The sequence below is a fragment of the Diabrotica virgifera genome, chromosome 10 (genome assembly GCF_917563875.1).
Source record: "Diabrotica virgifera virgifera chromosome 10, PGI_DIABVI_V3a".
Classification (NCBI taxonomy): domain Eukaryota; kingdom Metazoa; phylum Arthropoda; class Insecta; order Coleoptera; family Chrysomelidae; genus Diabrotica; species Diabrotica virgifera.
Window position 1 is genome coordinate 154936314 of NC_065452.1, and position 953452 is coordinate 155889765.

At 33.0% G+C, this 953452-nt stretch overlaps 4 protein-coding genes and 1 non-coding gene across 9 annotated transcripts; 4 read left to right on the top strand and 1 right to left on the bottom strand.

Annotated features, from left to right (window-relative positions):
- Positions 1 to 9722: 9722 nt before the first annotated feature.
- On the top strand, positions 9723 to 89700 carry LOC114330688 (uncharacterized). Of its 2 annotated transcripts, XM_028280102.2 has the most exons (9): positions 9723 to 10112; positions 43698 to 43989; positions 59615 to 59938; positions 60066 to 60801; positions 61874 to 62341; positions 64714 to 64850; positions 70680 to 70962; positions 75134 to 75284; positions 76544 to 89700. In XM_028280102.2, the coding sequence occupies exons 1-9, from the start codon at positions 9932 to 9934 to the stop codon at positions 77425 to 77427; spliced, it is 3456 nt and encodes a 1151-aa protein (XP_028135903.1). In that variant the 5' UTR covers positions 9723 to 9931; the 3' UTR covers positions 77428 to 89700. The 2 variants fall into 2 exon arrangements, with proteins under 2 accessions (XP_028135903.1, XP_028135904.1); XM_028280103.2 differs by lacking the exon at positions 59615 to 59938.
- An 18365-nt stretch (positions 89701 to 108065) lies between these two features.
- Positions 108066 to 208022, bottom strand: LOC114330689 (uncharacterized). The gene is made up of 16 exons (XM_050641280.1): positions 207521 to 208022; positions 201169 to 201473; positions 200843 to 201111; positions 195231 to 195539; positions 177127 to 177300; positions 174746 to 174925; positions 163510 to 163637; positions 142998 to 143145; positions 135834 to 136233; positions 130537 to 130714; positions 129196 to 129484; positions 127050 to 127203; positions 123680 to 123882; positions 117182 to 117319; positions 115494 to 115600; positions 108066 to 111616 (listed from the first exon to the last, which is right to left on the bottom strand). The coding sequence occupies exons 1-16, from the start codon at positions 207784 to 207786 to the stop codon at positions 111514 to 111516; spliced, it is 3351 nt and encodes a 1116-aa protein (XP_050497237.1). The 5' UTR covers positions 207787 to 208022; the 3' UTR covers positions 108066 to 111513.
- Positions 208023 to 222624: 14602 nt separating this feature from the next.
- LOC114330690 (plasminogen activator inhibitor 1 RNA-binding protein) lies at positions 222625 to 263109 on the top strand. Of its 4 annotated transcripts, none has more exons than XM_028280105.2 (8): positions 222625 to 223029; positions 233641 to 233779; positions 242327 to 242530; positions 248715 to 248798; positions 248854 to 248934; positions 254519 to 254723; positions 256062 to 256316; positions 260937 to 263109. In XM_028280105.2, the coding sequence occupies exons 1-8, from the start codon at positions 222789 to 222791 to the stop codon at positions 261006 to 261008; spliced, it is 1281 nt and encodes a 426-aa protein (XP_028135906.1). In that variant the 5' UTR covers positions 222625 to 222788; the 3' UTR covers positions 261009 to 263109. The 4 variants fall into 4 exon arrangements, with proteins under 4 accessions (XP_028135906.1, XP_028135907.1, XP_028135908.1 ...); XM_028280106.2 differs by having other exon boundaries at positions 248727 to 248798; XM_028280107.2 differs by lacking the exon at positions 248715 to 248798.
- A 16430-nt stretch (positions 263110 to 279539) lies between these two features.
- Trnaf-gaa (transfer RNA phenylalanine (anticodon GAA)) lies at positions 279540 to 279611 on the top strand. Its single transcript has one exon. It is a non-coding gene; the product is annotated as a tRNA-Phe (tRNA).
- A 41134-nt stretch (positions 279612 to 320745) lies between these two features.
- LOC114330692 (homeobox protein Hox-A4-like) lies at positions 320746 to 903489 on the top strand. The gene is made up of 3 exons (XM_050641443.1): positions 320746 to 321230; positions 410344 to 410609; positions 902772 to 903489. Exons 1-3 carry the CDS (start codon positions 320864 to 320866, stop codon positions 903117 to 903119), a joined length of 981 nt encoding a protein of 326 aa, XP_050497400.1. The 5' UTR covers positions 320746 to 320863; the 3' UTR covers positions 903120 to 903489.
- Positions 903490 to 953452: the final 49963 nt, after the last annotated feature.

Below are 953452 nucleotides of genomic sequence, written 5' to 3' on the forward strand. Positions count from 1 at the left end.
TCTCTTCTCTGTTTTCATAAAGGCTGGTTTCCACACTACCTTTTATTGTAGGTTTTGTCGGGTATACAAAACGTACGACTACAAATATCTCTTCTTCTTTAAGTGCCATCTCCGCGACGGAGGTCCGCAATCATCATAGCTATTCGGACTTTAGAGACGGCTGCTCTGAAAAGTTCATTTGATGTACACCCGTACCATTCTCTCAGGTTGCGCAGCCACGATATTCTGCGTCTCCCTATGCTTCTTTTTCTTTGAATTTTTCCCTGCATAATGAGCTGGAGCAAGTTGTATCTCCCTCCATCTTTAATATGTCCGAGATATTCCAATTTTCTGGTTTTGAATGTATTTAAGACTTCCATTTCTTCCATTTCATCTTTCTCAGAACCTCTTTGTTTGTAACGTGTTCTGTCCATGATATTTTCAGAATTCTTCTATACACCCACAACTCGAATGATTCCAGTTTTTTCATTGATGCCGCATTCAAGGTCTAAGCTTCCATTTCGTAAAACAAAGTCGAAAAAAAAGTAGCACCTAGCCAACCTTACTCTTAGCTCTAACTTCAGATCTCTTCATTTTGTTAAAATTCACTCTAGCCTTTTCTATTCTAATTTTGATTTCCTGGGAGTAATCATTTGTGGAGTTGATCATTGTTCCAAGATATGCACATTGGTCTACTCGTTAAACATTGGTTCCGTTTATGAGGTTATTCTCGTTATTTCTTTGCGTTTTAGATATTCTCATAAATTTTGTCTTCTTGATGTCTTGACCAGTCTCTGAAGATCTGCAATATTATCGGCTAAAGATGATAGTGTCATCCGCATATCTAATGTTGTTAATGGAAACTCAAGAGTTCTCTTCCGAGTAGACATTAAAGAGAACTGATGACAATACGCATCCTTGTCTCACCCCACGTTTAAATACGTCTCACCACGTCTCACCCAATAAAACACACATAGGTATATATTCTTTATTGACGTCTAGGCACCTTTGTATTAGGACAATAAGTGAGAAAAGAGCTTCACGCGTTCCTAGGCCTTTGCGAAACCCAAATTGTGTATCATTAATGTCTATGTCCAGTTACAGTATACACTTGGGTGCAAAATAATCGATCCACTTAAAAATTTGATCATTTTTGATGTCTCGAATTTCCTAAACCTGTTGTCCGATTTAAGTGATTTTTTACCGTGTTATTTCCTTATTCATTAAAAATGTCGCTGTTATAATATTGTTGCTAGACAGGTAAACTGTCATTTTATACCAGGTGTACGAGTCAAACTGTGTTTTTTTCTCAATGTTCGCATCACCCTGTGGACTATTGTAGAGTTTATAAAATACTGGAATTAAAAACCAACTATAGCTTCAGGTTTTCTTAACATTCTGTTTTTAGATTCATTCGCTTATATTGGATAATAAAAAAGTTAGGTACTTAAACAACAGGCCATGTTCGTCATCAGTACAGGGTGTTTCTAAATAAGTGCGACAAACTTTAAGGGGTAATTTTACATGAGAAAATAATAAAAGACAGTTTGCTTTATAATCATATTATGTCCGCAAACGCTTCGTTTCCGAGACACAGGATGTTCAATTTTTTTTTACAAACTGACGATTTATTTGTTGCTTTAAAACCAGTTGAGATATGCAAATCAAATTTGGTGGGTTTTAAGACGTTGTTATTGCACATTTTTTGACATACAATTAAGAATTTAATATTCACCATTAGCGCGCAAACTGGTATTATAACCGATCATATTACCCGTATGCACGCCAATGGTGAATATAGAATTCTTAATTGTATGTCAAAAAATGTGCAATAACTACGTCTTAAAATCCACCAAATTTGATTTGCATATCTCAACTAGTTTTAAAGCAATAAATAAATCGTCAGTTTGTAAAAAAAATTGAACATCCCGTATCTCGGAAACGAAGCGTTTGCGGACATAATATGATTATAAAGCAAACTGTCATTATTTTCTCATGTAAAAATACGGCTTAAAGTTTGTCGCACTTATTTATAAACGGCCTGTACTGATGACGAACATGGCCAGTTGTTAAAGTACCTAACTTTTTTATTATTCAACCTAAGCGGATGAATCTAAAAACAGAATATTAAGAAAACCTTAGGCTATAGTTGGATTTTAATTTCAGTATTCTATACATGCTAGAATGGTCCACAGGGTGATGCGAACTTTGAGAAAAAAACACAGGTTAATTCGTACACCCGGTATACAATGACAGTCTACCTGTCTAGCAACAATATTATTACAGCGATATTGTTATTGAATAAGGCTATAACATGGTAAAAAATCACTTAAATCGGACAACACGTTTAGGAAATTCGAAACATCAAAAATGACCAAATTTTTAAGTCGATCGATTTTTTTGCACTTGAGTGTATATATTCGGTTATGGTCTATGGATGACTTTCAGTAGCAACTTTTGCACATGGGACATCAAGTTAATGGTGCGGTAATCGGCGCGTTTTCTTGCGTTTTTCTTTTTGGGGAGACAAACAAAGATCGACGTTAACCATTCTTCCGTTAGGTAATATAGCCTGAGCTATAAATTTGGTTCAAGCGTATCACTAGAACATCAATGTGCTGCCCATCTATAATTTTTATGAATTCGATAAGAAGCATGTCAGGTCTAGGACTTTTCCCGTTCTATCTATGTTGTAGGTATGAATATTTCTCAGGATGGAACATTAGACAAAGCCATAAGAGAAAGAAATACGTCAGGTAAAAAAGACATCACAATGTTAAACAGTATTTTATGGGATCAATCCATCAACAAAGAAAATAAAAAGAGGATATCTGAGACTATAGTGAAAAGTATTACTCTATACAGCTGTGAGGTTTGGCCACTGAAAGAAAGAACATGGCAACGCTGAGAGCAACGGAAATTGTTTTTTGGAGAAAAGCAGCAGGAAGATCTAGACAAGAAAGAATTACTAACGAACGCATTAGATAAATAATGGGAATCAAACGAACAAGCACGGAAAAAACAAATTATTTGGTTCGGACATACGCAAAGAATGAACAACAAATACCTAAGGAAAGACTAAAATGGCAACCAGAAGGAAAGAGACAGCGAGTTAGACTGAGAAAAAGTTGGAGCGAAGTAATAGACAAAGAGCTGAGAGAAAGACATAAAAGAGGACGTATGGAACATCCGGACGAAGTGGAGATTTGAAGTCGGAAAACGGCGGAAAACGTTATAAACCAACATGTAGTAGTAGTATTACGATAAAATGTACGTTTTGTCCAGTGTATACACACTAACCAGAATAAAGATTGTGTAAGTTTTTGCTCCAACTGAAAAAGCAACTCATGATGAAATAAATACCTACTTTTACGAAGACCTTAAAAAAGCTATATGCAACAACAACAAAAATAATAACGGGAAATTATAACGCCAAAATTGGAAGAAAGATTGAAGACTCTGAAAACATGATTGTAAATTTCGGATTCGGCACAAGAAACACAAGTGGAGAAAAACTTATGGAATCCTGGAACAAGAAAACATAAATACCTATATGCTATGAATATTAGCTTGTATGCTGAGTTAAAGTAGACGCAGACGCAAATTACGGCTCCTGATGATTATAGCTCAATAAATGTTGTATAGACAAGTTCAAAATCTGTAAGTGACGATTCGGAAAATTTTGCAACACATTTATACAGGGTTAAAACTTATTTTAATGTATTACTAGTTAAATTCGATTACGATAAATAATTTAGAAAGTGACTAAGTTTTCAATCCAATGCCATATAAAACAACATAATATTATTCTACATCCTACCAGACTGAAAACAATGGGAACCTTCTCTGGTTACACCTCTGATGCAGTTGCCGCTAGGGCATCTGTGCCATTTCGTTTGTTACAATCCGTGACTGCACGCCGGGGTTTGTTTTGGTTGGATCAGGGAGAGCAGCATATGTGCCTCCTGATGAGAGACTAATAAGTTTCGAAACCGGTAGAGGTGCTTGCTGCACTCTCTGATTGGACTAGAATATGATGCAGCTGTATTTTCGTTTTGCAACGAAATTGAAAATAGTTATTCATTTTTAATTTAGAATTTCCGAAAATCTAGATTTCCGAAACATGCCAAGGTTTATTGAGAACGACGTAAAATGTTTGATTCTCGTTTCGTTTGTTAGTTATCACATTCTTAAAATCGATGTTAAATTTTGTGCATTAACAGACAAAAGGGACGAGATAGAATAGAATAGGGCAAAATGTGACGATAGACCCATATAACTTTGAAAAATTGGAGAGTTTTAAATACCTCGGAGCAACAATCACTGCAGATAACGATATCACGGAAGAGATTAAAGGGAGAATTCAGGCAGCAAACAGATGCATGTATAGCCTCCACAATACTATTTAATCAAAGAGCCTAACACGACCATCAAAGATCAGAATATATAAAACAGTGATTAGTCTGGTGCTCATGTATGGGTGTGAGACGTGGACTCTGACCAAAGCAATTGAAAGAAAACTTAGATGTATTGAAAGAAAAATCCTCAGAAGAATCTTTGGACCTTATCACGACACTAATAGCAACCAATACCGAATGATAATCTTTTTGACAAAAAGATTGCACGAAACAGCGGAGATGAAAACCCTTCGAAAAATCGATGGTAAGACTCTATGGGACAGAGCTAGAAGTACAAATATACGACGGAGATGCAAGGTGGATAACATTAATAACTGGGTAAGAAACAGAAGAATAGAATGGAATGACCACATAAGCCGAATGACAACAAATAGAGTAGTCAGGACAGCGAGAGACGGTTCCCCAATAGGAAGACGATCAGTGGGAACACCACGAAAACGATGGAACGACAACTTACTAGAGGCACATTGAAAAAACAGACAAAGTCATGTCTATACAAAAAGAAGAAGAAGAAGACCGAATGAGAACAAATGCTGAGGTCAAGCAGATGTATAGGGCGAGCAACGTAGTCCAAGAAGTTAAATCACAGCGTCTAAGATGGGCTGGCCATATCCAGAGACTCCCTAATAACTGCCTTGCCAAACTGATCTGGGAGGAAGCCCCCGCGGGAAGAAAGCTCATAGGACGCCCACTAATGTGATGGAGAGACAATATATGGTCAGATTTAAGAACAATGGGGCTACTCACTGACCCAACTATCATGACGACCGTTCGATATGGAAGCGAGTCGTGCAGTCAGCCAACACCCACCCCAAGTTGTAGTGCTACCAGAAGAAGAAGAAGAAGAAGAAGATGTTAAATATTTATGGGAGTAAAACTACGAAAATTGTATTTAAAAGAGTATCCATCCAAGTTTTTATCACAATCGTATATACAATCGAACCCGCTTATTGGAATAGCCTTCGTACCAAGCAAAAGTATTCCTATATCAGGGATATTCTAATAATCGATCATTGCTGGCTATAGAAGAAACGGTTTCGGGACCTCAAATTTATATTCTTTAAACCGGGATATTCCTATAACCGGTATTATAATAAGCATTCGCCGGTTTTCGCATCCCAGCTTCGAAAGCTTGCGATAGTTCCAGTCATCTGCTTATAGACACCTATCTTCAATTGCACCATCTACTGCTTGTCTCGACAATCTTTTTGGTCTTTTTTTAATGAAGTTGGTTGGGATCCACTGTAACATTCTCTTTGGTCATCTTTGATCATTCACCCTGTCGACATTGCCATATCATTTCAGCCTTTTGCATTTTATAGTTTCCAGGATTTCCACAAAATACAATCTGTACAGTTTATGAGCTTCAATTGTAATTTAAATCTCTTAATTTCTTTTAACACGTCATCTAGCCTAGTTCTAATACCTTATACATTCCATGTTTCAAATCTCATTAATATTTTTCGTAAGCTGACTCGTTTTCCGTTAGGACTTACCGGCATTTTCTTACAGCGATTTCTGAAGAAATAAACAATCATATGGTATTCATTGATCTTGAGAAAGCAAATGATTGGGTTCCTCGAGAGATTCTGTGATCGCTACTCAATAAAAAGGGAGTCTCCAGTGAATATGTAAAAATTGCGAGGCCCAGTGCTTAGTTCTGATTGACTCTCAGTAGTACTGGATCAGATAACAGAGAAACTACATGGTAACATTCCTCTCCATATTATATGTCCAAATAATGTTAATATTTTTCAATATATGGGACTGTGAGAGACGTTGTAAATTGTTAATCGTCGCAAGAACAGATGTATTTGTCCTTTTGGTTCTCCAAGGAATTCGAAGCATTCTTCTCGAACACCACATCTCAATAAATGCTTCGATTATTTTCCTATCTACTGTTCGGGTGGTCCATGTTTCAGAGGCATAGCTAAATATTGGGCAAATCAGTGTTCGTACAAGATTGTATCGATTAGTGGTGTTTATTCCATATTTTAGAGAGGTTTTAATAAGTCGAAATACACTACAACAGATTGAAAGAATACAGAAAAAGGACATACATAGATATAAGAAATTTTATAGAATGGAGAGTGAATAAGAGATTCAAAAAGACAATTTTGTTTTTGTATTTTTATCTGTTTTTTGACTTTGATTATGTTACATGTTAACACACTATATTTTAAATTATATGTACCTAATTGTAAGTATTTTTAGTTTTAGCTTATTACTTATTATTATATACTTATTATACATTTTTTTTGACACGTCCAATCTGTATATTTACAGTGTAAAGGGATTAAATAAATTTGATTTGATTTGATTTGATTTGACAAAAGACATAGGTACCTACTAATTTTATAGAAAAGATTACTGATCTAAAATAACAGCAGAATGAAGGTGCTGGATCAAAATTATCCTCAGGAAGTACAAGCATCTCAAAAATGTGAAACTAACAAGCCTACGCCGGCAGTAGAACGACAATTTTAAGCACGTAGAGTAACAGGGAGGACACCGAGACAAACAAAAAGATCCCCAGAAAATATGATATTCGAAAAACAATGAATGCACAAAGCACTTGACAAATCAGTGGAAAAATTTGGGTGCAGGGGCGTCATTTGATAGGGTCGGGGGGGCATTTGCCCCCCCCCTCTGATCCTGAAAATGACTGAAATTTACAAAAAATAGATCAATTTTGTATTATGTTTGCATATATAATGTATTGTATATATAATGCTTGCCCCCCTACCAAAATTTCAAATGACGCTCCTGTTTGGGTGAGATCTACCTACATTCAAAATAGAAGGAAGGAATATGAGTTAAAAAAGAATAAAAAACACTTCTTTATTTATAAAATACTAGGTATACTATTTCATCCTAATACAATAATCCTAATACAACCAATATCGATTGTAATCGTGACAGCCAATGTAATTTAATTAACAAATAAATTTTTGTACTCTTTTTTGTATATTCTACTATTTAACCTACAACGTATTTTGAAGATTCCTATACATCTACAAATTTAAAACATAGACGTAAGATGTCGCCACTACCACTCTTGAAATAAAACTGAAGTGGAGGCACAGCTTATACAATATTATGCACAAAATGGCACAAAATAATGTAGTGCGTAGATACTACTTGTTCCTTATTCTGTGCTATGGGTAGATACACTCATGATACTATAAATAACATACTTTATTTATAGTATCATGGATACACTCACATCAAAACACAGAACAAGAAACAATGTTTTCTTATTCTGTGATATAGGTGGCCCCAGATTCACAAAACCTACGTGACTACAAGCACGGTGTTGGAAATTCATGAAAATCCAGTTCATAGATAAGGGTGATCCAGTTGATGTCTGATTGTTCATAATAATACCTATTTTGTTATTTCACTCCTCCTATTATTAATGTATATCAACAATTTAAAATATGTTTTACCGTTGATTGAGGTATTGAGGGGTTGAGGTATTGATATTTCAATCAACGGTTTTACTGATTTATTTTTTACCAATTTACCATTAATTTATATGCAGAACACAGAAGTGATGATAATAATTACATGAATTTTAAAATGTCTGTTTCCTATAAGACAGGATTATGTATAAATATAATGAATGTCGTGTTTGGCAAAATAAATATACCTACCTATGTCATTTAAATAATGCTAGCTAAATAAAAATACATTTTGAAATTAATACGGTTGCACGCCAATGCTCATCAACAGTGCTCGCTAGGGAACAATCGAAGATTGTTATAATCGACTAACGAGTTCTCGATCTTAATTTAGTTGGCAAATATGTTGTACATTCAGCTTTATATAATAATAATTATTATTAGACAAAACATGATAGCTAAAGACATACAACTCCGATCTGTATAACCAATATTAATAAAACAATAGTAACAAATACTACAAACAAGGATCTTCATGCCTTACGAAATAGACAAAGAAAATTTTAAAAATGTTCAGATTATAAAAATAGTGTTGTTATTGTAAAAATATAATTTAAAATAGTTATTTAAAGTCTTATATTATAAGTCATTTTAAATTGATTTATACAGGGTGGTCCTTAAGTAATTGTACAAAAAGAAACAGTAGATTCTACACTCTAAACTCTAAAATATTACGATTTAACCCAACTTACTTTAATAAAATGTTCATATTAAGGAAGATACAGGGTGGTAAAGTTAAACTTTTTTTTTTATTTATTATTGAATATTTCCTGACAGGTATGAGATAACAACATGAAATTTGGTGTGTGGGGGTTTTTGGGTCGAGAAAACTAAACTCCCTACCAAAAAGTATGTATTGCCCAGAGGGCCCACATACCTACGCCTTTCAGCACTCATTTATTACGTTCAATTTTTTTTCCTCACTCTGTATAATTTTGACATTAAAATGTTTATTCTCCTATTAGTTTTACTTAAAAAAGGTATACTTCTTTCATCTCCCTAAACTCAACCGTTTTCGAGATAAACGCATTTTAAATCTGCGATACACCATCATTTTTCGCATTATGTATATCATTGTAGTTACACCCGAAAAATAACTTAAAACCATAATAATTGTGCCAGTTCTCAAATTTATGCCATTGCATCGCAAATTCTATTTGAAGAAATTTGCGATACATTTTTGGATAATTTTATGGTTTTAAGTTATTTTTCGGGTGTAACTACAATGATATTACATATGCTAAAGATGATGGTGTATCGCAGATTTAAAATGCGTTTATCTTGAAAACGGTTGAGTTTAGGGAGATGAAAGAAGTATACCTTTTTTAAGTAAAACTAATAGGAGAATAAAAATTTTAATGTCACAATTATACAGAGTGAGGGATAAAAAAAATTGAACGTAATAAATGAGTGCTGAAAGGCGTATGTGGCGCCCTCTGGGCAATACATAATTTTTGGTAGGGAATTTAGTTTTCTCGACCCAAAAACCCCCACATACCAAATTTCATGTTGTTATCTCATACCTGTCAGGAAATATTCAATAATAAATAAAAAAAAGTTTAACTTTACCACCCTGTATCTTTCTTAATATCAACATTTTATTAAAGTAAGTTGGGTTAAATCGTAATATTTTAGAGTGTAGTTTACTGTGGTGTAGAATCTACTGTTTCTTTTTGTACAATTACTTAAGGACCACCCTGTATATCTTAATGAATATTAAATATTATTTAAATAAAGATTCCCCCATAAAAAATAATATTATACTGAAATGAGCAACTGGTATCGATTCTTTGAATAATCCAGCAATCGATTGTTTCCGTTCGAGTAGTTCGAGGATTGACTGCTATTGGTACATAGTACATGATTTGCCCGGTTTTAAGCATGGCGGTAAGCGTGGATAATAACTATTTTTGTGGTGTTTATCATCTGTGGTAATCTTTTGTTGAGAATCTCGTGTTATTCGTAATTTTTAACTTTTTGGTGGAAATAGTGTTTGAATAATGTGAAATCCGTAATTTCGCAATTTAAAACATTAAAGAAAACAAGGGACGTCTTTTGATAGTGCAAACTATGGCGTCGAATGAAGAAGGAGGTAATGATGATGAAAATAAAGATTATTTGGAAAAACAATCCTCGTGTGAGTCAGTACTGGAGTCTTCTAAGTGCCCAAAGTGTATATCATCACAAAATAAGTGTTCGTGTAGTGTGACTTCCCAAAACTCTGAAGATGACAATCTAAATAGCCTGAACAGTAAGTAATATTTGTAAACACAAGCTAATATTCATATTTCCCACCCAAACTATTCCCACTTTTTCAATTGAAAATGTAGCATTACTATGCTCGTTACTTTTATAATGAATTATAATTCGATATAGTAAAATAAGGCAATTTAATTTTACACTTAGGGATGGGATTTTTGAGTTTGCCCTTTTGTAACTAATAAACATCAAACTACTTTGTTAAAAATGTTCTGGTAACTTCACTTTTATTAGTTTCTACTTAATTCTGATATCCTGTATCAAAAATCTTAATTTTTTAGACATTGGCTTTGAAGAAAACAAATATTCCATTAAAGAGATGAAGTTCACAGGGTAGTGCAATGTGGATGATTTTATATAATTTAAAAGTCATCTATTAACAAGAGTCTCTACCTTGTTAATGACAACCTATATTTTTCTTTGTTTATATAACTAATTCCATTATTAGTAGTATGGGTCTTCTTATTTCTAGTTTACAATGATATACAGATATCATTTCAGTTGGTTTCTTTTATCACACATTATTTCCCACTATTTGAGATATAATTCTGTTGTTTAAAGACTTGTTATTCTTACAATCTCCCCTTAATCATTATATAGTTGTGTTGATGTGTTCCCAATTCATCACAATTTTCACATTCATTGCCATAGTTTAGTGTTCAATGGGGTTTTATTTTTGTTGTCGTAGGATTACCTCAACGAAATAATTAAGCAACTAACTAACTTTTTGGCAGCTTTTTCTCAGTAATTTAATGTAATGTAAACAAAGGAATCATACAGACATTTACTCTCCACAACCTCTTCTTCTTGGTATGTTCTTCAATGTTGCTTCATTTACAGTTTTCGTCATTTTCAAGACTTTTTGCTGTATCTTGTTCATATTAAGTAGTACCATCTTGTTTGGCATAGTTTTCCTGTATATCCTTTTGGTAACACTGTAATACCTCAGATTTTTGCAGCTCTTCAAAGTTAAATTTATGTTCAACTTTCTTGTCATGAGTTTTTGTTTGCAAAAATAAAAATTTAAAACTTTGAGGTTGAGGTACTTATATGATTTTTTAAAAGATTTATAAACAAAAAATTATGCCCATAAAAACAAATTTTTTTGAAAAAATTAATGTTTGTTCAAACGACCATCGTGACTCAAGGGTAGCGCATGTAAAAAAATCATAAAAAACATATTTATTTTGAATGAAAGGCAACGAAACAATTGCGTTCACGGACAGTATATAAACGAATCTTGCATTTACAACAATTAATGTGTGTCTTTTTCAAACAAGTTCCATTTTTCTCTTCTTCAGCACCTCCAACCAATTGGTCTCGTTTTTGTCTTCGCCTTCAGATTTTTGTTCTTCAGATCTTCCATCCTTATCTAAAATTAATTTATATCGTCTAAATATGGCATTACTTGATCAATATTGCTTATCTTCTAATCTAAATCAGAATTATCAACATCTCTGATGTATTCTGTGGCTTTCTGTAATTCATCATCTTCCTCATAACTTCGATGTCTGACAAATTATTGATAATGTCAAGGAGTTCAGCTTCAGTTAGTAGCTTTCGAGACATATTTTCGAAATAGGAAATCTGAAAATAAAATAACCTTTTAGTCACCATGTTCGTTTAAAAGAACACAATATTTTTGTATGAAACTATATGAAGTATCTAATATTTTTTATGTTTTTGTACATACATGTAAAAACTAACAATAAAGTAACTATAAAATAATTTTAATATCAGATTTTAACTTACCTAATAAGTTTAAACACAAACGAAATATCACAAATTGTAGATAACCTTAAAACATGTGTTACCATGCAGTACTCATCAACTAAACTGAGGTAGTCAGAACAAGTGTGACACTATGTTTAGTACAATGTTAGAGATGATGTTTGTTGAGACGATCACAGTGATTAAACGTAAAAAATGGGAATTAGTTATCGTTGGCACCTATGAAAAGTTGATGTTTGTTTAAACGAACATGGTGACTGAAAGGGTTAAGTCTAACTAGAAGGTGATCACAATCTGCGTCTGCCCCTCTGTAGGTTTTCACATTTGTTATCAAATTGGAGATTGTATTAACTTCCCTTGTATTAAGATGTGGTCTATTTGGTTAGTTTCTTTTGATCTTGGAATTTTCCATGTTCCTTTATATATGTTTCTTTCTCCTGAAATGTGTGTTTATTATTTTCATCCTGTTTTCAATTGCGAATGTAATCAATATTTGTCCATTATACTCTGTATTCATCTGTTAACTCTCGCCCCCCTGTTATGTTTTGATATATGTCTTCTCTTCCAACCTTTGCATTAGTGTCACCTATAATAATTTTAATATTTTATCTCAGTATTTCATCAGTCAATGTTTCTAGTTCTTCATAAAATCCATCTTTCACTTCTTCATTTTCTTCTGTTGGAGTGTGTATATTTATTAGTTTATGTTTTCTTTTCCTTTAATTGTAATTGTGCACATTCTGTCAGATTTTTTACAACTCGTTTTACCTGCTCTATGACTTCATGTACCAGGAAATCCACTCCAAAGGTCCTATTTTCGCTTCCACTAGTATAAAACATGTATGGGTCAATCTTTTCATTGTTATTTCCTGTCAAATGTGTTTCTTGTACAGCTATGATGTGTATTTTATATTTCTTAAGTTCTTCTATCAAGTTAATTATCGTCCCTTCCTCATAAACTCTTAGTACATTTCATGTTGAAATATTTAGGTATGTATTGTTATTTCTTATTTCACTATTTATATTCAAACACATTTTCCTGTCCATCACTAGTGTCCGTCCGCATAATGGGTGTCTTTTTCCTTTTCCTATTCTATATGTCATTTGTTGGTTCATTATTTCTGGAACTCTCTCTTTTGAACATACCATTTCTGACTTATTCCCATTTTATGCCATGCACAATTAACTTTTTGTATCCTATCTTCACATTTTTTCCTTCAGCTCTTACTTCCTTCATTTGAAATTTTCTGTCTCATGTGTCTTTCCTTTGCTGTCATGTCATCATTGATAAAGATCTTTTCCCCAGTAAGAAATCTTAGTTTGCTTTTTTCTTTCATTATTTTGTTTTTTTCGCCATACTCCTTCATTTGCACTGGACATGTTTTGTTTCATAGCTTGATTGCATTTTCTATAACCTGAACAGTAAGTAAAATTTGTAAGCATAAGCTAATAATATGCATATATCGACGCTGCCAAGCCAAAACGGCATAAACGCCAAAATGACCACTTTTTAGTTAGCTGCACTAAAAAATGGGATTTTCATTTCCGCACCAGACAGTCAACGCGGAATAACCGCAGAAAAAGTGAAATAGGTGTAATATAGGTTTAAAATTTTTATAAACGCCAGTCTAGTCACGCACGTGAACACCGATTGACATAATCGCCAGTGGCCGTAAGATTATCATTGTGTACATTTCGGTCCAGTAATAATAGTAAAGGGATTCTCCCCGGGAAGCATACATGTGGCACTGCCAATCCATGGAAGAAATTGTTCTTCAGTATCCATCACTTAATATTTACATGTTTGGCAATTACAACTTACCAAATGCAGTATGGTCCAATGATGAGTTTGGTGTCCTAGTTCATTGTCCAGGAGGTGATCCAGTTGTTGATGTAGCACAAGCTTATGGTTACCCAAAATTTTACCAACTAAACTCTTTACCTAATGACAGAAATGTATTTTTAGACCTGGTTTTCTCTAACGATAGGGACTTGGTTATCACAAGGGTGGGTGATCCTCTCTTGAACTCTAGTTTACACATCATTTCGGCTATGAAGCTAGTTTGATGGCCCTAAACACATCCTTCTCTTCATGTCTGTTCTATGATGAATTCTACTATGATTTCAAGAACGGCAACTACTTTGAGTTTAATAACTTCTTGGCTGCTATAGATTGGCAGGAATGCTTAGGTTATAGCGATATAAATGTATCAACTCAAGTCTTCAATGAAATTTTTGCTACAGGTATCGCTTTTTTTGTACCTTTGAAACGCTATAGATCTTCTACTTTTCCTAAGTGGTTTTCTCATGATCTTAGATGTTTGACGAGAGATAAGAAGTATGCCCACTCTCTGTACATGAAGAATCGGTCTGATGTTAATTATTCCAATTTCTCTCGTCTCCGTTCAGAATGTAAACGGTTGTCTGATGCATGCTTTTCAGAAATATATTAGGGATAAACTGTCTAGTCACAGTCTTCCTGATTTTATGTTTTATAATGAACGGTCAGCTTCTGATGGACAAGGTATTGCTAATTTATTCAAAGATTTCTTTCAGACTGTTTACTTACCCAGCAATAACGATCTCAAGTTACCCAGTGCACATTTAGATAGCAACATCGGTGCTTGCTTCAATGTAACTGACTTTACTGTCACTGATATTTTTGATGGTATATGTTCTCTTCCAAATAAAACTTCCAGCGGCCCAGATGGTGTTCCTAATTTCCTTTTAAAAAAATATGTCTGCTCTGTTGTTGGGCCATTACTGTTATTATTTAATAAATCCTTACAGTCTTCTACATTTCCAGGTGCTTGGAAGGAGAGTTTTGTTGTACCCATATTTAAAAAAGGTAAGAAGAATGACATAGAAAATTATCGTAGTATATGCATTCAATCCGCAATTCCCAAACTCTTTGATAGTTTGGTAGCTAAGCAGCTGTCGTGGGTGTGCAGGGGTCTGATTTCTGAATCTCAGCACTGCTTTTGCAGACAAAATCTACAGTAACGAATCTAGTTTGCTACCAATCTGATCTCTTAAAGCATATGGAAGATCGTAAGCAGATTGATGCTATTTATACGGATTTCAGTAAGGCATTTGATCGTGTTGATCACCAAATTCTCCTTAATAAATTGCCATCCATAGGTTTTCATGTCCATTTTATTGAGTGGGTTAAAATCTTTTTATCTGGTCGTACCCAAAGAGTTAAAGTGGGTGGTCTTTTTTCTGATGTTATTACTGTAAGTTCTGGTGTTCCACAGGGTTGGCATACGTCTCCCCTGTTTTTTGACTTATTTGTTAATGATATCGTTAATTGCTTCTTATATAGTAAATGTTTAATGTTGGCTGATGATGTAAAATTTTGGCGTATTGTGAATGATATTGAGGATCAGAAACTTTTACAGGCTGACATGGATCGCTTATTTGATTGGTGCATTTGCAATAATCTTCAGTTATGTGTTGAGAAGTGTTGTTATATTAGTTTTTCCCGTAAGTTAAACAGAATTGACACTGCTTATCACATAGACAGTAAACCTCTTAGATATGTCTCGTCTATTAGAGATCTAGGTGTTATCATGGATGAAAAGCTCTCATTTGTCGAACATATCAACTCATTGTCCGTAAAAGCTTCTAAATTACTTGGATTTGTTAAAAGAAACTCTAAATACTTCTCTATTGATGCTGTTAGGTTGATCTATTGTTGTCTAGTCAGATCTATATTAGAATATTGTTCGGTAGTTTGGTCTCCGTACCATCAAATTCATATTGACACTATTGAAAAAGTTTTTTATTTATTTATTTATTTTCAACGGGACACTGCCCAATAAGATTACAAGTTTATAAGTCCAATATACATAATACATGTGTCAATAATAATAAAACTACAGTAAAATAGTAATAATAAAACAATAATACAATAAAATATAAATATCACAAACTTAAACACATTATCCAACATAAGTTCCTAAAATACTATGCTTATAAGACTCAGACTTATATTGAGAACCATGATTACACTGGGATTGAGCAACGTTTATCATTAGCTCCCCTTAGTGTTAGGCGTGATATTTCGGGAGGTGTCTTTGTTTTCAAAATCATGAATGGACTTATTGATTGTCCCAGTTTGTTGGATAGTATAAGATTTAATGTTCTATATCCAGGTTTACGCTACAATGTTACCTTTAACACGGCCTTTCACAGAACATCCTAAGGTAGTAACATGCCTTTAGATAGATATATGTGCTTCCTTAACGGTTTTGATATGGATCTGTTTAATATAAGCCTATATCATCCTATCGGCCAATCAGCTTGTTGCCGATAATGTCTAAGATCTTCGAAAGACTACTACTTGGTAGACTGAAGAATGACATTAACCTAGATGTAGAAATACCCACACACCAGTTTGGTTTTAGAGAGAGACACTCCACAACACAACAGACTCATAGAATTATAACAAAAATCCTTACTGCTATTGAGGAAAAAAAATATTGCACAGCGGCATTCTTAGATGTAGAAAAGGCATTTGATAGAGTATGGCATACTGGACTTTTATACAAACTCAAATGTATTCTTCCAACCCCCTACTACCTAATCATGAAATCCTACATTGAAGATCGTTACTTCCAAGTAAAATATAACACAGCAACTTCCACATATTTTCCCATTAAATCAGGTGTACCACAGGGTAGTGTCCTGGGCCCTCTTCTTTACCTATTATTTACCGCAGATATCCCAACCACTGAAACAACCCAAATCTCAACATTCGCTGATGACACCACCATAATCGCTGTCAATGAGGACCCTATTATCGCGTCTGCACAACTGCAAAACCACCTTGACCAATTGGGAACATGGCTCAACAAATGGAAGGTGAAAGTAAATGAAACGAAGTCAACCCAAGTTACATTTACAAACCGAAGAGATGTATGCCCAACAATAACACTAAATGATACACAATTACCAGTCAGCACACAAGTCAAATATTTGGGACTAACCCTTGACAAAAGATTAACATGGAAGCCGCACATCCAAGCCAAGAAAACCCAGATCAACATCAAAATACGACAAATGAGCTGGCTTATTGGTCGAAAATCAAAACTCAATATTGAAAATAAACTGCTCCTGTATAAAACTATGATAAAACCAATTTGGACCTATGGTGTTCAACTCTGGGGATGCTCAAAGCCATCAAATATCAAGATAATACAAAGAGTCCAATCAAAAATATTGAGGATGATATTCAACGCAGCCTGGTATGTAAGCAATAAAACCCTACACGAGGACTCAGCTACACCCTTGGTAGAGGAAGAAATTCAAGGATCACAAAGAGCTACCTTGATGGACTGAGAAGTCATCCAAATGATGAAGCAAGACAGCTGAACTCTCCTCCCGAATTCGCAAGACGACTGAAGAAACTATGGCCAACAGATTTAATAAATTAAATATATACATATTGTGATCAAATGTAAAAAATTATAATAGGAGGGTTGCCACAGGGCAGCTTCTCCCTCATGTATTTAACATTCAAACTATTTGCTTATAGCTTCGATGAAGCAGATTGTAAATGAAAATATGTAATAATAAAAAAAAAAAAAAATAAGCCTGGGCCAACTGAGGAGATCTCTTGCCATGTGATAATTAGGTTTCATCTTGAAATGTTGTTATATTTTATTATTGTATTTGTGTTTTGTATAATTTTATTGATTTGTTTCAGTTACATGTGTACATTTTATATTTTATTTTTCTAACTGTTATGTTTTGAATATCTTGCCTGGTGATTTTTCAAGCCTTTGCCTTTCTTATTTTTACTTTTTATATTTTAATGAATGATTGTACCTCATTTTTTTTTTATTGTGTTTATTGTATTTTTACTGTTAATGGGGTTTTCCCGTGGGTAAATAAAAATAAAAATAAAATAAAGGTATGTATTTTTACAATTTTTATGGATAAGTAACATGATATTACCTACCTTTGCAATATTTTCAATTTGTATTGATTTTTGAAGCGTAAACACACTGAATTTCTTTAAAAACTATGAGGCGTTTATGCCAAAACCACATATTTACATTGTGGTTGATACAAGTGGCATTGCTCAATGGTATTCTTATGCAGGTTTCTTATTTAAAAATTGCGCAAATGAAAAGTTTATTTTAAAATTTTCTATTGTAACTTTGTACTAGTGTGATGAACAATTAATTTTGTATTACAGCATAGAGTTCAAATCAATTTTATATAGCTAAAAATGGCCATCAATTTTTGGCGTTTATGCCATTTTTTTGTTGTAGATCAATAACAGAAGTAAACAAATAATGGCCTTACTAAATGAAAATAAAACATATACCGAATCAGTACAAAATGATATACTGAGTGACAATAACTCCCCTATATTTCCCTTAGAGGTTTTTTTTTTTTTTTTTTTATTTAACGGAAAATCTCCTTTTTACAGTATAAAGATATACAAACATTTTTAACACTAACCTACTAACAAGTAAATATATCATAATAACATATTACCTACATAAAATACTTATAATATATAAAATACAAAAATTACATAAATTACACAAATACTCCCTCAGTTGGTTCCTAACAAATAAATATATCACAACATATTACATTAAATACTTCCTCAGTTGGTTCTTAAACCTGGTTTGACTAACTCCCAGCAGATCTGTAGTTTTATTAATTTCATTACCCAGTCTATGAAATCTAGGTATAGGACTATTATATCCGTAGTTGGTATAATGAAAACTAATTGAGAATAATGGTTTATCTCTAATATTTACAGTGTTTAATTTAAAGTTGATTAGCTCCAACAAATCCGGGCAAGTTATATTACCCTCCAAGATTTTATGAAGAAATAAAAGATCATTAATAATTAAAGTTTTTTCAATAGACAACAACTTTAAATGATTATTTATTCTCTGATAAGAAGAAAATTGAGGCATATGTAATCTCCACCGACAAGTTTTCAAAAACCTATTCTGGACTGCTTCCAAAGATAAAATATGTGATCGATAATGAGGTGACCACACTGGTGAAACATACAATAGGATGCTGCGTACTAAAGATAAATACAAAGTCCTGAATGTAGAAACAGAAAATTCTCTAGAGTTTCTAGTTATAAATCCTAAAGTTTTCAAAGCTCTACTAGTAATAGATCTTAAGTGTGAGACAAATGTCAAAGAACTGTCAAAAATTACTCCTAGATCCTTGATTTCCCTAATTTTCTCTAAAGGAACAGAATTAATATTATAAACAAAATTTACAGGATTTGTTGATCTTGAGAAAGTTATTGTAAAACATTTGCGTGGATTTAAAGACATGGCATTATTGGTAGCCCAATTAATAAAGCAATTTAAATCATCTTGTAACTTGAAACAGTCAGATAATTCAGAAATTTCCATAAATAATTTCAGGTCATCAGCAAATAATAAAAACTTACAATATTTAAAACATGAAGCTACATCGCTAATGAAAATATTAAATAGTAAGGGTCCCAAATGTGATCCCTGTGGGACGCCAGAACTTGCGTTTATAGGAATCGAAGTAAAATTTTTTATTTTCACATACTGAATCCTGCATTGTAGGTAACTTTCCAACCAATTCACTAAATAGTCTGGAAATCCGATTTTAATGAGTTTTTGTAAGAGTAAATCGTGGTTCACTGTATCAAATGCCTTCGAAAAGTCAGTGTAAATCTAATCAACTTGGCACCTCTTTTCAAAGGCAGAAGTGATACAATGTTGATAAAGCAGTAAGTTTGTGTTGGTAGACTTACCACTCGTAAAACCGTGCTGTTGTTCTATCAGAATATTTTTACAATACCATGACAAGGGTTTATATAACAACAGTTCAAATAATTTAGGTATTGCAGAAAGTAATACTATGGGACGATAATTAGCAATATCATTTTTCAGACCATTTTTGAATACAGGGGTAATAAAACTATCCCGCCATTTAACAGGAAATTGTTGTAATTTTAACGAAGAATTAAATAAATAATTTAGTGGTTTGGAAAGACTACATTTACAATTTATCAAAAAATAGGCAGGGATACCATCCGGACCACTAACCAGTTTACCTTTTAAAGAGCTAATTCCTTCATAAACTTCGCTTAGGGAAAATTGTATAAATGGAATGTCAGGCTGCCTAAAAATATCGTATTGCATATTTGACACATCTCTATTATCACTTTTATAAACACTAGAGAAATGAGTAGCAAATAAATTACTAATGTCTGTACCACTTTCAGCAATTGTACCATTATAATGCATTTTATTGGGGATACTGTGATCTTGTTTCAATGAGTTAATGTGATTCCAGAAGTATTTTGTATTTTCACTAACCTTCAGATCAGTACTAGAAATATAATTATCATAACATGTTCTTGTCAAAGTTTTACACTGAGCTCGAAGATTAGAAAAGTTTCAATAATCACCAGCTGAGTTAGTACTTTTAAACTTAGCATGAGCTGCCTTCTTACAAGATATCAACTTTTTAAGTTCAGATGAGAACCAACGAGGATATACAGATGGTTTGTATCTTCTAATAGGTACAAACAAATCTAATGCTAATTTTAGAATCTGATAAAAAATTTCAATGCTAATGTTAATATCATCATTAGCTAAGAAATACTCCTAATTAATTGGAGCAAAATAATCATTTAAAGCTATATAATCAGCATTCTTAAAATCATAATACAGAATATCGCAAGACAAAGGATTAATATCACTAACAGTTAATTCACATGAAAGTGCAACATGGTGGTAATTGTTTGACAATAAAGTGTCCACCGCTGTGTCAACAGTAATTGATTCCAGAGCATCATCATTACAAAAACATAAGTCAAGTAATACTCCATGCTGATTTGCAACTACATTGGCCTGCCTTAAATTCAAATATGAAAAACTTTCACAAACCGTTAATTCAGGATATTCTGCAGAGCAAGAGACAGAAAGACCATCCTCAGTAGAATAATTCCAAGTTGCATGTGGAAGATTATAGTCTCCAAAAAGATATAAGCTACTATTAGGGTTGTTTTCAACAATAAACTGTACTGCAGAGCAATGATCCACATAAATATCCTGATTTGATGATGGTGGAATGTAAACAGCTCCAATAATAACAGTTTCGTTATGGCTTGACAAAGAAACAAACAGATGTTCAACATTAATAAAGTGAGTGGTAAGATGCGTAGATTTAAACTTACTATTAACTAAAATTAAAACTCCACCACCTCTATTCTTTGAACTAGTATTTAAGTTTCTATCAGCTCTGAAAACACTATAATTGTTGAAACAAAGCTCATGATCAGTAAAATTATCTGTCAACCATGTCTCAACCAAAATAATAACATCATATACACAATGTGCAATAGCGTTATGTAGCTCAACTAGCTTTGTACGGATCCCACCAACATTCTGGTAATAAATTAATAAAGGAGAACGTTTCAGTTTTTTGGAGCTTTTTTCACAATTGTTGGCATACCACGGATATATTTAATAGAAATATCAAGTTCACCATTATCTTTTCTTGCCTGAAGTTCAGACCGAACCATTTTTAGCTGGTCTTGCTGAAATTTAGTGTTATCGTAACTAATTTTAACTCCATCGGTAAGTTTATTTTTAGATTTCATTGCATCTTTTATTACATAAGAATTATAACATTTATAATGTCAACATTTATAATGTCAACATTATGACATTTATAATGTCAACATTGCAGAAGCTTTTAGCAATGACATTATCGTCTTTGAGGAACCACCAGACGTTGCAGTAGAAGAAGAAATATTTAGTCACGATCTCACATCATGTTTCAACTTAACAGCAGATAATGGTTTGGATGCCGGTATAAGTAGTGATCAAAATAAGGAAAATACAAGCAATCAAATCAATACGGATGTTGAACCAAATATTGACAGTGATTATGAATTATAATCCACTATTATTAGATATCCGCTTTTATTCTTGAATTATTTACTTTTAAGTATTTCATCCTAGCACCAAAAACCAGTTTAAAGAATTGAAGGTTTTGTTTTTAACTTAGAATGTATTTTTGATTAATAAAAAATAAACCCTATCAAAAATCTTCGTAATTTCATAATTTTTCTTGTTGGCATAAACGACAATTTTTAATTTTCGTTTCTTTTTTCATTAATGGCATATATCCCTTTTAAGCGCCATATTGACTAACCTTACAACTATGTGATCAACACAAACGCCAGAGGTAAGTTTGGCATATTCACCAATGTTATATCTTGATTGGACATAAGCGCCATTTTCTAGTTTTTAATTTATTTCAGACAGTATTTTCAGCCACATTAATATTCACAATATATTAAAATTTGAAAAAAAATCACCATTTTTTTGAGTCACTGTGCAGATAAGCAGAATTGGTAAAAATAAAAATAATCAGTTTTTTGTGTTTCCTGAAAAATTGAGTGAATGTCGTTTATGCCGTTTTGGCTTGACAGCGTCGATATCCCCACAAATTATTCCCACTTTTTCAATTGAAAATGTAGCATTACTAAGTTTGTTACTTTTATAATGAATTATAGTTTAACACTAAAAAGTCTGGCTTAGCATACCTACCTAGAAAGCCCGAAGGGATCATTTTGGCCCCACGTTCTTTAATCAATTTAAACTCAGTTTAAAGAAATTAAATCTACTCTAGACGATAGAATCTGATTTTATTTTTTACTTTTATTGTTTAACACATTCGCTGCCTATCAAAAACATTCGGAATACCATACAGTTTGCAGTTTTTGGTATTTGCCACACATTGTCTTGTTACAGCTGTGGCAATGATTGGAAGTATGATTTCTTTTACAAAATATTTTCAACTGATATTTTTTTCGTTTTTGGATAGTAACAGTGATAATTGTTGGTAGACCTGGTGTTGCTAGGCGTAGTTCCAGATTTCGGGAGGCAAGGTATGGGGCCCATAATTCTTCACACAGCCGAAGAATAAACTTACGAAGACCGAGTCTACTTCCAGTTATTTCTTTATAAATAATCCATGCATTTATTGCTTCCAAGTCAAGAGTATTATAAACCATGTACATAGGCCATCGTCTTGAAGTTACTTTTGTAGTATAAAGATTCAAAGATTCAAAAATGTATTGACTACATTTACAAAAAAAAATTTTTTGGATTGTAGCAAGTCAATTTGATATATATAAAGTATATAAGATATATAAGATAATGTGTATATATACAAATAACATATATAGAAATAGAATAGAATAGAATAGAATACTTTATTGGTATAGCTTTACAGCTGCCATCATAAAGATGGATATACACGTCAGATATACAACACAATATAGTCACAGACACATAATCAAATACCTATACATACACTTAAATTTTAGATTTAACATAATGTACATTGATAAATATGAAAATTATTAATATTAGACAGAACTCATAACAGCAATCTAGTTGCTAAGTATTCTTCTACACTGTAGAATGCATGTTTACATAGTATACTTTTCACAACTCTTTTGAATTTCACCGGATGCAAAGATCTAACTTCATTTGGAAGATGATTATATAGCCTGACCCCCACATAATCTGTGGACTTCTCAAATTTGGATAGTTTGTGACCAACAGTAACAAACTGATTGGCATTCCTAGTTGAGTATGCATGTAAATCAGAATTTCTCTTGAATGAATGTAAATATAAATACATTCACGCACATTCACAAAATGAGACATCGGAAAACATAGTGAGTAATATTCATGTCCATGGTACTGCTTTAAAATGATCAAAATATTCACTAACAGAGTAAAAAGCAAATCTCAGAAGATATTTTTTCGGAATGACTAAATTTATTGATTGTAAGGTTTTTAAAATCCTGAGGTAGGACATTATAAAGTCAATAGAGTTTTTTTGTGATTTACTCAAACGATATTTGACTGTTCTGATATTATTGGCACCTCTTGTGCTGTAATTATGCAAGTCAGACTGTTTAATTAAAGTATCGGCAGTTTTGTGTGTTTTCATGAGAACATTGTATAGCCATAGTGTTGGCAAGGGCATTATTTTATATTTAATAGATAATGGTTTGCAAGATTCCAAGTAACCAACTTTTGCAATTATTCTAATTGCTTTTTTTTGCAATTTAAATATTGTTAGTGCGTTGCAAGAGTTTCCCGACAAAATAACTCCATAGCTTAAAAACGAATGGAAAAGAGAAAAGTAAATTGTTCTTAAGGTATCAACACTTGTAACACGTTTTAGTTGTCGTAAGTAAAAATAAAGTACTTGAAAGTTTACCTTTGAGATGGTCAATATGGTTATACCAAGTCAGTGTGTTGTCAATTGTCATGCCCAGCAATTTTACAGTATTTTTTTCCACACGAGCATCGAATGGATTAGATGAAATGAATTTTGAGTTTTGTTGTCATTTAGTCTAAGTTTATTTGCTGCGAACCATGATTGAGCATTTGAATTTACATTTGTAGAAGTGGTTTCAAAAAGAGAACGATTTCTGTCAGAAAAAATAAAAGTAGCGTCGTCTGCAAATAATACTGTTTTACATGGAGCCATAAAATTGGGCAAGTCATTAACATATATAATAAATAATAGAGGGCCCAAAACAGAACCTTGTGGAACTCCATGCTTAACATGCTTAAATTTAGAGAGACAATTTCCGTATCTGACTGCTTGGTATCTATCACTTAGATACGATTTAATTAGTTCTAGAGGAGTACCTCTGATACCATAAAAGTGCAGTTTTTTTAGTAAGATATCATAAGAAACACAGTCGAAGGCCTTTGAAAGATCACATAACGTTATGGCAGTTTGGCTATACTTTTCCAGGCCATCCACTATGCCACTCATCACATCTAAGAGTGCATGAGTTGTGGAACGAACGATCCTTTCTAAACCCATATTGAGAACTTTTAAGAAAGTTATTGGTTTCAAAGTACGATATTAGGTGTTGCTTCAGAATTTTTTCTATTATTTTACTGAATATGGAAACGATAGAAATTGGTCTATAATTGTCCACAAGATCACGATCGCCCTTTTTAAAAATAGGAACAATTTTGGAGTATTTAAATCCAGTTGGAAATATCCCAATTGAAAAAATGTTATTAATGAGATGTGTTAAAGGTTCAGTAATTATTTCACAAGTATTTTTTATAAAAGAAGCGTTTAGCTCATTTGAATCCAAACAATTTGAATTTTTTAATGAATTAATAACCTCCGATACTTCTTGTTGGGTAGTTCTATCTCCGATAGAAAAAATGAACTCGATGGAGCTGGGAAGTTTTGATAGTTCAAGATTATGTCGTCTGATGTATTAGGAAGGGTTTTTATAATGTTCTCAGCAATTTCAACAAAAAAGTTATTGAAAGTGTCACAAGATATATTAGTTGTTATATTATGTGAACTATTTGTTTTGTTACGCTCATAGTTAATTATCTTCCAACACGTCTTGGATCTATTCTTTGAAGTTAATATTAGTTTATCATAAGCCATCTTTTTCGCGTTTTTCAACTCGGCATTATAATCATTTTTGTATTTTTTATATTCGTTGTAATGTATTGGATTTTTACTAGAATCAGCACATATTTTATAAGAGTGCAGATAATTTCTCATATTTTTTAAGTTGTCATTGAACCAATTTACAAGACATTTTTTATTTTTAATAACCAATGTTTTTAGTGGGAAATATTGTGATACTGCATGATTATAATTATCTATTAAAACGTTGTTAAGTAATCTACATCAAAATCACTATTAAAGGCCCAGTCTAACACTGATAAAAAGTTTCTCATTTTTAAAATACCTTCCTGTGTACAGGCTCTAGTGCAAACACTTAATTTTAATTTATTTGATGTTTTGATTATACTAATATACTGACCACGATGGTCTGAAAAACACGGTTCAAGGACACTAGTCCTCCGAAACTGATTTCCTTCAAAATTTGTCATAATATTATCTATACAAGTGGCAGATGTAGCAGTAACTCGAGTATAGTCATAAATTGTTTGTTTTATATCAAAAGATGATGTTATAGAAGTCAATTCACTAACGTTTACCGTTTTCACTTTAAAATTGATATTAAAATCTCCCAAAACTATTACAGTAGAACGTCGATAATCCGGACCGTCAATAATCCGGATTTGTATCTAGCAAAATATCTGATTATTTTAAAATAAATTTAGAACTTAGCTGCGAAAAACGAACCTCTACCGCAGTTCAAAAATATTTTACACATTTTTTTAAAAGCCCAAAATAGTGTCTGATGTTTTTACTGTACACATGCTGCTATTATAAATTAATTACACAGTGTTTAAACAAAAAGATGTTTTGAATAATTTCACCTCACACTTTACTGTACAAGAGAAAACATAAAATTTTAAAATGTTTGTTGTACTTTAATGTGTACACTTGCCTTTTTTTAAGGTAATTTCGATAATCCGGATAATTTGATAATCCGGATGGGGTCTGGTCCCAATTAATCTGGATTATTGACATTGTACTGTATATTCAAATTTGGCCTCATAATGTGATCCAATAGATTTTCAAAATTTTTGAAAAAAGACTTAAAATCGTTACATTTACTAGATCTATACACTGCCAATACAACAGTGTTAATATCTTGAAGAAAAATTCCACAAAATTCAGATGTTTGTTCAATATTAAAACTGTCGCAGTTAATAGCTTCGAATTTTAAAGTGTTTTTAACATAGATTACAGTACCACCGTTCTTTTTATTCTTCCTACAGAAACTGCTAGCAAGTAAATACCTATCTATATTTATGTATCCGAGATTTGTATAAAGACTCATCAGTTGGTCCTCTACACCAACAATTGTATCTTTGTGTTCACCAACAATTTTATCTTTATTACGTAGATGATCAGTACCAGTACAAGGGTAACCATTTACAATAAACATACATAAATATAATTTTACCCATCAGACAGGAATTTGAAAGAAAGGCTCGTCGAATTTTCCAGAAAACCATAATAACTTACACAGGGCCAATTTGGCCCCTTTAGACTTCTATGGTAGATTTGTTAGAAAAACCATTTAATAAATTTAGTAAACAATATTTTTTTGTGTTAAATTAGGCTTTGTATCAAAATATTAAAAGTCATAAAATATGAAATTATTATTGCCTCAAATAAAAAAACTACAATAACTTCAAATCACAACAGGGGCCAGATTGGCCCCTCCGACTTTCTAGTATTAATGTAATAAAATAAGACAATTTATTTTTGCACTTGGGTTTGGGATTTTTGAGTTTACCCTATTGCAACTAATAAACATCAAAACTACTTTGTTTAAAATATTCTGATAACTTCACTTTATTAGTTTTTACTTAATTCTGATATCCTGTATCAGAAATATTAATTTTTTAGACATAAGCTTTGAAGAAAATAAATATTTTTCCATTGAAGGGATGAAGTTCACAGCGTAGTGTCGTGGGGATGATTCAAGTCATTTAACAGTCATCTATTAACAACACAGTCTCTACCTTATTTAACATATTAACCGCCCAATTGAAAAATTTTTTTGGCCTTCAGGCTCCATGTTTAGAATCTCAATGTTAATGTGAATTATATTTAACTCACATAACGCCTGAGTCAAACAGGGTGTGAGTTAAATACAACTCACATGGCCTTTAATGTGTTAATGACAACATATATTTTTCTTTGTTTATATAACTAATTTCATTATTGGTATTGTGGGTGTTCTTATTTCTAGTTTACAGTGATATAAGTTCAATATCATTTGAATTGTTTTCTTTTATCAGACATATCCCACTATTGGAGATACCATTATGTTATTTTATTCCTGCAATCATCCCTTAATCATTATAGTTGTGTTGATGTGTTCCAAATTCATCACGAATTTCACATTCATTGCTATAGTTTAGTGTTCAATGGGGTTTGATTTTTAGTGTCATATGATTACAAACAACGAAATAACTAAGTAACTAATTTTTGGTAGCTTTTTCATAGATAGTAATTTAATGTAATGTATACAAAGGAATCATACACAGACATGTACTTTGAACAGCCTCAAAAGCTCATATTTATGAACTAAACATTTTGTTGTTTGTTTAATGTTACAAACTAGTCAAAGACCAATCAGTAACTTTTTATAGTATCTGATACTAACATACTATCTAATTTATTTTAAGATTCACCCAGTGGTATCACACCAGTGGTGTATTCTTAGCTTGTTCTAATTTTTAAATCACTTTTTTCTTGTGCCCCAATCACAATAGCTTTTTCACTTAACTTGCACTATGCACTACAACTACACTAACTCATATGTCTTTGTCCTCTTGAGTCTTCTTTTTGACTAGAGTTATCCAGATGCTGAATGGTCTCGACATTTTGGTGCAGTGAAAGCCTTTCTTCGTACCTACAAACGATTTTTTGTATTTCTTCATCAACATACCCTGCCCCTAGGTATCTGTGAATATCTTGGTTGCTGATGTACCCCGGTACTTAAACAATTCACCTCAATACTTTATTTTGATATTAGTTTTTTTGTTACAACCACAGTTGCCATACATCGACTTAGGTTTTAGAATCTGCTTGTAAAGTAAAAGCTTGTTATGAATTAACAAGGCTGAGTGAGCGCCTTTTCAGAAGCCAATACTTACATCTTTTTGAATCTGATACCCAATTCTTCCATTTTTTTCTACATGTTCAGCTTTGCATCTAGGGTTAGACCTAGATATTTGGCTGTATTAACAAAGCGAAACCCAGTCCCAGGACAATACCTTGCGGAACTCCTATTTTAATTTCATTGAGGATTATCTTGTATGTCCCTGAAATGTCTGTCAGGTAGATATAACAGTATTTGAGAATAATTTGATCTATTGTTATTTATGATCTAAAGCTTATGACATAAGTTAAAAGAATAAATTGATATATCAAAAGTGTTGTCAGTGTTTATATCATAGAGTTAGTTACATTGTTTTTGGGTAATTTTTACAGTTTCTTCAATCACATTGTCTTCGTCAACCATTTTCGATTCTGAACTTCTGAATGTTATCTCTCCTAATTGCTTCCATCTTTTCCATCTTGCTTCCATCTTGTACCAATCTAATTCACTGTTTACTTGGCACTGTTCTTATGTCATCTACCTATCTCTTTGAGGTCTTCCCATACCCATCACATTAATAGTGTACAGTTTTTTAGTTTTTTAATTGTGTAAATATTACATTAACATTGTGAGAATAGGTTATAGGTTTGATCTTGGAGCATTTGGCGATTTAGAGAATTTTTACCAATGCTATTAGGAAAATTCCCACTACGATTATTAGGAATATTACATGGAATCTTATAAAGTTATGTACATCTAAGAAAATTATACCTGCAGGCTAGAATTCATTAGTGTGGTCTAGTAGTAGTAGCGTTGATTGAGGTATTGGAGTCAATATTTCAATCAACGGTAGTAGTAATAAAAACATGTATATTGCCACTGTATATTATCTTCATCAGAAATTTTTATTTTTGATTTATAAAATAATGAATCGCTCTACATTTAGGATTGAAGGTGTAAGGGGCAGCCTTTTTTTTATTTATTTTTTTATTCTTTCCCTTTATTGACAATCAGATATAATACAAACTAGTTATGTAACGAATATTCGTATTCGCATTCGCGAATATTCACATATTTTTGCATATTCTCATTCGTATTCGCATTCGCGAAATTTGTGCGAATGTTTTGCGAATATGAATATCAGAAAAAAATAACTTGAAGATAACATTAGATTAATAAAATCAAAATCCATCCACTTCTTATCATCTTTTTTTTTTTATTAGGAAAAGGTAACAACCTCGTAGAATCATATTATCAACCTTCACTTTATTTTATTAATTGGTATTATGTAATAGAGCTTAAGATTCAGTTTGATTTACACTAAATATCAATTAACTTCTCATTATAAATTTAGAAAACCTTACAAAAACAGAATTTTTTTTAAACTGAATATTCGCATTCGCATCCGCATTCGCGAATGTCGGTAGCAGATATTCGCATTCGTATTCGCGAATGTTCAAAAAATGACATTCGTTACATATACAGTGCGTCCATAAAGTAACGCATAAATTCATTATTTCGTAAACCAACGATTTTAAGGAAAAATCCCGAAACAGGTCGATTTTTATTTTTAAATTACGATTTTTTGGCATATATGTCATACTAGTGACGTCATCCATCTGGGCGTGATGACGTAATCGATGATTTTTTTAAAGAGAATAGGGGTCATGTGATACCTCATTTGAAAGGGTATTCAATTCTCTATCCACCAATATAAACATTAACATAATTATTTATACGGGGTGTTCAAAACAATTTTTTTAATGAAATTAATTGAGACAAAAGAAGAATGTAAATAATTTATTTAATTCAAAATACGTTTTACTGTGGTCAGAAAACAGGAAAAAAATGTTTATTTGACAAATAAATATTACTTTCCGCTTAAATTCAATGTTAAAGCTGCCAGCCACCTGCATCTTGGAAGTTTTAACATTGAATTTAAGCGAAGAACAATATTTATTTGTTAAATAAACACTTTTTTCCTATTTTCTGACAACAATTAAGTGTATTTTGAATTAAATCAATTATATACATTCTTCTTTTTGTTTCAATCAATTTAATTAAAAAAAAATTTTTTAACACCATGTATAAATAATTATGTAAATTTTTATATAAGTGAATAGAGAATGTAATGCCCTTTCAAATGAGGTATCACATGACCCCTATTCTCATTTAAAAAAATCATCGATTACGTCATCACGCCCTGATGTATGACGTCACTAGTATGATGTTTGTGCCAAAAAATCGTAATTTAAAAATAAAAATCGACCTGTTTCGGGATTTTTCCTTTAAGTCGCCGGTTTACGAAATAATGAATTTATGCGTTACTTTATGGACGCACTGTATAGGTCAATTTGTTGGTTATACAATAATACAGTAAATTAATTATTGTATGTGGTGACGTGGAGAGGTAAACAGCCAGCGATGTTTCCTCAGTTACCTCTTAGGTCGGATGGCTAGCTTCTTCTATTATGGACACTATGGACAGGATGCAGTAATGGATTAGGGTGGTCTTCTAGTTTGTTGTGGTGTTTTCTGTTGTTTTCTCGAATGACTTTGTTTACATATGGAATTTTTAGGTCAGTGTGTAGAGTTTGGTTTGATACATACCATGGTGCATTAACTATTGCTCGAAGTATCTTGGATTGTGCTCTGTGGATAATCACGGTATTGGATTTGCTAGCACAGCCCGACAGTTCACTGCCATAAGTCCAGATTGGCTTTATATATTAGCAATTTTTTTTCTATTGAAAGGTGGGATTTTCTTCTGATCAGCCAGTAAAGTTCTTTGGTTTTTAGGTCAAGTTGTATTCTTTTCTTTGTTATATGGTGTTTCCAGTTGAGTTTACTGTCAAAGTGTAGCCCTAGATATTTGACTTGATTACTTTGTGGTATTTTTATTTGACCAGTGGTCAGGTTCCAGTGTGGAGAGTGAATGTTATATGGGATGATTTTGTTTCGTTTACCTTAAACTTTCACTTCTTCAGCCATATATCAACTGAGTTTAGATGCTCTTGTAGATTTTGGGTTGCTGCAATGGGATCGTCATGCTTGGCAAAAATAGCTGTGTCGTCTGCGAATGTCCCAATGGTTATTTTATCATTTTTAGGTAAGTCATATGTATAGAGTATGTACAATAATGGCCCTAGTATGATCTCTTGTGGTACGCCAGAGTGAATAGGCTTGTGTTCCGATACTTCTTCTTTAACTTTTTAAACTGCTGTTCGTGTAGGTAGGCTTTCAGTTGGTTGTAGTAACTTGCTGGGAGAATTCTTTTATTTTGCATAACAAGCCTGGATGCCAGACTTTGTCCAACGCCTTACTGATGTCTATAAAGGCAGCTGTGTAGTACTGCTGGTTTTCAAGTGACTGGTTGATGGCGTTTAGTATGAGATGGCATTGTTGTATTGTTGAATGGCTTTGGCGAAATTGGAACTGGTGATCTAGGATCCAATTTTGTGGATTTATTTCTGCATTTATTCAGTTTAGGATAAGTCTTTCAAGCAACTTGGAGATTGTTGGTAATAAGCTGATAGGCCTATATGATGAGACATCTAGAGGGTTTTTGCCAGGCTTTGGTATTATAATTGTTTGTCCAATTTTGAGTGCTTTGGGCCAGTAGTCACATCTGAGTATTGCATTAAATATGTGCAGTAGTTTTACTATGCCCCTTTTGGGTATTTAATCTTTTAACATTATTACAGTTATCAGATCTTCACCTGGTGCCTTCTTTAAGTTTAGGGCGGCAATTACATCTTTAATTTTTTTTTTTGGAGTAAATGGTTTTATTCAGTCCTGTATCTGTAGTGTTTATTCTAATATTTGGTTCGCTTCTGGTATTTGGTCATCATTCAGTGGAGTAAAAACTTCTGCTAAATACTCGGCAAAGAGGTCAGCCTTTTCTTTATTGCTTTTTGCCCATGGTCCTGGTGGTGTCGAATTTTTACGTATTGGAAGTGATACTGTTATTGGCTTTCTCTTACTTTTTATCGGCTTCCATATAGAGTTGTCTTGTCTTGATAGATTGGTAATGTAATTTGTGAATGACTCATTTTTGACTTCTTGCAGCTTTGATTTTAGTTTGTTGCTGATGCGGTTGTATCTTGTTCTGCTGTCTGGTGTGTGTGTTCGTTGCCATTCAGCCTTTCTTTTTTCAGCTACCAGTTTTTTTATTTCTAGAGGTATATTACTTATGTTTCTGTTGGGACTAATTTGTGGGTTAGCTGCATACTGTAGTATGTTTATAAATTTGTTATAGTCCTCTTCTATTTCTTCCGGTTCTTTCAGCCTCGTTGTTATTTCGATAGTATCATGAATTATTTGTCGGTAAGTGTCTCAGTTTGTTTTATTGTTGTGTAGGTGGAGTTTTGGTTTTTTAGTGATAACTTCTGTACTTACTGTTGCTATTATTGGGCTATGGTCAGTAGTTAGGTCATAGCTTGGTGTATCACATCTGTATAAGTTATACTGATAACATTTGTTATGAAGAAGTCCAATAAATCTGGTTTTTTGTTGGGATCGGTCAGCCAGTATGTTGGTGTTCCCATTGAGATAAAGGGGCAGACTTGAAATTAATAAATGTCATTGGTCTGAGCAGTGACAAAAATTGAAACCAAGATTTACTTAATAATTATTTTTTTTGTTGTGGCATAAATTTTTGGGTTGTCTTGTGGTTGGTACTTATTCAATTGAAGAAGCGTAACACTACATTTATTATGTATCTCTATTTTCTTACTTCATCACGTTTCACAACATTTTAAATTTATTCAGCCTCATTAAACTGCTACAGTGAAGCAAGAACTATCTTGATTGCTTGAATATATGTAAACATATATTGAAATTATATGTATCAAGTTGGAATAAATTTTGTAATTGGTAGTACAATACACTTTATTTAAAGTTAATTTTTTTACAACATGATTCACTATCTCACTGAATCTTGTCCGATTGATGTTTTTTATCAAACTTTGTCACTTTTTAGAAAAACAATTGTGTTTAAATTTTAAATATCCAAAAAAATATTATCAAAACTGTTTTGTATTTGTAACAACATTGTTTGATTCTAATCATCTAATGGAATTCTGTAAATGAATTATTTCATACATATCTAAGATATGTTTAAATAGTTTATAAATCTAAATGAGAATTAAGAAATTACTGAAAAGGAGATTATGAATTATAAATAAAATACACATAATAATCAGTACAGTAAAACCTCGATAGAACGGACCTCTATTTAACGGACTTTGGATATATGTAACAGACAAAAAATCCGATCAAATGTAAAAAAAATGAATGCAAAAAAAAATCGTATTCTGGAAGAAAAATCAGCAAAGACAATATCTCGGCAATACTTTGTGCTAACGCCGATGGATTGTATGAATTGGATGCTATAATTATTGGCATATCTCGTAAACCTAGAGTTGTCAAAGATATAATAATGCATCATCTGCCAAAAATTGGTTTTTTAAAGAATTTTTACCTGCAGTGAGAAAATTTCAAGAGAAAAAACTGTAAATACCATCGAAAGAGGTGAAGTGTTTATTGATTTTAGACAACACTCCTGCTAATCTCCTGAAAATATTTGACATTCAGAAGATGGCAACTTTATTTGTATATTTTTACCAAGAAACACATCGCTTATTCAACCCATGGATCAGTGAATCATTTTGGCAACCAAATGAGTATCTATATTGCAGAAAGTTTTTAGATGAAGTAGAAAAGAAAAAAAGTAGCAAACAATACTTGATTCCTTTTTTAACTTACAGATTTGTACAGTGTATCTAAATACAGTATGAATTTTCAAAAAAAATAGATTGTTTTTAAACCTATTTTCATATAACAGACTTTCAGTTAACGGGCATCCCGTCCCCCCAACTAGTCCGTTATATCGAGGTATTACTGTAATTTAATTTAAAAACAAAATCAGGTGATTTGTCTTATTCTATTTGGACTACTTATATTATCAAGGCTATATTTTAAATGAGCACCAAAGAAATTATTGAGCCCTAACATTACCTACCCAGTTACTGTGACTCCAAAATAATATTTGGCAACCAAAAATAATAAATGAGCACCAAATAACCTCAACTAGAGGTAGACTTTATGAACACCTGAAATGTTAATGAAGCTGAAGTAAATATTTAAGCAGCACTGAAAGTAATACATGAACAGAGAAAATATTAAATAATCTTCAAAATTAATTAATCATATCCAGTAAGAGTCAATGAGCTGTAAATTGAATTAAATGATTACTGTGCAAATGGACTGATGCCTACCAGTGACCTAAAATGCCTAAGAAGGTTCCCAAAAAACATGATTACGAAGACAAAACTCATTTTAGTATTCCAAGTGGGGATGCATTAGAATTGCAATTGTTCTATGAGTCAGGGACCAAATTTGATGATTACAAGATACAGTGTTTTAGTGAACGAAAAGTGTTTTTGTTGAAGAATAAATATGACTGGGTCCAAGGTACTTGTAATATATGTGCAAACATGTTCTTGGAATGACCATTCGGCTTAAATATGCTATACCACCTCCTGAAGCAAAAACACCTTCCTATAGGAATGAAAAGGAAACGGACGACCTATGCGAGCCAAAGCAGCTCTTATAGTTCAATAATGTAATTATGATGGTGTTGTCTGTGTTATTCTGTATCAAGAGAGGTTAGAACAGATTTGTAGTTTTAAATTCGTTCAATTATGTTGGTTTATACACGTCCTTTTGGAAGCAGAGTATAACTACTGATGTTTTTAATTTTAATGATCGGATGTATAATTTTGTATGCCTATGTTGTTGGGGTTTAACCTATTAGTTCCCAAGCATAGAAAAAAAAATAAATTGTGTTTTTTTTATTGCATTTTTTTGGTAAGAATATACTTAATACTCATCTATCAAGTTAAAAAAAAAATAAAAGTCCTTAATTTTTTCATCACAAAATGTTGCGTATACTCAACAATGGGATTTCCCAGAACAATTTTTTTTTAATTTTCAATTACTGTGAAGTTGTTTGGAAACCTAGATGGATTTTACACTTCACACACATATATACAGTTGTACTTTTGCTTGTCTGCATCTTCTTCTTTATTTTCTTCTTCTACCATGAAATGACCTACGTTATCAAGTATAATTTCTGACAACAAACTGTTTCTGGATAGTCGTTCACAATTGGGTCTTGTAGAATTCTTGATTTGATCTTTGAAGTGGATAAACCCTCTCCTTGGACTTTATCTTCGATCAGTGGTACTTCCATTTTCATAAGGGTAACTGCTATGTAAGACTTAAAATCTAATTAAGACATTTTGGTTTTATTTATCACGTTATATATCTTCCATGCATTGACAATAACACTACTAATCACATTTATAAAAAGGGCCACTACTATTTCTTTCCTTTTACCTTTATTTTGTAAGTAGATATGCCGTTATCATGTAAATCAACATCACCCATCCACCCATATGTTGATAATACTAGCAGCTATAAATTTTGGCTGAGGTTAGTTGGATTTTCTTTTCTATTCAGTTATGTCTTTTTGCGCCTGCGAGGGGTTCAATGGTACAATTATTTGTTGCAACTGTCCCTACAGAATTGTCATTCCATCTAACTAACAATACACTTTGTTCAGTATGGTAAGAAAAACCGTAAGTACCACGATCTTTTCTTTATATTTTTTACACTTTTCATTGTCCTACTACAAGTACGGTTTTCTCCGATTGTTCCAGTAGCGTAATATCCTTTTTTTTAGCAAGCCAAATACCTTGTAAGATGAGAAAAAGTTATCAAAAGATATGCGATGGTTAGATTTTCGCTGAATAACTGACAACAAATCTAGCACAACGATTTCTCCTTGGCCAATTGTCCATTCATTTCTCCAATTCGTTTTCATAAGTTCCACCATACGGTAAACGTTTGAATAAATAACCATTTGAACTAGATAGAGACCATAGTTTGAACCCAAACCAAATTGGTTTTCCTTTTATGTACATCTATATCATCCAAAATATGACACCATTTCCTCATCTATTGATAGATTATAACAAACTTTACTTTTTTCACTTGAATTATTATACAAAACTGACAAAAATGCAAAATGTAAATTATTATCAAAATTTTTTGGGGCTAAGTTAGTAAGTCAACTCCCTTCTTACGGGAAATCCCAACTTCCCCTAAGCCCATCATTATTGAAATCGATTAGGTATGCAAAAATCAAAAGATATTTTTGAAATTTGATACATGATCTTCTCTACTGATAGATACATCAATATAAATTGATAATTTTAGAAATATAATTTTACGTTTAGTATAGAAATTACATCAACAAATATATGAAAAAAGAGTTTTTGATTTCATTAAATTAAAATGAATATACCGTTTTAATTATTTCAAAGTATTTTATTAGATTTTTACTTTATGTTCTATTCTAAAATAAAATGTAGCAATAAAAATGGTATTCAAAGTAGTGATACATTTAAAAAAAAAATTAAATTAAAAATGTTGCGTATACTCAACATTGGGAACTAATGGGTTAAATTTATTATTTTGATGTCGATTCTTGGTTATTTTGGTGTTCAAGTAAGATTTATTATGGTCTCAACAATAATAAGTTGCAGCTGAAATAGATAAATAAACTTCACAAATCTTTAGTGCTCAAAAATAAAAAATGATTTCATTCAATTCAAATTTTGATGCTCAACTATGATATTTGGTGCCTTAGGTGAAAGTGTACTTATTTATTGATAACAAATAGGACAAACCGACTGAAAATTATACAATAATGCAATAGAAAATTATGTAAAGGCTAAAACTAGAATAAAATTAACTAAGGAAGAACATGAGTTAACAATAGAAGAACACAAGAAGCAATAAAGTGGTTAAAAAGTGGAAGAGCTCCAGGAGAAAAATGGTAAAAAACATGGAGGACAGGCATCAATACTACTACTACGAATACTAAACAGAGTATTAACAGCTAGCTACCACTTAACTATATTAAAAATACTACAAAATGTTAATATAAATAAAAAAATATAAAAGCATTAAATAAAAAACACAGTACATGTGTATTGTGTTTTAAACAAACAAAGATAGTAAATTGCAAATTGATAAAATTACAATACAGTAGAGCGTCGATTATCCGAACGTCGATCAACCGAACGACCGGTTATCCGAACTCCCGACTCCCGCGCCCCGCACTCGAGTACTGAGCAAGCGTTAGTAATTAACGCTTAAAATATCTTCAATTTTCTTCAATTGTGTATCCAAAAATACGTTGTTGCAAAGATTGCACTTTTTTGTTTAATTGCTATTTGTCATTATCAAGGTATAAACAAATATACAGTTATATAAATATGGTTTTTATTCACTTGTGGATAAATATGTATGACAATCTCAATATAGTTCGATTATCCGAACAAATCGGTTTTCCGAACGCCCATGTCACCCAATTAGTTCGGATAATCGACGCTATACTGTAGTTGCTTTACACTTTGTTTACAAACATTCTCCATGACACAGTAATAAATCAAGGTCTATTTTATTGCCATTTAGAATTTCTCTGATAATTTTAGAATGTTTACCAAAATTACACCTATGAAACTTCATTGTAAAATTTTTAAATAATCGAGTAAATCTGGGAGGGACATTAAATTAAATTAAAGACAACTGATTATTGCATAAAATCTTGGAATTGAATAATTTATGCCAAAACATAATATCAGCTTGAGTTTAAATATGTTTCTTATCTGAGAGTATGATCATTCACTTAAAGGTATTTGTAGCCTCAAGATTGGAAATTATGTACCAGATATGAAGGTGACCAAACCACTGAGCAGTATTCAAGAAGAGATCTAACTAAGGAAATATAAATTATTCTAAATAGACTTAACATCAGGCAAACATCTACATATTCTAATAATGAAGCCTAACATTTTAAATTCCTGGTTATTCACATACTCATAATGACATGTCAGTAAAGTTAACATATACATTTTAAAAGACTCAAGTCAGATGAAGACTATAATTTATTACGGAAAGAAAAGCAGCAATAAACAATTTCTTGGTGTAAAAGGCCAGCAATTAATTCCTTGCGGTTCACTTCTCTACACTTGCAAGCAAAAAAATTTGTAAAATAAGTTAACAGGAAACAAACTACACTCATCAGCAAAATTAACATCCTACCTTAAAAATGGTTTATTTTTGATGTGTTGAATTTCCTAAACCTGTTGTCCGATTTAAGTGATTTTTTAATGGGTTATAGCCTTATTCTTTAACAATATCACTAATAATATTGTTGCTAAACAGTTAAATTTTCATTGTATACCGGGTGTATTTACCAATCAAATTGTTTTTTTCTCAAAGTTCACATCACCCTGTGGAATACTCCAGCCTTTATAAAATACTGAAATTAAAACCCAACTATTGTAGTCTCATGTTTTCTCAACATTCTTTTTGTTTATTTATTCGTCTATGTCGGACCATAAAAAAGTTAGGTACTTTAACAACTAGCCATGTTTTTCATCAACACAGGGTGTTTTTAAGTAAGTATAGCAAACTTTAAGGGGTAATTCTGCATGAAAAAATAATGACAGTTTGCTATATAAACGTATATCCGCAAATGCTTTGTTTCCAAGATACAGAGTGTTGAAATTTTCTTACAAATTGATGATTTATTTATTGCTATAAAATCGGTTGAGATATGCAAATGAAATTTGGTGGGTTTTAAGATGAAGTTATTGCGCATTTTTTGACATACAATTAAGAATTTTATATTCTCCAAGTCTTCCCCTAACTATCCACTGAGTGACAGTGACACCTCAAACATTCCTCAAGGATTGTTGAAGCTCAACTCCTATCGCGTGCCGATTCCGCAAGACATTCATTACAATAAATCGATCATCCCTCTCTGTCATTACACGTCGCCAACCCGAACCTGGCATGGACTGTAGCTACCAGTTTCCTGGTAGCGACAGTAAGCCCTTGATAGGACAAATTTTACATGTTGCCAATTTGCATAAAACAATTAAGTAATTTTTGGAAGCTCTATAATAGACAATATTTTTTTGCTTTAGTGTTTTGAATTCAAAGAACACAACATGAAATTACTAAGCATAAACTATAATTCATCGAGTGAGTTGACTTTTTGCTCGCAAGTGTAGTTTCATAACTTTAGCCACTTTCATAACTTTGATACCACGATTATTCCTGGAATGAGTTTAGCGCTAGGGGATGATGGAGTAGTTTTGGGGATTGGTCAATGTACCAAGTAGTCCAGCAACTTAGTCCAAGTAGAGTCCAGCAGCTCTTTTTATTATTGAGATGTAGCTATAATTATGTTAACTTTACTGTAAAGTTGCCATAATAAATGGCCTCCAGCCATCATATCAACCAGCACCCCTTTTTCTTCAACAATCTTCCTCTTTCACAGATAGTCTGAGACCAAATTCATTAAGTAACCCAGACAATTTCTATCTCGTAAAGCCTTCATTACCTCTCCATTTTAAGGTATTGAAGCATTCCAGATGTCAAACAGCAGTAGGTACGCCTACTTCTAGTCAACCCACACCCTGGGTAACTCCCGGAAGACTTCCATTACTCCATTAACTGTTCTCCTGTTCTTTCTGAAACTGTACTGCCTGGGTGACAGCCGTCATGACTCTTCAATGACTGTGTCGATTCGCTCTCTTAGTAACCTCTCGCATAATTTACCTATGCTTTACAGAAAACAAACAGGTTGATACTTGTGTTTCTACTTTGAGAATAGCACAAGCGTTGAGTTAGTTCTTCTACTTTGCTAATCAACTTTTAAAGATATGCAATATTTTGGTATGAATCTTTATAAAAACAATCATTTATTCAGTACCAATTCACAACTTGAAAAAACTAAGAAATTACATGTTTTACAGTCTGTTAATCTCTAAGTACCCGAAAAATTTTGAATCCACTTTGGTCCTATATTTATATTATGTAAAGGGATCTACCTGTTTTATTCATTTCTTGTGTTAAGATTCCATGGTGTCTAGTTATAAATGCATATAGTTATATTGTTATTCATACATATTTGCATACCTATTACTGAGGTACTTTGTTATCAAACATTAAAAGGTTTACATGCAAACAGTATTATATTAATATGTTAAAAGTATTGTCTACTCGAAAATTGAATTTGTTTGAGAAATTTATTTAAAAAAATGAAAATATGTAGATAACGTTTTTTTAAATAATTTATTTAGATAATTAATTTTCAAATAACAAATATATATACTGAATGTTACTATTCTAGTCATAAATAGACCTCTTCTGTATGTTATAAAGATTAATAAATATGCAGTAGAGCACCTCCACCCACTGATGCTAGTAGACACTCCTCTATGCAGGAAGTGTGAACGAGATGACGAAACTGTGGAGCATGTCCTATGTGAATGTCCAGAGTTATCGTCAATACGTTTGGCAAGCCCTGGTCTACACCTGCCGTCATAAGAAAGGTGTTGCCTGGCGATTTGTCAACCTTCTTGGAAATGGCAGGATGTAAGTAAGTAAGGTATGCTTTATTGTCATAAAATTTTACCAATTTGTGGACAAAGCTTATACAAAATAAAAAAAATACAATAAAAAACAAAAAATAATAAAAAACTACAAACAAAACAAAAACAGAAACAGACACCAAGTAAATGGCGTGAGTTATACTACTTAATATAATTTTACAGTTATTAAGTACACATTAAAAAATTTTTTGGATGGACAATGACCTAAGGACAACAGCTCCCTGGGAGGATGCACAATGGGTCAATTGTAGCCTAAGTACTGTGGGACTTGACTCGCCCTCCCTACTCTACAGATACAGATAGTTGAGTAAATAATCCAAAAATGAAAATAACTTTGTGATTTAAATTACAGTAATTTAAAATCATCTTTACCGTACCTAGCATCTTTAACACAAATATAGTACCCAAATTCATTATTAACCGTTTTGTATAACATTTTCCATTATTCCATCCAAATTGCACATATTCTCTTCTATTTTTAATACATGGACAACAGCATTCTTCCAATTTTTGGAATTTATGTTATCCATACTGGTTTGTAATAGGAGCTGAACATCTCCAAATTTAAATGTTTATGATCTTCCAGGCCACATATACTCTCATTCAAGTTATTGAATCAACAGCATAATATGGACAATATCTACCATACCATGATGCTTCTTGATTATTGTAATTGGTTTGTAATTAGTTCTGCTTTGGCCAGATGGAATACATTTTTCTCATACCAAGTTTTGCTTGATGGATTTTCGATCTGTAATCGTTGGAATGCTTACAACAAGGCGGCAGTGATAAGATGCGTTTTTTAACACTGTCACAGAGTTACTATCAACACTCTGGGATTCTCGAAGCATGAGCTCTGTAAAACTCAAGATAAATTAACAAAATTAAACAAATTCGTAGTGGAAATTATTGGTTGAAAAATCCTTTATAATATAAGATTGCTTTGATATTATTTTATTGTAAAATGACTAGAAAAAAAGTAACACCCAAACAAAAATTTGTTTAAAAATGTTTGGGTATTTTTATTTATAACTTTTTATTTTCCACTTTACAGCACGAAAATTATTTGCACCCCTTTTTCAAAGATGGCGGCAGGGGGACGAGGGTAGTACCCTACATATTTGAACTTAATCTTATAATAACTCTCCCCCCCCCTGCACATCAAAAAAATTAAATTCCTAAATGTGACTTTTCTTAAACACTTATAATGTTATAAAATACTGCATTATATTCAGTTATCTTGTATACCTGTTTATTATTAATTAGTTTGCTGTTGTGATTAGTCATGGTTAACAATGAACTTATTTCTTAGAAAACAAGTCATCAAACTAAAATTTGTACCAGTAATCATGTTAAATTTTGTTCTGATTGCATACAGTGATTTAAATATTAAAAACAAATATGTTAATTAGTTAAATAAAAATATCAAATCATCCATAATATTATCATCTACTGTTCATCACTCCTATTTTTTATTAATTAAAAGAAAATTACAATTATTGAATGTACAATTAACAAATTTATAACGGTCAGTTTGTTTCATGCTTTCCATCATCACTGTCCATTTCACTCAGATTTTGCTAAACTTTGACCATAGTTTGACACATTGTTTTTTATTTTAGTAGTTACCTAGGCAACATCCTCTACTTTCGTTATTATTTCTTGATATTCTATTTATTTTTATTTTTTACAGCATAATTGTTGAAAATTGTTGGTGTTTCTGGTAAATTATAGAAAAAAATATTGTATTATACACAGAGCAAAATGAAGAGTTTAGCGCTCTCAATAATTTAGTGCCTAACTTTCATGTATTGCGCTAAGATCTGCTATTTTTGCACCTTATATAATAAATAACTATTAACTCGTTCACTGCCAGAGTGTTTGTATGGTTTTTTACGTACAGGCCAAGCAGCATATTCCAGATGGAAAAAAATGGATGGAATAAGCTGTGCACGGATGAAGTCTTATGACAGAAATTTTAAAATTTACGTCAGCCATATTGAGAAATTCGTAGAAATGTGTCTCTGGCATGAAAATTTAAAAAAAATTCTTGGTCATATTGACCACGCTGGCCTGTGTGAAAGCTACTTTCTCAGTCACATTGACTGAGACGGCAGCGAACAAGTTAACATATCGAAATAATCGAAACAATATACTTTGACAAGATAGTTTTTGTCTAATTTGAATAATATTAAAATATTTGTCCTAAAATGCTTTCTAAATTTTTAGGTATCTAATAAATATAAATCTTATAACAATATAAGTAGTGGGTTAAGCTATCTCAACTTGTCTTTAATTTGCTAAATAATGCAATAGGCAATAATTATTTCTATTTGAATATTTCTTAACTGGTACCCATTTTGTGATAACAATTCTATTTATTTACTAAAACTCACGATTTGACTTCGCTTACCTATTCTTTTTCAAATTTTTCAAACTTGTTGTAATTATTAAAACAAAAATTAAAACAATTATTAGAAAATTCAAATTCAGTCTTATTAAAAATTGAGATTTTACACAAACTTGTCAATGTCTACTTGTCAAAACTATCCACATCTACAGTTAAGCAGTTGTCTGTCAACTGAACGCTCCCATAATTTGAAATTTGCTAGCGAGCAACGTCTATTCCTATTTCGGTTCACCTGTACATGCTTTTTACTCGAACTTATAATCACTCACAAGCATCATTCTATTATTTTATGAAAATTAAGACAAGTTTTGTTTGCAGCTGTGGATAATTTGCAACTAACCAACAGTCTTACAACTAACTTATGTGATAATAACAGTGAAGATAAAGAAACTATTAAGGAAATGGTTCCAAAGAACTTTGTAAGCAGTACAGTTGCTGATCCTGAGAACAATGTTAGTGATAATCAGGAGGTTGTATCAACAGATGAAGCTAAGTTAAATTCGCAAGATGATAGATTATTTGATGCTAGTGAGATAAAGCAAGAAGGTGAGCAGCCTGAAGTTAAACCAGAACCTCCTGAGCCTAGTGATACAGACAACAATAAAAACAGGTTAGTATTCAGTATTGTCTTAAAGTTACACAATTTTGCATTTGCAGTGAATTTTTTCCTAATTATACATAATTACTTAAAAGAAAAAGGTCTAAGGTTCTGTATATTTTTTATTTTACCAATTTTTCATGTAAATTTTAACTTAAATCCTTGCTTATTTTCTCAATTTAAAATTAATGCTTTCCTAATACTCAACTGCTGGCCTAATATGATGAAGCTCACAGAAATAATGTGAGTATGTAATAAATAATACTCATTCTGAAATCTGGCAAAAATCCAAATAATCGTATTAACCAATATTTACTACCTCTCATCTTCAAAATACTTAAAATATACTGCTTCTACAAAGAATAAATTCTGATCCTAATACTCAAGAATGGATACCAACTGACCAGTTTGGCTTGAGAGAAATACTCAACTATGCATAGAATTATTCATAATCTTGTTCTGGGACTATTTTCTTGTGGCGTCTTAATAAAATTCACTATTTTTATTGGGAGTAAGCCACAATTTTACTTTTAAATAAATTTATTTTGATGTTTTGATTTGGACTTTCAAATACCTGAGAATTAATCTATCAGCCAACAACAATATTGAAGAAGAGGTAAAAGACCAAATAATCAAAACCAGTAGAACAGCCGGATGCGTAAAGGACACAATTTGAAAAAACAGACACCTCAGAGTGGAAACAAAGTCCCGAATATACAAGTCAGTTGTTAGGCCAGTTATGACTTACACGACCGAAACAAGACCAGACACAAGCAAAACACAAAGACATCTGGAAACCAACGAAATGAAGATCTTAAGAAGGATTGCTGGAAAAAGACTACAGGACAGGATAAGAAGTGAGCAAATCAGACGCATATGTGGGGTAGACAATATAAATACATGGGTAAAGAATAGAAAAGAAGAGTGGAATCAACACATAATCAAGGATAATAAGAATAGTCAGGGACAAGTGACTGTGAGGCAAAATAAGGATAGGACGCCCAAGGAAAAGATGGAACAACAATTTAGAGGCAGAATAAAAGGCACATTGAAGAAAAATAGGCAGTACTGCCTATACAGGGTGATTGATTAGTAGGGTAAAGCTCAATAGCTCCGCTATAGTAATAGATAGCAATAAAAGTTAATAACAAAAATTTTAGCCACCTTTGAGCTTCACATTACAAAATTAGTTAGAATGTTACAGGGTGTTCGATAACGCAGTGGCAGACCTAACTTATGTTTTTTTAAATGGGACACTCTATATTTTATTTTATATTCGAAATCCTGTTAACTTCTCCATCACAAAAATATAAAGGTTTGTAATGTTATACAGGGTATTTACAAAGTTATAACCAATTTTGTATGAAAATCGTAACAAGTTCAACTCCCTGTATAAATAAAAATAAGCACAACAGCAATGGTTTATTAATGCCATATTTTTTTATTTATTGTCAAAATTTTTAAGAATTATTGATATTGCTAATTTTCTTTAATCAAATACATAGTGAGTCAAAACGCAAGTACATTATTTTCTCAGTAATGTTAAATGGAACACCCTATATTTTATATCATTATTGAAAAGTAACATTAACGTACTTTAATTTTTATATAACATTCCCTATGCCCAAATTTATTAGTTTTCGAGATATTTTCATTTTTCAGAGCAAATTATTTTAGGTGTTTAAATTTATCTAAATTTTAAGTAAGCCATGACTGAATTGACAATTGAAGACAATTTATTTATACAGAGAGTTGAACTTGTTACGATTTTCATATAAAATTGGTTATAACTTTGTAAATACCCTGTATAACATAACAAACCTTTATATTTTTTTGATGGAAAAGTTAACAGGATTTCGAATTTAAAATAAAATATAGGGTGTTCCATTTAAAAAAACATAAGTTTGGTCTGCCACTGTGTTATCGAACACCCTGTAACATTCTAACTAATTTTGTAATGTGAAGCTCAAAGGTGGCTAAAATTTTTGTTATTAACTTTTATTGCTATCTATTACTATAGCGGAGCCATTGAGCTTTACCCTACTAATCAATCACCCTGTATAAAAGAAGAAGATTTTGACTTCAAATTTTCAAAGAACAATTTTCGAAATAGAATTTGAAATATTAAAGTAAAGTTATAAATAAAATTGTTCCCAATAAAAATAGTAAATTGTATTCGTAATATAAACCAACGGTTAGCAGACAAATAGTTTTGCACCACCATATTTCTAGATAAAGTCCCTATCAAATCTGTGTAACACAAGGAAGTGTTATTGGTTCACTTCTATGTTTTCTATACACAATAGAGAACACTCTGTTACTAGAGAATACACAATAGGTACATTTCCTGATGATACTGTTATCCTTGCAAGAGTCGCAAGTTAACTTTACCCTGAGAAAGCACCAACTAAACAACATACAAACTAGACAGAGGAATCTGGAAAAAACGCAAACAAATTGATTTAATAGTCTTCTTCTTTTTTTACATAGGCAGTACTGCCTGTTTTTCTTCAACGGTGCCTTTCATTCTGTCCTTAAATTGTCATTCCATCTTTTTCTTGGGCATCCTATACTTCTTCTGCCTAGCAGTGACTTGTCCCTGGCTATTCTTACTATCCTTGATTCAGACATCCTGCTTATGTGTTGATTCCACTCTTTTCTGTTCTTTACCCAGGTATTTATATTGCGTCACATATGCGTATTACCCCACATATGCGTCTGATTTCCTCACTTCTTACCCTGTCCTGTTGTCCTTTTTTAGCAATCCTTCTTAAGATCTTCATTTCGTTGGTCTCCAGATGTCTTTGTGTGTTGCTTGTATCTGGTCTTGTTTTGGCCGTGTAAGTCGTAATTGGCCTAATGACTGACTTATATATTCGGGCCTTTGTTTCCAATCTTAGGCGTTTGTTTTTCCAAATTGTGCCGTTTAGGCATCAGGCCGTTCTACTGGCTTTAATCATTTGGTCTTTTACCTCTTCTTCGATATTGTTGTCAGCTGATAGATTAATTCCCATTCCCAGGTATTTGAAAGTCATTACTTGTTGTATAATTTGATTGATTGTCTAACTCCAATTTGCATCTTATTGGTTCTTTGGCTATTACTAATTTTTTTATGCTGATATTTTCACATTTATTTCTTTTGCGTTAATGTTATCGTGCAGTAATCTTTGTAGGTCATCTTCGCACTCTGCTACTAACACAGTGTCATCAGCGTAACAGAGTATTTTTATCTCGCTATCGCCCATTTTATACTCTCTTTTTTTCTTCACTTGTTTTATAATTGCATCAAAAATTATGTTAAACAGTGGAGGGCTTAGTGAATCTCCTTGCCTGATTCCTGTGTTTGCTTCTATGGGTTCTGATATTATTCCATTGATTTAATAGCATGAAATATATTTATTGTTTGATGTAGCATGGTATGTCTCTAATCTAACACTACAAGAAGACTAAAAGTAGATTATACGTATTTAAACATAAATAAACATACACAAATTTGCTAGTTCACCCACTACTACAGCCACCTACCAAAAGACTAATAGGAATTGGTCAGCAGGTCTAAAAATGGTTGAAGACAACTTGTTGATGGAGAATGCCATGTAGTAATGTGCTCTAAAGTCAACACATTAGCCACCACATTAGTCAACATAAAAATTATTAACTATTTTTTTTTATCAACATATACATACAGTGAGAATATTTGAGTTGGAATAATTCATTTTCTCGAGAATGAGTGACTGTGGAGATAAATCCCGAAACAGGTCGATTTTTATTTTTAAATTATAATTTTTTGGCATATACATAGATATATCATACCAGTGACAGCATCCATCTGGGCATGATGACGTAATCGATGATTTTTTTAAATGAGCTCTATTCAATGCTCTATTCAGTAATAGAAACATTAACATAATTATTTATACAGGGTGCCCCAAAAAAATTGTTTTGAATTGAGACAAAAAGAAGAATGTATATAATTTATTTAATTCGAAATACATTTTTCTGTTGTCCTAAAATAGGAAAAAATGTTTATTTGATAAATAAATATTGTTTTTCGCTTAAATTCAATATTTAATCTGCCACCCACCTTCCTCTTAGATGGAACATTTTTCTGTTTTCTGACACCGGCAAAATGTGTTTTGCATTAAATACATTACATACATTCTTTCGGGGTCGTGTGATAGCTCATTTTTTTGAATGAGCTATCACACGACCCCTATTCTCTTTTAAAAAAATCATCGATTACGTTATCGCATCCAGATGGATGACGTCACTAGTATGATATATAAGCCAAAGAATTATAATTTAAAAATAAAAATCGACCTGTTTCGGGATTTATCTCCAGAGTCGCCCATTCTCTAGAAAATAAATTTATACCAACTCAAATGTCCTCACTGTATAATCAAAAGAGGTCTGTTTTCTTGGGTCCAGTCGCAACTCTTCTGGTGCATTTATACATAAATACGTTATTCTAGAATCATCTTGATTAGGTAATTATACAGGATAAGTACATTATTATAAAGGATAAGTATGTCTAAGACAAGCTTTTTCGTTACAATAGTTTATAAATGTATAGGGCAGGATTTGGTTTTAGATTTTTTTACATTTTAGAAATTAGTCTAACACATATTACTCTTGCAGGTTTACTCCAAGTGAAGATTTAAAAGAAGTATTAGATCATCATCCCTCAACACACGATCCTAATCCCATACCAACACATGAAAACCTTTCATTTCACTCATTAAAACCTGACTGTGACACTATGACGAGTGAATCTAACCCTACTACTAATTCACAAGATAATATTCATCCTATCACTGAAAGTCTTTCTAGCACAAAAACACCTTTAAAACCAATGCAGTTATGTTCAAGCTTTATTGATACTCTTGACTATGACCTGCTAGGGTTTGACGGTTTAATAGCTGTAGTAAACACAGCTTACAGAAAAATTAAGGTAATGGATAAACATACAACTAGTTCTTCAGATCCCAGTTTAATAGAAACATCACGAGCAACCTTAGACAGTATTGACTGTCATCAGTCTTTTAAATCTAAAGAAGATCAAAGAAGTAGTAGTTTTGAATTCTCAAGGTCTGTTAAGTCCCCTTATATAACTTATTTTTTGAGAAGCATAGCTTTTTTATCGCAGGCTATGGACAGAATGCCACGCAGAGGTATGATAAAAGAAACATGACTGAAACGAGAGATCACGCAACCACAATTTCTTCTTTTTCCTCATAATCCTTAGTGCCATTCAGGGTGTCGGATGTAGGGCTCCTCCTCTTATCTATTTCTTCCATGCGCTTCTATTGGTGGCCATGTTCTTCATAGCTCTTATATTCATGTCTCTCCTTTCAGCTATATCATGGATCTGGTCCATCCATGTCTTCCTCAGCCTTCCATTTTTTCTTTTGTTTCCCATTTTTTCATTATATGCCTTCTTTGTTAGACTCTTTTGTTCCATTCGTTGTATGTGGCCAAACCAGTTCAATTGTTTGTTTTCGATCTCCCTTATCGGTCTTGATCCAGCTCTCTCCTTATATCTTCATTTCTAAACCTTTCAAACTTCATAACTCCAGCTATTTTTCTCATGTATTTCATCTCGTTCGCGTTTATCATTGATTCATGTTAGTTTTGCACAATCCATGTTTCTGCCCCATATGTCTTTATCGGATTAACTGCACTGTTATAATATACTCTGAGTTTAGTTTTGTTGTCTATTCTATTATTTAAAGAGGAATACACGTTAGTAGCCTTCTTCAGTTTATTACTTATTGCCATGTCCGTGTTGCCATCATCTGTTTCCCGAATATTCAAAAGTAGGTACTTATTCTATTAATTGTTCCCTTAATATTTATATTGGTATCTTTTTCTTTTTTCTTATCTGCATTTATTATCACGTTTATTACAAGGCATTTATAAGTTTTGTTTTATTGAGATTCATTCCATTTTAAAATTTAGATTCATTTTAAAATTTTGTATCTCTTTTAGCCCAATGTCTACTAGTTTTTCAAGTTTCTCTACTGTGTCTTTGATTAAAACTATGTCATCAGTGTATAGAAGGGAGTTGATCTTTATTGCATTTAAGTTTTTGTATACGTAAGAAGGTTTCTGGTTTGATATTTTTATATTTTTTAAGGTATCCATGACTATTAAAACCAAGAGAGGACCTAGTCCATCTCCTTGTTTGATTCTCTTATCCCATTTAAATGTGCCTGATCTTTCCCATTTATTTGTACTTGGCCTTCTACTTCCATATAATATATAGGTTTTATGACGTCTATCATCTTTTTTGCTATATTTTCCACATTATTTCTCTGTTTATCGTATCAAATGTCCCCTTCAGATCAATGAACTAACGAAATTATAGATCACCGAAATAAGATAAATTTAAATTGTAAATTACCCCCACCATCTCAGCAGTCTCTAATCTATAAACTCTACAATGTGGATTGTATGTTTTAGTTCGTTCCTTATTCTATTCATTTTGGTAGCACCTTTAACTCTTCTTAAGAACATTATCTCCCTAGCCCGTATTTTGCTCTTTTGTTGTTCCATTAGTACCCATGATTCACTGCTAAAAATCAAAACAGGTCTATAAACTGCTTTGAAAACATTCATTTTTGTATACAGTGATATTTCTTTTTTGCATATAAATTTTTTGTTCATTGTATGTTACAGTTGTGGCATTTTCTCTACTCTGTTGTTGATTTCTGCTTCTAGAGATCCTGTTTCTTCAATTATTACTCTTAAGTATGTAAAACTTTGACTTGTTCTATTTTTGTTCCTCCAATTTCTTCTCCAAGTTCTTCTCTGGTTTCTCCTATCTGCATAAAGTTTGTTTTGTTAATATTTATCTTCATTCCGTTTTCAGTGAGTACTTCTTTCCATACTTCCAATTTATTCTGAAGTTCTTTTTCAGTTTTTGCAATTAGCACCAAATAAAATACTCCTTTCTAGATTTCTACTCTTTGTATACCCTACATTCAGCTTTTTACCTTGTTGTGCATTTCTTAATAATCTTGTCCATAAATAGTGAACATTGTGTTAGGCTAATCCTGGCATGGATCCCGCATACCAAAAAAAAGTTTATTAATAGCAAGCTGAAAATTTGTTAATAGCTTAACGGTGTCTAGTCGAACGAACTTTGATCTACGGAAACACTGGAACAGGGAAAGTTTTAATTGTGGAATAGGTTAAAGGTTTCAAATGTCAGGCTACGAAAACGTCCCATATATTTTGTCGGACAGAATTTCCAATTGATTTATTACCCTTTCATTAAACTCTCATGCAAAAATCAGACTGCTATTTACCACCAATATGATACCTGTCGTTTGACGTTTTCTACTTGTCGGTCTTATTAAAATGCCCAACATATTTGTCGGACAAAACATTTTTTCATATATTATATAAAGTTTGCTATTGAATAAACTTAAAAACAACCTGCTAGTTTTCACAATCATAAACTTGTCAGATTGACACGTTCCACAATTAAAACTTCCCCTGTTCCAGTGTTCCTGTACATCAAAGTTTGTCCGACTAGACACTGTTCAGCTATTAACAAATTTTCAGCTTGCTATTAATCAACTTGTTTTTGGTACGCGGGATCCAGGCCTATAAGCGCTCCTCTCTGTCTTAAACCTCCTTTAAAAGCCTGCGATAAAGTACCAATGGATTTTTTGTGTTTAAAAAATGTATTAGTTATTGTCTTATTATTCAAAGTGCACAAATTAAAATATAATTAAAAACCATTGTTCTTTGTGTAGACGATAAAAAAGCTATGCTTCCCCTCATCAGTCACTCATGGAGTGCCACATCCCATTTTTTGTCCTATGTATACAGGGTGTCCAGAAACTCTACCGACAATTTTAAGACAATTTAACCCAATTCACCTAGTCCGAAAATGCTTCTTAAGGGCCTTCTTAATGCCTTTGAAGATGGCGTCATTAAATTAGTTTTTCTTAAATACCTCCAGAACGCTTCTATTTAGAAAAACGGAAATTGGTATGCATATTTACTTTTCAGAGATGAATCGATTCCATCCATTGCAAATTTTTAGTACCGATCATAGGCGTCCGTTTTGGGTAGGTTAGCGGTTATTTTATCGCATAACTTTTTTGCCTTTAATTTTTAAGCATTTTTGACTCTGAATTATTAAATTGTGGGGTATTCTAGTACTAAAAGGTACTCTTGCTTTAAGTCGGTAGGACACACCGTTTTCTAGAAAAATCAATTTGAAAGTTTTTCGTTTTTGGAATTTGAAAAAAAAAATTGAAAGAACTTTTCAACAAAAAACGAAGTATTTTACCAACATAAAGTAAGAGTAACTTTTAGTACTCGAATACCTAATAATTTAATAATCTAGTGTCAAAAATGCTCAAAAATTTAAGACAAAAAAGATATGCTCTAAAATAACTGTTGACCTACCCAAAACGACGCCTATGACCAGTACTAGAAATTCGCAATTAATGAAATCGATTTATCTCTGGAATATAAATAAATGTACCAGTTTTCGTCTTTCTAAACAGTTTTTTTTTTATTTATTTTTTGTTTAATTCAAAAGGCGAAAAATTTTCAAATCGATTTTTCTAGAAAACAGTGTGTCCTACCGATTTAAAACAAGAGTACCTTTTAGTACTAGGATACTTCACAATTTAATAATCCAGTGTCAGAAATGCATAAAAGTTATGCGATAAAATAACCGTTGCCCTACCCAAAACGGACGCCTATTATCGGTACTAGAAATTTGCAATGGATGTATTAGATTTATATGTTGAAGATAAATATGCGTACCAATTTTTGTTTTTCTAGATAGAAGCGTTCTGGCGGTATTTAAGAAAAACTAATTACAAGACGCCATCTTCAAAGAGCTCTAGCTCCCATAGGAAGCATTTTCGGACTAAGTGAATTGGGTTAAATTATCTTAAAATTATCTGAAGAATCTCCTGTCTTCGTTTGTCGGTAGAGTTTCTGGACACCCTGTATATCCCAGAATATTATTTTGGGGTGGTTTACATCTATGTATTAGATATATGTATGCTTTATTCTTACAGGTTTAATTCAAGGGAAGTAGATATAGAAGCAAAATTAGATGTAAATCCCACAATAAGTCATCCACATCCCATACCTGAAACTCCGCAAAATCTCCAAATCCCATCTTTAAAAATCACCGTTGGTTCTGCAAAAAAAAATAAATTTGGTAGTAAAATTCGAGAATATCAGGATGGTAATGGTAATGTTCACCCTACAACAAAAATTGTTTCTATTGGAAAAAATAAGTTATGTTCAAGTTTTGTTGACACTCTAGACCCTGTCCTCCTTAACGGTAAAATAGAGTGTGATCTTTTGACATCTATTGAAGACATAGCATTCAGTAGAATTAAATTTATGGATAACCATACACCTAGCTCTTCAGTTCCCAGCTTGGTAGAATGGTCATTGAACAGAATCTTCGACAATATTGACTTAACTTCGTCTTTTACATCTGAGGAAAGATTAAAAAGCCCAACAGGTGGCAATTTGGAATTCGTGAGGTCTGTTCTTTCTTATATTATATCATAGGTCCATGTTGGTCGTGAATAGGGGGATCAGTCAATTTTTGATGAAACATATCCCCATATCAACATCCCTGTTTACACTAAACTTTATGTAGGTATGTATTATTATTTTGTAAGTTCCTCTTTTGGGACAATCAACCTAACATACAAATTCAGCTACATTGACTTGTCGCCTTTTACCCACAATTAAATACACATACTTTTTTAACCTGTATTTGAGTTAATCCCGTTTTCAACAAAAATTGACTTGTCCCCTTTTTCACGCACAACAGCGAAATGTAAATCCCAAAATTTTGTGTTGTTATTTAATAAAAGGCAAATATCGAGTACATTTATTTAGTAAATCTTGCCCAAGTACATGTGGACATTTCACTTTGAACATTTCCGTTAAATTCTACAGGAACAGGAACCATTCTATCTCCTGAAATTCCCAGTAATGTAGTTTACGAATTCGGCCTTTATCTAGTATGTTATTTGTTTTATTTTTAAGTAAATGTCTACGACATTCCGGGATGTTCTGGATAGCTTCCTTTTTTGACGAAATGCCCCTGAAGATGCCCTCAGAGTAAAAGTACTTGGTCCAGATTTAATAAATGTTATGTTCGATGTATGCATTTTATTTCCGTAAAATTCATATATTCGAGTATTCAACTTATTGTATTTATTTATTTATTTATTTGAAAGGAAACCCCCATTACAGTATGTTATATACAGTGCGTTGGAATAAGTGTTACCGCCCCCCTTATTAACTTATTTATTTTTAGTACATAAGCAAAACGCTCTGACAAGTCGGTTTTTAAAATAATAGTAGTATATTATAGCATCAATGTTTCGAACTTCACGCGATCCCTCTTCAGGTGACAGGCACAACTTTGATTTTTTAAATGGGAAAGTACATCATGTGACACCTCATTTAAAAGCTTTTTAAATACTGATTACAAAAATGTATAACACTTTAATCCTCTTTAAGAGCGTAGGCGCAAAATTTCCTGAGAATCCTGAGAAAACTAATAAGTATTTTTGTAAAGGTTTAAACGCAGAATGAAAGATTACTATCGAGGCCTGAAAGTCCCTTAGAATAAACAAGAAGTTTCTTTTAAATGATTTTATTTGAAATTAAAAATCAGACTAAATGTTCCCCATTTTTCACCCCTGTGACTTATTAAAATAATCATTATCGTAGTTTCCAGGGACTTTCAACCCGCGATAATAGTGTAATATTTTATTCTGCGTTTAAATTTTTCAAAAATACGTATTAGTTTTCTCAGGATTCGAAAAAAATTAATACACTGAAAAATAATTCGACCGAAATTGTACGCCTATGCTCTCAAAAAGGATTAAAGTATTATACATTTTTGTAATCAGTATTTCAAAGGCTTTTAAATGAGGTGTCACATGATGTACTTTCCTATTTAAAAAATCAAAGTTGTGCCTGTCACATGAAGAGTGATCGCGTAAAGTTCGAAACATTGATGCTATAATATACTATAATTATTTTAAAAATCGACCTGTCCGAGCGTTGTGCTTAAGTGCTAAAAATAAATAAGCTAATAAGGGGAGGGGGGGGGGGTAACACTTATTCCAGCGCACTGTATAAATTAAAAGAGCTCACACAAGTAGATACTTATAAATGCAGTGGAACCTCGATTATCCGTCTCTCCATTATCCGTCACCTTTGTTAACCGTCAGTGTCCGTACATGTGTAAGTTGTATTGAGTACATAAGCAAAAATTGAGTTTTCAATTCATTTTGTTTGAGCATTGCGATAAGCCAAACGGAATTAGCTGAAATGTACGGTGTTGCTACCACAGCATTAAAATTTGTTTATTTAAACAATTTTTGTTTTTATTCACAAATATAATAGTTAGTTTTTATTCACGTTGCAACAGAGGCGGACGAAACAGATTCAGAAGCTGACACAGACTTGGAATATGAAGTGGCGATGTCGATGATGCTATTGTAACTGACAAATATTTGCATAAAGAAGCTAGAGAAGCTGCATCACACGTGCAACAATTCATCTAGTGGTATTCTTGGCAAAAAGAAGCCATTAAAGTAGATTGCACGATCTTGGGCCGATTAAGAAATTCAGCCGTTGCAAAATGCGAAGCAACATTAAAACAGATGAAAGATTTCAGATTATTTTAAACCAAATTGATTCGATTGTACGAATACAAATCCCTCTTATATTGTCAAACAAAACATACACATAACATTTGAGAGTTGTACTATGTATTTATATATTTTTTTAATGTTCTGTTAACCGTCTTTTCGATTATCCGTCATATCCTTGGTCCGGTGCCCTGACGGATAATCGAGGTTCCACTGTAATACCAATTTGATAATTAAAAAACAAAAGATAATAATAAATAACCAAATCACTTTCTGATATCACATACTTTTTGTTTCTGCCATATGATATATTCAAGATATCAATGCATTGATTTGTAGTGAGGTAATGCAAGACTAGATGGAGAAGTAATCAATAATATCAGATGCTCTGATGATACAGCCATTCTTGCAGAAAATTTACAAGACCTCCAGACATTGGTAAATCTAGTCAGTGAAGCAAGTTATCGGAGAGGCCTTAAAATCAATATTTCAAAGACAAAGTGGATGGCAGTTGGAAAGATTGATATAGAGCAAGGTCTGCTTTGTCTTAATAGAGAGGAGATAGAACGCGGAAACCATTTTAAATACCTTGACAGCAGGTTAAATGTAAATGCTGACTCTGACGAAGAAATAATAACCAGGATCTAATATCACGTAAGGCTTTTATGACCCGGAAACCAGTTCTATATAACAGAAATCTGTCGATAATTCTCTAAAGGGTCCTGAAATATTATGTGTAGTCTATCTTATTGTATGGTTGTGAGACATGGACGTTAAAAACAACAATGCTAAACAAAATAGAAGCATTCGAATTGTGGTCCTATCGACGAATCTAAAAGATGTTCTTCCAATGAAGATGTTCTTCAAATGATGAATTCAGAACGTTTGCTTATAAACATCATTAAGAGGAGAAAACCAGAATACTTTGGCCATATAATTAAAGGGTCTAAATACCATCTACTTCGCGTTATAATACAAGGAAAAGTGGAGGGAAAGAGATGGATTGGTTGAAAGAAACTTTCATGGTTGCATAATATTAGACAATGGTGTGGTTCCACAGTAGAAGAATAGAATGTACACAGAGAATATAAAACAAAGTAGACAACTTCAGCTGCCCCAAACAGAGGCTTTAAAAATGAGTAAGCCCACGATGTCAACAAAATATTGGTCATGTTATCAGAACCTAAAATATTTTTTACTGGAAGAGAGGAAAGTTTATCCAATACCTACATCAAAGTTAAATTATACCGGGCACATTATTAAATTACTATTTTATTTTTGAAAATGTTGAAACTGGACTCATCGACTCATCATATTATTTCAATAAAAAAATGTGTTAAAGAGATTCACGGTTTCAATGCCAGTACTACAAGTTCCATTTTCATAATACATATCATATTTTTCATTACCATGATAATAATGTCATATAACATTTGTCCTTATCCCTTAAATCCAACTAACATGATGAACATTATTTGCCATTATAACGCTTTTATAAATACATTTACTACGCCACTGGAACTGGAACTTAAAATGGAATTCAATTACTTTTTTAAACAACAGTCAATCAGTCAACTTGTTCAATGACAAGAATGAAAATCAGCTAGTCTGTAATTATAGCAATAACTTTGGAAAAAAACAACTGAATGTGACGACTTTTTCATGTTTTTATTACGATTCACTGAATAATCACCAAATTTCTGATGTGAATAGGAACACCTGTCACTTGTATAAATCTCTAACAACCTCCAATACTGAATAATTGCAATAATTGTCAAAAAACAATCCAATGTGATAGCTATTTTCTGTTTTCTCTGAAGAGATTTTCGCGAGTAAATAGTAAAACAATGTAAAATGATATTGGCGTAGTTCGCAATAAAATAAATGTAAAGTAGGGACGGAAACCGACTAGAAAATTTAAACCGAATATAACAAATTCAGTTTGGCAACATTGTGTGAATTCCAAGTCTTCTCGGTTATCAACAGAACCATAATTTAGTACAGACAAATTAATATATTATATTTTTTTTACCAAAAAAAATGATATGTTTTAACCAAATAATGTTTAAAATAATTTTTAATTCGCTAATGAACTTGCTTTTTTGTCCTTAAAAGTAGAAAAAAAGTTTAATTTCTCTTGCTTAATATTTATCGTCTAATTATTTTAACTGTACTAATATGCAAGTGTTTACTGTAAGTTCTAAAAGCATTAGGCATTCTAGCATTATTGCTCCAAATTCGTTGCGCTTCTTTTTATTGAACATTTGAAGTTTATTTTACTTTTTCTAACTTGGCTGCACTGTATTGATGATGACCAATAGTCAGAAATACGTATCTACAGTTGCATTTTCATTATTATATACATCTATTTTATTGTATTGTGAGCTATGCCAATATCATTTTACATAATTAGTTCTTGCTATACAGGGTGATAAGAATGTACAATTTCTGAGTTGTAGGTTCTCTAGACCTCAAAATATTAAGATTTAATCCAAATCACTTAAATAAAATGTCGCTCCTTACTGAGTTACAGGTTGTTTTATTTAAACATTTTAAAAACTGTTTGTACCCAGTACCTTAAAAGTGTTTGATATATTCTTGTCATACTTTCCAGAAAGTGTAGGTATTACTGTAAACCCTACTAAATTATGTTAAATAAACGTTTTTAGATTCTCCAATACTTTCTACGTAAATAATATACTCTTCATTCGTAACGATAACACCATTAGTTCTCAAGATATTTGAAGTTAACAATACATTGATCAATATAACTGTGCCGTTTCATTTTTAACTTCAAATATCTCCAAAAATAATCACTTTGTCGTTACGGATAAAGAGTAAGTTATTTACATAGAAAATATTGTAGAATTTAAAAATTACAGTAAAATGGCAATTCCGTCAGTGGCGTGGACTTTGGAAAGGGTCAACCATTCACTTTCCCCTGTCGTATGCCTCTGGTAGTAGCCTGAAAAGATTATTTAACATAATTTAGTAGGGTGTACACAGTACTTACACTTTCTGCCAAGTATGACAAGGATATGTCAAACAGCTTTATTTAATTACTAGTACACTTTAGAAGACCAAAATAATCATTTTTTTCAAGAATTCTTTCTCAGCACTTTATTAAAAATGAACATAACACTTTTTTCATATTAATGTCTAACTATTAGAGAGTACAAAAAATATATCTTTTTTCATTTATGCACGTACACTAATATTATAGAGTGCGCAAAAGTCGATGCCTCGAAAAATGATGGCGGACAGTTAATCTCAGGATAGGGATATCTGAAACAAAAAAAATCGTACTGCATTTGAAAAAGGAAGATTTCTTACGTGACAATTTACCACAATTTGGCCAAAAAATAAATAATAAATATTTTTTAACCATGAAAACCGGGCGATTTTTTCACAAAAATTTTTCAAATTTCCGTAAAATCTTTTTTTGCGGAATTTTTCACTAACGGTGGTAAATTGTCACATAAGAAACCTTCCTTTTTCAAATGCCGTACGATTTTTTTGTTTCAAAGATCCCAATCCTGAGTCCTGAGATTAACTCTCCGCCATCGGAACTACTTTTTTTCGAGACCACGACTTTGGCGCCCTCTACAATATTAGTGTAAGTGCATAAATGAAAGAAGATATATTTTTGTATTCTCTAAGAGTTAGATATTGATATATAAAAAGTTTTATGATCATTTTTAATAAAGGTTCTGAGAAAAAAATCTTGAAAAAATGCTTATTTTTGGTCTTCTAAAGTGTACTAGTACCTTAATATTTTGGAAGTCTAGAATCTACAACTCAGAGATTGAACATTCTTAATGAATCACCCTGTATATATTACAATTTACTGAATCAGATTTTACTAAATAACTTATAAATGTCTAGGAACACCTCATGCATGTATCACGCCCCAATATCTCTATAATTTACTGTGTAGTTGTGTTAGTGTAGTACACGGTTTATTCTTGCAGGTTTAATTCAGATGACATAGATATAGAAGCAGAATTAAGTGAGAATAGTACAATACACGATCCACATCCCATACCTGAAACTCCACAAAACCTCCAAAATACATCTTTAAAAACTGCAAAAAATAAATTATGTTCAAGTTTTGTTAACACTCTAGACCCTGTCCTGCTTACAGGTAAAATAGAAAATGATCTTTTGACATCTATTGAGAACATAGCATACAGTAAAATTAAATTTATGGATAAACATACACCTAGCTCTTCAGATCCCAGCTCGTTAGAAAAATCTAGAAGAACCTTTGACATCATTGACTTTAACCTATCCAGGTCTGTTCATATCCTTATTTTAATCCGATCATTTGTTCCTTAAATCTTAGTATATCTTATGTACCTATCATAAGATATTGTTTTAGCTTATTTTACAGAGTATTTGTCTAATATATGTTTTTTTCAGGTGTAATTCAAGTGAGGAAAATTTAAATACAAAAGATGAATCAAATATCAATCCTGCAATGTACTATCCATATCCCACATCTAAGGATACTGAAAATCTGCAATCTTGGCCTTTAGCACGTGGCTGTGATTCCCCTAATGGGTTTATAAAGAGTAACGTTACTTCTATTACTTCTAATAGCAGCGAAATTAGTAAAGATTCCTCTCATCCAATTGTAAACAATCTAGCTGACCCCAAAAAACCAATAAAGCCAAAGAAGATATGTTCCAGCCTGGTTGAGAATATGGATTATAATTTGCTTAAAGGAAAAGAAGGATATGAGCTTTTAACGGCTGTTGAAAATTTAGCAAATAGTAAAATTAAGGTCATGGACAGACATACGTCTAGCTCTACAGATTCTAGTTGCTCCTTAAGAAAATCAAGAACAAGGTCTGTTGATATTGCTGTGAAACCAACTACAGGAGTTAAAAGGGCTCATTCTGAAGACAACAATTTTTTGAAAGCTAAAGTGCCGAGAATTGACCAAGATTCCAAAAATAAAATAGTTATAACAACTTCTTCATCGACATCTTCGTCATCAAAAAGTGTGAACAATAAGGATGAGAGGAAGCATAGGCATGAGCACAAAAGTTCGAAAAAATCATCGCATAATTCAAAATATAAACACTCGAGTCATAGAAGCGAGCCTAGAGCAAGACTTCTTACCAATGGCAACTATAGTTACCCCCCTGAAGACGTGAGTACTTTTTACATTATTTTTTCAGATAAAAATCGTCTTTTTGTGTAACATGACTCTGTCTGTTTTTCCAATGTGTCTCCAGTAAGTTGTTGTTCCACCGTTTTCGTTGTCGTCCCACTGATTGTCTTCCCATTGAGGAACCATCTCTCGTCATCTTTACTACCCTATTTGTTGTCATTCAGCTTATGTGGTTGTTCCATTCTACTCTTCTGTTTCTTACCCAGTTATTAATGTTTTTCACCTTGCATCTCTGTTGTATATCTGTATACCTCTAGCTCTGTACCAAAGTGTCTTACCATCGATTTTTCGAAAGGTTTTTTTTTATCTCATATTGTTTCTAGGATTTTTTTCCTTTCTGTGACAGGTAGTGTTTGTGCTGCGTATGCCATTATTGTTCTGATGGCTGTTTTGTAAATTCTGCCTTTCATTTCTTTTCCGATATTTTTATTTCTCCGTATTGTTTCATTCAGGCAACCTGCGGCTCTGTTTGCTCTTTTCACTTGATCTTCCACTCCTGTTTCGAGCTTTCGGTAGTGTGATGCGTAGATGTTTAAACTCCATCATGTTCTATTATCTGACCCTCCAGCTCTAATTTATGTCTTAGTAGATTTGCGGCCATAACCATGCCTTTTGTGTTTTTTTTTTGAGGAAATTGACATGTTAAATTTTTGTAGCGATTATATTAAATTGGTGCAGCATACATTGTAAATCATCTTCACTTTGAGAGAAGTATTGCATCATCTGCATAGCAGTTTATTTTAAGTTTTCTCCCATTTGGTCTCCTTTTTTTCCTCTCCTGGTGATTTTCTATTTTTTAATTTCCTTAATGCTTTCTTTACCTCTCCCCCTCAATGTTTATTTCTTCTTTTGTCTTCACTTCAGGTTTTGGTGGCTCATTATTGCCACCTTTAGCAAATAGAGATTTAAAGTAGTCTGCCCATGTTTCCTTCTGAATGTGTTTCATTTTTATTAGTTCGTTCTTCTGAATGTGTTGATTCTTATTGTCTCTTAATTGACCTTTTTTATACATATAATAATGCATTATTTATTTATTTATTTTCTTTTTTAGAAAACACTGAAATACCGAAAATACTACCACATAGAAACGCATACCAATGGAGGTGCTAAGATCCTCAGAATGTATCAAGATGAAATAAAACATCTTAGTCCCTCTGAGTCTAAAGAGTTAGCAAATGAGTTCTTCAAACTAGCATTCCAAGAAGACAAAGATGGCTGGGCAACGTTTGTAGTTGCAGTTGTTCATGGCGGAGCGACTTACCTTCCAGACATTTTGACCTACATGGCAGAGACGTACCCTACCCTTACTGTCAAGAATGGATTGTTAAGTAAGAGTTCCGATATCGAAACAACGACGCTGGCAAATTATCATGAAAATGTTTGTAAACACTATGAAGCTGGCACTGTTCGATATGGACCACTTCATCAGATTAGTATTGTTGGCACTGCACATGAAGAAGTGGGTGGATATTTTCCTGATTTGTTATTAATGTTGGAAGATAACGACTTTCTGAACTTGGTATGTATTCAATTTTTCACATGCAAAAATAATCTTATATATTTTGCTGCGTGATTTCAATAATTTTCATCCTTAATTTTAAATAATTCTTAAGCCAACCCTTACTAATATCCTACTACTGACTAACAGTTAGTACCCAGTTTATCCCTACTTAATTTCATCCCTACCAACACATGAAAAACTTACATATTATATAACTGCCTTAAAACAGATGAAAAATGGAAAAACGGAGACGACGGAATAACAAAGGAGATGATTACAGCTGGAGGTCAAACAACTTTGGAGGCAGTTAAAATGTTAAGGAACAAGTGCTATGGGGGTGCTATTCCAATCTCTTGGAGGTACTTTTACTACACAAGAAAGGAAACAAACACAAACTCGAAAATTACAGACCAAAATAAGCCTGTTACGATATCTGTACAAACTGCTTACCAAAATAATTACTAACAGACTATCAAATAAATTCGATAGTTACCAGCCTGTTGAACAAGCGGGATTCCGCAAAGGTTATAGTACCATAGAACACCTACAGACAATAAGGACACTTATCGAAAAGTGTAACGAATACAATGAACCTCTTCATTTGGCATTTGTGGATTACAATAAGACATTCGATTCCATAGAACTCTGGGCCATATTAGAAGGAATGAATAACGCAAGGATTGATTCTAGATATAGAATACTCCTCAAATACATATACAACAATGCAACTATGCAAATAAATGTATCAGAAGGTCTAACAACAAGCAAAATAAGGACAGAGAGATAAGTTAGAAAGGGAGACACTATCTCTCTTTTGCAGTATCTGAGTAAATTATTTACTCTTGCTTTAGAAGATGGTTCAAGAAGTTTAATTGGGAACAACGTGGAATTAAAATTGATGGCATATTTTTAAGTCATCTAAGATTTGCCAATGATATAGTACTCATAAGCAACAACACAAAAGAACTAATCTGCATGCTAAAGGAGCTTAAACAAGAATCTGAAAAAGTCAGTTTAAAAATGAACTTAAATAAAACAAAAGTGATGACAAATCAAGATACCACAATCGACTTAGATGGAAGTGAGATCGAAAGTGTCGAAGAATATATAATTATACCTAGGTCACACGATCAAACTAGGCAAACAGAATCAGACGGCAGAAATAACTAAAAGAATCCGAATGACTTGGGCAGCAGTAGAAAGACTCTAAGTATGAAGAGTGATGTGTTGAAAAACAAAAAGATACCAATAAATCTACAGAAAAGGGTATTCAACAGTTGTATTCTACCAGTTATTGCCTATGGAATAGAGACGATGACACTTACAGAGGTATCAGCCAATAGATTGAGAATGACACAGGGGGCGATCGAACAAGCTATGTTAGGAGTATCTCTGATGGACCATATACGAAATGAGGACGCGCGAAACAGGACAAAGGTGGAAGATGTAATTGTAAGAATTGCGCAAATGAAATTGGCACGGGGCACGACAGAACACGAACAGTGGACGAGAAACATTGTACATTGGAGACCACGCGAGCACAGTCGTAATAGAGGAAGACCACAATAACGATGGCTAGACGACATCAAAACAAAAATGGGGAGAAACTGACACCAAATAGCACAAAACAGAGAGGAATGGAGAACTCGTGGGTAGGCCTTTGTCCAGGAGTGGATCCAAACAGGCTGAAGAAGAAGGACACAGACAATGCTAGGAGTTCGCAATGCGCGAATCTCTCAGCCTCTTAATTGAATATTTTCTCTATCTTGTGCCGACCACGGAAGTTGGCGACATTTTCTATTTACTGCATTCTTCGCTTGAAGACAAAATACGCGAACTTTTCTCTGGGCTGAATCTCAGTGCGAAAACGAACATTGTGAACAGTAATATATATTGATTGTCTTAGGAATACATCAATCTAAGTGCAAATAGACTATTAATTGTCGACCACGGCCGTTGGCGCCAGTTTTTCATCACTGCCTTCTTTGCTTGAAGGCAAATACGCCAACCTTTCTTTTGGGCTAAGTCTCAGTACGAAAACGAGCAGTGTGACCAATAGTCTCTCGTGTGTTAGCTTTCGTTTGGCAACACATCTCTGCAAAATAAGACGATAGTCCCTCAACCAGTTAATCCGTGTGTGAAACCGGTGTATGTAACGTGATAGAATCGCAGATAGTGAATCAGTGACTTGGTAAGACTTTTATAAACTTATAATATTGTCTGTTTATCATAATCCCTCTTCAAATTTCCACTTGAACCAGCAACCTAAATATATACAGTCCACACCCCTAAAAAAATATTAATAATTTCATATTATGTACATGCCTATATTGTACAGTATGTTATCTTTAAAGAAACTTATACCTGTATAGAACGTTAAATTGTTTTAGACAATGCCTTGGGGAGCTTTATCCATTTGTGATCAGATGAGACCTACAGAGAGTAACGATGGACCTATTATTTGGTGTAGACCAGGAGAACAGCTTGTACCAACAGCAGATTCTAAGTCGCCTAACAAAAGAAAAAGGTTAGTACATTAGATTCACACACACAATTACCCATAAACAAAGAACTTTTTTTTATTTGTAATTAACCTGTCTCGACAGCTTATGGACATTGACACGGGCACAACAATATACATACAGTGCCGACAAAAAAATCTTTACAAAGTGAATAAAATGCATAAATCAGGATAATTATTATTTTAATTTTAAAAATTAATACTTGGTGTCAGACTTGTATGATGTTTTTTAAGAGCTACAGAACCAGGTTTTCTTTCCGGAAGCGCCTCAGAAGACTACGACGCATCCTACCGTTTCAATTGATAAATTGAATCTCTTGAAATACCAATGTCACGTGCTATGGTAATTACAGAGTCCTCTTTCTCAAGTAACGTTGGAGCGCGAACTTTCTGTTCATTTGTGAATTTCTTTCACCCCATAGTTTTTCCTTCAGATTTTCAAGAAGTTTTCATTGACTACTTGTATAAAGCCAACTGAGCATGTTTAGCGTTTGAGGGGAGAGGTGATCACGCACTTGCGTCGGTAGGTACTTGTAGTTTATTAACATCTTATTTTCTTTATTTTAGTCTGTGCTGTGTACTGTACACACAGTTGGCTTTATACAAGTAGTCAACGTGAAATTTCTTGAAAAGCTGAAGTAAAAACTATGAGACGAAAGAAACTCACAAGTGAACAGAAAGTTCGTGCTTCAATGTTATTTGAGAAAAGGGACGCTGTAATTACCATAGTACGTGATATTGGTGTTTCAAGAGATTCAATTTATGAATTGAAACGGTCGGATGCGTCGTAGCCTTCTGAGACTGTTCCGGAAAAAAACCTGGTTCTGGAGCTCTTAAAAAACATCATCTAAGTCTGACACCATCATCAGGCATGTAGTAATGTTGAACCCTTCCATAACTGCTACAGAACCTAAAATTAAATATCCTTATAAAGTATTAATTTGTAAAGATTTTTCTCTGCCGGCACTGTACAATGTACAGTGCCGGCAGAGAAAAATCTTGTACATACAAACATTTGGTATGAACAATTATTAGTGGTGAAGCTGAACAATAAAACTTAACACTATGTATTGGTTTTAGCTGAAATAAACATGTTTCTTTTAGAGATTTTAGAACACTGTCAACAGTTTGGAACACTAAGGTCATCCGCACATGAAGCAACTAAAAATAAACCAGTTGTAAACTTAAGTTACCAATCAGTTGCTTATTATTGCTGTCCATATATTTTAATGAATATCTGCACACAGCGCTACTAGTTAGTAACTGGTGCGACTGGACGTGCAGGTCGCTTTGCGACTAGTTTCTAGTGTTTGATTACTAGCAGCAGGTATTGAACGAAACAAGTAATAAAATCAAAAACAAGCAATAAACACTAATTACAACACCTGCTTATAAAGTTTATCCCTTCTGATAGCCAATATTGAGAGAAAGCGGAATTTATCCATAAGCGCAATACAATAATAATACACAAGTTCAAATTAAATTGGTTGGTAAATATTTCAAAAAAAAAACAATAAAGGATAATAAAGGTAATTAAATTTAGGTTAAGCTTACCCCGGCTGGCTGGAGACACAACGATCGAAAAAACAAACGAACGAATTCGCTAACTATTACACATCTATACACATTCGAGTTTTGAAGGCATGTCGTCCCTTATCTCGTAGGGGAAGAATTTTTGGATTTCAAGTGGTCCGATCGTCTTCTTCGCGACACATGTGAATTTCGATAACATGCTAGCAAGGAACAACACCGGCGTCGACAAGGGAAAAAAAGTGACATGATTTCGAACTATTTAAACAACCAAATCAATTATGGGATTTCCAACATCTAGTTTGTTTTGATATTATTATTTTATTAATTAAAATTACCACGCGAAATGACCAAACTGACTGGACAGTCATTGAATATAGAAATAGTACAAGAAGTGAAAAAACATCCGTGCCTATAATACGTTGAATAAATATTCGCTCAAAGACATCACCGAAAGGGCTAGGAATGCTATTGGAAGAGAAAAGGAAAGAAGAACAAGCAATTGTACTAAACGTATATATGATTTTTCTGACATCCTATAAAATGCAAGAAACTTAGCATCAGTTTCTTTTAATTCTTTTGCAGCCACGAACTCTCTGCATTTTATATTGTTTGCAATGTATGAATGAACCAATGTCTCCGTTTTTTCTGCTTTTTGCGTCTTCTGTTATAATAATAAAGGATATAAGTTGTGCTTGCTTCTAGAAATCTAGAGGAATGAAACTGACATCAGTCCATTATCACGTATTTAATAGAAAGTCGGGTGTTGCAGTAGTGGCATACTGGATGGTTTTCTGACGTTAAGACGTATCCATGTGTGAGACGTGTATGCCCTATTCGAAGTCGGCGTTTTTTTTCCTGTTCATAGATGACCGTATCTTAAAATCCATATGAGTTTAGACCTCATTCTTGGAGCATCAGTGTATAAAATTTCATCAAATTGTTAACGCGTTACTGAGGATTGAGTTTGTGGTTTCTGTTTTATTGAATCTGCATAAATCAGTAGAATATTGGAAAATTGTACATCCATGGAGCTGTCTTGGGGTACAAATAGTAGTAGTATTTGAAAGGTTGATAGAATCCAATAAAGGGTTATTTGCTGGGTTACTTTGATTTGCTGATACTCTTACAAAATTTGAAAGTAGAAGTTGTTGCCTTCTTAGATTGAGTGGTGGCTCTGACGATTCAACACAAATATTTTCACTAGAGGTTTATTTGAAAGCAGCAAGACATAGTCGAGGGATGTATTTTTAGTAGAGGATACGATATAAGGTCGACCTTGGCCTATCTGTTTAATGGATAAAAATTATTGGATATGTAATTTACCATGTTAACTATTACAAAAAACAAGGGTCGCCCGATCTAATTTTGTTCTAACTATAATTAATTAATATTTAAAAAATTACTTTTTTTCATAATTTAAAAAAAATTTGACCCGGGCAGATATTATTTCCGATTTTTTGGATCATTCTAAACAAAAAAGATCTTTTCTAATTCTTCTCTAAAGTTGATCCTTTTTTTAGTTATAAACAATTTAAAACTGAAAAAATAATGAAAGATGATGATTTTCAAGGCTTAAAAACACAAGTAAAAAATATCATTTTTGTAATGATCAAGTACATAAATTCAAGTTCAGACGTTTTTCTATCAGGTCTCGATAAGAATTTTAGCCATGTTTTATTCTAAAATATATTTTTTAATTGTTAATAAGGAAGGTTTCTTATGGGGAGACGGGCATTAACAACTATAAAACAATGTTTCAGAATGAAATAAGTCCAAAAGACTTATTAAGAAACCATACAGAAGTAAAAACTTCTTTTGTATATTGGTATAAAAAGTTAACTTTTTATACCAATATACAAAAGAAGTTTTTACTTCTGTATGGTTTTTTAACTATGGTATACAGCCAGCTACGGGGACTTTCCCATTGATTTTACTTATTAAGAACTGATATAATAAGGTTTGAACTTGAATTTTGGTATTTCGTAATTTCAAACATGATATTTTATACTCATATTTTTGATCCTTTCGTCATCTTTCGTTCTTTTTTCAGTTTTAAATTGTTTATAGCTAGAAAACAATCAATTTTAGAGAAAAATTACAAAAGACCTTTTTTGTTTAGAATGATCTAAAAAAAGAATGTGTGTGTACTTTGTACGCACATAAGAAGTTATACTTCTATTACATATGTGATTTTAACGAAATTGATATAATGTACTTTAAACAGTTTATTTATATTTTATTTAAATATTAAACTAATTTTAATACTTACTACTTTCCAAAAATTTTTATTAAGACAATACCAAAAATTTAAAAAAATAAAAGAATAAAACGCACACAAACACATTGAAAAATGCCACAAAGAAAAAATGATTTCTGAACGATAATAATTGTTGGCAAAAATTTTAAATACGCATTTTCTGAAAAAAAAAAATTATATAATAAATATACTTACAATCATAAAATGCATAAAAAAATAAAAACTTGCATCGGGATTCGAACCCGCGAATTTGGGGACGCTTTGATTCGTAATCGAAGCCTAGACTCACTCATCCAATTACTCATTATTTGTCATGTGGAAAAATAGGTCAACTGAACGTTTTACTGTTTCGACAGTTATTCTGAATTTAAATCAAATTATGTAGTTTGATTTTTGTGGAAGAAAATATTAAAATATAACAAAACAGTAAGAAAACAATATATTAGATGAAGATTGGTAGAACTTTTGTTGGTAATCAAATTAAGCATGTAAGTCAAAGCATTACATACCTACTAGATAAATAAATTTACGCCAAAAAATCATAATTTAAAAATAAAAATCGGACCTAATTTCGGATTTCTCTCTAAAATCCCCATTCTTGAGAAAATAAATTTATTCCAACCTAATTCAAATGTATAATTACAATATGATTATAATAAAAACTACTTACCAAATTAGAATGAGTCCTTGTCCAAAAGTCCAAAAATATATATGAAAACTATTTAAAAAGGCAGTATAACTATTAACTAACTTTTGTTTGTTGTTTCTTTTCACACAAATTTCAAAATGCAACAACCATAAATAATCAAACCACAGCTTTGCCACAGCCGACATTGGATAATTTTTGTCATGTCATTTGAACATCCAATCAGAACAAAGTTATAATGCGCATGCGCCGGGAGCGTAGGTTTTAACATATAAAAATTCACCCTCATATCGCGCGTAAAGGAGTATAACTTCAAAAATCTGAAATAATATCTGCCCGGGTCGAATTTTCTTTTAATTTATTAAAAAAAAGTCATTTTAGAAGTTATAGTCTTTAGGCGCGATTGAGAGTAAATTTCATAATACTGTGAGCATGCGCACACAGACAGTATGGCGTTTAGTTGCTGAATCTTTCAAGTTATGTATAAATATATCAGTGCAAGAAAAGGTGTGAAAAGAATATATTAGTGTTTTTAGTAAATATATTTATTATAATTTTTGTATCTTTGGATTTGTCTTCCTCAGGAGTAAGATGAGTATTATTAAAACATTTTATTGTATATTTATTATACTTCACCTTCCAGTCTGTTTGTTACCGTGAATTGTCATTAGGTACGTCCGAACCAATACAGACACAGTCCTCGTAGCGTATTTGGTATAGCATTCGTTCAGAGATCGAGAGGTCTTGAGTTCGAGTCCGGAGCAATTTTATACTTTTTTTTTAATTTTTTTGAAAGTGGTAAGTACAAAATTAGTTAGGTGTTTAACAAAAATTAAAACAGACTGTTTAAAGTATATTTATTTTTAAGAAATCATATAATAGAAGTATAACTTCTTACGTGCGTACAGAGTACACACACCTTATTTTTTTAATTATGAATTAATTCTAGTTAGAACAACATTAGATCGGGCAACCCTTGTTTTTTTTTTAATTTTTGACCGGTCAAATTACATTCCGATAATTTTTATCCATTAAACAGATAGATGAAGGTCGACCTTATATCGTAACTTAGACTATTTGAATTGTGTTTAGAGACTAAAAAGGACTGAAATATAAAGTTCATGTCTATTACTGTAGATTCCCTTATACTTGTACCAGTTATCAAATGCTTTATTCTAGAAGTTGTTTAATAATAATTCACTGAAGGTGTTGAATTTTAGGTTTTGTTATATTGTACCTGGAAATATGTATATATTTCGCGGACCAAAATTATATACTAAGGCGTGTTTAATCTGGGCTTAATCTTGTTTTTCTAGTATCAAAAGATCTCACATTTTAAATAAATAAAAATAAATTAAAAATTAAATTGAATGTCTATGAGGTAATAACATTCTTACAGAACTGCCATAAACGAGTTGAGAAATCTTCAGTACTTGCCAAGAATGTCAGAAGCCAGGGAACACCTATTTGAAGACAGGACGAAAGCTCATGCCGACCATGTGGGTGCTGGACTGGACAGAAAAACCACTGCTGCTGTTGGAATTCTAAAAGCTATTCATGGTGGAAAACAAGATGGGTCTATTAATAGGGTTACAAAGGATGTAGTAGCTTTCTCAGCTAAATATTTTGACATTTTATCAGAAAAGCTACAACTTGATCTTCATGAACCACCAATATCACAAGTGAGTATGATCATATGACCAAACAATATTTATTTCTCCGAAATAAAGTTTATTTCCTCCCTGAAACTTGGTTTAATCTAAAATATAATCTCTAAATATTCAAATATGTCTACCTGTTTAAATTTATACATTTTTCCTTCATCTATTGTTATTGTACATTCCATGTATGTACTTAGTTTTTGTTTCGTTTATAGAGTCCTTTTTTCTTGAGCTACTTCTTCTAGTTGTTCCACTAGCTTTTTTAATTCTTTCTTGCTTCTGGAGAGAATTACTACATCATCCGCTAATGCAAAACATTGATGTTTTTTGTGATACATGTGACTCTTCTGCTAATATTAGCCTGTTTTATTACAATTTTCAATACTAAATTAAATAACGATTATGACAACGGATCTTCTTATCGTATTGCTCCTACTTAAAAGTTATCTGTTAGTTTTTTATTGACCTTCGCTTTATTTTCTATTTCCTCCGTAAGTGTTGTTTCTTTATCATTCTTATTATATTTTTTAAAACTTCCAGATTTTTTACGCTTTATATTATATTTCTTTTCATTTTATTCTATCAAAAGCTTGCTTAAAATCTATGAAGGGTGCAATTGTTGGTTTATTATATTCATGACTCTCAGCTTGTATTTCCCTTAATTCGTTCAGTGCCCACGCCGACAGTGTGTCTGCACGAGGGTGCCGAGGATGCACGAGGGTGCCGAGGATGCACGAGTGTCGGTGGTAGTATTGCATTACTAAATGAACGATTTAACCTTTAACTACACGCGCTGGCGTATTTTGTACGCCAGTTATAAGAATTCTACTGCAAATATATCTAAAAATTTAATTTTTGACCTTGTTTATCTACCTACTAACCTATCACTGGAATATGCTTTACAATTGGTTTTAGTTTCCTTATAATTGGCGTTCTAGGAAGATCGTAATTTACATTTTAGTATTTGTTGTTTCCGGTAGTGGGCCATATACGCCACGATAATAGTAATATAAGTACATATTTCAATTGTTTTAAGTCATTATGGCACAAAATATATTTTTCTTTATAAACAATACTTTTTCTCATGTAAAAAATCACATTTCAAAAAAATTTTTATTAATAATTTTATTTATCATGGAATCAGATTCCGGTTATAAATCCCAATTGGCTTACTGAGAAGGAACTCCAAGTATTCGCTGATGCCGAAGAAGGTTTATAACAAACAACTAAGTGTATTTTTTCAAAAAAAAATAAACAAATTCGCTGTTTTTAAGTGTATTTTCTTGTGGCGTATAAAGTACGCCACGCGTGTAGTTATTTCATAACTTGACGCGCGGGTAGTTAAAGGTTAAGTACATGGTACCAGCCATGTGGTGTTTATTCAAGTTGGACACCGAACGTGTTAACCCTCCGGTAGCCACGTCTCGTAAAGTTACATGAGTGGACACGGACACACTGTGGTACCTAATGCCGCACATATAAAAAACGGTATTAGATGTTAGAAATATCACAAATTTGTCAGAAAAACAAAAGAAAAGCGTTATTTTTAACATTTTATTGTATGTCTTAACATAATGTAACGACTCGGGCGCAAAATAAAAAAACAAGTACATACCAGTCTTACAATACAATCTGAACAAAGAGAACGTTTACTATAAAAAAAATTCAAAAACATTCCAAAAATAAAATACCAAAATACAAAATAATTGAATTAGTCTTATAAACACACATTGCACTGAATTTTTTTCTCACTTTGATTGTTGCAAAAAAAATTATTGAACAACTCTCACTTCAACGCTCAATATCAAACTGATAAAACACTTCAGAAAATGCAATAGCCGCAGGTAGTATTTTAAAGATAGTCATTCGCACATATCGTAAACAGATATTGGTGTGTACGAAAGAATATTGGTAAAACTTATTAAAACTTTAAAATGCGCCACGGAGTACCGCAGTGTGGCTACCGGAGGGTTAAAGTAAAGATATGGTACTATAAAGTACTTCTCCCTTTTCTAAAGCCACACTGGTATTTTCCTATGGTATTCTTAAGACTTCTTGCTAACTTGTTTTTGATCTGGATTATTATTATCAATATATACATTTAATAGTGCCACACCACTATAATCTATAATATTGACATTTCGCTTTATCTCCTATTTTATGAAGGGCACATAGTACTGCTTGCTTTCATTCCATTGCATTGGTAGTTATTCCTATGTTGTCCTATTGGTAGTTATATGTTTTTTAATAGTTTGTGTGGCCTGTCAGCTGCGCTTCTCCATATTTTAACATTTCCGCTGTTATACAGGTGTCCAGAAACTCTACCAACAAACGAAGACAGGAGATTTATCAGATAAATTTAAGACATTTTAACCCAATTCTTCTAGCTCGAAAATGCTTTCTAAGGGAGCTAGAGCTCTTTGAAGATGGCGTCTTGTAATTAGTTTTTCTTAAATAACTCCAGAACGCTTTTACTTAGAAAAATGAAAATTGGTACGCATATTTATGTTCCAGAGATAAATCGATTACATTTAGTGTGAACTTCTAGTACCGGTCATAAGCGTTCGTTTTGGGTAGGGCAACGGTTATTTTATCGCATAACATTTATGTCTAACTTTTAAGCATTTTTGACACTGGATTATTAAATTATGAGGTATGCTAGTACTAAAAGGTACTCTTGCTTTAAGTCGGTAGAACACACCGTTTTCTAGAAAAATCGATTTAAAAATTTTTCTTTTTTTGAATTTCCAAAAAAAAATTTCAAAAAAAAAACCATTTAGAAAAACGAAAACTGGTACGTTTATTTATATTCCAGAGATGAATCGATTTCATTAATTGCGAATTTCTAGTACCGGTCATATGCGTCCGTTTTGGGTAGGTCAAGGGTTATTTTATCGCATAACTTTTTTGTCTTTAATTTTTAAGAATTTTTAACTTTAGATTATTAAATTATGAGGTATTCTAGTATTAAAAGTTACTCTTGGTATAAGTTGGTAAAATACACCGTTTTTTTTTTGAAAAATTTTTTCAATTTTTTTTTTAAATTCAAAAAATGATAAATTTTCAAATCGATTTTTCTAGAAAACGGTGTGTCCTACCGACTTAAATCAAGAGTATCTTTTGGTACTAGAATACTCACAATATAACAATCTAGTATCAAGACAAAAAAGTTATGCGATAAAATAACCGTTGCCCTATCCAAAACGGACGCCAATGACCGGTACTAGAAATTCACAATGGATGAAATTGATTTATCTCTGGTAGATAAATATGCGTGCCAATTTTTGTTTTTCTAAATAGAAGCGTTCTGGAGGCATTTAAGAAAAACTAATTACAAGACGCCATCTTCAAAGAGCTCCAGCTCCCTTAGGAAGCATTTTCGGATTAGTTGAATGGGTTTAAAATGTCTTGAAATTATATGAGGAATTTCCTGTCTTTGTTTGTCGGTAGAGTTTCTGGACACCCTGTATAATCACTTCCAGGACATTTGTTGTTTTTTAGATTCTTAATAATGATTTCAGCTTCATTTGTTAAGTCTGTATTCTTCATTATCGTGACCTATGTCTTCTTCATTTCCATTATCTGTGCTTCTTCTTCCCATACTCTTGCTGTGATTCTATGGATTTTGTTTGTTAAGTGTTTGTAAACTTATTTGTAGAGTTTTGCTGTTATTTCACTTTTTCTGAGGCTTTGTTGTTTGGTTTCTGGATTATCTCGTTAGTTTCCTGTAAGGTAGATGGGTCGACTTTATTATCATTTAAGTCAAGGTTTAATTGCATATCTATATCTTTCCTTGTACCATTGATCTTTGTATAAAAGTTTTGATTCCTCTTGTGGACATGCTTCTCATCACTTCTCCTTATAAAATTCAACAGTTTCTCATATTTTCCTTTGTTGTACCAACCTATATGTATTACATTCAGCGTTGAACCAACCAATGCTTTTATATCTTCATCTGATATCCAGAGCCTGTTGCATTATATTTCCGACTGGGCCATTAAATTTGTCATGGGCTAAGATTACCAGGTCATCTGCATACTCCAGAACATAATGTATGTCATTTCTGAGTCTAGTCATCAACCCAAATGGAAATATAAATGCAAATATTGGATTTATCTCAAAACTTCGTTTTTGGGGTTAGGCTACTGTTGCTCTGAGCACCTCAATTTATAGTTACGTTTTTATATTTTAGTGTGTTACTTGGATAGAAGACGCAAAGCTGAATCAGTTACGAAGGGATGGTATAGAATATGCAAGAGTTAACTTATATGATAACGATATTTATTTTTTGCCAAGAAACATTATTCATCAATTCCGAACTGTAACAGCTGTAACCAGTATAGGTAAGTGAAATTTTTAACAGACTTTGAACGAAGTATGGAACAATTATAAATATTTATTTCTTATGGAGCTTTAAAATATTTGTTTCAATTATAGAAATAATTGGGTGTTCAATAAGAAAAAAATGTATGGTTTGAAATACACTTTTAGTATAGTAGATATCCTTGAACAACAATACACTTATTTCAACGAGATTCCAATTTATGAATTCCATCCCTGTCGCTAGGAGCCAAATATGGTGAATACAGTGGATGTTACAATAATTCGAACTTTTCATAGACTTTAACCATTGTCATAATGGTCATATGGCATGGTGCATTGTCCTGATGAAAAAGGATTTTTGTTCTTTTGCAAACCGGGTCTTTTTTCACAATTTTTGTCCTTCAGTTGGTCTGAAAGGTTACAATAATATTCAGAATTTATTGTTTTACCAGTTTGCGAGTAATCCACAAACAAAATTCTTTTGCTACCCAAAAAACTGATGCTAACACCTTCTAGGTCTATTTCTGAATATGATTATGAACTCGTTTCGGAGCAGAATAATCAGGTTTACATCGCTTTTTTGATTCTTGTTTTGATTCAGAATCATGGTAATAGACCAAAGTCTCATCCATAGTGATGAGTCGATGCACAAAATCCACTTTATCCTTATTCACCGAACATAAAACATTTGTGTACACCTTCTACTTAATTTTAATGACTATATCATTCCTTCTGTAATTTTGTTCAACCTGTTTTTGTAAATGCTTTAATACATAGTATATATTTTACTCTTTTGTTAGATTTATGATTTGGTCTAAGGCTTAGACTCTAAGCCTGTATTAAAAGTAATTTACTGGCATCACTTAAATTCTCGATTCTACAGTAGTTAGGTTCTTGGTTATAGTTAATTTTACAGATTTTCCAGATGCTTCAAAACATTTAAAAATACCGAGAAAACATAACCTCCGATGAAATTTGAATTGAATTTTATTATATTACTGACAAATAACTCTCCTACATAGCTCGCAAAAGTAACCAAAAGGGCTTAAACATATTTTAGATCATTTTATTATCATTATAATATTTATATACATGGGTTATTTATGAATTCTTTTGGTGAGGTGTGACTAACCACCCAGCAGAAAGGAGGTTTTTTCCAAGAGTTGCTCTTATTACGTTTTTTTTTTCGATGGCTCATATACTTCCATAGTTTTTACCTACTATGGTCTATGATTATCTTATATCATGCTATAGTCTAACATATTTTATTTTGTTTAAGCTTGGCACGTTCGATTGAAGCAATACTACAACCTGGAAGACCTCAAAGGGACAGTCAGGTATATTAGTCAACTACCAAATAAGAGTGTTACGCCGACAAAACCAGAAAAATCACCACTAAAATCGTCAAATCACCCAGATGAAGACAAGCCACCTATCAAAATGAAACTGAAGTTAGATCTTAACAAATACGTCCCTGCGGAAAAAATACGGAGTCATGACGAAAAAGATAAGGAGAGAGACAAAGAGAAGAAACATAAACACAAAGATCATGATAGAGAAAAATCAAAACATAAAGATAAACACAGGGATAAACACAAAGAAAAACATAGAGATAAGGAAAGACATAAACATGATAAAGAGAGAAAACATAATCACAGTTCGCACAGGGACAAAGAGCATAAACACGGTGATAAAGAGAGAAAGCATCAGCATGTCTCCAAGCAAGAACGATTACAAGATCCAACCCACAATAATCATAACCATGTAACTACAGAAAACAGTGGTAACAGTACCAAGCCTAATATAAGCAGTAACCTTAATTACAAAATAAGTCCAAATGATTCGAACATTATTTCATTAAATTCTGATTTACAGGCAACACCACCGAAAAGAGTTATGATGGAATCTACCAAGCTTGTAATGCAGTCACCCACAAAAATTGTTGTTGAGTCCGCATCCAAAATTTTTACTGAGTCCCCGATAAAAATCCTAGAACCCCCTACAAAGAGTGCTGCTGATTCGACAAGTAATTCTCCTGTAAAGCTCGTTGAGTCACCTGTCAAAAAACACAAACCCTTTAAGATTAAGATCAAAAACCGTCAGTCCACTGACGTTCTTGGTGATATTTTACTAGAAATGAATAAGTGTGATCCACCATTTTAATATTAAGCTACAGGTCGATCAAAAAGTGAGTCCAGAACGTCCAAGAACTTCTCGATGGCACTTTTTGTTCGAGCTGTAGAAGCTTTGAATACGTTTTGTCCACATTTAATGTCTCCAAAAATTTCAACCCTTTTTCCATGATGAATCTCTTTTCAAGGATTATCATGTAGATATGTATGTACAATTTTTGAGATAGACCTACCTCAGCATTCTATTCTCATTTATCCCATTGTTGTAACTACGTTCATCTCCACAAAGGCTAACACAGTCACGTTGCATTTTCGAGGTTTAAATACACTTCCGGCTATTTTAGAATCCTAGAGCTTAGAGCACTAGGTTATGCATTGAAGGAGAAAAACTTTTGTAACTTAGTCGGTAATTAATGAAACTTTTGAAGCACCAGTACAGTTATTTGGTTGCCATTTGCTATATTTTATTTTTCTCTGACTTAAGCCTTTTCTAAGAAATAACGTTTTTTTATTCAGTCATCTTTGATAAATGATTTTGGGGATCACAATATTTGGGAATTTTTCTGTAAATTTGGTTCTTTAATTGTTTCCTTTCACTATTTTATTCACGCTCTTACTTTGAGTTTTCCGTAAAACGAGACTCTTGGGTAAAAGTAGTTTTCATCTGAGATTCAAGTATTTGTGTTGAGTATTTGGTTAAAGTATAGATATGTGTAGCCTCACCTCTAGTATTGTTAAATTGTGTTGTCTTCATTCGTGTGGTCTTTATTGAACTATTAATGATTGCATTTCCAATCTTTCAGTTAAAGTCGCCGTTATGGATAAATGGCAGACCAAATAGATTATGGTGTAAGTCAGTGTACCAAACTTGAGATGTGACAACAAAAATAGACCAGTATAAAATGCTGAAGAGAGTCAAAAGCAAATCTTGATTTAAACTGAATATACATATTATATCTTCTTTCGCTAATTACTGTAAAAACAAATTAATAATTTTTTGTATAACTGAACTAAGGCACATATACCTTATTTTTATGTTTTAGTGACATAACTACTTAAAATGGCGGACGGGTGCCATTTTTGTAAAAATATTTTAAATGTGATCATATGGCAAGTAATATTTTACTTGAAAACTCTTGTTTGTGTTACATCTCTAATCATTGGGTAGTTTTCAAAATTTTGTGGTAAACGCTCGAATAAATGAAATTTCTTTTTCCAGTTTGCCACATTCTGGCGGAAGTCATTATTTTTTTATTGACGTCTATCAAAAATAGGACACCATCGACTTTTTTTATTAACCTTTAACTACACGCGCTGGCGTACTTTGTACGCCAGATATAAGAATTCTACTGGAAATATATTTAAAAATTTAATTTTTGACCTTGCTTATTTTTCTAACCTATCACTGGAATGTGCTTTACAATTTGGTTTTAGTTTCGTTATAATCGGCGTTCTGGAAAGATCGTAATTGACATTTTATTATTTGTTGTTTCCGGTGGTGGACAATATACCTCAGGATTATATTACTATAAGTCGTAATATAAGTACATATTTTAATTGTTTTTTTAGTCATTATGGCAAAAAATATATTTTTCTTTGTAAACAATACTTTTTCTCCTGTAAAAAATCATATTTAAAAAAAAATTTTATTAGTAATTTTATATGGAATTCAGTTATTCCATGATTCCAGTTATAAATCCCAATTGCCTTACTGAAAAGGAACTCCAAGTATTCACTGATGCCGAATAAGGTTTATAACAAACAACTAAGTTTATTTTTTCAAAAAAAATTAAACAAATCCGCTGTTTTTAAGTGTATTTTCTTGTGGCGTACAAAGTACGCCACGCGTGTAGTTATGTTATAACTTAATGCGCGGGTAGTTAAAGGTTAAATGACAATATATGGTGTATGATATGTTTTACTCTATAGTAATGTTTCTAGAAACAAGATAAAATTCTTCCTTCACTGGCATTCAGTTTAATTTATAATTCAGTTGTCGCCATTTTAAGACGTGACTGAATATAATCAAAAATATCTAAGTATATGCACTAGGGCAAGAGCTTTCAAATTATTCTTCTTATCATAATCCTTTCGGCCTCTCAGTTCTTCCTTTACCCATTTTTTTCATTTATTTCTATTTTTGACCATCGTCTTTAATTATTCAATACTTTTCCCTTTATTCCTTCCTATTTCTTTGATCTGATCTACTTATCCATTTCCTTATGTGTCTTCCCCTTCTCCTTTTCCTTCGGTTTCTCAGTATTTGCCTTATAATTCTTTCTGGTTTTGTTTTATTAATATGTCCAAACCAGAACATTCGCTTCTGTTTAATGTACTCGCTAATAGATTTCTGCTTTATCATTTGTCTGATATCTTCATTTCTTATCCTGGCCCATTTTGTTTTCCCGGACATTTTTCTCAAATGTTTCATTTTGATTGCGTTGATTTTTATGATTTGTCCAGTTTTTGCTTGTAATATACAGGGTAGCGAGAAAGTATGGAAACACGGTGATTTCTCGGAAACCGCTCGAACGATTTTTATAAATTTTGGTGGGTAGGGGTGTCCTAATGCGGCCAATATTATAGTCGTAACTACATTATTGTCAAATCTTCCGTTTTTCTGGAAATCTAATGAACTTTCTTATTTTAAATGGAACACCCTGTATATTTTTTACGTTTTGAAGTCCTTAAGAATTACTGCTTATTTTTCATGTTATGTTCCCTATACCTAAATGCCATAATATCGGAGTTATTGCTACATTTATTAAAAAGAAAATTTTAACAATTTATAAAAATCAATTTTTTCGGCCCAAGTAGACATTATTTTAGGTTCTTTGGATCATTGGGAACAAAAAAGGTATTCTGTAATTTTCCTCAAAAGTTAATCGTTTCCGAGTTATAAACAATTTAAAACTGAAAAAAATCGAAAAATGACGATTTGCAAGGTTCAAAAGCACAAGTAAAAAATCATTTTTAAAATTACGAAGTACCTAAATTCAAGCTCTAACCTTTTTCTATCAGATCCCTATAAGAATTTTTGGCATATTTTATTCTAAAACAATGTTTTTTTTTTTAATTGTTAATAAAGCTCATATGAGAGGACGGGCTATCGCGCATCATTAACAACTAAAAAATAATGTTTTAGAATGAAATAAGACCAAATCACTTATCGGCATCTGATAAAATAAGGTTTGAACTTGAATATAGGTAATTCATAGTTTCAAAAATAATATTTTTTACTTATGCTTTTAAACCCAGAAAATCGTAATTTTTCGATTTTTTTCAGTTTTAAATTGTTTATAACTCGGAAAGGATTAACTTTTGAGGAAAATTACAAAAAGCCTTTTTGTTCCCAATAACTCAAAGAATCTAAAATAATATCTACCCGGTTCAAAAAAATTAATTTGTATAATTTGTTAAATTTTTTTTTTAAATAAATGTAGCAATAACTCCGAAATTATGGCATTTAGGTATAGGGAACATAACATAAAAAATAATCAGTATTTCTTAAGGACTTCAAAACGCAAAAAATATACAGGATATTCCATTTAAAATAAGAAAGTTCATTAGATTTCCAAAAAAACGAAAGATTTGACAACAATTAATTATTACTATAATATCGGCCGTATTAGAATACCCTTACCCTCCAAAATTTATAACAATCGTTCAAGCGGTTTCCGAGAAATTACCGTGTTTCCACACTTTCTCGCTACCCTGTATTATTGGCACTGTTATCATATTATAAATTTTTCTAATTATTTGGCATTGGTGGCGCCTGTGTCCCAAAAATAATTTAAAAGTGGCTTAATTCAGGTACAAAAATTTATTTAGTTTTTTGGTTCAAAAATAGTTGGGAATGGACTGTAGAGGAGCACTCTATATTGAAAAATGTTGAGATCTAAAAAAAAAATAAGAACATTAACAACTGGACCAAGTTCACTGTAAATGTTCATCAGACTTGAAGAAGTAATGTAATTTTAGTCATATTCGGTTTAAATCAGATTCTCAAATTCTCTTATAGGTAGAGATAAATAGAAATACAAAATGAACAGGGTATCCATAACTGTTTGGTTACAAAAAAAAACAGTTTTTACTTTAGTTTTTTATTATTTAGTTGTGGGAAATTATGATAATATTAATTATTGTTTATATTTTGTGATTTATTTCATTGTAGTGAAAATTATAAAATTTGGATCCTAGAAGCCCAATATTGTTTTTTGCAAAATTGGGACATTTTCCCTATATTTAACAGTTTTTATTTATTAATTATTCTTTTAATTAATTAACTTTCTTGAACAAGAAAGTAGTATACTTACACATTGATTTGTATTATTTAAAAATATGGTATGCTTATATGAACGATGTGGGTAAAGTGGGGACTTACGGTTAAATCGGGGGAAACCCAGGCTTGGAACGCCCATTTTTTGGCAATATATTGTTAGACGGATAACAACTTGTAAATAAGTTTTAGATTTTTGATAAGAATAATATTTCACGATATATTTATTGTTTGTTTTAGTTGTAAATTGAGATATATGCTAAAAATTTGTATATAGTTTAATTGAGACCTATTTTAGTACATTTTACAGGATCGCTTCTTAGATATAACTACTGATTGTTTTCAAAATTTAATTTTTCATATAAACTATGAGTGTTTCAATACCTAATTTAAGAATACATTTGAAGATTTCAGTTGTTGTTCAGACGATCATGACTATTTTTAAGATTTCTTTAAACTGCATAAGTTTCAAAAAAAAGTTAACTTGCTTACTCATAAAAACACTACAGTTGTAGTGTTTTGAAACGTCAGATGTTCAGTCAAAGTTAAAGGATAATAAAACTTTTTTTTAATTGTATTATCTTGTTTCATTGTAGGATCTGTTTAAAAACTAAGAAATTGTACAAGCTTGTTGAATACATTCAATTGTATGTGTAGATCAATAGCAGATACTGCTAACGCGCTTTAAGTCGTCAGTCCATCTGGTTGGTGGCCGTCCTCTGTTCCGTAGTGCTTCTTCTCTTGGCCCTCCACTGGACAATACGTTTTGTCCATCGGTTGTCTGATAATCTAACGACGCGATTTTTTTGATAGAGTCTGTTGTTTTTGTTATAGGACGTATTTCTTCGTTTGGGATTCGGTCTTTCAGTGAGACATCCAACATCTCTGCCGCTCCATAGCCCTCTTAGTCACATGAATCTCGTTCAATACCTTTTCTGTGCGTTTGAATGTTTCCGTTCCATAAATGAGTGCAGGTAACACACACTGGTCAAAGATTTTCCTTTTTAGGCATATGATTTAAATAAGAATTTAATTTGCTAAACGTAGCCCAGGCTAATCATACACGACGTGGGAGCATACATATTTGGTTATCTCTGCCCAGTGCCCAACCAAATTTCATGTCCCAAGTACTTGTATAATGCGGTCTGCTCAATATCCCTCCAATGAACAGCAATATTTCGATTTAGCACCAGATTAGTCATTTGCATCTTGTTCATGTAAATCTTTACTCCTTCCTCCATTCTTTTTCTGAGAAGTTTTAATATTTCTCTTTATTTATAGTCTCTCAGATTGTAGGAACACTTCGCTAGTGCTAGTGTTCTTTTAGTTTTTCCGTGAGGTTTTTGTCATTATTCATTAACGACCATGAATGTATAAAGTTGTCCAAATATTCCAATCCCATATCACGAATTATTAGTTTAGGTATCTGATTATTTGCCTTATGAGGGGCACATGTATTTTCTTCTTTTGGTATTCTAGTCCCATTTCATTGCAGGTGTTATCTTATTAGACTACCCACAATCAGTTTATTGTACCTTGGACTATCGGTTTCGAACACTGAACTTTGCTGTTCATCGTCAGGTCTACGGACAGGTTACTTAAGTCATGCCGATTCAAGGAATGTAGCTATATAGAAGCATACTTAAGCTCAATTATGCTAGTCTGTTGTCTAAGGATTGTCAGCTTAGGAGAGATAGGATAAACAATAACTGTGTACTAGCTTTTTCCTTAAGAAAAATTCCACATTTTTCGATGTGTAATAAAGCTGATGACCCTCAAACAACAGCGTAGCGTAACTGAGCGTTAAGTATGCTTCTATATAACTACATTCCTTGCATCGGCATCATTTAAGTAACTTGTTCGGCGCCCTGGCGATGAAGAGCAAAGTTTATTGTTCGAAACCGGTCATCCAAGGTACCTCAGAACAGAATTTATACGTTAGTGTTACCCCAGTGACAATTCTTGCGTAAAACTAGTCATGTTTCAATCAGTCAGGTCCATGCAGGAATGTCTAATTTACTCTATACTTTTTAAACAGATCTTATCTAAGTGGTTACTATTGATTTTAAATAATGTGGTAATTATTATTTTATGTAATCGTTTAGTGCGTTTTCATAGTTGATTGTAATTTTGTTCCAGTTACATCATTGTAGCTTTCATATTGTTTTCCCTGTGATCAACGGGAAACCATAATTTATTATATTTACTTTGATTTTTGTCCGTTTTGTTAGTACAAAAATATAGTACAAATTAAGGTGTTGAAAACTCCTAGATTTCCCAAAACTTAGGTTTTTATCATTTTGAAAATATAATTGCAATGTAAGACTTGCCATTAATTAACATAAGTATAGAATACAGTTTTATTTATCTTTTTTAGACGAAGATTTCAGTCCTAACTATCAGTGATAGTCTGAACTGTTCTCTATACGAGTCAAATTCTTTTTCGGTTAAGGGATAAAAAATTTTATATCAGATCTCGAAACCTTTAAAGTTAGTTGTCACATAAAATACAGGTGAAACGGGTAATATAGGAACACTAAATTTTCCGTATGACCTTATGTGAAAACGTTAACTCAGTGACATCACTTTCCTGTAGCTTCAATATTTTTTTAAATAGTCGTAAGAGTGTGATTCCTTAAAATGGAATGTAAATATGTACAGGTGGAATATTGTACAGTTTTTATATAGTAAAAGACTTCTATGCAAAATGTTGTAAATAAACTAAGTGAACTATATAACGATGTTAGAATGTTGTAACGATATTTTTTCATATCACAGCTAAATAGTTGTTTTCATGTTATTGAAAATAATAATGTGTATTTTTCTTCATTGTATTGGATGTCTCAACAAAAATTTACATCTAGACAATCGACATATCTTAGTAATCTCTATAAATCGAACCTATTATATGGCAAATTTGAAGTTTCTTCTTGTGATGTATTTATGTTAGTCAAAATTCTTCTAATGCATATCATATTTACATTTTTGCGAGCACATCGCATCTCTTCTGCCATCAGGTGTTCAAAATACGATGCTTTTCTAAATTTTACATAAGCATTTTTACTCTTTTCATATTTATCCAGGATTGTTTTATTCATGTCATACATAGGTCCAAGGTACCCTAAGCATATAATGAGAGCATTATATTTTGAGGGTTTTTAAATGGTTAACTCATTCGCTACTACACCACTTTTTGATTTTCGTCAGACATGTGTCAAGTGAAAGAATTAGTGTGAAAGAGTTTGTGTCACCAATGCGCGCCATGACCTCTTTGCTAAGAGTAAGTCAGTAATTCGTGACATGCGCACTAAAAGGTTTAAAGGCCTAATGTTTTTGGTATAAAACAATATTCCTGTTCTCCTTGTTCTTGTTTACTATAAGAATGTGTGTCTTCTTACAGTTGTCACTCCAGGTAGGCCTTCAGTTGTATCAGCTAATAGCAGGGTGTAATCTTCATATGTAGAGATTGTTGATCTCTGTTTTTTTAAACAGTGGAGGTGCAAGAGTATACAACCCTGTCCGACTCCTCTCTATGCGAATTTTTTTGGAATTTGGTTAATACCAAATTTAATTTCGTATGTTGATCAGCTATTTTACTGTTTGGATACCTAACTAATTATTTTCTCCCTCTCTCCAATGGCGCTGCAGCCCAAATCGAGCTTTGCCCCCCTTCCAGACTATGCCTCCAACCTTGCTGGTCACGCGTCAGTCTTCTCCAGGTTCTCAGGTCTTTCTTTTTGAAAGCTGGAGGAACTATTTTCTTCGTTCTGTTTTCCAATTTCGTACTCATTATCACTCTGGCTCATAACATGGCACTCATACTCATTAACAAAATCGTGCTCTGAGCCTGCTTCTTCTCACTCCATCCGACCTTTTCCTACTGGTCCTAGTGCAGCCCATTGGCTGATTGTAAATCTTCCATTTGTTCATGATACCCATTTCAGAGAGTATTTTTTCCTGTGTAAAAGTACGTCAAAAATATATTTTGGCATGTATTCTTCTTCCTCGTTTTGTTTGTTGTGCTATTTTATCCTTTCATAGTATACAGACTTTTATATCAGATTATCTAACTCTAACTCATTCAAATTGTCTATTAGTGTATCTTTGGTTCCTACTTGTCTGTTTAATAGCAAATTCCATCTGTCTCGCAGATTCACTCGTCTATATTTTCTGATGAACATGATAAGCTTGCATATTGGCCATGATTTTTTTAACAAACAATTTTCATATTTTAACTACTGAAGTTAGTAATCAGATGAGACTAAATCAAAGAGCGTTACAATAATCATAATTTTTGTGGCCATTTTGTTATTAACTGCAGTATTTCAGTTGAAAAGTCTAGATGTAAATTTTATCACTGTGTATGTAATCAAATGAATGTAGTAAACATATAATACAGCCATCGCAACAAGAAGTTTGAGTTATTTCAGTATTATTTTCCTTAAGACCATTTCTTAGTAGTAGTAGTTTAATCAAATTACATTTTGTTTGATTGTTTTGGTTGCAGAATGAGAGCACTAAAATATTTTTGGAACGTAAGCTTTCACGGTCGGATTTTCGTAATGATACCCTATTTTCCGGGCTTAGAGGCCGTGCAATGCAATTTTTTCTTCCTGGAGTTTCTTTTATGATTGTGGCAGAAATCGTAAACTGGCGAAAGCTCCCGCATCGCATCCAATAGTGTCTACGTCTACCACAATCACAGACGAAATTTCAGGAAAAAATAATGTTAAATCATGGCTTCTAAACCCTTTAAACAATGTATAAAAATAATATTCTTTGGCTATCACGATCCACAGTTGTCCAAAAATGTTTTTAACTGATTTTCTGATTAACATCAAAAAAATTCATTTTTTATAACTGAACTAAGGCATCTGATGTGACGTAATCATTCAATTCAATCGTGTACAGACGGCATTTTGTAAAATTATTTTAAATGGAATGATAGGCCATGTAATACTTCATTTGAAAATGTTTGTATCATTCAGTATGTGTAGAAATGCCATACGCTAAATATGTAAATAGTGTTTCTAATGTGGGAATATGTCGGGCTCTTTCAAAATGGAGACCGTTTCGTCTTGAATAGCGATAATATGAACAAATTAATACTATTCATAATATTTTTTCTATTTGTTGTGATTTGGCTTATGTGGTCATTCCATTCTACTCTTCTGTTTTTTACCCGGTTATTAATATTATCCATCTTGCATCTCCGTCGTGTCTTACCATCTATTTTTGGAAGGGTTCATCTCTGTTGTTTCGAGCAATCTTTTTGTCCTTTCTGTGTCAGGTCGTGTTTCTGCCGCGTATGTCATTATTGGTGGGATGACTGTTTTGTAAATTCTGCCTTTCATTTCTTTCTCGATATTTTTATTTCTCTATATTGTTTGATTCAGGCAACCTGCGGCTCTGTTTGCTCTATTCACTTGATCTTCCACTTCTGTTTCAAGCTTTCCGTAACTAGATTGTGTGATGCCTAGATACTTAAACTCAATCATTTGTTCTATCTCATTCGATTTGCTGTTATAACCATGCATTTTGTCTTTTTTGGGGAAATTAACATGTTAAATTTTCTGGCGGTTATATTAAATTGATGCAGCATACGTTGTAAATCATCTTCACTTTGAAAAATTAGTATTTGGTCATCTGCGTAGCAGATTATTTTAAGTTGTTTTTCTCCCATTTGTTAATCCTTTTTAGTTCTAACTCAGTCTAAGATAATTACCATAATTCAATGATCGTAAAACATTTTAGACATTCTAGATGTATACCGAGTCACACAAAATCTTTCAAATGATGGATCACATATTTGAAATATTAGATCACATATTGTGGTTTAAGAAAAATGTTGAGAAAGTCATATTTTGATAGTTGTCAATAAATACAAAAATGAATTACATCAGTGTACAGGAAATTGGAAAAATAGATTGGTCCATTCGAGCCGTATATTAGTAGTAGTTCATACTTTTTTGCACTGTGGCCATTTTGACACTTCGCTACACATTCGTTAAAAAACGTAGGAACACACTGAATGATACAAGAGCTTTCTAATATATTCCATGACAGGTATAATTATTATAATTTGTGGTTTTATTGAAGATTCTTTTGATTTTGTTTGGGAAGGCTAAAGACGAAATATGTTAGTGCTCTCTATGATTTGTTAAAATGTGTGCAAGTACCTGAATAATTATGAATTTGGTTTTTGTGATATTTGAACACATTTTGTATGTATGATTGTACTACTTTAATCAATCAAAATGAGTCATTACGTGTTTTTTTTTTTTGTAATTGTACAGACTAATAATAGTTATCGCTTTCAGTAAAAGTGCACATAATTGTAGACGTATCATATTTTATATAATTTTTGCGTTTTGTAATTAATTTAAATAAAATAAAGTACTATCATGCATACGAAAACTAACAAGAAGTAGTATGAAAATTAGCAAGCAGAAGTATTTTAAATGTAGAATAGTTTCCATTTAAAGTATCTTCGAATGGAAACCAAAGTTGTTACTTTTATAGGCACACTAAAATTCTCTTATAACCCCAAACGATTTTTGTACTAGATTCCTGCAATTGATATTGTTTCTGAATATACCGAGAGTTTGTATTTTGTACCACAACATTGCTCCCTTGAGAACAATAAAAGATACGGGGTCATTCATATAGGTCTAACCCGCAAACCCTTTATATATATATATATATATATATATATATATATATATATATATATATATACGATTTTTGAACTCCTGAGTGGAGCATAAAGCTTCAGTGAAAACGCGCCATTGAGTTATATTTTGCGCTAAGACTGTCACATTCTAAGACTTTCCTTGACCTCTTATCTCGTCCATGATGGATCTTCTCAAAGGTTGTACTGGGCGACCTCTTTTTCTTTTTCCTTGGGGATTCCACTCTAGGACGGTCTTTGCAATATTGGAGCTGTTTTTTGGAAGTGTGTAACCGATCCAATTCCACTTTCTGGACTCTATTTCATTCTTTAACCTCTTTTGTTCGGTCAGGTGTAGCAGGTCTTCGTTTCTGATAATGTAAGGCCAGAAAATACTAAAAAGTCTTCGGCATTCATTATCAAAAACCTGCAGTTTGTCTGTGAGGTTTTTTATCACTTTCCTGGATTCACATTCGTAGACTAGAACATAAATGACATTTTACTAGAATATTTGGATCTTTGTCTTTGTAGTATACTGGTCAGACCTCCAAACAGGGTTGAACATGCTGAATGCTTGTTGAACTTTACATATCCTCATACAATATAGTCTTCTGTACGTTCACTTTCTGTTATGACACTTCCAAGATACGTACAATTTTCCACATTTGCATTTGTTTACATTTTCAATCCCTTTAAGCAAGCTAATAATAAAGAATGTCACCTCTACCACTTCAAGTATATATATATAATTGTATGTTCTGTTGATTATATTATGTTCCTTTTTCTCTTTGCCTGTATTCTTATGCGTAGTAGGTCTTCTCTTTTCTAACCGTCTCCCACGATTTTTCGTTTGACCTTCATTTCCTATATCGTATAGCAGCTTGCTGTTTAATAAACAATCCATATTGGATATAAGTTCCTCTTGCTGTTGTTTTCGTCTCTGTATGTATATTGCGTACTCAACTGCTGATCAGAAGTCTACCTTTCCATAGATCTTAGAAGCTACACTTGGCCAAATTGTGAGTATCGGCTTTAAATATGACTTACTAAAAACTCAATTTGAATATATTTAAACGCGGTGGAAGCAAGTTTTTAATTTTTTTTTTTTCATTAGATATCTGATCTAACGTATATCGTTCTCAATAGAGCAAGTTCTGTACAAAAATACCTGGTATGTTCAGGTGTTTCACGATGCCGATTAAATTCACCGAATAATTTTATCATTGTACACATTAGATCTGCCTGTTCCTATCAGAACACAAGTGAAAATAAGTGTTATTAAGAATGTTAACATTCATCGTACTCTATAGTTTTTCTTATATTTATTTCAATAAATGTTAAATCGTTTTTGTGAATATTGTGTTTTATTTCTTGCGATGAATACAAGTACCTGGGCATGAAGTTAACAAGATGGAACACTCGATGCTGCTATAAAATGTAGAAATATACAGGGTGGAAAAGCCATATCCATGATAAACGGCATTCTGTGGGACCAGACAATATCTAAAGCGAACAAACAGCTCATATAAAATAGCATACTTAAAAGTATAATCACATATATGGCAGTGAAGTTTGGCCACTGAAACAAAGAATGGAGAAAATGTTACTAGTAACAGAAATGGACTTCTGCAGAAGAGCAGCAGGCAAATCAATAAGAGATCGGATACCAAATGAGAGAATACGAGAAATGATGGAAGTCACACATACAATAATTGGTGACATAAAGACAAAACAACTAGTATGGTACGGCCATGTACAGAGATTGACAGGATCCCTAAGCAGATTTTGGCATGGACACCACAAGGGAGAAGGAAAAGAGGAAAGCCGAGAAGAAGCTGGAGGGAGGAAATTGAAAAAGAACTAGAGGAAAGAGAAATCCTCCAGGTCTATGGTTAAACAGAGAAGAATGGCGGTTAGGAGTCTGAGAACGCTGTAAACCGATAGTAGTAGTGTTTTATTATAATAATTCTTAAAAGAAAAAATAAAGCAAAAACATTAAAAATGATGAATTCTCAGTAAATAGCAAAGGAAAAGTGTAGCAGCTGCCATCTTCATGTATGGAAAATAATTAAGGATAGGTATGTACCTACTACAAATGTGTGAAAAGGAGAAAAATAAAAAAAGTAGATACAAAATGAATTTCTAATACCTAGATTGAATTGTCTTAATCAATTCTCAAAAAATCTTTTCGTCAAATATTCAAAGATAGATTTCCTAAATAAATCAAACATTGTCAACCAAGAAGTCTTTATTTTTACAAAGTAAAACAATATTTTTCTCAAAAAAGTTCCTTATTGATTTTTATGAGTCTTACTACTGAAACAAACTTCTAAAGATTCCCTATCTACACATTTTAGTAGGTATCGACCAAGATTTTCGGCATTAAATTTATGCAAACATAGTCGACGGGTTTTTGGGGTTGCTGAAAGCGAATATGTCATCAGAACTGACCCCGGACCACCTGGTGTCCAAAGTGACTGCTAAGCCATGTTATCTTCTGGAGTTTGGAGGGTTTTTACGCATCAGGTGCGCCGAGGGGTCGGTTCTGATTGCCTATTTTTTATTCAGCAACCTCAAAAACCCCTCGAGTAATCTGTTTCCATCAATTTAGCCGAAAACCCTCGAAACTCCAGATGACGTGCATTAGCAGTGAACCTGGGCACCAGGTGCTCCGGTGGTCAGTTCTGATGGCGTATTCGTCTTCAGCGACCCCAAAAACCCCCAGAGTACCAAAATCTGGCCCTTAATACACTTACCTACTTATTTTGATATGTTAATGCACCTTTGGATGCATTTTATGCACTTTAAAATTGAATTATGTATTTCCAGCAATTTTGCTATTGTAAACTGATTTCTTGACAGCATCCTGAACATAATGGAAAAAATTGCAAGTCTGTAGGTACCTAAAAATCGATTTATTTTGTGCAATGTTGGTTCTGGTTGGTTGGTCTCCTTTTAATTTTCATCATATCCGATTTCGAACAAAATATACGATTCTGTATCAGGATAACAAAAACGCAAGGAGGTCGTCCAATTCTGTGGCTCATTACTAGGTCAGTCTTTCTCCTAATACTTTAGACACGCCCACAAAATGGTGGCATCAAAAAATAGCTGCGGTTAAAACTATGGAGTCCATAGTTAAAACCATAGTTTTAACCGCAGCTCAAAAAATTGTATATATTAACATTTTCAAATGGCTTAAACACTGGAAGTCTTTTATATAAAAATATTAGTATTATATAGTAACTATTATATGATTTCAACGTAATAAATATACTTTAAACAATTTATTCCTATCTTATTTAAATATTAGGAGTAAATTAATTAATTAACTACTTGTGCCCTCTGTCATCAAAGGTTCAAAGCTTTACTGGAAGTGTATTCACAGATAACTAACCTTAATCGTTAATAAATTTAAACTATATTTAAATTATTTTTAACAGTCCTATTTAGTTTATACTGTTTATACTACTTAAATTTACAACCAAATAATATTTATAGCAAATCATATTATTATTTTATTATTAATATAATATTTAGTCCGAATTTGCGCCATCTACATTATACATGCGAGAGATGTCAAACTAATAAAGAAGAAAACTGTAACAAGGCCGGTCAACCAAGGAAGACTCTCTGCTCTCTGTTCTTCTTGCAGTATTTTCAGTGATGTGACGACGAAACCCGAGTGAGAATCGGACGATCTCTGCTATCCTAATACAAATTTGACTAGACAGTTTGAGTTGTTCCATAGATAAGGTATAAGGTATTATTAAAGTGATAAGTAGAAAGTTGTTCCGAGATTGCATTGGATGGGACCAGTCGACATTTAAAGTTTTTAGTTAATAATCTAAGAATAATCTAAGAATTATTTATTTCTCTTATTTTTTTATATTATAGAAAGCCAGAAACGATGTTTGTTCTAAATTTATATAAAAAGAATTATTTTAAGTAGGTAGATATCTACCTACTATAAGAGGTGATGAGTATATCTAGATAATTACGGACTTTGATGTTAAAAAAACTAAATAAATAATATAATAGTTCTTCTTCTTCTTCATGTACCGTGCTCGATTATCGAGCGTTGGCTATCAAATTGGCTATAGTAATTCTGTTGGCGGCAGCTCGGAAAAGATATGCTGAGGATTTGTTAAACCATTCTTTCAGGTTTTTAATTTAAGCCATGACGTTTTCTTCTTCGACTTGGCCTTTTTCTTCCGTCTACGCCTACCTTGTCTTGTATTATTAAATGGAGAATGGACTACTTAGGTATATTAAGTATTAGGTAATATCTAATACCTACTTATCTCTCTGGGTGTCGCATAATATGGCCAAAATATTCAAGTTTTCGATTTTTAACTGTTCTGACGACTTGCGTAATTTTTCCCATCCGATGCAAAACAATATCTAACTTCGTTACGAACTCTATCCACCCAACCTATTCTTAGGATTCTCCGATACACCCAGGTTTCAAAGGCTTCCATCCAGTTTATTGAGAAGTGTACCTATATCCGTTAAAGTCCAATCTTCGACACCATTATGATAGTTGGCAAACAAAATTTTATAGGTAGATACCTATCTACAGAATGACGAATGACGGTATAAAAGTCGAAGATAGGTACCACACTGGACAGAGTAGAGAAACTCTTGTATCTCGGCAGTAATATCAATGTGAGCTGGGATCCAACCGCAGTAGGTACCTAATTAAAAGCCGAATAGAACAAGCCTGATGAGTTATCTTTGTAAAAATCTAAAATCTACTTTGCAGTCACGATCTTAGATAGTACCTACTTACAGATCTTCACGTTCGAATGACATATTACTATATCTTTCCTGCCCTACTATATGGAGTAGAAGCGTGGACTCTAAGTGAGGCTATGCTTAAATGCTTGACAGTCTTTGACACGTGGGTATACAGACGACTACTAAAAATAACCTGGGTCGACAGAATTAGAAATGAGGAGGTCCTTATAGGCGGCTGAATCGAACGACACAACTGGTCAATATAATCAAAAGACGCAAGCCAGAATACTTCGTTCACACCATGAGACCGAGACGCTACCTGCAAGAAAATTGAGGCTTTTGAAATGTGGCATTATCGTCGAATCCTAAAGGTATCAGGTATCTTATACCGACCACGGCGACCACGTTACTATCTATAATCAGGGTGTTCTCTGAGAATGCAAAAAAGAAAAAGAGTTGTTAACCACAATAAAAGCAACCAAAATCGAATACACTATGAGGAACAGCGAAAGATATGGACTGCTGCAACTAATCTTGCAAGCATAAGCGTAACCAGGATGATCCTAAGGGGGGGGTTACAACTACCTGAAAGGGGGGGGTTACAACTACTGGAAGGTCTCTGAGGGCTATGGTGTTAAGCGTATAGAGCTCAAAGTACATCCCAATGGGGGGGGTTACAACCCCCAAAACCCCCCCCTGGTTACGCCTATGCTTGCAAGGTTTAGTGGAAGGAAAACGTGGACCAGGAAGGGCGAAGGATTTCCTCGCTGACGAATCTACGTACCTACGTGGTTCAACATAACAACCATGAATCTTTTTAGAGCAGCAGTGTGCAAAGTATAGATTGCCATGATGGTCGCCAACATCCGAAATGGATAGGCACTACCTACATACCTAGGTAGATAATAATTAAGGGGGTTGGGGGTTGAATGCTTTGCAAGATAGGTACCTATCTATCAAGCTTGAACATAAATTCTAGCTCTTCAAAATAGTCGTTATCTAAACATAATTGGTGAAAAGGATCCTTTTCAGAAGATTTTCTTCAGAGATGTTTCTTGAAAAAAAGAATGGTCAATGGGACTAGATCAAATTTTAATTTATAGAGGTATCTAATTAATTAGCTATCTATACAAAAATTATTTTCTAAATAAATATCTTTGTAAATTGTCTAATTAAATCAGAGGTTCCCAAACTATTTTTTCTCGTAGACCACTTTAAAAAATATACTGGTTTCGGTGGACCCCCTGCTGCTACATTTTTACCCTACTTCCAATGAAAAACATGGGGGGGGGGGTAAAAATAAGACATTTAAGGTCTTTTTCGTCTTCTTTTCTTTTCTCAAAATATAATTTTAAGCGATTTTACAGTTACTTGGAATCTATTTAAACAAATTTGCATTTTTTATCGTAAATTATCAATTGAAAAAATAATGGTTTAATAGAAGGGAGTCCAAAATGTGATTATTAGGCATTATAACAAGTTTTTTGTGTTAAAACAAGTTGTTGATCAAACTTTAGCGTAGAAAACGTTAAAATACTGTTTTTTTTTTCATTTTCCTCCATTCCCAAAATACATTCTTCTATTTGGCTGAAAATTTGCCCACATATAGCCAAAACACAGGACTTTATTGGTTAAAAGAATTTGTATAGTTTTACAATACGAGAAAAGTTACGTGCAATAAAGAGTAAAAATTATATAGTACAGTCGGGTTAGCATTTGATCTTGCATGCCGAGCTACCCAAGCAAGATTCTATTTTTCTAATCTTAAGGGGGTCAATAGTAGTGAAAATTCAAAATCGCGAATAAAGGAGAACCGTTTTTGCTCACTATCACCGCTATATTTAACTTTTCGACAACAAGTGTAAGGACTGAAGTTGTGGAAAATATGATTTCGTATAATTTATTCTATTATAAATTTTTTTGTGGCGTCGATATTTTTGGAGTTATGGGGGAAAGAGTGACAGTTACAGCATAATTATTGAATCATCTCGTTTATTATTAGTTTTATAACAAAAATGTACCTATACAAAAATGGAGAGAATTAAATTTTATACAATTTTGATCTCTTTCATGTTTTGCTAAAATCAATATTTCAGGTAGTGCGTATGCGGTTAAGGCGCGAGCATAAGCCCTGATTGATTTGATAGCAGTGGTTTTTGTTCAATATCTCCGCAATTCTCAACTTTTCGACAAAAATGGTAGGAACTGAAATTGATCCAAATAAATTGTGTTTACATTAATTATTATAATTTTCTTAACCATTGTGGGCAAATTTTCAGTCAAATCGAAAGACATGTGTTTTGGGAATGGAGGAAAATGTAAACACGGTATTTTAACGTTTTCTACACTAAAATTTGATCAAAAACTTGTTTTTAATCAAAATAACTTGTTATGATGCATTATAATAACATTTTTGTGTCACTACTATTAAAATAATATTTTTTCCATTGATATTTTACAATAAAAAAATGCAAATTTGTTTAAATAAATACCAAATCGCTATAAAATTTTCGTGGACCCCCACTTGCAACTTGTGAACCCCCATTTTTATTTCACTCCAACGTAGACCCCCGTAGAGTCCCTCATGGACCCCTGGGGGTCCACCTGGACCACTTTGGGAATCACTGAATTAAATTATCTTTTTTATACAACAATAGACAATGAACATCGTTTCTCTTAGAACTTTCAAAATTCAAAAGTATCGAGTATCAATCAATAAATTTTCAATCAAGAATAGAGCACAGTCAGGAAACATTTAGAATTTCAAATTTTGTATCAGGATAGCAGAAACGCAAGAAGGTCATTCAATTCTTGATCATTCGCGCATCGACGACGTCACTCTCTCCTCCCTATACATACTTTGTACACGCCCACAAAATAATGTGTCCTTGTCGCTATACCGACCTTAGACAAGGAAAGAGAGTTTTTTTCTTTTTTCCGATTACAGTTTCCGATCCGTTACAGTTTCCTGTTTGCAGTTTCCGCTAAGAGAAAAACTAGAGAACACCTTTAAGGAGAGCCAGAGTGGTTTCAGAAAAGAAAGAGGGACGAATGATCAGATTTTCATAATCAGACAAATAATAGAAAAAGCTCTTAAAACAGAAAAAGAAATACATGCATGTTTCATAGATATGGAAAAAGCTTTCGACAGAATTAAAAGAGAAGATATTTGGAAAATACTAGAGAAGAGGAAAATTGAACAAGGTCTAATAGGATGCATCCAGAGTTTATATGAAAAAACGAAAAGCTATGTAAGGACAAGAAATGAAAAATTAAAAGTATTCGACAGCGACATTGGATTAACACAGGGTTGTGTCCTAAGTCCACTACTCTTTAACCTAGTACTAGATGACGTAATAAAAAACTGTAAACACAAATGGAGAAAATATAATGTAGGATATATTGGAAGTTGAGAATGATACAAATGACAGAACTATGCTACGCAGACGAAGCAAGCAAGCAAGCAATTTGATTTAACCCGACCTGTGGGAATGTCCACCCTCTCGAAGGAGTACATTCGGGTGTAACAATTCATTGGGGCGAGGTGTTTTGACCCGAGTGTAAACAGGGATCACCCCACCTCGCTCCAATGCCCCAGGCCATCCCTTTCCCCCCCATAGCACGCTGATGCGCGATGAGGGCACAACTATCGTAGCCAAATGCTCTTCACAATGTAATCCTGGGTAATAAGATTCCATGTGGTACCCTAATCGAATGCAAAAATCTTAGGCTCAGCGTGATGCGCTCTATGCCTTTGCTACGCAGACGACCTGGTGATCATATGGAGAGTCAGAAAAACAATTACAAGAAAATATAAACATATTGTATGAAGAGCTAAAAATCAGAAACATGAAAATAAACAAAGAAAAATCAAAAACAATGATAATTGAAAGACAAAACGGAAAACACAAAATAGAAGTACAGTCAAAATCGTTTACAACGACACCGGCTATAAAATGTACAATCGGATATAACAAACAAAATAGTAGGCCCAGTGAAATGATATATAAATAAAGCATTTAAATTGCTTATAACGAACAAATCGGTTATAGCAAACATATTTCTTGGAACACTAGCAGTTGAAATATTGGTTCAGCATACATATCTGCACTTCGAAGAGATACAACATCCATTTTTTTTTAAATTATGACCTTTTTACACACTATATAATAAACAATTATAACAAATGCATAATTTAAATGACAATAGATTAGACAATGTCCTAAAATAATGTTGTTTCCGTATCCCAATAAATAACTTTAGCAATAACACTTTCTGTTGAAAACAGTTGAAAATTGCTTTCCTGTAAAGTTACGAAAATGGGCATTGTATTCTCGGAGGTATCGATATTACCACGAAATGAAAAGGAAGGTATTAATTTATGGTTATTATGGTACATCCGGGCTGGATGTACCATACTGGTACATTGGATATTTACCTTAGGTAAATACCTAAAAATATAAAAACCGAAATAGTAAAAAAGATTGTGAAACCCACTCTAACCTATGCCTGTGAATCTTGGGCATTAACAAAAAGGCAAAAGAATAGACTAATAAGCACAGAAATGAGATTTTTGAGAACAATAGAGCTAGGGAAAAACAATTAAAGATAAAATTAGAAATCAAACCTTTAGACAAAATCTGAAAATACACCCAGTTACAACAACAATCGAACAAGGACAACTTAGATGGCTCGGACATGTACTGAGAAGAGGAGAAGAAAAAAATAGTAAGACAAATATATGAAGCGAGATATATGGGAAGAAAGAAGAGAGGACGACCAAGAAAGACGTGGACAGAAGAAGTGAGGGAAGCGGCCGACAAAAGAGGAATAAAATGGGAGGAAACAAAAGCATTGGCCATGGATAGAAGGAAATGTGGAAGAAAACGACGGTGAACCTAACTCCGTAACAACTCACACCGAAAGACTGGAAGATACGAAACTAAATGAGCGTTTATGTAAGACACCAGTGGTTTTAGAAATAGATGGCGTTAGCAGCTTTCTAGGTGCGAGATTGAATTTACCTGAGACAACGATGAGACGTATTCAGGTAGCTTTGGTTATCGGAATTTGGGGTCGGTCGGGTCGATCGGATTATAATAAAAATTATTTAATTCTTTTGATGCTTTTAAATTTGAGTTCTCATTCAACGATAACAATGGCAATCTTTAAAATAATTATTGGAGTGTACCTATGTATTACTTTCTAAACTCGTTTTTAAATTAGCAAGAATAATTTTGTAGTTGTAATTTGTCTTCTAATTTGAATTCTTGAAACAAATCATTAAATATTATAAAGTTTATTTAATAATTTTATATAATATATATAATAATATAATTTATTTAATAAAAAATTTATTTAACGAGAAAAATACTCACTGGGTGATTTTAGATATTGTACATTTCTTATTTGCCTCATAATCTCGATAAAAAAATAGGTAGTTTTTTTCGTTAATTACAGTCTCTTCTGATAATTGTATATTTTGTTTGGAGATATTGCAAACGTATTTACTTAAATGAAATTGACTTAGTAACCCGCTCGGGCACTTTAAACTCTTCGGGAGAAAAAGGGTAAGGACTCATGAATTGTTGCAATCGCGATTTCCAACAATTTCTTCCAAGTTTTTTCGTGCCGTCGATATTTTCCGAGTTAGGGGGAAAATAGTGACTAAGTATTGAATTATTTATTATTAACTTTACTTCTTAAAGGTGCCGTGTATTTCTGCGTAGGCGTCCACTGTGCATTGTATTGTCAGGTGAGATATTAGATAGTCACGATTACATTATTCTATTACGAGTAATTTCATTAATATCATTTGGCGAATATTACCCAGCCATGACATCTTTTTCTAGACCTCTCTTACCCTCTATATTTCCTTCGAGTTCCAGTTGCCGACAACTATATCGTTCTCCTCGCAATATGTCCCTAAGTATGTCCATGATATTTTAAGCATTCGGTGCAGGCACCTTATTTCAAAGACTTCAAGTTTGTTAGTGGAGCTGGTCTTTATTATCCATGCTTTCATTACATACAAGAGAACAAGCCAAACGTAACACTTTAGCGTATTGTACAGTAGAAAAAATGAAAGAATGAACCCATGAACGAACATATAAAACACGCTGTATTTTCCTGTCACCGTGTCAAAAAATTGGCCAGCACAGGTACATGTAATAATTATTATTACATGTACTTGCGCTGGGCAATTTTCTTTGCGACATGTTGACAGGAAAATACAGCGTGTTTTATATGTTCGTTCATGGGTATTCTTTGATTTTTCCGACTGTATCTTAGGTTGAAACCCAAATTTCAGTGAACAGTCATAAAGTCTGGACGTCGACATCCCATTGTTTATGAGAGATATTTTTCATTAAGTTAAGCCCGTTTGAGCTGACAGTCGGAGTGAGTGTATATTGTCTTACCAAGATAGACGATTATCCAGTTTTATTCCCAAGAAGTTAATCAATTCTGAATAATTTATTGTAAACTCTTTAGGAACTACTTATTAACTTTTGCTCTCAGAACGAATTTCGAATAAACAATACGTTCTTCAGACACAAAGATCAAGAAAAATATACATTCAAAAATACAAGAGCACACATATCCGATATTGATTATATGTATATTGACAAACAGAAACATCCATCATTCTCAAGTACTAGACATAAGATGTTTAAGTGCAGCTAATATCGGAAGTGATCACAACCTAGTACTTGGAAAAATCAGAATACATCTACAAAAAACAGGAAAAAAGACCCTATTGAATGTGAGACAAGAATAAAAGTAGAACAGCTACAAGACTTGTCAACACGAGATCTATACCAGACAAGACTGCAAAAAGTACTGAACGAAAACTACATAACACCAGATGAAGACATAGAAGAAAGTTGAAGGAAGATTAGAGATAATATCAAAATGGCAGCAACGGACGCACTTGGAGAACTTAAGATAAGTAAAAATATACGAAAGAAAAGGAGAACACCCCATGGATCTGTGAAGAAATAAAAATAAAATGCCAAGAAAAAAAGAAAATCTAGCTAGAATAAAAATTCAAAAGAACGAGACGAACATATGTGAAGAATCTAAAAGAGTTTGAAATGAGTTAAACTCAATAGTAAGAAGGAAGAAAACAGAACATTGGTAAGCATTTTCAAAAGAGATGGAGAAAATGAGAAGAGGTCAAACAGCAGAGATGAAGGAATTGATAGAAGTAAAACATATTGATACAAATACATGGACAACTTAACTAGAAAACCTGTATCAAACAGCTAATCATGAAGAACTGGAAAACCAGGATTAGAATCGGATGAGCAAACAGAAATTAAAGAGGAAGATATAACGAACGCCTTAAAACAGATGAAAAATCGAAAAGCACCAGGGAAAGATGGAATAGCTAATGAAATTTTAAAATACGGAGGAGAGAGACGTCACAAAGAACTGAATATCCTGATAAGTAAAATAATAAATACAGGAAGAATTCCAGAAGAATGGAATACCACTCAGATGATAGCGTTATTAAGAAAAGTGATAGGGCAGATCCCAGTAATTTTAGAGGGATAAATTTACGGAGCACTATACTGAAACTCCCAACAAAAATACTGATGAAGAAAATAATGGCGTGCATAAATATATCGGTTCAACAACAAGGATTTAGAAGGGGAAGATCATAACGATGCAGTTTTTTTGATAAGACAAATAGCGGAGAAATCATTAGAGTATAACAAGCGAGGGTTTTTCTGTTTTATATACCTAGAGAAAGCGTTTGATAGAATACAATTAAAAGACGTGATACACCTACTATATGACAAAAATTTACCACTGGATATTATAAAACTGATAGAAAACATTTATGTACGAAATAAAATAGAAATGAAAGTCAATGGAATAATAACAGAACCCATATTATAGAAGCAAACACAGGAATCAAGCAAGGAGATTCACTAATCCCTCTACTTTTTAACATAACGCTGGATGCAATAATAAAACAAGTGAAGAAAAAAAGAGGGTAAAAAATGGGCGATAAAGAGATAAAAATACTGTTACGCTGATGACACCGTGTTAGTAGCAGAGTGCGAAGACGACCTACAAAGATTACTGCACGAATTCAACATTAACGCAAAAGAAATGAATATGAAAATATCAGCTTAAAAAACAAAATGCTTAGTAATATCCAAAGAACCAATAAGATGCAAATTGGACTTAATATCGAAGAAGAGGTTAAAGACTAATAATTAAAGCCAGTAGAACGGCCGGATGCCTAAACGACACAATTTGGAAAAACAAATACCTTAGAGTGGAAACAAAGGACCGAATATATAAGTCATTTGACTGAAGTTATTAGACCAGTTATGACTTACACTGCCTAAACAAGATCAGATGCAAGCAAAATACAAAGACGTCTGGATACCAACAAAATGAAGATCTTAAGAAGGATTGCTGGAAAAGGACTACGGGACAGGGTAAGAAGTGAGGAAATCAGATGCATATGTGGGGTAGACAATATAAATACCTGGGTAAAGAATAGAAAAGAAGAGTGGAATCAACACATAAGCAGGATGTCTGAATCAAGGATAGTAAGAATAGCCAGGGACAAGTCACCGTTAGGCCGAAGAAGTATAGGACACCCAAGGAAAAGATGGAATGACAATTTAGGGACAGAATGAAAGGCACCGTTGAAGAAAAACAGGCAGTACTGCCTATATAAAAGAAAAAGTAGAAGAAGAAATTCTTTAGGTAGATTTTTGGTAGTATAATGTGCTTCTTTGGAGTTTTACTGAAGATTATTGTTTTCGTTTTAGTGGGAGAAAATTCTAGGCCAGTAGTGTTTGACCAATTCTCTAATTTCTAAATGACTAGTGGGTTAAGTGATTTAGCGATGTCATTGATGGCAATAAGGAAAAGTGCAACGAGTAGACCATTGAGGAATGTCGTTTAATTGGATTTTTGAGTCTAAAAGAACGTTATTTATTCGAATAAGTTTCGTCTATATAGGAAATTATTAATAAATTTTATATTTCCTGGAATTGACCAACTTAATAGTATTTTTATATCTAATCCCCAAATGGCACGCGTTATAAAATATAATAAAAGATAGCCATAAGCCAAACATACTTTATCACATCCAAATGACCCATGAATTACCGATTCAATATCCACTAGGTTGTCTAATGTAGATGTGGACTTTCTAAATCCACTTTGTATAAGGCTAGGTAGCTATAATATCAATAAGTCTAATATCTAGTATCTATCAAGTAGATAAACTGATTAATTTTTTTTTGTGAATTTGATGGCCTTGGCCAAGCCAATTAGCCAGACATTTTGTTATTTTAAAAACAAACAAATTTGATTTTTCAATCAGAGGAATTTTTTCTGTACTTACTAACTCTAAATACATAACAAACTAACATTATTATCTACAATTATCTAAATAATACTCTGTTTTGGTTGTTCATTTTTTTTGTAAATTTTTATTTTTTTTTGTATTTTTTGTTGTATTTTTTTTGTATTGTTAATTTGTTTTTTTTTATTATTTTTTTTTATTTTTTTTACTGTTATTTTTTATTAATTGTAGCAAGTTTTGTTCCATTGAGTTTTTTCACTAAGCTAATACTTTTCGAGTTATTTGAGAGTGAATATGTTCGTTTTTTAACAAAAAAAAAAACACGTTTTTAGACGGTTTTACGCAAATAACACAATAAGCAAGTATTTTATCGAAAAGAGTATTCAATAAAAATATACTTTATAAAAAATTTTAAAAAAAATGTCTGTATAAAGTCTTTATACTCAGTAGAAGCAGAGTTGTAGCTAAAAAAGTAAGTTCTTATTCGTCAAATTCCAAATCGAATATTTCAACGTGAAATAACCAAAAAATAAAGTACATTTCTGGGAAAACTCATCGCAACTTTTTTAAAGTGTTTAAAAAAGCTTTGTTTTTGTTTTTCAAAAAGTTTCTAGCATTAAAGTAAGCACGTTACGCTGAAAATAAAGTTGGTCTTTTTTTGTAAAAGATAGTTTTAAAAAAGCGTGAAAATCACCCTCTAAAAAGGAACTTGCATAACATTTTTTTTCGAAAGAGATGCTATAAATTTTCTAACTCATCGCAACTTTTTAAAAGTGTTTAAAAAGCTTTGTTTTTGTTTTTAAAAATGTTTCTAGCATTAAAGTAAGCACGTTACGCTGAAAATAAAGTTGGTCCTTTTTTGTAAAAATAGTTTTAAAAAAGCGTGAAAATCACCCTCTAAAAGGGAACTTGCATAAAATTTTTATTTCGAAAGAGATGCTATAAATTTGCTATAAATCAAAACAGAACACGATTTAAAAAGAAAAAAAGTAGTTTGTGTTTTTCGTTTGGCCCCTCAAGACGAATAAAATCAAATTATTGTTACCGCTTCACAAGTGACTTTACTTATGTATTGTTTATAATACATATGATCTGTAAGTTTAATCGTAAATTTAGTTTTACAGTATTTTTTTTATTTTGAAAAAAAATGCCTTTTTTTTAATTTTTTAATTATCAGTGATACGAAATATCCCAAAGTGTAAAGGTTTTGGTTTTCTGAATATTTTGTTTTACTGTAATACAAAAATTGGTTAAGATATGGCTGTTCCGAATTTGCATATACTAGTGTTTAGTGACTCATTGAAGTCCTTTCAACTACAGCCTTTCAAAAATAAGCACTTTGAACCGATAAAACTTACAGATCGTCTATAATAAGCATACATACGTAAAGTAACTTATGAAGCTCTACTGATTAATTTCATTTGAGATGCTAATTAGGAGGTGATTTTTAGATTTTTTTACAAAAAAAGAGATCAACTTTATTTTGTGCGCAACTTGTTTACTTCTGATACTAGAAATTAAAAAAAAATAAAGCTGTTTTTAAACTTTTTAAAAAAGTTATGATGAGTTTTCCCCGAAAAGTTCTTAATTTTTTGGTTATTTCATGTAGAAATATTCAATTTTGAATTTGACAAATAATAAGAACCTACTTTTCATTAGCTACAACTCTGCTTTTACTGGGTCTACGACTTCATAATATGTCTTATTTATATAAAACATTTTTTTCACTTTTTGATAAGCTGTATTTTTGCTATGAATGTTTTTTTGGTGAAATATTTCCTTTTTTAGTTATTTGCGAAAATCCGTCTAAAAACGTACTATTTTTTGAGAAATGAATATATTCACTCGCAAATAACTCGAAAAGTATTTACTTGTGAGGTCAAGACTAGTGAAAAAAACTCTATAGTCAATTTATATTTCCAACATTTTTGCAGAAACAAAAATAAAAAAAATAATACAGATTAATATAATAGTGACTGCTGCGTTAAAATTTTGAATACGGGCCATGCAAAATAACCGCGTGTTCTTGGCTAGTTCCTTGAGTAGGGGGAATTTTACACTTCCCTCTAAGGCTAGTTCCAACAAATTTAAGCTAGGCGCGCCACTATACAGGCAGGTTTTAAAGACAACAAAATAATGCATAGGCTTTCGTATCTTTCCGTATTTATCAATCAACGCCGAAAGGGCCCTAATCTATTAACCTTGGCCGAAAGGTAGACGAGTTCTGGATTAAGTAAGTAAGTACAGTTTCCTAGTTTCGCATCTTTACCACGTATCACATAGATGGCGCCAAGTCAGACTAAATATTAAATTAATACAATTGATTGAGTATATCTCAATCAACGTTAATACTATGTAATTTATTATATCCTTTAATAGTAAATTTAATATTTTATATAAACTATTGGTTAAAAATAAAATTTGACAAAAGTTTGAAATTCATTTAATATTAATTATTTAATGTTAACTACTATCGATACACTTCCAGCAAGTTTTAACTACTTGATGATAGATGGCGGTGATAGTTAATACAAAAATGAATATTATTTAAATTGAATCTTCAAAATATATTTATTACGTTGAAATAATATTATAGTTGTTCTAAAATACCATTATTTATATTTAAAAGACTTCCAGATATTTACAATCCTTGATATTGTTAATATTTATAATTTTGTCAAGTCACAGGTACATGAAACTGTAACGGGGTGGTAAGGAAACTGTAAGGGATAGTGTTGCCGATTTCTCATCATTTTGTAGGCGTGTCCAAAGTACAGTGACCATCGATTGACGAGTAATACCAGGGAGTAAATTAAATTAAACTACCTCCTTGCGTTTCTGCTATCCTAATACAAAAGCGAGTACAGTCATTGGAGATTCGGAATATAACTTGTGGTTGTTTGTTGTACCATAGGCGTAACCAGGATGATCCTAAGGGGGGGGGTTACAACTACTGGAAAGGGGGGGGTTACAACTACTGGAAGGTCTCTGAGGGGTATGGTGTTAAGCGTATAGAGCTCAAAGTACATCCCAATGGGGGGGGTTATAACCCCCAAAACCCCCCCCTGGTTACGCCTATGTGTTGTACTAACTAAATAATAAATATGCAACAATAAATAAATAAAAATACGGCTTTGTAGAGATGAAATAAACAATAATTACAATACTTTCTGTTATTGTTTTCACCAATTTTGAAAAAATGTGAAAATGTTGAATTATCCAAGTCTGTCCGTTTGAATTTTGGTGTTACAGAAGAATCCTACGAATATCATGGATTGAATGTCGAACGTGGAAGTAACTAGAAGGATAGGAAATCAACCGGAAATAATACTAACTATCAAAAGACGAAAACTTGAGTACTTGGGACATGTGATGAGAGGGCAAAAATACTCATTATTACAACTTATTATGCAAGGCAAAATCCGAGGAAAGCGAAATGTGGGAAGACGAAGAACATCCTGGCTTAAAAATTTACGGGAATGGTTCGAATGCAGTAGTGCAGAGCTATTTAGAGCGGCAGTCAACAGGGTCCGCATTGCCATGATGATTTCCAACCTTCGATAGAAGATGGAACTTAAAGAAGAAAAAGTCTGTCCGTGAACTCAACTCCTGCGTCATTATACCAGGTAGAATGACAAACGAGGTGTCAAATGAAAGCTTATGATCCAAGGATGGTACTAAAGGTGAGAAATTTGACCTAGGCTGTCTGTCTGTCCGACCGCGAATATAACTCCTCCGTCACTATACCAGGTAGAATGACAAATCAGGTGTCGAATGAAAGCTTATAATTCAACTATGGTAGGTGAGAAATTTCACCTAGGCTGTCTTTCCGTCCGACCGCGAATATAACTCCTCGGTCACTACCTATACCAAGTAAAATGACAAATGGGGTGTCAAATAAAAGCGTTTAAACCAAGGATGGTACCTCTGACCTAGGCTATCTGTCCGTATGTCCGGCCGACCGCGAATGTAACTCCACCGTCAGTATATACCAGGTAGAATGACAAATGAGGTGTCATATGAAAGCTTATAATCCAAGGATGGTACTAAATAAGAGAAATTTGGCCTAGGCTATCTGTCTGTCCGACCGCGAATATAACTCTTCCGTCACTCTATCAGGCAGAATGACAAAGAAGATGTCAAATGAGAGCTTATAATCCGATGATGGTACTAAAGGTAAGAAATTTGACCGAGGCTGTCTATCCGTCGGTCTGTCCGACCGCGAATATAACTCCTCCGTCACTATACTAGGCAGAATGACAAATCAGGTGTCGAATGAAATATAATTCAAGGATGGTACTAAAGGTGAGAAATTTCACCTAGGCTGTCTGTCCGTCCGACCACGAATATAACTCCTCCGTCACTACCTATACCAGGTAAAATGACAAATGAGGTGCCAAATAAAAGCCTTTAATCCAAGGATGGTACTAAAGGTGAGAAATTTAACCTAGGCTATCTGTTATTCGTATGTCCGTCCGACCGCGGATGTAACTCCACCGGCAGTATACCAGGCAGAAGGACAAATAAGATGTCAAATGAAAGCTTATAATCCAATGATGGTACTAAAGGTAAGAAATTTGACCTAGGCTGTCTATCCGTCGGTCTGTCTGACCGCGAATATAACTCCTCCGTCACTATACCAGGTAGAATGACAAATCAGGTGTCGAATGAAAGCTTATAATTCAAGAATGGTACTAAAGGTGAGAAATTTGACCTAGGCTATCTCTCCGTATGTCCGGCTGATCGCAAATGTAACTCCACCGTCACTACACCAGGTACAATAACAAATGAGGTGTCTAATGAAAGCTTATAATCCAAGGATGGTACTAAAGGTAAAAAATTTGACCTAGGACTTCCGGTTTTCGAAGTGCGACCGGAAGTACCGTTTTAAAGTCATCGGAATAGTACAAGTGATATATTATTCGCGGCGTCTTCGCAAGACAAGAACAAATATATACTTCCGGTTTCATGACTATCTGTCCGTCCGTCCTCGAATACAACACCTCCATGTTAGACAAGGAAAGAGAGAGGACGAGTAATCCTATGACCAAAAGTGAAGCCAAACCGACACCAGAGATTTTGATCATCGACGTATCTTTGGGGTATTGTTATGCATTGAGTATTTAAAATAAAAACATGAAATGTATTTAAAATGAAGAATTTGTGTACGGTAAATGTTTTATTAAGTTGCTCATATTACGTACATATGTTTCAATACATACATATGTTTTTATTACGAATTTTAGATGATGATTTACTTTATTTTTTATGAAATTTTAACCTTCAACGAACACCCACCACTGGCAACCCATTGTTATTTTTTACGTGACCGCCATGTTTTTGGTGACAAACAAACCAAAAACTGGCTTCACTTTTGGAACATGTGTGTTAAATGATTGTTACCCGTCCTCTCTTTTTTCCTTGTCTAAGACCTCCATCATTGGAGACTAAAAAAACTCTTACTTACGCGGGCTGCACCGTAGTGGCTTATGAGCCGCATGTGGCCCACTGGTTGCCGACCTTTGCCATTGACGATTAAGTGGAAGACTAGTTATACCGGTAATCACTCTAGTTGTACTTTTAAACACAGCATAATTGTCAGTAAAGTAAAGGACTTACATAATTAACAGATAGAAAAACCAATTATATTTTCAAAGTTTCTTTATTAAAATAAGTAAAAAAATAGGAACATTTGTATTAAAATATAGTAGGTAATAAATGATGTAATGCAGGTAACTCATTTATTTTCAATAAAATATTAAGAATTCAAAACTTTTTCCAAAATGTGGCATTAGATTTAAAGTTGCGAGGAAATCCTAAATTAAATCAAACGATAAACAAAACAAAACATAAAAGCAGTACAACAGTTTTACAAAACTCCGACGGCAAACATTAAAACTGGCAACAAATTAACCACAGCTATTAGCAAGGGTCTAAAGCAACGCAAAACAACATAGCACCTACACTCTTCAAGAAATATCTGAATGAGGCGCTCTCAATGTGGAGAAGAAAGTGATACAATATGAGCATCCCAATAGAAGACGAGATATTGTACACGATACACTTCGAAGACAAGCTATTCTAGCGGAAGACGAGACTATATGCGCAGAAAACTGGAAAAGGACACCAAGTGGGGCCTTACAATTAATATACCAAAAAGCGAGTACTTATTTGCAGGAGAAAAATCAGGGACAAACTGGGAACTATAAAATAAACTGAAATCTTTAAATACTTGGTGAGTCAAAATAATATCAAAATCAAGAAGCAATGACAAAATAGTATCCCAGATTGGACAAGCAAGATCAGCTACTAGACAGTTACAAGGACTACTGTGGAGTAACAAAAAAGCAAAAGAAAATAAAATAAGAATTTATAAAACGATAACAGAAAGTGTACGGCGCCAAACTCTGCAAGATAAAAACAAATCAATAATTAAGGCCATGGAAATAACTATTGGAAATGATGTTGCTGGCTCACTAGCCTTGACAGACTGAGAAACAAAGATATTTGTAGAGAAAGGAAATTGATTTACGACATAATAGACACAATTGAAGCCAAAAGACTAACCTGGTTTGGACACCTGCAAAGAATGCCTGAAAATTAATGGCCAAAAAAAAAGAGAAATGGCTCCGATCACTAGAAGAAAACGAGGTGGACCAAGAGAGATGTCGAAGAAGCAGTGACCGCCAGAGATTGAAAAACTGAAGATTGCTTTTATCAAAAACGCTGTATTATATATTATACACATATGAGAGGTCTAACTGCAAAACTCACATTCTCCACTTTTTTAAATACGACTTTTTAATTGATTCCAGTTGTACATGTTGAAAAACATAGTGTGTAACATAGGATTAAAACAAAAACTAACAATATCTCATATAAAATCAAGTACAAAAACAAGAGTCATTTTCAAAATGTCACATTCCTTTCCTTCCGTCTAATCAGAGGCACGCATTTCGGTAACATGACCCATGTGTTTAAAATATGGTGTGGCTGGGTTTTATAAAAGCTGTGCAGTAGTGAGTTGTTTTTGCTATTTCAGTTAGTACAGTAAAATCTCGATATAACGGACTAATTGGGAAGACAAAAGTTAAAGGCAAAAGTCCGTTATATAAAAATAGGTTTAAAATAAAACAAAAAATGTTTTATTTGCACTTTTGAAGATTGCTGTTTTTTTACAATTAGATATGTGTCCGCATTATGCGCATTGTAAAAAGTTTATTGGAACTCTTTGTAAAATACAGATTTTTTAAATTTTTTAATTTAAAGACGTTTTTAATTTTTTTCACATTTGACCGGATTTTCTTGTCCGTTATATCCGAAGTCCGTTAAATAGAGGTCCGTTATATTGAGGTTTTACTGTAATTTGTAAATGAAGTAATACCTTAATGTAATTTTATATTTTCGAATATTTATAAAATGGAATTAAATGTAACTCCAGTTAATACTTCTAACACAGAAAAACCAAGGAAACAAAAATACGAAAAACGATAATAAACAAAATTCACATTATTCAACATTTTATCTGGAATTTCTGCCTTATTAGACCAGTTAATGATTTTATAAACTATTAAAAACGTTGCTTATGTTACACTATTTACAAAAAAGAAATAACAAATAAAAATTGTTAATTTTTTAAATTAAGTTTTTTAGTTCCTGTAAAATTTGAATAAGTGGAAAATGTGAGTTTTGCAGTTACTCCTCATATAACATATAAACGTAACATACAGAAAACTAAAATATACACGTTTATCATAATAAACTTCTCGTCAAAAGTTAGGGATATAGAAAATTCTGCTGAATTTTTATAGTAGATTTTTTCGTGAAGAGATTAACAGATTCCGCTAATTTTTTTTTATTATTTTAGACTTTTCTTTAGTATTTACACAGTTATGCAAAGGTTTACTCAAACTTGTATTTTGTACTTATACCGGGTGGAAGAAAAGAAATGTTAAGTTTGAGACGCCCTGTAGGGAGGACGAGGTACAAATGGGAGTATATATCGAAATCGTATTGTAGTCTTATGTTTTGTGAACATTTTTTTGAATGTCCCTGATATCTTTAGAAATAAAAAAATAGACGGTTTTGTAATTTAACATATGTTTTAACCGATCCGAATATTTTATTTTTTTAATTTCTCTGATATCTTTAATAACAAAGAAACTAGACGATATTACTCTTTAGTGTGTATTTTAACTGAAAACATGTGAAACATGTGAAAAACATATTAAAGAGTAATATCGTCTAGTTTCTCTGTTATTAAAGATATCAGAAAAATTTAAAAAATAAAACATTCAAAAAATATGAGACTACAATATAATATCGGGGTATACTCACCTTTGTGCCTTTTTCTCCCTACAAGGTGTCTCAAACTTTTGTTTCGGTTAAAACACATGTTAAATTACAAAACCGTCTATTTTTTTGTTTCTAAAGATATCAGGGACATTCAAACAACAGCATGTTCACAAAACATAAGACTACAATATTATTCTGATGTATACTACATTTGTACCTCGTTCTCCCTACAGGGTGTCTCAAACTTAACACAAGAAAAACATATTTTTTCTTCCACCCGGTATAAGTACAAAAAATAAGTTTGAGTAAACCTTTGCACAACTGTGTAAATACTAAAGAAAAGGCTAAAATACAAAAGATAGCGGAATCCGTCTGTTCGCGAAAAAATCAACTATGAAAATCAGCATAATTTTCTATATCCCTAACTTTTGACGAGCAGTTTATATCATAAACGTTACAGAAAACTTTCTAACCTAAAAATTTTTTCAGAGGGAATTGACAGTTTGTGTCAAGTAAAACATTGGTGGGAATTTTGAATGTTTTTAATTTTTTTCGTAATATTGAATTTAAGAAAATCTTGTTCAAACTTTGTCAATAACGTTATTGATTTAGTACTAAGAACTGATTAAAAATAGTGCCATTCAATTGAATCTCCCACTAGATCATTATAATGTTTAGTGTTCTCGTAACTCTTACTATCATAACAGTTACATCACTTCTTTAGTTTTGAATTCTTGTTACTGCATTACATCAACATTTATTTAACAAACAAAATACTTTATTAAACAATAATATTTCAGTTCTGCCCAGAACCTGATGGAATAGATGGATCCTGAATCCTGTTCAGTTCTGGTAATAGGGGCGGCAAGCTTTTATCTGTATCTATTTCGAGTGCAAAACTGAAAAAAAAATTCATATTTAATAAAATAAGCTATGGTTGAAAGCTCGAATACAGGGTGATTGATTAGTGGGGTAAAGCTCCGTAGATCCGTTATAGTAATAGATAGCGATAAAAGTTAATAACAATAATTGTAGCCAACTTTGAGCTTCACATTAAAAAATTAGAATGTTACAGGGTGTTCGATAGTGGCAGCCCAAACTTATGTTTTTTTTTAATGGAACACCCTGTATTTTATTTTATATTCGAAATCTTCTTAACTTCTCCATTACAAAAATATAAAGGTTTAGTATGTTATACATACAGTATAGTATGATACATACAGTATAATATTTAGTATGTTACAAAGTTATAACCAATTTTATATAAAAATCTCAACAAGTTCAACTCCCTATATAAATAACAATAAGCACAACGGCAATGGTTTATTGATGCGATATTTTTTTATTTATTGTCAAAATTTTCATAAATGATTGATATTGCTAATTTTTTTTATATTGTTTTACAAAAAAGTTGTATTTTGTGTTGTTTTTTTTTGTAAAATTGTTTACTGATAAATTATTTTTCGTGCTTTATTTGTTACGTAGTTGCATTTACATACAAAAGTAGTTTTTAATTATTTTCACAAAATGTTGTATTTTGTGTTTGTTTTTTTTTTTTGGAAAATTTATAACTAATAAATTATTTTTCTTTCTTTATTTGTTACACTTACATACAAAAGTAGTTTTTAATTGTTTCAAAAACGTTGTAAGGATGTTGTGGTTGTGTTTTTTTTGTAAAATTTATTACTAATAAATTATATTTCTTTCTTTATTTGCTACATTGTTACTCTAAATATGAATAAAATTAAAAATTAAAATCAGCTTATGTTTCATTTCAGTTCAGAGATGATCCACCATCCATATATCTGAGAATTTTCAGATTTATTGTTTAGATCTGGGACTTTCATTTCTCTTTAATAGATGTCGCTACCGCTACAGCGCAGAATAATTTTTGTAATTCTGCTTAAATAAGCAACTTGGTTTCGTTTCGATCCAGGTGTTTATATAGCCCCACTGAAGAGGTTTGGAGAGACCGAAACGGACATATGGAGATGGTGGCGGATCACCTCTGAACTGAAATGAAACATAAGCTGTTTTTAATTTTTCATTTTACTCACATTTTGAGTACACGGAATCAACTTTCGTTGGAATTTTTCCTCGACGAATAGACTGAATGGGACTACATTTTGTAGAGTCCTTTTCGTCTTCTTTATTCGTCGTCTCCTTGCCTTATAAATTGTAGGTAGAGATTAAGGGTGATACCAGAAAGTAGTTCCACGAGAATTTTCAGATATATTGTTTAGATCTGGGACTTTTCAGGAGATCTGGGAGATCTCTTTAAAAGGCAGATGTCATGCATTTTTATTTATTAAATCTTGCTCAAGTACTTTCGTTCTCAAAGCATTATCAGGGGCATCTAAAATAATCAAAAAATGCCACTGTAGAGATAGAAAAAGTGGAAGTTGATGTATGATAAAAAATTATAATAGCGTTGTAGACTTATCTCCTCAAAAATGGAGGAAGGTATTCCAGAATGTCGTAGACATTAAATTAAAATTAATAAAACAATCAACACACTGGACAAAGGACAAACAGATTAAAATATTTTAGCGTAACTACATTAGTCAAAGATTGAAGGTACAGTAGTAATGGATGTTCCAAATTTAACGGAAATGTTCAGGTGATATCTGACAAATAACATCTCATATGACTTACTAGGTCACTACATAGTGAACTGCACATCCAATGAATCTGTAATAGATTGAACATTGACCACAAGTACAACCGACCACTAGTATAGGAGAATATCCTATATTACTTCTCTATACTTCTATACTACTGGTCGGTTGTACTGGTGGTCAATGTTCAGTCTACCACAGAGTCATTGTATGTGCTTTTCACTATGTAGTTAACTATTTTGACTGTATATGGTCAAATTTTGTAAATAAATAATTTAGCAGTAAGAAGTGTTTGGCAGAAGAGTAAAAATTTAGTGGTAGAGTTTCTACAAACATTTTATAAATTTCAAAAGAAAGGTCGTTTAGAAAGTTTTAATGTAAGGTAGATTTAACAATAGGCAATGCTTTCTATATGGTTTCTTAGAAAGAAATGATAGTAAACAAGTTTGTTTAGTTTAAGATATAGGTTTTTTTTTCAGATTGTAAATAAAAATAATTTTAATATCTCCTAGAAATTGAGAAGAAAGAAATTTTGTATATAATACTATTTTTTCTTAAGAAAATAAAGTAGGGATATGATGTTTGGTGAATGCGTGTGATTGGCTATGAGAGCGATGGAAGGAGAATGGAGTGGTGAGTTTAAAATTGATGAGAGAAAAGAGGATCATTGTGTAATTATCATCGAAAGAAATTAGTCCAGTTTGAAAATAGTGTATTTGTGCAAGTGTGTTAATTTGGTGACCGTGGAAGCAGAATCGTGTGAGACGAAAACGAGACCGAGTCGAGAAGTCCAAACTCCTTGTGTCCAAAAAGATTCCAGTTTCTGTAAGCAACGAGTAGCAGTATTATATAAACTTTGCACGAGGTACATAGTTGAGGGAAAATCGTTGGATTCTAAATATTGATATTGTTTTTATTGAGTCGGAGATTTTAAGTTGTGGAGAAAATTCGAACGAGCGCTGTTTTGAAACAATTGAAAGGAGAAGCATATTTGACAGAATCAGAGGAGCACGTCGTGGGAGGACAACACAATCCAGTAGAATAAATAAGGACGTCGGCAAAAGTCAGATTATTTGTGAAAAGAGAGAGTTGTTTTGTATTACATACCATATTTCTTTTTTTTAAGCCACGTCAACTTAATAGTATTACAACATAAATTATTCATTCATAAATTCATAGAAGATATAAGTAATCGATTTAAAAAAGTGGAAATACCGAGTACCGATTCAATTGAATGAATTTGGTTCACGAAGGAGATAATAGAATGAAAGGTTTTTTTATGATTAGATAAGAAATTTTGCAACAGAATAAAGTTTAGCATAAATTTGAAATCTTTTATATTTATGGTATAGTATATAAATAAATGGTAGTTATAAAATTTATGTGAGTTTTTGAATATATTTATTTTCCCTGTTTGTCGTGGATAAAGCAAGCAACGAGAAATACTAGAAGCCACAAAATTAAGGTAATACATACAATCAATTAGCCCTGAGAATGTGTTTTATTGAAAAAGTTTATTAAGTTTTGTTTTATGAGCAGCAATTAAAATTAATTTTCCCATAAAAAATAGTTAATTAATTAATGTAGTTAATAAAAGGCATCTTAATCTTATAACAAGAAGTAAATTCAGATCAATAATAATATTAATATATTATAGATTTATTCGCGCAGCATGCCCGAACGTAACCTGAACTTACCCAGAGGGAGAACGCCTGCTTCGTGGCATGCTGCGCAAATAAATCTGTAATACAGTAATATTACAGTTTAGCTCACCGTGCGTGACAAGCTTTACTGTATCATCGATCTTTAAATAATGTAGCCTCGCCCAAATATTTTAATCTGTTTGTCCTTTGTCCAGTGTGTTGTTTTATTAATTTTAATTAAATGTCTACGACATTATGGAATATCTTCGTCCTTATTTGACGAAGTATGTCTGCAACGCTATTATATTTTTTTATTATACATCAGCTTCCACTTTTTCTTTCCCTACAACTATATTGGCGTTTTTTGGTTTATTTCTCTGATAATGATTATGCTTTGAGAGAGAAAATACTTGTGACAATACTTAATAAATAACAGTACTCGATATCTGCATTTTAGTTCTAAAATTCATATATTTAATAGTTCTTCTAGATAAAATTAAAATATGAATACATACCTTTTTTGCTCTTGAAACCTTGCCCTGTGAAGATTATAATATGCAACTAAGTCTGTAAAATACTTTCCATAGGCCTTTGAATTGTCTTGATAGATATAGCTAACGATCTGAAATATAAAATTGATTATAGTGAGTTAATTAATCGGTAATCATTATTTAACTTTTAGGTATATACACTCCTGGTAAAAAAATCCGGACACTTGCATTTTGTGTTTCTTAATTGTTGTAGTGGTTTTAACGAGGAGCAATTAAAAAATACAAAAAAATAAAATTTTAGCGCCATAGGAGAGAAAGAGAGAGAGAGAGAGAGAGAGAGAGAGAGAGAGAGAGAGAGAAAAGGAAGAGTACAAATAACAGGGGAACGATCGGAAGAATTTAGTTGGAAGAGAGGTATTAAACAAGCCCTTTACTATTACATATATAATACAACAAATAGAGTAATAAACGAATTGATAAGAAATACTAGAGTAAGAACCAAGCAACTACAGACAATAATACGACACCACAACCGGTAACAATAGTAACAATGTATACGGACGACATAGTACTAATGGCAGATTCCGAGAATAAAATTGGAAATAAACGAGGAAAAGGGTAAGATAATGATAATCAACGGCAAAGAAGATAATGAAATAAAGATAAAATGCAAGAACTCAGAACTGGAAATAGGTACAACTTACGAATACCTGGAAAGTATAATTACTAACGACGGAAAAATAGAGTAGGAAATAACAAATAGAGCAAATAAATTAAACAAGTTATACTATGAGTTAGCCTTAATACAGGGAAAAAGATAACTTACACAGGAGACAAGAATAAAAATATATAACACAATAGTGATACCGACTGTGCTCTGCGCAAGTGAAAACTGGACAATTCTGGAAAAAACATAGGAGCAGGATAAATGCAATGGAAATGAGATACCTCATAGAAAAATAGTTGGAAAGACAAAATGGGATATATTAAGCAACGAGACTATTAGGAGAATGGCCAACCAAGAACCAATAATGAATAAAATAGCAAAGAGACTAATGAACTGGGATGGGCATTTGATGAGCATGCAACCTAACAGAATTACAAGAAACGCCCATGAAGTAAAGAACATCGTAAAAAGAAAAAGAGGCAGACCAAGAAAAAAACGGATGCAGCAAGTAGTAGAGGCAGGAAAAGCTAAACAAAAATCACTCGAGGAATTGAAAATAATAACAGGAAATAGAAAAGAATGGAAGATATGGGTGGATGGAAATTAAAATGGCTAGACCAAATCCAACACCCTGATAGGGTAAAAGGAAGGGGAGAAAGGAAGAAATAAAGTTAAGTTAGATTGGGAATTTAATTTAAAATGAAAAAATTAAAAATTGTAGCAACTGTTCATTCTGTAGGAGTCACATTTAAAGACAAAAAGTTTTCTTATCCTAGTATATCGTTCCCACACATTACGTTAAAGTTATATCTCTTATTGTACAGCTGCAGCCATTGAATAGTGTACACCCTTGCATATCTAGTAGCCGATTTTTAAAATTTTTACCTGGTTTAAACGCACTTTTGACGTCAAAGTGACGTTAATTACCAGTGGCAGACTCAGAATAAGTTGGTTTAAATTAAAAAATCAAAATAAATGTATAAATGAGAGTTTAAACTATTCAGTGACCGCAGCTGTACATATCTCATCCAACATTTCAACTTACCTCATCCTTGACAAAATCTATCCAATGCATTACAGCGTCAAATAAAGGAATTTGGATCTTATGGGACACATTTATGTTGTTCCAAAATAGTAGATTCAATATGGACAATGTACATTTTTTAATCGTTGACTCATATTCCTAAAAACACATATACATTATACATATATATATAATGTTGAACTCCCAAGAAATAAGAAGCAAATATCAAAAATGAATAACCATTTTCAATTTCATTGCAACACGAAACTACAGCCGCATTATATTCTATCAATCAGGGAGTGCAGCAAGCATTTCTACCGGTTTCGAAACTTATTAGTCTCTCATCAAGAGGCACATATGCTGCTCTCTCTGACCCAACCAAGACAAACCCCGGCGTGCCGTTACGGATTGCAACGAACGAAATGGCAGGGATGCCCTAGCGGCAACTGCTAGCAAAAGACTAAGTTTTCAATCTAATAGCATACAAAATAATACCAAAAATATTACTCTACATCCCACCAGATTGAAAACAATTGGTACCTTTTCAGGAAAGGGAACCATTCTCGTTGGAACTTTACCGCGCTGAGCAGATGGGACGTGAATTATAAATTGTAAAATTCCTTAGTCTCAGCATCCATTATGGCTTGCAAATTTTAGAAGCCTCGGAAGTGTAACCAGAGAAGGTTACCATTGTTGTCAATCTGGTGGGATGTAGAGTAATATTTTTGGTATTCTTTTAAGTGCTATTATATTGAAAACTTAGTCTTTTGCTAGCAGTTGCCGCTAAGGCATCCCTGCCATTTCGTTCGTTGCAATCCTTGACTGCACGCCGGGGTTTGTCTTGGTTGGGTCAGAGAGAACAGCATATGTGTCTCCTGATGAGAGACTAATAAGTTTCGAAACCGGTAGAGGTGCTTGCTGCGCTCCTTGATTGAATATCATGCGGCTGTAGTTTCGTGTTGCAACGAAATTGAAAATGGATATTCATTTTTGATTTACATGTTTACTCTGATTGGAATACGAAGGGAACCATTCTCGTTGGTACGAAAATTGGTACACATATTTATTTTTCAGAGATAAATTGATTCCATCCATTGCAAATTTCTAGTACCGGTCATAGGCGTCCGTTTTGGGTAGGGCAACAGTTATATTATCGCATAACTTTTTTGCTTTTAATTTTTAAGCATTTTGGAGTCTGGATTATTAAAATGTAAGGTATTATAATACTAAAAGGTACTCTTACTTTAAGTCGATAGGATACACCGTTTTCTAGAAAAATCGATTTGAAAATTTTTCGTTTTTTGCCCCGGAGGGGCCCGTAGGACGCTTCCTTTTATTAATAACAAATTATTAAAGTCCGCTAAATAATCGAGGACCATATTTTTTTAAATAGAGAAAAAGACTACGAAATACCTGCGATTTCGATATGGTCTGATTTTAAGACTGATAAATAGAACTGTGACAACTTTTAAACCAAAGAGCGATTCCATAGAAAATTGTAAAAAAATGTATGAAGCTGGAGACAAAGCTTATTATAGAAGATTAAATGAAAGCAACTCTTATAGAGTAAAACCCAATGGAGGCGAAGAGAAGTGTTAAAGCTGTTTATTGTTACCCGTGCAAATTATTTTCAATTGAAAAAAAATAGTTTAACTGATTTTGGATATTTTACCCACTAGAAATATTTGAATAGTTTCCTCAAATCTCACGAAGAAAGTAAATTTCATCTGAACCCTATGGTTACATTAATAACAAGGTCATCAGTTGGAGTTAGATGGATCATCAGTTAAATTGGAGTTATAGACGCTGGCTTGAAAGAGCAAGTAGAACGCGAAGCTGACTATTGGGTAAAGGTCCTAAGACCTAAGAAGAGTTGTTGTCACCACTAAATTACTTGCTTCTGAAGGACTAGCTTTTCGTTGATCCCATGAGAATTTAACGAGTCATCATAAGGCAAATTACTTAAGTTGTCTTGTATATTTACTTTTGACAACTTCTTAGCTCAGCATTTACAGCGGAATGCGAATAAAAGAAAAAGGTTCAGTTAGCTATCTGTCTGACCAAACTTGTAATGAATTCCTGGAAGCGATGAAAACAAAACATGTAAAAACTTTTGACGCTGTAAATTTTTTACTTAAAAACTACGGATTTATCAAACACATTTTTCCAGTTAAGCAATAATAGAGGCAAAAAATCAGCAGTTAGAAGTGAAGCCAGGGCACTGCATAATAAAATGGATACCTTTGAGACAGGTTAACTTGGATACTCTATTGACACTGATTTGGGCAAGGATTTTAAAACGAGTGAATGCAACAAGCAAAACGTTAGAAACTGTGAACGTGTCAATTGAAGTAGAATTAATGACATTTGAGCTTTGTTGGAGACGTAAGAAATAAATTAAGCGAAATTGAACTAGAAGCCAAAAATATTTTTTGTGAAGGCAATAGAAATGGCCTTCAAAAAGCAAAGAAAAACATTATTCGATGAAGCAGTTGAAAGTGAAACAATTTTAAAGGGGCAAAATATATTCAGAATTAAAGTACCTATTTAATGTTATATGCCACAATATTTCTCAAGATCTTTTAAAGAGAATACAATGCTACAAAGATGTTAGATCAGTGCTGTTAGATGTTTTTTTACGCTAAATAAAGAAGAAGTCAAAAAGTGAATTAATATTTTATGCGAGGAATATAAAAAAGATGTTGATGAAACCAAAGAGAACTTGCATAATGAAATTATTCATTATATAACGTTATGCCAAAATTTCAATAAACATTTCAAAATTTGGTGTCATCCAGGATGTAAAGGCAACTTTTGCCAATTTTTAACTTTACTGAAAGTTTATTTGACGATACAAATTTCTAATGCGTCAGGCGAGGCGGTCTTTTTTGGCTTTAAAAAGAATAAAGATACATATATATTGAAGGTCAAAGGATCAAGAAAACCTAGACGCATTATCATTGACGCATTGTAAAAAAAGTGGAGCAACTGAATTTTGATAGTATTAATATGGCAGTTTGCTAATGCCTAGGCAAGAAAAAGTAAGCTAATTTTTGTCTTAGATATTTTTTAGAATATGTATTTTTTGTTTGTCATATGTTGTTCTGTAGAACTTTGTTTTTTTTTTATATTTTTAAACGTATTTTTTGGAATATTTTTTACGTTTGCTATTTTTCTCGTTGGTTTTAAAAATCTTTTTTAAAATTTTCAAAAATGTATGGGTTTTACAATAAACGTTTATAGTTAATGCAGGCTAATGCATGTGTTTTTTTTGTAAAAAAATTGACAACGAATAGCAATGAAGGGGCCCCCTAAACCTCCAGCGCCCAGGGCCCGAAGTTAGGTTAAACCGGCACTGAAAAAAACTATTTAGAGAAACGAAAACGGGTACGTTGATTTATATTCCAGAGATAAGTCGATTTCCTCAATTGCGAAATTCTATTACCGGTCATATGCGTCAGTTTTGGGTAGGTCAACGGTTATTTTATTGCGTAACTTTTTTGCCTTTAATTTTTAACACTAGATTATTAAATTATGAGGTATTCTAGTACTAAAAGTTACTCTTGGTAAAATACACCGTTTTTTTTTGAAAAATTTTTTCAATTTTTTTTTAAATTCAGGAAACTAAAAATTTTCAAATCGATTTTTCTAGAAAACGCTGTGTCCTACCGACTTAAAGCAAGAGTACCTTTTAGTACAAGAATACCTCACAATTTAATAATTCAGTATCAAGCATACTTAAAAGTTAAAGACAAAAAAGTTATACGATAAAATAACCGTTGCCCCACCCAAAACGGACGCCTATGACTGGTACTAGAAATTCACAATGGATGGAATCGATTTATCTCTGGAAGATAAATATGTGTACCAATTTTCGTTTTTCTAACTTTCTAGTTAACTTCTGCGTTCTGGAGGTATTTAAGGAAAACTAATTATAATGCGCAATCTTCAAAGAGCTCTAGCTACCTTAGGAAGCATTTTCGGACTAGATGAATTTGGTTAAATTGTCTTAAAATTATCTGAGGACTTCGTTTGTCGGTAGAGTTTCTGGACAGCCTGTTTAAGTATTCCATTACTGTATTATATTAATTATGCCACCTATTTGCGGTAGCGACCAGTATCTCCTACGTTCAGATATTTCATTTTCACCGAGAATATAAAAAGAAATTCCGCAAGGTAACCATTCAAATGAACAGCTCCAAGAAGTACGATACAATTTGAATAGAGAGAGGGAGTTGACAGAGAAATCAGGGACAGAGAACTGGAGGACGATCTATGGAATGACAGAACGAGATGGAGATTGGAAATCAGAAGACATCGAAGAACGTTGTGAACCGATATTATATTATATATTATATTAATTGTATCTCTAGCCCTAAGCCTTCAAGGCCTGTTGAGCTCTTGCAACACTGCAAGCTTCATCTACTCATACATAGCAAAGGTCTGGTCTAACCGAAATAAGACAAATCCCCAAGCTATGGGCTGTCTCAATAGACCGCAGCGTGGAAACTGTTGTACCAGGTAAACACCCTGCCAGGCGCGTAAGTCGTTTACAGGTAATTCCAAGTTAAACATCAACAAGATTACAATATCTATAAGTTGCTCCTTTCTGGAAGCCATCTGTTATTCACCGGTCATGCCACAACCAACTGGCTTATTGTAGATTGTTAATTTATTCATATCTATTCCAGGATGCACTGGTGTAATGGGTATCATGAATAATCCTGTACCAGTTCTTATAGTCATTTTATAGCCACCAGAAAGGTTTGCCGCTTATGATTTATTGACCCGCGGTGATGCAAGACATTCTTGATAGTTTCAGGTTCTCTGCTACAGAGACTGCAGCTTAAGTCTCCATTAAACAGACCCATTGTATGCAGGTGTCCCTTGATGCACGCATGTCCGATAAGGAAGCATGTTATGATTCTTACATTTTGACTTGAAGATGTAGCACCCGGCATAATTTTAATTAATTTTGATCTGTTTGTCCTTTGTTCAGTGTGTGTTATATGTTATTTATTAGATGCAAGTTTTAAAAAGTTCTTTCTTGCCAATGTTGCATTTTGCTGGGATATCTTCCTAATTTGACGAAATGCTCCTGATGACGCTAAGTTAGCGAAAGTATACTTGGACCAGGTTTAATAAAACTAGATGCTCGATATCTGCCTTTTATTCCTAAAGATTTTATGATTCGTTTTGCGCAGTAATGTAGCTCTACTAGTTTTATGATAGGTGTGGGAGAGACTGACAAATTTCCAGTGAAAGTAGAATTGCATCAACGCTCGGTGCTCAGTCCTTATTTATTGTCATTAGTTTTGGATCAGATAACAGCTAAACTACAGGGTACCATTCTCTGGTGATGTATGCTTATAATGGAGTGTTAGTAGGAAATGTGAAAGCGATTAGAACAAAAGCTGGAACAGTGATGACGAAAAAGGTTTAAAACTTAGTAGGACAGATAGAGTATTTGGAATTTACATTTAAATATGGAATTACTACAAATAAAATGATCTCTTTGGGTGGTGAAATGATTGTGAAAAGAAATAGTTTTTCGAGCCTAGGATCGGTATTACAGAGCAGTGGGTAAATAGATTGAGATGCACGAGTATAATTAGGGTTGGATGGATGAAATGGAAGGAAGCGAGTGGTGAATTATGACACGATAACCCCGGATATCGGCGATATTGAAGTCCAATAACCCAGCCGATCAGCAGTTTCAACATTACATACCTAATCAATTAATTATGTATAAATACATGTAAAAATTCATTTTTCAGTTCAGTTGTAATTTTATTAAATAAAGTGTTGATAGTTTGTTCGTTGTAACTTTTAAAGGGGCCTTTTTAAAAAGTACCTTCGGGAGTGACAACTCTTAATTGGTGTGTTGTGTACAGAAAAATTTCAATGAAGCTGAAGGGAAAATTCTATAAAACTGCCATAAGACATAAGAACGAGAAACAACGAATGCATGTAGAGGAAATGAGAATTCTTAGATGAAAGAGTAGAGTGACAATGGACAGTGGAGGGATACAATTAAGAATGAGTGTATTAGGGGAAGTCTAGGGGCGGCGCCAATTGATGCCAAAATGAGAGAGAATAGGTTAAGATGGTTTGGTCATGTTCAACGTCAAGATGTCAGTCACCCAATACGAATAATTTACGATCTGTGGGTTCCTGGAAGGAGTAGGAAAGGAAGACCAAAGAAGAAGACCTGGAGGGAGATGCTTAGGCAGGACATATCGGTTTATGATGATGATCAGAAGTGATCATAAATAGGGTATCCCTAATTTTGTTTATGATATTTCTATTACCTGATCTAACGATCGATTTTCAAATAAAAACGCAAAACTCCTGAGTACTTCCTCGTTTAAAAAGTATTAACTTCTGACGATAAAAACTCAATTTTCAATAGATACTAACATTTGTTATTGACGAAAATATCAAAACTATGATGACTCGATAAAAAATGTCTCAATAAAAATGTATATCTAACAAAATAAATCATTTTTGCACACTTACCGTATAAGCTTTTTCAGGTTTGTATGAACGACAATGTTCAACAATTTTCTTTTCTATAAAATTCATCACATTTTCGTAGTAATTTCTGGGAATGTTGCCTGATTCTGCAGATGGATTTTGAATATATCGGAAGGTTAAACACAACGTATTCATTAGGATGAAAAAGTTGTCATCTATTATACATTCGCCTGCTACGATTAAATCTGAAATAGCAAACAATTAAAATACTCGAAATATCTATCATGACAAATATATATATAGGGTGTCCCAAAAGTAGTGGGACGGCCGAATATTTCACGAAATAAATATCAGCACCAAAAACTGAAAAATACGTTTCTAATATTTTTAAAAATCTATCCAATGGCACTAAACACGAACCCTCACTCCACCCCTGGAGGTGGGTGGGCTACAATTTTAAAATCTTAAATAGAGACCCCCATTTTTATTGCACATCTCGATTCTTTTCGTAAAAATAAGCAACTTTTATTCGAAACATTTCTTCGAATTGTGTGGGAAAAACGATTTATCTTGATACCCGAGGTAAATTATAGAAACGGTCCAATATTTCGAGAAATACACTTTTAAATGAAAAACCAGAAACACCCTTTTAATATTTTTCAAAAACCTATCGAATGACACCATACAAGACCCCCCAACTCTACCCCCTGAAGATGAAGTGGGGGAGGGGGAGTAACTTTAAAATCTTATATATCTTATTTTTTATTACACATTAAGATTCCTTATGAAAAAAAATAAGTAACATTTATTTGAGACATGTTTTAGAATTACTGATAGATGGCGCTGATAAATCGTATTTTTCAGATTATAGCGCCATCTGTCAACAATTCTAAAAAATGACTTGAATAATTTTTACTCACTTTTTTTAGGAATACACTCTGCAATAAAAATGGGGGTATCTAATATTTTGAAAAGTACCTCCGCCCCACCCCCAGGGTGTGGACGTGGAGGGTTGTGTTTGATGGTGTCATTCGATAGGTTTTTGAAAAATATTTAACACGTCTTTGTTGGGTTTTTATTCGGAAGTGTATTTCTCGAGATATTGGGCCGTTTCTATAATTTACCTAGGGTATCATGTAAATCGTTTTTTCCGATTATAACGCTATCTATCCACAATTCGAAGAAATGTCTCGAGTGAAAGTTGCTTACTTTTACGTAAGGAATTCAAATCTGCAATAAAAAAAAATGGGGGCTCCTATTTAAGATTTTAAAGTTACCCCCACCCCATCTCCGGGGCTGTGCTCCTTTCTCCATCTCTTGACTCTGCGGCTGGCGTTTTTCTTCATTATCTTAGCTTTTATTACCCATAATAAATATTTTCGTAATGTAAGAAACGGCCTTTTATCAAAGTTAGCGCACCCAAAATTTCCAAAGGCCATAACCAAAATGGTCCTTAGCAGAGGATACTTCGCCTGCGACGGCCGAGAAATTTTTACTGCGTTATTGGTTTCTTATTAATATTTGAGCAGAAAATGCGACTTTGTTCATTTATTTCAATATTTTCCTGCCTCTACAAATTTTTCCCCCTCTACGTGGTGTAACGTCGACATTGAGTGGTCTAGCCATCTTTGTCAGTCACATGCGCGGGATTGTTTGGTTAAAAGAGATAGATAGACCACCGATCGACTGTTTCCATGCTGTTCCCGCGTTTGCGTTTTTTTGGTGACTATGCCGAGTCTAGGCTATATGTCAATGGTTCTGAATCTTTGAACGGCCGAATTCCAGCGTTCAAGCATCGTTCAAGTTTAAACTGCCATCGCATCGGTTGAACGTGAATTGAGAAAGACGATTTTGACTTTAAACTGACGTTCACTAAGTTCAGGTTAAACTGGAGTTGAACTCGATATGAGAAATTGGCCCTAAATGTCTCATCTCCATTGCATTTATCCTGATCTTACGTTTTTCCAGAATTGTCCAGTTTTTATTGCATAGAGTACAGTCGGTATCACTAATGTGTTATATATTTTTATTTTTGTCTCTCTTGTAAGTTCTCTTTTTCCCAGAATTGGGGCTAACGCATAGTATAACTTGTTTGATTTCTTCGCTCCATTTGTTATTTCCCAGTATATTTCTCCGTCCTTAGTAATGATACTTCCCAGGTATTCGTAAGTTGTAACTGTTTCCAGTTCTGAGTTTTTGCATTTTATCTTTATTTCAGTGGGATTTTTTGCACTTTTATCCGTCGATCGGACAGCTCAATGAGACTAGCGACTGACCGCACTTCACTTCGCCCTGATGAATGCGAGTTCAAGCCCCAGCCAGGTCAACGGAAAACAAAAAAAAGGCTAACGCGTCAGTATAAAATTCTAATATGAATCTGACGCTTAGGCTGGAATATGCGGGCGTCTGATCGGCCTACGAGGGAGCAGTACGGCAAGGGATAAGGGCTTGCGGCTCGGTGACACTTCCCCATAGATCCCTACCAGAAGGGCGTTGACGCCTAAATACCTATATCTCTATTTTATTATCTTCCTTATCTGCTTTGCCGTTGATTATCATTATCTTACCTTTTTCCTCGTTTATTTTATATTTTTAGTTCTTCTATTTGCTTTACCCATATATCGATTAGTTTCTGCATTTTTTTCTCGGAATCTGCTATTAGTACTATGTCGTCCGCATACTTAAGGACTAACTTTAGTACTTCTTATTAACTCCTTCGTTACGATTATAAATAGCAAAGGGCTAAGACTATCTTCTTGTTTAATACCTCTCTTCTGATTAAAATCTTTCCCCTGTTATTCGTACTCTCCCTTTTACCTCTTTATATGTACTTTCTATAATTTTTATCAACGTATTTGATACATTTAATTTCCTCAAGTATTTCTCTATAATTTGTCTTTGTATCGTGTTAAGCTGCTCTTAGGTCTATGAATGCTAATACCAGTTTTCCCCCGTGTCTATACTTTTTTCCATTAGGATCCTAATGATATATAATATGTTGTCATTTGTTCGTCTTCCTGGTCTAAATGCAGCTTGTTCTTCTCCCAATTTCATTTCTATGTCTTGTCTTAGCTTTTTCGCTATATTTTCGTATATTGTTTAAAGCATACCGATGACAGACATATAGCTCTATAGTTATCACAGTTTACATGTTCTCCTTTGTTGCATATTGGTAAGACGATGTTGTTCTGCCAGTCTTTAGGGATTGTTTGTTTTTCAAACGCCTCTTTATTTATTTTCCATAGCCAGTTTATTCCTATGTATTTTACCATTTTCAGTTCAAGTTCATCATCTCCACCTGCCTTGCCTAGTTTTCACAATGTGATCAAAAGTGAAAATCAATGCAGCTCATAAATGCTTGATGTCTTTTTAAAACCTAAAGAATGACTATGTAAAAATAAGGAAAACTTACCAAAGACTGATGAAGCTTCTAGTAAAATATGAAACTTGTATTTCATGGATACGTTTGTAAATAAAAACAATGGTATCTCATGCTTACAGTTCATCTTTATTTCGAGTTTTATCAGTACATTATCAAACTCCGAAGTAATCGGATAGCAGGACAACTGAAACAAGAGGGAAACATGTACAAAACTATTTCAATTATAAAAAAACTTATTGTAATTTATTACATTGCTTATTACGCTCTAAATGGTATCATTCTCCACCTTGCTCTATGGTGTTGAAGCCTGGGCAATGACAGAAGCAACACAAAAAAGAATCCAAGCATTCAAACTCTGGTGTTACCGTAAAATGCTCAGAATATCCTACATGAGTCATACGACAAATGCGGAAGTCTTGCGGAGGATGAATAAGGAAAGAGAGCTTATGCTTATAATAAAAGAACGGAAACACAATATTTTGGCCACATCGTAAGAAATCAAAAGTATGAACTGCTCCAACTTATAATGGAAGGCAAAATCAATCGCAAAAGGGGACCAGGAAGAAGACGCAACTCTTGGTTTAAAAACCTACGACAATGGACAAATATGACCTCCATAGAACTATTTAGCGCGGCTGCAACTAATATTAAATAAGCAAATGTAATCGCCAACTTCTTTAAGGATAAGGCACTGTAAGAAGAAGAATGAAGGGAGAATATAGTTACATTTATTAAAGCGCAAAGACTGATTTGGCTGGGTTACACAGATAGAAGCAAAAACGACCTACTGATTAAGAAGGCCTAGCATAAAACCTTAATGTTGTTCTGGAGCTATTTCCTTGTGGCATTTTTATAATCAACTATTTATAATGGGAAATAAGCCACAATTAAATTGAAAAGAATAATTTTATTAATAACAATTTAAATTGAAAAGAATAATAATCTAATAATTTATTTAACCTGACTCATTTATATTGGCAATTCAGACATATATTATACATTTTAAAGTAGAAGACTTTAAAATGATATTGCCAATATTTACGAGTTGCGTTCCTGGGACGACTTTACTGAAAGATAGTTCATTCGATTACATGAAATCAACCCCAACTCAAGAATATCCGTCACAAAAAATCATAGCATGTGACCTGTCTTTAAAAAGGCAACCATATGCAACGATGACGGTAAAATTCTCGCGTTAGAGATTCCATAGTAAATCACGAGGGAAAAAAAAGTTTTTTCTTGGTTTTCCCTCGTGATTTACTATGGAATCTCTAACGCGAGAATTTTACTGTCATCGTTGCATTTGGTTGTCTTTTTAAAGACAGATCACATGCTATGATTTTTTTGTGACGGATATTCCTGAGTAGGGGTTGATTTCATGTAATCAAATGAACTATCTTTCAGTAAAGTCGTCCCAGGAACGCAACTCATAAATATTGGCAATATCATTTTAAAGTCTTTTACTTTAAAATGTATAATATATGTCTGAATTGCCAATATAAATAAGTCAGATTAAATAAATTATTATAAGAATTTTTTACTTAGCAACAACATTTTTGTTTAATTTAGTAGTATTTTGTATTTTGACAACGACACCCGATTTGGGCGTCGAAACGTTAATAAAATTATTCTTTCCAATTTAATTGTGGCTTATTTCCCATATAAATAGTTAATCATATAACCTTAATTCGACTAACAGGTGGTCCTGAAAGAAACATCCAAAAACAAATTCGACACATTCGAAAGGAAAGTACTAAGGAAAATACTAGGACCTGTGAGGGAAAACGGAATCTTCAGAATTCGATACAACGAGCTTTATCAACTTTATAAGGAAGCACCCCTGTCATACTTTATTAGAGTACAAAGATTGCAATGGGCCGGACATGTGATAAGAATGAGAGAGGATAGGCTACCAAAAAGAGCATTGAACGCTAGAATGCAGGGAAAGAGACCTGTTAAAAAGTCAAGAAAGCGATAGGAAGACACAGCGCAAAAGCAATTTTAGGACTCCGTGTATGGAGAAGAGCAGCCACAGACAAACAAGGGTGGAGGCAAAAAATAAAGGCCAAGGCTCAATTTGGGCTGTAGTGTCGTAAAATAATCTCCAATAAGGGATCGTCACATGGAAGAAGAAAACATTTTCTGATTTTTAGTTAAATTTATGTAAAAAACTTACCCCTGTATAGTGATGAAGGTACACCATACTTCTGACGTAATGTATAGCAACATCATTCTGACTAGTTGGCATGAATCTTGTTGACATTAATGTTTTGGAATAAATCGATACATTCTCACAGCCAATCACATGTATGCACTTGAAAAATTGCTCGTGGTCTAATTTTAAAAGATTATTATGAATTAGTAGCTCTATAGCATGTAGACAAGTCTTCGTTATTAAAACGTGGGAATTCATTATCTCCCTGAAGACAAATTCAAAAACAGGTTCATAATCTCTGACAATTTTCCTAAAACACAAATAAAAAGTAATAAAAAATTTTGTTGTAAAACGAAAAGTAGAGAAGTCTTATATTTCAATTCATTCAGAGAGTGCCATAAACACCCTAAGCGGTTTCAAGCTCCTAAGCTATCATCAGAGAGTGTATATTATGGCTTTTTTGAATGAAGCAAAACAAATCCGACTGCTAGTACAGAACTACAACAAAATAGACACGACACGTGTGCCGTGGTGGCATCTGCTTACAACAATCGAAAGTGTTACTTCAATAAATCTAAAATAACACTTTTATTGAGACCAAGTTTCTGGTAACGCCTTCGCGGTCTCTATAATTTGCAAACCATACGAATGCTGAGGCAAAGAAGGCTAGGAGAGATCTATGAATTGCATCTCACTCCCTGCCTGCTCAGCTTGGCAAAAATTCCAACGAAAACTTGGTCTCAAAAATTGGTCGATTGAAAAAAAAGTAATTGAAAAAGACTGATATGTTTTTGTATACACTTATGATAAATGAATGAACAAAGCTTTCTGAAATCCAATACTTCAGCCAAAATATTGCTTACACTGCCCAATGAGATGCCTGCGGCTTCTACTAAATCTCTTACAGTTACTCGACGATTTTCCAATACCATATCCTGTATTTTTTCTACGGTTTCTGTTTTCGGACGTCCTTGACGTGGGTCGTCTTCAAGACCTGTACGACCACGTTTAAATTCAACAATCCATCATTTTACTATACTAATTCAAGGTGAAGAATCCTTATAAACTTCAACTGTATTTGTTCATCAACTTTTGGTTTTAAACCTTCCAAAAATAAAAATTCAATCACTGCACGATACTTGATTGTTTCCATTGTAAAAAACTGTGTCACGTCGCTACTAAATGGCTTGTAAATACAGAACGAATTGACAGATTGAAAATAAACTTGACACACGTTCATATGAAGAGTGTACCAATATACCAAAATAAAATTAGGCGAGTAGCAACGCCCTCTCTTATCGAATCGCAAAACTTATTGAACAATCTAGTAATTTAAATAAACAATAAAATGAACTTTCTTACGTTTTGCAAAGAGAGTAATACATCTTGAATCCTGCCAACTTATAGACGGGGTTTCCATCCTTTAAAACTTGTTTTAGATGCTTAACGGCAACTGATGCTTTTACTTTCCTCAACATGCCATGAATTGTGAAGAGGGAAAGTAGTTGTATGTAAATATCAGGAAACAAATTTTTAATTTCTAAAAAATAACAGGCATAAATAGGTATATATAAAATATAATAAAATTTTCTATGTTTATAAAAATAATGTCGAAATGTATAATAAAAACTTGTCATTGTTTATAATTCTATAAATTTAAATGCAATAAAAATTTAAATACGTGTATAGTGTCACTCCGAGAAGTCAGTACATAAGCCTATCACTCACGTTCAAACGCAGCAGTAACGATTTTGTCGAATGCAATTTTGCAGTACAATAAAATCGAATGAGAACACACACGTATCGATTTTGCAGTACGAGTTTTACTTTAAAATCAGAAACATGTCAGATAACGATTTACTTTTAGCTGCTCTTTACAGCAGTAAAAATACAAACTAGTAGTAGTACAAACAGTAGTAACTCTAATAGAACTCTGAAAAACCTACGACGCAACAAAGAAATAAATCTAAATCAAATAATGACCAAGAACGGAAAAATATTAACCGATGACAGAGATATAATGGAAAGATAGAGAGAACATTTCGAACAACTGTTGAATGGAGAGCAAGCAAAATCAAATGAAAATGAAAACAACGGAATTGGCGGATCAGACGGAAACACTGAGAAAACAGAAGCTACACAAAAAGAAGAATTAGAGGAAGCAATAGGAAAGATAACGACTGGAAAAGATCCTGGGAGCGGTGAAGTTAGTCTAGAGATGTTGAAATATAATATAGGAGAAAGGCAAAGAAAAGACTGTTATACATCCTTAACTCCTTAATGTACGCGCTCGACTCTTGACACGAACGAACATTAAATTTTAATCTTTCAATTTTTGAAGCAACAGCACGGAACTTGGTAAGTGGGGGTTTTTTGGGATGAGAAACCTAAATCCCCACCAAAAATTATATATTACCCAGAGGGCGCCACATACGTCTTCAAGCGCTCATTAAATATGTTCAATTTTTTTATAGCCAACTCTACATAATTTTGAGATCGAAACTTTTATTCCACCATTATTTTTACTTAAAAAAGGTATACTACATTAATTTCGCTAAACTTAACCGTTTTCGAAATAAACGCATTTTAAATCTACCATGCAAAATTCAATTTTTTGCATTTCACTGGAGTTACTAAAAACCATTTGACATATCCTTGTCATACTTGGCAGCAAGTGTGTCATACTGTACACCCTACTAAATTATGTTAAACAAACGCTTCTGGTTTTGGGACGAGGGACGCGCTACCAGTGGCGTACGACGAGGGAAAGTAAATGGTTGACCCTTCCCAAATTCTACGCCACTGGCACAATTGTTATTTTAGTGCAATTTTTTGATTCTCCATTACTTTCTATGTCTATAATATACTCTTAATTCGTAACGATAGTCATTAGTTTTCGAGATATTTGAAATTAAAAACGAAGTGGCATAATACATTAATCAAAGTAACTGTACCATTTTATTTTTAACTTCAAATATCTCGAAAACTAATGACTTTAATCATTACCAATGAAGAGTATATTATTTACATAGAAAGTATTGGAGAATCGAAAAATTAAGCTAAAATAGCAGTTCCGTCAGTGACGTAGAATTTGGGAAGGGTCAAACATTCACTTTCCCTGTCGTACGCCTCTGGTAATAGCCAGAAACGATTATTTAACATAATTTAGTAAGGTGTACAGTACCCACACTTTCTGCTAAGTACTATAAGGATAATATGCCAAATAATTTTAAAGTACAATAATTGTTGTAGACTTAAACCTTATGTACCAATAAAAAGAGCCTATTTTTTTGGTCCAGCAGGCATCAAAACATTATTGTTGTGAATATCTGACTTAAGCCCTTTATCCCAAACATTAAGTTTTTAAAGTTTTAAATAAAGAATAAATTATTAAAAAATATATAATACATTAAAACTATTCGACATATCCGTGTCATACTTGGCAGAAAGTGTAGGTGCTGTGTAGACCCTACTAAATTATGTTAAATAGTTGTTTCTGGCAACTACGAGAGTGTTAGGATAGGGGAAAGTGAATGGTTGACCTTCCCAAATTCTATGCCGCTGACGGAACTGCTATTTTAGCATAATTTTTAGACTCTCCAATATGTAAATAATGTGCTCTTCAGCTCTTCAACTTCAAATATTTCGACAACTAATGACTTTATCGTTACGAATGAGGAGTGTATTATTTATATACAAAATATTGGAGAATCGAAAAATTTGGAAAGGGTCAACTATTTACTTTCCCCTGTCATACGCCACTGGTAGTATGCAGAAACGTGTGTTTAACATAATTTAATAGGGTGTATAATACCTACACTTGCTGCCAAGTATGACAAGGATATGTCAAATGGTTTTTAGTAACTACAATGATGTGCAAAAACTTGAGTTTTGCATCGTAGATTTAAAATGCGTTTATCTCGAAAATGGTTGAGTTTAGTGAGATGAATGTAGCATACCTTTTTTATGTAAAAATCATATGGGAATAAAAGTTTTGATCTCAAAATTATGTGGAGTGGGAGATAAAAAAAATTAAACGTTTAATGTGCGCCGAAGGATGTGTGTGGTGCCCTCAGGGTAATATACAATTTTTGGTGGGGAATTTAGGTTTCTCATCCCCCTCACTTACCAAATTTCGTGTTGTTATACCATACCTGTCAGGAAATATTAAAAAATAAATAAAATGAAAGTTTTGACACCCGGTATTTCGGTTATTATCAACTTTCGTACTAAGGTAAGTAAGCTTAAATGAACCTATTTTAATCTCAGGAATATAAGGTTAAGCTATGGCCCATTCGTTACCAAACACTCTGTATAAATATACACTGGGGTGCAAAATTAACCGGACACCTTAAAAATGGGTCATTTTTGATGTCTCGAATTTCCTAAACCTGTTGTCCGATTTAAGTGATTTTTTAATATGTTATAGCCTTATTCTTTAACAATATTGCTGTAATAATAACGTTGCTGGACAGGTAAATGTCATTATATACCGGGTGTACCAATGAAACTGTGTTTTTTCTCAATCTCCGCATCACCCCGTGGAATATTCTAGCATTTATAGAATACTCAAATTAAAACCCAACTATAGCCTCATGTTTTCTCAACATTCTGTTTTTTGATTCATTCGCTTATGTTGGACCATAAAAAGGTTAGGTACTTATTAACAATTAGCCATGTTTTTTATCAATTCTTCTTCTTTAAGTTCCATCTTCTATCGAAGGTTGGAAATCATCATGGCAATGCGGACCCTGTTGACTGCCGCTCTAAATATCTCTGCACTACTGCATTCGAACCATTCCCGTAAGTTCTTAAACCAGGATGTTCTTCGTCTTCCCACATTTCGCTTTCCTCGGATTTTGCCTTGCATAATAAGTTGTAATAATGAGTATTTTTGCCCTCCCATCACATGTCCCAAGTACTCAAGTTTTCGTCTTTTGATAGTTAGTATTATTTCCGGTTGATTTCCTATCCTTCTAGTTACTTCCAAGTTTAGTTTTTATCAATACAAGGGTGTTTTTAAATAACTATGGCAAACTTCAAGGGCTACATGAAAAAATAATGACAGTTTGCTTTATAAACCTATGTCAGCAAATGCTTCGTTTCTGAGATAGAGGGTGCTGAAATTTTTCTTACAAACTGACGATTTATTTATTGCTTTAAAACCGGTTGAGATATGCAAATGGACTTTGGTGGGTTTTAAGACGTAGTTATGGTACATTTTTTGACATACAAGTAAAAATTTAATATTCACCATTAGCGTACATACGGGTAATAAGACCCGTAAAAACATGACTAGTTGTTAAAGTACCTAACTTTTCTATGGTCTAATGTAAGGGAATGAATCAAAAAACAAAATGTTGAGAAACCATGAGGCTATAGTTGGATTTTAATTTCAGTATTTTATAAATGCTAGAATATTCCACAGGGTGATGCGAACTTTGAGAAAAAAACACAGTTTGATTGGTATAACCGGTATACAATAAAAATTTAAATGTTTAGCAACAATATTATTACAGCGATATTGTTAAAGAATTAGTCTTTCAAATCAGTTTAACGTCAATAGAGGATTAAAACAAGGAGATCCCCTGTCAACAGACTTATTCAACCTAGTACTGGAAAAGATAATTAGAGGAGCCAATATCCAGACAAGCGGTACGATTCTCAACAAAAGATAATGCATAGGTTTTGCAGATGACTTGGTGTTTCTGACACGTTCAAGAATAGAACTTAGAAAAATGTTCAAACAATTTGAAGAAGAAGCTAGAAAATATGGCCTGAATATAAACCAAGAAAAAACCAAGTATATGGAAATGAGAGGGGAAAATGCAGAAGAAAATAAATGGATCACTCTAACGACGAATGACAGAGAGTATAAATTTGAGAAGGTATGTAACTGAATTTTAGTACCTTGGAGTAACCGTTACAAATAGAGGAGATGAAGAGAGATATTGATAAACGGTTGTTGAAAGCTAGCAAAGCAGTAGGATCATTAAACGCACTGTTAAGGCCAAAAACGTGTCCAGGGCAGCCAAGATTCGAACTTATGAGACAATAGTGAGACCAACGGTGATGTATGCATGTGAAACTTGGACCATGAATCAGAAACAAGAAAAAAAGCTAGAGATTTGGGAGAGAAAAATCTTGAGAAAAGTTTTTGGTGGTATCAAGGAAGCTAACGGGGAATGGCGCAGAAGAACAAACCAGGAGCTAATGCAGATATATAAGAGACCCAAAATAACACAGAAAATCAGGGCGCAGAGAGTTAGATAGTTGGGACATGTTTCACGAATGCCACAAGAAAGAAACGTCCTAAGAGTTTTGTTAGCAGAACAAGGGAAGAAAAGAAGAGGGAGACCACGAAGGAAGTGGTTGGATGCTGTCCGGACTGACATAGAAGAAATGGGTACAAGAGACTGGAGAGAACAAGTGAAGGACCGGAAAAAGTGGAAGAATATAGTCAAGACTATCGAAGCCAAGAGCCTCTAAGGCCTGTAGCGCTGTTATATATATATATATATATATATATATATATATTGCTAAAGAATATGGTTATAATATATTAAAAAATCGCTTAAATCGGACAACAGGTTTAGGAAATTCGACCCATTTTGAAAGGTGTCCGGTTAATTTTGCACCCCAGTGTATTTCTGACTTACCTTCCTTTTCGTCGTCATCATCCATCATATGTTCTATGGTATTAATAACGTACGGTAATGGTGGCTTCTGCATCACAAGACATAGTTCATTGAGGTATGTGATTATTCCAAGATCTCCTGCTCTTCTCACATATATCCCTCTCAATGCTCTTTCTGACATAATTTCCATAAGTTGGTTCAGCTCACGATTATTATCAATATCAAGAATAGTTTTTATTCTCATCAAAAGCCGATAAACATTTTTGATATTATCTGGGTGGAAACTTTGAGTAAAAAGGCCATTCATTATTAAACCATATAACCTATCCAAATTGTCTACCTCGTTCTCTAAAATTGCTCTTGATTGAAGTATTTTGTCCAGGGCACTACATAAGGGACCCAGAGCACCTGAGGAACTGAGCTAAAATATAGTTTTTAACTAATTATAAATAATTTTCTGACATAATTATACTTTTTTTACGATAAGAATGAAATGATGTCATTCTAGTAACTTTTAAATGTACAACCATATTTACAGCAAACTCCCTATGCATATATTCTGATATAATTTAGTGTCTTTTAGTGAATTATCAGTTGGCAAAATACACTGAGCGCTAAAATTAACGCATAATTTTAAAAACCCTGGTAAATTAAATAATTTTAATGTTCCGATTTTTGTGATAATATAATATTATTACCTCCGGTATACTGTAACATTTATCGAAAGAACGGTAAAAAACGCTAATGATTTTATTATTTTTTGAAAAAAAAAATTAAAAACATGCTAGTTCTAAACACAAATACGTTGTGCTGAAGGTTTAAACGCGTTTTTCAAGTTTATTAAGTGTTTTTTCCTTTGAAATGAACCACCAGCAGCAAGAAAATCCAAATTTGTCAGAAAGTGACTGTATTAGAATCGTTACTCTTCACGAAGAAGGATAAAGTAAAGTATAACTCGCTGAACGTTTTAACTTCACTCAGTCAACCATATAAGAGTGTTAGTAAAGAGAGTGAAGTAAGAACAAGAGTGAAGTAACTCGAGAAGACCCGGTCAAGGCCGTAGAAGGGTTACAACTCCTAACCAAGATCGTGTCTTGACACTTCGTAGACTGAGACAAAGGTTTGTTATCAGTACTTCTCTAGAAAATGAATGTTTTGATCGTTATAACTTTAGAATCAGCCAAAATATGACAAGAAGACTGGCCGAAAACGACCTATGCCCTGGAAGGGCACCCACTGGTCCATTATTTAGAAGAGACCATAGAAGGCAAATATTGCATTTTACTAGTGAACATGTTTGGAATAATGACGATTGGGGAAGAATATTGTTCACCGATGAATACAGGTACTGTATTTTTTCTGATGACAGGTGGAATAGAGTGTATAGAAGGTCTGGGGAACGCTACACACAGTGTAACACCGTAGTGACTGTACAGTATGGTGGCGGCTCGGTAATGTTATGAGTGGGATTAATTTGGAGGCTCGTACGGAGTTAGAATAGATCGCGGGTGGTTTACATCACACAGGTATATTACAGACATTTTAGAAGAGCATGTCGTGCCATTTGCACCATTTATTGGGGACAATTTCATGCTTATGCAAGATAATGCCAGGCCACATAATGCAAGAGTTGTGCAGAAATATCGTCAGCAGGTTGGAATTCGTGCCACGAATTGGCCTACGAGAAATCCTGACCTCAACCCAATAGAACATGTTTTGGACATCACAGGCAGACACGACAACTACCTAATGCACCAAACACACTACTAGATGAACTGTTCTTGCGGTTAGTTGAAATTTGGGATCACAAGAAGAAATAAGACCGGTAATTCTCAGTATGAGAGATCATTGTCAAGCAGTAATAAATGCCAGAGGAGGCATTACTCGATCCTAGTACTAAAAATTTCAATTCCGTCATTTATTTATACTAGTTTGTTCAGATCAGATGTTTGTTCAGATATTTAGACTTATGATGTTATATTGTTTAGTTCAATACATTTTTTATAAATAAAAGTTTTTATTTCAGATTTTTTAAAAGCACCCTTAAAGCACAAAAGAACAAAGTTTTTTCATTAAAACTGAAATTATAATGTTAATATTATGCGTTAATTTTGGAGCGCAGTGTCTTGCAGTATTGCCAGTACATTTCTCGCGGCTTTTTGTCATTGTGTTTGTGTGAATTGGAGGTTAGGTCGTGTTGGGTATTTACTTTGTCATTTCAATTTTTACTACAAATTAAACTAAAAAAGTTCTTTTAAAAACAAATAAACCTTTATAAATTTTCAAAAATGCCTTCACCTTTAGGAAGTTGTGCCCAGAAAATTATTTTTAAAAGAAGCAAACGAAAAATTAGGTTATGTGTGTTAAGAAGAATATCGTAAATGGAAAAATAGTTTGACAACGACGCACTTTACCACCGTGTGACGCCTTTCATTCTTATCGTAAAAAAACTGTATAAATCTGAGTTGTGGTAAACAAACCCCATTCCAACGGGTTGGAAAAAAAGTAACATTATCAAGCTCCCAAAAAAGAGCAACCTCACATTGTGCAAAAATGGGATAGGAATAGCCTTGGTTACCGCCATAAATAAAATTTTCACCACCATCATAATGAAAAGTGTGACGATAATATAATTTTATCGTCTAGAGTACGCCAATGAATTAAGTAAAACGTGTTTTTGTACCGTCTCGTACGATATAAAAGTCGGAACGAAAATCCTAGTTGATTATTATTCTTGGAGCGTTGATCGAAGAATAATAAACAACAACGAGGTATAAGAGGTGAGTTATCCCGACTATTTTCCATCGTCGTTTTGGTGTGTTGAATGAATCCGACGGTTTTCCTTTTACCTATCCTTTTACGAGCGTTGATCGTATTTCCCTACATGTCTTTTCCACTGACGAGCTGAGCGAGCTTTCCTCTCCTTATATGTCCGTTTCATATTGATAAATGTAATTCCTAAATCCACGCGATCGTCGGTACTATTCATTCATGTACCAGATATCGTCACATCAATCCGAACCTAATGTTCGATACGTAGGTTATAAATATATTTTACTAACGAAATTAACGACTAAGGCATCTTATCATTTGTAATGTTTTGATTCTAAAATAAATGTCTTAAAAAAAGCGAACCTTCTGTCTTCGGCTGAATTTTTGTTACCTGGAGCAACAAACACAACGACCACGTTACATAAGATTAGCAAAGTTTAATTTCGATATGCTAATCAAGCAGGCTTTAAAACAGAATCCTCCTGCGTAGACCACATCAATACTGTGAGGGTAATAATGGAATATTCGGTTGAATGAAAAACACTCTTATACATGGTTTTTGTCGATTTCAAGCTTGCATTTGACAGCGTATCTCATGGTGCTATATGGAAAATTTTAAAGCTAAAAACATCCCGATAAAATAATTTCCAGTATAAAGTCACTGTACCGGGTGTCCCAATAAGAATGGCTCTCGGCCATATCTCAGGAACCGTTTATAGTAGAGCTTTGAAATAAAAAATTTTATAACAAAAGTTGCCTCAGGAAAAGCCTGGAAATTATTTTCATAATTGTGGGACCACCGCTAGAGGGCGTAATTGAATATATATATATATAAATCCCGTTCACAGCGTAATACGCCTTTGGGTTCCCGTTCGCCAAGCCTGTCTATTCTGCCAGTCTTCTTCAGATAGATTTCTTGCTGACATTGCTTTTGAGATTCCTTGGATCCATGTTGTTGGTGGTCGTCCTCGTTTTCTTTTCTCTGGTGGTACCCATTCTAATATCTTTTTGGGTAGTCTTTCTTCCCCCATACGTCTAACATGTCCGTACCATATTAGTTGTTGTTTTTCGATGTCTTCTATAATTGATCTTTGTACTTTCATTTGTCTCCTGATGTCCTCATTTTTCACATGTTCTAATCTAGACTTTCCCGCTGCTCTCCTCCAAAAATCCATTTCAACTGCCAATAGGTTACCTTTAAGTTTTTGTGATAACTGCCACACTTCTGAGCCATAGACGATTACTGGTTTTAATATGGTATTATATATTCGTTTTTTCGTTTCCGGTCTTATATTTTTTTGCCATAATACTGAATTCAACGCACCTATAACTTGTTTTCCTTTGGTTATTCTGTCTTTTATGGCTTCATCACTTCGTCCTGTCTTTGTCAGTTTTACCCCCAAATATGTACATTGGTCACATTTCTTAATAGTTTCACCTTCTAAGTCGAGGTCATCTGGATTATTTTCTCCTCCTACGCAAAGATATTGTGTTTTTTGGACATTTACTTCGAGGCCCCATTTTTTGTACTCTTCCATTAGTTTTCTAGCCATATACTCCAGGTCTTCTTTGTCTTGGGTAATTGAATATCAAAAATTAAAAAATCTAAACTTTACAAAATTTTCCTAATGAAGGGGCACTGGAAATCCGATCGTCGTATTCTTCATAAAATGCTACACATATTTGATTTCACAAGTTTAAGTCTACCTTTGGAAACAAGAGGTGGGGGTGAGTGGGAACCTTGTTATGAAAAACTGGCTGTGAGTCCGGTTCTGCTTAATCAAATTTTGCAAACTTGGTCTTGTTGAAGACAGATCTTTTTCGTCAATGTAAAAGTTATGATTTCGAACCAACTTACTGAGTAATATACCAGCTAGAAGGCGTTATTTAATTTTTTTCAGAAATCTAGTTTTATTTGGAAAATATTAAATACAAACACGCATTTTTAATACCATATTACAGAATTAGCAACAGAATAGCGAAAACCGCATGTTAATACCTTTTTTCTATCTCGAGATATCTTACAAAACGTGTAAATTTAAAAACAACTATTACTGTCACCGGTAAACGAAGTTTAGGAAAAGTAGTGTGCCATGGAAACAACAAAGAAACATTTTCCAGCTGTCAACGTATATTAGGTCTTTTCAACGCTTCTCATTTGTTTCGAGCCTCGTTCATATCTCGTATATTAATATTATACACGGATTATACGGCATATGACAGAGGCTCGAAACAAATGAGAAGCGTTGAAAAGCCCTATTACAAAGAAATAAAAACAACTATTTAGTGATGACATAAATGTTCAAATTTTTGCCCATGATTTTCGTTGCAAACATTTACTCTTTCAAGAGTAGATTGAACAGCAGTCTCAATTTCTGCTCTCGATATGCTTTGAATGGCGTTTAGTATTCTCTGTTTAATGTATTCTAGAGTAATGTATGATGGGCAACAATTTGAATATTTAGATCGTCACTAAGTAGTTCTTTTTGTTCTTTGTTATATTTAATTTTAATAGTATTGTTTCTCTTTATATTGTTGTTTTAATTAATTATATTTTTATACGTTGACATCTGGAAAATGTTATTTTGTTTTTTTTTCCACAGCACACTACTAACTTAGTTTACCGGTGATAGTAACAGTTATGTATAAAATTTACACGTTTCTCGAGATATCTTGAGATATAAAAAAGGTATCGACATGCGGTTTTCGCTATTCTATTGCTAATTTAATCTAATTTTATAAAGTATGATTAAAAATGCATACTTGTATTTAATATTTTCCAAAGAAAACTAGATTTCTGAAAAAAAATTAAATAACGCCTCCCAGCTGGCTTATTACTTATTAGGATGGTTCAAAATTATCACGCTTACATTGAAGAAAAAGATCTGTCTTCAACAAGACCCAGTTTTCAAAATTTGATTTAGCAGAACCGGACTTACAGCCATTTTTTCATAACAAGGTTCCCACTCACCCCCACCTCTTATTTGCAAAAGTAGAGTTAAACTTGTTAAATCAAATATGCGCAGAATTTTATGAAGAATACAATAATCGGATTTCCAGTGCCCCTTCACTAGGAAAATTTTGTAAAATTTAGATTTTTTAATTTTTGATATTCAATTACGCCCTCTAGCGGACCCACAATTATGAAAATAATTTCCAGGCTTTTCCTGAGGCAACTTTTGTTATAAAATTTTTTATTTCAAAGCTCTACTATAAACGGTTCCTGAGATATGGCCGAGAGCCATTCTTATTGGGACAACCGGTACATTGAGGCGAAATACAGCGCGACACATAATGGGATCCACAGCGACGAATTTAACATACTTACTGGAGTCAGACAAGGATGCGTGCTTTCTCCATTTCTTTGTAACATAGCCGTAGACTATGTTCTCCCCAAACTAGACTCCGACACAAGAGGTGTACAATGGACGTTAACTACATGCCTAGCGATCTAGAATACGCCGATGATATCTGCCTCTTAGGACAAAAGTTCCAAGATGTGGTTCACCAATTGGAAACACTTTCCACTGAAGCCAGTGAAATAGGTTTTAAAATCAATATTAATATAACCAAATCGGTGGGAATAAATGCCAGAAACAACATACTATTACTTTTAACAACATGGAGATCATTTTTACGTATCTTGGAAGTGTCATAACAGAAAGCGGATGTACACAAGACGATATTCGTATGAGGATACGAAAAGCTCAACAAGCATTCAGCATGTTCAACCCTGTTTGGGAGGTCTGGCCAGTATACCACAAAGACAAAGATCTGAATATTCCAGTTCAAATGTCATGTCTGTTCTACTATACGGATGTGAAACCTGGAAAGTAACAAAAACTCTTACAGACAAACTGCAAATCTTTGTTAACAAATGCCTACGAATAACTGTTCGTGTTTGCTGGCCATCTTCAGAAACGAAGATCTGCTACACCTGACCGAACAAAAGAGGTTAGAGAATGAAATAAAGTTCAGAAAGTGGGGTTGAATCGGTCACACATTTCGAAAAAATAGCTCCAGTATTGCAAAGACTATCCTAGAACGGAATCCCCCAAGGAAAAAGATGTCTCCCAGCACAAACTTGGAGAAGATCAATCATAGACGAGATAAGAGGTCAAGGAAAGTCTTGGAATGAGGTGAAGACTTAAGCGCAAAATAGAACCCGATGGCTCGTTTTCATTGAAGCTCTATGTTAAAGAACCTAATCCTTTTCCAAAAATTTGTGTTTTAAAGCAAGTAAAAATTGTTAAACAAGTTAGATTATATTTTGAATAGTTTTGTGGAACTAACCCCTCAAAAGAACAGAGGCTTATTCTAGGCACTGCTCTAATTACAATTTATTTTTATAGTTCTGTACTATCGGTCGGTATAGAAGAATATAAGCAAAAGACCATTCTAAATTAAACTTACCTCATCAAAGCTTTCATGAACATATACGAGAAGTATCATGAGGTCAGTGAATTCAACTGAACTATGAATAACTAAGCACTTTAAAAGTATTGCAAATGATTTCTCTCGTAGATTAAAATTGTCGATCACCAAATTGATGACAGGAGGCCTAAAAAATATCCAAATTATAATAATATATAGAAAATATGTATTTTATTTATATATCTGCTTCACCAATTAGGGCGCTGCAATCTAAAAAAAACGCTAATTCTAGAAAATCTAACCTATTTGCAGCATACACGTCAAATTTTATCGCGATGTTGCCATTAGTACATTTTTGGCAGCTGCATAAGTTGAAGTGTTTGGAAAAATGACACACACGGAGAAATAGCTATTTGTATAACAAGGGAGGAAAGTGCTACTTTTCCTCCCGAGAATGAAGTATACTGCCCGACGCGTAGCGGAGGGCAGTAATCATTCAAGGGAGGAAAAGGCACTTTACTCCCATGTTATACATATGGTTTTTCCACCTTCCTCAAATAACAGGTCATTTTTTCATTTTTACTTTATTTATGTTTAACTAACCAACAAAATTTATTAAAACTAAAACTAACAAGTAGGTACAATATAACTGTCAACTGTCAAATATAAGTCAAATTATTAATGTAAACATTGTTAAATCAGAATAACAATTTACTGTTTTTTACCATTCTGCAAAATACAGGGTGATTTTAAATAAACGTTAAAATGTATAGATACTTACGTAATAGAAAATAGATATTGTACAGGGCGTCAATAAGTTATATTTCATGAATGAAATACCATGACGTCACTTTTATATTAAAATATATAAAATATATATAAAATATTTTCCTCCCTAGGGAGGAAAAGTACAACTTTGCTCCCTACAATCAGGTCCGGAAAAGTATACTTTCGGTAGAGGTAGGTGGTTTACTCCCATGTTATACATATGGTTTTTCCACCTTCCTCAAATAACAGGTCATTTTTTCATTTTTACTTTATTTATGTTTAACTAACCAACAAAATTTATTAAAACTAAAACTAACAAGTAGGTACAATATAACTGTCAACTGTCAAATATAAGTCAAATTATTAATGTAAACATTGTTAAATCAGAATAACAATTTACTGTTTTTTACCATTCTGCAAAATACAGGGTGTTTTTAAATAAACGTTAAAATGTATAGATACTTACGTAATAGAAAATAGATATTGTACAGGGCGTCAATAAGTTATATTTCATGAATGAAATACCATGACGTCACTTTTATATTAAAATATATAAAATATATATAAAATATTTTCCTCCCTAGGGAGGAAAAGTACAACTTTGCTCCCTACAATCAGGTCCGGAAAAGTATACTTTCGGTAGAGGTAGGTGGAAAAATAATTTTCGATCTCTCATCAAACATTATTTGTAATTTGAGAAATAAAAAAGCAACAAAAGAAAAGCTGGATAAATATTGTGGGACTAATGCTCCTTCAGTTTACACTGTCAAATTTTGGTACCGTGAATTCCACAGTGGTCGTATATCTACATTGGAACTGGACCTGGAACTGAACCACACACTGGACAGCTCTAGGGCGCAGTTATACCAGAAAATGTGAAGAAAATCCATGAAATGGTTTTAGCTGATCGTAAAGTGAAGATGCGTGAATTGGCAAAGGCAAAGGTAAAAAGCAAACAGAATACGATGGGCGGGTCACGTGCTAAGATCAAGTGACGCAAGACTTCTAAACGCCACATTCTGGGAAAGGCCCGATGGAAAAAGGTCAGTTGGTCGGCCAAGAAAGAGATGGAAAGACGCAGTAGCCAGTGACCTACGCAAAATGGGAGTACAGCAATGGGAAATAGCTGCTCAGGACCGACAACAATGGAGGGAAATAGTAAACGCGGCCAAGACTCACATAGAGTTGTAGAGCCAAATGATGATGATGATGAAAGTGACGGCGCTTGGCAAAGGCAAAACTAAAAGCGCATTAGTCATATTTTAAAGTTTTGAATATGAAAAAATTATTCTGCCCATGGGTGCCGCGTTTGCTGAGCATTAACCAAAAACATGATTATGTGACCACTTCTCAGCGGTATTTGGACCTTATGAAATGCAATTCGTCAGACTTTTGGCTTCGATTTGTAACTGTTGATGAGCCTTGGATCTACTACTACACACTAGAGAACAGATTAACGTGTGGCAGTGGATTGAAGCCGATCGAAGCGGCCAAGAATGGCTGAAATAGTCGGAAAGGTTATGGTGACAATATTCTGCAATTGTAAAGCCATAATCTTAATTAACTATCTTGAAAAAAGTTAGCTTATCCATAGCCAATATTATTGTGCATTATTGGACAAATTAAAGCAGGAACTCAGTGAGAAGCGGTCACATAAGTAGAAGAAAAAAATGTTGGTTGTCCAATACAGCACCTGCTCACAGGAATTGTATGAAAATAGCAAGAATTAATGAGTTCGGCTTAGAACTGCTTTCTCATCCAGCTTATTCTCCTGATTTGGCTCCCTCCGATTATTATATGTCTAAAGGGAGTTTATATCGAATAAAATAAGAAGATTACTACTTACAAAGGAGGTTACTTATCAGACCACTTATTACATATTATCTTTCAGTAAAGAATGAGACATATATGAACTGGAGATTATTTGGGTTAAAAAAGACCTATTTTAACTCCTCCACTGCCGATCCCAAGTCCGGATGAGACAGAAGGAGGTTGAATAGGTTTTGGTGATAGTATCTATGCCAAATGGCTGCTGTTATTAAACTCCACGTATTAACTAGCTATTTAACATATAATATCAGTACCCATTAAAATCTGCTCTTAATAAAATTAACTATTTAGTAAGTTAATTAGTAGAAAAAAGGACACTTTTAGTGTTTGTTATTAAATTAATATAGGTGTTTTAAAAACTGATATTGATTGAGTGCGCTAAATAGGTCTATAAGCGACCCCCAATGGGGGGAAGCTTTTCCCCAGGGACACCATTAGGTGAAAACTTTTCAGGTGCTAGTTAGAATAGTGAAATGGATATTATTGAATCAAGTTTAATCGAAAATTTGGATGATTCTACTGCGAAAATTACAACTAAAACCAGAGATTTTATTAAAGTGCCGACAAAACAAATCCCACCTCCGCAAAAAGTTGTAGAGAAAAAATTGTTCAACGTTGCATCAGATAAGTACAATTTTAATAACGTTTATGTATATATAGAAAAATCAAACAATCAGGATATTGCTCGTTTACATCCACTTACTGTTGCAGACATCTTGCATAAAAAATTGAACATTCCTAATATTATTGAAATTAAAGCCATTGGAAAAAATATAATTAAAGTTTTGTTAAGGTCAATCGTAGATGCAAATAATTTGGTGAAAAATATAAAATTAAAAGACCAAAACTTAGTAGCGTATGTCCCTAACCATTTACTAGAAATTAGAGGTCTAATAAGAGATATTGATACACAATACGATGGAAAGTATTTGTTAGATAATAGTAAATCTCCCCTCCCCCCATAGTAGCCTTTAATTACAGAAAAGTTGACACCGATGGAAAAACTAACTATGTACCCAAAAGGACAATGATAGTCACCTTCGAAGGAAATATTCTTCCTAGCTACATTGCAATAGTGTATTTTTTCCAGTTGAAACCTACATTGGCAAAGTAACACAGTGTTACAATCGCTTAAGATTTGGACATATTTCCAAGCAGTGTCGCAGTTCACAAGCACATTGCATAAAATGTGGAAAACTCAAAAATGAAGATCATACATGTCAAGATAATGATGTTCAATGCATACATTATAATAGTAAAGATCATGCTTCCATATCCAAGAAGTTTCCGTATCCAAAATACGAACTTCAAAAGAAGATAAAGAACGTAATGATTGAGCAAAAAGTTTCCTTTATCGAGGTAAAAAATTACTGTGAATCGTCCTTCTCGGGATTGTTCATTCAGAATAGATATTCCACACTAGACAATATCGGAGACAGTTTTTTTCCTCCCCTCCAAACATCTTCAAAAAAAAATCAACCCCTTCTACTACCACGCATAAAAACCAAAACATATCATCAAATAATACATCCCATCCCTCCTCAAGCTACTATAATATAGCTAAAAAACGAAAAATATCACCAAACCAATCACAAAACAATTCAGCCATGTTCCCTTTTAATTTTGGGCCCTCCAAACCCCCTCCCTGCTAATTTAAACACTCCACTTTGTCAAAACAAACCAGATCAGAAAGTATTGGAAACACTCATTTCCAATTATATTTTTAATTTGATCACAAATATTCAAACTGTCGATGATATAAAAACTATTAGTCAAGATAGTATTTACCATGGTATAAAAACGATTTTAGAGGATATCACTAATAAATAACATGTACCCAGAACTTAAATCATTAAAAATTTTGCAATGGAACGGTAGATCCGTTGTTTCGAGTAAAAATAGTTTAATTCATTTTTTAATAACTGAAAATATTGATATTGTATTATTAAGTGAAACCTGGTTCAAACCAAATCAAAATTATACATTTAAAGGTTATAATGTAATTCGCCAAGATAGATATGACGGGTATGCAGGTGTTGCAATTTTAATTAAACCAACTATACCATTTTGTGAAATAAATATTAGAAAAAATTTTAATGAGGATATTTTAGTTTGCGGTGCTATCGTTAAATATAACACAATAGAATTAAGTTTTTTTATCTATATATAGACCACCAAATATTAGTATGTACATCCAAAAATGATTGGATAAATATCTTCTCACAAATCAAATCACCTTTTTTAATTGGGGGAGACATGAATGCTCATCACTCACTATGGGGTTCACTGCGTAATGATCCAGTTGGTAATCAAATTGTTAGCAGTATCGAAGACCTAGATCTTGTAATTTTGAATAATGGAGAACCTACATATCTTCCTAGATATGGTACGCAAAAATCTATGATTGACATTTCATTCTGCACAGCTAATATAGCCAGTAAATTCACTTGGTCATTTTTATCTGACACTTTAGGCTCGAATCATTTTGCTATAACTATCAATTTTTCAATAACCAACACCTCACAAGAAATAATTTATCCAAAAAGCAAATGGAATATCAAGAAAGCCAATTGGTCCTTGTATTCATCCTTAATTGAAAACATGTTTTCCAACTACAATAACTCTTTCAATACTTATAAAAATTATAGTTTTCTAATAGATTGCATTAATGATGCTGCAGATAGATCTATTCCTCAATACAAAATTTTTAAATCCAAAAACCGATCGCCTCCAACATGGTGGGACCCAGAATGCGATCTGATAATCAATGACAGAAAAGAAGCATTAGCATTGTATAAACGTTCACCAACCCTTGATAATTATTTTAACTGTCAGAAAGTTACTGCTCATACTAAAAAGCAGTTGAAACAAAAAGCAAAAGCTAGTTGGATTAAATGGTGTTCTAATTTAAGCAAAAATACATCCTCTAAGGAGATATGGTCACAAGCCAACAAAATGAATCGAAAAGCACCTATTAGTATAAAACCCTTCAATGATAATCTATTAGACGACTTTTTTAATAAAGTATGTCCTCCATTTGCTCAAAATTCACCTACACGTTCTACACAAAGTCATCATTCAAATAATTACTTCCTGATAAAACCATTTTCTGAAACTGAATTAGATTTTGCCCTTAAAAACCGCATAAATACTTCTCCTGGTATCGATCACGTAAAATAACCCATGTTAACCAACCTACCAGATGTTGCTAAAAAACTTCTTTTAAATGTCTTTAATGATATCATCCAAAAAAATATAGTTATCGATTCTTTCAAAAACATCTTAGTTGTTCCTATTCTTAAACCCGGAAAAGACCCAAACAGCGTAAGTTCATATAGACCAATATCCTTACTCTCTTGTATATTTAAAACTTTAGAAAGGCTTATAAAATTTAGATTAGATTGGTGGTTACAAAAAGAGAATTTACTCCCAGTAAACCAGTTTGGTTACAAAAGAGGTTTTCGAACTCTAGACGCTTTAACAACACATGTTGTAGATGTACATAATAACTTAACTAAAAATAACTACTTAGCAACACCATTCTTAGATATTGAAGGAGCATATGACTCAGTTTGTTTATCAACCTTAAAACATAAAATGGTAAATTTTTTTCATATGCCAATTGCTTTCGTTAACACAATAATCGGTTTCTATACAGATAGGGTAATTTATATCAGAGATCATAAGAACAAACTAATAGGACCTCGACATAATTGTCACGATATACCACAATGCTCAGTATTATCACCAATTTTATTCAATCTGTAGACCTCTGACACACACAAGATGCAAATAAACAATATTCCATTTAAAATCATACAATATGCAGACGACTTTTGTGTCTATACGGAAAGCAAGAAATATGAAAACGGTATGCAAAACCTAAGTACAGTTTGTAGTGCCCTCTTTCCATGGTTCTTAGAGAACGGCTTAAATTTATCAACTAACAAATCAGCAGTATCTGTCTTTACAAGACACAACCTTCCTATAAACCAAGTTGTATTACTTAGTGATCAATCTTTTAAATTTAAAAATAATGTCAAATATCTGGGCCTCATTCTGGACAAAAAACTAACTTGGAAACAACACATACAATATATGCTGGATAGATGTAATAAAGGTAGTAATTTCCTTAGAATGACAACTAGAGTGTGGTGGGGCTGCAATGTTGAAACATCTTTATTGTTTTATAGAACTTATATACGATCCATTATAGATTATGGTGCTACTCTCTACGGTTCTGCTTCCAAAAACCTTTTAAGAAAAATTGACGTTTTCCAAAATTCTGCCTTGAGAATCTGTTTAGGTGCTATGAGATCTACTCCTATACAACCAATACATGTTGAAGCTTCTGAGCCTCCTTTGAAGATTAGAAGAAATTTACTAAGCGAATAATGGGTACTCAAAGCACACTCTACAAATTTCGAATTATTTTCCAGTATATGTCATCTTAACGAATCAGATATTACTCACAAGTATTGGATTAAAAAACCATCTCCGGCTTTATGCACTGCATTACAGAACAATCATATTTCTTCAAAGGAATTAAACACAGTAGACAAAAACTTAGACTACTTCGCTCTCTTCCATAAAACTGATGTAAATAATACCCACATACAACGAAAACAACATAATCAGCAACAATATCCTGAAATCTATTTTGAACTGCTACAGTGATGCCACAATTATATACACAGATGCATCTAAATCAAGAGAAGGGACTGGCTGTGCTTATTTTTTACCCTCAGGAGGTTTCGAATGCAAGTACAAACTTCCCAATGAGTTTTCAATTTTCTCTGCGGAATCATTGGCCATACTCGAAGCGTTGAAATATATTAAAAACCCTTATACTAAAAAAACGTTAATTCTTTCAGACTGCCTATCAGTTTTACAGAATATTAAAAATACTTTTTTGCCCGAAACATTTAGTAATCCTTACATATTTTTAATAAAGGATATGTTAAAGCGTTTAGAAGATTCTGGCTTCAATATAAAATTTATTTGGGTTAAGGCACATATTGGACTCAAAGATAATGAATATGTAGACTACTTAGCTAAATCCAGTATAACATCAGGTACTGTATTGTCATATTCTTTATGTGTATCAGATGTTATTACTATTTTTAAAAGAAACCAACTAATGATATGGAAAGATCAATGGAATCTTTACTGCTTAACAAACCCCACAAGATACACCATTTTACAACTAGTGATTCCACAAAGTACTTGGTTTAAGAGTTTTAAAGCTCCACGTAAATATATAACTATAAATCGACTACGTTTTGGGCATGCTTGCTATCCAAGTCATTTATATAAAATAAATGTGATTGAAGATGATAATTGCAAACATTGCGGAAAACAGGGTGATCTTGATCATATCTTTTTTGAATGTACTAAGTTTCAACAGCATTCAAACTCTCTATAAAAATTTAATTAAACTAATATGCATGCACCATTCAATATCCAGTCTCTGTTGGCTACAGGCTCACAACAAATATACAATATCATTATAGATTTCTTGTCAGATACACGCACGGTCCTATAAGATTTGTACGCGGGAGTGAAATTTTTTATGATTTATGTTCAGATTTGCATCCTTTTTTATCATAAATGTTATATCACTTTATCAGAAATCCATCATTGTTTTTATTGTATTATTATTGTATTGTGTTATTTATTGTATTAGTATATTGATTCTGTTTAATTTTGTTTTAGGGATAGGATTGTATATTATTCTTTATTGCAACTGGCTGAATGACTAATGTCTATGCCATTAAATAAAAAAAAAACATATAATATGTTGATCACACTATCAAATCCTACTCGCGATGGGAGTCTAAAGGGGAATATTCAGCTTTAAAATCTGGAAATACTTGGCTCAGATATGGTAACCCTAACAAAAGAGTTCATAGTCCTCCAGGTTGGGGTTGAGCTTAAAGTTAAGAAAACCAATTGAAAGGTTTTCATCACTCTGTTTACCGAACATACCTCCCATACCAACTTCTACTTGCATCTATCATCTACCTTCATAAATTAATTCAATCATCAATACCCTTATTTTCAAATCAATACGTCTTTGCAATAATGCAAGTGGACCTGCTGAACTCTCTTTTTAAAACAAGCCCTCATCCAAAATGGTTACCGCGAAACTCACGTCAATATGAGAATCCAAAGGCATTAATCCAAGCTCAAAGACTCAGAAACCCATCATACAAAAGCTTTTCTTCCTTACATTAAAGACGTCACCGACAAAATCAACAAATCAAGAGGAATAAAGACAATATTTACACCCCAACAAAAACTCTCTTGTTCGATCAATCAAAGAAAACGTTCCAAATGAACAACACGGAGTTTATGAAATTTCTTGTGCAGACTGCCCCTGATCTTACATAGGCCAAACCAATCGTATAATCCAAAATATGATTTATGAAGTCCATTATGTTCGCAATTCTCATTCAATTTCAGCTCTAGGTCAACACCATCTTCATAGAGGTCACAAAACTGATTTTGAAAACTCCACTTGAAGAATCACATCCTACATCTCGTATAAACCAAGAATTATACGAAAAGCCACAGAGACTGAAAAACGGCCAAATTGTCTCAATAAAAGAAATGAAGGCACCAGGTTGCCTTTAACATCAGGAATCTTCGCGAAAGAGAGAAGAACAGACACCGATGGACTGGCAGAAGGCACAGATAGTGCCGATTTATAAAAAGGGCGATAGAACAGATTGCAACAATTACAGAGGAATAACATTGTTAAGCACTGCCATGAAAATACACGAAAAAATACTGAACAAAAAAATAATCAGAAAAATTGACACTACAGGAATCACAAAGCGGTTTCAGAAAAGGCAGAAGCACCCAGGATCATATATTTACAATCAAGCAAATAATAGAAAAATATCAGCAACAGGAGAAAAAAATGTATATGGCTTATGTAGATCTTGAAAAGGCTTTTGACACGGTCCCAAGGCAAAAATTATGGGAAATATTAGAGAAGAGAGGTATAAGTAGCAAAATGATGAGGGTAATTAAGAACATTTATAACAACAATGTGAATTATATCACCAGTCAGAACAGAACATCAAAACCATTTACTACGAACGAGGGACTGAGACAAGGAGGAGGATTAAGTCCAACACTGTTTATAGATTACATGGATGAGATAATTAAAGAATGTAAAGTAAAAGTGAAAAAAATGCATGTGGGTTATAGAAATTTAAGAAGAGTAGATATTTCAGAAGGAGCATTCGCCGATGACGTCGTCATATTCGCCGAAAATGAGAAACAACTACAAAGAAATAATATAGAAATATGGAATGAAACACTTAAAAAATATGGAATGACAATTAATAAAAATAAAACAAAAGTTATGGTCATGAGGGAAAAGGAAGAAGAAGAAAAGAAGAAAAAACATAAAAATAGAAGAAGTAAATATAGAACAAGCACGAACATTCCAATACTTAGGAGTAGTATTAAAAGAAACGGGAGACAGGAAACAGAAATTAATAATAGAATTCAAAAAACCATGAACCTATACCATGCAATGATCAATAAATTCATAAATAAAAAAGAAATAACACGAAAAACAAAAATTAATGTGTTCAAGTCAATATATAGACCTGTATTAACCTTTGGTTGCGAGTCATGGGTACTAACAGAACGACAAAAGAGTAAAATACAGGCAGTAGAAATGAAATACCTTAGACGAGTTCGAGGAGTTACCAAAAGAGATAGACTACGGAACACTCAAATAACGGAAGATTTGGAAATCGAGTCAACGTTAGAATTTATAGAGAGAAGGCAACTCAGTTAGTGGGGTCATCTTCAGAGAATGGATCAGACAAAACCGGTAAAAGAAATCTGGCAGGGAAAACGCAAAGAAGAACGAAAAAAAGTAGAAACATGGGATAGAACACTAGGCAAATTAATCGAGAAAAGGGGAACAACGTGGATAGAAGCAAGGACGCTGGCTAGAAATAAGAAGGAATGGGTTAAAATTGTACATAATATAAATGTATAACAGTTATTAGTTAAATTTAAGATTAAGTTGTTTTTGTATTGTATTATAATGTATCATAATGTAATGTATTGTCGCCTTACATCACTATGTGGTAAAAAGGTTTTTTTTGAAAATATATATATATATATATATATATATATATATATATATATATATATATATATATATTGTTATATTTCTATTTGATATGAAAATTAAAATTTGATAATTATAAACAGAATTCAATTTAATATAAAATATTTTCAATTTTCTCAACCACGGGCATATAAATTTAGAACAACCTGTATACAACAAATTGTTATATTTAATTTTAAGAAGTGATTAAATAAGACTCAAGTGAAATCGTTAATAGGTCATTATCGTTGTTCGCGGAAGGATCGATCATTAGCCGATGCTAAATAAGACTAAGTGGAAATAGAGAATAGGTCATTAAAAATTTGTATATAGTAGAAAGTAATTTTAGAATGGGAATTAACTATTTTCTTTGAAATCCATTAAGCATATTTAGAAAGTTTAAAAATTGGTTTTGAGGAATACTGCGAATGAGAGTTGGTGGTGGAAGTTTGATTTGTGAATCTGGAAGGGATATTTAGAAAGTAGGGAAATGAATGACAAAGAGAGATCAGAATGTTTTGAGCTGTCGAGAAGTGAAGTCGAGTAGTAGACGGTAGTGTACGGAGAGTGAGAAAGCCGGTGTAGTTCCGTGAGTGTGGATTATCGATCGTAGAACGAGAGGTAGGCCAGGTTGAGAGTAAAAGAACCTCCTTGAGCCAAGAGTTCCCGGTAGCTGATTGCAGTTTCGAAAAAGGTAGAACACAGCATCACGACAGAAGCAGGAAACGAGAGCTATACGAGCTAGTTTCAGAGGAGAACATTACTGGAAGCCAGGACGAGGTTTTGATTGCAGCCAAGGATAGCAGGAAACGGGTCTTGTGTGAAGACATTCTCAGTGCACCAGAAAAAGGTCAGTCTCATTTGTTTGGACATGAATGTATGGGTTTTTCGTATTAAATACCACATTTAAAATTGAAGAAACATAATCAATAATATCAGAAAAGCTTCATCAAACTTAAATAGAATTGTTGCTAATAAATCATAAGAGTTAAATGTTAATAAAAACTTTCAATTGGAAACAAAAAGGAAATAAGATTCCCATGTGTAAATGTTATGTTTAAGAATAATAAGATATAGCAAATATTAAGTAGTGATTACCATTTAAATAAAATAAACAATATTTTGATTACAATTGTAACCCATATGTGTTATTATTTTACTCTTTTCTTTCCTATCCCGATTAGGAACCATTAAGAAATACTTAGAAGCCACGTATGTAAGTACTTAATTTTATAAAAAGCCCTGAGATTGAAAACACATTGATATGTGATCTGGTAAATTAATTAGATTAGTATTAAAGCATTGATTAAATTAAATGACATATAAAAATATTATCTCATATCAATAATCAAGATCACAACAACTGTCGTCCAACGTGGAGGGCATTGTAAAGTATTTCTAGTGGCAAATTTGAAGGATAGAAAGAGTAAAGCCGGTATTTGAAAATTTATATGCCTGTGGTAAAAAGTGAGATACTTACATTTGATAACATAAAATTTTAGATCTCTTTAGGTACAAATTTTACATAACTGATTTAATATTTTATTTTTACGATATTTACATTTGATATATTTATTGACAATTTATAATATTTGGGTGAGAAAAAGTCGTCTTGGTAACATACTAGTAAAATTTCATATTTGGCGGGGACAGTACTTCTTGAAAACAAATGTCAGTGACAAGAAGCCAAAGCAAGGACAACAAAAAACAAAAAGAACATTCAGACCAAGAAGATATTTTAGACACGACAATCATGGCATCAGAACAGCAAGAATTATCAGGAATAGATAAACTATTACAACTTATGCAACTCCAGTCACAAAAAATGGATGAAGCAAAACGAACAATGGATAAAAATCAGGAGGAAACAAAACTAGCAATGAAGGAAACACAGCAAAAAATGGATGAAACACAACAAAAATTGGATCAAAAAATGGATGAAACAAAAAGAATAATGCAAGAAAATCAGAAGGAAACAAAACAAGCCATAGAAGAGAACAACAAGAAAATGGAGGAACGCATAGAAAAGTATGAAATGAAAATTCAAGATAAAATAAAGGAGTTAACGAATGGCCAGAAAAAGGAACTAGAAAATTTGGAAAATAAGTTGGAAAATGCTATTCAAGTAGACAGAGAAGAAATGGAAAAAAGAATCACAGAAATAGAAAAACAAGTCACCGAAAACAGGACGCAACAGAATGTCGGAGAAAGAAGAGAAATGGTTATACATAGCATAGATGACGTGAAGATAAGGTTTGGCGGGGATGTAAGAAGATTACACCCAGTGCCGTTCATAAATAGCCTGAAAAAGAAAATACAGCACATCGGAAATTTCGAAACAGCAAAAGAAACTATCAGAAACCATCTCAAATATGAAGCAAGCCTATGGTTCGATAGCAAAGAAGAAGAATTCGGCAATTGGCAACAATTTGAACAAAAATTTTTGAATTATTTCTGGGGAAAAGTCCAACAATTGGAAATTAACAAGGAATTGCAAAATGGGAAATACAATGATAGGATGGGTGTATCAGAAAGGACATATGCTTTGCAGATTTACAATAATGCAAAACATTTACAATATAATTACTCATCGGAACAATTAGTCGAACTGATTGCAAGACATTTCGAGGAAACGCTGGAAGACCATATCACATTACAAAATTACAAAGACATAGATAGTTTATGCCAATTCCTACAAATAAGAGAATCACGTCTAAGAGAAAGAAAATCAAGAAAGTCGCGAGAAGATTACAGGCCCCGAGAAACACAAGATTACAGAGATAGAAATCAAAATAGGAGGGACTATACAAGACGAGATTTTAATCCCAGAAGGGAAAACGAAAATAGAGACAACGGAAGAGGAAATTATGAACAAAGAAATAGGCAATGGAATGAGGACAGAAATCGAGAATACCAGAATAGAAACACCACACGCTCAAATCAAGAAAACAGAAATAATGGTAGACAAAATGAACAGGGATATCGAGAAAACCGAAACAGATCCGACAGACCAAGAGAAAATAGAAGAGAAGTAAATAATACCCAGACAGATGAATATGACGGAGAGAGACATTATGACGAAAATATAAACAACGATGAGCAACCGGCGTCTTTTCACGACGGCGCTCACTAAAAACCAAAAATCAAACAGGAATCTTTTGTCACCCCAAGGAGTTTATTAAATTGGCAGGAAACAACGAAAAGAAAAATGGAGTTAATTTAAAATTTGTGGATGGATTTATCAACGAGAAACCAATTAAAATTATGATAGACACTGGATCTGAAATAACATTGGTCAACAGAAAACTAATAGAAGAAGTTAACTTAACAAATTTAATTTACAAAATACCTAGGGTAAATTTAGTGGGCGCAAACAAACGGACATTGGCAACTATAAATGAAGGCATACGAGTAATGGTACGACTGGGTAAGAATATGTATGCACTACAATGTGTAATAATGCCAAATATGTCACATGACATGATAGTAGGAGTCGACGAATTGGCAGAAAAACATGTAGTGATAGATTTTAAAAATAATACGATGAAACTAACAGAAGAAAAAGAAAAGGAACAGGACAAGGAACAGGAGAAACAAAATACGGACGAATCAGGTAAAGAACAAACAGTGGAAATGAATTTGGCAACGAAGCAAGGACAAAGAAGAAAAGGGAGAAAAAGTCAGAAAAGGATAAAAGAAAATGAAACCTGTGGCTCCTCAAAAGAAGAGTTGAGCCCAGAAGAAGAAAATTTGAGAGTATCAGAAACAAAGGAAACCTGGGATTCCTCAAAAGAAGAGACGAGCTTAGGAGAAGAAGAAATAAAGCTAAAAAATGAAAGTGAAAAGAATATGATTGAAACAGTGGTATTTGAAGAGGAGGTATATGCAAACGAGGATGCGGAATGCACGGTAAACATGTGTGAAGAATCTGAAAAAAAAGACAGAAAATTGATATGTGGAGAAGGGAAAGAAAAAGAATTGCGGTTGATGTTAAGAAACTACGAAAATTTGATCAATGAGGAAAACAGAGTGGCTAAAAAGTACGAACATTCATTTGAGGTGAAAAACTTGGGAAATTTTCGATCAAAGACTTACCCGATTCCATACAAGTATCGACAAGAGGTGAAAGAAGAAATAAATAAAATGTTGGAAGATCAAATTATCGAAAGATGTGATTCACCGTATGTTAACCCGATTGTGATAGTAAAGAAAAGCAATGGAGAATTGAGATTATGTTTAGATGCCAGGAATATCAACCAGCACACTGTATCACAATATGAATCACCTCTAAACATCGAGGCCATTTTTGGAAGAATCACCGGGTCACACATATTTTCGAAAATTGACTTAAAACACAGTTTTTGGTTGATACCGTTAGCTGAAAAGTGTAGAAACTACACCGCTTTTTCTATTGATGGTATTGTCTACCGGTTTAAGGTAGTGCCATTTGGATTGCAGAGTGCTTGTGCTGCACTCGTCCGAGCTCTACATACCATTTTGAATCGCCATGAAGATTTCATAGTTCATTATATCGATGATTTATTAATTTTTTCACAAGATACTCAGAGTCATCTGGAACACATAGAAATAATTCTGAAAGAATTGGACACAGCGGGATTGAAATTAAACATTGAAAAATGTCAATTTTTTCAAAAAGAAGTCATTTATTTGGGTTTTCAATTGGACACCAAAACAGTAAGATTAGCCGAAGACAGAGTCAAGCTCATAGATGAATACCCAAGACCAACGAATTTGAAAACATTGAGAGGTTTTCTTGGCACGATAAATTATTTTAAAAAGCTGATTCCCGATTTGAGCCAAAAGGAAATCCCTCTGATAAAATTGCTTAAAAAAGGAATAAAATGGAATTGGAAAGAAGAACAGGAGGAAGCTTTCGAAACATTAAAACGAGAATTCTCAAAAGGAACGAAAATATACCACCCCATTTACAATTTACCTTTTATACTCCGAACTGATGCGTCCATACAAAAATTTGCAGGAGTTCTGTCTCAAATACAAAACGACCAAGAAGTACCGATATGTTTTATATCTCGAGTGACTAAAACACATGAAAGAAAATATAGTGTTACAGAATTGGAGTTTGCCAGTGTACTATATTGCGTAAACAAATTGAGGTTTTACTTATTGGGAGCAAAATTCACAATCGAAACAGACCATGCAGCTTTAGTACATATCATGAAGAATAGATTAGTAAATAATAGAATACATAGAGGCATTCTATTATTACAGGAGTATGATTTTGAGTTCCGATATATAAAAGGAAAAGACAACATAATAGCCGACGCTCTAACACGGGATGAGGACACCGGAAAAAAGGAAACAATTACTCTACAGGTGGGACTAAATAGATTAATACAAGAAGAAGGGATATATTCTTTAAATGAGATAAGGACAAACCAGGAAGACCTAGAGGAAAGAGAGAAAAGAAGAGCGGAAGTAGAAAATAACATATATTTTAAGAGAATAGACGGAAAGGAACTATATTTAGTGACACAGACATTGGCCGAAAAGATAATAAAGAAATTACATGAGGACAATGGGCATATCGGTAGCAGAAAAGTTTGGCTCGTTTTTAGGGAAAATTACATAAGCCGACAGGATTACCGCATTGCAAAGGAAATTACCCAGAAGTGCGATGTATGTCAAAAATATAAGAGTCGGAATTTCAAAAACGAAAATGTTGCCAAAAATATTGAAGCCCGAAACAAACTAGACATTGTAGCAATAGATATGTTAAGCGATCTAATTATGACCACAAAAAGGAACAAACATATTCTGGTAATGGTGGATGTGTTTTCAAAATACGTAAAATTATATAGTTGCCGCACCACAAAGGGGGAAGAAATATTAAGAAAAATCGACAATTTTATAGCCATAGTAGGAACACCAAAAAAGATTCTACTGGACAATGCAACGTATTTCCGAAATGATCGTTTCAAGGGACAACTTCGAGAACGAGGAATAGAGACAAATTTTGTCAGCATCAGGCATCCACAGAGTAATCCTTCGGAACGATTCATACAGGAAGTGACGAAATTTCTTCGCATTGCAACAGATGGTCAACATCGCCACTGGGACAGGAAAATGGCGGAAATAGAAAGGTATCTAAATACAATTCCGAGCACAGTAACAAAAGAGACCCCAGAATACATCATGAAGGGTGTACTGCCGATAAGGCCATGGGAAGACCAAGAGCCAAAAGAATATCAACAGGTGATTGAAACCGTACAGAGAAGATTACGGCGAAGCAACGAAAAATATATCCAAAGACAGGAACAAAATAGAAAAAGAAGACCAGTGACTTTCCAAAAGGGTGAAAAAGTACTCGTGAGGGCATTACGAGTATCAAATCTTCCTGGGGGCATTTGCGCAAAGTTGATGCCTGTTTTCGAAGGCCCGTATATCGTGAATAATGAAAATGGGATAAATAGTTATGAGTTGAGGCACAGGAACTCGGAAAAGATCCGAGGAATTTATAATATTCACGATGTATACAAATATCACGAATAAAAGACAGAATTACATGAAGTAGATAGTAAGTAGGATATAAGACGTAGATTAAAGTAAGGAAATATACAGGGAGTTGGTTTTGCCCTCGAGAAAATTTATTTAAAAATGCAGATAAATTTTATCGAATACAAGGCGGGGATTTGTTATATTTCTATTTGATATGAAAATTAAAATTTGATAATTATAAACAGAATTCAATTTAATATAAAATATTTTCAATTTTCTCAACCACGGGCATATAAATTTAGAACAACCTGTATACAACAAATTGTTATATTTAATTTTAAGAAGTGATTAAATAAGACTCAAGTGAAATCGTTAATAGGTCATTATCGTTGTTCGCGGAAGGATCGATCATTAGCCGATGCTAAATAAGACTAAGTGGAAATAGAGAATAGGTCATTAAAAATTTGTATATAGTAGAAAGTAATTTTAGAATGGGAATTAACTATTTTCTTTGAAATCCATTAAGCATATTTAGAAAGTTTAAAAATTGGTTTTGAGGAATACTGCGAATGAGAGTTGGTGGTGGAAGTTTGATTTGTGAATCTGGAAGGGATATTTAGAAAGTAGGGAAATGAATGACAAAGAGAGATCAGAATGTTTTGAGCTGTCGAGAAGTGAAGTCGAGTAGTAGACGGTAGTGTACGGAGAGTGAGAAAGCCGGTGTAGTTCCGTGAGTGTGGATTATCGATCGTAGAACGAGAGGTAGGCCAGGTTGAGAGTAAAAGAACCTCCTTGAGCCAAGAGTTCCCGGTAGCTGATTGCAGTTTCGAAAAAGGTAGAACACAGCATCACGACAGAAGCAGGAAACGAGAGCTATACGAGCTAGTTTCAGAGGAGAACATTACTGGAAGCCAGGACGAGGTTTTGATTGCAGCCAAGGATAGCAGGAAACGGGTCTTGTGTGAAGACATTCTCAGCGCACCAGAAAAAGGTCAGTCTCATTTGTTTGGACATGAATGTATGGGTTTTTCGTATTAAATACCACATTTAAAATTGAAGAAACATAATCAATAATATCAGAAAAGCTTCATCAAACTTAAATAGAATTGTTGCTAATAAATCATAAGAGTTAAATGTTAATAAAAACTTTCAATTGGAAACAAAAAGGAAATAAGATTCCCATGTGTAAATGTTATGTTTAAGAATAATAAGATATAGCAAATATTAAGTAGTGATTACCATTTAAATAAAATAAACAATATTTTGATTACAATTGTAACCCATATGTGTTATTATTTTACTCTTTTCTTTCCTATCCCGATTAGGAACCATTAAGAAATACTTAGAAGCCACGTATGTAAGTACTTAATTTTATAAAAAGCCCTGAGATTGAAAACACATTGATATGTGATCTGGTAAATTAATTAGATTAGTATTAAAGCATTGATTAAATTAAATGACATATAAAAATATTATCTCATATCAATAATCAAGATCACAACAATATATATATATATATATATATATATATATATATATATATCTATATGCTTTCTGTTGTTTTCCGGGTTTGACTCCGCGTTGAATAATTTTGGTTTTGAGAAAAACCATTATTTTGACGACGTTTCGGCAAGATCTCATTTGCCATTGTCAAGTCAAGTAGTTCCTCTTCCTGACTTGACAATGGCAAGTGAGATCTTGCCGAAACGTCGTCAAAATAATGGTTTTTCTCAAAACCAAAATTATTAAACGCGGAGTCAAACCCGGAAAACAACAGAAAGCACATATAGCTCCCGCGGAAACTTCAAGTGTACCATCTTCAAGTGTAAATCTTCGCGAAAACTCCCACCCAGTCAGCATTGAAGGTATAAATGAACCGCCCGTCGTCCACACAGCACTAGTGCAGTGAGTAGTGAACAGTGTAGTGTCTAAGGGCTCGGGAGGCTGAGACCCCGGAATCCCTGAAGAAGGCATCAGAGAAGACGTCGAAAGCGAAAGGCGCAGTGAAAATCAACGCGGTTCAAACCGGAAGCCTGGTGAGTTAAATATTAATTTTTATAATAATATATTGTAATTTTGTAATATTCGATTTTGAGACACTACTCCGTTTGTCAGACAATGAGTCTGAACAAGAGACATATGACAAAGGTAAATCTAATCAAATCGGCCTATTTTAACCCAAATAATTTTCAATTAATATGTCTTATTCTTTACTGAGCACCATGTATAAAAATGTTATTCTATACAGGGTGTTTAATTAATAATTGCAAATATTTTAACTGTAAATTCCTGGGCTCAAAATATTATGGTTTAACCGTTTAACCCAAATCACCTAGTCTGAAAATGCATCCTAAAGTCACGTATACATTACGTTGGTGCTCTGTGTAACTGCTCCAATGGATATGGCATGCGCTCTTCTACATATAAACCGCCACCGATTGGATCGCCGAGGGTGAACGCCGCTCCGGGAGCACCAACGTATCCATTATGTGGAGCAGTTACATGGAGCACCAATGTAATGGATACGTGCCTTAAAGGAGCTAGAGTTCTTTGAAGATGACGACTTGTAATTAGTTTTTCTTAAATACCCCCAGAACGCTTCTACTTAGAAAAACGAAAACTGGTACACCTATTTACCTTCCAGAGATAAAGCGATTGCATAAATTGCGAATTTCTAGTACCGGTCATAGGCGTCCGTTTTGGGTAGGACAGCGGTGATGTTATAGCATTATTTTTTGTCTTTAATTTTTATGTATGTTCAACACTCGATTTTTAAATTATGAGGTATTCTAGTACTACAAGTTACTCTTGCTTTAAATAAAATACACTGTTATTTTTTTTGAAAAATTTTTCAATTCAAAAAAAGGAAAATTTCCAAATCGATTTTTCTAGAAAAAATGTATCCTACCCACTTAAAGCAAGAGTACCTTTTAGTACTAGAATACCTCGCAATTTAATAATCCACTGTCAAAAATGCTTAAAAGTTTAAGACAAAAAAGTTATACGATAAAATAACCCTTTCCCTGCCAAACCTAGAAATTCGCAATTTATGAAAGCAATTTATCTCTGGAAGATGAATAGGAGTACCAGTTTTTGTTTTTACAGGTACAGATTGTACAGGTATTTAAAAAAAAACTAATTACAAGACGCCATCTTCAAAGAGCTCTAGCTCCCTTAGGAAGCATTTTCGGACTAGGTGATTTGGGTTAAACTTCAATATTTTGAGCCCAAGGATCTACAGTTAAATAGTTATTAATGAAAAACCCTGTATACTCGTAAATATTAATGTCTACTAACTACTTATACTTGTTTACTGCTTTTTTGTATATAACTTACCCTATATATTTCTTCATTTTATTAAACAAAGCATCATACTTAAAATTCTTAGTTAACAGAACTTTAGTATAATATAATAGCTTGTGGATCTTCAATGACGATTTTCGTGTCATGGAATGGAAAAGATGCTAAAAAAGAAATCAACAAAAAAAATTTAGTCAAAGACTAGTATAATCTGGATTATTTCGACGCAAACCCACTACAATGACATTTTCTGTGTTTTAAGTATCAGAGTCTTTAAATGACAAAGAATATCATTGTAGTAGGTTTGCTTCGATATAATCCAGATTACACTAGGCTTTGACTGACTGAAAGGTTTTAAATCATCCACCGATATACCAATGGATGTTATTCACTCCGTCTGTACCAGCAAGTTCTATCTGTAGAGTTAATAATAGCGAAATGCGTATAATGGCAGGTGGACAAGGTGCGAATATTTCTGTTCGTATATTATTTATTTTTATATTTACAATAAGTCATTTTACAGGGTCAAATTAAAGGATGTTATCCCTTTGTTATGCTCAAGAGAGGTAGGTCTAATAGAAATAATTAAAACGGTTGAAAACATCTACCAGGACACAATTAAAAATAGATGAACTAACTGACCCAATTTAAGCTGGTACCTAATAGGATAAGATAGGGTAAGACCCTCGAGTCCTTTATTGTTCAACCTGATCATGGTTGAAATAATCAAAAACGTTAGAACTAAAGAAGGATATCAAATGGGGGAAAAACAAGTTAAAATAATCTGCTATGCAGACGGTGCAATACTCATCTCTCAAAGTGAAGATGATTTACAACGTATGCTGCACCAATTTAATGAAACCGCCAGAAAGTTTAACATGTTAATTTCCCAAAAAAAGACAAAATAGATGGTTATAACAGCAAATCTAATAAGATGTGTAAATTAGAGCTGGAGGGTCAGATGATAGAATAAGTGATGGAGTTTAAACATCTAGGTATGACACTATTTGGCCATGTAAGGCTCGAAACAGAAGTGGAAGATCAAGTGAATACAGCACAAAGCCTTAAGTTGCCTGAATGACACAGTATGGAGAAATAAAAATATCGGAAAAGAAAAAAAAGGCAAACTTTAAAAAACAGTCATCAGACCAATAATATCACACGCGGCAGAAACACGGCCTAACACAGAGAAGACAAAAAGATTGCTCGAAACAGCGGAGATGAAAACCCTTCGAAAAATCGATGGTAAAAATATGCTATGTAAAAACATGGCCTTGCCCGCAGAAGGTTGAAATTGGTAGGTATGGCCTCACGCTGATTATATTTGGACGTATTGTTAACAACAAACGCCATTTTGAAGTCACTATACTTAAAATAGTAGTTAAAATACATTTTAAAGTCGTCTACTTTAAAATGTATAATACGTGTCTGAATTGCCGATATAAATGAGTCAGATTAAATAAATTATTAGAAGAATTTTTTACTAAGCAACAACATTTTTGTTTATTTAGTATTATTTTGTATTTTGACAACGACACCCGACTTGGGCGTCGAAACGTTAATAAAATCATTTTTAGGTAAAATTGTGGCTTATTTCCCATTTGAATATACTTGATTATAAAAATGCCACAAGAAAATAGCTTCAGAACAACATTAAAATAGTAGTAGTCCAGAAAGCCATTTAGCATCCACTAGGGAAAATATTCTGATTCGGATTTTTTGCACAATCTCACTCAAAAAAACCCCTTTTAACAAATTTGCAAGTTGCTAGGTCCAAAAATGGATCAAAAATTTTTCAAACGTTTTTTTTTTGTTTTTTCCTAAAAGTATTTTTTTTGCATCGAACAAAGTTGTTTTAGATTTTTTGGATCATTCCAAACAGAAAAGGTTTTTAGTGACTTTTCTCTAAAGTTGATAGTTTTTAACATATAAGCGATTAAAAATTTAAAAAATGCGAAATCGGCCATCATTAACCCTCAAAAACTATGTGAAAAACTGAAAATTGGAAGTTTGGTAGGATTGTGGGTGGTAGATACCTGCCTGGCGACCATTCAGCTACTTATACCACGAATAATACAACGACGGTAGCCGCAGTGGCCTCCCACTACCATCTAACCATCCGGTGGTCCGCCAGGCGTCTATCCACACATATCAGTCGTGTTTGATAATCCATCCGGATAGCCTCGCTATGGAGGAAAGCGTCATAAGTGCTGTGTATAAAATAAGGGCAATTTGGAACCCAGCAGACCCACTATGTGACGAAACATGGCTTAAAATATCTGTTTTATTTATTCTTTGCAGTTGCATTAAAAAAAATCCAATATTCAAGACAGGTGAATTTAAAAAACAATTTTTGCCTTTAAGTCGATTTTTTCCCACTTTGTGAAAAGTTTAGTGAGTGAGTTTTACCTGTAATATGACGATATGCTAAAAAACAAACCAAGTGTAACGTAACAAATGAAACAAACGATTCCTCGGCAGTCAGTTGGATACTGACTTCTGACTTCATTTCACTCTTTCACTGCGTCCAGGATGCAGCGACCCTCCACCATCCACCTTTAAAATCCACCCTCCAAGCCACCATCTAGCATCCTACAGTGCGGCATCGGCTTAAGAGTTTTTTGCAATACAATATCCAAAACCCCTTTGTTTGTTTTTTAAAATGCTGATCAAACGGGCGCGACACTATTATCAACCGTTGCATGTATATGTAATATGCCTAAATATATGGACGGAAAAATATTCTGATTCAATTTTTTTTCACCATCTTGCTTGAAAAGGTCCCCTTTTAAAAATTTGCATGTTGCCAGGACCAAAAAGCAATCAACAATTTTTTTCAACGTTTTTTTTTTGTTTTTTCCTATAACTAGTTTTTTTTTGCATCAGACAAATTCTTTTTAGGTTTTCTGGATTATTCCAAATAGAAAAGATCTTAAGTTACCATTCTCGAAATGTGATAGTTTTCGAGATGTAAGCGATTTAAAATTTAAAAATTGCAAAATCGGCCATTTTTGACCCTCAGAAACTATGTGAAAAACCGAAAATTTCAATGTTACCAAGGTACGTAAATATTCTATGAACATCGATTGATGAAATCCCGAAGAGATTTTTGAAATACAATATCGAAAACCATTTTCTTTTTTAATTACTACACAAGCAGGCGCGACACTATTTTCAACCGTGCGTTGCATGTATATGTAATCGGAAAACATATTTTAAGTTTAAAAAAACAAAATTTTTTTTTGCACATGCAAATTTGTTAATAGGGAACGTTTTCAAGCAAGATGGTGAAAAAAAATTGAACCAGAATATTTTTCCGCACATATAATATGTTGTTACATACAATGTTGTATACATGCAACGATTGAAAATAGTGTAGCGATCGCTTGATCATCAATTAAAAAACAAAGAAGTTTTCGATATTGTATTGCAAAAAATTCTTCGAGATTTCATCAATCGATGTTTAAATAATCTCTACCTACCTTGGCAATATTGAAATTTTCAGTTTTTCACATTGTTTCACAATTTGTTATTATATTACTTATTACAGCGATACTTATTACAGCAATATACCGTTCGCCTGCAACCTCAGAAAGTGCGTTTATTGTAGCCTTAGAAAATTATTTAAATATAATAAAAGCAGAACCAATCACATATAACATTATTGTTGGCGATATTAATATTGACATACTTGCAGACGATGAAATCGCTAATACTTATTTAAATTTACTGTCCGAAAATAATTTTCATTCATTAATAAACAAAATAACGAGACCAAATAAATCGGGAGGTAGCTGTATAGATCATATGTTTGTTAAACCCACTAAAGAGTCTATTGAAGATATTTGTTCTCCTTTCATTATTACATCTTTAACTACCGATCACTTCTGTACAATAGGAGAACTAAACATTAACATGAAATTTATTTGTAAAAAAAATATTAATAAATTTAAAAATAGTTACATTAATTATAACAAATTAAGAGAAATACTAAGAAAGTATGATTGGAGCGAAATTTTCCTTTTAAGTGACGTACAAGATATTGCAACTAAAATTGTAACAACTCTTCAAAGGAAAATAAAATAATCTACTTACGTAAAAAAAAATAAAACGGAACGAAGTTAAACCGAAAAAATGGATAACGTCTGGCATAATAAAATCAATGACACAAAAAATAAATTATATAAAAAAATTATCCAAAATCCACATAATGAAATTCTTAAACAAGAATACAAAAATTACAAAAATTTTTTGACAAATTTAATAAAAAATACTAAGGCAGAATATTTTAAAAACGTAATTACTAATAAACCCGATAGTAGAAATACGTGGAAGGTTATTCGTGAACTGACCCAAACTGAGGTAAATTCTGTTGGCGTTAAACAGTTAGTAGAGGGTGACCGGATTATGAACTCTGATTTGGATACCGCTAATACCTTCAATAATTATTTTTCAACTATTGGTGAAAAACTGGCTAACAATATAAAAAAAAACCGCCATCCAATAATCCGAATAGAATCTCAGTCGCTCAAAGTACTTTTTTTGATCCAATAACTGAAGGTGAAGTTATAGCGATTATTCAATCCCTTAAGTTGAATAAAGCTCCCGGACCTGATTTATTAAAGGCAGAAATATTAAAAGAAGTTTCAGGAGAAATTGTATCCCCTTTAACATATTTATTAAATAAAATTATAGAAAATGGAAAATGTCCAACAGAATTTAAAGACGCAATTATCAAACCTGTATATAAATCAGGAAATAAGGATTTAAGCCAAAATTACCGCCCAATTTCACTAATCTCTAGCCTTGCAAAAATTATGGAATAAGCGATTAAACTCGGATGCTAAAATTTTTAGACCTACATAAAATCATATCTAATAATCAATTTGGCTTTGTTGAAGGCAGAGGTACAGATGATGCAATTGCTTCACTAATGGGTTGCATTTATGATTCAGTTGATAGAGGTAAGCCCACATTATGTGTATTTTTAGACTTGGCTAAAGCTTTCGACACAGTAAGCCATAAGCAACTCTTGGAAACTTTGACTGATGTAGGTTTCAGAGGCAACGTATTAAGATTTTTTGAAAGTTATCTAGACAATAGGGTACAAATGGTAAAAATAAATGAAAGTGTGAGTGAGAGAAACGTGGTGAAGTACGGTGTTCCGTAAGGAACGATTCTTGTTCCATTGTTGTTTATAATTATGTAAATAATTTATTGTCAATGAAATTAAAAGGTAAAATTATTAGTTATGCAGATGACACAGCTGTACTGTATACTGCAGATAATTGGGAGAATCTAAAATTATTGACTGAAGAAGATTTAAAAAATTGTTTTGATTGGTTTGCACACAAACAACTAACTGTTAACTTCACAAAAACTTTCTTTTTGCCTTTTAGATCTTACAAAACAAGTCTGCCTAACTACGATACACTAATAATATCCAATGAAGGGCATAAGGATCAACATATTCTGTCTGCTCATTCTGTAAAGTATTTGGGAATGACAATTGATAGTCATTTAAAATGGAACCTACATATTGCGAATGTGACAAAAAACCTTCGAAGTTTACTCTATAAATTTAAATACTTAAGCAATATTTTAGAACAGCGCCTTTTAAAAACTATGTACTTTGCCTTAGTAGAATCTAGATTATGCTATGGGATTCTTGGGTGGGGCGGGGCGTATGGCAATCATTTGGAACAACTAAATGTCGTCCAAAGAAAAATTTTAAAATCAATTTATCGCAAGTCCAAGCTTTACTCCACTGAATTATTATACAAGGAAACTAATATTTTTGATATTAGGCAGCTTTACTTTAAAGCGGTTACTGTATATCAATATAAAAATAGACCAACACTAGTTTCCCTTGCATGAATACTCCACCAGAAACAGGAATAAAGCGATAACCCCGAAAAGTGAAAAAACAATTGGAAGCGTTGTTTCACTTACCTAGGACCTAGGTCCTTTAACGTTTTGCCCATAAATGTTCAGAATGTCAAGAATATAAAACAATTTAAAAATAAATTAAAGAAATATATTATAGATACCCCTCTTTCAGTTATACATGATTTAATTGAAGTTAGAAAATAAAACAAGTGTTTAAATATTGGACTCATAGTTGTTGTACCAAATTGTGTTTTTTTCTCATTTGTTGCTGTTATTTTTTGATAAATACATCGTAGGGATGCTGTATTTTTTATTTTTTTTCCAGATTTTGAAATAGTTATTTTCTTTAATTATTTAATTATTCAAAAAACAATGTAATGCTCTTTGCTTTTTTTTGTTCTTTTATTATTAAAAGTAATAGATATTATATTATGGTATTGCCTGTGAAAAGATATTGTGTACCTACACAGGATATTTTGTTACATTACAATGAACCAAATTAACCACTGCACAAGCATTCTGCTTCAAGTGGCATTTTTGTGTTTATTTATAGGGAATTATAATGATTTTAATGTATTACCATTGTATGTATTGTATCTTTTCTCTGAATAAACATTTATTATACCGGGTGTCCACTTATATTTTCCCCCATTTGAATTGCCTAGAACTTCTAAACGGCTCAAGATAGAAATATGCGGTTTTCGCCGAAATGTTTTATTTTAGCAAAAGTTTTGTCTGAATGGATTGAATTTTTTATATCGCTTTTAAATACGAAAATAAAAATGGCGGATTTTGAAAAAACGTTGTTGAATTTTTTTAATGGAACACCCAGTATATTTTTTTGTAAATTGAAAGAAAGGTCATTCTCCTATCCAGCGATATAAAGTTTTTCAAAATCGGTTGTCAACTCACTGAGTAATTAATTTTTAAAATGAGAGGTGCAACGTGGATATCACATACCTAAATAACATAACGAAGCAAATTGATATTGTTATGATCGATTGTTATCGATTTTAAAAATTTTTATATCGCTGGATAGGTAAATGACCGTTTTTTTCAAGTTACAAAAAATATACTGGGTGTTTTAATAAAAAAAGTCAACGTTTTTTTTTTAAATCCGCCATTTTTTATTTAAAAGCGATATAAGAATGGTCATTTAGCTAAAAACTTGAAAAAACGGTGATTTACCTATCCAGCAATATAAATCGGTTGTCAAATGACTGAGCAATTAATTTTGAAAATGAGAGATGCAATGTGGAAATCACATAACATAATATCAGTTTGCTTAGTTATGTAATTTATGTATGTGATATCTACGTTGCACCTCTCATTTTAAAAATTAATTACTCAGTGAGTTGACAACCGATTTTGAAAAACTTTATATCGCTGGATACGAGAATGACCTTTCTTTCAATTTACAAAAAAAATATACTGGGTGTTCCATTAAAAAAATTCAACAACGTTTTTTCAAAAATCCGCCATTTTTATTTTTGTATTTGAAAGCGATATAAAAAATTCAATCCATTCAGACAAAACTTTTACTAAAATAAAATATTTCAGCGAAAACCGCATATTTCTATCTTGAGCCGTTTAGAAGTTATAGGCAGTTAAAATGGGGGAAAATATAAGTGGACATCCGGTAATAAAACATGTGTGGCCTGCTAATTTAGAACTATTGCAAATCATTAACAATAATTTGGACAATTGCACATAAAATTTGAGAAGTTAATATAAACTCTTTGTTCTATAATATTTGGTAATAAGATATTTGTAAATAAAGCGTATGGGCCTAACCCAGAAAAATATTGCCACCAAAAAAGTATACATTAATAGTCATTCCTTCGATTCAGTTCAACCGGTCAAGATGTGACTTTACAATTATTATCATTGTTATCATTCATCCTTGCTCATTCAAGAGCAAGTAGATTATTACTTTGTATTGCTCCCGGGTTATAAGTGTCGTTTTAAATAAAGTTGTATCATCTTTAATTTGGTGTTTCACTATCGGCGATAGAAGTTGAGCTGAGCTGATCTTATTGTTTTTGTTTTTGAGGGTTAAAAATGGCTGATTTCGCAATTTTTAAATTTTTAATCGTTTATATGTCAAAAACTATCAACATTAGAGAAAAGTCACTAAAGACCTTTTCTGTTTGGAAAGATCCAAAAAACGTAAAAAACTTTGTTCGATGCAAAAAAATAATTTTAGGAAAAAAAAACGTTTAAAAAATTTTTGATCCACTTTTGGACCTATTAGCAAGATGCAAATTTGTTAAAAGGGGACCTTTTTGAGTAAGATTGTGCAAAAAATCCGAATCAGAATATTTTTCCTAGAGGATGCGCAGTGGCTTTCTGGACTATAGTCAAATACAAATGAGAGAAATGTTCAGTGTGACGTGTACAAACATAACATTTCACAACGTCAGTTGAGTGATTTCAATTGTTTCCAAGGCTATCCTGACCAAAGCTATGTTTCAATTGAACAAGCTCATAATTTGGCCATTTTATGCATAAGAATCACAATACTTTGTCAGTAAATTCGTAAAATACTAGCATGTGGTTTCAAGGTTATTAGCTATCGTCAAAGACCAATAAGGCATATTTCCCCTTTAATAGTTACTTAGAAAGGTAACATCTACTTAGATCTGCTGAGATAGCCTTGCTGATGTCTAATTTTGAGTGTGAAAATACATGCGTATGCCCGATACAGGCAATAACCTTGAAATTTGGATAACATGCTTGTAATGGGTGATTCATTTAGAGGTACCTTTTTTGGTGGGTAATTGATGGGAGACCGTGCATGAACCGTATGACCTGACGTTGCGTTTTTATTCAGTATTGTTTGACATTTGATCCTGGAAAGACAACCGGACACAGCGTCTAGAAATTATTCAGCTCTATTACGAATATAGGCGTTCTATGAGGAATGTGTTTCGTGCGCTCAGAGCAACTTATGGTCCACATAATTCAGCACGTACTGAAGAAAATATAGCGGCGGTAGCGGAATGTGTACGCAAAATAATGAAGAATCGATTCGTTTCCATTCCCAAAAGCTTGACTTGTTGTAATGCAACAATTTGGCGTATTTTACGTGAGGATATCGGTTCATAGCATACGAACATAACAGCATACAAAGTTCAATTAGTGCAAGATCAACGACCTTCCGAGTCGTCACCGTTTCAGTCGATGTGCTCTTGATAAGCTTGCAGAAGATCCACTGTTTTCGGAAAAAAATTGTTTTCCGATGAGGCCCATTTTTGTTTTAATGGAGATGTGAATAAACAAAATTCCCATATTTGGGGTTATGAACAAGCAGAATAGGTTTTAGAGTTGCCATTATATCCAGAAAGAATAACTGTTTGGTGTGGTTTATGGGTCGGTCGAATCTTCAGTCGATATTTCTTTAAAACAGAGGCCGACCAGAATGTTACTGTGAATGAAGACCTGAACAATATCCCTTCGTTGGCTCAGTGTAGATGGTCTTTAACTTGTGATGGAAACACCAAATAATAGTAGCAGAGTTTATTGATGAGACTTACACTATGGATGTTGACCCGGGGTACTTTGAGTAGAGACTTAAATGATGATCGTTGAAGACAATCACTCGCGTTAATGAATTAATAATAATTGAATTTCTAGACAAGAGATCTTAGTTTTATATAAGTTTAAATTGGGTCAATGTAAACACGGGCCCCGCGTGATTTTGTGTATCTAATTACTTAAGGTAAATTGTTTATCTTATGTCAGCAACTTTTGGCTGATGTCCAAATTATATTATTGATAATTGACCAAATGTGTATGTAATTGAATTAATTACGTGTGTGTGTTTAATAACAAATAAATGCATTCGATCTACTGGGTGATAAAATGATACTGTCCAATTTCGGATATGAATACTGAATATTTGATATTGGACAAGACCGTTATCGCGCCATAATAACGAACTATATAATAATAGTCTCCCGTTTTATACCGCTAACGCGGTTTTGGGATTATAGTAGGGTAGTCTGCTATTTCTAGGACCTGCGGTATACAAGGAAGGTAACAGGGCCAGTGTTACGCTTCAACCGCCTATTATTACCCCTGGTTTTACCCAAGGTACTCATTTTATCCAGGCTGAGTCGACCTGGGGCCTATACATTTTTAAAAATTATTCTTGCCGGCGCTGGGATTTGAACCCCGGCCTACCAGCACTCTAGTCAAGCATACTACCGCCCGAGCTACGCCGGCCCAATAACGAACTATTTGGTCCCTGAAATTGAAGCTCGTGGTCTCAACGACATATTTGGCTCCAACAAGATGGCGCCACTTGCCATACGTGAAAGAATGACTTTACTGCGAGAACGATTCGGTGAGCAATTTATTTTACGCTTCGGACCAATGAATTGGCTGCCTATATCCTGTGACATCACATCTTCTTTTGAGGCTACCTAAAGTCCAAAGTCTACATAAATAAACTGACTACGATTAAGGCATTGGAGGCCAATATTACTCGAGTCATTGGTCAAAAACCAATAAAAACGCTTCAACGCGTCATCGAGAATTGGAACTTTAGAATGAACCATCTTAACCGCACTCACAGTCAACATTTGAAAGAAATTATCTTTAAAAGTAGTTGTAAAAGACGGTTCTTTTGTACAATAATAAAAATTTTCAAATAATAGTTATTTATGTACCAAGTCAGTAAAGTAACTCTTTATCGAACGGGTCTGACATTAAGAGCGCTACGAGCGAGCGTAGCGAGTAAGAGACGAGTTCGATAAACAGTTTTTACTGACGTGGTGCATACAAAATTTTATCGCCAACATAAACACTTACTTGCAGTTTACAATTTAAAAACTTTTCAAATTTTAGACGTAATAATAATTTCATGACAGTATGACAGATAACTTTTGTAAGATGGCCGCTATCGATTTTTAATCGATAGTTATCAATATTGAATAATTACTAAATCGAAGTTTAAATTTATTTTATATGAATATAATTATTACAAAATACTACATAATTTCACTTTTTGACATAAATTTAATTGATAATATCGCAAATTTTGTACAATATTTTTAATAATTAAAGTAAATAAATGTTATGTTCATTCAAATAAATAAACGATTACTGCCAGCTACCACTTTACATTCAATCGGTTAAGTTGATTAATAATCGCGGCACGTTAAGTAAAATTCTTCTTTCAGTACAATAAAGTATTACTTTACTGCCAAAAATGAGGGCAAATGAATACAATAATGAATGAGTTGTGACGGTTGGCGATAAAATCTATTTTTTTCCTTTTGAAAAAAATACCTCTAAATGAATCACCCTTTATTTTACGAATTTATAGAAAGTTTTTGTGGAAGATTGATTTTGAAAACTTTTTTATGTTTTTACTTACCAATAAAAATGTTTGAGAAGCAGCGTCACTATGCATAGCACAGTTATACATAATTTCCATTACAAGTCCAGCACAAATTTGTTGTTTCTTCTCCATTAAATTGCAAAATAGTCTATGTAAAATTGGAAGTGATGGTAGCATTACACTAGGTGTATAATCTACGCAGAGTGCTTCCACGGCCTAAAATATACATTTATATGTATAGACAAACACAACACAATCCACATAATTTAGATTTGACCTTGATACAATTGTACAGAAATATCTGAAACCGCAAAGGTCACTCAAGTAGCAAATCAAGGAGAGGGGACTTTAGTTGAAACATCCATTTAAAATACACTGGCGGGCAAAAAATTTGGGTCACATTTAAATTTTGTGTTTTCAGGTAGTAGCTAATTTGTTTACGATTGTATCGGTTTCTTATTCATCATCATCATCTTGGTGCTACAGCCCTTAGAGTGTCTCGACCTTCTCAAGCTTTCTACGCCATTCTGTTCTGTCCCTTCCTTGCATTTTCTAGTTGCTGACTCCGATCTTCTTGGCATCTTGTGTTACCACGTCCATCCACCTCAGATTTGGTCTACCCCGTCTTCTCATTCCCACGGTTGTGCTGTTAGAATCTTTTTTATCATGTTCGCCTCAGGGGCCCGGGCTACATGTCCTGCCCACTGCAGGCGGTTTCGCTTAATTACAGAAACGTATGCTTGTAGATATTCTGCAGTTCAAAGTTATTCCATATTCCGTTCTCACAGACCGCTCCGAATATCTTGCGTAGCACCTTTCTTTCAAAAATCGATAGAGAGGATTCATCTGTTTTAGTTAGCGTCCATGCCTCTGATCCATATGTGAGAACGGGGACTATCAATGTTCTATACAGTCTTATACGAGTTTTTTGAGACAGACATTTGTTAGCTAAGTACTTTGATAGACCATGATAACACCTGTTTGCAATTATTATTCGCCTTTCTATTTCCCCTGATGTGTTATTATTGGGGTTAACCGATGTAACTAGATATATGAACTCTTTGACTGCTTCTAAGTTTTGGTCATTGATGATTAGATCTGCGTCAACATTTCCAGCTCTTGTGTTTGTGTTAGTCGCCATGAATTTGGTTTTATTTTGATTTATATGTAACCCCATTCGTTCTGCTGCTGTTACTAGCTCGGTTAGGATTTCCGCAGTTCTCGCCCTGGTTCTTGTTACTGATGTCCACGTCGTCTGCATATGCTAGAATTTGGACTGATCTATTAAATATACTCCTTTACCGATAAATACAGAATTGAGCGAGGAATTAGACAGGGCGACACCGCCGCCCCCCAACTATTTACTGCAGCTCTGGAATATGCATTTATAAAACTGGATTGGGCTAAAAGCGGAATAAATATTGATGGTGAGTATTTGAGCCATTTGCGCTTTGCAGATGACACTGTCATTGCAGCCGAAAGTTTAAATAAAGTTCACAAAATGATAGAAGAACTAAAACGGGCAATGGAACAAGTAGGTATGAATATAAAATTTCAAAAAACAAAATACAAATACAATTTAGTTCCAAGTGATGTTATGAGAGTAAGTGGGCACGAAGTACATCAGGTTTTTAGCTATATCTATTTAGGGCATGAAATTATAATAGGAAAAGACAATCAAACTTGTGGACATATTTTAAAATGAACGCTACCGATTTGCTTGAATAAAAAAGTTTACAATCAATGCATACTGCCAGTAATAACATATGGTTCCGAAACCATAACTTTTACTAAACATTCTGCAAATAAATTGAGAATAACCCAAAGAAAAATGGAAAGAGCAATGTTGGGAATAACAAGAAGAGATACGGTACCAAATAGGATAGTGAGAGAGAAGACTGAAGTGACAGATGTAGTGTCTTTAAATAATAATAGGTAGACCAAAAGACGCATAGAATGGACACCTAGAGAAGATAAAAGACACCGAGGTAGACCACCAAAAAGATGGATGGATCACTTGAGAAAAACAGTGGGCAATTGGATACAGAAGGCACAAGATAGAGAACACTGGAAGAATATGTAGGAGACCTATATCCAATAGTGGATGCAAGAGGGCCAGATTAAATCGTCGAATAGTTGTTTATTTAGAATACATTTAATGTTTGTTTAATAAACATGAATCACAAGACCCGTTTGAATCATAGTTACAAGAGCCGTGAAAAATAGGACACTAAGTGCACAATCCTGTGAAATTATCCACCATGTTTTAAAATTTACGCAGGAGGAAGCAGAAGGAACTTGTACTGTGAAATAGGTAACATAAAAAGCAGAAGAACCTTTGAAACCCGATTGATCTGACAACGTCGCGTAACCAAAATTTTCAAGCGGTTTCAGATATTTTGTCGACTTATACTTACTTTACACAACTTGTGTCCATTAAGAGGTTTACTTGCTTCTATAACCTTCATCAAAATTACCAACAGATTTTGATTCCTTGGACTGACTCCCCATCTGCTCTCAGCCAATTTCTTTATTGCAGAAATAAAAAAGTTCACGTGTCGTCCGCCGAACACGTCATATTTTTGCAGTGGCTAAAAATAGGAATTACATTATTACTATGGTCATTTTACAATTGAGGGGATTAGATGTTAAGGGGTACAAGTGACAAAATAAAAGTGTACAAGACAAGTAAAACGAGTGCATAAAAAAGTGCATAAAATGATACTAGGTGGTACTAAAAATTTAGTGGCTAAGAGATACAGGTGAATTAAATAACTACTGGCGACAGATCGCAAGTTCCAGTTTGACTACTTACGAAAAATTTAAAAAGTTTGCGACAAACAGGTATAAGTACACTTGTATCTCTTTGCCTATAAGGTGTTGGATATTATTTTTAGTAAATCGTTTAGCATATTTGCAAATCGACCTCTTAAAGAAGTATTCAAAATGAGTGAAATATTAACACAAAATAATTATATATAATATATATAAATATACAAATTGGATGTAATGATTTTAAAAGTATAGCTCCCTTAACCGAGATAATGAACGACAAAGTAAAGGGCTTGCGAAGAATGCAATGGTTTCATTTAAAAAGCAGTCACCTTGCACATATTGTTTTATAAGGATACACTGCCAAAAGATTTTCCCTTTGGCATTGTTGATTTGAGAAAAACTAAAAGGTTGGGACGACCTGCAGAAATTCCAATGGCCATCGAACTTCCATCTCTACGCCAAGGTCCCATCAAAATAAAACTACCAAAATACAAAAATGTGTTGTAACTTCTACCCTTCATACCTCCCATTCACTACTAAGTCGTAATTTAAGACAACGAAGGTTGAAATCGCGAAACCTTTAATAAACCGCAATATGAAAGAAACTGACAAAAATTGGAAGTGGATATTCTGTAGAATTATGAAGAAAGCACTGAAGTGGATCTGCTCTCAGATTATGATGAATAAAAATATGTTTTTTTTGAAGAGTAAAATGTTTAACGTAATTTTTCTTTTATTTTACTTTAAGAAATTCGGACAGTAATTAAGTAGCAAAAAGAAACAAGTGCAAAATTTGAAGCAAAGTGCAAGTACAAGTGCAAACGTTTTTTCAAAATTTCAAATATTTTGAATGAACAACAAATACTAACTTTAAAAAAGCTTTTACAATTAAATGAATAAAATGTATAAAATTAATTCAAAAGAGGTCCATAAGTGATTAATTCGCTGTAGAATTTACTATGCAAAATTAACTTTGACTTCGTTTTTCTCAACTTGTAACGGTTTGACACGTTACGGAATCATTTTTGAACTCTTTAATTATTTTCTCTTGATCTCTTAAATAATTTCTCTAATTTTCGCGTAATTAACTATTTCTAATTATTATTACTTTTTTTTTAATTTAGCTTACTTTTTTGTATAACATTGAAATATTAGTGTAACTGTTGTATCTACGCCCTACGGTAAGTTCTTGTGCACAAGAAATGAGCCCAGAAAATTAGGTTTTTATATTTTATTGTTTATTTAGGTCGATTTCATGTCATTATATAAATTTAGGTTTGATTAGTTGCTTGTTTCCCAGATATTTCATTGTTCATTTGCTTTTCTTCATTTGTTCGGTTAATTCAGGTCGTTGTTTAGGTATTTATCTTAACTTCAATTTATTTCACATTCATTTGGATATGTAACTTTGCTTAACTCATTTTATTGTATTTTCTTTAGTCAGGCTTGTGCCTGCTTATTTATAGTTTTTCATATTCGTTGGTTTTTAATTAAGTTGTACGTAGCAAGCGTAATATAACCATTTGGTAAAAGTCTCATGTGAGTTGTACCCTATATATAAGTAAGAGGTATTTTAATTTTGTAACAGATAACATTATTGTTGTTATCTGGATATAACTTGTTTAACGTCACCTTGTGTCATTTTAGAGTTACTTAGAATATGCATTTGTTTAACTCAGAGATTGTGGAAAAATCTAGTAGTTATTTTTAATAAATATTTACTTATTTTGTATATCATTTATTCTTATTTCCTTATATTTATATTTACTGAGTTAATATAGTTTTGGCAGCAGTGTAAGATACCTCGGGAGTGTTCGAAGATCCTTTCCTGGCGCCCATGATTTGTTAGTTTTATTTAATTTGTTCTTCTTTAGCAATTATTCATCTTTATTCATTTTCAGTACATTATTCTTACCTTAATATTTCCCTTCTTAGTTATCATCACTATCTACTTTGAGCTACCGTCTTTGACAGGCATGCAAATTGGCCGTATCCATCCTTGAGTGTCAAGTTGTCGTTCTCTTGTATCTCTAGCTAGCCTAACTCCCTTTAGTTTGCCTCCGTCTATCCATACTTCTATAATCAGTCCATCTATTTCTACATCTTATCATTTTCTCCCTACATAATACTAATGCAAAAGTAGTATTTTGATTACTTCAGCTTCAACGGAGAAGCCCCTTCATTTTGTTAATTTAGCATTTTACTACCCATTAGTTTCTTTCTTTTCCTTACTTCTGTTGGGAGTTTATCATCCTCTTTACTGTCACTCCAACAGAAGTTTCTCTTTTTTGTTACAAACTAAACCATTTTTTCACTTGTACCCCGTAGCATCTAATCCCCTCAATTATGGTCGTTATAGTATAGGATGGCCGGAAAGTCCCTTTACACTAATAATAATAATGTTTCAACACCTAGCCAGTATTTATTTGCGTTTCAGCGCATGCGCATCTTCAAGGGCACCTGTCTGGTCATACAGACAGACAACAATAGATGCGATTGAAAGATGGCGGCCACAAGTGAGTCTACAATGGCACCTATGTACGCCGTTGCTCCCGCCTGGCGGCGCTAGTGTAGTTGGAGGTCAAAGTTTTGACTATTCGTGAAGTTTGTATATGGTGTTTTTGATTATGATTTAATAAATAATAAATTATGGCCGAAATATACGGATCTTGGAGACTGTTTGTGCGTTGAAAAACGAATTGAGAAGGGATGCGAGAGTTACTGGAAAAAGGAAACACTTATCGAATGATAAACTATATTAATAATCGTCTCAATGTTTTATTTCTATAGCTCAGAGGGTATTTATTTGGTATTTATTAACTCCCCACACGAGTCTGACAACTGTGTATAATGTGATATGTGCGATCTGCCTTACTTTTTTTATCAATTTAAAATTCACAGTTAAGTGAGCTCAACATTAATTTTTGTGTTTATCTTATTTAAAAATGTGATATTTTCAAAATATGGCTGCCATGACAGTTGCGCATTTGGTTTAAGCATGGGGTGAGCGCGGTTAATTCTGCAATGTTGTCTTATTTAAAAAAAATTATAATTCTTTATGGAAATATAGAATGTGTTAATTTAATTAAGTATAATTATTTGGGTGTTTGTCTACGTGAAAGGCGACCTTAAATTTAAGGTGAAATTAGAAAAAATTAGTGTTAGGTTTGATCAGGTTATGTTTTAGTCACTAAAGAATATTTGAATGGTACTAGGTCACTTTAATTTTCAGTTATTAACTTATTTATATTATTTTCGATTAGGTTAGGTTTGCTCAGGTTATGTTTTAGTCATTTTAAAGCATATTTTAAAGATAATATATCACTAAAATGTTCAGTTATTAACTTTTTTTTATATTATTTTCGATGACGCTAGGTTAGGTTTGGTCAGGTTATGTTTTAGTCACTAAAAATATTTGTGAGAAATATTTAAAATTAGTATTTCACATTTTTCTATATTATTACTTCAAATATAATTTTTTTTACATGTTCACTCCATAAAAAGCGGTTGTAGATGTGGCAATAGTGTGAATGTATATAAAATTGCATATCTTAATCCGTGCGTTTATAATAAAATTTTGATCTGAATTTTATAGTGAAGTATTCTATTTTTTACAGTCGAATCTGGGGGCAATACTTATCTGTTTCAACAAAATGTTTATTGCAGATACGTGCATTTATTCTCGGCACATATTTATCCCTTCTTATTGCTACAATCCACTTTTTTCTCATCAGAATATCTGTGTCCTGATGTTCTCGATGAGCACAAATGCACAGCACAACATTGAGGGATTTTATTTTCTCGAGTTTAATTCACACAGAGAAACAAATATGCAATATTTACTTGGAAATAGATTGATTTGAAGTATTGACGTAAGTTGACATGACCTCCAACTACACGAGCGCCACCTACGTTGAGCTTTCCAGATTAGCTGCCATTGAAGCGTGTCAATTACTGCTTCAACACTTTCCCAGAGCATATGACAAACAAAATGTTCTGTTCACCGATTAGTTTGTGATTTCTCGAAATCAAAATATTTATTTCTAGGCAAATGGCAACCTCCATTTCTTTGAGGAAGTGAAAAAACCCGCCTCATGTTATGACATGGCCTGGAATTATTTCAATTTGTCTGTGTGGAATGCTATCGTCATATTTTTTTGAAGGCTTCATAACTTATCACAGTTATTTATCTGCAGAAAATCAAAGAAAGGTTATTATTGCAATCGACAGCTCAGGGCACTGCTGACACTATTTATTTTCAACAAGATGGCGCCTCATCCCATTTCACTCTCGTTGTTCACAAACGCCTGAATGAAATCTTCCCGAACCGATGGATTGGACGTGGTTCTCCAATTTCTCGGTCTCCAAGACGTTCAAATTTGACAGCGCTGGATAATTCACTGTAAAATTTCATTACAAGAGAAGGTTAGAAATGCAGATATGTTTCCAAGGAGGACTTGCGAAACGGAGTGCGCCCATCTTTTACGTCAGTAACTCCGGACATGCTGAGATGGATGAGTATACGAACATGGCGTCGTACCAAGTTGTGTTGCCACAATGCAGATATTCACACCCATGTTTTAGATAAATAAATAATTAATAAATAACTTACAAACAAAATTGTGTTATTATTTTTTCCCTCTGGTGAATAAAAAAAATAATTCATTAGTGTAAAGGGACTTTCCGGCCACCCTATAGATTAGAAATAGTAGATCTGTTTTATTATTTGAAATTGAATAATAACTATCGTACATATTACAAAAAAAAATTGAAAAAATCTAACACATCCGTCAAAGAAAAGCGTGGCGCGTGTTCATCGAATAAACGGTTTTCGCCCCACGCTTTTCCTTAACCAATGTGTTAGATTTTTTCAATTTTTTTATTTTTTTTTTGCTTTTTAGTTGATTTTTTTATAATGTTTTTAATTTTAGTAACTCGTACCTAAAGAGAAGAGTTTCTTAAAAATTTTTTTTTCATATTTTTTTATTTTTTACCTTTTAGTCTTACACTTTTCAAACATTAAAATATATCGTCGTTTATTAAAATATGTATAAAACATATGATGTACTAACATGAAAAGTAGTCGGAGTCGGCAAAAAATTTGAAACTTTATTATTTATTAATGAAGTATAACGTACAAAATTAACGTAAAAAGTGAAATTATGTATTGTTCATATCATTAGCTATACAATCCGTAAAACTTTCAAGTTTTACATTGTAAAAAACAAGAGATTTTAAGCGTTTTCCATTAAAATCGTCTTTTTTTTATTTAAACAATTAATAAACATGAAAAAAAATTTTTATTGACTGTTCGTGTATTGTTCCCGCGAATGCATATGTCTGCCAATTTTCATTCATTTGCATTGAAAAAAAGGCAGTCAAATTAGCGTCTAAAGATTTGACGCAAACTATTGAACTAAATAAAAGCGTTTAAAAATCAATATTAAGAAAGAAGTATACAGAATGAATTATGTATAGCAAACTACCACTAGACATATGAGTCAAAAGCAAAGCCATCACCAGTTAAAGACGAAAAATAGTAAAAAATGGAACAAATGTAACACATGTAATCCAAAATATTGCTATGTTAAAATGGAACTGCACAGGGCACATTCGCAGAATGGAATACAACCGTTGGATAAAGCGAATTGGTAAGAGACGTAGAGGCAGACCTCAAATCAGATAGACTGATGACATCAAGCAAATGGCTGGTCACAAATTGGAGGTCAAATTATGTCATAACAGGGTATTCTTTATACACAAAACAAAAATTTACAACACCATTGTAGAATTAGCCAAAATTTTATGAAACTTTTTATAGATTATAAGGTGACAAATGAAAAAAGAACTGATAAAGGCCAAAAATCGTCGTATATGGACTGTCGGATTTAATCATAATCACGTCATATTTCTTTAATCTGTTTTATGTTAATTAAATTAAATGAATTATTGCATGTACTGCGAAGCTGAACCGAACCTTAACCGAATTAATAAATTCGCAAAACCTATTAAATCATAAAATTATCAAAACTCATTATTTACGAATCAACGAAGTTGTGAACTATTCTAGTGTTCTAAAGAGTTACATTGCTGAAAAATGGAACAAGCCAAAGGGATGTCGCAAGTCAATTGAATGTTAAGGCCCCCATTCACTTTGAGATCAGTATCGATATATGTCGCACGTATCAGCATCGCGATACAAATCTCATAGTGTATTTGACTGTCTCAGTACCACTGCCGTGAAACCTTGATATTGTGCCTTAATACCGATTTTAGAATCTTTAATACAGTGCTCAACAATTGATAAGGATCAAAGTACTTAATATTTTCAAGTTTGTAAAAATTTAATATATATGTAATTAACATAATTTTAATACCACGACTTTGTCAACAATTTTGAACGAAATAAAATAAATTTTGTTATTGCGGTCATCCGTTTTGTCCCTTTATAATATTTGTACTAATTAGTTATGTTATAAACTATGTAAGGAAAACGTTTAGAAATATTGTGAGGTGAATCAAAGGGTTAACTAAACGTGAAGTGACTCAACATTTGGGGTTTTTATAAAGTGTTGTAAATAGACCTTGTAATCGCTATATATCACAAATGGTGTAGGTTCCTATGTACATGGTGGAGAGCGACAACGAAGTACCAACCATGTTGATGACCGAAATATGAGAATTATTACTAGACGGATCCCAATATATACTGCTCCTCGCATCAATAGAACATTGCGCAATGTCATTGGAGGAATAATTGCAAACTAAACCGTTACAAGAAGGTTGAATTTGACCGGTTTAAGAGCAAGAATATGTTCATCTCATCTAGTACTTTCGGAGACGTATTGGTATGGCAAAAAATGCGATAAGTCGCCTAACTAAAGTTTTTTTTTCCGTGGAATTTATGGCTTTGGTGAGAACCAATTAGCCAGACTATGTTAGATTGAATAATTAAGTTGTGTAAATTGTTTCATAGTATCAAACTTGAGCATGATGTATTCATTTTTTTGTTAGTAATATGTAGCATTAGTAAGGTGTTTAATTTCTTTTTTTTTTCTTCTTCACAGCGCTAGGGCGTCAACCCGGTTCAACTCCGCGGAGGTTTCAGTCCTCTTTGTGTGTGTGTTTTATGTTTTATTTTTTTTTTGTTTTATTTTTTTTTTGTTTTATTTTTTTTATTTTTTTTTTATTTTAATTGGTTTATTAAACTTTTTTTTGTTATCACCATTTTTTTTTCCTGTAATAATGCTTTCTTTACATTTAGTTTCTTTCGCAGAATTGCTTACAAAATTGGTTAGTAATTTTACAATTTTAGTTTACAATTTATGATGTGTTGATGAAGTACATAAATTATATCATTATTTCCTGAAAAAATAATACAATTTAGGTCTATTGGAACGTTTACATTGTAGTGAATTAAGTTTTTATATAGTTTGTTAATGTTTACATTATTTATTGGACATTCAAGTAAAACATGTACCAATGTACCCATTTTACCACAACTACAAAGTGGATCGTCTGTAATTTTCATTTTGTGCTTATAATAAGGTGTTAGTGCATGATTAGCACGTATTCGATTTATTGTGGCGACAAAGTTTCTGTTTGGTATTTTGTGAAACCATGGATTTCTGGGGATTCTTTGCTGGTGTTTACAAAAGTTTGTTCCGGTTGTTGATGCACTGTATAGGTTATGCTACATCTCATTTATTTTGTTTCCTTGATTTAAGAATAAATCGGACGAGGGTTGTTTAAGATTTAGTTCTTCTCCTGATGTTGAGGCTGTTTTTGCTAAGGCATCCACCATTTCATTACCTCTTATACCTGCGTGTCCCTTTACCCATAGATATATGACGACTTTATTCTTTATGTGTATCTCATTATGTAAATACAGGATTTTTGCTTCAATATGATTAACTGATCTATTTATTTTAACATTTTTAAGTTTATCTACTGCACTTTTGCTGTCCGTACATATTATGAATTTGTCGTGGTTAGAGCCGAGTATGTATTTCATAGCTTGCACTATTGCTGTTAATTCTGCAGTGTATATGGAAGCTTCCTTTGGTAAAATAAATTTTTTTGTCAGTATTTTCCTCAAAATGGTAAAAGGCACAACTGGTATATTCTTTTGACTTTGATCCATCAGTGAATATAGAATCATAGTTTGACCAGTATTTGTTTTTTGTTTCGTTGAACTTTGTTTGATTGATACATGCTACTTCTTTACTTTCAAATTAGTAGGTTCTAATTTCACGTGAAAAAATTTGTTCAGGTTAGTAAAATAAAACCGGGGGGAGTTGGTTGGAATAGACTATATCTGTAATGTCAGCTATTTCTGAGAAAGTTTCTACTATGAGGGGGGTTTTCTTGAAGTGCCAGTATCTATGGGTCAAAACTTGAACTGTTAGTGACTGTACACTATTGAGGTAAGAAGTTTTTTTGGAAATGGTTTTTATCATGAATTTTCTGCTCAATAGTTGTCTTCTTAGTTTAAGAGGAGGTTCTACGGCTTCAGCTTGTATAATGTTTATGGGCGTTGACTTTAGATATCCCAGGCAAACTCTTAAGCATTTATTTTGTTGTATCTCGATTTTATTTAGATGTGTATCTGCTGCTGTTCCATAGAGTTGACTTCCATAATCCATTATTGATCGTACCATTGTTTTGTAGAATAGTAAAGCCGTATTTGGGTCTGCTCCCCACTTTGCTTTACAAAAAGCTCTTAAAATATTTATAGAATTACTTGTCTTTTTGATAATTTGGTGGATACAGTCCTTCCATAATAGTTTTCTGTCTAGATGCAGACCAAGATATTTTACAGAGTTACTAATACAGAGTTTATATTTTCCTATTGTTAATTGTCTTTGATAGTTGTTTCTGTTTCTAGAGAAAATACATATTGGTTTTGGACTTGGATATGGAAAGTCCCATGTTGTCTAGGCATTTTTGGATTTCTGTAAATTCAGTGTTGATATTTTCTATACATTTGTTCTCTGATTTGCTACTGGTGTAAATAACAACATCATCGGCGTATTGAATAATTTTGGACTTTTGTGATATAACATTTTCTATGTCCATTGTGTACAGGCTGTAGAGGATTGGGCTCAGGATACTACCTTGTGGTAATCCAGATCTGCATATTCTTGATTCCGAAATTTCTTGATTTATCTTTAAGGAAACTGATCGATTAGAGTAAGCTGATTTTATGAAGTTGGCAAAGGAGGTTGGTAGACCAATATTGATGAGCTTCTCTTCTAGTATATTTATTTGAACATTATCATATGCTGAAGTTATATCCAAAAATGTGGCCAAAGTGCTGTATTTGTGTGTGAATCCTAGATAGATGTCATTTACTAGTATCGTTAGGGGCTCTAAGGAAGATCTTCCCTTTCTAAAAGCATATTGTGAGTCAGGTAATATTTTTTCATTTTCTAGCCAATATTCAAGCCTGTTCTTTATCATTCTTTCCATAGTTTTAAATATATACGATGATAAGGCTATGGGTCTATATGAATCTGCATTTCCGTTCTGTTTTCCAGGTTTTTTGATAGGTACTATGATGTATTCTTTCCACATCGGTGGAAAAGGAATCCTATTTATCCAAATCGAATTGAACAACTCCAACAGGGCTTTTTTATGGTCTAAGGGCATTTTATGCAACATATTGTATGAAATGTTATCCGCCCCCGGAGATTTATTATTTGTTGACTTAATGCAATGATCGAGTTCCCATAATTGAAATAGCAATTGTAGAACAGAAGTGTTCCTATTTACGGTAGCTATTTGTTGAGTAATGTTGTTTTCAACCCATGGAGGTGAGATTTTTGTGTGGAATTCGCTTATCCAGTCTTCTTTTGGGTTTATTGGGGGTTTATTTGCTTGTTTTCGGTTTTTATATCGGTTTACCTTGTTCCACACTTCTTTAATTGGTGTATTTTGATTTAGATTTTGGCAATCATTTATCCAGCTTTTTTTCTTGGTTTCTTTAAAAGTCTTTTAAGCTACTGCATCAAGTCTTTTATATTCTGTTAGATTATTAAGATTTGGAGCCTGTGTGTAGGTTAAGAAAGCTTGTTTTCTTGCTTTAGCAGCTATGTTACAGGTTTCGTTCCACCAGTCCTTCGAGCAATGATTTCTATTTTGTGTGTTTGATTTTCGTAAGGGAATTGCTTTGTTGGCGGCTTTGTTAATATTGTCGATAATGCCCATTAGCAGTGGCGGCTGGTGACTCAAAAATTTGGTAGTTCTGCAGTATTTTTTGGTTTTTTTTAATTCAATATCTTTTAATCGTTGTATTTTACAACGAGGCTTTTAGTTTGATATTTTACACCATATATTTATTCATTATGTATCTATTAAAAAATAATAAAGAACTTACCGATTTTCTTCTTTTCAAATTGAAGATAAATCCAATTATATCAAAAATAGCAATGGTACATTATGGCACACTAGTAATTGTTTTATAGTTTATGTTTTTGTTAGAATTTTATCGATAAATACGCGAAACTAAGGAATGCAAACGAAAAAACACTACAAACAAAATCGCCACAACAATAATTGCATTATAGGGTCTTACGAACTAACTACACACAGAGCCAAATATATTATTTTTTTTTATAAATAAGCTCGATTCGTCGATTTTTTTTAAAGCAAACTTGTCTATAACTTTTTCATTAAAGTTTGGTATTTCTTTTATAAGTGTTTTTTCTACTGACAACATGGTTAATGCTACAAGTCGGTCTTCAGTCATGGAATTTCTCAAGAATGTTTTAATCCGTTTTAAACTCGAAAAGCACCTTTCAGCTTCTGCCGTACTCATGGGCACTGTAATTAGAATTTGAAGCAGTTTTACAGTTTCTTGAAAAGGCTCTGTTAAATTATTTTCAATTAAAAATTTTAAAAAAGGTATTGCCCCATTAATGTCTCTACAGTCTCTTCTAAAATAAATAACAGATAATTCAGTCTTCAAGCGCTCCCTATCTAAATTTGGATATGACGCGCAAGTCAGGCTTAAATTATCATCTGGGAAATTAGCACAATAATTATCAAATTGCTCAGGATAAAGCAATGAAGTTGCAAGTAGGTGATTTTTAAAAGCAAATCTATCATTTGCACAATTTATGATTATATCACAAACTTCGATAGATGCTCTCCGATGATCTACTGGACTGTTATCCTTCCGTAACCTTTTAGTTGGTAATGGTTCAACGCATAAACTAGAACCTTGGTCAATGGTATCATCTATTGAATTTCTAACTGAATTCATGTATCTTTCGAAATCTGTCACCTTTTTATTGATTTCCAAAGGATCCGTTTTAGTCTTTTGAAGGGCATTATACAAAACGTCTACTTGTGGCATTATGCGATGGAAAAATGTTAACCAAAAACAAAATTTTGATCCACTAGTATTCTTCGAATGGAAGACGCTGAACTACAGACAGCTGCCTTATCAAACGATTCTTCTATTTTTTCCATACATTCGATAAAAGAAGATCGATGTTCAAACACAACATTAACAGTTCGAATATTGAAGTTCCAGCGAGTTGGAGCGCCATGAGGAATTTTCTTTTGGACGATTTTATCTAAAACTGCCACTCGTTGTGGCGAATTTTTAAAAAAGGTAGGGATTTCATTTAAATTTCCAAAAAAAAGTCTAACTTGAGAGTTTTCGGAACAAGCCTTAGACATTATTAAATTTAATTGATGCGCGTAACAGTGTACAAAATGAGCAAATGGATATTTTTCTTTAATTCTGGCTTGAACTCCTGCGTGCTGTCCACACATGACCGCTGCCCCATCATAACTCTGAGCAATTAGTTTATTATTTGAGTTTTCCAGGATAGGATCCAAAACACTGAAAATGTTTTTGCTTAAAGTATCTGCATTTAATTTTGAAGGTACCAAATATGTCCAAAATCGTTCTACCGGTGCTCCATTTCGACAATATCTAAATACTACAAGCATTTGTGATTTTGCTGAAATGTCTGTAGTCTCGTCGGCCATGACAGCTAGATATGGAGATTCCCGAATTTCCTCCAAAATTTTATCCTGGCATAATTCCAACATGCAGTCCAAAATATCATTTTGAATTTCTTTAGAAATGCCCTTAAAAACCGTCGATTCTTCCAAGTGTTGTGCTAAAGTTCTATCCAATTCAGCAGTAAAATTTATGAGGCCGCGAAAAATTCCAGGATTGTCGGATCTTTGTGTCTGGTCGTGTCCCCGAAGCGCCAATTCGAAAACACTACAAAATTTTATGCAGTCTATAATTTTTGAGAGAACATACCTATTTTTTGTTACAGCTTCATTGAATTTTTGAATATTTATCCAGTATGCAGAATCTAACTGTTCTTTAATATTCACGGAGCCTAATAAAGCATATTCCATTTGATTGTGCAAATGATGCTTAGAAGTTTCGTGCTTTTTTATTTTATCACTTAAATGTACTAAGTCTGTTACACCAACTTGCGTCCATGACTTATCACCTCCAAAGAGTACACAAGGAAAACAGAAAAGAGCGTTTTTTCTGTTGCAGCCACATATCCAACTATTTCTCGTATAAATATCGCAATTAAATTGTCGTTTGTAATTTTTCCCTCGGCTTGATTCTTCTTTTTCGATTTTAATATCCGGCAAAGGACGTCCTTTGCATTTTAATTCTAGTTTTTCGTCATAAGAATATTTAAAAAATCTCTTAACATTAATCAAATTATAAATAACATCCATCCTGAACAGCACTTTTATTCTCATATACTTAATATAAATACCGAATTACGTGCAGGACAACTTATTTTAACAGTCGTCGCGTCGCGATCACCGATTATTTAAAATTACAATAAACGTAGGTTTCTACACACTAGTTCGAACTGCGACAAATGCAGCTCAAATATTGCTTTCAGTCGTCGCCTGAAAAGTGTAGGCGAGGGTTGAGCGGGTGTTATCGGGGATATCTTTAACAGTTCACAGCTCGGAGTAGCACCGGTCCGGTCAAATAAGTGGGACTTGCTATCGCCATGAGATGCGACGGACGACAGATTAAAATAAAGGCGGCCATGCACGAAAACCATCTAAATGAATTTAGATTTTATAAGTAGTGATATTTTTTATTTAATTTTCAAAGTAATTTTGTTTGGATTATTTTGGTGGTTCTGCAGCTCCGCAGCACTTATATACCAACCGCCACTGCCCATTAGTGATGATTTTGGTTCTGTTGCTTCAAGTGTAGCGGTGTATACATCCCAATTAGCAGCCTTGACTCTCCATATATTATGTTTTGTCTGTTTAATTTGCGCAAGCGGGATATTCCTTCCAAATTGTATGTGTATTGGTAAGTGGTTAGAGCCATAAGGTTCTTCTAAAGTAGACCACGTAATTAGTTGTGTCAGATCCTGTGTACAGAGAGGGTCAAGTCAACAGCTGACTTCTTATTGTTTGCTAATGTAGGTGATCCGTCGTTCATAATTACTAGGTTGCATTGTTCGATAGCTTCTAAAAGAATCTTGCCATAAATGTCGTCATATCCATCGTTCCATGCCAAACTATGTGCGTTAAAGTCGCCCCCAATTATGAATGGTTTTGGAATTTTTTCCAAAAAGTTAGTCCACTGTTGTAATGATATTCTAGTTCTCGGTTTAAAGTATACTGAAATGAAGTAATTTTTTTTATGTATATATGGAAAATTAACCGAGATACAAGTATGCTCAAAGTTGATTGTAGTTGGAATTGAGACTTCTTGGTATATTAAGTCTGATTTTAATAAAATGGCAGAGCCACCGTACCCGTCGTCCCGGTCACAGCGAATATTGTTGAAGCCTTTAAAATTATAATATTTTTCTGCTTTAAACCATGTTTCCGATAGAAGTGCAACGGAGTAGTTGCCCCTATCTAGTAGATATTCCAAGTTATTTTTATTAGAAACTGCTGAATGGCAGTTCCATTGAAGAATATGATAGTTGAGGTCTGAGAATGTGATGCCGTGTTTCCATTTATAGTTAATTTGACTAAGTTTTCAAGTTCTTCCTTATTTACATTTTTTTATAATTTTTGTTACTAAAACTTTTGAGACAATTTCTATAACTAATTCTAATATTGAATTTATCATGCTCAAGTCTGAAGGAGATGCAACTGGATTATTATTAATATTTCCCTTATAGTTAATACTTTCTAATATTCCTCCCATAGGTAATTGAGATCTAGGGGAAGATATAATTTCATTATGCAAAATTAATGTTGGATCTGGACTATTTGGTCTTTGTCTTTTAAATGTTCGAGAATTTGTACTATTTGAATTATTATTGTAGAATATATTATTAGTTGACATTTTGTTAATTGAATTTAATGGGAGTTGGGTGGGTGTATAATTATTGGGATTTAATGGAGGGAAAGTTTTGAGGCAGGAGAGGTTTGTAGTTTGTTCAGTATTAATGGATGTTACTTTTGCATAGGAGTTTCTGGGGAACTGTTTGTTAGCGTCTTGATAACTAATATTATTGGAAGACATAGCGTCTTTAATAAGTTTTTGACGCTGAAATTCTTGACACGCGCTAAGTTTGTAGTAAAATGATCTCCCGAACAATTAAAACATTTTGGAGTGAGATAGGTCTTTTTACATTCTTTTGAGTTGTGGGATTCTTGACATTTAACGCACCTAGCCTTGATCTTACACTGCCCACCTGTATGTCCGAATCGAAGACAATTAAAGCATAATAACACCTTTTGTTTATACGGTTCGACTTCCTTTAGTACCTTGTTGATTGTTATATATTTTGGTAGCACTTGTGACTTAAAACTAACTATACATGTTTTTGTTGGAATGTATTGAGTACCGTTTTCATCTACTTGCCTCCGATTTAATCTTGTGACTTGAAGGACTTCAAATTTACAGTGTAAATCGTACATTTTGATTCTGTTCTTAACATACTCTACTGAAAATTCTGTGGAAATATCTTTTATTACGCCCTGTCTAACTAAAAGAAACTTAGGAATGTATATGTCTAAATTATTTTTTGTAAATATTGCTTCATTTTTTTTTAGATATGATATAGTTAGCCGATTTATAATCTTTAAATTTAATACGTATTTTATTTCTCCCTACTGCGTCAATGTTTACAATTTTTTCATCAATTTCTTTAAAATTTGTGATAATAATGTCACCTATCCTTAACGCGTTTAATCTGCCTTGAAAATCGGGTGAATTATTTTCTAAATATGCGTAAAAAGGTCCTACATCGTTTTGTCGGTAAAGAAATTCCTCCCTTTTTGTTCCTACTTCTTTATTTATGGTATTTGTTATTGAAGTTTGTACATTAGCAAAGTCATTATCGATAATGGGTTTATTATTAACAAGTTTTGTGGTACTTATCTGCGTAACCGGAACAAGATTTTGAAATCCTAACAGATCCTCTCTTGAAGATGTTGCATGTTCTGTATCCATTTGCGCCTCTAAAACATTTTTATCGGGGGCGTCGCCCCCGCTTACTGCACTCATAAGTTTTTAATATCTTTATTTCGATTTCGCTTTTTTATTTGGTGTAATTAATTTACTTTTAAAGTTCACAAAATATTTATTTATATACCTAATTTATAAACAACGGTTTTAAAAACAAGCTTCTTTCCTATGCACGTCCGACTACCACGACGAATGAAAGCTGAATCAACTAAAGTTTGGAAAGATAGATTTATCTCTCAAAATAACAAGATGATACTGGTGAATACCCTTGTATTCTCAATATTTCTATACAGAGCAGAGACTTGGACTCTTCGCGCATGCGAGCGCCAAAAAATTGATGCCTTTGAGATGTGGTGCTGGAGAAGAATGCTGCGCATAACTTGGACAGCTCAAACGTTTCCATTCTAAACCAACTCAAGATTTAAAAAAAAGGCTGTCCACAATATGTCTGCAACGAATTCTGCAATTCTTTGGTAACGTGGTTCGCAGAGGTGACGACAGTTTGGAGAGAGTATTTGCGTTTGGAGTGGTATTTGTTTTGATGGCCGCAGCGACTTAGTGATTCTGAGAAATGCTACAATGACGGCACGGAGATAGATATAGAGATATGGTTGTAGAACCAATTATTGTACCATTTGCGGGTGCAATCGAATAAAGTTTTGTCCTTATTGACGACAGTATTGTGAACGAAAAAATACAGCGTCGCGGTATTGACAGAATGGAGTGGCTAGCCAGGTCACCAGATTTGAACTGCATATAACATGTCTTGATCACTATAACACGACAACTAAATGTGTTAGAAAAACCTGTGAATACGCTTCAACAGTTAAGTGTGAAGTTGTGAATGAAATATGGGCAACTTTGGATCAAAATTTTTTGAATGCAATAATTGAAACTATGTATGTCCAATAGACTAAGAAGTTTAATTCGTTCAAGAGGAGGTCGAACAAAATATTAGAATTTTTTTAATTAGAAATACAAAGATGAGAATCAATAAAACCTTAATTCGACCAATAGTACGCTAAGGAAGTGAAGCCTTCGCCCTGAAAGAAACATCCAAAAACAAACTCAACACATTCGAAAAGAAAGTACTGAGGAGAATACTAGAACCTGTGAGGGAAAACGGAATCTTCAGAAGTCGATACAACAGCGAGCTTTATCAACTTTATAAAGAAACACCCCTGTCAGACTTCATTAGAATACAAAGATTGCAATGGATCGGACATGTGATAAGAATGGGAGAGGATAGACTACCAAAAAGAGCAATGAATGCTAGAATGCAGGAAAAGAGACCGGCTGGAAAGCAAAGAAAGCGCTGGGAAGACAGTAAACAGTGACGCACAAGCCCTTTTAGAAGTCCGTGTATGGAGAAGAGCAGCCATAGACAAACAAGGGTGGAGGCAAAAAATAAAGGAGACCAAAGCTCAATTTGGGCTGTAGTGGCGTAGAAAAAGAAGAAGATACAAAACGGAGATCCTACAATATCATGTGACGCCATATGATGGGTTTATTTATACTGGTTTTCTGCTAATGCAACATAATGCGAGATCACAAAGGGCAAAGATTGTAACACAGTATGTTGAAGATGTTGGTATTTCAAAAATGGAGTGTCCTTCTGAACTCTGGGCTCCAAATGTGGAGCTTTCTCAATGGGCGACGAAAGACGTTGTATAGCTGCTCCAACAACATGTGAAGAGCTTCGAATGGTTCTCATTGAAGAATTGGCCACTTTTCCCCGAAATGACATTGAAAACTTGATCAGTTGTATGCCAAATCGAATGATGAGTGGTATGCAGACTAGTATTGGCAACACACATTATTGAAACGAGTGATACTTGTCTTTATAATTGAACTATGATTGACTCTATAATTGAAATATTGTTATAACTGAAACTGTAGGGGTACATTGAAATTTTCAATACATTTATTATGATCTCAAATTTCTCCTTGTTTTAAATTCGTTACTAATAATATTGTCGGATTATGTGCTACAAAAGTAACTGACTGAATACACAAATAGATTTAATTTGATAACAATAAGAAAAAAATAAAAAAAATCAAAAATTTTAATTTTGTGGGCCCGTTTTCTCTGACGTGCAGTGTATGAAGTAAAGTAACCCTTTCACTGACGCTACATATTTTGGAAGACATGCCCAGATGCTCACTTTCTACTGGCAATGGAAGTTTGAATGTGCATGTGTCACGGATTCGTGCCATGCGCATCGAAAGGGTCGACAAGATTGGATAATGGTAGAATAAGAAGGTAGGATTTTTCCTTTGTTTGGATAAAAAGCTTACCTGAAAGACGACTTTAACCAATGGACTGTCATCAAGTAGACAAAACTTGGCGACCATATCAAGAACTTTATTTGACTTTGTTTTATCTTCTTCAGCAATCCAGCTTACAATGTTGTCTACTGCGATGATATAATACTCTGCAAATACACTCGTATCAAATGGCGGTGGATTTCTAGCCATAGCAAGCACCACGTACATAATTCTTTCCCAATAAATCTTATGGTTGTCACACATTGTAAACATACACATGTGATTGATCAGATCACTGTAATGGCTACGATGTAAAATGTTCATGATCTCAACTGCTTCCTAAAATAGTAAAGATATGTTAAAAACAGCTTATGTTTCATTTCGGTTCAGAGATGATCCACCAACCCCATACGTACGTTTCGATTTTTCTCTTCAGTGGGGTATCGGTAGCGACATCTATTAGAGAGAAATGAGAAGTCCCAGATCTAAACAATAAATCTGAAAATACTCGTGGAATCAATTTCTGGTAACATCCTTAATATCTGCCTTTTACAATTTACAGTGGAACCTCGATTATCCGTCAGGGCACCGGACCAAGGGTATGACAGATAATCGAAAAGACGGTTAACAGAACATTAACAAAACTTAATTGATCAAACGACTAAGTGACACAATCAATGTTCGAATTTGAATCAAATTTAATTATGGTGACACACAGATATTGACTAATAATTATTGTGCTGTACATTTTTATTTTCGGCTTGCGATTCTAAAAATAGAACTCTAAAAGCACGGTATCATTTATCACCTATTTAAATTGAAATTTAATCCAGAGCCCTGAATAAGAACAAAAATTATTTACATAAAAAATGCGGTGGTGGTATAACTGCACGCGTGTACATTTCAACAAATTTCTACGAATATTTTAACCTCAGACACCTGAGGTTAAGCTATGGCCCATTCTTTACCAAACACCCTGATATATATATATACAGGGTGAGTCACCTCTAACGGGACGGAAGATTACAGCGAAATGGAAAAGATTTGAAATTTTTTTTTAAATTAGTAGTGTGTAAGTTGATAAAATCTACATTTTAAAATTATTTTGAAATATACAGGGTGTCCCAATAAATGACGGCGTATCAAAGTTATATTCTTTCTTATGGAACACCCTATATTTTATTGCATTTTTTAATTGTCCGCAAAAAATAAGGTATAGTTTCATAAGGCTTCCCTATACCTATGTACAGAGTGTTCTGAGTTATGGTGACTTTTCTTAAAATGTAAAGTTTTAAAAGAAGGCTTATTCTCAAGTTATTTAAGAAATTATGAAAAAAATACTTTTACATCTAAATAGTTGGATATTGGTTGAATGTATTCCATAATTAATTATTACACAATTATTTACAGGGTGTTCAAAATTTACAGTGTGTTCAAAATTTACAGTTTCATTATTGGATTATTCAATGTGTCATATGATGCTTATTTTAAATGGAACACCATGTATATTAATACACCATTATACTAAACGGAGTCACCTCTTTCGAATGGTATATGGATGTCCTATACCTAGGTCTAATAGTTTTTGCGTAATTTACAATTATTTAAATTCTTAATCTGTAAATCGAGTTTAAAACAAAAGATGTATCTCATTGTATGACATCGTCATTTTATGACAGTACGGTCTGGTAATTATCAAAAATATAAACATCCGTGTTTGAAATTCAAATTTAATTGTTCCTAAAAATGAATAATCTACGAAAAAGTAGACATGGTACTTACTTTGCATTGTGGAGTGTTTGCAAAATTGTACCTTACCTTCTTAAGTTTACGCTCAAAAGTATCCTGATAGAAGACACCCAAAAAAGGACGTTTTTGAGAGATTTCAATGGATTCCGAGCTATTGGTAATGTTGCATACGGAAAGTTAAATAAAAATAAACCAGTTATTTGTGATGACGTCAAGGAGCTTGATGTCCTGCTTTCTGTTACGGAAAACCCAAATACTAGTAAAGAAAAAATTCGGGTGAATTGTAAATCAGTCAAACGACTGTTAGAATACTTAAGAGAAATCATTATTATCCGTATAAAACTCAACTACACCAGTATTAGACCAAACAGGATTATGATAAATATTTAACTTATCGTTTATGGACTTTAGACTTTATAGAAGATCCTGATTTTTTTAATGTATTGTATACAGACCAATATACCTACTTTTCATAATAATGGTCTAGTAAATAGACATAATTTTCATTTCATTATGATACAGTAAACAAACATTTATTTCGTACTGTTTAAAAATCGAAAGTGACTATAAATATTATTTTTAAAATCAATTTACCGTTTAAGAAAATTGTAAATTACGCAAAAACTATGACTCCTAGTTATAGAACATCCCTATACCATTCGAAAGAGGAACCTGTGCTTAGTACAATAATTTATTAATATATATGGTGTTTTATTTAAAATAAGCATCATGACACATTAAATAATCCAATAATGAAACTGTAAATTTTGAACACCCTGTAAATATGGTGTCTGTAAATTTGGTGTTTGAATAATATATGTGTATATGTGTATATATGTGTGTATATATGTATATATGTATATATATTATATTTGTGTATTTATCGTACTGAGAAAGTCCATACGCTAAATAAAAAATAAAAAAACCCTGTAAATAAATGTGTAATAATCAATCACGGAATACATTAATTATAAAATAAAAACCAGACCATACTGTCATAAGGTGACAATGTCATACAATGCCATTAATTAACTACATCTTTTGTTTTAAAATCGATTTACAGATTAAGAATTTAAATAATTGTAAATTACGCAAAAACTATGAGACCTAGGTATAGGACATCCACATACCATTCGAAAGAGGTAAAATTGTTTAGTATATTTATTTATTAATATACATGGTGTTCCATTTAAAATAACAATCATATGACACACTGAATAATCTAATAATGAAACTGTAAATTTTGAACACCCTGTAAATAAATGTGTAATAATTAATCATGAAATACATTCAACCAATATCCAAATACTTAAATATAAAAGTAATTTTTTTATAATTTCTTAAAGAACTTGCGAATAAGCCTTCTTTTAAAACTTTACATTTTAAGAAAAGTCAACATAACTCAGAACACTTCGTACATAGGTGGAGCCTTATGAAACTATACCTTATTTTTTGCGGACAATTAAAAAATGCAATAAAATATAGGGTGTTCCATAAGAAAAAATATAACTTTGATACGCCGCCATTTATTGGGACACCCTGTATATTTCAAAATAATTTTAAAATGTAGATTTTATCAAATTGCAAACTACTAATTTAAAATTTTTGAAGTTATACTTATTTAGGCGCGATTGAGAGTAAAATTTCATAATTGTGTGCGCATGCACACACACAGTATGGCATTTACTTGCTAAATCTTTCAAGTTATGTACAGTCCGTCTAATTTACTTACCGTTGCACGTCATTATCTACGCCAGAGATCTAAGTTGACATAGTTGCCAAAGTATAAAAAAATCCTGAATCCATTTTAAATCAAATAGATCACATAATTATTGTAAACGTGGATTATACAAGAAAACAAATTAATATTCAATGTAAATAAATAAAAACTTAAGAAATAGAGAACAAGAATTAAGTTATAATCTTTAAGATTTGCAGTGCAAGCGTTTTTGCACTGCATTGTTTAATTATTAAAAAACGGCTCCGAACTCTTGGGAGAAGCCCATAAGTTTCTTTGTATATGTCTACAATAACAACTAAAAAAGTTGTCAGACACCTCGATTATTCCAAGTCGTGATAAAATTAGGTGAAATTTATATTTTTATAGTAGACGATCTTTTTATAGTAAAGTACATAATAAAAACAGTAAATATAATAGAACAGATACTTATAGTAAAGAATATAAACAAATATGAAGTGTCATCACCGCAACTGTCAAATAAATGTTACCAATTTATTCTAAAATGTCACCTTCATTCGATTACAGTTACAGTGTGTTCCGAACAAATGTGCTTCATAAAAACGCTTTATAATCCATTTATATAAATTAAATGAAACATATTATTGTGTATTTCTTTAGGTTAACATTAATAGAAATCTTCAAATATTATTTCTACGCGTATATAATAAAATATGTCTAGTGGCTGTAATTCCAGTGTACTCGGCAAAATGATTCTAAAAAAGAACACACCTACCGCCAAATATTTCGTGTTGGTATCATGCGACGTCACAGGCTATGACGCGGATGACGTGCAACGGTTATTAAATTAGACGAAGTATATAAATATATCAGTGCAAGAAAAGGCGTGAAAAGAATATATTAGTGTTTTTAGTAAATATATTTATTATAATTTTTGTGTCTTTGGATTTGTCTTCCTCAGGAGTAAGATGAGTATTATTAAAACATTTTATTGTATATTTATTATACTTCACCTTGTCTGTTTGTTACCGTGAATTGTCATTAGGTACGTCCGAACCGATACAGACACAGTCCTCGTAGCGTATTTGGTATAGCATTCGGCCAGAGATCGAGAGGTCTTGAGTTCGAATCCGGAGTAATCCTATACTTTTTTTTTATTTTTTTAAAAGCGGTAAGCACAAAATTAGATTGGTGTTTAAAAAAAATTAAAACAAACTGTTTAAAGTATATTTATTTTTAAGAAATCATATAATAGAAGTATAACTTCTTACGTGCGTACAAAGTACACACACATTCTTTTTTTTTTCAAATCTTTTACCATTTCGCTGTAATCTTCCGTCCCGTTAGTGGTGACTCACCCTGTATATAAACTAAACGAAAAAATATTTCTCTGGTATACAGAAGAAATCTTCTTCGGTAGCGGACGTGAAAATGTAAATTCAAAGTCTTGATAAAAGACGATGAACGGCAAAAGATACCTCTTTGTATCACAGATTTGCCTACAAAGCCACGTTATTTGCTACACATTCGTCAATTACGGAGAAACCGTGAAATGAGGGAATCGGCGATTGCATTTTATTTCACTCTGACCACCACCGATATCCTACACGACGTGTTTCGTGGTTATGTCAACCACTCGTCAGGGACATCTAGGTGGATGGTCAAAGCGTAACAAAATGCATTGGGCCTTCCTGGTATAATAAAATAACCAGACTTCAGTACACTAGGTACGACATCTATATGAACTAAACGAAAATATTTCTCTGGTATACAGAAGAAATCTTCTCCGGTAGCGGACGTGAAAATGTAAATTCAAAATCTTCATAAAAGACGATGAACGGCAAAAGATGCCTCTTTGTATCACAGATTTGCCTACAAATTGTAGGCATGAATTTCCGACGCCTGTAATATATCTGGAACATATCAACCAACCGATAAACAAATTCTACCGAAAATCAAAAAGGTTAGAAAGTTACGAAGTAGCTTCGCCATAATCATCTTCATCAACAGCTATTCCATCCATCGTCGAATGTAAGCCTCCTTAGGTGTGTTCATTCATATATGTTTGCTGTTTTTTGCATCCATTCAAAGGAAGCTTTATGCCATGCCAAGAGAAATGTTAATTACCATGGTTTTTTCAATGACTGTATTATACTAAGAATTCTAAGAATTATACAAAAAATATCGATCTTACCTCAAACTTAGTGAAAGTTTCATTTTTCCAGTACAAGCCAAAAGAATCTAAGAAGTGTTCCATGTTATTGCCAATTTGATTTTGCAAAACGTCTCTTATGAACACTTTAATCATACTTAGAGCTGCAATGGGGCAGTGAATATATTCCTGGGAATCTTCTGATAATAGACTGAAGAAACATATCATAATGCTTCTTAATTTTAGTTCGTCTCTCTCTGCTGCGATTATTTCCATTAGACTAGTCATAGCAAATCTTGCAATTGGCGGAGCTGAAAAAATGTCACGAAGATTAAACAGAAAGGAGACCTAACTACTGAATACTTTACCTGCATCGAAATTGGCAATAGGAGCCCTAGAACTATTTATCATGCTTAACACAAATAGGTTAGATACTCCTATTAATATCTTTGTATCTAAGTGTTCTTTAATGCAACACTCTTTGTATAATTGCATGGTGTTCATGATTGTTTCTGCAGGTAAAGTTGGATTTGTCACTATCGTTTTTACAAAAGTCCTTATTTGTACCAGTAATATGTAAGAATCAAAAAAATATTTTCCGATGTTAGGTAATAATATAAGCTTCATAAAAAGATTGGATGCCAATATCGTTGTTTTAACTAAGGTTTTATTGCTAAAAAAAATACACTATTAATACAGCATTTGGTACCCTTAATTAAATTCCAAGAAATACAAATTCACTACAGTATCTAAAATAACAGATCTTATAACCAAACTCAGAAAACTATGGACAAATCAAGAAGAAAATTTACTGAATAGAGAGTTGAATAACCTCTCAAATGAGCTAGCACACGACCCCTAATCTGATTTAAAAAAATCATCGATTACGTCATCACACCCAGATGGATGACATCACTAGTATCATATAAAGGGTGATTCATTAAGAATGTCGAATCTCTGAGTTGTAGATTCTAGACCTCAAAATAATAAGATTCAACCCAAATTGCTTAAATAAAATATGCCTTGTTACTGAGTTACAGGGTGTTTTATTTAAAAATTTAATAACTATTTTTACCCAATACTTTAAAACTATTTGACATATCCTTGTCATACTTTGCAGAAAGTGTAGTTACCATACACCCTACTAAATTATGATAAAAAAACGTTCCTGTCTACTGTCAAAGGAGTATGACAGGGGACAGTAAATGGTTTACCCTTCCCAAATTTTACGCCACTGGCAGAATTGCTATTTTAGCAGAATATTCCGATTCTATAATACTTTCGAGGTAAATAATAAATATACTCTTTATTCGTAACGATAAAGTCATTAGTTTTCGAGATATTTGAAGTTGAAAATGAAACAGCATGGCTATTTTGATTAAGGTATTGCACTCTGTCATTTTTAACTTCAAATATCTCGAAAACTAATGATTTTAACAGTATGAATGAAAGTATTGGACAATATAAAAATTATGCCAAAATAGTAAATTCCATCAGTGGCATAAAAATTGGGAAAGGTCAACCATTCACTTTCCCCTGCATGCCTCTGGTAGTAGCCAGAAACGTATATTATAGTAGCCATAAACGTTTATTCAACATAAATTAGTATGATTACACTTACCTACACTTTTTGGCAAGTATGATAAGAATATTTCAAATACTTTAAACGTACTGGGTATAAATAATTTTTAAATTTACTTATATTTATTAAATTTTATCTTAAATACATAAATATTAACTATTTGTATCTAGTGTTTTAAAAGTGTTTGACATATCCTTAGCATATTTGGCAGAAAGTATAGGTACTGAACACCTGACTAAAATATGTTAAATAAACCTTTCTGGTTATTACCAGAGGTATACGACACGGGAAAGTGAATGGTTGACCCTTCCCACATTCTACGCCACTTCGATTCTCCCATACTTTCTATGTAAATAATAATATACTCTTTATTCGTACCGATAAAATCATTAGTTTTTGAGATATTTGAAGTTAAAAATGGAGGGGCATAATACATTAATCAAAATAACTGCCGTTTCATTCTCAACTTCAAATATCTCAAAAACTAATAACTGTAGCGTTACAAATCAAGAGTGTATTATTTACATAGAAATTATTGGAGAATAGAAATATTGTGCTAAAATAGCAATTCCACCAACCATTAACTGTCCCCTGTCGTACACCTCTGGTAGTAGCTAGAAACGTTTATTTATCATAATTTAGTAGGATGTACACTAATGTACAGTGCCCACATTTTCTGCCAAGTATGACAAGGATATGTCAAATAGTTTTAAAGCAAAAATAGTTATTAAATTTTTAAATAAAACACCCTGTAACTCAATAAGGAGTCATATTTTATTTATTTATTTATTTATTGACAGGATACCACCCAATTAAATATATACATAAAATATTACAATAATTATTATCTAGTGATACATTAAACATAAATATAGTGAATGACAAACATTGGCGATGCAGCCATATAGAAAAAACAAATATTAAATAAGATTAAAATAAAATAAAGCACATAACAATATAAATCACCTAAATTACAAACATTTTTTTACACAGTCTACAACTGTGTTCGGAAGCGCTCAGCAACAAATCGAAGTCTATTCTATTTCCATGCAGAATGGTTCTACTCAGTGGAGAATGCCTACCAAAGTTGCAGCGATGAAATTTAATTGCTAAATTTTGAGAAGATCTAGTGACTCTAGACTCTAGAGGGAACATTAAAATCAATTAGAGACAGTAGATCATTGCAATTTATTTTAGAATTCAATAGTTTATGTAGAAACAAAATATCATCATAAATCCGTCTAGAGAGTCTAGAAGATAGCTTAGGAAGGTTTGGAAATTTTAATTTAAGATATTTCTAGGTAGGAATGGTCACTTAAAGGTTTGTGTAACTTAAAACTTAAATACCTAATGAATTTATTTTCAACTTTTTCAAGCTTGGCTTTGGCTATATGGACTTCATAAGTGGGTGACCAAACAACTTAGCAATACTCAAGAACAGATCTAACTAGGGAAATATAAATCAGTCTGATGGAATTAATGTTATGCAAACATCTAGAAGTTTTGATAATGAAGCCTAACATTTTAAATGCCTGGTTAGGTTATTCACATAATCAAAATGAGCACAGAAATTTAGTTTGGAATCTAATTGAACACCTAGATCTTTCACAGTTGATACAGCCTTCAGTGGTTCTTCATCTAGTTTGTAATTATAAAAGAGGCTGTTAATTCTTCTACAGAAACTAATAACGTGACATTTTCCAACATTAATGCTCATTTGGTTCAATTTGCACCATGTCATAATTTTATTAATATCAATTTGAAGTATTTCACAATCTGAGATGGATTCGATAATTCTAAAGATTTTTAAATCGTCAGCAAATAGCAGAAATTTACAGTTAATTTGAGATTTAATGTCATTAACAAATATATTAAAAAGGAAAGGCCATAAGTGGCTTCCTTGTGGAACACCAGATGTTATGGAAATTTCACTAGATTGAAAGTGTTTTATCTTAACAAACTGTATTCTGCTAGTTAGGTAACTACACAGCCAGTTATACAGATTGCCTGTAAATCCAATAGCTTTAAGCTTGTTACACAATAATTTATGATTAACAATGTCAAATGCTTTAGAGTTAGAGAAATCTGTATAAATAACATCTACCTGTAGTCTCCTTTCCAAAGCATCAGATATGTATTGTGTGAAAAGTAAGAGATTTGTCGAAGTTGATCTACCTGGAAGAAAACCATGTTGCTCTTCAATTAGTACATTGCATAAAGGTGTTTTAATAGAGTCGCATATTATATTCTCTAGAATTTTAGGAATAGAAGAAAGAATGCTTATTGGTCTGTAGTTAGCTATATTACTCCTGTCACCTGATTTATGAATAGGAACAATAAAACTAGATTTCCACAAACTTGGACAAATACCTGAATCAAGAGAAAGAGAAAACAGAAAATATAAGGGACGGGTTAAAGTACATCTACATTTTTTTAATAGTATGGGTGGAATTCCATCTGGTCCAGAGCCCTTATAAATGTCTAAATAGGCTAATTTTTCAAATATAATTTCAATAGATACCTACATTACAGGAATTTAGACTTACTGTTTTCTCATACTCTAAAATGGGCTGTATTAAATCATCATCATTAGCTCTGTAAACGTTTTGAAAGCATTAAGCAAAATTATTAACGATATCTGCACCATTGTTAAGCACTGTGTTTCCAAGGAACATAGTGTTTGGTATACCATTATTTTTGCTGTTCCAACAAAGTTCCAAAAGTGCTTTACATTTGAACTAATTCTAGATTCAGTTTGACTTATATAAATATCACCACAGGACCTGCTTAATTCTTTGCATTCGGTTCTCAAGGAAGAGAAGAGTAGATAATCGTCCCAAGAATTTGTTTGTTTATATATCTTATGAGCAATTTTTTTCCTAAATATTAATGATATTAGGTCATTAGTCATCCAACGATTAAATTTGGGATTTTTTAATCTTATACGCGGTATTGAACAATTGATACCAAACTGCAATATGGAGTAGAACAGTTCCGTGGCTTCGTTAATATCCCTGCAAGTACCTAAAACGTTCTCCCAGAAGATACTAGCAAGATACATATTAAGAGCAACATAGTCTCCTCTCCTAAAATTGAAGGCAAAACTATCATATTGAAGCTCAGGCATATTATCTTTAGTAACTAAAGAAATAGATAACGCAGGATGATAACGATCACAAGCCAATAATAAATAGTCATTAGCAATTGCAACTGTTATATTTTCATTATCATTTGCAAAAACTAGGTCAAGTAAAAAAAGTAGTTGCAATTCGTGATTTGATTTAGCTGAAATAGGTTATAAAATGCAAAAGTATCAACTAAAGTATCAGTAACAGTGTTACTATTATTACTGAAGACACCTCTTTTATCATGGAACCATTCGCTATTGCGCAGATTGTAGTCTCCTGTTAGAACGAACTTGTGTTCAAGAAAGTTGTTACAGACAGATTCTATGCTAATACAATGATTCTCATAGGATATTAAGGCTGAATTAGGAGGAAGATAAACTCTACCAAATATATAGCGTTCATTCAAAGTGCAAACTTCGACAAACAGTTCCTCCAAGTGAACATGTGGTAATAGAATAGACCTCGATGAGTAACATTTTTTTACTGCAAAAAGAACACCCCCTCCAATAACTTTATCACTAGTTAATGAAGAGCGGTCCTTTCGGTATTAAAATTTAAAAGGAAATTTATTTTTATTTTTTTAAAATTGACAGTGCTACATTCTTATTTTCAAGGATTACTTTAAGTGGACGTGACATATTATTGTTCTTGTTATTACCAAGTCTAATGACTTTTTTAACTTGAATGTTCGGGTTAATCACGCTTAAAGTTTGTTTAACTGTATTCATATCCTCTTCAATTCTTGCTGTTACTGTGCTAGAGTTGGTTTCCTGGAGGTTATAAATAATATTATTTTCACGCAATTTACGTTCTTCAACTTCCTGGATGATGGTATCAAGATCTGTGGCTTTACTACCTCTAGGCAGTTCTAGCGAGCTAAGTTTATCAATAAGTTGTTCCACCTTTTTACTGATCCTGTATTTACCGATTTTGTACCTACTAGACTAGATCTTATTTTGAATTGTTTTTCTAATTTGTGTGACATTTTAATTGTATCATGTACTAATGGACTTCGGTCCGTCAATAAATAATAAAAAATATAAATAAATATTTTTGAACAATTTGAACACAGAATTAAAGATTACATTATTACTGAGGGCTGAAAGTCCGTTAGAATAAACAATTTCCTTTGAATGAAATATTTGAAATTAAAAATTACACTAAGTTTTCTCTTTTTTTTTCACCCCTGTACCTTACTAAAATAAACATTCCACTCCTCTGTGGTTCAGCGAATCAGCTATTTTAAAACCTTTCATTTTATTTATTTATTTGTACTACCCAAAATATGTCCTTAGAAACAGTCTATCCACTTTAAACTAAACAAATTCACCATAAAACTCCACGTTAGCCCTGATAAAACAATAAAAGAACAAAACACCCCACCCTCTTATCTATGGAACAAAATACAAAATAAAATGACCTGAAGTAACGTCAAACAGCTACCCTAAAGAATAACAGTGCCACTGTGGACATGGCATGGCGCGCGCTGGGGTATACGACTAGTGACGTCAGAAGTGTTTTCTTGAAATGCTGCAGAGATGAAATACCTTAGAAGAACAATAGGAGCGAGAATGACCAACAGACTCTGAAATAAGAAACAGACAGTAACAAGTGAAAAGAATAAGGGAAGTTAAACCAATAGGGAAAAACTGAAGAGGGAGACCAATGACCAGAGTGGAACATCAACATAGCAGATATACAAAATAAGGGCAAATCTTGGCAAGGAGATACACAAATAGCGACAAACAGGAGAGAATAGAGAAAACTCATTAAAGGCTAGAAGTATCCTCCCTCGACACCTAACGGTATTAGGCGGTAGTCTCCAATAGACGCTCTAGGCTGCCTACGGCGTCACGACGCAGGAAACTTAAATTACGGGGTGAATTTTAGTGACCACCAACTTAGCCGGTGGTATGCAATAGACGCCGTAGACTGCGTACAGCATGTATTGGAGACCACCGCCTTAGAGGAACGATGATGTATGTATGGAATCAAAGATATAGTACTTACTATTCTGTACAATAATGTATGTAAGTGAGCAGGTAGGCTTTAACTTGTCCATCCATATTTCGCAATTCGTCTTTATCTAATTCGTCAAATTTTCTTATTAGTAATTCTAAGAAACTATCGGAATCCAATGGGACGTGAAAACTGAATTCAATAAAGTCTTGTATGTTAGTTACATTTTTCTTAACAATATTCTTATATAGTTCAAACACCATGTTTTTATTTTCCAATGATTTTAATTGACCAGCTAAGATTTCGATAAAATTCATTTTGGATGTATCTTAACAAAAATACCAAACAAAAAGATTGAAAAGATCTGGCTGGATTTCTATTTACTACCACTACCACTCGAATACTCGAAAAAAAAAACTATACCTAATACCAAAACCACCATACCAAAGAATACATATCTCTCACAAGAACCAAGAACCGACACGGACGGCGATTCTTTTGTTGTTAGCATGTACTTAATTTTAGTATCGAGTTGGCAAGTGTACACGCGAGTACACTGAGAAAAGTCTCGCACATTTCTGGCGTGTATTAGTGATGTAACGAATATTCGTATTCGCATTCGCATTCGCGAATATTCGCATGTTTTTGCATATTCGCATTCGCATCCGCATTCGCGAAATTTGTGCGAATGTTTTGCGAATATGAAAACCAGAAAAAAAAAATTTTTAAGATAATATTAGGTTAATAAAATCAAAATCTATTCACTTCTCATCTTTTTTTATTAAGAAAAGGTAACTTAACCTCAAACATGCAGCTACTCTCAAATGGAAATATTCAGGACACAACAGCAGACAAACAGACGGGAGATGGAATGAAGCGATAACTCACTGGAGACCTTGGGACTACAAAAGAGAAAGGGGCAGACCACAGACGAGATGGTCGAATGACCTAAAAATATACGCAGGGACCAGATCGACAGCATTAGCACTGAATCGAGAAGAGTGGAAAAATAAGGGGGAGGCCTACGTTCAACTTTGGACAAATGACGGGCAATAGATAGATAGAACTTAACCTTGTATAATCACATTATCAGCCTTCACTTTTTTTATTATTTGGTATTATATAATAAAGCTTAAGCAGATTGATTTACACTAAGTATCAATTAACTTTTCATTATAAATTTAGGAAACATTACAAAAATAGAAACAAATTTAAAAAAACTGAATATTCGCATTCGCATCCGCATTCGCGAATGTCGGTAACAGATATTCGCATTCGCATTCGTATTCGCGAATGTTCAAAAAATGACATTCGTTACATCACTAGCGTGTATCAATAAAATTTTAGTTGCACTGAGAGAAAGGTTGCATGCAGGGCCGGCTTTTGTTGACATTCTTAATATGGTGGAATTATTTTTGATTTACAAAAGGTTGCAAATACAACACAAAGTAATGGTGAGAATTATATTGATTAAAACCATGGATAAAATACCTTTTTTTATCCTGATTTTAGCATTGAAAGACCAATAATAAAATATAGTGGCGTGACATTCACTAATTATACTTTTTGGCTTATATTGATACAACGATACAAAATATAATTTGTTGTTTTCACCAATTTTGAAAAAGTGTGAACAAGTTGGTGAGAATTTGAACGACTTGGTGTGACCTAATAGGCTGTCTGTCCGTCCGACCGCGAATATAACTCCTTCAGTCACTATACCAGGTAGAATGACAAATGAGGTGTCAAATGAAAGCTTATAATCCATGGATGGTACTAAAGGTGGGAAATTTGACCTAGGACTTCCGGTTTTAGAAATGCGACCGGAAGTACTCTTTTAAAGTCACCGCAATAGCACAAGTTATATATTATTCGACGCGCATTCGCAAGACGAGAACAAATATATACTTCTGGTTTCATGACTGTCTGTCCGTCCGACCGCGAATACAACTCCTCAGTTACTAATACAGATAGAATGACAAATGAGGTCTCGAATGAAAGCTTATAACCCATGGGTGGTATTAAAGATGAGAAATTTGACATCGGACTTCGGTTTTAGAGTTACAACCGTAGGTACTGCTTTAAAGTCACTCAAAATATGATATGAATGTAAAACAAGATGACAATATTAGTAAAATCGTAGATCAATCGACGCAAAGTTACACGAAGAGTTCCAATATCGACTTCCAGTTCTACTTTCGATTACTTTGGGTGAAAACCTAGGACAAAACTTGTTTGTCGAGGTATTTCCTAATTCATTATATTCGTTATTTCGTAAAATAATCGAAAAATAACAGCCGTTGTAACCGCCACGGAATCCAATTCTTTTTGGATGACAAATGTTCGTGATCAACAACAAGAAACTGTATGTTAAAATCGAATGTCAATATTTTCAATTTTTATTGTCTTGGAAACCAGCCAAAACATTCCGTACATTTCAGCCAAAACCAGTCAGTACATTCTTTAAAGTCGAATATCGGGGTAAATAAATAAAAAACCAATAAGTATTGTACTATTTTATTTCTATAAATATAATGATGTAATAACTGAAAAAATATATATAGTATACAATAAAAACTAATAAGCAATCGAGAAAAGAGAAAAAGTAATTTTTTTAATTAATATATTAATTAATATATATATGGAAACGTTTTGATCATTATGGTCAGAAGCTTATATTCCATATGAAAGCAGCCTTTAGCTTTTTTTGTTGGAACGCAAGTATAATCAAGAGAATGTAAACCTATTATGAAGAGTGTATTGTCAATTATCAAGCATTAATGTTGAAACAATTTCAAGTGATATTGGATCAAACTTTTTGAATTAGCTAAATTATATAATGTTACTCCTGAAAATCCTGAATTTCAAGTAGTCAGTCATAAATTGTTTTATATATTTGACCTAAGTTATTGTTTTATACAAACTACAGAAACAATTTAATGAAACATAATTTATTAAATTTAATTTAGGTTTGCTGATAAAAGTACTTTATAGAATTTTTTGTGAGTATTGGATTCTCAACTTTTTAAACACAGCACGTGGCTTGTGGAATGAACACATATAAAATATGACTTTGTGCTCTTCCTGCAGATGCATTTGGTACAGTAGAGGTCAAAGAAAGGTTAGAGAATTTGTATGATATTTTGGATTCAAATTCTTTGTGAAATCCCAATAAATACAAAATTAATTTTTTATACGATAGTTTATAGTTCATGAAAAAGCTTAAAATAATTAATTCACATAATCAAGATATCTCAAAAAGAATTAAATTGTATAAATGTTGGAAAATAACAATTAATAGTTGTAGGCTATATAAGAAAATAAGTCTATACAAAATATTATGAGCTACAAACTGATACAAAAACAAAATACTAACGCCAAGCCAAGCCAAACAAACAACTGTGACAACAAACGCCGATCCTGTACAAGACAAATGTCACCAAAATTATTTGCTATTCATACAAATTGAGAAATGGCCGATCTGGCACATGCGCATAAAAATTTAGTTCATAGATAATCCGTTTGTGTCGGTTCTTGGGAGATATGTATTCTTTGACCATACACATACACAACCAAAGAATACATATCTCCCAAGAACCGACACAAACGCAAACGGATTATCTATGAACTAAATTTTTATGCGCATGTGCCAGATCGGCCATTTCTCAATTTGTATGAATAGCAAATAATTTTGGTGACATTGGTGACATCGGCGTTTGTTGTCACAGTTGTTTGTTTTGCTTGGCTTGTAGTGATGTTGATTATAGTTACTTTCTAGTATCCGTTACAAATCGTTACTTTTGTATAAAGTAATCATTTACAGTATTCGTTACTTTGATTACTTTGATTACTTTTGTATTTGAGTACCGGTAATCATATCGAGAATCGCATTTCTCAGTACATATTTTGTATTAGTGTTAGAAGGATACTTTGGTTACTATGATTACTTTTGTATTTGAGTACCGGTAATCATATTATCGAGAATCGCATTTCTCAGTATTTCGTATAAGTATAAGATCCGATATAACAACGACCTTCACCGATCTATTTAATGGATAGAAATTAAATGATATGTAATCTATAAAAATTATTAAAAACAAGGGGTGCCCGACATAATTTTGTCCAGACTAATTAATAATTAAAAATGAATTTTTTTATAAATTCTACTAATTTTTTTGGCAAATATTATTTTACATTTTTGGATCATAACAATAAAATACACATAGACCAAGTCATTTAGGAAAAAATAAATGATTTTTAGGGAAATAGTGAAACAAGAAAAAGTTTTCAATAGAAAAATTGGAGAAAAAGCATAATTGCAGTATAAAATGCATCAAAAAGTACATAAACATGTCAAAATCAGTATATTAAGGGTCAGATTTTGTTATTCGGGGGTTTTTGGGATCACTGAACACGACTACGCAATCAGAACCAACCTTCGAAGCACTTGCTGCCCAGGGTTACTGCTAAGGTACGTCATCTACAGTTTCGAGAGTCAAATTCCCCGAAATAAGAAAATCTGTCTGATTATCTGCCTTAATATACTGATTTTAACATGTTTACCCATTTTTCGATGCGTTTTATACACTTTAAAATATAATAATGCATTTCCACCCATTGTCCTATTGTAGACTTTTTTCCAGACGTCATCCTAATCCTAAATACAATGCAAAAAGTTGCAAGTCTCTATGTACCTACTACATTTAACAATAGATTTATTCCTGTGTTTTAGTGAAGAATGTCCTGGGGTAATAAAAACAATGCCATACTTACATGTAAAATTAAAGTTGATGATCATAGTCTAGAAATATTAACATTTCTACAGTTTTTCCGGTCAATCTAAGCTATTTTTTTCTACGCCTGATAAGAATAGTGTGTATTTATAATTAAAATCTAATGTGTTGCATTTTTTTTTTCAAAGGAACGAACATCTGTAAATTCCTGTGAATTATCTACCTCGACAAATCGTATAGACATCTGTTTCTGGATGCAAGCTTGTTAAATGATCTACCTCCCTCTGTTTCAGCTACTTCTCAGCGCCCTGTAAAAATCCTGTAAAACTCTTCATAGCCTTCGCCCTTCATAGATAAAATTTTAGTTACTGTACTGATACCGAACACTCGTGGAATACCGGTCCGATTCAGATATCGAAGTGTAATCAAAGTATGTAATCACAGTAACGATTTGCCTCTGTGTATAGTAATCGTTACTTTCGGTATTCGTAAGTAACGAGTACATTGTAACGAATAGATACTTTTTCAACATCACTATTGGCTTGGCGTTAGTATTTTGTTTTTGTATCAGTTTGTAGCTCATAATATTTTGTATAGACTTATTTTCTATATATATTTTCTTATATAGCCTACAACTATTAATTGTTATTTTCCAACATTTATACAATTTAATTCTTTTTGAGATATCTTGATTATGTGAATTAATTATTTTAAGCTTTTTCATGAACTATAAACTATCGTATAAAAAATTAATTTTGTATTTATTGGGATTTCACAAAGAATTTGAATCTAAAATATCATACAAATTCTCTAACCTTTATTTGACCTCTACTGTACCAAATGCATCTGCAGGAAGAGCACAAAGTCATATTTTATATGTGTTCATTCCACAAGCCACGTGCTGTGTTTAAAAAGTTGAGAATCAATCCAATACTCACAAAAACTTCCATAAAGTACTTTTATTAGCAAACCTAAATTAAATTTAATAAACTATGTTTCATTAAATTGTTTCTGTAGTTTGTATAAAACAATAACTTAGGTCAAATATATAAAACAATTTATGACTGACTACTTGAAATTCAGGATTTTCAGGAGTAACATTATATAATTTAGCTAATTCAAAAAGTTTGATCCAATATCACTTGAAATTGTTTCAACATTAATGCTTGATAATTGACAATACACTCTTCATAATAGGTTTACATTCTCTTGATTATACTTGCGTTCCAACAAAAAAAGCTAAAGGCTGCTTTCATATGGAATATAAGCTTCTGACCATAATGATCAAAACGTTTCCATATACATATTAATTAATATATTAATTAAAAAAATTTATTTACCCCGATATTCGACTTTAAAGAATGTACTGGCTGGTTTTGGCTGGAATGTACGGAATGTTTTGGCTGGTTTCCAAGACAATAAAAATTGAAAATATTGACATTCGATTTTAACATACAGTTTGTTGTTGATCACGAACATTTGTCATCCAAAAAGAATTGGATTCCGTGACGGTTACAACGGCTGTTATTTTTCGATTATTTTACGAAATAACGAATAGAATGAATTAGGAAATACCTCGACAAACAAGTAATTGGTCCTAGGTTTTCACCCAAAGTAATCGAAAGTAGAACTGGAAGTCGACATTGGAACTCTTCGTGTAACTTTGCGTCGATTGATCTACGATTTTACTAATTTTGTCATCTTGTTTTACATTCATATCATATTTTGAGTGACTTTAAAGCACGGTAAAGTACTTTAAAGCACAGTTACGGTTGTAACTCTAAAACCGAAGTCCGATGTCAAATTTCTCATCTTTAATACCATCCATGGGTTATAAGCTTTCATTCGACACCTCATTTGTCATTCTATCTGTATTAGTAACTGAGTAGTTGTATTCGCGGTCGGACGGACAGACAGTCATGAAACCAGAAGTATATATTTGTTCTCGTCTTGCGAATGCGCGTCGAATAATATATCACTTGTGCTATTGCGGTGACTTTAAAAGAGTACTTCCGGTCGAATTTCTAAAACCGGAAGTCCTAGGTCAAATTTCCCACCTTTAGTACCATCCATGTATTATGAGCTTTCATTCGACACCTCATTTGTGATTCTACCTGGTATAGTGACGGAGGAGTTACATTTCCGGTCGGACGGACAGACAGTCTAGGTCAAATGTCTCACCTTGAGTACCATCCATGGATTATAAGCTTTCATTAGACACCTCATTTGTCATTCTACCTGGTATAGTGACTGAAGGAGTTATATTCGCGGTCGGACGGACAGACAGCCTATTAGGTCACACCAAGTCGTTCAAATTCTCACCAACTTGTTCACACTTTTTCAAAATTGGTGAAAACAACAAATTATATTTTGTATCGTTGCATCAATATAAGCCAAAAAGAATAATTAGTGAATGTCACGCCACTATAATATATTTTATTATTGGTCTTTCAATGCTAAAATCAGGATCATCATCATTCTCTTTGCCTTATCCCTATGCGGGGTCGGCTTCCCTAATTGCATTTCTCCACACAATTCTATCTTGGGTCATATCAATGTTAATACCCTTTACCAACATGTCCTGCCTTATCGCCTCCCCCCAGGTCTTCTTTGGTCTTCCTCTCCTACTCCTTCCAGGAACCTGCACTTCAGCTATTCTTCGTGTTGGGTGATTAACGTCTCGACGTTGAACATGACCAAACCATCTTAACCTATGCTCTCTCATTTTGGCATCAATTGGTGCCACACCTAGACTTCCCCTAATATACTCATTTCTAATTTTATCCTTCTTTGTCACTCCACTCATCCATCTAAGCATTCTCATTTCCGCCACATGCATTCGTTGTTCCTCTTTCTTTTTCACTGCCCAACATTCAGTTCCGTACATCATAGCCGGTCTTATGGCTGTTTTATAGAATTTTCCCTTCAGCTTCATTGGAATTTTTCTGTCACACAACACACCACTCGCTTCTTTCCACTTCATCCATCCAGCCCTAATTCTACTGCATGCATCTCCATCTATTTCTCCATTACTCTGTAATACCGATCCTAGGTACTTAAAACTATTGCTTTTCACAATCATTTCACCATCCAAAGATACCATTTTATTTGTAGTAGCTCCATCTTTAAATGAACATTCCAAATACTCTGTTTTTGTCCTACTAAGTTTTAAACCTTTTTCCCCCAGAGCTTGTCTCCACTGTTCCAGTTTTTGTTCTAAGTCTCTTTCACTATTTCCTACTAACACGACATCATCAGCATACATTAAGCACCATGGAATGTTACCCTGTAGTTTCGCTGTTATCTGGTCCAAAACTAATGAGAATAAATACGGACTAAGCACAGAGCCTTGGTGCAATCCTACTTTCACATGAAATTTATCAGTCTCTCCCACACCTGTCCTAACACTAGTTGTTACTCCCTCATACATATCCCTCACAATTTTTACATATTCACCAGGGACTCCTTTCTTATTGAGTGCCCACCACTAAGTGCCCAATGCTAAAATCAGGATAAAAAAGGTATTTTATCCATGGTTTTAATCAATATAATTCTCACCATTACTTTGTGTTGTATTTGCAACCTTTTGTAAATCAAAAATAATTCCACCATATTAAGAATGTCAACAAAAGTCGACCCTGCATGCAACCTTTCTCTCAGTGCAACTAAAATTTTATTGATACACGCCAGAAATGTGCGAGACTTTTCTCAGTGTACTCGCGTGTACACTTGCCAACTCGATACTAAAATTAAGTACATGCTAACAACAAAAGAATCGCCGTCCGTGTCGGTTCTTGTGAGAGATATGTATTCTTTGGTTCAGTGAACCAGAAAAAAAACACAAATTGTATTAAAGTGATGTATATTTTTTAAATGTTATTATAATTATTAGGTAGTAGCTACATTGATTTGTACATATATACATTTTGTAATATTTTTTGAATAATAAACAGGCCCATTTCGCGATTAAGTTTATATAGGCAACACAAATTACACGCCGCTAAGTAATGGGTCAGGATCTAGAATCGAGTTAAATGTTAAACTATTACCACAGAATAAATAACCACACAGAAGCGAAACTCCTGCCGAAAACGGTAACATAATTTTCATGCTCATGTGTCAACGTAACTGGTGCAACCTCACTTTTGCGACTGACGTGACAGTTGTTTATAATATTTTTATAATGTTTTATTTTATATTTTATTTATATTTTACAGTTAGATTGTATATTTCATATTTAATTAATAACTACTTGTCAAAAATATTACCTAATTTGGAATGGTATATTCCTTAGAACATCAAGTTCTATTCTGTAACTGGTGCACAAGGTCAAATATTTCGGTCCCAACAAAATCAATGGAAACGACAGTCAGATTCGCTTCTGTGTGGTTATTTATTAATGCTGTGTGTACTATTACTTATGGGAATGTGATAATGTAATGTGTACAGTCTAAGTACCAGTTTTAAATCGAGTATTTAATATTTAACTCACAATACAATCGGTATTTTTTGGCAAGATATCACATACAGTAGGAAAAATGAAAGAATACCCATGAATGAACATATAAGACACGCTGTATATTTTAGTCACCGTGTCACACAAAAAATTGGCCAGTGCAAGTACATGTAAAAATTATTGTTACATGTACTTGTACTGGACAATATCATTTGTGACACGGTGACAGGAAAATACAGCGTGTTTTATATGTTCGTTCATGGGTATTCTTTCATTTTTCCGACTGTAAACAATAAAAATATTTCTTATAATATATTATTCAACGAGCATGTAATAGCCATTACATACGAGTAGAATACTATACTTTTTCTACGACCTTTTTTTATTTTAATTAGTAAAACAACATAGTAAATCGACTACTCGAGATTAAAATTTATAATTTACAAAAATAAATTTTGTTTACCAATAGTACACGGCTGAATAATTGGTTGCTTACTATTAATTAGCAATGCTGTCTTAATTATGTATTGTAAAAGATACAACAAGAAATAGTCAATTCAAATTATTTTCAGTTCCGAAAAATTATAAGTATTTTGTACCTACTGCGTCATTGTAATAAATAGTAAATGGCTATTACCGGTGCGTGGACGTATTTTTAAAAAGTTATAATGCACATTTATATTTAACCAAATTTAACTATAATATATAATATAATAATAACTATCTATAATATATGTTATAATATATTTAGAATATATAACACAAGATAACTTTATAAAATAGACACAATATAAGTTTTAAATTCCAATAAACACACCAAATACCCTAATGTCACTGTCATTGAAAATGGTAAACGTCAAAATTCATAATAGCAAACAGGGTATAAAAGTAAAAAATATACTAACGCTGTTACAGTTAAAAATCCTTTCAAAAGTTTTCTAAGTTATTTATTGCAGTTTATATACGAGTGACATTCACCAGTTGAACCTATAACTTCAGCCCGTGAGTAATGACCCGTGAGTTACTTCAGCCCGTGACTAATGAACTATTACTCACGGGTAAAGTAATGGGTGTTATTATCTATGCAAAAATAGCGAATAATGAGCATATTATTAAACGGTCGTAGAAAAAAATAATTATTATATAATTATATTTTTTATATTAATGATTTCGAGTGAGGTTCTATATTCTGTACCCCCTTATTAGAATATTTTTTATCAATTTCTCAGTGGCTTTTTAAATCATAATATAAATAATATTATTCTTATTCTTTTTAGGGCGTATAAAATATTTAGCTTTATGTTGGGAAGATATTCCCAGCAGTCTTCTATTATTATATTCTACTACAAATCAGTGGCGACGCGTGACTTTTTCCAAAGTGTTACCAAAACTAGATGTAAAAAAATCTTCATCATCATTCTCTTTGCCGTATCCTTATGCGGGGTCGGCTTCCCTAATTGCGTTTCTCCATACAATTCTATCTTGAGTCATATCAAATATTAATCCCCTTTACCAACATGTCCTGCCTAATCGTCTCCCCCCACGTCTTCTTTGGTCTTCCTTTCCTACTTCTTCCAGGAATCTGCACTTCAGCAATTCTTCGTATTGGGTGATTAGCGTCTCGACGTTGAACATGACCAAACCATCTCAACCTATGCTCTCTCATTCTGGCATCAATTGGTGCCACACCTAGACTTCCGCTAATATACTCATTTTTAATTTTATTCTTTTTTGTCACTCCACTCATCCATCTAAGCATTCTCATTTCCGCCACATGCATTCGTTGTTCCTTTTTCTTTTTCACTGCCCAACATTCAGTTCCGTACATCATCTGTCTTATGGCTGTTTTATAGAATTTTCCCTTCAACTTCATTGGAATTTTCCTGTCACACAGCACACCACTCGCTTCCTTTCACTTCATCCATCCAGCCCTAATTCTACTGCATGCATCTCCATCTATTTCTCCATTACTCTGTGATACCGATCCCAGGTACTTAAAACTATTGCTTTTTACAATCAGTTCACCATCCAAAGATACTATTTTATTTGTAGTAACTCCATCTTTAAATGAACATTCCAAATACTCTGTCTTTGTCCTACTAAGTTTTAAACCTTTTTCCTCCAGAGCTTGTCTCCACTGTTCCAGTTTTTGTTCTAAGTCTCTTTCACTATTTCCTACTAACACGACATCATCAGCATACATTAAGCACCATGGAATGTTACCCTGTACTTTCGCCGTTATCTGGTCCAAAATTAATGAGAATAAATACAGACTAAGCACCGAGCCCTGGTACAATCCTACTTTCACATGAAATTTATCAGTCTCTCCCACACCTGTCCTAACACTAGTCGTTACTCCCTCATACATATTCCTCACAATCTTTACATATTCACCAGGGACTCCTTTCTTATCGAGTGCCCACCACAGAATCTCTCGAGGAACTCGTATCATATATGCTTTCTCAAGATCAATGAATACCATATGAGCGTTTGTTTCTTTACTCCTGTATTTTCCCATCAACTGCCTTATAATGAAAATTGCATCTGTTGTTGATCTGCCCTGTATAAAGCCAAACTGATTCTCGGATATTTCGGTCTCTTCACGTATCCGTCTATCAATCAATCTTTCCCATATTTTCATGGTGTGGCTAAGCAGTTTTATAGCCCTGTAGTTTGTACATTGTTGTATATCTCCCTTGTTTTTGTAGACAGGTACTAGTATACTGCTTCTCCATTCGTCTGGCATTTGTCCAACTTCCATAATTCTATTAAATAAACCTGGAAAAAATCTTATTGAAAAAAATTATTTTGAACCTCACAAATATAAGTTTTTGTTTTCAATCCTGTGAGATAAAATTAAACAAATCACTGTTCCCAAATTATATGCATGTATTTATGTATACATGTATTATATGCATGTAATAGGTATAACAATAAATAATAAACAAACTAAACAGATTATTTTACCATAAAATTAACATAAAAAAATTAACAAGCAGGAAACAGAACATATTTTTAAAACTAGTGTTTATATTTTAAATCTTCTATCTTCAATAATTTCATTTTTTTCTTCAAAACTATATATAAAAAAATATACAAGGAGAATGACTTTTCAAGTAGTTGATCGATTACGCAGCAACACTCTTCCATGTTCAAATGCACGCACACTGTAATCTGTAATAGCTACTAAACTAACGTTACCAAATTAAAAAATGGTTACAATACTGATATACACAGCGTGCCCGCGCCGTCTCTGGAGCCGTTATTCCTTCAAAATTTTCAGTCCCGAACGATAGCGAGAATCATCTTTCGTTACCAGAACTAGAAGGTGGTAACAGAATATAATAACGTGCAACGGATGCACATGTAATCACATGTAATCTCGCCAATATTTTCGTGCGTCTAGTGGGCTATTTACTGAATTAGGGACTATATTAACAAATATTTCTGTTGGTAAAAAATATAAATGGAATTATTTCATAGTAGTCATAAAATATTTATTTGCAAGATTTTTAACTGTTACCAATGGTAACAGTGGTTACATGGACGCTTCGCCAGTGCTACAAATCAATGGCCATTTGATATACGTTACTGGATAATAATTCTGATCCCACTATCGAGTATGGTTATCATTTTACAGTTTTGCGGACAATGTTTGTTTTGGTCTTGGCTACATTTTTATACAGGGTGATTGATTAGTGGGGTAAAGCTCAATAGATAGCAATAAAAGTAATAAACAAAAATTGTAGCCAACTTTGAGCTTCACATTACAAAATTAGTTAGAATGTTACAGGTTGTTCGATAACACAGTGGCAGACCAAACTTATGTTTTTTTAAATGGAACAACCCTATATTTAATTTTACATTCTAAATCCTGTTAACTTCTCCATCACCAAAATATAAAGGTTTGTTATGTTATACAGGGTATTTACAAAGTTATAACCAATTTTGTATGAAAATCGTAACAGTTCAACTCCCCTGTATAAATAAAAATAAGCACAACAGCAATGGTTTATTAATGCCATATTTTTTATTTATTGTCAAAATTTTCAAGATTTATTGACATTGCTATTTTCTTTATATCAAATACAGGATGAGTCAAAACGCAAGTACATTATTTTCTCAGTATAATGTTTGGAACACCCTGTATTTTATATCATTATTGAAAAGTAACATTACCGTACTTTAATTTTTATATAACATTCCCTATGTCCCAATTTATTGGTTTTCCAGATATTTTTTTTTCGGAGCAAATTATTTTAGGTGTCTAAATTTATCTAAATTTTAAGTCAGCTTTGACTGAATTGACAATTGACGATTACTGATTATCACTCCGGTAATCAATGTAACAATGTAACAAATAAGAAAATAAAAATAATTTATTGGTAATACATTTTACAAAAAAAAACACAAGAACAAACATGCAACATTTTTGAAACAATTAAAATAACTACTTTTTTATGTAAATGTAACAATAAATAAAGAAAGAAAATTAGTAGTTAATTCATTTTACAAAAAAAACACACAAACACAAAATACAACATTTTGTGAAGACAATTATTAAACGCTACTTTTGTATGTATGTAACAATGTAACAAATAAAGAACGAAAAATAATTTATCAGTAATACATTTTGCAAAAAAAACATGTTTGAAAAAATTAGAAGCTACCTTCAATAAAATATTTTTAATATTTAATTACATAAGGTGTTCAAAATTACCTCCTAACACATTTTATGCACGCCTAAAAACGATCATTGAAATGATGAGCTACTTACTCTACGGAGCATTTGTAAATTAACACATCGAAATACACTTTGTATTCTATTTTTCATATCATCCCTTGTTGTTGGAGGTATTTTATAAACTTCATTATTAACGTAACCCCAAAAAAATCGGTCCAGTTTATTAAATTCTGGTGATTTGGGTGGCCACGCTATCTGGTCCATTGAAAAATTAAAATATCTTGAAAACTAATAAATTTAAACATAGAGGATGTTATTGTTATCTAAAAACTAAAGTACGGTAATGGTACTTTTCAATAGTGATATAAAATACAGGGTGTTCAATTAAAAATTACTGAGAAAATAATGTATTTGCGTTTTGACTTACCTTGTATTTGATATAAAGAAAATTAGCAATATCAATAATTCTTGAAAATTTTGACAATACGTAAAAAAATATGGCATTAAGACCATATTGCTGTTTTGCTTACTTTTATTTATACAGGGAGTTGAACTTATTGTTACGATTTTTATACAAATTTGGTTATAACTTTGTAAATACCCTGTATAACATAACAAACCTTTATATTTTTGTGATGGAGAAGTTAACAAGATTTCGAATTTAAAATAAAATATAGGGTGTTCTATTTAAAAAAAACATAAGTTTGGTCTGCCACTGTGTTATCGAACACCCTGTAACATTCTAACTAATTTTGTAATGTGAATCTCAAAGGTGGCTACAATTTTTGTTATTAACTTTTATTGCTATCTATTATACTATAGCGGATCTATATATTGAGCTTTACCCCACTAATCAATCACCCTGTATACCTATAGATATTTTTAGGAAAGCTTTCTTAATACAAAATTAATTTCATTTTAGAGAATCTTCTGAATATTTTAAATATGAATAAACACTGTCTTGAATAATTATAATATGTGCAAGTATTATATTACACCTGGATTAGTGATTAACCATTTGAGTGTATTTAAACGAGGTTACCAAGAATACACTAATTATATTTATTAGTATTAATGTTGGTTAAATTCGTTAATCCGAATCTGATAATACAACAACATTGAAAAAACTGCCTCGATTTTTGCAAAATAATCAAGCTGGACAGTTATTTTAAATGTCCCGCCGATATGCAATTGTTTTTCAAAAGGAAGAAAGCATTTGATTGGTTTAGTTTGTATATGACTCTTCGATGGACCAATGCACGAATTTCGCAGTATCTGCGCAGACGTATTACTCCGTTGGTAGAAAAGTCGCCTGCTATTACCTCGTGCGACCGCGACCGGCCATATTGTAGTGAATGATTGACTGAGTGACGTACGGCTAAAGTAGCCATAAATAAATCTTCCAACATCTGAAAGTTGCGAAGAGCTTTCCAATAATTAACCATCATGGAAAATACGTATGGAATTGGCATTGCCAATAGGTACGCTCTTTTTTTGGATGATGAATCCGATCCATTGGAAACGCTTACTTTAAAAGAGCAGGAAAAAGAACTGAAAAAGAAAAGCAAAGTGGCCGAGAAAGAAAACAAAGTGAAAACACCGACCATACCAAAGGGAAAACCGACCCCAGCTCAAAAAAAACCGGTTAAAGATGTAAATCATAAGCCCCAGGAAAATAAACGCGACGGTGAGTATTTTTGTTATAATATAATATCAAGGCAGCCATTCTGTTCACCAAATAGTGTGCACATGTGATAATTCGTTTAATAACAATTGAAGGTGCTTGGGCAAAAATTGTATAAGTCCTACTGTATAAATTTTAATCAAATTGCCTTTGGTTTAGCCAAAATTTTTTGTACTATATTACCGTAATGATTGACTTACGAAACGATGTTTAGACTTTCTACTCTACTACACACATTTTTATAATCAAGGTTGTAATTATACTTAACAGGATTTAGTTATTTAAATTATATCGTTTTTGCACAGACAGCTTCTAATGTAAAAAAATCATTATATTCTTAACAAAGATACAAATTTTGAACCCTAACAAAATACAGATAGTGATAAAACCTACAAAAGAAGTCTACATTATAAAGCTTCTAATACAAACTCCTTGGATATTATTTTTATTATCAACATCTTCCCTTTTAGGTGTTGCAATATTTAGATCTTAATATACAAAAATACAATAATCCCAAAAGGGGAAGTTTATAATTCTTTGTCAAAGATACCTGTACATTTTTTGTGCTAAAAACATTTTACAGGATTTGTGTCTGATGTGCCTATTGTTTTTAGTAAAACTTAGGGGTTTCCCTATTTTTAATCTGAGTCATACTATGCCTTCACACTTTGACCATCAAAAGTTCTATTGTGTATTGAATATACTTTACCATTCCTGTCTCTATAAGAAATAGTCCTCAGTCCTAATATTATACTTTGTCAAGTTAGCTTTGAAACAACAAAGATTTGGCTTTGATGAGGTTTACTCTTTTGCAAAATATTCATAACAAAATATTTGTTTTAACCTAATCCAATGTTAGTTCAGTATACTTGATATGTATATAGGTTCAATTCAGATGGTAAGTAGTAGTGTCTGCTTCAATATCTTTCTCTTGTCTATCTCTATCTCTAGTTTTGTTTTTAATTCCTATTACAAACTGTCTGTTTTCTTTGCATTTTGAATCCATTTGATTTTTTGTTTCTTTGGGTTCATGTTTTTGTGCAAGTGTAGTTAATTTTCTGCAAAAACTTCATCCAGTTACTTCTTGCTTCTACATACTGTAATGAGTGCCTAAGCTATATATTGACGTCTTTTTAGAAATAATAAGCTTGTTCCGTCATTATTTTTGCTTCCCTCAGTATTTTTTCTAAAACAAAGTTTGTTGTCCATCCTTAACTTCACTCGACTCATACTATCATTCTTATTTTTATTGTATTATCTACATTTTTTACTTTATGAATGAATCTGTCATACTCGGCTCACTGATTCCAGTCTCACCTGTTTAGTAACTGTATGGATTAAACCAAAAGTATATTTTTGAAATTTTATAGTCATTTATACATCATCAGTTACAAATGGAAAGGCAGCCATTCCTTTTACGAAATAGTGTGCACCAGTGATGTAACGAATGTCATTTTTTGAACATTTGCGAATGCAGATGCGAATGTGAATATTAAGTTTCTTTAAATTTGGTTCTATTTTTGTAACGTTTTCTAAATTTATAATGCGAAGTTTATAACTTTATTACATAATACCAAATAATAAAATAAAGTGAAGGCTGATAATGTGATTGTACAAGGTTGTTACCTTTTCTTAACAAAAAAAAGATATGAGAAGTGAATAGATTTTGACTTTTTGAACCTAATATCATCTTTAAATATTTTTTTTCTCAAAATCATATTCACAAACTGTTCACACAAATTTTGCGGATGTGAATATGAAAGCGAATATTCGTGAATGTGAATACAAATATTCGCTACATCACTAGTGTGCACATGTGGTAATTCAGTTAATAACAATTGAAGGTGCTTAGTCAAAAAGTGTATAAGTCGTACTATATAGATTTTAATCAAATTGCCTTTGTTGTTCTGAAGCTATTTCCTTGTGGCATTTTTATAATTACGTATTTTTTATGGGAATTAAGTATTTTGTATTTTGACAACGAAACCCGATTTGGGCTTCGAAACGTTAATAAATTCATTTTTTAGTAAAATTGTGACTTATTTCCCATAAAAAATACGTAAATTGCCTTTGGTTTAGCCAAAATTTTTTGTACTATAATTCTGTAATAATTGACTTACGAAACAATGTTTAGACTTTCTACTCTACTACACACATTTTTATAATCATTAATATATGGTTCGAATATAAGGTTGTACTACAGTAAAACCTCTGTTAACTGAAACCTTTTTAACCGAAAAGGCTGACAGTTTCAATAATTCCTTCAATAAAGTAAACTTTTATCGAAAAATGGCAACAATTCAATGTTAATTTGTCAACATTGGTTTCATACAACTAAAGAACACAATATATACAACACATTATGAAATCACCTCATAGTATTTTTTAAAACCAAACAAAAAATCTAATGTGGCTTTTACGAGGTTTATTCTTTTACAAAATATCCATAAAAAATATTTGTTTCAATCTAATGATTCAATTCAGAGGGTATCAGCAGTAATATCTGTTTCAATCTCTCTCTTATCTATCTCTGTATTTTGATTTTTAATTCTTATTATAAACTGTTTGTTTTCTTTGCATTTTGGACTAATTTGGTTTTTTGTTTCTTTGAGTTCATATTTTTGTGCAGGTGTTGTTAATCTTCTGCCAAAACTTCCAGTTACTTCTTGCTTCTAAATACTGTAACAACATCTTCATAAGCTAGATATTGATGTTTTTAGGAGAAATAATAAGCTTGATTGGTTAACATTTTTGCTTGTCTCAGTACTTTTTCTAAAACAAGGTTAAATAATATTGATCCCAGTTTCAAGTCTACCTTAACTTCTCTTGTTTGATACTCTCACTCTTTCATTGTATCATCTGTATTTTTTTTACTTTATGAATGAATCTGTCATACTAGGTTCACCATTCACTGTATTCTATGTTTCTATATGCTTCTTTTTCCTTGAATCTCTCTCTGCATAATAAGTTGCAGCAAGTTATATCTCTCTCCACATGTAATTTATTTTTATTTTATTTATCAACGGGCAATCACCCAATTAAAATACAGTATAAACATTAATCATACGAGATTTATGACCTAACCTAAAGTAAATTTATTTATTTATTTATTTATTTATTTACGGGATTACCCCCATTACAACTCATACAGTATAAAATCAATCTCTGTAATATCTACTAAACTAGAGTAAAATAAATCTTAATTACATACTTATTAAACAAAAACGAAATATTAATAGTTATCCATTACACATATTACATCTATTACACAAATCAGTTAAAATAAACAAAAAGTACCTGTCAAGCTCTTTTAATCCGATTCTTAAAACCAGCCAAGGAGACACCAAACATTTCTAAGTTATTCTCGTTTATAATTTTTAGTGTTCGCTCAATGGGCGAATGCATACCATAGTTTGTCCGATGAAAAGGTATATAAAACAAATCAACATGTCTGAGACTTCTGGAGGGAACATATAAATTAATAGATTGGAGAAGTTCAGAACAACAAATTAAACCATTTATTAATTTAAACACAAATACCAAATCAGAGTTATCTCGTCGAGTTTTTAATAAATTCATGTTGAGTGTTTTTAAAATATAGGTATAATCATGATTAGTAATGCGTATGTTTAATTTGTATGCACAATATCTCAAAAATTTTTTCTGCAATCTCTCCAACGTAGTAGAATGAGCTTGGTATTGTGGAGACCATACAATAGATGCATATTCCACTTTAGATACAACCAAAGCATAATATACCGTTCTTAAAGCCCCTACAGATAGTCTCAGACAGTTGCGAATGATAAAGCCCAAAGATTTTGATGCATTTACTGTTACACTATTTATATGTTGCACAAAACGCAACTGCTCATCAAATGTGACTCCTAAGTCTTTTATTGTTTTAACATAAGACAATTCATTTTCATTAATTGTGTAAGAAGTATCATATTTTTTATTACCTCTATAAAAGCTTATATAACAGCATTTAGCAACATTTAAATGCAAAATATTATTCTCACACCAAATACTCAACCGGTCTAAATCTTCTTGAATTAATGTTACATCAACATTTGAATCTACGGATTTAAATAATTTCAAATCGTCTGCAAACATCAGGAAATCGCAATTTCTAAAACACTCTGATATATCGTTCACAAATATATTAAATAACAAAGGTGAACAGTGAGCTCCTTGGGGTACTCCTGATGTCACATGAATTATATTTGAATTAAAACAACCTACTCTCACCTGCTGTGTGCGATCTCTTAAAAAGCTATTGAACCATTGTAAGGATTGATGACTGAAGCCAAAAGCATTTAATTTTCCCAATAACATGTTATGATCTACTCTGTCAAATGCCTTGGAGAAGTCAGTATAAATAGTATCCATCTGACTTTTATTCTCCAACGCGTTTAATATTTTTTGTTCAAAGAGTACTAAATTTGTTACCGTTGATTTATTCTGAGAAAATCCATGTTGATTGTGTATTAGACGCTCTTTACAATAAAATTTTAATTGATCGTGCAATAGTCTATCAAAAAGTTTTGGTATAGAGGATTGTTTACAAACGCTTCGATAATTTGTTATGTCTTGTTTATTACCTGATTTAAAAATTGGACAGATATAAGAGTGCTTCCATAAATTGGGAAAACTGATGTCTTTAATGATGACTCAAAAAGAAGATATAAAGGATTAGTTAGTGAATATATACAGTTCTTTAGAAAGTAATCGGGAATACCATCTGGACCACTGCTTAACTTATTGGGTAGGGATAAAATGTTGTTGAAAATATCTTTCACTGATATTGAAAAATTAGGTATAAAAAGATTGTTGTTTCCCTTTACTTCCAAGTTATTAATATTTGATTGTGGCGAATAAACTGTTGAAAAAAATTGACGGAAACAGTTTGCAATCTGTTGTCCGTTTGTTGCTATAGCATTACCATAGTACATACTGTTTGGTAAATCATTTGATGCTCTCTTACTGTTTACAAACTGCCAAAAGTACTTAGGATTACTGCATAAATTATGATTTACTTGATTCAGATAAGTGTTATAACATTGATTTGATAGATCCTTACACAATCTCCTAAGTTCTGAAAAAATCACATAATCCTCTTGATTACAGGAAGCTAAATCATTTTTATGAGCAATTTTTTTCTGTACAACTAAATAACGCAAGTTGGCATCAAACCATTTTGGATAACTAGAAGTTTTAAATCTTTTCACCGGTACAAACAATGATAGTGACATATTAAGTATGTTGTAAAATTCTGTTAAAGCATCATCAACATTTGACAAATTCAAATGGTCTTCCCAAGGTATCATTGAAAGATAGTTATTGAGACCTTCATAGTCTGCATTTACAAAATCATGATAAAATTCAGTATATTCTAATGACTTACCTCGATGTTCACACAAACTAATATTGTAAGTGTAACTTATGTGATGATAACTATTTTTAAAAATCGGATCTGAGGCTTTTGCTACTTGTAAATCACAAACATTTGTAAATATTAAGTCTAAAAACACATTTCTTTCATTTGGAATATTAATCATCTGGAAAAAATTCAAGTACCCATAAAACTCAGCTAAGTACAATGCATGTGAACCTTGAGGACAATTCACCAAGACACCTGATTCATTGTTATCCCATGAAGCTTCCGGAAGGTTGAAGTCTCCGAATATATATGTCTTATGATGATTATACCTTTGGGATATATCTTCGACTGATAAACAGTGTTGTTCATATATTTGTTCTACGGATTTTGGTGGAATATATACCCCTCCAATTATAAAATTTTCTTTACCAAATGAGCATAAAAGAAAAAGTTGTTCAATAGATTTGTACAAGGGTTTCAGCACAGTTACCTTAATGTAGTCTTTAACAACAATCAAAATACCTCCTCCTCTTGACTTATAACTATTATCACGATCACATCTAAAAGTTCTATATGAAGGTATTTTAATTTCACTATCTAAAATATCCTCGTGTAACCAACTTTCAACAAATATAAAAATGTCATAATCAGAACATAAAATAGAACTAATCAGATCTTGAATTTTTGTACGAAGTCCTCCGACGTTCTGACAATAAACTTGTAATGGGGATGAGATTAGTTTTTTCCTTCTTTCTTGAATGATTCAATTTTTGGTACACCATTTCTGTATTTTATGGCAATGTCTTTTTCGCCTTTATTTTGTCTGTCTTTTAATTCTTTCCAAGCTTTACTGAACATATCCCTTTGCATATTTGTTTGATCACTATTTATTTTGATTGTTGAGTTCTGTAGTCTTTTCTTACTCCTTAAAATGTCCTTAACAACACCATTATTGGAAAAAATAGCTCTAAGTGGACGAGACTTACCACCCGTGTTCTTTCCTACTCGAACAACCTTCACTAAATCCTCCAACGCTTCATCTTTTCCCATTTGTTTCATAATTTCCTCGACTTTGGCTTTGTCTTGTTTTATCCTATCTTCAATATTCTCAGAATTCAATTCGGGAACATTGAATAACATAATATTGTTAGATTTTACAATTCTATCATTTATTTCTATCAACATTTCCTCAAATGGCAAACCTGGCGCATTGGAGTTGCATTTCAGTTCATCAATAGTCTTCCTTAGATCACAAATCTGATTATCCTTTTCGTGTAAGGATTTTTCATTGGCACACTTAAGTTTCTCTACCTCAATCTTTAGATCTTCAACCATAGACTTCAAAATTGGTACTAACAGTAAACCTTGCTCACAATCCTCACAAAAATATTTTAATTTCCTAGTATCTGCTGCCAATTGAAGACATCTTACTTCTGTAGCTGTTATACTGGCACAATTAATATGTATAGCCCTCTTACATCCATCACACTTGAAAGAAGTCTTATCCTCTGCAGCATCTTTCTTGCATAACAAGCATTTGCCCATATTTGAATATTCAACAAAATGTCAAAAATAAACCCTTTAATAAAGATAGTAAGTCACTTCACTGGTATATGGTAATTACTTATCTATCACTATCAATTTGTCCTAATTGCTTCAAGTTTTTGTTTAAAAAAGAAAAACTAAAGGTACAAACTTTGCATTGCAATTATTGCAATTTACAGACAAACAAATTGTTTTTCCAAAAAAAGAAAGATGATCTTCAAATTCCTTGTACTAATTCAGCATATTTGATATAACTTTAATAATTAATTGTTGATATTTACTTGTAAAACAACAGTTTTTTAGGAGCAATTGCTAATTACATCCATCGAGGTTGATTTCTAATTTTAAACTCCACCATTAAAACTCCACAACTCCACACCATTAAAATTTAAAAATTTTAATCATACAAACTAGGAACACTAAATAAATAACAAACATTAACAAAAAATGTACAAAACACAAGGATATCAAGTTATCACATACAGTTTTTAAGCTGAGCTTTAAATTCATTTGGAAAACTATAACAATCTAAACCTTCCGAATATTGGTTAGCAAACCTAGGTGTTCTGGGCATGAAGGAATTGTGTCCATAGTTAGTGCGATGGGGTCTAATGTAAAAAGGTTGATTTAACCTCGTTTGTCTACTGGGAACATGGAGGCTAATTTTCTCCAATAGTTGAGGATCAAAATTATTGGAGTGTAGTATATTATAAAACATTGTGAGATCCTTATGCATGTGTCGGATTTGAAGAGAGGTTATGTTGAGAGACTTTTCTATATTAGAATAGTTAATTTCATCAACCCTCTGGTTTTGTTAATATGTCAGAGATATTCAAAATTTTCTTGTTTTGATTTTATTTAAGATTTCCATTTTTGTATTCATCTTTCTCAAAACCTCTTTGCTAGAGGTCCTGTCATTTGGGATGGTACTAACTTGCATATTATTGCACTTATATAGAAGTCAAAATTAAAGTTTCTTCCTAAGCCACGTCTTGGTAAATAATTTCAATACTCAGTAGCAAAATTCACTGTCAGTAACCAATCACCAACTTTAAAGACAGTTCTTAGACCATTTTTAGATGTGCCATAATACGCAAATTAGTGCCTTCCCAAATGACGGGACCTCTACATATTCTGTGTATACAATATTTTGTGAGTTTATTGAATTCTGAAAATATTATATACACACACATATTATTATTATGTGGTCATAGTGAATATTTCAACAAAAAAAATGCACAAATGCAGTTTATTGCACAATAAAACTGCATTGATTAAAACATGAGTTAATGTTTGAAATTTCATAGTTGTTTATACATTAGTAATTACAAATGGAAAGTTTTTGATGACGATTCATGAATATTTACACTCTCATTGATTTTTTTTTCTTTTTTCAATGAAAGCTAAGTATGCAATAGTAAGTTTATTTGAGCTATTATTACTGTGAGCTAGGAATCTTTGTATTGTATTTTTCCAATCTGTCAAAATGTTCCAGACCTGAGTGAAAGGACTATACTGCTGCATATAACTTTATATAACCCGTTTTGACTCATGTTTATGCCTGTTTGAAATGAAGAAAAACTATTTGTCCTTTTGTTGCTAATATCTTTCAATGTTTTTGCTTGGAGAAGACATTGATCTGTCACTCCTGTATTCTTTCTGAAGCTGTCAATTCAGTCTTTTTTTATCATGATTGCCAGTTTTGTCAGTTTATGGCATCTCCTTTTTTTTAAGTCTGGGACATAGTGTTGACCATTATTTTGTAATTTTTTCTTGCCTTTAATTTGTTATACCATTTGAACCATTTACCAATAGTTCTGCTGAAATACCATGACTTCCTGGGTTTCATTTAAGGGCAGCCAAAACTTAAGAAAATTGGATTTCTGAAGTTTTTTGGGTTATGATTGAAAATTATTCTCTGAAACCTTCCCTTTCCAACAATATATAACACATAGTAGAAAATATCCATGGTTACAAAATTATTTGTCTTTTGAATGGCTGCACTCAATTTACCATGTACCAGGTAATGGGGGGGGGGGGGGTGTGTATGGAATACTGCCAATTTATGCTCAAAGTGTATCCCGATGGGCGGTTTTATTTTTATTTAGCGTATGGCTTAAGTATATCACAGAATATATTTAGATTTATGCATTATACAATGCATCACAAACAGATGTCATGCATTATACAATGCATCACAAACAGATGTCCAATTTTTTTATATATTCGATTGACCCTTCGGTTGCCATTATTGTCTATAGGGTCGCCTGTGTATGCTCTGCGTGGACAGTCCTGAACAATGTGACTGATCGTCTGTCTTGCAGCGCCGCAGTCACAAGAAGGCGAGGGGAGTTTACCCCATCTGTGGAGGGAGTCGGCGCATCTTCCACAGTTTGTTCGAATTCGATTAAGGGCTGCCCAAATCTTACGGGGACGTTCAAATTCGCCAGGTTTCCCTATGATGTCCGGTAGACTATGGTAATGTGGATCTGTCCTACTTTCCCAATCTTCTATCCATCAATTTGGCGGCAGACGAACGATGGGCGGTTATAACCCCCAAAGCCTCCCGTTTCCACCACTGGTACCGTTAGCTTTCTTTATAGCCTATTAGAGTGTTTTATGTTTTTGCGATTTCCCAAATACTAGGTTGTTAACTTTTGATGTCAAAGGTCTCTGGATCATTAGATGATAAAAGGTTCAAATTTTTACAGTAGTTGTAGATAGATCATATCAAGTTCCTGGTAAAGTTTTATTGAAAAATGTACAAAAACAAGGAAAATAAAAAATAAAATCTAAACTTTTTTGGGTTTTTTTTGTAAAAGTATTTTAAAAATTTTTAAAACGAATGTTTTTTTCACTCTAACACTATGTAATGTAAGTAAGCACATGTCACTCATCAGCAACATCCATACTGGAGAGGGAAACTGAATGTTGCTGATGAGCTGCATGCTCAGCAAACTTGTTAAGTTCAATTCTGAAATCATTTTATATCTACTCTAATTTTATAAATTTTCTTAAATTATGGATTCTAATTATTTCTTCTTTATCTAGAGCTAGTAAATTATTTAATTGAAATAAAGCCCTTCAGGTCCATCCAGTAAAGAAGTTCACCAAGCATTCCAAAAGTGCAATGAGAATTATGGCAGAACAATTTTTCAATATCTAGAAACCTTCTATTTACATAGAACCAATTAGTTAATACATTTAACTTAACTAAGCATCTTGAAATCATCAGCAAACTTTAAACCTGACAAGAATTTGATGCAGTTGTTGCTGAGTATTACTCAAATAATACATTAAAAATTGAAACATGCACTTTTGCCTTTTTGCGTTCCACCTGCTTCAGTTTATTTATAATTACATTGTTAGTCTCATTATTTTTTTTTTCAGAAACTAATACTAATCACTAAAAGCTTTTAAATATTTGGACCTGAAAGTAATTACTAGAAAATTGTGTGAATATCTAAAGCCATACTTATACAATATTTTATATGTACAAGACTTCTGAGCATTTTATATGAAAATTGTTTAGGGAAAATGTGAGAATAGCAACATAATTTGGTCTTTTTTATATATCCCGTAAGGTTCTTGAAGTGACTTAATCTAACTATCACTTTTGCCCAGTGTTGTTCTACCTGCTTAAGTTTATTAATTTATAATTAGATTTTTAATCTCATATTTTGTTTCAGAAACTAAACCTGCCCCAAGAAACAATGTTGACGGAAAACCAGAACGGTCCTTTAATAGATTCAATAATGAAAATCGTGAAGAAAGAAATAATAGGCGAAACCGTGAGGATAGACCATATAATGGACCATCTGAAAATAGGTGAGTTGTACAAAAAGTATTTGTTGTTAATAGAATAATATACCTCCTAATTGATAAACAAGCAATTATGACTCAGGATCATTATTTTTATGTATCTATGAATGGTGTGTAATGTTTACCTTTTAATATCTTTATGTTGTCCAGATAACTATTTTAACATAACATTGATAACAGTATATTGATTAAACTAATTTACAAACATTTTTTCATATGTAATAGGTACCTGTTTTAAATTGTTATTTTAAAATTATTTTATTTTCTTTTTATTTTTCTTCTAAAACCATTTGTGTACCGGCATTATCTCAACTTTGCATTAAAAGCTTGTCAGAAAATAGGAAAATACCAACCATCAAATGATACTTTTCAAAATTTTAGATCAATCAAATACACTTCTCCAAGAAATTAACACACCACCAAAAATGGGTAATTTTTGATGTCTCAAATTTCCTAAACCTCTTGTCCGATTTAAATGATTTTTTGATATGAAATAAGCTTACTCTTTAATATCACTGTAGTAATATTGTTCCTAGACAGGTAAACTGTTATTGTATACCAGGTGTATCAATCAAACTGTGTTTTTTTCTCAAAGTTTGCAACGCCCTGTGGAATATTCTAGCATTTATAAAACAGTGAAATTAAAACCCAACTATAGCCTCAGGTTTTTGTAACATTTTGTTTTTTGATTCATTCGCTTATGTTGGATAAAAAAGTTACATAGGTAGGTACTTTAAGTAGCCATGTTTTTCATCAATATATCCTCATTTTCTGCCTAGTTTAATAAACAAGCCTAAAGTAGGCGATGAGAAATTAACAATTTGATAAATGTCAAATTGTTAACAGTCAAAAAGTGTCTGGTTGGTTGTGAAAATTAGTAGATTTATTATTTAAAGTTTCGATTAAGTCCGTATTTTTTTTTGTTTGGTGGAAATTTGACCTGAAATGAGTGTGTTCAAGCAGTGACCTTATGAAGGACTTAGCTACCATGCTATCGGCTCCTTATATTGGTAACAATTTTTTGCTAATGCACGATAATACAAGACCTCAAGTTGCACGAAATCTAACTGAATATTTACAACAGGTAAATCTTCGGACTTCAAATTGGCTACTATATAGTACAGATCTTAACTCGATCAGACATTTATGGAAAATAATTGGCAGAAGACTATGACAACGTTTGCCACCTCCTAGAATCTTACAAGAGGTAGAAACAGTAGCTCTCGAGATTTGGAATGATGTTAATCAAGACCAACTAGCAAACTTCATTTGTAATATAAAAGTACCTATCTCTTTTATTATCGAACATAGGAGAATGAATCAAAAAACAAAATGTTAAGAAAGATTAAGGCTACAATTAAGTTTTAATTTAACCGCGCGCCTCTACATTTAACCTTGACGTTCACACAAACTAATATTGTAAGTGTAACTTATGTGATGATAACTATTTTTAAAAATCGGATCTGAAGCTTTTGCTACTTGTAAATCACAAACATTTGTAAATATTAAGACTAAAAACACATTTCTTTCATTTGGAATATTAATCATTTGGAAAAAATTCAAGAACCCATAAAACTCAGCTAAGTACAATGCATGCGAACCTTGAGGACAATTCACTAGCTAGGACACCTGAATCATTGTTATCCCGTGAAGCTTCAGGAAGGTTGAAGTCTCCGAATATACAGGGTGATTGATTAGTAGGGTAAAGCTCAATAGCTCCGCTATAGTAATAGATAGCAATAAAAGTTAATAACAAAAATTTTAGCCACCTTTGAGCTTCACATTACAAAATTAGTTAGAATGTTACAGGGTGTTCGATAACAAAGTGGCAGACCTAACTTATGTTTTTTTAAATGGAACACCCTATATTTTATTTTATATTCGAAATCCTGTTAACTTCTCCATCACAAAAATATAAAGGTTTGTAATGTTATACAGGGTATTTACAAAGTTATAACCAATTTTGTATGAAAATTGTAACAAGTTCAACTCCCTGTATAAATAAAAATAAGCACAACAGCAATGGTTTATTAATGCCATATTTTTCTATTTATTGTCAAAATTTTTAAGAATTATTGATATTGCTAATTTTCTTTATATCAAATACAGGGTGAGTCAAAACGCAAGTACATTATTTTCTCAGTAATGTTAAATGGAACACCCTGTATTTTATATCATTATGGAAAAGTAACATTTACATACTTTAATTTTTTTATATAACATTTCCTATGCCCAAATTTATTAGTTATCGAGATATTTTCATTTTTCAGAGCAAATTATTTTAGGTGTTTAAATTTATCTAAATTTTAAGTAAGCCATGACTGACTTGACAATTGAAGATTACCGATTATCAATCCGGTAATCAATGTAACACTGTAGCAAATAAAGAAATAAAAATAATTTATTAGTAATACATTTTACAAACAAAAACACAACCACTACATGCAACATAATATTTAGCCAATTAGATAATTTAGCCAACTGGTGTCTTAATAATGGGATGGATTTGAATGTCAACAAGTGTCACATTATCCGGTTTTGTCGGAATCATCATTTATCAGTATTTAATTATACCATAAATGATCAATTATTGGATACGGTAGACTCAATTAAAGATTTAGGTGTTGTTCTTGATTCCTCTCTGAGCTTTAACCATCACATCAACAATATTACTCAAAGATCCATGAAAATGCTTGGCTTTGTTAAAAGGACAACTCGTGATTTCACGAATGTGTTCACTATTAAAATGCTCTATTGTTCTTTAGTCAGGACGCACCTTGACTACTGTTCTCCAGTTTGGTCCCCACATTATTTACACCTCAAGAACAAACTTGATAGTGTTCAACATAATTTTCTTAGATATATTGGGTTCAAAAAACACATCAATTATAATTATACAGATATGGAACGATTTTTGAATATCTCTTCTCTGGATGTCCGTAGGAAGCGTAAAGATCTCACAGTATTGTTTAATATTATCAATGGCATATATTACTGCCCTGAACTCCTTGCTAAAATATTGTTGTTTGTTCCACCACGATCAACAAGACAAATTCAAACCTTTCATATTTCTTTTCATAGATATAATTACTCATATTTTACTTTTGTTCCTAGAACACTAAGACTTGCTAACTCCCTAGGTGACCTTTTACTTTTTGGTAACTCTGTTGATGTTTTTAAGAACCATTTAACCAAATTAAATATTTAGCAATGTCATAACCTTGTTATTTGTTGGTAATTAATGTTTTGTAATTATTTTACTTTGTCATGTCTTTTTAAATGTTTTGTACTCTCTCATTTTATTCTTATATATTCAACACTGTAATTATCAATATCTTATTAATCTATTACCGAATTGGGCTTGCCCGTATAAATAAATAAATAAATAAATAAACATTTTTGAAACAATTAAAAACTATCTTTTTATGTAAATGCAACAAATAAACAAAGAAAATTAGTAATAAATTTTACAAAAAAACACAATACAATATTTTGTGAAGACAATTAAACACTACTTTTGTATGTAAATGTAATAATGTAATAAATAAAGAACGAAACATAATTTATCAGTAATACATTTTGCAAAAAACATGTTTGAAAAAATTAGAAGCTACTTTTAATAAAATATTTTTAATATTTAATTACATAAGGTGTTCAAAATTATCTCCTAACACATTTATGTATGCCTAAAAATGATCATTGAATGAGCTACTTACTCTACGGAGCATTTGTAAATTAACACATCGAAATACACTTTGTATTCTATTTTTCATCTCATCCCTTGTTGTTGGAGGTATTTTATAAACTTCATTATTAACGTAACCCCAAAAAAATCAGTCCAGTTTATTAAATTCTGGTGATTTGGGTGGCCACGCTACTGGTCCATTGAAAAATGAAAATATCTCGAAAACTAATAAATTTAGACATAGGGAATGTTATCTAAAAATTAAAGTACGGTAATGGTACTTTTCAATAGTGATATAAAATACAGGGTGTTCCATTTAAATTACATAAATACTGCAGTACACAATTTCTATCATATTCTGAGTATGGCATTAAATCTTTTTGTGCCCAAAAAGAAAAGTAAGGTATCAACTTTCCCAAAGTGGTTCAATGCTGAGTTGAGAAATTTAATCATCCAAAAGAAAATAGCTCAAAAAAATTACAAGAATACTGGCATATCGCAATCGCTGTTATTACATAGAATTTTCAAAGTTATATAGTCAATGTATTATTTTATCTAAAGAATGTTTTGTGAATTACAAAAAAGACCTTGAAAATAATTTTAATACCGATCCCAGGTCATTTTGGAGATTTTTTAGCTGAAAAAATATATGATGTTCCTAATAATATGTATCTAGCTGATAAAAAAGCTGTGAAAGGTGATCAGATAAGTGAACTTCTTGCTGTTTACTTCTCTGAAGTTTATGTTTCTTCCCTGGATGTAAGTTATCATGACACATTTAATAATTATTCATCTATAAAGTGTGATTCTTTGACAGTGGAAATTATTTAAGACGGTTTGTCAAAACTTTCTAATAATGTAACAGCTGGACGGGATGGACTTCCCGATTTTTTCTTGAAAAACTGTGCTTACAGTCTAACTCAACCATTGTTTGTTCTATATAACTTATCATTGAAATTAGGCATTCTTCCTGATAAATGGACAACTAGCCATTTAATTCCAATTTTCAAATCTGGTGAAAGAGAAAATATAGACTAAACTACTTGATAAGTTGATTTATAACCATATTTTATTAGTTTTACTTGTCAACAATTAATAAATAATTATCAACATGGCTTTATGCACAAGAAATCCACAACTACAAACTTACTATCTTATGAAACATCTATTATCAGAGATCTGGAAAGAAAATGTCAGGTAGATTCTGTATACACAGACTTTTCAAAAGCCTTTGATAGGATTGACCACTATTTACTGCTACATAAACCTAAGGCATATGGTTTCAGCGATCAGCTTTTAAAGTGGTTTGCTAGCTATTTAATAGGTCGCACACAAAAAGTCAAACTGGGTTCATTTATGTCAGATGCAATACAAATAAAATCTGGAGTTCCACAAGTTGCTCATTGCTCGCCCCTTCTGTTAAATCTATTTATTAACGATATAGGTGAATGTTTTAATTACTCTAAGTACTTGCTATTTGCTGATGATTTGAAGATGTACAGATCTATCAAAGATCATGAATATTGTAGTCTCCTTCAAAACGATCTCAATAATTTAGTTGAGTGGTGTAACAAAAACACTCTTTTTAAACGTTAATAAATGTCATTTCATTAGCTTCCACAAAGTTGCAAAAAAATATCAATCATCATATGTCATCGACAGTAAAGCGCTCTCTTATGTTAAAACAGTAAAGGATTTAGTAATAAACAGTAATATTCGATGAAAACTTAACGTTTGTGGATCACATTAACTATGTGACAGCAAAGGCTTCAAAAGTATTGGGTTATATACTTCGCAGTTGTGCTGATCTTTCCCTTAATACAATAAAGGCTGTTACTCATCATTGGTTATATTTATATTAAAATTCTCCTCTATTGTCTGGTCACCATTTTATAATGTTCATGTTGTTTGTCTCGAGAGAGTTTAAAATAAGTTTTTAAGATTTGCAGCGTACAGATTGGGATATAATGTTATTGAACTAAACCACAACTATACCATCATCTTTGCACTCCTTAAAAGACCGTAGAATTATAAATGATCTAGCTTTTATTTATAAACTATTAATGTATTTATGTTTATGTATTTGTTATGTATTGTATGTTTATGTATTAAATAGTGAAATCAATTGCCCTGATTTATTAAAATTAATAAACTTTAATGTTCCAAACCATGATCTGAGAAATAATAACTTGTTCCATGTACCTCATCATTCAACAAACTGGTCTTAACTCACCAATAGATAGAACTTTCGAGTCGCCTGAATGATTTGGACATCGATTTATTCTCTTCTTCCAGTAGAGTATTTAAAAACCGACTAAAATCAATTTTTCCAGTCAGCACTTATGTTTAATGTTTAATATTATATTTTCAGTAGATTTGTTAATTTTTGCCATGGTCAATGCTTTTGTATTATGTAATTTATTAACTTTTTATTGTCTGTAGTTAGTTGATTAATGTCGGTTTATATTATATTATTATTATGTATTGTCACTGCATAAGGTGGATTGTGTGTATGTTAAATTTAGTTTTATTGTAATGTACTTACTACAGTTTTAGGCTGTCACACTTTCATTTAATTCATTTAATTTTATTTTTTGTTTTTTTTACTGTTTTACTGGACTTTACTACTACTACTACTTTTACTTCTACTTATTGTTTATATATGTATATTTTTTATGAAATTGGGGAAACCCGTAAATAAATAAATAAAATAAATAAAAATTACTGAGAAAATAATGTACTTGCGTTTTGACTCACCCTGTGTTTGATATAAAGAAAATTAGCAATATCGACCATTCTTGAAAATTTTGACAATACGTTAAAAAATATGGCATTAATAAACCATTGTTGTTTTGCTTATTTTTATTTATACAGGGAGTTGAACTTGTTACGATTTTCATATAAAATTGGTTATAACTTTGTAAATACCCTGTATAACATAACAAACTTTTATATTTTTGTGATGGAGAAGTTAACAGGATTTCGAATTTAAAATAAAATATAGGGTGTCCCATTTAAAAAAACATAAGTTTGGTCTGCCACTGTGTTATCGAACACCCTGTAACATTCTAACTAATTTTGTAATGTGAAGCTCAAAGGTGGCTAAAATTTTTGTTATTAACTTTTATTGCTATCTATTACTATAGCGGAGCTATTGAGCTAATCAATCACCCTGTGATTGTTTCACCCTGTGAAACAGTGTTGTTCATATATATTTGTTCTATGGATTTTGGTGGAATATATACCCCTCCAATTATAAAATTTTCTTTGCCAAATGAGCATAAAAGTAAAAGTTGTTCAATAGATTTGTACAAGGGTTTCAGCACAGTTACCTTAATGTCGATGGCTTAAGCACACTTATTGTATGTCCACTTTTTTCAATAGTTGAGTTATGCACTGTACCTTCATGACTACCTAACATTCTATCATCCTGCACAGACGTTGTATGTCCTAACGCGTTTGGTGTGGTATAAATCACATTTCAAACTGTGCGCTGTAATGCTTTGCTATGAGAGCTTAAACATTCAAAGTCGATTTTCTCAAAAAGTACCTGCACGGACATACAATAAGTGTACTTTAAGCCATCGATGTAGTCTTTAACAACAATCAAAATACCTCCTCCTCTTGACTTTTATCACGATCACATCTAAAAGTTCTATATGAAGGTATTTTAATTTCACTATCTAAAATATCCTCGTGTAACCAACTTTCAACAAATATAAAAATGTCATCAGAACATAACATAGAACTAATAAGATCTTGAATTTTTGTACGAAGTCCTCCAACGTTCTGACAATAAACTTGTAATGGGGATGAAATTAGTTTTTTCTTTCTTTCTTTTGGTACACCATTTCTGTATTTTATGGCAATGTCTTGTTCGCCTTTATTTTGTCTGTCTTTACTGAACATATTATCCCTTTGCATATTTGTTTGATCACTATTTATTTTGATTGTTGACTTCTAATTAGTGTTGAGCATTAATCCTACATTAATCCCTTAACATACACACTCAAGTTAACTTGAGTGCGCTAAACTGGCCCAACTGTGCACACTTGAGATCATTCGAGCGGTGTTGATTTACCGTTGCTATAATTTTTCACACTCGAATGCAATCAAGAATTGAAAATAATAACGTGAAAGCAAAAAAAAAACAATTGTTTTATTAATTTTTATCATTTACATGGGATTGTAAGCTATAACACTTACTTATTCAAGTATAAAATATAATCCTTCTTCTACTTATCACTTACGACTTATCTGTTCCTTGTAAGCCGCTTTCTGACAAATTTGCGTATTCATATTCTGATTCGCTCATTTTTCAGAATATATATCACGCTCCTGCGCAGTAAACAAAATACGTTCCAACAAAAAAATAATCATTGATTGCATCGTCCTTCCGATTATTCTAACAAAAATGGTAATCGTTTAGTGACAGTTTCGTGATGAATACTTCAGTAATTGGATAAATGCAAGTACTAGTTGGACTTACCTGCGCACTAGGATCGCTTTTCACATTGAAAATAAATTGATTTTTTTTGACCGGTTTTTTTCAAAAAAATTGTGCGTTAAGGGGTTAAACTAATAAAAACTAATAAACTAATAAAACAACAATTTTTCTTAAAGATAGAACAGAAAAGTAAACATAAACAACATATTTCGAAACTTGCTATGAAGCAAACGCCCTGTAGTGTTATAATCATTGTAATATCATTAAAACTTAATATTAGATTCACTACATAATTCTAATGATCTTGATGCAGTAAAGCTGAATATCGAATAGGAAATAACATCAAAAGTTAATATGACATTTACAACAAAAGTTAGTAAAAACGATCTTTAAAATCTCCTTTTTTCGTATCTGTTTTCAGGGATCGTGAAGAAAGGCCTAGGAGAGAACCTGCGACTGGAGATTTTGAAAACCGCAACAATCGTGATCGAGGAGAACGACGTGAAGGACGTGAGGGACGCGCAATTGGAAACAGACCCGGAGCACCACGTGGCCAACGTAGGAATTTTGATGGAGACAGGCGAGGCAAAAGGGAATTCGATAGGCAAAGCGGATCAGACAAGACGTAAGTTTTAAATCATGGATCGTTAGTGTCATTAACATTTTCCGTGTTATAAAAAGAAAGCCCCAAAAGTCTTCAAATCATTTTTTTTTTGTTGACCATGTAGCAGATGTTAGCCCCCCTCAATATTAATCTAGTAGTATGTATCTTATGAGTTTTTCAGTAACTCCATAAGAATACTTGCACTCAATAGTAATAAAAATGGAATAGAACAGAACTCTTGAAGAGAAATATAAGAGATAGAACAGAACAGATAGGAAAGGGAAATTGTACTGGACAAAGTCAGTGAATCCGGGATGGAGCCGCCATTTCCATGGAGAGTGGAGTATCAAGGATTTAGTTTTGTGCGCCAGCTTCCGAGATCACTTCAACCATGTGAATTTACTGACAAATGACGAACTGACCGAAGATTGCTAAGAGTGCTGACCAAAGATTGCTAATTCTCTCCTATTTAACGGTGTCTTAATTGGCAAGTTTGGAGCGAGGTGTGGCGCTCCACGTGCCATTGGATCCCGTCTTAAGAAGGTTAAATGTGCAATGAGTATAATCAACACTTCATTATTGTAATTTTGTAGGGTTTACAAGATTTGTACTGTTACTCATCATAAAGTATTTTTGTTTGATTTTAATTAGAACTTAACTAAAAGGGCAAGATATATCTATTTAGTTTTTCTATTAGTAGTGAGTACCCTACATCTGGAATGTTTAATCATGAAAAAAAAATTAAACTACAGCGAACAGTAAATTTGACAATAACTGTGAAGTGGATAACGATTACACCAAAAAGGAAGTAGAAGTACTCATAAAAAATATTTCCTTGTTGGATTTCTTGATAATTCCAAAATATTCTGATAAAATTGTTAATTTTGATAAAAGTTCAAATTAATTTCTAAAAAAAATATGTCAGGATTTTGTAAATTATTAAATTTTAAAAATTTCAGATTGGGGTTTACAGCCTATGACATATGAGCAAATTTGTATTAAACTTTTTTGCATTAGTAACTCTACTTAACTACATTTTTCTGAGGTACTTCAGCTCTGCGTGCATTTTCAAAATTTTTTGTATGGTTAAGTTTTATATTATTAAATCGTTTAGACCAGATGGCATGTTAAGTTTAATATAAAGATATTATAACTAATTTTTAACATGGGGTGTTGCATTTTGAGCATATATTTTATTTTATATCAAGAGATTTGCTCTTATAGTAAAACTGAATTTGATAATTTTCAGCTCTCATAAATCAAATACTAAGGCATATGAAGATAATGTAGTGTAAAATACTTTTGGCAGCAGAAAAAATTGAATGAATAATTTGAAAAGAAAAGTACTTAAAAAGTGTGAAGCATTTAATTCCTAAGCGCTTTCAGCTTAAGAAGCCATCTTCAGAGCTATCAGAAGTCGAAATTTAAAAAATACTACTACAAAATAGGGAACCCATCGTTCAAAAAAGGACTTTTTTCAAAACTTTTAAAATTTTAAACTCTTTAAAAAAGAAACTTGTTTTTTTAATTTTGATTATTAACAAAATTTTGTTCTTTTTCCAACAATAGAATCCTTTTTTGTAGTGGTATTTTTTAAAATTTGACCATAGCTCTGAAGATGACTTTGTAAGCTGAAAGCGCCCACCTAGGAATTAAAAGCTTTTTACACTTTTAAAGTATTTTTGTAATTCATTATTTGTTCATAAGTCTATACAAAACATATCAGTCTTTTGCAATTGAGAAAAATAGACCTCATTGGTTCTTTCTAGTTCCTCCTCAAATAATTTCAGCTCACTCAGTCCAGTAAGCTTCCTCTGATTAGTAAAGACTACTTTTAGACACAATTCTTTATGTAATGGAGGGCATATCACATTTGATCTTCAACAGTACTGGAGATTTTCCTTGAGTCACTATTTACAATATAGTCTGCAAAACCCTGGACTCGGATTTCTTGGATACTAAGGCCATGAATCAGGTCATCAACAACTATATTTTGGTGGAAATACACCCACTTCATAGTACTTATTTGTTGTCTTTTGGTTTATGGTACCTTCATGCATATCTGTGGATATTATTCTGGCCTGAAGCTCTGAACATTCCACTTGCATGTTTCCTCCTCATCATGGCCACTATAAGTTCATAGAATTTGAAAGATACTCAAATGTACTTGTCTAAGATGTCTAAGAATATGGAAGAGCGACTGTGTTCTAGTGTAAACTACTTTCGATGTCAGATACAAGACTGTGTAGGGTGGCTTTACCTTATTTCTCTGCTTAATATGCCCATTGCCACTGGTGCAGTGGGTTTTTATTAAGATTTTTGTCTTCTTTTCATTCAAGATTTTTTCCATTATGCTAAGGTGTAATCTGTTTTTCGTAGTTTAGGAATAAATTCCATCCTCGCTCTTCTCTAAGCTTTGGGAATGTACCTTTGAGAATGACTAGCTCCAAATATTTGTATCAGGGAACACATAATTATGTAGCCTAGGAAATATACTATCCAATCCCATAGTTTACGCATTTTTGACAAGGGCTATAAATAGCCCTTGTAAAAAATAATTTTTCAGTAAAATTCCAGACACAAAGTAAACACAATATTAATTTAAAATGTTTTTACACTTCAGAAAATGATTTCCAGAAAATGTATAAGAAAACATATTTTCAGTTAAAAATGTGGGTATTTCTCATTAAAAATAGTACATGACAAAAATTTCAGAAGAGCACAGTTTTATATCTTTTCGTGTCAGATAGAAATACTTACTTTTTCGTGTCTGGATCCGACTACAGTTTTTCTGCCCAATATCGGGCTACGTCTACACCCTTTGTATTTGCGAGCCATAAATCATCGAGGGTGCACTGTGATGGGCAAAGTCTGCATACTCTCAGATGCTCCACGCTCTGTATTTCCCCACATTCACAAAGTGCGTCGTTATCTGTCTTGATGCCCCATTTAATAAGGTTCTGTTTTACAGGGGCAGCACCTGTGCGTATTCGGTTGAGTGTCCGCCAGGTTCTCCAGTCCAGGTTCATTCCATTAGGTCGTTCTGGGTGTAGGGGGAACAGTTCGGGTGGTTCGATTTTCGATTTGGTTCGACATTTCTCATAAACCGTTTCCTTGATTTAAGTCGGCTGATTCCTGGCGGTTCGTCGAACCCGTATAATTGGTGCCTTTCATCGAAAGTTTGCCTGAACTTCTCCACATATTGTGAGGCGCATCTACGGTTGTCTGGTGATGCGAATCCAGCTGCCCAGTACAGTAATGGTAGAGGGGTAGGCTTCATACAACCGGTAATTCTACATGTTTCATTTAACGCCGTGGTGACTTGTTGGGCGTGTCTAGATCTACCCCAGACGGGACAAGCATAGTCCCCTGTTGAGAAACATAATTAAGACCTGGGGGTTTTCACCCCACTTGCTCCCTACAAGTTTCTGGAGAAGGTTGTTTCTCATAGAAACCTTTTGTCTTGTGCTCTGACAGTGGAATTTATACGTTAGTGACCGGTCTAGTATCACTCCAAGATATTTGGGCCTATCAGTATGTTCCAAGCGTTCTCCCTCCCAAGAAACATTCAGTTTTACATGCGCCAGATGGTTGTTGAGGTGGAATGCACATACTTGGGTTTTAGTAGGGTTTGGCTTTAATGTGTTTTGTTTGTAGTAAGTTGACATCATGTTTAAAGGCCTCTTCCATTGTCGACTCTACTTGTGTGTTTTCCCCTTTACGGCCATACCAAGGTCGTCAGCGTACACAAAACTCTCAGTCCGAGGGTGCATTGGTTGGTCATTGGTGTAGATGTTAAATAGGGACGGCGCCAGAACGCTTCCTTGAGGTAGGCCATTTTTTTGGGTTCTCCATCTGCTCTTCTTTCCATTTAGCACAACGTAGAAGCGTCTATTACACAACAGTGATCTAATGATATTTACCAGGTCATAGTCAAGCACAGTGTTATAGATCTTAGTTAGCAAGGTTCTGTGGTTTATCGTATCATATGCAGCTGTGAGGTCTATCAAGGCTACTCCCACTATCTCCCTCTGCTCAAATCGCTCCCCTATGTGCTCTGTTAGGTTCAGCACTTGGCCTGTGCATGATTTACCTCGTCTGAAGCCTGCTTTCCTGGATGCGGTTCAAAATGAGGCGTTCATACAATTTATATAAATGACATAGAAGAGATATCGGACGGTAGCTACTCGGTAGTTCAGGTTCTTTACCAGGTTTCAGAAGGGCTACTACTTTTGATTTACGCCACATTTGTGGAATCTGGTAGGTAGAGCGACAGATGTTAAATAGATCGAGCACCCATTGTCTCGCTTTTTGCCCGAAGTGTTTTATCTGCTCTGTTAGGATTTCGTCCACCCCAGGGGATTTTCCATTTTCATACAGTCAATACCATTTTTAAGTTCTTCGATGGTAAATGGGTTTCGCAAGAGAGTTGTTTCCTGGTCTTGAGTTCTTATAATCTTTGGCGTTTTGCAACGATTGTTTGTTTTGCCATTCAGAAGCAGTTGGTGGGCTATCTGATTTGACGTTATTGCACATGGCTCTTTCACCTCTGTGGGATCACCATTAAGTTTTTTGATCATATTCCAAGCCTGCTTACTACTGTGCGTCATATCCATTTTACCTAAAGTCTCGCTCCACCGTTCTTGTCTGGAGGCGTTTAGTATTTGCTGCAGTCTCTCCCCTATCTCTGCCGTAACTTCGCTAAATGGGTAATTTCTATATTCTTCGGTGTACTGTGTCATAATGTCTTTTGCTTCATCGTTCAGCCCAGATATGTAATGTTGTTGACATCCTCTGGGTATGTGTTTACATGAGGTTCATTTTACAAGTTTGATGAGATAGAAATATTAGACATATACAGTATGTCCCTGTAAGTTGTATCCATATGGAAAACTTTTTTATTATTAATTTTACGAAAAAAAGTTATGTTTCATAAAAAGCTCTGCATGGTCCAAAACCTAAGGTTCAACCATCAAATATCAAATTTTATGAATATTATACGAGGTATGTCAAAAAGTTTGAATTTCACTCAAGAGTAAAGTAGCTTTATTTTTCACAATATTGAAAATTGCTATTATGAAAAGTTGTTTGGAATTAAAAACTATATTATAATATGCAATTACATCCTTCTAATTGAAGAAGAGTTTTTTTTGAAAAATTATGGATAACTAACATTATTTTCAGTTATCTCAATTCTGATAACTTTTATTATTAATTTTACGATAAAAAGTGATTCTTAATAAAAAGTTCTGCATGGTCTAAAACCTAAAATACAACCATGTTATGTCAAATTTTATGAATTTTATACGAGGTATGTCAAAAAATATGAATTTCGCTCAAGAGTAAAATACCTTTATTTTTCACAATATCGAAAATTGTTATTATGAAAAGTTATTTAGAATTAAAAACTATGTTTCAGTATGTAATTACATACAGTTACATTCTTCTAATTGAAATATTCTGAACTATAAAGGTCTTTACTTTTGATCTAAATTTATCTTTTTTGACATACCTTGTATAAAATTAACCAAATGTGATATCTGATGGTTGTATTTTAGGTTTTAGACCATGCAGAACTTTTTATTATGAATCACTTTTTTTCGTAAAATTAATAATAAAAGAGTTATCAGAATTGAAATAACAGAAATTAATGTTGTTATCCATAATTTTTAAAAATTTTTTTTTTCAATTATAAGGATAAAATTGCATATTAGACTATAGTTTTTAATTCCAAACAACTTTTCATAATAGCAATTTTCAATATTGTGAAGAATAAAGCTACTTTACTCTTGAGTGAAATTCAAACTTTTTGACATATCTCATATAATATTCATAAAATTTAATATATGATGATTGAATCTTAGGTTTTGGACCATGCAGAGCTTTTTATGAAGAATAACTTTTTTTCGTAAAATTAATAATAAAAATTTCATGTGGATACAACTTACAGGGACATACTGTATTTTAGTATAAAATTATGAAACATTCATTCTCTATTCATATGGAAATATTTAGTTTGATCTACTTTTTGTTATCATTTATATATTAATAAAGGAAAGTAACCCCTTGTTTTAAATGTAATAAAATGATAGCATTAAATTTTGAAAATTTTGTTATTGAATATATTAAAAGAAATATGCCAACTGGTATCTTATTTTTGTAAAACTATTCAAGTTTGGTAATATTACCTGAATACTGAACGCAGCCATGGTTACAGAGGAGTTAAGCCGATCGACAAGCGTGACGGAGCTGGGGCACACAATTGGGGATCTCACAAGGATGTTATTGAGTGAGTTACAATTGTAAAATTTATTAGAACTATTGTATACGATATTCTTTTAAAGGGAAGCAGACAGGCCTAATACCGATGCTAACGAAAGTTGGGGAGACGAAGTTAAAATTGAACCTATTGAAACGGAAAAGAAGTGAGTTTGTCGTGTTTGCTTTATGCCTTGCACTTAACGTTGTGTTGCATCATTTACTTGTTTTGCGGTTGTTGCATTTTGTTATTATTAGTTTACAATTAGGGGATGGATTTAATAACAATATAGTTGATATTAAAAATAATTGTTTCTCAATTTCGGCCATATCATTAGGACTAATGAACAGGAGCAACCTAGATCTATTCAATGCTCTAGAATTTATTATACGGCATATTTCTAATTCTAAAGCTTGTCATTCTCATAAGAATCCAATTATTTACTATCAAAGTCATCGCATTCATTTGGAAAGGAGCATCACATGAATTTTTGAGCCGAATATTAAAAAAATGATGAGAAAACAATTATTTTTAATTTATACTATACATTACAAGAATATAAATCAAGTCTAAATATAGGCTAAGTATTTATATGTGGATGGTATTATTAACTTTCATGCATTTAATAAAGATTACTATTTTGAAAAATAAATTATGATAAATTTGGTTCAAGCTTATTTCAAACAAAAACATCGAAATATGAAAGTTGATCTGCTTTGCATCGCTTGTACATCGCAATATTAAGGTACTGGGTAATTTTAAGATAATCCTTTATGAAAATCCAATAAAAAACATCAAAAATATGGTACCTGCTACCAATAATCCTATTAATCGCAACTCATCCATGCAACTTTATGGGCATATACACATACATAAATATCCTCTACCATAATCCTCTCATTCTTACAGTTCCTATCGTATAATAATAACAATTGGTGAATGTTTTTTTTGTAGTGAGAAATTAAAAAAAAAATTGGTGCGAAGGGTGCGTATTTTCAGATATTCCTTCATAAAAATCCAATAAAAAACATCTGGTTCCTATAACAAATATGGTTCCTACTACCAATAATCCAATGTTACCATAATACACACAACAAAAGTAATATCCTATCATTCGAATACCATGGGCCCACTTAAAAAATTTATTACCTCATGAGACTTTTTTTATTCAGTTATTCATGTCGAGTCAGACAATAGATTACTTCAGTTGTTGAAGGCACCAAAATTGAAACCTCTATATTTATGAAACACCCCCTAAAATTTTCTGAAATAGAAAAGTCAGACTCGTCATAAATATTGAATAAAAAGTCTCATGAGGGAGTAACTTAATTTTTTTTAAGTGTGGGTCCAAGACCTATTGATCTTACAATTCCTATTATGAAATACATATGGCAATTGGTGAACGGTTTTTTTGTAGTGAGAAATAATCATCCTATATTTTTGCAAGTATTCTAGATTAGGGGCGGCTGTATACTTATATTGGTAACTTAATTATATAAATTGTTATAATCTAATTCTAAAATAATTTAATTACTAATATTTTATCAACGGTTTTCTACAAAAAACAAGTTTTTATACAGAATTATATGAAGATAATTTATTATTTATTTTTCAAAAAAAAAAAACGCCGAATTATACTCAGTTTCTATCAGTTCTCCAATTGGGATGTACAGCCGGTTCCTAAAAAAACTGATACGACTCTTAGTAAGATTTGATCATGTTGAGCAGTGTATTTGATTGATCTGACATTATATTTATTATGACATACAAATAATAAAATAAACAAACAACAAACAACTGATTACATATTATGTTAATTCATAAATTGTACTAATTATTAAGGTCTAAATGTTTATATTATTTTAAATCTATCTAAACTTTTATATTAACTATCTAAATGATAGGTTTTACATCAAATAGATCACATAATTATTGTAAACGTGGATTATACAACAAAACAAATTAATATTCAATTCAGCCCTGTAACTTATTAAAATAAATATTATAGAAGTTTTCTGGGACTTTCAGCCCTCGGTAATAATGTAGTCTTTCATTCTGAGTTTAAATTTTTCAAAAATATTTATTAGTTTTCTCAGGATTCGAAGAAAATGAATACAATTAAAATACATTGAGAATTTTGACATGCGTCACAATTTTGCATTAACTCAATGTAAAATTTTAAACTGTTAAATTCCAGCTTCCCTAATTATTTGACATCAAAAGACATTAGAAACTATTTGTAGAGGATTGAAATCTGTATTGAAAACAACTGTTAAAATTGGTCTACGTAATTAAACATATTCCAAAATTTTGTAAAAATGTAATACATTTCAGTTTTCAGCCCAAACTTAGGCCACACACAATGCAATAAAGTTCACATTTTTGAACTGTCAATATTTTTATTTTATCATCTATTGTTTAAAAACAATACAGTTGATAAGATACTCTCAGTTGCGGAGAAAGTATTAATAATAAACATTAATAATAAAGTCTAATAACCGTGGAACGGAATAAGCTATCTGACAAATTTTAAGATTTGGCAGTGACATTGACAGTATGTAAATATTAAGTATTTATCCTTCAAAATACACTGCTCAATTTTCTACAAAATACGCTTCAAGAGTCGTATCAGTTTTTTTTGGAACCAGGTGTACAGTGGCCCCTAATGTTAGGTAAAATTTTGATTTTACCTAATATTAGTAAGATATTGATTTTTTTAGACTATTATTTATTTTATTTTTTATTTTTTGAAACGTGCATTATATAAGAATTTTGTGATTGCACTGGCAAGGTAGATATGTATTCTTTGGCACTGGTATTTTTAGTTTAACTTCAAGGAATATAAATTTTTGCTCTATGTATACAGGGTGACAAGAAAATTACACTTAACACTTTATTAAGTGGCTAGTTTCAATTGCTAACAATGCAAGTTTTTTTAAACTATGATATACAGTCAACCATTGGGAGTTTTTCCTAGAAAATTTACCTGTTTTTGATTTTTCATATTATTTACGAGAATGAAGATATTTACAGTGGGAAGATTTTAAATTGTCACCTTGTATATAGTTTGCGTCAATGCATTGTTTTCGGACCTTAAAGGCACTTGTTACATGTTTGTGACAGAGCTAACGTCAAAACAAAAACCACATAACCAAGATCTATAAGCCTGAAAACATTGTATCTTTACAACAGTGGCTGTGAAAGCCTACATTTTTTGATATATCGCCGGTCCGGAACAAGAACGACGTGACTGCAAAAAGCCAAATTTCTAAAAAAAGCAAAAAACGATTTTTAAATATTTAAAATAGGAATTAAATGAGTAGTGATAGTCCAGGAGCATCGGTATGGTGTTTATTCTTACAATGAATTGTAATTTTTATTATTGCTTTTATTTTTATCCCTATTGGTTTGAATTTCATTATCTTAATTTAATCCCCCTCATTTTCAACCCTATTTACAGTTGCGTCATTATTCATCTGAAACAAGGTCTAAAATGGTGCGTATTTCAATAACGACGCAACTACCCTGTGGTGGCTCAGCACATAGTTACAGTTCTGTCGCTTTTGCATCATCTGTACACAGTATTTTAGAAGTTAATTGCGCAATAATTAGGAATTGACAAAATTTGCAGTTAGTTATTCTTGTACTGGACCGGCGATATATGAGGGTGTTAAACCCAAAGTGGTGTAAGTCATATTTTTGAAATGATGTAAGTCTTGCTTTATAACCTTGATATATTATATTGTCATCAGGAAAATTGGGAGAAAAGTGGCATAAGTATTTACAGTAACACAGTAAGTAATACAGTAAAGACTTACACCACTTTTCCTTTTAAGAGGTCTATATATCAAGATTATAAAGCAAGAATTGACATCATTTCAAAAATATGGCGTACACCACTTTCCTTTTAATACCCTCATATGGTTTCGCATCGACAAATCAATAAAACCAGTAGAACCTTAGAGCTAGTTCAGACACAGCGGAATCTGCGAAATCCTTCAGCTTTTACTGTTTTCCTGCCTTTGCTTATTAGTTCTGCCATACATTTTGGCGAATGTTCTGTAGTGAACTGTTTCATCTGTCTTTGTACTGGTGAATTCTTCACCATTCCAGAGATTTGTGAGCTATCCACTTTCTTGTAGCCATTCTTTTTACTGCCTTTTCTACGCCGCAGAAGGATTCTGGACAAACTAATGGCATTGAGCGTTATTTGGCCATTTCGTCTGTTTTTGTGACATCCTTAGATAGACTTACTGGGGAAATAAGTACATTGATCGTTTGCACGTTTTTATATGTGTCATGTTCAGTCAACAAATCTACAGTTAATGGCATATCTGTAGTCCCCATGTCATTTTCTCAGTTTATTTGCTTATACCTTCTTTACATCTGTCCTATATACTCATAGGATGTTCCCTGTTAGACATTGGGATGTGCCATGACAGGATTGAGAACTTCCCCACCTAGTTTCTCCCGATTGTCAACCTGTGGGTTGAGTGTAAGCGAATTCAGTTTGACATGCGAGTCTCAGTTTGTTCTATGATCTTCCACAATTCTGATCAGTTGACTGCTTTGTTTTTTCAGATGGTAATCTCGTAAGAGATTTCCGATCTTGTTCCATATAACCAAATTTGTGTCTTCTTTTCCAACTTCTTTCTACTGGTCTCTTATAATTTTCTTTGGTATTTCACGTAGATTATCCAATGTCAACATTCAATCTTCATAATTATTGTTAATCAGGTTCTTTCTTAGCTGTGTCTAATTCAAAAGTATATTGAAAATGACACATTTTTTTTTTATTTTTCTGTATGTACCTGAAGATTTTTTTTTTAAAGATATTTAGTAGTTTTTCATCGTGTTTTGAGAGAATAGCTTCCATACCTGAAAACAAAGCGAGGTTTGTATTCACGCTGTTTTCGCTGTTCTGAACCAGCCGTGTGTTCTGTACCAGATCTACTAAATAATGCACGTTGGATAAAAAGATAACATTTTATTTATAACATCAGACATTCATGTATAAATTTTCATGTACAAATTGCATGTTCTAGCTAACGTATGTATTTTACCCCAAAAAATGAAGTACAGTCGAAACTGCTTATTGGAATAGCCTCCGTGCCAAGCAAAAGTATTTCTATAACCTGGATATCCTAATAACCGATCATTGGTGGCTAGGAGAAACGTTTCGGGACCTCAAACCTATTCCTTAAAGCGGAATATTCCTATAACCGGGATTCTAATAAGCCGATTCGACTATTTAAATATCGAAAAATTACTGGGTGCTATTTTTTAACTTTAATTCTGAGGGAAGTCAATAGAAAAGATGTACGATCTCGTAGGCAGCTAATTTTTTACTCCGACATGGATTTTTGTTAATATTTAAGCAAAAAAGTGACTTTTCAATATGTAATTTCAATATTGTGAAAAAACTAAAAAGCTGTATTATAGATAAATACATTCATTATGCTATGCTACTTGATGCTACTTTCTTGAAAATACTTGCTCTTTAAAATTAGATTTTCTAAATTAGAAAATGTTTATAAACAAAAAGTTATTGCAAATTAAACTCGAAAAAAAAATTTGGATACCCACGAGATGGTACATGACCTTTTCTATCGACTTCCCAGCCTTTTCTATGTTCCAGCTGGAAAATCTGGAAAATAGCACCCAGTAATTTTTCGATTTTTCAAATGTTTTTTGGCTTCTTTTGTGGGGTATTTGTTGATTTTTTCAACTAAAATAAAATGAATGCACAGAGAGGAAGGAAGACCAGAGGAAGGAAGAGGAGGAGAGGAACAGACACCAGTAGAAGAAGAACCAAAAGAATTGACCCTAGATGAATGGAAGGCTCAACGCGCTGGACGTGCTAAACCCCAATTCAATATTAGGAAAGCTGGTGAAGGAGAGGACCCAAGCCAATGGAAAAAAATGTTTGAACTTAGGAAAAAAGAAAAGGATGAGGTAAGAACAGAGATATTTTTTTAAACTAAATACATACATATTTATTATCATCATGTTTCATTTCATTTTTGTGTATATATTTTATGTTTGTTATTATATTTGCTGATATGATCAAATGTAAATCTTCTTCACATGCCATATTAGAATTATACAACGTTGGTGATCACCATTGCTAAGGCTTCTCGATATTCTGCAACATGGAATAATTGCATTTCATTTCCTGCATTTCATATCTGAGTCCATTCACAAATGGTGTTGACCATGAAACTTGTCTTCTTCCTATACTTCTATGTCCCTCTATTTTACCTTTAAGGATCAGTTGTAGTATTCTATATCGATTTCCCCTCACTATATGCCCCAGATAAGACATTTTCCAGTGTTTAACAGTCTTTAGCAGTTTTCTATTTTTGTTGTCCCTCCTTAATACTTCCTCATTAGTTTTTCTTGCTGTCTAAGGTATCATCAGCACCCGTCTATGAATCCACATTTCCAATGCTTCAATTATGTTCATGGTTTGATCCAGTTTTAGTATCCACACTTCTGCACCATACAAAATTACAGACCAAACATAGCACTTAACATTCTTTGTCTTCTAAAGTAAGATGATTCTTACATTTTTATAAAAGTAGTTTTAGTCATTGCTATTCATCATTTTATTTCTATGTCTGGATCTAGTTGGTCCGTTATAGAAGTTCCCAAATATGTCACTTTGTGAACTTTTTTTAACTTGGACTCCATTTAATTGAAGCTCTGCATCAGGATGTGGGTTACGATTAAAAACTAAAACTTTGGTCTTGTTATTGCCCATTTCCTCTCCTACTTCGTGATTATTATCAAGCAGAATTTGGAGACCAATATTTTCTGACAGAATTACTTTATAGTCCATTGATCTTTATTCCACATGGCTATTTCTCAAGTGCCTTTTTAAATAATTGATCCGAGTAACCATTGATCACTGTTGGGGACAAAATGCAATAAGTCCATGAAGCATGCAAATATATCTTTTCTTTGATCACATCATTTTTGTAATAGGATATTTAGAACAAAAAGTGCCTCCCTGATTCCCATAGTATTTCTAAAACCAAATTGAGTATCTTCGAGATCATCTTCACATTTGCATCAATTTTGTTGTGAAGTATTCTTAGGAAAATCTTAAGAGTGTGCTCATTAGGCACATCAATTAATCGATATTCTGAGCATTTTCTAGCATTGTGTTTTTTAGGTATTGTGACAAAGATGGACTTGAGTCAGTCTATGGGAATCACTCGGCTGTTATATATTGCATTAAACAGTTTTGTGAATAGGTTTCTTTAATACATATGCATATTTCTTTTATAGGAAACTGATGAAGAAGAATATGATGTCTCAGAATATCCCCAACGTGTTGGTAGACAAAAGCATCTCTTGGACATCGAGATTCAATTCAATGACAGTGTACGCAGAGGTGGTGGACGCGGAAGAGGACAAAGATCTGGGGGCCCAAGAGGTGGTGGAAATCGCGGTGGTGGTACTGGTGGTAGTGGTGGCGGCGGTGGCAATCGAGCTAGAGAAAGTGATAGAGATAGACCAGAAAGACGTTACCATAATGATGCTGTAAGTAAAACGCTAATACTTCTATATTATAAATACTACTACATATTACAAAGTGGATTTAGTATTCAGTATTTTCCTATTCCTGCTGTATTTCCATCGTTGTTCTTCGAAACCTGTGTCTTTGCTTTTGCTCATCTTTCAACTTGCTCGTCTTGATCCAAAGGAAAACTAACAAATGTATCGCCTTGGAGATGCATTTTATCCATGTAGTTGCTGGTGTACCTTGTTTTCGTTTTTCTGTGGGGGTCCATTCTAACACTTTTTTGGGGATTCACCTTTCCTCCATTCGTCTTATGTGTCCGTACCATACTAGCTGTTGCATTTCGATGTCATCTATGATTGTTCTTTCTATTTCCATTTGATGTCTAATGTCGTCGTTTCTTATGTGTTCTAGTCTAGATCTTCTTGCTTACCTCCAAAAATCCATCTCAGTGGCTAGTAATTTATCTTTGTACTTGTTGGTTAATTACCAGACTTCAGCTCCATAGGTTAACACTGGTTTTAATATTGTGTTGTAAATTCGTTTTTTATTTTCTGTTCTTATATTTTTTTGCCACAGTACTGAATTCAGGGCTCCTATCACCTGTTTTCCCTTTACTATCCTTTCTTTAATATTGTCTTCGTTTCGTCCTGTACTAGTTAGTTTTATTCCCAGATACTATTCATTGCAGCTTGTAATTGTCTCCTGTTCCAGGTTCAGATTCTCCGTTTCTTCCCTTCATACGCATAGATATTTTGTTTTCGGTATTTACCTCCAGACCCCATTTTCTGTATTCCTCTATTAGTTTCCTTGCTATTAAATTCCAGATCTTCCGTGTCCTGTGCAATTACAATTTGGTCATCTGCATAGAGCAGCATGTAGAATATCGTATCTCCTTTCGGTAGTCCCAAAGTCCCATTCCATTGCACTTCTTCCATTATCTAAGGGCTTCATCAATATACACTGCGGTGCAAAAAAATTGATCCACTAAAAATCTGGTCATTTTTGATGTTTCGAATTTCCTAAACGTGTTGTCCGATTTAAGCGATTTTTACCATGTTATAGCCTTATTCATTGACAATATCGCTGTAATAATATTGTTGCTAAACAGTCAAACTGTCATTGTACACCAGGTGTACGAATCAAACTGTGTTTTTTTCTCAAAGTTCGCATCACCCTGTGGATTATTGTATTATTTATAAAATACTGAAATTAAAACCCAACTGTAGCCTCAGGTTTTCTTAACATTTTGTCTTTCGATTCATTCGCTTATGTTGGATAATAAAAAAGTTAGGTACTTTAATAACTGGCCATGTTTGTCATCAGTACAGGGTGTTTCTAAATAAGTACGACAAACTTTAAGGGGTAATCTTACATGAGAAAATAATGACAATTTGCTTTATAATCATATCCGCAAACGCTTCATTTCCGAGATACAGGATGTTCATTTTTTTTACAAACTGACGATTTATTTATTGCTTTAAAACCAGTTAAGATATGCAAATGAAATTTGCTGGGTTTTAAGACGTAGTTATTGCACATTTTTTGACATACAATTGAAAATTGTATATTCACCATTGGCGTGAATTGGCATAATACCTGTTTGCGCGCCAATGGTGAATATTAAATTCTTAATTGTATGTCAAAAAATATGCAATAATTACGTCTTAAAACCCACCAAATTTGATTTGTATATCTCGACTGGTTTTAAAGCAATAAATAAATCATCAATTTGTAAAAAAAATGAACATCCCTTATCTTGGAAACGAAGCGTTTGCGGACATATTATAAAGCAAATTGTCATTATTTTCTCATGTAAAATACCCGTCAGTTTGTCGCACTTATTTAGAAACACCATGTACTGATGACGGAACATGGCCAGTTGTTAAAGTACCTAATTTTTTTATTATCCAACAAGTGAATGAATCGAACGACAAAATGTTAAGAAAACCTGAGGCTATTAGTTGGGTTTTAATTTCAGTATTTTATAAATGCTAGAATAATCCACAGGGTGATGCGAACTTTGAGAAAAGAGCAGTTTGATTCATACAGCCAGTATACAATGACAGTTTGACTGTCTAGCAACAATATTATTACAGCGATATTGTCAATGAATAAGGCTATAACGTGGTAAAAAATCACTTAAATCAGACAACAGGTTTAGGAAATTCGAAACATCAAAAATGACCAAATTTTTAGTGGATCGATTTTTTTGCACCGCAGTGTATAATATTGAATAATACTGGCGATATACAGCATCTTTACCTTAGCCCTTTAGTGGCCAGGAAACCTTTTGATATTTTATTTCCGCTTTTAATTTTGGATGTAGAGTTTCTATATAGTTCTTTCCGTGTCATATGCCTTCGTTAGATCTACCATGAGTAAATGCAACTCTTGGGCTCTTTATTGAATATATATTAAAATTGAAACCTCTAAGAATCGATTGCGATCTGCTAAAACTCATTAATTGCCATAATTTCAAGTAGATATATTATATATCATTATTCAAAAAACAAAGTTATAACACTTATAAATTAGTGCAAAAATATCTAGGGTTTTTTTTGCAGTTGTCTCCGTCAATTGTTTATGTATTTCAGTTAAGAAAGTCACCAATTAAAGAACTTTTTAAAATGTACAACTTATTTGAACCATTTTTCTCCATAAGAAACGTTTTGCAACCAAAAAAAATTTTTCTTATTTTTCAAAAGAAACAAAGCAAAATCAGCTGTGCGTCTTCAAGAATTTGTCATCAGCTGCTCCTCATATACCTTTTAGATTTAGAACCATCCAAAAGCTGGATACGATTTTGACGTGAAATTGGTGATTTTTTCCTGATAGACTGGGGTACAAAGTTCTGTTCATTAACACATTATTAAACTGCCACACTATTAAAAAAATTCAGTCAACTTACAAAAACAGTTAGAGCCGTGATCAATCAGTCACTTATAGCTTATATAGAACTGATACAACAACTGTGGCTCACGTGGCTATAATGCAGAATTATACCGAGACAACTAAGGTGTTCTAGGAATGCGTGATGGAAATAGTCTGCTTATAGATGGAAATAGTTAATCAAATACTACGATGACAAAATAAACGTTTTTATTTTAAGATAAATTCCTGGTTATTTTACAAAGTTCTTGTTGACATTGACACTTGTCACTTGTGTCACTCACAGGTGTTGCCAACACATAAAAGTCTACAATAGAGAATTGTAATACCAACAGGTGTGTCATGTGGCTCTTATCGAGAATAAACCTGATGCACAACATTTACGTCTCACGGCAGCCAATGTGTTAAACTCAAGACAAGCCAGTGTATCTCAATATCACATAGGTTTTATTTTTGGCATTATACCGACTCTACTTAGCTTTGCCACCCTGTATAACTAGTTTCTACACTTGAGAGCAAAATAATCGACTCATTCGCCGAATTGTACACGTTAGATGTCTCGAATTTCCTGAACCTGTTGTCAGATTTGAGTGAGTTTTTTAGTATGTTATAGCCTTATTATTTAAGAAAATCGATGTAATAATAACGTGGCTGGACAGGTAAATGTCATTTTATGCCAGGTGTAACAATCATACTGTGTTTTTTTCTTAAAGTTCGGAACACCCTGTCGAATATTCTAGCATATATAAAATATTTAAATTAAATCTCAATTGTAGCCTTAGGCTTTCTTAACATTTTGTTTTTTGATTCATTCGCTTATGTACTTTTAAATTACAAAAAGAGATATTATGTACTTTTATATTACAAATGAGGTATGCTATTTGGTCTTGATCAATATCATTCCAAATCTCGAGAGCTACTGTTTCTACCTCTTGTAAGGTTCTAGGAAGTGGCAAATGCTGTCGTAGTCTTCCGCCAATTATGTTCCACAAATGTTCGATCCGGTTAAGATATGGACTATGTGATGGCCACTTCAAAGTCAGAAGATTTAGCTGTTTTAAAATATTCGGTTACAGTTCGTGAACGTAAGGTCTTGCATTATCGTGCATTAGCAAAAAATTGTTACCAATAAAGGAGCCGATAGCATGATAGCTAAGTCCTTCTCTATGTAAGATCACTGCTTGAACATACTCATCGCGGGTCAAATTCCTTGTAGTGTGTTCAATTTCCACTAAACAAAAAAAAAATACGGACTTAATTGGAACTTTAAATAATAAATCAGCATTGTTTAATAAACAAGCCTACTATAGGCTTGTTTATTAAACTAAGCAGAAAATGAGGATTTGTTGATGAAAAACATCGCTAGTTGTTAACGTACCAAACCTTTTTTATTATCCAATATAAGCAAATGAATCAAGAAACAAAATGTTGAGAAAGCCTAAGGGTACAATTGAGTTTTAATTTAAATATTTTATACATGCTACAATATTCCACAACGTGTTCCGAACTTTAAGAAGAAAACACAGTATGATTGTTACACCCGGTATAAAATGACATTTACCTGTACTAGCAACGTTATTATTACATCGATTTTCTTAAATAATAAGGCTATAACATACATACTAAAAAAATCACTCAAATCGGACAAGTTTAGGAAATTCGAGACATCTAACATGTACAATTTTGCTCTCAAGTGTAGTTAGTTCTAAAAATAATGGTTTTTCTAAAGTAATTTTATTTTGTTTTAGGTTGATGAGAGAAACGATGCCCGCCAAGCTCCTAAGGTAGATGACGAACGTGATTTCCCCTCTCTTGGCTAATGGTTAGCCCCCAGACAGTCGTTCACTAAGTATTATCAGCTATTTTAGTGGATTACTACAATGGGGCGACTATCATCACAATAAAACTGTATATTATTACAATTTAACTACTTTGTTATGTCGGATTCCGACATAAACAGGTCTTTAGAATTTCTTAGCAAGTTTTTCAAATATTCTATAGGAATTTCTTTCGAAAATATCTCATTTTGAGCTATTGCAACACGTGGACTGCCGCGCCTTTGACGCCATAATATAAACAAAAGTACAGCAGACACCGTTTCTAATGCGGTATTTTTTTGAGGAATAAACTATATTCAGTGTAGACTGGAACACTCTGAAAGGTGGTGACTACTAGTCAGTGTTATGCTGTATTGTTAAACAGTTTCAATTGTCGCTGATGCTCATGTTAACATTTGTTCATGATGCCATTTTTCAATTTGCATTTTTTATTACGAAGTTTTAATTATTTAGTTATAGGTTTAAAAAAATCGACAGGAAAAATTTGGACATGGATGATAGTAACGCCAGTCTCGATATATTCATATTATAATTAATTTATCATATTGTAAATGTATTTTTTGGGTTGCTTTGTCGCTTTTCTGTATCCTTAAATATAGCATCAGCTGTATCATTTTGTCAATGTATTGCTGTCATTAATTCAATGAGAGGAAGAGTACTCATTATATCAGTTCAGAAAGGCTTGGACCATTTTGCTCAAGGGGATATTCATGTACCAATCGAACAAAAACCTAGAGTTATTCATTTTACAGTACGGGTATACAAGAATTAATACAAAATGCAAAAGGTTAAGTGTACAATTTTTTCGGATAGGATATACCGGATATCCTACAAAAGACAGACACCTTCCAAAGCATTTAACGAATCGGGCCTAAGTGGATGTGATATCTGTAGGTTTGAGTCAACGTTTCTGACTTACGAAATGCTTCAGTCGAAACTGCTGTATCTATCTTCCTCTTTACCAACTATTTATAATCCCATCCTATTTGCTCGCATTGATCATGTACATACACAGGGCCGCTGTATCCATTAGGCAATATAGGCAGTTGCCTAGGGCGGCAAATTATGAGAGGGCGGCAAAAGCAAAAATACGCAAAAATGGTACATGTTTGAAGGGCGGCTACTAGAGAATTACCTAGGGCGTCAATTCACCTAAATGCGGCTCTGTACATACATACATACTTACATAATCGATGTTCCTCTTATACCGGAAGGTGTCGAGGATTGATCATGTTTTTGACATAATTTTCAACAAAAAGAACAACACGAATTATGCAAGGAAAGAATAACACAAAAATAAAATATTAATCAGTTGCAAAAGTACGAGAGTATTGAAAAGCGACAACGTTCGTATCGACAATAGTTTATTTTTTGTTAAAAGCTTTTTTAATTATAGACTTGTAATTAATTGTATTTTATAGCTATTGGCTCATGTTGCTGGTATTACGAACCAATTGTATTGCCAGTAACATGTTAATTTTGAAAGATAACACAAAAATGGACTCCGATCTGTGAAATGAACAATTTCTGTCCTTATGGTGACATATGTTCACTTTCGCAGAAACTGGAAAGGTGTGTGTTGCGGGCAGGCGCATCCGTTTAGTTTTACTGAAGTTGTCTGCCAAATTAACACTTTCAGCTCTGGGCCAATATCAGATATTGGTCTCATGTGCCACTTTTATACAGTCATTGGAAAATTGTTGAAACGTGAACACGGTAGTCGTGTCGGCGGTACCTGATTAAAAACAGTGAACACGCGAGTCGTGTCGCCGGACTTGAAAGTGTTAAGACCTGAAATAATTTTGCTTTTCCATTTAACAGTTTTTCTATCAGTGTTAGATGTCAATACATTTACAATTTGGGACATACTCGTATCATATTTTTTTACTACGACTGAATAGTTTTGTATTCATCTAAATGTGTCGAGAACACTAGTAACACTACGGGATTTTCATGTGTGGTAATTTTAAGTTACAATTGATTATATATTGTTGTAAAAACCTTCAATTCAAAACAACATTTTCGAGTAGTTAAACGTGTATGATACACACATTTCTTCAATAAAATGTTTTGTTGTAACAAATTGTGTTTTATTTATTTTTATTTTTAATGAATGATTAGACTGCAATAGATAGTGATATAAAGGAAGAAAAAGGTACTTGAGACTAGAATAAGTATTGTTTATATGGGATTGAGCCACAATTATTGGTGTAATGAAAGTTACATTTTTGTATCAACTAATTTTATATTAAAAAAATAAAATCTACGGTTTCGTTTTGATTAAAATCTGTCTTCCTCCAACCCCCGATAGTACTATTTCTAGGTCTACCTGTTGTCAAGGAGGCTCTAAGGAAGACAGATTTTTACCATTCCGACCGTAGATTGTCGATATAAATTATTTTAATTTATATCGACAGTATCGGCAGTATGAATAGAATGCACTCTAACGGGGAATAAGCGAAATGCATTTCGACTCAATTCAAGCTACAGGTAGACAGAAATAGTACTATCGGGGATGGAGGAAGACAGATTTTAATCAAAACGAAACCGTAGATTTTCATTATTTTGTTAATGCCATACTCTGCATAGAGTACAAAGACTCGTTTCATATGGGCTCTCTGAACCGCAAAGTGAAATGTTTTCCTGGCGGTGCCTTTTGGTATGTTTATACCTGGGTTAAGCAGAAAGCTTGAATTGAGTCGAAATTCATTTCGCTAATTTTATATTTCCTTTCCTGAAATCGTTTCCAAAAAAGATTGTTCTAAAAAATTCTGAGATTTTATAACTTTTTGGTTCGTCATAACCATCAAAACCATGTTCAAAAATCTTCTCGGAGAACGATTTCCGAAGTGAAAATCGAAACATCAAACAGTTAATTAAAAATGTAATTTTCATTCCACCAATAATTATTGTGGCTCAATCCCATATAAACGTAATACTTGACATGCCACAAGAGAATTGCTTCAAAACCTTGAAGAAATTATAAATGTCAGAAATAGTAGGCTAAGAAGGTAAATAAAAATTAATGATACGATGCTAAAGAGAGACGTAAAAATGAGGCTTGATAAAGAACAAACAAGTGTATCATATCTAAACAAAAGTAAAAAATACTAACAGATTCATTAATAATCGAGTGATATGACGTTATAGAGACGTGAGTCAGCACACCAAGACATTAGTTTGTGCGAAAAATAACTTGTCCAATTTTTGACATGTATAAATGCAACTTTTCTCCAATGGATAGGAATCCACAGTCCACAGCTATGAAATGCGTCGCAATGCTGTTAAAAAGTAAAATAATTTAATCCTATCTCACCTGACAAGGACGATGTACGGTGGATACAAACGCAGAAATGCACGATAGTTCAGGAAAAGAAATGAGATTTATATCTAGTAAGTTGGGAGTGATTTGGTATTTAGGTATATGGGAAGGATTGTTGTGATAAGATGATAGATATAGATTCCATGAGATATGAGGTGGATTTTGGCGTAGTCCACTGCGACCTTTTCAAGATCTATTATTGTAGTACTCGAGTGACACTTTTTAAAAGGTCTAATAACTTCGGGACTGAACCTTCCATGTAGCTCTTTGCCAGTGGCTTTTTTTCGCCTAATGCAAAATATCTACACAGATCATCATCATCTGCAATTCCATCACTTTCAAGTGCCTATTCAGCTTACTGTGCTTACTAAAGGCGGGTTGACATTACTAGTGAACAACGAACGTGGCTCACGTTTACGTATTTTGCCCGTGCTATTGTTAGATATTGTATTATCTATTTTCAAACTCGAGTAGTACATTTATATTTATACAATGCATAGATACAAATGTACTGCTCGAGTTTGAAAATAGATAATAAAATATCTAACAATAGCACGGGCAAAATTCGTAAGCGTGAGCCACCTTCGTTATTCACTAGTAATGTCAACCCGCCTTAACAGTGCCTGTTAGCAGACCTACTATGGCTTTGATCGCTTTCCTGTCTGTGCTTATTAGTTCTGCCTTAAATTTTGGCGAATGTTCTGTAAGTAAGTGTTTTGCCTTGTCTGTCTTCGTGAATTTCTCCACCATTCCAGAGATTTGTTTGCTACTCACTTTCTTGTAACCATTCTTCTTACCGCAGAAGGGTTCCAGTCCAAGGAATGGCATTGATTAACATTTTTTGATCATTTCATCTTCTTTTTTATTGCCTTTATGACCCTTGTGCACCTTGTAATCTTGCTACGGTCTCACTAGTTTATTTAGGACATCGCACAATTCCATACTAACTTAGAAATAACCTACATACACAAAATTGAATGTCTTAAGCGCTGCTTGGCTATTTGTGAAGATGTCAATTGAACTGTACATTGTTTTCTGCCTTTGATTTCTTCCACTGAGTGATGGATTGCCGTTATTTCTGCGTGGAAAATTGTGACATCCTAATGGCACGTCCGCATTGGTAAATTTTTCGTGCGTATTGAACTAATGCTTCGTCGCAAATTGTTACCAGTGAGGACGCGGTGCTCAGATCATTTGATCTTAGCTCGAAAATGATAACCAATGGAGCGTGTGCGTCGAAAATTCTTACGTCCGATTTATGCGACGAACAGCTGGTACGCACGAAATGCGGACATGCCATTAGATAGACTTATCGGAAAATGTATCTCTTAATTTGTTCCTACTATACTGACTTCTATTCCATCCGATGTTTTTGAGCCATCAGTGTTTCTTCTGTGCTGTGTAGCTTCTGCTTGTATGGGTACACCTTCCTTCCACAGGGTGTTTCCTGTCTGATATATTTTCAATTTACTGTCAAAGCTACATCTCATAGCTGTTGCATCGATGGGTACATTACAATATCTCGCTTTTAATCTCTAGATTCACCAATTTAATGTTCACCCTTGAAATAACAAGGATATATAAAGATCAACGGATCATTAAATCATTTAAGATTTACCGATGGCATAGTTTTAATAGCAGATAATAGCTCAGAACTAAATGAAATGTTACATAATTAGATGAAGTTTCCGGAGTGGTAGGCTTAAAAATGAATTGCAGTAAAATAAAAATAATGAGAAAAAAAGATAGATTTGTCATAAGCTTAGTTTTCCCAAAGTTTATTTTTAAACAGACTTCTCTCGACAGAGTTTAAAGCGAATGTATCATAGAAATTGTCTCTTGTAAGTTGTCTGCAAACCTCAGATAATTTAGGGCCGGAACTTTCTGTCCCGATTTAACCCCGGTTAATCGGGACAGAAAGTACCGGCCCTTAATTTTCTCCATCTATATTGATGCCCATATCTGGCCATTGAGTGTTCTTAAATATTAACTCTAGAGCTGCCATAACAATTTTGTTGAAATATTGTCTCCTGGTCTTACTCTTCGAAACAACATATTATATTTATCCCTCCTGAAAACAATATATAAAAATATCACAAGGAAAAATTCCTGTACTGGCTGTATACCATAAATCACAAAAAATAAAAACCTTATCTTGTAAAAGGTATATGTATTTAAAATCCCTAAAAAGGGCTGTATCACAACAAAACGTTTTCGGAATCAATATTCCATCATCAGTGTTATCACAGGTTTACATGCTTTAAGCCACCAAAATGTACGGGTAAAAACCTTTAAATTGATTTTAAACAGTTGGAGTTACATGATATTATCTGATTTTAAAGGATGTTAAAAGTATTTCCAGATTAACCCCTGACATCACATGACATCAACCATATTGGTTGGAAAATTGTAGACAGAACCTTACATGGCAAAGTTTAGGTGGTCACCTAAACCTAAACTCTAAAAACTAAATTTTAATTTAGTGGTGGAATGACTTCAGTACTTCGTAGAAAAATACAAACAGTTTTTTGCAGCATACCGTGATGTGATAACGCCGGTTTTAACGTATACGCAATTTTCTTTGCGCATCACACTACCATTGCTTGTCAAAATAATTTTAAAAGTTCATATATGATATGTATCAAACGTGAATTGTGTATTTCGTGAAACGTTCGGCGTCATTTCAAGGTGCATTATTCAAAATTTAGAGAATTGATGGAATTGGTAAGTTTTTAATCAAATAATAGGGACATACATCGTTTTTATTTAAAATATTCAAATACAGTGACATGCATGTGTATTACATTATTGTGATACACAAATAGTTGTATTGTGAGACACTTCAATTCTCATTTGGTTCACATACAAATTTGCTCCAGTTATGTTTTGCTTACTGATGATCATTAGCTTGGTTTTGCTGGTGTTTATATCTAAGTCTTTCTACCTTTAGGTGCAAGGCTGGTGGAGTTGAGTTCGGTATTGTAGTCTCCATCTCCATGTTTTCCGATCGTGTCCCAGATAACACAAAGACATCTTAAAGAAATCTAAAAGATAACTTGGGTACTAAAGATGTTTTAGACGTCTTAAAGATGTACGGATGTTACAAATCCTTACATCTTAAAGATGTCTTTTTTTGTCTATTATTTATTAAGGTGTTTAGGATAGCTTGCTTTTTAATTTTTTATGAAATATTTTAAATGAACTTTTAATAAAAATAATTAGGTTCTAAAAATACGTTTATTGCTATTCAAATTTTAGATGTAGGACTTTTGTTTGCTTTTTTGTCCCAGCCAACTGTACTTTAAAGCTTGCTCATTGCTAATAATTGATTTTCCAACTCTTGATACAAAATCATAGGCTTTTGATCCTCCTACTTTAACAAGCTTTGATACCTAAAAAATATATTTTTAAGAGCATATTGTTAAGGTGAGCTGTTGAATTGGGAGCATGCATTTACTCTTGATAACAAAGTTAATTTTGTACTTTAATAATATAACAATCTAAATCTAAACCTACTGCATTATTAAAATCTGTGGAGTCTTCTAAATATCCCTCAAATAAGACCATATCTTCATCACAAGATATAGGAAATACCACTAAAGCCATTGATGTGAAAAAGCTTTTGTTTGGAGTTTGTCTTTTATTAGCTACCAGCTCTTGTCTTGTTTTACTAACCTAACCTAACTTTTAAATTCGTAATTATAACTTATTTTTAAGAAAAAATGTCTTAAAGATGATGTTTAAAAGATATCTTAAATTTGGCGTTTTAAAGATATCTTTTAAAAGTCTCAAGACATTGAGACCATATTTGGTTGTAAATAAGATATCTTAAAGATGACCTGTGCTGTATGGAGTGTTAGTTTTCTTGCACTTTCCAATGTCAATCCTTTCTTATCGACTTCTTTTCTTATTTCATATACCCACATAACTCTATTAAAGTCTTCCTTTTTTGTTTTTCCCCTGCGCTCTCGTTTCGAACACGATAGTTTTCGTTAGTTTCTCGTTCGATATTCTACACACGTGCCCGAACCACCTAAGTTGTCCCTCTACTATTTTTTCATTGATTGGTTCTAGTTTTAGGTTTTGTCTGTTTCGTTTCGTATGTTGTCCGTTCTCTTTCTGTTTGCTGTTTTCCTCAGGAACCTCATTCCCATTGCATTGACTCTGGATTTTTGTCTCCCGTCAATGTCAGTGTCTCGCTGCTATACAAGATTGTTGGTCTAACCATTGATCTAACGACTGCCGTTTTTACCTTCTTCGGTATCTCTTTTTTCCCAAAATCTTTGTTTTCATAGTGTTAAATAAGCTTCCTGTTCGTCCCATTCTCTCGTTTATTTCCATGTCTTGTTTACCATTTGATTCGACTATTACTCCTAGGTATTTAAAATATTCCACTTGGTCTAGTTGTTTTCCGTCTAGTTCTATTGTGTATGTCTTCTTCGTATTTGAAATTATCATTGTTTTTGTTTTCTCTGTATTAATTTTCATATTTATGTTTAGTTCTTCTTCTAGAATTTCAAGATTGTTCTGTAAGTCTTCTCTGTTTTCTGCTATCAGTAGATACCATATTGCATGCAAATAGTAGCTCCGATAGTTGGATCTGTTTCATTTGCCAGTATAACGTTAGTTTTCTCATTCTTCTCTTGGCTTTCTTTATTGCTTCATCCAGTACCACTGAGAATAGCAGTGAACTCAACACATATCCCTGTTTGACGCCTTGACTTTTAGTGAATTCTCTGGTTTCCTCGTTATTGGTTCTTACTGTATTTCTATTATTTTTGTGTATATCCTTTATTACTTCTATTATGTGTCTGTCGACTCCCCTTTCTTTTAGTGTCTTCCATATGTTCTTTCTTCGAATTCTGTCAAACGCCTTTTCCAGGTAGATGAAGCATATACAGGGTGTTTGGTAAAGAATGGGCCATAGCTTAACCTTAGATTCCCGAAGTTAAAATAGGTCGATTTAAGCTAACTTACCTTAGTACAAAAGTTGATAATAACCGAAATACAGGGTGTTAAAGTTAAAATTTTTATTTTATTTATTCTTGAATATTTCCTGACAGGCATGGGATAACAACACGAAATTTGGTAAGCGGGGATTTTTTGGGATGAGAAATCTAAATTCGCCACCAAAAATGATGTATTACCCAGAGGGCGCCACATACGCCTTTCGGTGCTCATTTAATACGTTCAGTTTTTTTTTATCTCCCGCTCTACATACTTTTTGAATCAAAATTTTTATTCTCTTAATATTTTTACTTAAAAAAGGTATACTATATTCATCTCGCTAAACTCAACAGTTTTCGAGATAAACGCATTTTAAATCTGCGATACAACCTCTATTTTTGTGCATAATATCATTGTAGTTAGACCCGAAAAATACATATTGGAACAATAACTGGAACCATAATAATTGTGCCAGTTCTCATATTTATGTCATTGCATCGCAAGTTTCATTTGAAGAAATTTGCGATACATTTTTGTAAATTTTTATGGTTTTAAGTTATTTTTCGGGTGTAACTACAATGATATGCAAAAAATTATGTTGCCTAGCAGATTTAAAATGCGTTTATCTCAAAAACGGTTGAGTTTAACGAGATGAATGTAGTATACCTTTTTTAAGTAAAATTATTAAGAGCATAAAAGTTTTGATTCAAGAAGTATGTAGACAAGGGCGCCCATATAAAAATTTTTAGGGGGGGCCAAACGTGAAGATGTTACACATTACATTTTGTATATTTCGGATGACAATATATACAGTAGACTCTCTCTATAACGAACACGGATATAACGAGGTTTCGCTTATAACGAGGTGTCCCATGAAATTCCTATTGAACTATAACGCTCTATAACGAGGCATATTTGGTTATAACGAGGAAAATTTAAATCGAAGAATACTTGTCTTTACCTGTTTTTAGCGTTGTAATGGTCATAAATAAATAAATGCCCCAACTACCTGTATATAGAAATGCCCAACATCTGTCTTATTATCGAGGCCAGTGCTATAATAAACTCGGCCACCTGTAATAAACATCTGCCTGTTTATAGACCGATATTGAATACTATAGGAAATTTACAATTTATGGCGGCGAAGTCTCATTGTTCACTGTTCAGGTTGACCATCGACACATAATAAACTACGTAAGAGGCATCAAAAGATTTCAATATTATTATTGTTTGATATAACGAGATCCGCTTATAACGAGATAATTAATTCACCATTTCAGTTCTCGTTATAGAGGGAGTCTACTGTAGTTTAAACCACCTAAAAAACCTAGTTTGAACCCTGTTGTGAGGAATTATTCATACATTTAAACACTAGACCAAGTTTTTAAATGGAAATGTCATGGGTACCACAAAAGTTGAGCCTCTCTTTAAAACCCGTTTGAAAAGAATACAATGCTTGCAAAGACTTCCCTTCAACTTTGGCGAGCAGACTAACCAAGAGTATGTGTCGAACCAAGTTTTTACTGTAAAATCTTAAAAAGGAGCCCCCTTTATTTTTGCAGATATAGAATCCTTATGAAAAATAAGGCACACATATTCCAAACATTTTTAGAATTGTTGATAGATGGCGCAAATAAATCGCATTTTCCGAATATAGCGCCATCCGTCAACAATTCTAAAAAAGTTCGAATAAATGTTACTTATTTTTTGAGGAGGAAACTCAATCTGCAAGAAAAAACGGGGGTTCCTATTTAAGATTTTAAAGTTAACTCTCACCCCACCTCCAGAGTGTGGAATGAAAAATCCTGTTTGGTGTCATTCTATAGATTTTTGAAAAATATTAAACACGTGTTTTTTAGTTTTATCTGGAAGTACATATATTTCTCGAGATATTAGACCGTTTCTATAATTTTGCTGTGGTATCACGATATACCGTTTTTTCCGATTATAACACTATCTACCTATCCACAATTCGCAAAATGGCTCGAATAAAATTTGCTTATTTTTACAAGGGAAATCCAAATCTGCAACAAAAATTAGGGGTTCCATTTAAGATTTTAAAGTTACCCCCCGCTCCACACCCAGGGGTTGAAGTGGTGGACTTGTTTAGTGTCATCGCATAGATTTTTGAAAATTATTGAACACGTATTTTTCAGTTTTTCGATCCGATGTTCATTTCGCGAATTATTCGGCCTTTCCGCTACTTTTGGGACACCCTGTATATAACACTCATTCATCATGAAAGATCACCTGTTTTTCATTTAAATAAAATTGTTCTGTTCATCATAATGCACACTTTAAAAATAATCTACTTACTAAAAAAATACTTTTGCTAACTAAAATTTGACTATGTTCAATAAATTTTAAAAATTATTTTTCAGTATGAATTTTTTCAAAATATAAAATATAATTACTTTATACTAGTTGTTAAAGACAAATGGCTCATTAGTGATTATCGATCAGAGATCGGAATTCTTGCTGATATGGTTTTTTTGCAGTATAAATGATTAATTTAATTTGTAATTTTGGGTGTCGATTACAGTGTATATGTTTCCCAAGCCTCTAATCTCTGTCAATGTTTTCGTTAGTAGCATAGCGTGATTGTGGGAAATGTGTATTATGCACATTCCATACAGACCACTGTCGCAGACACAAAGATTTTTTGTTAAACTATTAATAACTACCCAATATGTGAATTTTTTTTATTAATAATAATATGTTGTTTCCAATTTATCTCTCAAAATTATCCAATAATGTTTTGACAAAAATGCGTTTATGTAATATAAATTTAATTTTTTTCTTTCCCGAAAAGCTAGGGGGGGGCACGGCCCCCCCTGCCCGTGTGTATGAGCGCCTATGTATGTAGAGGATAATATATCTGGTTTGTGTTGATCACTCTGTATTTTCAATAGCCTCCGATTCGATATCGTCCATTGCAAATTAATAGTTATTTAACCAACAAGTGTATTAATAAGGGCGATTAACAATTGAGATATTTTAACGCGTGAGCGGAGCGAGCACTCCCACTTGCCAGTGCTAGATCTTTCTGAAGCCGGTGACGAATTGTTCTTATTGAAACGTTCTGAATGAGATCAGGATATTTATTTTTGTGTTCCGTGGCAGTTATGGAAGGGTTAACATTACTGCGCGCTTGATGATGGTGTTAGTCCTGGATGATGTCTTTTTATCAGCTCCTGTCCCTGAAGGTAACAGTTCCTGAAGGTAACGACACATTCGACCGTTTCAATTGATAACTTGCCTCTTTTAAAACACCAATATCACGTGCTTCAGTGATTACGGAGTCTCCCTTCTCATGTAACGTTAAAGCACGAACTTCTTTTCATTTTTGAGTTTCTTTCCACCTAAATTTTTCACTTCAATTAAGACTTTAATATCTCAAACTTTACTCAGTAAGTGAAAATAAATTTAACCATCACTACTAGCACACAAGCAACTGTATGCACAGTACGAACGCGCAGAACAAAGTAGACACTATAAGCGTTCAGTAAACGAGACAGTTGCCTTGCCATGGAACCATGAATAACCATGGAAGGTTTTCGTACTACGTTTACTCTAAATAATAATGCGCATCCACAGAGACGTCGCGCGTCGCACAGCGCTTACAGAAAAAGTTGTTGCTGCTGTGTAAAACATAGCATAGAGCAGGGGTCACCAATTATATTCTATGTGGGTCCGTTTCGAAAAGCTATGACACTTTCGGGGTCCGGATTTAATGGTACCTGTGTCTGGTTATTGTACTGATTTGGTTTCTTTGCGGATTCTTCCAAACGACCAACGGTCCTATAAACAAATCAGAAGGATGCCGGGTGAAATTTTTGAGCCGGGTAAAATTTTTGAGGTGAAAATCTTTCAATTTTTTTAACAAATTCGAAACATTACCTTTTTTGCTTTCAAAAATGTTTTTAGCATTTTTGGGTCATCTTAAACAAAGCAGATCTTGTGTCATTTTTCTAAAAAGTTGATAGATTTTGAGTTTTAAACGATTTATAATTTGAAAAATGCGAAAATAAATATTTTCGAAGCTTCAAAATTCATGTGCAAATTATTATTTTTGAGGAAGTGCCTAAATTGAAGGTTAAACGTTAAATTTCAAGATTCTGATGAATAATCGGGGCTTATTTAAATTTATACTGTTATTTTTAATTGTTAATTATGTCCACTCGACCCTTAATCCACCGCAAAGGCACGTCGCACTATATGGTGCGTATCGCACTATATGATTAGCGTATGTAATTAGCACATTGGCAATAACGAATTGAATAAATAAATAAATGATTAAAAAACTATGTTAATAATAAATTATAAAATTTTAATAAATGTATTTGTTGGGAATTTTTCGCATTCTCAATTGTGACAGGTATTGTAATTATTATTATTACTGAGAAATTTTTAAAAGTTAGAAATTTATATTTGTATGTTAATGACGTCTTTCTCATGTTTTTCTTCATTTTCAGTTTTGTACATAGTTATTAACTTTCTTTAAATCCAGTTATTGAAACTGAAAAATATAAACTAAATAATCATAGTACAAAATGGTGATTAACATGTTGTCTTTTCTACATCAGTTTCATTGCAAGATGTTTGTTACAAACTTAAAATCTGAAAACTATTTTAATTAAATGCACAGCAGAAAAGTCCTCCTAACACTTAACATATTTTAGAGAGGTAATGAATATACAAAAACGCACATGACAATTTTACATTACAGTTTGAGTAAAACAATAAGGGGAAAATTCTTTACAACATTAAATTATCAGTAAGAAAGATGACATTTTTTATTATGTACAACCTGTCTGAAATTTGAAGTGAGTTTAGTGCAACTGATTCTAATTAGGGAGTTGAGATATTTAACTGTTGGCTGAGATCTGTACCGATTTTTAATAAAGTTCATTCTTAAAAAGGCGGCTCGCACACATAAGTTGAGCCAAACATAGAACGCAATTTCATAGCCAAACATTTTCAAAATTGCCAAACACTAGGTACATTCTGAATTTAATAGCGGTCCGCAGAAAACTAGCCTACGGTCCGGATGCGGACTGCGGTTCGCCAATTGGTAATCCCTGGCATAGAGTATAGAGGAAGACCCGAGTCGGTCTATTCTCCATCGTTCTTCTTCTTCTTCACGTGCCATATCAGAATTATCCGACGTTGGCGATCACCATTCGAAGGCTTCTCGATCTTCTGCAATATGGAATAGTTGTCCTGCATTTGATATCTGAGTCCATCGTGCACAGCAGTTGAACATGTGTACATAACTTTATGGAAGATTTTGCGGAAAGATATTTGTTTGCGTGCTTACAAAATAAAATCCAACTTGTGCAAGAATCGAAGCTTCACGATCACCTAGCAAGGCGTAGATTTGTCGAATGGGTCCAAAACGAGATTGCCGTTGATCCCGATTTTTATAAGCGAATTTTATTTAGAAATATAGCTCACTTTTGGTTGAATGGCTACGTCGACAAACAAAACTGCCGTATATGTAGTGAATATAAGCCTAAAATGTATGTTAAGACACCATTATTCAGAAAAACTGACTGTTTGCTGCGCTTTATGGGCTGGTGAAATCATTGGTCCGTACTTCTTCAAAAACTATGCTGGCCAGAACGTTACAGTCAAAAGTAACCGCTATAGAGCCAGGATTACTGACTTTTTCATACCTAATTTGAACAACCAACATGAGCAGGAGCTGTGATTTATCAGGAAAAAAATCTACTATAGACAAATGGGTGGAAATGCATATTTGCATTTTAAACTGCATAAAATGTATCCGAAAGTGCATAAACTTGTCAAAATAAGCATACTGAGGACCACATTCAGACCTTCCGAGCATGCTAAGGCACGTGGTCTGAAGTTTCGAGGGTGTGCGGGACAAAATTGATGCAAACAGATTGCTCGGGGGTTTTGGGATCACTGAACAAAAATAAGCCATCAGAATACGACCCCCGGTGCACTTAGTGCCCAAAACTCCCCCAAACTCTACAAGATAACATGTCTTAGCAGTTATCTCAACCCCCTAGTAATCTATTTGCATGCATTAAAGTTCGAAAACGTTCGAAACTCCAGAAAATGACGTGCCTTAGCCGTGAACGTTGACACCAGGTGCTCCGGGAGTCAATTCTCCTGGGGTATTCGTGTTCAGCAACTCCAAAAACCGCCCGAGTAATATATTTTCATCAATTTAATGCCGAAAACCCTCGAAACTCCAGAATATGACGTGCCTTAGCGATGACACTTAGCACCAGGTACTCCGGAGGTCAGTTCTGATGGCACAGTCGTGTTCAGCGACCCCAAAAACCCCCCGAGTAACAAAATCTGGCCTTAAATTGTTTAATTTGACATGTTTATGCACTTTTGGGTGTATTTTATGAACTTTAAAATGCAATTATGCATATCCACCCATTTTTCTATAGTAGACTTTTTCTTGACATCATCCTGAACACAATGCAAAAAGTTGCAAGTCGATAGGTGCTATATTTAAAAATCAATTTATTTTTTCCTAATGGCCCTTGTCTATTTGGTTTGATTATTTCATCATAGAGAAATCATATACCTACACTAAAATTAAGTTAAATTCATTGCTGACTAATTGAGTATTACAACGATATGTCACTTTTTAAAATCCAATCAAAATTGATGTATATTATATGAGAAAAAACTGTGTGTTCCTTAGACTCATTTTTAGATAATTTAGTTTTATATAAATTTTAATTCATTGGTGGAATAGTTTAGGTATTTCGCCGAAAAACTTTTGTGCCTGATTTACCGCAAAAACAATGCACTTGTTACGTACCCATACGCACATTCCCTGCGCATCGTATTACCTTTGGTAGCCGTCAAAATGATTTTAAGTTTTTGTCAAAGCTGAAATATAAATTATTTCGGCGTCCTTTTGCAAGCTGCATTATTTAAAATGTGAAAAAGTGACGAAATTTGTAAGCATTCTATCAAGTAAGTAAAATAATATTTATAAAAAACATCGTTTTTATTATTTAAAATAGCGCGAGAAAAATGTGTACCTAGGTATTATGTACGTTTATTATGAAAAATCTGTTGAATTTTGATCTTGCATTTTATTACTACTGGTAATGTATGTTGTATTTGTAATTTATGTTAGAAGGTATTATCCTCATATCAGTAAAAATAATTAACAATACATTTTTTATTTTAACAAATTTAAATTTGCAAAATTTGATAAATATTCTATCTACGTACCTACTTGTTACATTGTTTTCTGTCTGTCTGTTGTTGTAATAACTAATAACCGTTGTTCGTCTGGCATTCAATATTGTGTCTACCCCGTCTAAATCGCTGTGTTTTATTTTGGTTTATTTTTTCACTTCTTCTTTTTCGCTACAAACAATTTTGTTTGTTTTTTTACTGATGTTTTCATGCTTTTATTCATCTTTCATATTCAGTCTCTCAACGTATTTTATGTAATTCTTCTTAGACCTGGCTGTATATTTGTATATCGTCGCCTTCGCTAGCGAAATTATTCCGATTCGATTTTTTTGCACAAACTTAGTCAAAAAGAGGTCCTTATAACACATCAACCAACAGGGTGACGGGCGGTACCGTGGTCGCAAAATTCGTGGTCACAAAAATAATTTTTTCATTTCGAAAAATATTTTTTAGATAATTTGGGCAATTCTGAGCAGAAAAGGTCTCTTTTCATTTTTCTCTAAAATTGATTGTTGTCGAGTTATATGCGATTAAAAATTTGAAAAATGCGAGAATGGCCATTTTCAAGTCTTAAACTCGATTAAAAATTATTATTATGAAATTCAAAAAGTGACCAATTCAAGTTTCAAACCCCGTCTTCAAGGTCCTGAAGAGATTTTTGTCATTATTTTATTACAAAGGTGCTATTTTTAATTTTAACAATTAGCGCTATAGTCCAACTGTATCGTCGCCCCCGTTAGCGAAACTATTTCGATTAGATTTTTTTGCACAAACTTATAGCCCAGTAAATGAACGGGAAATTCGGCGATACCGTGTAATTTTCAGGGGCAACTCCGAATTGCATGAAAATTTGGATTTTGGTTCTACTTACCCTCCACTTCAAAGTTGAAATTGTGCCGTTGGTTGCTTTTACTTGGGGGGTGACAGTCACCCCTTCTCGGGGGTGAAAAACATACGTTCAAGATAAGACCGGAAATGGATAAATTGACTGATTTTAAGCAACTTTTCTTCTATAGAGTTTTTTATGTAAGTCAATACTTTTCGAGTTATTTGTCATTGAAAATGTTGATTTTTCGACAAAAAAACTACGTTTTCAGACGGATTTTCGCAAATAACTCAAAAAGTAAATATTTTATCGAAAAAAATGTCCTTAGCAAATGTGTAGCTTATAAAAAAAAAAATCAGTAAAATCAGGTGTATCAGTAAAGTCTATTAACCAAATAAAAACAAAGTTGTAGCTCATGAAAAATGCGTTCTTATTCGTCCAGTTCCAAATCGAATATTTCAAGGTGAAATCACCGAAAAATTAAGCACTTTTGGGGAAAACCCCATTTAAACTTTTTTAAAGTGTTTATAAAAAGCTTTGTTTTAATTGTTAACAAAAGTTTTAGCATTAAAAATAAGCGAAATACGATCAAAATAAAGTTGGCCCTCTTTTTTTTTTTGTAAAAAATCATGAAAATCTCGCCGTGTTTAGCTCCCCAAATGAAATTAATCGCTACCGCTTTACAAACAATTTACTTACCTATCTATTTTTTATATGATCTGTCAGTCTCACCGGTTTAAAGTGTTTATTTTTGAAAGGGTTATAATTGAGAAAGCTTGAATGGGTCACTAATCACGAGTGTATGCAAATTTTGAACAGCCATACCTTAACCAATTTTTGTCTTACGGATAAACAAAATGAAACTAGCATATTTACATATAATAGGAAAACCTAGGTACATTTTTTTACTCTTTAAGATTTTTCTCATCACTAATACTTTTTAAGTTATTTTTAAAAAATGAAATTTTTCAAAAATTTTTAGCAAATTTTTTTTTACTATAAAACCAAATGTTTTTAAAAATAAGCACTTCAAGCCAATCAAACTTATAGATCATATAAACAATACACATAGAGTTAAAATAGATGGTAAAGCCAAACGATTAATTTCATTTAGGGTGCTAAATAGAGGGAGGTTTTCACGATTTTTTTACCAAAAAAAAAGGGGCAAACTTTTTTTCAGTGTAACTCGTTTATTTTTGATGCTATAAACTTTTGTAAAAAACAAATAATAAGCTTTTTTTCGATACTTTAAAAATGTTAATAAGGTTTTCCCGAAAAACGCTTCTTTCTTCGGTGATTTCGCGTTGAATTATTCGATTTGGAATTAGACAAATAAGAACGTATTTTTCATGAGGTACAACTTTGCTTCTACTCAATTTGTAGACTGTACTGGTACACCATTTTTTTTCGTTTTTTTATAGGCTACACTTTTCCTAAAAATATTTTTTTCGATAAAATATTTACTTTTTGAGTTATTTGGGAAAAACGGTCTGAAAACGAGGTTTTTTTGTCGAAAAATCAACATTTTAAATCGCGAATAACTCGAAAAGTATTGACTTATGTAAAAAACTTTATAGAACAAAAGGTGCTTAAAATAAGTCAATTTATCCATTTCCGGCCTTATTTTAAACACGCGTTTTTCACCCCCGAGAAGGGGTAAATGTCACCCCCAAGTAAAAGCAACCAACGGCACAAATTCAACTTTGAAGTGGAGGGTAAGTAGAACCTAAATCCAAATTTTCATGCAATTTGGAGTTGCCCCTGGAAATTACACTCCAAAGCGGTCATTTATTGGGCTATTACTCAAAAAGAGGTTCTTATAACACATCCACAGGGTGCCGGGCGGTGCCGTGGTCGTAAAATTGTTTAAACAATTTTTTTAAAACAAATTCACAAAAATAATTTTTTCATTGCGAACGACTTTTGAAGTTATACTTCTTTAGGCGCGATTGGGTGTGAATTTTTATTATTCTGCGCGCATGCGCACATAGACAGTATGGAGTTCATTGCTAAATCTTTTAAGTTATGCATGTATCAGTCCAAAAAGGGTGTGCAAAGAATATATTAGTGTTTTAAGTAAATATATTTATTATAATTTTTATGTCTTTGGATTTGTCTTCCTCGGGAAGAAGATAGTAAGTAGTATTTAAAGTATTTTTATACTTCACTTCATCTATTTGTCACTATGTCTGGAAATCTTGTAATCCGTAAAAACAAAGGGAGTATAGCTCAGTGGTAGAGCGTTCGACTGAAGATCGAGAGGTCCCCGGTTCGAACCCTTGTATTTTCTATTTTTTTTATTTTTGGTATTATTTTAATAAACATTTTTGGAAAGTAGTAAGTAAAAATTAGTTTAATCTTTAAATAAAATACAAATAACCTATTGAAAGTATATTTATTTCGTTCAAATCATATAATAGAAGTATAACTTCTTACGTACGTACAAAGTACACACACATTCTTTTTTTTTTTTAGATAATTTGGGTTATTCTGAGCATAAAAGTTCTCTTGTGATTTTTCTCTATAATTGATTGTTGTCGAGTTATATGGACATTTTCGCATTTTTCATATTTTAAATCGCGTAGTTTATTTCGCATTTTTCAAATCGCCTATAACTCGAAAACAATCAATTTTAGAGAAAAATCACAAGAGACCTTTTTTGCTCAGAATATCCCTTCTAGAAGTTATCTAAAACCAAATTGTTCGAAGTGAAAAAATTATTTTTGTGTATCTGTTTAAAAAAAATTGTTTAAACAATTTTTCGACCACGGCACCCAGTGGATATGTTATACTTGTGTTATACTTGTGTATTATGTGAGGACCTCTTTTTGAGTAAGTTTGTGCAAAAATCGAATCGGAATAATTTCACTTATGGGGACGATGATACATCATGGACTATAGCGCTAATTGTTAATAATAAAAAATAACAGCTTTGTAATAAAATAATGACAAAAATCTCTTCAGGACCTTGAAGAAGGGGTTTGAAACTTGAATTGGTCACTTCTTGAATGTCATAATAATATTTTTTAATTGAGTTATTAAGCTTTGAAAATGGCAATTTTCGCATTTTTCAAATTTTTAATCGCATATAACTTGACAACAATCAATAATTTTAGAGAAAAATGACAAGAGACCTTTTTTGCTCAGAATGACCCAAATTATCTAAAAAAAATTTCGAAATGAAAAAATTATTTTTGTGAATTTGTTTAAAAAAAATTGTTTAAACATTTTTTTTACCAAAAGAACCGCCCGGTACCCTGTGGGTATGTTATAAGGGCCTCTTTTTGAGTAAGTTTGTGTAAAAAAATCGAATCGGAATAATTTCGCTAGCGGGGGCGACGACACAGGCCGGTCTATCTCAGTATTTTCATCTTTGCTATTTTTAATACAGATTTTGTGTGTTTGATGGTATCGGGTCTTGTTTCTGACGTATACTTCGTTATGGTCTTTTCTGACTTTACAAACTAGTGATTTCATCTCAGTATTAATATTTCTGTTTTGCCATAAGTATTACACCAGGGCATTTATGTAGCTAAAAAAAAATCGATTTTTAAATACAGCACCTATCGACTTGCAACCTTTTACATTTTGTTCAGGATGACTTCACGAAAAAAGTCTACAATAGCAAAATGGGTGGAAATGCAAAATTGCATTTACAGTGCGTCAATTGTATCCAAACGTGCATAAATCTGTTAAAATTAGTTTAAGGGCCAGATTTTGTGCTCAGGGGATTTTTGGGGTCGTTAAACACAGAGCACCTGGTGCCCAACGTCCCTACGGAGGGACGTCATCTTCTGGAGTTTCGAGGGTGTTTTGCACTAAATTGATGCACGCAAATTACTAGGGGGTTTTTGGAGTCGCTGAACATGAATATGACGTCAGAACTGACTCTCGGAGCACCTAGTGGCCAGGGTGACTGCTTTGCACGTCCAGGGCACCAGGTACTCTTGGGGTCGGATATGATAGTGTATTCGTGTTCAGCCACCACAAAACCCCCCAAGTAATCTGCATCAATTTAGTGCCGAAAACCCTGGAAACTCCAGATGACGTGCTTTAGCAGTGACTCTGACCACCAGGTGCTCTGGGTGTCGGTTCTAATGGCGTATTCATGTTCAGCGAACCCAAAAATCCCCGAGTAATCTGTTTGCATCAAATTTAGTTCCGGAACCCCACGAAACTCCTGGGAACCGGGTGCTCCGTTGGTCAGTTCTGATGGCATATTCGTGTTCAGCGACAACTGCAGGTCGATAGGGGCTGTATTTAAAAATCGATTTATTGCGGTGTTTTTTGTTCTAAATGCCCTGGTCTATATAATTAGTGATATTAAGGTACTCTGTCAGTTTACTTGCATTTTGTACTTTCTGCAAGCTTCCATAGCTTGACAAGTCTTTCTGTTTCAAGTCTTTCTCCACTCAATCAAGCTATTTTTTCTAGGACGTCCTACTCTTTTTTTAATAATCAAATCTGTTTGTCTTAATTTGTTTGGTAACCTTTCTTAATTCATTCTTTCTAGATGTCCTAGCCATCTTATTTACAGAACTTTTTCCATTTTTTAGTTTATAGTTTTTCTTCTTTTTTGTTTCATTCATGGAAAAGATACAATTTTTAACTTTTTTCTTCATTTTAATGAACGGAAAGATGGCTGGTACACAGTGGCGACGCGTGACTTTTTCTGAAGTGTTACCAAAACCAGATGCAAAAAATCTTATTTAAAAAAAGAGATATGGCTAAATGTATATATACACTCACCGGCACAAAATTCCGCCACCCAAAATTTTTGATTAAGTTTGACAATACCGGGTGTCCACTTATATTTTCCCCCATTTTAACTGCCTATAACTTCTAAACGGTTCAAGATAGAAATATGCGGTTTTCGCTGAAATGTTTTATTTTAGTAAAAGTTTTGTCTGAATGGATTGAATTTTTTATATCGCTTTCAAATACGAAATAAAAAATGGCGGATTTTTGAAAAAATCTTTGTTGACTTTTTTTTAAAGGAACACCCAGCATATTTTTTTGTAAATTGAAAGAAAGGTCATTCACCTATCCAGCAATATAAAGTTTTTCAAAATCGGTTGTCAAATCACTGCGTAATTAATTTTTAAAATGAGAGGTGCAACGTGGATATCACATACCTAAATAACATAACTGAGCAAAATGATATTATGTTATGTGATTTCCACATTGCATCTCTCATTTTAAAAATTAATTGCTCAGTCATTTGGCAAACCGATTTTAAAAAATTTTATATCGCTGGATTGGTAAATGACAGTTTTTTCAAGACACAGAAAAATATACCGGATATTTTAATAAAAAAAATCAAAAACGTTTTATTTTTCAAAAATCCGCCATTTTTTATTTAAAAGCTTTTTAAAAAATGGTCATTTACCTAAAAACTTGAAAAAACGGTCATTTATCTATCGAGCTATATAAAAATTTTTAAAATCGGTTGTCAAATGACTGAGCAATTAATTTTTAAAATGAGAGATGCAATGTGGAAATCACATAACTTGCTTAGTTATGTTATTTAGGTATGTGATATCCACGTTGCACCTCTCATTTTAAAAATTAATTACTCAGTGATTTGACAACCGATTTTGAAAAACTTCATATCGCTAGATAGGTGAATGACCTTTCTTTCAATTTACAAAAGACTATACTGGGTGTTCCTTAAAAAAAGTCAACAAAGCTCTTTTAAAAAATCCGCCAATTTTTATTTCGTATTTGAAAGCGATATAAAAAATTCCATTCATTCAGACAAAACTTTTACTAAAATAAAACATTTCAGTGAAAACAGCATATTTCTATCTTGAGCCGTTTAGAAGTTATAGGCAGTTAGAATGGGGGAAAATATAAGTGGACACCCGGTATAACTTTATTATTTGTACTTTGATTTTCAAGATTCTTGCACGAGTTTGTAGGTACATGTATTGATGTCAATTGCTATTATTCCGGTAACAAAAAATTTTTGCTTAGATGGCATTATACGGGGGTGAATGTAAGCGTTGTTTTTTTCCTAACTTTAAAAAATTCTGTGGAAAAATTGGAGGGCCGATTTTGTTTCATACTCCTTTTGTATTATCCTGAAGGTATCACTAAGGTATTGTTTTTTGAATTATCTGAATATCTCTTTTCTTGTAAGAGCTGTAATTAAAAACACTGCTTTGAAGGTTTATTTAATTAAATATATCAAACGCACTAAAATTAACAAAACAAAACAAATTTAACAACAAAACAAAACAATTCAATAGCGGTTATGTCCACCTCTTGCAGCAACGACTGCTCGCAATCTGTTTAGCATCTAATAAAGATGTGTTTTCCATGCCTGGGGAATAGCCCGATATTCCTCTACCAGGGCCATAGCTGTACCAAATTTTCTGGAGGCCTAGGATGACGGCAAATAGCTCAATATGATTGGATGAATTTTATTCATCCCATAAATGCTCAATATGATTGAGATCTGGGCTGCATGCGGGCCATTCTAATCTTATCAATCCAACCTCAATTGTATGAGTCAATCAGCGTTTTTATTTACAAAAAATGGTACAGCTCTTACAAGAAAAAAGATATTCGAATAATTCAAAAAACAAAATGTTGGTGATGCCTCCGGGAAAATATGACAGGAATGTGAAACAAAATCAGCTATTCCATTTTTCCACAGAATTTTTTAAAATTAGGAGAAAATACAACGCTTCCTTTCACACCTGTACAATGACATGCAAGCAAAATTTTTTGTTACCGGAATAATACCAAACAATATGAATACATGTACCTACAAATTGGTGCAAGAATCTTGAAAATCGGAGCACGAATAATAAAGTTATAAATTGTCAAACTTAATCGAAAATTTTGGGTGGCGGAATTTTGTACCGGTGAGTGTAGCTTCAACAATATCATTTTGTATATCACTTGAAACTCTCAAAAAAACAGATGTTTCTAGATGTTGACAAAATTTTTGATCTTTTTTGGCAATTAATGTTAACAATTCCCTGTAATTGCCTCGATTGTCAGAGTCGTCGCACTCAAAATGACCACGAAACGCTAGTTCTTGTTTGGCCCAAAAACATACAGTATCTATTATAAGTGTGCTAAGGATATACCTATCTATTTTTTTAACAAACTCATTATGTTTAGCAATATTTTCTTTAAAAATTTGGTTAAGAGAACTTTTGATTTTTGTTTTGTCAAACTGAATCAAATTGGGTATACATCTCTCATGTAGGTAACGGAGAAATTTCATGTCGCCTTTTTAAAAATCTAACACTATTTAAATCGTGAACCTGGTCCACCCATTATTCTGTAGAAACCAGAAGACATGGCCAACAACACAGTATATTTTTCTTACAACCATAATATAACCAAGGATTTTCACTGTACCAACTAAATTTAAAATATCGAACTACTTTTGTTGATTCATTTTTAAAATTGTTTAAAATAGGTCTTTCATTTTTAATCTCATTTTTTCTTCAAAATTATACAAGGAGAATTACTTTTCAAGTAGTTGATCGATTAAGAAGCGACACTCGCACACTTTTTATAGGTACTGTCACCAATTTTAAATCTGGTAACAGCGCTACTGATACACAGGGCGCTTATGCCGTCGCTTCTTCAAAATTTTCAGTCACTAGCCGGTCCCGAGCGCCAGCGTGGGTATATAACCATTGTATGGTATGTTTAACAGTAAATGGTTGAGTTCAATTAGTTACCACTATAAACATCCCGGATTAACCGATAATAGTATAAAAGGCCCGGTTTCAGGTAAAATTTAAATATGTTTTCTGGTAAAATTTCTTTGCTTTATTATGAGAGTACCGTTTAGTCAGTGTTAATTGTCAAAAGACCAACTCTGTCTACCTCGGTTGCTTATCGCTCCGGGTGGGTCTTAACAATGGGCCAGGTTAGATAAATTTAATAATATTTATGACCGCACTAATTGAACTCAACCATTCACTGTTGAACAAACCATAACCAGAAATGAGTCTGGTAACAGAGTATAACAAAATGCAACTGAGTCACATAAACTCGCCAATATTTTCGTGTCTAAGACTAGTTGGCTATTTACTGAGTTAGGTACTATTACCACATAATTTAATAATATATTTCTATTGGTAAAAATATTGGTAAATAGAATTATTCAACGTCATAAAATATTTATTTGCAAGATTTTTAACTGTTACCAATGGTAAGAGTGGTTACATGGACGCTTCGCCAGTGCTGGTATATATTTTTTAATTTCCTTTTTGCTATAAACAATTTTGCTTGTTTTTCTACTGATGTTTTCACTCATCTTTCGGTCTCTCGGTGTACCTATATCATGTAATTCTTCTCAGTATTCTCATCTTTGCTACTTCATATACATACCTAGTTTTTGTGTGTTTGAGTGTATCGGGTCTTGTTTCTGATGTATATACTTCGTTATGGTCTTTTTTAACTTTACAAACTAGTGATTTCTTTATTTTAGTACCTATTAATATGTCTGTTTTGCCATAAGTATTAGATCAGGGCGTTTAGGAAAAAATAAATCGATTCTTAAATACAGCACCTACTGACTTGCAACCTTTTGCATTTTGTTGGGAAGAACGTCAAAAAAAGTCTACATGGGTGGAAATGCACAATTGCATTTACAGTGAATCAAATGCATCCAAAAGTACATAAACATGTCAAAATCAGTATATTAAAGGCCAGATTTTGTTGCTTGGGGAGTTTTTGGGGTCGCTAAATATGAATACTTCATCAGAATCGATCTCCAGAGCACCTCGTGCCTAAGTTCCCTGCCGAGACACGTCATCTACTGTAGTTTCGAGGGAGTTCTGCACTAAATTGATGCAAATAAATTACTAGAGGGTCCTTGGGGTTGTTGAACACGAGTATTACATCAGAACTGCCTCTCGAATCACCTAATGCCCAGGGTGACTGCCATGCACGTCCAGGGCACCAGGTACTCTGGGGGTCGGATCTGATAGTGTATTCGAGTTCAGCCACCACAAAACCCCCGAGTAATCTGTTTAATCAGTTAAATACCAAAAACCCTGAAAAGTACAGATGACGTGCCTTAGCAGTGACTTTGAGCACCAGGTGCTCTGGGTGTCGGTTTTGATGGCGTATTCATGTTCAGCGGACCTAAAAAACCCCGAGTAATCTGTTTGCATCAATTTAGTGCCGAAAAACATCGAAACTCCAGGTGACGAGGAATCCAATGCTTTTAAGTTTATTTGATACACTATAGTTATTCCGCATATGAATCGTAAAATTGTAGATTGCCTTTCTAAAACAGTTTTAATGTAATCTCTCTAATGTTCGATTACAAATCCTTTTTGATAAAAGCGGCATCTCCGCGCTAAAAACTCTCATAAGGAGTGCATTGCCTATGTTCCTTATAGTGTAAAGTCAAGGTGGGACGGACATTAGGATGTCATTTGTCAGTTGGTTGGTAATCCAGGGCTTGCTTGGTTATATCATCTTCATTTTTCCTTTGTGTCCAATAAACTTGTATTTGAGTCTATTTATCGTTTTGGCTATCGGCTCTTGATTAGTTTTTCTCTAAAGTTCGTTGTTACTTATCCGATTTGGCCAGTATATTTTCAATATTCGTCTGAGGCATCTATTTACAAATGTTTAAACCTTTTGTATAATATTTTTCTGTAATTTCCAAGTTTCTGCTGCATATAGCAAAATGTTCTTTACATTTGTATTAAATATTTTGATTTTGGTTTTGGTTGTTAATTTATTGGACTCCCATATTTTCTTCAGCATATAGAACGCATTCTGGGCTTTAGTTATCCTTCTATTAATTTCTTCTTCTATTCCACCACTGGCGTCAATTATGCTTCTCATATAGCAAAACTTCTGTACATTTTCTACTTCTTCTCCTTCAATGAATTTCCCGATTTCAATTTCCGTATTTATCCTTGTGCATTTCCATATTTAACCATAAGTTTGGTTTTTCTTGTGTTAATGTCTATTCATATTTTTCTTGCTTCTTTTGTCACCTTTTCTGTTTTTTTTCTGCACATGTTCTCTTTTTTCGGACATCAGACATATATCATCCGCAAAGTCTAGATCTTCAAACTAACCGAAATCATTCCATCTAATTCCTGTTATATTTTTCGTTGCTTTCTTTATTACCCAGTCGATCAAGATCAAAAATATGATTGGAGATAAAATTCACCCTTGTCTAACTCCACTGTCTATGTTGATTGGTTTTGTGACTTTTCCATTGTGCATGATTTGTGGTATAATTTTCATAGAACATTTTGATGATTCTTATGTATTTTAAAATGTAAAGACTGAAATAGTTTTGTACACACTTATGACAACAGGTAAAAGGGGGAGAAGTGTACTTTTGAAGTGTGTAAAATAAATAATTCTTAGCTGAGCGCTTTCGGCTTATAAAGCCATCTTCGGCGCTATGGTCAAAAAGGTCAAAATACCATTATGAAGAGAGATGGGTTCCATGTACGATATAAAATACTTCTGTTTCTTATGTAGTTTTTTATTGGTTGGAAAAAACCTTGTCTGTCTGTTTAAAAAAAACTGTTCAATTTGCTGTTGGTTATTTTTGTATCCAGAAAAGTTAAACATCAAGAACGAGCACAAAGGACTTTCACACGAAAAATTACATTACATATAAAACGAATATTTGATCATGGTAAGGTCAAAAAAACCCTACCATTTGAATAGTACGGTGTCAGATAGCAGTATGTCGTTTTATATTTAATGCAATATAGTATTTCCACTATTCTTTCACCATTTCTGTTTAGTATTTCTTCCCCCTCTTTTCCCATGTACTCTTCTATTCCGCTGTTTTTGTTTCCGACTCTACCGTTTAGATCTCCCATTACAATTATGTTTTCTTCCCCATTATCAATTTGTATTTGAAGCTCCTCGAAAAATTTATCTTTCTCTTCCTTTCTTGCATCTTCATTTACTCCGTAGGCTGGCCTTCATTATTGTCCATATTTCCTCGTCCATCAGTTTCAATTTCACCGATAATATTCTCTGGTTAACATACCTATGTTTCTTCTATAACGTGTAGTAGTCTATTCTGTGCAATTATTATCCCGATTCCTTCTTTTGCTCTCTCCTTTGTATCCGCTCCTACCCAAAGTAATCAATATCTATTGTGTATTTTCTTAAGACCTTTTCCTTTCATCTTCGTTTCCGTTATTACTAGTATTTCTATTTTTGTCTTATTATTTCTTCTACCTCTACCAGTTTTTCCTCTTTGATGCTTCCCACATTTCATGTTCCCATTTTTATCTCTCCTTTTTTCTGCAATCGATCTTTCACCTTCTTCTTATTTCCATCCTTGTTTACACTTGCATCATCGTTTTCCCTATCGCTATTCCTGTTCATTGCCTTGGTTATCATTGTTGTGGGTCCGGTCTCATTATTTACTATTACTTTTTTGGAGTCCTTTCCCCGATATTTCTGGGGAATTTCCCCGATATGGAAATCTTAAATACCATCAAAACAAGAAAATTAGAATATCTCGGACATATTACACGTGGAGAGAGATACAACTTGCTCCAATTAATTATACAGGGAAAGATTCAAGGAAAAAGAAGCATAGGGAGACGCAGAATATCGTGGCTACGCAACCTGAGAGAATGGTACGGATGTACATCAAATGAACTTTTCAGAGCAGCCGTCTCTAAAATTCGAAAAGCTATGATGAATGTCGACCTCTGTTGCGATGATGACACTTAAAGAAAAAGATACATCCTTCCTTTGGACTATATCAAACGCCTTTTCCGGTCGATGAATTATATATGCATTATTCTTATTGATTACCTTCTCACTTACTTGCCTTATTGTGAATATTAGCTCTTGCGTGCTTCTGTCCTTCCCGAATCCACACTGTGTATCTTCCATAGTTGTCCTACTATTTTTTCAATTCCCAGCTCTGTTTGTCTTAATTTGTTTGGTAACCTTTCTTAATCATTCTTTCTAGATGTTCTAGCTACCTTATTTCCTGAACTTTTGCCGTTTTAGTTTGTAATTTTTTTTCTTTTTTTTGTCATTCATGAAAATAGACAATTTTTAAATATTTTTTTGATTTATTTCTTGTTTCTAGGCCTTTTCCTCGTTCACATCCAGACTGAATTATTTAAAATTTGAAAAAATTTACGAAACTGGTACTTAAGTAAATTATAAAATAAGTAAAATAATATTGATAAAAAACATAGTTTTTATTAAAATAATGTGACAAATGTGTATTACTTAAATTTTTTTATAAAAAAACATGATGATTTTGATCTTGTATTTTTTACTGGTATTCTAAGTTGTATTTTTGTAAGTCATATTAGGGGATATCATTCGCATATGAATAAAAATAATTAATAATAAAAAATAAAACGGGATAATACCCGAAGGTTGGCTGTATACCATCTAGTTAAATAAAATTAACATGAAGTAAAACTCCCTAGTGCAGTTGGTATATTTAATAAAAATTCTAAAAATTTTTAAAAATCCAAACGGATTACGTTCAAAACGTTTTCGGACTTATCAGTCCATCATCAGTGAACTCTCTGTCCTTGCTAAATAGCCACAATGCCAAACACTGGTCAAGATGTATGTTCTAACTACATGGTGAAATTTGTAAAATAATTTGGCTTACATTGGATGCCAACGGATTATTACTAGGTACATGATGCTCTACTCCATTAATTAAGAGATTTTTTATAACTAGGTCTACATTGAACTACGTTTAGTCTGTCAATGTCTAGTTTGACAGACTAAACGTAGTTCAATGTAGACATATTCATAAAAAATCTCTTAATTAATGGAGTGGAGTATCATGTACCTAGTATTAATCCGTTGGCATCCAATGTAAGCCAAATTATTGTACAAATTTCACAATGTAGTTAGAACATACATCTTGGCCAGTGTTTGGCATTGTGGCTATTTAGCAAGGACATAGAGTTCACTGATGATGGACTGATAAGTCCGAAAACGTTTTGAACGTAATCCGTTTGGATTTTTAAAAATTTTTAGAATTTTTATTAAATATACCAACTACACTAGGGAGTTTTACATCATGTTAATTTTATTTAATTAAAAATAATTTTTGTATTGTAACAAATTGAAAACCTTGTCTAATTTGATATATTTTTTAATCTGTTACGAGCATGAGTTTTCCCTATCTTAATGGTCTCTCTCTAATACTACCGGCTTCTATCTAATATATGACTATGGTCGTTAATATTTTTCTTCTAGCCATAGTGCATCCAGAATATAATATGAGTCTTCTTAGGCTCTTCCTCTGTTTCTGTCTTGAAGTTTTTCTTCATCATTAACATCTTTCTTTGTGAATGTCTGCTCTAAGATTCGCTGTTGTTCTGTTCCGTTTCTGGCGACTAGATCTTGGTCATGTTCTGATTTTTAATATCCCTAGGTCTGTCTCAACTCCTTCTAATCACACATTCGCAGTCGGCCTCTGCTTCTTCTTCCTGCAGGTGTTCATGTGGTTAACTTTTAGAAATTGTGTTGTCTAGCATTTGTATTGTGTCCAGCCCATCTAAATCGCTGTTTTAATGAACGTTACGAAATCTGGTTCATTGCTTCACTTCTCCTTTTCCTCCATAAGAAATTTTCCTTGTTTGTCTTTAGATGTTTTCACTCATCTTTCGGTGTCTCAGCGTGTTTAATTCCTCTTACAATTCATCTTTGCCGTTTGTAATACCTAGTTTTTGTATTGTGATTGTATCTGATTTATTTCTGATCTGATGTATACTTCGTTATAGTCCTTGGTCCCACCATTAAAAAAAATAGTACATCCCTCATGAGACTTTTTTTAATCAGTTATTCATGTGGAGCCGGACAACTTTTATCCGTATGATGTAAGCATTTTTCCTTTCTAAGTTAGCTGGATTTAAGCGGGCGGTATGCAATTCTATTACCTTGGATAAATCAGTGTCATGTCATAGTATGCATAGATTGTGAGATGTAAAGCAGATGTCTTACACTGGTTTTGAAGATAAGATCTCAAATAAGCAACTTGATTTACCATTTGGTCACCTGGCCTCCCCTACTCCCTACCCTAAATGTCATCCCAGATCCTAATAAGTAATGATCACTCTAACAATTAGTTCTTCTGGAAACTCTTCCATGTTTTCCCTTTGGTTTATGTTTTATAAATTTGATTTTATTTTCGATTCTTTTAACGGTTTTTAACTTTTAATTTCTGCATATATGACGGATGCACATTAATTTTATTTATTTAACAGTTTTATTTTTGTTCTAGTGCCGACTCAGTGTTGTGAGGAAACAGTGGAGATGGATTTATGGATATGGCAGAAAAACTGGCCTACCATGGTAAGCTTCATCAATGAATTCATATTATTTATTGTACTCTTAATGTATATTTTGTAAATATTTATTTTGGAAGTCACTAGACATAATAACTTCAGATTGAAAAGGTGAAAAATCTGGTCCATTCGGAATACTATTAATTCCGATGAGATTTTTTTGCATAATCACTTCTTTCATAAGATACGTTAGAATTAGAAGGCTCAAGGGGTCTCTAATCCGGAAAATGGCCCTAGTTTATTTAAACATTTTTTTTTAACAAATTCTAAAAATCAATGTTTTCGGCCCGGATAAAATTTTAAGATTTTTTGGATCCGTGTAAATATTTCGTGAATGAGGATTACCCAAAAACCATCTTGTATTAAAGAAAAATACTTTTAACGCCCATGAAAGAAGCAAGAACAAAAGGATATAATGCGAAGATTAAATATGACAAGCTAATAATAAGCGAAGATGAATACGGAATAGAAGAAGTCAAAACATGGAATACTCCAACGGATAAACGAAGAAAGGAAAATATTACAGAAACTCCCATAGATAAAACTAGAGCCAGAACAACGAGTGATAGATCCCCACACAGGGAAAATGACCAAAGAGAAAAAATGATAAAAGTAACCCATCCAGCAAAAGACTAAGATTAAAACCAGAACAACATACGGAGTAGAGACTCACCGATTAATCGGCTTCGGCTTCGGCCACCTTCGGCCAATATTTAAACCTTCGGCCAAAATTCGGCTTCGGCCAAAACGAAGCCGAAGGTTTCGCCGAAAGTGGAATAATAAAATGCTCTGTCAGTATACTATACTATATAAATAATCTCTAAACAATATGCTTCGGCGAGTCTTTGATAATTTGAATAATATTTACACCCTATATTATAACCTAAACTAAAACGTTTTACAAACTTTCAGGTAGTAGGTAGGATATAAATTTTTCCACCTACCTCTACCGAAAGTATACTTTTCCAGACCTGATTGTAGGGAGCAAAGTTGTACTTTTCCTCCCTAGGGAGGAAAATATTTTTCCTCCCTAGGGAGGAAAAGTAAAAGTGACGTCATGATATTTCATTCATGAAATATAACTTATTGACGCCCTGTACAATATCTATTTTCTATTACGAAGTATCTATACATTTTAACGTTTATTTATAAAACACCCTGTATTTTGCAGAATGGTAAAAAACAGTAAATTGTTATTTTGATTTAACATTGTTTACATTAATAATAATTTGACTTATATTTGACAGTTGACAGTTATATTGTACATACTTGTTAGTTTTAGTTCTAATAAATTTTGTTGGTTAGTTACATAAATAAATTAAGTAAAAATGAAAAAATTACTTGTTATTTGAGGAAGGTGGAAAAACCATATGTATAACATGGGAGTAAAGTGTCTTTTCCTCCCTTGAATGATTACTGCCCTCCGCTACGCGTCGGGCAGTAAACTTCATTCTCGGGAGGAAAAGTTACACTTTCCTCCCTTGTGATACAAATAGCTATTAACAGTAGGCCAAGATGTCTCAAAAATCTTCATTTTAATATTTCTCACGTAGTAAAATTCTGAGAAACTATAATAATTTTATTGTATAATTTGTTAAAACTCAAGATTACTGGTGTTTTGACTACCTAAATATTAATGTATTATAAAAGTTATAAAAACATCGACCATCGACTATCCCTACTATGAAAGGTGACAAGCTTCTTTTTCTTACGTATACTATTAGGACGTTTGATTTCGAATATTAGCTACCAGATCCAGTAATCAGAAATACTCACTTACTTTAAAGTTTTTTAAGGATATTTATTTTTATTATCGCTTCTATTACCAAATAATGTATAAATGTTTGACTTTTTTATCTTATAATTTCATATGTTTGTTTATCATTTATCAGTTAATAAAAATATACTAAACATTATTTAAATTATTAACATATAATATATTTTTAGTCACCTTCGGCTTCGGCTTCGGCTTCGGCCAAAAAATCACATTCGGTCGGTCTCTAATACGGAGACAGGAACGGACAGGAAAGGACATGGAACATCCAGTACTATGAAAGAGCTAACAACGAGAATAACTAATAACAAGGAAGAAAAGAAAAGTGAAAACGAATGTCAAATGAGAATAGGTACATGGAATAATAACAGGAAAGGAACGTGAATTAATAGAGGAAATGGAAAGATTTGAGCTGCAGTTGATAGGATTAAGCGAGACGAAAAAAGTAGGAAATGGAATTGTCGATATCGGAGGGCAGCACATACTATATACATATACTATTCCGGAGTTCAGATAGGACAAAGGGCAAAAGAAGGCGTGGGAATTGTTGTAACGAAAGAAATGAATAGAAGAATAACCAAATTCAAACCAGTATCATCAAGAACCATGTACATAAAAATAGAGTTAGAAGAAGAAGAATGTCACATAATACAGGTATATGCACCGGTAGAAGGAACAGAGCATGAAAAAACAGAACTATTCTATGAAGAGATACAGAAACTTATTGATGAGATACAAGAGGAAAGCAAAAACATCATTTTACTAGGAGACTGGAATGCCAGAATAGGAAATGATGAAAATATGGCATTAGTCTGCTTGGGAAGGTATGGAGAAGAGACGATAAAAATAGGAATGGTAGAAGAATGATAAGTTTCTGCCAAATAAATGACTTGTTAATAGGTAATTCTTTCTGATATCAACCGAGAAACGAAAAATATACAAACGTAGCAGAAGAAAGAAATGCGAGAAGCATAATTGACTACATAGTATATCCTCGAGACGCAGACCTAACGATACAAAATACAAAAACAGAGAACGAAGCCGAACTCGGTACCCAACACAGACTAGTGACAGCAGAGATAAACATGAAACTAATGAAAAAAGTAGAGAGTCCTCAATATACAAGAATAGCAATACATAAGATGAAAAATATGGAAGTGAGGAAGTTATATCAAAGAGAGACAGATAAAATACTGGAACAGCATGAAAACCATGAGGAAATATGGAATATGGAAGAGAGATGAAAAAAAATGAGAGACACGTTATGGAACACTGCAAAACAAGTATGTGGAATAAGAAAGAATGGGAAGAATAATAAAAGAACTAGATGGTGGAATAAGGAAATAAAGCAAGCAGTAAAAAAGAAGAAAGAAATGTGGAAGCCATACATAAACACAAATGAAGAGCAAGACAGAGACGAATACAGAAGACAGAGAAATATAGTGAGAGAACTAGTAAAATATGCGAAGAAGAAGAGCTGGAAGGAATTCGGTGAAGAATTGAACGAAGGTTCTGGGAATAACAATAAACAGTTTTGGAATAAAATAAGAAGCATGAAAGGAACAAAAAGGAAACAAATAAGAGGGATTAGAAATGAGCGAAATGAATTGAAAACAAACATACAGGACATACTATCCATATGAAATAAGCACTATAAAGAAAAATTCGAGGCAAGCAACCAAGAAAATAGGGAGAGAGGACAGCAGGAAAGAGAAGAGGATAGGGACAATCGAGTAGACGAAATTCATATCAAAGATATTGAAGAGGGATTGGCAAGAATAAAGATTGGAAAAGCGGGAGGTGCAGATGACATAGATCCGAAGATGATGAAGTACGTGGGAGAACGAGGCAAGTTTTGGCTACTGGAACTAATGAGGGAAGCATGGAGAACAGAAAAGATACCGAAAGACTGGGAAGAAAATTTATTGATAGCAATACACAAGAAAGGAAACGGAATGTGATAACTATAGGGATATTATATGCTTATCATCAGTGGCATATAAAGTCTACACCATAATAGAAAGGAAGCTCAGGAAAGAACTGGAAGAAAAACTAGAAGAAGAACAAGCGGCTTTTAAGAAGGAAAGAGAAACAACAGATAGTATATAAGTACATACTGAGAAATATAATTGAAAGGAAAAACGAAATAGGAGAAGACTTATAATATATATTACGTAGAGAAGTAATATGGCCAGTAATGGAAGACCTGCAAATCCCGCAAAAGATAGTAAGCGTGGTAAAAAGTACATGTAGAAACGTACTTGTTAAAGTACAAATAAACGGAAACAGATCGCCAATAATAAACCTAAGGAGAGGAATAAAACAAGGGGACAGTCTCGGCCCAGTTTTGTTTATATTAGTAATGGATAGAGTAATAAAGACCGCTAAAAGAAGGTCAAGGCAATTACAGTCAACAATAGGGTACAGGAATTTAGTAACAGTGAGAATGGAGGGATTACTACAGTACCTATGCGGCAAAATAAACAGTACTGAAATGAATATTTAAATGTTTATGATTATTTATATATCTATAATACATGATATAGCCTTGCAAACATCATTCACGACAACGCACGTTCCCGATAAAACAGATGTTAAAGATGCCCTCTGGCCAGTGGCGGATCTACGGGGAGGGAAAATGAGGAAATTTCCACCCTAACAAGGTCCAAAATTAAAGAAAAAAATTGTTCAAACATAATAATATATTAGCTCACATGAAACCAAAAGCACAGAAAGACAAATTAAACCCAATAAACACGCTAGTTAGGAAAATTAAGGGAACTTAATGTCTATAAGTTATTATTTATGTCTTTTATGTAATCTGAGTTTATCTTTTTTATGTCTTTTGGTCGGTTTTTCATTGGAAGTTCCCCCCTAAGGAAAATCTCCCCTCTCAAGGCAAATTTCTAGATCCGCCACTTCCTCTGGCACGAAAAAATCTTTAATTCTAGTCCTCAATTCCGAAATCGCAGACGGTGACCCCTTCAGCATTCCCCATATGTACGCATCTGGTGACGTTAGTTCTGGTGAGTGGCAGCTCCAAAAATGATTGCACCGTATTCGAAGAGACTCCCTGGCAGTGTGACAGGTTATCCCGTCCTGCTGAAACCATTGTTGATTTTAAGCTTGCACCGTTTTCGTGACCTTTTTCGTCTAGCCGAAAATAGCACTCTAATATAAACAATTTTTCTGTAAAACTGAGAACCATACTGAAGTATAAGTATCTAATATTAACATGATATTGACAAACGTTATAACAACGTTCAGAAACCACTCAATACGATTAGGCACATGACACATACAAATTTGAGGTATACGAATTTCAGTACTGTTTATTTTGCCGCATACCGTATATGCAGATGACCTAGTAATAATAGCAGACAATAAAGAGAAAATGCAAAAATTAATCGATATCTGGTACGATATTTAGGTGCAAAAACGAAATAATAGAAACAGTCTTGACGTTTGGATACCTGGGAGTAATAATATCAGAGGATGGAAAGCTGAAGCTAGATCAAGAAATCTCATACAGGACGAAAAAAACAAATAAGATCTACTAAACACTATATAAAACAATATTTGGAAAGGAAGAAATAGATAAAGAAATAAAATTGAAGGTATACAGTGGAATATCTGTACCAACTTTAATATATGAAGGGCACAGGCGAAAAACCCCGTTAGTCAATTTTTTCATGAAATGGGCTGATGACGCTATCGAGTGGCTTCAAACGAATAGTTTTTAAACATTTATTAGCTTTTGTACAAAACACCGTCAATCTACTAAAAATCCACGTTAGAAAATATGAGGTACTGGGGAAAAACCCCGTCAGTCATGGCGCGTGTATGGAAGAACCCCGTGAGTCAAATAATATTGTAGTAATCCGTTACGAATACGCTGACGACCCCCTAATTGATGATGACGAGAATTGACTTCAGACCGTTTTTTTAATAGTTTGTTAGGTTTTACTCTGGTTTTTTACTGCAAAAATATTAACAAAATTGTCAATAAATTAATTAAAATTTTTCTATACGTTTATTGTTTATTTTTGACGAGAATTGACTTCAGACCGCTTTTTTTAATAGTTTGTTTGGTTTTACTCTGGTTTTTTACTGCAAAAATATTAACAAAATTGTCAATATATTAATTAAAATGTTTTCTATACATTTGTTGTTTATTTTTACTGCAAGAATATTAACAAAATTGTCAATTAATTAATTAAATTTTTTTCTATACGCTTATTGTTTATTTTTGACGAGAATTTACTTCAGACCGTTTTTAATAGTTTTAGGTTTTACTCTGGTTTTTTACTGCAAAAATATTAACAAAATTATCAATAAATTAATTAAAAGGTTTTCTATACGTTTATTGTTTATTTTTTTATCCTCCAGAATTGAAAAAAATTTAAATGGCTGTTTTCTCGAAATTTACTTTTTTTGACTGACGGGGTTTTTCCCCTGTGTCCTTCATATGCAAGTGAGACATGGGTAAACAATGCAAAAATAGACATAGTACAATAAACGCAGCGGAGATGAAGCAGCTGAGAAAAATAGCAGGAAAAACGAAATTGGATAGAATAAGAAATGAAGATATTAGACAAAGACTGAAACAGGAATCGATAATAACCAAGATCCAAAAAAGAAAATTAAAATCGTATGGACACATTAACAGAATGGACCAAGGAAGACTACCAAAGCAGGTGATGGAATTAAAAATATATGGTAAAAGAAGGAAAGGGAGACCAAGGAAGAGATGGATCGATCAGATTATAGAAATTGGACAGGAAAAAGGAAAAACACATCAACAAATGAAAGAATTAGCAAAGGGCCGCAAGAAATGGAAGATATGGATAGAGGATGAATAAAACCTCCGACGCCCCTGAGGGGCATAAGGAGTTTCGAGAAAGAAGAAGAGTAAATATTTAATTCATTTTTCTGGACCACGGAGTTTATGAATATTTTTGTTTATGACAATTTACTAATCTTTTTATATAACTAATTTTTAATTCTTATATATGTGACGGATACATATATCCAGCTTTTTGAAATGCACTTAATGCAAAATATCTGTATCTTCTAACAAATCTTTCTTTTGTTACAGCATCCAGTGCGGTATCGTTAATGTCTGGTCGTTATTATCGGTAAAGGTAGGAGTATATTTATATCTGGTGGAGATTTGAGATTCACAAAAATTTAAATAGTAGAAAATGAACTACAAAATATAATAATTTAAGAGCAAATATTGAAATATATAAGTATATTTTAGTTAATACTTAACTTGAGCATGCGACATGACAACCGTCTCAGAGCCTTATTGAAATATTAATTAAATAGGTATAGGGACTCCACACAGTAAGAACTGAGTGCGATTTTGATAACTGTTTAGATGGGATCATTAGACAGTTTCTGGGCCAATAAGCGTAACTAATCTTCGGGGACGCTATTGTTGACCGTACGTAAACTTTAAAGACCCCCCGATTTATAAGAGAATTACCTCATCGGGGCCCTCAGCGAAGTTTACGATCGGTCAAAAATAGGGACCAGGGTAAGTTGTATCCAATTATCTTCGGTGGCGCTATTGTTGACCGTACGTAAACTTTAAAGACCCCCCGATTTATAAGAGAATTACCTCATCGGGGCCCTCAGCGAAGTTTACGATCGGTCAAAAATAGGGACCAGGGTAAGTTGTATCCAATTATCTTCGGTGGCGCTATTGTTGACCGTACGTAAACTTTAAAGACCCCCCGATTTATAAGAGAATTACCTCATCGGGGCCCTCAGCGAAGTTTACGATCGGTCAAAAATAGGGACCAGGGTAAGTTGTATCCAATTATCTTCGGTGGCGCTATTGTTGACCGTACGTAAACTTTAAAGACCCCCCGATTTATAAGAGAATTACCTCATCGGGGCCCTCAGCGAAGTTTACGATCGGTCAAAAATAGGGACCAGGGTAAGTTGTATCCAATTATCTTCGGTGGCGCTATTGTTGACCGTACGTAAACTTTAAAGACCCCCCGATTTATAAGAGAATTACCTCATCGGGGCCCTCAGCGAAGTTTACGATCGGTCAAAAATAGGGACCAGGGTAAGTTGTATCCAATTATCTTCGGTGGCGCTATTGTTGACCGTACGTAAACTTTAAAGACCCCCCGATTTATAAGAGAATTACCTCATCGGGGCCCTCAGCGAAGTTTACGATCGGTCAAAAATAGGGACCAGGGTAAGTTGTATCCAATTATCTTCTGGGGCGCTATTGTTGACCGTACGTAAAGTTTAAAGAGCTCGCGATTTAGTATTTAGTATATACTTCATCGAGACCCTCAGCGAGGTTTACGATTGGTCAAGAATAGGGACCAGAGTAAGTTGTTCGAGGCTGACCAAGGTAAATCCAAGTTGTCCAAAATCCAATTATTTAAGATCAAATATTGAAATATTTATTAAATATAGGGACTCCACACAGAGTAAGAGTTGAGTGCGATTTTGATACTGTTAAATGGGATCATTAGACAGTTTCTGGGTCAATAAGCGTAACTAATCTTCGGGGGCTATTGTTGACCGTACGTAAACTTTAAAGAGCTAGCGATTTAGTATTTAGTATATACTTCATCGAGACCCTCATCGAAGTTTACGATCGGCCAAGAATAGAGATCAGGATAAGTTGTTCGAGGCTGACCAAGGTAAATCCAAAAAGTTGTCTAAAAGAAGAATTTTTATACGAAGAACGAAGTGAAAAAAAAAATCAACGAAAAGGAAACGAGCAATGTAATCGCTAAAATGCAAGAAAATTAAAAATCTCGCAACCCACAAATGGATTTTTGTGCAGGAGAGTAACAAAGCGTGCTCTGCATGCCAAAGTCGTTAGACCTAAATGGAGAATTGTTGATTTAAAATCAATGGTATTAGTATTACCTTGTTATTGAATAAATACTTCTCTAGTTAGGTTTGGCGATTTTCGCATGCAGAGCATGTTTTGTTACTTTCCTGTGCAAAAACCCATTTGTGGGTTGCGAGCTTTTGCATCTCAAGAGCGACGACAAGTATTGATTAGGAATCATCAAAATTCTTTCTTTAGGCAACTTAATGGGCAACTAATAGAAACTGTTTTGTGATGGCGTGTATCTATGTCAGAATGCCAGAATGTCAGAATGAGTTGGTCGCCGCCGGGATCAGAAGATGTCCGGAATAATTCACGCGAACTAAGATGAAAAGGATGCAGAGAAGCGGCAGTTTACGAGTAATGGATGCTGATGCAGACAAGCAGAATAGGAGATATAGTTCTACGTAGATTTTGTTGTAAAGGTAAGTTTTAACTGTAATTTTTATTGTTAATCTATATGTTTCTGTACTTGTTAAGGTAGATGTAGTTTGTTTAATTTACTTTGTTTGATATTTATACTACCAAGAGTAGAAGAAAATTAAGGATCTTGCTACTTTATCCTTTAATGAAAACGTTTATCGTTCCATCCTTATTTATTATCTTTTGCATTCCAAACTCTAAATCTGCTATAAGTACTACACCATCCTCGTACATTAAGACTTCTATCTCTCTATCTATCTAATTAGCCTTCTTCGGTCCATCTTTGGACATAGGCCTCCCCAAGCATTTTCCATTCTCCTCTGTCTGTCGCGACAGCCCTCCTGCTTCTTGATATTATCTGTCCATCTCATTTGGGGCCTTCCTATGCTTCGTTTTATTCCCACCGTTTCCAATTAATAAGAATTTTGTTCCATCGGTCTTCTTTTTGTCTTTTATTGTGTCCGACAAATCTCAATTTCAATTTTGCAACTTCTTGTCCAATATCCCTAATTTGTGTTGTCTCCCTTATTCACTCGTTTCTGTTTTGTCTTTCCATTGCACTTTGCGTTTTTATGATTTAGTCCATGTTTTCTTTTGTAAACGCCCATGTTTGGGAACCGTAAGTGAGAACAGGGAGTACGCATTGATTGTATACCTTGGTCTTAAGATGTTGCGGATATCTTTCGTTTTTAAGGATGTAGCTTAGTTTGCAAAATGCCGCCCATGCCAGTCTAACTCGTCTTTTGATCTCTACTATTTGGTTTTACTTGTTAAGTTTTATAATTTGACCCAGAAATATATAATTGTGAACTTGTTCTATTTCATCTTGTCCGATCCTCATTTTGATGTCCTCATCTGTATTTGTTATGATTTTGGTCTTGCTGTAATTCATATTAACGTCTATCTTTCCAGCTTCTATGTCCAGTTCTTTCATCAGTTCAAACAATTCTTCTTTTTTATCGGTTAATAATCCATTTTTTTTATGGAAATTCGTTTCTAAATCAGTGCAAACTCATTACTCGGAGGGTTTTTGAGGATGCTGATCACGACCATCAATATATCTAATCATGACGATGGTTTCCGAGGCAACTGGTGCTCAGAACGGGCCTCGTGTCATGGAGTTTTGTTGAAAGTTAATACAAAATTTTCGAGCTAACCAAGCAGGCTTTAGACCAGAATCCTCCTGCATTTAATACTATACCTACATGGTTTTTGTTGATTTTGAACGTGCCTTTGACAGCTTATCTTATGCTGTTATATAAAAAATATTATAGCTAAGAAACATCCCGCTTAAAATAATTTCCATTATAAGGTCACTGTACACTGAGGCAAAATGCAGGGCGACACACAATGGGATCAACAGTGACGAATTTGACGTACTTACTGGAGTCAAACAGGGATACGTGCTTTCTCCGTTTCTTTTTAACATAGCTATAGACTATGTTCTTTCCAAACTAGACTGCGACATAAGAAGGATACAATGGACGTTAACCACACGCCTAAGCGATCTAGAATACGCCGACGATATCTACATATTAGAACAAAGGTTCCAAAATGTGGCTAATCAATTGGAAACACTTTCCAGTGAATCCAATAAAATAGGTTTGAAAATCAATATTAGTAAAGCCAAGTTCATGAGAATAAATGCAAGGAACAGCACGCTGTTTACTATCGACAATATGCAGATTGAAAATTTGGAAAACTTTCCGTATCTTGGAAGTGTCATAACAGAAAACGGAGGTACAGAAGAAAACATTCGTATGAGGATACGAAAAGCTCAACAAGCATTCACCATGCTCAACCCTCAACCCTGTTTCGAGGCCTGGCGAGTATACTACAAGGAAAAATGTCCGAATATTCCAGTCAAATGTCATGTCTGTTGTACTCTACGGATGTGAAACTTGAAAAATGACAAAAACAATTACAAACAAACTGCAGGTCTTTGTTAACAAATGTCTGGCCAAACATCATCAGAAAAGAAGATCTTCTACACCTGACCCAACAAAAGAGGGTAGAAAATGAAATAAACTCTAGAAAGTGCGGTTGGATCGGTCACACACTCCGAAAAAATAGTTCCAGTTTTGCAAAGACTTCCCTAGAGTGGAGTCAACAAGGAAAAAGAGGTCGCCCAGTACAAACTTGGAGGAGATCCATCATGGAAGAGATAAAAGGTTAAGGAAAGTCTTGGAATGAGGTGAAGGCCTTAGCTGCAGGTCTTTGTTAACAAATACCTACGAAGAATTGTTCGTATTTTCTGACCTAACATCATCAGAAACGAAGATCTGCCTTACCTGACCGAACAAAAGGGGATAAAAAATGAAATAAAGTCCAGAAAGTGGGGTTGGATCGGCTAAACACTTCGAAAAAATAGCTCCAGTATTACAATGACTGCCTTAAAGTGGAATTCCCAAGGAAAAAGAAACAGAAGTCGCCCAGTAGAAACTTAGAGAATATCAATCATGCTAGAGATATGAGGTCAACGAAAGTCTTGGAATGAGGTGAAAACCTTAGCGCAGAATAGAACTCGATGGCGCGTTTTCACTGAAGCCCTATGCTCCACTTAGGAGTTCAAGAATATTATATATAATACATAATCAGTGAAAAATCATTACTCGATGGTTTCTGGGGTCGCTGAACACTAATATCATGCTGGCGATGGTCTCAGAGGCACCTAGTTCCTAAAAAAAGCCTTCTCTCCTGGAGTTCTGTGAAACGTTTTCTCCTAGAATTTTATAGATATTTGATACAAAATCAGTGGGTGCTGGGCTTGGGCACTAGGTCACTTGGATACTCGGAGATTCGGAGACCATCGCCGATATATTATTCGTGTTCAGCGATCCCAACACCTTCCGAGTAACAAGTTTGCACTGATTTTGTATGGAATTTCTATAAAACTCTAGGAGATGAACCCTGTTCTGGGTAACATGTGCCTTAGAGACCATCACCGATATTACATATATGTTGAGCAGCACCAAAACCCCCGTGTAACCATTTTGCACTGATTTTGTAATGAATTTTTACAAAACTCCAGAAGACGAGGCTTACGAGACCATTGAAGATTGTTGTTCCGATACAATATTCGCTTTCAGAGATCCCTAAAGCCCCCAAGTAACAAGTTTGCACTAATGTTGTATCGAATTTTCATAAAACTCCAAGTGACCAGGACCGTCTTGGGCATCAGGTGTCCCGGAAACCATTGCGGTCTGCACTGATTTTGTATAGAATTTCTACCAAATTTCAGGAGCAGAGGCTCGCCCTGGACACCAGATACCTCAGAGACTATCGCCGATATAATATTCGTGTTCAGTGATCCCAAAAACCTCTGAGTAACGAGTTTGTACTGAGTTTATATCGAATTTTTATAAAGTTCCAGGTGACTAGACCAATATTGGGCACCAAGCGCCACGGAAACCATCGCCGTCATAATGTTCGTAATTATTGACCCCAGAAACCTCCCGGGTAACCAGTTTGCACTGATCTTGTATCGAATTTTCATAAAACTCCATATGGGGCCTATCGTATTTAACTGAGCTACTAGTTCTATGTTAAGCATCTGAGTAACTTTACGAAAAAATGTAGGCAAAAGTTAATTAGTTAATGTGTGTTTAGCCATTTTCTTTGTGGTTTTGTGTTTCTAATAATCCATATTAATAACAGCATATTTGCTTTTTTGCATTTGGTGTTTCTTCACGGTTGCGTTTTTTACACTAATTTTTTATATTAAAACATATTAATCGCCCATAGAGTAAAATAATTAATATTATTTTGTTTCTTTTGCAGTACGAATGGTACAACGTGACCGGTAAGTAAGGGAATGAGTCAGGGATTTTATATTACTAACATATTTTTTATGTACCCTTTACTTGAAAAATATTCCATTAAACACTAGATATAATATTACGGTAGGCACCAACTAGTAATTACTGATACACCCCATAGTAGCCGACAAAAAGGTATCTCAACTGTTTAATTACAGTATGCATCATTTGATGCTTACTCCCACAAATTCAGTTGCTGTAGCCTCGGCGTTTTTTTGGGTTTTTTGCTCTGAAATTTCGTTTTTACCAATAAAAATCGAACGGGGTGCTTGAACATGCAGAGCTCAGTTCATGACTGGCACCCTGTTTAAACCAAGCGCTCTACATAACATGTCCGGAAAGGCTTCTGTAGTTTTAAAACCCAGATGTGATAACGTACAATAAATAATTGTACACCATAAACATGTTTTGACTTCTACATACAGCGACGACGTTTGAGTTGGAATAAATTCATTTTCTCGAGAATGGGCAACTCTGGAGATAAATCCCGAATCAGATCGATTTTTATTTTTAAATTATAATTTTTTGGCATATATATATCATACTAGTGACGTCATCCATCCAAAGCTCATTCGAAAGATTATTCAATTCTCTATTCACTAATATAAACACTAACATAATTATTTATACAGGGTGCCCAAAAATTCTTTTTGAATTAAATTAATTGAGACAAAAAAAAGAATGTATATAATTTATTTAATTCGAAATACATTTTACTGTTGTCCGAAAACAGGAAAAACTGTTTATTTGATAAATAAAAATTATTGTTTTTCGCTTTAATATAAAGCTGCCACCCACCTGCCTCTTAGCAGTTTGAACATTTAATTTAAGCGAAAAGCAATGTTTACTTTTCAAATTAACATTTTTTTCTGTTTTCTGACAGCAGTAAAATGTATTTTGCATTAAATAAATTACATCCATTCTTCTTTGTGTCTCAATTAATTTAATTAAAAAAAAATTGTTTTGGGCACCCTCTATAAATAATTATGTTAATGTTTATATTAGTGAATAGAGAATTGAATCACCTATCACATGACCCCTATTCTAATCACGCCCAGATGGATGACGCCACTAGTGTGATATATATCCCAAAAAATGATTCGGGATTTATCTCCAGAGTCGCCCATTCTCGAGAAAATGAATTTATTCCAACTCAAACGTGCTCACTGTATATACCTACGCATTCTTTCTCTTGGTAACAGTTTAAGTACCTACTTTCAGTAACTTGATTAAGACTTACTGAAAGTATTTAGACTGTTATCAAGAGAAAGAATACACGCATATGAACAAATTAAATATGTTTAAGGTGTACAATTTATTCTATGTTAGGCACATCGGACTTATAACTTTGCACGGAAGTTTCGGACATAAAGGAAGATTTTTATAAAAGAAAATGTGAAGAAATAGAGCACTTGCAGGCAAAACATGATATTTTTAATGTACATAAAAAAGTGAAAGAACTTGCAGGTGCACAAAAACGTAAGCAGCCAATTACCCTGTATAATGTCAACGGAAACATAATAACAGAACTAGAAGAACAGTTGAAGACATGGAAAAACTATGTTGAAGAACTCTTTGCAGATGATAGATAACAATCTGAACTAAGTAACATACAAGGAGACGAAGGTCCAGAAATAACGAAAAAGGAAGTAATGTACGCACTAAAAAGAATGAAAAACGGTAAAGCCCCAGGTCCAGATGAAATACCAACGGAAATCCTTCAACTGATAGAAGAAGACTCGATCCACATTTTAGTTGAACTTTTCAATAGCATTTATACATCAGGAAAAATACCACAAGAATGGCTTTTATCCACCTTTGTTATTATACCAAAAAAGATGAATGCCAAACAATGTAGTGATTACCGTACAATCAGTTTGATGAGCCATGTACTGAAAATATTCCTGAAAATTATACACACTAGAGTACACAGAACACTGGAAATGGACATCAATGATACCCAGTTTGGATTCCGAAATGGGCTCGGAACAAGAGAGGCGTTGTTTGCACTGAACGTTATGTCTCAAAGATGTCTTGACATAAATCAAGATGTATTCATGTGTTTCATAGATTATAACAACGCCTTTGATAAAGTGCGGCATGATCATCTAATCAGACTCCTGGCAGAAAATAATTTAGATAAACGAGACATCCGACTAATAGCAAATATGTACTACAATCAGAAAGCAGTAGCAGTAGTGAGAGTAGAGAATAATACCACTGAAGAAATTGAAATAAAGCGAGGTGTGAGACAAGGGTGTATACTGTCACCAACCCTGTTTAATCTCTATTCCGAATACGTAATGAATAGAACACTCTCTGAGCAATCCATAGGTATTAAAATAAATGGTGTTAGATTAAACAATCTGAGATTTGCCGACGACACCGTTCTGATCGCAGAAACACTTGAAGAGCTACAGACATTGGTGAATAAGATAGCAGACTGCAGCGAAGAATATGGACTATCTTTGAACATAAAGACAACTAAATTTATGGTAATATCGAAATCAAAATGTCCGATCTATATTTACACACGAAATGTCCAAAATCTATATTTACACATTGAAATTATCGATCGAGTTAACAAATACACATATTTAGGCACTTTTGTAAATGAAAACAACGATAGCTCAGCAAAAATCAAAATAAGAATAGAAAAAGCCAGATCCATATTCACTAAAATGAAGAGAGTGTTCTGTGGAAGAGATTTGAGCCTTGAAATGAAACTTCGCCTGATGAGATGTTACGTACTTTCTGTGCTGTTCTACGGAATGGAGTCATGGACGCTGAAAAAGATTGATATCAAAAAATTGGAGAATCTTGAGAATATCATGGACGGAGAGAGTCACAAACGTCGAGGTCTTGAGAAGAATGAATAAAGAAAAGGAAGTCATATTTACGATCAAAAAACGAAAACTGCAATATTTGGGACACATTACAAGAGGCGAAAGATATAAACTGCTTCGAATAATTATGCAGGGGAAGATAGCAGGAAAAAGGTCCATAGGAAGAAGACGAAACTCCTGGCTAAAGAATCTACGGGAATGGTAGCAACAACGAATTGTTTCGGTCAGCAGTTTTGAAAATACGTATAGCCCTGATGATCGCCAACCTTCGGAACGAAGATGGCACTTGAAGAAGAATAAAAAAGATATTTTTAATATATTTCATTGTTTGTAACAAATTATTTATCTTTCTTTCTTCCTCCTCTTCCTTATACCCTTTCAGGTGTCGGATTTGGGTTGAGTTTAGCTACATATTCACGTCCCTCCGACAGGGCACGATTGCGCAAATAGTACCTGCTATAATTCGGTCTCGATAAACGGTAGACGTGATTGCGCCGGTTTATCCTCTGGTATGAGATGAACATGCACACTTTATACATATTTTAATACAAAATCAAACCAATGTTTACGTTAAACTGATAGTATTCATCTCCCAAAAATAATTTCGCAAAAAAGTAAAAGAACGCTTAAATTTATTATGACTATTATGAGCATTAATTGAAAAACACAAACATAGGCGTAACCAGGGGGGTTTGGAGGTTATTACCCCCCACCCCATTTGGATGTAGGCCTACTTTGAGCTTTATACGCTTAACATCATTACTATTCCATACCCCCTAGATACCATCAAGTAGTTGTAACCCCCCCCCTTAGGATCATCCTGGTTACACCTCTGCCTACATTCAGTGATGGACCATAGCCAACAAATGGGTCTGAAAATAAACATAAAGAAAACCCAATGGATGGTCATCAGTAAAAACAATAATATAGCTAATAACTTGGAAGATGTTATCAACTATTTATAATGGGAAATAAGCCACAATTTTACCAAAAAAAAAAGATTTTATTAACGTTTCGAAGCCCAAATCGGGTTTCGTTGTCAAAATACAAAATACTACTAAAGTAAACAAAAACGTTGTTGCTAATTAAAAAAGTTATTCTAATAATTTATTTAATCTGACTCATTTATATTGGCAATTCAGACGTATATTATACATTTTAAAGTAGAAGACTTTAAAATGATATCGTCAATATTTATGAGTTGCGTTCCTGGGAAGACTTTACTAAAAGATAGTTCATTCGATTACATTAACTCAATCCCAACTCAAGAATATCCGTCACAAAAAATATCATAGCATGTGATCTGTCTTTAAAAAGACAACCAAATGCAACGATGACAGTAAAATTCTCGCTTTAGAGATTCCATAGTAAATCACTAGGGAAAACCAGGAAAAAACCTCGTGATACTATCCCGACATCGTAAGTATTTGGTCTTACATTTAATTTACTTTCAAAAAACTAATACCAAATTCTGACTTTAATATGTTTAAATTATAAATAATATTATTAATACATAGATATACAATAAGTAATACTAAAATATAAAATTTGTATTAACTCGATATGTTATTGACTTACTAATCGTGGTATTTTCTTTCTATTGACTTCCTTTTTCAGTATGGGTTATATCATAGATATCACCAAGGCTATAATTTTACACTGCAGAAATCAAAGTCAGAATCAGAATCGAAAAAGCACGTTCTAATTTTATGAAAATGAAAAAGGTACTATATAGCAAAGATTTAACATTAGCTCTTAAATTACGCCTAACAAAATGTTACGTATACAGTGTACTATACTATAGAGTGGACTCATGGACGTTAAATCTAGAGATAATGAGACGACTTACCGCCTTTGAAATGTGGACCTATAGAAGAATTATGAGGGTTTCCTGGGTAGATAGAGTTACGAACAATGAAGTACTGAGAAGAATAGGCAAAGAGAAGGAAGTTGAACTTACAATTAAAGAAAGAAAGCTACAGTATCTCGGACATGTGATGCGGGGCGAGAAGTATCGCATCCTGCGACTCATAATTCAAGGAAAGATAGATTGCAGAAGAAGCATCGGAAGAAGACGAATTTCATGGCTGAAGAACCTGAGAGAATATTTAGGATGCAGCTTAAAACAACTACTTAGAGCTACTGCCTCAAAAATTATAATAACTATGATGATTGCCAACCTCCGTAGCGGAGATGGTGCCTGAAGAAGAAGAAGAAATAGGAGCCCCCTGCAGAGCATCCCTTGCAGGCCCGTTATCGCTGCCTCTGATAGTAAGTACTGTCAAACCCATATTTTACGAACATAGATTATGAGAGCAATCTAAATATGAGAACATATACAGCGTGTCATTTGCAAAATGCATATTTGCTTTCATCATCATCATCATCATCATCATCATCACACAGCCAAATTTGTCCACTGTCTGGTATTTTTGTGTAGGTGGTCTTCCACGACTTCGCTTGTCTGCCCTTGGCCGCCACTCCAAAATCTTTTTTGTCCATCTGTTGTCTCTTTGTCTTGCGACGTGTCCTGTCCATTTTCACTTCAACTTCGTAAAGCGTTTTATGATGTCTTCCACTCCAGTTCTTCGCCGTAACTTATCATTTCGTATTCTGTCTCTCAAAGTTAGGCCAAGCATGGATCTCTCCATGTTTCGTTGTGCTACTTGTAATTTTCTCATTTGCTTTATATTTGCTTTACCACTTAGTTATTAATTAACCTGTAGAATTTGGCATATTATTATCTAAGCCTGTAGAATATCATTGACTACGTTTTCTCTAAATAACTTTTTTAGATATTATGTACAATAATGGAATTATCGACCGAAGTCGCATTAAAAACTCATCCTGTATCCTACATATTATATCTGTAGTTTTATCTAGTAGTGTCAGAGTTGTAGTTAATGTAATCTATACATTTATTTCTTAGAATTAAATTCCAAGTTATTTGAATACCAACGTTATAAAATAAATGTCCAAACCAAGACAGGATAAGAAACAATACATGGGGGATTAGGCTTTGGAACTAGAAATGAAGCTGGAGATGACATGCTTCAATTAGCAACAGCATTGGATATGGCGATTGTTAACACATTCTTTAAAAAGAGAGAAACTCAACTTATTACCTACAAAAGTGGACAACATCAATCCCAAATAGACTACTTCATGATTAGGAAAGAAGACATACGTGAATGCAAGGACTGCAAGGTAATAGTTAGTGAGACAGTAAGCCAACAGCATAAGCTACTTGTTCTGGACATCGAAGTAAAAAGCGAAACTAAACAAAAATATCAGAGAGGACCACAAAAAATCAAATGGTGGCTGCTGAAAGATGAGAAAGAAGGTCTATTCAGGAGAAGAATAGTAGAAAAAATATGTTGGAACATGAAAGGAAGCCCTAATACAATTTGGAGAAAAATGGCCAGTAGTATTAGAGAGACTGCTATTGAAATACTTGGGAAAACGTCAGGAAAAAAGTTTGAGGATAAGGAGACTTGGTGGTGGTCAAACGAAGTACAAGGAAAAATAAAAGGGAAGAGAAAATTATATAAAAAGTGGCAAGAAACCAGATCCGACACAGATCTTCAAAACTATATGGTGGCGAAAAAGGAAGCGAAAGTAGCAGTAGAAAAAGCCAAAGCAGAAGCGTATTCAAACCTATACGATCAACTTGATACCAGGGAAGGCGAAACGAAGATATATAAAATAGCCAAACAGAGAGCAAAGAAAGCAAAAGATTTTAATCAGATTAGATGTATCCGAGATAAAAATAATAAAATACTAGTTCACGAAAGGGATGTCAAAAAGAGATGGAGAAAGTACTTTGACAGCTTATTAAATGAAGAATTTGACAGACAGCCTGTAGAGTCAACGGAGACAGTAGCAGCAATGGTCACCAAAATAACCAACGAGGAAGTGGCTCAAGCGCTTCAAAAAATAAAGAAAGGAAAAGCGGTAGGATGATATTCCTGGGGAAGTATGGAGAGCATTGGGAGAGACAGGAACAAGGTGGCTAGCAGGTCTATTTAATAGAATTATGGAAGTTGGACAAATGCCAGACGAATGGAGAAGCAGTATACTGGTACCTGTTTACAAAAACAAGGGAGATATACAACAATGTACAAACTACAGGGCTATAAAACTGCTTAGCCACACCATGAAAATATGGGAAAGAGTAATTGATAGACGGATACGTGAAGAGACCGAAATATCCGAGAATCAATTTGGCTTTATGCAGGGTAGATCAACAACAGATGCAATTTTCATTATAAGGCAGTTGATGGAAAAATACAGGAGTAAAGAAACAAACGCTCATATGGTATTCATTGATCTTGAGAAAGCATATGATAGAGTTCCTCGCGAGATTCTGTGGTGGGCACTCAATAAGAAAGGAGTCCCTGGTGAATATGTAAAGATTGTGAGGGATATGTATGAGGGAGTAACGACTAGTGTTAGGACAGGTGTGGGAGAGACTGATAAATTTCATGTGAAAGTAGGATTGCATCAAGGCTCTGTGCTTAGTCCGTATTTATTCTCGTTAGTTTTGGACCAGATAACAGCGAAACTACAGGGTAACATTCCATGGTGCTTAATGTATGCTGATGATGTCGTGTTAGTAGGAAATAGTGAAAGAGACTTGGAACAAAAACTGGAACAGTGGAGACAAGCTCTTGTGGAAAAAGGTTTAAAACTTAGTAGGACAAAAACAGAGTATTTGGAATGTTCATTTAAAGATGGAGCTACTACAAATAAAATGGTATCTTTGGATGGTGAAATGATTGTGCTCAAACTTTGAAGATTTTGATGCTTTTTTGGAAACTATTACGGTAATTAAACCAAGGTACCATGTAAATACTGCAATCAGCTTCAATATTTTAAGAAATTTATTAGAAAACTGGCCAGAATCAACAGTTATTTACACAGATGCATCAAAGTCTTCTTTTGGCACTGGATGCGCTTTTTATATCCCCTCAAAAAGTATAGAAAACATGTTTACACTGGATTATAATTTTTCAATTTTTACTGCTGAAGCCATAGCAATTTATGAAGCATTAAAGCATTTTAAGAGTTCCAATGACAGCTCCGCAACAATTGCGTCTGATTCTTTGTCGGTTCTTTTAGCCATTGAGACTATGTTTTTACCCAGTAAAAACACAAATATTTACATTCATCTAATTAAAAAAATTATTTTTGAATTACACCATGAGCAAAGAACAGTTAGATTTTTGTGGATTAAAGCTCACATAGGGCTCAAGTATAATGAGCATGTAGATATATTAGCTAAGAAAGCCATTGCTTCTGGTGTGAAAACAGATTATAAGCTCTGCATCCCAGATGTATTTATAAAAATCAAGAATGATCTAAACAAACAGTGGAAACAAGAATATTATGAATATAGTCAACACTCCAAGTCACAATATGCACTGATACAACCCACAATCCCGAGTGAATTTTGGTTTAAAAATTCCTCTGTCCCACGTAGATACATTACATCTATTATCAGAATGAGATCTGGACACGCGTGTTATCCAGCCCATCTAGCAAAACTTAGAATTTTAAGTTCCAATTTATATGAAGATTGTCAAAAAGAAGCAGATTTAAACCATATTTTCTTTGAATGTACAAAATATATACAACAAACTGATGACTTAATAAAAAATTTAATCAATCATAAAATCCTTCCTCCCTATAACATTTGCTACCTTTTGTCATTAAATAATAAAACCGTATATGACTATTTAACAGAATTTATTTCAAAAAGTAACCTTAACTTGTGAGCACAGTTAAACTAGTAACCTTTGTTTTACCCCATTTGTTTAAAACCTTCTTTCCGTGACCCAGTCTAGTTTGTGTATTAAAGTGTGTCTTGATGGGTCCCTAGACGAGAAGCGAGTAACCATGTTATTCCTTACTGATAATCAAATAGGTATTGTGATAATTACTTTCTTTTCTTTGCTCAAGGAAGAACTTAAAAAGGTTGTGACTGGCTGAATGGCAAAAGCCTATGCCAAAAAAAAAATGATTGTAAAAAGCAATAGTTTTAAGTACCTAGGATCGGTATTACAAAGTGATGGAGAAATATATGGAGATGCATGCAGTACAATTAGGGCTGGATGGATGAAGTGGAAAGAAGCGAGTGGTGTGTTGTCTGACAGAAAAATTACAATGAAGCTGAAGGGAAAATTCTATAAAACAGCCATAAGACCGGCTATGATGTACGGAACTGAATGTTGGGCAGTGAAAAAGAAAGAGGAACAACGAATGCATGTGGCGGAAATGAGAATGCTTAGATGGATGAGTGGAGTGACAAAGAAGGATAAAATTAGAAATGAGTATATTAGGGGAAGTCTAGGTGTGGCACCAATTGATGCCAAAATGAGAGAGCATAGGTTAAGATGGTTTGGTCATGTTCAACGTCGAGACGTTAATCACCCAATACGAAGAATAGCTGAAGTGCAGATTCCTGGAAGGAGTAGGAGAGGAAGACCAAAGAAGACCTGGGGGGAGATGATAAGGCAGGACATGTTGGTAAAGGGGATTAACATTGATATGACCCAAGATAGAATTGTGTGGAGAAATGCATTTAGGAAAGCCGACCCCGCATAGGGATAAGGCAAAGAGAATGATGATGATGATGTTATAAAATAAATGTCGTAACTCTAATACTTGCGTTTTTGAAGTTATACTTCTTTACGATCGAGAGTGAAATTTTATATTGCCGAGCGCATGCGCACACAGACAGTATGTAGTTCGTTGCTAATCTTTCAATATATGTATGTATCAGAGCTGACAGCTGACAGCGCTGATACATACATAAGTCATTAAAAGGATATATTAGTGATTTAGTAAACGTATTATTTATTATAATTTTTGTGCCTTTGGATTTGTCTTCCTCGGGAATAAAATATTTTATAATAATAGTAAGTAGATTTTTAAAGTATTTTTGTATACTTCACTTGGTCTATTAAATTTGTCAGTATGTATGAGAAATCTTGTAACCTGTCAAAGCAAAAGGAATATAGCTCAGTGGTAGAGCGTGTGACCCGAGATCGAGAGGTCCCGGGTTCAAATCCCGGACGATTCACATTCTTTTTTTTTAATTTTTGGTATCGTTTTAATAAAAAAATTTTGAAAGTGGTAGGTAAGAAAGTTAGTTTAATATTTAAATAAAATACAAATAACCTGTTAAGTATATTTATTTCTTTGAAATTATATAATAGAAGTATAACTTCTTACGTGCGTACAAAGTACACACACATTCTTTTTTATTTCCGAATTTGAGTTTAAAATTGTTTTATTTTTCAAAAGAAACAACGTACTAAGAAATTCGAAAAAGTTCGAGGACATTATGTGACTAAGCTATTAAGAGAAAATCACGAAGATGATTTGATAATAGCCGATAAAACGAGGATAATTTGTAAATGAAGCTCAAGCTAAAACGATGATTTGCGCCGCGTGAGTAGCGCACCCCATCACCTTCCATTTAAACGATCACGAGCCTTGCAGGGGCGATTTGCGCTTTTGTTATAGCAGTACATAAATATATCGACGAGTTATAGCGTCTATATCTCGATCAAGAAGACCATCAATAAATGGTTGAACAGCCAACGTTTCCATCATGCCTTCGGGATCTGTTGCATAAGCATATCGTACTAACCTGTCAATATCTACCTCATATTCTTGAAGAGCTTCATCTCTCTTTTGTCTTCGATTTTTAAACTGCCACTGGTAGACATGCTCCAAGTGTTCGTGACCATATCGCAAGTTTAGTCTCTTCTTAAGCTGTTTGAAGTCATCTGTCTCCTCTACGGCTATGATCTCAAGCACATCCATAGCATCTTCTCCAAGAGCAATAGTCAGGTTTGCCGCCTTTTTTTTCGGACCATCCGTTCGCTCTTGCATCTGATTCGAACTGTTTCATGTAGTTGTTCCATGACAAATTCCCGTCGAAAGTTGGGACTTTCACGAGCAGAACCTCCACTCCCTTCAAGTGTCGGCCGTGGTTCCAATTTGTATTTGACCTCCTCGTCTTTTATCTCTGCTGAAATGGGTTCAATTCCTCTATCTATTCTTCCTGTTTCCTCCAACTTTTTTTCCATCTCTTTAATCTTTTCTTCGAAAGCCAAAATATCGGCAGCAGATTGGTTTTTTAACGACATTTTGTTGTCGAAATCAGAGGTGACGTTAGACATTTTCGATGAGACGTTAGGAGATATTTTGCTTTCTAGAGAAGAAATCTCGTTAGACTCTTTGCTTTCCAGAGATGTGATATCACCAAAAACTTTGTTTTCTAAAGATGTAATGTCCTCTGAGACTTTGGAGATATCACCAGAAACTTTGTTTTCTAAAGATGTTATTAACGAAATCACAGCAGAATTCTTGTCCTCAAACACATAAGTTTCTGGATCACAACTCTCTTCTTGGAGGGCGTTATTCAGACGTTCGACTAAATCGGTCTCTTTTACAACAGAATATTATTGTCGGTCTTCCAACTCCTTGACCAAATCAGTAACTTTCAAGTCATAAACCGAAACCATTTTCACACAATTTATTTACAAATTATCCACTTCTTATTCCACTGAAATATTCTTACTAAATTTGTTAACTTTCTTTGAAACACTCAATTTATTTGTCTTTATTTTATTTCTTACATTCACTTATTTATAATAAAACAGTTATATCTACAATTATTATGTACAATTTATTGTTCTACATTACAGCATGTGCACTCGTCATCATCATCATCATCATCATCATCATCATCATCATCATCATCATCATCATCATCATCATCATCATCATCATCATCATCATCATCATCATCACCATCATCATCATCATCATCATCACCATCATCATCATCATCATCATCATCATCATCATTATCATCATCATCATCATCATCATCATCATCATCATCATCATCATCATCATCATCATCATCCAGCCTTCTGCATCCAAAGTTAAACACAGGCCTCCCCTAATTTCTTCCAGTTTTGTCGATCTTGGGCTTTCTGCAACCAATTTCCATCAATCCTTTTGACGTTGTCTGTCCATCGTGTAGGTGGTCTACCTCTACTTCTTCTGTCTTCTCTTGGTCTCCACACTGTAATTTTTTGGGTCCACCTCCCGTCCTTCATTATGCCTACATGGCTCGCCCAATTCCACTTCAGCCATGCTACTCGCTCTATGACATCTGTGACGCCTGTCCTTCTTCTGATTTCTTCGTTTCTGACCCTGTCTCTGAGAGTCAATCCAAGTAGTGACCGTTCCATTCTTCTTTGGGCCACTGTAAGTTTCGTTGCTGTGGCCTGGGTTAACGATAATGTTTCGGCGCCGTAAGTCATGACTGGAAGTACACATTCATCGAACGTCTTCTTTTTCACATAATTTGGCATGTTGCTCTTGAAGATGTCTGATAGAGCTCCATATGCGGCCCATGTTAAGGTGATCCTTCTCTGTAATTCGGCAGTTTGATTGTCCCTGGCAATTTGGATTTCATGCCCTAAGTATTTATATTTATGGAGCAATGCTATTTCGTTGACGTCGACTTTTGGATTTTCGCTTGGTACCAGGTTTGTACGCGCATTACTGCATACAAAAATAATGAATGAATGTCCACAATTCGATCTTCCACAAAAAATGAGTTTAGGTATCGCAAATGTTTGATAAAAATTAAAGAGTAGTATAAATGTTGTAATCTTTTGAAAAAATAAAATATAGGGTTGTACATTTAAGAAACATGAGAAAATCGTAATTTTCTTTTGTAGTTCACCCTGTCTATGAATGTTTGTTAATGATTTCTGTTAAACTTAATTTGAACACTAGAAAATTGTTTACTTTATTATGAAAAATGAATACTTATTTATTTATTCCTTCTTTATACAGGGTGAGTCATGAGGAACTGTACATACTCCTACCTCGTATAGAGGCTCCTATGGAGGATAACAAATGGCCATTAAAAAGTGTCTGCTCCCATTGTTTAATAATATACAGGCCGAGTTTCGCATTTTGACAGAAATTTGTATTCGTCATAATTTTTGAACGGTCAGATCGATGTGTCTCTTATTTTGGTCAATCGTTACACTATTACCACCTAATCAACTGATTTATTCAAACTAGAAAAAATTAAGGTCCGGCTTTAAAAAATTAGTTCGTTTTGGTCTTAGAAAAAATTTCAACCTGTATGTGGTTTATGAAAACTCTAATAATTATTTTACAACTTAGACAAATAGGCAATTAAAATGGCATAATTATTTTTTTCCCACACGATTACTTAATTTTTTATAAAAAAATCAAATTTGACTATGAATTAAAAGTTTGGTAAAGTGAACCACAGATTTAAAAAAATTAACTTTTATTACAACAATTAATTTTTTTAAACAAATATTTAATGTATATTACCACCCAATCAACTGATTTATTCAAACTAGAAAAAAATCAGGTGCGGCTTTAAAAAATTAGTTCGTTTGGGTCTTAGAAAAAAATTCACCCTGTATATGCTTTTTAAAACTCTAATATGAATTTTACAAATTAGACAAATAGGCAATTAAAATGGCATATTTATTTTTTTCCCCACACGATTACTAAATTTTTTATAAAAAAATCAAATTTGCCGATGAATAATTATTAAAACTTTGGTAAAGTGAACCATAGATTTAAAAAAATTAACTTTTATTACAAAAATTAATTTTTTTTAACAAATATTTAATTTATGTTACCACCCAATCAACTGATTTATTCAAACTAGAAAAAATCGGGCCCGGATTTAAAAAATTAGTTCGTTTGGGTCTTAGAAAAAATTTCACCCTGTATACGCTTTTTGAAAGCTTTAATATGAATTTTACAAATTAGACAAATGGGCAATTAAAATGGCATATTTTATTTTTTTCCCCACACGATTACTTAACTTTTTATTAAAAAATCAAATTTGTCAAAATCGGAATTTTAACCTAAAAATGAAAAAAAAAAAAAAAAATGAAATAACTCTGTTTCATTTTAATAATTTTTTTCTGAAATTTTTACAGCACATATCTCTTACCATTGTGAAGACTATGAAAATTGTTGTAGACTTTCAGTCTTCTTGGAAGGTGCAGAAGGTGCAGATTCGTGAATTGCAAAGTTAAATCGCAAAAATTAAGTGACAAAATTAAAATTTATCTATTTGATCACGTCTATGTTAATCTATAGAGTCCAAAAAGAAGTGTTATGGGGAGTTTTAGATCTAGGGTGAAACTTTTAATTTTAAGAAAAACGTTGTTTAATTTTTTTTATTTTTATGGTAAAATTGCGATTTTGACAAATTTGATTTTTTAATAAAAAATTAAATAATCGTGTGGGGAAAAAATAAATATGCCATTTTAATTGCCTATTTGTCTAATTTGTAAAATTCATATTAGAGTTTTCAAAACGCGTATACAGGGTGAAATTTCTTCTAAGACCCAAACGAACTAATTTTTTAAAGCCGGACCTGATTTTTCTCTAGTTTGAATAAATCAGTTGATTGGGTGGTAACATAAATTAAATATTTGTTTAAAAAAAATTAATTTTTGTAATAAAAGTTACTTTTTTTTAATCTATGGTTCACTTTACCAAATTTTTAATTCATAGTCAAATTTGATTCTTTTATAAAAAATTAAGTAAGCGCATGGGGAAAAGAATAAATTTGCCGTTTTAATTACCCATTTGTCTAATTTGTAAAATTCATATTAGATTTTTCAAAAAGCGTATACATGGTGAAATTTTTTCTAAGACCCAAACGAACTAATTTTTTAAAGCCGGACCTGATTTTTTTCTAGTTTGAATAAGTCAGTTGATTAGGTGGTAATAGTGTAACGATTGACCAAAATAAGAGACACATCGATCTGACTGTTCAAAAATTATGACGAATACAAATTAAAAAAAAACAGTAAATCCTTTATAAAAGGTATATTTAAAATCCCTAAAAAGGGCTACATCACAATCAGAACTAGTTTTCGACTGGTTTACCAGTCATCATCAGTGCTTACGTGAAGTTTACATGCTAACCACCAAGATATAATTTTACAAAGATATGTGGGTCATAGCCCTATATACGTGGTCCGTTAAGGAAACATCGGTTAAAGATGCCAATTAAGACATGGATGTTAGAAATATTTTACCATTATGCTACCTGACTTCCATCATGTAATCAAGTCACACTACAGCTCAGATGTTACCTAGGGCATAATGGTAAAATATTTCTAACATCCATGTTTTAATTGGCATCTTTAACCGATGTTTCCTTAACGGACCACGTATATAGGGCTTTGACCCACATATTTTTGTAAAATTATATCTTGGTGGTTAGCATGTAAACTTCACGTAAGCACTGATGATGACTGGTAAACCAGTCGAAAACTAGTTCTGATTGTGATGTAGCCCTTTTTAGGGATTTTAAATATACCTTTTATAAAGGATTTACTGTTTTTTGTATTACATGGTATACAGCCAACTACAGGAAAACTTTTTCCTTGTGGAATTTTTGAATACAAATTTCTGTCAAAATGCGAAACCTGTATATCATTAAACAATGGGAGCAGACACTTTTTTATGGTCATTTGTTATTCCCCATAAGGGCCTATATACGAGGTAGAAGTATGTACAGTTCCTCATGACTCACCCTGTATGCAGCGTGTTTATTTCATGGCTTTTTTGAAATAACAATAGTCATACTCGTTAAATAACCTGTGTAATAGTAGTGTCAAACCCATATTTTAAGAACATATTTTATGAGAGGAATCTAAATATCAGGAAATATGCAGGATGACTTATTTAAGAGAAATATATGTTTGCATAACCACGTAGTTATTAACCACCCTGTAGAATCCGGCTTATTATCCAAGCCTAGAGAATATCATTGTCTACGTTTTTTCTAAATAATTTTTTTGGATATTCTTATCGAGCAAAATCGCAATAAAAAGTCACCCTGTAAATGCATACATCTTTAGTTTTATTTATTAATGTCAAAGCCGTTAATAAAATCTATACCTTTACTTCTTAGAATTAAATTCCAGTTATTCGAATAAAAATGTCTTAAATCTAATATTTGCCCTTTTTATTTTCGAATTTGAGTTTAAAATTGTTTTACTTTTAAAAAGAAACAAATTGATCTAACGTACATCAGAGAGCAGACGAAGAAATTCGAAAAAGTTCGAGGACATTATGTGACAAAGCTATTAAGAGAAAATCACGAAGATGATTTGATAATAGCCGATAAAACGAGGATAATTTGTAAATGAAGCTCAAGCTAAAACGATGATTTGCGCCGCGTGAGTAGCGCCCCCCATCACCTTCCATTTAAACGATCACGAGCTTTGCAGGAGCGCTTTTCGCTTTTGTTATAGCAATAGCATAGCAGTACATATACCAATCGCCGAGTTATAGGGTGTTTGTCGCTCATCGCGATCGCGTGCCCGTAGAATACGCGGCGACACGCGGTTTCTTTAAATGGACAAACATCGAAAGTAGATCCAGAGGACCCATGTTCTATTCCGTTGTTCAAACTGCAGCTTGGTCGCTAGACATGACATCTGAATACAACGATCATCTCGCTCCTTTAATCCCTTCTAATTCCGAGTGTGCTGGTGAAAATTTACAAAATTTTGGCGCGCGCTTTGATGCTTTTTCCTGGCATGAACACGTGTATAGACGGCTCAATAATAAACCGACTCCGCATTATATTGAGAATATCCTAGGACTTAAAAGTGAACAGTGCGAGGAACAAGACGATATGATTGCTAATGTTACCAATCCGCCGATTAATTATCCTGTGATGACAGCTGAAAGTAATGAGCCGCTGAATTTGTCTGTGAAAAATCAACTTAAGATAAGAACAAAGACTGCTAAAGGTAAGTGTTTTCATTCATTATTTATACACACAACAGGCCGCTAAGACCTAGTACATTTTTACAAAACATAATCATAAGATTACCAAATTACAATAATTATTATTTCAAAGAAAACTCAAACTTAAGTAGGTATAAACAAAATTCTTAACTACTTTGAAGGACCTCATAAACAATATTTCTCCATTCACTTCTGTTTTGTGCTTTTCGTTTCCAGTCCCTCACCTTCACGTGTTTGGTCTCCCTCCACTTTATTAATTCATCTGGTTCTTGGTTTGGTTATACTTCTTCTTTTATGACCGATTAGTTTTCGGGTCATAACTAGCTTAGGCATTCTGTTAACTGCCATTCTTTCTACATGTCCCAAACATCTGATTCTTTGTGACTTGACGAACCTGGTCATGGTAGGTTCTTTGTACAAAGCCATTAATTCGTTGTTGGTTCTTCTCTACCACCTGTCTTTTGTCTTCCTTCTTACGAATATATCAATATTTTCCTTTCCCATCCTCCCAGAGTATCCTTTTCCTTCTTATTTAATGTCCATGCCTCGCAGACATAATATGTTAGTATTGGTTTAGTTAGTGTTTTATATATTCGAAGTTTGCCTTGTCTATAAACGTACTTTTAATTCATTAGGGCTCTTAAACTACCAAATTTTTTATTCCCTTTTGTTATTCTGACATCGAGCTCCCATTTCTCTTTTCCATTTTCATCGAATACTACACATAGGTATTAAAAATTTCCACCCTTTTAAAACTGTAGCTTTCACCCCTTGTAGACGTCACACTAAAGTCTTCTGCTTTTTTTCGTCTGGCTCTTCCATGATAATATATTTGCTTTTGTCTTCATTTAGCTCCAATCTGAATTTCTGTGTTTCTTCAATAATTTTCTTCATCACTCTTGTGCATTGGTGCTCATTTTTCGTGATTGTTTCTTACACCTTCATGCTGCATTTTGTTGATTACAATTTCTAGCACTAAATTGAATAATGTAGTGGTAGTGGATAAAGGATCTCTCCTTGTATCAAGCCTTTTGCTACAGTACCCAAATTGATTTGAAATGTGACCGTGCCAAACAATTTCGCAGGTAGAGTTATTTAGTGTAATTTTTATTAGTCTGATACATTTGGACTCTATCGACTTTATCATATGCTTGTCTAAAATCCACAAACAAAACCTGCAGAGGAACTTTACCTTCATAACAAGTTGTCTTTATCTGCTTTAAAGAGCAGATTTGGTCTATAGTAGATCTATCCTTTCTAAAGCCGGTTTGGCATTCATGTAAGATTCTTTCCGTGTAGCAATATAGTCTATTTCTCAATACAGTGGATTCTCTCTATAACGAACAGGGATATTACGAGGTTTCGCTTATAACGAGGTACACTATATGTCCCATAAAATTCCTATTGAACTATAACACCTCTATAACGAGGCATATTTGGTTATAACGAGATAAAATCAAATCGAAGAATATGGTTTTTACCTGTTTTTAGTGCATTAATGGCTATAAAGAAATACCCCAACTGATTGTGTATAGAAATGTCCAACATCTGTGTTATTATCGAGGCCAGTGCTGTAATAAACTCCACCGCCTGTAATAAACTTTTATAATAAACTAAGGAAATTTACAATTTACGATGGCGAAGTCTCATTGTTCAGGTCAACCATCGACACCTAATAAACAATTTATCAAATTCAGAAAATTGTATTTGTTATTGTTATTATTTATTTATTTTTTCTGATTTTATATTAAGCTTTGTCCATAAAATTTGTATAATTTTCAGTGACAATAAAGCATATTTCTATTCTATTCTATTCTATTCTATAACTACGTAATATTCATCAAAACATTTTAATATTATTGTTGTCTGATATAACGAGATCTGCTTATAACAAGGTAATTAGTCCGCCATTTCAGTTCTCGTTATAGAGAGAGTCCACTGTATTCTTCCAAGATCTTCTATACAGTATCTAGTATCTTTATTTCTTAGTTAATTTTTAATATTTTCAATATGTGATCAAAAGCTGGATAAAAATTATTTACATATCTTATTGAAAATTCTCAAGTATTATTTACACAATAACTTAACATTACTTTTTCTAGTAAACTTAATATTTTGAGTCACCGCATTAAATTATTTTATTCCTATGTATAACTTAAAATATTGCAAATTTGTTGTTCTAGTCTGCCAATAAATGATTTTTCCTAATAATCGTTTTTCTGTAATTGTTTTCTTGTGACATTTTTTTATCAATTATATCCTTGAGAATACCCTATAATAATTGAAAAGCAAATTCTTTATTCTCTGTTTTGGTTTCTATATTTGAAGCTGTTCTTTTAATTGTTAATTTAACAATTATTTTGAAAACAGCTTGTGATCTGGAGGTCGAAACGTCAAACAAAGAAATCGTTTCACAATAATTGTGGTTTATCGCTAAGGATATACCTATTATATTTGATAAATAGTTAATAAATCATGTTAAAAATATTATTTTATTCTATAAACTTCTATCACTACTTTAAGCTATCTTGATTGTTCATCTTGCTGTCATAACTTCATTAATTTTTTTGCTTCAAAGCGTATTTATATAGATCTTACTTTAGTTTCAATCAAGTTTTTGGGTAGATGCTGCTTCATTTGCTTGTTTTTCTACTAAATTATTAAATCTACATACCAATTTGGCCGCACTTTTGAAACTTGTGGCAAAATAAATTAATAGTTTTGTTATTTGGAAATATAAAATTCCTGTAATAGTTTCATATTATCTATCTTACTCATAATGCCAATTCACACATATAATATAAGCTTTAAACATACCACCACATTTAATCATGACAGTAATCTTTCTCTTCTTTAAGTGTCCTCTCTCAATCGGTGGTAGGATATCTTGATCCATATCTTTACTCTATCTACTGCTGCTCTGAAAAGTTGGATTGAACAGCATTTAAAAAAACCTAGTTCTAATCTAAGACCTTTATTGGAGAGAATTGTTTCCATTTGCACAAACGCATTTTTTGCTATTTCTATCCTGACACTTATTTATGTTGTTTGATCATTATTTTCTAAAATCCAGGTTCCCATGTATTTGTATTTTTCAACTCATTCTAACGGTACATCTCCCAAATAATATATATTTGTTTGTATATTTGTTTTCTTTGTTGTTATCATATTTTCATAGAAACTACTTGTCTTATGTAGTAGTACCTGTAGGAGTTGTTTAGCAGAGCTTGCCATAATCACGGTGTAATCTGCATATCTTATGTATGTTGTTAATAATTCTTCCGTCAATTATTATTCCTTAACTTTCAGGTAGTAATGCTTCCTTAAAAAATGGATTCATTGTATACATTGAATGCATTATTCCTGCCTAACTCCTTCATTGATTTCAATTTCTAAGATAACTTCGTTATTTATTAAAATTTGTGCTCTTTGATTCCAGTAAAGGTTTGTTATTATTATGTCCTGTTTTTGTTTCTAGAATTTGGATTAATTTTTTATGTCTCACTTTGTCAAATGCTTTTTCAAAATCAACCTAACAAACATGCATATTTATATCTATACACCTTTGAGCTATCACATTAAAAACAAAATAACACCTGTTTGGTTCCTAGTCCGTTTCTGCACCCAAACTGACTATCACCTATTCCTGCTTCCAGGATTTTATTTATGCGACCATATATTATTTTTGTGAAGATGATTTTCAACGTATGCTTCACCAATTTAACATAACCGCCAGAAAATGTAACATGTTAATTTCCTCAAAAAAGACAACATGCATGGTTATAACAGCAGATCCAATAAGATGTAAATTGGAGCTGGAAGGTCAGATAATAGAACAAGTGATGGAGTTTAAATACCTAGGCATCACACTATCTAGCTACGGGAGGCTCGAAAGGGAAGTGGAAGATCAAGTGAATAGAGCAAACAGAGTCGCAGGTTGCCTGAATGACACAATATGGAGAAAGAAACATATCGGAAAAGAAATGACAGGCAGAATTTACAAAACAGTCATCAGACAAATAATGACATACGCGGCAGAAACACGACCCGACACAGAGAGGACAAAAAGATTGCTCGAAACAGCGGAGATGAAAACCCTTCGAAAAATCGATGGTAAGACTCTATGAGACAGAGTTAGAAGTACAGATATACGACGGAGATGCAAGGTGGATAACATTAATAACTGGGTAAGAAACAGAAGAATAGAATGGAATCGCCACATAAGCCGAATAACAACAAATAGGGTCAGGACAGCGAGAGACGGTCCCCCACTAAGAAAACGATCAGTGGGAAGACCACGAAAACGATGGAACGACAACTTACTGGAGGCACATTGAAAAAACAGACAGAGTCATGTCTATACAAAAAGAAGAAGAAGAAGAAGAAGAAGAAGAAGATGTATTATTTTTAAAAATAATTTGAGAACATGATCTACTAGTGATATTGTTCTATATTGAATGGAGTCTTTAGCGTTTTTATTTTTAGGGATATCGCAAAATGTGAAGAGTAACCATTGTTTAGGTATATGTCTTGTTTTATATGTTGTGTTAAACAAGTCTATTATAATGTCTAAGGTTTCATCAGTTATGCATTTTAAGTTTTCTACTGGGATTTGCTCTGGATCTATTGCTTTGTCATTTTGGCTGGTTGTTTAATGCCACTTTAATTTCCTCCTTTAATATCTTTAAAACCACACCATCTCCAACTTCTACTTCCATCTGTTTTGATCTATCGTCTTTGAAAAACTCATTAATGTATTCTATCCATCTCTTTAATTTTTTGTTACTATTCAATACTATACTAAATTTACAATCAAGATGTAGTAGAAATAAACAAACCAAGACACGTTAAATGCCACTAGGAGCACAACCGAATCATAATTTACAATGTATATACATTGTAAATCCCAAATCATGTTTTCCAAAGTTTATACATTGTAAATTATGATTCGGGAGTGCTCCTAGTAGCATTTAACGTGTCTTTTTTTACGTTTATTTCTACTGCATCTTGATTGTAAGTTTAGTTTAGTTTCTGATTTATATCTTTCATTATATTATTCCCTGTTATCTTTTTCCGTAGTTGTGAGTTAATTATTTAATTTTTTTGTGTGTGTTAAAACTAGAATATCTTTTCTAGTATTCTTCTATTTTTTGCATTGTTCTTTTAACTATACCTACTTTCTTAATTTTGTATTTTATTTGTTTATCCACTGTTTTGTACATCTGATTATTTTTGTTTTTATATTTTCTTCCATTTAATCTTAAATTTCCTCCGTCATCCATTATTTCTTCTTGTGTCTGGTTGGTGTCAGATTATCTTTTTGGCTTTTATCTATGACAGTAATACTTTTTTGTTAATAATTTAACTGCAAAACATGAGAAAAACCAAAAATATTTTTTTTTCAAAAAGAAAAGCTCATGATATTTACTATCGCGACATTTTATGTAGGTATTCGGTATTACAAGTAGTTTACTCTTAATATCGATATCGATAACAGCAAAAGTCTAAAATTTGATGTCAACATTGAAATTAAGGTAAATATACGATCTTTCTCGAATGTGTTCTCTCCTGATTTTTTATCATATTTCACAATGAAATTACTAACAAGAGAATTTTACTGTCATAGTTAAATATGGTTTACCTACTTCTTGAATCACACGCTATCGTCGATTTTTCTATCAGATTTTCTTAGATTAAAGTTGATTTCATGTAATCAAATGAACTATCCACCAATGAAGTTTTCAAAACAGGAACGCACCTTACAAATGTATGTAATGTGTCACGATATGTTATATATATATACTATGTGTATTATATGAGTGAGGTCGATAACACTAAACTATTACAAGACTTCTATATTTCCAAGAAACAAAACAAAGTAATGTGTTTAATTTGTATTTTAGTTGCATATTCCGAATAAATAAAAATTTTCGTAATATAGGTATACATACCAAAATTTTAAATCGATCTTATTGGTTGAAACTAAGTACATTTCTCTGCTGATATTAAATCCAAAATAGAAATCTTTGTTAATATTTATATTACAGTTTTTTTTCTTTACTTTCTACATTCATTTATTAAAGTTCTTACTTACTTAGTCCTAAGCCTTTCTACTTCTTCTTCTTGACTGGCTTTACAACTCGGAGTGAGTCTTCGCAGCATCCACTATAGCGATCTTCTATGATCGTCTGCTTCCATATCTCATTATTCTACGCCCAATGTTAGATAAATCAGCTTCAACATCATCCTTCCATTTTTTCTCTCAAAAACACTGCCTATAACACGCTGTCTTACTCTAATTTTACCAGATGACCTGCCCATCTTATCCTGCTAGATTTTATATGTCTGACGATGTTTTCAGTACAATACAATTGTACTGAATCAACAATTCAGCATTGCGGCGTCTTATCCACTCTCCTGTCAATCCTCTTTATCTGTTTGAGGGCCAAATACCATTCTGAGAACCTTCCTTTAAAATACCAGCAGTTTATTTTTTATTTCCCGCTGATGTAGAGTTCGTGCTTCACTTTCGTGTGTAACAATTGGGTGAATAATTGACATATACAGTCTTAATTTAGATTGCCTTTGTAGCAGCTTAGATCTTAATAATAATGATAGGGAGCATAATGCTCTATTCCCCGCAGTTATCCTTGCTGAGACCTCTTTTTCATGTGGTTGTCATCTGTGATTCCCACTCCCAGATATTTAAACTCTTTTACTACTTCGAAGTTGTGGTCATTAATTTTTATATTCTGACTAACTCTTGGTCTTGGATTTTTGATTACTATCCTGTATTTCGTATTCTCTTTATTTATTCGAAGACCTAGACTACCTGTTCACTCCTCGAGTTGTGAAAACACATCTCTTACGTCTCTTGTTGAATGAGCGACTGCTTCTAGATAATCAGCAAAAGCCAACAATAGTTTTGATCCTCGATTCGCAAATCCCCTGTCAGCTCTGACGATATTTTACTTATTGTATATTCTAAGGTCAAATTGAATAGCAATGATGATAAGGGATCTCCTTGTCTAAATTCTAATGGTATACTAAATGGCATCAATGTTCTGTTTCCTATTTTTACCTGTGCATATGAGTCTGTCACGCACATTTGAGTTAGCTTCACTAATTTTCTTGGTATTCCCATTTCTAGCATTTCTAGCCATAGTCTGCTTATTTTTATCGAATCATATTATGCTTGCTGGAAATCTACGACAATTTGGTGTACATCTCTGTTGAATTCCCAGCCTTTTTATCTTTAGTATAGGTGTAACGCGGGTTGCCTCATCTAGCATTACTGAGAAAATTAGTGGGCTCAGCAAGCATCCTTGTTTGCCACCTTGGTGTGCTGTGAATTCCTTGGATTCGTTTTTGTTTGTGATTACCATGTTTCTATTACTTCTATACATATATTTTATAATTTCTATTGCTTCCATTCAATCCTCTTTCTCGTAATGTTTTCCTTACGTCCTTTCATCGAATTCTGTCAAACACCTTCTCTAGGTCTATATAGCTACGTGTACCTCTTTTTTCTTATTCTGCTCACCCATTTGTCTTATTATAAATTGAGAATATGAAGTATTGCGTGCTTCTGTTCTTTTTGAATCCACATTACGTTTCGTCCAACGTTGGATCTATTTGCGCAATTAATCTTTTCTTTCTTGCAAATACTTTTCTTGGTATACTTAAAATGATTAGGCTTCGATAGTTGCTACAGTTTCTCTTGTCTCCCTTCTTCGGTATTGCTAGTATAATGCCTGTTTTTCAGCCCAGTGGTATTTTCGGTTTGTTCATTATGTGGTTCATTAATTCCTGTAGATAACCTGTTACTTCTTTTCCTACGCATCCTATCATTTATCAAGGGAATATTTTTCTTGCCCTCTGCTTTACCTAGTTTAACCATCTTCATTGCCTTCTTTAATTCTTCTCTTTTTATGGGTTTTATCTCTTGTTCTTCTTCTATGTCTCTTTCTTCATTTAAGTTTTCCGTATCCCTGTATACTTTTTAGCTCTTTAAAATATTCTCGCCATCTCTCAATTATTTTTCATCTTTTATTATTATGTTTCTGTATTTATCTTTTATATTCGTCGTTCTGTGTACCTTCTTTTGTCTTAGATGTTTTAGAGTATCATAGGAGAGTTTTTGATTTTTTCCTGTAGCTTCTTGTCATTTTCTGCCATGACCTCTCTTTGGTTTCTTTGACTGCTATTTTGACTACCTTTCGTATTTCTTTGTAAGTATCATAATCCTCTGGTAGTTCTGTGATTAAGTATCTCTTCCATTTTTATTTTTTTCTCTTTATTTTGCTGGTATCTCTTTTGTCAACTATTCGGTTCTTCTCATGTTTATAAATAGTATTTTTGTCTGGTCACATGTTTCTTTCGCTGCTATTATTATTCTTTTTTCAGATTTTTCTATTCCTTCTGTATCTGTTTTTCTATATTTTAACATGTTATCTAATTTTTCCTGGTATATTTTTCTGTATCTTTCTTGTTTTAGCTTATAGCTCTTTATTTTTTCGTTTACCTTTCTTCGCTTGTTTTCTTCTTTTTTTTTCTATTATTTTTAATTACATGATTACCAGTAGTCACTTCCGATCTCTTTGTGCCTTTTCTATTATATTTATTTGTGCTCTCCAGAAAATTGTTTATTATTGATTTGTCGTTTCTGTTTTCTGCCACTTCTGTATATTTGTGTATGTCTTTAGGTTTTAATTTCGTGTTTGTTATGACCAGTCTTTAGAAATTTCTTTTATTTTATCCCCGTTTTTGTTAGGTATCTCTTTGCCTTACTTTTCCATGCATTCCTTTAGTCCTTTGTTGTTATTTATTTTCTCTCTTTCTCTTCTTCTTAATCTCTCTCGTTAACTCTCCCATTTAAGTCGTCCATTATAATTATATTCTCTTCTACATTATAAATCTCTATCGACAGCTCTTTAAAAAAGTTGTCTTTCTCTTCTTTTCTTGCGTATTGCTTGACGCAATGAATACTTGCTTTGGTTTCACTTTTGCTGCCAAATTGCTAACCAAAACCGATGTTTTGGTACCAAATTGCCAAGTTTATCTTACGACGTCGAAAGCTGAATTTGTCTTACGATATCGAAAGCTAAATGACATCTTTTTAACACCTCTTATATCCGAAATATTATTGTCAGGTATGTTTAAGACACTACTTTGAGCTGCTTTGCTAATTTATTTTTCTCAATACAGGGATAAACCCTACACAGTTTTAGATCGCATTATGAATTATGTTAGAATTTGGTTACGCATTATCAAATACAGCATAGTGCTTAATGAAATCGTCGAGTTGATTCGTCGCTCTGACGCCAAATTAGTATATTAAAAGCTTTGACTTAACTACTTTCTATATTTATAAAAACGGAAGGGTTCTCACCCTCAGTCTAGACTCGTTAAATTATATCAGTTACGGTATATTTTATGACAAGTTTTATGGACTTTAAAGTGTTTTATGTGAGAATTAAATAGGTGAAGATGAATAGAACACTTTTTTTTTTATCAGAACGTGCCCTTTAAATATTGCAATTATTTTACAAGTGCTACACAAAAGAACTTTTTTTAGTAAGGTGCTTAGTAAGAAGGAGAATTTGACCAGGCTATTCGTAAAAATAAATGAAACATGAATCCATCTCTTCACTGTGAAGGTATTTGGCTCATCGTATTACATTAAGAAAGAAAAATTTATCAATAACAAAAAATATTAAAGTGGTTTTGGTTAGCCCACTGCTCTTTAATATAATAATGGACGCAATAATAGAAGCAGTACGTAAAGGTCATGGTTACAGAATGGGGAACCAAAAAATCCAAATATTATGTTATGCAGACGCCGCATTAACCGCCGAGACAGAAGACGGTCTTCAAAGATTAACACACATCTTCAATACAACAGCTAAGAAATACAATATGATAATATCAGCAGAAAAAACCAAATGTATGACAACTCTAAATTCCCACTACGATGTAAAATCAAAATTTATGGGAAAATAATGAAGCAGGAAGCAAGGTTTAGATATCTGGGAATAGATATAACTAGTTACGGAGATTGGAGATGTTAAAGAACAGACACCTAAGGCGAGACACAAAAGTAAGAGTCTATAAAGTAGCAATTAGACCTATATTGACATACACCGCGGAAACAAGACCTGACACATCTAAAACGATAGGACTACTAGAAACAACAGAAATGAAAATACTTCGACGAATATCAGGGAAAAGTCTATTGGATAGGGAGAGAAGCGAAAACATAAGAAGAGCCATCCATGCAATGTAGAAGACATAAATGGATGGGTGACAAAACGGAAACAGGAGTGGAATGGACACATTAGTAGAATTACAGAGGATAGGATAGTACGAATAGCACGAGATAAGTTACCAAATGGACGAAGAAATATTGGCAGACCAAGAAAAAGATGCTGCGATAATTTAAACAATTTAGGAGGCTAATATTGAAGAAGAAACAGGCTTTAAAGCCTACATACAAGAAAGAAGAAGAAGAAGAAACTGGTGTTGGTGTTATTGATACTTTGAGAAAAAAAATCCATCAATCAAAATGAAGAAGAAAAAACGTGCCATTTAATCACGCCAATGCACCATATCACACACGTCAATCGCAAAGGGGACAAAAATATGTACATAATTTGTACTTTCAAGAGCTGTAAGTTGTCTCCACTATATTCTCCAGATATGGCTCTGAGTGACTAGTGGCTAGTTGTATACCTCCAAACGATTTAGATGAGAATCCAAATGAGAAAGATGTTGTGGAAATTTAGGTGTATTTTGATTTCAAATAAAAATTAATCAACAAAAAAAGCATATAGTATTACAGAAGAGTTGAAATTAGTTAAACTTACTTTCTTAAATCGTTTTACGGTTTCCTGTAAAATGTGTATACATGTTTTAATACTTAATTTAAGAACAGTGCCTTGACACTCACACCTACCATGTATTTAATAATCTTCTCTTCTTTCTTATAATCCTTAGTGCCCTTCAGGTTAAGGTTCCACCTCCTATCCATTTCTTCCATGCGTTTCTAGTAGTGGCCAGGTTCTTCATAACTGTTATATGCATGTCTCTCGTTTCATCTATTTTATGGATTTGGTCCATCCATGTCTTCTCCGGCCTCTCCTTTTTTTCTTTTTTCCCACTTTGGCTTCATGTACCTTCTTCGTTAGTCTCTTTAGCTCCATTCGCTTTATGTGGTGAAACCAGTTTTTCTCTCTCCTTATATCTTCATTTCTAAATCTTTTAAACTTCGTAACTCCAGCTATTCTTCTCATATATTCCCTCTCGGCTTCGTTTATTATTGATTCATGTTTCTTTTGCACAATCGATGTTTCCGCCCCATATGTCTTTATCGGATTAACTACACTGTTATATACTCTGAGTTTAGTTTTGTGGTCTATTTCTGATTTTCCAAAAATTGTATTATTTAATGAGTAAGTAATACCCGTTAGCAGCCTTCTTCAGTTTATTACTTTCTGCCATGTCTGTTTTCCCATCATCTGTTATTATATTTCCCAAATATTCAAAAGTAGATACTTGTTCTATTAGTTGTCCCTTTACTTATTATATTGGTATTCCTTTCTATTTTCCTATTTAATAAACAAATTTGTGAAAATTCAGAAAACAATACAAATCATTTACATAGAAAATTTTAACCCTTTGTATACAAATGTACTTATACTGCTTTGATAATTATCCCTGAAAATACCCTTTAAAGAAACTAGAAAGGAGGAGTAACGATAATAAACAAGAACTTTTGAGATTAATTTGAAATATTTAAGATGAGCTCGCGCATTTAATGGAACAATCGATTAGTGTTTTACAAGTTTCTTGTAATAAATAAAGTTAAATTGTTTTTAAACGCTGTTTTAATTTTGTTACTTCAGTAAATTGAGAAGTTAACGAAAGCAAAGGACACAGTGCTTCCTATAATTAGACGAAAATACAGTGCTCCGCAAAAATATCGATTCGCTTTTATGAGGAGATCTTTTAAAAAAGATGTATGAAGACATATTCAAGCAATTTAATTAGGTATAATTGTACCTAAACAGGCAGGTAGTGTTAAATCAAGCAGGACCAAGTAGGGTACCGTTATATACACAGCAAAATATTCGTTAGGAAATTATAGCGGCGAGGAGATCTGGATGACTACACTTTGCACCGAAGCTGAAAACCTATATAAACTCAGCAACAGCTTCAGTCTCCACCTCCACAAGAAAATTAAGGAAATTGCTCTGATCTTTAACCAAAAATAAGTTACTTATATACATAATGACCAGAATGAACTAAAATTGGACCCTCGCAATATACTTAATACCTGGAAAATGTAAAAACAAAAAAACTGGAATATTTGGGTAACATAACCAGAGGAGGAAAATATGAGTTGCTGAGAATTATTATGCAAGGAAGGATTCAAGGAAGAAGGCATAGGAAGAAGACGCATCTTCTGACTGACGAACTTTAGAGAATGGTTTAACCGTAAGTAATTCATTATAACTATTCAGAGCAACAGCCAACAAAGTGACAATAGCCATTATGATATCCAACCTCCGATAGGAGATGGAACTTTAAGAAAAAGAAGGAAAGTGTACACAGCTGATTTATTCAACGATCACAGAACACAAAAACCCACAACAATTGGAAGTCCATTTAAATAAAAGTATATTGAAAGCTGAGGTTAATTAGGCTCTTTAACGATATGTGCGATACAGGCTAGATCCCAAAAGATTGGTTTCACTCTACATTTATCGCCCTACCCAAAATACGACATGCGAAATTCTGAAAGGACTACCGGCTAATAAGTCCAATGAGCCACTTTTTAAAACTTTTCTTGAAAATACTACACACAAGATTTTTTCAGAAATGTGAACAAGTCAGTAGCTGGAGTCAATTTGGTTTCAAAAACGGACTTGGCACGAGACAGTGATCTTTAGATTGCAAATAGGTATTAATGAAGATTTAGATTGTTCAAACATGTGCATATATCAAAAATACCTGCAAATAAAGGATCGCGGCTAATTATTGTACATTACGGAGTGAGGGATGAGTTCCGAATGCTTTAAAATTATGAGGGAAGAAAATAGAGGATTGCAACGTTGACTACCACAAGAGTATGGAAACTGATATTTTTGAAGATTGGTTTCAAAACTCACTGATCCCAAACTTGGAGCCAAACAGTGTAATAGTGCTTGACAATGCTTCCTATCCTTCCCAAAAGCTTACTGTATAGTAAATACATCTTCAAAGAAAGCTGAACTGCAAAGTCTTTTGATGGAAAATGATTTGTATTTCGAAGATTCTTATACAAAAAATACAACTTATTGAAGTTGTACACACGAAGTAAATTATACCCCCTAGAGTCTAGAGAGTATCGCCGAAAAGATTGAACACACTATATTGAGACTTTCTCCATATTTTTGTGTTTTTAACCCTATAGTGTTAATTTGGGGACCAGTATAAGGCATTCAATTACATTTTTTTTAAATTGATAAGAAAGTAATTAAGATAATTAAAAAAAAGTATCTAATATTACCAAAGGATACTGGCAGAAAAGATTAGCCAAAGTGATCAAAGTTGAAGTATACCAAAAGAAGACTTCGCACTTCCAAATTAATGGTGGAAACAAATTTATTATTGAATTGAATGACGATATAGACGCAGAAAATAAGGACGAAGGAAAAATGAATTAAGTGTATCAGTATTTTAATTGTTTCATTGTGCAATTATTGTTTAAAGTGTAACAATAAAAAAAGACTCGTTTTAAAAAAATGTTTTTAGGTTTTGTATTTTTAAAATAAATAAAAAAAACAGCGAGGGCATGCTTGCATTTTTTGGTCAATTTTAAAAGTTTTGAACTCTATACTTAAGTGAACTTTAGAGTTAAATAATATGTTTTTATAAAGTTCTTTTAATATCAATAATTCTAACAAGAGTAATTACAAAAGCTGTTCTACATCAGTAGATGATGCAATAGCAGAACTATCAAAACTTATAAATCTGATCGTCATACTATATTTATTACTTACCACTACTACAAAACATCGATCGGTCGCGAATTCATGCACCCTTTGATAATAAGGACATAGTTGTTATAAATTTGTTTAACTAAAATATTTATTTATAAACATTGTTTGAATTTATTTGCGTAGAATGGTAACAATAGAACTACAACATAAAGTTGGGGAGTTAATTTAGAACAATAAAACTACAACTAACTATGAGAGACGATTGTTAATGCTGTCTTATCTTAGTCGAAAACTACGTCATATCAACGGCGGATCCAGCAACCTTGCAAGGAGGGGGCAATGAAATAAAAATTTTCTCGTCACTCGCGTACGCAGGATTCTTTTTCGGTGTGGGCTGTTACTTTATTTTTCTTTATGTACCATGTCCTTTCAGAACGTTGGTTACTATCATAGCTATCTTAATTTTATTCACTGCCACCCTAAATCAACCACGAAGTGCTTTTTCGTCCTGGACTGCGTTTGCCTTCTATTTTCACTTGCATAATACTTTGAGCAACCTATATTTGAAACTTCTCATTACATGTCCAAAATACTCCACTTTTCTCTTCTTGATGCCTTCTATAATCTCAGTAGTCTTGCTGAGACGTTCTAGTATTGTGGAGTTTCGAATCTTCTTCACCCAGGAAACTTTTAAAATTCTTCTATAGAACCAAATTTCGAAAGCCTCAAGGCGATTTAGGTAAGTAGATCGATTTTATTCACAGTCCAAGACTCGACACCATACAGTAAGACCGAGAACACGTACTTTGGAGAAGGAATTCTGTTTTGTTTCATTCCGTTATTCAGTTGTCAGCAGGACACAAAACTCACTATTTATTTTCAATCGTAATTATCTCTTTCTTAAAAAAAGGCGACACCAGGCGAAGTCTCAAGGAGGGGGCAATTGACCCCATTGACCCCCCCTTGGATCCGCGTCTGCGTCATATTACCCGTATGCACGCCAATGGTGACTATAAAATTCTTAATTGTATGCCAAAAAAATGCGTAATAACTACCTCTTAAAACTTACCAAATTTGATTTGCGTATATCAACCGGTTTTAGAGCAATAAATAAATCGTCAGTTTGTAAGAAAAAATTCAATATCCCGTATCTCGGAAACGAAGCATTTACGGATATATGTTTATAAAGCAAATGGTAATTATTCTTTCATGCAGAATTATCCCTTAAAGTTTGTCGCACTTATTTAGAAACACCCTGTATTGATGAAGAACGTTGCTAGTTGTTAAAATACCTAACTTTTTTATTATCCAACACAAGCGAATGAATCAAAACGTAAAATGTTAAGAAAGCCTAAGGCTATAGTTAAATTTCAGTTTCAATATTTTATATACGCTAGAATATTCCACAGGGTGTTCCAAACTTTGAGGATAAAACACACTATCATTATTACACCCGGTATACAATGACACTTATCTGTTTAGCAACAATATTACTACATCGATATTCTTGAAGAATAAAGCTATAAAATATTAAAAAAATCACTAAAATCGGACAACAGGTTTAGGAAATAGGAGACATAAAAAATGTCCCATTTTTAAGGTGGTGCGTTAATTTTGATGCTTAGTGAATATGTGTAACTGTAAACCAGAGGCGTGCGGTCCATGGAAGCGGGGGAAGCACCGCTTCCCTATTTATACGTCGATATAAGAAAATATATTATTAATTAATATTTAATAATCAAAAATTTTTCCCTAATCCAAGTAATCTACATATTACCTAGGCAATAGGCATTGAAAAATATTAAAAATTAATCGCGTACGAACGAACTCAATATGCACACAATTCAACTATTCGGTCCACTCCTGACAGAAGCGCATCTCAAAATCGCCGCTTGTCATGCAGTTGTCCCGTTTAAAAATTGGTCAGGGTTCACTGACCGCACCCACTAGTCGCGCGAATTTTGGTACCCTGGGAAGCGATCGTCCTATCGCCTTCCCGAAAGTGAGATGCTCCGACTGTTACTGCTGCTAAGGGGTGCTTAGGTATTACATACATTCGCTTCAAGAATATTTCGATTTAAATTTTTTGCAGAGATTTTTCCTTTTACTGATCTTTTATTTGACATTTTACAGAAATCAAATGGTATTGCATTTTGTATAAGACAAATTAAATTTCGGAGACAGAGAAACAGAGAAAACAGAGGAAACAAAGAGATCTTTTGATAATATTCTACAACAAATGAATTCTAGCTTTCAAAATTTTAACGATTTAAAATTTGTAGAATTATATAAATTAATCTTAATATTTCTAATTATAATTCATCAAAATTTCCCACAGAGGAATTTATTTCACTACAATTAAATAATGAAAATTTTTTGATATCCCAGCTATGCATTCTCAGTTAAGTGTCATTTATGAAACAACTGACATTAATGATAAAGAAATACCCAGAAATCTGGGATTTCTTTATAACTACTGGTTTTAACAAGTCACTGTGTGAAGTGGTCAAGTTGTGTGAATTAGTACTACTAACTATCCCAGCCACAAGTGCATCAGTTGAACGAAGTTTTGCAGTATTAAGATGCATTAAAATGTTCAAATTAAAAGTTTAAAAGAAATTCAACAAGCCAAGACAGACTTTGAAAGTTAGCCCTATTATCCATTGAAAAATACTGCATTCAACAATTATCAGAAGTTGATAGGAGAATAGACCTCGAGTATAAATAAGTGTCATTTTAGTGAAAGTTGTGTGTTGTGGAAAATGCCTCGGAGTATAAATTTTTTTTTAAATAGGATTCTTCTTTAAAAAACCAAGCCCGGCGCGAGGACTCAAGGCCCGAGCTAGCAATACAGATCAATGATAGGTCACTAGTCACTAGAAATAGCGGGAATAGAGTGCATCACGCATTCACGCGTCATGGATTTAGTGTGTGAGTTCTTGTACCCAGGACGTCTCACATAAGTACTTTGCTGATAGAGAGCCCCTGCGCATCAGAGTGTTATCAGGTGGGAAGTGGCTCGACCCTCGACCCTTAAGAAAATATTTTTATATCCTTATTGAATCGCTTCCCCTTTCGAAAAAGTCACCGCACGCCACTGCTGTAAACTATGAAATTTAGAATAGGACAAATGAAACAAAACTAACTAATCATATTTATTTAGCATAGAACAAAATAATTCTTTTGGCACTGTGGCATGTTTACTTGCTGTGGAAGATGAAGATAGACGTTGTTGGCTCCAGATGATGTGGTCAGGCCTTCCATTTGGAGGTCTTCAAGAAGCCGTTGTGGTCTTGAAGACAGCTGCAATCTTTAGTTTAGTTCTATGTGGTGGTTGTGGTAGTTATCCATCGTCGACAATGTAGGAAGATCCCTCCCGAAAAGGGGGAACGGAAATTATTTATTTAATCCAAAAAACTAAAATAATAAATTCTATATTAGAGAGACATAAAACGTTTCAAAGCTTCCTTGCCTTATTTTCCAAACTTACAATTATAAGAAAAATATTAAATAAAATAGCAAATTGGCAAGGATCAAGTTAATAGAATTCAGATTTAGCCATTCGGCTCACACTCCCTCTAAGGGGAAAATTGACTCATCCCAGAGACCTACGGTATCAAAAGGATTGGGCTCCGGTGGGACTCTTTCCGTGTTATCGAGCCCTAGGTGACTTGGTATGCTGGAGTATCTCCCAGAAATTTTCGTACACATCTGGCCGTATCGAGTAGTACAGCTTTCTGCATGGTCTTATAAAGGTGTTCATTTAGACCCAACTTTTTTATGTTTTCGAGGAGGTTCTTCGGAATGACTCCAGTAGTAGACATAATAATAGGTATTGTCTAGGTACTTTGCATTCTCCATTGTATTCGTATTTGAATGTCCAGATCTCTGTACTTGGCGATCTTTTCAGTAAATTTACTACGTAGATTATTTTTGTTAGGTATCGCCACATCAATTAGTGTTGTTTGTCTTGCTAATTTATTAACTAGTACAAGATCTGGTCTATTATGTGCCACTGTTTGGTCTGTGAGCACAGTGCGGTCCCAGTATAGTTTGTAGTTGCCATCATAAAGCATACTCTCAGGGACGTATTGATAATATGGAAGATGGTCCGTTTGGAGAAGTCCCAGCTTGATAGCTATCTATTGATGAAGGATTTTTCCCACTGCGCCATGCCGTTCCTTGTATTCAGTTGCAGCAAATGCCTGGGAGCCCCCTATAAGATGTTGGATGGTTTCTTGGGTTTGACATCCATATCGGCATTTGTGGTTTTAGACCTGAAGGTCTTTGATGATATATTTCAGGTAATTTCTGGTTGGTATAACATGATCCTGAATGGCCAGTAATGAACCTTCCGTTTCGGGGAACATCTTTCCTGTTGTCAACTAATAGCTCGACGCTGTATTGTCGACATAGTCTTGGCTGACCTCATTGGTTTACCCATCCAGGTGCGCATTTTTTCGTCTTTAGTGAGGTTGTTTATGCGCATTTCTGGTTCCCTCAGTTTGATTGGTGTTGTTTCATCTACTGCGCAAATAGCGCGATGTAGAGTATATGTCTCAGCTTGCATCTGAAAATATGTTCTTAAATTAGCAATTTGTTTATCTAATTGCTCACCTATATCCATAAGTCCTCTTCCTCCTAGATTCCGTGGTAATGTTGTTCTTTCTACTGCACTTTTAGGATAGTGTTTTTGTGCCTTTGTGAGGTGTGTTCGTACTTTTCGCTGAAGATTTTCTATATCTGTTTTTGTCCACTTAACAATACCAAATGAATAGCTAAGTGCGGAACAAGCGTAGGTGTTTAGTGCCTTAAACAAATTTTTACTTTTTAAGCTGTGAACGAAGCAGTTGTTTTATCCTTCGTATAAACTCAGTAGTTATTTCAGTTTTCATTTGCTTATGGTCAATTTTCCGCGCCTGCTTTACTCCAAGATATTTGTATATATCGTTTTCACCCATGGCCTCGATGTTCTGGCCATTTTTCATATCGAATCCACCGGGCTGTACCTTTCCTCTGACTATATTCAAAACACGGCACTTGTCTAGGCCGAACTGCATATTAATATCATTAGAGAATGTTTCTACTGTTTTTAGCATCTGTTCTAGATTGTCTCGAGTAGAAGCCATTAATTTCAAATCATCCATATACAACAGATGATTAAGCTTCGCTACTACAGTATTGTTGTTTTTAATGCTAAAACCTGAGTTAGTGGAGTTTAATAGCTGTGATAGAGGGTTCATAGCCAAACAGAACCACAATGGACTTAGCGAGTCTCCTTTAAACAGGCCCCGGTTGATTGCGATATTTTCCGTTTCGATATTGTTTTCACCAGGTATTTGGAGGTGAATTTTAGTCTTCCCACTTGTCATTATATGCCTTAAAAAAGTCACTATGTTATCATCGACTTTGTATATTCTTAATATATCTATAAGCCATTCATGCGACACTGAATCAAAAGCCGTTTTGTAGTCAATAAAGGCAGTAAAGAGGTTCCTTTTTTTGGTGAACGCCTGGTTAGAAATGACTGAGTCGATGATAAGTTGTTCTTTACAACCCATAGAACCCTTAGCGCATCCTTTCTGTTGAGGCTCTATGATATTGTTTAGAGCACAGTGTTGGTAGATACGCCGGGTTATACAGGATGCGACCAATTTATACAAAGTTGGAAGACAAGTAATTGGGCGGTACTTGGCTGGATCTTGGGTGTTATTTTGATCCTTCGGTATCAAATAAGTGGTTCCCTGAGTTAGAAATGATGGTATTTCCTGCGGGTTAGAAATAACATGATTAATTAATGTTGATAAGCACTCATGAATGCTCCAAAACTTCTTAAGCCAGAAGTTCTGAACTCCGTCTGGTCCAGGAGATTTCCAGTTATTTCCTCTTTGATGATATTTGAGACCTCTTCAGTAGTGAATGGTTCGTAGTTAGCTGTGACGTAGTGGTGACAGTTGTACGTCGTATCTTCTATCCAGCCAGCATTGTTGTTAAGAGCAGCTGGTGTGGAAAGTTGATTTCCCCAAAACTCATGAATCTCTTCTTGGCTTGGATAAGACTTGTCGACACTTTCTACGGTGGAGTTGAGTTTTCGGTAGAACGCCTTCTCAGAGTTCTCAAAAAGTGCATTGTCACATTTTCGGTTGTTACTAACTTTATACCTTCTTAATCGTCCTGAATAGACGGAGAGTTTTTGTTTTATTGTATCCAGACACTGTTGGGCTGTGTTATTTTCTGGATCGTATCTCGAGTGTCTTGCAGTGCTCCGCATTATTTTTTCAGCTCTCGTAATGACTTTTCTACTTGTTATACCTCTTATATATTCTGTAACTTGACCAATATCCCTAAGCAGTGATTCAATTTTTCCGAGAAGTCTTTTTTCCCAGGGTGCAATTCTGTTACCAGTCCTTCCATTATTAGTACCCCGTCGTGTTCTGATCTTAACGCCGATTACATTAGCAATTGCTGTTGCTGCACAGTAGATTAGCATATGCAGATATTCCAATGTGTGGGCTTCTATGACATAATTGGGTAGGACTTCAGTGTTCACAATTTGTAAAAGCGCACCTAGTTTCTTATAAGAGTTTATTCGTGGTAGCGGTTGTCTGCTAAGTGGATTTGTTCCATTAAACTCTTGTACGGCACGAGCCATTTCGTTTGCTAGACTATCGCGCAACTCGTTGTTTTCCTGCTGTGTATTGTCAGGTTGAGTTTCTGGTATGGGAATCTCAGGAATCTGCTCATCAAGGATTTCATTAGGGACTTGATCTAAAACTAGCCCTTGGTTGTTAATCTCCCGTTCGACTTCGCTTTTGATCGTATTGAGTCTAGCCTCCGGGATAAGGTTGTTTCTTATGATTACCCGGTATTGATCTGATACTCTTTGCTCCGATACTTGAATATCTGGGTACTCCCTGCAAAATTCGGCATACAGCTGTTGTCTGTAGCCGATCGTTTCTTGACCGAGGTTTTTCACCTTATAATAGAAGCGCAAAATGCTTTCGTTAATGGACACAGTCCATTTCATGCGCTGCCTCGGTCGTCCCGCTTGAGTGAGCGCCGGCTGATGTTCCAGCGCAGCACTTTCAGCGGGTGGAGCTCTTGCTGTTGTTTGGCTCGCTTGTGGTTGTTGTTGTTGTTGGGCTGTAGCTGATTGTATGACAGGGGCCCGCCTCCTCAACACCCTGCCACCGACGTCCCGCATGCTGTCACGTCCAGCGCCGGCTCCAGACGTGCCTTGGCGATCCCCAGGCAGCGATCCTAAACATAAATCAATATTCTCCATATTAATGGGTGTGCATTTTATACCTACTGCCAGGTGTCAGTTTTTGTTCCACGGCAAGTATCCCTGCTACCCTCTGGGTATTGGCGCTACGAATACCCAGAAAGCATCCCTCATTCGCAGGGGGCCGCGCCTGATAGAAGAACTGACAAAAAACTCCCACAGGGAATAAATTATTATTATTATTATTAAAATAATTAGTTAAATTAAGATTTTACATGCATATACCTATGATTACTAAAATTGAAAATAAACGTGGTTTTGGAGAAAGCTAACGTTATGTATAAAAAAATAAAAATAGGAAAAATACACTTATGAATATTGGCTAAATATTAAATATAATGATATCAAGTTTTAAAATGTTACTCACCCCAAGAAATTATGGATGAAATAAAATGAACTTTGCTTAGAAATTTGTCCCAAGTAGACACACAAATTATAAAAACCACCTGGCACTTCCATCTTAAAACGAGACTGATTTGACAGAATGGAAGGTGAGTTGTCAACTGACAAGTGAAGTGTGGCACATAATTTCTATAGAAATTAATATGCCTGTGACCTGTGATTATTTAGTTGTCTTAGAACACGGATAAGATAAGGATAGAATATTTTAACTAACAAAAAATGACAAGGGCGCCAACTATTTTTTGAAGAAAAAATAGTAAAACAAAACATAAAAATAAGAAATTAATAAATTCGATAGAAATTGGAATAAAATAATTATTCAAAATAACATTAATAAAGATGTGACGTTTACAACGTTACAGAATCTTTGTTAACGAAGTTATAGCTAGCTCCTTCTTTGTGCAGCACATATTTATTATCTTTTTAAAAAACAAGTAATTTTCTTCGGAATTAAAAATATATTTATAAGTTAAAAGGCAATTCCTTAGAGATTGGATCTGTTAGCTATGGGTGGATATTATTATCGCTGTTTTAATTTTGTTTGCGGTAAATTTAGCCGTTGGAAAAAACTCCAGTTAAACCTTTGATTTTCGCTGTAAAGCAATCGCTGCTTTTGATCTGTCTGTTTATTCTTTTAGTTTGATCCCTCATACCTAGATACATTTATTAACGTTTTCATTACCTTTTAAGTCAACATCAGTGAAAATATTTGAGTTTTTACAGATTTTTTATGAAAAAAAATTTAATTAAAAATAAGGGGGCAAAATGCCTTGGGACAACAATTAACACGATTTGATAGAATATTTTGAAGCTTAATTGATCAAGAAATATAGCATATTCGGTGAAGTGACACAGGTATCCAATTAAGTAAATAAGCAACGATTCAACTGACTATCTGTACAAATAATTATTGTGTCTAGGTTGGTAGAGTTAGTGGATTATCTAAACGGCTATGACTCATGCATACGCTTCGACTATACACATTTTAATGATTTTTGACGAAATGACGCGCAGATATATTCAAGGTCATAACCAGGTAGATAATCCACAAGCTCTATCTTTCTGTGAGTAACGATCGTAGAAGGCTGGACCATAGACATATATATTAACACAGACAGAGTGTCATGTTGAGCGAAGTGACGACACCATCTATTTTTTTTTTGGCTCAATGCTGTTTCATTCTTACGCATAGTAAAGCTGCGACAGTAGTTCTCCCTTTCCGTGCCCATACCTCCACTTAGTTTCATGTTAGTTTCTCTAGTTAGTTTCTACATTGTGCTAGAAAGAGATACTGCAAACCTGTCCAAGAGATCTTGTCGTCAGGAAGCGCGGAGGGTAAGCTCAGTCTATATTAATATATACGTCTATGGGCTGGACATTGGTCTAAAATTAATATTTTAATTTGATCTCTTTTTGGAATTTCCAATTCTCCCTAAGTCATTAAGGTAAGTAACAAAAGAGAGAGTAAATTCAAAATGTGTTGAAGCGAGTTGCTGAAGATAAGAGATGAAGATAACATAAAAGTAGTAGTAAAACTTTTTAATGCAATGTATAACAACACTGTAGTGATTCCCACAGACTGGCTCATGTGTTTCTTTGTTATTTTTCTTTTACAGCACTACAGCCCAAATTGAGCCTTGGCATCCTTTATTTTTTGCCTCCATCTTTGTTTGTCTGTGGCTGCTCTTCTCCATACACGGACTACTAAAAGTGCTTGTGCGTCGCTGTTTACTGTGTCTTCCCAGCGCTTTCTTGGCTTTCCAACCGGTCTCTTTCCCTGCATTCTAGCATTCAGTGCTCTTTTTGGTAGCTTATCCTCTCCCATTCTTATCATATGTCCGACTCGTTGCAGTTTTTGTATTCTGATGAAGTCTGACAGGGGTGTTTCCTTATAAACTTGATAAAGCTCGTTGTTGTATCGAATTCTGAAGATTCCAATTTCTCTCACAGGTCCTAGTATTCTCCTCAGTACTTTCCTTTCGAATGTGTCGAGTTTGTTTTTGGATGTTTCTTTCAGGACCCATGCTTTACTGCCATAGCTTGCTGTTGGTCAAATTAAGGTTTTATAGATTCTCATTTTTTTAGTTCAGTTGACACTTTTACACCGAAATATACGGGAGAGGACAAAATAAGCTCTGTGTGCCTGCGTTATTCTCTTCCGTATTTCTCCATCTTTTGATCCGCATATATTTCTATTCCCAGGTATGCAAACTTTCCAACCGTTTCAATGTCATCTTCATGTATAATGTTTTGTGGGACTATATTTCTTCTCGTCTGTATCATTATTTTTGTTTTTTTCTGTGTTAATTTCCAGACCTAGCCTTTTTGTTTGCGTCGTTAACTATGCGGTTTTTAACCCTTCTTTGTTGTAATACCTAAAATCCTAAAAAAACACAATGCTAGAAAATGCTCAGAATGTCTATTATTTAGCCTAATGGGCCACACCATTGAGATTTTACTAAGAATACTTCACAACAGAATTAAACGCAAATGAGAAGCAGATCTCGACAATAGCTAATTTGGTTTTAGAAATGCTATGTGAACTAAGTAGGCACTTGTGCTAAATATCCTATTACAAAAATTCCGTGATCAAAGAAAATATGTATTTGCATGCAAACAGCATGTAAAATGAATGCAGATATTAAAAAATATTGGAATAGATGACAAAAATATCCGTCTCATGTACTGAACTCAAACTGCTATCGTAAAAATTAGAGATAACTACGCCGACGAAATCTCCATACAACGAGGAGCCAGTTAGAATAGCAATGACTAAAATTACTTTTATGAAAATAAAGACATTTCTTTACAATAGTCATATTAATTTAGAACTAAGGCAAAGAATGGTTATGTGCTTTATTTGGTATGTACTTTTGTATGGTGCAGAAGTGTGGACATTAAAAGTATCAGTACATACTGAAGATACCTTGTATAGCAAGAAACACTAATGAGGAAGTACTATGCAGGACAATTATTCCATGTTGCAGAAGAGTGAGAAGCCATCGCAATGGGTTATCGCCATCGTCGAATAATTCTGATATGGCACGTAAAGACGAAGAAGAAGATTTGATGATATCCATAATTTATTTTTCCTAGTAAGTAATATACCAAAATTGTTTCACTTTTACTTTGCCGAATTCTACATTTATCTTTATATTTCTCAAATTTCTATTTTTATTGCCGTTTCTATAATTTTGTCTATACTAATAATTCAGATTTAATCGTATATTGCTTGCAATCATTCTGTAAAATATGAATAAAGATCCGCAAAAGCTATCTGTCACAAATTATGTCGTACAGTGTATAAATGTAAATCATGTATGAAGAGAATCAATTGATTTTTCAAAGCCTAATTCCTGGCTGTTGAAGCACCCCAACGACTGACGATCGACATTCTAAATGGAAATCCGATTTCGAATAGGAAAACCGATAAAACAATGACTGAGGTACTTAAATAATCAAATGCTCCATTTATTACGTTCTTGATAGTCCCTTTTATTACAAGTGACATGTGACATGGGGCAAATTGTACATTACAAACTCTGCCGTTTGATTTTAATGCCACACAGAGTGGGTTTGGAAGTTTTTTAATGCACAGAGGCACGTTTTGAACGTTCAAATACTTTCTTATTACTACTGCAAATTTTCACCATTTTTTTTTAATTTCCACCAATTTTTAAATTTAGATCGGATACTAGAAAGGTGGGCAGAACATTTTGAGGGTAGACTCAAGGAAGAAGTAAAATGAGGTTGCAAGAAGAAGAAAATTCAGCTCGAAGGCATGGACGTCTGTGCTAATCTGCTGGTTGTCTCTTGCTCGATGGTTCCATTCTGTGAGAGTATGAATCCTAAGTATTTGAATTTTTCAGTGCCGTTAATTTCCCTATCAGCGTCCATTTCCAAGTTTCTCACTGGTTCTTGTTCTGTTGTTAAGTATTCGGTATTTCCTAGGTTTATTTCCAGTCCATTTTTTGTGTATTCCCCTTCTAATTTTCGAAGCATATAGGACAGATCTTCTTCATCTTGAGCCGTTACCACTTGGTCATCTGCAAAACTTAATGTGTACAAGAAGTTGTCCCGGATTTCCATCCCTTCACATTTCCTTTTCCATGGTTTTAATATTTGTTCTAAGAATATCTTGAACAGTGTCGGAGATGTAGAGCATCCCTGCAATAAGCCTTTTGTGGTCTTAAATTCGTTGGAGTATTTATTTCCGGTTTTAACTCTTACCCTGTTATTGTTGCAAAGGTTTTTTACAGCTTCTATTAACCTCTGAGTTATTCCGATTTCCTTGATCGTGTTCCATAGTTGTTTTCTGAGAACCGTGCCATATGCCTTTTTTAAATCGATTAATGCCATCCGTACTGGTCTATTTTTTGCCATTTTTTTCTCAATTAATTGTTGGAGTGTACATATGTGGTCTATGCAAAGTCTTTCTATTGCCGTGAATCCCGTCTGATCTTCTCCGATATTATTTGAGATAGATTTTTCCAGTTTTTCTTTCAGTATTTTTCCATCTAACCTACCCATACATGCTATCACACTGTAGTTCTCGCATTTCGTCTGATTTCTCTTCTTATGTATCGAGGTTATTATGTGCTTTGGACCATTCATCTGGTACATATTTCGTTCAGGTTTATAGCGTTAATGAACATTTCGTGTATAATTCTGTGTAGTTTGTCTGTTCCGTATTTAATTAGTTCATTAATTATTCCCGGCTCCCAGGACGATTCGTCCTGGTCCCCCTGATTTTTTTGTTCTTTAAAGTTCTTATGGCATTCTTTCTTCTCAATTTGTTCTTTATTCTGATTTCGTTGTTGTTCATGTTCTGTGTCTGTCTCTATGAAATCTGGGCGGTTTTCTGTGAGTAGTTCTTTACGGTAGTCTTCCCACCATTTTTCTGATACGTATTGCATTTGGACCTTTTCATTGTTATTTTTCCTTAAAGATTTCAGTATTTTCCAGGATTCCGATTTTCTTGTTCCTCCTATGTATTGTTCAATTTGTGCATATGTTCCTTCCCATTCTTCATTCTTTTCTTTTGCCCTTCTTCGTTTTACTTCTCTGTTTTTCTCTTTGTACTTCTGTATGTCTTCTGGGGATTGGGTGTTTATACTTTTCATATATAGAATTCTCTTTTCTTCGATACATTTTTTGGTTTCGTTGTTTATTTTTTCTTCTCTTTCGTACCCAGTTATTTATTAATGTTCAATACCATGCATATCCTTCGCATATCTGTATTTCTAGCTCAGTCCCATAGTGTCTTACCATCGATTTTTCGAAAGGTTTTCATCTCTGCTGTTTATCTAATTATTTTTGTCCTCTCTGTGTCAGGTTGTGTTTCTGCCTCGTATGTTATTATTAGTCTGGTAACTGTCTTTTAAACTCTGCCTTTCATTTCTTTTCCGATATTGTTATTTCCCCATATTGTTTCATTTAAGCAACCTGTGGCTTTGTTTGCATTATTTACTTGATCCACCAAAAATATTAATTGTGTTGCTGTTTATCATTATTTAATATAAAATAGGTTTAAAATAAAATGGATATTTTTAACCCAGACTTCCTTATGTTTGTTAATCCATTTTATCCAGAAAAACTTCTCTCTATAATTTCCATTTTGTTACATTTTGTAAAATAGATTTATTTTATTTTGATTTTTTAATTTTAATTAATCTATTCTGGGTTCGCCACTGGTAATTAATGTCAGTTTGACGTAAAATGTGTATTAAACGAAGTAAAAATTCAAAAAATCGGCTTCTAAATGTGTAGGGTGTAAATTATTCAAGGGCCGCAGCTGAACCTGTAGTGATGGTATGTTGGCATTAAGTATAGAGCACGAGTGAAATTTTTTTAATGAGTTACGACTATTTACTATACTACATTGTTGGTGACAACACACATCTTAGAGCCCGTTCACATGAGAGGCGCTTAACGCGCGTTTTGATAACGCGCGATTACAACTACATACATTTTACTTGAGACCGTTCACATGCCAACGCAAGTTCTAATGACTTAAAACGCGCGTTAGCATGTGAACGATTCCAAATAAAATGTATGTATGTAGTTGTAATCGCGCGTTAAGCGCTTGTCATGAGAACGGGGCCTTCGTCTCAATTTTAATACTAATAAGTAATTTAATTTATAAGACCTTTGGTTCTTTTTAATATAATTCACGACATTATTTTAATAGCTATTTTGAGTTGTACAATGGTCTTCTAAATTTTACAAAGATTTAAATATACAGGGTGTTTCAAACAAAGGTAACACCGTCTCTAGGATAGGTAAAAAACTGAAAAAGAATTGGGGTTTGTTTAGTAAAAAATTTTTGCAACGCTAATCGTTTTTAACGTACCTACAGGGTAATGAAGAAAAAACAATTACACATTTTTTACGAATTTGGTGGGTTTTAAGAGGTTGTTATTGTGCATTTTTGCCATACAATTAAAAATTTTATATTCGCCATATTGGCCAATGGTAAGCCATTAAGATATTTCAAATTAAAAATCATTTTTGAATTCCTCGTTCAATTTATGATAAAAATCTATCTTGCCTTTTTTTCATACGACGCGAGAAGGTATATTTGTAAAATCATAAAAAAATCTGTAAATTTTTTTCAATGCCCTGTATTTTGAACACGGTTGACGTTATAAAAATTTTTTTCTAAAAAAACCGCAAATATTGTTTAGTTTTTTACCTATCCTATAAGACGGTTTTATCTTTTTTTGAAACACCCTGTACAAACTTAATTAGATATACTTGGGAAGCGCTAAGATATTTTATTGTGTGCCTGAAAACGGCGCGTCCTATGAAAAAAATTAAGGATAGATTTTTTGTCACAATTTAAACGAGGAATTCAAAAATTATTTCTATTGTGTACTATTTTTTCTTTAAAGAATTCAGACCATTACCCGTAGGCGCGCCAATGATAAATATAAAATTCTTAATTGTATGTCAAAAAATGCACAATAACTACCTCTTAAAACCCACCAAATTTCATTAAAATGTTACCAGTGGTTTCGGCAAAATCGTAAGAAACGTGTCAAATTTTCTTCCTCAAAGCCTTGTATCTTGAAAACGGATGGTGTTACAAAAATTTTTTGCTAAGCAAACCCCAATCATTTTTCAGTTTTTTACCTATCCTAGAGATGGTGTTACATTTTCTTGAAGGAATCACCCTGTATTGACTATAAAACATAACAATTTTACGAGTAACTGAACTTTAAACATTAGCTTTACAGCCAATAATATTTTGACCTGGCAATTTTTTTAAATAAAACAGATTATTAAATCTACTCATGTTGTTCACGTACTAGGTTAACCAATTGTTTTGATGGGATGCATCCATAATTTAAACCCAAACAATATTTCACCCTAGCCATTACTGGCACTAATACGAAAACAACAATTACCCAAAGTAAACAAGGCTTCAGTGCCTTTTCTAAATTTTGGTAATTGTTTTTGATTTGATTTTTATGTTGATTTTTCGGGTGAACCATTTGCTGGACGAGCTTATTCGATGTTAACAGTATATGTCTATTACATCAACACCATAAACAGATTGACCGCAAAATTTGAAAATTAATTAGTTTTTGCGGCAAAATAATGGCATTCCGGGACGCTAACGGTAAATCAATAATACCTAATTTTTGACCTGTGAACAAAACAACTCAATGATATTCCTGCTAACAGTGCCGGTCTTGTAGGGACTAAAAGATACTTGTATAAACAACCGAAATAAAAAAAAAATGATAACATGACAGAAAATTTTGGTTTTGATTCAGAGAGCACACCACGAGTCACTCCGAGGAGCCATCTTCACCAAACCCTCTTCTAAAACACGACGTTTAGGCAAGATTTTTCCGCTCGGAATTTCGTAAATTCCAAAATTGATGCTTATCCTCTGAGTGGCACTTTCTTTCTATGGACGTGGACTATAATTTACAACATATCTAAAACTTATCAAATTAGCTAAAAAAGCTTACTATCAAAATCGTCTGGTAAGCTCTAAGTGTTGAAAAAGAAACTTGGTTCATAATAAACGATCTTCGAAATAAAACTCACAGAGCTCAAACATTTTTCCTAGGAAATCCTGAAAAGTCTAAATGAATACGACGTTAATCTGACTAAAAATATAACCTCAACATGATCCTATTTCCTATCTCCCTTATTCAAGAAAAGTTTCGAATTCATTCTTTATAATACCACTTGATAAATCTGAACTGATCCAAACAATCAATAGTATCAAAAGCAAATCTTACTACAGTACTGATGGACTATCCATAAATAATTTTCAAATCTTCCAGAAAATGTGTTGGAAGTCCTCATCTCACTAATTAATAAATCTTTTCATAAAGGTGCAGAGTTCCTAAAGACAGCCATTATTATTCCTCTTCATAAGGGTGGTGAGAAATCTAATGCCTGAAATTATAGACCTATTGTCTCACTACCAGTACTCTCCAAAATTATTGAGAGACTCATGTTCTTTCTTGTTGAAAACAACATTTTATCGCAAAATTAGTTCTGCTTTTCAACTAATAAATGTACCACTGATGCCATGTTCTCTGTACTACATGAGGTTTACCAAGCCCTGAGCAATACTCTTTACACTGCCCTGTTTTTTGTGACTATGCCAAAGCTTTTGATTTTGTAAATCACGACATTCTGATAAAAACTAAATTTCTACGGAATTCGAGGTATTTCTTTGAATTGGTTCCAATGTTACTTGGATAATAGGAAACAACTGGTTAGAGCAAATGATACAAACTCTAGTTTCAAAAAACATTGTACGTTGGGTACCACAAGGTTCAGTATTGGGTGCTCTACTTTTCCTTATCTTTATTAATGACATCACTAATCTAAAAATCGATAGAAGAACTTTTCTTTTTGCTGATGGTACCAGTATCACTTCGAGAAACTCAAATATTGCAACTCGTCATGCAACTATAACGTCTAATATACTTACAATTAAAACCTGGCCCGACTCTAATTTACTATGTTTTAACGTAGATAAAACAGTAGCATTTTCCTATAAAGTGAGCTCTTCAACCTCTGCTTCTTAATAACAGCCAGATAAGTACCGTTGATTCTGTGAATGTTCTTTGCGTTTTTTAGACAGCAACCTTAAATGGTCCCTTCATATCGAATTGTTAAGTAAGAAACTAGCCTGATTGCTACGCAATAAGATCTGTTTCGAAGGAAATCAATTTAGCATCTTTTAAAATAACATATTTTTCTTTGTTCGATTCCCATCTTCGATATGGCCTTCCATTTTGGGGTTCAGGTACAGCTGCTCAATCCGATGTTATTTTCTAATTACAAAAAAGCAATAAGATATCTGTTTGGCCTAAGAATAATAACACATTGCAGAAGCTACTTCAAAGATTTAGTATTTTAACACTTCCTTCTTTATATATTTTAGAAACTGGTTGCTTAAATCGTACTGTCTTTCCAGCAAGACCTAATCATGAGTACTCCACCAGAAATTCAACGTTTGATGTCTATTTACCGATCCCGTCCACTGAGTTAGTACAGAAATCTATATTATATTTTGCAAAAAAAAAATACTATACCGCCATCTCCCTTTACAACTTAAATCTGCAACATCTTTCCCCAAGTTCGGTAAAATGACAAAAGGCATTTCTATTTGAAAGACCATATTATTCAATAGAAGAGTTTCTTAATGAATATCTAAGAAATTACAGTACCCTTATGTACTAGTAGTATTTTTATCTATATTAATTTGTATATCTTCTAATATGTACCAAAAAATATAAGTTGCCAATACATACACTACAGCTACAGTATTCTTAATGCAGAATTATATGCCATACATAGGACCCTCACATATATTATAACTTCACCACAACATAAATACATCATTTTGACTGATTCACTAAATTCATTATAATCCATAGGGGAAATATCCCCAGAGAATCACATTTTAGAGAAAATCAAACAAAATCTAATAGATATATAAAATTTTAATAAGGAGGTAATCTTAATTTGGATCCCATCACATATTTATTGGAATTCGAGGTAATGAAGAAGCAGATAAGTATAAGCCGTCAACTCAGTTGACTCTATGATCGTGAAATATGTAATAAATAACTAATGCTGTTTCAAGTGTTATCAAATCACGTATCTTAAGTGAGTGGCAAAACCGGTGGCAATTTTCAGTGTCAAATTTTCGGAATATTAAACCGAACATTAAACCTTGTAATGTTTCTCCACCAAAAGAAGAGATCAAGTGACACTAAAACCCGTCTTAGATTAGGTCATACCAGTGCTACACATATTTTTTTAATTATAAAAGAATCCGAACCGAAATGTGAGCAGTGTAACATCAAGCTCTGGGTGAAACATGTTATAGACTGTCCAGTTTTCTCCGTAGCAAGAGGCAATTACGGTATCCCAACATTCCCAACAAACTTAGAGAAAACACTTGATGCAAATTGTTCGTTCACAAATATGCTAAATTACTTAAAGGTTATTAATTTTGTAAATATTTAATATTTTTTTTTGTTTTGATTCTGGCCTTGGTTCAGAACCTTTAGCCACGTAACTACATATAAAATTATTATTCGTTCATAAGTATAAAATTGCCCAGTATACACTTAAAAATAAAGAATAATAAAAAAATATTTAATATTTAATATTGTAAAGATTTGCTTCTTGCTAATAACCTTCTGGTTGATGTGAATTTGCAAATAAAAAAAAGTTATTATTCTTAAGTTGATTCGTTAAATTTATTGATTTTCTTAATATGAATTTAAAAAATGTATCTTCATGTATTGTACCATCGTAAACATCTCTAGAACTCCTTTTAAAAAATCGGCATTCAGAACATAATCAAGTCTGCGGAATCTGAGACACGTAGATTAAAGAACCTGAATACAATTTCAGTATTTCGGGCACTTTATTTCCCATATTTTCTTCTCAGGTATGCTCCTGAATTTAAAATGTAGAATATTAGGTTGTGCGTTTTACTGGGGATTTTTTTCTCTTTCTTTGCCTCGTTGATTTGATAGAGACGTACATTTAAAGGGAGTTCTCGGTTCCCTTCATAGGGAGAATTCATTCAATACGCTTGTAAAATCATTCCACCACGACTAGATCGGATCTCAACACTTGAAATAAAAATAATACTGAAAAAGACAGATTTATTTTAGTTGATTTCATGTAACCATAATTCTCTTCGAATTAGAATGAGATAAAAACATCAAATGTTTCTTTATTTCGACAAAAACACATTTCAATCGAAACTTCAAAAATAAAAAATGATAAAAACAAAGGAAGACTACAACGAATTTTTTTATTCAATGGATTGCACAATGAGGGACTGAGATACAAGCTGTGGATACAAGAATTGGTGGTTTATAAGAAAAAATAAAAAATGAAACCATAAAACTACAAAGGTATGAACTTGTTAAATACTACCCTAAACAACTAAAATTCTACAAGAACTAATGAATCAGAGGATAAGTTTCTCCGATAAATAACAGGGTTTTAGACATTAACAGAATAAGACTCATATTGTAATTTCTCTTCTATACAATAGGGAAGGTACCTTAAATATCATAAAAACCAGTGAAAACATCTACTGAAACACCAAAATGTAAGTCAGAATATATTGACAACTTACAGAACCTGTATAGGCTTACCATAATTACGAAGAGCCAAACCAGGACGCAGAAGAGGAAGAGGCTGATTTTCGTTTTGCTTTTCGCTTAATTTGTGTTTTTCATATTTAAAATGTTATTAAAATTATTAAGAACCAAAAACATATTAACAAATGTGAATATATTGTTTATTAAAAAGAAAAAGAGATAAATTACAATTAATAAAAACACCACTAAAATTTTGCCCAGTTTTATTATTCGTTCACGCTTGCTTAATATTTTTCACCAGAGTGCACTTTCTTCGGAATATTTTTGTTATGCTTAATTTTGTCACAAAATTCACGGCATGACATGTTTAAGTTGGATTTGCACGTAAGCAAGGCTTCCACAACACATCGTTCCATCCTCCCCCGATTTTCAGGCCACTTTTTTTTTCATCTGTGAAAAAATTCTTCCCACCGGCGCTGAAGTACCGGGTAGACACATAGCAAATCCCACATTTTTTTAATTTGGCATCTCAATATGCTGCTTGTGAAAATGGGCGAATAACTGGACCCATTTCTCGGAGTAACTAGCTTTATTAGAATTTTGGAAGAAGCCTTTTTAGACGGAGAGCTAGAGCTGAAAAATCATCGTCATAAGTAATATGGAGTTTTTCCTGTGAAATGTGTTCATATTGAAAATTATGACCCTTTCAGGCTGACACCTCAGTGGATACAGGAAGTAGCAATAAGGGACGAAAGGGGAGAATTAGTGCAGTCATTAAAGGTTTTCACCTCCTAATTTGTTAAACCTCCATCGATTTGAATGAAAATTGGTGACTAGTTAGAGTTAGAGCATACCTCAAGGAATAAAACTGATTTGGGGCTAAGTTGCACTTTTACCCTGGTGGTGAATACCACCCCTTCCCGCGGGTGAAAACAATTTTATTAAAAATAACCCCACAAATCGATAGAGAGACAAAATTTAAGTAAAATTTGTTATATCATGTTATTAAAATAAATCAATACTTTTTGAGTTATTAAAGATTAAAGATTTGTCTATTTAAGAGCATATCCGTGAAGTTACTAATGATAACAAGAACATAATATTAATTAATTGTATGTTAGTAAAATATTATTTTTATATTATTTCGATATTTAATTGAATTTTTTCTATCAATATAAACTGAATATGTCCAGAAACTGGGGGTGTCCAATAATGGGTACATTTGACATATTCAAATACACTTTTGCTAAATTTATAATATCGAAATAATATAAAAATAATATTTCAGTACATACAATTAATTAATATGTTTTCACCCCCAAGAAGGGGTGGTATCCACCCCCAGGGTAAAAGTGCAAGTTGGCACCAAATCATTTTTATTTCTTGGGGTATGCTCTAACTAGTCACCAATTTTCATGCAAATCGATGGAGGTTTAACAAAATAGGAGGTGGAAACCTTTAAAGACGACACTAACTTTCCCCTTTCATCCCTTATTGCTACTTCCTGTATCTACTGAGGTGTCAGCCTGAAAGGGGTCATAATTATCAATATACAATAGACACATTTCACATGCCACACTCCATATTACTTATGACGATGATTTTTCGGCTCTAGCTCTTAGACTATATAACACCTCACCAAATAGCTCATCAATAATTATTTGCGGAATGGGACGTTTCATCGCTGCCGGTTCATCGCCGCTGTTTCGATGCCGCCGGTTCATCGCCAGTCTATTTCATCGCCGCCCGTTTCATCGTCGTCCGTTTCATCGCCGTCCGTTTCATCGCCGTCCGTTTCATCGCCGTCCGTTTCATCGCCAGGTAGTCAGTTGATTTTGTATTATGGGAGATGACACGACACGAAGTTAAATTCAGTTCAAAACTTATGACAATTAAAAAGATAAAAAATATTATTATATTTACTGTTCTACTTCCCCTAAATTTTTGTAGGGAAATTTTGGGTTCTTTTCGAATTTAAGGAACAGTTTCTCTTGGTTGGAAATCTTGACCGTGAAATTGAAAAGAGTATCATACAATATATTTTATATTATAACAGTTTAAAAGTCTATTAAAATATTAAGTATGATAACGGGAATGGTCATATCTCGCATTTCCTAGAATTCCTAATTAATACTAAAAATGAATAATAAATGTAACTGTCGAAAATATAGGCATTATATCAGATAGCGATCAACTGACTGGCGATGAATGGGCCAGCGATGAATCGGCCGGCGATGAACTGGCGGCGATGAAACGTCCTAGACCCCATTATTTGGGTTTTCGATTGAGGTTTTCGCATTTCATTTATATTTTCTGATGCTTTTTTGATTTAACTGCTCCAGTTAAGCTCATTTTTCAAGCAGATCCACTCAAAATCTTCGGCTCCGTCGAAGTTCTTTTCTCACAATTCTAAATATGAAATAAAGCACTCATAAAAGGCATGAACGTCACTCATGAAGTTTTCGATATAATTTATGGAATCTTCCTATGTATTTAAGAGTTGTTGAACTGCTTGTGGAAGAAATTTGTTTTCTATCCTAAGATCAATTTTTAACTTTGTCAATTCCATATCTACTCTATCGCAGTTGAATTAGTCTTCTCCATAGACTCAATGGTTTTGTTGAATACATTTAACGGTTTGCGCACAAACCAAAAGTAAAGTGATCCAATTGTTGTAGTGAAGAACTATCGCAATGCGAGAGAGCAGTTTACTTGACCAAGAAAATAAGATTTCATGCCTTCAGTTGCAGGACTCTTTCCACAGCTGGTAATAAAGACAGAAATTTTGTATTTCCATGTTTCACTAATTTTTTGTTCTCAATGTCAGCTGTCCCACAAAACTCTTTGTTTGTAATGCGTACGGTATATACAGGGTGTTCAGAAACTCTACCGACAAACGAAGACAGGAAATTCTTCAGATAATTTTAAGATAATTTAACCCAATTCACTTAATCCGAAAATGCTTCCTAAGGGAGCTAGAGCTCTTTGAAGATGGCGTCTTATAATTAGTTTTTCTTAAATACCTCCAGAACGCTTCTATTTAGAAAAACAAAAATTGGTACGTGTATTTATCTTAAAGACATAAATCTAATCCATCCACTGCAAATTTCTAGTACCGATCATAGGCGTCCGTTTTGAGTAGGGCAACGGTTATTTTATCGCATAACTTTTTTATCTTTAACTTTTATGCATTTCTGACACTGGATTATTAAATTGTGAAGTACTCTAGTACTAAAAGGTACTCTTGTTTTAAATCGGTACGACACACCGTTTTCTAGAAAAATCGATTTGAAAATTTTTCGCTCTTCGAATTAAAAAAAAAAAAATTTCAAAAAAAAAACTGTTTAGAAAGACGAAAACTGGTACATTTATTTATATTCCAGAGATAAATCGATTTCATTAATTGCGAATTTCTAGTACTGGTCATAGGCGTTCGTTTTGGGTAGGTCAACAGTTATTTTATAGCATAACTTTTTTGTCTTGAATTTTTGAGCATTTTTGACATTAGATTATTAAATTATGAGGTATTCGAGTATTAAAAGTTACTCTTACTTTATGTTGGTAAAATACTTCGTTTTTTGTTGAAAAGTTCTTTCAATTTTTTTTTTTAAATTCCAAAAACGAAAAACTCTCAAATCGATTTTTCTAGAAAACGGTGTGTCCTACCGACTTAAAGCAAGAGTACCTTTTAGTACTAGAATACCTTACAATTTAATAATTCGGTGTCAAAAATGCATAAAAGTTAAGGACAAAAAATTTATGCGATAAAATACCCGTTGCTCTACCCAAAACGGACGCCTATGACCGGTACTAGAAATTTTCAATTGATGAAATCGATTCATCTCTGAAAAGTAAATACGCATACCAATTTTCGTTTTTCTAAATAGAAGCGTTCTGGAGGTATTTAAGAAAAACTAATTTCATGACGCCATCTTCAAAGAGCTCTAGCTCCCTTGGCAAGCATTTTTGGACTAGGTGAGTTGGGTTCAATTGTCTTAAAATTATCTGAGGAATCTCCTGTCTTCGTTTGTCGGTAGAGTTTCTGGACACCCTGTATACAAATATATTTGTATATTTTTTACAACGATAGCCTCTAGTTCGACAGGAACACCATCAACTGCATGTTGGATTGTATTGTGGACGATATGTGTGCTGCAACCACCGCCTTTTATGTTAACGCTGAGACCTCCCTTGAGCCTGGAATAGACGTTGTTGGTGCCTCACCTGTATCTTCTTCTTCTTCTTCTACGGCACTACAGCCCAAATTGAGCCTTGGCCTCCTTTATTTTTTGCCTCCACCCTTGCCTGTCTGTGACTGCTCTTCTCCATACACGGACTCCTAAAACTCACCTGTATACCCCTACGAAATTCGTACTACAGTTATCACCTCAGAAAGCAGTCCCTTTGTTTTCTATTTCATGTTTTTTGATTATCGACATGTGCTTTTCCATGATTTCAAACGTTTCTTCCGCGATAGATCGAAAATCGAGTAACTTTACAGATACTCTCTCAGGCACAAAACACCTAACAACTATCGATGCCAATTTAACAATGTCTATTTGATGTACAGCGGAACTTCGATAAGTCGGATTAACTGGGACCGCGGCCGATCTGGGTTATCGAAAATCCGGGTTAGCCGGAGAATATGGTAAAAATTAAGAAAATACGGTATACTTACAGATAAACTCCATTATAATTACAAAAACATGAAATACATAATATGTACAGTACATCCAAATTACGTACAATTGTATCCAGTATTATTTATTTCTATTTATGTTCCATTTATACCAAAACAAAATAACTCCGAAGAAAAAGAACACAAAAGGAATTCATATGATCCAGAAATAGAAAAATATAATATTAACAGCTTACAACATGAAAGTACACAATATCTGTACCGTAACAGACTTGAACAGAAACTAAGTCAAGAACAAAGAACAACCGAAGAAGAATATAATCACATAAAAACATGCATAAAACAAGCAGCACAAGAAGCACTAGGAAACTTAGAAAACGGAAAGAAACCAGAATGGTGGGATAAAGATATCGAGAAGAAAATAGAGAAGAAAAAACAACTTCACCTACAACGTCTACAAAATCAGGAAAACGTTGAGATTCAACAACAATACAGGAACCTAAATAGAGAAGTAAAAAGAGAAGTGATTAAAAGAAAAAACGCAACCTGGATCAAAAAATGTGAATACATAGATCAACAATTACAAGGAACTAGGGGTTCAGAAGCATGGAAGATGATAAGGAATGTCAGAACATCACATAAAGGTGGGCACACAATTAAGAGTATATCTGATGCCGAGTGGGAACAACATTTTAAGGAATTATTGGTAGAAAAACGACCACAATACATAACAAGAGTACAAGAAAAAGAAAATGATATACACGAAATGAGTGAACACGAAATAGAACTAGATAAAACCAAAGTGGAAGAAGCTATTAAAACTATGAAATCCCGGAAAGCACCCGGAGCTGGAGGAATTAATCCTGAATTAATAAAATATGGACCACCCAAACTATGGGATATGCTTAAAAATCTTTTCGAAAGATGCCTGAATGGAGAAAAAGTACCAGATGAATGGCTAACATCGCATATTACTCCCATACATAAGAAGGGACCTAAAAATAACCCCAAAAACTATAGGGGAATCGCCGTCATCAGCACCATTGGAAGATTATACTCCAGGCTATTAAGAAATGAAATAGAACAAGAAATTCAAGGAAAGAAAGCTGAAGAACAAGCTGGTTTTCGTGCGGGACGTTCAACGGTAGCCAATCTCTTCACTTTAAAAATAGCACTAGAAAAAAGAATACAAAGAAAGCAGGAAACCCACATCGCTCTTATTGACCTAGAAAAAGCATATGATAGTGTCCCCATAATAGAACTATAGAATTCAATGAAAGACATCGGTATCGATGGAAAACTCATACAAGCAACTAGAATGTTGTATGAGACCACTAACACCAGAATCAAAAACGGCAAAAATTTCACTGAGGCATTTAATACTTCAAAAGGCCTCCGACAAGGATGTTGTCTATCTCCCACTCTCTTTAAAATATACCTTGACCAATCCTTAAAGAGGTGGACAAAAGCAGTAAACCCGATCGGACTGAAAGTGGGAGACGACTCCTTATTTACATTATACTTTGCGGACGACCAAGTTGTTATAGCCCAAGATCAAGATGACTTAAGCTATATGATACGGACTAAATGAGCATTACCAACATGCAGGATTAGTAATAAATATGGATAAGTTAGAATACTTCATAGTGGGAAACGAAGACATTGAAAACCTACCATTGGAACAAGGACATATTGTTGTTGTGAAACAATGCAAATATTTGGGAGCTATATTTAACAAACGAGGAAATAGTGAAGATGAAATACAACACAGAATCAATAAAGGTAGAAGCATCACTAGATCCCTCAATTCAATTTTATGGGACAAAGATATCAGGAAGGAAACAAAGAGAAGAATATATGAAAGTATAATGAAGAGCGCTACAATCTACGGTGCAGAAGTTTGGGACATAAGTGGAAGAAATAAAAAGAAGCTACTTAGTACAGAAATGGACTTTTTGAGGAGAAGTTGTCAGGTTTCGAGATTAGAACATGTAAGAAATGAAACAATTAGAGAACGTATCAAGGTGGAAAAAACTATAATAGACGATATTGAAAAGAGACAGCTGACATGGTTCGGTCACGTTAAAAGAATGAATGAGACTCGCTGGCCGAGAAAAATATTAGACCCACCGGAGAGAAGAAGAAGAGGACGACCACGGAGAAGCTGGAGGGACAATATTCAGGAGGCAATGGATTCGAGGCAATTAGATGAAGATATGTGTTACGATAGAAAAAATTGGAAGCTGGGTATGGAGAGGCGGCGACAGCCGTAGAAATCCATTATATATATATATTATTTATTTCTTGGTAAAAAACTCAGTCAAAGTGAAAAAATGTTTGTTTTGTCTGATGAAAATCGGTCCGGGTTAGGCGGACTTCCGGGTTATCGGAGGTCGACTTATCGGGGTTCCACTGTATCTGTTGAAATGCTCAAAAAATTGCATTCTTTAAGCTCGTTGTGTAGTGCATCTCTTGCCATGGCATGGGTGCGATCACGCCCGTGATAATCGCTTCGCACTTGGTATGCGCAGACCCTAATTTGGGGCTCAAACAGCTTCGATATTAACTTTGAGGAGCAATCGGATGTTTTAAAACTTATATCGTGCATTGCTGTATGGAATGTCAAAGTAGCTTCTTAAGCAGCAATGGGTCAAGATCATTTTCTGCGGGTTCGGTATTTTTGAAAAACGATGTTATGGGTGAGCTTGCAATGTCAGTTGCGCTGGCTTTGTCTCTCGAGCACTTTACATGGTCCTTGATCAATGGCCAGGGTGTCGGTGTTATTCAAGTTTGACCGGGACGCTAATGCAAACCGGCCGGGACAGGGATCTCAAACAGGGACTGTCCCGGTCAAACCGGGACGTATGGTAAGCCTACCTATATATGTACATACGCAACGGAATAAGATAGGGGGACTCATTGAGCACTATGCTCTTCAATTTAATCATGGATGAAATCATCAAAAGTGTCAACAAAGGAAGAGGATACAGAATGGAAAACAAAAATGTTTCCCAGAGGACGCAATATTGACAGATTAAGATAAAGATAGTCTGCGAAGGCTAGTCCTCAGATTTAACATAAGAGCAACTGAATTTAATAAATATGACAATTGCAACACAGAAAACTAAAACAATTTTAATCAGCAAAGAATAAGATGTAAAATAGAAATTGATGACATCAGTATTAAACAAGTAAAGGAAATAAAATATGACCTTACAAATCATCCCTTGCAACGGCATGTAAGTAGATCAAATTTTAACAAATATTCATAAACCTCATGCATTTACATGCATGTGTGGGCTTATGAGTACTTGTTTGCTCATGGATGTGCATGCGTATGTATGTATTTGTTTTTTGTTTTTTGTTTAAAAATGTCAACATTTACATACTTTTAAAAATTTTGGCTTACTATATTAGCATATTTTAGTACAACCAGACACTGTTCTAACTCTGGCTTTCTTTAATTGTAGCATTTAATCACTTGTAACGCTGACCTGAAGATGATCTGTATATTGTAGAGATCGAAACCGGTCGTCGAAGTGATAATTAAATGATTGTGAGTACGTCTGTCTTTTTTTTACTTCATTTTTACTTCTCTTATTTTTAGGTTATACCTTAATAAAATTAATAGGTATTTTAGTAGATTGGTAGAGAATATATTGATACCTGAGCATTTCTCGAAAACGGCTACAGCAATAAATTTTTTCTCTTCGTAGTAAGTTAGCAATAAATATTATAGTCTTGGTCTGAATTCTGCCTTACAAAATGGTTAGGATAAATTTCATCGTCATTATCATCATTGGCTCTACAACCCATGTTGGGTCTTGGCCTGTTCCAGAAGCAGCTTCCATTCCCTCCTATTCTTCGCCTTGGTTTTTCAATTTCGCACTCCTAACACTCGCAAGTCGTCTTCCACCTGGTCCTTAAATCGTGCTCCGGCTGTAAATGTGTTTCGACTGCTCCACCTCATTCATTCTCTTTAAGTAGCCTAGTCACCGCAGCCTGTTTATTTTGATAGATCTACCAATACTAGGCTCACTAAAAAAGGTGGCAAAGCTCAAAATTATAGCGTCTACGCCGTAATCCGTTTTCCTGCTCACCTCTATAGATATGTCTGAGCATTTTACATTCAAAACAGCCTAAACGTTCTTCGTCAGGTTTTGTTATCATCCACGCTTCTGACGCATAAGTGAGGAGGGGAGTGATTAGGGTTCTGTATATCAATATTTTTGTTCTTCTTGTGACTATGTGTGATGTTAAAAGTTTCTTTAATCCATAGTAAGCTCTATTTGCTAGATATATACGTCTGTTAATTTCTGCAGTTACGCATCTGCAGTTATGTATACGCACTCTCTTACTTTTTCGAAGATATATCTTCCTACCGTTAGATCTTCAGGTTCTGCTACTTGATTATTATTTGTGACCTTCATATACTTAGTTTGATTAGTGTTAACTTGTAGTACCATTCTATTTGCTGCTGCCCCCGCTGCTTCCACTGAACTTCGCTGCTTCCAATGTCGTGAACGATTAAACCAGATCCGCCTTTTTTCTTGCTATGATATCAATGTCATCTGCATACGCTAGTATTTGTACTTCTTCTTCTTCTTCTTCCTTCTTGTATGTAGGTTTTAAAGCCTGTTTCTTCAATATTAGCCTCCTAAATTGTTTAAGTTATCGCACCATCTTTTTCTTAGTCTGCCAATACTTCTTCGTCCATTTGGTGACTTATCTCGTGCTTATTCGTACTATCCTATCCTCTGCCATTCTACTAATGTGTTCGTTCCACTCCTGTTTCCGTTTTATCACCCATCCATTTATGTCTTCTACATTGCATGATCTTCTTATGATTTCGCTTCTCTCCCATCCAACAGACTTTTCCCTGATATTTGTCTAAGTATTCTCATTTCTGTTGTTTCTAGTAGTCGTCTCGTTTTAGATATGTCAGGTCTTGTCTCCGCCGTGTATGTCAATATAGGTCTAATTGCTGCTTTATAGATTCTTGCTTTTGTGTCTTGTCTTAGGTATTTGTTCTTCCAGATTGTGTCATTAAGAGATCCCGCCGCTTTACTTGCTTTTAAGCTTTGTTGTCGTACTTCAACATCTCCGTAACTGGTTATATCTATTCCCAGATATCTAAACCTTGCTTCCTGCTTTATTATTTTCCCATCAATTTCGATTTTACATCGTAGTGGGTATTTAGATGTTGTCATACATTTGGTTTTTTCTGCTTATATTATCATATTGTATTTCTGGGCTGTTGTACTGAAGATGTGTGTTAATCTTTGAAGATCGTCTTCTGTCTCGGCGATTAATGCGGCGTCGTCTGCATAACATAATATTTGTTCCCCATATTGTATTAGTTAATATAATATTTTTGTTAATATAATATTCTTTGTTTCTCTATTTCTTTTGTTAATATAATCGTATTTGTTAATATAATATTCTTTGTTCCCCATTCTGTAACCATGATCTTTACGTACTGCTTCTATTATTTGGTCCATTATTATATTAAAGAGCAGTGGGCTTAATGAGTCTGACTCCGCTTTGTACTGGTATAAACTGCGTTAGTTTTCCATTTATCTTCGCCTGTATTCGATTATGAAAATATATGTTTTCGATAGATTGTATAATATTGATTGGTGTGTCTCTTCTATACAGTAAATGTAAGATGTTTTTGACTTGGATGCGATCGAAAGCCTTTGTCAGGTCTATAAAACATAGATATGCTGGTTTATTGTACTCAATGGCCTTTTCTATGATTTGTCTCAGTACAAATACGGCGTCTACGCAGGATCTTCCGATCTGAATCCTTGTTGTTCATCTGATAAAGTTGTTAGTTTATTGATTTTGTTGGTTAGGACTTTTGTGGTTAGCTTAAATGTGGCGTTCAGTAGATTTATACCTCTATAATTGTTGGGGTCTTCTTTGTCTCCTTTCTTGAACATTGGTGTCATTATGCTGTTTCTCCATGCGTTTGGTATCTTGCAGTGCAATATTAGTTTTTGTATAAGTTTTGACATCTCTAGAATTATACTTTCTCCTCCATATTTTAGAAGCTCGTTGGTTATTCCGTCTGATCCTGGTGACTTTCTGTTTTTGAGTGAATTTATGGCTATCTCTACTTCCTGAAAACTGATTTCCATTTCGTGTCTTAATTCACGTAGGTTATTGTTTTGATTATTATTTTCGTCAAGTCAGTTCCGTCAAGTATCTTTCCCATTCGTTTGATGGTATGTTATTGTATTCCTTCAATTCTGCCATTTATTTCCGTTGGTTTCTTATGAATCTCCATATTTGTTTTTGTATTCCGTAGAAGTCTCTTTCCATCCTTTTTGTAAACTCTTCCCAGTGTTCATTTTTTGTTCTTCTTACCAATTGCTTTGTTTCATTTCGTATTCTGCTATAGGTGTCTCTTGATTCTGGAGTGTTTGATGTTTTATACTTCATGTAGGCCTCTCGCTTCTCTTTACATTTCTCTTTTATTTCTTTTCTGAACCATGGTGTATTGTTGTTATTTCTTTTGTTCAGTATGACTTGTATGACGTTTATATCTTCGATGTCGTCTATTTGTTTCAGCTGTATCTTCTGTGCTAGCCTCCTTTGGTACATTTCTCTTATAGAATCGTTCCACAGTGATCCTACATTGAATTTTTTCCTGTAGATAATGTTTTGGTGTTATTTTTATTCTTATTTTTGCTAGGACTAGTTTTTGTCCACTCCCTGTATCTGCTAGGTTTAAAGTTCAAGTTTAGTATTTGTACACTCCTATTAATAATGGTCCCTTTTGTTTTTATTCCAGATTCTCTATGCTAACTTTACCTACATTACATTAAAAATACATTCATCTCAAAACGTATTTATTTTACGCTACATTTTGACTCCATTTCATAGCTTGGTGGAATTATTCAGGCCGCGACGAATTGCACAACAATCACTTCATATTATATTTTATGGCTTCCCCCTTTAAACTTGGGTACAGACTCACAAAACCAAATTCTTAATTATGTCGACTCTTTAAGACCATCTCCCTCGTTGGTATTATTTCTGAATTAACGAAAACGAACGCAAAAAAAAATAATTTTTCCCTACCTGGAAACAATAAACCGGATGTTCTGTTAACGGAGATATCGATCAATAGAGAGGAGCATCGGGAACAATTTCAAGTCTTATTAAAATCCATGACGTTCTTCCCCTCGAACCTGATACTCCCGTCATAGCGAATAGAGGAGCAGAACTGATAGGGTTTGTAATTGTTGTTTTATATTGACTTGACTGAGGATAAAGCCTCAGTAATATATCTATTATAAATATTAAGCATATAAAATTTATCTATTAGAATTATACTCTTCAGTCTCCTTATAAATTAAATTAATTTTATTATTTAATTTTAAATTTATTATCGGGTAAATTTTAGTTTCCTTAAAAATCTCTTTCAAATAATTATCACTTTTAAATATTCCTGGTGCAATTTGACCATCGTAATATTTATGTTTAAAAATTATTATAAAATTAACAGTTAGGTCGAAATAAGCCGGTTATTGTTTGTAAGTGTGTTCTGTCGCTTATTTACCTGCGTTCTGAGAAGGTATTTATCGGTCCTGATGGCGTATTCATGTTCAGCGACCCCCAAAAAACCTAGTAGTCTAATTTGCATGCATTTAGCCGACAACTCTAGAAACTCCAGAAGATGACGTGCCTCAGTAGTGACCCTAGGTACCAGGTGCTCCGGTTCTCCGCTGATGGCGTATTCGTGTTCAATGACCCTAAAAACCCTCATAGCAATATGTTTACATCAATTTAGTGCCGAAAATCGTCGAAACTCCAGAAGATGACGTTCCTCAGAGGTGACCCTAGATACCAGGTGCTGCGTGCTGATCGTGTATTCGTGTTCAACGACCCCAAAAACCTCCGAGTAATCTGTTTGCATCAAGTTATTGTCGAAACATATTCGTGTTCAGTCTGATCCAAAATCTCCCCCTCCCCTCCCGAATAATAAATGTGCCCTTTAAATAATGATTTTGACATTTTTATACAGACCCTGGGCACCAGGTGTTCCGGGGGTTGATTCTGATCGCATATTCGTGTTCAGTGACCCCAAAACCCCACCGAATAACAAAATCTGGCCTTTAACTGATTTTGACAATGTATGCACTTTTGGATGCATTTCATGCACTTTAAGATTTATTCAATTATGCATTTCTACCCATTTTTCTATTCTAGACTTTTTTCCTGGCATCATCATGAACACAATGCAAAACGTTGCAAGTCGATAAGTGCTGTATTTAAAAATCGATTTATTTCGGTATTTTCTGTTCTAAATGGCCTGGTCTAACTCCTAATAATAGTTTTCCAAGTACAAAAGCCTTCATGACTCTGATCCTGCTTTGACCAATAACTTTGGCAAATATTTTATGCATAATATCAATATATTTTACTAAAAAGATATAAGTTGTAGGCGTTGTTATCAATCGACAGCGGTTTTTTATGGTAGGTGAATTGGACAAGGTTATTCATAAAGAAGGAACAAAATTGTTGAGGTTTGTGGTTGACTATGTTATCACACCACCAGTTCATGTCACGAAAAGTCATTGCGACTTACATGATTTTTTTATTATTTTCTAATACTATGAAGATTTTCAATGAGAAACCAATAAAAAGAAATTTGGACAGCTTTAAGATATTGATGGCCAAAAAATGCGACACCTAGAAGGACAGATATTTTTTTAAATATTTATTATTTATGGAAGTATACATTATAATATTCTTGTTATGTATTTGATAACATTATAAACAAATTTACGTAATTTTCATTAAAGAGTTAATAATGAGTGGCTCCTTAAAATTTTAAATACTCAATTAGGTACTCTATTAGATGGGACATTGATCGAATTAAGTGGTCTATATTTCTATATCATATTGCAAAATACTCATTCAGATTATTCTTACGGTATGCAACAGGTTTTCTAAGTTTGCTGGAGGACGTGGCAATCGACCTACCATATCCCACACATGTTCGATCCAGTGGCGTAACTAACGACAATGCAACCAATGCGGTGCATTGGGGCGCAGGCCTTAAGGGAGGCACAAAAAAATGATATTCTGGAAAACGAATCTACGAATAGGGGCGCACGGGGAATACCTGCATTGGGCAGCAGTCAGACTAGTTACGCTACTGGTTCGATGGGTGGCAAATCAGCTGGTCTTGATGGCCACTCCAAAGCGTCTATACCAGATTCTGGTATGAACTTAATGGTTTCATGGGCAATATTATGAGGTCTTGCGTTATCCTAGTGAAAGATCGCATTTAGAATGGTTTGATATAGGGATGTAAACCGGTTGCAGTACTTCACCAATATATCGTCGAGCTGTTAAAGAGTCGTTAATAAGAACTAGAGGTGATCTGCTTCCCAAACATATAGAACCTTATACCATAATTCTTGGTTGTCGTTCTGTATGACGTTCAACAGCCAAGTCTAAATTTCATCTCTTACCTCGAAAACGTCTTATCCTTATGCGCCCATCAGAGGCACTCAAACAAAACCTAGATTCATCACACAAGCAGTCAATATTGTTTTGTTCCTTCTAGTGTTGCATTTTTTTGGAAATTCTGGGAAATACATGGGCGTACGATTCTAACTCAAAATAGTTTTATACAAATTATAAAATTAAGTTTATATCTATATAGGGTGAGGCAAATAAAAGGCCTATTAGAAATATCTCGAGAACTAAAAGAAAGGGAATCATGAAAATTGGAATACAGGGGTTTTAAGGTATGAACTATTTAATAAAAATATTTTGGTCTCTTTGCTATTTCCGGTTATACCGGAAGTTGATTGTAACTTCGTTTTTTATATGAGACACTCTATATATTTTTACATTTTTGGATTCTCCTCGATGTCTTCTTTCTTAAAATATCAGGTTTTCTAATATTGTACGGGGTAGTTTAAACGATAATTACGTTTTTTTTTATAAATTGTACTGCTTCACACCCTGTAGAATTGTACCGATTTGATATCAAAAACTCCATTTATGTTCAAATGATTTTTAATATAGTCCATTATTATTAAAAATTATTATAGCGAAATGTTTAATTTTAGTATACAGGGTTGATCGAAACTCAGAATGAGTATTTTCTGAGTTTTCTTAAATGGAACACCCTGTATTTTAGTATTGTATTGAAATGATATTTTATAGTACCTTTTTATTTCTTAAGCATTCCCTATACCTACATACATACATACATAATCGATTGCCTCTTTTACCATTAGGTGTCGAGGATTCCTCCCTTATATAATACTCTCTGCAAATTTACGCCACTTCTTCCTATCTGCTGCTAAAACTTTTGCTTCTTGCCACGATGTTCCTTTTTTCTTAAGTATTTCGTTTACACTAGTGTTCCAGCTTTTCCTTGATCTACCCCTCGTGCTTTTACCCACTGCTTTGGCCTCCCATGTCATTTTCACTTGTCTGTCACCACTCATTCTTATCATGTGCACAGTCCATTTTAGCTTTTCTTCAACTTTTTCGTTGAGCAATTTTACCTATAATTCATGTCTTATATCTTCGTTTCTTCTTTTGTCTAATCTTCTTGCTCCCACCACTTTTCAAGTATCTCATTTCTGTAGCTTGTAATCTTTTTCTATCCAGATACGCCACTGTGCTGATAAAGAACGCAGTTTAAGTGCTCCGTTATTACATCCCTATATCTAACTGCTTTAATTTGTAAGTTATTCGTAGTTATTTAAGTCAAACATTAACTGCAACAAAAATTACGTGAAATTTTATTAGGTTTGCCTTGAAAATATTCAATAGTACATAATTTTTTGAAAATAAATACAGGTTAATCTAGAATTATCCTTAATTTATTAATATTGGATGAGATACCAAAATGCCTACGTTGTTAAGATTGTTGATGCATAAAATATTAATAAAAACAAACCATATTCTACCTTGTTGGCTATGGCTTTGACACTAAACTTGATTAAACATTAGACATTGTTATAGTTTCAGTTGCTTTGTTGCCATTACTAATATAAATTTTTTGTAATGGGGAATTGACTAGTAAAGTGTTTGTTCTAGGAGAGTAAATATAACAAAAATGTACTACTAGCAATAAGAATTTATCATCTGCAACAGTACAACTCCCTGATAGACGACAACCAAGAAAAGAAACTTTTCAAAGTTTACTAGAATAGTTTCGACGTACTGTAGTTTATTTTTTAACCAGGAGGAGTAAACTAAAAAGACAGATTCACACCCAAGAAAGTCACTAGAATAATAACCAAATACATCTTTGTTGGTTGATCTAGTCGGCTCTCAACGGTAATCCATAAATATTATATTACATTAATACGTCGCGAAACATTTCCAAAAACAACTGCTTTTTATAAAAAAGCAGACTAACAATCTCAAACTTAAGGGAGTAACACAGAAAACACAAAAAATAGCCCATATAACTTAATTAACCTATGAAATGTCACTAGTGTCAAAATTTGATAAATGTCATTAGTGTCAAAATTTTATAACAGTGGAGTAAACTTGCCTGCGGTTGGACCAATTACAAACAAGCAATACAGCGCGGTAAATTTGAATCACTCCTCTTGGTTAAAAAACAAACCATAGACACTTAGATTACGAGAACGTTCATACTGATATGCCGATTCTCAGTGACACTAACATTTAATTCATTTTAATCATTTAAAATAGTTTTTGTTCGATGAGATTTCTCGTAATCTAAATGTCCAGTTCGTTGAAACCGCTCTAGTAAATTTTGAAAAGTTTCTCTTTTTGGTTGTCATCGAATCCATCATCGAATTGCTGATGATAAATTCTTATTGCTAGTAGCACATTTCTATTTATTGTACTCTCCTAGAACAAAAAAAAACATCTGAATTAGTTCCTCATTAGAAAAATGTATATTAGTAATGGTAGCAAAGCAACTGGAACTTCAAAAATAGTAGAATGTTTAAGCAAAGCAAATGTTTAAGCATATTTAGTATCAAAGTCATAGCCAACTAGATAGAATATTGTATGTTTTTATTAATATTAAACACACCAACAATCCTAACTACGTAGGTATTTTGATCAGTGCCGGATTTAGGGTACTTGCGGCCCTAGGCCAAATTACTCCGAGCGGCCCCCGATAACTTCACGATTATGTAATTAAAGCATACAGACTTAATAATAATAGTAATACATAATTTTAATTTAATACATTTACTTATATTACTATATTACTATATTTACTATTATATTATATATTTACTATATATTATATTACTATATTTACTATATTTACTTATATTTATACTTTAATAGTAATACATTTTTGGGAGATACACCTGCATACCAAGTCACCTAGGGCTCGATAACACGGAAAGAGTCCCACCAGAGCTCAATCCTTTTGATACCGTAGGTATCTGGGATGAGTCAATTTTCCCCTTAGAGGGAGTGTGAGCCGTATGGCTAAATCTGCATAATTATAAATTTTATTTTAATTTTACTTTTTAAATTTCGTAATACAAAGTATAACATAAATGAATAGAAATGCCTCTAATGTTATATTTGAATTAGGGATGGCGGTTTTTGACAAAACACCGGTTTTCGGTTATACCGGTTTTTTTTGCTTACGGTTTAACCTGGCGGTTATAACCGGCCAAAAAACCGGTTTTTGGAAAAACCGGTTTTTGGAAAAACCGGTTTTCGGTTTTTTTATCCAATAGGTTACAAAGTTCATTTACAATACACTTTAGTTTGCGATACTCCATTCGACTCGATATCAATATGATCAAAATTAGTACTATCGAAAGGACATGTATTACTTTTAACACGTTTGTATATTTGTAGAATAGGTACATTTTAACTCATTTATTACTTCCTGTGTGAGTGTATCGTTTTGAAAACGTAGTGAAATTCTTGGAGATTCGTATTCGTAATCAGTAATTCGATATTCATAGTCAGAGCATTATTTTTGGTAATCAGAAAAAGTCATTCATCCACTTTCAGTGTCAAGAGTAAAGTGTGAAAAACAGATGATGTTTGCATCTAATTCAACCAGACCCTTCTTATGTAAATATTATGATTACAAATACCTTTTCAAGGAAATATTATAATAAAACTTAATAATTGTTTCTGGGTGATGTGTGTTTGCTTCTGTATTTTATAAAATAAAATAAACTTTGAATTCTGGTTTTGTTTGGTATAATTACTTGAGAATAATAATCATGATTGGGATCCGAAATAATACCTAACCTGATCCTAATCACCGTAAAAACCTAATAACCGGTTTTTACTTTAAAAAGAAAAAACTGGTTATAACTGGGACAAAGAAACAACCGGCAAAACCGGTTATTGCGAAGTAAAAAAACCGGTTTTTGGTTTAAACCGGTAGGTTTTTCCCATCCCTAATTTGAATACGGAAATAAATAGGTTGAACTGTATTCACTAATTAAATAATCTTGGTTTGCAAATTTGGCTAAAACCCCAAAACAGCTTTAACGACAATTTCTATAATTTATAGAAATTTGGAAAAACAAAATTTATAGAAATAATGCTGAAGATCTCTTGGACATATCACGTGACCAACAACGAGGTGCTGAGAAGAATGGAGACTGGAGAAAACTCCTAAATATTGTAAAATATAGAAAAACGAGATATCTAGACATTATTCACAGAGGAGAAAGATACAACTTTTTACGACTCATAATGGAAGGGAAAGTGGAAGGAAGAAGAGGTTCAGGAAGAAGAAAATGCTCCTGGCTGAAGAACGTAAGGGACTGGACAGGTATGAACACACATTCGATACTAAGAATTTCTCAAGATAGAGAGCAATTTGCTGTAGTTATAGCCAACCTTAGGTAATGGAGAAGGCACCTTAAGAAGAAGATATAAAATATATCATTTGAAATGTTAGCAAACAGCAGTTATTTGTAAAATTATTAATATTGTTAAAATTATTATATTATAAATTAGTATTCTAGTTAATTGTTAAAATTAAATACCATTTGTTTCATTCGGAGGGAAAAGTACAGATGACAACTACAAAAGACTAAAAAAGCCTAGTTGAAACGACATTATAAGTAAAAGAACAAGCAAAATAATATGAACTGTACTAGTAATAGGCTACGGTATTGAAAAATAAAAATATTAATGCCTGGTTGCACCAACAAATTTTAAGATCCAGCTTAACCCAGCTCAGCTTATAAATAGGGCCGATTTAAGTGTCACATACGTTGCACCATAATTTTGAATTCTTAACGATGCAATCCACATGACAATCCATTGTGACAAGCTGAAAATTTATCTAAGATTCAAGGGTGCAACGCATATTTGTTTCTTTAAGGCACGCCTTAAGCTTAAGATCTGTTGGTGCAACCAGGCATCAGAATACAACAAATCAACTTCTAGATCTTATACTGAAAATCTTATACTGAAAAACGTCAATGTCATGTCCTTAAATTCTTAATTTGTATAAAGTTGGATTAGTGATTAACATTCACACTCACTCCACTCCATACTCATAATAAATATCATATCTAAACTCTAAACACTCACTTTTCTAGCTTTTTTGGCTGCAAAATCTTTAAATCAAATCAAGTCTAAGGCTTGAAAAAACTCAGCATTTGAAACAAAACTAGCCAAACTAGACAATCTAGAATCTTCGTCTGAAGTCGAGTTCCTCAAGTAGTTTTTAATTATATTTTCAACACGCTGAATGATTTTTCTCCAGATGCATCATGCATTTCTCCAGATTCATCATGCATAGTAGAATGCGCAAAGTCGTGTCCATATTCGGAAATAATGTTGTTAACTATTTTTCATGAATGAGTTTCAGATACTCCAAAAGTGTATTCCTCGGAGGCTTGGTAATCTTGTTGTCATGAGATTCTCTTTCTTCATCAAATATACCTTCAACAAAGCCTTTGAACTGTACACACTCTTCTCTTGTCACCAAAGTCACCAACTATGTCGATTCGATACTTTTTAGTCAAAATAGAAACTTTTACCCTGATTTCTTCATTGGAAATTGACCATAAGCTGTTTTAAAATCCAAATTTTTCATTAAGACTGAAATAAACTTCGGACCTTTCATTCAATTCTGAATAAAGCGTGTAAAAATTACAACATTGAATGTATTAATATTTAAGTCTTCTTTGCCAGTAAAGTGGGGTTCAGTGGATTCATTTTCTTTGTCTTAGCCAAGGAGAGCTTTTCTTTTCGGGCGTCTTTTTATTTCAAGAATATAGGTTTCATTTTTAGACAACTCTTTTCCTCTTTTTCATAGGAATCAAAGTTGTCTCTCAGACTCAATGCGTACTCCTTTAGAGATTTGTATGTTGCAATGCAAGTCACATTCAAGTCTGTAGCAGTTTTTGCAATGTTTTGCTACTCTTGTCAAATCATTGTAAAATATCGTACATATAAAAACGTTGTAAAATATCGTAACACGTACGAGAATAGCCATTCTCTTATTTGAAAAATTGTTAACTGATTTCAATTGAATTAGTAAAAATTTTTTTACCAAAAAAGTTTTTTTTACAAAACGCTGCGGCCCCCTTTTGCTTGCGGCCTAGTCGGCCTAGTGGTAAATCCGGCAATGATTTTGATATATTAACCATATTAATAAATTAAGGGTCAGTCGAGATTAATATGTGTGTATGGGTCTAGGACGTTTCATCGCCGCCGTTTCGATGCCGCCAGTTCGATGCCGATGCCGGCCGATTCATCGCCAGTCAATTAATCGCTATCTGATATATTTCCGAATTTTCGACAGTTACAATTATTATTTATTTTTAGTATTAATTAGGAATTCTAGAAAATGCGAGATATGACGGCGATAAAATGGACTGGCGATGAACCGGCGGCATCGAAACGGCGGCGATGAACCGGCGGCGATGAACCGGCGGCGATGAAACGTCCCATTCCGGTGTTTATTTTCGAAAAATTATTTACGATTGAATATTTTCACGGCAAACCTAATAAAATTTCACAAAACTTTTTTGCAATTAATGTTTGGCTTAAAGAACTACGAATAACACAAATTAAAGCAGTAAGGTATCTTCTTCTACTTCTTTAAGAAGATACCTTACTGGTTTAATTTGTAAGTTATTCGTAGTTCTTTAAGCCAAACATTAATTGCAAAAAAGTTTCGTGAAATTTTATTAGGTTTGCCGTGAAAATATTCAATCGTAAATAATTTTTCGAAAATAAACACATATTAATCTCGACTGACCCTTAATTTATTAATACGGTTGATACATCAAAATACCTACGTAGTTAGGATTGTTGGTGGTGTTTAATATTAATAAAAACATACAATATTCTATCTAGTTGGCTATGACTTTGACACTAAATATGCTTAAACATTTGCTTTGCTTAAACAAATGCTTTGCTTAAAGAACTACGGATAACTTACAAATTAAAGCAGTAAGGTATAGGGATATAAAAAAGTAGAGAGAAATAAAAAAGTACTATAAAATATCATTTCATTACAATACAAAAATACAGGGTGTTCCATTTAAGAAAACTCAGAAAATACTCATTCCGAGTTTCGACCAAACCTGTATACTAAAATTAAACATGTCGCTATATTATCCATTTTTAATAATAATAGACTATATTAAAAATCACTTGAACATAAATACCAGTTTTTGATATCAAATCAGCACAATTCTACAGGGTGTGAAGTTTGCTACAAAATTAATAAAAAACCGTAATTATCTTTTAAACTACCCTGTATAATATTACAAAACCTCATATTTTAGAAAAGAAGACATCGAGCAGAATCCAAAAATGTAAAAATATACAGGGTGTCCCATTTAAAAAAAACGAAGTTACAATCAACTTCCGGTATAACCGGAAGTAGCAAAGAGACCAAAATATTTTCATTAATTCATACCTCAATACCCCTGTATTGCAATTTTCATGATTCTCTTACCTTTAGTTCTCGAGATATTTCTAATAGGCCCTTTATCTGCCTCACCCTGTATATTAGAAATAAATTAACGAAACACTAAAACCACAGAAATGCTGTAAAAATCTATGTACAGAGTGTCCCAAATTTCTATGTTTTGCAGGGTATACTGGAAACTAGAGGTGATAGAAAAAAAAGTAGTTAAGATGTCATGACTTCTCTATTCGTTAAGGTAACGATTGCCCAATCAAATCGTAGCTCCTCACATTAGAGAGATACAACGCGATTATTAAAAAGCGTGGAAAACGACAAAGTTATAATTATATCTTCTTTATTAAGAAAAATTTCAAAACATTTATTACTTACAACTTTTGATAGATACATTTTGAAAGGGTTCAGTGGCGTGCAAAATTTTTTTAAAGGGTTTCACTTAGGAAATATTATACTAACTAATGTTTTTTTTATATGGTAAGATGAAAGTGGGCAAATAATCAGTGACCAACAGCAAGTCACAGAAACCTGGAAGCATTATTTTCAGACCCTACTTGGAACACAAGTAGACATGAAAGATGAAATGGGTATGAATTAGAAGAGAATGAAGTAGAGAATGGACTAGAAGCTCCAACCATAGAGGAAGTTCTCGAAGCTATTAAGACCCAGAAAAATAATAAAGCTCCGGGAGTTGACGAAATACCAGCAGAACTGTATAAGGTAGGTGGCGACCACCTAGTAAGTCACATCCCCGCGCTCATCAAAGACATATGGCAGGAAGAGAAAATACCCGACGACTGGAAGAAAAGTATAGTATGCCCGATCTATAAAAAAGGAGACAAACTCCAGTGCAAAAACTACCGTGGAATCTCTCTACTATGTACAGCATATAAAGTCCTCACGTATATTATAAACCAGCGGCTCCAACCACTAGCAGAAAATATTATTGGAGAGTATCAGACGGGCTTCCGACGGGGAAGATCGACACTGCAGTTAAACAGATTTTCTGCAAATCATGGGAACACGATATTGATGTTCACAACGTGTTTGTAGACTTCAAACAGGCATACGACTCAGTCAAAAGGAACAAACTATACTATATATTGGCTGAATTGGCAATACCACACAAGCTAATAAGACTCATTAAGGCCACAATGGACGAAACTCAGGCATGTGGACGAATACAAAACCACCGGACAGACTTGTTCAAAATTTCGCAGGGGCTAAAGCAGGGAGATGGGCTGGCCCCAACATTGTTTAACGTTTAACCTGGTACGGGAGTATGCGGTTAGGCGAATGCAAACTGGACGAGGAAACCTACTGACCAACCGAACGGTTGAATTGGCCGCTTATGCCGATGATATTAATATGATGAATAGAACATCAACGGGAGCATGGGAAACATACGCAGAGTTAAAAACACAAACAAAAATGCTAGGTCTGGAAATTAACACAGAAAAAAACAAAAATAATGACTCAGACGAGAAGAAATATAGCCCCACAAAACATTATACATGAAGATGACATTGAAACGGTTGGAAAGTTTATATACCTGGGAGTAGAAATATATGGCGACGGATCAGAAGATGGAGAAATACGGAAGAGAATAACGCAGGCAAACAGAGCTTATTTTGCCCTCTCTCATATATTTCGGTCTAAAAGTATCCACCGAAATACAAAGATGAGAATCTGTAAAACCTTAATTCGACCAATAACATGCTATGGCAGTGAAGCCTGGGTCCTGAAAGAAACATCCAAAAACAAACTCGACACATTCGAAAGGAAAGTACTTAGGAGAATACCAGGACCTGTGAGGGAAAACGGAATCTTCAGAAGTCGATACAACAACGAGCTTTATCAACTCTATAAGGAAACACCCCTGTCAGACTTCATTAGAATACAAAGATTGCAATGGGCCGGGCATGTGATAAGAATGGGAGAGGATAGGCTACCAAAAAGAGCACTGAATGCTAGAATGCAGGGAAAGAAACCGGTTGGAAAGCCAAGAAAGCGCTGGGAAGACACAGTAAACAGCGATGCACAAGCCCTTTTAGGAGTCCGTGTATGGAGAAGAGCAGCCACAGACAAGCAAGGATGGACGCAAAAAATAAAGGAGGCCGAGGCTGAATTTGGGCTGTAGTGCCGAAGAAGAAGAATATGACATTACATATCTACTTTCAGTCATTAGGGGTACTGCAAATAGCAAATAAAATGCTTATAGTTGACGTCATGTTGTATGGAGGCCCCTATCAGAAATAGCAAACTAGACACTAAAAATTGTCTATCCCATTGTTTACTAATATACAGGGTGGTTATGAATTTTGACAGAAGATTTCTATTTGTCATAACTTTTGAATAGTAAGTTAGATGTGTCTCATATTTTAGTCAAACGTTACACTACTGCTACCTCATCAACTTATTCAAACTAGAAAAAAATAAGGTCTGGTTTTAAAATTTTACTTCGTTTTTTTTTTCATAGAAAAAATTTCATTCTGTGTAGGTTTATTGAAAACTTGAATAATAATTTTACAAATTAGACAATTATCTATTTTTTCTTAACATGATTAATTAATGTTTCATTAAAAAAATTTGTAATTTTTCGTGCAATTTTTTTTAAATATTATTTAATTTATCTTTTTTTCTTCTTCTTCCTTCTTGTATGTAGTCTTTAAAGCCTGTTTCTTCTTCAATACTAGCCTCCTAAATTGCTTAAATTATCGCACCATCTTTTTCTTGGTCTGCCAATACTTCTTCGTCCATTTGGTGACTTATCTCGTGCTACTCGTACTATCCTATCTTCTGCCATTTTGTTCCACTCCTATTTCCGTTTTGTCACCCATCCATCTATGTCTTCTACATTTTTGTTGTTTCTAGTAGTTGTCTCGTTTTAGATGTGTCAGGTCTTGTCTCCGCCGTGTATGTTAATATAGGTCTAATCGCTGCTTTATAGATTTTAGCTTTTGTGTCTCATCTTAGGTGTATGTTCTTCCAGATTCTGTCATTAAGAGATCCCGCCGCTTTACTTGCTTTTAAGCTTTCTTGTTGTACTTCCTCTTCAACATCTCCGTAACTGGTTATATCTATTCCCAAATATCTAAACCTTGCTTCCTGCTTTATTATTCTCCCATCAATTTCGATTTTACATCGTAGTGGGTATTTAGATGTTGTCATACATTTGTTTTTTTCTGCTTATATTATCATATTATATTTCTGGGCTGCTGTACTGAAGATGTGTGTTAATCTTTGAAGATCGTCTTCTGTCTCAGCGATTAATGCGGCGTCGTCTGCATAACATAATATTTGGATTTTTTTGTTCCCCATTCTGTAACCTTGTTGTTTCATCTGATAAATTTGTTAGTTTATTGATTTTGTTGGTTAGGACTTTTGTGGTTAGCTTAAATGCGGTGTTCAGTAGATTTATACCTCTATCATTGTTGGGGTCTTTTTGTCTCGTTTCTTGAACATTGGTATCAATATGCTATTTCTCCATGCGTTTGGTATCTTGCAGTGCAATATTAGTTTTTGTATAAGTTTTGTAAGCTCTAGGATTATACTTTCTCTTCTGTATTTTAGAAGCTCGTTGGTTATTCTGTCTGGTCCTGTGCGTTTCAATGTTTGGCCATCGTCTGTAAATTTTCAATAGTTTTCCCTTTATTCCTTCCTATTTCTTCTATCTAATCTGCCCATTTCCTTCTGAGTCTTCCCATTCTCTTTTTCCTTCTGCCTTCTAATTCAAATATTTGCCTTGCAATTCCTTCTTATTTCATACTATTATTATGTCCGAACCAGAACATTTGCTTTTGTTTAATGTACTCACTAATAGGTTTCTGCTTTCTCATTTGTCTGATATCCTTATTTTTATCCTGTCCCATTTTGTTTTTTCGCACATTTTTCTCAAATGTTTTATTTCGATTGCATGGATTTTTTATTAATGTTTTCCCTGAATTGTCTGGTTTTCTCTTGCTTATGTTATTACTGGCACTGTTATGGTATTGTGAATTTTTCACTAGATTTACATTTTTTACGTACCTATTTATATCCTAGTATTGCTGATAGCACCTCAGATGCTGATCAGATGAATATAGTCAGCCAAAACAGCAAGAAAAAATTGATTTTCATAATTAGTTGGTGGAATAAACTATTTCTATGAATTATTAAAATTATAAATGAACTTTTAAAATTTATTATAATAGAATAAAACAATCTGAAATAGTTTTTGTTTTAGCTGCTTTCAGTATTTGTTTAAATTTAGCATAATTAACAGAATTAATATCATTTATGATATATTTTATGCATGGCAACATCATTACCTTAACATTAATGCATCAATGTGATCCAACATTCAAAAAATACACATTCACAACAGCGAAATGGCGCGATTATGAAATATATAATAGATATTTAATTGCTTTATACCCTCTATTCTCTGCATTCACAATAAACATGAATGTTATTTTCGGCCTTTGTTAATTAATCAAATCCATAATACGTTCATGTTTATTTTCAACTAATTATGAAAACCATCATTGAAAGATATAATCCCAAAGTTTAGAAGACAAAAACGGACACAGAATATTAGATAAATGAACAGTTAAAAGAATGGAAAAACTACGTTTCTGAATTATTTGAAGATGGGAGACTAGAACACTATTTATAACAGGTCTATTTATAACAGAAAGTGAGGTTACACGAACAATACAAACAGCAAAAAATGAAAAAGCACTTGGCTCCGATGAAGTAAGTGCTCAAATATTAAATTTTTTGGGAGAAAATTAAGCACTGCGTGGCCTCTTTAACAGAATTTATGACTTTGGGATATTACCAAATGATTGGTTAAAGTCTAAATTTGCTACAATACCCAAGAAACATCGTGCAAAGACATACAGTGATTATTGAACATAAGTCTGATGAGCCACGTTTAGAAGATCTTCCTGCGGGTAATAAATAGCAGAATATTCACGCTGTTGGAGGACAGAATAAACAATACTCAATTCGGGTATAGACGTGGCTTAAATACAAGAGAAGTCTTGTTCAGTATTATAAGTACTTACCTACTAATACAATGACCAAAATAAAACAAACCTGTCATCAGTATATTACAACTCAATGTTAAGAAAGCTAAATATATGATAGTTGTTAGCAAACAAAATTATATACAGAATGATGGTATAAAAGTCAGAGATGCTATACTGGACAGAGTAGAGAAGCTCGTGTATCTCGGCAGTAATATCAATGAGAGCTGATATCTAACCACAGAAATTAAAAGCCGAATAAAACAAGCCCGAGCTGTCTCTGTAAAAAGGAGAAACGTAAATACTTTGCAGCCACGATCTTAGTATTGACCTTCTACTCGAGGGAAATAAGGTAGAAATAGACCATTTTCGGGGCACTCCAGGCAAGATCCAGGTAGCTGACTACTTTCTTAGTTATTGTAGACCTACAGGAAGAAAACCTACCTGTTTCCTGACTAGAGTTCGCGTCCGTTTTTAATTATTATTAACAATTTAGTGCAAAAATCGCGATTTTTGCGATTTTTGCACCCCATTCAAAAGCTAAACAGTTGACATAAAACTTCAAAATTAAATTTTTTAGAACATTGAAAAACCTTCAAAATGCCGAATTTTGAAAGTTAATTTGTTGCTACGCAAACTGCAAAATAAGTGAAAATCGATATTTGTTAATAACTTTTACTAAAACTGCTTTACAACTTTAGTGTTTCACCCAAAGTTGTGTATTGGGGTACTTAACAAACCCTCAAAATTTGGAACCGATCCATTAATTAGTTTAAAGTTATTCTATTTGTTTATCCCAGAGACCTTTATTTTGCAATAACATAAGACAGAAAATAATGAAGATAGGGCAATTCTGTGTATGTCAAATGAAAGTAGAAAAGTGATACTATCGAAATGTAGGTACTAAAAAAAGATAAAAAAATTATCTAATATAGAATATAGTCAAAAATCATAATGCCAAATTTTTGAAATTTTGTAGTTTATAAACATTTAGAATAGCTTTAAAAATATTGTCCGTAGAAAAAATCATTTTACATATTCAAAAAGTTGGTATTTTACACGAATTTTTAAAAACGTAGTTCAATTGGTGACTAGTCGTGGTAAGTGAAGGTGGAGCTGGGAGCCGACAAATACACAAGTTCAATAACTCAAAAAGACAACTTAAAACTACTATAATTTTCTATCTCGGGATCTATTGAATATATTTTGATCTTTCTTTTTTAATTTGTATATAATTTTTCTGTACATTACAAATGTGCAATTTGTCTATTTGCAATTTGACATTTATTAATTAATAAACAGTCTAATTTGTTTAAACATTTTTTTAAAAAATAATTTTTTCCCAAAAATCTATGTCATATCATACTATCATTATTAATCCTACAAAAAGTTAAGGTATACTTTACCTTTACCTTACCTGGCCTTCCTTAGCTGCTATCCCCCAGTCATCCACCCTCAATATATATTTAGCGTCAGTTCTCACTTCGTCTCTTCACCTTTTCCTTGGTCTTCGTACTGGCCGACGTTGCACCATAGTTCCACAAAGAGTTCTAGTAGGTGTTCTGTTATTGGATATCTTTGGATCCAAACACCTGCGACAGAGAGAAGCATGCTTTGTTAGCAGCCCTTATGCTCTCCCGTAATTCCTCCTCCTAGATGCCGTCCTCAGTTATCTGTACGCTAAGGTATGTGAGTTGTTTTACAAATAAATGAAAAATAACAAAATAACACAAAATAAATGTGAAGAAATTGAGGAATTACAACAAAAATATATCAGTTTTAATATAGATACATACAAAGGTCGAAGATTTAGCCTAACTACAACTGAAGACGTACTCAACCTATTACATTATACATCATACGACACAGATGGCAGAATAATAACAGGTATAGAAGAAAACTAAAAGTATGGAAGAATTATGTTAAGAAAATTTTTGAAGATCATAGACGCAAGAGATTGAATTTTGAACACACAGACAGAAGAAGAAGTTTAAGGTAGTTAGAACTTGGTATGGGACTAGGAGGCAATAGTTGTCTTGTCGACATTGCGATTGTAATAAAACTCTGAGAAATGTTCATTGGTTTAAAACAAGTAGGTTGGAAGTTCTAGAAATATAATCCAGATCTGTCAATGGACAGATCTGGAATGCCTTAAAACTGGAATATGTCGGCTGATGGAATAAACAAAAAATTCTGGCCCTTCAGGTTGGGAAGTTGGTTTAATGGTTCGACCGCTTCTTCAACATCACAAAAGGCAAACTACCAAAAAATCCAAACATTGCCTCAGAAAAGTAGACAGGTAAAAACTACTAACGCGAACACTTATATTTAAAAGGACAATGCAATGATTATAGGAACATGGAATGTAAAATCACAGCGTAAAATTTGAAATTCCAACTCACAATAGTCTCGATGAGTAATCAAATGGAAAGGGCAATAGGATAATAAATCTAACAAGATTACCTACTTCTTTAACATGGTGATTGCCAGCACATACTTCGCTCGAAAAGATATACACAAGGCCCCTAGAAATCACCAGATAGACTTACATAATGTAATAGATCATGTGATTGGAGACTCAAGACACCAATCTAATATTGTATCTAATGAACGTCCACTGCAAGAAAGGACCAAATAATGTAGATCACATACCTACTTCATTTTGGTATCAATTTGTTTCATTTATAATCGGCAACGGCCATACCACACTGAATATACCGGTTCTCGTCCGATCATCGCAGTCGAGCAGTGTCGGGTGCGGTTAGTAAGTAGTGATGTTGTATAAAGTAATCATTTACAGTATTCGTTACTTTGATTATTGTCCAAGTAAAAAATACTGTAGAATAGCTTTAAGCCGGTGAAATATGATATTCTTCAAATATATATGTTAGGTCAAACGTTTAAGAAGCGGCCCTTTGTGAAAGCATCTGTGTTTTTACGGCCAGACCTCCCGCATATCTATTCACAAGTTTCGTGCAAAACATTAGTTTTAGTTCGGTAGCCTAGCAGTGTATTAGTACTGGAGTGTACGTGTGTTAAGTGATACGAGTGTTTTGTTTGCTGTAATTATTTTGAATATTGGTTTAGTATTTCGTTTGGAGAGTGTCAAGTGTTGATTATTGTAATTTAATTAATGTGAATAGTGATGTGGCGCCCGTGGGATAATGTAAATATCGCGTACGATAACGCTGATATTGTAGAAATTGCCAGTGCTAGTGTGAATGTAATTACTAAAGAAAAAGAGATCGTAAAGAAGATTCGAATGCATTTAAATGGAGAAACACAGCAAGTATGTTTGAATGTATACAAAAATCTACGTACGAAATTCGGCTTCGATGAAACACTATTGGCACAAGCCACCTCTGATTTAACAGAAATTCCACTTTCTACTGTATATAAAATAGTTAAAAATGAACCCTATCATCGCAAGAAACGATGTGACTACAAATTTTCAAGACCTTTAAATCCTTCACTTGTAAAACTATTGAAAACCACAATATACGACTGCTACAAAAGCAATGAAATACCTACAATAGAAATAATAAGAAAGAAATTGGAAACAACCGGTCGAAATATGAACTGCTGTGAGAAAACTCTTCAAAATTGGATAAAAAAATGGGCTTTAAGTTCAAAAAAATAAATAAACGTCAAGCAATTATGAAAAGCCAAAGAATAGTCAACAGACGTAATATGTACCTAGAAGAAATTACTAAATATAGGCAAGAAAATAGGAGAATTTATTATTTAGATGAAACTTGGTATGATACCCACGATACAGTAAAGAAAGGATGGACAGATGGTTCAAGCATGTGCATACCAGAAATGCCTGCAAATAAAGGCTCGCGACTAATTATTGTACATTGAGGAGGAAGTGAGGGATGGGTTCCGAATGCTTTAAAATTATGTGGGAAGAAAATGGAAGATTGTAACGTTGACTACCACAAGAATATGGAAGCTGACATTTTTGAAGATTGGTTTGAAAACTCGCTGATCCCAAACTTGGAGAAAAATAGCGTAATAGTGCTTGACAACGCTTCCTATCATTCCCGACAACTCACTAAAATACCAAATACATCTTCAAAGAAAGCTGACCTGCAAAATTTTTTAATGGAAAATGATTTGTATTTCGAAGATTTTTACACAAAAAAATAACTTATTGAATTTCTACACACGAAGCAATTTAGAAAATTATACGCTCTAGAGAGTATTGCCGAAAAGCATGGACACACTATATTGAGACTTCCCCCCTACTTTTGTGTTTTCAATCCTATTGAGTTAATTTGGGGACAAGTAAAACCAAGAATAAGGCGTTCAAATAAATTTGACAAAAAGGTAATTGAGATAATTAAAAAAGAAGTAGCCAATATTACCAAAGTAGACTGGCAGAAAAGAATCGCCAAAGTGATCAAAGTGGAAGAATATTATAAGAAGATTGGGCACTTCCACATTAATGGTGGAAATAAATTTATTATTGAATTGGGCGATGATAGTGACGAAGAAAATACGGAAGAAGGAGAAAATGAGTTAAGTGTATCAGTATTTTAATTGTTGTGTTGTGCAATTCATTTTCCAAGCATAAGTGTACTAATGAAAAGACTCGGTTAAAAAAATATTTCTAGATTTTGTATTTTTAATAAAAAAAAAAAAAGAGCGGGGACATGCTTGCATTTTGTGCTGAATTTTAAAAGTTTTGAACTGTATACCTAAAGTAATTTTAGATCTAACTGTGTTTTTATAAAGTTCTTTTAGTATCAGTAATTCTAACAATAACAAGATTAATTATAAAAGCTATTCTACATCAGTTATTAATGCAAGCATGCGGTAAGAGGGAGGTCCCTGTGAGGTTAAATGTTATTAAAAAATTGATAAAATTAATTTTAACACATACAATATTATGTCCTGCTTTAACGGTATTTACCTAAGTATAAATAAATATTTTTAACTACATATTTAATTACCAGAGAACACCAGCTGCCGGCCTAATATTAAAGAAGAACAACCCAAAGAAAGCTACACATTTTACCTATTACACTATATAGATTGCTTGAACTATACTATGATTACTTTGTTACTTTTGTATTTGAGTACCGGTAATCATATCGAAAATCGTATTTCTCAGTAGGTAGGTATTTTGTATAAAGTCATCATTTACAGTATTCGTTACTATGATTACTTTTGTATTTGAGTATTGGTAATCATATCGAGAATCGTATTTCTCAGTAGGTAGGTCTGTATAGGTATTCCGATATAACAACGACCTTCACCAATTTGTTTAAGAGATAAAAATGATTTGATTACTATGATTACTTTTGTATTTGAGTACCGGTAATCATATCGAGGATCGTAGTTCTCAGTAGGTAGGTATTTTGTATAGGTATTCCGATATAATAACGACCTTCACGAAGTACGAAGTAATCAGAGTAATCAAAGTAGATACAATAGTCGTTACTCACTCTGGAGTGAGAGCACGCCAAATAGAATTCTATTTTGCTTACGTCACAAAATCAAATTTCACAATGGGGGAATCGATGCGAGATGGTTGTTAGGCAACGTGACGTCACTAAAATAGAATTCTATTTTGCGTGCTCCCACTACTGATACAATTGGTACGAAGTAATCAGAGTAATCAAATTAATAAAAATAGATACAATAGTCGTTACTCGCTCTGATACGATTGGTACGAAGTAATCAGAGTAATCAAAGTAATCAAAGTAGATACAATAGTCGTTAGTCGCTCTGATACAATTGGTACGAAGTATAACGAAGTAATCAGAGTAATCAAAGTAACGATTTGCCTCTCTGTATAGTAATCGTTACTTTCGGTATTCGTTAGTAACGAGTACTTTGTAAAGAATAGTTACTTTTTCAACATCATTATTAGTAAGTACTTGGATGGGTGACCGCTTGGGAACACCGCATTTTGTGTTTTCTTTTGTTCTCTGTTTAAGTTTTAATATCATTTTAATAAGGTTATTATTGAGCCATCAACTAAAAGGCGTAATTAGATCATTTTGTGGTATGTATTATATATAGATAACTTGCCTACCCTCCTCCAGTTATCCACCTTAAATATCTCTTTAGCATCGTTCTTACTTTGTCTATACACCTCTTTCTTGGTCTTACTACTGGTCGACGTCCCACTATAGTTCCACTTTCCACTAAGCGTTCTACTTTCTGTTACTGTTCTGTTATTATCCATTCTTATAAGGTGACCTACCCAGTGCAATATTTGAATTTATGCATAATTTGCTATAGACAATGTCTCACAATTGACATAAGTTTAGCCTAAATTGACAGATGGAATTACAGTGGTTCTCTATCTTTTTGAGTCATGTACCAAAAAACACTTTTCATTATCTTTGGTACCATCTAACTGAAATACCTATCTAGTTAGATAATCTAATTAACTATAATAGTGGGCTGTTTTTGCGTTTTGTGTACCACCGCAAATGATATGTACCACCAGTGGTACATGTACCACAGATTGAGAACCGCGTCTATAGAGGGTTCTTTGTAATACTCGTGGTTGAACTTTATCCTCCACATACCATTGTCGCAGATGGGCCCCAAAATCATTTCAGTATGTACCTAATGTGGAAAGAATGGAAGAAGGTGAAATACCAAACAAAATAAACAAACAAATGCCAGTAGAACAAAAGTAAGACCGAAATGAAACGAACCTTAGAAATGAAATACTGTCGGAAAGGAATCTTCATATTGGAGATTGGAACGACAGGCGATATTGGTAACTAGAATCGTTTTTTAGGAACCGGAAGGCGCACGACGACGCTATGAAAACAGGATAAAAAAAGTTCTGTAAATAGAGGCAATATTTTTAATAAATACACTCTCATGTTTTACCCAACTTTAAAAACATAACTGTCCGGAAAATTCCAATAAAATTCTTTCTATTTCCTTACCACAAGATATAAAAATAAATTAACAGGTATTTTTTTTTATAAACAAGCAAACTTATTTACTTTTATAAAGACTGTTTTTTATAGTAATAAACAAATATTGTGTTGTTTTTAATTTGAAGTTCCTTGTAATTTCCTTTTAAGGTTCAAGGTTCCGGTCAGTTTATGGTTTAAAAAGATAACATTGTCTTTAAAAAACTACAAAAATGTCTTTACGGTTGATTTTTTTCTTGGAAATAAATTCTATAGCGGTTATTTTTTTGTTGGTGTATCTAACTCTCGACAAACTGTAATAAAACTCAATTAATGTTGGGAATTTACATTCATTTCACAAGAAAATCGATCAAGCCCAATCATTCTAAATTATTTTGTTAGAGGCATAAAAACATAATCAAAATGATACAAAATCAATAGAAATAATGTATTTAACGTGAATTATGTACGTTTTGTGTCCTTTTATTCTTCTTCTACTGTGGAGAGACACTAAAGTGTTGTTGTCACTTAGTCATGAAACCTTCGTATCTAACCCTGTCCATTCATTAAATTACAACAAGAAATCCTGTTCTATTGTTCAAAGCCAGAACCTTCTACTTCTTTATTCCAGAAATTAAACCTTTACTTCTTATTCTGACATTAAAATTTGCTCTATTTTTTCAAATAGACGTTCTACACTTCTTGTTCTTTTCGGTCTGTAATTTAGTATTTGTTTAGTGAATTCTCATCCATTATTGATTTTATGTTGTTTCCACTTTGTTCTACATTCTCGATTTTCTCTCTCTCTCTCTCCAAAGCCCAAGGTGAGTCCTGGCCGCCCTCAGCATATGACTCCAAACATCCCTTTCCTTAGATGTTCTCCTTCAGTTATCCACCTTTAATGTTTCTTTAACATCGGCTCTTACTTTGTCTATCCACCCCTACGTACTTAACGTCCTACCATATTTCTACTAAGCGTACTACTAGGTGTTCTGTTATTATCAATTCTTATTGGTTCTTTGTAATATTGGTATAACTCGATGTTAAACCTTATTCTCCACATACCATTGTCGCAGATGAGTTCCAATATTCTTCTCAATGTCTTTCTTTCAAAATGGTTAATAAGGTTTATTGCTTTATCTGGGATGATCCATGTTGCTGCTCCATATGTTGCTATTGGTTGTATGATGGATCTACATATTTTGAACTTTAAGTTTGTCTTCTTTCTTCCATAAAGGTATTGATAGAAGTGTTCTACTGATTTACTACTGCTAGAAGTTCTCGTCTCGTGACGCAATAAGTTCGCTTAGGTTTTGAAGGCCCTTTACTAAAATAACTAAAGACTCGTTTCTGTCCTTGAATCTAAGGTAGCACTCCTCCAATCCCCGCATTACTTGCATCTATACCTAAGGTAATTGGTGCTGTGATTAAACGCTTCTTCAAGGTTTTAAAACCAGTTTAGCAGTCTTTATCCTAGCCGTAATCTGTTGCTTCCTCTGTAAGTCGCGTTAACGGCTTGGCGATATCTGCAAACTGCTTAATGAACCTCCGATACTAATTACGTAGCCCAAGAAAACTTTGACCACTTCTTAATGCAATCAACTTTTCTTCATTCAGGACAACTTTTTCTTTGCTGATGATATAAACCAAATAATTTTGTCTTTATTTTGAAATGGCTGGCACTTATTGAGGTTTAGCATTAATTGGGCAGCCCTAAACCGATTAAAAACATCTTTCAAATTGTTCAGAAGGAGGTTTTCAAAAGTCTCCCCCAAAACGATTATGTTGTCTAAATACACCAGCTACGTTTTCCAACACCACCCTCTCAGCATATTTTCCATAAACCATTCAAATATCGCATGAGCATTACAGTCATTTCTACTTGCCAATGTCCAGACTGGACTTTTCCAAGTCTACAGTAAAAAACACTTGCTAATGCCAGTGTATCCAGCGTGTCGTCGATCCGATGCAGAGGATAACTATCTTACAGAGATCTACAAGATAGTCTACACAGAATCTCGTAGTTCCTTCTTTTTTCTTGACCAGGACCACCGGAGAGACCCATGGGTTGGTAGAATGTTCTATCATCCCGTCTTTCTTCATTTCCAGAACAATGCTTTCAGCTTCCTCTCTCTTCGCTTGAGGTAATCCGGTAATCGTCGAGCTATTTGACGAATTGGCTTGACATTACCAGTATCGGTTTTACGTTTGACAACGATAGTCTACCTGCCATTCCTTCTCTCGGTACAAATGTTTGCAATTTTATTATTTATAAAGATACAGGGTGTCAAATTGGACACTGTTTCAAAATAAAATTGGTCATATCTCTTAAAACATAACATTATTTTCTCAAGATTTGATAATAATAAGTTTGAGTCAACATCCGGTATAACTAGAAGGGGTAGGAGACTCGTAAATATTTTAGAATAATTGGGCACATCCAAAAAACCCATATAGGTACTAATATAAATTTTCAGATATAAATTATTTTTAACGACCTTCTTCTTATGGTGCCGCATCTATAGTGCGTTAACGAATTATCAGACATCTGTCAGACATCAGACATATGTCTTTTGCAGCATGGAAAAGCTCTCCAGTGTTATTTATACCTGCCCAGTTCTTTATATTTCCTAGCCACGACATTTGTTTGCGACCTACTCTTCTCTTACCCTTTATCTTTCCTTGGATGATTAGTTGAGGGATTGCTTATTTTTCCTCTCTTAGGATATGGCTCAGGTATCCAATTTTTTGTAACTTGATCAAGTTGAACCTCTCTCAGCATTTAGTATTCTTAAGACTTCCTCGTTTCTCACCCTATCTGTTCATGGTATGCGGAACATTCTTCGCAAGATTCACATTTCGACGCCTCCAACTTATTCGTGGAAGGTATTTTCAACGTCCATGTCTCCATACCGTATAACAATATGGACCATACATAGCACTTAACCATATGTAACGGAGATTGAAGGAAAGATTGCGGTTACAAAGTAGCGGTTTAAATTTAATACAAATACACCATTAGACCATCGTTAGTGAACTTAAATGTACTTGCTAATAACCCATCAACAAAACAGTGGATATGATTAGATAACATATGAAACATTTAAAGGTTATGTTGTGGTTTTTTATTTCATTATCACATAGTATGTCCCTAAGCCGTTAGGATGCTTGCACTTCCGCTTTTCTTGACAATGACGTTAGCGATATTTGGAGTTGTTTTTTATGAATGAGGCGATATCAATTACCACTTACTACAACACTTTTTAGCAAGAGCAAGAGGTAACCAGCAGATTAGCACAGACAAGAACATGTATTAAACAAATGAACGGGGAACGAGAGACAGATTACCAGAAATACACAGAAGAGAATATAACACCTTGGTACGTTGTGTAATGACTTATGGAGCAGTCAATTAGTTAATAAACAAACGAAACAGTTCCAAAATTACAACAACTGAAATGGAGTTCATGAGAAGAATCTGAAGAGTGACAAGAATATATCGCATTAAGGTACGTATAGATATACGCGCACTTCGCGCCGTGTGTACGTCGCGCGTGCGTCGCCGACAGAAGTTGGATAGTGGTGCGCCGTGTGCGTGCCGTTTGTGCCATTTATTCCATGTACTTGAAAACACGTACTAATCTAAGGAATGCACAGCGCCACAAAGTGCGCGGCTAGCATATCTATACGTACCTTTAGAAATGAGGAGATAAAACAAAGAATGGCAGTAGCACAAGATATACTCAGCTACATCGAAGAAAAACGTTAAATTTGGTATGGACATGTGAGAAGAGCAGATCGTACAAGGTGGATATCAAAGATTTCGGATTGGAGCCCAATAGGAAAGAGAAGAAGAGGTAGGCCCCGAAGATCATGGAGGCATGAAGTGGACGAGACCATGGAAAGACGAGACCTTAGAGATGGAGAATGGCAAAACAGAAAGGACTGGAGACGTTGCGTTGGCTGCAAAAAGGAAGGCGGCGACAGCTGTAAAAATCCATATATAGATTGGTCGCATTCAGGAGACGAAAAAGTGATGGAGCGATTACAGTTTTGAGTTTCGTCTTGTGAACGCTCCGCTTCCCTAAATTCGTGACAGCCTATCTCTTTCTGTTATATGTGAGGTTATATACTTGCTTCTGCACAATAAATTGTTTTTTACTTCATAATAATGGTCAAAGACCATGGATTGTTTATTGTCTACGCTATTTTCCAGTTGATAATTAGTACTTGACGCCATCTTTCAACAAGTCTATTGATAAATTCTCAAAAGTAGCATACGTTGGATGGAGGTAGTGGAATGAAAATGAGCTCACTGTCATGGCTACCTTTCCATAACAGGTTCCGCAAGTAGCGCCACATTCAGAGAACAAATTCCTAACAGTTGCGGAACCGCTCCGTCATTTTTTCGTCGCCTGAATGCGACAATAGATACAACACTTTTATTTGGTTATAAACTAGGAAGAATTTCTATAAAGCCCGCTTTTTAATCCTTGTAATTCGTAATTCATATCATGTCAACAGTTGTACTGTTTAAATTCATTTTTGTAGTTGTATTAAATGTCTGCTTACCTGTTGTGACCAAGATAACTAAACGTAGTAAAAATCAATGTATACTGATATCTTATTAACCGCAAAATGTATACCGCGTCCTGTTTTGCGTTTGCACATTATCAAAATAATAATGATACAATCGTTACAATTACCGAAAACTTTTATTATATGTATAAGATTGATTAATCTTGTGAAATAAAAACAAACAAATAACTAACTTTTTTCCAACATCATTACTAACTTCGGAACTACACTAACAAATATCGAAAATCAAAAAATGCCCCACCTCTTTGCTTTTGTTTTTGAACGACGGACAACGCGAATTAAACCAACCAAAAACGTTAGTATCAATTGATAACTGTGTATATGAGGGAGAGAAAGAGAGATAGAGAGAGAGAAAAAGCATTTGAATGCGAAATGTATTTACAATTACTTGAAGACGTGATTAATTCTGCCTTGAACGATGTTATTGAAAATGATCAACAATATGGAAAATAATTTGATTGTTCAACAGGGCGGTGCTTCTCCTCATTATGCTTCACTTGTTCGTCAATATTTAGATTAAGATTTTCTACGATATTGAATTGGGAGGAGAGGCACCATCGAATGGCTTTCTGAGTCATCAGATTTGTCTCCTCTTGATTTTTTATGAGATAAAAAATAGCTGCGAATATTTGAAAGAAGGTATTGAGGACCATGCAGGGGGAAACAGACCTTACCAGGCTGAATTCTCGAATAGCGTTTGATAAGATTTCAAATATCATTAAAATTTTCAAAATAAACCACTTAAGATGCGGATCAATGGTAGTGACCTTGTTAAAGTAATTATGCTAAAAAAAGCAGGTTGAGCAATTGAGGCAGTCGACGTGAGAAGGGCACATAGGCTCATGTTCCCTTTTTAGTCAGAATGGCTATTTAGGTCCGCCATGTTTCCCCTTTACAATGGGGTAACTTTTATGTATTTATCTTTAACCTTTAACTACACGCGCTGGCGTATTTTGTACGCCAGATATAAGAATTCTACTGCAAATATATTTAAGAATTTAATTTTTGACCTTGTTTATCTACCTAACCTATCACTGGAATGTGCTTTACAATTGGTTTTAGTTTCATTATAATCGGCGTTCTGGGAAGATCGTAATTCACATTTGAGTATTTGTTGTTTCCGGTGGTAGACAATATACGCCACGATTATAGTCATATAAGTAGTAATATAAGTACATCTTTCAATTGTTTTTAAGCTATTATATCACAAAATATATTTTTCTTTATAAACAATACTGTTTCTTATGTAAAAAATCACATTTCAAAAAAAATTGTATTAAGTAGTAATTTTATTTATCATGGAATCAGATTTCAGTTATAAATCCCAATTGGCTTACTGAGAAGGAACTCCAAGTATTCGCTGATGCCGAATAAGGTTTATAACAAACAACTAAGGGCATTAAACAAAAATAAACAAATCCGCTGTTTTTAAGTGTATTCTTGTGGCGTATAAAGTACGCCACGCGTGTAGTTATATTATAACTTGATGCGCGGGTAGTTAAAGGTTAAAAGTAAGGTTGGTAGAACTGTTTGAATATTAGTGTGCGTGCATTCTGTTTTTTCACCAATGTGATTGTTTATACATATGGTTTGTACGTGTATTTTGTATTTGAGTGAGGTTAACGTAACGGTATTGTTACTGTCTTGCGAGTTTTCTTGTTTTCACCCATTTTGAAAAAAACATGAAAACGCTGAATTATCCACGCCCGGCTATACGTACGTAAACACAACTCCTACGTCATTATACCAGGTAGAATGACAAATGAGGTGTCGAATGAAAGTTTATAACCCAAAGATGATATTAAAAGTGAGAAACTTGAACACGGCCTTCTGTTTTTAGAGTTGTAACCGGTTTTAAAGTCGCCGAAATGGTTAAAGGGATCTATTATTTGACGCGCATTAGCAAGACGAGATCATCATCATCATCATCTTGGTGCTACAGCCCTTAGAGGGCCTCGACCTTCTCAAGCTTTCTACGCCATTCTGTTCTGTCCCTTGCTTGCATTTTCCAGTTGCCGACTCCGATCTTCTCGGCATCTTGTGTTACCCCGTCCATCCACCTCAACTTTGGTCTACCCCGTCTTCTCATTCCCACGGGTTGAGCTGTTAGAATCTTTTTTATCATGTTCGATTCAGGGGACCGGGCTACATGTCCTGCCCACTGCAGGCGGTTTCACTTAATTATGCTGGTAATATCTTTTCTACCAAACGTATGCTGGTAGATATTCTGCAGTTCAAAGTTATATCTACGCCTCCATATTCCGTTCTCACAGACCGCTCCGAATATCTAGCGTAGCACCTTTCTTTCAAAAATCGATAGAGCGGATTCATCTGTTTTAGTTAGCGTCCATGCCTCTGATCCATATGTGAGACCGGGGACTATCAATGTTCTATACAGCCTTATACGAGTTTTTGAGACAGACATTTGTTAGCTAAGTATGTACTTTGCTAGACCATGATAACACCTGTTTGCAATTATTATTCGCCTTTTTATTTCCCCTGATGTGTTATTATTGGGGATAACCGATATCCCTAGATATATGACTTCTTTGACCGGTTCGAAGTTTTGGTCATTGATGATTAGATCTGCGTCAACATTTCCAGCTCTTGTGTTTGTGTTAGTCGCCGTGAATTTGGTTTTATCTTGATTCATATGTAACCCCATTCGTTCTGCTGCTGTTACTAGCCCGGTTAGGATTTCCGCAGTTCTCGCCGTGGTTCTTGTTATAATGTCCACGTGGTCTGCATATGCTATAATTTGGACTGATCTATTAAATATTGTTCCCCTGCTATAAAAATTAGCGTCTCGTACGACTTTTTCTAAGGCTTCTCCTGCCTTAATTAACCCCCTATGTCTTTCAAATGGGGTTGACGAGTCGTTTTGAATTTTTACTGCTGATAGCATCTCCGCCATTGTCACTTTGTTCAAACATATGAGTTTTTTTTGGAATTCATAACTCATTCATAGCTCTGTAAAGACTTGGTCTTAAGACACTGTCATATGCCGCTTTAAAATCGATAATGATATGGTACATATGTATGTTAAACTCTTGCGCTTTTTCGAGGATCTGTCGTAGCAAGACGAGAACAAATATATAATTTCGGTTTCATGCCTGCCTGTCCGGGAATATAACTCCTCCGTTATTAAAACAGATAGAATGACAAGTGACGTGTCGAATTAAAGCTTATAACCCAAAGATGATATTAAAGATGAGAAATTTGACCTCGGATTTCTGATTGTAGAGTTGCAATTGGAAGTACTGTTTTAAAGTGGCTGAAATAGTACAAGTGTACAAGTAATATATTATTCTACGAGTCTTAGCAAGACCAAAATTGCCACAAAAGTACGTTGGTATAAAGTATGATCGTAGCAGTGGCGTTTCATGTTCCCATAGTTATGAACCAGAAGAAAGTTAAAAAAACTCTTATAGACTAAGAGCCGCTATAAAAAAACTTTATTTTTTCTACAACCACTATTCAAAGTGCACTTTTCTGCACGGTTTTATGTTAGCAAACTTGATATTTTCTCACAGTATAAGATATTTGACATTAGTGTGCAGAAAAGTGACGTTTCTGTGCCGCAAAGTGACGTTTCTGTGCCGCAAAGTTCTTTTCTGCACAGTTGACTACCGTACCTCATTCTGAGTAACGTTATATTCTGTTTACATCCGTGGTCTACCGCATTCTGAGTAACGTTATATTCTGTTTACATCCGTGGTTAAACTTTAGACAAATATATAACCTATAAGACAATTATTATATTTAACTATAGCATAGAAACTAAATTATGGATGTTACAACTGTTTTATTTTACAATTTTATTCTTATTAAACATTTTATAATTATCAAATAACCAATAAGGATTTAGCAACCTGTGCAAGAGACGTCGAATGAAGTAGGTTTTGTGTAAATCCGTGACTGCATAAATATAATGTCAATAATGTGTAATAATTGTTTAAATTTAAACAAATTAAGGCAGTGCATTAATTTTTTAACTGATTTCTGTGCAATTTATTTAGGTATAAGGAATTTAAATTGATTAGTAGGTATTAATTAAATACAGTTTAAAATTTATCACATAGGTACCTATTATAATTAATCGTCGTTTGGAAATTGTGATTTTTATTTTTAGGAAAAACTGTGCTTGTAGAAAAAGTATAGTGTGAAACACGTGCAGAAAGGTAATTTCTCACTCGTTTGAATTGCGGCACTCGCTTGCGCTCGTACCGCAACTTTTCAAACTCGTGAGAAATTAGTACCTTTCTGCACTTGTTGCACAATATACTATTTCGATTTTATTTTTTTTTTGGTGGGATGCAATCAATTTTAAAATTTCAAAAAATTCGCGCGCATAGTTAAGGCTTTTATAAAACACATATATTTTTTAAAGACGTGTAGGTTAAGTGTACATAACCTAAAAAAAATTATTTTTTTTTTTTTTGGAAAAAAGTATATAACTTTTTTTTGGGGATAGCTGCAGATCTAATTTTTTCTTAGTCTTGTGTATTTTATCAAACACTATATTTCCAATTTTTTTCAGATTTTTCTGTAACCTTCAAAAATAAAAAAAAAATGTTTTTTAAGGGAGTTTTGGGGGGTTTGAACGTTTTTGGGCGTTTGACTCAGTTACTTCAAGTTACATATAACCTATAAAAACGAAATTTATTTGATGTATTATGAAGTCTATAAAATAGGGAAAATCCCCAAAAGCCCCCAAAAAACAGTTTTTAAGATTTTTAAAGGGGGTGAGCCTTACGAAAAAATCTGAAAAACATTAGAAATATAGTGTTTAATAAAACACACAAGATTAAGAAAAAATTAGACCTGCAGCTATTCCCCAAAAAAAAGTTATACGCTTTTTGAAAAAAAAAATTTTTTTTCTTTTATTTTTTTGAGTTTATGTACACTCTATCTACGGGTCTATAAAAAATAGACTTGTTTTATAAAAGCCTCAGCTATGCGTGTCAATTTTTTGAAATTTTAAAATTGATTGCATCCCACAAAAAAAATAAAAACGAAAAATGAAGTTTTTGATCATGGGGGCAGGGGGAAGGAGGTGGTGGGTTAAAATTACGCTGAATCTTATGTGTTAATCAGATAGCACTTAAAAAATAGAAAAAATTTAATTCTGTTAGTAAGGGAGGGTAACTTTTAATTTATTTATCCCGTTCATAAGTGGAAAGTTTGATGCGCCACTGTCGACGCATGTGCCACTGAAAAGTGACGGCACAGTGTTGAAACGTTTTCTTTTAGGTTCTACTATTTAAGTTATAGGGTCCCATCGTGCCTAAAATGATTAAGAAATTTCACCTATAGCGGATCTTAGTCTATTAATTAAATATGCTGTAAACTTTATTAAATATGAAATGTTGAATGGATAGTTTAATAATGTACTAAAATTGTAGATATTATGTATTCCGATGGGTGAGTTGCCGAAATTTAATTAAAAATGAATATAATAAAACGAACGGTAATTTTATTGTTGTAACGAAAATGTGTTTCGTTTAGGTCTCTCGGACGAAAGGGTGGATGTTAGCGACGACCAGACTCGATGCGTTTGCCTGCCGAGTTGTTACTGAAGAAAAAAACCACAAACGATAATATGTTTGTGTTCCTCTGACCAGCTGTCAAATAAATCACTAGGTCTGGCGTACACTTTTGCAGTTTTAAGAAAAACAATTTCAACTGCATTAAGTGAGTTGTTGACACAATAATTGTCTGATAAAGTACTTAATTAATGAGGGTGCAGCTTGTTGCACCGCACAGACGAAAAACAGATGTGACAGGGTAAAGCCATGTCTCTTAACATTTGTATTTAAATGTGCATTTCAAATGACTAAGTTGTTTCGCTTTTGAGAAAAAATATTAAAATTAAAATTAGCGAAAATAGTAATTAAAGCGTATCGCTATATATTTAATGTATTAAAAAAGTTTTTAATTCTATAATGCTTCTTGTTCTTCACAAGTAAATTAATTTCAATCAAAGATCCCTGTTCTAACTAAAAAGGGGTTATGATAACAGCTTTTTGTATTTCCTTATTTTTAAACATAAGCTTCATTTTTATTGATTTCATACTTATAAAGTGGCTTTCTAAAATAATATTTTGAATGTATAGTAAGCATTCTCAATTTTTACAACAAATTAGTATCTATAGCAACAAGTTAAAATTTCAAGTGGTTTTTCTCAAAACTCACTTTTGTCGTATGTGCCCTTCTCACGTAGACCGCCTCAATTGAGCAATGTATATAAAATAACTGAAAACTACAATTTTTGAAATCTTGTTTTATTGTTTATTAAATCGTCGCGCCATTTAAAACATTTTAAAAGCGTTCTAAATTGGCTGATAAAGCCCCTGGGTATATTTGGGTTGTAGTCGGTCCTGTACAAAGGGAGAGGAATCCTATAAAAGCTATTGTCAACACTAATTCATTTTCTTTCGAGGATAAAAATAAACGCTGTTTGTTAAACAGACATAATGACTTAACGAGTTAACGAGTTGATATTTCTGTGGAGTGTTAATATACTACGATTAAGAGAGCATCTCTCTTAATAGTGGCAATATAATTCCCGATAGCACTTCGGAAGACACAACTTCAAAAACAGTTAACGAAAATATTTTTCCCGGAGTTGGGTGGTCTGTACAACGTAAACATTTGTTTTTTAATCCTTTCTCGATGTTATTGATTGTATAATATATACATATACTCACGGACAAAAATATTACATAATGCATGTGAAATGAATTTATTTCTGCTGTTATCTTTAGCCCCCCAGTATCCTATAGGAATAGAATTTCTTTTCCGAATGCGATGTTTTAAAGTGTCATAGAATAAAATAGAAATATGCTTTATTGTCACTGAAAATTATACAACTTTATGGACAAAGCTTAACATAGAGTCACGAAAAAGATATACATAACAATAACAAATACAATTTTATAAAATTAGATAAATCGTCAATAAAAAAAAATATAAACAAGTTAAAAAAGTGAAGTAAAAAAACAAACACCAATATATTGCAAAATTACTATAAATTGCAAAATTGAACATACAACATAATATAATAAAACACAAACAAAGGAACTAATAAGTTTAAGCTGCTGTATGTGACACCCAAATATAGATAAATACACTTTAGTTACTTGTACATTACTGTGATTTCTTAGTTAGTCATTAAGAAACTCTTCTACTGAATAATATGGTCTTTTAGATAAATGAGCTTTTGTCATTTTACGGAACTTGAGAAAGGATGTTGCAGATTTGAGTTGTAAAGGGAGATGGTTGTATAGTTTTTTTTTGCGGAATATAGTATAGATTTCTTTACTAACTCAAAAGACGGGATCGGTAAATAGACATCAAAAGTTGAATTTCTGGTGGAGTAGTCATGATGAGGCGTTGCTGGAAAGACATGCATCTGTTTACGAATTAAGCAAACAGTTTCTAAAATATACAAAGATGGAAGGGTTAAAATTTCGTGATCTTTAAAGTAACTTCTGCAATGGGTTGTTCTTCTGAGGCCAAACAGATATCTTATTGCTCTTTTTTGTAATTTGAAAATAACATCAAATTGGGCAGCTGTACTAGACCCCCAAAAAGAAAGACCATATCGAAGATGAGACTCGAATAAAGAAAAATATGTTATTTTAGAAGACGCTAAATTGAGTTCCTTCGAAACATTTCTTATGGCATAGCAGGCTGAGGCGAGTTTCTTACTTAACAAATCGATATGAAGGGACCATTTGAGGTTGCTGTCTAAAAGAATACCAAGAAATTTTACAGAATCAACGGTAGAGATCTGGCTGCTATTCACAAACAGGGGTTGAAGAGCACCTTTATATGATAATGCTACCGTTTTATCCACGTTAAAGGAGAGTAAATTAGAGTCAGACCAGGTTTTTATCGTAAGAAGATCAGAAGTTATAGTTGCATGAAGAGTTGCAATAGTTGAGTTGCTCCAAGTGATACTGGTATCATCAGCAAAAAGAAAAATTTTTCCATCGATTTTTAAATTAGTGATGTCATTTATAAAGATAAGGAAAAGTAGAGGACCCAATACTGAACCTTGTGGTACTCCACATACAATGTTTTTGAGACTAGAGTCAGTATCATTTGCTCTAACCAGTTGTTTCCTATTATCTAAGTAAGATTTGAACCAATTCAAAGAAATACCTCGAATTCCATAGAAATTAAGTTTTTTAATCAAAATGTTGTGATTTACACAATCAAAAGCTTTGGAATAGTCACAGAAAACAGTGGCAGTATAAAGATTATTGTTTAGTGCTTGGTAAACCTCGTGAAGTACAGAAAACATGGCATCAGTTGTACATTTATTAGTTAAGAAGCCGAACTGATTTTGTGATAAAATATTGTTATCAAAGAGAAAGGACATAAGTCGGGTTTTTATAAGCCTCTCAATAATTTTGGAGACTACCGGTAGTAGGGCAATAGGTCTATAATTGCAGGCATTCGATTTTTCGCCACCTTTATGAAGAGGAATAATAATGGCTGTCTTTAGGCACTCTGGAAATTTACCGTTTTCAAAGGAATCATTAATTAGTGACACGAGGAGTTCTAACACATTATCTGTGAGATTTCAGAAGATTTTTATGGATAGTCCATCAGTACTACAAGATGATTTGCTTTTGATACTATTGATCGTTTGGATCAATTCAGATTTATAGATTGGTCTTATAAAGAATGAATTCGAGACAATTTCTGAATTAGGGAGATAGGAAATGGGATCTTGTTGAGACTGAATAGTTGATATATTTTTACTCACGTTAATGAAGTATTCGTTTAGATTTTCAGGGTTTGGAAGGGCAAATGTTTGAGCTGCGTGGGTTTTATTTCGAAGATCGTTTATTATGGACCAAGTTTCTTTTGCAACACTTTTGGAGCTTCCCAGACGATTTTGATAGTAGGCTTTTTTAGCTGATTTGATGAGTTTTATGTATGTGACTCTGTAATTGGTGATATATTGAGTGACAGAGACGTTGGTAGTAAATTTCTTGATATAAAGTAGTGAACGCATATTTTTTGCTGATATGCGGATACCTTTGGTAGTCCAGGGTTTGCGACGTTTTGGCTTAATCGTAATTAAAGAAAATGCCTTATTGAAGATACAGACAAGCTTCTCCAAAAAATCACTGAAATTATAGTCCACGTCCGTAGAAGGAAAATGCCAGTCAGAAGTTAAACATAAATTTTGGAATTTATGAAAATTCCGAGCGGAAAAAATCCGAGTCATATAAATGCTATAATCAGATTTAAATCTGATGTGGACTATATTCTGGCCAATATAATTTTTAAATTGAATCTCATCAAGGTTAGTGCATACAAGACCACGTCCACCGTGGCTCTACAGGTCATTGCGGGCGCCCCCCCCCCCATTCACCTCCTTGCCAAGGAGAGAGTATACATGTACGAAAACCGACACGGCCTCTTGCCAGAGGTAAGGGCAACGGCTCGTCAACGGCTGTTGACGGAGTGGCAGGCAGAATGGGAGGCGGAAAACACCAAGGCCCAATGGACCAAAAAACTGATTTCAAATGTGGAGTCATGGTACACCTGTAAGTTCAAGAGGACGAACTATTTCTTCACGCAATTCCTGACCGGGCACGGGTCCTTCCGGGCATTCACCCACAGAATCGGGAAGTCCGAGGATGATCTGTGCCGGGCCTGCTCGGTGAGGGAGGACGCAGAGCACTGTGTCTTTCGGTGCGGCGTTTTCGCTCGCGAGCAGGCCAGGCTGCGCGGTAGGTTCGGGCACGACATTAACGCCGGAAATATTTTACAACGCGCCATGGTAAGTAGGGCGGATTTTGAATATCTCATTGACACAGTAACGGGAATGCTAAAGCAAGAAACCCATTATGAACGGCCAGCACGGCACAGCCCGGCACGGCACAGCACAGGCCGGCCCGTCCAAAAACCCATTTGTAACGGCCAGCGCGGCACGGCACCGGAAAAATGATCATTTGCCATAAATGATAATGTATTTTTATTAATAAAATATATACAGAGAGGGGCTAAATTATCGAATAAATTCATTTTCTCTAAAATGGACGGCTTTGGAAGAAAATACCAAAACAGGTCGATTTTTACTTTTAAATTACAATTTTTTGGCATATACAGTGGAACCTCGATTATCCGTCACCTCTGTTAACCGTCAGGGTCCATTAAGTTATATATTGTATACACAAGTAAAAATTGAGTCATCAATTCATTTTGTTTGAGCATTGCGATAAGCCAAACGAAATTCATTGAAATGTACACGTGCAGTTATGCCATCACCGCATTTTTTTATGTAAATAATTTTTGTTCTTATTCAGGGCTCTGGATTAAATTTCAATTTAAATAGGTAATGATAAATGATACCATACTTTTAGAGTTCTATTTTTAGAATCGCAAGCCGAAAATAAAAATGTACATCACACAAATTATTAGTTAATATCTGTGTGTCACCATAACAGTATGATTTTTATTTCTTTAATGTTCTGTTAACCGTCTTCTCGATTATCTGTCATACCCTTGGTCCGGTGCCCTGACGGATAGTCGAGGTTCCACTGTATTTCATACTAGAGACCAGGGTTACCAGACCTAGGGAATTTTCCCTAAACCTAGGGAATTTTGAGCCAGCTTAGGGAAAAAGGGAATTTTATTCAATTCTATGAAAAATCTAGGGAATTCTTAATATTTGTGAGACGATTTTAAAAAATATGTTTGATTTTATAAGCTTTATAAAATTGCACATATATTATCTACATGAAAATCGTTTTATTCGCGAATTAGGGTAATCCCAGCGATGCGTCAAAGTTTAGAAGTGAAGAAAATATGACAGATATCGATTTTTACGATTATCGATTATTCCTTATTTGTTATCAAGGGCAAACAAACATCAATAAGGTTATGTTATAAATCTATAATTAATCAGAGTTTCTGATTTCTGGGTTGTAGGATTAAATTATTATCCATAATATATAAAATCCACGAAGAGGTTTCTCTGGGAGTGGGTTCTACCATTAACCATAAAAATATTAGGTACTAGATTATTAGATAACCATAAATGTTCGATTTTTGATTTGGTGTGTCGCTTGTCAACAATAATAGATTCGAATCGATCAGTGTTTCGATCATTTTAAATTTTGACCATTTCGGACATTTTACAGTTTGGGAGTACAATGCTAGAAGTGTACAATATTTTCCGTACAATGCTAGGATTGTCCAATTTCGGGCTTTGCTCGTAACATATACAAAAAAAGTACTGGGTCTACCCGAGGAGGACATCCTGAAATTACCCAGAGGCAGTACGCCTGCGCATAGGGCTTTTCATTTACAGTCATTTGTTTCGAGCTTCTGTCATGTGTCACATAATATTAATATATCTACGTCGTACGTTATTGGCATATCCCAATAATACAAACCAAAGACGTATGACGTAGATATATTAATATTTTGTAACACATGACAGAAGCTCGAAACAAATGACAATCGATGAAAAGCCCTATTAGCTGTTCAGATGGATAAAGTTTACCTTATCCAATACCCAGTTTTGTAATGCGCATGCGTATATTGAAAATATATAGGGAATTCTAGGGTAAAAATGATTGTCAAGTTGTTAGGGAAATCTAGGGAAATTTTGACAAAAATTCTAGGGAATTAAAAAAAATCATCTGGCAACCCTGCTAGAGACGTCATTCATCTGAGCTTAATGATGTAATCGATGATTTTTTTAAATGGGAATAGGGGTTGTGTGGCATCTCATTTGAAAGGGTGTTCAATCCTCTATTCAGTAATATAAACAATAATATCATTATTTATACAGGGTGGCCAAAACAATAATTTTTAAATTACATTAATTGACGCAAAAAGAAGAATGTATGTAATTTATTTAACTCAAAATACATTGTACTGCTGTCAGTAAATAGAAAAAGATGTTTATTTCACAAATAAACATTTCGTTTCACTTAAATTAAATCACAAACAGCCTCCCACCTACCTCTTGACAGTTTGAACATTTAATTTAAGCGAAAAGCAATGTTTTTTTGCCAAATAAACATTTTTTTTTATTTTCTGACATCATTAGAAAGTATTTTGAGTTAAATAAATTGCATACATTCTTCTTTTTTCGTCAATTAATTTAATTAAAAAAGTATTTTTTGGCCACAAATGAGATGCCACACGACACATATTCCCATTTAAAATAATCATAGATTACGTCATCACGCTCAGATGGATAACGTCACTAGTATGAAATATATGCCAAAAAATTGTAATTTAAAAATAAAAATCGACGTGTTTCGGGATTTTTCTCCAAAGCCGTCCATTTTAGAGAAAATGAATTTATTCCATAATTTAGCCCATCTCTAAATAGGAGAAAAATGTTATGTATTGTTTTAATTTTATTTTAGAAACGCATCATGTCATCTATGATATATTTTAAAAACTATCGTAAAATAAAAGTTTTTAAAAGACATAAACTACACAATTTTAATGAATATGCATCATGTTAAAAAAACGAATTCATGGTTAAAAGATAATGTACGTACCTGTCCATTGATCAAAATGTTCGGATATTTGTACCCATGCATTGTCCTTTTTCTTGCTATCGTGATAACCTGGGTCCGATGCATCATACAAAAATGGGTATTCTCTGACACTCTCAATTAAAAGTTCGTCCATATTATTTCAAAAGAAACAACGCGCTTTCAATTAAAAAATCAACAATATAATATTTTATAACAATTATGACACACTAGCGCCGACTGGCCGTTCGACTCCAACGGATTTTATTCTACTCGGAGAATTTCGGCCGTTCCGTTTGCGTGCTGGTCTGTGCCGGGCCGGGCTGGCTGCTCATAATGGGTTACGTTGCATTTAAAACTATACAAATGAATTTGGACTGTCCTGTGCCGTGCCGGGCTGTGCCGTGCTGGCTGTTCATAATGGGTTTCTTGCTTAAAACAGAAAGCTGTCCTCGAAAGACAGGAACAGCAGAACGGGTAAAAAAAGGGAAAAAAAAAAAGAAAATTTAAAAAAAAAATATAAAAAAATTTAAAAAAAATAATAAAAATAAAAAAAAAAAAAAAAATTCTAAATAATTTCATAATTTTTGACAAAGGTAAGTATGATACATACAGGTAGATAACGCCCCTGTGCACAGGGCTTAGGTAAACCCAGTGAAAAAAAAAAAAAAAAAAGGCGACCCTTACATCATCAAGGGACGCCTTCTCAACTGTTCTTTTTGATCTCTTCCTGCAAGGGTACCGATCCCAATAGGATTAGAGAGAGCTGCAGGAAGACACCACCTCTCCCCCGCCGCGCTTAGGTAGGGGGAAGAGAAAACATGAATTCAACCGCCTACTCACCAGAGTAGGTTAGATCTTGTTTCCCCATCTCCTACCGCTTTCAGGTGGGGGTATGGCAACGAATTTTCTGACATCTTCATTCACAGGCAGCTTGGGATATCCCCATGTATCGCTCTCTACAGAGCCCGTCCAGGGATATCCCGGGTCGAAGAAGGGGTGGTTTTAGTTGGTAGGCGGCTGGTTATGGGGGGCACGCGGGATGCATGGACCACACGTGGTTTGCGCATCCTAGCGTGTTCTCCTCTCCTGTCGAGTCCAACAGTACTAGGGACATCTTCCCTAGTCAGCTATGAGCGTTACCCTCGGTCAAAAAAAAAAAAAAAAAAAGGTATTCACTGTTCTAGCGACATGAAGACGTGCATTCGCACATATGTAATATCCAATGTGGCTTGCTTGCAAATGGCAAAACATAATCTTCTAAAATGTTTTCAATGTACCTACATGTCAGTTGGTATTCGCCTAATCACCTCCACGTGTTCGGTATGTCCATTCAAAGCAATACCGCTCCGCAGCACTATGCTGCCACCACCAAAGCTAATTCTCTGTAAGAGGTTCCAACTGAACCAACTCTTCTGTGGACGAAGTTTTGTCAATCCTGCTTCCATATGATGAACGGTATGCCAGATGTAACCTCATACAGAGTGTTAATTTTGGTGGTGATGGCATAGTGCTATGGAGTGGTATTTCTTGGAAAGGAGATACCGAACTTATGAAGGTGATTGGGTGAATGACAGCTGATATGTACATTAAAAACATTTTACAAGATCATATTTTGCCATTTGCCAGCCATATCGGATAACAAATTCGTGTTAATGCACCATAACGGAGGTCTCTATGTCGCTAGAATAGTGAATACTTACTTATCTTGATGAGATTCAATTTAAAAATTATATTGGCCACCATATAGCCCATATCAAATTGAAATCCGATTACTTATAACATTTATATATGATACATTAAAAATGTATAAACATTTTCAATTTCGTTGCAACCCGAAAATGCAGCATCCCTATATTCTAGTTCAATCAGAGAGTGTAAGAAGAGTCAATACCGGTTTCGGGGCTTTTTTGCCCTTCATCAGTAGACACATATCCTCTTCTCTCTGATTGAACATGGATACTTTGACGCGGGCCGGATTGTAACGAACGAAATGACAGGGATCTCATAGCGACATCTGTTAAGAAACAAACTAAGTTTTTAATTTACTAATACATAAACCGACATTGTCGGTTTATGTATAAGTAGATTAAGAACTTAATTTGTTGATTTATAAAATATGATACTTTAAAACATCGCATTTGGAAAAGAAATACTATTCCTGTGACACTGGGGACAGCACAAAAAATTTCATTTCACACACGTTAATTTCAAAATATGCAATATTTTTCCGTGAATGTGTATACATATTATTATATACAGCGTGTCTATGTTTCAATATGCAATTACATCCTTCTAATTGAAATATTGTGAAATATAAAGGTACTACACTCATGAGCAAAATTCATATTTTTTGACACATCTTCTTCTTATTCTTCTTCTTCTTCTTCTTCTTCTTTAAGAATTAGAAATTCTTTAGAAATGAATAAAAGTTGATATATCATGGTTGTATCTTAGATTTTAGACCATGCTAAGCTGTTTATGAAGAACTTTTTATCGTGAAATGAATAATAAAAGAGTTATTATATTTTGTAATAAATAAAAACGATGTTGGGTATTCATAAATTTGAGAAAAATTAGAAGCATGTAGTTGCATATTTGATCTTGATTTTTAATTCCAAACAACTTTTCATAATAAGAATGTTCGATATTCAGAGATATAAAGGTACTTTACCCTTGAACGAAATAGTGAAAGTGGCTTAGAACAAAAACTGGAACAGTGGACACGAGCTCTGGAGGAAAAAGGTTTAAAACTTAGTAGGACAAAGACAGAGTATTTGGAATGTTCACTTAAAGATGGAGTTACTACAAATAAAATGGTATTTTTGGATGGTGAACTGATTGTAAAAAGCAATAGTTTTAAGTACCTGGGATCGGTATTACAGACTAATGGAGAAATAGATGGAGATGCATGCAGTAGAAATAGGGCTGGATGGATGAAGTGGAAGGAAGCGAGTGGTGTGTTGTGTGACAGAAAAGTTCCAATAAAGCTGAAAGGAAAATTCTATAAAACAGCCATAAGACCGGCTATGATGTACGGAATTGAATATTGGGCAGTGAAAAAGAAAGAGGAACAACGAATGCATGTGGCGGAGATGAGAATGCTTAGATGGATGAGTGGAGTGACAAGAAAGGATAAAATTAAAAATGAGTAAATTAGGGGAAGTCTAGGTGTGGCACCAATTGATGCCAAAATGAGAGAGCATAGGTTGAGATGGTTTGGTCATGTTCAACGTCGAGACGTTAATCATCCAATACGAAGAGTAGCTGAAGTGCAGATTCCTGGAAGGAGTAGGAGAGGAAGACCAAAGAAGACGTGGGTGGAGACGATTAGGCAGGCATGTTGGTAAAGGGGATTAATATTAATATGACCCAGGATTGCAATTGTGTGGAGAAATGCAATTAGGGAAGCCGACCCCGCATAGGGATAAGGCAAAGAGAATGATGATGATGATGATGACCCTTGAACGAAATTTATTTTTTTTACATAGTTCGTATAATATCTATTGATAAAATTTGATATCTGATGATCGAATCTTAGGTTTTAGAGCATGCTGAACTTTTTGGGAAGAATACTTTTTTTCCGTAAAGTTAATAATAAAAAATTTTCCCATATGTTTCCAACTTAAGTAGACACGCTGTATATACCAAAGTTTCTTAGACTTAGGTTGATAAAAAAGATTGTCTATGATGTTATAACATTTTATTGATATTTTGTCCGACGTTTCGGCAGGAAATCCATGTCTTTTTCAAGAATTGTCTAAAAAACATGTATTGAGAGATACAATACAATTTAAAAGAGAATCAACTTAGCGAAAGGCCACACGGGCGATAATTTACGGCGCCGTAAGAGCAGTGAACCTGACGAGGCATTGGTTGACTAACTCCTATTTCATCTACAACAATGCCTCGTCAGGTTTACTGCTCTTACGGCGCCGTAAATTATCGCCCGTGTGGCCTTTCGCTTACCGTGGGACCCATTTTCGCGCTTCATTTTACTTCTCTTACAGCGCCGTAAATTATCGCCCGTGTGGCTTTTCGCTTACCAAGCAATCGTAAATTTAGTTGTGAAAGTGAAACGTACAAAAGATGACCCCTTTGGAATACAAATTGACCTGTTTTATCATTTTCTCAACATCCAATGAATATATACTGGGTGGTGAATCGTGGGCCATAGGAAACTCAATGGATAATTCTAAATTATTGAATTCCTGCTTTCCTAACTATTTTACATCAAAAGTCATATGAAACTATTTGTAGAGAATTTAAATCTCTATTAAAAACGAATGTTAGATTTGTTTTACAAATTAAGCACATTCCAAAAATTTACAAAAATGTAATACATTTGCCAGAGTATTATTATTATCATACGAATAAGCTGAATTTTGCTGAGAATATCAATTTTGGGATTCCAAATAGATGCAAAAAATTGCCCCCTGGATTGCTCCTAAAACCCTCATATAAATCGTAAAAAATTGCAAAAATCGCGCATTTCTATTTATTTAACAGCTGCAAAGAAACTGAATTCATTTGCGACAAACAAAAAATGGATACGAAAGCTGCTCTTTTCAAATTTATAACGCATTTTGATTTTTATCGATAGGACACTCTGATCAAAAGATATCGAATTTTTACCGTCGAGTTGATACACATTTTATTTAAAAAATTGATTTCGAGTGCGTAAATGTGTATCAACTCGACGGTAAAAATTCGATATCTTTTTATTGGAGTGTCCGATCGACAAAAAACATAATGCGTTTTAAAGGTAAAAAGGGCAATTTTCGTATCCAGTTTTTGCATCTTGTCGCAAATGAAGTCAGTTTTTATACAGCTGTTAAATAAATAAAAATTGTCCGATTTTTGCCATGTGGAGTGGCAAGGAGTGGCAAACTTATTTGCATCGTTTTGAGGTACCAAAATTGATGTTCTCAGTAAAATTAAGCTTATTTGTAAGATTTTTAGGGGTCAAATCACTCACGATTTGATTAATAATACTCTGGCAAATGTATTACCTATATTTTTGCACAATTTTGGAATGAGGTTAATTCGTAGAAGAAATGTAACATTTGTTTTTAATACAGATTTCAGTTCGCTACAAATAGTTTCTCATGACTTTAGATGTAAAATAATTAGGGAAGCAGAAATTCAACAATTTAGAATTTCCCATTGATTTTCCTATGACCCGTTTGACGATTCACCACCCAGTATTGTCAAATATCAGGGTGGAGTCTTTTGAGTGGTCAACCCTGTATAATCAATATGTATTATTTCAGACTCTACAAAAAAGAGGAAAAAGACTATGAAAGAGACTGTTGAAACGAAACCAGCTCCAGAACCTACTCCACCGGTAGCGCAGCCAAAACTAGAAGTAGACGCAACTCCGGAAGATATAGACAGTAAAAATAAGAAGAAAAAAGCTCGGACCACCTTCACAGGAAGACAAATTTTCGAATTGGAGAAGCAGTTCGAAGTGAAAAAGTATCTTAGTAGCAGTGAACGGACTGAGATGGCCAAATTACTCAACGTTACCGAAACACAGGTAAGTGTAAAAGCTCTATTCTGTAGAAAGGTTTGTTTTCTATTTTCTCCACAATCTATAAATAATTATAATCGTATTTTTTATGGATCACTCTTTTGCACCCGTAATTCCACGGGATCCATTGCAAGGCAACATTCATGAACAATGTTGTTTTTTAGTTTAGTCAGACACGAAGCTGTCACTGAACCTCTAAAAATCATAAGGACAAGCTGAATTTTGGTGAGAATGTCAGTTTTGGAACCCCAAAAAGATACAAAAAAGTTTGCAACTCCTACAGTTTCAAAAATTATGCATCACCTAAGATTATGCTCATTTTCATAGTTGTTGATTTTTTCATAAACAAATTAACACATTCCGCTATTTTTTTATTATTTTAGATTTTTCTTTCGTCTTTACACACTTGGACAAAGGTTTACTCAAACTTCTTTTTAGTACTTATGTCGGGTAAAAGAAAAGAAATATTTTTTTTCATGTTAATTTTGAGACACCTTGTAGGGAGGACAAGGTACAAGTGTGAATATACATCGAAATCGTATGGTAGTCTTATGTTTTGTGAACATTTTGTTTTTTGAATGTCCCTGATATCTTTATAAACAGAGAAAATAGACAGTTTTATTCTTTAACATGTGTTTTAATTGAAACAAAAGTTTGAGACACCCTGTAGGAAGATAATGGTACAAAGGTGCGAAGGTGGGTATAAATCGAAATTATGTTGTAGTCTCATCTTTTTTGAATATTTTATGTTTTTAGTTTTTCTGGTATCTTTAATAACAAAGAAACTAAACGGTTTTACTCTTTAATATGTGTTTTAACTGACGAAATGCGATATGCGAGGAGGCCATAATATCTTATCATACACTCAAATCAAATTATTTCGTATATATAGTGCGAAAGGAACAAAGTGTTCAAAGAGAAAAAAGATATGTGCAATGTACCTCTCGCTATTTAAAGAGCCTCCACGTAGACACCAAATTCATACTTACTCTTAAGGAAATTCCACCCCAAAACATCACAGAGCCTCCATTAAACAATCTCGTTTCTATTATGTTGCGCTGTGTATACCGCTCACTTGGTCGACAAATAACTCTTAAGGTGTCGACCAGAATTGTAAACGTTATGGGCCTTTCTGTTTTTAAAGTTTTGTTAACTGTGTGTTTATTGTTAATTTAGTTTTGTCTCACTTAAAACAAGTCATGTTAAAAAATAAAACCGTCTATTTTCTTTGTTTCTAAATATATCAGGGACAATACAAAAAAAATTCACACAACATAAGACTACAATACGATTTCGATGGATACCCATATTTATACCTTGTGCTCCCTACAAGGTGTCTCAAACTTAACATAAGAAAAACATTTCTGTTCTTCCACCCGGTATAAGTTCAAAAAAGAAGTTTAAGTAAACTTTTGCCCAATTGTGTAAATACCAAAGAAAATGTAAAATAATAAAAAAATAGCGGAATCTGTCAATCTATTCACGAAAAAATCAATTATGAAAATGAGCGTAATTTTAGGCGATGCATAACTTTTTAAACTATGTGTATTTCAAATATTTAATGTAGCTGTAATAAAATTTGTATTAACTCTACAGTAAAAATTCGATATCTTTTGATCACAGCCTCCTAGGGACATAAATCAATTGAATTTTAAAGGTGAAGAGTGCAACCTCCGTATGTAATTTTTGCATTTTGTCGCAAATGAAGTCAGTTTCTATAAAGTTGTTAAATAAATAAACGTTGCGCGATTTTTGTTATGTTTTAGGATTCTAATAAAATGATCACTTCTAAAAGGATCACTTCCATTGATAGGTCACTTTGGAATTTCGATTTTGAATTTTGGCAACAAATATGAGGCATTTGGAATATGCCTAAAAAATGCCGAATTTAAACTTTCACATTACATCCGAAACACTTACCACTGCTTATTTTTGATTGCACAAGTACGTTTTTCAAAACTACACAACCTAATCTTCAAATTCCATCCAATGTCCTCTTCGTGAAAGCATTTCCCGTGGCGTCAGCTCGATTGGATGAAATTTGAAGCTAAAGTTATGTAGTCTTGAAAAACCTTCTTGTGCAATCGAAGAGAAGCAGTGTTACATGATTTAGATCGTTTGTAACGCCGCGTCCTCACTGGTAAAAATTTGCGACGAACCAACTGTTCGTCGCAAATATTTGCGTGCTCGAGGTAAATTGTGCTAATGTGAACGTGTTCGACGCATAAATCGGACGCAAGAATTTTCGACGCACACGCTCCATCGGTTGTCGGTTTTCCAGCGAAGATCAAATGATTTATCCTTACTGGTGAAAATTTGCGACGCAAAAATTAATGCGACTTAAATTAAATCGTGTGGTAATAATTATGTGCACATATGATTGTATAGAAATTTCAAGGTTTTTTGACAAATTTCGAGGATTTTGTTCAAAGGACCCGCACAAACCTTATGGAAAATAGGTCCCAGTGGATTTCGTTCATACTTTTTTCGAAATACTCTTTGCAGCATCCTGATAAAAAGTTCTCATGGGCACAACTCAATCATATGAAGGATTTTCAAGATATAGAGGTCCAAACTCGGAAAATTATAAGATTTACGGGGTATTCCAATTCCTTGAGTTACTGGTTATTTGGCAACATGTATAAGTTTGGATCAAGGAAAAGTACTAGTAGTCTAGGAATGGCGACCATTACTTTGACCTTGACCTTCAACGGACGTCATCTTCTAGAGTTTCGAGGGTTTTCGGCATTCAATTGATATAAACAGATTACTTATGGGTTTTTGGGATCGCTAAACACGAATAAGCCATCAAAATTGTCCTCCGGATGACGTGGTTGCCAGGGCCTCTGCAATGGACGTCATCTTCTAGAGTTTCGATGGTTTTCGGCATTTAATTGATGCAAATGAATTACTGGAGGGGTTTTTGAGGTCGTTATACACGAATATGCCACCAGAACCGACTCCCGGAGCACCTGATTTCCAAGGTCAATGAAAGGGGCTCCTGGAGTTTCGAGGGTCTTTGGTACTACATTAATGTAAACGGATTAGTTATAGGTTTTTGGGGTTCCACCTTTTAATACTTGCATTAAAAAAACATACAATCTCTTAACTATTTCGTAAAAACCAACTCCTGTACACCAGCAACGGCATCATTCAACACTAGGTTCAGATTATGGGATGCACATGACGATAGGAAACTGTTTTTTCAATGTCAGTTATGCGCCTTTGTATACCTGAATACACACCACTGATAACGCTTGCCCCATCATAAACCCTTTCATCTGCAGTTGTGTACGGAAAGATGCTTTGATTGTATAAATTTTAAAATTTCATTTACAGGACCTTCTGCACTTTGGTCTAATATGCGAATAAATCCCAAAAAACTTTCAATAACTTCTGCTGCTTTGGAAGGTAAATTATTTTCATCGCAAGTTAGTTTTACATAACGGAAAACAAAACTAAGCTGATCGTGTTTTGAAATATATTGAGTGGTATCAAGAATTATTGAAAAACAAATTTTTTAAATTAAATTAATTTGTTTTCAGTTCCTTGAGCCAGCAAATTTATAACTACGTTTTGTATTTGGTGGCTCAGGTAATTTGTTTAAGTTGTTTTTATCGATTAATTTAACTAAAACAGGATCATATTTAGCTAGTTAAAGATCCACCGACAAAAAATTACCTTTTTGGGATTTACTTTCATCTAAACTACCAACATGCCCACGAAACGCTAAATTGCACCTTGCACCCGGAAAGAGTAAGAGAAGAGTTACGTCAATTACCCGCTTCATTACTTTCTTCCAAATTCCCTATTTCGATGCTTATTAGGAAAATATGTTTTAGTCCCCAATTTAAAGAAAGCAGAAGTATTAAGATTGAAGGCTTTAAGGGGCCCCTTCTAACGTCGGGCTCCCCCGCCTTGCGGGCCCTGCGGGCGTGTCAGCTACGCCACTGTTCAGTAGCATGATTCGATTATTCCTGTATAGTTACTATATCCATTGGGTCTCCTTTTTTGAATATCGTTATTATATGACCCTTTCTTTCTCCACTTCATTGGCAAATTTTCTGCTTCCCATTCATTTTTTTAGTTTATTAATCCGATTCATCAATTCTTAACCTCCATTTTTGTTTAATTCATTGTTAATTTTATGCGGTCCTGCTGGTTTTCTTTCGTTTCTTTCATCCCTCATCTCTACTTCCTCAATATTATATCATTGTTTGATTGTAGCAAGTTAGAAAAATGCTTTTTCTACCTTTCTGTACGAATTTTAGGTATTGCTGTTGTTTTATTTTTGTTACATTATTCTTTAACATAGTCGTACAATTAACTCTACTTAATTAATACATAGTAATTACAGAAAATAAACCTTACAATTTACAATGTATTCTTGTTAACGATGTTTACTGCAAAAACTATCTCAGCGTGCAAGTGCAACACTTATGTATCACAAAATATGAATGCGAATATTCTACATTATTATCTTTTTCTTGTATTGTGCCGTTTTAATTTTGTAACGAAATGCAGGCGCACTCCATGTCATGTTTCATTTAGATGTTAGATGTACCGGAAAGGCAGCACCTGACACCAATAAACATTATTATTTTTCAAAGGAACTCACTCATTTTGCGCTGTGAATATTCGGATACGAGGTGGTTTCTTATTTAGATCAAATGAAAATTGTGAAGGTTTTATAAGAAAGTGCGAACTACCATGAAATATGGTTTTTAATTTCAAGGTTCACATCTCCAGACGTGATAGGTAATTACTTCTTTTTCGAATTAACTTTTATGGGAAATGTGTAAGGTCATTAGAGAATTCTGTGGAATATCTTTTAAACCATGGCTTAAGCGAGTTTCATTTTAAAACACTCTGAATTTCCAAAACGAGAAATTTCAATGTTACCAAGAAACCTATACACAGGAATATTTTAATTGCATAATTTTAATGTCAAATTGTTATGATTGAACCAAAATCATTTAGACTAAATACTGCTTATTTTTAGATACGGGGTATTTTATTACTACTAGGTACTACTATTACTATCGGTTTACAGTGTTCACCTACGACATCCCACTCCTAACTGCAATTCTTCTCTGTTTAACCATAGACCTGGAGGGATTTCTCTTTCCTCTAGTTCTTTTTCAATTTCCTCCCTCCAGCTTCTTCCTCTTTTCCTACTCCCTTGTGGTGTCCACGCTAAAATCTGTTTATTCTGTCATCTGGCATTCTCTGTATATGGCTGTACCATAATGGTTGTTTTGTTTTTATGTCATCAATTATTGTATGTGCGACTTCCATCATTTCTCGTATTCTCTCATTTGGTATTCGATCTCTTCTTGATTTGCTTGCTGCTCTTCTCCAGAAGTCCATTTCTGTTACTAGTAACATTTTCTCTGTTCTTTGTTTCAGTGGCCAAACTTCACTGCCATATGTGATTACATTTTTAAGTATGGTGTTGTATATGAGCTGTTTGTTCGCTTTAGATATTGCTTGGTCCCAGAGAATGCCGTTCATCATGGATATGACTTTTCTACCCTGTATGTTTCTGTCTTTTAATTTGGTGTTTAATTTCTACCCCACCGTCTAATGTAATGGATTGCTTTGTCCGTCCAATACACATTGCTACAGTTTTCTTAATATTGACTTCGAGACCCCATTTGTTATACTTCTTCTATTAGCTTCCGCCTCATGTAACTCATGTCGTCATGATCCTGAGCAATCAGATTTTGGTCATCAGCGAAACATAGAGTGTATAGTGTTTGTCATTGAGAGGGATGTCTATGACATTATATTTTCTTTTCCACAGCTTGAGTGCTTGTTCCAGATAAATTTTGAAAAAGGTAGGCGAAATACAGCAGTCAGTCCTGGTTTAATCATTCCGTGACCTTAAATCCCTCAGACATCCTTGATCCAGTTTTAATGTTTGCAGTCGTATCATTTTACAGACTCTGGACAGCTTGGATAAAACCATGTTTAATGTTGGTGTGCTGTAGGGTTGACCATAGTTTGCTGAGGGTCACACTGTCGTATGCTTTTTGTAAGTCTACGGACACCAGGTAAACTTCTTTATTGACGGCTGTTTTTTTCTCAATAACTTTTTTAATAGAGTACAGGTGGTCTACTCTCTCTATAGTCATTTTCTATTTTGTTCATAATAAGTTTCCCATACATCCTACTTATTGTGCTGTTTACCGCAATTGCTCTGTAATTTTCACACTGATCCTAGCTGCCCTTTTTGTGGATGGTTGACGTGATAGATCATTTCCATTTTTTTGGTAATTCGGCACCATTTAAGCAGACTTGCAGGGTATTTTATTTATATATTTAAAAATTAATTGTAAAGCACCACCACCAGGGAACATAAAAACTTACTAACTCTGTGGCGTAACAACCCTTCGTAGGTTTTAGCCGACGCTACAACATGTTTCTATTCCTCTCTCTCTTCAGCAATCTCCATCCAATTCTCCTCGCCCATAGCTTTAAGGCCTCTGCTATATTATCTCGCAACCGGAGTCGAGGCTGTCCACGTGGTCTTCTTCCACTTGGGACTTCTTCCCATATTAGCCTTACTGTTCTTTCATCAGAATGTATTCTGAGGTTTCCTGCCCATTGGAGTATTCTGGACTTTATTTATTTTATTATTTAGCGTCTGGGTATAGTTCTTCGAGTTCCTTGTTAGCTTACCATATATTGTTCTGTTGCTTCATCAAGCACAGGCCCAAAGATCTTCCTTAAAATTATTCTTTCCCAAACGTAGTCTCTCTTCGTTTCTCTCTTTGATACGCTCAAAGTTAAAGTCTCTGCTTCCCTCTCGAACCTGACGAAAGTCTTCTTCATCTTTAATCTAGTGTTTCCCATCAGATCGATATCGTCTGCAAATGCCAACAGTAAGTTTGGTCCTTCTCGATGAAATACTTCAGTCGATTTTTCGATCCTTGTACTTCTGATTATGTGTTCCAGAGCTAAGTTGAAGAGTTGTGGTGAAAGTCAATCTTCCTGTTTTAGTACATAGTTTACATAAAAAGGACTTGATGAAATATGGAGGCGCAAGGATATTATCCTTTGTACGAGTACTCTTTAATTAAATCGAAGTAGGAAGGGAGATTCCAGATGAGTGGAATCTATCACACATGTCCTCTATTGTTAAACAAGGTGATAAAGGGCCACCAAATAACTACAAAGGGATCAGTGTAATGCCTGCAATAGCAAGAATAATCTTTTCCACAGTTTTCAAAGAAGCCACGAAAACACTCCATGAAGTGATATGGAACAACACGCTGACCAAAGAAAACAAAAAAAGGATCTTTCAGAGCATAGTGACGAATATTACCCTATATGGAGCAGAAGTATGGCCAATGATAACATCACGCCCTGATTGCATCTTTGGCACTGTTACTTTTCTCAGACATTCGCTCCTGAGACCAAATTTTACAAACTATGTTTTGCATCTCCTTGATGATCTGCTCTTCACCGTATTCATATGCTGGGATGCCATTGCTGCCTGAGGATTTGTAGTTTTTAGTTTTTTTTATAGATATATTCATCTCTTCTACTGAGAGGGAGGGAGGAGAGACAAATTCTTCAATTTCAGTACTTCAGTTCTATCACGTTCCAGCAACTCTCGAAAGAGTCTTATCCATAGGGAAGTTAGAGAACAAGACTAAATTATTTATTATGCCAAATTTGGCATAGGGTATAAAAGAGATATTACTTTTTCTGTTTTAGTTACCCTCTTTATTGCTAAAAGTTGGCCATCATTACGAAAAATAATTTGGATTTTGTGCTTTCCTCAGTTGGCAATTGGATACATGCCGGCCAATCTCTTACATTTTTGACCAAGAGTATTTTCTTTACCAGGACCCCTTTTTGTTCAATCGTTCCTTTGGAATTTTCTATTTCTCTTCTGTATAAATGTGTAAGAGTATAGCTGACCGTAATTGAAGTAACATATTGTATGCTTTGTTTCGCATGATTGCATGATCAATTAGTTAGCAGATATTAAAGTAGATAAAAATCGTGATCTTGCTTAAATAACTGGCTTGGTCAAGAAACAAATTCTAATGACTTGACAAGTTAATCGTATAAACCTTTTTTGTCCCAAATATCCTGTGTTTGAATTGTTTTTAGTGCTGTCAGAGATACTATGCATCAATATAAAATAAGTATGTGAAACATGGTAAAACTGAAATAGTGTTTCTTGTTTAATAAAAATAATTATACAGGGTGCGACATTAGTGCGATAAAGTCCAATCACTCTTTTGTCGTAAGAGATACGAAAACAAAAAAAAAAATATTTACTGACAGTGTGAAACAAACTTATCTTTTTTTTAATAGAACACCTAGTATATTTTTACATTTTTTTATTCTCCTCGATGTTTTCCTTCCTAAAATATAAGGTTTTGCAATGTTATACGAGGTAGTTCAAAAGATAATTACTTTTTTTATTAATTTTGTAGCAATATTCACACCCTGTAGAATTGTAGTGGTTTCACATCAAAAAATCTATTTATGTTCAAATAATTTTTAATATAGTCTACTATTGTTAAAAATTATCAAAATAGCGAAATGTTTAATTTTAGTATACACGGTTGGCCGAAACTCGGAATGAGTATTTTCTGAGTTTTTTTTTAATAGAACACCCTGTATTTTAGTATTGTAATGCAATGATATTTTAGGGTATTGCTTTATTTCTTAAGCATTCTGTATACATAACTGCTTTAATTTTTGAGTTATTCGTGATTATTTACATTAAAATTGCAACAAAAATTACGTAAAATTTTATTAGGTTGTCCGTGAAAATAATCAATCCAAAATAATTTTTCGAAAAAAAGAATATCTTAGGAATCTAGACTGATCCTTAATTTATTAATATTGGATGAGATATCAAAATATCTGCGTAGATAAGATTGTTGGTGCGTAAAATATTAATAAAAACATACAATATTCTACCTATTTGGCTATGACTTTGACAGGAAACATGTTTAAACATATGACATTATTCTATTTTTATAGTTCCAGTTGCTTTGTTACCATTACTAATATGAATTTTTCTAGCGAGGAACTGATTAATATGATTTTTGTGCTAGGAGAGTATAACAAACATATACTACTAGCAATAAGAATTTATCATCAGCAATTGCCTGATAGACGACAACCAAAAAGAGAAACTTTTCAAAATTTACTAGAACGGTTTTGACGGACTAGGCACTTAGATTACAAGAACGGTCATACTAATATGTGGATTCTCAGTGACACTAATTTAATTAACTCTATTCATTTACAATAGTTTTTGTTCGATCAGATTTCTCTTCTCAAGTTTCAAGTTTCTCTTTTTGTTTGTTTCACCCTTTCAATACGGGTGGCCCTATATATTTGAGAATATTTTCAAATTATGTTCCTATCTATTCCCCAACTTTACCTAAATAATTTTTTTCGTATTTCTTACAGCAAACGAGTAATTGGATTTCCTCGTACTAATATCGGACCTTGTATGTATTGTAGACATATAATTTGTTTTGTAATGATTTTAAATTAAATTATAGCTACCTACGTTTTCCGGATTTGAAACGTCTTCCGATAATGAAAGTAGCATTAGAGGTGACTGGCAGTAAGAATTGTATATTAAACGATAATTTGGTTTTCCATTGGATATAATATATCCATTTACCAATCATCGGCACTTCTAACGCTGTTATGGGAGAGAAGTTAATGACACATCGATTAGCTCTCTCCATTTTACGAACTCCATGATACCCCCATGCGTCGTTTACGTTGGTTCATACACCGAAAATCACATTATAACTCAATTTTCAATTTTTGACGTTCAGACAAGTTTTCATTTCGACTCTTCGATTTACTACTTTTATTTCTTTTTCTCTTTGAATCGATAGTGACTTTTACTTATACAGTGCACCTCTAAACTATATTATAAACTATTACAACCGTCGATTTTAACATGAAGAAAAAATAAAAGGAGCCACTTGTTATTTGTTAAAGTTTCAACAAGTCTTTTCTGTTTTTGTATGAGTACATATAGGTTTCATTTCGTTAAATCAGGTAAGTAGGTTTTATTGTCAGTAGGTAATACGTCGTGATTTACTGCCAGTAGATAGGTTGTGATAGTTTTTGAAAATAGGCTTAATATCAATCAAAATCAGAATCAGACTAAATTACAATGGTACAATTAACAGAGTATCAAAACATTTACGTTTTAATGCTAAAAGGATGTGGTAACAGATAATGGTTCCAAAAATTTTTAAAATTTGAGTATGTTTAACTTGCAACATTATTTGTAGAACACAAACACACTAATAGACGGAGAGCTAGAGCCGAAAAATCATCGTCATAAGTAATATGGAGTTTGTCCTGTGAAATGTGTCCATTGGATATTGATAATTATGATCCCTTTCAGGCTGACACCTCAGTGGATACAGGAGTTGCAAAAAGCGGTGGAAGGGGAAAATTAGTGCAGTCACTAAAGGTTTTCTCCTCCGATTTTCACCTCAAGAAACAAAAGTAACATGGTGCCAACTTGCGTTTTACCCTGGGGGGTGGATGCCACCCCTTCTCGGGGGTGAAAATTATTTTTTTTTAAATAACCCCACAAATTGATAGAGGGGCAAATTTTAAGCAAAATTTGTTATATCAAATTATTAAAATAAATCAATACTTTTTGAGGTATTAAAGATCAAAGATTTGAATTTTTCGTGAAAAAAATGCATGGTGCAAAACGGTTTTCATAAATAATTCAAAAACTATTTTAGTTTTAACAAAATAGTAATGTTTACCAAAATTGAAGATAATAAAAAATTCTAGTAGTAAGTAGTAGGTAAAGTAGGTAGTAAGTAAAAAGGCTAGTACAGTGGAACCTCGATAACTCGGATTAATCGGGACCGCGGCCGATCCGGGTTATCGAAAATCCGGGTTAGCCGGAGAATATAGTAAAAATTAATAAATAACCTCCATTACAATTACAAAAACATGAAACACATATGCACAGTACACATCTAAATTACGTATAGTTGTATAGAGTGTAGAGTTTTGTTCATTTCTTGGTAAAAAACTCAGTCATACTGTAGAGATGTACCGACACCATAATATGGTAGGTCTGGATCCTGCGTACAAAAAAAAATTGATAAATAGCAAGCTGAAAATTTGTTATTAGCTTAAGGGTGTCTAGTCGGACAAACATTAATATATGGGAACACTGGAACAGGGGAAGTTTTAACTGTGGAACAGGTTAAAAATTTGGAACGGTCAGACCACGAAAACGGCACATGTATTTTTTCCGACAGAACAGACTTAAACTCTCCGAACAGAGATTAAACTCTCATGCAAAAATCAGACTGCTATTTATCACCAAATTGGCGTTTTAATGAGTGGAACATGTAGAATATGTCAAATGACAGGAATTATGACAGGTGATAAATAGCAGTCTGATTTTTGCATGAGAGTTTAATCTCTGTTCGGAGAGTTTATGTCTGTTCTGTCGGACAAAACAAATGTGCCATTTTCGTGTTCTGACCGTTCCAAATTTTTGACCTGTTCCACAATTAAAACTGCCCCTGTTCCAGTGTTCTCATATATCAAAGTTTATCCGACTAGACACCCTTAAGCTATTAATAAATTTTTAGCTTGCTATTAATCAACTTTTTTTTCATACGCGGGATCCAGACCTATGGTAGCATAATATCATATTATGATGCTGCAATAAATTTATTTTAAAGATTTGTCTTTATCAATCCTACCTAATGTTTCTAGTTTCTTTTCCATTGTCACTGCAACATTTTTACGTTTTGTTACCATTACGTAGACAAAGCAAACACAATCTGAAGCACGATTACATTACAGAACGGAAGTGATTAATAGGCTGTACTACACACAATACAAGAATTTTTAAATAGTCACGTCTTTTTTAAACAATGCTAAGACAGTTTGACATAAATAAAGAAAAAGGAATACAGACAGGTGTCTGTTCTTTCCGATAAGCTGAGACGGTCGCTCTGGCTGCCGCCGTGTGCATGAATCATTTTTACTATTGTACTTATGTGTTCAAATTACACAAATACACATTATCTCTGAAATATTATTTGGCCTACATACATTTTTATTTGATAAAATTGTTAAATTGTTTATTTGTTAAATTTTTGTCTGATGAAAATCGGTCCGGGTTAGCCGGACTTCCGGGTTATCGGGGGCCGACTTATCGGGGTTCCACTGTACTTAAATCTAAGTATTCAAGATTAAATAACGGGAAAACCTTTTATAAAATACCTATACTTACTAAACACTTGTCGTCAAAGTACTCAAGAATACCTATCAAGTGAGCTCCAGATGGAGTTGATAGCATGAAAGCTAAGCAAGATATGATGAAAATAAAAAAATATGAAAAAACTATTTTTAAGAAACGCTTTTCTTCAGTTACGAGTGACTAAAATTAAACATATTATAAAAAAAACAACTAAAAAGCAAAAAAAAAAATTGAAAAAATCTAACACATTCGTCAAACAAAAGCGTGGCGCGTCTTCATCGAATACCACGCTTTTAACGAATGTGTTTTTTTTTCAATTTTTTTTGCTTTTTAGTTGATTTTTTTATAATATGTTTAATTTTAGTCGCTCGTAACTAAAGAAAAGCGTTTCTTAAAAATATTTTTTCATATTTTTTTTTGTTTTTACTTTTTAGTCTTACACTTTTCAAATATTAAAATATATCGTCGTATTTATTAAAATATGTATAAAACATATGATGTACAAACATGAAAAATAGCCGGAATCGGCAAAAAAATTGAAACTTTATTGTTTATTTATGGAGCATAACGTAAAAAATTAACGTAAAAATTCAAATTATGTATAGTTCATATAATTAGCTACAATCTGTAAAAGTTTAAAGTTTCTTGATTGTAAAAAACAAGAGAATTAAAGCATTCTCCGTTAAATTTTTTTTTATTTAAATAATAAATAAACAAAAAAAAATTGTATTGCCTATTCGTGTATTGCTCCCGCGAATGCATATGTTTGCAAATTTTTAGTCATTTGCATTGAAGAAAAGTCAGTCAAATTAACGTTCAAAGATTTGACCAAAACGATTGAACTAGAGAAAAGCGTTTAATTAATTAATACGACAAAACGAATTCTAATGTTAATTGTAGCACAAAACGTCTCTACCCTCGGTTTTTTGTAAGACTACGATAAAAACACGAATTTCTTGAATACGGGTTTTGGTTGAAGTTTTGTTTCGTATCATATTGAAATTTGACACGAATAAACGCCGATTTATATATACACAAATATATGAGCGTTCAAAATTTGAAACTTTATTGTTTATTTATGAAGCATAACGTAAACACTTACGTAAAAAGTGAAATTATATATAGTTCATATAATTAGCTACAATCTGTAAAAGTTTCAAGTTTCTACATTGTAAAAAACAAGAGAATTTAAGCATTCTCCGTTAAAATTGTTTTTTTTTAAATAATAAATAAACAAAAAAAATTTGTATTGCCTATTCGTGTATTGCTCCCGCGAATGCATATGTCTGCAAATTTTTAGTCATTTGCATTGAAAAAAAGACAGTCAAATTAACGTTCAAAGATTTGACCAAAACGATTGAACTAGAGAAAAGCGTTTAATTAATTAATACGACAAAACGAATTCTAATGTTAATTGTAGCACAAAACGTCTCTACCCTCGGTTTTTTGTAAGACTACGATAAAAACACGAATTTCTTGAATACGGGTTTTGGTTGAAGTTTTGTTTCGTATCATATTGAAATTTGACACGAATAAACGCCGATTTATAAATAAACAAATATATGAGCGTCCAAATTTGAAACTTTATTGTTTATTTATGAAGCATAACGTAAACACTTACGTAAAAAGTGAAATTATGTATAGTTCATATCAATAGCTACAATCCGTAAAAGTTTCAAGTTTCTACATTGTAAAAATCAAGAAAATTTAAGCATTTTCCATTAAAATCATTTTTTTAACCAATTAATAAACATGAAATTTCTTTTATTGACTATTCGTGTATTGTTCCCGCGAATGCATATGTCTGTAAATTTTCATTCATTTGCATTGAAGGAAAGTCAGTCAAATTAACGTCTAAAGATTTGAAGCAAACTATTGAAGTAAAGAAAAGCGTTTAATAAGAGAACCCTTTCGAATTTTTTTAGGAATAAGTGAAAAATAAACATACGCTATTTTCACAAAAATTAAAATTTATAGTAGGCCTAATAAGACTTTTTTTATGTTAGCATAAGTAATAACCTCAATAATTTTGAACGGTTTAGAAAGCATATTTTAGAAAAAAAAAATTATTTAAAAAACTCATAATTTTTCAAATTTTTGTAAATTTCATTTTCTTTTGATAATACCTCCAAAAATAATCGATATAAGTACGTAAAAAATGATAGAAAACCAAATTTTAGTTTTTTCTTTAGCAAATATTTTACTTTTTTTTTATTATTTTTGTAGGACAAAAAATAACCGTTTTTTTACCGAGACAGAAACGTTTAAAACATAAATTTTACTGCGAGAACCATGTAAACGGGACCGATTATATCTTTTATCTTTAAAAAATAAGGGACATAAAAGATTAAGTTTAATACTTTTTTATAGCCATTGAAACTACCTTTTAAACGGTTTTTAGCTAAACCTGATATCATAAAAATTAATGGAGTTATTCTAAAAAAAAACAATACAATTTCTTTGGAACAATTTCTGGAGAATAAATTTTGAAAAATGTTAATGCTATCAACTTCTCTGGGAGCTTATTTGATAGATATTTCTGTGTACTTTAACAAGTGTTTAGTACGTATATGTCATAAAATGCATCGTTTTCCCGTTATTTAAGATTGAGTATGTAGATTTCTGTATTATCCGAAACAAATATACATTCAATTACCTATCTCACTTTTAATTAAGTCAGAATTTACAAAACATTAATCAGACTAATAATGACATATGCGTCAGAAACACGACCCGACACAGAGAGGACAAAAAAATGCTAGAAACAGTAGAGATGAAAAACGTTCGAAAAATCGATGGTAAGACTCTAGGGGATAGAGATAAAAGTGCAGATATACGACGGAGATGTAAGGTGGACAAAATTAATAACTGGGTAAAAGACAGAAGAGTAGCATGGAACGACCACATAAGCCGAATGACAACAAATATAGAGTAGTAAGGACGGCGAGAGACGGTTCCCCAATAGAAAGACAGAATCAGTGGGAATACCACGAAAACGATGGAACGACAACTTACTAGAGGCACATTTAAAAAACAGACAGAATCATGTCTATACAAAGTGAAGAAGAAGAAGAAGAAGACTTTTGATATGCAAAATACTTACTGCAACATACTTACTTGAAATTTACTGGAAGCATACTGAAAAAACAGACAGAGTCATGTCTACACAAAACGAAAAAAAAAAGAAGAAGAGGAATTTACACAAAAGGTTTTTGTAGCTCGAGATATAGCACCTTAATATAGTTTAGACCTAAAATCTACCTATGATTATTGATAGAAACTTAAAGAACTATTTCCTAACTTACTACGTGGCGTGGGTTTTAGCCGACTCGTGGGTTTCGTGGGTTTTAGCCGCCTCGACAACATGCCTCCATTGTTCTCTGTCTTGAGCAACATCTATATCCAATTCTCCACGTCCATAGCTTTCAGGTCTCCTGCTATATTATCTGGACTCCCACCGGAGTCGAGGGCATCCGCGTGGTCTTACAGTTGGGACATCCTCACATACCAGCCTTATTGTTCTTTGGTCAGAATGTCTTCTGAAGTGTCCTGTCCATTGGAGTCTTCTGGACTTTATTTCATTTATGATGTTGGCGTCTGGGTAAAGTTCTTCAAGCTCTTTGTTAGTTCTTATCCTATATTGTCCTGATGCTTTATCCAGCACAGGCCCAAAGATCTTCCTTAGGATTTTTCTTTCCCAAACACGTAGTCTCTCTTCGTTTGCCTTTGTTATCGTCCACGTCTCGCTTCCATACATCATGACAGGTCGTATGATTAGTTTATACACTTGTATCTTCGTACGTCTTGTTAGTTGTTTCGATTTTATAAGGTTTTGGAGGGCAAAAAGACATCTGTTGCCGGCATGTATTCTCTTGTTTATTTCTTGTGATCCGTTATTGTCTTCAGTTATTGTTGTTCCAAGATACTTAAATTCTCTAACGCTCTCAAAGTTAAAGTCATCGATGGTGATGTTCTGACCGATTCTGTCTCTGCTTTGGTTATTGGGGCTCATATACATATATACATATTTCGGCTTTTTATATTATTATCTTATTATTCGATAAAAAAGAGAATTAACTAAATGTTTTGGCTGGCTTCTTTCATATCAGCTGTGAATTTATCAATAAAAACAAAAGTTATGTATTGGGAACCTTCTTATTTTATTATTTTGCGTTTTCTTAGCTTACCAATTTAAATTAATCATCCATAAAATTCAACTTCCACCTCGTGTAAAACATTTTCCCTGACGACTTTTTAGGATCCAAAGTGCAATTATGATAATAAAAATGTTAGCTACCTCCTGGTTAAATTTACCCCGCAATTAGTCTAATTGCTGAAAAGAAACCTCCGTAACTGTTGATGTGCTCATAGAAATTCAAATTATGATAACTTTGCTCATAAATTATGAATGGAAAAACTCTTTAACTGCGTTTTCTTCGACCCTAACAACTTTACTAACTATTGTGTTGGACACCTTGGAAATATTAAAGTATAAGTTTAAGTGTTCATTCAGCAGGAAACTTAAACAACAATTTAAATAGACGCGGTTAGAGCTTTTCATGGATTTCATCATTTATTATTCTTCGAAAATGTTCACAAAAAAAATCATACTGCTACGATATTTTGAAAATTAAAAAAACTCAACATTTTGTACTTTTTGGGAATAAACGACAATGATTATTAAAATTAAAATTACATTTTATCCCTTTGATGTTACGAATTTCACTCCTGAAATCGTTTTTAAAAAATTTACTAAATATCTTTCTTTCTTTATCACCTTTCTTTTACCCTGTCAGTGTGTCGAATTTGAGCCAGCTATTTTAATTTCCATTCACCCATCTCGTCTATTTTCTGCCATTATTTTCAATTCCTAGAGTGATTTTTGTTTAACTTTTTCTATCTCTACTAGTTGTATCTATTTTTTCTTGGTCTGCCTCTATTTTTTTTTCAATTTTCTTTGCTTCGTGGACTTTCTTGTAATTCTGTTTGGTTGCATCCGCATCAGAAGCCTTATTGCCTATCAGTTCATTTGCCTTTTTGCTATTTTATTCATTATTGGTTCTTGTTTGTCCAGTCTCCTCATAGTCTCGTTGGTTAATCTATCACATTTTGTCTTTTAACTATCCTTCTTAGGTGTCTCTTCCCCATTGCACTTATCTTGTTCTTATGTTTTTCCAGAATTGTCCAGTTTTCACTTGTATAGAGCACATCGATATCACTATTGTGTTATATATTTTTTATCCTTGTCTCTCGTGTAAGTTCTCTTTTTCCCAGTATTGCGGCTAACGCATAGTAGAACTTGTTTGAATTCTTTCTTGAGAGAAAGGTGATTTAATATCTACTTATAGAATTCTTAGGGGGGAATTTCGGGGAACATCGAATTTTCTTAATATCAACGAAGATGCTAGACTACGAGGTCTTCACTATAAGTTGAAAAAGGAACCTTTTAAAACTACTGTAAAGCAAAACTTTTTGGTAAATCGAGTTTTTGATAAATGGAACAGTTTAAGTGATGACATCGTAGGGGCTATTAGCTTAAATAGTTTCAAAAACAGGTTTGATGAGAAGTAACTGGACATTGTATGTGTAATGTTAGCAATTGTTGTAAAATGTCAGGATATATTTTATGTTTTTTTTATGAGAAAAAATTTGTAATTTTTAGGTATACATACTTACTTTCTAATTTTTGTATCTTGTTTTAATTTGCTATTGTTGTAACAACTTTTATGAAAACCAATTCTTTTGAATATTTACTTTAATTTAATTTTTATTTTGTAAAAATTTGTTTTATGTTATATTATTTAGTTTAAGACCTACAATTATATTTGTACTTTGAGCCATATAAGCTTTGCTTTAACTCGATATTATTGTATAATAATAATAATAATAATTAAAAAAGACTGCTCGGAAAGATCGAATTATTACGTAGGGATATTGGTATAGTCACAGAATACATACGAGGTGTACCAAGTAGAAAAGTCATCAGAAAAGCTGAAGAAATAATGCTGACTACCGCAAGATACTCAAGATATGATCCAGAAAACAACACAGCCCATCAGTGTCTGGATACATTAAAACAAAAGCTCTCCGTTTATTCAGGACGACTAAGGAGGTACAAAGTTAGTAACAACCGCAAAAGCGACAATGCTCTTTTTGAAAGTTCTGCAACGGCGTTCTATCGAAAACTCAATTCCACTGTTGAACGTGTCGATAAGACTTACCCAAGCCAAGAAGAAATTCATGAGTTTTGGGGAAATCAACTTTCCACGCCAGCTGCTCTTAACAACAATGCTGGATTGATAGAAGATACGACACAGAACTGCCAACACTACATTACCACCCTTTACGAACCCTTCACTACTGAAGAAGTCTCAAATACCATCAAAGAGCTTCATAACTGGAAATCTCCTGGACCAGACGGAGTTCAAAACTTTTGGCTCAAGAAGTTTTGGAGTGTTCATGAATGCTTATCAACACAAATTAATCATGTTATTTCTAATCCGCAGGATATACCATCATTCCTAACTCAGGGAACCACTTATTTAATTCCGAAGGATCAAAATAACACCCAAGATCCAGCCAAATACCGCCCAATTACTTGTCTTCCAACTTTGTATAAATTGGTCACATCCTGTGTAGCCCGGCGTACCTACCAACACTGTGCTCTGAACAATATCATAGACTCAGTCATTTCTAACCAGGCATATTCCAAAAAGAGGAATCTTTTTACTGCCTTCATTGATTAAAAGAAGGCCTTTGATTCAGTGCCGCATGAATGGCTTATAGATATATTGAGAATATATAAAGTCGATGATAACATAGTGACTTTTTTAAGGCATATAATGACGGAGTGAAAGACTAGAATTCACCTTCAAATACCTGGTGAAAATAACATCGAAACTGAAAATATCGCAATCAGCCGGGGCCTGTTTCAAGGAGATTCGTTGAGTCCCCTGTGGTGCTGTCTAGCTATGAACCCACTATCTCAGCTATTGAACTCCACAGACGCAGGTTTTAGCATCAAAAATAACAACAATGTGGTGGCGAAGCTTAATCATTTATTGTATATGGATGATTTGAAATTAATGGCTTCCACTCGAAACCAACTCGATGAGATGCTAAAAACTGTAGAAACTTTTTCCAATGATATTAGCATGCACTTCGGACTAGACAAGTGCCGTATTTTAAATATAGTCAGAGGAAAAGTACAGCCCGGAAGATTCGATATGCAAAATGGCCAGAACATCGAGGCCATGGGTGAAAACGATATGTATAAATATCTTGGAGTAAAGCAAGCGCGGAGAATTGACCATAAACAAATGAAAACAGAGATAACTACTGAGTTTATACGAAGAGTAAAACAGCTGCTTCGCTCACACCTTAACAGTAGAAATTTGTTTAAGGCACTAAACACCTACGCATGTTCCGCGCTTAGCTATTCATTTGGTATTGTTAAGTGGACAAAATCGGACATGAAAAATCTTCAGCGAAAAGTAAGAACGCACCTCACAAAGGCACAAAAACACCATCCAAAAAGTGCAGTAGAAAGAACGACATTACCACGGAATTTAGGAGGAAGAGGACTTATGGATATAGGTGAGCAATTAGACAAACAAATTGCTAATTTAAGATCTTATTTTCAGATGCAGGCTGAAACATCTACTCTACATCGCGCTATCTGCGCAGTAGATGACTCAACACCGATAAAACTGAGGGAAGCAGAACTGCGCATATACCACCTTACTAAAGACGAAAAAGTGCGCGCCTGGATGGGTAAACCTCTGCACGGGCGACATCCCAATGAGGTCAGCCAAGATTATGTCGACAATATAGCGTCGAACTACTGGTTGACATCAGGAAAGATGTTCCCTGAAACGGAGGGTTCATTACTGGCCATTCAGGATCAGGTTATACCAACCAGAAATTACCTGAAATATATCATCAAAGACCCTCATGTTCAAAACGACAGATGCCGATATGGATGTCAAGCCTAGGAAACCATCCAACATCTTACAGGGGGCTGCCAGGCATTTGCTGCAACTGAGTACAAGGAACGGCATGACGCAGTGGGAAAAATCCTTCATCAGGAGATAGCTATCAAGCTGGGACTTCTCCAAACCGACCATCTCCCATATTATCAATACGTCCCTGAGAGTATGCTTGAGGATGGCAACTACAAGCTATACTGGGACCGCACTGTGCTCACAGACCAAACAGTGGCGCATAATAGACCAGATCTCGTATTAGTCAATAAATTAACGAGACAAACAACCCTCATTGATGTGGCGATTCCTAACAACAATAATCTACGTACTAAATTTACTGAAAAGATCGCCAAGTACAGAGATCTGGAAATTCAAATACGGAGACAATGGAGAATGCAAAGTACCCAGACGATACTGATTATTATGTCTACTACTGGAGTCATTCCGAAGACCCTCCTCGAAAGCATAAAAAAGCTGGGTCTTAATGAACATCTTTATAAGACCATGCAAAAAGCAGTACTACTCGCAACGGCCAGATGTGTACGAAAATTTTTGGGAGATACACCTGCATACCAAGTCACCTAGGGCTCGATAACACGGAAAGAGTCCCACCAGAGCTCAATCCTTTTGATACCGTAGGTATCTGGGATGAGTCAATTTTCCCCTTAGAGGGAGTGTGAGCCGTATGGCTAAATCTGGATAAAGTAGCCACAGTAAAGGAGATAGTGAGTGAATACAGCAGCCGCTATTTGGTAAAATTGGAAAACCACCCAAATATTCTTGCACTGAACCTGCTAGATAATAGTGAGCAGACTCGGAGACTGAAGAGGCACAAATCATTGGAGCTACCATATAGGTTCTAAGCAGCAGTGACGTGAAGTGTAGTGCAGTGCAATGAAGTACTTACCCTTACAGGGCACAGTTCAATAATTTAAGAGGCTAGTAGAGCCTTTGTTATCACTGGATAACAAATCCAAATTTATACATACACCCCTTTGGACAAACAACAAACATGCTTATAATTTTTATGTATTGATTGCATGTAGTAAATATCCTATAATAAAAAAAAATAATAGAAAGCACTGCCATTTTGTCAGAATAAAAGCAAAACATAAACTAAACTTGTTGTGAATTTTTGTTTCACAATGTGAAACATCATTTAAAATGTTTAAAACTTACGACAAAAATTGACAATCTCGCACAGACGCTATTATAATTCAATGCAAATATCATAATAAAGACAGTAAAATGTAATATTTTTGTGAATATCAACCACTACTTCATTATAATCCAGTATTCTAATAAAAATTACGAAATATTTCGCACTAATCTGATACCTATAAATAAAAGGTTAGTAGAAAGAAATATATAGTGTTGTTTTGTAGTTAACAGAAATATTTTCATTTATATAACGGACTCCCATCATCATCATCATCACGTAGGGCTACAACCCTGGGTGGGTCTTGGTTGACTGTACAACTTTTTTCCAATTTGATCGGTCTTCCTTCAACCTAGGGTCAAATGGAATGTCCATTTTCCGGAGATCTGCTTGGATGTTATCTCTCCATCTCATTCTGGGACGTCCGAGTGGTCTTTTGCCTGTAGGAATCTCCTCCCATACCAGTCTTACAAGTCTCTCGTTATAAAGTCTGTCTGTGCACGTGGCCTGCCCATCTTAGTCGCTGGGATTTAATTTCTTGGACAATATCGGTGTCATTGTAGAGTGCTTTTAATCCGATATTGGTTCTGATCCTATACTGGTTTGTGGTGATGTCGTGGTGAGGTTTGAACATTTTTCTAAGTATTTTTCGTTGAAATCGTCTGAGCTTTTCTTCGTTTGCTTTGGTCATGGTTCACGTTTCGCATCCATATGTTAGTACAGGCCTGACGATGGATTTATAGATTCTGATCTTTCAACTTCTTGTCAGATTTTTTGATATTATAAGCTTATCCAGTGCGGATAGACAGCGATTTGCCGATTGAATTCTGTCTTTTATTTCTTCAGTAACATTGTTGTCTGTTTTAGTGTTTCGAAATTGAAGGTGTTGACCGTCACATTTTGTCCTACCTTGCCTCTTTGTGTCGTTCTATTTATACACATATATTTCGTCTTCTCTTCATTAATCTTCAGCCCTACTTCACTTGTTGCTCCTTCCACCTTGTTGAAAATGTCTTTTATGGATAGGATGGAGTCTCCAACGAGATCAATGTCATCTGCATATGCTAGTAATAGCTTGGGACCTTGAACCTATAGCAATTCTGTTTTTATTTCGGCCGACCTGATGGCTTTCTCTAATACAAGGTTAAAAATTAGTGGAGATAACGCATCACTCTGTTTGGGTCCACTGTTGATTTCAAAGCTGCCAGACAGTTTATTATTTACACGTACTTTAGATATTCCACCCTCCTTACAGACTTTGGTCATCCGAATAGGTTTTTTTGGTATTGAGAACTCCGCCATGGCATTCCATACTTGGCTTCTTTCTACACTATCATATGCCTGTCGAAAGTCTATGAAGAGATTGTGTATGGGTATAACGGACTTCCCTTATTGAGTAAATTGACTATTCCATCTATTTCACGTGCCGTGACGATTTTTCGTTTAACTATAGAAAAAAAATTAATACAACGTCACTATAAAAGCTTCGTTAATAATTAGACCGTGTCTTTAATTTAGTACATGAAGTTTTAGCTGCTCTTTTCTCTAATTTATATCAAAATATTCTTTAGACATGTTTCATGATTCAATGTTTGTGTTACAGTACCTCCCGTTTCCATCGCTTCCATAGAGAGCTTCCATCAAAATTCCCTCAAACAACAAACCGGCGTGTATGCAGAAGGGCCATCCCTTTATTTTCCTACCTACACTAACAATTGGTGACTGCCGATGACACAAACCATTTCAATATCGAAGCCGTATTTACTGAAAATATATTCCACCCCTACAGAGAACAATACGGTCCGATTAAACTCACTTTGCAGACAGTAATTCATTTTGCCTGCATACATCAAGCATCAATAATAGAACTGCAAGTCAAACTTTTAAATATACTAGAAACTAGAACGATTTAGAAAGCTTTTTCTCCGATGGTAGCAATTTATTAAACGAATTTAAATTCACTATTTTAATTGGGAATAAGCCACAATATTAGTTTGGAATTAAATTTATTTGACGTTTCGATTTCCACTTCGGAAATCATTATCAAAATACAAAATATTAATAAATTAAACAAATTTTTTTTGTTGCTTGGTAAAAAATTCTTCTAATAATTTGATGCAAGGAGGCACTAGCACAGCTACTACAAGCTTTTGAAGAATGAAACAACCAACCACAAGAAAATGTGCAAAAAACATAAACAAATAAAGACAATCTAAATATTCATTTTACATTGAAATAGTTTACGCTGTTAACTTTAAAACAAATAATTTCAATTTATTATTTATATTTTCTGTTATTTATTGGTGATTTTTTTGACTCAGTATGTTATTATTTTTTAAAATTCTCTTAAAATAATAAGAAATATTTTGTAATAGATGTCTCCATATAAGCTTCGTTGTTATACACTTTTAATGTGTAAACCACTTTTGATGCAATTAATCAATATCTGTGTATTTTTGATACACTTTTAAAGTAATTCAGGCAGAGTTTCAGACTTTTAAAACAACTCTCGTCAACAGATCTCCATCCCCTATTATACCATTGAATAATTAAGACTAATTCTGAACATAAGATACATTAAAGCAAATTGGATATGATTCTGATTATAATTGCACCATTTATACGGATCATAAAGTTCTTTTATTCTATTTCCTGTACCCGCAATCAAGGAATCGTTTTAGTGTTTTACAAAAATCTGTTTACTTATACTTTTATGGGTTTGTTTCCGTTTAGTCAAAGATATACGAGGGTCATTCGTAAACAAAGGTTTCCTATGCCGATGCCGTTGAGAAAGAGAGCGACGTGCTGGGAGAAATCTCTCGACACTGTCTTACACAATAATCCTCCCTCTCTCTTACCCCACCACTTTTCACCCCATATAAAACCACACTTTTCTTGTCATTCGTCTTGCTTCATTCCAAATGGATCCTCTTCTTACCAGCAGTTCCCCAACTGTCTGTCACAGGTCTTTTTAGGTCTTCCTCTCTTTGGCTTCCATGTTTTGGCTTCCCATATTCTTCTAACCTGTCGTCGCTCTTCCATACGTTGGAGATATCCCAACCAACTTAGCTGTTTTTGTTCGATAAATGAGATCAAGAGTTGAATGTGTAACTCTTCCCGTATTACATTATTTCTAATTTTCTTTCTTCTTGTGACTTCTCTCACTCTTCTCAATTATTTCATTTCGGTGGCCTGTAGTTTGCTTTTCTGCCTATTTGTCAATACCCACGATTCGCAACCGAAAGTGAGAATTGGTCTGACTATTGTCTTGTTTACATTCATCTCACTTTTCCGTGAAATTGATCTTTTTCCTATTAAACCTTTGTTCACTAAATAGTATGTTTTCATAGCTTTTCTTATTTTTGAATTGATTTCCATTTCTTCGTCTCCTGAATCCTCTATCTTAGTGCCCAAATACTCAAACATGTCGACTTCTTCTAATTTTCTTCCCTCAATTGAAATGCTCATTTTTTGATTGTCTCCTATCTTTATTACTTTTGTTTTCTCTTTGTTCAGATTCATTCCATATATTTTTAGTGTTTCATTCCAGATTTCTATATTGCTTTGAAGGTCTTGTTCACTTTCTGCAACTACCATCACATCGTCCGCGAATGCTACTTCCGAAATGCTCACGATTTGTAAATTTTTGTACCCTATTTTAAGTTTCTTAGCTTTGTTTGAACAGGCTCTGATGATTTCGTTCATAAATATATTGAATAGTGGTCGGCTCAGCCCTCCTCCGTGCTTCAGTTTTTCTCTGATATTATTCTTGTTGTTCTTATACAAGCTCTTAATCATATTTAATGTTTTGTCCTCTACACCTTTTTTCTTCAGTATTTCCCACAATTTATCCCTCTTAACCTTTTGATAAGGTTAAATGGAGCCTTCTCCAAATCTATAAATGCCAGTGACGCTGTCTGGTTTTGTTGATTAACTTTTTCTATTATTTGCTTTTTCGTCGTCCGTTTCATCGCCAGTTAGTCAGTTGATTTTGTATTATGGGAGATGACACGACACGACGTTAAATTCAGTTCAAAACTTATTATAACAATTAAAAAGATAAAAAATATTATTATATTTACTGTTCTACTTCCCTTAAATTTTTGTACAGAAATTTTGGGTTCTTTTCGAATTTTAGAAACAGTTTCTCTTGGTTGGAAATGTTGACCGTGAAATTTAAAAATTATTATCATTATACTATATTTTATATTATAAAAGTTTAAAAGTCTATTAAAATATTAAGTATGGCAACGGGAATGGTCATTTCCTAGAATTCCTAATTAATACTAAAAATTAATAATAAATGTAACTGTCGAAAATTCGAAAATATATCAGATAGCGATTAACTGACTGGCGATGAATCGGCCGGCGATGAATGGTCCGGCGATGAATCGGCCGGCGATAAACTGGCGGCATCGAAACGGCGGCGATGAAATGTCCTAGACCCCGAACTTTCAATTTTCTTATACAGTCACCTCTCAAAACTGTTACAGGAGAATTTGATGTATATAGAAGTAACTGCGAATTAAATAATAAAAGTGGCTAACTTTGAACCTAATTAATCTAGGCAAAAAGTTTTTTTTCTGAAAATTCGTATAAAAATTCCAGCTTTTGAAATCGTAAAGTAGATTTACTCTATAGTCAATATTAACAAAACTCTTCAAATTGTTTAGAAGCCAAAAATGACTCTATTTTACTAAACTTTTTTTCGGAGTGATAAAAACGACTTTTTAATGATTTTTTCCAATAATTTAAAAATACAACTATTATTCTTGCCTGTGGTTTCCACAGAATTGCTATGTCATTATTATTTTCTGAACAATAACTTTGCGAAAAAAAAACACTTTGCGATAAACAAATTGAATAAAATCTAAACTAATTGACAAATCGTCTTAACATTTTTTGTGCATTATACAGGGTGTCTGCGTAACTTGGAACCATATGGGAAACTTTTTTAATATCAATTTTACGAAAAAAGTCATTCTTTATAAAGTGCTCTGCATAGTCTAAAACCTAAGATGCAATCATCAGATATCAAATTTTGTTAACAGTATACGAGGTATGTCAAAAAATATGAATTTCGCTCAAGAACAAACTACCTTTATATTTCAAAATATCAAGAAATGTTATTATCGAAAGTTATTTGTAATTAAAAACTATATTCAAATATGCAATAACAGCCTTCTATTCGAAAAAAAAAAAATTCTGAAATTTTCCTAAATTACCGATTCCGAACATCATTTTTATTTATTAGATATGTAATAACTCTTTTATTAATAATTTTAGGAAAAAAGTTATTCTTCATAAAAATCTGTGTATGGTCTAAACCTCAAGATGCAATCATAAGTTATCCAAGTTTGTTAATTTTATACGAGGTGTGCCAAATAATATGAATTTAGAAAGAATTCTTTCTAAATTTTTTCTAAATTCATATTATTTGACACACCTCGTATAAAATTAACAAACTTAAATAACTGATGGTTGGATCTTGAGGTTTAGACCATGCACAGATTTTTATGAAGAATAACTTTTTTTCCTAAAATTATTAATAAAAGAGTTATTACATGTCTAATAAATAAAAATGATGTTCGGAATCGGTAATTTAAGAAAATTTCAGAATTTTTTTTTTTCAAGTAGAAGGCTGTTATTGCATATTTGAATATGGTTTTAATTACAAATAACTTTTCATAATAATTTTTTTTGATATTTTGAAATATAAAGGTAGTTTGCTCTTGAGCGAAATTCATATTTTTTGACATACCTCGTATACTGTTGACAAAATTTGATATCTGATGATTGCATCTTAGGCTTTAGACTATGCAGAGCATTTTATAAAGAATGATTTCTTTTCGTAAAATTGATATTAAAAAAGTTTCCCATATGGTTCCAAGTTACGCAGACACCCTGTATGGAATGTTTGACTCAACTTTTCGTGCAATATGAAAGTCTTAGGCCATTTTCGCAAAAGTTATAGCACATTTTTTATTTTTGAAATTTTAGTCTTATTTTACACTTTCCGAAACAAAAAAGGATCGGAACAAAATTCAAAAAGTGCCTGCCATTTTAAACCTTGGCTCATCTACAAAAAGAAGAATATTATAAATAAGATATTTAATTACCCTATTATTACCTGTAGCGATTTAAACGAAAAAACTGCCATTTTTGACCCTTATTTGTTTATAACTAAATTTCTCGTCCGAACTGTGACGGGCATTTTTGTATTTATAATGTATTAGGTATATATGAGGCAGATAACTGGCCTATTAGAAATATCTCGAGAACTAAAGGCAACAGAATCATGAAAATTGGAATAAAGGGGTTTTGAAGGATGATCTATTAAATAAAAATATTTTCATCTCTTTGCAACTTCCGGTTATACCGGAAGTTGCTTATAACTTCGTTTTTTTAAATGGGATACCCTGTATATTTTTACATTTTTAGATTCTCTTCGATGTCTTCTTTCTTAAAATATAAGGTTTTGTAATATTATACAGGGTATTTTAAAAGATAATTACGTTTTTTTATAAATTTCGTAGCAACATTCACACCCTGTAGAATTGTAGTAGTTTGACCTCTAAAACTCTACTTACGTTGAAATGATTTTTAATATACTTTACTATCGTTAAGAATCATTAGTATAGCTAAATTTTTGATTTTAGTATACAGGGTTGGTAGAAACTCGGAATGAGTATTTTCTGAGTTTTCTTAAATGGAACACCCTGTATTTTTGTATTGTAGTGAAATGATATTTTATAGTACTTTTTTATTTCTTAAGCATTTCCTATACCTAACTGCTTTAATTTGTGAGTTATTGGTGATTCAAGCTAAACATTAATTGCAACAAAAAATACGTAAAATTTTATTAGGTTGGCCGTGAAAATACTCAATCCCAAATAATTTTTCAGAAATAAATACATATTAATCCAGACTGGTCCTTAAAATTACCAATAATGGTTTAGCTATCGAAATACCTACTTAGTTAAGATTGTTGGTGCGATTAACAATTAAGCACAAATTAAAGCAGTTAGGTATAGGGAATGCTTAAGAAATAAAAAAGTACCATAAAATATCATTTCATTACAATACTAAAATACAGGGTGTTCCATTTAAGAAAACTCAGAAAATACTCATTCCGAGTTTCGACCAACCCTGTATACTAAAATTAAAAATTTAGCTATACTAATGATTCTTAACAATAGTAGAGTATATTAAAAATCATTTGAACGTAAGTAGAGTTTTAGATGTCAAACTACTACAATTCTACAGGGTGTGAATGTTGCTACGAAATTAATAAAAAAACGTAATTATCTTTTAAAATACCCTGTATAATATTACAAAACCTTATATTTTAAGAAAGAAGACATCGAAGAGAATCCAAAAATGTAAAAATATACAGGGTGTCCCATTTAAAAAAACGAAGTTATAAGCAACTTCCGGTATAACCGGAAGTTGCAAAGAGATGAAAATATTTTCATTTAATAGATCATCCTTCAAAACCCCCTTATTCCAATTTTCATGATTCTGTTGCCTTTAGTTCTCGAGATATTTCTAATAGGCCAGTTATCTGCCTCACCCTGTATAGTGCCCAAAAAATCCATTTGCAACCTGGCTGCTCAAGTGTTTCGACAAAAATCCTGTTTCTCTGGACTAGTAATGATATAAAATATGTGTGTGGTAATGTGCGATTTAATGTACGGTAGTGTGTAATAAATATTAACAAATGCCGACCAACTGCAGAACATGGTACTGCTACAACTTTGTCCGGCTTCTACAGTTTGTAGTGAATAGATTCTACAAGCGAATTGGTAAGTTTTAGTTTACTTGTAATTCTTTACCAGTGCTTCTAATATATGTAGTAATATACATATAGTATATTTATGTATACACGTATTTGTGTTGAATGGGATATTTTTGATTTACTTATGCTCATTTCGTTTTTATATCATGACGAGTTCTAAATTATTTATATTTCTTCTAGTCAAATTTATATACACTCCCCGTCACAAAGTTCCGCCACTAAAATTTTTTGATTAAGTTTGACAATTTATAACTTTATTATTTGTACTCTGATTTTCAAGATTTTTACATTAGTTTGTAGGTACATGTATTGATATCGTTTGTTATTATTCCGGTAATAAACAATAAACAATTTTTGCGTAAATGGCATTATACGGGGGTGAATGGAAGCGATGTATTTCCTCCTAACTTTAAAAAATTCTTTGGAAAAATTGAAGGGCTGATTTTGTTCATAGCTTAGGGTAGATAATACTTCTTTCCTATTATCTCGGAGGGCAATCCTAAAATTTTGTTTTTTGAATTATCCGAATATCCCTTTCTTGCAAAATCTGTAAATAAAAACACTGATTTGAAGGTTTATTTAATTAAAAATAACAAACTCACTAAAATTAACAACACAAAACAAAATTAACAACCAAACAATTCAATAGCGGGTATGTCCACCTCGCGTAGCAACGACTGCTCGCAATTTGTTTGGCATCGAATAAATAAGATGTGTTATCCTTACCTGGTGAATAGCCCGATATTCCTCTACCAGGGTCATAACTGTATGAAATTTTCTGGAGGCCTAGGATGATGGCGAATAGCTATTTTCAATGCATCCCATAAATGCTCGATAGGATTGAGATCTGGGCTGCATGCCGGCCATTCGAATCTTATCAATCCAACCTCTATTTAAGATATTTATGTTTATGAATCAATCATTGTTTGTATTTGCAAAAAATTGCGCAGCTCTTACAAGAAAAAAGATAATTCGAAAAAAAAATCTTAGTGATGCCTCTGGGAAATACGAAAGGCCTATGGAACAAAATGAGCTCTTCAATTTTTCCACAGAATTTTTAATTTGAGAGAAAATACAACGCTTCCGTTCAGCCCCGTATAATGCCATTTAAGCAGTATAAGCCATTTTTTTGTTACCGGAATAATAACAAATCGTATCAATACATGTACTTACAAACTGATGCAAGGATCTTGAAAATGGGAGCACAACTAATAAAGTTATAATTTGCCAGACTTAATCAAAAACTTTTAGTGGTGGAATTTTGTGCCGGTGGGTGTATAACATAACATTCCACTTTGTATACATTTTTATATAAAATATTACACAATAAGTAACTTTTACTTTTGATTTTGCAGTGCAAATGGTACAATATCGCCGGTGAGTAGGGAATGAGTTAAGGGGTAATTTATTGTTATGTATTCTTTATTTTGTTTATATTTTAACAGTTTATTGTAAATAAAAACACTTAAAGTATGTTTTATTTATTATTTACAAAAATGTGTAAATCACACTAAACATATTATGTATACAAAAAAAACATATACTTTATTTATCTAATTACAAGTTATTTTTAAAATAAAATTATTTGACACAAAAAGAAGAATGTACAAAACATAAAAAATAAAGTTCTTAATCTACCAGTAATGACTATGATTTAACTTGATCTAATTTTAAGAACATGATGAATAATTTTGCTTGAAATTTAATTTATGTCAAAAAGACACTCTTATCTGTTTAATATATTCTACGTTGTCGTTAATAACTACATAGTTTTCGATTGTTAATTTCCTACGCATTTGAAATTATAGAATGTATGTATACATATACGTAATTTGTCAACTATTATTTTAGCAATAAAGTAAAGTGGCTCCAAATTTGAAAATTTTATTTTTGAATTTAGTCAGAAAAGCTCGATATTAACCAAGAGTTTTTCTTATCCTGCCCTTTAAATTAATAATTGCAACCAACCCCAACATAAAACTCTATATACTCACGTACAAAAATATTACATATTATATCAGGTGAAGGTGAAGTGAAATTTTTTGTGCTGCTATACTTAGCCCCCCAGTGTCATAGGAACAGGATATCTTTTCCGAATGCGATATTTTATAGCATCACATAAATTCTCGATCGGATCTAAATCTGGGTTATATGGTGGCCAGCATAATTTTTAAATTGAATCTCATCAATGTAAGTACACACTGTTGTAACGACATGAATACGTGCGTTATCTGCATTAGCACGAATCTATCATATCCAATATGGCTGACAAATGGCAAAACATGATCTTCTAAAGTGTCTTTAATGTACATGTCAGCTGTCATTCACCCAATCATCTCCACAAGTCCGGTATGTGTTGCTTTGAAAGAACACACTGAACGTGTGAGGGCGATTGGGCGAATGCCAGCTTTCATGGATATTCAAAATATTTGAGTAGATCATGTTTTGCCATTTACCAGCCACGATTTTCTTAAAATTCCTAAACCAATATTAAGAATCCCAAAAACAATATGGTGTAAAACAAGTTCTTCCTACTACTATAGCATTGTCTTACATTTTTTAAACCTGGTTCATTTTTTTAGTAAATTTCTTTTAAACTCTTCTTATATAGGGCGAGTCAAAAGTAGCAAGACGCTCGAATAGGTCGCGAAACGAACATCGGATCGAAAATCTGAAAGATACATGTTCTATATTTTTCAAAAATATATCGAATGACACCAAACACGACCGCCTGGAGGTGGGGTGGGGGAATTTAAAATAGGAATCCCCATTTTTTATGCAGTTTTGGATTCCTTACATAAAAATAAACAACTTTTATTCAAGACCTTTTTTCGAATTGTGGATAGATAGCGGTATAATAGGAAAAACGATTTTTCTTGATACCCTAGGTAAATTATAGAAACGGTCTAATATCTTGAAAAATACACTTCCAAACAAAAAACCAAAAAACAAGTGTGTAATATTTTTTAAAATCCTATCGAATGACATCAAACACCCTCCATTTCCTCCCCCTGGTGGTGGAGTGGGGGTAACTTTGTAATATTAAATAGGGATCCCCATTTTTATTTCAGATTTGCATTATGAAAAAATAAGTAAGGTTTATTTGAGACATTCTTTAGTATTGTTGATAGATGGCGCTATAATCGGAAAAATACGATTTATTAATGCCATCTATCAACAATTCTAAAAAATGTCTTGAATAAATATTACTTATTTTTTCATAAGGAATCCAAATCTGCAATAAAAAATGGGTGTTCTTATTTAAGATTTTAAAATTACCCCCACCCCACTTCTGGGGGTTGAAGTGGGGGTCGTGTTTGATATGTCATTCAGGTTTTTGAAAAATATTAACACGTGTTTTTTGGTTTTTCATTTCGAAGTGTAGTTCTCGAGATATTAGACCGTTTCTATAATTTACCTAGGATATGACGATAAATCGTTTTTTCCGATTATAACGCCATCTATCAATAATTCGGAAACATGTCTTGAATAAAAGTTTCTTATTTTTACGTAAGCAATCCAAATCTGCAAAAAATGGGGATTTGTTTTTAAGCTTTTAACGTTACCCCCCCACCGCATCTCCGGGGGTCGGAATGGGATCGTATTTGGTGTCACTCGAGAGATTTTTGAAAAATATTGAACACGTATTTTTCAGTTTTTCGATGTGAAGTACACCCTAATATGGGTTAATATCAACTCACCATTTTAATATTTGGAAAACTTTCCTAAATAATAACAAGAACATTTTTTATTTAAGATTTTTTGACCAAGATAAATGAAGCTTATTACTGTATTGATTTTATTATGTAAGCCAATGTAATCCTACCTATCCTATTCTACTTTCCCAGGTTTCATTATAGTACAACAAAATAAACGAATTCTAAATATAGGGAAACAACAGATTGCATTTACTGTGGAACTCAACGCTAAATATAAATATTGCCTTAATGACAATCTAATGTTACTCTGAATAAGAGCTAAGACTTAAAAACAAAATGTAAAAAAATAATTATAGAAGTGCAAACATTGAAAATGTGGATATATAAACTGCTCGTCCAAACTTAGATCAGACTCTGCTCGAGATTCTGCTTCAGGTGGTTGTTTATCCAGCAACCCAGGTACTTTTTGAGAAAAGGTCTGGAAAAGGTAAATTATATTCCCTATAGTAACATTGGATTTGTCGATAAGCTTTTGGTATCCTGTCTGCCATCAAAAATATCTGAATTTGCCATCAAACTTGTATAATCTACAATATTTTATGTAATGCGTGATATTTTAATTCCTTTAATGGTTATACCTTCTTGTATGTTTTCAAACGTTTTGCAAAAGATTACTTAGGACGACAAATTTAATAATATATGCGATAACACAGAACCCTGTCGAAACCCTCTATATGTCGAAATCCTCTATGAAGTTAATAGGTGTTTGTTTTGACAGTTTGCTATCAATTCTGTTTTTTGTTGTTATTATTACCTTACCTCTTTATTTCCTAATAGAGTAAAAATATGCTTTATTGTCATCGAAAATTGTACAATTTTATAAATAAAGCTTACAATGGGTCAGAAAACAACCATAACAAATACAATTTACTAAAATTACATAAATCTTCAATATAAATAGAAAATAATGAAATAAAACAAAAACAATCTATTGCAAAAAATTAATAAATTGCAAATTGCAAATTGGGAACTAACAAGTTTTAGCTGCTGCATCTGACACCCAAATATTGATAAAAAAACTAAAAACTACTTGTACTTGGGTACCTACGGTAATCTCTTAGCTTTTCACTAAGAGACACTTCTACTGAACAATATGGTCTTTCAGATAGACAAGCTTTTGCCATTTTACGGAACTGGGGGAAATATGTTGCAGATTTCAGTTGGAAAGGGAGAGGGTTGTAAATAGTTTTTTTTGCAAAATATAATATAGATTTCTTTACTAACTAAGTAGACGGGATCGGTAAATAGACGTCAAACGTTGAATTTCTGGTGGAGTAGTCATGATTAGGTCTTGTTGGAAAGACATGTAGGTGTTTACGAATTAAGCAAACGGTTTCTAAAATATATTATAAAGAAGGAAGTGTTAAAATTCCGTGATCTTTGAAGTTAAAATCCCACACCCTTTATAGTAATTTAGAGTGGTTGACTTTATTAAAAAGATCTTAATTTCCAAATCGGACAAAATAATTTTTTTTGTATTTGTTATATCTATCGGCAAAAATGTCCGGTTAAAATCCTCGTCGAGTAACTCTTAAGGCAGAAACATATTTGTCTGACCCGATGCAACGCGACGCAATGCAGCCCGATTCGACGGATATCTGGCATACAATTGTTCATGTACATAATTGGTTATATTTAACGCACGCAGCGCTATGCCATCCTACCCGATGCAGCCCGACGTAAATATAACCACTTACATGTAAGACTGTATGCCAGATATCCGCCAACGTGACGCAATGCATCGGGCTGCATTGCGTCACGTTGCATCGGGTCAGACAAATATGTTTCTATCTTTAATGTAGCTGGATATGGTGCAGGTTCATATTGTTTTTATCGAGTAGGTACACTTCAGACGGATCTGTCATTAATATCCTGGTGACTCGAAATTTCACGTGTACCAACACGTGAAATATAAGCAACTTACAGCAAAACATTAAATTCATTTTTCTCATCGGTCACAATGTTTTGTTGATTTTTATTTATATTCATTCCTGATTTTTATAAACCATTGAACTCTTTTTAGAAATTTGAAATGTTCAAGCTTGTGAGTACGGTCAACTTAGATAATTAAAAAATATATTTTATTATTAATTTGAAGTGCTAACAAGTGTACTTTCCTGTTCTTTATACATGGCTTAATTTACATTTGCCAAATGTAAATGAAGCTTAAGTCACTAGACATAGCGGGAATAAAGCGCCTCACGCTGGCTTGCATTGTTCGGGGTAGGATTTGGTATGAGAATCCTTGTACCCAGGGCCCCCACATGACAATGCTATCGGTCCCCTTGTTAGAGTATTATCGGGAGGGGGTGATTTGGATAATCTGGAGCATTGAGCGCAGCGGAGTGATTTCCGCGTACGTGTCTCTCAGGCCGGGTGACACTTGTTTGCTAGTTTTTGATGTAACGGGAAAAATGACACTATTGAAATTGACACTAGCATAACCTAGGCGTTATAACCATTATCCAATGAAATGCATGCCTAAAGATGTGCTTCACATGGTAAATTCCTTTTTTTAAATTAAAAGTTTGAGTACTGGAAGGGAGGGGGTTAACAAATGAGAGATATCTATATCGTTAAGAGATCTTTGGAATACATATCGACCTGTTTTAGCATTTTTACAAAATCCAATGAATATTGACAAATATCAGGGTGGACTCGTTTTAGTGGCAAATCTTCTTCATGTATCATGTCCTTTAAGAACGTTGGTTACCGTCATAGTCATCTTAATTTTATCGACTGCCACCCTAAATAACATGCTTGTATCAACACCAGACCAATCTCGCCAGTTCTTCAACCATGAAATTCTTCCTCGTCCTGGACTGCGTTTGACTACTATTTTCCCTTGCATAAAATTTTGTAGCAACCTATATTTAGGACCTCTCATTACATGTCAGAAATACTCCAGCTTTCTCTACTTGATGCTTTTTATAACCTTAGTAGTCTTGATGAGACGTTCGAGAATCCTCAATGCCAATTTTAGGTCTCTATTATAATACCTTGGATATCCTAAAAGCGAATATAGCCTGCTCTATTCTGGATCTCATTTCACCGTGACTCTCTGCGTTACAATGTAACTGATAACCAAGGTAAACAATTTGATCAACTTACCCAAATTTGGTACTGCAGAATACTTTTGCTTGACAAGAAGGATATTCCAATAAGCGGGTTCCAGTGTATGTACATAACGGTTTTATATTCTGCTGTTTACTAGACCTGCTTCCTTAGAGCGTTCAACGACACTATCAAGGAATGTTTGCAGATATTCTTGAGTAGACGCTAGGAGTACTGTCGTATGCATATCGTAAATTATTGGTGCACCCTTTAAAATTTTCCCTTCTTGTTTTTCAGAACGTGAATTACTGAAAATTTAGAAATTTGCAGTTATGCGAACGTCTCTGCCATTCAAGTGACCAATCCTATACCCATATTAATCAATTTTCAGGTATCTATTTACATGTTTAGTCAAAAAAACTTTTTATCTTTCCCAAATTAGACAAAAATACTTGGTTAGCATTTGATTTTCATTTATCAATTTTTAATAATGAAATTGGATATAAAAGCATAATTGGACAAGGCAAAGTACGAATAAATAGAGATCGATTACAAATTTTCAACCAAAATATTATATATGGTTTTATTTTTAATTAATAGCTTTATTAGTTATTTGGATATCCCATTTACTAAATTTGTGAATTTTAGTATTTTGAATAAAATGTCTAATAAAATGTTTATTTTGTTAGCACCTATTTTGCTAAATGTTAGTTGAATGTTTTGATTTTTTTGTGGTACTTCAAATTAATATAAGGCTCTATATTTTCATGCATTCTTTTCATAGGTAACCGTTTTTTCTTCTTAGACATTCATTCGACCTTCTTCATTTTATGTAAAAACGAAAACAGGTGGTTTTCATATTTACTGAGCACCATTAACGATAAACTCAAGATGCACGTTATTGATATATCTATGTATTATGAATTTAGGTATATATACTAGGGACTTCCACAGTTTTCACTATATTCCTTTACTCAACCGATTTCTCTAATTCTTTCTGTTTTGCCAGTCCCTTTCCTGCACATTTCTTCTTTCCATTGCTTTGTCTTGTTCACTGCATCTCTGAGAGATCTTCGGGGTATACCTCTCTTCCTTCTTCCTATCGGGCTCTACTCTATTATTCTGTTTATGCAACGTTCTTGTCTGCTCTTCTGACATGTTCGTACCAGGTTAATCTCTTCTGTTCTATGTAGTCTATTATATCTAAGTTCATTCCCATTCATCTCTTAATCTCTATGTTATTTATTTTACCACTTCTTGTTACTTTGCAGCTTCTCCTGCAGTAGAAACTCCATTTCTGTTGCTCTTATTTATTATCCAATTTTTACAACCATAAGTAAGGATATTTCTTGTCATTGTGTTATTTATTCTTCTCTTTGGTTTTGTACTGACGTTCTTATCCCACAGTACCAGGTGCAATTTTCGTAAGTATGCAATCACTTGTTTGTCCTAGTCTATTTGTTTTATCTTCTTCAGTTGTTCTTTTATTTGATATTATGAAACCTAAATACTTGTACTTGCCTGTTCCTTTGATTTGTTTACCTTCATCTATTTCCAGCTGTTTTATTTCTGTATTCTCCGTTGTTAGGTATTCAGTTTTCTTTAGTTTTATGTCCATTCCATTCTTTTTATATTCCTGTTAGTTTTTTTATTATAAAGCGGAGTTCATCTTCGTCTTGGACGATTACTATTTCGTCGTCAGCAAAACTAATTGTTTCTTACCGGTATGCTCATCCCTTCGCACTTTCTTTTTTAGGGTGTCAGAATTTCTTTCAGGAATATTTTTAACAGGGTGGGGATGTGGAGCAGTCCCTTTGTCGTCTTAAATGGACTGCCTATTGTATTGCCCGTTTCGATAGTTACTTTGTTATTCTTGTACAGTGCTTTTACTGCTTTTATTAATATTCGTGGAACTTCGATGTCAGCCATTGCTTACCATAGATTGATTCTAGGTATCGAGTCATAGACCTTATTAAGATCTACAAAAGCCAGATGGACGGATCTATTTTAGGCCATTCTTTTTTGTATTAATTGTTCGACCGTGTAAATGTGATCTAAGCATGCTTTTCCCTCTGTGAACCTTGACTAGACATTTCTGATTTTCTCCTTTATATCTATTTCTAATTTTTCCTTTATGGTATTTCCATAAAGTCTGTCCATAGACAGTATAATGTTGATTCCTCGACAGTTTCCGTAGTTTTTTCTGTTTCCTTTGTTATACACTTCTCCAAGAAATTATCGCACCACCTTAAAAACGGGTCATTTTTAATGTCTCGAATTTACTAAACCTGTTGTCCGATTTAAGTGATTTTTTAGTATATTACAGCCTTATTCTTTAACAATATCGCTTTAATAATATTGTTGCTAGACAGGTAAATTGTCATTGTATACTGGGTGTACCAATCAAACTGTGATTTTTTCTTCAGGTTCGCGTCACCCTGTGGAATATTCTAGCATTTATGAAATACTGAAGAAGTTCAAACCCAACTATAGCCTCATGTTTTCTTAACACTCTGTTTTTTGATTCATTCGCTTATCTTGGATAATAAAAAAATTAGGTATTTTAACAACTAGCCTTTTTTCGTCAATACAGGGTGATTTTAAAAAGTATGGCAAACTTTAAGGGGTTATTCTACATGAAAAAATAATGACAATTTGCTTTATAAACGTATGTCCGCAAATGCTTCGTTTCCAAGATAGGGGGTGTTGAAATTTTTCTTACAAACTGACGATTTATTTATCGCTCTAAAACTGGTTGATATATGCAAATTAAATTTGGTGAGTTATTATGAATTTTTTACATACAATTAAGAATTTTATGTTCACCATTGGCGCACATAAGGGTCGTATTACCCGTATGCGCACCAATGGTGAATATTAAATTCCTAATTGTATCTACTTATATCAAAAAATGCGCAATAAGTAGGTACCTCTTAAAACAAACTAAATTTTATTTTCATATCCTAACCGGTCCTAGAGCAATTAATAAATCGTGAGTTTGTAAGAAAAATTTCAACTTCCTCTATCTTGTTAGCGAATCATTTGCGGACATACGTTTATAAAGCAAACTGTCATTGTTTTTTCAAACAGAATTACCTCCTACAGTTTGCCATACTTATTTAAAAACAGCTGTAATGACGTAGAAAATAAAACACTGTATTAACGAGAAACAAGGCTAGTTGTTAAAATATCTAACTTTTTTTATTATCCAACATAATAAGCGAATGAATAAAAAAACAGAATAATATTAAGAAACCATAAGGTTGTTTTTATGTATGTTCGTTTTTAATTTCAGTATTTTATAAATGATAGAATATTCCAGAGGGTGACGCAAACTTTGAGAAAAACAGTTTAATTGGTACACCCGGTATACAATGACAATTTACCTGTCTAGATTGTTACATCGATATTGTTAAAGAATAGGGCTATAACATATTAAAAAATCACTTAAATCGGACAACAGGTTGAGAAAATTCGAGACATCAAAAATGACCAGCTTTTAAGGTGGTGCGTTAATTTCTTGGAGAAGTGTATATTGATGTATGCTATTATAGTTTTCTAGAGTATTCTAATATACAAAAATGAATTTAATAAAAAATTAGACACATTAACTGTAAAAATGTCCAGAATCCAATAATTTAATGAACGCTAATTACTAAATCCACTAATCTAGAATTGCACATTAACCGGAAGAAATGTTGAAGTCATTGCACATCTCCTACTTATATAAAGCCATCTGTTCTCACTGATTTTAGTTACACATTAGCACAAACCGACTTACACTTGAGTTTACAAATGTTACATAATTATTGTAAATAAATATACGTTTCATGAACTCATGAATGGCATTCCATATCATTTCATTCTGGTTAGTTTCTTAATGAAGTGTGTATACCAGGACTGGTGTAATAGGAATGTTTTTAATAGAGAAGAGTTTAAAATATACTCATTGATATTAGAAGTGTTACACCCAGAAGGAATAAGTTCTTGAACTGAATTTTTTGGATTTTAACATAATGACGATATTTAACTATGATAACAATATCAATGTTTTATCTTTTATAATTTTTTTAAAAATAAAGTTTAATCTTTAAATTTTTTTGTGAAGAGACTGATTTATGAAGACCGGCTGGTTCAGAAATTTTTAGTTAATCTTTCTCAGTCTAATAATTGTATTCAGTGTAAGAAAAGGCCTCGCGTTCGAAGACACTAAAATTACAGCTCCACAGCTGATTATTGCAGGATTGTTTGATAAAAGTATTTACAATTAATTGGTAATATTGTCCGACAATTAGAAAAGTTGTACGACTCAACATGAATAACTGAAAAAAAGTCTCATAAGGGTGGCAATAAATATTTGATGTAAGTGTGGGCCCAAGATCTATAGTTATAGGACTGGATAAAAGATATACCGGGTCGATTGTTTATAGTGGGTGATCTATATTATGGTCGTGTGAGAAAAGATGAGTTAACAGTAGGTAGCGATGTTGAAAAAGTCATCATAGTCGTTACAAAGTACTCGTTACTTACGAATACCGAAAGTAACGATTACTAGGTATACACAGAGGCAAATTGTTACTTTGATTACTCTGATTATTTCGTTACTTCGTACCAATCGTATCACAGCGAGTAACGACTATTGTATCTACAATCATTACCCTTGATTACTTTCTAGTTTCTAGTGTTACAAAACTGACTTGACTGTTCTATGGTCTTTTAGGCACTAATGTTTAATTTTAGTTGACCTTATTTATTTTTAATAACTTACAACTAAACAAATGAAAAACAATGAATTTATATCTTTTATCGCCAACCGCCACTAAATTCATTCATTATTGTACGTTTTTCCCCTTATTTGCGGCAGTAAAATAACACTTTATTGTACTGAAAGAAGAATTTTATTTTACCTGCCGCGATTAATCAAATTAACCGAGATTGAATGTAAGTGGTCGATGGCAATTTATTTACTTTATTTATTAAAAATATTGTACGCAATTTGCGATATTATCAATTAAATTTATGTCAAAAAGTGAAATTATGTAGTATTTTGTAATTATATTCATATAAAATAAATTAAAACTTTACTCATTTAGTAATTATTCAGTATTGATAACTATCGATTAAAAATCGAAAGCGGCCATCTTGCAAGTTATCTGTCATCACTGTCATGAAATTATTATGACGTCTAAAATTTAAAAAGTTCTTAAATTGTAAATTGTAAGTAAGTGTTAAAATCAATATCAAATTATGTTGGCAAATATTATTTTATATCAATAAAACATATCTTAACCGATTGTCAAATATACTAGCAAACGAGAAATAAACTCAACCTTCCCAGGGACATATCTGAGCTTCTTAAGCGCTGGTTTCCTCGAAAGCGGTGCCGACACCTTACGATCGTAACGATGCGATGAATGACATCATAAAAAACTGTACCATGCAAAATAATAGCGTTGGTTTCCAAGGATGCGTTGGAAGTCACCGCAACGCAATATCGCAGTGCCGGCATATGGACTGCGGTAGCCAATGCGGCGAGAAACATTAAATTGCGGTGGTGAAGTTTGGTGATTCGTTTTCTTTATATTGTAATAACTGATAAAATAGATATATATTATGTTTTATATTATAAAGTTAACTTTATTTACATGTGTTTTTTTTAGCATAATGTGTTTATATTATATATTTATTTTACAAATTATATTTGTTACCGATGATGTTGTAACTGCAATGGAACCATCCGCTACTTCAGTATTGGCGGAGCATGGCCGGAAATACTTTATAAATATATAAATTTTTCCAATAAAAATAATAATTATATAAACAGGGTGGGCCAAAGAAAACCGTCCACCTCGATATTTGGCAGTAGTTATTACATTTTAAGGAAATGCTGAAACAGGTCGACTTTTATTTTTAAATTACAATTTTTTGATATTATATTTCATACTAGTGACGTCATCTATCTGAGCGTGATGACCTAATCGATAATTTTTTTAAATGGGAATAGGGGTCGTGCGGTAGCTCATTTGAAAAGGTGTTTAATTCTCTATTCAGTAACATAAACATGAATATAATTTTTTATACAGGATGGCCAAAAAAATAATTTTTGAATTAAATTAATTGACGCAAAAAGAAGAATGTATGTAATTTATTTAACTCAAAATGCATTCTACTGATGTCAGAAAATGGGAAAAAAATGTGTATTTGGCAAATAAACAATGCTTTTCACTTTAATTAAATGTTCAAACTGCCAAGAGGTAGGTGGGAGGCTATTTGTGATTTATTATGAAAATTTTTATTTAATATTGTTTATACAGGGTGACCAAAAAATAATTTTTGAATTAAATTAATTGAGGCAAAAAGAAGAATGTATGCAATTTATTTAACTCAAAATATATTGTACTGCTCTCAGAATATAGAAAAAAAATATTTCACAAATAAACTTTTCTTTTCGCTTAAATTAAATCACAAATAGCCTCCCACCTACCTCTTGGAAGTTTGAACATTTAATTAAAGTGAAAAGCATTGTTTATTTGCCAAATAAACATTTTCCCCTTTTCTGACAGCAATAGAATGCATTTTGAGTTAAATATATTACATACGTTCTTATTTTTGCGTCAATTAAGTTAATTCAAAAATTATTTTTTGGCCACCCTGTATAAAAAATTATATTCATGTTTATATTACTGAATAGAGAATTAAACACCCTTTCAAATGAGCTATCGCACGACTCCTATTCCCATTTAAAACAAATGATCGATTACGTCATCACGCTCAGATAGATGACGTCACTAGTATGAAATATAATATCAAAAAATTGTAATTTAAAAATAAAAATCTACCTGTTTCAAGCATTTCCTTAGAATCTAATAACTGCTACCAAATATCGAGGTGCACTGTTTTCTTTGGCCCACCCTGTTTGTTTTGTATTTGATGTAGTCAATAGTAATGGAAATATGTACCTTAAAAACAGGCATAGTTTCTGCTCAGGAGTCAATGGATTTGGAACACGGTTTGATATGCACACAAATATCGTCTTTTATTGCTCTGAAACTACACACCCCCAACCTCCCCCCACCCTTATTAACTTATTTAAATTTCTCAAAAATACGGACTAGTTTTCTCAGGATTCGAAAATAAAATAAATGCTTTAAAAGCATTATCCCACCAAATTTTAAACATACGCATATCGAATGCGGTAGCGGATGCGGCGAGGAACATCCAGTCGACGATTTATTGCGCTAGTGAAGTGTGGTGCTGCGTTTCTTTTTACATTGTCTGATAAAATAGGTATAATATTTGATCTCGTAAAGTTAACGTTATTTAAAAGTGTTTTTTTATCATAATGTGTTTTGAACTAAAACACATTGAATGGACAAGTGAGCAGGACGAAATATTGATAGATTTTGTTAGAACCCATGAATGTTTGTATAATGTTCAATGTAAAGATTACAGGAAAGTTCAAAGCATAATTGTAAAATGACCTCACGTTTTAAGAAACAACTGATAATCATTTAGTTTGTCTGTTTATAAACTAAACCGTGTGAATTTGCGAATTTTACCAATTCATGATTATACTTAAATAGCAACAGTTGGAATGTAGATAATACAAACCGCTTGCGTAGGTGTAACTTGATAAAAAGAGATTACCAAAGTGGTTCATTTTGTGTTTGTGGACCATTTTGCAACATTGCAAAAATTTGGTGGTTGAAATTTCAATCCGGGTGCCGAAAAGAGTAGGCTGTGACTGATAAATACGAAATGAAAAGTATGCGATAAAACTAATGTAATAATTCTTATTAACTCTAAAAATAGGGTAGGTATTATTTATATTTGTGAACATTTTGTTTTATTTATTTTCAATTCCATTTATATTAGCACATTATTAATATGTTTAATATGTGTTATAGACCAGGGCTGATCTGTTTTGAGGTAGATTTGAGAGGTGACCTTCGGATTTTTGAAAATCAAGTTGGGTGATAACTTCAGTAATTATAATTGACTTATGCTCCTTCTCAAATATGCCCGGACCATTAATAAAAAAATTAAGATATTTAAAAATTTCGAAAAACATCGATTTTTTCTATTTATTATTTTTATATTCTATTTTATATTTATAATATAAAACATAATATATATCTATTTTATCAGTTATTACAATATAAAGAAAACGAATCACCAAACTTCACCACCGCAATTTAATGTTTCTCGCCGCATTGGCTACCGCAGTCCATATGCCGGCACTGCGATATTGCGTTGCGGTGACTCCCAACGCATCCTTGGAAACCAACGCTATTATTTTGCATGGTACAGTTTTTTATGATGTCATTCATCGCATCGTTACGATCGTAAGGTGTCGGCACCGCTTTCGAGGAAACCAGCGCTTTAGAGACAATACAAATATCAACAATATCATACAGTTTTTAACGGAAATAGGAATAAAAGACATTTAATTGTATCACAAATTTTTCAGGTATACTTTTTGTTAGTACATAATGTATTTACTTAATATTACAATCTCTTTTTATTTTTAATATGTATTTTCCATTGTTGTTGTTTATAACCCCCGTGGTTCGGACGACATTAAATTTAAAAAATATATGTTGGCGATAAAATTTTGTATGCACCATGTCAGTAAAGACTCCTTATCGAACTCGTCTGTTACTCGCCTCGCTCACTACGCTCGCTCTTCTTGTAATATCAGACTCGTTCGATAAAGAGTCACTTTACTGACTTGGTACATAAATAACTATTATTTTACAAACTACGCTATCTAGTTTATTTATTACACCAAATCTACTAATTTATCGAATTACAAATTCAGAAGTACACCGACGATTTCAAATTCACAACTAGCTGCTAATTTCAAAATCCCTCCTGTTTATACAATGCCTGTAAATAATACAAAATACCTACCTACTGAGAAATACGATTTTCGATATGATTACCGGTAGTCAAATACCAAAGTAACAAAAATAATCATAGTAATCAAAGTAACGAATACTGTAAATGATTACAAAATACAAAAGTAACGATTTGTAACGAATACTCGAAAGTAACTATAATCAACATCGCTAGTTGACAGGTCAACAACTGGAGGGTGGAGAAAACGATAGAAATTTTAATTAATAGGAAATTATAAAGTTATACGAAATTTAATTAAATGTTACATAAATAAAATGATCTAAATTTTAAAATAATAAATTCATAATTCCATAGATATACTTTATTCGTCAACTTTAATTTATTTCATTAAATGTTTAAAATGACCATTAACGTTCATACCATTTTAATTAATTAATTAATTTGAAGTTACCATCACTGTCCATTGTATTTTCTTAATTTCTTCTTTAAATTCCAGCAGCTTATCTTTCGAATTTAGTGTCGGTATGTTGCATTACCATGTATGTAGTAATTAATAAGAAATACATATTATCCATTACATAGCGCAAGTTTGGTAAAACTTTTAAAACTTAACTCAAACGTAAGGAAACAAAGAGACACTTAGGGCCGATTGTTCAATTGGAGATTATCTTCAGATTAAAAATAAACTTCAAATAAACTTAATATTGCGTTGTTCAATACAAGTTTAACACTTAACCATCTGTTAACAAGAGATTATCTTAATCACTCAAAAACGAAGGATTAACGGTGTTAACTAAAGATTTGTAACCTTACTTTATGGTTTTAAATTAAATATTTTCAAGAAAATTCCAAATTTGAACAACCATAGTTATTTCACTAGCTAGATATGTATGTATTTTGAATTGTTCTTTCTATAACTTTTCAGTCGTAGATAAGATTTGCAGTAATAATGCAGTAATAATCTATTACAATTTCGTGTCTCTAATAATGGCTATTTCTCTTTTATTTTGATGACAGAGATATGACAGAGGACGAATATTTCTTAGCTGTTTTTAATATAATTTTTTTGACTTCAAAAAATGTGTTTCTTAAAAAATTTATATTATTATAACCCAGTGATATGCACATATAGCCAGTACAAAAATAAATTAGATCTCTCAGTGTATAGTACTTATGCTTTCTACAAATTTATGCATGATAATTATTAATTATTTATAAATACATATTTCCAGAAGTTTCGCTTTTTTTCATTATGTTTAAAAATCAGGTACAAACAAATTGGAAAAACTTTTAATGAAATTTTTGTGAAGGAATAGGAATTATTTTTATAAGCTAAAAAATTAACATTACTATTTAAACATGTTTTTTTTACGCAAAGTTAGCAGTTGTACTTTTAATACTTTCTTCCATTTGAAATATGTTTAATAATGTAAATTAAAATCTCTTTCAGTAGTATTTGACATGTACTAAACACTACATGTCAAAAATCATTAACTTTATAACACAGAACACATTTTTATGTACAATTTTCATTATAAAGTTTGTTCCTAGTTGTTAATTAATAACTGGCAATGTTGTCGCCGCTTCAGTACTCGGGTTTAATAAATCCGAAAGTTAACTAACATTGAACAACTTTTTAAAAAATAAACTTTAGATTAAATTTAATTACGGTTTACTTAATCCATGAGTTAACTACTGATTGAACAACTGGCCCTAAGGGAATACAAATATTCTTTTTTAGTTAATTTTGGATATCCGATATACCAATAAATTGCTTATTAGAGCCCTTTAATAAAAAAAATTTTCAACACCCTTTATCTCACTAACCACAAAACTTATCACATCTGTGTATAAGAAACTAAGAAAGTTTCGTCTTCGAAATGAATCAAGAATCGCTCACAAAATAACTCACATTAGTTTACATTGTATACACATTGAATGATACAAATAAATAACAAATAAATAAATGCCAATACATATTTTATTTTCATGGTACAGGGACAAAGACTTTTCGAAATTCTATTTTCGTTGTTTTGTCTCATAACCTATTTGCCCACCATTTGCCGAATTTTCAAGACTTAATTTTATTGCCAATAATTTTATTTATAGTTCTCTATCTCTTAAACCTGACAACTGTCACACATGCTTCGCGCAATCTAAAAATTTCTCGGCTGTTACATTACAAACTTACTGCACTGTCTTAACTTTAAACTGCTTATGTATGTATGTAGAGTGTAGAGCTACATAACGTTATAATAAATATCGAAGGAAGTTCTTTAAAAATAAATAGTTTATGGAATTTTCTGCTCTTAATTATTGTGCTTACTAATTTATATATCGCGATTAAAATAAATAGGTATATAGGGTATCCCAAAAGTAGCGGAACAGTCGAATATTTCGCAAAATGAACATCGGATCGAAAAACCGAAAAATACGTTCAATAATTTTTAAAAATCTATCGAATCACACCAAACACGACCAGCCACTCCACCCCCTGGAGGTGGGGCGGGGTAGCTTTAAAATCTTAAATGGAAACCCCTAGTTTTTATTGCAGATTTGGATTCCTTACGTAAAAATAAGCAAATTTTATTTGAGACATTTTTTCTAATTGTGAATATATGGCACTATAATTGGAAAGAACGATTTATCGTGAAAGCATAGGTAAATTATAGACACGGTCTAATATCTCGACAATAATACACTTCGAAATGAAAACCCAAAAAACACGGTTTTAATATTTTTTAAAAACCTATCGAATGACACCAACGCGACCCCCCACTCCACACCTTGGAGGTGGAGTGGAGGGTAACTCTAAAATCTTAAATAAAACCCCCGTTTTTTATTGCAATTTTGTATTCCTCATGAAAGAATAAGTAATATTTATTCGACACATTTTTTTGAATTGTTGATAGATGGCGCTAATAAATCGTATTTTTCTGATTAAAGCGCCATCTATCAACAATTCTAAAAAATGTTTCGAACAAATGTTGCTTATTTTTTCATGGGACATCCAAATCTGCAATAAAAAATGGGGGGTTCCTATTTAAGATTTTAAAATTACCCCCACCCCACCTCTAGGAGGTGGAGAGGAGGGCCTTGTTTGGTGTTATTCGATAGGTTTTTGAAAAATATTAAAAAAGTATTTTTTGGTTTTTCATTTGGAAGTGTATTTCTCGAGATATTAGACCGTTTCTATAATTTACCTACGTTATCACGATAAATCGTTTTTTCCGATTATATCGCCATCTATTCAAAATTCTAAAAAATGTCTCGAATCAAAGTTGCTTACTTTTTCGTAAGGAATCCAAATATACAATAAAAACTGGGGGTTTCTATTTAAGATTTTAAAGTTACTTCCCACCCCACTTCCAGGGGGTGGAGTGGGGGTGGTATTTCATAGATTTTTTAAAATTATTGAACATATATTTTTCAAAAAAATAGAAGTAGGTTAAATGCTCGAATATATGGAATCTATAGGAATAGAAGATAGGTTTCGAGCATCTAATTTATTATTTTCTTTGTTCGAGTCTCATCTTCGATATGGTCTTCCTTTTTGGGGTTCTAGTACAGCTGCCCAGTTAGATGTTATTTTCAAATTACAAAAAAGAGCAATAAGGTATCTGTTTGGCCTCAGAAGAACAACACATTGCAGAAGTTACTTCAAAGATCACGGCATTTTAACCCTTACATCTTTATATATTTTAGAAACTGTTTGCTTAATTCGTAAACACATGCATGTCTTTCCAGCAAGGCCTCGTCATGACTACTCCACCAGAAATTCAAATTTTGATGTCTATTTACCGATCCCGTCCTCTGAGTTAGTAAAGAAATCTATATTATATTCCGCAAAAAAACTATACAACCATCTTCCTTTACAACTCAAATCTGCAACATCTTTCCCCAAGTTCCGTAAAATGACAAAAGCTCATCTATCTAAAAGACCATATTATTCAGTAGAAGAGTTTCTGAATGACTAACTAAGAAATTACAGTAATGTACAAGTAACCAAACTTATCTATATTTGGGTGTCACATGCAGCAGCCTAAACTTATTAGTTCCTATGTCTATAAATAGTTTACTTTGTTGTATATTCACTTTGCAATTTCTATAAATTGTTGCAAATATATCGATTTTGTTTTCTTTTCTTTACTTTATTAACTTATATTTTGTATTTATGTATATTTTTTTTATATTGACGATTTATCAAATTTCAGAAAATTGTATTTGTTATTGTTATTGTTAGATATTATTTATTTATTTTTTCTGACTTTAATTAAGCTTTGACCATAAAATTTGTATTTTCAGTGACAATAAAGCATACTTCTATTCTAAATCTGTCCCAAGTATACTTTCGCTAGCTTAGCATCATCAGGGGCATTTCGTCAAATTAGGAAGATATCCCAGCAAAGTGCAACATTGGCAAGAAATTTTAAAAATTTGAAGCTGAATACATATAACACACACTGGACAAAGAACAAACAGATCAAAATTAATTAAATAAAAATTATGCTACATCTTAGCAAGTCAAAATGAAAGAACAATGATCAAAATATCAATGAAACAAGAACGTTGTTCTTTCTTTTTGCCTTGCTAGGATGTAGCATAATTTTTATTTAATTAATTTTGATCTGTTTGTCCTTTGTCCAGTGTGTGTTATATGTATTTATCAGCTTCAAATTTTTAAAATTTCTTGACAATTTTGCACTTTGCTGGGATCTCTTCCTAATTTGACGAAATGCCCCTGATGCTGCTAAGCTAGTGAAAGTATATTTGGACCAGATTTAATAAACTAGATGCTCGAAACCTGCCTTTTATTCCTATAGATTCCATATATTTTTCAGTTTTTCGATCGGATCTTCAGTTCGCGAAATATTCGACCGTTCCGCTACTTTTGGGACACCCTGTATGAACAGACATAACAAGTCAATTCAAATATACAATTACATGAAAACAGAAAAAAAATTGGCTTCGGTTGTGGAGTGGGTCAAGAAAATATAAGTATTTACACCTCAACAGGCCTCAAAGGCCCATAGCTTGAAATTTGTGCCTGATATCCTCTGGATATCAGTCACACGGCGTCACACGACGCCGAAGATAGGCCCGTTCGATGTTGCTGCGTGATATAGCTCAATCTGGCCATACACTACACTCACCATGGGACCCATTTTCGCGCGTCATTTTACTGCTCTTACAGCGCCGTAAATTGTCGCTTGTCTGGCCGTAGCCTTAAAGTGTAGATGTGGTCGATGTAAAATTGTCGAAACTCGAAATTCTGCTTGCTGATCCAGCTCAGTGGCCCATATTCATTTTAAAACAAAATAAACATTTTATTAAATCGTTTTATTTACCGTTATTAAATTATTTAGAAACATTTTACTACATTATTTTATTTACATCAATTTTTACATCGATTCAAACCAAATATTTACCTATATTTTTGAAGAATTTTATTCAGGACTAAATATTGCAGGATTTGATAAAGTAGTGAGCCGATAGAGTAAGCTTATCGAAATGCAGTTTTCATATCGATTTAAAAATGGCATGTAGTGATTTGTAGCAAATAACAAGCGGATAAAGCTGTTGTCGAGAGCTGAAAGTAGAATATAATAGGTTCCGGCATAATAATTGTGATCATTCATGAGAATTTTTGAAGTTCTTTGGCGCGTTTGTAGTAACACTGTGTAGAAATTTATCATGACTTGGGTGAAATGAGTTGTAGACTAGTGAAATCCCAAGTTCCAGTGTATCCTCCAAGGTTTGCATAAAGTTTGCTTAAGTTGAAATCATGATGCGTGTCCATCATAAATTTTCCTTCATTTATTGGTGAAAAGTTTAGTTATGGTTGAGGAGGATGAATCCATTGCAGGATGCTCTTATCAAGATGAAGTCTTCCGCTACCAAACATTAATTGCGATATCGGTCTAAAAAGACAATTTCCATCTCTTCATGTTTCAGCAACAATATAGTAGCCGTGCCATCCAGAGAAACTTTTCTGATAATAGCTATCAGGGCTCTGTTTAAGACCATCTCTAGGAAAAATATAAATGTTTGAAATAAAAGATAAAGAGGGAAAAGAAATCAATGATAAAGACAAGATGATCCACAGAATTGAAGGATACTACAGAAGGCATCTGTATGAATCTAAGATAAGAACACCAGAAAACGTACAACAAAAACTTACAACCAAAATTTGGAACGTAAATTCTGAGCTGCAACCCGAAATTAGCAGAAGTAAGATAAAAAATGCCCTTCGAGAAATGAAGACCAATAAAATACCCAGTCAAGATGGGGTAACAGTGGAAATGTTGAAAAACGGAAGAAACTTAAGTTAGAAAGACCCTACAGATACTGTTGAACAAAATACTTTGAAGTAAACTAAGTTTACTTCAAGCAGCAGCGAGAAGCGGAACTACCTGACTTGACAATGGCAAGTGAGATCTTGCCGAAACGTCGTCAAAATAATGGTTTTTCTCAAAACCAAAATTATTCAACGCGGAGTCAAACCCGGAAAACAACAGAAAGCACATATAGCTCCCGCGGAAACTTCACAATTCACACATCCACCATTTCAGGCTGGGAAAATTTTTTCGAATAGAATCAAAGATCCAAACACCGGTTCTTAGAAATGTGTTTCGCCCTCTTCAACCTCTCTGGGCTCATCAGTAAAGATGAGAGGTTGAATATCTTTAGACACATTCCAATCAAAAAACAACATTCGAGACCTAGACATAGAAGGTGCGTAAATCTACGGCAAGTCCGACAATGACAGTCTCAAGTTTTAATTCCCTAATTACTTAAAGTAAGTAAAATATATGTTTAAAAACATAAGATGTAGATCCTTGAAACACACTCAGTGATCAAAAGATCCAAGGTTAATGGTTTGACGACCACTCGTACGAAATCAAACAGATGAAATAGAGAATGTGGAAAAATCCCCTTACGAACAATTCACACATCCACCATTTCACATGTATATATATATATATATATATATATATATATATATATATATATATATATATATATATATATATAAGATATATATGCAAATAAAATTTGGTGTATTTTAAAAGGTAGTTATTGCACATTTTTTGGCATACAATTAAGAATTTTATATTCATCATTCTCGTGCATACGGCTAATGGTCGCATTTATTTAAAGAAAAAAAAATGCTACAGTGAGATATTTCAAATTAAAAATCATTTTTGAATTTCTCGTTCAATTTTTGATAGAAAGTCTAGCTTCCCTTTTTTCATACGACGCTCCGTTATCATGCAAAAAAAAAATTGAAAAAAAGATTTTTAAGAAACGCTTTTCTTTAGTTCAAAATCAACTAAGAGGCAAAAAATAAAAAAATCTCACACATTGTGTGTTAGATAATGCTGATATGGCACGTGAAAAAGAAAATCCAATATACAGGATTCTTGATTCGTGGATCGTAGAATAAGGAAAATAAAGATCTCATTTTTAAGCAAAAATAAGTATAATTTAGATTTTTTACATAATATGCAGAATTCCTGAATGTGATTTGGCTTTATTTCATGAATATTTTTATAATTGGTAATTGTTTTTGTGGGCGCCAGATCAATATTGGGTTATTAAATCATTATTTTTAAACAAGGGTAAAGGATATCAAAAATGATACACTGCAAATATGTTCGCTCAAGTTTATACAAGTTATTTAAAGTGTGAAATTAGCATTTGATTTGTATGACAGCTTCTCTCCCGTTTCTTGACAACCATGCATAAGTTATTTACTTGTCTTTTACTAAAATACTAATGAGCCATAAATTATAACTTTATGAGCCTATACACGAGGGGAGACACTAAATAATGACAAACTTCCTGTTGTTAATATTTGTTAAAACAATTATTATATTGTCCCTCTTTATTTACTTTTTACCCATATTTTTGATTGTATTTATATTTCATGAAGTGTCAAATTAAAATTCGGTAGTAGTAGGTATATTAAATGGAAATAAATGTCTTCTATTTTCTTTTATTCTATACCGTTATTTGGTATTGTGCCTTTTATATAAATTACTAGTTTTCTTGCGTAGAATGGGGAGAATATCGTAATTACTTACTTTTTGAACTTGCAATATTATAGTCTAGGTGGTATGTGTCGAATAGAAGACCATAATGGACATTTCCCATAGAAGTCTACATTTTGCTGGAATCACTTCAGGATGTACCTTGTATCAATAATCTCGATGTACGCCAGTGGCAAACCTAGTGCCACCTAATTTTTTATTTAACAAAATCTCAAAAATATCCAAAAATTTTTACTTTTTGCGCTCATATTTTTATATATTTCGCAATAAATGTGGGACAAAGTTTACATTTTTAATTTTACATAATATTTAACGGACATTGAATATTTAACGCTTATTTTTTAAAAAATAGTAATTGGGAAAAAAGGTTGCAAAAATGAAGTTTTTTTTATTTTTCGACCCCTTAAAAATAACTTCCAGCCTGCATATTTCGCCTAGAAAAACTTTACAATACAATTGAAACCTGTGGTAAACTTCGTTCGGATCGGTTTATTAGTTTTTATACAATAATTTTGCAATCCTCGGTCCGAAAATAATTGCAAATTTGCAAAATTATGCTGGGCCCAAAATAAGCACTTTAAATGGTCTAAATGTTTTTACATATAAATAAAGGCTGAAGCATTCAAACGCAGTATAAAAAATTACCTAGGAAATTTTTAAAATTATGGTGGTGCAAAAATTGCATTTTCTCGACTTCCTGTCGTACGGTTTTCATCATTTTTTTGATCATTTTGGTTTACAAAAAAATTCTTGAAAAACTTTCTAAAATAATTTAAAGAATAATATTAATTTATTTCACCATTTTTATAATAATTATTTTTGTGTAGGTATACCTACTTAACTATATTTTTCTGGCTTAATCAACTAATATTTTTTTAAATTCTTGTTCTTTTTTTAGCAGGACAGGTAGCTTCTAAGATATCTAAAGAGATATTATTTTCCTCCAAATCTTCATTTTGTATTTCAATGTCTTCATTGTCGATTTAGATATTTATTGTTTCTTCTTCTCTTTACCGTTCTTCATCTGAAGCTTCTAAAATTCCTGAAAATTCTAAAGATTTCATATTATTTATCTTGTTCAACCTTTTCTATTTGTTTATTTAGCTCAATATAATATGTCTGACCGTCGCGCGTCGCAGTGCAGACAATAATCAGAACATTTGAGCCTATTCTTGACAAAACTACAGTTTTGCGCACAATATTGTTTTTACAGGCAGTAAAACTTGCTCTGTTTGAATAGGCTTAAGGCCAAAATGGCCAAATGCTGAAATAAATTAATTTTAAAATGTAAATTACTTTAAAATGGTCCAAAAACCAAAATGTTTGACAAAAACCAAATAGAAATAAAATGTGATTATTGAATCGCATACAATTGTTTATGAAAATAATTGTTTTCAAAAAAATATGAAAATATAAAATATTTGAAATCTTTGGCGCCCGATACATCAATTAAAAAATATTGAAATCGGATGACAAGAAACCGAGAAAATGCAATTATTGGAGCGAGTTGGGATATTGAACTGGCCGATTCACTTTTTGCTCGGCGTGCCGAGGGGCTACCCCGTTTTTTTTGCGAAATATGAAGGCTTTATTTTTTTGCAATTTGTCCCAATTATATTGTTATTTTTTTAAACAATAACCATTAAATTTTTAATTTTTAGCTAGACAGTATCTAAAATTTTAAAAACGATTACTACCTTCTTCAATTTTTTTTGTAGGAGCAATATCCCTAGAGATTTAACCGAAAATATGGGCGCAAAAAGCAAACATTTTCGATCTGTTTCAGATTTTGTTGAATAAAAAATAAAGCACAAGATTTACGACTGGCACATATCGTGATTATTGATAAGGTGTTTCTAACAGGCTTCTTTTAGTGTCTTCTTTTTCTTCTTCGTGCGACTAGGATGACTCCTGTTTGTCTGCCTCTTATTCTGTTTCAGTTGTTGTTGACTATAGATTGTCTTTCCAACCTCCGCCTTCGGCGGCCTTCCAACGGATCTTCTGCTATGCGGCTTGTTGTTTTTACAGATGTTCGCTAATCTATCTGGTTCCATTCGGTTTACATGTTCTTTCCAGTTTTTCTTTCTTGTTTTTATCCACCTGTTAATATTTTGAACTTTGCATCGTTCTCGTATACTTCTGTTGCTTTGTCTGTCTCTTAATGATATGCCCGCTATTGATCTTAATACTTTCATTTCGATATTGTTGATTTGTTGTTTCGTCTTTCTTGTATCGGTCCTTGTCTCTGCTGCATATGTTAGGATATTTCTTACTGTTGTCTTGTATACTTTTATTTTGCTTTCCGTGGTCAGATATTTGTTTCTCTATATAGTTTCTCGGAGGTAACCACTTACTCTTAGATAGAATCTCCAGAAAATTTCTGAATGCAAGAATGCAGGGAAGAAGACCTGTTGGAAGACCTAAAAAGAGATGGGAAGACGAAGTCGATGAGGATGCCAGGAACTTTCTGGGAACGCGTTCATGGAAAAGAACAGCGGTAAATCGAAATGATTGGAGAAGCTTATTGAAGGAGGCCAAGGCTCGATTTGGGCTGTAGTGCCATTGGATGGATGGAACCACTTACTCTTGCCGCTTTTGTTGCTTGTGTTGTGGTCTCTGTTCTTATATTCCTGTCATTAGTGATCTCTACTCCTAGGTAATTGAATTTCATTACTTGTTCTACAATTTTGCCGTCTATTTCTAACTTGCATCTACGCGGCTCTTTACTTATCACTATACATTTAGTTTTTTCTACTGATATTCTCATATTAAGTTTATTTTCTGTGATATTGAAAGTGTGGAGCTGCCTTTGTAGATCATCCTCGTTATCAGCAATTAGTACTGCATCATCGGCATAGCATAGTATCGTGATTTTATGCGCTCCCTTGTGGTATCCATGTCGTTTTCTTACTTCGTGAATTATTTGATTCATGATTCATGACCACATTGAATAACAATGGCCTGAGCTAGTCTCCTTGGCGGATTCCTCCTTTTAGTTCTATGCATTCTGTTTCTCCTGTTGACATTATAACTCTGGTCTTGTTGTTCTTGTTAATTTCATTAATTAGCCTTATTATCTGGTGGTCTATTTGTTCAGCTTGTAATAAATTTAAGATATCATTTCGCCTCACCTTGTCAAAAGCACTTTTTAAATCTACAAAGCACATGTATGCTGGTTTTCCATATTCAATAGACTTTTCTACTATTTACCTGATAATAAAAATTGCATATATTGTGCTGCGGTTCTTCCGGAAGCCTTGTTGTTCATCTGCCATGTTCGTCAGCGCGTCATCGTTTTTCGATTTCTTTCTAATGCATTAAGTTGGATATGACGGAAAAAACGGTAGTTCCGTGATTAAACACAAAAATATTGCAGTATTACTTACATAGGTCTGGTACATAAGCGGTCTATTCCTCACCTCTACGTTTGATTCGTTGATATTTAGAATGCGCGCTTTCTCTAGCCAATCAAATACGCGTATTACTAACATTTGACGTAAAACTTCGTCCATCTTGGTCATCCTTTCGAAGTGTCAAAGAGTCAAGTGATGGTTATCGTTCAGGTCAGCACTCAGTATTACGTGTAGTATTTCGACTTCGACATTATTTCACAGCCTTGTGCAGTTGGACATTATTTTGTGTTTTGGTATAAGATATATGGAAAAGGAACAAATACTGATACTAAAATTATTTAATAATTTTCAATTAGAAAAGGAAAATTTTTTGTATTATCTACTTATACTATGGCCAAAAAGCAGTAGTGAGAATCGAAGACATAACATATACTTACACCAATATTATTTAATATATACTCGGAAGACATATTAAGTAAGGCAATGGATGAACAAAATGTAGGCATTAGTATTAAGCCGTTCTTTTAGCCGAATCACATGAAGACCTACATATACTCCTTAATAAAGTGACCGCGTTAAGTGAAGAATATGGACTATCGCTCAACATAAGCAATACGAAACATATGATAATACCAAACACCTAGATACAACCATTAATGAAAACAATGACAACTCTCAAGAAATACGAATCCGAATCGAACAGGACAGAAGCACATTTACAAGAATGAAGAGGCTTCTCTGCTGTAGAGACTTACCTCAAGTTAAAAATACGACTACTGAGGTGCTATGTGCTTGGAGGCATTCGAGATGTGGATGTAGAGGTAATGAGACGTATGCATAAGGAAAGAGAAGTACTGACAATTAAGAGAAGAAAACTGAGGTATAATGGGACATGTGATGAGAGGAGATAAAAATATCTAATACTCTAGTTTCTTTTGCAAGGAAAATCCAGGGAAAAGATTCATGGGAAGGAGACGTAACTCATGGCTGAAGAACCTTAGGGAATGGTTTGGTTGTAATAACAACGAATTATTTAAAAATGCGGTCTCTAAAAGTAAAAATCGCTCTGATGATTTCCAACTTTCGAAGCTGAGACGGAACGTAGAGAAGAGGAAGAAGATAAAAAAAACAATAAATTGATCGTTTTGTATTCATTTTTAAATGTTTCCATATTTATAAATCTATATATATATATATATATATATATATATATATATATATATTTAAAAACATAAGATGTAGATCTTTGAAACACACTCAGTGAACCAAAGATCCAAGGTTATTGGTTTAACGACCACTCGTACGAAATCAAATAGATGAAATAGAGAATGTGGAAAAATCCCCTTACGAACAATTCACACATCCACCATTTCGGGCTCGGAAAAATTTTTTTTTTTCGAATAGAATCAAAGATCCAAACACCAGTTCTTAGAAATGTGTTTCGCCCTCTTCAACCTCTCTGGGCTCGTCGGTAAAGACAAGAGGTTGAATATCTTTAGACACATTCTAATCAAAAAACAACATTCGAGACCTAGACATAGAAGGTGCGTAAGTCTACGGCAAATCCGACAATGACAGTCTCAAGTTTTAATTCCCTAATTACTTAAAGTAAGTAAAATATATGTTTAAAAACATAAGATGTAGATCTTTGAAACACACTCAGTGAACCAAAGATCCAAGGTTATTGGTTTAACGACCACTCGTACGAAATCAAATAGATGAAATAGAGAATGTGGAAAAATCCCTTTACGAACAATTCACACATCCACCATTTCGGGCTCGGAAAAATTTTTCGAATAGAATCAAAGATCCAAACACCAGTTCTTAGAAATGTGTTTCGCCCTCTTCAACCTCTCTGGGCTCGTCGGTAAAGACAAGAGGTTGAATATCTTTAGACACATTCTAATCAAAAAACAACATTCGAGACCTAGACATAGAAGGTGCGTAAGTCTACGGCAAATCCGACAATGACAGTCTCAAGTTTTAATTCCCTAATTACTTAAAGTAAGTAAAATATATGTTTAAAAACATAAGATGTAGATCTTTGAAACACACTCAGTGAACCAAAGATCCAAGGTTATTGGTTTAACGACCACTCGTACGAAATCAAATAGATGAAATAGAGAATGTGGAAAAATCCCCTTACGAACAATTCACACATCCACCATTTCGGGCTCGGAAAAATTTTTCGAATAGAATCAAAGATCCAAACACCAGTTCTTAGAAATGTGTTTCGCCCTCTTCAACCTCTCTGGGCTCGTCGGTAAAGACAAGAGGTTGAATATCTTTAGACACATTCTAATCAAAAAACAACATTCGAGACCTAGACATAGAAGGTGCGTAAGTCTACGGCAAATCCGACAATGACAGTCTCAAGTTTTAATTCCCTAATTACTTAAAGTAAGTAAAATATATGTTTAAAAACATAAGATGTAGATCTTTGAAACACACTCAGTGAACCAAAGATCCAAGGTTATTGGTTTAACGACCACTCGTACGAAATCAAATAGATGAAATAGAGAATGTGGAAAAATCCCCTTACGAACAATTCACACATCCACCATTTCGGGCTCGGAAAAATTTTTCGAATAGAATCAAAGATCCAAACACCAGTTCTTAGAAATGTGTTTCGCCCTCTTCAACCTCTCTGGGCTCGTCGGTAAAGACAAGAGGTTGAATATCTTTAGACACATTCTAATCAAAAAACAACATTCGAGACCTAGACATAGAAGGTGCGTAAGTCTACGGCAAATCCGACAATGACAGTCTCAAGTTTTAATTCCCTAATTACTTAAAGTAAGTAAAATATATGTTTAAAAACATAAGATGTAGATCTTTGAAACACACTCAGTGAACCAAAGATCCAAGGTTATTGGTTTAACGACCACTCGTACGAAATCAAATAGATGAAATAGAGAATGTGGAAAAATCCCCTTACGAACAATTCACACATCCACCATTTCGGGCTCGGAAAAATTTTTCGAATAGAATCAAAGATCCAAACACCAGTTCTTAGAAATGTGTTTCGCCCTCTTCAACCTCTCTGGGCTCGTCGGTAAAGACAAGAGGTTGAATATCTTTAGACACATTCTAATCAAAAAACAACATTCGAGACCTAGACATAGAAGGTGCGTAAGTCTACGGCAAATCCGACAATGACAGTCTCAAGTTTTAATTCCCTAATTACTTAAAGTAAGTAAAATATATGTTTAAAAACATAAGATGTAGATCTTTGAAACACACTCAGTGAACCAAAGATCCAAGGTTATTGGTTTAACGACCACTCGTACGAAATCAAATAGATGAAATAGAGAATGTGGAAAAATCCCCTTACGAACAATTCACACATCCACCATTTCGGGCTCGGAAAAATTTTTCGAATAGAATCAAAGATCCAAACACCAGTTCTTAGAAATGTGTTTCGCCCTCTTCAACCTCTCTGGGCTCGTCGGTAAAGACAAGAGGTTGAATATCTTTAGACACATTCTAATCAAAAAACAACATTCGAGACCTAGACATAGAAGGTGCGTAATTTTGTAATGCGTAATTCGTAAGGGGATTTTTCCACATTCTCTATTTCATCTATTTGATTTCGTACGAGTGGTCGTTAAACCAATAACCTTGGATCTTTGGTTCACTGAGTGTGTTTCAAAGATCTACATCTTATGTTTTTAAACATATATTTTACTTACTTTAAGTAATTAGGGAATTAAAACTTGAGACTGTCATTGTCGGATTTGCCGTAGACTTACGCACCTTCTATGTCTAGGTCTCGAATGTTGTTTTTTGATTAGAATGTGTCTAAAGATATTCAACCTCTTGTCTTTACCGACGAGCCCAGAGAGGTTGAAGAGGGCGAAACACATTTCTAAGAACTGGTGTTTGGATCTTTGATTCTATTCAAAAAATTTTTCCGAGCCCGAAATGGTGGATGTGTGAATTGTTCGTAAGGGGATTTTTCCACATTCTCTATTTCATCTATTTGATTTCGTACGAGTGGTCGTTAAACCAATAACCTTGGATCTTTGGTTCACTGAGTGTGTTTCAAAGATCTACATCTTATGTTTTTAAACATATATTTTACTTACTTTAAGTAATTAGGGAATTAAAACTTGAGACTGTCATTGTCGGATTTGCCGTAGACTTACGCACCTTCTATGTCTAGGTCTCGAATGTTGTTTTTTGATTAGAATGTGTCTAAAGATATTCAACCTCTTGTCTTTACCGACGAGCCCAGAGAGGTTGAAGAGGGCGAAACACATTTCTAAGAACTGGTGTTTGGATCTTTGATTCTATTCAAAAAATTTTTCCGAGCCCGAAATGGTGGATGTGTGAATTGTTCGTAAGGGGATTTTTCCACATTCTCTATTTCATCTATTTGATTTCGTACGAGTGGTCGTTAAACCAATAACCTTGGATCTTTGGTTCACTGAGTGTGTTTCAAAGATCTACATCTTATGTTTTTAAACATATATTTTACTTACTTTAAGTAATTAGGGAATTAAAACTTGAGACTGTCATTGTCGGATTTGCCGTAGACTTACGCACCTTCTATGTCTAGGTCTCGAATGTTGTTTTTTGATTAGAATGTGTCTAAAGATATTCAACCTCTTGTCTTTACCGACGAGCCCAGAGAGGTTGAAGAGGGCGAAACACATTTCTAAGAACTGGTGTTTGGATCTTTGATTCTATTCGAAAAATTTTTCCGAGCCCGAAATGGTGGATGTGTGAATTGTTCGTAAGGGGATTTTTCCACATTCTCTATTTCATCTATTTGATTTCGTACGAGTGGTCGTTAAACCAATAACCTTGGATCTTTGGTTCACTGAGTGTGTTTCAAAGATCTACATCTTATGTTTTTAAACATATATTTTACTTACTTTAAGTAATTAGGGAATTAAAACTTGAGACTGTCATTGTCGGATTTGCCGTAGACTTACGCACCTTCTATGTCTAGGTCTCGAATGTTGTTTTTTGATTAGAATGTGTCTAAAGATATTCAACCTCTTGTCTTTACCGACGAGCCCAGAGAGGTTGAAGAGGGCGAAACACATTTCTAAGAACTGGTGTTTGGATCTTTGATTCTATTCGAAAAATTTTTCCGAGCCCGAAATGGTGGATGTGTAAATTGTTCGTAAGGGGATTTTTCCACATTCTCTATTTCATCTATTTGATTTCGTACGAGTGGTCGTTAAACCAATAACCTTGGATCTTTGGTTCACTAAGTGTGTTTCAAAGATCTACATCTTATGTTTTTAAACATATATTTTACTTACTTTAAGTAATTAGGGAATTAAAACTTGAGACTGTCATTGTCGGATTTGCCGTAGACTTACGCACCTTCTATGTCTAGGTCTCGAATGTTGTTTTTTGATTAGAATGTGTCTAAAGATATTCAACCTCTTGTCTTTACCGACGAGCCCAGAGAGGTTGAAGAGGGCGAAACACATTTCTAAGAACTGGTGTTTGGATCTTTGATTCTATTCGAAAAAAAAAAATTTTTCCGAGCCCGAAATGGTGGATGTGTGAATTGTTCGTAAGGGGATTTTTCCACATTCTCTATTTCATCTATTTGATATATATATATATATATATATATATATATATATATATATATATATATATATATATATATATATATATATATATATATATATATATATACTAAATTGCTAATATAATTGGGTGTGCAGTTGAATAGGGAAAAAAGAAGACCATTAACGTGTTCTCATTTAAACCAATGCATTATATTTCGTACATAGTCATGTACATCATCAGATGCTAGGCTACAATATACAAATAGTGAAAAAACAATCCAAATGTTACAAAATTTGATGACTTACTTTATAGAGAAAGGATTGATGTTGGATAGAATAACTTTTTCCACTTCATGGTTTTGTACATGTACATACGAAATTACGTCTCAAAAAAACAAATCGTAAAAAACTCGTCACAGGATAAAAACAGATTTCTATATCTTCGAAGATGTATATTTAAAACAGTTTAAAATTAATAAATATGTAGGTTGACTATATTGAAATTATCGATGGTTTTGCCTTATTTTATCAGAATTATTAATAATTTTATTTAATTTTGTACTGGCTTCTTGTGTCAACCTCTAAACGTCAACCATGTGACCACTGACAGCAAGACAGAGAGACCACCTCAGAACTCAGAGGGCTTCCTATATCTGTCTCCTGTCAACAATCACACGGAGCACCCAGAAACTGACAACTTTGTGACTGTGTAACGTAAAGAGATTTGAAATATGTACAGTAAATAGAATTTATAACAACATATAAAATTAGCAGAATTGATAACTGCAGAAATATTGTTTTAATATTTCTGACTATAGTGGTCTGTGGAAAAAATTATTAAAAATTATTGACGTTCAAATTTGAAAGACCTTAACTCAAATTTTCTTTGAAAAAACTCTAAATGTTAGATAACATGTAGATGTTATTGTTAATTTTATTTATTCAAGAATAGTATCTGAAACATTGAAAGTTTTGTTTTTCTCTAACATTAACAAAAAAGAGTAGATTTCACTGAGATTCTGAATGTCTGATCTTTTATTAATAACATGGTCTTCTTCTGCAATATATGCCATCTCTAGGAACAGCCTTTTGTCTAATTTGTTTTCTTTTGCAAGAATCTTGACTTCATTGAAGTTCATTGTGTGGTTAGATTCAGTAACATGTTTTGCTAGAGAACACCTTTCTGCATAGTGTCTAACTATAACTATAACTATAGTCAGAAATATTAAAACAATATTTCTGCAGTTATCAATTCTGTTAATTTTATATGTTGTTATAAATTCTATTTACTGTACATATTTCAAATCTCTTTACGTTACACAGTCACAAAGTTGTCAGTTTCTGGGTGCTCCGTGTGATTGTTGACAGGAGACAGATATAGGAAGCCCTCTGAGTTCTGAGGTGGTCTCTCTGTCTTGCTGTCAGTGGTCACATGGTTGACGTTTAGAGGTTGACACAAGAAGCCAGTACAAAATTAAATAAAATTATTAATAATTCTGATAAAATAAGGCAAAACCATCGATAATGTCAATATAGTCAACCTACATATTTATTAATTTTAAACTGTTTTAAATATACATCTTCGAAGATATAGAAATCTGTTTTTATCCTGTGACGAGTTTTTTACGATTTGTTTTTTTGAGACGTAATTTCGTATGTACATGTACAAAACCATGAAGTGGAAAAAGTTATTCTATCCAACATCAATCCTTTCTCTATAAAGTAAGTCATCAAATTTTGTAACATTTGGATTGTTTTTTCACTATTTGTATATTGTAGCCTAGCATCTGATGATGTACATGACTATGTACGAAATATAATGCATTGGTTTAAATGAGAACACGTTAATGGTCTTCTTTTTTCCCTATTCAACTGCACACCCAATTATATTAGCAATTTAGTGCCTAACTGGTCAGTTGTGATCACACATCCTGTCTATATATATATATATATATATATATTGATGTGATCTTGATTATTGATATGAGATAATATTCTTATATGTTACTTAATTTAATCAATGTATTAATACTAATCCAATTAATTAACCAGATCACATATCAATATGTTTTCAATCTCAGGGCGAATTATAAATTAATTACTTACTTCCGTGGCTTCTAAATATTTCTTAATGGTTCCTAATCGGGATAGAAAAGAAAAGAGTAAAAAAAATACACATATGGGTTACAATTATAATCAAAATATTTTTTATTTTATTTAAAAGGCAACCAATGCTTAATATTTGCTATTTCTTATTATTCTTAAACATAACATTTACAAATGGGAATCTTATTTCCTTTTGGTTTTCAATTGAAAGTTTTTATTAACATTTAACTATTAGGAGTTATTAGGAACAACTCTATTTAAGTTTGATGAAGCTTTTCTGATATTATTGATTATGTTATTCAATTTTTTATGTGGAATTTAATACGAAAAACCCATACATTCATGTCCAAACAAATGAGACTGACCTTTTCCTGGTGAACTGAAAATGTCCTCACACAAAACCCTTTCCTGCTATCCTTGGCTGCGATCAAACCTCGTCCTGGCTTCCAGTGATGTTCTCCTTTGAAAAACTAGCTCGAATAGCTCTCGTTCCTGCTTTTGTCGTGATGCTGTGTTCTACCTTTTTCGAAACTGCTATCAGCTACCGGGACACTCTGGGCTCAAGGAGGTTCTTTTACTCTCGACCTGGCCTACTTCTCGTTCCACGATAGATACTCCACACTCACGGAACTACACCGGCTTTCTCACTCCTCGAACACTACCGTCTACCACTCGACTTCACTTCTCGACAGCTCAAAACATTCTGCTCTCACTTTGTCATTCATTCCCCTACTTTCTAAATATCCCTTCCAAATTCACAAATCAATCTTCCACCACCAACTCTCATTCGTAATATTCCTCAAAACCAATTTTTAATCTTTCTAAATATGCTTAATGGATTTCAAAAGAAAATATTTAATTCCCATTCTAAAATACTTTCTAACTATTTACAAATTTTAATGACCTATTCTCTCTTTCAAATGAGTCTTATTTAGCATAGGCTAATGATCGAAACCTTCCGCGAAAAACGATAATGAACTATCATCTATTTCACTGAGTTTTATTTAGCATAGGCTAATGATCGACCTTCCGCGAAGAAACGATAATGGTACGCGTCATTCACTTTGTTTATTCTAAGCACATTGTTCCGAGTTTCGTACGCTTATTCTAATCACTTCTTAAAATTACATATAACAATTTGTTGTATACAGGTTGTTTTAAATTTATATGCCCGTGGTTGAGAAAATTGAAAATATTTTATATTGAATTGAATTTTGTTTATAATTATCAAAATTTAATTTTCATATCAAATAGAAATGTAACAATATATATATATATATATATATATATATATATATATATATATATATATATATATATATATATATATATAATATCATTTTAAAGTCTTCTACTTTAAAATGTATAATAAACGTCTGAATTGCCAATATAAATGAGTCAGATTAAATAAATTATTAGAAGAATTTTTTTACTTAGCAACAACATTTTTGTTTATTTTAGTAGTATTTTGTATTTTGACAACAAAACCCGATTTGGGCTTCGAAACGTTAATAAAATCTTTTTTTGGTAAAATTGTGGCTTATTTCCCAATATAAATAGTTATTTAAAAATCTAATAAACAGTATAGTTTTTCTTTTTATTTTTTATTAATATTCTGGATTACCCCCATTACAAAAAATAAATCTTAATATAGTGTTTACAAATCAAATCTACTAATATCTCTAATAATCCACTTTGCAATAAAAGTACTAGTTTAATGCCACAAGTCTTTCACCTGGGGCTAAGTACGATCCTGGCATCTGTCAGATTCGTTAATAATTACATGAAATAATTCGGACAGCTTGTATCTTAGTGTACCCTATGTAACCTACAGCTGAATCTTATGTTTGTGTGTCACAGTGTTGCCATACTTTTTTCTTTATTTCTTTCATAATTTCAATCAATGTTAAATGTACCTACAAGAATAATAGAATAATTTTATAAGAACGTTTAACTTGAACCCAATTTAAAAAAATGTGAAAACTTTGAATTATCGACGTCCGTCTGTCCGTCCGTCCGTCTGTCTGTCTGTAAACTCAACTTCTCCGTCATTATACCAGGTAGAATGACAAATGAGGTGTCAAATGAAAGCTTATAATCCAAGAATGATACTAAAGGTGAAAAATTTGACATAGACTGTCTGTCCGTCTGTCCTTCCGACCACGAATATAATTCTTTCGTCACTATACCAGGTAGAATAACAAATGAGATGTCAAATGAAAGCTTATAATACAAGGATGGTACTAAATGTGAGAAATTTGACCATGACAGACAGCTTATGTCAAATTTCTCACATTTAGTACCATCCTTGGATTATAAGCTTTCATTTGACACCTCATTTGTCATTCTACCTGGTATAGTGGCGGAGGAGTTGAGTTTAAAAACAGACAGACAAGACGGACGGACAGACGGACGTGGATAATTCAACGTTTTCACATTTTTTCAAAATTGGTGAAAACAACAACATAAAAAACTTTACTTACTTACTAAAACTATTTTTTAAATGCAACTTTATGTAATGTGATAGTATGAAAAAGTAGAGGATATGGCAACAGTGAGGTCCATGTCACCAGCCACCCTTTTTCAATTTGAGGGTCAAAAAAAAGCTCATTCGTTTGTATTGCGTTAGTACTGGATTGTATCACCCTTCATTCGTTTGTACTGCCCCCACCCTTTTAAATCTGCCTGGAGGGGCTGGTGACATGCCATCCCCCCCTTTTTCGATTTGAGGGTCAAAAAAAAGCTCATTCGTTTGTATTGCGTTAGCACTGGATTGTATCACCCTTCATTCGTTTGTACTGCCCCCACCCTTTTAAATCTGCCTGGAGGGGCTGGTGACATGCCATCCCCCCCTTTTTCGATCTGAAGGTCCGGGATGGGTATGTTCGTTTGTACTGCGTTAGTATCGGATTGTATCGTCCTTATTTTGTTTGTACTGCCCCCACCCGTCTAGATTGGCCTGGGGGGGGCAGTGACATGCTACCCTCTACTCTGCACTTTTTGCCCTCTGAATGTCGAAAATAGGCTATTTCGTTTGTACTGCGTTAGTACTGGATTGTATCACCCTTCATTCTTTTGTACTGCCTCCACCCTTTTAAATCTGCCTGGAGGGACTGGTGACATGCCATCCCCCCTTTTTCGATATGGGGGTCCGGGATGGGTATGTTCGTTTGTACTACGTTAGTATCGGATTGTATCGCCTTTATTTTGTTTGTACCGCCCCCTCCCGTCTAGTTTTTCCTGGGGGGGCCAGTGACATGCTACCCCTCTAATCTGCACTTTTTGCCATCTGACGTCGAAAGTAGGCTATTTCGTTTGTACTGCGTTAGTACTGGATTGTATCACCCTTCATCCGTTTGTACTGCCCCACCCTTTTAAATCTGACTGGAGAGGGATCCCTTTTTTCGATCACGGGGTCCGGGATGGGTATGTTCGTTTATACTGCGTTAGTATCGAATTGTATCGCCCTTATTTTGTTTGTACCGCCCCCACCCGTCTAGATTGGCCTGGGGGGCCAGTGACATGCTACCCCTCTAATCTGCACTTTTTGCCATCTGACGTCGAAAGTAGGCTATTTCGTTTGTACTGCGTTAGTACTGGATTGTATCACCCTTCATCCGTTTGTACTGCCCCACCCTTTTAAATCTGACTGGAGAGGGATCCCTTTTTTCGATCACGGGGTCCGGGATGGGTATGTTCGTTTATACTGCGTTAGTATCGGATTGTATCGCCCTTATTTTGTTTGTACCGCTCCCACCCGTCTAGATTGGCCTGGGGGGGGGGGGCAGCGACATGCTACCCTCTACTCTGCACTCTTTGCCTTCTGAACGTCGAAAATAGGCTATTTCGTTTGTACTGCGTTAGTACTGGATTGTATCACTCTTCATTCGTTTGTACTGCCTCCACCCTTTTTAAATCTGTCTGGAGGGGCTGGTGACATGCCATCCCCCCTTTTTCGATATGGTGGTCCGGGATGGGTATTTTCGTTTGTACTGCGTTAGTATCGGATTGTATCGCCCTTATTTTGTTTGTACCGCCCCCACCCGTAGGGGCCCCCACCCTACATTAATGCTAGGAGTAAGGACACAAAATTAGCCAAAACTATTATAGTAACACCACGGGTGTAAAATTTGGTAAATTCGTCAAAAATGTAACGAATTACATTTTGAAACTGAAAAACAGGCTTCCAAGCCACTCTTTATGGGGAATGGAAAGTTACACCCTCAGATGGATCTCGGAGTAGTTCTACGCTACCGATTTGAAAAATGGTACATGCATTTGTTGGAGATATTTTGAACACCATTTTCGATCAGAAATCAGAGGAGCGACCTTGCCTTTTCCTACTGGAAGAAATTTATCCATCCCCTCAATAAATTTTACAATTTTACACGCTATCAATATGAAAATCAAAGATCTCATGCGGCGCATTCCGAAATGCACTCTTCGTTGTACAATTTCAACGTCTCTGGATAACTGATTAACTGAAACATACATAGGGCAGAATTCATTGGAATCGAAAATTATTAAAAGTATTTGGAACATTAAATGAAAAATTCCTACAATCAATGTCTTTCCTACCATCTAATGCGAGAGACCAGATAACAATAATTGCCGTTGCTATGTTATGGTAATTTGTTTTCTAGAAAGGTTTGTATTGTTCATTTATGACTGCAATGAGATTCAGAATTTCCGTATTCCATTTGCAAAATAAATATAGTGTCAAAAACTTGCTTATACATTTGACGCCCTGTCCGTCAACGTGTTAATTGACTCTACAGGTTCAGTGCCAAAACGAGACATTTTTATAGAAAAATATTTGCAAATATATGAAATGCCAAACTGACCTATTAAATAAACAATGACAGTGCAATTTTAGATTTTTTTACTATGGAATTATCGCTGTATAGACCAGGGCGGATCTGTTTTGAAGTGGATGTGAGAGGTGGCATTCCGATTTTTGCAGATAAAATTAGGTGACAACTTCAGTAATTATAATTGGCTTATGCTCCTTCTCAAATATGTCCGGAACATTAATAAAAACATTCAAATATTTAAAAATTTCGAAAAACATCGATTTTTTTCAACTTTTCAATCGTTTTTAAAACGATTCATTTTGGAACAAAGTCGTAGTGAAATAAAATAAAGATAATTGAATTTTTTATGATATACGACTATAAAATACACTTAATAGATTTTGCATAATAATTTCGCAATCTAAATTTTTTTAAAAAGTTAAAATTTTTTATAAACTTTCTGAACAAAAAGTAGACCATTATTTAGAAGTTTGCTAATTATTTTACATATAAAGATACGCCCTACTTACCTATCTAATACACTTTACAGAACTTAAGTTGGCTTATTTAATCGGCCTCAGCAATGTTTTAAATTTATACACAATTTTTTGGCTTATAAACAAATACAGTGAGGATGTTTGAGTTAATAAATACGAATAAATTCATTTTTCTGTTATTTATCAAATAAACATTTTTTTTCTGTTTTAGGACAACAGTAAAATGTATCTCGAATTAACTAAATTAAATACTTTCTTCTGTTTGTCTCAATTAATTTAAAAAAAATTGGCCACCCTGTATAAATAATTATGTAATAAATAGAGAATTGAATATTCTTTCAAATAAGCTAGCACACGACCCACATTTTCATTTAAAAAAATCATCGATTACATCATCACACCCAGATGGATGACGTTAGTAGCATGATAGATATTCCAAAAATTATAATTTAAATATAAAAATCGACCTGTTTAGGGATTTATCTCCAGACTTGCCCATTCTCGAGAAAATGAATGTATTCCAACGCAAACGTCCTCACTATATTTGTTTATAAGCAAAAAAATTGTTCAGTGCTGAGGCCGCTTAAATAATCCGATTTTAATTTTGTAAAGTGTATTGGATTGGTAAAGTACCTCTCGATATGTAAAAAAATTAGCAAACTTCTAACAGGTCTACTTTTTGTTCAAAAAGTTTTTAAAAAATTTGAACTTTTTCTAAAAAAATTTAGATTGCAAAATTATTATGCAAAATCTATTATATCGATTTTAATGAAATTTGGTGGACGGATTGAGTATGTTGTAAGAATTTTCTAAGTAAAATACGAAGGTTCTAAGTGCAACCAAAGTGGTTGAAAAACATTGAATAAAAAGAGGCTTATTTTGCCCTCTTATTTTGTATGTATTGCTATTTTGCAGAAAGGATAATCATTTGAGATATTTTATACCAGTCGTGTCGTATATCATACAAAATTGAATTATCTTTATTTTATTCCCCTATGACTTTGTTCCAAAATGAATCGTTTTTAAGTTACAAGCAATGAAAGTTGAAAAAAATCGATGTTTTTCGAAATTTTTAAATTTTTAAATTTTTTTAATAATGTTCCAAACATATTTGAGAAGGAGCATAAGTCAATTATAATTACTGAAGTTGTCACCTAATTTTATCTGCAAAAATCGGAATGCCACCTTTCACATCCACCTCAAAACAGATCCGCCCTGGTCTATACAGCGATAATTCCATAGTAGAAATCGAAAATTGCAATGTCGTTGTTTATTTAATAGGTCAGTTTGGCATTTAAAATACTTGCAAATATTTTTCTATAAAAATGTCTCGTTTTGGCACTGAATCTGTAGAGTCAATTAACACGTTGACGGACAGTGCGTCAAATGTGTAAGCAAGTTTTTGACACTATATTTATTTTACAAATGAAATACGGAAATTCTGAATCTTATTGCAGTCATAAACGAACAATACAAACCTTTCTAGAAAACAAATTACCATAACATAGCAGCGGCAATTATTGTTATCTGGTCTCTGACATTAGATGGTAAGAAAGATATTGATTGTGGGAATTTTTCATTTAATGTTCCAAATACTTTTAATAATTTTCGATTCCAATGAATTCTGCCGTATGTATGTTTCAGTTAATCAGTTATCCAGAGAGGTTGAAATTGTACAACGAAGAGTGCATTTCGGAATGCGCCGCATAAGATTTTTGATTTTCATATCGATAGCGTCTGAAACTGTAAAATTTATTGAGGGGATGGATAAATTTCTTCCTAGTAGGAAAAGACAAGGTCGCTGCTCTGATTTCTGATTGAAAATGGTGTTCAAAATATCTCCAACAAATACATGTACCATTTTTCAAATCGCTACTACTCCGAGATCCATCTGAGGGGGTAAATTTCCATTCCCCATGGAGAGTGGAGAGTGGCTTGCAAGCCTGTTTTTCAGTTTCAAAATTTAATTCGTTTCATTTTTGACGAATTTACCAAATTTTACACCCGCGGTGTTACTATGTGCAAGGTTTGGTTGATTTTGTGTCCTTACTCCTAGCACTAATCTTTCTCTGTTTTAAATGTAGAAGGGTAGGGGTAGTACACACAAAATAAGGGAGGTACAATCCAGTACTAACGCAGTACAAACGAAATAGCCTATTTTTGACATTCAGATGGCAAAGAATGCATAGTAGAGGGGTAGCATGTCACTGGCCCCTCAGGCCAATCTAGACGGGTGGGGGCGGTACAAACAAAATAAGGGCGATACAATCCGATACTAACGTAGTACAAACGAACATACCCATTCCGGACCCCCATATAAAAAAAGGGGGGATGGCATGTCACCAGCCCCTCCAGGCAGATTTAAAAGGGTGGAGGCAGTACAAACGAATGAAGGGTGATACAATCCAGTACTAACGCAGTACAAACGAAATAGCATATTTTCGACATTCAGAAGGCAAAAAGTGCAGAGTAGAGGGTAGCATGTCACTGGCCCCCCAGGCCAATCTAGACGGGTGGGGGCAGTACAAACAAAATAAGGGCGATACAATCCGATACTAACGCAGTACAAACGAACATACCCATCCCGGACCCCCAGATCGAAAAAGGGGGGGATGGCATGTCACCAGCCCCTCCAGGCAGATTTAAAAGGGTGGGGGCAATACAAACGAATGAAGGGTGATACAATCCAGTACTAACGCAATACAAACGAATGAGCTTTTTTTTGACCCTCAAATCGAAAAAGGGGGGCTGGTGACATGGACCTGCAACAGGTGTTACATGTGATGCTCGGATCCAATGCGAAAATCTACACATAAATATTAGGGTGCACTAAGATAAAAGCTGTCCAATAATTCTCGACACACCCAATTCATTATATTATGCACAATCATATAAGTACCATACATTACATCCTGAAGTGATTCCAGCAAAAAAATAGACTCATATGGAAAATGTCCTCAAAACGGATCCCGCCTGGACTATTAGTTACCTCACAGCACTTATATTTTCTCACACAATAGCCGATTTTGGATGACTTTCAATAAATTAGTCCTACAGTGGAACTAATTAGGAAAATCGACATGGTTACGTTGAGCACGATGGAAAGTTACTTTATCACAAAAGTTAAAGCAGCGAGTTTGGTTTGACTTAGGCTGTTTTGTTTGTTTGTTTCGGGTGCATTTGCCTCGCATGAAAAGCTACGGAATGAATGATTATTCTGTGTATAGCCTCGTTTGCCGAAAGAAAGCTAATCAAAGCTGGATGTCGCCCTAACTAAATTAATGCTATTCTACAAACTATTGGTTAATGACTACTAAGTGGCTACTGTTCAATTTTTCACATGCGAGAAAACAATCTTATATTTTTCGCTGTATCATTCGAGAATTTCCACCCTCAATTTTAAATCATTGTATTAGCCCACGCTGAGTAATAATTTTTACTACCCCATTCAGTTCCCCACTCATTTTGAAATACAGACATTTCTTAAACAGTGTAAACGAAAAATCTCTCTCTGGTTTGGACTCCCGAAGACAACACACGGTTTGCTCTGCCTCTCATAATAAGCAAACGCTTTTTATTCTATTGAACTAGTTTAAAACGCTAACAGTGTCTCATCAGGGGCGTCATTTGAAATTTTGATTGGGGGGGGGCAAGCATTATATATACAATACATTATACAATACTATAGTAATAAAATTGATGTATTTTTTGTAAATTTCAGTCATTTTTAGGGTCAGGGGGAGGCAAATGCCCCCCTGACCCTGACCCTGACAAATGACGCCCCTGTGTGTCATGTACAGTTACGGTCATTGAATAATTTACAGGCTTACTTATTTAGAAGCCGATTTTTAAAATTTTTACCTCGTTTAAACGCACCTTTTACGTCAAAGTGACGTTATCAATGGTGTACCTAGAATAAGTTGATTAAAATTAAAAAATCAAAACAATATAAATATATTTTACAAATTTTAAAAAGACGGAAAGTATAGAAACAAGTTTTTTTGAATAAAATGGATTATGGTCTTAATAACGAAAATATGGTCTGGTTTTAAAATATCTATTTTATTTTAAATCTACTTTATATTAAAAATAATGATAAACTATGATAGATTTAATAAACAATAATTAATATTTGGTTGAAGTTCCATTATTGTCAATATAATTTTGCAGTATTATGTTCATAAATAGCACCAATCCCCTCATCTTTTAATCAACAAGCTCTTCCTATGCCTGCTCAATTACTTCCCATAATTCAATTCTATTCCGTGGTCTAAGGTTTCTTTCATTTAGTTTCTTTCTTAACTATGTCCACACATTTTCGACGAGGTTAAAGTCTGCACTCCGGGAAGGCCACGGAAGAACATTAACATGAGTTTCTTCCAGCCATTCTCGGACAATTCTACTCGTATGCACCGGGCAATTGTCATGGAAGATGAAGTCGTTGTTGGGGAATCTCTGGATCACCGATGGCAACATTGTGTTCTCTAGAATATGTTTGTAATGTAATCCTGTTAATTTTTCTTCTATATGATAACAAACGCCCGGGCCTTCAGCACTTATCCATCCCCATATATTGACCTAGAATCCTTCACTATTTCTTAAATGATGCGTATATTATTCATCATACCTATGATTTCTCGGCCTATAAACTCTTACTCGACCATTGCTATATGACTGAAATACTTTTTCATCGAATAGTGCAACCCTATAAACCAATCTTCACGCTTTATAAATTCATTACTAAATGCAACTCGTCTCCTCTTGTGATCCTCAGTAAAAAAAGGTTTCCTTGCAGCTGCACAATTTATCAGTCCACTTGCTTTAATTCTTCTACGTGCAGTGCAAATACTGCCCGGAAACGCTGTCTCTCTTTGTTGTCTCTTTGATTTGTGGCAAAAGGAGATTCTCTCAAATAATCTACTAACATCTCATCCTGTTGATCTGTGGATATCTTCTGCCCTCTTGAATCGCCCAACCGTGTTATAGAGTGAAAATTATCCCATCTTTGTTTGATTTTCTATATGCACATATGGCTCACTTTCAAATATGCAGCAACTTGCCTTAGTCACCAACCTTCTTCGAGTTTGGCAATTGCTCTTGCTTTTTGCGCATCTTTCAAATGCATTCTAACCATTTAGGAGGAGTTTGATATCGTTTTATTTTATTTTTCAACACTCGCAAAATTTTTGACAAGCATTGCCTTTTTGAAATTTTTTGACTTTGACATTTATCAAATCCGTATGACACTGCAATTTTACAGTATTACAATATAAAATTAAGGTGTAAACTATTCAGTGATCGTAACTGTACACGTCTATTCGCAAAAGACAGACAGACAGGCGATCCGGTTTTATCCGCGATAAACCACCGTGTGTGAAACCTGCCTATGTGACCACTACCGATGCGCGAGTGAAATACCGATATGTGTTTCTTTCGAATTTTCGAACTTCTTTTCCATCTCGTGAATAATTTCTTGGCTATTATTTTAAATGCAGTCAGTGTTTATTGGGTTAATCGGTTATTAGCATTTTATTTTTTTTTTAATTCTGACTTTTATGTCACTGATAAATATGTTATGAACCGAAGGAGATATGTTGCAGGTAGTGTTTTAGTTATTTTGATTAAATTTCGGTATCTTTCAGTAATTATTGTTATATCATCGTTATGATTTCTTATGATCTTATCTTTAGTATCTGCTGGTGAAGTTTTATTTAATTAAATTATTATTTAATATTTAATTTATTTAGTTTTATTTAATTAAATTTTATTTAAATCTTCATGACTAGATAAAATACCATGTGTTACCTATTATTGGAATCGTTTTGAAGTGAGGATTCTAGTAATAATACAAATATACAGAGTATTGTAATTAAAAAACCAAAGTGACTTTATCAGCAACAATGGTAAATCTGGCAACATTACAAGCATCAAATTTAAAATCTCTATATTACAGAATAGGCGTATCCAGGATTTTGTATAATTCGGACCATTCATTTAAGAGATAATTAAGCGTTTCCAGAATTATTGTCCACTCTGTATACTTATATTACATTGTACTATCAGTTTTCCTATATTTTACTTGCTTTTGTCATCCATAATTGTCTTAAGTTTTTATTTAAAGTATCACTTTATCACATACCTAGTTGCTCGTTTTCGTTTTACTTATGAAAAAACGATAAAACAGTTTCTGTGCATATTTAATTTCTTCAATATTTGAACAAAGACAAATAAAGCCTGAAGCTTTGTCCCCTTATTAAATCTAATACGACTGTCTGTAGTTCCAGTATCCGACCCAAAGCTGTTGCTCCTTATGATATCGACAAGTCAGAAATGTCAGTTCGGTGTATGCTCCCATCCGCATCCACTAACCGATCAATACTCATTGTAATACCCATTAAAGCTTTCTGCTAATAATTGTGCTGCACACATATATCTCTATTTATATTCATTATTACACGTCGCTGTCGTTTGAGCTGTCGGCTGTCGGTAGGCCTCGGCCGAGCCGCTTTAAGCTGGAAAACAATCATTTTCCACATTATATCGCCTCATTAAATTACGTTAGATTGCAATTTGGGACTATTTTTCACCCGTTTTTACATGAACGCAACGTGTTTTTGTTGCTTTTAATAAATGACTCATTTGTGTAAGTATATTCTAAACACGAACATGGGGATGAAAATACATATAAAGTTTTTTATATAAAGGGATGCGTCAATTGCGAATTATTGGAAATTCTAAATATATTCCTAGTATTTTTGATTATTAATACTTAGGCAATTTGTCACACGACAATGTCTGTGTTTCTATGGTTTATGGTTTACGTTGCAGATTTAAAAAGTGGATGTATTATCTAAACAACTGTATCATCTCATTGTACATAATACCACTTATATAATATATTATAGACCAGGGAGGAACAGTTATGAAGGGCTGGAGAGGTGGTATTCGGATTTTTGTAGAAAAAGTTGTGTGATAACTTCAGTAATAATAATTGACTTAAGGCCGCCATTCACGTCGAGATCGGTATCGATACATGTCGCAAGTATCAGTATCTCAATACAAATCTCATAGTGTACCTATTTGGCTGTCTCAGTATCGCTGTATCAGTATCACAACTCTCCATCTTCGTCGTCTACAACTATATCGCCGTCTGTATCACTGTCGTTAAACAAATACAAATCTCATAATACGTGTATCGCAACTTGTCGCCATACATGTATCGATACCGATCTCAGCGAGAATGGCGACCATTTAAAGGGTTCACGTTGAGAACGGTATCTAGACATGTATCGCGACAAGTTGCGATACATGTATCATGAGATTTGTATCTGTTTCACGACAGTGATACAGACGGCGATCGAGTTGTAGACGACGAAGATAGAGAATTGTGATACTGATACCGCGATACTGAGACAGCCAAATACACTATGAGATTTCTATCACGATACTGATACTTGCGACATGTACCGATACAGATATATGTCGTAAGAATCAGTATCGCGATACAAATCTCATAATGCTCCCTTTCACGTTGAGATCGGTATCGATACATCTCGCACGTATCAGTATCCTGATACAAATCTCATAGTTTATATTACCGTCCCAGTATCGCTGTATCAGTATTACAACTCTCTATAGGCACCGATTCACGTTGATATCAATTTCGATACATGTCGCAAGTATCAGTGTCGTGATACAAATCTCATAGTGTATTTTACTGTCTCAGTATCGCTGTATCAGTATCACAACTCTCTATCTTCTTCGTCTACAAGGCTATCGCCGTCTTTATCACGTCGTAAAACAGATACAAATCTCATGATACGTGTATTGCAACTTGTCGCGATACATGTATCGATACCGATCTCAACGTGAATGGGGCCCTTTAGTGGATTTGGCTGTCTCAGTATCACAACTCTCTTAAGGGCCCCATTCACGTTGAGATCGGTATCGATACATGTATCGCGACAAGTTGCGATACATTTATCATGAGATTTGTATCTGTTTCACGACAGTGATACAGACGGCGATATAGTTGTACAAAGATAGAGAGTTGTGATACTGATACAGCGATACTGAGACAGTCAACTACAGTATGAGATTTGTATCGCGATACTCATACTTGCGACATGTATCGATACCGATCTCAACGTGAATGGGGGCTTTTAAAGGGCCCCATTGTAATACAAATAAGTATGAAAATAAACAAGTACAGTCATTGGTAGTATAAAGTGGCTAAGGAAACGAATATCAAATTAATTTAAATTTACAGATTAGAAATATTTTAAATATTGGCGATACTAGTGCCTACCCTATAGTTGCCGCATGAGCTCATGCGTGCCACTAATACAAATCTAAAAAGTAATGTACTATATTGAAATCTATAATAAGTTTTATGTATATAAAGTTAAATGTGTAACTATCCCCAATAACTTTTAATAATAATAAAAAAAAACAAAGAGAACACGTTAATTTGTTAACAAAAAAAAGAACCTAAAATGTTTAATATCATTAAATATATAAAATAAATAGGACAAATGAATTTAAATGTTTAACATTGTTATAAAAACCTGATATCCTCCATAGTCTGGTATCAAACTACAAATCGTTAGTAGCAAAACTTCTTCACCACATATAGGTACTTGTATCCAATGACGACTCTTAGCATCCAAATATAACCAAAAACATCCACAAAAAGTAAAACCAGAAACCAAATACAAAAATCCAAAACTCCAAAAATCCAAATATCCAAAAATCCAAATATCCAACAAAAAAAATCCACAAACTCCAAAAACTTCAAAAACGAAAACTCCAAGTAAAACCCCTAAAATAAAAACAAAGCTAATTAGACACTTATTACAATGAATTCATTTAAACGTTTATTTTCGGTTGCTAAACCCATTGCCTACTCAATTCCCAATTGACAGCTGCATCCATCGAAGTAATATTGTTATCTCGTACGGTGCTATGAATCACTAAATCTATTCCATATCAATAAAGCTATTTCAACTAGGTTCTTCTCGTAACACCCTGTTATAAATATCATAAATATTTCAATAAGTTTGTTACTGATTTTATTTAAACAGGTTTTTACCACTTATAACATAGCCTAGAAGTTAGCTTGCAATGTCATCTACATTTTAGGAGGCTTAACAACAAATCAAGAATAAACCCTTAGCCAACGGGCTTCAATAAACACTAAATAAAATTAAGACTGGTTGTCTGTCCCTCAATACATAAAGAAATTTAATCATCGCATGAATTACTTACCGCTTAAGCCTATCGGGGTTTTTACTACGGTCAATCACGCTACGATCTGCTATGGAGCTTCTCTACTACAAATAATACTCCCTATAGACCTCATATACGGCGCTAGAAAAATAGAAGACCTACATAAGTGAACTGGGTTGATAGACCTTAAGATTGAACCAAAATTAATCGAAAATTATCATACCTGCCTAGCGTGCGAAGTGACTACGTCTTTGAATAAATAATCCCTTTTCGGCTTGGGCTAAATACTAAAATATCCAATACACACTTCACCTATTATCTAGCCCCACTATGTGTAATAGGTAAATTTATCCAGGAAAACCAGATGCCTCAAGATATTTGGCATACAAATTTTACCTAAATTACACGATTCAAAGACGCGTCCCCCTCAAATTCAAAAGGACGCTCGCAAGTCAGCTATGAGAGACGCCACCTTTCTCCCGAACACAGAAATTCAAAAAATAGGTAGTCCCATGAACCGTAAAACAACACTGCCTCAGTGCACACTAGTCTTGAAGGAATTTAAAACGACTTCAAAAGTAAAAGAAGCAGATTCTAACCTCAAATGATTAGTGTACAATAAATATATTATACACGGCTCACTAAAATAATTAGTTACGCCCCTGTACTACTGATTACTTAAAATTCAAGTAGTATTTATGTAACCTTTCTGGAAACTCCAGGTTATTGTTGAGACTCGCATTTGAACCCCTCGCCGGAGCAGATCGTCAAAAGCTTCCTAACGAGAATCATCTCTAACCTATCGACGCTCCCGCTATTCGTAAAAAGGCCGCATTTTACCGGCTTTTTTTTGCTATCGTTTTATACCGCTCAGATAATTCAATCTGCTCAGTATTATCGACGATGATTTATTTAGCGTATTAGTGAGTGCCTTACAAATGAACCAAATGGATTATGGAATTCAATCAGAGCTCTGATGTGACACGTCATCAAGGAATAAAACTGTAAGTACTCTACATGTATGTGAACATAACTTATTAGTCGTGATACTGTATGCATTTTGAACCATATACCTCTCGTAGCAAATATTCTTTGTGCCATTTATGCAGATAATACTTTAAATTACATATGAAAAATCGTTATCTACTCTTAACCAGCTTACCTATGGGAATATACTCTATAACCGTACAATAAGTATAGGTTACTATTGTTAAGGATACTTTACGTATTGCCTAAACATTTCTGTTCCATCGAGCCGTATCATATTAATTATTTATTAATTAAATCCTCAAGGTCCTTCGTATTTGCATATTTTGATAATCTCTATTCTGAGAATAACGGTTTTTCATTTATAGTGTCTTTCTGTTGCATTTGGAAATTTCCAAGCCACGCCGCCCCGGCACAAAAATAAAATATTCCTCTCTTTCTGCACTCAAATTCTCAGTATTTAACCCAGCACGTCTCTACAATAGCTGGTAGGTTGTTAAGCCCGGTCTACACGTGCAATTTCAGAAACTACTTGCTTTGTTCAAATAAAGGAGTCGTTTTGTTTGTATGAAAAAATATTTGCATATATTACATTATTTTATTTTCGTAAATATATTTTTCTGTTTATAGTATACAAAAAGTGTACTCATTTCTTGGCTGATAGTACGGGTGTTATAATTTTAACATTGTTTGTTCAACCTTTTGATTTAAATTAAATTTATAATTTTGAATCCGATTAAGCCTGGTTCACAGGTTACAAAAATTATTAAAAATAATTTTGTTTTCTTGCATAAATTGTAAGTTTTTGCTACATTTAGCTTCGCTTAAGCTCATTTTACACTTCTAGAAAACTATAGAAAATAAATAATTGTTTTTTCCTTCAATTTAATTAATTTAAATACTTGTTAAGGGTGTCTCACACTTGCTGAAAAATACCCATTTTGGAAAATTGCATATATTTTGAAATTTTATAGTTTTGCATTTCATATACTAATCTGCGCTCATACAGGGTGATACTATTAAGCCAATCTCACACTATTAAACGTGTAATATATAGTATATTGTACATATTCTCTCATTTTCGCATCGATTTATAGGTTTAGACATTTGCAAATAATCTATCTAATCTCACATTCTCGCAACATGGCTGACCGATCAAAATATAACCGACAGAGGCTCACCGCAAAACTTGATATAACCAAGTTGGCTGATTCGGTTCCCACAACTCTTAATTCTCTAAACAAATATAAAATTCGTGAAATAATTTCACAACTCAAACATTCTTACGGACTTTTCCGCGATGCTCAAAATGTGCTGGAGACGATCCCCGAGGAACCTACCCCCTCTACTGATTCCTCTGTGGTTTTTGATAAATATTTGGATACAATTTCTCTATTGGAAGAAAGGTTAGAGGTCATTGAAAGTTCTAATGTGACTGCTACCCCCTCCCTCCAATTTGACCCTAATTCTTCTCTAACCTCACAGTCTATGGCTAGGCAACGAACAGTAAACCTCCCTCGTATTCAGTTAAAACCATTTAGTGGCTTAGTTACTGAATACAATTCATTCATTGAGACCTTTGATACAATAATAGGATCTGATACTACATTAAGTGATCTGGAAAAACTCATTTACCTCAAAAGTTTTCTAACTTCCGAGCCTTTGACGCTTCTCGAGCATATCCCACTCACAGGTGACAATTACAAAATAGCCCGGGATAACCTGACACAAAGGTACGCCAACTCTAAATCGCTTATCAAAACTCTCATCTCTCAAATTCTTGATGCGCCTCCTATTTCTGGAAACGCAAATCACTCACAATTAAGAAATTTTCATACGGTCATGTCAAATAATTTCAAGGCCCTATTGAACTTGAATAGGCCCCCTTCAGATCTCTTGCATTTACTTCTCATACATATCGCTACTCAGAAACTCGACGCACCTACCATTAGGGCTCTTGAGTTCCAATCCGGTGGTAGCCAAGCTACCCCTGATTTTGTCCATTTTCTAGGGGAAATCGAGACACGCGTTGTTCATCTTGAGAATATTCAATCTCAATCAAAACCAAAATCGACTACTACTTCCAGACACTCTTTACACCTAGCCTCAGACACTTCTACCAGTAACCTTTCGCCTCGCTTAGGTCCTAAGAAATGTTCCTATTGCAACGACTCTCACTCGATCTACTCTTGTCCTCAGTTCAAGCAGTTGAATTCTAAAGAACGTTTTAGTTTTGTCAAACAAAATAAATTTTGTATTAATTGTCTTGGGTCTCACATGCTCGATCAGTGTAAATCCAAATTCTCTTGCATAGTTTGTAAATCTCGTCATCACACGTTGCTCCATTTCGACAAAACGGGTCATAGTAACCCTTCCGCGGCTGTTGGCCAACACAACTCAAATAATCATAATAAAACCGCTATCTCAAATAACTCCCATACACAGGGTAATTCACAACAGGGGCCCTCACATGTTAGAGCTCCTGAAACGGAAGTTAATCTTCAAAATTCGACTCCACATTCAATGGCTCTATCTGCAGCCTCGCTTGATAATCATTTGGTGTTATTAAGCACACTCCAGGTCTATCTTGTCGCTCCTAGCGGCAAGAGGGTCTTCGCAAAGGCACTCTTAGACTCGGCCTCACAGGTTTCATTTATTAGTGCTGACCTCGTAAAGGAACTGTCACTCACCACTAGAGATGGAAAATTACGGATCAATGGAATTAACTCCACCTCATCCTCGTCTCAATCTATTGTAGATACAACAATTTTCGCTGTCGCTAACGACGTTCCTTTTGACATCTCGTGCTCTGTACTCCCAAAGATAACAAATCCGCTTCCTCAAATTTCTATTTCGGCGAGCAAACTAAACATACCCTCAGAGATACCATTAGGTGATCCGATGTTCCATGTAACATCCCCAATTGGTATCCTGCTCGGTGCAGACCTGTATAACGATATCATTCAACCTGAAATAATTCGTTTGGGAAAAGGTCTTCCCGTTCTTCAACGCACTCTACTCGGGTACACGATATCAGGGTCAGTTCCAGACTTTGCTCTTAAGTCGAAAAATACTAAAAAGGCTTTGGAATTTTATTCAAACTCTCTCGTTACTTGTTGTTCTCATAACACTCCTTCCGCCGTAAATGAGCCGGTAGTGTCCAACGAGGAACTATCCGATCATTTACAAAAATTCTGGGAGCTGGAAGAAGCCGCTCCTCAGAACACCGATCTCATTAATGATCACCCCGCTGAAATTAATTTTGTAAAACATGTTAATGTTCTCCCCAATGGACGATATGAGTCCACACTCAATCTCAAACTCCCTATCGAAGATATAGACATGGGAAATTCGTTTCTCTCGGCAAAAAGACGTTTTCTCAGTCTCGAGAAACGTTTTCAACTCAACCCTGATTTATTGGAAAAATATCAGGACATTATATCGGAATATCTCAATAACGGACAAATAATTCAAGTGCCGTTAAAAATGCTAAATGACTCAGGTAAACCTAATTACTTTCTCCCTCACTTTCCCGTTTTCAAATCCAACTCTACTACTTCCACTCGTATAGTTTTCGATCCAAACAATAAATCGTCTACGGGAATCTCCCTCAGTGACGTCATAGACAAAGGTTATGTCGTCCAACATGAACTTTTTGACATTCTCGCTAAGTTTCGTCAGTTTAAATTCGCACTAGTAGGCGACATCAAGGCTATGTTCCTACAAATCGCCATTTGTCCCACTGAAACATTTCTGTTAAATTTTCTCTTTAGGGACAATATTCAGCAGCCTTTACGGTGCTATCAATTTCAAAGATTACCCTTCGGGCTCCCAAGTAGCCCATTTATCGCTCAAAGAGTTATCAAGCACATCGCTGACAACAACAAACATACCCACGAACTTGCTACTAGTGTTCTGCAAGAATCTATCTATATGGATGACCTGATCAGCGGTGCTGACAGTCTTCATGAATTAAGTTGTCTTTTCGAACAATTAACTTCTTTGCTAGAAACCCATGGTTTCCTCCTCCACAAGTGGAACTGCAGTTCTTCAGAATTTCTGTCTCAACACAATTTAAATCCCGTCTCTGAAGTCAGTCTTAACTTCACGGGATCTGATAAAGTCTTAGGCATATTCTGGGATTCAGAACGCGACCACTTTTCGTTTAAAACTCCTATCTTCAAATTGGCTAATGTTGTTACTAAACGTACTATTCTCTCCTACATTGCTACTTTGTATGACCCGCTAGGATGGTTATCCCCTGTCCTTGTGAACGCTAAGCTCTTGATACAGGAAATATGGTCCCAGAAATTGGACTGGGATCAACCCATTGACTCACCCATCATTATGAAAAATTGGCAAAACCTCTTATCGACATTCAAAACTATAGAAGAGGTCAAGGTACCTCGATGCTTACTTTTACAAAAGAAAGTTGTTGATGTTCAATTAATTATTTTCACCGACGCATCGGAAAAAATATACAGCACTTGTGTGTATCTCAAAGCGACATACTCAGACTTTTCTGTATCGTCGCGGCTTATCGCTTCTAAAAACAAAATTTCTCCGCTAAAAAATAAACTCACCATCCCCAAATTGGAACTTTGTGGAATAGTGTTGGGAGTCACTCTGGCTCATAGACTTTTTCACATCTTCAAGAAAAATTTGAGTATATCTTCATCTCATCTCTTTGCTGACTCTACAATTGCCTTGTCTTGGATACTTTCTAAAAAACACATTTGGAACATTTTTGTACAAAACAGAATTCAAAAGGTCAATTCCTTGTTGGAAACTTTTCCTTGTGATTTCCATTTCGTCAGAAGTCACGAAAACATCGCTGACCCCGCTTCCAGAGGGATAAATGTCTTTGATAATCCCCAGACCACCGAAGACTGGTTATGCGGACCTAGCTTTATTAGAGACAATCCCATCGATTTTTCTCTTCATCAAATTCCTCATTTTCAGGATGATCTTCCTGAATTAAGGAAGTTAGTTGTCTCAAACATAGCAACAAATCACGAACTCAACGACACCTTTGAAAATCTATTCGCTAAATCTTCTTCTTTTCGTAAAATTCAAAGAATTGTCGCTTATCTTTTTAGATTCATCAGTAATATTAAAAAGAAAATAAATAACTCTCCACGAGATACGGATATATTGACGCCACCCGAAATGGAGATCGCTGATCACGCGATCATCAGGTATATCCAAAGTATCTACTTTAAAAAAGAGATTCTTGAATTGAAAAATGCTAAACTCGTGACCAATAAAGCCATTCGTAAACTCAACCCCTTCCTACAACATAATGATGGGCTGATTCGTGTGGGAGGACGTCTCCGACACGCCCCCATATCGTATAATCAAAAACACCCCATTCTACTTCCTTCTAAATGTCGAGTTGTAGAACTAATCTTGACTCAAGCTCATCATAAGTTATTACATTCAGGCGCGCAAACAGTACTTTCGTATGTCAAAATGAAGTACTGGCCAATTGACGGATTAAGACAGATTAAACGCTTAATTCGTAAGTGTGTAAACTGTTTCCGATTCATGACACCCAATTCTGTTCAACAGATGGCAGATATGCATCCCGATCGTGTACTCCCCACTAGACCCTTCCAAGTCGTCTCAGTGGACTATGGGGGGTTCTTCTTAATTAAGTCCTCACATTTGAGGAAGGCACCGCTTTACAAAGCATACGTAGCCTATTTCATTTGCATGAGCACTAAATGTGTTCATATCGAACTCGTCACAGGATTAAGCGCAGAAGCCTATATTCTTACTCTGAAAAGGTTTATTGCCAGAAGATCCACGCCCAGTATTATTTGGAGCGACAATGCCACAAATTTCCATGGGGCAAAAAATGAAATGCGCGAATTCTATGATTTTTTCTTAAATCAAAATAATTCGGAACAGATTAAGGAATTCTGTACTCAAAACTCCATAACTTTCAAGATGGGTGTTCCCCGCAACCCCCATCAATTCGGCCTCCATGAGGTAGGAATAAAGAGTGTGAAGTATCACCTCTATCGAATTATAGGAAATTCCCACTTCACCTTTGAAGTGTTTAACACAGTATTATGCCAAATCGAGGCTATTCTAAATTCGAGACCCATCACTAGGATGTCGTCTGACGCCAATGACTTCGCTTTCCTATCTCCAGCTCACTTCTTAGTTCAAAGAAGTTTAACCGCGCCCCCTGAACCAAGTGTTTCAGAGATACCTGAAAATAGGTTGAATCTTTTTCAGCGTATTAGTAAAATTCAACAGCAATTTTGGAAATTGTGGAAAAAAGACTATCTTTGCCTCCTGCAGCAAAGAAATAAATGGACCGACCCTACTGACCCTGTCAAGATCGGGGATTTGGTTCTGTTGAAGGAGGATGGTACTCCTCCACTCTTATGGCCAACTGCCAGGGTAATAGATGTATTGCCTGGTAAGGATGGTCTAGTTCGTACTGTCAAGATTCACACTACTCACGGTGATTTTCTTCGTGGTATTACGAAAATCGCTGTGATTCCCCTGGAAGATTAAAATCTATCCCTAGGGGGAAAACTTATCGTTTTCCTCCATTTTATCGTTGTTACCCCTTGTGTATATAAACTCTAATTTCTTCAAACATTTCTTATCGTTGTGCACATCTTTGCCAATCCCCTCTCTTCGAGGTGATATAGGCCATCTCTCTCGCCTGTCGCCCCCGGCAATATGTACAATAAATATATTATACACGGCTCACTAAAATAATTAGTTACGCCCCTGTACTACTGATTACTTAAAATTCAAGTAGTATTTATGTAACCTTTCTGGAAACTCCAGGTTATTGTTGAGACTCGCATTTGAACCCCTCGCCGGAGCAGATCGTCAAAAGCTTCCTAACGAGAATCATCTCTAACCTATCGACGCTCCCGCTATTCGTAAAAAGGCCGCATTTTACCGGCTTTTTTTTGCTATCGTTTTATACCGCTCAGATAATTCAATCTGCTCAGTATTATCGACGATGATTTATTTAGCGTATTAGTGAGTGCCTTACAAATGAACCAAATGGATTATGGAATTCAATCAGAGCTCTGATGTGACACGTCATCAAGGAATAAAACTGTAAGTACTCTACATGTATGTGAACATAACTTATTAGTCGTGATACTGTATGCATTTTGAACCATATACCTCTCGTAGCAAATATTCTTTGTGCCATTTATGCAGATAATACTTTAAATTACATATGAAAAATCGTTATCTACTCTTAACCAGCTTACCTATGGGAATATACTCTATAACCGTACAATAAGTATAGGTTACTATTGTTAAGGATACTTTACGTATTGCCTAAACAATTAGTAAATAATGAAACGTACTTGAAATTGAAATTTGAAATTATTGAAGGTTTATTTTAACAAATTTATTGTAAGCAAGGATATTTACCTTTCTTATATTGAAATGAGGATAAAGAAAGACTGCAGCCGGGATAGGAATCTTAAAATTGATCATGGTTAAATATGAAATACTTAAGACAAGTAGGTTTTTAACATTATTTATTAATCTGTACTAAATGAAGCAGGCTTGCAACACAGGGTTTGCTGGGTAGATTTTTAAACGTAACAAATGAGGCATGAGAATAGGCACATGGAATGTAAGTATCTACGAGTCCGGTAAGGGTACGAGCATGCCGAAGATACTCATGGAGGTACGCGGTGTAGGTCGCGATCGCGGTCGCTACATCGATGTCAAAACAAACGTTCATTTTCTTATGAGATCGCACATACCAAGGATTAAGGATGTGTCACCCGCTCAACCTCGCGACCGATCATCACAGTTTACAGGGACGTCGATACCAAAACAAAATAGTTTCCAAAAGCACGTGACATTCGCCGGAGATACGGCTGGTGTATTTATTCATTTGTTGTTGTAATCAGGTTGCGACAAGTTTTGGTTTACATGGAAACCGCAAATAACACTGAAAGGAAGGTATTTTCGGTATGTTCTGCCCGTCATCGATGTAAACCTCGACCGCGATCGCGACCTACACCGCGCTCATCCATGTATCTTCGACATGTTCGCACCCTAGACACCAAATTTTTTGGGATAAGCGAGATGTGCTGGTCGAGGATTGATAAATGTAGCATTGATGACAATGACGTGTTCTATTCCGGAGAAGAAGCCAATAACCACCGGAATGACGTGGCATTTATTGTACATAAAGAAGTCTCTAGTTAGGTATATTAAATTTGTGAGTTACATTCCAGACATGATGACACTAAACTCAATTGAACTCAATTCCAGTGGATAATTAATCTGGTCCAAGTTTATGCTACCACAGTAGGTAGTAAAAATCTCAGAGAAATTTTATTAAAAAACGTAATGTAACGTAAAACAACAATAAACAAATACAGAGTGTTTCATTGGAAAACGGAAATACTTGGAATTGTGAATAGAGGTTACTGAGACGGTTCTAGATATACTACATTTATTGCCTCTACGATTTTTATAACCGCAAATGACCAAACTACTAATCACAGGAAAAATCCAGGTCCGGATTAACAAAAAAATATAAAATCATATTCACCTTGAAACAACACCCTGTATATTGAAATTTTCAAAATCCGTGTGCACATTTGAAAAGAGCACAAATAAAAAGAGTGTGTGTACTTGTGTACGCACGTAAGAAGTTATTCTTCTTTGTCGTCATAAAAAAACATTTTTTTTATATACCTCATACAAAATTGATAAAATTTGATATAAGATGGTTATATTTTAGGTTTTAGATCATACAGAACATTCTATAAAGAATAACTTTTCTTTCGTAAACTTAATAATAAAAGTTACCATAATTGAAATAACAGAAAATAGTTTCTTTTTCAAATAGAAGGATGTAATTGCATATTAGAATATAGTTCTAATTCCAATTAACTTTTCATAATAACAATGTTCAATATTGTAAAAATAAAGCTACTTTTCTCTTGAGTGAAATTTATATTTTTTGACAGACCCTGTATATTACCCATAAAATTTACTATCTGATGGTTGAATCATAGATTCTAGATATTGCAGAACCTTTTATGTAGAACAACTATTTTTCGTAAAATGAATAATAAAAAAGTTTTCCATATTATGGTTCCAACTTACAGGATGACAAAAATATTTTTAAATCAGTAGGCAAGTCAAAAGTGTAAACTTCACCTTAATTTAAGAAGAGTTATAATCGGTTCGCTAAACTCAGACACAAATGGCTAGTGTTTTTAGTAGATATTTTTTTTGTTTTTGGCCAATTTTGCGAAAATTGGCAAAATTATTTACTATTTAGAAATAATTTTTTTTGCTAATTTTACAAAATTGGCAAAATTACTTACTAAAATCACTAGCCATTTGTAGTAACACTAGTGGTATGTACTCATTATTTTCTTTTAAAATATCATACAATATATTATTTACAAAAGTATATACAAATCCCGTATAATATCCCTACTTTATAGCATTTTCAATATCTTCCGTAAGTCCAAACGCTGAGTTTCCAATTTTTTTTTCAAGTCGTCCAACTTTCTTTGAAACGAAGCTCAATTGTTCAAATATAAAAAAAAAAACTCTCCTGTGGTGTTGTCCGTATGAGATGATATGCCAGTCGCTAATGCATCATTGTCCTCTATGTTAACTTTTTGATTTATCTGTTCAGCCTACAAAAAAATTTAATCCAATTTAAATTTTAGATCACAACTACACCTGATATGAATAACATTGTAACTCCACTTATAATGTTTTTCAACTATTGCTTAAATGACATCTATAAAGGACAACTTTCATTCTGATCTAAAAACTTTTATCCTATCTTATGTACCTAATAGGTCTGGATCCCGCGTATGGAAAAAAAGTTGATTAATAGCAAGCTGAAAATTTTTAATAGCTTAAGGGTGTCTAGTCGGATAAACTTTGATATATGGGAACACTGTAACAGGGGCAGTTTTAATTGTGGAACAGGTTAAAAATTTGGAACGGTCAGAACACGAAAATGGCACATTTATTTTGTCCGACAGAACAGACATAAACTCTCCGAACAGAGATTAAACTCTCATGCAAAAATCAGACTGCTATTTATCACCTGCCATAATTCCTGTCATTTGACATATTCTACATGTTCCACTCATTAAAACGCCAATTTGGTGATAAATAGCAGTCTGATTTTTGCATGAGAGTTTAATCTCCGTTCGGAGAGTTTAAGTCTGTTCTGTCGGACAAAATACGTGTGACGTTTTCGTGGTCGGACCGTTCCAAATTTTTAACCTGTTCCACAGTTAAAACTTCCCCTGTTCCAGTGTTCCCATATATCAATGTTTGTCCGACTAGACACCCTTAAGCTAATAACAAATTTTCAGCTTGTTATTAATCAACTTTTTTTTCATACGCGGGATCCAGGCCTATAAATAATATAAAGTTTTTTAATAAAATAACCTCATTGTAAGTGCAAATTTTGAATCACTCTGTGGAAAAAACTTTGTAACCAATGTTACCAATACTATTAATTTCTATAATTGATGAATATTTTTATAAAAACATTGTAACATCTATAAAATTTACGAGTGAACTAACTTCCACTGATAAAAATAAGGTACCTGATGTTCACAGTGATTACATGTTCAAGAAGCATCAACAGCGGAAACCCCTTCATGCATCAAAGGCATTAGTTTATTATTAGATACGTCTGCTAAGAAAAAATTCCCAAAGAAGAAAAATCTTGGAAAGAAGAGACAAAGAGATCCAAGTGTTTCCAAAATTAATATTTTGAAGGAACTGAGGAACTCTGACCAAGAATACACTAGAAAAACTGTAAAATTAACGTAAATGAGAGAATTGGGGCCTCGATGTAACGATAAATGTAACATTAAATGTAAATCGAAATTATCTAAAAAAGAATGACTCAATTCATTTAATAATTTTTGAGCAATAGCTGATCATTTTAAACAGAGTGCATACTTTTATTTATGTAGAGCAGGGGTGGGCAAACTTTTTTTAGTAAGGGCCACAAAATGTTTTTGGTCTATTAGCGAGGGCCGCAATATTTTTGTTACCTTAACATGTCTGAATTTTTAACTTTTTACTAATTTTCTTTAAGGGGGGGGGGGGTATTGGTTTGAAATCAACATTTCAAGCACATTTTTGTGAATTTTGTTGGAAACTTTGGTAGAATTATTTTATTTTACATTAAATAAACGTATTCCTCACAATTCAAAGAATATTCAAAAAAAAATTTCAAGATCACATAATATTAAAAAATAAGCCATCGGTAGCAAATTTTTACAGACACCTCAAAAAAATGGAATTTGCAGTAGACATCAGAACTTGCCATTGGATCATGTAAAACAAATAATTCAAGTATCTTTTTAGGTTATAAGTTTTTTAGTTTTAACGATTTTTCAGTTTTGATAGCACTCAGAAATCAAAATAACAAATTTTTTTGTAAAAGATGGTGAAAATCAACATATTATTGCACAACAAAAAAAAATCTCGACAGCGTTATCTTACGAAATGTTTAAAGAAAATATATGAGAAATTTTAGGTGGATCTGTAAAGTAAACGCGATTAAAGTTTTGACAACTTTATTTTCGATCTCTTTTCTCTTTGTCAAATCGTAAAGTGATGCAGACCGGAATATATAAGTCGCGAAGTAATTTACAAAAGAGAAGGGAACAGCTGTTGAACGTTTCTCACTACGCTCAAGCTGCTGCAAAGCGAGTAGAAGGTAGGGATATTAAACATGCTGTATTTCCTTTAATTTTATTTCGGCCAAACTGAAATTTTCAGAGAGTATTCTTGATGTTATGTACTTTCATTAAAAATAATAAAAAAATCGAAAATTTCAAAATTTTCAAACCATGCCCCACTCCCCTAAATAACATTCGCACTTATGTAAACATATTATTTCCCTCAAATATATATTTATTTATTTTTATTTTATCTATGAGTTTTTTTGTTTTTTCAATAATATTGTTCTGAAGCTATTTCCGTGTGGCATCTTACGCAATTTACTATTTTATTTGCGAATAAGCCACAATTTAAGATTGCAATTTTTATTTGTCGTTTCGATTTCCGCTTCGGAAATAGTTATCAAAATATAAAACATTAATAAATTAAGCATTTAATTAATTAGTTTAATTTATTAATGTTTTGTATTTTGACAACTATTTCCGAAGAGTAAATCGAAACGTCAAATAAATTTAATATCAAAATGAAATTGTGGATTATTCTCAAATAGAATAGTACATTACATCTTTTCACATTGATATAATATTAGTTACTTATATATTTGAAGGAAAATTATGTCCTTAATAGATGCAAACGTCATTTAAATAAAAATTAAATTTTAAATAAAATTAAAATTTTAAAAAATCTTAGATTCTCTTGATATTTTTGAAACACATTATTTATTAGTTACAAACAATAATATTTATTAAAATACGAAAAACGAACCTCATATGGCTTTTATAAAGTTTTAGTTTAGTTTTATGTCCTCGTTCATGATTCTCTATTTCGGGTGAAAATTTTGTTGTATTTATTCTAATTGTCGCTTCTAATAAGTCGTCACCAATTCCGGTCCACGGTGGATTTTCATTTATGTTCACTATTCAAAGTATTTGTTCGTAAATGTGAGTCGAACTATAAATTTAGCTATTTAATTTCGGACATCTGCAAAGATTTGTAAAATGCAAAAGTGTTGCAAAAATGTGTATAATATATAGGTATCGTTGTTGCAAAAATCGTTGTCGTAAAGTGTTTAAATAATCGTTGTATAATCTATATATAATTTGAATTGAAAAATGATTTTTTAGGAGTGATAACGAAAATATTTATATCTTCAAAATCTTTGAAACGATTTTCAAATTCCGTCAGTAAATTACATACAAAATTTTTCTTCGTAAATTTTAAACTTATTTTCTGGTATATTATTTAATGATTTTAATGAGGGAAATAATTGATCTAATTCTTTCTTTTTTATTATGATCAATGAATAGTTTGAGTTATTTTAAAAGTTTCATTTTGCGTTCAAAACATAAATTTAGCAAATTTGTCGCAGTTTTTCATTCCTAAAAATAAAGCAACATCCTCCTCTAATTCACAGTATCTTTTAAGAACTTTTTCTAAACTTAACCATCGAATATGATTATGGCATAAGAGAACAATATGTTCTGTTTCTCTTCCAAAAATGCTATGAATGCACGATGATTTAACCATAGCATGATTAAATTGAACGAATAAAATTAACAATCATAATTGAAATGATGTTGTCTACTTGCAAAACATTTTTGCACAATTCTTGCTAATGGATTATACAGTGAAAAAAATAATAAATTACTTTCTGGAAATTGTTCATGAACGTAGTCTTTAAGTTTTCTAAAAATTTACAATATTTGCTCCTCTTTAATTTGGTGCTCCGTCAGTCGTTACACTTAGTAGGTGGTTACGGGTTAATTTAAAATTTTCCAAACAGTTCCTGACTGCTACAAAAATATCGTTTCCATTTGTTGAAATTTCATGGATTTCATTGAGGGAGCCGACAAAACTGTGTGCCGAAAACCCAAATAATTGCCCGCGTTATGTTGAAAATTTGCGAAAAAATCACCCGCTGCAAAAGTGTTAATTATAATTGCTGCATTATCTATATTTAATTATTAATATTAGCAATATTTAAAAAAAAACTTTAAATTAAAATCATTCATTCTGTTTCTGCGGGCCGCAACAAAATGTCTTAAGGGCCGCATGCGGCCCGCGGGCCGCACCTTGCCCACCCCTGATGTAGAGCATACTTATTCAGATATTGTCCGTCCGCTATAACTTTTCCCATGCGGTATGATTCATTTTCAATCAAATTAAGTCAAAACATATATTGAAACGAACGTCGATGTGTATATACATTTTGTATACTGCATACTATACTATATACTACACACTTGAACGTACGTTTCACTTTCTGTTTTAAATTATTTTGATTGAAAATGCACAAAAATCGTACCGCACGAAAAAAGTTATAGTGGACGGCCTATATGTTCTCAAACAATAGAGAAAAGTTAAATGAGTCCACGTGAAACTGGTAAATATGAATATAATTTGCAGTCAGCAGAACACTAACACCAAGTTCGTAAGAAACATTTTTGGATACTTTAAACATAACAGATATATGGTTAACTACGCTATTCAAAAAAAGTGGCATTGCAACTCGACTTAAATCAGAACCATTAATTCTAACAACAATGTGATACATGAAAGCGAAAAGCTGAGGAAAAGTTATAAAATATGGATTAAGCAAATTGTAGCTGGAGCATCACATGAGCTGATGGTTTATTGCATAGAAGGAGACAGTCTATTACCACCGCACAGTACTCAGCTGAGAATATATTTTAAAAAAAAATCAAAATATTAAATCTGTTATACTGGAGAGGAGAAGACTGTTTTTAAAATTGTTCAAATCACTCAAAAACTTGTCATTTCTATACAAATTTGTCAACATTCTTCATTATTTATTTTTTAGTTGTTATATCCACTTGAAAAAGCATAAGATAAATGTGTTATTGGATTTACTCACTCTCAATTTACTTCTTCTTTTCCAATCTCCCCATTCTTTCAACATCATGTTACCTACGCACTTTTTTGAGGCTTGCGTACCATTTCCTGTGATGGAACTTAATCAGGATGATTTTCGTCCTCTAAATAAGCAGGTTCGTCTAAAATGAATAGATTTATGTAAAATATTGTTATGTGAATGTACGAGATAGCCACTATACACGATGCAACTAATTGCGCAATTTCTTGCAGCAATAGAAATTGCATCGTGTCACACGAGAATTGAACAGAAAAGCTGCAATCACTTGCAGCAACTTGATGCTGCAAGAAGTTGCAGCTAAATAGAACCTGTTTATGCAATTTTTTCTGCAATTTGGTTATATCTTTAGCAACTTTTAAGGCTACACTGTTTGTTTTGACATTCTGTCAGCCTAAATTTCAAACTAAACAATTTTTTAAGGAAACTATAGGAACTTTTTACCAATTTTACGCTTCACAGATAACATTATTCTGGTGGATAACTTTAAATATACAACATAAGGATTAAAGAAACTATTTTCTATTTTTATTTCTTTTGTAACAACTTGTTTTCTTTTGTAAATGAATAATGTATTATAGGTAATACTTGCATTAGGTATTAATTGATTTTGTTATATATAATACATATTATAATTTTCTCAATAATCTAACATTTTTAATCTAATATCTGATAACTCTACTCAAAAAATCACATTTAATTTATAAAAACAACATAACCTAAAATTTATGGTAGGTCAAAATTTCTGTCTATTTCATGTCAGTTTATGCAATTACTTGCACCCTGTAATCATTTTATTGCAGAAAGCTAGTTGCAACTTATTGCAGAAGTTCTTGCTGCAAAAACTTTTGCAATAAATTTCGCAATTACTTGCACGTGTAAAGGGGCTATGTTTAAACAAAATTTGATCAACTATTTTTAAAACACTTACCTTACCAGTAATAAAAGACTCCAGTACTGGACTGTCCGATTCATTAGTTTTGAATAAGTGAGATCGTAGATCGTCCCGGTTGATTGATGTTATCCACAGTTATCTACGTCTTCGAGCTAATAGGTTTTTATCAGTAATTTTGTGATTGAAAATCTCACTCAAACTATGATGTAGATGGGCTTGCATGCCACAATGGCATGCAATAGGCATCTCTTCTATGTTAATAAGTCCAAAAATATAATATGAAAACTATTTAAAAAGGCAGTATAACTATTAACTAACCTTTGTTTGTTGTTTCTCTTCCCACAAATTTTAAAACGCAACAACCATACATAACCAAACCGTCAACCGTCCAAATCACAGCTGTGCTACAGCTGCCATATTGGATAATTTTTGACATGTCATTTTAACATCCAATCAGAACAAAGTTATAATGCGCATGCGCCCGGATCGTAGGTTTTAACATATAAAAATTCACCCTCATATCGCGCGTAAAGAAGTATAACTTCAAAAACTAAGTTTAATTTAATTACTTTAATTTTGAAATTATATCGAATTGTTAAGAAATCTGAGATTAAACAGCAAGTATATCACCTTTTTGAAGTTATTGAATCAATACCAACAATTATTCTAAAATTACCATATTTTGGCCTTGTAATGAGACATCCAGAGAGGTATAACCTTCATAGGCAAGATCGCCGGAAGAAGAGGCCCAGCCCAAAGAAGAACATCCTGGCTCCGAAATCTCCGAGAGTGATATTAAGAGACATCCGCTAATTTGTTTCGAGCTGTCATAAACAACGTTATTATTGTCAATATGATTGCCAACGTTCCATAGTATGACAGGGTACTGAAAGAAGAAGATCAAAGAACTAGTAAAATAACCTGCATAGAGAGTTCCTTATAATTATAATAATAATATATGAAGATCTGGCAACAATGTAAATATTATACAAATAACAGCCATATTATTATACAACCCCTATAAAACTTTCTTTCTTTCTCCCCTTCCTCTTACCCTATCAGGGTGTCGGAATTGGGATAGCTATTTAAATTTAAATTCATCCATCTCTTCCATTCGTTTTTATCTCCTACCAATATTTTCAATTTCTCGAGTGATTTTTGTTTTAACTTTTCCCTCCTCTACTACTTGCTCTATCCATTTTTCTTGGTCTGCCTCTTTTTATTTTTACGATGTTCTTTGCTTCGTTGACTTTTATTGTAATTCTGTTGGGTTGCATCCTCATCAAATGACCATACCAGTTTATTTGTCTCTTTGCTATTTTATTCCGTATTGGTTCTTGGTTGGCCCTTTTCCTAATAGTCTCGTTGCTTAATCTATCCCATTTTGTCTTTCCAATTATCCTTCTTAGGTGTCTCATCTCCATTGCATTTATCCTGCTATTATATTTTTCCAATACTGTCCAGTTTTCACGTGCATATAGCACAGTCGGTATCACTACTGTGTTATATATTTTTATCCTTGTCTCTCTTGTAAGTTCTCTTTTTTCCAGCTTTGGAGCTAACGCATAGTATAACGTGTTTGATTTCTTTGCTCTATTTGGTATTTCCCACCCTATTTTTCCGTCGTTAGTAATTTTACTTTCAAGGTAGTAAGTTGTAACTATTTCCAGTTGTGAGTTTTTACATTTTATCTTTATTTCATTATCTTCTTTCCCGTTGATTATCATTATCTTACCTTTCTTTTCCGCTTATTTCCATTTTTAGTTCTTCAATTTATTTTACCCATATAAATTAGTTCCTTAATTTTATTCTCGAAATCTATATTGTCTGTAGTTGGTAGAGTAGGTTCTTACTCTAGTATTTCTTATCAATTCCTTCACTACTATTATGAATATCAAAGGGCTCAGACTATCTCCTTGTTTAATACTCCTCTTACAGTTAAATTCTTCTGATCTTTTTCCTGTTATTTGTACTTTTCCATTTACGTCTTTGTAAGTATGTACTTTTTATAATTGTTATCAATGTATTTGGTACATTTATTTTCCTCAAGCATTTTCTTATAATCTGTCTTTCTATCGTATCAAATGCTGCTCTTAGGTCTATGCATGCTAATACTACTTTCCCCCCCATGTCTAAGCTTATTTCCATTAGGTTCCTAATGATATACAGTGAGCACGTAAAGGTTGGAATAAATTCATTTTTTCGTGAATGGGAAATTTTGGAAAAAATCCCGAAATATGTCGATTTGTATTTTTAAATTATGACTTTTTGGCATATCTAGTGACATCATCCACCTAAGCGTGATGACGTAATCGATGATTTTTTTTAATGAGAATAGGGGTCGTGTGATAGCTCATTTGAAAGGTTATTTAATTCTCTATTCAGTAATATAACCAATAATATAATTATTTATACCATGTGTCCAAAAAAATGTTTTTTTAATTAAATTAATTGACACAAAAAGAAGAATGTATGTAATTTATTTAGTTTAAAATAAATTTTACTGCTGTCAGAAATAAGAAAAAAATGTTCGTTTCAAAAATAAATATTACTTTTCGCTTAAATTAAATAATCAAACTGCCAAGAAGCGGGTGGGTGGCAGCTTAAACATTGAATTTAAGCGAAAAATAAAAAAATATAAAAAAAATTTTTTAGGAAACGCTTTTATTTAGTTACGAGTGACTAAAATTAAAAATATTATAAAAAAAATCAACTAAAAATCAAAAAATAAAAAAAATTCAAACACATTCGTCAAAGAAAAGCGTGGGTCGAAAACCGTTTATTCGATGAAGATGCGCCCCACGCTTTTCTTTAACGAATGTGTTTGAATTTTTTTTATTTTTTGCTTTTTAGTTGATTTTTTTTATAATATTTTTAATTTTAGTCACTCGTAACTAAATAAAAGCGTTTCCTAAAAAATTTTTTTTTATATTTTTTTATTTTTTACTTTTTAGCCTAAAGGCCGCGTCCCACCATCAAATAATTTGATCAAACTGGTTTGAGCAAACTGAAAGTGACAGTTAGTGACGTCACATCCTGAGTGTTCATTGTGGATAATAATGAAAAATTTTAATTTTAAATAAAGTACAAACAAGTTAGACAACTCAATACAAAAAATTTCATCAAACTAGACTGATAGTGAGAGCACAGATTTTTAGAATTTCAAAAAACTGCAATTGTGACGTCACTTTGACGTACTTCCCGAGTTTGCTGAAACTGTTTGATCAAATTATTTGATGGTGAGACGCGGCCTTAACAGTTTTCAAACATTAAAATATATCATGTTTATTAAAATATATGTATAAAACATAACATGATTAACAAACATGAAAATTAGTCGGAATCGGCAAAAAAATTTAATCTCTATTGTTTATTTATGAAGCATAATGTAAACAATTAACGTAAAAAGCGAAATTATGTATAGTTCATATAACTAGCTACAATCTCTAAAACTTTTCTTCAAGTTTCTTCATTGTAAAAAACAAGGGAATTTAAGCATTTTCCATTAAAATCGTGTTTTTTATTTAAACAATTTTTTATTTAAACATAAAATTTTTTTTATTGACTATTCGTGTATTGTTCCTGCGAATGCATATGTCTGCAAATTTTCATTCATTTTCATTGAAGAAAAGGCAGTCAAATTAACGTCTAAATATTTGACACAAACGATTGAACTAGAGAAAAGTGTTTAATAATAAATTACATACATTCTTCTTTTTTTGTCAAATAATTTAATTAAAAAATTATTTTTGGACACTCTGTACAACTAATTATATAAATTTTTATATTACTGAATAAAGAATTGAAATGACCTTTCAAATGAGCTATCGCATATCCTCTATTGTCATTTAAAAAAATCATCGATTGCGTCATCGCGCCCAGATGGATGACGTCACTAGTATGGCATATATGCCAAAATATCGTAATTTAAAAATAAAAATCGACCTATTTCGGGATTTTTCCTTAAAGTCGCCTTTTTACGAAAAAACGAATTTATTCCTTTCATTTGCATCGTACTGTATAAACAAATATAGTATGAGTGTTCAAAATTTAAAACTTTATTGTTTATTTATGACGCATAACGTAAACAATTAACGTAAAAATTGAAATTATGTATAGGTGATCTCATTAGCTACAATCCGTAAAAGTTTCAAGTTTCTGCATTGTAAAAAACAAGTGAATTTAGGCCTTTTTCCATTAAAATCGTTTTTTTTATTTAAACAATTAATAAACATAAACAAAAATTTTTTGTTGTCTATTCGTGTATTGTTCCCGCGAGTGCATATGTCTGCAAATTTTCATTCATTTGTATGGAAGAAAAGGTAGTCCAATTAACATCCAAAGATTTGACGCAATCTATTGAACTAAATAAAAGCGTTTAACAATCTTAAGATAACATGCTAAGAATTTATTTTGTATACAAAAATATTTTATTATATTATTATTCACAAGTTTATTTTCATATTTTCTACACCCACTACTGCAAATTGGTGTAACTTACAAACAAGGTTGGGGTACAAGTGTACCCCAGGTAGCAATCCAGGGTTCAAGTCGCCTTTTTACGAAATAACGAATTTATTCCTTTCACTTGCATCGTACTGTATAAACAAATATATGAGTGTTCAAAATTTAAAACTTTATTGTTTATTTATGACGCATAACGTAAACAATTAACGTAAAAAGTGAAATTATGTATAGGTTATATTATTAGCTACCATCCGTAAAAGTTTCAAGTTTCTACATTGTAAAAAACAAGAGAATTTAGGCCTTTTTCCATTAAAATCGTTTTTTTTTTATTTAAACAATTAATAAACATAAACAAAAATTTTTTGTTGTCTATTCGTGTATTGTCACCGCGAATGCATATGTCTGCAAATTTTCATTCATTTGCATGGAAGAAAAGGTAGTCAAATTAACATCCAAAAATTTGACGCAATCTATTGAACTAAATAAAAGCGTTTAATAATATTTATTTGTCAAATAAGCATTTCTGCCTGTTTTATGATAGCAGTAAAATGTATTTTGAATTAAATAAATTACATACATTCTTCTTTTTGTGTGAAATAATTTAATTAAAAAAACATTGTTTTGGACACCCTGTATAATTAATTATGTTATTGTTTATATTATTGAATAGAGAATTAAATAACCTTTTAAATGAGCTATCACACGACCCCTATTCTCATTTTAAAAAATCATCGATTACGTCATCACGCTCAGATAGATGACGTCACTAGTATGATATATATGCCAAAAAGTCATAATTTAAAAATAAAAATCGACCTATTTCGGGATTTCTTTCCAAAATCTCCCATTCACGAAAAAATGAATTTATTCCAACCTTTACGTGCTCACTGTATATTATATATGTCTAATATGTTGTCATTTATCTGTCTTCCTGGTCTAAATGCCGCTTTTTCTTCTCCCAATTCCATTTCTACTTCTTGTCTCTTCTCTATTATTTTTCGTATAGGTATACTTTAAAGTATATCGATGACATACATAATACTCTATAGTCGCTATAAAATAATTCAGGCGTTCCATACATTTGCTTCATATCTTAAAAACAAGTGGTTTTTTTTTCTGTGGCCATAAGCACGACTCAAATATTAAAAATACCTTTTTCTATCTACTACCCATTTTATCTTTTCCGTATTTCGCATATCGTTGGCGGTTACTAATTTTCTTGTAATCTTAAAAATTTCCTGCACCGCCGCACTCCTGACTAAATTTACCGTGAAAAGAGGGTTGAGTAATAATTTTTATTATAACCAACTCTCTCATCCTGGAGCACCTTCGGCCTTCATTTCCCTTTAAAAACAAATTTTCATTAACCGTTCTAAAGCGAGAAAGGGCAGTGATCGTAAGGGCAAGCTGAAGGCAGATCTCATTCGCAGTCGAACGCTTATAGCAAGCGATCCTTTGCTTTGTTATAGTACAGCGGCTTTGTATCAACCTCTTAAGTTAGAGAACGGGATAGAGAGAAATCACAATATTATGTGGTAAATACTGTGATAGTGACTTTTAAAATAAACGGAGTATTAGAACACTTATTAGTTATTCTTCTTTTTTTTTATAGATATGACTGTCTGTTTTTCAATATGCGTCCAGTAGGTTGTCATTCCATCGTTTTCTTGGTCTTCCAATTGATCGCTTTCCTATTGGGAACCGTCTCTCGCCGTCTTTACGACTCTATTTGATGTCATTCGGCTTATGTGATCGTTCCATTCTACTCTTCTGTTTCTTACCCAATTATTAATGTTCTCCATCTTGCATCTACATCGTACATCTGTACTTCTAGCTCTGTCGCATTTCTCCATCAATGTTTCTAACGGCCGGTTTCACAAAGTAAAGTTAACTTGTGGTTAAGAGATAACCAGAGGTTACCCCAAAATATGCGTTTTAGTTTCAGGTCAACGGCGAAGTATGGTTAACTCACAGAATTTTTAACCAGAGGTTGGAGTGGGTTACCCTTATGGGTATACCCAGAAGGGTAACAATTATGAAACTGAAACGCATATTTTGGGGTAATTTTGAGGTTATCTCTTAACCACAAGTTAACTTTACTTTGTGAAACCGGCCGTAAGGGTTTTCACCTCGGCGATTTCTAGCATTCTTTTTGTTCTGTCGGTGCCAGGTCGTGTTTCTGTGGCGTTTTTCATTATTGGTCTGATGATTGCTTTGTAAATTCTGCCTTTCATTTCTTTCTCGATATTTTTATTTCTCTATATTGTTTGATTCAGGCAACCTGCGGCTCTGTTTGCTCTATTCACTTGATCTTCCATTTCTGTTTCTAGCTTTCCATAGTGACATAGTATGATGCATAGTTTATTTTGCAAACTCTATCACTTAGTAGTCTGATGTAGAAAATACAAAAAAATACACAAACCCGTTTAGATCAATCGTAAATTGAAGTTGCATCAACTCGTTGACGATGCAGAACATTGTGTACATCTGCTTCAGCCAAATATAAAAAAGATTTTAAATCATTATGGGATAATGGATGAAACTTGGATCCATCACTTCACTCTGAGGTTAAATGGATGCCAAAGGACCAGAACTTGAGGAAGCACTACACGTGAGCGTGAGAGGTTCGTATTTTGGGACCAATGAGGTATTTTGTTTATCGATTCTTATTATTATTATTATCCAGATTTAGCCATACGGCTCACACTCCCTCTAAGGGGAAAATTGACTCATCCCAGATACCTACCTATCAAAAGGATTGAGCTCTGGTGGGACTCTTTCCGTGTTATCGAGCCCTAGGTGGTATGCAGGTGTATCTCCCAAAAATTTTCGTACACTTCTGGCCGTCGCGAGTAGTACAGCTTTTTGCATGGTCTTATAAAGATGTTTATTCAGATCCAGCTTTTTTATGCTTTCGAGGAGGGTCTTCGGAATGACTCCAGTAGTAGACATATTAATCGGTATCGTCTGGGTAACTCTTTCAACTGGCTGATAATTTATGGTTAAATTCACATTGGTGTATAGCTTCTTTGTTACAATCATGAATTTAGTCTTTTTGATGTTCAGTTTTAGACCATACTTATTGATATGAGCAGAGGTGTAACCAGGATGATCCTAAGGGGGGGGGGTTACATCGACTTGAAGGTCTCTGGGGGGTATGGAATAATAATGGTGTTAAGCGTATAGAGCTCAAAGTACATCCAAAGGGGGGGGTTATAACCCCCAAAACCACCCCCTGGTTACGCCTATGGGTATGAGTGTTTATGTTTTTCATCAAATACTGGAAATTTGCTAGGTTATCTGTTACTATTAGCGTTAGTCCAGGGCTCATCTCTTTTGAGATGGACGTTGAGAGGTGACTCAATTTTCTTTGCAGATATTGCTTAAAAATAACTCAAATAATAATATTTGAGTTATCCTCCCACTCAAAATGGTCCGGAACATTGTTTAAATAATCAAAATGTCAAAATATGAAGGAAAAATTCGATTTTTTTATTGGTTTTTTGAATATAACTTTAAAACTGTTCATTTCTGAGAAAAGTTGTACTGACATAAAAGTTGCGTAATTAAATTTACTATAATATAGGATTGGTTCAAAATTTAAAAAATAGTCACCCTTGTTGCAAAATAGCAATACTTGCGAAAAAAACCATACAAAAACAAGTATTCACATTTTACGTTTTCAACCATTTATGCTACACTTAGGACCTTCATATTTTACCCAGAAAAACTTTATGATATAGTAAAACAACACTGTAAATTTCATTAAATAAATTTTGAAATCCAGCTTTCGCAAAAAAAAATTCATTTTTTAAAAATGTTGCAGGACTGAAAATAAAGCAGGCAGTAAGTTGATTTTTTTTTACTTATAGAAGTGTACTGTACTTTTCATTTGCAGTTTTCAAAATTAAAATCGAATAATTACCACGGCGTCAGGAAATTTTTTAAATAAACATTAATTTTTGGTGCTGCGTGCAGGACAGCGGTGTTCGATTCACACAAGTTGATTTCCATCAAAATTTCTTCTAATATTTATTTATTATATTATTTTCTTACTCTATATTTTGTTGTATTTTAATATTTTAATTCCACAAAAATCAAACTAATTTTATTATTGTTTATGAAATATTGTTTAAACAATTGCATATGTTTAAAAATAATAAACTTTTATTCTCTAAGTTAAAATATATGAACAAAGAAAGTTTTTGCTAAAAAAAGTGTTATTTCAAAGGATAGAGTATGGGTTTTTATTTTGCAATAAACAAATTTATTTATTTATATCGAAATGTAATAAAAATTAAAATGTATCAATCATTATCAAAGGTCATTGAAATGCCCAATCAGAGCAAACTATCCGCTGTCCTGCGCGTAGCACCAATAATTAATGTTTATTTAAAAAAATTCCTGAGGCCGTGGCAGTTAATCGATTTTAATTTTGCAAATTGCAAATAAAAGGTACAGTACACTTCTATATGCAAAAAAAAATTTAATTTGCTATCTGCTTTATTTTCAGTCCTGTAACAATTTAAAAAAACGATTTTTTTTGCGAATGCTGGATTGCAAAATTTATTTTGCAAAAACTGTTGAACCGATCTTAATGAAATTTACATTATTGTTTTACTGTATCATAAAGTTTTTCTGGGTGAAATATGAAGGTCCTAAGTGCAGCATAAATGGTTGAAAAAACGTAAAATGCGAATACTTGTTTTTGTATAGTTTTTTCGCAATTATTGCTATTTTGCAACAAGGGTGACTATTTGTTAAATTTTTAACCAGTTCTATATTATAGGAAATTTAATTATGCAACTTTTATGTCAGTACAACTTTTCTCGAAAATGAATACTTTTAAAGTTATAATCAAAAAAACGAAGAAAAAAATCGAATTTTTCCTTCATTTTTTGACATTTTGATTATTTAAACAATGTTCCGGACCTTTTTGAGAGGGAGGATAACTCAAATATTATTATTTGAGTTATTTTTAAGCAATTTCTGTAAAAAAATTTGAGTCACCTCTCAACGTCCAAATGTACTAATATTTTTACAGATCCGCCCTGGTCTACGTGTCATCAGCGTATCGTATATTGTTAATTAACTCTCCGTTAATGTTCATAGCAATGTTTTGCTCTAGGAGCGCTTTCTGACATATTGTTTCGCTATATATATTAAATAGTAGTGGAGAAAGCACACGACCCTGACGCACACCTCAATGAATATCAATTTCTTCGGTTAACTCATTATCAACCTTGATTTTTGCTGTTTGTCCCCAGTACAACCTGGATATGATGTTAATGTCGCGACTGTCGATGTTTTTGCTTCTTAGGATTTCATACAGGTTTTGGTGTCTGACTTTATCAAAGGCGTTCTCGATGAGATTTAAATCTTGTCAATTCTGTGCACAACAATGCACTAGGAATTTGCTCTTGAACTTTGCTGCTGAGAGTTTATACAATGTGACTATGTGACAATAAAATCTCCAACAATTAATTTATGTTAATATTTTGCTCCATTAGTCGCTTGTATGATCTCTTTATGTCATCATCATCATGGCTTATTGCCGCCCTTTTGAGCTCTCTGATTCATTTGTTGCGGAGAATCAGTCCGCTGTTGTCTTTTATAATTATAGCAGTGTGTTGTGTCACTTGGCCCTGGCTACAATTTTCCTCCATTCTTTCCAGTCCTTACACCACTCCTTCCAATTGTAGATTCTTAGCTTCTTTATGCCTCCTAAGACTTGATCTCTACACCTTGTTTTGGGTTTTCTCTTTGGTCTCTTTGTTGGTGGTATCCAGCCGGTTATTCGCTTTAGCGTAGAATCTAGCTCTTTCTGTATGACCCAGCCACCTGAGCCTTCGCTAACTTGATTATGTCTTCACCCTCGATAGCTACTTTAATTTCTTCATTGGTTAACCTTCTAAATTCGCATACACCTATCCTCACCGGTCCCATTATTCGTCGAAAGATTTTTCTCTCTAAGATTTCTAACTTTATTTCATCTTTCTGTGTTAAGCACATCGTCTCTGCACTATAGGTGATAACTGGCCTGGTTGCGGTCTTGTAAATTTTTAATTTGTTTGTCTTACTAATGTGTTTTTCGTTTAAGAATTTTTGGTAGTTCCAGTAGGCTTTATTACCCAGTAGGATGCGTTCATTTATTTCATCTGTTATATCATTTCTATCATTCACCATCACTCCCATGTATTTGAAACGGTGTGCTCTTTCAAAGATATATGCGCCAAGCTTAATTTCTTTCTCGATGTTCGTGTTCTCTCTTGAACACTTGGGGTATTTCGTTTTGCTCTGGTTTATTACTAGCCCTCTCTTCTTTGCTTCTTTATCTAGTATTAATATTATCTTCTGCACGGTTTTTAAGTCTCTAGTAACCAGTGTAATATCGTCTGCATACGCTATCAGTTGGGCTGAAGATTCGATAATAGTTCCCATCATTTTGGCTGATCTTACTGCACCCTCTAAGGCGATGTTAAATAATGTTGTTAAAAAGGGATCTCCCTGTTTGACGCCTACCTCCATTTGTACTTCATCTGAGGGACCTTCCCTTGTTAGGATTCGTGCCTTGGATCCCTTCATCGTCATTTTGGTGAGACTTACTAGTTTTCCTTGAATGCTTAGTTGTTTCATATCATTAATTAGCTCCTCCCTTATTACACTGTCAAACGCTTGCCTTGTAGTCTATTATAAACAGTATATGTAGATCTACTCCGTGCTCGTAACTCTTTTCGACGATTTGCATAACAATAAGGGTTGCGTCTCTTGTTGACTTAACTTCTCTGAATCCATGTTGGTACTCATCTATTTTTGTTCTCGTTTCTTTATCTATTCTTTGTCTGACCAAAGTTGTTAATATTTTGTACATTGTATTTAATAGCGTGATTCCCCTGTAGTTAGTACATTTTTGTCTTGTCGCCTTTTTTAGGGATTCAGTCGTTCGGCATACGTTCTTCTTCCCGTATTCGTTCGTGGATTCTGTGGGCTAGTACCTCTCCCCCTTTTTTGAAGGTCCTCTGGTCCTGCTGCTTTCCTTGTCTTTAATCTGTTTATGGTCGCCAATACTTCATTGTACGAGGGAGGCTCTGATTGTTCTTCATTCCTATTTTCTGTTTTTTCTTCATTTTCAGCATCGTCTTTCTTTTTGAACAATTCTCTGTTGTGTGTTTCCCATTCCTTTCTTCCAATACTTTCCGGTATCTTTTTCTTATTCTGTGCTTTTTTTGTGTTTATATAGCTTTGCATTATCGTATCTATTAGCTTCGAGTTCCAGCAGTAATTCTTCAATCCATTTCTTCTTTTTAGTTGTGCAACATTTGTCTGACTCTTTCTTCTTCTCTTTATAATGTAGAAGATCTTCTTGTTTCCCTGTGGCCAACCACCTGTGTCTTGCCTTGTCCTTATCTTTACTAGCTTGCTCACATTCTTCATCGTACCATTCTTTTCTTTTATTGTCTTTCATTAGTCCTATCGTCTCCTCTGCTGTTGTTAAGATGCTATATTTTATGTTTTCTCATGTTTCATCTATATCCGATGGTTTTAGGACTAATAGTTTTTCTTCTAACTTAAGTGCAGAATTTTCTGTTTGCATAATCTGTATTTAGTTTTGACAGATTCTACCTATTTCTTTTCTTTTTGTCGCTTTTGTCTTTAAGTATCTTCAATTTCATGTCGCCTATCACTAAAAAGTGATCCGAATCAGCATTGGAACCCTGTAGGACCTCAAATTCTGTACAATGGTGCTCCATTTTTTTGTGATTAGGATCTGGTCTATTTGATTTCCGTCTGTTGTTCCAGGTATTAGCCACGTTACTTTGTGCTCTTTTTTGTGCTGGAATTGAGTGCTAACAATAAAAAAGTATTGGTTGCTGCTGCTAGATTACATATTCTCCTGCCATTGTTATTCGTATTTTGATGGATCGTTTCTTGCAATTTCTCTGTTCGTGTCTTCTTTCCCTATCTTTGCGTTGAAGTCTCCTAACAGGATTAGTATGTCGTTCTTTGGTATATCTTCGTACAATTCTTCAAGTTTCTCATAGAATTCATTTTTTTTCTTCGGGTGCATTATCTGTATATCTGTTTATAGAACCACTCTTTTATTAGCACCGAATATTTTGTATTTTATGATAGACTACAGTGCTGGATGTCCTTTTTCTTCCAATGAAACACCAAATGCATTAAGTTCCCTTAATTTTCCTACTAACGGGTTTATTGGGTTGAATTTGTCTGTCTACGGTGTGAGTTTCACGACCTTCTTGGGGGTAGGGGGATTTCCCCTATTACTGCTGCATTCTTGTATGACGAATCGTACACCTACATATTCAAATCTACATCGTGACCTCGTGACCTTTGTAGCATCGTGTGTTTCTTGAGTTTAGCTAACAAAACATTAAACAAAATAAACGGAATAAAAATGTAAACAAAAGTTACGATTACAGTATTTTGAACGAGGTTATAAGCTTTTTGTAATCCAGGAAGTTAAGTTCTAACCTTCAAAAAGGCTGATAGGGGACTTAACTATCGCTTTCGCATCTCACAGCTGGGATAAATCTCAGAGAGTGAGAGTGAACCAGACAAGGAGGTTAGATGGCCAAACAAAAATAAGGCAGGATATTCGAATTTCAAACGATTAGTACCGACCCAGGCGGAAACAACTAATTACATTTGACGTTAACCACTCAACTGACACTATAGAGACGTGTGCCCAATGTTACAGTACCGGTTTTTTAAAAGCACAAATATTTATGTGAGCTAAAGTGAACCGCTTGTTAGATGATGAATTTTTATTTGGACGCCGCGCCGTTTGGATGCTAAGCGCACCACTTACACCAATCGAAACTATGAACTCTTTAATTAATTGATCCACTGAAAAGTTGCTTAATGACATTATTTTTGAACTATTATACGAAGACTAAAATTTCTGAATATGTAAAGGGTTTTAAACGATTTCACAGATCAAACATAACAAAAAACACTTTGTTTTGCTAAATTTTATAGACTTACTATAATAGTTTTCGTCGCAACAATTCAGGAAAAAACAATACCTACTCTAGACTTAGTAACAGTAGATGATGTTATCTTTGGAACAAATACGTCTAACAAATTTAAATTTCTGTTATATATAAATAAGGGGTTTTAAGGGATTTCACAGATCAAACTTAACAAAAAATTGTTTTTTTCCTAAATTTTATAGACTTACTATAGTTTTCGTCGAAACAGTTAAGGGAGCGTTCAAGTATTACGTAACGCGATTTTTGAAGATTTTTGACCCCCCCCCCTCCCCCCTACGTAACACCATCTAATGCGTTTTTTCTGAATACGTAAAGGGTTTTAAACGATTTCACAGATCAAACATAACAAAAAACACTTTGTTTTGCTAAATTTTATAGACTTACTATAATAGTTTTCGTCGCAACAATTCAGGAAAAAACAATACCTACTCTAGACTTAGTAACAGTAGATGATGTTATCTTTGGAACAAATACGTCTAACAAATTTAAATTTCTGGTATATATAAATAAGGGGTTTTAAGGGATTTCACAGATCAAATTTAACAAAAAATTGTTTTTTCCTAAATTTTGTAGACTCACTATAGTTTTCGTCGAAACAGTTAAGGGAGCGTTCAAGTATTATGTAACGCGATTTTTGAAGATTTTTGACCCCCCCCCCCCCCCCCACCTGCGTTACGTAATACTTGAACGGTCCCTAACGAAAAAATACTTATTCTAGACTAGACTTAATAGTAAACTAGATTTATTGAAGCAAAGCCGTACTATTTAAAAATTATAATAAAAAACATTTCTATAGTTAATCGGAATAACTAAAATTAAAATCTTACTAGAGAAAACTATAGTAAGTCAAACAGTTTGACTTAAACTTGCAATACCTTCCGCTGTTTCTTGCAACGAAGACAGTAACTCAACTTACTATCATTTTCGCTTGCAGGAGTGTGGTGGGTGAGTAAACTTACTATACACATGCAAATGCTTTACTGGTTGCCTTAAAATTCATACCTGATTTACCATACTTTTTTACCAAATAAAGCTTAAAAAGAATAATAATACCATAATAGTAAGTCAAATGTAACATTTTTTGAGTTACTATAGTCTTCGTTGCATGGATCGATATTATAGATTATTTTATAAAATATACAGTGTCCGCTAAAAGTATGGAAACAAATATATGTATGACACCCCGTATCATAAGTATAGTAACAAATTGGTTATGTACAGTGGATCCTCAATAAGTCGGATTAATCGGGACCGCGGCCGATCGGGAACCGCGGGTTATCGAAAATCCGGATTAACCGGAAAATATGGTAAAAATTAATAAAAGACAGTATACTTGTAGATAATAGTTATTTATGTACCAAGTCAGTAAAGTTATTCTTTATTGAACGAGTCTGATATTATGAGCAGAGCGAGCGTATCGAGCGAATAACAGACGAGTTCGACAAAGAATCTTTACTGACGTGGTGCATACAAAATTTTATCGCCAACAATTTGATATTGGTTTTAACACTTAGATAGGTACTTAAATTTACAATTTAAGATTTTTTTAAATTTTAGACGTAATACAAATTTCATGACAGTGATGACAGATGACTTTTGCATGATTCGATTTTTAATTGGTAGTTATCAATATCGAATAATTACTACATCGGTAAAGTTTTGATTTATTTTATATGAATATAATTACAAAATATTTTTTCATTTTTGAAGAATTTCACTTTTTGACATAAATTTAATTAACAATGTCGTAAATTTTGTACAATATGTTTAATAATTAAAGTAAATAAATTGTAAGTTAGCTCAAATAAATAATCGATTACTGCCATCGATCACTTACATTCAATCTCGATTAATCGCGGCAGGTAAAGTAAAATTCTTCTTTCAGTGCTATAAAGTGTTACTTTACTGCCGCAAAGGAGGGCAAATGAGTACAATAATGAATGACTTTAGTGACGGTTGGCGATAAACTCCATTATAATTGCAAAAACATAAAGTAATACATATGCACAGTAAATCTAAATTACGTACAGTTGTATACGGCATTGTTTATTTCTTGATAAAAAACTCAAAGTGAAAAAATGTTTGTTTTGTCTGATGAAAATCGGTCCGGGTTAGACGGAGTTCCGGATTATCGGAGGCCGACTTATCGGGTTTCCACTGTATATTATACCGCGTCCTCATTGATAAATTTTTCGTGCGTATTGAACTAATGGTTCGTCGCAAATTTTTACCAGTGAGGACGCGGCGCTCAAATTATTTGATCTTCGCTCGAAAACGATACCCGATGGAGCGTGTGCGTCGTGTGCGTCGAAAATTCTTGCGTCCGATTTATGCGACGAACTCGTCCACACTAGCACTTGCTAGCACAATTTACTTCAAGCACGCAAATATTTGCGACGAACAGCTGGTACGCACGAAAAATTTACCAATGCGGACGCAGAATTAGATGGACCGGCGATTTAAAATTTTATACCAAATATACAGTTTCTGTAAATATTATTTTTACTGATGTTTATTCTGAAATGGGAATGCGAAAAGAAAGATAAAAAGTCGGTGTGCGTGTAATATTACAATATTCTACTATTTTCTGCAATGTTGTTAAAATACATGTTTCCTTTTCTGAATGTGTTTTGCTTTTATTAATTCGTTCATCTCCTTTCTTTGCCCTCTGATCATTCTCTATACTTCTTTTTGTGTTCCGTAGAAGTCGTGTTCCATCTGTTTTGAGAAACTCTGCCAGTGCTCCCTTTCTATTTGTCTCACTAAAGTATTCGTTTCGTTTCTGATTCGTTTGTAGTGGTTGTATACCTGTTGTGTTTGTTTTGTTCTGTATTGTAAAAAGTCTTTCTTCTTTTCTTCACATTTTATCTTCAATTCCTCTCTAAACCACGGGGTATTCGTTAATATGTGAGTATTCGTCACTTTTCTCTCTCCAAGTGATTCTGTTGCAGCGTTAATTATGTTATCCTTGAGTTTTCGCCAGCTTTCATCGATGTTATCGTTTTCTAATAAATACTCCATTCTCAGCAATCTTCTCTGATATTCTTTTCCTGTATAAGTATTCCGTGGATTCCATATTTAGTCCTTTGACTTTGATTTTTGTTTGTGCTGATGCTGCCCTCTTGGGTGTGAACAGTGTGAAATATTTCATAATGATTTCTATTTTACATAATACTAGGCTAGGGTTGCTATCTACATCTGCTTAGTTAAGGCATCTTATGTCGATTATTTTTGATGGATGTATATCTCTGTTGGTTACAACATAATCTTCATAGATATTTGTCCACGGGTGTTATTGAATGTATATTTGTGTTGGTCTTTGTGGTCAAAAAATGTGTTGTTTATTCTAAGTTCGTTATTCGTGAACAAGTTTATCATCAGTTTTCTATTTTCGTTTTTAACATTTTCATTATGTTTTTGGTTAATTCCGGGTGATGTCAATTTAAAGGAGTATATAACTGTTTGTGAAAATAAAACTGTTGCTATAAACGGTTTACTTAGTGTTCGATATATTTTTATACTCATGTATTTGTATTTTGTAAATGCCCTGGCAACATTGTAATGGCAACACCGCCAAACGTTAGGTGCATAATTGCGAGTCTAAACTCACTCTCATTCGATCAACAGCGAAGCAAGAGCAACAAGTGTAAAAAGTCAAATAAAGTGAATTTTAGTTCAATCGAGTCCATTTCTTCTCAGACCCATAATCTGCAACAAGATTTCATACCAGCAACAGCATACAAAGTTTCTAAACAAGTTTGGTCCTTCGAGCCGGATGTCTGAGAAGCAATTATAGAAGAAACAATTACAATTATTAATTATTATCTATTCACGAAAATTTGGCGCGAACAAGTAGCGTGGTTCCAAGTTCCAGAGAGTTTACCGGTAGAGTAATAAAGTGGCCCAAGCAAGTTAGTGTCGAAAAGAAGCGACGTTCGCGTAACGAGTTGTTTGGACAGTTGCGCAGTCAGTCAGTGGCTAGTGATTCGGATTCAAACTATTACATACAGTGGAACAATTTAGTGACGAGAAACAATAAGCGACGTATTCGTAAATATTGTATTGGACAGCTAGAATATACGAGAATTCACAATCCAGGTTAGTCCTTATTTTTCATATCCATTTCAGAGTTTGAGGTTGTGTCAATTTGAATAAAAACAAAACATTGTTTCATTGTTAGCACTTTTTAATTTTTATAAAATGGCTCAAGATCTTAAAAATCTAGTTAGAAATAGAGGTTCTCTTAAACAACGTTTATCTATTCTTGAAACCTATATTAGTTCAATTAAAAGCGAAACAAATTCAGTAGATATATGTAACATTCAATCGCGATATGACAATTGTGTAGATTTGCTTAATCAATTTGAACCTATACAGGGTGAAATCGAAGAGAAATGCGAGGAAAAAGATATAGTTTCACAATTTTCAGAAAGGGATTCTTTTGAATCCAGATATTTTGCTGCTATTTCATTTTTAAAAGATATTTTAAATAAAAATAAAAATGCAAATTCTTATGTTCAACCTAGTGCTCCAGCACATGATTCTTTGCAAAATATATTACTACCGAAGCTTCGTCTTGCTTCTTTCGACGGGGAGTATGAAAGCTGGTTAAATTTTAAACAAAATTTCATTTCAACCATTCATCAAAACACAACCCTTAGCAATAATCAAAAATACAATTTTCTAAAAGCTGCTTTAGATGGCTATGCCAAAAGAGCCATATTGGGATGTGAGGAGACACAAGATTATCCACGAGCATGGAAAATGCTATGTGATAAGTTCGACAAAAAGAAATGTCTGGTAGACACACACATACAATCTGTCATTAATATAGAGCCTTTACAAAAAAATAAATTTGCACAATTTAGACATTTGTTAGATGAGGTTTCCATTCATTTATCTGCACTGGAAAGTATGCAGATAACAAAAGAGTCACTTTGGGACATGACCATTATTCATATAATATACCATAAACTAGATAAGATTAATCAACACAAGTGGAAGGAATCTCACACCAAGGCAGAGCTTCCCACATTAAACGAATTTCTAGATTTTCTTAAAGAAAGACAAGATATTTTACAATCACAACAAGAAAGTAATGCTAAACCGCAAGGTAATCAATTTAATCAAGCTACTAGAGCATCCAATCAATTCTATAAAACAAAAGAGAGACAGGTAGGTTCTCATGTCAATTTAACGATTAATAAATTTAAATGCAATTTCTGTAAGGGTGAACACTCTATTTATTCATGTCAAAAATTTATGCAATTAAATGTCAATGAACGATGGGAACAAGTAAAACTATTAAAACTTTGCTCGAACTGCTTAAGGGTGGGGCATTATCAGAATTTATGCAATTTAGGGTCCTGTAAAAAATGTGGACGTAAGCACAACACGCACCTTCATAATGACTTTACAAATCAGCAAAATAATGAACTTTTATTAGTCAATAATCCAAGCATTCAACCAAGTACAAGTGGTAGTTACAATAATCCAATTAATCAAACAAGTGAGCAATCTGCTGTGCTATTTCAAACAAAAGGTTGTAAAAACACCGAAGAAGGTATAACAAATAACAATGCATCAATTCTATTATCTACGGTAACATTTAAGGTTAAAGATAGTCGTGGCAATTTTCAAGTAGGCAGAGCCCTATTGGACTCTGGAGCACAATCAAATCTAGTAACAGAAGCATTCTGTAAGAAAGTAGGTATGCCATTATCGTCTGCAAATTTATCAATTATTGGTATAAATCAAGTAACGTCTACATTGACAAAAAAGACATCATTAACAATATTTTCTAATGTCAGTAGTTTTCAATGTAATGTGTGTTGCTATGTAACACCTATGATTTCATCAGCTATTCCTTCAGAAAAGGTCAATTTAACAAATATTAAAATTCCAGACAATATTAAACTCTCAGATCCACAATTTTACTCACCTAATGATATTGATATGCTAATAGGAGTTACATTATTCTGGGACTTAATATTAGAGGGAAAAATTACTATAGGAAAAAATAAACCAATCTTCCAAAATACCAAGTTAGGGTGGATCGTTTCTGGTACTATAAGTAATTCAATTAATTATTCTATTTGCAATTTTTCAAAAAGTGTTGTTATACAAGAAGATCATCAGTTAAAAAAGTTCTGGGAACTCAATGAGGTTGATAATTCTAGTGAACTGTCAACGGATGAACTACGTTGTGAAGAGTTATTCAATAATGATACTTCTCGCCATGAGAATGGACAATTTATAGTTAAATTTCCATTAAAATCATCTCCTACACTATTAGGGGATTCACATGAAAAAGCAATTCAACGTTTTTTGTCTTTAGAAAAACGTTTTAAATCAAACACTGTATTTTATAACTTATATGAACAATTTATTCAAGAATACATACAATTAGGTCACATGACTAAAATTTCATTAGAAAATTTACCAAAATTGCACTATTATTTACCACATCATGCTGTTTTAAAGGAATCAAGTATAACGTCAAAAATAAGAGTTGTTTTTGATGGTTCGTGTGCCACTAGTTCGGGATGGTCTCTAAACGATTTGCAATACATGGGACCAAAGGTCTTAAATAATATCTTTGATATTACACTTAGATTCAGATTATACAAATATGTTGTTTCAGCAGATGTATCAAAAATGTATAGGCAAATTCTAATGCACGGTGATCATAGACCGTTGCAGTGCATAATCTGGAGAAACAACCCTGAGGACGATTTATCCTCTTATCAGCTCAATACCGTTACATATGGTACAAAATCTGCTCCCTATTTAGCAATAAAATGCCTCAATCAAGTAGCTACAGAGTATGAAAACACATTTCCAATCGCATCTAAAACTATTCACAATGATTTTTATGTAGATGACCTTTTGACGGGATCTAATAATATTGAAGAGTTACAAACACGATGTAATGATATTTCATTTATTTTAAAATCTGCCAATTTTATACTACGAAAATGGATTTCAAACAATCCTGCTGTTTTAGAGAAAGTTGAATTAACTGACGTTCCTAATAAAGTTTTAAATATTGGAGAATCAGAGAGTTTCAAAACATTAGGTATTCAATGGGACAGCAAACAAGATATTTTAAGATATAATATCACCACCATTCCACTAGATAAAAATGTTACTAAGCGACAAATACTTTCTATTATTGCCCAAATATATGATCCATTGGGACTTCTCAGCCCAGTAATAATCATTTCAAAAATTCTGATTCAATATTTATGGTCAATTAAATTACCTTGGGATGACCCAGTTCCTGAAAATGTATATATCAAATGGTTTCAATTTTACAATCAATTGTCACAATTAAATACACTTAAAATTCCAAGAATTGTAATAGGTACAAGTCACAAGTTAGTAGATATTCATTGTTTCTGTGATGCTTCATTACAAGCATATGCTAGTTGTCTTTATATGCGTAGCATCGATTCAGATGGAGCATATACTGTGAGACTATTTTGTTCGAAAACTAAAGTCTCACCACTAAAATCATTAACAATACCAAGACTGGAGCTTTGTGCAGCTCTTCTTGGATCTCAATTAACAAACCAAACTATTAAGGCAATCTCATCCACTGTTCCTGTTTATATGTGGTCTGACTCTCAGATTGTCTTATGTTGGATCAAAAAGCAACCAAACCAGTTACAAACATTTGTTTCAAATCGGGTAGCAAAGATTCAAAATCTCACAGATAACTATAAGTGGTCTTATGTTAGCACTAAAGAGAATCCAGCTGATTTGGCTTCTCGAGGAATAGTGCCAGAACTTCTCATCAATATGAATTTATGGTGGAAGGGACCAGATTTTTTATCCCAATCTATTGATCACTTGATCAATTCAAACTCTGTTCAAGTTACAGAATTGCCAGAGTTAAAGAAAGTTCACAAGGTACTGACTTCAAAAATTATAAATCAGTTTACTTTATTCACAACATGTTCAGATTTAACAAAGTTACAAAGAATTACTTCTTATATGCTAAGATTTATTTCCAATCTAAGGAAATCTAAATCTGAGAGAAAATTTGGATCTCTATCAGTTGAAGAATTAAACTATGCTAATTTAAAATTAATAAAATTATCTCAATTAGAATCCTTTTCAGAGGAACTAAAAATTATAGAACAAAATAAATCATTACCCCCAAAACACAAACTTAGTTTTCTGTCACCATTTCTAGATGAACAAGGTGTACTTCGTGTGGGCGGTAGGCTTAAGTTTACTTCGTTAGAAATACATAAACATCATCCATATTTATTATCTTCAAAACACAATTTGACGAAATTAATTTTTAAACACAAACATGCTGCTTTATTACACCCTGGCCCTCAACTTCTTTTAGCATCCATACGACAATTTTATTGGCCTATAGGTGGACGTAATTTAGCTAGGCAAACAACTAAAAATTGTATAACATGTTTTAAATTTAATCCATCTTTTGCTACATATCCAATGTCTAGTTTACCAGATAATAGAATTAAACCCTCCTTGCCTTTTCAATTTACAGGCATTGATTATGCCGGACCATTTCCGTTAAAGGATAAGGCAGGACGAGGATGCAAAATTTTAAAGTGTTACATCTGTGTTTTTGTTTGTTTTAGCACAAAAGCAATTCACTTAGAATTAGTATCAAATTTAACAACAGAATGTTTTTTATCTTGTCTCAAACGATTTACTTCTCGACGAGGAGTACCTTCAGATGTCTATTCAGATAATGGTAGCACATTTGTTGGAGCTAGAAATGAATTAAAAGAATTTGGAAAATTTTTATTAAAAAATGAAAATGCTATTACTCAATATGCTTCAAAAGACAATATTCATTGGCATTTTATACCCCCATATGCGCCCAACTTTGGTGGCCTATGGGAAGCAGCAGTAAAAAGTACAAAACATTTTTTAAAGCGAACAATGTTGAACAGAGTATTAGTTTATGAAACTTTTAATACACTGCTTATTCAAATTGAGGGAATCTTAAATTCTAGACCTCTGTATTCCTTATCCAATGATCCTAATGACCTAGAACCACTTACCCCATCACATTTTTTAATTGGTCGTCCAATTACAATGCTTCCTGAACCTGACGTATTAGAAGTTCCGCCAACCAGGCTATCCAGACTACAATCCATTCAACAATTATATCAACAATTTTGGATACGATTCACAAAAGAGTACATTTCTCAACTACGTTTTCAATATAAATGGAAAAACCAGGCTACTCCGATTGCTGTAGGTACACTGGTATTAATCAAAAATGACCAACAACCTCCAGGCAAGTGGCCAATGGGAAGAATCCTGCGTCTATTCCCTGGAAAGGATGGAGTTTCGAGAGTTGCAGAGATAAAGACTTTTTCCAAAATTGTGACCCGTTCGGTAAGACATTTGTGTCCCCTACCCATAGAAAATGACACAGTCAATTAACAATTTCGTTCAGTGTAAAACCAATTTAGTTCGGTGTAAAACCAATTTAGTTCGGTGTAAAACCAATTTAGTTCAGTTCAAAACCAAGACAATTTCATTTATTTTTTGTATCTGTTTTTTCAATAATATTTGTATGAACTTTGAAGTCCCTTCAAAGGGGGGAGTTATGTTCGATATATTTTTATACTCATGTATTTGTATTTTGTAAATGCCCTGGCAACATTGTAATGGCAACACCGCCAAACGTTAGGTGCATAATTGCGAGTCTAAACTCACTCTCATTCGATCAACAGCGAAGCAAGAGCAACAAGTGTAAAAAGTCAAATAAAGTGAATTTTAGTTCAATCGAGTCCATTTCTTCTCAGACCCATAATCTGCAACAAGATTTCATACCAGCAACAGCATACAAAGTTTCTAAACACTTAGATATTCAATTACACTCTCCTATATTTTTATTATATGACTAATTATTTTCATTTTCCCTCAGTACGTTGTTAACTATTTTTTTTTTATTTTTGTATACAGGTACTAAGATAGCGCTTCTCCATAATTTCAGTATTTGTCACACTTACACTGTTCCTTTAACCAAACTTTTAGCAAATTTTTCTTGTCTCTCGCAACACTGCCAACACTTCTCCAGATCTTGGTATTATCTAGTCAAACTCCTTTACCTTTCTTCATTATTTATAGTGTCTGAGTAACTTCCTCATTTTCCTCCGTGAACTTTATTGGTATTATATCTTTAATTCCTCTTCACGTTACGACTCCGTACAGTTAAATTGAAGATTTTAGATAGAAAGGTTGGTTGGACCAACTGGTAGTTAGTTGGTTGATATCTTCTTCAGGACATTAATGTCCTTATTTCGAGTAGAGATCAGTATGTTCCCTATGAATTTTAGGGTTTCTAAGTTAATAGGTAATCTAAGGGTTATTAGACCTTACTATGGGGTAGATCTAGACATTTGCATGGGGGGGGGGGGGGGGGCTTCCAATTAAAAGACCAACCAAATGACCTAAAAAAGATAAACCCAAACTACATAAAAGACATACATAATTTTTTATATTCTTCTTCTACTTCGTTTGGCATCATAATTCTGGGTGGGTTGGGTATTTGCCTGGCTGGATATGTCCTTTCATTCAGATCTCTCTCGTGCCCTTCTCCTCAATTGTCTTATATTCATAGTTTTCAGGTCGTTTTCCACTCCAACCATCTCGTTCTGGGCCTTCCTTTTTTTCGTCTTTCTATATAATTATCGGCTTCCATTGTAATATTTTCTTTGCCGTTTTTGCATATTCTTGTCTCTGGACATGTCCCAGCCATAACAGTCTTTGACTTTTCACAAATCTTACAATATCATATCCTCCATTGAATTCATTAACCTCGTCGTTTCTCGTGATTCTTTATATGTTGTCTTTCTCTTGCACCGGACCATATACTTTTCTCAGTATCTTTCTCTCGAATGTCCTGAGTTGGGCTTCAACTTATATTATACATTAAGTTCTCTTAATTTTCTCAACTAATCTAAATTTACAATCAATATGCAGTAGAAATAAACAAACCAAGTCACGTTAAATGCTACTAGGAGCACTTCCGAATCATAATTTACAATGTATATACATTGTAAATCCCAAATAATGATTTCCAAAGTTTATACATTGTAAATTATGATTCGGGAGTGCTTCTAGTAGCATTTAACGTATCTTGGTTTGTCTATTTCTACTGCATCTTGATTGTAAATTTAGTATATGTTAGAATATATCCAACTATAAATTATTAGGTATTTTTATTAGTGTTAGAATGGACACACGCAGTCTTAGTGGGTGGGCCGATTCTCCGAAACTATTAGGTCGAACACACTCTTACGTAAGATTGCACATGTTAAAAGGGATGTGAATGCCAGAACTGTATGTTAGTTCTGCGTTCGATATTTAGTCTGTAAGAGTATCTCTTTGTAGAAACACGTATCTTAATTTCTTTGTATATTGTAATATTACGGTTTTTCGGTTAAAATAAAATAAATAGTTTGTTTACGTTTATTTGTACCTTTTATTATCTTCTATTTCTAATAGGCTATGGGCCCAGTTACGTTTTAGCTCACCTGTATTAAGATAATAATTAATAGTGTACAGTCGCGAAGTTTTCGTGTTAACCGAATTAGTGTTGCCCAAATGCAATACCAAGACGAGACTTAAACAGTCTTGGTCTTGGTCTTGCGCCAGTACACCTGATCTTGGTCTTGGTCTTGGTATTGAGCTCCCGGTCTTGGTCTTGCAGCAAGAGTCTTGCAAGTCTCGCAGTTGCCCATTAGCCTATTGCATATTTCAGAACAACGTAACAGAGAGGTACATTGTAAGCTTGAATATCACAGCCATAGTAAAGACTAGCCAAATTAATAAATATCTAAACAACTGACACCGGGTGGGGTTTAAACCCACGATCTGAGTGATACCTGCCTATGTTCTAACTAACTAAAGTTAAAACTACGTCTTAAAACCCATAAAATTTCATTTGCATATCTCAACCGGTTTTAGAACAATAAATAAATCGTCAGTTTGTAAGAAAAATTTCAACACCCCTTATTTGGGACACGAAGCATTTATAAAGTACGTTTATGAAGCAATCTGTCATTACTTTTTTGTGCAGAATTAGGTACCCATTAAAGTTTGCCATACTTATTTGAAAACATCCTGTATTGATGAAAAACATGGCTAGTTAAAAAAGTACCAACTTTTTTAATATCCAATATAAGTGAACGAATAAAAAAACATAATGCTCAGAAAATATGAGGCTATAGTTGAGTTTTAATTTCAGTATGCTATTGCATGCTTGAATAATAAGTTAGCATAATGTTAGAATATTCCACAGAGTGAGAAAAACCACAGTTTGATTGGTACACCCGGTATACCTGATGCAATAATTGACCTCTAGCAACATTATTATTAGGTACAGCAATACATATTTATAAAGAATAAGACAACATATTAAAAAAATCACTTAAATCGAACAACAGCTTTAGAAAATTTGAGACATTAAAAATGACCCGTTTAAGGTGGTGCGTTAATCTCTTGGAGAAGTGTATTAGTATGATAGAATTGATCCAAAAAATGGCATAACCCAGACATCCAAAGTGAAAGTTATCCTCCAACACCAAATTGTTCTATACGGTCCACATTATGTTCAGAAAAAAGTCACACTATTTTGAGCGTCGGGTTTGGGGGGAGAGGGGAAAGAAATTGGTAAATTCGTAGTTTTTTAGATTTTTCGTCAATATTTCTAAAACTATGCGGTTTAGCATGAACAAACTTTTATACAAAAATGTTCTGCATTAACTTTGAAATAAAAAAGGTTCCATGCATAATCCTTCTAAAATGAACGGTTCCAAAGTTACGGAGAACGTTATAGTATAATTGGTCCAAAAAAGGCCTAACCCAGACATCCAAAGTAAAAGTTTTCCTTTTACACCAAATTGTTCTATATGGTCCACATATTGTTCAGTAAAATGTTATACCATTTTTAGCGTCCGGTTTGGGGGAGAAATCGGTTAATTAGTAGCTTTTTTAGGGTTTTCATCAATATTTCTAAAACTATGCTATAGCGTAAATAATGTTCTATACAAAAATGTTCTACATGAAATTTAAAACAAAAAAGATCCTATACATAATTGTTATAAAATCAACGGTTCCATAGTTACGGAGGAAAAAAAGAGGTTTTCGATACTTTTTATATTTTTTGGGCAATTGATGATGATTTTGGCTGGTGAGGTTGACGTCTCTTCAAGGACTTATAACTAACATACAATCGGCCACTGAAATAGCAAATCCTGTTAAAGAAAATTTCTTTCATTGGTAATAATATTATAAATTGCTCAAAAAATATAAAAAGTATCGAAAACCTCCACTTTTCACCCTTCGTAACTCTGGAAGCGTTGATTTTATAACAATTATGTATCGGACCTTTTTTGTTTTAAATTGTGGGTAGAACATTTTTTGTTAGTACATTGTTTCCGATAATGCACAGTTTTAGAAATATTGACGAAAAACGTAAGAAAACTACTAATTGACCGACTTATCCCCCATCTACCCACCAAACCGGACGCTCAAAATGGTGTAACTTTTTACTGAACATATGTGGACCATACAGAACAATTTGGTGCTGGAGGAAAACTTTTACTTTGGATATTTGGGTTAGGCCTTTTTTGGACCAATTATATTATACTACATCCGTAACTTTGGAGCCGTTCATTTTAGAAGGATCATGCATAGGGCCTTTTTTATTTTAAATTTACTGTAGAACATTTTTGTATAGAAGGTTGTTTATGATCAACCGCACAGTTTTAGAAATATTGACGAAAAACCTAAAAAACTACGAATTTACCGATTTCTCCCCCCTCTCCCCCCCAAACACGACGCTCAAAATGGTGTGACTTTTTTTTGAACATTATGTGGACCATATAGAACAATTTGGTGTTGGAAGATAACTTTCACTTTGGATGTCTGGGTTTGGGTCTAGTTATACCATACTATATATATCGTTAAAATAATATTTCGGTATTTTGTTTACACGATATCCGGCATTGTCTGTATACTTTTGTCTCGTATCAATATCTTATGATACTTTTATATAATAACCGCGCTGTTTCGGCAAATTTTGTTTAGCCGATTGACCTCATAGCACAGTCAGCATAAACAATACATAATAGTGTTAGTATAATATGTATACCGATAAGATAGTGTTTGTATTCCTAGAAAACTAATAATGAAAAAAGTTAACTACTTATTATATACTTATTAAGTACATGTTCTATTAGCTAAGGTGACACATTTTTAAAAAGTTTGTATAGGTACGATATTCGATATTACTGTAGGCGTCGCAACGCAGGAATGTTATGTTATGATTAGAAGACGACTACATATTCTCAAAACCTAGACAATTAATTTCAGAGCGAAGACGTCGGCTGCTGGGAAAGACTGTATGAAAAATATTTTATTTTTACATTATAATACTGACCTCTGAGTACATGTCAAATGTGTCAAGTGTTTTTTAATGGATATTTTGATTCGCTATGTATGTTTATGGTATTGTTCGTAATGTTTATAAATCCAATTTTCAATTTTTTTTTACAATTTTATTTGTTTCTCATAGAGTATCTATGAATATAGCCGAACTTATATACTCCCTAAAACGATCCTCAGTTCTATCTGCAAGACGCAAGAGTCTCGCAGGCTTAGTCTTGTTCTTGCTTAAGTCTTGCATGGTAGGTCTTGGTCTTGCTAAAATTAGGCGGTCTTGGTCTTGCGAAAACTCAAGAACAAGACCAAGACTGCAAGAACAAGACCGATTTTGGGTAACACTAAACCGAATACATAATGGCGGAGAGTGCGAAATATAACGTCGAAAAGTTGAACGACCAGAACTATCAGTCGTGGAGTTATTTAGTGAAAATATTGCTCATCAATGCCGATTTATGGGAAATAGTTTCGAGTGAGTTACCATTAGAAGCAGACCGAAGCAGTTCTTGGAAAAAACAAAATGATAAGGCTTTATTAACTATAGCTTTACTTGTTGACGTTAATCAATTAGTGCATATCCGGAATAAGGAATACGCGCGCGATGCGTGGGTAGCGCTAAGGGAGTATCATCAGAAATCAATTTTGTCTAGTATGGTGTTTTTGTTAAAGAAAATCTGTAGGCTATCGCTAGAGGAGAATGGTGATATGGTGATATGAAAGCACATATTAGTTTATTCCTAGAATCGATTAATAAATTGGCCGTCTTAGAGGAGGAAATTAGGGACAGGCTCTCAGCAGGAATTTTGCTGGGAAGTCTTCCAGACTCATACAGTTTTTTGATTACAGCGCTGGAAAGTAGGCCATCGAGTGAATTTACTCTCGAATTTGTCACGAGTAAATTAATCGATGAGTACAGGAGACGTCAGGGAGCTTTGGGAAGAAATCAGGAGGAGTCGGTGATGAAATCAGTATACAAGTGCAACTAAAATAATGGTATTGCAAGCGTATATGTAAAGTAGTGTTATTTTTGTAACCGGAAGGGCCATTTTAAACGAGATTGCTTTAAGTACAAAGCGTTTAAAAAGGAAAAGGCCAATAAAGTCACTGAAGGTACTGATGATACATGTTTTATGGTCAATTATAGCTCAAGAGACGGAAAAAGGGATTCTGCTTCGTGGTATGTGGACTCAGAAGCTTCGAGCCACATGGTTAATTACAAAGGATTCTATACCCAATTTGACGGTAGCAGAAAGGGCGTTGTAAGTTTGGCGGAGAAAGGGCAACACTCCGAGGTTCAGGGTACAGGGACAGGACTTATTGAGTGCGTGACTGGATCAGGAGTGGAAAATTTAAAAATCGACAATGTGTTGTATGTGCCGGGATTAGACTCAAATCTGCTTTCGGTGAAAAAGCTAACAAGTGCGAGACATAATGTGCAGCTCGATAAAAACGAGTGTAAAATCGTTTTACGCGGAAAAGTCGTCGCGAGTGTGTTGCCTTCACCGGAATTATACAAACTTTCAACTGTGGACCATGGATTGAGTGTTTTGGAGCACTCCAGCAACTGTCAACATACATGGCATAGACGGTTTGGACACAGGGACATGGATGCAGTCAAACACTCAATGGAAAAGAAAATGGCAGTCGGGATTGATATGACAGACTGTAGGAGTAGGGAAACTTGTGAATGCTGTATGAAAAATAAAATTTTACGTAAGAGTTTTCCAAAATTTTCTCATAGCAATACATTTAATATTCTTGACTTATTACATTCGGATATTTGCGGGCCCATGAAGACTGTTACTCCAGGAGGTAAACGTTATATTTTGACTTTAATTGATGATTTTTCTAGATATACAACTATATATTTATTAAATCATAAAAATGAAACTATACAATGTGTAAAAGAGTTTATAAAATTTACGAGTAATCAGTTAGGCAGGGTTACAAAAGTAATTAGGTCAGATAGGGGTGGCGAGTACGTAAATAATAATTTAAGGGAATTTTTAAAGGGTAAAGGTATAAAAATTCAATATACAGCAGGGTACTCTCCAGAACAGAACGGGGTTGCAGAGAGAAAGAATCGATCTCTAGTTGAAATGGCTAGGTGCATGCTAATCGATGCGGGTTTAGCAAAGAAATTTTTGGGGGAAGCGATAGTGACAGCCAATTATTTGCAAAATTGATTACCTACTAAGTCGAAAGAAAAAACGCCCTATGAATTGTGGCATAAAGTAACACCGAATGTGTCGAATTTGCAAATGTTTGGGTCTACGGTTTATAGTCACATTCCCAAAGAAAAAAAGAATGTGTGTGTACTTTGTACGCACGTAAGAAGATATTCTTCTATTATATAATAGGTAATTTAAACGAAGTAAATATACTTAAAAGGTTATTTGTATTTTATTTAAAAATCAAACTAACTTTCTTATCTACCACTTTCAAATTTTTTTTATTAAAACAACCAAAAATAAAAAAAAATATGAATCACCCAGGAATTGAACCCGCAACCTTCCAATCTCAGTTCTAACGCATTTCCCACTACTCCAGCGAGGCCCTAGAAATAGACATGTAAGTTTCGGATATAATTACACAACATGGCGACATATAGTGTAAAAATGTTATGCTTACATAATATTTTATTATTTTACTACAGGGAAACACAAATCCAAAAACACAAGAATTATAATAAATAATACATTTATTAAAACCACTAATATATTCTTTTAATGACTTATTTGCACGGTTACAGATACATACATACCTATCTTGAAAGATTAGCAATGAACTACATACTGTCAGTGTGCGCAGGCGCGCGGATCATGTACAATTTTACCCTCAATCGATTCGCCGCTAAAGAAGAATATCTTCAAAAATAAAGGATAAATTTGATCCAAGAGGCGAGTCACTGGTATTTGTAGGTTATTTTGATGAATCAAAAGCATATAGATTGTTAAATGTAGATACAGAACGTATTACAATTAGCCGTAGTGTGGTGTTTTCCAAGAGAAATATATGCGCCGAGAAAAAGGAGGCAAAAAGTGAGGAAATATCTATTGCGTCCATGTTGGAACGGAAGAAAATAGAGCCAAACGACAGAAGACAGAGAGGTCGCAAATTTTGAAAACACGGAGGAAATAGAAAATTCTACGGATACATCTAACACGTATGAGAGCTTAAGTTGGGAAGAATCCCATGCGATGACGGTGATTATAACTATCAATTAGATACAGATCTCGATATACAGAATCCAGGTGATCGTAGATCTAGCAGAGTAAATAAAGGTGTTCCACCTGAGCGATACATAGCAAAGTTGACAGAACTCCAAGAAGTAGAACCTAGAACTTTAAAGAAGCGCTTGAAAGAAGTGATAGTGAAAAATGGAAGCAAGCTATGGAAGAAGAAATCACGTCATTAAGGAAAAATAAAACTTGGGATTTAATACAAGCACCAGAGGGAAAGAATATAGTCTCATGTAAATGGGTATTCAAGTTAAAAACAGGCGAAGATCAAAATTCGAAGAAGTACAAAGCACGTCTGGTAGCAAGGGGTTTTAGCCAAAAATTCGGCGTAGACTACGATGAAGTGTTCGCTCCGGTTGCGCGGCAAGCTACTCTTCGAATTTTATTAACAGAGGCATGGAGTAAAAAACTAATAGTAAGCCTTTCTAAATGGAGAACTGTCAGAAGAAATTTTTATGAAACAGCCTAAGGGATTTGAAGGAAAGGATACAAGTTTTGTTTGCAAGTTAAATAAAAGTTTATACGGTTTAAAATAATCTGCCAGAACTTGGAACTAAAAACTTAATGAAGTTTTATCTAAAGAAAATTTTTGTAAAAGCAATATTGATACATGTTTATATATCAAGGTAATAGATAATGAAAGGGTTTACGTACTTATGTGGATGACATTTTAATAGCAGCAAAGGATATACAGGTAATTGATACATTTGAAGAGAATCTAAAATGTAATTTTGAAATAACGAGTTTGGGATTATTACAAAATTATCTAGGTATGAAGATTGACAGGTGCGATCAAGGGATATATAGTTTAAATCAAGCCAGTTATATTGACAAATTGCTGAACAAGATGAAAGATGCAAAAGAGTCCAATATACCGCTGGATGTTGGATACTATAAGCTTAGCAGGGAAAAGCCGATAAAAAACAGTGAAATATACCAACAACTGATTGGTGGTTTATTATATATTGCTGTAAATACTAGACCGGATATATTGGCAAGCGTCACCATACTAAGTCAACAGAATAAAAATCCAAAAGAAGTAGATTGGAACGAAGCAAAGAGAGTGTTGAGATATTTAAAAAAACTAAATATAAAAAGCTTATTTTAGAACAACAAGGAACATATAGTGCATTATACGGCTATGCAGACACTGGCAGAAGACAAGGGGAACAGAAAATCGGGTATATATTTTTATTACGGGGTTCGCCTATAAATTGGGGATGTAGAAAACAGAATTGCGTGTCTCTATCATCAACTGAAGCAGAGTACATAGCATTTACTAAAGGATGTCAGGAAGCAATTTGGTTAAAACAGGTTATAAAGGAATTTGTGGGTTTAGAGCCGGAATTAGTTATATAAGAAGACAATCAAAGCTGTCTAAAACTTTTAGCAAATCACAAATTCAGTAATCGGACAAAACATATCGATACAAAGTACCATTTCGTAAAGGAATTGCATGAAAAAGGCGTTGTTGACTTTAAGTATTGTCCTACCGAAGATATGATAGCTGATATGTTGACTAAGCAGCTGAATAGGGTTAAGTTAGAGTACTTAAGTAATAAAGAGGGAGTCTGTTTGACTAATTCAAAAACAATTTTAGTTGCGAGGGGATGTTAGAATATATCCAACTATAAATTATTAGGTATTTTTATTAGTGTTAGAATGGACACACGCAGTCTTAGTGGGTGGGCCGATTCTCCGAAACTATTAGATAGAACACACTCTTACGTAAGATTGCACATGTTACAAGGGATGTGAATGCCAGAACTGTATGTTAGTTCTGCGTTCGATATTTAGTCTGTAAAAATATCTCGTTGTAGAAACACGTATCTTAATTTCTTTGTATATTGTAATATTACGGTTTTTCGGTTAAAATAAAATAAATAGTTTGTTTACGTTTATTTGTACCTTTTATTATCTTCCATTTCTAATAGTATAGTGCGTTTATTGGATTGAATATTTTTGTCTGTCTGTAGTTTAAGTTTTAAGTCAGTAATACAATTTTACGTTTCAACAATTTTTTCTCTAATTTTGGACCATGTTTGGGGGTGGTGACATAGGCGCCCATACACGCGGGCAGGCGGGGGCCTAGTTTTTCGGGAAAGAACAAAAATTAAATTTATATTACATAAACGTATTTTTGTCAAAAAATTATTGGAGAATTTTGAGAGATAAATTGGAAACAACATATTTATTAATAAAAAAATTCACATGTTGGGTAATTAATAGTCACACACAGATAATCTGTGTGTCTGCGACAGCGGTTTACTGTCTATATGGAATGTGCATAATACACATTTCGCACTGTCACGGTATGCTATTAATGAAAACATTGAAAGAGATTAGAAACGTGGGAACATAATATTATACTGTAATCGACACCCAAAATTACAAATTAAATGAATCATTTATAATACTGCAAAGAAAATCATATCAGCAAGAAATCTGATCCCTGACCGATAATCACTAATGAGCCATTTGTCTTTAAGAACTGGCACTATGAAGATAAAGTGTAAAATCTGTGAAGTGATTATATTATTTGTTTTCTATATTAAGTTTTTTGTACACCGAGTAGAACCATCTTCATAAGCAGAAATAAATTCATATTGAAAAATAATTTTTAAAATTGATTGAACATAGTCAAATTTTAGTTTGCAAAAGTATTTTTTTAGTAAGCAGATTATTTTAAAGTGTACATTATGATGAACAGAACAATTTTATTTAAATGAAAAACAGGTGATCTTTCATGACGAATGAGTGTTATATACAGGATGTCCCAAAAGTAGCGGAAAGGTCGAATAATTCGCGAAATGAACATCGGATCGAAAAACTGAAAAATATGTGTTAAATATTTCTCAAAAATTTATGCGATGATACTAAACAAGTCCACCACTTCAACCCTTGGGTGTGGAGCGGGGAGTAACTTTAAAATCTTAAATGGAACCTCTAATTTTTGTTGCAGATTTGGATTTTCCTTGTAAAAATAAGCAAATTTTATTCGAGCCATTTTGTGAATTGTGGATAGAGAGCGCTATAATCGAAAAAAACGATGTATCGTGATACCATAGCGAAATTATAGAAACGGTCTAATATCTCGAGAAATATACTTCCGAATGAAAAACTAAAAAATACCTGTTTAATATTTTTCAAAAATCTATAGAATGACACCAAACAGGATTTTTCATTCCACACTCTGGAGGTGGGGGTGAGAGTTAACTTTAAAATCTTAAATAGGAACCCCCGTTTTTTATTGCAGATTGAGTTTCCTCCTTATAAAATAAGTAACATTTATTCGAAACTTTTTTTAGAATTGTTGACGGATGGCGCTATAATCGGAAAATGCGATTTTTTTGCGCCATCTATCAACGATTCTAAAAATGTTTGGAATATATATGACTTATTTTTCATAAGGATTCTAAATCTGCAAAAATAGAGGGGGCTCCTTTTTAAGATTTTAAAGTAAAAACTTGGTTCGACACATACTCATGGTTAGTCTACTCGCCAAAGTTGAAGGCAGAGCTTTGCAAGCATTGTATTCTTTTCAAAATGGTTTTAAAGAGAGGAGAGAGGCGCAACTTTTGTGGTACCCATGACGTTTCCATTTAAAAACTTGGTCTAGTATTTAAATGTATGAATAATTTCTCACAACAGGGTTCAAACTAGGTTTTTTAGGTGGTTTAAACTACAGTAGACTCCCTCTATAACGAGAACTGAAATGGTGGACTAATTATCTCGTTATAAGCGGATCTCGTTATATCAAACAACAATAATATGATGCCTTGTTTTGATGCCTCTTACGTAGTTTATTAGGTGTCGATGGTCAACCTGAAGAGTAAACAATGAGATTTCGCCGTCATAAATTGTAAATTTTCTATAATATTCAATATCGGTCGATAAACAGGCAGAAGTTTGTTACAGGTGGCCGAGTTTATTACAGCACTGGCCTAGATAATAAGACAGATGTTGGGCATTTCTATGTACAGGCAGTTGGGGCATTTATTTATTTCTGACCATTACAACGCTAAAAGCAGGTAAATACACGTATTCTTCGATTTAAATTTTCCTCGTTGTAACCAAATATGCCTCGTTATAGAGCGTTATAGTTCAATAGGAATTTCATGGGACACCTAATGTACCTCGTTATAATCGAAACCTCGTTATATCCATGTTCGTTATAGAGAGAGTTTACTGTATATATTGTCATCCGAAATATGTATACAAAATGTAATGTGCAACATCTTCACGTTTGCCCCCCCCTAAAAACTTTTATATGGGCGCCCTTGGGCGGTGATTTCCCCATTTTTCCTCCCCGTGTATCCGTCACTGGTATGAGGCTAGTTTCATTACTATTAAGATGTTTTCACTGATGATGGTCTGATAAGCCCGAAAACGTTATGAAATTTTTCATTCCGTTTGGACAATTTTAGTTTTATAATAAATAGATTAGAAGATGTTAATTAATTGTAAGTACTCTCTTAATTTGTATTACATTTTTTAATTTGTCCCATTAACGTTCCCATGTTTTAAACACGTTGGAGTTATTTCTATCTAACCGCAATATATTATTTAAATTTTGATGTATTACACTATTGCATAGGTATCAGCATGTCCACAGACATTAAATTATAGAAATGCATAAATCATGCGCCCGTTATAGTTTGAAGTAATAAATCCTTAACTCAGCGTTTACGCGAGAAAATATAAACCGGCTTTTAAAAAGACATTAAAATATAAATGTGGTTTTGTATTAATATTTGATCCACGTAAAGCAGAGTTAATACTTAATAGGGTGGTATCAGGGTGAAATGAAGCTGGGGAGATCAACAACTAATTAAGTTTTTACATTATAGTTAACAAAAAAGAATAGTTATGAATAAAATTTAGGATTATACAGTCTACAGTCCTCACAAGTCCAATGTCCCCTCCTATCTTTTGAACGATTATACTTATAATAGTGAAATTTGACGGAAGGAAATAGACGGACGTAGACTTCTGAAATAATCATATTAGGTGACGTAACAGGGACAGATGATGCTACACAGCTCTTTGACCAGTGGCGACGCGTGACTTTTTCTGAAGTGTTAATTGTTACCAAAACCAGATGTAAAAAATCTTATTTTAATTAAAAAAAAAATGAAGATATGGCTAAATGTATATATAGCTTCAATAATATCATTTTGTATATCACTTGAAACTCTCGAAAATACAGTTAATGTTTCTAGATTTTGGCAAAATTTTTGATCTTTTTTGGCAATTAATGTTAACAATACCCTGTAATTGCCTCGATTGTCAGAGTCGTCGCCCTCAAAATGACCACGAAACGCTAGTTCTTGCTTTAAAAGCTTGGTTGAGAGAACTTTCAATTCTTGTTTTCCCAAAGCGAATCAAATTAGGTAGGTATACATCTTACATGTAGGTAACGGAGAAATTTCATGTCTCCTTTTTAAAACTGTAACACTATTTAAATCGTGAACCTGGCCCACCCATTTTTCTGTAGAAACCAGAAGACATGGCCAACAATACAGTCTATTTTTCTTGCAACCACATAACCAAGGATTTTCACTGTACCAACTAAATTTAAAATATCGAACTACTTTTTTTTATTCCTTTTTTTAAATTGTTTAAAATAGGTCTTTCATTTTCAATAATCTCATTTTTTTCTTCAAACTTATACAAGCAGAATTACTTTTTTCTTACTTACTAAGTAGTTGATCGATTACGCAGCGACACTCATCCATCCATGGTTAACTGCACGCACACTTTTTATAGGTACTGTAACCAATTTTAAATCTCATCTCGTAACAAGGCTACTGATATACACAGCGAGCTTACGCCGTTGCGCGTCGCTTCTTCAAAATTTTCAGACACTAGCCGGTCCCGAGCGCCAGCGCAGGTATAAGCATTGTAACCACAAATGAGCCTGGTAACAGAATATTGTATAATAAAGTGAAGTGCAACTAACAGGAGCGTCATTTGAAATTTTGTTTGGGGGGGGGCAAGCACTATATATACAATACATTATATATGATATTATGATGAATATTGATGTATTTTTTGTAAATTTCAGTCATTTTTTAGGGCCAGGGGGGGGCAAATGCCCCCCCCTGGACGCCCAAATGACGCCCCTGGCAACTAAGTCACATAAACTCGCCAATATTTTCGTGTGTCTATGAGTAGTTGGCTATTAACTGAGTTAGGTACTATTACCACATAATATAATACTATATTTCTATTGGTAAAAATATTGGTAAATAGAATTATTCATCGTCATAAAATATTTATTTGCAAGATTTTTAACTGTTACCAATGGTAACAGTGGTTACATGAAAGCTTCGCCAGTGTCTTTGACCGATAATAATAAAGGGGATCGTATGGTAAGTGATATCTCGTTTGAAAGGTATGTATGGAAAATACATATTCAATCATACATTTTTTGTTTGGGTTTGAATTGATTTTGATGAATAAATTAAGTAAATACTAATAATTATAGTTTCGCATGTAATTAATAAAGATTCAAACGTACGCCTATGGTTATTTGTTAAAAAATTGACGATTTTTAATTCTCTAAAACGCCAACTGTTTTTACAAATAACCATAGGCTGACGTTTGAATCTTTATTAATTAAATGCGAAACTACAATTTAAGTATTTATTTAATTTATTCAAATTCAAATTTTGAAAGGTATTTTCAATACCTTTCAAACGAGATATCACTTGCCACAAGGTCCCATTTAAAATTATCGGTAAAGTGGCCCTGTAATGTCACTTGTGACTATTACTTCACCTGTTATGACTATTTGAGAAGTGTACGTCCATTTATTTCCTCCCTACAAATTTAATTATTATAAATATAACCATTCAAAAGATACCAGTCGTACTTCAACAGCGTAGGTGAGAACATCGTTAAAGTATAGAACAATTATTAATAGTGTAGTAGTAATATTAATTATTATTTAATAAATATAGTTAGAGTTATAAGGATATTGTGAGTTCCTAGTGCATTTATATGGAGGTGGATACTGAGGGGAAACCCCCTCCTCAACCAGATCCTGGAGAAAATATAGATCCTGTAAATCAGATAAGTGGTTCAAATAATTTAAATTTAGTTATAGATTCTCCTTTAATAAATAAACATGCAAATGAACAAAACAACAAAAATCAGTTTGTATCGAAAGAAAAGTTTGTAGATTCTAGTTTAAATCCAACACCGAGTTTATCGGTTTCTAATGACAACGATAAAAAAGATAAAACAACATTCTTTTATCAGTCTACGGACACGGCTCCTTTTCAAATTTATATTGAAAACAATACGGATAATTATACAGGGCAGTTAAATGCAATAAAAATTGGAGAAATAATATTAACATCATATCCGCAATTAGATAATAAAATAAAACAAATACAGTCTATAGGGAAAAATCGTATTCGGGTATTGTTGAAAGATTATTTAAGTGCTAATATATTAATAAAATCACACATTTTAAAAAATAAAAATTTGTCTGCATACATTCCTAAATTTTTAATATTTCGTTTGGGAATTATTAGACACATTGATAAAGATTTACCAGTTGATTATTTGAAAAATAAAATTAGGGCCTATGATTTTCATCGTAAATTTGAAGTTGAATTTGTTAAAAGAATGAATCGAAAAATAAAAAATTCAAATAACGAAATAGAATTAATACCCACAAGTACCATTTTGGTTTCTTTCAAAAGTCAAACTCTACCTAAGTATGTAGAAATAAATAAGGTTCTTTACGAAGTAGAAGTTTATAAACAAAGGGTTGTAATGTGTAATAATTGTTATCGTTACGGACATATTGGTAAGCAGTGTCGTTCTAAAATAAGATGCTTGAAATGCTCTCAGAATCATGACACAGTAACCTGCTCATCAGAAGAAGTTACAGTAAAGTGTTTTTCTTGCAATGGAAACCATTTTACAAACGATTTTAGTAGATGTCCAGAATACAATAGACAAGAAAAAATTAAACAAATTATGTCACAGTCAAATTGTTCCTTCAAGGATGCAAATAGTAGTGTTCCTAAAAAAAGTTACGCTGATATAGTATCTAAGCATTTAACTACAACCACAATTGATAATAAAATAGTTAATTCTAATCTAGAACAAAATTCATTATTAAATTCAGTTAATGTTCATGTACCGTCTACATCGTCCAAGTCATTTCCACCAATATCGTACCAGTCCAATACGCGACCCATTTCTCAACGATCAAATCCACATTCATATTCTCAAGCACAATTAAATAGCTTTCCAAAAAAAAGTAAAAGATCGTATCCTTTATCTCCCGATCCTACATTGTCAGAGCACCAGTCCATTGTTAGTTCAGTTAACCTTCCGTTTAAAAAAGGAGGAATTTTGAGCACAGAACAATATCTTTCCAATATCCAAAAAGAAAATAATTCAGAAAACGAAGGTAATGAAATTTCAAACTTAATTTTTCAGATAGTTTTATCAACCATAAATATAATAAAGAGCAAAAATAAATTCGATATACAAGAAAACGAAATTACAAATATTATTAAAGCTAGTTTAAATAACCTTTTTGAACATGGATCAGATAACTCTTTGTCAATGGAATCTTAAATCGGCAAATTCAAATAAAGAAAACTTACAATATTTGTTAAATGAGAAAAACATTGATATAGCTTGCTTGTCAGAAACTAGATTTACATCCAATAAATATTTTAATCTTCCAGGCTACAATATTGTGAGGGATGACCGTTTGGACCGCAGTGGTGGTGGAACGGCCATCCTTATTAAGTCGAAACTTTTGTATACGGAACTACCGATCTCTGTTCTCCTACCTAATTGTAATCAAACATCCATTATTGTAAAATGTAATGATAAAAAAAATATTACTATTGTATCGCTATACGTTCCACCAAAAACTAAAATTTCTTTGCATATTTGGGATAAATTCTTCAGTTCTTTTAAGCCACCTGTAATCTTTACAGGAGATTTTAATTCGCATAATATTGCTTGGGGTGGGCCAAATACAGACTGCTACGGCATAACACTTATAAAAGCCCTAGATCGAAATAATCTTGTCTATCTAAACGATGGAACAGCTACATTTATAGGAAATTATTTACAAACTCAGTCAGCTATCGATTTGACAATTTGTTCTCCTTGTATAAAACATTTACTACATTGGCAAACATTGAAGGATCTTTACGGGTCTGATCATATTCCATGCATTACACAAATATATATGTCTCCCAAAATTAATAAATCATTATCTTGTAGAAAATGGAATATTAAAAAGGCTAACTGGGATCTATATTATATGGAGTCCCATGAACAGTTTAGTAAAACAGAAGTTGGTGATTACAATTCTTTTATACAAATTGTAGAAACCACAGCAAACCTTTCTATACCTAAATTTAAATCCAATCAATGTTCAAATAAAAATAAACAATGGTGGAATGAAAAATGCCAGTATTTAGTACAGAAACGAAAAAATAGTTTTCATAAATATATTAATAATCCCACATTAGATAATTTGTTAGAATATAAAAAAACTGATGCTATAGCAAAAAAAACTTTTAAGCAAACTAAAAAAGATAGCTGGATAAATTATTGTAAATCTCTCAATAGATCAGTACCCCTTAAGACTATATGGAAAAAGGTAAATAACTTTAAAAATCGCAAAATCTCTAATCAAACTCAATCAGATCAAGAAGAATGGCGAGCGGAATTTCATAACATTTTAACTCCTCCATATATATCACCTGATCCAATATTTCTTGACTGTCCAGGGGTGACAGAACATCATAGTAGTATCAATTATCTCACCAATCAGTTTTCAAAACAAGAATTAGATATGGCATTTAAAAAGTCTGCCAATACAGCCCCAGGTTTTGATAATATGCATTATTCTATGTTGTTTAATCTTTCTAAACCAGGAAAAATTTTGCTTCTAAATCTACTAAACGATATTTGGTTAAATAAAATCGACATACCTTCACAATGGAAAAACTATATTTTAGTTCCCATACTTAAGCCAGGAAAACCAAAAAATCAAGCATCGTCATATAGGGCCATATCTTTATCATCATGTGTTTTAAAAACATATGAAAGAATGATAAAATCACGACTAGAATTTTTTTTAGAATCTAATAACCTTATTCATAGTTCTCAATTTGGGTTTCGAAAAAAAAAATCGGCATATGAAAACCTGGCCAATATTGTTACAGATATTCAACTATCACTTTCCAATGACCAGTCAACATCAGCTTTATTTTTAGACATATTTTTAGACATATGACAACGTAAAATTAGATATATTATATTTAAAAATGTGTCAAATGGGAATTCCTCAAAGTCTAGCTAAACACGTATATATTCTATACAACAACAGAAATCTATTTTTCAGAGAAAATAACTCATTCTCTGAATGCAGACAAACATCTATGGGGCTGCCACAAGGTGGTATATTAAGTCCTATATTATATTTAATTTACTCAAGTGATTTAATTGTTGACATCCCACAAAATGTATCTATTTTGCAATATGCCGATGATATTGTTATTTACACTCGTCACAAATCCATTGAGATAGGCCATAAGCAACTTAATTATGCAGTAAAAAATTTAGACAATTGGACTTTCAATAATGGCTTATCAATTTCCGAAGAAAAATCAGTATTAGTTACTTTTACAAGAAAAAGATTTCGTTGTCCTTCTCAAATAAAGTTATCAAAATATGTATTTCCTTACAAATCTTCTATTAAATTTTTAGGAGTAATTTTAGATTGTAAATTAAATTGGAAAGAACACATAAATTATGTAATCAAAAGAACAGAAAATAGTGTAAATTTATTAAAAACTTTCAGTCATTCCTCCTGGGGAGGAGATCCAAAAATAATGTTACTGTTTTATAAAACACTTGTCAGATCTATTTTAGATTATGGTTCTTTATTTTACCATTCAGCAGCGGAATCAAATCTTAAAAAAATAGATCAAATAAAAAACAAATGTCTTCGACTCAGTATTGGATACTTGGGAAGCACGCCTATAGACGTCATGGAAGCTGAAACATGTGAACCACCACTGAACCTGCGTAGAAGATTTTTGTCTGACAAATTCGTATTAAAGTTAAGTTCTCAGAAATCTAAGGTGTTGGCTAAAATATCCAGTTTAGCCAGTATGGTTTTGACATCTAAATATTGGGAGAAGAAAAAAACACCGTTATTAGTTGAAAGTTTTATTACCAATGTACACAGATATGAACAACTTTATCAATCCAATGGTATCCCTTTATGGAATTATCCCTATGAAATGTTTCTATATCCAGTAAAGACTCATATTAATGTTAGATACTTGTGTCAAAACAGTGATATTATACAAAAAGAACATTATCGGGAATGTACAGTTAAGTGGAAGGAGTATGGAAAAATTTATACTGATGGATCGAAATCGGAACATGGAGTTGGTTGTGCCGTTTATTACCCTTCTAAAAATATTAAGTTAATATACAAACTACCAGAAATGTTGTCAATTTTCAGTGCAGAGCTTATTGCCATAAAACTAGCAATTAGTATGTGTTTAGAACAAGAAGATGATAAATTTGTTATATTCACAGACTCTAAAAGTTCTGTAGAAAAACTTAAAAACCTTTGTTTAAATCCTAATTTAAATTATATACTTCTTGATATTTTGGAATTGTATCACAATGTATGGGAAAACAAATTTATATTTCATGGATCAAAGCCCATTCAGGTATAGAAGAAAATGAAGAAGTGGATTCTTTAGCAAAAAATGGTGCGAAAAATGGAAGAATACTCGGATCAAAAATACCAGAGTCTGACTTTATTCCAATTTTTCGAAAGGAACTAAAAGAAAATTGGCAGCTAAAATATGAATTAGGAGAGAAGGGACAGTTTTTTAAGAATATACAACCAAAAATAAGGGACAAACCATGGTTTGAGAATATATGTAATCGTTCAATTATTCGAATTATAAGTCGAATGCGCTGTAATCATGCCTTATTTCCCGTGTATAAATGTAAAATAGGTTTGTTAGATAATAATAAATGTCTTTGTGATGAAATTGCCGATTTACAACATATTATTTTAGAATGTCCTTTAAAAAAATTAGAAATTGACAAGCTTTATCAAAATTTAATATCTTACAATATGAAATTTCCAATAAATGTTTCAAATCTATTGACATTAGAGGATAATAGTATTTATAATATTATATATCAGTATGTAAAATCTACTAACATTACATTGTAAGCAGTATTGCGACAGACAAAAAAAAATTTTTTTCATTGTAAGCCTAAACCGAAAAAATAATTAAAAAAATAAATAAAAAAGACAAACAACAAAATAAAATATGTACTAAAAAATAAAAAAATAATAATAATATAAAAAAACAAAACAATAAAAAAATACATAAATCCTAATAAAACGAAGAGAAATAAAAAAATTAAAAAAAAAAACCAAAAAAAAAACAAAAAAAAATACATAAAAAAATAATAAAAATATGCAAACAAAATCATTAGGCATTTACTAACATACCAATATTGTATTGTATACAAATTATTGTTACTCAATGTACCACGTATATAAATGTAAGTATAAGTAAGCAATGGTTGATAAAACTATAAGAAAACATGACTGGCCTTTTGGCTACGCCAGTGCCATTAACTTAGTTAAAAAAAAAAAAAAAAATTCAAAAGATACCAGGAGAGAGGGGACTTTTGGCTAGCACTTTATTTGTTATTTATTGATTTTAAACAGACTCATTTGTACGGAACATGTTCTATCATGAAATGGGATCTTTAAGAATTAAAGAAAATCTTTTATGCCTAGTTATGATGACGTTAACTAACACAAGCAGCAGAGTATGCTAGAAGGAGTGGCGGCCGTACGTCATGCGTCAGTGCCTACTATGGTACTGGCTTACTAAAACGGGCGACCCTGGTTCGATCTCCGGCATAGACTCCAGAAATCTTTCAAACCTAATTTAACTGAAACGTGCTTCGAAAGGCACGTAAAGCCTTCGGTCCTACCGTCGAAAGTAGTGCCCGACTAAAGAAAATAATTCGGGAGATCCCTTCATCAACAGACATAAAATATTTATTATAGCATTGGAACATATAAGGAGGGGGCTCCCCATAGATCAGAAAGCTCAGAAAAGATATCAATAAAAATGTTCACAAAATTCTAAGAATCTAGAAGAAATGGTCTATATACCAATGATTAAAAACTAAGAATATGGATATGACAGGTTCTATTTATCTAATTATCCTTCTTCGATTCATCTTTGGACAAAGGCCTCCCCAATCATTTTAAATTCTTCTCTGTCTGTCACTACAGTCATCCACCTAGAGCCCACGTGCTTCTTGATATCATCTGCCCATCTCATTTGGATTTGGGGTCTTCCTCTGCCTCGTCTATATTCCCACTCCATCGGTCTTCTTTTTGTCTTATATTGTGTCCGGCAAATCTCCATTTCAATTTTGCAACTTCTTGTCTAACATCCCCCACTTTTGTTTTCTCTCTTATCCACTCGTTTCTCTTGTTCTTCCACTCGTCTTTCCACTACTCTTTGCGTTTTTATGATTTTGAACATGTTTGCTTTTGTAACGTCCACGTTTGGGAACAATAGGTGAGAACAGGAAGTACGCATTGATTATTTGGTCTTAAGATGTTTTTTCACTTTTCGCAGTTATTCTTCGTCTCCTCGTCAATCCGAATCTTATGGTTACTGTATTGTAGGGTGCAAGATTTGATTGGCGCAACAAGCAAACTACAGGTACCCCTCGCTACCCCAGCAAATTCCTTGGATTAGGTATAAAAATGAAGAAAATGGAAACGAAAACCAATAGCAATCGAAGACACGATGTTATTTTCCAAACGCATGATAATATACAATGGATAATGAGTTCATGAGAGCTTTCAAATTGCATAGAAAGGAGATGAAAATTACAATAGTGATTTAATGTTTTCAGTTTTTGGAGAAATAATTAAAAATGAGATTTGTATCGGGCGTATAGTTTTTGACCAAACGGCATGTGGTAGCCTTGTTAGATGATGAATTTTTACTGGGATATTATACGGCACGGCAGTGAATCGAAACGAAGCGAGATGCTTTTAAACACTGTGGTTTCTTTGTGCTAATTATTCACTAAATGGGTTTTGATGTAAATTCTGTTCAGCAATTAAACTGCAAAAAATTCACTTTGAATTCAATCGTATTTAATTCGGATTCGCTAGCTCCATTCGTCCTTTGTGATATATTTTTAGAGGTATTTTTATACCCAGATAAACGAAAGCTGATTTTACGCAACAATGAAATTCGTTATTGGGCATTTTCGGAATATTTGCTCTTTAAAAGGGCAGATTAGTCACTTGTCAATCTTTTCGGTCATAATCAGAGTTGGGCGACAACTTGGAACTGCACCGGGATTAATTAATTATTTTGTCTTGGAAGACAATGACAAATGTTGCACTAAGGATTATCAGCATCTTATTTTCCTTCTATCCCTCGCTATAAATAATTCGCTTGTATACATCCGCGGATTAAAACCTCTATGCAAGGTTGTCGCTGTATATTTTGCGCAGTCGCGTCGGTCGAGACTTCTTCTACATTTATGTTGATGTATGTCTTGGCATTTGGCCTTCATTATACTTATGTCATTATTGCATTCTTTATTCTGTTTAGAATCTACTTCTTTACACCTTGTCTTACTTACTTACTTACTTACTCCGTGGCGTTACAACCCTTCGTGGGTTTTAGCCGGCTCGACAACATGCCTCCACTGTTCTCTGTCTTGACCAACCTCTATCCAATTCTTCACACCCATAGCTTTCAGGTCTCCTGCTATATTATCTCGCCACCGGAGTCTTCTTTCAGTTGGGACTTCCTCCCACACCAATCTTACTGCTCTTTGATCAGAATGTCTTCTGAGGTGTCCTACCCATTGAAGTCTTCTGGACTTTATTTCTTTTATGGTGTTGGCATCTGGGTAAAGTTCTTCGAGCTATTTGCTAGTTCTTATCCTATATTGTTGTTCTGAAGCTATTTTCTTGTGACATTTTTATAATGAAGTATATTTAAATGGGAAATAAGCCACAATTTTACCTAAAAATGATTTTATTAACGTTTCGACGCCCAAGTCGGGTGTCGTTGTCAAAATACAAAATAATACTAAATAAACAAAAATGTTGTTGCTTAGTAAAAAATTCTTCTAATAATTTATTTAATCTGACTCATTTATATCGGCAATTCAGACACGTATTATACATTTTAAAGTAGACGACTTTAAAATGATATTGCCAATATTGATGAGTTGCGTTCCTGGGACGACTTTACTAAAAGATAGTTCATTCAATTACATGAAATCAATCCCAACCCAAGAATATCCTCGTGATTTACTATGGAATCTCTAACACGAGAATTTCAGTGCCACCGTTGCATTTGGTTGTCTTTTTAAAGACAGATCACATGCTATCATTTTTTGTGGCGGATATTCTTGGGTTGGGATTGATTTCATGTAATTGAATGAACTATCTTTTAGTAAAGTCGTCCCAGGAACGCAACTCATCAATATTGGCAATATCATTGTAAAGTCGTCTACTTTAAAATGTATAATACATGTCTGAATTGCCGATATAAATGAGTCAGATTAAATAAATTATTAGAAGAATTTTTTACTAAGCAACAACATTTTTGTTTATTTAGTATTATTTTGTATTTTGACAACGACACCCGACTTGGGCGTCGAAACGTTAATAAAATCATTTTTAGGTAAAATTGTGGCTTATTTCCCATTTAAATATACTTCATTATCCTATATTGTCCTAATGCTTCATCCAGCACAGGCCCAAATATCTTCCTTAAGATTTGTCTTTACCAAACACGTAGTCTCTCTTCGTTTGCCTTTGCTATCGTCCACGTTTCGCTTCCATACAACACAAGGGGTCGTATGATTGTTTTATATACTTGTATGTTCGTACGTCTTGTTAGTTGTTTCGATTTTATAAGGTTTTGGAGGGCAAAAAGACATCTGTTGCCGGCATGTATTCTATTGTTTATTTCTTGTGATCCGTTATTGTCTTCAGTTATTGTTGTTCCAAGATACTTAAATTCTCTAACGCGCTCAAAGTTAAAGTCATCGATGGTTATGTTCTGACCGATTCTATCTCTGCTTTGGTTATTGCGGCTCATTGGCTCATATACATATATTTCGTCTTATTTTCGTTGATTAGGAGACCCATGTTCTCTGCTTCCTTCTCGAACCTCACGAAAGTCTGCTTCATACTTAATCGGGTGTTTCCTATTAAATCGATATCGTCTGCAAATTCCAATAGTAAGTTTGGTCCTTCTCGATGAAATACTGTAGTCTGTTTTCGATTCTTGCACTTCTGATTATGTGTTCCAGAGCTAAGTTGAAGAGTTGTGGTGAACTGTCGTTACTTTAAATCTAAAAATGTAAAGTGAAAGTGAGTTTGTCGCAACAACCAGAGCTCTAAAGAGCTAACTGATCCAGCACTACAGCAACAACAGATTGTTCACCAGGTATTTGTGATAAACTTTATAATTCCTGTTTTTCTTTTTCGAACTTTTAACGAAACGCGAAAGACTTAATTTCTTTATTTTTCTAATCAGATCAGTTTTTTTACAATTTTCTACCTGAATAAATAATGATAATTATGTTTTAAACTTATTTCTTATTATTATCTTTGCACAATCCATCTCTGATCCTTATTGTAAGAGGACAAGCAGACTACCTCAGACACCAAGGGTAAGTACCGTTACTATACAGAGGGATACCATTTTAAGTAATTTTTTGTAAATCTTATATAAATATATAGTAATAGATTTTGATCTATTAATGGCGCCCAACAATTAATAATTTCTTTTCTTTATCTTAAATATTATTGTAAGAACTCACTTCCTAAATTCTCTGAGACTAGAGCTACCGAAGCATTAATAAATTATGTAGCACGAATTTTGTCAAGTCTATGTATATCATTAGGTTTATCTAATTTGTCGTGCTTCAAGTGCATATCCCTGTTTTAGTCTATTGTTTATTTCTAACCTGTCCCTGTCTTCTACCTTTGTTGGTGTATGTCTTGGCACTTGGCTTCATTCTACTTATGTCATTATTGTATTCTTTTTTATGTTGAGAATATACTTCTTTATACCCTGTCTTGTGATGTTTTTACTCCTTTTTCGGTCTCTCAACGTATTTTTTGTAATTGTTCTCAGTGTTTTCATCTCTGCTGTTCCTATTGTTTCAACAGCCTTTGTGTTGTGGCTGTGTCAGGTCTTGTATCTGATGTATATGTCACTATTGGTGTTATCTAGTTCTTTATACCTTGTCTTGTGATGTTTTTATTCCTTTTTCTTTCTCTCTACGTATTTTTTGTAATTGTTCACAGTATTCTCAGCTCTGCTGTTTCTGCTGTTTCAATAGCCTTGTGGTGTGGCTGTGTCGGATCTTTTATCTGATGCATACGTCACCATTGGTATTATACTAATCATCATCATTGTCATTACACGTTTTAAGTTCACTGGAGGCCATTGGCCTCTCCTGTTTGTATCCAGAGTGCAAGATATTGTGCAGTATGGATCCAATTTTTCGTCATCTTTCGTAGATCATCTTGTCATCGTGTAGGTGGTCTTCCTCTGTTTCGTTTATCTGTTCTTGGTCTTCATTCGGTTAACTTGCGTGTAAGCCTTCCATACTTCATCCTTGTTGCGTGATCAGCCCATCTCCATTTTAATCTGCTATCTTTATCCACAACTCTCATTCTGTTCCGTAGGTCTTCGTTTGTGATCTTATCTTTGATTGTTACTCCTATCATTGTACGCTCCATTATTTTTCATGCTATTCTTAGTTTTGAAGCTTGATTTTTGTTAAGGACAGTGTTTCCCCTCCGTAGGCCATTACTGGGAGAACACACTATCTATGTATGCTATCTATCTCTGTGCTATTCTTTTTGCGATTCTTTTGCTCTGTGCTATTCTCACTGGTTCGGTTGTCCTTACCTATTCAAATTTCGTGTCCAAGATATATGTATTTATCAACAAGTTCTACTTTGTCTTTGTGAATTTTTAAATTGTTACTAGGGAAGAGATTCGTCATGTAAGTATTTTGTTTTGGGGATATTTATTTTTAAACCGATTTCAATGTTTCCAGTTCTTCTAACATGTTGTTAATTTCTCTTTCCAGTTCTTCTAGCATGGACAGCATGGTGTTAATTTTCGCATTAGTCATCAGCATAAATCAGGTAATGCAATCTTTCCAGCAAACAATTTGATTTAACCCAGTCCGAAAGACTTGTTCACCTCTTAAAATGACAATCAAGTGTAACAATTCATTGGACTGAGGTATATTAATTCGTGTATAAAACAGAAATCACTCCACGGCGCTCTAATGCTCAAGACCGTCCCTTTCCCCCCTATAGTACTCTGATGCGCGATAGGGGCACTCTATCAGCCAAATGTTCTTCATGTGGGAGTCCTGGGTAATAGAAGTCCAACATGGTTCCCTAACTGAATCAAATACAGGCTAGCGTGAGGCGCTTTATATTCCTGTTATCCTCTTGTGACTTATCCCTTATTCCAGTTCGGAGATTTTTGGTTTTGGTTAATTTTTTTGTGGCTTGTGCTAGTTTTTGTTGGTTTTTTTGGTATTCTATGGATTTTTCAATGAGCTGTTTTATCGTTTGCAGGTGGTTTTTGGTGCCAAACATTGATCGAAATTCCGTTTGCTCTCTGGTTTGATACAGGTCTAAATTTTTATCAAATCTCATTGTTATGATTATTGTGGGGAATTTGTACATATGGCTTAGCATACTAATGGATCGATATTTTTCTGTCAGTTTTAACCCCTTTCTTATGTAGCAGAATCATTACAGCCTTATTCCATTTAACGACTTTTTTCGTAAGCAAAAATTAAAAAGATACTGTATTTTGTCTCGTCCTTTGAGAGATTCGATAACTAGTCCATCATCTTCTGGTGATTTATGGTCGTTTCATCTTATCCACAAGAATTACTGAAAAATGCGAGTTATCGCTAAAAAAACTGTATTTAATAGACTAATTACTTAACATTGGCAGCCATCGCAACAAAAAACTAAATGCCTCAAATCTTGCCGTCTGAGTATATACTCTGTATACTCTATAACCAGACAATTTACAAAATGTTAATATAAACGTTTTAATAGGTATTTCGAGAAAATGTTTATAATAAAAATAGGTTACATGCCAAAAGTACCCGTACTTTTTGATTAGTATATACACAGACGAAATTAATTAGATGAAAACTCGAAATACAGCGTATCTTGGTACAGCATAATCAAAATTTTGAGGGCAATTTTTAGGTAAAATGAAAACGCTACAGACTTTCATAAAAGTTTTTTAGCATTTCTCGATTAATCATGTTTCAAACTACTTTTAAATACATAAACGTGCTAAAAACGTGCTTAAAATGTTAATAACAATAGTCCCGTATAAAAAGCCTCCTCCACCTCTATTCATAACAAAATTTGGGCGAAAAATAACAGTTTATTATTCAACCTCGTTCAACTTTGACTCGGTTTTAACGGAGTTTTGTTTTGCCTACTTCGTTGCTGCAATAAAGTCTCAAATTGTGGTGTATTATTCAAAAGAATTTTAACACATGCCATCATTAATATACGGGGGTAGTTTAGATGTGGCTGTAATCAAAGCAAAAAAATCCTTTAATGAGTAAATATATATTTTGCGTGACATATCTATAGTTTCTTCTTTTTCTTTTTCTCTATAAGCCAATCTGCTTGTTCTTCGACGAATTGATATCTCTGTGGAATGTTGTCATTCTATCTTTTGCGCTGTGGGCCGACACTTATTCTACCGTTTAGTCAATTATCTATTGCTATTGCCTGTACGAAGCATTTTTTTCTTATGTCTTCACTTCTATTTTTGTCTCCCTAATTAAGGGGCGTAGGACTTTAACTTCTTATCTGGCCTCATAACTTGGAGTGAATTTTAATCCACTATCGCCCTTCATCTTTTACGATCTTGTGCTTTTAGTTACCATCCCAATCCCAGACAAATTTTCTTCAACATCATCCTTTCATCTTTTCCTCGGATGGCTTATTGATCTTCTACAATCTGGTTTCTCAAAAAATACTGTATTCGTCCTCTGATTATACTATCTTCACTACCTGATCATAATTGTCATACTATGTTCTTCTCTGATCTTACCACATTACCTGTTCGTCTTATCCGGCTAGCTTTTATATGTCTATGTTTTCACTACTATACAGAGTCACTAATTCAGCATTGCGGCGTCTTCTCCAATCTCATGTTATTTTGTCTCTTTGAGGACCAAATATTATTCCGAGAAACTTTCTTTCTAATTCCATCAGATTATTTATTTCCCGTTGATTGGGGTCCATGTTACACTGCAATAAGTAACAACTTGGCGAATAATAATTGACTTGTACAGTGTTAGTTTAGATTCTATTTTTAACAGAATATACCTAAGTAATGTTGAAGGAGAATATAATGCTCTATTTCTAGCAGTTATTTCTATCTTGTTCTACTTAGTTCTTATATAATGTGATTACTGCCCCCAGATACATAAACTCCTTTACTACTTCAAGTTGTAATCATTAAGAGTTATGTTCTGTCTCATTGCAGGTATTTGATTTTTGGTTACTACCATGTATTTCGTCTTTTCTTCGTTTATGCAGAGACCCAGATTACCTGCTTCCTCCTTGAGTTGTGAAAACACCTCTCGTACATCTATTGTAGAATGAGCCACTCTATCTGTAAGTCCTGATATTATACTAAATGGTATTGATGTTCTGTTTTCTAGCTTTACCTGTTCATATGAGTTTATCTTGTAGATTTGTGTTAGCTCCACTTTTTTCTTGGTATTCTGTCCACAATTTTCTTGGTATTCCCATTTCTGGTATTGTAAGCCATAGCCTGCCTATTCTTCTGGAATCTTATGCTTGCTGGAAACCTACTAAGATTTTGTGTACAGTCTAGTCTAGTTCATATTCTCATAATCTTCTTCTTCTTCTTCTTCTTCTTCTTCTTCTTCTTCTTCTTCCTGCTTCCTTAATAGGTTCGCGCCTGTTCCATCTTCAGATGCCTCCTCATCAGATAACCAGGTTGTCACTCCATCTCTTCCTTGGCCTTCCTATACTCCTTCGGCCGTTTGGTGATCTATCTCGTGCTATCTTTACTAGTCTTCCTTCTTCCATTCTGCTTATATGGCTATACCATTTTTTTCTTTTCAGTGTCCAGTCATTTATGTTCTCTATATACAATAACAGATTTGCCGTCTGTGCTACGTCGTCTGTCCCATAATTATTTTCCTGTGATATCTTGGACTATTTTCATTTCACAAATTTTCATCAGTCTTTTTGTCCTTGTGGTGTTAGGTCTGGTTTCAGCAGTGTACCTAAGTCATAATATTGGCCTAACTACTGCCCTATAAATCTTGGCCTTTGTTTCTGTCCGTAGATGTGTGTTGCGCCAGATAGTGTGATTAAGACAGTGTGTGTCCTGCTATTCTGTTGGCTTTATTTATTTCTTGGACAACTTCCACTTCTGTATCTCCATAACTGTGCATTAGTACTCCCAGGTAGCTGATACTTATTTCTTGCTGGATTATTTTGCTGTCCACTTCAAACTTGCACCTTATTGGATCTTTAGAGACTACCATATTTTTTGTTTATTCTCATAATAATTTCATAAATTTTTGTTGTAGATGGTTTCCTCCTTTTTTTATAATTTATACCATCATTTCCTGGTGCTTTGTGATCTTAAAGAGACATTATCATTTTTTACTTCTCGAAGTGTTGGTATTGGTATTTCTACATTTGCAGAATGGTAGGTACCTATGTAGTACCTATATTCTACCTCCGTCTCACTTTCAATATTTAGCTGGTTCTCAAAGCATAATGAATTTATACGTTACTTTATGGACGCACTGTATACGAGTAATTATATCTGTAGGTACTTATAAATAAATAAAAATAAAAATATTTATTTATTTTTTATTCATTGGCGTCTTTTTTAATTTTTGTTTTATTTGTTTCTCGGGTTAGGGTCAAAAACACATTCTTAAGTATGCTAGGTTTATTGTAGTTTTGACATTTCTATTTGAATACAATAAATTGAAATATACAATACTTACAATAATATTAATTCCAATAAAAACTTAGGCACCATAATTTAATAGATGTCTTATAATTTAATAGGTGCCTAAATCAATGAGGGTTTGTAGCGTAATAGTGTATTTCAAAGGTTAACCGATTTCAGCAATCTGGTTCCGTAGTATACTAGCATCTGTAAATATGCATCCGGTAATTATATGCCTCTAAGAATAAAATCTTAAAACCACTGAGAATACCCACAAAATAATTTTTTTTCTCAGGCCAAACGCATATCCAATGTTCTTAGAGCGGTTGTAGGTGTAGCAGTTTACGCAAATAACAAATATAAAGCTCATCGATTGACTATAAACACCTACAGTCATGAAGTAATTGCAATATCCATAAGTACATCGTAAAAACTTAAACTTTGAAACCTATTCCATCAGATAAAAATCTACACTTTCAAGAATGTGAAATTCTACTGCATTAGATATTTATTCAATGAGAGAATACACAGTGTGAAGATAATCATGATCCCTCATTCTATGAAAGATTGTGAAAACCATGAACGACATAGAATTACTATTCTCATAACTTCTATATGTACTTACTACAACAATGAAACACCCATTACTTTACCCGTGAGTAATAGTTCATTACTCACGGGCTGAAGTTACTCACGGGCTTAAGTTAGGTTCAACTGGCGAATGTCACTTTTATTAGTCTTATATAAACTGCAAATAAAATTACTTACTTAAACTTGTTTATTTAACACAATAATTATTGTACTGTATATCAATAATTAACTTCGAAAACTTTTTAAAGGATTTTTAACTGTAACAAGGCGTTAGTATATTTTTTACTTTTATATAGTCGGTTCGCTAAACTCAGACACAGCTGGCTAGTGATTTTAGTAAGTAATTTTGCCAATTTGGTAAAATCGGCAAAAAAAAATCATTATTAAATAGTTAATAATTACTAAATAGTTAGTAATTTTGCCAATTTTAGCAAAATTGGTCAAAAACAAAAAAAATACGTATTACAATTTCTAGCCAGTTGTGTCTGAGTTTAGCGAACCGACTACAACTTGTTTACTATTATGAATTTTGACGTTAACCATTTTCAATGACAGTGACATTTGCGTATTTGGTGTGTTTATTGGAATTTAAAACTTATATTGTGTCTCTTTTATAAAGTTATCTCGTGTTATATATTCTAAATAAATTATAACATATTATAGATAGTTATATTATATATAGTTAAATATAAATTATGTGCATTATAACTTTTTAAAAATACGTCCAGGCACCGGTAATAGCCGTTTCCTATTTATTACAATGACATATAGGTACAAAATACTTATAATTTTTCGGAAATGAAAATAATTTGAATTGACTATTTCTTGTTGTGTCCTTTACAATACATAATTAAGACAGCATTGCTAATTAATAGTAAGCAACCAATTATTCAGCTGTGTACTATTGGTAAACTAAATTTATTTTTGTAAATTATAATTTTAATAAACCAATACAGAAGTAAAAACTTCGAGATGTATTCTGGTATAAAATCGTTTATTTAAAACTATAAAATGTCATGGATTGCAGAACGTTTTCGTTCTAAACAGAACATCTTCAGTGCATCTTCTAAACAGAACATCATGAGTTGGTCTGTGCCCATTGAATTGGCAAGTACCTAGCATCTTCGAGCAGGGAACCATGGCACCCTTTTAGCATGTGTTCCACTTTATCTATTAACATCGACTTGTAGTCATAACATTTTAAATTATTACATTATGTAAACAATATATGAGGATGTCAACACTATTTACAGTGTGCTAGTTTCAAAATACTCGGCAGGATGCACTGAAGATGTTCTGTTTAGAACGAAAACGTTCTGCAATCCATGACATTTTATAGTTTTAAATAAACGATTTTATACCAGAATACATCTCGAAGTTTTTACTTCTGTATTGGTTTTTTAAACTATGGTATACAGCCAACTATTGGGATTTTCCCATTGATTTTTTTTCTTTTTTTTTTATAATTTTAATCTTGAGTAATTGATAATTATGTTGTTTTACTAATTAAAATAAAAAAGGTCGTAGAAAAAGTATAGTATTCTACTCGCATGTAATGGTCATTACATGCTCGTTGAATAATATACTGTTAACATGAACTTAGCAGATACTATTATTATTATCTGATTTATATGATAATATAATAATAATAAAGGACTTTATAATACCGCCCAATTACTTGTCTTCCAACTTTGTATAAATTGGTCACATCCTGTATAACCCGGCGTATCTACCAACACTGTGCTTTAAACAATATCATAGAGCCTCAACAGAAAGGATGCGCTAATATAAGGGTTCTATGGGTTGCAAAGAACAACTTATCATCGACTCAGTCATTTCTAACCAGGCATTCACCAAAAAAAGGAACCTCTTTACTGCCTCTATTGACTACAAAAAAGCCTTTGATTCAGTGCCGCATGAATGGCTTATAGATATATTAAGAATATACAGAGTCGATGATAACATAGAGACTTTTTTAAGGCATATAATGACAGGTTGGAAGACTAAAATTTACCTCCAAATACCTGGTGAAAACAGTATCGAAACGGAAAATATCGCAATCAACCGGGGCCTGTTTCAAGGAGATTCGCTGAGTCCATTGTGGTTCTGTTTAGCTATGAACCCCCTATCACAGCTATTAAACTCCACTGACTCAGGTTTTAGCATTAAAAACAACAATACTGTAGTAGCGAAGCTTAATCATCTGTTGTATATATGAATGATTTGAAATTAATGGCTTCTACTCGAGAGAATCTAGAACAGAGGCTGAAAACAGTAGAAACATTCTCTAATGATATTAATATGCACTTTGGTCTAGAAAAGTGCCGCGTTTTAAATATAGTCAGAGGAAAGATACAGCCCGGTGGATTCGATATGCAAAATGGCCAGAACATCAGAGATATGCAAATGGCCAGAGCAACAGTAAAAATTTGTTTAAGGCACTAAACACCTACGCTTGTTCCGTGCTTACCTATTCATTTGGTATTGTTAAGTGGACAAAAACAGATATAGAAAATCTTCAGCGAAAAGTACGAACACACCTCACAAAGGCACAAAAGCACCATCCTAAAAGTGCAGTAGAAAGAACAACATTACCACGGAATCTAGGAGGAAGAGGACTTATGGATATAGGTGAGTAGTTAGATAAACAAATTGCTAAATTAAGAACTTATTTTCAGATGCAGGCTGATACATCTACTCTACATCGCGGTATCTGCGCAGTAGATGACACAACACCGATCAAACTGAGGGAACCAGAAATGCGCATAAACCACCTTACTAAGGACGAAAAAGTGCGCGCCTGGATGGGTAAACCTCTGCACGGGCGACATCCCAATGAGGTCAGCCAAGATTATGTCGACAATATAGCGTCGAACTACTGGTTGACATCAGGAAAGATGTTCCCTGAAACGGAGGGTTCATTACTGGCCATTCAGGATCAGGTTATACCAACCAGAAATTACCTGAAATATATCATCAAAGACCCTCAGGTTCAAAACGACAGATGCCGATATGGATGTCAAGCTCAAGAAACCATCCAACATCTTACAGGGGGCTGCCAGGCATTTGCTCCAACTGAATACAAGGAACGGCATGACGCAGTGGGAAAAAAACTTCATCAAGAGATAGCTATCAAGCTGGGACTTCTCCAAACGGACCATCTCCCGTATTATCAATACGTCCCTGAGAGTATGCTTGAGGATGGCAACTACAAGCTATACTGGGACCGCACTGTGCTCACAGACCAAACAGTGGCACATACTAGACCAGATCTCGTATTAGTTAATAAATTAACCAGACAAACAACACTAATTGATGTGGCGATACCTAACAACAATAATCTACGTAGCAAATTTACTGAAAAGATCGCCAAGTACAGAGATCTAGAAATTCAAATACGAAGGCAATGGAGAATGCAAAGTACCTAGACGATACCGATTATTATGTCTACTACTGGAGTCATTCCGAAGACCCTCCTCGAAAGCATAAAAAAGCTGGGTCTGAATGAACATTTTTATAAGACCATGTAGAAAGCTGTACTACTCGCGACGGCCAGAAGTGTACGAAAATTTTTGGGAGATACACCTGCATCAGGTCACCTAGGGCTCGATAACACGGAAAGAGTCCCACCAAAGCTCAATCCTTTTGATACCGTAGGTATCTAGGATGAGTCAATTTTCCCCTTAGAGGGAGTGTGAGCCGTATGGCTAAATCTGGAAGGACTTTATTAAGGGAAAAAAATTACAATTAGTTACAATAAAAAAAAGTTACAGTTGCTTCCCAATAATCTACCGAGGTGGACATTTCATATTGCATGTAAAACCCCAAACAGTTCTTGTCAATTTAAACTCACAATAATATGTGCAATGTATACCTACATTAAAGGTAATTTACAAACATATGCACACTGGTAATAAATTATTCATTTATTTCAATTCATTTTACTAGACAATTCTACACTAGGCATTAAATAGTCAAACTCAATAAAACAGAATTTGATAATTTCAATAAATTAAATTTCGATATGAAGTTTACATACACAACAGGCATACAACCACTAAAAACGAAATGAAACTAATACTTTAGTTAGACACATAAAAAGAGAACATGGTAGAGCTTCTGATGTAACACGACTTCTAAGGAACACAAAAAAAATATGAAGAATAATCAGAAGACAAAGAAAAGAGGTGAACGAACTAATAAAAACGAAACACATTTAGAAGGAAACTTGGGCATCTCTCTTTGCTAAACGTGACAATAATGGGCCACCAAAACCTGAAGTGAAGACAAAAGAAGAAATAAACATTGAGGGAAAGAGGTAAAGGAAGCATTAAGGAAATTAAAAAATAGAAAATCACCAGGAAAGAACATAATATCGAATAAACTAAAGTACGGAGGACCAGATCTGACCTAACAGCTATTCAAACTAATCCAAAAAATAATAGAACAAAACAGAATATCACAAGAATGGAGATCAAGCATCCTAATACCCCTCTTCAATAAGGGAGACAAATGAGACACGGAGAATTATAGAAGAATTAATTTATTAAATACAACACTAAAATTAACAACCAAAGTGATCACAAATAAACTGAATGACACTATAGCACTAGCTATATATCAAGGTTTTAGGTCGGAAAGATCATGCATTGACGCTATATTTATAATGAGGTAAGTGCAAGAGAAATAATTAGAATGCAATAAATTGGCATATTTATGTTTCCTAGACCTTAAGAAAATATTTGACAGGGTCAAACTACAGGGCGTTATCCACTTATTGTACGTAAGAGAGATACCTCTAGGAATAATCAAAACGATCGACAATATCTTCCAGAACAACATAATCAAAGTAGAAGTAGAAGAAGAACTAACTTACCCATGCAGTTGTCAATGGGGGATTCTCTGAGTCATCTGTTGTTCAACCTGGTCATGGATGAAATAATAAAAAAGTAAAAACTTAAAAAGGATCAAAATAGAAGAAAATCAACTTAAATAATCTGTTATGCAGACGACGCAATTCTAATCTCTCAAAGTGAAGATGATTTACAAAGTATGCCGTATCAATTTAATGTAACCCCTAAAAAATTAAACATGATTTTCTCAAAAGAGACAAAATGCATGGTTATGACAGCAAATCTACTAAGATGTAAGTTAGAACTGGAGAGTCAGATAATAGAACAAGTGATAGGGTTTAAATATCTAGGCATTAGGTACACTAACTAGCAACGGAAAGCTCGAAACTGAAGTGAAGAATCATGTGAATAGAGTAATGAGAGCTGCAGGTTTCCTGAATGACACAATATGGAGAAATAAAAATATCGGGAAAGAAATGAAAGACAGAATTTACAAACCAGTCATCAGACCATTAATTGACTTACGCGGCAAAAATACGATCTGACACAGAGATGACAAAAATAAGACTAGATAGAAACAGCAGAGATGAAAACCCTTAGAAAAATCGAAGGGGACACTATGGGACAGATCTAGAAGTACAGATATACCACGGAGATGCAAAGTCTGGGTAAAATGAAAGTCATATGAAAGACTGGGTAAAAAACAGAAAAGTAGAATGGAACGCTCACATAAGCCAAATGACAACAAATAGAGTAGTAAGGACGATGAGAGACGGTTCCCTAATAGAAAGAGGACCAGTGGAAAGACCACAAAAACGATGGAATGATAGTGGAGACCCTAGATTAGTGAAGACGCATTGAAAAAGAGAAAGAGTCATCATGAGTTATGTCTACATAAAAAGAAGAATAATCTTTATGTTCTAATATATAAATAGATTGCAACGACTCGTCGCTCATGCGCGGACGCTACGTTGCTACACCGGCTGTCGGATGACAACAAAGGCGTAGACCACTATGCTTAAGTGGAGATGGGGGGATTCGTTAAGTCTTCTCTTTTAACTTAAATAGATGTTAACTGGGTGCCAGGCAGATTTGCCCCACGGCCCACGCCTAAAGTAGACTGCAACTCCAAACCTACCAAATAGGTCTTTTTATTCACAGTAATTTATTTCGAGCTTCTGTTATATGCCGTATAATCCGTGTATATTAATATTATACACAGATTATACAACATATGACAGAAGCTCGAAACAAATGAAAATCGATGAAAAGCCCTATTGTTGCAGTACTAATCAGTGGTGTATGGAACAAAGGAAATTAAACGTTACCTCACGTATAAATTATCTATTAATAATAAATAAAAATAAAAACTAAAAACTGTTTGAAAATGACGTCAGAGAAATAATTCAATTTCAATAGCAATGCCAAATAAGAAAAAATGAAAACTATAAATGAATGTAAACTTTCTCAAAATGACGTCAAGGAATCAATTCAAATTCTATAGCAACTAATAAATAAGAAAACAATAAAAACTAATATGATCTTATACTAACCTATGGCCAGAAGAGTTTTCAAAAGGGTACAGATAGAAATAGGTATGTACTCTTCTACTTCCCACTCTTATCTTTTCTGTGGTTTCAGGCCTATAAACTGCAATAAAAAATAGCAACTCTCAGAGACCACTAATCACAAAAAGCTCGAAGATCTGATGTTGTGTTCTTTCAGGATGGCTTCAGGAATCGTTACGGCATATGTATATCTAAAATGGTGCCTTGGAAATATGTCCCTTATAATACGGTATGAACTTCAACACACAAAATTTTCCTACGGCAACACTAGAATATGCCCAAGTTCAATAAACATAAGTTCAGGCCGATATCCCCAATGAGGGTGTCTATAAAAGACCAATTTCCTGATAACTTATGTTATGTTCCAAGTGCAAGTAGCACCAACAACTTTCGAATCGACGACTGTCAAGATGACGTACCGTAACGTATCCATGACAACCTTTACCAAATTCAAAGTCTGCTATCTATAATATCGTTTATTTAATAACAAAATAGGAAAATTGGGGAACAATATGGAAGAGTGGAATAATCTTATTAAGAAAAATAATATTTAGATGGTTTAATTTTTAAAACGTAACAATATAAAAAAAGTATATCTCGTGTATTCATTATTGGCGAATACTATGAAAAAAAAGTTCTAACAAAAAATAAAAGAACATTTTTGGTTTTGATTTTTGTTGTTTAGCTAAAATCCTACCGGTAATCCTATATACTCGTAGGTGGTTAAATACGGCCCTGCGGTAAAGTTTGGTTCCAGGCTGAATATTTAATAGAGGCTCTAAAAGTAATTGATCTATTTGTCCGTTTACTAGTAGCTAATAGCACATCGTTTGATAACCGGAACAGGTTCATGTGAATATACAATTTTGAAAATAAGGAATCAGCATCAGCTGTGTCGAAAGCGATAAATTAATTACTTATATGCGACCATCACAGTCGAATTTAATTATCTCTGTTTGATGTCTATGTGGACATTCCCTCTAAAACCGTTTATGTACATATATAGAGAGAGATTGGCGCTAAATGATCTCCAGATCAAAATGTGTTATCGATAATTAACTAATGTATCAGAAATCTGTAATCAAACGTTTATATGTATATTCGAAATTTCGATATTCGGAACAGATTTAACCACAGATGCGTTATTAAATCCACGCGGTACGTTATCCGCTTTCCCTAATAATAATCAAAGGGAATCCCCGATTTGTGGGTCCTGAAAGGATCCGTCAATTTCTCAATTTGCTAAAGTCTCTAATACGTTTTAATTACATACGGTGCAAAGAGCGGAGGACATTAATGCATATGTACCAGTGGAGAGCCTATTTAATTCTACTTTAATAATTAGCTTGAAAGAGATTTTTAATATTTTTATTGAGCCACATTTTACATCCCAGTTTTCTGTTGGTCTTCCTCTGTTTTTTTTTCTGTATTTTTGCTTTCCATACTTTTCTTACTGTATATTCGAAATTCTTCTTTCTTTTCATGTGGCCCCACCAACTGTTGTTTTTCTTTGATGTATTCTAGGAGTTGTTTATCTCATCTGTTTATCTTTCTCATGTTTAGCTCATCTCGTATCTTATGTTTCTTATTATATCGCTTTTTGTTACTCCTTTTAGCCGTCTTAGGTATTTCATTTCTAGTGCCTGAATCTTACTCTTCATTCTTCTTGTTAATACCCAAGACTCGCACCCGTATGTAAGTACTGGTCTGTATATCGTGTTGAAGACCGTTATTTTGGTTTTTCTAGATATTTCTTTTTTATTTAAAAATTTGTTAATAATTGCGTGGAATATCTTGGACGTTTTGTGAATTCTTCCTTCTATTATGTTTGGGTTGTTTTCCGTTGTCTTTCACTGTTACTTCTTACTTCCAGGTATTGGAAGTGGTTTACCTGTTCTATTATTCCTCCACTGATTTGTATGTTTATTACGGGTTGATTTTGTGCTATTACCATAATCTTTTTTTGCGTGTGTTTATTTTCATGCCATGTCTATTTAATACTTCATTTCATGTTTGTAAATTATTTCTCAGCTCTTCCTCTATATGTAGCATAACAACTGCATCATCAACAAATGCACATTCTGATATTCTGACTCTTTCTAGGTTTCGGTAGCCTACATGTAGTTTTTTAATTGTGATATTATTAATTTATTATATGCTTATTAATTTTATAATCTAACTTTTAAATTAAATCCAACCACTCTTTGTTTCTGGGGCTATTTAGCAAGTATAAAAGTAAGTAATCCTCAATTTCTTATTAACGGTCAAAATTTCACCCACAATTTTATTCAAATTTAATTAAGTGGAAGTGGAACTATGTATACCTGCTTCTTTGTAGATTCACTGAAGATGGATTGATATGTCCGAAAACGTTAGTTCCGGACACTTATGTAATTCCTTTATATTATTAAATTTTAATTGATAATTAAAATTATACCAACAACTACAACAAGAGTTTTTACTTCGATATTAAAACTTATTTAACTCCATATTACATGGTATACAGCAAACTCCCGGGAACCATCTCGATTTAATTTATCTCTATTTTCCTAGCAATAAATTGTCAAAATTTTATTGGATATTACACAACAGGTGACAAAGAAACTTTACACATCTATTACACATAGATTTACACATTTTCCCAGAAACAGTTTCAAAACCGCAATTTAACTGTAACAATAATTTTGACATCAAAAAGTTTGCTTTTAAATTTACTACTAGTTAGAGAGTTTCATTCTGTTCATTTCGTAGTTAATCGGTTCTTGTTGATTGCCTTGATATTTATAAAGAGTTCATATAAAAATCCAGATTATTCACGAACTAATTTTTAGACTTTCGGCACCTTGGTGCCGAAACTTAGACATTGACAGCTACAACTTCTAAAACGCTGCAAGTAGCTCAGAGGAAAATAGAATGGTCAATACTGAGTATCTATATCGTTTCGTGACCGAGTTAGAAATGAAAACTTAAGACAAAGGAGTTACCGATGTAATTTCCCGAATTGCCACACTGAAATGGAACTGGGCCGGACAGGTCGCCCGAATCAGTGATGAAAGGTGAAGAGATTACTTGAGTGGAGGCCAAGATTAGTCAAAAGAAGCAGAGGAAGACCCCCTACTCGTTGGACTGACGATTGCAAGAAAATGTCAAGAAACTGGATGCAAAGTGCTCAAAATAGAGCACAATGGACAAAAATGAGGGAGGCTTATGTTCAGCAGTGGACGCAAAGGGCTGGATGATGATGGATTTTTAGAGAATGTTTTTTTCCATCTTCTTCTTTCGGTGCGATATTGGGTTCGCCTAACGGTGGCAATTACATTGGCGAGTTGTTCGCGGTCTTCAGCTAATCGTAATAGTTGTTCGGCACTATTGTGGATTCGTGTCCAATTGCAAATGTTCGTGACTCATGCCATCTGCTTCCTTCCAATTCCTCTGCGGCCCTCGATTTACCTTTCATGATAAGAAGAAGAATCCTGTATAGGTCTCTTTTAAGAAAATGCCTTATGTATAATCATCATCATCATCATCACTGGTGCTACAGCCCAATAAAAGAGCCTCGATTTTCCCAAGTCTATGACGCCAGTCAGTTCTATCCATTGCCAACTGTTGCCAGTTTGCTGCGCCTATTTTTCTACCATCCTCATCTACACCATCCTTCCATCTGAGTTTTGGCCTACCCCTATTTCTACTTCCCACAGGTTGTGACATAAGGATTCTTCTAGGAGGGTTGTTCTGCTATGATCTGGCTAGATGTCCTGCCCATCTTAGTCTTCCTATTTTTATTAGAGATACTACGTCTTTACCACCAAATATATTGTTGTAATCTGCTTTCTATTACTTTGATATTAATTATTATTTATTTGATTAATTATTTAATTGTCGCAAATCATACATAAAAATTAATAAAAAATCTCAGGGTGCCTTTTTGTCATAAAAAAAAAATTAAATTATCTTAGGTTATACTTATCCTTTCTCGTGGCTTCAGTATCTCTTAGTTGATCCTTATCGGGATAAAAATAGGAAAAGGAAATAAATAGAAATACCATAAATAAACACATACAAATACCTTTATTATCAAAAGCAATGCTCTGTAAATTTATCAATTAAATTCTGTGGGCATAATTGTCCAAATGAAACCTTTATCATATAAATTAATTTAATTAAAAAAAGTTATTGCTTTGTTCTTGATACCATTAATAAAACAAGCTAAACAAACAAATTTGGTATTCGCAAAATTACTTATACTTCCTATTAAATTTTTGAAATGTCGGAATCTTAAATGCATATGCTTTCACGTAAAAAAATTTAACTTTGATTATAAAGAAAATCTATCACATAGGTTATTGACTGACCTTTTTGATTCACACACAATGATGTTTCCTCTTGACCCAAACAGCTTCTCGTTGTTGATTATGTTAGGCTACCAATTAAAGCCCTCTCCGTTCTCAGCAAAAATCCAGCAGCATACCAGCAATTATTTCTCCAAAACACAAGCCAGGCCTCTTTTTGCCAGTACTCGTTCAATAAACTCCAAAACTCTCTCCTCTCTTTCTCTCAACAATAATCTCCTGAGACCCAAGTATCTTTTTTACTTGGTGTCACAAATAATTTTAATAATGATAATTCTTGTAACTTACTCTCTTGGACTTTACAGAATCAAAGAGGTATTTCTTCTCGATTTGATTTGTCTCTTGTTCCACTTTTCAGCTACTCTCACTATCAAAACAAAACACTAGTACTTGCTTCTGAACTACTCACGAAAACTTTTGACTGCTCCTTTCGGATGGCGGTAACACAATAATCCCTCTTTCCAAAACTATCTGAAAATTCAACCTTCTCTCCTTCCCATTCCAAATTGCCAAACCAATCAGAGACATTTCTTCTTCCCCATTCTTTTTTTTTTCATTCGAAACACCCACTCATACTTTCAAAAATATTCCTACCATCATAATAATTACTTTCGGGAAATTCTACAAAATTTACTCGGGGTTAAACAAAAAGAGATTAAAATTCCAAACTTTCTTTACCTTAATTTATTAAAAAAATTAAATTTTTATTCTATCTTTGATTTCCAAATTGATACACAATAATATGTTTATATCTGTGATACATCTTGTAGTTGTACCTCCTCCTCCAAACACCATTTTCACAGATGCCACCGAATAATCCTCTCAGGATTATCATCATCATCACGTAGCGCTACAACCCTGGGTGGGTCCTGGCTGACTATACAACTTTTTTCCAATTTGTTCCATCAACCTAGGGTCAAGTCAAATGGAATGTTCATTTTCCGGAGATCTGCTTGGATGTTATCTCTCCATCGCATTCTGGGACGTCCAACTGGCCTTTTTCCTGTAGGAATCTTCTCTCATACCAGTTTTACAAGTCTCTCGTTATGAAGTCTGTGCACGTGGCCTGTCCATCTTAGTCGCTATGATTTAATTTCTTGGACAATATCGGTGTCATTGTAGAGTGCTTTTAATTCGATATTGGTTCTGATCCTGTACTGTTTGCGTTAATGACGTGGAGAGGTCCGAAAATTTTTAGTATTTTTTCGTTTCGACAGAACACACCTAAGATACCTCCTTTCAGTGTTCTTTAACGGTTTCTAGGGTGACTGGACATGTGTTCCGGGAAAGTTAGCTCTTTTACATTATACAATTACGTACATGAGCAGCAGAAGTGACGACAGTGATTACATGTCTTCAAGTGAGAAGTGGTGGATGTTTTGTAATTCTTCAAATCACCAGTTTTCGGCTCATTATACAGGGTGTCCCGAAAAGATTGGTCATAAATTATACCCCACATTCTGGGGTCAAAAATAGTTCGATTGAACCTAAGTTACCTTACTACAAATGTGCTCATAAAAAAGTTACAGCCCTTTGAAGTTACAAAATGAAAATCGATTTTTTTTAATATATCGAAAACTATTAGAGATTTTTTTTTAAAGTGGACATGTATCATTCTTATGGCAGGAACATCTTAAAACAAAATTATAGTGAAATTTGTCCACCACATAAAAATTTAATGGGAGTTTTGTTCCCTTAAAGCCCCCCAACCTTTTTTGTACGTTCCAATTAATTTATTATTGTGGTACCATTAGTTAAACACAACGCTTTAAAAACTTTTTTGCCTTCTAGTATTTTTTCGATAAGCCAGTTTTTATCGAGATGCAGCTTCTTTTTTAATATATTTACATACAAATTTTATGGGGATTTTGTTCCTTTAAACCCCCCAAATGTTTGTGTACGTTCCAATTAAACTATTATTGTGGTACCATAAGTTAAAAAAAGTGTTTTTAAAAGTTTTTGCCTCTTAGTCTTTTTTTGATAAGTCACCTTTTATCGAGATTCGGCTTCTTTTTTAAAATATACCTAAAAATGCAAATTGTAAATAAATTTTCATTAACCATATTTATACAAAAATATGTGGTGGATTCGACACATATTCAAAATATCTCGATAAACACTGGCTTATCGAAAAAGTACTAAGAGGCAAAAAAGTTTTGAAAACATTGTGTTTAACTAGTGGTGCCACAATCATAATTTGATTGGAACGTACACAGAAGTTTGAAGGGGTTGAAGGGAACAAAACCCCCATAAAATTTTTATGGGGTGCACAAATTTCACTTTAATTTTTTTTAAGATGTTGGTGCCATAAGAATGCCCTATGTCAATTTTCCATAAAAAATCTCTGAAGAGTTTTCGATATATGAAAAAAAAATCGATTTTTAGTTTGTAACTTCAAAGGGCTGTAACTTTTTTTGTGTGCACTATTGTATATAGGTAAGTGAGGTTCAATCAATCTATTTTTGACCCCAAAATCTGTGGTATAATTTATGACAAATCTTTTCGGGATACCCTGTATAAATAAATAAAAAAAGGCAGTATGTAGGAGAATACCATCAATTATTTTAATAGCATAAGAAACACTACTCAGGCAGATTTTATGCTTAGGTGTATGAGAATTAGTCTGGATATATTTCAGCATATTTTTGACAAAATAGAAACGAAAATTGAACGTTGCAATTAGAATAACTATCACGTGGTTTGAAAACCACCAATAAACTTGTAATTTATCACTCGATCAACAGCTCCATCGCGATGCAAAACAAACTATTTTGTTATGGCATCGACATCGCTGTAAACCGCTATGATAGGTCGCGACTGTGAACGAGTGAAACATCCTTGGTATGTGTGATCTCATAAGAAAGTAAAGGTTTGTTTTGACATCGATGTAGTGATCACGACCGCGACTTTCACCGCGCACATCCATTTATCTTAGGTATGTCCCCACCATAAGGTAAGTAAATGGTCCTCTATATTCTCTCTGTCCAAAATATTCTCTTTTTCTTCTCTTTATGGTGTTCAGCAGCTCAAGTTTAGTGTCTATCATTCTGAGAACACTGTCGTTGGAAATGTGCGGGATCCATGATGTTAGAACCCGTCGCTAACACTACATTTCAAAGGATGGACGAGGCTCGTAAATTAAACTACATATTGGCAATAATTTACCAGATGGCTCTCCGCCCATGCACTACCAGACGATGTCTATCGTAGTAGTATAAAGTTAAAGCAAATTGTGAAAATTCAATTTTAAAATTAATTAGCAATGAATACAATTTGCTAAAATTAAATTACAGAGAATTGTAGTAGAGACTAAATTCAAGCGAAGCGATTAGGATTCGAAATTTTCGGTCTTTTGTGGAAAATAGATCACAGTTAGCATCCTAACTAGTTTTACTTAATTACCTACTCTTCTTAAAATAACTGTTTAAAAGAAATATATTGTGAGTCGAGTGAATAAAGTAACTAACATTTTTTTAAAATAGAGAAATGAGAAGTCCCAGATCTAAACAATAAATATAAAATTTTTCTTGGAACCACTTTCTGGTAACATCCTTAATCTCTGCCTTTTACAATTTATAAGGCAAGGAGACGACGAATAAAGGTGATAATGCGTATTGTAGGGTGCCTTTCATTTCCTTTATTCCGTCGTCTCCTTGCCTTATAAATTGTAAAAGGCAGAGATTAAGTATAAGTATATTACCAGAAAGTGGTTCCAAGAGAATTTTCAGATTTATTGTTTAGATCTGGGACTACTCATTTCTTTGTAATAGATTTCGCTACCGCTAGTGCGTCCGATACACAGAATTATTTTTACAATTCTGCTTAAGTAGGCAGCTTGGTTTCGTTTCGATTCAGATGTGTGATGTAGCCCCACTGAAGACGTCTGGAGAGACAGAAACGTACGTATGGGGATGGTGGATTTTTAAAAAAGTTGTTTTTTATGAATTTTTAAAATGGGTTTAAGAAGTAATGTTTTGAGTTTTAAACAAAAGTCTGGGTCAAAGATGCAGTATCTGATCGTCTTTACATCTCTTCTGCTAAGATTGATTCAACTAGACATGGGCATGCTTTTTACAGGGAGGGTCAGATAAAATAAAAAATTAAAATTTTTTAACGCGGGCTGAAAATAAATTCTATAGCTATACTTGACGAAAATAATCCCCCGGAAAGGCAGCTTCTCATTGATTTAAATAGACCCTTTTTAACCTTAAAATATGGTATCGCAGCACAAGTCTGTCGTATAGTTGCTTTATACCACAAAATTTTGAATGAAGTCCATATTTTTTTATTTAGTAAAACTCCAGCAGGACTCTTATTACTATTGCTATCTGATCATTACGACGATCAATAAGCAAGTTATTTCTATCTTAATTTAATACTACAAGAGACTTATCTAAGGCAACATTCACCCATAATCCTTAGGCTCTAATACATACTAACACTACTCAGTAACGTGTATACTTTAGCCGCACTTTGCTTTGCTTTTTCACTTATTATTTAACTTATTTAACTCGAATGGCTTCGTTCTCTTAAGTCTTCTTATCTGATTAGCATTGTCCATGGTTTGTTTTTTAACCAAGAGGAGTGATTCAAATTTACCAAGCTGTATTACTTGTTTGTAAATGGTCCAGCCGCAGACAAGTTTACTCCACTGTTATAAAATTTTGACACTAATGACATTTATCAAATTTTGACACCAGTGACATTTCATAGTTTAATTAAGTTATATCGGCGATTTTTGTGTTTTCTGTGTTATTCCTTTACTTTTTGGATTGTTAGTCTGCTTTTATACAAAAAGCTTTATGGAACTTTTTAGCGACATATTAATTTAATATAATATTTATGGATTACCGTTAAAGGCGACTAGATCAACCAAAAAAGAAGATGTATTTGTTTATTATTCTAGTGACTTTCTTGGATGTGAATCTGTCTTTTTAGTTTACTCCTCCTGGTTAACCTTTAACTACACGCGCTGGCGTACTTTGTACGCCAGATATAAGAATTCTACTGGAAATATATTTAAAAATTTAATTTTTGACCTTGCTTATTTTTCTAACCTATCACTGGAATGTGCTTTACAATTTGGTTTTAGTTTCGTTATAATCGGCGTTCTGGAAAGATCGTAATTTACATTTTATTATTTGTTGTTTACGGTGGTGGACAATATACCCCAGGATTATATTACTATAAGTCGTAATATAAGTACATATTTTAATTGTTTTTAGTCATTATGGCAAAAAATATATTTTTCTTTGTAAACAATACTTTTTCTCCTGTAAAAAATCACATTTAAAAAAATTTTTTATTAGTAATTTTATTTATCATGGAATCCAGTTATTCCATGATTCTAGTTATAAATCCCAATTGGCTTACTGAAAAGGAACTCCAAGTATTCACTGATGCCGAATAAGGTTTATAACAAACAACTAAGTGTATTTTTTCAAAAAAATTAAACAAATCCGCTGTTTTTAAGTGTATTTTCTTGTGGCATACAAAGTACGCCACGCGTGTAGTTATGTTATAACTTGATGCGCGGGTAGTTAAAGGTTAAAAAATAAACTATAGGAGTTTGATGGCCTCGACATCAGAGGTGTAAATAGGATGATCCTAAGGGGGGGGGGGGCGGTTACAACTACTTGATGGTCTCTGGGGGGTATGGAATAGTAATGGTGTTAAGCGTATAGAGCTCAAAGTACATTCAATGGGGGGGGGGGGGGGCGGGGGTATACAACCCCAAAACCCACCCTGATTACACCTATGCTCGACATTCACATGGTTGGAGAGCTTTTGTTCATGACTCTTAGCAAACTTACTTATTGTTTGGCTAACCGTATCCATATGCAGGTCTCGATGAAGATACCAGTTTCTAAAGTACCAGGGAGCGTTGGCGATGTTCCTTAACACTTTATTCTGATATCGTTGTATAATTTGGATGTAACTTTCTTAGTTGGGCTGTACAGCCCAATAGCTGTATTCCACCCGTGTTAAGCTGCCCCCCCCCCACCTGCAAAAAAAATTAAAAAACAAATATGATTTATGAGCTATTTATGAGCTTTCATATTCCGCAAATTTTGAGCTCGTTCCACTGAGCAGGAATTTGATATTTTAGTGGGTGGGGGCTGCCCTCCCAGCCCCCCTCCCCACTACTGAAAAATATGGATATTGAATCGACTTTTGCGGCAGAATTACGAGCTATTTATGAGCTCTTGAAATGATATAGTTTCGATTTTTGAGCTCATTCCCTTCACCCCCAAAAAACCCTTTAATTGATTTTACTGAGAAACATGCTGAAAAAAATTAAAATATTTCGTATCACTGATATTATTCCAATAGCTTATATATTCTAAAAATAAACCCTTAAATCTTGCGCATTTCGATTATTGAGCTACAACCCCTTCGCAAGAAAACCACCCCATTTTCCAGGCTTAAGAGAGAGTTGTACTTAATGTGCATTAAATTAATCCACGAGGAAAAATTTTTCCTGTAGTTGGCTGTAGACCATTACAAAAACATAAAATCCTTTATAAAAGGTATATTTGTTAAAATCCCTATACAGGGCTACACCAAAGACAGAACTAGTTTTCGATCGGTTGACCGATCATCATCAGTGCAATCTTAGAATCTACATGCTAACCACCAAAGTAAAAATATCTGGGTAAAAACCCTTTACAATTGATCCGTCATCTTGCTTCCGTACAGCCATGATGTGAACTTGTCAGATAGAGCTCATTGGTACCTCGGGCGAAAAACATTGGATATTTTATTAATCCATGTTATAATTCACATCTTTTTCATATGTTCCGATGACGGATCAATTGTAAAGGGTTTTTACCCAGATATTTTTACTTTGGTGGTTAGCATGTAGATTCTAAGATTGCACTGATGATGATCGGTCAACCGATCGAAAACTAGTTCTGTCTTTGATGTAGCCCTGTATAGGGATTTTAACAAATATACCTTTTATAAAGGATTTTATGCATTAAATTAATTATTTGGCGACTAAATATCGTTTAATAATTTATGAGCTCCCAAAATACGCGCCATTAGGTCACTAAATTGCAATTTCTTTTGTATAGTGTAGTCACTGAAGGTAAAAATCAACTATTACCTTCAATTTCGGTGAACCTTCATCGATTTTCACGAAAATTGGTGAGTGGTTAGAGGATACCCCAAGAAACAAAGGTGACATGGTGCCACCTTGCCCCTTTATCCTGAGGGTGGATACCACCCCTTCTCGGGTGTGAAAATTATTTTATTAAAAATAACTCCACAAGCATAAGCAGAATTTGTTATATAAAGTTATTAAAATAAAGCAATACTTTTTGAGTTATTACATATCAAAGATTTTAAATATTCGTGAAAAAAATGCATATTTTAAAGCGGTTTTTCCTAAATCACTGAAAAACTGTAAATTTTTACAAAAAAGTTAATAGAAGTTTAATTCGTATAGCTTATATTATAAGAATAAACTCTTAAATCACGCGAATTTTGATTATTGAGCTACAACCCCTTCGCAAGAAAACCACCCTATTTTCCCGGCTTAAGAGAGAATTTCACTTAAAATGAATTAAATTAATTCCATGAGTTTTGGGGAAATCAACTTTCCACGCCAGCTGCTCTTAACAACAATGCTGGATGGATAGAAGATACGACACAGAACTGCCAACACTACATTACCAAGCACCCTTTATGAACCCTTCACTACTGAAGAAGTCTCAAATACCATCAAAGACATGAAGAGAAGTATCCATTCTCAAATGTGGTCTCGAGGTAAGAAAGTAGAAAACTCAAAGAGGTACCACAAAAATGTATATTATAAAAATGTCATACAAGGACGCGTTTCGGCTCTTACCGAGCCATCAAAATACGCGCCATTAGGTCACTAAATTGCAATTTCTTTTGTATAGTGTAGTCACTGAAGGTAAAAATCAACTATTACCTTCAATTTCGGTGAACCTTAATCGATTTTCACGAAAATTGGTGAGTGGTTAGAGGATACCCCAAGAAACAAAGGTGACATGGTGCCACCTTGCCCCTTTATCCTGGGGGTGGATACCACCCCTTCTTTTAGACTTTGCTCCTGTATTTCAAGCTGATGATGGCTCGGTAAGAGCCGAAACGCGTCCTTGTATGACATTTTTATAATATACATTTTTGTGGTACCTCTTTGAGTTTTCTACTTTCTTACCATCAAAGAGCTTCATAACTGGAAATCTCCTGGACCAGACGGAGTTCAAAACTTTTGGCTCAAGAAGTTTTGGAGTGTTCATGAATGCTTATCAACACTAATTATTCATGCTATTTCTAATCCGCAGGATATACCATCATTCCTAACTCAGGGAACCACTTATTTAATTCCGAAAGATCAAAATAACACCCAAGATCCAGACAAATACCGCCCAATTACTTGTCTTCCAACTTTGTATAAATTGGTCACATCCTGTGTAGCCCGGCGTATCTACCAACACTGTGCTCTGAACAATATCATAGAGCCTCAACAGAAAGGATGCGCTAAGGGTTCCATGGGTTGCAAAGAACAACTCATCATCGACTCAGTTATTTCTAACCAGGCATATTCCAAAAAGATGAATCTTTTTACTGCCTTCATTGATTACAAGAAGGCCTTTGATTCAGTGCCTCATGAATGGCTTATAGATATATTGAGAATATATAAAGTCGATGATAATATAGTGATCTTTTTAGAGCATATAATGACGGAGTGGATGACTAGAATTCACCTTTAATATATATATATATATATATATATATATATATATATATATATATATATATATATATATATAATCGGTTCATAATGTTCTACGACGTCTTCCGATTCCCAATCGCCATTGCTCTCGATCGTAGCACATGTCTTCGTTCAAGCCTTTTTCTCCGATTTCCCTATGGATTCCTTCTATCCAGCTTTTCCTAGGTCTTCCTCTCTTCCGCCGTCCTTTTGGTGCCCATCGTAGCACTTGCTTGGGTAATCTGTCTTCTTCCATACGTTGTACGTGGCCAAACCATCTTAGTTGCTTTGTTTTTATATCGTCCATTATTGTATGCTTTACATCCATTATCTCCAATATTCTTGTATTTCTGATTTTTTGTATTCTTGATATACCAGCAGATCTTCTCCAGAAGTCCATTTCAGTTGTTCTGAGCATATTTTCGGATTTTTCTTTAAGTGGCCAAACTTCGCTGCTGTATGTTATAATGCTCTTAACAATGCTGTTATAGATGTTACGTTTATTTTCTTTGGAGATACTTTGGTCCCATAGGATTTTGTTCAATAATGCGATAGCTTTCCTTCCTTGTGTGCACCTTTCTTGGATATTCTTGTCCAACGTTCCATCTTGTGTAATTGTAAGACTCAAGTATTTATATTCCTGACAGTGATTAATAGTTATTTCATTTTCCAACGCTAGATCCTGCTGTATACCTCCAACGCACATATATTCCGTTTTCTTGGTATTCACTTCTAAACCCCAGTTCCGGTACTCTTCTATGATTTTTCGGGTCATATATTCCATATCGTGATAATCCTGGGCCATAAGAATCTGATCATCCGCAAAACATAGAGTGTATAGCATGTTATCATCATTTAGCGGTATACCCATATTCTTACATTTCCTTTTCCAGGATTTCAAAACTTGCTCTAAATATATTTTAAATAGTGTCGGCGATAGACAGCAGCCCTGTTTAAGACCCTTATTCACTTCAAATCCTGACGAGATTTCCTTGCCTAGCTTAACTTTTGCTATATTATGTTGGTATAGATTTTTTACAGCTTTAATGAGGTTCAGACTGATGTTAGTTTTTTCGAGGGCTTCCCAAAGTTTACTTTGTGGTACAGTATCGTATGCTTTTTTTAAGTCTATGTACACTAAATGCAGTTCTTGATTGTAGGCTATTTGTTTGTCTATTAACTGTGTTACACAATATAGGTGGTCAGTGGTGGATCTGTCAGCGCGGAAACCGTCTTGCTCTTCGGCCTCTAAGTCCTTGTATTCTTCTTCTATTTTATTTTTGATAATTTTTCCGTAAACTCTGCTGATGGTGCTTGTGACAGATATTCCCCGGTAATTATCGCATATATTTTTACTGCCTTTCTTGTGTATTGTAGAAATTGAAAATATCGTAATCAGCCGGGGCCTGTTTCAAGGAGATTCGTTGAGTCCACTGTGGTTCTGTCTAGCTATGAACCCACTATCTCAGCTATTGAACTCCACAGAGGCAGGTTTTAGCATCAAAAATAACAACAATGTGGTGGCGAAGCTTAATCATTTATTGTATATGGATGATTTGAAATTAATGGCTTCCACTCGAAGCCAACTCGATGAGATGTTAAAAACTGTAGAAACTTTTTCTAATGACATTAGTATGATAGTATGCACTTCGGACTAGACAAGTGCCGTATTTTAAATATAGTCAGAGGAAAAGTACAGCCCGGAGGATTCGATATGCAAAATGGCCAGAACATCGAGGCCATGGGTGAAAACGATATGTATAAATATCTTGGAGTAAAGCAAGCGCGGAAAATTGACCATAAACAAATGAAAACAGAGATAACTACTGAGTTTATAGGAAGGGTAAAACAGCTGCTTCGCTCACACCTTAACAGTAGAAATTTGTTTAAGTCACTAAACACCTACGCATGTTCCGCGCTTAGCTATTCATTTGGCATTGTTAAGTGGACAAAAACGGACATAGAAAATCTTCAGCGAAAAGTAAGAACCCACCTCACAAAGGCACAAAAACACCATCCAAAAAGTGCAGTAGAAAGAACGACATTACCACGGAATTTAGGAGGAAGAGGACTTATGAATATAGGTGGGCAATTAGATAAAAAAATTGCTAATTTAAGATCTTATTTTCAGATGCAGGCTGAAACATCTACTCTACATCACGCTATCAGCGCAGTAGATGACACAACACCGATAAAACTGAGGGAAGCAGAACTTCGCATAAACCACCTTACTAATAACGAAAAAGTGCGCGCCTGGATGGGTAAACCTCTGCACGGACGGCATCCCAATGAGGTCAGCCAAGATTATGTCAACAATATAGCGTCGAATTACTGGTTGACATCAGGAAAGATGTTCCCTGAAACGGAGGGTTCATTACTGGCCATTCAGGATCAGGTTATACCAACCAGAAATTACCTGAAATATATCATCAAAGACCCTCATGTTCAAAACGACAGATGCCGATATGGATGTCAAGCCCAAGAAACCATCCAACATCTTACAGGGGGCTGCCAGGCATTTGCTGCAACTGAGTACAAGGAACGGCATGACGCAGTGGGAAAAATCCTTCATCAGGAGATAGCTATCAAGCTGGGACTTCTCCAAACCGACCATCTCCCATATTATCAATACGTCCCTGAGAGTATGCTTGAGGATGGCAACTACAAGCTATACTGGGACCGCACTGTGCTCACAGACCAAACAGTGGCGCATAATAGACCAGATCTCGTATTAGTCAATAAATTAACGAGACAAACAACCCTCATTGATGTGGCGATTCCTAACAACAATAATCTACGTACTAAATTTAATGAAAAGATCGCCAAGTACAGAGATCTGGAAATTCAAATACGGAGACAATGGAGAATGCAAAGTACCCAGACGATACCGATTATTATGTCTACTACTGGAGTCATTCCGAAGACCCTCCTCGAAAGCATAAAAAAGCTGGGTCTTAATGAACATCTTTATAAGACCATGCAGAAAGCAGTACTACTCGCAACGGCCAGATGTGTACGAAAATTTCTGGGAGATACACCTGCATACCAAGTCACCTAGGGCTCGAAAACACGGAAAGAGTCCCACCAGAGCTCAATCCTTTTGATACCGTAGGTATCTGGGATGAGTCAATTTTCCCCTTAGAGGGAGTGTGAGCCGTATGGCTAAATCTGGATATAAATAATAACATGTTTAATAATTTATGAGCTCGCAAAATACACGCGTTTCAATTATTGAATTGCAATTTTCTTTCTACAGTGCAGTCACTAAAGGTAAAAAATCAACTATGACCTTCGATTTCGGTTAACCTCTATTCATTTTCACGAAAATTGGTGAGTGTATAGGGGATACCTCAGCAAACAAAAGTAACATTTTACCAACTTGCGGTTTTAGCCTGGGGTAGATATCACCCCTTCTCGGAGGTGAAAATTACTTTATTAAAAATAACCCCACAAATCGATAGAGGGGCAAATTCTAAGCAAAATGTGTTATATAATGTTATTAAAATAAATCAAGACGTTTTGAGTTATTAAATATGAAATATTTTAATTTTTGTGAAAAAAAAAATGCAAGTTTTAAAGCGATTTTTCATAAATAACTCAAAAATTTTAAGTTTTTACAAAAAAGTTTTCATAACTAAAATTGAAGCTAATAAAAAATATAATAAATTCCTCACTTAAAAAACCATTTAATGTTACTTAATTTAAAGTAAGTTATAGGTAATTGAATGTATGTATATTTTTTTTCTACGAGTATTCAAATTTAAGGATCCAAGCTTAAATAACGGGAAAGCCATGTATTTTATAACACTTACTAAATACTTGTCAAAGAGTCAAAGTACTTAGAAATACCTATCAAATGAGCTCCAGAAGAAGTTGATAGCATCAAAATTTATACTCCAAAAATTTTTCTAAAAAAATGATTGTGTTTTTTTTGGAATAACTGTTAATTGTTATGATATTAGGCACATCCAACTATTTGAAAGTTAATTTCAAGAGCTATAAAACTGTATTACATTTTTAAACGCTTTTATTTAGTTCAATAGTTTGCGTCAAATCTTTAGACGTTAATTTGACTAATATGCATTCGCGGGAACAATACACGAATAGTCAATAAAATTTTTTTTTTCATGTTTATTAATTGTTTAAATAAAAAAAAACGATTTTAATGGAAAACGCTTAAATTCTCTTGTTTTTTACGATGTAAAAACTTGAAACTTTTACGGATTGTATAGCTAATGATATGAACAATACATAATTTCCCTTTTTACGTTAATTGTTTACATTATGCTTCAATAATAAACAATAAAGTTTCAAATTTTTTACCGATTCCGACTACTTTTCATGTTAGTACATCATAATATGTTTTATACATATTTTAATAAACATGACGATATATTTTAATGTTTGAAAAGTGTAAGACTCAAAAGTAAAAAATAAAAAAATATGAAAAAAATTTTTTTTAAGAAACGCTTTTCTTTAGTTACGAGTGACTAAAATTAAAAATATTATAAAAAAATCAACTAAAAAGCAAAAAATAAAAAAAAATGAAAAATCTAACACATTCGTTAAAGGAAAGCGTGGGGCGAAAACCGTTTATTCCATGAACACGCGCCACGCTTTTCTTTGACGGATGTGTTAGATTTTTTATTTTTTTTTATTTTTTGCTTTTTAGTTGATTTTTTTCTATTTTTAATTTTAGTCACTCGTAACCGTAACTAAAGAAAAGCGTTTCTTAAAAAAAATTTTTTTCATATTTTTTTAATATTTCAAATACTTTATTTATTTAGGGTATTAGGTTAAAAGGCTCCAGTTACATTGTTCTCGCAGTAAAATTTAGGCTTAAACGTTTCTATCTTGGTCATTTTGATTCATGCAGAAATCAAAAGACAAGTAAAATCTTTGCTAATAAAAAAAACTCAAATTTCGTTATCTATCATTTTTTACGTGTATCGAGTATTGTTGGAGTTATTATCAAAAGCAAATAATTTACAATACTTGAAAAATTTTGATTTTTTTAAATCATACATATATACATTTTTTAAAAATATGCTTTCTTAAATCGGTAAAAATGTTTAAGGTCATTACTTATGCTAAAGTAAAGAAAGTCTTATAGGGATTACTAAAAATTTTAATTTTTGTGGAAATGGCGTTCGTTTTATTTTTCACTTTTTACTAGAAATTTGAAAGGGTCCTATTATTTTCATGTTCACTTGCTTAATTTTGGTGATATCAACTTCTTTCGGTGCTCATTTAATAAGTATTTCTGAGTACTTTGACAAATATATATTCAGTATATTTTATAAAATGCATAGTTTTCCTGTTAATTAGGCTTATAATTATATTTGAGTACTAGCCGAAACAAAAAATACATTTAATTAGATACCTAAAAGTAAAAATGATGTGATTACTATAATTACTTTTGTATTTGAGTACCGGTAATCATATCGAGAATCGTATTTCTCAGTAGGTAGGTTTGTATAGGTTACCGATATAACAACGACCTTCACCAATCTGTTTAAGAAATAAAAATGATTTGATTACTATGATTACCTTTGTTACTTTTGCTTTGAGTACCGGTAATCATATCGACAATCGTATTTCTCAGTAGGTAGGTATTTTGTATAGGTATTCCGATATGATAACGACCTTCACGAAGTACGAAGTAATCAGAGTAATCAAAGTAATCAAAGTAGATACAATAGTCGTTACTCGCTCTAATACGATTGGTATGAAGTAACGAAGTAATCAAAGTAATCAAAGTAGATACAATAGTCGTTACTAGCTCTGATACGATTGGTACGAAGTAATCAGAGTAATCAAAGTAACGATTTGCCTCTCTGTATACCTAGTAATCGTTACTTTCGGTATTCGTAAGTAACGAGTACTTTGTAACGAATAGTTACTTTTTTAACATCACTATCGGACATCGCTGGTAGAGAGCAGGTATAGCACTGCTTCCAGGACACCTCCTTGTGGAACTTCAGCTTTAACTTGTCTTAATTCTGTATAATATACATATTATGCTTTCTCATTTTTAACTCGAAAGTATCTGTCGGATATAATATAAATATGATTCTAGTATTTGAGAATATTGTTTTAGTAAGTAACATTTCGTATTTCTGATATAATTCGTCATGCCACAGTTTGTCAAGAGCCTGCGCTACATCGAGAAAAATTGCAGAACAGACTTTTCCTTCTTCTGGAGCTTTTTCTATTATATCTGTTATTCTATGCACCTGCTCTATCGTTGATTGGCTTTCTCTAAATCAAAACTGATGATTAACCGGTTTTAGTGTCTTCAAGAATAATTTTTCATATAATTTCGACATGACAGGCAATAGTGGAATAGGACCTATATGAAAAAGTTTCTTGTGGAGATTTTCCTGGTTCCTCAGTCTAAAGGATGCATTTATAAGCTTTCCTTGGAAGTTGCTTTAATGCTACTCCAGTGATGAGATCAAATGCATGAACTTTCTTTGGGTTTATGGAGTCCAAATGATTTAGAAATATACATATCACGCAAAAGTAGTTAACAGATAATTTTTTTATAAACTTGGGCTGAAAACTTTTATTCTTATGAAAATTTAACAGAAAAACTACCTAAAATAGTAAATCAGGTGAAATACTCAATAAAATAGAAAACATTTCTGCTTTTCCTGAATTCAACTCTGGAAACATGTGAGTATAAATACATAAATTGCATTTACCTTTAAACAGGATGTTCTTGAAGGCACATTTATATAACATTTTTTACTCAGGAACAACAAAGTAATAATATAAAAATTAACTGTCACTACCAACACACGCTTTAAAAATACCTATTTCAATATAAATACAAATCCTATTAAATAGACAGCATAAATAAATAGGAGCCGGCAGTACGGCTTTAGTTATCAAATTATTTTATTGTCAAACAGAGCGACAATTGATTTAGATACATAACAAGCTGATTGCTTGAATGATTGACCATATAGAGAAAAAGCTACCGCAACATTACAATAAACAGAACCGAATTCGGAACATTTCTTATTTAAAATTTTTTTGAAAAGTCATAACTCCCTCGAAAATTTGGCAGTTATACTCTTTTCACATAATTATAATTATGTGAAATCTAATTCAATAATCAAATAATTTTTTTTTGAAAACGATCTCCGGAGTGGAAATCAAAACGGCAAATATTAGTTAAAAATTGAATTTTCATTAGGTACAATAAAATATGGCTTAATCCTATATAAACACAATATTTAACTTGGAAATATTAGGTCCATGTCGTTTAGAAGTGTTTTTTTTTACATATGAATCCAATATTGAATAATTAATCTATTGTACTAAAATCACAATAAAGATGAACTAGAAATAAACAAGCCAAGGCACGTTGAATATTACGAGGATCACTTCCGAATCATGAGTTTTTCTTCTTCATGTGTCGTGCTCGATTATCGAGCGTTGGCTATCAAATTTGATATAGTAATTTCATTGACGGCAGCTCAGAAGGGACGCAGAGGATCTGTTAAACCATTCTCTCACGTTTTTAAGCCATGACGTTCTTCTTCGACCTGGCCCCCTTCTTTCGCCTACCTTGCCTTGTATTAGTAAATGGAGTATATTATATCTCTCTGGGTGTCGTATAACATGGCCAAAATATTCAAGTTTTCGATTTTTAACTATTCTGACGACTTCCAACTTCCGAATCATCATTTACAATGTATAAACTTTTATATTTACTCCCGAATGATAATTTACAATGTATATTCATTGTAAATTGTCATTTCGGAGTGCTCCTCATAACATTCAACGTGGCTTGTTTTTTTTTTATTTATAGTACATCTTTATTGTGAGTTTAGTACAGTTGTCATACTTTATTTTTTAAGATAAAATGTAAAAACACAGAAGATTTATAGGGCTTTTCATTCACAGTCATTTGTTTCAAGCTTCTGTCATATGTCGTATAATCCGTGTATATTAATATTATACACATATTATACAACATATGACAGGAGCTCGAAACAAATGACAATCGATGAAAAGCCCTATAGCCAAACTCCTTGAACACTATGAACGGGAACATATTGAGAGAAGAAGAGACAACAATACAGAGATGAAAGAATATCTCCAAGAACATTTAAAGGCGGAAACAAAAAATACTAGATTCGCAACAAAAATAAAAAAGGGTTAATGGAGAATATGACAGAAAATATTACAAATGAGGAATTATTAGATGCTAGAAGGAACTCAAAAAATGGAAAGGCACTTGGACATTATAAAATTACAGCGGAATTAAAAGTATGGGTCACAAAGGAAAACAAAAACTGCTGTAGTCGAGGCATTGAAGGATTGAAGTGTCGATTTTTTTGCAGTAAGACGGATTTTAATGAAGATTGGTGCGTTGGATTCGTGAGAATGTCAGGAAATTTTGTGAAATAATGTAATGAATAAGATATCTCAAATTGCATTTGTTCATAAGAAAAATGCCTTTCAAAAGTGCATTTTGAAATAGGCAATTATTATAAATTTGCAACTCGGTAAATTTTCTTACTCGGGGGTTTTTTGGGGTCGCTGAAAACGAATATGAGGTCGGCGAGAGTGTGCAAAGTACCTGGTGCCTGCAGCGGGTGTAATAAACGTCTTCCTGTGGAGTATTCTGGTAATTTATCATATAATTAGTTTAAACTCGTTACTCGGGAGTTTTTGTGGTAATCTATTTTCTTCGATGTAAATATAGTGATGGAGAAGGGTGGCATTTTTATTATAAATAAACAAATTTTTTTATTATCTTAATATATTTATGGTTAAAAAAGTTCATTATACAAAATTTATCGTAATTTATCTTTAAAATTCATTTTCTTCATCATTATCATCTTCTTCTTCATTATTGCCTTCCTCTCTCGAGTCCAATGCAATATTTGTGCAATCAGAGCCTGCACAATTTTTGCAGGCTAAATTACAAACTAACCCATGCTTCCTGCACCCACATGAGTTGCCGCAGTCTGACTTACAACTACAGAATATTAAATTTAAAATGTTTGGAGGACCAGGTGGCTGAGTCATTCTAACTGGAATTAATACATTATTTTGTAATTCCCATCCATAATCGGTTGGCCTCTCCATGCAGCCAAATTTGTATTTGTAAATATACCCATTTTAAATGCTCGGTAAATGCATCAACAGATGAAAGAATTTTTCCAATGACAATCTTTTTATTTTTGGTAATAGCCATTAAGTATATTCTGTATCGGTAAGTTTCAGCTAATTGGATATTACTCAATTTAAACTACTCAGGAATATTCGGTTTCCTGAAACTTATCGGTGCATTGTACATAGCCATAAGAAGTTGGCAGCCGTGGTCAATAATTTCATTAAGGGTACAGTTTACAGTAAATCAAATGTGCTTGAGAGTCTGGCAAAACCTCTGGAATAGAACAAACTCAAAACTCCATAATATTCAACCCAGAATACCTGCCTTAAAAATACCAGCACTTTGTAGAAGGGACAAAGTTGTCATGAGAATACTAAGAATTGGACATTGCCGTCTTACCTACACATGGTTACCTGATGAGCCAGGGAAATCCTCCTTGGTGTCATACCTGCAACACTCGTGTCACCGTCAAACACATACTAGTTGAGTGCCAGCTATACACGAACACCCAAAGACGGCATAAACTGGATGAAGACCAAAATACCACTCTAATGGTAACTTTAATAATGTGATAATGTTTCTCAAAGACTCTCGGGTATACTACGCCATATAAATGTTGTTTTTATCATTTTGCTGATATTGTAATTTCTTAATTTAAAATCTTAATTTTCTTAATTCTTGTAATTTAAACATATTTTAAACCTTACTTTTGTAACCGTGTCAATGGTCTGCATTGCTGAGTTACACTTCTTTATAATAAATTATTTAAATAACAGGAAAACAAAATAAGAAAAAAACGTGTTCAGTTTTGCTTACAGTGTAACCGTTATATTAGTGTATACAAACGTGTGACAGAGAAAGGCAATAAATCCTACAGGAAATTAGTCAAGAATGTATCAATACTGCCAACATAATTTTAAGCGAGAAATTAAAAAAAAATGGAGATTCTGAACAAAATAATCATGTTTTTTTATAATATCCTATGAAATTAAAATTTAGTCGTTGCGGTATTTATTTTTCGTGACCCCAAAGACTCCCGAGTAACAAGTTTGGGCCAATTATGATAAATTACCACAATACTCCAGAGGAAGACGTTTATTACACCCGCTGCAGGCACCAGGTAGTTTGCACACTCTCGTCGACCTCATATTCGTTTTCAGCGACCCCAAAAACCCCCCGAGTAAGAAAATTTACCGAGTTGCAAATTTATAATAATTGCCTATTTCAAAATGCACTTTTGAAATGCATTTTTCTTATGCACAAATGCAATTTGAGACTTCTTATTCATTACATTAGTTCACAAAATTTTCTGACATTCTCAAGAATCCAACGCACCAAACTGCATTAAAATCCGTCTTACTGCGCCAAAAATCGACAGTAAGGCCTTTTTTTGTGCTTCAATGCCTCGACTACTGGGATTACGGCGATAATAAGAATTGCAGTAACTATTGAGGAATTACCCTGCTTAGCATAGTTACGAAAATATACGAATAAACATTATAAAAGAAGCTGAGATGTATAACTTATTTAAAAAAAGATACTAACGTCAGATAATTCTGATATGGCACGCGAAGAAGAAGAAGAACATTCAACGTGTCTTGGTTTTTTTTATTTCTAGTACATACATCTTTATTGTGATTTAGTACATTACAATTTTTACAATCTCTAAAAGTTGTCCTTTTTTAAACCCACTTCTCCCCCGTTTCAGAAATATAGACATCCACGTGAGGAAATATTAAACACATCAGTAGAGAGAGTTATTTCCTGAGAGAGATAAGTCTCCCAAGTTTCCAGTAGAGATATCATCAAGGAAAATTAAAAAGTTTTCTATAACGAAAAGCACACAACTAATTGAAGTTTTCCCATGTCGAACCTTGTTTAATGTGTTGCAATAAAATAAGAAATCTTTTAGATTTTTCCGTTTAACTCAATTACCGATAAATAGACGGTCACTCGCGGAAGGAGTGGTTATACAGGGTGGTTTATTACAATCTGTGAATTTATTATTATTTCAGGAATGCCAATATTAACCCTTAACCAAATCATGATAATTTTAGTGGTGATCCGAAACATGTATTGTGGTCTATTGTACCAGAATAAATAAAAACCTTGTGCAGGGCCAGCTTCCGTAATAATTTCATTTCTCCATAAATCCTTAATCTCCGCCGCCCGCCGTTAAGATAGACAAAATACCCTAACTCCCAGAATTTTTTTTCATCTTTTATGTTCTAAGTCTAAGTGATTAAAAGCTTAAAATTAAAAGATTAAAATTTTAGCATGCCTAAACCTCCCCCTCCCTGTTCCACGAAACCGTTTTTTCGTTTTTTTTTCGGTTGATTACAATAATTCATTTAAAAATATTTCAAAAAATTCACACACATAGTTGAGCCTTTTACAAAACTTGTCTATTTTTTATAGACGCGTAGGTTGAGGGTACATGTAATCTAAAAATGCATTTGTCTAAAGCATATAACTTGTTTTGGGCATGACTGCAGGCATATTTTTTTAAAGGTGTGCCAGCGCCACCTTCGAAATCCCCAAAAACGGGTTTTTATGGGTTTTTGGAGATTCCCCTCATTTTATTGACTTCAAAATAGATCAAACCATGGTATTTTTACGTCATTATATAACTTCAAGTAACTGAGTCAAAATTCAGAAATTCAACACCTTTAAATCCCGCAAAAAAAACATGTTTTTTCAATGTTTGTAAAGGCTTTTGGGAGTTTTTGCGGGATTATTCATATTTTTAAGATCGACACCAGGTGAATAAGTGCCTCTTCAATTCATATTGAAACAATATAATGAAAAATAATATTTTCCGGACTCAAAGAAGCAAGAATCACAATGAAAAGAAATAATTTCACATAAAAACAAAAATCGTTGAAAATTAGATATCGGTATATAAAATAGTTCTTTGTAAAATTGGAGCAGGATTGTGATTGCATACATACCTGAACAAATCAGTAGAAAGCAGGAAGCACTCCTTTAGAGCTTCCGCATAAATAATACAAATAATCCCAAAAATGTAAGATGGCGAATGGACATTGACTCCGAAGCCAATAATGCTCAAACAGACACACACACACACACACACACAAACAAACACACACACACACACACACACACACACACACACACACACACACACACACACACACACACACACACACACACACACACACACACACACACACACACACACACACACACACACACACACACACACACACACACACACACACACACACACACACACACACACACACACACACACACACACACACACACACACACACACACACACACACACACACACACACACACACACACACACACACACACACACACACACACACACACACACACACACACACACACACACACACACACACACACACACACACACACACACACACACACACACACACACACACACACACACACACACACACACACACACACACACACACACACACACACACACACACACACACACACACACACACACACACACACACACACACACACACACACACACACACACACACACACACACACACACACACACACACACACACACACACACACACACACACACACACACACACACACACACACACACACACACACACACACACACACACACACACACACACACACACACACACACACACACACACACACACACACACACACACACACACACACACACACACACACACACACACACACACACACACACACACACACACACACACACACACACACACACACACACACACACACACACACACACACACACACACACACACACACACACACACACACACACACACACACACACACACACACACACACACACACACACACACACACACACACACACACACACACACACACACACACACACACACACACACACACACACACACACACACACACACACACACACACACACACACACACACACACACACACACACACACACACACACACACACACACACACACACACACACACACACACACACACACACACACACACACACACACACACACACACACACACACACACACACACACACACACACACACACACACACACACACACACACACACACACACACACACACACACACACACACACACACACACACACACACACACACACACACACACACACACACACACACACACACACACACACACACACACACACACACACACACACACACACACACACACACACACACACACACACACACACACACACACACACACACACACACACACACACACACACACACACACACACACACACACACACACACACACACACACACACACACACACACACACACACACACACACACACACACACACACACACACACACACACACACACACACACACACACACACACACACACACACACACACACACACACACACACACACACACACACACACACACACACACACACACACACACACACACACACACACACACACACACACACACACACACACACACACACACACACACACACACACACACACACACACACACACACACACACACACACACACACACACACACACACACACACACACACACACACACACACACACACACACACACACACACACACACACACACACACACACACACACACACACACACACACACACACACACACACACACACACACACACACACACACACACACACACACACACACACACACACACACACACACACACACACACACACACACACACACACACACACACACACACACACACACACACACACACACACACACACACACACACACACACACACACACACACACACACACACACACACACACACACACACACACACACACACACACACACACACACACACACACACACACACACACACACACACACACACACACACACACACACACACACACACACACACACACACACACACACACACACACACACACACACACACACACACACACACACACACACACACACACACACACACACACACACACACACACACACACACACACACACACACACACACACACACACACACACACACACACACACACACACACACACACACACACACACACACACACACACACACACACACACACACACACACACACACACACACACACACACACACACACACACACACACACACACACACACACACACACACACACACACACACACACACACACACACACACACACACACACACACACACACACACACACACACACACACACACACACACACACACACACACACACACACACACACACACACACACACACACACACACACACACACACACACACACACACACACACACACACACACACACACACACACACACACACACACACACACACACACACACACACACACACACACACACACACACACACACACACACACACACACACACACACACACACACACACACACACACACACACACACACACACACACACACACACACACACACACACACACACACACACACACACACACACACACACACACACACACACACACACACACACACACACACACACACACACACACACACACACACACACACACACACACACACACACACACACACACACACACACACACACACACACACACACACACACACACACACACACACACACACACACACACACACACACACACACACACACACACACACACACACACACACACACACACACACACACACACACACACACACACACACACACACACACACACACACACACACACACACACACACACACACACACACACACACACACACACACACACACACACACACACACACACACACACACACACACACACACACACACACACACACACACACACACACACACACACACACACACACACACACACACACACACACACACACACACACACACACACACACACACACACACACACACACACACACACACACACACACACACACACACACACACACACACACACACACACACACACACACACACACACACACACACACACACACACACACACACACACACACACACACACACACACACACACACACACACACACACACACACACACACACACACACACACACACACACACACACACACACACACACACACACACACACACACACACACACACACACACACACACACACACACACACACACACACACACACACACACACACACACACACACACACACACACACACACACACACACACACACACACACACACACACACACACACACACACACACACACACACACACACACACACACACACACACACACACACACACACACACACACACACACACACACACACACACACACACACACACACACACACACACACACACACACACACACACACACACACACACACACACACACACACACACACACACACACACACACACACACACACACACACACACACACACACACACACACACACACACACACACACACACACACACACACACACACACACACACACACACACACACACACACACACACACACACACACACACACACACACACACACACACACACACACACACACACACACACACACACACACACACACACACACACACACACACACACACACACACACACACACACACACACACACACACACACACACACACACACACACACACACACACACACACACACACACACACACACACACACACACACACACACACACACACACACACACACACACACACACACACACACACACACACACACACACACACACACACACACACACACACACACACACACACACACACACACACACACACACACACACACACACACACACACACACACACACACACACACACACACACACACACACACACACACACACACACACACACACACACACACACACACACACACACACACACACACACACACACACACACACACACACACACACACACACACACACACACACACACACACACACACACACACACACACACACACACACACACACACACACACACACACACACACACACACACACACACACACACACACACACACACACACACACACACACACACACACACACACACACACACACACACACACACACACACACACACACACACACACACACACACACACACACACACACACACACACACACACACACACACACACACACACACACACACACACACACACACACACACACACACACACACACACACACACACACACACACACACACACACACACACACACACACACACACACACACACACACACACACACACACACACACACACACACACACACACACACACACACACACACACACACACACACACACACACACACACATAAAAGCGTGGCGCGCAAACCATTTATTCGATGAAGATGCGCCCCACGCTTTTCTTTAACGAATGTGTTAGATTTTTAGAGTTTGAATTTTTTATGTTTTGCTGTTTGGTTGATGCTTTACAATATTTTTAATTAGTCACTCGTAACTATAGAAAAGCGTTTCTTAATTTATTTTTTTATTTTCTTATTTTTTTGTAGGAACTTCATTTTCCTGTAATGTGGGTGTTTTAAATGGAGGGCTAAATATAATTAAATAACCTGAAATTATTTTCCTTTTCGGTTTAATTAACAAATTAGTGCTTTAAATCGGACATTTAAACTATCTACGCTACCTTTAAACGAACGAAATAAATTACCCAATGAATCGTCCAAATGGATAAAATAAAATTGAAATTCATAACAATTACTGAATCTGATAATTCAATGGGCGCAGGATATCCAGGAACCTCTGCACAATAATTAATTTAATGTCAAATAAATTTGTTTTCTACTGTTTGAACCACATGACAAAATTGTCATTACATATATCAAATACAGTACAATATAAGCTTTGATTGTTTTACGAATATTTGATAAAATTATAAAAGGTAATAAAATATACGAGATTGTACGAAAGTACAGCGATATTATTCGGCTATTACGTAACACAGAAATGTATAAACACGTTAAGTACCAACATTTCTATTCTGTACTATACAGGGTGAGGCAGATAACTGGCCTATTAGAAATATCTCGAGAACTAAAAGCAGCAGAATCATGAAATTTGGAATGCAGGGGTTTTGAAGTATGATCTATTAAATTAAAATATTTTCATCTCTTTGCAACTTCCGGTTATACTGGAAGTTGCTTATAACTTTGTTTTTTTAAATGGGACACCCTGTATATTCTTACATTTTTGGATTCTCTTAAATGTCTTCTTTCTTAAAATATGAGGATTTATAATGTTATACAGGGTATTTTAAAAGATACTTACGTTTGTTTATTATAGCAATATTCACACCCTGTAGAATTGTAGTAGTTTGACAACTAAAACTCTATTTACGTTCAAATGATTTTTAATATAGTCTACTATTGTTAAGAATCATTAGTATAGCTAAATTTTTAATTTTAGTATACAGGGTTAGTCGAAACTCGGAATGAGTATTTTCTGAGTTTTCTTAAATGGAACACCCTGTATTTTAGTATTGTAATGAAATGATATTTTATGGTACTTTTTTATTTCTTAAGCGTTCCCTATACCTAACTGCTTTAATTTGTGCTTAATTGTTAGTCGCACCAACAATCTTAACTACGTAGCTATTTTAATAGCTAAACCATTATTGGTAATTTTAAGGATCGGTCTGGATTAATATGCATTTATTTCTGAAAAATTGTTTGTGATTGAATATTTTCATGGCCAACCTAATAAAATTTTACGTATTTTTTGTTGCAATTAATGTTTAGTTTGAATCACCAATAACTCACAAATTAAAGCAGTTAGGTATAGGGAATACTTATAAAATAAAAAAGTACTATGAAATATCATTTCATTACAATACTAAAATACGGGGTGTTCTATTTAAGAAAACTCAGAAAATATTCATTCCGAGTTTCGACCAACCCTGTATACTAATATTTCAAAATTAGCTATACTAATGATTCTTAACGATAATAGACTATATTAAAAATCACTTCAACGTAAGCAGAGTTTTTATTGTCAAACTGTTACAATTCTACAGGGTGTGAATGTTGCTACGAAATTAATAAAAAAACGAAAATATCTTTTAAAATACCCTGTATAACATTACAAAATCTCATATTTTAAGAAAGAAGATATTGAGGAGAACCCAAAAATGTAAAAATATACAGGGTGTCCCATTTTAAAAAAACCAAGTTATAAGCAACTTCCGGTATCACTGGAAGTTGCAAAGAGATGAAAATATTTTCATTTAATAGATCATCGCTCAAAACCCCTACGTTCCAATTTTCATGATTCTGTTGCCTTTAGTTCTCGAGATATTTCTAATAGACCAGTTATCTGCCTCACCCTATACATTTATTCTATTTTGCGCTAAGGCCTTCACCTCATTTCAACACTTTCCTTGACTTCTTATTTCGTCCATGATAGAGCTTCTCCAAGTTTGTGCAGGGCAACCTATTTTTCTTTTTCCTTAGTTATTCCACTCTAGGGCAGTCTTTGCAATACTGAGCCATTTTCTCGGAATGTGTGACCGATCCAACCCCACTTTCAGGACTTTATTTCATTTTCTACCCTCTTTTGTTCGGTGAGGTGTAGCAGATCTTCGTTTCTGATGATGCTAGGTCAGAAAATAACAACAATTTTTCATAGGCGTTTATTAACAAAGATCTGCAATTTGCCTGTAAGGATTTTTATCACTTTACAAGTTTCATATCCGTAGAGTAGAACAGACATGACATCCAAACAGGGTTGAGCGAGCATGCTGAATGCTTGTTGAACTTTTCTTATCCTCATACGAATATCGACTTCTATACCTCCGTTTTCTATCCTGCACACTTCCAAGATACAACATTTTCCACATTTTCAATCTGCAAGTTATTAATAGTAAATAGTATATTGTTTCTTGCATTTATTTTCGTGGATTTGGTTTTATTAATCTTGATTTTCAAATCTATTTTATTGGATGAACTGTAAAGTGTCAGATACAGTATCCACCATTATAATAAAAATTAAAATGGTAAATAATTATTTAAATCTGAAACTTTTCTTGTTGGAAATTCTATTTCTTATTTCCAATAAGAAAAGTTTCAGATTTAAATAATTGCTTACCATTTTAATTTTTATTATAATCGTGGATTCTCTATGAGACTTTTCAGTTCATTTAAGAGATGTCGCTGAATTGCGTCCCAATGTGGATTTCAAATTAATGATCTTTGAAATTTACCTTAAATAGATGGACTGGCTCGTTTTCGCTTCAAAGGTGTGCACGCTAGCTCTGCTGAGGAAGCCTGTAAGGTAGAAACAGCTGTCCAGGGATTGTGCATTCCTCTGAATCGAAAGCAAGCAATAACCATCTGTTACTATTTTATTGGCTTCAGTGGAAAGTTTTTCCAATTTGTCAGCCACATCTTGGAACCTTTGTCCTAATAGACATATATCGTCGGTGTATTATAGATCGGTGTGGTTAACGTCCATTGTATCCCTATTTTGTCGAAGTATCGTTTGCAGAGAACATATATTTATATTCTACAGCTATGTTAAAAAGAAAGGGAGAAAACACGCATTCCTGTCTGTCTCCAGTAAGCAAGTACGTTAAATTCGTCACTGTTGATCCCATTGTGTGTCACGCTGCATTTCGCCTTAGTGTACAGTGACTTTATAATGGAAATTATTTTTTGTGGGATATTTCTTACCTCTAAAATTTTCCATATAGCATCATGAGATCAGCTGTCAAAGGCACGATCGAAATCGACAAAAACCATGATAGGGGTATATTCCGTTCAACCGATTGTTGCATTATTACCTCCACAGTATTAATGTGGTCTATGTAGAAGGATTCTGGTCTAAAGCCTGCTTAATCTGGTCTTAAGCCAAACTTTGTTTGTTAATCTTGTCAGTATGATGGTTGTGAAAAGTTTATTTATGGTGGTAATCAAGGTTATTCCTCTCCAATTTTTGCACAGTCTGAGGTTGCCCTTTTTTGGAAGCTTAATAATGTCAGCTTTATTTCAGCCCGCTGGAATGCGGTTTGTTTTCTACATCTCTCGATTTATAGGGAGCAAGATTTCAGCGGTTAGATGCGGATTAGTTTTTTTTATTTCGGTTGCAATGTTATCGATTCCCGGGGACTTGTTGTTTCTTAGGTTGATGCCTATTATTATCTCTGTTTTGGAAGCGGCCTCGAGAGATATATGCACATCTATATTCTTTCATCTGCATTAGATCATTAGAGAGTTTTCATCAATTTCATCTGCATTATCCCTGGGCGTACCTGTCATCTCCTGAAAATGCTCTTTCCATCTGTCTACTTGGTCATCTGTTGTAGTAAGTAATTCACCTGTTTAGGATCTTACAATAAAGCTCTTCATTTCTGTTGTGTTGTGCAGCTATTTCTGCTTTTTTTGCCAATTTTTCAGCCCACCTTCTTTTGTGTATTCTTGTATTCCTTTTAATTACTTTATTTATTGTTTCATGTTCTTGTTGTCTTTTCGCTCTTTCTTCTACAGCTCTTGCTTGCAAGATATATTTTTTTCTTTATATTCAGTAACAATTATTGAATCTGATAATTCAATGGGATATCCAGGACCCTCTGCAAAATAAATTAATTTAATGTCAAATAAATTTGTTTTCTACTTTTTGAACCGCCTGACAAAATTGTAATTACTTATATCAAATACAGTACAATAATATAAGCTTTCATTGTTTTACGAATATTTGAGAAAAGTATAAAAGGTAACAAAATACCTATAAGTGATGGCACGAAACTAACGCGATATTATATAAGCAGCGATATGTCCAAACATAAACGCAGCACCTAGAAGGACAAATATTTCATATATTTATTATATTTGATAACAATATAAACACATTTACAACGTGATTTTCGTCAAAAAATTAATAATGTGTGATTCCTCCTTGATGTTCTATAGGTGCACTTAATTACTGTATGGGGCATTGATCGAATAAAGTTGTCCATATCATATTACGGAATACTCATTCAGATTCTTCTTATGGCATGCTACATATCTGTTTGCTAGGACCTATCATATCTCACACATGTTCGACGGGTGATAAATCAGCTAATCTTGATGGCCACTTCAAAATCTCTATACCAGATTTTTATATGAACTCCATGGTTTCACGGGAAATATGAGGTGTTGAGGTATTCTGTAGAAAGATGGTATCTGGAATAGTTTGTAGGTAGGGATGTAAAACCGGTTGCAGTAGTTCACCAATATATCATCGAACTATCATGAGTGCCATTAATAAGAACTAGAGGTAATTTGCTTCCCAAACATATACAGGGTGGTTCATCTTATCCGCCTCGGTCTCTGTACGGAAAACTACTTGATATTTTAAAAAAATTTCTTCACAGAAATATACAGGGCCTTTAATACTACAACATAAAAATATTGTGAATTATACAGGGTGTTCCAAAAAAGAGTGGTATATCAAAGTTATATTTTTTCTTATGGAATGCCCTATATCTGATGACATTATTGAATTGACCTTAAAAAATAAGCTATACTTTCATAAGGGTTCCCTATACCTAAATACAGGGTGTTTTGATTTATTTCGATTTTTATAAAAATGTAAGGTTTTAGAAAAAAATAGATATCTACGAATCTAAGAAGCAGTAACAAATTCTTTCTTGGATCTTAATAATAGACTATTTAGCATACTTAAACAGATGCTTATTGCAACAAAATTTCTTACAGGGTGGTCAAAATATGAGATTGTTCTATTAACAAATTCAAGCTGTAATAACTTACTTATTTTAAATGGAACACCCTGTATCTTACTAGTCTATCGCATAGAAAATTTACTTATCTTTCAATTTGTATTAGGGTTTCCTATACCTATCTTTTTACAGGCTGGTCAAAATATTAGATTGTTCTATTAACAAATTCAAGCTATAATAACTTACTTATTTTAAATGGAACACCCTGTATCTTACTAGTCTATCGAGTAGAAAATTTACTTAGCTTTCAATTCTTATGAGGGTTTCCTATACCTATCTAGCTTCATTTTTTAAATATTTAAAGATTTCCTAATTTGTAAGCTTTAAAAATTAGAATTAAGTACCTATGTCGTGGTTATGTACAACACATCACCAACACCGGCAATATACTTAAATATCTTAGTCAAGATAGTTTCATTAATAAAATTCACATTTTTATCATTTAATCACACAGAGTGTTCTTATTTTAAATGACATACTCGATATTCTATTCTTTATAATGGAAGATATTTAAAATCTCTTCAATTCCATGTTAACATTCTCAATACACATGTTATTCTGTAAATATAAATTCCCATATTATTTTTGTACAATAGGCTCGTTTTCGTCAAAGTAGCCATTGCATTTAATTGCTTTTAATTGCGATTTAAAGATTCAAACAAAAAGTGGCGTTCTTAAATTTACTTAATAACCGTTGGGTTAAGATATGGAAAATACTTATACGGAATGAAATATAATTTAAATATCTTCCAGAATACGGCATCTAATATAGGGTATGCAGTTTAAAATAAACATATTATTCAATTTCACATGTAGGCCAAAATCAACTAAAATAATACAACACTCTCTGTGATTACATGATAACAATGAAAATTTTATTATTAATGACAGTATCTTGTCTAAGTATATTGCCGGTGTTGGTGATGTGTTGTACATAAACACGACAAAGGTTCTTATTTAATTCTAATTTTTAAAGCTTACAAATTAGGAAATCTTTAAATATTTAAAAAATGAAGGGAGATAGGTATAGGAAACCCTAATAAGAATTGAAAGCTAAGTAAACTTTCTACTCGATAGAATAGTAAGCTACAGGGTGTTCCTTTTAAAATAAGTAAGTTATTACAGCTTGAATTTGTTAATAGAACATTCTAATATTTTGACCACCCTGTAAAAAGATAGGTATAGGAAACCCTAATACAAATTGAAAGCTAAGCAAATTTTCTACGCGATAGACTAGTAAAATATAGGGTGTTCCATTTAAAATAAGTAAGTTATTACAGCTTGAATTTGTTAATAGAACAATCTCATATTTTGACCACCCTGTAAGAAATTTTGTTGCAATAAGCATCTGTTTAAGTATGCTAAATAGTCTATTATTAAAATCCAAGAAAGAATTTGTTACTGCTTCTTAGATTCGTAGATATTTATTTTTTTCTAAAACCTTACATTTTTAAAAGAATCGAAATAAATCAAAACACCCTGTATTTAGGTATAGGGAACCCTTATGAAAGTAAAGCTTATTTTTTAAGGTCAATTCAATAATGTCATCAGATATAGGGCATTCCATTAGAAAAAATATAACTTTGATATACCACTCTTTTTTGGAACACCCTGTATAGTTCACATTATTTTTAGGTTATAGTATTAAAGGCCCTGTATATTTCTGTGAAAATTTTTTTTTAAAATATCAAGTGGTTTTCCGTACAGAGACCGAGGCGAATAAGATGAACCACCCTGTAGAACCTTATACCATAATTTTTGGTTGTCGTTCTGTATGACGTACAACAGCCAAGTCTATATTTCGTCTCTCACCTCGAAAACGTCCTAACTTTATGTGTCCATCAGAGCCACATGATGTAAAAAATTATCACATCCACAAAACCTAAATTCATCATTGAAACAGACAAAATTCCATTAGCCATTCCAGTTTTGCCGAGCTCTGCACCATTCTAATCGTCGCGCTTTATGCTGTGGTGTCAAAGGTAATACCAAAAGCAAACGGTAAGCTCTCAGTCCCATTCCAAATAATCTTTGATTAACTGATCTTCTTGAGACTACCCTTCCTGTAGCTGCAACTAATTCATCAATTACTTCTAGTAACAATATACAATATTCTAGACTAGAACGTTCAGACCCTCCAAAATGACAATAAGTCACATCCTTGGATCACCTCTTTCAAACTCTTAACATTGTTAATGGATTAGCTTTATCTGTTCGTGTAATTTTCCGTAACAAAAATCGTCCCCTTTTTTTGAAGTTGCTTAAGACGAAATTACCGACGACCGGCTCTTAGCAATTTAAATTTTTTGGGTAGGTAAATCTAAAACAATCCAAAATGACTAAAAATTACAAATAAACCAACGTTAAATACATAGATATAATTTTCTTTACTTTTTTGTTTTTGCGAAAAAAAAAAACGAAAAAGCTTCAGTTGAAAAACAGATAAGGCAAAAAACATTATCACATTATACATTTTTGGATACGACGTACAAATAAATACTTTTCATCCAAATAAATAACCGTATACGAAGTGTTGTATTTTTTTGGCTATCAGTATATTCGGTTATCACGTAACTCAGAAACGTATAAACACGTTAAGTACCTATGCAAGCAGGTACTACAATAAAATTAGATCGATTTCTTCCGACATTAAGGAAAATATTATGTTACTACTCGCATAATACACTACGGTGTAAAAAAATCGATCCACTAAAAATTTGGTCATTTTTGATGTTTCGAATTTCCTAAACCTGTTGTCCGATCTAAGCGATTTTTTACCACGTTATAGCCTTATTCATTGACAATATTGCTGTAATAATATTGTTGCTAGACAGTCAAACTGTCATTGTATACCGGGTGTACGAATCAAACTGTGTTTTTTTCTCAAAGTTCGCATCACTCTGTGGCTTATTCTATCATTTATAAAATACTGAAATTAAAACCCAATTGTAGCCTCACGTTTTCTTAACATTTTGTCTGTCGATTCATTCGCTTATGTTGGATAATAAAAAAGTTAGGTACTTTAACAACTGGCCATGTTCGTCATCAGTACAGGGTGTTTCTAAATAAGTGCGACAAACTTTAAGGGGTAATTTTACATGAGAAAATAATGACAATTTGCTTTATAATCATATGTCCGCAAACGCTTCGTTTCCGACATACGGGATGTTCAATTTTTTTTTTACAAACTGACGATTTATTTATTGCTTTATAACCAGATGAGATAATATGCAGTGTACTAATTATATTATTACCTACCAAGCGTGAAAATACATTATTACTTTGAAGCACTGAGGGTAAACTACAGGGCTAAGCTGGAATAAGTTCCCTGGAGGTATGCATATATTTTACAGACAATCATTAATAACTAAATTAGTAAATTAGGTATAGGTATATAACTTCTCCAATAAGTGTTGCGGGTCGATAGAAAACTACAAATGTATGGTTTGAAATACACTTTATTATTTAGTACATAATATAGTCTTCCTGAACATCAATATACTTCTTAAAACAAAATTCCAATTTATGAGTTCCATCCCTCAGGTGAGAATCTGGAAGAGCTGCAAAATTACGATCTCACAGCTGTTAAGACCTTATCATTTGATGAAAAACGCTTCCCACGCATGAATTTTTGGAAGGTATTGAACCAGATGGAAGCCGCTTGGGGCCAAATCTGGTGAATCCGGTGGATGCTTCAACAATTCGAACTTTAATTTATTAATTTTAATTTTAAAATTTTTTTATGCAAATCGGGTGTTTCTTTACAAATGTTTTCCTTCAGCTGGTCCAAAAAGATTACCATAAAATTCAGAATTTATTGTTTTACCAGCTTGTAAGGAATCCATAGCCAAAATTCCCTTCGCATCCCAAAAACTCATAGGCGTAACCAGGGGGGTTTTGGGGGTTATAACCCCCCATTGGGATGTACTTTGAGCTCTATACGCTTAACACCATAGCCCTCAGAGACCTTCCAGTAGTTGTAACCCCCCCTTTCAGGTAGTTGTAACCCCCCTTAGGATCATCCTGGTTACGCCTATAAAACTGATACTAACACCTTCTTGGCCGATTTCTGTGCACGAACTTGTTTTGTAGTAAAAAAAACAGGTTCATACCAATGTATAGCTTCTTGTTTTGATTTTGGATTATGTTAATAACCCCAAGTCTCATTTGTTAATGATTCGATGCACCAAATCTACTTTATCCTTTCGAAAAACGTTCTAAATATTGCTGAGAAAGACGCATTCGAATATGTTTTGTTCCATTGTTAGCGAATGCGACCCCCATTGTGAACACAGCTTTCTGAAACCCAATACTACAGTCAAAATATACCCAATGAGATACCTAGGATTTCTACTAAATCTCTTTTAGCCATTCGGCAATTTTCCAATAAGATATCCTGTATTTTTTCTACGATTTCTGATGTTATTGCTGTTTTTGGACGTGGCCATGACGTGAATCATCTTCAGTGGGTTTGTACGACCAGTTTTATCAGTATTATTGTACAGAAAGATCGAAGTTGGAATAAATTTTTTATTTATTGGTGACCATTTTCGTTGGATAAGAAAAATATGGGGACCAAAGAGAAGGCCCATGTCCAAAATTTGATGCCTCAAGGCTAAAAAATAAATACATAAATATACATATAGGTAATATACAATTCTTTTTATGGGAGAAGTATACAATTGATACATTAGAAAAATGTCTACATTTCATATTTCCATAAACATTCCATATTTACATAACAAGAATAATATTATGCGAGTGTAATTTCTTCATATCTTGAGTTAGCTATTTATGAATGATTACCGTCTTAGTTGACGTTTCAAATTTTTATCAGGGGTCATGAATATGATATCCGACATCCTATCCTGTTGTAACAATTTCTTGGTAATTAACTTAATGGTTTTGCATTTAATACGTGTTAACATAGATTGCCACAATAACGTTTTGATTAGAAAAAAATTTAACCATATTAAAAAAAATACTAAGTACTTCTTCTTAACGTTGTCCCCTTGACGTTGGCGATTAACATGGCAAAGCTGTCTCTAAATAGTCTGTTAATAGACTTTTGACGTACACGAGTATTTCGCAATATTAGAACCTTCATTGTCAGGTAGGCATGTTTTATTATCCCGTATTTTTCTAAGTCAAATCTTCAACTGTCTGCACCTACCAATTTGAGGCACTCGAAAGTCAATTGAAGGAGAGTGCGATCTGGTGTAAAGAAAAACATTCTTAATTAAATCAATCAAGTCTGTGTGTAGCAATGGAGAAAATAGCAAATGGGGGGATGTTTACTTCGAAAATTCACGCCCTTAAGACGGTTTATTTTCGGTTTAAACTCTCGGTGATTCTCCCCATCGTTTAAGTTTAATGGCGGGTGAATTGTACAAATCCGTGATAAAATCACTTGTTTCAATGGAATAATTGTCTGGTATCAATTAGGAAGTAAGTATTGGTTCATAGATCATCAAAATTTTGATATTGCGGATAAAAATAAGTGGTTGTATTATTGATGATGTTAAACCCTTTTCAATTTCAAAATTTTTAGTAAAATACATCTTTTTTCCTTTGGGTTGCTTTGACTAGGACCTAAGAGTCCATATGCCAACTTAGCACATTCTGCTCAATTTACAAAGTTAAGTGACTACTTTATTACATATATATTATCGCCATTTTATTAACACAATATATTTTTTCTGAAAACTGTTCCGATTTTTTCCATATCTCTTAAATATTCATTTTCCTTTTTTTTTTCATTACGATTCAAGAGCATAAGACCAAATCCCGATTCAACATCTCGGATGGTAACTGCGTTATTAATGGTATATGTTTTTTTTTAATTACAAAATATTACAATATTTAATTTATATTTAACTTATAATAATTGCAGACTTACTTTTAATCAGCATCATTCTTTTTGCCTTTATCCCTATACTTCCCAAATTACATTTCTCCATATTCCTATTTTGGGTCATACCAATATCAATTCTGTTTACACTGTTATGCCCTGCCCAAGCGTCTATCCTCTCAAAACTTTTTGGTCTTCCTCTCCTACTCCTTCTAGGTCTTTGCAAATCAGCAATTTTTCTTATTAGGTGATTAGCTTCTTGATGTTGAACATATCCGAATCAAGTTAACCTATGTTCTTAACTCTTATTTTGGCAGTAATTGGTGACTTCTCTAGACTTTTCCTGATACTCATACTAATACAATACTAATATCAATAATTCTGTTTACTGATATGCCCTGCCTAACCGTCTACCCTCTCAAGACTTTTTTGGTCTTTATCTCCTACTTCTCCCAGGAATCAGCAGATCAGTAATTCTTCGTATTGGGTGATTAACTTCTCGACGTTGAATATGACCAAACCATCTTAACATAAGCTTTCTCGGCATCAGCATCAACCCCTAGACTTTCCCTAATAAAGGTACTTATTCTTCATTTTATTCTTTTTTCCACTCAGCTCATCCATCTAAGCATTCTCATTTTCTACACATGTATTCGTTGTCATTCTTTATTTTAACTGCCCAATATTTAGTTCAATACATCATAGATAGTCTTATGCCAGTTTTATAGAATTTTTCTTTCAGTTTCACTGTAATATTTCGGTCATACAACACACCACTTGATTTCTTCCCCACTAATCTATAATACTGATCACCAGTGACAACCTGCTCGTCTGCAGAAAATATTGGGTTGATCCCAATTTAAACTCCCACAGGAATGCATTTCATTGTCCATTGCTTCAGTGCAGCATTGACTATATTTTAAAATAAGTTAGTGACATACAGCAACCTTGTTTGAGCCATTTCTTAACTAAAAACATTACATAGCTAAAATTGCCTTCATATAATTCTTTAACAGCTATTACTTAAGTTGGCTAGATGTTTTGCCATTTCAAGATAAGCTATAACTTACTTAAGGGGTACGTTATCATAAGCATTTTTAGGCCAATAAGTATTATTTATTGGTCATTTTCAACTTCTTATTTATTTATTTTGCTCAACAGGCCATGTAGGCCCTGGGCGTGAAAAACACAATTACATTTTTTTTACTATACATATCTACAATATACAATATTAATTTGTCTATTTAAAAAATACATCATATAAATATATACATATACAGCGTGTCTACTTAAGTTGGAAACATATGGGAAACTTTTTTATTATTAATTTTACGAAAGAAAGTTATTCTTTATAAAAAGTTCTGCATGTCCCAAAACCTAAGATGCAATCATCAGATATCAAATTTTCTCAATATTATACGAGGTATGTCAAAAAATATGAATTTCGGTCAAGGGTAAAGTACCTTTATTTCTCTCAATATCGAAAATTCTTATGATACAAAGTTGTTTGGAATCAAAAACCAAGATCAAATATGCAATTATATGCTTCTAATTGAAAAAAAATATTTTTTCTCTTTATGGATACCCAACATCGTTTTTAATTATTACAAATATGATAACTCGTTTATTATTCATTTTAGGAAAAAAAGTTATTCTTTATAAAAAGCTTTGCATGGTCTAAAATCTAAGACACAACCATGATATATCAACTTTTATTAATTTTATACGAGGTGTGTCAAAAAATATGAAATTCGCTCAAGATTATAGTACCTTTATATTTCACAATATTTCAATTAGAAGGATGTTATTGCACCATGAAACATAGTTTTTAATTCTAAACAACTTTTTTAATAACCGTTTTCAATATTGTGAAAAATAAAGGTACTTTACTCTTGAGTGAAATTCATATTTTTTGACATACCTCGTATAAAATTAATAAAATGTGATATCTGATGGTTGCATCTTTGGTCTTAGGACATACAGAGCTTTTTATAAAGAATACCTTTTTTTCGTAGAAGTAATAATAAAAGAGATATCGTATGTGTAATAAATAAAAACTAAGTTAGTATCAATAAATTTGAGAAAAATTTGGAAAATATTTTTTTCCAATTAGAAGCATGTAATTGCATATTTTATCTTAGTTTTTATTTCCAAACAACTTTTCTTAATAAGAATTTTCGATATTGAGTGAAATAAAGGTACTTTACTCTTGAAGGAAGTTCATATTTTTTGACATACCTCGAATAATATTGACAAAATTTGATATCTGATGATTGAATCTTAGGTTTTAGAGCATGCAGAACTTTTTATAAAGAATAACTTTTTTTCGTAAAATGAATAACAAAAAAGTTTCCCATATGTTTCCAACTTAAGTAGACACGCTGTATATAGCTCTCATTTTACAATTCATGGCACATTATTCTGTTACAATTTCTCTTGCGCTCTTCTTACCACTCCTCTCCATTCTTTTCTGTCTAATATCTTGTTTCTCCAGTTATCTATTTTTAATTCTCGTAAATCTGCTTGGACGCTGTCAAACCATCTTTTACGGGGTCTTCCTTTCCTTTTTTTCCCTACTGGTTTCCTGTTCAATATCATCCTGGTCATTCTATGGTTTTCCAATCTTTGCACATGTCCCAGCCATCTTATTCTATGAGCCTTTATTATTGCGGTGATTTTTGGTTCCGTATACAGCTCTTCCAACTCTTTATTTGTCCTTCTTCTCCATCCCATTTGTATATTTATGCCGCCGTAAATTGATCGGAGAACTTTCCTCTCCCACCTTTCTAATCTTTCTTCATCTGCCTTTCTTAAAACCCATAATTTAGCTCCATATACAACCGTAGTAGCTCTAATCACTGTCTTGTAAATTCTTTCTTTTGTTTTTCTTGAAACAAACTCGACTTCATTAAGGACCTCAGCATTCCGTATTTCTGGTTGCCTTTTGTAATTCTGGATTCTATTTCTTTATCTTCATGTCCATTTTCCTTTACTTTCACACCAAGGTAAGTAAACTCTTCCACTCTGTCAAAACTGTATATGTAATCTTTCTCCCCTTGTATTTTTATAAACGCTTCATTGTCTTGCTGTGTATCACCCATTATCATGTATTTAGTTTTCTTTTCATTTATCTTTAGACCAAACCTATTTGCTTCTTTTTCTATCTTTTTCACAATTCTTTTCAATTCTTTCTTTGATTTTGCTAATATTGTTAGATCATCCGCAAAAGCAATACATTGATGTTCGTTTTTAAATATGGTTTCTTCCATTTTTATGCTGCAATTCCTCATTAATACTTCAAGAACAAGATTGAACAACGTGGTTGACATCGGGTCACCCTGCCTGAGTCCTTGTTTGATTTCGAAGTCCTCTGAGATGTCTTTCCACACTACTTCGCTTTTCGTTTTTGCCAACGTCATTTCAATCAAGCTAATCAATTTTTTGGGGATTTGTAGTTGTTTCAGAGCACGGTACATTTCTTTTCTATTTTATACGATCATATGCCTGTTTGATATCTACGAACAGCGCATACAGGGTCGTTTTGTACTCATAGCAATTTGTTTGTAATTCTTTTAGCGTGAAAATCTGGTCTGTTACCGAACGGTTGGATCGAAAGCCTGCCTGGTACTCTCCCACAGTATCCTCCATGTATTCGTTCAGTCTTCCACGTATGCATTGTGCTATTATCTTATACCCTGTCTCTAGGAGTGCTATTCCCCTATACTTTTCACATGTTTGTTTATCTCCTTTTTTATGTATGGGGCAGATTCTAGCCAGCATCCAGTCATTTGGCATTTTTTCCTCTTCCCATATCTTTTTCACCAGCCAATATAGTTGCTCGTACAGTTGTTCTCCTCCTGCCTTTAACATTTCAGCTGTTATTTCTGTCGCTCCTGGACTTTTGTTGTTTTTAAGTTGGCTGATTATATTCATTACCTCTTGTTTTTTTGGCGTCCCCACTATCGTATCATTTTCTTCCATGTTCTGTGTTATGTCCATCTCGTCCTCTTCAACATTATTTAATAGCTCTTCGAAATAATTTTTCCATCTTTCTAGCACCTGCGCTGTTTCACTTATTAGTAATCCTTCTTCATTCTTAATATAGATGCTTCGGCTCTGATATCCTTTGTCCATTCTTTTAACCTCTTGGTAAAATGACCTTATTTCTTTAGTTTGAAATTTTTCTTCAATTTCCTTTAATTTATCTTCTTTAGATATTCTCTTCTTTCTCCTACATTGTCTTTTCATTTCCCTTCTTGCGTCCCTATACACATTTCTGTTATTCTCATTTTCTTTTAATAGCATTATTTGTCTAGCTCTCCTAACTGCTTCAGCTGCTTTTTCACATTCGTCATCATACCAGTCATTTACTTTTCCTTTTCTCATTGTACTGTTTAGAACTGCCTCATTTGCCTTCATTACTGATGCTTTTACTTTCTCCCATCTTTCTTCGATTTCCATTTCTTGTGCGCATGTTGCCAGTTATATTTCTATTTTCTCTTTATATTTATCTTTTACTTCTTCACTTTTCAATAAAGTCGAATTGTATTTTCTCTTACCTTCCGTTCTTTTCCCTTTTCCCTTCCCGGTCGCACCCCAGTTTCTCATGCATGTCACTCTTACTAGGTAATGGTCTGAATTGCATTCTGCTCCTCTCATGCTTTTTATTTTTGATATAAAATTCATGTCCATTTTTTCTATTACTACATGATCTATTTGGTTAATTGTTTTTCCGTCGGGCGACTTCCATGTCCCTTTGTGGATTTCCTTCCGGCGGAGTTGTGTACTCCTTATTACCATATTTATTACTATTCAACTTCTTAGCATTCTCGATTAGATGTTTGAGACAGCCAATCAGATAATCAGACAGCTGAACACATTGGTGTACACAAACTTGGTGGTGACTCTCAGAAAACTTACATCGGTCAAACTGATAGAACCTCTAGCGAACGTATAGCAGAACACAAAAGGACTTTCAACAATACAAAAACAGTATCAAATTATATCTATTGAAAATAAAAGCCTTAAGCTATCTTTATTAGAATATATGGAAATTAATAAGCGAAAAAATAGAGGTATATTTCTCAATGACATTTTGCTCATGATATTTATTTTAATTTATTAATAATTACGATTCTTATCAGTCTTAGTATTAGTACTACAAACATTATTTAACTCATAGTCAACTTAAATTAATTTTTTTAATCTTAAAAATACATTTAAAATGAAACAAGCCTCTTAAAACTCATTTAATTTGTAACATTTGTTTTTCATAAATGTTTAACATAATAAGAATGGAATAACAACAGCTTCAAAACATCTTGCATGTGGTGACTGCCCAAAATTTTACATCGGTCAAACTGATAGAACCTTTGGCAAACGTATAGCAGAACACAAAAGGGCTTTCAATAATAGAAAAACAGATTCTATGTACGCACTTCACCTTTGATATTTATAATTCTTATACACTTATTAGAATTTATAGGAATTTATAAGTTAAAAAATACAGATACTACATTTTCCTCGTGACCTTTATTTTAATTTATCAATAATTACGATTCTTATCAGTCTTACGAGTAATACTACAAACATTCTTCAACTCATAGTCAACTTGAAACACATTTTATAATCTCAAATTAAACAAGCCTCATAAAACTCATTTAATTTGTAATACCGCTGTTTTTTCTCAAACATTTTTATTAAATTAGAAGATCTCAACGAAAATATCTGACTTCAGTTTTTTTTTAATTGGTAGTACAAGTTCCCTGACTCCCTCTATTTCTCCAGGGCACGACAATGTTTACTGGGGTCATTAATAAAGCACTTTGCTGACTTTTATTTTCCTTTATCAGGATCAGGATGTCTTTCATTTGCTTTCACTAAATGGGTCTTTAGTACACACCTTCTCTACCCGTTATTTTAGCATTCTCCCTTGTTATACCGTAATTACCTTATTAAAAATACTTCCTAATATTTTGAATAATTAACGAAAGAAATAAGTGGAGGCTTTTGGCAAAAGGTTTGATCCTTAAGAAATGTATTATCTTTCTCTTTAATAAATGGGAGAGGATCGTTTAAATTTATTTGAAAAATTATTTGGTTTGCTTATTTTTGGAAAGTATCTGAAGAATTAGGATTTTTGTCATATAAAAATACAGGAATGGATCTTCGTTAAACAATAAAACCTAAATACGATTTTTATAGATATATTTTTTTCTAAAATTTTTGAGATCTGAGCATATTTTAGATTCTTTAAAAATGAATTTAACATTATTGGCCATTATCCACAACAACTACCTCGGCACCATAATACATGAAGAATGGACCACCAACCAAGAGATAAAAGCATGGATCAAAAAAGCTAGATCCACCTTTAACCGGATTTAGGCCTTCTTCAAGGGTCATCTCTCTTAAGAATGCTATGATGTTTCGTCTTCTCTATCCTTTCTTATGGTGTTAAATCGTGGACTTTGAACGAAGTTATGTGCAAAAAATTGGAAGCATTTGAGATGTGACTATATCGGAGAATACTTTAAAATCCTGTGGACTGATCGTGGCACAAATGACGTCCTCAGAAGAATAAGAAGAATCGAGAGTTACTTTTCACCAACAAATCTCGAAAGTTACAATGTTTCGGAATTATCCGAAATGAATCTAGATATACCCTCCTACAAGCAATCCTGCATGGAAAAATATTTGGAAAGCGAGTTCCAAGAAGAAGAAGAACATACTAGTTAAAGAACGTCTGAAGCTGGTTCAACACAACAACTGTGCAGCTTTTTCGCGCTGCTGCAGATAACATGAAGATCGCCATGGCGCTCGCTAACATTCGTCACGGATAGGCACATCAAGAAGAAGTATTGGGCTTGGGCGTCGAAACGTTAATAAAATCATTTTTAGGTAAAATTGTGGCTTATTTCCCATTTGAATATACTTGATTATAAAAATGCCACAAGAAAATAGCTTCAGAACAACAAGAAGAAGTATCTCCAACTGCGTAAATTTTTTTCATTCAATACCAAAATAATCGGCACGATAAAGTTTGTAATAAGATAAGGCTCCCAATGCAGTCTCTCCAGTCTTATCTTCGGAGTCACATGCAGTCCTCTATCGGCGGATTAGTGATGTTGAAATCGTTACTTTGATTACTTTGATTACTCTGATTACTTCGTGCCAATCGTATCAGAGCGAGTACCTATTTTGAGTATTGTATCTACAATCGGTTGATATCGGAGTCGGACCGGTATTCCACGAGTGTTCGGTATCAGTACAGTTAACTAAAATTTTATCTATGAAGGGCGAAGGCTATGAAGAGTTTTACAGGATTACAGGGCGCTGAGAAGTAGCTGAAACAGAGGGAGGTATATCATTTAACAAAGCATGCACCCAGAAACAGATGTCTATACAATTGGTCGAGTCGAGGTAGATAATTCACAGAATTTTACAGATGTTAGTTCCTTTGAAAATAAAAATGCAATACATTAGATTTTAATAATAAATACAAACTATTCTTATCAGGCCCAAAAAAATAGCTTAGATTGAGCGGAAAATATGTAGAAATGATAATATTTCTAAACTATGATCATCAATTTAAATTTTACATGTAAGTATTACATTGTTTTATTAGACCAGGGCATTTAAAAAAGGGACACTAAAAACACAGGAATAAATATATTTTTAAATATAGTAGGTATAGAGAGACTTGCAACTTTTTGCTTTGTATTTAGGATTAGGACAGTGGCGGATCCAGGGGGCGATGGGGGCGATCGGCCCCCCTCTCAACCCGAGTTATTTTTTTTATTATAATATAAAGATTACAAAAACATTAATTTATTTTTTCAAATGGACTATATATGGGACTTGGCTAAAACGGGCCAGTGAGGCCAGTGTATTTGGAAATGAGTAATTTATAATCCTTATAAATTAAGAATTAAAAATGATCAAAATAAGCATATTTAAAAAAATATGTAATCCTATATACTGTGAACGCGTACTTAAGCATCTCCACGTATAATTATAAAATCGTTTGCAGATAACAGATTCGCCGTAAATCTCTCGAAAATTGCGCGCCTAGCATAAACTATATTAATTCGCCGAAAATATAAATATGTTCACACGCCGATAGCTGACCACGAAAAAAGAACACCCTTATTAATTATTAGTAATTAGTGTATTTTGGGTATCGATGCAAATAACATCTCTAATACTGATTCGTACAGATCTTAGTTTGTAAATTGTTAGCGTGATTAATAGTATTTTGAGTGTATTCTTCTTTTTTATATTAATATACTTTGTGATTTACGAAGAGTTATAAGATGTCAAATAAACGAAAGGAATCAGAAGCTTCTACCGAGAACTTAAAAAGTAAAAAAATCAAATGTCGCAATATAACTGATTATTTTTTTAAAAATCAACGTAATTTGGGTGATAGTATTAATAGTAATGATGATAATAAATATGTACAAGGTACATCTTATCAGATAGATCATAGTATGAAACTTACTGATCTTGGATCAAATTTAAGTTCTGAGAGCATTCTAAACAAGTCATGAGATTTTTCAGTGTGTCCGATACAAATCAACGATGATGCAGTAAATACCAATTCTATTTTCGATAGTTTTATGGAAAAAGGTATATCTTATATGCATGAAATGTATGTCTTACATATTTATAAGTTTATTTTATATCACGTTTGACAAAAGTGAGTATTTCTCCACGAGTACGATAGATAGTCATTTATGTCGCGGGATGCAATCATCCACATATACAATTATGGTAATAAATTAAATTTTAAACTACATATGGGAAAGTACATCATGTGACACCTCATTTAAAAGCTTTTGAGATACTGATTACAAAAATGTATAGGCAATACTTGTGCAAAATGTCGGTCAAATGCTTTTTAAATGCATTCATTTTTTGAAGTGAAAACTTCTTTAGGGACGTTGTGCATTTTTTGGATAGGGGAAAAGGCATTGAATTCACGACCGTCATCGCGACCGTCATTGCGACCGTCATCGCTTATGCTATATATTATGTGTATGTCTATATAAATTGTGTAGAGGTATTTAAATTTAAAATAAATGTAAAACATATTTTAAGATGGGGAAAAAGGATTTATTTCGCGACCGTCATCTCTTCGGCTAAATAAATTTTGTAGGTATATACATTATGTGTATGTTGTATATAGTATATATAAATTGTGTAGAAGTATTTAAATTTAAAATAAATATAAAACCTATTTTTGAATGGGGAAAAAGGATTTATTTCGCGACCGTCATTCCTTCGGCGAAATAAATTTTGTACGTATATATAACTATATTATGTGTATGTATATATAAATTGTATAGAAATATTTAAATTTAAAATAAATATAAAACCTATTTTTGGATGGGGAAAAATAATTTTTTTGGCGACCGTCATCTTTTCGGCGAAATAAATTTTGTACGCATATTTATTATGTGTATGTACACGCGGTAAAGAATGATAAAGAATTGATTTCGCGACCGTCATCGTTTAGTCGAAATAAATTTTGTATGTATATACATATATTATCTTCTTCTTCAGCCTGTTTGCATCCACTCCTGGACAAAGGCCTCCCCATGAGTTCTCCATTCTTCTCTGTTTTGTGCTATTTGGTGCCAGTTTCTCCCCATTTTTGCTTTGATGTCGTCTAGCCATCAAAGCAAAAATGGGGATTTCGATGTTTTGTCGTGCCACGTTTCCTACCCAGGTCCGTTTCATTTGCATTTCCATTCTTCCAATTACATATTCCACTTTCCAATTACATATTCCACTTTCGTCCTGTTTCCCACGTCCTCATTTTGTATATGTTCCCTCAGAGATACCCCTAACATAGCTCTTTTGATCGCCCTCTGTGTCGTTCTCAATCTATTGGCTGATACCTCTGTAAGTGTCATCGTCTCCATTCTGTAGGTCATAATTGGTAGAATACAACTGTTGAATACCCTTTTCTTTAGATTTATTGGTATCTTTTTGTTCTTCAACACATCACTGAGTGTTGCTACTTCTGCCCAAGTCATTCGTATTCTTCTAGTTATTTCTGCCGTTTGATTCTGTTTGCCTAGTTTGATCTTGTGACCTATGTAGGTATATATACTTTTCGATACTTTCGATATCACTTCCATCTAAGTCGGTTGTGATATATTGATTTGTCATCACTTTTGTTTTATTTATTTTTGTCCTTTGTCTAACTTCTCTCTCCGTTCTTATTTTGCTTGTTGTTAGAACCTTCTGATACATTTATTTGCATAGTTGCATTGTCATATTATATGTATTTGAAGAGTATTCTATATCTAGAATCAATCCTTCCGTTATTCATTCCTTCTAATACGGTCCAGAGTTCTATGGAATCAAATGCCTTATTGTAATCCACAAATGCCAAATGAAGAGGTTCATTGTATTCATTGCACTTTCTGATAAGTGAATTTATTTGATAGCCTGTTAGTAATTAGTAATTATTTTGGTAAGCATTCTGTACGGATGTGCCAACAGGCTTATTGGTTTGAAATTTTCGCGTTTGTGGTACCTACATATTAGGTGTATGTTATGTCATCGCTACGGCGAGATATTAGTAATTTAAATACTATAGGTTGAATTGCGTATGTATAAGTTTGAACGAAGTTATAAAGGTTGGAGGAGGAATAGAGTGTGTACACGAAGGAGCTTGCGAAGCAAGCGCATAAGGGGCCACACGGTCCCAACTCCAATATTTATAAGTGATTAGTGTTTAAAGTATTTTTGAAGTGAAAACTTCTGTAGCGATTTCGTGCACTTTCTGGATGGGGAAAAAGCATTGAATTCGTGACCGTCATCGCTTCGCCGAAATAAATTCTGTACGTTTATCTATTATGTGTATGTACATATATATATATATATATATATATATATATATATATATATATGCTTTCTGTTGTTTTCCGGGTTTGACTCCGCGTTGAATAATTTTGGTTTTGATAAAAACCATTATTTTGACGACGTTTCGGCAAGATCTCACTTGCCATTGTCAAGTCAGGTAGTTCCGCTTCTCGCTGCTGCTTGAAGTAAACTATATATATATATATATATATATATATATATATATATATATATATATATATATATAAATATTATAGGATGCACCTAATGGGTATATAATGTAGGTATATAACTTCTCTTTGGATGGGGAAAAAGCATTTAACTCGCGACCGTTATCGACACGGCAGATATTAGTAATTTATATACTATAGGTTGAATTGCGTATAAGTTCGACCGAAGTTATAATGGTTGGAGGAGGGATAGAGTGTGTACCCGAAGGGGCTTGCTTCGTAAGAAGTTTTCACTTCTGTCGGCACTCCCACGAGTGCCCTAGTGTTTTTTTATAATCCTGAGAAAACTAATAAACTAATACGTATTTTTGAAAAATTTAAATGCAGAATGCAAGATTACATTATTACCGAAGGTCGAAAGTCCCTGAAAACTTCTATAATGTTTATTTTAATAAGTTACAGGGGTGAAAAAAAAAGAGAAAATTGAGTATGATTTTTAACACGTTGACGGACAGTGCGTCAAATGTAAAAGCAAGTGTTGTGGAAAATGCAACGTCTATAGAGGTTGTGTCACATTACATCAACGGAAATTAGACGTATATAGACGTTCTGTCCGTCAGCGTGTTAATTTTAAATATATCATTCAAAAAACACTTTTTGTTTATTCTAATGGACTTTCGGCCCTCGGTAGTAATCTAATATTTTATTCTGCGTTTAAATTTTTCAAAGATTCTCGTATTAGTTTTCTCAGGATTCGAAAAAAATGAATGCGTTTAAAAAGCATTTGACCAAAATTTTGCACATGTAGGTACGTATTATACATTTTTGTAATCAGTATTTCAAACGATTTTATATGAGGTGTCAGATGATGAACTTTCCCATTACGAAATAAAATTAAAACTATTTCGACATGATTTTTTTTGCCTTGAAAAAAGTAAAGTAGGTATTATGATTTTTTGAAAATTACATTCGGTTAATTCATTATTACATTTCCGAAACTACTGTAAGTTGTTAACTTATAAAGTCTCATTTTGTAGGTTTTTTAAATTTTGATAATTATTTCATTCATAGGAGATTCTGACCAATAGAAAGCTACAGAAATCTGAATTAAATCGATAATTTTTGATAATTGCCCGTCGTTAAGTATATTACGTCAGATGCCCTTCGTTGCTACGAAAAAATACATTCAGTGACATTAATGACAATTAATGTTTTAAAAATTATAAAAGTGATGAGTTTCAATCGTCAAATATTTATAAAAACTTTGTGTTTAATTGTACTAATTTGTACTTACATAAATAAATTACAATAAAATTTTAGTTTTGAACAGTTTTATTCATGAAATAATCACAACAAATTGCACTCGAACTCTAAAATTAATACAGAAATTTTGCCCTCGTGACACTTTGACATAATTTCACTCGCCTTTGGCTCGTGAAATTAAAACTGTCAAAGTGTCACTCGGGAAAAATTCAATAATTTTAGAGCTCTTGTGCAATTACTACTGATTATTTCATTCATAGGAGATTCTGACCAATAGAAAGCTACAGAAATCTAAATTAAATCGATAATTTTTGATAATTTCCCGTCAAGTATATTACGTCAGATGCCCTTCGTTGCTACGAAAAAATACATTCAGTGACAATAATGACAATTAATGTTTTAAAAATTATAAAAGTGATGACTTTCAACCGTCAAATTAATATTTATAACAACTGTTTGTTTAATTGTACTAATTTGTACTTACATAAATAAATTACAATAAAATTTTGGTTTTGAACAGTTTTATTCATGAAATAATCGCAACAAATTGCACTCGATCTCTAAAATTAATATAGAATTTTAGAGCTCTTGTGCAATTACTACTGATAATTCACTACATATATTTATTTTTATTTCATCAACTTTATATAGGGTGTCCCAACCCAAAAGTAGCGGAACCGTTGAATATTTCGCGAAATGAACATCGGATCGAAAAAATGAAAAATATGTGTTCAATAATTTTTAAAAATCTATCAAATGATACCAAACAGGACCCCCTGGAAGTGGGATGGGGAACTTTAAAATTTTTCATGGAGACCCCCAGTTTTAATTGCAGATTTGGATTCCATACGTAAAAGTAAGCAACTTTTATTCGAGACATTTTTTCGAATTCTGGATAGATGGCGCTATAATCGGAAAAACGATTTATCGTGATACCATGGGTAATTTATAGAAATTGTTTAATATCTATAGAAACACACTCTCAAATGAAAAAACAAAAAACACAAGTTGAATATTTTTCAAAATCTTATCGAATGTCGAATGCCACCAAACACGACACGGTGTCATTCGATAGGTTTTTGAAAAATATTAAACACGTGTTTTTTAGTTTTTCATTTGGAAGTATATTTCTCGAGACAGACTATTTCTATATCATTCTATTTCTATAGAATAGAAAAAATGTCTCGAATAAAAGTTGCTTACTTTTACGTAAGGAATCCAAATCTGCAATAAAAACTGGGGGTTTCCATTTACGATTTTAAATTGAGCCCCACTCCACCTCCAGGGGTTGGAGTAGGGGGTCGTATTTGGTGTCATTCGATAGATTTTTAATAATTACTGAACAGGTAGTTTTCAGTTCTTCGATCCGATTTTCATTTTAGCCAATCTGCCCCCCCTCTTAACGATGCTGGATCCGCCGCTGGATTAGGATGACGTCTGGAAAAAAATCTACAATAGAAAAATAGGTGGAAATGCATTATAATATTTTAAAGTGTATAAAATGCTTTGAAAAATGCATAAACATTTTAAAATAAGTATATTAAGAGCCAGATTTTCTTATATCGGGGTATTTGGGGTCACTGAACACGAATATGCAATCAGAACCGACCTCCGAATCACCTGGGTGCCCAGGGTTACTGCTAAGGTACGTCATCTAGAGTTTCGAGGGTTTGTTTTTGGCACTTAATTGTTGATGCAGACAGATTACTCGAGATTACTGATATTGTGGAGCAGCAATGACAGAACAATTACATATATCATTTAATTTCTATCCATTAAGTAGATCGGTGAAGGTCGTTGCTATATCGGATCTTATACTTATATGAAATACTGAGAAATGCGATTCTCGATATGATTACCGATACTCCAATACAAGAGTAATCATAGTAATCAAAGTATCCTACTAATACTAATACAAAATATGTACTGAGTAGTGTTGCCCAAATGCAAGACCAAGACGAGACTCGGACAGTCTTGGTCTTGGTCTTGCACCAATACACCTGGTCTTGGTCTTGGTCTTGGTATTGCACTCCCAGTCTTGGTCTTGGTCTTGGTCTTGGTCTTGCAGCAAGAATCTTGCAAGTCTCGCAGTTACCCACTAGCATATTGCTATTTATGAAATATTACTTTAGATCTTAGAACAACGTAAACGTATAGGTACATTTTCAGCTTGACTTAACATAGACATAGTAAAAACCAACCAAATTAATAAATGTCTAAACAACTCACATTGGGTGGGTTTGAACCCACGATCTAAACTATCCCTGCCTATAGTCTAACGTCTAACTAACTGAGCTATCTACCATGTCCCACGGGAGTCAGTCTGCTTCTTAATAAAAGTTTGCATGAAATATCGTGAGGTTCACATTTACAATTTACAATTTACCCCCCCCCCTCTCCGTGTGGGTGGTCGTGTTTAGTATCATTCGATAGATTTTTGAAAAATATTGAACGTACTTTTTAATTTTTCGATCTGACATTCATTTCGCGAAATATTCGCTTTTTTGTGAAACTTTGTGACTCACCCATTTCCTTACGCCCCGCTCAAATCGTCAGATTTTTTAAATATACACTGTTTTGCATGTACATACTAAACTTACCTTATCTTAATCTGACGATTTCGAGTTTTTCTAAGGATATATATTTTTTTTGGGCCTCCCTTAACGAATTCCCCTGTATTAAAAGCCAATAGACGTACATTTACAGGGTACAAGGTTTCTCCCCATGTGATAACCTGACGCGCTCCAGTAACTGCAAAAATCCCCGCTTGGGTTCCCCTACCATTAAATGCATCATTTTATTTCAATTTTTTATAAGATATATTTTTGCTTAGAATATTTTTTTCGATAAAATATTTACTTTTTGAGTCATTTGCGCAAAAACCGTCGAAAAACGTGAGTTTTTTGTTTTGTTGAAAAATGAACATATTCAGTCGCAAATAGCACGAATAGTATTGACTTGGTTTATTTGTAGATGAATAAAATAGAACAAAAGTTGCTTAGAATTAGTCAGTTTATTCAACCTTGACTTATTTTGAACCTTTGTTTTTTAACTCCCCAAGAAGGGGTGAAAGATGAAACTCATCCCTAGGGCAAAATCACACATGCATCGGCCAATATCTCTTTTTTGACGTATTAGCTACGTGTACGCAAACATGTCAATCCGAAATCCAAGCGGTTCTTTAAAATTTCAAGGTTTTGTAAAATTTTACCGTGAGTGAATGGACTATACAGGGTAGCCGGGCATTATCTTATGTAGTGCTTTTTCAGCAAAAAATTTTGTTTGGCCTATTGATCTAATATCTAATTGCACACTCTGCAAAAAGTTTATAAGTAGGACCTTTAGTCTTTACGATATGGTATTATTCCCACTAACTGATAAGGAAAAACAATTGACTGGGTGTCTGTAACAGTGGATATGCTATTCGTATTATATTTTTATCAACAAAGGTGACATTATACCTTTAAAAGTTCCAATGCGATATGGTTTGTTCGTAGAACGATCAGCAACCGTTGCCAACCATCAGACGCATGCGCGTTCGTAGTTTACGAACTCAAACTGTTAACTGCGCATGCGTCTGATGGTTGGCAACGGTTGCTGATCGTTTGGATCGTACTACGAACAAACCTTGGAACACGTAAAACAGTGGAACACGTAGAACATGTCAAAAGACAGGAATTATGACAGGTGATAAATAGCAGTCTGATTTTTGCATGAGCGTTTAATGAAAGGGTAACAAATCAATTGGAAGTTCTGTCGGACAAAATACATGTGACGTTTTCGTGGTCTGACGTTCCAAATTTTTAACCTGTTCCACAATTAAAATTTCCCCTGTTCCAGTGTTCCCATACATCAAAGTTTGTCCGACTAGACACCCTTAAGCTATTAACAAATTTTCAGCTTGCTATTAATCAACTTTTTTTTCATACGCGGGATCCAGACCTATATTCCCGAACCAATATATTCCATAAAACGACACTCAATCCTAACTGCAAGACGCAAGAGTCTCGCAGGCTTAGTCTTGTTCTTGCTCAAGTCTTGCACGGTCAGTCTTGGTCTTGCTAAAATAAGGCGGTCTTGGTCTTGGTCTTGGTCTTGCTAAAACGCAAGAACAAGACCAAGACTGCAAGACCAAGACCGATTTTGGGCAACACTAGTACTGAGAAATGCGATTCTCGATATGATTACCAGTCCTCAAATACAAAAGTAACAAAAGTAATCAAAGTAATCAAAGTAATGAATACTGTAAATAATTACTTTATACAAAAGTAACGATTTGTAACGAATACTCGAAAGTAACTATAATCAACATCACTACGGCGGATATTCAGATCCATACTTTTGTTTTATGGAGCGTTGGTTAACAAACGTTTGGATTTAGTGGAGTTCTCAACCCGAAGAACTTTCCACTATGTTCATTTTTTCAGGAATATCGTTTACATTAGTTTCATCTTAGGAATCCTTTATGGACCCTGACCTTGCTATATCATTCTAGGATATTATTTTGTCTAGTTATCTCTTGTGAAGTTTTATATTTTTGAGAAGGATTTAGAGGACTCTAGGATTGTTCCAGCTCTGTTTTGTTTTGTCATTTCCTAGATGGAAGACTGGCAAATACAGTTCATTTAGTAGCTTGTGTCACATAAGCTCCCTTTCGAGAAGTTGTTTCAGGTTTCTGATGTATTTCGAGCTTGATAGTTTTAACACAATACTTACTTATATTTCTGAGGTTCCATGTATGAGCTCCGGATAACTATGCCGAGATATCTCACAGGCTGCAGATTTTTGTTATCGCACTACGGAATACTGCGAGAGGTGTGAAATGGATCTGAACCCAAAAAACTAACAACATGATTGTCAGTAAAAATAATATGGAAGACATAGTATCTATGTTATAGGAAAAGCTTTAGAAAGGGTAACCAGATATAACTATCTTGTAAGTCAGCTAAATGAACAATGGGACCGCAACTTGGAAATAAAACGACACATTGAGATGACCAGAAGCGCTTTCAATATGAGTCATTATTATTCAAAGGAAAACTATCTGACCTGTTTATGGAGTTGGAGAAGCCTGCAAAATTATGGATCCAACTGAAAATAGACTTCCTAGATGTCTCTCTAAGGCTCAAAAGCGAGATATCTCTAAGATGTCTCTCTTTTGCCAGATGTCTCTCTGTTAAGAAGGCTGCAAAAGGATTGCGAGGTGATAAAGAGCATCAAAACAAGAAAGCTAGAATATTTATGCAACATTACCAGAGGTGCGAAATATGAGATATTAAGGCTCATAATGCAAGGTAAAATAAAAGGTAAAAGATCTACAGGTAGAAGAAGAATTTCCTGGCTGAGAAACTTACTTAAGAGAGTGGTATAGTTGCAGCTCAGTAGATCTTTTCAGAGCAGACGCCAATAAGGTACGGATAGCTGTGATGATAGCCAACCTCCGATAGGAGAAGGAACTACAAGAAGAAGATGTCTCTCTTATCATATACTAAGAAATAAAAAATGTAGATTGACGCAATTGGTTATACAAGGGAAGGTGGAAGGAAAAAGAGGACAAGGGAAAAGACGTCATGGTTTAAAAATGTAAAACAGTGGAGTGGAAAAACAACAATATAACTCTTGAGAACTGCTTCAGACAGAGTAAAGTGGAACGTGATGATCGCTACTGTCTGTAAAGGATGCGCCACATAACAAGAAGAATAGATCAAAGTGATAATAGACTTCATGATTCGCTCAAAGCTATGAGCACAATTTGTTCCTAGAAGTTCTGTTTGAAATATTACAGGTGAATTTCTGAGGGCTATTAATAATCAGATGGATCAGAGGGTGAATGATTCTTGCGATTGAGAAAAATGTTTTGAAAATTTGATCAGTTGGTATATGTAAAAATATGTTAAAATATTTTTACGTTTGAGGGTGTTTTTTTTACCGTGTCACACAGTACATATCAGTTCCAGAAATCCATCGTAAACTACGTATTTTTTAGATGCTACTCTTATCAAGTGTCGTACTAGTAAACATATTTACTTCATCGACTAACAAAATTCAAAACAATTGCGGTAGAAACTATAACCTGAATTTTGAAAATTGAAGATATTCCACCGCCCACAAGCCACGAATTAAATTGCTTTCAGATCATAAAGTCAACAAACGAACAAACCTATAATTTAAGTGGCATTCAAAGGATTTCTAAATATGATCTATCGACAATTTTCTAATGGGGTGTGTTTCTACAGATAAAAAGGCTCCTCTTATCAACACTACTGTTTAGCATTTCTTTAGAGCCCTTTATCCGATTATGTAAATTCGCATTAGGGAGCACTCGTTATTAGGGGTAACTATTCTTAGGAAAAATATAACTAGAATGTACCTAGATCCTTTAATAATTGTTGTTGTGCCTTTTAATGAATTGTCAATATATTTTTCGAATTCCTGAATAACAGACATATGCAACAACAACAGACATCAATATATTGAACAAACAAGTACTCAATAAAATGCAACATACTCAAACTAAATATTTTCCAACAAACAAAAAGGATAAAAACTAGGTCATTCTACAAAAACCCTTATAGAACTAAGGCGACAGATGAAAGAAGATAAAAGTATAAACAAAGAAGCGATATATAAAACAAATAAGACGATCTCAAAAGCCATAAGAAAACACATAAGAAACTACTAAGTAGAAAAAACTAAATAAGCAAGAGAACAAAACAAAAACATGAAAATTTTGAGGAGTGTGCAAAAGGGAAAAAGGGAAATTAATAAACTAAGAAACAGAGCTGGAGAAGAAACTATGAACAGAGATGAAATATTAACAATAGTCGAAGTGACTGCCGGTTACTATAGTCACAATAGGCAGGATTCCGAAAAAGTTACAGAACTCATGATCATTTACAAAGTATTTTTTTTTCATTTTATTAAGTGCAAATTTACAATCTACTCCAATTACAACACAGAGTATTTAGCAAATAGTAGCAAAGTCTTGAATCCTGGCATGCTTTGGGCACCATCCATCGATGGTTCTCCAATACACCTAATCAGTTAGGTCCTCTGGCCATGTCCTTTTCAGTCTTCTTCCCACAAGTGGCGGCTGGTAGAGTTGTTGAATAGTTTGACTTTCATGGGAGAAATTTCTTTCTTGAGCTTTGGTTGCCTGTAGTTTAATAACATCTTCGATGAATGGTATCCCAAGGTCATTATGGATAGTTATATTGGAGACGTACCATGGTGCATTCGCTATCATGCGCAGCGTCTTTGATTGAAAAGTTTGCAGTATTTTAGTGTTGCTCGGTTTGCTGCAGCCCCATAACTCTATACCATAACTCCATATCGGCTTTAGTATAATTTTGTATAATAATAATTTGTTTTCTAATGATAACTGGGATCTTTTACCTAGCAGCCAATACATTTGTCTGACTTTTAAATTTAGTTGAGCTTTCTTGGTTTTGATATGGTTCTTCCATGTCAGCTTTCGGTCCAAATGGAGTCCCAGGTACTTGACATCTGATTTTAAGGGGATAGGATTGTTGTTAATATGAACCTGTGGACAGTCGATCCTTCTTGTTGTGAACGTAATTTGTGAAGACTTTTCACCGTTTACTTTAATCTTCCATTTTGTTAACCATGTTTGAAGTGAATTTAAATAAAATTAACATGAAGTAAAACTCCCTAGTGTAGTTGGTATATTTAATCGAAGGTTGGCTGTATACCATCTAGTTAAATAGTTTTATTTTTGAATTTAAATAGTTTTGCAGTTTGTTAGAAGCTCTATCTGGGTTATCGTCTGATGTAAGGATTCCTGTATCGTCGGCAAATGTGGCCATAGTAATGTCATCATCAGCAGGTATATCAGCAGTGTAAAGGAGATAAAGGAAGGGACCGAGGACACTACCTTGAGGTACTCCGGATTGTATAGGATGATATTTGGAAAGTGAGGTATTTACTTTGATTTGGAAAAATCGCTCATTCAGATATGATTTTAATATCAGGTATATTTCATTAGGCATATTCTTTTTCACTTTATACAACAGGCCTTTATGCCACACCTTATCAAATGCCTTTTCCACATCAAGGAATACTGCCGCACACATTTTCTTTCCCTCTAAAGTTTCTTTTACATAATTTACAATCCTATGGCACTGCTGTATTGTTGAGTAGTTCTGTCGAAAGCCAAATTGATGGTCAGGTATTATGTTATTTATGTTTATTCTTTCGAGAATTCGGACTAAAAGAAGTCTTTCGAAAATTTTTGACATTATTGGTAGAAGGCTTATAGGACGATAGGAGGAGGGTTCTGTAGGCGGTTTGCCCGGTTTCGCAATCATAATTATTTGTGCGTATTTCCATTGAATAGGAAAGTGACACAGTCTTATCATGCTGTTATATACAATAGTTAGCAAGACTATCGCTTTTCTATGCAAATGCTTTAGTAGATCACCATTAATTAAGTCATAACCTGAAGCCTTATGAGGGTTTATTTTATTTATCGCCTTCCAGATCTCTGTTGGTGTACATGGTTTCAGTGGTAGTGATAATTGACAAGGAGCGTCGAGAAATGTGTATACTTCTTCATCTTCAGCACTGACTTCTGTATGAAGACTAAATACCTGGGCGAGGTGTTGTGCTAATGTGTTTGATTTTTCTTCATCAGTTTTTGCCCAGCTTAGATCCGATTTTCTAATTGGTGGAATAGATGCTATTGGTCTCTTGAATTTTTTGGTCGCTTGCCATAATGAATGGTCATTGGGTGTTAGGTTGGAGATGTAATATTTAAAAGTCTCATTACGGGCCTGGATTAAAGCTGTACGCAGTTGATGTGTTAACCGATTTAATTGTGTTTTATCCCGGGGATTCCTTGACCGCTGCCATTTGGCTCTAGCTCTTCTTTTTTCATTTAAAATTTCTTTAATTTGTAAAGGAATGTTATGATCATGGGTGGTAATTTTTTTATCATCTGGAGTTGACTTCCATGCAGCATCTTGTATTACTTCTGTTAAATGTTGCACTGCTTTTTCTATTTCATGGGGTTCTTTAATTCGATGTTTTAAGTTTATATTTGTGTTAATAATAGCTTGAAATTGTTCCCAGTTGGTTCTTTTATTGCAGAGTTTTGCCACAGGTTCCTTCCAAATTAATTACAGTTGTACTTAGTGTTATGATTATTGCGGTGTGATCTGAACTTAAATCAAGACTGGGTTCTATTTTGTAATGTATATTTGAGATATCTTTGATAACGGCAAAGTCTAGCAGGTCAGGAATCCTGTTTTGATCGGTCGGCCAATACGTTGGCTGACCTGTCGAAAGGAAGTTTAAATTATTTCTCTGCGAGCACGCCAATAAATTTCGACCCTTTGGTGTTATAAGCCTCGATCCCCATACGGTGTGTTTGGCGTTCCAGTCTCCAGCTGCTATAAATCGGGGTCCTAGTTCTTGAAAAAAGGTCTCGTATTCTTCAATTGATATGGAGTGTCTAGGAGGACAGTAAATTGCTGCAATGGCAAGTGGCCATGTAAATGTTTCTATTTTTAGTATGGTTCCTTGTATTTTAGGTGTGGCGTAATTTTGTAGGAAATAGTGTTTAATAGAAGATTTAATAATAATTGCTGTTCCTGCGTGAGCAGTTCCATCAGGATGATGAGTAAGGTACGTTGTGTATAAAGGGATTTTTACTACTGTTCTTTCGGTTGAGTGTGATTCTGAGATGAGAAGAACATCTAATTTATTTACTTTTAAAAATGCTGTGATTTCCTGTACATGGTTTGGTAGCCCGTTGGCGTTCCAGGCGGATATTCTAATTGATGGAGCCATTAATTCGTTATTTTACTAATGACTGTTGTTAGCATGTTCAGGATAATGCTATTTTGGTTCAGAAGTTGATTAAATAGATTTTTGAATTCATTTAAGAAGCTTGTCATCATGTGTGTTAAATCTTCACCATTATTTGGTCTGTTGATGTTTCCTGAGGTTACTTGAGCATAATTGATTCGATTTTGCGCATATTGTTGAGTCATTTGGTGCAGTGCTGGATTGGGATTTATGTATCCTTGTGTGTTTCTAGGTCCAGTTGTGTCGTTATTCCTGTTCTTTGCTTTTAATAAGTCTCGATAAACAGTGCAGCTTTTATAGTTCGCTGGGTGGTTGCCCTTGCAAAGAGTACATGTTGCAGGTGTATCTTTCGGCTTTGTGCAACTTTTGGTGTCGTGTGATCCTCCACATTTAACACATTTATAAGGTTTATAACAGTATGACTTAGAGTGTCCGTATGCCTGACATCGAGTGCATTGCACAATGGTGTTCTTGTGTTTCGGAGCTTCTACTCTAATTCTGGTATTGTATATAAATTCCACATTAAAAACTTTATTATTGTTGTTTTTTGGTTCCAAATCGACGAAAAATAATGGTAGGGGCTCTTTTGTTACTCTGTGCCGGATGTTTAAAACATTTCTGACTGTGTGGCCTTGCCTTAATAATTCAGATTTTATTTGCTCTAAGGGTATAGAATGATGTAAACCTCTTAGGACGACTCTATACAGGGTGAGGCAAATAAAGGGCCTATTAGAAATATCTCGAGAACTAAAGGCAACAGAATCATGAAAATTGGAATAAAGGGGTTTTGAAGGATGATCTATTAAATGAAAATATTTTCTACTCTTTGCAACTTCCGGTTATACCGGAAGTTGCTTATAACTTCGTTTTTTTAAATGGGACACCCTGTACATTTTTACATTTTTGGATTCTCTTCGATGTCTACTTTCTTAAAATATGAGGTTTTGTAATATTATACAAGGTATTTTAAAAAATAATTACGTTTTTTTATTAATTTCGTAGCAAAATTAACACCCTGTAGAATTGTAGTAGTTTGACATCTAAAACTCTACTTACGTTCAAATGATTTTAAATATACTCTACTATTGTTAAGAATCATTAGTATAGCTAAATTTTTAATTTTAGTATACAGGGTTGGTCGAAACTCGGAATGAGTATTTTCTGAGTTTTCTTAAATGGAACACCCTGTATTTTAGTATTGTAATGAAATGATATTTTATGGTACTTTTTTATTTCTTAAGCATTCCCTATACCTAACTGCTTTAATTTGTGCTTAATTGTTAATCGCACCAACAATCTTAACTAAGTAGGTATTTCGATAGCTAAACCATTTTTGGTAATTTTAAGGACCAGTCTGGATTAATATGTATTTATTTCTGAAAAATTATTTGGGATTGAGTATTTTCACGGCCAACCTAAGAAAATTTTACGTATTTTTTGTTGCAATTAATGTTTAGCTTGAATCACCAATAACTTACAAATTAAAGCAGTTAGGTATAGGGAATGCTTAAGAAATAAAAAAGTACTATAAAATATCATTTCACTACAATACAAAAATACAGGGTGTTCCATTTAAGAAAACTCAGAAAATACTCATTCCGAGTTTCGACCAACCCTGTATACTAAAATTAAAAATTTAGCTATACTAATGATTCTTAACAATAGTAGAGTATGTTAAAAATCATTTGAACGTAAGTAGAGTTTTAGATGGCAAACTACTACAATTCTCCAGGGTGTGAATATGGCTACGAAATTAATAAAAAAACGTAATTATTTTTTAAAATACCCTGTATAATATTACAAAACCTTATATTTTAAGAAAGAAGACATCGAAGAGAATCTAAAAATGTAAAAATATACAGGGGGTCCCATTTAAAAAAACGAAGTTATAAGCAACTTCCGGTATAACCGGAAGTTGCAAAGAGATGAGAATATTTTCATTTAATAGATCATCCTTCAAAACCCCTTTATTCCAATTTTCATGATTCTGTTGGCTTTATTTCTCGAGATATTTCTAATAGGCCAGTTATCTGCCTCACCCTATATGCTCTTTCTTGTTTGAGTTGATAGCTATGGTGTACTATTTTTTCTTCTCTCATGTAATTTATTATTTTTCTATAAGAATCAGGTGTTTTGGCATTTATTTTAACAACATTTTCAGGAAGAGTGGTAGTATAATATGTTTCATCTTCAGTAACTTGCGCTATAGAGTCAGTCATTGCTTTGTAGTCTATTACTCCGTAAACATAAATAGGGGGCGGCTTGGAATCTTTCGTTTGGGTATTTGGGTTGTCATCGTTTCTTTTACTGGTATGGATTTGGTTTGTATCTGCGTTTTCTTCTGAGAGAGTTTGAAACCTATTAGATGTGCTTACTGAAGCACCTTGCTCAGTAGTTTCTGCTATTTTTCTACGTTTTCTTTTTGATCTCGACTCTTTTAGTTGTTACCACGGACAAACATTTGCATCACTTTCCATGTTTTCATCGTCACTTGATGAGGACGGTGGGGAATAATCTATTCCTTCTTCGAAAGTTTTTGAGCGTATCTCTGGCTGCGGAGGAACTGAGTTTTGGCTCATTTGAGGTAAGGATAAATTTTGGAAATTAGATGGATGAGTGTACATATTTGGAAGAGGTGGGAATTAGTTTTGATAATAGTGCATCATGTCTGCTGATACAGAGTTGTGTTTTTGCATATATTGATGATTTGGTTGCATTGGTATCATTGTATTTGAGGGTTGATTCATTTGTGCATTATATATATTGTTGACTGGACCGGATCCGTTCCCATTTCCAGCCAAAAACATTTTTATAAATGGATGATTAATATGTCTTGTCTAGTGCAATTGAGTCGCACCCAAGAATAATAAAATAAAAACATTTGAAAATAAAAAAGTCTATATAGTCTTTGTGTAATTCTAATTCTAATTAATAGTCTATTTGGACACTTTGAATTTGGCAAACACTTACCCAGCTAGTGGATAGTGTAATGTTCTTGCTGGACCACTTTCACTATTTTTAAACGATGCTAATTCACTATTTTTGAGGTATTAGTACCTACTCAACAAACAATGGCTGATGTTTACCATGTAGTGGGTCAACTGCACTCATTTACAAAGTATAAGAACCCTATTAGAGGAACTAGTGGAGTACAGTAAACCTCTAGTGCTAATATTCATATGCTTAAAGAATGCAAGTTAGATTATATGTATACAAATATATAAATACTTACGACGTGAAACTATGACTGGCAGAAATAATCAGACCCATGCCATGAGCGATCCATGTTAGAAATATCTCTGCGAGACAACATAAAAAACGACGAGATCAGGAAAAGAACCATGCCAGACTAAAATGGAGATGGGCAGTAATGGAAGCATAGCTAGAATGACAGTTGGGCGATGGAAATAAGTTTATTGGAACAAAGACCAAGTGAAGCTAAGGGAAGCGTCGGCGTCGGTCGACCACCTACACGATGGATTGAATATTTAAGAAGGCTAAATAAAAACTGTATGAGATGGCGCAAGATATATGGGGTTGGAAAAACGAGGAAGAGGCTTAAGTATGTTCAGCAGTGGACTTTTGAGGTCGGATGATTAAGATGTTTTAATTGAAGTATAGGACTAATATTAAAAATACAAAAAAACTAGCAAAACTGTCGTTAAGTTGCATTTCATACGAATTGAAACGTCAAACTTTGCAATACTTATGTCAGATTAGAGGTTTTTAAATCGACAGTATCTATTTTTAGATCGTATAGAGAAAATACGGGTATATTTATATATATTTTTACACCCTTAAGTTTTGTAAACAAGCCAAATCTCTTCGTGTGCTCTAAAATGTGAATTTAAATAAGTAAAAATACCTGGTTTGGATAATATGTTTTTCTACTTATTATTATAGCATTAAGAACTAATGCTCTTGTAAATTGAGACGGATCAACTAAGGGTTCTATATGTTTCGCCGGCAATTATCTCTGATTAATAATAATATTAGAGGGTTAGGGGCGAACTTGGCGACAATGCAACTCTTAGACATGAAGATAAGGACAGGGTTGGAATTTGGTAAATAATAATTTATTTAAAATAAAAATAAGTTTAATTAAAATAAAAAATGACAAGTTGATTAAGATAAACAAAACTAGAAAACATATTGCCAAAATTAAGTCTGTAAAGGGACAATAATCATTTCTGGGGGATTCACTTACTATACAGTTAGAACTAATTTTGCAATACTTAAATAGATATCCGTCTTGTCTAAATATGCTTTTACTACGAAATGTATGAGAGCACCAACGAAAGGCAAGATCAGTCCCTGCTCAAAATCACAGACCAGGGATCAGAATCAATGCCAGAAATTACACCCTACTAAGTCAAAACAATCTACCAAAATGCTTCGGCTAGCGTAGACAGCTAGGAGCACGGCAAGGAGACACCGTTTCGAAAAAGTCATTCACGACGCTTTTATAATATACTTGGAACAAGACAGATTTGAACGAGTATGGTATCAACATAAATTGAGAGAAGCTTAATAATTTGAGGTTCGCAGACGACATCATCTTCATAGCCGATTGGATGGACTAAAGATTATTATAAACAATAGACAGATAATGACGAATCTGGTGCTAAACAGTAGTACTGCAGTTTATGAATGAGATATTGAGTACACTGCATCGTATAAGAACTTTTCTTCTCCTTTTTTTTCTTTATAAGCAATTCTGCTTGTTCATTGGCGGATTGATACCTCTATGGAAGGTTGTCCACTCCATCTTTTGCGCGGTCCGCCAATACTTCTTCTACCGATTGGTGATTTATCTCTTGCTATTTTGACCACACGTGTCTCCCCCATTCTGGTTATGTGGTTATTCCATTCTTTATACACTGTACACATTATCTTCTAATGTCTTCACTCCTCTTTAGAGGTCTCAGCGTATTTCCTGTAATTCTTCTCAGTACTCTCATCTGTGACGTTTCCAGTAGTCTTTATGTTGTGGCTGAATAGGGTATTGTTTCTGATGCATATGTCATTATTGGTCTTACACTGACTTTATACATTCTTGACTTCATCTCAGTGTTAATATGTCGGTTTCGCCATATAGTGTTATTAAGGTATCCTGCCAGTCTATTTGCTTTTTGTACTTGATTTCTCACTTCTTTGTTCAGGTCCGTAACTTGACAATGTAATTCCAAGGTATTTTACTTCCATTACTTGTTCAATACTGATACCAACAATTTCTATTTTACATCTGATTGGTTCTTTACTGATTACTATTGTATAAGAACTTGGGACATACAATTCGAATGGGCAGAAATATCCAGACATGGGAGCTCCCACGACGTAATATGATTAGCCTGAGCAGAGATTGGTTAATTAAACTATGTATGTATTTAAATCGGATCTACCCATATGCTTCAAAAGGAAAATCTTTGACCAGTGTATGTTATTTGTACTCAATTATGGAGCGGAAACATTAACATTAGATGATGGGTGTCTCTCTTAGAGACCTAATCCCAAACGAAGAAATACGTTGTAGAACAAAAACAACAGACGCTATTAAGAAAACCGCATCGCTAAAATGAATTGGGGCAAGATACGTCGCCAGCTTATCAAACACCCGATGGACAAAATATATCGTCGAGTGGAGGCCAAGACAAGAAACACTATGGAGCAGAGGACGCCCACCAACCAGATGGACTGACGACCTGAATCGTGTTAGCAGTATCTGGATGCAAGCCGCATAAGACACATACAGATGGAAAGAGCTGAGGGAGACCTATGTCCAGCAGTGGATGCGTACAGGTTGATGATGATGTGTCGACTTGGAGTTTGTAGACATTTAAAAACCTGAGCTATCCGGCCCTCTAAGGAGTAAATATGAAGAAGATTTAATGACAAAACTATAATTGAAACAGACATGCAACAGGCATGGAATAACATCAATACTGTCATAATAAAAGTTACCCAAACGATTGGTTTTATATAAAGAAATCACGCAGAGGTGGTTTAATGATGAATACAAGCCAAAACATCAGAAAAACAGAAGGAAAAACAGCATATGATGATATAGATCAGGGATGGGCAAAAGCCGGCCCGCGGGCCGGATCCGGCCCTTTTGCTTTCTTTATACGGCCAGTTGAAAAGTCCCGCAAGCAATTTTTTTAATCTCTGATGCGATTTTGCTGAAATCAACAGTATTAGTGTGCGTAGTGTTCATATAAATAATGAATCTTTATCTTCTGCTTTTCTTAAAAGCGTCTGTGTGTCTTAAAAGGACTCCTTTTCCTTCGATTTTACCCTTCATAGTCAGCTGCAACAACTCGTACTTATAAGTATCTATGTGCCCCAAATATGCCGTCTTTCTCCTTAATGGTGGTCAAAAGTTCTCTGTCTCTCCCATTCTGTGCAACACCATTTCGTTCTTAATATGATCGGTCCATGCTATTTTCAAAATTCTCCTAAAAAGCCACATCTCAAAAGCTTCCAGCTTTCTCATTAAATCAGCATTAACAATCCAATAAAGAAGAATAGAGTGGACATAACATTTTACCATCCGATATCGGACTTGTAGGTTGAGTATCCTCAAAAATTTCCTCATCTTCAAAAAGGCTGCTCAGATTCCTAAGTATTTCATGTAGTGTACTTGTTCCATATCTTCATTTTTTATCTGATTCCCTGTTGTGATTTAATGGAATGAAACATATTTCTTTAAAAATTACGTGACATATTTTACTTTACTGGGCACAAATTGTTCGCATGTATACCCAAGTAAGAGTAAGAAAATTATATTATTACTATATCTATTATTAACAGTCAAATGGAAAACGCAGAATTTGATTAGATTTACAACAGAAGGAAATCGGAATGGAAGAAAGTACATATGGGAGTAACAGAGACAAAGATAATAAACAAAATATTGGATTATATACAAATTCGATAATTTGAGGCAGACTATAGTGCAGATGAAGGAGAGTGTCATGGTTGAAGAATTTAACCCTTAACTACAGAGATCCGGTATTTTTTACCGGCGGGCATTACCAAAATGTGGATTTCATGGTAACCTCACGACTTACATGTTCATGTGTCTCTTGTACCTCTCGGGTAGTTTGTATAACAATGCTAGTCAAAGCGTGTAGTGTGTATTGGCAATATTTTCTTTTCTAGCACACATCAAAAATCTTAACCGGTAAAAATTACCGGATGTCTGTTTTAAGTAAGTATTTTTATATGAGTGCTATATTTGTAAATCTGAAATTTTTATAGTATTTTTTTGTGTTTTTAGGAAAAAAGTAAAGAAATGGACTGTGGAAATATCCTGGACCTTCAATGAAGGTTAAATTTGACCATAAAAATTTTGTGGCCACTTTGCAAAAATGGAATTGCTATTTAATTCTGTGATAATTTTACCCCTTGCAGATTTTTTCTCGTGGATGTAAAAAAATTTGTAAATGCTATTTTATGTTTCCTTTGTGATTCTATGTTACGTTTATTTGTTAAAAAAAAGTCTAAATTTTTGTTCATAGCATTTATGGCCGTTTGTTTCAATAGACCAAAAATGTTACCAAAATTCTGGTTTAATAGATTATTCTTCAAAAATCTTGCATTATCTTATTAAAATCACTCATTTTACCATTTTTCCCATATCTACAGACTCCACTAAAACTCATAATGCAAAATTTTTTTGTTTTTTTTTTATTAACTTTATATTTTTACTCTATTTTATAATGACCGGTAAAAAATACCGGGGATCTGTAATTACGTGCTAATATTGGGATGTCTGTAGTTAAGGGTTAAGAGACTGGTTTAAATGCAGTTCTATAGAACTCTTCAGAGCAGCGGTATATAGAGTAAAGATAGTGATGATGATATACAACCTCCGATTGGGAGACGGCACTTAAAGAAGAAGAATGATGCAGATGGAAAGATCAGTTTAGGAATGATATTTCAAACTGGAAAAACATTGTAAACTAGAGAGGAAAAATAGAGAATAGAATAAAGAAATACGAAAAAAATAGTTTTAAGAAACGCTTTTCTTTAGTTAAGAGTGACTAAAATTAAACATATAAAAAAATCAACTAAAAAGCAAAAAAAAATCTAACACATTCGTCAAAGAAAAGTGTGGTGCGAAAACCGTTAATTCGGTGAAGACGCGCCACGCTTTTCTTTGACGAATGTGTTAGATTTTTTCAATTTTTTTTATTTTTTGCTTTTTAGTTGATTTTTTTTATATGTTTAATTTTAGTCACTCGTAACTAAAGAAAAGCGTTTCTTAAAAATATTTTTTCATATTTTTTATTTTTTACTTTTTAGTCTTACATTTTTCAAACATTAAAATATATCGACATGTTTATTGAAATATGTATAAAACATATGACGTACAAACATGAAAAGTAGTCGGAATCGGCAAAAAATTTGAAACTTTATTGTTTATTATATGAAGCATAACGTAAACAATTAAAGTAAAAAGTGAAATTATGTTTAGTTCATATAATTAGCTACAATCTGTAAAAGTTTCAAGTTTCTTCATTGTAAAACACAAGAGAATTTAAGCATTTTCCGTTAAAATCGATTTTTATTGAAACAATTAATACAAAAAAAAAATTTATTGACTATTCGTGTATTGTTCCCGCGAATGCATATGTCTGCAAATTTTTAGTCATTTGCATTGAAGAAAAGGCAATCAAATTAACGTCCAAAGATTTGACCCAAACGATTGAACTAAAGAAAAATGTTCAATTAATTAATACGACAAAACGAATTCTAATGTTAATTGTAGCACAAAACGTCTCCACCTGTGGTTTTTCTAAGACTACGATAAAAACACGAATTTTTTGAATTTGAGTTTTGGTTAAAGTTTTGTTTCGTATCGTATTGAAATTTGACACGAATAAACGCCGATTTATATATAAACAAATATATGAGCGTTCAAAATTTGAAACTTTATTGTTTATTTATAAAGCATAACGTAAACAATTAACGTAAAAAGTGAAATTATGTATAGTTCATATCATTAGCTACAATCCGTAAAAGTTTCAAGTTTCTACATTGTAAAAAAAAAGAGAATTTAAACATTTTCCATTAAAATCTTTTTTTTATTTAAACAATTAATAAACATAAAAATTTTTTATTGACTATTCGTGTAATGTTCCCGCGAATGCATATGTCTGTAAATGTTCATTCATTTGCATTGAAGAAAAGTCAGTCAAATTAACGTCTAAAGATTTGCAAACTATTGAAGTAAAGAAAAGCGTTTAAAAAAAACCTTGATAGAGAAGAACAGAAAGCAGAGGAAATAAGGAAAACACTAGGACTACTAGTCCTGTATATTGAGACAAACAGTAGGTACCTACTAAAAAAAACTAATTAATCCTACCTCGTAAGTTAGAGAAAATTGAAGAGTAAAATACCATACTGTGTCTTTTCACTTTCTTTCTCAAAGATATTGAACTCAATATCTTTTTTGTGGTAGTTGGTGGTGAATTCGTCTATAGTTAGAAGACGGTCCTGTCAAAGATATGTACATTACTTTAGTTAAATCGACGCCGCCCCGCGAAACAGTGTAGGTGAAAGCACGTGAGTGAGACAAGGACGGTTTCTGTAATTTATTGAGCGATAAATCGTGCACTCTGACGGCAAAACGAGTAACTGCGTTGACACAATACCAACAGACCACTTAGTAAGCTATGCCTGTATCATCATCGCTGAAAAGCGGAACACTTCGTTTCTCCAACGGTTCCGAGGTAAAAGGCGAAATTAATTGGTCGCCCATACGACATAATTGCTGAATTAGAACAAATGAAAGGCGCTAGATTTACATTGGTCGCTCTGTCCTTTAATCGGCTCTAATTGTAATGGATTTCCATTGCTGGAATGGGGAAAATAATGGAAACTACATTTTTATGATCAGGGGCTGCTCTTTTTTATTGGTCTTACGTGGTTGGTATACAGTGTGAAGAAAAATTGGGAAAATTATTTACAAATTTTATAAGATAACTTGCAAACAAAATCGGATTTGCTGCACTCTCTGATCGGACTAGAATATGGTTCGGCTGTATTTTCGTTTTGCAACGAAATTGAAAATGGTTATTCATTTTTGATTTACATTTACTCTGATTGGAGTACGAAGGGGACCATTCTCGTTGGAACTTTACCGCGCTGAGCAGATGGGACGTGAATTGCAAATTGTAGAATTCCCTCATCTTCCTTAGTCTCAGCATCCGTATGGCTTGCAAATTGTAGAAGCCTCGGAGGTGTAACCAGAGAAGGTTCCCATTGTTTTCATTCTGGTGGGATGTAGAATAGCATTATGTTGTTTTGTATGCCATTAGAGTGAAAACTTAATCTTTTTGTTAGCAGTTGCCGCTAGGGCATCTATGCCATTTCGTTCGTTGCAATCCGGGACTGCACGCCGGGGTTTTGTTTTGGTTGGATCAGAGAGAGCAGCATATATGCCTCCTGATGAGAGACTAATAAGTTTCGAAACCGGTAGAGGTGCTTGCTGCACTCTCTGATCGGACTAGAATATGGTTCGGCTGTATTTTCGTTTTGTAACGAAATTGAAAATGGTTATTCATTTTTAAAAATGTTTTTCTTTAGACACTTCGGATAGTTGTTTATATTAATTTTAAGTGAATTAATAGTTATATAGTCAAATTGATTACCGAACAAAATAATAGGTAATATTCATAATCCTCTTCCAGTAGGTATCTCTCTCCTTCGTAAGTAGTAGCGTCATGTAATTTACTGACTATTTCTCTCCAATTATCTCTCTCCTGTGCGTGTTGTTTTGCTTCGGAAAATGAATTACCAGTCATGTTTTATTTGGTCCGACCATCGTGCTATAAATCTTTCTCTGGATATTTTACCCGTACGTTGCCTTCAACTACCATTCTTTCCATGCCTTCAACTACCATTCTTTCCATGCCCCCTCTTCTTCTAGTTATATTTCGCAAATATCTCAGTATATTTTGGTTGATAGTTGTGGTGAATCTAGTTTTTATGTTAAGTTCTTCTAGTACCTACTTATCACTTACATTATTTGTGAGATGTGTAGTCCATGGTACGCGTAACATTCTGCGGTAGATCCACAATTCAAGTGTCATTATATCCTTCGTATCGGCTTTTCTGATGGTCCATGTTTCTAAAGCGTAGGAGGCGATAGAAAATATTACTGCTCGAACACTGAGTAATTTTGTATTTTTGAAGTTATACTTCTTTACCGGCGATATGAGGGTGAATTTTTATATGTTAAAACCTATGATCCCGGCGCATGCGCATTATAACTTTGTTCTGATTGGATGTTCAAATGACATGTCAAAAATTATTCAATATGGCGGCTGTGGCAGAGCTGTATTTTGATTATTTATGGTTGTTGCGTTTTAAAATTTGTGTGAAAAGAAACAACAAACAAAAGTTAGTTAAGAGTTATACTGCCTTTTTAAATAGTTTTCATATACCTATATTTTTTTACTTTTGGACTAAGTATTTTGGACAAGGAAAACTCATTCTAATTTGGTAAGTAGTTTTTATTATAATCATATTGTAATTATACATTTGGATTAGGTTGAAATACAGTAGAGCGTCGATTATCCGAACTAATTGGGGGATTTAGGTGTTCGGAAAACCGATTTGTTCGGATAATCGAACTACAATATATTGATACATATTTATAGTCATACATATTTATCCACAAGTGAATAAAAGCCATATTTATATACCTACATATTTATTTATATCTTGATAATGACAACTAGCAACTAAACAAAAAAGTGCAGTCTTTGCAACAACATAATTGTTTTTGGATACAATATTGAAGAAAATTGAAGATATTTTAAGCGTCAATTACTAACGCTTGCTCGGTATTCGAGTGCGGGACGCGGGAGTCGATAGTTCGAATAAGCGTTCGTTCGGTTGATCGACGTTCGGATAATCGACGCTCTACTGTACATTTATTTTCTCAAGAATGGGGATTTTAGAGAGATATCCCAAATTAGGTCCGATTTTTATTTTTAAATTATGATTTTTTGGCGTAGATTTATTTATCTAGTAGGTATGTAATGCTTTGATTTACATACTTAATTTGATTACCAACAAAAGTTCTACCAATCTTCATCTAATATATTGTTTTCTTACTGTTTTGTTATATTTTAATATTTTCTTCCACAAAATTTAAACTACATAATTTAATTATATTCAAAACAATTGTCAAACAGTAAAACGTTCAGTTACCCTATTTTTCCACATGACAAATAATGTGGAATTGGACGAGTGAGTCTAGGCTTCGATTACGAATCAAAGCACCCCGAAATTCACGGGTTCGATTCCCGATGCAAGTTTTTATTTTTTTATGCATTTTATGATTGTAAGTATATTTGTTATATAATTTTTTTTTCAGAAAATGCGTATTTAAAATTTTTACCAACAATTATTATCGTTCAGAAATCATTTTTTCTTTGTGGCATTTTTCAATGTTTTCAAATTTTTGGTATTGTCTTAAAAATCACATAATATGTAGTAGAAGTATAACTTCTTACGTGCGTACAAAGTACACACACATTCTTTTTTTGTAAAGTCAATGTCCTTCGATATTTTTGTGAGTCTGATTCTTGCCGATCTAGCCATTGTGATACGTCGACAGATCTCGTCTTCACATCCTCCACTATTAGTGAGTAAGTAATTAAATTGTCTGACCACTTTGTAACATACCATGTTATGTAGTTTACTGCTTCTTTTAGTAGATACTGGTAACTGGAGTTTGCTACATGCTGTTGATGGGTTTGCTACATATATATCTTCGTTAATTAAGACGATTGCCCTCATCTTCCTAGTAGCAGTGGATTTTATTCATCGTGATTGTTTATTGTCTTTTGTTTCTAGTTTGTGATGCCCACTCTCCTTAAATATTGCTTCTTCTCAGCTTTTCACTTCATCGTCGACGCGATCGGACTTTTTTTACCCTTTTCCCATAGATTTTTGAGATTTTTGAGATGAGACTATGAGCTTTTTAGTGTCCTTCCGTTTTTTTTTAGTGACCTTATGTTTGGAATTCCTTGTATATGTATGAATATTTAAACCATATTAATATTTGATTTTTAATATATAGTCGTGTTACTTTGATTTTTAATAAATTATATACATATTTTTATTTAATTCTTTGTAATTTAGAGGCATTGTACTAGCAATATCTCATTTTTTATATAAGATTCTACACAATACGGTGGATTGCACTGATCTGTTATGTAACATTTCTTTTGTGATACACAGGCCTATCACGCTATCCTCCTTTATTTTATGCACGTACATCCAGGACTATTATCCTTGTAAATTCTCTAATTATAAGGATATGCTAATTAATTAAATGAAATCAAGTACAATTACGATATGCACTTATATTCTATTCAGACTATAATTATTAAACGTCATAAATAAGGTCAATAATAGTATATTATTCAACGAGCATGTAATGATGGCTATTACTCACGATGATGAAGTTTGCGACACGAGCCGTAGGCGAGTGTCGTAATTCATCAGAGTGAGTAATGTGGTATTATAATATCACCCTATACAAAAGATGTTTGATTGAAAGTAAAGCATATCATAAATTGTCCGCCCTTGACCAAGGCCGACGCGTGAGGTTGCAAAGTTCATTCTAATATATAAGTAAGCGCCCGATGATATCATGATCATTATTATTATTGTTGTAGTAGGTCGTTACTGTTAAATGTAAACACATTGTTATGGTTAGTCTGATGGAGGTGATGGTAAATATAATGTATTTGAACCAAACAATATAGTTTTAATTAATTGGGACCTAGAAGGCAGTAACAACACGCTTATTTATGACAGTAATACCCATTACATGCGAGTAGAATACTGTACTTTTTCTACGACCTTTTTTTATTTTAATTAGTAAAAAAATATAATTATCAACTACTCGAGATTTAAATTATAATAATTTACAAGAATACCTAAATGCTATTGACCCCTAGTACGTGGCTGAATAATTGGTTGCCTACTATTAGCAAATTATTATTTATTGTAAAAATACAACTAGAAATAGTCAATATAAGTTCTATTCGTTTCCGAAAAATTATAAGCTGAAATTAGTACCTACTGTCAATTAATCTAATAAATAGGAAATATCTGTTGTCAGTGGACGTATTTCAATAGTTATAATGTATATTTACATTTAACTATATATAATATATAATATAACTCTACATAATATGTTATAACATATATAACACAATATAACTTGAAAAATAAACACAATATTAGTTATAAATTCCAATTAACATAAACAAAATGAGCTAATGTCACTGTCACTAAAATAAATGATAAACGTCAAAATTTTTAGTAAACAAGACACAAACGTAAAAAATATACGGACATTGTTACAGTTAAAATTCCTTTAAAAATTTTTCAAAGTTAATTATTGATATAAATTACAATAATTATTGTATTAAAAAAAAACAATTTTAAGTAATTTTATTTGCAGTTTATACAGGGTGTTTCATTAATAATTGTCCATATAGTAACTGGAGAAACCTTAGTACAAAATACGAAGATTTAACCTAAAACACTTAAATAAAATGCGGTTCCTTACTGAGTTACAGGGTGTTTTATCTAAAAATTTAAAAACTATTTTTGCTCAGCATTTTAAAACTATTCGACGTATCTTTTTCATACTTAGCAGGAAGTATAGGTACTGTACAGACTACTAAATTATGTTCAACAAACGTTTCTGGCTATTACCAGAGGCGTACGACGGAAGAAAGTGAATGGTTGACCCTTTCCAAATTCTACACCACTGGCGAAATTGCTATTTTAGTTCAATTTTTGGATTCTCCAATACTTTCTGTGAGAATAATACACTCTTCATTCGTAACGATAAAGTCATTCGTTTTCGAGATCTTTGAAGTTAAAAGTGAAACGACACGGTTATTTTGATTATTGTACTGTGTCGCTTCATTTTTAATTTCAAATATCTCGAAAACTAATCATTTTATCGTTACGAATAAAGAGTATTGCAAAATCAAAAAATTACACTAAAATAGCAATTACGTCAGTGGCGTAGAATTTGGGAAGGGTCAACCAGCCACTATCCCCTGTCGTACGCCTCTGGTAGAAGCTAGAAACGTTTATTTATCTTAATTTACTAGGGTGTACAGTACCTACACTTTCTGCCAAGTATGATAAAAATACGCCAAATAGTTTTAAAGTACTGGGTACAAATAATTTTTAAATTTTAATCATATGAATCATACCATAAATTAATCAAAATAACTGTCCCGTTTCATATTTAACTTCAAATATCTCGAAAACTAATGACTTTATCGTTACCAATGAAGAGTATATTATTTACGTAGAAAGTATTGGAGAATCTAAAAATGGTACTAAAATAGTAATTCCTCCAGTGGCGTAGAATTTGAGAAGGGTCAACCATTCACCATCCCCTGTCGTACGCCTCTGGTAGTAGCTAGAAACGTTTGTTTATCATAATTTAGTAGGGTGTCTAGTAGTTGCACTTTCTGTCAAGTATGAGCAGGATTCGTCGAATAGTTTTAAAATGCTGAGCAAAAATAGTTTTTAAATTTTTAGATAAAACACCCTGTAACTCAGTAAGGAACCACATTTAATTTAAGTGTTTTAGGTGAAATCTTCGTATTTTGTACTAAGGTTTCTCCAGTTACTATATGGACAATTATTAATGAAACACCCTGTATACGATTAATATTAAAAGTGGCATGCGTCACTTAAATCTAACTTCAGCCCGTGAGTAATGACCCGTGAGTAACTTCAGCCCGTGAGTAATGAATTATTACTCACGGGTACAGTAATGGGTGCTATTATCTATGAAAATATAGCGAATAATGAGCATATTATTAAACGGTCGTAGAAAAATATGTTAACATATCGCAATTCTATATTAAAATTCATCTTGTTTTGGTACCTAAACGTTTCGAATATTAGTGATGATTCTGGCAATAATCAGGCAATATTAGTGTTCATATTATTCTGCTCCTCCAAATACTTCGCTTTTTGAATACTTTGCCTTGGTGGAGTATTATTAGTAATCTATATGCAGTGCTCTTTCTCATTATGTGTCCGAGACATTTTAACTATCTCTTGTTAATCGTATACGTCACTTCTCTTTCTTTCCCTTTCTTCTTCTTCTTCTTCTTCTTCTTCTTCTTCTTCTTCTTCTTCTTCTTCTTCTTCTTCTTCTTCTTCTTCTTCTTCTTCTTCTTCTTCTTCTTCTTCTTCTTCTTCTTCTTCTTCTTCTTCTTCTTCTTCTTTCTTGTATGTAGGCTTTAAAGCCTGTTTTTTCTTCAATATTAGCCTCATAAATTGTTTAAATTATCCCACCATCTTTTTCTTGGTCTGCCAATACTTCTTCGTCCATTTGGTGTATTAACTCGTGCTATTCGTACTATCCTATCCTCACCATCCTCTGCCATTCTACTAATGTGTTCGTTCCACTCCTGTTTCCGCTTTGTGACCCATCCATTTATGTCTTCTACATTGCATGCTCGTGTTATGTTCCGCGTCTCTCCCTATCCAACAGACTTTTTCCTGATATTCCTCGAAATACTTTCATCTTTGTTGTTTCTAGTAGTAGTCGTCTCGTTTTAGATGTGCCAGATCTTGTCTCCACGTGTATGTCAATATAGGTCTAATTGCTGTTTTATAGATTCTTGCTTTTGTGTCTTGTCTTCTTCTTCTTTAAGTACTGTCCCCAAATTTTAGGCGTGGGTAGCTTCCATGACAATTTGCCGATATCGTTCTCGATCTTGTGCGGCATGTAATAGTTGATCTGCTGATAAGCCAGTCCATTGACGAAGGTTTCGTAGCCATGAATATTTCTTCCTACCAATTCCTCTTTTTCCGTCGATCTTTCAGTTGAGTATTAACTGCAGCATCCTGTATCTGGCTACCTCTCATTATATGCCCGAGATATTCAAGCTTTCTCTTTTTTATCATCTTGATTAAGTCACCTTTGCCTTGACCTACTCTAGTTAAGACTTCTCTGTTTGAAATGCTTTGAACCCAAGATATTCTGAGCATTCTACGATATGACCACATCTCGAAGGCTTCTAATTTGTTCATCATGTTAACCTTCATGATCCAGGTTTCACGTCCATATAGTAATACAGGATACACATAACCATTTAGGAACTTGATTCTTAGTTGTAAATTCAGCTGAGAATTGCTCAGAATAGATCTAAGTTTCATAAATGCCCCTCTTGCAATTTCTATACCAGTTTTAATTTCTTCATCCGGATTTAGTGTCTCGTTTATCCAACATCCTATGTATTTAAAATGGTTAACTTTTGTTATCGGTTCATTACTGACAATTAGTTGCATAGGGCCGACGTCTTGTTTCCACAAGTAACTTTGTCTTTGTTGTATTTATGCTAAGTCCGTTATTGAAGCATTCTCTAGTGACTCGATATATAAGGAATTAAAGATTTTCGATACTTTCAGCCATGATCGCGGTGTCGTCTGCATATCTAATGTTGTTAATAGTTTCTCTCCCAATTGGGGGGAGACTACAGAAAATTCACATAAGAGAAAAAGAAATGGACTAAAGAACTACTGTCTTAGAACCCTAAAAAGTTGGCCGTACGTTGGGCGCCAATGTAACAAAAAGAGAACTTCTGTTGGAGTGAAAGTAAAGAGAATGATAAACTCCAACAGAAGTAAGAAAAATGAAGTATGACCCTCATGAACTTTGACCCTCATTAACGTAGGAATTTTCGTTTTTTGAAAATTCGTGTAAAAATAGTAGCTTTTGAAATCCCAAAGTAAATTAACAGTCAATATTAACAAAGCTATTCAAATTGTTTATAAGCCAAAAATGACTCTATTTTAGTAAACTGTTTTCGGAGTGATAAAACCACTTTTTAATGATTTTTTTTAAATACGTTGAAAACATGACTATTCTTCTTTCATGTGGTTTCCACAGAATTGCTATATCATTATTATTTTCAGAACAATAACATTGCGAAAAAAAGCTCTTTGGGATAAACAAATTGAATAAAATTTAAACTAATTGACGGATCGTCCTTTTTCTAATTTTTGTGCATTATATGGACTGTTTGTCTCAACTTTTCATGCAATATGAAAGTCTTAAATTCATTTTTGCAAAAATTTTTTATTTTAGAAATTTTAGTGTTATTTTGCAATTTTCGAAGCAAAAAATGATCGGAACAAAATTAAAAAACTGCCATTTTAAACCTTAGCTCATCTACTAAAAGAAGAATACTATAAATAAGATATTTAATTACGGTATTTTTACCTGTAGCGATTTAAACGAAAAAACTGCCATTTTTGACCCTTATTTGTTAATAACTAAATTTCTCGTCCGAACTGTGACGGGCATTTTTGTATTTATAATGTTTTAGGTATATAGTACCCAAAAAACCCATTTGCAACCTGGCTGTTGAAGTGTCCCGAACATGGTATATGTTTGCCTTATTTCCCTGGCGTATATAGTCGGTTTGCTAAACTCAGACACAACTGGCTAGTGATTTTAGTAAGTAATTTGGTAATTTGGCAAAATAGGCAAAAAATTACTAAATTTTTAATAATTACTAGTTAGTAATTTTTCTAATTTTGGCAAAATTGGCAAAAACAAAAAAAAATACCTACTAAAATCACTAGTTAGTTGTGTCTGAGTTTAGCGAGCCGACTATAGGTGATTTCGTAATTTGTTGTATATTAAACTGCGTTCTTTAGTTATATGAAAGCAATGTTGATGATGTTGACAAGTTAACATCGAGTTGTTTCCGTTTTTCGATAAAATTTTACTTTTTTTGAAGAAATGATTGAAACTGTCAGCCGTTTCGGTAAACGGAGGTTTTACTGTATGTATATAAGGGAATAAACATTAACAAATAAGTATATATACAAATCTTAGTGTATTACGTGGTATAAAGCTTATAAAATTAAATGTTAAATACACATACTTATATTTTAATATTGTACAAAGAAAAAAGTTTTTATGTTTCTTTAACAAATTTTTAATGCTAATTCAGTATTATTTTGTTAACTGTTTTATAAAAAATGTTTATTTCAATACTATTATGGGGTTATGTTTGTGCCAGTTGTTAATTAAATATCATATCTATGGAAAAAAATTTGAAAAAAAATTGTTTATAACAAATTGATAAATATTTATTGTAAAAATGGTCATTTAGATGCTATTATTTTTATATGTTGCTCTAAACTGAAAAAAAAAACATTTAAATTTGCCTATTATTAACGAAGATATTGCAAATTACTAGTGCAACACTCTTCATGCAAAAAGTTTTCATTTAAGGTCGCTACGAAAATCATTACTTTTTAAAATATTCTACAATTTTTACTCTATGTCTAAATGACATTGTTGAGTGGTAGGGTTGATATATGTACTTACGCACTTTTAAATGTTAATATTGACAAATAAACAAATTATGAATTTTTAAACTTGGAAAAGCTATCTCGGCAAAAAATGGTTCTAGAAAGATATTTTTCTTTTGGAAATGTGTCAAAAATTACCAGGAACACGAATATCTAAAAATCATTTCAAAATTTTTAATTCCGGCGATGTTATTAAAAAAACTAGTTTTAAACAAATTACAATAATTTTCAAACGCCATTTTAGAGGGGAGTTTATTTGAAATTTTGATTTGTCAATGGATTTATCGAAAATATATATAAAAGCACAAAAATGGGACCTTAAAAACTTATATACTCTATCGACAACAACCACGTTTTTGCAATTGAAAAAATGGTAATTTTTTATAAACAAATCAAATATCTCATAATTTATACTGGTACTACAGCGCAACTTTTTCTGTAAAACAAAATATTTTATAGTGTTTATTTATAATGCAAATAATATTTTTTTGAAATTTGTTTTTCAATTTTGATTTAAAATTATTTAAAGAAATTGAAGGTCAAATTTAATTTAGTAAGTCTTATATAAAAGACAGTTTCTTCAGCTTCGCAGGAAAAAATTGTGAAAATCCTAATTAAAACATAAATTACCGCAGCAGTTTAAAAAGTAAATTTTGTGCAAAAATTACCTATTTTTAATTAATTAAACAATGATCCCCTCATATGAATCATATACTTTCGTGAAAATATCTTTTGTCTTGACCTAAAGTTTGATAAAAAAATTATTTCAACCTGTACGGAATTACATTTTGATTTTATTTTATTTTATTGGTCTATTACAACAGTCCTGTTATATGTTATTTTATAAAATATTTAAAACTATGGACAATACAAACACTGATTTTGACGAACTCACTTTTTAAAAAAATATTAGTCGGCAAGTTTTTAATCATTTGAACAAACTTTTTTTTCTCACCCATTACTTTACACGCCGCACCCTTCCAAACGATCCACTTCACAGCGTAGTCGCCGGCGTTAGAAAATCGCCTGTTTCAGCCACTCTGTGCACCCACAGAGTAGCGCTGCAGAGTGGCCCGTCTGGTTGGGGCGTAACAATTCTCTGTCGATAGACTAAGGCCCAAACCAGACGGGCCACCCTGCAGCGCTACTCTGTGCATCCACAGAGTGGCTGAATCAGACGATTTTCTAACACCGGCAACTACGCTGCGAAGTGGATCATTTGGAAGGTTGTGGCTTTTAATGTAATGGGTAAGAAAAAAAAGTAAGTGTGTTCAAATGATTAAAAACTTGCCGGCTAATATTTTTTTAAAAAAGTGTGTTCGTCAAAATCAGTGTTTGTAATGTTCATAGTTTTAAATATTGTATAAAATTTCAACGCTTTTGAAAAAATGTCAATAAACTCTATAAATGGAATTAAGAAGAACCAGACCAAAGCAGCTATATCACAGAAAAAGCACATAAAAAATCAACCAGTACATCTGGTATCCTACAGGCGTAAAATAGTTTGATACAACCTGACAACTGAGTTAAAGAGGCCTTATGATAATGAATATATCTAAACATGTTTTGCAACCCCCTTTTAACTGATATCATATCGTTTTGTTTTCAACAACAAAAAATAAAACCTTTCTTGGCCTAGTATGGGACCCTACTATTTAACATAAATAACAAGATTGTGAGAAATTATTTGTTTTGTTCAGTTCAAATGCATCCAACGTATAATAATATGCAAATATAGAGAAAATATTGCTTACAGAATTTATTATTCTTTTCGATAGGGCTACCTTCCTTAAAATCAGAAACAAATAATTCAAAGATGACGTCCCACGCTTATCCTTTTAATGCCTTATAAATCTGCCCTTGGGTTCTTGTATCCCATATAGCGGGTCTATTTTGCACTTCGCTTAAAAACCGTTCCAAATCGAAATTCATTTTAGGTGCTCACCCTATAACCTCTCGTAAACATTTGCGGCGGCTACAAAAGTGGTCCGTCTGAATTGGGTTTGCCACTAGTGGACGCCACTAAGGACCCACGGTAAATCATCGTCAGCCATTCTGTGGATCCACAGAGTAGCGCTGCAGAGTGGCCCGTCTGGTTTGGGCCTAAATAGTTTTATTTTGTTTTCGGACATATTGCTTTCTGGTGATGCTGAAAGCCATAATATATTGCAATATAAGGCTTACATAAAAATTATAAATAAGTGACTTAAATACTTTAATTCGATTTATTTTAACATTAAAACATTAAATATTTTTATGGGAAATAAGCCACAATTAAATTTTTTTTTTTTTTTTTTTTTACCATAATCATCACTACGATGATGATTATTACAATTACAATCTGGTCATACTTGACCAATGAGCAATTTTAATCTAACCTAAATTATTACTGTTCCTTAAAATTAAGAGCTTGCCCTATAGCGTCTCTTAATCTAACCTAACAAGATAGTGCACTATTCTAGCATACACACTAACGCGCACAAGCACTATGCTCTGCTTTTCACTATCACCTATCACTTAAACTAGTTCATAAGGTTTTGTCCTCTTCAGTCTTCTAACTTGCCCAGTAGTATCGAGGAGCTGGATTGCCTCAATATTCTCGTGCATGTGAAGTCGTTGCTCGTGACTTCCTGCCATCTTCTTGATGATTATTTCCACAGTTTCCATTCCTAGGTCCTTATGGAGATCACTGTTTGTAACATACCAAGGAGCATCTACAATATTTCTTAGTATTTTGTTCTGGAATCTTTGTATTACTGTTATATTACTTGGTCTAGTACACCCCCATAGTGGGCATCCATAAGTCCATACAGGTCTCAATATTTGTTTGTAAATTAGTAACTTATTATGCATCGACAGTGTGGAGTTTCTTCCAATTAGCCAATACATTTTTTTATATCTTATATTTAGTTCTTCCCTTTTTTTCTTAACGTGCACCTTCCAGCGTAGTTTTGCATCTAATGTTATACCCAAATACTTAGCAGTATCTGCATATGGTACTTGGATATTGCTGATTATAACTGGTATATATTGTATTTTTTTGTTGGTGAAATTAACATGGACAGATTTAGCTTCATTTAGCCTGATTCTCCATTTTTGTGTCCACTTATAGATTTGGTTAACTGCTATTTGGACCTTGTTGGTCGCCTCTTCACTTGTCGTCCCTACTGCTTGAATAGCTGTATCATCAGCAAAGGTGGCAACTGTGTTGTTTTCCAGTACAGGTATATCACACGTGTATAGTAGGTATAGGACCGGACCCAACACACTGCCTTGTGGAACACCTGCTCTAATTTCTTTTAAGTCTGAAAAACAGTCTTCTTGCTTAATTCTAAAATGTCGTCCTTTTATGTATGACTGTAAAAGTTTTGAGTACTGTATAGGTAAAAAACATTTTAGTTTGTATGTTAAACCTTCATGCCAGACTTTATCAAAAGCCTGTGCAGCATCAAGAAATACAGTTGAACAGACTTTCTTTTCTTCTAGGGATCTTTCGATAATATTTGTGATTCTGTGCACCTGGTCAATTGTTGAATGCTTATTTCTAAATCCGAATTGATGTGTCGGTATCAAATTCCTTGCTTCAATAATTGGTTTTATTCGCTTAAGGAGCAGTTTCTCAAACAGCTTCGATATTACAGGAAGCAGAGATATCGGTCTGTATGACGAAACCTCATGTGCTGGTTTTCCTGGTTTAAGAATCATAATGACTTCCGCCATCTTCCATATCATTGGTACATATTTTAATCTGAATGCACCGTTAAAGAGGTTTGTTAATTTTACGATAGCTCTTCGGGGAAGATTTTTCAACAGCTCACCCGTAATTAGATCATAGCCCGGAGCTTTCTTCGGATTAATATTTTCCCTTATTTCTTCAAGTACTTCTTTTGGTGTAGTTAGCCGAATTTCTTCCTCTAATTGAACAGGTTCCTCCCATCTTTCTTCATCCCCTTGAGGTTCATTTGGTTTGAATGTATTTTCAAGATGTATGGCAAATAGCTCTGCTTTTTGTACACTACTTCTGGCCCAGTTACCATTTTCTAGTTTAATAGGAGGAGAGTGCATAATAGGTCTTTTCAGTCTTTTAGTAGCTTTCCATAAGGAATAATCTGTACTACCGTCATCTGTTAGCTCCTGTAAGTAAGAATTAATCGAGTCATTCTTTAATTGTAGGATAGTTCTTTTGAGTTGTTGACTTGCACGATTTAGTTTAGTCTTATCTTGAGGAGACCTTGTTTGTTGCCAGATTCTTCTCAGTTTTCTTTTTTCAATTATCATGTTCCTTATTTCCTTTGGATAATTATTTCCTTTTACCCTAGGTTTCAGCGTAGGAGTGTTTTCCCATGCTGCTTGCTGGATATTGTTCACCAACAATTCTGCTTCTTTATCTAATTGCTCTGCGTTTTGTATTGGTACACTTAGATTTATTCTCTCTTCAAGGCTTAGCTTAAAACTATCCCAATCCGTCCATTTATTTGTTAATGTGGGGTTACTTTGTTTTTTAATAATCCTGTCACTCATGGTTAGTACTATAGGGGAATGATCAGAATTTAAGTCCCAACAGTCATCAATGTCTATGAAATTAGTTGAAATATTCTTAATAATAAAGAAGTCTATTAAATCAGGGGTCTTGTTTCTATCCGTAGGCCAGTAGGTTGGTCTACCAGTTGATAGTGCTTCACACCTCTGTTCTTTAATGGCTAACAAAAGCTCCTTTCCCTTAGTAGTAGTGATTCTAGAGCCCCAGTGTGTGTTCTTTGCATTGAAGTCACCTCCAATAATGAACCTTTCCCCTAACAATTAAAATGGAAAAATAATTTTATTAACGTTAATAAAATTATTTTTTCATTTTAATTGTGGCTTATTTCCCATAAAAATAATTAATCATAAAAATGCCACAAGGAAATAGCTTCAGAACAACATTAAAACATTAAAATTGAAGATAAAATTGTTTTTCTTGCAAATTAATATTTTTCGGATTAATTTTTTTTAAAACTAGATATTATTTTTTAATCGCCAAAAGTCGGGCGCGTGAGATTTTTATACATATTTTTGCTAAAATTATCAAAAGTTGGGTGCGCAAGTATTTTTCTACCCTGCCAGTCCGAAATAACTAAGTATGTACTTTTTATCATTTTATGGTTACAAATACCTACCTACCATAACATATGTAAAAATTTATTGGCTTATATATGGAGTATAATATGGTTTTAAAGAATAATTTTAATTTAGAGATTATGTTTATAATAAGGTAAATTGAAGAGTACAGGGGAAAAACAAGGAATGTCACATTTTATACATATTGAAATAAACACCAATAAAGGTGTAGTTTTTAAGGGTTTTAAGGGTTTTAGTTTTTAAAGTTTTTTGATATCTAAAAACTACTTAGGAGATTCTTAGCAGAATTCTAGCAATTCTTATTCTATAATCCTAATATAATATGAATATATTATAACTTATTAATTTAATAATGCACCAAAAAACTTCTAAGATTCCGTATTTTTGTTCTGAAACAAATTCTTAAAAAATTTATATAGACTAATATTTCTGTTTATTGTTCTGAATGGATAGCCTAGTCGATAGTACTCACTTTTTGCTACCACATGGCGAGAAAAACCAAAATTAATGAAAAAGTGACATTCTTTGTTTTTCCCCTGTACTCTTCAATTGTCTTTAAAAGCCTCCATTTAAGAAACCTTTTTAAGTTTGATATAAAACTGCGTGCACTTAAAGTGTCTTTTAACATGGTTTTAAAAATACCTCCGCGACAGCTTTGAAAATTGTTGCTTAAGAAAGCAATAAGAAGGTTTTTATTATTAGTTTTAGTGACCTCCTTCATGTGGACCCTTTTATGGTGAAAGCGGGGTTTCCACTTTCCACAAGCCACTTGGGTAACTACCTGTACGAAAAAATGGGTCTCAAACATTCGAAGGTTTTTGTACATGAACTTTCGAAGAAGAGATCCAAATATCTACTACATAATATGAACTACATACAACTACTATACAACTAAAGCTACAACCAGAAATCTAAGCACTGAGCAAACTTTAATAAACTGAACAAGCTATGGATGAAGGTTCTACAAATTGGAATATGGTTAGAAAAGAGCCATCCAAAAATATAGAAATGGCCAATCTATGAATTATGGTTTACTATTTTTATTCGAAAATAATTGTGACCATTAATTATAATAATTCATTATTATTACATACATTAATACAATTTGTATTTTGAGAACGATGTTCGTACTGGAAATCACTGGAAATCAAAACCTCAAATTGAACATATTTCAAACTTAAATTATGGTTAATTCCCAATTAAAGTAGTAAATTATATTAATGGATTATTATTCGAACCTTCATTCATAGTGTGAATATAAATTGCAGAGAAACTCATTATAAACACTATTAAACATTAGTATTAATAATTGTGTTTATAGTCTATACTACACTTGAGAGCAAAATAATCGACTCACTCGCTGAATTGTACACGTTAGATGTCTCGAATTTCCTTAACCTGTTATCCGATTTGAGTGATTGTTTAGTATATTACAGCCTTATTATTTAAGAAAATCGATGTAATAATGTTGCTAGACAGGCAAATGTCATTTTATACCGGGTGTAACAACCATACTGTGTTTTTTTTAAATTCGGAACACCCTGTGGAATATTCTAGCATATATAAGGTACAGTAGAGCGTCGATTATCCGAACGTCGATCAACCGAACGACCGCTTATCCGAACTCCTGATTTGTCGTGTAAAAACTCGATTGAAAATACCTAAACGTAAGCGTATTGTCCTTTCTATAAAAAATCATCACGACATTAATAAACAGTTAGAGGGAGGTGAATTTGCAACCAATTTATCCAAAGAATATGTGGTAAGCTGGTAAGATGGATAAAAAACAATAGACGGACATGAGTAACGTTCCGGTTTGATTCTTCTGACGGATCCACAAATCGTAATACGATAAAATTTGCCACACGGATTTAGATGATGCTATATACTTATAAGCGGTTTACTCAAAAAAGATCCCAGGGAGAACCTATTTCTCCTCCCTACATCCTAGGGAGTTTTAGCTTTTTTGCATAGGTATAGTTTGTGATGCCAAACTAACACGAAAATAAAAATTTCATATTTTTTAATTCATTTTGAAATACTTTGCCAGACACATGGTTCAAAAACACCTAACCCAGTTCGTAAACGGGCAGGATTGCTTTGGCAAAAGAAAATTGAAGATTTTTTAATACTATTTTTTAATTAATACTTTTTTTGTTTAATTTCTATTCTATTTGTCACTAAAGATATACGACATGTATGTATGTAAGTATGTAAAGTTATATGTAAATAAGGCGTTCATTCGCATATGGATAAATAGTATTGCTATATCAATACAGTCCGATTATCCGAAAAAATCGATTTTCGGAACACCCCTGTCCCCCAATTAGTTCGGATAATCGACGCTCTACTGTATTTAAACTAAAAGTCAATTGTAGCCTTAGGCTTTCTTACTATTTTGTTTTATGATTCATTCGCTAATGTTCGATAATAAAATAGATATGTACTTTTATATTACAAATGAGGTATGCTATTTGGTCTTGATCACTATCATTCCAAATCTCAAGAGCTACTGTTTCTACCTCTTGTAAGGTTCTAGGTGGTGGCAACCACTGTCGCAGTCTTCTGCCAATTATGTCCCAAAAATGTTCGATCCGGTTCAGATCTGGACTATGCAATGGCCAATTCAAAGTCCGAAGATTTACCTGTTGTAATTATCACAACCATAATGCAAGACCTGAGGTCTTGCATTATCGTGCATTAACAAAAAATTGTTAGAAGTATAAGGAGCCGATAGCATGGTAGCTAAGTCCTTCGCTATGTAACTTCACTGTTTGAACAGACTCATCGCGGGTCAAATTCCTTGTAGTGCGTTCCATTTCTACCAAACAACAACAAAAAATACGGACTTAATTGAAACTTTAAATAATAAATCTACTAATTTTTACAACAAACCAGGCACTTTTTGACTCTCAACAATTTGACATCCATTAAATTGTTAATTTCTCATAGCCTACTTTGGGCTTGCTAATTAAACTAAGCAGAAAATGAGGATTTATTGATGAAAAACATCGTTAGTTCTTAACGTACCCAACGTAACTTTTTTATTACCCAACATAAGCAAATGAGTCAAAAAAGAAAATGTTAATAAAGCCTAAGGCTACAATAATTGAGTTTTAATTTAGATATTTTATATACTTATGCTAGAATATTCCACAGGGTGTTCCGAACTTTAAGAAAAAACACAGTATGATTGCTATAAAATGAAATTTACGTGTCTAGCAACATTATTATTACGTCGATTTTCTTAAATAATAAGGCTATAACATACTAAAAAAATCACTCAGACATGTTTAGGAAATTCTAGACATCTAATGTGTATTCAGCGAGTGAGTCGATTATTTTGCTCTCAAGTATAATAAAGAAGGAAACTTGCATTTTAAATATACATACTGGTAAGTTCATCTTCCCATATAGAGGAGTGCAATTATTAGAACGAAAACATGCATTGTTTCGGGAAAATTCAAACAAGCTTATATTTTTCTAAAACTTTTTTGTTAGTTTATATACATATTAAAGTAAAAAGTTCTACTCGCAGATTTGGCCGCTAATTGTTTATTAATTGTTTAAACAATAACAATTATTTTGTATAAATAATTTTAAAAATATCGTTAAATTCATCATTTTACTTTGATCAAATATGTTGCTATTTTGTTTTTGATTATGCTGAATCCAAATATGGCATTGCAATTTGAAAATTCTTATACAGAAGTTCTTATACACCAGTATGTCTGCGTAGCTAGGAACCACATGCAAAACTTTTTTATTATCAATTTTACGAAAAAAAGTTATTCTTCATAAAATGCTCTGGATAGTCAAACATCTAAAACTCAACCATCAGATATCAAATTTTATCAATTTTATACGAGTTATGTCAAAAATATGAATTTCGTTAAAAAATAAAGTACCTTTATATTCCAGAATATCAAAAATGCTCTTATGAAAAGTTGTTTGAAATTAAAGACTATGTTTAAATATACAATTACATCATTATTCATTATAATGGAAAATATTTTTTTCAATTTTTTCTCAAATTACGGATACTCATCATCATTTTATTACAATTATGATAACTATTTTATTATCACTTTTACGAAAAAAAGTTATTCTTCATAAAATACTCCCCCTGGTCTAAAATCTAAGATACAGCCATCAGATATCAAACTTTTCAATTTTATACGAGGTATGTAAAAAATATTAATTTTTCTTACGAGTTAAGTGCCTTTAATATACACATACATACATAATCGGTTGCCTCTTTTACCATTAGGTGTCGAGGATTCCTCCTTTATATAATACTCTCTGCAAATTTACGATATATATCCCTTTAATATACACAATATTTTAATTAGAAGGATGTAATTGAACACTAGAACAAATTTTTGAATTCCAAACAACTTTTCTTAATAACAATTTTCGATATTGTGAAATGTAACGGTACTTTACTCTTGAGTGAAATCCATATGTTTTGACATACCTCGTATAAAATTAATTAAATTTGATATTTGATGATTGCATCTTAGATTATATACGATGCAGTGTATTTTATAAAGAATAACTTTTTTTCGTAAAACTTATAATAAAAAAGTTATCAATAGGTTCCAAGTTACGCAGACATACCGTATAAGAGCTAAAATAACATTTATTATTGTTGAAGCATATTATTAAAAGTATTTTCGGTAGGTAAGTTTTACAGAAAAAAGTTTTGATCACTTTGTATAAACATTTTTTAGCTGGTAATTTTCGGTTTTTGTATTACATTTTTGTTATCTTTCTTAATTTTAAGAGGAAAACGAAAAGCCCTAGATACAAAGTTTACTACCTTTTAAACAATTAGAATAATTGAAATAAAATACAGTAAACAATATTTTAAATCCAAGACTTTTCGTTAATAAACTGCTTTCTGGCTGCATCCCGTATCTCCGGATTTTACAATATATAATCACAGAGACGACGAAAATAGGAGAAAGCAAAAAGGCCACTTAGGCCACGCATTTACCTTCTCTTCGTCTAGAAAAAGGACCGAAAGACAGTTTCTAAATACTCAGAACTGAGTAAAAATGGAAAAGATAAATGCAGATTTTTGTTTATATTCGGTTCAGATTTGGACCACCATCTCCATATAGCCATTTCAGCCTCCTCATGCCTCATCAGTGAAGCTATGCAGTCACAAATCTGAAGGAATATAAACAATCTGACTATTTTAAGGGAAACCATCGCGAAAACAATGGTTCCACCTCTTGAGACGCATTTTAGCGACATCTCTCGTATTAAGAGGAAAACGAAAAGCCCTAGATACAAAGTTTACTACCTTTTAAACAATTAGAATAATTGAAATAAAATACAGTAAACAATATTTTAAATCCAAGGCTTTTCGTTAATAAACTGCTTTCTGGCTGCATCCCGTATCTCCCGATTTTACAATATATAATCACAGAGACGACGAAAATAGGAGAAAGCAAAAAGGACACTTAGGCCACGCATTTACCTTCTCTTCGTCTAGGAAAAGGACCGAAAGACAGTTTCTAAATACTCAGAACTGAGTAAAAATGGAAAAGATAAATGCAGATTTTTGTTTATTTGAAGGAATATAAACAATCTGACTATTTTAAGGGAAACCATCGCGAAAACAATGGTTCCACCTCTTGAGACGCATTCTAGCGACATCTCTCGTATTAAGAGGAAAACGATCTTAATTTTCTCAAAAAGAAATAATCTATTTCAAATCTAAAGTAAAATAATTTAGTGCATTTTATAGATTCCAGTCTAAGCTTTAAAAAAGTACTAATAAAATTGTAACAGATCTGTTCAAACTTGAGTAATACCGTCTTAAAGTGGTGGTAGTTCTATAAAACTACGAAGATTTCAAAATTTGCATTTTTTGAGACGTCATATCATTTGAATTAAATTTTTGAGATTTTTTTGGAATGAAACATCATTTAGTAAGATGCTTGAAAGGTAAGTTGTGCAAAATTGAGGGTTTTATAAGAAAAATTGTATTAGTTACACATTTTTAAATCATGTTTAAACAAAATTCATGTAAGGCTCACTTTCCGCCCTCACCGTACTTATTCCCATACATTGTATTTCTTTTTATTACAACCATAAGATAGCTTAATTATTCTTCTTTCATCTTCAATTTGTAAAATTTCATTTGATCCATTACTTAAAGAATGACATTAAAATAACTCTACGCTAGTTTACAGTGCGCCAATGTTTGAGAGAACTTAAACGTTATAAATAAAGAATTATAGAAGATACAGATTTAATTTTAGAAAATTCTTTATATAAGGGTTTTTTTGTAAAATTTTCTGAATTTTTCAATGGTCAAGTCAAAATTTATATTTTTGGAGTCATTTAAAAAAACATCTACTTTCGTAGTTCATTTGTTTAATAAAATATGAAGCACCCACTTCTCGAGTAGAACTTTTTGGTATGTTGTTTATTAAACATTTCTTAATGAAATTACAAAAAGTTCTATCTTGTTTGATTTTTTTCCGGAGTGAAAATCTATATGCACTCCCCTAATTTACATTATCGTGAACACGCATGGTACTGGGAAAGTTCCTAAACTATTGAAGTGGACTGAACCTTGGCGCCCTTCCTTGCACATAATATATAAAAAATAACTAAACATGACAACATGAGATTAAATTAAAACAATTACGTTTTAAAAAACTTAGAGAGAAGTAAAAATTTCATTTGTATAATGGTATATGTTTTGTTAAAAGCCTTTTAAAAAATCATCCAAATGGATTATAAAAATTCCAGAACGTTTTCGGTCTTATCACACCATCATCAGTGAAACATTCTATAATAATTAAATTTTGAAACGACACTAGGTGGATGTTACACAAGTAACTTGAAGGGCAACATAGATATCCCTGCTCGAAAAACGAAGGGCACTTGTTTCTATGAAGGATACAAACCAACTGAGATAGGTACCCCTCCTTCATGGAGATGGAATTTGGATTAGCGTGGATTTTAGTATTCATTCTCTGTAACCATTCTCGTACAAGATAGCACCGAGAAATGCATTTTTTATGTTACTTTTAATATAAACCAGAATAAAATAATACAAAAAAAAACAGTAAGACCAATCCTAACATATTCAGCGGAGACAAGGAACCATACAAGAAAGACGAAACAAGAAATCAACAATATCGAAATGAAAGTATTAAGATAGAAAGCGGACATATCAATAAGAGACAGATAAAGCAACAGAAGTATACGCGAACAACGCAAAATTGAAAACATTAACAGGTGGATAAAAACAAGAAAAAAAACTGGAACGAACATGTAAACCGAATGGGACCAGATAGATTAGCAAACATCTGCAATACTGGGGCCACAGTAACGTCTAATGCCGTTAATTAACGCGTTATTTCACTAACGCGTTACGTGTAGCCATGACTTAGCGCGCTAATTTGTTAATGCCATTATTCATGCCGTTAAACGTTAGGCGATAGATCGGGTGTCGGTTTCTTTCGACACTACAAAGGAGTTACTCCGTTACTTATCGCGTTGTTGTGGCTACACTTGCACTGTTTCAACAAGTTGTAGCTTGCAGCGCAGCAGAGTAATTTGTTTTGTGAAATAGGTTACATAGATACTATTCTACGAAAGTGGAGTGGAGTAACGAGAAAATACTTGAATTTTTAACAGTGTTAGAAACAGAAACTTGCTTATGGGATCCCCGATAAAAAAACACATAAAAATCGTGGTGTTCATGGTGACGCTTGGCGTCGAATTGTGGCAACATTATCTTTTCCAACGACGGTGAAAGATTTGAAAAAGGAAAAGGACACACTTATGGGATACTATAGAACCCATTTAAATAAATATAAAAAATCGTTAAAATCTGGCATGGGAGCGAATGAGGTATATGAAACAAGCTGGTTTGCATTTGATGTTATGCATAGTGTTCTTAAACCTATATACGAATATAATAGGAATTCATAAAATATTAATAATTAGCACTCATAAAATATAACAGCGTAGCAGCTTCGACTTACATCTTGAAATTATTGGATTAAAAACGCGTTTTCTGCTGACTACACGCTAAAATAAGTGTGGCCAGTCACTTTAACGCGCAGTTTATTCCATCATTTTTGCTATGTTAATTAATACGATAATGGACGTTAGACGTTAACGTTACTGTGGCCCCAGCATAAAAACAACAAGCCGTATAGCAGAAGACCCGTTGGAAGGTGGAAAGACAATGTACAGTCAACAACAACTGAAACAGAATAAGAGACAGACAAACAGGAGTAATCCTAGTCGCACGAAGAAGAAGAAGATTTTTAATATAATGTGGTTGTGCCATACGTTTGATGATATGCCGAACTCAACAGTAACTTCGTATTTCAACTTTTTAGAAGATCCTGTTTTGATAGATACATATTGGATTGTAGTGTAGCCCTATGTACTTTTATAATATATATTCTATATTCTATTTTATGTTACAAAATCGACAGATTACTGTTCATAGCCTTGAAAATAACTTTTTGTTACGTTTAGTGTATTGTAGTCAGGAGATAAGATTATAATTACGTTTGACCGCTAATATAATATACATAATATTATGTGCTATTCAATTTAGCATTACCCAGGGTGCATGACGGGAAGGTGGTTTAACTTATCCACCCCGACTCCATAGTTTAGTATTTAACGAGATAATATCTTAAAATTTAAGAGAAAATATTTCCTGAATAACCCCTTATTAATCAGTGGCATCTTTCGATTGCATAAATCAATTCCCCTGCATAAATCATTTACAAACGTGTTTTTTCTTTTGTATCGATACCACCCCACAGCCCAAATCTGTTTTTACATGATATAAAGGGTTTGAACACCCTTTTTATATATGCGAAAAAAAAAACGAAAAGGTAAACAAGAAATTGTTAAAGGAAAAGCAGTAAACCGATTCCTATCTTGCTTTTCTAAGAAAAAGGGACGTAACGCTTACCCTTGAACATAAATTTTCCGATCATTTAGTTTTCACTGACCCACTTAAAAACTTTTATGTTCTTTTCACGATATAATACACGCGTTTATCTTTATAGCCAAATTAACATGTCAACAGCACATCAAAAATAAAAGACTATAAAAATACTTTTCACGTTTGTATGTAGTGTTGAGAGCGAAAAATTCGTTAAAAAGGAACACTGATTGATGAATGGTTACAAAAGAGAGACAGACATTCACTATACAACAAAGTTTCTAATTCGGAAAAAGGCACCTGAATTAAAATAGAGGATTATCCCAACAATATCAAGGTGCGGAATAAATTGATTTTGAGATGCCTTCCACTAGGGAAGAAGAAAAATATTATAGAGTCTAAAAAATAACAAAAGTCCAGGAAACGACCAAATAACATCTAAGATGTTCAAATATCGATGAAATTGCATGCATGAAGAAATGCAGATATTAATCGAAAAAATATGGAATGCAGAACTATTACCAAATGAATGGTCGGAAGTAATAATATTATGTTCTATTTACAAAAAAGGATATAAGAGCGAATGCAAAAATTACAGGGGCATAACAGTGCTAAACGTCGCCTACAAAATATTGACAATGCATAATCATTTCCAATATTTTGTAGGCGACGTTTAGCGATGCTATGCCCCTGTAATTTATATTATAAAGAATAATATATTAAAAAATGAATGGAAGATACAATTGTTAAATACCAGGTTGGCTTTAGACAAGGAAGAAGGACACTAGAACATATTTTCTTGCTGAAGGAGATACTAGAAGAATGCTATCAATACCAGAAACCGACTATGTTATTATTTATAGACTTTAAACAAGCATTTGATAAAGTAATTTGGAAGGAACTTTGTAAATCACTTGAAGAACTAGCAATAAGCAGAAAAATTATTAGAATGATATATCTAACACTAAGAAGAACTGAAAATCAAGTAAAGGTAAAAAAGGAAATATCAGATAGTTTAATAGTCAATGAAAGAGTCCGGATGACTAAAGAATTAAAATAAAAGAAAAAATCGCCATAAAAACTATACATGAATGACATAAAAACGAAATATATGGAATCCATAGACCAAGAATATGTAAGAGGAAAGTATTTAACAGTACAAACAAATAATAATAATAATAATATATATATATATATATATATATATATATATATATATATATATAACAGGTATATAATCTTTGCTGAACAGTTAGGAAACAAGGTTGAAATATTGGGGTAGCAGCAATCTCAAAGAAAACTCTTTATAATAATTCCAAGCTTTCGATAATGTTTATTATCATCTTCAGGGAAACTACAAATATAAATATACAGTATATAATATATGGCACAAAGATAACAATTTTTATTGATTTTAGTTAGACTAATTGTTAAATACTGTATATTTATATTTGTAGTTTCCCTGAAGATGATAATAAACATTATCGAAAGCTTGGAATTACTATAAAGAGTTTTCTTTGAGATTGCTGCTACCCCAATATTTCAACCTTGTTTGTTATATATATATATATATATATATATATATATATATATATATATATATATATATATATATATATTGCATTTGCGTCCCTCGTGGCTTCTGTATAGTTTTGACTCTTCGTGACTTCCGATCAATATACAGCGTGTATATTAACAAGAATAATTTCATACAGTTAGCGCTCGCTTTGGCATCCGTTATACTGGCAACAACGTACTTATAATATCAAGTAAAATATTTAACCTTGGTCGTGTTTAAGTGCAAATTTAGTTGTAGAACCCAGACAAATTCTATTTATAACTTTTGCCAATTAGGTGGTTTTGCTCGGATATACGATAAGGATTTGCTGTAAATTGTTTGTTTTCGTTTTTTTTATACTCTTAAATCAGGTTAGAAAAACTTATTTCTTGGGTGTAGTTATGAATGATGTATTTTCTAAACTTTTAGATTTTCTATTTTATTTCGATGGAAGAAGATTATGGATTTCGGAAGATTTCGATGGAATAAGTTATATTGTAATATACTTAACAATACCACTATATACCCTTGACAAATTTTTATTTTTTAAAGTTAATAATTGTTTGATGAGCCTTTCGATAAGTTAGGTTAGGTATATTATTAAATTTTATTTTGATAATAATCGGTACTGTTCTCTCTCTCTCTCTCTCTCTCTCTCTCTCTCTCTCTCTCTCTCTCTCTCTCTTCCTGCAATCCCTTCCCAGCGCATCCTTATCTGTTTTATTCTTTCGAAATTTGCTATACAAGTATTTTCCATTGCTCTCTGTTTCTCGCTCTCTGTTTGACTTCTCTCCATCTCAGGCCAATTCTTTCATGATCTCTTATTACAGTTCTTCTCCAGCTATTATCAGGTCTTCCTCTTCTTCTTCTTTCGTCTGGTTGGTATTCGAGTGCTTGTTTGGTTATATTATTTCGATCCTTCCTCAGAGTCCGTGTAATTCATTTCCATTTCCTATTTTTAATCGTGACTGTTATTTTCTCTTGTTTTGTTCTTCTCCGTAGATCTATGTTTTTTATTTTATCTGGCCAGTATGTTTTTAGGATTTTCCTCAACGATTTATTTATAAAGGTTTTTAATTTTTTGCTAGTTGTTTCTTCCTGTCTCTTCCTGTAAATATTTTGATTTTGGTTAATTCTGATATATCGCGTGTGTTCAAGATTTTCCTTAATGCATTATGAATATATAATGAGTGCATATTGTGCCTTTACTATCCTTTTTTCTACATCTGATCTACTAGCGCCTTTTTTTCCATGGTTGATCCCAGATAATATGTAAAGTTATCTACCTCCTGTATTTGTCTTCCTTGTATTTTAATTTTAGTTTCTTGGTTGCTGTTTTTTAAGTTTTGTTTTTTTTTGTCTTTATCTTCAGGCCCATTACCCTGGAGTATTTTGCAAGCTTCTTTTGCTTATGGCTGCTATGTTCGGTTAGGGGAAAAATGTCATCTGGGAACTACAAATCCTCCAACTAGTCATGCAATTTCAATCTAATACCTGTTTATACTATCGAATGTTCTCTGTTTATACTATCGAATGCCTTTTCAAAGTCAAAGTCAAAGTAAACATTATGTTTATATTTTTTTGCCATTCACTAGCTTGTTCCAAGATAATTATAGAGTACAGGAGATAGAGCGGTACAGGTACAAGATACAGAGGTGCTGATAGAGTACAAATGTGGTCGATATTGGAGCGTTTTGCGCGAAAGCCTTCTTGGTTGCTTCTTAGTCTTAGTTTCTTGTCTATTTCTGGCTTCAGTCTATTCAATATGATATTTGACATTATTTTGAATGTGGCACTTAGCAGTGTTATTGCTCGCCAATTCTCGCATTTATTTAAATCGCCCTTTTTTTGGTGTCTTAATGGTTACACCCTCGTTCCATTTCTGTGGGAGCTCCTGGTCGGCCCATATCTTGAGTTTGTGTAACATTTCTACCAATTTGTTTGCGCCCGCCTTTATTAAATTTATCGGTAGGTTGTCGCTTTCAGCGGCTTTGCCATTTTTTTAGTTGATTCAGTGTGTTTTGTATTTCTTCTTTCGTAATTTCAATTGTTCTAATGTTTATTTCCTGTATTACGTTATCTTCGTCTATATCTGGTGTTTGGAGTATATTTCCTCGCAGTGTTGTTTTCATCTTTGTATTATTTTATGTTCTGATTTAATTATATTTCCTTGTTTATCTTTGATTTGTTTATTACTGTTTAGTGTTTTCCTTGTCAAATTTCGGATGATATTGTACTGTATCTTCAGGTCGTTTTCTTGCGCAGCTTTTTCTGACATTTTTACCATATCATATACATAGTATCTTTTGTCTTTCCTGGCTTGCTTTTTAACCGCTATATTTTTTCTTTGTATTTCCTTTCTACTGCTTTTTCCTTCTTCGGTTGCTTCTTTTTGTAACATTTTTTTTTTAAGTTTCTTTCTTTCTTCTCTTAGTTGCAATAGTCCAGAAAAATAAGGTTTTTGTCGGGACACTTGACCAGCCAGGTTGCAAATGGGTTTTTTGGAGTTATACCTATTACATTATAAATACAACAATGCCCGTCACAGTTCGGACGAGAATTTTAGTAATTAACAAATAAGGGTCAAATATGACAGTTTTTCGTTTAAATCGCTACAGGTAAAAATAAGGTAATTAAATATCTTATTTAGATTATTCACCTTTTAGTAGATAAGCAAAGGTTTAAATTTTTTTAAATTTTGATCCGATTATTTGTTACTTCGGAAATTGCAAAATAAAACTAAATTTCGAAAATAAAAAAATTGTTATAACTTATAAAAAAATTGTTATAAAAATGAAATTAAGACTTTGATATTGCATGAAATGTTGAGTCAAACAGTCCATAATGCACAATAAATTTGAAGACGATTTGTCAATTAGTTTAAATTTTATTCGATTTGTTTATCACAAAGAGCTTTTTTTGCAATGTTATTGTTCAGAAAATTATAATAATACAGCAGTTCTGTGGAAACCACAGGAAAGAAGAATACTTATATTTTTAACTTATTTAAAAAATCAATAAGAAATCATTTTTAGCATTCTGAAAACATTTTACGAAAGTAGAATCATTTTTTGGGAAGTAGAATCATTTTGGGAGAACGGTCCTGGTAGGCAAATTGTGAGGTTGATTAACGTCTGTTCCGTGAATAATCCAATTTCCATTGGAATTACGAATAGATAAATCGCCAAGTTAACACAGTGTGTAAATAAAAGTACAAGTGCACTAGTGAGTGAAAATAAATCGTCCAAAGCATCGAAAAAGTAAGATCTCTCCATTATTTACTGTAAACAGGTATTTTAGATGCCAATAATTATTCGAACAATATAAATAAAATAAAACCACTGATAAGAAATTCAAGTTTTGATGGGTCAAGCAGACTTGATTTATTTTCGCAGTGCAGAGTCGGACTTATAAAATAAATCTAAAATAGTGCGAGAATTAAAAATCAATAATTTTAATTTTTACGGTGATTACGAACTGGCTTAAAGTTAATTTCTAAATTAAGTTTATAGATTGTGTCTAATATAGGTTTATTTTTTAAACTAACCTTATATTTTATATTGTATTCTATACAGATTTTTCTAATTGTAACATTTAGCGGGGCACTTTTAGAAAATGGAAAGAAAGGATAATGACACAGGAAGTGAAACCGATGACGAAACGAAACGCAAAAGAGAAAACTTGGATGATTGTTTTAATAGAAGTAAAATTACAAAACGGTCACCAAGCAAAGCAGGCAACGAAAAAAATGAAGACATGGAAAATGTTATGATTACGATGATGAGAGAGCTCATGAATAAAAATGATGAAATGCTTCAGGAAATAAAACAAATAAGAAAAGAACAACAACAAACCAATAAAGAGTTAATGGATGTAAAAGTAGAGAATCAAAAACTAAAAAAAGAAGTAAAATTGCTACATGAAAGAATGGAGCAACTGGAGAAATTTAGCAAAAAGAAAAGCTTGATCGTAACTGGGTTGAAAGTACAAACAAATGATGATAAGAAATTAAAAGAAGAAATGGAAAATTTCATAGCCCAAGAGTTGCAAACACAAATAAAACTAAGAAGTGCAACAAAAATAGGAGAAACAGTATGCGCGATAGAGACAGAAACTTTCACGGATAAAATGGAAATCCTAAACAAGAAAAGTAAACTAAAACAGCATAAAGACCGTATCTATATAAACAACGATTTGACATCGAAAGAAAAAGAAATACAAAAGGAAATAACTAAAATAGCAAAGGAAGAAAGAAGCAAAGGTAAGCAAACGAAAATCGGCTACAAGAAATTAATAGTAAATGGCAAAATCTGGATATGGGACGAGGAGAGAGAACAGCTGATAGAAAATTCAAAAAACTAATAAACGAAGAACAGCGGCTGAAATATGGTATTGACATGGCAAAAAAAGGAATAACGACTTTGGAAAATGAGGGAAAAAACGATACAAATAAAGAAAAACATGAGGAAATAATAAAAATTGGAACCTGGAATGTACGAAGTACGTACGAAGAGGGTGCCTTAAAAAATTTAGATAATATTATGGAGAATTACAAAGTAGACATCCTGGCCTTACAAGAAACAAAACAGTTGGGAACTGAAATAGTCAAAATAGGAAAAAGAACCTTTTTTAAGAGTGGCGGGACAAACAGATATTTTGGAGTTGGATTTATGGTGACAGAAAAAATAAGTAAATTAGTTATAGACTTCCAAGCAATATCAGATAGAATATGTTATTTAAGAATAAGAGGAAAGTACAGAAAAATTAGCATCATTAATGCACATGCCCCCACTGAAGAAAAAGACCTAGAAACCAAGACAGAGTTCTATGAGAAGCTAAGTAATTTGATGGATAAAATTCAGAAATATGACATAAAGATAATCGTAGGAGATATGAATGCCAAAATAGGAAGAGAAGAGATTTACAGAAGTATAACGGGTGGAAAAAGTTTGCATAAGGAATCAAATGAAAATGGGAAAAAATTAATTGAATTTGCAACAGAAAATAAAATGAAAATTGTAAGCACAAGATTTGACCATAAGGATATTCATAAGATAACTTGGATATCTCCAGATGGAAGGACAAAAAACCAGATAGACCACGTATTAATAGAAAGTAAACATATCAGAGCAATTACCGATTCCAGAAGCTACAGAGGGGCAGATACCAATAGCGATCATATTCTAACGATAGCCAAACTTAAACAAGAGCTGCCAAGAAACCCAAGAACAGCAAAAGAAAGATTAACATACAAGATAGAATTACTTAAAGAAGAAAAAACGGCAAACAAATTTGTGGCAGAGATAAATAAAAGACTTCGTTACCCCACCGCAGAAGATATTGATGAAGAATGGAGGAATATACAGATAGCGATGACAGAAGCAACGGAACTATGTCTAGGAAAAGCACAAGCAGAGAAACGAAGAGACTGGTTTGACGAGGATTGTAAAATAGCATTGATACGTAGAAATAAAGCAAAAATAGAAAAAGACAAAAATAATACACAGGATACTACAGAAAAATATAAAATGGCAAGAAGAGAAGTAAAACAAATCTGCAGAAAAAAGAAAAGAGAACATCTTGACAAACAGTTGAAAACAATAGAAGAATCATACGTAAACAAGGAAATAAGAAATTTCTACCAAGAAGTAAAAAAATCTCGAGGAACTGCAAAGAGTAAAACAAGTTATTGTAGAGGTAAAGACGGTGTGCTTTTAGGAGAAACAACAGAAAAATTGAACAGATGGGCGGAGTATTTTGAAGAACTATTAAATGAAAATAAACAAGCAGAACCCCAGGAAATAAAACAACATGAACAGGATAACACAGAACAACAACGTGAAGAAGAACCTACACTACAAGAAGTAAAAGAAGCAATATTGAAGCAAAAAAATAACAAAAGCGCAGGAGAAAGCGGAATTCCGGCAGAGATTTTTAAAGTAGGAGGAGAAAAGCTGCAAGAAAAAATTTTCCGACTAATATTAACAGTCTGGCAAAAAGAGGAAATGCCGCAACAATGGAACAATGCACTCATCTGTCCAATCTACAAAAAAGGTGATGAAACAAGTTGCGAAAATTATAGAGGAATATCGCTATTAGAAGTGGCCTATAAAATACTTGCAAAAATCATCCGAAATAGATTGCAAAAGGAGGTAAATAAGATCATTGGAGAATACCAAGGAGGTTTTAGACCAGGAAGATCAACAACAGATCAAATATGTTTATTAAAACTAATACAGAACAACAGCTACGAACAAAATTTGGGACTACACATGTTGTTCATTGACTTTAAACAGGCTTACGACTCAGTAGACCGAGATATGCTATATGAAGCAATGAGATCCTTGGGTATTTCAGGAAAGCTGGTTAAATTAGTGAGAATGACGCTCAACAATACAAAAAACAGGATAACACTGGAAGGAAATTTTTCAAAACAATTCACAGTGAATAAAGGACTGAAACAGGGTGACCCTCTATCTACAGACTTATTTAACTTGGTACTAGAACACATAGTAAGAAGGATAAAAATTAATACAAGCGGTACCATATTTAACAACAGACAGCAGTTTATAGCTTACGCTGATGATCTAGTCATCCTAACAAGAACAAAGGAACATCTCCAAAAAATATTCCAAAAGTTCGAAGCGGAAGCAAAAAGGTATGGATTAAGAATCAACCAAGGAAAAACACAATACATGGTAATGAAAGGAGATATAAATAAAGAGGATAACTATATAAAAATGAAAGGAGAAGGAGATGAATATAAATTTAAGGAAGTAGCAGAATTCGAATACCTGGGAGTGACTGTAACCAGTACTGGAAGGGAAGAAAAAGAAATAGATAAAAGATTATTGAAGGGAAGTCGAGTTGTGGGTGCCTTAAACACGATATTAAAAAGCAAAAAATGTATCAATAAACGCGAAAATCAGAATGTATGAAACGATAATACGGCCCACAGTGTTGTATGCGAGCGAAACGTGGGTAATGAATCAACAAGAGGAGAAGAAGATACAGATATGGGAAAGGAAGATCCTGAGAAAAATTTTTGGAGGTATACAGATAGCGGAGAAAACCTGGAGGAGACGAACAAATGAAGAAGTAATGAGGATGTATGGGAGACCAAAAATAACGACAAAAATACGAGCCCAAAGAGTTAGATGGCTGGGACATATTACTCGAATGCCAGAAACTAGAAACGTCAAACGAATATTGAATGACAGAGCATTGGGAAAAAGGAGACGAGGTCGACCAAGGAAGAGATGGTTAGAGGCTGCAGAGAGGGATTTGGAAGAAATCGGGGTGAAGGACTGGAGAAAGAGTGCAGAGGACCGAACAGAATGGAGAAATATTATCCAGAATTTAGAAGCCGTAGGCCTATAAGGCCTGTTAGCGCTGTTATATATATATATATATATATATATATATATATATAGAATCATTTTTGGCTTCTAAACAATTTTAATAACCATATTAACATATTGACTAAATCTGCGTTGGGATTTGAAAAGCTGATATTTTTACACGAAATTTTCAAAAAAAAAAACTTTTTGCCTAGGTTAATTACGAGCAAAGTTAGCCACTTTTATTACTTATTTAATTCACAGTTACTTCTATGTAGGTACATAAAATTCTCCTGTAACAGTGTTAGTTATCATATTCCTCCGAAACGGCTTGACCGATTTTTATGAAATTTTACACGTATATTCTGTAGGACTGAAAATAGGTGGTAATCTATTATTTACACCCATACGTTATAAGGGGGGTTGCCTCCTGCCACTTTTTTATTGTTTTGGAGAAAATTGTCTACCTTCATTTTATATTATGTACCATTAAAAATATATACAACCCTTAATTTTCACCTTTCTACCACCAACCCCTATTTTTTAATAGTTATCTATTTATTTACATCTATAAAATTCTCCTGTCGTAATGTTAGTTGCCATAATCCTCCGATACCGCTTGAACGATTTTTATGAAATTATATAAATATGTATACATATACTTGTATATGTATATGTTACAGTTCAGTTGATTATCCAGTTGGAGTTGACTCCAACTAGTTGGAGTCGACTCTAACGGCTGGTTTCAGTAAAAGTTGATTATAAATATAAAATGAAGATTTATATTCAACATTTACTAGTAAAAGTAGACTCCAACTAGGAAAAGTATACTCTTCCCAATGCCATTTAGTAAAAGTTGATTCTGATTCACACAAACAGCCGATTCTAGAAATTAAGTGTTACTGAATATGTTCAAAGTAGTCTAGGCTGTATCGTCGCCCCCGATAGGTAAATTACTGCGATTCGAATTTTTTGCACAAACTTACTCAAAAAGAGGTCCTTATAACAAATCTACTGGGTGCCAGGCAGTACCTTGATCGATAAATTGTTTAAACAATTTTTTTAGATAAATTCACAAAAATAATTTTTTCACTTCGAACAATTTTTTTTTAGATCATTTGGGTTAGTCTGAGCAAAAAAAGGTATTTTGTGATTTTTCTCTAAAATTGATTGTTGTCGAGTTATACGCGATTTAAAATTTGAAAAATGCGAAAATAGCCATTTTCAAGGCTTAATAACTCGGTTAAAATCCATTATTATGAAAGTCAGAAAGTGACCAAATCAGAGTTTATAGCCTCCTCTACAAGATCCAGCAGAAATTTTTGTCACTACAGTAGTCTCTCTTATAACGCAGAAAATTTTTGTCACTACAGTAGTCTCTCTTTATAGCGATTCCCTATATAACGATAATTCCTCTATAACGATCAAAATACTAAACATTGTTTGGTTCGTCATAAGGACAATGTATTAATTCTTTCTCTATACCGATATCGTTCTCTCTTTATAACGATAACTTTTCAATATTCGATGACCTCACTTTTCAAGAAACAACTGATAACCATTTGCGTTTGGCAATAACTAAGATAAATAAACCGTGAGAATTTTACCAATTAAAGATAACAGTTAATTGAAACACAGGGAATAACTGAAAAAGCTCTTGCGTAGGTGTAACTTGATAAAAAGTGATTAGTGAGTGATTCATTTTTTGGCTCTAATTTAGCAAAAATTTGGTGGTTCAAATTTCAATCCGATATGCAGAAAGTTGAGTACAAGCTTTTATCGTTCGGGAGGTGTGCCTTAACTGTTTTCACACAGATGTTGTCCTCTATTGACTATTGACGACTTCTAAGTTTCAATTTCGGTTGTATCTCGGCCTGTGAACAGTCAAGATGTTTTCGAAAAAGCGTAGAGTACTCTCGGTTAAAGAAAAGTTATCGATATCTCGGGCAATAGAGAAAATTAACACAAGTTATTTAGTACAGTACGATTACTACTATTACAATAACGATTTTTTTCTCTTTCTCTCTATATAACGATCTCTCCTTATAACGATGAAAATTCCCGGTCCCTTGCATATCGTTATAGAGAGAGAGAGGACTGTATTTTATTACTAAGCTTTATCTTTAATTATTAACAATGAGCGCTAAGTGCGTATTAGGCGGCCGTCAATGGTGAGAGATAAAGAGATGCACCATTCCGCCCGTCCAATGGGGAATCTCACTCGCACTCACATTGACGGCCGCCTCAATACCCGCTTAGCGCTCATTGTTGATAATTAAAAATAATATCTTATTAATGAAATAATGACAAAAATTTCTTCAGGATCTTATAGAGGTAGCTTTAATTTTTGATTTTTTTAGTTTCTGACTTTCATAATATATAATATCGTATGGCATTTTTGCCTTTCGGAGAGTTCCGGCGCCAATTACATCTTTAACCCTGTTTCAAGTAACTAGTGTCGATGTACACTAGCCCAGGGGGACCGACGGCTTAACGTGCTTTCCGAGGCACGGTGAGACGGCTCGTGTCATTATTGGAAATAAAATGGTTTGTCTTTGGCAGGACGGCAAATAATGATATGTCCCACCAGTGGTACATGTACCACAGATTGAGAACCGCTGCTTTACATAATATGAGATAGAGTAGATAAAAATTATTTTTGTGAATTTGGTTAACAAAAATTGGTTAAACAATTTTTCGACTGCGGTACCGCGTGACACCCTGTGTATTTGTTATAAGGATTGTTATACGGATGTATTTTTTTGAGTAAGTTTGTGCAAAATATCGAATCAAAATAATTTACCTAACGGGGGCGACGTTACAGGCTATACTAATAAGTAGTTGAAACGGTCAAAACAAAGAAACGCACACTCATCAAAAATGCACTTTTAATCAACATTTACTGAATCGATCCAGGAAGAGTCAACTCCAACTAGTAAAAGTTGATTTAAATTTTTAAAATCAACTTTTACTGCTCGTTTCAGTTGGAGTTGACTCCAACTAGTTGGAGTCAACTCTAACTGAGAATCAACTTGAACTGTAACATATACATAACATTTTGTATTGTTAGGTGGGTATATGTGTACATAACATACTCTACAAAACTACAGGTATATATAAATTAAAAAAATAATGATCAAAGTCCATCAACAAACTCCGGAGATATTAAGCGCAACATATCTTTGAAAAGTTAATTTCATTTTTTGAGTGCACGGATTTTAATAATTCCGCTCCACAGACCACGAGTCGATTTCGTTAGGACGTCATTTTTAAAGATATATTAACAACTCTGTTCAAGTTTACTCAAACTTTTACACATAAACTATATACATACCTTGAACTTTAAAATAGTGCTAGTTAGGTTTCTTAATTGTTATAAAGAAACTAGCTGTGAATTAAATAAAAAAAAAGTGCCTAACTTTGACCATAATTAATCAAGGTAAAAGTTTTTTTAACATTTATGTAAAAGTACACATCGAAAACAATGTGATAACTACAGGGGTAATTTGTGTTACTAAAAGATAAATTTTTCATATCTACAGTATTTTTTGATAAAATGCATATTTTTCGAGGTATTCTCAAAAAACCCTCTAAAAAAGTCGATTTTTTCGTCGAAAAACTGTTACTTTCAAGCGCGAATAACTCGAAAAATATTAGTTTTACGAAGAAAATGTAAAAAACATTTCTTTCTTAGAATTACTTTTTACATCGATTTACATGGTTAAAATGCAATAAAAATTTCCCGTCCCCGAGATGGGGTGGCAACCACCCCAAGCTTTTAGCGTACAGCGGCATGATATAGAAAATGATCCTTGGCCTATTCCCTACGCCCTACCTTCTGTGAAAATTTCAAGTAAATCCATGCTGGACGAAAAAATTGCGAGTCAAAATGCTTCATTTCCTCGACTATAGAAGGAGGAGAAACAATCAGTAAATGTAACGAATATAAATACCTGGGTATGAATATGAAAATCACGAATGATGGAACACTAGACGGAGCCGTTAAAGAACGAAACACTCAGGGCAGGAAAGCAATTAGGCTCCTAAACTCAGTACTCTGGGACAAGCAGGTAAACAACCAAAACAACAAAAAGATCTATAACGCCGTAGTGAAAAGCATTATAACATACAGCTGCGAAGTATGGCATATGAAGGAAAAATCAAAACGAATGTTAGAGGTCACCGAAATGGATTTCTGGAGAAGGGCTGCAGGAAGATCAAGAAGAGAACATGTCACCAATGAACGGATACGAGAAATAATGAAGGTCACACATACAATAAATGACGAAACCAACGAAATACAACTACGGTGGTTTGGTCACGTATAAAGAATGCATGAAGACAGAATCCCAAAACAAGGGCAAAAATGGAAACTGCAAGATAGAAGAAGATGAGGTAGACCGAGGAAAAGTTGGCAGGCAGGAATAAACAAAGCCATGGATGAAAGAGGTCTGCAAGTAGATCAATGTACGGACAGAGAGGAATGGCGAACGGGTATCGGAAGACGAAGAACGTTATAAACCGATAATATAATAATAATGTAAAAGTACCAGCTTTTTAAATCCTAAAATCTAGGGATGGCGCTTGTTGAACAAAAAACCGGTTTTTGGTTATACCGTTTTTTTTAAAATAAAATAAATAAACTCAATAAGTTATAATGTTACATTTATATTGCACTTTAGTTTGCTCAATTTTCCTCCCGAAAAATTCCCCAACCAATTCAACCTATAAAAATTTTCCCAGGCGCTTTCAAGTTACCCTAAAAATGGGCCAGAGTACCCCAATCTCTGATTCGTCGCTCGTTGTAGACGGCGTCGGCGTATATTGCGTTGTCAATAATTGGGATATTCCCAAAAGTGATGATCCTATCGATCTATCAAAATGTCCCTTGGATCTATCAAGTTTTAAAAAATGTCCAAATGACTTATAGGTATTTTACAAAATTAATTCGATAAACCAATTCAGTATTTACTTCTCTATTGCCATCAAAAAATTTCAGTAGGTAATATTTTTTAATACGTTTGTATAATACCTACCATTTATTTCCTAAGGATTATTTATTGTTTAAAAATTACATAATTGAGATTCCTAATCGTATTTCGGTATTCACATTATACAAGAGTCTCAAGTCTCAAGTACTCAAGTATAAACAATTTTTTAGCTGATGATGGTTGGAATATCGATTTCAAGCAGATCACCTACTTTTATGTAAATATTATCATCACACGCACCATTTCACCAGTCTTTGAAACATTTATTAATCTAAATAACTATTCTCAAAATTGTTTCATAAAAGCTGATGTGACACTTTCGTCCAGTTCTCTATTAGTAAATAAAAGTTGAATTATGGTTGTTTGGGTTAATTACTTCGCATTTATTATTTATAATATTATATGATTAAGATCGAAAATATATAGAAATTTCTTCATTTTTCTCTAAATTAATTTTTTTCCACAGGCAACTTATTCGGTTTTTCAATGGTTATTACTTTAAAAAGAAAAAAACCGGTTATAACCGGGACAAAAAAACAACCGGTAAAACCGGTTGTTTCGAATTAAAAAAACTGGGTTTAGGTTATAACCGGTAGGTTTTTTCCATCCCTTAGTCGATTAATTTAGTTTGCAGTCAATACTAACAAAGTTATTCAAATTGTTTATAAGCCAAAAATGACTCTACTTTACTAAAATATTTTCGGAATGATAAAAATGAGTTTTTATTATTTTTTTAAAAACTTTGAAAACATAAGTATTCTTCTTTCATGTAGTTTCCACAAAATTGCTGTATCATTATTATTTTATGAAGAAAAGCATGCTTTATCATTGCAAAGAAAAGGATTTTTTATTAAACAAATTGAATAAAATGTAAACTAATTGACGAATCACCTTGAAATTTTTTGTTATATCTGGACTGAACATGGACTGTTTGACCCAATTTTTCATGTAATATCAGTCTTAAGTTTATTTTTGCAAAAGTTTATTTTTGCAACTTCCGAACCTTCCTTTTAAACCTTTGTTCATCTACTAAAAATGAATACTCTATCTGATATAAGATATTTAATTACTTATTTTTACCTGTAGCGACTTAAACGAAAAGACTGTAATTTTCAGGGCCGTGCCGTTCTATGATGCGGTGAGGCAGCCGCATCAGGCGGCATCACAAGGGGGCGGCATAATCAGTAAAATCTAATATCTTCTTCTTCTTCAAGTGCCTTCTCCTAATCGGAGGTTGGATATCATCATCACTATCTTTAATCTATCCACCTCTGCTCTAAAGAGTTCTATAGAACTGCATCTAAACCAGTCCCTTAAATTCTTTAACCGTGACATTCTCCTTCTTCCAATGGACACGCGCCAACTCGTAACTCTTAATGACAAACTTTTTCAAATCAAAATGTACACCGGTCAATTCGTAACTTTTTTACTACCTGACTCTCCCAACTTGCAACTTATACAGGTGAATTCGAAACCATTGTTTAATTCTAATTCTATTTACACATAAACATTACATCTACTGGTAATGCAGCAGAGTTATGCTCCACGTAACGTAGAGCCACACCCAGAGCTTTAGGGGCATCTGCGTGTGACACTCAATATGACAGGGAAACTTCTTCCTCGCTTTCTTCATCTTCATTAGTCATTAGGGTTGCCTTGAGGTTGAACCAAGTCTACAATGTATTCATCCGTAAATTCTTCGCTCCCTTTGTCGTCAGCTTCAATCCATTCTGTAATTACACTTTCTTCTTAGTTTTCTGATCCATCTTGTATAGGGGAACGGGGAAAAATGGAGCTTATTCAAATTAGAAATCAAGCCATGGAGTTAACGACTAAGCACAAATGATGACACTGGCCCTGCATCAGTGACATCAATCTGAGATGGGTGGAAGAGGGAGAGAGACAGGCACAGCGACTCAAAATCAACGACAAAGTAAACTTTCAATTATTAGTCAGGCTAACTTTCGGATAATCCGACCTTTTCGGAATCCGAACAGGCTGTCCCCCCAATTAGTTAGGATTTGCGGGGTTTTACTGTATATAGGTACCTACTATAATATCTGCGTTCCAATCGGCTGGTAGTCTGTTTTGTTCATATTTTTTGTTGTATTAGCTGGTTTATTTCCTTATGTAATTCTCTTCCTCTGTATTTTTTTCCACTGTTATTTCATTTTCTTCTGCTGCTTTTCCGTTTTCTATGTTTTTAATATTTGTTTTTGTACGTTTTCTTCTGTGAAAATTTCTACTTCGTTGCTATCTTGTTCTTCTTCATCTGTTTCCTTCATACCGAATAGCATTTTTTCGTAATATTCTTCTCATATTCTGCTGATCTGTTTGTCTTCAAACAGGGTTCCTCTTTTTTTTTGTTTTTTAGTACTCTTGTTTTAATGCTGGACGTATTTTTTATCTGACTTTTTTGTAAAATTGTTATATTTGATGGTTTTCTGTCTTTTTTAATGTCCTCCAGCGAAACCCGTCATTTTTCTTCTTTTTATTTGTTGAGTTTGCTGTGTTTCTCGCTATTTTTTATTCTTCCCTGTTTTGTTTTGACGGATTGGTTGTTTATCCACGTCATTCTAGCGTAGTTTTTTAGTTTTCTGCGTTTCGCAGTCTTGATCGTACGTAAATTACACATTTAAAATTGAAAAGGATTTATAGGTTCCAAATTAGCTAAAACACGGTGTTTCAATCCCTGTTTGTGTATTATCGCTCCAAACCCTTCTTGGCAGTAGCGCACCCAGGGGGGGGGGGGGGTTTGGGAGTTAAACTCCCTTTCCCCCAGGGCATATGAAAAATATATAAATAATAGCAGGAAAATGTAACTTGTCTTTCACAAAATATAGAAAAAAATTTCGACGCCCAAGCCAACCCCCTTCCCCCCAGAGAAAAATTATAGGTGCGCTACTGCTGCTTGGATGTGTCCCGTTTTTTTCAAATTTATGATATGGTCACCCTACAGTAGAAACGCTTCTTAATTCACGAGAGTATTCTACACACTTGTTCTTAATCCAGGATACAGTTTTTTGTGTCAAATTAGAATTTCATAATGGTAGATAAGTTTATTTTAATTTTCTAATCTATTTCAACAGTAGGGCCCCCGCATACTGCAGACTTTTTACCTGCCGATAGTTTAGTCGGGTTGGGCAAAATTAAAGATTTTTTTTTTAAAATATGTAAGAATGTAGTTCGTTTGGTATGGCATGAGTGCTTTAATTTTTTTTAAGTATGTATTCTATTTGTTTTTAATTTTGTAGACTAGCAGACTTAACTACTTTATGTAATGTGAAATTTAAGACTTACTACTATATTTTAAATATTTTTCAAAATATTATTTTCTATATCCTTACATAAAAAAATACATTGAGTGTATGAAATAAGTAAGCAATGTTTTAAACATTTTTATTATTTTCCAGACACCTTTGCACCTATTAGTTGAACAAATTATATTATTAAAAATTTTGTACTTACTTTACTTAAGCCGTCCTCTTGTACCCTACGCTGTCGAGGTAAAAGTTTTGTAATAAAAAATTAAGAATTCAATTTTAACACCTCTATAATATGTTACAATTGAGCAATTAGACCAGCAGATTCGGCAACTGGTTATGATAAATTCATCAATTTTAATGAACATACTTTTTAATTTTTTATTGTTGCAGTGAAAAAAAAATACATTGTTAATTATACAAAAAAATATCATTAATATATCACAACAATATTTTTTTCAACATACTACAATAATCAATTATAAAAATATCCGAAGTCTAAATTCCAACATTTGAGGTGACAACAGCGCAGTGGAAGCCATGAGGACATAAACTCAAATATACGGAGACCACTACAACCGCAAACTGAATAAATATATATTTGGATGCCATCAAAACCGTTAAAGTGATTTTAGATATACAGCAAGCGAACATGGCGCGCCTGACGGCAATTGCTCCAAGTAATGTGTATATTATTATACAGATAACGTGACTGAGGACGTCCGGCCAATATTTTGTGTAAGCATTGTAGGAAGTGGTACCTTTCATTTGCGATACATTTTAGGGAAAGTCCTCGTGGCAACCGTATATCGGAGTTCACGAAGACCTGGAAGCCACGAGAGACTACGGTTTAACATGGGGGGACGTCATAAGATGCTAAAAATAAATATATATATATATATATATATATATATATATATATATATATAAAGAAAAAGAAAGAAAATATATATATATATATATATATATATATATATATATATATATATATATATATATATATATATATATATATATATATATAGACAACAGTTCAAAGTGTTTTACTAATTAGCCCGCCAAATATTGACTGAATTCCCCAAAAATTAACAAATTTATATAATTTAACAGTCACAACATATTAATAATACAGTCACATATATTTGGGAGTTATGGTAACTGCAATATATTTTATAATAGAATGTTTTCTAATATTGAAAAAAAAATTTTTTTTTAGTGAATACATCAAAGTAAACAAGAGGAAGTATTTGCGAAATTTTAAGGTGGAAAGGTAATAGTAGACAAATTAATTTTTTTTTATTTTATTTTATTTTCACCAGCATTTATTTATAAATTTTTTGATGATATAATTTGCAGTGTACCCTTTAACCACGTCGAGACAGTACAAACAATATTTAATTCACTTCATCAAAATATTCAGTTTACTGTCGAATATGAAAATCAAAATAGTGTACCTTTTTTAGATACCAAAGTAATAAGAACAAATGATAACAAAATCATATTAGATTGGTATCAAAAAGATAATGCATCCGGCAGATTTATAAATTATTATTCGAATCATCCTAGAAATCAAAAATTTAACACCATCATATCCATGAAAAATCGGATAACGACAATTTGTGATCGAAGTTTCTTAGATGTCAATCTTAATAAACTTTTGAAATGTTTTTGAACAATGGCTACTCAAAACACATTTTAAAAAAACCTATTTATAACACCAATTCATCTAATATACCTTTGATTAATAATCCACAGCCAGTTATTTTCAAAAAAATACCTTATGTCCAAAATTTAACAGACCAAATTGTCCCCCTTTTCAAAACTTTTCCCAACATCAAATTAGTTAAGGTCACAATCCACTTCTAAATTCAATGTTGTTCTCAAAAACTAAAGCTAATACTCCAAATACATTAAAGAGCAACATAATTTACAAAATAAATTGCTTTGAATGTCAAGGTTGTTATATTGGTCAAAGTAAACAGCGGCTTAAGCAACGCGTCACTCAACATAAAAGTGACTGCAATATAAGAAAAAACTGTTGTGCCTTAGTAGATCACCACTTAAATACAGGACGTAAATTTGATTTTAATAATGTAAAAATTTTAGAACAAGTTGACAACTATAAAAAACGACTCTTCCTTGAGATGGTACATATTAACAAAACTCCAGAATCAATTAATTATAAGACTGACACTAACCATTTGAGTAATATCTACTGTAATATTCTAAGTAATTCATAACATTCTTTCCCAAAATTTAAAAATACAAAAAAAAATTACTCAATTAATCTACTAACAATGAATCTACCTGATTTTTATTTAAGTTCTAAATACCAGTCTTACACTAACTCATTACGTACCATCGATTACATTTTATAATCAATTTAAAATACTTCAAGTCCCTTTTCATTTGTCTACTATTACCTTTCCACCTTAAAATTTCGCAAATACTTCCTCTTGTTTACTTTGACGTATTCACTAAAAAAATTTTTTTTTTCAATATTCGACAACATTCTATTAACATAAAATATATTGCAGTTACCATAACTCCCAAATATATGTCAAAATAACATCAGTCATTTCTCAAGTTAATGTTCAATATAATATGTTAAACGAATTTAAATTATCATTCTTATAGTTGTAAGTAATGAAATGTTTTATCTTTTGTCCATATCTAATCTTAATAAATTTGCAGTTTTCTCCTGAAGAAGTCACCAAATAGTGACGAAATATTGAGACCTAGCACAAATAGAGTATTATTTCATCTGACCGAATCGCCGTTATTCAAAAAAATCACTATTTAACACAGTACGGTCGAAAACATTTGTACAAATAATATATATATATATATATATATATATATATATATATATATATATATATATATATATATATATACAGATATATTCTGTCAATCTGGCACCATTTTTAAGCAAAACATGTCAATGTCGCACCCAATTTGACGATGTAGCACCCGATTTTGGGTGCCAGTACGACAGCGTGTATGTTTTCGTCCTAGGAGAGTACAAGTGTTCCTAAGACAGAATATGTAAAAAACGTAATGGTGCCAGATTGAGACTTTTTCTAAACGGACATATTGATTTGTTCAGGCATTTTTCGATAGAGGGCGCTCTACTATATACAACTGTATGTAACTATATAATTTTAGTCAATTTGGCACCAACAAAAAAAGTGGCATAGTGGCACCATAAATCTGACAACCCCGCCTTTCCCTAATATATCCTAACTCATAGGCACCGATTTGTTATACCGCTTAAATCGCTGCGATCAATGGAGATATACGAGTATATCCGATTCTATGTAACAAAGTATTTTTAAAGGTGCTCTTTGTGTGCAGTAAATCAAAGTAAGTGCAATAAACAATAAATTGGATGTTAACATGAGAGACAGAACGAAAAGAATACTTAAATTATTAGACAACAAAGTATAAGATAACTAACCTAACCTAATTAAAATAATAGTAATAAAATATTAACCCTTTAACGTGTTTATATTTGAAGCCACTAATGGTAGGCCAGCCCTAGCGGGGATTTTTGCAGTTACTCGAGCGCGTCAGATTATCATATGGGGAGAAACCTGGTACCCTGCAGATGTACGTCTACCATATATTGGCCCTTACAGGGGGGTTCGTTAAGGGGGGCCCGAAAAAAAATCTATCCTTAAAAAAACTCCAAATTTTCAGATTAAAAGGTAAGTTAAATAAAAGAAAAAGAGTGTATATTTCAAAAATCTGACGATTTGGGCCGGACGTAAGGAAATGGGCGAGTTCCAAAGTTTCACAAGAAAAAAGCAAATATTTCGCGAAATAAATGAAAGATCGAAAAACTAAAAAATTTGTGTTTTTTAAACATCTATCGAATGATACTATACACGACTTCCCACGGAGAGGGGTGGGGGTAAATTTAATATTTTAAATAAGATCGTGAAATGAACATCAGATCAAAAAACTGTAAAATACACTTATTCAATATTTTTGAAAAGCTATAGAATGGCACCACACACGACCTCCCACGGAGGTGGGGTGGGGGGTTACTTTAAAATCCTAAATAGGAGCCCCCATTTTTTATTGCAGATTTGGATTCCATACATAAAAATAAGTAACTTTTATGCGAAACATTTTTTCGAATTATGGATAGATGGCGTTGTAATCGGAAAAAACGATTGTTGGAAATGGAAAATTAAAGTAAAAAATGGCAAGCGCCTACTAAAATTGAAAACTTTACTTAACTTTTTTTGGTTTTGGGACCTTCTCTTCACAACCCAATACCCCAAAGCGCTTGAGTGACTGCAAATTTAGCATACTTTGCTCCCCTTCCACAAAGAATACTCTAAAAGCATTAATTTTTTTCTTGTAAGAACTGAGTCATTCTAATGTAGAATGAAGTGGAGAAACTAACGAGGTTTTTATCTAATGAAATTTTTTATTTATTTGATGAAAAAGAATCGCCAAGATAAATATACAGATTTAAAATCAATATACAGAGAGATTCTAAATTATGGAATAAATTTATTTTATGGCCACTTTGGAGAAAAATCCCAAGACAGGTCGATTTTTAATTTTAAAGTATGATTTTTTGACATATATGCCATAATAGTAACGTCATCCATTAGGGCATGATGACGTAATCGATGATTTTTTTAAATGGGAATACTGGTTGTGTACTAGCTCATTTAAAAGGTTATTTAATTCTCTATTCGGCAATATAAACATAATCCTTATTTATAAAGGGTGGCCAAAAAATATTTTTGAATTAAATTATTTGCTGCAAAAAGAAGAATGTATGTATTTTATTTAACTCAAAATACATTCTACTACTGTGAGAAAAGAGAAAAAATAATTTATTAAGCTACTTCAAATGTAGCTGTAATTCTGCACCAAAATTTTAAAGCAAAACTTACATTTGCCATTTTATTTATTTGATAACGTCATATTTTAACCCGTGATTGGAACAGTAGCTACTTACTGTCACTTGCTGTTGCGTTTAGTAAATTTCCGAATTATTTCGTATGCTTTAACTTTAAAGGATGACGCACGGGTAAAGACTCGTGGACTCATAGAGGACTCATCTGTATAGAGATGTTTAAAATAATGGAATAAATTCAATTTATCGAAAACAGTCCACTTTGGAGAAAAATCCCGAGACAGGTCGATTTTATTTCTAAATTATGATTTTCTTTGACATATTATATACTATAATAGTGACTTCATTCATTTGGGCGTTTGATGTAATCGATAATTTTTTTTTAAATGGAAACAGGGGTCGTGTGGTACCTCATTTAAAAGGTTAGTCAATTCTCTAGTCAGTAATATAAACAATAACATTATTCTTTATACAGGGTGGCCAAAATATATTTTTTTGAAATAAATTAATTGGCGCAAAAAGAAGAATATAATTAGATATGTAATTTATTTAACTCAAAATACATTTTACTGATGTAAGAAAATATAAAAAAAATGTTTATTTCATACATAAACATTGCTTTTCGCATAAATTAAATGTCAAACAGCCACTCACTTACTTGTTGGCAGTTTGAACATTTAATTTAAGCGAAAAGCAATGTTTGTTTATCAAATAAACATATTTATTATCATTGATTAATAAATAAATAAGCAATTTATAAAAAATTTAATAACATATTTTCTTTTTGATATTTTATTCACTTTGGCGGAACATTGAACACAAGCATTCCTTAACTGTGTCAATGAGGTTAGTTGTCAAAATTAATCGTAAAATAACAGAAACTTATCATAAAATTTCAAACTCCAATATAAAATTAGTTGGGAAAACAACTGTTTGTATACTATAAAAAACTTCAACAAACTGACAGCCATAAATGTAAACAAACCAAAAGGTCAGAAATTGTACTTAAAATATGTGAAAACATATTGTACTGAGCGTAGATCGTTCATAAAAATAACATGTGTTTTTACTTAATAAGAGGCGGTAACTGGTTTGTCATTAATTTCATGCGTGGAACAGAATAATGCTAGATAAAAAGTATGTGTTTTATAAAAGGCATAAGGCTCATAAGGCACGGGTAAAGGCTCGTGAACTCAAGTGTATATACAGTGATGAACGCGCTAATAACCGGCAAAATCACGTAAAAGATGGAAAACATTAAGTTATTAGATAAAAATGAAACTAGTAGATGTGGGAAGTTTAGCGACAAAAACCTATAAATTTACATTATATTTACTGTTTCCCACCTTTAGACGTATCGCACGAGTTTAGCTACTGCCACTGTGAGAGTGACTGTTTTAGTTGACATTCTCCTCTGATACATCTAAAGGTGGGAAACAATAAATAGAATTTAAATTTATACGTTTTTATCACAAAATTTCCCAGCTCTACTAGTTTCATTTCATTCAATCTCACAACTTAATATGTTTTCCATCTTTTGCGTTATTTTGCCGATTATTAGCGCGCTCATCAATGTATACAAAAGTGACTACAGATTAGGTACAGTTATTATTGTTGGAGTGGAAATGATAGCTTTTTTCTCTGGCTTTGAAATTTACAAGACGTCAAAAATTGTCCTGTAGATAAGATCAGTATATCAAAAAAATATAGTTTTTATATATTTGGAAAGCAAAAATTCTATAGAAAATCATATTAAAAAATAAAATTTTTGTCTTCAAAGAAAAACAAACACCAGCGCAATAAGAAACAACAAACCATGGTTTTGTCAAGAAGTCAAAGAACTCGCAGAACAAAAGAGAAAATGCTATATGGGTTATACAAAAGCACCGGAACGCAGGAACAACGCGCCATCTATATAGAAAAAACAAACAGAATAAATTCGCTAATAAGAAAAATAAAAAGAGAGCATTGAATCAAGTTCACAAGTGACATGGATCACTACATCTACGGCGCATAGGGGAAAGTTTGGAAAATGCTAAAAAAAACAGAAAAAAAACAATAAATGAATTTCTACAGACAATAAAAATTGCTAACTTTAAGTTGATATCCAGTTTTTGTCGTCCACCGAATCTACATGGAGGCGTCGCAATTTATTGTGATGAAAATATAGTGGCTAGTGCTATACATTGGTTTGATGATCTAATTATTAGTAATATTTTTGAGTGTTGTGCTGTGAAGATTACTAGCTGTAAGTTAAATTTTATTGTCATATGTATATACCATGCATCAGGTAGTGATAATGATATATTCTTAACACAACTGAATGCACTGCTTACTATAGTTTTTCAAAAAAACATAAAGACTTATATATCAGGTGACTTCAATATAGATATGTTAGTTACGTCAAAATATTCTCGATATTTTTCTAACCTATTAGAATCGTTTGATCTTAAACTTGTTTTTAAAGAAATCACACGTGAAAATAAGAGTGGCGGTTCATGTCTCGATAACTTCATAATAAGTAAAATGGAAGACTTCTCTTCAAAAAATTTAAAAACTCATTTTTCTGATCATTATTGCCAGGTACTGTTTTTAGATCTGCACAATCTAAAAAGTGAAACAAAACATAAAATTCGATTTATGTCGAACGAAGCTATTGAAGATTTCTGTTGTGACATTTGTAACGAACTTTTTGAAAATGTTTACTGTGCTCAATCAGTAGATGCTAAATACAATGCATTCATCAACACCTTCTTGTTGTACTTTAACAAACATTTTCCTCTTAAAATCACAAATAATAAAAAGCCTAAGTTTACATTTAAAACACCTGAACTAATAGCTGCCAAAAATGAAATGATTAATTTTCAGCGCTTATCGGCTCAGTCGTTAGAATTCAAACAACTGTTTAAAAATTCTCAACAAATATATAATCAGTTATTACAAAAAGAGAAGAATAAACACTATGAGCATAGATTAGCTAATTCAAAAAATAAAAGTAAAACTTCTTGGCAAATCATAAATGAACTTACACAACATAAAAAAACAAAGAATGATCAGCCATATTTTGAGAATACTCTTATAGGTGCAAATTTATTTAATCGTTACTTTAATGAAGAAGCTTGTACATTAATAGCTAATGAACTTCCACATCAAGATACGTATAAATGCGACATTCCGCACAATAAAAACACCTTTATTTTTAAGCAAATAACTTATGAATTACTTTCAGAAATAATGCAAAAAATTGAATCGAAAAAGAGTTCAGGATATGATGAAGTATCCATGTACTTGTTAAAAAAATGTTTTCCTCATATTTGTAAACCTCTTAGACATATAATAAATTTTTCGCTTCAAACTGGGAGCTTTCCTACCAACCTGAAATTTGCGATTATTAAACCCTGCCTAAAAAAGGGTGATATCGATTCTTTTGATAATTATAGACCAATTAGTCTGCTTAGCTCATTTTCAAAATTTTTTGAATTGGTTGTCCATGATCAACTGTTTCAGTTTTTCCTTAAAGAAGAATTATTCAGCCATAGCCAGCACGGTTTCTTTAAAGGTAGGTGCACCGAGACTGCTCTATTTGAATTAACTAATGAGATATATAATTGTTTGGATGCTGGGAATGTCTCATGTGGGATTTTTCTGGATTTAAGCAGGGCCTTTGACTGCGTTGATTTTGATGTTTTATTTGTGAAGCTTGAACACTACGGGGTTAGAGGTGTGGAGTTAAATTGGTTAAAGAGCTACATTACTGGACGTGCACATGCACTAAAAATTAAGGACCAAACAATGCAATATGTGCGGTCAGAGCCTCTGGCAGTGTCTAGGGGTGTTCCACAGGGAAGTGTTTTGGGACCGCTAATATTTATTATCTACTTAAATGATTTGGCATCAGTTGCTAAAACTAAGGAATTAATTATTAACTATGCAGATGACAGTACACTGTTGGTTTCTGCCCGAAATTTACCTGAACTAGTTCTGGCAGGTAACTATTTGATGTCAGAAGTAGAAAACTGGTTTTTGAATTCAAGACTAGTTTTAAATCCTGATAAGACTAAAGCTGTATTCTTTAAAACAAACCGAGGTCCAGACACACCTGACAATATTAACCTAAATCAACATTTGATACCCTTTTCTGAGTATGTCAAATGCTTAGGGGTTTGGATTGACCAAAACTTAGATTTCACATATCATATCGAGAATCTATGCAAAGAACTAAGCCGAGCTTGCTATGGTTTGAGAATTCTTGTAAAAAATGTTAACATCAATGTAGTAAAGTCATTTTATTTTTCTAATTTTTATTCGAGAGCTCGATATAATATCATAGTATGGGGAGGTAGTAGTTCTTTTAACGAAGTTTTTATACTACAAAAAAAAGCAGTACGCGTCATGAAGCAGTTAAAATACTCTGAATCATGTAGGAGCCATTTCAAATCGCTAAAGTTACTAACTATACCAGCTCTATATATATACGAGTGTCTCAAACTTGTATATACCAACAAGCAGTACTTTCAGCCATTTAACATATCTCACAACTTTGATACCAGAAACAAGTTCAACTACAATATTCCTTACCATAGGCTCACATTACTGGAAAAAGGAGCTTTATATGCAGGTATACAATTCTACAACCACCTGCCTCTACACTTGAAGATATCTGATGATATCTCCATGATAAAAAGGGAAATTGTAAGCTTTTTGTGCAAATTAGAACCGTATACAACAAACGATTTTATGAATAGTACATGGAACTAACATATCTAAATGTACCTATATAAACTTATGTAAGTAGTGCACTTGCTAATTATTGTTTTTTACTTTTATGTATGTCATAATTTGAAACTTGTATCTTAGACTGGCTTTTTACATTTCTTTTGTTGTAAACTTTATGTATTTAAGTGTAATAAATTTTATTATTATTATTATTAATAGGGATACCAACTGAGACATGGGAAATTATTTCAAAGAACCCTACGAAGGTGAAGAAGCCAATGACGAACACGATTACAAAACAGAAGACAGGTATATCACTAAAGAAACTGAAAGAGAAGCGAGAATGAGGATCTTAAAGAATAGACGGTCGCCAGGTACTGATGGAATACCGAACGAACTGCTGAAATACAGCGGCCAGAAAGTCACTAATTATTGCCTCACAACATTGCTTGACAACATTTTAGACAGAGCAGAGATACCACAAGATTGGCACACCAGTATCACAATACCCATTTTTAAGAAAGGACAAAGATCATATCCGGACAACTACAGCGGAATAACTCTCTTAAATACGACAATAAATTTATTCACAGGCATATTCAAGGATAAATTGGATTCACAGACAAAGAGCACAGAAGAACAGGAAGGATTCAGAAAACACAGGTCTACGACAGGTGCAATATTTGTTATGAAACAAGTGAAAGAGAAGTATATAAAATACAACAAACCCGCATATATTTGTTTCGTAGACCTAACGAAAGCTTTTGACAGTCACAAAACAAATTAACAATAACAGCACGACAAAAATTAAAACAGACGACAGCACTACGGCCAACATACCAACACCAGGGGGAATCAGACAGGGAGACAGCCTCAGTCCATTTCTATTCAATATACTAATGGATGAAATAATAGAAGATGTGGAATTGCTACAACTAGGATACAGACTTGGTCACAGTAGAATCAGTGTAGTGTACTATGCGGATGATGCAGCCCTGATTTCAGAGGATGAGGATGACCTACAAAGACAACTTTATCGATTCTACCAAGCATGTCGACGACTCACATGAACATATCCACGCAGAAAACAAAATGCATTACCATTGCGAAACGTTAAATTAGGTGCAATCTCGTGGTAAAGAGGAAACCCATAGAACACCTAAACCAGTTTAAATATCTAGGTGTAGACTTATCAAGTTATGCCCCAACCAGAGACCTAAGAGGACAAATTAACAAGGCCGCCGTTTTGTCCGGATGTTTGAGAGATGTGGTCTGGAATAACCCATATATGACAATGGACAGCAAAGTTAGAATTTATAAAACTTGCATCAGACCTGTTATGAGCTATGGCATTGAATCAAGAGAAGAGACCAATAAAACCAAAAGTATGCTACGGACAGCCGAAATGAAGACACTAAGAGCAATAGCAGGGAAGACAAGAAGAGATATAATACGAAACAACTTCATCAGGGAACAATGTGGTGTGCAAGATGTAGTCAGATGGGGTAGGCAAAAATGAAGAAAATGGTTCAGTCAATGGAGGAGCACAGACTACAAAGAATTGCACTAGAAGGAAAGCCAGCAGGCAAGCGTCCACCGGGGAGAGCACCAAAAAGATGGAGTGATAGCTGGTAGTCTACCTCTCAAGAAATACTTCAACGCCGGAATTAAGAAATCGACAGATCTACAACAAGTATAAGAAGAAGATATTCCGTAGTTTATTAATATTTATTTTGTTTTTAGTGTATAATTTGTTAGTTGAGCAAGTATGTCTTTCTGTTATGCAGTTTTGATAGTTCATTTTTGATGAACATATTATATACGCACAAATTTAAAATAAAATAAAGTTTAATGCGTTTGAGGTCTTTCTTCATTCGAATAAAATTGCATATTTTTTTATTACGATAATTAGTGGCACCCACTTTTACATACATATTTTATGAACATGTAAAATCAGTGTCGAGTTTAAATAACTAATATACACTTTAATAAGAAAAACAGTCAATGTGACCCCCATAAATGTGGCAATGCTGCATGGTGCTTGTTTGTAATATATTATCAAAATTTTATACAGCTTGGGTGCCTATTTATCAAATAGTTTCTGGGTGCCTAAATATCAATATTTACTATATACAATATACACCGGGAGCTACATTGACGTCGGTTTACTGGGTGCCTGTAGCTACAGTTAATATCTATATATATATATATATATATATATATATATATATATATATATATATATATATATATATATCTATATATATATATCTGTAGGAAATATCAGGTATGTGGTCTATGATAAAAATCTTTATTTTTTCTAAAAACTCAATATTTCGCACATTTTTTTTGATGGCTTCTTTAGGAGTATACTGTAACAACAATTTTAACAACTTACAAAGACGTACAAACTAGATTTTAAAATACTTACAGAAAGTTAAAAGATTTCACAAATAAATAACATTGACATTAAAATAAAAATGGTAACTGTCATATATTAAAATGCATCTTAAAATTAATATAAGGAAAGGTCTGAAGCACGTTCGTTACAGTAATAAGACAAAACACATAAAATGACTCAAACGCAAAAAATAACAACAAAAGAACAATTAGAGGAATACTATTACTTCATTCATTAAGGTTAGTTGTTTATTAAGGAGTAATAAGAACCCAAAGACTAAGATGGCTAGGACACATACACAGAATACAGAAGATGTATAAGGGTAGATTATTTACCGAAAATGCTATTGTCAAGTACAATTGGAGGATGTCAGAGAAGATGTCGACTCAGAACAAGGTGGAAAATGGATGTTGGAGACGATCTAAGAACACTCAACGTCACAAATTGGAGGATAAAAGCAATGGACAAGAATGGATGGAGGAGAATCATTGAACACGAAATTGATAATTTAATTTTAAGCATGCCAAGACGGTTTTAAGTTGTAATTATTGCTACTGGACAAAGATTATTAAACAGATTTGTTGTTAGATTTTTATGTTTTATGTTAAAAATTTCCAGTAAATTTTAGTGCACCTCTGTTTGATTAATTCATCAAAGGGAAATCATATTACACTGACATTTTATATTATGATGGTGATGGTATGACACTTTTTAAAGTTCAAGCAAAATTGTTGTATATATGAGAAAGAACATTTATGTTCCTTAGACATTTTCGATGTATTTTATTAGGCTATTTTTTATATTGCGTCCGTTTATCTATGCTTTTGGAATAGAAGCTTGAGACTAAGCAGTGTTTCTCGGTCTCAAGTATATTTTTTTCTAATACTAGTTGATACAGACTGTTTAGTGTTTGTTTAGATGTACCCCAATGAAGGAAGCGCTAAAATCGGCAACAATGCTTATTAGAATTGTAGTGCAATTGGCAATGCAAGTACATTGCCACTGTAGAATGACGAATGACTAAATTAATCCTCGCGAATCAGTTGCATTAGGTGGGCAGCGGGGAAGCAGTGTTGCCATTTATATATACCAGTCCGTATATCTAATTGAAAACTCAACAGTCTGTATAACAAAACAAGAAGGAATATTTTGTACAGATTATAAAATACCTCGTCATAATTTAATTTCATTTTTCCTCTTATTCGTTATTCATTTCTGTAGCTTTATTTATTAATTTTTATTTTCGGTCACAAGCCACCAATTACACTAAATTCATTTTATAGACAAGAGCCGTTAAAACAAAAGCGCCATGAAAGCACTTTAATAAAAATACTTACTGAGGTAGCTCAGGAACGTACTCAGGGGAAAATAGGTAAAAACAAAATATAAATATGTTTTTTGCATCAGCTTAATTTGGTTTCGTTCACATTAAAGCGAAAAAACATTACGGTAAAACTTAACATTGGTGCTTTAAAAATGTTGTCGACAGGTTTGTTGAAATCATCATCATCAATGGCGTTACAACTCTTCGTGAGTCTTTGTCGCGTTTACTATTACCTTCCATATTTGTCGGGTCTCACTCCCATTTTCTCTAGATCTTCTTTGACTGCATCTTTCCACCTTCTTCTAGGCCGTCCTAAAGACCTTCTTCCATCTGGCCTTTCCCAGAACACATTGTTTATAAGGCGATTGTCGTTACTGCGTATCACTTGCCCTGCCCATCTGAGTCTATGGGCCTTTATATCTGACTAGATTTTCCTTTCCGAATAGAGACTCTAGCTCGTTATTTTATCTGCGCCTGCATTGGTTTGTCACGCTGTCTCTGCAAGGGCCATATATCATTCGAAGGATTTTATGATCCCACACCAGCAATTGATTTACTTCTCTTTTTGTTAGCGTCCATGTTTCGCTTCCATACGCGACTGCTGGTCGTATTATGATCTTATACCGGGTGGACCAAAAGTCAGTTAACCGTTTTGTATATTAATAAAAGCTAAAATAACTGAAGTAAAAAAAAACGTTTACTATTTATTGTAAATAAGTAGGTACAAAGAAGTGCATGCTTTACATTTTATGTTCACAATGTAAACCACCTTCATCAATACATTTTAGAAGAAACAAAGAAAATAAAATTTAATAAAAAATTTTTTGTCCTGGTAAAAGGTATATTAGTTTAAAAAGCCCCTATAGGGCTACAAACAGAAACAAAACGTTTTTGCTCTGTAACAAGAGCATCATCAGTGTTACAAGAACATGGTGAGCCGCCCAAAAATACAAAGGTTGAAACCTTTTAAAAATCGACTAAAAGTCTCATATAAATGTAAACATCGTAAAATCCAAAGGATGGATAAAATTCCTATGGATGTGGCTTTAGGGCAACATATGACTCCCACACGTGGTAAGTGGGTTAATTAATTAGTTCATTATGTTATAAGAGATGACAGGCAACTGAGTTGCTGTATTTACAACTTGCAGCAAATTTACGAATAACGACGGAGTCAGAAAAGGAGGGGTTTTGAGTCTGTTTATAAATTGACGAAGTAATTAAAAAGTACTGACCAAAAACAAAAAAATATACCATAGCATACAGGAACCTACAACGAATAAAAATCGAAGCCTGTGTACTTGCAGATGATATTGTTATTGTGACAAGGACTGAAAAAGCTCTGGAAGAAAATATAAAAATCCGGGAGACAGAATTAAAAAATTAAAACCTAATAATAAATAAATAATAAAAACCCTGAAAAAACAAATTGATGTCAATATCCAACAAAGAAGTTAACGTAAATATTAAATCCAAGGCAACAAAATAAAACAGGTAGAGACATTTAAATTCCTTGGAATAATTTTAAATAAAAAGGGGACACAAGAAGATGAAATTGGAAATAGAATAAAAGCAGCCACAAGAACATATCATTTCCTGTATAAAAACTTATTAAATCTTCTTCTTCTTTTTCTTCTTCTTCTTGTTGTCCTTATGCCCTATAAAAGCGTCGGACTTTGGTATCACCTATCCATCTTTTACCCATTTCTTCCACGCCTTCCGGTCTCCTGCCATTTCCTTCATCTGTTGCACTGTTTTCCCTCTCTTTATCCCGATTTCCTCGATCTGCTCCATCCACCCCTTTCTAGGTCTGCCCCTTCTTTTTTCCCCTGTATTTTGGCATCTGTCACCTTCTTTACTAGTCTGTTCTCGTTCATCCTAGTTATATCTCCAAACCAATTCAGTTTTCTTTTTTCAATTTTTTTCTCTATTGGTTCCTGACTTACCACGTTTCTGATGTTTTAGTTCCTTTCCCTGCCCATCTTCGTCTTTCCAGCTATTTTTCTCAGCTGCTTCATTTCTGCTGCATTTATGGCACTTCCATGTCTTTTATTTGTAACCCATATCTCGCTTGCATATCCTATCACTATAATGGAGTAGAGTAGTAGAGAGTTGGGTATTGAACGACAAACAAGAAAAGAGATTGCAAGCCGCGGAAATGAGGTATTTAAGAAAAGTTGTAGCAGCTAGGAGAGCTGATAAAAGACGTAGTGAAAATATTAGAAGAGAATTAAAAGTAAAAAAAATTAAAGGAAAAAATTGATGAAAAGAAATTAAAATGGACTGGACACTTATTTAGAATAAATGACAACAGACAAGTTAAAATGACATGGGAAGCGGGGCTGATATGGAAAAACAGGAGGGGCCGACCAAGGAAAACCTGGAGTACAAGAAGTTTGTTTAAGCCAAGCGTCCACAGACCCGCATCGTACGCAACGGATTTTAGTTTGCCTTACAATTATTGCCGATAATGCGATCCGTACGATGCGGATCAGTGGACGCGGTTACATAAGTTTCTGTACAAGGCAAACTAAAATCCGTTGCGTACGATGCGGGTCTGTTATTAAAAAATTTAGTCCACCCTTTTGAAGCATCCGCATAGTGAAATTATCATTGCTAATATTTCAAATGGTTTAAAGTAAAAAATAGGATCATTATACATTTTACCCAACCCAAAGAAGATACCGCCTCACAGTGTGTCAATAAGCCTAGCTAGGTGGACAAAAGTCATATTCAAAACTAAAACAATTATTATTTGAATATTGTAAACGTAAACAATACCCCAAAACATGCTACTCTAATATTTGTTTATGTCTAACACATCCCATCCCATCGTTGAGTAATAGAGCCCAAAAGTACCTACGTATTCTCATTGTAATAGAGTAAATCAGTTGAATTCCGTACATCATTTCAATCACACGAAATTAAAGTTTTCCTTAATTTTTAAAGACTAATATAATTGTTGAAGATGGATAATAGTTTTGATGGTAAGTGCTCATTTTTTCTAATCCAATAAATCTAATAATCAAACAATATTAAAAAAATTATTATGATGAACGAAGGCAATTTTCTTCGTTTTGAAGTTTTGGAAGGGTGGCAATTACTTGTACCCGGGCAAAATTTTTATATATCATACTTGCACCTTTTCTATTAATAATAATACTTATTATAACCTGCACACGCTTGCACGTCATTGTTTTTGAAGTTATACTTTTTTAGCCGCGATTGAGAGTAAAATTTCATAATTCTGCGCGCATGCGCACACAGACAGTGTGATATAAACGTTATACGGGATCTGATTGGGTGTTAAAATCATCTGTCAATAATTGTTCAATATGGAGATTTTGGATAAACAAATTAATGTTGTGTATATTAGTTTTTATTGTTGTGATGGCAGAGAAAAATGCAAGTTTATAATATTATATGCTTCTTTTCATGAGCATTTTTCAGTGCGTCACAAATGATAGAAATAAAGGTAAGTCCATAATATACATTTTAGTGATATGACATTTTAGTTAAATCTGACAGTTGTCAAATTTTATTTGCAATTTGGCATAAAAACAAGTCAATTATCTTTATTGCATTTATAAAATGGTATTTTCTTTGATTTGTATAGTCTTTTAAATTGTTCAGATTTATATTCGTAGATATATTATATAATTCGCAAATTATTTTATTTTCGATTATGGCGCCATCTATTGACAACTAAAATAAATGTTATAAATGTCACCGACGAAATATAATCACCGACGTGCGTTTTTTTCTGTCACATACAATTTAATGCGGTAGAAAAAATCTAAAAACTGTGACGCACTGAAAGATCCTCATGAGAAAAAACATAGTGACTTTTTAAATAGTTTTTAAAAGCGACAGGTACGTAATAATTGTAAATGTTTCAGTATCCTAATAAAAAATTTCATAGGTAGGACCTACCTATTTGGAAAATTTAAAAAGAACCTACTAAAATAGTATGTAATGCTTTGATTTACATAATTTGATTACCATCAAAATTTCTATCAATATTCACCTAATATATTGTTTTCTTACTCTATGTTTTGTTGTATTCTAATATTTCTTTCAATTCTAAATAATCTTAATTCAAAATCAAAATAATTTGGTTAAATTCAGAACCGTCAAAAGTTTAATCCGTTTAGTTAGTTGACCTTCGCACATGATGACACATGGTCTCCGTGGGTAAAAGTTTAAGATTAATGAATTTCAATAATAACTGCGCTGATAAGCGGGTTCGAACCCCAATGAAAACTTTTATTTTTTAAAGTTATACTTCTTTACGATCGGGGGTGAAATTTTATAATTCCCTGGCGGATGCGCAGACACACAGGGTCAGGGACAGACGCTTTGTTAATCTTTCAAATTATGTATGTATGAGCGCAAATAAGTCATTAAAAGAATATATTAGTGTTATTAATCTTCTTCTTCTTCCTTCTTTTATGTAGGCTTTAAAGCCTGTTTCTTCTTCAATATTAGCCTCCTAAATTGTTTAAGTTATCGCACCATCTTTTTCTTGGTGTGCCAATACTTCTTCGTCCATTTGGTGACTTATCTCGTGCTATTCATAATATCCTATCCTCTGCCATTCTACTAATGTGTTCGTTCCACCCCTGTTTCCGTTTTGTCACCCATCCATTTAAGTCTTCTACATTGCATGATCTTCTTATGTTTTCGTTTCTCTCCCTATCCAACAGACTTTTCCCTGATATTCGTCGGAGTATTTTCATATCTGTTGTTTCTAGTAGTCGTCTCGTTTGAGATGTGTCAGGTCTTGTCTCCGCCGTGTGTGTCAGTATAGGTCTAATTGCTGCTTTATAGATTCTTAGTAAATGTTATTAGTAAATGTATTATTTATTATAATTTTTGTGTCTTTAGATTTGTCTTCCTCGGGCGTAAGATAATAAAATATCTATTTTTATACTTCACTTTGATCTATTTGTCACCGTGATGTGCAATTATATCCGACACTTCAATAGCACGGGGCTTCATAGCTCGGTTGGTATAGCATTGGACCAGAGATCGAGAGATCGCGGGTTCGAATCCCGGATGATTCATATTCATATTCATTTTTTTTTGGTATTTTTGGTAATTTTTGGTAATTATTGTTAATTTTTGGTATTGTAACTGTTAAGTATATTTAATTCGTTGAAATTATAAAATATAATAGAAGTATAACTTCTTACGTGCGTACAAAGTACACACACATTCTTTTTTTTTAATAATAGCGTCTAAAGGTTCGTATTTTTATTGTAATAAAATAAATCATTTGAGTTCCGTTCATCATTTTTTTCACACGAAATTATTGAATTTTTCCTTCATATATACAAATTAATTGTTGAAGATGGATAATATTTATGCTAATTGTTTCCAATTTAATAAATATATCTGATAAACAAGCAATTTAAAAAAACTTTGTATGATGAGTGAAGGAATTTTCTTCGTTTTGAAACTTCCAAATGATGGCAATGACTTGTGCCCTTTTGTGCCAGAGCTAAATTTGCTATAGTATGTAATATCTGCACCTTTTCCACGACTTATTATAACCAACACACTCGAGCACAACATTTTTTTAGAGATTTGAAAATTTCTGTCTTGAATGCAGAGAACTTTTTCTTAGCCATAAGAGCCATTTCATGGCACTGAAAGCCACTGTACATAAAATACTTATACATAGTTTGAAAGTAATCAAATCAACATTAGGTAGTTCCACTTGGACCGCTTTCAAAAGAAGCTCAAGAAGCAAGGAAGAAAGATTGCCGCAAGTTCCGGGAGCAATAGACTAGAAATTGTTCACATATTACCACGACGACAGATTTACTTTCAATGTTGATCATACCATCTGATCCACAGCCTCAGAGAAATTCTAAACAAAAAAGCTGGTCATTTGTACCCAGAGGTTTTAAAGTTGATTATAGCTCCTACAGTATAGTCTCAACCTCTGTCAAGTCTACTTCAAAATCAGACGAATATTGATTTATATATTTATATATTTATGTATTTGGAATTTTAAATCTGTTTGTTTAAACACAAGAATTTTTGTATAATTTCCGAAAAGTGATTAGTTTGAGTAGAAGTATTGTTTTAAAGAATGCCTGGGTTTTTCGAATGGAAAAGAGAAATGTTTCTGATTGGCTTGGCAATTTGAAAGGGGGAAAGAGAGGTTTTGAATGTTCAGACAGTTTGGAAAAGAAACATCATTGTGTGGTCGGTATCCGAGAAAGGCAGTCGAAAGTTTTCGCGTATAGTTCAGAAGAAAGTACTAGTGGTTGTTTCATAGTGGAGAGTAGCTGAAAAGTGGAACGAGAGACAAATCAAATTGAGAAGAAAAACCTCTTTGATTCTGTAAAGTCCAAGAGAGTAAGTTACAAAAACTATAGTTATTAAAATTATTTATGACACCAAGTAAAAAAGATAATTGGGTCTCAGAAGATTATTATTGAGAGAAAGAGAGGAGAGAGTTTTGGAGTTTATTGAACGAGTACTGGTCAAAAGCGGCCTGGCTTGTCTTTTAGAGAAATAATTTCTGGTATGCTGCTGGATTGATGCTGATAACGGAGAGGGCTTTGATTGGTAGCCTAACATAATCAACAAGGAAGAGCTGTTTGGGTCAAGAGGAGACATCATTGTGTGTGAATCAAAAAGGTCAGTCAATAACTTATGTGATAGATGTTCTTTATAATCAGAAGTTAAAATATTTGCGTAAAAGCATATGAATTAAGGTTTCATTTCATTTCAATAATTTAATAGGAAGTATAAGTAGTTTTGCAAATACCTAAATTTGTTTTGTTTAGTTTATTTTATAAATGGTATCAGGAACAAAGCGATAAATATTTGTTCAAATTAGATTAATTATATGGTAAAAGTTTCATTTCGACAATTATGCCCACAGGATTTAATTGATAGATTTTCAGAGCATTGCTTTTGATAATAAAGGTATTTTTATGTGCTTATTTATGATTTTTCTATTCATTTCCTTTTCCTATTTTATCCCGATAAGGATCAACTAAGAGATACTGAAGCCACGAGAAAGGATAAGTATAACCTAAGGTAATTTTAGTTAATTTTTATGACAAAAAGGCACCCTGAGAATTTTTATTAATTGTTTATGTATGATTTGCGTCAATTCAATAATTAAGTAAATAAATACCCAATTAAAATAAAAGTAATAGAAAGCAGATCATAACAATATATATATATATATATATATATATATATATATATATATACCGTTCTTAGGCGTCAACGCCCTTCGGTAGGGATCTATGGAGGAGTATCACCAAGCCGCAAGCCCTTATCCCTTGCCGTACCGCTCCTCCATAGGCCGATCAGCCGCCAGTTTATTCCAGACCAAGCCGTAGACTCTATTGAGTTTTATACTACGGCGTTGGCCTTTTATAAATTTCATGACCTAGCTGAGGCTCGAACCAGTGATCGCAAATCGTAAATCCACTAAACTTGTCGATCAACTGCGCCTCAGCTAACTAGACCGTCTAGACCGACATTTGTATTTATAATGTATTAAATATAGAAAAACTTTTGTTTTTAATTTTTTTATTTATTTTCTAGGCTTCTAGACCTCTCTGATCCAGTTTTTAACTAATAAAAATGATTTATTTTATTATTAAATTATATTATTGCTCGAAACAAATGTAAATATAATTTTGTCCACCTAGCTTGTTCTAATCGACACACTGTGCGCCTGGTCTAATATAAACATAATAGTATTTAACTTGACATGCTACAAGAAAAATAGTTTCAAAACAATTTTAAAGAAATCCATTTTATTGAATTTATGTAATAACATCCCTTGTGAAAGTCCCAGCCTATCGATTCATTTGTGACTGAAAGAGTTATTATCATATCCAAAGCTATAATCAGTATGTCGTTTGTAAACGTGTCTTCAAATAATAAAATGGTAATAATCTAAATGAATTCTAGTGTAAAACGTGCCGATTTATTTAAAAGGGTTCATTAATTCACGTCGAATACCTATGAGCGACATGATCATATTGGAAATGTTTATTTTTAATGTAAAGCAAATATTGACGATTCAATAATCATTTAAAATACTCATAAATTTAAATTGAATGACTGATTATGTAAATCTGTAAAACCTGCTATACGAAAGATTACATACATATTCAAACACACTATCAAGAACATATTATAAATTATGTTTTAATAAATACATATGTGTGACAGTGTTGGCGGATTTAGAGTCCATTGTAAATAAATAACCAAAAAAACTGTCGAAACAAAAATATTAGCTAACCACAACAGTTCATGGGCTTTTTTTAAGTGAATAATTATTGCAATACTGCGGAGTTTCGGGAAGAGTAATTTGTCTCAAATAGGTCATTAGATACACAAAGCATTTGACTTAGTGTCACGAGAGGACATAATATGGCTATTGAAAAGAGCGGGACATAACGAGATGCTCCTAGCTCTCAAAAGTATAATAATATATTATATTATAACAGTGCAAAAAATATGATCAGAATGAGCAACCAAAAATCGAAAGAATTTGTTACGAAAATAAATGTTACTCAAGGAGGGGTACTAAGGCTTGTTACTAAAACTAAAAAGATATCTTCTGTTACCAAAAATATTAAGTTGGCCATATTTGCAGACAACACTGCAGTGCTAGCAGTCGGTGAAACATTAAAAGTAACAACTAGACACCTCCAAAATTTAGTAAACAAAATCAGACATTTGGAATATTAAATGGCGCATAAAAATTAATGAAGGGAAATTTGCCCATATTGATTTTACTTACAAAAAAAATAAATAATCACCCAGTTAGAATAAACAATAAAATCGTTCCGTACAAGAAAACAGTTAAATACATAGGGCTACATTTGGATAGCAAATTAAAGAGGCAGGAATATCAAAAAGAAAACTGAAGAACTAAAACTGAAAAACAAGAAGTTATATTGGATATTAGGTAGAAGCTCACAACTTACAATTAAGAAAAAAGTATTAGTAGTGTTGCGCAAAATCAGTCTTGGTCTTGCAGTCTTGGTCTTGTTCTTGCGTTTTCGCAAGACCAAGACCAAGACCAAGACCGCCTAATTTGAGCAAGACCAAGACCAAGACTTACCGTGCAAGATTTGAGCAAGAACAAGACTAAGCCTGCAAGACTCTTGCGTCTTGCAATTAGAACTGAGGGTCGTTTTATGAAGTATATAAGTTCGGGTATATTCTTAGGTAGACACTCTATGAGAAGCAAAAAAATTTGTAAAATTGGACTCATGCGTCTTACGAACAATACTATAAACAAACATACATTCTTCGCCTTCGCTCTGAAATTAATTGTCCAGGTTTTGAGAATAGACGCCCTCCATTCATAAATTAATAGGTCTGGATCCCGCGTATGAAAAAAAATTGATTAATAGCAAGCTGAAAATTTGTTAATAGCTTAAGGGTGTCTAGTCGGACAAACTTTGACATATGGGAACACTGGAACATGGGAAGTTTTAATTGTGGAGCAGGTTAAAAATTTTTAACGGCCAGAACACGAAAACGGCTCATGTATTTTGTCCGACAGAACAGACTTAACTCTCCGAACAGAGATTAAACTTTCATGCAAAAATCAGACTACTATTTATTACCAAATGGGCGTTTTAATGAGTGGAACATGTAGAATATGTCAAATGACAGGAATTATGACAGGTGATAAATAGCAGTCTGATTTTTGCATGAGAGTTTAATCTCTGTTCGGAGAGTTTAAGTCTATTCTGTCGGACAAAATAAATGTGCCGTTTTCGTGGTCTGACCGTTCCAAATTTTTAACCTGTTCCACAATTAAAACTGCCCCTGTTCCAGTGTTCCTATATATCAAAGTTTATCCGACTAGACACCGTTACGCTGTTAACAAATTTTCAGCTTGCTATTAATCAATTTTTTTCCATACGCGGGATCCATACCTATAATGTATCGAAACTTTTTAAAAATATGGCATATGCTGATAAAAAATATACCTACAATAAGTAGTTCATTTTTTCCTTAATTAGTTTTCTAGGAATTTAAACACACAAAAATCATATCGATATTATAGAATAATAAGACTATTATGTATATTTTTTCTGCTGAGTGTGATTACGATAAGGAGACAGACTATAACAGATAATGCCGTGCCGGCTATACCGTGTAACCAAATACCCAAATATTTAGTCTACGAGGCATTCAACAAAGAAATATTTACAGTGAAATACATGGAAAACAAAAGGACATTTATAGAAGTTTTTTCTGTAGGTAGTTAAATTAAATCGGTCATTTGTTTTATCAATCGACTGTTCTTTTGTTATGATCTTTGGTTGATATACACTATTCCAAGAAACGGGTCATTTTTGGTCTCTCGAATTTCCAAAACTTTTTCGATTTAAGTGGTTGATAATTTGATTTTTTATTTATTTGATTTTAATGTTTGATAATAATATAGCCTTATTCTGTATAAATATCGCTGTAATAATATTGTTTCTAGACAGGTAAATTTGTCATTGTACACCGGGTGTACCAATCAAACTGTATTTTTTTTCTCAAAGTTCGCATCACCCTGTGGAATATTCTAGCATTTATAAAATATTGAAATTAAAACCCAACTATAGCCTCATATTTTCTTAACATTTTGTTTTTTTGATTCATTCGCTTATGTTGGATAATAAAAAGTTAGGTACTTTTTTAACTAGACATGTTTTTCATCAATACAGGGATGTAAATAAGTATGGCAAACTTTAAGGGGTAATTCTGCACGAAAAATAATTTGACAGTTTGCTTTATAAGTGTATGTTCGCAAATGCTTCGTTTCCGAAATAGGGGGTGTTAAAATTTTTCTTACAAACTGACGATTTATTGCTCTAAAACCGGTTGAGATATGCAAATGAAATTTGGTGGGTTTTAAGAGGTAGTTATTACGCATTTTTGACATACAATTAAGAATTTAATATTCACTATTGGCGCGCATACGGGTAAAACGACCCGTTTGTTTAGAATTACCCCTTAAAATTTGCCATACTTATTTAAAAACACCCTGTATTGACGAAAAACATGGCTAGTTGTTAAAATAGCCAACTTTACTGTTATCCAACATTAGCGAATGAAAAAACTAAATGTTAAAAAAATATCAGACTGTAGTTGGGTTTTAATTTCAGTATTTTATAAATGCTAGAATATTCCACAGGATGAGGCTAACTTTGAGAATAAAACACAGTTTGATTGGTACACTCATTAGTAGGTACCGATAAGTTGTCGGGTACCTATACAACGACAATTTAACTTCTAGCAACAATATTATTACAGCGATATTGTTAACGAATAAGGCTATATACCTAATATTAAAAAATCACTTAAATCAGACAACAGGTTTAGGAAATTCGAGATATCAAAAATGACCCATTTTTAAGGAGGTGCTTTAATTTCCTGGAGAAGTGTATTATTCTCGGTTTGGTATTCGGTACCAAAATGAGAACTGGCGTTAACATATGAAGGGTCAGGGGAAAGAACGATGAATGTCTATCTGCAAGCATTTTCGGTAAAATGAGAAATAAAGTTACATATTCATTGTTTTTACCCATTGCGTCCAATCTTGTGACGTGATTTTAAGACGATTATCATATTTATTTCCCCTTGTCCATTCACAGGTTGATAGTACCCTTTCTAAGCTAACAGATTGCACAACAATCTCAAAATGACCAAAAATTTACATTCATCCTTTTTCCTTCTGATCCTTCATATTGTGCACATCTGTCACTGAATTTAATTCTTTTCAAATCACACATTGTCAATGGCAAATACTCGAAAAAATACGTAAGTTCCTAATAAACTTTGGTTAGTTGGAATATAGACACGGATCGCTTAGATCGTAGGTTCAAACCCCACCCGGTGTCAGTTGTTTAGATATTTATTAATTTGGTTGGTCTTTACTATGGCTGTGATATTAAAGCTTCAAATTTACCTACTCTGTTACGTTGTTCTCGTTCTAAGATATGTAATAGGCTAATGGGCAACTGCGAGACTTGCAAGACTCTTGCTGCAAGACCAAGACCAAGACCTGGAGCGCAATACCAAGACCAAGACCAAGACCAGGTGTACTGTCGCAAGACCAAGACCAAGACTCTCTAAGTCTCGTCTTGGTCCTGCACTTGGGCAACACTAGTTTACAAACAAATGCTCCAACCAGTATGGTCCTATGGTTGACAGTAATGGGGCTGTATTAGTAAGAGTAACTATGCTTGCCTTGAAAAAGTTCGAAACCGAATACTAAGAAACATAGTGAAAGCTCCATGGTATATCCGCAACAAAGACCTACATCTGAAATTTTGTATAGTAACAATTAAACAAGAAATAAAGAAGATTGACAAGGGTTACGAAAACCGACTGAACAACCATACAACAGGAAAGTTTTAAAATTTTAGATAATCAAGTCCTAGTGGGCAGGCTGAAAGGCCCCAAACGTTTCGAACTTGTGTGATAGTGATAAATGTATAAATAATGTAAGTTTAAATTCGGGCAGTGAACCTAGCCACAACAGTGAAGTGTACAACAATAATTATTAGATTCTAAAGGCACGTATCCACTATGTTGGTGCTCCCCGCTCCTGCAATTGCTCTACATAGTGGATACGTTGGTGATCCCCTACGGCGTAACAGTACGCGCTTCGTCTCGGTGCTCCAACCGGTGACCGTTTAGATGTAGAGGAGCGCATGCTGTATCGATTGGAGCATTTGCAGGGAGCACGGAGCACCAACATAGTTGATACGTACCTTAAGGTGAACTGTTGGGAATACCTAGGACAGTAAAGTAGGAGATTAAATTAAATATAAATTGCTGGTTAGTCTTAGCATTAGGTGCATTGTTAATTTAATAAATAATAAAAAAATAATCTAAATTAATTATTCTGGTGTAAAACGTACCGATTTATTTAAGGTACCATACACATTACATCGCTTAACGTCGCGGTTTACTTGATAAATCTATAAAACCTGCTATACGAAAGATTACATACATATTCAAACACACTATCAAGAACATAATATTATAAATTATGTTTTAATAAATAGGTGTGACAGTGTTGGCTGCTTTAGCGTCCATTGTAAATAAAATGCCAAAAATTTCGACATTCTGTCGAAAAATGTCATATTATCCTACACAAATATTTTGTTAACCTAAGCCCAAAAAACTCTAGTAAAAAAATATAAATCCCTGCTACAGTAACCATACATACTTATCGCACAAGATCACAAGAGTTATCGTTATCAAAACAATTAACAATAATTTGTTTTTCAAAATTTGCAATTAAAATATTATGCTTTCTATCTGTGTATAAATGTTTATAAATCGAAAAATTTATTTCAATATTAAAATAAGTTATTGGTGCATTTTTACTTGTTTATGCTGGAAGGCAGTAATTCAAGATCTGGTACATAATCACCTTGATAAACTTTCGCAACTTTTTCCAAAATAGAAAATCCTAAATTTTTGTTTAAAACATATTACAATTTATTTTCTACATATGTGCCTACGTTTTCTTTAACCATACGGAAAACCGTAAGGAAAATATTCCTTAACATGATTCACAAAGAGTCAAATTATGTTTTTCAAGTTTTTTTTATGTCTTCAACAAGAAGTACTTCTGAAGTAAATTAGGTAATTGAACAAGGCGTTTACATTCCTCCAGAGCTACTGAAGTGGAATCTGTTAGTTTTGTAATAAAACTTTTTATTCCTTGAAAATACTCCGATTAAAAAAATGCTGCTTCTAACCAAGTGCCCCATCTCATGATAACAGATAAAAGGATAAAGGAAAGTTGGCAGTTGACAGTTTTTGTCTGTAGTGTTAGTTTCATGTCAGCTAATGTATTTTATGTTTCAACAATTTTTTCTTTAATTCTGGATCGTGTTACGGGGGAATTTCCTTATTCCCCCCGTAGATCCGCCACTGTTCAGTACTTTTCTAAAGATAAGGAGGAACTGCAGCTATGCTGATATTGGATTAGTGTGCAGCATTCATGAAAACATGATAATTCTTATGTCGCTCTAGCAGCACATTTTCTATCGCACTTCTTCAGTTTTTTGAGGACATTTCGGAGGTTTTCTGAAGAATAAAATACGATGCATCTATTTTTGACCACGAATTCATATGCAACAAGCAAATATGGATGAAGAAAATGAGTCTCTTGCTTCTTTCAATAACAAGTATTTTCGTTCACTTGACCGTGAATTTTAGTCCACGTAACGTACACCGAGCACCTAAATCCAATAACTTCAGAAGGCTGTAGCTTCAGAATAATAGTTTTTAGATCTAGATCCCATAGAGTTTTTTCTCATACGCACTGAGAACAATAATCATTGACCGAACTTTCGTTAAATTTGACCGGGGTAACTTTTCCATAAGGAGTGTTGCGGAGTCCTTTCTTGTAAAAATATGAAATGTATGCAAAATATGCCAGATATGCAAAAAATGCATTTTGCATTTATTTCGGTCTCTATTTCTAAAGGCCCTTAAAAATTTACTAACTGAACGCTATTGTATTGTCCATCATCGAGGTAAAATAATCACGCTATTTCCGGCGGACTGTCTATTTATTTTAAATAAATAAAAAATACATTTACGTTGTTGTTGGTTTACATGAAATCGATGTTTACTTATATGCTCAATTAAATCGCATTGTTCGATGGGTAATTTAGCAAAATTCATGTACAGCGTTAGTAGATTTACATCACCAAGTTAGTATTTTGATTTAATTTAGTTAAAATGTATGGAAGACACCACTAAACAGCATGTTTTCAGTATGTGTCATTCTTTTTATTTTTCTCTGTTTATCGCTTGTCATTTCAAATTTTTTTTCTGCCTCTCAAAGAAGAATACACGAAAGGCAAGAAAAATATGAAGAAGAACGAAAAAAGGCAGACAAAATATGCAGAAGAAGGAAGAGGAGATTATCTTCTTCTTAGGGTGCCTGACCGTTCCGAACGTTGGCGATTATTCTGGCTATGATGACTTTGTTGGTTGCTATACGGAATAGTTGTGTTGAGGTCTTTCTATACCATGCTCTCAGGTTAGCAAGCCAAGATATTCTTCGTCCTGGGGCCTTTTCCTGAGGCTTTTTCCTTAAATTTTACCTTGTAAAATGCATTGGAGTAGCTCGTATCTGCCTTGATTTATCATTACATGTCCCACGTACTGCAGTTTACGGCACTTCATGATGTTGATTAAATCTGCGGTTGTGTTCATCCTTCGTAGTACTTATTCATTGGTGGCTTTGTCCATGGTATCTTCAAGATCTTTCTGTACAACCATGGCTCAAAAGCCTGAAGTTTTGATAGAGTTTCTGCCTCCAATGTCCACGTTTCTACTCCGTATAGAAGCACTGAGTACACGTAACATGTAATGAGCTTTAGGAGGTCAAGAATGCATTTTTTGCCTTTCCGATGCGTTATCTAACCTCTTGAGTATTGTCCCATGACTCGTTGATTATAGTTCCCAAGTAGTTGGATTGTGAGACACGTTCAATTCTCATTTGGTTGGCATAAATATTTATTCCAGTTATGTTTTGCTTGCTGATGATCATTAGCTTGGTTTTGCTGGTGTTTATATTCTAGTCCATATGTTCATTAAGTTTTGCAGCCCTTCTGTGGTATTGGAAAACAGTATTGTATCGTCTGCATACCGCAGGTTACTGAGCTTGACTCCATTTATTAAGATGCCTTCATCAATATCTTTTAGAGCCTCTTCAAAAATATGCTCTGAGTACAGATTGAATATCAGCGGTGAAATTATGCATCCATGTCTCTCTCTCCTTAATATTTTGACCTGATCTGTGTATTCTTCATCTACTCGGAGCACTGCTGATTGATTCCAATACAGGTTAGCAAATATTTTCAGGTCTCTTCCCGTCTATCCCTGTCCTCTTCAGCACTTCCATCATTTATTCATGCCTGACTCTATCGAGAGCCTTCTTGTAGTCAATCAGGCATGCAAAAACATCACAGCTGATATCTCTACATTTCTAAAACAACACCTGCACTCGGAATAAAGCCTCCCTCGTACCAACGGCGTTCACAAATCCAAACTGATTGGGAGCAATTTGTTCTTCGCATTTTCGGTAAATTCTATTGTGGATGACTTAAAAACAGCTTGAGCAGATGGCTCATTAGGCTTATGGTTCTATAGTCTTCACAAACTTTTGCTCCTGTTTTTTTTTGGACAACGGTACGAACTCAGAATTGAAGCCACTCTGCTGTTATTTTTCCTGCCTTGTATGTGTCATTAAATATTTCAGCTATTATTTTTAGTTGTTCTGCATCTAATAGCTTCAACAGTTCTGCAGGAATTTCATCAAGTCCCGGTGCCTTTTCATTCTTCATTTGTCTGATGACTGCCGTTATTTCTTCTGGTAGGATTTCGGGACCTGAATTCTCTTCAATGGTGGGTTCTTGTCCTGTTCTAAGGTTGTGGAAAAGTTTCTCCCATACTTTCTTTTTACCGTCTTTGGTTATGGCAAGATTGCCTTCATCATTTGTTATTCTTCCACCTGTTTCGTTTTCGGAACATTTCAGCTAAAGGTTCCTTCACCTTTCGACGGCCATTGAAGTTATCATATCGACTCTGATACTCCTATATTTCTTGACATTGTTCTGTTTTTATTTACTCTTTGGCTTCTCTTATTTTTCTTCTGCCGATGGTATGTGTTGTCTTATATTCTTTGAGACTGTCTTTGTTTTTTTTTCCTCTGAACCATAAGTTCAAGTATTTCATCGGTCATCCACAATTTCCGTTTCTCTGTACTTTTCTTCAGGTATTGTTCTTTTATTTCTCTCACTGTTTCTTGTATGATGGTCAGACTTTCATCTATGGTTCCTGCATTTCTGCATTTTAGCACCTTTGTATTGAGATTTTCACTCAACTTCAGTTGAACATTGGGATCTTTCAGTTTTCAGATCTTTCAGAGGAGATATAAAAACGATAAATACTAAAATGGAGGAAAATTTAAATCAAAGAGACATTAGAGGAGCATATAAATTCCTGACACAACTCAGAGAGGGATATAAACCACGTACTAATCTTTTTAGAAATAGCGAAGGACAAATTATCAGTGACGATGCGTCAATAAAAGCAGTCAGGAACAACTATTCCGAGGATCTGCTAACAGAGCAAATACAAACAAACACATCCCATGTAGTAGCGGATTTTGAGACAAGCGAAGATCAGAACTAGAGTAATAAATTAATATCATCATAAGATGCTCGACAATCCGTTGTGATCTTGGCCTGCTCGCAAAGAAGTCGCCACTCCTGTCAATTCCTGGCAGCTTGCCTCCATCTTCTGACCACTAGAATCTTCAGCTCTTCGTTCATATCATCAATACATCTTCTTCGTGGCCGTCCTCTACTTCTTGTGCCCTCTGGTTTTGAAAATGTTAATTTCTTAGAGCATTCGTGATCTGGTATCCTAACAATGTTTCCAGACCTGGATCAGAAGCCAGGAAACAACGAAATTTGCAAAATTTGACAACAGGCAACTCTAATATTGAGGTAGTAAAACAGCTCGCATACCAGCTGTTTGGATCCAAAGACATCCACAGGGAAGTAAAGTTCAAAATGTATAATACCATCGAATACGGCGAATAGCAACAGTTAGCGTATAAACAAGGATCATGACAGACAAGAAAATAAACCTTAATTATACTTTTAAAACGAAGATATTGAGAAGGATATTGAGACCCATTTGCGAAAATAGTATGTGAAGAATAAGGTTCAACCACGAGTTATACCAATATTACAAAGAACTCTCTATAGCAAATTATGCAAAAATAAAGACATTGCGCTGGGCAGGCCACCTCATAAGAATGGATAGTAAGAGAACACTTGTAGAACGCTTAATAAAACTATGGTGGGATGAGCCAGTACGAAGACCAATGAAGAGGTGGATAGACGACGACGTGGGAACCGATACTGAAGAGATAATAAGGGTAAATAACAACTGGAGGGGAACCATCAACGAAAGAGGTTATTGGAGGCGGATTCTGGAGAAGGTCAGTGCACGAGCTGTAGCGCCATAGGATAAAAGATAAGGACGTTGCTTCACGATGTATTGGAAAAATATCCAAATTGCTCTGATCCAAGATATGAACATACAGGAAACTTTCGTTAAAAAGTCCGCCTAATAACAAACTATACAAACTATTAATATTGACATATTAAAAGAAATAATTTAGAATTTGGTGCACAACATCTGTTCATATAAAATATACCATTTTTATAAATTTCATATAAACTCTCATCAATATACAGCTGAAACATAAAATTTATGTTATAAATTCCAACCAAAATTCATAACAAATACCGAAAGTGAAATATTTTTATCCATTATTTTGCATGATTTTATTAAATATTTTGTTTTTCTTTAAATAAAATCTAATTGAAAATTATACAATACACACAATATACTGTAATAAATAAAATAAATGTTTTGCAAAAAGTTTAATCATTGTCAAATATTTGTTTTATGTAAATGATTGGTAGGGAAAGGGGAAATATTCCAACTAATGCCAACAATTAATTAACTTTGTAAAGTATTGTATACCAGGTTCACAATTATAGTGCCTAGACTTATGCATAATTCTGGTATAAGCGGGAAACCAAGAAATAAACACCGCGGGGGTTTAAGAAGCTTTGAACTTTTAAAAGGGCCGTGCTAAGTCCAAGGACCCTACTAATTTTATATGAGACATCCCGATTTATAATATACAGGGTGTTAGTAAATAAGTACGAAAAACTTTAAGAGCTACATGAAACAATAATGACAGTTTGCTCAATAAACGTATGTCCGCAAATGCTTCGTTTCAGAGATACGGGGTGTTGAAATTTTTATTTCAATCTGCCAATTTATTTATTGCTCTAAGACCGATTGTGCTATGAAAATGAAATTTGGTGGGTTTTAAGAGATAGTTATTGCGCATTTTTTGACAACAAAACATTTTGTATTCATTCTTGGTGCACATACGGGTAATCATCTGAATTTTATTAGAGAAATAAATAGTAAGCGACTGATATAATTCAAATTAAAAATGATTCTTATGTTGCACGTTTAATTTATGATAAAAAAACCTTTTTGTCTTTTTTTCATATAGTACACAGTTTTATTGTATAAAATAAAACATCTTGGCGCGTATTTTTCATTTCTTAATACATTATCAAAAACTATCCAATACCTACAATAATACTATTTAAACTAGAATAATAACAGAAAATAACACTAATAAGATTTGAACTAGGTGCAAAGCTACAAGAAATGTTCAAAATGACCCCTTTTAGAGGTGACAGAAGAATTTTATATTCATCATTGGCGCGCGTACTGGTAATGGTCTGAATTTTTTTAAAGAAAAACATAGTACGGCACTGAGATATTTCAAATTAAAAATCAGTTTGGAATTCCTCGTTCATACATACATAATCGATTGGCTCTTCTACCCATCATAGATGTCGAGGATTCTTCCTTTTTATGCTAATCTATGCAAAACGCTACTTCTTCCTATCTGCTGCTAAAACTTGTGCTTCTTGCCACGATGTTCCCCTTTCTTGAGTATTTCGTTTGCACTAGTGTTCTGTTCGTTCGAAAGCACACTGCTTTCTCCTCCCATGCCATTTTCCCTTGTCTGTCACCACTGATTCTTATTATGTGTCCAGCCCAGTTTAACTTTTTTCTTCAACTTTTCGTTGAGAGATTTTACCTGTAGTTCATGTCTTATATCTTAGTTTCTTTTTTGTCTAATCTTCTTGCTCCCACCGCTTTTCTTATCTAATTATCTCATTTCTGTAGCTTGTAATCTTTTTCTTTGTCTGTCATTCACTACCCAGTTTTCTACTCCATATATTGTAATTGGCTTATATACTGTTTTATAGACTGCCACTTTGGTTTTACTCGATATTTTCTTTTTGTTTAGGAAATTTTTCTACGGTGAATAATAAGATCTCGTTGCCAATTTTGTTCTGTTTCCAATTTCATCTATTCCTCGTTCAATTTACGACAAAAATCTTTCTTGTATTCTTTATACGAGGCGCCGTTTTTATGCTAAAAAATAAAACATCTTGCCATTTAAAAAGTATTTGAAATATATTTCTAATCATGATGCCTATAATATGGAAACTACCTCGAATACTTTGTAGGCGTTAAGATGTTTTATTTTTTTTTTGTATAAAACGACGCCTCATACGAAAAAAGGCAAGATATATTTTTTGTCACAAATTATACTAGGAATTCAAAAATGATTTTTAATTTGACAAAAATGTCACTGGCCGTACTATTTTTTTATTAAAACAATTCAGACCATTACCCGTACGCGCGCCAATGATGAATATAAAGTTCTTCTCTCACCAGTGAAGGAGGCCATTTTAAACATTTTTGTAGCTTTTGACCTAGTTAAAATGTTATTAATAATATTTTCTGTTATTGTTTTAGTTTAGTGTTATTGTATTATTATATTGGATAGTTCTTGATAATGTTTTAAGACATGAAAAATACGCGCCAAGATGTTTTATTTTTTTTGCATAAAAACGGTGCACACCATATGAAAAAAGGCAAGAATAGTTATTTATGTACCAAGTCAGTAAAGTGACTCTTTATCGAACGAGTCTGATATTATGAGCCGACCGAGCGTAGCGAGCAAGGCGAATAACAGACGAGTTCGATCAAGAGTCTTTACTGACGTGGTGCATACAAAATTTTATCGCCAATCATAAAAAACATTAACACTTACTTAATTACATCCTTCTAATGAATAAAGAGTGTGTGTACTTTGTACGCACGAAAGAAGTTATTCTTCTATTATCATGATTTCAACGAAATAAATATGTTTTAAACAATTTTATCGTATTTGTATTTAACTAATATACTAATTTTAATACTTAAAGTAAAATACCAAAAATTAAAAATACCGTTAATAGTTACGTCATTGTTTATGAAGTGTAGGTAGTGTAGCCTGCCGCAGCGAAGTTGATTTACCGTGATGAATAGTAGACAATCTAAATAAATATATATGCTAACAAATTATCAGTACCTACATATCTATCACCGTCATATATATAATAGAATTAACAAAAACACCATTTCATACTATATTCGCATTAATACGAGACTTAAAAGATTTAAGAATTCTTTTACTTTTACACTGTTTTACACAAAATAAAAATGTCGTATGACAGTAATGACAGAAGGCTCTTGCCTGCATGATTGGCGATTTCGATTTTTAATCGATAGTTGTTAGGTATCAATATTGAATACCTAATTACTAAATCTGTAAAGTTGTGATTTATGTTTTATAAATATAATTGCAAAATACTACAGAATTTCATTTTCTGACATAAATTTAATTAATAATAACGTAAATTTTGTACAATATTTTTAATAATTAAAGTAAATAAATTTTAAGGTCACTCAAATAAATAATCGATTACTGCCATCGACCACTTACATTCAATCTCAGTTAATTCGATTAATCGCGGCAGGTAAAGTAAAATTCTTCTTACAGTACAATAAAGTGTTACTTTACTGCCGCAAATGGCGGCAAATGAGTACAATAATGAATGACTTTAGTGACGGTTGGCGATAAAAGTTTTTTCTTTGTATGTGAAAAATGCACAATAAGTACCGGCGCTAGGGTATAAGGCGCCCGCCTGCAAAAAAACCCCGCCACCCCTTAAAGTGTTTCATACTTATTTACTAAATCCCTGTATATGTGCTTCAATTTTAAATATATTTTTTTCAGCCATCCTCTAAGTTGTTAACTTCGTTAAGAGAATTCTATAAAAAAAATTTCGATAAATTTTTTTAAAACTTCCTTATATTCTTCCTAACTTCCTTATACTTTATAATTTTTGACCATAGCTCTGAAGATGGCTTTAAGCCGATAGTGATCACTGATCAGCTAGGAATTAAATATTTTTAAACACTTTAAAAATACTTTTCTTTTCCCATGCATTCAACTATCGAATAGTACATACATACTTATGTAGTTTATTTGAGTATAAAAAGATGCAATAAATTTATTTCAGTAATTTAAAGAGTTTTTCAATATTAAATTTTTAACAAGTAGAATAATAAAGAAAGTATTTTAAGTATATAATGATGTTTTCTCACTTGTATTTATTTAAAAAAAAAAGCTTTATTTCTGAATTTTACACTGAACTTATACAATAACTATAATTAAATGATTCAAACAAAAAGTTGACTGTTACAAGTTGAACTCAAGCGTAAGAATGTTTGCATTTTTTCCTAGTTCCCTATTTTATAACATTCTAACTAATAAATTAAAAACTAATGGGTTCATTGCGTCTTTGCTGCGTCTTCCGTCCAGGTGGTCCAGGCGGGAGTCGTATCGCGTTGGTATCCATGAAGGGTGATATGGTTACATTTCTCCTCCTTCCTTGGGACTAAATTCCGACCTCGGAATTTCGAGAAGTTCTTGTAGAGCTGCTACTTGGTGTTGTGGCATTCTAGGTCCAAATAACAACTTGTAGATTCTCTTTTTCTTGCGAATTGCAATGTATGAGATGAGTGCTAGAACAGCCATAATTATTATTATGAAGGTGAGGCTGATGCTAGTGGTCATCAATGGTTGCAGATTTGGTAGTTCAATGGGCTCAAGTCTGTGATGGGTCTTTGGAATTTGCAATTTTTCCAATATAAGTGAATGTCTTGGATTAAGTTTCATTTGTATGATGTTGGGCATCTGTAGTTCTTGAATCGTTTGTGGGTTTATCTTTTGTCCCATAATAAATAGCGTTTCGTTTGTGGAAATCACGCTAGAGTGGTTGACAGTTGTTTCACCAATTCTGAGTGGGTTTGCTAATCCTAGCAGAACGACGTGGTCAGTCTCTATGATGAAATTTTCGGTGACGTGTGCAGTAAGGCATCTTTGGACGTCTGGTATTTGGCATTTTGAATATACTCTGTTTTGGCAAATAATAATGTTGGATTTTGGCGTGCAATCTTCGTACCATGTGTTGTTTGCGTAGTATTTCGCAGGTGGTATTACCATTGCTTGTTCGTCGTTAGGTATTGAATATATTTTGGAAGTTGGATAAGAATGGATGTGGAGAATGGGAATTTTAAGGATTATAAGCATTTTTGTCTGAGTTATACATACTACTGAATGTGAAGCTTCTAAGAGTTCATAGGGATGTTCTTCACTAAGTATTAGAGCGTCTCGAGAATAAATTTCAAGTAATTTATTCTGAAGATGGAATATCTCATGTAGAGTGAAAAGTTCAATATTTGGAATATTGGATTGTGAAATTGTTACTGTTCTTATTAATTTTTTGATATATTCGTTTATACTTTGGATTTCGAATATTTCATTAATTATGGCTAGCTGTTTGGAAAGGTGATCTAGTCCATTTGACAATAAGACATTGTTATCATTCAGCTTTTTAAGAAGTAGGTCGAATCTAGTATTAAAGGTTTCGCCATAAGAGATTTGATTATTATATTTTTTAATAATTTCATTTTGTTTAAGTTCGATTGCGGCGAGATGAGATTTGAGAAGTTCTAAGTCTGAGTCGTCAGGATTTCCAGTAATATATTTGATAGTTGTACCTAAGAAGTTGAAAAGACCTCGTTTTTGTATTCTTTTTCGGGTAATTTTGTGCAAATTATCTTCTGCTTCTTTGAGTAGGTGTGTGAATTGGTTGTTAAGAAGTTGTATCATAGGTACGTTAGGTATGACGTTGTGGAAGTTGTTAGTGCAGTTTGTTAATGTTTGTTCAAGTTTGTCTAGGTCAATTTGTAGTATGTGTTTATGATAGTGAGTTATGATTTTTGAGTCGCCTATGGGTTCTGTATAGTAGCCGTTATTGGGTATCTCTTGGATTTTGACTAGTGCTTGCAGATGTTGAAGGGCCATCCTGCAAAAAGGATTTGTTGTAATGTTTTCGTTGTCTTTTAACGTATTTTAAGTGTGTGCTAGTTTTGTTATTTTTTGTTGTTAAACCAGTAATTTTTGTTTTATTTTGTGAAGTAGGAGTTATTGTCTGGTACAAAGGGTCTAATTTGGGTTGAATTTTCTTTTTTTTTGCGTAAATTTTTTGTGTTATTGTGGGTATTTCTTCTGCGTCTTTATTTATTTTTTCTAGTGCTTTGTCTCTTTTTTCTTTTGTTTTTGTGTAAATGTGTTCAATGAATGGGAGTAATTCGTTTTTGTGTTGTTCATTGTAAGTGTCGTAAATAGGTAAGTCAAAGTCAAAGTTGATTTCATTTAAATAGGGTCCGTAGAGGATTGAGAATGGTGAATAGCCGGTAGAGCTATGAAGAGATTGATTGTACATAAGGACAGCTTGCGTAAAGGTATCGTCTAAGGAATTTTGTGGGTTTTGCGCTTTTAATGTGCGAATTTTTTCTAATAAAGTAGAGTGGAAACGTTCGACTGGGGAATTAGAAGAAGAGTTGTTAACGGTGGTTGTATGTGTCTCAATCTTATGTAGATTTAAGAATTCTTTTATAACTGAGGAGTTGAATTCTTTTCCACTGTCGAATACAATTTTCTTAGGGTGGTTATGATGTGAAAAGTAGTGTCTAAGTTTGCTTAAAATTGATACGGATGCTTTATCTGGAAGTTTGTAACATTGGGCGTATTTTGAAAAGGAATCAACTAATGTTAGGAAATAAGATTTGTTACATTGTAAGATGTCTATATGTAAAATATCGAATGGTTTTTGTCCTAATAGTGGGCCTAGTTGGGGTAGTTTGTAAGGTTGACGTTCGTATTTGTTTTGTAAACATATGTCGCATTTATTAATAAAATTTGCTATCGTGGTTTGCATTGAGGGCCAATAAAATTTTTGTTTTAAATGTTTATAAGTTTCAATTATACCGTTGTGATTCATAATGTGGTAAGTTTTTGTACATTCTATTTGTCTGTCTTCGGTTTCTATGTCTTGTAAGAGCTTTTCGCAAAAGTTTGCTTTAACACTGTTATCTATAATATGTGTTCTAAAGAAATTACATATAAAAGGTTGGAAATCGTGCGGAGCTTTTATGCCGAATTTTTGACTTGGCTTTAAAATAGCTTTAAATGCGTCGACGAGACAGTCTTGCCAATTTTCAGTAACTTTAACCGTATATCTGTATTTTTTAAATATTCTCTTGTAATTTACATCGTATTTTTCGCTATTAGGTATAATTATTATTTGGTTGGTTGATAAATTTAGAGGTTCTTCAGATATGGGTATGCCATTAATGGGGTCTTCTAAAGAAGTATGTTGTGTTTGCGTTTCATCGCAATTATTTTGGATGTTATCGAATGTTTCTAGAAATTCGTCTGCGTCAAAGTCATTGGTATTAGGTGGTTCAGCTATAACTGAAGATTTGGTGAGTGCATTTATTTGAATTCTAGATAGAGCGTCGCTAACTTGGTTATCACGACCTCGGCGATATTTGACTTCGAAGTCGTAGTCTTCTAATTTTAATCGCCATCTGGCTAAGCGAGATGTGGGGTCTTTTATTTTGTAAATCCATACTAAGGGATTATGGTCTGTTTCGACTATAAATCGGGATCCATAAAGGTAAGGTCGAAAATGTTTGCATGAATCTATGATCGCGAGTAATTCACGTTCTGTCGTGCTATAGTTTTGCTCGGCTGAATTTAGAGTACGAGAGTGATATGCAACGGGGTGACCGTCTTGAGTTAGGACAGAGCCTAATGCAACATTAGAAGCATCGGTTGTTAGTGTAAATTGTTTGGTAAAGTCAGGGTATTGCAGAACGGGGGAGTTTGAAAGTAATTCTTTGCATTTAGCAAAAGCTTCTAAATAATTGGAATTGGATGGGTCGATAGTTGCATTTTTTCTTGTGCATCGTGTTAGGGGAGAAGTGATTTTTGCGAAATTTGGGATGAAGCGTCTGTAATATCCGATTAGGCCTAAGAAGGATTTTATTTCTTTCACTGTTTTGGGAAGTGGATATTCTCTTATTGCTTTAAGTTTCGCTGGATTTGGTTTTACTCCTTCGGGGGTAACAACGTGGCCTAAGAAGGTGACTTCTTTTGTTAAGAATTCGGATTTATCAAGTTGGACTTTTAAATTGGTTTCTTGGAATTTTTGGAAAATTTGTGAAATGTGAAGAAGGTGCTCATGTAGTGACTTGGAAAATATGATTACGTCATCCATGTAGACGAAACAAAATTTATTTAGAAAGGGGCGTAGGATGTTATCCATTAATTTTTGGAAAGTTGCTGGACTACATTTTAGACCGAAAGGCATTCGAAGAAATTCGAAATGACCATGGGGTACTGTGAATGCGGTTTTTTCTATAGAGTCGGGGTGGACTTCTATTTGATGGAATCCTTGGGCTAAATCTAGGGTTGTGAAATATGTGGCTTTACCTAAGTTATCAAGAATTTCGTCAATTTTTGGAAGAGGGTATTTGTCTTCAATTGTATTTTCATTTAACTTTCTGTAATCAATTACCATGCGAAATTTCTTTTTACCGGAAGCGTCAGTTTTCTTTGGTACAATCCAAACTGATGCAGAGAATGGCGATATACTTGGACGTATAATATTATTATCTAATAATTTGTTTATCTGACGTGTAATTTCTTCTTGCATTGCTTTGGGGTGTCTAAAATTTCGGGAATAAATGGGATTTTCGTCTTTAGTTCTAATGTGATGTTTAATTTGGGATGTAAATGTTAGTTTGTCTTTTTCGTCGTAAAATATGTCTTTGTATTTGTGGCATAGTTTTAATATTTTTTCTTTTTCCTCTGGGTTTAAGTGTTCTGTGCGAATTATACTGGGGTCAAAATTGGAAGGTATGTTATTAGTTATTTCGTAGTTATTTAAATTTTCTACGTGTATGGGTTTCATTTGAATTGGATAGTCGAGAGTGATATTATCAATGTATCCGTTAGTGACGTGGTGAATGGATTCTGGGAAGATTTCATTATTAATTGTTGTCTCGGGAAATAGTACTTCGCCTTGTTCTATGTCAACGGGTATTTTAAAGGAAAGGGTTTGAAATGGTATCTCAATATTATAACGTAATAATGTTAATGTCTTATTGGTATAATTTAGAATGGCTTGAAAAGAATCTAAATCGTAATTTCCTAAAAGAATGTCGAAATCTTTGCTCCAGTCAGCGATGCGTGCGTCGATAAAATCGGGGATATTTAATTCTTTGAAAAGGGGAGTTTTGATATTGTCGGAATATTTAGTCGTTTTTTTCATTGATGTGAGCGTAAAATATTTTTTGTAAATATGACGGGGATTGAAAAATTTGGAAGCTTTAGGTGAGATGATTGTATCAGATCCACCGGTATCAATTAGGATTTTTAGTCTGCTTTTGGGTAATGTGAAAAAGGGGAGTCTTGGATGATTTTTAATATTATTTAGATCGATTGAGGAGGAGGTTGTTCTTCTAATAAAGTGTCGTGAAAATTTTCGTCTTGGGGGAGCTCTTGGGTATTATCATTGTCATAATATTCGGTCTCTTGGGGGTCGAAATATTCTAATTCGTTATAATTATTTTCGAAAGGTTCAAGACAATTTTCGGATTCAACATTAAAATTTTGGGTCCATCTAGTAGATGTTGTCATGGGTTGAGCTTCTGTTTGAATGGTTTCTACACCGCTCATTGGTCTAGGGCAGTTTTGAGGGGTTTGTGGTTTTCTAATTGGATTCGGGTTTTGATATTTATTTGTTGGATTTCTATAGAAATTTTGATTGGGTGTAGGTCTTGAGTTAAACCTATTATTGTTGTTGTGCGTGAAAGTATTTCGATTGAAATTCGCGTTATTTTGTTGGGGAATTTGTCTATGTGGATTTGTGTTAGTATTTTGAGGAATTTGCCTGTTAGAATAATTTACGTTAGTGTTTTGAGGAATTTGTCGAGTAAAGTTTGTGTTGTTATTATGTGGTCTAGGTTGAAAATTTGGTTTTGATTTCACTTGTTGGTTTTTCAAAAAGGTCATATAAGAAACTTGGTTCCTATGGTTATCGTAAGCTATACATTTTTGTAGAGCTGAATCGAGTGTATCTATTTGAAAATGTGAAAGGTATTCACAATAAGGGTTATTTATACCTGTACAAAATGTCTTAAGTGCTAAATTCTTAAAATAAGGTGACTTAAATTGTAATGTTTCCGCATTGTTATGCAGACAAATATGTTGCAATAAATCGTTTAGATGGGTTGTAATTCTTTGATAGTAATCATCATAATTTTCGTGTGGTTTTTGAACTGTTGTAGTTAGTTGTGTGACTAGGATTTCCTCGGATCTCCTGTCGCCGTATTTAGCTAATAATGCGGGCCGAACATCGGTCCAAATGTGTTTATTTGAAAAATTCAAAAAATCTCTAGGTTCTCCTTTAATTCTAGAAAGGATATTTGCGTTTAATATGAAAGCTTGAACTTCGCTAGGATTTTGTCCTGCTAAAAATTCTATAAGTGCATCTACTGATCTAATAAAAGTCGATAAATTATAACCTGTGGTATATTCAGGGAGGGTAGCACATAGGCTGGAAATATCGCTATTTGAAATAGGCATTTTATCTTTCGGAATCTGAGAAATTTCTTTGACAATAGGAAGTCTACGTAAAGGGCTTCTATCGCGAAGATGATTTCGTGGGGATTCAGAGAGGATAATATTTAATTCAGTTTCAGTTAACTCAGAAAGGTTGCTCATAAAAACAAGTAAAAATAAAGATAATTGTAAAGGATAAAAGACTTACAGGAATACAAGCAGCTTCTGCATGTCTCGGTCCGTCGAATCTCGCTACCAAACAACTGAAGTTGACCAGGAATTATCGGCAATTCTGTGTAGGGATCCTGTCCGCAGCGCCAATGATGTTTTCTCACTTGTATTTATTTAAAAAAAAAGCTTTATTTCTGAATTTTACACTGAACTTATACAATAACTATAATTAAATGATTCAAACAAAAAGTTGACTGTTACAAGTTGAACTCAAGCGTAAGAATGTTTGCATTTTTTCCTAGTTCCCTATTTTATAACATTCTAACTAATAAATTAAAAACTAATGGGTTCATTGCGTCTTTGCTGCGTCTTCCGTCCAGGTGGTCCAGGCGGGAGTCGTATCGCGTTGGTATCCATGAAGGGTGATATGGTTACATTTCTATATCGATAGTTTAATGTTCTAGCTAGAGCTTCTCAATTTCATAGAGAAAATTGGGCCACAAATAATTACGTAGTAAAACTTAAATCACAAAATCTTTTGAAGTGTTGTGTATTTACCGCGTTAATCTGGCGTGAAAACGATCGAAAATGTATGGTCGTTAATTGGAGTCTAATAGTCATATATTATTAGCGCCATTACAAGTCAACTTAGTTGCAAATTATTCATCTAATAGTAAAAGCATTCGCACCACAGTTGGTTGCACAAAAGTAAGCAAAAATAAACGTACATCTGTTGTGGCTTTCAGCCAGCATCATTAATTTTATAGTACTTAATAGTAGAGTAACAATGTATTTTAGGAATGCTGCTCGACAAGATAATCCGATGCATTATTTACAGAGATTGTTACTGAACACACATATATCGTCGCAAATCAATGAAATATTTTATACATTGATCTCTGCACTGTGAAAAGGGTCTTAAAAGAGGCATTATTTATTTAATTTTCTACGTATGAGGTTGTCAGGTAGGAAAAAGTACAGAAATTAATATAATTAAAACACATTTACTTTAATAATAATAATAAACAAATGTTAAATGTTTGCAAACAAACATAAATTCTATAATTAATATTGTGGGAACACTCTTTAATAATATAGTCAATAATTACGTATTTTTTATGGGAAATAAGCCACAATTTTACTAAAAAATGAATTTATTAACGTTTCGAAGCCCAAATCGGGTTTCGTTGTCAAAATACAAAATACTATTTTAGTATTTTGACAACGAAACCCGATTTGGGCTTCGAAACGTTAATAAATTCATTTTTTAGTAAAATTGTGGCTTATTTCCCATAAAAAATACGTAATTATAAAAATGCCACAAGGAAATAGCTTCAGAACAACAATATAGTCAATAGTTTGCTTCTCCCTACTGTCACATTGAGAGTAAATTTGTTCGACTGGTGTAAAATGTATGCAAAGTCCTGTAGCTTTCGGATCCTATTATGTTGGACTATGATAAATTGATTATACTACCAAATGATTTTCCTTCTTGAACGATTTTATTGATTAAAGTTTGGAGATGTTGTAAGCGATTACGACAGTATCGTCGGCATATCGGTAGTAACTGAGGACCTGTTACCCATAACCTTTTACAATTTCATGTACGTTATGAATAAATCACCAATTGCTAGAAGAATTATCGATTGCCCGCGCAAAAGATCGAGTGACAACCTTACATAGAGGTATCAATCCGCCAATGAACAATCTCTCTCTGTAGAGTAGGGAGTGCTAGTCTAGTCCCACAGCACTTAGGTTACAATTGACCCATTGTGCATTGTGCATCCTCCCAGGAGGTTGTCATCCTTAGCTCATTGTCCATCCTGCCATTTCCAGAAAGGTGGACAAATCGCCAGGGGACATCTCCCCTATATCGGCAGGTGTCGTATATCTCGTATTGACGATAACTCACATTCAGATAGGACATGCTCTACAGTTTCGTCATCTCGTTCACACTTCTCTTCACAATGGCCAGTTAAAATCCAACTGCCAAGCGTAGGTTTTTCCTAGTCATTCTCGATTACTTTTCTGATGCTGACTTCCCAAGGTCCCTTAGAGTTACCTTGACATCCTGGCCCTTCTTCCCATCTTTTCACGGTTTGCGTGTTGGAGTGAGATTTGGCAATTTCCGCGATTGTTGCAATTGACCAGCCAAAAAGATCATCAGGTCCTAAGTTTCTTAGGCCTGCTACCTTCCTAGATAGCTGGTCAACAATGTGTTTCCTTTATTTCTGTTTTCTCCTTTAACCCACCCCCGGATGATGTTACGATCCGAAACTTGGGCTAGTTACTCATGACACTCCATTACTAGCTCTGATATAATACGTGGTCAATTCAGAGTTAGTAGCGCTTGTCTTCTGTCTGTGCAGATTATTATGGTTTTACTGGCTATACCTTTCCGGGTTATCCCTTTTGCGGCTATGAAGATACCAGCCAGTTCAGTCTATACGCTGTCATTTTTGCCCATACCTCATTTTATACTAAGGTTCAGTTATCTGGAGTATATCCCGCATCCTAAGCCTTCTTCCTCTGTTGGGACGTGTACATTAATATCACTAATATTAAAGAACTTGCCTCTGATAAGTAAGCAGCTCATTCATGGACTTATTGGCTTAAAATCTATAATGAAGAGCTTGACTTTATTCTTTACTCTAAAGGCTGTCCCAAATTTGGCTAAAAGATTTATTAATACGTAAAGCAACATTGTTATAGCATATACAGTTAACAACTCTTGCATCTAAAGTTATTGCACACTGCACAATATGTTTATTCTTCCTTAACCTTAACTGCGTTAACACATCATTCAATTTATATTACACATTTATTTCGTTTTGAATCCGAACTTGTCCATATACTTTGATGTCTCTTTTGGTGATTTGTTAGGTAGATATATATTGTTTTATGCTAGATTTGCCTTTGAGTTTGGTCATTTTCTCGTCAAAACATTGTGAGACTTTTCATCCACCGATTTTCTACATGCAAATTCAGAAAATTGAAAAGTTTCTTCGATATAATCAGAGGCCTCACGATTGCCACTTTGTTGAAACTGGTTAGCTGGATTCTATATATCTGATAATATGATAGATAGGTAATAAGTAGATAGGTACCTACTTACATTTTCAGCAAGAAGCTTCAGTTGTTTATCTGTCCATTTTCTCTCTCGAGATATCCTAAAAAAGATTAAAGAGATAAAGATTTGTCTATTTAATAAGTACACACAATACAGTAGGAATAAGTTTATCCCTCATCATCATCTAAACATTGTAGGCACAAACAAATCCTAGAAGAATTTTTCTGTGAAAAGCATGTATAAACATGTCATAATTATATACATTTAAAGTACCTATAATCCAGCAACAATTAATTACCGTATCTTAAATGGCGGTTAATAATAATTATCAATAACAAAAATAGCAATATAATTCGATATTTAGTAGGTATATTATAAGTACTTTATTACACGAAAACACAACTAAGGGAAAATAGGTTCTTCTTCTTAAAGTTCCATCTCCTAGCGGAGGTTGGATATCATAATGGCTATGGTCACTTTGTTGGCTGCCGCTCTGAACAGTTGTAATGAACTACAGTTAAACCATTCTCTAAAGTTCCTCAGCCAGGAGATGCATCTTCTTCCTATGCTTCTTCTTCCTTGGATCCTTCCTTGCATAATAACTCTCAGCAGCTCATATTTCTCTCCTCTGGTAATGTGACCCCAATATTCTAGTTTTCTTGTTTTTATACTGTTCATAACTTCTAACTCCTTATTTAAACGTCGTAGCACTTCAACATTGGTAATTCTTTGAACCCACTGAATTTTCAACATTCTTCTGAACACCACATTTCGAACACTTCTATTTTTCTTATGTGTTGCCTTTTCAATGTCCAAGCTTCCATTCCGTATAGTAATATAGAAAATATGTAGCATCTTAGAGCCCTCAATCTTAGAGGCAACTGAAGGTCTTTGTTTGTAAGCAGTGTCTTCATTTTTATAAATGCTTGCCTTGCAGTTTCAATTCGGACTTTAATTTCTTTCCTTTGGTCATTTTTGTCATCAACCCAGGTTCCCAGATATTTGTATGTCTTTACTTTTTCTATTTGGGTTTGCTCTAGTATTAACCTTTCATTTCCATGTTGTGTTTTTGTGACAATCATAAATTTAGTTTTTTTCTTGTTTATTTTGAATCCATATCGAATGCAATAATCGTTAATTCTATTTAACAATTCTTGTAGCGACTCCAGGGTGTCTGCTATTATAACGGTGTCATCAGCGAATCTTATGTTATTTACTTTCCGTTTATAGAGATTCCATCACTTAGTTCCGCTATCGCTTCCTGAAATATGGCTTCACTGTACACGTTAAACAGTAGCGGCGACAGTACACAACCCTGTCTTACCCCTCTCTTTATATCAATATTCTCGGACTCTTGTTCGTCTATCTTTATATTGGCCTTTTGATTCCAATACAGATTGATGATAATTCGTAAGTCTCGTCTGTCTATATCTGTGTTTTTCAATAATTCTATTAGTTTTTCATGTCGGACTCTGTCGAACGCTTTTTCGAAGTCGATGAAACAGGAATAAATATCCAGGTTCATATCTAAGCATCTTTGAGAGAGGACATTAAATGCAAACAATGCCTCTCTTGTTCCAAGTCCTTTGCGGAACCCAAATTGGGTATCATCCATATCATTTTCTAGCTTTCTGTATAATCGTCTGTATAATATTCTGAAAATAGGTTATGCAACACATATTACACGTTACTTTTTTTATATGTTTATTAGGCAATCTGTTATAACATATAAAAATAGGCACATTTTATCTGAGAAATAATGACATGAAGAGATTGTGACCCACGTTACTGCGCCGCAACTTGGACGAAAATGTCCCACCCCAAAATATTTTAAATACATTTATTAAAATTCAGTAATACGGAAGTTATCATGGGACGTATTAAGTCTAAAAAGTATCGAACGGTTTCACATTTTCTATCACGTGGATGCGACTTAGAGATAAGTTGATTTACAAACAATGTAAATCATTATTATTTAATTTAAATTCCGTGATTTAATCACCAACTGTTACTGCCAGATTAATCAGAATATAACTACATTGAAGATGTGGACTATATTCAGCTCGACATTTCAGAATTCAGTATTTAGTAAGCAAAAAGTGAGTCAAAGAAATAAGTACCAACGTGGACTCTCTTGTACATTTTCGGTACCAATCAAACAAAATCTTTAATTTCTGACTCAGAATCCTAAACGCACAAATATCGCTTAAAGAATAAAAGATGGGCCACAATCATTGTCGCCCAGTTGTCAGAGATTTCATCTCTAACAAAGAGACGAGCAAGCTAAATTTTTGTGAGATTGGCAGTTTTGGGACCACAAAAAAGATGCAAAAAAGTTTGTCACCCCTACCCCCGTCCCCCAGGCTTCACCCTAAAGGTAGCATCAATCTTTGTATATGTTTTATTATGAGTTCTTGTTCTTATGAAATCTGGGGAAGATTTTTAATAATGTAATTAATATGTAACAAAATCATAGCCTGGGGCAGTATTTCTAGAGGTCTTAATTATTGAAGCCTCTGGTTACGTAGTATTAGAAGGTGCTTTCGTAAATTAGTTAAAAGTGTTCTAGATAGGTCCTTCGCGTATTTTCTTCTTCGTGTGCCTCATCCTTTAAGAATATTGGCCATCATCACCGCCCATTTTACTCTTTTCCTTGTATAACCAAACGCATCAACTCATATTTTTCATTTCTTAGTATTTAACCAAAGTAGCTCATTTTTCTTTCCTTGATAGTGTTGAGTATTAGAGTGCATCGAAAAAATAAAAATTGGAAATGTTATATCTAATACCGTGAAAAAGTTGCTAGTGTTATTTTTCAGCATATTAATATTTTAAATTTTTTTTTTCTAAACGAATTTTCTGCCCCCCCAACGACCTTGAATTTTATTAAATATCTGATTTTAATGGAAATTTCAATTTATATTATTTGGAATAAAATATGTGTTAAGTTGACCTAAGATCAATTAAAGAAAACTTAAAATGTTGTCAATTACAAATTTAAACGATATTTAAAGTTTTATTTGTTTTTTCAGTCTCCCCAACCCCTTCGAAATGTTCCGCTTCATGAGTCCGTGCGTGTAATTTTCAGTTATGTTTGGTGCGATGCCTTACTTTGTTATTATTGTTGTTTGTAAATAAAAGATTTTTAAAATAGATAAATCAAGACCATGGGGAATAAAATAAGATGTGCTGTGGACCGCCCCATTTTTGGGCAACCACCAAATATACCTGTTTTACCTGAAACATACCTGAAATATACACCTGAAAATGTTTTACCGAAATACAAACAAGCGATGAAGTTTTGTGTTTGCAAGAGGATAAAAAATTCAGCAAGAAAGAGCCAGAATTTTCTGGTATTGCCGAACAGGTTGAAATTAAATTGGAGGAAATATAGAAAAAGGCTTTAATTCCAATAATTTAACATACAAGAATTATTCAGCTTTTAAAAGCCTATCATGACAAATATGAAACTTATGAAACCATTTAAGAACAGGCAAAACAGTGAATTTTACAAAAATAAAATTCAATGCTTTAAGAACAAAAGTAAGACTACATGTTTCGATCTTGCAGCATACAAATGTGACACTCTGATTAATTGTCTTTGTAGCAAATCTCAAAAAGTGCCTCTGGATGAGCGCGAATTTCTATTAAATCAAAGAAGTCCCAGAAAAATGGTGATAAGCTCGATTGATAGGGAAAACAAAAACAAATAGAATCAGAGAGAACAACGGTAAAAGAAGAAAGTTACCGACGCAAAGACAAAAATTTAACTCAAGTAAAAAACAGTACCAAGTTTTATGGTCAATCGATCGTGGAAGAAGATATAACACTTGTGCATGAGCCAGGGTGCAAATATTTCGGATATGGGTATCCGCTGTCTGGTATATCAGAAAGTATCAAATCAAGCTATTGCATGTGACGAAACAGTCGTAAATAGTAAATACTGGCGTTAAGGATAATGTAATACGGCTGTTGGAAGAACATCTTAAAAACCGCTTCAGTGGTTTGTATGTCTGCGACATTCAAATGATCTACCCCTTGCACATCAAAAGAAAAATTTTGATTTAAACGACTACTTTGATTTAATTAACTAACAAGAATATCACCTTACAGAATCCCCTATATTCTCTAGATTTTCGAGTGACAATCTGGAGATTTTATTAAGAATCCTAACTTAGACCCTTTTAACATTGAGATTGCGAAATATCACTGCCACAAACAATGTGTAGAACGAAGTGTCAAGCTTGTGACACAAGCTTCTGTAGCAGTTTGTGGAGCGTATTCTAGGGGTGGATTTATAAAAACTCGAATTGATTCCAGAAAAACTATGCCTCACTTTAATTCTAAATCGGAAGACATCTTCGAATGGAATGATTTTACCATATTTATATGGAATATTTATATGCCTAATTTTGGTATTTGCTTTATATTTATTGTAGTATTAAAATACTTGGGCGACGTCAGGGAGATGGACAAGTTAGGCTATTTTGTTATAAAAAGAATGTTTTGGTATATTTTCTTAAGTAAAATTATTAATTGCCTTGTGAAACCAGAAAATATTTTTCAATTTAAACCAAATTTATTTATTCAAGTTCTATACGGTATAACATTTCCCTTACAAAAGAAATTTGCATATTAATGTATTTTTTCTAATTTTTAGTTGCCGTGGGGGGCAGAAGATATTTTTCTATTTCAACGCAATTTTACTAAAATACTAAATAGTGTGTTAGGCATCTTTTGTGAGCTATTACATTTTCGTTTCGAAATAAATAAAACATTTTTTCGTCTGATAACATTTTTTCAAAATTTTTAATTGTGTTGGGGGGGGGGGGGGCAGAAGATATTTTCCAATTTCGAAAAAATTTTACCAAAATACTTAACAGTTGATTGGGCAACTTTTGTGAGGTATTACTTTTCCATCGCAATAAAATTTTTTTTTCGCCTTTTTCGATGCACCCTTTTGAGTATTTCTATGTTTTTCATCTTTCTTAATGTTTCCGTGTTTGTTACGTATTGTGTCCATGATATTTTCTACATTCTTCGATAACACCACATCTCAAAGCTGACAAGTCTTTTTACCGTTACGTCCATAATTTTCCAGTCTTTAACACCATACAGGACAGAGAATACGTAGCGTCTCAATACTCTAGCTCTAATTTATATCTCAGTTTTCCATTTCATAATACTGCTTTCATCTTATTAAAAGCGCTTCTGGCCATCTCAATGCGCCGTTTTATTTCAAGACAGTCCCATAGCTCATCGAACTCACATCCCAAGTAATTATATCTGGGTACTTTCTCTACAGCTTTTGCTTCTTACTGACAATCATGATTTTTTTTTGTGTTCAGAGCCATTCCATACCTCTCGCAGTACTGCCTAATGCGATCAACCAACATTACGGACACGGACATCATTCTCTGCTGTCCGTAAGGTAAGGAGTATTGTACCATCTGCATATCTTGAGATTATTCACTAGTGTTCTGTTAATTGATATGTCTTATATAGTGCCTTTTGAAAACATCTCTTTGAGCACCTATTAAAAAATAGAGGGGATAGTGCACATCCTTGTCGTACTCTTCTTTAGTGGAATCTCTTAGGTCTTAGATTTTTGTTGGTCTATTCGAATTATGGCGTTCTGATATTGGTATTTTGTAATGATTGTCACATCCAGATTATCTATTTCTGTGTTCCCTAACATAATAATTGCAAGCCTTCTTTGTTGTATTTTGTCGAATGCAACAAAATCAACTAGACATATGAATACGTCACAATTGATATCTCAATACTATTCTGTGAGTCTTGTTGTATAGTAAATAATGCCTTTCTAGTGCCAAAACTTTTTCTAAATCCCAGTTGTTGGTTTTCTGTTATTCTATCTTCTAGTTTTTTGTAGACACGCACATGTACCACTCGCAAGAAGACTTTTAAAACATGGTTCATTTCATTAAGCTGATTGTTATTCTTCACATTTCATTGCATTGGGTTTTTTTTGTACTGGGATGAACTCAGATATTAGCCGTTTTTTCGGAATTTCCCCGGTATAGTAAATTTCATTGAATAATATTCTACTAGTATATTATTATCAATGTCGTTCTCTGTTTGAAGATTTCTCTAGGTATTTCATCCGGTCCCATGGCTTTATAATTTTTTATACGTTTTAGTTTTAGTGCTTTTTCAATTTACCCTTTGGTAATTGTAAGTCCATTTCTACTTCTTGGTTCTATTTTCTCCATTCTTTCGTCTTCAAATAGCTCTTTTACAGGCATATTTTGCAATTATGCCAGGCATATTTTGCAATTATGCCTTCACATATATTTGATATATCATCATTCCTAATTAGAAAGTCAACGAGTACACACGTTGTCGCTTTATCGTTTGCTGTAGGTAGATATTTCTGATATCTACGAGTTTTTTTTTTCTTATTACTAGTTTGTACTAATTACCATGTAAACACAAAGAAATATGTAATATTTACGAACAATTCAGTGTTAAGTTTTTTAAAAAACTGTGCATCGTAAACTACATAAATTGAACAATTTGATTATCCAGTGGCGTAACATCATACCAGGTAACTGTTATTTTTTTATCACTTTATCCTCAGAGTCCTACTAGGACGTCTGTTGCATTAACAAAATTTACGTGTAGTGGTTTTGACATCCAGGACCACTCACAAAAATGACCTCAAATAACTCTCAAATAAATTTACAAACTAACGTAACAATAAATAATAAGTCTTATGTCGCCGCAACCTTAACTAAACCTGCACCTCCAACGTTTCCTCATAAACATCAAGCCATTGTCTTACATGCACTTCCAAATGTCGTTCTGTTTGAGTATATAAAAGCTATAGGTGACATTGTTACCCCCAAGAATATTACCTTTGCATCTCGAATGTCTAATAATCGTATTTGTATTTATTTAACCTCCGTTGCAGTAGTCGACGAACTTCTGAGTACCCACCAAAGTATTACCGTAAACTCAATAGTTGTCCCTGTCAGGCGACTTATTACTCCAGCTAAACGTATCCTCATATCAAATGTACCGCCCACAATACCGCACCTTATAATAGAAAAAGCACTTAAAAATATCGGATTACAAATAGCTTCTCCTGTATCATTCGTGAAATGTGGCTCACTTAGTGATGATTATGCCCACATAATGAGCTTCCGAAGAGTCTGTTATGTTATTCCTGATAACGAAAACTTTTCAATTCAAACCTCTATCTTAATAACTTACGACAACACGCCAAATAGAATATTTGTGTCTACTGACAAATTAGAATGCTTCTTATGCAAACAAGCTGGCCATACTGCTGACGCTTTTACAAATGCTCCAATCACAGTAACTCATACCGAACTTTCTACACCCGCTACCCCCGTATCTCTTCCCACCGATATATTATTTCCAAGGGAAATCAGTATTATTGAAACTAATTTACTAAATGCACCTTCTCCCGAAATTCCAAGTACTTCAACACAAACTGACATTACAGAGTCACCACCCCTCCTAACACACGGCCATAAAAGACATATATCTACTGACAGCAATGCAAGTACCCCTCTTCAAATTTCTCCGGTCGCTACACCGGATCTAACTAACAACCAAATGCCTCCACCCTTGCTTGTCAAAACTAATACTCCCTGTAAACCCAAAAAGAAAAAATCCAAAACAACAATAACAGAAGAACATAAACTAACAGTCAGTTCACTTAATGCAGTTCAAGGCATCTACAAAAATAATTCATCGGAACTAACTCTTACCGAAACTCAGTTTATAGCTTTCCTAGAAATTACATATGGCATCCCAGATCCACTTAAAGAAGCTCTTAATTTCACTTCTAACATCGAAGGATTACTAAACGATTTATCACTTCTCCATTCAAAATCAAATGAGAGGTCTTTTAAAAACCCATTACTAGACTACAAAAAAAAATTAAACTACAACTTAATCCTGATGACAATGACAATATGAGTGCCTCGTCTGATTACCAAACTGAAGATGAAACCACCACCGTTCCTATTTCTGAACATGCTCTTCCATCTTCACAGTTTTCTACCTCTCAATCTAACTAAAACTCGCTTTCAAAATAATACAAGGGAATTGCGATGGATTTTTTCCTCAGTTGGAAAGAATCCAGCAATTAGTTGCCGAAGAACAACCTGAAATCATATGTTTACAAGAAACTAATTCCAAATTATCCAAACTTCCTAAACTAAAAAATTTTGAAGACTATCATTATGTTCGAACTGACTGCAATAGAGCCAGTGGTGGAACCTCAATTTTTATTTCCAGCGAACTATTTTCATCTCATCTCTCTCTCACCACCGAACTTGAGGCTATCGCCATAACCGTATGGTGTCCAAATAAGCTCACTATTTGTAGTGTATATATTCCACCCAACCACTCACTAAAGGAAATTGAACTTCTAGACCTTATTTATCAGCATCCTTCACCGTACATTCTAGTAGGCGATTTTAATGCTCATAATTCTATGTGGGGATCCAATCATACGTCAAATAAAGGCAAAACTATCGAGAATGTAATTAACTGTACAGGCTCTTGCATATTAAATACAGGTTCTAATACCCATTTAAATTTTTACTCTGGGACGTTTTCTTCGATAGATCTTAGCTTTAGTGATCCCAAATCTGTACCTTTACTAACTTGGAAAGTCTCTGATGACCTTTATGATAGCAATCATTATCCTATCTTTATATCATCTAATATTCCCAATACTGAACAAACTCTGCCCAGAAGCTACTGGCTACTTAAAAATGCTGACTGGACAAGTTATACATCCCAAACAGTTATCGCCTTTCCTTCTCTCATACTATCAGATAATATTGATAATAACATATCATTAATCACAGACATCATACTTTCAGCTGCCAATTTGCACATTGGCAAAAGTACTATGTCACATAAACAAAAAAGAGTTCCTTGGTGGAATATCTCATGCCAAAGCTCTGTAGAACAACATAAAGTGGTACTAAAAAATTATCGAAAAAATAAAAACCCCGAAAATCTCACAACATTAAAAAAAGCTAGAGCAAAGTCACGGTTCATTATAAAACAAAGTAAAAAATCTTCTTGGAGAAACTATGTATCTTCTATTAACGAAAATACCAATCCTACTGATCTCTGGAAAAAAATACGCTAAATCCAAGGCATCATTACAAACACTAAAATCTCTAGTCTTATCTCAAATAATATTACTATCAGTGATAATCAAGAAATTGGCGAAACCCTAGCAAAACACTTCGATACAAAATTTAAAAGTAAAATAAATTCTTCTTTACTTGAGCCATTAGTCAACACCCTTCCTCCATGCTCTTCCGAAACAGTTAAGGATATTACTTATCTGAATTCGCCGTTCTCTTACGCAGAACTTACCTTGGTCATTAAAACATTCAAAAACACTGCTTCTGGCCCCGACGATATTCCCTATATCTTTATAAAAAAACTATCCAATTTAGGTATCCTTAAACTTCTTGAAATGTTTAATTTAATCTGGTCATCCAACAAATTTCCCAACCAGTGGCGAACCTCAACTATAATACCCATTAAAAAACCTAACATAGCTCGCTCGTCACCCAGTGCTTATAGACCAATATCACTCACTTGCACCATGTGCAGAATCTTAGAAAAAATGATTAACAAAAGACTTATATGGTTCTTCAACAAATATAACATAATTCCCAAAGAACAGTCAGGATTCCGACGAAATCGCTCAACTCAAGATAATCTAATACTTCTCCAAAGTCATATTTCTGATGCTTTCAACAAAAGTCAGGAAGTCGTCGCTGCTATATTTGATATCGAAGGCGCCTTTTATACTATTAGCAGGCAATCTATACTGAACAAACTAACCCTTTATAATATTAAGGGTAACATATTCAATTTTATACAAAATTTCTTATCACTTCGATCGCTTAGAGTGTCTGTCTTGTATGCAGACGATCTAATAATTTACTGTCACGGACGATCTATCTCTACAACTTCTAAGCTCATTAAATCCGCAGTAGATACCCTCATTAAGAAAACAAGCTCCATAGGCTTATCATTATCATATACAAAATCAAAAATAATAAAATTTAGTAGACGACCACCATCACCATCTCCTAGTATTACGATTGACAAAGCTTATCTTCCCTCTGTCAGAGAATGAAAAATACTCGGTTTAACGTTTGACTCACGACTTACCTGGAACCAACATATTTTAGAAATAAAAGGTGAAGCTCACAAAAGACTAAATATTATCAAAACTCTTTCACACTATTAATGGGGTGCAGATGAAAATTCTCTTCTGAAGATATATAGATCTGTTATTCGCTCCAAACTGGATTATGGTTCGTATATATCCATCTCTGCTTCTAAAACATATCTTAACCTCTTAAATTCAATACATAACACAGCTCTCCGCATTTGTATAGGAGCTTTCCGATCTAGCCCCGTAGAGAACTTATATTGTGAAGCAAATGAACCCCTATTTGGATTAGACGGGAGCAGCTGCTGCTATCCTACGCAGTATCTGTTTCTTCTAATCCCTCTAACCCAGTATATCCTCTTTTTGTATCATCCGCGAATAAACTGCATGACCACTCTAAATTACCTTCGATAAAACCCGTCCCACTAATTTTGGCGCAGTTACTTGATGACATTTCTCTATCACAAATAATTAAACTTCTCCCAACCCCTTATCCTCCTTGGTCTATAGTCATTCCTCATATTAACGCATCACTCTCAAGATACGATAAATTTACAACTCCGAGGGAACTCATTAGGAACAGTTTTAAAGAAATAATCTCTACAAAGAAATACGACTTAGTTCTGTATACTGACGCTTCAAAAAATGATACAGGGGTAGGCTGTTCTGTTACAACGTCACATAATCTTATCACGGCATCCCTTATCCCCTCCTTTTGTAGCGTTCATACTGGCGAATTATTCAGCATACTTCAAGCTATCAAAAACATTTCTCCATCAAATAAGCAAGTTGCTATATGCACAGACTCTCTAGCCTCAATCCAGTCTATCCAAAACATATTCACTGATCATCCTATTGTCCAAAAGATCCACGACCATTACCAACGTATCCTTTCACAAAATATAACAGTCTCTCTGATCTGGCTACCATCTCATATTGGGATAGAAGGTAATGAGCTTGCAGACCACCATGCCAAGATTGCCTCAACATCATCTGTTACCGCCGATAACATCCAAATTAGCAAGGATTTAAAAGCTTACATTAAAAGAAGAACAAGAGTCCGATGGCAACAACACTGGGACACCAACTACTCAGCTTTACATCAAATTCAACCGCTAATCGATAGCCCTCCTATTTTTGGACCTACAAGTTTGTCTAGAAGAGATCTTGTCGTGGCAAGACGACTCCGTATCGGGCATACAAAATTAACACATGGTTACCTGATGTCATCCAGCAACCGACCTAATTGTGAAAGCTGTCAATTACAACTGACAGTGAATCATATTCTCACCGAATGCCTCCAATATTCTGCCAGAAGACTATTTTTTCACCTCAAAGACAATATACGAGACATACTAAGTAATGCGGATCAAATCAACTGCGCCATAAAATTTCTAAAAGACATTCAGTTGTATTATAAAATATAATTTTCATTGTACCATATTTTTTTGCATTATGTAACATATTATTTATTGTAATATTGTTGTAACCGTTCTTGTGCAAGTGGCCTTAGTAGCCGAGCACATTAATTTTAAATAAAAAAAAATATTTGATATATAAAGCTAGGTGCCAAAATATTAAAAAAATGAAAAATTCTATTGAAAAATCCTTTGTAAAAAGTATAAATTTTTTATTAAAATCCCAATTATGGGCTACATAACAGAACGTTTTCGATTTTTACAAAATCATCATCAGTGTTAAAAAATAAACAGGTTAAATGCTAACTGAACCACCAAAGAAATGCCAGGGTTAGAACCCTTTAAATGGTATACTAATGTTATAAATGCATATTTGCTTAAAATTCCATAGGATGGATAATATTTATAAATAATTATGCCTTTCGGTAAAGAATGACATTCCCATCACGTGGAATGTAAAGTGAGTTGTTGTGTCTCTACATGACGACAGTTAGATGGCAACTGTCGGTCGTGTTGAGTCGAGTTGTTTGAGTTGCCATCTAACTGTCGTCATGTAGAGATACAACAACTCACTATACATCCCACGTGATGGGAATATCATACTTTACCGAAGGGCATAATTCCTTATAAACATCATCTATCCTATGGAATTTCAAGCAAATATGCATTTATAACATTATTATATACCATTTAAAACGTTGTCACCCTGGTATTTCTTTGGTGGCTCAGCAAGCATTTAACCTGTTTATTTTTAACACTGATAATGATTTTGTAAAAAATCGAAAACGCTCTGTGATGTAGCCCTTAAAGGGATTTTAATAAAAACAAATTTATACCTTTTACAAAGGATTTTTCAATAAAATTTTTGTGATTGATGGTATTTATTTATTTATTTATTTATTAACCATACAGACTAAATGTCTCATTACATGGCTAAAAAAATATACATTTACAATTCTATATTGTTAAATAGATGACTTTCTGAGTTATATAAAAATTATACAAATTACCTCATTATAATTTCCAGCATTGTATTAGAGGCTTGAATATTTTTTTTTACACAGAGGTGTTTAAAATTTGACTTAGTATCAATTTATAGAACTTTGTCCGATGCATTACCAATTTAAATCGATTAAACTGTTTAAATTGTTTAATAACTTAAGTGCATTGGTAAGGGGAGATCTTGTTGCAACAATATTGTGAGGTATATTGAACATTAATGAAGATCGTGTCCGACGAGGAGCAATATTGAATGGAATGAGTGAAAGTACATATGGGCTGTTAATCTTATTGTTAATTATATTGTGTATAAACATAATTACCATTAAGTCCCTTCTTTGTCCTAGAGACAATATTTTAAACTCGTTTCTTAAGTGAGCTGACCTAACAGAATTATAATCAGGCCATTTTTTGTGTTCTTAAAAATACAAATACCGAAGAACTTTATTTTGTACCTTTTCTAATTCTTTAAGTGTTGACATAATATACTCACAAAACTATATTACGCTTGCAAATTCTAATTTAGGTCGCACTAAAGTAAAGTAGAGAAATTTTATTGTATTAATGTTTGTAAATGCCATTGTCTGTCTCCTAATAAATCCAAACAATTTGTTTGCCGCTGAGATCGACTGATTTAATTATATTAATACTAATTATAATATTAATTTAATTATATACATATTATGTTTCCCAAACGAAAAAACTTGATTGTATGTTACTCCCAACTCTTTTACTTCAGTAACCCTAGCCAATCTCTCACCTCCCATCTCATAATCAAAAATAACTGGTTCCTGTAACCGAGTTATCGTCATAATTTTACATTTATTAATATTAAACTCTAACTTATTAACTATACTCCATTCGTAAATACTATCAATGTCTCTCTGTAACTTAATACAATCACGTACTGACTGAATAATTTTGTACATTTTTAAATCATCTGCAAATAAAAGACACTCAGTATATTTACAAATAGAAGGAAGGTCGTTAATGAATATAATAAAGAGAAGAGGTCCTAAATTTGAACCCTGAGGAACTCCGGAATTAGCGTAAAACTTTCCTGATACATTACCTTTGTGTCGAACTACACAACGTCTGTTTTCCAGATAACTTTTGATGAGTTCAATAAAATTATTAGACAAACCATATGTGCTTAACTTTTTTAGTAACACATCATGATTAACTCGGTCAAAATCCGTATATATAAATAGTATATTTATATTTATATATAAATATGTAAATATAAATAAATAAATTTGTATTCACTGACTTGTTTAGCACAAAACGGTGCTGTTGAGATATTATGTACTTTTCTATATATGAATATAACTTGTTATGACCCGTGTTGAGCTGCCCCCTCCCCCCACTTGCAAAAATCAAAAAACAAATAGCCCTGATTTATGAGCTATTTATGAGCTTTCATATTCCGCAAACTAAAAATTTTGAGTTTTTTTGAGAAAATTTTGCTCGTTCCACTGAGCAGGAATTTAATTATTTAGTGGGGGGCTGAGTCAGCCCCCCACTACTTAAAAATATGAATATTGAATCGGTTTTTGCGGCAGAACTACGAGCTATTTATGAGCTCTTGAAATTATATAGTTTCGATTTTTGAGCTTATCCCCTTCACCCCCAAACAACCCTTTAATTGATTTAACTTAAGAGAAAAATGCTGAGAAAACTTAAAATATATCGTATTGCGGATATAATTCCTATAGCTTATATACTCTAAGAATAAACTATTAAATCACGTGCATTTCGATTATTGAGCTACAACTCCTTCACTAGAAAACCACCCTATCTTCTCGGCTTAAGAGAAAGTTGTACTTAAAATGCATTAAATTAATTATTTGGCGACTACATATCATTTAATAATTTATAAGCTTCCAAATTACGCGCATTTAGATCAGTAAATTGCAATTTATTTTGTATAGTGCAGTCACTGAAGGTAAAAATCAACGATTACCTTCAATTTCGGTGAACCTTTATCGATTTTTACGAAAATTGGTCAGTGGTTAGAGGATACCTCAAGAAACAAAGGTGACATGGTACCACCTTGCGCCTTTATCCTGAGGGTGGATACCGCCCCTTCTCTGGGGTGAAAATTATTTTATAAAAAATAACAGCACAAATCTATAAAAGAACAAATTAGAAACAAAATTTATTATATAAAGTTATTAAAATAAGTCAATACTTTTTAAGTTATTAAAGATCAAAAATTTTAATTATTCGTGAAAAAAATGCATGTTTTGAAGCAGTTTTTCGTAAATCACTGAAAAACTGTTTTTACAAAAAAATTTTTAGTTTGCGGAATATGAAAGCTCATAAATAGCTCATAAATCAGGGCTATTTGTTTTTTGATTTTTGCAAGTGGGGGGGGGGGGGGAGCTCAACACGGGTCTTGTTATGTATAATCTATTCAAAAAGTTTGGCGGGAGCACATATTATTGCTATAGATCTGTAGTTTTCAATGTTTTGTAATGTTTCAGATTTATGTATTGGTGTAGTAACTGCAGTTTTCCAAATTGTAGGAAAGACTTTAGAATTAATTATGCTATTAAAAATATGTACCATCGGTTCAATCAACCACTCACTACAACCTTTTAATATATAAGGTGGAATACCGTCAGTACCCGCCGCTTTCTTTGGCTTTACTCTTTTTACAGCTTCTTTGAAATCATTGAAATCTATTGATTCAATCGCGAAAAATCATTATACAAGTAAGAACTATTACCAAAATCTAAATTATAAGTCGCTTTATCTGAGGTGTATGTAGATGCAAAAAACTTAGCAAATACTTCGGCTGTATTTTCACCATCAACATTCTGACCTAAGTAAACAAAATTTCCAGCATGAGTACAATTGGATTTTTTGTTTTTAATATAGTTCCAAAAATAATTTATATTACCCTCCATATTTTGTTGCACTTCTTTTAAATATTTATTCTCTTCTATTTTTAATAAGTATTTTAATGCACGTCTGCTTTCCTTGTATTTTTCTAAATAGTAATTTGAGATATTTTGTAATTTTATGAGTTTGTTTTTATTTTTAATTAAATCTTTTATTTCTTTTATATACCAACTAGGAAATCATTTGGAATTATTAAATGTTTTAAATCTTGGTACACAATTCTGTATAATTTTATTCCATATTTCATAAAAAGTTTGTAAATCTAAGTCTACATTTGTTTCATTTTTTACTGCGTCCCAATTTGTATTTCGGACATTATTAACCAACAGCTCAAAATTTGCTTTTTTATAATTATATTCATTGGACAAATTTACTTCATTTTTTTGCTTATTACTTTTATTGTAGACTATATTATTTGTTTTCTCGACAAATTCGATATTATATCCCCGCATCAACATGGGTTTAGGTCAAAGAAGTCAACGTTGACTGCTGCATGTCATTTTTTTAATTATATATATACAGATCTTGACAGGGGAAGGCATGTGGCAGGTCTCTTTTTTGATTTGTCCCGTGCCTTTGATTGTCTGGATTTTAATTTTATTAAAAATAAATTTTACAACCTAGGTTTCAGAGGAGATTTCTTGGACTGGATAGTAGACTATTTGAGCAATAGAAAAATGTTAGTTTCATATCAGAATTCTGCTTCGACAGTTTTCAATATTGATAAAGGAGTCACTCAAGGATCTGTTTTAGGACCGCTTATATTTATTCTTTTTATGAATGATCTTCCTGATTACATTAAATCTCGAGTTATTACTATTTACGCAGATGATACTGCACTAGCGATCTCTGCGCCTAGTAAAGAGGAACTTATATTATTATCCAACGGTGTTTTTAGGTCATTTGTAGATTGGTCCAAAGCAAATGGATTAATAGTAAACGTTGATAAAACTCAATTTTTATGTTTTCATTCCCAAAATGTTCTTAGCAATGTATACTCATTATCATTTAAATTTGACGTTATACTTATTTCGTCAGTTACAACAACAAAATTTTTAGGTTTAAATATAGATTGCCGTTTGAGATGGACTGAACAAGTCAATGCAATAAGTACAAAATTAAATAAATCGTTTTATGCTATTTGTAGAATAAAAGATACTATGCCGATATCAGCACTGATCAATATCTATTACGGCCTTGTTTACAGTCATATGAGTTACAACATACTACTATGGGGAAATTCTATTGACAGCTGTAAAATTTTTGTAACTCAGAAAAAAATTATTCGAAAAATATTCGGGCTAAAATTTCGGGAAACTTGTAAACCAACGTTTATAAAATACAAAATCATGTCATTCTATAGTCTGTACATTTACCACACTCCTCTGTTTGTCAAAAAAAATTTCAATCAATTTGAAACTAATGCTCATCGACATGATTACCATACAAGAAATTCTAATAAGCTCCGAATACCCCAGTTTAAAACATCAAGATTAGAAAATAGTTTTAAATTTATGGGAATGAAATTGTACAATAAACTTCAAGATGAAATGCAGGAGATTGCTAGTTTTAACAGTTACAAAAATAAAATCAAAAATTTATTATTAGCCAAATGCTATTATTCAGTCAAAGAATTCCTTGACGATAGCCTATAAACTATTTTAAACTATTTTATTTTTTATGTACAAATCGTTTTGTATATGTCCAAATATGTTATTTTATAATATATGTTATCACGTGTAGGTGTTAGGTACCCAAATAAAATTTTGTAGCTGAACCATGTTAGCTTGTAACAGTTATATTACTGTTCTACAATGTAAAATCATGTATATGACCTGTCCTATACATTTGTAAAAATGTCTTGAAAGGATCAATAAATATTTCTATTTCTATTTATATTTCTATTAAAATTAAGAGTAGGGTCATAATGATCTTCTTTTACAAATGGCGTTAAGTCTTATGTTACTACATATTTTGATACATGATTTTCAGAGCATATTATCAAGTAAAGTGTTTTACCTTGAAAATTTGTAATGTTATTAAAAAGCTTAAATGAATTAAAATCTAAAAATGATTACAAAATATTTAATTTAGTATTAGAAACATTGATCTCACTCACGCAACCTTTAATTTCTGGTATATTAAAATCACCAAATATATAAGTCTTTTCAATATCAACAATGTTATCTTAAAGGAAATTTACTAGTTGTTCATATACACTGCGCGTCATAGAAAACGTGCACCCTAAAAAATGGGTCATTTTTGATGTCACGTATCTCCTTAACCTGTTGTCCGATTTAAGTCATTTTTTGAACATGTTATAGCCTTAGTCTTTGTCAATATCCCTGTAATAACATTTTTGCCAAACAGGTAAATTTTCATTGTATACCGGGTGTACGAATCAAACTGTGTTTTTTTTCTCAAAGTTCGCAACACCCTGTGGAATATTCTAGCCTTTATAAAATACTGAAATTAAATCCCAACTATAGCCTCAGGTTTTCTGAACATTCTGTTTTTTGATTCATTCTCTTATGTTGGATAATACAAAAGTTATGTACTTTAACAACTAGTCATGTTCTTCATCAGTATAGGTTGTTTGTAAATAAGTGCGACAAACTTTAACCCGGCACCTGCCACGTGGGGTGCTACGAGCACCCCATAACACATTTTCATCAAATATTCGGTATTTCAAGTTTGTTAACCGTGCTGTGCGTCATAGTAGCTTTCTATAATATTATATAGCATAGATCTGTTTGCGTTTGAAGTGGCTATTTAGTGTCATTCTGAACTTGTGGCTCTAAAGTCGAATCGGGGTGTCATTATCTGGCAGTTTAAGTTTTAAATTTTTTTTGTGTTTTTGATAAACAAGTCTGATTTACATTTTTTATTGTAATAACTGATTTAAATTATTAATATAGTCTCTATACCCAATAAATCTTAATTTTTTTAGATATTTTACTTCACTTCATTTATTATGGGTTGGTACTTGCTAATTTACTTATAACACCTGTTTAATTTTATTTTTTAACTTTTATGATATATTAGTAGCTAATAAGTTAATAAAACATGTTTTTTTATATACTTGTGTAACTCAACACATTATTTTGTAATTTATTTATAAACAAGTAGATCACAGATAATTTTTAAGGGGTGCTGTGAACATCCCACGTGCCAGTTGACGCCTTGCAAAGCCACGTGGCAGGTGCCGGGTTAAGGGGCAATTCTGCATGAAAAAATAATGACCGTTTGCTTTATAAACTTATGTCCGCAAATGCTTCGTTTACGAGATACAAGACGTTTAATTTTTTTTACAAACTGACGATTTATTTTATTGCCCTAAAACCGGACATGCAAATTAAATTTGATAGGTTCTAAGAGATAGTTATTGCGAATTTTTTAACTTGCAATCAAGAATTTTATATCCACTATTGGCGTGCATACGGGTAATATGACCGATCATATTACCCGTATCCACGCCAATGGCGAATATAAAATTCTTAATTGTATGTCAAAAAAAACTACGTCTTAAAACCCAGCAAATTTCATTTGTATATCTCAACCGGTTTTAAAGCAATAAATAAATCGTCAGTTTGTAAGAAAAATTCAACATCCCATATCTCGCAAACGAAGCATTTGCGGACATACGATTATAAAGCAAACTGTCATCATTTTTTAATGCAGAATTGCCCCTTAAAGTTTGTAGCCCTTGTTTAGAAAGACCCTGTACTGAAAAAGAACATGGCTAATTGTTAAAGTACCTAACTTTTGTATTATCCAATATAAGCGAATGAATCAAAAAACAGAATGTTGAGAAAACCTGAGGCTATAGTTGGGATTTAATTTCAATATTTTATAAATGCTAGGATATTCCACAGGGTGTTGCGAACTTTGAGAAAAAAACACAGTTTGATTCGTACACCCGGTATACAATGAAAATTTACCTGTTTGGCAAAAATGTTATTACAGGGATATTGACAAAGAATATAGACCGGTCTAGTTAGACTCAAAAATAGGAGTGAGGCTACAATAATTACCATCAAGCTGAAAATTGGCAGGATTGTTCAAAATACCATCATAAATGAAATCTAAAAGTCCTCATAAATCCGACCCGTGCTAAAAAATTTACGCGGGGTCAAAGGTCACGAAATATGGTTTTTAGCGATTTTCAGCGAAACAATAAGTTTTATCGTAAAATTAGTTCTAACAAAAAATGTAGGTTAGATAATTATCTATAAAAAATATCTTAATAGTTTTTTTAATTTTTTCTAATCGTCAGATTATATATGTACATATTAGTACACCAGGTACATAAGTATCCCGAATGAAGTACGTGCCTCCTAGTGGCGGGATACGGGCAACAATACATTGGCTTATAGGGCAGACCTTACAGTAGGGATCCTGGCCTATACAGAAAAATGCAGGCGGGTGTGGGGTAATACTGCACTTTGGTTGCATTGGTGGTGTATTGGCTAAACGTGCAGGGCAGGGTATGGTGCTGATAGAAAAGGCATTCAGGCATCAAATATCCAAAAATCTTTTCAGGCCATAATAATGAAAATACCTTCTCCAAACGCAATAAAAACTTATACTGAAATGATGGCATCTCCTGAGGTAAAATGTTCCGGAAGTAAAATGAGCCTCCATTCGGATCTCCGGGTGAGGACTATCTCAGGGGGAATACCATTGCAGGTTAGAAAAATCAGGATAGGGTATTGGAATCTTGGTAGTCTTACAGGTAAGAGTCTGGAGTTAGTGGATGCGCTGAAACGAAGAAGAGTTCAAATTGCTTGTATTCAAGAAACTAGGTGGAAAGGACAAAGGGCGAAAGAACTAGGTGATGGATCTAAATTGTGGTATGTAGGGAGTAGTAACACTAGAAATGGAGTTGGTATAATTGCTGATAGTGAAATGAAAGGCAACGTAGTAGAAGTTGTAAGAACGAGTGATAGAATGATGTCAGTGCAATTTGTAATTGATAAAAAGGTATTGAATGTTGTGTGTGTGTATGCTTCTCAAACAGGTCTGGGTGAGAATGAAAGAAGAGCTTTCTATGACAAATTAGGAGACGTACTGAGTGATATTCCAGCAGAGGAGAAAGTTATAATAGAAGGTGATTTCAATGCACATGTGAGCCAAGCCAAGACAGGATATGAAACAATACATGGGGGATTAGGCTTTGGAACTAGAAATGAAGCTGAAGATGACATGCTAGAATTAGCAACAGCATTGGATATGGCGATTGTTAACACATTCTTTAAAAAGAGAGCAACTCAACTTATTACCTACAAAAGTGGACAACATCAATCCCAAATAGACTACTTCATGATAAGGAAAGAAGACATACGTGAATGCAAGGACTGCAAGGTAATAGTTAGTGAGACAGTAAGCCAACAACATAAGCTGCTTGTTCTGGACATCGAAGTAAAAAGCGAAACTAAACAAAAATATCGGAGAGGACCACAAAAAATCAAGTGGTGGATGCTAAAAGATGAGAAGGAAGGTCTATTCAGGGAAAGAATAGTAGAAAAAATATGTTGGAACATGAAAGGAAGCCCTAACACAATTTGGAGAAAAATGGCCAATATTATTAGAGAGGCGTCTATTGAAATACTTGGGAAAACGTCAGAAAAGAAGTTTGAGGATAAAGAGACTTGGTGGTGGTCAAATGAAGTACAAGGAAAAATAAAAAAGAAGAGAAAATTATATAAAAAGTGGCAAGAAACCAGATCGGGCATAGATCTTCAAAACTATATGGTCGCTAAAAAGGAAGCGAAAGTAGCAGTAGCAAAAGCTAAAGCAGAAGCGTATTCAAACCTATACGATCAACTTGATACCAGAGAAGGCGAAGCAAAGATATATAAAATAGCCAAACAGAGAGCAAAGAAAGCAAGAGATTTTAATCAGATTATATCTATCCGAGATGAAAATAATAAAATACTAATTCACGAAAAGGATGCCAAAAAGAGATGGAGAAAGTATTTTGACAGTTTATTAAATTAAGAATTTGACAGGCAGCCTGTGGAGTTAACGGAGACAGTAACAGCAATGGTTACCAGAATAACAAACGAAGAAGTGGCTCAAGCGCTTCAAAAAATAAAGAAAGGAAAAGCAGTCGGACCAGATGATATTCCTGGGGAAGTATGGAGAGCATTGGGAGAGACAGGAATAAGTTGGCTAGCAGGTCTATTTAATAGAATTATGGAAGTTGGACAAATGCCAGACGAATGGAGAAGCAGTATATTAGTACCTGTCTACAAAAACAAGGGAGACATACAACAATGCACAAACTACAGGGCTATAAAACTACTTAGCCACACCATGAAAATATGGGAGAGAGTAATTGATAGACCGATACGTGAAGAAACCGAAATATCCGATAATCAATTTGGCTTTATGCAGGGCAGATCAACAACAGATGCAATTTTCATTGTAAGGCAACTGATGGAAAAATACAGGAATAAAGAGACCAACGCTCATATGGTATTCATTGATCTTGAGAAAGCATATGATAGAGTTCCCCGAGAGATTCTGTGGTGGGCACTCAATAAGAAAGGAGTCCCGGGCGAATATGTAAAGATTGTGAGAGATATGTATGAGGGAGTAACGACTAGTGTTAGAACAGGTGTGGGAGAGACTGATAAATTTCAGGTGAAAGTAGGACTGCACCAAGGCTCGGTGCTTAGTCCTTATTTATTCTCATTAGTTTTGGACCAGATAACAGCGAAACTACAGGGTAGTATTCCATGGTGCCTAATGTATGCTGATGATGTAGTGTTAATAGGAAATAGTGAAAGAGACTTAGAACAAAAACTGGAACAGTGGAGACAAGCTCTGGAGGAAAAAGGTTTAAAACTTAGTAGGACAAAAACAGAGTATTTGGAATGTTCATTTAATGTGATGTGTAATTCGTATTACTTTCGCGTTACATTCACTTTGTAAAGATCTTTTTGTTGGCACTGTAATATAATACAGCTGATACATTGCATCCCTCGGTAGACCGCAAGCTGTATAGTAGAAACATTATCATATTTATAATCTTATATTATTATGTGTAATATAAGTTAAGTTGATCGATAGAATATTATGTTAACTTGTATTACAGCTTCAGTGATGTATATACCTGGTGTACTAATATCATCATTCTCTTTGCCTTATCCCTATGCGGGGTCGGCTTCCCTAATTGCATTTCTCCACACAATTCTATCTTGGGTCATATCAATGTTAATCCCCATTACCAACATGTCCTGCCTTATCGTCTCCCCCCAGGTCTTTTTTGGTCTTCCTCTCCTACTCCTTCCAGGAATCTGCACTTCAGCGATTCTTCGTATTGGGTGATTAACGTCTCGACGTTGAACATGACCAAACCATCTTAACCTATGCTCTCTCATTTTGGCATCAATTGGTGCCACACCTAGACTTCCCCTAATATACTCATTTCTAATTTTATCCTTCTTTGTCACTCCACTCATCCATCTAAGCATTCTCATTTCCGCCACATGCATTCGTTGTTCCTCTTTCTTTTTCACTGCCCAACATTCAGTTCCGTGCATCATAGCCGGTCTTATGGCTGTTTTATAGAATTTTCCCTTCAGCTTCATTGGAATTTTTCTGTCAGACAGCACACCACTCGCTTCTTTCCACTTCATCCATCCAGCCCTAATTCTACTGCATGCATCTCCATCTATTTATCCATTACTTTGTAATACCGATCCTAAGTACTTAAAACTATTGCTTTTCACAATCATTTCACCATCCAAAGATACCATTTTATTTGTAGTAGCTCCATCTTTAAATGAACATTCCAAATACTCTGTTTTTGTCCTACTAAGTTTTAAACCTTTTTCCTCCAGAGCTTGTCTCCACTGTTCCAGTTTTTGTTCTAAGTCTCTTTCACTATTTCCTACTAACACGATATCATCAGCATACATTAAGCACCATGGAATGTTACCCTGTAGTTTCGCTGTTATCTGGTCCAAAACTAATGAGAATAAATACGGACTAAGCACAGAGCGTTGGTGCAATCCTACTTTCACATGAAATTTATCAGTCTCTCCCACACCTGTCCTAACACTAGTCGTTACTCCCTCATACATATCCCTCACAATCTTTACATATTCACCAGGACTCCTTTCTTATTCAGTGCCCACCACAGAATCTCTCGAGGAACTCTATCATATGCTTTCTCAAGATCAATGAATACCATATGAACGTTTGTTTCTTTACTCCTGTATTTTTCCATCAACTGCCTTATAATGAAAATTGCATCTGTTGTTGATCTACCCTGCATAAAGCCAAATTGATTCTCGGATATTTCGGTCTCTTCACGTATCCGTCTGTCAATTACTCTTTCCCATATTTTCATGGTGTGGCTAAGCAGTTTTATAGCCCTGTAGTTTGTACATTGTTGTATATCTCCCTTGTTTTTGTAAACAGGTACCAGTATACTGCTTCTCCATTCGTCTGGCATTTGTTCGACTTCCATAATTCTATTAAATAGACCTGCTAGCCACCTTGTTCCTGTCTCTCCCAATGCTCTCCATACTTCCCCAGGAATATCATCTGGTCCTACCGCTTTTCCTTTCTTTATTTTTTGAAGCGCTTGAGCCACTTCCTCGTTGGTTATTTTCCTCTACAGGCTGTCTGTCAAATTGTTCATTTAATAAGCTGTCGAAGTACTTTCTCCATCTCTTTTTGACATCCCTTTCGTGAACTAGTATTTTATTATTTTCATCTCGGATATATCTAATCTGATTAAAATCTTTTGCTTTCTTTGCTCTCTGTTTGGCTATTTTATATATATTCGTTTCGCCTTCCCTGGTATCAAGTTGATCGTATAGGTTTGAATACGCTTCTGCTTTTGCTTTTGCTATAAGTAATAAGGCTATAATATATTCAAAAAATCACTTAAATCGGACAACAGGTTTAGGAGATACGCAACCTTAAAAATTATCCATTTTTTAGGGTGCCCGTTTTCTATGATGCGCAGTTTATATTATCAGAGCTGTTTGGGGGTACATATAAAGCAAAATTGTATGCTTCTCATTAGCTGCTAACTTAATATGAATCGCTATTGCCTCAAATTTTGTACAATATTTGAAAATGTGTACAATTTTATAATCCGTTTTTACTGCCACAAGAACTCCCCCTCCTCTAGTTTTTCCAGTGAATTCTAAATCCCTATCTGCCTGTATTAAATTATACATATTTACTTGTATCAACAATTTCACCATCCCTAACCCCGTCTTGAATTCATGTCTCTACTGCAATTATAATATCGAGTTCCAAGGTTTGTGAACCCCTATAAAAATCATGTGTTTTTGTATCCAAACCCCTACAATTCTGGTAATAAACATTCAGGTTGTTTGTTATGTCTTATAGCTATTGTAGTAAGCCCAGATACTGTAAGATATCTATATGGCTGGTATACAGCCAGCTACAGGAAAAATCTTTCTTTTCCTTTTGGCTTTTATTAAAAAAGTGGTTCTTTAGTTCTTCAGAAAGACGGTATTTCTAAAAAGTTGAGTTTCTTTTAGATACGTTTTTATAAATCACAAAGTTGCATAAATTCCTACAATATGATTAAAGTAATCAATTAGCATGCACTTTTACAGTCCAATCGCTCCCTATACATAATTTTATATACCAAGCCCATTCTGCATAGTATTTAAAGGAAGATTGGATTTACCAAAGAACATTATTACTAGTTACAAATATTGATGATAAATTACTGTTAAAGACAGATCTGTAACGATATAATCAATAATGAACTGTTGGGTGTTACTACTCGACTATAACATTCAATCCAAAATGATTAGGATGTACACTTTAAAAAATCAACCAGGAAAATAAATTTCTCTAGATGGCTGTATGCCATGAATCATAAAAAATTATTAAAATCCTTTATAAAAGGTCTATTTTATTTAAAAATCCCTTAAAGGGCTACATAACAGAACGTTTTAGAGCTTAAAACTTCATTATCATTGCTGTTTATAGGTTTTTTTTAACATGGTTGAGGCACCAAAATACAGTGGTCAAAACCTTTTAAATGTTATAAAATTATAAAATATTTACATTTTTATATTAAATCGAAAATTATGTTCAAAATATTCCTAGATATTATAACATTGGGCATCACTGCACTCAACGAAAAAGGTACGTAATATCAATAAAAATGTTAATTCAGACAACAAACGCAATACTTAAAATTTGTCCAATTCTTGGTTTTATTGGGACAACAAAACGATGTTCATCAATTCATTATTTTCGTTCGTTGAGCCAATGTATTACGTTTATTGAATGGATGATCATTCATTATGTATACCATAATATCACTTTATTGGTATTACGAACTCTGTTCACTGAGTCAACGAACACTATTTATTGATATTACGAACTCTGTTCACTGAGTCAACGAACACTATTTATTGAAACAACAACGTCGTTAATTGACCGACGAAGACTATTCGTTGTGTCAATAGCAGTGTTATTTCTCCTAACGTATTTAGTTTATTTCTACAATTATTTCCGTTTATTGTTACAATTAATTCCATTTATTCCCACAATAAATACGGTTTTTCTTACAAGCAATTCTATTCATTCTTACAATCAGTTTTGTTCATTCCTACTAAGAACGTATTTTATATTAATAATTACTGAATGCAATAGCCCAATGTATGATATTAATTGATTAATAATAATTTTTTAAATCCCCTTTTTTGTCCTTAACCTAAAGGACTTTACACTCTGTGATTTTTCATATGATTTCACTTATACAGTGTACTGGAATAAGTGTTACACTCCCCCCATCCCCTTATTAACTTATTTATTTTTAGCACATAAGCAAAACGCTCGGACAGGTCGATTTTTAAAATAATCAAAGTATATTATAACATCAATGTTTCGAACTTTACACGATCCCTCTTCAGGTGACAGGCGCGGCGTAACTTTGATTTTTTTTAATGGAAAAGTACGTCGTGTGACAGCTTATTTAAAAGCGTTTGAAATAGTGATTCCAAAAATGTATAACACTTTAATCCTTTTTGAGAGCGTAGGTGCAAAATTTCGATCGAATTCTTTTTAAACGCATTCATTTTTTTTGAATTCTGAGAAAACTAATAAGTATTTTGGAAAAATTTAAACGCAGAATAAAATATTACATTATTACCGAGGGCAGAAAGTCCCTTAGAATAAACAAAAAGTTTCTGTTGAATGGTATGCCTATTTGAAATTAAAATCATACTAAATTTTCTCTTTTTCACCCCTGTGACTTATTAAAATAGAGGTTATAATAGAGTCCCCATTATAGAGGTTCTCAGGGACTTCAGACCCTCGATAATACTGTAATATTTTATTTTGCATTTAAATTTAAAAAAATAATAATTAGTTTTCTCAGGATTCGAAAAAAATGAATACATTTAAAAAGAATTCGACCGAAATTTCACGATAATAGACACACAAAAACTTCCTTCTACTACGGACTACACTTGAAAACGAAATGCAATTATTATTCGGCACTTCGGTAACACAGAGAAGCTAGGGGTATCACGATAAGGAAAAGCCGTTAACTTTTAAATGGTCAAGCAAAACATTTATTGTCTCAACAACTATGATTATTGTCAAAATGAACGCATTTACAGTGGGTATTAAATGCAGTAGTAGATTGATTAATGCATTCGTTGTCACAACAATCAATTTACATCTATTCAATAATCATATATTTACTCTATAATAACAACATTTGTACATTGTTTTAATGAAATCTGTACGTTGTCACGATAAACCAAGGTAATTGCTTGTCATCTACGAAATCAAGAACGTGAGTTGCTGCCAGAATAAACAGTATTTATTAAATATACGAAACTAAAATATTGGCTGAATAAGTTGAGTGTTATTGATTAATGTACTCTAGTTATTCTCACAATTATTATTCAATCATTGTGACAATAACCAAATACATTCGTCAATGTCTAAAAGTTCGTTGAAACAAAAAATTAAATTGTTGTGACAACGAAATACTATTCAGTAATCACTGTTAATCAATATTACGAACTAAATTTTTTTGAGTGCGTACTCCCCTTAACACGTGGGTTGCCCGGAGGTTAGATTAGGTAAGGAAATAAAGCATTACACCTCTAACTTTTTTGAAGTAAGATGGATCGTAATGAAACCTTTTGCATTCGATTCAGCTTCAAGAAAATTATTGAACACTTGCCATGAGAAAAAAAAATGAAAATTGCATTGTTGTAGGCGGAAAATGCATTTTCCAAAGTGCATCTCTAGGTGTTCAAAAAATAAAAATTTAAAACTCGGAAGATAATCATGGAAATGAGTTCAATTTTCATACTCGGGGGTTTTTGAGATCGCAGAATAGGAATATCGCGTCAGCGAAGCTGTAAGCGGTACCTGGTGCCCGGTATCCAGGTATACACCTCTTCTCCGGAAGGTTTATGGAAATTCATTGTGAAAATCGTTGAAAACTTGTTCTCCCGAGGTTTTTGAGGTCGCTGAACAGATACATATATATTGCTTCGGCAATGCTGTCATCTCCTGGAGTTTCATGAAAATTCGTTGTGAAAATAGATGAAAAAATAGATGAAATTTATGATGTCGTGGTTTTTGAGGTCGATGAACAAGCATATTGAATCGAAGATGCTGATGCTGTACGAGGTACTTGGTGCCCGGCATCTACGTCGTCTTCTGGAGTTTTATGGAAATTCGTTATAAAATTCAACAGTGAGTAACAATAACAGTAAGTTATTTCAATTCAGGGCCCAAATTATGAAAAAAAAAATAGTAATTTTTTACTATTTTTCCGTTACAACCGTAGCTGACGGTTTTTATATAATTTCCGGTTTAAAGGTTCTAACCGGAAGTGCCATATTATAGTCGCAGAAATACATGTAACACATCAATCGAAGCGTATTGAAAAGCCGAGTTTGAATCTTTAATTTGGATTTTGAAGTCATTTCTGTTTAAATATTTATGACCCACAGTTTAGTAAATATGACTCAAAATTAGTAAAATCGTATATCAATGGACGCAAAGTTACAGGAAGGGTTCAAATACTAGACGGGAGAGCTAGAGCCTAAAAATCATCGTCATAAATAATATGGAGTTTTTCCTGTGAAATGTGTCAATTGTATGTTGACAATTATGACCCCTTTCAGGCTGACACCTCAGTGGATACAAGAAGTAGCAATAAGTGATGAAAGGGGAAAGTTAGTGTAGTCTTTAAGGGTTTTCACTTTCACGTTCTATTTTGTTAAACCTCCATTGATTTGCATGAAAATTGGTGACTAGTTAGAGCATACCTCAAGAAATAAAACTGATTTGGTGCCAATTTCATGGTGGTAAATACCACCCCTTCCCGCAGGTGAAAACAATTTAATTAAAAATACACACACAAAATAATACTTACATTCTTTGCCGATTTTCATTATAATCTTCAATAAATAGATGTAAAAATCCATCAAACGCCATTTTCAAAGATTTTTAACAACAGGTTAATTTTTAAAGGGTGCTAGTCAAACAGGTGTTTAAATTACAATTTTAACGCCTATTTTATAACACATTTCCCATATTTTTTAACGTATAAAATATTACAGAATGGGAAATATTGAATTATTTGAACTACTGTTAAAAACAGCAGTTAAATAGTTTACGTTAAACAATACGGAATAACCTTTTTATTTTAACGTGCTTTATTTTTTTAACGTCCTTTAAAATTTAACATATTCCTGACAGAATATGTTAACTTACCACTTAACGCTGCTGGTGATTGTTAACACGTGTAAATTTGTGCTATGTAATAAAACTCGAAATATCGGGGTATTACGAGCAGATAAAATACGTAATAGTGACCATTGGTGAATTAAATACTCAAGGTGAATTGCAGATGAGAATACTCTTAGAGAATAACTTATAAAAAAGTGAAAACAAACTTAAAATAAAAATTAAGTTGATAGGCAACCAGTTATACTGAAAAGTGTATGTGTCAGGATAGATAACGAACATCTGAAGAGTTGATCTGTGGACGATATCTTACGCTAGACAAATAGACAACACACAATACAGTCAGTGCCGTGCTGAGATAAGGGTAAAGAAATCAGGATGAGCATGACTAATGAATAAATTATGCAATTTAAGGAAATGATCAAGGAACTGATAAATGAGACTACAGCAGAAATGGTGAAAGACACGAAGGAACTGATTAGCGAGGTAAAAGCAGTGAATAAAATATACAGAGAAGAAATTAAACAGCTAAAAGAAGAACATTTGCAGATGAAACACGAAATGAAAGAATTACGAACTAAAATGATTCAAATTGAAGAAATAGAAGAATGGCTAGAAGTAGCTGATAGAAAAGACAGAAAGAACAATATTATTATAAGCGGTCTGGAAATTTCAAATGGTATTGAAAAGGAAATGGAAGATAATGTTGTAAAAAAACATTTTTTTGAAAACCAGTTAAAGATAAAAATTAGTGTCTCAAAAATAAAGGAAATAAAGGAGAAGACATACCTGACTGAAGTAGGGAATTTTGCACAAAAATTGGAGATAATGAAAAACAAAGCTAAATTAACTATTAGGGGAGAATATAGTCAAGTATATAATATAAATAACGACTCAACTCAAAAGGAAAAAAATTCAACAAAAACTGAAGGAAATCGCTAAACAAAAAATAGAAGAAAGGAAAACAGTAAAAATTGGATACCAAAAACTTATAATCAATGGACAGAAATGGACATGGAATACAAAAAGCAATGAATTGGAAAGTGATCATGCCAACAAAAATACCAATACAAAAAACTGGACAAATTAACTGCAAAGGAAAAGCAAGTGCAATAAACATATGGAAGGACAATAGCAAGAAATAGGTAATGATAAGGAAGACCTAGAGAAGATTGGCATATAGTTGTCGCTAAAATCATTCAAAGGAAGGGGAAAACAATAGCAGAAGCAAGCAGATTAGCATACAACAAGATAAAATGTTCAACATTTGTACACACGTGAAAAGACGTGTCAGTACCGACACTGAAAAGTAAAAAGGACTCAAAAGACTATATTAGGTACATATAAACATTTTTTCTGTTTTAAAAATTATGCGATACTTTTGGTGATTAGTGTATATCAAAATCATTTTCTTTACTGAAGATACAAGAAAGACACTAATTCTCGTAATAGCTCTTTTAAATTTCACGTAACAGTTGCTTATTAGATGCGGATCTGAACATCTCTAAATTACAGGAAGTTGTGTTCATACTCTTTGGGAGATCAGAGAATAGATTCCCGTTTAGCTAGGGGTGCTTCTGCCAGCCTATATTGATTACAAAACTGAAATATGCAGCAGACAAGAACAATTTGATAATGAGTTGACTCATGTGGCAGGTACAGTATGTCCTTCGTTCAAAGGTTTCAGAACTAATTGTCCCTAAAGGGTAGAGCACAAATATGCTTGTTTTATGAGGTTGGTATTCTAGTTAAAAATAAATAACTAATTTATTGGTTGGAGGTGCGATAAATAATATTAATAGACAAAACATTAAATATTAAAAAATTGATGGATTCGACCGTTACTTGATGGATGTTCATTTTATCTAACAATAAAAATCTTTTGTTTTAGATACTTCCAAAAAATGTATTATAATTATTACTATCTGTTTGCATTTTAAAGTCTCTAACTGAATAGGTTGAGAAGTGGGGAACTGTTTGTCTCAAGTTGGTCATTCAGAATTATATCTGTATTTTTCAATTTATTAATTTCCGTAGATTCTAAGAAAGATAGATTAAGGCCTTTATTTTGCAAATGAAGAATTTGAAACTGTTCATTAAATGAACGGTTAATATCTAGAAGGTGAAGTGCGTATGTAGAAGTGTGTGGTTTTTCTATTGTTGAAAGCCATTTTGTGTTCTGCTATTCGTTTGTCAAAGTATCTGTCAGTTTGACCGATGTAAGTTTTTTGACAGTCACCACATGTCAGTTTGTATACACAACTCTCTAATTGCTTTCTCTTTAGGCTCTTATTTTTCTTAATGTATTTGCTTGTTCTTAAGTTGTTACTAGTTCTGAAAGCTGGCGTTATACTTTCTTTTTTATGTATCTGGCTATTTTTGTTGATATCTTGCCCGTATAATATGTGGTAGAGCAGAAGGTACTGGTTTTTTTCTGTGGTGGTGGATAGACTAATTTCAGCGCTTTCTACATTAAAAAACTCCATAAGAAATCCCTGAAATTAGTATATCCACCACCACAGAAAAAAATTAGTACCTACTGCTCTATCACATATAGAGGCAAGATATAAACAAAAATAGCCAGATACATAAAAAAGAAAGGAATAACACCATAATTGGTGTTTTACAAATTTACATGTGGTGACTGTCCAAAAACTTACATCGGTCAAACTGGCAGATCCTTTAACAAACGGATAGCAGAACACAAACGGGCTTTCAACAAAACAAAAACAGACACTTCTACATAGACACTTCACCTTCTAGATATTAACCGTTCTTGTAATGCCCAGTTTCAAATTCGTCATATTCAAAATGAAGGCCTTAAGCTATCTTTATTAGAATATGTAGAAATTATTAAATAGAAAAATACAGATATAATTCTGAATAACCAACTTGAGACAAGCAGTTCTCCACTCGTCAACCTATTCAGTTAGAGACTTTAAAATGTAAACACATAGTAAAATAAATCACTTGAGAAAGGCACTCTGCCGAAACAGCTGTAGTCACATAGTTTTATAATAAATTTTGTGGTGGAAGTATCGAAAACAAAAGTTTTTAGTGTTATATATTAAAAAGTTGAATACTATACAAAAAATATCTGAACAGTTTATATGGAGATAAATAATAGTACATAGGGTTTGTAAAAAAATTACGATGAGTATTAAATCACCGTTGAGCAACCAAACTATACGGATATGTACTAATCAATATGATCTTGGACATTATTAAATATATCGGTAGGTTATCACCTCCAGCAGCTTTGCAATTTTTTAGTTATTTTGGTGTTTTTTGTATCTTCTCTTTCGTAATTTCATCTATGCTAATGTTTAACTCCCGTATTACATTTTCTTCGTCTATACAAGGTATTGCCTCGTGTTTGGAATATATTTCTTCGAAGTGCTCTTTTCATCTTTGTATTATTTAATATTCAGCTTTAATTATATATCCTTGTTTATAATATGTTCTAATATAATATATCACAATGGTACATTAGTTAGTGCAGTGGGACAAACTGTAAAACATTTCAATCCCCTTCAGTTGTAATTGAAGAGGGCAGATTAATTAAACGGTAAACAAGCTAATTTGCAATAAACGCTGTATAAACGTACGTGTACTTTTCAAAATTGGTTTGAGCTACAAATAATGTCTGTTAGAACTTTTAAAATTCACTGATGGTTTATTTTTGTTTTCTTTTCATTAATTCGACTGCTGCATGTCAAAACGCAGTAATTGTTTGATGGGTATTTATAAAGTTTTTTTTAATTCAGACTATAAATAATAAAAAATACAGACGTAGAATGCTGCCAGTGACAGTTTATATACTTACCGAAGAGTATTGTCTAATTTTTTATGCCGTAGATAAAACATTTTAATACCTCGATAATATTAAGAGAAAATTACTTATAGGTACAGAGAAAAAATATCAGAGAAGATTGCTGAAAATGAAATATTAGAAAATAATAACATCGAGCAAACTTGAAAAAAAAAACTCGAAGATAACATAATTAACGCAGTAACAGAATCACAAACACATTCAGAACGAAACATGGGCAGACTACTTTCGAACTCTATTTGCTAAAGGTGAGGATAATGAACCACCAATACCTGAAGTGACGACAAACGAAGACATAAACATTGAGGAAGGAGAGGTAAAGGAAGCATTAAAATTAAAAAATAGAAAATCACCAGGAGACGACAGAATATCGAATAAACTCAAGTAGGAGGACAAGATCTGATTAAGCAACTATTAAAACCAATCCAAAAATTATAAAAGAAAACAGAATATCACAAGAAAGGAGATTACGTATACTCTCTTCAAAGAGGCAGATAAACCGGACGTAGACTAGAGAATTACAGAGTACATAACTAATTTATTAAACACAACATTAAAATTAACAATCAAAGATATAACAAAGAAACTAACTAATTGAAATCATAATAGAAGAACAACAAGGCTTTAGGTCGGGAAGATCTTGCGCCGACGCTGTATTTATAATGAGGCAAGTTCAAGAGAAATCATACAACACAACAGCATAATATGTTTAGTGGACCTTAAAAGGGCATTTGACAGGATCAAATTAAAGGACGTTATCCATTTATTATACGCAAGAGAAGTACTTCTAGGAATGATTAAAACGGTCGAAAGTATCTACCAGAACAACACAATAAAAGTAGAAAAAGAGATAATTGATCAAATTGAAGCTGGTGATGGGAAGATATAGGGGGATTATCTGAGCCTCTATTATTCAACCTGATCATGGATGAAAATATAAAAAAGTTGCAACTAAAAAAGGATACCAAATGCGAGAAAAGCAACTTATAATCTGCTATTCAGACGATGCAATACTAATCTCTGAAAGTGAAGATGATTTACAACGTATGTTGCACTAATTTAATATAACCACGAAAAAATTTAGCATGTTAATTTCCAAAAAAAAAAAAAGATAGAATGCGTGGTTATAACAGAAAATTTACTAAGATGTTAATTAGAACTGGAGCGTCAGATAATAGAACAAGGGATGGAGTTTAAACATCTAGGCATCAGTCGCATCACACAATTAAGAAATAGAAGAGTAGAATGAAACGACCACATATGCCAAGTAACAACAAATATAATACAGACGGCGAGACGGTTCCCCAATAGGAAGACGATCAATGGGAAGACCACGAAAACGATGGAACGACATCTTAATGGAGGCACATAGAAAAACAGACAAAATCATGTCTACACAAAAAGAAGAAGAAGAAGAAGAAGCGTAAGAAAGGTTAGAATTTCTAGAACTAATGTTTTTTTGAGATCTCAGAGCCCCAGTCGGCAAAGGAGGTTACTTATCAGACAACCAGATATTCTATCATTTTCTCTTTCTAAGCTCTTCAAAAAAACTCTATATAAAACCATTGGCAGAAAATTTGGTTCAATCTTTTTTGTCGCGCCACTGCTGCTATATAGCAGCTAGCAGTGTAAGTCCATTCAACCGTTTTCGGAGCTTTAAGCTTATGATATACATTCGAGGGTGAAACAATTCAACGGTACATTTAAAGAGTTTTAAATAAAAAATACACGAAATAAAACTACCCCAGCGGCAAAAATTGTTGTAATCATACCTTTTTTTATTTAATCGTTCAGATTGCCAGAACATGTTCATTTGAAATGCTGTAAATATAATATATTGATATATTGTTCTAGCTAGATGATATTTTATTTGATGATTGCTATATTATTCTGTTTATTTTTAAATTTTTTTCATCAGAACATCAGAAGGGTATTTAAATGCTTCATTTTCCTATTTTTTGTAAAGAGATCGTTCGTTATTCTTTTATTGTTTCCAAATAGCTCAATTATGGTTAGTTTCATAGCGGTCATAAAGAGTTTTCTTAATATATTTTCTCATTGCTCTGTAGTCTGTAATACCGACATTAGGTACACTGTTCATCTTTGTTTTTCGGAAGCCGTCTATAATAGACGGCTTCCGAAAAATTATAAAATTTTGATATTATTATCGATTTATTAACCTGTACTGCAGTAACACTACATAACAACTACACAAAACAAAGACACCAAATCTATAAAAAATGCGTCAGAATAACAAGGTTCTATCTGCAATTTTTGTCTAAACTGAGATTTTTATGTAACTTGGTTTTATTTTATGTTCTTCGCCTTAATATGATACTATCACCGACATCTATTAACAGGTGGCTAAAATACGTAAGTTACAAGGTTCTATCTCAGAGAATTTTAATGTTAATAAGTTAGCAAAGTTCTAACTGACATAAAAAACAGTCAACTAAATACACAAGGTCCTATCTACACGAACTAAAAGTGTGTATAAGTTAACAATAAGGCTTTATCAAATAACTTCATGTTGTTTTATTATATAATAATTGTTAAACAATTGCCTATCGTCGGTCTAATAAGCAAATTGCCTAAGTCCATTTTTTCCGAACATTGTTTTTTGGTGTCATCGAGTAGTAGACAGTAAAAGCTACCGCCTGACAATTCCCACAAGCACCATTATTAATTTATTTCGCGCCAATTTCGCTAATCGAATTTTGCTGAAGTCCAAACGTTCTTTGCCATTCATACGAATATTGCCTATGTCAGTGTTTCGGAAGTTGTTTTGATTGAAAACGTTAGAAAATGTAAGTAAATAAATATATTTTGATTATTATTATTAATATGGATATAGTATAATAAGTAGAAAGTTTGTGTAAATATTTTGTTTAATTAATTTTGGTCAATTATATATTGCAAGGAGTTAGGCAATTTTCTATTTTTTTACTTTTGTTCAAAAGTTTTTTGTCTCTCCTGTAAAATTTTCAATTTGTGACTTAGGCAATTTGCTTATTAGACCGACGATATGTGGAAGATAAACCTTTATTAAATAAGTTTAAATCATTTCTCAAATCAGAACTCCTTTGTATTAACTATTGAAATAACCTTTTACGGTTAATAAAAATATATTAATTTTCTTTGAATTTACATTGTTAATACATACAGATGGCGATAATAGTAAAATAAATACATAACAGAAACTTTCAACAGTCATAACTAGAAATGGCACCTGAGGCAGATAGAACTTTGTTATTCCAATGCAACGAAAAATCAAAAGAGGAATTAGACTGGGAGAAACGTTATCTTCCAAAGTTTTTACAGCAGTGCTGGAACATGCTTTAAAACAATTGGAGTGGGACGCCAAAGGAATAAATGTCGACGGCGAAAGGCTCTCCCACCTACGATTCGCAGACGAGATAGTTCTTATAACAGACATCTTAAAAAAAATTAGAACTATGTGTACTGTGTTAGATGCTGACTGTAAGAAAGTTGGCTAAAACATAAATTTTGGAAAGACACAATACATGACAAACCTGGTACCAAGCGAAAATCTAAAAGTCGACTTCAACAAAATAGCATTGCTCCATAAATATAAATACTTAGGGCATGAAATCCAAATTGCCAGGGACAATCAAACTGCCAAACTGCAAAGAAGAATCACCTTAGCATGGGCCAAATTATCTGAAAAAGAATACATTTAACCAATGTGTGCTTCCAGTCATGACTTACGGCGCCGAAATATTATCGTTAACCCAGGCCACAGCAACCAAACGTAGAGTGGCCCAAAGAAGAATGGAACGGTCACTACTTGGACTGACTCTCAGAAACAGGGTTAGAAGCGAGAAAATCTGAATAAGGACAGGCGTCACAGATGTCACAGAGTGAATAGCATGGCTGAAGTGGCATTGGGCGCGCCACATAGACAGAATGAAGGACGGGAGGTGTACCCAAAAAATTATAGTGTGAAGACCACGAGCAGACTGAAGAAGTAGACGTAGACCACTTTCACGATAGACAGACGACGTCAAAAAGGTTGCTATAAATAGGACTTAGTTACAGGAAGCCCAAGACTGACAGAACTGGAAAAAAATTGTGTAGGCCTCTGTTCAACTTTGGACGCAGAAGGCTGGATGATGATGATGATGATGATGAAGATGATGATGATGATGATGATGATGATGATGATGATGATGATGACTGCAGTAATTTGCATATTGGTACATCTTGTTATCTTGATTGTATATCTTTTGTTTATTAGTGACACCTATTTCAGAATTCTGGAGCCCTGTACATATATTTTTGGAGTCATTTGGTAGTCACCAACAAGGGTTTGCCGTCTGCGATTTAGCGCAATTATGCGATTATTAATAATTGATGGATTCGACCGTTACCTGAAGGAAGTTCATTTTATCTAACAATAAAACACTGAAAACGTTTGTTTTCTATACTTCCACAAAATTTATTACAACTATGTAACTACAGCTGTTTCGGAAGAGTGCCTTTCTCAAGTGATTTAGATTACTATGTCTTTTTAAAGTCTTTAACTGAAGAGGTTGAGGAGTGGGGAGCTGTTTGTCTCGAGTTGGTCATTCAGAATTATATCTGTATTTTTCAATTTATTAATTTCCATAGATTCTAATAAAGATAGTTTAAGGCCTTTATTTTGAATGTGCAGAATTTGAAACTGTTTATTAAAAGAATGATTATGATCTAGAAGGTGAAGTGCGTATGTTGAAGTGTCTGTTTTTCTGTTGTTGAAAGCCCTTTTGTGTTCTACTATCCGTTTGTCAAAGGTTCTGCCAGTTTGACCGATGTACTGACTGTGACTGTTTGAAAACTTACATCGGTCAAACTGGCAGAACCTTTGACAAACGGATAGCAGAACACAAAAGGGCTTTCAACAATAGAAAAACATACACTTCAACATACACACTTCACCTTCTAGATCATAATCATTCTTTTAATGAACAGTTTCAAATTCTGCATATTCAAAATAAAGGCTTTAAACTATCTTTATTAGAATCTGTGGAAATTAATAAATTGAAAAATACATATATAATTCTGAATGACCAACTCGAGACAAACAGCTCCCAATCTCTTCAGTTAAAGACTTTAAAAAGACAAACCCATAGTAATCTAAATCACTTGAGAAAGGCACTCTGCCGAAAGAGCTGTAGTTACATAGTTGTAATAAATTTTGTAAAAGTATAGAAAACAAACGTTTTCAGTGTTTTATTGTTAAATTTTTTTTTTATTTGCTAAGTGCTACAATCAGTTGCTTTGACCAATAAGTAACTTTTTATCTATCCTATCTTACTAACTACTTTATATCTAAGAGTCACCCTTTGATGTCTTCTTAGTTGTCTTTATTATTATTGGGGCACTTTTTGCTTGCGCACTATCACACAAAACGCTGCTTTTCACTTTATCACACACTACACCAACTCGTGATGTTTGGTCCTCTTCAGTCTTCTTTTCTGGTTTGAGTTGTCCAGGAGCTGAATGGCCTCACTATTTTCGTGGAGAGAAAGTTTTTTTCATGACTTTCTGAGTGTTTTCGGATTTCTTTGTCGACGGGCTCCATTCGTAAATCCCTGTGGAGGTCGTCATTACGGATGTACCAGGGTGCGTTAACTATGTCCCTTAAAACTTTGTTTTAAAAAGTTTGTATTATTTTCAAGTTTGTCTTTTTTGTACATCCCCATAGTTGGATACCATACGTCCATACTGGTTTTATAACTTGTTTATAGATTAACATCTTGTTATACGTTGACAACCCTGAGTATATTCCCAGTAGCCAGTATATCCGTTCTCGGTCAAGTTTTGACAACGACTATGTTAAACTGAATATATTAGTTTATCTGCTACAGAGTCTGCAGCTGCAGTCTCCATGTAACAGTTCCATTGTATGCAGATGTTCTTTGACTGACACATATTCAGTAAGGACACCTGTTCAGTTCTGCCTTCTCTATACCTACAGAGAACAAACTTCCTTGTATTTGGTTAGCAGAATACCATGTCATTTTATGTCTGACTTATGCTTTTCTATATTTGAAGTTTAAATCTCATAGTTGTGACTATGAAGAAAATAAGGGGAAATAAAAGCAAAAACACAAGCGACTAAAGAAAAGTGGATAGCGGGTCAATGTTCAGAAATGATCAAGCAGAAGAAAAAATAACAATAAAGAACAAGAATATACCAACAATAGCGGATGATCAAATTTGAAACGCACGTCATCATACACAAAATATTTGCAACACACAATACACAACACAAATACGAAGATTACCAGGCACAGAACCGCATAAAGCACATAGAAATAATGCAGAATCACACAGAATAATCAAAATTTGATGCACCATAGGGCATAAGACATCCACCCTCAGATCTTCTCGGCCAAAGCCTTGCTGTTGGCTATAACACAATTAGGCAATCCAAACCACGTGACCTCTGGTTGGCACACAAACGACACAAACTAACAAAGAGGTTATGTTTGCTTAATATTTTTCAATGATTTTTCATTGTTTATCGTCGTATTTTGTCTATTTTGGATTCATTTGGATTTCGTTTCCTGTTTTTGTGAACTTTATAAACTTTACCACAATGCAAAGTGATTATTTAAGGAAATTATTATTGGAACTCCAGATGTTGCGAGAAAGGTAGGCGAAACAATTTTTATTTACTGTTCATTTTGCCCCGATATTTATCAATAATGATGAATTTTGCAAGCAATAACATTATTTCTTTTATTGTTTTAGATATTTATTGAAGCTGAAAATAATTGGGGATTTAGATCCATACGCAATTCAGTCAGAATTGGATTTTACAGTAAAGTGCAGTCCATCAAGTTACTATTATAGATATTTATACATATCTGGTGGAGTCTCACTGTTGCTACTCTAAGCAGCAGATGAAAGCATACAAAAGCCTTCAGGCACATAAATATTTTACAGCTGGATTTGTTTTGAATGAAGTAAAAATTGTTAATGATTTCCATATTATTGTTGGAAAGGTATGCCTTTATTTTATTTATTCACCATTAAGAAATATATGGATAACAGTATTAGTGTCTTTTGGATAAATTGGTTCTAAATATTAGATTTATTTACGTTTATATATCTGTATGAAACCAGACATATTGTCGTCCTAATCTGTAAACTGCGAACTCCATAATTCTCTGAAAATGATTTATTACTGCCATCTATTTGAATTACTGTCATGATTGTTCTAAAATTATATTATATGAATGTCTTATTTTAAATTAAATATTCTCAATCATTGTAAAGAACGCAAATACAGTACAACCTCGTTTAACCGGACTAACTGGGACCGGAAGCGATCCGGTAAATCGAAAATCCGGATAATCCGGAAATATAATAAGGTTAATAAAACTACATGTGAAATGATAAATTTCTATATTGATTTACGCAAACATTAGTTTTTATTTACAAAAAAGCCATTGATCTTCCCTTGTTTTAATTTTATATGAAGTTTCAATGCATGCAATGACGATAATGCGGTATGTACATACAATCAAAATTTTTTTTTGAAGATATTCTTCTTTAGCGACGAATCGATTGAGGGTAAAATTGTACATTTACCGCGCGCCTGCGCACACTGACAGTATGTAGTTCTGACAGTATGTAGTTCATTGCTAATCTTTCAAGATAGGTATGTGTATGTATTTATCTGTAACCGTGCAAATAAGTCATTAAAAGAATATATTAGTGGTTTTAGAAAATGTATTATTTATTATAATTCTTGTGTTTTTAGATTAATAAAATATTATGTAAGCATAACATTTTTACACTATATGTCGCCGTGTTGTGTAATTATATCCGAAACTTACATGTCTATCTCTAGTGCCTCGATGGAGTAGTTAGAAATGCGTTAGCAGTGAGATTGGAAGGTTGCGTGTTCAATTCCCGGGCGATTCATATATTTTTTTTATTTTTGGTTGTTTTAATAAAAATTTTTTGAAAGTGGTAAATAAGAAAGTTAGTTTGATTTTTAAATAAAATACAAATAACCTTTTAAGTATATTTACTTCGTTTAAATTACCTATTATATAATAGAAGAATATCTTTTTGCGTGCGTACATAGTACACACACATTCTTTTTTATTTTTTCATTTCGGATTGATCCGGATAATCCAGACATCCGGATGAACGAGGTCCGGATTAACGAGGTTGTACTGTACTCTAATAAAAATAAATTTTTGTAGTTGAAGAATTTTGAAAAAAATAAAATATTTTTTTTAGGTGAAGCATTTCCAAAAAGCTAATGCTAAACGACTAAATGCTTGGGTGGGGTGATAGCCAGTTCTGATGACATAGCAAATGCACATAGTATGCGTATGGCCGGTAATAGTGAAATCTGCAGCCATATTGCAGCAATACTATTTTTAGCTGAGTATGCCCAGGGCAAGACAGACGAAGAAGAACCCAATGCATGTACATAATATGTATACATATAATATGCATATACATAATAGGCAACATAACATATTATGTTACAGCTACATGGTTTCGAGATAGCAACATATGCATTCTCTGATGAAAAACTAATGAGTTTTGAAACTGTTCGGTCAGAGTGCTTGTTGCGCTCACTAAACGAACTGAAATATAAGATGGCTTTGGCATTGTGTTGCAGCGATATGAAAATGGTTATTCATTTTTAATTATAATGTATTTCTTCATCATGAGTAATTATGTATTGGTCTTTTAAATGTGCATTTATTTTTGTAATTAGTATCAACTTGTAATGATAATATACATTTATCGTTTAAGGTATGACTATGGTTTGAATCTAAAATAAATGTTTTAAAAATCGAATCCTGCCTCTTTCTGTTAGTAACTACCCATGGATATCACAAATTGTGCTTACTGATAGGTTTGTTCGTAGAACGATCAGCAACTCTTGCCAACCATCAGACACATGCGCATTCGTAGTCTATGAATGCTAACTATTAACTGCACAACGCTAACTGCTAACTGCTCATGCATCTGATGGTTGGCAGCAGTTGCTAATCGTTTGTGTCGTACTACGAACAAACCTATTAGGTCTGGATCCGGTGTACCAAAAAAATTGATTAATTGCAAGCTGAAAATTTGTTAATAGCTTAACGGTGTCCAGTTGGACAAACTTTGATGTATTGTGACACTGGAACAGGGGTAGTTTTAATTGTGAAACAGTTTGGAAACTCAGATTTGGAACATCAGATTACGAAAACATCCCATATATTTTGTCGGACAGAACATCCAATTGATCTGTTACCCTTTCATTAAATTCTCATGCAAAAATCAGACTGGTATTACTAACCAACATGATTCCTATAGTTTGACATGGTCTTCGTGTTCTACTCATTAAAATGCCCAGTTGGTGATTTTTTCACCAGTCTGGTTTTTGCATGAGAGTTTAATGAATTGGTAGCAAATCAATTGGAAGTTTTATCTGACAAATTACATAAGCATTTTCGTAGTTTGACGTTCCAAATTTTTAACCTGTTCCACAGTTAAAACTTCCAGTGTTCCCGTACATCAAAGTTTGTCGGACTAGACACCGTTAAGCTATTAATAAATTTTCAGCTTATTATTAATCAACTTTTTTTGGTACGTGGGATCCAGGTCTATATGGAATAAATAAATAACAAAACAAATTCCCTGTCAAGACTGTATTTATTTTGAATAGAATGAAAAACAAAATAATATTGTTTTAACAAAATAGGGGATAAATGTTAAAATTTAGTAATAATAAAGTTTGTCACATTGGCCTAAAATTAATGTCACTAGTTACGTTAGTGTCACATATAAATAATTGTAATAATATTACAAAAAACCATAATTCCTATCATGAGTGTGTCCTGTTTTTTGATAATTTAGTTAGGCGAGGAAACATAAATGAGTTTCTAATAGGGCTTTTCATCGATTGACATTTGTTTCGAGCTTCTGTTAGATGTTGTATAATCCATGTATAATATTACTATACACATACTATACACTATACATAAATGGTTTATCTCAAATTCTCTAAAATTTTAAGTTAGAGGTAAATCAAATTACTGATAGAATAAACAAACTACAAAAACAACATAACGATGCAAATAAAATAACAAAACGATTTAGAAAATAAAATATTAAATATCAAAACGTTTAAAATTTAAAAAGACAAATAGATGAGTTATAAAGAAAAATTGGTACCCAAGGTTCTTTATCTAATATTGTTTCAGTAACTAATGTCGAATATATATAAACATCCTCAATATCTTCCATAGTTTAACCAGGCACAATTAGAACTAGCAAAATTTTAAAACTGTAACGTTTGAAAAAAAACCAGCATTATTTTTATATCCTCTCTCCGAGAATATCTATTTTTCTAATTTATTTTGTGTTGGTAATATCATTCATTAAAATGTTCTGAACCGCCCCTGTTTCTGGATATTACAATTTGTTTCCCAATATGTATAAAGAATAACGCGTAGAAGAAAAAATACCTACTTCTCCTTTAAATAATGCATTGGCCGATCCCAAACAAATAAATTTTATAGATCTAGCAGGCGTTAAGGGCGAATTTGGCTTGCAAGTACGCAGTGAGAACAAGTTAAGAATTTTGGGTGAAGGTTAGGTACCGCGCCGAGGAGAAGTGAGTTCCAAACTTACCACCGTCCGTCGGGAACTCATGCGATCCAATAACATCCAAAAGGGATACGCAAATGTTTGATTTGATTTAATACCACTCGGAAATAAAGAATTGAAGTTGTTAGTTATCAGATTTGAGTATGAGATTTGTATAATGGTGTGTGTTTTTAATGTGACTGGATAGAAACAAAGGCACACTTCTGTAACTGATTTGAAAGTGGAAGTTTTTACGACCCAGCACGTCTGCAGATATTGTAATATGGTTTGAGATGTTGAATATGGTAGGAGTGAGTATCTGGTCATCCCCTTTTTTGCTTGAAATTCAGCGAAGAGAACAAAATCTCCCTGTTTGTTCCCTTTTGTCCAAGCTCCCTTTGATTTCGTCATAAGAAGCCCCGTCCACCTGTAGATTGACACATGGAAAGTTTTGGTTTAGTGTAGTGTGACAAGAAATTCTTTTTAAAAGGTATAGGTACATAAGGTTTATAAGGTACAGTACAATCATGTTTTTAAAAGAGATTTACTTTCAAGTGAATATGAAAATTGCATTTGGTAAAAGTTTTTTTTATATTTTTTAATAAAGATTGCTTTCGAAATGGTACAGTTTTTTGTAAAGTGAACAATTATTGTAAAACGTTTAATATCAGAATATTTTGTTTAAAAATTAAAGCTCTAATAATGTGTAAATTAATTAATATGGAATAACATTTGACAGCCCATAATTTTGAAATATGTAAGTCAAGTTTGTTTTGAAATACACTGCCCAATAAAGTTTAAATTTTTGTATGTATTGGTAAAGGTCATATAAAAGTTATAGTTCTTTTTTATTTTTTGTTTGTCGTTCCTGTAGTAATTTATATTTTTTTGAGAATATCTTTTTTCCAAATAATATAAATAAAGTTTTGAGATTTAAATAAACATTTTAACAATGCACCTATTTTTATTTCTGTAACCCTTTGAAAAATTATTAACTAGATTTCTAATACAACTGAAATTGAGTTTTAGTAAAAAGGAAAAAGGAATATGGCATAGAAGCCAAGAATGAAGTTAAAAGTTGCCCAATTAGACCCAAAAGATAAATCTCAAATCCCCAATTGGTATCCGTAAGTACAGTGATGTGTCCAGTAAGTACCCAGTAGTAAATCTGAGGAGTTTTCAAACGGCGTCCAAATTTCTTTAAATAGTAGAAAGGTCCTCCAGTCTATGTAAGTATCCTTTGCTTATTTGGTAATGGTAGTCAGTCTTCTTAAGCCCCCACCCATTCCTTAAAACGATTCCATGACCCGCCACCGAACAACCATCAAACATGGGAAACCTGTTTTAAATTCAAAGCTGCAGCTGGAGCAAACAGCTGGACTAAGAAAGAAATTTTAGCTTCCTTGGTAGTTCCGCTTCGAAGACATGCAGCAACCATCTTGAAATTCGTTCCCCAGGATGTATCCAGTTACATCTCTCTTGTTTAGGCTTTAGAGGCAAGATATGGCCAATAGTATCCAAAGCAGGTTTTACAAAGTCAACTAAAAGTTCGATATCAATAACATAACTATATACTGCAAGAATTTGAAGCCTATATATAAACATCAATAAAAATAAGATCAGAAGGTCACCTAGATCGACATCTATGTAGAACCCCGTCACATAGTCCCACTAGAAATAATAGTAGATACAGGCCTCTAGAAAATCGTTTTTCTACGACTGCCCACAGAAAGAAAAAAGATGGAATCTTGGCGTGAAAAGACTCGCCACTCTGTAATATAAAGTTGCTCATTTAAAGGAGCAACTAACGATTAGTAAAAATGAAGTAGAAAAGTTGAGAGAACAGGTATCAATATTGCAGAATGTGTTAAATAATTACAAGAATTCGAAGATGCTTTGAACGAATTATAGATTCAAAGCCAGTATCAGCTTCAAGAAAAAGAGATTGTAACCGAAGAAGTAAGTCTCCAGGTGACCACAGTCAAATAGGAAGAAGATAATGATCAGACTTCCCTGAAAAAGCTTAAATAGTCAAAAGAAATAAAATGACTTAAAAGTCATACGAGACTGGCTAAGACGGTCAAACGGAGCAAGACCTATTTGGCAGGACGTAACTAAACACGGTGAAACTATAAGGCGTACTGGGCTCAATGGAAATTTCTGTATCTTTCCAATAGCCTATTATATCGGAAGAGGAAAAGTTCCAATGGATTAAGTACAGTTCCGCAATTAGTGCTGCCCAAATGACACATTAAAAGTGTGTTGCAAGAAATGTATAGTAGACTTTTTGGAGGACATTTTGGAGTCAAAAGAACACTTGCCAAAATTCGAGGTATGAGAGGATTACTGGATCAGTTATCGCCAAGATGTAGAAGATATAGAAGATTAGTAGAGGATTCCTGGATCAGTTATAGCCAATATGTAGAAGATTAGTGTAAGAGATAAGAAATGACTAAGAGAGGACACAAGTACTTAATGGTTGCAATTGTTTATTTTTTAAAATAGCCCGAAATTGTACCCTTTCCTAATTAAGAAGGGACTACCGAAGCAGAAGCATTCATTACACATAGAGTTCCTTTAGAGTTATATTCTAATAAAGGACGAAACTCTGAGGGCCCCTCTACATTATCGTGCAGAAAATAAACGGTGATATACCCTTGCTAGATATACACTGATGTAGTGCAATGAAACTTCAAGAAAATACGTACGTAGGCCTTGTTCTATCTACCTGTCCTTTGAACTAGACATATTTGTTTGTATTCATTAAATGAGCCGTACAATAGCTTATTGAATAAATATTTAATGTAACAATAAATTTTATTGTTAGATAAAATGAACTTCCATCAAATAACGGTCAAATCCATCAAATATTTAATGTATATACTAGGGAGGTCCGATAAGTACTTAGCCTTCAAAAGAAAAACGGACATTTTGGAAAAGTGGCGATTTATTTTTAAACGTAGTGTCCTTTTAGCTCGATACATTTGACCCAACGATGCGCCGTCCTTTCTGAACCCCTCTGAAAAATACGTTTTCTCGAGGTCTGCAAAGTAAGCGACCGTGGCGGTGATGAACTCCTTGTTTGACTTCAATTTCTGCTCGGCAAGTGACATTCTCAAGTTTGATAACAAAAAGAATTCGTACAGGCCCAAATCTGGAGAATACGTTGGATGGAACAACAGTTTGTAGCCAAATTCGACCAATTTGGCCATGGTGATGGCGGAGGTATAAGCTAGAGCGTTGTCATGGTGGAAGAGTATTTTTTCTTCCCCAATCGGGGCTGGTTTTTCTAAAATTCGGCCTCGAATCGGGCCAATAATGCGGCATAGTAAAGCCCTTTGATCGTTTTGCCTTTTTCCAGGAAGTGTATATAGATCACACCTTGTGAATCCCAGAAAATGGAGGCCATCACCTTTACGGCCGATTGGATAGTCTTCGCCCTCCTCGGAGCACGTTCGCGGGGGACATCCACTCTATCGACTGTTTCTTGGTCTCTGGTGTATTCTAGTGGAACCATGTTTCGTCGATGGTTATGAAACAACGTAGAAACTCATTTAAGTTACGCTTAATTCGAATCAGACACAGTTCTCAAGTGGTCTCGTGGTTGTGCTTACTGTCCGAAGTTAGAAAATGCGGCAGCCATCACGTTAACAGCTTTCCTATGTCCAAAATTCCATGCATGGTATGACCAAAGAGTATCGTCGAAGATACAACTTTGTACTGTATCAGTTATCCACCGATCCAGATCTTGTGAAATTCGTTAAAGTGCAGAGACTTAGCTGGACTGGACACATTGCTAGAATTCCAGATCACGTGTACATTAAGAGATTAACTTGTTCCACTAAGATCCACTTTTTAACTAAGATCCACAACTTACTGTCGAGCCACTTATGATGATGATGATGACCAAAGAGATCTTTTTAGATCCCTACTGTCTCAGCTATCTCATGCAACTTCAGTCCTCGGTCTACTAATAGATATCGTGGATTTATTTCTCGTTATCCTCAGTGGTAGCCGTCTTCGGGACACCTGGGAGTGACTTATCAAAAACTGACGTGCCACCAAGTTGAAACTCGTTAAACCAATTTTTGACGGTTTACATTGAAGGAGAAGAGTCACTGTTTACAGCATTCAAGCGTTTTTTGATTTCACTGCCGGATTTTCCTTCTAAAAACAAAAGTCAAATCACCGACTGATATTGCTCTTTTTTCCATTTTTCTAAAATCCCCAAAGACGCCCGTTTACACACGCCGCCGCCGTTTCGCTGATAGTTTGACATAGGCCGTCTACAAGTAGTCCAGGGCTCATCTGTTTTGAGATGGACGTTGAGAGGTGACTCAAATTTTTTTGCAGAAATTGCTTAAAAATAACTCAAATGATAATTTTTGAGTTATCCTCCCGCTCAAAATGGTCCGGAACATTGTTTAAGTAATCAAAATGTCAAAATATGAAGGAAAAATTCGATTTTTTTATTGGTTTTTTGAATATAACTTTAAAACTGTTCATTTTTGAGAAAAGTTGTACTGAGATAAAAGTTGCGTAATTAAATTTACTATAATATAGAATTGGTTAAAAATTAAAAAAAATAGTCACCCTTGTTGCAAAATAGCAATACTTGCGAAAAAAACCATACAAAAACAAGTATTCGCATTTTACGTTTTTCAACCATTTATGCTACACTTAGGACCTTCATATTTTACCCAGAAAAACTTTATGATATAGTCAAACAACACTGGAAATTTCATTAGGATCGGTTTAATAGATTTTGCAAAATAAATTTTGCAATCCAGCTTTCGCAAAAAAAATTCATTTTTTAAAAATGTTGCAGGCCTAAAAATAAAGCAGATAGTAAGTTGAATTTTTTTTTGCTTATAGAAGTGTACTGTACCTTTCATTTGCAATTTGCAAAATTAAAATCGAATAATTACCACGGCGTCAGGAATTTTTTTAAATAAACATTAATTTTTGGTGCTGCGTGCAGGACAGCGGTGTTCGATTCACACAAGTTGATTTCCATCAAAATTTCTTCTAATCTTTATTTAATATATTATTTTCTTACTCTTTATTTTGTTGTATTTTAATATTTTAATTCCACAAAAATCAAACTAATTTTATTATTGTTTGTGAAATATTGTTTAAACAATTGCATATGCTTAAAAATAATAAACTTTTATTCTCTAAGTTAAAATATATGAACAAAGCAAGTTTTTGCTAAAAAAAAATGTTATTTTAAAGGATAGAGTATGTGTTTTTATTTTGCAACTAGCTATAATACCCGGCTTCGCCCGGGAGTTGATATGAGATTACGCGGTAGTTGCAATAAAAAAATAAACTATGACGTAATAGTAAAAAAATTTATTGAAAACATTCGCTCATTTTTTACACTATTTGCTTATAAACAACGTTTTTCATTTTATTGTCTGGAGTATATATATATATATATATATATATATATATATATATATATATATATATATATATAGATTTTTCGGATTTCCTACCCTTGAGCAAGCTACATATAGCTGACCGTGAGAGAAGCAGGGTTCTTTGAGGTTTCTTCTATGTTCTTTTTGTTTCCGCCGTTTCGCTGCAGAACTGGCAAGATCTCCTCCTTTTGTACGTCTAGGCATTGTATTCTGTAAAATATAAATTAAATAAACATTTTATAGACAAACAATTAAAAGAAAAAGAAAAACAACCATTAGAATTAATTAAAGACACTATTAATTATCTTTTCAAAAATAATTATTTTTTCAAAAATAATTAATATAAATAATTAATAATCAAACTGAGAACTTCCTTTTTCTGAAGTCGGTTAAAAATACTTACATTTGATATTTCACAATAAAGGCTCACATACGACTTTTTTCTTCTCGGCTTCAAAATCGAGAATTAATTAAACACACTATTAAAAATACTGACACGTGATACTTCAAAATAAATGCTCACAGATAACTTCTTTCAGTTCCTTTCGCAATCGCTTTTCAAATCGAACTAACTCTGGCGGGTGATACCGGGCCCTTATATATTCAGAGAGCTAGGCTCTAGCATATTCGGAAAAGTTCGAGAGTATTTTCTTTTACACATTCTAGAATGTACTCGACATTATCGTCCGCCGTAACAATAAGTTCTGCAGCTATAGCATAAGTAGTAAAGGCGCGAAATTTGAAAACTTAAATTTTTAAATATTTTCAGAATTAATAATTAATAATTTGAATAACTAAACTTATCTCGCTTCAACTCCAAAATATATATATTTATTATATATAATGATGATAATGATGTTAATACCGGAATATTTAAAAGTTTGGCGAAGGGGCGAAATTGGGAATATTTAAAAATTTGGTGGAGGAGCCAGGTCTAGGGCTAGCCAAGCTTGCTAGGAAAAGCCCTTATATCTTTAAAAATACGCCCTTTAAGTTAAAACGGGAACTTACTTGTTCGAGGGGGGATAAAGGGCTATTGCACTATATAAGTCCCTTTATCGTATCGGGAATCCTTTTTAAGTTTTATCGGCACACACATTTTATCAACTTAGTTTTATTATATATAATGATAAACAAATTTATTTATTTATATCGAAATTTAATAAAAATTAAAATGTATCAATCATTATCAAAGGTCATTGAAATGCCCAATCAGAGCAAACTATCCGCTGTCCTGCGCGTAGCACCAATAATTAATGTTTATTTAAAAAAATTCCTGACGCCGTGGCAGTTAATCGATTTTAATTTTGCAAATTGCAAATAAAAGGTACAGTACACTTCTATACGCAAAAAAAATTCAACTTGCTATCTGCTTTATTTTCAGTTCTGTGACAATTTTAAAAAACGAATTTTTTTTGCGAAAGCTGGATTGCAAAATTTATTTTGCAAAATCTATTGAACCGATCTTAATGAAATTTACAGCACTCTTTTACTGTATCATATAGTTTTTCTGGGTGAAATATGAAGGTCCTAAGTTTAGCATAAATGGTTGAAATACCGTAAAATGCGAATACTTGTTTTTGAATAGTTTTTTCGCAATTATTGCTATTTTGCAACAAGAGTGACTTTTTTTTTTAATTTTTAACCGATTCTATATTGTAGGAAATTTAATTGTGCAACTTTTACGTCAGTACAACTTTTCTCGGAAATGAATACTTTTAAAGTTATAATCAAAAAACGAAGAAAAAAATCGAATTTTTCCTTCATTTTTTGACATTTTGATTATTTAAACAATGTTCCGGACCTTTTTGAGAGGGAGGATAACTCAAATATTATTATTTAAGTTATTTTCAAGCAATTTCTGCAAAAAAATTTGAGTCACCTCTCAACGTCCAAATGTACTAATATTTTTACAGATCCGCCCTGGTCTAAAGAATGTATTATACGATGGTAGATTTGGGTAGATTTCTCTTGCGACAGTGGCGCCATTGGTCTGAGAGGCTAGGTACTTATCGGACCGCCTTATATATATTATTTGTTGTCAAATTTTGGCAGACTGTTTTGTACACATGCAAAAATTATATTTAAAAAAGAACTACATAGTACCTATGAATCATAGGTACTATGATTGTTTTAGTAGTTTTTTGTTGACCAAGTATCATTATTGGTCAACATACAATTACTAAAACAAGCGGATATTGATACCTTCTGATCATTTTCTTTGATTATGTAAAGTAATGTTAAAATCATTTAGGCCACTTTTGCACTAAGCGCCTCGAATGTACTGTAGATAAAAGATATCATTTTGGCATCAGATGATGGCACACGAAAACTTCTTATATATATACACGCTTATAAAATGATAGTAATGTTTTAAGATATTTTCCTACGTTTTTCAATACCATTTATAACAGCGGACACCTACCTAATGGTTGGTCCAATGTATTATATTATTTCATAGCTCTATCTAAGAAGATAACAACAAAAACCTGTGCTAATTATAGAACCATCAGTTTATTAAACCATTTATTGAAAATTCTTTCCAAAGGTAATACACGGCCGTATCTATAATATATCTAATGGAAACCTAAATGGAACTTTTCGGGGCACAACATCAGACACAGAGACGATAGGTGGAACAAGGAAATACTACACTGGAGACCATACGAATACAAAAGATGTAGAGGAAGACCACAGATGAGAATAACTTAGCTCAGGGCAGACACACATGGAGACAAAAAGGGTATGGCTACGTTCTAAAATGGACACCATGGGCTACATAGATATATGGATCTATAATAAATGTGAGGAATACTTAAGTGACACTGTTTGGTTTCCTTAACAGGTTTGGAACGAAAGAGGCGTTGTTTGGGATGAATGTAGGGATGCCTCTTGTCTTGTCGCCCCTGCTTTTCAACGTTTAGTCCGAAAGAATTTTCAGAAATGCACTTTGTGAAAAACATCAAGAAATAATTATTGTCGATGGTAAAGTCATCAATAATTTGGAATATGCGGATGACAAAATTTCCTAGCGCTCCTACGCAAGAAGATTTGCAAACTTTACTTGATAGTGTCGTTAAGAGGTGGAAGGAAGGAAATGTTTGCCTTCTTAGCAACCTTTTGAAAAGCAAAAAAGATACAGGATGATTGCTATAATATACACATATAAATAATTACACTTTTATAAAAAAGAACTTTTTATAATAAAATATTTTCACTATTTATAGGACCCAATATAAAATTATAAACTATTTTGTTGTTTCAATTCCTGTCATAAAAGAATTTTGTAATCGACTATTTTAGAGGCATACTTTCTCTAGCGAATTAAACTCATATAAACCAAAGAAACTATTTAAAATAATTAACTTATAAAATATGAATTTGAAGTATATTAAGTTTTAATTATTTATTTAAAAAATTAAAAAAAGATACGCAACAGCCGGGTTTCAAACTCGGGACCTCTCGATCTGCAGTCTAATGCTCTACCACTGATCCACCATCAATTTGTAATTATCGATTTGTTGACGTACTTTGAAATGGTTTGAAATTTAAAAAATCGATTTATCCATAATTCAAAACTGGACCGAACATGTAAACCGAACGGTACCAGATAGATTAGCGAACATCTATATAAACAACAAGCCGTATAGCAGAAGAGCCGTTGGAAGGCCGCCGAGAAGGTGGAAAGACAATGTACAGTCAACAACAACTGAAACAGAATAATAGGCAGATAAACAGGAGTAATCCTAGTCGCGCGAAGTAGAAGAAGAAGAAGAAGAAGAAGAAGAAGAAGAAGATTTATCCATATAATAGCAGTTAAAGCAAGTCAGGTAAACCATTGTTAGCAAGTTCTGACCTATTCTGAAAATTTCAGGTGCCTAGGTAGCCTAAAACTCTGTTTAAAATGGATTACAAAATTTGCGGAGATAGTGACAAAGACAAAGCCAAGTACATATATAAAGACATTTTAAAAATACATGGAAATGTGTTAAAACCTTCGTCTCTTATAGAACACATAGAAAAATAGAAATATTCATGTCCAATATGACACTGAGAAATTTTAATGACAAAGATTATATATATTATAACTAATATGAAGTAAACATGATTAAATGTAGTAAACATCTATAATTTAAATTTAGCCATAAAAATAAATTAAAAAAACACCTTAATTTGTTTATTAATAGATTTGATGCTGCTAAATGATGCTTTTAGCTGCATATTTTTATGGTATAATTTAATGTAAATATTATGTATATTTATAATGTATGTTTATAATTTCAAAATAGAACAAGCAAAAACTGCAATTTAAAATTTTTAATTACGAAAATTCTACACAATTATACTTATACGTATTTGGTGATATTGATAACAGAGTTACAAATTGGATTCAGATTAATTATTCTTTTGCTGACGACCGAATACTGATCGCACAAAACTAAGATGACCTCAGCTTTATCATAAGAAAACTGGAACAGGAATATGCAAAGAATGGAATGGAAATAAACCTAAAGTGAACGAATACCTAACAACAGAGAATACAGAAATAAAACAGACAATGGAAATGATCAAAACGAGACAATACATTTTACGGCAGAGCAGCACATTGACAATCCGAGTTATGAAGAAGTAGTTCAAATAGTAAAGAAACTAAAATACAGTAAAGCGTCAGAAACGTATGGTGTTTCGGCAGAATTGTTGAAATACGGAGGACCCGAACTCTGGAGAAGAATCCATTACCTGATAAAGTTGGTATGGACCAAGGTGCAAATGCCGGATCAATGGGCATTTGGTCTTATACAGCCTATACATAAAAAGGAGATAAGAGGGAATGCCAGAATTACAGATAAATTGCATTGCTAAATGTAATATATAAAATCCTTTCTGGCATTATCTACACTATTGTCATAATACTCCTAAAATATAATTGGTGATTATCAAATGGATTCAGACCAAATAGAGCCACTACAGACAACATATTCATACTTAGAACAATACAAGAATACGACATACAACTATATAATATATGTATATAGACTTTAAACCAGCTTTTGATAGTGTGAAAAGAGACGTAATGCTGGAAGACCTCTGAAATCTAGGTATACCAAAAAAATATATCAGCCTCATAAAAATGACGTTGCAGGGTTCAAAAGCCGCAGTAGAGTAGATGGAGAACTGTCTCCCCTGTTTGACATCAACATGGGGGTGTGTGAGAGAGAGAGAGACGCACTTTCAACCATGCTGTTCAACCTAGTTCTTGAAGGAGTCATCAGAAAAACCAATGTAACCGGCCATATAAACACCAAAACAGTACAAATTACGATGTCGCCATTATTAGTAGAAGCAAGACACGACTAATGGAGACGTTCAAGGAAATTGACCCTGAAGCACAAAAAAGAGGGCTTAAAATAAACGAAACAAAAACTAAGTACATGACTATCAAAAGAACACCTGAGATTGAAAATAATTTAATAATAGACAACTATACTATTGAACGTGTGGATGCCTTCACATATCTGGGGACAGAAATCAATCAGAAGAATTCCATAAGTAGCAAAATTAATGCACGTATTTCCAGTGGAAATCGTACATACTACGCTAATAAAAGATTGATGACATCGAAATTATTCGACAAAAGAATCAAAATGACTATCTACAGAACTTTGATTAAACCCGTAGTAACCTATGGTTGTGAAACCTGGAAAAAAAGTGAAGCCCAACTCAGGACATTCGAGAGAAAGATACTGAGAAAAGTATATGGTCCGGTGCAAGAGGAAAACGGCACATGGAGAATCAGGAGAAGCGACGAGGTTAATGAACTGAATGAAGGGTACGACATTGTAAGATTTGTGAAAAATCAAAGACTGCCATGGCTGGGACGTGTTCAGCGACAAGAAGACATGAAAACGACAAAGAAGATGTTACAGTGGAAGCCGGTACGAAGGCGGAAAAAAGGAAGGCCCAGGACGAGATGGTTGGATGACGTGGAAGACGACCTGAAAACCATGAATATAGTACAATGGAGGAGAATGGCCCAAGAGAGATCTGAATGGAAGGCCATAGCCAGACAGGCAAAGACCCATCAAGTGTTATGATGCCAAAAGAAAAAGAAGAATATTGTTGCTAGACAGGTAAATTGTCATTGTATACCGAGTGTATCAATTAAACTGTGATGTTTTCTCAAAGTTCGCGTCACCCTGTGGAATATTCTAGTATTTATAAAATACTAATATCAACACCAAACTACAGCCTTATATTTTCTTGACATTCTGTTTTTTTGATTCCTTCGCTTATGTTGGAAAAACTGAAAAACTCCGATGTCTCCGCATGTTGGATAATAAAAAAGTTAGATACTTTAACAGCTAGTCTTGTTTTTCATTAATACAGGGTGTTTTACATAAGTGTGGTAAACTTTAGTGGGTGATGTTGAAATTTTTCTTACAAACGAACGATTTATTTATTTCTTTAAAACCGGTTGAGATACGCAAATGAAATTTGGTAGGTTTTAAGAGGTAGTTATTGCGCATTTTTTAATATAGAATTAAAAATTTAATATTTACCATTGGCGCGCATACGGGTAATATGACCCTTATATGCGCCAATGGTAAACATAGAATTCTTAATTGTAAGTCAAAAATTACACAATAACTCCCTCGTAAATTCCACCAAATTTAATTTGCATATCTCAACCGATTTTAGAGCAATAAATAAATCGTCAGTTTCTAAGAACAATTTCAACATCCCCTATTTCGGAGACGAAGCATTTGCGGACATACGTTTATTAAGCAAACTGTCATTATTTTTTCAGGCAGAATTACCCTTTAAAGTTTGCCATACTTATTTAACAACATCATGTATTAACGAAAAACAAGGCTAGTTGTTAAAGTTCCTAACTTTTTTATTATCCAACGTAAGTGAATTAATAAAAAAACAGAATACCTGTCTAGCAACAATATTACAGCGATATTGTTAAAGAATTAGGGTATAAGATCAAGCTAAAAAGATAAGGCTAAAAAAACAGTTAAATCGGACAACAAGTTTAGGAAATTCTAGACATTAAAAATTACCAATTTTTACAGTGATGCGTGAATGTTTTGGAGAAGTATATATTCACCCTGTATTGCATTTATATTTTAACGGTATATTATGTCTAATTAGATCTGAGAACGTCCAAATGGATGTGTTACAAACCATCTCACTTAATTTTCTGTAAAATAAAATGAATGTCCTGCTATTTTTGGACCTAGTCATAAACGACACATTCTTCAGATATGCCGGTAGTTGCTTCAACCGCAACGAGTGACTATTTGTCACAACATATCGAAAACAACGTTTATTAAAAGATTTAGAATTAATTCAGGGTATATTTTAACTTTTTAATTACCCAGAAGTAAAATATATGCAGCCTTCTGATAGTGGAGTATCCGATATAAGGTCTATTTGCACCGATCTGTTTAATGGATAGAAATTATTGGATATGTGATTTAGCATGTTAACAATTACAAAAAACAAGGGTTGCCCGATCTAATCTTGTTCTAACTATAATTAATTAATAAATAAAAATTACATTTTTTAATTATTAATTAAAAAGAAAGTTCGACCCGGGCAGATAGTATATCAGATTTTTTGGATCATTCAAACCAATAAATTTCTTTTGTAATTTTTCTCTAAAGTTGATCGTTTTCGAGTTATAAACAATTTAAAACTGAAAAAAGAACGAAAGATGACAATTTTCAAGGCTCAAAAACACAAGTAAAAAATATCATTTTTGTAATCGTTAAGTACATAAATTCAAGTTCAGACGTTTTTCTATCAGATCTCGATAAGGATTTAAGCCACGTTTTATTCTAAAACATATTTTTTTAATTGTTAATGAGGCAGGCTTTTTATGGGGAGACAGGCATTAACAACTAAAAACCAATGTTTCAGAATGAAATAAGTCCAAAAGACTTATCAAGAACTGATAGAATAATGTTTGAAGTTGAATTTAGGTACACTTCGCGTCATATAAAACTGGTACACTTTTTTTTCCCAATGTAAACCTGTGTTCAGACTGACAATAATTATTATTGTTCGTGAATCACTTCGTTGTTGCCATCACAGATAACGGAATTGCACTAAATCTAAATACAAAAAAATAACGTTTAAAATGTGTATTTCGAATTTGTAATACATATATTTAAATTACACACTTGTTCACTGTAAAAGTTATTCATTTTGTATTAATTTCAAATTTAATTTTTAATTCTTCCAGTGTGTTTTATTTATTCTACACAACTTAATGCAGTTTTGTCCTACAATTTACGAGAAACCAATCACACCTCTCGATTTGGCATTAAACATAATAATTTAAAGTCATGTCAAGATTTATTATCTATCATTATTTTTGAATTGAAATATTTTCATAAATTATAATAAAACACGAATCAATGTATGGATACTTAATTGAGATGACGGAAAATTACAATTGTTTTAATTTTTAGTAGATATATTAAAAAATGCGGTCTGTCGCACAGCCCCGTTTTTACCTAGTTTGATATAATATTTTCGTTGAACTGGCAACGTTGCCCTAGAAATTGGAATGACATTTGTGACAAGATCAACTTACACAACTTGAAAAACACGATTTTCGGTTATAAGAGTTGTACCAGTTTTTTTTTGACGCGAAGTGTACTTCGTAATTTCAAAAGTGATATTTTCTACTTGTGTTTTTGAGCCTTGAAAATCGTCATCTTTCGTTTTTTTTTTTCAGTTTTGAATTGTTTATAACTAGAAAACGATCAACTTGAGAGAAAAATTACAAAAGGCCTTTTTTGTTTAGAATGATCTAAAAAATCTGAAATAATATCTGGCTGGGTCGAAATGTTTTTTAATCTATAATACAAGGTAAATTTTTAATTTTTGTTTATTTACACAAATATACTTGCATCAACCATTAAGGGTTATTAGCGTGGGGACATACACAAACAGTAAGTTACATATTATTACATAAAGACACTTTACAATCTGGTATATAGCTTAGTCATTCTGAGATATCTTAGTAGAGATTTTAAGTTTGAAGTCAGTACACTTTTTAGATTGTCACTAAGAGCACACGCGATCCCTTCGTTCTGGTACACTGGACCTTCGATAAGCACATATTTCACTTTCAGTTGCGTGTTGCACTTGGTACTTACACATCGGAGCAGCCTCCTGCTTGAAGATAATATTATGTTTGTGTGTAAGTAATATATGTCTTATTATGAGTCGGTTAATGATGACTTGGTCTTTTCTGTTACTTGGTACGATTAGTTTGGTTCCTACTTGACTTAAGCGTTTTTTAAGTTTATTGGTAGTCTGATCCTAAGTAGTTTTCCACGTTCTGTGGACATGGCCTTTGATGTTTACCTTGTGATCAGTCCAAGGTATTTGATCTATGATAGCCATATTTTGGTCGGTGGTTGCATTGCTTGCTAGAGATTCCACTTCCTCATTGCCACTTATTCCCATATGGTAAGGTACCCAGATGAAGGAAATATCTTTTTGTTGAGCCTGTAGATAAGATAATTCTTCTTTGATTTTGAGAAGTATAGCGTGAGTTGTATATAGCTGTTTTATCTCAAGTAATGCGCTCATTGAATCACATGGATAGAACCACATTTTTTCATTGCCTGGTGAATTGCCATAAATTCTCCAGTATATATACAACAATTTGTTGGAATTTTTACGGTAGACTTGATGTTTTCGCAGATATAGGCTGCAGCATGTCCTTCATCACATTTGGAAGCATCAGTGAAGATTTGATGGGTTGTTGGGTATTTGGATATTAAATTTTTAAAAGCTTGCTGGATAAGGAAAGGATGTGTGGAATGTTTAGGAAGATATTTTAGAGACGTATCTATTTTTGGAGGTTTGATCATCCAGCACGGAAAATTTACATGAATAGGCATAGTAAGACTGAACTGTTCTAATTTAAAACCAATAGGTTTGATTCGCTCAGGAAATGATAGCATTGTTCTTGCAATGTTTTAGTAATGATCGGAAGATATATTTGTTCTGCAGAATATTGCTGAGTAGGTTACGTTGCTTTTGTTTGCTGAAATTCTGGCAACGTAATTTAGTGACAAGATTTGCCTTCGTTGGCCTAAAGGGAGTTCATTAACCAAAACTTGTAAGCTACTTACTAGACTAGTTCTTGTAGCACCTAAAACTAATCTCAAACACGTATTTTGAATGTACTCAAGTTTTTTTAAAGATGTTTTTTTAGCAGTACCGTAGCATAAGCAGCCGTAGTCTAATTTACTTCGTATTAATGATCTATATAGAATAAGTAAGGGTATTGTATGTTGTATCAGCCCCCCAAGAGGTATTTAATAGCATTTTTAGTAGGTTAATTCTGGATTGGCAAGAACGTTGCAGATTCGTTACGTGGTTTTCCCATTTTAAGTTACGTTCAAAAGAAAGTCCTAAGAAATTTATTTCTTCTGCCTGTTTCAGCATAACTCCGTTAAATGTTAATTGAATATTAGGATAGTTTTCTCTTTTACTACAAATGAAATAACGTGTCTTTTCACCAGAGAATATAAAACCCGTTTTTTGAGACCAGCTTTAAGTTGTGTGTAAGGCAGTTTGCAATATATTATATGATCCCAGAGTTGCATTGTTTGTTTTTAGATAAATGACTAAGTCGTCTGCAAATGGGCTAGTAAATACAGGTAGCTTTTCTAGGAATGCGTGATGGAAATAGTCTGCTTATAGATGGAAATAGTTAATCAAATAATACGATGACAAAATAAACGTTTTTATTTTAAGATAAATTCCTGGTTACATTACAAAGTTCTTGTTGACATTGACACTTGTCACTTGTGTCACTCACAGGTGTTGCCAACACATAAAAGTCTACAATAGAGAATTGTAATACCAACACCCTTCTGCAATTCTATATTAATTATACAAAACTATAACTCAACAACATTTAGAAGTTCCCTAAAATATGTAAATTTAGTCTTTGGCAGTGACTTTGTAAAAATGTCAGCTTGTTGCTGATCAGATGGTACATACTTTAAATTAATTAGTTCCTTTTCTAAACAATCTCTAATAAAATGATGTCTAACATCAATATGTTTGGTTCTTTTTGATTCCAATGTAGAAGCCATCTTAATACATGATTGGTTATCTCCATACACATGTATATTATAAATAGTTTTAAAAATCTCTTCTAACATCTGACTGAAAAACAAACTTTCTGTAACACATGAAGATAATGCCATATACTCGGCTTCTGCACTAGATAGTGACACTACATTTTGCTTTTTAGTTTTCCAACAAATAACATTATTGTTAAGCTTTATAGCATAACCACTAATACTCTTTCTGTCATTCTGATTGTTTGCAAAATCTGCATCAACATAGGATATTATCTCTATTTCTTTATTTCTACTTTTAACAAACTTTAAAACATAATTTTCTGTAGATTTCAAGTACCTCAAAACATTTTTTAAATTTTTCCAATGTTCTTCAGTATAATTATTCTGAAATTGGCTAAAATATGACATACAAAAACTTAAGTCTGGCCTAGAGCCTAACATTACATACATAAGACAACCAATCAATTCCTTATAAGGTAGCTTAAGATTTCCTACCAAATCTTTATCTTTACAGATTGACAGATTAAGTTTAGGTTGCATTGGAATATCTGACATTTTACAATCACTCATATTAAATCTTTGCAAAATTTTCTTAATTAATTCTTTTTGTGAGATACAAATTTCATTTCCAATTTTACTTATATGTAAACCTAAAAATACTAATTTTTCATTATCAAACTCTTTTAATTTAAATTTTTTCTTTAATTCAGATTTTATAAAAATAATATTATCTTCAATTTTTGAAAATATTATCAAATCATCAACATATATAAGTAAAAATGTAAAATCCTTAAAATACAAACAAGGATCCTTCCTAGATCGTTGAAAACCAAGATCAGTTAGACAGTAATGAAAAAGTGTATTCCAACATTTAGGAGCTTCTTTTAAACCATACAATGATTTGCTTAACTTACAAATTAAATTTTTATCATATCCTTCAAGCCCTTCTGGTTGATACATATATACTGGTTCTTTCAACGTTCCATAAAGGAAAGCGGACTTAATATCTAGCTGTTTTACAAAAAGATCATATTCTACATACAATGACAATAATACCCTAATTGTGGCCATTCTTGCTACTGGCGCATACACATTTTCACTAATATTACTCTGTTGGAAGCCTCGAGCTACCAATCTAGCCTTTTTCACTACATTTCCGTTCACTTCTTTTTCACGAAAAACCCACTTTGAATCTATTACACTCACATTTTGTGGTTGTTTCACTAAAGTCCACGTATTGTTTTCTTCCAATGACTGAAGTTCATCGCTGATTGCTTGATTCCATTCCACATCCTTTACTGCTTCAGAGAAAGTTTCAGGAACATTATCAAGAAATTGTCCTACTGACAAAGCTGCTAGTAGATTCATCTCTGTAGTGTATTCACAATCATAATCTTCAAGATATGTTGGTCTCTTTTTGTTTCGTGTACTTCTTCTGTTTTCATTAATTCTTTCAACTACTTCTTCTTCTTCTTCGTGTATATTTTCTTGTTCAGTGATTCTTTCAGGAATATTTTCCACTCTCTTTTCGGTTCGAATTTGAGCAATTTGTTCATTCTCAGTAAATCTAATTTTATCATTTTCAATTGAATTCTCATCAAAAATTACATTCCGTGCATGGATTATTTTTCTTTCTTTTGGATTCCATAGTCTGTAACCGTTATCTGAATAGCCTACCATAACCAGCTTTTCACTACGAGGATCAAACTTAGATTTCCTATTTTCTTTAGGAATTAGATTATAAGCATTACAACCAAATAATTTTATCTTTTCCGTATTTGGCTTTTCGCCATACCAAAATTCAGCAGGTGTTTTGTTATCAGGTAAAGTTCGAGTTTCAGTTCTATTAATTAAGTATGCTGCTACTCTCACAGCTTCACCCCACATGCTTTTATCTAAATTTGAATCAAAAATTAAACATCTGGCTTTTTCCATAATGGTTCTGTTAAAACGTTCAGAAACACCATTTTGTTCTGGATTCCTAGGTACTGTATACTGAATTTTGATTCCATTATTTGAACATAATCTTTTAAAAGCTTTTGAGGAGTATTCACCTCCGTTATCGCATCTTATACGTTCAATTTTTACATTAAATTTAGCAGTAACCATATCAATATATTCTTTAAATTTATCTATTACCTCTGATTTCCTCTCAATCAAATAACATATACAAAAATGTAAATAATGATCTATAAATGTTACAAAATAAGTTTTATTATCATGAGTTATTGGATCTATAGGACCACACAAATCTGTTGATACAACTTCTAAAATTCTTTTTGCTTTTCTTTCAGCATCAATGCTATGAAACGGTAATCGTGATTGTTTGCCTTTTAAACAGATTTCACATATACCAGATACAGGATACTTTGCAGAATGACCCATTTTCCTATGCATTAGCACATTACGTTCAACAGCTGTAATTTGTGCTTCTGGTGAAGGTCTATATCTTAATTTAACAATATATAAGTTATTTCTTAACTCACCTGTTATCACAGCATTATTTCCTTTCATTATGTTGACCTTTTTATCTTTGAATACAATTTGAAGACCTGCTTCTTCCATTTTCTTCACAGACATTAAATTATATGAAAGTTGATTACATACCCATACATTTTTCATCTCAATTTGGTTACCATTTACTGCTTGTAGATTCAAATCACCTTGTTTTGTTGCCTCCAATGATTGACCCTTCTTTGCTACATTTATGTTATACATTACTTCCTGGATATTACCTAAAAACCTTTCAACATCCTTTGTAACTAAATGATTTGTAGCACCACTGTCTATTATGAAACTTATTTCACCAGATTCTGAGTTACTAACTAAGGTGGTTTCATCTGCAGTCAAAAATGTTACCTTCTCATCGGTTTCTGCTGGGAATGCCCTATTTCCATTCTTATTTTTCCAACACTGATAGCGCTTGTGACCAATTTTTCCACACAAGTGACATTTGAATTGAAATTTTTGATTATTTCTTTCATTACCATTACTCGTTCCAGCTTTATTCTTCCATTTATTCCATGGCTGTTTCTTTGCTACAAATGCAACATCAGGATTTGTTTCAGGATCAGTTTTATTGTGCCTTGCCTCTTCCATTAGTAGCTTGTTTTTAACAAAGTCTAATGTAACTTTAGTTTCATCTTGACAAAACATAATATCAATTGCTGTAGTAACTGCTTGATATGATTCAGGCATTGCCGATAGTAACTGTGATACAACTTCACTATCTTGTATTTGACCTCCTGCACTTTTAAGTTCCCACACGGTTTGACTGAATTCTGTTAAAAATATATTTAAAGACCCTGTTGTGTATTTCAATGACCTTAGTTTCTGCTGCAGTTGAACCTGTGTCGAAATCCCCTTCTTTCGGTAAGTATTTTCCAGTGTACCAATAATCTGTTTTGCTGAGGTATTTGACTTGATCATTTCCAGTACATTGTCATGCAAACATTGCACAATTAGATTCCGGGCTTTGACATCGTTTTTCTTGTATAGTTCTCGAGCGGCATCATCTGCTGTGGCTGCGGGTTCATCTTGGGATAGTACAGCTAAGACACCAGCTTGTTCCAATAACAATTTCACTCTAAATAACCAGTTGGAGAAATTATTTCCATCAAAGGGTTTGATGTTAACAAAATTTGCTTCCGCCATTTTTGTCGTTGACTTCCTTACCACGTTTCGTGAACACTTTTGATTTCTAATTTACCACTATAGCGTCTTAAATTTCCACAATTTCTGGACCCATAACCTCTAGGAATGCGTGATGGAAATAGTCTGCTTATAGATGGAAATAGTTAATCAAATAATACGATGACAAAATAAACGTTTTTATTTTAAGATAAATTCCTGGTTACATTACAAAGTTCTTGTTGACATTGACACTTGTCACTTGTGTCACTCACAGGTGTTGCCAACACATAAAAGTCTACAATAGAGAATTGTAATACCAACAGCTTTCTTTGATGTATAATACTATTTATTGCAATTAGAAAGAGTGTAGGAGTTAGAGTAGATCCTTGTGGAGTGCCATTTTACAGTACTCGTCTGGAAGATATAAATCCATTAGTTCTAACTCGAAAAGTTTGTGTTTCTAGAAAATCTTTAATAAACGACAACATCTGTCCTTGGACATTCCATTCTTGAAGTGTTTTTAGTATAAGATGTCTTACTGTTGTGTCAAAAGCTTTTCTTATGTCAAAAAATAGTCAATAAGTTTTTGATTGTGCAAAAAAGATTCATGTACAACTGATTCAAGGGTTATTAGATTGTCTGTTGTGGATCTACCTATACGAAATCCACTTTGTCTGATACTTATTAGGTTATTGTTTTCAAGATGCCATTTAAGACGATAATTAAGGATTTTTTCTACAAGTTTGCAGTTACAGCAAGTAATGATATTGGAAGATAGGAATTTGTATCGTTTTTTGATTTATTATATTTAAGGATTGGAATTATAGTTGCTTGCAACCATAGATTAGGAAAGTCGTGGTGAATGAAAATATTATTAAAAACATCAACTAATATTAGTTTTGCATTTAGAGGAAGATTTCGTAAGAAAAAAGGGTGGATATCATCAGATTCTGGCGTCGAATTTTTTGCACTTAAACAAAATTCTAATTCCTGAAGACTTATGTGTTTGTTTATTGGATTGTCGCTCTCGGTCGGTGATTTGTATATTTGACGACTCCGTTAGTTATTTAATAATTAAGTTCATATATATCTGATAGTATTTCTGGAATGTCTTCCTTGTTTGAATGCATTTGGTTATTGTATGATAGAGTATCTATGCCTCAGAATTATTTTGTTCCTTTTACTCTGCGAACTTTGTTCCATATGCTGCCTAAGGGAGTGTAAGGATTTTTTGAAGCCACGTACTTTTTCCAACTTTCTCATTTTCCTTTCTTAATCAATTGTCTGCTTTGTGCTGTGAGATTTTTAAACATTAAAAGGTTATTGATAGTTTCATGTTTCTTGTAAACGTTGAAAACGTGTTTAGACAAAGTAAGTGCTTGCGCAATTTCGTTATTCCACCAAGGAGCTGGCTGCCTTTTACTCGATTTTGTTTTTCCCACTGCGATTGATGCTGAAGAAATAATAATATTATATTGAATAATTCAAGATTTTGGTTTGCGTTATAGGTTAAATTAAAGTTGTTTGTTTGTTCTTCTATAAGTGTTCGATACAAATCCCAGTCAGCTGACTTTATTTTCCATATTTGGTGAATTGGAAAAGTCGATTTAACATTAGTGTTTATGTTTATTGTGATAGTGAAGTGATTACTATCATATGAGGCTCTCAGAGCAACAGTGGCCTAACCCACATCCCACAATTTTACCAAAACGCTTTTATTACATTAAAGGTATGCATTACTTAAGTATTTTCAGATGCAGAGTGGCTCAAGCAACCATTGCTTGAGCTACTCTGCATCTGAAAATACGTAAATATGGGATAACTTTAACGTAATTAGAGCGTTTTGGTAAAATTGTGGGATGTGGGTTAGGCCGCTGTTGCTCTGAGCGTCTCAATATAAATACCCCAATGTGTCCCAATAGGTACCTCGTCAAAATAGCCCCGTCGAAAAAGCTCCGATAAAATAGCCCCGACATAATATCCCGCATACAAAATAGCTCCGACAAAATAGTCTGCAGACAAAATAGCCGCGGAATAATAGCCCGCCGACAAAATAGCCCCGACAAAATAGCCCCGGCAAAAAAGTTCCCTTCAGAATTCATCATGAAATAATTCCTTTTAAAAATACATTTTTTCCTAAATGGTAATTATTCTCTTTTCAGAGAACTCGAGTCCTGTCTTCTCTGCCTTTTGGAAGTTTGAACATTTAATTTAAGCGAATTCAATGTATATTTATGATATAAACATTTTTGCTGTTTTCGGGCAACAGTAAAATGCATTTTAAATTAAATAAATTAAATACATTCTTCCTTTTTGTCAAATAATTTAAATTAAAAAAAGTTTTTGGACACCTTGTATAAATAATTAGGTAATTGTTTATATTACTAAATAGAGAATTAGCCTTTCAAATAAGCTAAAAAATGAAAATCGGTCTATTTCAGGATTTTTCCTTAACATCGCGGGTTTACAAAATAACGAATTTATTCCTTCCATTTGCACCATACTGTACGTCTGAATTGCTGATATGAATGAGTCAGATTAAATTAAACTATTAGAATAATTTTTTTACTGAGCAACAACATTTTTGTTTAATTTATTAATATTTTGTATTTTGACAACGACGTCCGAAGTGGAAGTCGAAACGTTAATAAAATAATTTTTTTAAGTAAATTGTGACTTATTTCCCAATTAGAATAGTAATTTAAAATAAATGGTACTCCGTTTTAAGGTAAAACTTTTTATTTGAGGTGTTTTCTAAGAGGCTGTTTTAGCCGTTGCTATTTTAGCCGGGGCTATTTTAGCCGGGGCTGTTTTGACCGGGGCGTATTTTGTGTGCGATCAATTTTGTCGGGGCTATTTTGTTTGCGGGCTATTTTGTCAAGGCTATTTTGTGTCCGGGCTATTTTGACGAAGCTTTTTTGACGAGGCTGTTTTGACCGGGCTATTTTGACGGGTCACGGTCCCAATATAATAAAGAAGCTAGCGACGGACTACAAAAAGAGATCTATAGAGATCTATAAAGAGAGATCTATAGCTGAAAATGTACCATTGTATGAATTGAGCCTAGTAGATTTGCCATTGTTCAGTAAAACCAAATTTAAATTGTCGATGAGATTATTTAAGAGATTGCCACATTTGTCGGTTTTGTTACTGCCCCAGATACTGTTGTGACAGTTAAAATTGCCTAATATTTTTTTGGGTGTGGAATTTGATTTAAAACATTGCTTAGTTCAGTTATGTCTAAATCAGTATGATGAGGTAAGTATACGTTGCAAATATTGATTTTCATTTTGTGGGTAACTGACACTGCAACTATTTCCTGGTTTTTTATTAAACGCTTTTATTTAGTTCAATAGTTTGCGCCAAATTTTTAGACGTTAATTTGACTGACTTTTCTCCAATGCAAATGAATGAAAATTTGCAGACATATGCATTCGCGGGAACAATACACGAATAACCAATAAAAAAATATTTTTATGCTTTTTAATTGTTTAAATTAAAAAAACGATTTTAATGGAAAATGCTTAAATTCTCCTGTTTTTTTACAATGTAAAAACTTGCAAGTTTTGCGGATTGTAGCTAATGATATGAACTATACATAATTACGTTATGCTTCATAAATAAACAATAAAGTTTCAAATTTTTTGCCGACTCCGACTACTTTTCATGTTAGTACACCATATGCTTTATACATATTTTAATAAACATGACGATATATTTTAATGTTTGAAAAGTGTAAGACTAAAAAGTAAAAAATAAAAAAATATGAAAAAAAACTTGTTAAGAAACGCTTTTCTTTAGTTACGAGTGACTAAAATTAAAAATATTATAAAAAATCAACTAAAAGGCAAAAAATAAAAAAAAAATTGAAAAAATCTAACACATTCGTTAAAGAAAAGCTTGGGGCGAAAACCGTTTATTCGATGAAGACGCGCCACGCTTTTCTTTGACGAATGTGTTAGATTTTTTCAATTTTTTTTATTTTTTGACTTTTAGTTGATTTTTTATATTATTTTTAATTTTAGTTACTCGTAACTAAAGAAAAGCGTTTCTTAAAAAATTTTTTTTTCATATTTTTTTATTTGCAGTTGTATTTCAGTTGACTCTATGTCATCTCTTACAAAAATTGCTGTTCCGCCGCTTGAGTGACCTGCAGCTCGGTTTCTTAAAAACGGAACATCATTTTTTAATGTCAAATTTTGCTGTTTGAAATGGGTTTCTTCTAGACATATTATGACAAAAGGAAGATATTCGTTTATAAGAAGCTTGATGGATTCGATATGAGTAAAATAACCATTGGGGTTCCACTGTAATATGAATGTAGCATTGGCCATTTTAATTATTTATTTGAGAACTTCATTCGTAGTCAGTTTCGTCAGCAGAAGAAAGAAGAAATAGGTTTCTTCTTCAATCTGGTGATATTATTTTTTAAACTTTTATTTTGTGTTTGGGAATATATAAAGTTTAGAATTTGCGTTATTTTATCGTTTTTAATTAAATAATTTTTAGCAATAAGTTCAGGATGTTTTAAGTGAAGGAAGTTTAAAAGAAAGTGTAAAGGAAGGGCTTCTATTTTCAATTTTTTCTTTAATTTTATTGAGAATATTTGGAATAGGATCTTGAGTTTTATGCTTTTTATTTTTTTTTGGTTTTCAGTAGTGGGAGGAGGTATGTCATTTTCAAGGATTTAGGGAAGGTGGAAATTTGTCTTTGAGTAACATGAGTAGCTTCAGAGATTTTTCTATCGTTTTCAATTGCTGAATCTTGGGAGATTTGTGGTTGTGACAAAATTTGTAGTTCTCTGTTTGTTTGTGAGGAAGTAGTTTGGTTGTTTGTGGCTGATGTTAATTTGGAATTTAGTGTGGTGTTAGGTTCCAGTTCCTTTAATGTCTGGGTACCTTCTTCGTGTTCTGATCGTGATTGTTCTTCCAGCTGACTATATTTTTTATTGGCAGAGTTATTTATGTTCACTGGATGGTCAGTTTCCATTTGATTAATTGAACTACTCAATGATGATAAAGAAGGACAGTCAGAATCTTGATGTCCGACCATCTTGCATCTGGAGCAGTTTAAGCCGTCTATGGAAATGTATAGTCGATATGATGTATTGTCGGTTATTAGTCTTCTTAATTCAATTTGGTTGGCGTCAATAATTACATATTTTTGGGAGCTAAGAAATTGGTCGACTATATATTTAGACGAGAGATAGATACAGATACGGTTGTTTGAGATTCTGAATACACAAATAACATTTTTGCATAGGTGCTTTAACTAAGCCATTATTAAAAATTTTCAATTTGTGTTTATTATACAAACAGTTTCCAAGTATCTGGAAGGAATCAAAGGTATGTCCTGTTTATAAAAATGGGCAAAATTGTTGTGTAGAAAATCATGGGCCCATATTTATTATATGCAATTTATCCAAGATTTTTAAAATAATACTTTATAATCGTATACACTCTTTCACTCGTAATCAAATTTCACAATATCAGCATGGATTCATTGCTAATCGATCCACAGTTACAAACTTATTGGGAATAACACAATAACACAGTACATATCTGAGGCGTTGGATAGGAGATCCCAAGTTGACGTTATATATACTGATTTTTCAAAGGCCTTTGACAAAATTCATCATGGAGTTCTTCTTTCCAAAGTGTCCCTTTTTGGTTTTTCTAAAGATGCTGTCGCTTTCATAAAATCCTATTTGTCAGGTAGAACTCAATTTAGGCGCTCAGAGCAACAATGGCCTAAGCCACATCCCACAATTTTACCAAAACGCTTTTATTACATTAAAGTTATGCATTACTTAATTATTTTCAGATGCAGAGTGGCTCAAGCAACCAATGCTTGAGCCCCTCTACATCTAAAAATATTTAAATAAGGGATAACTTTTATGTAATAAAAGCGTTTTGGTAAAATTGTCGGTTGTGGGTTAGGCCACTGTTGCTCTGGGCGCCTCAATTTGTATCGTATAATGGTTATAACTCTCATAAATACATACCTTCATCTGGAGTCCCCCAAGGATCAAATCTAGGTCCACTCTTGTTTTTGTTGTTTATTAATGACTTATGTGAGAAAATGTATGTGCCCTGTTTGTGTTATGCAGATGATTAAAAAAAGTTTACTTAGAAATTAACGATATCAATTATTATTGTCACACTATCCAGAATGAACCGAGTGGTGTGCATGAATGGTGTAAAGAAAACTATCTAAATCTTAATGCAAATAAATGCAAAGTTGTAAGTTACTCAAGGAAACATAATAGTATAAACTATGTATAAACTATTGATGGTAGCGAACTGGAACATGTTGTGGTATATTATGAACCCTCTGTATAAATCATAATTTAAATATGATGTTATTAACCTTTAGGGTATTGAACATACATAAAAACAATAGCTTATAGTTTGTATCACATGTTTATTACGAGTGAACTTGAACTATATTTGTTATGGTTCAGACAGGTATAAAAATACGCTGAGCAATCAGTATGGATAGATATACAAATAATTATTAGAAGTTAGTATGTAGTAAGGCGAGGCGCTATGAATCATTAATGTTATTGTTTAGATATTGGATACCAGTGAATAAAATATAATGTATAGTAAGACGTATTTAGTCTTTTTAATTAATTAGAACCAGAAGGCAGTAACAACACACTATTTAATACATGGCGACCCTGCCTGTTTTTTTTTCTCTAAAGTAATGTTAATTATAAATAACTTATTTTTAAATGTAGATAATGAATTCAGGTTAAATTTTCGCGGAAAATGGAAGTGTTTGAATTAAGGATAGACAATATCTTACAATAAGTGTTAGTAGATAGTAAGCAAAGGGACACAGAAAGTGAAATTTTTAGACATTCAGCAACATAGATTAAATCTTTATTATAGGTACAAGAGAGTTATTGAAAGTTTTATAGAGACATATTAGAAGTTTTTAGAGAGATTACATTTTTATTATAGGTAACATTATTTTAAAGTTAGTAAGACATATATAAATAAATCAAAAGAAGACTGAAATAGGAATTATTAGTAGAGTAAAGGATACATTTTTTTTTACTTATTCGAGTAATATTAGCTTAGCTTAGGACTTTTAGTTAGATACGAGATTTTTAGTTAGGTAGATTAGATTATTCCCCTGCTTGTAGGAGATGCATATAGGCACTAAAAGACTATATTAAAAATCCCGATAGGTTTAGTCACTGTTTTTATGTGGACACTGTTTTGTGAATGGAGAAAAGACTAAAAAGCAAGACGGAACGGAAAGTGAATTAGTGATAATAATAAACAATTTTTAGGATAAAAAAAAACTCTGAAACGTACCATGTTACAGTTAGTTAGAATAGTTAGGAAATTTAATTTTTGAAATAGTATTAGGTAACCATAAACATTTTGTAAAAGGGAAAGAGGAATATACCGTCAGATATTCTTCTTCTCTTCTTAGGACTTTCTTTTTTAAAAACGGCGGAGATGTGGTATATTATGAACCCTCTGTATAAATCATAATTTAAATATGATGTTATTAACCTTTAGGGTATTGAACATACATAAAAACAATAGCTTATAGTTTGTATCACATGTTTATTACGAGTGAACTTGAACTATATTTGTTATGGTTCAGATAGGTATAAAAACACGCTGAGCAATCAGTATGGATAGATATACAAATAATTATTAGAAGTTAGTATGTAGTAAGGCGAGGCACTATGAATCATTAATGTTATTGTTTAGATATTGGATACCAGTGAATAAAATATAATGTATAGTAAGACGTGTTTAGTCTTTTTAATTAATTAGAACCAGAAGGCAGTAACAACACACTATTTAATACAATGTGAATAAAATTAAAGATCTTGGCATAATTTTTGACTGTAAACTTTCATTTACTGAACATATATCTTTAAAAGTTTCTGAAGCACTTAAATCATATGGATTTATAGTCAGAAATAGCCGAAATATTACTAACATAAAAACTGTCAAATTACTATATTTCTCTTATGTACGTTGTAAGTTAGAATATGCGTCTATAATTTGGTCTCCATTTTATAATTCACATGTTCAGTTGATTGAAGAGGTGCAGCGTAAATTTTTGAAATATTTACCATTTAAGATTAACGGCATATATCCAGAGAGAGGTATCAGGACTAGTGAGTTGTGTAATAGTTTAGACATGGTTTCATTAGAAATGAGGCGAAATTGTGCTTCACTAATATTTTTATTTAAATTGTTGCATAATTTAATTGACTGCCCCGATATTCTCAAACAAATAAATTTTAATGTACACTTCGCGTCATATAAAACTGGTACACTTTTTTTTCCCAATGTAAACCTGTGTTCAGACTGACAATTATTGTTCGTGAATCACTTCGTTGTTGCCATCACAGATAACGGAATTGCACTAAATCTAAATACAAAAATATAACGTTTAAAATGTATATTTCGAATGGTAATACATATATTTAAATTCCATACTTGTTCACCGTAAAAGTTATTCATTTTGTATTAATTTCAAATTAAATTTTTAATTTTTCCAGGTTTTGTCCTACAATTTACGAGAAACCAATCACACCTCTCGATTTGACATTAAACATAATAATTTAAAGTCATGTCAAGATTTATATCTGTCATTATTTTTGAATTGAAATATTTTCATAAATTTTAATAAAACACGAATCAATGTATGGATACTTAATTGAGATGACGGAAAATTACCACTGTTTTTGTAGTACAGATTACCACATTGTATTAAAAAATGCGGTCTGTCGCTCAGCCCCGTTTTTACCTAGTTTGATATAATATTTTCGTTGAACTGGCAACGTTGCCCTAGAAATTAGAATGACACTTGTGACAAGATCAACTTACACAACTTGAAAAACACGATTTTCGGTTATAAGAGTTGTACCAGTTTTTTTTGACGCGAAGTGTACCTTCTTATCCTGTTAGAAATGTTTCCACGTTCAGAACTACACAAGCCAGAACAAACCTGATATTAAACTCCCCCATATTTGTTATGTGTGAAAATTTTAATTGTTGTAATTGTTAGTTGAGTAAACTCTGCATCGCACGACTTATCAAAGTTGGAGTTGGGTTGAAGTTGGTATCGGATTGAATCAACTTATCACAAGGATCGAGTTGTTTTAATTTATCGTTCGTGTCTAAACGGTACAGCGATTTATCATTGGAGTTGGGTTGCATCAATTTAGGAGAATCTTACCGAATTAGAATTTATTAACATATCCAATTAAATGTACAGGGTGATTGATTAGTGGGGTAAAGCTACGTAGATCCGTTATAGTAATAGATAGCAATAAAAGTTGATAACAAAAATTGTAGCCAAGTTTGATATTCACATTTCAAAATTAATTAGAATGTTACAGAGGGTGTTCGATAACATAGTGGCAGACCAACGTATTTTTTTTTATTCGAACACCCTGTATTTTATTTTATATTCAAAATCTTCTTAACTTCGCCATTACAAATGTATAAAGGATTGTTATGTTATACAGGGTATTTTACAAAGTTATATAACCAATTTTGTATGAAAATTGTAACAAGTTAACTCAATGTATAAATAAATTTTTTTTTTATTTGCTAAGTGCTACAATCTGTCTTTGACCAATGAGTAACTTTTTATCTATCCTATCTTACTAACTACTTAATATCTAAGAGTCACCCTTTGATGTCTTCTTAGTTGTCTTTATTATTACTGGCGCACTTTTTGATTGCGCACTATCACACAAAGCGCTGCTTTTCACTTTATCACGCACTACACCAACACGTTGCTTGCACACTAGTCGCGCAATGCTCCGCTATTAGCTTTGTCGCACACTACACCAACTCGTGAGGTTTGGTCCTCTTCAGTCTTCTTTTCTGGTTTGAGTTGTCCAGGAGCTGGATGGCCTCAATATTTTCGTGGAGAAGAAGTCTTTTTTCATGACTTTCTGCGTGTTTTCGGATTTCTTTGTCGACGGGCTCCATTCGTAGATCCTTGTGGATATCGTCATTACGGATGTACCAGGGTGCGTTAACTATGCCCCTTAATACTTTGTTTTGAAAAGTTTGTATTATTTTCAAGTTTGTCTTTTTTGTACATCCCCACAGTTGGATACCATACGTCCATACTGGTTTTATAACTTGTTTGTAGATTAGCATCTTATTATACGTTGACAACCCTGAGTATCTTCCCAGTAGCCAGTACAATTTTTTATATTTAATATTTAATTCTTCCTTCTTTTTCTTTACATGGGCTTTCCAGAGAAGTTTCGTGTCTAGGGTTAAGCCCAGATATTTGGCTGTGTTGGCATACGGAATGTTTTGTCCATTAATTTTTATTGGTGCGTACAGAATTTTTTTATTAGTGAAATCAACATGTACTGATTTGCTTTCATTCAATGTAATCTTCCACGTCTTAGTCCATTTTTGGAATTTGCTTATCGCATTTTGTAGTTTATTGGCTGTTTCTACGTTATCTTTACCTACTGCTAATATGGCGGTGTCGTCGGCAAATGTAGCTAAACAGTAGTTATCGAATTCTGGTAGATCACATGTATAAAGGAGATATAGGACCGGGCCCAATACGCTACCCTGGGGGACTCAGGCTTTTATTTCTTTAAGTTCAGAATAAGCATCATCTTGCTTGATTCTGAAATATCTATCAGTTAAGTTCGATTTAATTATGTCTGTGTATGATTTTGGAAGAATAGTCTCTAATTTATGAAATAGTCCTTCATGCCAAACTCTGTCAAATGCCTGGGCAACATCTAAGAATAAAGCTGAACAAACTTTTCTTTCCTCTAGTGCATTTTCTATAATATCGGTGACTCTGTGGAGTTGGTCTCTAGTTGAGTGTTTTTGCCTAAAACCAAGCTGGTGATTTGGAATTAATTTTTTGTTTACTATAATTGGTTGCAATCTTCTGAGGAGAAGTTTTTCAAATAATTTAGACATTGTGGGTAGCAGTGATATTGGTCTATAGGAAGAGGTTATATGTGGTGGTTTGCCTGGTTTTGGTATCATTACTATTTCCGCCACTTTCCACAATGAAGGAATATATTTTAATCTGATCGCAGCATTAATTAAATAGGTCAACTTGACAATGGAGCTTTTCTCGGGTTTAAATTATACTTGATTTCTTTTATTACTTCTTCTACAGTTACTGGCATTATGTTCTCTTCTTCTTGCAAATGGTTGCTCTGTAATGCTTCTTCTTCTTGTTGTTGTTGATGCGGTTGAAATATTTTTTCTAGATGTGTAGCAAAGCATTCTGCTTTTTGTTCGCTGCTTCTAGCCCAAGTGCCGTCTTCTTTTTTTATGGGTGGTATTTGCATCATTGGTCTTTTTAATCCATTGGTTGCCTTCCATAGTGAGTATTCTGTGGATCTTTCATTCGTTAGGTTGTTTAAGTATGTCCTAATGGATTCTTCTTTAAATTCTTTTATCTCTCTTTTTAGTTGTTGGGTGAGATTATTTACAATTGTTTTATCTTGAGGAGCTCTACTTTGGAACCATTTTCATCTTGCTTTCCGTTTTTCGTATACCAGCGTTCTAATTTCTGCCGGGTAGTTGCATCCTTTTAGGCGTCTTTTGATGTCTGGAGTACATTCCCAAGATATTCTTTGGATGTCTTTATTGAATTGGTCAACTTCTTTTTCAATGTCTTTTACGGTTCTAAGAGAAACGTTTAAATTAATTGTTTCTTCTAGCATTTGTCTGAAGCTTATCCAGTCGGTGTACTTATTAGTTAGCGAAGGGTTATTTTCTTTATATATTATGTTTTCGCTTAGTGTTAGTGTTATTGCTGTATGGTCAGAACATAACTTATGACATTCATCTATTTTCAGGTAGTTTTGCGATATATTTTTGGTTATGAAAAAATCAATTAGGTCAGGTATCTTGTTGGGGTCAGTAGGCCAATAAGTTGGCTTCCCTGTTGACAAGGTTATGGCTCCGTATTCATTCACAGCTTTTAAAAGTTCTCTGCCTTTTGTTGTGGTTAACCTTGAGCCCCAGTGGGTATTTTTAGCATTATAATCGCCTCCTACTATAAATCTATTTCCCAGCTCGGTAAAGAGGTCAATATATTCCTCCTTACTTATTGCATGTTTCGGAGGACTATAGATTGCTGCCACTATCAGTGGGTATCTAAGAGTTCTAAGTGTTACTGCAGTTAACTGCACTTTTTCTGTTACGTAGTTGGCTTCTTCGTAATGTTGTAAATTTTCTTTAATTATCACTGCACTTCCTCCTTTTGCATTATTATCAGGATGAATCGCATGATAGACTCTATAACCGTGAAATTTGATAAATGAGTGTTTAGTAAAATGTGTCTCTGAGATGAGGCATACATCTATATTTTCTGTCTGTAGAACTAATTGAAGCTCCTGCTGGTGGTTCAGGAGTCCGTTTGCGTTCCACACTAGTACCTTAACGTATAAATAAAAATAAGCATAAAAGCAATGGATTATTGATGCCATTTTTTTTATTTATTATCAAAATTTTCATAAATTATTCTTCTTCTACTTCTTTTTGTATAGACATGACTGTCTGTCTTTTTCAATGTGCCTCTAGTAAGTTGTCGTTCCATCGTTTTCGTGGTCTTCCCACTGATCGTCTGCCTATTGGGAAACCGTCTCTCGCTGTCCTGACTACTCTGTTGTCATTCGGCTTATGTGGTCATTCCATTCTATTCTTCTGTTTCTTACCCTGTCTTCTGTCGTATATCTGCACGTCTAGCTCTGTCCCATAGAGTCTCACCATCGATTTTTCGAAGCGTTTTCATCTCCGCTGTTTCGAGCAATTTTTTTGTCCTCTCTGTGTCGGGTCGTGATTCTGCCGCATATGTGATTATTGTTCTGATGACTGTTTTGTAAATTCTGCCTTTCATATCTTTTCCGATATTTTTATTTCTCCATATTGTGTCATTCAGGCAACCTGCGGTTCTGTTTGCTCTATTAACTTGATCTTCCACTTCTGTTTCGGACCTTCCGTAGCTAGATAGTGTGATGTCTAGGTATTTAAACTCCATTACTTGTTCTATTATCTGACCTTCCAACTCCAATTTAAAGCGTCGTTTAGACACATCGATAAATCTAGTAACTTATCCATATCAGTCGAGCTGTTGCATCTAATCGTTGTGTGTAAACGGTGCATCCAGCGATTTATCAAAGTTGGAATTGGGTTGAAGTTGGTATCGGATTGAATTAATTTGTTGTGATGATCGAGTTGTTTTAATTTATCGTCGTGTCTAAACGGTACCGCTATTTGTCGAAATTGGAGTTGTATTGCATCAATATGGGAGAATAATACCGAATTAGAATTTATTTACCTATCAAATTAAATGGTTACCATTAAGGGGATGGGTACGAACTTTCGGTACGTCCTTTCGGCTTCAAAGCTATTTAAATGGGATTCATTTTTGTCGAAACCTGAGAAAACTAATAAGTATTTTTGAAAAATTTAAACGTAGTATAAAATATTACGTTATTACCGAGGGCCGAAATCCCTGAAAACTTCTATAATGTTTATTTTAGTTACAGGGGTCAAAAACTAAGAGAAAATTTAGTGTGATTTTTAATTTCAAATATCTTATTCAAAAGAAACTTTTTATTTATTCTAAGGGACTTTCAGCCCTCAGTAATAAAGAAATCTTTCATTCTGCGTTTAAATTTCTCAAAAATACTTATTAGCTTTCTCAGGATTCCAAAAAAAGAATTACATTGAAAATTTTGAGAGGCGTCAAAATTTTGCATTTTGTTCCTTTCCCCTTAAGCTTATAATTTGATACTATGTGGTTTTGCCAATTAATCATCAATATATAATACTTTTATCAACTATAATAATTATATACTTTCGAGCAAAAAAATTAGGTCACTCGATGAATTATACACGTTTGATGTCTCGGATTTCCTAAACGTGTTTTATGATTTAAGTGATTTTTTTAGTATGTTATAGTCTTATTCTTTAACAATACCAATCTAATAATATTGTTGCTAGACAGGTAAATTTAAATTAATGTACGGTAATGGTACTTTTTAATAGTGGTATAAAATACAGGGTATCCCATTTAAATTTTACTGAAAAAATAATGTACTTGAGTTTTAACTTACCCTTTATTAGATATAAAGTAAATTAGCAATATCAATTATTTTTAAAAATTTTGACAATAAATAAAAAAATATGGCAAATACTCTGTATAACATAACCAACCTGTATATTTTTGTTATGAAGAAAGTAAAGCGGGCCATTCATGATCTGATTTGTAGTACCTTTATTGGTACGACAAGAGAGAGAGAGAGTGATATGTTGGATCTAAAATCAGACCGTGAATGGGTTGTAGTACTACTAGTAATACCACTAGTGGTACGACTAGTGGTATTACTAAGAAAGTTGGAGCGTGAATGCCGATGTTGGATGTTGGATTAAAAATTTCCACTACACTGAGAGTCATAAGTTAAGGATATAGAAAATGTATGCTCATTTTCATAGTTGATTTTTTCGTGAACGGATTAACGAATTTCGCTAGTTTTTGTTTTTATTATCGTAGATATTTCTTTAGTATTTACACAGTTGTGCAAAAATTTAATTAAACTTCTTTTTTGTACTTATACCGGCTGGAAGAAAAGTAATGTTTTTCTTATGTTAAGTTTGAAACACCTTGTAGGGAGAACGAGGTACAAATCTGTGTATAAATCGGAATCGTATTGTAGTCTTATGTTTTGTGCACATTTTGTTTTTTGAATGTCCCTGATATCTTTAACTTTCTAAAGATAAAGAAAATAACAAAGAAAATAGGTGGTTTTACTACTTAACATGTATTTTTACTGAAACAAAACTAAATTAACACTAACAAATAACAGTAAACAAAACTTTAAAAACAGAAAGGCACATAACGTAAACGATTGTCGATCAAGTGGTATGCACAGCACAACATAAGAGAGACGAGATTGTTTAATGGAGGCTCTATGATGTTTTGGAGTGGAATTTCCCTGAAAGTAATACGGCTTCGGTGTCTACCTGGAGGCTCTTTGAATATCGACAGTTACATTACACATATTCTTTTTCTTTGAACACTCTTTTTCTTTCGCACTATATATAGGAAATAATGTCGTCTCAGTGGTATGATAAGACATGACCTCCTCACGTATCGCAGTCGTCAGTTAAAACACATATTAAAAAGTAAAAGCGTCTAGTTTCTTTGTTATTAAAGATATCAGAAAAATTAAAAAATAAATGATTCACAAAAGATAAGACTACAACATAGTGTCGATGCATAACCACCATTTTACCTCTTCCTCCCTAAAGGGTGTCTCAAACATTTGTTTCGGTTAAAACACAAGTTAAAATACAAAACCGTCTATTTTCTTTGTTTCTAAAGATATCAGGCACATTAAAAAAAAATTTCACCAAACATAAGACATACGATTCCGATGCATACTGATTATTGCACCTCGTCCTCCCTACAGGGTGTTTCAAATTTAACATAAGAAAAACATTTCTTTTCCTCCACCCAGTATAAGTACAAAAAAGAAGTTTGAGTAAATCTTTGCACAACTGTGTTAATATTGTTCGTCCGCTATAACTTTTCCCATGCGTCACGATTCATTTTCAAACAAATTAAGTCAAAACATAAAGTGAAACGAACGTCGATGTGTATATACTTTTGTATGCTGTATACTATGTATATTATACTACACACATCGGCGTACGTTTCACTTTATGTTTTGACTTAATTTGTTTTAAAATGAATCGTGACGCATGGGAAAAGTTATAGCGAAACAATACTAAAGAAATATCTAAAATAGTAAAAAAAGCTAGCGGGATCCGTTAATCCGTTTACGAAAAAATCAACTGTGCAAATGGGTATAAATTGTCTATATCCCTAACTTATGCCTCGCATTATATTACGTATGGGATGTCTACAAGTTTCTTTACGCAAACATTCCTAGTTTGCAAATATTTAATACAAAATAATCTTTCACAAAAATTAACCTTATTAAAATACACGATTCTTCATTACCTACTTTTTGTTGGGACCAATCATTTTAATTTCTGTAAATCAAGACCAATTTCTTATTAATCTGAAGCTATTTTCTTTTGGCATCTTATGCAAATTTACTATTTGAATTGGGAATAAGCCAAGATATTAGTTATACTTTAAATTTATTTGATGACTTCCACTTCGGAACATTTTGATAACGATTTCAGAAGTAGAAGTCGAAACGTCAAATAAATTTAATTTCTAACTAATATTGTGATTTATTCCCAATTAAGATAGTAAACTTGCTACGAGATCGCACTGTAACTAGTATGTCCTCCCTGTATACAATTTGCTTACAGCATCAGCTCCAAACACAATCTCAATTGGTACATTGCTGAGCAAAGATCGGTTCGCAAATAAACAATAGAAAATAACTTTTAATTGCACGAAAAATTGCTGCAATTAAAAATACAGGGCACAGCAAAGTAAATCCCAGCTCCAGCGTAAAACAAGTTGGTATTTATTTCTAAAATAGAATATAAATACCCTACATCTTAAAAAGTCGTAAAAATTACAAGAGTCGTAAAAATTAATTAGTTCATATCAGCCCTAGACAAATGCTAAAGAAACGAAACTTATGGCATGCTTAATTATGAAACCTCAAGTCATGTAACCAATTTTTAAAAACACAAATCCTCCAAATTATGTTTTGCATAGACTTTAGTCGATATATTTTTTAGTGTACACCACCGTGAAAACAGGTGGCTGAAAGGTAAGACCTTTGTTGGCGGCTAGAAAGATAAAATGTTGGGTCGTTGGGTCGTGAATGGTGTTGTAGTACCACTAGATGTACCACAAAGTAGTACCATTAGAGGTACTACAAATCAGAGCGTGAATGGCCCATATTACAGGATCTATTTGTTTAGGACCAAAACTAGTTATAATTCATTGAAGGGTCTAAAATGTACACAATGCTCCCCTCTTCAACTTGTTGTGGTCAATCACATCGCGATAAATCACAGCAACTTATCGCAGCGTCTAAACAGCGTTTCAATCATCAACAAATCACAGTAACTTGTCATCGCAACTAGTTGCTGTGACTTATCGCTGTGTCTGAACGATGCTTAAGTCAACTTGTTATAATGGTTAAGTCTCACTTGAATTCTTAATTTACTCAGTAATTATCTTTTCTTTTTCCTTTTCTTTACTTATTTTAAACTCTTAGGCAGGCTGCATTCAAAGAAACATGAAACGTAAATTACGTTTCATGGAAATAAAACACTGCTAAACAAATATACGTCCGGCCATTTATGAAACTCTCCGAAAATAAAAATGTGTCATGAGCATGAATCACACTAGTTTCATTGGTAGGCGGACTTTGAGATTTGTTTAACAGTGTTTTATTTTCATGAAATATGTTTCACGTTTCATGTTTCTTTGGTGTGCGGCTTGCCTTAAAGTAATCTAATTTAAAATTTAGTTTATAATTAATGTAAAATTGTCCTATAAATGGACACCTGTTGGACAATAAAGCTATTATTAATTTGTTATTTATTTATGTTCTCCAATTTTATTAAGAAGGTTTTGAAAGTCTTCTATATTATCTGCTATTAATACCGAATCATCCGCATATCGTATATTATTGACCCAGGTACCATTTACTTTGATGCCGCTTTTGCATTCCTCAAGAGCTTCCTGGAAGATACTTTTTGAATATAAATTGAACAGTAGTGGGGAGAGAATGCATCCCTGTCTTACACCTCTGAGAATTTTTTGAGCTTGCGTTGTTTCATTATCTATCTTGACTGTTTGATTCCAGTAAAGAGCTTCTATGCAATGAATGTTTGATCTATGTCGAGTTGTTGTAGTATATGTACGAGTTTTTGATGTTGTACTCGATTGAAGGCTTTTTCATAATCTATAAAGCACATCATTACATATTTCCTTTGATCGTAGCAGTTCTGAGCTAGGCCTTTTCGAAATCCAAATTGTCACCAACCAATAACCTTACCGCATTTTGTGGAGATTGGGTAGTAAAGAACTTTGAGGAATAATTTTAAAGAATGGATGATCAGACTTATCTTACTTATCTTACCTTTCACTTATATTCCTTCGATGTATGCGTGTACATCCGCGAAGACAACGAACTTGATCAATGGTTCTATTTTCAGGGATTGGTTGTGCTGGTCGATTAGTTAACGTTTTGGCAACATAGATTTTGCTTTCCCTGCTGGGAATCCTCATGCTACTGGACCTGTGCCTCACAGTGCGATACCTTAATGCTCAAGAATCACATGCGTTAGTCTCCTATAAAAAAAGAAATCGTTATTAACTTGAAGTATAGCTTCTCTATTGAACTCCTAAACTTTATAACTCTGCAAACTATACCTATAAAAATATTACCTTTTAATGTTGTTTTGAAGCTATTTCCTTGTGGCATTTTTATAATTAAAGCATGGAGACTACAATGCCAAACTCAACTCCACCAGCCTTATACCTAGAGGTGGAAAGGCTTAGGTCTAAATAAAGTTAGTAAGTGGTGCAAGAAATTAAAGCTCGTAGATTCAATGACATTTGGTTCTAAAATAATTGGCGCCAATTGCCGTAGAGTCCATGAAAGCATGGCTTTACTGCGAAAACGATTTGGTGAGCAATTTATTTCAAGGTTCCGGACACTGAATTGGTCTCCTATATCCTGTGATGTCACACCTCTAGACGTTTTGCTTTGGGGCTACAGTCCAAAATCTACATGAATAAACCGACTACGATTGAGGTATTGGAGGCCAATATTAATTGAGTCATTGGTCAAATACCAATCGAAATGCTCGAACGCGTCTTCGAGAACTGGAACTTCAGAATGAACCGTCTTAAACGCAGTCAGGATAATTGTAAAGAATGGTTCTTTTGTATGGCAATGAAATATTTTAAATAAAATTAATTGTTTTCATTGTTTCCAATAATAATAATAGTTTCCCGCTTTATACCACCAACGCGACTTTGCGATTATAGCAGCATAGTCTGCTATATCTTAGGCCTACGGTATACAAGGAAAATAACAGGGCCACTGCTACGCTTCAACCACCTATTCCTACCACTGGTTTTACCCAAGGTGCTCATTTTTATTCAGACTGAGTCGACCTGGGCCTATAGACGTTTTAAAAATGTCTAGATGTTCTCGACAGCGCTGTCTCTCGAAACTACCTGCTTGGTAGTGGTAGTCAGACATGCTACTGCTACCGCGTCTGAGCTCTTTGGACCGACCCTTGTTATTAATTTGGAGGATGCGACCCATGCTCTTTATGGCGGCGCATCCATCAAAACCGCGACTATGTCAGTAAATGGTGCATGAGCGCTCGCTGACTTGCTTCGATAAGGTACCACCACCGGCTGATGTTAGCGCTTTTCTCAATTTCTATTCTTTCTAGATTATTTGTGTCTCTTATGCTACTTATGTCTTACACCTGTTATTAACTAAATATATGTAGGTCTCTCTCGTATTTTCTACTTCATCTAGTTCCATGACCATTATCGATCGTTGGATATCATGTTGGCTAATAATATTCGCTATTAATAATATTCGCTATCGTTACTTTATTGATAGCAGCTCTGAGTAATGAAACCATAATAAGCTCACCTAAATTGGTTGGATTCTACGCATGTGACAATAATTATTGTCCAATTGTCCTTCCTAGTTAAAGAAAAATCCATGGCTCTCTTTTCTAAATATTGTGCATATAGTAATCAAAAATTAATTCAAAAGAATTCCTAGAATTCAAATAGAAAATATAATAAGCTCAACTAAATTTGTTGGATTCTATTCATCTCACAAATATTATGGTCCAATTGTTCTTCCAAAAATCCAGGGCCTCTCTGTTCTAAAAATGGTGCACATGGTATTCAAAAATTTATGCAAAAAAAATCCGAGAATTCAAATGAAAAATACAATAAGCTCGCCTAAATTGGTTGGATTCTATTCATATCACAATGGTACAATTGTCCTTCTTAACCAAAGAAAAGTCTAGGGGCTCTCTTTTCTGCCAATGGTGTGCACATAGTGTTCAAAAATTTATGCAAAAAAATTCCGAGAATTCAAATAAAAAATACAATAAGCTCACCTAAATTTGGTTGGATTCTATTCATCTCATAAATATTATTGTCCAATTGTCCTTCCTAGTGAAAGAAAAATCCAGGGCCTCTCTTTTATAAAAATGGTGTACATAGTATGCAAAAATTTATACAAAAAAATTCCGAGAAATTCCAAAAAAATTCAAATGAAAAATACAATAAGCTCATCTAAACTGGCTGGCTTCTATTCACCTCACAATGGTACAATTGTCCCTCCCAGTTAAAGAAAAATCTAGGTGCTCTCTTTTCTGCAAATGGTGCACATATTATTCAAAAATGTATGCAAAAAATTCCGAGAATTCAAATAAAAAATACAATAAGCTCACCTAAATTGGTTGGACTCTATTCATCTCACAATTAAATGTTGTCCAATTGTCCTTTCTATTCAAATAAAAATTCAAGGGCTCTCTTTTCTAAAAATGGTGCATATAGTACTCAAAAATTAATGCAAAAGAATTCCTAGAATTTAATTAAAAAATATAATTAGCTCACCTAAATTTGTTGGATTCTATTCATCTCACAATTATTATTGTCCAATTGTCCTTCCTAGTCAAAAAAAATCCAGGGGCTCTCTTTTCTGCAATTGGTGCACATAGTACCTACAAAGAAAATGCAAAATAATTCTTGGAATAAAACTAAAAAATATGAGAAGCTTGCCTAAATTGGTTGGATTCTATTCACTTCACAATGGTCTAATTGTACTTCCTAGTCAAAGAAAAATGTAGGGGCTCTCTTTTCTGCAAATGGTGCACATAGTATCCATAAATTAATGCAGAAGAATTTTCAGAATTCCAATAAAAAATGTAATAAGCTCACCTAAATTGGTTGGATCCTATTCATTTCACAATTGCCCAGTTGTCGTTCCTAGTCAAAGAAAAATCTTGAAAAATCTTTGAAAAATCATTTGTGTTCAGAATACGACTGAAGCAATGTTAAAAGTATCAATTAAAAACTTGAAATAACATGTTGAAGAAAAATTATTGGTAACCCAGATAGCAAAAGTACGTTTTATGGACATCCAATGGATGTACATCTGTGTACATTGGAACATCCAATGGACGTCCGGCTAAGGTACAATGGACATCCGATGGACGTCCAACGAACGTCCAGAGTTCACAAAATTGGACGTGCATGGAACGTCAGCTACAAACGTACAGTGTACGTTGTTGAAGCTTTCAGTGTACACCTTATGTACATTCAATGTACATCTGATGTACGTTCAATGTACGTGTTATGGACATTTATAGGATACTTTTCAGAAAGCAATATAGTGTCCATAATTTTGTGAATACATAGCAAAAAGCCTTTATAGGAAATAGTTCCTATAATACTAAACTTATACTTTAAAATATTACTCAAAATACCTTTTTTGTTTCTCTTTATTATAACTTTATTATAGGAACTTCATTAATGCACGACAGCACTTGCACGATAAACAGCAAACACAAAGATATCACAGCATCTATTATATTGTACGTAATAATCAGTGGTGTCATGGTGCGGGAACGCTGCTCCGGCACTGGTTAAGAAAAGAAAAAAAAATAAATAGAGAATTTAGGTTTGGTAAACAAAAATTAGCAGTGCGTTCCGGCACTGCTAATTTTGCCATGACACCACTGGTAATAATTTAATAAAGACAAAATTCAGATAATGGCGTCCTATGAAGCATGCACATTAAAAGAGGTTTATTCTCTGTCTGTTCTGTTCCAAACATTATTTTTTAGAGTCAGTACGGTTGGGTTGTATATTGCGAGCGGGTTTGCCATTCTGTGAAATATGATAAATAAATCCTCCTTCAGTAGTCCACAACAATTAACAGCGATAATCCCTTAAAAGTACCTGCTTAATACTACCTTTTACGGCCGATAGCGTGAAGAGCGACAACGTTGTCAAGAAGATTCTCATTTAGTTTGTATTGGAGACAATATTGCAAGGCGGGAAATTTAACGGAGGTATCCGAATTGCGTCCAAAATTTTGAGGGATTTTCAGGTAATATCGCTAATGTGTTTTGTATGGTCAATTGCGTTCCGTTTCTAACAATAAAATTTAATCCTACACAGTATTACCTGGGTTTACAGGGTTTACCTAATTAGTTTCTTAGTAAAAATAAGAGAAAGTGGAGGTTAACTTGATAGGGTGGAATTTTCAAAATTGCAGTTTATTTCCAAACAGTAAAGAGTGAACTAAGACAATCGCACCGCGCAATGGATTTTGAAATGATGCTAAGTGAACGGGGAAAACCACTTACAGTTTTTCAAAAATTCAAATTAAGAAAATTTTGTGAATTAAAAAAGTTTGGTGAAACTGTGTAGTATTGTACAAATAAAAAGTGTAAAGCAAAACTATATACATTAAATAATGTGTTTTCAAAAGTTAGTGGTGAACACAATCATGAGCTTGCTAAAGAAGTATTAATTTGCCAGAAAGTTAACAATTCTCTTAAAAGAAAAGCAACAGAAGATATTGCGGAATGACCTGCGCAGTTATTACACAAGGAAATCGAAAAGCAAAGCGAAGTTCTCTCTGTCAACAAAACATGTCCAATACATAAAAAAGAACATTAATCGCACGCGATTGAAAACGGTTCCAAAATTGCCAAAATCAGCCAAGGATGTTCAAGAATTTTTGAAACAAATTGAAATATTTACTATCAAAAATGAACAGTTTTTGTTGATTAATGATGAACAGTTTATTATTGTTGTTTTTTCATGTCTCTCTAATCTTTCATTTATGTGTAAAAATTCGACTTTATTTATGGATGGAACATTCGATTATTGCACAAAATTTTTTTTCAAATGTTTACATTACATACATTGATTAATGACACTTATGTTCAGTTGCATTTTTTTTGTTACCTAATAAGCAAAAATTCACTTACAAATTATTATTCGAATTATTGAAGAAAAAATGTCAAGATTTGGGATGCAATTTAAATCCAACGAAAATAGTGATTGATTACAAATTAAGTATCCACTCCAGCGTGCGAGAAGTTTTTCCGGAAGAAAATGTTGTTGGTTGTCGATTTCATCTTGCTCAATCTTGGTAAGTAATACGTATAGCAATGTAACTGGCAACTAGTAGATTGTTAAGAAAAACTTGAGTTATGACGTCATCATATTTTTTTTCTGTAAAACTAAACATTCCAATATGTTTATTTCAAACTTCACTGCAATTTCCTTTTTCAAATATTTATTTTTTCATTTTTTTTACAAAAAAACAGCATTTGATATAAGTTAAAACAAGAATTGTAGGTAAAATATCTTCAAAAAAATTCATTTTTAGACATAAAAAAAGATGTCGTCATAACCTCTGTCAAAAAATTGGCTCCTAAATATTCTCATTATTTTTTAAAGATGTACTTTTTTTATAAAATTTGACCTGTTTCAAACTTTTTCTTGAATGCAATTACTTTCTGAAATAAATAATTTATTCTATAATCTTGTTACAGGTGGCGTAAAGTACAAAATGTGGGGTTGAGTTCTGAGTATAAGAACGAGAACTCAGAAATAGGTAAATGGCTGAAGCATATTTTTGGCCCAATGTATCTTCCTCCGAGCCAAGTTGGAGATTGTTTTGTGGAAGATTTTATGCCTGAAAACCACATGATCATCGAGTTGACGCATTTGCAAACTATCTAGTTGAAACGTATATCGAAGAGGACTCCACATTTCCTCCACAAATTTGGGCAAAGAATAGCGCATCTATATATAGAACAACTAATTCTTGTAAGGGATTTCATTCAAAATTTAAAAATTATTGTTTGTCTCCACATCCTAATATTTTTTTGTTTGTTGAAACATTAAAGCGCATTCAAACCGATTCTTATATAAAAATAAATTCTGTTAACAAAATAGTTCTAGAAATGTAGATAAAGCTACCTCCAGCAAATATATTTTTCTCGAACAGAAAATTAACCAGTATAACAGGCGTGAAATTTCAAGATGCAACTTCGTTAAATGTGTTAGTTATAAATTCGGTGCTTTTTAATATAATATATTATATAAAAATAAACTGTTAGTTGATATTACGTTTAGGAGGTATCCGAATTGCGTCCAAAATTTTAAGGGATTTTCAGGTAATATCGCTAATGTGTTTTGTATGGTCAATTGCGTTCCGTTTCTAACAATAAAATTTAATCTTACACAGTATTACCACAGTATATAGAGGTTCCACAGTAAAATCACTCATCTGTCGGCGCTTTGATCTCAAGAAGTAGTACCGGCAGTACGCAATTGGTAATTCACCAGTGGTTGATGCGGGTTTTCCCTGTAAAAACCGTACGTTTCTATGCGACTAGCAGTGCGAGAGTGGGGCAAAAGCGACTAAGAACATTGCGCGGTCGCCATGCGCGACTACAGACTTTACTTCCAATTTTTCGGAGAGTGGTTCTACTGTCCCTCTTTATACTGTGGTATTACCTAGGTTTACAGGGTTTACCTAATTAGTTTCTTAGTAAAATTAAGAGAAAGTGGAGGTTAACTTGATAGGGTGGAATTTTTAAAATTCCAGTTTATTTCCAAACAGTAAAGAGTGAACTTAGACAATCGCACCGCACAATGGATTTTGAAATGATGTTAAGTGAACGGGGAAAACCACTTACAGTTTTTCAAAAATTCAAATTTAGAAAGTTTCGTAAATTAAAAAAGTTTGGTGAAACTGTGTGGTATTGTACAAATAAAAAGTGTAAAGCAAAACTATATATATTAAATAATGTGTTTTCAAAAGTTAGTGGTGAACACAATCATGAGCTTGATAAAGAAGTATTAATTCGCCAGAAGGTTAACAATTCTCTTAAAAGAAAAGTAACAGAAGATATTGCGGAACGACCTGCGAAGTTGTTACACAAGGAAATCGAAAAGCAAAGCGAAGTACTTACCTCTCTGTCAACAGAAGATGTCCAATACATAAAAAAGAACATTAATCGCACGCGATTGAAAACGGTTCCAAAATTGCTAAAATCAGCCAACGATGTTCAAGAATTTTTGAAACAAATTGAAATATTTACTATAAAAAATGAACAGTTTTTGTTGATTAATGATGAACAGTTTAATATTGTTTTTTCATGTCTGTCTAATCTTTCATTTATGTGTAACAATTCCACTTTATTTATGGATGGAACATTCGATTATTGCAACAAAATTTTTTTTCAAATGTTTACATTACATACATTGATTGATGACACTTATGTTCCGGTTGCATTATGTTTGTTACCTAATAAGCAAAAATTCACTTACAAATCATTATTCGAATTATATAAGCAAAAATGTCAAGATTTGGGATGCAATTTAAATCCAACGAAAATACTGATTAATTACGAATTAGATATCCACTCCAGCGTGCGAGAAGTTTTTCCGGAAGCAAATGTTGTTGGTTGTCGATTTCATCTTGCTCAAGCTTGGTAAGTAATACGTATAGCAATGTAAATGGCAAATAGTAGATTGTTAAGAAAAACTTCAGTTATGACGTCATCATATTTTTTTGCTGTAAAACTAAACATTTCAATATGTTTATTTCAAACTTCACTGTAATTTCTTTTTTCAAATATTTATTTTTCAATTTTTTTTACAAAAAACAGCATTTGATATAAGCATTGATTAATAAACACATAGATACCCAGTGGCGGATCCAGGGCATGATTTCGGGGTGGGGGCAAGGAGGATTATGTGGGGAACCTTCCGGGGGGTCTGGGTCTGGAAAAATGTAACTGAAAACTCGTGTTTTTAGACAATCTAGACTCTAAAACATGATCATATTTTGTAATTTAAATCTATAGTTTTTAATTGGATTTATTCATTAAAGCCTACTTGGTTAGGGAAATAAAAACACAAAACACTTTTTTGAAGATTCAAAGCATTACTTTATTATTTACATACTTTCTCCATAAAACTTAAACAATAAAGTCCAGCCTTCTTTTTCCTCCTTTAGCATAACGCTCAATTACGTTCTCAACATTCACCTCAATATCACGATGTATGTATAAAAGGCACAATCCATTCAATCTCTCTTCAACCATTCTTGTCCGTAGCCAGGATTTAACGAGCTTAAGGCTGCTGAATGACCTTTCAGCACTTGCAACACTTACTGGTAGTGTGATAAGTATTTGTAGAAGTGTTCGTACAGTTGGAAACATATCTCCATCGCAGCATTTGAGTACTTCTATGGCACAGTTTGGAATTTTCATTCCTTCTTCTTTCTCCCTTGACCACTTCGCTCTCCAAATGCTTAACTCTCCTTCAAGTACAACTTCAGAATCACTGGGCAAAAGAGTTTTAAAGTTCTGGCAAACTTTCTGCAGCCTCACGTTCAACTCCAAGCATTTTTCGCTGACATTGGTGTTCAACATATTTGCAGGCATTAAAAGGTTGAGGTCAAAACACAATAGGTTTTCTTCGGAGAACCTGGTTTGTAGATCAGTGATGACATTGTCGAGAAGTGGTATATACATGGACATCCTATAATATTCCATCACTGTCTCTGCTTCGTAGTTTTCTCTATGCCTTTGGCTTTTCACTACTCTGGGCATTTTGAGCTGCACGCCCAGCTTTTCAGAGGTAGTTAGAGCTTCCAAGTATAACTCTGTGAAATGATCATCACAATTTCGTCTCCTATCCTTCAGACATGTCAGTGGGTCTGTCACTGCATTGGAAGCCTTGTTCAAGTCTAAGTTTGGTTTTTGCAATAACTTGCTTAGGGGAAGGGTCCTTTTCAGAATATCTACCAGACAAACGCAAGAAAAAATGAATTCAGTGCTTGTTATTGAGTTGATATACAACACGGCCTTTTTGGCTGACTCGGACTCTTTCCATTCGCTTATCTCTGTAAATGAATCGACAATTTCTGGCAATGCACAAAAAAATAAAATTACTGCATCATGTCTATCTACCCACCTAGTTTCACAGAGGCTCACTAGTTGCCCTCCTACGTGTTCAGTTAGAACAGCATTCCTTTTTGCTGACTGATTATAAAAGTGAATGACTTCTTTCATAATGCCGACGGCATTATTTATGAATCGAATCTTATTAGATTTAGAAATAGAATTATTCAAGGCGTGGTTGTAGCATGGAAGCCGTTTTGCACTAACTGCCTCTGATTGGATCTTTGTTACATTACCTGATTCTTCAGATGTCATTACCGAAGCCCCATCTGTACCTATGCCTACACAGTAACTAAGGTCTAAGCCAAGTTCTTTTACATTCCTTAAGACTATTTCACCTAGAGTTTTCCCTGATAGTTTGTTCTCTTTACACTCTTTACCATTTACATCTGCTGCTGCATTGTATGCATCAATAAAAGTTATGAAGTCCTCCCTTACGGCATCTTTCCAAAGATAACGGACAACTAATGTAATCTGTTCCTTATGAGACAAATCACTGGTTTCGTCAAACATCATAGACCAATATTTGGACTCGAGTATTTTTTTCAGAATTTCATCCCTAATTTCATCCCCACAACACTCTATTAAAGCATTTTGCCTTGTATTGCTAATATATGTTGCTCGAGAAGATGATGTATTAAGATGTTTTTCGAGAGCTTTGTCACCCGCGTCTACTCTGAATTGCAAGAGAGCTTTGAAACTCCCCTGATTTGCTGCTGAAGTCTCAATGTCTAGGTTGATAGGACCATCGTCCCTGTGACCTCGAAAAGGTATGTTTTGACGCTCGAGCAAAATAATGGTTTTGATAATGGGCTTTAGCCTTTCACGATTTTCTGTAACCTGACGAAGCCGCTCAGAGCATACCTGATTGATAACTTCTTTATTAGGTGATTTGTAAGTTTTCAAAAAGTCTTTCCCCATTTCTACACAGGTTTTATGGTATAAACTTCTTTCATGGGTTTGCAAGTCGCCATCTTTTCCTGTTAAGTCTTTAAACCGTGTCAAAGGTTCGATTACAAGTCTCCCCAGCTTCACGCCCTTATTGTGACCTGCCTTTTCTTGGGAGAAAAGTGCACAGTATTTACAGAACAAACCTTTCTTCGACTCTGAAAGTACAAGCCATGGATGATTTTCTAGGTGGGTTTTAGACAAATACCTTTTAACGCCCTTTGAGTTTTCTGAATATGGATACACGTAGTTTGAGGGTGGCTTCCAATGTTCTTCCAAAAGAAGATATTTTGTGTAATCATCAGGCTTGTTATTTACATATAGCCCTATATCTTTGATGATATGATTTGAAGAGAGCTCCTAAAAAACACAACCTTGAAAGAATTGATCGACTAGACCTATTAGACTTGAAATAGTTTGTTTAATTTAAAATGTAACTTGTATTAAAAGTTATCATCCACATTATTAAAACAATTTACTTGATTTTCGTACTCAACAAATCAACCCCTAAATACTTATTTTTCTAGGCAAATTGGGTATCATTTTAAAGCTCTTATCCTCTATATCTGCCGTTTGCAGGATTATATGTTGTTGCTCGCTATTACAAAAAAGGCTTACCGAAAAATTCCACTTCGAAGTTTGGCTTTTGTGACACAGTAAGCGAGCTTTGCTCATGTTGTCCCACTTCCACTTCATCTCGAATTATTGTAAGTGATTCGGGTTTATCTTCATCGTCTCGTTTTGCACCCTCAGTCTCACCATTACTGCTACCTGAAATTGTTTTAAAGTGAAAATCAAACAAAATTAACATTTAATCAATTAAATTTGATTTTATCTGATTTCTTACATTAAAAAATGTATTTTACTTTAAAAGGGTAGACTAATTAAACACAAAAAACGTTAAATATAAATAAAAATAAAAGTAAAGTTAAACTAATTTTTAGTGAGTCCTAAATAATAGCCTAAACAGTAAACAAAAACGTAGCAAGCGTAAAAAATAACCATAATCGCCGTATCAACAACTAAGGCAACTGCTCTTTCCCGCTACGCCGCTGCTGTCACTAGTCGCGCACCTCCTCGGAAGGTCGGTCCGCTAGACGCCAGTGTAATCTCCTGGCCCTATCGGCTAGTGCGCCACGCCATGGCCTAAGTGACTAAATTATACACTGTACTTTACGTGCACTCGTCGCTGCAGCTTATTACCTGTTATATTTAAATTACTAGTGATTAAGTTTTGCTTTCATGGTATAGCATAGCTTTATTAATTATTTTTAAAGAGTGTTCACGTACTCTTGTTCTCTCATGAACAAGCCACTAAAGAAGGTTGTAGGCCTACTGCAACGTGCAGGTAAAATATTAAACCTACTAACCGACCAGCTTTTATTACTATGGCTTTTGGCATATGAAATAAAGTAACCTTACCTGACGTTGTCTTCAACTTTTTGAAGAACGTTGTAATTTTGGCAGCTCGTTTCATAACATCAGCTCACAACAACAACAAAGCACAAATAACTACTGAAGTAAAACAGCGAAGCACCGACATCAAAATGGCATCTTATTTGTTGTTGTACATGCGCCCGCTCTAGCGTCAGAATAAGGAACTATGTCGAGCGCAATCTAGGCCCCCGCGGCCGAAGTTCCGTTTCTAATTTCTAACGCTAGAGCGTGCGCACGGTTATAAGCTTTACAGCAAGCAAATTAAAATCTTTACGGAACTGTTTCAATGAATATTATTCGACGAGAGAACACGGGAAATTTGCACGCGGAAACAAACTTTGAATAGGACAATCGCTAAATATATAAAGCTCTTTTCTGTGTGGACAGTGGCACTCGTTATCCTCAATTTAGAAATAAATACACAATTTTTTTTGTCCTCAGATTCTCGGGGGGGGGGCAATTGCCCCCTCTGCCCCCCCCCCTGGATCCGCGCCTGTAGATACCTCACCTTAAGGTAAAACCGAATTCAGTGTTAAACTCCGCCCACTTACACCTCTTTGCCCCTCAAGTCTAAGTACTACCTGACTGGACGGCGGCGACATTTATTGAAATTTTTGCCAAGATTGAAAAATAAATTTGAGGTGCTTGGCTGGCGTAATAGACAACGATATAAGGGTAGTATTCAGCATTTTCACAAATAATTTTAACGCGCTTGTAATCTCTATTTTGGAATTCCTACTTTACTTCAGATAAAACGCTAAATATTGATTTATAAAAATAGTGAAGAGGTTTCCTAAAACCAGTTCGTTCGTGATCATTGAATCGACCGGTCGATTTATCGAGTGCGAAGTAATTAATACCAGTGTCCAATTTCGAATAATTTTGTTAAAATTTCGAGTGTAGTAGATTTTATAAAAAACTTAATTAACAGTGAGTGTATAATATGAGTGCCACCGAGGGGGGTGGTGAAGCCCCCCAAATTGGAACTCATTCTCCAAGCAGTGGTGACAAGGATGTCCCGAATAATTGGGATATGGACGTCGAATCACAACGTAATGTATTAGACAAAAAAACAATAGAAAATATCAACATTCCAAATGTAAGTACAAATAATATTTCTAACGTAAAACATACGGAGACAACAACAGATATACAACAGAAACCAGTACGTATTGCAACTTTTTATAATAATGTCGATATCGCACCTTACTACGTGTATATTGAAAATAGTCTAGACAAATTCGATGGTAAATTAAACGCTATTAGAATAGGAGATATTTTGTTCAAAGAACATCCAGAGTTGGATTCCAAAATTAATTGCATAGATTCTATAGGGCGTAATAGGTTGAGAATTAAATTAAAAGACTATAAATCGGCAAATAATTTATTAAAATCGGTTAATTTAAAAAAATATAATTTGTTGGCATATATCCCTAAATTCATTACACATAAATTTGGTATAATAAGAAATATAGACTATGAGTTTGGTGAAGAGTATGTTAGAGGGAAAATAAATCCGTTTGATATGCATTGTAAATTTAGTGTGGAGGCGGTTAAACGAATGAATCGAAAAGTAGTTAAACAAGACGGTACTAAAGAATACGTGCCTACAAAAACCTTTTTTGTTACTTTTAAAGCATCTAGGTTACCACAATATATATGCATTAATCATGTAAGAATTCCGGTAGAACCCTACGAGCAAAAGGTCCTTTTATGCTTCAATTGTTATAGGTACGGACATTTAATTAAGCAGTGTAAAAGTAACGTTCGCTGTTTAAAGTGTAAAGATGGACACGAGACAAAAGACTGCAAAAAAAATTTAGTAGAAAAAACATGTTTCTATTGCAGTGGAAAACATTATACAAATCAAATAAAAGAGTGTCCAGAATTCGATAGACAAAAATCAATTAAAAAATTAATGACTGAGCAAAATTTATCTTATGCAGAAGCAAACACAAAAACCCCTAAAGTTACTTATGCACAAGTGGTCGTTAAAAATCCGGGACCGACCGAAATTTTAAACAATAAATATATAGCCGACAGTAATCATAATTTAAACAATAACTCTCATGACCTTCAGTTACAATCTAATATATTTCCCTCTTCCCAAATGCAGTCAAGCGGGCAAAAGTCGAGTTCGGTGCACTTCCAGCATTCTGCGGTTTCTCACAAAAGACCTAGGTTGGTGAGGTCTCAGGAACAGGATAATACACTGAATTTACATAAAAAAATTATATCACCAATTCATTTACCGAGTTCATCGACAGCCGTTTTCGAAAATCAAAATTACAAATCAAACTTAACATTGAATCAGTCTCATCAAGAGACTTGTGTCACTGTTACGGAGAATGCTTTAGTAGGTTTAATTTTATCCATTATAGGAATCTTAAAACAACAAAATAAATTTGAAATTCAAGAATCAACTTTACTTAGTATTATTCAAGATAAATTTAATGCAATATCTGATGATGAGTTGTTTTAAGATCTGCCAGTGGAATTGTAGATCAGCTATATCTAATAAAGAAAACCTTCAAAATATGTTAATAAATGAAGATATAGATATTGCTATGCTTTCAGAGACGTGGTTTAAACCATCAAAATATGTAAATTTTGCAGGTTATAACGTTATTAGGGAAGACCGCCCTGACGGGTACGGCGGGGTGGCTTTTCTGGTAAAGTTAAATTTAAAATATAATGAGATTATTGTAAGACACTCCAATAAATTGCAAGCAAACTGTATCCAACTACTATCAACCAACAAAATCAGTATATTTTTTGTAAACATTTATGTTACTCCAAGAAGTTCCATAGGGACGGAAGAGTGGGGCGAGTTTTTTGAATCTCTCCCGAAGCCATGTGTAATCGGGGGCGATTTCAATGCTCATCACACCGCTTGGGGATGTTTAACAACCAATTCTCAGGGCAACAGGTTACAAGATGCCATAGACAATACGGATTTGGTATTATTAAACGATGGCAGTCATACATTAGTGCCCACATTAAACAGTAACTCCTCAGCGATAGACTTAACACTCTGTTCATCAGGTATAGCACATCTTTTTGAGTGGCAAATTATGGACGATCCACATGGTTCTAACCACATTCCGATTTTAATTAAATTTAATTGTGAAATGAGCAGTAATGAAATGATGGTGTATAGTAGATGGATAACAAAAAAAGCCAATTGGAATAAATTTCAAAGCGAAATGGACGAACATTTTATAAATAATGATAATAATTATAATTACAGCCAATTTATTAATGGAATTAATAATGCAGCTGTAAAAGCAATACCACAGAGATATAAATATAAGCAAAATAAAAAAAATAAACACTGGTGGAATGATGAATGTCAGGCAAAAGTTAATAACAGAAAACAATTATTTATAATATACAAAACCAATCCAAACCTGCAAAATTTAATAAATTATAAAAGAGCTGATGCAATAGCAAAAAGAACGATAAAAATAACTAAAAAAGAATCATGGAAAATATATTGTCAGTCCTTAAATAAAACCACGCCTATGAAACAAGTTTGGCAAAAAGTAAATAGTTATAAAAATAGAAAACAAAACAATACACATTACATAGAATCAAGTGCTGAATGGATAGAGGATTTTCAAAATAAATTATGTCCAAAAGTTTGCATTTCTAAACCATTGCAACCTTGTTTATATGATTCCTCTGGAAATTCAGATAATTATTTAACAACGCCTTTCAGCATGCATGAATTGAATAGAGCTATGAAAAAAAATTGTAATACATCCCCTGGAAAGGATCAAATTCAGTATAACATGATATTTAATCTATCTTATTCCGGCAGAAATGCGTTGTTGGACATATATAATAATATATGGTTTAATAAAATACCAATTCCCAATGATTGGATTGATTATATTATAGTCCCTTTATTAAAGCCTGGGAAAAAATCTAATAATTCAGATTCTTATCGACCTATAGCTATGGCATCTTGTTTATTAAAAACTTTTGAACGAATGATTAAAAACAGACTAGAACATTTTTTAGAATTCAACAAATTATTACCCGAAAACCAATTCGGATTTAGAAAAAATCGTTCAACGTTAGATAATGTGACTACTCTAGTTACTGACATACAAAGTGGATTCTCACACAATTTTTCAACAACCTGTTTATTCATAGATATAAAAGGAGCGTACGATAATATTCAATTAGACATTTTAATGGACAAGATGAAAAAGCTAAAACTACCGGAACTACTTATTTTTAATATTTATAAATTGTACAACGAGAGAAATATTTATATTCGTACAGTAGACAAGTTAATAGGTCCTCAAAAAGCCGCTGTAGGCCTTCCTCAGGGCAGCATATTAAGTCCTATTTTGTACATTATATACGCATTTGACTTCGATACTATATTCCATAGGAATATAAAAACATTACAATATGCCGATGATATATGTATATATACGGCGGAACAAAATATAGAAAAATGTCATCAAAACTTAGAGGTAGCTTCAGATTCATTAGAAAAGTGGATAAAGAATAACGGACTTTCCATTTCAGAAAATAAGTCAGCAGCTGTTACATTTACTAGGAAGAGGTTTCATCATCCGTCTTCCATAACACTAAAAAATTACACAGTCCCGTACCTAGCTTCAATTAAGTATCTAGGTATTACTCTAGATACGAAACTTAACTGGAAATCTCATATTCATTATATAACATCTAAGATTGAAAATGCTATAAACATCATAAAAGTTTTCAGCCATAGTAAGTGGGGGGCAGATCCGAATATTTGTCTTCTATTTTATAAATCTTTTATCCAGTCAATAATCGATTATGGGTGCGTATTATATGGATCGGCCTCTGAATGTCATCTTAAAAAGATTGATCAAATCCAAAATAAATGTCTACGAATCTGTAATGGGTATCTGAAATCTACACCCATAGTTGTTATGGAGGCGGAAAGTTGCATACCTCCACTTCTGTTAAGGAGACAATTCCTAAGTAATAAAAACTTATTTAAGATATACGCAAAAAATGACAATCTTACACACACAATTCATCAGTTAACTATCGAGGTTTTAACAAATCGTTATTGGAAATATAAAAAAACTCCTCTATTGATCGAAAGTTATTATAACTACCCAGAAATTAAGGACAATATATTGACTATTAACAACTTCACATCATTTAAACACTACGATAATCGCCCTGTATTCCATTTAATCGATGACTACCCTAGACTCCCGGAAAAATTACTAAATAAATATTTTCTTAATAAAATTCATCATCAATGGGAAAATCATGATTACATATTTACTGATGGTTCTGTAATTAACGGAAATACCGGTTTGGCTCTTTATCACGTTAATAAAAAGATAAAGCGACTGTATAAACTGCCTAAGGGATCGTCAATATTCACTGCAGAAATAGTCGGAATTAAATATGCACTAATCTATGCTCAATCCCTATCCGGCACTAATATAGTAATATTCTCTGACTGCAGAAGTGCATTAGAAAAGATAAAAAATATTAACATAACTGACCAGTATGACGATTTAATGAAAGATGTATATGAAGTACTTACAAAATTGAATAAAAATGGAAAGATAATTACATTATCATGGGTGAAAAGTCATTGTGGGATAGAATATAATGAGATAGCAGATATATTAGCAAAAAGAGCTACTACAGAAGGGGAGATGATTAACATGAAGCTACCTTTTAACGATCACGTAAGCCAAATGAAAATAACTATGAAAACTAAATGGCAGGAAAAATACGAAAAAGCCAACTCTGGGAAAAAGTTTAAATTGTTGCTTCCAAAAATAAAAACAAAACCATGGTTTTTTAATGTACATAATAGAAATTTTATAAAAACAATTTCACGAATCAGAAGTAACCATGCAATGTGTCCGGAATATAAACACCGTTTAGGTATCCAAAACGAAGATTACTGCGAATGCGGAAAACATGGTAGTTTAGAACATATTATATTAGAATGCCCGTCTATTCAACAAGAGATCTCTACACTACTTAATAATCTATATAAATTAAAAGTAGACACACCTTTTAACTTGTCGAGCTTACTAGCAACTGAGGATATACGAGTATATGAGGTTATTTATGAACATACGGTTAAATGTAAATTTAAATTATAAGCACACTAACATAAATCCTACTCTTTTGTATCCATTCCAGGGGTCCCCTCCCCCGTGTTACAATACCCCGCCGAGATGACCCTTCGGCAAATTAGCACTCCTTCTAAATCTCCTTTGTGATAAGTAACAAATTTATATGAATGGTAAAAAAAAATATAATTAAAAAGTAACCAATATAGTTAAAAAAATAATAAATTAATTAAAAAAAAATGATAAAAAACAAAATAAAAAAAAATTAAAAAAAAAATAATAAAAAAAAAATAAAAAAAAATATTAAAAAAAAAATAATAAATAAATACTAAAAAAAAAAATAAAAAAATAATAATAAAAAAAAATAAAAAAAAAATATTCGTACCTATATTAAAAAAAAAATAATTTTAAAAAAGATACAATTAGGTACATTATAAGGATAACCATTAATATAATATTGAGTATTATGTACAATAATATGTGTTGTTCATTAAATATAAGATAATATAAGATACACATTATGTGAAAATTAATACTTACCTGAAGCATTTTCCTTATAACTTTTACACACTTGTTCTGGCTAATTGGCTTAGTTCCAGTGCCATAAAACAAAACACACACACACACAGGTTTCCTAAAAATGATTTAATTATTAATACACTACAAAAAACAATAAAATAGAAAATACATAATAAAATTAGCAGTAATAATTCACATGTAAATTATTTTTTGCAATTTGTAAAAGAGATTCATTTTCAGAACTAATGCGAAATAAAATATTTAAAGTTGATATACAGAATTTCTTTTCAGATCTAACCCATTCACTCAAATTAAAATATTGCAAAACCTCCGAATTTTAAAGAATCCATTTTATTGGCATGAAATTTGGTATACACATAGCTAAATATCAATGAAAAAAGTGATATTGTGCCACTGTGTGCTCTTGCACTGGGGTTAAGTATCACTCCTTCTCGGGAGTGAAAAAATATACGTTCAAGATAAGTCCAGAATTGGATAAACTGATTAATACTAACAACTTTTGGTCCATAGAGTTTTTTCAATAAGTCAATACTTTTTGAGTTATTTTCGGGTAAATATGATTTTCGCAAATTACTCAATAAGTAAGTATTTAACCTTCGAGTGGTAACGTACGATCCCTGACACCGACGTAGCGGATTTTTCGCGGTAAAACTCAAATGCGCATTTTTTTTTGTCCCCGCGGCCAGGTAGCTTTCGAATTCTCATCACACTATTTAGTCTTGAAAAATCTGTGGCCAAGTGTGGATAGTTCATATGTTATTTGACCTGACGGTGTGAGAGACCGAGGTTACCATTTATGTTATACTTAACGGTAAGTTTTTGTCGTTTTTGGACCATAGTCAGTTTAAATAATAGATGTTAATTTTAGGAGTTGTATATGAATATTGATTATGAAAGAGAATAAATCAGGTTGCAACAACTTTTTGACGAAATTGTTGCTAATTCCGAACCAGAACCGTACAGTGCGGTGCAGTGGAGTGTATAAAAAATGAGGAAAAAAACGGACAATAATTTCAGTTTGTGTTGGACATTTGTTGAATAATTTTATTTTTTTTTGTGACATTTCAACCCTTGTCGATATGTTTGTTGATATTTTGTGTTCAAAAATTTGATAGTTTTTTGTAAATTGTTTGTCAATTATGTTAGTATCTAAAAGAAGCCACTTTTTTTTAATGTGCATTTTTTTCCTGAATATAAATAATTATTGATCATTTCTTACTATATTGTTATTTAAATATAGTTATATTAAACATTTAGTCACATCAAAATATTAACAGAAAATCACAACCTAAGATATTCATTATTAAAAAAGTCGGTATCGTAGACCGACGTTACCAACTATGTTACAAGAATTCACGTTACCGGCGGAAGATTAATCGAAAAAAAGGTATATGTAGCAGAAATACCTATAGTTTTTAAAAAAGTAAAAAAGTGGTATACGTATGAAGTCTGTAGATCCAGCAGAAACAGAGTAGTAGGTAATGAAAAGTGGGTCCTTATTCGTCAAATTCCAAATCGAATATTTCAACGTGAAATAACCAAAAAATGAAGAACTTTTCGGGAAAAACTACAACTTTTTTTAGTGTTTAAAAAAAAGTTTAGCTTTATTTTTGTTTAAGTTTCTAGCATCGAAGTAAGCAAGATATGGTCAAAATAAATTTGGTCCCTATTTTTATTTTTGGTACAAAAGTCGTGAAAATCACCCCCTAATTAGCATCCGAAATTAAATGAATCGAAACGGCCTTACAATTTACTTAACTTGTTTATTTTTTTATATTGTCTGTAAGTTCCATCTAATTAAAGCGCCTATTTTTGAAAACAATTGGTTTTAAAGTAAAAAACAATTTTTTGAAATTCTGAAAAAAGCATTTTTTAGACTATAAAGGGGGTTGTGATTTTCTGAATATTTGATATTTTTTGCTTTTTTTAAGACAAAATAGGTTAAAATATGGCTGTTAAAAATTTTCCAAAACTTACAGATCATATAAACACTACATACGTAAAGTAATTTATCAAGCGGTGACGATTAATTTAATTTTAGACGCTAATTATGGGGTGATTTTTACGATCTTTTTTTACAAAAAAAAAGGAACCATTTTATTCTTAGCGTAACTTACTTACTTTTGATGTTAGTAACTTAAAAAAAGAAACAAAAATAAAGCTTTTTTTAAACATTTTCAAAAAGATACTGAGTTTTCTCCAAAAGTGCTTAATTTTTTAATTCTTCCACGTTTTAATATTCGATTTGGAATTTGACGAATTAGAACCCACTCTTCCTGAACTACAACTCTGTTTCTACTGGGTCTACAAACTTCATACGTTTATTATACAGTGCTAGTCAAAAGTCCGTACCCCCCCTCTTATTTTTTGAACGGTTTTACCTATAATAGTGAAATTTGGATGGAGGAAATTAACTGACGTAAGCTTCTTAACTAGTTATGACAGGTGACGTAATAGTGACAGATGACGTTGCAGAGCCACTGTGACCGATAATTTTAAATGGGACCTTATGGCAAGTGATACCTCGTTTGAAAGGTATTCAAAATACCTACTCAGCCATACTAATTTTTTTGTGTTTTGGTTGATTTTGATTTTGGTGAATAAATTAAATAAATATAATATTGTAGCTTCGCATTTAATTAATAAAAATTCAAATGTACGCCTATGGTTTTTTTGTCAAAAAAGTTGACGTTTTTCGATTCTCTAGTAGTTTTTACGTCAACGTCAACCTTTTTGACAAGTAATCATAGGCGGAATTTTGAATTTTGAATTAATTAAATGAAACTACAATTTTATATTTATTTCATTAATTCGTCAAAATTAGCTTAAACTTAAACAATATTAGTATGACTGAATAGGTATTTTCAATACCTTTCAAACGAGGTGTCACTTGCCATAAGGTCCCATTTAAAATTATTTGTCACAGTGGCGCTGTAAAGTCATCTGTCACTATTACGTCACCTGTCATGACTAGTTAAGAAGCTTACGTCCGTTTATTTCCTATCTCCAAATTTCACTATTATAGGTATAACCGTTCAAAAGATACGAGGGGGGGTACGGACTTTTGACTAGCACTGTATATAACGTCATACCATTCTGCACTTTTTTATAAGATAGGTATATTTTTGTTAACAATATTTAATTTTTCGATCAAATATTTACCTATATTTTGAGTTATTTGCGAAAAACCGTGTAAAAAGGTGTTTTTTTTTGTTGAAAAGTGAATAATATGTTCACTTGTAAATTATTCGAAAATTCTTAACTTAGTGAAAAAAACTCTATAGAACAAAAGTTGCTTAGCTTTACTCATTTTAATACCGGACTTATTTTGAACGTATATAAATTAGGGGCAAAACCCGTGAGTAAATGGAATAATTACTCCTACATATTTTGTGATGGCTCGAAATGTCACATAAAAGTAACGTCATCGTTCAGAAAAAAGTTCAGTTATGTTATAAAACTAAACAATAATACTAGAATATGTACTAGGTATATTAGAGGTACTCAAACACCAGCATTTTTAATTTACCGGAAATAAAAATTAGCTATATATTTTTTTCTGAGAGTATCTAACATTGTATTACAAAAAATTGACAATTTGTCTAGAAATGGTAAAATAGAAGTCAATTATATTCTGTACAAAATAAGAAATAGTATAGAGGTGAAATGAAATCGATAGGATCTACTGTTCCTAGGTCTGGATCCCGCGTATGAAAAAAAAGTTAATTAATAGCAAGCTGAAAATTTGTTAATAGCTTAAGGGTGTCTAATCGGATAAACTTTGATATATGGGAATACTGGAACAGGGGCAGTTTTAATTGTGGAACAGGTTAAAAATTTGGAACGGTCAGACAACGAAAACGGCACATTTATTTTGTCCGACAGAACAGACTTAAACTCCCCGAACAGAGATTAAACTCTCATGCAAAAATCAGACTGCTATTTATCACCTGTCATAATTCCTGTCATTTGACAAATTCTACATGTTCCACTCATTAAAACGCCCATTTGGTGATAAATACAGTCTGATTTTTGCATGAGAGTTTAATCTCTGTTCGGAGAGTTTAAGTCTGTTCTGTCGGACAAAATACATGTGCCGTTTTCGTGGTCTGACCGTTCCAAATTTTTAACCTGTTCCACAATTAAAACTTCCCTTGTTCCAGTGTTCCCATATATCAAAGTTTGTCCAACTAGACACCCTTAAGCTATTAACAAATTTTCAGCTTGCTATTATTCAACTTTTTTTTCATATGTGGGATCCAGACCTATAGGCTCTGAGCTTCGCTGGTGTCGCTCCTAGCGGACTACCAATTCAACTTTCACCGGTAATTTTTAAATTTATTATTTAATTGTTATCGCTTAATATTTACAACGCAAAAAAGTAATTAAATTGTAATCGATTTTTTTAAGATTTTGCTAATCATTTTGACGTTCTATTGAAAAAATATGAATTTCTTACTTCGGATACTTTCACAATTATCGTGTAGATGGCGCTAAGATTAATTGATTAATTTATAATTACATATTAGGGAACATAAAAAAAATTTAAATTCAGTATTTAAAACGTAAGTATATTTAAGGTAAAAATATATACCACAGCTTTGACCAACTAATATTTGTTATAATTAATGTTTTTAATTTTAATTTTAAATTAATCACTTTGACATTTATGTCAAATTTCCGGTAAAGGTTTACAGACTTGTCACTACTGGCGCTCGCGAATTTGTAAATATCCCCTCTACGTACGAGCTCACAGCGTATACGGCCGGTGAACGGCATGATCACTGGCATCATACGCCAGAGCACGCGGGTTCAAGCCCTGCAAACGACAAGCAATTTTTCATTTCTAAAAATGATAAGAGCCGTTTCACCGTACCTCAGAAAGCACGTTAAGCCGTCGGTCCCCCTGGGCTAGTGTACATCGACAATAGTTACTTGAAACAGGTTAAAGATGTAAATGGCGCCGGAACAATCCGAAAGGATCTCTCCGGCAAAAATGCCCTACGATATTATTATTATTTCATTTAACAATTTCTGAGGACCTTTCTGATGGAATTACTTCAAAGAGGTTATTAAAAGCAGATAGTGATGTGTACCAAATACAATGGATTATATTTTTCTTTGACAAAACACCACAAGTTGTCAACTTAGCCAATTTTTAGTTAATAAAATATGCTTAGCCAAATAGGTTTCAATATTGTCAAAAAGTGCATTACCTACTTTAAATGAATTAAAGGCCCCGTAAAACTTTTTCTAACATTATTGTAGTAATAGTAACAAACAAATCTGATTATCTCTGAAGAATCTTTATTCATGTGCACCATATTCTCTAAGAAGTAAAATTAATTCGTATTTCTCTAATAGAGTTTTAGTGTCTTGCAAATCTTCATGGCATTTAATCCAATTCAAATTCTTTATAATCTTATAGTAAATATAACCAGTAACATGCACATGTAACAGCACACGTTTCTAAATTTGTGGTTGTTGTCTTAAATTCCGCTTAACTTATCACAGCACAATACGCAGCTAATAGAAGGTAATACACCTATAGGGTAAGTTCGGCTCTCACGCCACTGTTAACTACTTGCAAGTTAGACAGCGACTGAGAAATCTCGATACGGTTTTCGAGTAGCGCCATCTAGTTGCCGATACGTCTTTCGGTTACCAGGAGGTGAGCTATCTATGGGTAAGCTTATAATCAATGATATAAGTTAAAACAAGAATTGTAGGTAAAATATCTTCAAAAAAAATTTTTTTGACATAAAAAAAGATGTCGTTATAACCTCTGTCAAAAAATTGGCTCCTAAAAATATTCTCATTATTTTTTAAAGATGTATTTTTTTATAAAATTTGACCTGTTTCAAACTTTTTCTTGAATGCAAGTACTTTCTGAAATAAGGAATTTATTCTATAGTCTTGTTACAGGTGGCGTAAAGTACAAAATGTGGGGTTGAGTTCTGAGTATAAGAACGAGAACTCAGAAATAGGTAAATGGCTGAAACATATTTTTGGCCTAATGTATCTTCCTCCGAGTCAAGTTGGAGATTGTTTTGTGGAAGATTTTATGCCTGAAAAACCGGATGATCATCGAGTTGACGCATTTGCAAACTATCTAGTTGAAACGTATATCGAAGAGGACTCCACATTTGATCCACAAATTTGGGCAAAGAATAGCGCATCTATATATAGAATAACTAATTCTTGTGAGGGATTTCATTCAAAATTTAAAAAATATTGTTTGTCTCCACATCCTAATATTTTTTTGTTTATTGAAACATTAAAGCGCATTCAAACCAATTCTTATATAAAAATAAATTCTGTTAAACAAAATATTTCTAGAAATGAAGATAAAGCTACCTCCAGCAAATATATTTTTCTCGAACAGAAAATTAACCAGTATAACAGGGGTGAAATTTCGAGATACAATTTCATTAAATGTGTTAGTTATAAATGCGGTGCTTTTTAATATAATATATTATATAAAAATAATATTATATACAAAATATTCTAGTTTCACTCAATAATTTACATCCAGCCATAACATTTACTTTAGAAACAGAGTCTAACTATTCTATTAATTTTCTAGACCTAACATTGACTAGAATAGAGAACAAATTAAGTTTTTCAGTCTTTAGAAAACCAACTCAGACTGACCATACTATCCCTATATCTTCGAATCATCCTTTTCAGCAGAAGATGTCTTCTTTTTATTGCTATATCCATCGTTTACTTAGCTTACCATTATCAGACACAAATTGTATTTCTGAATTAGATATTATTAAACAACTTGCACATAGTAACGGTTACTCCCCTACTTTAGTTGATAATATTCTCAACAAATTAAGGAACAAAAGGAACAGATCTCTAGCTTATATTGAGACCCCGGACAACTCCAATTCAGCAGTTATGTATAGATCTATATCATACATAGGTTATCCTTCAGACAATATAGCAAAAATCTTAAATAACATTCCTAACTTAAAACTTTCATTTAAATGTAAAGATAACATCAAGTCTATTTTTTCTCATACTAAAGACAAAATTAAAAAAACTTCAAAAAGTGGCATTTAAAAAATTGTCATGTGGTGACTGCCCTGTGACCTACGTGGGTAGAACGATGCGACCTTTGGATACTCGTATCAAAGAACATCTGTCAAAGATCGATAAATCTAGCTTTGGTCATCATTTACATGCATCGAAACATAGCTTTAGTCCACAAAGAGATAGTAGGATTTTACACAGCATACCTAATAATAACTATACCAAAATGAATCTACTAGAAGATCTAGAAATAAGTAGAGAAATGAAAAGAAACCCTCAAAACTGTGTAAAACCCAGATTCAATTAAATTGTAAATTTGATCCTATTTTTAAGAAATTTCTTTAATAATTTTGGTTTAGTATACAGTATACCCAACAATTTATGAAAGTTTTTGAACATAACTTTTAGGTATTCTTGAGTTTTCGTTCATTGTTTACATATTTGTAAACAAGTAAATATTTGAGATTTGTCTGAATTAATTAATAAGTTTTTTATTTTATTAAATAACAGCTTTCGAACTCTGAGCTTATCAAATGAGATTTCTCGTAGGTATGATTTCATCTAACTTCTTCTACACTTGGTCAAACTATAACAGTTTTGTTTTTAGAAGAATTTTGATAACTTAAATACACGTTAACATTTCACTTCAATAGTAATAAGAGTAATTTTTTTAAAATTTAACTTTAAAATTTAGTATCTTAACTTAAAGCACCCGACACCTTAGGGTAAATGGGTTTAGGATTATATATATATATATATATATATATATATATATATATATATATATATATATATATATATATATATCTTAACTTAAAATTAATTTAACCTATACATGGCTTTTTAGTCATTTTCAATTTTTAATTAATTTTAGATGATTTAGATGATTTAGATTTTTAAAAGAATTTAGATGTGATTTTATTCACTTTAAATGGTTGTTATACCCGATATCTGTGGCTTTTGCCCAGTATCCATGTATTTTATTGTGTCGTTTAGCAATTGCTTTTCTATGAAGGTTTTATAAGAGGAGGTTTTTCAATCATTTTTTATAAAAAAAAATCTTATCTTAAATGTCCTTTTAGGAAGCTCTGATGATGGCACGTTATGTGTTGAAAGTACTTAGCTGATAATAAAACATTTTTTACACACTATCAAAAGTTTTTTGAGAACATACACCTGTTTGCCGTTTTGACCTATTTAGAAGTGTGTACAAGTCTTACAGTCTTTTCCAATACAATATCTTTATCATGACCATCAGTATGCAGTATAGCTTAATCACTGAATTATAAAAGAAACATGAAAGTTTTTAATAGGGTTAAAAAAAGGGCCGATTTCTATGCACGCAAATTTACTTAAGTTTGATCTAATCTTACATAATCTTATGATTATGTTTAATAAAAATGCACTAGGTCTTAACGGCCTGTTGTGCGTATAAATAAAATAAAATTAAGTAAGTACAGATTAGCTAGATTATCCTCTGCTTAAGGAAAATTACAAACAAAAAATACACCCACGGACAAAAATATTGCATATCAGCTGCCATTTAACCAATCACCTCCACAAGTTCGGTATCTCCTTTCTAAGAAATACCACTCCATAACAATATGCCGTCACCATCAAAATTAATACTCTGTATGAGGTTACACCTGGCATAGCGTTCATGATAATGGAAGCAAGATTTAGATCTATAGAAGAGTTGACGAGCAGTATAACCTCATACAGAGCGTTAGTTTTGGTGGTGGCGGTGGCATAGTGCTACGGAGCGGTATTGCTTTGAAAGGACATACCGAACACGTGGGCATGATTTGACGAATGCCAACTAATATGTCAGTGGCTGATCTAGAATTTTTTTTGGGGGGGTCATGGGTCTTGAGGGTGATTTAATTACTATTCTCTGATGCAAGGTCACTAAGTCTTACCAATCCTAGGATAAGTGGGTTTACAATTATGGGGGGTCATGACCCCCGTGACACCCGCTGGATCCGCCAGTGTAATATATAGGTAGATTGAAAACATTTAAGATCATGTTTTGCCATTTGAAAGCCGTATTGAATATGACATATTGGTGTTAATACACGCTTTCATGTCGCTAGCATAGTGAAGACTTACCTTGATGAGATTTAATTTAAAAATTATACTGGCCAGCATAAAGCCCAGATCAGATTTAAATCCGAGTATAGCATTTATATGATACTTTAAAACATGGCATTCGGAAAAGAAATCCTATTCCCATGATAAGGGAGGCTAAGGATAACAGCACAAAAAATTTCATTCCACATGCATATGCAATATTTTTGTCCGTGAGTATATACTAAAAAGGAGACTCGAAAAATCCTGAAAATTATGAATGCACTAGTCTGATGAATAGTACATTAAAATTGTTGACGGCAGTCATAAAAGATAAAATTAAGGAAAAGCGGACATAGCAGAAGAACAAGGTTTCCGGAAGAACCGCAGCACAATAGAGATGCAATTTTTATTATCAGACAAATCGTAGAAAAGTCTATTTAATATGAAAACCCAGCATACATGTGCTCTGTAGATTTAAAAAGTGCTTTTGACAGGATGAGGTGAAATGACATCTTAAATTTATTACAAGCTGAACAAATAGACAATCAGATAATAACGCTAATTAATGAAATTAACAAGAACAACAAGATCAGAGTTATAACGTCAACAGGAGAAACAGAACTCATATAACTAAAAGGAGGAATCCGCCAAGGAGGCTCGCTCAGCCCATTGTTATTCAATATGGCGATGAATCAAATAATTCACGAAGTAAGAAAACGACATGGATACTACATGAAGCGCATAAAATCACGATATTATGCAATGCCGATGATGCAGTACTAATTGCTGATAACGAGGATGACCTACAAAGGCAGCTCCAAACTTTCAATATTACAGCAAACAAACTTAATATGAAAATATCAGCAGAAAAAACTAAATGTATAGTGATAGGTAAAGAGCAAGATGGATGCAATTGAATGAAATTCATTTACCTAGGAGTAGAGATCACTAGTGACAGGAATATAAGAACAGATACAATACAAGCAACAAAAGCAGCAAGAGTAAGTGGTTGCCTCCGAGAAAACATATGGACAAACAAATATCTGACCACGAAAAGCAAAATAAAAGTATACAAGGGAACAGTAAGACCTATCCTAACATATGCAGTGGAGCCAAGAACCGATACAAGAAAGACGAAACAACAAATCAACAATATCGAAATGAAAGTATTAAGATCAATAGCAGACATATTAAGAGACAGACAAAGCAACAGAAGTACCAATACGAGAACGATACAAAATTCAAAATATTAACAGGTGGATAAAAACAAGAAAGAAAAGCTGGAACGAACATGTAAACCGAATGGAACCAGATAGTAGATTAGCGAACATCTGTAAAAACAACAAGCCGTATACAAGAAGACCCATTGGAAGGCCGCTGAAAAACTAGAAAGACAATGTACAGTCAACAGCAACTGAAACAGAATCGGAGGCAGACAAATTACACCAGGGAAATAAGGCAAAAATATACCATTTTCGTGACACTTGAGCAGCCAGATTGCAAATGGGTTTTTAGGATACTATATACATTATAAATACAAAAATGCCCGTCACAGTTTGGACGAGAAATTTAATTATTAACAAATAAGGGTCAAAAATGGAAGTTTTTTCGTTTAAATCGCTACAGGTAAAAATAGGGTAATTAAATATCTTATTTATAATATGTTTCTTTTAGTAGATGAGCCAAGGTTTAAAATGGCACTTTTTGAATTTTGGTCCGATCATTTGTTGCTTTGGATATTGCAAAATAAAACTAAAATTTCGAAAATAAAAGATTTGCTATAAGTTTTGCAAAAATGAATTTAAGACTTTCATATTGCACGAAAAGTTGAGTCAAACAGTCCACACAGTGCACAAAAATTTTTAAGATGATTCGTCAATTAGTTTAAGTTTTATTCAATTTGTTTATTCCAAAGAGCTTTTTTTCGCAATGTTATTCTTCTTCTTCATGTGCCGTGTTCGATTATCGAACGTTGGCTATCAAATTGGCTATAGCAATTTTGTTAACGGCATCTCGAGAAAGGGATGCAGAGGATTTGTTATACCATTCTTTCAGGTTTTTAAGCCATGACGTTCTTCTTCGACCTGGCCCTCTTCTTCCGTCTACCTTGCCTTGCAATGTTATTGTTCAGAAAATAATAATGATATAGCAATTCTGTGAAAACAGCGTGAAAGAAGAATAGTCATATTTTCAACGCATTTAAAAAAATAATTACAACAATCATTTTTATCACTCTAACAATATACTATAATAGAGTCAGTTTTGGCTCATAAACAATTTGAATAACTTTGTTAATATTGACTGTAGGCTAAAACTACAATGGGATTTGAAAAACTGGTATTTTTATACGAATTTTCAAAGAAAAACTTTTCGCCTAGGTTAATTACGGTTAAACTTAGCCACTTTTTTTTATTTAATTGACGGCTACTTTGTTTATAACAATTAAGCAACCTGACTATAGCTATTTTGAAGTTGAAGATATATAGTTTATGTGTAAAAGTTTGAGTAAACTTTGAACCTCAGCAGAGTGGTTAATAAAGTTTTAAAAATGGCTTCCGAACGGAATTAATTCGTGGTCGGTGGAGGGGAATTATTAAAATCCGTGAACTGAAAAAATGAAACTGATTCTGCAAACATATCTGCGACTAATATCGCCGGAGCTTGTTGATGGATTTTGATCATAATTTTTTTAATTTGTATGTACTTGTAGTCGTATAGAGTACGTTATGTACACACATCCCCAGCTAACATTACAAAATGTTAGGGGGAATTCCCCTTATCACTCAGGGATATAAAAAATAGATTAGGACCGATTCTAAGACCTACCGAATATACATATATAATTTCATAAAAATCGGTAAAGCGGTCTCGGAGAAGTATGGAAAGTAACACTGTGGCAGGAGAATTTAATAGATGTAAATATATAGATGGCTATTAACAAATAGAGGTTGGTGATAAAAGAGTGAAAATGAAGGGTTGTATGTATTTTTTAATTCTACATCATATAAAATTAAGGTAGATAATTTTGTCCCAAAAAATAAAAAAAATGTCAGGGGGCAACCCCCTTATAACTTATGGGTATAAAAAATAGATTAGAACTTCTTCCCTATCCTATAGGATATACGTGTAAAATTGCATAAAAATCAGCCAAGCCGTTTCGGAGTAGTATGGTAACTACCATTGTTACAGGAGAATTTGATGTATATAGAAGTAGCTGCAAATTAAATAATAAAAGTGGCTAACTTTGAGCCTAATTAACCTAGGCAAAAAGTTTTTTCTGAAAATTCGTGTAAAAATACCAGCTTTTAAAATCCTAAAGTAGATTTACTTTATAGTCAACATTAACAAAGCTATTCAAATTGTTTATAAGCCAAAAATGACTCTATTTTACTAAACTTTTTTCGGAGTGATAAAAACAACTTTTTAATGATTTTTTTCAACACTTTGAAAACATAACTATTCTTATTGCATGTGTTTTCCACAGAATTGCTATGTCATTATTATTTTCTGAACAATAACATTGCGAAAAAAAGCTTTTTGTGATAAACAAATTGAATAAAATTTAAACTAATTGACGAATAGTCTTAAATTTTTTTGTGCATTATACGAAATATTTGACTCAACTTTTCTTGCAATATGAAAGTCCTAAGGCCATTTTCGCAAAAGTTACAGCTCATTTTTTATTTTTGAAATTTTAGTCTTATATTTCAATTTCCGAAGCAAAAAAATGATCGGACCAAAATTCAAAAAGTGCCATTTTAAACCTTGGCTGATCTACTAAAATACGATTACTCTAAATAATATATATAATTACCCTATTTTTATCTGTAACGATTTAAACGAAAAACTGCCATGTTTGACCCTTATTTTTTAATAACTAAGTTTCTCGTCCGAAATATGACGGGCATTTTTGTATTTATAATGTATTAGGTATATAGTACCCAAAAAATCCATTTGTAACCTGGCTACTCAAAGTGTCCCAACAAAAACCTTATTTCCCTGGAGTAAATAGGAGTAATCCTAGTCGCACGAAGAAGACGAAAATATGTATATGCCTAACTTTCACAAATTAATTGTCTGGTTACTTTTTGCTGAACTTTGTGGTTGCCTTATCAAGGTGAACGTTTTTCTTTTATGAAATTTTATTTTCTTTAAAAATCTGGAAATAGCTGATTGTTCGGTTACCGGAAAAACTTCAAACGGTTTGACATCACTTGAAGTCACTTTTCAAAGAAAAATGGGGAATTTTAACCACTATTTCGATAAAGCGGGATTGTCTTTGGTTTGCAATCTTTTAGAGACGAATAATGAAAATAATAATATTATTCGATTAATAAATCGTAAATTAATTAGCTCGGATCTGATAAATTTATTTTTAAAAACTTTCGATTAATTTCGATAAATTTATTTCTAAAAGCATTAAAGATGAATTTTACAACATATTAGAAGTTCAAAGAGTGGTAAAACATAAATGCTGATTTTAAGGCCAAGAGGTACTGTTCAGCGGCATTTTTTGACGTTAGGCAGGCATTTGACAAGGTGTGTCATGAATGCCTCCTACACAAGCTAAAAAAGGGCATTACCGCACAACTTTTACATTCTTCTTGGGTCATATTTGTCAGGTAGGTGTTATTTTGTTAAATACCAAGAAACAACTTCCAAACTCTATTTTATCAAAGATAGCGTACCACAGGATAGTGTGCTGGGACCATTGTGACCTGAAAAGGTCTGTCGGTGAGCATGCTATCAATGAGTTTGGCTACCTTTTGGCACGGGATGGCACGGATTAGTTTGCAGATTAGTTCTTGTCAATGAAAGTAGCTGATAGGTCAATGACAGCTGCATATGTGTTGTTAGGGATAGAATCTGATCTGTGCAGCTGCGGTTAGGTCTGAACCCTGCTTGCTCAATGGGTATCAACCCAAATATGTTTTTATTAATTCTGTTGTAGATTAAGCGTTCCAACAGTTTATACACACAGCTCAGCAGTGCAATCGTTCGATAGTTTTGGGGTTGATCCTTCGCCTTTCCTGGTTTTAATATGGCTATAATGGAGGCCTTTTTTAGTGAATTGGGGATTTCTCCTGATTTTAACGGATCTAGGACGTTTCATCGCCGCCAGTTCATCGCCGCAGTTTCGATGCCGCCAGTTCATCGCCGGCCGATTCATCGCCGGCCGATTCATCACCGGCCGATTCATCGCCGGCCGATTCATCGCCGGCCGGTTCATCGCTAGTCAGTTAATAATAAAAATGCAAATTATTTAAATAAAAATTATGAAGTAGATACACCACTGGTGTATTGAACACTACATAAATTTGAACATAATATAACATACTTCTACAAAGGTCATTTAACACAACAAATTTAGTACTATCTAGTATAAAATTTAGGGGAAGTAGAACAGTAAATATAATAATATTTTTTATCTTTTTAATTGTCATAAGTTTTGAACTGAATTTAATCGTCGTGTCGTGTCGTCTCCCATAATACAAAATCAACTGACTAACTGGCGATGAATTGGACTGGCGATGAACCGGCGGCATCGAAACGGCGGAGATGAACCGGCGGCAATGAAACGTCCCATTCCGGATTTTAACACATCTGTGTAGAAATTAGAGAATCATTTCCTAGCATATTTGCTACAGTGGAGTAAAAATTCTGGATGTATTTTATCGGAGCCGGGTGCCTTTTCAGATTTAATTTCTGATATGGCTGAGGCAATTTCTTCTGGCCTTACCTCATCAGAGTATTCAGATGTAGGCGGGCATGCAGACTTTACTATTTTTAGTTCTTGTTTTACTTTGGTGGTATGGTCACGATCTCTGGGAGCCCTTGAGGTTGCTAGAATGTGGGAGGTCACTCGGTTGGGAACTATTGGTACTTTGTCTCTAGTTGAATATCTGCTACTACCAAGTTTTCTAAGTAAGAAGCATGCTTTTCTGCTTGATTTACTAAAGTCTACTTTTTACACAGTTTCCATCCATTTTTGTCGTCTGGCTGCATTCAAACTCTGCAGTAGTTCGTCTCCAATTTCTCGGTCTTGGCTATCGTTGTATTCTTGATACAATTTCTCACATCTCCCAACTTATAAGACAACCAGCCTATGTTGGCTATGTGTAAAATCTGGGATTACTGTACGTGAAGCGGTCAGAGGCTGATTGTTTTCTTTTGTGGAGACAAAAAGCATAGGTATGGGTTGTATTCTCGCGTCCAGGCTGCAGATCGAAAAGTTACCTTATCTTTAGCGTCAAAGACTAAATGAGTGCCAACCCCTTTTTATCAGCTCCAGTTTATCAAAGCCTCGCCTATTTTGATCACTTTGCCTATACTGCCAGAGTTCATGATGACTATTGAAATCTCCAACGTAAACTGAGGGGTATGGGTGGAAGTGAACAACATGCGGAGGCCACAGGACCGCCCTAAGTTTATAATTATTACTAACAGTAATTTCGCCAATTTGTATTGTAACTGTGTAAATGTTATTTTATATTTCCTGACGCCGCGCCGTGGAAGTTAATGGATTTTAATTTTAAAAATTGCAAATTAAAGGTACAGTATTTTTCTATGTGCAAAAAAAATTAACTTGCTATCTGCTTTATTTTCAGTCCTGCGACATTTTGAAAAAATGAATTTTTTTTTGCGAAAGCTGAATTGCAAAACTTATTTTGCAAAATTTATTGAACCGATCTTAATGGAATTTACTGTGTTCTTTTATTATGTCATAAAATTTTTCTGGGTAAAATATGAAGGTTCTACGTGTAGCATAAATGGTTGGAAAACGTAAAATGCAAATTTTTGTTTTTTATGGTGTTTTCGCAATTATTGTTACTTTACAACAAGGGTGACAATTTTTAAAATTTTTAACCAATCCTATATTGTAAGAAATTTAATTACGCAACTTTAATGTCAGTACAACTTTTCTCGGAAGTGAATACTTTGTAAGTTATAATCAAAAAACGAAGATAAAAATCGTATTCTTCCTTCATTTTTTGACATTTTGATTATTTAAACAATGTTCCGGACATTTTTGAGTAGGAGGATAACTCAATTATTGTTATAGGAGTTAATTGCAAGAAATTTCTGCAAAAAAATATGAGTCACTTCTCAACGTCCATCTCAAAACAGATGCGCCCTGGACTATAATATAATATAATATATGTATTTGTTTTTTTTTGTAATGGTCACTGGTGCAGTCGAAAACGGATCATCAAATAATGCGTAATATATAAAGAGGTTAAACAATTTTCGTAATTAATATGCCTAAATTGCTATTTAATAAACAAACATCGGGATGAACGCATGAATCAAATCAATACTTAAACGACATTAGTAATGCAAGCGATGCATAACGAGTGATAAACACTCCAAGGGCTGTTCAAAACTGGCATCCCTTGATGATGCACTATTGATCAATTACCACCCCTACGGTCAGGAGCGCTGCTGACGGGGACACGGGGGAAACAATTTCAATCATTTTTAGAATAATTGGGTACATGGAATTTCGCTCCTACGGTCCTAAAAAAATACAACACTTTAATATTCACAGTATGTATTACGTATCATAATTAGATTTTAAGTTGTCTAAACAAAGGGAGTCCTTAAAAAAAATTGAATAGAAATATAGTAGGTACTCGAAACGGCAGTTTTCTAAATTTTCGAAATAAAAACTATCATGTGTGTTGGCAAAGCATTATCTCCTCATGAAAACGTACACTCAAGCAATACGCGAACAATTATTCGGACTTTTAGACCAGTAGAAGAGAACAAAGGATTAAAGATACCTAATGAAAATATAACTAACATAAAGTAAAAAAGATTTATACAAGCTGAGGTACAAAGACGGAAAAGCAACAACAGATAAACAAAGCATTCTGAAAATAACTAGAGTTTTATTAAGACCTCGATATCAGCCAAAGACCACAACATAATTTACCTACACGAGTAGGACTCTCATAAATCAGGGGTCTGAAGTACTTTTACCCATTACAGTCTCAGAAGTAAGATCAGCTTTAAAGGAAATGAAGAACCATCGATCGAGTCACACATACAATAATTGATGACATAAAAACAAAACAAGTAGTATGGTACGGCCATGTACAGAGAATGCCAGATGACAGGATCCCTAAGCAGATATTAGCATGGACACCACAAGGGAGAAGAAAAAGAGGAAGGCCGAGAAGAAGCTGGAGGGAGCGAATTGAAAAAGAACTAGAGGAAACAGAAATCCCTCCAGGCCTATGGTTAAACAGAAGGTGGAAATGGCGGTTAGGAGTCGGAAGGCGTCGGAGAACGCTGTAAACCGATAGTTAGTAGTAGTAGCAAAAACCATCGATCGCCTGGTGATGATGGATTCATTAAAGAGGCAATAAAAGCAAGAAGAGAAATTCTATTAAAATCAGTAAGCGAATTGTTTAATAAATGCTTACATGTGGGTACTATTCCAAAAGACTGGAACAATGCAGTGATGGTCTTGTTACACAAAAAAGGTGATATTACTCAATTAGAAAACTATAGACCCATAATCAGCCTCTTGATATATATACAGGGTGATTGATTAGTAGGGTAAAGCTCAATAGATCCGCTATAGTAATAGATAGCAATAAAAGTTAAAAACAAAAATTTTAGCCACCTTTGAGCGTCACATTACAAAATTAATTAGAATGATACAGGGTGTTCGATAACACAGTGGCAGACCAAACTTATGTTTTTTTATATGGAACACCCTATATTTTATTTTAAATTCGAAATCCTGTTAACTTCTCCATCACAAAAATGTAAAGGTTAATGTTGTAAAAGTTATATATACGACAGAGAAAATAGGGAGAGTGCTGAGAAAACACAACATAGAAACGATATTTAATACGGACAGAAAGATCTCAACTCTTTTACCAACACCAAAGACCAAAATATCGTTAGAAAGTCAAGGTGTATACGAGATTCCGTGTGGGGATTGTGGAAAGTCGTACATTGGACAGACCAACGGAAGAATCCAGGTAAGACGAGAAGAATACCGAAATGCTATCGAAAGGGGAGAACGCACGTCATCCTTGGCTCAACATGTCGCAAATACAGGACACACAATAAACCTGAACCAAACAACGATGTTAGCTAACATCGAAGTAAAAAGAAAACGGGAAATCAGAGAATCGATAGAAATTGAAAGAAATCCCAACGGCTTAAACCAAAGAGATGATGCGCCACGGCTTCCTACAACATGGAAAACGGTACTGAAGAAAAAGACCAAAATAAATCAGGCCGCAACATCCACGCGTAACATCCCGCCGACGACTGCAACCTACACCGGACCAATAACAAGAGCAAGAGTTCGCGCAGGGCAAGCAGCAGCGGCATCAGGATCAACTACATAAGTGACGGTATCGTGAGTAAGAATTCAGTTTACTTCAAGCAGCAGCGAGAAGCGGAACTACCTGACTTGACAATGGCAAGTGAGATCTTGCCGAAACGTCGTCAAAATAATGGTTTTTCTCAAAACCAAAATTATTCAACGCGGAGTCAAACCCGGAAAACAACAGAAAGGATATATATTATATATATATATATATATATATATATATATATATATATATATATATATATATATATATAAAGGTAGTCCAAGTTTTTTGACTAGTTTGGAAAAAATATATAAATACTTTTTTCTTTTTGGGTGTGGTAGTCAAAATAAAATAGGGCTGTGCTAAGGCTTACTATTTATTCTATTCCAAGCTTTCGGAGGCAATTTCCTCCTTTTTCAAGGTTCTACAAAGAAATTACTTGCTAAGTACTCAAAAAGAAATACAAAGTTTTAACTTACCAAGAATGCTAGATTAAGCAAAAAACCGACATACGTTGAAAACGAACTTATTAAATAAAACATTTAAAGTAGTTAAAAAGTTAAAAAACACTGATTTTATAATTAAAAAATATGAAAACGACATGATGCCTGTCGTCTTAAGTCTGGATCAAACCATTTCACGAACAGAAAGAGAGTCAAAAAGCGAGATTTACTGTTTAAATAAGTAGAAAGTTATGAAAAAACTTTTAAAAAGTATTATCTATGAAAGAGAGTTGTAACGGACTGCAAATACTACCAATCGCAATACCAACTTAAATTTAGCGGGAAATTTGAAAAAAGTTTTTATTATTCATCAAAAAGAAAACAGTATTTAGCAAATATGTCCAGAAAAAATATACTGAATTAATAATTAACTTGATCAAATAAATAATAAAATTAAAAGAGATTACTAAGATGCAGAATCAGACTAGTCGAAAGTCAATATATAGTTATAAATTTTACTAAGATTCTGGATCTCAGATCTCTTATTAAGATTGTTGTCATCACTCTTGCTGATATGTACCATCTCCAGGAACGTTCGTTTGAATTTATTACTTTCTCTGGATAATATTTTAGCATTGTTGAAATCGATCTTATGGTCTAGATTGATTGTATACTCTGCCAAAGCACACGTAGGTTTATTTAATCTACAGTCGCTTTTATGTGAGATTATTCGACTAGACAAGTTTCTTCCGGTTTCACCTATATATGATGCTGGACATTCAGTACATTCAATGCGGTAAACCACATCTGTGCATTCTAATGTAGTTAAAGGTTGTTTGATTTTACTGTACAACTGACGTATAGTTTTGATGTTTTTGTTAGCTATTTTGATGTTTTTAAATTCCTTGAAAATTTTACTAAGTTCAATAGTTAGTTTCGGAATGTAAGGAAGGGCATAAAAGTACACACTAGTCTGCGCCGAGTTACTCTGAGCTAAAGGCCCTGGTTGTGACATGGTACTAGCATTGCAAATTAATTTATTAATCAGTCTTGGAGGATATGAGTTTTCCACAAAAATATTGCGTAGAATGTTTAAATCATGTTGGAGATAGTCAGGATGAGACAACCTTTTGACACGTTCTTTCATTGCTAAGACTAAATTAGTTTTCATCCTAGGAGGATGGTACGAATGGTAGCTTATGAATCTGTTGCTACATATTGGTTTTCTATACCATTGTGTTTTCACCACATTACCTTCACATCTATGCAACCTCATGTCAAGGAAGGGCAAGGATCTCTCCGCCTCTTCCTCGCACGTGAACTGCAAATGCGGGTTCTGTTGGTTGAAAACATTTAACGTAGGTTGTATTAGGTCTGTAGGTAGTGCCAAGATCAAATCATCCATGTATCTCTTTATGAATGGTATTTCAACATTAATTTGATGAAGACAATCTTCAATCAAATCGTCCAAGACATAATTACGTAATATTGGTGAGATGGTGGACCCCATTGGAGTACCAAAAACTTGTTTATAGTAACTGTCGTTAAAAATGAAAATATTAGAATCAAAAACAAAAGTAATGAGTTTTTTGAGATTAACTAGATTCAGAGTCGTGTGCAATGATATGTCACCCCAGTGTTTCTCGACACTAACTAAAATTGTGTGTAAAGGTAAGTTAGTGAACAAGGATACTACATCAAAACTAACCAGTTTATAATTATTAGGTAATTGAAAATTATTAATAAAAGAGCTGAAACCGAAAGAATCCTGAATGTAAAAAGCATTATTGTTATTGTATGATTCTGTGAGAATCTTTGTAAGAAAAGCAGCTATGGGGCCATTAGGTGTACCTATAGAGGACACTATTGGTCTCATAGACAGATCTGGTTTATGAATTTTTGGCAAAGCATAAAATCTGGGAGCAATTGCATTATAAATTTTTAAAGTTTTCCCAATAGATTCATTTATTTGATTTTCCTTCACCAAATCAGAAACTAATTTGTTTGCCTTTTGTTGCAAAGTGCACACAGGGTTATTATTTAACTTTTTGTAATATTTAGTGTCTGTGAGTAAATCTTCACATTTTTGTGTATAATCCCTTGTGTACATTGCTACAGTGACATTGCCTTTATCGCTCTGGACAATCCTGATCTCTGTCCTTTTTTGAAACATCACCCTGAGATTTTGAACATCACTAGTGTGTACTTTTATGCCCTTCCTTACATTCCGAAACTAACTACTGAACTTAGTAAAATTTTCAAGGAATTTAAAAACATCAAAACTATACGTCAGTTGTACAGTAAAATCAAACAACCTTTAACTACATTAGAATGCACAGATGTGGTTTACCGCATTGAATGTACTGAATGTCCAGCATCATATATAGGTGAAACCGGAAGAAACTTGTCTAGTCGAATAATCTCACATAAAAGCGACTGTAGATTAAATAAACCTACGTGTGCTTTGGCAGAGCATACAATCAATCTAGACCATAAGATCGATTTCAACAATGCTAAAATATTAGCCAGAGAAAGTAATAAATTCAAAAGAACGTTCCTGGAGATGGTACATATCAGCAAGAGTGATGACAACAATCTTAATAAGAGATCTGAGATCCAGAATCTTAGTAAAATTTATAACTATATATTGACTTTCGACTAGTCTGATTCTGCATCTTAGTAATCTCTTTTAATTTTCTTATTTATATGATCAAGTTAATTATTAATTCAGTATATTTTTTCTGAACATATTTGCTAAATACTGTTTTCTTTTTGATGAATAATAAAAACTTTTTTCAAATTTCCCGCTAAATTTAAGTTGGTATTACGATTGGTAGTATTTGCAGTCCGTTACAACTCTCTTTCATAGATAATACTTTTTAAAAGTTTTTTCATAACTTTCTACTTATTTAAACAGTAAATATCGCTTTTTGACTCTCTTTCTGTTCGTGAAATGGTTTGATCCAGACTTAAGACGACAGGCATCATGTCGTTTTCATATTTTTTAATTATAAAATCAGTGTTTTTTAACTTTTTAACTACTTTAAATGTTTTATTTAATAAGTTCGTTTTCAACGTATGTCGGTTTTTTGCTTAATCTAGCATTCTTGGTAAGTTAAAACTTTGTATTTCTTTTTGAGTACTTAGGAAGTAATTTCTTTGTAGAACCTTGAAAAAGGAGGAAATTGCCTCCGAAAGCTTGGAATAGAATAAATAGTAAGCCTTAGCACAGCCCTATTTTATTTTGACTACCACACCCAAAAAGAAAAAAGTATTTATATATATATATATATATATATATATATATATATATATATATATATATATATATATATATATATATATATATATATATATATAAAGTAATTAGGTAATATTGACTGATACTATGTAGATGATAGTTTTGTTTTGTGATATAATATATATATATATATATATATATATATATATATATATATATATATATATATATATATATATATATATATATATATATATATATATATATATTATATCACTTAAAACCTTTTAGACTTTTTAAAAAATGTTTTATTTTGAAAATACAAAGAATCAAAGTTACATGTACTAAATCTAAATTATTACGAACAACAAATTAAAGCCGACAGATGGTTTTATACAATTAGCAAAATGCTGAGGTTGTGAGAAAGCGTGGACGTCGTTGATTCCGCTGACATTGACATTGATACTGGATGCGTCGGTTCAGATGGCTGACACCTGATATCTGCTGATGGAAAATAGGTAGGTACTTCATTATTAAGGCTAGTTGGTACAAAACGAATATAACAACTCCCATTGTTAGATGGAAGTTTACGCGTGGCAGCAACTTTCAGACTGTTTGTTTGTTGGTATTCAGTTGGATCCTCTCCTCTTCGTCTATGGAGTCACTTAGGTGTATACTGGGTCTTCGTCTTGGAAGGATTTTCTTCCAATTCCTGGCGAAAGCTGTCTTGGTGGAGAAGGTGGATGGTCATTGTCATTGGTATTGGCAATTCCTATCTTGAATCTTCTCTTGGATCTGCATTTACATAAGATGTAAAGAACGACGAGAGTGACAATGACTATTATCGTTAGGATTGTGAACCAGCTCATATGTTTATTGACGAATGGTTCATTGATTAATTTGTCGAGTTCTTCAGAATACTGATTGAGTTTGTGATGGGCTATTTCGAGGTCTTCAGTGTTGATCTTGCTAAGCTTTAGTGGTTTTAAGTCGGGAAGATGAATCTTATCTGGGAAGTGATTGCAGCAATTGAATGGTATTTGAACTGGATGACTTTTATACGTAACATTGTCGTAAGCGTCGATCAATTTTTGGGAGTGTACTCTTGTACTTCCAATAAAGGCATCGCACATGGGTTGTAGTTTGAGCACGTGGTTGGTATCGATAATTTCTGACTTGACTTCTCTGGATTCGCATTTGATAGTAATAGGCAGTGGGTCAGAAACGGTTATGAGCCAAAGGTTCATGCTGATTTTCTGAACGTTGTAGTCTTTAGCAAATACTACGGAAGTCTGGTATGTTCTGGGAATGTGTTCTTGTCGCTTCAGGAGTTGGGCTTCGCATACGGCGTCGCTGTCAATTGGGTATGGAAGTATATTGTAACAGATTTTGGTTCTGGCTCGAGAGATTTGCATGACTCAAGACTATTTATTGTAAGGTATAACAATGAATCATCGTTTCGCGCAATATATTTATGTGTTGTTGTTAAAATTGAATGTAAACCTGTTCGATTATCCATTATTGTATTGGATATAGACGATATAAAGTATATTGTTCTGCATCAGTTAAAGGAATATTTAAGACAAACACAATTCTTGTGTCTAATTGATAGGCCTGTAATTCGATAATATCGAGATATTGAGGGAGATTTGAAGTATAGATTGATAGGGGAAGATTATTTTTCTGTAATGAATGTGATATATGCCTAAGCGATTCAATTAAATCAAACGGGGTAATGATTGAACTATGTAATATTTTTAATCTAGCAAAAGTTATAGCATTTACTATATCATTTAACGAATCTTCGATAAATGAATAGCTTTCCATTAGCAATTCACAAAAGTTCAGCATATCGATTTGAGATTGATATAATTTTAATTGGTCAGAGATATCCATTATTGATTCTCGAATTTCTTTAATATCATTGTTGAATGTTTCCTCATCTATTTGTAATTTTTGGATGGTCGCGTTGAAGCTCTTAATCACGGAGGTGGTAACCGATATTTGATTTTTTAATAGGTTTTCGATTTGATACTCATCGCGGGTTATCTTATTTATACATTCATTGAAATATTCACCGTCAGATGAATCTAAGTTTCCGGTTATTGATTTCCATGTCGAACCTATACCGTTAATAAGTTCACGTTTTTTTTTTCGGAAAGCGTATTGTTTCGTATCAGCGATTATTTCTGTATATTTGACATTAACGGAACTAGATATTTGTTTGAGGAGACATTATGTGAGTTTGGACTTCAGATTTGAATGATAGTATTCAAGCTACATTTTATTCAGTGGTATCTAATAAATTGTCTAAGATTCTGTCGTTTTTTGTCGATAAAATCTCTGATTGGTTACATGTCTTTGTATACCAGGAGAGTCCATTTGTCGTTTGAAATTTTGATTGAAAAGATTTAGTGAAAACATACAGGAAGCAGTGTTAAACATTAGTAAAGTTAGCTTAATTAAATTAATTAGTTAATAGTTAAAAATGGAAAACAAAAATAAAAGAATGGTGTGATGGGGGAAATGCTAAAGTTGGTAGAAGCAATTAAAAAAATAAGAATAAAAAGTTAACCAATAAATAGTGACTGTAGTAGATAAGAATTCAGAGAATTGGGGACAATGATTAAAATAATGTGTAAAACAAAAGAAAATACAATGAAGATAAACTCAAAGAAGTCGAAGAAAGATTCCAAACAAAAGGGCATTAAATCCTTTTACCAGGAAACAAGAACAATGGAAAGAGGATATAAGAAAAATATCCCATATATGTAAAATTATGAAGATATGTACATTAATAAATGAACCAGGGAGTTAATGAGAAATTGGCAAACTTACTTTACGCAACTGCTAAACAAAAATGAAGAAGGAAGGAGAATAATCCATGAAAGTGAATATGACCTTATATAGTAATAGAAACTTCTACAATGGAAGTACATAATAAAAAGGCAAAAACAATAAGTCTACCCAAAGAGATACATAACTTTATAAAAAGCATATGGGAAAAAGAAAAAATGTCAACAGAGTGGGCCATAGTAGGGGTATGTCCCATACACAAAAATGTGACGAAATGAAATGTGACAACTATAGAGGTATCGCGTTGTTAGAAGTAGTTAATTTAGAAAATCTTGACACAGGTTATCATAAGAAAACGAAATTAATACAAGTCGAATACAAGATATTGGTCGAATATCAGGCACAATTTAGAAGTACATAATAGGTCGACGACAGACCAAACGTTTGCGCTAAAACGAATCCACACTATGCGCTACTAATATAAACATCACTATAATTATGTCCTGTTCGTTGACTTTAATCATGTAAACTTACATATACATACTCACAACTTACATAATGTAAGACTATGATAAAGTAAAGCGGCAACAGATGTACGATCTAAATAAAGAGATAAGCCTACTAAGTAAAATCGTCATGATGAAACAAAAAATGCCTATGGATAACGCAAGAACGAAATAGCAAACAAGGGTCATAAACCAAGCAATTTTGAAACAAACGAAGAATTACAGTAAGGGTACAAACTATCAATGACTCTTTTTTTTAATCTAATACTAGAAGGAATAATCAGAGAAAGTGAAATAAAGGTGAAGGAAATATTTCCTTTTAACATGGCCATCAAAGTATGGCAATGTATAGATTTAACACTATTAATGACAAGTAAGAAAGAACTAAAAGGATTAATGAACAATAATATAATAATAGAAAAGGAAAGGGGTAAAAGATTTAGTCTTCTAATAAATAAGGAAATAAGTAATAAATAAGGAAGAGACAAAATGCATGATAATGGGAGAAAGAGATAAAGAAAAAGAAGATATTTTCGCCTTAGATAGAATAAAAAATTTCTGTTCGAATGAGTTTCAGAGTTTACTCAGGTGAGTCTGAAATTGTGTGAAAATTGACACGGGGAAGGAAAGATAAAGACAAAAGTAGCAAAAGGAAACAAAAAGTATGGAGTGTTGCGATCATTAGTGAAATTCGAATATGTCTCGAAAAAAACAAAAATTATAATCTACAAAACAGTTATCAGGCATACAGCTACATACGCATGTGAAACATGGGTACAAAAATCAGAAATATATTTTTTTAGAGAGATGGGAGAGAAAATACAAGAGCAATATACAGAGGTGTGAAAATAAATTATTAATAGAGTAGAAAGAATAATAAGAGACTTTTTTTAAACGCTTTTATTTAGTTCAATAGATTGCGTCAAATTTTTGGATGTTAATTTGACTACCTTTTCTTCCATGCAAATGAATGAAAATTTGCAGACATGTGCATTCGCGGGAACAATACACGAATAGACAACAAAAAATTTTTGTTTATGTTTATTAATTGTTTAAATAAAAAAAAACAATTTTAATGGAAAAAGGCCTAAATTCACTTGTTTTTTACAATGTAGAAAATTGAAACATTTACGGATTGTAGCTAATGATATAACCTATACATAATTTAACTTTTTACGTTAATTGTTTACGTTATGCATCATAAATAAACAATAAACTTTTAAATTTTGAACATTCATATATTTGTTTATACAGTACGATGCAAATGAAAGGAATACATTCGTTATTTCGTAAAAAGGCGACTTTAAGGAAAAATCCCGAAAGAGGTCGATTTTTATTTTTAAATTACGATATTTTGACATATATGTCATACTAGTGACGTCATCCATCTGGGCGCGATGACTTAATCGATGATTTTTTTAAATGAGGATAGGGGACATGCGATAGCTCATTTGAAAGGTCATTCAATTCTTTATTCAGTAATATAAAAAATTTATATAATTATTTGTACAGGGTGTCCAAAAAATTGTTTTTTATTAAATTATTTGACAAAAAAGAAGAATGTATGTAATTTATTATTAAACACTTTTCTTTAGTTCAATCGTTTGTGTCAAATATTTAGAAGTTAATTTGACTGCCTTTTCTTCAATGAAAATTTGCAGACATATGCATTCGCAGGAACAATACACGAATAGTCAATAAAAATTTTATGTTTATTAATTGTTTAAATAAAAAAACACGATTTTAATGGAAAATGTCTAAATTCCCTTGTTTTTTACAATGAAGAAACTTGAAAGTTTTAGAGATTGTAGCTAGTTATATGAACTATACATAATTTCACTTTTTACGTTAATTGTTTACATTATGATTCATAAATAAACAATAGAGATTAAATTTTTTTGCCGATTCCGACTAATTTTCATGTTTGTTAATCATGTTATGTTTTATACATATATTTTAATAAACATGATGATATATTTTAATGTTTGAAAACTGTAAGACTAAAAAGTAAAAAATAAAAAAATAAGTATAAAAAAAATTTTTAGGAAACGCTTTTCTTTAGTTACGAGTGACTAAAATTGAAAATATTATAAAAAAATCAACTTAAAAGCAAAAAATAAAAAAAATTCAAACACATTCGTTAAAGAAAAGCGTGGGGCGCATCTTCATCGAATAAACGGTTTTCGCCCCACTCTTTTCTTTAACGAATGTGTTTGAATTTTTTTTATTTTTTGCTTTTTAGTTGATTTTTTTATAATATTTTTAATTTTAGTCACTCATGACTAAAGAAAAGCGTTTCCTAAAAATTTTTTTTATATTTTTTTATTTATAATGGCTTTGGCTTTGGCTTAGTCAATTAGCCAGGCTATTTGTTTTTTTTTTGTATGGAATAAGAGACTTAAATAGCGAGTCAAAAATAATGATGTCAATCAGAGCATATGGAATATGATATTTAGGACAAATTGAAAGAATGGGAAAGGAAAGAACGTTGAAGATGGTACTATCACGAAAATCAATACATCAAGAAGAAAAGATAGACCAGGAAGGATATTAAATGTCAGAGTATATGAAGACTTGCGAAAAAGTAATAAATATCGAGAATTGGAAAGAAAAAGCTTTAGACAGAAAACTATAGAAACAAGTAGTTAAAAAAAAATGTATGGAAAGACTGTAATAAAATTTGTTCATTGAAAATATTTAATATTAAGTATGGTATTAAGTGTTTAATAAAAATAAATGTAATATTGTCTATATTATAGTAGTTTTTATAGTAGTTAATTATGAGGAAAAATTAAATTTCTCAACCCTATGCCTTCAAGGGCTGTGGAGCTTAATAAATAAAATAAATTCTTCATGAAAGAAGATTCCAATGTTGATTGGGGTTAACATATACTGGGAGTGGATGACTGAAATGAGTCTAAAGAATTTGAAAGAGAATTCATGATAGATAATTTATCAAAATTTACTTTATTTGTTCTATTGGATTTGGTAATTAATAAAGTAAGAGAATTTACGTGGGTTTCTTGGGTTTTGAGAGGGATAATGAACTTATTTTGGGCTTTGTCTTTAAGGTTACTTAAGTACATAAAGTACTTTGATATAAGCGTTTTCTCGTTATAAAATGTTTCGGGTGGTCTAACAGAAGTATACCCAAACATGAGTTCGTACGGTATAAATCCGTGAGTTTTAGTAGCATTATAAAATATTTCGGGTGGTCTAATGGAAGTATATCCAAAAATGAGTTCGTAGGGCATAAATCCGTGAGTTTTCGCATTATAAAATATTTCGGGTGGTCTAATAGAATTATATCAAAAAGTGAGTTTGTACGGTGTAAATTCGTTAGTTTTGTTTTTTGTGTTATTAGGACAAATAATTGCATAAGGCAGGATATTGAAAGGATGTTCATCGAAATTTTCACATTGATTGGCTCTTTTGATTTATATTTTAAGCAAAGATTTTTTACTAGTTCTCGTTCTAGGGCATAAATCCGTGAGTTTTAGCATTATAAAATATTTCGGGTGGTCTAATAGAAGTATATCCAAAAATGAGTTTGTACGGTGTAAATTCGTTAGTTTTGTTTTTAGTGTTATTAGGACAAATATTTGCATAAGGCAGGATATTGAAAGGATGTTCATCGAAATTTTCACATTGATTGGCTCTTTTGATTTATATTTTAAGCAAAGATTTTTTACTAGTTCTCGTTCTTCCTTGTTAGTATGTTGTATTGGAAGTCGAGACTTGATATTGTCGTTTCGGTATATTTTATCAGAGCAATAATTTATTAAGTTATCATTTGACTGGAAATTTAGAATCGGGTAGTTTGAATAGGGTTCAATTATTGCGGTATCGGAAAAATCGGTAATTTTGGGGATTGTGTTTGAGTTTACTATAATAGATGTCAGAAATTTTTCTTTTTCATTCACGTGTACTAATGCGTTGGGGGTATGGACTTTATCATTTTCATTTTTGTGCAAAATTGCATCTGTATTCGACAGATGACATGTTAGATTAAATATTTGCTCGGATCTGGGATCTATTTTAATTTGATTAGGAGATTCATTGTTAAGCGAATTAGTTTCTACTTTGTAGAGAGGTAATGTTTGAAAATTTGTGATTAATTGTTTGTTCTTCGAGGCCTAAGATTCCATCAAAATCTGTATCTAGATTATAGATAAATACTTTATGGGGGTTTCCAATTTGGAAAGGGAATAAACTAGATTCGGTGATATGAATTGTTTGGTCTATATTAAACTGTATGGTCATATTTTCGGGAAAACGTGGCCTGAAATTTTTCGCGGTATTTTCATTAAAGATAGAGATACAAACACCGGTATCGATAAGTAGTTTAAACTTGTTTGATGCGTCTGTTATATAATAAATATTTTTAGTGTTGTTCTGAAGCTATTTTCTTGTGGCATTTTTACAATTTTAACTATTTAGAATGGGAAATAAGCCACAATATTATTAACCACAACCCACGAAGGGCTTGAGGTTACGGCCAGCATACTCAAGCAGAAGACTCCAAAATATTCTACATAGAGCCAGTTTGTCAATGATCCGGGAAAGGTTACAATTTCACAGGTCAAATTTATTTTTTATTGAACAAGACATCGTAAGTATTAAAGATTTGCTTTTCGGAATGATATCAAATTCTGATTTTGATCGAATTATTTTTAGTTTACACATAATTTATCAAAATTCATATCAGAAACAAAGAAATATACATTTAAATAAATTTAATATTCTTTTAGAACAAAATAGTATACATACTTTTGATAACCTAAATAGAAATAATGACATATTAGCGACAGTTGTCAATCTATCAAATAGACAGTTAAATGCAACGGAGAATTTGGTATTGTCAAAGGGTTTAAACTATGCTGTTACTCATCCATCTATTCCAAAATTAGACATAATTAGTTCAGTGGAAAAAATATCACAGTGTTGACCAACTCATGAAAAAGAACAGTATAGGGTACTATGTAAACTTGAATTGGAAAAGACAAATCAAATTGAACAGAACATCAGTAAAGAGGAAATTAAAGCTTTAAAAACTTTAAAAAATGATGACTCCATAACGATCCTACCAGCGGATAAAGGAAATGCAACTGTAATAATGGATAAAATACAATACGAGGACAAAATTACAGATCTAATTACAAATGGACCTTATACCAAATTAACGAAGGATCCAACGAAAACACTGGAAAACAAAATCTATAGAACTTTATTCAAATTTAAAAATGATCTAACATACTATCAAAGAAAATTAATTACACCTCATTACAGTAAGTCACCACATTTTTATGGAGTACCGAAAATTCATAAAGCGAACATACCACTTAGACCCATTTGTAGTACCATCAGTTCTCCTTGTAGTGAACTATCAAAATTTTTATTAAACATTATAAAACCATTTGCTAATAATGATGACACATTTATAAAAAATACAAAACATTTTGTAAACAAATTATCAACTATTGAGTTTAATCCAAATAATATTTTAGTAAGTTTTGACATAAACAGTTTATTTACAAATGTGCCATTAGATAAAACTTTAAACATAATCAAAACGAAATTAGAGAATGACGATACATTGACAACTAGGACAAAACTAAATGTATCAGCTATAATGGAGTTATTGACATTATGTACTAATAATACCTATTTTCAACTAAATAATGAATTTTATAAACAAAATTTTGGTCTAGCAATGGGCTCCTCTTTATCTCCATTATTGGCTAATATATTTATGGAGGATTTCGAAACTAATATCATTTCTAAACAAAATTTAAAACCCACTGTATGGTGGAGATATGTAGATGATGTGTTTTCAATATGGCCTCATAGATCAGAATTGTTGGGTACATTCCTGAATATTATAAACGATCAAGAAGAGACAATAAAATTTACAATGGAAAAGGAATATAATAACACCCTGCCTTTCCTCGATGTTTTAGTCTTAAAGAAGGATACTGGATATGAGACTCAAGTGTATAGAAAACCAACACATACCAACAGATATCTCAATTACAAATCAAATCACAACATCAACGTTAAAAAAGGAATCATAAAATCCTTATATGATAGAGCCAAAATTACTTGTTCTAACGAAAATTCCTTTTTAGAAGAAAAACAATTCTTAACATCTGTTTTATTAAAAAATGATTATCCTTTATCGTTTATAAATAAGGAATTGTCAAGATTGGATCGAATGGAACAGAACAACATAGAACGGGATCCTACAACATTCACAAGAAATAATACGAGGAAAATATCAATACCATACATAAAAGGACTATCCCAGAAACTTAAAACAATAGGAAATAAATTCAACATTTCAACAACATTCAAAACAACCAACACATTGAGATCTATTCTATCTAAAACTAAACCTAACAATGAACAGGAAAGGACAAAGAATTGTATTTATAAAATACCTTGTGAATGCGAATAGTTTTATATAGGTGAAACATCAAGACCATTAAACGTTAGAATAAGTGAACATCAATCTTATATTAAAAATAGAGAATTTGATAGATCTCAAATATGTCAACACGCATGGGATAATGAACATAGAGTTCAGTGGAGAGATTCAAGTATAGTCCTGAAAGAAACAGATAGTAAAAAGAGAAAAATCAAAGAAGCGGCTCTAATTATGCTAAACGAAACCAATTGTGTCGCAAATTCCTCGGTGGAATGCAGTAGGATGTGGATACCCATACTGAAAGAGGAAGTCAATAGAAAGAAAATACCACAATTAGTAAGTCAATAGTCGAGTTAGTACATATTTTATATTTTAGTATTACTTATATACCCATGTATTATTGATATTATTTATAATTTAAACAAAATTATAGTAAAGTCAGAATTTGGTATTAATTTTGAGAGTAAATTAAATGTAAGACCAAATACTTACGATGTCGGGATAGTATCACGAGGTTTTTCCTGGTTTTCCCTCGTGATTTACTATGAGATCTCTAACGCGAGAATTTTAATGTCACCGTTGCATGTGGTTGTCTTTTTAAAGACAGATCACATGCTATGATTTTTTTGTGACGGATATTCTTGAGTTGGGGTTGATTTCATGTAATCGAATGAACTATCTTTCAGTAAAGTCGTCCCAGGAACGCAACTCATAAATATTGGCAATATCATTTTAAAGTCTTCTACTTTAAAATGTATCATATGTATCTGAATTGCCGATATAAATGAGTCAAATTAAATAAATTATTAGAAGAATTTTTTTACTAAGCAACAACATTTTTGTTTATATTAATAGTATTTTGTATTTTGACAACGGCACCCGATTTGGGCGTCGAAACGTTAATAAAAATCATTTTTTAATAATATTGTGGCTTATTTCCCATTCTAAATAGTTAAAAAATATTTTTAGAATTTACAGCAATAAGAGGGCTCACAGAAATTGCTGTTCTGGAAAATACAGAGACGGGTTCATGTCCAAATTTAGAGTTTGGATCTGATTTTCTATTTGAGACAAAGGTTCGCTCATTGAAATGGCATTGTCTGGTGGGTGGTTTTGATTTGGAACTATGAAAAAATCCTGATAGTCTTGGCTATCAATTAAATCGATCGATTCATCGAATGAATGGTAGAAATCAGGAGGTGGATAATTATTATCGGAAAAATCGTCATACTGATAGGTTTCAATTATTGGATCTAAGGTATAATCATTAACATAGTCAGGTTCATAGTTAACGAAATGAGCTCTCTGTCTATCGCTCGAAAAATTTGGGTTCTTATGAATTACAGAAGGGCGTATTTGTTGGTTATTTTGATTGAACTGAGGTCTTTGTTGGTCGTTAGGTCTAGTGTTTTGATAGGTATTATTCGGGCTGAAGCCTCTGAAAGCCATTATTTTGGGCATTATTGAAGTTTTGATAGCTACTGAAATTTCGAGTATCGTTAAAATTCTGGGAATTATTTTGGGAATTTTGTCTAGAGCGACATTCGTTGTTTGAGTGGCCAATGCGTCCACAAAAGGTGCATCTAGGTGGTTGAAAGTTTGGTCTTCTAATGGGTTGATTATTTTGATTGGGTCTGGGAGGATTGGGGCGATTGGTTTCCTGTATTTCGAAATAGTATAATTGTAGCTCTCTTTTGATGCGGGCCTGAGCTTGAAGAAGGTCTTTCGGATTACTAGCACGAACAATATGTGCAATTTTTGGATCTAGGCCGGTCAATAAGGTATTGAGCGCCATTGATTCGATTAGTACGATTTGGGCTTGTTTCTCTTCAGGAGTGAGGCCAGATTTCTGGATATTGGCATTCATTTTTGCATTAAGGACTTAGACACGATTGAGGAATGTAAGAGTCGATTCATTTGGAAGTTGTTTGACTCTCTGTAAATCTTGTATGAGAGAAGATAGGTCTCTAGTGTCTCCAAAGTGGGAAATAAAAAGTTGCTGAATTTCTAGATATGATAAGGGATTTCTAGAGCTTTCCGCGAAGTTTATTTTTTATGTGAATTACTAATAGTTGTTATTGATCACGCGTAGACATATTGTAGGCATAGTCACAAGCATTTAGAAAAGTTTGTAAAAATATTTGATCGCCTTCAAATTCGGGTATGATCGAAAATATTTCGGATAGTTTATAAGGTTCTACTTCGGGTTCATTCTCGATATGAGATACGAGGACTGCGGGGCGAGAAGTGTTACTGTTGTAAGTCATGATGATCTAATAATTTTAAATAAAATAATCAATATATCGAATAATGAAAATGGCCAAATAAATCAATTTAAATAAAATAGGTAATCAATATATCAAAAAATAAAAAATAATCAGATAAATCAATTTAAATATGAAATAATCAATATATAAAAATAAAAAATGGTCAAATAAATCAATTTAGATATCAAATAATAATCAGAAAAATGATAAAAATATTAGAAAAATGTTTTTATAACTACTGTCCGATTAGCGAAATGTGCGTGTTTCAGACGTGTATATAAGAACAATAATAAAAATAAAGAAATGACGATTAACAGAATAAACGTCAAATGTTAAAAAGTAATCAGAAAAATATTTAATATGTAGTTGTATTTAATACTAAAAATGTTTTTATAATAACTGCCCGATGAGCGAAGAGTGCGTGTTTCAGGCGTTTTATAAAAACAATAAATAAAAAAAAATTGACGATTTACAGTATAAACGTCAAGTAATGAGAATAAATATGTAGTTGTCTTTATTGATTTTCAGTATAATCAATATTGGAATATCGAACAGTATTCAATAATAATAATAAAAAAATATAATAATAATATACGAGATGATTCAATATTAGACTTACATTAAATCCAAAAACATCTAGTCGTTTTGTTCTCGACAGCGTCTCTACCAGGGGCTTCACCAGGTGTTCCTAATCCGTAGATATCTGCAAAGTGATGATGGCTCTGCCTTTTGGATGGTTTGTTTCTGAATCAAAGGATTGGAATCCACCGTTGTCAGTTAGGCTTTCCCGTGTTCTAACAACGCGTCTAGATCCTACTGACTGCGCCAATTTTTATATCACTTAAAACTTTTTAGACTTTTTAAAAAATATTTTATTTTGAAAATACAAAGAATCAAAGTTACATGTACTAAATGTACTAAAGCCGACAGATGGTTTTATACAATTAGCAAAATACCAGCAACTATTTCTCCAAAAACACAAGCCAGGCCTCTTTTTTGCCAGTACTCGTTCAATAAACTCCAAAAGTCTCTCCTATCTTTCTCTCAACAATAATCTCCTGAGACCCAAGTATCTTTTTTACTTGGTGTCACAAATAATTTTAATAATGATAATTCTTGTAACTTACTCTCTTGGACTTTACAGAATCAAAGAAGTATTTCTTCTCGATTTGATTTGCCTCTCGTTCCACTTTTCAGCTACTCTCACTATCAAAACAAAACACTAGTACTTGCTTCTGAACTACTTACGAAAACTTTTGACTGCTCCTTTCGGATACCGGTAACACAATAATCCCTCTTTCCAAAACTATCTGAAAATTCAACCTTCTCTCCTTCCCATTCCAAATTGCCAAACCAATCAGAGACATTTCTTCTTCCCCATTCTTTTTTTCATTCGAAACACCCACTCATACTTTCAAAAATATTCCTACCATCATAATAATTACTTTCGGGAAATTCTACAAAATTTACTCGGGGTTAAACAAAAAGAGATTAAAATTCCAAACTTTCTTTACCTTAATTTTCTTAGAACTAATTACCTATGGCTTCTACCTTTCCCGTAATAAACAATCGGTTTAAAATAATAATTCTAAATACCTTTCACTTCACTTTTATTTACAAATGTTTTTTAATATTCTTCATGGAAAAATTCATTAAGGAGAAACCACCTTGCGTGAAAGCTAACTTCTAATAAATATTTACAAATCAATATACAGGGTGTATCAAATTTATGTGCCGGCGTTATATTAAAAAAAATTAAATTTTTATTCTATCTTTGATTTATAAATTGAAACGCAATAACAGCCCCGCCTTGTTTTGAGATAAAATCGTTTTTAATAAGTGCAACAAAAAAATGATTTTCTCTCGACAACAACACTTTTCTATTGTGTCGAAATATTGAGTCCCACCTGAAAAACAATTGCTTCCTTTTTCCCAGTGTCTGTACTTAGGTGGGATAGGGTAAGATTTCGATCGAAAATTTCCTAAGTCTTTAACCTCAAATGAATGTTCATCCTTTTTGGCTACTCTGTTTTCTTCATTTATTAAATTTTCATACTCCCTCAATATTACACGCAGTTCCTTCTCCTTTTCTTCTCCACATAGCAATTTTCTTTCGTTTTCTTCCGATTCTTTACACATGTTTATTGTGTATTCTGCCTCCTCCATTTTGCATACTTCCTCTTCAAATACCACAGTTTCAATGGTATCTCTTTCGCCTTCTTTTTCTATTCTGATCTCTTCTTCTTCTGGGCTCATCTCTTCTTTTGAGGAATCCCAAGCTTCATTTTCTTGTGTCAATCTTTTTTCTTCTTTTTCTTCTTCTGGGCTCATCTCTTCTTTTGAGGAATCCCAAGCTTCATTTTCTTTTGTCAATCTTTTTCTTCCTCTTCTTCTTCTTCTTCTTCTTCTGGGCTCATCTCTTCTTTTGAGGAATCCCAAACTTCATTTTCTTTTGTCACTCTTTTTTCTTCTTTTTCTTCTTCTGGGCTCATCTCTTTTTTCGAGGAATCCCAGGCTTCATTGTCTTTATTTATCTTCTGCTGCTTTCTCCTCTTTCTTTTCTGTCCTTGCTTCATTGCCAAATTCATTTCCACCGTTTGTTTTTTGTCTAAATTATCCTTTTTCCGTTTCTCATGTTCCTTGTCCATTTCCAGAATGTCCTGTTCTTCTTCTTTTTCCTCTCTTATTTTCATCGTGTTATTTTTGAAACCTATCACCACATGTTTTTCTGACAATTCATCCACTCCTACGATCATATCATGCATCTTGTTTGGCATTATAACACATTGTAGTGCATAAAATTTCTTCCCCAATCGAACCTTTATTCGTATTCCTTCATTTATTGTTGCCAAAGTCCGTTTATTTGCGCCCACTAAATTTACCCTGGGAATTTTGTAAATTAAATTCGTTAAATCAACCTCTTCCATTAATTTCCTGTTAATCAATGTTATTTCCGAACCAGTATCAATCATAATTTTAATCGGTTTTTATTGATAAAACCATCTACAAATTTTAAATTTACTCCACTTCTTTTATCATTATTTCCTGCTAATTTAATAAATTCCTTTGGGTGACAAAAAATTCCTGTTTGTTTTTTTGTGTCTAGTGAGCGCCTTCGTGAAAAAACTCTTGCTGTTCTTCTTCGCTTCTTTCGTCGCTTTGTCTCTCATCCTCATATTCACCTATTTGCGTATTGTTTACCGCTCTTCTATTTTCTTTTGGTCTGTCGGACCCGTATCGGTTTCCACGATTTTCCTGTTCATTCCTTCTATTATCATTTCTGTCTTCTTGATATGTGCGGGTGTTATTTCTATTCTGGTTTTCTCGATATCTGTCTTCGTTCCATTGCCGATTTCTTTGTTCATAGTTTCCTCTTCCGTTGTCTCTATTTTCGGTTTCCCTCCTATCTCTTCTTGTATAATCTCTCCTAAAGTTTTGTCTTCTATCTCTATAGTCTTGATTTTCGCGTTGTCTATAATTTTCTTGCGATCTTCTTATTTCTCTTTCTTTAATTTTTGTTTCTCGTATTTGTAAGAATTGGCACAAACTGTCGATATCTTTGTAGTTTTGTAAAGTTATGTGATCTTCTAAGGTATCTTCAAAATATCTGGCTATCAGTTCTACTAACTGTTCGGACGAACAATTGTACTGTAGGTGTTTTGCATTGTTGTATAATTGTAGTGCATATGTTTTTCTGAAATACCCATTCTATCATGGTACCTCCCATTTTGCAACTCCTTGTTTATTTCTATCTGTTGTATTTTTCCCCAGAAATAATTCAGGAACTTTTGTTCGAATTTATGCCAATTGTCCAATTCTTCTTCTTTGCTATCAAACCATAAACTCGCCTCATCTTTAAGATGGTTCCTTATCGTTTCTTTGGCTGTTTCGAAGTTACCGATGTATCGTACTTTCTTTTTTAAATCATTTATGAAAATTACTGGGTGTAATTTTTTTACATCCCCGCCAAATCTTATTTTCACATCCTCTGTACTATGGATAATCGTTTCCCTTCTTTCTCCGGTACTTTGTTGATCCCTCATTTCCTCCATTTTTCTTTCTATTTCTCGTCTGTCTTCTTGTAATGCATTTTCAAATTTGGTTTCTAAATTTTCTAGTTCCTTTTTCTGGCAATTGTTTATCTCCTTCAGTTTATTTTGAATTTTCATTTCTTGTTCTTTCATGTGATCTTTCATTCTCATTTCTTGTTCTTTCATGTGATCTTTAATTTTCATTTCTTGTTGTTCTATCTCGTGTTTCGTTGTTGTCAAACATCCTTTTATTTCCTTTTCATACTTTTCTATGCGTTCCTCTATTTTCTTATTGTTCTCTTCTATTGCTTGTTTTGTTTCCTGTTGATTGTCATCCATTTTTTGTTGTGTTTTATCCAGTTTCTTCGATGTTTCTTCCTGATTTTTATCCATAACTCGTTTTGCTTCATCCTGATTTTCTTGCATTGTATCCATTTTTTGTGACTGGAGTTGCATCAGTTGTAATAATTTACCTATTACTGATAATTCCTGTTTTTCTGATGCCATGATTGTTGTTTCGAAAATGTCTTCTTATTCTATATATTCTTCTTGTTCTAAATGTTTTTCTTGTTCTAAATGTTCCTCTTGTTTTTTGTTTTCTTTGCTTTTGCTTCTGGTGGTCGTCATGTACTTAAAATTTATCTCCGCCTGATACGAAATTCGAAAATACCCTGTATGCTGTAGATACGAAAATTTTTCTCTCCCCAAATATAATCAATTTATCACAAAAATTTTTAAATTTATCAAAATTCAAATCAATCAAAAATAAAATAAATATGTAAAATTGTACCTAGATAAAATAACTCAAACAAATGTTTCATAAATTGTAAATATATCAACTTTTTCCGACGGGCAAATAAATTTTCCTTCACCTGTTTTTCCGTTTCCTATCCTTTCAAATGCACAACCAGAGATACTTTCACACCACACGTTGGCTCGCCATGTTGTTATGATCTGCTTTCTATTACTTTTATATTAATTAATATTTATTTGATTAATTATTTAATTAACGCAAATCATACATAAAAAATTAAGAAAAAATCTCAGGGTGCCTTTTGTCATAAAAAATTTAATTAAATTCTCTTAGGTTATACTTATCCTTTCTCGTGGCTTCAGTATCTCTTAGTCTTAGTTGATCATTATAGGGATAAAATAGGAAAAGGAAATAAATAGAAAAATCATAAATAAGCACATACAATTACCTTTATTATCAAAAGCAATGTTCTGTAAATTTATCAATTAAATTTTGTGGGCATAACTGTCCAAAAGAAACTTTTACCATATAAATTAATCTAATTCAAACAAATATTTATCGCTTTGTTCTTGATACCATTAATAAAACCAGCTAAACAAACAAATTTGGTATTCGCAAAATTGCTTATACTTCCTATTAAATTTTCGAAACGTTGGAATCTTAAATTCATATGCTTTTACGTAAAAAAATTAACTTCTGATTATAAAAAAAATCTGTCACAAAGGTTATTGACTGACTTTTTTTATTCACACACAATTATGTCTCCTCTTGACCCAAACAGCTCCTCCTTGTTGATTATGTTAGGCTACCAATCAATCTCCGTTCTCAGCAAACAATCCAGCAGGATACCATCAACTATTTCTCCAAAAACACAAGCCAGGCCTCTTTTTTGCCAGTACCCGTTCAATAAACTCCAAAACTCTCTCCTCTCTTTCTCTCAACAATAATCTCCTGAGACCCAAGTATCTTTTTTACTTGGTGTGACAAATAATTATAATAATGATAATTCTTGTAACTTACTCTCTTGGACTTTACAGAATCAAAGAGGTATTTCTTCTCGATTTGATTTGTCTCTCGTTCCACTTTTCAGCTACTCTCACTATCAAAACAAAACACTAGTACTTGCTTCTGAACTACTCACGAAAACTTTTGACTGCTCCTTTCGGATGCCGGTAACACAATAATCCCTCTTTCCAAAACTATCTGAAAATTCAACCTTCTCTCCTTCCCATTCCAAATTGCCAAACCAATCAGAAACATTTCTTCTTCCCCATTCTTTTTTTTTTCATTCGAAACACCCACTCATACTTTCAAAAATATTCCTACCAACATAATAATTACTTTCGGGAAATTCTACAAAATTTACTCAGGATTAAAAAAAATTAAAATTCCAAATTTTATTTACCTTAATTTTCTAAGAATCAATTACCTATGGCTTCTACCTTTCCCGTAATAAACAATCGGTTTAAAATAATAATCCTAAATAACTTTCACTTCACTTTTATTTACAAATGTTTTTTAATATTCTTCATGGAAAAATTCATTAAGGAGAAACCACCTTGCGTGAAAGCTAATTTCTAATAAATATTTACAAATCAATATACAGGGTGTATCAAATTTATGTGCCCGCGTTATATTAAAAAAATTAAATTTTTATTCTATCTTTGATTTATAAATTGAAACACAATAATATATATGTACAAACTCTTGAAATTTACATTAAATTACATAGTTTCCGACCTTTAGATATACCTGAGGAGTATAACAACTCTAACTGTGACAGGAGCATTTTATAAAATTCTCCATGTTTTCTGTCACAGATCTCTAAAGGAGGGAAACTATTTACGAAGAAAATACGAGAGCTTTTCACTGAATACCGGGAAGTGATGAAAATACTCAAAGAAGAAAATAAAACAATGAAGAAAGAAATTCAAGAACCAAATAAGAGAGTAATGAGTTTAAAAGATGCCAATGAAACGATGAAACAACTAGAGAAAAACAGAGGAATAACATAGTGATAAGCGGACTTAAAATGGAAGAGAATAAACAAAAGCAAAAAGAGGTAATTAAAACTTTTATCAAGGATACTTTAAAAATCGAATCCAACTCAAATTCGCGAATAAACTTAGAGTTACACAACGAGTCATGGAACATGCATACTGAACTTGAGGATTCGAGACCACATAACAAACGAACAAATAAGACAAAGATCAATACGTCATCGAAAGAGCTACGACGCTTCAGTGGAACTGGACAGGGCACTTAGCTAGAACATAAGATGGAACGGTGGATACGACGAATCATGGAATGGAGGCCCAGAAACGATAAAAAAGCCGAGAATGACCACCGACTAGATGGGCTGACGACATAAAATGAGTAGCGGGAAATGGGCTGCAAGCGGTTCAATGTAAAGAAAGCTGGAAAAAATTGAGGGATGCCTATGTCCAGCAGTGGACGCGATTGGCTGATTGATGATGATTGAAAGTTTTCAGTATTTAGTTGTTTGATATTGGATATGTAGGATCGGAAGATCCTGCGTAGACGCCGTATTTGTACTGAGACAAATCACAAAAAAGGCCATCGAGTACAATCAACCAGCATATCTATGTTTCATAGACCTGGCAAAGGCTTTCGATCATATCCAGGTCGAAGACGTCTTACACTTACTATATACAAGAAACATAGCCACGGCCCCCGCAAGGCTGAGCGGCGCCCGCGTGCTGGATATATTTTGACGCCCTTTAAATCTACCTATATCCAAATATGAAATAAATCTATAATTTTTTATTTTTTACTGGTAATAAAACAACAGAAATTGCAAGAACTCAAATTTTATTTTTCTTGTAACTAATTTACTGATAATGGCAAAAAAACAAATAAAACGTTAATATGTATTTTATATCACTTAAAACTTTTTTGACTTTTTAAAAAATATTTTATTTTGAAAATACAAGAATTAAAGTTACATGTACTAAATCTAAATTATTACGAACAAATATTAAACACCGGCAAATGGTTTTATATGATTTACAAAATGCTGAGGTTGTGAGAAAGCCTGGACGTAGTAGTTCTCGCTGACATTGGCATTGAAACTGGATGCGTCGATTCAGATGGCTGACACCTGATATATCCTGATGGGAAATAAGTAGGTACTTCATTATTAAGGTTAGTTGGTAAAAACGGATATAACAGCTCCCCTTGTTAGAAGGAAGTTGACGCGTGGCAGCAACTTCCAGAGTGTCTGTTTATTGGTATTCAGTGCGATTTGCTCTTCTTCGTCTATGGAGTCGCTTAGGTGGATACTGGGTCTTTGTCTTGGAAAGATTTTGTCTGAGAAGTGATTGCAACAACTGAATGGTATTTGAACTGGATGACTTTAGTACGTAACATTGTCGTAAGCGTCAATCAATTTCTGGGAGTGTACTCTTGTACTACCAATAAGGGCATCGCAAGTGGGTTGTAGTTTGAGCACGTGGTTAGTTTTGATGATTTCTGACTTGACTTCTCTGAATTAGCATTTGATTTTATTGGGCAGTGGGTCAGAAACTGTTACGAGCCAAAAATTCAAGCTGATCTTCTGAATGGTGTAGTCTTTGGCAAATATTACGGAAGTCTGGCATGTCCTAGAAAGGCGTTCTTGTCGCTTCAGAAGTTGGGCTTCGCATATGGCGTCGCTGTCGATTGGATAACAGATCTTGGTTCTGGCTCGAAGTGTTTTGCATGACTCAAGGCTATCTATTTATTGTAAGGTATAACAAAGAATCATCGTTTCGCGCAATATATTTATGAGTTGTTGTTAATATCGAATTTAAACCTGTTCGATTATCCAGTATTGTTATTGGATAGAGATAATATAAAGTATATTGTTCTACATCAGTTAAACAGAATATTTAAGAAGAACACAATTCTTGTGTCTAATTGATAGGCATGTAATTCGATAATATCGAGATATTGAGGGAGGTTTGAAGTATAGATAGATAGGGAAGATTATTTTTCTGTAATGATTGTGATATATGCCTAATATAAGCGATTCAATTAAATCAAACGGGGTAATGATTGAACTATGTAATATTTTTAATCGAGCAAAAGTTATAGCATTTACTATATCATTTAACGAATCTTTGATAAATGAATATCTTTCCATTAGCAATTCACAAAAGTTCAGCATATCGATTTGAGATTTATAGAATTTTAATTGGTCAGAGATATTCATTATTGATTTTCTAATTTCTTTAATATTATTGTTGAAGGTTTCCTCATCTATTTGTAATTTTCGGATTGTCGCGTTGAAACTCTTAATGAAAGAAGTGGTAACCGATATTTGAATTTTTAATAAGTTTTCGATTTGATACTCATCGCGGGGTATCTTATTAAATTTATACATTCATTGAAATATTCGTCATCTGACGAATCTAAGTTTCCGGTTATTGTTATTGATTTCCATATTGAACCTATTCCGTTAATAAGTACATGTTTTTCTCGGAAAGCGTATTGTTTTGTATCAGCGATTATTTCTGTATATTTGACTATAACGGAACTAGAGATTTGTTTGAGGAGACGTATGTGAGTTTGGACTTCAGATTTGAATGATAGTATTCAAGCTACATTTTATTCAGTGGTATCTATTAATTGGCTAAGATTCTGTCGTTTTGTCGATAAAATCTCTGAATGGTTACATGTCTTTGTATACCAGGAGGGTCCATTTGTCGTTTGAAATTTTGATTTAAAAGATTTAGTGAAAACATACAGGAAGCAGTGTTAAACATTAGTAAAGTTACCTTAGTTAAATTAATTAGTTAATAGTTAAAAATGGAAAACAAAAATAAAGGAATGGTGTGATGGGGGAAATGCTAAAATTGGTAGAAGCAATTAGAAAAATAAGAATTAAAAGTTAACCAATAATAGTGACTGTAGTAGATAAGAATTCAGAGAATTGAGGACAATGATTAAATAATGTGTAAAACAAAAGAAAATAAAATGAAGATAAACTCAAAGAGGTCGAAGAAAGATTCCAAACAAAAGGGCATTAAATCCTTTTACCAGGAAACAAGAACAATGGAAAGAGGATATAAGAAAAATATCCCATATACGAAAAATGATGAAGGTGGGTACATTAATAAATAAATCAGGGAGTTAATGAGAAATTGGCAAACTTACTTTTTGCAACTGCTAAACAAAAATGAAGAAGGAAGGAGAATAATCCATGAAAGCGAATATGACCTTATATTAATAGAAACTTGTACAATGGAAGAAATAAAAAATATAATAAAAAGACGAAAAAAATAAAAGTCTAGGAATAACAGAAATATCGGCGGAAATGATAATAGCCGAAGAAAAAAGGCTACCCAAAGAGATACATAACTTGATAAAAGCACATGGGAAACAGAAAAACGTCAACAGAGTGTGCGATAGCAGGGGTATGTCCTATACACAAAATTTGACGAAATGAAAGGTGAAAACTATTATAGTAGAGACAACTATAATAGAGATATCGCGCTGTTATAAGTAGTTAGTTTAGACAATCTGGACACAAATCATAAGAAAAAGCTAAATCAATATAAGGAAAACATATTGGTCGAATATCATGCAGAATTTAGAAATAATAGGTCGACGACAGACCAAAAGTTTGCGCTAAAAGGAATCCGCACTACGTGCTACGAATATAAACATCAGTATTATGTCCTGTTCGTTGACTTTTCAAGTACGACTAAGATAAGGTAAAGTGGCAACAGATATACGATCTAATGAAAGAGATAAGCCTACTAATTAAAATCGTCATGATGAAAACAAAATGCCTATGGATAACACAATAACGAAATAGTAAACAAGGGCAAGGGCATAAACCAAGCAATTTTGAAAGAAACGAAGGATGACAGTAAGGGTACAAATTATCAATGACTCTTTTTTTTTTAATCTAATACTAGAAGGAATAATCAGAAAAAGTAAAATAAAGATGCAGGAAATATTTTCAACACGGCCATCAAAGTATGGCAATGTATAGATTTAACACTATTAATGACAAGTAAGAAAGAACTAAAAGGATTAATGAACAATAATATAATAATAGAAAAGAAAAGGGGTAAAAGATTTAGTCTCCTAATAAATAAGGAAATAAGTAATAAATAAGGAAAAGACAAAATGCATGATAATGGGAGAAAGACATAAAGAAAAAGAAGATAATTTCGCCTTAGATAGAATGAAAAAATTTCTGTTCGAATGAGTTTCCGAGTTTACTCAGGTGAGTCTGAAATTATGTGAAAATGGACACGGGGAAGGAAAGATAAAGACAAAAATAGTAAAAGGAAACAAAAAGTATAGTGTTGTGATCATTAGTGAAATTCGAATATGTCTCGAGAAAAACAAAAATTATAATCTACAAAACAGTTATCAGGCATACAGCTACATACGCATGTGAAACATGGGTACAAAAATCAGAAATATATTTTTTAGAGAGATGGGAGAGAAAATACAGGAGCGATATAGAGAGGTGTGAAAATAAATAATAATAGAGTAGAAAGAATAATAAGAGACTTTTTATTTTATAATGGCTTTGGCTTAGTCAACTAGCCAGACTATTTGTTTTTTTTTTGTATGGACTAAGAGACTTAAATAACGAGTCAAAAATATTTATTTAAATTAGAGCATATGGAATATGATATTTAGAACAGATTGAAAGAATGGGAAAGGAAAGAATGTTGAAAATGGTACTCTCACGAAAATCAATACATCAAGAAGGAAAGATAGACCAGGAAGGATATTAAATGTTACAGTATATGAAGACTTACGAAAAAGTAATAAGTATCGAGAATTGGAAAGAAAAAGCTTTAGACAGAAAACAATGGAAACAAGTATGTAGTTAAGAAAAAATGTATGGAAAGACTATAATAAAATTTGTACATTGTAAATATTTAATATTAAGTATTTAATAAAAATAAATGTAATATTGTCTATAGTCTATATTATAGTAGTACAGTGTAATATTATTATGTACTTAATAACTTAATACTAATTGTGGGGAAAATTAAATTTCTCAGCTCTATGCATTCAAGGGTTCTTGAGCTTAATAAATAAAATAAATTCTTCATAAAAGTAGGTTCCAATGGTGTTGTTGATTAGGGTTAACATATACTGGGAGTGGATGACTGAAATGAGTCTAAGGAATTTGAAAGAGAATTCATGATAGATGAATTTTCAAAATTTACTTTGATTGTTCTATTGGATTTGGTATTTAATAAAGTAACAAACTTTACGTGGGTTTCTTGGGTTTCGAAAGGGACAATAATTTTAATTTGGGATTTCCTTTAGGATTACCTAAGTTCCTAAAGTATTTTGATATAAGCAAATTTACATTATAAAATGTTTCGGGTGGTCTAACAGAAGTATACCCAAACATGAGTTCGTACGGTATAAATCCGTGAGTTTTAGCATTATAAAATATTTCGGGTGGTCTAATGGAAGTATATCCAAAAATGAGTTCGTAGAGCATAAATCCGTGAGTTTTCGCATTATAAAATATTTCGGGTGGTCTAATAGAAGTATATCCAAAAATAAGTTTGTACGGTGTAAATTCGTTAGTTTTGTTTTTTGTGTTATTAGGACAAATAATTGCATAAGGCAGGATATTGAAAGGATGTTCATCGAAATTTTCAGATTGATTAGCTCTTTTGTTTTTATATTTTAAGCAAAGATTTTTTACTAGTTCTCGTTCTTCCTTGTTAATATGTTGTATTGGAAGTCGAGACTTGATGTTGTCGTTTCGGTATATTTTATCAGAACAATAATTTATTAAGTTATCGTGTGACTGGAAATTTAGAATCGGGTAGTTTGAATAGGGTTCAATTATTGCGGTATCAGAAAAATCGGTAATTTTGGGGATTGTGTTTGAGTTTACTATAATAGATGTCAGAAATTTTTCTTTTTCATTCACGTGTACTAATGCGTTGGGAGTATGGACTTTATCATTATCATTTTTGTGCAAAATTGCATCTGTATTCGACAGATGACATGTTAGATTAAATATTTGCTCGGATCTGGGATATATTTTAATTTGATTAGGAGATTCATTGTTAAGCGAATTAGTTTCTACTTTGTAGAGAGGTAATGTTTGAAAATTTGTGATTAGTTGTTTGTTCTTGAAATCTATTGCACATTCGTAATGTTCAAAAAAATCGAGGCCTAAGATTCCATCAAAATCTGTATCTAGATTATAGATAAATACTTTATGGGGGTTCCCCATTTGGAAAGGGAATAAAGTAGATTCGTTGATATGAATTGTTTGGTCTGTATTAAACTGTATGGTCATATTTTCAGGAAAACGTGGTTTGAAATTTTTCGCGGTATTTTCATTAAAGATAGAGATACAAACACCGGTATCGATAAGTAGTTTAAACTTGTTTGATGCGTCTGTTATATAATAAGGATTTTTAGAGTTTACAGCAAGAGGAGGGCTTAGAAAAATTTCTGTTCTGGAAAATTTAGAGACGGGTTCATGTCGTCCAAATTTAGAGTTTGGATCTGATTTTTTATTTGAGACAAAGGTTCGTTTATTGAAATGGCATTGTGTGGTGGGTGCTTCTGATTTGAAACTGTGAGAAAATCCTGATAGTCTTGGCTATCAATTAAGTCCGTTGATTGACCGAATGAATGGTGATAATTAGGAGGTGGATAATTATTATCGGAGAAATCTTCGTAATGATAGTTTTCAATTGGAACTGGGGTATAATCATGAACATAGTCATGTTCGTAGTTAACGAAATGAGCTCTCTGTCTATCGTTCGAAAAATTTGGGTTCTTATGAATTACAGAAGGGCGTATTTGTGAGTTATTTTGATTGAATTGAGGTCTTTGTTGGTCGTTAGATCTAGCGTTTTGATAGTTATTATTCGGGCTGAAGTTTTGCCTCTGAAAGCCATTATTTTGGGCATTATTGAAGTTTTCATAGCTACTGAAATTTCGAGTATCGTTAAAATTCTGGGAATTATTTTGGGAATTTTGTCTAGAGCGACATTCGTTATTTGAGTGGCCAATGCGTCCACAAAAGGTGCATCTTGGTGGTTGAAAGTTTGGTCTTCTAATGGGTTGATTATTTTGATTGGGTCTGGGAGGATTGGGGCGATTGTTTTTCTGTATTTCGAAATAGGATAATTGTAGCTCTCGTCTGATGCGGACCTGAGCTTGAAGAAGGTCTTTCGGATTACTAGCACGAACAATATGTGCAATTTTTGGATCTAGGCCGGTCAATAAGGTATTGAGCGCCATTGATTCGATTAGTACGATTTGGGCTTGTTTCTCTTCAGGAGTGAGGCCAGATTTCTGGATATTGGCATGCATTTTTGCATTAAGGACTTGGACACGATTGAGGAATGTAAGAGCCGATTCATTTGGAAGTTGTTTGACTCTCTGTAAATCTTGTATGAGAGAAGATAGGTCTCTAGTGTCTCCAAAGTGGGAATTAAGAAGTTGCTTAATTTCTAGATATGATAAGGGATTTCTAGAGCTTATGAGTTGCGCTGCTCTTCCGCGAAGTTTATTTTTTATGTGAATTACTAATAGTTGTTTTTGATCACGCGTAGACATATTGTAGGCATAGTCACAAGCATTTAGAAAAGTTTGTAAAAATATTTGATCGCCTTCAAATTCGGGTACGATCGAAAATATTTCGGATAGTTTATAAGGTTCTACTTCGGGTTCATTCTCGATATGAGATACGAGGACTGCGGGACGAGAAGTATTACTGTTGTCAGTCATGATGATCAAATAAATTTAAATAAAACAGGTAATCAATATATCAAAAATAAAAAATGGTCAAATAAAACAATTTAAATATGAAATAATCAAAATATCAAATAATAAAAATAAAAATGGTCAAATAAAACAATTTAAATATGGAATAGTCAATATCTCAAATAGTAAAAATAAAAATGGTCAAATAAATCAATTTAAATATCAAATAATAATCAGAAATAATAAAAAATATCAGAAAATGTTTTTATAACAACTGTCCGATTAGCGAAATGTGCGTGTTTCAGACGTGTATATAAGAACAATAGTGAAAATAAAGGAATGACGATTAACAGAATAAACGTCAAATAGTTAAAAGATAATCAGAAAATATTTAGTGGTTGTATTTAATATTTAAAAAAAAATGTTCTTATAATAACCGCCCGATGAGCGAAAAGTGCGTGTTTCCTGCGTTTTATAACAACAATAAATAAATAAAAATTGACGATTTACAGTATAAACGTCAAGTAATGAGAATAAATATGTAGTTGTCTTGATTGATTTTCAGTATAATCAATATTGGAATATCGAACAGTATTCAATAATAATAATATTGTAAAATAATGTAATAATAATATACGAGATGATTCAATATTAGACTTACACTAAATCCAAAAACATCTAGTCGTCTTGTTCTCGACAGCGTCTCTACCAGGGGCTTCACCAGGTGTTCCTAATCCGTAGATATCTGCAAAATGATGACGGCTCTGCCTTTTGGATGGTTCGTTTCTGAATCAAAGGATTGGAATCCACCGTTGTTAGTTAGGCCTTTCCGTGTTCTAACAACGTTTCCAGATCCTACTGACTGCGCCAATTTTTATATCACTTAAAACTTTTTTGACTTTTTAAAAAATATTTTATTTTGAAAATACAAGAATTAAAGTTACATGTACTAAATCTAAATTATTACGAACAAATATTAAACACCGGCAAATGGTTTTATATGATTTACAAAATGCTGAGGTTGTGAGAAAGCCTGGACGTAGTAGTTCTCGCTGACATTGGCATTGAAACTGGATGCGTCGATTCAGATGGCTGACACCTGATATATCCTGATGGGAAATAAGTAGGTACTTCATTATTAAGGTTAGTTGGTAAAAACGGATATAACATGTATATTAGTGAAGGACGTAGGCGTAAAATTTCGGGCTAATTTGTTTTAAATGCATTAATTTTTCTCGAATCCTGAGAAAACTAATAAGTATTTTTGAAAAATTTAAACGCACAATGAAAGAATATTACATTATACAGGGTGTTTCATTAATAATTGTCCATATAGTATCTGAAGGAACCTTAGCACAAAATACGAAGATTTAACCTAAAACACTTCAATAAAATGTGGTTCCTTACTGAGTTACAGGGTGTTTTATCTAAAAATTTAAAAACTATTTTTGCTCAGCATTTTAAAATATTTGACGTATCCTTTTCATACTTGGCAGGAAGTATAGGTAGTGTACAAACTACTAAATTATGTTAAGCAACCGTTTATGGCTATTACCAGAGGCGTACGACGGGGGAAAGTGAATGGTTGACCCTTTCCAAATTCTACGCCACTGGCGAAATTACTATTTTAGTTCAATTTTTGGATTCTCCAATACTTTATATGAAAATAATATGCTCGTTATTCGTAACGATAAAGTCATTAGTTTTCGAGATATTTGAAGTTAAAAATGAAACGACACGGTTATTTTGATCAGTGTATTGTATCGCTTTATTTGTAATATCAAATATCTCGAAAACTAATCATTTTATCATTACGAATGAAGAGTATATTATTTACATAAAAAGTATTGCAAAATCCAAAAATTACACTAAAATAGCAATTTCTTCAGTGGCGTAGAATTTGGGAAGGGTCAACCAGCCACTATCCCCTGCCGTACGCCTCTGGTAGTAGCTAGAAACATTTATTTATCTTAATTTAGTAGGGTGTACAGTACCTACACTTTCTGCCAGGTATGATAAGGATACGCCAAATAGTTTTAAATTACTGGGTACAAATAATTTTTAAATTTTAATCATATGAATCATATCATAAATTAATCAAAATAACTATGCCGTTTCATATTTAACTTCAAATATCTTGAAAACTAATGACTTTATCGTTACCAATGAAGAGTATATTATTTACGTAGAAAGTATTGTACAATCTAAAAATGGCACTAAAATAGTAATTCCTTCAGTGGCGTAGAATTTGAGAAGGGTCAACCATTCCCCATCCCCTGTCGTACGCCTCTGGTAGTAGCTAGAAACGTTTGTTTATCATAATTTAGTAAGGTGTCTAGTAGTCACACTTTCTGCCAAGTATGAAAAGGATACGTCGAATAGTTTTAAAATGCTGAGCAAAAATAATTTTTAAATTTTTAGATAAAGCACCCTGTAACTCAGTAAGGAACCACATTTTATTTAAGTGTTTTAGGTTAAATCTTCGTATTTTGTGCTAAGGTTTCTCCACTTATTATATGGACAATTATTAATGAAACACCCTGTATACATTATATACATCATTACCGAAGCCGTAAGTCCCTTAGAATGACCAAAAAGTTCTTTTGAATGAGATATTTGAAATTAAAAATTACACTAAATTTTCTCTTTTTTTTTCACTCCTGTAATTTATTAAAATAAACAATATAGAAGTTAAGATTTTTCAAAAATTTCTTACATATTAGTTTTCTCAGGATTCGAAAAAAATTAATGCATTTAAAACACATTGGCGCGAAATTTTGCGCCAACGCCCTTAAATCTAGAAATTGATATCTTAAATATAAATTGAATTAAATGGGTGTTTTTCTAAATTTGACGCCAGCAAATTCTTTTATAATATCTTTCAAGTCAATTTTATTGACGAGCTATTGCTCGATTGTTAATATTACCAAACCAGATAATCTTTCCTGTACCATAATAGAGCACAAACAATTTTTAATTAACTTTAATGCAACAGAAAACGGTAAAGTGAGGATGATTCTTCATGATCAATGATATTTGGTAAAGATGAAGTTAGATTATTTTTAAAATATATATTGAAGAATATCAAGTGAATCTGATGAGTTAGGTAATTAAAGAACTTAATTATAAAGCTTTTATCTCGCTAAATAAATAAGTTGCATCAATCTTTACTTTTGCCTCCGTCTTTACTGGATCAGTTATCTTTTGTTGAATAGCAAGACAATGTTTTAAAATATTATGGTCACTTAATGTAAAAATATCACTTAAAAAACCAAAAACATTATCATAATAAGACATTGTATCAAATCTACTATTTAATGAATTTGACCAATTATTCTAAAAAAAAAATAATATCTTAAACGCGGTTTTTGGATCTTGAAATGTCTCTTTTCTATGTTCATAATCGAAAAATTTTGGTTTATATTTTCGTCTCACGATAATTAACGAAGGAAAACCTTGTTCATCAGCTGCCAGTTATCCCGCTTAGGCAATTATTCCTTCAACAACATTTTCATCTCCGTAATTTTTTTGGCCACTGGCATGGTACAGTTGATTTCACATTCAGATTATAGTGTAATGTGTAGTGTATGTGTTAAGTAAATGTCTTGTTACTTGAGTAAAGTCGACTTCATTTTCTTTACAAAGAGACGCTATAATTGGATCCGAACGTCTGCACTCCCTTCACCTATCCCGCAAGGATAGAAATTATTTCTATTAACTGATTTTTAATAAAGAAAAATTTGATACTCAGCTGGGATTCACAACTCACAACCTTTATATACAAAGGTCGGCTCTCTTACCATTGAGCCACATAGGGCCGGTGATAACGGGCCTGCAAGTGATGCACTGCAGGCGGACGCCCCTATTTGGTGGGCGCCAAAATGAGCTTTTTGCTGCTGGTGTTATACAAAATATGTACATAGGTACTTCAAAAACGGTAGTTTAGGAATAAATAAAAAGGACATATTATTTTTATATTACAATTTTTGCCTTTTTATAACATATATTATTTATCAAATTGGGTGTTCCTATTAAATTATTAAAAAATCTATTTAACCCAAAATCCAACCTATCCACCGTCAAAATTTATTTTTCAAAATTTGAATTCCCATTGTCAAATTTTTATGAAATTATTTTAATTTCAAAAATCCACGAAAGGTCCAAATCTGGACAGAATATTACAACCCAACAAGTTTTGACCTGTAAACAAATTTTTGCGATTTACGAATAAGTACTGCAAAATAGATATTCCGATATAATAGATAATAAGATTTTAATAAGATTTTAATTATTTTTTCAGTAATAACACAATATTTTTTTTTATTTTTGAAATTTCTCCAGATGTTCGTTAAAAATGTAAAATTAAAATTGTATAAAAAATGAATATCTCGTTAAAATAAATATTTCTTTTAATATAATACTGGACTAAATAATAAAAGCAATACGTAAAGGTCATGGTTACACAATGGGAAAAAAAGAAATCCAAATATTATGTTATGCAGACGACGCCGCATTAATCGCTGAGACAGAAGACGATTTCCAACGATGAACACACATCTTTAATACAACAAGCAAGAAATGCAATATGATAATATCAGCAGAAAAAACCAAATGTATGACAACATCTAAATACCCACTACGATGTAAAATCGAAATTGATGGGAAAATAATAAAGCAGGAAGCAAGCTTTAGAAATCTGGGAATAAAACCAGTTACGGGTATGTTGCAGGGGAAGTATGACAACAAAGCTTAAAACCAAGTAAAGAGGCAGGATTTGTTAATGACACAATTTGGAAGAACAAACACCTAAGACAAGACACAAAAGCAAGAATCTATAAAACAGCAATTACATTGACATACACGGCGGAGACAAGACCTGACACATCTAAAACGAGACGACTGCTAGAAACAACAGAAATAAAAATACTTCAACGAATATCAGCGAAGTCTATTGGATAGGGAGAGAAGCGAAAACATAAGAAGATCATGCAATGTAGAAGACATAAATGGATGGGTGACAAAACGGAAACAGGAGTGAAACGAACATATTAGTAGAATAATAGCAGAGGATAGGATATTACCAATAGCACGAGATAGGTCACCAAATGGACGAAGAAGTATTGGCAGACCAAGAAAAAGATGGTGCGATAATTTAAACAATTTAGGAGGCTAATATTGAAGTAGAGACAGGCTTTAAAGCCTACATACAAGGAGAAAGAAGAATTGTTAGATATATAAAAACTGTGCATCTACCGATTGCCCGCCCAGAATTATTGCCGGTCTACCCCTGGGCACGCTTCTATATTCCGGTTTCGCTAATTATTATACCAAATTATTATCCACTCGTATATGTATTATGTCGGCTGACGGTAGTATTGTACTAGGCGGCATTTGCCTTCTAATTGACATTAACATATTGATGCGGCTGCTGCTACTACTATGGCTTTGTTTAAAGAATCAAATATAATTTTCCATAATAACGCCAATATCTGTTTAATTCATATGCGCCATTTATATTTAAACACATTTGCTAATTAACTTTTCTGATCACTTATTCATATCTCGATCAATGTTTGATCGTAATAGCTTCCCAAGCGAATTACTTCAATTGTGAATCCCTTTGGAACGACTCAACCAGTATTTATTTATTAAAAAATCTGGGAGACAAAATAAAATTACAGTCATACAGTCAGACACGTCAAATAAAATATACATAGTTTTGAGACAAGGACCTTGACCAAAGCAAACATGGATAAAATATTAAAGACACACCGATCCATGGAGAGAGCAATGTTAGGAGTAACAGACAAAAAGCAAAACAACTGGGTAAGAAATAAAACAAAAATCAAAGACGCAGGACAACTTATATAGACAGGCTAAAATGGAGCTTCGCAGGTTATAACGCCAGACAAACGGACCATAGGTGGAATACCACGATAAAACAATTGAGACTATGGACAGGAAAGAAGCCAAGAGGACGACCCAGATGAGATGGAGAAATGGCATTAGAAAGATAGGAGGAACGCACTGGAAACAGAAAGCACTAAACAGAAGCGGATGGATAAAATTGGGGGAAGTCTATGTTCAAAATTGGACGAATTAAAGGACAAAAGAAGAAGTTCTGAGACATCTCAACTATCGTGCTATATCTCATATTATGTCGTCTACTTTTATACCCATTTCGAACTTGTTCATTCTAGTTTTTCTTTATTGTAGTTGCAGAATAATATACGAAAAACTAAAAAAACAGTACAAAGGTGCAGCATAGAAGTGCTGTAGAGAAGTTGGGCAAAATACATTTGCCTGTCTTAGCAACATGTCCAATGAGAGGCACACCAGTTGCAGAAATGGAAGCATTACTAGACTTTTCTCCCTTACACATAATAGTAATAGTGAAGGATGAGACAAGAATGGGGTTACATAGACTTCAGGGAAATCAAAGTAAAATTGCAGTGGGCAAAGGTCATTGCAGCATTAAGGATATATGTAGAGGTCCAATATTGGAGATGACAACAGTCCATTCGGTCACCAAATAATATAAAATGGAAATACCTTTCCAGGTGGAAATACACTCTAGGGAGGTATGGGGAGATCCTGCCAAACATCTGAAGTATGAGGGCCACACCTAGTATACAGATGTGTCCAAGACAGAAGAAGGATCGGGATCAGGAGTACATAGTGAAGATAGGGGCAGTAACGGTCCTGCACTGTGCAAGGATAAACAGATTGATAACTTATCCTAATAAGGGAATCAATATCTGTTCAGACAGCCAAGCAGCCTTGGGGGCTTTAAAGAATCCAAGGATAACCTCCATACTTGTATGGAAATAAGGCGAAGAACTTGACACCCTGGCGGAACATAATGAGGTAAAACCAGAGACATGTTAAGGATAGACCGGGCTAGTCATATGCCACTCAATGCATCGAGGTGTAACGCCGACATAGGATTGAGTGGTCTAGCCATCTTTGCCTGTCACATGCGCGTGATCGCGCTTGGTTAAAAGAGATTGATAGACCACCGATCGACTGTTTCAATGCTGTTTCCTCGTTACGCTTTTTTGGTGAGATGTCAATGGGTAAAACTCATATGGGTGCCTGGACATGGACATCAAGGGATCGCTGGCAATGAGAAAGCTGATGAACTTGCTAGACGAGGATCATTAACAAAATACTTTGGTCCAGTACCGGCACTGGCTGTGCCCAAAAGCATTATGGACCGTGATAGTCGTGACGTAAAATCAATGTTGGCTACTCTGGAATGGTTTCCAAACAAAATAAAAATCTGTCACAAATTGACACGTGGTGTTTATTTTTGTTTTTTTTAATTGGAATATACTGCTTGCAGGATGTTTAATTTTTACAAAATATGTAGTAATGTGTTAGGTACCCGCCATTGTATTCAATGCTCATAGTGTATTTCCCACCATATTTCCAAATAGGGCAAGTTTTTCTTTTAATTATAATGGCTTTGGCTTAGCCAATTAGCCAGACTATTTGTTTTTTTTTGTGTGGTATTACAATAATAATTTTTAATTTAATATCAAAGCCTACTTATAAGCTAAATTTACAGGGTGTTATAATATATTAATGGATACATTTTTTAATTTTGTGTGATATGTTTAATTTTTATTATCTAAACCAATTTAAAATTTAAATTTACAGGACATTACATATTCGTAAAGACATTTTACCGTCTGCTTAGTTTTGGAAAAATAATTTTTCATACATTACTTTAATATTTTGTCTGTACTGTCCACACTCCAATATGAGGTGCTGTAGATCTCCAATTCTACCACTAGACCAGGGCGCATCTGTAAAAATATTAGTACATTTGGACGTTGAGAGGTGACTCAATTTTTTTTCAGAAATTGTTTGAAAATAACTCAAATAATAATATTTGAGTTATCCTCCCTCTCAAAAAGGTCCGGAACATTGTTTAAATAATTAAAATGACAAAAAATGAAGGAAAAATTCGATTTTTTTCTTCGTTTTTGATTATAACTTTAAAAGTATTCACTTCCAAGAAAAGTTGTACTGACATAAATGTTCCATAATTAAATTTACTACAATATAGAATTGGTTAAAAATTTAGAAAATAGTCACCCTTGTTGAAAAATAGCAATAATTGCGACAAAATCCATACAAAAACAAGTATTCGCATTTTACGTTTTTCAAGCATTTAGGCTACACTTAGGACCTCCATATTTCACCCAGAAAAACTTTATGATACAGTAAAACAACACTGTAAATTCCATTGAAATGGGTTCAATAGATTTTGCAAAATAAATTTTGCAATCCAGCTTTCGCAAGAAAAAATCATTTTTTTCAAAATGTTACAGGACTGAAAATAAAGCAGATAGCAAGTTGAAATTTTTTTGCGTAAAGAAGTGTACTGTAACTTTCATTTGCAATTTGCAAAATTAAAATCGAGTAACTACCACGGCGTCAGAATTTTTTTGAAATGAACATTAATTATTGGTGCTACGCGCAGGACAGCGGATAGTTTGCTCTGATTGGGCATTCCAATGACCTTTGATAATAATTGATACATTTTAATTTTTATTACATTTCGATATAAATAAATAAATTTGTTTATTGCAAAATAAAAACACATACTCTATCTTTTGAAATAACACTTTGTTTAGCAAAAATTTTCTTTGTTCATATATTTTAACTTAGAGAATAAAAGTTTATTATTTTTAAATATATGCAATTGTTTAAACAATATTTCACAAACAATAATAAAATTAGTTTGATTTTTGTGTAATTAAAATATTAAAATACAATAAAATATAGAGTAAGAAAATAATATATTAGATAAAGATTGGAAGAAATTTTTGGTGGAAATCAACTTGTGTGAATCGAACACCGCTGTCCTGCGCGTAGCACCAAAAATTAATGTTTATTTAAAAAATTGCCTGACGCCGAGTAATTAATCGATTTTACTTTTGCAAATTGCAAATGAAAGGTACAGTACACTTCTATAAGCAAAAAAAATTCAACTTGCTATCTGCTTTATTTTCAGTCCTGCAACATTTAAAAAAAATGAATTTTTTTGCGAAAGCTGGATTGCAAAATTTATTTTGCAAAATCTATTAAACCGATCATAATGAAATTGACAGTGTTGTTTTACTATTTCATAAATTTTTTTTGGGTAAAATATGAAGGTCCTTAGTGTAGCGTAAATGGTTGAAAACCGAAAAATGCGAATACTTGTTTTTGTATGGTTTTTTCGCAATTATTGCTATTTTGAAACAAGGGTGACTATTTTTTAAATTTGTAACCAATTCTTTATTGTAGGAAATTTAATTACGCAACTTTTATGTTAGTACAACTTTTCTCAGAAATGAACAGTATTAAAGTTATAATCAAAAACCAATAAAAAAAATCGAATTTTTCCTTCATATTTTGACATTTTGATTATTTAAACAATGTTCCGGACTATTTTGAGTGGGAGGATAACTCAAATATTATTATTTGAGTTATTTTCAAGCAATTTCTGCAAAAGAATTTGAGTCACCTCTCAACGTCCACCTCAAAACAGATGCGCCCTGCACTCCACAGGCGCAACATGGGTTATCATTGATACCTACGCTGTGTTTGTATGCTGGGGTTAGTGCGTGATTTGATCTCATTCTGTTTATTGTTTTTATAAATAACCTATTCGATTCATATTTAAACCATCTCTCATTGGGAATTTTAGTGGTTGGCAATTTTTTAAATTTATTCCTGTTGTTCTTTGGTTATATACACGTTGCCAATTTTGTTTGCAATGGTTTTTACTGATATTATCTATATAGGTTACTAGTAGAAGTATGTTGTTTATGTTTCGATTGGTTAAAGCTGCAGATTTAGCTAATTTGTCGACTTTTTCATTTGCTAATATTCCAGAATATCCTCTAACCCAACAAATAATTGAATTGTCCGAGGAAGTAATATCATTATATAGACTCTTAATTTCTATCTCAATGTGGTTTAGATTTTTTCTCGATTGGATAGAAGTGAGTTTGTCCACAATGCTTCTACAATCGGTGAAAATAATATTATAACTGTCCATACCAACAGAGGCTATATATTTTAACGCAAGTATTAAAGCTGATAATTCAGCAGTATATATTGAAGCTGCATTAGACAATCGGCATGATTCTTTATATTCAGAATTCCAGCGATATATTATTGCACATCCGGTTTTATGTTGAATTTTGGAGCCGTCAGTTAAAATATATTTAAACATAGGCCACCTGTCTTTAATTATTTTGTTGATAATACTGCCTGGAAAGTTTGAATCCATGAAATATGTTTGAATTACCTTAGAAAAGAGAGTTTCAGGAGGTTTAGTGTGAATTGGAGGTATTTTATTTTTGTACATTTGGTCTTCATACATTGTCAATTTCTTGTAGCTTTCAACGTATATGGGGTTTTTTTAGTACACCAATATTTGTGGCTTAAATCTAATATATTCAAGTTACAAATACAAATACAAATAGTTCTTAAGTAGCTGAAGTTTTTTGAGATAACTCTAGCTACAAACTTATCTGTACAAAACTGTCTGCGTAGAGTAAGTGGTGGTTCCTTGGCTTCAATTTCAATAATAGTAATAGGAGTAGATTTTAAGTAACCAAGACAGAGTCTCAAACATTTATTCCTTTGGATTTTAACTTTATTAAGATATCCTGTTGACGCAGACCCATATAAATGACAACTATAGTCGAAAATTGGTCAAATCATTGAGCGATAGAATAGCAATGCAATATTCGGGTCAGCTCCCCAACTGGTTCTACAAAAAGTTCTAAGGATATTCATAGAATTTTCTGATTTCTTTATAATAAAATGAATTTGATCCTTCCATAACAATTTACGATTCAAATACGTCCCAAGATATTTAAAACAATTTTTTATCGGAAATTCTATTTTACCTAATTTGAAGGTGCCTTGAGTAATTTGGCGTTTTTTGCAGAAAAAAACAAACAGTCTTTGTGGTTGATATGGATAATCCTAGAGGATGGCAATCATTTTTTACAAAATCTAATGTAAATTCAAGTTGACGCCTACAAATGTCTAGGGAATAATGGCAGGTGTTCAACACGACCTCATCTGCAAATTGTAAAATATTAGAGTGTGGAGGTACTATCTGTTCTAAATCTATATTGTACAATGAAATGAGAAGTGGACTTAAAATACTACCCTCTGGAAAAATGTTCTCGTTTATTTTTAAGTATGTAAGTCCATCTATTCTTGTACAAGGATACAATGAAATTTGTAATTTTAACTGGAATTCCAAGATCTACTAATTTTTTATAAAGAATATCTAAATTTATGTTATCAAACGCTGAAGTTACATCTATAAATGTCATGCCTGATTTTTCAAATTGACCTGTAACGAAGAGACTAGGGAAGTGAGAGCATCTTGTGTAGACCTAGATTTTCGGAAGCCGTACTGAGATTTGGGGAGGATATGTCCGACTCAAGCCAGTATTCAAGTCGATTTTTGTGATTAATCTCTAGAGTTTTTATTATACAGGAACTTAAAAATAGGTCTGTAAGACTCAACTTTGTTATCTGACTCTCCTGACTTTTTTATAGGTAATACAATATAGTCCTTCCATGCTTTGGGAATTAAATTTTTGTTTTGCCATATAGTGTTAAAAATTTGACCCGTGTTGAGCTGCCCCCCACTTGCCAAAATTAAAAAACAAATAGCCCTGATTTATGAGCTTTCACATTCCGCAAATTAAAAATTTTGAGCTCGTTACACTGAGCAGGAATTTAATATTTTAGTGGATACTACTTAAAAATAGGGATATTTAATCGATTTTTGCGGCAGAATTACGAGCTATTCATGAGCTCTTGAAATGATATAGTTTCGATTTTTGAGCTCATCCCCTTCACCCCTAAACAACCCTTTAATTGATTTAACTTAAGAGAAACATGCTGAGAAAAATTAAAATATCGTGTCGCGGAAGTAATTTGTATAGCTTATATGTATATTCTAAGAATAAACTCTTGAATCACGCGCATTTCGATTATTGAGCTACAACCCCTTCACCTTGACTACATATCGTATAATAGTTTATGAGCTCGCAAAATACACGCATTTCAATTATTGAATTGCAATTTTCTTTCTATAGTGCAGCCACTGAAGGTAAAAATCAATTATGATCTTCGATTTCCGTGAACCCCCATTAATTTTCACAAAAATTGGTGAGTGGATAGAGGATACCTCAAGAAACAAAAGTAACATGGTGCCATCTTGCGGTCTTAGCCTGGGGTAGATGTCACCCCTTCTCGGCGGTGAAAATTATTTTATTAAAAATAACCCCACAAATCGATAGAGGGACAAATTCTAAGCAAAATTTGTTATATAACGATATTAAAATATATAAATACTTTTTGAGTTATTAGAGATTGAAAACAAATGAATGATTTAAAGCGATTTTTCATAACTAACACTAAAACTGTAAGTTTTTACAAAAAAGTTTTTATCACTAAAATTGAAGCTAATAAAAAATATAATAAATTACTTACTTGAAAAACCATTTAATGTTAATTTAAAATAAGTTATAGGTAATTGAATGTATATTTTTTTCTGCGAGTATTCAAATCTTAGGATCCAATCTTAAATAACGGGAAAGCAATGCATTTTATAATACTTACTAAATACTTGTCAAAGTACTTAGAAATACCTATCAAATGAGCTCCAGAAGAAATTGATAGCATCAAAATTTATACTCCAAAAAATTTTCTAAAAAAATGATATTGTTTTTTTTAATAACTCTGTTAATTTTTATGGTATCAGGCACATCCAACTATTTGAAAGGTAATTTCAAAAGTTATAAGACTGTATTATATTATATATTTCAAATACATACTTTATTTTTTTTTAGGATAATAGGTTAAAGGGCTCCAGTTATATTGTTCTCGCAGTAAAATTTAGGCTTAAACGTTTCTATCTTGGTTATTTTGATTCATACAGAAATCAAAAGACAAGTTAAATCTTTGCTAATAAAAAAATCTCAAATTTCGTTATCTATCATTTTTTACGTGTATTGTTGGAGTTATTATCAAAAGCAAATAATTTACGAAAATTTGAAAAATTTTAATTTTTTTAAATCACATAATATATTTTTTAAAAATATTCGTTCTAATTCGGTCAAAATGTTTAAGGCCATTACTTATGCTAAAGTAAAAAAAGTCTTATAGAGATTACTAAAGATTTTAATTTTTGTGGAAATGGCGTTCGTTTTATTTTTCACTTTTTACTAAAAATTTGAAAGGGTCCTATTATTTTCATGTTCACTTGCTTAATTTTGATGATATAATCTGCTTTCGGTGCTCATTTAATAAGTATTTCTGAGTACTTTGACAAATATATATTAAGTATATTTTATAAAATGCATCGTTTTCCTGTTAATTAGGCTTGAATAATTAGATTTGAGTTCTCGCCAAAAAAAATATATTTAATTAACTCACTTTGAATTAATAATAGTTTTTCAAAGCTTTAATTTTGGTAATGATAACTTTTTTATAGAAACTTACACTTTTTAAGTGATTTAAAAAAGCCGCTTTAAAGCAAGCATTTTTTGCTCGAAAAATTAAAATCTTTGATCTTTAATAACTCAAAAAGTATTGATTTATTTTAATAACTTTATATAACAAATTTTGCTTATAATTTGTCCTATCGATTTGTGGAGTTATTTTTAATAAAATAATTTTCACCCCCGAGAAGGGGTGGTATCCACCCTCGGGGTAAAGGCGCAAGGTGGCACCATGTCACCTTTGTTTCTTGGGGTATCCTGTAACTACTCACCAATTTTCGTGAAAATCGATGAAGGTTCACCGAAATTGAAAGTAAGAGTTAATTTTTACCTTCACTATACAAAAGAAATTGCAATTTAATGACCCAATGGCGCGTATTTTGGGAGCTAATAAATTATTAAACGATATGTAGACGTCAAATAATTAATTTCATCGAAATGCACATGATTTAGGAGTTTATTCTTAGAATTATAAGCTATAGGATTTCTGTCAGCAGTACGATATATTTAAATTTTTTTTAGCATGTTTTTCTTAAGTAAAATAAATTAAAGGGTTGTTAGGGGGTGAAGGGGATGAGCTCAAAAATCGAAGCTATATCATTTTAAGAGCTCATAAATAGCTTATAATTCTGCTGCAAAAATCGATTCAATATCCCTATTATTAAGTAGTGGGGGGGGGGGGCTGACTAAAATATTAAATTCCTGCTCAGTGTAACGAGCTCCAAATTTATAATTTGCGGAATATGAAAGCTCATAAATAGCTCATAAATCAACGCTATAGGTTTTTTAATTTTTGCAAGTGGGGGGGCAGCTCAACAGGGGTAAAAATTTGTAGTAATAATAATTTGTATTCTGTAGGTAGAAAATATAGCATATATTATGATATACAGTCCATCCCTGGTGATGAACTATTATTTTGTTTGAGTCCATGATTTAATTCCCATAATTCAAATGATTTCTCTAGATTGAAGTTTTCTCTGGATACGGTAACTGTAGCTTCATTTATTTGACTTAGGAACCCAAGCAGGTGAAATCTTAAAGTGGAACTCTTCTATCCATGCAGCTTCGGTGTTTATCGGTAGTTTATTGGACTGCTTTCGGTTTTTGTAGCAATTTACTTTCTTCCAGACGGTGCTAATTGGAGTGTTGGAGTTTAAGCTTTCGCAGTAGTTTATCCAAGTTTGTTTTTTTTTCTAATTATAAAAGTTTTCTTTGTTAAGGCATCTAATTTTTTGTATTCAATTAGATTGTGAAGATTAGGATTTGTTTTATAACGTCTATGCTGTTTTGCGGTTATTTGTAGCTGATTCACAGTTATTATCCCACCGTGGTTTCGGTAGCTTGTTTGTAGGATATTTGTTATTGTTGTATGATTTTGGATTTGAAATGTTTGCGCATCGGTTTATTTCGGTAAATAATTTTTCATAAGTTTGTGGTTGTTTTTCCGAATAAAAGTTCGATGAATACAAATTCCAATCTGCTTTATATAAATTCCATCTTTTGTGTGTATTGTCATCAGGTTGTATTGCTCGTTCCGAGTATCCAAGGCAATGATCAAAGGTAGATGATCAGAACCATGTGGATCTTGACTAACAGACCAAGTTAATTTAGATACAATGTCCTGGGTACATATTGTTATATCGATTGCTGATGGGCTGGAAGTTAGTGCAAGAGTTAGAGAACCATTATTTAAGTATAATAGATTACATTGTCCTATTGCCTCTAATAAAACTTTACCGTGTGTATCATTAGTTTTGCAACCCCATGTATGTTGTGAGCATTAAAGTCCCCTCCAATGATGAATGGAGAAAGAATGTGTTGAAAAAAATTGACCCATTCTTCAACCGTTACTCTAATACCTGGTTCTTTATATATGGAGTTATAAAAATATACCTGAGAAGTTATAAAATTTTCCTGGTTTAAACCATGTTTCTGATAACATGGCCACATATACATTTTTTTGAATAAGTAAGGCTTCTGGTTTATTAGAAACTACTGAGCGAGAGTTCCATGATGTTTGAAATAATAAGTCTTCTTGTGAGATCGATGTCGTACTTAAGTATTTATTAATTTGTTGTATAATTTCTGTTTTTGATTTGTCTAAATTTTCGGTGAGTTTTAATGAACTAATTATATTAAGAACCAATTCTAAAATTACATTATTTAATTGTGATGGTAATCTTTGTGTTTGCAAGTTTGATGCATTTGTATGCTGTGTATATTTAGACGTATTATAAATACCACCTTTTTGTCTAGGAATATTTTCTTGAGAAATTATTTCTTTTCTAGCTGATTCCAAAGATTGGGAGAATTTGGCCGGTGTGGCTTAAAATTTGTTTTTTCTGGGTTATTACTGCTAAAGGGAGGAGAATTTCTTTGCGGATGAAGCTGATTGATTTGGAATTACTTGATAGGATTACTCATTCTGATTAGACTTGGTTGGCAAGAAAGAAATACTATTCCTGGCAGCAATATTACCACAGCTATTTCTCAGTTAGAATTATTTTTATATTATTTGTTGATTTGGTTTAGAGTTTAGAGAATGAGACATACCAGTTCAAATAAAACACTCGATAAATAGAGATATGGAATATCAACATAAATTTAAGACCCTTTTTACATAAAAAATATTAATTTTGATTTCAACAGTTTATAAGAAAAAAAAGTAGGTAATTATTTTAACAAAAAAAATTAACCAGAACCAGCTGTTTCCTTCACATACATATAAAAAAAATGCTTGTTATTATAGTCGCCTTTTTAGACCCATTTAACCTAAACTAAATTGTACCTTGTTTCTTCTTGTTGTCTCCCATAAAATAAAATAAAATCTGTTACCGTCTTTTTTAGAAATTATACTTCTTTAGGCGCGATATGAGGGTGATTATTTATTATTAATTTGCGCGCATGCGCACACCGACAGTATGGTATTATTCGTTACACGGGCTCTGATTGGGTGTTGAAATGGTCTGTCAATAATAATTGTTCAATATGGAGGTAAACAAATGTTGTATAATATATTAGTTTTATTGTTGTGAGGACAGAAACAAAAAAGTTTATAATTGTAGTGACTTTTTAAATAGTTCTTAAAAGCAACAGGTACGTAATAATTGTAAATGTTTCAGTGTCCTAATAAAAAATTTCATAGGTACCTACCTATTTGAACCTACCAAAATAGGTACATAGTATGTAATACTTTTATTTACATAATTTGATTACCATCAAAATTTCTATCAATATTCACCTTATATACTGTTTTCTTACTCTATGTTTTGTTGTATTTTTTCAATTCTAAATCATTTCAATTCAAAATCAAAATAATTTGATTTAATTCAGAATTATTGTCAAAAGTTTAATCCGTTTAGTTACTTGAACTTCGCACATGATGACGTATAGTCTCCGTGGATAAGCGTTCAAGGTGAATGAATCCCAACACTAACCGCGCCAACAAGCGGGGGTTCGAACCCCAATAGAAACTTTTATTTTTTTATTATTTTTATACATTTTATGATTGTAAGTGTATTTATTATATAATTTTATTTTCAGAAAATACGTATTTAGTTAAAAAATTTTCCGAAAACTATTGTTCAGAAATCATTTGTGGCATTTTTCAATGTATTTGTGTGTGTTTTATTCTTTTATTATTTTAATTTTTGTCACTGTTTTAATAAAATTGTTTGAGAAGTAGTAAGTATAAATTAGTTTAATATTTAAATAAAATATAAATAAAAGTATATTAATTTCGTTTAGATCATATAATAGAAGTATAACTTCTTACGTGCGTACAAAGTACACACACATTCTTTTTTTCTTCAATAACAAACCATTTGCCTGCATAAACACACTGAAATCTTCATTAAATTTTGTCAAAATGTCAAATGGTTAAACGTCAAATATAAAACTTCAAAATGTACTAAATCAGCTAAATGTAAATGTACTTCTATTACAACTTCTTCAAATAGGATCGATAAATAAATACAATTTTGTACTACCGGAACACCCTAGCAAAAGAAAAAAACAATAAAAATAACTGAACTAACCTCTTAAAACTGAAAACCAATAAAGTGACAAAGAAATGACTTCAGCTTACCTTTAACATTCAAAAAGGTCCATTAAACAACTCTCAGCCTGACCATTAATATATTAATACATTAAATTATTATATCCAAAAGAAAGGGAAAACCGTAGCAGAATCAAGTAGACTGGCTCAGGATAGAAAACAATGGTCAAAGTTTGTGCACACGTGAATAGACATTAGTCCCGACACTGAAAAGTAAAAGGGACTTAAAAGACTATATATATATATATATATATATATATATATATATATATATATATATATATATATTATTATTTGAGACAGAAGAATTCTCAACACATCCCATCAAAGGATCGAAAAACTACCATTTTCAATTAAAAACTGAGAATTCTAATTGCCGGCCAGGCTTCAAGTCCTTTCTCAAAATTTCTTTATTGAAAAAGAATGAACGTTGTTGATTTGCTAACAAGGCGTTCAAAAACAAAAACTCTACAACAAAAATCTTCTCTCACTGACTCACCCAAAAGCATATACATCCAAACATACAAATTATACATCCTCCAAGGACAAAATAATCGGTTATAAACAACCAAATCTCAACAAACGTTACTACTAAATTTTCAACCGTAATAATATTGGCATATGAAACTTTCGGAATTTGTTTACATGCATCAAAGAAATTTATATTTAATGATAACATCATATTCTTAATTTGTTTCTTAATTAGGACACGTTAAGAACCCAAAGAAACGCAGTAAGTACTATGCAGTGTGTAAATCCTTGATTTTGTGTAGGGACATTTATAAAATTAAAAGCAATATGATTGATATGACTAACAAGGATTGTGTCTTTAGAAAAAATGTGAAGATGATTGTTAAAACAAAATAAAATTAAAAATTATTACACAAATCACGTGTATAATCAATTGACAGACGTCAAACGTTTGCTTTGTTTGTAAACTTTTTGATGTTTTGACATCACACTATCACTGTCCATTAGGGAACGATTAAGAGACTGAATACGAAGAGAACACAAATAATTTCAAAATAAGCATTATTTCGTGAATAAGCGATTTTGGAAATAAATCCGAAACAGGTCGATTTTTATTTTTAAACTATATTTTTTGGCATATATATTATATATCATATTTTAATCGATGATTTTTATCGACAATAAGACAAATACTTAAAAAGTATTGAGAATATAATCAGGACGTGCATCAGATCTTTATAGACTTCAAACAGGCTTATGATTCAATTAATTGTGCAACATTATGGAAGACAATTTTATCGAGCTCGGCGTACCCAAGAAACTAGCTGCGGTAACACAAATGTGTGTAAGTAACTCCTTTGCACAAGTTAGAATAGGGGGGGGGGGGGAAATATCAAACGCTTTCTGCGTGAATTCTGGAATAAGACAGGGAGATCAGTTGTCACCATTATTGTTTAACCTGGCCTTAGAATATGTCATGCGGAAAATATATCACAAAATCAAACCAGACTCGGGGAACAAAAGTCATGCTCGCCTTTGTCGATGACGTAGACGCACTAGCACAATCAACATTAGAAATTAAAGATATTTTCTCGAGCTTTGAAGAAGCTGCTTTAAACATCGGTCTCAAAATAAATGAAGACAAAACAAAATACATGGTCGTCTCAAAACAAGAACGAAGACGAATAAGGCAAAACATTACTATAAACGATCACAACTTCGAAGTGGTTAAAGAATTTAAATATCTAGGAGCAACAATCACAAATGACAACAAATTAGAGCGAGAAGTTGAAACAAGAATAATGGTAGGAAGCAGATCTTTCTTTGTAATGCAACATCTATGAAGTCAAAACTTCTTTCACGAAGTGCAAAAATTCAGATATATAAGACCATAATACGACCAGCAGTCGCGTATGGAAGCGAAACATGGACGCTATAAAAAAGAGAAGTTAATAAATTGCTGGTGTGGGAACGTAAAATCCTTCGAATTATATATGGCTCTTGCAGAGAGACCGTGACAAACGAATGGAGGCGCAGATACAATAACGAGCTAGAGTCTCTATTAGGAAAAGGAAATCTAGTCAGATATATAAAGGCCAATAGACTCAGATGGGCAGGGCATGTGATAAGCAGTGACGACAATCCCCTTATAAATAATGTGTTCTGGGAACGGCCAGATGGAAGAAGGTCTGTAGGGCGGCCTAGAAAAAGGTGGAAGGATGCAGTCAAAGAAGATCTAGAGAAAATGGGAGTGCGACAATGGGAATTAGTGGCACAGGACCGACAAACATGGAAGGCAATAGTAAACGCGGCAAAAACTCACGAAGAGTTATAGCGCCATTGATGATGATGAACTACACTCAAACCATTCACGTAGATCGCGAAGCCACGATATTTTTCTTCTTCCCACAATTCTTTTGCCCTTAATTTTGCCCTGCATGATATTTATTAAATGTTCGTACATTTCACCCCTCATAATGTGCCCCAAGTATTCTATCTTCCTAGTTTTTGTCTCATTTATAATTTCGCATGTTTTGTCTAAAGTTTGGAGTACTTGCGTGTTGGTGACGTGGTCCATCCATGATATTTTGAGAATGCGCCTATAGCACCACATCTCGAATGATTCGATGTTTTTTATGGTTGACTGTTTTAGTGTCCAAGCTTCAACTGCATTTAACAGGGTGGAAAAGACAACACCGCAGCATTCATATTTTATTAAAAGAAATGTTTTTAGACACCTTGTATAAATGATTATGGTAATGTTTATATTAATGAATAGAGAATTGAATTACCTTTTAAATGAGCTAGCACACGACCCCTATTCTCATTTAACATGTTCTATGCCCTATGCCGTTCTATGCCCATGACGCACGAGTAGGTTTTATCAAAGGTACCGATGATGCATAAGTTGCGATGGTAGTACTGTGTTACTAAATGAACGATTTAAGTACGTGGTATGTACCAGCCAAGTGGCGCTTATTCAAGATGGGCAACGAACGGGTTAAAAAAATCATCGATTAAGTCATCACGCCCAGATGGATGACGTCAAGAGTATGATAATATAATATCGTCCCTCGTATGGTAAAGTAACGAATCTGCAAAATTGAAATTTTATAGAGCTACTAGGAAACATAGGAAACTAGGAAACTAGAAAATAAAAAAAAAATATGAAAATAACAAAACCATGACCAAACACAAAACTCAAAAATTACAACAAAAAGCAATATAATTATGTTGTGTCGTCATATTCAGATTCTTCTGAAATATCTGGTTCAGGCAGAGTATCCCTTACACATAGTTTCAAAAGTTATGCATCACCCCTCGTATTCACGATGTTTACGCATTTATAAATCCGTATCTTTATCACATATTTAATGGGCCTTTTTTATAAAAAATATACCATTTTTGGTGTTTTATTTTATTTGATTACCCATTTAATTGACCTGGTTTGCCAAGGTATAAACATTTGAAAAATTTATTCTGGTGAAATTTTTGAAAACGTGATTAAAAATTAATCGTAGTTTAATTTCTGAGTTGGACCGTATAAGAATTATCGATTTAGTTGAAGAAGGCCATTCACAGCGGTTCGTGGCGGAAAGAGTGGGTGTTTCTCAGAGTGATGTCTCAGGAATATGGAATAGGTTCCTGGAGACAAACTCGATACGGAATAGAGCTCGGTCTGGTAGACCCCAAGTTACCAATGATCAACAGAATAGATATATCAGAATTTCCATCCGTAGAAATTTTTCTATGTCTGTACCAGCCCTCCAAAGAGAATTCAGGCATACTACAGGAGTCACAGAGTATCGTTGGCTAACCAGGTCAATTAAATGGGTAATCAAATAAAATAAAACACCAAAAATGGTATATTTTTTATAAAAAAGGCCCATTAAATATGTGATAAAGATACGGATTTATAAAAGCGTAAACATCGTGAATTCGAGGAGTGATGCATAACTTTTGAAACTATGTGTATAAGAGTTTGGGTAGGAAAGCTTTCATAAAATCCATGGTATGCACGTGGAATTTGTAGATGTTCGCATAACTTTTTCATGTCTCTGTGTATTTTGCAATGGAAGTGGGGAGTTGATTAGTATAAGGCGTAGCTGGTTTGAAGTTTGATGGACGACCTCGTTGTAATTTAAGCACATATTTGACAAAGAGTGTCGTTTCTTCATAACTTGTTTTAACGAATACAGCATTTAGATCTGTTTTTTTTGTACATAAACCAAACTGTTTTTCTAAATGGTAGACTTTTATTACTGTTGTCACACAACGAAAATTACATTTATCTGGACAAAAATCCATAAATTCTTGGTGCACTAAATGGTTAACTTCAAATGGGTGAGGTTTATTGCGAGGTGTTCTTATAACTTGAGCCCAACCTTCTGTTGTGTACACTGGAACGTTCTTAACTCTTTGCTCAATTTTGGCGTGCATTGAATCACATTCCATTTGACTGTGTCCCGGTTCAAAAAATCTATGGTCAATTTGTTTTATATTTGGATGCTCTTTAAGGAAATGCATACACATGACTATAAACCTAAAATTTTTCTGTTGGCCCCCACACTCTCAGACATCATTCGCACATATGTACTTTACCGTAGATCGTGTCATTATATGTATACAAGTTGAGTCCCTGAATCTTTACCCGTGCATCATCATTTAAAGCACACGAAATAATTCGATGATAAGTCGGAAATTGAGATTTACTAAACGCAACAGCAAGTGACAGTAAGTGACTTGTTGTTACGTTTAGTAAATTTCAATTTCCGACTTGTTTCGTATGCTTTAATTAAATGATGACGCACGGGTAAAGATTCAGGGACTCAACTGTACTTAAAAATGCATGTTAAAATTTCAACACTTCCACGTCGTCCTTCAGTTTCGTCCCAAACAAACAAGTTGCACTTGTGTCTTTAGGCTGTAAATTGTCATGTTATAAACTGCAAGTTTTCTAACATAAAAGAAGGGACCACTAGGACTTTTCGGAGTAGACAGAACAGCTTGAATATTTAACTGAAAAGTTAAAATATTGTTTTGCTCTTTGGCAATTTTGTTATAATTATTGTCTCTTAGTTTTAGAGCAGCTTCTTCCGATTGCAATGTTCTTTATAATATTCTTCATCATTCTCGCCATATTTAGTACGTTCTTCATTGGCAATGCATACTTTACAACGATCTTTCTTAGGTTTATGAAATTTAAGTTTATATTTCCTAAAAATCTTTCGATATTTTTCAATGGAAACTGCTGTACGTTGAGCTTGTAAACACTTTTACTTATACAAATTGTACATAATTATTGTAACATTCAATGCTGATTCTAAGACTTTATACATACTTTTATTACGACAGTAATGGGACTCGACACTTGGAAAGGAATATATGTGGTGATCCCTAATGAAAGTATCGTTTTCTCTTTTAATTTTATTCGGTGGTGTTTTTTCTCTCTCATCTCTGGAAGAAGTTAGTATACCACTGGAATTTATTTTTTTCAAAGCTCCCCTTACTAGCCCCTTAGAAATATTTAATGTAGCTAAAAAAATTCTCTGCATATGGTGTGATTCTCTCCATTTGATGGCAGAGAATACTTTTTTGTGCTTGATTTTTTGATGGTGCAGCTGTTGTTCTCCTGTTTACTGGTTTTATTGTAACATGAGTTATAATAAACTACGCTGCTCTTTTAAAGACAGTAAACTCCGAAATTATTTATAAATTCGTTCTCTTTCTAGTTCAAGAATTAATATTGAACATTTATGTTTATTTCGTCCCAAGCATCTCGGTATTTTCAAAGGTCTCGCACTAATGACTTTTCCTTTACTGGTTAAATATTCCTCACCTTTAAACCTCTTAATTTTCTGTTCCCTCTTGTCCTGAGTAACCAGTTTTGATTTTTTACGGTTTGTAGATGGGGAAGCTTCTGTTTCATCTTGTGGACTACGTTGACGGTCAAGTAAATGGACAGTGTCTTCAAGAGGAACATTTTTCTGGACACTGGTACCTCCAATTTCATTGCTGTTGACAGTGTCTTCAAGAGGAACATTTTGGTGGACACTGCTACCTCCAATTTCATTGTTGGATTGATCATCTGATTTTCTCACCTTTTTGCGGCGACGAGTGGAATACTTATTAGACTTGGTACTAAAACCTAAAAAAACTTACGTAGAAAATATATTTCTGAGTGGTGTATGTACTGTTACCTTCCGAATCAGACTAGTCATCTCCAGATGGTTCATATTCATCACTTTCATCAGAACAAAATGGGTATTGTTCTTCAGCCTCGACTATATCCTTGAGAACAATATTAGCATTCGTTTTGGCTTCTCTTGCTGTATCTCCTTGTCTTGAAGTACTTGCCATCTGAAGGATTTTATTTGTCCTGGAGCTGACATTTAGAGGAGGGTCCATAATTTACACCGATTTTAATACTTTCCTAAAAACATAGATAGTTCGTTTTATTTTCGGAAATTAAAAAATGTCAACTTCTTTTAACTTTACATATATATTTTATGACAGTATTGATATGATAAAATTCAGTTCTATTTTCAACTTTTATACATCTAAGGATCTTTTGTAGATTGTTTTGCAAATAAACCAAAACGTCACGTTTTAGTTATTTAACCCATACTAATTAGTTATTAAATTGAATTTTATTAAAACTTTTAAAACAATAAGCTTAAACTATTTAAAACTTCATATAGGTTCTAAAGTATAACTCAAAAATAAGGTACAGTTTATCCACTAATAATTTTCCAACATAATCAGCAGTCATATTGATATCAAAGAGACCGGCTTTCGAATCAAGGTTGTCAGATATATTTCCTAAAATTCCCAAGTTTATATATTCTGAAAATGTTTTCTCTACTTTACTATTCAATTGTTATTCAATGACACTGTTAGAAAGATAATATTAAAATATTCTTAAAAAATATATAAATTAGTTAACTAGGTACTTAAAATTTCAATGGGCATTCACTAATAAATTGAAGCAACTTTGTATATATTATACTTTAAAGAAATTTTGGAGTATCAGCAACACTGTAGGCTGGACAAAATTAAGAACCCCGTTTGAAATTGACGTTGCCATGTTGATGATTTTAACGAGATATTAAGAATTTGCTTTAATATTAAAACAAGTTTAAACATTGAAAGTATCAAATTTTAAGTAATAAAAAACCAAACAGTGATGGTCACATCCATTACTTATATATTTCGTTTCAATTCAACAACAAAAGAACACTATTAGTTAGTTCTTCTCTACTCTGCCTATCGTTAAATTGGCATCGTATTTCGGCCATCGTTGGTGGCAACACAGCACAGCGGAACACCTGTGTCTACAAACAAATTTTGTTCCATCCAACAGTGGCGGAGTTGTAACTGGAAGGTATATTATATTTTACTACTATATAAACAATTAATCGAATTAAAAAACAATGATCTGCACGTCCAATGTGAACTCATTTCAAAAAAGAATATACTGGAATGACTGATAATGCAATTGTTTCGAGAATTCAGGAATTAACAAAAATCGAGTATAAGACGATCTATAAAAAAGTTAAATTAGGAACTGTTACATATCATTCCTTAAAACGAAAGCGACGAAATAAAAAATTGGGTAGGGTTGACACCGCTGCAAAGGACGTTTATCAATGTTTATAAGACAGTTTATAACTTACTAGTTTATTACAAAGAAAATAGGTAGATATTCCATATTGTGAGGACGTTCCAATCTGAAAAAATTTATAATTCGATTTATTTGCAAATTCCTGTTCAAAAATATCCCCTTAAACAAATCTGAAGGGCGTCGAGCTAATTTTTTTGTTTAAACTTTAAAACATCACCTTTTTTGCTCCAAAATATAGTTTTTTAAATTTTTTGGTCATTCTAAACAAGACAAGTACCTTGTCATTTTTCTCAAAAGTTGATTGTTTTCGAGTTATAGGTAGTGTGACCAACTCCAATTCAGTCGAATCCGGGACAAGGCTGAAAAAAATACCTGAAATCTGGGACTTTTCAATGAAAATCGGGCCAATTTTTTTTAAGAAGACGATAATTAAAAAACCGAAACGAAAAAAGTCCTTCTTCTTCTTTAAGTACCGTGCCCAAATTTTTAGGCGTGGGTAGCTTCCATAACAATTTGCCGATATCGTTCTCGATCTTGTGCGGCATGTAACAATTGATTTGCTGATAAGCCAGTCCATTGACGAAGGTTTCGGAGCCATGAATATTTCTTTCGACCAATTCCTCTTTTTCCGTCGATCTTTCCATTGAGTATTAACTGCAGCATCCTATATCTGCTACCTCTCATTATATGCCCCAGATATTCAAGTTTTCTCTTTTTTATCATCTTCATTAAGTCACCTTCGCCTTGACCTACTCTTTTTAAGACTTCTCTGTTTGAAATGCGTTGAACCCAAGATATTCTGAGCATTCTACGATACGACCACATCTCAAAGGCTTCTAATTTGTTCATCATGTTAACCTTCATGATCCAGGTTTCACATCCATATAGTAATACAGGATACACATAACATTTTAGGAACTTGATTCTTAGTTGTAAGTTCAGCTGAGAGTTGCTCAGAATAGATCTAAGTTTCATAAATGCTCCTCTTGCAATTTCTACACGAGTTTTAATTTCTTCATCCCGATTTAGTGTCTCGTTTATCCAACATCCTAGGTATTTAAAATGGTTAACTTTTGTTATTGATTCATCATTGACAATTAGTTGCATAGGGCCAACGTCTTGTTTACTAACCACAAGTAACTTTGTCTTTGTTGCATTTATGTTAAGTCCGTTATTGGAGCATTCTCTAGTGACTCGATCTATAAGGAATTGAAGATCTTCGATATTTTCAGCCATGATCGCGGTGTCGTCTGCATATCTGATGTTGTTAATAGTTTCTCCCCCGATTCGAACTCCACATTGTCCTTCCAAGGCTTCATTAAAAATTATTTCTGAGTATACGTTAAACAGAGTTGGGGATAACACGACACCTCTTTGAATGCAATGCATGAAAAAAGTCCACCGATATAAAATGCAGGCGTTTTGGATGTGATAATAAAATTAAACTCTAGAAATTGTCGACTTTTTTTCGTCCCACCAATTCAGTTTGATGTGAATTAGAAGAATAACGTATTCAAAATAGAATTTTACCAAAACGTTGAAAATTCGGATGGCCCGGAAGCCTGGTCCGGGACGCCGGGACACGATTTCACAATTCGGGCCATGTCCCGAATTTTTCGGGCTAGTTGGTCACACTAGTTATAGGCGATCTGAAAAATGCCAATATACGCATTTTAGAGGCTTAAAAAACTCATATTTAAATTATTATTTTTGAAGTTGTCAAGAGCTTAAATTGAACACATTCATTTTCAAGATTCTGAATAGTAATCGGGTCTAACTTCAATTTAGACCGTTGTTCTTTAAATGTTAATTATGCGCGTCCATCCGATTTTATGCGGTATACTATTTCAAAAAACATTTTTTTTTTAGATTTTGTAGGCCATTCTAAACACAAAATATTTTTTTTCATTGTTCTGAGAAGTTCATAAGAGATTTCTGAAATGGTATACGGCATAAAAATCGGATAGACGCGCATAATTAACAATTAAAAAACAACGGTCTAAATTAAAGTTAGACCAGATTTCTCTTCAGAATCTTGAAAATGAATGTTTAAAATTCAATTTAAGCACACGATAACCTCAAAAACTATAACTTATATATGAGTTTTCAAGCCTCGAAAATGCGTATTTTTGCATTTTTCAGATTTTAAATCGCTTACAACTCGAAAACTATTAACATCTTAGAAAATTACAAGAAACCTTTTTTGTTTACAATGACACACAAAATAAACAAAAAAATGTTTTCCAACAGAAACCTTTTTTGTTTACAATGACACACAAAATAAACAAAAAAATGTTTTTCAACAAAGCAAAATAAGAGATTTTTGAAACAGTATACGGCATAAAAATCGGATGAACGCGCATAATTAACAATTAAAAAACAACGGTCTAAATCGAAGTTAGACCCGATTACTGTTCAGAATCTTCAAAATGAATATTTAAACTTCAATTCAAGCTCTTAACAACCTCAAAGATAATAATTTTAATATGAGTTTTAAGCCTCCAAAATGCGTATTTTCGCATTTTTCAGATATTAAATCGCCTATAACTCGAAAACTATCAACTTTTGAGAAAAATGACAAAGTACCTTTCTTATTTAGAGTCACCCAAAAACCTATAAAAATATTTTTTGGAGCACAAAAGGTGATATTTTGAATTTGTTTAAAAAATTGTTTAAACAATTTCTGACCAAAAATTTAGAGATTTTCCTGGATATAATTATGCAAAAATTAATAAAAATTATATGATTTTTCTTGAAATATGCGTGTGATGAACTGATCCTTTTTCTTAATTTCCACGCCAATGGTCGGCAATGGCATCAAAGAATCTCAAAAGCCGACACTTGGCAAACTGACTTTGGAAAAAGAATACGTACCAAAACAATAGTTAATAGCCAATACCATCCGATACACAATAAACAAGTTGTAACGAGGTCGTTGCGTTGTTGCTCCAGGTAACTAAATCGGTCGAAGAAAAGAGTTTGCTTTTTTTAAGACTTTTTTTTTAATCAAAACATACAAAAGATAAGATAATTAGCCTTAATTACTCGTTAATTTCGTTAATAGAATATATTTATAATCTACGTATCGAGATTTCTGTTCGGACCGATGTGACGATATTTTGTACATGAATGAATGATTTTTACGTTCGCGTGAAATAGGAATTGCTTTTATTAATACGACATGAATGTATAAGGAAAAGGAGAAAACGGAATCTCGCTCAGCTCGCCAGATGAAAAGACATATTAGGGATATACGATCACCGCTCGTATACGGATAGGTAAAAGGATATGTAAGAGGAAAACTGTCGAATTCGCTCAGCTCGCCAAAACGCCAGCAGAAAATGGTCGGGAAATACTACCTACATAAACTCACCTCTTGTACCTCGCTGTTTTTTATTATTTTTACGTTCGCGTGAAATAGGAATTGCTTTTATTAATACGACATGAATGTATAAGGAAAAGGAGAAAACGGAATCTCGCTCAGCTCGCCAGATGAAAAGACATATTAGGGATATACGATCACCGCTCGTATACGGATAGGTAAAAGGATATGTAAGAGGAAAACTGTCGAATTCGCTCAGCTCGCCAAAACGCCAGCAGAAAATGGTCGGGAAATACTACCTACATAAACTCACCTCTTGTACCTCGCTGTTTTTTATTATTCTGCGATCAACGCTCCAAGACTAATAATCAACTAGCGTTTTCGATCCTACTTTTATATCGTCCAAGACGGTACAAAAACACGTTTTACTTAATTCATTGGCGTACTCTAGACGATAAAATTATATTATCGTCACAAAGTCCAGGCTTGCGTTTTACACCTCAATAAAACGAACTAAACTACTAAAAGTGACAAATTCCCCGAGAGTTGAATTGTTTTACGCACGGGTGTGGTTTTGTTTACATTTACAGTCCGTCCAATAATATAAAAATATTAATTATATCTTTATAGTAAACTCGCGAATGTGCAATATTCGTAATTTTCGACGTGCAGAAATCAGAACTTAATAATAAGTTCCAACGGTAAACTTACGAATCTAATTATTCGTCAGTTCACTGTTGCAAAAGTTGAAAAATGAGCACATACGTTAATTTGAACTAGTTAATTGTGAGTTTAATATTGAAGATACATATTCAATACTTTAACAGACTCTAAATCTATTTGTAATGTGTAATCAAACCTAACTGGTTAATGCAATTTCGTGAATTTCGCAGATTCGCTACTTTACCAGACATTAGTCGACATATCAAAATGCCAAAAAATCATAATATAAAAATAAAAATCGACCTGCTTCGGGATTTATTTCGAAAATCGCTCATTCACGAAATAATAAATTTATTCCATTTGGCTTTGGCACACTGTATAACAATCTCATTAATATATTTATAATTTTAAGACAATTTCTATATAAATAAAATATAAAGTATTAACCATTCTGAATGTAGCATTTACTTTATTTTAAGAGTTTCTTTTTGTTGCAGGTGAAAATATGGTTCCAAAACCGAAGAACAAAGTGGAAAAAGAACGATAACGTCTCCAACATTGAGGCTGCCGAGCACAAGAATGTCAGTTCAAAACCAGAAGAGCTCCGCTCACGGACGAAGCATAGCATGACCCATAGCCAAAGTTCAAACTCCAGCATCGAGAGCGATACGAAGAGTTCGATAGCGTCCGCCATCGTGGATTATTCTTCAGATAAAAACTTCAAAGATATACTCACTACAAACCACCCTCCCTCGCCCAGTCCTCAATTGCCGAATCAACCGAATCAGATAACCACGAGAGACGTTCCATTCAATTCTACGTTTGTTAGTCAAGAGCAATCCTAAGAGTGTTTAAATGTGAACTTATGTGTCTTTTATTCCTTTTTATAGATATTGATTCCATTGTTTTCAGAAAAAGAGTTACTTTGAATTGGTTAGCAGAAAACGGATAACTGACAGAGCGGATTTAATATTGTAGTATCTAGAGTAAAATTTACACAAATACAGGGTTGATGATCAAAATCCACAAGGAAAAATTTCCTGCAGCTGTCCGTATCCCTTTAATCACAAATAAATTTTGATGAAAAAATTCTTTATAAAAGGTATATTTACATATTTTACAAACTCCTTAAAGGGCCACATCTATCACAGAACGTTTTCGCTCTAAGTAGAGCATCGTCAGTGGTGTTATCTAAAATAAGTATAACCATATTCGTAAAGACAAATGTTAAAAATTAAAATGTTGACCAAGGTAAAAAAATTAAAGTTTTTTTATGGGTACTTACTTACAGGCATTACATGTAGAGCCACCAAAATTACAAAGGTAAAAGCGCTTTAAATATTAACAAATGTGTTACAAAGACATTATTGTTGAGAAATCCAATTTATCGATACAAATCCGTAAGGATATGGTCATATATGGCCTTTGGCATTATATGACCCCCACAAGGCCTTTGTATCCATCAATCGGATTTTTCAACAATAATGTCTGTAACATATTTGTTAATATTTAAAGGGATTTTATCTTTGTAATTTTGATGACTCATCATGTAATGCCTGTAGGTATAACCAAGCTTCGGTTTTGTTGCCTTGGTCAACATTTCAATTTTTAACATTTTGTCTTGACTAATTTATTATATTTATACTTATTTAGGTAACAGCATTGATGATGCTCTACTTAGAGCGAAAACATTCTGTGATAGATGTGGCCCTTTAAGAGTTGACCTAAACTGAGCTACGAAGCTAAACTGAGAGAGGACTAGAAATAAATTAATATAAGACAAAATAAGTGAACATAAACAAGAGAAAGAAGACTCAAATAACAGAACTGACAATAGGCCCATACTTCGAAGAGGTTGAAACCTTCACATATTAATTTGGGAGGATGTATTAGTAAACAGCACAAACGAAAGTGTAGATAGTAAAAGAAGAATTCAAGCTGTAAATAAAGTATTCTACACAAATAAAAAAATGTTTAGAGATAAGATAAGCCGAAACACAAAAATGAAAACCTAAAAAATGACGATAAGACCAATAGTGGTATACAGGGTGTCCAGAAACTCTACCGAAAAACAAAGACAGGAGATTCCTCAGAGACAATTTAACCCAATTCACCTAGTCCGAAAATGCTCCTTAAGGGAGCTAGAGCTCCTTGAAAATGGCGTCATGTAATTAGTTTTTCTTAAATGCCTCTAGAACGCTTCTATTTAGAAAAACGAAAATTGGTACGCATATTTACTTTCTAGAGATGAATCGATTCCATCCATTGCGAATTTCTAGTACCGGTCATAGGCGTCCGTTTTGGGTAGGGCAACGGGTATTTTATCGCATAACTTGTTTGTCTTTAACTTTTATGCATTATTCACACTGGATTATTAAATTGTGAGGTATTCTAGTACTTAAATGTACTCTTGCTTTAAGTCGGTAGGATACACCGTTTTCTAGAAAAATCGATTTGAAAGTTTTTCGTTTTTGGAATTTGAAAAAAAATTGGGAGAACTTTTCAACAAAAAAACGAAGTATTTTACCAACATACAGTAAGAGTAACTTTTAGTACTCGAATACCTCATAATTTAATAATCTAGTGTCAAAAATTCTCAAAAATTAAAGACAAAAAAGTTATGCTATAAAATAATTGTTGACCTACCCAAAAGGGACGCCTATTACCAGTACTAAGAATTCGCAATTAATGAAATCGATTTATCTCTGGAATATAAATAAATGTACCAGGTTTCGTCTTTCTAAACAGTTTTTTAATGTTTTTTTAAATTCAAAAAGCGAAACATTTTCAAATCGATTTTTCTAGAAAACGGTGTGTCCTACCGACTTAAAACAAGAGTACCTTTTAGTACTAAAATACCTCACAATTTAATAATTTAGTGTCAAAAATGCATATAAGTTAAAGATAAAAAAGTTGTGCGATGAAATAACCGTCGCCCTACCCAAATCGGACGCCTATGATCGGTACTAGAAATTCGCAATGGATGGATTAGATTTATATCTGGAAGATAAATAAGCGTACCAATTTTTGTTTTTCTAAATAGAAGCGTTCTGGAGTTATTTAAGAAAAACTAATTACAAGACGCCATCTTCAAAGAGCTCTAGTTCCCTTAAGAACTAGAGCTAACCATTTTCGGACTAAGTGAATTGGGTTAAATTATCTTAAAATTATCTGAAGAATCTCCTGTCTTCGTTTGTCGGTAGAGTTTCTGGACACTGGAGAAGCTTGTTGAAGGAGGCCAAGGCTCGATTTGGGCTGTAGTGCCATTGGATGGATGGATGGATGGATGGATGGATGGATGGATGGATGGATGGGACACGTAATGAGGGGACAGCGGTGTGAATTGCTAAGACTGATAACACAGGTGAAGATAAGAGGAGGAAAGAGTATAGGAAGAAGAAGAGTGTCCTGTGGACCGATTCTATAAGATCAACGCGAAACAATTACGTTCGTTATCCGACGGTTTGCTATTCTGTAAGCTAATTCGGTAAGAACCGGAGAAGCAGATCACGAAGCCGATTACAAAGCGAAAGCGATAACTTTTGGCTTGCGTTTCGTTTCGCTTTCGATAGTGATTGGTCGATCATTTTCACGTGGTACACAAGCGCAAGCGCTAAGCGGGTTGTTCGTTGTTGTTGATTCCACAAGAATTCTGTGTTTTTTGTTGATAATGAATTCGTGATGCTCTTACACCATATCTTCCGTAAGTTCCTGTAGCTCATCAAAAAGGAATCGAACTAGTTCTTTGCTTAAGCGAAAAATATCAATAAACCTTATATCTGTTACACCAAATGGGTCACTTCTATCTCGAAGGAACCCGCTTTCCTCTCGCGTTAACCGTAGATGGTTTCTTCGCGAGTTTTCCATAATATAGAACAAATTGCACTGGCAACATTTTTATTAAAATATAATAAAAATATAGTTATTCAAGGAAATAATTCAATCAAACTTGTGATTATATAAGGCAATAAGGTTATATAAATACGTCATGTAACTGCTAGTTACTCTTCTTCTTTCTTTATTTCTTCTTTTTTTACTCCCTGCACGTATATTTGCAATGTTGCCGTAATTATTTATTCATACGTCGTTTAAACTCGTATATTATCGTATGCCGCTATGATAACGAAGCGAAAGCGAAAACTAACCTTATAGAATATGAACATAAATCAACTTCGCTATCGTTTAGCTTAGCTTTCGCGATAATAACGAAAATTATAGAATTCGCCTACTGGTTAAAGAATTTACGGGACTGGGTTAAATGAAGTTTCATAAAACCCTTTAGAGCAGCGTTAGATAGAGTAAACATAGTGATGATGATATCCAACCTACCAATGGGAGACGGCACTTAAAGAAGAAGAAGGGGACAGTTCGAAATATCTGAGTTCATCCCAATACCCCCAAAAAACCTAACGCAACGAAATGTCAAGAATATACACACACCGGCAAAATTAAAGGAACACCTTAAAAATGGGGCAAGTTTGATGTCTCTAATCTCCTAAACCAGTTGTCCAATTTGAGTGATTTTTTAGTATGTTGTAGCCTTATTATTTAAGAATATCGGTGTAATAATATTGTTGCTCGACAGGAAAATATTATTTTATACCAGGTGTAACAATCATACTGTTTTTTCCTTAAAGTTCGGAACGCCCTGTGGAATATGCTAGCCTACATGTAATATTGAAATTAAGACTCAATTGTAGCCTTAGTCTTTCTTAACATTTTACTTTTTGATTAATTTGCTCATGTTGGATAATAAAAAAGTTAGGTACTTTAACAACTAGCCATGTTCTTCATTAATACAGGGTGTTTTTAAATAAGTGCGACAAACTTTAAGGGGTAATTGTGCATGAAAAAATAATGACAATTTACTTTATAAACATATGTCCACAAATGCTTTGTTTCCGGTATACGGGATGTTGAATTTTTTCTTGCAAACTGACGATTTATTTATTGCTCTAAAGTAGGTTGAGATATGCAAATGAAATTTGGCAGGTTTTAATAGGTAGTAATTGCGCCTGTTTTGATATACAATTAAGAATTTTATATTTACCATTGGCGTGCATATGGGTATAAACATTTTAGATATATCCCGTCAGATATATCCCGTTTTAGATATATATGCACGCCAATGGTGAATATAAAATTCTTAATTGTATGTCAAAAAATGCGCCAATAACTATCTCTTAAAACCTACCAAATTTCATTTGCATATCTCAACCGGTTTTAGAACAATAAATAAATCGTCAGTTTGCAAGAAAAAATTCAACGTCCCGAATGCTTATTTTACAAATGCTCCTATACTACGGCATCAGATTGCTGAAATCGGTTAGCATTTGATATACACTATTACGCTACAAACCTCATTGATTTCGGCACCTATTAAATTATAAGACTTCTATTAAATTTTGGTGTCTAAGTTTTTATTGCAATTAATATTATTGTAAGTATTGTATATTTATATTTCAATTTATCGCTTGAAAAACAGGATTAGAAATGTCTTTTCTTTTCTGAAAAATGTCTTTCGCAGAGCCAATTAGCCAGACTTGTTTGTGATTGATTGCAGATTCATAGTCATAAATTTCTTATTTCATAACATAACTACTACAATATTATTTTTATAGATACATAGGTACATTTTGTTGCTTATTTTTTATTTTTTTCATAGAAATGTCGAAATTCTTAGTAGAAATGTCTAAACTGCAATAAACCTAGCATATTTAAGAATGTGTTTTTGACCATAACCCGAGAAACAAATAAAACAAAAAGTATAAAAAAAGCCATTGAATAATAAAAAAATTAATATTTTTTACTTTTATTTATTTATAGGTACAGATATAATTACTCGTATACAGTGCGTCCATAAAGTATCGCATAAATTCATTATTAACTAAATCAACAACATTATTAGAAATTACCGAAACAGGTCGACTTTTGATTTTAATTTATGATATTTGGCATATATATAGAGCTTTTCATTCACAGTCATTTGTTTCGAGCTACTGTCATGTGTCACATAATATTAATATATCGACGTCATACGTTATTGGTATATAAAAATGATACAAACCAAAGACGTGTGGCGTAGATAATTATGTGATACATGACAGAAGCTCGAAACAAATGACAATCGATGAAATCGTCTAACTAGTGACGTCATCCGTCTGGACGTGATGACGTAATCGATGATTTTTTAAAAGATTTAAAGGAGAATAGGGGTCGTGTGCTAGCTCATTTGAAAGGCAATTTAATTCTCTATTCAATAATATAAATATTAATATAATTATTTATACAGGGTGTCCAATTTTTTTATATTAAATTAATTGACACAAAAAGACAAATGTGCGTTATTTATTTATTTAAAAATAAATTTTACTGCTGTCATAAAACAGAAATAATTTTTTTTATTTGGCAAATAAACATTGCCTTTGGCTTGAATCAAATGTTCAAACTGTCAAGAGGCAGGTGTGTGGCAGCTTAAACATTGAATTTAAGCAAAAAGTAGCTATCACACGATCCCTATTCTTATTGAAAAAATCATCAATTACGTCTTCACGTCCAGACGGATGACGTCACTAGTATGATATATATGCCAAAAAAATCATAAAAAATCATAAATTAAAATCAAAATTCGACCTGTTTTGTTAATTTCTAATAATGTTTTCTAATCATTTTTATTCATTGGCGTTTTTTTTTTAATGTTTGTTTTATTTGTTTCTCGGGATAGGGTCAAAAAGTCACATTCTTAAGTATCCTAGGTTTATTACAGTTTCGACATTTCTATTTGAATACAATAAATTGAAGTACACAATACTTACAATAATATTAATTGCAATAAAAACTTAGACACCAAAATTTAATAGAAGTCTTATAATTTAATAGGTGCCGAAATCAATGAGGGTTTCAGGGTTTGTAGTGTAATAGTGTATTTCAAATGCTAACCGATTTCGGCACTCTGGTGCCGTAGTATAGGAGCATTTTTAAATATGCGTCGCGGACAGATTTCAGGTGGGTCGCGGCGTGGCTCTTACGCCCAAACCACACGGACCACGCTGCAGCGCTACTCTGTGGATCCACAGAGTGGCTGAAACAGGCGATTTTCTAACGCCGGCGACTACGCTGCGAAGTGGATCGTTTGGAAGAGTGCGGCGGGTAATATTATGGGTGAGAAAAAACAATAAGTTTGTTCAAATGATTAAAAACTTGCCGGCTAATATTTTTTTTAAAAAATGTGTTCGTCAAAATTAGTGTTTGTAATGTCCATAGTTTTAAATGGTTTTTAATGTCCATAGTTCGTCAAAATTAGTGTTTGTAATGTCCATAGTTTTAAATATTTTATAAAATTTCATACTTAAATAACTTTAATCCTTAAATAAACTCCATAAATGAAATTAAGAAGAACGAGACAAAAACAGCTATATCACAGAAAGAAGCACATAAAAAATCAACCAGTACATCTGGTATCCTATAGGTGTAAAATAGTTTGATACAACCTGACAACCGAGTGAAAGTGAAAAACATGTTAGCTTGCAACCCTCTTTTGATTGATATATTAATTATCGTTTTGTTTTCAACAACAAACAATAAAACTTTTTTGACCTTGAATGGGACCCCACTATTTAACATAAATAAACAAACAAAATTGTGAAATCTAATAATAAAACACCGAAAACGTTTGTTTTCTATACTTCCACAGAATTTATTATAACTAAGTGACTACAGCTGTTTCGGCAGAGTGCCTTTCTCTAATTGTGAAAACCTATTTGTTTTGTTCAGTTCAAATGCAGCCAATGTATAATAGAATGTAGGTAAATATAAATATGTAATAGAGAAAACATTGCTTATGGGATTTATTCTTTTCGATAGGACCTTCTTTAAAATCAGAAACAAATAATTCAAAGATGACGTCCCACGGTATTTCTTTCAATGACCTATAAATATGCCCTCGGGTTCTTGTATCACATATTATATCCGGTCTGTTTTGCACTTCAATCAAAAACCGTTCCGAATCGAAATTCATTTTAGGTGCTCACCCTATAACCTCTCGTAAACATCTGTGGCGGCTACAAAAGTGGTCCGTCTGAATTGGGTTTGCCACTAGTGGACGCCACTAGCGTCTGTGGCCGGCGACTGTGGCCGGCTACACTCGCTCGTGTGGGGTGCGACGGTCACTCTACATAAGAACCCACGGTAAATCATCGTCATCCACTCTGTGGATCCACAGAGTAGCGCTACAGCGTGGTCCGTTTGGTTTGGCTCTTATAGTAGCTGAGTGAGGTACAGAGTGCAGAATAATGTATCATCATGGCATGGGTTAACCAAGGGCGAATTCGACCAATTAAGGTCATATTAGATGATGAAAATGATGTATTTGCTTTAATACGGCAAGCTAAATTTCTAAGAAATGGGAACTACAAAAATGTGTCAATGTCATTTGATCGAACTAGAAATCAAATTAATTATTACAACAATGTAAAGGTTGAACTAAACAACATGAATGCGAGTGGAAATGGATCTTTCAAAATCAAGTATATGAATGGTATACCTAAGGTAGTGCCTTTAAACCAATAGAGCCCGACAGTGTTGTAGGATGTGAACTTATATGTTATTACCAAAATGTACGTGGTCTTAACTCTAAAGTTTCAGAGTTTTATACTAGTGTAAGTGAGGGTGAATATGACATTATTGCTTTAAGTGAGACCTGGTTGAACAAGGATGTGTCCAGTCTAGAGTTGTTTCCTGATCAATACGATGTGTATAGAAAGGATCGAAAATTTGATGTTGTAGATAAAACCACTGGGGGAGGCGTCTTATTAGCGCTGAAGACGGAGATTAAATCGTCTGTTATCGATGTATCCACATACGATCTACAGTTTCCCCTAATCGATATGTTAGCTGTAAAATGTTGTGTTGGTTATAGAAAATTTTATGTTTTAGTTCTTTATATTATTGATCAGTTAAGTTCTGAAGACTTCGAATACTTTTTTGAATGTTTACAACAACTGGATATATTTAATGAAACCATTGTTATATTAGGTGACTTCAATGTACCCAAGTTTGTAGATCAAAGCAGATTAGATATAAAAACATCAACTGTATTAGATTTTTTAAGTTTATTTAATTTAGTTCAATACAATGATGTGCCTAATAACTTAGGTCGTTTGTTGGATTTAGTAATGTCATCAGAGAAATGTGATATTATTCATGATGATTCTTCACTGGTTAAACAAGATGGTCATCATCCTGCACTTATGATAAGGATTAATAATTTGGGAAAAAAGGAAATTAGGTTTTTACCAAATTCTAATTCGAAAATGTATAATTTTCGGAAAGCAAATTTCACTTCTCTGTATTCTGAACTATTACAAACTAATTGGGACTTTTTAGATAATTACGATGATGTAAATATAGCATTAAAGCAATTTTATAATATATTGTATACAATAGTTGATAGATATGTTCCGGTATACAAAAATTATAAACATAAGTATCCAAATTGGTATCACTCAGATATTATTAAAAATATTAAACTCAAAGCCAAAAACCGTCAAAAGTATAGAAAAACAGGAAACGAAATATATCACATAGAATTTAAAAGATTGCGCAAAGTTATTAAACAGCAAATTAAAACTGCATATAACAATTACATTGAAAACATTCAAGACAGTATTACCATTGAAACAAATTCATTTTGGTCTTATGTACATACTAAAAATAAGTCATCGCGAATTCCAGGTGAAATGTGCTATGAGGGAAATACTTTTGATAATCCCCAGGATATTGTCAACGCTTTTAAAACATTTTTTGAAAAAGTATATGTATCTACTGACAATAATGAACCAGAGGACATCAGCGTTCAGGGTTTTAATTTACCAACCATTAATTTTTTGAAATTTGAAGAAAATGAAATTCTGGAAGCTTTTAAAAGATTAAAAAATAAAATGACGACTGGTCCAGATAATATTCCAGCATTTCTAGTTAAAGATTGTACACGAATATTTGTCAAACCGCTTCAAAAACTGTTTAACTTGTCTTTGGAAACTGGAAAATATCCTGAAATATGGAAAGAGTCAAAAGTTTGTCCTATATTTAAAAATGGAGTTAAATCTGATATATCTAATTACAGACCTGTCTCTCTGTTGTGTAACTTCTCAAAGATTTTCGAGATTGTTCTTTATAATCGTATATATCCGTGTGTTCGCGGCTATATTGCACCTTTTCAACACGGATTCATAGATAAACGATCTACCGTCACAAACCTGGTAGTGATGACACAATTTATTTCTGAAGTATTAGATGAACAAGGACAAATTGATGTCGTATATACAGATTTCTCGAAGGCATTTGATAAGGTGGTTCATCCGTATTTATTATCCAAGTTATCAAATTTAGGATTTTCTGTTAATTTAATTAAATTCTTTGGTAGTTATTTAATAGGAAGGAGACAGTATGTATTCTATAATGGCTTTAAGTCAGATTTAACTCTGTCTAAGTCTGGTGTTCCGCAAGGCTCCAATCTAGGACCGTTATTATTTTTACTTTATATTAATGATTTGTTTCAAGAAATTAACTGTAAAAAATTGTGTTTTGCGGACGACTTGAAAATTTTCTGTAAGATCGACACTATTGGCGATTGTTTAGAACTTCAGCGTAACTTAACTGCTATTGATACATGGTGTACTAATAACAAACTACTATTAAATTCTGCAAAATGTAAAGTAGTGAGTTTTTTGCAGGAAATTGACGACAGTTAACTTTAACTATATAATTCAGAACTCTGTCTTGGAAAAATGTAATAGCCTCAAAGACTTAGGTGTCATTTTTGACTGCAAGTTAACTTTCAATTTGCATATTGAACAAAAAGTTTCTGAAGCTATGAGAATGTACGGTTTCATTATTAGGAATTGCAGAAACTTCACCAACATAACACCAATAAAATTATTATACTATTCTCTAGTACGTCCAAAATTAGAATATTGCAGTTTAGTTTGGTATCCTATATATAATTGTTATACAAAAGATATTGAAAAAGTACAGAGAAAACTTATAAAATATCTGATATTTAAAATTGATGGAATCTATCCTAACCGTGGATGTGATAATAATACATTATGTTGTAGAGTTGACATGGTTAGTTTAGAATTAAGGAGAGAAATTAGTTCATTAACATTTTTGTATAAATTATTACATAACAGTATTGACTGTAGTGATTTATTAGCACAAATTAATTTCAACGTTCCTCGAGTTAGATCTAGATCAAACGTTTTATTTAAGTGTCCAAGAGCAAGAACAAATATATTAGTTAAATCGCCTCTTTTTGTCATGTGTAAGAATTATAATAGTATTTGCAATCATTGTGATATTTTTTCGTGCTCACTTAATGATTTGTTAAAAATGGCTTCTCTTTACTTAGATTAGGTCTCTACTATTACTTTGTAGATGTTATACTAATGAATTATGTGATTTTTTTTTTCTGTATTTGTCCTATAAATGGGAAACTGTTGGGCAATAAAGCTATTATTATTATTATTATTATTATGGGTGAGGAATAGGTTGCGAATACGAAAAAAACATTAGAAGGTGGGTCGCCAGACATAAAAGGTTGGAAACCACTGGGCTAGAATATTCCACAGGGTGTTCTGAACTTTAACGAAAAAACACAGTATGATTTTTACACCCAGTATAAAATGACATTTACATACCTGTCTAGCAACAATATTATTACACTGATATTCTTAAATAATCAGGTTACAACGTACTAAAAAAATCACTCAAATCGGCCAACTGGTTTAGGAGATTCGAGACATCAAACATGTCCCATTTTTAAGGTGTTCCCTTAATTTTGCCGGTGTGTGTAGAACGATCAGCTTAATGAACTATGTTTTAAAATCCTTCTTGCGATACATGAACGAGTAAACAAAAAACTAGATGATGGAACAACTGGAAACAAACTGGGATTTAGAAAAGGCTTTGGTACTAGAGAGGTATTATTTACTATACAAATAGAAAGCCTGCACACATAATAAGGAACACAGAAAAAGATGATTAGGATGTGAGAATCTACACTACATTCTATGATGAGACACATTCCAAATCTATACGGGGATATCATAAAACCATAATAACCACAATACGAGTAGATCAACAAACATCTAAAGAGATATCTACAAGAAGAGTAGTACGACAAGTATGTGCACCATCACATCTACTTTTTAATATGTGCTCAGGAAAGTGTTTAAATAGACATTAGAAGACATCAATGAAGGCATATACCAATTAACAGAACACTAGTAAATAATCTTAAATAGGTATGCACACAATCCAATATTCTTTGCGGAGAGCCTTGACAATAATTACGAACGCAATTGAAAAAAAAAGTTGCCAGCTTTGAAATGTGATTTTTTAGCTATTTATTATCCAAAATAATATTCGTTACTGCGGAATGATTGCTAAAAATAATAAAACACTTTTTACGCGAATCCCATTAAACAAATGCAAAATTAAAACAAAATGCAACGACTTATGCACAGATTCACATTCGACTGACTATTGGAATGATGCACATTTTGATAACGCTGAATACCAGTGGCATATTTATAGATCAGTAAAATAAAACTTATAACGATTCACAATCTATATTTCCCAGAATTATTCATGAATATAGTTTGTGGTCAACATTAATCAACCAGAATAATCCAGTAACCGATAAAAAAGGGTCGATGTGACACTTTTGTTATTAACACGTTGACGGACAATGCGTCAAATATATAAGCAAATGTTGTGACACTATAATATGTATATTGCATAGTAGAATACGGGAAAATGCAACGTCTATAGACGTTGTGTCACATTACACCAATGGAAATTAGACGTCTGTCAAATCCTTTGTACTTAAAGGAAGTATTTGTAATGAAGTAATACTCGATGTAAAATACTTTATTTTAAAGAATTATGCACATGATTTCATTTTATTATCCAAGTATTGAGTATATGACAGCTGTCGTTCAGATGACAGTAGTACCAACCTACATTCATGGTTAAGGGAGTTTTACACGAACATAACACCTCCTCCCTTGACCATGAATTACAAAAGTTAACTAGAAGTAAAAGTACTTACAAATTCAATCTGGTAACAGGTTTTCTTACTCTAGTGGAACGCCTTAAAATGGGTTCCGCAGTTTCAGTTTGAGCCCCAGGTACACTATTCGAACTTTCCATATTGTTTGAAATTTCTGATTCATCGGTAATCACTTCGGTAGGTGGTGGTGAGACACTGTGCTCTGGAATTGATGCCTCCCTCGCAACCAAATTGTGAGTAATGGTATCCGGAATGTAACATGTCGGATTATTTTGAGATGGAGTATATTCCCCAATTTGTCGTATTTTGTGTACATGACGTTTCCATATTCTACCATCATCTAACTGAATTAAATAATGCAATAACCCTAATCTGAGTACAATAATGCCAAATTGCCATTTATAATGAAAATAATCTCTCACGGAAACTCTAGTTCCTATATCAAAGTTTCTTAGACTCGTATCAGTATAGGTAACTCTATCACTACACAAAGGTTTAAGTAAATCTAATCTATTCCTTATTTGTCTTCCTAACATAAGTTCTGAGGGACTTTTACCTGTAACTGTATGTGGGCTTCTGCGGTATTGCATAAGTAGCTTACATAATTCAAACTCCCTGTCATTTCCCTCACTTCGCATAGCCCTTAAACTTTTTTCAGTATTTGGACATATCTCTCTCCCTGTCCATTAGTTACAGGATGGTAGGGTGCAGTAAATTTTTGTGTAATTCCATTATCTTTCATATAAGTTCTAAACTCATGAGAGTCAAATTGTCTACCATTGTCCGTAACAAAAACTTTAGGAATACCAAAAGTTGCAAAAATTTTTCGGCAAATTTCAATAGTAGTTTTTGTAGTAGTATTTTTTGTAAAATGAATTTCAGGCCATTTTCTGAAGGAATCTACTAATATAAAATAATAACCTCCATTGAAAGGTCCAGCGTAATCAGCGTGCACTCGTTCAAAACAAAATTTTGGTAGCTCCCATATGTGAGAATTATCTTTAATTGGGTTGTTCTTGTGCTTATTGCACTCTAAACAATTTTTACAAAGTGACTCAATGTCCTGGTCTATGTGAGGCCACCAGCAATAATTACGAGCTAAAGATTTCATTCTGACTATTCCAAAATGTGCAGTATGTAATTCTGTCAAAATTTTATTTCTCAATTTAGTAGGTATAACTACTCTTTGTCCTCTCATAATAACATCAGATTGTAATGAAAATTCAGCTTGATTTATATTGAAGCTAAATCGTTTATCAACAGGTTTTCCTGTTTTTAACCCAACAAGTAATTTTTTTAAGGTATGATCATTTTTTGTATGAAAAGCTAGATCTCTAATATTTTTAGGCAAAGTTTCAGTTTGATTTATTTCAAAAATATCTGGTTCATCATGTGTGAAATTTTGTTCTGATTTTATAGGTAGACGTGAAAGTGCGTCAGCATTGAGATGAGAATCTGTATTTTTGTAATGAATGCCATAATTCAATCCTTGTAAGAAAATTGCATAATGTTGCATTCTTGTTGCACTTAAAACTGGTAGGCTTTTATCAGGTGCAAAAATTTGAACTAACGGTTTATGATCAGTGAGCAAAGTAAATTTCCTAGCACATAAATATTTGTAAAAATTTTTTACTCCAAAAATTATGCTGTAAGCTTCTTTGTCTATTTGTGAGTACCTTTGCTGTGTAGTAGTAAGAGTTTGAGAAGCAAACTGTAAGGGTCTCTCTGTACCATCTGGAAAAATATGTGAAAGTACTGCACCTACCCCATAGGGTGATGCATCAGTTGCTAGGACTAATGGTAAATTTGGGTCATAGTGACATAAAACATTTCTAGAACAAATGAGTTTTTTTGCTTTGTCAAATGCAGTTTGACAAGTATTCTACCATTTAAAATTGACATTCTTTTTAAGTAAATTATTTAATGGTTGTAAAATTGTAGAAGTATCTTTTAAAAAACGCCTGTAATAATTAATTAGGCCACAGAAACTCAGAACTTGAGTTCTGTTTGTAGGTATTGGAGCATTTGAAATTGCAGTTACCTTATCTGCACTAGTAGACACCCCCGCTTTACTCATCTTATATCCACAGTAGTCAATCTCGTCTTTGAAAAATTCGCTTTTATCCAAATTTATATGTAAATTATGTTCAGATAATTTCTTTAAAACTTGTTCAAGTCTTTGTAAATGTAAGGTATTATTTGGAGCTATAATTCTTATATCATCCTGAAATATTGAAATACCATCTATTCCTTGTAGCATTTGCTCCATTAAACGTTGCCATTTGGCAGGAGCACTAGCAATTCCAAACATTAATCGATTTGGTTGAAATAAACCTTTATGGGTGTTTAATGTAAGTAAATGTTTCATTTCATCTTTTATTGGCAAGTGTAAGTAAGCTTTCGTAATATCTATTTTTGTATATTTGTCCCCACCTGCTAATTGGGAAAGTAGGTCATCTGGTGTAGGTAAAGGATATTCATCCACTTCAATGCAAGGGTTTAATGTGATTTTAAAATCACCACAAATGCGTATGTCCCCATTTTGTTTAACTACAGGAACAATAGGAGTTGCCCAGTCCGAAAATGCTACTTTCTTTAAGACTCCCTGATTTACTCAGGACTCTAATTCTGCCTCAGCTTTAGGGCGTAATGCAAAAGCTACAGGACGGGCCTTACAAAATTTTGCTTTAGTACCAGGTTTTAGGTGAATTTCAGCCTCTAACCCTTTTATTTCACCAACTGACTTTTCAAATAAATGTTTATATTTATCTAACAAAGTTGCAATTTCAAAATTTTCATGTAGAATTGTATTTACCTGATGTAACTTGATTTCCAGAGCATGTATCCACTCCCGACCAACCAGTGAGTAGCCATCACCATCCACCACATACAACTTTAGAGTGTGCTTTAATTCCTGGTGCTCAACCTCCACTGAAACTAAACCTAAAACATTTAAATTATTTTTGCAATATGTAGTTAATTTAACATCCGATTTTTGTAATTGTAATGCAGGAAAATATTTTTCAAATATATTTTTATTTATGATTGTAACAGCAGCGCCAGAATCAATTTCCAAATTTAAAATGTTACCATTCACTTTTAAATTTATAAAAAATTGATCTTTGCAATTTCCAGCATTTACTTCTAAAACCTCTTGAGCAGAGTTTACTGATAAACCAGGGCGCATCTGTAAAAATATTAGGACATTTGGGAGAGTTGAGAGGTGACTCAAATTTTTTTGCAGAAATTGCTTGAAAATAACTCAAATAATAATATTTGAGGTATCCTCCCTCTCAAAAAGGTCCGGAACATTATTTAAACAATCAAAATGTCAAAAAATGAAGGAAAAATTGGATATTTTTCTTCGTTTTTTGATTATAACTTTAAAAGTATTCATTTCTGAGAAAAGTTGTAGGGACATAAAAGTTGCGTAATTAAATTTCCTACAACATAAAGTTAGTTAAAAATTTAAAACATAGTCACCCTTGATGCAAAATAGCAATAATTGCGAAAAAACCATACAAAAACAAGTATTCGCATTTTACGTTTTTCAACCATTTATGCTACACTTAGGACCTCATATTTCACCCAGAAAAACTTTATAATACAGTAAAACAATACTGTAAATTTCATTAAGATCGGTTCAATAGATTTTGCAAAATAAATTTTGCAATCTAGCTTTCGCAAAAAAAAATTCATTTTTTCAAAATGTTACAGGACTGAAAATAAAGCAGATAGCAAGTTGAATTTTTTTTTACGTATGGAAGTGTACTGTACCTTTTATTTGCAATTTGAAAAATTAAAATTGATTAACTACCACGGGGTCAGGAATTTTTTTAAATAAACATTAATTATTGGTGCTACGCGTAGGACAGCGGATAGTTTTCTCTGATTGGGCATTCCAATGACCTTTGATAATGATTGATACATTTTAATTTTTATTACATTTCGATATAAATAAATAAATTTGTTTATTGCAAAATAAAAACACATACTCTACCCCAGTGTTTCCCAAACTTATCTAAAGCGCGACCCCTTTTTGTTAAAAAAATTGTTCACGACCCCCTACTCATCACCCAAACCAAAATAGCGACAAAAATAGCGTGCCTAATTTACAACTGATGGTTTCTCAAATTTTATTTTACTTTACTGTTTAGATTCAAACTAAATACATTTAAAAAATTCAACAATTATTTTAATAATTGCGATCTGTCCCACTAGTACACTAGTAGTACTTCTGCCAGACTAGCATTTACAATAAAAATAAATAATAAAAAGTCGACTGCACATTGTACACCGCGACATCTTTGTGTCTACATCGCAATACTTTTCCATGATATTCGCGAAGGCTCTACTCCTTACTTCGCTACTAGATGGCACTCTGGAACGTTCTCGTAGCCTCGTTTTGGCTTTATATAAGCGGCGATGTGCAATGAGACCTCAGTTCGAAACAGCACGTTGTGGCGAATGCAGCGGTATTAAGTAATGAGTAAATATTTTGCCACTTACGTATTCCCGTTTACGTATTTACGTCTACGATAAATTACAAATTATGGATAAGTTTTTAAAAAGAAGTGCAGAACCATCTACGTCTGAAAGTGGCAGTAATAAAAAGAAAAACAGACTTTACAGTGATGAATATCTTAAATATGGTTTTACCATTATTTCCAATAAACCACAATGTGTTATTTGTGGAGAAGTATTGTCAAACGAAAGCATGAAGCCATCAAAGTTACTTCGACATTTAAATAACAAACATCCAGATAAAAAAGACAAACCCGTAGAATTCTTTGAAACAAAGCTGAACGTCCTTCACAAACAGCAAGATACTTTTCAATTGGCAACCACTACTAACGAAAAAGCATTATTAGCAAGTTATAAAGTTGCTTATCGCGTTGCCAAAACTAGTAATCCGTACACAATTGCTGAAAATCTGATTTTGCCAGCAGCTGTTGAAATGGTACATATAATGATTGGTGAAAAAGAGTCTGCAAAGTTAAAAACAATACCTCTGTCAAATAATACTATCCAAAGAAGAATTGGTGATATGGCAGAAGATATTCAAGCGCAAGTTGTGGAAAATACTTCTCTCTATTCTCTCTATTTAATTCTGTGGAATTAAAATATTAAAATACAACAAAATATAGAGTAAGAAAATAATATATTAGATAAAGGTTGGAAGAAATTTTGGTGGAAATCAGCTTGTGTTAATCGAACACCGCTGTCCTGCGCGTAGCACCAAAAATTAATGTTTATTTAAAAAATTTCCTATCGCCGTGGTAATTAATCGATTTTAATTTTGCAAATTGCAAATGAAAGGTAAAGTACACTTCTATAATCAAAAAAAATTTAACTTGCTATCTGCTTTATTTTCAGTACTGCAACATTTTAAAAAAATGAATTTTTTTTGCGAAAGCAGGATTTCAAAATTTATTTTGCAAAATCTATTAAACTGATCTTAATAAAATTTATAGTTTTGTTTTACTATATCATAAAGTTTTTCTGGGTAAAATATGAAGGTCCTAAGTGTAGCATAAATGGTTGAAAAACGTAAAATGCGAATACTTCTTTTTGTATGGTTTTTTTCGCAATTATTGCTGTTTTGGAACAAGGGTGACTATTTTTTTAAATTTGTAACCAATCCTATATTGTAGGAAATTTAATTATACAACTTTTATGTCAGTACAACTTTTCTTAGAAATGAATAGTTTTAAAGTTATAATCAAAAAACCAATAAAAAAATCGAATTTTTCCTTCATATTTTGACATTTTGATTATTTAAACAATGTTCCGGACCATTTTGGGTGGGAGGATAACTCAAATATTATTATTTGAGTTATTTTTGAGCAATTTCTGCAAAAAAATTTGAGTCACCTCTCAACGTCCATCTCAAGATAGATGCGCCCTGGACTATGAATTTACTTGACTATGAATTTTGTTGTGTCTTTAAACAAACTTTTTGAATGTGTCCGACGTTTTTACAAAAGTTACAAATTAAATGCTTTTTATTACATTTATCGGCTAAATGCGAAGTGTCTCCGCATCTATAACAAGCCCTATTACGGTTATTTGACATTGTAGAAGTGTTATTAGGAGAGCTACTATGATTATTTACTGTATTATTATCATTTTTACTAGTTGATGGATTCGACCGTTACTTGATGGAAGTTCATTTTATCTAACAATAAAACACTGAAAACGTTTGTTTTCTATACTTCCACAAAATTTATTATAACTAAGTGACTACAGCTGTTTCGGCGGAGTGCCTTTCTCAAGTGATACAGTTTACAATGTGTTTGCCTTTTTAAGTCTTCAACTGAAGAGGTTGAGGAGTGGGGAGCTGTTTGTCTCGAGTTGGTCATTCAGAATTATATCTGTATTTTTCAGTTTATTAATTTCCATAGATTCTAAAAAAGATAGCTTAAGGCCTTTATTTTGAATATGTAGAATTTGAAACTCTTCATTGAAAGAATGATTATGATCTAGAAGGTGAAGTGGGTATGTAGAAGTGTCTGTTTTTCTATTGTTGAATGCCCTTTTGTGTTCTGCTATCCGTTTGTCAAAAGTTCTGCCAGTTTGACCGATGTACGTTTTCGGACAGTCACCACAAGTTAGTTTGTACACACCACTCTGTAGTTGCTTTCTCTTTCGGCTTTTATTGTTCTTAATATATTTGCTTAAGTTGTTGTTAGTTCTGAAAGCTGGTGTTATTCCTTTCTTTTTTATATATCTGGCTATCTTTGTTGTTATCTTGCCAGTATATGTGAGAGAGCAGAAGGTACTGGGTTCTTTCTGTGGTGGTGGATACACTAATTTCAGGGCTTTCTTATGGAGTTTTTGGTTTAAAATTTTGTTAACTGTTTGTTCGTTATAGCCGTTGTTTGCTGCTATTTGTTTAATGATGTTTAGTTCTATCTCGAAGTTATTTTTTGTCATGGGAATTTCTGTCAGTCTATGTATCATGCTATGGTAGGCTGCTAATTTGTGTTGTGTAGGATGGGATGATGAATTGTGTATAGTTGTGTCAGTATGGGTCGGTTTATGATATACGGAGAACTCATGTTTGTTGTGTAGTCTGGAAATCGTTCCATCTAGAAAGTTTATGGAGTTATTCTGTTCTGTTTCTATTGTAAACTCAATATTATTATGAAGTGAATTAATATATGATAGAAATTGGTCAAGTTGTCTGTTAGTACCTGTAAAGCATACTAGTATATCATCCACGTATCTCCACCAATATAAGAACTGTTTAAATACGGGATGTTTAGAAATTGTTGTTTCAAGTTGGTTCATAAATATATCTGATAGCAATGGGCTTAGAGGGTTACCCATAATAAGTCCTGCACTGTTGTTTGTGTATATTTGATTATTGAATTCAAAATAGTCTTGATTTATGCAAATTTCAAGAAGGTGTAAAATTTCAGATGCAATGATCGGATTTGTACTATTATGGTCTAAAAGTTTTTTAACTAAAACAAAAGTTTCTGTAGGAGGAACACTAGGAAAAAGATTTTTTACGTCAAATGAAATTAGTCTGGAGTTGTTGGGCAATTGAAAATGTTGTATTTTATTAACTAGTTCTAGTGTATTTTTTACGGTGAATTTAGGTGAAAATTTAGTGTATTCTGTAATAATATCTGAGAGTTTTTTTGAAAGTTTATATGACGGAGCTGTATAAAAAGAAACTACAGGTCTTATTGGGTGGTCAGGTTTGTGTAGTTTAATAAAAGAGTATAATTTAGGAGGTTGTGGGTTCATAATATTAAGGTATTTCTGTTCTGTTGGATTTAGTATTGATTTTGAATTTTCAATGGCTAGTTTAATTTGTTTTCGGTATTTTTCTGTGGGGTCTTTGTTTAGTTTTATACTGTTTTGGTTAGTTAAAAATTCTATTGTTTTGTTATTATAGTCTCGTTTGTCGATAGCAATAGTAGTGTTACCTTTGTCTGCTTTTGTAAATATTATGTCATGTTTTATTGATTTATTTTTAATTGAAACGGCTATTTGGTTTTCTTTGAAACAGGAATTATTAGTTTCACTACATACATCAGTAATAGATTTTGAAATGATGCTTTTTTCTATGTTTTTGGCAGTTTTGTTTAACGCTACTTCACATTCTACACCTAAATATTCTAAATTTTTTTGATTATTATGTTGAGGCAAAATGTGTTTGAATCCTTTCTCTAAAAGTTCTATTTCACTATTATTGAATTTAGTATCTGTTAAGTTTATAAATCTATTGAAAAAACTATGATTTGAAAAATTTGTTGTATGAGTATTGAGTTTTTTACTATTGCAAATTAGATTATTTAGTTTTTTACATTGTGTATTAAATTTTTTGTCTATTATATTATCTACTTCAGTTCTTACTTTAGAATCTAGGATATCAAATTCTATATTATCTAATCTATAATGTAATTCTGAATGACATACCTTAAGATAAACAGCTATAATATCTCGTTTTCTGTACTGGGTGCTCCTATCCCGTTTCAGCCATCTGGTTTGACCCTGGTGGATACCTGCTATGGCAGCGGCACTGCGGTTGTTGGTTTTTAACTTTATGTATTTCGGGAACACGTTGTTTTTCACGCACATGTTTATAAACCAGATATTTTGTGTTGTTACTCTACGCTTTAAAAGCAATCTTGAAAACAATATGGTCAATAGCCCTGTATTTGCTTCCTGTAAATAATTGATGGATTCGACCGTTACTTGATGGAAGTTCATTTTATCTAACAATAAAACACTGAAAACGTTTGTTTTCTATACTTCCACAAAATTTATTATAACTAAGTGACTACAGCTGTTTCGGCGGAGTGCCTTTCTCAAGTGATACAGTTTACAATGTGTTTGCCTTTTTAAGTCTTCAACTGAAGAGGTTGAGGAGTGGGGAGCTGTTTGTCTCGAGTTGGTCATTCAGAATTATATCTGTATTTTTCAGTTTATTAATTTCCATAGATTCTAAAAAAGATAGCTTAAGGCCTTTATTTTGAATATGTAGAATTTGAAACTCTTCATTGAAAGAATGATTATGATCTAGAAGGTGAAGTGGGTATGTAGAAGTGTCTGTTTTTCTATTGTTGAATGCCCTTTTGTGTTCTGCTATCCGTTTGTCAAAAGTTCTGCCAGTTTGACCGATGTACGTTTTCGGACAGTCACCACAAGTTAGTTTGTACACACCACTCTGTAGTTGCTTTCTCTTTCGGCTTTTATTGTTCTTAATATATTTGCTTAAGTTGTTGTTAGTTCTGAAAGCTGGTGTTATTCCTTTCTTTTTTATATATCTGGCTATCTTTGTTGTTATCTTGCCAGTATATGTGAGAGAGCAGAAGGTACTGGGTTCTTTCTGTGGTGGTGGATACACTAATTTCAGGGCTTTCTTATGGAGTTTTTGGTTTAAAATTTTGTTAACTGTTTGTTCGTTATAGCCGTTGTTTGCTGCTATTTGTTTAATGATGTTTAGTTCTATCTCGAAGTTATTTTTTGTCATGGGAATTTCTGTCAGTCTATGTATCATGCTATGGTAGGCTGCTAATTTGTGTTGTGTAGGATGGGATGATGAATTGTGTATAGTTGTGTCAGTATGGGTCGGTTTATGATATACGGAGAACTCATGTTTGTTGTGTAGTCTGGAAATCGTTACATCTAGAAAGTTTATGGAGTTATTCTGTTCTGTTTCTATTGTAAACTCAATATTATTATGAAGTGAATTAATATATGATAGAAATTGGTCAAGTTGTCTGTTAGTACCTGTAAAGCATACTAGTATATCATCCACGTATCTCCACCAATATAAGAACTGTTTAAATACGGGATGTTTAGAAATTGTTGTTTCAAGTTGGTTCATAAATATATCTGATAGCAATGGGCTTAGAGGGTTACCCATAATAAGTCCTGCACTGTTGTTTGTGTATATTTGATTATTGAATTCAAAATAGTCTTGATTTATGCAAATTTCAAGAAGGTGTAAAATTTCAGATGCAATGATCGGATTTGTACTATTATGGTCTAAAATTTTTTAACTAAAACAAAAGTTTCTGTAGGAGGAACACTAGGAAAAAGATTTTTTACGTCAAATGAAATTAGTCTGGAGTTGTTGGGGAGAATAAACTGAAAAATACAGATATAATTCTGAATGACCAACTCGAGACAAACAGCTCCCCACTCCTCAACCTCTTCAGTTGAAGACTTAAAAAGGCAAACACATTGTAAACTGTATCACTTGAGAAAGGCACTCCGCCGAAACAGCTGTAGTCACTTAGTTATAATAAATTTTGTGGAAGTATAGAAAACAAACGTTTTCAGTGTTTTATTGTTAGATAAAATGAACTTCCATCAAGTAACGGTCGAATCCATCAATTATTTACAGGAAGCCAATACAGGGCTATTGACCATATTGTTTTCAAGATTGCTTTTAAAGCGTAGAGTAACAACACAAAATATCTGGTTTCTAAACATGTGCGTGAAAAACAACGTGTTCCCGAAATACATAAAGTTAAAAACCAACAATCGCAGTGCCGCTGCCATAGCAGGTATCCACCAGGGTCAAACCAGATGGCTGAAACGGGATAGGAGCACCCAGTACAGAAAACGAGATATTATAGCTGTTTATCTTAAGGTATGTCATTCAGAATTACATTATAGATTAGATAATATAGAATTTGATATCCTAGATTCTAAAGTAAGAACTGAAGTAGATAATATAATAGACAAAAAATTTAATACACAATGTAAAAAACTAAATAATCTAATTTGCAATAGTAAAAAACTCAATACTCATACAACAAATTTTTCAAATCATAGTTTTTTCAATAGATTTATAAACTTAACAGATACTAAATTCAATAATAGTGAAATAGAACTTTTAGAGAAAGGATTCAAACACATTTTGCCTCAACATAATAATCAAAAAAATTTAGAATATTTAGGTGTAGAATGTGAAGTAGCGTTAAACAAAACTGCCAAAAACATAGAAAAAAGCATCATTTCAAAATCTATTACTGATGTATGTAGTGAAACTAATAATTCCTGTTTCAAAGAAAACCAAATAGCCGTTTCAATTAAAAATAAATCAATAAAACATGACATAATATTTACAAAAGCAGACAAAGGTAACACTACTATTGCTATCGACAAACGAGACTATAATAACAAAACAATAGAATTTTTAACTAACCAAAACAGTATAAAACTAAACAAAGACCCCACAGAAAAATACCGAAAACAAATTAAACTAACCATTGAAAATTCAAAATCAATACTAAATCCAATAGAACAGAAATACCTTAATATTATGAACCCACAACCTCCTAAATTATACTCTTTTATTAAACTACACAAACCTGACCACCCAATAAGACCTGTAGTTTCTTTTTATACAGCTCCGTCATATAAACTTTCAAAAAAACTCTCAGATATTATTACAGAATACACTAAATTTTCACCTAAATTCACCGTAAAAAATACACTAGAACTAGTTAATAAAATACAACATTTTCAATTGCCCAACAACTCCAGACTAATTTCATTTGACGTAAAAAATCTTTTTCCTAGTGTTCCTCCTACAGAAACTTTTGTTTTAGTTAAAAAACTTTTAGACCATAATAGTACAAATCCGATCATTGCATCTGAAATTTTACACCTTCTTGAAATTTGCATAAATCAAGACTATTTTGAATTCAATAATCAAATATACACAAACAACAGTGCAGGACTTATTATGGGTAACCCTCTAAGCCCATTGCTATCAGATATATTTATGAACCAACTTGAAACAACAATTTCTAAACATCCCGTATTTAAACAGTTCTTATATTGGTGGAGATACGTGGATGATATACTAGTATGCTTTACAGGTACTAACAGACAACTTGACCAATTTCTATCATATATTAATTCACTTCATAATAATATTGAGTTTACAATAGAAACAGAACAGAATAACTCCATAAACTTTCTAGATGTAACGATTTCCAGACTACACAACAAACATGAGTTCTCCGTATATCATAAACCGACCCATACTGACACAACTATACACAATTCATCATCTCATCCTACACAACACAAATTAGCAGCCTACCATAGCATGATACATAGACTGACAGAAATTCCCATGACAAAAAATAACTTCGAGATAGAACTAAACATCATTAAACAAATAGCAGCAAACAACGGCTATAACGAACAAACAGTTAACAAAATTTTAAACCAAAAACTCCATAAGAAAGCCCTGAAATTAGTGTATCCACCACCACAGAAAGAACCCAGTACCTTCTGCTCTCTCACATATACTGGCAAGATAACAACAAAGATAGCCAGATATATAAAAAAGAAAGGAATAACACCAGCTTTCAGAACTAACAACAACTTAAGCAAATATATTAAGAACAATAAAAGCCGAAAGAGAAAGCAACTACAGAGTGGTGTGTACAAACTAACTTGTGGTGACTGTCCGAAAACGTACATCGGTCAAACTGGCAGAACTTTTGACAAACGGATAGCAGAACACAAAAGGGCATTCAACAATAGAAAAACAGACACTTCTACATACGCACTTCACCTTCTAGATCATAATCATTCTTTCAATGAAGAGTTTCAAATTCTACATATTCAAAATAAAGGCCTTAAGCTATCTTTTTTAGAATCTATGGAAATTAATAAACTGAAAAATACAGATATAATTCTGAATGACCAACTCGAGACAAACAGCTCCCCACTCCTCAACCTCTTCAGTTGAAGACTTAAAAAGGCAAACACATTGTAAACTGTATCACTTGAGAAAGGCACTCCGCCGAAACAGCTGTAGTCACTTAGTTATAATAAATTTTGTGGAAGTATAGAAAACAAACGTTTTCAGTGTTTTATTGTTAGATTTTTACTAGTGTTTGTATTTTTATGAGAACTTTTTGTTTTCACATTTAAAGCATTTATACTAGCCTGATTGTAATTATTGCTATGAGAAAATTGATTACTATCCTTTTCTGAAGTTTCCATGCTTGCTGCAATTTCTACGGCTCGGTCCAAGTCCGACCCTTTGTTTCTAATAGCCTGGCTTGAATCCTCTTTGACTGTAAATCAAAAACAAACTGATTTAATATAGCACTTTTTAAGTATGTGGAAAAGTTGCAGTTTATGGCAAGTTTCTGTAGAGAATGTAGGTATTCTTGTATACTTTCGCCGTCTGCCTGTCTTTTCAATTGAAACCTAAATATTTCAGCAATTTCAAGTGGTGCAGGGTTGTAAAAATTATCCATTAACTTAACTGTATCCTCATATGACTTGTCTTCAGGGACCTCTGGAGCTAGTTTATCACACAGTGTATCGTATGCTTCCGACCCCATGTAATGTAGTAAATAGGCAGTTTCATTTTCTCTGGAATTTTAAAAACTTTTTATGCTCCTTCCAATCGTTTTACCCACCTGGACCATTTTGGAGCTGTCTGGTTAAAAGGTTCAACGGAAAACTGGAATGTAGAAACTTGTGTAGACATTATTGGAGCTGTAGCATGTGCAACTATGGTAGTTGTAGTCGAGGAACTCGTGTTTGTACCGGTTGTAGTTGGAAGCGTTGTAGTTGATGTAGTGTCTGTAATATTTGTATCCATTATCCTCGTCGCCAAATGTCCAATCCTTTGTACTTAAAGGACGTAAGTATTTGTAATGAAGTAATACTCGATGTAAAATACTTTATTTTAAAAAATCATGCACATGGTTTCATTTTATTATCCAAGTATTGAGTATATGACAGCTGTCGTTCAGATGACAGTAGTACCAACCTACATTCATGGTTAAGGGAGTTTTACACGAACATAACACGTCTATAGACGTTCTGTCCGTCAACGTGTTAAATTTGTAAATATATATATATATATATATATTTTTTTTTTATATTTGTACAAATATATATATATATATATATATATATATATATATATATATATATATATATATATATATATATGTATATATATATATATATATATATATATATATATATATATATATGTATATATATATATATATATATATATATATGAAAAAACAAAAGATGTAGATCTTTGAAACACACTCAATGATCAAAAGATCCACAGGTACTGGTTTAACGACCACTCGTACGAAATCAAACAAATGAAATAGAGAATGTGGGAAAATCCCCTTACGAATAACTCACACATCCACTATTTCTGGCTGAGAGGTTGAAGAGGGCGAAACACATTTCTAAGAACTAGTGTTTGGATTTTTAATTCTATTCAAAAAATTTTCCCAACCTAAAATAGTGGATGTGTGAATTATTCGTAAGGGGATTTTCTCCACATTCTCTATTTCATTTGATATATATATATATATATATATATATATATATAAGAAGGGGTTGAAGTTATTGGGTATGCAGCTGATTGAAAGCCAAGTGATACTCTGTTCAACAAATCATTATATTTCGACAATTTTCATTGTCATCATCAGATGAGAGCTACAAATATTTAAACATGGTACATTTTTTTTTTATTTTTTATAATACAATTTCTTTGTTAATTATGTCTTACTTGATTGAGGTTAGTGGCAATGATCTTCAACATCAAGTACTTTGCAGTATGAGACCGTGTGGGTTACAGCTTTAGTTGGTACTATATCCATTGAATGGATTCTATTCAATGGATATAGTACCAACTAAAGCTGTAACCCACACGGTCTCATACTGCAAAGTACTTGATGTTGAAGATCATTGCCACTAACCTCAATCAAGTAAGACATAATTAACAAAGAAATTGTATTATAAAAAAAAAATGTACCATGTTTAAATATTTGTAGCTCTCATCTGATGATGACAATGAAAATTGTCGAAATATAATGATTTGTTGAACAGAGTATCACTTGGCTTTCAATCAGCTGCATACCCAATAACTTCAACCCCTTCTTGCCTACCAGATCAGCTGTTACCTTAGAGGATATATATATATATATATATAGCAAAGTCGGCAAATTTGTCCGATGTTTCTAATTTTTTTATTGAAAAAATATTGAAAATATTTATAATAAAACAAAAATTAAACTTACTACAGCCTAAAATATCCATGAAAATTTTTTCTTTAAATTCAAACAAATTTTAAGGTTGAAAAAATAAAATTTTCACCAAATAAGACGCTGGGCTATAATGGGGTAATATGCCACAAGAAAACAACTAAAGAACAATAGTTGTAGAGTTAAAAGAAAACCCGAATGTAAAACGTAACAAGTTGTTCTGAAAACAATGGTTCTTTCAGATAGCTGAGATTGTGTAATCACAAAAGTACAACTTTTTAGTTGCACAAATTTACCAAATGTTAGAAACATATTTTTCATAAAACTCCTTAGATGTTAACTACCTTTCTATATCTGGTTTTTAAAATATTTTGTATTGCTGTTCATATCATCCCAACTTTAACGTATGGACAAATGAAAAGCTTGTTTCAATATAAATTGTGTTTTAATTCCTTGTCCTACCCCCTCCACCGCACTTGCAGAAATCTAAAAAAATAACGCTGATTTACGAGCTTTTTATGAGCTTTCATATCCAGCAAATTAAACATTTTGAGTTCGTTCAAGTCTAAGAAATTTGCGTATAGCTAGATGAAAGGCTCGATGGTTCAATCGTTCACGGCTTTGGAAGCAGCAGCAAAAAGAATGGGACTACACGTTAACACTAATAATACGAAGTATATGAAGGTCACCAATAATATTCAAGTAGTAGAACCTGAAGATCTAACGGTTGGAACATATACTTTCGAAGGAGTAAGGGAGATCGTGCATCTAGGCTTTCAAATCAACCAAAGTAATAAAGTAACTGCAGAAATCGACAGACGTATATATCTAACTCTAAGGGTAAGCACAGAACAAGTAAGTCGCGGTGGAGGTGTAGGTCGCGGTAGATGCTACTAGTTAAGTCGCGGTCGCTGTCGACAGCACATAGCAAAGAGGTCACCTGCGCTCTCAGTCGAGCTAGAACCACTATCAATTGGCTGTAAATAATAAGATCCTTCTTCATGTTTCAAAAATTTACTGAATTTAATTACTTTAGAAATTCAAAAATAAACTGAATACAAAAAAGTGATTATATAAAAAGTATCATCTCAGATCATCCTTGTAGGCCGCGCAGTAGACATACATGTAAAACAAACTCATTTTATTTTCGAAAGCATCGATGTAAACCTCCTAGATGGCATCACGCTAAACCTCCTTCGCGACTTACCTGCTCTGTTCGCTTACGTTCATTACAATGTGTTTGTTTTACATGGAGGTCGACATCGACCGCGACCGACACATACAGTTCCACCGCGACTTACTTATTCTGTGCTTACCTAAGTGTTGAAATATCAACATACTTCTGTTTTCCCCTGTATACTTAAATTCTACCAAATGTATAAAATCTCGGTTACACACAGCCAACGGAAACTATTATAATAAAACATAATTAGTTAAAGCCTCTTACTGATTCATAAAAATATAAAATACATTTTAAGTACCATTTTAAGAATCCTATATCTTCCTGAAACTTTTCTTGCCATCTTTTTCTTGGTCTACCTCGTCTCTTTGTCAAAACTGCTCTTCTTAGCAGTACCTTCTTTGGCATTGTTGCTCTACCCATTGACATGACCAGCCCATCTGATTCTTTGTGCCTTTGTGTGCCTTGTTATACTTGGATCGTTGTAAAGCATCCTTAATCCGTGATCGGTTCTTCTTTTCCAACCGTCTTCTGTGTTTTCCCCCAAAAATAGCTCTCAGTAACTTCTGTTCCCACCTTTATATCATTTCTTCTTCTGTTTTGTTTAGCGCCCATGTCTCACATCTGTAGGTGACTGTTGCTTTTATTACGGTTTTGTATGTTTTGGTTTTCGTCTTTCTTTATACGTACTTTGACTTTAATATTTTTTTAAACTGCAGATATTTTGCTTACCTTTTAAGATCCTGTGCTTAAGGTTATTTTGATGGAGTAATTTTTCGTCTACTATTATTACCCCTAGATATGTAAAGTTCTTTACTCTTTTAAATTTATAGAGTCTTTTCCATCGAACGCTGATAACCTCGGCATATCTTCAGGTTCCTTTTCTGTATTTTCTAGCACTATGTATTTAGATTTTTCTTCATTTATTTCTGGATCGAATTTTTTTGCCATTCTCTCTAATCTTCTCATGATTCTCTTTAATTCGTTGTTCGTTTTTGCTAGGCAAAGACACGCGGCGCAAATTGAACCTAAGCGAGTCACAACCTGCGCCGGCGGGACGGGTGACCTGTGCAGTCATTTTTCTAGCGCACCGCATATTGAACACAAGATAACCCGACCGTCGGCTGTGGCCGTAACGAATAGAGACGGGCAAAATCAGTGCGGACGTGTAACGGTTACTTTTGATACCGGTTCTCAGTGGTACTGATTACAAAATACTGATGTATCTGATCCTTGTACTGAATTGAATAGGCAACTAAAAAACGGTAGTTCCGTACTTGTAACTAGTAACGTTTTAAAAATATCTTACACGTTCCTAGTAGTCGTAGCGGTATAACTTTCGAAAACATCGAATTTGATCATAAGCGGGTGCATAAAAAGATATCTTACACTGAGTATTTTATTTCTACATACCTTTATAATAACAAGCATAAGTTAAACACTGCATTGATTGTGATTGCAAAAACGGTTCACATGTTCGCAAAATCAGTGCGGACATGTAACGGTGTGGTATTATAATATCACCCTGTACAAAAGATGTTTGATTGAAAGTAAAGCATATCATAAATTGTCCGCCCTTGACCAAGGCCGACGCGTGAGGTTGCAAAGTTCATTCTAATATATAAGTAAACGCCCGATGATATCATAATCATTATTATTATTGTTGTAGTAGGTCGTTACTGTTAAATGTAAACACATTGTTATGGTTAGGCTGATGGAGGTGATTGTAAATATAATGTATTTGAACCAAACAATAGAGTTTTAATTAATTGGGACCTAGAAGGCAGTAACCACACACATATTTACGACATGGCGTTCCTGTAAACTAATTGGAGAATCTTCTGTAAGGAACAAAGATGGCGGCACCAGCTTGGAAACGAAGACGGCGAAAACTGACCAGGACCCAGGAAGAATATAGAACCCCAACCCAGTGAAAAGACAAAGTGATAAAATGTAAGTAAGACATTTAGTCTATCTTTATTGAAAATGCTTCCCTCGGTTTTTATATACATATTTTATTATTAAACATTGAATATTTATCTTTGCTGCTTTTTGAATAATTTATGAAGTATCGAATTTTTTTTAAGAATATCTATGAATTTTGAAACATGAAGTGATTTTTGAATTGAATATTTTTATCAAAGTTTATTATACAGGTTGTTTCATTAATAATTGTCCATATAGTAACTGGAGAAACCTTAGCACAAAATACGAAGATTTAACCTAAAACACTTAAATAAAATGTGGTTCCTTACTGAGTTACAGGGTGTACTGAGTTAAAGGGGTAGACACCCTACTAAATTATGATAAACAAACGTTTCTAGCTGCTACCAGAGGCGTACGACAGGGGATGGTGAATGGTTGACCCTTCTCAAATTCTACGCCACTGGAGGAATTACTATTTTAGTGCCATTTTTAGATTCTCCAATACTTTCTACGTAAATAATATACTCTTCATTGGTAACGATAAAGTCATTAGTTTTCGAGATATCTGAAGTTAAATATGAAACGGCACAGTTATTTTGATTATTTTTTGATATGATTCATATGATTAAAATTTAAAAATTATTTGTACCTAGTACTTTAAAACTATTTGGCGTATCCTTATCATACTTGGCAGAAACTGTAGGTACTGTACAGTGTACACCCTACTAAATTAAGATAAATATACGTTTCTAGCTACTACCAGAGGCGTACGACAGGGGAAAGTGGTTGGTTGACCCTTCCCAAATTCTACGCCACTGACAAAATTGCTATTTTAGTGTAATTTTTTGATTTTGCAATACTTTTTATGTAAATAATATACTCTTCATTTGTAACGATAAAATGATTAGTTTTCGAGATATTTAAAATTAAAAATGAAGCGACACAATACATTAATCAAAATAACCGTGTCGTTTCATTTTTAACTTCAAAGATCTCGAAAACTAATGACTTTATCGTTACGAATGAAGAGTATATTATTTTCATAAAAAGTATTGGAGAATTCAAAAAGTTAACTAAAACAGCAATTTCGCCAGTGGCGTAGAATTTGGAAAGGGTCAACCATTCACTTTCCCCCGTCGTACGCCTCTGGTAATAGCCAGAAACGTTTGTTTAACATAATTTAGTAGTTTGTACAGTATCTATACAACCTGCCAAGTATGAAAGGGATACGTCGAATAGTTTTAAAATGCTGAGCAAAAATAGTTTTCAAATTTTTAGATAAAACACCCTGTAACTCAGTAAGGAACCACATTTTATTTAAGTGTTTTAGGTTAAATCTTCTTATTTTGTGCAAAGGTTTATCCAGTTACTATATGGACAATTATTAATGAAACACCCTGTATATGCTATTCTTGAATTTTTATTGAATTTTGAATTTTTATTGAATTTATTTGACAAATCTCTATCCGATTTCGATTTACGGTTATTTTTGAATATTTTATGGAATATGGAATTTTTTCCAAAAATTTGTATCGAAGTTTGATATTTTGAATATTTTTATCTAACTTTTGCATATGCTATTTTTTTTATTGACGAATATGTATACTATTATTGAATTTTTATTAGCCAGTTGTTTTTATTATTGATATTTATTGATTCTATAGATACATTTTAATCGATTTTGTGTTAAATTTTGTATGATATGAACCTGAATTAATAATTTTTGTGTGATTAATGATATATAAATGATTTTTCTTAATAAATAATGATTAGTGATGACATACGTTGATATAAGAGCTTAAGATAAACATTGCTGTAAGCAAGAAATATACTTTTAACGAACCGACCTGATGAGTCGAGATAAGGAATTTGAAGAAGAACTATATAGATTAGAAGAAGAACTAACAATATTATAAGCTAAATATTATGAGGCAACTTGAGACAATAAGAAACCCACTGCTCTTGTCAAATTAGGAAGGTACTAAGTGATCTATAGAAGCTTGAAAGCTTATTAGAGACCCACTCTGTGTTTTGAAGGGTACCTATTTTATTCATGATTATTCGTGAATAAACAACGGCCTCAAAGCAAGGGATTGAGGTTGTGATATTTTTAGAAGAATTTGAACCGCATAAAATACCTATTTCGTGTTTTGAGTTAACTATACCACCTCCATGGTGCGTACAGATCAGGGCGAAAATTCGGGTTAATATTGGCGGAGAACTAAGACATCCGAGTGAAACTTCTTTTATTAAGGTAAAACGAAGGTATCGGAGCTAGTATATGAAGTGATGATTATGATGTTATATGAAATGATATATGAGATAAATGATATATGATTGTTATATGAAATATGTATATGAAGATGAATTATATACACTGTAGAAGTGCTATTATATGAAGAAAAATTAATTATATGAGTTGTAGTACCAGACAAGAAGAAAAGAAAGAAAAAAGAGAATTTTTAGTAAAATATGTGGGAAAAATGAAAGAAGACACATACAAATTGAAAGAAAAGAAGCAAAATTAAGAAGATACTAAGCAAATAAGTAGCTAATCATTGAAATATGTCTAAGAATTAAAGCTATAAATTTTTTTCTCTAAAGTAACGTAAATTATAAATAACTTATTTTTAAATGTAGATAATGAATTCAGGTTAAATTTTCGCGGAAAATGGAAGTGTTTGAATTAAGGATAGACAATATCTTACAATAAGTGTTAGTAGATAGTAAGCAAAGGGACACAAAAAGTGAAGTTCTTAGTTAGTTATTAACTGTACCACTTTTTGGGACTAGCTGAACCAGGTGTATCTACTAACGCCGAAAAGCCGAAGAAAACTATTTCTTTTTTGTAAACTTTTAACAAAATGAGCTGTTGGATTTTTTTGAAAATTGGTTAATTGGACATATTGGTGTCAATTCGAGTGCCAGAGCCAATGTGTAGCACTTTTCTTACATAAAATTTTCCTCTCGTTCTTCTGCTGTTCACAGAATTTCTCTACGAGTTACGGTTCGTAAGAAAAAAGCTTCCGTTAAAGACATAAATGTATCAATTTCTAAAAATTATAAAAATCATAATATCTCCAACTTAACTTCAAGAGTTAAACTGTACCACTTTTTGGGACTAGCTGAACCAGGTGTATCTACTAACGCCGAAAAGCCGAAGAAAACTATTTCTTTTTTGAAAACTTTTGACAAAATGAACAATTGGATTTTTTTGAAAATTGGTTAATTGGACATATTGGTGTCAATTCGAGTGCCAGAGTCAATGTGTAGCACTTTTCTTACATAAAATTTTCCTCTCGTTCTTCTGCTGTTCACAGAATTTCTCTACGAGTTACGGTTCGTAAGAAAAAAGCTTCCGTTAAAGACATAAATGTATCAATTTCCCTTGGATTTTTTTCAAAATTGGTTAATTGGACATATTGGTGTCAACTCGAGTGCCAGAGACAATGTGTAGCACTTTCCTTACATAAAATTTTCCTCTCGTTCTTCGGCTGTTCGCAGAATTTCTCTACGAGTTACGGTTCGTCAGAAAAAAGCTTCCGTTAAAGACATAAATGTATCAATTTCTAAAAATTATAAAAATCATAATATCGCCAACTTAACTTCAAGAGTTAAACTGTACCACTTTTTGGGACTAGCCGAACCAGGTGTATCTACTAACGCCGAAAAGCCGAAGAAAACTATTTCTTTTTTGAAAACTTTTGACAAAATGAACAATTGGATTTTTTTGAAAATTGGTTAATTGGACATATTGGTGTCAATTAGAGTGCCAGAGTCAATGTGTAGCACTTTTCTTACATAAAATTTTCCTCTCGTTGTTTTGCTGTTCACAGAATTTCTCTACGAGTTACGCTTCGTAAGAAAAAAGCTTCCGTTAAAGACATAAATGTATCAATTTCTAAAAATTATAAAAATCATAATATCTCCAACTTAACTTCAAGAGCTAAACTGTACCACTTTTTGGGACTAGCTGAACCAGGTGTATCTACTAACGCCGAAAAGCCGAAGAAAACTATTTCTTTTTTGAAAACTTTTGACAAAACGAACAATTGGATTTTTTTGAAAATTGGTTAATTGGACATATTGGTGTCACTTCGAGTGCCAGAGTCAATGTGTAGCACTTTTCTTACATAAAATTTTCCTCTCGTTTTTCTGCTGTTCGCAGAATTTCTCTACGAGTTACGGTTCGTCAGAAAAAAGCTTCCGTTAAAGACATAAATGTATCAATTTCTAAAAATTATAAAAATCATAATATCTCCAACTTAACTTCAAGAGCTAAACTGTACCACTTTTTGGGACTAGCTGAACCAGGTGTATCTACTAACGCCGAAAAGCCGAAGAAAACTATTTCTTTTTTGAAAACTTTTGACAAAATGAACAATTGGATTTTTTTGAAAATTGGTTAATTGGACATATTGGTGTCACTTCGAGTGCCAGAGTCAATGTGTAGCACTTTTCTTACATAAAATTTTCCTCTCGTTCTTCTGCTCTTCACGGAATTTCTCTACGAGTTACGGTTCGTAAGAAAAAAGCTTCCGTTAAAGACATAAATGTATCAATTTTTAAAAATTTAAAAAATCATAATATCTTCAACTTAACTTCAAGGGTTAAACTGTACCACTTTTTGGGACTACCTGAACCAGGTGTATCTACTAGCGCCGAAAAGCCGAAGAAAACTATTTCTTTTTTGAAAACTTTTGACATAAAATCAACACAGGGGGTACCTTTGGATTTTTTTGAAAATTGGTTAATTGGACATATTGGTGTCACTTCGAGTGCCAGAGTCAATGTGTAGCACTTTTCCTACATAAAATTTTCCTCTCGTTCTTCTGCTGTTCACAGAATTTCTCTACGAGTTACGGTTCGTAAGAAAAAAGCTTCCGTTAAAGACATAAATGTATCAATTTCTAAAAATTAAAAAAATCATAATATCTCCTACTTAACTTCAAGAGTTAAACTGTACCACTTTTTGGGACTAGCTGAACCAGGTGTATCTACTAACGCCGAAAAATTTTTGACAAAATCAACAAAGGGGTACTCTTGGATTTTTTTTCAAAATTGGTTAATTGGACATATTGGTGTCAATTCGAGTGCCAGAGTCAATGTGTAGCACTTTTCTTACATAAAATTTTCCTCTCGTTCTTCTGCTGTTCGCAGAATTTCTCTACGAGTTACGGTTCGTAAGAAAAAAGCTTCCGTTAAAGACATAAATGTATCAATTTCTAAAAATTAAAAAAATCATAATATCTCCAACTTAACTTCAAGAGTTAAACTGTACCACTTTTTGGGACTAGCTGAACCAGGTGTATCTACTAACGCCGAAAAGCCGAAGAAAACTATTTCTTTTTTGTAAACTTTTAACAACATGAGCTGTTGCATTTTTTTGAAAATTGGTTAATTGGACATATTGGTGTCAATTCGAGTGCCAGAGCCAATGTGTAGCACTTTTCTTACATAAAATTTTCCTCTCGTTCCTCTGCTCTTCACAGAATTTCTCTACGAGTTACGGTTCGTAAGAAAAAAGCTTCCGTTAAAGACATAAATGTATCAATTTCTAAAAATTAAAAAAATCATAATATCTCCAACTTAACTTCAAGAGTTAAACTGTACCACTTTTTGGGACTAGCTGAACCAGGTGTATCTACTAACGCCGAAAAGCCGAAGAAAACTATTTCTTTTTTGTAAACTTTTAACAACATGAGCTGTTGCATTTTTTTGAAAATTGGTTAATTGGACATATTGGTGTCAATTCGAGTGCCAGAGCCAATGTGTAGCACTTTTCTTACATAAAATTTTCCTCTCGTTCCTCTGCTCTTCACAGAATTTCTCTACGAGTTACGGTTCGTAAGAAAAAAGCTTCCGTTAAAGACATAAATGTATCAATTTCTAAAAATTATAAAAATCATAATATCTCCACTTAACTTCAAGAGTCAAACTGTACCACTTTTTGGGACTAGCTGAAAAAGGTGTATCTACTAACGCCGAAAAGCCGAAGAAAACTATTTCTTTTTTGAAAACTTTTGACAAAATGAACAATTGGATTTTTTTGAAAATTGGTTAATTGGACATATTGGTGTCAATTCGAGTGCCAGAGTCAATGTGTAGCACTTTTCTTACATAAAATTTTCCTCTCGTTCTTCTGCTGTTCACAGAATTTCTCTACGAGTTACGGTTCGTAAGAAAAAAGCTTCCGTTAAAGACATAAATGTATCAATTTCTAAAAATTATAAAAATCATAATATCTCCAACTTAACTTCAAGAGTTAAACTGTACCACTTTTTGGGACTAGCTGAACCAGGTGTATCTACTAACGCCGAAAAGCCGAAGAAAACTATTTCTTTTCTGAAAACTTATGAAAAAATGAACAATTGGATTTTTTTGAAAATTGGTTAATTGGACATATTGGTGTCAATTCGACTGCCAGAGTCAATGTGTAGCACTTTTCTTACATAAAATTTTCCTCTCGTTCTTCTGCTGTTCACAGAATTTCTCTACGAGTTACGGTTCGTAAGAAAAAAGCTTCCGTTAAAGACATAAATGTATCAATTTCTAAAAATTTAAAAAATCATAATATCTTCAACTTAACTTCAAGAGTTAAACTGTACCACTTTTTGGGACTAGCTGAACCAGGTGTATCTACTAACGCCGAAAAGCCGAAGAAAACTATTTCTTTTTTGAAAACTTTTGACATATAATCAACATATATCAACATATAATCCAAGGTACCCTTGGATTTTTTTCAAAATGGGTTCATTGGACATATTGGTGTCAATTCGAGTGCCAGAGTCAATGTGTAGCACTTTTCTTACATAAAATTTTTCTCTCGATCTTCTGCTGTTCGCAGAATTTCTCTACGAGTTACGGTTCGTAAGAAAAAAGCTTCCGTTAAAGACATAAATGTATCAACTTCCCTTGGATTTTTTTCAAAATTGGTTAATTGGACATATTGGTGTCAATTCGAGTGCCAGAGACAATGTGTAGCACTTTCCTTACATAAAATTTTCCTCTCGTTCTTCGGCTGTTCGCAGAATTTCTCTACGAGTTACGGTTCGTCAGAAAAAAGCTTCCGTTAAAGACATAAATGTATCAATTTCTAAAAATTATAAAAATCATAATATCGCCAACTTAACTTCAAGAGTTAAACTGTACCACTTTTTGGGACTAGCCGAACCAGGTGTATCTACTAACGCCGAAAAGCCGAAGAAAACTATTTCTTTTTTGAAAACTTTTGACAAAATGAACAATTGGATTTTTTTGAAAATTGGTTAATTGGACATATTGGTGTCAATTAGAGTGCCAGAGTCAATGTGTAGCACTTTTCTTACATAAAATTTTCCTCTCGTTGTTTTGCTGTTCACAGAATTTCTCTACGAGTTACGCTTCGTAAGAAAAAAGCTTCCGTTAAAGACATAAATGTATCAATTTCTAAAAATTATAAAAATCATAATATCTCCAACTTAACTTCAAGAGCTAAACTGTACCACTTTTTGGGACTAGCTGAACCAGGTGTATCTACTAACGCCGAAAAGCCGAAGAAAACTATTTCTTTTTTGAAAACTTTTGACAAAACGAACAATTGGATTTTTTTGAAAATTGGTTAATTGGACATATTGGTGTCACTTCGAGTGCCAGAGTCAATGTGTAGCACTTTTCTTACATAAAATTTTCCTCTCGTTTTTCTGCTGTTCGCAGAATTTCTCTACGAGTTACGGTTCGTCAGAAAAAAGCTTCCGTTAAAGACATAAATGTATCAATTTCTAAAAATTATAAAAATCATAATATCTCCAACTTAACTTCAAGAGCTAAACTGTACCACTTTTTGGGACTAGCTGAACCAGGTGTATCTACTAACGCCGAAAAGCCGAAGAAAACTATTTCTTTTTTGAAAACTTTTGACAAAATGAACAATTGGATTTTTTTGAAAATTGGTTAATTGGACATATTGGTGTCACTTCGAGTGCCAGAGTCAATGTGTAGCACTTTTCTTACATAAAATTTTCCTCTCGTTCTTCTGCTCTTCACGGAATTTCTCTACGAGTTACGGTTCGTAAGAAAAAAGCTTCCGTTAAAGACATAAATGTATCAATTTTTAAAAATTTAAAAAATCATAATATCTTCAACTTAATTTTTTTCTTACTTTTTTTTATTACTTTTTTTTTATTACTTTTTTTTATTACTTTTTTTTTATTACTTTTTTTTTACTTTTTTTTATTACTTTTTTTTATTACTTTTTTTTAGTACTTTTTTTTTATTACTTTTTTTTTTTACTTTTTTTTATTACTTTTTTTTTATTCCTTTTTTTTTATTACTTTTTTTTATTACTTTTTTTTATTACTTTTTTTTGTATTACTTTTTTTTATTACTTTTTTTTATTACTTTTTTTTATTACTTTTTTTTTATTACTTTTTTTTTATTACTTTTTTTATTACTTTTTTTTATTACTTTTTTTTATTACTTTTTTTTTTACTTTTTTTTAGTACTTTTTTTATTCCTTTTTTTATTACTTTTTTTTTATTACTTTTTTTTTATTACTTTTTTTTATTACTTTTTTTTGTATTACTTTTTTTTATTACTTTTTTTTATTACTTTTTTTTATTACTTTTTTTTATTACTTTTTTTTATTACTTTTTTTTAGTACTTTTTTTTATTACTTTTTTTTATTACTTTTTTTTTATTACTTTTTTTTATTACTTTTTTTTATTACTTTTTTTTTACTTTTTTTTTATTACTTTTTTTTATTACTTTTTTATTACTTTTTTTATTACTTTTTTTTAGTACTTTTTTTTTATTACTTTTTTTTATTAATTTTTTTTTATCACTTTTTTTTATTACTTTTTTTTATTACTTTTTTTTTACTTTTTTTTTATTACTTTTTTTTATTCCTTTTTTTTTATTACTTTTTTTTATTACTTTTTTTTATTACTTTTTTTTCTTACTTTTTTTTATTACTTTTTTTTATTACTTTTTTTTTACTTTTTTTTTATTACTTTTTTTTATTACTTTTTTTATTACTTTTTTTATTACTTTTTTTTAGTACTTTTTTTTTATTACTTTTTTTTATTAATTTTTTTTTATCACTTTTTTTTATTACTTTTTTTTATTACTTTTTTTTTACTTTTTTTTTATTACTTTTTTTTATTCCTTTTTTTTTATTACTTTTTTTTATTACTTTTTTTTATTACTTTTTTTTTCTTACTTTTTTTTATTACTTTTTTTATTACTTTTTTTTTACTTTTTTTTTGTTACTTTTTTTTATTACTTTTTTTTTATCACTTTTTTTTATTACTTTTTTTTATCACTTTTTTTTATTACTTTTTTTTATTACTTTTTTTTATCACTTTTTTTTTATTACTTTTTTTTATCACTTTTTTTTTATTACTTTTTTTTTATTACTTTTTTTTATTACTTTTTTTATTACTTTTTTTTATTACTTTTTTTTATTACTTTTTTTTAGTACTTTTTTTTTATCATTTTTTTTTATTACTTTTTTTTTATTACTTTTTTTTATTACTTTTTTTTTATTACTTTTTTTTATTACTTTTTTTTATTACTTTTTTTTTATTACTTTTTCTTATTACTTTTTTTTTATTACGTTTTTTTATTACTTTTTCTTATTACTTTTTTTTTATTACTTTTTTTTTATTACTTATTTTCATTACTTTTTTTTTATTACTTTTTTTATTACTTTTTTTTTATTACTTTTTTTTATTACTTTTTTTATTACTTTTTTTTATTACTTTTTTTTTATTACTTATTTTTTATTCCTTTTTTTTTATTACTTTTTTTTTATTACTTTTTTTTTATTACTTTTTTTTTATTACTTTTTTTATTACTTTTTTTTATTACTTTTTTTTTATTACTTTTTTTTTATTACTTTTTTTTTAATACTTTTTTTTTATTACTTTTTTTTATTACTTTTTTTTATTACTTTTTTTATTACTTTTTTTTATCACTTTTTTTTTATTACTTTTTTTTTATTACTTTTTTTTTATTACTTTTTTTTATTACTTTTTTTTTATTACTTTTTTTTATTACTTTTTTTTATTACTTTTTTTTACTACTTTCTTTTATTACTTTTTTTTATTAATTTTTTTTATTACTTTTTTTCATCACTTTTTTTTTATTACTTTTTTTATTACTTTTTTTTAGTACTTTTTTTTTATCATTTTTTTTTATTACTTTTTTTTTATTACTTTTTTTATTACTTTTTTTTATTACTTTTTTTTTATTACTTTTTTTTAGTACTTTTTTTTATCATTTTTTTTTTATTACTTTTTTTTTATTACTTTTTCTTTATTACTTTTTTTTATTACTTTTTTTATTACTTTTTTTTTATTACTTGTTTTTTATTACTTTTTTTTATTACTTTTTTTTATTACTTTTTTTTATTACTTTTTTTTTATTACTTTCTTTTATTACTTTTTTTTTAATACTTTTTTTTATTACTTTTTTTTATTACTTTTTTTTATTACTTTTTTTTTATTACTTTTTTTTATTACTTTTTTTTATTACTTTTTTTTATTACTTTTTTTTATTACTTTTTTTTATTACTTTTTTTTATTACTTTTTTTTATTAACTTTTTTTTATTACTTTTTTTTATTACTTTTTTTTATTACTTTTTTTTTATTACTTTTTTTAGTACTTTTTTTTATTACTTTTTTTTATTACTTTTTTTTATTACTTCTTTTTTATTACTTTTTTTTTTACTTTTTTTTTTACTACTTTTTTTTATTACCTTTTTTATTACTTTTTTTTATTACTTTTTTTTATTACTTTTTTTTATTACTTTTTTTTATTACTTTTTTTTATTACTTTTTTTTACTACTTTTTTTTATTACTTTTTTTTATTACTTTTTTTTTATTACTTTTTTTTATTACTTTTTTTTATTACTTTTTTTTTATTACTTTTTTTTATTAATTTTTTTTTATTACTTTTTTTTATCACTTTTTTTTTATTACTTTTTTTTATTACTTTTTTTTAGTACTTTTTTTTTATCATTTTTTTTTATTACTTTTTTTTTATTGCTTTTTTTATTACTTTTTTTTATTACTTTTTTTTTATTACTTTTTTTTAGTACTTTTTTTTTATCATTTTTTTTTATTACTTTTTTTTTATTACTTTTTTTTTATTACTTTTTTTTTATTACTTTTTTTTATTACTTTTTTTTTATTACTTTTTTTTTTATTACTTTTTTTTATTACTTTTTTTTTATTACTTTTTTTTATTACTTTTTTTTTATTACTTTTTTTTTATTACTTTTTTTTATTACTTTTTTTATTACTTTTTTTTTACTTTTTTTTTATTACTTTTTTTTATTACTTTTTTTTATTACTTTTTTTTACTACTTTCTTTTATTACTTTTTTTTATTACTTTTTTTATTACTTTTTTTTATTACTTTTTTTTATTACTTTTTTTTTATTACTTTTTTTTTATTACTTTTTTTTTACTTTTTTTTATTACTTTTTTTTATTACTTTTTTTTATTACTTTTTTTTTATTACTTTTTTTTTATTACTTTTTTTATTACTTTTTTTTATTACTTTTTTTATTACTTTTTTTATTACTTTTTTTTTTATTACCTTTTTTTATTACTTTTTTTTATTACTTTTTTTTATTACTTTTTTTTTATTACTTTTTTTTTATTACTTTTTTTATTACTTTTTTTCATCACTTTTTTTTTATTACTTTTTTTATTACTTTTTTTTAGTACTTTTTTTTTATCATTTTTTTTTATTACTTTTTTTTTATTACTTTTTTTATTACTTTTTTTTATTACTTTTTTTTTATTACTTTTTTTTAGTACTTTTTTTTATCATTTTTTTTTATTACTTTTTTTTTATTACTTTTTTTTTATTACTTTTTTTTATTACTTTTTTTATTACTTTTTTTTTATTACTTGTTTTTTATTACTTTTTTTTATTACTTTTTTTTATTACTTTTTTTTATTACTTTTTTTTTATTACTTTCTTTTATTACTTTTTTTTTAATACTTTTTTTTATTACTTTTTTATTACTTTTTTTTATTACTTTTTTTTATTACTTTTTTTTATTACTTTTTTTTTATTACTTTTTTTTATTACTTTTTTTTATTACTTTTTTTTATTACTTTTTTTTATTACTTTTTTTTTATTACTTTTTTTTATTAACTTTTTCTTATTACTTTTTTTTATTACTTTTTTTTATTACTTTTTTTTATTACTTTTTTTTAGTACTTTTTTTTTATCATTTTTTTTTATTACTTTTTTTTTATTACTTTTTTTATTACTTTTTTTTATTACTTTTTTTTTATTACTTTTTTTTAGTACTTTTTTTTTATCATTTTTTTTTATTACTTTTTTTTTATTACTTTTTTTTTATTACTTTTTTTTTATTACTTTTTTTTATTACTTTTTTTTTATTACTTTTTTTTTATTACTTTTTTTTATTACTTTTTTTTTATTACTTTTTTTTATTACTTTTTTTTTATTACTTTTTTTTTTATTACTTTTTTTTATTACTTTTTTTATTACTTTTTTTTTACTTTTTTTTTATTACTTTTTTTTATTACTTTTTTTTATTACTTTTTTTTACTACTTTCTTTTATTACTTTTTTTAATTACTTTTTTTATTACTTTTTTTTATTACTTTTTTTTATTACTTTTTTTTTATTACTTTTTTTTTATTACTTTTTTTTTACTTTTTTTTATTACTTTTTTTTATTACTTTTTTTTATTACTTTTTTTTATTACTTTTTTTTTATTACTTTTTTTTATTACTTTTTTTTTTATTACTTTTTTTTTATTACTTTTTTTTTATTACTTTTTTTATTACTTTTTTTTTATTACTTTTTTTTATTACTTTTGTTTTATTACTTTTTTTTATTACTTTTTTTTATTACTTTTATATCTTAAGCGGTTCTAATTCTACCGAATTATATTATACGTCACTAATTTATTTATAATTTTCTTAATGTAATTTTAGATCATATACGTTAAAATTACTAGTCTACTAAAATGTACTAATTTTTACTTTTACTTTTTTTATTACTTTTTTTATTACTTTTTTTTATTACCTTTTTTTATTACTTTTTTTTTATTACTTTTTTTTATTACTTTTTTTTTGTTACTTTTTTTTTATTACTTTTTTTATTACTTTTTTTTATTACTTTTTTTTTATTACTTTTTTTTATTACTTTTTTTTTATTACTTTTTTTTATTACTTTTTTTTTTATTACTTTTTTTTATTACTTTTTTTTATTACTTTTTTTTTATTACTTTTTTTTATTACTTTTTTTTTCTTACTTTTTTTTATTACTTTTTTTTTATTACTTTTTTTTTTATTACTTTTTTTTTAATACTTTTTTTTATTACTTTTTTTTATTACTTTTTTTTATTACTTTTTTTTCTTACTTTTTTTTATTACTTTTTTTTTAATACTTTTTTTTATTACTTTTTTTTTATTACTTTTTTTTTTACTTTTTTTTATTACTTTTTTTTATTACTTTTTTTTAGTACTTTTTTTTTATTACTTTTTTTTATTACTTTTTTTTGTTACTTTTTTTTTATTATTTTTTTTTATTACCTTTTTTTTATTACTTTTTTTTATTACTTTTTTTTTAATACTTTTTTTTATTACTTTTTTTTTTATTACTTTTTTTTATTACTTTTTTTTCTTACTTTTTTTTATTACTTTTTTTTTATTACTTTTTTTTTATTACTTTTTTTTTAATACTTATTTTTATTACTTTTTTTTATTACTTTTTTTTATTACTTTTTTTTCTTACTTTTTTTTATTACTTTTTTTTTATTACTTTTTTTTATTACTTTTTTTTATTACTTTTTTTTATTACTTTTTTTTATTACTTTTTTTTGTATTACTTTTTTTTATTACTTTTTTTTATTACTTTTTTTTATTACTTTTTTTTATTACTTTTTTTTTTTACTTTTTTTTATTACTTTTTTTTTATTTCTTTTTTTTTATTACTTTTTTTTATTACTTTTTTTTTATTACTTTTTTTTTATTACTTTTTTTTATTACTTTTTTTTATTACTTTTTTTTCTTACTTTTTTTTATTACTTTTTTTTTATTACTTTTTTTTTATTACTTTTTTTTTATTACTTTTTTTTATTACTTTTTTTTTACTTTTTTTTATTACTTTTTTTTATTACTTTTTTTTTTACTTTTTTTTATTACTTTTTTTTATTACTTTTTTTTTATTACTTTTTTTTATTACTTTTTCTTATTACTTTTTTTTTATTACTTTTTTTTATTACTTTTTTTTTATTACTTATTTTTTATTACTTTTTTTTATTACTTTTTTTTTATTACTTTTTTTTATTACTTTTTTTTATTACTTTTTTTATTACTTTTTTTTATCACTTTTTTTTTATTACTTTTTTTTATTACTTTTTTTTATTACTTTTTTTTTATTACTTTTTTTTATTACTTTTTTTTATTACTTTTTTTTATTAATTTTTTTATTACTTTTTTTATTACTTTTTTTTTACTTTTTTTTATTACTTTTTTTTATTACTTTTTTTTATTACTTTTTTTTAATACTTTCTTTTATTACTTTTTTTATTACTTTTTTTTATTACTTTTTTTTATCACTTTTTTTTTATTACTTTTTTTTTATTACTTTTTTTTATTACTTTTTTTTTATTACTTTTTTTTATTACTTTTTTTTATTACTTTTTTTTATTACTTTTTTTATTACTTTTTTTTTACTTTTTTTTTATTACTTTTTTTTATTACTTTTTTTTTATTACTTTTTTTTACTACTTTCTTTTATTACTTTTTTTTATTACTTTTTTTTATTACTTTTTTTTATTACTTTTTTTTTATTACATTTTTTTTATTACTTTTTTTTTACTTTTTTTTATTACTTTTTTTTATTACTTTTTTTTTATTACTTTTTTTTTATTACTTTTTTTATTACTTTTTTTTATTACTTTTTTTTATTACTTTTTTTATTACTTTTTTTTATTACTTTTTTTTTTATTACCTTTTTTTATTACTTTTTTTTTATTACTTTTTTTTATTACTTTTTTTTATTACTTTTTTTTTATTACTTTTTTTTTATTACTTTTTTTATTACTTTTTTTTATTACTTTTTTTTATTACTTTTTTTTTATTACTTTTTTTATTACTTTTTTTTATTACTTTTTTTTTATTACTTTTTTTATTACTTTTTTTTATTTTTTTTTTATTACTTTTTTTATTACTTTTTTTTTATTACTTTTTTTTATTACTTTTTTTTTATTACTTTTTTTTATTACTTTTTTTTATTACTTTTTTTTTATTACTTTTTTTTTATTACTTTTTTTATTACTTTTTTTTTATTACTTTTTTTTATTACTTTTGTTTTATTACTTTTTTTTATTACTTTTTTTTTATTACTTTTATATCTTAAGCGGTTCTAATTCTACCGAATTATATTATACGTCACTAATTTATTTATAATTTTCTTAATGTAATTTTAGATCATATACGTTAAAATTACTAGTCTACTAAAATGTACTAATTTTTACTTTTACTTTTTTTTTTTACTTTTTTTTATTACTTTTTTTTTATTACCTTTTTTTATTACTTTTTTTTTATTACTTTTTTTTATTACTTTTTTTTATTACTTTTTTTTTATTACTTTTTTTTATTACTTTTTTTTATTACTTTTTTTTTTATTACTTTTTTTTTATTACTTTTTTTTATTACTTTTTTTTATTACTTTTTTTTATTACTTTTTTTTCTTACTTTTTTTTATTACTTTTTTTTTATTACTTTTTTTTTTATTACTTTTTTTTTATTACTTTTTTTTATTACTTTTTTTTATTACTTTTTTTTATTACTTTTTTTTCTTACTTTTTTTTATTACTTTTTTTTTATTACTTTTTTTTATTACTTTTTTTTTATTACTTTTTTTTTAGTACTTTTTTTTTATTACTTTTTTTTATTACTTTTTTTTATTACTTTTTTTTTATTACTTTTTTTTATTACTTTTTTTTATTACTTTTTTTTTTACTTTTTTTTTATTACTTTTTTTTTATTCCTTTTTTTTTATTACTTTTTTTTATTACTTTTTTTTATTACTTTTTTTTTATTACTTTTTTTTATTACTTTTTTTTGTATTACTTTTTTTTATTACTTTTTTTTGTTACTTTTTTTTTATTACTTTTTTTTATTACTTTTTTTATTACTTTTTTTTATTACTTTTTTTTTTACTTTTTTTTGTTACTTTTTTTTTATTCCTTTTTTTTTATTACTTTTTTTTTATTACTTTTTTTTATTACTTTTTTTTATTACTTTTTTTTGTATTACTTTTTTTTATTACTTTTTTTTATTATTATTTTTTATTACTTTTTTTTATTACTTTTTTTTATTACTTTTTTTTTAGTACTTTTTTTTTATTACTTTTTTTTATTACTTTTTTTTTATTACTTTTTTTTATTACTTTTTTTTTATTACTTTTTTTTTACTTTTTTTTTATTACTTTTTTTTATTACTTTTTTTTATTACTTTTTTTATTACTTTTTTTTAGTACTTTTTTTTTTATTACTTTTTTTTATTAATTTTTTTTATTACTTTTTTTATTACTTTTTTTTTATTACTTTTTTTTTACTTTTTTTTTATTACTTTTTTTTATTCCTTTTTTTTTATTACTTTTTTTTATTACTTTTTTTTATTACTTTTTTTTTCTTACTTTTTTTATTACTTTTTTTTATTACTTTTTTTTATTACTTTTTTTTTATTACTTTTTATATTACTTTTTTTTTATTATTTTTTTTTAGTACTTTTTTTTATTGCTTTTTTTTTCTTTTTTTTTATTACTTTTTTTATTACTTTTTTTTTACTTTTTTTTATTACTTTTTTTTTATTCCTCTTTTTTTATTACTTTTTTTTTATTACTTTTCTTTAGTACTTTTTTTATTACTTTTTTATTACTTTTTTTTACTTTTTTTTATTACTTTTTTTTATTCCTTTTTTTATTATTTTTTTTATTACTTTTTTTTTATTACTTTTTTTTATTACTTTTTTTTTATTACTTTTTTTATTACTTTTTTTTATTATTTTTTTTCATTACTTTTTTTTATTACTTTTTTTTATCACTTTTTTTTTTATTTTTTTTTATTACTTATTTTTTTATTACTTTTTTTTATTACTTTTTTTTATTACTTTTTTTTTATTACTTTTTTTTATTACTTTTTTTTATTATTTTTTTTTATTACCTTTTTTTATTACTTTTTTTTATCACTTTTTTTTATTTTTTTTTTTATTACTTATTTTTTTATTACTTTTTTTTATTACTTTTTTTTATTACTTTTTTTTTATTACTTTTTTTTATTCCTTTTTTTATTACTTTTTTTATTACTTTTTTTTTATTACTTTTTTTTTGTTACTTTTTTTTATTACTTTTTTTTATTACTTTTTTTTTATTACTTTTTTTTATTACTTTTTTTTATTACTTTTTTTTATTACTTTTTTTTATTACTTTTTTTTTATTACTTTTGTTCTCAAACCGCGTATATCTTCGCGTTTGATTTTCCTTAGCCTCCGCCCACCGGCCAGGAATCCTTCTGATTGGCCGGTTTTTGATTTCTAAATACTAATTACGTCTTACTTTAATTCGCGAACCTATAAATTAGAGTAATTTTTCTGATTCTCTCTCTTACTTCGCCTAACATCTTTTTCGTTGTATTGAGCGCTCAATCTCGGCCATTTGGCCGTTTAACAGGCGGAATGCTGAACTAGGGGGAGAATCTGTGCTGCACAACACCTCAACTCGAATGTGTGCCTTATTTCAATACCTAAAAGCCCTCTTAGCCTTTCAGGGTGCTAGAGCTGAGGCAGAATAGACATAAAGATACGCCTAGAAAGGCAACCTATGAGAGGAAGTTACCTATACGAACCTCTCAACTAGGACACAGCACAACCTCCACCGACAATGGAGATAAAAGAGCATCTCGAGGAAGGGCTCCACCGACCTTATGCAGAGTCCAGCTTTTACCCCCCGAGATGACATGGCGCCCATAACGTGGATTGGTTGACCCCACAACTAAGAGATGCCGGTTCCTGGCCTTCCAGCCTGGTGAAGATGCTGTTTCCTGTTCCTGAAACCAGAGAGATCCTGAGACATTTCCGTAGGATGCATCCTCAACAGAGCGTATGGGCCGAAGGATCCTCCATTTGCTTGCTGAACGTAGGGGCCGCAGGCATCGGAAATATAAGGGATGGTGGACGGAAAATCCCAGGGACAGCTACCGGAAGCCACATGGAACCAGCCTGGACCGCTTCTCCAACCAATACGTGAGTTTATCCTAACTTTTTCGTGTTGTGTTCGAGTAATTTAGTCAATCTTGTAATTTTTACAGTAATTTTGGTATTGATCAACTTTAAATGTTTTAATATTTATCATAATACCAGTATCTTTGTTTTGCATATTTGATCTAGCAAAGGCGTTGAAATTTACATTCAATATTTTCCTGCGTAGTCAACTACGCAGTATTTTGAGTATCACAATATTGCGTCATATTGCGCAATAATTTTGCAACCACCTTCAGTGTCTATGATTTACGTTTGCAAACGAATACTAAATTTTAAACTATTTCCACTAATTTTACCATATTTTTGACTTGCAATAAATTTTGCTATATTTTATTAATTTTCTAAGTTCTGACACATTAAATTGACATTTTGGTTATTGATTGCACCGTTTTGACCCTAAGTCTGAACGATTTTAATAATTTTTTATTGATTTTTATGCTTTTTATAACTTGAAATTCATAAATGTACTAACTTTTGAATTTATATATATACTAACTTTTGAATTTATATATGTACTAACTTTTGAATTTATATGTATATTAACTTTTTTGTTTGTTTTGGTATATAGGCCGGCATTTTAGCCACCTTGCTGTTAGTGGAAACAGCCAGTATTTTTCCAAGGTTTCTGCGTAGTTGCATCGACGTTAGATGATGCTCGAACTGCGTAGAAGTCTTTGAAGTGGTGGGAGTAGTACCGGGTGTTGATTCTAGCAATTGACACATGGCACGCCTTTTCCCCCCCCTTCTCCTCCTTTGCCCTTCTGGCACTTGGATACTCAGAATTGTCATCTTTTCTTTTTAAAACATCATATTTTACTTTTTTTTTTCTAACTTTTAAAGTCCAGCACACTTGTTTGTACAGCGAGTTTGGTGGGAGTAGCACACCCATACCCGATTTTGACCTTTTTTTTCACCTTTTCCTGTCGTTCTACAGAAGTAGAACGAACAGATAGACCAAGAGGCACAGGCAATATAGCCGCATGTTCTACTGTCTGTAGGGTTCGTTTTATCACGAACCGACATAGAACAGGAACCTCTTCCCTACTACTATACCGATTCTTGTAGGAATCGACGTAGGGGACTTTACCTCCGTCAGGGAGTCACCCGGGTCGAACTGACGTCGAGGATACCTGTGTTGAATTTGGAGTACGACCTCCTTAGGATTCAACACATTTGTCATTTGTTGACTATTGTTTTGCGACCGGCATAAGACGGACAGATCCCGCAGCGGCGCAAAGAAACCATGTTTTGGACATAACCTTCGTCGAACGACGAAGGCTGGTGGTTGAGCAGAGGTTCTATCTTCCAAACCCACACCGTTTGCTTGACTATGCGGACGCATGGTCATGGTAGACGTATTCTTTGCATGGGATGCGTCTAACCATTATCAATACATATACGTCTAGATGGATTTTTGGCTCATGAATTTTCATTGATTTTCATTGTTACCTTACTGAAAGCTTTTCTAAGTCATGAAATTTGAAATTTTAAAGTCTTTTTCTTATTAAAATTTTTCTAGTTAATTATTTGATATTTTGAAAAAATTTACAAGTCCATAAGTTTACATTTTACTTTTGTTAATTTTACTAAAATTTTGCTAAGTCCGTAAAATGTCATTTGCCTTCAAAAATTTTTTAAGTAATTTTTCTAAGTGAATTGAATTTTGTCTTGATGA

Bases quoted from the DNA above. Each gene is read 5' to 3' on its own strand.
- LOC114330688 (XM_028280102.2), top strand. From the start codon at position 9,932: ATGGCGTCGAATGAAGAAGGAGGTAATGATGATGAAAATAAAGATTAT. The intron at 60,802-61,873 runs GTGAGTACTTTT...TTTCTTTTTTAG, and splicing joins ATAGTTACCCCCCTGAAGAC to AAAACACTGAAATACCGAAA. The intron at 62,342-64,713 runs GTATGTATTCAA...AAATTGTTTTAG, and splicing joins ATAACGACTTTCTGAACTTG to ACAATGCCTTGGGGAGCTTT.
- LOC114330689 (XM_050641280.1), bottom strand. From the start codon at position 207,786: ATGAATTTTATCGAAATCTTAGCTGGTCAATTAAAATCATTGGAAAAT. The intron at 123,883-127,049 runs GTAAGTTTTCCT...TTGCTATTTCAG, and splicing joins AGAAGCTTCATCAGTCTTTG to ATTTAATCGTAGCAGGCGAA. The intron at 117,320-123,679 runs GTAAGTGTGCAA...ATGTGTTTTTAG, and splicing joins AACCTGAAAAAGCTTATACG to GAATATGAGTCAACGATTAA.
- LOC114330690 (XM_028280105.2), top strand. From the start codon at position 222,789: ATGGAAAATACGTATGGAATTGGCATTGCCAATAGGTACGCTCTTTTT. The intron at 242,531-248,714 runs GTAAGTTTTAAA...TACTGAACGCAG, and splicing joins CAAAGCGGATCAGACAAGAC to CCATGGTTACAGAGGAGTTA. The intron at 256,317-260,936 runs GTAAGTAAAACG...ATTTTGTTTTAG, and splicing joins GACGTTACCATAATGATGCT to GTTGATGAGAGAAACGATGC.
- LOC114330692 (XM_050641443.1), top strand. From the start codon at position 320,864: ATGTTCTATTCCGTTGTTCAAACTGCAGCTTGGTCGCTAGACATGACA. The intron at 321,231-410,343 runs GTAAGTGTTTTC...GTATTATTTCAG, and splicing joins AAGAACAAAGACTGCTAAAG to ACTCTACAAAAAAGAGGAAA. The intron at 410,610-902,771 runs GTAAGTGTAAAA...TTTTTGTTGCAG, and splicing joins TCAACGTTACCGAAACACAG to GTGAAAATATGGTTCCAAAA.